The sequence below is a fragment of the Hoplias malabaricus genome, chromosome 12 (genome assembly GCF_029633855.1).
Source record: "Hoplias malabaricus isolate fHopMal1 chromosome 12, fHopMal1.hap1, whole genome shotgun sequence".
Lineage (NCBI taxonomy): Eukaryota > Metazoa > Chordata > Actinopteri > Characiformes > Erythrinidae > Hoplias > Hoplias malabaricus.
The window spans coordinates 24,628,255-25,766,772 of NC_089811.1; the positions used below are offsets into that span (position 1 = coordinate 24,628,255).

At 38.7% G+C, this 1,138,518-nt stretch overlaps 14 protein-coding genes and 1 long non-coding RNA gene across 36 annotated transcripts; 8 read left to right on the forward strand and 7 right to left on the reverse strand.

Annotated features, from left to right (window-relative positions):
* Positions 1-663: 663 nt before the first annotated feature.
* On the forward strand, positions 664-34,441 carry pikfyve (phosphoinositide kinase, FYVE finger containing). 11 transcript variants are annotated; one of them, XM_066686278.1, is made up of 43 exons: positions 664-806; positions 3,164-3,354; positions 4,049-4,087; positions 4,310-4,471; positions 7,033-7,142; positions 8,200-8,371; positions 10,485-10,692; positions 11,057-11,083; positions 11,279-11,368; positions 11,468-11,603; positions 13,344-13,501; positions 14,717-14,828; positions 14,931-15,078; positions 18,036-18,254; positions 18,708-18,770; positions 19,123-19,252; positions 20,746-20,926; positions 21,051-21,125; positions 21,204-21,311; positions 21,890-22,030; positions 22,577-22,703; positions 22,877-24,090; positions 24,787-24,890; positions 25,019-25,090; positions 25,178-25,349; positions 26,085-26,263; positions 27,006-27,119; positions 27,211-27,319; positions 27,454-27,608; positions 28,247-28,355; positions 28,476-28,536; positions 28,616-28,762; positions 29,717-29,837; positions 29,930-30,025; positions 30,108-30,191; positions 30,298-30,392; positions 30,498-30,557; positions 30,972-31,148; positions 31,335-31,438; positions 32,058-32,186; positions 32,670-32,931; positions 34,056-34,130; positions 34,267-34,441. In XM_066686278.1, the coding sequence occupies exons 2-43, from the start codon at positions 3,174-3,176 to the stop codon at positions 34,380-34,382; spliced, it is 6,342 nt and encodes a 2,113-aa protein (XP_066542375.1). In that variant the 5' UTR covers positions 664-806; positions 3,164-3,173; the 3' UTR covers positions 34,383-34,441. The 11 variants fall into 11 exon arrangements, with proteins under 11 accessions (XP_066542375.1, XP_066542374.1, XP_066542377.1 ...); XM_066686277.1 differs by having other exon boundaries at positions 664-801; XM_066686280.1 differs by having other exon boundaries at positions 664-801; positions 28,247-28,343.
* A 1,063-nt stretch (positions 34,442-35,504) lies between these two features.
* Positions 35,505-73,919, reverse strand: ankrd44 (ankyrin repeat domain 44). 2 transcript variants are annotated; one of them, XM_066686313.1, is made up of 28 exons: positions 73,532-73,919; positions 64,209-64,292; positions 63,292-63,370; positions 63,053-63,123; positions 60,575-60,775; positions 58,642-58,729; positions 57,071-57,213; positions 55,711-55,923; positions 55,372-55,450; positions 54,918-55,032; positions 54,664-54,746; positions 53,198-53,261; positions 51,936-52,004; positions 51,037-51,177; positions 49,218-49,283; positions 47,679-47,790; positions 46,578-46,649; positions 45,373-45,574; positions 45,172-45,259; positions 44,684-44,801; positions 43,882-44,101; positions 41,938-42,025; positions 41,756-41,839; positions 40,791-40,936; positions 40,608-40,690; positions 40,416-40,498; positions 40,000-40,091; positions 35,505-39,372 (listed from the first exon to the last, which is right to left on the reverse strand). In XM_066686313.1, exons 1-28 carry the CDS (start codon positions 73,556-73,558, stop codon positions 39,341-39,343), a joined length of 2,943 nt encoding a protein of 980 aa, XP_066542410.1. In that variant the 5' UTR covers positions 73,559-73,919; the 3' UTR covers positions 35,505-39,340. The 2 variants fall into 2 exon arrangements, with proteins under 2 accessions (XP_066542410.1, XP_066542409.1); XM_066686312.1 differs by having other exon boundaries at positions 35,505-39,469.
* A 6,826-nt stretch (positions 73,920-80,745) lies between these two features.
* Positions 80,746-94,110, reverse strand: sf3b1 (splicing factor 3b, subunit 1). 6 transcript variants are annotated; one of them, XM_066686035.1, is made up of 25 exons: positions 93,984-94,110; positions 91,382-91,554; positions 91,132-91,233; positions 90,922-91,036; positions 88,614-88,693; positions 88,224-88,409; positions 87,043-87,295; positions 86,491-86,703; positions 86,281-86,402; positions 85,995-86,192; positions 85,570-85,671; positions 85,291-85,470; positions 85,104-85,190; positions 84,732-85,002; positions 84,421-84,566; positions 84,134-84,280; positions 83,763-83,888; positions 83,439-83,660; positions 83,173-83,355; positions 82,962-83,073; positions 82,745-82,865; positions 82,501-82,632; positions 82,107-82,379; positions 81,476-81,692; positions 80,746-81,346 (listed from the first exon to the last, which is right to left on the reverse strand). In XM_066686035.1, the coding sequence occupies exons 1-25, from the start codon at positions 94,009-94,011 to the stop codon at positions 81,188-81,190; spliced, it is 3,948 nt and encodes a 1,315-aa protein (XP_066542132.1). In that variant the 5' UTR covers positions 94,012-94,110; the 3' UTR covers positions 80,746-81,187. The 6 variants fall into 6 exon arrangements, 5 of the variants coding, with proteins under 5 accessions (XP_066542132.1, XP_066542133.1, XP_066542136.1 ...); XM_066686036.1 differs by lacking the exons at positions 90,922-91,036; positions 91,132-91,233; positions 91,382-91,554; positions 93,984-94,110 and adding an exon at positions 89,016-90,819; XM_066686039.1 differs by lacking the exons at positions 80,746-81,346; positions 81,476-81,692; positions 82,107-82,379; ... (14 more) ...; positions 86,491-86,703; positions 87,043-87,295 and adding exons at positions 89,016-89,070; positions 89,620-89,677 and having other exon boundaries at positions 88,270-88,409.
* Positions 94,111-95,832: 1,722 nt separating this feature from the next.
* coq10b (coenzyme Q10B) lies at positions 95,833-104,237 on the forward strand. Its single transcript, XM_066686720.1, has 5 exons — positions 95,833-95,981; positions 99,697-99,849; positions 100,643-100,835; positions 101,005-101,106; positions 102,623-104,237. Exons 1-5 carry the CDS (start codon positions 95,881-95,883, stop codon positions 102,788-102,790), a joined length of 717 nt encoding a protein of 238 aa, XP_066542817.1. The 5' UTR covers positions 95,833-95,880; the 3' UTR covers positions 102,791-104,237.
* A 988-nt stretch (positions 104,238-105,225) lies between these two features.
* On the reverse strand, positions 105,226-113,415 carry hspd1 (heat shock 60 protein 1). The gene is made up of 11 exons (XM_066685886.1): positions 113,129-113,415; positions 110,604-110,779; positions 109,934-110,269; positions 109,752-109,847; positions 109,573-109,666; positions 109,316-109,484; positions 108,982-109,081; positions 108,617-108,862; positions 107,689-107,863; positions 106,696-106,874; positions 105,226-106,390 (listed from the first exon to the last, which is right to left on the reverse strand). The coding sequence occupies exons 2-11, from the start codon at positions 110,775-110,777 to the stop codon at positions 106,232-106,234; spliced, it is 1,728 nt and encodes a 575-aa protein (XP_066541983.1). The 5' UTR covers positions 110,778-110,779; positions 113,129-113,415; the 3' UTR covers positions 105,226-106,231.
* hspe1 (heat shock 10 protein 1) lies at positions 111,584-117,013 on the forward strand. Of its 3 annotated transcripts, none has more exons than XM_066685891.1 (5): positions 111,584-111,648; positions 114,256-114,308; positions 116,235-116,396; positions 116,568-116,657; positions 116,798-117,013. In XM_066685891.1, the coding sequence occupies exons 2-5, from the start codon at positions 114,306-114,308 to the stop codon at positions 116,846-116,848; spliced, it is 306 nt and encodes a 101-aa protein (XP_066541988.1). In that variant the 5' UTR covers positions 111,584-111,648; positions 114,256-114,305; the 3' UTR covers positions 116,849-117,013. The 3 variants fall into 3 exon arrangements, with proteins under 3 accessions (XP_066541988.1, XP_066541986.1, XP_066541985.1); XM_066685889.1 differs by lacking the exon at positions 111,584-111,648 and adding an exon at positions 112,908-112,926; XM_066685888.1 differs by lacking the exon at positions 111,584-111,648 and having other exon boundaries at positions 113,915-114,308.
* Positions 117,014-118,272: 1,259 nt separating this feature from the next.
* mob4 (MOB family member 4, phocein) lies at positions 118,273-125,544 on the forward strand. The gene is made up of 8 exons (XM_066685887.1): positions 118,273-118,376; positions 120,368-120,430; positions 120,554-120,654; positions 120,825-120,867; positions 121,027-121,113; positions 122,187-122,266; positions 122,859-122,970; positions 124,210-125,544. The coding sequence occupies exons 1-8, from the start codon at positions 118,308-118,310 to the stop codon at positions 124,351-124,353; spliced, it is 699 nt and encodes a 232-aa protein (XP_066541984.1). The 5' UTR covers positions 118,273-118,307; the 3' UTR covers positions 124,354-125,544.
* Positions 125,545-125,642: 98 nt separating this feature from the next.
* rftn2 (raftlin family member 2) lies at positions 125,643-145,432 on the reverse strand. Its single transcript, XM_066686711.1, has 9 exons — positions 144,980-145,432; positions 136,287-136,467; positions 134,348-134,456; positions 133,220-133,394; positions 129,472-129,690; positions 128,425-128,531; positions 127,890-127,993; positions 127,710-127,788; positions 125,643-127,402 (listed from the first exon to the last, which is right to left on the reverse strand). Exons 1-9 carry the CDS (start codon positions 145,116-145,118, stop codon positions 127,211-127,213), a joined length of 1,305 nt encoding a protein of 434 aa, XP_066542808.1. The 5' UTR covers positions 145,119-145,432; the 3' UTR covers positions 125,643-127,210.
* Positions 145,433-272,801: 127,369 nt separating this feature from the next.
* lrp1bb (low density lipoprotein receptor-related protein 1Bb) lies at positions 272,802-744,013 on the forward strand. Its single transcript, XM_066685917.1, has 93 exons — positions 272,802-272,994; positions 273,256-273,522; positions 400,998-401,120; positions 436,144-436,281; positions 462,702-462,821; positions 466,065-466,193; positions 471,955-472,212; positions 477,586-477,748; positions 488,004-488,226; positions 498,929-499,115; positions 500,923-501,066; positions 504,473-504,709; positions 505,945-506,125; positions 516,023-516,242; positions 518,574-518,763; positions 523,779-523,901; positions 528,705-528,836; positions 529,948-530,073; positions 534,823-534,939; positions 542,020-542,100; positions 545,773-545,943; positions 551,141-551,320; positions 554,466-554,666; positions 565,564-565,809; positions 567,757-567,954; positions 569,429-569,633; positions 572,328-572,492; positions 573,686-573,930; positions 579,981-580,112; positions 581,694-581,921; positions 582,509-582,683; positions 583,806-583,900; positions 584,374-584,523; positions 604,075-604,215; positions 605,539-605,664; positions 607,785-607,916; positions 613,226-613,360; positions 614,957-615,086; positions 617,524-617,650; positions 617,840-617,991; positions 618,339-618,463; positions 619,241-619,612; positions 624,424-624,613; positions 628,694-628,898; positions 637,171-637,363; positions 639,830-639,955; positions 641,945-642,073; positions 642,292-642,411; positions 642,790-642,903; positions 644,088-644,237; positions 646,314-646,436; positions 651,309-651,428; positions 653,018-653,146; positions 656,240-656,362; positions 657,544-657,684; positions 658,041-658,228; positions 662,137-662,320; positions 663,573-663,658; positions 667,639-667,761; positions 675,516-675,697; positions 675,778-675,977; positions 676,387-676,575; positions 676,659-676,807; positions 678,042-678,135; positions 678,738-678,854; positions 680,580-680,699; positions 683,814-683,933; positions 693,069-693,185; positions 695,480-695,586; positions 701,146-701,278; positions 702,981-703,087; positions 703,523-703,655; positions 704,642-704,764; positions 707,284-707,406; positions 709,273-709,413; positions 709,746-709,880; positions 712,271-712,390; positions 714,395-714,636; positions 715,816-716,039; positions 717,555-717,661; positions 719,750-719,866; positions 720,387-720,560; positions 725,000-725,125; positions 725,641-725,805; positions 728,912-729,073; positions 729,853-730,027; positions 731,408-731,512; positions 736,962-737,075; positions 739,427-739,503; positions 740,814-740,904; positions 741,435-741,585; positions 742,927-743,001; positions 743,678-744,013. Exons 1-93 carry the CDS (start codon positions 272,802-272,804, stop codon positions 743,816-743,818), a joined length of 14,283 nt encoding a protein of 4,760 aa, XP_066542014.1. The 3' UTR covers positions 743,819-744,013.
* A 101,828-nt stretch (positions 744,014-845,841) lies between these two features.
* On the reverse strand, positions 845,842-852,365 carry LOC136663954 (sterile alpha motif domain-containing protein 3-like). Of its 3 annotated transcripts, none has more exons than XM_066640929.1 (6): positions 852,195-852,365; positions 850,041-850,117; positions 847,454-848,437; positions 847,056-847,208; positions 846,858-846,950; positions 845,842-846,447 (listed from the first exon to the last, which is right to left on the reverse strand). In XM_066640929.1, the coding sequence occupies exons 2-6, from the start codon at positions 850,071-850,073 to the stop codon at positions 846,130-846,132; spliced, it is 1,581 nt and encodes a 526-aa protein (XP_066497026.1). In that variant the 5' UTR covers positions 850,074-850,117; positions 852,195-852,365; the 3' UTR covers positions 845,842-846,129. The 3 variants fall into 3 exon arrangements, with proteins under 3 accessions (XP_066497026.1, XP_066497024.1, XP_066497025.1); XM_066640927.1 differs by having other exon boundaries at positions 848,660-850,117; XM_066640928.1 differs by lacking the exon at positions 852,195-852,365 and adding an exon at positions 848,660-848,828 and having other exon boundaries at positions 850,041-850,095.
* A 56,040-nt stretch (positions 852,366-908,405) lies between these two features.
* On the reverse strand, positions 908,406-926,816 carry ralba (v-ral simian leukemia viral oncogene homolog Ba (ras related)). The gene is made up of 5 exons (XM_066686482.1): positions 926,679-926,816; positions 910,839-911,005; positions 910,186-910,394; positions 909,885-910,062; positions 908,406-909,784 (listed from the first exon to the last, which is right to left on the reverse strand). Exons 2-5 carry the CDS (start codon positions 910,950-910,952, stop codon positions 909,662-909,664), a joined length of 624 nt encoding a protein of 207 aa, XP_066542579.1. The 5' UTR covers positions 910,953-911,005; positions 926,679-926,816; the 3' UTR covers positions 908,406-909,661.
* Positions 926,817-930,038: 3,222 nt separating this feature from the next.
* Positions 930,039-949,061, forward strand: klhdc3l (kelch domain containing 3-like). Of its 2 annotated transcripts, none has more exons than XM_066686719.1 (8): positions 930,039-930,135; positions 939,359-939,553; positions 939,673-939,755; positions 940,313-940,391; positions 940,551-940,597; positions 940,731-940,851; positions 943,835-944,015; positions 947,632-949,061. In XM_066686719.1, the coding sequence occupies exons 2-8, from the start codon at positions 939,388-939,390 to the stop codon at positions 948,227-948,229; spliced, it is 1,275 nt and encodes a 424-aa protein (XP_066542816.1). In that variant the 5' UTR covers positions 930,039-930,135; positions 939,359-939,387; the 3' UTR covers positions 948,230-949,061. The 2 variants fall into 2 exon arrangements, with proteins under 2 accessions (XP_066542816.1, XP_066542815.1); XM_066686718.1 differs by having other exon boundaries at positions 930,044-930,135; positions 939,356-939,553.
* Positions 949,062-952,041: 2,980 nt separating this feature from the next.
* inhbb (inhibin subunit beta B) lies at positions 952,042-961,379 on the forward strand. The gene is made up of 2 exons (XM_066685919.1): positions 952,042-952,420; positions 959,067-961,379. Exons 1-2 carry the CDS (start codon positions 952,042-952,044, stop codon positions 959,849-959,851), a joined length of 1,164 nt encoding a protein of 387 aa, XP_066542016.1. The 3' UTR covers positions 959,852-961,379.
* Positions 961,380-1,043,683: 82,304 nt separating this feature from the next.
* gli2a (GLI family zinc finger 2a) lies at positions 1,043,684-1,121,305 on the forward strand. Its single transcript, XM_066641131.1, has 14 exons — positions 1,043,684-1,043,944; positions 1,056,383-1,056,516; positions 1,084,557-1,084,659; positions 1,092,734-1,092,936; positions 1,096,923-1,097,114; positions 1,105,320-1,105,521; positions 1,106,598-1,106,793; positions 1,107,820-1,107,930; positions 1,109,804-1,109,932; positions 1,112,337-1,112,486; positions 1,113,786-1,113,950; positions 1,114,496-1,114,777; positions 1,116,303-1,116,639; positions 1,117,985-1,121,305. Exons 2-14 carry the CDS (start codon positions 1,056,402-1,056,404, stop codon positions 1,120,153-1,120,155), a joined length of 4,356 nt encoding a protein of 1,451 aa, XP_066497228.1. The 5' UTR covers positions 1,043,684-1,043,944; positions 1,056,383-1,056,401; the 3' UTR covers positions 1,120,156-1,121,305.
* On the reverse strand, positions 1,085,220-1,088,671 carry LOC136664087 (uncharacterized). Its single transcript, XR_010795072.1, has 3 exons — positions 1,088,413-1,088,671; positions 1,087,885-1,088,059; positions 1,085,220-1,085,462 (listed from the first exon to the last, which is right to left on the reverse strand). It is a non-coding gene; the product is annotated as an uncharacterized lncRNA (long non-coding RNA).
* Positions 1,121,306-1,138,518: the final 17,213 nt, after the last annotated feature.

Genomic DNA, 1,138,518 nt, shown 5'->3' on the forward strand with positions numbered 1-1,138,518 from the left:
CATCCGGGATACAAAGTATAAGCAATCGCTCAATGAAGACGCAATATAACAGACTATTGATATACTGAAGATGAAGAAATTTTACTCTGGAACATTATTAATGCAGTATCCATATTTTGTGACATTGTGCCATGATTGGGCATCACTTACTAAACACTTAACAAATGTTCAGGATATGAACTATGTCTTAAAGATGCCTCTAAAAATGAATTGATTCATCAAGTCATTATTATTTTTTTTTTTTTTTTTTTTTTGAGAAGAAATGACATGCACAATACAAGCAGTTGACTGCATTGGCTGAGTATTTCTGCTTAAATCATGTTTCAAAGACAGTCTCAGACAAGTTGCTTCAAATAACCATTGTTTCTTACATCATAAACCTAACCAATCCTGTCACTGTGTGGGACATGGCTTTAAAGCTGAAGTGGAGGAGTGAGTTGAATGAGTGGAGGAATATTCATGGGCACTGAATGAGGGCTAAGATGCAATGTCACATCTAAACCACTTTTACATCTCAACTGCAAACTATGCAGAGAAATTTGAAAAAGGGTGGAGTTCCCCTTTAAGGGCGGCATCGGCACATGCTTTGATGAGTAATGCCTGGTCTCGTGATAAAAACAATAATCGAGGGCTCTGGGCTCCGCTGCTCGGGTCTGCTCTGGTTTGAGAAGGTTTTTCCAGGCTAGCGGCTACAAACATGATCATGTGAAATAGATTAAACCTTCTCAACGTGCGGAATAAGGACATGACATGCCCTCACTATTATAACACAGTAATGCTGTGAAAGGCACCACCGCGCAGGTAAGGTATGTGTGTGTTTCTGTGAGAACAGTGTTTGTGTTTCAGTCTAGTTTGAGTTTCTGAAGCTCCTCAGCTGGAGGAATCACTTTCTTATTCAACAGCTTCTTGGTCCAATAATCCGCTCCACCTTAAATGATGCAGCAGGGACCAAACACTTGCTATTAGCGATTTAAAGGGGATAAAATAGCGTTGTACTTGTTTTAATACACGATCGTCGCTTTTTATTTTACACGCGGCATGCGAAATAATTTTTAAGGAGCGGCTTCTCATTGGAATTTCCGTTCCACCTTAAAGGATGCGGTAATATCAGTACAGTACACTGACAGCACTGGCGCCAGAATGGACCCGCTGCACCATTTAAGGTGGAATGGGAATTCAAATGGGAAGCTCAAATTCAGCTTGGTATTATGTATTATCACGAAAGCTTGTGCTGAATTCCCAAACGAAACCTTCTCTGTTTGATATGCTTTCAGAAGAAGGCTCGCAGCCGCTTGGTTTGTTTTTAAGGTACTGGTATATTAGTGTAAATAAGTAGCATACATAACTTATGTGGTTTTACATACCTAAGCTAACGTTGTCCATGCCTGATTCTCTAGGCATTAACTGATATTAGCTCTTTCACAACACCGTTAGATGAATAAAAAGTAGGTAATTGATTTTAAGCAATGGGCAGTAAATCAATGATAATAAAGTCGTTATGATGCCAATAAGCTCTTTTGGTGTTTGGGCCTTTATCACATGACGTTCAGTGGCGTGTTCTCCCGGCTGCGCTAACGTTATTGGACTTTCTCCTGACTCTCATATGCATATATTCAGTGTGATTCCGGGGCTCAGATATTAATGTTAACAGTAGCAACCCAATATTTACATAATATCAATATGACTTGTTCACTGAGACTGGATTCAGTGACGTTTACAAAGCGGTAAGACGAACTTAGTTCGTGGCTTCATGCTTCCTTAAGTGTAACTTCTAACTGCAGATTGTACAGTTTTTTTTAACGTACCGCCAGCGTTTGTGTAAATTAAATGTGACAGAATAGCCTCTATTATTTTAGATTCTTCGTTTAATTGTGTCCGTATTAACTAAACTGATTTTGGGGATACATGTGTTGCTAAGTATCCACATACAGTAATCTTTAAACATTATGATTTATGGGTGTTAGAAATTCTTAATGCAGTAATGTTACTTCGATGTCAATAATCTGACTGTAAAGTGTTTAATTCAGCTTTAATTCATACATTTTAATGTATAATTTACAGCCTTAATTTTTGATAAATATCAATTAATATTTTGATTTATTAACAGTGGCCCAGCTTCTTAAATCATTTAAGTGTTCAAGTAGTTACTGGAGAGAGAGAGTGTTCAATGTGATGCTGGCTCTGCTATCATCATCATATGAGCTAAGTTATTTTCAGGAAAACCCTCAAAGGCTAGTAAAGTATAGTTCAGTCTCTGTGACCGGTGTTATGACTGAAACTACTGCTTTGACTGTGAAATAAATAGGGGTGAAAATGAACAGTGAAAGCTGAAGTAAATGTTTGTTTATCACCATGATACCAGGAAGTGCAGACTAAGCCACTGTTCCTTATTTGCGGACATGAGGTGGTTCGAGGCCATGTGTTTCATATGAGCTGGAGGAACGACAGACAACAAATGTGTTCTACCCTAAAACACAAACTTCAAACTTTGTTTACATGCTGAGGATGGTTCATAGCTTGGTCACATGTCACTTGGATTCGTATACTTTTTTTTGTGCACTGTATGTACAGTGTACAGCTGCACATGAGCTTTAGCTAACAATACCCAATGACAATCTATGAGGTTTCTGAAGTGGTTAAGTACTCTCCAGTATTTCTGACAAAATTCGGAGTGGATATTCTTATTTAGAATGAATAATTCAAAAATGGTACTTTCCTAAAAGTTTTTCCTAATGTTCTTGTTGCTGAGTGCAATCAAATCATTACCAAAAATAAAATAAAATAAATAAATCCAAAATCTTCTTTAAAGTCTAATCAGAACAGTAATTGCTGGTATTGCAACAAGAGGGGACAAACTACACACTCATACCTATTAGTTTAATTATAGTGGTTCTCCAAACCTACATGTAGTGTATGTATCGTTGGAGTGGACTGTCATTGAAAATTATAAATGCAGTGAACTAAACTTACTAGTGTAAGTTTGCATTATCAGTCACATTTGACCATCTGTACATTACAGAAATTTCAGGTATGCTCCAGACCCTCTGTGACCCTGATCAAAATTAAGCAGTTACAGAAGATGAATAAATGAATGAATGCGGACAGGACAGAAAGAAAAAATGATAATAATCAATGTTCTTCTTTGCTTATGTGTATCTCACAGGGGCAGTGACATGGCGGCTGATGACAAATCAACCTCCTCCTCGTCCACGATGGACTGGAGCTCTGAGCCGCTGCTGTCCCCTCCCAGTCCCTCTCATCTGACTCACTTCAAGCCCCTCACACCTGATCAAGAGGAACCTCCTTTACGCTCTGCCTACAGCTCCTTAGTCAGCCTCTTTCGATTCAGCAAAGGTGACTGAGAATTATTCCATGATTAACCAGAAACCTTGCCCATGCTGATAACCTTTTTTTGACTGGAGAGTTTTAAATATTAACTCAGGCTCTTTCAGTGGTCAGTGATCAGATATAAGAACATAGAGTTTGATTTCGTTTTGGGGATTTTGGTTGCTTTCGTACATGTAGAGGATATCCAAGATTGGGACTTGCATAATAACAGGGTATTAATTGGAACACAGCCAGGAGCCTTGTGAAGTCATGTGATATTATTTGAAGGAGTGCCAATAACAGAGAGACTTCCCTGTGTGCACTGTCATGTGGTCACACATTCGCCCTTGTATTGTCAGTTTCTTCCCCTTTAGAGAATCATAGAGTTTAGATGCAGAATTGCGAAAGGGCCTCAGTATTCACATTAATGATGATAAATGTGTAATTCTTGGAAATTTCTCTGTAAAGGAAAACTTAGTTAAGGTGATCTCATGAACTGGTTCTAATATTTAACCAATATGCTTCACTGGAAGTATAGATTTGTTTCCTTTAAGAATCTGTTTCAGTGTCATATAAAACCACACCAAACCTTGTTAAAGTTTTAAAAAGAATGGTTTTGATATATATATATTTAAAAAAAAAAGGAAAATCAAAATATTAAACCAAATATACATGTAATTGTCTAATGACATTTCTTATTTGTGCCTTTTATTCTTTTTAGAAAAGTCAGGTACAAACATTGCACCAGCAAAAAAGCTTGGTAAGTCTGGCCGTTGTTACACAAAAACACAAGTAAATCAAAGAATCAAGAATCTAGAAATCACAATCATAGGTTAAAAAAAAAAAAAACAATTTAGACAATGACAGCAGTGGAGACACTGCAATTCCACTAAAGCAGCTAAAGCATCCCAGCATTACTGATCTATAGTCGTGGCTTGGTCTGAGGTTCTGTTTTGTTGCTTTTCTGTTGGTTTGTGCAAAGACCCAGAAGGGCGGCCTTCCTCCGCTGCTGAAAAAACAGAATCTGCTGCTGCATCACCGCAAGTGGAGCGACGGAACTGGTCCAGCGCCAGTCTCACTGTTCATGTCTCTGCAACACACAGGAAACATTCTGACCTGGTCAGACGAACATCTACTGCTTCAGGTACCACTGATCATAAAAGTGATGGCTTAATTATGTAGTGAGTTTCTGTTTTCCTGATTTGAACAATTCTTGATTTATTGGAGATCAATATATTATTCACTGAAACATATGGACATGTAAATGCTACTGTTGGTCGTATAATGGTAACATAGGAGATGATAATAACTTATAACTATTTGTTATTTTTAACTTGCACAAACACTGACAGATATACAGAATAATCAATAGTGCTGGTGTTTCTGTTCTTTTAACACTGTCACATATCTGGGGAGTATGGTTTGATGCTCCACCCAGGCCAGTGCACAGTAAAACCAATTCAAGAACACTACTTATTTTTGTATAAGTGTGCAGGAGTGGCTTTAGACAAAGTGTAGGAGGGTCTTCTAAAAATGTTTACCATATCTGTTTAATACAAGGTTAATAATTAGGTTGTATACACCTTAAACGTCATTAATAATCACTTGTAACACAAATATAAAAGAAACTGTGACCTTTTTTTCTCTAATAGTGAAAGTATCAGAACAGAAAATGCTGAGGTAAAGATTAAGCCAATATGAATTTAGTCATTGCATATGTTAAGGTGCATCACATTATCATCAGGCTTAATGTCAACTTGGAGAAGACAGGTAGAAGTAAGATAAGTATCCGGAGATCTGAGGTTTAACAGTGTAGATGGATGTGGGTTCACAATTTTGCAAACAGCAGGTCACTGTTGCAACTTGTGTGTTATAAATGATTATTATTGATAGTGAATGTACAACATAAATAATAACATTAAAGTTGTAAACAATTTATAAACCTTTATAATTGCTGTCTTATTCTAAAGTGGTATCAATGTATTGTTGTGTTATCTACAGTAAAGAGGCACTATATTTGCACATGCCCTGGTACATTATATTATTTTCATGCTATCACCACAGTCATGCCATATACCTTCTTAATTTATTGTTTTAACTCTAAGAGCCCTATTGCTCTGCGTGGTGTTGTGTACAGGAATCCCCCTCTTTGCTCCAGGTGACCTCTCTTCGAGGAGTTTGGTGTGTTCTCCCCGTGTCCAAATGGGTTTTCTCCCACGGTCCAAAAACACACGTTGGTAGGTGGATTGGCAACTCAAAAGTGTCCATAGGTGTAAATGTGTGAGTGTGTGTCGCCCTGTGAAGGACTAGCACCCCCTCCAGAGTGTTTTCCTTGTACCCAGTGATTTTGGGTAGGCTCCGGACACACTGCAATCCTAAACTGGATAAGCCTTACAGACAATGAATGAATGAATATTACCCTCACCATTAAATGTTCTAAGACCAGTTCTATATAATATGTTATTTAATAGTAATGAATTTTTACAGTTATTTTAAATAATTTTTTTATGCCAAAGTAACCCAAAAAGGTCTGATATTTCAGAGTAGACTGGTTTCCTCTCCTCATGTGTATTTTCGCTGTGTTAAAACCAAAACATTATCTATGGAAATGACCTCCATTTGGCCTCTAGCTACAGTTAGCAGAATAGCAAAGGTAAGGATTCCTCTGTGATTAGCGTAATTCTAAACCTCTTCGGTCTCTGGCATTGTGTAATCTGCCTCCCTGCCGGCTGGACCCTGGCTCTGTCTGTCTTATCTGAGAAAGTAAAGCAAGCTGTGTTACCAGTCGTCTACTAGACATCAGTAGATGTTCAGTCATTTGGAGAAAGCTGAGGCAGATGACTTCAGAAGACTACAGCCATGGAGAGCTACCTGGACTTATGGACAACAAAGATTAGCAGGGGTGAGAGGAATTTGAAGGCTGGGTTTCCCAAAAGCATCTCAGAACCAAGAAGATTCTTAAATGGTAGAGTGAAAATCACACTGAACATTCTCTCTCCCTGTTGATATGATCTTAACATTGAGATGTTTTTGGGAAACTGGGCCTTGAGCAGTAAAGCCCATTTAGGTGTTTTTGTTTCTTTTTATTTATGCTAAAGTACTGGAGGTTCTGTCGTGCTAGAGTGTGTTATTAATGGAAAAGCTTTGCATGTAATATAAAGCTTTGTTCATGTTCTTTTTTCACAGTGGAATGGGAAGGTGAGGTCCTCTTTTTATAAGCGTGACGTGTTTGTGTACTGAAGCTCTGAAATTATTTCATGCTTGATTGAAACCAGTGTGTGTTCTTTAATACTTTTTTTTGAGATGGTGTGAGTGTGTTTGCAGTTGATACTCAACATTCAGTTTCTGTAACTGCCTGAAAATATTCATGAACATTTAACCATCGTATGCTGAAAATGAGATGTGCATCAGCTTCAGTATAACAGCACATACTTTTTTTTTTTTTTATAATGAAAATAAGCTCATGATCTCACATTCTGCATTCATAGGCTTATGATTTTTTTATATATATATATATATATATATATATATATATATATATATATATATATATATATATAAACATAAGTCAGAGCACCATTTTTAATGCAGTTGAAATGTTTATTAAGGACAGAATTAGCATGAATGGTGTGTATATTATGAAGTGCATGTGTTAACCACATTTTATAAGCTTTTAACTCATATTTTTGGTGTGCTTGTTTCCAGAGGGACGGAGAAAGTCAGAAACTCCTCTCAGTAGCCATGATCCTCGGACAGCGGTCCAACTCCGTACTGCACTAAAAAGGCTGAAGGAGATCATGGAAGGAAAGAGCCAGGTATGGGTTTGTATAAAGTTTGTAAAGTCCACGTTTAAAGTTTGCAGTTAATCCTATAGAGGTTCTCTTTGAATTAAATTATTAGGTCCCCTTAATAACAACACTGCCTTTTTGTTAAGGGTACCAGTAGCAAACTGTTACAACAGTATAATAAATATACTTATTTATGGTTTAAATATTAAAACTCTTTCAGTCTGTAACAGCTTTAATTTACGTTCAGTGGGTTCACAAACTCATGGCTATATATCTGCTAGGTTTTGGCTGTTACCAAACTAATGTGATGGTGGTGGTAGTAGTATTTAAATTGGGTTTACAGTATTATCCCTGTCTGAAATGCAATGAGCATATGACTGGAATGTAATATTCTAAACATGGATCATTGATACATTTTATGTAGTCATGATTAATAAGACCTGTCAGGTTTGCAAAAAAAATGTTATATAAACTCGGTTGTAAAAGTATGAGTTATGTAAAGCTATCTGAGTGAAAAAGAATGGATATGTTCAGCACAAGTGGTGATTATGCATCAAACTGTTTGTAAATAATTGTGTTTAAAAATGTGATTTCAATTTGAGGCCATTTATTTGTAGTAGTAATAGTAAAAATAAATAATAGTAATATGAAATATTGTCTGTTATGCTGTTCAATTCTTGTTCTGAATGTCACAAAATTAATGGAATTCACTAGAGTAAATTCAATCATCTCACTTATTGTCTGTTATGAAGGACCAGAAGATAAAATCATTGATTTATGGATATTTGTGGTTGATGGGCTGTTCTCAGAACAGTAGTGATCGTCCAGCTGCAGTGATGTGTGTGATCCACGCTGTGAAAAATCATGCACACAAGCATTTATCTTGGAAACGATTGAAACTTCTTGTTCTTTGGTTTGACTGCATTGTGTAATTCCAGTAACCACTCTTATTTCTGCTATTTACACCAAGATTTCTGATTTCGTGTCCAGTGCATATCCAACATAAACATTATTTGTTAAACATTATAACGAATGTCTACCACAGTGTAGTAGTCCCTTCACTAAAGCACTGTTAATTCCACAGGACAGTGATCTGAAGCAGTACTGGATGCCAGACAGCCAATGTAAGGAGTGCTACGACTGCAATGAGAAGTTCACCACCTTCCGACGGCGCCACCACTGCCGCCTGTGTGGCCAGATTTTCTGCAGCCGCTGCTGCAACCAGGAGATACCCGGCAAATTCATGGGCTACACTGGTGAGTGTTGATATAGAAGGGGGCTTCATGGAGATTTGGCAGGTGTTTTTAAACAGCTCTTTGGTCCAAGGGCTACTGACATAGGGCAATCACAATAGGTTTTAATATCGTATCTAAAGGAATGGTTGAATGGATGTATGAGGCGTATGAGGACCTGCTTAAAACATAAGGGCACCTGCAGCATCGAATGTGTGTCTTGAGTTGTTTGAGAGTGCTTGTCTGGATAGAATAGTATTGCTGAAGCAATAATTTAAGTGGAAATGGAAACACATGACCATGAGGTAGTATGACTTTTGTAATCATTGTTGTACATCGGTGACATTGGTATAAGTTCTCTCATTCCAGGCGTTCAATCACTGAAGCTTTTCACTGACAACATTCTATTAAAATCTTTTAGTACTGAGCGGAATAGACAGGCCCCAAAAGTGTGGAATTCAAGCCAAAAACCTTTTATCCTGTTAGAGCCAATGAATAATATATAAAAGTAAAAATCAGGCTTTCAGCCTTTTTAAATATTGAAAGTTAAATATTGCAGTTTTAAAATGGGTACTTTTTCAATCCATGTTTAGATATTTTTATTAAATAAGTTTTAAATCCTGGTCTAAAGGTACATCGTTAAGTTCAGACTACAAACATAGCTCCATATTAGTATTTTAACAAATGCATGCAGTGTCTGGGGAAAACTGAGAAGCTGGGAATTAAACACTGTGACTCTAAAAACTTTGGATTTTTACCAATTGCATATTAAATCTAATAAAAATATTTACATCTGTATTAATTTGTATTGTATTAATGGAGACAGTGTATTCATAGATGTTTACATGAGCATTAAAATATTAAAACAAATTGCAGATGCTTTGCTGTGATTTTGCCAATATTTCACACCAAGAATACACATTATTTTATGCCAGAAGAAAAAAGGGCTAAAAACATTTTTCCGCTTCTGACAGAGTGTAGAAACACAAAAGCAGTGCTGAGGCCTAAGCATGTGACTAGATCAGGCAGCTGGGTTGTTGAATGAGGCAACTTTGTTACAGTGGGGAAAGATTTTACTGAAAACATAGTCTTAATGTTAGTGTTGATACATTATCAGCCAATTCTATTCAATTTTTTTTTCTGTTTTTGATTAAAACTTTGGCTGTTTCTCCCTTCTGCCTCCTGTAAATATGGTTAATTTGCAAAAATCTGAAGCAGAAATGAGCTATTAAAGCTACAATATCCAATTAACTCCAGTTAAGTACATTCAATATAAAGTATTACTCAAATATGGTAGGTGTCTGCGAGACAGTACTATAAAAGAATATAGTGATTAATATAGAAGTATAATACACCACTTTAGAACACTTTATACTTAATCACATTTATTTAGATCATTGCTTTTGCTTTATTTTGTCCAAATTTGACACTTTTTTTCCTCTTTTTAAAATAACTTACTTGGAGCTATCTAAATGTCTAAATGTTCATTTGTTGTATTCTTTAACATTTTTTTTTCTTCATTTGAACTACAGGAAATGAACATGAAATGTTAGGCAGAGGGTGAATGCAGTTTCCCCATTTTCATGACAAACATATAACAAAGTTTAGTGACACACTTTGTAATCATTGCACAAACCGTAATTAAATTTTGACCTCTGCGCCTAACCCATTTGTGACAGTGAAGACACACACACAGTATTAAATTTTTTATGTGAGATGACTACACTTTGTGCCTGTAAATATGTGTAGCTGCCAGGAAATAGTTATTAAGGAAGAGCAGGGAAATACTCCCAGAATACTGAGACAAAAATATGAAGTGGATAAAGGTGTCGAAAGTGTGAGTTTGTGTGTTATGCCATGTGGACTGGCATGCTGTCCAGGGTTTGTTCCTGCCATGGATTCAGCAAATCCTGGAAGGCACAGGAATGTGTGAATGAACGACTGAATAATTTTAAAAAATGTGCATAACTGAAAAAAAAATGTGTAAAATAATTTGTTTTTAAAATTTCATCAATTGTTTGCAGACCAGGAAATTACTTGTTTTGATGGTGATTTTACAGAATGTGCCACTTGGGGGCAATAAGATGCATGTCTTGAAACCATACGTCTCTCTCTCTCTCTCTCTCTATCGATCTAGGTGATTTGCGGGCATGTACCTACTGTCGAAAGATAGCTCTGAGTTATGCTCACTCGGCTGATTCAGGCAGCATTGGAGAGGACCTGACGGCTCTATCTGACTCACCCTGCTCTGTGTGTGTTCTGGAGCCCACCGAGCCACGCACACCTGTCGCAGGACGCAAGGCCAGCCGCAACATCTTCCTGGAAGAGGACCTTGCCTGGCAAAGGTCAGTGAAAGGGGAGAGGTGAAAATAGGAAAGAAATTGCTTTTTAAATTCATTGCTCGAGTCCAAGTCGGTTTACTTCAACTTGTGCCACTCTTCACCATTCCTTTTTTAATATTTCATCTCATTCTTCTTTTAAATCATCTGAAAAGCAGAATTGGTTTCTTGGACAGTTAAACCTGGCTCTGCTGACTCTTCAGGACACTGAAAGCTGTTCATGTTTTTTCTTTCTTGTGTCTGAAAGCAGTTGATGTTTTTTTGCAATGGCTGTTCCTCTGCTCTTATCCAGGCCATAATGCTTCTTTTGCTCTTGTTCTGCTGAGTCTTTTTTTCAAAGGCCTTTTTTCTCCTTTCTCTTCATGCATAGAAAAACTCCCATTGGGATGAGGAAGAAGTGAGTTTCTGGTGTTTTCATTTTGCACCTTCAATCAATGTCTCAAGGCTTCAGTTGCTCTAGATGTAGTGAATGTGAACTTTTGCATGATGTGCATGTAATTTACTAACAAAATCTGTCAGTGTGTCTAGGCAGTGGAAAGGGAAATCTTCATAACCTTGCTTATTTTTTCTTTTGTCTGTGCAATTGATGCAGTTTGATCCATCAGGAGTCTCAGAACAGTGGCCTCAGTTCCAGACTATCTGCTGTGCAGGAGGATTTGGGCAAATCGCCAGCAAGAAAGAGGTAGGACTGTTTATATTAAATGTATTTGTTATGTGAAATGTCTAGTCATTGTATGTCAACTTTTCAAATACGATTGTGTTCTTTGCGTTTTGACTCTAGGTCAGCCAGTGTGACCAATTTATCCCTGGATCGTTCAGGCTCCATGGTTCCTTCCTATGAGAGCTCTGTAAGCCCCCAGACTAGCAGAGTTGTGACTAAGTCTGACCACAGTGAAGAGGAACGCAAGATCCTTTTGGTACAGGTTCTTCCTTATTTGGTGTTGGGACCACAATACACTGTGAAACCCGTTTGCTGTTCTTGACAACTGCAAAACCTTTCAGGCTTTTCAAAAATGAATATCTTTCTAGATTATCCTGTGGTGTGGATCTTAATTACAGTGCAGTCAGTACATCTGCTTGTAAGGCTGAAAGATGATTATTGTTAATTTTGAAAGAATTCCATTTCCACATTGTTTGAGTTGCAGTATAGCCAGCATTATGGACAATTTTTCATTACATACACTCTTAGACCAACAGTCACTGTGGTGTGGAACCTTATGGTGCTTTTCTATTGCATGGTTGCATGGTACCTTGCTTTTGATTCCCTGCTCGCATGCAGTACAAGCAAGCAGAGTACAACCTAAACATAGAGCACTCGCCACAAAATGCAAACATCCAGCGCCACCTGTAAAATTTCCAAATTAAAGCAGCAATCACATTACTACAGGCTTAAAGGCAAACACACATCATGTTTTGACCAAAAAAACAAACAAACAAACATGAAAATGTTTTTAAATCTAACATGTAGCAGAATTATAAATGTGTTCAATAATAAAAGATCATAAATTTATAACATTTATTTTGCAAGTCTTATCAAAATGTTAGGTATTCACCACAATGTTAACATATACGTTTAATCCTAATCTTAATCCCTTTGATCTAGTCAAGAGCCACCTTAAATTTTTATTTAATATATATTTACAATATATACATTCAGTTGAATGTGGGAATACTGACAGTCTGATATGAAACTGTTGATTGTTAATGCTATCGGTGAAAAACCAGTAAAGGCTGGTTTTAATTTGTTTATAGAAAACAAAAACGTGCAGCAATCTGAGTATCATCTGCCACATACATACATATAAATTTAAGTCACATGTAACTGCATAAGCCTCAGAACCTTGGATCTCACCCTTAATCTGAAAGTAAGTGGTGATTTATTAAGAGTACATTTTGCTCTGTTGGGGTGTCTTAACTCTGTTCTACATTTTTTTTCATGTGGATTTACTTTTGTATAGCACAGCATTAAGTTTTTTGTAATAGTTAATACAGTGTTGTTTTAAATTCTGCAGTGCATACACTCAGAAAAGAGGCACCGGACAGGAACATTATTGTCACTAAAGGTACAAACAGTACAGATGTACCTTTTTAAAGGTAAAGCAATGGTTTTTGCTAGTCCAGTTGTGTTCCTTAAAAGTATGTTACATACTTATATCCTGAAGGGAAGGTTAATATTTTTAAGATTTAATTATGGAACTGTGTAAAATAAAATAACATAATTTGTCCTGGAATCCTGGAGATGAAATATTAAACCAACACAATTTTAAGTTCTACAATAATTAAAGAATATGGTACAGTTGTATACCCTAACTACAGGTACTTGAAGGTACCACCACTGTGACAGTTTTTCTGAAAGTGTAGGTGATCAGATGATATCATTGTGTTTTGTCATCTCACAAATTTCTGATGAATACTTGATGAAATCATGTCTGACTAATGTGGAAATGTCAGATTCAGGCTGCCCTGTCTCTAACGGTGTTACACTGAGGTTTTTTGAGGTTTTAATAGTGTTTTTTGTTCCTTTTTGACTAACTGAAATTTGTTCTTAGTAGGAACTTTGACCTGGCAGAATTTTCATTTCTGCTTTTCTCTTGCTTCTGCCCATCTGCTGAAAGAATTTAACAAATTTCTTGTTTATATTCCTTTTTTAAATATAGGATTCATCTCAGTTGAAAGACTTATGGAAGAAAATATGCCATAGCAATACTGGGATGGAGTTCCAGGACCACCGCTATTGGTTACGTACTTACCCCAATTGCATTGTGGGTAAAGAGCTAGTCAATTGGCTCTTGCGAAATGGCACCATCTCTACAAGGTATAGCTATAACTGAAATCATGTCAGCATCTCTGATTTTCACCTGCAGCAGACTCCCCAAACTTGATGTTGTGAAGCCGTTCTTGTTAAGCAAATATAGTGCCTAATATAAAGTGTTCAGACCTATGGATGTTTTCCCCTTTTATTGCTTTTTAGCAAATGCTCTTATCCTGAGTTGCTTACAGAAGTGGTTGGTTTGAGTTTGTTTTTCAAATAGTATTAATAGGTTAAAGTCCAAGATACCTTTGAAATCATAAACACACTAACAGTACTTGTATTCTCACTTAGAAACAACATAGAATAAGTGCAAATACAATGTGCTTCAACAAATACTTCGTGCAAACTTAAGTAGTTTAGAAAGAGATGTGTTGGCATTTGAAGACCATGAAAGGATTTCCTGTCCGGACAGCCAATGGGAGTATGTTCCACCACATGGGTAACAGGACAAAGAAGTCTTGACGCTTGTTTTCCATATGTCTTGAAAGATGGTGGGTCAAGTCAGGCTGTGCATTCCCAGTGTGAAACATGGTGGTGGCAGTGGAGGAAAATATGATTCTGTCTGCAAGAGAATTACTACTATTTTTTTTTAAAGATCTTCAAGCAAGATAACCCAAAGCATACATCTAAAGTAACACAGAAATACAACAAGTTGAATAAAACGAGCTGAATATTTTAAGTGGCCAGTTCAAAGCCCAGACGTAAATTCTGTTCACTCCCAGTCCCCATGCAACCTGGCAGACCTTCAGCAGTTTTGTGCCCAGATGTTTAAGTGTGATTTTTAGACCTGTCAGCACAGACTCAGTGATGTGATTGTGGTCAAAAGCGCATCTACTAAATGCTGACTTGAAGGTGTTGAATATATATGAATTCACTTTAATGTCAAAGTGAAAACAAATTAATGTCAATTAAATAAAAATACTGAATGTAAAATAAAGACTTTTTAAAATTCTCATAAAAAAGCCCAATTGTATTGACCACGTTTCCATTTATAAAAGCAATAAAAGGTGAAAATATCCAAGGGGTTAAATATTTTCTATAGGCACTGTACATATTAACAGCTAATAGAGCCGCCCCCAAGGGCACCACAGTGGCTAAACTACATATATTTTTATGTTAATGATCAGATGTTGTACAAGATGTGTATTGACCAAAAGCAGCAGGGCATCTTGCTCTTTGTATTTCTTTTTATTTCAGTTTTTTCCATATATCCTACAGGGCTCAGGCTATAGCTATTGGACAAGCTTTGGTTGATGGACGCTGGCTTGACTGTGTTACTCATCATGATCAGATTTTCCGTGATGAGTATGCTCTGTATCGACCCCTTCAGGTGAGTTTTGAGAAAAGGAAAATGTCTGGTTATTGTTTGAGTGTTTTATCAGTTTGTGGATGTTGTCATTGTCCTAGTTCACGCATTCTGTATTTACTGTAGAGCACAGAATTCTCAGAGACTCCATCTCCAGACAGTGACAGCGTGAACTCACTGGAGGGCCACTCTGAACCATCCTGGTTCAAAGACATCAAGTTTGATGATAGTGACACTGAGCAGCTTGCTGATGAGAATGAATACATAACTCCAAGTAAGAAACCATTTTGCATAGCTGTTGCATATACTTTTATAGACAAAAGAATTGGAACACCCCCAATCCTTGAATTCATGTGTTTCATTAGTCCCATTGCCACAGGTGTATGAAATTCAGTCTGCCTTTTTTGTGGGAAATTTTTGAGTTTTTCTAAAGAGCTCACTGAATTCAAGCACAATACTGTAATAGGATGCCACATTTGCAACATGTCAGTTTTGAAATTTTTTTCCATCCTAGATATTCCATAATCAGCTGTGCTGTTGCTATGGAAAGTGGATGTGTTTAGAAACCACAGCAACTCAGCCATGGAGTGGCAGACTATGTAATGTTACAGAGAGGTGCGCAGTGCAAATAAAATCCTGGAATTTACCCAGAGGAGGTGTATGTGTGAACTCAGACACCTGCAATATTTGTCCTGGACTTCGTTTTGACTCTTTCCCACTAGAATCCTAGTATACGCTCAGGGAAAGGTCTGAATGAGTGCAGGTGTGAATTGTGTAACGAATGTCACAGAGAATACCCTGCATGCGCTGCACAGACAAACCAATACCTAAAGAACGCAGAGCATTTCCCAAATTATGCATCAGACACAAAATCTGCAGTGTGCAATGTGTGAAAGGACCACTCAAGGACAGCTCCAGACCTAATACTCTGGAGTTTCTCAGGTGTTCTTATGTCAAAGGGCCTTTTACAGAAAGCCTTCCCAGAAGGGTGGAAGCTGTTATATCGGTAGGGGTTGTTAATTCCATGTCAATACCTGTGGATTTAGAATAGATATGTCAAAAAAGCTCCTATGTGTCCCAATACTTTTGTTCATACACTATCTTAGTATAGAGTCTATTCAGGAGCGTTTTTTTTTTTTTATTATTATTATTATTTTTTTAAACAGGTTCATAGAAAGGTACTATTTAAAGTCGAGCTGTTCCTATAGCCTGTAGTGGAAGTATTATGCACACGTTGCGGTGGCATTTGCACTACATAGCGGAGTCAATGATCATTATTATTTTATTAATAATTAATTATTTAATTCATTTTGCTAAAATCCATGTTTGGGAGCCATTAACTAATATGTAGTGTCTTTACCTGTCATAATTTTAGCTTAGACAAGTAGGTCATCTTCACATATTATACAGCAGGATTAGATAGAATGAACTGTTATTAATGAATTATGCTCATTGATCCGCCGTGGGTTCTTGACTCTGAAATGGAATCTGAACTAGAAGTTATAATTCCATACAAGAAAGGTGCACACACAAACAAATAACCAAGGATTGGTTTTATCACACAACTGGTTTATTAATAATAATATCAAATAATGAATATTGATTAGACATTCATATAATAAAATGGATTACAGCGATATATGAGGGAACAGGGAGATTAATATATGAGGGAATTTCTCTATGATAATTATTGTCCTAAGTTCTAAGAAAGGCTATAGTTTATCCCAGCAAACTTTCAGTACCAACCCATGAGCCATGAGAGATATGAGACCATGTGACCTTACGTATCCGGAGATCGACAGGGAGCAAGCCGCTGATGGTGCCTTCCGGCACGACTTCCTGGAGAATTGCAGACGCGGGCCTTGTAGGTTGCAACCACGGGCGTTCATTTTCTCCCGAGGCTTTCAGACGCAGCCGTCGGAGCTGGTGGTGTTCTGAAGGTCTCTGTGGGGATTCTTCGTCGTCGCTGATCTGCTGCCTTGTGAGAGAGAGACACATCCATGCAGGTCTCTCCTGGGCAGGTTTCCGCATCTCAGAAGACCATTCTGAGGGTACGTGCAGCAGTCCTCTTCATGGCGTTGTCGTCGTTTGGAGGGTCAGAGGTCTAAGTTTTCCTTCATGCTCTGGGTGTGGCGTTGAAATTTTGCGACGTTTAAACTATAGCTTTTCTTAATCTGTAGTTTCTATCTGGACCACGCTTTAAAGGTCCAAGACTGTTTAAGAAAGCCATGAGTCTGACGCCTGCAGAGTCATTTCCAAAACTCTGGTCATTTTACTCTTTTAGCCTTGAAAAAGCTAAAAGAGACAATGCCCCAAGTGTCTGGAGCCTTGAAGTGAAGAGTTGAACATCGGAGAAAAAGGGGCAGAAGCCCAAACAGCTTGAAAAGCTCAAAAGCTGGAAAAAGCTTGTGTCATTTGGCGCCACAGGTTTTTAACCAGAGTTTAGAAAACCCGCCCTGAATACCTGATTCGTCCTCAATGAGGGAGAATTCGAGCTTTTCTTGCTCCTGATTGGCTGTTTCCTGTACCTTGGGAGTGGCATCACATAGAATTTATGACTCTTGACAAGACAAAGACTTGACCATCCCTGAGTGAATACTTTGCAATATAAAAGATTATGTGTTAACACCAAGTAATATCATTAAGAAAAAGACAACCATGTTCTATATAATTATTAACCAACTAAACACATAGTATGTGACTACCTTGGTTCTACATAAATTCATATAAACAAAAATGACTTTAAACACATGTAAATTAATTCCACCTATTTTGAGTGTCAAAACGGGATTAATTTCAAACAGTTGCGCCCATATTCAACTTGTTTCCATGTAAGAACTTTGGGATGTTTGAGTCTTTTTAGACTTAACAGTCTTTAAAGGTGTAAGGGGGCCTTGTGAGTTTCAATCAAGATTGAGTCTCTGTGTCTCTCTGCATTCTTTTCTTGACCCTGGGGGTCCTTAAGTCATAAAAAGGGTCTTTGGAGGGGGTTTTACGGGCCTGCTCTGGAGGTTTATCTCACCTTACGATCTTGGTTAGAGATGTCTCTGAAACGAGCTAAAGTTTGGGTATATCCAATCACATCTTCAGAAAGTCACAATTTCTTATTAGAAATTAATACACATTCATCATATCCACTACAAGCCGTATGGACAAAAAGCTAACAACATTATTATTCTATTTCCCTGTCCTGTCCTTCTCCCCACTGTTTCCCCATTCTCTGTTTTTCAGATTCAGCCAGCCCCAGTAAAAGAACATCAGTCAGCAGTTTCCAGTCTGCTGTGGACAGTGACTCTGCTGCTTCCATTAACCTGAACGTGGAGCAAGACAACGTCAACTTCCACATCAAGAAGCAGGCCAAGTACCCTCACGTGCCTCCACCACCTGCTGAACAGAAAAGTATGGAACACCCTGACCCATTTACCCCCGACCCAGACATCCAGGCACCAAGTGAGGAGAGGCTGAGAGTCCTGGTGGCCCTCTGTGTTTGCCTCCTACTGCTTCAAAAGCAGAGCTAACTCACTCTCCTGTTTTTGCCTGCATTATGATTCACCTCATGTTCGTCTGAAATATAAAAGAAAAAAAATTCCCAACATCCTCCTGTGTCTTGCACAACTACAGATGCATGACACTCCCCTCTAATAATCTAATTTTAAGACTAATATGAAGTTTTAGTGTATATCACAGTCAAGAAGCATGACTCGCACTAAGTTCCTGTCCTGAAATAAGCAAGACTGACTCGCTGTTCCTCAAAACAAATTAAAAAACAAGACTAATTCTGTCTGGCATGGTTTTGGCTGAGTTATGGCAACACTAATTATTGGTTTAGTTTAACTGGCATGTTTTGATTGTCTTGTGACCAGCTTTTATAAATGTCTCTCCTCCTCTTTCACTGTCTTGTAGCTGAGATCTTAGTCACAGAAGATGGAGGTCAGAATATATCCATCAGTGATGCCTTTATTAAAGGTAGGTTTTCATTACAATTGTTGTCATTTAGCTTCTAGGTCTTCCTTTGCCTGGACTTGAGTTTATTTCCTAACAATGCCACAGCCAGCACTATCCGAGAGAGTACAGTCAAAAAAAGGTTGGCTTAATTCTTTCTCACCACTGAGTCAGAGTGATATTATCCAATTGTAGGCGTCTAGAAGGTCATATGGTCAGATTTGGACACTCTTCGTTGTGAATTCAGTGTGAATAACAGTTCCAGGGAATGCAAAGATGCTTTCTTCGTGAATTTAGATGATGTACTTTGTTTAAAAAATCTTAACTACAAACATTATTGTACTAAACTGCTCAGCTGAACACTTTGTTTCGGCAGAATCTCTGTTCAATCGGCGTGTAGAGGAGAAGGCTAAAGAGATGCTCTTTACACCTCTGGGCTGGCACCACAGCTCCTTGGATCTACTGAGAGAGGAGAATGGGGAGAAAAAAGCTATGGAGAGACTTCTGTGAGTTTTTGGGATTCTACATTAACCAAGCAGTACTGAAAGAGCTAATAGCTTAATACTTTGCTTTCTTGATATGAAAACGTCATCCTTTTTGTATCTAAATGAGAATGAAATGGAATAGTCTGGCAAAAGTTTACACAGTTTTAAAAAGACTTGCTTTTTTTTTTTGCTACCTTTAGCACTGGAGCTACAAGGTTATAGAGCAAGCAAAGATGTTCATACCACAGTGACTGGCATAGAGTTGCTAAAGTGGTTTCTGACACAGTATGATTTACTTTTATCCATAAAAGAAATATTTTATGGTGCTTGGCTGGATATTTTGAATATTCTGTTGTCATGTTGAAATTTCACCTTGTTATCTCTGTTTTAGAAGACATAAAACATATTTAATCAAAATGGGCTCAAAAAGAGTTTGAGCTTGTTTTAAAAAAAATAAAAAAAATTTTCCTTCCCACAAATGTACTTACATTGGCAGTGTGTTTGTGCAACTATATACAGAATAAAATCCAAATGAATTGGAATGTGGAAATATGAAAAAAAAATACAATAATAATATTAATAATAATTTAGATTCACAAATGTGTACAAATATTTTGAATATACAGAGACTTTTAAATGTTTAGAAAAGATGAGCATTTGTAAATGAAATTTTGTGAATGTGTGAATCAGTGCTGCTCAAATGACGTAAGTCTTAAGTGATTTCTGACTAAATAACATAATGACTGCTTAAATGACTTAATGTGATTATAAAAGCACATGAAAATTCTAAACTTGCTGTCTGATTGGACCACTTAAAACTTACCTATTGGTTTATCAATTTGCTGGCAAAACGGTCAAAAATCTGCTTTTGCAGAAAGAGGTTCACACATACAGAAGTGGAGATATACATGCAGATTTTTACTGTTGCTTTCAAAATCTCCCCCAGTCACACTTGGACCCTTAGAATTTTCCTGTGACTTTATGCTCTGGCACAAATGTATTCATTTGGGAATTTGGATTTTATATGTATGTACTTGCTCCAACACACCTACAAATTTCAGTACATTTGTGAATATTGTTTTACATGCTCAAATCTTTTTGACCTTATTTTGCGTCCATAGACCTGTTTCGTGTTGTGCAGCCGGTGTCAAATGAAACATTGTATAATTGATGACTAAAAATTCTTCAGATATTTTTGAGCATTAGTATTCAAGTACTCATTCTGAAATTCCAGTAAGTACTCTAAGCCTGTAAAATGCTGCTGGTGCCATTAGTAAAAGTAAAAATGAAAAGAAACAGTCTAAAAATGAATAAAATATGTATGTCATACTTTCATTACGCCTTAGCTCCCTTACACTTGTAGCGTTGGTGCCATGCTAAGAATCTAAGATTTTATTTTTTTCTCAATATTCCATTTTTCTTCAATTTAATTGTACTTAAATGTTGAGTTACGGCCATTTAGGCTGTTTTGAAAAGTACTGAAGTTTATTTTGAGTTTTTGCATTATTCGTCAGATCTGCCAACCACAGTCATATGATGGCTCTGCTGCAGCAGCTGCTCTACAGCGAGTCTCTCTCTCTTTCTTGGCGGGACATCATTGTGCCTGTGGTGCGGCAGGTGGTGCAGACAGTGCGGCCAGATGTTCGCAGCTGCGATGACGACATGGACATCCGTCAGCTTGTCCACATCAAGAAGGTGTGTCCACCACAGATTTCTATTCTCAGTGTTTATTCTCTGAGGATCGATGTGAAAAGAGATGATGTTGAATCTTCCCTGGGCTTGACCACCTCATGACCCAGCTGAATTATTCATTTTGTAGATACCAGGAGGAAAGAAGTTTGACTCTGTCGTGGTCAACGGCTTTGTTTGCACTAAGAACATTGCTCACAAAAAGGTGTGGTTTTTTTTTTTAGTACTTTTAAAATATCATTTAAGTAATCACTGAACTAATTCCCTGACCTCTTTATTACAGATGAACTCCTATATTAAGAACCCCAAGATCCTTCTGCTCAAGTGTTCCATTGAGTATCTATACAGAGAAGAGACCAAATTTACTTGCATTGATCCTATTGTGCTGCAGGTACCTTAATGTCTGAAGTGAAACTAAACTTTAAAATATTTTATTTTCTCTGTGTTCTTTTGAATTCTGTATTTTTGACCAGTAATGTAAACATATATTTATTATATTATTATTATTTTATTTATTTTGTAAAATCTTACTAGTAATTAGGCTGCACACAGTGTATTAACATTTGAGACTTTGATTCATTACTCATAGTGCTATTTGATTCTGGAGTAGAGTAAGTTCGCAACCACAGTAGTACTGGAACACACAACTCAGCAAGCTTTCAGCGTTGAGTGTTTGGAGCCTACCCAGAACCACTGAACGCAATGTAGGGACACACCCTGGACAGGGCACCAGGCCATAAGAGGGCATCAAACTCACGCAATCACTCAGTCACTCACACATTCACATTTTACAGATGCTTTTGAATAGACAATTTACCTACCAATGTGCCGGAAACCACTCTGTTTTGTTAAATAATCTCAAATAGACTTGGTCATGTGGTTTCACATCTTATATAATTTACAGATTCCCATATGTCCTCATTTGTTTATACCTGTGAATTGGTTAGCAAATATGTGTAATCGTTTTAGGAGCGAGAGTTCCTGAAGAACTATGTGCAGAGGATAGCTGACGTAAGACCAAACCTGGTGCTGGTTGAGAAGACTGTGTCCCGCATTGCTCAGGAAATGCTACTGGAGCATGGTATCACACTGGTCATCAATGTCAAACCGGTTGGTGCACTTACTCTAACCGTGACCCATAGACTCACTGAAATTACATTGTGTATGTGCAGTATGCTTTCGAATAGTACATTCCAATAGTCAAGCCTATGCGTATGGTCAGAAAACAGAAAATCGCAAGGAAATAACAACAAGAAAATGCTCAGTCTGTTTGCTGTTGTCAACAAGCCCATTTCTAGCTGCTATCAGAACCACATTCTAAGGTCATTTTCCACATAGCACAAAAGAGATTCTACAGTATGTGTTACTGTTGCATGAATATGGGAAAGAAAGAGGGTTTTACTTTGAGAGTGAGTCGTCTTTTCCTCAAAGTCCTATTAGGCTATTGTTTTTAATTTATTGGGCTATATATAGACTAAAATGATTTTATTGATTATAATGTACAATAATTAAATAAATCAAAATCACCTGCCAAATTTAACTGCTTCTAATAATTGCTAATGTTTTCAAATATACATACATACTCTGGTGAGCATTGATCTCGTCTTCATAATTTTATTTATTAATATTTTTATCATTTATTTAATGTCTTTGCAGCAAGTGCTAGATCGAGTAAGTCGAATGACTCAGGGTGATTTAGTCATGTCTATGGACCAACTTTTGACCAAACCACGTTTGGGTACCTGCCACAAGTTCTACATTCACTCCTTCCAGCTACCTAACAGTGAGTGAATATTTTGATTATTCACTGGTGTCCAAAGTTTGCTCCTTTAACTTTGCCCTATAACTATGGAAATGAATGTGCCTGACAAGTAATGGATGTAGTTTACTGACATATGTTTGGTAGGTATATCTAATATTACAATATAACATTTTATCTTACCTCTTTTCTGTCAGATGAGTTTAAGACCCTGATGTTTTTTGAGGGCTGCCCTCCTCAGCTGGGCTGCACCATTAAGCTCCGTGGTGCCTCTGAATACGAGCTTGCTCGAGTGAAGGAGATCATTACAATGATGGTGTGTGTAGCTTACCACTCACAACTGGAAATCTCCTTTCTTATGGATGAGTTTGCCATGCCTCCAAGTCTTTCTAAGAGCTCCTCATTCCCCTGCCTGCTGGAAAACTCTGCTGCAGAAGAAGAGAAGGATGCTGAGAGAGCGAGCCAGGGGAGTGGTACAGGAGCAGGGGAGTGCCATGTTGAGCTCCCTTCTGAAGGGGACTTTGAACCTGGACTCCAGGAAGTCATAAAGGGCCACAGTAGGCAGGCTTCTATCTCTGAATCCTCACTGAAAGATGGAGAAAGCCCTAAAGTGATTAGAAATGACTCTGCTGTATCTCCGCTTGGAGGTGGGGCTGAGGATTTAAAGACTTCTACACCAGTGTCCTGCCTAGTCAGTCACTTGCCACCTGTGTCCCCTCCTTACCTCATTTCTGACGCAGAGGATATCGGGGAAGAGAAGATGAGAGAAGGAGGTGAAAATGAAGAAGAGGGTACCATCATGCACAGAGGGAGCACTTCTTCGGAAACATCACTTCCTCCAGCACGACTCTTTAGGGATCCATTGCAGGATGATACTGGCCTCTTTGTGGCTGAGCAAGTGACCTCAGCAGATGATCGCCTCAAGTCCATATCGGCCAGCTTCAAGCAGGAGCTGAAGGACATCATCCTGTGCATCTCGCCTTTCATCACTTTCCGTGAGCCCTTTCTGTTGACTCCAGCTGGACTTCGCTGCCCCAGTCGCGATTACTTCCCAGAGCAAGTCTACCTGTCTCCACTCCTCAACAAGGACTTCAAGGAGCTTGATGGACGCCGCAAGAAGCTCCTGCTGAAGGAATCTGGCCCATCACTTGTGTCTCTGAGCAATGGGCTCCTTCAGCGTCCTGTCCAAGTGCTTCCTTCTCATCAACTCATCACAGCTCGCATTGTGGAGCAGCTCGGCAGCAGTAATGACCTGGCCAGTTTGCTGGCAGACTACCGAGCCCAGGGAGGACGTATCCAGCAGCGGGACCTGGACCCCTTCTTCAATTGCCCAATGATAAAAGCTCCAGTGAAGACAGATAGTGAAGAGGAGAAGGGGTCAGCACAGAATGAAATAGCTTGGGCTGCCAAGGTGAATAATTCCCATTTGACAACTTTTAAAACTAAATCAGCTTTAACTTTTATGTTTTGTTTGAATATGAAATGCATGTAATGATCTACTGGAAATGGACTTGTTGCCTTAAACTTGCTAAAATGTTCATTTCTACTTTTGTATATTAATTACAAACTTAAAATGTGTCTTTTATAAGGGGAAAGAATATTATTTCCATTAAAATGAGTTATGAAAAGTCAAGTTCTTTTCTAAATTTGTAGCTACAACCTGTACATAATAGTTTTTAAGGGTTCTGTGAAAAAATGCTTACATATAGAGCAGTGAACACTTAAAGAAATCCATATATTACATCCATACGTGTTATAGGATTCTAAAATAGGTAATAATTAGTCTGAGTTTTTGCTGCTCATATTCAGGATTCCTGTAATTACACTTAACGTGTAATGTATTACATGTATATATATATTTTTTTTCAGGTTTTATATTTTAATACTTTTTAACCCAATTTTTGCTAAACAAATTATGCAGAATGACATAGAATAAAGCCTGTTTATTTTAACAAAAGAAATTATAAATCATGTTCTATATGCAAATAATCTGTTTATAAATGAGACCACAAGCCTAGGAGAAATCACATAAAATGTCTATAGCATTAGCACTAAATGTCTTTATAAAGAATTTCTACTGTGTTCCATATTTGTTTTTTCTCTGAAGCAGCTGGACTGTCTGAATCCAGTTAATCATCAGCGACTCTGTGTGCTGTTCAGCAGCTCCTCTACACAGTCTCATAATGCTCCAAACCACTGTGTCAGTCCTTGGTAAACACAACTTTCTCTCTGTGGTACATACAAAACAGAAAAAAATGTTGGGTTTTTTTTTTTTTTGTTTTTTTTTTGTAATTTTAATTTTAAAGAAACATCTGAATGTTTCTGTCGTTTCCATTTAGGATTGTGACAATGGAATTTTATGGGAAGAATGACCTGACCCTTGGCATATTCCTGGAAAGATACTGTTTCAGGTAAAATATGGTTCTTACCATTTTCTCATCATTTTGTGTTTATGGGATACTTAATGGTATAACTTCAACTTCTGATTTTTGATGCAGGCCCTCTTACCAGTGTCCCAGCGTGTACTGTGAGACTCCTATGGTCCACCATATCAGGCGTTTTGTTCATGGAAATGGTTGTGTGCAGATTGTTCTGAAAGAGCTTGATTCCCCTGTGCCTGGATACCAACACACCATCCTCAATTACTCCTGGTGCCGCATCTGCAAACAGGTAAAGAGGTTACAAGAGAGGCAGACAAGTCCCATACTCTAAATTTTCTTTAAAAGAATGATTGGCCAAAAATAACCTTGGTTGATTTTGTGCTGGTTTGGTCTGGAGCAATGGTGCCAATATTCACTGTGTTACTGAATTCTGAATTTTATACAGGTCAAATTTAGAGTTGAAAGTAATACAGAATTGTGAAGATCATCATGTCTCTGTCTTTAGCCTTATCACTCTACTGTAAAACTAAATAAGCAAGACTATGACATGATTCATGCCAACATCTAAAGAAAGTTGGAAAAGGCTACACTTTTAAAAAATTTTTAACCACTCCTTAAACATTCTTTTATATTCAGTTAATTAATGGAACTACTTACTTTAGATGTAGATACTGATCTTACAATTCGTTTGTAGTAGGAGTCACACACAAATCATCATGCATTTATCTCAAACTAAAGCAGTTTGTAAGCTGATTTCAAACAGGCTTATGCTTTCCTGTTCTCTAAACAAATTCTGACTTGTTAAAGCATGCTTTCAATGTCAATACTGTTTTTAGTTACTCTACATATGCTGTTCATTTTTATTTTTTAAGAATTAAGCGCAAAGGATTGAATTTTGCTAAATTATTTTTTTTATTTATTTATTTTTTTTTTATTATTTTTTTTATTTTTTACAAATATTGTGTCCTGTACATCACAGCCAGACTCATAGAGATCACACTGAGTTATCTGTCTCTCATTGCAGGTGACGCCAGTGGTTCCCTTGTCCAATGACTCATGGTCTATGTCTTTCGCTAAATATCTGGAGCTGCGTTTCTATGGCCACCAGTATACTCGCCGTGCCAACGCTGAGCCCTGTGGTCACTCCATCCACAAAGATTACCACCAGTACTTCTCCTACAACCAGATGGTGGCCTCTTTTAGGTGATCTTCTGTTCATGTTGTTAATACAGCTGCAGCTCATATACGATTGTAAATAAGCAGTTCACGGTTGTTAATTTTAAGAGTTCATCATTGACTTTAATGCAGAGCTTCTTAAACAAATTCCCCGTGGTTTGACAAAAATATACTATTTTCTTTATTGCATTCCACCTTGTAGCCAGGTTATTAAGTGTGTTTTGAATTCAGAAAATAATGAGAGAGAAAGATTCTAGTTTTGCCCATCGTCTCAGTCGTGCTTAACAGCTCCTTTTTTGCAATATTCTTGCATTATGGCTCTTAATGTAAACTTTTGTAATAAACATGTCTATATTTTATATATATATATATATATATAAAAGCCAGTTTTTATCACTTTACAACACTTTAATTCTTCCAATATAATTAGTTAATTCTATGACTGCTTTAATTGTGCATGCAAAGCTTTTTTAAAACTAATGTCAGTGCCAAGTTTTGACTAGAAGGTTAAAATGCCCACAGAATTGGGCTGTGAAGCAGTATCAATCCCCATGTTTTACCTTCAAGATGAGTTGGCATAAACTTTTGTGATCAGAAAGTAACCATACAACATCATTACCTGACTAATGTCCTCATGGGCAGAGGCCAACGAATCCTCTGAACAGACTCTCTGTTAAAACACCTAATTTGATTGAAGTTGGATAAGCGGTGTTTATAAACTTTTGGCCATAAGTGTATACCCCAAATCAATTTCTCTTCTTATCTACAGCTATATACCAGTGAGACTTTTTGAGATCTGCCTGCCACCCCCTAAAATCTTCATCAGAAACCAAGGCCCCTGTAAGACAAGTCTCCAGCAGGACCTCAAAGATTTCTCTCTGAAGTAAGGCTTTTTATATGATTGCCACAAGCTCTTCCCATTTTTATTTTTTTTTTTATGGTTTAAATTAATAGCTTGGATCCTATTCGTTTAGGGTGACTCAGGTGTACACAGCAATAGACGACCGTCTCACTTCCCTGAAAACTGACACCTTCAGCAAAACTCGTGAGGAGAAAATGGAAGACCTGTTTGCACAGAAGGATGTAAGTTTGCAGCAGTGTTCCATTACTTGCTCAGTGTGCAGGTTTGTTTACAATGTGGTTTAAAGTGGTAGTTGGCAAAGTTAATTTCTAAATCATTACACACGTTACGTTAAATATCCTTTGTGTTTGGTCAGATGGAGGAGGTAGAGTTGCGCAGCTGGATAGAAAAGCTGCAGGGCCGTCTGCAGTCGACTGGAGTGGATACTCCTCAGCAGCTGCAGGCTCTTCTGGAGTCGGTCGTGATAAAGAAGCAGAGTCTTTGTGAGACTCTACAGTCCTGGAACAGCAAGTAAGCACTTATTCAACACTTCAGAATGATGATTGTGTGTTCGGTACTGTACATCTGTGTGAGTATTTAAAAGAAATTAGCCCAGCTGTAATGTGGTTTGTGTATCCGAAAAATTAAAAAATAGGTAAAAATGCAAAAAACAAAAATACAGCAAAAATAATTTTTGTATAAAAGATAATTGATGTATTTTAGCTAGTTAAATAAGCACAGGTTTTACCATATGAGGGTTTTTTCCCCTTTTTGGTTAAATTTGAAAGAAGCAGGGTTGCAGTATTATAAAAACAGTGAAATAGAATTTAAAACATCAAATAAAAATGGATTTTGCATTTCATTAGTATATATGAATGAACATATCACACACAGATCAACAAAAAGAACCAGCTTCTTGAAGAGGTTTATGAAAATTTAAGGGTCTCCAATACAAAATGAACATTTATACTGATATACACCTGATCACTATATGAGATCATTCATTTACATCCCCAAATTGCACTATTTGCATTGTGAAATATATGATGTATTAATGTTTTTTTTTTTAAGCAATGAATCAACATGGAACATCCACTGTCAACTAATTTTTGAAGCCAGAGAAAAGGTTATGTGTAAATGGTAAATGATAAACTGTGTGTGTGTATCAGATTACAAGATCTTTTCCAGCTGGAGAAAGGCAGGAAGCGTTTGTCTGTACCAGCCAGCCCTGGCAGACACAGGCAGACCATTAATGATGACAGCAAGGTTAGCAGCTCAGTAAGTCACAGACATATATATGCTTACTCATTACAGCGTAGCCCTTGTGTGAATCACAAACTGTATAAAGGAATTATGGCTTTTCGAAAAGATTTGCAAAGGTTTTGTTCTTTTTTGTAGACGAGTGTTCTAGAGTCCTCCCCTCGGAATCCCTCCCCTGTTGTACAGAACGGTGAGAAAGGTGAGTTGATTTGGTCTATAATGCACCTTGCGGGTCGTATTGTTGGTTTAAACACCTGACTGACTGCTGTAATGCGCAGTTCCAGAGGATCGGCACCTCAATCCAATGCCTTCAGGCTCTGGATCATCATCTTTACTGCAGCTTCCATCACCAGCAGATCAGGGCTCAGAGCTGCTCACATCAGGACCTTCCTTTCTTGAACAAGACTCAGTCAGCATCCCTGAAGGTAAGTGCTCACAAACATGTATACAAAAGGTTTGATTTGTGTAGTTTTGTATTAATTTTAATTATTTTTCTTGCTGAAAATATTTTCTTTCAGTCAGATTGTTTAGAAACATTTTGTTGTGTCCATAAATAATTAAAACACAAGTATATTGAATATACATCTATACAATGTTGCTAATATGATGGTAGTGCTCTATAGCTTCATAGGTGTTGAGTAATTAGATATGGAACATATGGTACATATCTGCTGAGGCCGATACGCCAATACACACATTTATTAAATACAGGAAGATTAGATACCCCAGATAAGCATTATAGACAAGTGCAAAGCATTATGGAAATTAATACAATTAAAGTAAAATAAACTGTATGCAAGCAATACAATGAAAATTGTCTCCTGAGAAAACGAGTCACGTTTAATTATTTAGCTTATCTTTACATCGATTGGTCACAGCTTTAAACTCGCTTTGATGTTGTTATAAATGAAATAATTTAAAAGTACATTTTTGTTTAAAATAAATAAATAAAATAAAAATAATAATAGTATTAAATAAATGAATGTTAACTTAAAGCAAAGGATTAGCCACAAATAAATACCAGTGGACTTTTAGCAGTGTAACTTTTCAACAATAGTCTAATACAGAGATCAGAGATCTTCAGCACTGGCTTTGTGCTTCTCCACATTGTCACAGTTCAAAGGGTGTCATCTGATCTTTATCCGATATAAACTAAATGTGTCAAAAATTTTCGGTTTGAAATTTCAGCAAAATCTATGCCTCAGCTCAAAGCATATAATCTTCAAAAAATGTATCTGGCAATTTTGATATCACTGTGAATCACTAGCTAAAAGTGAAATTTTAATTTAATCCTGTCAGATTACTTTGTTTAAACATGTCTTAAATCATACATATTCAGTGTACGGACTGGTCATTAACCGACTCTTTGTCTCTGACAGACGTGTTTGATGGACACTTACTGGGCTCCAATGACAGTCAAGTGAAGGAAAAAACCACAATGAAAACCATTCTGGCCAACTTGTTACCAGGAAACAGTTATAACCCCATTCCTCTCCCTTTGTACGTATCACATGGCTTTTCTGTTAAATATAACAGGCATACATCCAAGACTATTACTGTGAAAAATCTCTTGATCCTCCGTTTTGTGTTAGTGAGCCTGACAAGCATTACCTGATGTACGAACATGAGCGTGTTCCCATCGCAGTGTGTGAGAAGGAGCCCAGCTCCATCATTGCCTTCGCTCTCAGGTACACTGCCTTCAGTCCACACTGTGTGACGTGTTGACATCTTTCTTGAAACACTGTTTGAATAGTTTCTCTTGCTTTCTAGTTGTAAAGAATATAAAAATGCCCTTGAAGAGCTTTCGAAGGCCTCGCTAAAAGTTTCTGCAGAGGATGCGTCACAGACTAACAGGTCTGAACATGAGTCTGTAAATTTTTATTTTTTGATTTAGATTTTTGCTCCCTGATTTGTAACACTATGGCTGACTCTTCACTGGATTATATTCCTCTGTGTGTAGTTCTGGAGAGAACAGAGTGAAGAATAGTCCAGCCAGGGCCAATGAGGGCAGTACTTCACAACCAGGTCGCAACAGTGTGGACTCTGATCCTCTCAGTGAGTCACTCACACCCTCAATCCCTCAATCTCACAGTCACATACACGCACACACACAGACACACTCACCTGTTCATTCATATATCTCTCCTCTTCCTCCTTCAGAGGAGCCTGAGGGTGCAGACAAACAGAAGAAGCAGACTGGGAACCCACACATTGAACTGCGTGAGTGTTATTCATTTATAAATAGTTCAGCCAGAAATCTTTTTGTGAATGTTAAAACTTCTACTTGACTGTGTAAAAATGATGCCACTTTAAGTTTCTAATCAGTTATCTAAAAATGTATAGCTTGTGATTTGGCCCTAGTTAATGTGAGGGTTAGTCAGACGTTTGCTACTGAACATGATTATATTATATAAATATTATGATTTAATTTGTGTTCATTTTTAAATCTAAGCAGTATGATTTTTTTTTAAATCATGACTTCATCTCATGATTATGGGTTCAGTATTGGTTTTTGGTCTTTAAACACTTTTTGTTCTTATTTTGACACCATTTCTGGGTCTACTAATAGTGATCTATAACTGATGTGACCCAGTAAGAATTGCTGAATCCATGTGTGATCTTTTTTCAATGCAGAGTTCTCAGACGCCAGCGCTAAATTCTACTGCCGCATCTACTATGCAGAGGAGTTCCATAAGATGCGAGAGGAGGTGATGGAGAGCACAGAGGATGATTTTATTCGCTCTCTATCTCATTGCGTCAACTGGCAGGCACGAGGTGGCAAATCAGGAGCGGTCTTCTATGCCACAGAAGGTGAACCCTGGAAGGGCAGAACTCAGCATAAAGAATGCCCCACAGAATCATAATCTTTTAAATGATATTTATATGCTTCCTTTATAAAAGCATGTATTTAAACGTTGTAGTACTACCACATTTTGCGTTTATTTTTGCACATAGTAGGTTTGCTGTATGATTTATAGCGGTGAACCTTCTCCTCAGATGACCGGTTTATACTGAAGCAGATGCCAAGGCTGGAGGTGCAGTCTTTCCTGGACTTTGCCCCTAACTATTTTACTTACATCACGGGTGCAGTTCAGCAGAAGGTACTGATTTATAGCGTATTGCTTATATTCAACTTGTATACCAATTCTAATATTCATGGTGGTGTAAACCAGACAAAGATTGGGTTGGTTTTTTTCAAATATTTCTAACTGTAGCATAACTATGGCCAGAGGTTTGTGGATACCTGCTCATCATCAACTAAACGCAGGATTTTTTTTTGGATTACGTTCAGCCATAAGAATATTAGTGAAGTCAGGTGCCAGTGTTTAGTTCTGGATCACACCAGCCGCTACACCTCATCCCAAAGGTTCTCTGGATGGACACCACCCAGTACAAGACAAGTCAAATTTTATTTATATAACACCTTTTACAACCTAATGGTGTCTCAAAGCAGCTTTACAGAAAAATAAAAAAACTCATAACTCCAGGTGAGCATGCCAAAGGCGAGACTGGAAAACAAAAGCTCCCTCAAACTGAAGGAAGAAACTTTGGAAGGGACCAAGACTCACATGGGACCCATACACCTCTGGTCAAACAAATCATAAACAATAGAGTTTGCTGTTGCATTTATCAGCATGTAGTATGTATCTGGTACAACTGTGCTTCTGTGAGGAAATGGTATTTATTTGTTCATTGTCCATTTCCTCAACTTCTCCACAGAGACCTACAGCGCTGGCTAAGATCTTGGGAGTCTACCGCATTGGCTACAAGAACTCTCAGAACAACACAGAGAAGAAGCTTGACCTCTTAGTCATGGAAAATCTCTTCTATGGACGCAAGATGGCGCAGGTGTGTGAGTCTGTTGTTGGGTCTCCATGCATGACTAAGTTAAACTTTTTTTTTTTTTTTTTTTCAGCAGAATTGATAGTTCTGATTGTAAACACTGTAGCGATGGTTAGTTGTCTGTTCATGTGAGGGTAAACAAGTCATGTAGAGCTCTAGTGTGATTAGGGACCTTCTGATAGTTTTAATATGACTCCAAATTATCACAACTGTTCTAGTGTGTGATGGTCAGAGACAGGCCTGAACAAGAACTAGGACAATCAATAATGTCTTTAGCCACATACACATATATACATCATAAAAGATAGACAAATAAAATATTTTATAATGTTTAGTTTTTATAAACCCCTATGGAACTCGATATTAAGGTACTCTCTCCAATTTCGTGTCAGTCTGTAGTAAAAAAAAAATTTCCCGAAGCGCTCGTTGTAAAGTAGAAGGTGTATCTCCATTTATCTTGGTGGCTCGTGTTCTACTGTGGTTCTGCAGGTTTTTGACCTGAAGGGTTCTCTGAGGAACAGGAACGTAAAGACAGATCAGGGTAAGGAGAGCTGTGAGGTGGTGCTGCTGGATGAGAATCTGCTGAAGTTGGTGCATGATAATCCACTCTATATCCGCTCTCACTGCAAAGCAATCCTCCGTGCCGCAATCCTCAGCGACGCCTACTTCCTCTCCAGCCACCTCATCATCGACTATTCACTGTTGGTGGGCCGCGATGACGCCACTGACCAGCTGGTGGTGGGCATTATTGGTAAGCACTCAGAGCACATAGACGTGATCATATTATCTTTTGGTATATCAGATTTGAGCAGGACAGATTGTGCACAGCGGAATTGGACTTAAAACACTAAATTGACTCAGTTTGATCAGGTTAATTTAAGATTCCGTGGACTTTGGTGGACTCAAGCCTGCAAAGACACTGTGATAATTAGTGATGTGATGTCCCGACGATCCAATCTCAGAGATCAGTATCGGAGCCAATCACAGCCTTTTTCTTTTCTTTTATACTAACCAGTATTTGCATTATAAGGACTAGCACCCCCTCCAGGGCGTGTTCCCACCTTGCACCCATTAATTCCATGTAGGCTCAGAACTGGATAAGTGGTTACAGACAATGAATGAATGTGTATCTCCTTTATTGATCCCCAACCTAAGCCTGATACTCTGTTTCTGTAGGAAAATATCACCTGGTTTTTCAACAGTGCCAGGAGGCTCACATAGCCCCTGCCCGCTTTTCCCTTCTCGCTCTGAGTGTGTTTGTGTATTAGTTTGTATCATTGTTTCAAATTAAAAGCCCTTTGTAGAATTTTCTTCATGACATTTCATAAAATTCTGTAATGGCTGTACTGTGTATTACATCAGCGGTCACACAGGTGTTTAAAAAGGGAGGGTGAATTTGTGACGGAACGTAACTAAAATGTTTATGGTCTGGAAATATATTAAGTTGGAGAACAAATCCAGTCCAACAGCCACATGTAATCTAGAGTGCTGTACCAACTGAAATTTATACAAGCTATTTGCAGGGAGTTTTTTTCCTTAATGCACTGCAGAGATATTCAGTTGTGTAGTCAAGTGTATACACTGGATTGATTTTAATAACTGAAGTGTATGTGTACTTGCAGTGCACTGTGCTGAAGTAATATCTAGTATTGGATCGGTACTCAGTATAATCAGGATAATAAATGTGGCTACGGAACCCAATGTGACTGCAGTCTGATCACACATTGTATGATCACTTGTAACTTGCAGTGTGAACACACACACATTTGATTTATAAACAAATCAGATTTGACCTGCAGTCTAAACAAAGTTTTAATAAGGCTGAGATTTACACTGGAAAGTTTTGCAAACATTTACCCCTTTTTGTATTTCTAGATTACATTCGGACATTCACATGGGATAAAAAGCTGGAGATGGTAGTCAAGTCCACAGGAATACTAGGAGGGCAAGGTACGTTTTGACTGTTCTTCAAGAATGTTGATGATGTGTTCAAGACGTTGGATGAGGTGTTCTCAAACTTCTGATCGCATGGTGTATTTGCCTCTTACTTCAGGCGTTGCAGTGATCATGTATTTACTCTCTGCAGGTAAAATGCCAACTGTAGTGTCTCCAGAACTGTACAGAGCTCGCTTCTGTGAGGCTATGGACAAGTATTTTCTCATGGTCCCAGATCACTGGACAGGACTTGGGGCCAACTGCTAAGGACAAGCTGCTGCTGCTGACCACAATGACCACAGAACCCTGTTAAAGACCTGCCCTGCTTTGTTGACAAGAAGCAGCAGCACATTGGTTGTATTCAGGGCTTCAGAAAAGCCAGTAAAGGACAGAATATCAGTGTACACTCCATAGTTCACAGTAGCGAGGTTTTAATCCATATGCACACTTACACACAGCAGGTGACAACCCTCTACCTTGCTGTGCACAACTCAATTTACTTGAAGTGCCAAGAGAAAAGGTCACTAGGGTTTTTAGAAAGGACCCTTAAGGATTATCGCACTGACACCGATTAACTTGCTAGATCCCTGTAATGGTGTTTACTTATTTATATATTAATAATCGGCGCTATGTACGATGTAAAAGTTTTTTCAGAAATGTACAGAGATTATGTAATTAAAGATTATTAATGCTGCTTTGTCTGTTTTCTACATTGTGATTTATTTTTACTTACCTGCACAGTAACGCTGGCCACTTAAAGCTTTTGCTTTAATAACAATTTGACAATTTGATAACAATTAACGATGTGAATAACAATTTACCAACAGTTGACTGCACTTGTTTATACGCCATAATTTCTTTCAATCATTATCTGTAGCCCTTATCCAGTTTAGGGTCGTTGTGACTCTGGAGCCTACCTGGAATCATTGGGCACAAGGCAGGAACACATCCTGCAGGGGGCGCCTGTCCTTCACAGGGTGATATACATACACACTCACACCTACGGACACTTATGAGTCACCAATCCACCTACCAAAGTGTGTTTTTGGACTGTGGGAGGTAACCTGAGCACCTGGAGGAAACCCACGCGGACACAGGGAGAACACACCAAACTCCTCAGTCAGTCACCCGGAGCGGGACTTGAACCTACAACCTTCAGGTCCTTGGAGCCGTGTGTCTGCGCCACACATTACAATAGAGTAATTTATTATGATAATTAAGAAAAAAATCCCTATCTCCCACCCATGTATACCCTATACCCTATAATACTTTAACATTACTCTTTGAAAATTTGTCATATTTTGTTGAGTGTTTTAGGTTATGATACCAGAATAAAGCAAAGGACACAATATTTTGTTAAAACATTTTATATTATAATTATTCAATCCATATAAAAGAACATTTAGCTGACAATCAGCCTTCAGCATTTCATACTGCATGAGGAATGTGTGGCACATTTAAGATTGTCACCAGTGGCAAAGCTTATTGATTTGTTTCTGGTATAATACTGACAGCTTTCACTTCTCGAGTCTCCAATAATTCTCAAATTCAAATATATAAACAACAACCATTATTCTCTTGAATAATATTTGTGTGCAAGTTCTTTGTACTGATGTCAAATTCTCATGAACCAGGATTTAACATTTGCAGATGTATTGCACACACACAAATGCCTACACATCTCCACACAGTGAAAACACTGGAGTACAGTAAACTGACAAACTACCACCCAACAGGCTTTAAAAAAACCTCTTTTCACATTTCATTATATTCCACACAGTCTTGCCATCCTTTACAAATGCTAAAAATAAGCTAATGTTTGAAAAAACAGAACAAGGCACTGGACAAGCTTGAGAGATTGGCACGTTAAAAACAGGACAATGATGACCGGGAAATTGAGTACATTTTGGTTCTTTTTGATCGTCCAGTCTTAATTCTGACAGCTCATTTATTGAAGGCCACACATTCAGTACCATCTACTTGAGTTAATCTCTGTCTCTTTTTCCTATATGAATCAATGTGAATAATTTAAAGAGGGAGTATGACCACAGCTGGACATTCCTGCTGTTCGTCTTGGTCACTGAATAAGCCATTAGTTCTCAATCCCAGTTTTTGGGGAGCGGGAGTGCTTCCTGAAGAACTGGATTTGAGAAAAACCGCAGTAAGTTTAAAGTACACAATGCAATCAATGAAGAGAAAATAGTCTTCTGTCAAGGACAGTTAGAAAAAGAGGGGGTCATTCAAGGTCATTCAACTCCTAACCCACCCCGCTCTACTACATATAAGTGCAGACAAAATGTAGTACCGCTGTGTGCTAAATATTAACATTGGTATATTTCAGGTGTAAGTGCATCTCAGCTCAGCTGACGTTGCTCTGTTGAATTATTTAATACTGTTTAAAAATAACTCAAAAGAGTGACAAATTCCTACTAAGGGTGGACATCTCAAGGCACCATATCATTTGGTTCAATTTCAAATCAGGGTGCCAAGGTATGAGGATAAATCAATTTCTTATGCATCTTGATGCTAAGTATCTTGTGGAAGTGATTAATTCACACTCGCTCACTCATATTTAACTAAATGCTCCAAATGGGTGCTGCTCTGTCGTTTGCATCAAGCCCTTTGGGGCCCACAGAATAATCTCCTAACTTTCTACTTGGTCTATGTTACTAAAATGACGGAGCTGCAAGAGGGCACAAACTGGAGCCCATATGGGTAGGTAAGATGGGTATCCCCAACTTTTGTACGGATGCCCTACAGGGACAGTAAAGTGACCAGGATGGGCCAATACAGGCAGTCCACCAAATAAGCAAACTCTATCTAAGCTAAGACAACCCGTTTTGGATTCATGTGGGTCCCATATAGTTAGTTTCTGGACTTCCTGCATTTATCGAATAAAGGCAGACCACCTCTGTCTCACTTATAGCCCATGTACCACCTGAACCAGAGCCCATGCCCATCTTTAGTCTAGCCAAAGCATTCTCAACCCATGTGGGCAGGCTGGGAAGAAGTTTGTAAAGCTGTCAGTTCTGGACTGAGAAAACTCCACTGACCAAAATATCCAACCAACAGTGTCCTGTTGGCAGTGTCCTGTGTCCATTGATGGACTAGACAATGGCCAACATAAACTGTGAGCTACTCTCTCTGACTTTATATCTACAAGGATGGACCAATGAGGTCGGTGTACCTAACAGAGTGGTTAGTGAGTGGACTACACTCTGACCTTAAAGATTAAAGATACTCTTTAATTGAACTGTTAATGTGGACCCACATATTCCCCTCACACTTCTAAAACATTCTCCAATGTGTGTAAACACTCATCAATAAAAGTTAATAAAAAGAGTGCACTGCAATAACAGCCTGTACTTCTCTGGAAACTTTTTTTTTCTTCTGGATATTGTTGCATTTATTTGCAACTGTTAGAATTTTAATGAGTTCAGGATCCTATTGTTGAATGATAATCATTCCAAAGGTACTGGATGGTGCTGCATCACTTCACAGAACACAGTTCCACTGCTCTACAGCACCGGCTGCACTTTAATAAGAATGTTGATCAATTAGGTGTCCATAAACCTTTGGACATACAGTGCAGAATTTTTGCATTGGTTTTGCATCACATTTCAATGGACTTTGAATGTGCTTGAACCAAGTAACCATGTATATTTTTTGCAGACACATACTTTAGGAATATATAGCTATATAACTATAGCCTGACTGTGAGTAAAATTTATTTTCCCTGTATAGCTCTGGTCAAATAATATTTTCTGTCCCTGATCGGAGCTTATAGCAATGTACAGAAGTGAGGGTTTGTGAGGCATCTGTTGTTTTAGTAACAAGCAAGACCTGACATTGTGCTTTTATGGAGATTGTGCTTACAAACAGTCCACAGGCTAAGACACTGGAACCCATAATATATACAGTGTACCCTAAGTGTGGTTACGCTGAGTCAATATTTGGCAACTTCTCCTGTCAAACAGAACTTTAAAAAACATTATCTACACCACTCATGATTCAGGTTAAGTAAAACAAGTATAAAATGGCTTTAGAAAAGTCTGTGTGTGGCACAGAGAGAATGTACCGAGTTTCTGGTTAAGGCTGATTTATGCTTTTCACACCAATGAGCTTTGCTGAAAGGCCAACGCTTTCTCTTCAAGTTCCATGGCTTTTCCATGATCTGTGTGGCAGTGAATTCAAGGTTGCAGGGGGCTCTGTTCAGTAAGAGCTGCTACAGTTTGTTAAATATGGCAAAAGAAGAATCTTTTCTACATCCTTTGGGACATTATATGGTATTAACACTGCATTCCATGGTACTCCGAAGTACCACTGTGCCCACATAATGTGTAGCCACAATCTTTATAATGCATTGCCAATGATTTTTAAATTATTTTCTCTTATAATCTAAATCACAAACAAATATTATTTGTAGCAATAGTTTTGTAAGGAAATTTGCTGCCAAGTCATTGTATCATTATTTTTAACATTTGTAAATTTAGGAAATAACCACTTTTTCACCATGACTTTCAAATTATTTGCAAATAATAATTATTAAATGCCTAGTCACAAAGAAACACTAGGTCATTTTTTTATTATTTTTTTTGTTAATTTTTTGCACCTGGTGCTCCCCTAGAATACTTCATTTTTACAGCATTTTACTGTAATCAATGGGGAAGTGCAGGTTGGGGTTAGTTTCTTACCTTCCCTCAAACGTTACATAGTACTGAGTGCTAAACAAGAAGAGAATGCTCCATTCTACTTGTTACATGTCTGTGGAGCATCAAAATGATTCTGAAGCTGTAATTTAAGGTAAGAATATTACATAGTGCTCCTTTAAGTCTTCTAACTGGCAATTCTGATTTAAGAGATTGTTCATTTGCATACTTCTGAATGTTCAGGGTACAATGGAATGCAACATAATGCCACCAACTGGACACGAGTCAGCCACATCACCCCAGTATGGCAAAAAATATGCTCATGTGGCTGCAAGAAGCATAAACAAGTCTTTGTGTAATAATCTCTTAAACATCTCCTCTGTACATGGAAAACGACGAGTTTGTACAGATTCTGTGAGGTCCACTAGGCTAAGTGCTTTGAGAACTTGTAGAGGAAGGACTCCAAGCAAGGCAGAGGTCAAAAGGTCTCTGAGTCCGAGTCGTTTTCTGTGGTGGTGCCCTCGCTAGAAGGGCCCCGTGGCCCCTGAGGGCCTTTGGTTTGATGGGGCAGGGACCTCAGCAGAGCCCCTGGGGAGGGCGCTCCAGAGCTGCAAGGGGAGCACAAAGGCATCATGGTAGCCAGAATGAGAGCCAGGCAGTCTGCCACTTCTCTGCTAGGAGCGCAAGCCAGAGCAGGGGTGAAACCTGGGGCGAGAGATAGGCAGAGACAGGCAAGAAGAAGGAGAGAGAGAGAGAGAGAGAGAGAGAGAGAGAGAGAGAGAGAGAGAGAGAGAGAGAGAGAGCAAGAGATAGATAGATAGATAGAGAGAGAGAGACAAAGAGACAGAGGGCCATGGGACAAAAGACGGCGGTGGGGAGATGGGTGAATGGGTGGGAGAGAGCAGGCATCACATTATTACACAGCCAGCAAGACAGGGTCAAGCACAAACGGCGACACATACAGTCATGTGCAGAAGTATGAACTCCACAGGTCAAATTAGGTTGACAGATGAAAATCAACAGATGTTTGACTTAATCAGGAGTACCCAAACTTTTTTCATATGACTGTATACACAAAAGCTTTGCAAAACTGCAAAAAAAAGGGGGGGAGGCAGAAAGCTCCACTAAAAAAGAGAAAACATTTTTAGGAAGATAAAAGCTGCAGAAACCACATCCTATGGTTTAAATGTGTATGGAGAGGCAGGCCGCATGCAGCTACGGCACTTGACACACACCGTTCTCGTCCATAACCTGCACACTGGCCCCGCGAGACAACAACTCCTGCACCGTCTGCTTCAGACCACTGCGTGCAGCCAGGTGGAGTGCACTGAAACACACAGAACAATAACACACATGATTGGGCATATATAAATTCTTATGCCATGACTAGCCTTTGCATTTCAAGCTGGTAACAATGTAGATGGTATTTTTCTTTCTTGGAAAAGCGAACAAGACAACAAATAATTTCCATATACAATCACATAAAACCATAGTACACATTTCCCCTGAAGCCAACTGCAAATCTGGACATTAATGATAAAGCTTCTACTGTGAATAAAACAGCTATAGACTTCTGTTCCAGCTTCATCATAATGAGTGTATATTTACAAATATATTTTGTTTTTTAAAGTGCTGTGTTAAACACACTTACGTCTGGAGCGCAGCGTTTGTGACATTGACAAGTGTGGCATCAGGAAGTTTTCCCAATATAAACAGAGCACAGTCTTCTTTCCCCTGAAAAAAAGCAAATATAAGACAAGGAGTGAGACCTCAAACTTATAAGAGCACTGGATATTTAGTTAAACCTTTAATTTACAAATGGTCCCCTCTGCTGGAAACTCACATTACTGCAAGCAAGGTGTAGTGCAGTGTTGCCTTTGTGGTCTGTTAAACTTAGATCTGCACTGGCACTGGTGAGAAGAGCTTCTGTTCAAAATATCACAATACGTCAAACATGTTATCTGACAGGTGCTATTAAAATCAGTTGAGGAATGAAAATGGAATGGAAAGAGAACCTGCATCATACCTACAACTCCCACTGCACCTCTCTCTGCTGCCATCATGAGCGCACTGCGCCCTGATTGGTCTACAGCATCCACAGGTGCCTCATGGGCCAGGAGCAGCTGTACACAATCCACATTTCCAGAAAATGCAGCTGCATGAAGAGGCGTCCTGAAATATATTAGTTTAACATAATATTAAAAGGAACGTAAATGATTCTGGGGAACAGTTCTTACAATTCCACCCCATTGGTTTTCATTCAGCAGCGCTGTGTCTTTTAAGATGAAACTGGACTTAAGTGTGACTTGGCAGTAAAGTTTTCATTCACTGTTTGAATTACCACAGAAACTCATTGATAACTCACGCTGTTTAACTTTGTAACACTTTCGGTGTGTATTTACTTTCATGCAGTTCTCCTGAATTTGTCAGGAGAGTGAGTCCGTTCCACCTTAAGTAATCATATAAAAATGTAACAGCAAAAATATGTCAATATTACCCACCTATGGAGCAGAACTAGAACAACATCATCAACACTTTTCAAGCTTTTCAATGGTCAGAGGTCTCTCTAGAATCCAAACACCTTCAGGTGCCATTTCTCCACCATGTCTGAGTCAGCGACACTCAGAGAAAAAGCCTGAGCCATTTCAGGCTGAGACTCTTCATTTTTTCCACATTTACCGAGCTAGGGCTATGTACAAACACCAGAGCCAAACTAACCTGAGAGTTGGCAAATGGTGAGGAAGTCTCAGAAAATTCTCAGAATTTTATAAAAAGTGTTTATTTAATTAAAATCACCAACATCACATTTAATTGAGTTTTAATGGAAAAAAGTTATGGGATTGTTTTCAGATTTTGGACCACAGTGTCAAACCAGATAAAAAGCTTGAGAATCAGCGCTTGAGATTTAAGGGGTTAAAAGACTGACAGTTCTAAGCTTAGCAACAAATGTAGCCAGATATTTAAGCCAAATTATCTTTTCCACACACGCACCTGTCCTTGGAGTCCTTGCAGTTCACTATCTCTGAGCCCAAGGCTTCCAGCAGAAGAGTGGCACAGGACTCGTTATCAGTCACTCTAGAAAATAGCAGAAATATAACAGTTAAAAAAATTAAATCACTGAACGCACAGGAGGAGGAAGAAAACAGATAAAAACAGAAGCACTAAAGACTTACACAGCACAGTGCAGCGGGGTGAAGGCATTTCCATCAAAACATCGACAGCCTTTCTGCTCCAGTAGCACCTCCACACAGCCGTCATGACCTACAACACAGGCACAGACACATACTTAAGATTAATCTGGATGAACACAAGTACAAGAAGTTGTTGTTGATATTGCGTTTTTATATGGGGTCTAGAAATATAGCCAGTGTCCAAATATACTTTCACTTCATACAGAACTAGTGAATGAACTGAGACTGAGAGGCTTCACAGACAGGTGCCTCCATTTCAAACTTCTCCCTCTAAGACTCATGAGCCAGTATGATCAGAAACATATAAATGTAACCCTGTGATTACTGTAATTGTTAGAATGTTCATTTTTGGCCATTTTTTAAAATCAGAAGCAAGTAGCCTAAATACACCACGAGGGACAGAAATTTCTAATAATTTCATTGACAGGACTAATGGAACAAAATATCAACCAAAGGATCGTCTGAACTACAAAATCCAGCTAATTATTTTAATGTAAACTTTGAGCCATTACAACATATCCCCAGATAACAGACACATTTGAGACAAATCTGTCTCACTTTTGGGACTCATGGCTCAGTCCCGGCACTGGCAGGTGTTGTGTCAAACAGACATAGGCTAAATGTCATGACGAGGGTTTGACTGGGTAAGGGCATATATGGTATGGTCCAGACATGGGCCAAATATCGAGTGGGCCTAGATTTGCTCCACAAATACACCTGACATCTGGAGTTATAAGTTGGACCTGTGGCAGAGTTAAAGCAGCCAGCTCACCCTGAGTCAACAGCATTTTTTAAGGCCAAATGTGGGCCATAAAAGAACTGCAGATGTGCCACATCAGGGACATACACTTTTAAAAAGTTTCACTTAATATCTAATAATAACAACTGTTCAAAAATATCTGTCTGTGTCTGTGTTTATTGTTCTTAAATAACAATGTTTTAGAAGTAGTGCTGTCAACTCTTTACTCTTTAACACATGATTTATATGGAAATTTTAACTTGTTAATTCTTTTAAGACAAATTAAATATTTTACCAAATTTGGTCACAACTGCATCCCATAATTAATTCGTTTTAGAGTTTAATGATGTATTAGCGTCTGTTAAAGTCAGGTGGTAGATTACATTATTTTTATGCTGAAATATGGATTAAATCTCCAATGTTTTCTCTCTTTCTTGCTCGCTCTCTTGCTCTCTCTCTTGCTCTCTATCTCTCTCGCACAACAGCTGCTGTGAGAAATCTACACATTTCTCACTTATAAAATTCATGGAGCTGGAATATTGAGGTGTTTTATTGTCTGAGCTGTGAGTGTGCTGTCATTTTCTCGTGTCTGAGCTTTGTTGTGTTTGATTTTAAGTCTCTTCCGGAAACTTTTACTCAACAAATTGATAGGTTCTAAATGAAACATCATAAAAACTTTGTAATATTATAAAAAAGTAAAAAAAATGATTCCCTCTAACCATTTTGTTGTGCCCATCATTCTACAAATATATTTCTTTTATCTGCCTACCAAGGATCAAGATCAATACCAGGGTCGTGGTGGGTCCGGAGCCTTCCCAGAATCAGTGGGTGCAAGGGGGAACACACCCTGGAGGGGCACCAATCCTTCACAGGGTGACACACACATACACACACACACACATTCACACCTAGGGACACTTTTGAGTCACCAATTCACCCACCAACGTATGTTTTTGGACTGTGGGAGGAAACCCGAGCACCCGGAGGAAACCCAAACGGACATGGGGAGAACAGGTCCCGGGAGCTTTGTGACCGCGACACTACATTCTGCGCCTCCCTGCCTACATTTTTTAATGGATTTACACCACTAAACATTTACCCCCTATTTGTCATGGAATGCAAATTTATTTAGTTGTTCATTTAATAACAAACTAAGGGGGCAGGAAGGAGCTGATGAATAAACTGACCGTTGTAGCAGGCCCAGTGCAGGGGTGTGTATCCCTGGTGATCTCGTAGTGGGGGAAAGGGTGGCTCAGCACAGGCAATGCTCAGCAATTCACTAAGCCAGGATGCGTGGCCCCTAGCTGCAGCCAAGTGCAGAGCAGTGCGGCCCCTAGAGTCTCCCAACAGCACAGAGGCCTCCTGCTCCAGCAAACACTGTACACACTCCTCCTGGCCACATAACAACTGAGAGAGAAAAAAATATATAGAATGGAAAGAAGGAGTGAGAGATGGAGGAGAAAGAATAGAAATTAAAGAGTGAAAATTAGGGAAGGGTAGAGACAGAAGGAATAAAAATAAAAAATGAGGCAAAGAAGGCAAACAATAAGTTTAGGCTGTGTACAAAAGAGAAATGTTTCTTTAAAGACAATTCAAACTTGTGTGGCTATATGAGAGAGAGAGAGAAAGAGAGAGAGAGAGAGAGAGAGTAGAACATAAAGACAATTATCTAACACCTTAACTGAATCACCATAAACCAGCCTGATAACAGTATGAAAATAGAATAGTTGCAAATATTCTTTGCCAGCACAAGATATATCCTCAAATAGACTGTAAAGAACCTGTGTGTGTGTGTGTGTGTGCGTGTGTATTTGAAAGAGAGAAAGAGAGCCCCAGACAGCAGAGACATTTGAGACAACTGAGTCAATGCCATCATTCCTGGCCAAATGTGGGCCATAGGAGAACCCACATTTGAGCCACAAATTCTTTGCTATCTGGGTGATGGTCACAAAATAAAGTCTGTTCTAATTTTACTCTCATTATACTCACCCCTAAATGAAGTGCGGTCAGTCCCTGATGGTCAGCTGCGTCGACATTGGCCTCTCGCTCCAACAGCAGAGACACAGCATCTACATGACCCCCGACCACTGCCAGCATCAGAGGGGTCCTCACAAAAAAAAAAAAAAAAAAAATTAATCACAATCTCAAATTATACTGTGAACCAGGCAAGTAAGTCAATAAATAGACAAACAAATAAACAATAATTTTCAAAATCATTTTTGCAGTCGCTGAAATATACCAATGACAATTGCATGCATCTGGCATAAGAGATGGTTTGGTTGATTAAGGGCTGTTTTCCCAGGTTAAGCCCAGTCCTGGACTACACAGCATTTAAAACTGTGAAAAATGTGTAGGACTAAACATAAATCCTGTCAGAAAAAAATGTTTTAAATTTATATGTATGTGATTTTAAAGGTTTATTTAGTCATTAAATGCAAAAACTATAGTAAACTACAATTTAAAATGAGGTCACTCACTGTCCCTGAGAATCAGCTGTGTCCACCAGGTCTGTACTGTCAGAGTCTTCCAGCAAGAGGCGCACACATGACGTGTGACCATTCATCACTGTGAGGTACACAGAGATTCATTTACTAATGACCATTGCTTTTATATGCAGAGCACCTTACTTGCTGTACATTTGTTATCTTTCCCACATCAGACACACGGCACTGTGTTACCTGCAAGGTGTATCGGTGTGCGCCCACGGGTGGTGTCTCTGGTGCGTGGTGATGCTCCATGGTTCAGAAGTGTCAGGGCACAATCTGTGTGGCCCCTGAGGGCAGCCAGAGCCAGAGCAGTGCGGCCCACCTCATCCCCTTGATCCACCTCACAATGACCCTGCAATAATACCTCCAGAGCCTGTGCATGGCCATGATATGCCTGCAAAACACACACACACACACACACACACACGCACCACAAACTCAAACACTAAGAAAATTACAAATTTGCAATGCTTCCTTAGGTCCCCTGTAGAAAACTTTTTGATAAATCACCATGATATTGTCTTAGCTACTATAGATAAACAATACATTTCAAATTTAAACATACCATGACGATATGACACGCTATAAATATTATGATTAAAAAATGGCTTCTGGCTGAATGTGCTGAAAATATAAACCCAGACCTGGGTGTATGAATAATTTTACAGCATTTTTGTTCTAATTCATAATTCAAACATTCTCCCAGTCTTTCGTTTTTTTTGTTTTGTTTTGTTTTTTTGGTAACTGTTGCATTGTATTAAAAAGATAATTGTCATTTTATTTTAAAAATTTATTATTAATATTCAATATTTATGATCTTTAACTAGTCAAAACCAAAACTCACATGTACTTTAGGATACAATATTATCCCTAAGAAAATAAACAAATTGATGCACATTTAACTATTTCATTTTTATGTTTTTTTTTTTTTTGTTTAATAAAATGAAAAATGTCATTTTTAAAAATACAGTTGCCATAAATTTACAACAAAGTTTGAATTTGGAATTTGTATTCCCAATTACAACTTTACTGTACACATAAAAGGTTTTAAAAGGTCCTAATATATTTAATCATTCAAATTATTTTTTTTTTTCGCGATAAAAGTTTTCTTGTGAGAGCAGCCATTAGTGTGTCCCATATTTTAAATAAATAGATATGTTGCACAATGACCACGAGGGAGATCAGGTGTTCAGTCCAGCAGAGGGCAAGCACTTGTCCTTCTAATGCAATGTTCCACTAATCTCTTTTAAGCCATTATATTCCCACCAATTTCATTTTTTGAGTTTGTGTATGCCACTTTAAATAGCAATTTTAACATTTAAGTCCAATTGACAGTGGTTACAAATATTAACACTATTCTTTAAAATGAATGTGTAATGTATGAGTAATTGACTCACAGCAAGATGCAGGGGGCTCCTTGTGCTTGAACTATCCATCTCATCCTGAGGGTTCCCTTCTCTTTCCAAGAGCTTAATAAACAAATAAATTATCTCTCAGTGAATCAATTTCCATGCAGAATAACTCCTCAATTTCCACGGCAGAATAACCGTGGTTTAAAAAGACAACAGGAAATTAGATTATGTAAAACAAGACTACTTATTTTAGAACTTGCCAGCAGATGAAGCACTTTCACAAAATATGACAACAGATGTCAATTACATATAGTGATATATAGTGAAATACTGCTGCACAAGCACTAAAATTACAGCCAGTATTATGCCAACCATGCAAATGTCCAGGCATTTGTACAAATTGTTTATATTTGGCACCCATCATGGGCACAGATCTTCAATGGGGCACACACAGCTTGTATAATCATTAAAAAAAAACACTGGCCAAAAAGATTAGACTGAAGCAGCTTTGAAAACCATGCCCAGTGCCAAGAGGCTAAAAGGGTAAAAAACACCAGCAATGGGCTGGAAATTAGTTGAACTGTGCTCTTGAGAGTGACTTGGGTGGGCTTCATTCAGTACCTTCAGCTTGAGTTATTATCCAGAGCTAACCATCTAAATTAAGTACCTGACCTCATAATGTAAAGCATTCCCAAAACTAACACTCTTGCTGAGTAGGTTTTTAAACATTATTGTACATATAGTGGGCGGCACGGTGGCGCAGCAGGTAGTGTCGCAGTCACACAGCTCCAGGGGCCTGGAGGTTGTGGGTTCGATTCCAGCTCCGGGTGACTGTCTGTGAGGAGTTGGTGTGTTCTCCCCGTGTCCGCGTGGGTTTCCTCCGGGTGCTCCGGTTTCCTCCCACAGTCCAAAAACACACGTTGCAGGTGGATTGGTGACTCGAAAGTGTCCGTAGGTGTGAGTGAATGTGTGTGTGTCTGTGTTGCCCTGTGAAGGACTGGCGTCCCCTCCAGGGTGTATTCCCGCCTTGCGCCCGATGATTCCAGGTGGGCTCTGGACCCCCGTGACCCTAAAATTGGATAAGCGGTTACAGATAATGGATGGATGGATGTACATATAGTGTATTCATTTGTATGTGTGCCCCACCAGTTCTAGGCAGTGTCTGTGTCCATAGGCAGCAGCGTAGTGAACAGCATTGTAGCCCTGCTTGTCCTTCAGTGAAGCAGTGGCTCCACTCTTCAGTAGGAACTCAAGGCACCTAAACACACACACAGACACACACCCATACACACAGAGATACAACACAGGAGGTCAGAGTGTGAGTAAATTAAGTATGGACACAGAACAAAGACATCAGGGGCTGACGTGAGAGGAGTGAAGACAGCAAAATGAAACTATGCAAACAGTAGTAACTGACAGTCCCCAAGGCTCACTTTTTATTCAAATAAAGCCCTTAAATAGATAAAGTGAGATGATGAGTGACATGCTCATTTGTGTGCACATGAGAGAGAATACAATGTGGCAGATGCCCTTGCATGCGCTTATAGACAAACTCTCATTCTCTCTCTCTCTCTCTCTCTCTCTCTCTCTCTCTCTCTCTCACACACACACACACACACACAAATATGTACAATGCGGTGTAGAAGTCAGAGACCATTAATCATTTTCTCAATTTTCTGTTAAAATGCCCCTAAAATACAAGTATTAAAATTTCAATAAGATATTTCTGCAATGTTTTTTTAATATATGGCAATTTGCATAAGGAAGAGAAAGTTAAAAGATAGATGAGTTGAAAAATTATTTAAAAATATAAGTGGAAAAATGGTCTAAAAGACATAGAGAATATGGGACTCCTAAAGATTATATAACACCTGGCAGAGCATTTCAGCTTTCCCCATTAATAAACAGTATTAAACCCTTTTGAGAGAATTAAGCTCTGCTTTTGCTATACATTGGAAAAAATCCATAGGAGGGTAAACATGTATCTACATAACATGTAGATTATACTGAAAGAATCATAGCTATCAAAAAGCAGTTACTGAGAAAATGTAGACAAAAAAAAAAAAAAAATCACAAAAGTGTTCTCATAATGATGGACTGACTCTCCTAGTGTCCAGACCTTACAAAATATCTGTGAATTATTTGAAAAGAGAATTACAAAATTACAAAGCTAAATTCTGTATCTGAACTGAATTTCATGGAACTGTGGAAAAATATCCCTTAAATGTTTTAGGGTTATATTTAGGGTTTTCACATTATATGGTAATGTACCTAATAAAATGGCAAGTGGATATATGAAAGTTATGAAGAAATTTTTAATCGTTACATCATAAACCAAAAGAAATAGTTCCACTCTTTCCATTTTAAAATGAAACAACCTTTTTGTAAAAAACAAATGTGCCATTTAAAATTCAAGGTAACATTTTAGCTTAGTCCCAGTTTTCCTACAAATGTCACAACATTATGTCTCAAAATGTAAACATAGGTGCACACACTCATACCTATAGGCAAATTTGTATACAGAACACACACACACACACACACAGTCCAAAAGGAAAACTCTGCAGCAACATAAGAGCAAAAAGCACATACAGCCTCCCAAACAAAGTTAAAAAACAGTGTCATCAGTTAAAAGAACAAAAAGCAGAGCAACCCGAAGGCGCTCATCCAGCTCAGAGCACTTACAGAGCGGCCTCCTTCTCTTTCTCTGCTTGTACTCCAGGACTCTCTGGCTCCAGGGCTACACGTCGCCTTCACGCACGCACACACACACACACACACACAGAGAGAGAGAGAGAGAGAGAGAGAGAGAGAGAGAGAGAGAGAGAGAGAGAGAGAGAGAGAGAGAGAGAGAGAGAGAGAGAGAGAGAGAGTCTATAACTTAAAACAAATAACACAAAATAAAATGAAGCCATTTTATTACATTTTTAATTTGCTTAGTATAAAACATGGGGGTGGGGGGGGTAATTTACTTTCTGAAACATGTCCATTATACAAGTGTACTTGCACAAGTGTCTGTTAGCTGGCCAGTAGTGCTTTTAAACAGCATAGAATCTGTGTTATTCTGCTTATTTTACAACTTTTCTCTGCCTCCAGCACCAGTCACTGAACAGGTTTTTATCATCAATCCATGTCAGTGTGCACTGTTTGACTTTGTGCTCACAGGATCATGCAGCCAGAGAGTCTCAAAAACATAAACATAACATATGCTGATTTTGCTAATAATAAGCCGCACTGTGATGTTATTAATCAAAATAGACAACCAGTTATTTGATTAAACTATTTCTATTTCAATATTTTATAGAAGGAGTAATGATCCCTACAGTACTGGAGAGACCAGTGAAGAGTTTAGTTACATGGTATAGTGCAGCGCTAAACTGAGCAAGTGGTGGGACTAAAAGCAGCACTGGCATAGGCTGTTAATAGCATTAATAGATCAATGAAAGGGAAGTTTGACAGATTGACAGGGAAGTTGAAATTGCTGTGTCTGCAGTTTGGCTTACTGCCTCACATTAGGTGGCCATTGACCGTTTCAAACACAGAATTAGAGAGGATGGAAAGGGTTATGAACAAGGCTATAAGGAAGTGGCTAGGGGAGCCGAAGTGTTTAAATAGCATGGCATGGTATGGTAGAGGGGTACTGGAGTTACCACTAGCAAGTTTAGTTGAGGAATTTAAATGTGCAAAGGTGAGTTGGGAGATGATTTTGTCAGGATCGAAGGATGCAGTGGTAAAGGCAGTAGCTTCAGTCACAAAATCAGGAAGGAAGTGGAAACTGAAAGTGGCCGTGCAGGTAGCCAGGAGCTACCACCAAGGAGACCAGTGTGGATTTATGGTTGCTGATGGTAAAGGGTAAGGTAGGGCTGTAATTCTTGCCTTTGAAGGGGGTGGGTCTGAGATGCCAGACATCACTGTTGAGCCTTCTTGTGGCAATATGTGAAACTCTAATGGATTGGTATAAGATATTTTACATCTTATCCTATGTATGATTAACATATTATAGTAATTTATGATCATTTTTAAACTGTAAAAAAATTTGGTCTTCAGAATTGTTCGCACAGAGTGTAACAGTATTTCATCAAATGCTACATTTGTTTTGAGCTGGCATATCCTGGGGTGGTAAGGCCCAGAGTGATATATTTTTATGGGGCCCAAAATATTTAGCAGCACCCCTGGGACAAAGAAAATAATATAACAGTGCAAAATGTGCAAAATAAGGGTGTAAGATAGAGATCAAATAAAAAACTGATCTAATGGGGCTTTTAAAAAATAAACATTAATATAATAATAGGCATTTTTTAAAGATTTTAAAAATAAACAAAGTAAATATATATGCAGAGGCAATGCATTACTGCACTGGTTCATAGTAAGGATGCACAACCTCTGCCTAGAGAAAATTAAAATTGATACTCTGCAATCCTCCAAATGCAGGCAGCCTTGTTTATCATATATCAGACTGTATAATAACAAGAAGAAGAATCATCTGAGAAAATGACAACTGTACCTCCTCTCCAAGTCTGAGGCAGCGGCATAATGCAGAGCAGAACGCCCCCACTGATCTGTGGCATTAATGCAAGTACCACAGGACACCAGAGTCTCCAGGCACTGAAAATGACGACTGGCAGCTGCGTAGTGGAGAGGAGTCCTATGATCATGCACAGGCGCACACACGCACACACACAAACACAGAGTAAATAGATAATATAAAACAAAAGGTGAGACACATGAAATTGGGAGAGAGTACAGTTTTGGGAAATTCCTTTTTGATTTCATGAAGGAAACTGCACCAACTTACATATTCACACCCACATACCCCCGCACACACAGAGCATACACACAGCATACACAGAGCATACACACAGCATACACAGAGCATACACACAGAAAGGATGACAGAAATGGCACACACTGCTGGAGCACTAACTCTACTCTCCAACAGGTATAACTCTAATCTTCAACCAGACATAACAAAGAAATCCAGGCCTCACATCCTTAACACACATTCAGTAAAGCTGACCTGAGACTATTTTTAACATTACAATGTTGTTCAAAATTGTATTTTTCACAGGTATAATATAAACCATTATTTGATGTATAAGCCTTATACGCATAAGGTTGTATTTTCCCATATACAATGTTGGGAAGTGGTAAGTTACCACTCTTCCATATAACCTCCCATATAATTAATGTTTATAGGAATCATCTGGTAATACAAATGTAGTAAACATAGTGTTTTGCTGATTTTACTGAAAATGTAATACAGGTATTATAAAAATTGATTTAAATATTTTTCTTGGGCTTCCTGGTTAAATCACCTGTCATTTGACAAGGTGTGTCCAAACTAGTATCAGTACAGTAGTACAGACAGTATACACACATCCATATGACATTTTAAGATCTTACCTCCCATGCTTGTCTGTGCGATTGTGGTCAGATCCATTGCTGAGGAGCAGCTTCACGCATTCCACATTGCTGACCAAGACAACAACAAAACTCACATCAGAAGAAGATTAAAGCACAGGCACTCACACAGACTCAAATATATATTATGATAATATTTAATATTTTTAATTATAATAATTTAATATTAAGAGTGGAAATCTAGCACTGTGAAAAATGTTTCTAAAACTAATATGCAGAATGCCTCTTATTTACAATAAATACTAATTTTGAGAGTGTATTATTTATATATTTTTAACTCCGTCTATTCATTCATTATCTGTAACCGCTTATCCAGTTCAGGGTCGCGGTGGGTCCAGAGCCTACCTGGAATCATTGGGCGCAAGGCGGGAATACACCCTGGAGGGGGCGCCAGTCCTTCACAGGGCAACACAGACACACATTCACTCACACCTACGGACACTTTTGAGTCGCCAATCCACCTGCAACGTGTGTTTTTGGACTGTGGGAAGAAACCGGAGCACCCAGAGGAAACTCACGCGGACACGGGGAGAACACACCAACTCCTCACAGACAGTCACCCGGAGTGGGAATTTAACCCACAACCTCCAGGTCCCTGGAGCTGTGTGACTGCGACACTACCTGCTGCGCCACCGTGCCTTCTATCTATATCTATAATAATTTGATTGAATTTAGTTACACTTAATAATTACAGTAAATGTTAATCAGAATTGAAGAAAAAAAAATATGATGATATATATATAACTTTTTCCAAATCTCTCCTCGTGGCAATCCATATTATTTGAGGTTGTCTTCGAATACCTAGTTTTACCTGTTAAATAATGATTTTAAATAATGTGTCCTGCTGATATAACTAATTCATGCAATCAAGGAGAATTAATCACACTCACACCTACTACTTTATAGAAACAAATATCATTTATTTATATTATTTGTTTTATATTATTACTTTTTTTTATTTACTGTGATTATATATAACTTTATACAAGCACCACACTTACTGAGAAGGCATTAGTTTAAATATATATAATTATCTTAGGTGCCTAAGACTTCTGCACAGTACTGTATATATATATGTATATAATATTATTTTAAATAAAGAAAGAAAGATAACCTGAATTGCAACAAACTAAGTTAAATTTTTCTGTTTTTACAGCATGTCCTACGGTCAGATATTCAGATGAGGCAGAATGCCAGTGCTACTCTGTGTCAGCAGAGAAAGAGCCTGACCCAGACACACTCACCCTCCAGCAGCAGCTGCATGCAGACAGGTCCGGCCCACACTGTCCGGGGTGTCAATCTGGAAGCCTGCACACATGACCCAATCGTTACTCAGCACACATATCATACTATAACTCCAGCCTTAGTGAGGATGGAGGGATGAAGAGGAAGGGCATGGAAGAAAAGAAAGCCCCAAGAGAAATAGAGAGCAATACCAGCAGACAAAGGGGAAAAAAATAAACGCAGTGATATACACAGAACCAGTGCAAGGAAGACTTAAACTGATAGTTTGGTGAACAATCAAATGAACACAACTTTCCCATTATATGTGTAGTGTCCAAAATTTCTGTCTGGAGTTTTGAGCCTATGAGAACGTAAGATGCACAAATTTGCATCAAGACAAATATACGGCTACATCATCAAACCATGTCACATTGTTCATTTGCTTATGTGGTCTCTGATAATGTACAAAACGTAGAATATATGAAGCATTAGTGGTTAATTTCACAACAGACCTACATCAACATGAGGATTTTTCATTGACCTCAACAAGTAGTTTAATGGACAAGTAATAAAATGTGACAGAGACAGCTGCACAAACAACTAAGGGAATGTTGTTTTCAGCAGTCCTCAGCAAACTCAAAAAGATCCATTTCTACGATTTAAAGACCTACTCCAGAAGATCCTCAAAAGCTCTCTTAAGGGTGTTGAACTATAAACCGTGAATCAAGCTTATAAAACTGCTCAAACTTGGGCAACAGAACAGCACCCGCACACAGCTATAATGTGAGAGGAAAATCGCATGCTGTGACTACTGAACATAAGGCTTCCAGAAAGCATCAGCCATCATGTGGAAGACCAAAACTGTGCAGTTTGAAGATAATGGGGAGCATAGGCCGGCAGGGGCCTCATGGCAAACCTCAGCAGGGGAGCAGAGATGAGTGAAGTTTTAGCTATGGCAATTTACAGTTTGAAGTGTGCTGGATGATTAAAAAAAATGTTTGAAAAAAGGAGGAATGTGAGTTTAGCTCATTAAACTTAGCTATAACAAACTTAAAGTAAATGTCTATGATTGTAAGGAACTGCTGCTTTCAGTGTTTTTTATGTTAATAATATCAGCAACTTTTAAGGTGGAACAGTATGTTGGAGGGCAAAAAGGCCCTTGTTTGTACATGGCAGATATATTTCTCATTACCCCAGAAACATTTATAATCAAGATGTTTAGATTTGTACTTTTGTTGTTTAGATGTTTAGATTTGTACTCTTTTGTAGTACTTTTGGTCTGTCTCCTGCATTTGATGATAATTTTACTAATCCAAAACTGCAAAAATCAGTAAATTTTACTCATCTATGGAGCAGGAATAAAGCATTATCCTTATCTCAGTTCATGATTTTAAACATTTTAAACATTACAATTTAAACATTAAAGAAATTACTTTTTTGGGTAATAATTATTATCAAAAAAATAATTGAAAAAATGAAGGGTTACCTGAAGAAAGAAGTTTCCGGCAGCAGTCTGCATGAGCATACAGAGCAGCCAGGTGCAGTGGAAACATCCCATGAACTCCTCTCCTAGAAAGAGAGAGAGAGAGAGAGAGAGAGAGAGAGAGAGAGAGAGAGAGAGAGAGAGAGAGAGAGAGAGAGAGAGAGAGAGAGAGAGAAAGAGAGTTGAGCCTCAGAATGAATGTGCATCATTAATAATCCTCCAAACTTTTAAAAGTTTACATAAACACACGAACAAACCTGGTGCAGTCGGCTCCGCTGGTGATCAAGGTGTTGATGAGGAGCTCATGGCCATAGCGAGCGGCAATGTGTAAAGGAGTGTTTCCATCCTTGTCCACACAATCTATCTCTGCACCTATCATTACAAGCACACAACTTTAAACGAGCCTATACAATTGTTTCTGTTTATATTAGTACCAGTTATAATTCTTCAAGCAACAAGAATGTTTCAAAACTTCCAAATAATGGACAAATAGCCTATATCAGATTATGCCTAAACAATTAATAATCATAAAATATTATAGTATGAAACTAGATAATTTTCAAAGACTTCATCCAAATATTAAAACAACACTGCTGCAAAAATGTGTATTTGTCAAGCTTACTTATTATTTACAGTAAGAAAGTGTATTATCATAATCATCATTCTGAAAAGCTTGTTTTAAATAACTGGCAGCTATCCAAAAGCTCTCACCATTTTGAATGAGGGTCTGGGAGCGGGTGAAGCGTCCATGCACTGCCGTCATGTGAAGTGGACTCTTCCCGTCTCGGCTCTGTGAGACAAAATGTATTGCCATTAAGTAGTGACAGCAAAATTATACATCCTCTGCATTCCCCTACATTTGTAAATTGTGTTTAAAGCCTGTTACTTGATATACACTGATCATACATAACATTATGACCACCTCCTTAGTTATGTACTTTTTTTATTTATTTTGAGAATCCTACTTTTATATATATGGATATTATTCAGTAGAATGCTCTGAAAAAAAAAAACAGATGTGAGACAGCACTAGGCCTTTATAGAGCTCACCTGCACATTAACATCTGCACTGTTGTTGACCAGAAACTCCAAGCAGAGTGCTCCATGCGTGGACGCAGCCGCAAAGTGCAGAGGGGTAAAACCTTTGTTATTGGGCTGGCTCACATTGGCTCCGTAGTCAATCAGCTCACTTACCACAGCGTCCTGACCGATAAAACAGGCAATGTGAAGTGCAGTGTTTCCAAATGCATTAGCCTCATCAATCTGTGGGATACAGAGAAAAGTACCAATAAATATAATACTTACAGACTTTGTGGTCAGATGTTAATTGAGCAAGGTAACAACATTAATATATTTTTTCTATTACAGTACTACTTCTGGGAATATTTTTCCAGTCTATCATTAAGTCAATGGATAAGAGTCTTGAGAGAACACTGCACACTGTAGGCCATAAATAACACACACCTTAGCTATATTTTCAGAACATGAATATGTATATTTTTGTCTACAAAGGTCACAAGGTTTGGGCTAAACATCAGCAGCAATATTTTAATATTACTGTGGCTTTTTCCCGTTATAAATGCTCAAAAATTCACAAATTGTATAATTGTTTCTCACATTCCCTGCATGGTTTACATGACGGGATCTTCACCATAAATGCTGTGTGCTTAAGTGCATGTGCACAACAAATTAATTAAAGCTTCAATATCTAAACAATGTTGTCAAACATGACTGTAAGTTAACTAAGACAAATTATCCAAATTATATGAATATTGTCCCCTCCTCATTTGTGTCACTTGTTGCAGGCTCCGGCTTATAACACTTGTGATGTGTCTGATGACTTGGAAAGTCCCTAAAACAAGTACAGTCTTTGGTCTGTCTTCATTTAATTTCAAGACTGGAACTCACTGCTAAAGCTATTAAGATTAGATAAATTTATCCCCAGGTCAGCCTTTAAAAATTCTCTAGCAAACATTTTAAAGGATAAACAAAAATGCTGTGAGACTAATGTACTATTATTAGTACATAATATTATTCTCAATACCGTTGTTGTCTTTGTGTTTTGTTTTTGTATTTGTTCTTTGTCTTATCACTTTCATAACATTTTGCTTTTCTCATGTTTTTGTGTATTTTCAAGAGCTTTGCCTTTGCCGGGCTGCTCTGAAGATAAAAAGCTGTCCTAAATGACATGCCTGGTTAAAATAATAATAATAATAATAATAATAATCAATAAATATTTGGCTGATTTCTTACTTTTGGCCTGTAACATGGGATTATCTGGGTTTCAGTGTGAAAATACAGTTCAAAATGAACATATGCACTGGTAGGGAGAGCTGTAGACAATAAGAACAAGAAATGCGACAGGGTGTATGGGTAAACATGTACATAAATATGTACATCCATATAATACCTCCACAGACAGGTTGAGCAGGTGTTTGACTACACTGATCTGTCCATTGGCAGCAGCAGCGTGAAGAGGTGTGTATCCTCGCTTGTCTTTACAGCTGACCTCTGCCCCCTGTTCAACCAACAGGCAAACCACCTCTAAGTGACCTGCAGGACACAGAGCAGAGCAAAACTCTAACATTTAAGTCTTCCAAATAGAGCTGTGTTCCATATAAACACACAGAACCATCACTCAATTAGGAACCTCTACCTTGTATGCACACTCATTGTCCATTTTATCAGCTCCACTGGCTTTACAGAAGCTGGCCTGACTGGTTCTCTGGTTTCTTATCCCCATTTCACCCAGCTTTTCAATGGTCAGGACCCCTGCAGCACCTCCACAGAGCAGGTGGATTTGGGTTGTTAACCATTCTCAGCTCAGCAGTGACACTGACGTGATGGTGGTGTGGTAGTGTGTGTTGTGTTGGTATGAGTGGACCAGACACAGCAGTGCTACATGAGCTTTTAAACCCCTCTGTTTCACTGTTGGATTAAGAATAGACCACCAACCAAACAATTCAGCTAACAGTGCCCTGTGTCCACTGATGAAGGACTAGAGGATGATCAACGCAAACTGTACAGCAACAGATGATCTATTGTCTCTAACTTTACCTCTATAACAGAGTGGAGAGGGAGTTGATACAGTTTAGAAAAACTCAAGCAACACTGCTGTGTCTGATCCATTTGTACCAGCAGTGACTTAAATCTGATTTTTTTTAGCCTTAACATGACTCAGATTTGATCTTTTCAGTGTGAAGATGTCAAATTCAATTTTGTCAAATCAGATAGAGTCACGTTTTGTGATCCTAGATCGAATATGCTTCCAATTCATAGGCAGAGATATGAATGTGAACCATCAGATTGGATTTCAAGCATCTTTTTGCCTGTATACATGTGCATAATGTTGTCGCCTCAGCCAACACAAGCAATGCAGCAAAACAACGATGGAGTGTCTGGAGCTGCATCCTAAATAGCACCATACACCCTACATAGTGAACATTGCAGATTATAACTACAATAAGTACACCCCAGGCAGGGCACTAGTTCCAGTGTAAAGTCCATAGATGTAAAGTCTATAGGGTAATATAAATGTTTTTATAGTTTAACCTGCAAAGCAGTATGTAAGTGCAGAAACCGTTATTATATAATTTACACTGCGCACTACATAGTGCTGATGGAGACATTTGGGATTCGTCTGATCTCTTCCCTAGCACCAGAGCTCATGGCATGTCTGTTTATCCAGTTTTAATCCAACGTACCAGTGTGTGCATGCTTACATTTTTGAATGTGAACAGGCAAGACAAATCAATCTGATTTGCGCAAAAAAAATCTAAATTGATGGAACAAGGCCTGTAATGTGAATGCAGCCAAAGGTCAGCTCATGATTTTGAAGTTGCAGTTAATAAGAAACGTTAAGAGACAAATAGATTTTTGTTAAAACGTATTCGTTTGACTTGACAACTTTGACTAGAACTTGACTATAGACTAATAGTTTCAAGTCCAAGAGTATGAGTGATTCAAGTTTGTCCAGCTCACCCATGTATGCAGCCCAGTGAAGAGCACGGCCATCCTTCTTATCAAAGGCATTGATGTTAGCACCTTTAGCCAGAAGTAGGCTGACCATCTACACAACAGAAAGACAGAAAGACAATGAGGGATGAAGATGAAGCATAGCAATAGAATGTTCTGATCAGGAGGAGGAGTGACTCTGTCAGTCACAGTGGGTAACAGGTTGTGAGTCAGTCATGTGTCAGTTTGTGTGTGTGTGTATGTGTGTGTCTTACTTTATATAACATCACTTTAAATACCACTTAAACAGGATGACAGCTCCACCAAAATCAATGGCTAAAGATGGATTAGGAATTGGGCATGAAAGTGTGTCTGTGGGTGGGTACTGTGGGCACATTTCAAGTGTGTTTTCATGTGAGGCAATATGAATGTTTCAGCCCACGGGTTTGTGTTAATGTAGCACTTCATATGGCCTAAGGGCGACAGTCAGCCCAAACTCTTCTGCCTCTCTCAGTAGATTAAGATTAAAAGGCAGTTGCAATGATGTTTATAACTAATGTTTCATTGGATTCAAGAGAGCACATTCCTTAAATTGACGCCAGTTTGTTCCTATGTTCCAAACGTTTGCATATTGATAAGAATGGTGAACATTACATAAACATGTAATATTACTGAACACCAGGATAACATTAATTAAAGACGAAAGAAAAATTCAAGGGCATAAGATCAGCCTTAAATCAAAGTAACAGCTTATTATTATTATTATTATTATTATTATTATTATATTATTTCCCTGCTTTCCTCTAATCTTATAAGCAAGACATCTGCATATTGTTAAGAGTTTTGTGCATTTTCCCCTTAACAAAGCCAAGAAGTGCCTTCTTTGAGGAAAATAGACATGTTTACACCAGGTTTTATCTGTCAGGGGGAACAAATTTGGTTAATCGAGCTAAATGCAAGCACCTGCCTTTTCTTCATGGTGCAAATATTTAGCCCTTTTGGAAAAGGGTGTATTGAGGTTATTCAAAAGTATCATTTAAAACATAAACAACAGGTCATTTTCTTTTCTGTGCAAATTTCTATTTCTTTCTTTTTGCTTTTATTGTTTGTAAAAACCATTAGTCCATATGGGTCAAACAAATATACACAGATCAAGCATAACATTATGACTAACTCCTTGTTTCTACACTCAGTGTCCATTCTTTCAGCTCTGCTGTTCACAGGAGCACAGTTCTACAATTACAGACTGGAGTCCATCTGTTGCATACTTTGTTAGCCCCCTTTCACCCAGTTCTTCAATGGTCAGGACCCCTAGAGGACCACCACAGAGCAGGTAAGATTTGGGTGAATAAAGATTCTCAGCCAACTGTGTCCTGTGTCCACTGATGAAGACTAGGGGATGACCAACACAATCTGTGCAGCAACAGATGAGCTACTGTCTCTGACTTTACATGTACAAGGTGGACCAATGAGATAGGTGTCTAACAGAGAGGACATTGTGTGGACACAGTGTTTAAAAACTTGAACAGCACTACTGTGTCTTATACACTCATAATAGAGCAACACATTAACTGGGCAAAAAACATATGTAGAGCAACAAGTAATTGTAGATCTATAAAGTGCTCCTGTATGGTCAGTGGAGCTGAGAGAACAGACAGTGAGCGTGGAAACAAGGAGGTGGTTATAATGTTATGGTTGATCAGTGTAAATGCTCATAAGTAGTAATTTTCCATGTCATTGAGATAACCACATTCTGTCTGTAGGAAGTTATTTAGATTCATGTTAATGTGTGACTGCACATTTCTATTGCCTGTTTGCTACTTAAAGACTGCAGCTCTTGTGCCCAAGGAAGGAAATTCGTGACATAAACCATCTCTTGACTAATTGAATCCTTATGGGCTAAAGGAAAAACTAAACATTTAAATACAAGATGTCAGAGGGTGTAGGCAGGTCTCTGCACCTCTGTGTGTCCGTTCAGTGCCGCATGGTGCAGGGCAGTTCGTCCCCCGCGGTCAGAGACATTAACACTGCTAAGGAGTGGGATGATAACCTCAGCACAGCGGAGGGCCTTGTTAGCGGCAGCCACGTGTAATGGTGTCTGCCAGTTCTTATCCCGAGCGTTCACGTCGGCTGAGTGACGGATCAGCACACGCACTGCCTCCTGCATCAAGAAGCAAGATGAAAAGTAAAGAGAGAAGCAGTCACACAAAATGCAAAGCAAAAATACATGACACATTAAATGAGAATCCTCTGTATGGAGCCCACAACTTATCCAATCAGGATGTGGCATACTTACAACAAAATGGAAAAAAGAGGTTATGTTTGGAAATACAGCTGAATGTCAGCATCAAACGAAGAAAAGGTATGATCAAGAAAAAAATCACACCTACATGCAGGTCTAAATGAAGTGCATGCATAGCATGCAAAAACATTTTTGTCCTCATGCGTTATTAAACCAATGACCAATCTATCACTTAGTTACTTCACTTTGTGACTGAAAGAATTTTGCATAGCCTTTGTAACACATGCCAAGAAAGTCTGTCACTCCTGTATATAAACCTTGTATAGCTGTAACGGTAACTTTAAGAGGAACTAAGGAAAAATTATAACTTAACTAACTTAAATCTGGAATGGAGGATTTGTCTTTAAAAAAACACTTTTACAGCAGCCTCCATAATTATTGGCATCCCTGGTGTTAGTACTTTGTACAACCTCCTTTTGCCAACAAGACAGCACTTAATCATCTCCTATAACTCTTCACAAGATGGGAGAATACAGAAAGAGTGATCTTTGACCATTCCTCTTTGCACAACCTCTCTAAGTCGTCCAGAGTCCTGGGTCTTCTCCTATGCACTCTCCTGTTAAGCTCATCCCACAGGTTTTCTATTGGGTTGAGGTCTGGGGACTGAGATGGCCATGAGAGGAGCTTGATTTTGTGCTTTGTGAACCATTTTTGAGTAGATTTGGCCACATGTTTAGGGTCATTATCTTGCTGAAGGACCCAGTGACGACCCATCTTCAGCTTTCGGGCAGAGGCCACCAGATTCTGATTCAAAATGTCCTGATATTTAAAAGAGTTCATGATCCCATGTGTCCTTACAAGATTCCCGTGTCCTATGGAGGAGAAACAGGCCCACAGCATCACCGATCCTCCCCCATATTGAACAGTGGGCATAAGGTGTTCTTCTGCGGACTCATCCTTGGTGTTACATCAGACCCACTTAGAGTTGCCAAAAAGCTCTATCTTGGTCTCATCTGACCAAAGCACACGGTCCCAGTAATAAACCTCAGTACCGCTGGCAAACCTCACCCATTTACACTTATAAGTATAACTCAGAAAAAGCTTTCTCTGTGCATGCCCCCAAACAGCTTGTTGGCATGTAGATAGCGCCTGATGGTTGTTTGGGAGAACTCGTAACCCCAAGATGCTACCATTTGATTAAATTCTCTTACAGTCAGCTTTGGGGAACTTTTTACTTCTCTTACCATCCTTCTCACTGTGCGTGGTGAAAGATACACTTGTGTCCTCTTCCAGGCTTGTCACTGTTCCAGATGTTTTGAATATTTTGATGACTGCACTGACTGTAGATAAGGGCATTGCAGGTGAGAGGCTATTTTCCTGATTTATGAAGGTCGATATACATCTGCCTTACTTGAATAGTGCGTAAGAGAAATAGGCCTCTGTGTAACGCCATATTTATAACCCAGGGAAACAGGAAGTGATGAATTACTAATTAAAGGTTCCTATATACTTTGATCCACTTTGTACACTACAGTAGAAATGACATAAATTGTTCAAATACATTTATTTCCAAGAAATAGTTAAGGCCAATAATTGTGGAACTTTTGGTAATTTTATGGGAAATGATTATTTCTTAGTCAGGATATTTTCTTTATTTTTTTTTTCACTTGAGTTGAAGGTTGCTTTTTTCTACATTTTTTCAGAGTGAGGTTATGCTTCTGCAATAAAAAAAGAATCTATTTTAAGGCTTTTAACACATTTTAACTAGGGCTGTTTTCAACTGTGTATATTTTTTCTAGAAAAGAAACAAATGCATTATTGTACGTTGCTTTTAAGGAGAATTTTCTAAAACAGGAACTAGTGGAATGTTCACACTAATATTCTTATTCTGTCATGTGTGTTTTGTTTTGTATTTTCCTGTGTGCTGTTGTTGTCTGTGTTGATCTTGCAGTGGAGCACAGTGAGTCAAACTCTGCTATCAGTGCCATCTTGTTATAGTTCCTGTTGTCCCAGTTTCAAACTCTCATTTCCAGTGCAGTTTCACTTAGCTAGCAAGATAAGTCCTGATCTCAGCTGCATTCTGTTGCACTTTAGAAAGTCTCTGGAGACTTAGCTTCTTGACACCTGTCGCCCAACATGACTCTCTAAACTTCTGTAAACATATTTGTTGTATGTGTGTACTGCACTTCAGCCCACCTCACTCCTGGATGCCACAGCTCTGTGAAGAGGGGTGAGCCACATGTTGTCTTTGGCATTCACCCGAGCCCCTGAGGGAGAGAGGTGCATTTCATAACGTGAAAAAAAGGGGAAGCTTAACTAGATTTTATCAGCATAATGCAGCAGATAGAAAACTACTGATTTTCATGATAAGATTGAGAACATTATAAAATTTTAAGAAAGATAAACAGAGTTCATTGAAATATAATTGACTGTACCAGAGAGGATGAGGAGCTCTGTGATCTCAGCATCACCAAGAAAAGCTGCAGCATGGAGAGGTGTCCGCTTCTCGGCATCCTGAGAGGGAGAACAGAAAGAAAAGGTTTAGGTTAGGCATGAAAGAAAGAAAGAAAGAAAGAAAGTATCAGAGACAAAAATAGACAGAAAAAGAGGCTAACATAGAGTGAGCGAGCAAGTGAGAGAGAGAGAGAGAGAATGAATGAGTGAGACAGAGAGAGTCAGAAGGATCCAGACATAGAAAATGAGAGAAGATTTGGTAACCAAATACCGCGGCAGTGGATATCAGAGTGTACAATCTTTACTGCGTGTGTGAATCAGCTGTTCAATCTATCTCAGTCACACTGTCATCCTTAACTGTGCTCTGTGTTTGCTGTCTCACTGCTGTGTGGTTGTCATGCCATCCTGAACCCACTCTGTACTAAAAGGCCCAAAGCCTGGCCTCTCGGTTCGAATGCCACCGCTGATCACTCAGGAGGGTACGAATGAGGCCGCTAGCTTTGGGCTGCAGTGTGTTCATTGACAGAGGCAGTAATGCTGTGTGTCAGAGACAGCAGCAAAGTGTCAACGTGTTCATTGTGAAGGCCTGTTTACATCCGGAAATCATCAGGCCACAGATGTGCATATCTAGGCCTCCTGAGCAAAGCAGAGCAGGACAATGTGATCATTCAAACTGCTGGAATGGATGGAGGCCGCCTCCAGAAGTGCAGACTAAATATTTCAGGAGAAGAGAATAGTCAAGAAAACAACTTTGGGTCCTGTCTCCTCTGCCCTCGGGTAAATACATTTGTGTTTTTTCACCCATTGTCTACACTCTTCCTAAAACACGTCTGCTGTGTGCAGCTGAGACAAAGAAGCTGAATGTGGGTAGGGGAGGCTGCAGGGAAGAGTCACATACCAGTGCATTGATGTCTTCTGATTTGAAGATGAGCATGCGTATCTCCTCAGGGTCTCCATTGAAAATGGCCTGAACAAGAGGCGGCTGTGAAGAAGCAAAGAGCATGTAAGGAAGGAATTGAGGACACTTGGACAACTGAGTAAAAGGGTTTAGTTAAAAAACTACAACAACATCAAAAATATTGTTGAATATTTTCATGATGGACCAACATAAATGTTCTAAAATAACTTCCATTGAAAGTTAAGAAGGTTTTTTCCTTCTCCTATAAATTTACTATTCTGGGAGATCAGCTTCTCCTTTAACATCGTCGGCTAAAATATGTCTGGTTTCTGTCACATGCGTCAATAATATGTTAGAATAAAAGTTCCCTTATAAAGGCTTACAAATGTTAAAATTTTAAATGTTTAAATGTAAAAATCTGTTAATTACATGGTTATTAATAATGCTGTAAACACGTTAAAATTTTATTATTAATAATCTGATCATTAATTTATCATTTATCATTAATAATCTGTTAGAACACATTGATAGAAAGGGCCTAATAGTGCCAAATAGTAAACACACACTCATCTTCACTGGTAAACCTCAGATCCTACGGGGCACTGATCTTACTTCGACTTCTCAACAGTCAACACATATTTGCTAATAGGTTTAACAATTTAACAACCAAATGCAATCAATTAACCACCAATAGAGCACCTTTTTAGACATTAATGATAATGTGGTATACACCTTAACATATGAAATGACTAAATGCAGAATCTTAGCTTATTCTTTACCTGACATTTTCGACGAGTTATTTGACAGTTACGGTACTGCTGCCATTTTAATGCTGTTACATGTTAGTATTTTAGGTGTTACAAATTATTTTAAATGGATATTAATGTATGTTAACAACATAATTAATAACTGTTCATAAACCCTTAAATATATTAAACAGTTTATAAAACTTAATAAGGTTACTCGTATTTTAAAGTGGTTCCCTTACTACTTTAGATTTACATTGGATCTGTGAGGGTACTATACCAGTGTATCAATTTGCATTGTGTAAACACTTTGTCTGAATTAGCCCAGTTGCCTCACACTGCATCAAGTAATTCTATCTCAGCAAATCATATTGTCCATCCGTATGCTGCTTTTCAGTATTTATCTTAAGTGGCAAATATATAGTCATTTATTAAGAATATTCAGACTTTGAAATGCATATACTTTTAAACAGGTATACAGGCAAATAGGCATACAGTAGGTCCACAAGATCACAACAATATTTAGGCTGTGTTTGATGTAATGAATAAAATGTTTTTTTTTTTCATGAGAAATTTAACATTTTTATTATTTTATTTTAAGATTTGATTCAGCAATTTCAGAAAATTTAAGAAAGCAGCAGGTGGAGTGACAGGTTGTAGAGCATTACCAGGTCATTCCTCATAAGTCATATTATATATTGGGGAAATATGAGTACCCCCTATAATTTCTGAAGTTTGCTATACTTCCTTTACTGTATCAACATAAAAGCTACCCAAGTGTAAATATTATAAGGAGGCAGACATTAATTTCATCATGTATTTTTCATGTATAATCATTGGTCAGATTTAATTCATTCATTCTTTCTCTTCCTGGTCAGGAAGCAAACAGAACCTGGAACCATTGAGTGTAAGACAGGAACACACCCTGGAATGAGCAGGGCATTACACACTCACTCAGTCACTCACACACTTTTACTATGGGAGTAAACCAGTACACCTCCAGGAATTCTACAGTGACCCAAAGTGAGGATCCAGAAACTCATGTCACTTTTATTTTTGTCCTATTCAATATATACATATATATATATATATATATATATATAAAATATACTAAAAGTACAAGTCACCATTTTCATTGCTGACATAAAGAGCAGTTTTCTATCTTTCAGATCAAGCAAAACACACCACTATGTGGGTGATAATCATCAGTCTGAGAAGCAGCATCTCCTTAAAGTAGCGCACAGTATCACGAGAAAGGACGTCTCTGTGTGTGTGTGCCAAAACTGAGATGAATGTAACAAGGAAGGGTAGTCGCAACTGCATGCCCATATCTGTAACTACATTTAGCACATTTAAGCTACAAAAGTAAATCCAGACTTAGCTTCTCCAAAATACTACAGATAAAAACAAGACCAGACGCTCAGGCTATTCTAATCCAACTGCTTTGCCTGATAGTAATATAAATTTGAAAACTAATTTCTGATATCATTTAAATATTATTATTAGATGATATTTTATTTTCAAAATAATAATAATGAAAGAAAAACACGTTTTTTGATATAGTTGTTCACACTTCATTGTGAAATCATTGTGTCCACCAACTGTATAATGGAACACCTTTTCCCTCATCATTCAGCATAATAAAACAGTGCAGTTAACATCATCCTCCATGTTCAGCCATGCTGTAGTGATGTCAGCAGTTTGAAAACCTGTCCATATTTTGTAAATAGACTTAGATAGTGTCCTGTAACTGGCAATGACTAAATAAAATGTATTAATATCACTTTATTGGTGGAACACTACCTATGAAGCAAAAGATCAGCAACTTTACAAATCTCTGAACTGAAGAATAAAAGCTAAACCAGCAATGTAGGTGTGTCTAAGAGTGAACAGCAAATGAACATTTAAAATGCAAATAATTGTTCAGAATTTGGTGTATGCTCCAAATTAATCTAATGCCAAAGTTGCTACTTTGTCAACTGCAACACCGAATGTTCTAGTGGCTGAATGAAGTGCAGTGAAAGAAGAATCAACACCTTATCATGTTAAAAGAGAATGTGTCTCCAAACTTTTGGTCATCAGTGTACCACAGGTGTCTTCAAATCCAGACCTTTGATCCAGGTTCCAGGACGGGATTTTAAAATGCCTGGCTGGTATGCCACTATAGCTTCAAATGCAAATGGACTGTCCGGCCATTTTAAAGTCCCGGTCTCGAACCTGTGTCCAAGGTCCGGATCTGAAGTCCTCTGTCTTCTCATACCAATGCTGCTGCAATATTAAGAATGATTCACTACCTAAATGAGAGTAAGAGTCCTGATAAACTCTGTAAAGTATGGCTAACAATTAATTCAGAGGAGCTAATGGACTTTCTATCAATGGAGAACTACAAAGTACACCACATGGACTTGATAAAATAAAGTACATAAAACACATGATCACAGAGCACACAGTGCACTGGGAAAAGGGGTAGAGTTCAATCCACCAAAAGAATGATGGTCCGAGTCATAGATCAGTTGAGATAAAACCTGCCGGCATCTTCACTTCCTGTGAATCCTCTGCTCTGCTGCCACCCCCCAAGACCACACTTCCTGTTGCTTTCTTTCGCCTTCTCAGAAAAGCCTGAGAGGAAGCTCAGAAAGCATTTTCAGTTCCGCTGCAGGAGAGCACACTTAATGTTGGGCGAACTCATAAAATGTAATAAAATACTATACAATGATATGCATATAATTTAAATACCTATATTTAAATGTAAATTATACCAAGACAGCATATCAAATGTTCAGTCTGAGAATTGCTGTTGTTATTTTTGTCCATTGTGAATTTGAATAAAATTTCTCAAGCTTTTATCATCTAAACAATAAGACAAGGCATTGAGTTCCTCTGATATCTGGTTCCTATCACCATTACTGAGAACAGACATTATTTAAACCTTCTCTCTGTTTCACAAATCCACCCCCTTCCCTCTTCATCTTTTTCATTCACATGCAGAGGTACGTTAAGTGGAAGCATTCATAAGATATACACATGTTGAGATTTATCTGTTTTGCTTTCAGGTGCAGAGTTATCTTTTCAAACCTTCTCAGTGACATGTATTTCAGAGAAAATATTAGCCATATTTGGCCAATAAAATTGATGTGGCATAGAGCTTTATAAAGTACAAATACAACTGAACAACAGTAAATTCATGCAAGGCTACACGTGTTACAGGCTACACATGTGAATGTGTATATATTTATACATTCATAAGCATTTTAAATAATACTAGTTTCATATGCTCAGTTGCATGAGTGAGTTTTGCTCACAAGGACAAAACTTCTCGTTTGTGTGCAATTAATGGAAGCATGCGTGTTGCTTTGTGCTTTGTGGTTGGTCACACCACTGATGATTTCAAGTTTTTCATGATATTTTAGACAAAAATGGTCTATTTTTTGGAAAATTCAACATCGTCATATGACCTTAAGTGTTTATGATGAAAAAATGTTTCAATGCAGTTCTTTTACACTTTTTTTGAGCAGTTACTTCTGGGTTTTCCTTGGTGTTCTTACATATAGTTCAGTCATTACTTTACTCAAGTAACAATATTTTGTACAAAGAATTGACTTATGGCTGCTGAACTTACTTCACGTAATAACACTTAAAAAGTGTTTACATTTTCATGCATAATACCTTTTCTAATGTATAATGTACTCTCAAACCAAAACTCTGTTGTAAATGTCAGTGCAGATAGGTGGATTTCCAAACAGCATGTAAGCAGACCACATTCATCAGAATTTAAGACATAGTCCTCCTCTACACCTCAGAGAGCACACACACACACACACACAATCACACATTTAGTGCATGAGATCACTTCCGCTCTTTTCTCCTCTGTCTCCTGAACAAGATGTAGGTTGACTTATTCATTCAAGCATACTCCAGCAAATGGCTGACCTGTCCTGACTTAAGGTTTTAAAATATCAAAACAGACAAACCTCAATACACTTGTATGCCCTGCAGTTACAGAGCATTATCAGGGCATGACATTTGAAGTGCATTGTGTAGTGCACAGAAGCTAAGAAGTAAACCTTTTAGGTCAGTACAAGATTATTTGAATATTACAAGGTCATCTGAGACATTTTCTTAACTGTTAATAATGCAATCTCTTTGAAGTTTTTTTTTTTTACAATAAATAATGTAGCTGTCTAGTAATTAGAAAAACTGATGGTGCTTTTCCAGTGAATGATACCTACTCTACTTGTTTCTACTGTGGTTTTGCAAATTTAATAAATGCTCATCCCTGAGTAGGGACTAAATGATAAGGTATAAACCTTGCAGAGCACTGACTGGCCAGAGAAACTTGCCAATCACAATGAAATGCAGACATCCAGCACAAACTAGCTATTTGTCCCAGCTACAGTAGGGTTCAAACGCTCCTTGGATTGATAGCAGACAAATGACTCCATCAAAAGCTTGACGGTACAACAAGGAATGGAAAAACTGCACTGATCTGTCTGAACTGAAGCTGTGTTCAGTCCCAAAAAACAAAATAATACATGAATACATGACAAGTAAACAAATCTTAACATTAGTGCTGCCACTGTTATGGTTTCTGAATCCTGTGATTGACAGCGTTTTGCAATATCACTGGCTAAATCCTCCGGGTGCTACGGTTTCTTCCCACAGTCCAAAAACACACGTTGCAGGTGGATTGGTGACTCGAAAGTGTCCGTAGGTGTGAGTGTGTGAGTGAATGTCTGTGTGTCTGTGTTGCCCTGTGAAGGACTGGCGCCCCCTCCAGGGTGTTTTCCCGCCTTGCGCCCGATGATTCCAGGTAGGCTCTGGACCCCCCGCGACCCTAAATTGGATAAGCGGTTACAGATAATGGATGGATGATCAAACAATCAGTAATAAGAACTTACAGATCTAAAGTTGTGCTGAATGAGCTAACACACATACCTGAAAAATCTCACAACTATCCATAAAACAAGCCTTGTGCCTCTTTTAGACTAATAATGCCAGTACTACACCAGCATGCTGATACATTTACAGGCTTTCAAAAGGGCTAATAAACAACTTTAGTCAGAAAGTCTGTAAAATATGTCATTTGACCTTGGGACATTCAAAATTCTATATAAAATTGTATAATTTCAATAATCATAAGAACATTTTAAAAATATCACTTGAAACCAAGCGGATAATTAAAAATGTTCAGCAAAGAATCTACATCTGTAAAGATTCAACTGCTTTTTGCTAACAGACTGCCACAGAAACACACACCAAGTTTAACACATTCATTCACAATAGGGGTAAATACTAGAAGTGAACAGCTGCCTGAGCTGAAGCATGACAGCTCTGCAGTGGGCGAAGTGCTGAGAGTATGTGTGCACGTGTGTGTGTGTGAGAGGGAGAGATTGTGGCGGGACAGAACTGCAGGCCAATGGGAACAGAAACAGACTGGACACAGACCATCACAAATGAGGACATTCCCCAAGCTCCCAGCTCTTCTCCCAGGCAAAGCCCACAGCTCCAAACACTGAGACCTTTGTTGACATACGCTACACCCCACCTCCCTCCTCCATCCTCCTCAAGGGCCAATGAGTGTGCTGAAAGCTTTCGCATTACTAAATGGGTGTGTGTGTGTGGTGGGGAGGGGGGTCCTCTGCTTTTGACAACTCCAGCACAGACCTTTCCTCCAATAGAACTTGATTCCAAAGACTGAATTAAGTCAGCGCTGCTGGAGACAGAAAGCACAGCAATGAGAAGCTGCTGAATTGTCTATAAATTAACCTGACTTGGAACTGTGTCTGAAGATCATTGGTTTGATACAGAATGAGCAGCAGAGTAAGGTCTAGTGTAATGTGTTCTGTGATTTACTGTCTAGTGTGTGGCAAACATTAAATAAGATGCAGGAGGGATAGACCTAGATCTATTTTTTTCCTTTTCAGTACTGTGACTGAGAGCTGCATGAAAATGTGAGTGCATGATGCATTTTGATGGACTGTTGCTCTGTCCAGGGTGTGCTCCTGTCTTGCACCAACTAATTTGATCATTTGATCATCTGATCAAGCAACATTGATCATATATGGTACCATTATTAATCTTGCAACCTGTCAAAAAAACTAATAAAGAAAAATAAAACTCTCTATAAAACTACAAAGGCCAGCACTTACAGATTAAATAAAAGGGCCAAAAAAAAAAAAACAGGAAGGAGATGCATCACCAAGAATACACTCAACTGACTAAACCCTTCTGTGCAGACACATAACAAAAGCTCAAGCTCTCTCTCTCTCTCTCTCTTTTTTTTACATTAATATGAATTATTTTGAAATATGAATATATATATATATATATATGTTTTACATTTGAACAGCAGCAATTGTTAATCTAATAGCTTTATCTTAATATCATCACCTTGACACTGTACTAATAATAATATTCATTCATTCATTCATTCATTTTGTGTAATGGCTTCATCCTTCTCAGGGTTAGGGTCACTTTACCAGCTTAGTGCAGCCACAAAATCTGAGTTCTAGATGCTTTACAGGTAGACCATTCATGCTAAGCTTATTTGGTAGTAGTGAAAACCCTTATGTAAAAGATCTGCCTCTTAGGAGTTAAAGAAGCAGTCTTTGGACCAACCGAAACAATGTTTAACTCTTGTTACTAACACAGCATCAGAGCTGAATATCTCAATAGTAAGTTAAAAGGTTGTAGACATGCCTTATTATACTTGACGCCAGCTTCTTTATAGTGAATTCACTGTGGATTGATATGAACAGCTTGGGTAATCTCTACAGGTAAACATGAAACAAAATTGATGCGCAAAGTGCTGGCTAGAAAGGCATAAAGCTCCTCTCTGCATTTCATTGCGGAGCAGTGGGATTACATTTCCTGGAGTAATAGAGCTCCATCTGATACATTTCAGATAAGTTTGAGTGGCTTTTGTGATCCAGAGCTAACCATCCATCACCAGTACCTCTTCTCACTAATGTCTTAGGGGTTGAATGCAATCAGCTAATCACAAATTAACCTCCTATATCTAGTATAAAGCCTTTCAAGAAGAGTACAAGCATAAACTGCCACAAACAATAACAAATTCTCTATGGATAAACTTGATTTCAGAAGAATTTTTGGATGAGCTGATGGCAATGAACTGTATTAGCATTGTGGCTAATAAAATACCAATCACGGGTTAAGTGTTGAAGCAGCAACTGTGAATACACTGGTCAATTTCAGGTCCAAATATAATGTAACAATGAGAGCACATTACACATGTCTATAGAGTGAAGAGCCCCAGGCCTTTATAAATCATGCCCCAATTAGCAGGGTGATGTTTAAGGCTGCCTACACAGCATGTGTGCTGCCATTCACCACTGACTTTAGAACTGCCTTTAAATGTTCAGTTTTTAAAATTTGTTCAAAGGATTTTGGTGTTTTTTACAACATGCTTTACTTCCTGGAGCTTTCATGGGGAAAAGAATGAAGAATGTGAGAGCAAAATTGTATGGGCTTAGTGCAGAAGCTCCAGGGCATATGTTTTACATGAAAATACAATAGTGAGCAAGAGGGCTATTTTACAGCACAAACCACTACCCTGAAATGTTTTGTTCTAACCTTTACCTGCACTTTCCTCATGTGGTTACTGAGAAAGAAAATAATAGCAAAAACCTATACATGGAAACTTCACTGAAGCCTACAAAAAACCCGCACACATTAACAGTCATTAACAAAGAGCACTTTAATAGTTTGTTCTTGACATTACTTAACACGGGGGCTTGTGCAGCATCACAGCACACTATGACTAGTCCACACAAGAACAGAGGGAAGCTGAATAAGGAACAGATGCACATGCTAAAAATAACGTGACTCTATTAGACTTAACACCAAAGCATCTACAATTTGAAAAATGTAGCAGCAGTACTTGGATAGGAAGATCAACAACTCATTCAGGTAAGCTGCGATCTCAAAGCCGTTGAATATTGTGGACAACCTAATTCAAAAATGTTCACTGATTTAAAATGAAAAAGTTGCAAAACATGTGCTCAAAAACAGAAGTGACTATATTTACATATGCATGGCCAGCCATTTGCAGGTTAGCTCTGCCAATTCACACTGAAGTTATAAGGTGTGTTTCCGCCTGGATAGGTTGTGTTTTTCCCCATTTCATCCAACAACCCAGGGCCACCAGTCTGACAACTGCCCATTTTAACATTCCAGTGTTAAAGGCACCGTAACACACCAAGCCTGATCAATTATAAGCGAGAGATATCTTACAGGGAGATTGGAAAATGGCTAAAAAGAGGTCTAGACTGTTTTGGGTGTATAAACCCGCACAAGTGTCAAAAGTGGAGTTCAGGTGGAACATCAAAAAGAGGAAGAAAGAAAGGAACAAAGAATGAAAGAAAGAAATCCCATGCATTATTTCAGTGAAGTAAGAAAATGGGAAATGTCAGAAGTACAGGCTGTTGAGAATGGCGGAACGACTGGCGTGTCATTTCCTATTTTGCAACATGCAAATCATCCCTGCACCTCTTCATTTAGTCCCATTAACAGCTTAATAAAGTGCTCATAAATGTGTAATTGCGGAATGTGACCGACCTGATCGACGAGTTTCAGAACAGCCATGTCGCTGGGTCACCTGGAACTGCACATCCGAGCCCTGGAGAAGGAGGCTGGGGATTTAAAAATGAAGAAGAACAGGCAAAACAAAGAGAAAAGTGAGCTCTCTGCTGTAGCCTTGAGCTCGGAGTAGCACTGAGACTGTGTGCTCAAAGAGATGCGGCTACTCTGATCGCTGGGCTGCGCTCCGCTCCGGGGCTCGGGTCTAGCCGAGGGCCATAGCCGGCTGAGGAACGCTATCTCCGGCCACAGAAAGCAAAGCGCGCCGCCACGGGGGCGGAGGACTGGAGGCGAGGGCTCCGCAACTCTATCCGCATTTAAAGCCGCAGTGGTGAGACTTCGGTCCGTTCTTCGGGTGTGTTTAGCTCAACGCGCGCGCGCGCACACACACACACACACACACACACACACACATATACACACACTTTCCCGCTGCCTCTGTATGTGTTCAGATGTTCAGATGCTCTCAGAAAACAGGAAGTCCTCAGAATCTGAGCCCTCCCCACTGCGTACACACACACACACACACACACACACACACACACACACACATAGTGGGGGTTGCCTCACTGAGGCCCTCGCATGTTTAAAGAGCCCATATCCCACATTTTTTGTGCTCTGTTTCCCCCAGGGCCCATTTACGACGTCTTTGTACTCGTCCTGAACAAAGAACAGCCCTTACTAGTTTTTTTTAACTTCCAAACGTTGCCTGAGGTTTTCTTTTTTAAAACTATAGCCACCTTTCATTTACGTTTATTATATTTCAATTGTCTCTGTACTGATTGGCTGATTCATAGACCTCTGAAGTTGCATCATGCCCATATTAGGAGTCTAAGTACTAATTGGGAGTCTAAGCAAATTTCACTATGAGGAAAATGAATGGGATTTTTTTTTTTTGCAAAAATGTTTCTTTTCCTCTGACTGAATATCTAACAAGCAATTAATCAAATGTTATTTATATTGTGTTTCCAAAAATAAAAGTCATCACAAAGCAGCTTTCCAGAGATTTGTGCCCAAACCCCCTATGAGCATGCCAAAGGTGGCAATGGCAAGAAAAAACCCCTTCAGTGAACGAGGAAGAAATCTTGAGGACAACCAAGACTCATAAACAGGAACTCATCCTTCTCTGGTTAACATTGGAGATAACAGCAGGATTTTTAGAAATGCTGAAAAATATGAACATGAAAAGTATGAGCATGTATAGCACTCAATACTTAGTTGGGGCTCCTTTTGCCTGAATTACTGCAGCAATGCGGCATGGCATGGAGTTGATCAGTCTGTGGCACTGCTCAGGAGTTATGAGAGCCCAGGTTGCTCTGATAGTGGCCTTCAGCTCTTCTGCATTGTCGGGTTTGGTATATTGCATCTTCCTCTTCACAATACCCCATAGATTTTCTATGGGGTGAAGGTCAGGTGAGTTTGCTGGCCAATTAAGAACAGGGATACCATGGTCCTTAAACCAGGTACTGGTAGCTTTAACACTGTGTGCAGGTGCCAAGTCCTGTTGGAAAATTAAATCTGTATCTCCATAAAGTTGTTCAGTAGCAGGAAGCATGAAGTGCTCTAAAACTTCGTGGTAGATGGCTGCGTTGACCTTCCAGACTCTGGGACATTGATTTCCAAAGGAAATGCAAAATTTACTTTCATCAGAGAAAATAACTTTGGACCACTGAGCAACAGTCCAGTCTTTTTTGTCTTTAGCCCAGGTGAGATGCTTCTGACACTGTCTCTTGTTCAAGAGTGGCTTGACACAAGGAATGCGACAGCTGAAACTCATGTCTTGCATACATCTGTCCGTGGTGGTTCTTGAAGCACTGACTCCAGCTGCAGTCCAGTCCCCACATTTTTGAATGGGTTTTGTTTCACAATCCTCTCCAGGGTGCGATTATCGTTTGTACACTTTTTTCTACATTTTCTATCGTTTCCTTCCCTGAAGTGCTGAAACATTGGGAACTACAGATCTGCTTTCACAGCTAACTGCTTTTTCGAACTGATGTTAGCACAGTTTCCTGGAGAGACTAAATTTCATTCTCCATCAACATATCACAGATTATTTTTTTGAATTAAAGTAATTATTTATACATAAAACCACATTAGATAATTTAATATAGGTTAACAATATCATTAATTATTAAAGTGTAAGATAAATGAGTCCTTATATGACATTTTGACGTAACATATGATAACGTAATGACACCAGTAAGATTCTTTCACTTAAGATCTTATTGTAATTAATTAACCATTTAAAATAGTTATTTTAAACTGGTAATTCATTCATTCATTTTCTGTAACCGCTTATCCACAGTTCAGGGTCATGGTGGGTCCAGAATCTACCCGGAATCACTGGGCGCAAAGAAGGAACACACACTGGAGGGGGCGCCAGTCCATCACAGTTATATTTAAAACTTTTATTAAAGTGGGTACCCAACCCACATGGCCTTTCTGGGAGAAGATATAGTTAGTTTCGGAACGGAGAATGTCATTTCAAGACAAAAATGGAGAAAAAACATGAATAAAATGCCAGTTACAATCTTTGATTAAACAAATTAATCTCTATTGACGGACCTGACACTGACAATATGTGAATGAATGGTAACTCTCAAAGGTAAGTCTCACGGACCATAAGGAAGAAGTGATAGTGGAATATTTAAAATTTCTCTTGAAAATAGGCCTATAAGTGTGTACAACCATAAAGTAAACACTGCTTCTGACTGTTGACTGTCCGCATGGTTGAAGATTATTAGCCTCTGACAATTCTGGAAATAAAGTTGCTTCCTTTCAAAAGAACATTCATTAGCTTTAGGCTTCTGTCCAGCAGATCAATTCGGAAATATTTTGTTAAAAAAAAGAGGAAATGCAAAGACATAGCCAAAAGGTTTAAATTCTTTGAAGGCAACAGGGTAGTCTACTACTACTTCTTTTTTTTTTCTTTTTTTTTTGGAGCAGTGTTTGTATGTTTGTAAAGCCAACTGTCAGGAATTAAACTAAATCTCTTCCTCTTTCCCCTGGAAAATAGTCTGAGTCAGGTCACTGTATATTTAAGAAGTCCTGTTTAAAACTTACTAAATATATACTGTTAACGCTTAATATAAAAAAATATTTTATTATTATTATTTTATTTTATATAAATGAACATTTTATTTAAAATTATTTGTGGTACTAAAATTACAGACACGAATCCATCTGTTGCTCTGCATACGTTGTAAGCCATATTTCACCTTGTCCTTCAGTGGTCAGGACAACAACAAAGTATGATGTGCTGGTGATGTGTTAATGTGTGTTGCGCTGGTAAGAGTAGATGAGACACAACAGTCCTGGAGCTTTAAGAAAAGTCCTGTAAGTCCTCATTACTGTGTCCCTGCTGAGCATAGTCTGAGAATAGTGCACCAGCCAAAAATATCCAGACAACAGCATCCAGCGTCCATTTCTCAAACAATACCTGCTCTGAGTTTATCCTTGTGAGTTATTGCCACTGAAGAACTGTTATAGCTGTTTTATAGCTGTTATATAAAATGTTATAACTTAAAATTTTCTGTTTCTATATTAAATCATATATATATATATATATATACATATATACACACACACACACTGTTCACAGTTTACTACTATATTATTGCCACAAGCTGTATGACAAAGCTTTATAAGAAAGTTTTATAAGAAGGCTAAAAGTTTTATTTTACACTGTAAGGTTTTTGTTTCTGAACACATTTACATGTAACCCTCACTTTAGGTTTAAACATTAATGAAAGAATTAACCAAATGATTTATTCATCCTCAGCCACCATAACCACCATGACCCAGAGTCACAATAAACAAACTGCTATGTTTGTGATTTAGATGACATCATCTGTTAGTGAGACTGTTTTCTTTAGAGGCACATGAGAAAGTTCTGACCAGCAGGTCATGAGGAATTGCTGGGGTGGATGGCTATATGAACAAAAGTAATGGGAGAGTCCCATTGCCTCAGGTGAATAAAATCAAGCACTTACCAATGCAGTCAGCATTGGTACATTTGGAAGGAATTGCTCATTCTAGAGCTCACTAAATTCCAGCATGGTACTTTAAAAGTATTTCACCATTTCTTCTCTCCTAGATAGGCCATGATCAAATATGAGTCTGATTATTGAAAAGTGGAAGCATTGAGGAAACACAGCAACTCGGCTACAAAGAGAGAGTCACTAAATTCTAAGACAAAGTGCAGAAAAGCCACCAATGCCTTTCTGACTGAATAACTGCTGAGTTTCAGCACGGAATTTAATGACATGGATTTCCATGACTGAACAACAAGCCTTACATCACCAAGAACAATGTCAAATGCACTACTAGAGACTGGCAAAGTGAAAATGTGTTCCATGGAGTGACAAATCACACTTTTCTCTCTGGAAGATCAATGAGTATTTTATCTGCCTGTCTGCATTGTGCTGTTTTGAATGTTTTGGACAATTGTTTACTTCCAACAGTTTGGGGAAGTTCCTTTTTTTGTTCCAGCATGACTGTACCCCAGTGCACAAAGCAAAGTCCATAAAGATATGGCTGGATAAGTTCCGTGTAGAAGAACTTGACTGGCCAACACAAAGACCTAATCTACCCCATCAAACTCATTTGGGATGAACTAGAGTGGAGATTGTGAGTGAGTGTACCAATGTAAAGATGTAAAAATCCCCCAGGTGAGCAAGCCAAGGGCGACAGTGGCACGGAAAAACACTAAAATCTTATAGAAAGCCTCCCCAGAAGCGAAGAAGCTGTTACAGGTGCAACCAACAAGGAGGACCAACTCCTTGTTAATGCTTATAGATTGTGAATGTCATAAAAGCTCTTATAGTTGTAAAGTGTAGGTGTCCCAATTCATCCAATTCCACAGCTCTAGCGATTAGTTTTATATTTCCTGCCCAGACTTGGAGATTAAACAAAATTGCTAGCACGAATATCCCAAGGATTGATCAACAGCTTAGAGTTTGGTATTTCTTCGAAGTAAGATATTCAGTTACAGCTGCTATTCAATGGGTGATAATTTAGCAGTAATTTTAGGTGCTCTTCCTCATGTTGGGTGCTGGAAATGACTCTTTATCATTAGCAGTAACAACTCTTTGGAGGTTTTTAATATGATATCCCAAGGCTTGATTAACAGCTTAGAGGGTAATATTCCTTAGAAGTAAAATGTTATTCAATTAAGGCTGCTATACTTTAGGTGAAAGTGATAGCATTTAGTGCTCTTCCTCACAAAGTGTGCTGGAAATTAATTAACTGTCAGCCAGTCATTGTTTGTAACTGTTAACCATATTCAGGGTCGTGGTGGGTCCGGAGCCTACCCGGAATCATTGAGCCTTGCAAGGCAGGAATACACCCTAGGGGGGCAGGTGTCCTTTTCAGGGCAACACACACCCACACCTATAGACACTTTTGTATAGCTAATCCAGATACAAACGTGTTTTTGCAGTGGGAGGAAACCTGGTATACTTTCAGAAGGAGGCATCCAGTGAGCATCCTTGAGATCCCTGATACACCACCATGAACAATCCCATGACCCTGGAACTGTTTGAGCACCACCATTGTAAACTTTAATTCTTATAAAAGTTACATATACAGCTCATACAAATTATAAAATATCCCAATAATTTTTAATTTCATTCCAAAATCTCAGAGAATAAATGGAAAATTACCAGCACAATTATGTTTTTTTTCAATGCTTGATGTAAGGCTCAAGCAGCTGCAGTGGCATGAAAATTTCATCATGAGGTTAGCCTAAGTCTTTTCCTAAACCAAATTACATTTTCACATTAAATAGATGCATGTAGGAAACTGATAACGGCTTCACTGAATACAGGGCATCATCCAAAACTCTCCCTCAGCAGCTCAAAGCATGGTGGAGGCATTCAGCTTTTATGTGGTAGTTTTTCTGTTTAGCAGGCATATTTACTGCCATGGTTTTATATTTTTCCACCATGAAATTCACAGACAAGCAGTCTCAGTCTAAACTGGCTCAGGCTTTCTACCTCTCTCTCAGCCAGTGCAAAGAAAAGGCATCCAGAGGCTTTTGGGTTGTAGAATCACCTCTAAAAACTGAAATGTTGAAAATCGACAAGGACGTTGTTCTATTCCTGCTCCATCGATGGGCAAATACATGTGCTGCTATTGTTACATTACTTAAAGGCTATGTCTAGGATTGTGGTGAACTGCAGTTCTCTCAAGGGTTGTTTATATGAAGAACACATCTTTTACGGTGGAACATAGGTTTGAGGAGAATGAGCGAATTTTATGATTTTCAAGCCCTAATTTTCTTTTACTTATTTAACCCCCCGCCAAGAGCTTATACTTCGGTCTTCAGCAACTATTCAGGTCAAAATTCCATACGTGTTTGTGGGTGCAAAGCATATGATGTGGCCCAATCTCTGCAGCGGCACATCCACGGCAAAACCAACATGAGTGCAGTGTTTCCCCTCCTCATGTCTCACTCCTGGGCACCTCGCACTTGGGAGTAAATAGGCTCACAACAGGTGCTGCTCGCTCTGAACAGGGCTGTTTAGATGGGTTAGGGCTAAAAAAAGCATGCAGTTCGATCCAATCTAGCAAATTACTAAACTTTTCTTTGCGTCCCAATCAGGAGTACTTTGCTATTAAAAAACATTTAAAAAAGGTCCCACTGCTGCGTGTAAGAGCATTTTCTCAAATGCCAAATCAGTTAAGAAGATTGTAATCTTGGGAGCATTTCCCCGTTGGTTTGTTTACACAGAGAAATCCAATTGCACAAAAAAGAAAAAAAAAAAAAAAAAAAAAAATTGGTCCTGTGTTCTGGACTAGTGCGTTCCGGATCCATTACCCCAATTAGTGACTAAACTTTAAACAGGTCTGTTTACCTGCATACTTGATAGTTAACTTCACCAGAAACAACCCACTCCAGAGTTTGTTTGGGACATCCTCTCAAGGGTCTCGGTGTGATTGTTTTGGTCCTCTTCCGAGTGCGATTACTTTTTTCACACCTGCCCAAGTGAACCACACCAAGGGTGAAAACGAACCAGAGATTGATTTAACCAGACTAAAGTGCAGGTCTGAAAACACCCTAATAAACCATCAATCGGTGCCATTTAGTGGAGGTCTGCTCTAATACAGTGGTGCAGGCAGAGAACCCGGTAGCAACAAAATCAATTAAAAACCTGATATTCATGCAAGCAGTATTCATTTCTCGAAATGACTTTAAATACACAAATGTTTATTTCAGCCAAAGTAAGCAACATCCAAATAAAACAGACCAGTGACCGATGATCAAAGAATCAGTGGACAGATCAGCACGGAAATCACAACTACATATGTCCAGACTTTCCTGCTAAGGACTTAAACATTTCTAAACAAATCTGCCACTACGCTTTGCTTCCATTGGGTATGCACTTTAAAAAACAAAAAAAAACAAACAAAAAGGAATTATATCCAAGTACTTACAAGGTGTCAAGTTTGGTTGTTTTTTTCTACTTTCAGTTTTTTTGTTAAAAATTATTCTGACCTCAGCCAGCATGGTAAATATGACTGCAAACAAACAGCTCTTAAAATCAATTTGACCAATGTCCTACAAACCAATGGAAACTGAGACACAAAAGGTACAGGTAAAGAGAGTGCACATGAAAAGATGTGTATATGTATTTACACAAAGTACTCCAGCTCATAGCGGACAAAGGGGTTCTTTTCATCATTGAAGACGAGAGGATAATGTGCAATCAATGCATCCTGGGAGCCAATGTAGATGGAATTATAAATCTTCCAGTACACATCACGTACTTTACGTGCAGGATGGAACAAACCCTGAAAAAGAGCAAATAAAAAAATACATTATATATATAAATCTTTAAAATATCACTAGATGTTTAAATTGTAAATTCAAATAAAGATCCAGCAAATTCTATTCTCTCCTCTCACTTTAAGATTGCTCACCTGTAAGCAATACTGCAGCATGCGGCATGGTCCAATAGCTACTCGAAGACCCTCAAGGGCTCCCATTACAGCCTGAATAACATGTGGTGATGTCTCAAAAACATTAGGCCAAACGTAGTTGAGTAAGTGGTTAAGGGAGTCTTCACAGCCGAATCCATACACACCCAGAGACATGTGTTGCACTACAGCGCTGGCCGTCTGCCTGTGCACAAGGTCTCTAAAGGAAGACATGGCAAAAAACAAAGTTGAGTACAATAAGAAATCTATAAACTTTAGTACTGTAACTGTTAGCATAGGTGCCCAGATTCAGTAATTTACACTGCTTTTACAGGACAGTTTTACATTTTTTTTCTCCCCACATTCAAAAGGTACCCGACTGAACACTGCTGTTATTTGTGTAAAACTAAAGGTAAAAAAGGACTGACTATAATCTTTTCTTCACTCTGCTCTGCACACAAATATTACGATTTTAGGCAACATTGGAAAATACAAAACCTTCACAGCAGTGAACTTTCCTTACGTAGAGATTTATTTTAGAAAATTGAGTGTTAATATTAAGCAAATAACAATTAATGTCCTTCAAATATACAAGAACCCTGAGGCATCAAAGTCAAAACTGTACAACCCTCACCTGTCCATTAAAGCATCCTCCAATAATGGTGTGACCGCATAGATGTAGTCCTTTCCCATTTCACCAATATATTCAAATAAAAAGGAGAGGGATTTAAGAACACCATTTTGAACGTTGAGCTCGGGCACACGGTATTCATTCATCAGTGCTGGGAGTACAGTGAATGGTGAACATGTCTCTGCTACAATGGCGATGGCTACTGTTGTACACACACGGTTCTGACGCTCTTGTACTTTTAAGTTGTTGAGTAAAGTGGCAAGCACATCATGAGGCCTGGTGGGGGAGGAGAAAAAAAACAATTTAAAGAAAAAATGTTTGCATCAATACTCAATTTTTAAAATATAAATAAACAGTATAAAATGAAGTTGTTCTTGTAAAATAAATTTGTACTTACCCAATAGCTTTAGCAATATAGCCGAAAGTGTTGACGGTGGCTCGCCGAATCGCCTTCTTATGAGCTTTTAGTAACTCGAGCAGCTCAAAACAAATTCTCATCCACTCCCTAGCAGACACATATTCTGCACCCCTATAAAAACAAATTAGAATATCATTAATTAAAATTATAAAAAAAAAAAAAAAAAAAAAAAAAAGTTACTGCAAGGCACTGAGCCAGTACTCCTATGTCCTTCAAAACTGACCTGTCAGCAATTCTGCCCACAAGATCAATACAATTCTCCTGCACCTTCTCATGTCTGTTCTTCAGAATTGGAGTCAATCGAGGAAGCAAATCTTTAATTGGTGGAGTCATTTTGTGCATACCTATTAAAAAGAAAAATAAATAATTATAATGTCACCAAATTAAATTAATGTCAAGACATGCATTGCTTGACAAGTCAATGGACAATTTCTACATACCAATCACATTGACAATAGCTTTAAGGGCCCCAAGAATGCTTCCAAGTACTTCAGGGTATTCTTCTCCCAAATACTCATACAGTACTACACCCAAATGACCCATCAGCTTTTCCTGTTAACAACATCAAAAAAAAGCATGAATATACAAAATGGGTCACAGTCTTAACATTTTTGGGAACAAAAACATTAGATGCAACTATTCCTCCCTTACCTCTTGACAAGTCTTCATGACTACAGCTGTGCGGGAGATGAGATCAGCAGCCTGCTGCCGCACTTTGGCGGATTTATTATTCAGACGCCAAAGAACGGTACCACAGATCTGAGGCAGGTAAGGCTTAACGCGTTTGCCCAGAGCATTCACCACTGTGCCGAAACCATTCAGCATGACAGAGTCCTGGTAAAGGAGAGCAACATCACGTCAACAAGGGAGCAGATATTACCAAAACGCACAACATTCTGAAAACTCTAATAACCCACCTCAGTTGTCTGTTCCTGGAATGCATACAAGATGCCATCAATAAGCTGCTCCTCCAGTTTGTGGTCAATGTCAGCTGCACCCAGGTTACCCATGATCTTCTCAATTGTCTCCATGACCATTTTTCTGTACTGCTCAGCTTCATCCTTCAAGTCATCTACTATGCGGGAAATGATTTCTGCAGCTCCAACTTTGTTGGCGAGTTCTACTGTAGTGTCTACCAACTAGTTAAGTGAACAAACAAATGTGAGTGAGAATGAAAATCTGAAAATATGCTGTTGCAACAAAAGATATACAAATTCACATAACAACAAGAGTCAGTGTACCTGTCTGTAGTTGCGCCTGTCTAAGGCCATACGGTGCTGCCAGAAGTGCTTAAAGAATGGAGGAAGGATCTCAGTTTTGATGTAGTTGGCCTCCACACCATCTGTGCCACAGCACTGCTTCACAACCTGAACGAGAAAAAAAAAAAAGATATGACCTTCATAATATACTACATTGAAAGCACAGGGAAACGTAAGATACAGCTTTCAAGACCCATTATCACAAAGACCCATTTTCCAAATATAAAAAGAAACTAATCTGATCCCGATAATCAATTATCTTGATTACCTGAATCTGACACCCTGCAAGAAAGTACATTCCTTACAACTGTGTTGATATGCAGCACTTAACAGTATGTTCACTCCTATATTACCTTTAGCACAATCTTCTTCATTTCCTCATCAGGAGACTGGAACTCCCTGATAAGGATAAGCATCACTTCTCTTGTGTAGTAGTTGGCATACTCAGCATCCATGAGTGGAATCAAGTATCCAATGGCTTTTAAGAAGGCAGCCAGACCCTAAAGACAGAACAGGGATGTTATTATAAATAGCATTTATGTACTTTAATAAACAAATAAATAAATGTAAATAAATAACCTGTAAATCCATATAATAAAATGCCAATTCCCACCACAGAAAAATAAAACTTTAGATTCACCTTGCCCCTGTGCTGTCGGATACCCTTCCAAAGAGGCTTCAGCACAGAATCAAAGGATTCAATACCATAAGGTGTGGCAGCCTCAGCAAGAGCAGCAATAGCCAAAGCACTGATAGTTCGCACCTTCTGCTGTTCATCCACAAGACCTGTGAGTAGACAAACAGGCATTAATATACTGGCAAACACCATAGCCGACCACAAAAACTAAAGGCAAAAAAAAGATCACATTCTGTTGAACCCATGGGTCATAACCAAAAAGCAGTGTTCCACAATTCTTTATAGTTTCAGATTAACAGATATATCATACTAACCATGTTCAATAATCTCCACCAAGCTACGGAGATGGGGCAGGATGGCACAGCCCATGAGAATAGCAATCTGCTGTACAATCTTAATGCCTGTGTGTCGAGCCTGCCAAGACTTTTTGCTTTTGCACACAGCCTTGAGGAAAGGCAGGAGTGACGGAATGCCCAAGGCAGATGCAACAACAGCAAAGGCACGAGCTGTTGTGTTTCTCACATACTCGTCCATGTTGTCAATATCAGGTCTCATCGTGGAGATCATAGTGGCCAGACCAGCAGCCTAAAATCAAATAAGAATTTAATTAGTATTTAGCGGTGGAAAAAAAAAGGAAAGTAAGTCATAACATGCACCACAATACGCAAGACTAGGTTGCATTTCACCTTTGCCAAGTTGGAGATGATCTCTCTGCCTTCCACTCTAGCATAGTAATCTTCGTCAATCAGCAAGGGCTCAATCACAACAAGGATCTGCAATAACAAGTACAGTTTAGCCAGGTCTGATTTTATTTAACACTTGCATTGTGTGTTGTGTATAAACTGTGTGCAATCAAAATTTGTCAATAATCACCTTGTGGACGTAAGGACGAACCAAGTCATCCAGTTTGTATAGGATGCGGTCAATAACTTTCACCAACAGATGTCGCTCTTGGTCTTCTAGTGTAGGAGACATAAGCAGGGGCAGGATTTGATTGAAAAGCGGTCCAGCACCAAACTCCCTGGCTTTGTCTGTGATTTGCCTGAGGGCAGCCTAAGAGGACAGAAGTGATAGTTAGTGGTGTTTATGACCCTAAAAATAAGTAAATAAAAGTAAATTGTCAAAGAAATAAAATTAAAACATAGCTCATACCTTCCTCATAGGAGGGGTGCCATTTTTAATCTTCAGAAGCAGCTTCATGATTTTACGCTCCTTTTGCTCTTCTGGGCTCAGAGTAGATTCATCCACCTCCACCTTAAGTAAAAATATTTTTATATTATTACTTGCCAATTTGAAATTACAACCAATTACAAACAGCTTATTTTTAACCACTGCTTAAAGTCTAGACAGTGGTTTGCCCATTTAGACAAACAACCACTGCTGTATCACTGGCCTATACTTATAACCTCAAGTATCTATCTATCTATCTATATATATATAAAATAATTAGCCACAAAAGGGCAATTCTGTGATGCACCAACAATAAAAAAAAATAACTAAATAATTTTAAATAACAAAATACAGCCCCCATTGGGAAATCCTAAAGGGAAACTAACCGAAATCCAAGAAGCACTCACCAAAAGTTTGTCAAAGTACTGAATGTCATCTGGTTTGAGGAATGGCAAGTTGCCAGATGGTTGATCGTTCATCTGTTTCATGGATCTGTCCTCTGTCTGCATGTGGAAGCCAGTCATGCCACCAATTGGAGTTGGTGTGGCAGTTAACTTGCGAGCAGGGGTGCGGATAGGTACATAGCCTGCTGGTGGGGGCAACACCTGGTGGAAAAAAAAATTAAAACATTTAATTTAACAGCTGTTCAACACTGACAATGCAAGAATACGTTTTGCACTTTTTTTTTTAAACCTTGTAGCCTTCAGGGAACATGGCATCAAGCTCCTCATCAGTCAGTGGACGGTTCCTTTCATCGATTTCCCTCTCCCAACGCCATGCCTGAAGTTGCTCTGGGGTCATACTCATCAGATGACCTGAAAAAAGTAAATAAAATGTATGACTAACTGCACATTGTGTGCACACAAAGAAATCCACAAAATCATAAAGGTTTTGTGCCAGTACCTGGAGTTGGGGTGGCCATATTCATAGCAGGTGTGCCAATAGGGGTCTTTCCAGGAGTGAGCAGAGGAGTAGAGGAACCCATCTGACTGGCGGGAGTCTCATCCCACCGAGACTTTCTTTTGCTTGCTCCAGGGGTTGGTGTCTCACCCACAGACTCATCTCCTCTGTCTGTGCGAGGGGTTTCAGCCCAGCCACTGCCATGACCCGGTGTCTCTAAATATGGAGAGAAGCATATACAGGTTTACAAACATCTGGATGGTTTTAAAATGACCAGTTATCTCTATACTGCTATAGAACCATGCCGGTTGTGACTATCATCTATTGAGATCATTTTGATCATGCAGCCATTAATACCTCTGACATAAAATAATTTCTTTAGGTAAAGTGCAACAGTTTTATTGCAACACAAACCACTATATTTGATTTTGCCCAAACCACAAGACTGGCCAATATAACCTAGCTGGTGTTTTTCAGGTCCCAGTTTAAAAAGCTTTTGTGCCACTTCATACAGGTAAAGCAAAAGTGCAAAGTAAAGAGAAGTAAAGCACTGACCTCTCTCTGTCTTTGGTGTCTCATCCCAGCGATTCTTGCGCACACTGGAAGTGGCCCCACCATGGCCGGGTGTGGCATGTCCAGGGGTGTCCCCTCGGCCAGGCGTGGCCGCTCCAGCAGGTGTATGACTGGGAGTTGGGTCCCACATGCGGGTGCTTGGTGTGGCTCCAGGTGTCTCACTCCCTTTAGGGCGACCAGGTGTCTCGTCCCACCGACTGTTGGAAGGTGTGTGCCCAGGCGTGTGCCCTGGTGTCTAAAATAAAAAAAATATATTAAAGTATATGTAGTCTCAAGAAAAATTAGGATATCGGTCATGATTTTAACAAAAAGAGCTGGATTGGGTATCTGATAAACAGGCTGATCCATAAGACTGATATTTTGAATTGCACCAAAAGTCTTTGTCTGAGGTCAGTGCTGGATCAGAGCACACTGGCGTCTGTCTGTTGACTGCTGCTTCTGCCTATGTCTCACACGGGTTTTGTTCGTTGTTGTATTGGCTGGCTGTCTGTGTGGGGACCTGTGTGGACTAGTTTCTTTGTTGGTGGCCAGGGACTAGCCGGTCACTATCTCTGATGCTAACGGCTGGCTTGCTGACCAAAGGAGTTCAAGTCCATCACTACTCTTTTGCAACGTCCTGCCCGTTTCTCTCGGTTGGGACTGTAGATTGGAGAAACCTGCTGTCAATGTCTGCGGTTCATGTTCTGCTCTCAATGTTGTTGGCTGTGGCTGATGTTAACTATGGGAGTTTGTCACGTTTTGCTGTTGTTTGGCTGTGGAATGGTTTTCTGCTGCTGCTCCTGGTGACAGTCAATTTTGGAACGCATTTAAACCCTGTGGCTTGGTGCTGCACAGTGGACGATAATATTATTTATTGTTTGCATGTGTACAATGCTTGATTACTGATTGTATTTGACCAATGTCTTTGATAATTCTCAGGTTCAGTTGCTAGATTTTATTTTAGATTTCTGTTTACACAAACTCTTTAAAAATTAAACTGATTATTGTTTTGTGTGTTTGACAAAGAGAAGCAACTTATTTCCATTTTTGGCTGATACGTTATATTTATTTTTGATGTTTGTAATACCAAAGCACGTCAAACCAAAAACAACTGATAAAAATGGAGAACGGCTGTATTTGACAACTTTGCCAGCATAATCCATATTTCTAAAAGGTAAACTTACCTCAGCAGATGCATCTGCTTGATCCCAGCTGGAAACCTTCTTTGGTGTAGAACTTGGAGTTTGATCAGCGGTTTGGTCCCAACGACGCTTGCGTTTAGTGGCAGCAGCTTGAGACGCAGCAGAGCCATTAACTGCTTTCAGATCCCCTGATTTTGCCTTTTCTGCCATCTGCAGCCTGATTTCTCTCTTTATAAAAGAAAAAAAAAAAAACACACAAAAAAAAGTTTCAGAGAACATCAAACAAATGGGAATACATCTCAAAAACTGAAATTCTTAATCTCTGCATCAAGTCTTATTTTATAATACTATGGTAAACAAATATTCAAGTAGACAAGTAAAACCAAAACTTTGACTAATAACTGCTGTACTATGTAAGCAAAGATTACATACCTCTTCTTTGCCAAGTTGCTGCTCCTTCATCACGTCCATGTATGTCCTAACCTGCATCTTGGGATCTGGTGTTTTGCCCCCTGTGCGAAAGAGCACCAACAAAATGCATGGCGGTTAGCAAGGCAAGAGCTGCAACCAGCAAAGTCACTCACAGCAAACACTACATTCAACTGGCCCTCATTCTACTCCAACAGATCTTTTCCTTAACAGAAAGCTTTAACTTAAATTTTCCTCTCATATAAAAAGGCTGCATCACAAAACAACCTAACACTAGACACTCCTAACATTTATAGATTAAGAACAGGCAGGTACATAGAGGTTTCTGATTCTTTTAACAGATAAGGAGAGGATATAGCCATCATTTGTTGCAGGGTCCTGGGCTGTGCTCTCCAGAATACGTACACTTTCAGTGCCAAGGGTCCTTCTGCAGTCAGACTTCAACCGGCAGAAAAGAAGCCTAGAAAATTTCTCTTTACCATTAGTAACACTTTGGAAAAGGGTTTGAACTCACACACAACAGCATACCACCTGTGATGCTCAATACACTCAAAATTCCTCAAATGTATTCAAACCTTATATAGAACTAACGATGTACTCTGGATTACAGAATAATATTAATGATGTGAAATACTATACTGGTGTGTCGCAGACAAAGACGTTGTGACACTGTACCCTTGTGGTAAATAATAATAACTAATATAGTACATGATGAAGCACTTCGGTGCTTTTTTTAAACAAGGGAAATTTAAATAGTTGGAATTTTTTTTTAAAAGAAAAACAAAAACATTATACCAACCAAAAAATAAGAATTAACTGAGTAAATTAATAAAAAAAAATGGAAAAAAAAAAAAATAAATGATTGGGGAGGAATGAAGCTGAGACGAAATTTGTATGGCTATATTAGAATTCAGGGTACAAATGTTTCTTAGATCATGGTGTCCCCCTCCCCCCACAAAAATATTCCTAAATCTGATAAACTCGCTTCTCTTTGTTCACCATAACCTACACAGGATGAGGTGCTGCACCCTTAAGAGAGTGCAGACAGGACTGGCATAGCAGTACTGCTGTAGGAGAGAAATTAAGGACAGTTAGTATGGGCCCGTGGAATCTTTGTACACAGATTCTTTAAAATATATCTCTATTTTAAGATAAAATAGAAATATATTTACACAACACTTATATAGAGGATGTCCCGTTTTGGGACTAACTACATGCAATCTTATTCGGATTATAAGTATTGAACTGGATCCTTAAATAATTCTGTGAGATGCAGATTTGAAAAGAATGAATTTTTGCCTTTAGCAAATGCAGGTAGCCAATTAACCTCAATTATTATACGATATATATATTTAAATCAGGCTTTATACGCTTAACGTATATGATCAGATAATGTTGCCAAATGCCTTAAATGCAATATAAATTGTAATCAAAAGCAAGACACCTCATCCATCAATACTGTGGAATATCAAAATTCATATTAACCTACAGATAGATGATGTGTGTGACGTCAGCTGTGCTATTATAATGAGCTGAAATACAGTTTGGGAAATAGCCACATGATGACTGGATGTGCACTTTATTAACCCATTGTAGCACTGATCCAGTCCAATAAAATGGCAAAAAAATAAAAATTTGCTCAAATCTAGCAACTGAATCATAAAAAGGAGCCAATATTCAATATTACTGCCTCTTTGAATTGATTCCCAAAAATGAGCTGGAGCACATCGGAAGGCTGTCTCAAGCACAGCATTCAAGTTAGTGAGCAAAATCTGCAACTATGTTCTACATGATGCACATCTAATTGAGCTATGAATCCTTCTACACAATTTGATTTAACCAATAGCTTTCTGTAATAAAACTTACTTTAAATGATTGAATTCCAAATAAGAGTCTGTCTGGCTTTTTGTTGTGTTCTACCAAAAACAGTTCAGAATTCACATCTGATCCATTAACCCTCAAAACACTAACACACACCTACCTGCAGCCCATGTCTTGTTGTATATAGAAATTTTGTATTAACACCACCCAACTAATAGTTTCCATAAACAGGCAGCATCTCTTATCTAGCAGGTTTTTTTTCCCTTGAACAAATTAGGCATGTAGTTACTGTTTGTAACCTTTACACAACTGTTTAAATAAGAAAAACAGATACTAAGGAACATCCAAGTCTGGGGAGCAAGCTGTTGGGCAGTGTTTGAAGGGTTAACCACAAAAACTTGATTTTAATCAGAATAATAAACAGACACTTTATACTGATCAGAATGGTCAAGGATGGGACTATGAAGCAAAACAACTGTGTGACATTTACCATCTGCAAAAGGGTCATGACGCTCAGGGGAGATGATCATCTTTTGCCTGCGTTTCTTGTACTCATCTTCACGGTCTGAAATCTTCTGTGGTCTGTGCTCAGCAAACGGATCGTACTACAAGGGAAAAAAGGCATACGTTAACGTTAACTGTATTTTTGTTAGAGTAGCTCTTTTTTTTAACATTCTGGGAATATAATGTGCTAATTTACCTGCTCATCTGATTGAGGAATGGCATTAAGAATTGCCACTGGAGCATGGTACCCTGGTTTTTTCTGTCCAAGCAAACTTGTTGAAGAGTCATCTTCATCATCCTAAAAACAGAAAGAGAGGGACTGGTTAAGCCTTAGTGTTTTACCATTAAAGATAACATAAAACTTAGGAGGTATAAAAATAACTTTTGTGCCACTATAATCGGTGTGGAATTAAATCAATTGGACTATCAATCATAAAATAACATACATCCTCCTGCTCATTGGCAGCAATTGAGGTGACATATCCAGCGAAACGACTATCGCTGCCTCCATAAATTTCCTGGTCATAGTATCCAGTGGAATCAAGCCCAACACCCTGGTCTCCCTCCTCCTGCAGGGAAGCCTTCATCCCCTGGATCTGGCGGATCTGGGCCTCGATGTCTGAAAATTTAAAAGAAAACATATGAGCAATTAAAAAAGGAGCCCACTCAGATTTTAAAATCAATTGAAGTTATGCAGGATATATTGTTAAAATCTTTGCGAAACCTGTCATCACCAGTGAAAAATTATAACATTGATCTTATTTGCAGATTAACACCATGACATTGAACATCGATCTCACTGTTAAGCCCACACACATGAAATACACCCAGTTACCTAGTTTCCATCACTAATAATTCCTAACAAATAAAAATAAATAAATAAATAAATAAAAATAGATAAATTATTAAAACAGCAAAAACCATTCATTCATTCTGTCTGTAACCCCTTATCCAGTTCAGGGTCAAGGAGGGTCTGGAGCTGAGGGCACAAGGCAGGAACTCACCCTTGGAGGGTGGGGGTCAAGACACATTAATTCACACCTATGGACACTGGACATGGACTCTCACCTATAAACAAACGCTGGTCGCCAAAACACCTACCAATATGTGTTTCTGGACTGTGGAAGAAACCAGAGCACCAGGAGGAAACCCAAGAGGACACAGGGAAAACGCACAAAACTCAGAGAGCAACCTGGAGTGGGACTCAAACCCACAACCTCCAGGTCCCTGAAGCTGTGACAGCAGCACAACCTGCTGTGCCACCATGCCGACCACAGAAAATACCAGCTACCAGAAAAATCAACACATTAATACTATCGTTTTAACCCTGTTTAAAAAAAAAAAAAAAACACCTCCAGTATATATTCATTTCACCCAATACAATATAATTCCGACTGATATGAACAAAAAAGCCACAAAAATAAAACTGCCAAAAACTAAGAACAACATGACATCACCATCAAACAAAAACCTATTTGCTTTGTCTATATTAGTATTTTTTAAACTAAATTTAAAATGCAATGCAGTGAACTGATGCCAGCATCCTGTAATTACTGTCAGTGACAGACTGTAAATAATACATACTGAAATATTAACAACACGTATGAAGATCATAGTTATTGAAACATTTTATGTTGTGATGTATATAGATATGGAATTATTATCCAGCCCTGGTTTATTACATGAATAAAGATTCATGGATGAATAATGCAGGCAGGAAACAACTTAATTGATCATTTTCACCTTATTTTTGGAGCACTGCATTTTCATTGTTGAACTGTGCAGCCAAGGTCTCCTATGTCACAAACCTAAGAAACCATGACCATCAAATTTGGGTCAGGGCTTTTGGGCTGCAGGTGTGTTTGGAGGTGGGGACTAATTGAATTTTCATAAACGTGTGTATCCAATTAAGGCAAAAGTTACAGAGTTTAAGAATCAGAGTCTCATTCATTCATTTTCTGTAACTGCTCTGTCCTGTTCAGGGCTGCAGTGGGTCCACGTCGTACATAAAATTATTGGCTGCAAGGCAGACAAACTTATAGACACAGACTGAATAGCTAATCATCCTTCCAACATTTGTTTTTGGATTCTGGGCCATAACCCACCCAAGCCCTCAGAGTACAAAGGTGGGGCTCGAGCCCTCAACCCAGGAACCTGGAGCTGGTTTGAGGGACAGTACCTGTTGAGTACCTCTTAGTAGATAATACTGCTGGAATTAACTTGTAAATAAGTGCTCATCAAAAGTAGTTTTGTAGTTATGTAGGCTTTAATTCGATTGTATGGTGTGCAGTATACACTGTGCTAGTTAAAAAACAATTGAGTGTGACTTATCGAATCAGGTTGTATTTATATACTTTATCAAATTCAGAACACCCTTAAATGTTTCCGTATCTAATTTTCTACCTAGTTGCTAGTTTAATATTGCTACCACTGGAATTAAACTGGAACAAAGCCACAGCATTAGGGAAACAGTTGTGTAACACAGGGACATGCTGTGCTTGTTTTGTTCGCATATACTAAGCTGCCTGCCAGGATGTGAATTATGTGGCAGACTAACGTCTACTGTACGTGCAGCGCACAAACAACTCAGCTCAGATGACTGTTCCTGTGTTTACCTGGGAGCATGTTTTGGTCTCGAGGCATTTCTTTGCTCCGTTAACATGTTCTATTGTCGCCATTTTGAGATTCGGCCTCATACAACACTAATAGGCCGCGGACTACACTGAACACGGTGAGGTTTGTGAACACAAAAAACTTCACATTTTAATCAATAATCCTCTTTATTCATTAGAAATAACTGCTGCACTGTGAAATTTTACGCGGGCGAATAATATACCGCCGGAATCGTCTTTGTGCGCAGTTGGTTTAATAAAGCGCTGCGGCGCCATGTTCTCGTCCCCGCGCTTCGTCCTCTCCCCACCACCATAGAGACGAGTTACTGCAGTAACTTCACACTCACTTACCAAATCCCTCTAGCATATTGAAAAGAACACCTATATACACTACACAATAAACTCTACGGCATGTGTTTTCAATAAAAACACTCACCTTCGTGTGTTGTGGCGATCTTCGCCATTTTTGCGTTTGAGTGTACACTCCCCTCAGGCCTCTGCTAAAGTGTGGTTCAGGAAGGAGACGGCTCTTTGATTCAGATCTTTGCGTCGGTTCCTTGAGGTTAAACTGACACATCTCGCTCTTGGATTAACCCCATATTTGTAATCTCAGTCCATTAAATCAAAATGACATTTAAATAGTTATTTCCAAGAAAAACAAATCCCTATATATAGTAGGTGTAACTCTACACATTTACATTCATTTAATACAATCAATGTGTCCTGCCTCATCCACAGAACTGGTTTCTTAGATTCATTATGTAAGAAACCTTGACTGGAACAATGCAGTTTCAAAGCAGAATGCTCGGCAGTTGAATGCTTATCTCGCCCACAATATTTTATCATAAAAAAACACCAAATTGACATTTTCACGAGGTAAACTATAACAGTTTCAGTGGAACGCAGATAAAAATATTTTATTTTATTTAGGACATTTCAGGTCAAGTTCTCATTGTCCCAGTTTTGTATTCATCTGTTTTGTTTCTGCTATTTTCATGTGCACCAATTTTTCTGATTTTGGTTTTCGACTAAAGATTTAACTGAGAAAAAAAGAAAAATCAAAATATGAAAAGAATACGACTTTCGTTTATTTAAACCTACTAAAGAACTATAGGAGCCCAAAGACTCGGTTCATCTTTGTGAACGGAGCTGACTCGCTAAGGGGGGGGGGGGGGGGGGGGTGTCAAGCTCACCTTCTGCGCATGCGCAGTAGACAGAACGTTTAAAACGAATATATACAGTAAATGTCACAATTTAAGGAACAATATGTGAATATAATTACATTTTTAATTTTGAACAGAGTGTAGACTTAGGATTGACAGATTACTAAGACTACTGTTCATATATTTCTATTTAATAAATGATCACAGCACTGCTGTTATAGCTGAAGATGTAGAGATTTTAACACCTGTAGAATTCAGTCACTGCAGCTGTTTGATGTGAAATGGCCTCTGTACTTAACTGCTATGTATTGTGTCTATATATATATATATATATATATATATATATATATATATATATATATATATATATATATATATATATTCTATAGATATAGAACCTATAGATAGGTTTATATATATATATATATATATAAACAAACAAAACTTTTGATAAAACAGAATCATAGTAGCTTTGAAGCAATAAACTCTTCATACATCATGTATGACCACCTATGAGAATTTGAATGTCGGTTACACTGTATATTTAAAAAAGAAAAAATGGTGGAAGTCTGTTTTAAAAGTCTTATATCATTGACGGGGATAGTGCATGCCAGAAATGATGGAAGATATTCTGGAACTGATTTCGTTGAGTAGAGTGATTATGCGTTTCTTTCCTGCAGTCACTGCGTTAGTTAATCTGCAGAAGGGCAGGAGTGCTGTAAAATAACGTCGTATTTATTAGCAGAACGGTGGGAGAAGGACTTCAGAAGGTATGTGACTGTAATGCGTTTTCATTTCGAGTTCTCCTTTTGTGCTTTTTTATACATTTTCACTTTATTATCTTTAATGTTACAAGAGCTTTTACATTGTGTCCTGTACAAATTTAGCCGTAACCTTTTCTAGTTATGCCCCGTGGACTCGCCCACCCTCCGCAACTCAATCCCGCATCCCGTGACATAGATGCGCGCGCAGTCACCCCGATCTGTAAACCGAACACGTCACACAGGCAAGGTGACTGACAGGCAGCTCGACCAATCCGTGGCGAGCTCTATGGCGCTGCTGTCCAATGGTTTTCTCAGAACGGAGGGGCGCACACTAATAGGGCGGGGTTTATGCGTGGTGAGTAACGATAGTTGATCGAGAGGAAGGTGAAACGGAGCCGAAGTGAAGATGGCGAGAGGGTCTCGCTGTCTGCGGAGAGCGGTGGCGGAATGTATTAAACACTTACCGTCCAGCACAGCTCGGGAAGCACCGGGGCGGAGCGGAGTGAGGTAAAATAAAGCTCGCTGTCCCTAAACTAGCCTTTCTGCTCTTCTCAGTTAGATAACAAGCTCAGCAGCCCTGAGGGTGGGTAAGATTAGCTTAGCGGAGGTGATATACTGTACGGTTTACGAAGGAAGCTTGTCATCTAATGTTAACGGAGTGACACCTCCGAATTGCTTCTGCGATTCATAAACGGACGCACGAGATAAACACAGTTACAATTGTAAAACACGCTTTCGAGCCAAACTTTAACCCCGGTCACTTGCCTCGGTGCCGATGCAGACGCTGTAGGTGCTAACAGTGGCTAAGTGGTAACGTTAACCGCGAGCAGCTGTTCTTTACGGTAGACCGGTAACGATATGTGTTACGTAACGGGTCACAATGTCCAGAGATACCATCGACGTCCGAGGTGAACTGAGCCCACTTCTGGGGATTTAGCGCTATCACTACATTTCTTAGTGCCCTGGAAATAAAGCAATGCTGTGAAACTGTTTATGTCCTTCGTCTATTCTGTGCAAACATCTGGGTTTAAACAACCCAACTGTAGTCATAAAGGGCCAGCTTGATGTTTTTTCCGTCTTTATTTCTATATCCCTACTTTTGCTTCTTATTCTCTTCAGCTTAGTATCAGGACTGGACGATTAGTGAAAAATGTCTAATTTCTCTTTGTGACCAATACTGCCATTAATTTCTATATAGTGAATTTTAGCCCTTTTTTAAATACTAAAAACAGCTAGAAGATCCATCTTTAATTTTGAACACTGAATGTAAGTCATTCAGCCCTGGTTGTTGTCATGTACACAACCGTGTTTAGTTGCCTCTGGTTATTCTCATTCTGCATTAGTGTCCCCATTTCATATTTTAAACCACTGTTCATGATGTTGTAATAGAAAAAGAACACAGCTCTTGCAATTTTACAATTGCACCCTTTCAAATTGATATCTTGATATAAAATCATTAAATCTTTCGCCCCACACCTCACCCCCCAGAATTTATTCTGGTTTATGCATTAACATTATCCATTTCCCCAGCTGATATCTTTCTCACTTTTATAAGACGGCTCTTTACCCACGGTTTGATGTTTGCACTATTTTTGTGCTCATTAACTGCACCGTTTAAAGCTCCCAGTGAAACTAAGACGTGACGTCATACACCGGCTCTGACGTCAGCTCCAGTGATACCCGAGCGGTGTGTCTGTGTTTGAGGTCGCTAGCCCTTCCTCACCCAGCTGCAGGACACAGTGTACCCATGGAAAACTATGGCTGGCAGTGTGCCTTAAACGGTGCACCGGGCATCTGGCCAAAAGCCGTACACTACAGCCTCGGGCAGATATTCCTCCGTCACACTTGGCTTTCGGTGTCACCCCCTCCTTTCCATGTTTATGTAATGTTACAGTGGATGTCACAAGGTTTTACACTTGATTAAATTTTCACTTTCACAAAATCAGAATGGCAGAAATAAGCAAGACCTTCAGTTGTTTTTAACCCTTGTACTAGAGAGACATTTTTTGAGACACATTCTCTGCGTCATCATGTTTTTGGATATAGATTGCATCAGATATACTTGCACGTTATCTGCTGGTGTTATAAATCTTGCAGATGTTTAAATGGCAAAAACATATAGAACATAAGACTCATGGTACTTGTATATATTACTTCTACACATCTATGAATCATCTGACTTATTCTGTTGTCCCATTTGCACAGAAAATGTCACACACTTAGCTTTTAACTGAGTCTGAGCAAATGTTTCATTTTAATCATTGATTAGTTTTATGTACCGTATATAACTTTCTCATACTTTGCATGAAGGAAGATTAGTTTTTAGCATCTATTCTTTCTAGTAGCTTATTCCAGTTTAATCGTTGCTATTTTTATTGGTCTTTTCTAATTAGTTTTTATGTTTGAACTATGTAGCTTAGGTCTTTAACCTAAATCTTTGCTTACTTTTCAAAAGGTTATACAGACTCTATGAAGCATCAGTCCTGGCACTTATCAGAAATGAGTTGCTCAGCTCCCTGTGATAGAGCTGTATTTTTAATTTTTTTCTACATTTGAAACTGTCCATACTGCACATTAAATGGCCTGAATCATTTTTTTTCTAGTTTGTGTAATATTGCTCCATGATACTCCTAAAACAATGCAACTGTGTAAGTCTTAAATTCCCTGTTCTGCAATGGAAATAAATAAGATTAGTTTTTGATTTAATTTTTGTCTGTAAACAAATCACCCCAAAAATGTCATAATAATGATATTAAGCATGAATTTGTGTTAATGTGCCATTTGAACTGGCACTAGACCCTTCGTTGCTTGTCCTGTCAGCCCCACTTCCTGTCTGTGAAAAGCCCTGTACCATAATCTCTTCACTGTCCTCCATCAAAGCCTATATGTACACCTTTCTCTTTTCTCTGCACTTTTATTCTGCTTCTCAATCCTGTTAATGTTTTTACACTTATTTTTCCCCCTCCCATCTGTTTTGGGGCTCCAAGTATAGCGCTGCATTCTCCCCTAAAGAGTTTGGTGGGGTTAAGGGTCAGAGCTCTTTGCAGGCCACTCAGTTTAGCAAGCCACTTCTTTGGATTAGCACCTGGTTTGTCACGATGGAGCAGGAAAAAGCCTCATAATCATAATTCTCAATGCTAGTTTGTAGCCCATGTGGTTCCCCTTACATTGACCAAATACAGATTTGTTTGTCAGACTGCCAAGTGGTAAACCATGAGTGTGAGAGAACTTTTCCACAAAAATATCACCCATGCTATTCATTAAAAAAAAAGTTATATGATAATATTGATCGATGTATCATCTAAGGGGAAACATATTGAGAACACCACATTGAGACTTCTTGTGCATGACAACAAACCTACTGCTGTAAATGATTCGTAGTGTAAAATAATTTAATAAAATATATTAAAATGACAGATTCGATTCATGATTTGGTCTCAGTAAATAATGATTGTTAATGATTGATTGTTGTATTTGAGAACAAGTTGCGTATAGCTGCATTCTATTTACAGTGATTGCACTTACGCAACGTTATACCTTAAGGGAGCATGTCAGCTGACAGATAAAGGAGTGTTTTCTGGCCTTTGTCTCCACTGAAAGTGTATGTCTTGATTGCCAATAGGTAAACATAGCCGTTTATGATTAGATAAGTTTTACTTTCCCCTGTAAGCATTATATAATGCTTATAAAGGACATACTGAAACCACATAAGGAATAGGCCTGTATATGGCTCAGAATTGTAAGTCACAATATGTAAAATGTTTGTTAATTTGTTACTGACTGCTCAGAACTGATTTATGGAATGGAAAGTCGGTGTTTGGTGTACACAAACATAAAGACTGCTGAAGCTCAACAGCTTAGAAGGCATGTACATGATAACTGATGTTTTGGCAAGCTTTATAAAAAACATGAGGCTCTCCGTGTTTAAAATCACTCTGAAATCAAAACTAACCTTTTTAAAAAACTTATTTTAATTTGGAAATCATTAAGTATATTAAGTAAAAATATTCCAGATGTGTTTTTGCATAATATTCAATCAAGCTATAATGTTTTTTTTTATATAAATCTTTCTAGTTTTTTGTAATGTCTCAGACATCTTCCGTAATACTGTGCTTCACACAAGAAAGGGCAAGGAGGGTAACAAGTTGTGGTTTGCAGATTATGACAGCAGTGATATGCAATCGTTGGTTTACTGATCAGTCTTTCTTCTCATTGTACACAGATACTTGTCATCATGTGGGATTCTGATGACCCGCGTGCCACCTCTCCTGAGGACTGTGTCTGGTCGCGCCACAGTCGCTCCAGTCCGAAGCTTCTTCAACCTCTCTGATTCGTTCAATAAGAGGAAAGAATATTCAGAGAGGCGCATCATTGGGTAAGATGCAAGCCATGAGAAATTTCTAAATTTATTCTCATCTATAATTAGGTTATGCCCTTGTGTTCCAACATAAACCTTGCTGGAAATATTGCAGTAACCCTGCCAAGTTTAGAGGTTATCTTAGTTTAACCAAGCTCGTTCACATAAAGCTCAAAGCAAAAACCCGCTGAATTTAATGTTTTATATTTAGATTACTCCTTTAAGTGACACAGTACAAATTCCTTTGCTATAGGTTATATACAAACAGTTTAAAACTTGGATTATTCCTCTGAAACTATTTTACCATTCTGTATAATGCTTGAGGAAACCACATTAAATTAGCATTTTTAAGCAGGCTTTTTGGCACAGGTTAAATATGTTTGCCTTCACTAAACTGACCTTGAAATGCACTTAATGTTGAAAACTTAATACTGCAATGTAGTTTTATATGCATAATTAGTATTATGAAGAAACAATGCTGAAGTCTTGTACCAGGTTCTGTGTATGTCCGTTTTTGTTAAGAGACTTGGGGTTCCCCATACGAAAATATCTGACCTAGTTCATATGAGACATGAGTAAATGAAAAACTGTTGGCAGAGTTTGTCAGACATTTATGTCACATCTTCAAAGCCTTGGAGAATCTGAGGTAAGGGTTTATGCCCTGAAACTCAAGGCCCTATGCTCCATTTTTTCATTGTTTGTGCCATGACATGCCAGCTCTGACATTTTCACATTGTTTCCGTTTTGAGTTATGTCCTTCTGCCTGTAGATGACCATCACTCATGTTGTGCTCTCTCTTGTCTCTCTCTAGATATTCCATGCAAGAGATGTATGAAGTAGTGGCCAGGGTAGAGGATTATCTTCAATTTGTGCCCTGGTGCAAACGCTCAGATGTGGTCTTCCGGCGTTCTGGCTTCTGTAAGGCCAAATTAACAGTGGGCTTTCCTCCAGTGGTGGAAAATTACACTTCCCTTGTTACGACAGTGCGTCCTCATTTAGTCAAGGTGAGGCCTCTAACAAGCATGCATCACTTTTGACTTTAGACTATTGACACAATAACTTCATGAAACAGGTACCATACCGGTCATGTTTGAAGCTTAAAACTTTGAAAATTCTTTAATTGTAAACTTTTTTTAAACTTTGAAAAGCTTAAAAAATGATTTTGTTTTGAAGGCCTCATGCTCTGATGGTAAACTCTTTAATCACCTGGAAACAGTATGGCGTTTCAGTCCCGGCCTTCCTGGCTACCCTCGCACATGCACCCTGGACTTTGCTGTAAGTAAACAGACTTTTAAGTGTAGAGTCGTTTGTAAAATGACTTCACAACTGGCACTATTTGGGTGTTTTTCAACAGGTTTGTTGAAAAACATCAAGGATAATATGTGCATTTAGTCTGATGATTGCATATAGCCACATTAACATATTAGGCACTATTTGAAAAATATGGCTTAAATAATATAGGATATTGCTGATGTCTGCATTTCCCTGGGTTATATACATACACTATGTGGACAAATGAATTGAGACCTATGTATTACACCTACTAGTGCTTTAAGTTGGTCCTCTAGGCATAGCCATAACAGCTTACTCTATACTGGGAGGCCTTTCTAAAATATGTCTGTGGGGAATTTTTGCACATGCCACCAGGGGAGTATTTGTGAGGTCAGGCTAGGGTTGAGGGCAGAGCTCTTGTGTCAGCCAGTCAAGTTCTTCCACACCAAACTCATCTAAATATGCTGTTAAGGACCTTGCTTTGTGCACAGGGGCATCGTCGTGCTGGAACAGAAATGGACTTCCCTAAATTATTATCACAAAATTAGAAGCAAACAAGTGTCCAAAATGTCTTGGTCTAGGCCAACGCTTGACAAACTAGCCTAACCCATAGCATTGTCCTCCACCATTTGATACTATACTGGTAATGTTCTTCTGGCATTTGCCAAACCCAGATTAATGCTGTAAGGCTTGCAGGCAGCTGATTGGCCATGGAAATGCATGTCATGTAGCTCCCACTGCAGTTTTTGTGCCTAATGGTAAGGTGAGAGGAGGTTTAAATCTCTGCATTTATTTACTCAGCAGACTTTTATGCAAAGTGCGCCTCAGAATTCTGTGCCCTCACTCATGTATTTTATGTAGACTCATTCTTAATGGCTGAGTTGCTGTGGTCTGTAAGTGCTTCCATATTAAAGAATTTCCACTCAGAGTTAGTTGTAATTGTCTAGGAGGGAAGACATTTCATGAAGTGATTTGTTACAACAGTAACATTCTATTATAGGACCACACTAGAATTCAGTGAGTTCTTCACAAAGACCCATTCATTCACAATTGTTGGTAAAGACTGCATGACTAGGTACTTAATTTTATACACCTGTAGGAATAGAATTAAACACCTGAATTCAATGATTAAGACGTGTGTCCCAAAACCTCTGTCCACATAGAGTAATTTTTGATGTTAGAAATATATTGGCATTATGGAGAAATGTAATATTTACCAACAGAATAACTGAATGAAATGTAAACAGTGTTCAAAGATGAGCAGTAATATAAAACATTCTGCATTTATTAAGTAAAATCTGTCATTTTCTTTCGTCAAGATTACGCTTTTGACTAACACGTGCTTTAAAGGAGTCTGCTGATAGTCTGCCAAAATGAATGCAGTATAATTTATTTATGTAGCCTATGTGTTAAAATGTTATTTTTACAGGTTAAATCCATTGATGTGTATTCCTTATCCCCAGCAAAACACTGCATACTTCTTTTGCTAACCATGTTTCTTCTCCTTTTTTTCGGATAGATTTCCTTTGAATTTCGCTCCCTCCTGCATTCACAGTTGGCCACAGTGTTCTTCGATGAAGTGGTCAAGCAGATGGTGACTGCGTTTGAAAGAAGGGCCTGCACACTTTACGGCCCTGAGACGCAGATACCACGTGAGCTGATGTTCCATGAAGTCCACCACACGTAGCCCTTCTCTGAGATCGAGGGGGCCAGCAGGGCGAGAGGGGGTTCTGGGGATATGGGAAAGGGGGTTCCTTTGCAAGGGAGGGTTTGAGCTTTGTAGAGACAATTTCATGTGCCTCAGTAACTACAGTGCCTGGTCCAAACAAAACATTTGATTTTATGTATCTTTATCATAACTTCTTTGTGGCTGGATCTAATATTTGGGCTTTACAGCATCTGCTGAGCCCTGCCAATCTGCCTCACTCATTTTGTGGGTAACATACTGTGTACGACGTACACTTGAGCCATACTGTTATTAATGGCAGCTGGCGCAGAGGAGATGGTGCATGGTTTGTTGAAGGCTCAGCAAAAAGAAATTGGTTTTCATGAATGGTGCAAAGGACAGGGATGAAGCCTGTTATTTGGGACAAGTTTATTACGACTTAAATAGACAAAGGTATTCAGGAGAGGCTAAATTGAATTTTGAATCATCAGGGACATTTTTATTAAAAACAAAAGCAGAACTGAACTGGATGGTCCAGTAAGGGTAGGATATGTAACACCACCTGTATTTTCTGAACAGCTTAAAATGTTCAGTGAGGTTTAGGTTTTTTTTTTTTTTTACGAAGAGACAAGGAGACTTGTTTGGAGTGCACAGTACAGAGTGGGCACTGTGTATTTGTGTTGCCTAATGTTCCAAACAAGTGCACATGTAAAATCAAGACTGTCTAAAGGATAAAAGACTGACTAGAGGAAATCTTTAGGTCTTCCATACCAGCATCACAAGGGCTTTCCATCACACAAGTGCTATGACTGTATGAACAGAATGAACACTTGCACAGCAATAACTTCCACTTGTGCACAGTGACAACATGGCTGTGGAGGCTGAAGGAAAGCATTTTAAGTTGGCACATTTAGATTTGCTAAAAGTGCTTTTATCGCTGCCTTTTTATGGGTGGGAGCACAATTTGTAACATCTTATGGTGTGTCTCAATAAGTGTCCAAATCAAAGGACTATTGTTTATTGTAAGAGTGCAATATATTTGTAAAGGCTGATTTTAAACACATAGTTCAATGCAAATTACGATATCCACTGCTTCTAAAAGGGCCCAAACTCAGGGGTCTGATGGGGAAATAAACTTCCTTTTAGGACTCCCCTGAAATTGCTGTAGTAGTGAGGTATCTATCGCAATAGACCTTAAAGATTCCATTTTAACACCCCATGCCCTTACTGCGTTTTTACTTAGCAAGTTACATATTTATCAGTATCTTAAAATATGTATGCATTGACGTCCTGTATTTATTTTGGTTCTGGGAAAACCACATGTACATAACTGATGTAAGACCACAAACTAGCGTACAGTGTACAATATACCTTTCCTTTTTTTTTTTTTTTCTTTTATCTTGAGGGGAGTGTTTTAGTATTATTTTGGGGTTTTAATGAGTTTGTTGTGGTGAGTATGTATCCTGCCTGCATGGTTTATAAACTATTTTTATATTTAAAAATCAACCTGTCTGCTGTGGTGTCTGTGTCTTTGTTCAACACCTAGTTCAAACTATTTTCACATTCAAAATAGATGGATCACATGAGTGATGTTAGCTCATGCAGTACATGCAGTAACAGCTGCTGCATGAAATACAACCTCATTTAACGACCTCACAGAACGGCTTAACACTCAAAGGAATATTAAAGATACTATAGTTCCCAGCTCTACCACTCAGTGTGTTTTAGTACATTATTGTATTCTGCAGCATCATTGGCGAGGCAGGAGTTTGGATTTTGTATGTTTTGTTTTCATACACAATAAAACCATAAGGAAACACCCCTCCAATAAAAAAAAAAAAATACTGGTATATCACTAATACAGACTCCAGTAAATACAGATTTGCATGTGGCAGATGTTTCTCTTAACCCACAAATTCTCACTTTATAACAGTTCGGCTGGGTCTTTGGAGAGATTCCTCTGCCCCCTGACACACCTGAGGCAACTAATGAGCTAATTAACATCCTCTTCCAAGCTTAAAATGTGATGGCGTGAGGAGAAAGCTACAACATGCAGGACAGTGGGTGACCAGGACCAGAATTGAGGACCGCTCCCTTCAACTTGTGATACTAATATAAGCATTGAGTAAAGGTGTTTAAAACCTCTGGCTACATTTTTCCTTTTACCTTAAGCTTATTGATGACAAATCAAAGTTATTTTCTCATCTTGCTACTGTGGTGTTAGGGAAAAGATTTAATGACAAATAGTGTGTTTTTCCATACAAAGATGTCTTTTTAGTCGTTTTAAAAGGCAGAAATTCTGCTGTAATTCAAGTTGGGGAAGTGATATTTAAAGTGTCATCTTGACACAGTCAAAATTTGCATACTCTAATGAAAAATCAAATGCTAAGCTGAGTTTAACAACCAAGCGTTCCTGCACCAAATATGAAATTCTTCAGGGTCACTATCGCCTTACAGAGTATTCAACTTTATTTTTAAAGACATGCCTAATGTACAAAATGTGTATCAATATTCCACAATTGTATCTACTTTAAGCAAGAATTGTTAATATTTGTTGAACAGCTTTTTCATTAGATTTTGGACTATTTCACTATGACAGTGGCAAGCTCAGTTTCGCATCTTGGAAATAATTCTACCCCCTCCTCACCCAACAGACTGTTCTGACAAACTCAGGTTTGGAATGAAAACATTCCTAATCCTCCCATCCCCAAAGGCAAGTGACTAGAAACATACAGAAATGCAGAAGCTTCTAGGTGAGTTTTTCTCAACAAAATGAGTTTACATTCATGAGTTCTAGACATTAATGTGTTAGCTGGCCTTGATTCCGTTTAACTTGTTTTCAGTATTCACATGTACAACAGAAACAAACCCAAGATGGATTATTCTTCAGTGAGATGCTTTAATTGCCTCAACTGAGGATTGAGCATTTCTCCAGGTGGAGGCCTAGACAATACAAGAGTACAAAAAAAAAAAAAAACAGAATGGACATAAAGGAATTTGCTGACAGCTACCTCAAAAGTTCCTCAACTCTGTTTCTCCTTTTAGAGGCAGACTCGAACCCTACTGTGTTGCTTCTGAAGCTCACAAACGGCAACAAGAAGTCCAGCCTTAACAAGACTCATTCAGTGCGTGAACATGGCAGATTAAAGAAGATTTCACTGCTTCAAGTGTATTCAAATTTCCATTAAGTAAACATGGGCAGATCAGAACAGCGTGGGCCTGGTCAGTTTATGCTCATCTTCAGAGTAACAGGGGTCAGGTCTTCAGTCCCAAGTGGAGAGGCATGATCATAAATGGTTTTAATTCTAGGTCATATGACAGGGGTCTTCCATTACTTGGCTGCATATCACACTCAGGGGCAGTCAGTCAGCAGGTCAGGAGACGGCTAGGGAAGGGGCCAATCATGTCCCCTGCCCTCAGCATCTTGCCTTAAAGTCTATAGAGCATTTCTGGTAGTGGAGTTTAGAATCCCATACCACCCATGCCTCCTCCCATGCCTCCCATCCCTCCCATTCCACCCGGCATTTCCTTTTCCTCCTTCGGCAACTCTGTGACTACAGCCTCAGCAGTGGACAGCAGTGATGCAACACCAGCGGCGTCCAGTAGTGCAGTCCTCACCACCTGCAGAGGGAGCCAGAGACATTTAACACATCAACTTATCAGATTTCTTAAATTTGATACTGAAGCTAAAAGTTCCACAATTGCTTATGCTGTAAAGTAAATATGCCCTGCGGTGTGAACAAGTCCTTACACTCTGGGGCTAACCAACATTCCTCCTGAAAAGATCCAGTCATTTTCTCTAACATGCTGTAGGTAATCAATAGGATAGACGGGGGTAGAATAGCTGAGCAGATTAAGATTTACACTAAACTCTACAGGAGGATAGATGTCTTTATAGAAAGCTTATTCTGAAAGCCATGACATACCTTAGTAGGATCAATGATGCCCCTCTCCACCATGTTAACGTATTCATCATTAAGGGCATCGTAGCCAACCTCTGCGTCACCCTGCAGGATCTTCTCCACTACCAGAGAGCCCTCCACTCCTGCGTTCTTAGCGATGGTCATGGCAGGAATGCGCAGGGCTCTGCGGATGATGTCAATACCTGAAATACCATATTAGTACATTATTACTCAGCAATAGTAAAAAGTGTTATAATTACCAAGTGGTTCTAAAGTTACTTAATTTGTAAAGATATCAGGGTTGATTGGCTAGAACTACAGGTAGTCATGCGTTGTACTGGTCCCTCAGGCTACAAAGCCAATGAGTATTGTGGAGCCATGTGTGGGCAGAATGTTTGAAAATACATGTTTATCATATACACTGACCAGCCATAACATTAATGACCATCTCCTTGTTACAACATTCGGTGTCCATTCTCTCAGCTATAGTGACCTTACAGGAGTACTTTTTAAAAAAAAAAAAAAAAAAAAAAAAAAAGATGGTAGTCCACCAGTGGCTCTGCATATTTGGTTTGCCCCATTTCATCCTGTTCTTCAATGGTTAGTGCATCATTTGGGTGGTGGATTACTCTCCAAGGTGACACTGGCAGTATTGTTGTGCTGGTAAGAGTGGATCAGACACAGCAGTGCTCCAGGAGATTTTTAAAATCGCTCAGTTGCACTTCTAGAATGAAGATGATCCACCAACCAAAAGCATCCTGAGTTATAAAGTGGCCCTGTGTGGTCAATGGAACTGAGAGAATGGACAGAGTGCACAAATGAGGTGGTCATAAGGTTATGATTGATCAGTATACGTTGTATATAAAATTCACAAACTCGTTTGTGTATCAAACAACAAATTGCTAGTGTCAAAACTGACAGTTCCTTCAGTTATTAAGAATTAAAGAAAATTATGAGACATTCATTATTGGCCCAAGGCTGTCAATATATTTAAATGAAATATGCCCCAGTTCTTACCAATTTTCTGGTCAGCGTTGGCAGGTTTGATGGTGTCCAAGACAGGGATACAACGTAGAAGAGCACAGCCTCCTCCAAGGACAATGCCCTCTTCTACAGCAGCCCGGGTGGCATTCAGCGCATCTGTCACACGGTCCTTCTTCTCATTCACCTCCACATCACTTGTGCCACCAACCTAAACCAAAACAGATAAGCCATCAATGCTTTTGAAACAGAGCTATGGAAGTGACATAATACTCAAGCCTTGATTCAGATTCATTTATTTAATTCCGTTCCCATTATTTACACTTGTCCCCCTTGTTTGCTTCTGCCTATTAATGTGTGCAAGGCTTTAGTGTATCATTTACTTTACATTTTCCACTGTATGCATGTTCGTCTATGGGCATTAGTATAGCTGTCAAGCAAATGAACATCAATCCAAGCTTTCCTGATCACCCACAGTCCACTGCCACCCTATGATGTTTCACACTAATCAATTAGAAATATAATTTGCATAGAAATTGAGGGTCATGTGTTGCAATGTCTAGAGTAAAGTGCCATTTAACTTTGAATTAAATTACAATTTAAAAAGTGTTTGTAAGCTTCTGAAGCCTTGAATAATTCCAACTTTGTTGTTCACAATTTGATGACATGGGGCAACTGTGGCTTAAAGCTTAGCAAAGTGGACCAGACACAGAAAGGACCGCTAGTTCCACCCACCCAAAGAGCAGGAAAACAGTGTAGGGGATTGCAGGAACAGCACTCCCTTCTCCCTCAAAGTTTACAGCTGAGGTTACATTAAGCATGGCAGCAAAACCTCAACAGCTCCCCTGCTGCTGGGATGGCTGCCTTCTACTTAGTGTGCGCCAATTGCCTTTAGTGATCTTGTGTGTTCATGTGCGTATTACCATTGTTTTAAATATTTATATCACAAGCCTCAAATTCTTACCTTCAACACAGCCACACCATCAGAGAGTTTGGCCAGGCGCTCATTGAGCTTCTCCTTCTCATAGTCACTGGTGGTGTTCTCAAGCTGCTCAGCAATCTCTGCCACACGCTTCTCAATGGCAGCGGAGTCACCCTTGCCCTTCAGGATCATAGTGTCATCCTTGGTCACCACCACTTCACCAACCCGGCCAAAGTCATGTGCCTGGATGTCCTCGACAGCAAGGCCCGTAGCTTCATCTCCAAACACCTAAATACACAGAATTAGGAAAAAGTTTATAGTAAAGCATAAAAATCCTGTAAAAAATTGACAGACAACTATTTGCAGTTTAAGCAGCATTAGAGAACTCAATTTTAAGTAATACATACAACGCCTCCTGTGGCAATCGCCATATCGTGAAGCTGGTTTTTTCTGTTGTCTCCAAAGCCAGGGGCCTTCACGGCAACAACCTGCAGCCCAACCTTCAACCTGCAGAAGTTAAATACAAGTTCTAGCACTAACCTTTCACTCACACCCACGAGCAATAATTATCTTTGCACACACCTCCTCTACTTAACATCACACTTTTAAAAACAGGTGTAGGAATAGCAGGGAAGTGTGTGGCAATTACAACAAAACTAAAATTAGCAAAATTATAGCAAGTGAACATTCTATCTTTAAGCATTTTGTGAAAAGTATGGGGTAAAACAATTTTCAGATAACCTGTTAAGGACTAGAGTACTGAGAGCCTCTCCATCCACATCCTCCGCCACAATGACCAAAGGCTTACGGTGCTGGTTGGCAAGCTCCAGGGCTGGCACAATGCTCTGGACGCTGGATATCTTCTTCTCACTCAGAAGCAGATAGGCATCCTGGAACTCACACTTCTGACCTATAGAACGATTAAAGTTTATGTAGAATTAAGATTATTAAAATAAATGTAGAAATGTACATTAATTGATCACGCAAAAAATACTAACCTTTGGCTGTGTTGATGAAGTAGGGAGAGATGTATCCACGGTCGAACTTCAAGCCTTCAATAATTTCCAGCTCGTCATGCAGCGTTTTACCATCCTGCATGATGCATACTAAGTCAAAACCAGCAAGATAATATCATGCAAGAAATACAGATGTTTTACACACTAAGCAAAAAACACACCTTGACAGTGATAACTCCCTTACGTCCTACTTTCTTCATGGCATCTGAGATGATTTTTCCCACCTCTGTGTCACCATTGGCCGAAATAGTAGCTACCTATTTCAATTGATCAAATGGCACAGATGTTAAAGACAAATAACTACAGGATTAACTCCCTTCCATTAAGAACATTATCCTTATACCTGGGCAATCTCCTCAGGTGTAGTGACTGGCTTGGACAGCCTCTTAAGTTCATTGATGACCGTTTCTACCGCAAGCATCACTCCACGGCGGATCTCCACAGGGTTGGCACCTTTGCTGATTGTGTCAAAGCCCTCCTTGGCGATGGCACGTGCCAACACAGTAGCAGTGGTGGTGCCATCTCCAGCCTCCTCGTTGGTGTTGTTGGCCACATCCTGCACCAGCTTGGCCCCTATGTTCTTATACTTGTCCTTCAGGTCAATACTTTTGGCAACTGTGACACCGTCTTTGGTGACCTTGGGGCTGCCCCAGGTCTGCTCAATGATGACTGTACGACCCTGAAACGGGAGAGGCAGAAGTGTCAGAAAAGACAAAAAAATTTTTTTATAATAATAAAAACATAATTGTTTCCCACAGACTGGAAATAAACTTGGTATGAGCAAGCTTACTGATATCTAAATGCATCTCTAAGTCCATTGATTCATTTGATATTCAAACAAGGATTAAATTATATTCTTTAGTGGGTAGGGAACACCACATACTGCTGGCTGGCTGGCTGTTGATATACTGAGTATAACTAGAGTGTGGGAAATAATGAAACCAGGAAAATTGCACTTTGTGGTTGACCGCTGCCCTAAAGATAAAACCAGTTTTCTTGGTCAACGAACTAACCTTTGGTCCCATGGTAACAGCAACTGCATCTGCCAGCAGGTCCACTCCCTGGAGCATGAGGGCCCGGGCGTCTGCTCCAAATTTAACATCTTTAGCATAGGAACGTGTGAGGTGTGGGGCCAGTGCCCTGCACACAGGCCTCATTTGTCTCATCACACTGGGCAAGCGAAGCATCTCTGAAAAAAATGTTCATATTTTTAGTATTTTAAATAAAGGTAAGTAGTTTCATTGGGCAGCACATTGTCAAAACCCATGTTAACTGCATCACTGCTGAACTCACATAAGGGCCACAAATGGAGGCAATTAACTAGTGCCCCTACTGGTCCTTAAACTAACTGCATTCACTTAAAACTATGCTGGTCACTAAGCAAAAGCTAGAATGCACTGAGATATCAAATTTTCAAACATATATGTACTAGCATAGGCAAACACTTAAAAATATATATATATAATAATCATTATTGTGTATGTGCATCAGTCCACAGGTCCAAACAAGTCAATCCCTATTAAAAGCCTTTCTACTCTAGGAGAATTATCATATTTAACAATCTCATTCATTCATTTAAAATCATTGTGATACAATGCAACAGTCATTAAAAGGCAACAGGTTACAGGCTAAATGTCTCAGATGCAAAAAGGAATGAGTTTCAACAACAATAGTATCTGTTTAGTTTTCTTAACATCATGGATAACTCAACTCTGGATTTATTTAAAACTACAGCATATTAGAATAATTTAAGATTTAGTTTTCTAATATAATAATATGATTTATTATTATAAGCTTTGATTGAATTTCTACAATTAATCTTGTTGTTTTCACATGTATTTAGCTTTCTTAAACCTACAAATTAGTTAATTCATATAAAATTGGTTCATTTCTAGGCATTACAGGATGCCACTGATCCAGGTGTGTGTGCACACCTCCCACAATAAAAGGTGTATTGTTTTATATTAGAAGACTCATGCTGTACAATATAAGCAGTCAACATCATTAAACAGCTCAACATTTCCACTTTGAATCTACTGTGTACCAAAGACTTGCAAGGTGGGACTTTTGAGGCACACACTAACGGCACAGAAATAAGTAGATATAAGGACTATTTACATATTCATAGATCAGCACATACTGAATGAAGTAGAAGGTATACGCTTAGAATTAATTCTAAAACCACTTTATGGGAGTGGTTTTCCTTGGCAGTAACTTCTAAATATGTCATTTTGATGAACAAAGATATATTTAGAGGGTTAATTGGTGACCAAATGTGGATATTAAATAGAAAAAAAATTTAAACAGTTATATATCTGTGCAAAGACAATAAGAACATGCTTCACATTTTAAATGAGTTAGCTTTTAAAGACTACAATATAATTAAGTGAGAACTTAGTGATGCTTCTTAATGCTACAAGACATATAATCCGATTTAATTCCTTAAAACAAGTTAATTAAATGGCAGGTTTAACGCTTCACATAGCTCGTTAATGTCAGATTCAATCTGCTTTAGCAGTCATTAGTATTCACTTTTGATTACAGTGAAGCAGCTTTTTTTTTTAAGTCATCATTTCAGACGTCTGTATTGTTCTAAGACACACAGAAATCTAATCATTATTGATTTAGTACCTAATTTAAGATCCATGCTGTTTGGTTAATCTCAGATCTTTGGCCTTTGTTAAAACTACAGCCCCCCGTCGCCTATGAAGCACGTGGGTTCTGGAGGGTCACGCGTCACAAGGTCAAACTCTCGAGCGTCCTCATGGCAACGACACTGGTCGAGAACGCGCTCAAACACACCTTAAAAAGACCACCTTCGGAAATACAGCACTGAGCCGCTACGTTTAAAAACAGAATGCATTAAAATCCTCTGCGCTATTCCACACTTACTCTGAAACGGCTGGACCGGTTAAAGGCTGCTTATGCTCAGGGAGAATTCTCTAGAAACAAGCTGCTAATGTTATATGAATGCTATCCATAACATTAAACTAACGTTAAATAAAAAAGGAACACGCTGCAGTTTTTAAGGAGGAATGGAGACATGTTCTATGTTAAGCGACTAAATGTCATTCAGCAACTAGTGATGCAACGTTAGGAAACCGTACAAGAGACAGGTCATTTCTGTTAGTCAACATAAACCGTAAATGAGACACTGTGCTCTGCAAATTACTGTTTAACTGGCGTTACTTTGTTTCGTGTAAAAATGACCTTGTATCTGGAAAAGATGCTAACGTTAGTAAAGCAAGAGCAGGTTCTTAATTGACGTTAGATTTAATTCACAATATGGACAGTGACCGCTCACCTGTGCACAGCGCAATAAAGACTCTGAAATGTGTAGGTATTATTTATCAAGTTTACACACAAATAAATAAGTAAGAATAGAAATATTAAAATATAGTTCAACTTATCCGCTAACGTTGTCACTACATCAGCAGAAGCGCATGGGTTTAATCTGAAAATTATTAAGAATGTGTGTAGTTCAGCTATGTGTTAAAAAGAAAAAAACAGATTTATTAATGGAAATGTGTGAACTTACTGAGAGTGAGCTCTGGGCGCTGCTCTGAGGAAAGGAGAATGTGCTGGAAAAGCGGCTCTGCTAAAGCGTGACTTACAGCTCAACTAAACCCTCCGCAGGACACACGTGTGGGGTTCTTCATCCGGGTAACACAACGGCCCGCCCCTCACCCTGAGCCAGAGATCATTTCTGTTTATTAAACCGATCTCCTTTGCAATTTACCTAACAAACCTCCCTGATGGATTTATTATACGACCGAATATATTATACAAGGCAAAATACACAAGATAGTGTTTCACAACGCAAGGTATTATTGGAAAACAATCGTTATGCTCGCTCCGGGGCGTCGACTTCCAGAAGTTTCTCAGACGCTATTGTAGAAAAAACACGAGGTCATCGGTCGGTGTTGTGAAATTACGATTCTGTTCGATTCCATAAATTTTTGAATTGACTCTGAATCGGTTCTAAGTTTTGAAGCAGATACTTAAGAGTCAATTCCACATGAAAACCTCTCTATTCCAAACACCAGTGTATGTGTGAAAGAGAAGTGGCAACGCATTAGAGTACAATATTAATTTGATATTATAACTGATAGTATGAATAATAAAGGCACTTGATACATTAGCTTGTCTTGTCAGTTGTACTTCAAATCAAGTCGAATCTCAATTCTTAAACACCTGCAATCACAGAATCGATTCCTTTGGGGATCGACTCCCAGCCTGGCACAAATAGTGCTTTTGAAGTTCATGTTCAACTGTTTTGCTCAATGTGCTAATTTCGTATTATACAACGTGTGTTTACTGTTAATTTGGTTTATTGGGAAATGGCCCTAGTTCCAGTCGCTGTTTTTTGAGGGCTAATGTCAAATGATTTAGTGTTCTCTATGTAGTGCCCTATGTCGATAAAGAAATGTCAGTTTCTACAACAGTTATTTTGTGAGATATTTCAGAGAAAGCCATTTGTAGTTTATCCAACGTCCTCTCTAAATTACAGTTCACCATTTCGGTATATGTGCATAATTTCGTGTCCATCGAAGTGCACTATGTAGGGTGTACGGAGCAATTTAAAACCGAACCCAAACCAGGGTGATTCACGCATGCGCGTTTTACTTCTAGATTTTTCTTCACGTGTTTCTTCTTTCTATTCAGCGTGGGCCGCTTCGTTTCACCGACACAGCTCCCAAACCACAGCTACAGATATGGTAAGAACACTGAGATTATAATTTAACATTAATTAAAGACATGTACCTTATATTTAATGAGCGCAACATTAAGACTGAAGGAGAAGGACACTTGTTCCGGACCAAATCAGCTAACAGCGCTGATATGTACCACACAAGGTCACGATTAGAGCTGAAAGTTAATGCTGTAACGCCGGGGCTGACTGAAGCATGAGGACCCTTGTCTTTTATGTTTAGTTTTATGTAACTGGTCACTTACAGTGTTACTAATATAGTTACAGTAAGATTGTGGTAAGCTAATTTAGACGTAGCTACAGCAATAATAATAATAATAATAAATAAAAAGAAAAATTGGCATTATAGAGCACAATTTACAGTTGATAGTGTATTTCGCATCATTTCAGTGCAGCTGAGATTGTTAGTTATCTGTCTCTGGACGCTGTGGTGGCCAGTCTTCGCCTTCTGCAGCTTCTTTAATGTCATTCTGTCTCTCAAACTAACGTTACAAGTTCAAGAACTCTGACACTGCTCGTGTCTTCATGCTAAATACTACCTGCTAGAATAGACGTCCAAGGGAACCTCTCAGATTAATCAGATAACTGAAGCCCAAAGTCAAATGTGTCCGGTAGGTAAAAATACTGACGGACATTAGTGTTGGACAGTGCGCAACCTTGTGTTTAAATGATCTAGATAACAGAAAAATCATAAAATTGTGATATAATTTTTAGGAGTTTAGTTAAGTAATCAAATAATGACTTCAGCATTGCATCATATTCCTAATAGAAGTCCATTTACTTTATTATTTAGTAAGATGAAGGGAGAATTCGGAGAAGGGAGTCTTTAGAGATTGAACCCTGGTCATTTTGAATGGAAGAGGCTTGAGTGTTTGTGGGAGGCCGTTTAACATCAGTGGTCATTTGAATCAAATATAGTGTGAGTGTTTTACCCAATCTTTACGTAATGTGACTTGTGAATAACCTTCAGTTTACATTTATAGCTTTTAAATGATACCATAATAGTTTATCATATGTACCTAATGTGGCAGTTTCTCATGCCCAGACAGCATTTAAGCCTAAACTAAAAGTAGATTTCAGTTATGATTCAACATTGATACTGTAGTATAGGTTAAAACAAGTATTAATCCACATTAGAATATTTAAAATATGTTTTATGCCTCTACTGAAAGTTGTATGAAGTTGAAGATGTTGTTTCCATACTCATCTCATGTAACTTCTTCTATTATATTATTTTGTTTGATTGTACTTTAGCAGCCATTTTGTTCCAGAATTTTCATAAGAATTCATGTGTAGGTCAGACTTAAGGTCTTATCTTTGTGTCAGTGTCCTTTGTCCTTCATGAAATGGTAAACATTTACAGAACCTCAAATCTCTCCCTCCTCCTTTCATTCTTCAGTTTAGAGATCAGTGTCCTCCATCTACTATAGACCTCCCTCCCCCATATGACCTTCACTCAAGGACAGGGAAAATATCTGCTAACAGACATGCACCTGATGTTACAAAATCTGTCTGTAGCCCCTTGAGTTTGATTTCTCTGGCACTTTCCTGAAAGTCTGCCTCAGTTAATGTTGGTAGTAGGGGTGTTTCCTGCTCTGGGAGAAATTAAGACAAATGTTTCTTTCAAGCTGGGGCATTTAATCTTATTACAAAGAGGGTGCCTGTATTTAAGAGTAGTTCCACAGCTTATTTCGCAGGAAATCTTCTTAGACATGGTTTAATGCTTAAGTACAAATCCTAGCCATGTGTTAATTTTTTCATTCTGTACTAATGGGCAGCTACAAATATGTTAAGGAAATCTTAATGAACTGCTTAGTCTTCATATTGCTCTCAAGATTGCCTAGAGATGCTAAAATGAAGTTCAGCATTGCTTCATACCATCACACAGCACATTTTCTCAGCTTTGTATCTATTATATTTGCCCCGTCTGTAGGCCAAGGCTTTCCAGAAATTCCTCCCAATGTTTGACCGCGTGTTGGTGGAGCGGTTTGCAGCAGAGACTGTGACGAAAGGAGGAATCATGCTACCAGAAAAGTCACAAGGCAAAGTGCTTCAAGCCACAGTGGTGGCAGTAGGACCAGGGGCCCTCAGCAAGGTGAATAATGTCCCATTAAATTTCTATTCTATTTCTTAGTGGCTGGTGTAGTGTTGTAGGTAGCACTGCTGTATCGCACTTTGCCCAAGAACTAGGATTCAATTCCCTGCTTTGTTAAATGCCCCATGCCATTAATATAAATGTAAATAAACTTATTTTCTTCTATTTCAGAATGGAGACGTAACTCCTGTCAGTGTTAAAGTTGGTGAGAAGGTTCTACTACCAGAATATGGAGGCACTAAAGTCATTCTTGAAGATAAGGTACATGTCGCTTGGAATAACTGTTCCTTTCACATCTAAAAATGAGATTTTCACCATATACGTCTAGATAGATGGCATTAGAAAAATACATGACATTTATGAAGCATATTCTAATTTTTTTTTATCATTTTTACCCCTAGGACTATTTCCTGTTCCGGGATTCAGATATTCTAGGAAAGTATGTGGACTAATGTGTGTTAGTGCTTGTTGTGTAACCAGCCTTGTCATCCTAGAAGACTGGAGAAAATGGTTGTTCCACATTTATTTGTTTTTTCTACATCATTCATCTGTACATAATTATGATAATGTTTTGTTACATTAATAAAGTGAACTTGAGGGGCTTTCATGTGCTGTTTGATTTTGTAAATGTCATTTTATTGTTGTTTATTGTTATTTATTTTTATTTGTTAGGGTGTCTGTCTCTTGTCTCAAGCAGATTAACCGTATTTTCTTCTAAAGTCAGTAGCATTCTTTTAGCAGTCATTTAAAGCCCCTAAGTCAGAGGGCCCAAAATTTCCACTGAAAATGAGCGTTTGTTCTGAAATTTACATCAAGTACAATCAACTTTTTTCATATTAAAATATTTATGGATGATCTAAGGAATAGGAGCACCTACCTTGTTTCTACACTCATTGCCTTTTTTGTCAGCATCACTGACTGAATAGGAGCACTTTAGTTCTACAATTACAGAGTGTAGTCCATCAGTTACTCTGCATACTTTATCTTCATTTGGCCTTGCTTTTCCATGGCAAGACCCACTCCAGATCACCACAGGGCATGTATGATTTGGGTGGTAGCTCATTCTTAGTGGTGCCTTGACACTGATGAGGTGGTGATGTGTTGGCGTGTGTTGTGCTTGTATGAGTGAATCGGACACAGCTGTGCTGCTTTAGTTATAAACCTGTCACCACTGGGTTGAGAATAGTCCACCTACCAAAAATATCCAGCCAACAGTGTCCTGTGTCCAGTGTTGAAGGACTAGAGGACGGAAAACAAATTGCAGCAACCGATGACCTGCTGTCTCAAACTTTATCCTATGGACAAATCTATGGACCAATTGGACTAAGTGTCTAACAGAGTGGACACTTAAATAATGTTAAGCAGCACCTCTGATCCACTGGTACCAGCACAACACTAACCCCCCCCCCCACACACACACACACTACCACATCAATGTCACTGCAGTGCTGAGAATGATCCACCACCCAAATCATATCATTTTTTTAAGTTTTTTAATTATATATTTTAAGAATAATGCCATATTTGAACATTCATACACTCACGAACTACTACACCACAAGGTAATTTGCAGCAGGTGCTGTATGTCCTTGTTGTAGTGAGAGTTGCATGAAAAATGTAATATGTGAAGTTTGTCAACAGTAACCCTCTAGAACAAAATATGTTCTACCGTTCCTCTTTTCTGAACCCATTGTTTTAAAATAGAAATACGTGCTTTTTTTAGTTTCACAGAAACCCTTTCAAACTGTTTGGGCTAAAGGCTTGGCGGGTACTCGTATATTGGATTGCTGGGGTCTTTTTTCTTTTTAAAACCGTCTTCCTTATGAATATTCATGAACCTGTTTGAACTGAGTAAGAAATGGCCGCTAGAGGCGCTCTCTCCCTTCGCTCTTCGTAATAGTGTTAGAGTCTATGGTCGAGATGGTGATGGCGGAGAGCACCACCGTAGTGAGGAGAAACAGAGCAGGAACCAGGGCCAAGGTACAATAAAACACATGCAATACAACCCAGCACTTATGAAATAACTCCATTAATATAGTTAGTGTCCGTCTGACTTATCCACAGGCGACTTCTTATAGTCTGAAAAATCACTAAGGCGATTTAACCGGGCAAAATGTCTGCTGTTTTATGGCTCTAGAGCAGCTCTTGACAGTTTAGAATACACAACATACACAGGCTGTATGATAAAGACTATAACGAGACTCACTCTGTTCAGTAGCGGTTCATTTTAAATATGTACCAAGTAGTGATCCTGAAAGTATCGGTATCGAGGTTAGACATTTGTTTTTGTGCCGAGCAGGACACGTGAAGGACACTTATGTAAAGGGGGATTCTACCGATTTTTCAAAATTTCTGCATAAAGTATTTAATAAGTAAAGTAAGTCACTCCGACTGTTTTGAATTTTAAATGGTTCACTGTAGAGAAAGACGTTTTTGTTTAAGTTAATTATATACCGTTCTGATGGTAACCCGACGTCGCAACGTGTGTCTAGATATACACCGATCAACCATAACATTATGACCACCTTGTGTCTACATTCACTGTCCATTTCCTGTGTTCCACCGACCATACAGGAGTACATTGTAGTTTATATCTACAGACTATAGTCCATTTGTTTCTCTTTATACTATTTCCCTGCTTTCAACCAGTTCTTCAATGGTCAGGACCCCACCAGGACAATCTCAGAGCAACTATGTTAGGGTGGTGGATCTTTCTCAGCGCTGCAGTGACCCTGACATGGTGGTGTGTTTAGTGCTTCTGGAGTTTTTACTGTCCACTCTGTTAGACACACCTAACGCATTGGTCCACCTTGTAGATGTCAGAAGTCAGAAATAGTAGCTCATCGGTGTCCACACCGTTTTGTGTTGGTGGTCTCTAGTTCTTCATCAGTGGATACAGGATGATTTTGGCTGGATAATTTTGGTTGGTGGACTATTCTCAGTCTCGCAGTCACACTGAGGGTTTTAAGAATATTAAAACCAATTACAATTAACAGTCTCTACACCTAACTTTCAAGCCCTCCGTGAGCCGGATTACATTTTGTAACAACGAGTTTTAGAAATTGTGCAGGAGCAGGCTCCCCAGAATATTGCTGTGAGGATTTGATTACATGTGCTGACGTTGTATGATTAGTTTGTAGCAGAAAAGCCAGTCCAACCAATGTCAGATGTTTTGGATATTGCTTTATCACCCCAGGGGACACAGTTCCAACCCTCCGATCAACACTGCTACTCCACATCCCAGTGCTGGGGAGTTTTAGCACAGTTTTAGCTCAGCAATTTTGGACGCATACTGTCTTGACCATTTTACTTTTTTACACGGCTACAAGCATGATTGGTCTAAGCAGCCTCTGACTTATGTGAAGTGGCATTGTGAAAGCAGGGACAGAGATTAATTGTGCCAGGCACTGAGCCTCTATGACCAAGACTGGGACTTCTGCTTTAGCCCATACTTGGTTTTTAGCACGGTGACTTAGTTTTTAGTTTTATTTTTAGTCCCACTGCAAAGTATATTAAATTACTATGAGCCGTATCTTAATGTGGGAGCATGGTGGTGCAACAGATAATGTCTCTGCCACACAGCTCTAGGGACCTGGGTTTGTGGGTTCAATCCCTGCCTTGGGTCACTGTCTCTGAGAAGTTTGGTGTGTTCTCCCTATCTGTGTGAATCTTCTCATGGTGCACTAGATTTCTTCAATAAACACAAACAAAAATTAGTCCCCAGGTGTGATACTCTGTCCAGGTTGTGTTCCTGCTAGTGATTCTGGAAAGGGTCCAGGCTCATCTCTACCCTCAACAACATGAAGCAGTCACATATAATGAATTCATACCTGGATGTTATTTTTTTTCTACATATTGTTCTTTCAGTTCAAGGCATAGTTGATGATGGTAGTAGGAAAAGACCTAGTGTCTTTATAAATACATTATTATTTAAAATCCCAAGCTTAAGAAGACTTCTCCCTTTTTGACAGGACTTCTACAACTGGCCTGAGGAGTCTTTCGAGGAGATGGACAGCACACTGGCTGTGCAACAGGTAGGAGTAAGGCTGAATTCTTCTCTCATTTGTTTTTTAAAAGAATGAAAGATGAATACTGTTGTTCAGAAATGTGAGGATACATTCCACTGAAAATGAGCATGTTTGTTCTGATCTTCTCAGTACATCCAGCAAAACATCCGCTCGGACTGCTCCAATATAGACAAGATTATGGAGCCTCCAGAGGGACAGGATGAGGGAGTGTGGAAGTACGAGCATCTCAGGTAACATTCACTTGGCTGTTAAAGCTCATTAGTGAACAGACAAACCCTGAAATTGACCGTTCTTGTTCTGTTGGTTAATGAGATGCTGCATGTGCAGAAAGACTATCAATGTGTACTTTACATTTTATAGATTCAGTACATTTTTCAGCTCTGTCTTATTGTTTTCGCAGGCAGTTTTGTTTGGAGCTCAATGGCTTGGCTGTTAAACTTCAGGTATTTTCTATTTTGTGTCTGTCCAATTGATTCTTAAACCTTTAATGAATCTTGTGACACCCCCCTGTACACACTTAAAATCATGCTTGAGTTATAAGCTTTTTTTCCTTTCTGAAACTTTCGCTGTTAATTGTTTATTCATGCCATTTTTGCTTGTAGAGCGAGTGCCACCCAGACACGTGTACACAGATGACTGCCACCGAGCAGTGGATATTCCTCTGTGCTGCTCATAAGACTCCTAAAGAGGTGAGTGGAAATAACACTTCTCCCCTTCTCATTTACAGACCAGTCTGCTTCAAACAGTAAGAAACATAACACTGAGGCTAAGCCTGTGGAAATTTGAAGGTATGGTCAGTCATTATTGCCACCACAATGTAGTAAACAATACATATATAAATGTGTTCTTGGGTATTTTTACAATGCCTCTATGAAGCGCAACACATCAATCAATCAGTCAATAAATCAATAAATAAATAGTAGCACCCAGAAGGAAGTGGCAGAGTTCAATTATTTTTGGAAGGAAAATAAAAGTTACCAGGAAAAATAAATGGTTTAAACCGAGACTGATAGGGGCAATTTTTTTTATTGAGTTACACATAGAAACGTAATGTCTCTAAGTATGACATCAGGCCGCCAAACATCTTGGCACGGAGTTGTAGATGTTCCTAATGGTGTCCTGCGATAATCCATCCCATGCCTATAATTAAGACCAAAGGTGATCTGGCATAGTATGAAGTTGCAACCCACACAGTGACACCAGGCCTACTGGACGTGCGATGCATGAAAACACTGTGCCTCTACATAGGGAGTCGTCGATCGTAACTGAAGATGAGTCGCTGCCATTTTGAGTGACACCATGACAGTCTGGAACAACACCATTGCAGTCTTTGGCGATGTTCATGTGGTGTTAAGGGCAGCTGTCGTAACAGCCTGTGTGCATGTAGTCCTGAGTTGTGCAGCCGTCTGCCAATGGTTTTGGCATTAACAGAATGATTCATAGAGTGTATCACTGTTCACTGAACGTTAGACAGTCTTTCACTTTTCCTTGTGCTGCTTTCTATGCACTGCCGGCAGCCCTGCTTTGTCTGATCAACTCGTATCAGTGAAAAACACACTAACACACCACCACATCAGTGTCACAGCAGCGCTGATAATGATCCACCAGCCAGATCATGCCAACTCTGTGGTGGTCCTGATCATTGAAGAGCAAAGCAATTGAATTGCAAAGCAACAGATGGACATATAAAAAAAATATATATATATATATATATATATATATATTTAAAATTTTATCTTTTTTTCCTCTGCTGTCCACTCAGTGTCCTGCCATTGACTACACAAGGCACACCTTGGATGGAGCTGCATGTCTTTTGAACAGCAATAAATATTTTCCTAGTCGGTAAGTCTTTCCACACACTGGTTATTAAACCTCACTTGGTCCCAATCATGAGAGATTATTAGGCTAAGAATTTCATTTAAAGAGCACATGTTCATTAATTTATTCATTCATTCATTATCTGTAAGCGCTTATCCAGTTCAGGGTCACAGTGGGTCCAGAGCCTACCTGGAATCATTGTGCGCAAGGTGGGAACACACCCTGGAGGGGGCGCCAGTCCTTCACAGGGCAACACTTTTGAGTCACCAATCCACCTACCAATGTGTGTTTTTGGACTGTGGGAGGAAACCGGAGCACCCGGAGGAAACCCACGCGGATACGGGGAGAACACACCACACTCCTCACAGACAGTCACACGGAGCGGGGCTCGAACCCACATCCTCCAGGTCCCTGGAGCTGTGTGACTGCGACACTACCTGCTGCACCACTGTCCCGCCCAGAGCACATGTTTATTAACTTAAATTCTGGTTTATATTATGCAAAATTAGTATTAGTATTTCACAGACTATTAAAGAACAAGTGCTTTAATTGATGATCCACTCGTTAATACTGATGGGCATTCTCATGGTACATCGCATCTTGTGTCTCTCTACAGGGTCAGCATTAAGGAGTCCTCCGTGGCGAAGCTGGGCTCTGTATGCCGTCGCATCTACAGGATTTTCTCCCATGCCTATTTTCACCATCGCCAGATATTTGACTTGTATGAGGTACATTTTTCACGTTCATTATTTAATCCTGACAGTTATTTAAGCTGCAATTCATGAGTTTATATCACAATATGTATATATTTTTCAAATACATGTACCTGACAATATATGTAACCAAAGATCTAACTTAAGACTGGGTACTAAAGTCTAACTTTAGACTGGGTTTTTTATTTTAGAGTAAGATTTGTTTTCCCGCTTAATTTGGACTCAATCATATATCAAAACTCAATGAAGCAAGATTTCGGTGCATATCACACTTTGCCTGATGATTAACTAACTGTCTAGTAACATATGTTAGTTAATCATCAGTAAAATTTCGTCACTGTGATAGGTTTTTTTAATAGTTAACATTGAACTGTCTGTAGATGGTGGAATATCTACAGTACTTTTCCCTATGGCACCGTTTCATTATGTTCAAATGGCATTCTCTAGAGCAGCCAGAAGGTGGCAGCCTGAGACAATATTTAAAAAAGCCTCTGGTCTCTTAAAGGGGCCATATTATATTCTAGTTTCCACAGATTAACACGGTTCCCTTGGGTCTTAAATAAAGGTCTTTCTAAAGTTTTTCTAAAACAGCAACATTTATACCCTCTCTAAACAGCCCTGTTCAGAGCAGTCGGTTTCAGCACCCGTTCCTTTAAGAATGAGCCACTACTCAGTTTAGTGTAAGAGCCCTGAATTTTAGCCATTTTTGTTTGGTTCTCTTCTCTGTGCTTGTTTCTCTGTATTTTAGAATTAGAATCACTTTATAGGCCATGCATTTAACCCAATCCATACATTTACACACACACTAGGGGGCAGTGAGCATATATGCTGTGAGGGTTGCTGTGGGAGCTGTTGGGGGTTAAGTGCCCTGCCCAAGTGCACTTCAGTCACGACCTGCAAGCTCTGGGCATCAAACCGGCAACCTTCCGGTTACAAGCCCAGTTCCCTAACCACCAGGTGTTTTGTTTTTTGCCCCTTTTGACCTTATTTTTGTGCTGTGATTGGACAGACTCAGAAAAGCAGGTGGGATGACTCAAGTCTCTGCGCTCTATGTAAAATGCAGCACAAAATCTGAACAGCTTGTTTTATCCCATGTTTTCCCCCTAACAGTGATTGGGTTGTTTCACAGTGTTTGAATTGGTTGGAGCACCACAGACTTGAATGTGCTACTTCAAAAATGAAAAATGTATTGTTCTACAATTTGCAACAGAACTTGATCTTATTTTTATTTTTTTTGATGTGAATCGCCTACAGAATGAGACCTTCTTGTGTCACCGCTTCACACAGTTCGTGATAAAGTACAACTTGATGTCTAAAGACAACCTGATCGTTCCCATTCTGGAGGAGGAGGAGGAAGAGGAGGGACAGATTTCCTCCACTGGAAAGACTGAAGCCTAAACTCCAGCAATGTTCAGAGTTCAGCACAAGACCAATCAGCTGGAATTCAAAAGCATACATTTTACATATGAAGCATTATCTTGCTCTTTGCAACTGCCCAAAGCTAAAGCACCTTTGTACATACCTACTGTTGTGCTCCAACATGTAACCAATCATGCTAGACTTTAAAGTGTTAGGCTCGTTTCTTTTTTCCTCCTTCATAAATGTTCTTTAAATTAAATTTAAATTTATATACAGTTCTGTGCAAAGGTTTGACACTAGAGATTGAGATTTAAAAAGCTGTTTATCTGAGCAGTGTTTGTTTGCTAAAAACAAACAACAAAAAACGCCCAACATTAGAATAAAACCCAATAGCATTATTCCAGTAAGTGTGATATTGTGTGTGTGAATTTGTTGGTGTAACTTTTTCCAAATCTCTCCTCGTGGCAGTCTAATAATAATTACCGTTTAATAACTAATGATTTTAAATAATGTGTGCAATCAAGGAGAATCTGAACAAAAATTTTTTTTCAAACTCACATCTACTATTGGGGCGGCACGGTGGCACAGCAGGTAGTGTCGCAGTCACACAGCTCCAGGGGCCTGGAGGTTGTGGGTTCGATTCCCGCTCCAGGTGACTGTCTGTGAGGAGTTGGTGTGTTCTCCCCGTGTCCACGTGGGTTTCCTCCCACAGTCCAAAAACACACGTTGGTAGGTGGATTAGTGACTCAAAAGTGTCCGTAGGTGTGAGTGTGTGAGTGAATGTGTGTGTCTGTGTTGCCCTGTGAAGGACTGGTGCCCCCTCCAGGGTGTATTCCTGCCTTGCGCTCAATGATTCCAGGCAGGCTCTGGTCCCATCACGACCCTGAACTGGATAAGCGGTTACAGATAATGAATGAATGAATGAACGAACATCTACTACTTTATAGAAAAAAAATCTTATTTGTTTTATATTATTTTTTATTAACTGTGATTATATATAACTTTATAAAAGCACCACACTTACTGAGAAGGCATTAGTTTAAATATATACAATTATCTTGGGTGTCTAAGACTTCTGCACAGTACTGTAAATATTCACCCCTTCCTTCTTTGTTGTTTGGTTAATACTTGGGTGGAGGTCTTGTACAACCCACTGTATTTATTTATTTTTTAAATGGACTAAAGTTTGAAAGTATTTTTATTATGGTTGATGTTAATAAAAAAATCATAAAACCCAGAACTGACTCTGATCTCCACTCTGTTCTAGCAGATACATTCATCAATTAGGTTTCATTTTTCAAAAGAAGACAGTACAAGGATGCAGAGAGGATAGTATACCTGATTTAATAAAGGTATTAACCAACAGTACCAACAGTAAATGGTACATCTTGATGTTCCTTAAATACTGCAGCTGGTAGGTAACACTGGCTTAATAAAACACCAAAAAGACCTCAATACTCTATGGCTGATCAATTACATACAGCAGCATACGATCTACAGCCTACCGTGCTTGCTGTTCGCATTTAGAGCATATATATATTTTAAAAATTGTCAGTAGAAAAATCTGGCAAGTGTTCAAAAAGTACAAGGATCATGTTTAAAAATTCTGAAAATATTTTAACTAGAGATGCATGATTTTAAATTGGGATCATATCAGTACTGTTAAATAAATGTAAAAGTGTTTTGTCATGCAGCAGATGTAAGATTTGACCAATATTTCCATCGATTCACTTTTGTACTCTAGAAGAGCACAGTTTAAATGACACTGGATTACTGTAATTCAGTCTCAGTTTGTACCTTTTACAAAGGTTTACATATCAGTGTCTACATCTTTTACATAACTCTACATCTTTTGGTTGATACATTTTTCCTTTCAAAATTCCCTCATTTACTTTTAACATTCAGTATGACCACTGGAAAAATTGCTCTCGATGTTTTCAAAATAAATCTGATATTTGGTCAAGTCAAATCTGAGGTTCATTATGAGGCTTAATATCACAGTAAAGTAGTGGAGAACACTGTGAGTACAAAGTTATTACTCCACTAAAACACTGTGTCTCAGTTAGTGAATGTAGATTCACTGTGTGCATTACATTCCCTTTTAGAAATATGACCAAAACGCTGTACAGCCAAATAATTCCAATGGCATTCCACGGGGGATTAATGAAGACGATTCTGGCACCACTTGAGCTGAATACTCCAACAAACAGCCTGCCATTGTCCCAATTGTTTGCTCTCTACCCAAAGAGCTGGCAAACTGAGGCTTACATCCATGTGTGTAAAAAATTTACAGTCAAAAATCCCCCAAAAGCCTGGCTTCAGAAAGCCTTGTTTTTCCTAAAAGCTCTGGTTTTCCAAAGAGGATGGAGCATTCCTACTGTTTTGACTGCAGAAGCATGGGTGTCCTCAGTACTGAGAGAAGCATGTCAGAAAAATACACACCACATAAATGTTTACATCCTGCAGGAGCTGTAGAGTCTGTGCCAGTGGCTAATCTCCGGTGTAAAACTGGTTCTGAGTGACGTTAGTTGGTGGGGGGTGACACTAAAAAAACAAAAAGAGGTTTAACAGTGTGTAGGAACTGGACTGTGAAGATGTGAACTGGAAAACTTGATAATGCTCCGTGTTGGTGCATATGCCTTAGTAAATATTAAGGTGGAGGTGGTTTTAATAGTGGAGTTTGTGTAACAAATGTTCAGGAAAAGGTATAAAAAATTAATTTAAATTCACTCCCAAAAGGATGTCATGGCTTAATAGAAAAAAAAAATTAAAAGTGCTAAAAAATTTGCCTATTATAGGGGTGCAAAATCCATTTCCAAATGACAAACAAAGCTTGATCCCTGCTGAAGCAGATTTGACTCGACATGGGCGAGACAGTTCGCAGATATCTGGCTGGTCACATGCATGTGACCTCAGCTGCCCCCTCATCCTGCTCGAAACCCCCCTCCTCCAGATGGGAAAGGGCACTGGGATAACCCCCTCCAAACACAGGGAAACCGCCAATACCCCCAGAGCATGGGGACAGCTCCTCTACGTGAGCAACTCCCACTCCTCGATTCATAGAATGATCTCTCCGCACAGAGCCCACCTGGGTGTGTGAGAGAGAAAATCTAGATTTAACTGTAAATGTACAGACAGACATTCAGAAACAGACAAAAGTTAGAGAATTTAGAAATAGATATTTAAAAAATGTAAAAGGTGTGATAAGGAAACTTTAGATTAAGCAGTGTTTCTACACATCCTGAAAAACGTGAAAACTTGGAGTTATTTGGAAAATAACTGCAATAGCTAAAAAATGCTGGAAATATTACTGAAGTCCTAAAAATGCAACAACAAAAGTGTTTTTAAAACATAGTCAATAATTTGTCCCATTTAATTACAGATCCCCAGCCTACCTCACTGTTCTGTCGCAGTGTCTGAGATTTAACAGGCCTTTGCAGGAACACCACTTGTTTAGTGGCTAGGTTTCCCTCACTGTTTTAAAAAAAAAAAAAAAAAAAAAAAAAAAACCCCAGTCAGTGACACTGTAGAAACATATCACAAAAGTGTCAGAGGGGTTTGTGTCTGTGTCTTACCTGTCGTGACGAATGATGGGTGTGGGCAGCACACAGGTCAGTAACCAGCCAAACTCAGCCAGTGTGTGAAGGAGTGGTCCGTAATCCGTCTTTACATCAGAGTCCTGAAACACAGCAGCAGCATAAACGGTACACTTTAAGAAAATGTCATTTCACAAGCATTTTAATATAAGCTGAACTATTTGGATGGAAATGTTCAAATCATTAAAGGTGCACCCTTCAATCTGACTTATAATGCTGGGTATGCACTTAATATGCTGATATTGTTGTGAACAAAGTTAATTAAACAATATTACATTAGAGTTGTAGGGTTATATTTATATGTAACAGCACTGGTGTTTATAAAAAATTTTTTGTATCACACTAAAGGGCACATTTAAGACAGAATTGATCTTTAAAAAATAATCAATTTATTAAAAGTTGGGCTTTGTGTTGAATGAATAACGCAAATGGTTTTGTATAACACAAGTATGTCATACTAACCAGTAAAGCATTAGAGAAGTATGAAGAAGAGTGCATTATTGTTTTTGCTCACCTCAATAACTGTCCACTGCTCCACTACAATGGTGTCATTGGCCGGAGGCGCAGAGCTCTTCTCCTCATACACAAACAGACCTTCTAAAGATCGGGGCCCGGCATCACCTGTCAACCACAAAGAGCAGATCCTCATTTACTTCATTTCATACTTTGAATACATACACTGCGTTCCTCGCTGACAGTAGGAATTTATACAGCGATCTGTGTTGGACTTCCACTTGGCAGACTTTATGTCAACATATTCCTAACACAAAATGTGCACTATTTACTTTATGTGTTATATTAATAAGTAGTATGTTATAAATAATATAAATATACAAATAATTAACATTTGGAGTTATAACCTGTGCGAATAGTGTTATCTGCCAAGCCACACACATTCACTGGGTCTCATTTCATCAGCATTGGAAATGTGTCAGTGACCTACTAAAGATGACACTGAACTACTTAGAGGGGGGAAGGAAGGAGAGGGAAAAAAAAAAATCAGTGCTCACGGATTAGTACCGAGCACAGAGAGAGCGAGAGAGAGAGAGAGAGAGAGATATTTAGGAGGGACAGAGAAAGAGAGCTTTGCATTTGCTCTTTCATGTTCTACATTCTCAGGCCCCAGATGTCTACGCATGCACGCGCACACAGATTTAGCTGCTATTAGTCTGGTGTGAAAGAGGAAGTGAGGTCGTGAGGTTTAGACATGAGTCCTAAATATAGCTCTAGTGGGAGAGGAGAGGCTAGATAGGGAAAAAACCAGAAACAAAATACTGCGGGTGGAGACAATTAATTTGACATAAAAAGGCTAAAAATAAAGTCTGATTTTTCTTCTACAAACAAACAGAGACTTGGTCTACACAGAGCATATAATGAAGAACAGAGAAGCTCTTTAAATTAGTTGGACCATAAATTATGTGCAATGTCCTTTAAACTATTTCTCTCCCTTAGAGGTCAACAGAGAGGGTTTGTGGCTCTTCCTTTCGAGTCATTCCCATTCCCTGCATTTTGGCACTTTTTTGGGGTCAAAGTGCAATTGCCCTTTAAGTTATACACTAACCTTTGGGCGTGTCCCAGTATACAAACGAATCGACTAATGACCAGCCCTTGCGATAGTATGCAGCAGTCAGCTCCAGCCAATCAGCCTCCAGACTGCTAACAACTTGACCCTTCCTGGCCACACGCATAGACAGCGCCCCTTGGTGGTAGCAGCAGGCCAGAGTGTCCAGCGGCACACAGCCAGGAGCCCATGAGTGGAACAGCACCAGCAGGCTCTGATCTGGACACATATGAAAACAGCACAATAAATTTCTGGCCTCTTAAAAATTTGATTCATTTTTGACAGTTAAATAGGATAGATAGATGGATAGATACAGCAACACTATGTATCAAGAAAAATACACTGGATGTGTGTCTCAGCCCAGCGTGCTAGGGCTGTCTCTTTCTGCTCACAGCAGTAAAACAGCATTTTCTGAGGTTTTAAGACAATGGACTACCTCCAATATTGGAAAGGCATGAACCGAGGTGAGGATATTGCTGTATTCTTGCTCCATAGGTGGGTAATATTGACCTATTTTTGCTGTAGAGGGAGCAGATTCTAAATTAAAGACAGCACTAACTGAATGCAAACAAAGTACATAAAGTGTTACATATCTCGAGTTACATTCATTCATTCATTCATTATCTGTAAGCGCTTATCCAGTTCAGGGTCGCGGTGGGTCCAGAGCCTACCTGGAATCATTGGGCGCAAGGCGGGAATACACCCTGGAGGGGGCGCCAGTCCTTCACAGGGCAACTCGAGTTACAAATTAGTTTCTTTGGTGATTCAAATTTTATTATTAAAACTTACAGACAAGATAAACAGTTAAGTTATACAAGTTACATGACTAAAAACACAGCAAATTCTTTACTAAAAAACCTTGTATGGTTAAAAAAAATAAAAACCCACACAAATAAAATAAATAAATAATAAAAAAAGGCTAGACCACTGAAAAACATTTCAACCATTTTGAGGAAATAATTTGTCATCGCCTTCTTTCAAAGCAAATGGGATTTTTCAATATGAAAACCATTTTTCATTCATTCACTTTAAATATACTCTTGCTGAGTGCCCATGCCTGTGAACATCGCATTCTAAAGTCCACACATGCAACAGAACAATCAAGAAAGTCTTCATAAGAAAATAATTTTTAAATATTAAACATAACCAACATATCAACCGTCAGATTCCCACTTTGAATGTTGTGGAGAATGAGATTGTCCTACAAGACCAATCCATTAAACTTTCCAGAATATATGCAGGTGAATAGACTGCAAGTCAAACATGTCTCTCTTTCTGTATCACAGCCAAGAAGAAGCTTATTTTATCATTGATTATTTGCTGAATGATATCTGGAAAGAACATACCATATAATTTGCGATGCATGTGCTACGTAGATTTATTTATTCCCTAAAATATTATACACAGGAAATACACCAAAAAGGAGCACTAACATTAGCAGATGTGCTATACAAAAGAGGTTGTATTGTGAAAATCAACAAAACACCCACAGCCTCAGGCTGAAATTAATGGTCTGTGTAAATCCAGTAAAGAGTGTCATGTATGAGAGAGAGGAGCCCTGAGGCTGAACTGGGTTCAAACATGAGAAGGTTACAGTGAACTGAAGTGACACGCCAGGAAGGGGTCAACAGAATGAGTTCATCAAGGGTGAGGGGACGAAACACAAGGACCAGGATGAAAATCACAAGAAATTTTAATTTTCATAAAACTTTACTTGCCACTTTGCAGGTTTGAAATATGAATTGTTTAATAATGTGTACTGCAATATCTGCAATAGTTATTACTGCCTCACAATCAATGATGTTTAATTATGCACATTAGTAGCATGCACATTGTTGCTTCTTTAGCTTTAAGTGCCATAGATTTTTGTCAGTGCATCAGACACACATAAGAGAAAAGATAAAAATCACAAAAATTTGTTTGTAAAATAAACTAGAAATATAGTCCACTTGAAATTTTAACAAAAGTCCCTCACTTTTTTTGACAGGACCTTATATAGTCTACAAATCTGTTTTATCCAGTGTTGCATATTGAATGTCTATAGTGATTTGTTAGAAGTATTAAACAGGTGTCTTAAGATACTTGTTGAAAGTGTCTTTACATGCACTACATGGACCTATTTATTGAGACCTAGAGGAACATTTATGACACACGTTCAGACGATACACAAAATCCAGAGTATATTATGAGAGAAATGTACAAACAAATACATTACAGCATACAGTACATAGAAGGTGATGCATATGTCATGGAGACGATTTCTAACTGAACTGTAAGATTAGCTGCTATTGAGACAATATGAGAACTGCCTTCTCCAGACACCCTTTAGCTCAAAAGTGTAGAAATACAACTTGTTTTAGCAGATTGGTTAAACTCAGCATAAAGATGTTGGTTTTGTTTTATTGTCCTGGGGAGTAATGGTGCAACAACATTCAGCAGAGAAATGCCTTGTTAATGCTATGGCCGTGTATTTAAGGCAACGTTAGGTTTTAAGTTCATCCCCAGTAGATACTCACAGTACCCACAGAACTGAGCAAAAATAAAATACTCATTGATTGTGTTGTGTCATTTTAAGGGGGAACGAATGAATTAAAAAAATTCAGCCCCATGAGGCTATGAGAATGAGTATTTACACAGTTCTACTGGTACTGTGCGCTGATGGTAGAATTAAAAAACATCTACAAAGAAACACAACAAAATTCTAATAAGAAGCTTCTGAGAAGGAAGCTGCCTTCTGTCTCGTCCTGACCACAGGCGACAGCTGTTATGCTGTATTCCAATCAAATTCTTCACTGTTATCTCTCATAAACAACATCCTTCTGTACTTGATACATGCTCCTTGTGATTTATCAGTTGAAATGATTTTGAGCGACCATAACGCAAAGCACAGGCTTTAGAGAGTCTCAAAAAGATCCCATTGTATATGATCACTTCCGGCCCTATATCTGCAGTTCACGCAGTGTAGTGATGTCATCTGCAAACAACCTATAGAGTCTCTGCCCCTCTGCCCCCCGGCCCCACACTGAAGCTTCCCCTTTTCTGGGTAGGCTTTCTACAAGATTTTGAGGCATTTCTGTGATAATATTTGCCCATTCATCTATAAGAGCATTTGAGAGTTCAGATACTGATGGTGGACTAGGGGGCCTGGCTCAAAAAGTAAAAACATCTGTACTTGAGTATAATGTTCAGACTGCTCTAAACATATTTAAGGTGATAACTATCCATCCATCCATCTATTATCTGTAATAGTAGATTATCCAGTTCAGGGTCGCGGTGGGTCCAGAGCCTACCTGGAATCATTGGGCGCAAGGCAGGAATACACCCTGGAGGGGGTGCCAGTCCTTCACAGGGCAACACACACACTCACACATTCACTCACACCTATGGACACTTTTGAGTCGCCAATCCACCTACCCAGAGGAAACCCACGCGGACACGGGGAGAACAAACCAAACTCCTCACAGACAGTCTACCGGAGCGGGAATCGAACCCACAACCTCCAGGCCCACTTCTCTGCTGTGGCAAAAAATTTACATTTCTATTTCGGAATTTGTTTTCATTTTATAAGCTGACAAAACTACATTTTTATAAAAGAAAAAGCACATTTTGTACATATCACTGTGCCCAAAAATGCCTGTGCACACTGATGTTTAAAAATCTGAGTTAGAAACCCAATCTCACATCTAGGATTAAAGAAACAAATGAAGAATTAATTTCTGTATGTGTGTAGTGGTGATCAGAAAGAGACCTGGGGTGTATCCTCCGTCCTCCACCTCTCGTTCTCCAGGTGGGGTTTGTGGTGGAGAGCGACAGCCTCGTCTGGGACTTGCCATCCTACCATTACAGACTCCCCCTCCTCCACCAGTGGCCTGCTGAAGTACTGAACCCACAAACCGCACACCTCCTCGAGCACTGCTGTTCACCTATATGCACACACAAACACACTTTCAGCTTAAAAATCCTTAACAAAAACATACCTAAAAAAAATAAATAAATTCATTAATTCATTTTTTTGAAACCGCTTATCCAATTCAGGGTCGCGGTGGGGCCAGAGCCTACGTGGAACCACTGGGCGCAAGGCGGGAACACACCCCGGAGGGGTCGCCAGTCCCTCACAGGGTGAAACACGCTCACATATTCACACCTAAGGACACTTTTTTGAGTCACCAATCCACCTACCAACATGTGTTTTTGGATTGTGGGAGGAAACCGGAGCACACGGAGATGGCAAGAACACACCAAACTCCTCACAGACAGTCACCCGGAGTGGGACTTGTAGCCACAACCTCCAGGTCCCTTTAGCTTTGTGACTGCGGCACTACCTGTTGAGCCATGGTGCCGCCAAAATAAAAAAAATAATAAAATAATAATAAATAAATAAATAAATAAATACACACACACATTGACAATGTTGTGTTTGATATTAGCACTAGGTATGGTTTTAAGGTGTAGGCATTTCCCATTTTCCCCCACTCCTTATTAAATAGTAACCTAGCTTTAGCATATTCTGCTTCTAGTTGGTCATTAAAAAAAAAAAAATCATCTGAAATGGGAGGGGCTATGTCAAGAGGCTTTTAATTTTACTTGTTTATTTCTATTAAAAAAAACAGTGAAATTACATTTTCTATTTCTTCTAATTTTACGCAAGGTTGTGTTATTATGTTATTAATTTTGTGTATAGGTTTTATTACTCCAAAATTGTACAGCTGCGCTTTTAACATGGGAGCAATTGTTAAAGCTTATTAATACTCATTTGGTAAAGGCACACTGTAAATGAATGTAACAGACACTAATCTGCACACAAATCAAACCACACATGTATAGAATGTCCATGTACAGATAATGTACAGTGATTGTAATGTGAGTGGACACTAACCCGGTCTATGAGTGCTCTCACAGTGTCACTGGTCAGAGAATCTCCGGGTAGGGGCCACTCCTCCACCCTCAGCACTGGCACACTGTGGACCATGGCTACAGCATGCTTACTGAAACACACAAAAATAAAATTCATGAGCATCTGGAATCCCAGTTTTGCAAGGGGGTACTTCTAGTTACCATAAGATACTGACATCCCATGATTTAAATTAATTAAATTAGTGACTTTTTCCATATCAACAGACACCTCTGACATGAGAAAAAGGATGGTATTAAGCTTTTATGCTTGTCTGTATTTCAGGTCATTTAAAATCTTTGTTAATGAAATTATCATAATGGTCATGCTCTAGTTTTAAGAAGTTGAAAGAAATCACAAGATCAGCATTAATCTGTGAGAGGCCCGGTTCATTTAAAACACTGAAATCTGTAAAATATTTGGCCGTGATTAACTGATTTATGAACTGTTTCTGTGAATAAAGCTCCAAGTGCCTGCATGACACTTCCAAGTCTTTTCTACATACAGGATGACGGCACAAAAACAAGACACCCAAGACATAGTCTGTGGGTTCATACATGTTTTTGTTTTTAAATTATGCAACAATATCTGTTACGTCATAATTTGTCAGCCAGTTGCCCTTTTTAGGCACTGTTCCTCTTTATCTGATTGGCTCCTGCTGTGTTGTCAGGGATAACTCTTGTCCCTGTTATCTGAGTCTCCATGTCTACAGTCTTACACTTTTGCTTGTCACTGACCTCCTCCATGTCTGTCTGACTTCCTAGTAAGCGCCTGTTTAAATATGCAAACCATCTTATTAATAATTTAATATTTACTTTGGTGTAGGCAGACTGGGACCACCCTCACTATTCTGCCCTGGATACAGGACCAGCGTGGGACTGGGTACTGCCAAGTAGCTCATGATATCAGGAAGAAAATCAAGCATCATGACACATACATACACTGAATGTCTGATAATGGTAGGTATTCTAGTAAATTAAAATTTTAAATCTATAAATCTATATATCTCTTTCAGCATTGGTACCTGACATTACCAATGTTCTGATAGCTGAAGGTAAAGTTTCATTACCATTGTTCTTATACCTAGTAAACAGCCTAGATTTTGTAAATGCGGTTGTTGCAGCAAAGAGATTTAAACTCTCTATTAATATTCTTAATATCAGAAGAATATTTTATAAGCAGGTATCCGGTAATTTCTGGCTAAATTGTGCATTATAAGTGACAATTAAGATTGATCAATGGCTAAATCAAATGAACAAATAGATATACTGATGCAAAACAACAAAAGCAAGCTTCCCAAACAAATAAATTAGTCACCTTGACTATTTAAAGAGGTAGTAATTCAGGATCCGGCAGATGGCATTGTACAAGAATGATTGGGCTATAAATGCCTGCAGGTGTGCAACGGGATTCATAAATTGAGAAAAGAGTGGTATATTTCAGGGAATGTGTGCAGTTCGAAGTGTGGAAAATGGGTGACCAAGCAGATGTTAATAATTGGCCAAAAGGAGTGAGTGCATTTGGGGCATGCCAAATGTCACAGTTTGAAGGAAGCAGCTAAATTTGAAGGTGTATAGTCATATGGGTTGTACAGCAGTGTCAAGAATCCCAGTCTACAGGAAATTCAGAATGTCAGAATTGTAGCTAAAATACGTAGCTGACTGTGGTTGAACACTGATGTCACCTACATCAAGAAACTTGTCCAGTCCATGCCACATTAAATCATGGTTGTTATTCACATTTGTAGTGGTATTACACATTATTAGGCATGATCCAGTCTTGTGACTCATTTTTGTCTGGTGCACTTAAAGTTGCAGTTATTTATATATTTATAGGATCACCTCTGTTTTTTTTTTCAGATTGTGGAATAATTGATTGATGGTGGAGTCTATGGAGTTGGGATGTTTGTGTGTGTAAGGGTTACCTTGGTCGTGGCCTAGTCAGGATGGCGCGGTACAGCAGGCTGCAGGGCAGTGAGCGTGTGCGACCCACAGAAAGGATGATTGGATGTAGGGCAGCCATCACATAGCCCTGAGTGTAGTAGGGCTGCAACGCCAGAGGCAGCTCACATAGAGAAGACAGGTACTGCACTGTTGGCCGACTGCCTGAGGAAAACATTGAAGACAGGAGAGAAAGATGGAAGCATGTGAATATAACAGCCAACAGACTCCTAAATACTTTTGCTACTTTTGAGCAATTGGTGTAGGTTAGTTGTCTCAGTCGTGGAGCGCCCCTTGCCTTGTCTTGCTCTAGCACACCCACTTCAACTCAGGAAACTGGAGCACATGGGAGCAGGATAATTACCAAATTTTGTAGAATCATAACTGAGAAGCATATACTGAGATGGTCCAGTGTGTACATTACACTCACATGCACATATATACAAGACAAGTTATCCGGCACATGAGTATTTTTAATGGAAGCATGTCTGATGTTTGAGTGAAATATGGTTAGTGTGGAAGTGTTAAACCATCCTATGGCTTCTGAAAAACAGGTCTGGAATATCTGACTAGTAGCCTCATAAATGTATTACACTTAAGATGGATGAATGAGCCCATTCAGCTATGTTCATCAGAAAGTCTTTGCTTGCTAAACTTAGCCTTTGGTGGTTGCACCTTTTTCTACCCTATCATGATACCCTCAAACACAACACAGCATTACTTATGTAATATAAAACATTTTTTTTTTACATATTTTAGGTTTGTCCAAAATTTAGTTTAAACATTTTGTTTATATTTAGAAAAGACAAGTAAGGTGAGCAAAGCATAATTTATTTGCCCATCAAATGGAAGTTCATGAGAATTCAAAGAAAAAATAAAATCTTGAAAAGCAATTCCAACATTTCTACATATAATTTCCACTGAGATTTGTATAATTCCACTGGACTTGAGAAGTTAAAAAATATGGGGGAAATAAAGAAAACAAAACAAACAAACAAAAAAAAAAAAAAAAAAAAAAAAAAAAAAAAAAGAGGTGACTGACTTGTTACCGTGCCGACCACATTGAAAGGGTTTGCTGAAGTGTTGTAGTGTTGCTTTCAAAGGTGTCTTTATGGTCCCGTCTAATCTCTATGGCAGAGGATTCCCCCCTCACTTACCCTCACCGCTCCTTCACATACACTGCCCCAAAACACACTTCCTGCATCCACAAAGAGCTGCTGTTCACTGAGAACACTCACACACACACACACACACACACACACACAGGCACATTCCACAACATTCACAACACAAACATACCAACACAAACATCCAGTTTTTCATTTTTTCACACAGAGACATGCTAGACACACCCACGTACACACACACACACACACACCATTTGAAGTAAAAATAACCAGTTTGTAGAATATGGCATCTCTCTTTTAAATTTCCTCTTTTCTGACACTGTGCAGATGGTAAACAGCTTGGTGCAAGACCTCTTTTTCATGTGATTCAATACACTTGGCAACTGTGAAACACAAACAATTTTGGCACAGAGAGACTTTCACTTTGAGAAGAGGGATGAACAATGGTTTTGCCCAAAGAGCATTTTGTGTCTCTCTCTGGCATTCACTAAGCCACAAAGTATGATACCACACCAACCTTTTAGAAATACACACGTTTATTCCCCCATTCCACACACACACCCTCCCTAAATCACTCAACACTTACACTGAGGCTTCTGTTCTGAGAGAGAGAGAGAGAGAGAGAGAGAGAAAGAAAAAGAAACAGTGAGTAAAGACTAAGACAGCAAGACAGATGTTTAGAGAAAAGGGTGATTTGAGATAAAAGAGCAAGTGAGGACAGGAGTCAGAGTACAAAGAAGGGTGAACTAAAAGGAAGGTCTGAGGGGCTACAGTGAAGGCAGAAAAGAAAGAAAAAGGAGAGAAAGTGGTGGAAGAGTAGGAAGAACTTAGGGTGGTTTTAATGACCCAGAAAGGGTTGGGGGAGAAAAAGAGCACATAAAAGAAGCACTCTGAAGGGTGAGAAAGGGAAATAATATGGGAATGATGATGCAGAAGCTGGAGCACATTGTAAAAAATAAACAAATATGTGAAAATCCTCCTCTTTGAATTCCATAAGCAGCTAAATATCAGCCCAATATTAATTACTGCTGGAACAATTCACAGTTGAAACGACTCACTTATGTCAAACTCCCTGCAGACCTGCACTTTACTGTATAAAAATGATTAGATTTGCTGTATCAAGACACATTACCTATTTTAAGACCAGGGATTTGGGTCCTGCTTACTACCTTAAAGATGAAGCCTTGACTTTTCATCAGATGGTGGATTCATCAATATGGGAAATACCTATTGGAAACCTCTAATTCTTCTTGTAGATTCTGCCGACCTCAATTCCATAATGTTTCTAAAATGTAAAAAGAGGGACTACTTTTACATGTATTAGTATCATTGAAAATCACAATAACACATAATAATCCTGTGCATAATCACAATATACAGTGCACAAATACAGGAAAATCAATGAAAAGCAAATCATTTGGCACAATATCCCAATATTGCCTAAACATCATTAAATTTCGTGTTTAAATATCTACCTAAACAACTACAGATAAGATTCGGATGTCATTGTTCAGCTCTGTGCAGAGCAAAGGCCAAAATTAGAACCCCAGTACTCATGCTAATGTTAGTGCTACCGGTAATTTATTGCTGCCAGGCAACAAAAATATTGTTCAGAATACAAAAAAGTTCCTTTTCTGAAATTGAAGTGTGCTAAATGTAAAACTAAAAACAGGTTGCCATAGTGTGCTAATCACTTAAACTGTATTTAAGAGAAAAATATACATATGTAACATTTCCAATGTTCCAAAACTCAGAAAATGTATTCAGGGCTTCAGAGAAAAACTGTGCAGGCAAACAGTGCAACAATGTTAATTTTTCTCAATGTAATATCTATGCAATAGGAAAGGCCATAAGCCAATATTGACTCGTTGTTATCTTCAGGCCCTCAGATGTCACTGTATTAAAAACAGACATGTTTCTGTAGTGAAAATCACTGCATGGGCTTAGAAACATTTCCCAAAAACACGGCATGTGAACAGTTCGTCGCTGTATTCACAAATAACAGTTAAAACTATAGTTACAAAAGAAACTACATAAAATGACCCAGAAATGCAGCCACCTTCTCTGGATCTGAGATCTGTTAAGATGGAATGAGGCGAAGTTGAAACTTGTTCTGAGGTCTGACAAATCAAAATTTGACATTTTTTTCTCTAAACCAAGGTTGATGTGTCCTCCAGGCTAAAGAGGAAAGGGACCATCCAGCTTGTTACTAACGCACAAATCAATAGCCAGCATGATGGTGTAGGCTGCATGTGGCATGGGTGACTTGCACATCTGTAAAGGCACCATTAATATTGAATGATATATACAGGTTTAGGCAAAATGCTGCCATCCACTCTTTTTAGGGAAGTCCTTGCTTGTTGTCTTTTTGTTGTGTTCAATAAAATATTGGGATTAAATTAGAGATGCATGAATACTGATACTGGTATCAGGTATTTGCCCGATACCGTGTTCATTTATTCGTAATCGCAAATGAGGCTCCGATACCAGCATCCAATACCTTGTGCCTAGTGCACAATGCTGCGCTAATGAGTAGAGAACTCAAAATGTCTGTGATCTGGAATTATATCAGTCAGTGATGGCAACCCAAGCAAAGCGAACTGCAGGGATAACCCAAGAGCAGTGAGTAAACCACACTGTTTTGAGCGTCCTGGAACAACATGGATTTTATTTTTTTTCCACTCAAAGGATATTTTCCCATTTACGACAGCACTGTTTGTTGCCTGATGTGATTTTTCCTCAAACTAAATTATTATCTCCGCTTTCAAATTTAGAATTTTTTCCAACGCCATAGATCAGGCTGCTGCTCTTAAATAAGCATTGTCTATAAACAAATAATCCCAAGTGCAGAACTTCCCAGCCAGTATATATAGATTGTACTTTGATCCCAGAGGGAAATTCAAATTATTGGTGGTGTAATGTGGGCTCTTACAGAAATACTGCAACATCTTACAGACATGCAGCAAACAGAGACCTCTCTGGTGACATATCAAAGAGAAAATTTAATTCTGAAAGACTACAAATACTTTCAGGTCGATACATGGCACAAATGTTCTGAAGCTTTTATCTCCCCCCACCCCCCACTTCCCTGCCTAGTTCCTCCTTCAACCAAGAAAAAAAAAAAAGACTGACTTATGTTACTGTTAAATCACTAGTCATAGCCACAAACTCAGATGTATTTATTAGCTTATTAGCTAGCAACCCATCTTATTGAGGTCTGCCAACAACAGCATGAAAATACACTCTTAAAAATTATGGTTCTACAAGGGTTCTTCATTGAAAGGAATGGTCCTAATAGAACCATATTCACTTATGCAAGAGCCCTTTGCATGTTTAAATGGTTCCTTGCATCATGAAGGGGTTCGTCCAACTGATGGAGAATGTGATATATGCACAATCTCCAGCAATCTGAAGATCCCCTTCACTATGCAAAGAACCCTTTAATCATGCAAAAGGTTCTTCAAATGTTCAGGGTTTTATACAGAACCACTTTTTCTTTACTAAAGAACCTCTGAATTTGTTTCTCTCCCAACACTACAAAAACAACCACACTACAATCTCAATTAATCCACCAGGCCCTGCATTTGAGATTAACAAAGAGAGAGATTACAGCAGATTGGGAGACAGTGGACTGCTAGCCTCGGCCATGTGCTCTGAGTAGATTTCTAGCCAGACCAACCAGGTGGGGGGCACAGTCACAACAACAGTCCTGACGCAGCACGTGGCAGTGAAAATGATTTATTCCAAACGTCTAAGAAATTATCACAAAAGGAGAAGAACAAACACAGAGACATCATCTCATTTATCAACTTGTGGTCAATGTATCAGTTTTTTCGTCTTCACAAATATATTTTGGACATCATGCTGACAGTAAACAGGTCCAGAATACGAGTCTATATTTTAATTCCTTGGGTGGCACCCTGGCACAACAGGTAGTGTCAGTCACACAGTTCCTGAGATCTAGAGTTGTGTGTTCTCCCTGGAAGCTTTTCCACCAAAAGGAACTCTGGTTCATAAATCAGTTCCTTTCCTGATTCTTGGAACCTTTGTGCTCTCCTGCGACCCAGCCAGCATTTCTACAAGTTCAGATGGGAACCGTCACTCTATTCCATCGTCACTGTGGCTGAATTCAGCTCCAGCACCAGAGGTAAATGGACCAAGTCATGACAGGGTCATTGTTTATTTTTTTTATTTCTACAGTGGGTTCAGATCAGAATGAGATATAGGAACCATCCTGAGCAACTAAAAAACAGAAAAGCCCAATTTTTTTTTTTTTAATATAGCTACACTTTGTACTACAGAACGGGAAAATAATTAACCAAGACTATCATGTTTCACCTCTTCTTCCCACCACCACCCCCGCCTACCACAGAGTAAAAGCACTCAGCAGTACGGAAGGAAAAGGCATTATGATTTCCGATACACACTGACTTAAACTGAAGTCCATTCTCTATTGTTAGCTTGAGCACTACGAGCTTCATCCTCTCATTTGTTCGGAAGGACTGGATAACAATCCGTTATTTATCAGCTGTTGCTCTCAGAGCAACCATCCTGAAGGACAGAGTTACTCTGCCACAGATCTTAGTTTATTTCTAGCCTCAAACATACAGTACCTTTAGACTCACGCAACATGAGGTTTGCATTAATCCTCATTTCTGCAGCTGTTCAGGGAAAACAGATCCAAGGTGGATGATTAAGGCCAATCGGTTTTAATCTGTATGTTGGCTCTACAACACAGTAACATCTGGCATTTGAAAAAGAGAGAGAGAGAGAGAGATTGATTCAGATGACACCACTCAAAATGCCAGACTCTGAGGTCTAATACCTGAGTTCTATTAGATTTCAGCTTCCTCTCAGACTTCATAGATGCAAATTAAGGTCACTGAGTAAAGGCCTTGGTAAAAGACTGCACTGCAAAGGTATAGTTCACCACAGGTTCAGATTGGGAAGAAAATAATTTTAGATAGAGCAAAGCAAGTTTTAACTTGCATGGGCACCATATGATTTACAGCCATGTGCTAAAAACACCTCAAGAGACAAACCCCAAATATGTGGTCATAGTAAAGCAATTATTACCTTGGAAAATTATATTAAAATACCACTGAGTGTATACACAAACATTAATTTGGGGTTAAACTACTTCTTAAAAGTATTAAATTGGAAATCATACTTGTCTGCTAGCAGAATCAGTCCTCTCTTTTCAGTATCAGCCACAGGAGATAAAATAACACACCAGACTCTGCCTGACTCTAAAAGAATATTTTATATTCATCTCAACAGAAGTCATGTGAAGCATTGATGGTTTGACTTTTATACTTCTCCAATTCTCAAGCTGTTTCCACAGCCTTGCTAATCCTGTCATGCCTTGACCTAAGCCTGTAATGGTCTTTAATAGCCCCTGACAGCCTTTCGGTCTGATAATACCAGTCAAGTGACACCATTTTAGAGATCAGACCAACCAAAGGCCACCCTGAAAAATCCTTCAAATTGCAGGCAACACCTAACTGATGATGATGTTTGGAACTTGAATGAATACATGTTGATCAAACTGCAGATCTAGGATCTTGGTCAGCCGTCAAAATCACAAAGATACCTTTAGGTATTCCAAGCTGAGATAGCTCTCAAAATAATTCAAAAATCCAATAATCTGTGCTGGAGACAACAGCTACAGACATATATAAAAACTTATATTTTAGAAATATTAATCTACATAGATCTTGAATGCGTATTACTAGATATCTTGAATTAGCATATTTACTAGTAAGAATTTCATTATGTATGTGGGCTTTACCATATACCCGGGATTTTTAGTAGTTAGAATTACAGTGTAGAGATCTGCAACTGCAATGTTTACTAGTTAAAAAAAGAGTAACTGTAGTTAAAGGAGTTAACTGGTGTTATTACTAGTATAAATGTAATGACAGAGTGAAATTCCATGTAAATCAAAGGTAACTTCACGCTTAAAAATGATGGTTCTTTAAGGATTCTTCAATAAATAAAATGATGCTATATAGAACCCTGAACACATGAAGAACCTTTTGTATGATTAAAGGGTTCTTTACATCATGAACAGGTTCTTTAGACTGATGGACAATGTGCTATAGATGGATTCTATAAAGCACCTTTGAGAGAAGGGTTCTCTATGGCACCAAAAATGTGCTTCTGTTGTAACAAATCTTGACACTGTAACATTAGATTTTTGTGATTTTATAATTGATGTGATTTTAGGCAAAATCAGCTTGCTATATACAACTCTAGCACAACTCTAATGATTTTATTCTTGTGCTGGGAATTTGTTTGCTACAGTGAAATCACCTGAAAAGTTGTTTGGTGTAAGACCAGCAAAAGAACAACAAAGAACTTCCACACACATCCACCCATTAGCCTGCTCACCCGGACCAGTCACAAAGATAAGGTGTGTTTCAGCCCAGACTGAATGAGGCATGGTCTAGGGTAGCCAATCAGAACAGAGCTCATTTAAGTATACCTTAAAGGCACAATAACAAAAACAACCACATGGATAAGGTTGTTGGAGGTCAGAATATTGTCCTGAACAAATAAAGAAGGTCTGTATTTGGTGTCTGGTGATGTGTACCAAAGCCTGAACACATGGCTGCTGGCTTGTTAGCACACACAGCCTAAGTAAACACAAACCTTTGATCATTTAAAACTGTAATTCAACCAGAAATATTAGATTCAGCTTTCTGATATGTATGTGTGGTCTTTTGAATGCAAATACTAAACCAGTTAACATTTTCCACACAGTCTCATGCAGACATGAGTAAGAGGGGAGAGCGCCTGTGACCTATTTCAGCAGCTGATGAAGTGGGACAAAAACAAACAGTGAATCCATCAAGTCCAAGCATATCAAATTCATCAAATCCTACTACATCAGCTTCAACCACATCAAACTCTGAATATCCAACCCCATCAAACCAAGTACCCAAATCAATCAAATGAAACCCCATCATATCCAAACCCATTAAGTCCAACCCCATCAAAAGCAACTCCAACCCCAACAAATTCATCAAATCCAACTCCGTCCGCCCTAAACCTCATCCATCAACTCAGAGACAGATGCCTGTGACATGCCGGTACATTCATTTGAAAACAACTTTAAAAATAATTTTACATCTGTTTAGGCCATTTCAGTCCATATTTTGATTGTAAATTTCTAAAAAAAAATATATTCCTAAACAAATCTGAAGGCAGTTTCTTATAGGAATTTTCTGAAAGAAGGAAACATTTGCAGACCACAATAGTTATATATATATATATATATTTCATATTTAATATTCTATCTCACCTTAAGCGCAACCAGAGCATTATTTAAGGTGTAATGTCACTTTCAAAAATAATAGGAAGTTTTTTCACAATAAATGAACTGCATAAACACCCTAAGGAAACCAGACGTTTAAACCATAAATTTTAAACCAATTAAACAGTATCCTAGTCACAGCTGGACCTGGGGATAATTTAACGTCATTGCTTAAAGCTACATTTAATTTAAAAAATATTTATATAAGAAACAGACTGAGGTTTTCAAGTACCTTCGAGGCTGAAGTCGAGCAGCACGTACTCGTAAACGGTGTCGGTTTTGGTCTCGACCTGCGGTCTCCGAAGTGTGGAGTAGATTTTCCCCGGGCTGCTGTCCTCGGGGTCCTCCAGCTTCCGCAGCCCGCAGCCCATCGCTCCGAGATCGATGGAAGAAGCTCCGAGAGCGGCGAGAGGGGGTTAAACAGCCCGCTGCTGCATCCTCCAGCGGGCAATCCGTGTAAACACCACCGAGGAGCAAAGACAAAACTGTGGAAAGTTTACAAACTCCAGACACAGTAAAAATTCCTCAGTTATGTCCTCCGAGACTCATTGAAGGACACTACGAAAAACACAACGCCTGAAACTGGGCAACAGTTGTTCATTCCCTTGTCTTTTAACATCCATCGGCTGAAACCAACAGCAATGGCAGCTTTAAAAACAAGAAAGAAAACTGAGCTAACCTTGAGAAGGAGGAGGGGGATGAGGGAGAAATGAATGAGTGGAGCGGGCGGAGCCAAAACCACAAACCCCACCTTTTTTAATTATGCTCATCAGGGCTCAGTTTAGTCTGCGTTCATATACTGTCCAATACTACGGTTTTCTGTGATTTTATTTGAATGTGAGGAAATAGTCTGAATTTTACCACATGTGTGTTTGAGTGAATTCATATACAGCACCTTTAATATTGTAATTATTTTACAATCTGAGTTAACATTACATGCAGTTTTTAAAATTATTAATACCGATCCCAACCCCGATAATGCACATGTATAGATTTCAGAACAGTTGTGATATTTTGAAATCCTATTCAATATTCATTCATTCATTCATATATTCATTATAAAAAACAAATACAAAAAACATATTAATAGTTTATGTTGACAGGCAGTCACCCGGAGTGGGACTTGAACCCACAACCTCTGAGGACCTGACTGAGACACTACCTGCAACATCAGTAACAGCATTCTTTAATTCTATTGAAAATATGAACTTAACTGGCGGCACGGTGGCGCAGCCTGGAGGTTGTGGGTTCAATTCCCGCTCTGGGTGACCGTCTATGTGGAGTTTGGTGTGTTGTCTGTGTGGGGGTGCTCCGGTTTCCTCCCACAGTCCAAAAACACATGTTGGTAGGTGGATTGGTGACTCAAAAAAGTGAGTGTGTGTGTTGCCCTGTGAAGGACTGGATAAGCAGTTACAGATGATGGTTGGATCTCCTTGACTAGCTGTGCTGATTAGAGCTACCCCCTGTTGCACATATAGCATTAATAATTTGGTAAAATTAGAAGACTCATATTTTGTTCAGTGGCAACAGTTTGAATATCCTAGACAATTGCTCTTTGGAGGTTTATAAATCTCAGGATATATCAATAGGCAACACAGCACAGAGCAAATTTCTTAGAGGAAAGCATTTATTCTCCAGGCTTTCTCAACTTACATCTTGCATGTATAAATCTGGTGAGAAATTGTATGGTGGGACATCACTTCTATCAGCATGTGCAATGGTCACCATATACCAATAGCTGACAGAGATACTCAATAGAGAACACTGATCATGCTGCACTTACATATCATCCAATGTTCCATATGTGAGCTCAGAATCGGCTAATGTTTTAATCCTGCATACTGGGAATTGTCTAGGCATACTGGGAATGTCTAGGAATAGGAAATAATGCAGGGAATTGGGGCACAGCCTATGAACTCAGTCCATACTGACATTTGACATTGGCTCAGATTACTGTGGTGTTGACTTTACCTCCCAAACAGAAGCAGAGAGGTTTTCCAGATGGCTTCATCTTGATCACAAAACATTTATTTCTGTTCAGCTATATGAGAGATATATTATTATTTTTTGTTTTTGTTTTTGGCCAAAGGTTTGGTACTCCAAAGTGTTATGTAACAAGACTGACTTTTGTGGTTTCAACATCATTTTATTTATTACAGGATAGCATTCAAAAAGAGAAAGAAAAATATATATATGCTTCTGTTCCTGTGCTGATAGATGCAGGATTTACTTAAAAAGTTCCACTCCAGTTCTAAAACTCAGTCCTTTTCTTTTTGATGCTATTTGTGTCCTTTATTGAAGTTGGTTTATTTGACAATGCAATGTATTCTAGTAAGTGATTCCAGCTACTTTAAGATGCACCAATTGCTAATGTACACAGTTTGGACATTCATTCATTATCTGTAACCGCTTATCCAGTTCAGGGCGCGAGGCAGGAATACACCCTGGAGGGGGCGCCAGTCCTTCACAGGGCAACACACACACACTTGAGTCGCCGATCCACCTACCAACGTGTGTTTTTGGCATGTGGGAGGAAACCAGAGCACCCGGAGGAAACCCACACGGACACGGGGAGAACACACCAACTCCTCACAGACAGTCACCCAGAGCGGGAATCGAACCCACAACCTCCAGGCCCCTGGAGCTGTGTGACTGCGGCTGTGTGACTGCGACACTACCTGCTGCGCCACCGTGCCACCCACAATTTGAACAATATAATTAAAAACAATTGTCAATCCGATCCACCACCACAAGCACACCATTGTTTTTCTTGTGAAATTCCCTATAAGTTTGATGTGTCACATGACCCTCTTCCCATTGAAAAAACAAAAGCTGGATCCAAAATGGCTGACTTCAAAATGGCCACCATGGTCACCACCCATTTTCAACATTTCCCCCCCTCCCATATAGTAATGTGCCACAAACAAGAAGTTAATGTCACCAACCATTCTTATTTTATTAAGGTGTGTCTATATAAATGGCCCACCCGGCAGAACAAACATAAGTCATGGAGATTAAATTGGGTGTATGAAATCAACACTATTAAAATAGAATAAGGTATTATATATGTATCACCACAGTGACAGTTTTTCTGACAGTGTTTCATTGTTCTCACAGTTCTAGTTTTAAAACATTTCCTGAAGTGTAGATGCAGTTGTTACATACATTACTCATGATGGGTATTTGGTTTTAGACCAGTGGATGGCCATTTAAAACTTGAGATATTATATCACCCAAATAAAAATACATGGAAATATTTAGACTATTCTATTTCTTGTGTTATAATTAGTGCAGAGCTGACTGGCAGATGTCTGTATTTAAAGAGTTTCAGTAGCTCTTGGGACCAGATTGGTGTCTGAGTTGAGTTTCTAAGAATCAGTTGCCAATGCTGATAGATGGTCCAGCTCCTGTTTTTCTCTTTTCTCTCCCAGTCTCAAACACATAGCAGCTGACACTCTGTCTCACTCCCATTATGCATATGTCCCATTTATAAGGGCACAGCAGAATATAAATGTGTAAAAATTGTCCAAATGTAGGCATTCTGAGCATTTCTACTATTTTAATTGTGCAAAAAGTTTGACAAGACAAAATATTTCTTTATATTTATGACTCAAAACCACATGGACGGGAAATACAGATGAAAGTGGTCCAAACATCTGCTTACACTGAGTGTTTTTCTAAATCTGTTTTGTAGCTGGAAACTTTTATGGGTTGTTTTTAGTGTATAGCACCAACAAACTGAACATGAGCCTTTCCTTACATTTTATAAGATACAAGTTTAAGATCTTCATTTACTCAAATCCTGAAGTACAAAACCACTAATCCTGCCATGACTGGAGTTTTTATTTAGCATCTGTAATAATGTCATGAGCCAGTGAAACATCAGACAGTTGTTTATTTTGTATCTTGTTTATATTAAGCTGCCGCATGTGGGTTTGGGATCTTGTGAGAGTTGACATTGGGTTTTGTGGGTGTTGGTGGGTTGTACAAGTTATAAGGCTGCACTGGGAGGCCATTTCAGGTCTCAAGCCAACATCTGGGACTTGTCTGTGAATGTTATAAGTAGCACATGAGTAATGGCCCCATCCCCCTCTCTTTGGCGCAGAAAGAATGAATGGGTACCAACGAAATAAATCATAGGTCAGGGCCCAGACTTTTACATATAAATGCCAGCAGTCTCTGACATTCTGGCAGCCAATTTCTGATATTTTAATATGTACAAGATTGTCAGTGTCAAGAAGAAGTTAAAGAACAGCAGGGTGGGTTTATGTAAGGTATTTCATACGCACAAAGGTGGGTTTAAAACTAGTTTAGACTTAAAGACAATGAGACGATTCAGGAGAACTACTGTTTAAACAGGAAAGCAAACTTCCACTACTATTTGTGTTCATTCAGAAGCTCTGCAACTTTTAAGTTGGAACGGCAACAGCAAAAATAAATCAGGTGTTATCCACTTATAGAGTAGTAAAAGAGCAGTATCCTCATCTCCGTTCATGCCTTTCAACTTTCAGAGGTCTCTTGGATATACAAACACACATTCAGATGCAGTTTCTTAGCCATGCCTGAGTGAGCAAAGAAAGGAGACAATGCCAGAGCCAGTTCAGATGGAGAGCCCAGGAGCCTTTGGACCTCTTCAAAACACCACATGGTAATTTAGCATGTTACTGTTGTGAATTTGATTAAATAAATGTGACCACTGCCGTAACTTGGAGATGTTACATGTGGCTAGTTCTGCATTTTGTGGTTATTGACAGGTCTCTCTGGCAAACCAGTCTCTGCAAAGTTTACACATCACATTTATTACTTGCTCTGTTAGCTTTGTACCAGGTGTGAGCAGGGACTAAAAATCATACCCAGTTCCAGGGACCAGGTTCCAGATTTAGCTAGTGCAAAACCAAAAGAGGTCAGCCTAGTCACACAGGCTTAGTTTGTTACCCGTTTACCAAGCCAAGGATGCTTACAAACACTGGATTTTTTTTGCACACAGAAAGAGAGGAGACGTAGCAAATCGTTAGGAAACATTATCAGAATTTTAAAAATATATATATATTAGATTAGAATTGGGTACAACATCTTTAAATTAGTGAAACAAATATACAGCAATGCTCCCGAGAAACCCTTCTGCCGTTTTTATATTTTACAGGGATGCTTTACATTTCAATAGTTTTCCATTGAAATCGACTGTTGTTACAGCATTGAAACTTGGGCTATATGAGGTTTTAACACAAACAAACCTTACAGGAGGAAAGGAAGGAAAGAGGCCTCAGTGTACAGGGAAGGATAGAAAAGGAGGAAAGTTAGGAGACAAAGTCCCACCAAGCAGACAGCTGCAAACAATGCCCATCTGCAGGCTGCAGCATGGCATAGGGGGGAAAAAGTGTGAAAGCCTGTAACTGTCCACCATGGAAATTTACAGGTTGTTGTTGTTGTTGTTGTTGTTGTTGTTCTATGCCATGTTGGATCCAGCAGGTGGACACTGTTTACAGCTGTCTGCTTGTTAAGATTTATAATAATATGATACATGATATTTATATATCACTTTTCAAGAACTCAAAGAAGGTTACAATAATTCATATATAGAAACATTGATAAACATACCAAACAGAGCAAATACAGTGTACAATACAGCACAGAACGAGCATGAACAGATTTTAAAGTATATTATAAAACAGGAGAGAAAATATATTTCTGAGGTGTAACTTTGTCTCCTAACTTTCCTCCTATTCTCTCCTTCACTTTATACTCAGGTCTCATTCAGCATTCTGACCCATATGTGCATTAAACACCGATCAACCATAACATTATGACCATTGCCTTGTTTCTACACTCACTGGAGCAATTTGTATTTCTCTAATTACAGACTGGAGTCCATCTGTTGCTCTGTATACATTGTTTGCTCCCTTTACCCTTCAATAATCTGGCTCCCCACACAGCAGATATGAACTGGGATGTGGATCAAACACAGAGATGCAGGGAAAAAATTCAGCAAAGAGCATTATGTGTCCACTGATGAAGGACTAGAGGACAACCAACACAAACTATGCAGTGAGCTGTTGTCTCTGACTTCACATCGACAAGCTGGTCCAATGAGGTATGTGTGTCTAATAAAGTGGAAAGTGAGTGGACATTGTTTAAAAACTCCAGCCACACTGCTGTGTCTGATCCACTCATACCAACACAACACACATTAACACACATTAACACACCACCACCACGTCAGTATCGCTGCACTGAATGAGCCACCTCCCAAATCATACCTGTCCTCTGGTGGTTCTGTGAGAAAATAAAGTTTATAGAGCAACAAATGTACTATAGACTGCAATTATAGAATTACAAAGTGTTCCTGTGGTAAGTGGAGCTGAGAGGATGGACAATGAGTGTACACACCTCTCATAATTATGAATTCAGCTACTATAAAATATGTCCACTGCTGAAACACATGTTCAGTTGATATTATGTCTTATATCAACACTTTAGGAACTGATGGAATTAAATTAGTCACTCTGGAGCAGACGTAAACATGAACATAAATTCACAATGCCCTGCTGTGTGGGGCTGTACAGCAATGGAACTACATTTCCTGGAGTGAGTTTGCATGTTATTTGTGGTCCAGAACTAAGTATCTGATCTCACTAATGCTCTTGTGGCCAAATGCACTCACAGCAGTGATCCAATATATATTGTAAACTGTAGGGTAGAAGGGTAGATGTTGCAACTGCAGAAAAGAGAGGGAAATCTCTCTATCAATAAATTTAATTTCTGAAGAAATTTTAGATAAGTATACAGCCTATTTTGCTTGACTTCACCTACCTAAGTGTAAAGATTGTTTTAGAGATGGCAGCCTGCTGCACACACTTCAAATATAACTGAGCCGATAAGGATGTTGTTTTCAGTTTGGGCCAAATTCATCCTTCCAAAACATCTTTGTGTTAAATTTCCTGCTGTTGTTTTGTGCGTGTGGTAGCACTGCTCAACCTACAACAGAATGGAAAATCCAAAGTTAGTGTTACAGATTGGAGCCAGTAAATATTTTTTGTCAAAGAAATCTGATAAACACTTGTTTTTACTCACTCCATTGAACTCTTATTATAAAACGTCTTATGCCACACAGAAATGAGGCCTGCAGCATTCATTCACTATATGTCGAAAATAAGCGTAGACATATGTTTTAAACTGGACATAGATTGTGGGGAAGCAATCTCTCATTCTAAGGTTGAACTGTATGTTTGAAGAAAAAAAGGACTTGTTTGTAAGTGGCTGAAAATTAAGTTGTCTGTAAGTTTTATTTTTTGTTTGAATTACCACAGAAACCCATTTGTAACTTGAGTTGTTTACTTTTGTAGCACCTTCCATAATGCAGTTTATCATCTCCCAAATTTGGAGACATTTCCACTTTAAGTAATCTGAAACAGCAAAATAAGTCAGTATTACCCAGCAATGGAGCAGGAATAGGGCTCAAGATGACTTTTCTCTGCCATGAGCAGAGATTTTACTGGAGAGCAGCAAACAGTGAGGAAAGATTCTCAGAATTGTATAAAAAGTGGTTTTGATTAAAATCATGGATGTCACCTTTAATTAGCAATTTCTGTTGTCCATTGTTAATCCCCCACTTATTTGAAGTGTATATTATATTATTACTGATGTAGGGGCTAAGATTTGACCAGTTTGTAAAATTCTTATGGGAAAAACATGGCTTATAATATTGGGACGCTGAAGCACAATCTAAGGTTCCCTTTCTCAGTAGCTGGAGGAGTATGCACTGAATGATCACTTGATTAAGAACACCTACCTTGTATCTACACTCACTGTGCATTTTATCAGATCCACTGACCATACAGGAGTACTTTGTATTTCTACACTTGTAGTTTATCTGTTTCTCCGCATACTGTCTTACCCCCATATTTCACCCTGCCCTTCAATGGTCAGGACCCCCACAGGACCAGTACAGAGCAGGTATGATGTGACACTGACATGGTGGTGGCAGTGTGTTATTGTGTGTTGTGCTGGTAAGAGTGGATCAGACACAGTGGTGTTTTTAAAGCCCTGTATACCAGTGTCAGGACAACCAACAAAAATTAAGCAGCAACAGATGAGCTACTATCGCTGACTTTACATCTACAATGTGGACCACGAGATAGGTGTCTAATAATATGTACAGTGAGTGGACAGTATTTAAAAGCTCCAGAAGCACTGTTGTTTCTGATCCACTTATTGTACCAACAGAACCCTAACCAAAGCACCATAATCATAGTCATGGTCACTGAACTTAACTTGCTGAATTTAATCACATCCTCACAGAAATATTCCAGTATATAATACAAATGCTTCCTAAAATAATAAAATCTATGAATGCCGCAAAGGAGAGGTCTTGTGATGCGCTTGATTCAGAAAAAAAACACTGATTGAGCGGATGTCTGCAAACAATTGGCCATTTTGTTCAGACTGCAACGCCATGTTTGTTATGAATCTGCCATTTTTGTGTAAAGCTGGTGTTTAAAATTAACCATCCCGAAGAAAAACCTTGTCTGCGCTACCAACAGGAAACCACTGTCATTCTGGAGCCGCACCCAGAGGGCACTGCGAAGGAAAGCCATGCCCTTTTTAAACCAGTAGTTTGGGTTCAAGTCATTATGTAGCACAGTAATCATTCAGCAGCAGAAAAGACCTCGGCAAGTCAAATGGAGAGATCACAATTGGAATTTCAATTGTTGTTTAAAAAAAACCTTGTGACGTCCACTTTTATTGCTATTCTCGCATTAGAATTCTGCTACTGATATAAATCAGGTCAGAACTCTCATAATTCTACCAAGGATTAGCTCCATGGAGTCATGCTGTTTGACTAATACAGAGAATAATCCTCTCAAGCATTCTATACGAACTAGGATTCTGAGAAACAACAGCCAATCGGCTTTTGTAATTGTAGAGAAACAGCCCCATCTTGTGGCTGTTTTAAGACAACAGCCGTAGTGTGATCTAAACCTGACGATTCTCTATTTGGCTGGATCAGTTACTTTAGTGTTATCTAAGGGCAGTACAGGTTAGAACTAGTGAAGTAGATCTCCAGCAGGAGGGTTATTGACCACTGATCTAGAAAGTGAACCAGAAACATCAAAGCTTGAAAAACCATAAAACTACAGAGGTTCTTTCACTCCAGTCAAAAGGGTCACAGTCAGAGCTGATTCAATTAACAGAATCTATAGAAAAAAAGATACTCCACAATTTAGCATTATTAACGCCCTAGAGCAGCGTTTCTAAACACTTTTTCCTGATCATGACACCCATTAAAAATATGAAAAATCTGAATTCACCCCAATCTAAATATATTTAAACGTATGACAGCTAAAAACATATACAAACAAACGTGCAGGCAGTTACAGCCATAATTTATTTTAAATATTCTTCCTCGAAAACAGCCACAACAGCAGATGAAATAGATTTTTTTATGGAATAATTTGCTTGGGAATCAAATGCATTTTTTTGGGGCTGCATTCACTGTGTCCACTCACAAAGCAACCCTACTGTCCCTCTCTGCCTATAGTGCACAAAAGACTCAGATGGAAAATACTGTCTAAATACTATTTTTTTTCTTCTATGAAACTCTGACTTTTCAAACTGTTCTTTCTTTAAATATTCTGACTAAAAGTGACCTTCACTGTTGTAAATAAAAAACAATCAAATGTGCTTATGGTCCAATGTGTTTATGAAGCCCTGATGTCTGTAAATTATTTAAAAAACAAACTGTCTCAGTCTGGCATGCTAGGATTTTTCTGTATCTGTATCTGTGGTAAAAGGCCAGTGCAGTGAATCTGCTGTTGCCTTGGAAAAGTTAAGCATCCTCATAATTTATTAGTATACAGTGAGTGGCCATGTTCAAATTACATGTTTGTCTGGCACTTGGTAATGATGAAACAGATTTACAATAGCCAGAATGTATATATTCATACAGTGAATAGTAAGGGCATGGAAATATACAAAACTGTGTTCACTCTAGAAAATGTGAAATTATATTGATGTAATAACAAATCATTTATACCATCCGAAAACATTCGCAAACAACTGTATCAGCTGATATTATTTACTACTTTCAAATAATAAACATGTCCACAATTTTAATCCTGTACACTTTTTGAAATAAAATTCTGAGAATATTTACTCGCTATTTGCTAGCTATCTTGTTTGTTGGTGCCCTGGAAAAAGGTCTGGTGTTTACTGAGCCCAGGCTCAGTAAATGGGAAACAAAGAAAGTATCTCAGTCTGAACTGGCTCAGGCATTCTCTCACCACATTGCTATCTCAGCTATGGCCAAGAAATGGCATATGGAGTCATTTGGACCGTTAAGAGACCTCCTAATGTTGAAAAGCATGCTTCGAAGGTCGGTAACATTGACTTATTTTTGCTGCTACAGATGCATTACATAACTGTAAGTGCTACAAAACAACAGCTTGAATTACAAATTGATTTCTGTGGTAATACTAACAATGAATAAAAAGTTTGACAAGTTAAGTTTCAACCATGAACAAGTTAAATTTGGCTTCTTACTCAAAGATATAGTTCCAACTTAAAAGATGCAGAATTTCTGAATAAAATCTAATGGAAGGAGGAGTCTGTTTTGTTGTAGGAACCGCAATTCTCCTGTTCTCCATTTTCTACGTTGCTTTTTAAATGTGTTTGTTTTTTAAAAAGTGTATTTTACTGACTGATATGACTCATTAGTCAGTATAACATAAGATGATTGGTTATCAAACAGTGACTTGATTGTATTTTGTACAAACAAATGTAAAACTTAAATACACATATTTCCCACATTGTTACATCAAATTTCATTTTAACTGCAATTTTTTATTTTTGATCACTTAATATTTTCAACAGTCTCATTTCCATAAACAAGTTGAAATGTGGCTTTCTTTGTTCACAGCATGTTTCCACCCATCTGAGATTAGAGTAGTGTCCCAAAGAACCTGGAAAGGTGTCTTGTGGCTCTTTTCCACTGCATGGAACCTACACCACTCTACATGACTCGGCACGGCTCTTTTGCTTTTCCAAGCTCTTAAGCTTTCAGTCCCAGCTAGCTCGGGGTTCCAACCGTGCAGAGTAGGTACTAAATGGTGACATGTAAACCCTGCAGAGTGCTGATTGGCCAAAGCCCTGTCAATCACCAGGAAATGCAGAGCTCATTCAAGTCCAGGAAAAACTCGCCACTTGTAAAATCTCTAAAATTACAGCAGCTTTCACATTCATTTTTATTGGACTCACAATGTTAACTCATAATTTTACCTTGAGGTGTTTTGAAGAGGCTTATATGCTTCTTGGGCCGATGGCTGACAAAAAAGCAGAACGTGCAACAAGTAAAACTGATCTTTGAGAACTGTTTAGTCCAAAAACTAAAACAATACACAAATACACAATAAGTAACTTTACCGTCACTGTAGTGGTTTTCAAAGCCAGCAAGCCCTGTTAGTCACTGCCTCCATTTCGCGGGGGAGCCCTGCCAGTGGAAAAGTTTTAAGTGAGTTTTAAGTGAGCCGAGCTGTGTCGAGTCATGTAGAGCCAGACCCATGTGGTGGAAAAGCGACATTAATCTCTCTCTCCTATACTCTGCCAAAGTGTGGTGCCAGAGGTGGGTTAAATGTTAAAGTGATGTACTGCTTGTCTATCTGTTCCTTGAGAGATGTTTCCAGTGCTTTAAAAGCCTCTTGAAGCTCCTTCTCTCCAGAACGGAAGTTGGTACCCCTGTCGCACAATATCTCATAAGGTTTCCCTCCATGTGTGATGAAGCTTAGGTGTGCCAGGAGGAATGAATCTTTGTCCTTAATGGGTAGTTGGTCTAGATGAATGCACTTGGTTGTGATACATTTAAACACAATGCCCAATCTTTCTCCTGTCACCGTCCTATCTTGACTATATATGGTAAAAAGCAGTCCACACCAATAGACCAAAAGCGGGGTTTGTTGAGTCTAAGTTATGCAACTGGAAGTTCGGCCATTTTAGGGATCACTGTTTTACTCCACCATTTGCGATGCTTCATGTAATGCCATTGGTTATTCCTGATAGCTTGGAGGCCCCTGAGGATCAAATAAATCTTTCAGATCTCTGTGAAGACGCTCTCAGGGCCTGTGTGCAGTAAGCACTCATTATATTCTTGCCAGCAGCTGAGTGATTGGTGAAGAGTGTCCTCAGATGGTTCATCGGCCTTGCAGAGATGACCTCCAATGCAAATAAGGCCCAGAGTGTAGTCATACTCTGGTGAGAGAGAGCTGAGGTGACTGGTAGGCTGAAAGGTATAAGAATGCCATAGGGCATTGATTTCCTGAGGGAAACTCTCAGTCTGTGCTTGCCTGAAGAAGGCTACCTTCACATCTAGACAATTTCAGGCAGACATAGGGAGTGCTGCCTTCTCATGGAGGGACAATTGAGTAGCCTGCAGTAGATCAGACCAGGTGTTATATTGGTTTGGGTCATGACAGAGTGTTAGCAACAGTAAGAAGGCAGTGGAATGTAGACATCCTGAGCTGCTGCAGAGTAAGCCAACCAGTGCCCTACCAGCAGCCCTACCATGTGAAGACCTGTTCTACACAAAGGACAGCAAAAAAAGAAGCCCTAAGCCCAAAACTTAAAGCTCCTTGGAAAGGCCCTATGCTCCTCACTAAGTGCCTGGGACCCGTGCTCTATCAAGTCAGAGATAAAAAAGCACACAAAAAAAAACTCCACCATGATCAACTGCAGCCGTATACCTTTGATGTGGTCCCAGGATGGATTAAAAAAAACTTTGATATGTGCTGAAAAAAGAGATGTGATGTGAGTGCCGAACACCAAGAGGACCCGCTGAAGTCACTTGGACCAGTGACCCAGGTCTCCAGCTCCACGTTCTCCTATCATGAGTCCCGTGAAAACGATGAAATGGGCCCACTGCCTAAAAAGACTCTTAACTGGACCATAAAACTCAATGTCAGATGGCCCAACCTGAACCCCAGATACTGTCAAGCACTATGCCATACTCCAAAGAGAATGCCGTGACCAAATAGGTGACAGCATTTATAGGACGTACTGATGCAATATAAGGATTGGGCAATATTATGATTATACAGGGGGGTTGGGTAGGGTTATGGGTTGTTTGCAATTTATTGGACTATGGAGAGAGAGAGAGAGAGAGAGAGAGAGAGAGAGAGAGAGAGAGAGAGAGAGAGAGAGAGAGAGAGAGAGAAAGAGAGAGAGAGAGAGAGAGAGAGAGAGAGAGAGAGAGAGACTCTGTGGTGACAGAATAAAAGTGCCAAAGCATATGTGAAAATGTTGTCTTTTATTGGTTACAGTGTACTAAACTATGAGATGTGGCACCCGATTTTTTAGTCCTTTTATGGGTGTTTCTGAAAGTATTTTTCCTTGTTTTTATTTTAAAACCCTTTTTAAACAACAACAAAAATCCTCTACAATGCTGTTTTTAAATATCTGTCTTTGAGGGAAGTAATGCTTCTATGTGGACCGGCTAAAAGGTTGTTTTGGCTTTAAGTCAAATTGCCAGTTTATTGTAACTGTGTCTCAGTACAGTTTGAGTACTTCTGATTGCTCTACATGCATCTAACAGGCTGTGTTCAGGTTCAAATTCCCCACTTAGTGCATGTTGTGGATAATGGCACCTGCTGATATTTGAATATTGCGTCCAAGCTGTAATTTTGAGTCAGCACTACTACATTGCCTTTGCCTGCCCTCTTCTCTGAGCTTCTGCAATACTACACACACACTCAGGTTAACTTATGTTGCTCACTTAGTGGTACCTAAGCCCAGACTGACATCAGTGGGAGGCGGATTATTTAACCCTGTGATCACTAGACTTTGTAATACCATCCCTTAGCACCTCTAACTGTTCAATCTCTCACTTTAAGATTCCTTTTAAGATGTACTTTATTTATTTTTGAGACCTCTCCTTCTCCACCCCTCATCCCTTCAAATTATTTAGTTAAAAACACCTTGAGTTATTATTATTATTTTTATTAAAAGGTTATGTTACCCCTTAAGAGGAAGACTTTATTGCATTAACTGAAGCTGCATAAGCTGGTAATTGCTGAGTGGGAAATGAATGGTGATGCCACAAAACAGGAAGAAAATTAGAACGGGTACCAGTATGGTGGTGAAACAAATGGATGTGAAACAACTGCTGATGCTCCAGAACGGGTGGGGAAAAAAATAAAATAAAAAAAATTTGAATAAGCTTGGAGCTGAAAAAATGCGGGATATGAAAATAGATTAATTTTCATTTTACACCCATTTTGGTACACCAGCATTTTGGACCCCTTTTTGTTTTCCACATGTTTTGGGGCATCAACAGGAACACACCACTGTTTTAATTTCCCATCGGTTTTAGTACCCCACTCGTTTTGATGGCCACCTATACTCCAGCCCTATTTGGACTCCACTGATTTCAGTACTGAAGGGCACGGTGGCGCAACAGGTAGTGTCACTGTCACACAACTCCAAGGTTCTGGGGTTAGTGGGTTCAAGCCCTGCTCTGGGTGACTGTCTGTGAGAAGCCTGGGGTGTTCTCTGCATTGGTTTCCTCTGGGTGCACCAGTTTCTTCCCATGGTCCAAAAACACATGTTAGTAGGTTGATTGGCTACTTAAAAGTGTCCATAGGCATGAGTCAATGTGTGAGTGTGTGGTGACCTGCAAAGAACAGGCACACCCTCCAGGGTGTGTTCCTGCCTTGCGCGCAGGGATTTGGGTACACTCCAGACCCACCATGACCCTGAGCTGGATAAAGGGTTACAGACAATGAATGAATTACAATACACCACTTCTTTTAGTATTCCTCAGCTTTTTCACACCAGTTTTCATTTCCCAGGCATAAAATCACCACACATTTTTTGGTTCCACCTGCTTGTTTCCATTTCTTTTGGTAACCCAGCTGTTAACTGACAGCCATTTTGGTTCTCCGCTTGTTTCAGTACACCACCTATTTTGGGACATCCCCCTACTCACCTTATATCAATTTCAAGGTTGTTTCTACAGACATTGTGGCTATGTTTTCAGATGTGGAGAGCAAAGAGGAAGAGGCTAAAGAAACAGCCACCTTTAGATGGCTGAAAAGAGGTGGAGCCCCAAATTGGGTTGGGCTATGAGAATGGGTGAGAAAGTGAATGGGTGATGTCCTGAAACGGAAGAGGTACCAAAATGTTTAATTCCAACACTTCTGAGAGTAGATTTGGGCAAAAATGTTAAACAATCATTTTAAATATTTAGCTTTCAAACATCTGTTTGTCAACACATGTTTTTGGTACATGTGTTTGGAAACATCAACCATTGCCATTTTACACCCACCAATTTTTGGTATTCATTCTTGTTTCCCACCCATTTTCTTACTCAGACTTCTCAGGGCTAACAATGTACAAATGATTATGTTCAGCTGAGTGTAATTCTGCACACAGAGTAAAAGAATACCAAAAAATATTTAAATAATGAAAATCAATTTGGGGCGGCACGGTGGCGCAGCAGGTAGTGTCGCAGTCACACAGCTCCAGGGGCCTGGAGGTTGTGGGTTTGATTCCCGCTCCGGGTGACTGTCTGTGAGGAGTTGGTGTGTTCTCCCCGTGTCCGCGTGGGTTTCCTCCGGGTGCTCCTGTTTCCTCCCACAGTCCAAAAACACACGTTGCAGGTGGATTGGCGACTCGAAAGTGTCCGTAGGTGTGAGTGAATGTGTGTGTGTCTGTGTTGCCCTGTGAAGGACTGGCGTCCCCTCCAGGGTGTATTCCTGCCCGATGATTCCAGGTAGGCTCTGGACCCCCCGCAACCCTAAATTGGATAAGCGGTTACAGATAATGGATGGATGGATGGAAAATCAATTTGGGCTCCATTTGTATTTGTTTCCCAGATGTTTTTGGGGCATTGACAGTTTTCATTTATCACATTTGGTACACATTTTGGTAGCCATTTTCATTTCCCACCTGTTTTGGAGCCTATTTTTTTCCCACATATTTTAGGGAATCATTTAACACCCATTATGGCACTCAGCTTTGTTTACCACCTGATTGCATACTTGTTCTGTAGTTATTTCCCACCCATTTTGGTACTTTGTCAATTCTGGGACATCCCTCTGCTTTCATTTCCAATTTTTTTTGGGACACGCCACAGTTTTAATGCCCATTTTTGGACTCTACTTGTTTTTGTATCCCACCCATTTTGGGGCATCAACAGTTGTCATTTTACACCCACTCATATTAAATAACAAAAAAAATTGTAATTGGGACTTTGAAAATCTGTTTTGCTACACCTAATATCAACTTCAAGGTTTCTACAGACATAGTGGCTATGTTTCCAGAAGAACGAACCGCCACCTTTAGATGAGTGTAGCCTTAACAGGGTGGAGCCTCAAAACGGGTAGAGCCTTAAAATGAGTAGAGTCCTAAAACGGGTGGAGATATAAAACAGTCGAGTCTGAAATCGGGTGGTGCCTTAAAACGGGTAGCGTCCTAATATGGGTGGAGCCTAAAACGGGTGGAGCCTAAAAATGGATGGAGCATTACATTGGGTGGAGCCTCAAAACGAGTGGAGCCTCAAAATGGTTGGAGCCTCAAAACGGGCGGAGCCTTAAAATGGGTGAAGCCTCAAAATAGGTGGCTCCTCAAAATGGGTGGATCCAAGTAGAGCCCATAAATGGGTGGAGCCTTAAAATGGGTGGCTCCTTAAAATGGGTTGATCCTCAAAACGGGTTGCTCCTCAAAACAGGTGGAGCCCATTTATCGGTAGTGCCTCAAAATGGGTGGGTAAGAAAAAGGAAAAAGTATGGTGTGATGTTCTGAAATGAAACGAGTACCAAAATGTCTAATTCCACACACACTTCTGAAAGAGATTTTGGGCAAAAATGTTAAACAATTATTTTAAATGTATTTAGTTTTCAGACATTTGTTTGTCAACACACATTTTTGGTACGTGTCTTTGGACATCAACAATTGTTGTTTGACACCGATTTTGGTACACCACCAATTTTTGGAATCCATTTTTGTTTCCAACACATTTTCTAATTGAAATTTATCAAAGTTTACAATGTACAAATTATTATGTTTCATTCATATTTCATTATCTCATTATCTGTAACCGCTTATCCAGTTCAGGGTCGCGGTGAGTCCAGAGCCTACCTGGAATCATTGGGCGCAAGGCAGGAATACACCCTGGAGGGGACGCCAGTCCTTCACAGGGCAACACAAACACACACACACACACACACACACACACACACACATTCAGTCACACACTTACACCTACGGACACTTTTGAGTCTTTGTGAGAGAAGTCTTAGTAAAAGAATACCGAAAAAAAAAATTTGATGAATGAAAATCCACCTATTTTCGTATGCCACCATCTACTGGTCTCCACCTGTATTTGTTTCCCAGATGTTTTGTGGCATCAACAGTTTTCGTTTATCACACATTTAGGTACACCATCATTTTGGTACCAATATTCATTTCCCACCTGTTTTGGGACACCATTTCTCATATTTAATCAGGAATCAACCCCTTGTCTGCTGTGTGCCTAAGGAGCACATGGCTCTGTTTTGTTTTGTTCCAGTATGCTCCCTTGTCTCCGCCTTAGCCCAACCCTGTCATTAGTGTTCCCACCTGTTTCTCCTTTGTTGCCCTGCACTCTTGTTATGTTTCCCAGGTGTTCCTAGTCTGTGCTTTTGTATTTATACCCCCTGTATGTTTGTGCCTTCCGGTTCATGGCTGCTTCCTGTTTGTTTGTGTCTTGTTTCTGTTCAGTTGATTTCTAGTTTGTGTTTTTATCCTTCCTGCTCATGTTTGGTTTTTCACTGTTTGTTAAGTTTGTTTTTGTAAATAAACATTCCTTACATATACGTCTGCCTCCTTGTCCTTCCAGCAGCCATGACACCTGTGTGGTCTTTCACTTAACCCATGTTCACTGCATGAGGAGCACATCAGGAAGTGACATGTTTGAGCACAGGTTTCCCTAATGAAAACAGTGGAATCACTAAGTCCAGTTTATGTATACTGTCAGTGTTCTAAACACTGCCTTCTTAGTCACTAAGGAGACTAAGGAGACAAAATAAGCAGCAAGGCTAGGGTGACCAGACGTCCTCTTTTACCCAGACATGTCCTCTTTTTTAGACTTTGGTTTTCTTGAGTGAGAAGGGGGAGTGGTGAAGTAGCCTAAAATCTTCGGATTGGACGGTCTGAGCTACCGTTATTAGTCGGTAACCTTCTCTGTGAACATTTAATTGGTCAGTCTGCGCGTCAGTAGCCCTTGTTTACGTCATGCAAAGTTCATGTACCCACCCTCATCTCGAGCAGCTATGCCGAAACCTAAATGTAAGTTCTTGGATGAATTAAAAAAAAGAAATTCCCATGTTTTCCCATGTGTAGCAAATAAAGGTGTAAAGGACCTAAAAGCACATAGGTTCAGCTAAGCATACAATGGCAGCAAAGGGGCGAGAGCTCATTCTGGATTTTCAGAATGAAACTTTCATGTGGGAATTTAATTGCCATATTTGATCTAAAGATTTATATATATTTAGACTGAACATACTGTACAAAATTACAGTATATTTACGTATTTCACATGTAGGCCTTGTTTGTTTGACATGGTACAGATTGCATATGAATGATCACAAGATGAAGCAAAAAAAGCAGGGCTCTCAACATTCATCAATGATTCATTTCCTCTGGGCTAATAGACAGAGGCAGGGGGACTGAACCATGCAGAGCACATGGAGTAAAACACAAGCACCATGAACTCTGACAAAAATAATCTGACACATCTCATTGCTTCTGTGTGCAGAGAAATCATATTTAGAGGGAGTGCCACTGCCTGTGGCTGCCTATCACCTATTTCTATTCTTCAGAAGTTTATTTACGATCTCAAAGCTTTTTCCACTTACAGCATTTTAGGACAACAGTGATGCTGCTGGTGCTATTATCTTCAGGACTGCACTTGCCTTGTGGCCAGAGTCCTATTCAAACAGGGTTGGCTCATCGCTCACAGAGACACCTACACTCCACACAGGGTAAGCAATCAATACCGAAATGTATGAGAATAGATGGAGCACTACCCGTGGCATGAAACAGTATGAATAAATGGTCATTTACACTTTGATTTTAGTGTCATTTACACATTTGCACAGTAATGGTATACTAATATAATAGTAAAGTCTTAATAAGAAAGCATAAAGGAAAAACATGGAAGTTAATATTCTGGAGAGCTGGTTCATCCTATTAATGAAGGGAAAACACTGTATTTGTTCATATCTCTCTGTGATAAAAGACAGCGGAGGAGGACAAAGCTTTTTTAGCACCAGGCCTCTTTTCATTGCATGAAACCTATTTCTGTGGCATGAATTAATGATCAGGGCATGGACCCAGAGGTGTCTGATATCCAAGAGACAGCTACAGGACATCAAACATTGATCATTTGAATAGAGCTCATAGCTCAAGAGTTTCACAAAGTACCCATAGACCATTTGATACCGTCATTTTAAAAAACACCTTCCATTCAATTATCTTATGTCACTTACATTGTGCCTTGTGTTCAATGGGCTATACATATTTGTTACATTCTAAAGACCTATTTTTAAGCTCTAGATGTGCATTTAAAAATTGAACAACTGTCTGCTGCTTAGGGCTTGAAATTACCTGTAATCATATATTGAATGATGTAATAACTGTATAATGTGACATGGCCCATTTGAATCATGAATGGCTGAATAGACTCAATACAGCTTTGATTTCTTTCTAAGAGCTAGTTCTATAGACCCAAATTAAGCAAAAACCTAGTCTATAGAATGTGTGATGCTTGTATCCCATTGTTAATTTTAGGTAGATGTTTTCTCATATAAGATATCCTTTTACTGCTGTAACTGATTTGAATCTTAATGTCAACTTAATGTCAGTTTATGTCAACTGCTGTGAATATCTGATTGTATTTAACCCTGACAACCAGTACAGCTAATAACAATCTGTTAAAGATAAACTGCCTATTCCAAACTCCAATCCATCTCATCCTAGAACTTTGCTAGTCCAGTGAATATGATTTTTTAAAAACTACTCTGCATCCCAGAGCTTCAGCTTTATACTTCTTTTGGATATCAGTTTGGAAGCATTGGGTATGGTGCTTTCGGAGTTTTGTGGCTGCTCCTGAAAATCCCATTCTATTTTTGTGGTCTTTCAATGCACATTTTAACATCTGTGAAAGCAATTAGCGTCAAAGTAGCTAAATCCACTAATTAAAAATCTAAAAAAAAAAACATCTTTTGAGCATGAATTCACCCCCCCCCCCTCACCTGCTCTTTTAGTTATTCATAAGCATTTTCTTTGTGGGGTATTGAAGGTATCTAACTGCTATGACAGCTAATCATTTCCCTAGCAGAACAACATGGCAGTATGATAGGTAACAGTCTGTCATTGTAATGGTCGATAAGTTAATTGGGTACACTCTATTAGTCCTGCAGGTTTCATGGCTTGACAGGTGCGCTTGCCTATCTTGTTTACATGAAGCCTTGTAGTGGACAGAATGATCAACGTATAGTTGATGCCTTATATTTACATGGTCCACTGCATCACTGACATGATTATCAAGCCTGGCTAATGAATTGAAAATGACAGAAGCATGTTTAAAATCAACACGGCTGCTGCTAATTGCTTAGTGACTTTAATTAAACTAAAGGCACTTTAAATGACAAATCCTGCTGGCTTTACAGGCTTGTTCTCACAGTGGTGGGGGTCTGTGTTTTGCTCATGCAAGCATTTCCTTATGGCAAGAATGTTTAAATGGGCACAGCATGATTACAAAAGGATCAATGGCAGTCAGAAGCACCGGCATCTGCTCCTGAGGCAATATTGCTGTGTTAGCGTTCTGTCTACCAGCACCTTCTTTGTAAGACTTGTAAAAATACTCAAAACGTGCAGTGGGATTTTCCTTATTGGTGGAAAACAAATATAACATTCAAACTTTGTCTGAAACTCTTAAAAGTTGGACTGATGCATAAATCAGAGGTTCCATATTGCATATTGTCACTGTCCAAAGAAACATGCACCAATAGACCAATAGAAATGCTCAAATTACCCAGGAAGAAATCATTTTACATTGGCTTCCACTGAAATTTAAGTTCTTTCCTTCTCCTGTGAAGTTACTATTTTGGAAATAAATGTTATTCTTTGGATAGTTAGCTCTTTCAGAAATGGTAGATTTACATGAACAAGACAAAAGCTGATATGCAGCCAGCTGCAATATATATTATAAAGACATTGAAGAGGAAATATATTTCCAGAGATAAAAGTACAGTTGAAAATGCCAAAAATGCTTTTTAACGAGTGAAAATCACCTCCTTGTGGCTAACTACTTAAAAGAGAAGTCATACTTTGCCATAGTATATTTCATGACGGCAACTGAATTGACATGCACTGTTTTACCTTGTGGTAAACTGGCTAAGACCAATCCTGAAATACAAGGGCATCTTCATTCATTGGTCAAAGGAGTGCAGCTCAAAGAGCTTCAGAGTGCTTTAAAGCTTTCTGACTTTGAGTTATACTTCTGTTTAGTACTTGTTTTTGCCCACACTTCTTGAGGCTGGGAGTTCATGGAAAAACAGAACTGCATTCAGAGTCTGGTTGAATAGTCAATGACTTTAAGGACAAATCAGACTTGTTACACTTTTTGGCCACCTGGTGGCAGTCAGTGTTTTACAACAGAGTGCCAGTGGTGAGAATTGCTTTTTTCCCTGGAGAGGGCTGAGCACCTACGTAACAGTCAGGAAGTTTGTCCATTGCCAAAACTGGTGTGAAGTGGTTTTGTATTAATTTCCTTGGAAGTGTTGTACTGAATGAATGGTTAACACTTTTTTCACATTATTGGAACAGCAGTTATATGCACTGAGAGGTGAGCATTTGAAAATGAGTAAATAATGAAACCGTACATGGAATACATGTTGGAATTGGACAACTTAATAATTAGCATGTTTTTCATAGTCTAGACTGAATGTATTCTGGGGCAAAATCATTTTTCATAGAAGGATCTTGTGTCCTTTGAAGAACAGAGGACCCTTTTATTTGTTGAGTATTCAGCTCCATATGGAACATCCTGTGGATGTGAGCTTTTCTTTTATTTGGATGAATCTTCAGGGTTTTGTGAGTGCACATTGTGCTGATGGAAAAAAAAGAGCGATGACAGTATGTTCAGTGGCATTTACATTTTTCACCCAGTCAGTATCTTCCCACGCAAAATGTGTTGAATTACTGACCATCTTGGAACATGTGGGCTTCAAGATGATTTTAATTGTGGCCTGTCAAGTTCGGCACTTCAAAAAAAAAAAAAAAACTCCCTGTAGCTGTGCAAAGTCTTCAGAAAAAGAAAGGATGTAGAAGCCTTGATGACACAAGACAGAAAATGAAGTCTGCCACTGCTTTGCTCCCTCACATTGTCAGTCATTGCAGGGTACTTGGGGAAGGTATAAATTATTCATGTGACTGGGGTATCTTTACACATATTGTAGGGACAAATGGAGTGATAAAAAATGGCCTTAAGCTCAGAAGAAACCCTCTGTGTGTGTGGCGAACGGCCCCGTGTTCTGAGCAGCAGTCCATCATGCCTGACAGACAGCCAGCGTTATTGATTCCGCAGGAAGTGCTCGGCAGGGAATCTGAGGCTGCCATGGAGGTGATCGAAAAGACTCCTGTTGCTCCACACCTACATTCAGTGCCATGCTTCACTTATTGCCAAAGTCGGATATGCTGGAGGTAAGCAGCAAACCCCAGTAAGTAGCTCAACTTACCATTAACAACTAAATAAAACTCTAAATGAGATTTGCCCATGACTGAAAACTGGGTGCTGTGAATTGCAATACTTATATCAATATGTGTGTATGTTTGGTTTGTTTATAGCCTCGATTGTTTACTATCAAGAATTTTTTCCCTTCTTATGGAAATTAAACACATTTAACCAAGTGATCAGTGGATGGCACTATGACTCTAAGATTTCCTCCTGACATTCCAACCTCATTTACATCCTCTTTACATTCATATTTTAAGAGTTAAGTGCACTGCTTGGTCTCATGGGTCTTTTAAAGCTTGATCCCCTCTCTTAATGCCAGGTGTTTAATCACTGTGTCCTGATTATGGTCTTAATGGTGTCAATTAATCCCACTGAACTGGGCAACACCCCCAGAAGTTCATCTGGAGCTTCAGAACTGGCAAGCCAGGAACACACCCTGGATGGGGTGCCAGTCCTTCGCAGGGCAACACACACTCACACATTCACTCACACATATGGACACTTCTGAGTCGCCAGTCCACCTACCAATGTGCATTTTTAGGCCATGGGAGGAAACCAGAGCACCCGGAGGAAACCCACATGGACACGGGGAGAACACACCAAACTACCCTCGGACCCGGAGCAGGACTTACCTCCTTCTCTTTTTGGAAGGCCCTGCCTCCGCTTTCCCTGCCTGTGCCATGACACCCCTTCACTAAAAACTGGTAGGCTGACTGACAGATTCTTTGCAGATGCCAACCAGAACGCTCCCTGTTTTGCATGCACTTCATGAATATGCACAGGAGGGGAGCACATTACCACAAGGTATGCTACCACAGCAACTACGGCCTTTCTCTCACTCTTCCTCTCTTTCCTACATGCAATTGGGAAAAAAGTCTGTCGCCGGCATGCAAGTTTGTCTTCTAGATTTTGGGAGACTTTTTCTGACTTGCGGGCATCAGGGAGCCATTATGTATATCATATAATATGAGAGAGAATGCCGGAAATTACAGGAGACTTGGAATATCTGCTGAAACTGTGATTAGTAATGGGCTTCTAGAAATGGTCTCAAATTATTTACTAAAACATTCTGGTGTACAGTTTTGAGTGAAATTATGTCCTGACCAATATGAGACCATATTAAGTGCCATTAAGGCCATCCAAAAAATCAGATAGTGACTTCTATGTATCTGCAGGTCCAAGCTAAATATAGGGTGTTGAATTAATGTCTGTAATTACCTGCTTTGATTCCAATATTGTAAGCACATACACAAGCAAGCTTATTTTACAATTTTTATAGTTTGGGCTATCTCAAACTCTTAGTTTTGTAAAAATGAGAAGAACCAATGTATTTTGTAGTTGCCTGTTCTTATTAAAGTTAAACTCAAGGAAGGCGTAATCCCCTCCCTAAGGAATGCCTATACCAGTGAAGCCATTAAAACAAAGAATGAGGTTATCGGACTAGTGTGATGGCAAAAAAGAAACTTGAAGCTGATAACAAGCTGTTTGATATGACTGAAGTGGCAGAGGTGGACGTCCCTGGGGGATGGTTTCTCTGGCAGAAGGACAGAAGGTTTTACTGCCTCCTGATTGGCAAACTAAGCCTTTTGACGGCCTACCTTCATGTCTGTGTAAACAGAAAGAGAAAGTAAGGATTAAGACTGGCTTAAGCTGAGCCACAATGCTCAAACAACAAGGTTAAATGAGGTTTTAGTTTGGTGGCTAGATTTGTATTGTACAACACCCGTATAAAATACAGGTATCTGAATGTTCTTGCCAATTTACATGACAAGAACAGTCTGGATCCTCCACATGAAATTTTAAACTTTAAGGGTTGGTTTCCCAGACATGGTTTAAGCCTAGTCTTAAACTAAGACCTCCTTTCAATGGAAAATGACCATTAAAAATTCTGTGCAGTTCAGGACTAGGCTAAATAGCCTTTCTGGGAAACCACCCCTAAGTTTCTTTATTCATTTGTATAAAAAAAAAGATTTGTATGAAAATGCAGATGACTGTGAAGTTATGTGCAATGATGGTAAATGTTCTATGGTAATTTACACAACAAGAAATAATTCTGTTTTTATTATAATAATAATGCTGTGAGATCTGCTAGAGCTCACCTGGGCGGCAGGTGGCTAGTGTTTGGGTTGACAGCGCATTACTACACTACCCTCCCAACTGCAAGTGGCTATTATAGCTGACCACCAAGGCTAGGCACAGTTCATCTTGAACAAGGCTGTTGTAATAGGTTGTTTCAGTCACATGGTTCTCACAACGTGTGAAATCCAGATGGAGGACTCTAAGAGAAAAATAGATTGGAGGAGACTATGCATGGACCGAGTACAATGTTAATTTAGACATTAAAATAGATATTATGAGAGACCTATACAAATAAATACACCACAACATATAGAGTGATGCTTATGTTATGGAGCCTATTTATAACTCAAATGCAAGATTAGCTGCTATGAAGGCAGTAAAATTGCCTACTTCTCCAGACAGCCTTTAACTCAAGGACACTAATGAAAGCACACATTGAGTATAGAGACGTACAACTTGTTTTTAGCAGACTGGTCGACCTCATTATCAAGGTGCTCCACGATGACTGTTGCATAGGTTTCTTATGTCCTGTGGATTAACGGAGCAACAAAAACATTCAGCGCCAGGACGCCTCAATGTTATGGCTGTTTCTTTAAGGTAACTTTAGGGTTTAAGTTTATTACCAATGGACACTCACAGCACCAACAGGACTGAGCAAAATAAATACTTGCTCCTCATCTGCACCATCAACATAGCTTTCCATTCCACATTAAATGGTACAGCAGACGTGGTGCTGATCATAGAGTTTAAAAATATCTACAAAGAAACACAGTTAAAATCAAACAGGTAGCTGCCGTCATGCAGTCTCATCCTAAAAACATGCAGTGACACTTAAGCTGCATTCCAATCAAATTCTTCACTTTCCTCCCTCATGAACAACATTCTGTATCTGATGCATGCTCCTTGTGATTTATCAGATGAAGTGATTTTGAGCGACCATAAACAACGCAAAACACAGGCTGTATTTGAGTGACTCATAGTCTATCTGCAGTTCATGCAGTGACGTGGCGTCATCTGCATAAAACCTATCCCATATTTGCTTAAAGGCAGTTGGTCCATACTTAGCCAAGCAAACTAAGCATATAATTTTATTTCCAAAATTTAATCATATGCGTTTATATGCAGTATGCAAACAGTTGCCTGTTATTTCTCTGTTGAAGCCTCTCTTTTTAAATAAAAATAAACCAGATCCATACAACACTACACCAGTGGTTTGCAATCCTGTTCCAATGGGCCAGTGCCCCACACATTTTAGAGATTCCTCTGCTTCCAACACACCTGATACAACCGCTGAGCTAATTAACAAGCCCTTCCACAGTTGAAGTGGGTGTGATTGGGTAAGGAGAAAACTACAACATTCAAGGCAGAGACCCATCAGGACCAGGATTGAAACCCACTTCACTACTCTATGTTGCTGTCAAAATAGGTCACCACCCAAATATTATCTGCACAGTTCTGGCCCCCTGCTAGGCTCCGTCCTCTGATGGATGGGTTAAATCAGCAGATAAATTGTGCAGCAGCAGATGGGCCACAGTCAATACCAACAAAGTGCACTTACCTTTCTTTAAGCTGTCTACTCAGTGTACAAAAGTATTGATTGATTTTAATTGATAATTTTTAATGCCAAAGATATACTATATCCTTTTTTTGGGCATCAGCAAGTTTTTTCAGATCACATTTGCCTCAGTCCCTTGCAGCTGTCTTTCTTACACAATAGCACTTTTGCTCCATTTACTCAAAGGACATCATTTGTTCTGTACAATCTAACAACTGAATGTACTCTTCTTCCCTGTTTTATAATTATTGTGTTTGTGAAGCACACTACAGCTATGGAGACAGTTCAGAGAAAAACACAAGACAGTTTGAATCCACATTTATTTGAGGGTCCAGAATGAACTGTAGATTTATGGTTATATCTTATTCTACAGTAATAATGCTTCCTCACTGGATTTCATGATGTGTGGTAATACCCTTCCCATCTATCTTTCACATCCATGAATAATCAGCTCTTTCTCCTTTATACCAGTACGGATGACATGCCAAGCACATCCATCCATCCTTTCTTTCACATTCTTTTCCTTGAATGCCCCATAATCAAAGCCATCTAAATGGAAATGTCTGGGTTTTTTTCCTTCCTCCCTCTCCCCACTCCCCTCCTTCCAGAAGCCAGGGTCATAAGGGTCTTAAACATGTAAAGGAGAATTGTGGTGGGTGGGTGGAGTGTAAAACTTGTTCAACTACTTTTATGGGATATTTGGTGATAAACCTTTTGTCACATTACATATTTATTTTTATTGCAATTAGATCCTTGTATATCAAGCCACCAAACTACAAAATATGTAACCATTGCTTTACCACGTTCAGAACTTTCAGGTCTACATCAGTCTGCCATAACAATTAAAACCACCATGTTTCTATACTCAATGTTTGTTTTATCAGCTGTACTTAACACATATATAAATCCTATGGACTATATATGGACTACAGTCTGTGATTGGAAAACTACAAAGTGGAGCTCAATAAATCAAACAGAGTCTATAGATGACAGTGGGAGAGCCAGAAAGAGACCTTCTGGTTGGCCTTTGAAAAAGTGTATGGGCACAATTTTTTTTCTAGAATAATAAACAAATGCAAACCTTAGAGGTGCGGAGGAATTGATTTCAGCACTGGTTTTGGTTTGGGCCTCTAAAACACAGAATATGGGCCACTAAAAACAGAATAAAATGTGTCCCATATTGTTTCAAAACAAAAGCTTTTAGACGGGTTGGCAACCCTAATCACATCCCCTCATGCTGCTGCTCTGAAGCAAACTCGCAGGAAAGGAGAGTGTGTCTGGATGTTTACTTGAACATGGGGAATAAGCTTTATCTGACTGGGTGGAGCTTGGTCCAGTTTGAGTTGGCTCAGCCCCACCCTTGGCTACACCCCTGATAGACGATCACTTTAATATTTTTTCAGATGCTTGCCTAACATCTACAGACTGTTGTGTTAGAATACAGATAATGAGGTCATGTTTTGGAAAAAAAAAGAAACATGTACACTGCACTCCAGCTGCCCTCTATGGAACTGGGTCTGTGACTACATGCATGATGTTTGATGTATGTATTGTATGTATGTTTTGTATACTGTGTGTATGGCTGACAGGATCTGATTATAGTTATCAATATTACTCTATAAAAGCAGTGAGAATGGAAGTAAACAGTCATTATATGGTTTAGTTCTCTTCAAATAGGGTCTAGGACTCTAATATTTCAGACATAAGACAAGAAACATATAGAAATGGTAGCAATGGAAAAATCACAAGATATTAAAGAACAATCTATTCTTGCATTCTTGCAATGGATGGAATTTTTTGGTTTTTATCAGTTTAACTTTGCACACAAGGACAAGTAGATGCCTGCAATGTGTTGCTTAATGCAGTCCTTTTGTTATTTGCCAGGGATGTGATGTGTCTCAGGGTGTTGTTTCCTTATGTGTTTCTATGTCATTTTCGCAATGCGATGGACTGGTGCCCCATCTAGTGTTTATTTCCACCTTGCACCCAGTGATTCCAGGTAGGCTCCAGGACCCACTGTGACACTGAACTGGATAAGTGGTTACAGACTATGAATAAATGAATGTCTATGTCATACATGTAAGGAGTTCATTTTGTGCTGTGACATGAAGTTGTGGCCTGATTAATAATGGAAGCCATTGTAATCAGTGTGATTGACCACACCTGAGAACTGACTCCATGTAATGTTTGGGTACTTGTATTATTAAAATAGTTTATGTATAGCTTGGAAGTTGGGATTTAAATTATTAAATTATCAAGGCCAGACCTACCTAATAGAGATCCTCTGTCACAAGCCTCTCAAACAGAAAACAACAAACTGAAATTAATTTCACAAGAAATTTTACCAAACTATTTCCACTAAATGTGCAAAACATTTTCTCGGCCTGGCAAAATTTGTGCTGTACTTGTAGGTATTGAACTTGTGATTAAATCAGCCTAAGCACAGAGCACTCTCAGCAGTGTAAAAACAGTCCTCTAACAAGATGAAAGGCTATCGAACATTTAAAAAATTCAAGGTTTTCCATTTCAACCCTTGCAATGTAGAAACCTGCATTTGTTGGTTAAAACCCACATTAAGCCTGAAAAGACATTGTTTGAGGCAATCTGTTTAAAATAAAGCAGTCACAAAAGCATTATTTCTGTTTATTAGGCTGTATTTTTCAGTTTAAACAGTTTTTCATCATGAGCAAAAGTTTATCTCCATTGCTAAGATTGGACAAGCAGTTGGACTGCTCCCCAAATGTGGAAGTGGCTGATAAGTGCAATGTAATAAGTACAGATAACTTGCAACTCATAAACATAACTTGCTGTGCAATAACCCTACAAATAACAGATAAAAGCTAACCTAGCATGTGTGTCTTTCTTCTTGTGGATAATCACTGTCCAAATGTTTGCAGCCCTTGCTTGTGGGAAGCAAAAGTTATGGTAAGTGAAATATTGTGGTAGTTGTAGCAGCCATGTTGCTGCAAGGGGGAATGGAATGGCTGAGAAACAGATAACAAATGGATTGTGCTTAAATAGGTATATTAAACCCAATGCTTTGAGGATTGTTATGTTGCCAATAATACAGTGATAACCCAAAGATCTGTACTGTGCAGCCATATGCTCAATATGTTCTAGCTACTTTTTAAGGGTAAGGCTTGTGATAGCATCTTTAGAGTTCAGTTAATAAATCTGTTTCTGTTGCCTTTGGATAAATGTGAACAGCCAAATGAAGCACACTATAGATCTACCCATTTTTCTCTGTTCCTTTAAAAAATTTAAGATTCTGCAAGACCATTTTTCTAAGGCCTGGTGGTAGTATACTAGCTGCTGTTGCAGTTTAAATCTGGTCTTATAAGTATGTACCCATATTCCATCAAATTAAGCAGGACATAGGTTTTATAAACAGTAGGGTCTCATACCTCAGGCATACGTTATTTAGCAGAGTAAACAGTCTTTCATTGGAAATAGCACTGTTTTTTTGTTGATTATCCATTCTGTGGTATATCTACCCTATTTATTATGCATTAGTTTGTCAGGCAGGGTGAATATGAGCTCATAGTCAGTCAAGGCTAATGACCTTTGAATCAGGGCAAGTAGATATTTTACAATTGATTTATTTTGAGAGATATTTGAAACTAGAGTAGCACAAAATATTTGCAAAGATATTTTAGCCCCTATCTTTCCAGTCACTGACTGTTTTGAAGATTACCTCAGACCTGAGGATTTTGTAGGCTTACTGGCACTGGCTCAATCACTGTGTGAACTGCTGAAAATAAAACTGTGGAACAGTTGTGAAAAAGAATTAAGAATATGTAAGCAAATTAACAAATTAAAATCCATCCATCCATCCATCATCTGTAACCGCTTATCCAATTCAGGGTCGCGGTGGGTCCAGAGACTACCTGGAATCATTGGGCGCAAGGCGGGAATACACCCTGGAGGGGGCGCCAGTACAAATTAAAATATATATATAAAAAATAAGATGATGAACCTATACAAAAAAAAAAAAGATCACTATCATTATGTGGAAATATCTGGATTTTCTTTTCTCTGTATTATGTAAACAAGATAAAGTATGGTATGGAAATCTAGGTTAGGGAACAAGGGTAGGGAAAATAAGCCTACCCTTTTGGTTGGTCGTTTCACTTATTCTTATTAATTTATGTGTATATACTTTATGAAACTGAAATAAACCAAAATCAAACTAATAACGATGCCATCCAAGAGACTTTTGAGTGATCACTGGTGTGATTTTTTGGATATTTTAAAAATGTAAATGGTTATTTCCTCTCTTGCCACTTATTTAAGGATATGGTTGCCTCCAATCTATTTAAAATATTATTTAGGAATCAAAAGTGGCTCTTCTATAGCATTTCAATAAAGAATCAATTTCTGATTTTCAGAGACCTTGATTTAATCTAGGAAAACAGTAAGATGGACTTTCATTCATCTTCCATGACTGCTTCATCCTGTTCAGGGTGGCGTAAGGTCCGGAGCAAACCCTGAATCACCGGTCACAAAGCAGGAGCACACCCTGGACAGGGTGCCACTCCATCATAAGAAACATTTAAACCAATTAAAATATTCAAAATCAGCATATGTTTTTGAATGCACAAAAGATACTGGAGCATCCACTGAAACTGTGGGAAAACACTACCTGTAAAATATGTTTTGTAACAAGTAGATTAAAAATCATTCAAACAGGAGAGTAAATTGTTTCCTGGTGTAAGACATTTTAACTTAAGTTGTAGTAATTGAACCTGGGGTTGGGGGTGGGGGCTAGTTCTTTAGGAGCAGTTAGCTCGCTGACACAGCAGAGTGACAATGTCTTTCACAGTAGACACAGGAATTTGCTTCAGTTCATTGATTTTTCGAAACGTCTCCTTAGTGTGCCATGAGTGAGAAATGACGGAAGCTGGTTCAGTGCCCAAGAGTTTGGAATACCTGAGTGAATGTTTCTGTAAGTGCACAGTAGTGTGAAATGTGTAGGCAGTGATGTTGCAGTAATGGAGAGTATGATGGTGAGCAGCAAAGAATAATATTTTTCCACTGCTATCTGGAATCTAAACTTTGACATGTATCCAGCTGCTTGGTGCAAAATGGAAAATGACACTGACAGCATTTCCAGAATACTAAGATGCACTCATACTAAGAAGTACTCAAAAATGCAATCATTCATTTATGTATAGTGCATTTGCTTTTTTCCCCACTGGCATGAAATCTGTTATACAGAATACTCACCTTTCCTATACTTATCAGAAAGTGTTTAACATGTCAGAAGATGTGATGAGGTAGTAGATCTAAGTATCCTGAGGCACCAATTTACTATACCTAATTATTCAACTGGCTGTACGTGTTACTAACTTGAAGAAGAAAAGTAGTAGTTTTGCTAAATCTTCAGGGGACAATATATTCAATATACTATTTATTAAGTTGTGGCTATAGTATTCATATGATGAACTTTTGTCTTATCCATCATACTTATTCATTTTGTGTTCTGAATCTGTTTCCTCCTGTTCAGGACTGTGGTGGATACTCACTGGTCATTTTAAATTTTAAACTTGATACCCAAAATTGTTATAAGTATACAATTTATTAAACTATTTTACATAAGAATTTTTTAATATTCTCATTCCACTAGCATGGATGCTAATTAACCACGATTTAATTATGTGCCAGTAATTGTTAGTTGTGTATTGTACACTCCATTATTTTACTTATTTTTTAATTACTCACATCTTTTCATTTAACCCCTTTCTTGCCTACACCCACATACACACATACAGAGTGCACACATACTGTGTTTCAAGGGACATTACATTGGCTAGACTTCTAATGACATACTAACCCTAAAAATCTTAACACATCCTCACCTTAAATTAGATTATTTATGTCATGGGGAATGGGTGCATGATTGTAGTTCCCCATAAGGACAACAAATCCCCACAACAAATGTGTAAACTGATTTTAGTCCCCACAATATGATGAATACATATACTGCTGGTGGTAGTAAGCAAAAGCATATGCAGAGCACTGGGCAGCCATCCCTGCATCCGGGAAGCAGTCAAGGGTAAGGTGCCTTGCTCAAGGGCAGATTCAGCCAAGGGTGCTGAGGGAGGAGACAGCTCTGTTCCTTCACTCCCCCCGCTTACAGCCTCTTGTGGGGATCAAACCAGTGACCTTCGTCACTAGTATATAACATCTTATTTTGCTTGACGGTAAAGGATTCCTCAGTGGCTTAAAGCTTTTAATGTACTTTGTACTTTACATCCATTCCTTCTCAAATCCTATGAACAAAGCTTAAGTTCATTCATTCATTCATTCATTCATTCATTCATTCATTGTGTGTAATCACTTATCCAGTTCAGGGTCATGGTGGGTTAGGAGCACTGGGCACAACGCAGAAAAACATTCTGGAGGGGCACCAGTCCTTCACAGGGTGACACACACTCACACCTATGGACACTTTTTGAATCACCAATCCACTTACCAACCTGTGTTTTTGGAATGTGTGAAGAAACCGGAGCACCCAGAGGAAACCCATGCAAACACAGGGAGAATACCCCAAACTCCTCACAGACAATCACCCGGAGCAGGACTTGAACCCACAATGTTCAGGTCCCTGGAGGTGTGTGACAGTGACACTCACTGCCACCTTGCCGCCCAAAGCTTAAGGTATTGCAACTAATTAATTTGGTATTTAAATTTCTTAAACTTCAACCCCTGCCTCATTTGACTGTGAGGAGATGGTGTGTTTTTTCAATGTCTAAGTGGGTTTGCTCTAGGTGTCAGCATTCCAAAAACCTGTTAGGTGGATTGGCTTTTTTATTTTTAATCCATGGTTGTGAATGTGTAGTTTCTGGTTCAGGGTGTATCTCTCCAATTATTTCCCCCTGTGATTCTGTGTAAATTCTGGACTCATCGTGCCTCAAAACAGGATACAGTGTTCGAATGAATGCATAAATGTATTTCTCAAAAACAATGAACAATGTTTTCTGTGCCACAAAGAAATTTTACAAGATTATATGAATATGGCCTTCAAGACTGGAGGCACTCATAAAGTTCTGTTTGTCTTAATGGTGTATGAATATGCAATATATGCATTTTTCACTTTCTTTATTCATGTATCATTTTACTAAAATGTAAACAAACATTGAGTTCATATGACCTAATTAAGAATTAAGGCTTTGTTCCCCAATGGGCACTCCAGTGAGAACTGTTCAGTTTGAGAATTTTTTGGCATCAACATTTGCAGATGGTTCTACAGGCAACACAAGAGTGTATGCAGATTATTCAGTATTTGCAGATTGCCATGGTTCTATTTATTCTTGTGCTTCTTTGTAGTTTGGAAGGCATATGGTATATAGGCATATATATTTCATTCATTCATTCATTATCTGTAACCGCTTATCCAGTTCAGGGTCGCGGTGGGTCCAGAGCCTACCTGGAATCATTGAGCGCAAGGTGGGAATACACCCTGGAGGGGGCGCCAGTCCTTCACAGGGCAACACCAACACACACACGCATACACTCACACACTCACACCTACGGACACTTTTGAGTCACCAATCCACCTACCAACGTGTGTTTATGGACTGTGGGAGGAAACTGGAGCACCCGGAGGAAACACACGCGGACACGGGGAGAACACACCAACTCCTCACAGACAGTCATCCGGAGCGGGAATCAAACCCACAACCTCCAGATCCCTGGAGCTGTGTGAATGCGGGATATATATTTCTTTCTTTCTTAATAAATAATAAATTAACCAGTGACACTGCAGATGTGAATTTTGTAATATTTTTAACAAAATAATTGTATATATGGTGCATTAACACAAACTCATTTATGACCAAAAATGTGTCTGATACGTGTTATGGGGTGCTTAATGTATGTCTGATAAAAAAATTAAAATGAGCAAACATTTACTGACACCTGCTAGCAGAGAAGAGAATTAGAGTTTGAAATGCAGAAGAAATCTCCAATTTCACACACAGACAGGTGAAATAGATTTAAACTAGTCTTTATTTGAATGATTTCAAGAATTTAGAATTTAGAATTCAGAAGAATTTATCCTAAGGATACCTTAGGTAACTGAGAATTCTGGGAAATGTGATGAAAATAGGTTCTTTTTAAACTTGATCTCGTGCAGAGTTTATTTTCATTTATTTGTGTTGCTGCACTCAACGACTGCAAACGGTTTGCTTCAGCATTTTTGTCCATATCTTCCATATCTGGACTTGTAGAGATAACCTTGAAATGGGCATCAGCCCATGGGGTTGACTGCACTGTGTGTGCATATGTAGAGGGTTAGAAAATTGCCTCCATCTACAGCTTAATCTAACACAGACAATCCCCCTCATCACACTTTTTTAATTTTAATCATCAGAACCATTCTAAAAGCTTTTCAAGACATTCTTTTGTTAGTTGCCATCCCAGTTAGTTGCATGGAGAACACACTAAATTTAGACTCTGAACATGCGCAGTTTAGAAATAAACTCGCGCTGTCTTCGACTAAGCTTTTCACGGCTAGTTTCACAGGTAGTTACAAATGCTTCTTAAATGCTTTAGTTTACATAAGCATTGGTAAAAATGGCCACAAAAGCATTTTGTGAAGTCTTTGTGTTATTTAGTTGTGTTAAAAACGTTTAGTTTTGCCTGTAATCCAATGTTTGATTCTGGGGTGACTAGCTACCAGCTACGGCTACCATCTTATTCAGCTTAACGAGATAGAGCCTGAACTCATGCTTCTAATCATAGTTCTAGATGTTTCCTTTGTGTGAAATAGCGCAGCTGTAAATATTAAAGCTGCAGGGTCATGCCTTGTTAAAAAGTAGGGTTGGTTCAGTTATAAAACTACAATGAGAGCTAGTGACATTTTTAATGCTGTTCTATCATTTTCTATGGGCTTGTAGACACCATTTTGTAAGTGCTATGTTCGAGTGAATTGAGAATATTAACACCAATGCATTTTGTCCCTTTATTAAAGTTAAATGTTGTTTTTGATTAGTAGAAGCCTTATCAGTACAGTTTATGGAGTTTATGTACACTACAGTGGGGATTGCTCTAAGACTGCAAGGGAAGCTCAGCTTCCCCTAAAATGTAAAAAAATAAGTGATCAAATATATACTGTTGTGTGTACATGTCATTGAATAAATATGCACTACAACGCACTCAACTTTTGTTCAGAATCGTCTTCTTATCACTGGTAAAGACATGGCTTTCCTCTCAATCATTCACGCAGTTTCACAGTGCTTTAAACAGTGTGGACGCGGTTCAATAGCCAAGCAGCGAAGTGCAACGAAACGAGACGAGTCATTGGATAAATGTTGGGCTTTGTCCCACCCATCGGACGCTCAGCGTCTCTGGTGGTATATGGGGGCTGGCCTCGGCTGGCTGCATGATGATTGGATGATCTGTCTGAGGCTGAATCCCTTTTTGATTGACAGTGAAATGAGCGAATCAGCGATCCTTTGGTGTAGAGCCCATGGGAGCATTACATTTTCTTTCTGTTTCTGTCACAGGCAGGCACACTTCACATGGGCCAAGTCCGTTTAAGCAGGTAGAATTTACATATGAATAAACCGACACATTTTCTAATGTAGGCCGAAATTGAGCTTCCCCTCCTTGAAAGACCAGCATCCACCACTGGTACACTACAATGCTCTTTTCTGTAAAGTTTGGCAGCCTTAAGCTACATTGCCTGTCTTGGAAATGTGTGTTATTTACGATGTTGGTGTAAATGTAAAAAAACAACAAAGCAAAAAGACAAAACCTAAATAATAATTATTAAAGTGATGAAAATGTAAAGTTCAGAAATAAACTTGTGTTGTCTTCGACTCAGCTTTTCACTGCTGTCGTGTTTCTTCACTGATTCACAGATCCATAGACTCTACGCTTGGTCTGTGTATCCCTTGCTGCTGGCCCAGCCAACCCTAGACCTGGTTCTTTTTGAGTCCCAACAACCTGGTGCTGACTTTAGCTACAATCAGAAGCTTGTTCAAGGCACATTCCTACACACACTCTACCCGGGTCTCAATGAGAAAAGTAGCCACGATAGATGTGATCTCAAATCTTACCTAACAGACTTACAGGTTAGTGATGACTGCCTTTTAGAACAGATCACTAAGTCCACTAGTGAGGAGACAGATAGGATAAAACGCCTTGGAGCAGTTGCCAGAGCCCGACCTGTGACTGTAAATACAGCTCAGCACACCAGTAGTGTTCAAGTTCAAGAAGTTTATTGTCATTTCAGCAGTATACAGTGTTTACAGTACACAGTGAAATGAAATAGCATTCCTCCAGGACCAAGGTGCTACATAAAACAATACACAACATTAAAATGCATCTAGGGCAAAGCTAGTGCAAACATAAAACAGTGCACACACATTAAAGTGCAAAAGACATAAAACAATACACAACATTAAAGTGCAACTAGTGCAAAGGTAGTGTAAACATAAAACAGTGCACACACATTAAAGTGCAAAAGACATAAAACAATACACAACATTAAAGTGCATCTAGTGCAAAGCTAGTGCAAACATAAAACAGTGCATACACATTAAAGTGCAAAACACATGGATAAGAAATACAAAACAATATCCATACAATACAGTACAATGCAATACAAGACAATACAAATCCATAAGGGGGGGGGGGGGGGGGCTGAGGGAGAGAGACACTGCAATTCAAAGTGTATTTGTGCTGTAAACGTTAACTGGATGTAACCATGATATAAACAAGATATGTGTAAACAGTACACTCATTTTCAGTATATCATTTTCAGTCCAACAAACCAGTGTTTTGTGAAGGTGTGTGTGTGTGTGTGTGCGTGTGCTTCTTCAGTCCAGTCTCAGTCTCTAGATGTTCCGGAGTCTGAGGTTGTCGGGAGGTTGTCGTGCACAATCAATAGGGTCCCAACTCAAATGCTGCTTGATTCAGGGGCTCAGGTGACCATAGTGGGGAGGGAATGGGTAGAAAAAATGTTGCCCAAACTCCAGATATTGTCTCTTAACACTCTTTTGACTGATCACCCCCTTGAAGTATCCGCTGCTAATGGGACCGGAGTTACCTTTGAGGGTTGGGCAGAAGTTGATCTTCAAGTACATAGTAGGATTCAGGGACATGTAGCTATTCGAGTACCAATACTAATTGGTCAGAGTTCTGTTAACTGTGCTCTTTTAGGTAGTAATGTCATCGCAGAGATTATCAATGAAAACAAGGAAGAACAGAGTGCAGTTAATATTACCGCCTTACTTAAGGAAGCACTGGGTGTCAGTGGGAGAACAGCGGAGTCTCTGTTCTTCAGATGCAAGTACCTGAAGAAACATTCCAGTCATTTAGTGTGAGAGTTGGAAAACAGGGTGTAATAGTACCTGCTGGCCAAATTTATGAAGTCAAGTGCAGGGTCACAACAAAGCCAGAAAGTGGAACAATGCTCTTCCAACCTAGTCCTGAGTGTTCCTATCCTGAGGGGTTAGAGCCATTTTCCACACTAGAAGATGTCCCCGGTGGTCTCTCTAAACCTGCAAAAATTCCCCTTCAGAACTCAACTATACATGACATTTATCTATCACGGAGGACTGTACTGAGCACCCTCGAAGATGTTATAGCAGTACAGCCAATACAGCATTCCTGTGGGGTGCCAGAGACTTTGCACCTTCCCACTGCTCAAATGTGCACAGCACAGCTTAAACAAAGTGAAGAGTATAGTCCAAGCCCTGAAAGAAATGAACACTCTTTCAAGGCAACAACTCAAGACAAGTGGCATCCCCCGTTGATTTGTCACATCTTAGTGAGGATGAGCAACAGGTAGTCAGAGAAATGCTATACAGTGAGCCAGATGTATTTGCTAAAGATGAAGCTGACATTGGCTGTATACCAAGCTTACAACTAAAAATAAATCTGCGAGATGAAACTCCTGTGCAGAATTGTTACAATTCAATACCCCAGCCTCTGTACAAATAAGTAAAAGAGTATGTAAGTAATTTACTTGACCACGGTTGGATAAGAAAGTCCACTTCGCCATACTCGTCCCCTGTGGTTTGCGTCCGGAAAAAGCACAAGAGCTTGCGTCCCTGTGTAGATTTCCGCAAGTTAAATTGCAAAAAGATTCCCGACCGCCACCCACTTCCACGTATCCAAGATTTGCTGGATAATCTTGGTGGCTATTCCTGATTCTCCATACTTGATCAGGGCAGCACTTACCACCAGGGTTTTGTGGATGAGACCTCCAGACATCTAACTGCTTTCAGTACCCCCTGGTCCCTTTATGAGTGGATTCGGCTTCCATTTGGTCTCATGACCGCCCCTGCAGCATTTCAAAGGTATATGGAGGGCATCCTTGATGGTCTAAGAGATGAATGCTGCTCTCCATACCTAGATGACCTTCTTTGCTTTTCCAAGATGTTCCATGACCATGTCAGGGACCTCAGGTGAGTACTCTGCCATCTAAGGGAGCATGGAGTTAAGTTGAGTCCGAAAAAATGTGAGCTAACAGGTGAGGTACATAGGGAGGTTAGTGTCAGGCCAAGGCATTCAGATAGACCCTAAGGACCTGGAAGCAGGTCTTCAGTTAAAAGAGAGAGAGCCAAAGATGGTAGGAGAGGTCAGAACTCTATTAGGCTTTATGGGTTACTATAGGTCCTTTAAACAAGACTTTTTCAGAATTGCACGCTCCCTTTTCAGGCTCCTGGAGGGTACCAGTGAGGATAGCCAAAACAAGGCCAGCAGCAAAACCAAAAAAAAGACGCACCACTCAGGGTCAGCTGTCCTCCAAGACACCCGTGTAGTGGACACGGGAGCACAGTACCATCCTATCTAACCTGGTGGACGTGTTAACCCACCCGCCCATCCTAGCATATCCGAACTTTGAACTACCATTCGTGTTACGCACAGATGCTTCCAGTGAAGGGTTGGGGGCTGTGCTTTACCAGCAGCAGGGCGGAAGACTCAGAGTTATAGCCTTCGGCTCAAGGACACTCTCACCTGCCGAACGAAACTACCATCTCCACCCTGGCAAGCTTGAGTTTCTTGCATTGAAGTGGGCAATCTGTGATAAATTTCAGGATTATCTGTATTATGTGCCTATTTTCACAGTATATACTGATAATAACCCCCTTACATATGTTTTAAGCACAGACCGGCTGAGTGCAGTGGGACATAGATGGGTAGAAGAGTTAGCTGACTTCCACTTTACATTTAAGTATCGGCCAGGTAAAGTGTTCCCCTCATCACCCCAGAGGATATCAGCTGCTCAGGAGGAGGATATCTCAATCTGTGAAGTAATGAGATTAAAGAAAGAATGCTGGAATCCCAAAGACAAGAGACAGCTGGGACAAGGAACACGGCGACTGGTGCATGAATGGAATAGACTGAAAATTGACAAAGGAATTCTATACAGCCAGATGGGAACACATAAACAGCTGGTACTCCCATGTAAACTTAAGCCACTGGTACTTAAGCAGCTCCACGATGACAGGGCATGTGGGGGCTGATAAGGTCATCCATTTAGCCAGGGAAAGGTTTTATTGGCCTTTCATGCAAAAGGAAATCGAGGACTATGTTATCCGACAGTGCTCATGTATCAAGCAGAAGTGGCCTAACGTTCCAGACAAAGCACCAATGGGGTCCATAACATCCACTTTCCCTTTTGAGCTTGTGTCTGTTGATTATCTTCACCTCGAACCAAGTAAAGGTGGCTATGAGTATATCTTTTTTTATATGACCACTTTACAAGTTTTGCCCAGGCGTATCCAACTAAGAACAAATCGGGAAAAACAGCAGCCGAGAAGATCTGCTCTGACTTTATTCCTCGCTTCGGGTACCCTGAGAAGTTACATCATGATCAGGGGCGGGAGTTTGAGAACAGCCTCTTTCAGCGACTTGAGCAGTTTGCAGTAGTTTCCCATTCTCGCACCACCTGCTATCATCCACAGGGTAATCCGGTGGAAAGATTAAATAGGACACTTCTTCAGATGCTTCGCACTCTGCAGGAAGAGAAAAAGACAGAGTGGAAAGACCACTTGCCACTTGCATATAACTGTACGAGGCATGAAGCGACAGGCTATTTACCGTTCTTTCTCCTTTATGGAAGAGCTCCACGCCTGCCTATTGATTTACTGTTCGACCTCAAATCGGAAGGAGACTCAAACCAAGCAAGAATATGCAGAGAAGTGGGCTTCTCGAATGCAGGAGGCATATAAGATTGCCTCAAGTAACAAAACAGGTAAAAAACACTATGACCGAGGTGTTAAGGGCATCATTCTTCAGCCAGGGGATAGTGTATTTGTCCGCAACTTGTCTGAGAGAGGTGGCCCAGGCAAGCTTCGTCCATAATGGGAGAACAAAGGGAGTTGCATGGAGAACACTAAATTTAGACTTTGAGCATGTGCAGTTCAGAAATAAACTCGCGCTGTCTTCGACTAAGCTTTTCACTGCTGTCGTGTTTCTTCACTGATTCACAGGTAGTTACAAATGCTTCTTAAATGCTTTAGTTTAAATAAGCATTGGTAAAAATGGCCACAAAAGCATTTTGTGAAGTCTTTGTGGTATTTAGTTGTGTTAAAAACGTTTAGTTTTGCCTGTAATCCAATGTTTGATTCTGGGGTGACTAGCTACCAGCTATGGCTGTCATCTTATTCAGTTTAACGAGATAGAGCCTGAACTCATGCTTCTAATCATAGTTCTAGATGTTTCCTTTGTGTGAAATAGCGCAGCTGTAAATATTAAAGCTCCAGGGTCATGCCTTGTAAAAAGTAGGGTTGGTTCAGTTATAAAACTACAATGAGAGCTAGTGACATTTTTTAATGCTGTTCTCTCATTTTCTATGGGCTTGTAGACACCATTTTGTGAGCGTTCTAAGTGCTATGTTCGAGTGAATTGAGAATATTAACACCAATGCATTTTGTCCCTTTATTAAATTTAAATATTGCTGTTTTTGATTAGTAGAAGCCTTATCAGTACAGTTTATGGAGTTTATGTACACTATAATGCTCTTTTCTGTAAAGTCTTGGAAATGTGTTTCATTTACGATGTTGGTGTAAAAAAACAACAAAGCAAAAAGACAAAACCTAAATCAATTATTAAAGTGATGAAAATGTAAAGTTCAGAAATAAAACTCGCGTTGTCTTCGACTAAGCTTTTCACTGCTGTCGTGTTTCTTCACTGATTCAGTTTCACAAATCCATAGACTCTACGGATACAGAGTGCTGCTTGGTATGTGTATCCCTTGCTGCTGGCCCAGCCAACCCTAGACCTGGCGCCGGCAACACATACTGCCTCTGCGTAACACATAATGCTCACAGATGATCATAATTCCATTCTAATATTCTATATACTGCATATAAAATATGCAGCTTGAAAAATAAGCCAATGGTGTATTCAACAATCAACTACCACTTCTGATGAGTGCTGATGTGTAAAACAGACATTGCAGTGGCTGATTCTAGCCCAGTGCTAGTTAGCTGCACAATGCTTTATTATAAAATCTCACATATGCTCTAATAAGAAATCAGCCACAGTACTCATTGTGACCAGTTTAATGTATCTGTCACTTAACACTCCACACTTCAATTAACACTTCAAACTGGGTAATGCTTGACTTATGACTCCAATTAGTTAATTGATTAATCCTTTTACACACTGTTGTTCAACCTTTTACTGAAAGCTTTGTTATATGGGATTAAAGGCTGGCTGCATAGTACATACCAAGAGAAAAAAAAAACCTTAAATGATACACAAACACAATGCTTGTTCTGTTTCCCAAATTCCATTTTGATTAAAAGAAAGGCTTATAATAAATGTTGCTAATGAACAACATCTAAATTTGTCTTGCATTCATGACGACCATTCTTAAGCTTGTAATACGTCTATTTGTTGTGATATCTAAATTTTACTGGAGTGATAGCTTTATTGCAAAAAGGCACATTTTTTTATTCTTTTCTGGAAATGCAGTGCCTACTTAGCCCAAATTATGGTCCCTTTTTAGTGGCATGTTTATATCAAATGGCTCCGAGAGCAACAAGTGAATGTTTGAATGTAAACCCTTTAAAGTGGAACTTGGGCATGGGCACCATTTTAAGGCTCAGAAAGTCTTCACAATTTAAGGTTGGTTGTGGGAACCACTTATAATTACAGTACCATTTAAGATGGAACAGGGTGCGGTTCTGTGAAATCAGAGTTTGTTTAGAAATAGAACAAGATCCACCTGCTCAGCAGGTCTCGCTCTGTTTGTTGCTCTCCGATGCCCATAAGGGAGTGATAACTGCACTAACAGATCGTATCTGGGTTTGTCTTAATTGAATCAAAGCTGACAATTCTGAACACACTGTAAATTACTTGAGTTTACAAGAGTGCCAGTGTCAATTAGCCTATTTTTAGCTTACTGTCCACTAAGTCTTCAGAAGCTCTGTCATTGCACCAAATTAACCCTGATGCAAAACAAATGCATGTAACATACTGCACTGGCACGTCTGCATCTGTGAGACTGTTGCTAACTTTGATGTGGTAATTTAGTTTTACAAACTATGGTAGTCAACCAGGTATTAATGATTAATTACATTTTAAATAATAATACTTTACGTCAGGCATGTTACAGTGAAAACCAGCAACTGTCCATTTTACTGCATAGGTTTGTGAGCTACAATCTTACAATCAAATGTAAGAAAATTTGCCTCAAGCTGTCTGGCTGTAATATCAGCTAGAAATCAGGAGTTGGGAAGGTTGTTCATTCCTCTGCCTTCTTTTCACTCAACACAATGTTGTTCAGAGTGGTCAGGCAACTGCAATTGAATTGATTTATTTTTTTTTTGTATCCTCCCAGCTTTGTGTGATGAGACCTACTAAGTAAAAATGATTAGAAGATAAAATACTTGCTTAGCTGGGTTCTAACACGACTGCTATTTTCATGCCCTGGCCCTGTCTTGTCTGTTGTTTCCACCATGTGCTCATATAGCACATGGCTCTTTGTTGTTGTTGTCTCAGGTGTCCTTGTGTGTATTTAAGTTCCTTTGTCTCACTTCCTGTTGTCGGACATTCCACTGTTGTTATGCTCACAAGTTGTTTTGTCTCTGCTGTTCCTCGCTACACTTTCACTGGTCTGTTTCTCTCATCTGTTCCTCATTTTCATCCCTTTCAAGTCAGTTTGTGTCTCTCGTCTGTTTTCCCTTCAAGCTGGTACCTCTCTCATCTGTTTCCCTTTCTGTGCTCTGTTTGCCCTGTTTAGCTCTCTAGTCTGTCTGAACCGTTTGCCCTGTTCTCTCTGTCTGTTTAGCTCCCTCTGTCTAGGTTTCTGTTTGGTTTTATCTGTCCTATTCTCTCTGTCTAGGACTTTCTTTATTCCAAGTCTGTCTAACTGTTCTGTTACCTTTTGTTTCAGTAAAAGTATACTGTGTTTTAGTAAGTATCCGCCTCCGTCAGTCCGCCCCGCAATCCTTACAGAATGTCCGACCAAACCAAGGACGCAGCTAACACAGCCATGTCGCTGGAGAAAGAACTTAGGCTGGCAGAACAGTTACTGATTGTTACTGTTGGTGATCAACCTGCAGTTTTACAATCATTCATGGGAGTACCCATAACATTTGAGGCTGCTCTGAACTCAAGTACTGAAAGAAAAAGCCCTAAAACGTAATGTTGAGACATTCTGTGAACATCTGAGAGCAAGATCCTCCCAGGCTGCTCCAGGGGAACCAGAACCCCAGCCTGCTCCCGAGGATGTCTGTGCAGGACCCCCTGCTCCCAGGACTATCCCCTGGGGGGGGGGGGGGGGGGCTCTTAGCCTCAAACCTCAGGACAAGGCCGCTCCTTTTCCTGTTAAGGCAGCTCCTGTTCCTGTGGAAGTGGTGAACCCATTGTTTTTGTCCCTCTGACTGTCCCTGTCTTAGTCCCTGTCTCTGTCTATGTTCCTGTACCTTTGTCTGCTTTTGTCTCAGTCCCGGTCCCTGTCACCATCTTTGTGTCAGTCCCTGTCACCATCTTTGTGTCAGTCCCTGTCACCATCTTTGTGTCAGTCCCTGTGAATGTTCTGATCCCTGTTCCCTTTCATTATCCAGTCACCTTTTCTGTCCCCTGTCTTGTCTCAAGTTTTGTGTTCTGTTGCTCCCCTTTACTAGTCTTTTGTTTTCTCCTCCATCCAGTCTCCTGTTTCCGGTCCTGTCGTGTCTCCAGCTCCATTTCCTGTCTGTTCCTGTCTTGTCCTGAGTCCTGTTGGTCTAGTCCCTGGCCCTGTCTTGTCTGTTGTTTCCACCATGTACTCACAAAGCACATGGCTCTTTGTTGTTGGTGTCTCCACTTTAGTTCCTTCTCCTCGTCAGTGTTATTTGTAATCCTGCCCCCTCGTTATCAGTCTCAGGTTCCCTTGTCTCACTTCCTGTTGTCGGACATTCTACTGTTGTTGTTATACTCAGAAGTTATTTTGTCTCTGCTGTTCCTCGCTACACTTTCACTGGTCTCGTCTGTTCCTCATTCTCATCTCAGTTTGTCTCTTTCGTCTGTTTTCCCTTCAAGCTGGTACATCTCTCGTCTGTTTCCCTTTCTGTGCTCTGTTTGCCCTGTTTAGCTCTCTAGTCTGTCTGTACTGTTTGCCCTGTTTAGCTCTCTCTGACTGTTTAGGTTTCTCTGTTTTGTTCCCTGTCCTATTCTGTCTGTCTAGGTCTTTCTTTATTCTAAGTCTCTATCTGTTTTGTACCTTTTGTTTCAATAAATGTATACTGTCTTTTAGCAAGTGCGTCTGCTTCCATCAGTCCGCCCCGCGATCCTTACAGCTATATATATTGCTTTGGTAACTTGACAGGGTTTGGGGCAAAGGCATTGATTTTAGAATAAAACGTGCATGGGGCTAGGCTAATGTCCATGTGATGTCACTTTTACCTTGGTTACCAACAATTTCTTGCGCAAATTTCTGTATCTCTGAATTGTCCACCTAATATTGCTTTAATGATTAGGGAATTTATTTTTTTTTTATATTTTTGAAGAACTAATACATAGAATTCTGTTTGTATCTGTATTTTCAATGTATTCAGGATGGACAATGTTCTTTGGGGTGCAAAAATCCAAGGTCACTGACTTGGAGGAGAGTCTTTCTCTATAGTGCACTCTCTTGTACCTCATTGCCATTTTCATTTGGACTCCCTCAGAACTCCATTCTCCTTCGTCCATTCCTATAAAGCTTGAGGATAAACCTCTTGAACTGACTTAGTCCACCACAGCTAAACTGATAAAAGCCTGAAAAAGGGGGTTGATTGTTTGGTCCCAAAGATAAAGTTTGACCGTCACTAATTTTAATAGGGTTAATATTTCATTATTGTAGTGATTGCTAATGGAGATTTTTTTGTTTTGTATCCATTTTCCTAATTCAAAATGTAACTCAAATGGCTAAACGATGCATGTCTATCATGTTATTTTTGTCTAGAGTATCAATAATAGCACTCACTGACAAACTGCCCTGACCCCAAACCAAATGAACAAAATCTGCCTATTTCAAAACTGGAGCTCAGACGCAGTAGTTTGGCATGCAAGGAAAAGAGGGTAAAAAAATAATAATAATTTGAGAATGAGAGCTTGGGAATGATATTATGATCTGTGGGAATGCAATTCCTCTTTTTGCTTGAGGTTCATATTTGCCCTCACTAGTGGGATATTTACATTTTCAAATATTAAAAATTGCAGGTTTATATTTTTAGGGTTTGTTACACTTGAAGTTTTTCATTGATGTGGTGCCATAGATCTGACGTATGCACTTTCAAAACAGAGTTTTTGTTAGAGCAAAATGGTCTGGTAGCCATCTCCAGTCCTTTGCAATATAACAGACACTTCAGTGCAGAAATCCTCAATTTGAACAAACATTTGTGATAAACTGTACGTGTGTGCGCACTTTAGCAAGAGAGCATGATAAAAAAAAATAAAGAAAGCACAAGCTCACTGTTTTAACTCATATCCAGTGGAGGAAAATTATTGTTACTAATGTGTTTGACTCAAAGCAGAATTATTTTCCACAATTGCACGTTATATCTTTGATTCATTTTTTTTATTCTTGTCAATACTTAATTATGAAAGAGCTCTACACTTGATTCACCTTTTTGTATTTATAAGCTGAATTTCTGGGGTTTATATGATTTTTTTTTTAAACAAAAATGCATATAAGCTTTGATGTTAATGAAGATAACATTGAGCAAATAAGAAAATCAGACTCTTTGTTTCTTAAAGGTGCTTTGCAGGGCAATTAAAATATAGGGAGTCTTGAAGCTTATACTTTTTTACTAACATATTGTAAAAATAAGTGAGCAAAATAAATAGAAGCTCCTTTTTGTAGACTATATTAATGTCATGTAAAATATGAACATGTGAATATGAAATGATAGACAACCTTAAATGTTAACAAATGAGCAATGTTCCCCACTCCAGCAATGTTGCTTTTATAGAAATCTCTCTCTCTCTCTCATGCAATCTCTCTCTCTCATGCAATTTGTAATCAGGACTACACAGTTCACCCCAGGATCACAACTGCCAATCTCAATTATGCACTGCTTGATTGAAATGAATATTTAAGTGGCTGAATATAAATGAACAAAAGGCCACTTCACTTTCCGTCTGCAGGACGTAGCACCTCTTGCCTGAGACATTCCCATTTAGAAATCAGTCTTTTTGCAATGTTTTGGCTTTATTTAATAGCAGAATTATGAGCGTAATATACTCATAACTCTCCCAGAGTAAATGAGGATTTGTGAAACATCTGTTAGATGATTTATAACAATGAACATTTCATGGGTAGAGAAGCTCTGAAGAATTTTTTTAATAATCTTGGCAAGCAGACTATGATCTTGTCAAGAGTGCATGCCCATACTGATGTAATTGATTCTGTGAAATAAAATTACACTTTACTGTGAAGTGCAACAAGCTGATACTTTTAGTCTTTGTGCAATTTTCCCCTCTAAATCTTTGCTATTTCTTAGCAAATCTATGCTGCATATATCACCCTTGTTGATTCACTGAAACACTCACTGGCTGATTCATGGACTGATTCAGTGATTCACTAAGTGATAAACCTGTTTAAAGATTGATTCACACAGATTACACACTGCTTCACTAATTAATTCACTGACTGACAGTCTGAATTTGACTGTTTATATAAACTGGACCCAGTCATCCCATTATTTTCAATGAGGGCAGGTGAGGTAAATTGTGTCATGTCCTGAACCGCTTCTTGTGCAGTGATTATCAGCAAAGTGAGAGAACAAACAGGCGCCCATATTCATACAACTGTACCACTCAAAGAAATGGCACAAAACAATTTTTTAACAGACATAGTGCGAAGAATCTGCTCTCTTTTCCAAAATGGAGACATTTTTGTTTGTATTCAGCATAGACTATAGTTAGTGATAATGTAACAAGCTGTGCTCAGTTTGTCATTATGTATCATGCCTCATCAGCTCACTTCTGGTTTGGATGGCAAAATCTGACGTATTCACACACTGAATCGCAGAATCCCTAAGTGATTGGTTGATTCACTAAGTGTTTCACTTACTGATACACTGATTCACTAATTGATTCACTTGGAATCACTTACTGACTGCTTTATTAAATGACTGAAGTGCACTAAGTGATTGCACCGACTGACTCATATTCAAAGTGATTCTATTCATGACTAGTTCAGAGTGTTTCGCCAACTGATTCACTCACTCACTGACTAAGTTTACACACTTAGCAAGCACTTGGGATACCATAGCAACTGCCAAGCAACAGCTTACTGACACCACTATAACCAACTAGCAACCACTTAACTCATTGTCAACCACTGGCAATACAATAGCAAACCATAGCCATCCCATGGGATACCATATCAAAAGCCTAGTAACACTTATCAACACCTTAGCAACCTCTTGGAATACCATGGCAACTGCCTAGCAACTAAAAATTAATTTGAGCCTGATCCTGCCAGAACAAAACACCAAACCTATCATATTTGGATTGCATGCACTTTGGAAACCTGTTCATTTTCAAAACTACAGTGGCTGGTCATCCCATTTCCCAAATGCTTACAGAATGTTGTTAAAAGAAGAGGTTATTTAGCATGGTGGTAAACATGGCCCTGTCCATGGGTGGTTCATTCATTGGGATGATGGGGCAACGCACCATTAAAAGGAAGGAATATTTCTCTCATTCTACCACAGTATTAACCAGCACTCTGTATGAACCAAGCTCTACTGGAGTGTTTGTCCCACCTCTCACATTACATTCAGTGCTAGGCTTTGTTCCATACAGTCCTGCTTCTATTTGGGTGATTTCATGATGGACTATGACTGAATAATTCAGCAATTGATTCACTTGTTGATTCACTCACTGACTGATTCACGCCCTTACTGGCATAATGAGTGATTGACTCACTCACTGACTACACTTAGCAAGTTAGTGAAATTACTTCATTCTGAATGCCCTGCAGCATCATCACGTAAAGGATGGTGCATCGTATGGTAATCTTTGGCTGTGTATCAAATGGCTCCATGTATACCTTTTAGTGAGCAAAATGATGCCACACTATAAAGCACAATACTAAATAGGGAGTAGGGAGCCATTTCGGTCACTGACTTTTACTGCAATTTTAGCACTTTTGCAACCATCTGGGATACCATAGCATTGCTTCACAACCGTATAAGAAACAGCTTAGCAACTGCCTTTGTAAAAACTTTTTTTTTACATCCTGCTATTCACATTTTTGAGATAAAAATATCTGATAATATTGTAAGATGTAATTATTTTCTTCAGATTGCTTAAGAACAGAGGCGATTGCTCTAAGACTGCAAGGGAAGCTCAGCTTCCCCTAAAATGTCAAAAAATAAGTGATCAAATATATACTGTTGTGTGTACATGTCATTGAATAAATATGCACTACAATGCGCTCAACTTTTGTTCAGAATCAGCTTCTTATCACTGGTAAAGACGCGGCTTTCCTCTCAATCATTCCCGCAACTTCACAGTGACTTAAACAGTGTGGACTGAGCGTCCACAGAGTTCAATAGCGAAGCAGCGAAACGAGACAAGTCATTGGATAAATGCTGGGCTTTGTCCTGCCCATCGGACGCTCAGCGTCTCTGGGGGTCTATGGGGCAGTGGGCTGGCCTCGGCTGGCCCGGACGCTCAGCTTGTGCATGATGATTGGATGATTTTTCTGAGGCTGAATCCCATTTTGATTGACAGCGAAGTGAGCGAATCAGTGATCCTTTGGTGTAAAGATCAGTGGCATCACAGGCGGACACACTTCACATGGGCCAAGGCCGTTTAAGCAGCGTAGCTCTGCTGGCCATTGAGAGGACACTAGTCAAGTCCCTGGAAAAGACGCCTTGTTGGTACGGCAGGGTCACAGATCATTTTCTTAAAAATAAACCGACACATTTTATGATGTAGGCCGAAATTGAGCTTCCCCTCCTTGAAAGACCAGTATCCACCACTGCTTAAGAAGTAGAGTAATGTTGGCTGTTACAGGAACTACACAGCAAATTCACCTGTGTTAAATCAACACTATTAGTGTTAAATTAACACTGAGAGAGTTGACAAGTTTATGTTTTTACACTAATGGTTTTGATTTAACACTGGTGAATTTGCTGTGTATGTGTTTTCTTTTATTAACTATTTGAGATTGAGAAAATAAAACTGAGGGCAGCATGGAGGCTCAGCGGGTAGTGTTGCTGACACACAGCTCCAGGGACCTGGAGGTTGTGGGTTCAGGTCCCACTCTGGGTGACTGTCTGTGAGGAGTTTGGTGTGTTCATCTTGGTCTGCATGGGGGTTTCCTCTGGGTGCTCTGGTTTCCTTCCACGGTCCAAAACACACGTGGGTAGATGGATTGGTGATTCAAAAGTGTGCATAGGTGTGAGTATGTGAGTGAATGTGTCAGTGTGTGTCACTCTGTGAAGGACTGGCAGTGATAAACTGCTCACAACTCTCTTCTAAGGTCCCTTTAAATGGAAAGTTTTTACTTCCTGTGGTTTGGAATCTCATGTAAGGTGGCAAAGTACACTACATAGTCCTTCATAAAAAACTAAGGGGTGACAGAAATGCAGTTTTTCTGACTGACTCATTCACTGAGTCGTTGACATATTAATTGACCATGAGCCAGTGAATCATAAAGTGAATCCCTAAGTATTTCACTGACTCCCTAAGTGATTCATTGACTGATTTACTGACTGACTCCCTACTGAGTCATTTTGTGATTCATAGACTCATTCCCTATGTGATATCCTGTTTCAATAATTGATTTGATTGATTTCAAGTGAATCACTGACTAATTAATTACAGATTCCCTGAGTGATCTATTGATGCACTCATTGACTGATCCGATTGAACCATTGACTGATTCACTAAATCATTCACTCATTGACTGATTCACTGACTGACTCATTGCACTTGTCAAATTATTAACATTGTATGTACCATTAATAGTACTACTGTGTACTGACTTGCCATTTGGCCAGTAAAACATTTGAAAATTATGTACCTACATCTTTCTTGTAGGTTTTTATATTCAACTGCTTCTTTAAGGAACTGTGTCAAGTATCAAATATAATTTGCTGACAAGAATAATGACTGTAGTTTGACAAACCCTGGAGAGTGGCTCTCTTTAAAAGTTGCATGCTTTTGAGGTATGAGATATATATTTGACGTCTCAGTACATTTCTGATTTAACAGTGTTCAAATCAAAAGTGTTCAACGGTATATTGAAAAGTATTGCTACTGAATGATCACCATGGTTTCTGCTTAAATCATCCTCAAAGATCTCCTTATTCCCACCCTGGTCTTGGGAAAATTCATCAATATTCCCTTTAGAAGTTTATTACTCATCCAGAGAGCACAGAGGAAGTGAGGGGTTTTGCTTGTGAGATGCTTAATGCGCATTAAGAGATTAACAGAACAGAGCAGAGAATTTGTGTGGAAAAAGCCCTTTGCAGCGCATTGATTATACAGTGGAATTAAGTTGGATTTCAGAGCAGGATTTAGGTCCATATCCTTCACCATTACAGACACACCCTCAGTCCCCTGGGATTTCATCTGCCATTTACATTTGGGGGAGTTAACAAAAGCGTTTTGTGGGGTTGATGTATTGTAACTCTGGATTCACACAATGAATATTTTAGCCTGTGAGATTGCAGTATGATTCAGGAAACCAGGATTTCTCTCTGTGCCATAAGTTTTGCTTCTTGTAAACTGAGTTAAATGGTGCTGCACTGAATAACAAATGCACGAATGAGGGATGAAGCCTCCTGAATTTACAGAGTGCTCTTCTCTGCTGTGGAATGTCATCAGCCTTTATCTGTACCAAAATAAATGTCAGGATTTTGCTCTGTTGTCCTTTGCTAATTAATAGTGCTATTTGTGCTGGTAGTTATGTCCGTAATTAAATGCAAATCTCACAATTTGCAACTGTCTAGTGAGATGTCAATCCAAATCAAACTAATTTATTGCTGCCCAGAGAATCTGAATACCCCAGAGTGCTGCCCATTGCAGATGGTCTAAGAAAGGATTGCTTTTTGTGTCATAAGTGTGCCAAAGTTGGATATCCCTTTCTTTGAAAAGTGCATCTAGTGATTTACATAGAAACCATATGCAAAGTATTATAGTCACAGAAATTTGGGTAAAATTTTCTAGAGTTTTTAAACCCCTCAGTGTCACTGCTGGACTGAGAATAGTCCACTGCCAAAAAACACCCAGCCACTGATGAAGGATTATTGGATGACCAACACAAAGTGTGTAGCGCCAGATGTAGTATTGTCTCTGACTTTACCTCTTCAAGGTAGACCAACAAGGTAGGAGTATCAGATAGAGTGGACAGTGAGTGGACACAATGTTTAAAAACACTGTGCACCATGCTGTGTTTGATTCAGTTACTAGTGTACTAGTGTAACACACACAGTACATGTACTTCTGTTACCTTTTTGTTTAGGTATCTGTACTTACTGTCACTTAATATGTTGTAAATTTCAAAAGAAAAATTGGTCATTTTTACTTTCTACATTTTCCAAACAGGCCCTTTATTTTAGTTCATATTTAAAAATATTTATAAGATATATATTTATTTATATATCTTTTAATCAGACAGTTTTATTCTTGTACCTAATGAAGCGCATATCAGAATCTTATTGGATATGAAACTGAGGAGGTGTGGGAGCAGTATGAACAGAACCTAGCAGTGAGGTCACGGGGAAGGAATAGAGAAAAATAGATACAACACGGACACTGTGATGTTATTGCTATGATGTTACCAGCTCAGCTGCATCATGCTGTTGACGGTTGATAAGGATCTTTTTGTGGTGTAAGCGTTAAGACAACGTCTACGATTGTGGGGAAACACTGTTCTCTCGTTTGTTTAAGTACAGAAGCTCTCCCACTTTCATAATGGATCAGTATGTTTGGGGTGGCAAATGGTGGCTGAATTTCAACTTGTCTGTAAATTTTTATCAATTGTTTGAATTATCACAGAAACTCATTTGTTACTTGAGTTGTTTAGATTTTCATGCAGTTAGTGCTCTCCTGAATTTAGAGCCAGTTCCAGCTACAGCAAAAAGAGAGAGGGAAAGGACTGTGACACTTTTTAAAAAACATTTATAGAGACTAGAGCTTCGTAAACACATTAGAATGGTTTTAAGCATGCAAACAGACTGGAGAGCAGCAAATGGTAAGGAAACATCAGAATTTTATAATTAAAATGGTGCCTTTAATATCTTAATTGTATGTCAGATATCACAGCCTCTTGCTCCTCCTATTTCAATTCTGAAATCATATTCACAAAACCTGTAGAAACAGCTATGAAACAAATATCATGTTTAGCAAAGTTTCAGGCTCATGGTCTTACTGCCAAAAAAGCAAAAAAGTTAATAAACTCATTAGCAATAATTAAATTGAAGAATTTTGTAATGCTACTGCAGTAAAAACATATGAACAGACATTTCTGTACACAATCGATTATTTGTGAAGCCACTTTTTTAAATAGATCAAAAATAGCATTAAAATCACACATAGACCAACAGGAGAAAAACTGTCCAAATCCATATTCTTTCTGTAAAACACTATTCATACTCGAGTATTTAAATAAAGTTTAGGTTAAAGCATTTTTACAAGTTGATGTTTTGGGCAACAGCAGAAATGGCTGAGTAACATAATTTGACTATATTAGCAGGCATTGAAGGTTCAGGGTGTGTACACAATATTTCTCCAATTTATACCACAAAAAACCTATAGGAATCTGCAACTGAATATGTTACAGTTTTTATTTTATTTATTTATTTATTTATTTTTCTGTGAACAAACAGAACAACAGCATCAAGCCAGAGGTTAATCTTTGCAATGCATCTGACAAAACCTTATTTAAAGATTCTTTTTACATGACTGGGTCAATCAATACATCTTGGTGACTGAGGTGTCTTTAATGTCATTCAAACTAGTAGGAGCTAATAGCTATGTGTGTATGGGTGTGCAAGGTCCTGTTTAAAAACTGAATACATTTTATTTTTAGAGAACTCCTTTTGATTTTTTACTTTAAGTAATATTAGGATCATGTTCTTTTTTACTTGAGTAAAAAACATACTTCAGCTTTGACTAGATTAGTGCTTAATTAAGGGACTCGAGTACTTATGCCACCTCCACCACCATGTCATTGTCACTACAGAGCTGAGAATAATTAACCACCCAAACCATACCTGCTGTTTCATGTTCAAAAGTTTCATGTTCAGATGCTTCCTCATCCAGTAATTCTTATGAAACCAGAATAGTGGTATTTCTTCAGATAACTACCACTACTCTTGGAACATTTTTGTGAGGATTGGATTGCCACATGGACATCACTGCGATCGTGTACTAATGCTGGATAATTATTAATCCTGTATCACAAGTACTACTCCAGCTCTACTCATTTAAAGGTGCATTTAGACAACAGTTAACAGTCTGTTGCTGGGTAGGTTTTTTTTTAACCTTTCTTGCCAACTCTTGGCATGTGTGGCTACTCCAGAGAGTTGTATTTCAGTGGCGGATGCTGGTCTTTCAAGGAGGGGAAGCTCAATTTCGGCCTACATCATAAAATGTGTCGGTTTATTTATACGTAAATTCTACCCTCCGTTCCTTTTCAAGAAAATGATCTTTGACCCTGTCGTACCAACAAGGCGTCTTTTCCAGGGACTTGACTAGTGTCCTCTCAATGGCCAGCAGAGCTATGTTGCTTAAATGGCCTTGGCCCATGTGAAGTGTGAACCTAGTTTTGGCGCTAGTCGTTTTTAACAAAGAAAATGCCGCTAAGGGGATTAAGAATGTCTCCGGTTCAACTCAGAACAGAATGAAATGTAATGCTCGCACGAATCTTTACACCAAAGGATCGCTGATTCGCTCATTTCGCTGTCAATCACAAAGGGATTCAGCCTCAGACAGATCATCCAATCATCATGCAGAAGCTGAGCGTCCAGGCCAGCCGGGGCCAGCCCACTGCCCCATAGACCCCCAGAGACGCTGAGCGTCCGATGGGCGGGACAAAGCCCAGCATTTATCCAATGACTCGTCTCGTTTCGCTGCACTTCGCTATTAAACTCTGTGGACACTCAGCGTCCAGACTGTTTAAAGCACTGTGCAGTTGCGGGAGTGATTGAGAGGAACGCCGCGTCTTTACCAGTGATAAGAAGCTGATTCTGAACAAAAGTTGAGCGTGTTGTAGTGAATTTTTATTCAATGACATGTACACACAACAGCATATATTTGATCACTTATTTTTTGACATTTTAGGGGAAGCTGAGCTTCCCTTGCAGTCTTAAAGCAATCGCCTCTGAGTGGCAGGGCTTTTCTGTGGAGATTATACAAGCTGTGTGCATAATTATGCACCTGTTTCAGCAATGGGTGCTCCTTAAATAAGCAGAAATGCCCTAATTCGATAGAGAGTCTGAATGAATATTGTATGCAGTACTGTCCTCACATTGATAGTTGTGTTTTTCCAAGATTTGAAGCAAAAGTAAAACTTTTATCCTGTTTCTCAGAGATGAAATTTGAAGTGTTGACTGTTAAGTCTCTCTTTCCCTTCACTTTATACAACTCTAGTTGCAGAAAAGTTGGGATGTTGTGCAACAAGTAAATAAAAACAGAACACAATGATGAGCAGTTGAAATGGACTGGTGCCCCATCCAGTGTGTGTTCCTACCGTGTGCCCAGTGATTCCAGGTAGGGTCTGGACCCACCGTGTCCTGGAATTGAAAAGTGGTTACAGAAAATGAATGAATGAATGAATGAATGATGTGCAAATCATTTAAACAATATATTTTATTGAACATTTTACAAAGACAATTTCCAAATGTTGATATATATATAAGTGGTGATTGCTCTAAGACTGCAAGGGAAGCTCAGCTTCCCCTAAAATGTAAAAAAATAAGTGATCAAATATATACTGTTGTGTGTACATGTCATTGAATAAATATACACTACAACACGCTCAACTTTTGTTCAGAATCTGCTTCTTATCACTGGTAAAAACGCGGCTTTCCTCTCAATCATTCTCACAGTGATTTAAACAGTGAGAACGCTGAGTGTCCACAGAGTTCAATAGCGAAGCAGCGAAGTGCAGCGAAACAAGATGAGTCATTGGATAAATGCTGGGCTTTGTCCCACCCATCGGACGCTCAGCGTCTCTGGGGGTCTATGGGGCAATGGGCTGGCCTCGGCCGGCCCGGACGCTCAGCTTGTGCATGATGATTAGATGATCTGTCTGAGGCTGAATCCCTTTTTGATGGACAGCGAAATGAATGAATCAGTGATCCTTTGGTGTAAAGATCCGTGGGAGCACAGGCGGACACACTTCACATGGGCCAAGGCCGTTTAAGCAGCCTAGCTCTGCTGGCCATTGAGAGGACACTAGTCAAGTCCGTGGAAAAGACGCCTTGTTGGTACGACAGGGTCACAGGTCATTTTCTTGAAAAGTAACAGAGGGTAGAATTTATGTATATTATTTATGATGTAGGCCGAAATTGAGCTTCCCCTCCTTGAAAGACCAGCATCCGCCACTGATATATATATATATATATATATATATATATGTTTTGAAAAAATATATATTCACAAGTTGGAACAGTGTAGCAACTGGTGAAATTGTTTTACAATTTCCTGTGCCAAACACAGCCCCAGAAACACACAAACAGCGTGTGCTCCTGTCTTATATCAGCCACAGTTTACACTGAAGGATCTATTGTTCTTTAGTTCCAGCTGGGAACAAATGTTTCTCGTGCTGAACAGAATTTTGCTGGTGCTGAACGGTTCCAAATTTTGTTCACAAACTGGAATGTGAAATATGGCTGAACTAACAACAGACATCCTTGATGGTATGAGGGGGCATTAGTGCACATGTCATGGGTGACTTGCTAATCTACGAAGGCACTGTTCATGATAAATGATATTTACAGGATTTGGAGAATCATGCTCCTGTATATGCTGATTAGCTGAAATCCTGTAACAAGCAAGAATGGGACAAAATTTCACTTTCAAAACTACAGCAACTGCTATCCTGAGTTTCCAAATGTTTACAGAGTGTTATAATAAGATGACAACTTTTTGGGAACGTGTTGAGGACATCAAATTCAGAGTGTGAAAAAAGTTTTTGAAAACCATCTGTTTTTTTTTTACTTGTATACTGTCACCAGAGTTTGTAAGTACATTAAACCAGTTTCCAGGGTGCAAACAGATTGGACAGCTATCAAATAATTTCTGAATTGTATCAAAAGTTTTTTTTTATTACAATCATGAACAACGCCTTTAATAAATGATCTGTATTTTTCATTGATTCATTGTATGTAACCACTTTTCCAGTTCAGGGTTGCGGTGAGTCCGGAGTCTATCTAGAATCACTGGGTGGAAGGTAGGAACAAGGTGCCAGTCCATCACAGGGCAAAACACACTCATGCATACACTCACACCTATGGACATATCTGAGTAGCGAATCCACCTACCAGTGTGTGTTTTGGGACAGTGGGAGTTTATGGCCTGCAAAATTCTATATATATTGAACAAGTAATGCATGAATAAATGAAACAGTGTAGTTTGTAAATTACTTGTAAACATTTTTAGTCCTATTTTTACATTAGATTAGATATTTTAACATTAGATAGTCCAGATTTTAGATTTCGGGCAGCAAAATATTTTATAAATTTTGACCAAGTCATTTATAAATCACTTAAAAAAGAACTGTAGTCTGTAAATTACTTATAGATATTTTTATTTAACTACTAACTATAATATATATATATATATATATATATATATATATATATATATATATATATATATATAAAATAACTATTTAATTTAACTCACTGCACACATATTTATACTTTCCTCATTGTCATGCAAAGTAATTTTTTACAAACTGGATTCCAAAAAAGTTGGGACACTAAACAAATTGTGAATAAAAACTGAATGCAATGATGTGGAGGTACCAACATCTAATATTTTATTCAGAATAGAACGCAAATCACAGATCAAAAGTTTAAACTGAGAGAATGTATCATTTTAAGGGAAAAATATGTTTCAAAATTTCATGGCGTCACCAAATCCCAAAAAAGTTTGGACAAGGCCATTTTTTACCACTGTATGGCATCCCCCCTTCTTCTTACAACACTCAACAGACGTCTGAGGACAGAGGAGACCAGTTTCTCAAGTTTAGAAATAGGAATGCTCTCTCATTCATGTCTAATACAGGCCTCTAACTGTTCAATCATCTTGGGCCTTGTCGCACCTTCCTCTTTATGATGCGCCAAATGTTCTCTATAGGTGAAAGATCTGGACTGCAGGCTGGCCATTTCAGTACCCGGATCCTTCTCCTACGTAGCCATGATGTTGTGATTGCTGCAGAATGTGGTCTAACATTATCTTGTTGAAAAATGCAGGGTCTTCCCTGAAAGAGATGACGTCTAGAAGGGAGCATATGTTGTTCTATAACCTGAATATAATTCTCTGCATTAATGGTGCCTTTCCAGACATGCAAGCTGCCCATGCCACAAGCACCCATGCAACCCCATACCATCAGTGATGCAGACTTCTGAACGGAGCATTGATAACAACTTGGGTTATCCTTGTCCTCTCTGGTCCGGATGACATGGCGTCCCAGTGTTCCATAAAGAACTTCAAATCGTGACTCATCTGACCACAGAACAGTCTTCCATTTTGCCACACTTGTGGAGCTTGCTTAGAAATGGCTTCCTAATTGCACTGTAGAGTTTCAGCTGGCAACGGCGGATGGCACGGTGGATTGTGTTCACTGAATGCTTTCTGGAAGTATTCCTGAGCCCATTCTGTTATTTCCTTGACAGTGGCATTCCTGTTTGAGGTGCAGTGACGTTTAAGGGCCCGGAGATCACGAGCATCCAGTAGAGTTTTACGGCCTTGACCCTTACGCACAGCAATTGGTCCAGATTCTCTGAATCTTTTGATGATGTTATGCACGGTTGATGATGATAACCTAGAAGTCTTTGCTATTTTATGCTGGGTAACACCATTCTGGTATTGCTGCACTATCTTTCTGTGCAACAATTGGTGATCCTCTGAGACACTGACACTCTGAGAAGCTCTTTTTATACCCAATCATGTTGTCAATTGACCTAATTAGTGTTTATTGGTCTTCCAGCTGTTCGTTATTTGCTCAATTTCCTTTTTCCAGCCACTTATTGCTACTTGTCCCAACTTTTTTGGGATTTGTTGACACTGAAATTTTGAATCAACATATTTTTCCTTTCAAATGTTACATTTACTCAGATTAAACTATTGATCTGTCATCTATGTTCTATTATGAATAAAATATAGACATCTGCCATCTCCACATCATTGCATTCACAATTTGTTTAGTGTCCCAACTTTTTTGGAATCCGGTTTGTATAAATTCTTCAAAACTACAAAATAATGAGCATTTGGAGTGGCAGTTAAGTAAATGAAGGGTGGTCTCTGACATTTGCACAGTGAAGTATAATGTGCATTTAGTATAGTGAAGTATATATAGAAGTATAGTGTGTATTTATTTGTGTCTTCTTCTGCCTCTGTCAGTCTCTTCTCCCTGAATGAGCACAGTGATTATGCAGAGCTGAGTGAGTGAGTTGTTTCCTCATCTTTGAGTGTTCCATGCTCTTTTAGCTGAAGGTCATGGTTATAGAGGCAATCAGGGAGCTGACACATTGTTTTCATAGGTGAGTGCACTCTCAATGAGCACTGTAATGTGTGTTTGGACTGATCCAGCCATAAGCCTGATGGAGCAGAGCTGTTTCACACGCACCATTCTAATACAACAATGTTCAACTAGTTCTCTCAACTTTCTAGATTTCAGAAATTGAGCTTGTCTTGGCAAGTGAGATACTTGGGCACTCCTGGTTGTATTACAGATTTTGTTGATTTTTCTACTGAATGAAGACATATAGAGGTATTCTTGCTACCTCTGTTTGTCTCCTATTAACTTCAATCTACAGTCCACTGTGACAGTCAGGGAATGTCAGGGAAAATACATACCCTTATTTATTTAAAAAATATATAAATGTCTGTACTTTGCACACTTTTACACTAGTGATGCAAGATGAAATTGGAATTATATTAGTATTATGGTCTGATTTTATATATATATATATATATATATATATATATATATATATATATCACAAATTCAAATTCCTCACTCCTGTCACATCTCACAATCCTTCAAGCCTTTTGCTTTTTTTTTTTTTACTTTTTATTTATTTCATATCCATTTAAAAAATGATTTATTTTACATATTTTTATGTTAGACTTTCTTGAAATATCTGTATTTTTTACTATGTGAGTTGCTTTCCCGGCAGAATAATCTGCTTTTTTGTTTGGTGTCTTCGAATAAAATAAGGCACTCCAGTAAGTATAGCTCAGAGAAATGTATTGTTAACTGTGGCTATATCTACCTTATTCTGTTCTAGTCCCATTATTCATTTATGAGGTTAATGCATTATTAGAGGGATAAATGTTTATCAGCTGTACCCAAAGTAAGGCCTGTTCCATCATCCATCAGCATAATTAATACTTATGTAGGTTCATAGAACATTTGTTACATAGCACCCCCCACCACCACACCTCTGGCAATGATGAGCTGGTTATTGGGACATAAATGAGAAATGTACATGGTAATTGAACACTGGGGATTTTGCTGTGTATAGTTAGTAGAATGACAGTTCTACTGCATGCTATTTATTCTTTTCCCCCTGGAAGTCCAGTAGTGCTGCCTTTTTGTGTTCCTTTGTTTTCTTTTCTTTGACATTTTAATAATGTTTTGTTTTAATCTTATACAAGCTAACATCAAACCACTCTAACATGTACAATAATTGGTAGTTATGGCCTGATTGGAATACAGCTAATAGCGTAGACCATGCTATTAAAGCTATTACTTTTACAATTACAATTACAACCCAAGTTTTCCACTGTTGACAACCAGGTCAAAACTGTGAATCAAGAGCTTATGGTAAACATATAGATCACATTTATCACAAATTATCCAGAATGTATTGTCCAAAGGTTAGGTTAGATGAATTGGCTACTTATTCTTCTGTAATAGTGTTTTTTATATGTGGTTGTGTTTTACAGAAAATGTGGAGGGCAGGACTAATTAATACCGAAATGAAAAAAGAAGCACAAAGTTTTGTTCATACACCAGCATCAGTGTTTTTCTTGTTCATTTAATTTAAAAATAAATACTAGATGATATACCACCAAAGAACCAAAAAAAGACCAAGAACATTTTGTTGATTTTAAGAATTACAATTACTTATTTTTTCAGTGTAACTGTAAGATATTATATGTGTGTAAATGTTGCTGAGGCTGAACGTGTGAACTAACCAATACTGAGCCGAGCCTCTGGCTAGTGCGCATGGTGCTGCGCCAAACAAAGCCCCAAAAACACACAAACGGAGTATGTTCCTGTCTTATATCAGCCACAGTTCACGCTGAAGGATCTACTGTTCTTTAGTTCCAGCTGGGAACAAATTTTTCTGGTTTTGCGGCAGAAACATGCTGAACGGTTCCAAATATTTTTTGGTATGTGAAATATGGCTGAACTAACAACAGATATCCTTGATAGTATGAGGGGGCATTAGCACACATTGCTAATCTGTGAAGGCACTGTTCATGATGAATGATATTTACAGGATTTGGAGAATCATGCTCCTGTATATGCTGATTAGCTGAAATCCTGTAACAAGCAAGAATGGGACAACATTTCGCCTTCAAAACTACAGCAACTGCTATCCTGAGTTTCCAAATGTTTACAGAGTATTATAATAAGATGACAACTTTTGGGAACGTGTTGAGGACATCAAATTCAAAGTGTGAAAATAGTTTTCAAAAACCATCTGCTGTGAGTTGATGTGTGTGTGAATCAATATCTGTAGGTGTGTATGCCAAGATATGGACTGGCATTCAATCCTAGTTCCAGTCTGTATTACCCCTAGTGCCTGATGCAGTCCTCCAAGTGGTCAATCTTTTCCTGGTATCTCCATTTTTTTCTTTTTTTAGTTAACCCGTTTGATCAGAGCAGCTGTCCTTCACATAGGTTAAATTTCAAGATGAAAGAAAAAAAAAGCAAAAAACATTTTCTTTTTGACTTCCATTGGAATTTAGGAAGGTTTTTTTCCCATTTCCCTGTACTACTATACCAGTACTACTGTACTACTAGTTACTATATTTGAGATACAGATTTATTTATTTAAAATGGCAAACAAATTCTGGAAATTCAGTGTGACTTGATCCCTTGGTGCCCCTGGGCTTTAGAATTATTGTGCTCTGTCCCCACAAAATCTATATAAAACTCTCTCTAACACCCACCATTGATCATAATATCTAACTCTATTTGGTTGGGATTAAATTTACATGTGAACCTGAATTTCATGTTTTACAGGTGCTATGCCGGTCGAATCACTGGCTGTATTTCATTAGATTCTAGTAGGTTTAGGCCATCCAGATACACATGATACACATTACCACATGTATTTTGATATTCACACTTCTCCCAGGTGCTGTATGGGGTCAAGAATGCATGCACCGTCAACAATTCGGGTCACCACTTAAAATTTATTGTGGTTTATGTGTGTGTGTGTGTGTGTGTTAATAGTTGGGGTGGGGGGAGGGGGGGTTCTATTCTAACAGGGACTGAGAAAACACAGCAGATAACACAGCATGAACATAAAATGCTCTGAGGCAACATGAAGCATATTGGGTACCCTTTGAACCACTGTTGTTCAGTGTTGTAGTTTTGGCCAAGAGTTTGTGTGTATAGTCCAAAAATTCTAAAGTAGACAATTTTCAAATTCTTGACTCCTTAAATTTTGCATTCAAGTCTACAAAACTGCATTTATTTACTTATTTATTATAGAGTCATTACTGATTCTATATGAATGGCCTTTTTTTTTTTGCTTTACTTTTAATATAAGCTCTGTTTCACATTACATTGCAGTGAACCACAATGATAAATGGTGTCAACATGATAAATCTTACTGTAAGGGTGAGGAATGTTGTAAGATCCAGTCTCATTTACTGGATATATAATTATAGCCTTCTGCTATGGAAAAAACATGCCCCAACATAATTAAAAATGGTATCACACTGTGGGCTAATTAATGAGTCTTCTCATGAAAAGTCCACATTGGCAGTCTGTGCTGGTTATTATTGTGACAATTAATTCAGTGTTGTGTGACTGAAAAGCACTATTTGAAGATAAGAGCTTTTTCTCATTGGGTCCCAATGTCACCTTCACTGAAGCTCAATCACAGCAGATTGGAGTTTCAGTCGAATGGTAGTGAAGTGTTTTTAGTTTGTTTACTTGCTTTTGTTGTTGTGCTTGCAAACAATGTACAATGATCAACCAAAACATTAAAAAGGCACATTATATGTTCTTCATTCCCTTCCCTTTTTGATAGCTCAATTTACCATTCTTGTGCACTCTACTCTCACAAAACGTATTTCTGATGCTTTGAATACTTTATTAGACCTCTTTCAGCCACCTGTGCTTCAATGGTTAGGATCACTACAGGGTAAGCATTATCTTGGTGATTGATCTCAGCACTGCTATGTCAGTAACATGGCGGTGTATTACTTTGTGTTTACACAGACACAGCAGTGCTGCTGGAGTTTAGAACCCCTCCATGATACTACTAATCCCAACACACATAAATATCCAGCCTTATATGGACAGCATGTTGGTCGTGTAGTAAACAAAGGACTAGAGGACGACCAAATGGTGTAGCAACAGATAAGCTAGGGTCTCTCACTTTACAAGGTGGAACGGGGAGGTAGGTGTGTCTAATAGTGTGGACAGTAAGTGTTTAAAAACTACAGCAGTGACATGCTTACACGGTCAAGTGCAAATTAATACAGCACCCACACATTAGTGTCAATGCAGCACTGAGAATGATACACCAAATAAATAAAACCTGCTCTGTGATGGTCACGTGGGGGTTCCTGACCATTGAAGAGGATGAAAAGGGAGTGGTTCAAGACCAATATTGGTTTCCTAACCTATGCTGATAATAGTTGAAAAAAGCATAATACTTTGAAAATGTGTGAATAGGAATAAAGGCCTTGGTGGGATGTATATGTTCTGTTGGGGGTGGGGGTAAATGGCAGAAGCTAATGTAATTGCAAAAAGGTTGGTTGTAGTACTGGATTGTAAACTGCATCTATTGAATATCTTTGTTCCCATATGGCAACTAAATGACTCACACAAACTGACCTCCTACAAAGACTTTCTATAACTTGAAAGGCCCCCACTCTTTAGTATTTTTAGTCTGTGAGTCATGTACTACTACCAGAATTTGGTAACACAATTACAGCCTGCTAATTACTGGGTAAGTACAGAGTATGTACCTGTTAAGTAAGCTGTAAGATAAAATAAGTACTGAGTATTAAAAGGGTATGAGACTAGAAATAAGTGCAACATTTTTCATTTACATTTTACAATTAAGAAAGTAGAGCAGAAGAGGAACATCCATTTCATCATCAGTCAGCTATGTACATATAATGTATTAATACATACAGGCAAAACAGTATAAAATACCTCTGAAGTATGAGAGGATGATTATTGTGGCAAATCACATGTTCTGAACCTAACGGGTACATAGCACCATGAAACTCTGCTTAGTGCCTGTAATAAAAGTACCCAACCATGTCCTTCTCTGTAGGTGCACTGTAAATAGTTTTAAAGGATCTATAATTACATTCAGAACTACAGTCAATTCAAAATAGAATCTGCCTTCCTTATTTATAAAAAAATTACAGTAAAAGTCAGTTGCATAAACTGTCATACATTTAATTCAATTTTGTAATCTATAATTATGCTGAGAAGTACAAATGGATTCAGAACATTGTGTCTTATTTGTAAAGTATTTGTAAGATACCAAGTATTAACCACATATTTCTAGTATCATACCCTTTACTTACTTAGTACTTACATTTTCTTTCACCTTACTTAATAGGTACTTACTCTGTACACCTGGCGTGCCTCATTTTAAAATGTTTGTAGGATACCAGTAATAAGCACATATTTCTAGTGTCATACCCTTTACTTACTCAGTACTTATTTTATGGCTTACGTAACAGGTACTTACTCTGTATTACAAGGTACTTACTTACAACTGCATATCTCGGCTGGCCAGAGACCTGCAAGTGGGCGGGACATACAGGCGGGACAGCAGCATGTTTAAGGGGCATACACAGGAAGTGGGCAGATACTGGCAAGTGGGAGGTTAGGGTTAGGGATAGGTTTAGGGTTAGGATGTCCCTCCCACTTGGAGCTGTACCTCCCACTTGAAGGTGCCTCCGGCTTGCAGAGATGCCCTTCTCTTGGGCTGCATCTGAAATGGCATACTCCCATACTAATCAAATCAAATTTATTTGTATAGCGCTTTTTACAACTGATGTTGTTACAAAGCAGCTTCACAGAATACTCCCATACTAGTTAGTATGCGACATGATGTAGTATGTCCAAATACCTAGAATATATCAGGTAGTGTGCGAAAGGTCCCGGATGTCGTACTCAGTCGGGAGAGACCATTAGGTTTTCCCTGACCTGGTGGGAATATTCATTCATTCATTATCTGTAACCGATTGAGCCTACCCGGAATCATTGAGCACAAGGCAAGAATACACCCTGGAGGGGGGCGCCAGTCCTTCACAGGGCAACAAAGACACACACGCATTCACTCACACCTACGGACACATTTGAGTTGCCAATCCACCTACCAGCGTGTGTTTTTAGACCTTGGGAGAAAACTGGAGCACTGGGAGGAAACCCATGCGGACATGGGGAGAACACACCACACTCCTCACAGACAGTCACCCAGAGCCGGACTCGAACCCACAACCTCCAGCTCCCCGGAGCTGTGTGATTGGGACACTACCTGCTGCACCACTGTGCTGCTCTCTGGTGGGAATATTTTGTTATTGTTAGAAAATTTGGAATGAACAAAATGTCCATAATCTGTCTCTTAAATTGAAGCTTAGCTCAGACATCTAGTCTCCTCATTCATGGTGAAGGAAAAAAAAAATAAACTCAGCAGGATCACATGACACATTCAGACACACCTAATTGGGTGGCCACCAGGGCTTCCCTGACCTGGTGGAAATAATTTGTTATTATTGAAAAATTGAAGGTCTTCATGGATGTGACACATTCAATTTCTGGAGTATGGAATGTTGTTGGGCACAAAACATGTTTACACACGCACGTTAACACGTAATTAAAATTTTGCGCGTTAACAAGTAAAATCTAGTCATGATAACATGACCAAAAATTACATGTTTAAATGCTTCTTAGGGTTTTTACTAATGGAAGGCCTCAAATCTGGGCATACTTACATATTCACAATAGGACTTACATCACACATTATAGGTGACAATGAAACATAAATGCTCTGTGAACATAGCCCCTACATTTCATCTTAATTTTTGATAACATAGTGAGCTAAGCGCTGACCTATGGGTGTGTTGAGCCCTATGTGAGCAGTGTGAAGACAGCAACACTAGCTAGCTGATCCCCATGGCAACAGGAAGTTTATTTTTCACAATAAAAGACTCTGGTGTTTAATACCTAAAATACCTTAAACATGCATATAATTATATAACTTTATTAAATCTTCTAAAATTTTTCATAATTTTATATCAAACAAGCATCACTATTCTCTTACACTAGGTGTCACAAACTAAGGTGTAATTCATTCAAATAAATTATGTACATTCTTTTAATGGCATACTGCTAAACAATACAGTGTCAATACAAACCCAGTGAAATGAACTTCTTCTTTCTGAAAACATGTAGAATGTGCACGAATATACATTAATTTTCTCATGTTTTATTTATTTATGTATATCTACTTTATATATATAATTTCTTTTTTTTTTTAATGTGAGAGGTAAAATCTCCTTGATATATGTGAGTTATGCTTTATGTAATATTTATACAAAATCTCCCAAAAGACATTGTTCAGAACATTAAACACTGGATTTTTTCTATTATTTGGTAAGGTAAAACTTTATGTTTTTTCAGCAATAATATCTTAGCGTGTTAACATGAAATTATATGCTACATGTTAACATGGAAAATCCAACACGTTTTGAGCCCATCTGCGTTCCATACTTGAGAGGAGAGGTGCGCTTCAGGCTACACCTTGGGTCCGCATTGACGCGTTGCCTATGGCATAGGTTTGACGCAGAAGCATAAATTGGGCTTAAAGTATAGCCTCCACAAATTAGGTGAGTTATCACAAAGCCACGCCAATCAGACAATTAAAATATTTTATTTTTATTATTTAAATTTATATTTAAAAAAATTAATAAATGTATCATTCTGATGATTGTATTTACTTTGTATTTGTATAATAGTCTTTTATTTTTATTTTGATGACTATACTTGCATGCATTTATCATCAGCTAGAGGGGTACAAAGGGCATTAGGCTTTGAAACCATGTTTTCTGCGGTGATGGAGCTCAATCTAAAATGTTTGAAATTTTTTTGGGGGGGTTTGTAAATTCAGTCATCCAATACCAATATCTGATATCCTATTAATACTCTTAATTTCATAAGTTGAGCTAATGATTCCCAACTGGTCAGATTCCCAACTGTCCTACTGTGGGAAATGAGTGACAGGATTATGATGAGTTATAAGTAATATTTACAAGGCTGTTTAAACTGCAGTATTTATTCTGCATTATGCTCATTTGTACCATTCTTCGATAATCCTCAAGTAACTTTAGTAACAGTTGGAGAGTTTAAGCCAAGCATTTCAAAAATAAGGATGTTTACTTGGAAGTAACATTCTTTTAGAAAACATTTGAATGGTCTAGAACTTTGCTTTTATCCCATCAACCTCTTTGTGTGTTTATATGCTAGAATACGTATCATGAATTGAAATAAGCAGAGTCCTGACTGAGCAGTTCTGCAAAGACAGTCTACAGGGTAAAAAACTCAGAAACACAGGGTTCTTGCATCATAAACCTAAGGAACCAGTTTTGTCAACTTGCAGGGCCGGGCTTTTGAGCTTCATGCGAGCGGTGCAGGATAAGTGGTGGTAGAGGTGGGGATTCATTTCATATTCATAGATCTGCATGCACTGAATGAAGGTGTGGAGTTTCATCTAAGCCACTTTTAAAGCATTAAGATTTTTTTCTTGAAAATAAATTCAAAATATGTTTAGGGGTTTAACTGATGACCAGAGGGAGGATTTAAGTCACCCAAAATATATAATCTTTTTCAAACATTAATGCCCTGGACGTTTAAATATGTTGATCCTGAACTGAAGTGCTGTACTAGAAGAAAAACATAAATGTGCAAGGTAGGGAGTCCTTTAGAGCCAAGTTCTTAGCATCCTTTTATTACTATGCAAAGCTTTAATACAGCCCTGGGCCCATGTACTGAAAATTCCTACCTTTTGTCCTAACTTAAAATGTGACAAGGTCAAGATAAAACATTGGTTGCAGTTTTGTGTATTACAGAGCAAACCTTAATTTATGAAACACCTCATTATACCTCTATTTTACTAAATTCTTCTCAAGTTAGAAAATGTAAATAGCTAACAATGACAATGTATGCTTTTTACCAAGGAACCCACAATACGAAAACATAAATTTATTCATTAATGTCTAATTTATTAAATATAATTTATTAAATAATTTATTATTAATTTATTCAGTCTCTAATCTCTTATTAAGTTCAGGGTCCCAGTGGGTCTGGAGCCTTCTTGGAATCACCATGCGCAAGTAGACCTGTCACAACAATTGCATTATTGAAATATAATATATCAATATTTCCTCAGTCATTTTTGCTGACCTTAATATGGCCCATTGTGTTTACTGGTGTGTATGTTTACATAAGAATGAACGTCACCAATATTTTAACCTCCTGCTCTGTTCTGTTCTCTAGTTGTCTCTATTTTGGGGCTGATAATGTTGATTTGTTTGAAAACTGTGATTTATTGTATTTGTTTAGGATATTTAACCATATTTTTATATTTTCCATCTGCAATTTCTTGCTTTTTGCTAAAAAGTCATTGATCTTTAAAGGACAGTTATTGCATAATTAATATTATATTATCATCATATAAGTGGCATATAATGACATTATCATTTAACGTAACAATTTCTGGGAAAATATATAAACCACATTAAAACAAAGTCCATTAAAACTGGAGCACCCGGAGGAAACCCACGCAAACACGGGGAGAACAAACCAAATTCCTCATCAACTTTTTCAACCCTAACCCTATCCTTACTAACTTTCCTTCAGCACAGATTTATTTCCTATCTGAATTGCTTAAAGGTGCAAACCCACATAACATGAAAACTGAGGAGGCAGCCCCTGGTTCTCAATGACAATTTACCTCATAAAAAGTTTCCAGGTGGAAATTTAGACAAAACTAATGCTATATTTTAATTTTAATCAATTAACAATGTCATTTTGCCAGCTCCTATTTTTTAACCAGATTTTGGGATTCATTCTCTCTCTCACACACACACACATATAATGAACTAAATTATATACAGAGTGTTTGGAGGGTCTAGGATATTTATTGTGTTGATTTTGTAAAGTAAAAGAAATTAAAGTATAAGAAATAGTAAGTAAAGTATAAGTTTAATAAGTATTTAAACTGCTATTTTTATACCCAGGATTTTGCAATGATTATTCACCCATCATTACTCACCTTCAGTTCCACCAAATTAGCTTTTAGCTGAACTTTTCCTATCACAAGGAGGTCTTTTTTAAAAATATGATTAAATATCATTCATTCATTCATTCATTATCTATAACTGCTTATCCAGTTCAGGGTCGCGGTGGGTCCAGAGCCTACCTGGAATCATTGGGCGCAAGGCGGGAATACACCCTGGAGGGGGCGCCAGTCCTTCACAGGGCAACACAGACACACATTCACTCACACACTTACGGACACTTTTAAGTCACCAATCCACCTACCAACGTATGTTTTTGGACTGTGTGAGGAAACCGGAGCACCCGGAGGAAACCCACGCGGACACGGGGAGAACACACCAAACTCCTCACAGACAGTCACCCGGAGCGGAAATCAAACCCACAACCTCCAGGCCCCTGGAGCTGTGTGACTGCGACACTACCTGCTGCGCCACCGTGCCGCCCTTAAATGTCATTATTTCAGTAAAATATTTTACACTGCTGGTCAGAATTCCCTACAAATAATCACTTACTCATTTTAGCTGAATGGCAAATGTTAAGAATGTTGTACAGAGGGATTTATCTTAATATTAGGACCACATTTAAGAGATGAAAACCAAGGCTGGGATGCTTCTCAAAAACTCATCTGAAGTTGAGATAAAATAAGAAACATAGGGACTATACTGTTAAAGATATTGAAGTCTAATTTACTCACTCATATTTAGCAGGTTGATGATCCTTCACAATGAAGTGCTGTTACTACTAAATAATTACTTAATTAATAGCTTTTGATGCTGTAGAAGAGGTGTTTCATGTCAGTGACACTGTTCTTGTTGAAAGGAATTATTTAAAAATAATTGCTTAATATATTTATTGTTTGGGTTTTATTTCTAAATGTAATAATGCAACATTTACAAGCTGAGAGCTTTTTGTTGTTTTGTTTTTTCATGTTTTTTGTATCCTCTTCACCAGGACACTTTTTTATAAAGACATTTTCATTCTTTCTCTGATTTTGATTTATGAATGTGAGACAGCTTTAAATGTCACATTGTCCATGAAGAGCTGACATCGAATAATTGTGCTGTAGACGAGTGCCACATGTAAACAATGGGCTTCAACAGCACATTATTTAGCAAGATAAATGGGCTGATCTTACAATAACTAAAAAGTAACAGATATAAAATGAAAAATAAGATATATGGAAAAATAAGCTCAAAGATTTAAGCTTATCTATCTACTGTGCTTCATGAAAGCTTATAAAGTAGACTTATGATGACTTTGGAGGTAAGTGGTGATTACAGGTATGAATTCTCATAATAAAGTGTGCAGAAAAATAAAACAGATATGCTCCTCCTCTGAGAATGTAGAGATAATACACAGTTCCTCAGGCACTGGACATTTTCCTGTCTGTGCTCTTGTAATACTTTAAGAGTGAAAAGGAACAAAGGGAGCTTCAGCTCCTAGGATAGCTTGCACAGTATGTGTGTGTGTCAGAAAGAAAATGCTCTCTGAGTGATGGTGTGTGTCTCAGGGAGCTGGAGTGAGGGTGAGTAATCGATTCTCGGCCAACTTGCTGGGTGCACTAATAAGGCACACTGGATTTCCCCTGATGCTGAGGAGCTCCACTTGTGTCTTTGCCAGTCATCTCAGCCTGATGTTTAGCTACATGAGAGACTCCAGACTGAATAAAGACATCTTAGGGACTCATTATGGTCTCTGTTTGTAGCAGTAAGAACTCTACAAATTTGAGATCCTGCTAGGCTGTCTGACTGTCATTGTGTTAAAAAAATGTCTACCCTCCATTTGCAAATGTGTCATTTAGATAATTGTGCAATTACCCTCAAGACTTTTCATAATGTCTTTAGCTTAAATTTTGAATTACTGGAACAACTGTTTTTAGCAAAACCCTTTTAATACTTTTGCATATTTTATACATTTACATTTTTGTAGTATTTTGTATAAGAAGTTAGAGAGTGGGGATAATGTGTACTGTGATCTCTTAGGATAACATTCAAGTTAAATTCTGGGTAACAGGCTGGATTACAATGTTGCTGCTGGGACGTAATCTTAAAAGAGGAACTCTTTTACCCACCATATTCATTCAGGTGGTGTGTGAGGGAGGTTAACAAAAATGGTGGACACATAATCATTAGCTACATGACACCAGTCAGTTTTTTTTTTTTTTTTTTTAAATGGCAGTTTTGAACATGAACATGAATCAAGGATGCTGTGTTAATTTCCATCTGCAAAATGTACTTTCCATTACTTTTTATGGTATTTGAATGGTGGTAATACAATTAAACTTTTAAATACTTTCCTTCTCCAACTGGAGATTTTTGTTTATAATCAGCATTAAATATTTTCGTGCTGGCTGAGATCATGTACAAGAATTAGCACATCCAGCGCTGATTTAGTTCTGCTGTCAAGTGTTCTGCTGATCTTAAGTGTAGACTATAAGTCATTCATTCACACACATTTATTGTCTGTAACCGCTTATCCAATTCAGGGTTGCGGTGGGTTCGGAGCCTACCCAGAATCACTGGGCGCAAGGCAGAGACACACCCTGGAAGTGGCGTCAGTCCTTCACAGGGTGACATACACTTACACATTCACTCACAACCTAGAGACACTTTTCAGTTGCCAATACACCTATCAACATGTGCTTTTGACCCGTGGGAGAAAACCCATGCAGGCACGGGGAGAACACACCAAAATCCTCACAGACAGTCACCCGGAGTGGGACTCGAACCACCAACCCCAGATCCCTGGAGCTGTATGACAGCGAGATGAGCTGCTGTCTCTTACTATATATCTACAATATGGACCAACAAGGTAGGTGTGTCTAACAGAGTGGACAGTGAGTGGACACAGAGTTTGAAAACTTTAGCAGCTCCGCTGTCTCTTGGTCCTGAATGTAGAAGAACAGGGTGAAAGATAAATGTGAATTTATTTAATTTAGTTATACTGACTGAGTGAACTGAGTTTTTTTCATTTTTTTGTTTCTCTGCATGGGGGGGGGGGCGTGTCTGTGTTGAAAAATGGAGTACCAAACTTTGAAGCAGAAAAGTGAAAAGTGAACACATGCTGATGATTTACACTATCCAGCACACAGTTATACACGTTGGAACTCACACAAATACAATTTATTAAATTACATTTTTACAGAGAAGGTTATCGACCAATAACGGTAGCTCTACAGTCAGACCGTCCAATCAGAAGATTTTAGGCTACTTCACCATGCCCCCTTCTCACTCAAGCGAACCAATCGGAGTAGGGGAGGGCGGGACTAGTTTGTGAACGAAACGTTTTCCGAAGTTCTCTGTAAGCTCTAGAAAAACAAAATTCCGGACGCTTGTGAAATTCCGCCCGGACATTTTTTAAGTCTAAAAAAGAGGACATGTCCAGGTAAAAGAGGACGCCTGGTCGCCCTATTTTCAGTCAACTTTAGATAATAAAGCAGTTAAACGGGGGGTGTATGTAAACCGCTGCACCATTTAAGGTGAAACGAAGCTGGAGAATAAAAAAGCTAAGTTGGCTTCTTCTTCACTTTTTCCATCTTAAAATAGTAGTTGTTGTGTTGGTTCATCTACTTGTGTTTGTGTTTCTGTTGGTGGAGTTAAATTCAAGTGCTAAAACACGTTTCCTTATCGTCAGTCAGTCCACCTTAAAATCTCCTATTGAGCTTCTGTTTACTTGTGATGCATCCGATATCCTCTCTCCTGATTGGCTGGACGCAGTCTGGCGTTGGCAGTTATTTGAGAGCTTCTGAACACAACGCAAGTCCTCATGCACTGCACGCACAATTTAATTGAAAAGGATTCGTCGTGGCAAAGTAAGGGCAGTTCAACTTTGATGAGTAAAACACATATATTTGTCATTGGCTACTGGCCCCATCTAAGAAGTGTGTAATGGTAATTTGAAGTAATTCACTGGTTTGCGTAGAAACAACAACTTGTGATTTTAAGTAATGTGAACTTAGAGTAACTCCAGTTCACTTCATTCACTTAACATAGTTAACCACATATAACTTCTTACTAGTGAGTTGTTTGTACTCAGTTCAGGGTGTTGTTTTAACTCAAATGATTGAGTTATTAAACTTAATTGGTCTAAGGCAATTGGTTTCCTCAAGCCACCTGAGTTCACTTAACTCAGCCAGAGTAGACCAGGGCCTTAATGGCCATAGTGGGTGAAATCAAAATGAAAATGAATATAAGGCAGACTTCCAATAAATCTGAAAGCCTGTTTCTATTGTTCCAGTTCCTCCTCCTTGTCATGGGGAATTGATGGAGTGCCATGCGGTCTAAAAATGGGGAAGTACTGCAGATAAGAGAATAATGCCGTGCCAGTGAAGTGAGGAGGGTTTGCTCTCTAGGGAATGCATCTAGACAGACTCCAACTCAGCAGAGGAAAAAACAGCTTGGTCTTCACCCACTGAATTAAATTCAAGCTCCTCAGGGACACTGGTTCATGTGTGGTGGGGATATTCTATTAAATTCTGTTTTTGAGCTTTGTGGGGGGAAAAAATGGCACAGTTTACATTTTCCCTTCATATTTCAGCCAGACTTGAACTTGCCACTGTTATAAGAATGTGTTGTCCATTCCTTAAAGCTGTCAGACTACAAACAAGGCTTCATGACATGCAGCAAGCCTGATTTCTTTTCTCCCCTCTCTGAAATGCAAATGCACTTAGCCCTGTTGTACAATACCTGCCGTTTCCTAACCCAGCAGGACACAATGAATTCAGAGAATGTGCTGCTTCTAATTAGTATGGCCTCATTTGCATTGAAGTAGGAAGTAAACCCTATTCTTAGGTGCTGTGAGTAGGTAAGCAGCATCATGACAATACAGGTTGCATTTCTGCAATTTACAATTTGCCCTTAATTGGATGAAAACAAGAAAAAAGACAATTAACAAGAAAAGTAGGTTGAAATCCATTTTTGCACTCAATGGGTTGCTGGCAGAGGCTTAATAAGTGGCGCAGAGGTTGCAGCGTGGGCTTGGCCCCCTGAGGTACACCTGTGTATCTCATGCCTGCAGCATACAGGTGGCACAGGCAAACAGGGAATATTTCCAAATTATGGAGTGATGTGGAGAGGCAGGCAGGGCCAGTGGAACACCCAGCTTGTCTCATTATGCCCCCCAAATCCTTCATTAGAAATGGCTGGTCTCACAGAAAGAGACCCAGCGAGAGACCAAATGCATCTCAGCTTTCTTTCATTGCATGCCAAAGCCATGAGGGCCGCATAAACCTAGCCTGTTGGTAATGAGGTGCTGATAGAGGGGGCTGACCAAATAGTGGAGTGATTGCCGTGACAGTTGGGCTAATGCGATGGATGAGACCTCAGGACGACTGCCAGGAGCTCTGACAAACATGGTGCAGAATTCTGATTGAAGACAAATGCTTCGGATTATCTGTCTCTCTCCCTCTCTCAAGTCCTGTCTTACTTGTCATAACTGTCTTCCTGTCTCTCTTCATTCACTCTTGCCTCTTGGAGGCAACACTTCCTTGGCTGACAGTGCCATTTTTAGGCAAGACTTTAAAAAATGAATGTGGGAATCCAGATCAAGAAGGATAACATTTATGAAATAATAATACCTCATATTAAGCACTGTTAACCTTTTGAACTAGATTGAGTGTTAAATGGTTGCTGATATTCAGTGCAAGATAGTCATTCTTGTAGTTATTTGCAAAGTACTCTGGTCCAATTGCATGCATTTAATTTTCCAGGTGGTCACATATACCATCCATAGAGACCTCCCATACATTAGGTGGGGAATAAAATGTCTGTTGGTAAGACATATTCAGGGGGAAATAAGATTTAATATGATAGTTTTAACTAAATATGACATGTGTACCACAAATTGCTTGAATAAATATTTAAACCTTCAATTACAATATAATAATAATAATAATAATAATAATAATACATTTTATTTTTGGCGCCTTTCAAGACTCTCAAGGTCACCGTACATAATAAAAACAAAGCAAAACAATAGGTATATAAACAAAGCTAGTTAGCTAAACTGGCTAATTAAAGAGATACATAAAATCAAAAATCAAAGGACTAGGCTAAAGACTGTATGCTGTCCTGAACAGGTGGGTCTTGAGGCGTGATTTAAAAATGTCCAGGCAGTCAATATTACGACAACAGAACGGGTTCTTTAATTTAAGGAGAAAATGGAAAATGTTCATATGACTATAACCAGCATCACCAATTTGCAGACCTTGGTCCAGACCTAGACTGAGAAAGTATTCTGGATACTCTGATCAATTTGTAATTGGGTTCCCACAATTGGGCCATATGGCAGCACACGCAGAGGAGAATGTGCAGCACATGTATGTGCAAATAGTGATGCAGGACTGTGATGAGGTCAGTGAATTGGACCCATCACCAAGACTGGAATATACATTAAGGAATGTATATTAGTATCATTGCTTACCTTGTTTCAGTTCCGGTCCTAGGGGAATGGCAGCGAATTTCCTGTCTCTCTTTGTGCTAGCCGAAGGGCCCACGGTGAGGTATAGAGAGGGGTGGGGCTAAGTTCCTAAAAGGAGGGGGATTTGGCTGCAGTAGCCAGGTAAAGGTAGAGGGAACTGCAGTATGGACAAACTTTGTCTGTTTAGTTCCAACGTGCTCTTTTTATTTTCTTTTCATTTATTTTTCTTTTCTTTTCATTTCTCTTCGGGTACCTCTCTTGTTGTGCCATCATCACGTGTGCTTCGTTTAAATAAAGTCTCACGGAAAGAGTTATTTTGAGTCCTGCCTACTCCTTGCTGAGTGAACCCACATTTCCTCATCCGTACCCTCCACACTACAATTTTAACATCCATCCCACAAATGGTGGCAGTGGAAGCAGTCTAGGAGTGCTGAACTTCACAAGTGGTAGAAACGCAAGCGGACGCAGCCTTGATCACCATTGACTTGTGATAGAGTGGCAACAGTGGAGGCCGTCGACAGTAGCGCCTACCAATTTCAGCAAGACAGACTCAGCAACAGTAAGGATGGCTCCCAAAAAAGCTCACACAACCTCAAGTGCACAACAGAGAGATTCACCAGATGAAGAATATAACACGCAGAGCCGGCCAGAAGTAGAAGCATCAAGCAGCTCTACCGGAGAAATAGAGCAGGTCAGTGGTTTGCTCCGGAGCTTCATTAGAGAGCAGCGAGAGAAAGATGAACTCCTACGAAAAGAAGCAGTTAAACAAGAGCAAAGGTGGCGCGCTATGCAGCACCAGTTTAACCTGCTACAAGGGGAAGTTCTGAGGACGCACCAGGAAGAGTTCCGTAAGAGTGATGAAGGAGACGAAGCGGGTACAGCTCCACAGCCCCAGATCCTGCGACGCTCCCAAACGGCGTTAGTAGCGCAAGAGTCTTACACGGAATGGCAACAACAACACCAGCAGGGCATGAATTCTATCTGGCCGACACCGAGAATGCCCATGCTTAAAGAAACAGATGACGTTGAACATTACCTGACCATGTTCGAAAGGATGGCGCAAGCAGCCAGATGGCCCGTGGAAAATTGGGCTTTACACCTTGTTCCACTCCTTGATGGTAAGGCTAGGGCAGCTTATGTGGCTATGGATGGAGAAGACATCGGCGACTACGGTAAAGTTAAAGACGCGATCCTTAAAAAGTATGAAATCAACAAAGAAACTTATAGACAACGCTTCAGAGACACCACAGTTCTTGAAGATGAGACACCGAAAGAGCTCTACACCAGGTTGAAATCACTATATGAGAAATGGATGACACCACGGGAAAAGACGAAAGAAGAAATAGGAGACACCATCATATTAGAACAGTACCTGAGCATGGTAAAACCTGAACTGAGAACTTGGATCATCGAACGCGGGCCGGTAACAGCTAAGCAAGCAGTGGAATTAGCTGAAGCATTCACCGCCGCACGGCGAGCAGATGCAGAGTTCAGGATTGGCGCCAGCGGCTTCAACAAAACAAGCCAACAGCGGGAGCTCGGTAAGTCTTTGGATGGATTATGCAGTGGTCTGAAGCCGCAATTTAATAAACAAGCCGCACAGGGGCGCTGGCGTAACACTAATTGGAGAGTAGGAAAGGAACAAAGTAATAATAAAAGTCGCTCAGAGAACACATGGAAATGTTTTAATTGTAATCAAACTGGCCATAAAATAAACGCATGCCCAAAATTGCAAAATAGTGCTAGTCAACTGTGTTACATACCAAAGAAGGAGAGAAGCTTCGAACCAGTTGATAATACTAATGATAATCAGATTACAGTTAAAATAGGTACTAAAACGGTTAAAGCTCTCATTGACACAGGAGCCAGTCAAACCCTAGTTTCAGAAAAATTTGTGTTAAAGTCTCAGGTAAAGCATGAGTCAAAACTTAGGGTTAAATGCATACATGGTGAAGAGCAAGTCTACCCTACAGCTGAGGTTAACATTGAAATAAATGGACAGGGGTTCTTATTAAATGTTGGCATACTGCAGAAAACACCTTATGCGGTTATACTAGGTAGAGACGTGCCTATACTTATTGATTTATTAGCTGCAAAACTGAAAAAAGCGGAGGTAATGGTAGCTACTAGATCTCAAAATAAGCAAAAAGAAATAGATGAGCGAAAGGCTTTGCTTGAAACATTACCTTATGGCAACGAGGGAAAGGACAGGAAACCACGCAGAATAAAACGGCAAGAGAAAGTTAAAGGTACTGCCTTAACAGAACAAGTGAAAATCCCTGAAGACAATACTGAGCTAATACCGGGTAACATAACTGAGTTGCAAGCACAGGATGACTCTCTTAAACCCCTGTTTTTAAAGAGTAGTAAAGAGAGCATTGTAAACGGCAGAGAGAACCAGTTCATTATAAAAGATAACATTTTATACAGGACCAAAAACAATATCAATCAGTTAGTGCTACCAACTAACTTAAGGCAAGAAGTACTTAAATTAGCACATTCAGAGCCTTGGGCAGGACACCTGGGTCAGGCTAAGACACTGAGCAGGATAGCTGGCAGGTTTTACTGGCCTAGATTATATCTTGATGTAGTCGAATATTGCAGAACGTGTCCTGAATGTCAATTAACATCTCCTCAGAAAAACTCGGACAAAGTCCCTATGATAAATATGCCTATTGTTGATGTACCATTTTCACGGATTGCCATGGATGTGGTAGGGCCCTTACCAAGAAGTCGAGTAGGCAATCGCTACATCCTGGTAATTTGTGATTATGCAACACGGTATCCAGAGGCTTTTGCACTCCGCAAGGTTAAAACACGTCAAGTGGTTAATGCACTAATCCAACTAATCTCAAGAGTAGGGATACCGAAAGAAGTTTTGACAGACCAGGGAACAAATTTTACATCAAAACAACTAGGGCAGGTCTTTTCTTTGCTGGGTATAAGAGGTATAAAGACCACTCCATACCATCCTCAGACTGACGGGTTAGTTGAACGCTTCAATAAGACATTGAAGAGTATGCTCAGAAAGTTTGTCTCGGAGACTGGTTCTGATTGGGACACATGGCTGCCATACTTACTCTTTGCCTATAGAGAAGTACCTCAAGCATCTACAGGCTTTTCCCCATTTCAGCTCCTGTATGGCAGGGAAGTGAGAGGCCCACTTGACGTCATGCGAGAAGCCTGGGAAGGGGGACAACAAGATCAAAAAATGAATGTACTGTCACATGTGCTCAAAATGAGAGACAAAATGTCCAGGTTGACAGAGTTGGTCAGAGACAACATGGAAAGAGCCCAATCACGCCAAAAAGAGTGGTACGACAAGGTGGCGAAGAACAGAACACTGACACCGGGAGAGAAAGCACTGGTTCTTTTGCCCACATCGGACACTGGGCTGCTGGCAAAATGGCATGGGCCATATGAGGTGATTAGGCAGATCAACAAAACCTCATACGAGTTGTCGCTACCTGACAGGAAGAAGCAGCAACAAGTCTTTCACATCAATATGCTGCGACGATGGAAAGAGCCAAAAGCAAACACCACAGAACAACTCTGGGTATGTGCAGTCGGAGAAGAGGAGGAGTGCACGGAGCAATATTTCCCGGGTACAAGTGGAGCTAGTACGCCGCTCAATTTGTCACACCTCAGTACAAAGCAGCAAAAAGAACTGAGGAAAGTCATCCCACCAAAACTCTTCAGTGAGGAGCCAGGCAAAACGAGTATTATCCAGCATGACATCCGTCTCCTGAAATCGGATCCAATCAGGCAGACGAACTGTAGAGTACCTGCACGCTTGATTCCAGACCTGAAGGAAGAGGTGAGGATGATGTTGAAACTGGGGGTCATAGAACCTTCTACAAGTGAGTGGTGTAGCCCTGTGGTGCTTGTACCCAAGAAAGATGGAGGGTTACGCTTTTGCATAGACTTCTCCAAATTGAATTCTGTCTCTGCGTTTGACCCCTACCCCATGCCAAGAGCGGATGAGCTGATTGAGAGGCTGGGTAAGGCTCGGTATTTGACAACCTGGGACTTATGCAAAGGTTACTGGCAAGTACCACTGAGTCCATCAGCCAGGGAGCTGACAGCGTTCCGTGTACCCTCTGGGCTATATCATTTCACCACAATGCCCTTTGGATTACATGGTGCGGCCGCCAGTTTCCAGAGACTTATGGACCAGGTGTTGAAAGGGACCGATGGATTTGCAGCCGCCTACATCGATGACGTGGTTGTATATAGCACCAGCTGGGAAGAACATTTACATCACGTCCAGACAGTGTTGCAAAAGATTGCTGCTGCAGGATTAACGGCCAACCCAAACAAGTGCTATCTAGCCAGGGATTCGGTCTCATACCTGGGTTATATCCTGGGTGGAGGGATGATTCGCCCGCAGGTTGATAAGGTGGAAGCGGTCAGAAGAACTCCGGCACCTACAACGAAAAGAAGGGTGAGATCGTTCTTGGGACTAGTGGGATGGTACAGGCGTTTTATACCTGATTTTTCAGCCAGAGCGGCAGTGTTGACTGATCTTATAAAGAAAGATAAGCCTCAGAAAGTCAAGTGGACGGAACAGTGTGACAAAGCATTTAATGACCTGAAGCAGTGTTTGTGCTCAGAACCAGTGTTGAGCAGCCCAGACTTCGAGAGGCCATTCGTTGTTCAAACAGATGCATCGGGATGTGGTCTGGGAGCGGTGCTGCTGCAAGGCGAGGAAGAGGGCCGCAAACCAATTCTCTATATCAGTAGGAAATTGTTTCCAAGAGAGTTGAACTACTCTACGGTGGAAAAAGAGGCTCTAGCAGTGAAGTGGGCATTGGACTCATTGAAGTACTATCTGTTAGGTGCTAACTTCATACTTGAGACGGACCATAGGGCGTTACAGTGGATGTACAGGATGAAAGACAGTAACGCGAGGATTACGAGATGGTATTTGTCACTTCAGCCTTTTAAATTTCAGGTGCGGTACCGGAAAGGTGCTCAGAACATTACAGCTGACTTCCTTTCACGTCACTCTGAGGAGTGACTAGTGTAAGGGGGGGGGTGTGTGATGAGGTCAGTGAATTGGACCCATCACCAAGACTGGAATATACATTAAGGAATGTATATTAGTATCATTGCTTACCTTGTTTCAGTTCCGGTCCTAGGGGAATGGCAGCGAATTTCCTGTCTCTCTTTGTGCTAGCCGAAGGGCCCACGGTGAGGTATAGAGAGGGGGAGGGAAGAGCTGGATTCAGGAACCTGTGCAAGGGAAAAAGCAAATGAGTAAAACTATTAAAACTATGTACATAGATAAACACTTACCAGTGAAGCTGGAATGAGATGTGCGGGGGATATCTGTTGATGGTCGTATTGAAGGGAATTAATATCTTCCTGGGAGCAACCTTCTTACCCCTTTGCTAGAGTTGGGTTAGTCCAATTAAGAGAGGGGTGGGGCTAAGTTCCTAAAAGGAGGGGGATTTGGCTGCAGTAGCCAGGTAAAGGTAGAGGGAACTGCAGTATGGACAAACTTTGTCTGTTTAGTTCCAACGTGCTCTTTTTATTTTCTTTTCATTTATTTTTCTTTTCTTTTCATTTCTCTTCGGGTACCTCTCTTGTTGTGCCATCATCACGTGTGCTTCGTTTAAATAAAGTCTCACGGAAAGAGTTATTTTGAGTCCTGCCTACTCCTTGCTGAGTGAACCCACATTTCCTCATCCGTACCCTCCACACTACAATTTTAACATCCATCCCACAAGGACCAATTATTAAACTGTTTTTTTTTGCTCTTCTTTAATGTATAGTTAATTTATTTTTCTGAACTCCTTAACTAAGAAATTTATTTAGACAAGTCTTTATTCAAATTTGCAGTTTTCCCCAGTAATCATACTGGTTAAATAATATAGATGCTGGTAAAATATTTTAGTTGCAGGTTGAAGATTTAGGTTACTTTTAACACTAATTGCAAGCAGCAGAATGTAAAAAGAATGTATAAAAGTGAAATGTACAGAGGCATTTTTTAATTAATTCGTTTTTTTATGTTTTAAATGTTTTTAAATGTCTTGCTATAAGCATAAATAAAATGTGATGATACCATGTATGCAATGTAGCACATTAGTTAATGAATTATATTCAGTCATATGTTTTTTTCAAGCAGACTTTTGCTACTTTCCTCTGGGGAATTTTGGAAACAGATTACTTTGTGTAATGTAAGCATAGATATGGTTCATGACTTTTGTTTAGTGACACACAACTCTGGAGTCAGTAAACTGAATCACTAGTCTATTTGACCCCAACTCCCTGATACATCAGATTCAAAGACTCATCACTTTCATTTGGGAGACAAGCGCTAAATGAAAATAAACACTTTATAACAAGTAAAATCTTAGCTTTACTTTGAGGATATAAAACTGGAAGAAGTATCAGTATAAAGATCACTCATACTATATACAATTTTTATCTGTTGTCACTGAAAAGACCTTTATCTTGTGTTGCCTCTTTTAAACTTTTAAACCAAACCCGCTTCAAACCTGTATTTTCAACAAGTAGAAATTCAGACTCTATACTTTTTTTTTCTGTGAACATTACTTATCATGGCCATTTTAGTGTCTCACATTGGTTTTTGGATTTAATAACAGCTGCTTGTTTGAAAGTTGAAAGCTTGTTTGAAAGTTTGCTGCTCATGAAGATGAGTTGATATACAAAGTATAAATAATCCAAAGATAGTGTCGACTGGGGAAAATGCCCCTCTTGCCCACCACTTTTAAAATGAATAGATGGGTCATTTAATGTTCAGTTTTCCAGCCAGTTTTAAATATTCTGAAAATGTGGCATTAATGTAAAGCATTATATTACTGTGCAGTGCCCAGTGTTTGGGGAGAAAGTATTGTTTTGAAATAAATAAAATTTTGCTCTGTGGTTTTCATCTATCACAAGGTCAGCACAGAGTTCCTACAGAAGGCAGCAGCTGAGATCAGCATGGGCTCACAGCTGATAAGGGAATCTCTGTCCATGGTGCTGAAGATCCCTGTGGCAGCCAGTTCTTCAGATTGATTCTGCAGTGCTCCACAGGTACAGAGTCACAGTGTGGGACTCATTAACTGATAGCAGCAAAGATGGAAATATCAGGGGGGAAAAGTGAATCAGAAGCTGTGCTCTGATGGGAGACTGTCACACAGTGGTGGGTTAGGTGTAAGCAGGATTTTGGCAGTCACAAGAATAAGTTCAAAGGGTATTTTTTTGCATTCATGACAGATATGTACAAACAATATCCAAAAGTTTGCAGATACTACTCATTCAGCTTTCCAGCATTTCATCTGGAATTACAGGTATAAGATACTTTTAATTGTGCCAATAAAAATGTCTATGCCTCTAGAAAATTTTGAAATATTTTATTGTGAGGCTTTGATGCACGCAACCCAAAGAATCAGTGTTATAAATATTAACAATTGATTTTGGATTATTACATTTGTATATACTAGATTCTCTGAAGTTTTTAAGTTCTCGTTTACACCTCTCTCTAGCTGACACTTGGAATTGGACAAGATGACCGTGTGTATATCTGTTAGGGAATCCTATTGTGTCAGTCATATATGCAGTTCGCCACATACATGCATTTTGTTTACACACACTGAGACTGAGACAGTGGAAGTAACCCTGAAAATGCTAGGTAGATTTTTTGGTGGCTTTGCTGTGGACACAGAAGCCAGACCCATGAAAGAACTGCAGATTTCAAAGCCTCTTGGGCTTGTCAGATGCCTTAAATCAGTGTTGAGATGCTGGCATGATGTGTCTGGGAAAACCAATGTCTAAGACGTTCACAATATTGTGGTCTGGGAGTCCTGTCAGACAGTTGAGGAGGCTGCACAAAATTCTAAAATTCTAAAAGAAAATCTGGACAACTCTTTTTTAGCCATTTCATGAGAGGATGGGAGGGCACTGCTTGTGTGACATTACCGGATCATGCTGGTCTGGAGGAAGTGTTTTTTATTTCCAAGGGTGGCAAAATAGAGGTAATAGAGCTTCCCTTTGGAGGGAAAAGGATTGCATTGGTCCTTCAGATGCCTTTAGGAGCTTGGCAAAGGTCCTGTCCAAAGCTTGGGAACTGATAGTTTGAAGTGTAGGCACTCATAGAAGTAGCAGGATTAGTGAAATGCATCCAAATGGAGACATGGGATGAGAAGTCACCATCTGAGGAGATTATTTTGAAGTCTGTAATGAAGTAGGACAGGTGGGTTACTTGATGATGCAATTCCTCCAGTGTGAGGATTCTGAGACATTTCTTCATGCAGGAAACTGAAGCATGAGATTTATAGGGTGTGAAATATGTAGGAAGAGGTGCTTCAGGTGTGGTCCTTCAGCCAAAATGTCTACATAGTTGGACCTTTATGGTATAAACAGGCAATAGATTTTAAATGAATAGGTTCAATTTTCCAGTAAATAGCAATGTTTATCAATGCTTTTTTCCCAATCTCTGATGAGTTCATTTTCAGTTACTATTTTATCCTGATCTAGGTCATGGTGAATCTGGAGTTTAACCTGAATCATGGAATGCACAGCCAGATAAAATCAGGACATCTGCCCATTGCAGGGCATCACACACTCACTCAGTCACTCACACACTCACACCTTTGGACAGTTTCACATATCCGGTCCATTTGTTTTTGGACTATGGAAGGAAACCCACACAGACACAGGCAGAACACACCAAAGTCCTCACAGATGCTTTAGCTGTGTGATAGCAATACTGCTTGTAGCATCATCATGCCACCCTTTTTCAGGCAGTGTAATGTACTTTGAACCTTTTTTCCTCTATGTTACATTTTGTAGTTCTAAGCATAAGATTATCTTTGATAATGATCAATATCTAATGGCCGACATAACACTCTTCCACTTTTTCAAAGCTACTTAACACACATAATTGATCATTCAGTGCACCAACGAGAGCTCACTAGGTTCTGGGCTATGCCACATAAATATGCAAGCACTAGATGGGTTGTTATAGTGACAGAGTAGAGGGAAGATATTCCAGTAGTGTTCCTGGGGATTCCTGACCTAAATGGCTTATAGCGCCACTGGTATTTGATCATGAGTCCCAGGGAACCTATGTAATGCTCAGACATACAACTCAGAAGCCCCTAGCTGCAGTAGATTCATCAATTTGTTAAGGGAATGTTACAACAAAGAATGTCAGTTTGCTACTATCAGACAATTCTTATGTCTCTGAACTTGAAGTGTGAGTCAGTCATAAAATCAAACCTCTGTGAGGGAACTGCTCAAGTGTTGCTATTTGATTAAATAGAAAAAAATAATTACAGTCCTCTTGTAATGGGCAATTAAATTGATTGAGCCAGTAGTGCTTTAAATATAAAATAATCAAGGCCCAATTTTCAAAGAACAACTGACAAAACAGCCATTTTCCAGAAAGTGTGGGAGGGGAAATGGCTAGGGAAGAGTGGCAGGTTTTATTATTATTTTATTTTTCTTAAGTACAGTACAACTTAAACATTTGTTCTTATTTTGACCTTCCTTTTGAAAAGGTTTCAGGAAGTACTTAGTCAGACACATCTACACTGATAAACAATCCCACTCTATTGTGTGGAGGCTGATATTGTGAAATAAAATAAATATTTTAATTAACCCCATCTATTGGAAAGCAGTTACAACACTGTCAATGGACGAGAGGAGTGCTAGGTAATTGACTGTTTTTCTCAAGTCATTTAGGACAGTTTGTACTAAGGTGAGTGAACATGTCACGTTTTAACATGGAACTTATGACATGGAACCAACTTTTTATTTCTCAAATATATGAGAGATGGAGAGACAGAGAAAGACTTTTTTTTTTTACCTTGGGAGATGCATTTAATTGGAAATTCGGCAAGGCACCAGGTGGCACAATGAGGCTAAAATAATGTTTGCAAGTTCAGATCATGATCTTTGTCCATCTTTAGAGCATTATTTAGAATTTTGAGGACATGATGTGCATGGATCCAACTTGCATAACTATTTTTCATATTAGATAATCATTCCATTATCATCTTGGGTCCATTCAAGATCATTCTCTTGGAATATTTGATCATCATCTTAGATCCATTATGGATATCTTTCTTGGAATTTTTGACCTTTATATAAGGAAATTTTGGTATCTAGATAATTCAGAGATTAATGCAACAGAATTGGTCATAAGCATAGCAAATATGGAATCCAGATATGAGTACTGGAAATAGTAATAACAGTAGTTAAATCCAGATAAAATTGAAACTAGGTGAAATACATTGGATAGCATTTTTTGGAACTGGGATAATACTTAAGTGGAGATTATATCTGACAGAAAACAAAAGAATTGGAATTCCAGATGATAACACTGAGACAATAATATTCCAAACTTCTGACTTTGTATAGAATAATTTTTTTTTTTAATATAAGATAGTGTGATTTTCAATGTTGTTTGCTTTGGATTGGACTGGCAGAAAAGGTTATTTAGATTTACCCGAGGAATCTTCACCATGAAAGTTAAGTATATAAAATTTGTATATGCGGTACTGTTTACATTAACTTGGTGGGAGTGAAATTGGTTTAATTTTAATTTCAAAATAAAAATTAAATTGTAAAATATAACTTATTAACTAAATACTGATGCTACATATTTGCTTTTTAAAAATGAAATGACAATACAAAGTTAAGATTTCTGGATGTGGACATATAGTGTGGCAATTACAATTTAGATGAATGGAAAGAGGCGGCACGGTGGTGCAGCAAGTAGTGTCGCAGTCACACAGCTCCAGGGACCTGGAGGTTGTGGGTTCGATTCCCGCTCCGAGTGCCTGTCTGTGAGGAGTTGGTGTGTTCTCCCCGTGTCTGCGTGGGTTTCCTCCCACAGTCCAAAAACACACGTGGATTGGCGACTCAAAAGTGTCCTTGTGTGTGTTGTCCTGTGAAGGACTGGCGCCCCCTCCAGGGTGTATTCCCGCCTTACACCCAATGATGATGAATTATTGGAAAGACATTTTGTATTTGTTGGTCCTTTTCTATCTGCCATAAGGTTTACCTCTCTTGATCAAGGCAACAAGTGAAAGCAAAACACAAGTGTTTTATCCCAGATGCTGGTCTAAATTTGTAACATATAAAATAAGGCCTTGAAGAAGAGAAATCAGGCATTTGCTTCAACAGTAACTCTGTTTATATTCCAGTAATTTGTTTGCAATAAAATATTGACGTTTGTGCATGAATTATAAATACTCAGGAAAGCCTAACTGCTTGGTTTGTGGAAATATGCAATTTGAAAATCTTGGCAAGCATAAATTTTATACATTCAGACCTCTCTGTTTCACCAAATGACTTTAAAAATATGCATATCAGACACAAAAATATCATACACAGACAAATGTGCAGATGTATACGCACTCTGACTAATAATGTTTTTGAGGTTTTCCTATATTGCAACCCAAATAACAATGTTGGAGTCTTAAGCAAGAAACTGGATAACAATATTGAATTAGATGTTTTCACTAATGTAATTTGAATAACATGATTAGAATTAGTGCTGTAAATATATAGATATTTTTCCTTACTGCACTAAAAAAGCAGAGTGGTATGGGAATGTGGTGGAAGTAAATGCAGAGATGTTCTATTAATTGTCAATACAAGTATACAAACAAATTATAGACACAATGGAAATCTTAAATAAAACAAACAAAGGGTAACTAAGGACAGGTCATTATGAGGAAGACAGCAAAACTAGAAATAGGCTGAAAAAGAACAAGAGACTAATCAAAAACTCAAAAAGAAGATAACCAAACACTAAAGCATTGGATTTATAAATACCACAATACAAGACACACCTGCACGGAAGCCCTGAAGGACACGATGACATTAAAAATTAAACATATGTTCCTGAGACTCAGTGTATTTTCTGCCTGTTATAAACACCAACAATTGTTTAAAAATATTTTTAGCATCACTTGTACAATTTTAACCATCAAAAACATAACATCATTTTTTCGTCTTATCTCAATATATTTTTTTTCGACATGTGATGTGCACGATGTGTAACAAAAATTTAAGATTTCAATGGCTGACAGTTAATGTGATATGCCAGTTACCCCTTGGGTCTTTGAAACAAGAGAAAAACTTTTCTGGGAAGCTAGGTGCTAAAAATTAGCATGCTGTACCAGCTTTGACCACGTGGAGCAGTCTAACTCAATAGACTGCCACTACAGTTTGGCCATCATACAGCCACAGGAGAGACTAACTGCTCAGCTGTTTTTAATTATAAATATGTAAATTACAGTTAATACGTCCATGTGACAAATGTAATGAGGGCAGATTGATCATGTGACAAGTACAGGATTATCACATGATCACATGACAAACAGGACCCAAAAGTAAATACAGAACATAATCCTCAAATGAAACAATTATTGTGACATATAACCATCCTGTAATTGCACTTTGGTACATAATTGCATAGGAACGGTTTCATTTTATTTAAAAGAGTAAGATCTACATTATTACTATGTAACATTTATGTAGTTACATGGTCCCACACTGTAGATGAACAAGAGTTAGCATAATTTAAGGGACTTTTCACTTATTTAAATGCAGCAATTAGTTACACAAATGTTATTGTAAATCTTGGAACCACTCTTTAATTGCACAGTAATTGCATCATTACATAGGAAATGTCCACTCATGTTAAAGTGTCTTATTTGCATAATTACTGTGCAATATTTTTGTGAATCTGATAACACCTACATATGCACAAGAGTTCTGGTATGTGTACTTCAAGTCTGAGTAGTTTGATTTTAAATTTTAAATGGGAGCAGTGGGGTGCAGCAGAGAAAATTAAGTCTTTTTTCTTAACCTTATGGAAGGCACAACACATAAGTCATTTATTCATTGAACACATAAAAAATCAAAGATATATTTGCGCAAATTATCAAACAAATAAATACATGAACATCACCAATGGAAAGATAGTCATTAACATTTGCATAATTTAGATCTAAAAAACAGACTATAACAATACATTTTCAATCTTATATTTGTCTGCTGAATTTTGCACTAAAGAAAAGTGAAATCTTTCTGACACCAACCAATCAATTGCTCCAAGCAAGACAAATGAGGGAATATGTAACTTTAAGTCCTGAGGAGTATGAAATTATTTAGGAATAATGATTTCACACATGAAAGTCCAAACCAAGGTTTGCATATTGTTATTGTGTACATTTAATCCTGAAAGTTGTGGTTTCATGCTGCAATTTAGAGAACAGATTAGATATTCCTATGTCCTGCCCTCATCATATGCATGGATTTTTATCTCCCCATAATTGATTGGTTTGTAGAGGGGTGTGCACCTAAATGAACAGATTTATTTCTACAATTTAGTATTTACTGCTATTAATTATAAATGGATCAAATCAAACCTGTATTTTTATTTATTTATGTTTACTACAGTAACACATGGCATAAAAACCAAGATGATGTGAGACTGAAAACAGGTGTTATGTTAATGTCCCTGGTTTGTACAACAGTGAAAACAAGCAGATCCACAAAAAAATATTTTACATCAAATGATGGTCGCTGTTCACTGATGACACTCAGTTGTCACTCTGTGAATGCAATGAATACATTTCACATCCACCTTCTGTCATTCATACTGCCTCAACATCCTGTAATTGGTCAGAAAATCTGAAACATCTGAAAAGGTGTTTTTGCATTGCACATGAACCAATCTTTTTTTAATTTAATCTGGACCAAGATCAATGATTTTGGTTGTACCAAATTTCACTTTTAATACATACTATTTTGGTTTGGACCAAACTGTAAAGTCTGAAGGTCTAGACTGTAAAGTCTAGAACAAACAAGTTATGTGAGAAAAATCTTAAAGTTTGGGATGAAGAACTACACTAAGATTCTTAACCTTTGACATCATGTATTCTGACAGTGTGAAACCATGTTTTAGTAAGCTGTCACAGGGGTGAGTGATGCAGAGTTTAATTCGTCTCAGGCACTTATGTGAGAAAGAGCTATCTCCTGCTACTGGATATTATACATCCTACTAATGCTACCCAAAGGCAATAGATATAGTGAGAAGAATACTGGCCCTAATATTGATCCTTGAGGTACTCCATGCCTGATAACGAATATATAATTTCCAGCATGGAAATATTCTATGACAAAAAACAGGACTAAATCCATGTTCCACAACTTCAGATTAATCAAGTGCTAAAGTTTCATGTTATTCTAATCCCTTTCTTTGACTTATTATTGGTAAATGTATTGTATATTTTGAATGCTTTTGGTACTTGCTGTTCCAGTAGGCTGGTGCCTCAGTTGATCAGCTTTTTTCCATCAACAAATGTGTCACAGTTAATATACAGCTACAGTGGCCGTCTGAGGTAGACAGTGATTATAGGGGTGCCTTGGAAACAAGAGCTAAGACCCAGATATTTATTGCTTTACAGAAACTCAGACCACAACAGACATTATTAAAATTGGTTTCTGAATGTGAAACAGAGAAGGAAGTTCAGTAGGAGGTCACTGAAGAAACATTAGTGGTGTCAGATGATGGTGCTCAGCACGAGGACACTGATGATGCTCTGCAGGAGGCCACTAAAGAACCATCAGTGAAACATGTGCCATAAAAACGGGCAACACAAACTCTGGCTGAAGAAAATTCTCCAGTAAATACAGATGATGAGGAAAGTTAACCTGTAGTGAGACCAGCTTCCCCATCACCAGTTCAGCCTGCTCCCATTTCCAGTAGCAAGTCTGACAGTTCAACCAATAAACTTGACGCATTTCACTGCAAAGCTTAAAATATATATGTAATGAATCAGCTTCATGAGGAAGCCCCTATTCATTCATCTCCAGACTTGGCAGCCTGAGAATATATAAGAAACCCTTATATATAATTTCATTTGACTAAATATGACAGGAAGAGGGAAATTAATATGTATAATTAAAGTTGGGCCTAAAGCTTACCTCAACCTGATACTTATATGATCCCATGCCCTTTTTAAATAAATAATATCCCAAAACCAAAGATTGATTCACTTATTATATGAACGTCAACCTTGTGTTCTCTTGAGTCCAGAATCCGGATTCCAGTATTTAGATCCATTAAAACTAATTTAATCAGGGTTCCGGTAATTAGAAACAAGTATCAATTTTTTAAATGATCACAACATTGAATCCAACTAGTATTGGACTGACAATAAATGTCAAATGTTATCCAGCTAATAATACCTATCTAAAAATGTTGTTATTGGGATGGGGGTAGCATTCGTATCTGGATATCAATAGTTGATTAGGGTTTCCAATGTTGTAATTCAAAGCTAGCTTCTATTAGAAATGTATGGTGATCCGAGGGGAGCTTGCCAGTCTCTTGTTTAAAACACCATTGAACATGGCAAACCAGTGGGGAGTGGGTGAAAGCAGTGAATACATTTCACATCCACCTCTTTCATTTATACTGCCTCAGAGCTGTGTGTGTGTGTATGGGGTGTGTGTGTGTGCTGTACTGGTTCTGTATTTTTTTTTAAACAATGTATAAGTTACTTTACAGGACGTTTGGGTGAGTGTGTCCACACACAGCCTTTTGGGGCATGGATAATTAACTGTGGAGATGAGACCACAGTTATTAGGAATAATGAAGTATTCTGTATTTATTTTTGTAAGCAACCCCAGAAGGTTTCAAACCAGGAATTGGTCAAGCAAGTATGAACAGAAAAAAGGCACAAAAGCAAACAAAGTAAAACAGGAAGTGCATATTCAAACAAAAGAGCATATGCTTACAACACAATTAAGGAGGGGAAATTTCCCAACCCATAAACACCTCCAGATTAGGTGTTTTTCTCAATAGAGAAAAACTGACCTTTAATTCTATACCAGTCACCCCTCTCCAAAAGTGTGATGTCAAGTGTTGTTAGCTACTATATTAAGTACAGAACTCTGCAAGGGAACATAGTTTCCCAGACTCCTCTTGGTTAATTAGGCCTGACTAAGTTACTATCACTACTACTACTGGCTCTAGTTTCTCCTAGAGTGCAGGCTATACCCCCTGCTGACTGCTGATATATTCAATGGCTATAGCAGACAATGTAATTTACACTAGTGTTCGACACTGTTTATTACTCATAGTCATATGAACACTTTGGCTCGGCATTATTATTTATAATCGTGCACTGCCGAGCAGAGGCTGACGACAGAGGAAAGCATTGGTTTGTTTCTGTGCAAATGTATGTTATGATTGAGTCAGAGGTGGTGATTTTCTTGACTAATGGAATGTAAAATGCTTCACTACAAAGTGTTTATTTTGCTTCAACTGACTAAAAAAATGTTTACTTTGCCTCTGGTGACTAATGTTCCCTTCCCAATAGTAAGTCCTTGCTTATAATTTATCAGTTAATCAGGGTGTGCGAGATGTTGAATTTCCTGGGGCCTTTATAGAGGATTAAGGATTACCTATGCCAAGCATAAACAACAGTGTAATTCAATATTCAATGCATTTAAATCAAGTCTTTCAATTCTGGACAGGATATTCACAACACGTCCGGGATTTACTTACCGTGCTTTCTGATGGCGTATTTTTCATAAATAATTTCATTTCTTAAATAGCGGCAGTGAAGGTGCTGTGGCTCAAGCCTTGCCCAATGATGAAGAATATGATCTTGCCCCCAGTGTCTCTCACAATAGGCATGTGGAAAGGGGAATTTAATTAGAGGAGCTTAATGCCTCCTTTTATTAGGCCTGGAGGCTATCTGCCTCTGCATATTCATGATGCTGCTCTCCACTCTTGTGAGGACTTAAAAGAACGCCAGGCTGTGGCACTGCAAGCATGGCCTTATTCAGTGAGTCCACAAAGAGCTTCGCGAAGGAAGCACTGATCAGAGCTGACAGCAAGGAAAGTAAACGATAAACAGAAATAGGGTAGCTAGACCTTACTGAAGCCTAGCTTCAAAATGCATTTGTTGGTGGCATTCCCAAGGTTAATAAAGCAACAGAGGGGAAGTCAACAGAGAGGAAGGCATGACACAAGCCAGCTGACATTTGGTGATGTTTGGGAAATGTCTTAAATCTTCTTTTATTCCCCATCCCTCTCTGAAAAAGGTAAGAGACCACTAACTGGCAAGTAAAGTAAACAATCAACAAGAGGGTATCACTGAGATATAACATGAAGATTCCTACTTTAAAGTTCACACTTCCTCCAAAGATTGATATTCACCCAGTTAAAACACTACAGGCCACTAAGACAAAAGAAATCAGACCTGGTCCTTTATCAACAATGTTTCTCATGATCAGATTCCTTTTATAATTAGAGACTTAGTGAACAGCTGAGATGGACTAGCATCCTGATCAATGTGTGTCCCCAGCTTATGCTCAGTGATTACGTGTAAGCTTAGGATCCAGCGTGACCTTGATTAGGATGAAGTGGTTATAGAAGTTGACGAATGCTGTTTGTGAACACCTCATTCATTACTAATTCTGACATCAGATGGTAAACTGGTATAAACTTAATCAGCAGACAAAAATACGGCCTGAAGTTTTTCTATAAATATAGGTTAGGAAAATTCGCCAAGGACATGTTTGTGTTGTGTTTTGCAACGCAGTGAATAGTACAATGCTGTGTCAGAGACATTGGTGTTATCCACTATATTCTATCAATGACTTTTTCTACTCAGCTTCTTTCTCCTACTGCACTATATTAAATCGAGGCCAATATTTCATGGATTTTCTAGGCATATAAACATATCAATTATAAAAAGACGCTTGTTGGTAAAATACCATTAATTTATTTATCACAAGTGAAGGGATCTGCTACCAAGAGCATCTCAGCCAGATTAAAATAAACAGACAAATGCTACTAATCTGTTTCACCTCACCTAATGTTACAAGCCTAGTCAAATCATATTTCACTTTATGTCTTTTAGTGGGAAATTGGGAGATTTATGAATGATTTCTTAGTTTTTGCCAAAAATGATTCATGTATTAAAATTATGTATTTTCTTAAAGGTGACCTTCACAATTGTAATCAAAAAACACATTTTATAAATTTCAAAACAATTTGCTAGCTCTACCATCTGTTTGTGTTTTGAAACTTGGTCTAATGTGTTTATAAAGCCCCTGTGTCAGTAAATTTCTAGATAAACAAAGTGTCTCTGTCTGGTATGCTAGGCTTTCTCTCTGCTCATGGCAGAGGAACAATGACTAAACCTTTAAACATTAAAAGGAGATGAGCTTCTGAATGCAAACAAACCAGAGAGAATATTGTCTCCCCACAATCATGGCTGTCTCTTTTAAATGTATACAAGCAAAGTGTAAATTAAATGCTTGCATGATGTTTTAATTTCCTATGCTTCCTATGTGGCATATTTTATTTTATTTTCCTCCCAGTGCTACAGGTTTTTGTCAGTGTCAAGCCATAATAAATTAATGTTTCATTTTTAAATTAAATTCCATGAACACATAACTGATTTAGTTTAATTTTGAATAACTGTAACTGTAAGGTGTTGTAACTATATATATATATATATATATATATATTTATTACAGTAGACTTCCATAAGAAGAGTTTTGGAAATGGCGACTAAATAAAATATCCATCCATTCATTATCTGTAACCGCTTATCCAATTCAGGGTCGCGGTGGGTCCAGAGCCTACCTGGAATCATTGGGCGCAAGGCGGGAATACACCCTTGAGGGGACGCCAGTCCTTCACAGGGCAACACACACACATTCACTCACACACTCACACCTACGGTCACTTTTGAGTCGCCAATCACCCTACTAACGTGTGTTTTTGGACTGTTGGAGGAAACCGGAGCACCCGAAGGAAACCCACGGGGAGAACACACCAACTCCTCACAGACAGTAACCTGGAGCAGGAATTGAACCCACAACCTCCAGGTCCCTGGAGCTGTGTGACTGCGACACTACCTGCTGCTAAATAAAATATGTATAATCTGATGTTTTTTGAAGACATACATGTTTTTTTCATATATTTTGCTGGGATATGAATGATTATTTTATCAATCTATAACCAGCTCCCAGACAATGTCAGTCTCTAGTCCTTTTTTGACATTTGAACAGTTCTGAGATAAAATGCACTGAAGGTCAGAAACTCAAAGTCAGTGATCACATATTTTTCTTTTGGAAATCCAGTAGTAATCAGTATTAATTGTGTCAATGATGTGTGCCAGAACTGGAAAGCTTAATTTAGCTACTGTCCTGTTCAATCTTTTGAAGAAATTAAGATGTAATTTTGACCATGATGAGCTGACAGTGTATTCAAATGTCATCGTGCTGTAATAACTTTATCCAGACAAGATGATCCTATTAACATAATTGAAAAATATAGCAGTCTGAGGGGATACCAGAGGGGGACGTCAGGTAGGCGACAGGTAGACACTCCACTAATGGATTCTAATAACTTTGTTAGATTCATTTATAATCAGAAGAGATCTACTCCAAGACGAGTGAGGGTTACAAGATTTCATCAGCTCTGACTATGATAGTCTGTGTAAGGGCAATTAATTATAAAATTTATGCTTTCAAGGTAGACTGAGTCACAAGAGTTCATAGAAGTGCTTCATTTGCTTCTGACATTCCATGGCTCAAGACCGACCCTGCATTTCCACATTTACATTTGAAGCAAGCCGTCAAACCATTATGTTCCTTGAGGACAGAAATTTCAGCCAGCCACCTTTCAAGGTCTCATTAGTTACTGTGGCAAAACATGCAGGAGCTGGTATGCTGGCACTGTTTGTCTGTGTGCATGGAATTAAATGTAAAATTGAGCACAAACCTTTGAAAACTTTTAAAAAGTGTTCTATTACTCCGCAGAACACTGTTTGGTGCTTGGCATTGGGCTAGGTGCCATACTTATGCACAGCTTTACTGTAGCATTGCTGTCTCTGTAATGGATGCACCTTAAAGAAGTCAAAATCACTCATTATGAAAAAATGTCTACACAATTTTTAACATGGTAGAAATGTAACATTAGCTTAGCTTTTGCCCCATACGTGTGTGCTGCCTTGTAATCCTTTAATGCCCAAACAGCCGGGCTGTTGAACAGCCCCCCAGGGACAAACAAAATGGATTCAGTTCAATTCAGAAATCTTCTTCAGTATTCATCCCATTATTCTAATCTGTACATATTATTTGGCCACAGCAGGCATTTAAACCACTCTCTATATAAACTAAATAATCCTACATCCTCCCACTGAATTGTTCATATGCATAGCCTTTAGATACATTCTTTCTCAGTTATAAAAACACTTACACATCTTTAGGGCATCACTGAGTAATCAGGGTTCATGGAAAGGGGAAGCTTGTCTAATAAAAAGCCCACTCACTTTATGCTTCAGCTATAATTGTAAATGGCTACAGTGCCAAAGCTTTTCTGTACTCTAATAGGGTAGGACAGAGCATCTTTTTGAAGGTGCTCATCTATGTCCATCTTTTAAACTCTGCTCACTTTGCAAAATGTGCTTTCAAGATGACACTTAGTAGTGAATTCCACTACACAAGAAATTGTTGAATGATATAGGACATTCAGAAGCAGCTGCATATGAGCGTTTCATGTTCTGGAATGATGTATATAGCTGCAACTGAAAACATTGATTTTGTTTTTGTGATTTAAAACAAATCATTAGTATCTGACTTCAGTATTGCTTTTTTAACATCTTAATGCCATCAACATTCTCGCAAAAATGCTTCACTATCTAATGCAAAGCCTTCTAGAACTAGAAGAAGCTGCTACTGAAGGTTAGGTAGGGGGGCAGCTCTCCGTGTATTTTTTAATGTATCTTTTGAATATAGATTACTAATTCCATTAACATTTTAACGTTTGATTATTCCTAAATATGTCTACAGCAAAAATACAGTTGTAGTTACGTGTCATTTCAACCTGGAAAATGTCATAGCCTTTATTTGTCATGTAGGTGTCACACTGCATTCTTAAAGAGTACATTCACCTTTGATCTGTGCTTGTCTGTGTCCTTTCTGTGTTTTGACAAATGTACTGTTAGGGCATGGATAGTTTCTTGTGGTGAGGGGCGCTGCCAGTGACAAATCTAGGGAAGGAGAGGATATCAATACTAATGCCGTGGGGTCGTTGACAATTGTAAGTGCAAATCTAGTTTATTCTCACTATTTGGTCATCAACTGGAGTGTGGCTACAGATGTCATCTCCATGGCATTTCATTGAACACTGAAACACCCTACATTTTTTATTGAGGAGAAAAAAAACACATCATCTGAGCATGTGTGGAGCTCATATATTAAAATGCATGATTTATTTCCACTTTAAAGGTGCAGTATTACAAAGGAAACACAATATTTAATGTTCAGCTCATCAAGATCTACTCTGTAGAATGTGGAAATTGAAAAAAATAAAATGTTTTAATTATTATTTTATATTTAAAAATTATATTTATTATTAAATACAGTCGTCTGTTTAATGTGTATATTCACGGGAATTCAAAAAATGCTCATTGTCTTGTAACATAAAACTTGTAACCATTCCATTAATACCTGCCGTAACCAGTTGTTTCAGTTACATTAAAGCTGACACACATAAAAGTTAATCTAAATGTTATGCAGGCATACCACCTTTCTATATATTTTGAACCTCGTATTAATCCCTTCCTTTTGGCTATTCCCATTTTTATTTTAGTGGTAACTAATTTAAATGAGTGTTGCAAAGAGTTTTGCCTGTGATCCAGACATGTTCCATGTGGGATTTGCCAAAATGTAACTTTCTTCTCCTCAGATCAACATCTCATCAAATAACTGGTATCGTTCCTCGTACATTTCAAAAGTGGGAAGCACTCAATAGGTTAAATTCAGCAAACAAACAGCAATGTGCAGAAGTATGTTGTAATGTGTACTTATTTACACATAAGACTGTCCCAACAGTTAAAATATACAGGTATATATGTGCTAGATGGTACTTTTTAACCAGAATTGGAGACTGAAATGGTTTAGAAGTGAATTTAAGTTGGCAGGTTCATTCATAAAAATTTATTTGATTATAAGTTGTATATTGCAGAAGGGATTAGGCTGAAGAAATGCTAGAATGTTCCTGTAACTAAAATATTATGAAAACCTTCAGCTAACGACTGCCCTATGGTCAAACCCAGGCAACATGAAAGAGGCCAAGAGATGTAAACAGACACACATACAGGTACAGAGAGAGAAAAGAGAGAGCGAGGGTGCTGGTGAAGATTGTCAGATTGAGCTATGGAGGCTATTCACTGCAGAAGAGCCCTGATGGAACAAGATTGCACATAATGACGTCTCTTCATCTGAATCCTACAGTCAGTGTGGTAGCAAGGCTGAGACTTTACAGAGAAGGCACAGCATACTGCAACGTGTCAAGAGTTTTCCACTGTTACACACGAGAACGCGGACCCCTATTACAGCCCCACAGCCAGACATTATGGACAGATCTCCTGCTCCCAGAGGAGGTCATTATACCAGGACTCAGCTGGACCTTTGGAGGAAGTCCACTGAGGAGAGACAGACAGAGAAGCCAGGAGAGGCACAGAACTGGCAGGGGAATAATACAGAAATGACAGAATGGCAGAGATAGATTGGGGAAGAAGCAAAAATAGGGGAAAAAAGAAGGGAAAAAACCCAGAGACTTTCCACGTCAGCAAGTCAGTTCTCTGTATCAATATTTGCAGTATCATCCAGAAGTTTGACTTCCTCTCTATGCTAAAAGTGCGAAAAACAGTTTCGTGCAAGAGCCTAGGACAGACATTGTAGTTACTGCACCCTCTCTCTATTGTTTATCATTGTTTATCTTTTGAGGCAGACGAAAGATTGTGTCTCCATGTGTCTCCTTCAACTCCGCTCCAAAAATGACTGGAAGCACAAGACAGCATTCAGCTCTGTACTTTCAAAGCATTAGGAAAATTGCCTGCTGAAATGAAGGATGCTCCTGTCAGGCAAATAAATAAATAAAAGAGGAAATAAAATAAACAATAAATAAAAACCTGGAAAACAAATGGCAACAGCACAACAATATTCTGCCTTCAGGTACTGATCTGTCATCTAGCTATACATTTCAACAGATTTTTGTTGTGTGTAAAAAAGCATGTTCAAAAACTCTTCCATTGCTAAGAATGGTGTCCAAACCAAAATGTAACTGACCAAATGAATGAGCATGATAGACACCCCACTTATAAAATTCACCTACTCTGAGAATTAGAACCCCTCCTACCAACAGGCCTCATGGTTTTTCTGGCATATGCCACTGTAAACACTGTAAATAATTGCTCTCCTTTTTCTGTAAATTAGAAAAAAATGTATCAAAACAATAGATTTTTCAAGGTTCTATCTATTTTATTTTATGTTTCTTTAAAACTGTTGAGCAAAATAATTGTATGCCTATAAAAGTAAAAAGTTTAAACTATAAATTCATATTATTTACATTAATGCCAAATATGCAGTATATATCAATTCATTCTACATCATTTCATTTATATACTGGGGGGGTCCAATCTCCGCTTAGTGGATTGTTTACATAACAAGTAAGCTTAAATGATAATAACTTTCCAGTAACGTAACCATCCATCTGGTCACATCTACAGTCTGAGAACAGGGATCAGAGAAATAATTTAGCAGAGATTAAAATTAGCACAGTGTACTGTTAACCTCAGCTAGTTTTAATTAATTTGCATATGAAGCTATGAAATGAATTATGGCACCGTCCAACTGACAGCATTTTATAAGTCATGAAGCAGGATGGCTCCTTCTAGTGCAGTGTCAGCACATGAGGACAAACTGAATTAAATAATGAAAAAAACTGCAAAACTGTGCCAAACAGCACAAAAAGTGTGGTTCTGGGTCCAGTTCTTGGCTAATTTACAAAAGCTCTTATTGTGTTTAACATGGAAGATTGCAAAGGGTAATCAAGGACCAGGATTGAGGACCACAAAGTATTGCTGTCAGTAACTCTGAGTCTTCTGATTCTAGCTTCACCAGTGATATGCTACAGAGATGATGTGGGCTTTACTTGGGGGGTGAAAAAAAATTGTCTAAAACAACACGATATAGATCCTGACACAGGCCTGTTCTACTCTGACAAGCTTGTAAGGAGCAGATTAGATCATCTTGGACAGGTTTTGATAACCTGTCAAGCCACTCATGGGGCCTTGGAGAATGTACCTGCTTTGAAAAGCTTTGAGCAGGCCTGGTGTCTGGGTGAAGCCATACTGCAAGGGGAGGTAAAAATAACCATTTGAACGGTGTTACTTTGGTGTCTGATAACGGTGACGTAACTCGGGTTTAAGGCCATTTTCCTGAGTTCATATTCAGGTGAAATTGAGTATTGGGAGAAGGGGATTAATGTGCTCAAGACTTACACTGCATCCATAAAAAGTAGAAGCAGAAGAATCTCCATAATTCTAATGCCCAGTCATTTGCTCTGTGAAGGTTATTGGTCATTTAGAGCATAAACCTTTCTAAAGAACAGAGCGAGGTGGATGTAACCAGCAGGCAAGGAATGGGAAGGCTAAAAATGGATCAGTGGTTGGGATGTGCCCTATAAAGATACCCTTCCTTCAACTTTTCAAAGGCAGTTCTCCTGAGGTGCGGGACTTAGTGAGCCTTTTCCTGTGGATCTGATAGTGGAGGGTGTCTAGGAAATACGCCTTCAGAACCTCTCTAAAGTATCTGATAGAAGTAATCTACTCCTCCCCATGGGTTTCCAGCAGTAAATGACAGTGGCATAACATCTGAAGCAAGCTGATTTCTGATGCTCTTTTGCTTTTTTTTCTTCAATGTCTACCCAAGATGTCTAGCTGTAATGAACTGTGTATTAGCACATTTAAAACACTGAGGGATAAATGCTTATCTAGGGCAAAATCATACATCCCTGAACAACCTTCTAATTTTAATCACTTTAGAAAACCTATTTGAACTATAAGGTTTTTGGAAACATGATTTCAGTCCTACATGCTGTAGTAAGGGGTTATGTATTTACTTGAATGACTGGGTGCGTACCTGGATGCTCTAGCCTCATCTAGGTGGATAATACACATTGATGGTGGTTGAGGCAACTCCCTAATGCTCCAAAGAAAGGTAGTAGGTCTGACCTTGCTGCCCATTACTACTTGGGGAAAAAAACAAACAAACAAAAAAAAACAGTAAGTATATAAATGTTTGTGGAGAGCTGCTTCTCCAACTTTTTCTTCAGTTGGATGAAATGAATGATACTAACAAGGAGTTTGTCCCACTTTCCCTGCTTTAGCAGTCTCTTTAGGTTATTTCAGAACATTTTACACTTGAGAACATTTCTGTGAATATCTGATTCTGCCACAAGAACATTAGTGAGGTCAGGTACTGATGCTGGATGATTAGTTGCACTGGACACACTCTGGAACAGCCACACATGAGATTAGGGTCACCATGAAGAATATGTTGTGTAGATGGGTATTAAGCTGTACAAGATAGGGCTATGTAGCAGTGAAACCTCTTATGTTTGGAAGTACACAGTTTCTTCCAGTTCCAGTGCATTGAGCTGGAGTGCTGTTTGTACTCCAGAGCTAATCATGCAACATCAGCACCTAACCTCTGTGTGTTGATAGACTGAAAGGTAGTGCATTCTGAAACTTTTGTGAACTATGTGAATTTCTTTTAATTATGTTTTCTCCAAGGTTTGAGCCCTTTACAGAACAATTGTAAATGGTCAGTGAGAATACCAGCAATGGGAAGAAGGGAAATAAGAAGTGTTGTATGGTATGTGAAGAGAATATTTTTGTTCTGACCTGCCTTAATAGAGTTCACTATGAATTGCTTTACAAACACACACTGCCACATACCTAGGAGTCATGTCCTTCAGAATGCAAGCTCAGAAAAATAGTTTGTTGCCGTGCTATTGTTGGGAGGGTAATTGTGTGTGGAGTCTGGGACCTGTTAACACTGTGATGAATGTGCCGATCCGCCTTTATTGTGCCGACCTCGGATGTGTAGACTGACCCACTTTACACGCGTGAAGGTGAAAAAAGATAGTGGAAAGGCCAAAGAGTGAGGAACAGTAAGAGAAAGAAACACGTCACATGAACCTTTTGGGTCACAGTAAGCCCATTTAATCACTGTACTTTCTGATAATTAGCTGGATAATTGGATAATTAGTATGCATGCCACAGTCACTTTCACCCCCTGCTTTCCAGGTTTAGAAGTCACACCAACTCAGTTGTTTAGTTCTAAGGTTGCTTTGTCTGATTATATAGAGGCCTCATTGTTAGCCTCACACATTTGTACTTTTAAACTTTTAAAATAGGGTTATCTAGAGTTCAACAAATTTCCCTTCAGTTTTTCAAACTGTTTTCTAGAAACAACAAAAATGAGTTTGTCTATGTACATTTGTTTCAGAATGACTAAAAAAAAGAGAAAAAAGAAGCCTGAACCCATACTTAAGTAATATTATTTTTACTTTGGTGAAATAATCAGTGCAGTACGGTAGCGCAACGGTAGTGTCGCAGCTCCTTGGGTTGTGGGGTGAAACCTCTGCCTTGGGAAACTTGCTCTGAGAAGAATTTGGTGTGTTCTTCCTGTGTCTGTGAAAGTTCACAAAAAACATCAAAAAAACAGTTAGGAGGTGGTTTAGCTATTCAAGGGTGTCAGTAGATATTAGTATATAATGCCCTGTGATGGACTGGCAACATCCAGAGTGAGTCTAATTTGTGCTTGATGATTCTGAGTAGACCCACTCTGATCTTGCAGACAGTTAACAAAAGATACCAGCAAAAAACAAATTCAGACAACAACAAATGCAGTTAAACCTCAAATTTTAAGGTCTGATTCACTCTGTTTGACTTGGTAAAAGTGCTCTTTTGGAGCCACTGTGCGGCACGGTGGCGCAGCAGGTAGTGTCGCAGTCGCACAGCTCCAGGGACCTGGAGGTTGTGGGTTCGATTCCCGCTCCGGGTGACTGTCTGTGAGGAGTTGGTGTGTTCTCCCCGTGTCTGCGTGAGTTTCCTCCGGGTGCTCCGGTTTCCTCCCACAGTCCAAAAACACACGTTGCAGGTGGATTGGCGACTCGAAAGTGTCCGTAGGTGTGAGTGAATGTGTGTCTGTGTTGCCCTGTGAAGGACTGGCGTCCCCTCCAGGATGTATTCCCGCCTTGCGCCTGATGATTCCAGGTAGGCTTTCGACCCCCCTAAACTGAAGGCCTATCAATTTACAAGTGTTACGTTTTGGTGCATAGCTAATCATGCAAGAACGGTTATAGCCAGTACCTAACTCCTCTATTGGATCAGACCTAGCAAAGCAGTACTTGGTCACTGCTTCACATAGAATTGTAAAATGTTGTGCTGGGTTAAATTTAGGGTTAAATCAGTATATTTTGTTAAATGAGCCTACTCTGCTGAATGAAGGTATTTAGGTGAGTTCATTTAACCCTTGCATGTGCCCTCATACACTTCTATTGTTCATTCTATCATTCATTTTCTGTAATTACTTTATTCTTTTCAGGGTCATGGTATGTCTAGATCCTACCTGGAATCACTGGGTGTGAAGCAGGAACACACCCTGGACAGGGTGCTATTGTGTTATTTACAATAATTTTTTTCAAATTAACCATAGCATTAAAATTGTTCTTACTGTCCTAAAATGAGAATTTTGAAATGAACAATGCAGAAGCAGTATGTCCAGCACTGATAAAAACTGTATTGAATTTAATTTTACTGGCTATTGCATCATCTGGTGGGAACATTAGTCACTGTACGCTGAAGGGAACAGAATCCAAACTTTCTTATTCTTGACCTCAAAATCGTTCAGTGTTGATTTAGGGTGATGATAAGGACTTTTTTCACTAAAAACTTATTGTGCTAAAGTATTATTGTGAAGTGCTCCTCTACCTTATAAATGTCCTTTGATTAGTTTTATGCTCTGGTGTTTTTAGGAAACTCATTTTCTGTCAGTTAAGTGTTTTGGAAGCTTTCACACTAAGATTATAGCTCTGGTCTTCCATCTGGTATTTTTAGTTGTTGCAAATATGATATGTTTCATTTCATGAAGCAATATAAGTTTTCACATTTCTCACAGTTTTAGTATAAACTTTATATCCTCCTGACAGATTCTTTTATATGCAGGCATGGTGATTAATCCAAGGCTCTTTCCTTTCAGCTTACTGAGACTGGAAAGCAGATTAGTTGCAGTGGGAAGTTGTAATATATGATTGAAAATTTCCCTGTTGACTTAACTGGAGGTTATAGAACAGAAGTTACTTTATAACATATGTGATATTTACAGTATAGTAAAGTAAATAAAAAGTCATCAACAGATAACACATTTACAATGAACACATTTTGCAGCTACTGTATTGTAATGAGCCATTCTGATTTGATTTGCTTGTCTAAGAATAAACAAATGACTTCATATTTAGAGAGTACATGATGGCCTCTTGAACAATGGCATATGGCAAATGATTAAACAAATTGTTTTCCTACCCTTGCACCTTTAAATCATTTAACTAGCTATTTAGCTGCAATTAATATGAATTGGCAAGTGTTGACCAATAACTCATCTCAGTAATTATCCTTGAGATGAAACTGGTTGTACTCCTCAGTGATGTGTTTAATACAGCACAGTGGTATTGACCACGGCATTAGACAAACAAGTTGTACCTATATATTTGAGGCAATCACTGATATCTGTTTGAATGAAAATAGCTTATTTATTTCATGCTTGCTGCTGTATAGCTTCTACTTCAACTATTAGAATCAGCCCAGATAATTAAAGCCTCTGGTCATATGCAACATTTTGGCCAAATAACATGTTTAATTACACGCATGCTTTTACAATTTTTTTTACATAGATTAAAAATACTATCTATTCTCTGAATTTAACATAATGTAAAACAACAACAACATTAAAACAACAAAGCATTAAATGCAGCCTGTGGAAAATATATAATATTGTTTTATTTTCTAATGTGAAATATGAAAGTTTGCATTACAAATGAGAAGAAAAAATGAGAACAGGCATGTTTACATTCTTTGCAAATGCCTAGCATTTGTAATCAAGGGCTAGAGTTGCAGAGAAGCTTAGGGGAAAAAGTAATTCTTAACTTATTTTCTCTTGTAAAGAAATTAAAGGGGCAAATTGAATCTCAACACATTTCCTGAATGGTCTAACTAATTCTGAAAGTTCATTTAGATCACTGCATCCTTTAGATTTATTCCCCTGGCAGCTGAGCTCAGCTGATCTATTTTAACACTCTATGCATTTATATTAAGATGTACAAGAAAAGCTTCTGAAAAATATATGATACAGTCTTTAAAGCTTAGATGACAAATTGAAGGATTCACCAGAGGTGCTTCTTATTCCATAGAGGAACACCCTTCCCAGAAAACGCATGTTTTAAAAGATTTTCTTTTATATTATAAAAAAAAAAATAAATAAAATAAAAACATGACTGTGTGTTGCTCCAGTTTATTTCCCCTAACAGTGTGTTGGTTCCTGCTTCATCATCCTCTGTGTTAAACTAAACTGTCACTGGGGTGGTATCATCCTGAAGGGTTTGTCTTCACTACTTTTAGTCAGGAACTATAGAAACATATTTCAGTGGAATTATATTTTTATGTGGGAGGCACGGTGGCACAGCAGGTAGTGCCGCAGTCTTACAGCGCCAAGGACCTGGAGGTTGTGGGTTTGAGTCCCACTCTGGGTGACTGTCTGTGAGGGGTTTGTTGTGTTCTCCCCGTGTCCGCGTGGGTTTCCACCGGGTGCTCTGGTTTCCTCCCACGTCCAAAAACACATGTTTGTAGGTGGATTGGTGACTCAAAAAAAGTGTCCGTAGGTGTGTGTGAATGTGTGTGTCTCTGTGTTGTCCTGTGAAGTAACCCTCCAGGGTGTGTTATTTATTTGCACTCAATTAACTGGAACAATCAACTTGATTTTGGGTAGGCTCGGGACCCACTACAACCCTGAACTGGAAAAGTGGTTACAGATAATGAGTTAATGAATATATTTTTTATGTCAAATTGACTCTGTATACTCTACCAGTCTGTCAGTCTCTCTATTTTTCTGGAAATGTGAAATTTGGCACATTTTAAAGTGAAGTCCCACAACTTGAACAGTGATATATAAACCCCATTTCCAGAAATATTGCAATTTATATATATATATATATATATATATATATATATATATATATATATATGCAGGGTGGGGCATTTATATGGATACATCTTAATAAAATGGGAATGGTTGGTGATATTTAACTTCCTGTGAGTGGCATATTAGTATATGGGAGGAGGAAAACTTTTCAAGATGGCTAGTGACCATGGCGGGCCATTTTGAAGTCGGCCATTTTGGATCCAACTTTTTTTTTTTTCACTGGGAAGAGGGTCATGTGACACATCAAACTTATTGGGAATTTCACTGGTCAAATCAATGGTGTGCTTGGCTTTAATGTAACTTCCGAATTTGAAGCCTGCATTACTCTCCCATAACTAGTAACGGGCAAGGTTACCACTGTGTTACATGCATTTTTTGTTTATTTAGACTTTTTTATCATTTGACAACTGAGGAAACAAATCATTGCAGTTTTCCACATGGAAATTTTGCCAAATCTTGCTTGATACAAGACTTCAGCTAATAAGTAGCCTCTCATCACCATGGTGTAATTTTCCTCTTCATGAGGTGCCATAGTAGACAGATCTGTGCTGCAGGAAGACACACACAAACACACACACACCGTGTCTACAAAGTCACACTGCTGTAGCACATGCAGAATGAGACCTGGCATTTCCCTAAGACGTCTCATGGGAAAAACCATGTCACATTGATGACTACACGTTTCTGTCTATGTGTAAATGCTCTCTTTTATTCTTTGATACAGTCTTTCTCTGACTAACAGTCCCTGAACTGTAGAATAGGCCCTCTTCTCCATCCCTGAATTCAGCAACAGCAGCCCACATGATGAGCCCTTGACACTCATGAATGTGCCCCTACACATTCCACCAACACCATCATCACGTTTGTGAATGACATATGTGTGGACTTCTCAGGAGGAGACAAGACATCTTGATCCATTATATATCATTGGGGACTGTGCAGGAAGGGCCTCTAGTTTCAGGTTCCTAGGTAACCACATTGCTGATGATCTTTCCTTTCCTTTCCTGCCACCACAACGGTAGTGAAGAAGGCACAGTGGTGACTTCTTCTTATGGAGCCTCAAAATAAACAGCCTGTATAAGCTGCTGGTGTCCTGCTATTTCTGCTCCATCAAGAGTGTGCTGATGTATTGTATCTCTGTGTGGTACACAGGTGCTCTGCAGTGGACAGGGAAGACCTTGAGAGGGTCATTAATACTCTACCGAAGATCATTGTATTTTCACTGGTCTCTTTGGGCTTCAGTAGGGTAGCCAAGATACTGAACATCTCAGCCCACCTGGGATATCACCTGTTTGACCTTCTGCCCTCTGCTAGACATTTCAGACTCATCATATCATGGATATAATCCAGAATCCAGAATAGCTTTTATGAGAAGAACTGAACTCAGTCAGTGACATTGAGGTTTTGGGGTCTGACCTATAATGTATGTTGTAATATATATATATATATATATATATATATATATATATATATCAGTGGCGGATGCTGGTCTTTCAAGGAGGGGAAGCTCAATTTCAGCCTACATCATGAAATGTGTCGGTTTATTTATACGTAAATTCTACCCTCCGTTCCTTTTCAAGGAAATGATCTGTGATCCTGTCGTACCAACAAGGCGTCTTTTCCAGGGACTTGACTAGTGTCCTCTCAATGGCCAGCAGAGCTAGGCTGCTTAAACGGCCTTGGCCCATGTGAAGTGTGTCCGCCTGTGAGTGCTTTGTGACGGTGGAGGGGCTCAGCAGCACTCGCTAGAAACTGCGATAGAAGTCAGAAAGAGTGATAGAAGTCAGTCTCCAAACACAAGCAGCTACAAAAAAACCCACCAGAAATAGAAGCTTGATTTGTCACTAGTCGTTTTTAACAAAGAAAATGCCGCTAAAAGGATTAAGAAAATCTGGTTCAACTCAGAACACAATGAAAATGTAATGCTCGCACGGATCTTTACACCAAAGGATCGCTGATTCGCTCATTTCGCTGTCAATCAAAAAGGGATTCAGCCTCAGACAGATCATCCAATCATCATGCAGAAGCTGAGCGTCCAGGCCAGCCGGGGCCAGCCCACTGCCCCATAGACCCCCAGAGACGCTGAGCGTCCGTTGGGTGGGACAAAGCCCAGCATTTATACAATGGCTCGTCTCGTTCTGCTTCACTTCGCTATTGAACTCTGTGGACGCTCAGCGTCCGCACTGTTTAAATCACTGTGAATCTGCGCGAATGATTGAGAGGAAAGCCGCGTCTTTACCAGTGATAAGAAGCTGATTCTGAACAAAAGTTAATCGCATTGTAGTGCATATTTATTCAATGACTTGTACACACAACAGTTTATATTTGATCAGTTATTTTTTGACATATTAGGGGAAGCTGAGCTTCCCTTGCAGTCTTAGAGCAATTGCCACTGATATATATATATAAAATTAAGATTATAATAATAAATTCACATGTGATTTGTTGATTCACTGTTAGCTATTCACTGATTCACTGTTCAAGTTAAAATGTAAAGTGCAATAAGTTAAATAAATATATGTTATATATATATATATATATATATATATATATATATATATATATATATATATACCATAGTGATACATTTTTTGTTTGTTTATCAACCTTCCGCAAGGAAAAATAGTTCCATTCCGTCACACATTCCTTTTTGATCTTTACAATGAATTCTTGATCTTTAGTGGGAGGATTTTTTTTAATTCTCCGGCGAGCCGGTCCGTATTTACACCAGATCTACTGGGAAACAAGGCTGCATTATTCAAAGCTGCTCTGTATAAATCAGGGCAGAGACCGAGATAAACGCATCAAGTCAATAAAATGTCATGGTCTAGCCATTGTTTACAGTGGATTCAGATTGTAGTGATATCTGTCATGCTTTAAACGATGCAAAGTTCTCTCTATTTAGGTTAAAAATTAGTATTTTGGAGTATCGCTCCAGAGTTGTGCTGCTGAGCTGGTGAACAAGAGCAGCGGACAAAAAAAATGTGCCTCACCTCCAGTTAAACACAATCACCAGATAGGCATGTTTACTGCCCCCCCCCCCCATTTTCTTTTTCTTTACAAATCAGAAAGCAGATAAATCACACAATGGTCAATACCCTGGAAATCACACAAAACATGGACTTTACAGCTTGAATCCAGAATTGTTTGCTTTTCTTGTTCTGCATCTCACCACTTGGATCAAGGTTAAGGTGAAACTGAATTATCTTATATGGCAGGAATAGTGTAAAATATTTCCATAAAATTCATGGAGTAAAAAAAAACAACAAATTTAAAAATAACAAGCAAGTATTTTAAAGAATGTGTCCTTGTTATTTTAAATGGTCAACCTTGTACAGTGTGCAGTACACTGCCTACTTCCCACTCACTTTTCAAGCAACTGCAGAGTATCTTCATAGTCTGAAGCAGATGTAACCTTGAATACATACTCATACTATTTGCCTCAATGAAAAACACGACACAATCCTTTGTTAGCCAGCAAACGACTTGCAGACTCATTCAGGTGAGTACATACTACATGAGTAACCAGACTGCCTTCAAATATTGGACTCTACTCCATTTACTTAAATTATATTTTGAAGTTCAGTACAGTCTCAGTTTTAAGGCTTACTTTTTTAAACTAAAATGCCAACTTGCTATCATTGGTTGTTTGTCCTTGTACAACCTTAGGCGTCAAATTTCATTAAGGATAGATAAGAACCTATAATGGAAAAAAATGTACAATAATTGCAATAATTCTAGGAAGCAAAATGGATTTAACTTAATGAGATTCTCCATCTTGTGCTCCCTTGTGCCCTCTCTCTCTCTCTCTTTCTCTCTCTCTCTCTCTCTTCGCACAAACACAATTTTTTTGTTTAAAAGCAAAATGCCAAGACTGTTATCTCTCTCCAAATAGAGCAAGCACAATGTGTTAATTGTTTATTAGGTTAGAATGCCTGATGAGTAGTGGATCTGATATGTGGCTTTATAGTGTGAGGCACAACATGACCTAAAATAGCAAGAAAAGTTATGTTATATACTCAGTCCTGTAGATTTTATTTTTTAATTATGCTTGCTAAAGTTGTTGCATTCTAGCAACATGGTGGCCCAGTCACACTTCTAAGATCCAGGGGTTGTGGGTGTGAGCCCCACCTTGGGTGAGTGTGTTCTCCTTGTGTCTGTGTGAGTTTCCACTAGGTGCTCTGGTTTGGACATCCCACGGTCCAAAAACACACATTGGTTACTCATAAGTTAGAGTGAATGTGTGATTGCTGTACCCGTTTAGAAGAAGCTGTTTTGATCGCTCTGGTTTTCCTGTTACTTGTTTCTACTGTTATTTCTGTACTTATTTCTGTTTTTATAACCTACTAACCATCCATAGATCTATCTTATAGATTGTCTCTGCAGGGATATTTATTACAGAGGCACTAAAACTGCCACCGGACCCTGGAGAACCGTTTTTGGTGTAAGTTCAACTAAAAGCGTTAAGTACCTGTAATTCCATGGCTACTACTGGCTGTTTTGCCTGCTCAGAGTGTGGCATGTTTAGTTTAATCCCCTTTTCCACCTCATGCGACAATGACAGTGGTTGTGTTTGTGCTAAGTGTCAGCTAGTTAGCTCTCTGGTGGATAAAGTGGATCAGCTAGAAGTGCGCATCCGGAGCTTATTATTATCAAGGGATAAACAGTGTGATTCAGTGCTAGCAACTCCGGGTGCCTTAGGGAGAGTTAGCACCCCCTCGACTCCGGCGTTAGAGCCCTCACAGCGGGGTGAATGGGTGATGTCTCGGCGACATAGCCGGAAAGCTAAGGCTGATGCTAACGCTGAGGCCAAAGCTAGCCCACCGGGACACCACGCTCCTCCGATTTGCGTGTCAAACAGGTTTGCTCTATTGTTCGACACATGAAATTAGCTACTCCTTTAGGGGTGCCGGCAGTAACAGTTAGCTGTTTATCGGGAGCCAGAGCGCCGGATATTAGTGGCAACCTTAGACTGTTAGCTAATAGGAGATATTCGAGGATAGTCATTCATGTAGGGGCCAATGATATTCGTCTGCGGCAGTCTGAGGTAACTAAGGGTAATATTACAGAGTAATATTACAGAGATTAAACTGGCCCAGACGATGTCCGATGCCGTAATCTGCTCTGGTCCCATACCAATGTGGCGTGGCGCTGAAGTCTACAGCAGATTTTCTGTGTTAAACTGCTGGATGTCCAAGTGGTGTTCTGAAAATCAAGTGGGCTTTATAGACAATTGGTTACGTTTCGAGGGCAAGCCTGGCCTTATAGGTAGGGATGGTATCCACCCCACACGGGAGGGTGCTGCCTTACTGTCTTGCAGCATAGCACATAGGCTTTTAGTTAGTCAGCAGAGTAGTGTAGACTGCTGCTGACAATCCAGAGCGGCTAAACCGACCGTCTGCGAACTGCCTTGAGGCATCACCTAGGTTCAACTGTATTGAGACTGTGTCTTTCCCCCGAACTAAATGTAAAAGTAGAAAAACAAAATCAGCCTGTTTCAGCAACCTAATCAATATTAAATCATACACATATGATAGCGGCAACACCTCAGAACTACAATTTGGGTTACTCAACATAAGATCACTAAACTCAAAAGCAGTCATCGTAAATGATATCATAAGTGATCATAAATTCAACATTTTCTGTCTCACGGAAACGTGGGTTAGACCAAATGAATATTCAGCACTAAATGAAGCCACCCCCCTAGGATTTAATTATGTACATAGCCCAAGATTATCAGGCAAAGGAGGTGGAGTATGTGTAATTTACCAAAATACCCTAGAAATTAGTCTTAAACAATGTGACACCTTCACTTCTTTTGAGGTTCTCTCCACCATTATTACAAATCCGGTCACAAAACAGGACGCATTTTTATTATGCAACATTTACATACCACCAGGGCATTACTTCAGCGATTTTGCTTTTTGAATTATATCATAAAGTTATAATTGCAGGAGATTTCAATATCCATTTTGAGAAGGAATGTGACCCACTAAAAAAGGCATTTACCTCAATCTTAGACTCTTAGCAATCTCCGACCATTACCTAATTTCATATGAGCTACGTCTTAGCCATAATATATGTAAGACCCCTCGCTATTCTACAAAGCGTATAATAAAACCATCTACCGCCCTACAATTTATAGAAAACCTCCCAGAAATATCAACACCAGTTCCCACTCCATCAGACTTAATGGACCTAGATGTACTAACTGACTACTTAGAAAATACCTGTCGATCTACTTTAGAAAAGGTAGCACCACTTAAACATAAAAGTATAAGACAGAAAAAGCTTGCACCATGGTATAATGATAAAATCCTTACTTTAAAACAAACATCACAGAAACTAGAGCGGAAATGGCGATCAACCAACCTGGAAGTGTTCCATTCTGCCTGGAAGGACAGCCTTATAGAATATAGAAATGCCCTCACCAAAGCTCGCTCAGCATATCTGGCCTCGCTGATCTCCAATAATAAAAATAATCCGAGAGCACTGTTTAGTGTGTTTTCCAGAACTACAAAAAATCAAGCAGGTTCCGAACAACTAATTCCAGCAACTCTCACCAGTAAAGATTTTATGTACTTTTTTAATAATAAAATTGAGAATATTAGACAACAAACTCAAGCCACAGGATTAAATCCGACCTGGCTGCCACCCGATGTGAATGATATAAAACATAATGTAATTGTAAAAGAAAGACTTGATACCTTTTACCCACTTCCACAGTTAGAACTAGAGAAGATTATCAACTCCGCAAACTGTACAACTTACACATTTGATGCAATTCCCACAAAATTGCTCAAAGAAGTACTACCAGCTATTATCAATCCTCTTTTAACTATAGTAAACTCATCCCTTAGCCTGGGCCATGTACCCAAAGCTTTTAAACTAGCAGTTATTAAACCTATGATCAAGAAACCAAATCTTGATGCTAGTACACTCTCTAATTACAGGCCTATTTCAAATCGCCATTGCCATTTCTGTCCAAGATCTTAGAAAAAGCCGTGGCCCAACAACTTAGTTCATATCTACATAAGAATCATATATATGAAAAATTCCAATCTGGATTCAGGCCACATTATAGTACAGAGACAGTTCTAGTCAAGATAACAAATGATCTTCTTCTTGCCTCTGATCAAGGCCACGTATCCCTGTTGGTGCTTCTTGACCTCAGCGCAGCCTTCAATACAATAGACCACAATATTCTCCTAGAAAGGTTAGAAAACATGGTTGGAAATACAGGGACAGCCCTATTATGGTTCAAATCTTATTTAAGGGAACGTTATCAATTCGTAAAAGTAAACAATCTAAATTCAAATTATTCTAAAGTAAGATTTGGAATTCCACAAGGCTCTATTTTAGGACCATTATTATTTACATTATACATGTTACCGCTAGGTACAGTTATAAGAAACCATGACATTAACTTTCACTGTTACGCAGATGACACGCAATTGTATATTTCAGCCAAGCCCGATGACAAACACAGATTAAAGAAAATAGAGGACTGTGTAAAAGACGTGAAAGGCTGGATGTTGCGTAACTTCCTCCTCCTAAACAGCAACAAAACAGAGGTCCTGCTTTTGGGTCCAAAGGTGGCAAGAAATAAATCATCAGATTTAATTTTAAATCTCGCTGACTTTCCAGTTAAACCTGGTTCAGCAGCAAAAAATCTTGGTGTCATAATTGACCCGGATTTATCATTTGATCAACACATAGGCAGTATCACTAGGACAGCTTTTTTATATCTTCGCAATATTGCTAAGATTAGAAATGCCTTATTCCTGCAGGATGCAGAAACATTAGTACATGCCTTTATTACTTCAAGGCTTGACTACTGTAACGCACTACTGTCAGGATGCACCAGTGTCAGGGTGGTGTGATGAGTAGATTCAGGGAGGCGGACACACTCGCTACAACACGGAATTTTAATAAAGAAATAACAAAACAAACGAACTAGACGAGAAACACGAAATAACATTAACGAGCAGGAAACAGGGCAAGCTAGAGATCACACATTACAAAACACAAACGAGAAACACTACGAAGAAACGTGAGCGTGAAACAAACACAATGAAACCATGAAACAAACAAAGAGATGAACAAACTCAAAATGACCGATACCAGGAAGTGAGGGAAGAGGGCTTAAATACATGAACTAACTAGACACACCTGACACAGATAACGAGGACAATTACAGAGAGGCGGAACAAGAGGTGGAGCGAGTGAACATAAACAAAGCCATGTGAGGAGAAGGAAAACAACTAACAGAGCACATGGAAGAGGAAAACAAAGCAGAAAGTGTCAAGGTGTGACAGACGCCCCCCCCAAGACGCGCAACTCCCGGAGCGCGAAAAACGAGACTCTCCAGGAGCTGGCGCAGGAGGGGGCCAGAAGAACAAGACAAACTAGAAAAGACTCAGAATGGAAAAGGGAACAAGGAACTAGACTTTAAACGGACATCGGACAGAAGTAGAAAGAGGAGATGGGACTCGTGATAATACAGGGAACTGGACATGAGGCAAGGGAACAGGGACCATTACATTAATAGGAACTGAGACAAACATGGTGACAGGGACCGGAATTGAAAGAAAGGCAGACAAAGGCACAGGGACAAGGACAGAGACAGGAACCAGAACAGGGACAGAGACAGGGACAAAAACAACTGGGTGGTACCCAGGACTGGCATGTGTCTGTGGGACTGTCCAAGGTGCCAGCCTGGGTACAGTTCTGGGGATTGGCCTCGAAGTCCTTGGGGCCGGAGCCACAGTCACAGGCTTAGAAACGGCCGGAGCCACAGTCACAGGCTTAGAAACGGCCGGAGCCACAGTCACTGGCTTAGAAACGGCCGGAGCCACAGTCACTGGCTTAGAAACGGCCGGAGCCACACTCACTGGCTTAGAAACGGCCGGAGCCACAGTCACTGGCTTAGAAACGGCCGGGGCCACAGTCTCATGGGCAAAAACGGCCTTAGCCAAAGTCACTGGAGTAGAAACGGCCGATGCCACAGTCTCAGGGGTAGAAACGGCCGTGGCCACAGTCTCAGGGGCAGAAACGGCCGTAGCCACAGTCTCGGAGATAGGAGCAGCTGAGGGAGCCGTACTCACGGAGACTGGAGACCCTGCGACGACGTCCACGGAGACAGGGGAACCTGCAGTGACGTCCAAGGAGGCAGACGGAACTGCGACGACGTCATCCACGGAGGCAGACGGAACTGCGACGACGTCATCCACGGAGGCAGACGGAACTGCGACGACGTCATCCACGGAGGCAGACGGAACTGCGACGACGTCATCCACGGAGACTGGAGAACGTGCGACGACGTCCACGAAGGCAGAGGAATCTGCGCCGTCGTCCACGGAAACAGAAGAGGCGGGCGTCGCTCCTTCAAAGACAGGAGAAGCGGACGCCGCCTTCAAGGAGAGCTCCAGGCGTGCCATGAGGCCTGTAAGCTTCTCCTGGAGGTCAGGAGTGAGCGCAGAGCGGTGTTTAGGAACTGGGGTCCTAGCGACGACGTCCACGGAGGCAGAAGAATCTGCGACGTCGTCCATGGAGACAGACGCGGCCGGAGGCCCCGCGCTGAGGAAGACAGGCGCGGCCGTAGGCACCGCGCTCAGGGAGACAGACGCGGCCGTAGACGTTGCGCTCATGGAGACAGGTGCGGCCGGAGGTGCCGCGGGCACGAAGACAGGTGCGGCCGGAGGTGCCGCGGGCATGAAGAGAGGCGCTACCTTGGTGCAGCTCTTACAGGAACCGGAGCGGCCGTAGATGCCGCTTTTACGGAAGCAGGAATTGACACGCCCAGCGATGCAGGTGCTCGTGCTGCTCGCCGAGCACGCGTCTTGGATTTAACGGGTTTGGGCGCACTGTCGAGGGACTTTAAACTTAGGTCCTCTGGAGATGCGCCCCTGTTAGCCTCATTTCCCATGTCCTGTGATCTGAGGCTAACAGCCCTTGTATATAACGCCCCCCCAAAAATCTCCCCGGACCTGAGGGGGTAATTCTCTGGAGCTGGGCTTTCAGCCTGTTTTCTCCTCCGGCTCCGTCGATTCCCGCTGGAGGAATCACTCGATTCATGAATCGAGTCTTCTGTTCGGGGGAAATGAACCGCACCGGAGATGAGCTGCAGCCGTTGACTCCACTCTGAAGCCGCTCTCAACGCCTCCTCCACGGGATCTTTATGGAACGGAGTCCGGCGAATTACACCTCTCCTAAAGGGGTAGTCCGTGCTAGCTGTGTCCATTTTTGGATCGGTCATTCTGTCAGGGTGGTGTGATGAGTAGATTCAGGGAGGCGGACACACTCGCTACAACATGGAATTTTAATAAAGAAATAACAAAACAAACGAACTAGACGAGAAACACGAAATAACATTAACGAGCAGGAAACAGGGCAAGCTAGAGATCACACATTACAAAACACAAACGAGAAACACTACGAAGAAACGTGAGCATGAAACAAACACAATGAAACCATGAAACAAACAAAGAGATGAACAAACTCAAAATGACCGATACCAGGAAGTGAGGGAAGAGGGCTTGAATACATGAACTAACTAGACACACCTGACACAGATAACGAGGACAATTACAGAGAGGCGGAACAAGAGGTGGAGCGAGTGAACATAAACAAAGCCATGTGAGGAGAAGGAAAACAACTAACAGAGCACATGGAAGAGGAAAACAAAGCAGAAAGTGTCAAGGTGTGACAACCAGCAGCAACTTAAGAAAACTTTTTTAGTTCAAAATGCTGAAGCCAGGGTCCTCACTAAAACTAGAAAATTTGAACATATCAGCCCAGTTCTATCATCACTTCATTGGCTGCCTGTTAAATTCCGCATCGACTACAAAATTCAGTTATTAACATATAAAGCTCGACATGGGCTTGCTCCTGAATACCTTCAAGATACAATTTCCTATCACGAGCCTCCACGTTTACTCAGATCACAGAATACTGGATTTTTAATTGTTCCCAGAATTCAGGAGGCCTCAGCTGGGGGAAGAGCCTTTTCTTATAAAGCCCCCAAACTCTGGAATGATCTTCCAGAAAATGTTTGGGATTCAGACACAGTCGCAGTCTTCAAATCTAGGCTAAAAACTCATTTGTTTAGTTTATCTTTTGGTAGTTAATGCTCCCTCATAGATAAAGGCGGCAGATCCGGGGGGTCCATGGACACGGAATTATAGTAAAGTGAGACGCTGATGCTGTTGTCCCGCCGCTTCTCACGATCACTCAGGTTTGTTGACGGTGGAGCGGAGGGATGCCAGTGTTTCAGGATGCTCCCGTGTCTGTGTGTCCTTCTGGTTCTCTCCTTTTAGTTAAAGCTGTCATAGTCAGGTATGCTGGAGTCATTAGCCACACTAATGGTGCTTTACAAACACCAAACAGTTCAATATTAATTCCATCCCTTTACATTTTTCCGAGTAAATGACTGCCCACCTGTCCGTCTGGACACTGATGGATGACTGTCGAGATCCTCCTCCACGCTTCAGACCAGCTGCCCACGCTCCAGCAACCACCAAGTGCCTCGAAGCTGCCCCTACACTGAAGTTCTCACGGACTACTAACTATTATTACCAGTAGATTGACCAGAGGAGGATAGGTCACCCCTTGTGAGCCTTGGTTCCTCCCAAGCTTTCTTCCTCAGCTGAGGGAGTTTTTCCTTGCCACTGTCGCCCCTGGCTTGTTCACTTGAGGGTTTTTACATTTTTTTACATTTCATGTCAAATCTTTGTCTTACTGGAATTCTGTGAAGCTGCTTTGTGACAACATCAGTTGTGAAAAGCGCTATACAAATAAATTTGATTTGATTTGATTTGAGTGTGTGTCGCCCTGGTGGACTGGTGCCCCATCCAGGGTGTGTTCCTGCATTGCACCTAGTGATTCCGGGTAGGCTTCAGACCCACCACAACCCTGAACTAGATGAGCAGTTACAGACAATAAATAAGTGAATGGATGAATGGATTTGTTAGATTCTATGTAGATTTGATATGACATCCTCAGTTGTTTTATTAGACAGTAGATTCCGCATGTCCCCAGGAGATTCTTGAGGTACTCTTAGTTCTCACTGGTTTCTGTGTTGCGCTCAACAGGTTTGTGCTTTGTAAATTTAGTAGGTGTTCAGAAGTATAATATTTGTACTTAGTAGGTTGGATAGATATTCTGTAGGGTTATGGGGTGTGCTATGTGCTTGTTTGGTAATGTGAACAGGTTTGTTGAGAGTTCAGTATGTTTCCTAGGTGGTCAGTTGGTCTGTTAGATAATTTGTACCTTGGTGTTCAGTAGGTTAATGTGCTTAAGAGTTACCGTAGGTGCAATAGACTTGTTTGTTGTTCAGTAGGTTGATATTTACAGTTTGTTTGATTTTCTGTAGATTTGTTATATTTTCACTTGTTCTTGCATGCTCAGTAGGTGTATTGGCATACAAAAAATGTATATCTTGTACTTAGGAGTTTGGATATGTATTCCTTTTGGTGGGGAGTGAAGTTACAACACTGTCTCCTCCCTCAACATTCATAACTGAGGTGTGTTTGAACAAGGCACCTAACACCCAGCTGCTCTGTGCGTGTTAAGGTGGCTGCCCATGACTCTGGATGAGTGTGTTTCTGCCCACTACTACAGATCTGTTAAATGCAGAGGCACAAAACAAACAAATAACAAACAAACAAACAAACCCAAACACCTTATTTTTCATCCATCTGGGAGCTATCAGTAGCCATGCTTACCAAATGCTCTGAGATGCTCTTCATCTCTCTCAGTTTTAAAATGCATTGTTTTACTTCCAGAGTCAGACATGTTGTATGTTCTGTAACGGTTTACCACTTTTCTGGTTTTCAGCTCCATTTTTAGTTTTGTTAGTTTGTCTGCTGTTTGACTTGTTTCTTTCTTTCTGTTTATAATAAACTACAATTACAATTGTATCTGATCTTCTTGCTTGGTTTAATATGTCAGTAAATTTATATTCTTAGTAGGTTCAGTAGGTGCTCAGTAGTTTTGTTATGCATTTGGAGGTTTCTCAGTAGGATTGTCCGGTAGTTAGTTTGTCACTCGTTTGCTAGGTGCCTTGTGTGCATTTATCACTCAATCTTTTATGTGCTCAGTAGGCTTACTATGTATTTAGTAGGGTTGTGCTCAGTGGTAGATTCTGTATGATGAATAGGCTGAAGATTTACTTGCTTACTGGCTTTGCTTGCATTGACAACCAGCTGTGTCATGAATATGTCGTGCCTATGCGCTGCGTTACACATGCTTCCACCAGAGGGCAGAGTGGAGAACCCTAACCATGAAAACATTCCAGATAGGCCTAATGTAAATATGGCATCACATGAGGAGATTAGCAGTTGGATAATTCTATGATCTTGGAAAGAAAAGTGACAATAACTCCTCCTTCATAGATTTTTATGTGAGGCTGCTACGTCAAAGATGTTGTGACAATGGCATTGCCATTGTCTGCAATTTTGATGCTGCTGCGTGCTTGCACTTCCTTTACTCTTTTTGTGTGCAGTGCACTTAGGGTAAATTTTTGAGAATGCGCACAATGTACCAAATGAATCCAGGATGCTCAAGGCCACCTTCATGTGATACAAATATAATAGTTATATTATATTATATATGTTATAACAGTATAACAATTTAACAGCTAGTATATCTCTAGATGTAGGATAGCAAACACCTTTGGTCCTAATCTGTGTCATTTCTGACACTTAGGGCTAAGTTATGGCAATGGAAAATGTTGTGTGGGCCAAAAGGGGCCAACTGTCTTGAGCTGGGGTTGACTTGGGTTATGACGTGTTGTGTGGGCCAGAAATCAATTTGGCCCAGATTTGTTTAACAACACACCTGACATCTGGCCTGCATAATGTGGACTTGTGGTTGAGTTCAGGCAACCAGACTCATCCTGCATCAGTGCTGCCATTCAAGGCCAAATATGGACTGTAGGAGAACTTGTGCCATATTTGGGCCAAATTTCCAAGCTAACTATTCATTGCTATCTAGGATTTTACCCTGTATTGTCACACATGACCTTATTTTGTATATAATGAATTCTTTCTTAAGACATGGTTATTGATGAGATCATTTCCAGAAAGTGATTTAAAAATGCCAATGCCAAACATTAACATAAAGCTCATATTAGAAACACAAACACACAGTAATGTCCCTAGACACATATTTGATTTGCTTGTGCGTAGGCTGGGGCAGTGTCCAGTGTTGGATGAAGTGGGAGGAAGTGTCATGGTAGTCTGGCACATATGAAAGGAGACATATGAATTTCTGCCATGCCTGTCAAGCCATGTCGCCTACAAAGTCAATTACACCCACTAACTTAAGTGACATTTTGATGATCAAGTGTAGCTTCATGTTCAACTTGTAGTGTAGTAGGTTGTTTTGTAGCTTTGCTAAATGTAGACCAGTGTCTCAAGTGACCAAGTGTTGCTCTTGTGTCCATGGATGTTCATGCAATCCTGCCAAGCGCTGTCTTATATCAGTTTTAATAAATATGACTTTTACAATGCTTGCCAATCATGGCAGGCCTTTTTGACATACCTCGTAATTCAGAGCCTGTCCGCCAATGATAAATATGTGCCGTGCAATAAACACAAAGATCTATTTGTCGGAGCAAGGACCAGGAAGACACATGCTGTGATGTTAAATGTAAAAATAGCATGGCTCCGGTGCCTTACTGACTCCAATCAATATTTCATTTGTCCACATCAAACAGCTTTCACATCTGAAAGCATGCACATATTTTTTCTTTTTTTTTTTTTTTTGGAATATGATTTGTTTTCCCCCACGTTGTTATAGTCCTGGTGCATGTGCTGTGTGATTATGCAGAGTGTGGAGCGAGGATGATAACTCACTAACTCCCCTGATCTCCTGTTGGCTTGTTGCCTTTGCTGAGCTCTCACTGATAATGGCCTTCCCCTATTTTAAACAAACCATGGGGGATGCATCTATTTTACATTAAGCCATTTCACTTTGGAGGAACGTCCCCAGACTGTGAGTAACATAACATTTTCAGAAACAGTCCTGATGGGAAACAGAATTAAACATACAAAAAGAGGCCTGGATGTGGAAGGGCTCGGTGGGTTCATGTGATGGCTGAGGAGTCAAATTTATCAAAAAAGGGGTCAGTTCTTCAGTATAGACACTTCAGTATGTATGAACCAAAAATGTAATTTAAGTACAAGTTATACATATTTCAGGTCATATTTCTGGAGAGAATAGATACCACACTTGCATAAGTAAGGGGAAGGAAGAAAAAAAAACAGTTTTGAAAAATTTGAGAAAATACAGAGAAGACACGCATTTTTTTGCTGTTAAGTGTTTTTTTTCCCCTAACTTTCCCTAATGATACATAATAATAATAATAATAATAACAATAATAATAATTCTTATTTATAAGCCATTTAAATTGAATTTAAATGAATGAAGGTGGAATTCAGAGTGCTATATGTACAGCTTAGAATAACAGTTCAGCTGGCTGAAAAACTGGGCTCTCATTTATCCTCTTCTCATCTGTTCCTCTCCTTCTCCATGACCGATATTCAAAGACAAATAGCACCCTCCTTATTGTGGATTTTAGGGGCCAAAACTGTCTCTGTTTCATTTCAGGCTCCAGTGGATATGAAACAATGGCTGAGCACTTCCACATATCTCCTGGCTGCTTCTTCTTCTTTTTTTTTTTGTCTTTGGAAACCTTTCGCAGAGACATTTACAGTACGAGGAGCCTTTTGAAATCCTCTCAGTGTAAGAAACAATTATGTAGGAGAAGGCTGGGATGCTTTGCAATGAGAGATGTTGTTAATTACATTGGAGAGTTCAGGGAAGGTTACTGGATTTCTCATTTCTGCTGCTTCTTTATAGCCTTATTAATTATGAAAGGATGCACAGGTGGTTCGTCAGGGAGTTTAACTTGTTTTTCTGATATAAAACCCACTCTCAAATCTCTCCCTCTTGTGTTCTCTCTCTCACACAGTAGGGTGCACGGTTAACAAGGGAAAGCCAATTATTTCTTAAGTAGTATCGTGACAAACATGGTCATCATTAAATCGTAAGTAGACGCACTTACTGTTGCGTTTAGTTTATGTGTTCAAAATGATTCTGTTTACTGACCTTTAAAATCAGCAGTATCCTTCATACACAGCTTGGTGTGCATGAAGACATCAAGGCTTTAACAGCGAGCAAATTCCACAGATAAATAAACCCAGGATGGTGAAGTACAGCAGGCCGCTTTTTTGTCATTTGTTAGAGGCGGGTAGCTGGAAAAGCATCAGTAAGATGATATGTCTCTGGAGAAAAAGTCGCCTGGGGAAAGATGGGGCTCTTAATCATCAGGGACCCAGTTCTGTGGCGTTTCTCTCATTGCTGCCACACACTTCAGCGTCACGCCACTGAATAGAAGACCATTTGCATACTTGCAAATCCTTTAAAAAAGAAAATAAATAAATAAACTCACTTCACTATTTCTTTTTAAATGGGCCGAAAGCATCCCAAAACCTGAAGGAGTATTTACCGTGTTCTAATCTTCAGAATATTTGTTCGCTGATGCGTTTTTCTCCCTTTCTAGTTTCAGAATGTTCTCTTTTTCAGTCATTGGCTTTATGTGTGGAATAGCAATAGCTTTTTCTTCTGCATGGCTGATTGCAATCTTTTGTAATTGGGTGGTAGGGATGATTCACTTTATATAGCTGGCCTTAGCACTCTTGTACTTATTGCAGACTATGTTGGCTTTACACATGGAACCTATGAAAAGTTACTCATCACAAGGAACATTTTCCAGCTTTGCAGCTACAAAGTGCTTTATTTGAGTCAAATGGATAATTAAAGGGCCGAATGCTCAGTTCGGCGTTAAGAAATGCAGCGTCCTTGAGCAAATGCAGCTCCTGTATTACAAAATGGCCCATGGAAGGCCTAGGTAAAGACAACACTGCTTTTATGCTTTATCTGTGAACGCTGTGTACATTTTTCTGACAGCTGTTTCACAGCCTCACACTCTTGAGTGAAAATAATGGACATCCATTTGGACACACTTTATTTTTAAGCCTACGTTCTAAAGCCTTCTTGAGCTATTAAGCCATGTTCTGGATGGCAAATGTGACTTATTGTGCATGACCCACTTGCATAATTAAGGATTTGAATCCAACTATAACACTGGGTTCAAGAACATCTTTTCAGGGCAATGAATGTCAGGAACAATATACCTAGGGTCTTAAAGGAGGTGTTTACCATGTTCAATTTGAACAAAGGTTCTTAAGGGCTTTTAGAGCTTTGCTCAGCTGAGGAACTGTAGGGTAAATCATTTGTAAAACATCAACCAGAAGGACAGGACCACACGGCCACAATCATGGGATATAAAAACCATGACATGTTTCTAGCAAAGAGAGGAGGGAGAGGAAAGATCTGATCAGTCAGTACAAGCAAAAGACCTGTAAAAGGCAAGTAATGACCAGAAACACTTTATTAATATAATAAAAGTACAATTTACTCAATTTTGTTTGTCCACAAAAATAAGGAAAAGTTTAAATGAACATTGGAAAATTCATTCAGCACATAGTGAAATAATGTAAACAAAGCCTTCTTACAGACTCCAGAATTCCATTTACTGTATTACTGCTGCTATTTCCGTTGGGATAATTTCCAACCATTTACACCGATCAGCCATAATATTAAAACAACAAAAAAGAAAACTAGGCTTGCCAGACCGCCATTAGCCATATAGCCATTGTCCCAGAGGTCTTTCTGGCATTTAAAAAAAAACAGGAAAGCCCAAAATACATACCCGTGTCATTGGAAGGTCTGGAGAAGCTTTGATGCTTCATATCAATGTCTTTGTTTACATGTTTTTTATTATGTGATTGTGTTGTACAGAAAATATGGAGGACAGGACTAATACATGCAGAAATGAAAAAAGGAGCACAAAGATTTATTCATAAAATATACCGGCATCAGTGTTTTACTTGTTCATTTTATTTAAAAATAAATACTAGATGATCTACCACCAAAGAACAAAGAAGAACTAAATCATTTTGTAAATTTGTTGATTTTAAGAATTACAATTACTTATTTATTCAGTGTGTTTTAAGGTGTTTTATAAACACACTAACGCCATGAAATGTCTCCCCACCACTTTCCTTTTCAGAAAAAAAACACATGAAATAAAATGAATTCAGCAGTCCTCCTCTCTCTGTGAGATGTAATACATGTGTAAATGTTGTCGTGTTCCAAGTCGTCCTGCTGAGCTTGTGAACAGCAGACAAACACAGAGCCAAACGCAGCCCCAGAATCACACACAAATGGAGCATGTTCCTGTTTTATTTCCTATTATTTATTTATATTTGTAAATGACCCTGTCCAGCTCCACTGGGCCATAATGCTGTATTTCATACTCTGAGCTCTTTTTTGAGTTACGAAGCCACGGTTCATGCTGAAGAACCTACTCTACTTTGGTTTCAGCTAGGTATTTTTATGTCGGTGGAAATGCGCCAAACTTTTTCAAATTTAGTTTATAAATTGGAACAGTTTCATTTCCTCATTGGTGGAAAAGTGCTATGTGAAATATGGCTGAACTAACAACAGTTGGTGTAGCGTTCTTACTCGCACATGCTTGTTTCAACATAAGGAGTCAGTCAGTCAATCAGTCAATAGGTAAAAATGTCTCTTCCAGGCCGGCCCGCTAGGTGGTCTGACATTTATCAATTTTTTTTATACCCTCATTGTCCATTTTATCAGCTACACTGACCATTAACATAGAATCTACATTTACAGATCGTAGCCCATCTGTTGCTCTGTGTTGTTGGTTAGCCCCACGTTCCAATCTAAGGAGCATTTGAATCTTTTCAAAACACCATGGCATAATTTAACGAGCTGCCATTGTGAGTTGTGAGTAAAAACATATAAGTGTGATTTAGCTCATCATCCAATATCAGTACATGACCTCATTAATGCTGTCATGGCTGAATATAATCAGATCCTTGCAGTAGAATTCAAAGATCTACTGCAAAGTTTTTCCAATACTATGGATTTCAAGAAACAGTGATAGAATGTGTGAAATAGTTTAACTGTGTAAATGCTGCAATACAGAATTAAGCCCAGTTAAATTAATTCTGCTCCTATGCATTGCACATATATACATCATCATTTTTTCACTCTTTAATAAGCATGCTTCCATGGGACTCATAGAGTCATTAAAAATAATTTGACAAAAAGTGATTAATATGCTACTAGCATCCAAACCTTTTACAAAAATAAATGTCTGCTTAATTAGTCATATGCAAGTTATATGAACAATATTTTTTTTTATAACCTTGCTAAATTTTCCGTTTATTTTCTTGATATTATCGACAACAAAATACATTAGTTAGATCATTGTAATGAAATACAAAATTCCTTATTTGAGTGAAATATGTTTATTATGTTGTGATAATAAAAAAATAAAAATAAAATTACCTTAGTAAACCAAATAGAAAAACTTGTTATAATAATATTAAACCAGTGGCAATAAATATGCAAATGTGTAGTCTTCCTGGCTTTTGTTCATATGAAAATCTATGATGATATTAGTTGCAGATGACATTGTAGTGTATTCTCTGTTGTGAGAGAATACTCACTAAACAAGTTGCTATATTTACCATTTAAAGAGAATGGAGGTCCTTGTGGATAATTTTGTATCATGTAGCGCAAAGGGAGTGCAGCTATATATGCAAAGGAAATGTGTAGACATCATCATTCTTTCTTTGTAGTTGTGGGAAAATGCGGAGGCACAGGGATGATGCTAGGAGTTGCTGTTGGGTATGGAACCAGGGGAGTGTAGAAGAGCTATGATAGATCAGGATTGCTTGTTTGCCAGAGAAAAAAATGAGAAAAAAAAACTGAAAAGAAACTGTTCAGGTGCCTAGTGGTGAAGCATTTTTCAGACAGAAGTTTTTGGAACAGGTGGTGTCTCAGGTGGGAGTGTTTGGCAGAAACCAAAATATCACTTGATTTTCTTCTATGTCCTGTTCAACAAAATACCCTTTGTAGAAGTGAGCTGTCATTGCTGCTGTTTTAAAGGCAAAGAGTTGCGTGATACCACACAGTAAGGTGTGCCATGTTTTGCATACATTGTCAAGGTCTGTGGTTTAGCTCGTAAAGACTGTATTACATATATACATGAAGTTTTTGTTGTCGTTTTTTTTTTTTTTTTTCCTCTGAAAGGCATTTGAAAAGTCCAGCCGTAGGTGTACAGTACAAAAGGGGAGAAGGATCCATCTGCTGGGCATTTGGCTCTGCTTTTTCTTGTGCAGGCTGATGGGTATGCACCCAGCTGTGCTGTTTTGTATTCGTGAGGTAATTGTACATTCATTTGCAAGTTAAATGCTCTAAACTTTTTCACAGTGGCTTCTTGGATAATGAAGTTTAACCTAAAACTTGGTCTGCAAGTGACATTCTGCCATATGCTTCTGCACCAGCAGCACTTGTATGGGTTATTTCTACAAAAGATGCAAACTTTGGGAAATCTTTTTCACTGGTAAACAACCCATCATTTGTTGGAGTAGCCTTGAAATACTTAGCCTGCAAGCCCAAAACTCAAAATGTGACCAGTCACAATATTAAATATAAAATGTATATTTGCAGCAGAGGTGATTGCTCTAAGCTTGCAAGGGAAGCTCAGTTTACCCTAAAATGTCAAAAAATAAGTGACCAAATATATACTGTTGTGTGTACATGTCATTGAATAAAATTGCACTACAACGCGCTCAATGTTTGTTCAGATTCAGCTTCTTATCACTGGTAAAGACACAGCTTTCCTCTCAATCATTCCCTTCACGGTGCTTTAAACAGCTCAGCGTCCACAGAGTTCAATAGCGAAGCAGCAAAGTGCAGCGAAACGAGACGAGTCATTGGATAAATGCTGGGCTTTGTCCCGCCCATCGGACGCTCAGCGTCTCTGGGGGTCTATGGGGCAGTGGGCTGGCCTCGGCTGGCCTGGACGCTCAGCTTCTGCATGATGATTGGATGATCTGTCTGAGGCTGAATCCCTTTTTGATTGACAGCGAAATGAGCGAATCAGCGATCCTTTGGTGTAGAGATGCGTGGGAGCATTACATTTTCATTCTGTTCTGAGTTGAACCTGAGACTTTCCGAAACCTCTTAGCGGCATTTTCTTTGTTAAAAATGACTAGCGACAAATCAAGCTTCTATTTCTGGTGGGGTTTTTTGTAGCTGCTTGTATTTGGAGACTGACTTCTATCACTCTTTCTGACTTCTATCACAGATTCTGTCCAGCGGGTGCTGCTGAGCCCCTCCACCGTCACAAAGCACTAACAGGCGGACACACTTCACATGGGCCAAGGCCGTTAGCTCTGCTGGCCATTGAGAGGACACTAGTCAAGTCCCTGGAAAAGACGCCTTGTTGGTACGACAGGGTCACAGATCATTTTCTTGAAAAGGAACGGAGGGTAGAATTTACGTATTAATAAACCGACACATTTTATGATGTAGGCCGAAATTGAGCTTCCCCTCCTTGAAAGACCAGCATCCGCCACTGATTTGGAGATCTGTAATGTCATTGGCTGGCCCCCATACAAAGTCGTTGTGAAATACTTGCTTCTGCAGTCAACACACATTGTATGCTGATTTATATAGATTTAAACATGTCTGTTAAAGTCCTGCCTTCTTGCCACTACCATTGGTTTATATGGACATGCACCATATAATCCATCCATCCATCCATTATCCGCCACTTGTCCGGGTCACGGGGGAAGCAGTTGGAACAAAGAAACCTAGAGAGCAAAGAGACCTCCCTCTCCCCAGCCACCGCCTCCAGCTCCTCCGGTGGTATATCGAGGCGTTCCCAGGCCAGTCGAGACATGTAGTCTCTCCAGCGTATTCTTAGTCTGTGGGGCCTCCTCCCTGTTGGACATGCCTGGAACACCTCATCAGGAAGGCGTCCAGGCCTCCTGGACCAGATGCCCGAACCACCTCAACTGGCTCCTCTCGACGTGGAGGAGCAGCAGCTCCACTCCGAGTCTCTCACGGATGCTCCTTACCCTGTCTCTAAGGGAGAGTCCAGACACCCTGCGGAGAAAACTCAGTTCAGCCGCTTGTACCCGCGATCTCGTTCTTTCAGTCACTATCCAAAGCTCGTGACCATATTTGAGGGTTGGGACGTAGATTAAATGGTAAATCGAGAGTTTTTCTTTTCTGCTCAGCTCTCTCTTCACCACAACGGACCGGTACAGAGCCCGCATTACTGCTGAGGCTGCACCGATCCGCCTGTCAATCTCCCGCTCCATCTTTCCCCCACTTGTGAACAAGACCCCGAGGTATTTAAATTTCTCCACTTGAGGCAGGATCTCACTTCCAACCTGGAGAGAGCACTCCACCCTTTTCCGACTGAGTACCATGGACTCGGACTTGGAGGTACTGATCCTCATCCCTACCGCTTCACACTTGGCTGCAAACTGGTCCAGCAAGAGGTCCTGGCTCGCGGAGGCCAACAAGACCACATCATCCGCGAAAAGCAGACATGGAATCCTGAGACCACCAAACCGGACACCTTCCGTCACTTGGCTACGGTCCTGTGTTCTACGACCGGGGCGGAATCCGCATTGTTCCTCTTGGATACGAGGTTCAACTATCAGTTGGACTATCTTCTCCAGTACCCCCGCATAGACCTTACCGGGGAGGGTGAGGAGTGTGATCCCCCTATAGTTGGAACACACCCTCCGATCCCCCTTTTTAAAAAGGGGAACCACCACCCCACTCTGCCAGTCCAGAGGCACTGCCCCCGATGTCCATGCGATGTTCCAAAAGCCAGTTAGGCGTCTAAGACTAATGCACAGTACTGTATGTCCACTCTAGTTATCTCCCATTATGACCTGTGTTAAAGGTAATGGTATCATGATAGCATTTTACACTGCTTAAGTTGAAGGCCATGTCGAATCCATGTGACTAGTTTCCGGAAGGAAAGCACTACAAATATTGGAGGTCCTGGATATTCTTCCAGAAGGATCCTGCTCAAATTAAGCACTGCCATTATATTATTCACCATAATCTGCCCTGATATTACCACCTATATACATATATACTAAATATTGTTCCTCACATGACTTATTATGGAGATGGCATGATTATTTCAATGGAATGACGTCTACTTCTACTTTTAAACAATATGATACAAAATATGATGTACATATAAATGTAATTTTGGAGATATGAGGCTTATAATGAAAATGTGTTGTCTGTGTCTACATCCATAAGAAGTATAGTGTGTGTGTAGGTGGATTTTTAGACAACATTTATCCACTGAAACACTGAGCTCATGGGTGTGATCTTTCACATTCAGGACAATTCGTTATGTGCAATTATCCTGTGCAGGAGAGGGTAACCTTGTGCTGCTATGGTTAGAGCCAGCTGAAGGGTGGAAACAACATGACACACTTGTACCTTTCTCCATCAGTCAAAGAGGCAAATGTAAGAGTTGGCACACTTTGACCACAAAGTGTCAACCTCAATAAACGTTCCTGCTCCCATTTCTGTGCAAAATAAACAACAGCCTTCCATTAAAGGATGGCCAGAGCATGGAGAACTGGGCCAGAACATGGGAGGTTAGGACTGAGGGCTGAAGAAGACTAACCTGGCACATTTGGGATAGCACGGAAACTCATCAAAAAGCATTAACCTTTCTCATATAAGGACCACTGCAAATACCAAAGAAGTCTGCAATCAATTTTTTGAGCTCTATTGATTTAGTCCTTTGAATTCTGCTGGCATGCTTACTTGATTTTGTATGTGTGTGTGTGTGTGTGTGTGTGTGTGTGTGTGTACGGTTTCTCAACCCTGTCCTTCACCTAGCCCATATATTCCCCTCCATTGTAGCTACACATTCAGTTTGATGGTATTAACTCTGACAGATGTTCAGTTCCCACTATTTGCTCCTGGGGCTAAATAACATTATCATGTTTTGTGTGGCAGGAAACGACTGGTGAGAAATGACGAAAGATTTTGTGTATAGTTTAGAGATCAAGGAGGAAGGCCTTATGCTGTGCCTCACAGCTGTTGTGTATAACATGTAAATATTTACTAATGAACATACCAATAGAATTAGTCCAGAATTAATTTAATTAACATGCATTAAATATTAGGATCACTATTCCCTTTTGCCGTAAAGATACAATATTGAAAAAGTGAAAAGAAGATTTTGTCCAGACAGTAATGGTTTTTGTCATTTTCCAACCTCTGTCTAGATCTTTAGTCTATGTTTCTAGCCAAGGTTTGCATGATGTTTCTAAGTTTGGTAACTTCTGGGTTTACCGCTAATTAGAAATTGATTGGAGCTGGAAAACATGCTGCTTTCACAATTAATAACCCAGTTGCATTTTAAATCAAATCAATACACCTCAGGACAGCTGAATGTTATCACCCCAGGGCATGGCTGTGAGTAAGCTGCAGAAATGATGCTCAGAATTTCTCATTCTCCAAAAAATAAACAGGCCAGGTTGCATCACCGCAGCTCCTGGTAGCATCATGTCAGTTTTGTCGACTTGTTGAACCATTTACTGAGATCAGGAAGAAAGCTTTCATAGGAATGAAGGTAAACAAATGATTGTAACTGACACTAAGGGCTTCCCAAAAACTCCAAACTGGAAATGATTCATCATTGCTGAGGAATGAATACTTTATTCATACCAGAGTGCATTAGCCAGACAGTGATATTAAATCCTGCAGGTCACTATCACTAAGTATAAAAATGCAGCATTAAACAGTGATCCATGGGACTCCCAAATAACTCAAAGTGCTGGCACTGTAAACATGAGTTCAGTCCTGGGACATCCATGAAAATGTAATTGGCCTCACTTTTTCAGGATAGATGAGATGGCCCCTTAGCCCCTTGAGTCAGCATGATGCCTGCTCTGTTCAATAGCGTTAGAGCTGTGTGGTAAGTGTTCTCCTCCAAGTGTGTTGAGCAGTTATGGTTTGCTTCCAAGTATGCTGAAATGCCCAGTAATATGTTAGCAGCAGTTTGCAAAGAACTATAGAGGAAATGTGTACTAGCAATTACTTTTCAGTACTAGGTTTGTCTTACATAGCCTCAGCTTTTACAACTTTCTGACTTTTTTCTACTGCAACTGTCAGGTATTCTTTAGTTTTGTAAACAAACAACACCAGTATGGACTTGTTTCTTAGTCATGTTGTTGTTAAAATACAGCACTCTAGCATATTTCTAAAAATAAACATTACTGCAAACTCCATTTCTGGATAAGTGAGGACATGTTGTAAAATATTTGTAAAAATAAAACCAATAATCTATTTGCATGTCAACATGTATTTCCAAAAATTTCATTGAAAAATTTGATTGCACTTTGTAAATATGATTACATGTATAATTTAATGCTTGCATCACATTCCAAAAATGTTTGTATGGGGCAAAATAAGAGGAAAAGTATATAGAAAATAAATGCCACTGTTTTTGAAGCATTAAACTAGATGCAGGTAAATATAAAAGGAGAACTGTCAAATAATTCAAACTTTTTTCAATGCACTATTGCAAAGAATATGGGATCTACTGAAAACTGAAGAAATTCTATTCTATGTACTGTAAGGCTGAACAACAATGCTGACTGTGACCTTTGAGCCCTCAGATGGCAATGCAAAAGAGATTCCTATGCAACAATGATAAATACAGCCAAATGGGCTTAGAAAATTTGTCATTTAAAATAGTCTCTAACTGCATCTCTATTAAACAAGGAGAATGCCATACATTAGTTCTTTGTGGAACTGCTAAGGAGTTCTCTGGACCCAAACTCACCTAAGATGGGCCAAAATACTATAATAATGTCAGAGGAATATTTCAGTTTGTTTTTTATGAAAAATTAATATCATTATGTCATGATGACAAACGTGACCATCCAGAGATTTTAGCGATAGTTTGCAAAAGACTTTTCAGCGATAGGACAAAATTGCAAAAGACAAAATTATCATGGTATGGGGAGATGCATGGTGCCTTGCGTATGTGAGACTTTTCCATTGGTGTGAAAGCAAATTCTTTGGTTTCTGATATGCTGCTGGCAAGATGTGTTTTCCTTGGATGTTCATGGTTATTTCAGCAAGACAATGCCTCATTCTGTATGTGCTACAACAACATGGCTTTGTACACAGAACGTGTGTGTGTTCGTGTGACCTGCCTGCAGTCCAGATCTGTCTCCCACTGAGCATCATATATAGGAGAATCAGGCAAAGGCTACAATAGACTCTCCAGCAGCTGAACTCTTGAATCAAGTCAGAATGGGCAAAAATTCCACTTGCAAATCTTTTACAATTAGTATTATACATTCCCAAATGAATAAACAATGTTACAAGGAACGGTGATGTAACACAGTGGTAAACATGTCTCAGTCCTTAACTTTTGCAGTATGTTATCAAAGTGGGTATCAAAATGAATGTGTTTATATTTTCAAAATGCAGTCAAGTTATTTGATGAAAACATTGCAAATCATTTTGTTGTGCTCTTGTCAGTTAAATAAAGCTCCAAGAGAATAAACAAACCATTTATTTTTTGGCATTTTACAGAATGACCCAACTTTTCAGGAAGTGTGGATTGTATATTTATTTGCCATCGAATACATCCTTTAAATCTGCAGTAGGTAATTTGGTAATCCAGCATGTATTTAACACACAATATCTCACAACCCCACTTCCAAACCACTCCCACAAACATATGAATGCATATTCCCTCACTATAGCTAGAGCATTCCATGATAAAAGCATTTGTAGAGAAAACAACACATTGTTTCCTATTTCTCTTTTTTTTCTTTTTTTAGCAGGGCACCTTTTTTCTACAATTTTTGTGCAACTGGCTAGGGTTCAGCCATGTATAGCTGTGTGTAGTGCTTTGCATGTGATATGTGCATGTGGGCAGGTCATGGGGCAATTATGTAGACAGGCAGGTAGGCCATTCAGGCATTTTGTTTTGGTCTAAGTGAAATGATTGAAAGAATATATTTACAGTCGTGTGGCTGCCACCAAAAATTTAATTTTTTTTTCTCTTATCAGAGTTTCAGATATATCGACTGCTAATAGACTGGAATCAGTGGACAGAAAGCAGGAACACACCCTGGATGGGGCATCAGATCATCAGTGTTTTGAGCTGTAGAATTAATGTTTGCTTCCAAGTATGTTAAGTTTGTCCAGTAATGGGTTAACAGCTTTTTAAAAACAAACAGGAGCACTTCAATTGTCGCAGAGGATGCTTGTACTTTTTAAAATTTGGTATGCTTTAGGACTGGCCCCGAATATTTGGCTATTCGTTCAGTTTATAATTTTGATGTTTGGATATTCAGTTTTTTGATAAATGTGACTATCAATAAAGGCAATCCTCCATTCCACACGTATTCAACCTTGTCAACATAAATGTTTTGAACAAAGCCTAAAATAGCCTAACACGCTACAGCATACTTACAACGAAGCATGGCAGAGCTACAGTCCATTTTGTCAGCTTTACACCACAAATTAGAACACCTCTACAAAGCTCTGGTTTATTTGTGTACACTCGGTGCCCTTAGTGGCACTGTGTATGCATGAGTTAGTGAATGACTTAGCATTGATTTTAAAACGAGCACTGAGCACTGATTTTCTGAACAAAAGACTGGCCCCAAGTATTCAGGTATTCAGATATTTGTTCATTGGGTAGCCATTTGGTTTCTAATTGAGATTCAGATATTCAGTTTTTTTGGATAAATCTATTGATAAAGGCAACACTCCAATCATTCCCCATATTCAGGCTCTCCAGCAGTAAAAACAGTGCTCTCCCCACTCCGCCCATATTCAAGCTCATCAACATAAGTCTTTGTGCAATTGAAGCTTAAGTCATATAATAGAGCCTAACATGCTAAAACAAAACACTGCGGAGTGAGGCAACAACACAGTTTGTTTTATCAGCACTGTGCCTGAAATTTAGCACATCACCTCAAACTGGTTAAATTGTATATACTCTGTTCCCTTAGTTAGCAAGCTAGTTAGCAGGTTAGCGAGAAAATGTAGCAAGTGAAGCTGGAGAGATTTTGTTAATGGCAACAATATACATCAACCCACTCCCTGAATATTCGAATATCCAGTTTTGTGCTGTAATGCAAAGGTCTTCCTGAGAGCAACACTTCTTTTCAGGCCTTGCTTAGTGGTCTTCTCCCAGTGGGAGAAAGGACAAAAAATGCACAAAATAATCCTTATGAACATTTAAGTCTGAACATGTCCCCTGACATGATCAGGTGGCCAAGGCTATAATGTTATTAGTCACATTTTGCAATGTTTCCCCAGCTCTTTGTGTAAGTCTATTATTGCGTATCTAATGACATGCAAAACATTTGCTGAACTATTCATTTTTCACTTGATAAATAAAATGGCTGTTTTGAGTGTAAATTAAATAAGTGATGGGTGGCATCTGACTTCTGCACAGTACTGTACATGTCATTTTAATAAATTGTTTTAACCACAGCCTGCATGACCTTTAGTTGCCAGACTGCAATTTGGATGTAATTCTTTCACCCCCATGTTTGAGTTTTTTGTTACCAGGCACATTTCATTCCACTTTATTCCAGAGTAAATTTAAACTGGATTGCAACAGCACTATGAAGTTGTGATGCCTGGTGTGGAAAAACAACGATTTCTTGATTAGTATCTCATCCTCATTCCTGCTCTGAAGCTTTGTGGTCTTACTCTCAAGCTAGCAAAGGCCATCTCCAAAGAGTGGTATTCAGCAACAGCAAACATAATCATTCTGAGCTTTGCAAATAGAATGGTGTTGAATGTGCATTCCCTGTCAGCCATTATTGACCTACTCTGCAGTAAAAGAAAGGCTGGGACAAAATGGCTGTCTAATCTCAATGTGCCTGAAACATATGAAAAGACATTATTTGTCAAAGGAAATGCAGGGTTTGGTCAAATGTCAACTTACAAAATGGCCTTTGACAGGAACAGGCCATTAAAATTCTTGTGAAGCCTGGGGGGTTTAGTTTTAGTTTGGTCACATGACTCACTGCTGCCTCATAATACTGGAATAGTCCCCAAAATCCATTTCACCCCCTACTGCAGAAGAGCCCTGTGCATGACTGTAGTTCAGTTAATGTGTGTTTATGCATGTGGCAGTGAATGAGGGAGAGTGAGAAAGCTGGCCCTTTGCCACAGCGACTGAAAAGAATCACTATAGAAGAGGCCTGTCCGTCTGAGAAAAGTCTCTGTGTCAGAGTGAGGAAAAACACCAAGAACATGATTGAGCTCTGAATGGGGAACATCAGAGCAGAAAGAAAGCCACATTTCAGATTCTCCATCACAAAGGCAGAACATGAGGCCTTTTTAACGCTGTACTGATGCTGTGCTGTGGCTTGGATATTAGCATAGGTCTGAAGTGATTTCAGCTTTGACCCAGTGGGAGTATTCACTTGGCTGGATAGTGAATCAGAGATGGGTGAAGAAAGGGAAGGACTATAGGGCTGGAGCCTAGCATAGTGTGATTTCCCTGCTCAAACACATTTACTAAATATAGCAATAACTTGATGAGTTGAACCAGGTGTGTTGGAGCAGGGAACTTGCCAACTGAGCAGGACTCATGATGACCTGTTATATATCACATGTTCCCAGCCTTGGTCCTGGAGCACTCAATTCCCTGCACATTTTACAACCACTTCAACTCAATAAGCGCTTGTTATGGAGTCAGTTAGTTTGATCAGGTGTGTTGGCTCAGGGATATGTGCAGGACAAGGACTGCTCTGGGACCAGAATGGGGAACTGCTGGTGTACATGATATGCAGCCATCCACTTCATTACATGCACTTGGGGCTAGAACTAGAGCCTAGCATGCTTTGTCATGTTATTAAGTATTTTAGAATATAGCAGATAATCCCTCAGACAAGGGTTTTGTTTTTGTTCATAAACCTTGCCACCTTTAACCTCATCAAACAAAGCAAAAAAATGTCTGTGATTTTGTTTCAGTTCAGCAAAGACGAAAGAGCAGAAAACTTCTTAAGCTTTCAAGCATAGAAAAGAAGCCAACCTGTGATAAGCTATCTAGATAGCTGGCAAATTTAGTTTTAAGCTTGTTCTCCTCAGAGATTACTCATTTCTGTTATTTTTGTAATCCATTCTCTCCAACAAAAATTCCACATAAAAGATTCAAACATGTTTAATACAGTGGTATTTATGGCAATGATAAGATGTTTCTGTTTTTCAGTTGTCAATCAATTAAGTGTCAATTAAACTTATGTGTATTATTTTGAATTAAATATTCAGCCAAATATATATATAGATGAAAAAATAAATCACCCATATCTAACTTGCATATTTTGATTAGTTCTGCCCTTTAGTCTCAGAATTAAAATGATTAACCAATATTGAATAACTTTCCATGGGTATGTTTTTATTTCATTTGCTTGAGAATGATTCAGTGTTGTTTCTTTTGATAGACTTTTTATACATTTGACTCCTTATTTGGGCGGCATGGTGAGTCAGCAGCTGGAGGTTGTGGGCTCAAGTCCTGCTTCTGGAGTTTGGTGTGTTCTCCCCGTGTCCGTGTGGGTTTCCTCTGGGTGCTCCGGTTTCCTCCCACAGTCCAAAACACACATTGGTAGGTGGATTGGTGACTCAAAAGTGTCCATAGGTGTGAATGTGTGTCATTTACATTTACATTTATGCATTTGGCAGACACTTTTATCCAAAGTGACTTACAAAAGAGGATCTAACATTCAAACTACAGCACAAATTATACAAAATAACTTACATTAAGTGCAATATGCCAGGAAGTAATAAGTGCATTAAAGAAAGACTTTCAGTACAAAAGATACTCTTGGAAGAGCTGGGTTTTCAATGATTTCTTGAATGCAGAGAGGGTTTCTGTTGCTCTGATAGTTGCTCTCAAAAATCAGTCACTTTGGAAGCTCGTTCCACCAGCGTGGTACCAGAGATGAGAATAGACTGACCTGTACGGGGGGTTGTCCTTGTTAGTTGGTGCTCCTTTGAGGAATGGAGAGGGCGGGCACTAACATATGGTTTTAAGAGTTTATTGAGGTAGATGGGAGCAGAACCAGTGAATACTCTGAAGGCCATCATTAGTGATTTAAATTTGATGCGAGCAGCTAAGGGTAGCCAATGCAGCTCAACTAATAGGGGCGTGACATGTGCTCTTTTTGGTTGGTTGAAAACCACGCGTGCTGCAGCATTCTGGATCATCTGTAGCGGTCTCACAGCACAGGTGTCACCCTGTGAAGGACTGGCGCCTCCTCCAGGGAGTGTTCCTGCCTGCGACCCACTGCGACCCTGAACTGGAAAAATGGTTACAGATAATGAATGAATGACTCCTTATTTCCACTTTTAACTTTTAAAAAATGTTGACTCTGTTTTTGTTGATTCATTATTATAATTTCTTTATATATCCATATATTACTCTTTGTAGCATGGTTAATCTTAATATCTAGAGTAAACTTACTGCTTCAGAGTGGAATGTACTTCTGGGCACACCGCAGTCTCTGTGGTTCTTAATTTCAATCAGTGGTGGACAGAGGCTCATTAATTGGCAGGTATCTAACAGGAGCTGTGTCCAGTGACCCTGCATCAAGGTTCAGCTCTTTTCTCTATCTTTTTTTAAATTTTTTATTTGCTTTTGAATGCCCTGGCTCCTCCCCCAGGGATGATGGCCAGGTTGGTGATTGCACTCTGGAAACCTGTCTGAGCTTCTGGCCAAAGCGCTCATCCATGACCAATCGATGGGAAGGGGCACAGGGAGGATGATGCAGTATGTGTGTGTGTGAGAGAGAGAGAGCGTGTGCATAAGTGCAGATCAGAGAAGACCTCCAGGTTCATTTCTGATTCAGTTCATCCTCTCAGGCTCCCCAGGCTGTTGTGCTTCTCCACTAGGTCTCTCCTCTGCCTTTATTACTGTGCAGAAGGAAGAGCACCACTGTCATGGGCAGAGCGATTGGGCATCATTACTGCTGCTGCTGCTGCTGTGTGTGTGTATGTGTGTGTGTGTGTGCATGGACAGCCTGCTCTGACATGACTTGAGAGCTCTACTACAGACAGCATATTGAAGATCCAGTCATAGAGCCCCAGTAAGGAGAACGCTGATTAGTCCAGAGCTCATGGGTATATTGGCATGCCCACTTTCATTATTTCTCAGCACAGTGGTTCTACACAGGAAAACCATATAGTTTCATTTTATTTTTGCACTTATTCTCTGTGCCATTGGATCTCAGACAAAATGATCTCATGACTGTGCCATTTTCATCACTATTTCCACTTTAAGATGATAGTTCCTGATATGGAGACACACTCTGAGGGGTTTCCGACAGCAGTGTGACATATTGTACGTCATATAAGAATTGAATGATATATGAGGCTTTTATTTTTACACTATATGTAAATCTGAACCCGAAAGCATTTTTCTTCCTTAATGTGACACAAAATGGGTTGCGCTACATTTACATGTGTGGGCTCGCTGCTTTGTGCTTTAGTGGTAAAAAAGTGGAAAAATCAACATGGAATTGAATTTTGAGGCATATATGTCTTGTGGCATAGCCTACTCACAATTAAAATATCTAGAAGTAGTTGTGGTTGTCCTCAATGAGGGTGAAATGCAACTTTTGGATTCATAAAGTATAGTTCAATGTAGTGTTGGGTGATATGACTGCCAGTCAATTTCACAATTTCATTTTTTTGCTTTCATAGTTCACTGTCAAGGCTTCTACAGTAAATATGCTTATGTCTTTATCCCGGCATGTTTTTCCTAATGCTTTTGATTGTGTTTTAATCCTCTATTGTCCTCTATTTAGCTTCCGTGTGATGGATTGGATGGGGCAGAACCACTAGACTACATGTGTGGGACTATGTTTTTAAGGGGAAAGTACACAAACAGTGGGGGATATACAGTATTAACTGACTTAACAAATAAGTATTAATTGAATGAAAAGGAAAATTGCTATAATCAGTATAGACAAAATTTCATTATTTATAAGTTCTGAATGTCAATTGTTAATGTTAATAATTATACAAAGCATGAATTTACAACACCAATAGGACATATTGGATTTAAATTGATTATAAATACAAATATATGACTGGTAACAAACCTGAAGATTCTTGCCCCCTCCGGTGTCCCTGGAGTGGTGTGACCTGCTGCGCCACCATGCCATACAACAAACCTGAAGATTGGTTAGTGTAAAATTTCCCTCTATTCAATAATTCAAAAATCAATCAAATGCCTGATTTAACCCACCATTTTATTGGTTGGTTTAGCTGTAGTGTTAGTGTAGAGAAATGGTGAAACTAATTTGGACCCCCAGCCTATGTTACTCATCCCAGGTCTAAAGAAATACACTGCTCAAATGTTATCGAGTTTAGCTGAACTCTGCTGTCTACTGTTGCATTTGATTGGTTGAAGTGATACTGGACTTATATCTGCCAGATGCATGGCAGTTGGCAAGAAGCAGGCTCGAAAGTCAGTTCAAAATTCCCTGAAATCCTTTTGGCTGCATTCCATTGCACTGGATCTAAATATCTAAATATGACTTTTGACAACTGTATTCAGTAGAGCTGTTGCCAGAGTGACAACTGAATACTCAATTTGAATATGCAAATTACCCTGGCTTCATGCGTACCACAGCTAGTAAAAGCTGAGAAGCAATTCTACCATTTTAAGACTTGCTAAGGGATAGCACCATGTTCTACATAAGACAATTTTGCAGTTACATTGAGTTTAACATGGCCAGAATGCACATATGCTTGTTTTCACAGCAGCTCATGCTAAAGCTGCTAAACAGGTACAAGGTAGATTTCTCAATACGGCAAGAATAGCATTTTCTGTTTTCCAGTTGTGGACTGTCATATGAAACATATATCAAAATCAGCAAATGATTCTTAACAATGTAATCTTGCAAGCTACTGAAGCACAGAATTCTACAATAAAAGAATCCATTGACTCTTGAGTGGTGCCGCTACTGATGCACTGAGCCCATCATCAGGAAAGTGCGAGTTCGATCCTCAGTTATGTAAATGCAATCTGTAGCTCTGAGTCCAAGTGAGCACAATTATTTATTGTTCTCCAAGAGTGTTGAGCTGTCCAATGAAGATGTGTTAGTGGCAATTCAAAAAGAGGAATTTTAGAGGACGCATGAGCTAGGATTCATGCTCCTATCTATGGAGCATTATATGACTGGGGATAACCTAAATAGTGAGTTGAACTGGCAACAAGTAAAAATCAAACATGCTATCCACATCAAATTTCTATTCCCTCCACCATTTGATTTTATTTCATGCACACCCGAAAATAGTATATAACCATGTCTTTATTTAGAAACTGCGAGAACAAAGAATGGGTAATGTATTCAAAAATGATCAGAAATCAGTAGAATTTTGCACAGAACTATTGTCCAAAATTGTTGCTTATGGTGTTCAGTTACATACTGATGTTAAATTTTTTACTCATCTTACCTGTTATATATATATATATATATACTGAGCACACAAATGGATTTCAGGTTCCACTTTTGAAAATATATGATACAAAGTGTTCTTTGAGTGATGACATAGGAGAACCACTCTTAGTTCCATAATGAACTTTGTTTGTTTAAGAGATGAGTGAATTTAAAGGTTTAAAAGCTAATCTTAAGAATTTTCCTCATTTAAACATATTAGCAAACATGGTTCTTTTGGAACCAGTGGCTCTTCTATGGCAGCACTCAAATAACCTCAGATTCTGTTGCATACATATGAAGCTGTGTAAATAGCATTTTAAACAATATTATATCGTATAGCACATCTTATTGAGTCACTCTAGGTAGGCAATGATTATATCAGTTTTTACCTTCTCCTAATATTGACCAGTGATGAGGTTTAACAATATAATTGTTACACCTACATGCAAGATATAAAAAAAGGCTAATAAGCAAGGATATTTGTCAAATAGCGTGCTAGCTAGTATGCTATTTGACAAATATTCATTCTCTTCTTACACATAAACTTAAACCAATATAAAATGTGATGCTGCCAAATGCTGCATATATTTCTGCTTGCTAGGATTTGAGATGCAGTACACTTGAAAACGGTTTTAATGACAGTTTTATCTGTTGACATATATTAATGACAAATCTGTTTGTATTAAGATATGATTAAATTTAAATGGAAAATGAAAACATATATTATGAAAAGGAAAATTTCAGTTATTTGTAAGACAAGTTGTACATAAAAAAATTTATATCACTTATATGAAGATAATAGTTATAGTTATTTAATGAGCACTACAATAAGGGCCCTGCAAGCTCAGGTGGGAAGTTATATTTTAGATTGCTGTTGAACAAAACCCTACTGCTTTTGACCTTTTGAAGCCTGGGTTTAAATTTAGGGTTAAGTTTGATTTTTGGCAGTGGGCACACATCACAAATACATCCACGAAAGGCAAACAAAATGTCATACAAATTTTGAGAATACATTTTACTTAAATATCTTTTCAAAGTCATCCAGAGACCTGGCTGCATATTTGGCCTCCTGCAATTTAACTCCACCCACTCATGTGATATAAGGAGTGTTTCAGCTTGAACTGCTTTTTTGAGAGGTATAACCTACCTCTCAACACACCAGTACTATCCACTGTGGGTGGTAATGCTTTTATGACCTATTCCTGGTACACACATGACACTGTGGATCGAGGAATGTAAATGCCCACACAGCTTCAGAAATGAAATGTACTCATCCGCCTGGTTCCCACTATCATGTCTCCCTTCAAATGCATAGAATTCTTGTTGCATTGCCATGAGAATGACCAGTGTTCCCCTCACTCACAAGATAACACTTAACCATGTAATACATTTACATAATGCAGTAATGATTTTTGGCATTGAAGTATATAAGCATTTATGCATGCCCCATTTCCAGACCAGAATTCAATGATGTGCAAATCACTTAAATCTTATATTTAAAAGAAAACTGCACAAAGAATACATTTCAAATATTGAAATTCTTCAAGCCTTCAGGTGGCACTGTATTAAAAACAGACAAGGTTTAATAGTGGAAATCACTACAATATAGGCTCAGAAACACTTTGGAAGGTCATTGTCTGTGAATGCAGTGGCAAAGAAGAAACCATGTATAAACAGCATCCAGAGATTATTTTTGGGAATCATGGGTGCTGCATCTTCTATGCTAAAGAGGAGAGGGACCACCCAGCTTGTTATAAGCACACAGTTCAAAAGCCAACATCTTTGAGGGTGTGAGCTGTATTAGTGCACATGACTCACACATCTCTGAAGGCACTGTTAATGCTGGAAGATATATACAGGTTTTGGGATAATATGCTACCATCCAGGCCTTGTAGATTTCAAAGGCCATGAATGCCTTACACATTTTTTGTGCTTTGTAAAATAAAAAAAAATTAAAACCCAAAACACTATTTCAGAGACCCTTAGCTGTTGAGCAGCTGATCCTGCTGGTTTCCTCATTTCCCAAACCCTTAGAGTGTGATTAAAAGTGGAGGAGATGTAGCACAGTGCTAAGTATTCACCTGTCCCAACCTTTTTGGAATGTGTTGCTAGAATAAAATTTCATAAAATTATTTGCAACAATTGAAATGTTATCTTTGTACTGTTTCTAATCAAATGTAGGGTTTTAATAATTTCCATATAAAATTAATTGCATATACACAAATATATACAACCAAAGATAAGCCTTACTATTATGACCACTTCCTTGTTTCTACACTCACTCTCCAGTCCATCTCTCTCCTGTTCTACTGTTCTACAGTTACAGACAGTAGTATACCCATTGCACTGCATACACTGTTTGCTACCTTTTGTGGCAGTCCCACAGGACCACCACAGAGCAGGTTTGGGTGGTGGATCATTCTCAGTGACACTGATGTGGTGGTAGTGTGTTAGTGTGTATTGTTTTGGTATAAGTGGATGAGACACAGCAGTTCTCCTGGAGGTATTAAACCAATAAGTGTCACTGTTGGACTGAGAATAGTCCACAATCAAAGAATGTCCAGCCAACAGCGTTCTGTGTCCAATGATGAACACATACGATGACCAACACAAACTGTGCAGCAACAGATGAGCTGTCACATACTTCACATCTACAAGATGGATCATCAAGGTAGATGTGTCTAACAGAGTGGACAATGAATGGACACAGTATCTAAAAATGTTAGAAGCACTGCTATGTCTGATCCACTTGCACAACACACACTAACACACCACCACCACCATGTCAGTGTCACTGCAGCACTGAGAATGATCCACGACTCAAATCATACCTGCTCTGTGGTGGCCCCTTCATGACCAGTGAAGAACGGTGAAAATGGGCAAACAGTGTGTGCAGAGCAACAAATGAAATATAGCCAGTAATTGTACAATACTGAAGTGCTGCTGTATGGTATCTACACACGTACCCTCTTCATTGCTTAGCACTGAGGTACTCTACATTCATTTGGGCTAAGACTCCATTGGAAGTCAGCAGACAGATCTGGGCTGATGAACATTACAAAAGCACAATCTTCTGTGCTGGACAGTTCAGTGAGAAATGTCTTAATATATATGAATGCAGTTGATCACTTTTATTTAAGGTCAGACCAATCCAAATTTTAAAAATATATTTGTCTTTTTATCGTCTCATGGTCTATTTGGTAACTTGTTGGTGGAGAACCTGCATAATACATTTGGAGAACTTCAATTTATCAAGATTCATTGGTCTCTCTAGATGGCAGTATTAAGTCAAACATTTTTCTGTGCACTTCTGTGCATTCTACACCTCACTGCAGAGAGAGAGAGAGAGAGAGAGAGAGAGAGAGTGAGTATGTGAAACACATTAATTCTGCACACTGACTGTCAGAATTTTTTGATGTCACGGCATGCGCTCTGCTGGCTGGGGGAATGTTGTCATTTACTCCGTATAGAAACGGAGAGATTGTCACATCTTGTTATGGCAGAAATACACGCAGGTAGTTAAGATTGAATGGCTCTGTGCATGTGTCTGGAAGATCTTGAGTTTCATGTTAATCTGCAATCCCCTGGATGTCAATATTTACCGAGCAATAATGAGGCAACTGTGACAAAATGATAAGCATGTGGCTACTGAATCACACCATAAGTACGTTTTGCTTTGGTGTTTTGCGGTCACCCGTGAAATTGTGAAATAGCCAACTTCGACGGCTCCTGGGAAAGTGGAGCTGCAGTGTCATAGTTTAATTTATCACCGGTCTGACAGTGAATCTGAACTATTAAATCACTTTGATGGTGCTTAATCCCTACTGCACATGTGTGCGCAGAGGTTCTGTGGACAGCAAGGTACAGTGACACTGGGCTAGTTGATCCCAAAGGTGCTACACTTATGGGGCATATGGTGTAAAAGTGCAATTATTTTTTTTTCTTCAACATGACTGGAGTGATTCATCTAACAAATAGCTGTCATCCGAGAGCTTGATTAAGGGTCTCTCTCAGACACTAGAATGCATCATTTGCTCTGGACTACTTAGGGAGAGGGCTGGAACATAATACTGCACAAGAAAGAAACCTCAGCAAAGAATTCTCTTCTCTGCCTATCTGTTTCTGAGCTAAGAACATAACTCTGCCAATTCTGTGTTCTCTAATAGCAAAAGCATTAACTGAATGTCATGCAAATTACATGCATAGCAATTCTATTCTAATCAATAATTAAATTTCAGTATATAAACGGTCTATAAAAATAATTGTTGCAAAATCTTGACTGCTGATTGGCTGTTAAATTTGCATTCTGAACTCAGATTATTAATGTGACTGTTTGCTGACGTCTATAGATTAGTTCTGGTCAGTAAATCCCCTCGTTTTCAACATTTCAGTATTTAAGCCATATCTACTTTCAGTGTGTGGTTTGTTTCAGTCTGTGATACTGTTTAAATAAATGTATCCTTCAGGAACTTGTTACAAAACCTAGCCCTGCATTTCAATTCTGGTTTTAACTTGCCCTCGCCCACTTTGCTTCGCAGCTTGCCCTCAGGGGAGTCACTGACACCATCTTTAGGGCCGTTCCATTTCAGTATGAACTCAAGTGAAGTGTGTTAAATGAGCCCTTGGAGGGATGAGGGAACGAGTCAACACTGACGTCCACTTCAGGAGTAGATCTTGCCCAGAATACATTGCGGTGTGATGTTATTTCCATAGCAATAATTGTTGGAACATTGTTGTAAGCAGAAACAAAAAAAATCTTCACAATGCTTATAATGTCAAAAATATAGTAAAACATAATTAAAATGTTTTACTATGGTTAGGTTATAAATGTTAATAAAAGAAAGATCATGTTTCACTCTTGTGATTACTCTATGAAATCTTGTGATCACCTATCCGTCAGTATGACAGTGTAAACAGTCTGTATGTATTTGCAAATGTAACGTGCAAATGAACAAAAAATTGATTCAGTGGGATGCATGTTTGTGTTTGTTGCTGAGGGTGAATGTGTTCTGATTGAAAAGCCTGTGAGAAGGGACCATATATATAGGACCAAACATGACCAGAGATTATTAGGATGTTAAACCCTTCCTAGCACATTAACACTATTAATATGTTAATGACATGTTTATGTGTTGCATTGATACATCAGGATACACTTTCTGACGTTTTCACGTCGACTGGGCTTCCATAAAGGAACGTATGTAGCTGTGCCTAATAAACTGGCAATGCACCCAAACACACACTACATATTCTACTTACTTTTTAGTCAAATTCTTCTCACAGTGGTGGCTAGAGCAGGGGAAGAGCACAGACTAATAAAAGGAATATGATTATGGGTGGACTCTGTATGCAGAGCAGAGGTCAAGGCTGCAGCCGCAGCGATAACAACCTATCCTAATGCATTACCAACACTCAGCTTTTCAGCCCGTTACATAACAAGCTGAAAACACAGGTAAAATAGGTAGATATAACTCAGCTCTGTAGGAGAATATGCCATTCTCTGCCTCATAGTGTCCAAGGCTGTTGGTTTTGTTACTGTACATTTTCAGGACAAAAATATCTTTGTATGAGAAAGAGAGAACAATTGTAATCTGCAATATCAGGACTAGCAAAATGACCATGAGCAAGGATGGCCTCTTCGCTTACAAATAGGCCTGGGACAAAATATTTATTAGGTGATAAATTGTATCCCTTTCTTTTGTAATACATTATTAATATGCTCTTTCCAAATATCAATAATGTAATTACAAGGTTTTGGTACCCTGCAAGCTTGCTTCTACCTGTACCCCATCTCCACCCTTTCTCTTGCATTCTTCTATTGGGGTTGGCTTTACACCCATTCTTAAGCCGGCCCTGAACTGCTGCCCAAAATTTATCGTAAATATATAGTTCACCTCCTCAATTCAGCGTTTATGGGCACTAGCAAATTGTAACATGCAAGTGATCTAAATAAACTCCCCCTTCAGTTTGATTTACCAAAGTCCCTACATCTGGATTCAATATTGTAGTGATAATTTCACTAATAGGGTACAACTGCAGTGAAGAAAAGAAACTCAGACAGGTACCATCCTCCATCAAGTGGAAGTCTGGGCCCATTTCAGCTTTTACAACAATGAAATGAAATGAACAAACAAAATAAACACAAGATTGTGAATTGCTGTGTCTTGTTAAAATGTAATACCTAGGTAACCCAACAAAAATGCATAACCACCACAGTTTTTGACTATATTACACATGTATGTTAGAGATAAGCTGTGTGTTTTGTTGTATATTTCTTAATACTGAAAACCAGTATAAGAAATATATTGGAATATTGCCTATTTTATCTTCTTTGGTTGCACAGTGATCCTAAGCACCATAGACGATAATTTTGCAATATTTTGATTATCGAGATTGCAAAGATTATACATGGTCCTAACGCTACAGTGCAAAGCATCATGAGATTTCGGAAATCATGAGTAATCTTGATGCATAAAGGCCAAAGCCAAAAAGCACAGCTGAATACCCATGACCTTCAAACCCTCACACGGCATGGCATTAAAAACCAGTCTTCTCCTGTGATGAATATCCCTATAAGGGCATGGGAATACTTTTGTCTGCATTCACAAATTGCATGTTAGGATTGTTCTGTGCACAGCATAAGCTGAATATCAGTGAAGTACAGAAACGCCACTGTCTTCACAGCTCCAGCTCGTCTGAAATGTACTGATGCACTGTGAAAGCATATGCTGCTGAAGACTTCTTTAACAAAATGGCTTAGGATTTCAGTCATCCCATATGTAAGACAAAACAAGAAAGATCTCTCCTTAATATCACTGTTTTTTTCTAGACAATAAAGACGAAATACTACAGCTGACGTCTCCTACTGCTCTGATATTTCTCAAGAGCCCTAGAATCTCAGTTGTATCATTTTTTTTAGAGTTTATAGAGTTCTCAGGAAAGTCTCGCACTGTGTTCACACTGTAAAAAAATCAAACTTCAAATTTAGTTGAGTTGGGAATAGAACTCAATTGTGTGATAGTTCATCTAACTCGAAATGTATTGTTCTGATCAACCTGTAAAGCAATGAATATGTAAGGGAAATTGCCGTGGTATTGTTATATTAGCTAACTCTGCCACCTCGACGGTAGCCATTGAAAGTTGTATTATGAGTCGTTTGTTTCATTTAATCAAATGTCCAACGTACCAGACTCAAACAGGCAGTGTAACAAGCCTGAGCGCTTTCCTTAAGTTCTATTTTGTTAGGTTGGCATCTTGTTGGCTGGCTTGTTTTCCATTCCACCTTAAATACCGGAATAGGTAGCGATAACTTTATATTGAGCCTCCTCAGTGTTTGCTGAGATGTTTAAGGTAGAACGGAAAATTCAGGAAGCTGACTACAACAACGCCCCTTTAGTCTGATATCATTTATATGAAGGCAGCATGATGTTATTACGAGATTAAGCCGTAAATGATACAAAAATATCCGTATTGTCTGAATCGGTTCAACAGATTTTCCCATTACTTTTCCACATTAGGCTTAAATACTTTTCAGACCTACTATTTGTTTTTTGTTTTGCTTTTGAGAAGTTCGTAGGTGTCTAACAGCACTAGCACTATACATTTTTCCATGCTAGGTAGGTTAACTGGGCAGGATATCTAAGATTAGCTTACACACCAGCCTAGATTTCACTCTAACTAAAATTTCTAGTGTGAACACAAATACAACTGTCTTCTTGATGTTTCTTTCTATTTGTACTTGAAGTCGGGTTGAGTAGTGACTTTAAAGTAGCACGAAAACACGATACAGTGATGTTTGAGCAACATCTGTTTCTCAAAACATTTACCTAATTGTAAAATGTTAATGCAAGAACGATTTTTTAAAAACTGAAGTAAACTGCTGAGTCATCAAGAAAACAGTTGTCTGTTCTTTTGTTTATGGTGAACAAAAATATATAAATCATTATGGCATTTGTATTTGGTGGAGGAAAAACTATGTAAAACAGGACATTGAAAGTTAGAAATGGCTAAATATATTAATAAAATCCAACTGTTGTAAGGTCACCTAAATTTATGCTGTTACTTGTTGGTACTTTTTTCAAAAGTAATTAATCAATTAACGAATTTCATAACAGTTTCCTAAATTGACTAAATCTCTAAAATCCTTTCAAACAGGACTTTTAGAAAATGCAAAAAAAGGGATACATTAGATGAAGTGCAAAATCTGCTCTTTCACAAGCCAAGACCCAGATGTTCGGTTGAAGCACCACAGAGTACGCCACGGATTCCATGGTACACGCTGGCCCTGTTTTCACTCCAATTCTGTGTGTTCCTTTAAAACAGCTGGTTCCCTGAGATGTCATCTTTCAAAATGTCATAGCAAAGTATCTACATGTCACCAAAGTTCTACCTTCAAATGTGAGCTTTGTGATTACTAAGATGTTTGCGATATAACGCTGCAGGGCTGAGTGATGATTCCTTGGAAGAAGAGAGAAAGGCAGCAAGGGCTGAGATGGATAAAAAGGGTCCAAACATGAGTTTTTTGATTGTCAGCATGAAGCGAACCTTTTCTTTACAGTGGAAGGAGGTTGTTGAGCAGGAACCTCTGGTTGGTCTGGTTCGAGAACGATGGCCTGTTCTTGGAGAGTGTTTGCTGTACTTGTGACTCTCCAGCTCTGGCCCGTTTCAGCATATTTTTCTTTTTATAGTTTTTGTAGGATTGTTTCACACTGCAAAACCTAGTGTGAACCAGTCTAGTTTACTTAAAAAATAGTTTACAAAAATAAACTTAACTTTTTTCCACAGAAAGACTGCTGCACTTAAAGATCTTAAACGCTGTTTGCATGCACACCTTGAAGACCTGCTTGGTAAATATTAAAATGTAATTTTATGCAAGGTGCTATTTGAGATTCTCTGTACAGCTAGGTTTTGGAATTCTGTGTTAAGTTGAACTAAAAAGCAATTTAGCTGCATCACGACTTTTAGACCTATATCACCATAGTCCATTATAAAACAAGTTGAGCAAATGTGATATTTGATATGAAGCATTACCTGCTTGTGTTTAATGCAGTCGAAACGACATGGAACAGGCTTTTATCATTTTGTGTCAATTTGTATCACACACATTGATAGGTTTAGTCTCTTGTCCATGGTTTCCTGATTTTTTTGAAACCCCACCCCTCCTCCCTTGTTCAATAGACGACAGATGCTGAAGAGAAGAAGTATACAAAGGATGTAAAGTTGGCAAACTTGACTGTCCTAGATAATCATGGAGGGGCTCCGTGTTCTTCCCCAGATGCGATTGACTTCTCTGTTGTGCTTGAGTAAAGTGTTATCGTAGAAGGCATCAGTGACCTGCCAAGTGCATTTCTTCTCCTTGTTGGACTGTAATTGATATTTTATTAATAAAATATGAAAATTGTGTAAATTTCAACTTTAAATGTGCTGTGAGTGTTCAAAACATGATTGTCCTTGTCATGATGTACTTGAATTCTAAATTGGTTTGAGTTTTTTAAACCTGCATTTGTAAGTCATGTCAACTTAAATAGACAAGTATTGAAGATGCAAACTATTAATTGATGCAATCTATTTAAATTTGTTTTGTGCACTTGAGAAATAAAAAGTTTGAGTTTACAAAACTTGCATTTATAAGATACGTAAGCTTAAATTAGCAAGTTCTCTAATTTGCTTTTTTTTTGAGTTAATGAAAATTTTGCATAAAGTTCTGCTTACTCAAAACGTTAAGTGCAGAATGTTGACTTAAATTTTTTTTGTTGAGGCCACCTCATTTTTTTTTACAGTGCAGATTTGCTGAGATAATAACACTCATGCTTTCTCCAGCTAAATATGGAAATTAAATCGTTATCATCTAATACTAAGAGTATTCTCTCTCTTGGTGCTGTAAATAACTATTTTTATATTTATAAATTAAAATTAAAACTATTATTGGTTTTTGTAACATCATTTCCAGAAAAGGAAAACTGCTGTAAAACAACACTCTAAAAAATGTAATACCATTATTGAAATTCAGAGGTGTCTGGGTAAAGCAAAACTGGACACCCCTGTAGAATTTGCTTGATCTTTGAGACCTCAGATAACATTGCAAGGGAAATTCATGCTATGCCTAGAACATATGCTAGTAGTGCTCTGGATTACTTCAGAAACCCATTGTCAATCTTCTGCCACTGCATATTGTCAGTGCAAAGTGTTACGTCCACATATGTCATCATTTTTTACAGCATGAATGACTTGCATATGCATGAAAGTATCATTCATGTAGAGTCATACATTTGGATTGGAGTGAGACATGCTGCCATTAAGTGAAAATCCAAGGTAATTTCAGCATGGAAATGCCAGGCTTCACTCTGCATGTGCTACAGTAGCATGACTTTGTAGACTTGGTGTGTGTGTGCTTGATTGGCCTGTCTGCAGTCCAGACCTGTCTCCTGTGGCATAGCATAAAGAGAAGCATCAAGCAACAGAGACCACAGACTGTCGAGTAGGTGGACTATTGTATTAAGTAAGAATGGCAAAATTTCCATTAGCAGAACATTCCCCAAATGATTAAAAACTTTAAGTTAAAAGAAAGCTGACATAATACAGTGGTAAATATGCCCCAACGTTTTTGTTCTGAGTGTGTTGCAGGCATCAACATTTAAATTAACTTATATTAACAGAATACCATCAAGTTGGAAACAGTGAAGTCACTGGAAATATTTGCTTTATACTTTTTCGATTAAATAAATGTGCAAGGTATTTACACAAGATTTTCTTGGCTTTTTTTTTTTTTTATTATTGTTGCAAGAGGGCCAGAAGTAGTTTATCACTCTATCTGAAATAATTTCTCCTGAAGAGTTTTGGGAGAACCTTTTAGGTCTGCTGAGACAACAATGACATTAAATTTTCCTCTGAGTTTTTGTACAGTTTCAGTTTTCACAATTCATAGTGGATTAATTTGTCACTACTCAGTTTTATTAGTCTTCCTCAGCCTTTCACATACTGTCCCTACAGGTTTGGATTTGTGGTTTGTAATACATATCACACATATGCTTGGTCTTGCATTGAAGCATTGTACTAAAACAAAGAGTGTATGTTTGTGTATCAGAATGCAGTCAGAGGGAGAGAGAGGTTGGAATAAAGCTGGGTGTGATGTCAATGGGGCAGCCAGGTGTCATGTTCACACATGTGCCAGTGGGCTTGTGAAAGTGCAGCAGGGCCCAAGGGTTCAGTCTGAGCATCACTGCTATTGACAGGGGCAAAGCCCTGCACTACAACGCTAGAATAATTATTAGCACAAGGGCTTTGCATTTGTGTGTGCGCTATTCTCTTTGTGTAGCCCTCCTGCTAATTAAGGCTAAAGGTGCGACGATGGCCTCGGAAAGACAGTGAGGAGCTGATCCATATCCTTGGCTGACAGCATATTTATACATGCTGAGTCTTTCCTGACATGATAATTCTCCACTAACCTGTCGCTGATGCCAAGCTAAGTGAGCTGCTTTGGCTGGTGGAGAAAGCACCATAGTTTTTATGAAAGTGTTTATGAAAATGTCCCTGATTTCCATTTAGCTGCGTAAATATAAGTGATATATCACTTGTGTGGCAGTGAGCCGTGCAATTAGGCCATTTAGTTTCTATTAGAAGTTTTGTGTCAAAGGCACTGGCAGACCACGCTAACCTACATAACAAGGTTTGTCTTGTGGAAATGTAATTACTCTTTGAACGATAGCAAGTCTTTTTGTGATTTTCTTTCCTCCACTGGAGTGGTAACAATGCCCATGTTCAGCAAGTAAAACTGCTCAGCTTTTTAATTGCTGACCTTTCAAGAAAAAGGCCAGTCACTTCTAGAGGAACTACAGTGCTGGACTTTATTAGTGCTTTATTAGGATGGAAACCGCAGAACAAAAACAAAGCATATCTCAGTGCTCCCTGAATACAAAAATAAGCCTACGGTTGTTGACTGGAGACCTTGGGAATGTGTTCCTTTTTCTGACAACGCTTCGGAGTTGCAATTTACAGCTGAGACCATTCAAAGACAGCTTAAATAATTGATTGAAGGCATAGATGGTAATAATAATACTAAATGGGATGTTCTCTCCCATTCTAACTGTGCCAGAGTAATGCCAGAACCTACAAAATGGTAACAAAGGCAGAACCAGACAGAAGGACGTTAACAGTGAAAGGAAACATGTTTTACAAAGCGTGAGCTCAGCTTCCAGCTTTGAGTTGGAGTAGTACAAAGAATGGTTGGTAGTTTGAGCCTGGAATCCTATGAAGCATCTGTGCTTTGGAGAGGGATAGCGCTGCACAGACGCATGTGCCTTCCCTGAAGCGAGCCGTGGGCTGTCCACTGTGTGGGCAGTCTTCAGTAGACCTCGTGCTTTGAGTACTGAAAACATGGACTTCAACGTGTGCGTATGTGTGTGTCTTTTTCAACTGGCGGCTCTGTGGAGTCCCTGACCAGTGGCGATAAGGTACAGAGAGCTATTAAATGCAGCTTTATAGGGCTGGTGCATACTTCACTCTCCGTATGCTGGGTTTCACATGTAATAAAACATTGCTTGTCGCTCTAGGTTCACATGATTTTAAATCAACAAAGCAAATTTTTGTGTGCTATTTATTTATTCAGTATTTTGAAACCAAGTATATAACCAATATGCGCAGGACACAGAGAGCTGTAGTGAACCCCCTGAGGGTGCAGTGCTAGTAAAACTCTGATTAGCCCCTAACGCTCGCTGGGAATCGGGAGTGAGCCGAGCTCTACAGCTGGTTTGAGGTTCTCAGAGACTCTGACGGCTGCGTTCTCATTGAGGGGGAAGGATAAAAAAGTCCCTGTCTTGCTTTTTGCTTTGCAACCAGCCAATTGAGTGTGGCAGAGCATATTAGAAGAAAGAGAAGCCTTTCTGAACGAGTTCTCTTTAGGATGTGTAACAGTTTGAAAAGATGCTGTGACAGGCTTCTTGCATTTCAGCAGGAGGAGAATACCTTTGTCTTCTCAGACGTAAAGTACAATTGTACTACAGATTAGGAGTAGGTTATATAGACATTTTTAATTGTGTTAAATTAAGTCACAGTGTGCTTCTCTTAGAGTATTCTGGATACCTTCAGTACCTAAATAACAATAGCTGAATGGATAAAACAGAGGGAGTTTAATTAAGTCTAATAGTGCAGTGCTATGGGCGGCACGGTGGCGCAGCAGGTAGTGTCGCAGTCACACAGCTCCAGGGGCCTGGAGGTTGTGGGTTCGATTCCTGCTCCGGGTGACTGTCTGTGAGGAGTTGGTGTGTTCTCCCCGTGTCCGCGTGGGTTTCCTCCGAGTGCTCCGGTTTCCTCCCACAGTCCAAAAACACACGTTGCAGGTGGATTGGCGACTCGAAAGTGTCCGTGAATGTGTGTGTGTGTCTGTGTTGCCCTGTGAAGGACTGGCGTCCCCTCCAGGGTGTATTCCCGCCTTGCGCCCGATGATTCCAGGTAGGCTCTGGACCCCCCGCGACCCTAAAATTGGATAAGCGGTTACAGATAATGGATGGATGGAGTGCAGTGCTATGTAATATACTACATAAATATACTTTGTATTCATATTTCTGAATTAATTTTAGTGTGGCACTATTGGATTTATTGGAAAACAAAATAGTTGGATAAATATTTCATGCATATTGACATGATGTTGGTATTTTCCTATTTGCACAACCTGTTCTGGGTCAGGGGTCATCCAGATCCTATCATCGGCACAAAGCAGGAACACACCCTGGACAAGGGTGGTAGTCCATCACACACTAAAGAAATTGTATTGTTGAAGGAAACCGATGCTCCAAAAGGACATCCACACATTTTAACAAACCCCCTGAGTCAGGAATTGAACACACAACCCCAGGAACCTGGATCTATGTGGTTGTGACCCTACTGTTACCACTGTTAGTAATCGGCTACTAATATTACACATACACAATACATCCAAGAGGTTGTAGTCACCATAGGGATTTCAGCTACTTTATGGTGCCTCCCTTGTAGACACATCCATTCAGTTGTGCCCACACTGCTTGTGTAATTCTCGCAGAAAAGCATGGAATGGACAAGGATGCTCTGGAGCAGTTGCACATGAGCTTAAAGGCATCATGCTTGAAGCCAAAAGTGGGGTTGTATTCTCTGAAGTGATGGCTCTCCATCCTTAACCATTGGGGTGGTTTGGAATGAATTTTGTGCTACAGAACTAAGAACTAAGAGGAACAACAAGAATGACAAAGATTTGCAACAAAATATACTGACCAACATTATAACTTCTAGAACCACACCTTTAGCAAATCTATCCTCAGCCTCCTGAGACAAGAGCCAAGCAGAGAGCACCATATCAGCATTCAGACATGCTGTAAATGAAAAATGTCTTTTCATTGCTTTGTTAAAACGACTAGGGGCATTGACACAGAGATGAAGATCATGACTGACCTCAGCAGAGCCACTGATCCAGTGCTGAGCTTTACTGGAGGTCAGCTTTCTAGAAAGGTCTGTGATGATGAGTGGTGTGACAGTGAAAGTCCTTTGGGCTGAACGAGAGACCTGCAGTGCTGATACAGTATGCTCGAGTTCTTTTAAATATTTAATCCAGCCAACCCCCGGGGAGGGTTTATCCACAGATTGACCACTTTGCCTCAGAGGATAACTTGATATCTCATACCAAATGTGTGTCGCTGATGCACATTCTACATGGCTACTTCTCATTCCTTATTTATGATAAAGAGATTTATGGTTTAGTCCCTTGAATGTTTGTGTGCAATTTTTCAGCCAGACTTGAGCGGTTAAAGCTTTGCCAGGACATTGTGTGGTTTATGGAAAAGTGTCGATCCACTTAATGGACACTCATTTCATTTAGTGCTTTGCTGGCCATTTAGCAATTATCATTGCTGTCTATTGTGGTTGAAAACTCTAATTAAAGCCACAGTAGGTTGTTGTTGTGTTTAGGTACAGTCAGTAATGACAGAGAAAGCACTTGTCTTCAGTTTATTGATTAATGCCAGCAGTTATTAATACTGTGTCCTTCTATTTCTTAAGTACCCTTTTTTAGCTGAAGTATTTATAGTTCAGTTTTAAAGGCACCATGGATGAGTGAAGTGAAAATAACCCAGGAATATAAAAAAGGGCAACAATCAATCGCAGCATATCACTCAGTCCTTCACTCACTGATATACAGGTTTTTTGAATGATGAGAGGAAACAGTACCATGTGGAGGAAAGCCATGAGAAGGTGACAAATGCCTCAGAGACAGTGACTGGAGGCGAGTATATTTACCAGGACCCTGAGACCCTGGAGCTCGATGGTAGTGAGAGTACCTGTTGCACCACTGTTCCATCCTTAAATAAATAAGCTTTAAACCCTACAGATTGGTTCCCTGATTTTCAGACCCATATTCCATGTTATTGGATATGTTCCTTTAGAAATTACTCTTATTTGTGAGGGCATGTTCCTTTTGGTGTCTCTGAATTGTTAGTTCGCTGCTCAAAATTCCATTGCCATTTTACCATCCACTACCTGTCTTTTATTTAAGACTGACGTCTGCTGTCTTTATTCCTCAGGCAGGCTGAAGCAGTGAACGTGTGGGTTACGTATTCAAAGTCAAGCCTCGCTCACTACTGCGGCGTTGTCGCCTTGTTTTCACCCGTTTTCAGACAGAGGCAGCTGTCCTGTGCTACGATTGGGCCGCTACGTGCTTACTGATTGGTTAATTGGAGGAGCGGCGCACTCTGTTGCTTGTTAGTTTCAACTATTAGCCAATAGTGGCGCAGGAGGGCGGGGCTAGTCAGATAACGGGTGTTGAAAGAAAACAACGCTATATCGACCGCAGTCTCTTCGCTCGTCCTCTCTCTCTCTCTCTCTCTCTCTCTCTCTCTCTCTCTCTCTCTCTCTCTCTGTGTTCTAGTATCTCTCTGTCATACACCTCTCTCACTCACTCCACACACTGTCTGTCTCTCACTTCTGGTGTAGTCTATGCTCTCTCATTCATCTTTGCTTGAACCTCTCTCTCTCTCTCTCTCTCTCTCTCTCTCTCTCTCGTGTACCCCCCCGCACTCTCTCACACACATGCACAGCCTCTCAGAATACTCTCTCTCTGATAGGCTTCTCTCTCTCTCTCTCTCTCTCTCTCTCTGCTGGTGTGTCTGGATGCGCGCAGTGGAGAAGGGTTTGGTCTCGCGCTGCTCATCTCTCTCTGTGTGTCCGCTCGTCGCTCGTCCGCTCGTGTGTCCGCTCGGTGCTGAGCCGGACTCGAGTCTCGCGCGTGCAGGCAGCAGCTCCCTCGCGCAGCCATGAACGAACTGATGCTGCTCGCTGTGCTCGTGCTGGGATTGGGGGATGTATTCTCGCGCGCTGAACGACTAAGAAGCGCCGCCGCACAGAGAGGTAAGACCGCGGGGCGCGCGTTCAGTGACCGGTGTGTGTGTGTGTGTGTTTGTGTGTGCGGCGGAGGGCATCGCACTTACTGTAACTTATTGCGACGTTTTCTGCCGCCGTAACGGCATCAGGGTCGGCCAGCAGGACCGTGCTGCGGGAACGGTTCACGGTAGATGTTCGTCTCACTGCGAGGGACAGTGTGTCCCGCTGCTTCCACGGACTTTCTCAAACTAGCCTGAGGATTTGCAGTTCGGCACATAGCTTGTCTGGTTTCCCTAATGAGCCTCCCCACTGTTTCTCTGCTACATTTCTGTTTAAGTATGTGTTATTTTAATCCAACTCTCAAGCCCTTCCTCTGACTTTCTTAGTGTTAAGATTTTTAGTCTAGTTTGTTTCCCCTTATTCTCACAGATGTCATGGGGTTTATTCAACTCTCTTAAATGTGCTTAATTCTAAACCATTACTCCAGTGCTGAAGCTGTCTTTCTCAGTGTAGCCTTAGTTTGGATTTCACTGCATATCTCGTTGGGTTCTGGTAATAAAGCCTCCCAGATGAGGTTTTTACACGAAAGCAGTGAATATGGAGTGAAGGCCGGCTTGGATGTCTGAGCTCAGATGACAGCAGGTAGGCTCTGAGGCTCTGAGCCTCTGTCAGACTTGCTTTAAAGAGTGTGTGGATCACCAGGCTACATGTGTTTTGATTTAATGAGAGGAATGAATCCCACCTTCATGAAGCTCCTGAGGTTTAGGTTTTCACGGCTGGATGTCGTGAAGAAAATGATCAAGCTTGATCTTAAAGTTTGCAAAGTACCACTACGAGAAACCCGACATTACTTTTATTTGATCAGTCCACTCCCTAGGCTTTGGAGATTTGAACTGAATATGAATGATGAAGTTATACATTCTATTAAATCTAACCCCAACACTAAATTTATTCCAAATATTTCCTAAATGATTAAATGGATGAATATAATAAATAAAACCAATGCGTAGTTAGATGTGTAATACACTATTCTAGAGAAACACATCCAGTATTGTTCACAGCTGTGGTGATTGGAACCAGACCTCAAGACCACCTAAACGCTCCCGTGCAGAAAGTTATTACATGAAGTGTTTATGAATTACATTTGGAGATGCCAGTGTTGAGACATTCATGTGCAATTGCTTTTGGCCTAAAGCACATGTATTTTATATTCACATAGAACAGAGTAAATGTAAGAGCATAATACATAGCCGTACAGTCTCATGATTTACTCTGTATTAAATCGTAATACATAATAATAATATTAATAATACATGTTATGTTATGATTGACTACTATTATGCAATTATGAACACTGCATGCAAAAGAAAAAAGTGTATTGTAGACAGTGACCCTTGTTTTTATCACCACCCCTGTAAAGAAAATCTGACATTTGGATCAGTGCCTCTAACATGCATCTTTTCAACCCCCGCTGTTGACTTTGTTTACTTCCCAGTGACTGAAATATGTATTCATTCTGAAATATTAAAACAGTTCCCCTTTAACTTAACAAGTCAAAATCTAGACCGAATACTAAAGCTGTTGATGATCAACTGGTTTTCACAAACAGTTCACAGTTTGAGCATCTGCGGATATGTCTGTAAGGGACTATCAGCAGAAAGTGTAAATCAATACATCTCATTCTTATAATGCTCAGTGCATGGAAGCAGGTTAAATAAAGAAGCTAGTTTCCCATTGTTCCTCAGATTTCATTAATTGTCATAGGCTTATTACCTCAATTAGTGGAGGGTAATCCTGTATTTAGCCCCCAGGAGCCATTTAAGACCTCCAAGCTTGGCCACATTAATGTTATGGAGCAGTTTTATTCGAGCCGTTACTGACCATTAACAAAATGAAGTTTAAACATTATGTAAAGCAAGTGTTGCATCAAACTCTAAGACCCATTATAAACGTATAAGCAGCAGATCACTGCACAGCTGAAGTGGGATTTGGGAGATTGTTTTTTTTTTTTTTTTGCACCTGGGCTTTTTGCATAGATCCTGCTACTATTATACTGTCATGATAAATCATTAAGATGAAAAAAGGGGAGAAAAAGGCTGAACTAAGTGCTAATGCCCAGTACCCCACCTGAATCTTTTTTATTGCTTAATCAGCACATATTCAGAAGAAAAATGTGCCATTTTCAAAAGCTGCATATTCATGAATGCCTGAAAATGTCAGAAAGCTCTCTTCAGGGATTAAATGAATGGTCTGCTTGCGAGACTGTTCTCTCCCACTCAATTCACAGGCTACATACATCTCCACAGTCCTTTGGAAAGCTCCCAATTATCAGGAGGCTCCCCACTTTTGTCTGCATTTTCATAAGCGTTATGAAGGCATCACGTGGTCGCGGCAGCAGTCAATATCATCCGCATTTGTGTCTTGGGGGTTATTTAAGGTGTTAGGATTGGGCAGAGAGCACTTTCTCCATTTAGTGCTTTTGTAATCAGTGTTTGCCATCTAGCTCAGTGTATCACAGCCAGCTGTTTACCACCACTGTGATGTGTGATGGAAAGACATTATGAGAGCTGAGGTAGCACAAACTATAGCTTTATTTTATCAAAGTGCAGTTTATCACAATGTCACATAAGATATCTATCAGCTTCTATCTGAAGGTTGCTGGAAACCTGCTCTGTGGGAAGAAAGGAAAAAGTGTATGTAGTGCTGGCCAGGAAAAGGGGTAAGCACAATCATTTCGCAATGAAATCAGGGAGATGGCCCCCAGAGCCTAATTAAATGAGATTATATTGAAGCACGCTGTGCTAGCTTATTGTCCAACTGTGAGTTGTACCTGGCATTGGAGCCAAGTCAATAACAGCATAGCCCACCAGTCAAATGTGTAAATGATCCCAGTCGTGAAGAGGGGACAATGATAAGAGAGGTTACATATTCTTTAGTCTTCTGAATACATATTGACATTTCTCATAGGGATCTTTAAAAGATCCAAGTATTCACTTGGAAGAGTTTTTATCAGGAGTGGCAGAAAAACTGTACCTGTTCATTAGTGCGACTGGTTTATAATTAAAGTTTTCGTCTATACCCATGAATTATAGACACTTCTCAGAGCTCGTGCATTTTTTTGCTGGAGCATGACTGCACCACAAATCTGAGGAAATGCCTCTTTAGATTTTAGATGTGGATGGAGGCTTGTTGCAATCATGAAATATTAGCTGATTAATTGACAAATAAATCCTTGTAATTGATGATTTTATTGCCCATTTATGTTCACTGCATGCAACAGTTAAACCACAGGCAGAAAGTTGGCAAATTACATAGATAAATCATCTTCTAGCGGTGGATAAACACGCTAAACATGGTTTTTATTTTCACTTTACCACGTACAATAACTTTTTTTTAGCATTTATCCCATCTGTGGCAATGAACACACACACACACACACACACACACACACACACACACACACACATAAACACACACACACACACAAACACAGCAAAGCTCGCAACCATCCCCAATGGAACAGTTAGGGGTTTAGTTCCTTTTGAAGGGCATTTCAACAATGGATGTTGAGGGACATGAAAGCACTGTTTGTTCACTTCTCTTGCCCCCAATTTTCTGCCAGTCGTGGAGACCAAGCCAGCAACATTCCAGGCCCCAAGCACCCTCATTTACTCATTAGGCCATGGCTGACCCCTGTGCTCAAGCTAAAGAAACAAACATTGCTCACTGCTGGCTTCTAGTGAAGACATCAAGACAGAAGTTACATTCGTCTCCATGGCATGTCTTAATGAACACAATTTTAACTTATTTATATTCTGATTATTATATCATTATATGATTATATTATTATATGATTATTATATTATTATATTATATATATTATTATATCTGATTCAAGGTAGGGTCTGGACCTACAGTACCAGTCAAATGTTTGGACATGCCCACTCTGGGAGAGATTCCTTTTTCACCTTTTTCAGATTCAAGGTAGAGTATGAATGTACAGTACCTGTCAAAGGTTTTGACATCTCATTCAATGTTTTTTCTTTGTTTTTTTATTTTTTTATTATTTTTATCATTGTAAATGAATATGGAAGACATTTAAACTATGAAGGAACACATAGAATTATGCAGTAACCAAAAAGTGTTAAACAAACCACCATATTTTTAAAACTTTAGATTCTTCAAAGTACCCCCTTTTTGCTTTGATGATAGCTTTACACAGTGTTGGCGTTCTCTCAGTCAGCTTCATGAAGTCGTCCCCTGGAATGGTTTTCAGTAAATGACTATGGTCTCGTCAAGAGTTCATTTGTAGAACTGCTCGCCTTCTTAATGTGTTTGTGCACTATTGCACCAATGACTAATGAGGTAAGGTGTCCAAACCTTTGACTGTTACTGTACCTATACTATAATTCTATAGTAGTAACTGCTATAGGCTTACTTGTCTGGAGAATAACAGTAGAGAATCTACTTTAAATACCTGCAATATGCATTACACTTGGAAGCTTGTAAGAGAAATCTTTGAGTTTAACTTGACCATGATATCACACAGGTTAGTATGTAACAAAATCAAGAAATCAAGTCCCCACTATCTCCTTCCCAGTGAGAATGTTGTAGTCACAGACCTCAGAATCCCTGTAGAGGACATGTTGCTGGAGGGCATGCCCTCTTCTGGAAATGGAACACTTAAGACTTCCAGAAGGCCTCCCCAGGTAAAGACATCTGGAAATACAGTTAGCAAGTCCTCATAGAAATGAGCAAAAATCAGTGCGCTTGTATAACATTTGCTGAGAGTGGAAAACTGACCGACTCCTTCGGTTCTCCTTTTATTTTCATAGCTGCTTTGCATCAACATCTGAAACACCATGCTGCTAGAAGTGCTGGCTTTTTATACCTGTCATATGGAAGTCATTCACCCAGTGTTTCGAAGCAGCCCTCAATATATATGCCTCACTTTCAGGTGTTTCAGACCTGCCAAGCCAGTAGTTGACCTAATGGTCTGAGTCAGCCTCTCACATTTAGAAAAGAAAATGGCTAAGTGAATGAGCTGATGGTCTTTATCTGTGTCTGTTAAAATTATAACATAAGGTTCTGATCAAAATGACTAGAGCTGGTTTCATCATAAAAGCTAGTGTTGGTGTAGCAACAAGCGAAATGGAGATGGAGACTGACATATGACATATTTTAGATGAACAATAACAACAAAAAAATTGTAACAAATGTCTTTTGGCTTTAGAAGGCAGTAATGAGTTATGTTTGTTTATGTGAGCTTGAGCTATGTATCAGTTGAGATGTAATAACATCTAGAAAGCAGGAGTTGCTTCAGTGTTTGCTTACGTTGAATGTATCATTCAAATGTTATTTATAGATATGTATGCAGCAGTTAATAAGTTCATGATTGTGACAGGCCTATTCCTATATATTTCATGGGGCAGTGTAGGAGCTACTGTGTGTAAGAGATGCTGCAAGTTTGCTGCAAGTGATTTTGAATGATGCCATAGTGGAGTGTTTGGGTTCTTCTAAGAACAGCACTATTGCCTCAGGAAGCGATTCATCTAACACCTCTGTGGCAGTCTTCATTGTTTTTGTTGGTGTTCTATTGCACGCCTCATTTGATCCAATTGAAGTTCAGTTTGAGCTGGCTGCAGATCCGGCCGAGTCATTAAGGGCTCTGACCTTTAATGGATGGACAGATTGGGACTGGAGTTTTGCAGCTGTTCTTTGCCAAGTCCACTGAGTCTGAGGGACTCAAGAATCGGAGTATAGCAGAACATCAGTATTCTATGGTGACCTGCAGGACCCATCCTCTGTGTGACCTAATTGGGGTTTGGGTTGGGGGGTGGGGTGGGCAGTAGTTTTATTGTGTACCACAGGGTTTTTCGTCGTGCCTTAGCAATCGCAAGCAGGCGAGGAAATCAATGTGGTGACATTTGGTCAAATGCCTCCAATGCTTACCTTGCCCACACGACAATGGTCAATACTGAAGCAAAGACATTTGAATGCATTTTTCAAAATGAGATTGTGTGCCCTGATAGGATGTTATCACCCAAACTTGTATGAAAACCTATTAATTGGATTTGGATGACTTTGCACAGTTTGCATACACTGTGATTTCATCAGCTAGGAGGCTTGGCATGCAGCATAGAGGCCTGATATTGGAAAGTGACCCTGATGAATTAGTCTTGGGCGAGGGGGAGGAGACCTGTGCTGGGCTAGACAATCTGTTTTGCTTCTTCACTCATGGATGAATAATTCAAAAGCTTTGGTTTTAAGACTGATTTGTCTGGAAATGTTTCAACATTAAATAATGATAGTGTTATTAAGACATTTATGGATGCTTTAAGTGTTTTTGTACTGTGAGGATACACATTTATCTGTTTTGGGAACTGTGGGAGAGCAAGGGTTTTCTCTTGATGTTATTGCTCCAGAGCAAGAGGAATTCTTTTATCGATGGCCAGTAATTTGCTCTACTTTACAATAAGATAAGCTGTTAATCAAATTTGCTCATGAATTCATTAAAGTGCTTAAGCGTACCTACTGGAGCCAAGAGATGTACTTATTTATTTATTTTGTTAGAATGAAATGCAACTGAAAGAGAGAAAGAGAAGCTAAGAATGAATTACACTACATGACGCAATTGATCATATCACGAATTTGGCACTATTACATCAATACCTAGCATCTTCACATGTTTTATTTTCATTTTTTGTCTGATTTTACCATTTCAATAAGCCAGCTGCCCTGTACTTTGTGCATGTATAGTGGCTCATGATGAATGGACCAATAAAAATGGGCCTAAATTAATTGGAAAATTACATTTCGATTAAAGTTCTTTAGTTTCCTTCTGCTGAAAGTTTCTCATTTTGGAGATGAGGTTTTGTTTCAGACTCCAACAATATATTACAAGTTATGTTTTTGGATATGAGGTTTTGTTTCAGAGAAAATATTACAAAATTATGTAATAAACAGAAATAGTAAACAAATTGCAGTTATGACACAATTTGAAGGTTAATCTTAAAACGTACGGTAAAGTGTGTCCAAGAGTTTGACAGCTTGGCATGTCGTGGGTGCTCACTAGGTGTAGCAGCATGACTTAGTTTTGCCATCATAGACCATTTGTGTGTGTGTGTGTGTGTGTGTGTGTTTGTGTGTGTGACTATGTTGAACATTCACTTGCATCATTTGCTCATCTTCTCTGTTCTATTGACTATCTGTCACTGAAAGCATTGCATGAGAATGAATTCCATTATATTTGCAGTGAAAGCTCTGGGTTTCCCAATATCACTGAATTCTAAAGATTAATGAGCTACTTAGGACAGAGGTGCAAAAGTGTTACTTTTTTCCAAAAGCCATTGTAATTGCTGAATTTATGAGTGAGTTTAAAGTTTCAATGTGATATTAGAGATAGATTACTCTTATCATGGTAAACTATGTGGTGAATTACAGCAACAACATATAAGAGCAGAAGTGACATGTTAACTCAACATTAATTTGAGCCCTGGGCCTGCATCAGAGACAAGGTAGTCATAGTGTGGTATTATGGCCATGAGTGACAAGTGCAGTGTGCTTTTGGCATCTACTCAGTCACAAAGCCTCATTTTGGAGGCTGAAGAAACTGAAAACCTATGGCATTATTTTAGTGTCAAAAGTCAAAAACATGTTTTAAAATGTGGGAGCACTGTTCATGGAGCACACGGGATTTTGTTTCTCTCATGTAAAATAAATTTGGATAATATTAAAAATCAAATTCAAAACAAATCAGAGTGAGCACATTTATTTTGAACAATCATTTTTCTCCATGAATTGTGCCCTCACATTTAATAAGTAAAATGATGCCATAAAACTCTTAAATCCAGAGGAGCAGAGACAACATGAGAGACAAGTATATAAAAAATCACATAAAATTACTCTGAGTGTATTAATTGCAATGATTAATTTTAATGAAATGTACACTATAAAATATAACAATGGTAATATATTGAAATATAAAGTTGGGTTTTTGCTGCTAGTGTCCCATGCAGTATTTGGCGCATATATATATATATATATATATATATATATATATATATATATATATATATATATATACTGTATATTTTGAAGTCTTTGCAAGTCTTTGCAAGATTTTTTTTGTGAGCTATATTGACAAAGGAATTTTGCTTCCAAATTTCATCATGATACTCCCAGGAATTGCATGGATTTATTAAACATCTTCAGCTGCACACTTGAACTAACATAATGAAGTATTGCTTAGCCAACCCTGTTATTGTAAGATGCCTATTACTACAATATTTTTAAGGAGAGCTTTGTGAAAGGTTAATCACATTCTGTATATACAAAATATCACATTATGATATTATTGTTGGGCTTTATTGTAGTATTACTGTATTTCTTTCTGAGCAAATAAAAATTATATTAAGTTTTTATATATTCTTGAGTTTCTGAAACCTTTGCTGAGCACTGTATGTTGTAGAAAATATGTTTTAGGACGGCTGTTGAGTTTATAATTGTGTGGACAATAGTATGGCGACATTATCATGACAAACAAGTAGCTCAGAGCAGAGTTACGTAGCACTTCATCATTCATGACCAGGTCAGCTTGCTAAAGAGTAGCCTAGATAACAAACAGTGCCCACTGTCTACAATTTCAAGGAGATATGCCCTTCCCACTTCTGGTTTTGTTTCCTATACATTTTGCATCATGTTAATTTTTCTGACAGTTGTTTTGCACCATCACTGCTGCCCTTGAGGCACCTGAGAACACAAAGGTTTCATACTAACCACTGTCGCATATGAAAAGGTAGGTGTCCCCTATGCCCCTTTGCTGCAGTAACAGCTTTTGCTCATTTGGCACACTGACCAAGGTGAATCCATGCATTGGCTTCAATGATTCCAAGTAGGATCCAGTCTCACTGCAACACTGATCATGAAGTGATTGTAGAAGATGAATGAATGAATGAATGAATAAAGAAGGCTGAATGAACTGAGCACGGAGATGGGGAGATCAGACAAATTAGAATACACGTTCACCCAGCAGCCTTGTAGACTTCTATAAACAGGATATAGACTTCAGCAAACATTGTAATTTTTTTTCAAGACTTTTTCATTGCTTTTTCACTGTGTTTAACACTGAGTACCACTGATATATTTCATAAGATGTTTTCTAGTTTTGACAAAATACCACTGTAATATTGACACATTGGTCTGGTTGCTATTGATCTGATAATTTCTTTTAAAATCTGCTAAGCATTAAATGAGTTATATTTAATTGTGGATTCACTGGTAAGCATCTAAATGTAGCCTGTCATATTCTGGGTTTTCAGTAATACTCCACCATAGAAATACATCTATCAAAATGGCATCACAGTGTAAATGAGCTATTTCAAACAAGATTTGTCTGAATATTGTATAAAAATCATCTTTTTATTTCCTATTTATACCACTAACTTATTGTCTTAGCCCCATAATGCCTTAAAACGGGGAGTGTGAAGGCTAGCACATGCTTCCTATGAAATGGTGGGGGAGGCGTTGTTCTGTGATTTTATTTCTGTCTGAATTGACAATATCTGTTTTTTTTTCCCAGATACTCTCTGAATTACCTACTGTTTTTCATTGCACCACACAGTCGTCTGATAAATGTAATCCTGCCTCACTTTACGTTGGATCAAATATTTAGCCTCTGAGCATGTGTTTCCATAGCTACACCTAGAAAATATTTTCAGAGCAAAACAATATGAAAATGGAAGAGTTACAGAACCAGTTACGTGGTGTAGGTCTGGACTTAACCTGAGAGGGCATTATGAGAAGAAAGAAAAAAGTCTAATAAAATCACAGAGAAAAGGGAGATTACATAATATAATGCCATTACATATAATGGCAGCTGCAGATATATAGTGCTCATGTGACAATGCAATATAATTTGTGAACCAAAAACTATTTTTTTATTGTCGTCCGAATGCAAGAGTTTTATCATGGAGTAGTTACATAATTATGTAATTTTTTTCTTACATACACCCTCCTAAAAAATGTACAAAAACTAATAAAGTCCTAAAATAATGCTAGTTACAGCTAGTATATGTTTCTTAATAAAGCCAGTGTTCATTATTGTAATCAAAAACACTTTTTATGAAATTCAGAATATATTTCCTCACCCTCTTCTAGCTCTCCATTCTGAGTGCTGGAAACTGGTATAATATTTTTTATGAAGCCTCAGTGTCTGTAAATGAGTAAAAAAAATACCTGTCTATTGTTGGCAGAAATAGTATCTGGAGAATTTTAGACAATTAATAGACCTCCAAATGCTGCAAAGCATGAACCAAGATGAGGATATTTCTCTATTCCTGCACTGTAGGTGTGTAATTGACTTGTTTTTGCTGTTTCAAATCACTGAAGGTGTAACTGTCTCCAAATTCGGGAGACAGCTAACTGCATTACCAAAATTGACACAAACCTAAACAACTCGAGTTACAAATTAGTTTCTGTGGTAATTCAAACAGTTAAAACCCTTAAAATCAACTGACCTTCTGAACATAAACAAACCAGAGGGAACTGCATTTCCCCACAACCGGAGACCCATTTAATGACTATTTGTGACAATGCCTATCAATTAAGGCCTATTACTCTCTTAGGTATTGTAAATGTATGTACCCTTATTTTAAAGTCTGATTTAAGGAGAGGGAAATTGTTGAGGCAAACCAGGGTTTGTTAGGTTTTGATATTTTCTAAATATGTGATGTTATCAGATAATATTTAAGTTAGCATTAATAAAGTTAATCTTTCCATAGTTCCTGAGTACTGTGAAAATAGTGTCTCTCCAACCTGACATTTCCATTACACTTTTTCTTTTTTAAAGACTATTGCTATTGCTAGGTATTAGTTCTTCTACACTTACACCAAAAAGCAACATTATTGCTAACAATACTGAGACAATAATGAGATTTTCAGAATGGAAACTCACTTTATAATTAGCTTTTTGTGTTTAAATTGCTCTTTCAATACAATCTGCAGCATCCAGCAAATGAAATACGCTGAAGTTAACTGTCAGGTCTTGGACACTATGTGTGAAAGGCACCAAAATAGAATGAAACAATCCATGACAGCAGGGAGAATGCTGTTTTATGCAATAGAATATTCTCATGCATATAATGCTTGTTGGCTGTCAATATAGCAAAAATAAACATCATTATTTATGGTTGCACTGATACTTCTTTATACCGATACAGAGTACCAGTTCCTTGTTGTGGTTAAGTTGCCTAATTCCTGATATCTTTTCCATCACAATTTTTATTTTGGTTAAAGTGATGTCCTGTTCCTCAAATAAAACATGCTAGGCTTTAATGAATGGCAATGACCGGTTGGATAACAGAATTTATGAATGATGTCAAAGTTGCACTCTTTGGCCTTGTTTTTCTATGAATGCTTAATTAAATGTGATGTATTGAAATCTTTGATGGTCATGTCTGCCTTCAAACCAGTGGCCTAATAGATTTTGAGGTGAGCATTTTACTACTGTTTGTCTCAAGCGTGAAAAAATCCCACCCAACCAACATGGTGTTAATTTCAGTCTTCAGTCTCTTTAAACTAGAAAACATGCACGGATAAGTCTGTAGTGTATCTCTGTTGCCAGTATTGGTTGTATTTAATTGACATTATCAGTGCAATAATATATTGTTGCTGTTCAATTAAAGATTTATCTCTATTTTTGTGGATTTTTAGTTTACTACATCACGTAAACAAAGCAGACACTGTGAAAACAGGCAAAAATACTCAGAAGACTCTTCACTTGACTTTGTGCTCACAGGTATGAGGCTTTATTCTCTAAATATGTATGATTTGAACTGTTCACTGGATAAACCATTTGCTGTGGTGTGCTGAATCACGAGTGCCTGTTAGCTGGCCAGCTATGCTTCTAAACAGTGTAAAACCTTATTTCGCTTATTTTTGAACTTTTCTGTTCCTCAAGCACCAGTCGCTGACATTTGCTCCCTCAGAAATGGGTTTAAGTTGTCAACACATGTCATCGTGCACAGTCGGGCTGCACTAAACTGAACTGCACAGCACAAAAAACCCTTCAATATTGTGCTCACAGATTTGAGGCTCACATAACCTGACAGTACATTTGTTTATTTGTTTACATTTTTTAAACTAGCATACACTATGTACTAATGGAGAGCCACTACTCAGACATCACAAGATCAATTCTACAAGAGGGTGGATAAACCTGAGTCTCATCATGAACTTGAACCTGTGCCATCAACATTAGGTGGTACATCTTGCTCCATCTCCTGTGGCAGATGAACCGTGCACCATCTCCCACTATCCCCTCCTCCTCCTCCTGTCAGTAATTCATTTCACCTCGCCACTCAAAGCAAATTCATTGTTTAGTGCTATATGCCCTAAGTTAACTTCAATGCTGGGTGCCGGGCTCTATTTGTTTGACTTGCAAACAAAATGAGCTTGTGAACAAAGTCTAGGAATGTAGAGGTATCATTGGTATGTAGAGGTCTAACTCTATGTCTCTATGTCTAGTCTTTGTCTTTAATGCATTTTCTTTCTGTTTCATTAGATTTGTTTCACAAACAAATGGTATTCCACCTCTGTTCGGCTTAGAAGTTGGTTTGATCTTTTGTAATCCCAAATCCCAATCCCACATTCTGTGATGCTGAGGTCATGTTGGTCCAAGTTTAGTCATAGAGCAAATGGCCTACATTTTGGTTCATTTTTTGGGGAAAAAAATAGGACTCATATTTAACAGGAAGGAATCCATAACCACTGAATGTGCCAGTTTTGTTGAATTTGGGGTTTTCACAATTTGTATAATTGTATAGATGACAGTAAATCAGTAACTAACTGGCAGACAGCTCATGCAGACTTGTGGCTAGTGCATATGACAGAACATGCATAGTGTGAGAGCTTAGCCTGTAGTGAGCTTAGCCGTGGAGAGAGGCTGTGTTTCCTGCTCAGCTCTTCACGGCGCCTGCTGCTGTGGCACTGAAGCGGTGCCGCGGAGCCAGATTAAAGGGGAACTGTCCCAGCTGCCACCTGGCATACAGCGAGGGCTGAGGGCCTGATGCTGGAATGTTCTAGGAAACCCACACAGCAGAGTAATTCATCCTCACATAAGGCCTGGGGCGTTAAAAGCGCCTCACTCTCTTTATTTATTTATTTATTTACTTATTTTTAGGGCTACCTTTTGGTAGAATGAATTAGCGAATGCTATTAATTATGGCTTTCAGTATGCAATTCCATACATCCACATTCAATCTTTATTATTTTTTTTTTATTAGATATACTGACTGATTTACATGCAATTCACATTCCTTTGCTCTCTGGAGACCATCACTAACACACAGACTCGCTCTGCAGGGAGCTGTGGGGAGTGTGGAGGGTGTATATACTGGATCTCAGGTTCTGGGCAGAAAGCCGAACTATTGTCTTAGCACTGATCTTTTTAGATACAGTCACATTGCTGTAAAATATCCAGCTTTTCTGTAGGGATGGGCAATATGGCCAAAAATATCATATCACAATACATTATTAACCATACACAATCTGCATAATGCATTTATTATTATATTTTGATTTATGAACAAAATGCACATTTTAAAAGCTGCCATCAAAGCCTGAGTATAACTTTATTCGCCATTATGAATGACTTTTTGAATGTGTGATGTCCTGTGATGGAATGGTGCCTAGGGTGTGTTCTGGACTTCATCCAATTCCAGATATGCCCTGGACACACCATAACCATGATCAGGATGAAGTATTAACAGAAGGTGAATGAAAGAAAATACCATTATACACATTTATTTAAATGTTTATTTATAATGTGTATAATATATTTGTGTGTTTAAAAGTGTGTAAAATATGTTTGTGTTTTACAGTTCTTATTCTTATATTCTTCCTGATTAGCAATTAGTGACATTCATTCATTCATTCTCTGTAACCACTTATCCAGTTCAGGGTTGCGCTGGGTGCGGAGCCTATCCAGAATCACTGGGCGCAATGCGGCAACAAACCCTGGAGGGGGCACCAGTCCTTCACAAGGCAATAATTAGTGACAGCATAATTCAAAATTTTAATTCATCCACTGATAATCATATTTCGTTCTTCCACAATACGCATTCCACTGCACTGAAAAAACAAAATATTTTGTACCACAATCAAAGCCCATTATGCCAATGATATCCATGTTGCTCTGTCATATGTAAAATATCATCATATATACCTCTGTAACTTCAGATAGGAGGCTCATAGCTCAGTTCAGCTTCAGTGAAGTTAATGTGAAAATATGCTGAATCCCTTCATTTCCAGACAGAATGTACTCCTTCAAATCCATGGCCATTTTATCACTGGGTGGAAATGAAACCTATCTAAGTTTTCCTGTATTATAAGAGGCTGAGCCTGCTTTATAGAATCCTAATATATGTTCTGGAAAGTCTCTGGACAAGATGGTGTTCTCTAGATTGAAAACGCAAGACATTAGATTTTACAGGATTGTAGCCTTGAAATAAAAACACAGTGATTTGTGTTTTCCTGTGTTTTGTTTTGAAATAAGGATTACACCTAGTTCTTCAATGAATAACAATATTATTGCTTCTGTAGAGTACATTGTACATTTTGAGATATAAAAATTCTGTCCCGCTCCTTCCCTCAAAACTATGTAATATATTTAATAAAATACATGCTGGTGGGACTTCTGTGTAATACCAAATTACACATCTACAGTTGTGGGGAAATGCTGTTCTCTGGTATGTTTACATTCGGAAACATTTAAGGATGAATGGTAAATTTGAAGGAACAAAAACTTAGTTTTATTAGCCTGAAGTTGAACATGTCTGTACGTTTTTATTTGCTGTTTAAATTACCACAGAAAATCATTTGTAACTGGAGTTGTTTTGTTTTGCAACACTTCTGGTTTTTCTTTACTTTCAAGCAATTTTTGCTCTCCCAAATCCTGAAATTAGAGTGAATTTCACCTTAAGTTATTTGAAAAAGCAAAATTAAAGAAATATTACTCACCTTTGGAGTGGGAATAGACCAATATCCTCATCTCAGTTCAGGCTTTTTAATGTTTTTCTATTTGTTGTCCAGATGCTGTTTCTCTGCTGTGAGCACAGAGAAACAGAGAGAGAAATCCTAGAATGCTGGACCAAGACAGTTAACACAGGGGCTTCATGAACACATCAGACCAGTTTCAAGCACACAAACACACTGGAGAGCAGCAAATGGCAAATAGACATCAACAGAATGGTTGTAAAGCACTGTATGAAAAATGTTTTTTGATTAAAATCATGAACACCAACTGTAATGAGCGATAGTAACATACAAGGTTAGTCCATTTCATTTATTTCCCTTTCATATCACCTTCACTGACTATATAGGCTGATTTTGTAGGTCTGCAATTATAGTCTATCTGGTGCTCTGCATAATTTATTGCCTTCTTTTATCCAGTTCTTCTGGACAACCACAGAGTATATTTTGGGTGGTGGGTCATTTTAGGCACTGATGTGACACTGATGGTGTTGGTGGTGCGTGTTAGTGTGTATTGCACTGGTGTGAGTAGGTCAGACAAAGCAGTGATTCAGTCTTAGAAATTGCTTGGATCTTTTGCTTTTCATGATCCAGTTCCCAATCCCAAACATATTCAGTAATGTGGTGCTTCCCTCTTCGGTCAGTTTTTTCTTCTCTAGTAACATCTACTTGACAGCTACACGTTATTTTAGACTAAAATGATCGTGCTGTAATCTCACAGTGGATGAAAGGCCGAAAGCACCTACATATGTTCTATATCATATCTGAAGCAATGAAATAAACAAAAGGGTGGCCTCCAATATTTGCACTGTAGTGTATGTAGAACAGGGCATGTGTCATTGAGAAATATTTGTACATTCACATGGTTGTGGAGTTGCCATGGGTAAAATAACGACTGTTTTTCCTGAAGGATACATGAAGAAGCCGTTTGTTTTTGTCTCAGGAGTGCCTTATATTTCCAAACATTAATGTGTCTTCTTCTGTATAAGCAGCTGCTCCAGACATTGCTAATATTACTTATCTATCCTGTCTGGCTGAAGATCGATATGTCATTATTACATTATTACTTTCAATGTTTATGACCGCGTTTCTTTCTTTTTCCCAGTCCTTTTCATCTAAATAAGTTACCTGTACCGATCTGTCACACTCGAGCTCTCTTTGTCTCTGACTCTTTTGTTCTAATTACAGATATTCTTGCTTGTTTTTGTTTCTGCCGTCTCCTTCCTGGAGAAGTGCATTCACCCTCTCTGCCTCTCTGCCTCGCCTCAGTGCTCTGTAAAAGGAACGGAGATAAAGCACTCAGCCGCCCAAACACTGCCTGTCACGGGCTTTCACTGCTCCCTGCAAGATAAAGAACGCTCATCGCAAAAGCTGTTCAATACTTCCAGAAAGCAACATATTAAAAGCATCATATCTCTGCACTCCCAGCAGCCACGCTACACTGGCTAGATATACTGCCTTTTGTTTGAGATGGGTGTGGCTGGTTTCAAATATGCCATCGCTCTTTCTCCCTGTACTTCAGACGTGCTCAGAGGATAGGAAAATGCGACCTTGATTTTGACTTCATACTTGTAAAAGATAGAAAACAACATTAAGAGGCTGGAGTGGATCTCTTGGGGCTTTTATGGACCTGTAAAAATGCCTGATTTGAATTCAGGTTAGTCTCACTGGGCCCGACACATCTAGGGACAAGTGGATAGTGGTGAAATCTGTGGCTAAAAGGATACATCCCAGCTGTATCACCCACTCTCAAATGCCTTTAGTCAGTGCATATACAAAGTACATCCACATTCTTAGGCAGTTGTCGAGGGGCTGACTTTCATGACATTGATGAACTTACAAAAGACTTGTTACCTGTTTGACAACGGCATGATTTGAACACTTCTGTGCCAGAAGGTCCTGTACCCTTGTTGAATGCTTAGGTCTGGATCATAAAAGCCACTTCAACTCATCCCAAAGGTGGATAGATAAAGCTTCATCATGCCAAGGGATACAGCTCTTATGTTCCACAGCTAAGCGTTGAGGGCCTTAAGCCCCTCTAGATGATGATTTGCATTGAGAATATTGACCTTATGCTCATTTGTAGCTATTCCCGAGCATCCCTTTTCATTTGATGCGTTTCTATGACGATTACACAAGCTACATTCATGCAGTTAAACATGCTGTTTATAAGTAGTCTGTACAAACTTTTGAACTTATATGTCTAATATTTGGATTAGCACAGCAGGGTAATATGAGCAGGCTGCCCTATATAGCAATATCCCTGGCAAACTCTAGGTTACCCTGAAAGTAGATGAGATGAAGAAAACAGGATTCCCTGGTGAAAAAATAAATGTATATGTTTATATGAAAGGTCTGATATGCTCAGATGGAACCCATATTGGCATCTGATTTCATTGACTAGGCCTGTTGGTTCTAGTATTTTTGCCCTGAAGTCGTCCTATTTACAGATAATAAGTAAATGCTGTGCTCCCTGCAAATAGAGGGACGGTCAGATCCCAGAGGCTAGGTGCTGGAAAGGTTAATACATCTAACACTTTGTTTCACACCGAGTTTGCCTCTGTGCGAATGCGGCCTTTCTTCATTTAGCTCCTTTAGTCCACAGGGACAGTTGTTGTTTTCCATTCCTGCCTGTCATTTGTTATTCTTCTTTTTCCTTAAAGGCAATTAATTTCTTTGAAGCCAAGGAATCAAAGACTTCTGGCACAAAAAGCGAGTAGGATTGAAGGCAACTAGTTGAGGAAAAACATGCTAAAGGAGAAACAAATACAGACAGGCTGTGATTGCACCTTTTGTGCTAGGGTGTTGTGTGTAAGTGTGTTTCTCATGCAGCCAGCATAACCAGCATCTCTCCAGCAGGGGATTAACTATTATCAAGTGAAGGTAACTAATCTATTCCATAGCTCGAAGCTGACTGCTGAGTTGATTAGTAATTACAGTCTATTGTTGGAGGCAACAGATTGCTGGAGAAATAAAGTCTGATGCATCCACTGGTGTCCCGTGGCTTGGAAAATTCAGCTTGTAATGCCACTTGGAATTCAGAATGGTAATTGACTGTAATGGAGTAATTTCAGATGTTTTAAATTCAAGTTTGGTTTGATTATGTTCTGTCAGTCAAGATGTGTTTTTTTTTTTTATTTTAATAATTTTTTGTGGGTAAGGAATTCAATAGGCTCTTCATGGAAGTGGGTTTCAGCATGGAAAGTCTTCTGCTTAGGTTTCTGACTGTGCTGCTTTACTGATAGCAAGACTTCGTATTCCAAACATCTGTCAGACTACTGTAATGAGTGCCAGCTGTGACAAAGGATAAGCGCCAGGACATTAAAGCTCATATTAATGCATTTATTTCATCCAGATCTGTGTGAAGCCCCCAACATTTGCTATTCTTAGAGAAGAGAGGAAGTGCACTGCAGAGCCCAGAGACTGGACAGGGATGAGGAGGTACTGAAGTCATGGACTCAGTGCAGTATTTGATTGCTCAGCTTTCATGCTGACTTGTCTGACACAGGATATAGAGGAGGTCACACTTTGACTTTTTGACACTGCGTGATCAGATTTCAAGACTAGAACCAGTTCTCTCTCTCTCTCTCTCTCTCTCTCTCTCTTTTTTTTAACATATTATCATCTCTACATTTAAAGGCAAAGAACATAAAAGGCTCAGTGAAGGGCTGTTTATGGTGGGTACTATTCTTCATGAACTTATTTTTTTTTTTTGCTAAAGCTTTGAACTTTCACACTTCCAGTTGATTCTTTTAGAAAGGGAAGCATGAATGGGATGAGAGATGATACTGATGGAAAACTTCTTATCAGATAAGAGGAAACTACATGACAGAAAGATCATAAAGCTTGTTCAAAGTGTGGTTCACTGAAATCTTGAGATAAAACCTCTAAAATATTTCTATCACTGTTGATGCCATCACCATCTGTGGCCAAGGGTCCAAGTGAGTCTTCCTGCCCCCTGTCAATCAGCAAAATGCTAGCAAATGTAGTGTCTGTTAGCTCACAGCAGAACTGGACAGTTAGGTTTCTCCTCCAAGTGTATTGAGCTGTCCAGTGACACTATGTTTAAGACACTTTGATAAGGTCCACTTTTCAGCTTTTGCCCTCTCAACTTGGTAGTATTATGTGAAGAGGAAAGGAAGAATCAGAAAAAAGCTGGATCAAGGCCATGTTTAGGTTTCCGTGGTGTCTGTTACTGCCCCACACTCTTTAGTTTGTTTCTCAGTGTTGGAAGTTTCTCTCTCCCCAGGACACAGCATGCTCCAGCTGTGAATATCTTTCAGCTGTAGAGGTTTTGAAGTGAGGTCAAGCAGGTCAAGTGTGACGGTTGCTTTCCTGCATTGGGCCGTGACCCAGTCCTCTGCTTTGCTTCCACTCAAGGACAGCATCAGTGTGCTGTTCAGCTTTACTGTTAGATATTACTATGTCCTTAAGAAGTGCCATTGTACTGCCATGAATATCACTGATGTTTAATGGTCCTGGAGTCAGACCGTGCATTTCAAGTGTGACCCTTCCATTCTCACATTTGTCCAGGTCAGTTTTGTTCAGGCGTAACTGTAAGTTAATATTCCAGAGGTGTCTGGTCAGAGATGAGATATTTTTATGCAGTTTTAGGACAGATTTTTACATAACTAAAGTCTGGTCATTAGGTTTAACATCAGCTTACCCAGATGTATTCTTACTTCCAGTCCTCTGAAAGGCACAAGTTGAGCTTAATTTAAGTCCACTATCTAGTGGGATATATACCTTAAGAGCTAAGCTGTAGCTTTTGCCTTTTATAGCTTCAGTTTTGTGTATATTTTCTCTGTCCTCTGAGGGAGATGATTGTCCATTTCTCAGAAACACTGAGATTAAGGCTATGTCAGGTTGGTGTTAGCTTCCAGTTCCACGTGTGCAGAGTGTGGTGTTGTCATTCTGGTTTTCCTCATACTCAGAATCTCTGCTTCGGCAAGGTGACCATGGACTAGGATGTCTTCTTTTGTTTTCTCCTTTCTGGTTTGAATCTGTGGGTCCATGTTTAGTTTTCTGGGACTTTGTTCCATTGCCTTGTCTTTATAATGCTTTTTGTTAATTCAAAAATTGTCAATTTATACATGTGGACACTTGGTTCTATCAGCAGGGGACAAGAACAGCACACCTTTAGAGAGGCCTAAACCAGGAAGTCCAACTCCCAGAATGGGGTTATTGTATAAACTTCATAATCTTCAGCAGGAGAGATGGCTAGTTATACATTGGAGACACTCAGAAAATGTTGCACAAAAGAGAACAGAGCAGAAAACAAGAAAATAGAACAGAATGGAAATCCAGAGAAAAGTGAAAAGAAAAAAAAAATGACAAAAAAAGTGTCAGCTGAAGAAATACTGCATTATTTTGGTTCTCTTTCCATTTAAAAAATCTTTTTTTTTTGAGTACGCCATTCATTGTATACTTTGTTTGTTGTTTCCTCCCTTTTTCCCATCACAAGCATCATAGAAAAGTCTTCTAATACCCACCAGCATGTGGCGTAGAGAAGTGCTCATGTCCTTAGTGGCTGAGGTTGTCAGTTCAAACCCCAACACAACAAAGCGCTCACACTCTCTTGAACTCTCTTTATGTTTGTTTGCCCTCTTTCAGCACAGTTTCTCATACTCTTAATATTTTACACTGTATGTGAAACCTCAAAGCGGGCCCCACACCCTGCAGTTTCGCTCTCCCACATAACAGCCCTTTGCCATTTGCACTTTAACCTTTGTTAGCTTAGCGTTCACAGACACATTAGATATTGACTGAAATGGTGTAAACACATGTCACATACAGAAAAAATAAACAGAATTGACTGGGCATCTATTGACAGATCTTGATGAATATTTGGTGGCAATATTTAGGATCATAGTCATACTCAATAAACCCAACCATAGTGAGTGTAGTGAGTATGTATAAAATTCAAGAACAATATTCTACAGTTGATTTACTGAAATCCAAACAGTAAAAAAGCCAACACTCAAAAAAAAAGTAAACAGTAAAACAGGTGGATCTTACCATATTCAAATGTCTGTCTTTTATTTTTTTTTATATGTAGTGTGTCCCACTTTGCTGTAGTAACAGCTTATACATTTCTGGGAAGGCTTTCAACTGGATATTGCCTACTGCCACCAGCCTGTCAGTGAGGTCAAATTATGTATTGGATAGTGCTCCTTCAGACTGCAGTTTCACTGCTTCAGAGCCCAGTGGCTGGGAGTTTTATTCCCCTCTGCTGCTTAGCACTGGTCATGGTTCATGTACAGCTGCTTCAGAACATCCCATTCTGTTAGCACTGCTGTTTTTTTAGTGCCAAGAGTGCTGACACAGGCACTGTTCAACTGTACATACAATGAAATAGATGAATTATTTTATTAGAAGAGATTTCTTTCTTAATAATGTATAGACTACTTGGCACGAGAGTACAACTTGTTTATCGCAGGAACAATAAAATAGATTCCATCTGACATTTTCACTGTTGATTATCTTCTGCTTTTTGTAAACATGCCTGCACCTCATTGTCAGATTATTTAATCTTGATGTTTTTGGTTGTTTGCCAATTTTTTCCTTTATTTGTGGTTGTTGGCTGAAATGTCTATACATCTGTGGCAATAAATGCATGCAACCACTCCAAAATTCTCAAATAAGACTGATTATACATTTCAGGATTGACTGGTCATTATTGACCGCGTAATTAACTCCGGCACAGAGAACCAATAATGGCTCTGTGAAGAGTTATACATCAAATAATTGAACAGGTCCAGTCCAGTGAGAAATGAACAGTGGTGCTGTGAACACTACACATGTCTTGTTGTAATGAGCACCACATGAGTGGTGTAACGACACTGACGGTGTTAAATCTTTTAATGATGGAAGAGGTGTTAGGTGCTAAATGCTTCATATAGTGCACATTTAAGAGAAAATTTGTATGGACCTTCTGCATATACAGCAAACACTGACAAATTGCTAAAGTGGTAAACACAGTGCTGATGTGTTGGGGAGTGATCTGAGTTTCAGTATAATGCAGTGGTGTGGCAATGTATGTCCCAGAGTAAAAGAGACTAAGTTCTAAGTTTGTATAGCTGTGAAGATTTGGAAGCTAAAAAGGAGAGTGATCAATGTTTCAAGAATAACACATGTTCACTTATATTCAATCTGAAACTGAGAACATACTTACTGTCAGGATTTATACTACCACCCACTCACACACAATCCCTCTATCTATCTACACACACATACGTACACACATGCATACACACCCTCTCTCTCTCTCTCTCTCTCTCTCTCTCTCTCTCTCTCTCTCTCTCACACACACACACACACACACACACACACACACACACACACACACACACACAGAAGAGTAACTTCTCCGCGGTTTCAGGGGCTATTACATAAACCTCTTTTCATTTTGTGGAGACATACCCTAGTCTTAACCACAAGTAATGCTAACCTAACCACGGCCTGTGTCCTTACACTTACCCTAAGCCTAAACTTACCCTAAATAAAAAAAAATAAACATCTTCATCTTAATATTATTACGCTTCTGTAATCAGAAGTAGAGGTGTAATCAGATTTATGTCCCAGCAGTGTGATTATATACAGCATTTCTTGACAAACACACACACACACACACACACACACACACACACACTTGTAATTTCCTGTATATATAGAAAAGTACATCTCTCTCTCTCTCTCTCTCTCTCTCTCTCTCTCTCTCTCTTTAACTTACATACTTGTCTCTTGCTCATACATAAATATGTGGTGTGTGAGTTTCTGAGGCAATAATTCCAGAAAATGCATAGAAAGCAATGGTGTAAGACTCCCCTGGTGCCTCATTTTCAAAATCAGATTAATCCCATGTGGCCGGTGACTATATCTGGCATGATAAGAAAAGCTTCATTTTTATTCATATGCTTAACTATATATATATATATAACCTTTCATTTTTGTGCCCATGCAAGCTCAGAGAATATGTTAACAAAGAGGAAATTGTAGTCCTACATACAGACACCAATTATTTTAACCTCTGAATGTGTGGAGTAATGTTTTTTGTTTAATATATTAACATTAGCTTAGATTTACTGGTTTGCTTCTGCAAATTCTGACCATTTTTCATGTGTTTCACAATGTAAAATGTGTCTATTTTCTGCAGTGCAAATGTGTACATCCGATTTTTTTTCACTACAATTAAATTGTTTTATTTGAATCATATTTGACCCTGAAATACAGGATGTTTTTGTTATTTTCAGTAATTCAAAAATAATATTTTCAACCTTTCTCATGCTTTTTTAGAGCAGAACATCTCCAAGCATGTTTCAAGTTCCCTTGTAGAATACACAGCCAGGCAATTTGTTTTCCTTCATTTACTGTTGAAGATCTGTATGCCTGTCCTTTCTACCATGTGCCAAGAAAACAGCACAAACATCAATCATTCTTTTCTGGAAAAACCAACAGGTCATTAAACAGATAATGGAAAGAAATGATTAGAATGTTGGATCAATAACACATATTAAATGCTTTGCATTCAGCCAATCAGGAGAAAGCAAACCGTACCTAGTCTGGTCCTGGTTTGTGCACAGCAGATAGCTTAGTTGGTTTCCCTTACAAAAGAAGAACACCAAACCATGAGCTGAGCTATGCAGTGCTGTGAGAAGAAGAGTAGAGAATCACTGAGAAATAGGAAAGTGGACATGTGTCATTGCCTAGAGCTATGGATGGTTCATAGGGATGAGTTACAAAATGCATTTAAGGAGTAAAAACTTGCTGCCATCAAAAATGTATCATGTTCACATGGAATTACCTTTACCACCACTAATAATTTCAGGATTCATTGTGATCAAAACAAAGCAAAGTAGCAGTGCCTTCCAAAGCTTATATTGAAAAAAAACCCAGCAAATTTTGATTTTCTTTAGTAAACTTACTTCATATTGTCCAATTAAAAACACTATATCCATTTTTATTGATTTTTATTTTACTACATCATGAACACAGACGTTGTCGTTCACCCATAAAATGGACCAATAGAAATGCTCAAAAATTACTTGGAATAAAATCATATTACAATGACTTCCGTTTAAAATTAAGAAGGTATTTTCCCACTCTTGTAAAGATACTATTTTGGGAGTATTTAATTGGACAGCAACAGTGTCTTAAAATGGTTGCAATAACTTACAGAGAGAGTTTTCTGGTTTAAACCCTAGGAATCCATTTCAGATTAATCTTGAAGCTGGGGGGAACCTTTTAAAAACTACTGATGTGGTGGATATTTTTCCTGTTTTTTTTTTTTCACTTACTGGTGATGGCAGAAGGAAACAGGCGTATAACTAATGCTGTTAGGTTGCTTGGATACCAAATGTCTTATTGACATTGTGTAACTGTAGTAAATATCTTAAGATCATTATTATAATCATTATAATATTGTAGAGTGTGTATATTACTCAAGGGACATACATGACTCATGAGGAGGACAGTAAGCTAAAAGTGAAGTTAGACAATTTAAATAATAATAAAAAAATATTACTCACTTTTTGTAACAACACAGGAGCCTGGCTGTATTAGTCTATGTGTATTATTTTACAGATTAGTGCATAGGCTGGCAGGCAAGATAGAATGACTAGAATGCCACCAAAGGGATTCCTGATACTATCATTTTATAATGTGTGCTGAGTATTGTACTAAGAGACCTGAAGGACAAAAAAATGAAACAGCTATAAAATTCAGAATTGTGTCGGATACCTAATGCTGCGGTAATGAATACTGCATAACACAACATATTCACATAGCCTATTCAACTCTAAGACTGTGCTAAAAATGTTCTTTTGTTTGGCATGAAATACTGTAACTATGAACTATAGACCAAGACATATAGAGCTCCAGAGGGACAGACATTAGAGCCTTCACAAAGCATACAAATATCACCAAATGTCTCATCAACTTTAATCTGTGTTATCCAGCCAGAGTGTTTATCTAAAAAGTATGTCTCTAACTACTCTTAGCAGAATGAAAACTCTCTCATCAGTGCAGCCTCTAAGGCATGAGCATGTGAGGTCGGGGAGGCGTGATACTATAGCACAAGCAAGCCCCCTGTGTAGTGCAGAAATTCAGGAAAAGACAGGGTTTTTTTATTTAAAACTGTTGGAAATGTGCACCTTTTGAACTCATTGTGTTCTCTTTTGACTGATAAAGACTTGGATGCGGGCATAAGGCAGTGATATTTGATGCCCTTTAGGAGCCATTCGCTTTTAAACACTATTCACTTTTATTCTTTTTGATGAAGGCCAAAATCTAGCAGCAGTAGGTTACTGTGTGGAGGAGATACTCTCAAACCTTTCCAGTGGGATACATGAAGATTTCCTGGGGCCAGGCTATGCAAGCACAGTTATATTCAGCCTTAAAGTCTGCCTTGACATTCAGTAGGGTATTTGTTGGCTTTTGTAGCTACATATCTGATTGGTCAGTTATTTGTCTGTGTAATAGGCTGTGGGATATACACTCTATGTTAAAACTTATCCAGAGACACATTATTATGAGAGAATACGGCTACTTTAAGATGCACCCATTGCTGATGCAGGTGTTCAGTTGAGCACACAGTTTGTAATCTCCGTAGAAAAGCAGAAAGCCAATTGAACAGGATACCAGGCCTAGTGCTAAGTGCTGACTAGAGATGCACACAGCCCCCTGTATTGGGTTGTGGATCAGTGGAACTGTGTAATTTAAAGTGGTGAAGCACCACTGAATATGTTTTGGAGTAGCTGCCCACAAGTATAGGCCCACCATGCTTAATTTCAAGTAAGTTGCTAGAAGGGTATAATGTCTCTCAGCAATGAGCTGTAAGGCAGTGAAAAGATATAGCGCCATTAAATACCGCTTGAATGAGTTGGAGTTGAGTTTGTGGTCTAGAATTAATCAGCCAAAATCTGTACCTGACCTTACTAATGTTCTTGTGGCTGAGATCCATCAAAACCTCATAGCCATATTCTCCTGTCTACTGTAAAGTCTCGCCAGAGGAGTAGAGTCTATTGCTGCGTCAAATCAGTGATATATAATCTGTTAATACTCTTGATTATGTAAAAAATGAAGAAAAAATCATACATGACTTTTCATTAATAGTATCTCATTGAATCCAGTAACATAACTGAGCTCTGAAGTATGCATTACATCCTTGGGTTTTAGTCACATGATTTTTTGCAGTGGCCACCATTTTGGGAACTGAGTGTCTGGTTTATAACACATGATGACAGAATCTATGAGATTTATTATACATAGATCATACAAACTTCTTCTTGACTGAAATTGTGAGATGTCTAGTGATATTTCAGCAAAACCGGTGACGTAAAAAAATTTTCTGGATGTATTATTCCTGGTTTTATCATCTGTGAAGTTTTCTATTTAGGGAGTATGGCACTATTTAGGGCACAGCATGAGCCTCTAGTGAAAGACACAATTAGTTGGAATGGTGCTGTTCACAAATGTGATTTGAATAAATGACTTATATTGTTTTAATTGTAGTATTTATATGAGTTGTGTGTTTATGAGTAATGAGTAAGTCACATACACAGAGCCACAAGGAAAACATTTACTCATGTTGGAGTCAGAAAATGTGCTTGTTTGTTTGTTTGTTGTCTTTAACTGTTTACTTACCCAGTTCAGGGTCCCACCTGGAATTACTGGGTGCAAGGCAGGAATACACCCTGGACAGGAATACCCTGGTATTAGTCCATCACAGGGCATAACACCCTTACACATTTATGCACACATTCACACAAATGTACACAATTGAACAGATAATCATACGGAACCTATGGCTCATTATAAAGGTTTAAATAAAAACACATTGTATATCATTTATATCATTACATATACCAATGTAAAAACTGTGACCTACACCATATTTTCATGTTAACACATTAACATTAAGCCATCGGTGCCAGATTTAAAATATACACATCGGATACACACAACAAAATTATTTTTTCTGCATATTACCTGTTGCAAAGCAGTAAATCCAATTAAACAGGACTAATTCTGCTGAAACTGCAATGAGAAATGCAGATATTTTGCTTTTAAATATGGCATTGATAGGTACACGTTTTTTAAAGGAAATGTTAAAAAGTATTATGCGCTGATAATTCTGCCATGCTGACCACTCATATCTGGTGTTATGAAAGTTTTGTATTTCTGTGATTTCAGTCCTGCTCTAAAGTGTAAATGCTGTTGGTTATGCTGAGCTTTTTCCTCTTAGTTTCAGATGCAGACTCTAGACTCTTCTCTGAAGGGGTTCTTGTTTTCACATGGTTCCTTTGTGGCTAATTCAAGCCATATGGATGTGCTCGTTTTGCAAAATAGAGAATTCCATTTGCACCTAGAGACAAAAATATTTTCAGCCTAGGAAGTACTGCTTCCCATGGCAAGATATTATTTGTATATGTTGAAGATGAGCCTGTTCTCCTGTTGTTGAAGAGAAATATATGGGGGAAAATAATATTTTTAATAAGGATACATTTGTAAAGAAATGCTAGACCAAACTAACGCCCCAAAAGCTGCTTCCCTTTGAACTGTCTTTGCGTTATTTGGTGAGACAGTCTGAATCATTTTCTGTCCTTCCCCAGTGGGATACCTTAAAGAGTTCTTGTCACAATAGCTTGTCTCCGGGTGCCAAAATTTGACTGAATTATTTAGCACATCCTGTCTGTCTGGTCCATTATTTCTGATAGAGAGACTGATGCATAGATATGGACTGACAGCATGCCTGTAATCAAAATGGCTTTTGTGTGATTTGACGCCTTTCTGCTCCCAGATACGGCAGGCAGAAGGTGCCCGGGGGGACCCTTTGCAGATAGCACTTCAAAACATTAATTTTCAGATCTACTGGCCTCCAGCATTGTTTCCCAGAGGAGCTCCGGCGCTTCATTATAAAAAAAAAAAAAAAAAGGCCCTCACACTTCATCCTCCACACTCCTTTGACCTAATGACTTTCCTGAAAATTCCGAGAGGGATTATAAAGCCCCTCCTCATTTCTTCTTCTTTTTCTCCAAGTACTTGTGCTGCCTCTTTGGAACATTACTCATTGATTATACCTCTCTACTGGCATCGAGGCCATTTTGCATTGTGGCTGTGGGGCATTGTAAAGAACAAGTAATCTTCTTGTAAAATTGTTGGAGTGGATGGAGTTTTGAGAGTTCTGGCCTTGCAGCTTTCTCAGAATAAGATGTGCATTTACAAGGCTAAACCACAGCGTGAACCTTTAGAGTGAAGAGGTGAGATTTCTCTCTGAATTGGATTTTTTTTTCTTTTTTGCTGTTGTTTTTAATTTTATCTCTCTGAAAGGTTAAGCTTCAATCCTTTTTTCAGTATACAATACACAGTAGGAAAAGACATTCCGTCTCTCTTTTGTACTAACCCATTGTACATTTATACAAGTATAACATTTTAATGATTTCTCCCTTATGATTTTTACTTAATTTACATATTTATTAATCATATTATTTTAAGATCTTAAAGGAAATAGCATAAGATACAGACAACCTGAAGAAGCATAAAACATGTTTTACATGAACATAGCATGTATTTATTTCATTTTTTAATCAAATGACGTTGATAATTGGGACTGATGGCCCTGTTGAATCTGAACATAGCTCAGATAGAACCTTTCCCTAAATGTAGGAATAAACTGTCATAAAAAGCAATAAAATATGCTGCCATTAAAAAGAAACTGTGGATTGACATAATCAGAATGGGAAGTGTTAAATGGAGCAAACTTGGAACAGTTGCAACTCTTCCCAGAAAATGGCCTGCCCTGCAGTGTTTCTCCAAGATCACAGTGACGACTCACCCAAGAAGCCACAAAAGAACCCTGACAAACATCTAAAGGACTTCAGGCCTTAGATATAGTTTATTTGGTGTACGATGCCCTGTGCCTGCATGTTTATTTGCTCTACAGAAATACATTTTAAATTCCACAGTAATGCTAATACAGATGGATCTATTCCTAATAAATATTAATGCAATGCAGAAGACACTATGGTGCTACAGGTAGTGTCACTGACACACAACTCAAGAGTTTTGCGAACCTGTATTTAATCCTTGCCTTGTGTTAATGTCAGTGTGAGGGGTTTAGTGTGTTCTCCCTGTGTCTGCATGGGTTTCTGCCTGGTGCTCCTGTTCCTCCCACAGTCCAATATCACATGCTGGTAGGTGGATTGGTTGTGTGAAATTGTCCACAGGTATGAGTGTGAGTGAATGTCAGAGTATGTAATGCCTTGTGGTGCACTGCTGCCCTGTCCAAGGTTTTACATCCAGTGATTCCAGGTAGACCCCGAACACAGCATGACTCTGGTCAAGATGTTGCAGAAGAAGACAGAATGAATGAATGTAAGTTCAGGTAATGAGATTGTATTCCAAGCCATTTTAGACTGTTTTTATTGGTCCATTCATCATGCAGTTTAGAGTCAATGCAAAGGGCAGCTGGTGCTATCAAATTATGTACAAAATTACAAAACAAAAATAGAAACAAACTTGTATTCTGGCAGCAACAGTGTCGCAAATGAACACGCAATGTTTTGAGAAAGCTCAGCGTTGACTAATCTATCATACACAGTAGATCTTATTTGATAGCATGGTATAAATTAGCATTATTTGACTCATTTATCAAAGTGGATAGCACATTGTGTTACTATTTGTTCCAGTCTTGTTGAGTATGAATGCCAGCACAGGGTGTCATTAATAAAGCCCTGTCATATTGTTGCTGGAAATGATTTGCAATAGCTCGAGAGAGAGAGAGTGCATGAGGGACAGAGAGGGAGAGATGGATGGAGCTAAAAAAGGGACATAGATGCACAGAGAAGGAGGAAAAGAAATGTGGGGAGTGGGACAGGTCGAAAGAGAGAGAAACACAGATAGAAAGATGGAGAGGAACTAATTTGATTGTTTTAGACACTGAGGGCAATGAAGGGATAATTGAAATCCGGAGAAAAATATGAGCGTGTTACATCTTGCTGTATACATTCACTTCATGGTTCAGTGGATATGTTCACATCACTAATACCTTTGCTTAGCCATGCATGCTAAGTTGCTAGCAAGTTCGAAAGTGTGCTTAATGTACAGGTGAGAGATTCAAGCTGAAATGAGATGCTTCTAAAGCTCATTAAGTGAATATGTGAGAGCAGGATTACATCTACTGGCTTCTGAAACAGTCACACCTCAGAAAGAGTTGACAGTGTTGCACTGGAGCCATACCTGTGGCACTTTAATTTTGTCATTAGTGCTGCACTGGAAAATGTATAGATCCTACGGCAGTTGCTAGCTCATCTTGCACCAGCTATCATTGCCTCTGGAGCACTGAGAAGTGTGACATTACCAGACACGTGTTTAACTGTTGCATGTGGTTGTTCTAACCCTATCTGACTTTGCTCCACAGAGCACATCCACCACTCCGGTTTTAACAGCAAACCTCAGGCAGTAAACAAGTCAACAAATTGCCCTTCTCCACTAGAGGCCTGCTGTTTTAGGGCCAGTGTTTTTCACTGATGTGTATCAGGCGGTCATTAGTGTGGCAGGGTGCAGTGTAGGCTAGGGATAAGAGAATATATACCGTACACAGTAGCATCTTTGAGCTTCCTTCATCATCACTGGCATTTTGACAAGATGTAATTAAAGCAGCAGAGCACACATGGCAGTGCACTATGGATCATTTTTTTAAACCATGTTCGGTGGCTAAATGGATTTTGTTTAGTTAGCAGTTGCCAGTGAAGGTTAGGGCTGCAATTAGTAAATATTTTCATTTTTGACCACATCATCGAATTGATTCATTCGGATTTAGGAACTGCTCTACAAGTGGGTTCTGTGTAGTGCTTCATATACAGGGTATTCAGTAAGAAAAAAAAAACAGAAACTAATGTGTGCGTACCGTAGCAAAACAGCTTGAGACTGAAAATGTTCAGAATGTTTTTCACAGGAAACTAAAGCGAGAAAGAAGGATTTATAGAGCTTAATGTGTGTAAGAGGAGGACGTTTGGGTGTTATACCAAACTTATATCATAAGCATTATTTCCATATTAAAGGCATGATTTTTGAGAAAAACACAGTGTTGTTCTCCTTAGTATTAATTTAATACAAAATATTAATCGCTATTTTTTGATTGCAGGTTTTAATTTAAAGGTATCTGCATTTTCTAATTACTTCTATTGTATTTGAATTGTATTGTTTATATTTCAATCCAGTTATCATCCAGGATGATGTATTCCAAATTGCTAAACTTGTCAGTGTCAGTGTATGATTTTATATCAACACTGAATGTGCAAAGGTTTATAGGGAATTCAACCTATTGTAGACACAGACATATAAATGTGCATACAGCTAATGTGAAGAGCATTGACTCCTTAAAAGCACACAGGGATCAAAATATATACATATATTCATAAATCCTATGAGAACACACTGTTTTACAGCTGTCTAAAGTCCACATAAGTAAAAACTATGCAAATAAAAATGCCTCATGATATGCAGAGAAAAGAACATGTACTCTGACAGCCTTGGACAGGTACTGCGGGGGATGCTGCATGTTCAGACTTTTCCAGGAAGTTATCTGAGTGATTTTCATATAGAAAAAAACAGTAAAGAGCACGTAGAACACATAAAACGAAGGCGCTGGGCAGAATGTGGAGGTTAGGAGAGGAGATTGAATCCATTCATTGCTTTTTCTATAGCAAGGGAGGCTTTAGCGCGAGTAATCCACACCTGACCATCAGCATCCAAAGGAAAGCAATTTGCAATAATAGGATGTATATGATGACATTAAATTCACCTGCCAATCACAGCCCTCCAGCACCTTTAATTAAAAGACGAAGCCGATGTATAATAAGAAGGCGCCTTTTGGGAGATGCAGTGGCTCCCATTTCATTTTACAAACCGTTTTATTTTTAGGCGAGCCTTCACCCGTCATCTCTTTTTGCTACCTGATCACAGACAGTGATCATTTCTTCCAGTGAGAAAATTGAATTTTCACCTTTTCATATTAGTCTGGCTTTATCTCGAATGATTACAATGAGAGAAGGCTTCTTTATGCACCACTCCGGATTAATTTGAGCTGCTGGCGTTCTGTGGCGCGCATAACTTTCATGATCCTTTGCGGTGGTTCCCTAATTGAAATTTCTTCCCCCTTCTGATCTACTGATTTGTTCCGTTTGTATCAAATTGTACAAAAAAAATTTCTCAGTGGTGAAGAGCTGAACTTTAAATCAAATTTTAATTTATACGCTCGACAGGCTCATATATGCCATACACAGACCCTCAACGGGATTATTATGAGGCCCTTCACAAAATGCTGTGGACTTTGTTGCAGTGCTTTAGTCCAGGTTTGTTTTTGTGCTAATGCACAGCGGCAAGGCACATAAGAGCTGTCATAAAACTGAAGGTCAGCAGTAGGCTGCCAGAGCCCAGTCGTAAGTGCTGTGCAATGACCATGGCATGGACTCAGTATAAACCATAGTTTATTGTCATGTAAATGGAGTCATCAATGACACAATGGCCTATATATTACAAACAGGCAAATATAATGGATGCACACCAGATTTATTGTCTGCAATGTTGCTTGCTATCAAAAAAGAATCATATTCCAAATAGTCGGGTCTCTCCATCACACAGTGATACTTGGCTGGATGTGTGAACACTAACACACGTTCCTCTGAAGCCAGTCAGTGCTTCTTTATGTGTTCTTGCTCATACAGCATCACTGGAGCTCAGTATGTTTACAGCACAATCTTATCTTCTGCTACGTCAGTTAACAGATGATTGCACTGGCTAGTATCATGCTTATATATGGAGGAGAAAGTGGGCGACCTACCCACATAGAGAGGGCCAGGCCAATTCTGCTTTTTCGCATTTTCAGACTCTTGAGAGAGTCTGGTGCCTTTCAACACTTAACGTGACCAAGAACTGTCTGCTAATGCAGGATAAAAATGTAACTAACATGCAAAGGGACCAATCACAGGTCTGCTATTTAGGCTTGACATGTAGAAGGTAGCAATGTCATGTCAGACCAGTACCAGCCAGCACAAGATGATACATGGAAGTGCATATACACAGACTTACAGAAAGCCAATCATAACACAACTGGCAGAATGGCCAGTGTTAGAGCTAGAGCAAATGGGACAGACAGACTAGAGAGCTAAACAGACTAACACTGGACAGAGCTAAACAGTCTTAAACAGAGAGAGCTAAACAGAGAACAACCCTAAACGGGGATCAGCAGAGACAGACAGACTTGAAACCAACATGACAATGGAAAGGAGAAACGATGACAAAGGAAATGAGAAGAGAGCAAACAGAAGCGAGGGACATATGAGACAAACAGACTAGGGAGCGAAACAACAACGGAAACCTGCGGAGACAGACAGACTAAACTGAGTAACATGACATAGGAAACGAATGACCAACAAAAGGAACTAAGACAAGGGAACTAAAATACATTACATAGACAAGAGACACCTGAGACAGATAACGAGTTGGAGGGATTACAAACGACACTGACGAGGAGGAGGAACAAAGGCGGAACTTGGGCGGAGACATGGACAATAACAATCAGAGCAGTGTGCTAAGTGAGCACATGGCGGGGAAAACAGACACGACAGGACGAGGGCGCAACAACTTAACAAAAATAAAATGTTAAATTATGCAACAACATTGTGGTATTTGTTATAATTTGATTGTCACTAATCTGCAAATTTCACAAGAAATGGACCAATAGCTGATTGAATCTGGAGTAAAAATAATATGATTCTGATCTCTAATCGCTAATATTTCATAAAATCAGAAATGAATTATTAGAAATAAAGATCATGGGCGGCACGGTAGTGTCACTGTCACACAGCTCCAGGGACCTGGGGGTTGTGGGTTCAAGTCCCACTCTGGGTGACTGTCTGTGTGGAGTTTGGTGTGTTCTCCCCGTGTCCACAAGGGTTTCCTCCGGGGAAAAAAAAGGTCCAAAAACACATGTTGGCAGGTGGATTGGTGACTCAAAAGCATCTGTAGGTGTGTGTTTGAGTGAGTGTTTCACACTTTGAAGGACTGGCGCCCCCTCCAGGGTGTGTTCCTGCCTTGCGCTCAGTGATTCCGGGTAGGCTCCGGACCCCCCATGACCCTGAACTGGATAAGCAGTTTCAGATAATGAATGAATAAATTAATTATAGTCTATATTTGTTATTACACATTATCTATCATTGTTTTATATTTTTTATGTATTGATTGATTTATTTGTGTATGTTTTTTTTTCTCACTTATCAGTACACAAAAGTCACTTGAAACCCGGCTGTCACTGTTAGTGATTGGAATGACAGCCATTTCCTACTTTGCTGGTTGCCGCTTGAATCACTTCATGTCTCCTGTCAGCGATGGTTAAAGCCACTGGTTCCTCTGGTTTAGGGGGTTAAATTGAGTGGAACAGCTGGAGCCTGGCTGTAACTATAGGGTAAAAATATTTTAGAGGAAGGGAAGTCTTAGAAGGTCTGTGGCATATTTCAATCAGAAAGGAGAAGTGTCTCTGTGTGTGTGATTGTGTATGTGTGATAATGCATATGTTTCACAGGGTGTGGGGTGAGGGGATGTGTCCTGCTGTGAAAAGAACCGTTAGTTCTGCACAATATGACCGAAAGCGATAAAACAAACAAACAAACAAGAAACAGAACACAACAACAATGTGCACCATTTACCACCTCCACTCTTCAACTTCAGACAGTATTTATTTTGGTGCACTTTCCATTATGTTTATTTGGATGCAGGTTGTGTCATTTGGTGTTGCTGATGTTATTATGTATGCTGCCAGTGCTTCAATATGTCACTGAAGGAAATGATGAGACTGGCAATCATATTTCCATCCCCAGAGGTTCCGTTTTCCGCTTAACCTGTTTTTTTCTCAGACCTTAGACTCCTACTTTTCCATTAGCTGTTTATATTCCTCCTGCTCTTTTCGACTGGAGCCCACCTGTTGGGGGGGAGAAGCTGGTGGAGGTAATGTGTCATGTCTCAAGGTACACAAAGCTCTCCAATGAAATTACACATGGCTTTGACTTTAAAGACTCCTTCACGAGTCCCAGACCAGAACAGTCGTCGCCTGCAGGCAACTCTGAGAGCAGACACATAAAACCCAAGTCTGCATATTTCCAGGGAGGTGCTTTGTGCCCCCGTGTCTCTGCTTCAGAAACTCAACTCCTAGGGAACTTTTCACTTGTGAAATGGTGATATTTTCATGCTCATATATGAGTGGCCCTCAGTGGAGGTTACCTTGTCCTGAAAAGGGCTGGATTTTTCTGACATTACGTATCTTGAGGTTACCTAAAGTCTTCATACTATGTGTGTGTGTGTGTGTGTGTATAGATATGTATGCTGCCCACATATATACACAGACACAAAGATAAAAGCACAGTATGCAAACACTGTTTCTACATAAACCATTTTTTTTTACTTTTCTTTTCGTTAATGAGGATTTAGTGCAACATCAGTGACATAATTCAAAGACAAAAAAATAAATGTAAGAAAAATCTAGGCTGATGGCTCTTGAAATTAAATAACATGTGGATAAAATAATTTCAGCTATGTCAAATAAAATAAATATGGAATTAGTGTATGACATTATATCCCTGAACCTGTTTAGTTCATGTGAAGAATATGTGTGTTATTCTTCTCTCTGTGTCCTTAACCATTTAAAGCACTAAAAAATGCTTGGTCTCCTCAGCAAGTATGGAAGACTAATTTGACTAATTAAAAAAAAGAAGAAAAACAAACAAACAAACAAAAACATTCTCTTATCAAATTGGGCCTTTTCCGGTGTTATGATGTTCTCCGATTTGAACACCAGTATCTAAAATCTGTGGGAGTTTGAAAAATGAGATGGAAGCCAATATTTCTTCTTTTTATAAAATGTATAAAATGATGCCAATATGCTAGCAGGCAGCATCACGGTTTCAAATAATTAGTGGGAAGCTACAAAGCTTTGTGTTAAGAATAATGAAGAAACAATGCACAGAGCTGTAGATCATTATAATATGACTGTGAAAGCATTATAACATCATGAATGAAACTAAATAAAAATACATATTCTGAATAAAATGGAATGAGAAAATTGAACTACAAATTAAGTTTTACTGAGGGCAATCTCTCTCACACACACACACACACACACACAGCGGGCAAATAGACTACCAGCTGGAGGTCAGTTGGGGGTTAGGTGCCTTGCTCAAGGGCACATCAGCCATGCATGCTGAGGGAGAGAACAGGCACTGTTCCCCACCCTCAACTTTCCTCCTGATCCAGGAGATCAATCAGATGACCCCGAGCCAAGCCCATTTCTCTCACTATTAGGCCTTCATTTATTTAATGAGACACATAACAATTTGTTATATTTACTAGTTTATAGTATTTCATTCTCCATTTTAAATTTGTACATACACAAATGACAAGAAATGGTAACAGCCTGTCTATTCTGAGCATGAATAAACATTGTAGGTGTTTGTTCATATATGACACCTACATCAGACATTCTTGACATGAACCTGCTGTAACATCTGGATCATTCCAACAATGTCAGGTGTCATGAAAGTCTCTTTTAAATGACGTGTGGCCTTCTGAAGAAACACCTTCAGAAAAATGTTACCAAATTATAGAAAAGATGTCATAAACTTTTAGATGGCAGTGGATTTCCCCCAAAGCATATGAAGCCACTCCGTGCTTCTGAGCTGCACTCCACAGAGCATTGTTGTGCACCTCAAGAGCCTGATTCTACCATACGATCACACACATGGCCAGTTGGCTGCTAAGCCATGTAGCAACTGGAGATCGAGGATGAGGAACAGTCTTTTCATCTCAGTATGAAGCAGCAAGTTGCATTCTCAGGAAACCACAGCCAAAGTGGCACATGGCGGAACAGGGAGTAAAACTGAATGCCACAAGCTCTCCTCTGTTTTACTTTAAAGGGCTCATACCATGTGCAGTCTAATGGGGAACATTTGAAGTAAATTTACAGCCTGTAACTAAACAGCTCCAAACTCTGCTCAGACACATCTGAGGAAACGTTTTTTTTTTATTTTTTTTTTTTTTATTTTTTTTTTTATAACATTATCATTCCTTCCTTATTGACGAAAAGACAACAGATTGTCTCCCATTCTGTCACTCTCAGTGATTTTCTCTCAAGTCAGATCCTGGCATGAGGACGTGTTTTTCAGGGGGCTGGCCATGGACGTGATCCGGGTTGGCTGTGGAAGGCTCTCTGTGATGGGATTTTCTGATAATCTGGTAATGTAGTCCAAACTTCTATAATGAAAGAACTATGCTGGGCTCAACAATACATGCCAATAACCTCTATCATGCCAATTCACAAACTGGGAAAACTGGATGTTTACATTCAAACTGTGCCAACTTCCTGCTTACAGCTTGTGCAGCTGCTCTCAGCATTGCTGTGTACATAGTCAAAAGTGAGTACATTGAATATTCTGAGGGAAAGCTATGGTCATGGGTCTGTTCTGTCAACATCTATTTTATCCATGTTTTGCAGGTCATGAGGTCAAGTAGGAATTTCACTTCTCCTCGGCCTCTTGTGAATTATTAGCCAGCAAATTACACATCTCGCCACCCTTCACACTTCTGGACCATCAGAGCTGAAATCTACCACATGAGACCATGCTAGCTGATGGAGGCAAAGCTGTTTTAATCTAAAAGTGGTCATGACCCAAGCATGGGCATATTTATTGTATTTATACCAATGCTTTCAGCTGATTAGAAAAAAAAACATTTGTTTTGCAGCAATGCACAAATAAACTATGCCCAAACTGCTCCTGCGTTTCCTTCTGAAATTAAGGGTCAGTTTGCAGTGCTAGAGGCTTTATACAACAGGAGCTATGGCTGAAAAAAATCCATCCATTTTATGTAAATATTTGAAAAAGCTTGGTTTTTCAGGTTGCAAGAACTTTATTTGGGGAAATTCATCCCAATAAGACAGAGCTCTACGGGTTTATGCCACATATACCATACACTACTGTGCAAAATCCTAGGTATCTAAATCATTTTAAATGATAATAATCTTATATTTTCAATTGGCATGGTACTTGTATATATTATATTACACATTATATTTATAAGTTTTTACCAAGACATATTAGATGTTTTCTAGATGGCTTTGATTGTATGGATTTTCTTTAAATCAATAACTTGATTTAAACTTACTAACTGGTAAAACTAGGTTTTGGATGATAATCTCAAATAATATTGGACTGCCATGAGGAGAGCTTTGGAAATGTTTAAACCACATTCACACACAGAAGTGTGTATTAGGAAATACACTTTTACTGCTCAGATAAATTGCTTTTTAAATATGAAAACCTTGTTGAAAATATTGATCAATATCAAAATATTGATTAGTCCTTTTTTCTGAAAGTTTACAAAGGAATTTTAAAGGGCACTTAACATCATATTTCTAAACGAAATGTACTGTAAATGTGATAAATATAAAATCTTAATAATTCTAATGAAAATTGATTTAGATCTGACTTTGGAATAATTGCATTTGTGCAATGTTAAGCTCCATATAAACAGGATGAGTTTTATTGTTGTTTTCAGAGAAATATAATCTGACTCGCCTGTTGTGTTAGGCATATCTCTGTACAGATACACAGGCCATTGTGGTAGCCGGGAGAGCCATTTTAAAGGTGGTGTGAGGATGGAAATTCAATTTAACTTTTGTGCTGAGCATCATATTAAATATCTATACACATTAAGCTGCAGCTTTGCATGAGAGCAGAGGTGATTTTTAAGGCTATTTATTTATTTGTGAGGCCTGAATTGCAGTGTAAGCAGGATGTGGTGCGTGGATCATCAGTCAGACCCTGCTAACTCTGGAACCGTGGGAATCAGCAGCCTCTGGGAGACTTGACGTAAATCTACGCCCTCTCTGCCGCTCATTCTTAACACAACAGCACAAACCTAACTACCTCCAGTCATTCATCACAAACCATCCATGTGGTAAGAGACACATTTGGGAAGTGATTTATCTGTACCTTGTGTGTGGGTGTTGGAGTATGGGCTACTTTTAGCACTCGCTCTTTATCATTATATATGGACGTGTGGAGCAAAATGAGGCCTGTTGTCTGCAGATATTTAGACACGTCAGGTAAATTTTGCATTATATTCACACAGACCCAAGAATCTTTGAGGAAGCTATGTGTAAGTTCTCGGTTACTAGTTATGTGTTTGATTCCCCACTCAGACAGGAACAGCACTGCTCTATAGTTACCTCCTGACATCTAAAATGGCAGCGATGCGTCCGTTTTTATGAAGAGCCCGTTTCTATTTCTGACGCTTTGTCACAGCAAAATGAATGCAGCCATGTTGCACAACCATTTTATGTGAAGTCTCAGGCTGTTTTCTGACTGGTTAGTTGTTAATTTATGTTCTGCCTTAACATATAGACTTGACAGCTATAGTGTGTCTATACTGTTACGTGTCAAGACGCTCTGCTGTGTTGCTCACTTGCCTTGCCTGCATTTATGACACAGTGTGTGACTCCATTATGCCATCATAATTCAACTGCTGTTTGGATTTGAGAACTGAATGCATTGCACATTACCAATAAAAACTTTCCTCAGTGTTAAAGGAACACTGCGTAAGATTTGTGTTTTTTTTTTTTTTGTTTTTTTTTTGTTTTTTTGCAGGGGCTCCCCCTAATGTAATTTGTTTTTAGAGCACTTTACAGAAATCAGAAATCAATGGAGCGGGGGAAGGAGGGGAAGTGGTTTTCTACCCTCCTCTGAAAGCTACATAGTGCAGTTTCTGCTGTGCTGAGCCCAGTGTAGCAATGACAAAGGCTCTAATCTCCCTGTTATAGATCGGTGGATCATCACAATGATTTTGAAGCTGTAATTTTAAGGTAAAAATATAACATAGCTGTCAGAATTCAGCACAATATTCCTATTCAAGACCTCACAATGAGATTTGTGAGCCAGCATGGTAGTAAACATGTGCTATGCTTGTATGAAGAATTTGAAGTGTGGAACTATTCATCAGAATGTTGAAGCGCCATCCATTACATGTGGAATGAGTTGGAGTGGTGTTTGTGATCCAGAAATGAACATCCAACATGACCTCGGTATGGCTCTTGTGAATGAATGCAATCACATCTTCCCAACAGTGTTTCTACAGCTAGTGGAACACCTTCCCAGAAAACAAAAGGCTGCAACTTCAGCAAAGTGGGACAAACTATCAGATAATATCCTGAATAAACCTCTGAATAAACTTTTATGTGGTGAACTTTTGGACACAGATTATACATCCAACAAAGAGTCAAAAGCCAAATATGTATGGTCAGCCTAAACGTAATGTACCCTAAAATGGCAAAGCCACATAAAACGGTATGTGAAGGATGTATACGCAAGCAGGCCTCGAAGGTCTTTCCCTGTCTTCATAAATGAAAGATCAGTGTAGTGAGTCTAATGGCATATTGCTCCTTGATGGGACCACTAACCTCCTTAATGAGGTTCATGAGCTATGCTCTAGATGCAGGTCACACCTCTGCTCAAGGTAACATATTGTCCCCCTCAAGCCATGCTTGAGAGCCATTCTTTGGGACCCGGGACACAATGACTGAAAAGCAGGGGCTGATATGCCATCCCATCTATTTTGCACACTTTGCCTTTTCTCCTTTGTTTTGGGGACACATTGACTTGCACATGTGGTGCAATTTCAGAGAAACCTATGAGTGAATGGTCTCCCATTATCTTTAATGTTCCATAAAAAAGCCTCCTGTCTCCTCTCACCTCCCTGTGTGCCGGCTGGCTGCTGTTGAGAATGGGCAGCGCTGGTCAGATTGCAGAATGCCCCGTTGTTGTCCTACTCTCTCAGCCAGGTTCCTCAGTGCATGACCTTATTCCCTGTGACATTTTCCACCATTAATCTCTGGACGTGGGGTGATGGAGTGCCTTTCCGAGTCTCCCTGTAGTGGGGGTACGCCTCTTTGTGTGTAGCGAAAGGGCCACTTACCCTAGTTGCGAGGGACTTGCCCCAGCCAAGAGGTGGCGGTAATTTAATCGCCTCTACCTGTAGGACTGCTGTGTGGCGGTTTCAGTTTTTCTCAAGGATGCATGGCGAATCAAGCACATCATGAAGGGCCACGTTTTATTCAAATGAACTATGGCCGAATATGACATTACTCCACAAAGAGCTCAGCAGCAACATGGAAATTTCTCCCACTGCATCAGAGGCTGTACATCACTGAATTGTAATTCAACAGCATTTGGGCATTCACACAGACGCACACACATGCACACTTCCTAATCTATGTATCCAAGCATTGGCTGGCTAAATGAAAGCCCATTTGGAGCCCGGTGGACCTGAGCTAGTGATGGTGGGGCATGGTAAACAAGATTATTGCTTGTTTGTCTGTGTAGTGTTTTGAGAGCAAGCTGTTGCCTCAGTGGGCTTCTAAAACCAAGCTAGTGGATATTACAGGAAGGGCCCAGTCCTCCTATCAAACCCACCATATCATAGCCTGTAATAACACTTTATGGATCTGTTGATTGACAGACCAAGACAATCTTCACAGACGTAGCTTCTTATAACTGTGAGGCCAAGTTGAATTAATGTGCTTCCTGGATGCGACGTGCATTATGACCTTAGGCCAGCCTCAGCTCGTCTGTTTGGGTTCTTGGCGACGTATATTCTCCTGATGAATAGTGAAATCAATGTGGCTAGAGGAATGCAGTTAGTCCCAATGTCAGAGATGTGCCTTTGCTTGGAACATTTATTTTTGTAGCGGCAGCTGTTGCCGAAGTCCTCTAAAGCACACTTTGGTACTTGCTTTGGCATCCTCGATAAAATTATCTAGATGAAAGAGCTCCATTTGTCTCTGTGCACACAGCACGGCTGGCAGGCTTCAGGAGAAAAACCTGAGACATGTCACATCACCACACATCATTTAGGATTAATGCTTTAAATTGGGAGTTGATTAGGACCCTAAAATATAATTTCTACTGCAAAGGTCCTAATAAGCTCTTTCATGGAGATTTCACAGAAGTGACTTATACTGTAACACTGTCTTTCATCTGTGACTGTGGCCAAATACACTGGATAAACACTGTGAGAGTGGCTGTATATCAGTTAGACAGTGCAATTCCTGGCATGTCTCTCTGCCAGCACCATTTTGCTAATGTTTATGATCAGTACTTCATAATTCAGAGCGAGACTTTCCTTTTTTTCATTTCATAGGGCTGGCACTGCTTCAAGAAATTGATTTACTTTTTTTCCTTGTTGTCCCAGAGCGAGATTATGAGACACAGTGGTGTTGCTTTTGGACAAGGCTTTGCGGTCGCTGAAGAAAAGCTATTAATATTCATCTTGTCTAAATGATCATGATTCTCAGTGATTGTCTTTTGTTGGGCAACAGCCCAACAATGTCGTTGTGCTTATGTTGATAGTACATCATTAAAGGCGCGGTAGGCAGTTTTATGTCATTTTTCTAAGTAGTACAAATAAACTACAAATATGAAGAATGTGATTTAAGGACATGTTTTTTAGCAATGGCTTCTGCAGACGTTCACTCTGAAACTGAGAAACTCTGTTTATAAAGCTGGACAGGAATGGTGGTTCTTGTGGTTCCCATGCTTGGCTGGTGGAGGTCACAATGATTAATGCACAAAATGCTTCTGAGATTTGGGGTGTGTGACTACTATTGTCTAGGTAGGTGAACTACGGTAACATAGGCAGGCACTGTGGTGAAGTTGCCTAGTGTGCAATTGTTAAGATGTAAAAGGGTAATTCATGATGGTTTATGTAAAAATTAACTATAAACATAAATGTAAGAAGTGTTCCTTTTGGTGGTGGGAACCAGAGGTCCTCTGCTTAATGCCTCTTAAGTAGCATTTTTATCTTAAAAGTACTCTGTGTATTTTTAAACTATAGTTAGACATGTAATAGAGAGAACAGAGTCTCTGTCAGTGCTACTCTTGTCTCAGCACTGCAGAAGTTGGGCTATGTAACATTTGGAAGAGTGTAGGAAACCACCCCCACTCCCTCCCCTACCCCTTGATTTCAAGACAATGCTGTAAAAGTGAATTACACATTCCACTATAGGGGGAGCCCAGGAAATCATACCTAAAGTTCTAATTCATGACTTATAATGAATTATGATTACAGCCTTATTCCTAAAATATTACAAATGTTGTGCAACAATATTTTGGCATCAAAACATTTCTATTTTTTAAATATATTTATGGTGACGAGGTGCAGGAATTTAGTTCTAAGGCAACATAAAAACATCACCTAACATTTAAAAATTGTATTTATCTATTATTATTATTAATTATTAATAATAATTATTATTATTATTATCATTATAGATTTAAAACCACCTTTAAGTTCACTCCTCAGTTTCAAATGTAGCACATAGAATGTCTGGATTGTGTAGTGTATACAATGCCTGACTCCTACCAACACAGTAAATCCCACTCTGCCGTAATTTCATGTTCGTTGAGTCTGAACACTTTTGTTTACATTTCAGTGACAGAATGATGCTCAAATATAGGAAGGAAAACATGACAAAATATTAATATAAGTGGGATCCCCTTTCACCTCATTGGAAATGTAAATCCAAGTCAAGAGACTGTAACCACCAAGCCTTTTGTACCCTAGAGGCGTATTCAGTAGAGGCCCAGAATGAGCTCTGCAGTGACCCTCATCATTCGAGTGGCTATATTGACAGGCAGGAGGCAGGTCAGAAAGCAAAGCTGCAGTATTACTCCCTCAGCTCTTCAATTTCTCATCTCGGCCTTTGAAATGATACTGTGGCACCCATGAGCCAAAGGCTGAATTAATAATGAAGAGTCAAGAGACACCCAATGTCCAATTCAAGCCAGATATCACCTTGGAGTGACTTTGCTCAGGTATTGAATCCCGATGGGCCGGGGATATTTACAGCAAGATTTCTTCCCTTAACCCTGCAAAAATGGATATGATTTTCTCCTCCGCTGTTCACCCTAGTGACCGGATTTCAAGGCTTCACGTCGTTGTCACACGACATAAGCTGGGGAATGCTGAGAGTGTGGTGTGATTTTTCAGGGTAATTAAACCCGTGTCTGCCCACAGAGTCATTCCCATCTCTGCTCTAAAGCGCTGTTTTAAATGAAACTCTCTCTCTGGCTTGTTGTTTTTTCAGTGCTGCCGTGCTTATGCTTTCTGTCAGACTGCCGCAATCTGCGCCAAGATCAGCTCCAATTTTACTGGGCCGCCATCAGCAAGCAAGATTGTTCTGCGCCGCTTTTGCCTTTGTGCAAACTAATAAATTATGCATTGGCCAAACAGTATTTAGAGCCGTTGATCAATACGTGCTGCTGTTTTCATGTAGGAAATTTCCAAAGAGGTGCCTCGTCATTCTGTCAAACATCATTAGCCCAGCATAAAGAAGGATGGATTGTGACTTTGAGAGAAAAGCAAAAGTAAGGTCCTGACAAATAGATGTACATTTACTTTGCATTGCTTTTCTCCCCTCTTCAATTGCTTTGCTCAGGTCCACATGACAGGAAATCCAAAGCAATTCCATTTGCTTTTTCATTTATTATGCATAGTCTGAGTATTTAGGTTTCTTAAGTGATGGCTTCTTAAAAGGTATTTTTGTAAGTTTCACAAAGGAAAAAAAACACAAACATAGGAAGCTATCTTGAACCTAAAGTAAGCAGTGTTTTTGCTTCAAATATTTTCAGTTCTAACAGACTTTAAAACTCAAATGGTTTGAATTTCTATAATGAAGATACCATGAAGGGCTGTGTGCACAGCACAAGTATGGCATACTCTCATTGGTGGGGTTGTAAAGTTAGGTGTTGTGCTTACTATTGGAGTAGCTATGTGCTTGTTTAAGGAGGGCTTTGAACTGCTCTTGGTTGTGGAATGAGTGACTTGACCACTTAAGCGCTGTACACAGCTCCTTAACTACTTGCCTTTAAATTATATTATTCTCCAAGTATTGTATAAAATGGGTGAAGTTGAATGTTTACAACATACCATGATGGCAGTCATAAAAAACCTGAATCACCATAAGAAGATTTATCATTTATTTCCAGTTTCTTTTTTTGTAGGCCCAGATAATGTGGGGGTGGGATATTCAGGGGACACTGGCTGTTTTTCTAAAAATCTGGATGTGGTTGTAGCAGTAATGTATGCTATTGTTAATACTTTTTGCAGTTCTGAAACAATGCATTTGTAAAAATGTATTTTAAGGCATAAATATATGATATGTGGGTGGCACGGTGGCACAGCAGGTAGTGTCGCAGTCACACAACTCCAGGGACCTGGAGGTTGTAGGTTCAAGTCCTGCTCCGGGTGACTGTCTGAGTTGGACTGTCTGAGTGAGGAGTTGGTGTGTTCTCCCAGTGTCGGCGTGGGTTTCCTCCGGGTGCTCCAGTTTCCTCCCACGGTCCAAAAACACATGTTGGTAGGTGGATTGGTGAATCAAAAGTGTACGTAGGTGTGAGTGTGTGAGTAAGTGTGGGTGTGTGTGTGTGTTGCTCTGTGTTGGACTGACACCCCCTTGAGCGTGTATTCCTGCCTTGTGCTCAGTGATTCTGGACAAACCATGATCCTGAACTGGACAAGCATACAGATCGGCTTAGGCTTTGGAACGCAGCTAGTGAAAACTGTGAGAAGAAGAGAAAACAAAAAAGAAAAGAAATGCAGAAACAAAACTAGTCAATAGGGAGAAAAGGAACAACAATCATGACACTTGCAACGCATTCCAATTTCTACATTTGTTTACGCTTACAAAACATTTAAGATGTTCAGTGAAAACATTGCTGGTGTATCACAATTTTTATTGCATTTACAAAATGTTCCAACATTTTTAGAAACGGGATTATTATGTTTGTACATGTCCGCATAATATATTTTATGGGTTTTGTAATGATGCCAAGGTGCTCTCAAGGTCCAGCTAAGTCCAGTGCAGCTGATGAAAACTAAAGAGTAAAGGAGGAATTAAATGCCACATGAAGGCAACCCACTGATTCCGAACTGTGTCCATCCTAGTACACGGTCCATTCACTTCATTAGAGTTCTGACTTGAAGTTTTTTCTCTCACTTCTTTGACCTTTTCTGGCCATATCTACAAATGAAGATGACAAGTGACTTGGTGAAGAGAGACAGTGTTATTTGTCAGTGTTCCCTCTGGTTGGAGCACCCCTGGCAGATACTGTCTCATTAATGTAATATTTGATCATGTGCTTCTGTATGTAACATGACAGAAATGTGAATTTTTTTCTTCTTTTTCATGTTCTCAAGAGGTGTTCTCATTAAAAGTGACCAACTCCAAAGTTCAGCGCTTTTGCTGAGATAGTGATGAATCTTTGTACAGCCATTCCCCCCCGAGTGTCTCCCCCAACCCTTTGCCAGTTCAAACACAGTCTTCGTACTTTCAGCAGAAGACCATGGGCAGAGCTCTTAACGACCATTACTTGTCCTCGGTGGCAGAGTGGGAGGAAGTTTGTGCGGGAAGGTCAAGGGGAGCAAATGGTCAGCAGGTCAGTTCAATTACACAGCATGTGATTGTGTCTGCTCTCTGAGAGAAAGAGGGAGGTAAGAAAGAAGTCTTCATGGCAACTCCCACATCATTCTATTCCCCTCCAACACTCCGCCACATTGGCATGACCTCTCAGTGCTGGGTGGCAGCTCAAAACAAACAGAAGCAGTGCTATGAATGAGAATCCCAGAGAGGACAAAGGCCAGAGTTCTGATGTTGTAACAGGGGCACCATGGGGCTGATATTAATAAGAAGAGTGTATGAAGCAGATTAGCTTGTGTCAAAATGTCAGACAATAAGCAAGGGTCTGAAGTGAAAGTAAAAGAGATGTTTACAAAGGTAGTTGGGATTGGTGTTCAATTTGGTTATAGCCCTCAGACATGCAGTATTTGCCCAGGCTTATCTTGCAGCCGTAAACATATTTACTTCCCACTACGAATTGTCTGGGTGTCTACTGTCCGTAGTTCTGAATCTCATTCTGTGTGGTCGTAATGAAGAGCTTGCTAGGTCCATTAGAGAATAAAGAACCTTTATAGGGGAGGGAAAATGAAAGTGTAATATGTGCATAAGTGTAGTGAGTCTGTTTTTGTGGAAGAGCTTTCAGTAGTGGATTATATATCTGATGGCAAAAAGTACATTCATTCTGACCATATTTGTTATTTGGATACCCTTATTCTACCCTCATAAAGCTTTAATAAATTGTTTAAAATAAATGATTATTTCTTACTGGTTATTTCTTACTGATTATTTTCCACTGATTACTGATTATTTCTTACTTATTAATCAGGTTGGATTGAAAGGTGACATTTTTGCCAAATAGTGAACCCACATAGATCTATTCTGTTAATATTCAGATCTTGCTGGATACCGTCAGTCAACATCAATACTGTCAACCTCATCAAATATTTCTTAAAAAGCTTATTTGACACTTTTACTATTGCAAAAACAGGTTATTGTTGCCTTTTTATCTATGCATAATAAATGAATATTAATTTTCATATTTCATAATGTCCTAATTAATTACCATTAATAAACAGATTTTAAATGATTAGTCTTATTCTAAAATTCAACAGATGTTTGAGTACCCATGAGAAAAGGTCTGCATATATTTGTGTAAACATGAGTGGATATAATTAGCCTTTTTTGACTGATATTATGGCGTAATGATTAATGAAAACATGCTAATCTGGTATATTGGTGGGAAATTAATTTGTAGCTTGAACAAAGCTACCAGCGCTAACACAACAGCTGACAAGTGCAGTGGTAGATTATCATAGGTGCATTGCAATTGCACTCCTAACAATAATTTTAAGTTAGAGTGTGTAGTATGTGGTTTGGTTAAAAATGTAAATGTGTACTCATATATCCACAATGCATACATACAACTGGTAGGTTTTATTATATGGTGTAAATGCACACTATTATCCCATAATGCAATGCAAAAAGCACAGGGAGGATTTATGCACTTCATAAAAAATATCAAGAAATAGCAAAGAGTTGCTGTTTCCCTGGATTGATTTGGAGAGATGCCAGCTGGGTAAGAAAATTTAGAGAGAAAAACCTGGTTTATATGTGGTGTGAAACACAACAGCAACCACAAAAGCATTTGTTGGTGTTTTGCCTTTTAGTTTTGGATTAAACCAAACTGAATGAAATGTGTGTTGGTGATGGTGGCTTGCAATGATATATGTTAGCATAGCAACATGCTCACATTGCTTACTGATGGTATGACACAGAGTAGTACATTAATATTTTGTGCACACTAACCCGACAAACCCCATACTATTAAAATCAGTATACAATATACAGTATTGTATGTATTGTATGCCAGTATACACAATAATACCTTACGGCAATAGTTTGTAGTTAAAAAATGGAATGCACCTAATGATGCATTTCCTTCTACACAGTGAAGTAATTTACTAATGAAAATACCAAATAATCTTTTCATTGTTTTTCACTTTCTTTTTAAAAAGACTCTGCTTTCTCAAAGGACTCATTCTTGTGGTAATTTTATGTTCCACCTTAAACGGTGTAGCAGCAGTTTAGTTTTGGCACCAGCTCCCTCATTTAAGGAGAAATGTATTATTGTAATTACTATGTAAGTAGAAACCTCAGCCTTGTGTCTTTTTAACAACTTTTTGCTGAACTCTGGTCAGATTGTAATGAAGGTTTTTAGCAGCAGCCTGATGTCGTCTAGTCTCAGTAATTTCCCCAACCTTGGCATGCTATCATTTACTCCCAGTAATAAACGCAATTGAAAACTAGCTGGCTTGCTGTCTGGAGCAGTAGGAAACCTATTTGGACGGCACCTGAAGTTAAAACTGATAGTCACCGCCACTTGAGTCTTCACGTTCTTTCAGCGTGGTATAATGGGAAGCTTGGGTTCGTTAACTTGCAAATCAGATGTTGCACCATGTTAGTGGGAATCAAATGAGTAATTATGGAGACGACTCTGGGTATTGCTGTAGCTGAAAAAGGTGATATATTTGACCTTTTATTGGTGATTCTCTCCATTAGAGCTAGGTGCTTTGTCCTCATTTTACAAGCCTACAAACTGCACTACACCAAAGGTATAACTGCAATTGTGATTTGGCAAGAAAAGTCTGCTACAGACAGAAAGGGAACTGGATTTCACCTGGCCTTTATTGTGCATAGAGTGTAGAAATAAGGTCATGGCAAATACATATTTTTGCGCCATGTATGTCATACAGTAAAGCTGCCTGTAAAATTCTCTGGCACAGAGAGACACATCCTGTTTTTCTTAGCACATGTTACCTCAGTAGTCCTGAGAGCCCTGTGGAGAAGCAGGAAGGTGTGGTAGAGGGAGGGATGCTGTTGATTGTCTTCAGAGATAGGTGGAATAAGGCGTGTAGCAGTGAGGCAGAGAGGTGGACGCGAAGCCCTGTCTGATTGAGAGTGCCGTCCGTCCGTGATGACTTATCAACATTGGACACTGGAGCCCAGTGACCACACAGTGGAATGGGTTTTGTCCCCAGAGGGCTGGTCCTGGGGACAAGCTGAATTTCAAGCACTTGGTTTACTATTCAGCTCCCTAATCTTGGCTGAGGAGGAGTGAGAAAGGGGCGTACGAGTCACTGAGAGTGATGAGGAAGAGTCGATGCCTCCTCCTCGCCTCAGATTGGATTTGGAGTGCCTTTTGGACTGATGAAACAATTGGCTTAAACTCAGAGCCTTGTTTCAGTGTTAAATACTAATGAATGCTCACTGAGCACATTACCATTATCAGTCAGATATAAATCAGTCCAACAAGCTGGTAAACTGGTTCACTCAGTAACGGATAGACTGACATTCTACTGCTCTTAGGGCAAAACCAGCAGAAGATTCTGTGACTGATGCTGATACAGATTGCAGAGGTCTTTAAATGGTCATTTTCCAAGTGATTGCCATTTAATTTATCCAAAATTAATTACATTTAATGTAGTGACAAAGGTTTTGCAGTGGTTTGTCATTGGGAAGGGCTATGTCACAGATGTTCAAACTTAATAATTATGGTATTCAAGCGTTCTTTAATAAAGAAAAGGATTCTATATACAACCCTGAACAACTGAAGCACATTTTAAATAATTAAAGTGTTCTTTGCGTCATGAAGGGGTTCTTCAGATTGGTAAAAAATGTCCTAGAAATGATTCTGTATAGTACCTTTCAGAAAAGGGTTCAATATGGCACCAAAAACAATTCTTCTGTTGTAACAGGTTTGAAATCACAACAATAGAGGAACTATTTTTGATGCCAGTTAAAAACCTTTGTTAACCTCTCAAGATGCGTCAAGAACCGTTTAGCACTTGTAGAACCATCATTTTTATGTGTATAGGCAAAAGCAATGTTTGGGGCACTGTGAAAACATGCTTTAATCATCATTCCAGAGCAGCACAAACAAATATGGCATTAACATGGCAAAGAACACACACACACTAGTGACTAGGGTCAGTGAACATACAAACAATCAAAGCATACACTCTCAGGGAGCAGTTGGGGGTTAGGTGCCTTTCTCAAGGGCACTTCAGCAGTGGCAGTAAACACACACACTTGTTATTAGGGGCAGTGAACAACCACACACACACACACACACACACACACACACACACACACACACACACACATACCCAAATAAACCCTGAGTGGCGGGCAGACACCTCAATGACCAGAGAGCAGTTGGGGATTAGGTGTATTGTTTAAAGGCAACACATCTGTGGGTGTTGTGGAAGGGGAACTCACTTTTCCTTTAATCTCTCCACCCCACTATTACTTGCCGGTCCTGGTGATGTAACCATGGAAATTTAGTTTTTAAACTTGCTTCTCAAGTCTTCTCAAAAGGTCATGGCCACCCCATGTGTAGTAAGACTGGTTACCAAACTTTAGACTGATGTATATCAGCTACTGATCCTACTGCTGCACTTCAGAAAGTGATTAAAATTGCGGAGAGATCTGTTGATAGACCTCACGCTGCAGGACCTCGAAGCTGGCTGATGTTATAACCAAACTAATGCACCAATTAAGCCCAGTAGTATATTCTGCTTATACCCTTCAGTGTAATTCTCTTATTTTTAATCTGTGAAGAAGAGGGGAATGTGGATATTCTTCTATATGTTGGCTCCTGTCTTGTGTGTCCTCTGGCCAAATAAAGAGCTGAGCCCCGTGCCAGTCAGTCATTACACACAGGCAATTATGGTGTCATTCCTCTGTGCTTGGCATACTTTTAGCACTATCTTTTAATTGAAGTAACAGGGAGTCGTTCCATAAAGAATGAGCAGGACACGTGTTCCACCTGCCGTTAGCATGCTGAGAATAGAAACAGAATGGGAGAAAATCTCTCTGTGTTCGGTAATGTAATTTCACCTAGGGCCACGTTTTTAATAGTCAGGGACAGGTTCTCCCATTGAGGTTTCGTTCATTTGAGAAGGCAGATACTGCCTTTGTGCTGCCCCAGCACCCTTGGGATGTGAAGGATTTTGCCACATACCGTTTTTAATTGTGTGAAATTTAATAGACTTGATCCTCAGATTTTCTGCCAGGTTTTTTTATTTACATATTTACATCAGCTCCCTCTCCAGCAAATTATATATATGTGTGCGTCTGTGAATGACGCATTTTCGTATTTTAAAAAAATTAAACTGGTGTGATCTAATGTTATTGGCATTACTTGGCACAGGACATGAAGGGTTTCAAGAAAGCGAGAGCTTACTGTCCATAGCTAGCTACAAATCATATTCAATTTGATTCCATTTCTAAATTACCTGCTAAATTATGCATCACATTTTAATTGACTGAGCTCACAGTGGAGGGTGGGTTGCTGCAGCGAATGTGTGATGTGCAAGACGAAGCTGGAGGGAAGCTTGCGGCTCTCACCCTTCATAGGTCAGACCTCCCACCAGCAGGGGCCTCCAGTCAGGATAAAGCACCCCACTTTTCAAATTTCTGTTCTAAAAAATTATGGCCATTTTACCAAGACACTGCAAAAGGATCATATTCAGCTGTGATTAGTATGTAAGGCATGCTTTTCCTTTAAGTCTCTGGCAATGCTTGTTTTGTGCTGTAGCGCAGATCATGGGAGCATTCTATTTTTGTATATAATGGTTGCCCATTATAATATCAGGTGAATGTATCATGTTATGTAGTGCACAGAGTAGCAGAATCAGATTGTTTTGGGCCAGTACCATATTTTGAAACTTGCTCATGATTGGTACCATTAGGTCCTGGTTGTCCATTGCTTACATTCAGAAGTACTTTCAAAGCCACTCCCCAAAACCCATGAACATATACTTGCTGAATTCAGCTAGAGAACTGCAAGAGAAAGAACACTTGAGAAGAAGTGTTATTTTCTTTCTATCTATCTTTCTTTTTTCTTTTTTCTTTTTTTCAGGTTCTGGGAGTAACTTTCTCTGACATTCTTGTACTGCTAGCTATAAACAAAATGTGTAAAGCACGTTTATTAATTGATATAGGGAATATAAAGAGTATTAAAAAAAACTAGTGTAAATGAATTACCTTCTCCAGCGGTAATATTCACTTTCCCACAAAATGTGGAAGCTTCATTTTTTGATTTAAGAGTGTTTCCATCAAATGTTTTCATCAGCTGACCAATCACAAAAGAACACAACAATGTACACACAAGGTGTAAATATGTATAAGTCAAAACAATATATTTATAGTTAATATAAGAGTTATTACTCTTATTTATGAAATTTATGTTCACTATTATTTCTTTTAGCTCACAGTATTCAAAAACATTAAATTAACTATTGCATCTGTTTGTGTGTACCTTAAGGCTTTGTGTAGCTGCTCATACTAGACTAAGTCAGTCCCCCTAATTATTCACATATCTGTAACGCAAAAACATGTCTGTATGTCTTTAAGCACTAAGCCATTTTTTCAGTTTTCATTCTGTTTTATTTTGCTTGCAAAACAATTATTCACACATTATTTAGGAGTTCTTTTATATATGTATATATGTGTGTGTGTGTTTATATATACAGTACTGTGCAAAAGTTTTAGGCACCAGAGATTATGAGATTTAAAAAGCTATCTGTGCAGTAAGTGTTTATTTGCTTAAAACAAACAAACAAAAATAACGCCCAACATTAGAATAAAACCAAATAACATTACTCCAGTAAGTGTGATATTCTTTGTGTGAATGTGTTGCTTTAACTTCCAAATCTCTCCTTGTGGCAGTCCATATTATTTGAGCTTATCATCCAATACCTAGTTTTACCTTTTAATAAATAATGATCAATATGTGCTGTTGATTTAACAAATTCAAGCAATCAAGGAGAATCTGAACAAAACATTCTTCAAACTCACTCACACCTACTACTTCATAGAAATGTTTTTTCTTATATTTCTTATTTGTTTTATATTATTATTTTTTTGTATTTACTGTGATTATATATACTTTTATACAAGCACCACACTTACTGAGAAGGCATTCGTTTAAATATATATAATTATACTAGGTGCTTAAGACTAATGAATATATATATAGTGATATATTCTTGACTTGTGTGAGCATCACAAATCTGTCTCAGTGTATGACATCCATCCATTATCTGTAACCGCTTATCCAATTTAGGGTCGCGGGGGGTCCAGAGCCTACCTGGAATCACTGGGCGCAAGGCGGGAATACACCCTGGAGGGGACGCCAGTCCTTCACAGGGCAACACACACACACACACATTCACTCACACCTACGGACACTTTCGAGTCGACAATCCACCTGCAACGTGTGTTTTTGGACTGTGGGAGGAAACCGGAGCACCCGGAGGAAACCCACGCTGACACGGGGAGAACACACCAACTCCTCACAGACAGTCACCCGGAGCGGGAATCGAACCCACAACCTCCAGGCCCCTGGAGCTGTGTGACTGCGACACTACCTGCTGCGCCACCGTGCCGCCCTCAGTGTATGACAGCAATACTAAAATATCAAGCATTACCCATGGTGCCTGCCCTGTCTGGATAAGGAATGTCTGATAAGTAGGGGCTGATATGACGACAAGATTATAATGTGGAGTCTTACCCAGGTTTCTACACATCTGGAAATGTATAGACTCATTTCTAGTCATAGGACATATCTGGCAAAAAAGGAAATTAATCAAATGTCATGGAGATTGATATTCGTAGTATGAGCAGACCTGGAAAAGGGTAAAGTTAAGCCAATGAGATTTCACATGTTAGCACAGCTTTAATTACTTCTTTAAAAAAAGAGAACCCTCAGGGGTTATTTAATAGAAGCAGTGACTCTATTTGGAATTACGAGTCCCATATAGAACTATTTTCATTGTGGTATGGTTGTTTAGATTCATGGAGAAATTATTGTTTATGTTTCTAAATAGCGTATTTTTTTTTAAATGGTTCTATTCGGCACCAAACAGGTTCTTCTATTGTTACAGTGTCAAGCTTGTTACAAAACCAGAACCCTTTTTTGGTGCTATACAGATCTAGTCTCAAAAAAAAAAGGTGCAATATGGAATAAGTATCACATTCACCATCAATCAGGAGGATTTCACTATATTAATGGTTCTATAGAGAATCATTGTTCTATATAAAATCATGGGCACAATGAATTATGAATGGAATGAAATAAAGTACTATGTGTATTGTTACACATGTACTGCTTGTAATATTCAGTATATAACTGGATGGATCTCAAAATACTTGTGCTATTTATTGTATGGGATGGTAAAAAGACACTTGATATCATAAAATATAACTTTATGATGTCTCTACCATTCTTATATAAGGCATCATTACTTTTCTTAGATTTGAGCCAGCATTTAGACAAAGGAACCGAACGAAGGTGCTGGAACATGAAGGCATGAGTCATTCATTATTCCCAGCATACAGCGTGAAAGTCAGTCTGCCATCAACCCGAGCTCCATAATGAGCAGGTCTTAATATATCCAATGAAATGTTCTTTTAGATGTAGTCTGTCTTAAATGCATGGAGTTTCAGGTTGGGGTAGACTTTCTGCACACGTTTCTGCAGTATAGATAAAAGCATCCTCTAGTGTCTAAACTGCCTCGACCTTCACCTGTCTCTCCTTGTTCCATCAAACCAGGGGCAGCCTCTCTTGTCACTGGTCCCTATTGACCCTCTCTGTGGGTGAAAGACATGGTTATAAAGTCCTACTGCTATAAGCATCTGTAGGCTGCCTATACTGTAAAAATCTCTTTCTATAGGCTCTGGGCAGCTCTTCTCAGCTTGTGCCGAGTGCTTTGCTAAACTGCATTGTATAACCATCATCTGTATGAAAATGTGCCACTTTCGAATTCACCATTAGCCTTTTTAACTACTCCAGGCTCCAGTTGAAGTGCAGGCCACTGACCTGTGAAAAAGAAGTTTCCATTTTAAAAAATTTTAGCTGCTATGGCATCTTTTCAGCCCAGCGCTAATGTAGATTTTGTTGCACAAACCTGTTCAAAGCCTCTATTTTGACATTAGTGTACACCTTAATGAGCCCTGTTCTCTTAGATGACATTACTCGATGTCTTGGAAGTCTACCTGGATTTGTCTGGGCAAACTTGACAGTAGGGACCTAAAATGGGTTACAAAATGCTTGCTGCAACATGCTGTGGAAACCTGTAAAGCTCCTTCAGACACTCACCAAAGAATTACACTTAAAGGGAATTTATTTTTGACTCCAAAAAGTCTTCATTTGTAAACATGCAAAAAGTTGTTTTCCCAGTGGCTGATGTGAAATGTTCCACTCTAGAAAGACATACAAAGTCATGATTGTTCAGTGGTCCTGACAGAAACCAGATGTCGGAATAGTTTAATGCCTCTTTTCTTTAGAAGCTACTTCAGTAAAGGTCATTACACAAAATGCTGTTAATGTTGATTGATATATGAGAATATTTTACATTTGTTTATATGTGTTATATGGTAAAATAGTTCCTCATGGGAGACAATTTCATTGTCACAAAAATGTAAATATTAAAATCTTTTCTTGTTCGTGCTGTTCATAGCTCTGTAGTAGTATGGCTCTGTTTACAAGCTTTGGATCAAGTGATACAGTGAGCTGTTCTGATTATGTCAAGTGCTGACTTTTTAGAATTGTCCCGCCTCCTCGTCTGTATCCATATCATCACAGATCTGGACCCGTGTTCAGAGAGTAAATATGAGGTTAAACAGAGCAAAACAAACACAACAAGCTCAGAGAAATAAGACTACTGGTTAAATACAATGAAAAGTAGAGCAGAGAAGACAGAGAACATAGCTAAAATGGCTAAAAAAAAAAGAATTTCATCACTCCTGGTCCCTTGCTCTATGAACTAAGCTGTGGCTCAAATAAAGAAGGATCAGATGCTGAAGCCAATCATTCTGAACAGGGTTGTTTAGACAAGGGGGTTTGGGATAGCTGTGGTGTTTGATCAAAGCATGTCACGGATGTTTATATAAGAACCCAGAGAACTGTGTTAATTGTAGAAAAGGGGAAGAATTTGTCCTCTTTAAGAACATGAGTTCTCTAAAGGGAGAGCACTACAAATATCACATACTGCACTTCTCCCCCCTATGTAGTTACAAGAAATTCAAGAGTCTACCAGAAAAGGCCCCAGGTGAAAACCACACGCTTCATGCCTGCCTTCTTTTAAGACTCCCTCTGACCTTGAGTCCCAGCCTGAAACCTCTTTAAAAGTCAGCACATGGCCTGGCCTCCACACCAGGCCAGAACTGTAAACATGCCCGAAGAGGAGGTGCCAGGGAACTGCTGTGGTAGCCAACCCACCTGGCCCTGCTGCCAGCCCATCTCAGTCTCTCTCTCTGGCGAGGCTCGACGAGCTGCCATCTGACAAGCCTGGCACTGGCCCCCAGCCCTTTCATAACTAGTCAAACCCTCTACAGCCCAGCCCTGCCACCACAGCACTGTCCCTGCAGTGGACAGCCATCTGGGCCCTGCATTCCTGTCTCCAGAGACAAACATCAATTTGACTGTGTCTCTCAGCTCAGGCATTCTGCTCACTGCCCACCTTTCAACTGGCAGGTGATAATGAGAGCCATCCATCTAGCAAAGTTCAATCAGTAGCTGCCAATGCCAGATACTGTAATGTACTACCTCTGAAATCAAGCCACATCAGGTGGGTGGCACCTTATAGCTTAAAGCTGAGTGTTTTTTCCCCATGAAACCATTGTATTGAATGTAAATTGTATTTTTTTTCTTACAACATGGCTTCCATAGAGAAAAATTTAGTAAGTGAAATCACATCAGTGGCTTGAAGTTGATATGGATTTGAAGTCATAACGCATTCCTACTGCACAATGAAGGTTTTCTGGGTGATTCATGGCATCAGTAAATTAGGTAGGGTGGCGAAACTTGTGAATTGTACATTTTTATTTTGCCCCGCCCACTGAAGAACAGTGATGTAATCTAAAGTCATACTTATTTCTGAGGCAGGAAAAAGTCACTACACTTCAGAAACAACAGGGAAGCTGGATTATTTCTCTTTTAAATGAGGTATAATATATCTCAATTAATATAATAAGGCATTAACTAACACAGTAACACAATTCCACGTTAATAGCTCTGAATTAGCATGCTAATTTGTAAAGACGTTGGCAAACAAAGGGCTGCAAATCATTGAAATAACTGTGAAACCCATTACACCACTTGTCTAGTTCCCAGTCATCACAACTTAGCAATGTCAACAGAATTCTGTCTGACTCTTGTCAGTAGGTGGCAGCATAATATGATACTGACTTTTCAGAACATCAACCACCATTTTGTTTCACTGATATTTAACCATTTGTCGAGCCAGCAGCTGTCCTTCATGTTATGTGAAATTCTCAAGATGAATGGAACGGAAATGTTCCAAAATTACTTGGAATTACATTTTTTACATTGTGTAGATTTTCCATTTTCTAACAAAATGCAAATAAATAAATAAAGTAAAAATAAAATAAATATTCATTCATTCATTCATTTTCTGTAACCCTTATCCAGTTCAGGGTTGCGGTGGGTCCAGAGCCTACCTAGAATCACTGGGCGCAAGGCAGGAATACACCCTGGAGGGGGCGCCAGTCATTCTAAATATGATATATATATTAACACAAGGTATTACATGTTGTATGGTCAAATTAATTTCATGTGTTAAGGTTCATCTATTCCTGTATTTAAGGACCCCCCCCCCCATGCTGCCCAACTTTTTCTGATTTGGGATTGTATTTGTCGTGTGTGAACTGTGTCTGCAATGAATGAATTATTGTAGCAGCATAAATCATTCACCCTAAAGTGTTACAAAGGTCTGCATAATCGGCAAACATCTGGACTTTTAATACACCCGATTGTCAACTTGTACATCTGAAGAGCATTGAGGTCTAATCAGGCACTGTGACGTTGCTAACTGATCATTTTTTCCTCATTTTTATATGTTTATAATGAGTTTGTGCTTGTCTTAGATTTTCTACTGAAGTCTATAAGGGTGTTGTTCATAATTGTGAGGGATCAGATGCTATGTTCTGAGACTCTAATAGGAGTGCTTGAACCTGAGTAGCCTGACCCTGTGACACTGGCCATCTGGAAGCTGATTCATCGTCTCTCTTGATGTTGAACTTTTTGTTTGATACACTTTGCAGTTCTTATGGTTCTTATTTTTCTATTTTGTATACTAAGGATAAGCTAGAAAGAGTTTGTCCCAGGGCTAGTCAGGGTAAGCTGACGTTATGAGCGCTTGGCCTTTATGCATTAATAATTATATTTGCTTCAATGCTGTGAAGAGGCATGTTATAATTTGTATCAATTAATGGCAGCACAAATAATTCCCAGGTAACCTATACAATCTATGTCAGGCAGGCAATTGATTACTTTATTGACTCAGTTAATCTATACTTTTCATGATATATGTTGGAGATGTGATGTTTTTTCACAGACTTGTTCTTTAAATGTTCTTATTCTGAAAAGAAAACAGTTGATGTGAATAATGGCCTACTTTGGGTCACACTCTCTAAGAAAACCCAGATGCTTTTGATATAAATGCTAACTAGTTTGATACAGATATCAGGACCTCGTGCTAATCAGCTATGCATAATTCATAATGGCCATGCACACAGAGGGAATGATGGTTATTTAAAAATCTTTATTGAGAAACAATTGGTTGACTTGATCTAAATGATGAAGCCCATTTAATAGCCTGATGTGAAGTCTGAAAAAAGAAACTGCATTAAGAATTAATGGTTAATTACATCGAAAGTCACTCACAGAGTTCTCTCAACACTCCCAATATCATTGTTAGTCTGGAGGGGTGGATAAGATAAGGCAGCAATAAGCTGCCGAGCGGAATTTTATCTGCTGAGCTGAAAATATACCTTAGTGCACAGCTGCTGCATATGAATTACAGATGAAAGTCTTATATTCGATAGACATAGTGTCTGTACTAACGCTACCTTGAACCTAGCATTTCCTTTGCTTTGATCAGTTTTGACATGTGTGAACATTCCACCTGTTCTTGATTGTGGCCCAAACAACAGAACCATCAGTTACTCAGCTGCAGTACTATCAGGGGACTTGTTTTGCTTATACGTGAACTCTGGTTCAGCTGCTGGAGGAAATACATTTTAAAGGGAGGGGCAGTCTGCTCTGACTACAACAATTCTGACTGTCAGGATACTACAGCAATACAAATCACTGTCAAAAAAACAAGAATGTATATCCATTTTTGTCAGTTTTTAGTTGAATTCATCCTTTGAAAAAAAGCTGCTTTTGTTCACAATTTATGGACAATTATAATGTATGGACAATAGAAGTGCTCCAAAAGTCTTTGTAATAATGTTGTTTTAATTTGGATTCCAAAAATAAAGTTGGAAAAGGTTTTTTTTTACCCTACATAAGTTTATATTTTGGAGAGTTGAGATTTTTATTTCTTTGTGCCGCCTCAGTATACAGGGATGTTCTTCAGTTAGTTGTCATATTGATATCTCATGCTTTAAGAATGAGTTTTAAAACTCAAAAACTATAATAAAATAATATAATCCATAATAAAAATATCATTAATAGTATTTATAATTTTATATATATACCTGGAGGTTGTGGGTTCGATTCCCGCTCCGGGTGACTGTCTGTGAGTTAGTGTGTTCTCCCCGTGTCCGTGTGGGTTTCCTCTGGGTGCTCCGGTTTCCTCCCACAGTCCAAAAACACACATTGGTAGGTGGATTGGCGACTCAAAAGTGTCCGTAGGGGGGTGGGTGTGTGTGTGTGTGGGTGTGTGTCTGTCTGTCTTGTCTGTCTGTGTTGCCCTGAGAAGGACTGGCGCCCTCTCCAGGGTGTATTCCTGCCTTGCGCCCAATGATTCCAAGTGGGCTCTGGACCCACTGCGACCCAGTTATATATATATATATATATATATATATATATATATATATATATATATATACACAACTGATGCCTATAACTTAACAAACCATTGTTTTCAAATATTTGTCAATGAGAACATCAGGAGCCTGTTCCACAAAGCAAGATACCTCAGTTAGCGAGACATCTCAAGCTGTGATTGGAAGATTGTCTGGTAGGAATGTCCCAGCTCTTTACTTATTGGACATGTTTGACTTGAGGTTTAAGTGGTCTGGACCACTGTGAAATCCTGCTTTGTGTTTTATCTCCTGTTAATTACAATGAAATTTACTCAGCAAATAAACCTGGTTAGTTTAAGTGTGTCAAAACATGTCATTTAAGAAGTATTCCTTATTTTGCATACGGCTTTATCTCAGTCCTGTTGCACTGCATTCCCAAAGAGTTTACATTAGATAATAGGTGTTGTTGTGGTTGCTGTTGTTGTTTAGCTGTGTCTTATTTCCCACAGAGAATACCGGAGGTACATATTGTGCCTTGGAAGCCTTTAGGAAGTATTTGTTGCAGGAATATGTGAGTAATGACTCTTGGTGGAGCTGTTACTGCTGCTGTCATTCCATAGACATAAAACTCTGATGGTGCCGTTGATCACAGATGTCTGTACTCCTTGTTCCCCTGGACTGTGCAAATGTTTTATGATGCTGACTGTATTTTAAAGTGTCTATAGAGAGCGGCTTTCAATTATCGGAGAGTCAGATTACAAGGGCATTAACTGGTGCACATCCAAGGGAGCCATTTGTACCCAGTAGGAAGTGGAGGAAGCTGATCTTAAAACCGTTGGCTGGCGATTGCACTGCCTCCGAGAGCTGATATCAGATGAAGCTTAGGTTTAGGTGTCTATGCTCTGTGATGCTGGCGCCAAAGCAAGCCTGTATCCAGAGGCCTTCATTTAGAATGTCAGGAAGCATAGACTATATGTGGGTGATTGTAATAGGAGAGATAATATTGCTATCGGAGTGCTTGTAAGTACATGAACAGTTTATTATTATGGGATATGAGATTTGTCAAAGCTAAATAGCTGAGGTTGCTGTACCTTATGTTACACAGGATGAAGTTTTTATCTGTGCAACCACAGCGTTAATGGCACTGCACCATTTGTATCTGCCATACATCATGTGCATAGTGTACATTTAAAAAATATGATACAAGCCTCAATTCTAAATAAATATAGCAAAAAATATTTCTAAAAAAAGCCCCACAATATTACATATTTTAACTTGTGACTTTCTCTTTCTGATACTCACTGGGCTATATCACATTTTCTTGGACCACTTGTGAAGTTATGATGATAATTGATCTAGTTTTCAAAGCAGAATTTATTTGCCATTCTTGTGTTATTCAAGTTAATAAAACCAAATAGGGTCATCACTGTCGGTTATTTTTCTTTTCACGTTATAAAATATAATGCACACATTTTCTGTGGGAGACAGATACAATACAATACAAGACACATGCTTATTATGCAGCTGAATGCAGAATGTATCTTGGCACAGTCATGAAGGAGAAAGCAGAAAAGTCGCTGAAAATGATGTTGTCTGGAAGGCAGCTTTGGCTACTCCACATTGTCTTTATGCATCTTCAGTGTTGTCCAAATTCACCCTGAGTCATGGGCATCGGTCATAACAGGCTCTGTAAACTCTGGCTTTTTAAATTTGTTCTTAACTTAATGCTGGTAACAATATGAATTATCCTGTTCTTGGAACAGGTTGGAATTTGAGTATCCATTGTTTCCATAAATAGAAAGTTTGACTCACCAGACCACAATACACATCTAAACAGTGCATCAGTCATCAGTCAGATTAGCTTATGCCCAGAGCAGTCAGTGGCATTCCTGGATGTTGTTGATATGGATTCCGCTCTGCATAGTGTAGACCATGTCACATATCTGGTGCAGTAAATACATGAAAACATATATCTGCCTGTTGAGGAGCATTATTCTCAATCTGTTAGAATATGTTCATGTTGTATATACCTGTTGATGATGATGCTAATATATAACTTAGCCTCCTAATAAACTCCTTTTGTACTCAACCTTGACCTCCCTCATCATCTGATTAAAGAGCATTAAAGATATTTTTCAGGTAATTTTCTAATAATAATTTAAAAATACTCCATTTGATAAGTTAAATAAATGTGTTTTCTGTTTTTGTTTAAATACCTTTCAACGTGTATTTTTAAATCATTGCTGTTGTCATTTATTTATTTTTTTAAATCGAGATCTGTATGAGGAGTTTGCTGTGTTCTCCGTGGGCCGCATGGGTTTCCTCCAGGTGCTCCAATTTCCTCCCACGGGTTCGTAGGTGGTATGGCGACTCAGAAGAGTCCATATGTGAGCGTGTGTGTGTTGCCCTGTGAAGGACTGGTGTCCCCTCCAGGGTGGATTCCTGACTTATGCCTAGTGATTCCGGGTAGGCTCCGGACCCATCGTGACCCTGAACTGGAAAAGAAGTTAAAGAGAATGAATGAATGAATGAATGAATGAATGAATGAATGAGATCTTTATGCCACTGTTGTTTGTTCTTGCTCTATTTATATTTACTAAACCATAGACATCATACACTTTGTTAAACAACGTAACACAAAATGCATCCTAATTGAGTAGAAAACCAGGCTGTTCATGGTTCTTGGTCTCTGGTATTAGAAAATTTAATGTAGGCAGCAGCCGTCATTAGTTTAGAGATTTGTGTGTTCATTATAGTGAGTTTGGTTTGGAATATAATGTGGGTCTCAGTGCAGTATAGAGTTTTAATGCTGCTATTGGCCCCAGCAGGAGTAGGCACTGAACTGAAACCAAACGCTGCAGTGCAGAATAAGAGGAGAGGGTAGATTTTATGCTTGTAATTAACAAGAGTCTTGGACACACCTCGCTGACTTGCTCTCTTCCCCAGTTGTATCTGACCTTTTCTTACTGAGCAATCAATGCACCACCCAATAAGATAACTATTGTGTATGTATATATATATAAAACTAGGTAAGTGTGTGTTACTTTCCAATTCAGCACATCTCCAGGCCAATTCCACAGTCATCACACCTGTCAAAACTTGTGACTCACCTCAGTTTTAATACCCCGCTTGCCACAGCCATGAGTTTGGGAGCTGTGTGTGGACGAAGACTGTGTGAATAATAAGCAGGGCTGAAGCTCGGGGGTAGGCCTGGGACTGTGTGGTGCAGATAGGAGAAGACACACTGTTTTTTTCCGCTCCTCTGTGTCTCCACGTGGGACTGAGTCCCGTCTCCAGCTCAGCTTTGGCATTTTCTTTATTGACTGCTGAAGGATTCCGGCGTGCGGCTGCAGGGACTGGCCAGTCGGGATCTGCATGATTCAGCAGCGATAAGGTAGATGGAAGGGACAGGGGATTAATGCGCAAAAGGGGTCACAGGGGCAAAAGTGGGCAGCAGAAAAGCTCCGCTTGAATTTACACACAGTGTCGCTGAAATGTGTCTAGCCTGGCCTGTACGAAAGTGTTATTTTATATTTTGAGGAGCTAAACTCTGACACTCAGCATTATGGGAGCAATTAAAACTGGATAATTCAGTTGTTCAGGCATATGCAAAGTCACTGGTTTTATTGTGATGTGAAATGCTTCACGGTAGAAATGCATACACTCTGAGTACAGTGGTGTTGGTACTTGGTAAATTTTTAAGATATTTAGTTCCTGTCAGCTGCATTGGTGTGAACAGTTCTCACATATTACATGAATCTGAAAGCCTTTCAAGTCTGTCCATTTAAATTTTTTCCATTCCAATAATTAGTTATTGCATTTCTAACCTCTTGTTTTCCATTGCTCAATTACACAGTGCTACCAAGTTGGGAAGGTGAAGGCTAACAAATGCTTCCTCTGAGAAACGTGAAGCCAATCGCTGGTTACAAGCACTCATCATATGGTGTAATTGTGTAGCTACATTTTTGGAGGAGAATAATACCTCCACATTTTTAGCTGAGAAACACCTATATAGCCTTGTATAAGAGAGAGCAAGGCTAATTAGGCTACCTTGGATTCCCAGCCTCTAATGACCAGTGTGACCGAACAGGTGATCATGAAAGGCCAACACTCACATATTCCCAACAATTTAGAGGAATTCACTTATAGTTAGCATATTTCTCTTTTTCATTATGTTTTATAGGGACATATTAAACATTCCACAATTTAATACTTCCTTAATTAAACATCTGTGAAATTCTTTCATCAAAATATCACAAGGCTCAAAAAATGTATAGCTCTCCTTCTCAGGCCTGTTCAGAAGAACCTATTTAGACACCTTTTCCTTTAAATGAGTATGAGCCACACACAGCTCACTTCAACATAAGCACACAACAGTGAGATGTGAGGAGCAGAAGCTCTGTTTTTTAGCAATTTGCACATGGTCTAAGCTCATTTTAGCCATGCATAATCAAGACATTTAATTATCTGTGCTTGTGGTGTTTGACGCTTAGCATTGAACAGGGTGGGCCACTTATATGGATACACCTTAATAAATGGGAATGGTTGGTGATATTAACTTCCTGTTTGTGGCACATTAGTATATGGGAGGGAGGAAACCTTTCAAGATGAGTGGTGACCATGGTGACCATTTTGAAGTCGGCCATTTTGGATCCAACTTTTGTTCTTTCAATGGGAAGAGGGTCATGTGACACATCAAACTTATTGGGAATTTCACAAGAAAAACTATTTTTTTGTTTTTAATGTAACTTTATTCTTTCAGGAGTTATTTACACATTTCTGACCACTTATAAAATGTGTTCAAAGTGCTGCCCATTGTGTTGGATTGTCAATGCAACCCTCTTCTCCCGCTCTTAAGATAAAAGTCTACCCCAAAGATAAAGGTCTAAGAGGGTCAGATCAGGAGACCTTGGGGGGCCATTCAACTGGCCAATCCACTTTTCAGGAAACTGTTCATAATGCTTGGACCTGATACCCATGTGGTGGTGCACCATCTTGCTGAAAAAACTCAGGGAACGTGCCAGCTTCAGTGCATAAAGAGTGAAACAAATCATCTTGCAGCAATTTCACATATCCAGTGGCCTTGAGGTTTCCACTGATGAAGAATGGCCCCATTATCTTTGTACCCCATATACCACACCATACCATCAAGATGTGCAGCACCTGAAACTACGGATACTGGAAGCCTATGCCAGCAGAATAAGAATAAGGTTACGTTAAAACCAAGCACACCATTGTTTTTCTTGTGAAATTCACAATAAGTTTGATGTGTCACATGACCCTCTTCCCATTGAAAAAACAAAACTTGGATCCAAAATGGCTGACTTCAAAATGGCCACCATGGTCACCACCCATCTTGAAAAGTTTCCCCCCTCCCATATACTAATGTGCCACAAACAGGAAGTTAATATCACCAACCATTCCCATTTTATTAAGGTGTACATGTATAAATGGCCCACCCGGTATAAAGTAAGTCATTAAAACACTGGATTTTGTTGTCAATACTTTTTTTGAATCTGAACCTTAAATATGTACAGAGTCTATATTTAATATGGATAGATTAGATTAGGCAATTGTCTCTTTCTTCTTCTAGTTTTAGGACCCTGAGCAGATTCAGGTCAGTTGTAGGGTCCACAGAAACATGTTAGCTGTAAATTAAATCGGTCTGTGATTGAGGGCAGATCTACGCTGTTGCATTAAGGGCATATGTCAGAGTAGGAGTTAAATTAATGAGTCATAGACTTCATTTGCGTTGCAATGCAACAACATATGAGGTTATGGTAGATGGCATTTTCATAAATATGTGACAGAACAGTAAGGATTTTTTTCATAAAACAAACATGGACATGGTGACATATTTACCATTTGCATTCCCCTGCTTTTGTCACCATCGTATGAAGTGGAGCCTCCAGTGGTTAATTACGCCAGCTTCTCACACTGTGCAAACACTGTCTTTGTCTTCACACACTAATAAATCCTTGCTCTTAGATCACTTCAATAGGATTGATGATACAGAACCATGTTTGACAGTCTATTTACCATGGAGAAGCATGTTCAGAGCAGCTTATTATCAATGTAAATATTTTTACTGAGGTAGAAGATAACAAAAAAAAATCTTTGTGTGTGTTGCTTCCTTTTGAGGGCAAAGGAGCATTTTTAATTGCTTTGACTTTGAATGAGACGCAGTGTTAAAGTTGCTGTGTGTGTGTGTGTGTGTGTGTGTGCGTGTGTGCATGCAGTGAAGTGAAGGATCAGAAATCACTTTATATGCAAATACACCATTAAGGCCTTGCACTATGTTATCTCTCGGCCTGATAATACCTAACTTAAAACTTAGGCCCAGTTGCTGGATGGCTTCACCGAGCTTTTACTTTGTTGACAGCTCAGGTAATTGCAAGGTGTAATGCACCAAGTTAAACAGACAATTTCAAAGCCTAGGGAGTTTTTCATCATCTGTAACCATGGCCTCCCTGTCCAGGACCAGTTATCACCAAACCGCTCTCACAATCATTTAGCTGCACTCTGCAAAAACCAATGCAATGATATCCCTCTTGTTCGCAGTAATGGAGGATGCAGAGAAAGCCAGGCTTGTGAAACAGAGAGCTGCCAGACGGGAGTTTCATTTGTCCAGATGGAGGGAGCGAGAGGCGGGCCTAGCAGATGGTGGATTTAAGTGACGGGGAACGGATGGGTCAGCATTTTAATACCGAGGGTGAAGGAGACAAACTCCTCAAGTTCCTTCAGCTGAGCGGAAACTTGGCCATCTTCGGATGAGTGGCACATTGTTTGTTTTTTATAATTACAGGTGGACTGAAGGAGGAGAGCCTTTCACTGAGCTACATGTTGCTAGGATATAAAAAGCAGCCCTGTGAAATGGGCCGTGCTGGATATTTCAGGTCATGCTCTCTATTGAGTGGACCATGACAACCATGGGTGCTATTTCCTTGCACTTCCATTTGTTGAAAGCTTTTATAAGAAAATGTTTTCATGAAACTGTCTTCTAGTGTTGTAGTTGGTGGTGCCCAATGATACTGACTCTTAATTGTTGCCATTTAGCTTGAGACCATTACTAAAAGAGACCATTGCTCAAAAATAGAATAAATAAATCACAAGTGCTTTCTGGAATTGTATACAATACTGTGTAGAAAACAGTCCAGTGGAAACAGGCTCCAATATTTTAGACATCCCGTTTATTTATAAAGCAAGAAATGAAACAGGACCCTGTGTCATGGCCCTAAGGTCATGACAGCCAATGACATTGAGCATGGGGTTAATAAGAGAGTCTATTACAGCAAAGGAAATTGACTGCCCATTAATACACTTTGTTTTAAAGATAAATCAGTGTTGAAACATAAAACTAGTTACGTTTTAAATTGTTAACATTGCCAAATTTACGTTTGCATATGTTTATCAAAGGATTCTAATTTGAACAGAATAATTGATTATACCCGTTTATATATGCCCATTTGGACCTGTAGGACATGCTAAGGTGACTGAGGAAGCTGTTTAACTTTAACAATGAATAATAATAAAATTAGTATCTTGAATTAAAGACAAGTCCAGTGAAAATAAAGTTTGTACCATAACATGCTTGTATATTGTGTGTATACTTGAAAATGTGTCACGAATGAAATAAGCAGTCAGTGCTGTGGCTGAGCATTTCTGCTTGAAAACAGCAGCATTCCGTAGACCCAAAGGACAGATTTAGACAGCCAGGGCTTCTTACATCATAAACCAAATGATCCATTTTGATCAGCTGGGTGGAGCTTTCAGTCTGCAGGTGAGCAATAGGGGGATGTGTAAAGACAGGATGTAATGGAGATCACTTCTCATAACTATTGTTATAAGTTGAAGAATCCCATTTTATTCCAGACCTTTGATCAGTAATGTATTCTTGCCCAATGATGAATTTAATGTGGTATTTTTATATCTGTTGCATTCTTTAGGGACACATTTGGAAAATGAATGTATTATTAATGGCTCATCCAAATGGATGAAACATATTGATGAATGGACTGCAATTTAAATATGTGCCCTTCCATCACTGAACTCAGTAATTAGTTGCCGAGATGAAGTATGAGGGAGATGCATGGAGTATGAAGTATAAATGAACACCAGTACAAATTCCCAAAGAGAGTAAAGTGACCAGTCCGATGCATCGTGAGGAGAAAGTCAGAGATTAATTCCCAAATATTCCTGGGAAATGGCCCTAGAAGTTTGGGAAATGGACTGACTGATTTGGCTCTCGTTGCTGGGTAGAGAGAAAGAGCAACGAGGGTTGACAAGTGCCCCACTGACAAATGTCTACATCTGAGAGGGATTTATTATAATATTCAAGATGAAAGGTTCCACTCTACATTAGCTGCCTCCCACTCTGCCTGCCACCCGTCCATAAAAGGATTTACTTTATTTTTTCCACACATGGAGCTGATGAAGCACATCCCTCACATTCACCTGGGACTCTAAACTGATAATAAAGTAAAATAAAATAACACACACACACACATAAAATGAAAAAAAATGCATGTCTATATGTCACAGCAAAGAATTTGAGCGCACCAACAGTTGTCAAGGTCTCAAGCTTTTCAATGAGTGTTTATAATGAAGATCTGGGAATTGCTGAGGTATTCACCACATTTCAGTTATGTACAGGTGAAAGAGTATTTAAATATCAGCCAAGCGACGTACGCTCTCAATACCTGATGAAATACTGGAAAGAGAGGAGAGAGTGAAGATATTCACATGATGGTAGTTTTGTGCCATTTGAAAATTATAAGAAAATAGTCTCTTAAAAATGTACTGAGAAAATACCTTTATTTTCTAATTAATTTTATAGTTTCTATACAGAGATATAACATTTCCATAGGCATTAAAAATATTTTCTAAACTGTGTTAAATAGTGATAAAATATTAATTATTCATATGCAATGTATAAATTATATTTGGTGTTATGGTAAGTATACCCTGTAACTGTTAAAATAGATCCAATGTCCTTTATTTTAATATAAAGAGTAACATAATTAACAGATGAGTTGCATTGCTTTGTCATAATAAAACATACCAGGCTTGATTAAAAACCACGTGGAATATTATCTGTCGTAATGGAAACAAAACAAGAACTCCACCTCTTTTGTGTCATGAGGGAAGGCTGTATGCATGTGCATATAAACTCTATTAAATATAAATATATAAGAAAATAGCTTACAAATCCTTGGTGAACCAAAGCAGAAACTCAAGACTCCAAGCGATTTAAGGACAGTAAGAGTAAACAGACAGAGAACAAGGACAAACAAAGGAGTACTTATAATGGGACACAATGGGAAACACCTGACTAATTAAGGTGGGGCAAGAATAGAGTAAAGAAAAAAGAATTACACAAGGAATAAAGCACTTAGGGAGAAAATCACAATGAATGGGCGTCTTATGAATACACATTTTATTCAGCACTAACACATGGTTTGTGAAGTCTCTATGTACGAAGCTTTCATAGACTGACACTGAAAAAATAGCATGAAGAACTGAAAAGTGTCCGGTGTGGAAATTGCTTGTTTACTGGCAACATGGTAGAAATGCTTTTGACCTCTGGGCACTCAAAGTGAAACTTCAGAGTTGATAAAGGTGATGGGTAATACACTGATGTGATTGTTAGACAAGATGAGAATTTATTGTTGCTGCCAGGATCTTTTCTGCTGTTAAAGAGACCTCTGCAGTTAAACTTTATTACTGCTTTCAATTAAATGATGGCTAAGAGCAGTACAGGGTCCTCACACAAATGAGGAGTGACTCAGTGTTTGCCAGCAGTTGTGGACTGAGACAAGAAACAGATTTTCTCAAGGCACTGAACACTTACACAGTGTAACTGTAATAAATTACACAGCGTTTGTGGTATTGTGAAGTAGACATTCCAGCAATCAAGTAATACTGATTGTTTCTCTTGTTTTATATATATTCTTTTCCTGGTACATTTTTAAACATCATGCTTCTTGGATTTAAAAACATAAAATCAAATAAACATTTAAATGGGTTTACAGAGGAATAGTGCAACCATTATTTAATGATCTTGTATCCCTTTTTTGGCTCTTGTAATATTGTAGGCCATTGTGAAGCCAGTCAGTTCAATGAGTTGAATTTTTCTTTTTTATAAATGGACAGACACTGTATCTTGCTGTTAGTCATACAATGCTTTCAGGCCAGTGGGAAAAGCTGACAATCATCTGTTTTCTTCTGTTATTCCACCCTTTTTCAGAGATGGTTCTCAAGGTGAATTTATTCATATTTGACTACATTTCCAGGCTTAATACAATGTGTACGAAATATAATTACCCCTAATCTTAACTCTAGTCCTAACTCTAACTCTACAATGTTCAGAATCATCAGGATTTTCTTTCCTTGGGTGTAACATTCTCCCACAGTGATTGTGTATTACTTTATTTGCTCTATAACAGAGCTTGTTCTGAAACAGGGCCACCAGAGGATTGAAGTTTGATTAGTTAGCGTATAATAACTATGAATTGTAATGAACTATAATGTACAATGGTGATGAATATCTGATGTGTTCTTGTTTGTGGTATATCTACTCATTTTTGAAGATCTTGTTGTAATCATTGTCGTGATTAATCATGATTATGTTTATTATGTAATTTTTTAATCAGAAAATGACTTTTGGAATAGAAATTCTTTAACAAATTTGCCACATGTTATTTTTAACCAAAACAACCCCAAACTGCCTATTGTTCCTAACTACACACTGAAAGAGCCTTCTGCCACTCAAATCAGAAAGTGCATCCAAAAATGATTGGAGGTTTTTTGCATCTTTTATACAGAGCTGAGTACAGTAACATGCAGAAACTTAATTACATATCATCATCATCATCATCTGTAACCGCTTATCCAATTCAGGGTCGCGGTGGGTCCAGAGCCTACCTGGAATCATTGGGCGCAAGGCGGGAATACACCCTGGAGGGGGCGCCAGTCCTTCACAGGGCAACACAGACACACACACATTCACTCACACACTCACACCTACGGACACTTTTTTTTGAGCCGCCAATCCACCCACAAACGTGTGTTTTTGGACTGTGGGAGGAAACCGGAGCACCCGGAGGAAACCCACACAGACACGGGGAGAACACACCAACTCCTCACAGACAGTCACCTGGAGCGGGAATCGAACCCACAACCTCCAGACACTACCTGCTGTGCCACCGTGCTGCCCTTTAATGCATATTTATTTTATCAAGGCCAGCATGTGTCACCATTCCTAGTATCTGATTTAATTGTACTAAAGGGAAAACAACACCAAATGCTCAAAGTAAAGCAAGACATTAAATTTGTATTGTTCAAGTTTGGTAATAAAAAGCTTTATATGGCACATCAGCTATGAGCTTGTCATACATATGCATTTATTCATTTACTGAATTTGCAGTACTGAAGCCATGTCTGTTATGAAGCATTTGACCATATCTTATAAACAAGCTTATTAAGATAATTAATGGATGCTGAACCATAATTATCTTTGTTAAGCCTGTTCCTAATGGTGTATATAAATAGTACTCTGTGCAGGGACGCAAAAATACATGCATACATATGTCAACCATGTGAGGCTATCTGACTGCTACTAAAAACAAACTCCATTTAGCTTCGATTGTTAAGCTTGGCAACGGGTCCAGTTTTGATAACATTTTAAATAACATGACAAGAAAGTGATGCTGTTTGATGACGAGTTGTAGACCTCTTTAAGCAGAGGCTATGCTGACAATATCAGGCTCTGTGTGTGTTATCTACAAACAATACCTCTTGTTTTCAGAAGTATTTATAGCGTGCTGTCACACCGGTGAGAAAAACGAAACCCTCTTCATGTAATCTATGAGCCAATTATCAAGTTGTATGAGATATCAGGCAGGAGCTGAATGTTTCGTGTCCACAGTGATAATGTAATTTCTGACATGCTTGATTGGGTCATCAGCAGCTTCCTGCATGGCTTTCTGCTCACGGTTAATGACTCATTCTTTAGATTCCTTCCTATACAGAGTCCACAGCAAACACATCGCATGAAGGAGCCCCTCCACACTCCATAAAATGCCCATTGTGATTTGGGCTTGTTTGCTGCTTGCATGTAATTAGCTGAGGCCATGAAGGGCACAGGCAGGCGGAGAGACATCACTTGATTACATCCATTAATCATGTTTCGGTGAACGGACAGGAGGAGGAGGATTTGGGAGCTGAAATGGACTGTGTCATTTTTTTCTAATGCTCCATTTCAAGTTGATCTTCAACCCCCCACTAACCAGATCCATTGCTTATGTGTCACAGAGCCGTCCTGATGAGTCATATCCATTTCAAGGAGCCCCTCTTTACTCAAGGAACAGCATGGAACTCACCAGAGACTGTTCTGAAGAGTATTTACTGATTAAAAGCAGCAAACAATGCTAAAAGTGATTTTCCCCCCTTTAATTGTTGTTATTATATCTGAATTGGAAGGGTCATGAGATTCGTTCATTTGTTTTCTGTAACTGCATCATCCTGATTAGAGTCACAAGTGGGCAGGAACACACTCTGGACACCCACATTCACAAACTCAATCCTGTGTACTGTTACACACACTCACCCAGTCATTCACACACTTCTGTGGGAAACTTCACACACACAGTTGTGGACAATATTCACACTCTCAACCAGTCACACACACACCTGTGGACAGTTTCACACAGCCCAACCACCTACTAACAGACAGAGAACACACCTAACTCCTCACAGACACTGACCAAAGGCCAGGATTGACCCCAGGACCTTCGGGATTTTGGAGCTGTGTGGCAGTGACGCTACGAGATTGAGTCTTCTCAAGCAGAAGGCCGTGTTTAAAACTGGTTTAGCACAGAATGTAGACTTTACATTCCCTTGCATTTCTCAAGATGTCAGTATGACTGTATGGCTATTCCATCATGCTGAGGAAAATCACTGGAGAAAATCATTGATTGCACCTTTAAAGTGAACGCGTGCAAGATGTAGTTTAAAGTCAGGGTATACAAAATATTAATTACCTCAGCCGTGTTGAAAATAGCTCAGACCCTCATTTCTCAAGTCTTCCCTGGGAGAATGCCTAAGGCCATATGTTGCTCAAGGGAAGTTTGTACTTTAAGGAATTTAAGACTTGCACTTTCTCTTGTTTTCCCCCTTCAGATGCATGTAAATTGTATGCAAGGTTCAGCAAAATGCTTAGCACTGGTTTTCATTAATCCAGGATCTGTGCTAAGGCCAGTGGCCCCTCAGCCCACCCATTGCGACTCTCATGCAAGTTAAAACTTGATCAAGGACACCATTACAGGCTTTAATACATGGATAGCTATACTATGGGCTTATGAGCATCCAAGCGTTCTTAAAGGGGATATATTATACCCTTTTTCCATAAGTTTGCGCACTTCCCTTGGGTCTTAATGAGACATCTGTGAAATGCTTTTGTCAAAATACCAGAAGAATCCAACACCACAGCACTGTCAACTCTGTCCCTGCCTAAACAGCTCTATTCAGAATGGAAGGTTTCAGCACCTGTTCCTTTAAATGCGAATGAGCCACAGCTCATTTCAGTGTAAGGGCCCAGGAGTGTGGAGAGTTGAGCAGGAGATCTGGTTTATAGCTATTTTTGATTATTTGTGCTATTTTTAAACTCTCTATATTCTCTATATTTCATCAGTACTTTTTATTTGCACACTCACTATGTTTGATTTGCTGGAAAGACACAGAAGAGAAACAAGAGGGTGAGACAAGTCGACGTCTAAGGTGTCAGCAGTCTACGTAAGACACAGCACACAATCAGAACTTGTTGCATTATTCCAAACTTTTCCAATCACAAAAAGAAAAGAAAAAAAAATACTGACTGAGTTGTTTTATTTCATGGGTTGGAATGCATCCCAGAGCTCCATAATATGTCCCCTTTAAAAGAAAGACACTAATAGGAGGTTTGCCCCTTTTTCTGAATGGACAGCCTGTGAATAGAATAGAATAGAATAGCTTTATTGTCGCTGAACAATGTTCAAGAAAAGTGTTAAAACAGTGAAATGCAGTTTTTGCATCCTCTGTCAGGCAGCAGTTAAAAGACAAAATCAGTACATGTAAACAACAAAGCGATCATTCAGAAATATATTAACACTAAAAAATATGTACTAATAAATATGTACAGGCGTGACTATTATTTAAAGAGCTGTGTAGTTGGGGGGTGGGTCTTTGATTGTCCGTTAGGATGGGGGATTGTTCATTGTTTTAATTGGGGGGAGGTTGATGTCTTTCACAACTTGAGAAAAGAAGTTTCAGCCTGTTTGTCTTTACTTTAAATTGTCTGAATCTCTTTTTAGAGGGCAGGGGCAAACAGAGTGTGTCCAGGGTGAGTAGTGTCCATTGAAATGCAGATAGCCTTTTTCTGGAGTCGGCTGTTGTAAATGTCAGAGATGTGTACTCCAAGGATCTTAAAGTTCTCCACTCTCTCTCAACCTCCACTCCATTGATGAGGAGGGCAGTGGTCTTGGTGTGAGTGGATCTTCTGAAATCCACGACCAGCTCCTTGGTTTTATTAGGGTTATTGCAGTCTGTGTTCTCAAAGCAGTTCTGTAGGGCTGAAGTGGATTCTTCAGTCCATACTCTGACTGTCTTTCTAGCTGGTTTTTGTCTACAGATGAGTGGTTTATATGCTGGCGTTACAGACAGGGACTGGTGATAAGAGAGACCCAGATGTGGTAAGGGTTTGGCTGTGTAAGCATGAGGAATGTTGCCGTAGACCTGATCTAAAATGTTCCTCTTTCTTGTGGGAAAGTTTACATATTTGTGGAATTTAGGCAGGACCGACTTCAAGAATGCTCTTCTGGAATGACTTGTACATTGAAACACTGCTGATAGGATAGACATTAGTGAGGTCATGTTGTAATGTCACAAACACCACTCCAGCTAATCCCAAAGGAGTGTGCCAACATCATTCCAGAGAATGCGGTTCCACTGCTCCAGAGTCTCGTGCTGGGAGATTTATACACCTCTAGACCACAACTGATGTTAAACATTGTGAACGTAGGCACATAAGAGGCAATAATGATAATACCTTTGTGACTGTTTGAGTTGGCACACTCAGAGTTGTTGGTTTGAAAGCCAGCCTGCCCTGTCAATTAGTGAAATGCAGCCTTAGAAACACCACTGACCAAATATCTGGGTGGCGGGCCACCTTCAGTATTGCAGTAATACTGATATAATCATATGTTATCTAATTAGTAATCATATATTAGTGTGTGTTATGTGGAAGTGTAGTGGAAAACTGGGCCCAAACTAATATACATATACTGCAGGTGGCAAAACAAGTTCAAGTAAATTACATTCAGTCATGTTCTCATATTTGTACAGTCATTTCTGTCCTCAATTGGCTCTGAGTCCCAGTTTAGTCCAACGCTAGCCATAATGTGTTCCTGGAAACTCAAACCAAAACATTTTATATTTATCTTACTGTCAATTTATGTGACATTTCATATTCAGGTGAAAAGTAATTTTTGTAACGGAACATTTACTTTAAACTTGTGAGGACCTGACTTTCAGAAGCCAGTATAACCCATTCCTTATAAAATACAATATAAATGACTTCTGACGGTGCCTTGTGGTTATCGCCACCAGGAAACAAATTGCATAAGGGGGACATATTGGGGTGGGGTGGGGGGTTGGATGTTACACAAAAAACAAAACAAAACAACAAAACAACTGGGATAAAATGGGTTCTGACTTTGTACTGCATCTAAGTAGCAGGCATTGGGTCCTTATCTGAGCAGTCCCACCTCCTTATCTGAGTATCTCCAATCACAGCATTGGACCCACATGTAAGAGCACAAAAATGAAGTTAATTGAAGAATTACCAATACAAGTTCAAAGAAGAAAGAGTATATTACACGTTGTTTATACAGAGTAAGAAAGGGTTGTGTTATTTAATGCTTGGTATTTTGACCACAACATGTCACAGACATTTCATTAAAACCCCAGGACACTGTGTTAACTTGTGGGAGAAGGGTTCAAATATGTCCCCTTTTAAACCCTGTATGTTTTGAAACCGGGCCTCCAAGAATCAGACCTGTTTGAAGCCAGGTCAACACTTTGAACTCTTTGTCATGTTCCTCAAACCATTCCTGAACAATGTTTGCAGCCTGGCAGGGTGCAATACCCTTATGAAAGGGGCCCCATTATAGTGCATCTGTGTCAGGAAGGGGATCACTTGGTCTGCAACTATGTTAAGGTAGGTGGTTCATGTCAAAGTAACATCCAGATGAATGCCAGAGCACAAGATTTCGCGGCAGAACATTGTCTACAGCTTCACACTGCCTCCGCTGGTTTGCCTTCTTTCAACAGAACATCCTGGTGCCTCCATTTAGTTGGGTTTCCTGGATCAAATTTAATTTAATATGTTCACATTTTATCTTTAGTAAAGTCATTGAAAATAATTTGGGAGACAACTTCTCTCAAGTTTAGTCTTAGAGGTTGGTTGCACCTTCTGCTTCCTTTTGCTCAACCTGATGTGCACATATAATCACCAATAAGTCCCAGAGCTGACTTAAATCCCAGGTTTTATCTCTTGCTGTTGGAATGTTTAATAGCAGTCTGGAGGTAGTGGGGGTGATGATGCAACTTGGTGGACATATGTGCATTGTTTTACAGAAAAGGGTCCAGCATTAGTGAAGTAGCTTCCATTTATCACTTGAAATAGCAGAATATTGAAGCAGAGAATTATGAAATAATGTGGGGCTGGAACTTAGAAGTTGTCCTCAGTAAGTGTCTGGATAGTGTGATATATTTGAGAATTAATCCTCTACACTCTGTCAAAGGAAGAAATTTGGTGAAAGGTGCTTTGCATATTAAGGTCACCTTGATTAAACAGTGAAAAGTGTGTTTTTCCCTTCTCTCTTTTTCTACAAGGAATGCAGACTCAGTGACTCAAAGTGCCCTTAGGGCTAATAAGTCCGGCACCAGTTGGGCATGCATTAATGATGGTACAGTAGCTTGCTAATGACTGCACCTTAATGATGGTACCTATTTCTACAAGCTTTCTACAGACATTTAACTGACCATTGCATATCAGAGTCATTGTAAGGTGATCTATGTCACAGTGGTTTTAATTGCTGAACTGGTCTTATCGACAGAGGTATTACTTTATTACCGAGTGATATGGGGACGGCTATAGTTCATGGTGTGTGTGTGAGTGTGTGTGTGAGTGTGTGTGTGTGTGTGTTTGTGTGTGTGTGTGTGTGTGTGTGTGTGTGTGTGTGTGTGTGTGAGAAGCCTAGAGCAGGACTGAGATTATTAATTGGGAGCATCAGTAATGGCAGGCTGTGTTCTTCTTTGCCCTGAAGAGCACATTCATCATATGAGGTCAGTGCAGTCAGGCAAAGGGAAAATGGGACAGCTTTGGTCACTAGGAGCCCAGTCTAGCTCCATTGTAAATCTCCCCCAACTTCACCATGCTGACAAAGTGCCATAACAGCCACCATGCTTGCAGTGGGTTTACCAAGCCATGTCTTGCCCATGGTGGTGTGTGTGCGTATGTGTGTGTGTGTTAGAGCGAGGTGATAAATATAACCTGGTCACCTGAAGTCGAAACTTGACACTGTGCTTTGCCGTACTGCCTAAGATAAGTCGAGTCTGCTTTGACATGGAATAAAAGAGCTTAAGGAAAGCATGTGCACGATTAAATCAGAAGGCTGTCCAAACAAGATGAAAAATGCCCATCCCTGTGATTATGACCTGGACAGAGCAATGAAATTCTCAGGAGATTCACCACAAGAACATGTTTGACGTCAAGCTGCATTGCGTAGGGAAGATCGATGCCTGCTCTTGTGATTTGGCATAACCTTTTCTCTCTTTATTTCTTTCTTATTAGTATCGAAAGTAGAGTTGGACAATATGATGTCAGCCTTGTGACTGCCTTTGCCTATTCTATGTTTACCAGATGGATATTTAATCTGAAAATAATAAACAGAAGAGCCATACAGCACTGCCTTTATGTCAGCTCCAAAGAATACAAATGGGTGCCAATTAGGTTTATAATGTCTACCCCAATTAGAATGAAATATCTGGAGTTGTTTTATAGCAGACAAATGTGTCAGGAAACTTGCCTGTGCTCCCATCTATTGTTATCTACTATGCTGTCTATTCCTTATATTTGTAATAACATGCTCACATCACAAGAAACTCAACTGTCCACATAAAATATGCCCTAAGGCTGCAACACTATTTACAATATACAATAAAAAAATCACTGTAAATTGTAAGAGGTGTCAGCCTTTAACCATTATTTTACAGTGCACCTACTGCCATTTGTTTTAAATGTTTTACTGTATATTTAATTACAGAATATAATATTAGAAAAACAGATATTTATGGTAATTTTACAGTAAATGCCAGCAAGTTTCTGGCATTTAAATGTGGCTCTACTGTAATTTAACAGAATATTAATGCATATAGTTTTACAGTATGATAGTAGTATAACTATTTTTTAACAACAATTTACAGTTCATCATGTTACATTTATTTACAAATGTCATCATCAGAAGGACAGTAATTTAGCTTTGCTGCAGCAGTTTGAATTAATGACTTTATTGAACTCATGAGCATAAAATGCTCAATAAATGTATTTTACTGTTGTAAATTCACAGTAAATTTGCAGCAATTTGTTAGTGTAGTCTCATTTGCAGTCCTGTATAAAAGGTAAAGCCCACCCTTTAATATATTCTTTAAAAAATAAAAAATAAATAAATAAATTACACAGGCCATTATGACTAAATATTATATCATGTTCAATAATTTGTGTGAGGATAATTTTGCTTTATTACAGCTTCTAAGAGTGTTGAGAAATAAAATGACATCAGTAGTGGAGTCAGGGCCTATACCAGTTTAAGCTTCTCTAAAAATATTCCAAAAAATCCTTGTGTATCCCAAAAACATGTTGTTCCATTTGAATACAGAGCCATATCTCATTCAGTCAGCTCTTAAAGACTTGTGGAAGATTTCAGTGTCAGCAGAAAAATGTCTGAGCAAACACAATACACGATGTCAGAACATTCAAAAAATTGCTGAATTATATAAAAGGGAATTTTTAAAAAATAATTATATAAACCAGTTAAAATGGTGGCATGTACATAAGGGTCAATCAGAATATGTAACAAATATCCTTCAGGCACACAATCCCTATGACTCTGTGGGGCAGTCAAACTGTACCTTTAACTGAATTTAGTTTTAGATTAACACTATTGATGAGCTGGTATCTGGAATAATATTTAGAATAATTATTGAATCTTACCATATATTAAGGCAATGTGAAGGCTGAATTGAAAAATACACATTTAAAAACATGCACAATTATAACCAATAAAGAGAGATTTGTTGCAGTAACACAGCTTATGTAATGATCATGTGTAACTTCAGTTATTACTTGTGTAATTATATCATGTAACTACATGTGTAAAGATAAATTTTGTAGAGGAAAGAGAAAACTTCTGTTGCAGTACTTTTAATTTACCAGATGGTAAGAAACCAGAATATGACACAAGCAGGCAATTACATGTAATTAGGTATATCCAAGTACTTACTCCATCCATCCATCCATTATCTGTAACCGCTTATCCAATTTAGGGTCGCGGGGGGTCCAGAGCCTACCTGGAATCATTGGGCGCAAGGCGGGAATACACCCTGGAGGGGGCGCCAATCCTTCACAGGGCAACACAGACACACACACATTCACACCTACGGACACTTTCGAGTCGCCAATCCACCTGCAACGTGTGTTTTTGGACTGTGGGAGGAAACCGGAGCACCCGGAGGAAACCCACGCGGACACGGGGAGAACACACCAACTCCTCACAGACAGTCACCCGGAGCGGGAATCGAACCCACAACCTCCAGGTCCCTGGAGCTGTGTGACTGCGACACTACCTGCTGCGCCACCGTGCCGCCCCAAGTACTTACTCATGTCTAATAAATAAATATGCAGTAGTTTAAGGGTGTTGCTGTACCCTCACTTTACCAGAGGTTTTGAAGCCAGAATACACACAAGCAGGTGATTACAGTTAACGGATATAGATGGGATCGTCTGTACAGATGCAGCATAAGTACCCTCATAATGTAATTAAATTACACACCTTCTGTTACTTTCAATAAAGGATTCTTGGAAGAACAGCAGTTTATGGGAAATGTAATTACCTTCACTCTATTACATGTGTAGCTGCAGAATAATAAATATATCAATTGCAATTACAACTATCAAGATACATTTGATTTCTAATAAACACATGTAATTACATAACTTTAAGAAAATCACTGTATTTATGTATTATGTACTACTTTAATCCAACAGTGAATGAATCGCAAGTATTTACTTCATTGTTGTAACACTGTAATTAGATAGACTTAATATACTGTGAGACCAAGAAGATGTCAACAGTCCAGATTGCCATATATTAGTGCATATGTCATCAGAAGTATCAGTTTCAGACATTTTAGATCCTTATGAGCGAAATATTTTCAAGGAAGCTGAGGTGTGTTTGGGTACACTCTTATATATTATGGTTCTACAAGGGTTCATTATTAAAAGGAATTGTTCTAGATCCATGAGCAGTTAAAGAGCCAATTGAATGATTCAAGTGTGCTTTATATCATGAAGGGGTTATTCAGATTGATGGAGAATGTGCTATAGATAGTTCTATAAAGCACCCTTTTGAAAATACTTCTTTATGGCACCAAAAATGGTTCTTATGTTGTTAAAATGTCATGCTTGTTACAATGGAAGAACTGCCTTTTCTAAAAGGTGCTATATAGGACCATCTATATCACATTCTCCTTCAATTCCAAGAACCCCTTCATGTTGCAAAGAATCCTTTAATCATGCAAAATGTTTTTCAACTGTTCAGGTTCTAACCATTTTTTAAACTAACGGACTTTGTAGAACCATACTTTTTTAAGTTGTGGTAGTGTTTTTCTTGACTCTGAAAGCTAAATAACTTTTTAATTAATGGCTGTTTAAAGTGGAAAGGTTTCTGAATCTATTGCAAACATATCAGAAACATTCAGACATCACCCAGCCCTAACTGAAGGTATACTCTTAAAAATAAAGGTGCTACAAAGGGTTATTTGAGCAATGCCATAGATCCATGTTTGTTTAGGAGATGTGTGAGAGTGAAGAACCTTGTAAAGATTTAAAAATCCATTACTTGGTCTTAAGGTTTACCCATTTCAAAGTATTAGCAAAAGTGGTGTTTCTATGGCATGGCTAAAAGACATTTTTTGCAGCACCTTTATTTTTAAGAGTGTAGGTGCTTGTTTTCAGGATATTAATTTTGGAACCCAGCTTCTTTCGCCCAACCACATATGAATGAGCTCATGTGTTTAGTCTTGTGGTAGCACACCTGTTTCCTGGGCAGACTGGAGCAGAGCCCTCCTGCACTAAGCTGTTTTCTTGGAATAAGAAAATAATGCGGTTGCACAGAAACTCAGATTTCTGTTGGTGTTTCCGAAGCTGTTTTTAACATGTTGCCTCATACTGTTGTTTCAGCTTTTTCACATCCACATACTCTTTTATATTCAAGTCTTACTCACAATGCAGATTTTATTCATCCCTGTTTGAAAGGGATCCATTTTCATGTGTAATGCTGTAGAGCATCTTTCAGCTGTTCACCTTCCTTTGCACTGTTAGCATTCTGTTTGCCTTCAGTGTAAATCTGTGAGGAGTTCCAAAGAGCATGGCCTGTTTACGAGAGTTTCAAACCCTTCTTAAGCCAGCATCAAACAATCTTAAGCTCTCAGTAGGTCGCTGAACAATGCATGAAGGAGGGGGATCCTTGTGTGATGAAGGTCGCATGCACAAGCCTAATCCTGAGGTGAGATGATCCGCTCATCAGGAGTCTATATTAGGCCTTGTTGACTGCTGCTAATTAGTCTGATGCTCTTGTTCAAGGTCATTATGCCACAGTGCTGGCTGTCTAGCTTTGTTGTTGGCTGTTTTTTCCTCCTCTCATTGCGACACATGCTATTAATCTCCTTGATGTGATTTGCTCTGACATGAAATTTCCCACCATAGAAAGCAGTAATAAATGGAAAAGAAAGCCAGGGAGAGGTAGCCAGAAAAAAAAAAATGTAGCATGAGCTACTGTCACAGCGCTCAGTTAGGGTATAAAAAGAGCACTGCTCTTGTTCCCTGGAACACATTTCTCAAGACACCATTTTAGCTGCTGCTCTGACTTTTGTGACATTACTTTGCAGTCGGCAAGGCCGCTGAATTGCAGAGCTTTTTCAAAGTGCAGCAGCCCCCACTCACCCCCCCCCCGCCCCCAACTCCCACCCGCCCCCCAACTCCCCCCCACCCCCCCAAAAACACACACACACACACACACACACACACACACACGCACAAACACACACACACACACACGCACAAACACACACACACACTCACATCCACTCACACCAGTTCCTGTAGATCCTCAAATTGAAGCTCCATTGAAATTCTGTGGCAGCCACTCACAAACCGGAAGGTGAGGGGGGTATTATTCCCTCCTTTACCTGTCAGGAAAGTGAGAATGAAAGCTCGCTGAGCCTTTTAGCCAGGATACGAACAGCACTGTTTGTTTTTTAGAGGAGCTAAATGGCTGTGTCCCCGACTCTTTCTTGGACAGCTCATCAGAAAAGTTTGAAAAGGAGCGGGGAGGTAAAAGGTGGTTGAAGTTTTCAGCTTAAATGCATGTACTTGCCACCTGGGGTTGCTAACAAGAGCTTAGCTCAGTGGAGAACAGAATACAGCAAGAACTACTCAAAATATTTAATCTGGAAGCAAATTCTGAGTTATAAAGACAGACTTTATAAACAGGTGAATGTGTTTTTATGTATATTTTAGACTCAAGTTTGACAGATTGCTTAAAGGGCACATATTGCTAATTAGGCTATATTCATATTTCCATGTTTGGTTTTGACAAACTGTTTTGTGCTCATTCCCACTCACATGCTAATATCAACCCTCCTGCAAGGACATTTTAGATTTACAAGTTGGTTTCTGCAATGTTTCCCACTAGCCACACTGCACCTAACTGTAACTCATATATAGAGACACGTCAGGGCACCATTTTTGGACAGCAGCAATATCAGTGCTATATGTTTCTTCTGGCTGCAACAATCACAATGGACAAAGTGAACTGATATTTCAACACAGAACACATAAATAAATAATTGCTACCAGAGAAACTGAGCATTGTTCTCGTAGCTAGCGCTGAAGATGGGCTGTATTTAATACTCCTTTTAAATGTGAAGTGTGCCAAAGTGGATGTCATTGGTGTTAATGTTAAGGTTTGCATAATAAAACTGAACTATTAACAAGCATATTATTATACCCTAATAAATTAAAAATATTGTTAGTAAACAAGCTTAGAATGGTAGTAGAAAATAATTTATCATGACTGTACATGTAATTACATGTTTATTGACCAAGAGTTAAATGCTAAATCATTCCTATCTGTCAATGTTTTTGTTGCAATCATAATTCATGTCTAAATCATGCATAATGTAAGAACATGAAGATGGTTATTTGAATTCAAAATAAAAAAAGGGGGGAAACTATGCTAGTAATATAATGGTCACAATTCAGTGCACATTGCCCATGCAATCATACATGTTACATGCTATGACTATTAAATCTTTTTAGTCATAAACATATGGTCACTACTCCAACAGTGATCAGTTATCAATATGTTTGTAGGTGTGGCCATGTTTCCAAATGTTGATGACAACTGTATTAATACCTTGTAGCTTTAAGAAATTGTGCTTCAGAGAGTGGGCCTCCCAAATGGGGACAGATATGTTATAAATATACAAAAATGTGTCTCCAATTTTGTGGATTTTTGGTCTACTACATCTATTGAATAGTGTTAAAATTTCATGATGTATCGAGCAATAGAAATGCTCCAAAATAACTTGAAATAAAAGCTTGTTACACTGACTTCCATTGAGAGTTAAGGTATTTTCCTCTCTTGTAAAGTTACTATTTAGAGAGATATATTTAACTAGATCAATATGGAGAAGATGCTCTTTTTGTTAATAAATAAATTCTCTTGTTCGTCTACACACACACACACACACACACACACGTTGCTTTACTCAAAAAAAAACATGAAGATTTTTATTTTCTCTGAATGCTAGTGTTCTCCCTGTGTCTGTGTGGCTTTCATGTGTTGCTTAGACAGGTTGTGTTGAATTGCCCACATGGGAGAGTGTCTGGGTTAGAGTGTAATGCCTTGTGATGGACTGGCACCCTGTTCGAGGTGTGCTTCAGCTTTGCACACAGTGTTTGGTGGAGGATATGGACCCACCGTGACCCTAATCAATGAATAAAGTGGTTACTCAAAATGCAGGTATGTTTGTATGTATGTCTGTGTGTATATATATATATATATATGTGTATGTATGTATGTATGTTTCTGCTTCACATGATAGGTTGTATATGGGCAAAGTCTGGGCACAAGAATCTTACAAAATTAGCCTTGCTTTGCCTTGTCTTGTTTTCTTTTCCAGCTTTAATCTGTAGAATAGTAAAACAGCATGCCCTGGTTTCAGCTCACAAAAAGGCAAAGTATTCAAAGCTATAGCTGTCTCAAACAGGGCTTAGAATGGCATTCATTCGAATCTATCAGAGATTTCTGGTTTAAGGCACATTGTTACTCAGTCAATTTCTCTGTGGGGAAGCAATCAAGACAAGCACAATGTTTCTGTAAAAAATTCCTCAGATAGCACAGAGGACCTTGAAAAAGTGCAGTGACTGCTCAGTGCTTCTATTGTGAATAGAGCAAGTCTAATAAAGCAGTTCATAAAAGCCACAATCAGGGAATTTTAGAATGGCAAAATGGCAGTTTTACCCTCTTGATAGTCACAGATGTATCTCTGTACATTAGCTTTTGATATCAACATATTAAACCACAATTAAAATCTATAAATAGATTATTTATTTCATGGGTGTCTTATGACACTAGGTATAGGCAGTATGATGTGGGCTATGGTTCTTGTAATAAAGGTGCTACAAAAAGTTCTTTGAGCACAGAAGAACCACTTTTGTTTCCTTAAAGAACCATATTTCTAATACATTTAAATGGGTTACAAACATTAAGATCGAGTGATGGATTTTTAAACCTTTAAAAGGTTCTTCACATTCACACCCATCTTTAACAAACAAGGTTCTTTATGGAACCAAAAGTGGGTTTTCTCTGGCATCACTCAAATAACCCTATAGTTATCCTTGGGTATCTAGAAAGGCACTATATAAGTGTAACAGTATAAACAAAACAACATATTGCTAATGTTGTCAATATTCAGGGAACACAAATCACCCTGCAGGCTTCAGTAAAAAGGGGTCAACTAGAGCCTCTTAAGTGCAATAGCTGTTTTGTCAGGAAATGGTTTAAATATTGACAATGTGATTGGCATTATTTACTGTGCAGCTTGGAATCATTTCCATGAAATAGCCTCTTACTTTAATATCATGATGTGTCCCTGATAGTGTGTATCCACAAGTATTTGTATGTGGTCTACCAAAGCTGGAAATAAATAGTATTCAATTTGTTGTTGACCGAAACATATTTTAAAATACATATCTATATATTTGTGCCAGGATATGTCTATCAGGATGGCCACTAATTTCACTGGTGTCAAATAATTTGTAGGAATAATGTTATGTATGCAGACACCTCTTACATTATTTTACACTGTAAACATTGTGTACAACTGTGCACATACAGCTTGTACAATCTCCTTAGAAAACAATGGGACACTCTGGAGTAGCAGCATATGTCAAGATATGCAATGCTAAGTGCCAGCTAGAGGAGTGTTGGATTGGGTTGATTAATGGAGCCATGTTTTTGGTGGAATACCAGTGGAATTAAATGGAATGGCTTCTGAGCTACCACCAACACAACATACACAACACACCACCATCATGAGTGTCACTGTAGCACTGGCAATGGCAGACCACCCAAATAATACCTGCCTAGTTTTGGTCCTGTGGGGCTTCTGAGTTTTGAAGATGAGTGTGTAATGGGTCTAACAATTTATGCAGAGCATCAGATGGACTCTGTATTTGTAAAGCTAAAAGTGTTGAAAGGAGTTGAGAGGTTGAACAATGAATGTGATAACAAGGAGGTAGTATTAATTTTATGGCTGATTCATGTATACAGCACGCAATATTTCAGAAGACAGACTTTTGTAATACGTATGTCTGGGAAAATCATCTTAGAATGGTATTACGTTACATCTTTGTTGTAATCATGTGACATTATGTCAATTGTCACCTATTATTTATATAGTGGTGTTTTAGAAATCTCTCACAATGGAATGTGCAGGGTAATAATATTAGAGTAACTAGCATCTTCTGTGTGTAGTCTGCATCTGTCCATGTTGTCATCAGTGAATAAAAAGAATGTTCTTATTTATTCACTATTACAATGTCTCAACCAAGCTAGGGCACTAATGTAAGCTAATGGTGTTATTATGTTGTAGTTACCAATGAGTTATATATAAAAAGTGCATAAGTAGCTGTATGGGGGTCCAGCAGAGACATAAGTGGGCCTAAATATCTACGGACACGGGTTCTGTTGTGCTGCATGAACAGTATCAAAAGATAAAAAAGAAACATATTTCATATAGCAGTCTTTTTCAGCCTCATAACAGGAATTTAAAAGGTGTTTCTGTTGTATATTCACAGTGAACAGGATGTTTAACTTAGAAAGTTTGGACTGGGTTGAATGAGTTTTATTTTAAATTGAACTTAGGAAGGAATGTGTTGAAATGAGAAACACTGCAGTGGTAAATGTGTGTGGAATGAAAAGGCCAAGTGTAAGCCTACTATTGACAATAGTGGAAAAGGACATATTTCCTCACTTGTGCACTGCTTTGTCCAGGCGTCTTAGGGTTTCCCAGGGGATTTCAAAACCTCTTCTCTGGCCTTTAATGAGTACACCATCACTGTACTGCCCAGGCTGTCACTGTTCTGTGCACAGTTGGAATACAAATGCATTTAAAGGCACATGGTGGTGGGCTTTGAGGTCCAGAGCGAACATGACCATGCATCTGTAAATTTCAGCATCAGTCGTGTATTAATGCAGCATTAATATTAATGTTCAGAAAATATAATTTGCATCATCTTTTGTGTGACCTTTCGATCTGCTCCCCAGCGCTTTCCAGGGTTTAGTGTATTTATATTACCTGATTTACGTTAGGAACCTTGGCTGAGTCAAAGGGTTGATTGAGGACATGAGAGTTCACATTCCATGAACCATGTCTTGTACAACATTATAAAAACATAGAGTTATGAGCATGCCAAGTTCTCTCTTCAGTATTTGTCCTAACTTCTTGATATTGCATAGTCTGTTTTACCACATATGGCAGACTAGGGTTCCATTTCCAGTTTGGGCAGGAATGTTTTGATATACTGAGTGTTCTTGGGCAAGTATCCTAATGCTGAATTTTGCTAATTCTATTAATTAATTAATTAATTAATAACTTTTCTGTAATTGCTTATCCAGTTCAGGGTCACGGTGGGTTCGGAGTCTACCCGGAATCACTTGGCGCAAGGCAGGATACACCCTGGAGCGACACTCACAAACACACACACACACACACTCAAACCTATGGACACTTTTGAATCCACATACCAACATGTGTTTTTGGATCATGGGAGGAAATTGGACTAAACCCATACCCATAGGAACACGGGGAGAACACACCAAACTCCTCACAGACAGTCATCCAGAGCGGGATTTGAACCCACAACCTCCAGCTTCCCTGGAGCTGTCTGACTACGACACTACCTGCTGCGCCACCGTACTGCCCATGCTAATTCTAATTTATTTAAAATTTTAAGTTTCTCTGGATGGGAACATTTGCCAAATGCCAACATGGATGTAAATTTGTTGAGATTAATGAACCTTAACAGCATGATCTAGAACCTATTTCTAATTTCTGAACCAATATTAAAGTCATGTTCCATAAAAAAGAAAACAGAAACCAAACATAAACAATACCAACCTTAGTTTGCACACTATTTTCTTATTGGCGTCTACATCTGCTTTAAAGTTAGGGGCCATCTCGGAATTGACATGAAACTTAACTAGTCTATAAACAGAGCTCCCACATACAGAAGGCAAGTAACAGATTGAAAAATATTCCATGGCTCCAGATGCAGTCTATCCTTTATGTTTGGGGTCAGAATTTGAATCATTTTTGTTTCACTGTGAGGGCTGCATTGTGACACTACAATGTCACTCCCACACAGCTTTGGTGTCTCAGGGTCCTGGGCTTGATCCCCACCTCAGGTCATTCTTTCTATGTGTTTGTGCGAATTAATTCTGTGCCCATTTCCTCCCACAGTCCAAAAATACATGTTGTTATTTTGATTGGTTGTGCAAATTTGTCCACGTGTCATAATGCGTCCTAAAACACATCAACCATCCACTGCTGTCTTATTTGAGATCTGTGTGTGATTAAGGACTATTGAGACTGGCATTCATCCATTTTCTTTTGACTGGCATTCATCCGTTTTCACTTTCTTAAAACTGAAGCTCCTCCCCTTCTGCAGATAATGTTAGCATTAATTAGTCAGACAAGTGGAACAGAAATCACCAATGGGATTGAAGCTGCAACAGATGGTAGTAAAAAGCATGAAATTTCTGCATACACCTTCTTTTGATTACTTCAGCTTTAATCAATAACATAGTGAGCTCATTAGCCGCTGGTTCTTTTTAATAAAACTGACCTCAGTTTATTTAAAAAAGAAATATAAGTGAAAACTGCTACAAATGGTGCTAATGCTACACATTGTGACACAGATTCTGGATTCAAACCTTACATTGGGTCACTGTCTGTGAGGAGTTTGGGTTTTTTTTCTCTGTGTCTCCATGGGTTTCCTCCTGATCCTCTTGTTTATCTTCCATAGTCCAAAATTATATGTTGATCATTGGATTAGCTTTGACTGGTTTAGTGTGTTATACCCTCAGATGATCTGGTGCCATGTCCACGCGTGCACCCAAGAATTCTCACCAGGATGAAAGAGTAAAACAGTTAAAGAAGGTGAATGTAAAATCCTTCTGCGTTGACTTTTAGACTAATTACAGTTATATTACTTACACCCCAAACAATGACTATATTATTCTCACAAAACCTAAACTGGTTTAAGGCCTTTATGACTTGCATATTATATACTTTTATGATCTCTTGAGTTCTGTCTCTTTGTGGCTCTACGATCTGCCTCTTAGCAATAAAATTGTGACAACACTTACTTATGCAATTAGGGCTTCTTGCTTGTCTATGCATGTGTTTGTTATTTTTTTTTATTTTTTATTATTTTTTCTCGCATTTCAGCAATAATGGTGCAGCAGCATCCTTGATGTCATATATCTTAATGAAGGCACAGTGCTGCTGACAGCTATGTTAATTAGCTGTGAAAAAAGGTTAGATGCAGTGTTATGTGAAGCAATTCACTGAGATGTGCCACAATTAGACATTGTTCTTGGTAATTACTCATTCTCGATTTCACTACATTTTTCTTCATTTTTTTTATATATATATAGCATGAGGTCAGTTTTGTGCAGTAATTAGCCCAGTGTTCCACAAGCAGGAGATGCTTCATATGACTTTAGTTAGAGGCCACTCAGTAGTGGAGGAATCAAATATCCTGAGAAATTTGAGTTTGCATCAATTTCATCTTAACCTGAGGCAAGTGCTGATGGATCATTTGAAATCTGAAGGTGTCTGTTTGTGTGTGTGCGAAAGTCAAGGATCGATGCAGAGTCCTGACTCTAAGTGTGTATGAAATCATTTTAGACAGAGCTGCTGCTGCTAGAAAGAGTCTCTGACCCTTCACCCGTCCATGCTCCCTGCCTGAACACTCTCCACATTTCACGCTCATGCATGCAGCTACCTTATCTTAATTAGGTCCCTCATATCAGTGTGTTTCCTCTCGCTGCCACTGAAACAAGCTTAATGGCTCCCCGGAGCTCTGCTGATGGTCCAGGCCATGATCAAACATAGAGGAGACTTTATTTTTTCCTTTGGGGGAAGTGGCCACTCATAGAGGTTCATACTTCAGCAACTATTTTGCTCTTTAGGAAAATGATGAAACATGAAAAGTATTATATTTTATTTTTCTGTGTAATAGAATTTGTAATAGTAATTGTGTGTTAGACCTATGCTTTTCAAAACTCTGGGAGGGGGAAAAAAACATTTTTACTTGGAAGGTGATAATTTATCACTCTCATCTGAAATTCTCTTTCCACAGATATTTTTGTCTGGGCTGAGTTTGGGCTGTAGGGTGGAGGACTAAATTCTTAAAATGACAGTTACACATAGCACGATACTCAAATTGTGTCAACATCCTTGTGTTAAGGTTTAGGTTTTGTCGAGATTGCATCAATACTAATAATCAAAATGAGCTGATATTTTCTTTATAAATCCTCATAAAATGTCCCAGTATTAGAATATTACATCCATACTGAGAACATACCAAACACCCTTCACATTTGTCATGCATTTTTGATTGTGTTATCATCCTTAGGCAAGACCTATTTTATAAAATGTACATATCATTAGAATTAATTGGCATACTTTTATAACAAAGTACCTTTTTAATAGGAACTTAGTGCAGTCTTCAGTTACAAATTATAATCCTTTTGTTGCTCTGCACACATTGTCAGCCCGCTTTCACATCTTGAGTGTTCTTTAATGGTCAGTACTCTCTCAGGACCCCCACAGAGCAGGTATGATTTGGGTGGTGGCACTGATCTGGTGGTGGTGTGTTGGTGTGTATTGCACTGGTATAATTGGATCAGGCACAGCAGGGCTGTTAGAATTGTAATAGCTCACAGTGTCACTACTCAACTGAGAATAGTCCACCAACGAAAAATATCCAGCCAGCTTTGTCCTGAGTCCACCGATGAAGGACTAGAAGACGACCAACACAAACTCTGCAACAACAGAGTGGACCAAGGTGGACCAATGAGGTAGGTGTGTGTAACCAAGTGGAGAGTGAGTGAACTCCAGGAGGACTGCTGTGTCTGACCCACTTGTACCAGCGCAATACAAACTGACACATCACCATTTGTCTATTTGGCCGATAGACATATAAAATAAATTTACTCAGTTTAAACCCCAAAAAAACCTTACACTTTCATATACTGTATGTTTGAAATGTCTACTGAAATTGCAGCACTGGTTTTCAACAATGGCTTTCTTCTAGACAGTCTAAGAGCTAGTTTTAAATTTTGTTCTGTGTTACAATAGCAGATATGACTAATAGATAAAAGCATTTACTGAATTAGTTGTGCTTCATCCTTTCTTTATTCATGTGATTTATTAGGCTTTGAAACAGGGCTGATGGACATAGCTAATGGAACTAAATGAGCACCTAGAACCCTGCTATATACATTATGCTGTTTTTGCCAGATGGCTAGTGGTATATAGGGGTCCTTGTAACCGCAAGGCTAACATTGATTTCTCTTACAAACTCTCATCATTTCACTGTTGACATTAAAGGCAGACACGAGAACACAGTATTCATCTCTCTTTGCCCACTTGTGTTGTGTAGTGCCACATTTAATTTAAACCACAAGTCTTCAAACTGTCAGTTTTTTGGCTTTGTCAGATAAGATGACTGACCCTTATTGAAATGGGGGCATTACACCCGAGTCCATGATACTGCAGTTAATGAAGACTTATTTCAAACAGAATTATGTATTTTATGTGGTTCTCTCACCTTCACAATTACCTTCAGGTTTTTGCCTGGCTGCAGGGCAAAATGAGAGCCTTCCTTACCCTGTTCTTTTTTTCCCCTTAAAGCTTTTTGATAGTGCTCTAAAAATGCCTTTTTTTTTTAAACTAAAGTACTAATGGAAGCCAAGCAGATTTGCTTCAGGCTCAGACAAGAAGCATGTCTTCTCTTTGGCCTTGTTTAATGATTCTTTAGTTTTGTTCATCATTTCCTTATCTTTACTGAGCTTATAGACCTGCGGCAATAACTGTACTGAACCATGCTTGTTGAGTGAAAGAATAGCGTTTTACCATCTCATCATTTATGAGCCAGTTACTACAGGTGATGTGTAATTTTGATTTTTACCCCCTTTATTCCATTCCATACTCAGAATCTATGCAAAAAGAGACATTCAGGTAGTTATGCTAATTTTTAGTGTGGAAACGCTGGCAGTCTTTAAGGCCCCAGCAGCCCCCTGGGCTTATGTAAATGTTGTAAAGTGACTTATCCATCCGGGGATAGGAATCCAAATGATGACATAAATATGGAAAGATGCAAATAGGTGCAGTGTTCTATCTCAACAGGAGGTTAGCTCATTGGCAGGTGGTATTTTGGCTCATGATGCATTTTGCTGCAGAAATGTAAACCTTCCAAACTTTTAAGCATGCACATTGAAGTGGTGAATGAAGCAAATCAGTTCTAGTAATGTTCCTGAATCCTCTGTGAGAATGTACTTGCTTCTGGCTGTATATAACAGTTCTACAGTCCAGTTTGCCACCCACATACAAGGCTGAAATGATAAAAATTGATGTCCAGATATTCAGCTACTTCATTGTTCACTCATTCTTAATAATGGCATTCAAGTGACCTAGGCCTCGAATTTCTTTACTTTGTCCTTGGTTCCTGACAGTTAGGTTGGTGTACAGTGCTATATAAATATATTGCATGCAAATATATTTATATGTATGCATTCACACAGATGCCATTTTTACATTGCATTATTAAGGTATACTAAAGATCCTATGCATAAATGAGCGAATTTTATTGCTAGGGTGAGCTTCTTTTTTTTAAAAGCAGAAGAGAGTGGAGCGACACAGGCATCTATCATGGTTAGGGTGTTGTGGCTATGAGGCTTCAAATAGGCCTAAGTTGTAGGATTTTGGTTGTGTGTGTGTGTGTGTGTGTGTGTGTGTGTGTGTGTGTGTGTGAGCAAAGGTGGGAGATAAATATCATAAATCATTCCATTTTATTAATGAATATTAATACCAAATCATAATTTTCCAAAAATGACAATGCCATTAATATCATATATTGCTAAATTATCTCATGTAATTTTAATAATACATCAATAAAAATAAAGTCAGGTATACTTGAATTGATATTGTTTTATTTATCATTGTGTTTAGGAATTTTCAGGCTATAGTTAATGGGTTGTTTTGGGAAAACATTTGACCAGTGGTTAATGTGTATGCAGGCACATGTAGACCAATAATGGCAGGAGACAGGACTTAATCAGATGTGTTTAAAGCCGTGTAAATCCATACATAAAACGAGCGTTGAATGTAGAAACAATCTCTGATGTGAAATCAATGCAAAATCCTGGACATTTTAGACAATTTACAAATCCCGACTGGACACGTTTTTCAAATCCCAGAAAGAAGATGTCTAGGGAAAAGAGGACGCATGATCACCCTAATTATTGTTAGCTTGAAAGCACAACCACCACTGTTACCTTTAGCCTTATTTTAATGTGTATTGCACTGGTACCAGTGGATCAGACACAGCAGTGATGCTGGAGTTATTACAAAGTGAAACTATATGGTAAATGGAGCTGATAAAATGAACAGAAAATGTAGAAACAAGGGAATCATTTAAGTGTTCTGACTGAATTATATATGGTATGCTTTTTCCATGTATTTCTAAATTTCCTATATGCCTCACATATATGAATACTTTCAGGTGGCCTGAACTGGGAGATTTATACACATAGTAACAGTAACTTCTGGAAGTGGGATTTTAATGTCCATTCACAGTAAATAATCAAAATGAGGAAGCAATGCATACTTTTACACTCATATATTACCATGCCTGCATGAACAGATTTAATAAGTTGGTGCATTAATACAAAATGAAGTCAATGTGTGCAGTCATGTGTGTATGCATCCTGACTATTTTCCACTGTCAATTAATATGGTTCAAACAATCAGATTTTAAAAGTTAACTGTCCTTTATATAACGCAGCTTTCCACTGGCTAGGAGTTAATTTGTAGACGTTTTTAATTAGAAGTGTGCAGATGTGAGTCCTCATCCTCTGGCTTGCTATCCCTGCATATTTCTGTATCAGAAATCTCATATTGAAATATGTGCTGTGATTAAACATACAGACAGTTAGATTAGACCTTGTCTGGCATGGAATAAAATCATGAAAGGCAGAGTAGCTTTGAGGACCCTAGATTTAAAATCAGCACAATGAATAATTCATTGTTTACAAGGTAGATTATGCCAAGGAGTAGGAGGCTATTCTAGCAATGACTGTTAAAAATCTGCCCGTGTTCCGTTTGATAATTTGTGGACATGCCCCTGCTGTTGTTTAGAAAATAAAAATGACCTCCCTGGAAACTGAAGGTCAGGTGATGCCTAATGAAGGCCCTGTTTTCGTTCCCCATTGATGTCTCTCCCGGCGCCGCTAGAATGAAGGCAGTCCGGCTCGAAGTTGCCATGGTAAAGGTCTTTTGGCACAGGACGCGTTTCCTGGATGGGGTGCTGTGTGGAATTTGTAAATGTGTGGCACCTTCAAGCATCATTATCCACTCCACCCCCTCACCCTCACACTCCTCCACCACCCACCAGCCCATCCTTCACATGGTAGAGCTAAGTGCTGCCAATACACACTGCATTCTAAATTCCTTCTTTTTCTTTTGTTTTTGGGAGAGAATTCTGAAGGAGATGAATGGGCCTGAATGAGTAGTACAGTTTTAATGCTGACATTCAGTGGTGTTATATGGGCTGAGGCTTGGAGGCAAGTGACATTACAAGGGCATTTTATGTATTAGATGTCAGGTAGCGTTAATAATAATAATCTCCTTTTTCTGATCAACACTGACAATCAAAATACCATTTACCATTTTGTGTGTCAAGGCGGGACTTATGTTCACCTACCATTTCAGCTTCTGTTGATGGGGCACTGAAGTTAATGTTGAGGTAAAGCTCAAAACAAACATACACTAGATGGGCTGGCTCTTGACAGCAGACCCGTTTTAACACTCAAGCCTGACAGCAGATGCCGGCCTGATGGCTGACGGCTTTCTCCAAACTGCCTGAACCCTGGAAGCTTCTCCGTGAGCCTATTTACATTCTCTGTTAACAGTCTAAGGATATCGCGTACGAGTTGATGAAATGCCACTGAGTGCATGCACCATATGGGCTAAAGTTTTTATTTATGCAGTCGGAGCACAGTTTGTATACTTCGACAAAGACATCAATGGCCATCTATGCTAAGTGAATGCGATGCAAGCATCTTCTAGGTCTCAGGATGTAGCTCTCAACGGTGCCGGTTCTCCACCCTCTGTTGCCACGGTTTTAATTGGCTGTAATGATTGCCATGGCACAGCAAGCCACCTTGAGTAGGGGACATAGACAGAATCAGGAGGGGGGGCTGTCTTTTTCCATCGCTGCCGAGATCAGAAATGGCGCACACACACTGTTGCTCATTGTCAAGGTAAGAGAAGGATCCGGGGAGCGTTGACTGACAAGGAACAGTTGGAGGGATAATGAGACTCAAGACAGAGGCAGGCTTAGGAAGAAGGCTTAACAGCTGTTGAGCTTGCAGTTGGAGCTTTAAATTAGTTGCGCAGCTGCTAAGTGATTTGTTTTTTTTTTGTTTTTTTTTTGGGAAGTGGGTTTTGTGGCACACCTATGATTCAGCATCATTAATGGAGCCCACTCTCACAGATATCGGCTTATACATGGTTTCATCCTCCCTGTTTGTGCCTGCATCCCTTATCCTGCCGCAGATCCTACCTGAAGATGACGCGCGCCACTTTTTTTTCCACCCATAATGAATATGGGTACGCCGCTGTTATGCCACTGTGGTTTGCAATGTAAAATTGAGTTAACTCCTTGGTGAATGGGCCTAGCAGGAGGCGGCTGCTCCTTGTGACAGATTCACCAGAGGAAAAATTGGCAGACACTTTGTTCTTCCTTTTCCTGTGGAAGAGCAGTCGTCTGAGCATCCACCTGGAGTTTTGAAAGCCGTCTCTCCTGTCCGCTGTCTCCCAGTGACAGTTTTACGCATTGAAAGCTGGCGACATTACAAAGGCTGGGAGACTTTAATGAGCCAATGTGCTCTGCCCGCCGAGGCAGTCTTGTGTCAGGAATGAAGCTCATAATAGCACGCCGGTCCAGGCTCGGCTGAACATTTCCTACTGTTATGGTAATGGGCTTACTTTTGCCTCACTAAAGACTCGTGCCATTTTGCTGTGCTGTTATTTTTATCTCCCTTCCCTCACGTTTGTTTGAAATTATCTTCAAATGACCGAAACGTTTAGTGGTGCATTGTATCGCTTGCTTCTTTTCTTATGCAAATGCTGTGTTTGCCTTTGGAAAAAAAAAAGATAGAAAAGAGAAGAAAAAACAAGTGACGCTACAGTCCATTCTCCGGATGCAGGCCCTTTTTCTGGTGCATTTTATTCCCCAGTCTGTTTTATTTTAAATGGTCACGGTGCAAAGTCTATAGGGGAAACCATGCAGAGAGTGCTGTGGGAGCATCAAACACTCGAGTCAAGAAGCAAAGCCCTCTGGATGTGAGAGGCAGGTTGAAGTAGCATCAGGGGTCAGCCTGATAATTCAAATTGGCCCCTTCTCTTTTAAAGCACCTCAACATGAAAGAAGGAGCACATCAGTGGATGGCTACTGCTCCAGGGTCCAGAGGTTGTCCCCTTCATGACTTCGACCAGCAGCAAAAGGAACGGCCCTGGAGCCAACGGCGGAAGACTGTTTCAAATGGTAATCAATTCAGCTGCAAAGGTAGCAATACCTCCAGGGTAGATTCAGTAAGCCAGACACGTTACATCCACTTCAGAGACCCACTTGTCTGTATCAGCCAAACTCTAACTGTCTTCGCTGTTTCTGAATTCAAAAATGCTCTATTCAGAGAGCGGAGGCTGGCGGTAATTTCAGGATTTGCCTTCTTAGCCAGTCTGGGAACATTTTGCTAAGTGAGAGAAGCTGTTTGTCAATACGGAGAAAGTCAGCTTACCAAATTGTTTCAATGATTGCGGATCAGATAATGTAAACATTCTTCTTTATGGCCACCGTTGCGTTCAAATTGACATTAGGATTCATTCCGAGTAGGAGCTGTTGTTCTTTAGGATACGGGAAGAGAGACAGGAGGCCAGCCATCATCATATTCTCTGTAATTGCTTTTTGACTGATGTGAAACTGCTATTGAATTGAATCAACACTGATTACCAGCTGAGTTTCAGGGGCGGTCCTGACTCCACAGAAAAGGAATCAATTGTGGAACATCCCATCCCTTGAACAATTTGCTAGATCTGTTCTCTCTCACAGAACTAATCTCGGCTGCTGAGGAGATGAATGCCCACAAGACTCTACACGTTATGAAGTATGCTAGAAAGTATTTGCTAGGCTTTCCAGATGATATCATTTAAACTTGGTGAAAATATTTTATTTGCTGAATAAATGAAGTTGTTTTTCTCATGCATTTTCATGCCCTTCTTGTTTGTAAAACAATATTTACCAGAAAAGGGGGAAAAAAACACTAGCAATCAGATACCGTGGAGGATGTTGTTATTTTTCTCTTATGCAAATGTTTGCATCCCCTGTGAAGGACTGGCGCCCCCTCCAGTGCGTGTTCCTGCCTTGTGACCTGTGATTCCGGGTAGGCTCCGGACCCACCGGTTATGATGAATGAATGAAATGTTTGCATCTGTTTTCCTAATACAGAAAAAGTAATCAGTTTAAGCCCGACATATAAAAGTTAATGCCCTTTCTTATTTTTTTTCTTCAAAGTTGGACATATTCTATACCTTTTCCACATGTTAACACAGTTCTGGATCCTTGGGGCACACTTCTTCACTCATTCACTCTCTGTTGTGCCATTTTATATGCCCACAATGGGCAATATAATGTCATCTTTGTTGCCTTTTTTAAGACATGGAAGTGTTGCCTCTATAAACCGTTCTTTTCATGCTAGAGACTTTGAAGCAGGACAGTAAACAGCATGAAAGCCCAGTGTGTAGAAAACAGATGAAGCTGTTTGACCTTTTCAAGGCTGTCTCTTGATTGTGAATTTGCCGTGGGGCACTGAAGGGGAATGCAGTAGCGCTTAGAATTATCACCAACAATCCAGTTACAATCAACCTGGCTCTTACTTCCACCACAAATCAAGTGTGTGTGTTTTGTGTGTGTGCATGTGTGTGTGTGTGTGTGTATGAGAGAGAGAGAGTGTGTGTTTTCTGGCTGTACTTTCTATGACATACCCCATGCAAAGCCCAGCATGCCCCATAACCCTCAAGTTCTTTCATTCTTAAAGCAGAGCAGCATCTCGAGGTGGGAGGATGGCCATTGAAGTATGAGAGTTAGAATGTAAGCTGTTATAAAAAAGCACGCTGTGGTGACCCTAGGGGATACTAGAAGACCTCTTTTGTGTGGAAACAGACTGGAAGTCAAATCTTGTAGTGAAATATAAGGCGCTATCCTTAGTGATCCCTGAATGGCTCTGACAGCTGCTGGCAAACGGCATGTCAACAGGCTGTCAGATACTGGCTTTTGAAGAATGGGCAGGCAATGCCTTCACAGTTAGAGAGTGTTACCAGACTGTTGTAAAATTGAACACAGTGATTTTGGAGAGATGTTGGGGGGGATAACCCTTCAAACTAACCTTACATTTGATGAAAAAAAAACATAATACATGTTGGCCTTTCGTGGCACTGTTTCTGTACACTAATAAGATGGCAAGGCTCCTGCTGACAAGCTTTTTAAATTTCATTTTTATACCATGCGTTGATTCTAATATATTCATTTTTGCATGTATGTAACCATGTAACAGCATATTAATGAGCATGTTAATAATATAGTTATTACATTCATTTCTGCAACTGTGCAAGCCTTGTACCATGTAACCATACAATCATAAATTATTATCATTTTTCATCCATTCCGTCTCATAGACCACCCCTCTCTTTCCATTTTGCATCCTCATTAGAGCCGGTTCTGTGTGATGTTGGAGAGTTTCTGTGTGACGACCGTCTGACCTGTGTTGCTGAGAACTGGCTCTGTGATGGAGAGCCCGACTGTCCAGATGGCTCTGATGAAACCCTCAAAAGATGTAAGTAACTCATCCACCATTAAACATTTCCATACCACGACAAACAGCACAGTCATTAAGTAATAACAAGTAACATCTTGTACAGTCAGCTAGTATTGTTCTGCATTTATCAGGGCAGGAACTGTTGGTATTCTGTGCCCTCGTGATAAAATGAAGATGACAGGATGCTGCTGAACATTTTAATTAGATGGGAGCCTTCTTATTGTAACTTTAAAGCATATTCATGAAAAGATTGATCAGTGTGTGCTCTACGGCTATACCCAATTACCTGATGTTGGTGTTGGACTTCTCCGCAAGCGTTAATTTATTCCATATTCCTGGCGCAGTGGGCCAACTCTTCCCTCCGCAGGTATTCCATTATCATTTAGATTAATCATGCAGGCTCCATTTTATTTACAATGCCTTTGAATGAAAGCCATGCATATTTATCATGGGAATTTTGAGTAGCTCATTATCATGGATTATGTATTGATAGGAAATGGAATTAAACCGGCCATTCCCAGCAAATTATGCAATGAGATTTAATTTCCTCTTGTACGTACGGTAACTCCCATAGGCAGAGTGTTAAAACAGCATGATTGACAAGGGTAAGGATGTGATTAACAATAGTAATGCTAGTTCCATAATGTTATAAGGTGATAATATTTGCTTGCTATATGGCATATATGACTTACTATGTATGCTGTAGTTTTATTTAATGAATTAAGTAGATAGTTTGATAATATATGAGCATGTTACAATATCATCCTACATAATTTAACTAAACTTTACTTAACCTCAGTCAGAATGGCCCTACTTTTAATAAAGATTTGTTCTCCAAGGGTTCTATATGGAAGCATGAATGCTAAATAAACTTAATATAGAGAACCATACAACAAATTCTCCATTAATCTGAGAAACCCTTTCACCATGCAAAGAAACAATCTTGTATAAAATATATTTATTTATTCATTTATTTTTAATTATGATTTTTTAATTATTTAACTGTTCATATTTCCACTTACTTTTTAGAGCAATGCTAGCCAATGAAGGTGTTTGTTAGCTAGGTAAACAAAGCTGTGCCATTTCATTGTGTTATTCGAAGCAAGTGCCGTAACTTAAACAATGCGGGTGGGTTGGTGAATAAGTCCTACTTTCATTTCAAATTATTTATCCATCAGTATGTCTTCATCCCTTTCTATAGAGGTTTCTAGAGTGTGTGCAATCATGAAAGAATTGTTTATAACTTCTGATTATGCAGTGCTTCATTTATCCTGGCTTATTTAAGACATCTATATGTGGTCACTGAAAGCAAACCACTCACAGGCATGTTCTTATACATTTATCAGTGAAAGTTTCTCTATTCCATTACAGTGAGTTTTCTTATGTCTTAATGCTCTTAGTTTCAGAACTAGAAGCAAGCAGTATGTTTTGTTGGTTTTCTTGGCTCTTATTCCTCTGTGTTTATGGTTGAATATTGTATTTTATATGAATGTGAGGAGGAAGGTATAATTGAACAAAATTGCTTTGGAGTTCATGATTCTTTTTTTACTCTGAGCATATGTTAATTATTAAACATTATATGTTTCATAGCAACCATTTTGTTCATGTAATATGAACAAAATATTCATACTAAAGGAAAAACATCCAGAGAGCCAGCTTTTAGGGCACATCTGTTTTTAGTTCAGTGTTTATATTTCACGCTTCACGAATACTTTTGTGATTCTATTGTTTCTACCTTGTAAGTTTAATCTTTTTTCCTCAGTGGGCAAAATTCTTTTTATAGGTCTCTTTCTCTTACTTTTCAAGAAATGTGAACATAGACTTTTTCTTTCTGACATTTCTGCATAAGCTTTTTTTTTTTTTTTTTTTTTTTAACTGTTGTAGTAAGAGTGTTAGTATCAAATCCACAGGCCACTGGCCACATTGACTGTAACAACAAGGTTTTACAATGTTTAAAGGCTGGATTGTACATGTCCCAGAAGTACACTGATCAGCTATTCCATCAGCATATACGTGCACTTTGCAGTTTTACAATTACAGACTTTATTTATCTGTTGCTCTGTGTGCTTAATTTGCCCATTTTCACCCTGCTCATCAATGGTCAAGACTAGAGCAGTTATTATTTGGGTGGTGGTTTATTCTCAGGGCTACAGTGACACTGAAATGTTGGTAGTGTGTATTGTGCTGGTAAGTGTGGATCAGACACAAGCAGTGCTGCTTGTTTTTTTAAAAAGTTTGCCCTCAGATATACCTACATATACTGTTGGTCCACCAATGAACAAAGGGTGAAAGGAGGCTAACAATGTATGCAAAGTTACAGACAAACAACAATAATTTTAGAACTACAAAGTACACATTTATGGAAAGTGAAGTTGTGTCATTCATTAATTAGGAATAACATTTACAAATTAAACTAAAAGAGCAGTCCCGAAACTGATTACAGTACACTGTGTGTACTTTGTACAATATATGGTAATGGGATATGGGATATGGTTTTTAATATAATGCTTTATAGATTGTCTGCTTCCAACATTTAGCATTATTTAGTATCCCTAGGTGATGCATGGTTTATTACTGTTTGTTAGTCTGTGTTTTAGTGTTTTTTATGGTTTGTATAGACCTCAAAAATGGAATTACTGAATAATGGATCTATTAATCCATTTTAATTTTAGTATAGTAGCCCATTAATTTATCAGCATTCTAAACTAAACCTCAAAAGCTTGTCAGTTTAAAAAAATTGTGATCAGAATTGTTCTGAAACCAGAGTAAAAATGTGTTTATCTGACGTTAATTAATTTAGCCTGTCAGCTAATTACATTAAGGCTCCTTTGGACTGAGAATTGATAACTGATTACTTTAGATTTTTTGGAACATGATAGAAGATGATAGACTGGATAAAATATTGTTGGCAACATTATCCTCCCAGCTAAACCTGGCATCTCTGAACATACCACACTCTAAACCTGAATAAATTAAGGCAATCATTTGCCATAAATTTTTTAAGTTCATAAACTCAAATGTCAGAAGTATGCATACAGATTTCATTTAAGGGTCTATAACATCATTTAATGCTTAGTACAACAAAAAAATATATGCATTTCTACTACTCAGTACTATTAAGTACCATTAACTAATCTAACCATAAATTCATTCATTGTCTGTAGGTGTCACCAAGGTGCCAGTCCATCACAGGGCACCATACACTCACACCTATGGACACTCTTACATGGCCAGGCCCCACCTACCAACATGTGTTTTTGCACTGTGGGGGAACACACCAAGCTCCTTAGTGTTCCTTAGAACCCACAATCCCAGGGAGTAATGTAATAAGGATTCTACCTGTTGCACCACCACCCCTCGCACTGAAATAAACATATGAACCTGTCCAAATTCACTAAAAGCAGTGAACCCCAGACCACCCGCCATCTTGACTGAAAATTGCTGCACTGGTCCTAGGTCTGGGACTTCAGACATCATGCTGCATAAACATATAACATTTAAGTTCATTTAAATCAGTCATATACAGCTATTACTATATTACTATGAGATATAAACTCAAAAAGAAGAAATATTTGAAAAAAATGTAATTGTTAAATTGGGTGCAACTTCAGTATATTTTAAATTAGAATCACACAGTTCAGTTGATTACTTTAAACAAGGGTTTAGGGGTTACAGTGTATAGCAATGTTGGAGCTGAGGTCTTATGTTCAGTGATTGTCTCTCAGTGTCAAATTCTTAGAATCTTATCAGACACTTCTCAGATTAGTTTACAAGCTTGAATATGCACTAGCTTTAACTCTGTAACCAATGTGAACATTAAAGTAAATGTATTTCATTAAAATTAAATTCAGTTAAAATTCATGTACAGTAATAATTTTGGAATCATTCTTTCATTGTGGAACTAAAATAATGGAAATACACAGAGCTATTATTTTAGAGATCTCTTATATTTCATAAATTCACTTACTTTAATACGACCCCTCTGTGTTACTGCCTATAAAATCTAAAGGACCAAGGGTTTACTGAAGCCTGTCACATAAATAAACACAAGAAAATAACTTCAGCAACTTCAGAGACCTCAGGTCACGTTCTTCCATTTCAAGAGTTTTGGGTGGTTAACTTTACTGACAAAAAAAAAAAAAAAAAAAAAGAGAAAAGAAAAAAAAAGATTCTACCTTATCTCACTGGCCTAAAACCTGTGGCCAGTCAGAACTCTTTCAATTGCCTCCTACAACCAAAACATTTTCCCCCCTTTGCCATGCCAGGTGGCTGTCCTGTTTTTAAGAGAGTGAGAGTATGTTACATTGTAACCTATGGAACCTCCATACAAAAACATTTACCAATGAAAGGGATTCTTTGGAGTACCTGCACATTTGATCACTTTGCCGAAGCATTGGCTAGAAGGGATAAAAGCCCTCAAAATGGGACTGTGAACCTGTAGAACCACTGCTCTGTAGTGATAAAGGCGTTTGTGATCAGAACATACCTGTGAGAACAATACCTGACCTCACTAATGTTCTTGTGCCTGAATGCCATCAAATCTATCCTGAGATGTTCTAACATCTTGTGTACATCCTTTCCAGAAGAAATGAAAACTGTAACTGCAGCGAATACACTTAAGTTTAGAAGAAATGATAGAAGAGAAATGAGCTGCCTCCTTTTATTTTCTTATTTGCGTTCACTCCAGCGCTGCTGTATCCAAGATGTACCATCGTAGAGAAATGTAATCACCTTATCCAGGCCTCAGGGGGGCAGGGCTGCTGAGTGTTTTCACTGCCATCTGGCCAGAGGGGACCTGGCTTAGCCTCACGTCCAGCAACCCCTCAGAGAACTGACAGACTGCTGGGGTCACCAGGGGAGCTGAAAACAGCCTGCTCTCCTGCTATGAGCAGAAAAAAAATGAAAGCGCGTGATGATAGGCCTGAAAGACTCCCAATAGACTGCACAACACTCGACGATAAGCTATGAACTCAGGGGCACACGTTACAGCTAATTTTTGGGCCAAGATTGTGGAGTGTTTAACTGCGTGTTTACCTCAGAACACTGACATGACGTGTTGATTACAGTGAGATTACAGGGCGACAGTCTTACTAAGCTTACTTTGTTTACTTCTCCCATGCATAATATATAACTCACTAGAGTTATAGGTACTGATTTATTTCAAGTGGTAATATACTTCAGTATGAAAGTGCAATAAATATCATGCCATATTTCCTCAAGGCACCAGAGCAGTATGGGATGCTTATGTGGCATTTGTTTTCTGACTGCTATGACGTCCTACATTTCAATTCAAATTTGACTACCTTCTCAGGATTGGTTATTGGTTGTTTATACGTGAGACAGAGGCACTGTGGCGATGGTATTATTACCTCTGATGTCAGCCTTTTAAGCCACATTGGAGAGGGCTGGAATTTATGTGCATTCTGCCCACTGGCCACTCTCATATTAAAATAAATAGATAGTAAATGTTTCCATTTCCTGGGAGAATCAGCACCTGCAGGGAAGAGGTTTGCGAGGTAATGTAGCATAGCATCTTGTTATTGAGCTGAAGGACAGCCATTTTGCATTGTGCAGTGTTTACCTCTGACGCTAACAGCCAGAATGCAGCAAAAGCAAAATGTCTAGGAGACAGTCTCTTCAAAGACTTGGTTTACGAGCTCTTCCTTTAGTGTGCAGATTAATGGCTTACATTTGAGTTCTAAGACTCATTAGAGTGCGTGTATTTGGGTCAAGGAGGTTATCAGAGCTTGGGGTACTTCAGTAATAAATGCACAGGTGGGAAAAAGGCTGGTATTGTATATGCAGTTCCTTGAGAGACAGAATGTTGTGCTTAGGAGCCCATCATCAGCTTTAGCAAGTGAAGTGCTTCAGAAGCTTTAAGAGGTTTATGCTTTCAGTACTATGCAAAAGTCAGAGACCACTCTACGTTCATTTCATTTCTAGTTATATGATGTTAGATGATATGTTGTATATGAGTTAGATGATATGTTTTTCAGTGCCAGGAATAAAAAGGAGAGAGCAGTAGAAAATGCATAACACAGAAGCCTTAACAACATAGAATGTCAACATTTTCATCATTTAGTGTCTCTTCCCGTCACTACAGCTTCTTTTCAGACATGTTTTCAGATTTTTCAAAGAAACCTAGAGGGATTTTTTCTATACCTCAAGAGTTCAGTCTTACGTGTTGGTTGTATTCAAAGTAATCTCTTTCAAGACTGAGTACATCAAAGGTGGTCTTTTGTATTTTGCTCAGTAGAGTATGTGAAATATATTTGGCAAATGTGGATGGAGCAAATTTGTAGCAGGATATGTCATTGTACAAGAATTTCATTATATATTAGAAATATGTCTGTGTGTGTTTGGTTTTTTCGTTTATTGATATCACATCTCTTTTCCTGTTTTTTTTCTCATGTTTTTTTGCATTTTGCATTTTGTGTTTTGCCAGGTTTGGGTTGCTTTCTGCTTTTTGGTTTTGATATCTGCCTGTTTTCTGGTATTTCACGTTGGATTTTTCCTGGTTTAGTAAAGCCTGTTTTGCAAACTATTCTTAATTAACGGAATTTTAAAAACTATGACCGATTATTTCATTCTCATTGGGCAAAATGATTAGATGGCTTAACACTGCTGCAGCACTGCTAAACAAAGAAGGATGGAGGGAAAGGGCTTCCAAAAACAGAGGCTGCATGAAGTGGGCAAACCAGAGTGAACTTCAGTAAGTCTGTGGGGTGATTTCTTACATCTGAATAAGACAAAAGGTTGATGGATTTTGTTTGAAGGCGATTGATTTATATCAAGTTGTGGCGTGTTTTAAACGGCCGTTTCTACAAAATCACCTATTCCAGCTTTAATAAGAGGAATATTCCACTGTTGCTCAAATGCCATTTACCACAAAAGAAATTGGTCCAAACTATGATCTAGAGTGACCTCCCTTTTAAAGAACATCCTACAGACATGACCAAAATATCTTACACGCTAGTTATAATTAGACTTTTTCATTTCCAGTGGCTAGACACTTTAATAGAAGTGGGCTCAGCATTAATGAGATCCTTGCGATGGAAGAAGGAAAAAAGGAGCTTGTCTGCACCCTCAGAACTTCAGAAACTGTTTGGAAGGAATACTCTCCTTTTTGACATCTTGAAATTTCAGCATCGGCAGCTCAGCTTCCTAGAGCTTCAGTAGCACTCTGCTGACACCACTTAAGAAGGACCTTGGTCTGAAAACTTGTTTTGTGTACATTATCAGAATAAAGCATACTGTAGATGTACATTATTACTACTAAAAGTACAGACAGCAAAAAGTCACCTTTAAAAGATACACTAGTGCTTTTGACTCTCTTTTGCAGAGATTAATATTTGTAACTTTATAGATTCGAACAGTTTTAACAGAAAAAAAAATCCTGAAATGTAGACACCATTGCATTTATCTAGGGTAGCAATGTGGACAGGTTTTTAACTTCTGTAATTTCCATAGAAAAGCATGGAATAAAATGGGACACATGTTTCCCTTTGCCTTTGACCTTTTTATAGAGACTTCTTGAGATGTTCTAAATCTTTTGATGATATTACACACTGTAGAATGTGAAATAGTTAAACTCCTTACAGCCACCTGCACATTCTGCTGCTTGGCAAAGTGGCAAGCCTCGACCCATCCTCACTCATAAGGGTCTAGGTCTTACTTACAAGTATCATTTGTATTTAAATATGGTTATATCACCTGTTTAAGATGCTTTTGGAGCAATTCACATTTCTGGATGGTACGTTTTCATATCACCAGAGTGGTACCCTTGAGGGCAGGTCTTTTGTATTTTCATCTAATAAAAAATAATAGTACCATCCTCCATTGCGCATGCAGATTTTATTCCTGTATTAGTATGGAGCTCAGGATTAAAAACAAGGGTTAAACATCTAAATTATATTGAGGGGACAATTTATAATTTGTGAAGATTTCTCTTGTTTCATTGTTTATTGTTTATTGTTTGTTTCTTTTCCAGCCTATCAGCATATCAAATGAACAGCACTGTTGTTTAAAATACAGGTTCTGCCTGTAACCGCTTATCCAGTTCAGGGTCACGATGGGTCCAGAGCCTACTCAAAATCACTGGATGCAGTGAATCCACCAACTAACGTGTATTTGGACCGTGGGAGGAAACGGGAGCACCCGAAGGAAACCCATGCAGAAAACACCCCAACACTCCTCACAGACAGTCACCTGGTGCAGGAATCAAACCTTCAGGTTCCTGAAGCTGTGTGCCTACGACACTACTTGCTGCACCACCTTGCCGCATATATATAGCTTCAGCTTGTAGAGGTCATTCTTTTACCCAGATGAAACAGAATAAACAGCTGCATGAGCGCCATTCACTTGGATGCAATTTCTGGACATTTTAATAAATGGTGCTATGGCTAACGTGCTCAGGATATAATACTTGGAGACCAGTAGAGGGCGTTTCTCAGTATATATTTCTGACCTCCAACTATTATCACTGTTGCATTTCTGAGGGGGTATTAACACTGTTTGTAAAGCTCTGCCTTAGTAAACAAAACTGTATGCGTACACTACCTTTTTCTGACATTGTCTTGTGTGTAAGCAGCACCTCTTGAAATTTCCTGAATATCTAGTGGTGGAATTCAGCATCTCTGCTGGTCTGTTAACTTCATCATCCAGTGGGTTTCAGAGCTGTAAGCATGGAGCTTTGGAGATGATCCTTTTAATTTAGCGGAAGCAGGAATGCTGCCTGAGAGCGCTGGGCTTATTCGCTTCCTCAGGCTGGTGCCATCTGCTTTGGTGCCACAAATAAATAAGCAGACCAAACAAAGGAAAGCCTGGCTCTTCTGTTGGTGGAGTGTGTGGAGACTGGTGCTTCTAAAAATTCAGAAGCAGGAGCTGGGCATCTCTAGTCCCAGATTTATTTTTTGACAGATTGTTTTTGTTTCCCCCCCTCGCTCTTTTTTCTTTCCCTGCTACAGCGGCTGCTGACAGCTACCCGCTCAAGTTTTGTGATTATTCTTTGTGCCTGTTTCCTTCTTCTCAGTAACGGCATCTAGTTTTTTTCCACATTCTTTCAGACCCATAGTGATGTTGTCATAGTTGACAGAGGCTCAAAAACAAGATTGGAGCATATAGTCTTTAGACTTTCCTCTTTCTTCTCCTAGTGGTATGTTTTATACAAAAATACACAAAGCTTACATTATCAAAAAAAAGGGTTATTTGTGAGTAAAGGTATATTGCATTCTTTTCTCCAGAAGGAGGGGTGAATATTTGTAATATTTCATTATAGAACTGTGCAAAATATAATAACATCATATCATTCCTGGAGATGAAACAGGGTGAATTAAATCAACACAAATTTTTAAATCTACAATTATATTAGAATAAGGTACAATTAAGTTCCCTAAAGGTGGTGCAGCAGGTAGTGTCGTAGTCACACAGCTCCAGGGACCTGGAGGTTGTGGGTTTGAGTCATGGTGACCCTCTGTGAGGTGTTTGGTGTGTTCTCCCCGGGTCTGCATGGGTTTCCTTCCTGTGCTCCGGTTTCCTCCCATGGTCCAAAAAACACACTTTGTTAGGTGGATTAGCGAATCAAAAGTATCCGTAGGTGTGAGTGTGTGTGCCCTGTGCCCCTCACCCTGTGAAGGACTGGTGCCCCCTCCAGGGTGAGCTCTTGACTTGGGGTCAAATGACTGCTGGTCCAATCCCCTCAAGTGGCAGGAAGACTGTAGGTGGTAGAGGGGAGAGAGGTGGTGGGGGTGAATTAACATGGCTTTCTCCTTCCTCATCTTCCATGGCTGATGTGTCCATGAGGAAGGCACCTTACCCTCAACTGCTCCTTAGGCTCTGAGGTGGTTGCCCACTGTTCTGGTTGTGGGTGTGTGTATGAGTTCACTGCCCTGAGTAGTTTGTGTGTGTGTGTGTGTGTGTGTGTGTGTGTGTGTGTGTGTGTGTGTGTGTGTGTGCACAGATCGCAGATGAGTTAAATATGGAGACACAGTTTCATGTCCACATTAATGTTCATACAAAAAATGTAGTGGCCTAAAAAGCTAACGCTGGAGAGAGAGAGAGAGAGAGAGAGAGAGAGAGAGAGAGAGAGAGAGAGAGAGAGAGAGAGAGAGAGAAAGAAAGAAAGAAAGAAAGAAAGAAAGAAAGAAAGAAAAGGAGTTGTGCCCCATATTCCCTATTTTGACAGATACACACTCTTGTTCCCCCATAGCACTCTCTCTCTCTCTCTCTCTCTCTCTCTCTGTTTTGTTAGGGACAAAATCAGCAGCTTGTCACTTGAAGCCCTCTGAAAAGAGCATATTTTGAGAGTTGACAGCTTTCCTGTCATTGTACTATTGGATGACATCAAACTACTAAAGCCTGCATTAGCCCCCTGCTGTTCCGGCACAGCCATAAGTGTTGATACACTGTGTGCTTTGAGGCAGGAGAGCAAACATGGCACTGACTTTGGGGGAGATGGAGCTCTACTCTGCAGCACAGTGGCTTAGAGATTTCACCCTGAGATGCACCTTGTGCAGAATTGACACAGTGTGTGGTTTAAGCTCATAAACAACACCATGCCTCTTCCAACCCTTATTTTGAAATGCTGGTCATTTTTTTTCACAGCTTCTACTCTTCTGGGATCAGATGTTGAAATTTTGCTGTGTGGATTTGATGGTACATTGTCACAAGACCATCAGTGAGGGCAGGTACCGATGACTGATGATTAGTTCTAGATCTCAAACATAGCTCCAATTTATAACAGAGGTATTATTAAATGGAAATATATTATTCCACTCTTTATATACCCCTCTGGCCCACGCGTAGCATTGAGCATGGTGATTTTAAAGTTGCATTCCATTTCAATTCTTGCTTTTCCATTGAGAATGTGCAGTGGTCAAAGATTGTAGTATAACAAGTGGTAGCCCACAATGGGCTTCCTTCATCAAGTTTTCTCTCTCTATCTGTGGTTTTTAATTAATTTGTCAGTTCAGTACATAACGATTTTGCGAGTTATGTACACTTCCCTTTCGCACTTCACTTGGAATTACCATTAGCTGCATACTTTCATTATCTTAATGGACCTCTGTCTGCACAGATTTAGCAGTTCATTAATTCTTTGGCCATTTTATGACTCAGTAAACAGTATTCAGACCCTAAACAATGATAAGTAACAAATTCTACATTACAGCGACATGTTTTGGAGGTAATCCTTTACATATTTAAAGCAGTCGTTAAATTTACTGTGGCTCATTAGCATTCAGAATAGATGCTGTGTTTATTGTGAAATGGAATTCATTGTAAAATTGTTTCACTCAAACTTTTTCTCTTTGGTACTTTATGATTAGACGCTTTGGTATGCGCTGAAAACAAGGCAAACTTTGACTTTGTGTTTTTTAGATTGGAACTGATGAAAAAAACGTTGCTTGTGTTCATGTTCTATTGAGCTTTGTTCTAATCAAAACATGTATTTGTTTAGAATGAAACAAGTTAAACTGCCTCTTACCCCATGAAGTTTATATGTGAGTGGAGTATTTAAGTACACTCATGAAGTGTATGCTGTGGTAAAAACAATCAGCACACTTTATTTCATTTTCACAATCCTTGCTTGGTAATTTTCCATTCAATTTCACTCAGTTCTGTTATTGTTCATTCTTTTGATGTCTGTTTTATGCCATTTAACGACCCCTTTGCAATCGCACATAAAAGCATGTCCAGAGTTGTGATTGGCGCTACTCAAATGAGGGAGGCAATAAATACTAATAACACCCCTGCTTAAATCAGAATGGAAGTCAAATCAGAAAATCAGAGCAGCTCATTTTACCACGTTTTGAGACTTGGGCAGCCCACAAAACATGCATTGGTTTGTCTTATTTCCCAGTCTGTGAGTGTATAAGAACAAACGTGTAAACAAAAGTGTAATATACATGCATAATAATGAGAATATTATTATATTAGTATACTGTAAGGATACTAAACTACTAAATATAAAAACATATTTCATCCTTTATTATATGTTGCTTTTCCTTCATCATGCTTTTATTTTTTTTTCAGAGCCTTTCTTTCAGGTTCTCTGCTGTTCATAGTCTCAGTTAATTCCAAACACGTTCAATTATTATGTAAATCTTTTGTCCATAATGACATTGACAGCGCCACCTCCTTTCAGACCCATAGTGTTGAGTTGTCTTCTCTCACAGAAACATTTGTGGAATTTCTTCAGATCTGAGGCCAAAATAAATCTAGATTTTATCCTGTCTTTTGAAGATGAAAGTCTGATGGTGATGGTTTGATGATGTACCACATCCTGCACACCGTGGCCTCAGCTCGACTTTGTACATATCGGTCTAAAAGACCATTCCCAGGATTTGTATTCTAAGCTCCGAAATGTCAGCACAAGTGGATGAGAGCTTGCATACTAATCATAAAATGTCTACAAATAACTTAGAATAATAATACAGAAATGTTCTGGATATCTGGGGTGCTCTTTCTCATTGAATATGTTCTCACTAGGAGTTTAATTTTCTGTTAATTTTAACATTTCAAAATATCTTCAAAAAGACAAATTCACTTATTTTTAATAACCATTTAGACTGGAAACTGAATAAAAGCATAGAGTCAGTTCCTGAACAAATTTCCATCTATTTCCAATGTATATATTTGTACATCATTTCAGCATAGAGCTGTCAGTGTTCAAATTTCATGAAGAATAGACCCACAGAAATGCACAAAAATGGCTTCTTGTATCCTAAACTAGAATGAAAGGTTAGATTAGACTAGATAAGATTTATGCCTTCTATTATAAAAATTCTTGTTTTGTTTTGGACCATGATGATTTTAGATTAGAAACCAAACAAGCCTGTTATTACTTCTGATTATTATTATTAACTTTTGTTTAAATATTCACATTGTTTAGACAACAGAATTTCTTTACTCTATAATGGACATTCTCACATTGTTTTATTCAAATTCACTTTCTACTTTTTAATATTAGGTTATTATTACATTTCCCTCAGGGTGAGGTAAAAACCTCTGGAAGCATAAAAAACTCATGATGATAATTTAAAAAACATGCTAAAAAATATTATGTAAACATGAGCCAACTTCACCAGAAGGAAGAAAGTGCTTACAGGGTATGTGCTAAATGATTGCAACACATATCTATGCACTTATCTCCTTCTTATTGTGGGGTAGGAGGTGCCCTCTTGTAGATTTATTGAGTTGGCCATGCGCCAAGCATTACTCTGCACTCAACAGTACATTTATTCCTAAAGCAATGGACTGACAGACTTGAAAACAATGCAGTTTGCGAGTAATTGTTTGCCGAAAAAGTTGGGGTTTTGGCACACACCTTTCCACTCCAAAGAATCCAGGATTTATGCATTATTTATGAGAATGGCATTAATGCAAACATGCCCTCCTTGGAATGGAGCCCTTACAGAATATCTACATAATAGCAGAACATTTGGAAATATAGGAATTCTAGGTGCTTTGCCATGGGCCTGAGCATAAGCCCATGGGAATGCATCAGGGCCGGTGTGAGTGACTGGAGCAGTGTGTTTAAAAATGCATGCATCTGTGAAGGTGCTGATTCCCCTGCAGGGGCTCTGCCGTGATGTATGGACACTTTATTGAGCAGTGAGTAGTTTCCAATGTGATGTATTGAGATTCGGTGCTTTGGAAGGCGCACCCAGTTGGAGGAAGTGATGGCTCCATTTCACCGGACGTTGATTACATTACTCTCTGATGATGAATGGCTTTAATTAAATTCTGTCTATGATTTACGAAGAATATATGGTCAATGCAAGCTGAAGAACAATAGGCCCTGTGCGTGTTGTTGTGGGTGAGTGGGCTACCCCTTCACACTGGCGCTCAGGCAAAGAGGCTGATGGTTTGTATTTACACAAATATAGCCAATGATTCTATTCAGTGCTGTTGTTAGTCTCGTGTTGCAGGCCCTCTTGTGGCCATTCTGCCAACAGAATGGAGATTGATGTTTATTTTAACTAATGTTTTAAGAAAAAAAAACCCTCAATGACTCAGATTGATGAGAAAAATTTTGGCTCACCATCTGTAAAATGTTACTCTATGTTGAGCTGCTAGTGAGCAATGAGTCTTCATAGAAGGAATGCATGTATATATGCAACTATAAAAGCAAGTCTAGCTCATGACAGTTGGTCCACATCTGGCCCATACAACACATTCCTGTGCCATAACTAAGCCGTAAATGCCAAAAAGTGAGACATTGGTCCAAATTTGTTAGCTAACTTAAATGAATTGGGTCATTGAGTAGTTCTTCTCCAAGTGTGTTAAGCTGCCCAGTGATGGTGCATTAGTGGCAGTTAAACAAAAATGCATGTCGGCGTGTGCTATGTGCACAATGTAGTAGAGTTGTGTGATGAGGGAGACCTGGGGACCTGGTAAGAAATAATTTAGGAGAAAATTATCTGGAAATGTAATTTTTGATGTTTTATGTTTTTTTAACTGAGCATTGTTTTGGTCATACACCTTCGCAGTTGAAGAAATTGCACCAGGCTGAGTCTGACTAAAAATGGAACTAAAATTACATCTGTGCTAATGCCTCAGTCCCATAACTGTGGTTACTGTGGAAGTTGGTTAGGGCCTAATTAAAACACCATCAGTATTCATTGGCCTTATTTAGGCTATCATTCCTTTAAATCAGCTTTGTCTCCATCACGCATTAGTGTCTGTCCAGAAGAGGCATCCTCATTAGAGTTTGTCTGAGCAGTGTGGAGATAAAGAGAGAAATGTGTGAGCGTGCGACTACATGGAGCTAAGTGGAAGAGATGATGGATGTGGACAGTGTGGCCTGCAGCTAATCTCTCTGACATTTGAAGATGAACCCACATGGACATCAGTATGAATGCCACTGCTTTTCAGAGCAAGCCTGCTGCCACCAGACAGAACACAAACAGACAAGTCCTGTCCCCATGCAAATGGCAAATAGAGACTTTATATAGAAATGAATGATTGTAGGCTGAAGTGTGATTTGATTTTTTCTAGTTCTTTTTTTTTTCATTTTGCCTTCAAGGTTAGTGAGCAAAACTATTGTCAATACACCTAGGCAGATTGCTGTAATACTGCCAGGAGCTAAAGTATGAACATACATGGGGAAAAAGGGAAATTGAAGTGACATATGCATGAAATGCTGCTAGGTATAACAGCAGGGAGACTCCACTAGCAGAAACAGTTTAATAAACAGAGCTGTATTTAATTTGAATAACAGAAATGCAATAGAGCATCAGCGCAAAGTGTAAGCAGATTAAACAATATCCTTCATTGCACATGAGCTTCTTTAATGCCACCGAAGTTCTTCAAACAAGGGCACGGCATCACTGATGTGAAGCCCTATTCCTACATGCAAAGCTATGAGTGCTTATTGTGCCCCCTTGTGGAGGATTTTCAACCTGCTTAACATGACTGAGTGAGTTACAACCAGTATCATCAGCTATTTTTGATCTATTATTTGTGGTATTAGTTCCCAGTGGTTCCGGGTAGGCTGTGGACCCACCACGACCCTCAACTGGATAAGTGGTTAATGACAATGAATAAATGAATGAATGAATTAAATGTTAAATCTTGAAACCTTGAAATCTATCAAGAGATGGCAGGAAATTTCCCTTCTCATGTATTCGGCCCCTTCATTTCAAGAGTCTTTATTTTGCTTGAATGTCGCTGCTCACCCCCCTAAAAAAACACACATACAATTCTTTTACTGAATTTTTTACATTTTTAAAAAATTTTATCCATCAGCTAATTTTAGGAGATCTAGTATCTGAATGGAAAGTATCTGTGGCATATACATGCCCCTTACATTACAACAGCAGTCAGGTTTAGTTCATCGAAACTCCCAAATGATTGATTCAATTATTTTTCTTGAGTTCATTATTTCACGTACTTCCCGGCATAGACCTGATTTAAGCGATAATCATAATTAACATAGAGGCTAAGATTTCAGCCAGAAGGCTTTCATTGCACATTAAATAGATGGATTAGCCAGTCCCCACTGGTTTCTGCTCATTCACATTGAGAAGAGAGGGTAAATATCACCATGGCTTTTAATTAAAAGTAATATGTAGAGAACAGGAAGGAGATGGCAGATTCATGACATTGCAGCCATTGTTTTAAGTTTATGAAAAGGACAAAACATCCTTGGATTTCTGAGGATGGTCTCCTTTGTGTGGTGCAGAGCTCATCTGTATGCGTATTGTTCATGGCAAAACATTTGATTTCCTGAGACCCATGTTTGAAAGGCTTGGTTTCTCACTGCGTCTAATTGTGCCACATATTTGCATTTGTTTCTGAAGGCCATATTACAATAAGTGCATGACAACTGGCATCTCAAGCAGGAGTCCTTCCCCTAAAACACATCTAAGAGATAATGTGCTCATTTAGTCTTTTTTGGAAAACAGCTAACTAGATCTGAAATTTGGGGTTTACGGATAACGCAATTGTTGTGACCCCATGCTGGCTTTGCACTCCCCAAGTGCTTTAATGGTGGAGGAAATGAAAGCTGCCTTTTTAGCTTATCAGTTGTAACACTGTTGCTTGAACTCACAGCCTGGGACTGAGCTAACTTTGCTTTCGTATCTATAATTAGAATTTGATAAACTGTTGCAGTAAATCGGCACTGATTGTGGAATAATGGGAATGTATATTTCTCTTGTCTGGACATATATTTGAGCCTGATGCAATCAAAGCTCATGAATTGTAACAGGTGAGGGCAGTTTTGTTAGCTTTTACCCAAATGATAAGAAAAGCTGCTATCTTCTATTATATTAAACATTTGCATTAGGGTCTGTCAAATCCCTAAGTGTTTGCAGAAGTCTGTTGCTTTAAACAAGAATGAGCCACAGCTCAGTTTAAGATAAGTGATCAGGAGTGAGGGGCAAAATCTCTGGATTTACTTCTTTTTTTTTAACTTGTTTTACTTTATTCACTGTTCTTATTTTAACTCAGATATCTTATTTATCTGTATTTGTTGTGTCTGTTTTACACAGCTTTAAAAAATAATAATCTAGAAGTCGTACCCGTAATAATTCAAGTCGTATGCATAAGTCTTTATAATTGTATATTTTTGAAGTCATACTCGAATAAAACACACACAAAATATACTTTTGTGTACAAATGAAATATTTATGTACAAAAGTATATGGGTATTCACACATTTATTTTTGACAGTAATCTTACTCCATATCCGTCTGGTTGAGGAAGAGTAGCAGTGCGTCTGTCTCTGTCAAATTAATAACCAGACTTAGAAGTCTAACCTCAAATATACGAAACTATACAGATTGAATTTAAAATATTTCACAGCCCTAGTCTGCAGCGGAATCAGGAAGTTTCTGCTGGATTTTAAGGTCACTTTAAGACATGTTTGATATTGATTGCCCACTCCTATTTGTCTCTGATTGTGAAGCTGAATTCAGCGGCTTATTTGTCGAATGTTTGTTCAGAATGTCCAGTTTCACATTAAATGTTGCACAATTGCTTCTCTATATAAGATGGCCTCCTAAAACTTCGGCAGGTGTGTTCACCTATTGGGCATGTTTGTGGATTTACGGCTACAATTGTGTGTAGATTGGGTGAAATACGGAAGGAAAATCCCCAAATCCAAAAAAGTCTGCGAGAAGAAACGAACAAAATACAGGGAAACAGGCACGTGACTTTACCGACAAATGCAGATTCAGCACTTTATAAATAAACAGTAAATTTGACATTACGATTTTACAAAAATAAACAATTAATTTTTAAACAATGTATTCATTATCACTTAAAAATATGCTATATCTATGAAACCCAAAAACATGTATTCATAAAATGAACTTCAGTGCTACTAATTTCACACGGTGGGATACAGACTGGGATAGCTATATTTATTTGTGAACAGTGAAACATATTTGTGATTTGCTTCTATGGTTAATATGATTACACATTTTTCAAGTATTTTAAGAATAATCTCTCTCCATATTTCAAAAGTAAGTCAGACTTATTTACTCAGAACTTTCCCATATGTGAATACTACTGGATACTATTAATAATACTTGTACATAGTATGGGCAGAAAAGGACTTAATATATTTTGCATGCAAATCAGGCAATCTATAATTAAACTTTCTCATGTTGAGGAAACAGATGATATTCTAATATTTGGTTATTATCTGTTTATTTCAAAGAAGGAAGCACAGAATAAATGAAGCCATCTAAAACTATCGCTTTGCACCTCTCCACTGTCAGGTCTCTGGCAGGACTTAAATATTGTAGAGTGCTACTATGGTTCATAGAAAGCAATGCTGAAAATGGCCAACAAAGTACCAGCTCAGTATACATTGCTCTCTACTTGGATAAAATTAATGGAATATATTTATATACTTTTATTGAAATTACTGTATTTGCTTTGAACTCTACATATATTGATTGAAATGTATAAGGTAGATATCATCTAAAGTAGTAATATTTGCTGTGGTTAAATCAGCTGTATAGCAATTGTTTGTTTAAATCCTTACCTCTGAAGTCCTAGTCACATGTCATTTCCTATATTTTGCTGCTCTATTACTATGATCCTGAGTCACATCATTGTCTCTGGTAGCCTTAAATGTGCATGCATGTGTGTGGGTGCAATTTGTGTGTGTTCATGTATGTATTTATTTCATGCCAGAGGCTGTCTTAATTGGTACTTCATAATAATTTTGGTATGAATGGGTGGGGCTAGTATGGATTGTGATGAATATTTAAATAAAAGTGTACAAAATTTCTTAGGGACATCACAAGAATAGGGTGACATGGTGGTGCAACAGGTAGTGTTGCCGTCACACAGCTCCAGAGTCCAGGGATTGTGGGTTCAAGCCCTGCTCCAGGTGACTGTCTTTTTGCCTTATGGCCAGTGATTCTGGGTAGGCTCCAGACCCACCACAAGACTGAACTGGATAAGTGGTTATAAACAATAAATGAATGAATCACAGAATTTATGAATACGGAATTGACTGTTTTGCATTGAATAAAAATACATGGAAGAATGAATGATCTGTGTTTGGAAAGTTTAACCATTTTTAAACAGTGCGTCAAACTGTTTTATATAAGGAAAGTGAGGAACTCTGGTTTTACTAATACATTTTAACATTGAATTGTCTTCAAACACTTTCTGGAAAAAAGTCGCTGAATGCTATAGGAGAACCACTTTTGCTCTGCTGAAGAACTTTTTAGTGAACGGCTCTTTAAAGAACCATATACGGGAGTGTGAAGAAGCTTTTAAAAGAGTTTTCTATGTAGTCAGTTCAAGAAAATTTTGGGAGTGTTTTATTGGTAAGAGTTGAATAAGAAACTGTTGAATTAAAAACACATAGAAGAACAACTTTAAAATGGACAGCTTTTGACATTTGGCTCCGTCATTTGTAAAGGTATTTGTAAACAGGCTGCAGCCCTGGCATTTTTTACTTATGAATATTTTGTTTTGTTTTGTCTGGTGTATGGAACCCGAAGTCAACTTTTCAAACGAACAGCATTTTTGGGTGTTGCATATCAAGATATTCTTACAAGAACAGAGATTATATAAAACCTGCCTTATTTCCTCTTTAGGCTTAAAGATTAAATGAGCCTATTTTGGTCCAAATATATAGTATTCTCTTTATTACTTGCTATCTCATCATTCAAACCCAGAGAACTTTAATTGGTAACAGAGATAAACCTAAATCAGGTAAACTGATGCTAAATGTCAAAACATTTTAATCTTTTAGTTGAAAGAAATTATGATATTTTCTTATATTTGTTTTGTATTGAAGTTGGTTGAGTCTTGTTGACTCAGAATAGATTTCAGTAAGAAATAGTGTTTTAAGAGACCTTTTCACAATAGGGCTTATTTTAGTTGTACAGCATTATATGAAACTGGCATTTCACTTACTCACTCAAACACTCACTCGCTTAGTGGCACTCAGTCATGTTTAACCATACTGTGGTTATGTCCAGAAATTTGAAAAGTTACTGCTTTCTTTCTATCAGTCTTCCCCCTCTCATCTGAGACCCAGAAATACCTTTTGTGACACCAGGTGTCCAAATACTGGAGGAGATGAGAGATGCTGCTTCCAGTGAATTATACATCAGTGTTCACTATGCAGGAAAACTTTTACAGATTTCAAAGTCACGTCATTGTGTACACACCCAGAGAATGTCAATGAGGAGGATTTCAACAAAGCTTTAAATTCTGTTTTGTATGTTTTCCTATAGGCTCATTAGAGTACAGTGAAACCTTGACTTACAAGTGAATCAACTCACAAATTTTCCAAGATACAACCTGTGGCTCTGTGGAAAGTTTTATTCCACTACTAGGTAGCCCAGTGATCATTCAGTTCACTTGGTTATCTTGCCGTGTAAGCATCTCAGTGGTATTGCTGTTTTTTTTTTTTTTTTTTTTTTTTTTTTTTTTGTAGCATTAAGTGTGTAGCGTGTAAGTTAAGTTAATCGATAGACCATGAAATGAAAAACTCCGGCAATCTCTTCCACATCTGCCAGCTTCTTCATCTGATCTTCAAGGTAAATACACTTAATAGAACTAGTTTATTTCTTTACATTCTCTTTTATTATGGTTTATTTTTATATATTATTTGTTATTTATAAAGCACATTTTTCTTATTTAAAAACATGTAACAAAATAATTGGTGTGGTATTTGGAACAAATTAATAGCACTTCAATTCATTTTAATGGGGAAATTTTATTTGATATATGAGCAAATTGAGTTATGAGCTCGGTCACAGAAATAATTTAACTTGTTAAGTTAAGGTATTACTGTATTTTAGAGTGAACCCTAACCATGCATTCACACTAGAAGGCGACAAAGCGACAAGCGTCCAGTCATTTCCTTAGGAAGAACGCGTCAGCGGCCTCAACACACCCACAAGAGACAAACTTGGAGCTACGTAAGCGACTTGATGCCTGCTAATGTGCACATAGAGTTAGTGGCCTAGGAGTACAAGCTTTGACCTTATAATCTGAGGATCACTTGTTCAACCCTGGTGATGCCACAGTCATTCAATGCTGGGAGTAGTAAGAGCGCACTATTGGCTTCGCTCTCTGGGTCTCATGACATACTTCCAGCCAACATGGGCATATGTCAGAAACACTCCTACATTCTGGGCTGTCTGGTGACATTTTATTATCTGTCATGTGTTTCAGTGTTTGTGGCATTGTGCATGATGGGAGGTTCAACAGATAGCTAACAGAGTGGAACTGGCAATGAATAATCTATGTAACTGGACTAATGTGAGTAAGCTGGCTATGTTTAGTATAGTAGGTCTTATAGAAGGTCTTTGATTACAGGCGAGCATAGTGATAGGCTTGGGTATGATAGAGTAGCAGGACAGGAACAGTAATAAACGTTTCTGGAATCAGTCTGTGTCCTTGTTCCTTTTCTCGAATTATGGAGTTCTCCGTGTCGGATGATGTTACAGCATGGGTTGTATCATGCCTGGTGATTTGGTGCGAGGCAGTGATAAATGATTTCCTATCATCCTTCAACTGCGCAGGCACCATCTGTGTTATTGTGCTTGGTGCATCTCGGGCTGCTGAATATTCATCTCTCCCCTCATCTGATTAGATTAGTCCTCAATCAGTTTGTGAGTGGAAATGATTCTGTAATCGACAATGCAGTTTTATTAGGATAATCACAGTTTGTTGCAGATCCTCACTCCCCTGTGTTAACCGTGTGGCATGCTCTAGATGCAGGAGCTTATTGCATTGTTGTGGTGCTGTATTTATTCACAAATAATGGGGAATTGCCGCATGAATGCACAATTAGGGAGATATTTGCCAGTATATACAGTTTATAATTGAAAATTAGGAAGGCTATTAATCAACATTTTGGACCCTGAAATCTCGCAGATGCTTTGTTTAATTTGCCATACGCTCCTCTGTTGTCGGCCGATAAGACTGTGATTTGGAACATATAACATTCTAATAGAAATGACCGGAACAGTATCTTCTGTATCTAATGTGGATTAGCCTGTCATGATGTTTGTGCTTGATATGGTCTGTTTGGGGTTAAGGACCCTCAATTTGGACTTTCTTAAACATCAGTGATTCAATGCAGTGAATTTCTTCAGTAAATTCTTCAGAAATCCAGAGCTCAGTATAAGCACAAAAAAGCTGAAATTTTAACTTGTAAAATAAGTTTACAGAAATTCTTAAAGAACAATATGTGACAATGTGTACAACTGAGATGGGTCATACCAAATTGAATTTAGCTTTATTCAGACCTGCCATTCAACTTCAAAAGGTGTAGAAGTTATATTCATTCATTCATTATCTGTAATCGCTTATCCAGTTCGGGGTCACAACATGGGTGGAAACCCACACAGACACAGGGAGAACACACCAAACTCCTCACAGTCACCCGGAGTAGGACTCAAACAAACAATCTCCAGGTCGCTGAGCTGTGTGACTGTGACACTACCTGCTGCGCCACCGTAACACGGTGGATCCACTTAGGATGCCTAGATTGGCCTGGAATGCATGAAGGTGGTGTGCGGGTTGGGGGAGGGGTTGAGGGTGAGCTGTATAAGGGCAGTACCAAGGCAAAGCAGCGGGAACAGGGCATCTCAATATATGGGAGTGAAACAGGTAGAAGAAAAACTGAGTTTGGGGGGAAAAAAGGGATTAGTAGGATCATGGCAAAAGTCACTCTGTGGGAAAACTGTGACCAGGTTAGAGGCCCCAGCAACATACAGGCAACAGATTTGAGAGAGAAGAGAGAATGTATTCTGGTGTATGGTTACCATCAAACTAGATGTAACAGATTATGGTTGTAGGAAAAAATGCTATAATGAAGATAGTAAAAGATGGGGTTGATACAAGACAGTGGTGATATGTATAATCATCAATAACACCAATAGAGAAATAGTTGCCTGAAAGAGGATAATTAACAAAAATAAAGAAATAAATGAAAACCATGCCTCAAAAGGTGGGTTTTCAGTCTCAATTTAAAGACTGAGGGTGTTTCTGAGCTCCAGTGAGTAACAGGAAGTGTATTCCATCCATCCATCCATCCATTATCTGTAACCGCTTATCCAATTTAGGGTCGCGGGGGGTCCAGAGCCTACCTGGAATCATCGGGCACAAGGCGGGAATACACCCTGGGGGGGACGCCAGTCCTTCACAGGGCAACACAGACACACACACATTCACTCACACACTCACACCTACGGACACTTTCGAGTCGCCAATCCACCTGCAACATGTGTTTTTGGACTGTGGGAGGAAACCGGAGCACCCGGAGGAAACCCACGCGGACACGGGGAGAACACACCAACTCCTCACAGACAGTCACCCAGAGCTGGATTCGAACCCACAACCTCCAGGCCCCTGGAACTGTGTGACTGCGACACTACCTGCTGCGCCACCGTGCCGCCAAGTGTATTCCAGAAAAAGTGTATTTTTTTTCTCCCCTAATGAGGAACTGAGAGTAGACGGGCAGCCTGTGAGTAAAGAGTACATGAAAGGTGATAAGGTATGAGAGGTTCTGTGAGACACTGCAGGGCCTAACCAGTAAGACATTTAAACATAAAGAGGATTATTTAAGGTTATGGGTCCATGTGGAATTTAACAGCCTCCTGTGTCAGTATCAGAAAACAAAGTTTTATTGCTCTGGGGAGCACCCTAGCTGCTGCATTCTGAACCATTTGAAGCTTATTTTTTTTATAATTGTAATATTTCATAATATTGTGTCATCCAGATTTTAATGTTTATTATTTTATTATTTTAATTTATTCTGACAGTTTGTTTTTGGCTGTTATATTAAGTTGGGCATTGTCCGTGTAGCAGTAAAATTGAATGCCATGCTTAAGAATTACTATAAGCATATACCCATAAAGAGAGTGAATAGAAGACCCAGCTCTGACCCTTGTGGAGCAACATATTAGACTAAAGTATAATGGGAGTATTTATTATTTAGATAAACACCCTGAGGCAAAAATACTTTAATTCCTATTAGATTTTCCAGCATGTCAAGTAGTATCGCATGGTATGGTATCAAAACTCTAAGATCTATTTGACTGGTGGACTGTCCTCCAATTGGTTTAAAACCTCCAACAGCACCGCTGTGTTTAATTCACTCATACCAGAAGAACACACACTAACACACCACCACATCGTTGTTACTGCTGTGCTGCCACCCAAATCATTTGAAGAACAGTTGTAAATGGTCAACATCAAGTGTGCAGAGCAACAGACAGACAACTGTCTGTAATCATAGAACTACAAAGAGCTCCTGTCTGGTCAGTGGAGCTGAGAGAATGGACAGAGTTTGTAAAGACAAGGAAGTGGTCATAATGTTATGGCTGATTTGTGTATATGTATCTGATGGGAAAGAGTGTGAGGGGTAAAGGGCCCATTTTTTTATATTATCCTGGTAGTAGGTGAGAGGAAGTATGCAAATCAGACAACAGGATAAGGGCGACTAGCTTGGTTTGACGACTGTCTTAATTGTAGCGTCATTTCATCTCATGAAGCATAAAACAAGTGCGTAGAACAATTCAGGATCCACTTAGGACGCCTAGCTTGGCCTGGAATCAGAGCTTTGATGTAAGCGCAGACACTGGAGATTTGTAAGAGGCTCTGTCACGTGGGCCATAAATCTCATGCTAAGTGGCTGTGTTGCCGTTATGGTAATTGATACGGGTGTAGTTAAGGTGCAATGTGACACATTCGCAGCATGCAGAATGGAAGCGGATGTTTCGCTTAGACATGTTTTATGTGCTCCTGTGCTCAGCCGACGAGGGTCACCTATGTGCCTCATGAATCTTTAAACAGCTGCCGGGTGCAGCAGTGTCAATGAAAGGATCGCTGAAGCTGTGGATCTCTCTCTAGCTCTTTTTCTTCTTTCCCGCTTTCCTTTTTTTCTCTACTTCTCTTTATCTTTCCTTCTCTCTGTCTCTCTCTTTATCTTGCTTACTCGTTCAATCTTCTTCTTTGCATTTTTTTCCCTTTTCACCCAGCATTACCCCTCTCTCTGTCCCCTTTCTTCATATTCCCCTTTTGCCCCATCTACTTTTTACTCCCCCTTTCCTCTTGCTCTGCCTTTTCCCTTCTCACTTTTTGTTTATTCTTGCATCCATTTTTTTAATTCTCTCTCTCTCTCTGCTCTTTATCTTGCTTACTCTTTCTTCTCTTCTCAATTCAAGTTCAAGTTCAATTCAGCTTGGCTTTATTGGCATGACTGTTTTAGTAACAATGTTGCCAAAGCACAGAAACATTAAACTAAACATATATTTGTTATATACATACATATATTTTGGAAAACAATTAAATAATTGGGTAATTAATTAATTAAGCAATTCAAATGAAATAAATACATATAAAATGAATGGATAATAACTAACAACAATACTAATAAAATCAGACAACCAATTAGAGAAAAAAATGTAGTTATCAAAAACTGTTATTCGCTCTTAATTCCTTTCACCCCCTCTCACTCTCTGATTCTGTTACCCCTTTTCTTCTACTCCATCTACATTTTTCCTCTCTCCCTCTCTCAAACTCTCTCTCTCTCTCTCTCACACACACACACACACACACACACACACACACACACACACACACACACACACACGACTCCTTCTGTACCTTGGATTTTTCTCTCTTTCTAGCTTTGCAGTATTATAATTAGCATCTGTTGGTTTAGAAAAGCAATCCATTGAGGGTTGTCGAAGTTAACACATCTATTCAGATTCTACTTCAGCGGTGCTGATTTCTCTGTCTCTCTTTGTGAGAAGGTTTTGATTAAATCTCTACAACTGCCCAGTATTGTGAACTACTACTGGGTGCAAATCACGGCCATAAATCACAGTGGTGATTTGTGCATTTCTTTGTTTTTCATTTGTTTGGATATTGAGGTTTTATTTTTCTTAATCCTTTGTTTATCCAGGAAAGCCCTGTTGAGATTAAAGTCTTTCTGCTAGGGAGCATTAACATAAACATTCTTAACATGAAAAAATGAGATCTGAATTATTATTATCAGTTTATTATTTAAATAAACATTTAAATGCAGAACTGTTCCATGCCTTGGATTAAAATTTTGTCCCTGTTTAGTCAGGAGGGCTAATCATGTACTAGAAAGTAAATTTTAAGAACTCCTATTCCACACACCATAACTTTAAATCAGTTCTGTGTGGCAAACAGTTTGGGCTAATCCAACTTTTCTTCTGAAAAATTTTCTAAACTCTTTGCAACAGCCTGTGCGTTTATTGAAATATAAAGGTTTATTTAAATATGAGGTTGGAACATTACTGTGAGGATTTGTTTCCATTAGCAAGGTCAGGTACTGATGTTGGATAATTCGAGCTGGATCAGAAATAAATATCCCTCTACAAAGGTATTTGATGGAGTCACTAGGGTCTTCATACCCCTGCCACCAATGGATGGCATTGTATGTGTAAAATAGAAAGAGAGTATATATATATATATATATAGTATAGTATAGTATAGTATAGTAGACTGTATATATGACCAGGGTCTATGATAAACCCCTGAGGAACACCCTGCAAAGTTTCCTGTAGGAATACAAGGCAAATGTACTGTATTCTGGTCTACTAATGGGATAATTTTCAAACTACTGGTCAGGCAGAGGTTCTGAATATATATCTTGTCATCTATTCAACTAACCTGAATGGTTAACATTGTAAAAATCTTCCCACAAGTCAATAAGTACAGCAGCACAGCACGGTCTTTCCACTGAGAGCTTCCATTATACTATTAAGATCAGTGTGGCTGCAGTTAAACTGCTTTATCCCGAGAGGAAACTCGATTGAAAAGGAGTATGAAATTGTTTCCATGAAGTCTCTGCACTGTATTGTGAGTTAAACAAATTCAACCACTTTCAGTCAAATTCAGTCACTTTAACACAAACCCTGTTTGTATGCTGTGCTGCATATTGAAATATCTTTTAATTACAATCTGTGCATCTTTTGGCAGCTGAGGTTAAATAAGAAATGCAGTATTTTTTGATACTTATGAATATGTATGAGGTTCGTTTTTAAGAAAGAAGCAGTTTGACCTCCTAGGACTAGGACATGATTCAGAGGTTTTTTTTTGTAGTCTTATTCAATATGAGTAAATAAAGATAAAGTAGGAGAAATTTACACAGATAAAACAACAGATCCCTCACAGATGAAGCAAATAACGCTGATTATCTTGTGACAGTGGCACATGAAGGTTTGAGATGTATTCAAAAATAAGGGGACAGTTGGTTCTTGTATTCAGCGTGTTGAACGTAGGAGTTTTGGGCAGACGAAAGGCCTGAACAACTTTGACAAAGGCCAAACTTTTATGGCCAGAAAATTTGGCCCCAAAAGGCAAGGCGTGTGGGTTCTCCTGGTCAGCAGCCATGAGTAAACTACTGACAATAGTTTCAGATGGAGTAAACTAACAGCAGGGTGCTGGGTGCCATAAAGGCCATCTGAGCCAACAGAAGGTGTACTCTGTGGCATAAAGTGGCTACTGAGAGCTCAGAAACCCTTGTCCACTGTCTAAATCGTCAACAATGGAGTCAGAATCTGACCTTGGGGCAATAGAAGAACATTTCCTGGTCTGGTCAGTCTTATTCTGTGAAAGTCTGGTTATATGCATTGTTTATTGGACAAATGATGGCACCAGTTGATGCTGTGGGAAGAGGCGAGCTAAAGTGCTTTATGCAATGTTCTCCTGAAAAAAAAGAGAGAGAAAAGGGAAACCTGGGTATTCATGTGGATGTGAGATGGTGCTGCTGCTATAGAAGATTACGCAGGTGGTAATAAAGTTTTTTGATATTCAGAGTCAAACTGCAGTGTATTATCAGTGTTTACTGGTAAAATACTAGGTATTCCTAGTTGGCTTTCTAGTTGGCTACATTGGCAACTTGTTGCTAGTAGTAAAGCTATGGTCCAAAGTCAAGGTCATTTATTGTTGATAAAGGCTAGTACTTCACGGAGTGTAATTTATTTGGTGTTGTTGAATGTTAAATGTAGCAATAAATGGATTCAATTATAATAGACTGTAAATAATCCACTCCAGGTTGGTAACGACTGCATCACACCAACTTATCATGGATTACTTTAATATCCTGAAGTGGGTTACTGTCCTTAATCCTACTTAATTCAAGCTAGGCATGGATTAAGCCTTCACCATTGGAAACCACTGGATAAAAAATCATCAGAAACGATATTAAGTGTAGGTTTTGTTCTATTTTTACTCTGAGAAACTTCCTTTAAATGTTTTTTTTTTTTTGCATTTTGTCTTATGACATGCTTTGCATAGAGCACAGCATCAAGCAGTGAAATAGGCAAGATCATGCAAGTTTGGACAGTGCATTGAGTGCAGCCTCTGAAATGTGTTGCTTACCCTAAGGTTTGCACATAGCCTCTTGCAAGATCAAGTTCAAGTATGTGACTATTTTGAGCTGCACTAAAACCTAGCCTAATGCACAAGCTGTATTTTCACCTTGAGTAGGACACAGCTGTGAAGATGGAGCTCATACTTCAATAACTGCTGAACATAAAACGCTTGAACCGCTCAATTATGTCATTGTAAAAGTGATAAAGGGTTGTGGTTAATATTGATTTTTCTAAATTAAAACAAATGGCGCAATTTAGAATTTTATCGTTTTCAAAATGGTGGAATGTCTATGTATAGGACATGTGCCAAGAGTCTGACGAGCAGGAGGATTATGACAAGATCCATAGTGCTTTGTTTTTTATGTTTATAATGTTAGAACATTATGAGCACCTGGTAAGAAATCAGAGTTGTCAAAGAAGTGATGGTCCCCAAGAATCAATAGGACTCTTAAAGCCTCTGCGAACCCATTTTGAAAATGATTATTATTATTTTTTTGTATAATTCTATACTTTTTCTATACTTGTATATCTATGTTCAACAAAGTTTAAATTAAAAAAACACAGCAGAAACAGGATAAATCTCTCCTCAAATTATGAAAAAAAAATCTAAATTTCAAAATGGATTCCCAAGGGCTTTAAGTGACTATATACGTGTTTATTATCATTTTTAAAGATTTGTAATATGCTACAGTAGAGTGATATACAAACTGTAGGACTATTTTACACCCATTTGTAACAGGTCTGAATACAAACGTTACAGAAATCGTGAAGTGCAAAAAAAAAAAAAAAAATATATATATATATATATATATATATATATATATATATATATATATATATATATATAATGAATATAATGTTCATTCTAGCATTAATAATTTCTATTCATAGATTTACAGTGTATGTGTTATTTTTCCTCTCATACAATGGGCAAATATGATTTGTGATGTTCACTGGTTTTTATTTACCTGTTTAGCAGGTAGCCTTTGTATGTGAATGGTGCAATAGGAGTGCTGCCCAAGGACTTGTGTTAGCATAAACGTGTTGTTCCTAACTGGAGGGGTGAATTCAATCACTGTCTGTTGTGGGTAAAATAATGACTAATTCATGCTGAGAGCAATGTCTATTAAATAATACAACATTGTTACAATGACCTCCTAAGTCAGGGATTCTCCAATATGAATCTTAGACCTCCACTGACCAAATTTCACAGAGCTGACGGCCCATGGAGGTCAAATGAGTGAGACAGTTGAACACACATCTTCAGGCTATTCATCTTTAAACAAGCAGTTTTCATTTTTTTTCAGTACAGAGCAATTTTGAAGATGTCATTTTAGTTTTTGGAAGTGACATTAGCCAACGTTTGATTTGCTAAGCAGCTTTTTGAAGAATACAGGAGGACAAACTAAGAACCATTTGAGTGCTGTCAGTGTTGTTTAGAAGGATTTAGACAGACTGTCCTCTCTCTAAGGTTTTGATGTGGGTATGCAATTAAACACATTCAGTAGAGTTCAGCTATTGGGGACCACTGTCCTAAGTATTGCAAATCTTCATCCATCCCCAGTATTTGAATAATAGAGATTTGTTGCATATAAGACCATACTTATTGCTTTTCTACTTTCACAGTATTTTGTTCTTCCTTCAACATTGTTTCTGTGAAAGAATCCCCATTTAGTCTAAGTGCTTAATTTTGCAGTGTGATTATCCCATCCTAAATGTAAATGCAAACAAAAAACAATCCTCTTGTCCAGAGAATGATTATGGATTAAAAGTGTTAAAAGCCCTTTCGGAGACAAAGCTTGCCAACAGCGAAGTCACATTAGTTATTCTGCAGTACACAAAGCACTGGCTGCCATGCAAAATGAAGATGTATAAGGATGAGAAAGAGGATAGACACCTCAGTAAATGAGAAACCCATTTCCATCACTCCTCAAAAAACAATAATGGAGGAGGAAATAAGTAATGCTGATGTTGGGGTTGTATCCTTATGCTGAAATCCTAAAGTGACATATAGCCCATCTTTCAAGATCAATTTATAATAATGACTGCATTGCAGATAGTACGAATGCATGCGTGTAATGCAGTTTATGAATCTCTTTGGAAGCTAACTGCTGAAATATGTATGGCTATAAGAGCATGGAGTGTATGTGTTTGGAAATGTCTTCAGTTGAGTCTTGGAATTTTAGCTGATGATTAATTGCCATATGCATAATATAATTATGTTTTGGTATATTTTTTAAACAACCATGTCCAAACTGGTGGGTTAGCTGTCCTGCATCTCAGAGACAGTTTGGGCTCAAATAAACAAACATTACTCACCACTGACTTCTGATAGGGTTATAGCACCAGTGCTTTTGGAAGATATGTTGATGAATGTATTGCCCGCTTTATATTATTTATACTAATCTGCCTCAACCCAGTGAATGACTAAAAAATAAATAAATAAAATAGAAAAAAACAGTTTATATTCTGGTTATTGTAAAATAGTGTAATATAGCATAAAATACTGCTTAGCAACTATTTAAACTTCCTGAAATACATCCACATAAATATATAAAACACTGATGGAATCTTACTTTACTTTATTATTATTATTTTATTTTTTTCATATTTGGAGAAGTCATTTATTATTTTGGACAGTTTTAATAAACAAACTTATTTCATAGCCCAAAACATGCTGATTGTAGTGAGAAGATCCAAAATTGCTCTAGAAGTTCTTTACTACTTAAGTAGGTCTTTGAAGTGTTACCTTTCTTCTGCTACAGTGATTTTACCTCTGTAGCTGTGATTATTACACTGCACACATTTTTAACAGATTTTCAAAGGACTGGGTATTTCATACTTCCTAAGTGATTTCTGATTTTCTCTCTTTATTTTTTGAGACAAAAAAATGCATTATACACTAAATGACTTGGGATCTCATACTAAACAGATCTAAACAGATTGAAAGTTGCCGCTATACTGGAGGGAACACAATAAACTCACACAAATTCAAACTTCTTCCCCTACACACAGATAAAAAGAAAAGTAAAGTCATATTAGCTGACATTAGTTTTCAACTGGTTTAGTGTGTTTCCACTGGTCTAGAGAAAGACTGGTGAAACACATTTAAATGTGTTGTGAGCATTTTAGTGAGTTTGTGTTTGTTTTTGGAATTTGTTTTACAGACAATGAAGTGTGTGTCTGCCATGTAATGTCAAGGTTTCCCGCAGAAAATCAGTTAGTCAAGGTGGTACCTTTGTTTACAGGGTGGGGTTAAAGTGCAATAATGTTGGATCATATTGTAATGAATATGTTGACAACTATGTTTACAATAACATTAAAAATTAAAAATGAATTATCCTTTGTTATTGTATGTGCTGTTTATATTTATATTGGTATTCTGGGCCTTGTGCCTGTTTTTGGATGCTTTGATGAACTTATATGATGGGTTGAGTGTAGAGTCGACTCATTGAGTGAATCGGTTCATGAGTTGAGTGCAAATTAAAATCAATGATTCAAAACGTTGTTTACAAGCTTGGGCTGCACATGCTCTGACCTCATGTATACACAGCCGTGGTGAAACTCAGAGACGACACACAGAGGAATAATGCATTAAAGTCTTGATAAGAAACTAAACGAATTGCACAAAGAGGGGGTTGGACGAGGTTGTCAAAGCCCTAACTGTAAAGCAATGCGGGAAACCCTGAATGTTATGTAAAAATCTACAAAACACAAATTTTATTTGGACAATTTTAACTTATTTGCTGTGTTTTCAAGCTCTCTGTTTTCAGTAGATGTTGGGATAATCTGTTCAAAAATGAGTAGCTTTACTACAAATGGGAGCTCTCTAGATATTTATAATGTGTTTAAGTAATAATTAGTTAGAATCTGTATTTATTTTGTAAACACTATGAGAACTCTCTGGAACTGTTTTGCCAAACCAATCGAAATCTGTTATCCACAGGAAGAGGAATAATAGAAACAGAGCTGGAAGTTTTTTTTTATTATTATTTCCAATATTTTGGAGCTTACATTTAGGCTGGTGGTTAGTAACAAGTAATTGTTGGTATTGGGTAGGGTTATGGATAGGCAGATTTTTCACATTTATTTGTGTCAGGATTGAGGGGCGGATTGAGGGAAGAACAGGAGAACCAATATAACAGGGGGGTGCCCAGGACTGGCTAATGTCTGTGGGGCGGTCTGAGGAACCAGCCTGGGCACAGTTCTGGGGATCGGCCCTGAAGTCCTTCGGGCCGACCTACGGACATGGACAGGAGAGGCCGTAGCCACAGTCACGGGGACAGGAGAGGCCGTAGCCACAGTCACGGGGACAGGAGAGGCCGGTGCCGCCATAGTCACGGGGACAGGAGAGGCCGGTGCCGCCATAGTCACGGGGACAGGAGAGGCCGGTGCCGCCATAGTCACGGGGACAGGAGAGGCCGGTGCCGCCATAGTCACGGGGACAGGAGAGGCCGGTGCCGCCATAGTCACGGGGACAGGAGAGGCCGGTGCCGCCATAGTCACGGGGACAGGAGAGGCCGGTGCCGCCATAGTCACGGGGACAGGAGAGGCCGGTGCCGCCATAGTCACGGGGACAGGAGAGGCCGGTGCCGCCATAGTCACGGGGACAGGAGAGGCCGGTGCCGCCATAGTCACGGGGACAGGAGAGGCCGGTGCCGCCATAGTCACGGGGACAGGAGCGGCCGGTGCCGCCATAGTCACGGGGACAGGAGCGGCGGGTGCCGCCATAGTCACGGGGACAGGAGCGGCGGGTGCCGCCATAGTCACGGGGACAGGAGCGGCCGGTGCCGCCATAGTCACGGGGACAGGAGCGGCGGGTGCCGCCATCACCGAGACAGGAGCGGCGGGTGCCGCCATCACCGAGACAGGAGCGGCGGGTGCCGCCATCACCGAGACAGGAGCGGCGGGTGCCGCCATCACCGAGACAGGAGCATGTGCGACGACGTCCACGGAGGCAGAGGAATCTGCGCCGTCGTCCACGGAGACTGGAGAACGTGCGACGACGTCCACGGAGGCAGAGGAATCTGCGCCGTCGTCCACGGAGACTGGGGAACGTGCGACGATGTCCACGGAGGCAGAGGAATCTGCGCCGTCGTCCACGGAGACTGGAGAACGTGCGACGACGTCCACGGAGGCAGAGGAATCTGCGCCGTCGTCCACGGAGACAGGAGAGGCACGCTCTCGAGGACAGGGGTGGCTGGAGGCGCCGTGTTAATGAAGACAGGCGCGGCCGTTGGAGCCGCTTTTACAAGGACAGGAGTTCGTGCTGCTCGCCGGGCTCGCGCTGGAGCTGTAAAGGGTTTAGGGGGTTTCACAGGCGCACCCATTAGATCCCCTCGAGGTGCGCCCCTGTTAGCCTCAGACCTCAGAGCTACGGAGGTGAGGCTAACAGCCCCTACCCTTAACGCCCCCCCAAAAATTTCCCCGGAACTGAGGGGGTAATCCACCAGCGAGGGGGGGACTCCAGCACGCTTTTTCCGCCGACTCTTACGACTCGCGCTGGCGTAATCACTCGATTCACGAGCTGCCTCCTCCTGTAGGCGTTGATTAACGCTGGCGTGTATCTGCCAGAGCCGGCTACTCCACATCGCAGCCCTGTCGAACATATTTTCTGTGCTAGCTGCGTCCTGGTGGTTGGTCATTCTGTCAGGATTGAGGGAAGCGGACGCACTCGCTAAAGCACAGTATATTTAATATAAACAAAACAACGATACTTAAACATAATGAAAACAAACAGGGAGCCAAACAGGTTAAACGGGACACGAGGAGCAAATCAGGGCAAAACGGGACAGACAGACTAAAGAACGAGACGACAGGAAATGAAACGACAACGTGGGAACTTACAGAGACAGACTGGATACCACGACTGACATGACAAAGAATGAGAGAACAAGAGAACACGACAGACTTGACATGATACAAGGAATAATAGAACAATGACCAACAAACAGGAAGTGTAGGAAGGGGACTTAAATACAAGACACTGACGAGACGCACCTGAGACAGATAACAAGAAGGACGGGTTAACAGATGACAGATGAGGAGGCGGGACAAAGGCGGAGACTAGAACATAAACAAAACAGAGCCATGTGCAAATAAAGCACATGGCGGGGACAACAGACTGACAGGACGAAGGCGTGACAATTTGGAACCAGAAGTTTACATTTACATCCAAAATGAGTGAACTATATTTGGTAGACATTGTACGAATTCACACTATATTTTGTACACATTATGTGAATCTTGTTCACTTTGAGATCAGGGTGGTTTTGACACATATACACCACAAGATTAAAAAGAAACATATCTGACATGTTCTGACTCGTTTAATCCTTGATGGGAAAGTGAAACATCTTTTCATTTCATATGGTACAAGATTTTCTCCTTGAGTGTTGACTTAGACTAAACCAAAATCTGCATTCATGGCCCACTAGCTTGGACAGAGACAAACTCAGGATCAGGCCTAAAAATCAAATTGTGTAACTCCAAATTAACAAATAATACTTAAATATGGATTTAATTTTCTTGACCCACCTCTGAATATAAGATGCTAATAGCTGCGAACAGGAATTGTTAAAAATATCATCTATCAATAATATAACAGCGTAGCTGTTTGGTTGATTGTGACAGATCCGGATGTAATTTGGCGTTTACTAAATCAAACCATTTTTTGTTCTTTTAAACCTCTTCTTTAGGTGTTTCTGAGGTCATAGTCAGATGTCCCCTGAATCACATACAATGCACTGGAACAAGAAAGTGCATTCACTTCAACAAGCTCTGTAACGGAGCCAAGGACTGTGAGGATGGCTTTGATGAAGGAGTTCACTGTAGGGGTAAGACACTGACTCTTCACTTTCACATTACATATGCTCGGTCTTGTCATTGTGTCCTGTTCATATGGAAAAGCAGTTTTTTTTGTGTGTGTGTGTGTGTGATGGGAGGGCTCATATTATACTGATTTGTTTAAATCCAACAAAAACAATTATTAGAAACAAAATAAATAGTGACTGGATAATATGGATTATAATGCAGAACTGAGACAAGATAGTTGAGATAGTAGAGACAAGTGACACTGCAGCCCCTGGTGCTGACTCTGCTCTGCTCAGAGAAATGCACTTTTTTTTGCCAGACAGCAGCCAATTTAGTTTATATACAGTAAGTTTATTTATTAATTTGCATTTATTTATTTTATTGCATGCTGATTTCTGGGGGGTGGCACGGTGGCGCAGCAGGTAGTGTCGCAGTCACACAGCTCCAGGGACCTGAAGGTTGTGGGTTCGATTCCTGCTCCGGGTGACTGTCTGTGAGGAGTTGGTGTGTTCTCCCCATGTCCGCGTGGGTTTCCTCCGGGTGCTCCGGTTTCCTCCCACGGTCCAAAAACACACGTTGGTAGGTGGATTGGTGACTCCAAAGTGTCCGTAGGTGTGTGTGTGTGTGTGTGTGTTGCCCTGTGAAGGACTGGCGCCCCCTCCAGGGTGTATTCCCCACCTTGCGCCCAATTATTCCAGGTAGGCTCTGGACCCACCGCGACCCTGAATTGGATAAGCGGTTACAGATAATGAATGAATGAATGATTTCTGAGTTGTGGATATTTAGTGCTAGAATCTGTTTATTTATTGCTATTTTTAAAAGAGTGAAATTTCACACATTCATTTTTTTTTTTTTGTTATAAAAAAGTGCTGCTGTTGTTGCTTTGTTGCTAATCAAGGGTGCATTTCACAGGGTTCCTATGTAACAAACTCACACTTAAAAATCAAGCTGCCCAGTTGGGTTCTTAGCATGATTCCATAGAAAAACTAATTTGTCTTAAACACCTTTCTGTTGATGGTGTGTTAGGGACCTTTTTGTACATGAGATGTGTGAGTGTGAAGAACCTGTTTAAAATTTAAAGATCCGCCACATAATATGAATAATGTGGCAAAGACATTTTACAATATTTATAAGATTTTTTTAAGCCTTTAAAAAGGTTCTGCACTTCTTCAGACACAATTCTTTAAAGAAGCAAAAGTTATTCCTCTGTGGCTTTGCTCTGAGAACACTTTGTGGCATTTTTTCCCCCACAAACAACAAGGATGACTATGAGGCTATACTTTGAAAATAAATTCATAACTTATACATTAACAATTACACAAAAAAACAATCTCCACCAAAGAGCACACATCCTTACTCTGTTGGAAAATATTTTTTTTCTCTTTCTCAACAAGATCTTGAAAAATTATTACATTTACTACTATGAGAGTGGTTTATCACGATGAAAGGCAGACATCCCGCACAATCTAGGTCTTCCTAAAATCTTGAAGCTACAGTAGTGATCATGTTGTTTATTTTATCCGAATCACAATAACAGCTTGTAAAATTGTGCCATGGTCCTTTGAAGAGGTACAAACACTCATAGGGTTGGTGGCTGAAGAAAGCCTCCAGCTAGAAGCGGTCAGTGCCACAGTTAACAAAAACAACGCGGATCTGTTTGAACTGGTACTATGGAACTATGTTCAGTCCCAAAAACAAAAACAAAATGATGGAATAACAGCGCATAATATCAACGACCGTGGACCAAAATGCGAGTTGAGCCGAGTAGATTAGGTGCCATACAGTGGAAAATGGCCATAAGTGAGCTCCTGCCCTAAGGGGAACGGTAGTTCTCATTGTATACCTGACAAATATACATCCAATATGTATGAATTCACCTGCTCTCCCTAAATAAAAGAGATACAAGGAGATGGCAGTGCCTTCAGATTTTATTCACATCGAAACTGGGATATTCTGCCAATGGCCTGTGAATGGCCAAGGTCACAGGATGAAAAGCGCAGCAGGTCAAGAGCAGCAGGTGTGATGTTGGACACAGTCTACTGTTGTTTACAATCATTTAAGCCACAAAAACATACAGGTGGAGCCACCTGGCCTCTGTGGTCAGACAATGGTGACTCAGCAGGCTTGGCTGGGTGGATGGCTGTTAGCTGTGGCTGCTGATCTCAAGCTAGCCAGTGTTGTGACCTTTGGTGAACTGGAGGAGTTAGAGATGGGTGGTATCCACATTTTTCATACCATCATACTGTCTCAAAATAATATCGCGGTACACGGGATTACCGTGGGGAGGAGCTGCTCTGTCAGGCTGCACTGAGCCTTATACCCGTGAGCACAAAGTCAAGTGAGTTTAGCTAAACACAGCCCGACAGTGCACACTGACACACGCGTTAAGGATAAAAACCTGTTTGAGAGAGTAAATTTCAGCAGTTGGTGCTGAAGGGACAGAAAAGTTAAAAAAATAAGTGAAATAAGACAATACTGTTTAAACAGTGGCGCTAACAGGCTAACAGTGCAGCAGATTTTTCAGCTAACTAAGGCTCAAAACATACATATTTAGAGGATACAGCCATAAACCTGTGAGCACAAAGTCGAGTGAAGGATTTTCTGAGAATTTTGTCAGTTTACAGCCTCCTTCCTCTTTCTGTTTAACACAAACTCACCTCTAAACTCACAATACTGTGGTGTACGGTATTATAATTATACCGCCCAAACCTAGGAGGAATGTGGTGTCCACTTGGGTCTGACCATGAGCTGCCGATCTTGCCCTTTGATCTAATGCCTTCCTGGAAAGTAGCCAGTGACTCATATGAGGCCAAGGATTACTAGGTCAGTAATGATTTAGTAGTTGATGTTGTCGTGTCGTTTTATTGGGAGATCAACAAATTGGTTCAAATCGTTGTCAGATGCCACTGTTGCTTTTCTTAAACCAGCTTAATTTATGTTGAATCCTGAATGCGCTTTCTGACTGGGTAGAGTTTGGATTATTGTAGCTTGCATTCACTGCTCGTTTAGCCTCTGTTGGTCGGACAGAAAATCACATTAAAATTCACCTGAATTGTGCAATATGTTTTTCCAGACTTCCATCTTATGTCTTCTCAGCCCAACACCCGTCTAAGGTCTCTTCTTAAGGAAGATCTCAACTTCAAATAACTTTTACTACAGCAAAACACCAATACACCTCTGCATGGATGCAGGAATTGATCCATTGCAGCAGAGAGTGAGAGAAGGAGAGTGAAGGATAAAGTTAGGGCTTGTCAGGATGGGGAATGATGTGAGTGGTGTTTAAAAGCTGCAGTGATATATCACACAAACTTATCCTAGGGTGTTAAGAAACATTAAGCAACATTACGCTCATTGTTCTCCGTCTCCATTTGTTTGTTTTTAGATACAGCTAATTAAGTAACAACAGCCAAGGGCCATAAATCCTCACACTGCTCGTTTCTACTGCTGACTGTCGCTCGCTGCAGTCTTACCTTGAACAGCCCTGTTCACAAACCACAGCTCTGAAAGCTCAGGACTGGAATGTTAATGAAACTGGATGTATTTCAGACATTTTGGGTCATTGAGATTGGCTCATACATCATGACATTTTGACCCAGTATAAACTGCAGCTGGCACTTTCAGATTAGTTCACAACATGAGGATAAAAAACTGGAGATACAAGCTTTTGCTCTAATAGTCACTGAGCAAATTATGTGTAACTGCTGCAAGTATAATATTCAACCTATTCATAATTCATATCCATTATCACTTCTTAATTTTTATGCTTTTTTAAACAGCACTGTCTAACTTGACTAATACATTTCAGCCACTTTTGTGTCAAAACAAGGGAGTGCAGGGTCTAAAGAGTCCTAACGTATTAAAAGCCATTATTTCTGAGGGCTAATTTCAAAAGAAAAATAATGTATCTGCATAAAAGTAACTTTATAGGAGAAGGAAAAAAAACATTGCTCAAAGTAATTTTGGAGCATTTCTCTTGGTCCATTCATCATGAAATTCTTACACAATGTAAAGGACAGCTGCTGAGTTCACATGATTCAGTAAACAAATCATTTCAAAAAAGAAGATGCATGTTATTTTTTCATTTTAAACAGAGGGTTTGTTTTGTTTAAAATCGTTAAGACTGGATGAAGCAAGGTGAAGTACATTTCTCAGCCTAAACCTCATTATAATAAAGCTCCAGTTAAACAGACAAGCAACTCTTGTTGTAGTGTGTTGGTTGTTATAAATGTACAGATTGCCCACACATTTAATACTGTTATTACAATGTTATGAGTCTTATTATTATGACTTCTGCTTACCAGGTAATGTTTATATTTTTGATTTTTCGATTTGTTTGCTTTTGTTTCTGAGCCCTGTTTTCGAACTCACCTGCTTTCCAAACATGTCTTGTGTGAGCTGTCAGAAGCAGCTGTCTCACACTTCAGCTCTGAGCAGGCTGGAAAGCCGCCGCCTTTCATTCCGTGTTGTGCTGCGTCTTGCGGGGGGAAATGAAATCATAGGTTATTATGCTGCACTTTAAAGATATTGGAAATGTTCTTGCAGTGAAGGTAGGTACCGTGTGTGTGTGTGTGTGTGTGTGTGTGTGTGTGTGTGTGTGTGTGTGTGTGTGGGCTTGCTAGTGGCTAATGTTTGGTTCGGTGACGTAAGCGTTGGGGTGGACTTAATGAAGCGTGATAATTGAATCAGTAACTCGGGGCCACTTTGCAGTTCAGACAGGGACATACAGCATGTGTTACTCACCACACACTGGAAAAAAACACACACACACAAACACAAACCTTTGAAATAATACACATTCTGGGAGATGGAAGGAATCGGGGTCGCTGCAGAGAAGTCGGAGCGTAGCAGCTGGGTCTTTGTTGTAACTTTTCAGAGCACCTCTTGTAATGAATATACATAATGAATCCCGAGAGAACGCTCCACAAAACTGCGCCCATATGGAAGACAGGGAAAGTAGTCTGTTTCACCTTCATCAAACTTCAGCGCACTATTTTAATCATGGGTCCTCTGGAGGAGAGCAGAAGGTTTTTGTAAAGAAGAATGATCAACTTTTCCCCCACTGTGCCAGCTGGCTCTCTTACAGTGTGAGACATCTCCTTGACCACTGGTGCTGGACAGGAGGAGAGGACAGTAGTGGAAAAAGACTCAGCGTAGAAAAGCTCAGTTGAGATTAAACTGAGCACAGTGAGTGTGCTTCAGAAAGTGCAGCTCATCACTATCCTGAAAGCCATTTAGAGCAAGTTATTTGACACTTTAGACCTATGGGTGTGCCTTTGACAGAGCTGAAGCCAATGGAGCCCCATTATGACCACAGCCCTACCTCAGTGCACTAGGCACTAGGTGCACAGCTAGTAATGAGACTTTTGCAAGCCCCTTCTGTCCAGTCAATTGGCGGCTCGGGCGTTTGTAAGAAATAAAACTTACTGCAATAACATTACTAGTAACTCCTTGTTTCTATACTCACTGTCCACCACAGAACCATCACAGAGGAGGTACTATTTGAGTAGTAGAGATTTCCTCAGTCCTTCTGTGACCCTGAGGGATTTAAATAGCTCTAGCCACACTGCTGTGTCTGATCCACTCATGTTAGCCCGACACACACTAACGCCCCACCACTGCATCAGTGTCACTGCAGCACAGATTTTGAATCACAGTCCAAATAATACCTGCTCTGTGGGGGTCTTGAACATTATAGCACAGGGTGAAAGATGGCTAACACAATCTGTAGAGCAACAGATGGACCACAGTCTGTAAGCGTAAAACTACAAATACAACTATGATCATGGGAGATGTGGGAATGAACAGTGAGTGGATGGGGTGTGGGGGTGGGGTGGTAGTAATGTTATGGCTGATTGGTGTCTTTTCTGTAAATGGTTTCAAAACTCACAAAACACACTGAAAGAAAATAATACTTATTTGTGTGGCTCACAGAGCCCTTTAAAACAAAGAGTGTTCTGACTGACTGGTGAGTTTACTGTTTAGTCATATCTTGTGAGATCCTTCAAAAATAATGAGTTGTTTCGTGCGAGATGAGTGACAGATACAATAAGCATTCAGTGGTGTCGAGTGAGAACAGTAAATAGCTGCCTTCACCTGATTATACATTTCATTGTTCAGACACAACACCTAAGGTTGTCTGTAATGAATCTTTATGCATAAAGCATGCGCTCAGACTAATTAATGTTCTGCAGGTAATTATTATTAAAAAGTTTTGGGAAAGAATGCAGACATAATTTGTTGCCTGTACACTTGGGTTCTTTTGCTACTTCTAAATTAACAGAAATAAATACAGATTTTGAATATCTGTTAGCTGATAAAATAACAGCCCACTTTTAATTTACTTTAACTTTTCATCTATTTATCACTGTATTACTATATCATTATAACATTGTGAAAGAATATCATTCAGAATTAAGTTAATTCGATATTTCTGTTGCCCTCCCTGGATAAGACAAAGAATTATATAATGAATTAAGGCATTAAACATATGCAACAATAATGAGAGCATACCTGGCGTAATATATAAAGTAAATATTTGAACTATTAACTAGCATTTGCAACTTGAAATATAGATAGAATATGACTTCATATCAATATTATCTGTCAGTTACATAAATGACAATAAATCACAGAGAGATTAATAATAGGTTAAGACTGTCCTGTTTTTAGTAGCTGCTATGTTTTTGGGGGTGGGGTTGTGGAGTTGTCTTTCTTCCACAGTTTAGTTTTGGTTGAAGGGTGGTGATTTGTTTAACACTGACTCCTTCATCTACAGTTATTCCCACTTTGGACAGAGCAAGATGAAAGAAGAAAGGTGTACAACCAAAAACACACAAACAATTAGGCAAACAAAGCTGACAAGGGCTAGGCTGAGAGGCAGTAATGTGAGAACAGAACTGGGTTAAAAACACTAAATACAAGGAAATTCACTTAATATACACTGGAAAATCACAAGAGCAATATTAAGCAAAGAAAGGAGTTCAGGTTTAAATGGCTAGAGAGACAGGGTTGCATGATTAAAACTCGAGTGATGCAGATCAGTGAACTTGACTGGGATTGGCTGTAGAGAGACACCCTCAGGAGAATGCTGGGAAATGTAGTCATGAAACTGCCTGACACCTGGCAGGACAGGGAAGCTCCTGTTTGGTTTATTTATGCTTTATTTACTATCATTGTCAAAAAAACATTTCTAATGTGTATTTTCTAATAAACATAATTGTAATATTATTTTGTCAACTGCATCTGGACATTTGTCTGAGCTTTTATTTTTGAGCTAGTTAGGCATGGTCATGATGTAACATTGCTGCATAACTGCCAGATTGGTCATAGGTTCTGTTAGTTAACTTTTGATGTTTTTGATTACTTTGAGCTCTGTCATGGCTGCACTGAATAACATTTAAGCACACAACAGAGAATGGTTAGTCAAGTTGTTATTCCATAGTTTGGGTTATGAAAGTTTTAATTCCACTGCATACTTGATGTTGCCAGTAGCACAATGTTTACACACACACGCACACACGCGCACACACGCGCACACACACACGCACACACACACACACACACACACACACACACACACACACACACACCCATACACACACACACACACACACACACACACAGACACAAACACACACATACACACACACACACACACACACACACACACACACACACATAGTAGGCATTTCTGGGTGGTTTATCATTTTACTTTTGAGTCCCACAGTCTTGAGGTAATGGAAAAGGCAGGAAAGTGCTGTTATTATATGAGCCTATTGAGGAAGATATTATACTTACCAAGATTCTTTCTTCCTGACAGCTGAAAATTTTTGGGGAGTAAACACAATTTGTATTGGAAATCGGATTCCTGATAGCTGCTGGAAATCGCCTCATCAGAGCAGCTTGACCCTTATATATATATATATATATATATATATATATATAGTCCAGCAATTCTGAACTGAAATGGATCTCTGCTGCTCTTATTATGTGGCTGGGTGTCCCATTAGGAGGGGGGCAGAACCCTCCCAGCAAACAATTTACTCACATTCAGCTGGATGTAACCTTGATTTCCTGCACATTGCACTGACTGCACCCTTAAAAGTGGGTTACGCCCTGGTCTTTGAGGAGCTGAAAAAATTTAACCACAAAGAAGTCAACCCAAAACTCTGAGGGTTCACGTTCCAGCCTAGTCCTGGACTACAAAGTATTGTAAGATATGATTTTCACTAATGCTTAACTATCTTTATTAGCTTTTCTTTGTATATATTCATTCCTCTGCTCAAGCTAAATTAGACTACTGCCATCATGCCACCATGCTGTAGTTAGATTAGGCCCAGGTTAGAAATTCCGGGTCTAAAAGAGGTTTCTGATGGAGACTTCACTCAGTCAGTTGGAGTCATTCAGAAATTTGCTAAGCAAATTAAATGAGGTCAGAACCAGAGGAAATATTCCAAAACCCAAAAACCAGTACAAAGAGACAAACAAGTCCAAAAGACATAAACGAGCATAAGGCAAAAAGTAACGAAAAAAAGAAAAAAGAAACAAGTTTCTAAGAATTGCAGAAATAGCTCACACTATATTCTGCAACTATGTAGACAAAACTCGAGAGACTAAAGGAACACTGTAATATTTTTATTACATTAAAATTACAGCTTCAAAGTCATTGTGATGCTTCACTGACCTATAATAGGGAGAATAGAGCCTCTGTCATTTCTACTCCCTACCAATTGCACTAGGGGGTGTCACAGGGGCTGAAAAAGAAACAAATCTTACCTAGTGTTCCTAAATGCGTAAAAACATGTTCTGGTGCAGAGAACACACTAAAGGACAAATTATGCTTTTGCTTTTTGACTCAATGCAGAGCCGATGTCGTTGCCTGCACAAGTGTCTTATGCCATTGTGAAAGTTAATACTTGTGCGTTGGTGTCTGCGATGCTCTGCAATTACACCGTCAAACCACTAGGGCTGAATTTCCTACATCATCTTCAGCCCTATGTAGTACACGATGTAGTGGTGTTAATTTTATGAATCTTTTAAGTGCATGATTTAGAGAATGTACTGTAGAGGAGTTAACATTTCTAGACTTCTTGACTTCAGCAACTTGAACATTGTTTGTCCGTTGTGTTCTGTGTAGACGCAATGAGTTACATTTCCAGAAATTTGGTCATCAGACCACACAGCCAATGGCATAGGTTCAACACAGAAGCATAAATTGTGTTTAATACTCAGGAGACAGCGACCTCTGTTGGTTTGGAGGGGCAGCAGCTTGGGTGTATGTAATATTTGATATAACATCATTCATTGTATTTAATCTTTGGTCATTTCTGCTGTGTTCAGTGTCAGACTAATTAATGACATTCTATTAAAAGACTGGGGAACCAAAAGTGACACTAGAGTCTTTTCACCTACATTGTGTTAAGCATGAATCTTGTTTCAAAAATAATAAAAGACATTAAAAACATTAGAGCTATAATACCTCATGGCACTTTTAATTTCGATACTTAACTACTTTCGAAGGTAAATACTTCTGTACTTTTACTCAAGTGGAGATCTACAATGAGGACGTCTGCTTTTACTGGAGTAATATTTTACCTTGAATATCTGTACTTTTAATCAAGTACATGGTTTGTGTACTTTGTCCACCACTGACAATTACATACTGTAGTAAAAATGTAACATTGTCCTTGCATGGTCAGACCCAGAATAGAGCAGTATTATATACCCATTATTCTCAGAGCTGCAGTGACTTTGAAGTGGTGGTGATGTGTTAGTGCGTGCTACACTGGTATAGTAAAAATGCTCTGTCCACTCGCTGACCACTCTATTAGACATACTTTTAATTTATTTAATACCTTTGGTCCACCGTGTAAATGTAAAGTCAGAGACAGTAGCTCATCTGTTGTACCACAGATTGTTTTGGTCTTCTGCTAGTCCTCTAGGCTGGATATGGTTTGCTGGACTATTCTCAGTCCAGCAGGGACATTGAGGGGTTTAACCTTCCTCTTGTGTTGGGGTCTTGAGCTTCAGGTAGGAGCTTCTATCTTTGCATGTTTCACAAAACAAGGAAAGACAGACATGTCCAGACATGTAAGGCCAAGTCAGTTTAGAGTTTGTGTTTTGTTGAGTATAAATCTCCAGTTCACTGTATGCAACAAGGAAAAATTCTTTAATGGATAAGGAAGCCTAACAAGGTAAACAAGAGGCAAGAAACAAATTGGTTGATAATTAATTTTTTTTAGGGTATCTTATAGCTGATTTAAGACACCCATTAACATAAGAGGTAGTAACAGAAAGCAAACACAGGAGGAAGATTAAAATCTCCAGCAGCACTGCTGTGTCTGATCCACTCATTCTAGCACAACACACACTAACACATCTACCACAACCTCTGTAAATGTATAAATATAAATGTAAAATAAGCATGTGCATGAAATGAATGAACCTGAGTTACATACATTATTAAACATTAAAAAATATTTAGTTCATCATCCACCAGCATCCATATTGAAAGTATTATTTGTAACATTCTAAAACATTCATGAGTCTGTCTTTGTTCCATGTATGTCTAGAAGCCAATAAACAAGTACATTATCTTGAATAAACTTGTTATAAGTCTGGTACACATTTTCATAGTGATATAAATTGCCCGTTATACTTATTTATTCATGTTTATTTGGTGGTGGGGTGTGTAGGTGGGTGCTGTTATTAATAGATAATGCTGCCCTTGCAAAGTAATGAAAAACAATGTTGCACATGTTCTTTCCCTCCCTCTCACAGCCTCTCAACAGCATTCAATTATCTCACTTGATTAACTTTTCATTACTGCCAATTCAAACAAACAAACAGTACCCTCCAGGGCCAGGGCAACTGTGAGAAGAATGGTCTCTGGTCCAACGATGAATATCTGTGAATATGGCACAAGTCATTTCCTGCTCTCTTTTCCGTTTCCAAGAAAGAAAAAAAATTATAGGACTCCAACACATTGCTATATTTATTAAATTCCTAACCATGTAATGGAATAGAGCGCTGGGGTAGAATGCAGTTTAGAACTCCTGTCACTTTCTGTTGCTTGTTTACCTACGACTTTCTTTCATTCCTCTGTGTGTTATTCAACACCTTATTTTGTCTGGGTTTATATCTGCCGTTGTGCAGTTAGGAAATAGAAGTGATCGCTGGACACGGCTCATACCTTCTCAGTACAAATAGTGTACAATCATGTGCCTCATTTACAGGTGAGGCACATGATTTTCCACAACTTGACACAATCCTCTGGGGATTCGAGACGTGATTTGATCAATGTAACACAAGCACCGCAGAACCATTGTTCGCTATCTAAACAGCCATGTTTATAATGACTTGTTGTAGCGCATTGTTCCTTTAAATGAGAATGAACCACTTTTTTACTCCAGCAAGAGTGCACCACAGTGAGAAGTGATGGAGCAGAAGCTCTCATTCTGCTTCACATTTTTGGGTGCATCCACATGACCACACTGAAAATAGAGGCTTCAAAAAACATCCACCTTAGAAGGCATTTGTGAAAATGTTGTTTTTTGTGTAGACAGGGCCTGTGTTGAGCTGTTAGTGAGCAACAAGGGTGAGAACACCCTTACTGTGGAAACATTTGTATCTCTCCATTTCCATATGCATTCTTGAAAGCTTTAATTTTGCACAGATAATGTCCAAACCAGGTCAGAGATTACATTTTGTAGCTGCTGTGAAAAGGAGTTAGTGCTACATTATATAGCGTTGCAGAGGAAAACTTTAGATTGCGTGGGGAATCCAGACAATGAGACACAGAATCAAAGTCTTTGAAATCTTTGAATGCTTTGCTTTTCTTTGAGCTACAAAATTTCTTTCTGTCTTCTCTGTTCTTTTCTGTTTCTGTGTCTATGGTGGTAAAGTTATCTTTTTTTATTATTATTATTCCCATGCTTCATTTCCAGGACTAGCAGTGAGGCAGTCTTTCACAAATTGAAAGCAGAACATACAAAATAGCTTAATTTTTACAAGCAGTCCCCATCTCACCTGTTCCAAACCTACACATTTATTTAACACAGAAGTGCAATCAGTTTAAATTGCATCTTTGACTCTGGTGATTAGTGAGGCTTCTGTAGAAAGTCATATTGATAAACCTTGTTTGTATGTGTCTTTGTGGATAAAAAAAGTAGTGCAATTCTGTGAAATCATATATATTTTTTTCTTTTCCTTTCTTTTCCTTTTTTCCAAAAACACTGTTTATTAAAAGCATGGAAGAATGATGCAACTGAGATTCAGACACTGTCAGATTTTAATTGAATCTCCAAAGTGCAGAAGTGACTTTTAGCATATTTAATCCAGAAGTAGATGGCAAGCTGAGAAGAACTTTGACAGTTTGAAATGTGATCACTCCATCTTTATCCATGGAGAAAAGGGGTTTGGTACCCAGGCCCTGGAATCTGGGAAGTGACAAGTCAGTAAATCAATATTTGATGTCTTCCTCTGTTTATACAGTAGCGCCTGAATCAGTCAGATCTTTACTTCTTTCTGTGATGCCTGGAAACAATCTGGCAACATCTGATCTTGTTATTGGGATTTTTTTTTTTTTTCTTCAGCAAGAGGAATTGATTAAAAAGTTAATTGAGGTTTGAGCAATTTGCACAGTTGCTATTGTCAGGAAAATATCGATAGAGTGACATCACGGTCATAGGCCTCATCTGCAGGCTTAGTTTGTTTTGAAGAAGACAGCTAACGTCTAGATCAACCTTTCTGGTCTTTGTCTGTTAACAGATGAATTAAGCTCCTGTACGATCTTGGGCTTATTATTCCGTTTCAGCATCAGCTTCTAGAGGCTTTACAAGGAGTGTAAAAATCAATGACGAATTATGGGTCTTATTTATGTTTTGGTTATCTGAGTACAGTGAGGAAATGACTAGGTCCATATTTAGCTCTTTATCAACCTGCCCTATTTTTAAGGCATCTTTGATTCAACGTTTCATTTATTTATTTATCTCCACTTAGTCATAAACAGTTTTAGAGAGACAGGAAAAAATAAAGCTGTATTCTTGTTTTTTTTTTCTTGTGAAAGATTAAAAAATATGTCCAAATGATGAAACTTGATGGTGCTTAAAGGAATCTATGGGTGTCACTGAAAAACCAAAAGGAAATTTGTAATAAAGGCCAAGTTTGGGTACATAATGTTCTGAAAATATTAATTGTTCTGATTAATGTGTTTTTCTACTTAGTGTGTTATTCTTCTTTATTTATTTTCTCTTCATGATGATGCATGATTTGTTTGGTGGCATTTAATAATTGGCTAATGAGTATAATGGTATGGGAATATAATGGTAATGAATTTTGAATTTACCCATAAATAAAATTCTAGTTTCTTACACTCTTAAAAATAAAGGTGCTAAAAAGGTTCTTTGACCAATGCCATAGAAGAACCACTTTTGTTTCCATAAAAAAACATTTTTGCTAATAGTTTAAATTGGTAAAAAACCTTAAGACTTTTAAACGTTCTTCAGGCATGCATTTCTTAAACCAAAATTGTTCTTTATGGAACCAATATGGTCCTTCAATGGCATCATTCAAAGAATATTTGGTAGCACCTTTATTTTAAAGAGTGTAGTTACTTAAAAATATTCAGTACATACAGTTTAATCTATGTATGTGATACAGAGAAAATTATCCCCAAATCACTGCAGAAATGATATGCTATAAATGTAACATATTAATTTTACTGAGTCACATTATCTACAGTGAAACCACACAATGTTAGAGCTGTAAAACACATTTCTTTCATCTTGATATATTACTGTGTCTCACATCAGGTAACATCATCAACTCTTCAGAATAATGAGGGTAATGCTATAATGTGTAGCTGGTGTATAGTGTAAAACTGCTGTCTTCTGTGCAGAAGATGGAGTCAGAATTTTGTGAGAGTCAGTGATAAGTAAGAGCTGATTTTAAAGCTTTGATACCCTGCTGGAGTAAAGCAGAGGTCATTAAGAACTGATGACTAGGTTTTATTCGCTGTTCAGGTAATGAACAGATCAATTAGTAAATGGTAACTGACAATTTAAATACATTTATATCTTAAACTTCATAAAATACAACTTATAGCAAGTTTTAAGAATTATTAAAAAAATATTATACAGTTATTAGCCTTGATTTTTCCCCACAGTATGGTTTATCCATGTTGTACAAAATAAACTGTATACATGCAAAATGTCTACAATGTGTGTGTGTGTGTGTGTGTGTGTGTGTGTGTATGTGTGTGTGCACGTGTTTGTATTTCTATAAAATCCGTTGATGCTATTGTTGCGACATTTGAATGAATTCTACTCCAGTTACAGGACACAGTAATTTTCAGCACTGTAGTCACATGATAAGAAACATTGTATTTTCCATCACAGCAAGAAAGAAGTACAACTTGATCTGCATGTGAAATATAAGTTGTAGTGTTCATTTATTTTCTCTGGATGGTGCATGGGGCTTGGAAAAAAAAATCATATTGTGTTCTTTTCCTGTCAAAACAAGTAGAATGGCAATGTTTTGAGAGTGAGACATCTGAGGAGAAGGATGGTATAAAAGAGGGAATTTCAGACTCTGCACCAGTCGGTTGAGGCCTATGTGTACTGGGCTCCTCTGCTGAAATCTCCAAGTGGTCTCATTATAAAAGTTAGGGAGTATTTATTTATTTTATTTTATTTTTTTACATAAAATCTCATACTCTCTTTTGTACCCAATAACAGTGCTCTTCACATTTGAGCCTCGCCTTGTGAACTGTCCAGAGAGATCTAGCTGCAAGCCCTACGAATAAAATCGGCTGCTAATTTGGGGGCAGATCCATGGCATGGTTACTAAACATGCCTCCATCTTGGGATGGCTGCATTGTGCACTCAGGTCAGCATCTTAATTTGGTCCCACATTAATTAGAGGGCTGCGGGATGGAGAGAAGAGGCCCAGTGAAGGCCAGCCTTGGAGACACAAAGGCCATAGAGGTCCCCAGAGCTTGTAATTAGCCCATATGGAGAGGTGGAAATTTGGGCTGCCCCTCTCTCTTCTCTCATGATCAAGCACCAGTTTGGTGTGGGTGGAGGAGCAGCACTACTACCAGTGTCGTGGCCAGACCATCTGTGTGGCCTCCTTTTTGCAGCCTTGGAGTTGTGCCATCACTGTTTATTCTGGCCCATACAATGGGTAGAGGAATCTAGCAGGACTGTAATCAACGTATTTGGAGGAAGGTAGTAAAATGATTATGGCTGTTTATGAGATATGGAGTGGTCAAATCGCTCATACGTTTTGTGAAGTGCTCTAATTTTGAAATCTGCTTATGGTCTTCAATGAATGTGTTTGGGGAAGTAGAGGGTAAATAAATACAGCTCATTTAGAAAAGGCTGGACATAGGCTATGAGCTACTCAAAGGCCCCTGGGGTTAATCATGTAAATTTAATGTCATTTCCTGATCAAGCTGCACTTTAGCTTGCTCTGTGATTTTGTTGGCATTAATGGTTTAATGGTTTGGATAATGGTTTGGACAACATTGGATATGTGTTGCAGCATCACATAGACTGGAGACTGCTCAGAAAAAGCATTTGGGATGCTTAAATTCAGGCTGACAGTTTGAAGTTTACTATACATACTATTTTTTGTATTTATGTTTGGTAAGAATTGTCTATATTTTTGTATAACTATGACATAAATGTAGAGAAAGAGAATCCAATTAAACAAATGAGTCAAAAATCTAACACTTGATCATTTATTTATAGAGGAAATATATCCAATATCATGTATCTGTGAGTGGAAAAAATATGTCAACCCATGGTTTCAGTATCTGGTATGACCCTCTTGTGCAGCAATAACCGCAACTGAACCTTTTGATGAACTGTTCAATAGTTCTGCACATCTGCTTGGTGGAATGTTTCACTGTTAAAAATAAAACAACTTCAACTCTAATATTGGTGAATTTCTTCCCATGAACTGCTTTCTTTAGGTTCTTGTCGTACCACAATACACTCTTTCCCTAGAATTTCAGTTTCTGTTTTCTGCTAAAATATTTAAATATAAAATATTTTCTTATAGAATTTCCTAATATAAATTAGGATCCGTTACTCAATCAGTGATCAAGGACCAACAAAACTATGGTACTACCACCACCATGTTACAAAAATAGAACAAGATCATTATTCTGGGTTACTCTGTGACCCTACTAACTGGCCTCTTTGAGTGATCTTTGTGAGTAGAACAGGCTTGGGGAGGGATAAGAATCTCCTCCATTTCCAAACTTCATAGCATCCCAAGCAATTTAGAGACAGTTATCTTAGACATTTTTTTAAACTTTAAAACCCTAATGGAAGTGTTTGAACTCAAAAACAGAAGATTACCTTTCTGAAAGTACTGAAGTACTGATGTGATTAAGTAAGAAACATTTAGCTGAGATGGAAAACATAAGATTATCATCAGTTTAAATTGCAAGAACATGAAATATTGGTGAGGTTATAAATTTAACATAATGCAGCTCTATAGTACAGCTCAGGGACAGTGAACATTGCTGGAAATCACTGACTGCTGCTAGTGGCAGTTGATGCAGGGTGTCTGCAATAGTGTGTAGAGTTTTGTGTTTAATGAGGGTACCGGACATCACTAAATGCCCTTGTTTACAAACACTTTTCTGGGATTTTTGACACTGTATGTCATGTGGTGTGTGGTAACATTAGTCCCTGTTTCAGCTGCCTGTTAGCCATGCCACAAATTCAGTGAGCTCTCTCTTGTCCTGCTGCTGTTTTTTGCTGATTTTATGAATTTTACTAGACCTGTTGGCCCAATAACCACCTGTAGTGGGTCTACCAACAGAATAAAGAATTTGTGTGGTAGCATTTTTCTCTCTTACAAGACATATACTTTATTTTCAGTCTCATTATCAGTGTAGCTGTACAAGGCTGAACGAGTTGGTGTGTGCTATTTCAGTTTAATACTGACAGCACTTTTCTTTTTCATTAATAAACCCAAAGGGTCAACACCTTCAATTAATGAACTATATACAGTGCCTTGTGGAATTATTCAGCCCCCTTGAACTTTTCAACCTTTTGCCACATTTCAGGCCTCAAACATAAAGATCTAAAATTAAAATTTTTTGTGAAGAATCAACAACAAGTGGGATCCAGGGTTCTGTATTTGTGTAGTTTCAAATACTATAATATTGAACAATATTGAATAGAGTATTAATCAGCACTATTAATACATCATAAGGGCTACTTATCAACCTCTAGTCATATATGTATAAAATCTGCTTTACCACCTTCAACCTTCTAAGGAACTGTTGTTGAGGGTTTCTTCATCTTCCAGTATTGAACTTGTAGTCTTTAAAGGGGACATAAAAGTTAACACTATTTCCCCAGGGTCTCACTGAAATGTCAGTGACAGGCTTTGGTCAAAATACCACAAGTGTCAAGCACCACTGCACCATTCTCCCCTGTCTAAACAGCCCTGTTTCAAATGGCTTGTTTCACTCCCTGTTCCTTTATAGCATAAGGAGCTCTCTTCACTAGTTTAATCAGTTTGTGGGTTTGTGTGCACACGTGCCCTGAAAACATGAATCTTCATATTGTGTCCCCTTTTAACCTATTGACTGCAGGTCTTTGAAAGGTCATGCGTGTGGTTAGAGGGAGCTGGTAGTAACACTAGTAGAGTATGGATATACATGGTTTCTGATTGAGTGACTTAGATGTGCTTGGTTTTTAAAAGATTTCAGTATCCAGTGCGCACACCACTTTTACATGGTCTCTCAAAAGTCCAATTGTAAAGGCAGGGATTTTAAATAGATAATGTATTATTTATGTTATTTGACACCTAAAGGCACATGTTATAAAAAAAAAGCCTTGTTAATAAAGGACTCATGACCTGCTACCCAAAAACAGATATAATATAGTAAGCAATAAAATGTACTTTTTTGATCATTTATTTGGTCATTTTGATGAATTCCTTCAGAGATTTGCTTAGGTGAGCTCAGAGTTGTAAGAAAAATATAAAAGTACACTGTTAGAAAAATTGTCACCATCAAGGGTACATATTCGTACCTTTAATTAGGGAACATTATTGTACCTTGTTTTATTATATTTTTAAATTTTAAAATTTTGTTGATTTCATACATCCCATTTCATCTTTAGGACTTATATTCTCTTGTTTTACACAGTTCTCCAATGAAGGATTACAAATATTCACCTCTCCTTCTGGAGAAGAGAACTTAATGTACCTTTAGGGAACACAACTGGACTCTGAAGCCGATGTTGTAGCTTTAAAGGTACATTCACACAGTTTGTACCTTTAATGACCAATAATGTACCTCTACTGTACTTTTTTTTTCTGAGAGTGTATGGTTAAAATAGTTATGAAAATATATGGACATAGTAAGTTTAGTGTGTTCCACAGTTGTGTCTAAATCCAAAGTGGCCTTAACAAGCTATTTCCATGTCGTATGCCAGTGTTTAGTTCTTCCTCAGTGAGTTCAGGACTATAACAGAAGCAAAATGTACATCATGTACATACCGTTTGTCAGGCGACTCACTGCAGTGTATGTATAATTGCTGTGATATTTTCACATTTTCCAGACTTACTGTGTAAAGAATGTAATTTCCATTGGCGTCTGTGTAGTATTTCTGTCACTGTGTGCCACACTATTGTTGGCAGTTGGTAAACACAGGAAATGAGGTATTGAATCTGGTAAACACTTTTCAAGCAGCAAAAAAGAAGAAAAAAACCCTGTAAAGAAAGGGAACATGCAGAGTAGGCTGTGTAGGGCAGAATAATTTAGTAGAAAACATTCACATGGGGTTTTATTCTAGTCAGCAGTCTTCTTCTTGATGAAGAACTAGTCCTACCCTGTACACAAAGGTATCACATCATGCTCTAGAACCACTTTCAGTTCTAGTTTTTAGTGGGCTGAGCTAGTGCCAAGCACAAGGAGCCACCCTCAGAAGCTTATTACAAACACAGCATATCTGTGATGAACAGCCATTTCGGGTTTATTGCACTTTTTGTACTTTTTGTGTATTCTGAACTAAACAGAATGTTTGCAGAAGAGCAGAATATTGCATCTGCTTGCTGTTGGTGTGCTCTGGGAGTTCTGAATGTAGATATATGGGAATAGGTTTGTATTGTTGGTAATTTGGCCAGGTGTTTTTGTTTCTCTCTCTTTCCTAGATCCCTATCTATAAACCTCTAAATCTGTAGATCTCCTGAGGACATTGAACCCTATAGTCCTCTGCTCTTAATGATCTGTGCTTAACCTCAGCAGAGAATCAAAGCATAGTAATCCGTTCTTAATGGTTTGCCCTTTACCTAAACAGGAATTCAAACCATAGTCATGATTTCTTCAGTCGTATGCTGAAGTTATGTATGACGTGGCTGACGTTATATGTCTTGGGGGGAGCATGTGCTAGCCTTTACTCCCCTTGCTTGGTTGCATTGTGTTTCCGGGGCTGAACTTGCTGTTTAGTGGAATTGGCAATGACTAATGGGGAGAAAACTGGCTAAAAAACAACAAAACACTGGCTGAAACCTCTGCCTGCTAAGGACCCATTTTCAGACTGTAGATGGTTTTTGGTGAGGCCAGTAATGTTAGTGGCTGGAAGCCCACAATGCTCTAGCTCTACTACAGTAATTCATCCGTAACAGTGGATAAATCCCAAGTACTTACACAGTTGTTACATAAGTTATCTTTATGTATGCCATTATAACTGTATAGACACTTAATATTAAGCTAGACATTTTATATTATGTAATCCTATAGTGCATAGTAAATATTGTTACTTTCAGAGATGCCGTTTCCTTCTATTACACCATTTCACATCAGTACACTCTGAATGACCCTCTTTACATCTCAGATGTTGAATAAAAAGCGATTTATGTAAAAAAAAAAAAAAAAAAAAAAAAGTTTTAATATCATTGAAGATAGTGGGTCGTGGTTATGAAATATGCAGACATTGCTTTCATAAACGTTCACATTATCGAAGGCTTTAGCAGCTTTGCTTTCAGAGTGCCTTCTTAAATTGAAATGTTCCATTATCTTTGTTTGAAAGCTTTGACTTACTGTCTCAGATGGTGTGGCAAAACATCCCCCATACAGAGCCCCTGGAGAAGACAGAAGAGTCCACTAATACAAAATGCTACAAAATTATATTAGTGTATTACTCCTCTTTTTCCTTCTCAAGCGTTCTTTAATTAAGATAAATGGTGAGAGCTCTTCTGTGTATTATACTCCCACAAGTCGTTGTTACTACTGTTCTGTTTTTGCTTTTCTTTGGTGTGGATGTGTGTTTTTTTCTGTGCTATACCACATGTCCAAACTTTACAAGGTAAACCTTAAAATCAGTCAGTTACACTCTATTAAGTTGCACCTGATATACACACAGCTATTCAGATGTGGACATGGATAGGCATGAAATGCTCAGGAGCATGGGCTGTGGAAAATAAACTGTACCTTTGTGATGAATGTCATTAAGGTTCTCAAGGCAGAATGCCATTGAATCCTCACAGAAATGCTTTAAAATCTAGTGTAAAGCTGTCTCAAAGAGTAGTCACTTACTAATATGTTAGTCTGTTAAACTAATATAATAATGTCCTTCAAATTATATGAACTGTAAGCCAACAGTGTTAGCAATGTATTGTGCTTGTAAGCTATCAGTGAAGTAGCTTGTGCCAAAAAAAAATGTGGTGTGCATGTTTACTGGAATGGCTGTGTGTCTGGTCAGAAGAGCGGCGGCTTGTTGTTTGGTAGTAGATATGAGGATTAGTCCTAAATATCTGTCTCCTGGCATTGTGTGTGCTCTGTCTGTATGGAGCCGGCTGCGTTCCAATTAGAAAACATGAATGTGGTGCTCTGACATCTTAGCAGACAGAGATAGCAGGATCAGAGGAAACTCTGCAGCATTTCTTCAATCCTAGCAAAGGGCAGACTGCTTTTATATTGACATTGCACATTTCTTTTGGTGCTTATTATGAAGAAGAGCATTATTCAAGTGTGGCCCAGCATGGCTGACAAAGAGAGCACCACTGGCCTAACTCTCTCTGGGTGGGAAGGATGACTCCCCCTGACCATCACTCAACAAAAATTCTCAAAATTTGGCAAAATAATTGGGCAGTTAGTGTTCTCCTCTGAAAGTGTTGAGCTGTGCATTGGTGGCAGTGGCTGGCTTTAAATGTATCAGGAGCTGTAGGTGCTGGCCTTCACTGTACCAGCTTGGCTAATGGTTTTTGTAGCTGCATTTTTCTGCAGAAAAGAGGGTAGACACTCCTTATTGAGGAGTATACCTATCCCTATGGGCGCTATTCACTTTTTCCATGCTCTCACACCTTGCACCTCAAAATACCAATACTGTACATGGTACTATGCTGTGTTGAGCCTCATATCTGTCAGCACAATGTCGAGTAAAGGGATTCTGTTTGTGGTAAAAACTACGACTGGCAGAGAAGCAAAAAAGTTTGATAATTAAGCAAACGGTAGCTGGCCAACTATGCCTGGATAAGTCATATAACAGGCCCACAGCACACACCGTGTTCCAGTGAACTGAGGCTCAAATCACACACGTTTATAAGATAGTCGATTGAAGTGTCTTTGGAGTGTTTTGTCTGTTTTTAGCTTACTTGCTCTCACTTTTAAGCAGAACCAGCCACTACATTTACAACTGTGAGTTTCAGAGTGTGACATCACCAGTTGGTGAGCTCCCAAGGCACTGTGACTCTCTTAAATGCATGTGAATTACCTCATTTTGTCTTGTGCAGAACAGAAATATGGCACACCAGACATGTTGTCATTTCGAAATACCATTCACATTATTAAATATGGTGGTATAAGTTACTTCAATTACAAACCCTAATTTATTCCCTACATTTCACCGGAAATATTCAGCAAGCAAGCGCCTACAAATGTTTGGCCACTGTTGTATTCTGGCTCCAGATAACAGGTGAGTTAGCCAGCCTGCTAATTCCTATGTTAGCCCTTGACTTTCCACAGCTGCACATAAGTAACCCCTCTGCTCCCAGCAACACCTGTTATCTGCAATTTTTTTTAATATTATTATTTTTTGCTATTGCTCAGCTGTTTTCATGAATGCATAATTATCTTGCATCGTTATGCACACTTTTGTCTTTTTACTGTTTATGTTTAGTATGTCGGCTTGGAGTTTGGCTGCAACTTGAAGATTCTTGCCAGGGTGGGGAAATGCAGCAAACTCCAGTCTGATGTATGGAAGGAGATGGTGTTATTCACTACCTTATTCATCCACTCAATGCAGACCCTGTACCAGTGATTAATGTGGAACTTTTCTGACAGTTTTGCTTTTCCACAGATGTTAAAATAGAGCAATTAGTTTTGAAAAGTCTCACCTCTAATATATCTTAGTTAATCCTTCATTCTCTTTAGAGGCCACTTTAGTGCACTTAGGGAGCTGTGCACAAAATGCACACTGAATGCATTCTGAGCTCCGCCGATTAGAGTTGGCGCCTCCTACACTGATAGCAGACTCCTTTGCTGCCGAAAAGGGCTTGTGATTGCATCAGATTTTAACAGCCTTGTCTTTAAGTTGCTCTTCATGTCACAACACCAGTATTATTTGTTGACATATACAAGCTGGGTCTACTTGCCAGAAACACTGAACCATCATTGTATCATCTTTCTCAAGCCAGTGTTTTTATTCAAGCCTTATACTTTTTCTATGCAAATGATTTATTCTCTTTTCTCTTTCATGATCTGTGCATGAAAATTGTGTCTCTGTTTACTGATATACAAGCCTGTATATATTCCATTTATATCCTCTGTGATTGTGTGTCAGGACGCAGGATACCAAACCACACTTTCTTCTCCTCTTCAGAAGACACATAACAAAATGTCTTGTTTGCAAGAGACATTGCTATCATTACCACTTATGAGCAATTGAGACAGAAAAATGCTTTAGAGTATCTGTGATTTTTCTTCCTTTATTTTTCCAATTTTTTTTTCTTCTTTTGCTGTCACTGAGGAACGCTGCTACTTCTGTCTCACTGCAAGTGCTCTGAAGGTTTTGTGGAACACAAAGGAGATGTGTTCAAAGCTTTGGAGAAGAGCAGTCCATATTTTTGTGGGTGAAAAGCATTAGAGCCTGAGTTGCCAGCATATTTCACAGTGGCTGAAATATGCATTTTATAAATGTGCCTCAATGCTATGATCTCAGTGATTGCTCAGCAGTGGAAATGAATTGTGATGAATGTGTAAAGCCCTCAGTCATGGCCACACATTCTTTTTTGCCCTTAGCTTCTTTATAGCACTCAAAAAATCAAAAGGCAAAAAGCAAAAAAAAAAAAAATGGCACTCACTTATAGAGGTGCATTAGTGTTACTGCTTATGCAAAAGCACATGTATATCAAATTCACTTTTTACTTGTGTTTACATCCATGTATCTTGGAAATCAATGAATACATCAGCAGTAATTACGCCATAGATACAAGAAGTTATACATGTGTAAACACTATGGCAGCATGGCAATGTGGTAACAATAGCAATAACTTCTATTGTTTAATGTGCCTTGTTTAACTTTATCTGCGAAGTTTCTTTTGTACGTGTTTTTTTGTTCTCCGCAAGCCCTTTTTTTATTTTAAGCAAATAAATGCCAGGCCCCTCGTTCTCTGTTTAATTGAAACTGGTAACATTTAGTCTTTGTTATAATTTGTTAATGTACATCTGTACATTTGAACCCACACCCACAATAACACAGTGATTAACAATAGCTGCTGTTTTGGGCTGAGCAACAGCTTTTGTCAAGACCTGCCACAAATTTTCCTGAATGCAAACCAGTGGTTTTTCAAAGATGTGTTGATGTGTCCTTTGTTGGTAGCAGTGCGTGGAAATAATTGTAGGTTGCTACATTCCTATTCCACAGAGACCATAGCACAGAAGTGACAGCTGCCACATGACGAAGGAAAAAAGAATCAGTGACCTGAAAGTGCCTTTTTAAAGTAGGAAATTACTGTTTGTTGAATAAAATATACTGAACATAAATTGGATAAAATGTGCAATGCTTTAAATCAATATGTAACTTGTAATCTTCACATCACGCTCCACACAAAAGCACAACTCCAACCAATAATGTGAGTCATTTCTGATTTTCAGAAAATATTTTCAAGTTTGATTTCTGTAAAGCGAAATCCACTGTATTATTTGAGACTGAGATATTTGTATAAAATGCAGTTTTGAGTCCAGTTTAGATTGAAAAGGATGGTAGAAATAGACTTAAAATAGACTGTGGTTAGCGGCAATAATCTGCAAAATAACAGCCTGATATTTCATTTCTTTCCGAATGGATATAAAGTATAAGCAACTCATCATCAGTGTCATCAGAAATTCTGAATAACCAGTGGTGGGATTCTCACAGGAAAAGATTCCTGCTCAGGTCTCAATGGATACGGATACAAGTATAGAGTCACATCTTGTTCAGGGACCTCTTAGTCTCGCTGGTAGCAGAATGATCTTGAACATCAGTGTGTTTAGGTTTTGAATCTCCAACACCAGTGCTTTTCTTATTAGACTTAAATGGTGCAGCAGTTACATTTGAGACTGTGGTATCATTCATATTTTCCTGCTCACACACAAATAGCATTAAACTGAAATGAAAGGGGTGAATTACTGGTGTTTATGATTATAACAAACACATTGAGGCAGACAATTGATTATTTGGAAAAGAATCAAAAGATGCTGAGAACCATGAGTCCAGACTACAACTTTAATGTTTTTGCGATTACTTGAAAATTTAAAAGCAAAGAATAATAAAAAATAACCAGCTCCTTAGACAGTTTGGCAAAAGAAATTGAGAAAACAGAAATATTTTACTATTTTGTGCAATTTTCTTGTTTTTGTGGCAACACATTTTTCAGGAACAGGTCACCATATAGAGACTTAAATCCCCATTTTTTAATCCGGAGTGGTACCACAGAGATATTGTAAAGTAGACGCCATTTCGGGCTCCTGCAAGGCCCCAGTAACTGAGTTGTTACAGTGTGGCGTATTGGACAGAAGATGGTCTGTTTGTGTGGGGGGCTCTTTTCCGTGGCCTGTGGGTTGTATACTTTAATTGGATAAGGTATGTGTGCAGTGGGTTTTTAAACAGAAACTAGTGTAATGACAGCTCGCGTTGATTCTGATACTAGAGGTTTATTGCAGTCTGTGAGAAAAGGTATGCTTTTGAAAGTTTTTAGAGAGTTGAGAGGCAATTTAAGAGCGTGGTGCTCTGTTTCTCTTCTCTCAGAGTTTTTTTTCTTTTTTTTTTTTTCAAATGAACAGTTACAAGTGTTCTTGTAATTTCATTGCCTTGTTTCTGTCTGAAGCACCTCTCTGATTCTGCTGCATGCAGCTCTATTGATCCCCGCCTCTGGCTCAGGACTGTCAGCGCACACACACACACACACACACACACACACACATCGCAGCGCTGACGGCTGAGGAAGCAGCAGAGAGCGAGAGAGAAATCAAAAAGCAATTTACATCTCCCTTTCTCTCTCTGTCTCTCTTTCTTCCTTTATTTCATTCTGATGTTCTTTCTCTCATTCTGTCATTTTTTCGTTTCTGTCACTCTGTCTCTTATTTTCTTTCTTTCACTCTCACTCCATTTTCACCACTCTCTCTGGTTTGTCTCTGTCTACAGCCAACTTTTTTCTTCTTTTTTTCACCCTATGTCCTCTCTCTCTCTATCTCTCTCTCTCTCTGTTTCTCTCTCCCTCTCCCATTGAGTTAAATTTAATTTAATGCAAATAAGCTCATTAATATGAACAATTTTAAAATATTGCCAAGGCATTTTGACAGAGAGTACACACAAAGTGTATATGATATTGACATCACATTGTTACTGTAATCATGTGAGTATATATTTAAATATTTACAAAATTCAAATTGAGTACATACATACATACATTTATTTATACACAACATTACACATCACTCTGTACATCTGATCTTGCTCACCCCTCTGTCCCTCAGACTGTATCTGCCCATCACAGCAGTATTTCATCCCTTTTTCTGTTTCTGAGAAATTGATCTATTTCTCATCTCAGTTCAATTCAAATACCTCTTTTTTATGAAGTGTAATGAGCTCATGTATAAACACACACACACACACACACACACACACACACACACACACACCACACAGTATAATAACATATATGAACTATAACTTTGATATCTGTCTGGTTTGCGCAGGAGGATTGAAAATGTTCTGTGTCTGTTCAAACCTGCAGTGACTGTATAGTCCTTTTGCTGTAACACCTTTCTTTCTATTTCTAACCTATGAGTAACTAAGTCTTTAAGTTTTGTGTTTCTTTGGGATGTTTTACTGTATTTTAATGAGATAATCTGTTAGTGTGCTTTATGTAGACAAATCTAATCACCTAATTAATCTAATCTAATCTAATCATCTTTCTCTCTCTCTTTCTGCAGAACTCCTGTCTGCGTGTCATGAGCTACACTGTCGTTACGGTTGCATTATGACCAGGAATGGCACCTTCTGCTTCTGTGCAGATGGCTTTGAGGTTGGCGAGGATGGGCGCAGCTGCAGAGGTACGCATCCTCAGGGCCGGTCATATTCAACCTTCACCGCTGGTCATTTTCTGCGGTGAAAGATGGGCTAAAGGAGAGGGAACAAGGGCTATCTGTCTCCAGGGTGTTCTTTCACTCTCTCTGTCTGCCTTTATTTGACACATGGCATTGACTTCTCAAAGGATGAGCCCTTTGTTTTGGGGGTGGGGGGTGGTGCCTACTTGGGTCTAAATGATGTCTCCTGAGTACAGCTGAGATGTTTTGGTTCATATGTTGCTGATACAAAAACTTCTTTTCTAATGCACTGCAGTTAAAATAAAGAAGCTCAAAGTGCTCTTTGGAGAAATGCCATGGAAGGACTGGGTTCCCTAAAGAGCCTTTAAATAGATGGGTATTTAAAGTAATGCTCATTGTTATTCAGCCTGATCTTTATCCACCACATTTGTAGCATGTAATTATTACACTTAGAGGACTTAAAACACATTTAAAACTCATTGACTTCCTAAAATAGAAGCCGGTGGGTAGTGTGTTTGGAGACATAGGGTTTTCTGCTCTTTAATGAGAGGAAAACACCTAAATGTTGGTCTGGGGTAAGTCACTATACACTACAGATGCAGCAGATGAACATCAGATGAACAGATGAAATGTTGGAGTTTTACTTTAAAGTGGATATATTATGAAAAACACACATTTTCAGTACTTGAAGACATGAGAACAGAGGAAAAAGAGTGATGCATGAGCAAAGAATTAAGAATTAATTTGCTGAGAAGCAAACACATGGGTGGCACGGTGGTGTAGTGTCACAGTCACACAGCTCCAGGGACCTGGAGGTTGTGGGTTCGATTCTCGCTCCGGGTGACTGTCTGTGAGGAGTTGGTGTGTTCTCCCCATGTCCGTGTGGGTTTCCTCCGGGTGCTCCAGTTTCCTCCCACAGTCCAAAAACACACGTTGGTGGGTGGATTGGTGACTCAAAAGTGTCCGTAGGTGTGAGTGAATGTGTGTGTGTTGCCCTGTGAAGGACTGGCGCCCCCTCCAGGGTGTATTCTCGCCTTGCGCCCAATGATTCCAGGTAGGCTCTGGACCCACCGCGACCCTGAACTGGATAAGCGGTTACAGATAATAAATGAATGAATGAGAAGTGAACACGAGAGTAGAGAAGTAAGCAAACCATGCAAAAACATTCAAATCCAAGCAGAAGAAAGAAAGAGAACTGAGCAAAAATGGTAAAAAGGAAAGTTTCTGCTTGCTCACTTCTCGCTGCTTCACGATCAGGGATGGGGTGAGCAGCAGCTCATTATCATTTAAAGAAACTGGATGGATGTCTTGAACAGGGATGTTCAGAGAGGGGGAGAATTGTACCAAAAGCAAAAAGCTTTGGCCAAAGCATCTTACAGATGTTTAATCAACACCCAAGGAAACTGATATGTTTTTTTACAAAGGGGTATACTTTTTCACAATTTAAATACTACTCCTTTATCTACATTCTAAAATCACCAGCATACTTTTGAGCAGTTTGTTAGTGCTTTGGTAAGGCAGTGATCATTTCTAAAATGATGGACAGCATATTTCTACACAATGTTGTCAACAGGTTCATTCAAAGTAGCTTCTGAAATCGAAAATATTAACAGGTAGTTTATCTTAATTTTTTTTTATATTAACAGCTGCCACTCCTTTGGGAGGACTTTAGGTGATTTTTACATTGCCGTGGTCTTGATTGCATTAAGCCATTAGAGCTTTAATCAGGTCAGTGATTAGTGGTAGATGAGTTGGGTTAGTTGATTCAACACAAACTCCATTCCAGTTCCCCCCCCATGATCCAGTCATGGAGCTCATTCATTCCAGTAAACACAGCTACTTTGCTTCATAGCCCAGTGCTGGGGGCTTTCAAACTCATTTAGTCGATGCTTGGCATTGGGCCTGGAGACCTTAGTCTCATACACAGCAGTTCCAGAACATCACATTTTTTGGCAGTGTTTTTCTATGGAGATTGACAAGGCTCAGCTGAACACCTGTGTCAGTGATGGGTGTGCCCTAAGGACCTGAATTCACTAAATAGATGGGGTTTCTATACAATCTTAGACATATGTACTTTATGTGGGATAGCCTTCAGAGATGATGATTTCTTTAGACACTCAGTTTTTTTAATCAATCATTTTCAATTCAGTACATTACTCTAGAATGAATAAAACCACTCTTAACTAGTTTATTCTGTAGAAATAGGATGGAAGGGAATCTTCAGCGGCATCGCTCCAAAGAGCCCTTTTAACATCCATTTTTACACTACAGTGCTAAATCTGCAGTTGATAAATGTGATTATATATTGGATAAAACTTTACTCTAGATCTTAAATTATATGGCTACATTAAGTCATGAAAAAAAACTTAACCCTTTAAACACAGACATATTAATACAAATGCAAATGTTTAATATAACAAATGCAAATCATATTTCTTAAAATTGTTCATTAGATAATAACGCTATGATAACATAATTAATTAATTCATTAATTTTTTTCTTTTTTAAAAATTGGTTGAATAAAAAAGTGTCTATATTCCATTCCAATTTGCCTATGGTAAGAAGGTCACAACCACATCTGCAAAAATATTAGTCCGTTTCAGACCAACTTTAACAACAATGGATTAGAAATTAAATTGGATAATATGTACTTTCTGAATTTATCAGAATTGATGACATAGCTATTGGCTTTCAGTCCAGTTATAATCAGAAATAAAATATTTTACTGAGCGGAATGCACTACTTTCATAAAATGAAACTAAAATGAATGTATAAATTTGTTGCACATAACACCTGCATTATTAAATTTAATACTGACATTTTCAACTTAAATGAGATTAGCTTAAAATGCAGATTTATGTTCATGGTCATGTAAAGGATATGTAAATGTCTTGCAGCCTTATGAATGTGATCTACAGTAAAATATGTACAGCACATTCTGACTGACAGTGCCAGCAGTTTCTCAGGGACAGATATTGTCTTTAGAGTTGAACACCGGGTCCCTATACTCTGCTTTTCAAGCCTTGGAAATCAGTGGAGAGTAATCAGCGAATTCATACTTGTAGATTATCCAGTGCTCGCCTCTAAACTGACAAAACACTGGAGACTGGAGCAAGGCAGGACAGGTCCAGTGATGTGAGACGGCACTTACAAAGAGTCACAGCAAGGCCACATTAAGCAGGTTTTATGTATCTGGGTCATGTTTGAGCACACCTAATTTGTCATCAGAGACTCTTCCTCTGTGTGCAGATCATGATGAATGCGCGGCGTATGGGATATGCAGTCAGACCTGCATGAACACCTATGGCTCATACCGGTGCGGCTGCGCAGACGGATACAGCCTGCAGTCCAACAGACATTCCTGCACAGCCCAACAGGGTAAGTTTGATGAATTAAAGATTGGAGAACTGTGCTTTTCAACTGTATATACACACTTCTGTTTCTTCTTTTATGTATTTGCAGCGTGCACAAACAAAGCAGTGTCACCCTCCGTTTCAGAGTTTGTGAAGTACAATAAAAATACACAGGCATGTGTGTTGGCTGGAATAGACACAGGAAGGATTACAGTACTGATGTAACTTTACTGTAACCTAGTCGAATAGCAGTGAATTGGTTCCATTTTTCCTTGAAGGAATGACGTAGAATCGGTAGACGGTTGTTCTTTAATGTATTTACACAATATGCTACATTTTCCTTCAGTGAAAATTCCTCTGCACTTTCCTACCTTCTCCTAAGCAGTGCTTGAATAAACAAAAACTCTTTATAGAATCCTACTGAGTCAGAATAAACAAATGGATGAATATAAGGAGAGTGACATTAAATCAGTCCAGAGACGTGTGCTTCTTTCTTTCTGTCCTGCCAATGTGAAAAGAAAACTCAATGCTCTAGGTCTGAAAGGATGCATAGCTTTCAAAAGTTCCAGCTTTTTCAGTTATTGGAAAAGAGGAAATAGACATAAAAAGAAGACAGTTCCCACTAGAGATGAGATATTTAAGACATGGAGCAAGGGTTGAGAGAGTAATAGATTACACAGAAGCTTCTGGTGTTATCAGAACAAAGCTTTGGCCTTGCCTGACCATTCTAAAGTCCAGACCCACACATCATTGAATGTAGAATACTAGTTGGGATTGCTTTAATATTTAGATACACAAAATACAACAGGCTACTTCAAACCTGTTTCCAGAAAAGTTGTAAAATCCAGTTTAAGAAAGAATCTGTGATTTGGTAAATTACTGGATCTTTATTTAACTGACAAATGTACAAAGAAAAGATTTCTATTGTTTTCACTATCCAACCTGACAGTATTTTGGGGAAGAAAAATATGTTTAAAATATGATGCTTGCAACATTCTCCAAAAAAGTTGGGACAGAGATGCGTTTACCACTGTGTTTCATCACCTTTCCTTTTAATTACATTTTGTAATCATTTGGGGACAGAGGATACAAACTCTCACAATCTTACCAGTGGAATCTTAGCCTGTTCGTACTTTTTACAAGACTTCAGCTACTCAACAGTGCATGGTCACTATTGTCTGATTCTTCACTGCATAACGTAGGAGACAGTGACTACAAGCAGGGACTCTAGTCAAACACACACACACACACACACACACCCACACACCATTTTTCTTTGAAACCACACTGTTGTAGCACATGCTGAATGGAGCCTGCTATGGTCCTGCTGAAATAACCATGGACTTTCCCAGTAAAGGGGTCACCTTGATGGCAGCATATGTCCACATCTTTGGCACGTCCATTAATATACAGTCACCCAATCTCAATTCATGAAAGATGTTTTGTTTTTCACCGTTCACTTATAGGGATGGATGTTCCTGTTTGTCATTGGCACAGGGATCACAATGTCTGTTGTGCCCCTATAAAAGCAGAAACGTGGACTTACATTGTCACTGTCCAGAACACAAAAGTGTTTTAGGCATCAAATTCAACATTTGTTCATATTTACAAATTACCTCTGTGAAATGATTTTAAATTGCCTCTCTGTGCCTTTGTCAGTTAAATAAATCTTCGAGAGAATGAACAAATCACAGATTCTTGTTTTTGTAACATTTCAAATAAAATCCCAAGTTTTTCAGAAAAGGATTTGTTAGACTGAACTGTAGAAAATTATCCCTGTGGGATATTTCTCTTTAAAAACAGTAAGCAATTCTCCTGGAAAAGAAAAATGGAAGCTATAATAAAGACAAAGTGAACACATTTAACACTGAAAATTTTAAAATGATATTTAGTTGTTGAGGCTCCTGTGTAATTATCTGTTAATTATGTACTTTTGCATTTTATGTAAAATTGTTCTTCTCACAAAAAAGCACTTCAATAAACAAAAATCCTCCCTGGAAACTACTGCACCAAGATCAACAAGCCCAAGTAAATAACATATGCTGCAAAAACACAAGAGTTACATTTGAAAGCCGACGTATGCATTATTCTAGGGGCTGGTGCCAAAGCCGCGGCACGGAGTTATCCAGCATTCTTGTCGGTAAATGTTTTCTCATTGCATTTAGTGAGAACGCCTTGAGTTATGGTACGGTCTGAGCCACAGAACTGGCATCAGTTTGTTGCTCTGTCGAGAGACAGATAATGGAGCCCCTGGCTGGAGATAAGCCAGACATGGGGGATTAAGTGCAGAGTGATTTTTATGAAGAGGAGAGCCTGAAGGACAGCTATTCTCTATCTCTATCAAAAACCCTCCCAATGATTACATGCCTAATGGCACCTGCCCGGGAGAGACGCCTCCTCACGAGTCAGGAATCCAATCAAGTTTATCATTAAATCAGCTGCTTTTGTAAATGGCGGGGTGGGGGTGGGCTTTTCACAGAGGAGCTAATTGGAGATGGACTGGTGAGCGAGTTTAGCTAATATCTGCTGGTAGTTTTTAATCAGGAGACCTAAAGCTGTCGGGGCAGTGATGGATTGTTGGGCTCTGACCACTTGTTTGCTCAGCTGAATGAACTAGAGTGGTCTGTTTTTGTCGCTCTCCCGCTAACGTTATTAGTGCAAGGCTTTCGTAAAGGTTAGCGAGAGTAAGTTAATTACTGTGATTATGGAGCTGCCTCATGCCATTTCCAGACTTTCCATGCATTTTTCAACATCTCCACAAAAAGAGAAAAAGATTTTACTTACTCCTTGTTTTCCGGCGCAGACATCAGGTGCAGTCTTTTTTCTTTTTAAAAAAAAAATTATTTATATATTTCCTTTACTGATGTAAATATCCGCCTCAGAATAAATAAATAATTCCACGCACAACACAAATCATGAATAATAAGTCACAATATGTGCTGCTCATGAAACAACTACAATTCCACAGCGCTTGTGTTGCAAGAAAGAGTTTGTGACCTAAAAAAAGAAAAAGAAAAAAAAAGATGAAGTGCCCTTGTATATTTATTGGTCCAGTGCATTGGAACCAGTTTGCACATGTGCGGGGAAATTGAATGGGGGATTAAGGCACAGTACACTCGCTCAATGGGAAATAGCTGCAAGGCACAGCACACCTTGCTGGTAGACGTAGCATCGGAGGCCCGCTTTTAATCAATGTGACTGTTTTCCTAGGAGGAATAAACTGAATATCATTACCCATAAACTTAACTGAACTCACCGCTCACCCGCATTAATATTCATTTAGCAGAAAGAGGTTGTAGCGCCAGGATAACTATGGGGTTTCCATTAGTTATAAAAGCTCATGCATATAAATTTTCAGTGCAACCCCACTCCCTGGCCATCAGATGGAGACTGGCAGAGTATGAAAAACCCATTAAGCTAGTGAATGTTTAATAAGGCTTTTTTTTAAGATCTCGTCATGAAAATAATAAAACAAGAAAGGAAAATTTCAGTATGTCACAAAATATATCAGACTCTGGTTATTCTTGCAGGGGACAGACACCAGGCCAAAGTTTGTAGAACACCCTTTATGATTAGTGAATGTGGCTATTTTATGATGCACCGCATTGCTTGTAAAACCACAGAAAGGCCTGAAATGAAATGAAATTAAGAAGGATATTCTGGCCAAGTGTCTTCTTGATGTGTGTAACGCTCCTGAGCTCTAGGTCTTTGATGGGGCTCCATCCAGTACCATCTGAATGAGTTGTAATGTTGTTTGTGATTCATACCTACATCAAGTGTCTAAAGTCATTTATTCTCATGGTTGAATGGCATCAAATCTACACATTCTAAAGCCTTCCTAAAAGATTAAAGTCTTCTACTACAGCAAAAGGTGGGGGTGGGGCACTACCTTTTGCTACTCAGACTATATATTGTAGGTAAGTTAATGGATCCTTGCCATGTTTCACCTCTGATCTTTATTTCATGACGAACACTGCAGTGCCCTTTACAGCAGCCATGTTCTTACAAGAGAAGCAGGAAAATGATAGACGTCTTCTTTTCTATAAGGACCGAGGCAAGGCTCTTGTTAGTCAAGCATTCCTTTAGATACAGCATTCTCTCTTTTGTTTGGCACGCAGCCATCTTAATGAGTGTCTGGGTGGAAATGTTGAGGCAGCCACTTAGAGTGTTCCAGCGAAAAGAGGGGGAAAAAAATCTCCATGTTATCTCCGAGAGTAATTGCCAGCCTCGGCTACGTGATGTTGAGGGATGACATTCAGTCTACATTCTGAAACTGGACACGTTGATTTATAACATTTATCAGAGTAGTGACCCAGAGTTGAACTTTTGCTGCTGATTAATTATGGTTTCTGTTGAACTTTGAGCAAAAATATACACCATATGTCGAGACGTACACTATGTTTTCTTTCTTTAGAGGCAGCTTTGGCGATGCGTGTTTTAGCTTGTCTCAGATACACAGCCCTGTCAGACAACAAAGAAAATTACATTTCAGAAGTCATCGAAGGAGAGTTTTATGCGGAAAATATGTTTTGTAGAATAAATACACATAAAATACATATACAGTGTAGCTGATGATTTCGTGCATGAGAGTTTTCTAAACCTCTCATCAAGAAATCCCAGTACTGTTGTCATCATCATTAAAGCTGTTTTTTATATATTACTAATAATAAACATACAGGCCCTGATTCATCAAAACTGTGTATGGCTAACTCGATCATATAATGATATACATCATTTTCCTAGGTGTATCTCTGTGATCAAACCGATATCTGGTACAAGAGCAAAAAAAATATCTCCAGGACTTATATTTTGTTCTTTTGTTTTACAAAGTTTTATAATCTTAAAACTATAATATATAATACTAAAAATATCAACTTTTCATCTGGAGAAGAGAATGTAATGTACCTTTAAGGAACACAACTGGTCTTTAAAACCACTATTGTACCTTTAAAAGGTACATTTATACTGTTTGTACCTTTTAGTGAACAATAATGTACCTCCACTGTACCTTTTGTTCTGAGAGTGTACACCAAAATAAATGCTCTACCTACTTCATATTGTGTGTAATGGTACATTAGATCCTGCTTTAATAGAAACAGACGATTCTGGAGAACTACTGTTCTCACAGAATACCCCCCCCCCCTTCCCCCTTCTGCTTTTTGTATTCATTCTGAAGCTATGTATCTTTTAAGATGGCATGTTATATTTGAGTAAACCTGACTGGAGTGTGTATGTTGTTGAAGTTTAAATTGTCTGTAAGTTTTTATTCATTGTCTGAATTACCACAGAATCTTGTTTGTATCTTGAGCTTTGTAGTGTTCTGTCTGTGTTTACTTTCATGCTGTTAGTACTCTCTTTGTTATGGAGTCAATTCCTCCTTAAGTAATATAACTGAAACAGCAAACATAAGTCAATAATACCCACCTATGGAGCAGGAATAGAGAGAGGAACTTCCCAAACCCTTTCAATGGTTAGGTGGCCCTTCTTGGGTCCTGTTTTAGGGTTTCTGCCACTGTGTTCTAAAATCCTGGCGCAGAATTTTACAAAAGCTGGAAACTATGGGAAATTTTCAACAGTGATTTTTTTTTTACATTTAGTAGTTAACTAAGCAATTAGCTTTGGCAAGTGAAGACAGGCTGATTACCAGTGAAACATAGTTCCTTTTCTCTGCTGTGACTCTGCAACTCAACCCTGAAATTTCTGCGCATACAGAATATTTCACATGCCTGGAAAATTTCTGACTTCATGCTGACTCGTAACCGTTTCTCCCCTTCCTTTTGTTTCAGAGCCTGGTGAGAGCCCTGCTGCTCTGCTGATTGGAGGCTTGAGTAATATTGTAATCACAGCTCTGAATGGATCCAGCGTACAGACCCTGAAGCTCCTGGACACCAATGGGACGCATGCCTTGGACGTCTACCACAATGAAGATTCAGCATGCTGGGTCACATCCTCCGAGTCCACTGGACAACTCTGGTGCGCCAAGATGAAGAAACCAAGCGGCTTTTCTAAAGAACGGGAAATAAAGACAGTGCAGAATCTTCACAGTAAGTTATCAGATGTGCTTGTGTCAACTAATACTAAAGAAAGTCTTACAGAAGTTTGGGCAATACTCTGAACTGGACATGGTATTGCCCCAGGTGAATTAATTAGACATTATCTCCATAGAATACACTGCAAGCAGAGTGGAGTGGTTCAAAGGTCACCATGTCCAGTGCCAAGTGTGGGCTATAGGGCTCTAACAGTGGGTTGTGGGGCAGTATATCTGCATTCTCTAGAATAATACAAAACTAATAATCCAGCATCAGTACACTGTAATTATTATGCATGTATTGTGCATGTGTGTGTGTGGGGGATGGTGTTTGGTACATATAATGCAAGTGAATAGGTTTTCTATAAATAATTCAGTAATCACTGTGCATATTATGTAGTTAAAAACATTAAAACCACCTGTAAAAGTTAAATAAATTTTACCTAATTATTTTCTGGTGGCACCGGCAGTGGGAGGAACTGTGGAACTCACAGGGGGAGCTCCCAGCATGCTCTGCGGCTACACTGTCGGTTAATTTGTGGTTGTTTTGGGGTTATTTAAGGGATATGTGTGTGTGTGTTTGTGTGTGTGTGTGTGTGTGTGTGTGTGTTTGTGTGTGTGTGTTTGTATATGTGTTTGCTGTGCGGCAGTTTCTGCTGGTGGAGCATTAGTTTGGGCTGGAGAACAAGAGTCGTTGCCAGTTTCGTCATACACCAATTCTACACATTATTTATTTATTTTTTTGGTCAGTGTACCTCATTAATTCTCTTGTGGCTGAATGCAATAGGATTCTCACAAAAAATGTGCCAGCATCTAGCATCTAATATAAAGCCTTCCCAGAAGAGCAAGGCTGTTACTACAGCAAAGAGGTGAAGGAATACAAAGCAGAAACACTGGATGAGCTTTGAAACTTTTGGACACGTAGTGTATATTTTCATGGTCCATTTTCTGGACAGCAATATGATATGATGAAGCACTCACATTTCTATGATTGAACATTACCATTTATATGGCATTCCATTCCACTCAGGTGATATACAGCTTCAAAAGTAACCATGGCTACACTGACCTGATTAGAGTCAATGAATTTAAACGCATTCACTTATTCAGTATTCAACTTCAAACCTACTGTATCATTGGGTGCAATTTTACTTCTCTAGGCCCTACATTGATGGTATATAATCATACATACAGATGCCTATGGGTCATGGTATTGTTCAGAGCAAGTCTTTTGATGCACAGTACAATGTCAGCTCTTGTACATGTGCACACATTTCTTTATTCACATAACAATGTGATAGTGTTCTTTTGCTTTACATATAGGACATAAGACTGAGGAAAACGTATATTCATAAAATGAAGCATAGCCACTTTGATGTGTATGGTCTTTATATGGTAGAGAAAAGTAAAAAAAAAAAAAAAAAAAAAAAAGTTGTGAGCACATGTTGCATTGGTACGATGTCTGTTAGAGAAACTTATCTCATTGATCCACCTTGAAGATGTAAAATCAGAGGCAGTAGCTCATCTGTTGCTGCCCAGTTTGTGTTGGTTGTCTTCTAGTCTATTGTGTTTTTGTGGGGGTCCGGACCATTGAAGAACAGGATGAAAGGGGACTAAGAAAGTATGCAGAACAAAAGATGGACTATACTTTGTAATTGTAGAACTACTGTATGGTAAGTGGAGCTGATTAAATAAACATTTATTGTACAAACACCTGACTTAGTTACCACCGAGCCCCCAAGTTATATAATGGAAACTACATTCTTAGAAAATTAGTCACTGTGGGGGTACCTTTTACCCTCATTGTGGTGGTCCACTCAATTACCTACTAATTGTAGATTTGGATGTTGAATTTGTACACTACATATTAAATTTTCCATCTGTTCAAGAGAATTCTGAATACATTTAGGGAACACAGCGGGTTCTCAGGGCTGTTGCAATAACCGCAATAGGATAATATCATGCTATCGACCAGCAAGCCGCAAAGAACTGCAAGCAACCATCACAACCACAATGTGTACATGTCCCTGGTCATTCTTGTTATACACTTTAGGGCATGTGTAATAAATTTTAAATAAATTTATTTCATTTTTGGCATCTGAACTACTGCTGCTGAATGGCTGAGTGTCAGTCTTCGTTTTATAAAAATGGACACAATGGCAGTAAACCTAGCCTCAAAACCAAATGCAACTTCACCATTTTGGGAGCATTTTGGCTTTCAACCAAATGAAAAGGCAGAACCACACAATTTAGACAAGGCAATATGCAAAATCTGCGCCAGAAAAGTCACTTAGAAAAGGGGAAAGATACAGATATTCACCTCTCCTTCTGAAGGAGCGAATGTAATGTACCTTTAAGGAACACAACTGGACTTTAAAACCACAGTTGTATCTTTAAATGGTACCTTTAGTGAACAGTAATATATCTGTGCTGTATCATTTTTCTGAAAGTGTTTGTGATCACTTTTGTAGCTCCAGATGTTCCATCAGATCTCCATATAATCTGTACAAGCATTAAATATTTGTTAATGAGCAGCAGGACATGAGCAGAGGTCATCATGTCCACCATTATGTATATATTAGGGGTAAAAAGCCCCTCAGGATTTAAGCTGGGAAGCAGTAGGACTACTTTCTCTGAAGTGATAGAGCAGCATTTGATACCATTGGGGCAATATAGAAAAGTATTTGTGACTCAGAGGTAATAATTTAACATCAATACCTGAACTCACTTATGCTACTGTGGCTGATCATTTCATCAACCAAATGCAATCAGATACTCAAAGAAATGTTTTAACATCTACTTTAAAACCTTCCCAGAAGACTAGAGAATATTACAGCAGCAAAGAGTGACACTCTGTCTGTCTATACCCTTCATTTCTGAACACTGGACAAGCAGGGATTTACAAAATGTTGATCGTAAAAGACTAAAACTGACCAAAAGATGACACACAAATTAATCATATAAATATTGCACTACAACTAACATTTAATATGCTCTCAGATTTAGAAATAATCACGGCCATTATGGATAAGCAACCTGTTACTTGATTGTCTTATTGGTAAGGACTATATCACGCCATTCTGACATTCTGACCACGTTAACCCACTCTTCCACTAACTTTGTGTTCATGTTCCAGCAGAACACAACACTGACATTCCCACCATCCAGGATGACAGCTGTAGGGTATCTGTGTATGGCTGCTTCAGTAGACACGATGGAGCACTGAGGCAGTGTGACTGAGCAGCAAAATCACTAAACCCTCAATTCTCAATTTGGAACAGCAGGTGCAATGCTGAAATAGTTGCAAACAAACCCAGTTCATGGAAGACTGGGCTAGAATGGACTGGATCTCAAGAGACTGGTGTAATCCTTACCTGACAGAACAGACACAGCTATAAAAGCATGGGTCACATAACCAAGTGTTAGAGAAGAGAATATTACATGCTATATATATGTATGATTTAATAAAAAAGTCATTCTCTGATGTATGTAAAGACTTATGTACTTTTTAAAACACTTATGTCTTGGCTCCAGGCTGAGAACTTGTTTATAACACTGTGCTATTTAGAGGATGCTTGATATTTATGTTCAAACCTAGGGATTTAAGACACATTGTGTTGGCAGTTACTGCAGTTAAAATGAATATATTAACCATTTGAATATATTTGAATTACGGACAAAATTTATTTTTGATTATATGAAATATTATGAAGTATTAACTAAGTATGACTAGGAACAGTTATACCGGGCTTTATATTGTGTCATGTATGCCATATAAATGGCCGTCTGCCTCATGAAGGACTCACTTTTGGAAGGACTCACCCAGCACATACACTTTTGACCCGCTCCCCTCAGGCAGGAGGTTGCCAAACATTAAGTGTAATACCACCAGAATAAGAAACAGCTTCATTCCATAAGCTGTAAGACCCTTAAACTCTTAAACAACTATCAGTGACATGTCACTTTCGTTGACACACAACACTTTATCCGCGATTGCTCACTTTGTCCATGTTGTTGCTATCCATACCCCTATACACCTTACTTACAACCATGATCTGTGTTGTTGCTACTTTTTAATCTTATTTATTGTTTTTGTTTATTGCATTTTTGCCAGACCACCTACCGACTGACTGACTCTTAATGCATGAGTAGGAACTGTTAGTTCAGCAGTATTTCACAGAGAAAACTTAAGGTGGTGCTACTACGCTGTCTGTTGGCAATTCAACCATATTTCACATTCCAGTTCATGAACTAAATTTTGAATCTTTTGACGTGTATCCACTGACATAAACTGGTTCACAAACCAGAAAAATTTGTTCCAAAAAACTAGGTTCTTCAGCAGGAACCGTGGCTGAATCATAGAAACTAAGACAGGAACACGCTCTGTTTGTGTGTGTTTCTGGGGATGTGTTTGGCATGACACCAAGCGTGTTGGCCAGAGCCTCAGCTTGGTGTTGGTTAGTTCAGAAGCTCAGCAGGACAGCTTGGAACTCTGCAATATTTACACATGTAATATGTCGCACAGAGAGAGGAGAGCTTCTGAATTTGTCTTATTTCATGCGAGTTTGTGTGTATTTGCCTGAAACATTATAAAGGGAAATGGTGGGGAGACATTTTGTGGCATTAATGTGTTTATAAATCTCCATATAGCTGCACACAGCCACCTTAAACGTCATGTACTTTAACCAGTTACGTTGAATAAATAACTAATTGTAATCTTTAAAATCAACAAAATGTTCTTGGTCTTTTTTTCTTTGGTGGTAGATCATCTAGTTTTTATTTTAAAACAAAATAAACAAGAAAAGCACTGATTTATGAACAGAACTTTGTGCTCCTTTTTTCATTTCTTCACTTATTAGTCCTGCCCTCCATATTTTCTGTACAATACAATCACATAATAAAAAACACTTGTAAACAAAGACATTGATATGAAGCCACAAAGCTTCTCCAGACATTCAAACAACAAGTATGTATTTTGGGCTTTCCTTTTTTTGAAATGCCAGAAAATTTTTTCTGTTCTAAATTTTTTACATAATATATTGTAATTTATATAGTGTTACTTTGGGGGAAACTGGGGCCTTGGGTACTCAATATTGTTCCACCTCATGTGCCACATTTGTTGTGAACGACAATAAAGTCTCCTTAAATTTAACACCAAATACTTGCACCAGTAAAACATTATGCCTTCAGCATACATAGGAAATTATACCAGGGTATCTGTGACTTCATTTCCAGTTGACAGCCCTGTATTTGGATTTTCATGCATTGATGTTATTGCTTAAATCTTAATTTCTTAATTCTATGTTTTCCCCCCTTCACTATTAGAAAACTTTGATGTTGTCAGCAGCAGACAGAATGCATTCATTAAAAGTCTTTGTCTTCATTACAGATGTTGAACAAATGGCGATTGACTGGCTCACAGGAAACTTCTACTTTGTGGACAGAGTGAGCGGCAGGATATTCGTTTGCAGCAGGAGTGGAGAGACTTGCGTCACCATAATAGATCTGGACTTGTCCAATCCCAAAGGAATAGCTGTGGATCCTCTGATGGGGTGAGTGAAATATTCAGGAGTGGTGTGGAATGCAGCAAAGCAGAAGCGTTCTGAGCTGAGAGAATTAATTCTAATTAACTGTCTAGAAGTTTAAACTAGGGCCTTGGTTCTGCGTCTTTAAACATTGCTACAAATGTGCCTTCAATCCTGCAATCCCGGCACTAAATATTTGCTCTTCTACGTGAACAGCAGCAGCAGCAGCACCTGAGAGAACTGAAATTAGTATTCCGTGATTTAACCCACATCCCACAGTTCTGACACGGCCCAGCGGAACTCTATTTTCTGGGAATTTTTTTTTTTTTTGATGTTGTTGTTGTTTTTGTTCTGATGGCAGAAACTGCTTTCCCAAATTCACAGAGCCATGGAATCTTCCCTGTTGAGTAGTAATTGTGGAAATGTTTGGAAAGAAGTGAGCGAAAGGACACAATGGCTCCTCGGAGAGGAGGAAGGCGGCGTGATTATTCCACTTATCAGCAGCTAAAAGGGGGCTCGGTGGTAATATTCCCAGTGAGCTGAAACTAGAAGCTTGACACAGTGTGGGTACCATTATATTCATGAGAGCACAAGGACAGACAGAGCACAGAGACTCAGTGCAGGTTTTTAATGAGGCTCCCCAAAGTAAAACCCAATCTTAGAGCCAGCGTTTAAGACTATGGTGAAGACCAGAGAGAGAGAGAGAGAGAGAGAGAGAGAGAGAGAGAGAGAGAGAGAGAGAGAGAGAGAGGCCACCAAATGATAGAACTCCAGCCTTGGTGTGATTGCAGGTCCTGCTTGCTCTTGCCTTATTGTTGTTGCTTGTTCCTTGAAAATAATATTAAATTAAAGAGCAAAAGTTGTGCTCTTGGCATCCAAGCACCTTCTTTACCAGTGGCCTTCAGTGCAATTTAAAATCAGGAGAACTTTTCAAGAGATGCTTTAATGGAGAATAAAAAGTGTCTCTGCTTTTTAAAGGATTACAACAGCTATAAATATGCAACACTGAATACCCATTACTACATTGTTCTGAAGGCCACGGGTTGTTTTCTTTGTGCAATTTGGTAGTCTCCTACCAATACTTCTGTTTTAATGCACCAAGGTGGGCACTAGCAGAGGTGTTCCAGCTTAACTGACCTCCTGAGCTTATAAAGCAAAAGCAGGAAATGCTCTTCTGCTCTTACATGTTTGGAGAACACACCGACCATCTCAGAGGATGGAGCATTGATGGAGGAACCGCAGTTCTATATTACGAGCCGCACATCAGCAATAACTCCCTTAGCCCAGAAGCGCATACAGTAAGTGGCCAATTACAAAAGAAAGAAGATTCTAGAGCCACACTTCAGTAAAGATGAAGACTAATTATTTTATTCCATGTGTGGTGTTTAACATGCGCTGTTAAAACTTTGTTTTCTCAGGGTTATGTTTTACAACCCACCATTCTATGCCCATGTTATGTGGAGGTTGTTGAAATTTCCTTCACATTCACACACCTTATTTAAACATGATTCTTTAAATAAGCATTTCTGAGGTAGTCTTAATAGTAGTGTTGTCACTAATGTCACCATGACGATCAGTTAATTTTGTTGGAGTGGACAACTTTAATAATTACTGAGTGTATTTATGCATAATTTGCTAAAAGACTAATCCCAGTATATGTACAATGTGTTGGAACTAGAGCTGTCCTTTGGGGATAGGGTTTACACATGCCCTCCACTCTGAACCATAATTTTAATCCTAACTGGAAGTCTAAGTGCCTAAGAAACTGCAGGATTTTTTTCTGTATAAAATTCACCCACAACAGTTTACAGCACTGTCTCTGTAATTCATTTATAACAGAGAATTGGCTTGGCTTTAGCCAAACGGCTAGTGGATGGGAGCTCCCTTAGTGATCATAAAATACAGTCATACTGAATCAAAAACTATATATCTGGAATGTTAATTTCAGTATTATTAATACTACTTCTTTGTGGAGAACCTGTCCCACTGGGAAGAAAGCGATTAGGGTCAGGGATATAGATATGACTTCAAACGGTGGGTTCATACAAAGCTCCATTGATGCAAGAAACACCATTGCTTAATGAATCCAGGTGCAGAAGCTGTACATTAGCTCCCACAAAGAGTGCAGTTGAGGTTAAGAGTCAAGGAGAAATAGTTCATTGCTAAATACAGCAATTAGCCTTTTCTTGTCAGGCATTTATAAATAAGCTGTCTATTAAGAGTGTGTGCTGTCATTTACATGATGTTAATTTTAAATCCAGCACCTATCATGAATAGAGCATCCTCATCTTTGGCAGGCTTTGATTGGCTAGGTCTTATGCTGTGTAGAATATAAGAGAAGGGGCATCATGTCCAATGCTGCGTGTTCGTAAAGGAGCTGCACTTTTGTGTGTTGCTAAGAAACTTAAAAACAAATAAATACATAAAAACCAATAAATGAGCTATAGATATGCTAACTGAAGCTGCTGTCTGCGGTTACATGCACGTTTATAACTCGCAAAGTAGATATTAACTGTGAGTAGTAGGCTTATACCACAATCCCCTCCTTTAGACCACTTTCCTGCCTTTTATTTACGTACACATGCAGAGCAGGGTTAGATAAAAGTTCCGCTAGCCTTCTATTCAGCACGCAGAGCTAAGTAGCTCCACTTTCAGTTTGTGACGAATGTGAAAATACAGGAAAATGATGAATCCTGTTTTTCTGCACTAAGGTACAAAAAGAGGATTCATTTTCAGAAATGTTGAAGTGTCCTTTTTAAAGGTTAGTAATTCCCCTTCTTCTGCACTCCTGCTTTGTAAATGCAGGCTCTGGTCGGTCGGTACTTACTCTTTCAGCACTCTTATCATGAATAGAGAGAAAATCCTGTTCTGTGGAGTTTTTTTTTTTTTTTTTTTGCTTACCCTGTTATACCTCTATCGAACAAGCACACAGGCAGTCCTCCTCTATTCACTGGGGATTAACCCCTTTTTGTGTCTTTTTAATGCATTTGGTAATGAGCATAATATTTTAGCAGCAGAAATGCTTACTTTATGACATGCTATTTATTAGGTCTAGTGGGTTTTATGGGAATGGTAATCCATGAGGATTTCCATTCATGATGACTCTCTCTCTCTCTCTCTCTCTCTCTCTCTCTCTCTCTCTCTCTCTCTCTCTCTCTCTGTCTCTCTCTCTCTCTCTCTCTCTTTCTCAGTGGTCTCCAGGCAGCTTGTTCTGTGAGCTCTATGTTAAAAGCAGGGAGCTCTGGGAGAAAAGCATTGCACTGGCCCAGTCTGCAGGTTCTCTATAGATGAAAGCAATGCAGATCTAGGTGCACATGGTCCATAGTGAAACTGCCTATCAGCCCCTCTCCTTACTCTGCTCTTCCTCTAATTGGCAAGATGTGAGGCACAGCTGCACGAGTGTTAGAGAGCCAGAGAGAGCAGAGAAGGTCTCCCAGCCTGGAGCAATGTGGCTTGGAAACAAAACAAATTGGTAGTATTTTGATGGAGCCTCAGCATGAGGTGCTGTTTATGGGATTTGAAAAAACCACTGGTTTGTTATTGTGCCTTTTATTTTTATTTTTTTTCTCCTATTTTTATTTTTCTACCATATTCAATGAGGAACTGTCTTCCAGCTGCTAGTAGGCTTTGATGGAATGTGTTGTCTTTCAATTGGAAATGAACATTGCAGTCAGGGAATAAGACTGGGGATAAACTTTGTTTAACCCCACTTCATAGTTCAGCTTAACTTTCCTTGAATCAGGATGGTGAGAGATTTGATTTGGTAAAAGCAGAGCGGCTGATCTTTAAACACAGGCGGTCTCTCTCCTCGCAGTTTGTTTGCTTATATTGGTGGAGGAATGACAGACATTTTCAGCTCATTTCTTTTCACATCAACACTGCTCCAAGTCCACAGAGGGAAATATCCCTCCGTCTACACCACATTTACCATGCTTCCCATTATAGTGACTCTCTAATGCCACAGGTTCCAAGGACACTGAACATGTCCATGGCTGCCTTCATTCAGTGATAAACCTGGCTTGAACTGTATAACGATGGCACAACAGGTAGTGTCACAGTCATATAACTTCAGGGTTCTGCGGTTTGGGGTTTAATACCTACTTCAGGTCATTGTCTGTGAGGAGTTTGATGAGTTCTACAAACACATTGGTAGGTGGATTGCCAATTCAGAAGTGTCTATAGCTGTGAATGCTGTGAGTGTGTTGCCCTGTGATGGACTGTAGCTTTCTAGGGTGTGTTCTTTGCGCCTAGTCATTCTGGGTAGGCTCTGGATACAAATGTTTGTGGCCATAGGTAATAAGAGCTGATGACTTGTGTTCAATTCCCTGCTTGGGTTCAGTACAGATCAATACGAACTGATGTCTTCACATCACATGTGTGTTTTACACAAATACCATGTAATTTCAGAAACTCTAGGGTAATTACCATAATTTTACACAGTTAGTTACCACGGCAAAGCACACTAAAGAGCTATTTAGTAACAACTAGGAAACTTGCATTTAATTTATGGCTAAATATAACTTATTTATCTTAGTATTACCATATTATTACATCTGTAAAGTGTGACCACTAATGAAAACCATATTCATCCTGCCATATTGGCACACACAGTAATTTTGTCCATTTCTTGCCTTTTGAAATAAAAAAAATAATAATAGCAAAAAAATAAATAAATAAATAAATAAATAATAAGTCTCAATGTTTGTCTTCCACCCATGAGAGATTTCTATAAAGAACATAAAAAATTACCATAACACAACTTGAGCTCTGGTGTAATACAGTTTCCCATGTTCCTGATTCTAATCTGTTCATATTTGAAGTTCAGTTATACATTCAGTAGTGAGCAAACAGCCACTGCTGTTATTTAATTATATTTTCAAGTATAAAACCATCCAGAGGTCTTCATGCAAGGTAGTTATAAATGCGTGGGTCTTGAGGAGGAAAAAGGTTGAGAACCTTTAATCTAGTCAATGCTCTAACATCCAGATTGCAATTAATAACACAAGAAAAAAAAAAGCTAACTACTGTAACACTAAGAAAACAGAATGAATGAGATGTGCTTGATTCACAACATTGATTCCAAGGTACCACTTCAAACCCTTTGACATCTCTTGACTCTAGGGCAGTGTTTTTAAAGGTGCACAACTGGCTGTGATAGTCTCTGGGCAGCTGTCTACAAACTCTTGGCCGTATAGTAAAAGTCAGCTGTCATGGACCATCATCTCAAAGTACAGTTTATTAATGTGGACTTTGTTTCCTGCGGTGTGATTAGATGGCACTGCGCCACATAAACATTAGTACAATCAGGTACTAGTTTTTGGAGTAAACAGCAGTTCAGACTTATCCAAAGGCTATTTTGTGACGCTCCATCACATTAGAGAACATAGTTCAATTGCTTCATAGCTTGTTGTTGCGATGCTTTGTACCAATCTAGCCCACTCCTGGCATTGAGCATGGTGACATTAGGCTCATGTGATTCTGCTGTGTTCTTGCCAACATTTAGTCCAAAATGTTTCATGGATGTCTCCAGATGTTCAGATGTTGTATAAAACCACATCTGCTCCCATAAGGTCCACACAGTCCCTTTCAGAATTCAAAATACACCACTGCCTGATGCTAGAGCTGTTTCGCTGTTATTCGTTTTTTCATTTGTTCCATAACAAAGGCCACGCTGATGTTTAAGTTCTATTCACAGAGCATTTTCCTTTTAGCATTTTCATGCAAATTGTCCAGTATCCACTTCTGTGGCCTTGCAGTCCACGTTTGAACACATCCTGATTCAGTCACGTAGGAGCTTGTGCTCAAGAATATGTAATTCAGAAATTATAATTCATGGCTCTTGCCTCATATGTAAAGTGGTAATGGTCATTTCGTGTCCTTGGATTATAAATACAGCTGATTAGAATGATTCATAGGCTTTCGGGTGGTTGTTAATGTCCGAGCAGATGTTGCGTGCTGCAGGTACGGTGGCGTCAGCAAATGAATCTCTGTGCTAGTTGCTGTGGGTTTAATGGAGCTGAAGATGGGAGCTCGCAAATATGGGTCCAGTTTAGAGACTAAATTAGGCATATTCAGATATGGCTGAATGTATTTCTGGATAAATCCCTGGGGTTTGGGCTTGACAGCACTCACCTGCACATTGCATCAGGGAAAAAAAGAGATATTGGACTATACCTTATCGCCTCTTCAAGCATGCTGTTTTTGACATTGATATGTTGCTTGAATCCTTAGGCACTGATTCAGCGGCACCTGCGATGTCTGAAATGTGGCATTTGTATTCCAGGTAGATATTACACCTGTTCAGAGAAAGAGAGAGAGAGAGAGAGAGAGAGAGAGAGAGCTGTGCTGGCTGACAGAGAAGATTTGTCAGCCTGGTCTTAACACCGATTCAAAAGCCACCGTATCTCTATCTCGGCTTGACGTCCATAGATTAAGTGCTCGCTGCTGCCTTGGTGTCTCCTGTCATCAGCCGAGCGCATGCAGTCTCCACCGCCAGGCCGTATCAGATGCTTTTTGTAATATTAAAGGAAGTAGTGTGTTTACATAAAGACTTTACTGTACTCATGGAATGCTTTTAGATAAATTGTTGCGCTCTCCTGACGCCAGCTTTAAGATTTGCTGCTTAGTAAACTAGCTCCTCAGCAACTTCTCTGGAGTCATATTCCCACTGTATTCAGATGCTCCCAGCTACGGGGTCTATGTTAAAATCACGAAACCATACTTTTCACTTGTGCTGTCTGCCAACATTGTTGGGTTACTGCTTCTAGAACAGAGCGGATTGAGATGTTTCCTGTCGCACTGTTAAATCAGATTTACTTTTCAGAGCTATGTCCATTCATTATAAATGTAAGCTCAAACTATGAAGGCCACAAGTTTCTTTAAGCATATCCCGATTTATGAGGCCTAGAAAAGGCTTTTTGTAAGTTTTGAACTACTGAGTTGGGTTTTCTGGCTGCTTTTGGAGCTGGATTACACGCTGATTACTCACTGCCACATCTCAGTTGTGCCATTGCTGTTAGATAGATAAGGTCCTTTGTTCTAAACAATGAACAACACTTTACTGGGCTTACAAGCATCTGTTTAAACAGTGATGCCTCAGTAAGACCTTGGTGGGTGGAATTAGCAATAGCTAAGAATTGAGGAAGAAATTTTCTTCTTTTTGAGGAGGATGGCCTCCAGATGAATTTGTTCATAAATTTCATAAAAGGCCATTACCAGGATTTGTACAATATGCATGGAATGTGGCTTGCCCTTTGTGGATGAACCGGTTACTTTGTGCCCCCCAAAAAAAAAAATCTGTGAAATGTGTAAACACATCCTATGTTACAAGGTCAGAAGCAGCAGGATTTTCTTTCCTCAGCAGAGGTAAAAAAAACCTTCACCCACACTGGCTTACAGCATTGTTTCTTTAATTCTGTACACTTGGGTTTTAAAGAATTTTGTGTAACATATAATTGCAATCCAAAATTCAAACATTCTTCTTCTCTTCTGATATTTTATGGTGACTGTTGTGTAGTTTTAAGAATGACCATTTTTATTTCAGAAAAAAATTAATATAATCGTAATAAATTAACCATTAATTTTCTACATTCACAATCGCTAACATCAAAGTCATCAGCATCTTTGAATAATATAAATCAAAACTCTATGTATTATTTTCAAAACAGAACCAATCAATGGACCTGCATTGTCGTGCTTTTCCCTTGATGGAACTCATAAAGAATGCAGTGACAAATAAATCTTTCTGGCTTATTTTTTCAAGCTACATTTTAGGTCACTTTGGACGAATTAAATGTCAGATGTCAATTTTAATAATAGTACAGAACAGTTACTATAAAATCACAAAATAGCAGAATTATATTTTAATTTTTAATTAAAATTATACTTTACACAACATATGCTATAAAATGTATTTGTAATACTAGGCCTGGACAATAATTCAATATCGGTATATATTGCAATATAAAATTTTCAATAACAGCAATATTATTTTTAAACACATTTATAATATTTCAATATCTGATGTTTTCTGATATCACTGACAGATGTTCATTATCAGGCGTTGCCGTGAGTTTAGTATTTTTTAAACTAAATAAAAAATGTATATTTACAAAGCCAAGAGGTTTATGTTTGACAGTGATGTCAAGTTTCTTTTGTTTTCTTGGTAGTTTTTCGGTGACTCTTATATTGTTCATATTGATATCAAATTTTTATTGTATTGACCAAAAATAAGAAATATATCTTGATATAAATTTTGACTGTATTATCCAACTTATATTGAGTACCTAACACATATATTTTGTGTATTACCAAAACAGCACCCCTAGTGGATACTTGCAATTGAACGTAAATTTTGTTTACTTTAATGGTTTATTTTATTTTTAATGTCCAGGTGAACAATTATAAAATACAACAAACACATATCCATAGTACGTATAGAGGAGCTAAATGGCGATGACTGTGGTTTATTTATATAGCAAGCTTCTGTGTTTTTGTGACCTTACTGTAGATATGGATGTGGTTAGAGCAGAGAGAAGCTCTGGGCATGTTGTGTTTACACAAAGGATCGGGCAACTATTGACTATTCTGGAGTTACCACGATAGCCTTGTACCTCCAGCACTAAACTAAAGAAGCCAAATTCACAGTGTTGTGAGGCATAGTACTGAGCGTCCGTTGAACTAATGCTTTAGATTACACACAGATACACTCTATTTCTAGGTTACCCTCCCGCTGTAGGCACTATTGATGATTTCTTCTCGTTTCTACACATTTAAGCAAGGTGTAAGGTGGTGAGATAAATAGTGGGAGGGTTGTAGGTGGAGAAGAACTAAGCTGCTGTCTTTCCTTTAATGTTCAGTCTGACCAAAGGTTAGCATTTGTACCATTTAATGAGCTTCATAAATGTAGTCCCCAAAGAGAAAAAGGCAATAACTCACATGCAAAAGCCAAAATGAAGCTGTGAAGGAGTCTGAGGATGAGGGAACTGTCAAAAGTAAAACAAGAAAAACAGGCCAGTGATAAAAGCTGTTGAACACTATGAAGCTTTTCATCTTTGTCATGTTCTGTGTTTATTTCCTGGGTGCAATTAAGCACTGTGAGAGTGTTGGGTTAGTCTGAACGGAGTCTTCCATTTAAACTGCTAATTAAATTTGCATTGACTGTCTCAGTCCCTTCTGGAGCGCTGCTGTAGCATTTGGTTTTCAGACTCATATTACTGCTTTATTGCCAGGGTTGAGGGGACCTGCATGGCGTGTTGAGTAGTTCTTTCATTTTAAAGACGAATTACACGTGGATCACTGCTGCGTTTAGATTGTGCCATTATTCTTGATACTAAGCCAATCTCGCTTTGATTAATTCCTTAAATGTGTTATTGATTTTGATAAATTAAATGTAAAATATATATGAAAAATAGCTTTCAAATAGACATAGTATGTGATTAATTTAATTAGAATGTAATTTGCTGAATACTACCCTGCAGATGTCAGAGTCGCAGATATTAATTGTTAGTCAAAACTCTTTTGCGCCAAAATTAAATAAATTAGTTTTACAGCATAAAAAATGCATATGTGTGACACACGGTTACAGAAGCGATAACAACTACATGTAACTTCACCGGTTTGGTAATGCTTTATGTTAAGGAACACAAATTACATGCTTATTTTCTTTGTTCAATAATGCATGAATTTGGTATTTATAAATGATTTATTCACTTTGCATTAAGCATTATTTACTGTGATATTTATTAGTAACTAACTGGGTGTCTGTTATCTGGAAATCACTAATAATTGCATGTTGATTTTCAGCGATGCACAATTAACATGTTAAGAACAGGTTATGCAAATCACTGAGCATGAATTATAATATATAAAGTTATGAATACCTAATTAGAAACTAAAAGAACTGAATAAGTATATAAAGGGTCAGTCTGGGTCTGTAATTCCGAATCTATTCATGATCATTTGGATGAAAAAAATCTCATAATGTCAGTGATGTCAGAATGTTGTCCAAACAGGATTTCAGTAACCTATAAGCATAGCCTAGATGCCCAGCTGCATGTGGATTAATGACAGTTCCATGTCATATAATGAAGAAAATATGTCTTTCAAATTTTTTTTTTGTATTCCTTAAAATAAAGTGTTAACACGTTTTTCAATATGTCGTGTCCACCTTTTACCTTCATCACTATTTATTATATCATTTGGCCTATAACGTGTATATGTGTCCAAACATCTGGGCTAGAAATTCAAAGGTTCAATTAATGTTTTGCTCATTTTGTTTCAGGATGCTCTTTTTTACTGACTATGGGAACGTAGCCAAACTGGAGCGCTGCAACATGGACGGCACAAACCGAACCCGGCTCGTGGATTATAAGATTGAACAGCCCACCACTGTGGCACTGGACCTAGTGAAGAAGCTGGTTTACTGGGCAGATGCATATCTGGATTACATTGAGGTAGTGGATTACAGCGGGAAGAACAGAAACACCATTGTCCAGGGGAGTCAAGTGAGTGCTTTATTAATTTGTTGGAGTAATATTTGTATGTTTGAAGCACATCATGGAACTGGCTTTTAACCCATGTGTTCACTCACTCAATCACTCACTCAGTCACATTTAACAAAATGTTTAGCACAACAAATCTCTCTGTTAATATGGTACTACTTTGTCAGAGTAGTTTTTTTTAATGGCTTGCACGTCACTCATCCACTTATTCATTCATTCATTCATACACTCAGTCGTTCATTAAGTCACTCATAACCATAAAAAACATCTTTTGTTTGAGTTTTGAATTTGACAATACCTTATAAAATTGGGTTTTACCCCGTTCACTCACTCACTCACTTGTTCGCTCATTCCCTTGCTCGCTCATTTACTCACACATTCACTCACTCCCTCACAAAATTCTTAGCACAACACATCTCTAACGTGTTATAGTGTTTATTTTCTGAGTGGGATATTTAGTAGCATATTTAAATCTTATAATGGCTTGTAAATCACTTACTCACTCATTGATTCACTCACTCACTCACTCGCAGGTAACAAAATGCATAACAGAACAAATATCTGATTTGAGATGCTACCAGTTTGTCTGAGTACATGTTAAGCTGTAAAACACTTTGTTCCATAACTCACTCACTCACTTATTCATTTATTCACTCACATATTCACTAACTCATGAATTCACTCCCTCACATTTAACAAACTACTCCAAAGGAAGGATTATTCAGTGGTTTGTGTCAGTAAAACTGTGTGCTTGTTTAATAATATGTGAGTGTTGTAAAACCCTATATAGCAGTGAATAGATCTCCACCTTAAAATATTTCTTTGGCTTTTTTGTATATTTGCGAAAGGTCACTGCGTTTATAGAAAATGGTGAATAGTGTCACCAGTCACTTGTTTTACAACTTCAGCCTGGTGGGAAATGGTGGAGATAATGTATGGATCTTCTTTAAGTGCTATACTAGAACAATGGGTGTGAAACTTCCACTCGATGTACCATAAAGCTGAAAGGAGTGGGACATCTCCTCACATTCACAGAATGAGCTGTGGATGCAGGTCAAAGCAGTCAGTAACAACATGTTTAAAGCTCAAATTATGTTCTTTTGTTCTCTCTGAATAATTAAGCGTAACGGTGGGTTGCAGCAGCAATGGATTAAGCTTAAGCTGGGATGAGACCAATGTTTCTATATTAGGATCAATATTATGAACTTCATTTAAATCTATTTAATCTACCGTTTCTAAATTAAATGTGATTCAATTTGCATGTATATAGGCAAAGATCATTACATTTTATATATACACAACATGATCACTGGATTAGGAATGCCTACCTTGTATCTACACTCATTGTCCACTTTGTAGACTGTAGTCCAGCTGTTTCTCTGCATACTTTCATATCCCCCAGTTCACTCTGAACTTTAATGGCCAGGACACCCAGAGGACCACCACAGCAGGAATGATTTGGCTCGTAGATCATTTGCAGTGGTACAGTGGCACTGAAGTGGTGGTGGTGGTGTGTTAACTTGTGCTGGATCAGACACAGCAGTGCTGCTGGAGTTTTTAAACACTGGTCCATTCACCCTCCACTCTGTTAGACACACCTGCCTTGTGTTTCCACTTTGTAGATGTAAAGTCAGAGATATTGCAAATCTGATTGTGGCATTCAATTTCGGAAACAAGTCTAGTCTTCTTTGATATGCTATACGACCACCTTTCCATTGGAAACTTGTGCCCTTGATCCAATATGGCAGCTTTCAGGATAGTGGCCATGTTCCAGATATAACCCTAACCCTAACCCTAAAATATAGGCCCCTATCACATATTACTACTTACTAGGGCAGGGGCCGGCAACCTTTACCACTCAAAGAGCCATTTGGAACCGTTTCACACAGTAAAGGAAACACTGGGAGCCACAAAATCCTTTTGAAATTTTAAATGAAATAACACTGCAAATAAGAGTTTTTTTTTTTTGGTCTTTGTGCTATGTGCTAAACAAACTGTACTGTGTTACATTTATGAAATCAATGAACGACTGCAGAAAAATGAAATAACATTTCTGCATGCAACAAAACATTTTTAACTCCGAAAAAAAGACGCTGGGTTGACGGCAATAATAAAATGTCTATTTCACTGAGCAATGAAAAATATGAATATATTTTTCAAGAAACCGCACACTGGCAGGTGTTGCACATTGAAAGTTGTGACATGTATTAAGTATTGCACATTGCACCAGTAAGAGCAGGGTGTGAAGGTTCAATTAGCAGAGGGTAAGAGCACAGTTTTGCTCAAAATATTGCAAAGCACACAACATTATGGGTGACATACCAGAGTTCAAAAGAGGACAAATTTTTGGTGCATGCCTTGTTGGCGCATCTGTGACCAAGACAGCAAGTCTTTGTGATGTATCAAGAGCCACGGTATCCAGGGTAATGTAAGCATACCACCAAGGAGGACGAAACACATCCAACAGGATTAACTGTGGACGCAAGAGGAAGCTGTCTGAAAGGGATGTTCGGGTGCTGACCCGGATTGTATCCAAAAAACATAAAACCACGGCTGCCCAAATCACGGCAGATTTAAATGTGCACCTCAACTCTCCTGTTTCCACCAGAACTGTTCGTCGGGAGCTCCACAGGTCAATATACACGGCTGGGCTGCTCGCCCATTCCAATGCCAAACGTTGGTTTCAATGGTGCTAGGAGCGCAACTCTTGAGCTGTGGACAATGTGAAACATGTATTGTTCTCTGATGAGTCCACCTTTACTGTTTTCCCCACATCTGGGAGAGTTATGGTGTGGAGAAGCCCCAAAGAAGCGTACCACCCAGACTGTTGCATGCCCAGAGTGAAGCATGGGGGTGGATCAGTGATGGTTTGGGCTGCAATATCATGGCATTCTCTTGGCCCAATACTTGTGCTAGATGGGCACATCACTGCCAAGGACTACCGAACCATGCTGGAGGACCATGTGCATCCAATGGTTCAAACACTGTATCCTGAAGACGGTGCCGTGTATCAGGACGACAATGCACTAATACACACAGTAAGACTGGTGAAAGATTTGTTTGATGAACATGAAAGTGACGTTGAACATCTCCCATGGCCTGCACAGTCAACAGATCTAGATCACCAGATCACTTTGGGGTGTTTTGGAGGAGCAAGTCAGGAAATGTTTTCCTCCACCAGCATCACGTAGTGACCTGGCCACTATCCTACAAGAAGAATGGCTTAAAATCCCTCTGACCACTGTGCAGGACTTGTATATGTCATTCCCAAGACGAGTTGACACTGTATTGGCTGCAAAAGGAGGCCCTACACCATACTAATAAATTATTGTGGTCTTAAACCAGGTGTTTCAGTTTCATTGTCCAACCCCTGTATATATATATATATATATATATATATATATATATATATATATATATATATATATATATATATATATATATATATATATATATATATATATATGAAAGTGTGATCATGTACAGTATGCAATGGAACTGATGTGAAAAAAGAGCTTTAAGCCATGATTCAAAGCTTTGAACGAGCAGTTCAGGGCCATACCCACTTTCACAAATGGTAGAGGGGGCAGGTGCAGCGTGGGGATGGATTTCAGAGTTAATGATGATTATGGCATTTATTCCCAGCAGCTACTGTATCTGTGTGGCTTCCTTTGAGTGCTGAATTCACAGACACATTCAATGATTAATTAGTTGAAATGAATACACAGACCAGAGACTAGATTGTGTGAAATGGATTCACCATTAGAATATTTTACCTGAAGTGCACTTATGAGGCCGATAATTAGGGATTATTATTATTCAAAAGACGACCTCGGCAGAGCAACCTGATGGGTCTCTCATTGTGCGAGAGGGGAGCAGGGCATGCACAGAGAGGCCTGGATCACTGTATGGGTGCAGGTGTGCTCAACTTAATGGTGGCCATAAATATAGGCTCCCGACATGCTTTGGAGGGCTCGCTAACACGTTCCGTTCCTGCAGCAAGTGAAGCCAGCATTCTGCTTCCTCCAGAGCTGCGGTTCCCCTGACGACCTCATTGTTCTCCAAAAGCATTCTCACTGCTTCATCGCCAACTCGCTTAAGCACCTTTCCACCTCCCTTTGTGATTCAGATTTTACTTTCCCATGCTAATTTGTTGTTTTCAATTATGGCAAACCCACATACTGACTTAATGAAACTAAGGGAGCAGGTTTAATCTTTATGGGCGGACATTATTATGCAAAGTTTTAAGAGTTTGACAGTATGCTGAAAGCCACTTGTGGACTGTTATGGCAGTAGGGGTCACAGAATCACATTAAAGTTCCAAATAGAAAGTTTCCTGGTTTAATATCTAATAGTTGTCTTTAACTGTGGATCTAGAGGAGTTAGACTCATCATCAGAGTTGGACAGTGGACTCAGTTTGAGAGACCATAAATGACCTTACTCTCTATGAGGGCATAATGTTGAAAGAAAGGTATAGTCCATATATACTTCCTAAGAACATTCTCCTCAAAACTGCCATGTGTTCTTTCTATTAAAAAACTCCCAGAGAGAGGAGACCTTCCTCCATTATTCAGCATTATGCTAGCTAACATAAGTTAACATAACATAATTTGGCAACTAGTGTTCCCATCCAATCATGCTGAGCTGGCTGTTGAGTTCCCCATGCCTTTGGAAAGGCATGTGCTATGTTTGTAGCATTTTGTGATTATGTGGAGTTGGTAATAGCTAAATATGGAATGAGTGATGGGTAGATGTTGGAGCAATCATTGACAAAGTGTGAGATTTATCATTGACAATGACATGTCCATCCACAGGAGTCTAAGAAAGCATAATTGATCACACTCTCTGTCTGGGTAGGTAAGGAGACCCTTTCTTCAACTCTTAGTGTGATTTAGCTGGAATAACAGAACTGGACATCCCCTGCAATGCGATGGGCTGTCCAGTGATGTGTTAGTTCACAGGTGGCAGTTAAAAAAGAAGCAGTGGTGTGATTCCTATGTTCTTGAGGAAGCAGGTGCTGGCTTTCATTCTCCAAGATTGGTAGCATTGTGTGATTGGGGGAGACATTGCAAGAAAAGGGAATATATATTTTTTTATTGGGGGGAAGGGGTTAAAAAGCAAAACAAACAACAAACCAAAAGAAAAAAATAAATAAACAATACACTAAAATAAAAAATACCCATCACAAGTGGTTTTGCCTCAGTCTGACCTCAACCTTTAAGGGAAAAAGAACAACACTCCCATGTGGGACTCATAGTTGAGTGCATGTGGCAATGTGCCTGGGTTGTGGTGTTTTGTCTCCTCTGGGTTCAGGTGAAGCCTGGTGTGTGTGTGTGTGGGCAGAGTTCACTTGTCCCTGTCTCTTCTCGTCAGAGAACGGTCACATGTAGAGATGTAGCGTGTGGGCACAGTCAGGCTGCAAAAGGACTGGATGTTTTCAGAGGAAAACACACACATGCACACAATACACAAACACTCTCCCTGACCCCTTTCGCTCTGTCTGTGTTCATATACATTCACTCGACCTGACAATCTGTGTCTCTTTTTGGGTACTAGCACAGATGAAAGTGCTAGTTTGACAAATACTCAAATGTACTGTACACATTTTTACCCTTTTCCAAGATGTCATCAACCAAGACATGTTTGATTTTTTAATGTTGCACTTTCAAAAATGGACAATAGCACAGAAATTAATTTAAGTAATTACATATTTAATTTTTTTATTATTATTTTTTTAATTCTCCCAATATGGTCTTTACTAATTCCACCTTTTACCTAGGACTCCCCCAAACTTTCACTGTATCTAAATTGGAACTGGGAAAGCTAGCATGAGCATGTGAAACCCGACACTGCTCTTTAATAACTGCTGTAGACACTGTATCGTTACACAGCTCAAGATGTTCAGAGAAGAACCCTACATGCCCAGTTCTGTTATGGTAGCTATCCGATGTCTGTGCTGGCCGCATGATGAGGAGAGGGAAGGCAGCCCAGCCCATGCAGAGAGTGTTTGGCTATGTTTGCTTTTAAATGGCACCACGGCATCACAGAGGCTCATTGTAATTATATTGACAACATATAATCTTTACTCGCCAAGCTGTTTATTAGTTTATATTATTGAAAAAATGACCCCTGGGGGAAAAATCTTGAATCTTGAATACAAAATTAGAACTTTGCTATTCAACCGATAGCAAATTTACTTTATACAATAAATCTTCAGAACTGTTTCTGACTACATTAGAGTTTTGCTTAAGAATCACATTGGAACCCTTAACTCAAATCCAGTCACACTGTAACCAGTCAGGTTTACATACGGCCTTAACATCCTGTCATCCTATCATTAACATCCAAGCTCAGTGATTAAATTATTGTTCAGTAAAGCCATAGCACTGTCATACTTTATAAATATGCATCTATACATTTTCAAATGTAACTTCTACAACCAGATATTGATTGCGTCTATTTTTCCCATGCCGTATTTAATATTTTAACTCAGGCTGGTGCGTTGCCAAAGCAGATTAGGCAGAGTCTAAGCAAGCTGTTCTTTATTCAATAGTTTATAAACCATTGTGCACTCATAATGCACAGCTTTCCAGGCTCTTAAATTACAGAGAAAGGAAAAGCATTAAGGTATGTACATGTTTTTAGCTGCAACAACTGAAAGAAACAAATGAAACAGTGACTATTTATTCATGTATTGGAACACGAATCCAAAGTCTCAAGAGATAATCACCACTTTGCTAGGGGTATTATGTGAACAGAATATGCTCAGTTGGCAGAGCATGATGCCAGGCAAATCTAAATCATCTGTGTTTGTCTGGACATCCAACAGTTAAAATTTATTTCTGAAGAAGGTTATGACCTTGATTAGCAAATCGGATTTGAGGCATTTCTGCAGTTTTAATTAAAAACTGTCAAAAATCCAAGCTTTATACATTCTCTGAGTCTTCAAACCTTGTGCTAACACTCAGACACTGCAGCCTCCTCTAACCAGCCGCCTATCTGAAATCGAAAGTAATCAATGCCCACAAGGCAAGAGACTATAAGAACATAGCCAAGAATTTTCAGCATTCAGTTTCTATGGAGCAGAATGTTACGAAACTGAAGTTCAGAGCAACTCTGGAGATCACCTCATATGTCTGCCAAGTATCTGCAGGAATGTTTTGCTGTGCTGCAGTGGTGGTGCACAGTTCCAGTGTGCAACACTGCTTGCCCAAACACAGTCTCCATGAAAGTATCCCAGGAAAGAAAGCTTGTATGCGACCTCATAACTTAACTTTTTTAATTATGCTTTGGAACATCTAGAAAAGCCATATGAGTTCACAGAGATCTCCTTGGCCATCATCAGAGCTATTCGGTGAAAAAATGGATTACATTTCGTGAAACAAATATCTTGCCATCTGTGAATCATGGGGATGGATTTATCATGCTTTGGTCTTGTGTTGCCACCAGTGACATTGGCAATATTGCAAGGGTGGAGGGAAGAATGGATTCCTTCAAATACCAACAAATCCTGCAAATGTCAAACCATGTGTTAAAAGGCTGCTGCTAACAAGAGGGTGGCTTTTCACAGGATAGTCATTCAAACGTACCTCAAAATCCAAATTTGGTGACCTGCAGTGACCTACTGGAGGGTTTAGAAGGTCTCTTTCTGTCCCCTGTCCTAAACATCATAGAACATTTGTGGTTAGACCTTAAGTAGTCTGTGTTTGCATGACGACCCTACAAAAATATCTGCAAATCACTCTACAAGATTTAAAGCTGTGACAAAATGTTTGCTTCCTGACATTCCTTCCAAAGTGTTTGCTCCATGTTACTGACTCTGTAACAAAACATGTCATTTTACCAAGGGGGCCCACATTTTTGCTTATGACTACAAACTAATCGGAGCCTGGAGAGAAAAATCAGCTTCACCTTGGCAGGATATGGGACCCAGTGTACAGATGTTTGTGCACAGCTGCTCATATAACATTTCTTTTGTAATCAGTTTTATTAATAGTATCAGCTTCTACTGTTCTGGGATTGCTTTGCACTACATGTTGGAGTATTTATATGGGGATTTAATTGTACAAACCGGATTCCAGAAAAGTTGGGACACTAAACAAATTGTGAATAAAAACTGAATGCAATGGTGTGGAGGTGCCAACATCTAATATTGTATTCAGACCAGAACACAAATCACAGATCAAAAGTTTAAACTGTGAGAGTGTATCATTTTAAGGGAAAAATATGTTGTTTCAAAATTTCATGGTGTCAACAAATCCCAAAAAATTTGGGACAAGGCCATTTTTTACCACTGTGTGGCATCCCCCCTTCTTCTTACAACACTCAACAGACGTCTGAGGACAGAGGAGACCAGTTTCTCAAGTTTAGAAATAGGAATGCTTTCCCATTCATGTCTAATACAGGCTCTAACTGTTCAATCGTCTTGGGCCTTCTTTGTTGCATCTTCCTCTTTATGATGCGCCAAATGTTCTCTATAGGTGAAAGATATGGACTGCAGGCTGGCCATTTCAGTACCCGGATCCTTCTCCTACGTAGCCATGATGTTGTGATTGCTGCAGAATGTGGTCTGGCATTATCTTGTTGAAAAATGCAGGGTCTTCCCTGAAAGAGATGACGTCTAGATGGGAGCATATGTTGTTCTAGAACCTGAACATTGTTCTCTGCATTAATGGTGCCTTTCCAGACATGCAAGCTGCCCATGCCACAAGCACTCATGCAACCCCATACCATCAGTGATGCAGGCTTCTGAACGGAGCGTTGATAACATCTTGGGTTATCCTTGTCATCTCTGGTCCGGATGACATGGCGTGCCAGTGTTCCATAAAGAACTTCAAATCGTGACTCATCTGACCACAGAACAGTCTTCCATTTTGCCACACTCCATTTTAAAAGACCCCTGGCCCAGTGCAAACATCTGAGCCTGTGGAGCTTGCTTAGAAATGGCTTCCTCTTTACACTGTAGAGTTTCAGCTGGCGACGGCGGATGGCACGCTGGATTGTGTTCACTGACAATGCTTTCTGGAAGTGTTCCTGAGCCCATTCTGTTATTTCCTTGACAGTGGCATTCCTGTTTGAGGTGCAGTGACGTTTAAGGGCCCGGAGATCACGAGCATCCAGTAGAGTTTTGCGGCCTTGACCCTTACGCACAGCAATTGTTCCAGATTCTCTGAATCTTTTGATGATGTTATGCATGGTTGATGATGATAACTTAAATGTCTTTGCTATTTTACGCTGGGTAACACCATTCTGGTATTGCTGCACTATCTTTCTGTGCAACAATGGTGGAATTGGTGATCCTCTTACCATCTTGGCTTCAGAGAGACACTGACACTCTGAGAAGCTCTTTTTATACCCAATCATGTTGTCAGTTGACCTAATTAGTGTTCCAATTTCCTTTTTCCTGCCACTTATTGCTACTTGTCCCAACTTTTTTGCTCAGATTAAACATTTGATCTGTCATCTATGTTCTATTACGAATAAAATATTGACATTTGCCATCTCCACATCATTGCATTCAGTTTTTATTCACAATTTGTTTAGTGTCCCAACTTTTTTGGAATCCGGTTTGTATTTAGGCACAATGGAGCAATGATCATGTACTAGGTCATGTACTAATGTTGGGTAATTAGTTCTTCAACTTAATTTGACTTATTCAATAGATACTGGATGCTTCTGGCACCAAACATATCTTTTCTTGTTTGATTTAAGAAGAAGAAGAAAAAAATAATGTGTGAATTGTATTTACAACAAACTGCAGATGGCAGCCTATGGATTAGAAAAGACTGTTCTTGGTGTCAGCAATAAACGAAGACACTTTTTTTACAAAAAAGAAAGGCAACATAAATTTACAATATTTTACTGACAAGTTATTGACCTTGAATTGTTCTTTGTTTCTAACACCTGAATTATTCAGGATACTGATTAATATGTTATCCTAATTCTTGATATACATTTATTAGTCTAAACGTCTGGTTGTCTTTGATTGAAACCCAGACACCGTTTCTCATCTTTCTAAGCCAATCCTCTGAAGGAAGCTGTCACACTCTGAAGTCTATTGTTCAGTTTTATTTTCAGCTGCCACTTTCCAAATAGTGATGAAAAAAGATCATAAAAACCTGCAGGTTTAATCGAGCCAGAAGTGGTGGTGTTCAGACGACTCTGCTGCAGTAGAGTGACTGTATTAAAAGATTGACTATTTTTAAGCTGACATCAGTCATACACACTACACTGTCTTCATAGGATATTTGTTTTGAGATCCTGCCTTTTGAGAACTGCACCTCTCAGCTATTGCGGTTATCTGAGCTTCTGTTCAGGAAGAATGTACATTTGAGATGATTTTTAAATCCAGAAAAGCACACCCCACACTGTTTTCACTGTGTAGAATATCTTAACTGTCAGACACAGATATCATTAAATAAATAAGCAGTGCCAATGTCGTAGACCACATATTCCTCTTTGAAATCCATAACCTGTGTCTCTGATCCAGCTCTAGATACAAGAAATACAGTTGCATTATTAACCATTGTGGTAGTGTTAGGGAAGAAATGCTAGTCTTAAAGGGCCCCCGACTGCTGTGAAGGCCCTGTGACATTTGTCAGCTGCAGGTTTTGGCTTTGCGAGTGAGCCTGCAGCTTTTTTACCTCAATAAGTAGATTCCTGTTTTTTTAATTAGCCCATGGTGGTGAATGTTCTTTGTTCTAGGTGGCCTACCTGCATGGATTAGCTGTCTTCGAGGACTACTTGTATGCGACTCGCTCAGAATCCCTGGGTGAAGCCGCGGTGGATGTTTTACGGATAAATCGGTTTAATGTCACAGACCCGGAGATGCTAACCAGCATGGGGAATTCCAGGGCAATACGTGTTTACCACAAACTCACTCAACCAAAAGGTAAAGTCTGCTGGATTGTTTTTGTTGTGAGTGAATGACTTTATTAACAATTCCTATGGGTCCTGTCTCTGTAAGGTTTGCAACATGCATTTATGAGATGTTCTATGACATACGTACTATATTACAAAGCGTGCAGGTTTCCTGTTAAGTTATGATGACTTACATAACACTTTATTAATGTATATGACTTCCAGTTTTGGATCCCAAAGTGTATCATATATATATGTTTATAATTTTTTTATTCATTTTATTTATATTTATTCATTCAGTCATTCACAATGTGTAACTGCTAATTCAGTTCAGGGTCATGGTGGGTCTGAGCCAACTCGCTGGGCAGAAGGCCGGTCTACACCCTGGAGGGGGCTCAAGTATTTACAGGGCGACACACACTCACATTCATTCACTCGCACCTATGGACACTTTAGAGTCGCCAATCAACCTACCAACATGTGTTTTTGGAGGAAACCAGAATATTGTATCTATAATATATATTGTAAATTATATATTATATAAATATATAAATTAATAGTTTTACCAAATTTGGCCACAACCTCTTCCCATAATTCACCCTTCTAACAGTAGTAGTCTAGTAGAGTATTAGCAGTTTTATCTAGTGATGTAAACACAGCCTCACTACTGCTGAGTTCAGAAGGTAGACTACTTATTTATTTATGCTGTAAAACATATTAATTATCACCTCTCTCTCGCTCTCCACCCACACACACACACACATCTCCTCTTTTGTTTCCTATGTTGTTTAATTACTCTGTTTGTGCCATGAACTGCTCTGTAGTGTTAATTTTATTCTGTGCCTGATGCTTAATCTCTCCCTGAAACTTTTACCGAGAAAATTAAGAGATTCTAACTCTGACATCATCAAAATTACATAAATATATTATAAAAAAACGTTTAAAAAGGCATGGTTTATTCATGGTCTCGAGTTTAATATGAATATTTCACTGCACATTTATCTCTCTCCCAAAGATACAAGGACGTACTAGCATTTTGATTTTATTGTTGTGATACTATTTTTTTTAAATCAATAGACATGACTAATAAATATAATTCCATCATGTTGATCTAACGTTGATTGGTTTATTTTACACTTAAATATGTATTTTTAAAAGCTTCAATCTTAAGGCGGAACAATACGATTAATTGTGATTATTTATTCATTGATTGTCTGTAACCGCTTATCCAATTCAGAGTTGCAGTGGGTCCGGAGCCTATCCTAAATCACTGGGCATAAGGAACACACCCTGGAGGGGTTGTCAGTCCTTCATAGGGCGATATACACTCACACACTCACACTTATGGACAATTTTGAGTCAACAATCCACCTACCAACAACAGCTTTTTTTTTTTTTTTTTTTTTTTTTTTTTTTTTTTTGACGGTGGGAGGAAACTGGAGTACCTGGAGGAAACTCATGCGGACATGGGGAGAACACACCAAACTCCTAACAAACAGTCACCTGGAGAGGTTCCTAAAACTGTGTGACTGCAACACTACCTGCTGAGGCACCGTGCTGCCCTGATCGTGCTGCCATTATCAAACGTTTTATTTTTTATGCTATTTTTGTTATCAATGACAGTTATCATTGAATTACAATTGAACATTACAAAAGTTATTTTTAAAAATTGTACACCTATTATATACAGACATATATGCACTAGCTATTGCACATCATGTGTATAACACCATCTGAACCTGTGAAAATCATGACCTTCATATTGATCCCTGTTTACCAGTGAGAATGTGTGTCTTGGCTGAGGAATGGTGTGTGTGATACGAATGTCCTCTTCCCAGTCAGGGGTCACGCATGTGAGGTTAACCCATACGGTAAAGCAGGAGGATGTGCCCACCTCTGTCTTCTCAGTGGGAGCTACAAATCCCGCACCTGCCGCTGCCGCACAGGATTCAGCCTGGGAAACGATGGACAGTCCTGCAAAAGTCAGTACACCTCTCAATATGCTGCCTCTACGCAGGAATGCACTGATATGGAAATTGGTGGTGAATGTTGATAGCTGATAAGTTTCATGTGTTTCGCTTTCCTTTGCCAGTACAGATACAGAGACGTGTGTAGAGCCAATCCTCTAGCATGTCTCCATACAACATGGAGACATTCAGTGTGGCCAAGCCGACATGAGGAGGTTTATTTTTTTTAGAGAGAGTGAAAGGTTTCATTCGTAAGTCTATCAACAAATATAAATTTGAAATTCATTAAATTAGGAAAGCAGTTTGAAGAGACCCTCTTGCCTGATAGTACTTCTGAACTTCTCTTTGTTTCAGTAACAGCCTGAACAGTTTGCCGAGTCTTTTCACCAGATGTTAGAACATTGTTGTGTGAATTTAACAGCATTTAGTCACATATCCCCAGTGAGGTCAGGTCCTGGTGTTAAAGAACAAGAACTAAATAGCCAGCTCTTCTCAGAGATATTGGATTTTTCTCCATCACTCCAGGGAACACTGCTCCGCAGCCAAATGCCCTTCCAACCCATGCTTGGCTTTGCGCATGGTTCATGTGTGGCTGCTCTAGAGTATCCAGTTAAATCAGCAATGCGTTTCTGAGGACAATAGACAAACTGTATCTGCACAATTGACCACCTGTGTCAGCAATCAGTGCTGCTTAATGTTTGGAACCACATCTGCCAGTTATAAATGTTTGTAGTATAACTAGACATCCCTACTCCTTTTCAACCTTTGTCATTTTAATGCATCCACAAACACAAAAATAGCTACCTTAGTTTAATTGTACTCTTTTTTATGTTGTTGTTATTGTTGCTGCTAAACATCTGAGGTGGCAGAGCCTTTTTAATATGCATATGAATGCTGTCTTAAATACGGAGCTGAGTTCATTTTAGACCTGACCAGATGAGCTGAGAATCATTTGCTGGAATGCAAATGAGGCCTGTGTATACTGTGTGCTTTTTTCCTCTCATCAGCATATCAAAGCTGCAAAATTGAGTCATGTAGGTTGCTACTTTCAGTTGGAGGATGAAGTGGCTGACTGCACAGGTAACATATCTCAGCTGACAGAGACAAAGACAGACACTTGAATACTGTCTCTGTTTTGGAATAATCCTGTGCTATAATGGGGTGTAAACAAATGCCCCAGTTTTACGATAAATTGCAAGACATTTTTACAGCAACTTGGATATCCATAACCAGTAATAAGATTATCATAATTATAGAGTAAATCAAAATGACAAAAATGTCAATGATGGCTAAAAACTAGGAGTACTATTTAAATTATTCAGCATTAACATAATAAGCAAGATTTCATATTAAGAAAACTTACATAATAGTTATGTTCTGTAATAATTGTCATTGTCGGCTCCAAATGGCTCCGGGGGGTGCATTGTTTGCAATGACAGGTTGTTCAATGTGTAAATTAAGAGCTAACCATGTAGACAATTGGAACATTGCACTGTACAAATTAAACAGGAAACTAGCTTTACTCTGTGATCTAACATTGAAGAGTTTTATTTCACTGGTCACCTCATGTGGAAGTACCATCAGTGAACACTAGAAATACAACATAAATATTTCTGTTTATCTACATGCTGTATAGTATTTGTACATATCTATATACACGAGTTCATTATAAAGGTCTTCTTTAATAAAGTTACATTGCCTTTGCCATGTTGAGGCAAGCCCCCCCCCCCGAACCCATAGAGAATGATCTGATGACTCTACAGCTTAAAAACAAACAAAAAAAAGCTAATTAGGATTTGTCATTATTGATCATGGGCACCTTCTTAAGTTGCAGAATGTACTTTCACTTTTTAGCACTGTTCTAAAATCAAGGGGAGCGTGGTTTCCTACCCTCTTCCAAAAGTTACATAGTGCAGTTTCTGCAGTGTTGAGCCCAGAGTAGCAATGACAGAGGCTCTATTCACATATTACTGATCAGTGAAGCCTCATAAAATTTTGAAGCCTTTTTAAGGTAAAAGTACAACATTGTGTTATTTTTAACGTGAAACTATGAGAGCAGTCTGAGGCAGGACTATACAGAACAAAACCTAATGCTGAGTGGACTGTGATACACAAAAAGGGACAAATCAGTGAATAAGTAGGTGTGTATACAGTAAAGAAGATTATTGTGTCTCTGATGGTGTTTATATTAGAGGTGATGTCAGTGAATCAGTAGGTTATTGGTGATGTGAGTGGAGCTATAATATATACAGTATTTATAGACTAAAGTAGATCAGTGTGTCCCTAAATCTGTATGTATGTATAAGACCTAGGATCATTGAATCAATAGGGTGTTGTGGATGTAGTTATAGCTACAGTATCTAGTGAAACTGAAGATGGGTCAATGTTGCTGGGGTGAAATGGGTCTCTGAAATGTTGCCTGACAGACGAGGGATACAACCGTTTTTAACTTGGCCCTGCGTCTCCAGCCCCTGGTGGTCAATTGACATTTTGTAGCTGACGGTGAAAATCTGGGCTCAATTAATAATGCCTTTCAGAGTGTGTGCGCATGACGCACCAGCAGTAATGAAGAAAGCGCTGCCTTCTGTGACGTGTTTGATTTATATTTATGTCCAGATGTTCACTCCACACCTGCCTCCCTCTCTTCCTGTGCCGCTCTAACGAGACGTGATGCTAAATGGCTGCCTGCCTTCCGCCAGCAGTCACCGTGTTGCGTTTGATATCTGGGTCTCAGAGCACTTAATTGTCTTCAAGGTAGCGTAGCTTCTGCTCCCAGAATGATGAATTGAAGGGATGCTTGTGTGGTCTCACCCTCACTGGCTGAGTCTCTATGGGAAAGGGAAGGCTGACAGTGAGGGAAAAGCCTCTCTACACCCCTGCTATTTCCACACACACACACCCACAAGCCTCCCAGACAACCCCCAGCCCCTCCTCTCCACAGCCTGCATTAAGGCCCACCATCATTCCCAGCAAAGTCCACCCTCTCTATATCTGTATTATTGTTAACAAGAGGCTAATTTATATTTCCATGTTGTGAACCCATTGATCAGTGTCACTTTTGCTGTGTCTCAGTGTTAATCTGACAACAGGGGATTTATTGTTTAAGCACACTCTCAATTAACAAAAATAACATTGCTGCAGACAAATGAACGGATCTGCGTGATCAAGACAAATCTTGCCCGAGGACGCTAAGTGCTCCTGATTGTTCCATTTATTTCTCCAATTTGGTGAGGCTGCCAAGCTTATTACCAGAGAGCTTCTTCTAAGCTCATTAACTTATGTATTCCGTATGTAAGAAGCATCAGAGGTCACCTTTTAAGTGTCCCTAGATGTTGCACACTTGGTCAGTCAGCCAAACACAGCAGTTTCAAAGCCAAATTTTCATCACCGATTGACCCATTTTTTGTTCTGAACATTGCAGAGCCCAAGAACGATCTCTTCCTCTTCTATGGAAAAGGCCGTCCTGGAGTTATTCGGGGTTTGGATATAAATGTGAAGTCCAGCAATGAGCACATGGTCCCGGTCGAGGACCTGGTGAACCCACGAGCTTTGGACTACCACGCTGAGACTGGATACATCTACTTTGCTGACACCACAAGCTTCCTGATTGGACGCCAGAAGACTGATGGAAGCAGTCGGGAGACGATTCTCAAAGATGGTGATTATAATGCTTTTGTTTGGAAACCACTGCATGTCTCAATGCGAGTATAGATTTCAGGGTATTTACTTTAAAAGATGGACACATTTTCCACATGTTTAAAATATTATTGCTGTCCAAACAAAACAAAAAAATTCTCAAAATAGCAACTTAACAGGAAAAGGAAAACCTCCTAAACTTCCAATGAATGTCATTGTTTTGGGGAAAAGTGTTGGGCATGGTCCCCATGTTGGTAGTGCTTTGAAGATTTAGCTGTGGAAAACATAGAGCATTAGACTGATCTGATATTTTAAAAAATCACAAAATCAGGTTTCATATGTTTTATCAACTATGGCCCTAAGGGGGCCGACATGGCTGCACACCACACACACACACACACACATTTATATTCAGTAAATCCTCATACAAACATATACACTAGCCTGCATGCTTTTATAAACACAGGGCCCAGCACACACTGAATTTGTTTTTCTGAAATGAATTCAAAGTCTACAATCAAAGCATAACCACTGAACAAAAACAAACCATACCACATTAACTGCTATGCACATGCCAATACAAACCTAGAAAATCTGAAAATCTAATATCTCCTTATTTCCGCACACAACCCCAGGACAGAGACCACTTTCACAAACTCCAAAACACATATCTTCATTTTACAGTTTACTGGGAGATATTATGGAAAAACAATTTCTCTGTTTATAAGTGAATATTAATTTGAGGGTCTGGAGCTCCTACCAAGCCCCACACTGTGGGGAAAAAAATCACCCCGTCAGTTTTTGTGCTCTTAACAAAGACACTGTTATAAATAGTAACACAAAAAGAAGTATAAACAAATAAGAGCACTGACTTAAAATGGACATAAGAATGGAGAAGAAAAAGAACAAAAATAAAATGATTAACTCTCAGTGATTTGAGCTGTGGCTCATTTTCCTTTAAAGGAACAGGTGCTGGAACCTGTCGTTCTGAACAGGGCTGTTTGTTATAGTGCTGTGTTGTTTGATCCTTTAGGTATTTTGACACAGCAGTTTTAAGACCCCAGAGAAAATGGTATAATATGTTCTGGTTTAATGGTATGGCTTGGAAAGTTCCCACTTGTGCTATATATAGCAAAAGCTTTAGTGAGGGGAACTGTAAATGTAATTAAACACATGTCAAGATGTATCTCTCTCTCTCTCTCTCTCTCTCTCTCTCTCTCGCTCCCTCGCTCTCTCTCTCTGTTATTTTTCTTGTAGATCTGGATAACGTGGAAGGTATTTCAGTGGACTGGATTGGAAATAACTTGTACTGGACAAATGATGGCTACAGGAAGACGATCAGTGTGGCCAGGCTGGAGAGGGCGGCAGACACGAGGAGGACTCTGTTAGAGGGAGATATGTCTCATCCCAGAGCCATAGTGGTGGATCCACTCAACAGGTGCAGTATCAGCAGTGAATAGGCCGTTTCAAGGTGAAGAGAAATGACCTTGCACAACATTCACAGACATCACTTCAGCTCTAGTGCCTGATGAAAGACTACATGCCTGCAGAAATGTGTCTTTATAGAAGCCCATGCTAGTGTTTCCTCATAGAAGAAAAATAAAGATTCTTTGTTCTATGTGGTTGCTAGTAAAATGCATTTTGTTCCAAGCTGAAAGATGGAGCTGAATGCTAAGGAGAGATGAGGAGACATAATGTGCAGCTTGGTCAGAATGGTCAGAAAAGTTAAACCTGAGCAGCGTTGTGTGATCTGAAGCCAGGCCAAACAATGTCCACTCCCTGCTCACCTGGCCACAAACCTTCGCTCTCATTACAGTGCAGTTCCAGACATTTGTTTGCCCTGTGTTTAGCCTTGAATGTGATGGAGAGGGTGAGAAGTGCAGAGCATTAGTTGTGTGTGGGTGTGTGTGTGTGTGTGTATGTATGAGCTCTTGTATGAATATCCTCTCTTAACAATAATGGGAATTTATTTTGCTGGTTACAGAGGTTAGGATTTGAGTTTGATTGAAGTAAGTGCTGGAGAATAAGACTGAGTAGTATAATTCTGATAGTAGTTATTACAGTATTTACTGTTGCATTGATGCTATCACAGAAATGTTGCACAGTGCCAATGAGCTTTTTAATAAATCCCAAAATACTCTGATGTTATTTAAACATCCGGAGCATCCCTTGAATGTAGGCCTATGTCTAGTGAGAGTTACACTGTACAATTGTACATTGCCCGCTTCTCTTGTTTCCATGCTCTATCCCAGTGTCTCCCAAAGTGTGTGCGTGTGTGTGTGTTTGGGAATTGGAGGGGGTGGGGGTTGTCAGTTTTGTCAGTTTGGTTTGTTCAAATAGAAGTTGCAGTTTTTTATTAATTAAATTAAATTAAATTAAAATGTTAAAATATATTCTAGTGAATGACAAAGATAGATGCAACACTGAATGAATTCTGCACATATGATATATATGTTCTCTGCGTTGTCCTCCAGTTATGATTAACATTTCAACTGCTGATTTTAGCAACAGTTAAAAAAAAAAAAAACAAGTTTGGCTGGCTCCACGTGTCGCAGTGGGGGCATGTGTTTCACCCTCCCAGACTGAATTTAGATGGGGGTTACTAAGGAAAATATTTTTTTGTTACTAGAAACGAATCCCTGTTCCTATTAGCTGTGTCATTGCAGCATATTATTTTCTCCAAAGTATGTGGCATTACAGGCTGCAGCCATGCCACAGAGATTAGTGTAATACCTCCATAAAGATCACATACACGTGTGTATGTTTGTGTCTGTGAAGCTGTGAGCTGACACGTTGCAGGCAGTAAAGGGGTTCGTTTGATGGCCTTGGGCCAATCTCATTATCACCTTCCCTGGGTGTGAGAGAAGCTGATGAATCCTGAAGAGCAGCTCCCAGTCAGAGCGGTAGACTTGTGGAGTTAGAAAATTCTCCCATCATTCACAGCACATCTGAAGTGGCATTCTTTCTGAAACACAGACATTGTGTGGTTCCTCCATAAGATTCACTTCCCTGTTGGATGCGCAGATCCAGTACTCCCAGCTATTTCAGAGCACTTTGATTGTAAAATTCTTAATTATTGTAAGATGATGATACAAGGAGGCTGGAGCTGTCTAATAGCTGCTCTCTCATTTAGAAGGCGACGGCATATACACTTGTCACTAAGTAAACCTCGCACTTAAGAATCGATTTACATTTCCTACTAAACCCGAGAGGTGTTGATTATGGAGTTATTCAGACAAGGAAGGCAACGGTGGAGTAGTTACATTATTTACAGACACAATGGGTTCATTAGCTCGGAGCCATAATTATGTTCATCGCTCAAACCCTGCGCTTATGCAATTTATGCAACTCCCTCTTGCATTTAATGAAACTAATGCTTCTTAAATGACAACATCAACAACATAATGAATAAATGGCATCGGATACGATAGGTAGAGAGCAGCCATCACTGTGTGATTAGCGGCAAAACAGACAGTGTTTGTAAAGCACTACTCAGACTGGGTTCATTCTATTAAACCAAACTCTGCGATGTCATTTGGGAAATGTTTTCTTTTACAGTCACTCAGTTTTTATATGAACTAACTGTAAGTATGTGGAAGATAATAATTTTGCATATGTTCTAAAACTGAAATATCAGTAATACTTTACTCCAAGTATTTGTTTATAAGGTAGAATGATATTTCTATAAACCTTTTATCAGACCTGACAAAATTCTAAAGAAAGGAGGATGACTTTAAGATGATTAGGACTGTTCAAAAGACCCCTAAGAAACATGTGTCATTTTCTGTTTTTATGCTGCATTGCATGTTTTAGACTTAATGCAATTCTTAAACAAAATGAATTCATTCAATAGTAATTTTAGACTACACTGTAAAAGATTTCATCAGCTTCAAGTAAAAAAAAAAACGTGAGTTCAAAAGCTGCCTTAAAGTTTTAAATTAAATCCAATTAGAATGACTATTTATTTTAATTTAAAGTCATTTGACTTTTTGCAAGTTTATTTGATTTAAATTGCTTCTTGTTTCAACTTAACTACATACATGAAAGGGCACATGACTCATTCCAACGTAGGTATTTAAGTTAAAAGAAGTATTGACATTACATTGTTAGACTTTATTATTGTGACTACCGGTGTCAAGAAGAACATCCAGTGTCATTTCCGTCTTTAATGCTCTCAGAAAATATGAACAAGTGGCAGGCAACATTTGGGCATGGCATGTAAAGAGACTCAGCCAGAACCTCATCAAAGCTAGAGTGTTTCACTTTGAGGGTGAGGGCTCTGACAAAACACAGTTCTTGCTGCAAAGAAAGACCTAATAGATCCAAACACCAATAAACGACCTAAAAGCATCATATATATTACTCCCACCCTCACAGCACACAGCAATGAAAATAAAACGTCAAAGCCAAAAAGCTCTTCCTGAGCATACCAAAGCTCCGCCCACAGTCATAACTCTGCTTAGTTTCAAGTTAATTTCACTCCTTCAACTTTCCTCTTCATTGGAGTAATTTAAAAACTTGAGTTGAAAGGTTGAAAACTCATAAAATCCAGTTGAAATCACAAAACTTGATTTGATAAGTTAAGGTAAGTGACGAAAATATGTTGTCATGACTTACTGCTTAACTAATTTTTTTACAGTGTAGGCTTTGGAGAATGCCTGGAAAAACAGCAAAACCAGGGCATTTACTGTCACCTAGTTTTAATGATAAAAGTAGGGTATGAACACACCTTTAGCTGTGAATAGAGGAATGTTTACGCTTCAGTAAAAGCTGTTGTGAAATGGAAATGAGATGAGGCTTTGTAAATAAACCTCTGTGGCCTACTCCAGATGTGTAGCATTGTTGGGTTTTGATTCCTAAATCAATAATGGCACACACTGTTTGTTCATGTTTTCATAACTCCATTTATGTCCTTGTTGAAACTAAAAGTGAAAGAAGTAGTGAGTAGTACTACGTGCTGTGGGCCCCTTTGTGCTCGCTAAGAACACTCCATACTCTCGCCTTCAATCTTTTTTTCTGGCCTGAGTCAGGTATGAATTAAAACAGGATAGTTTCATTATTTCAGGGCTGAATCTTATGATCCATATCTGGATAAACGATGTTTGCAGAGATTTTAGTGGACTTTGAATAATGTATCTGCCCAGGTCTAGTCAAAAACTCATTATGGATTTTTGCTGTCACAGCAAAAATACTTCTGAGAAGAATTTAAGACATTTGGCTAGTTTAACACACACAGCGAGGTCGACTGTGAATCCCTGCCATCTTTTATTATTGAAGAGGAATCTGCTAAGAGAAACCAGATGAACCACGCTGCATTTTAAAGGAACACAAACTTCTATTTCAACCTTAAACCTACAGCTTCACAGTCATTGAGATTGCTCCAATAGAGCCTCTGTCTTTGCTACTCCATACTCAGCACTGCAGAAACAGAACAAGTAGCCCCAGATCCACTTTTGCCGTGTCCTAAACTGTGTGCTACTCACTCTATAGTGCACTATTTTGAGGCACAAACATTTAGTAGTGGTGTCCAAAATCACAGTGCACAGGTTTCAATGAACACGTTATTTTAGCAGATAGCGGATACCCATAATACACTTCAGTAAAAACACAAGTGAAATACTGTCCCAAAACATTTACTACCCTCCTGAATTGAGTTCCCTATGATAGCACACTATATAGTGAGTGATGTAGGGAATGAGCCATTTTGAATACAGCTATTGTCTCAGATAAAAATGAAACAGTTATAGATAATGAATGAATGATTCTTACTGAGGTTTTACTGCTTTTTACTGGAATTTCTTTCTTGTAAAGAAACATAATGTTATAGTGAGATTTCCACCTTTTGGTGGATTTGATTCATACAGGACTATTACTAATGAAGGAGTTCTGGGTTTGAATTATAGAAAGGACTCTTGGAATTATAATGCAATAATTACATACTGGAATAATTACTGAGCAGACTACTGCCATCACATCTGTAATATTAAAACCATGCAATCTGTAGATATTTTCCCTGAAATAAATTTGCAGATCTTGTTGATAATCACTCAAATTATAGCACCTCCTCACGTAGAACTAATCCAGCTCAGAAAGATCTTAAGTCTGCTAAAGTAACATGTAAATGAAAAGCGCTGCTAATGTTTTTGGTTTTTTTTCCCTTTTCCTCCTGTCACTAGCACATGGCATGTTTTGGCAGGGATGAGTTGAGTTATGCGGAAACGATTAGAATCTTCTTTAAACGGGCGCTCTGTTGAGCTGCCAGCTCGGAGACCTTTATGAAGTCTTCACGTCAGTGGCGTCAAGCAGCTTGGTCTCTGGGTGAAAAGCAGCCGGCAGCAGCAGCAGAAGAACTGGCTGTTCTCTGAAAGCTGTGATGTGCCATGTTTTGACAGCCAGTAAAGAGAGCCTGGGCCTGACAAAGGTTGAGGTGGAAGGTGCTGCCTTGGAACAGACGTCTGTGTGTAAAGTTTGACCTATGGAGCTGGATGTTACTGATCAGAGAGCATGAACTTCAGCCCCAAACACTCAGAGACTTGACATTTGTCCACAGTAAATTGAGCCTTGAGGCCAAGCCACTGTGCCATAGCCGCTGTGTTTGATGCTCATTTAAAACAATTATTATATATTTTTAAAATCATTGTGCTGTTTAGCATGTTGTTTCCTGTTAAGTGTAGAATGCACAGATGGTTAGCGATTATTTGTTGTCAGCATGGGTCTGCATACAGAAGAGCTTGAACTATAAGAACATGTACTTTCCTCAGTTTCTCTTCATCATCATTTAGTTGATTGTTATTTAACATAAAAAGAAAAATCACAAAGATGATTTGCTTCAGTTTTTCAAAGAATTTTCTAGGACTGTTTCATCTCTACAGAAGTGTCTCATGCAACAACAGTCATTTTTCTCTTAATGGTTGTGACTGGTGTTAGTCTTTTGCACAGTAGCATTATACAGTAAATAAAAGATTAGCATGTAGGTTTCTCAGAGTTTAACGATGCAGGGGCAAACCCAATGGCATTTTTAACACATTGAAGTCCAATTACAAATTTAAGCCTTTAATATTGTGTAGTAGAAATCCAACCACAAGCTGTATTAAACTGTATGTTGGCTTATTTATAGTGATGGGTTTGGGGCCCTATCATTAAGAAGTGGCCATCTATCAGCTAAGCAGGTGGCATGGAGATCTCTATCTGCCCCAGTTGGATGGGGTTCCCCTGCCGAAATAACTCCCACCTGCCCCACCACCCCTCTATCTCTCCTCCTGCAATACATCTCTCTCTGCATTGCCAGTGCTAGCCTGCCTTAACATGATAAGGATTAACTCGACCAATGCAAACCTCCACAATGCCCCCTCCCCCTCGTTTTCTCTCTCTCTCTTTCTCTCTCTCTCTCTCTCTCTCTCTCTCTCTCTCTCTCTCTCTCTCTCTCTCTCTTTCCCTATCTCACTTTTTTCTCATTTTGACTTCATGCAGGTGCTATCTGATTTTTTTTCTGTTCTTTTTTGTTTCATGTTTATCTTTCCTTCACTGTCTTGCTCCAGCTCCTCACCTCAGCTCCTGAAGCGCACACTGAGAGCCTGAGCCGAGGAGAGAACACTCTCTCAGTAACAGTAGCAAATTAAGTTCTTTAGTTGTTGTTTTGAAACACAGAGCAGTGCTAAATGTTGGAAAACACATTGTATGGGACATGTAAAGTGCTGCGAAAAAGTAAGAGACTATTATTCTCTCATTTACTTTCCAGAGTGTAGAGCCATTAAGAAAACCGCTACAGCAAATTTACAAAAAAGTATTTAATAGAAAATCAGATAGAAATCTTAACCCACCGTTCACGTTTACTGCATTATTCCATTCTTTTCAAACATGTGTTTTCAGGTTTTCAAAGAAATCTGCAGGGATGTTCTTTTTCTGGTGTATGTACAGTTCAGCTGGAGGTTGAGGTTGAACTCAGGTGGCAGAACAAGATTCAAAAGTAAAAAGAAAAAAAAACAGAAGATAATTTTGGAAGCTTCTAGCGGTCATATGACACATCTCAAATTGTTTTAGGGCCTACTGTTAAAATATACATTTTCAGAACAAATTCACAAATTGTGATATTATGAGAATGAAATTGTAATATTTGGAGAATAAAGTCAGAAATTCCTGTATAAGAATAAAGCTGAAATATTGTAGGAATAAAGCTGAGTAAATTGGTATTATGAAAATAAAGCCATACCATAATTATTTTTCTTTATTATGTGGGTTTATTTTTTTTTTATTCTTGATTGTATATATAAAATAGTGGCCCTAAAAATGTTGCCAAAATGCACATTATGGGTAATATTTTGTACCTGATCTTTTTTAATGTTCTTTTCCAGCTTAAATGCCAGGTTGCACTTTAAATGCAGTGTCTAAATCTGCTTTTCTGATTGGTTACATCCTCTCATAGGAAACTATGATGTATTTAGTGGAATACATTCTGCAGCTAAACGCAGAGGTCTCCTTTTCTCAGAAACAGCCTCTTGGCATCTACACCTCCTTACTCAGCTGTGTTTCCACACTGGAAGAATGGTCAAAAACCTGTTTTTGTGGGGTTTTTTTTCCCCCAGGTCTAAACCCAGAGCATCGATTAGGTTTCTGCTTTATTTCTCATGAAGATGAAAGTTTAAGTTCTGTTTATCTGGTGGGGGCATTTTTGGTGTTCTTGTTTTCTCTGTGTCCTTTAGTCTTTTTTCCACTTGTTTTTCTCTGACATTTCTCTTCCTCCTCCCAGTGGATTATCTCACATCTAATCTCCTCAAAGTTTATTAACTTGTCCTTCAAAGCTGTTGTGAGTAAAAATCAAATAAATTTAAGTCTTTTACGGATAGTAGTGCCGCCAAATATCAAACAAATTCTTTGATCATTTGCCAAGATATTAAAAAAATATATTTTATGCATTTGCAGCATACTTATTTATCCAGCACATGCATGATAGATGCTGAATTATTTGTTATTGAGAAAAAATTATATCGCAAATACACTGCCTTAAATGAAAAATGTGTCTGTAGAGTTGTATATTTTTAGTTCAACGTGGTAAAAAAGAAAGCAGCATGTATTTTTTAGGAACATATTGTGATATATGTTACATGTCAAAATCATAATTCAGATCTACCATAAAAGACTCTAGGCAAGGTATTTGCGACCATTTAATATAATAACTTTCTGAGAAGAAGCTTTTAGTGAGATTAAACTCTTCAGATGTCTGTTTCCTTTCACCACCACTGTGTATTGGACTCGTGAGTTTCTCTAGAATGACACATTTCACATTAGGGCACCCTGAATGACCTTGTGTAAGTCTTAACCCTTTCATTGCCCAGAAATTATACAAAAGAGGAGAAATATCCGGAATATCCCCATAAATTGAGTAATAATGGTGTGAAACACTGCCTACAGTGGAATAATGACTGAATATATGATTAATAGCAGCAGTAATTGGTCACTCACTCTTTCCCATCTTTGAATGAACAACTAACATGTACATGAAGTTTTTGTTGTGATTAATGTCATCACCCTTATCTTTATTGTGGCAAATATATCACGCTAACATGAATAAATAATTATAATGTGGTCATTATTTTAGACTGAACTATGCAGGACTATGCTCTCTCTCTCTCTCTTGCCCCCCCCCCCCTCTCTCTCTCCCACTCTGCCCTGTATGTACTCAGAGCTCAGTGTTCTTGGTCTGGCTGCTGAAACTGTTGAATGTTCTATTCTTTTTTATGTAGTCCACATGTAGCAGCGCCTCCATCATTGATGAGGCAGGAAAAGCTTGCACCGGCCGCTTAGAGGCTACAAATCCCTTAAGCACACTTACTAAAGGAAGGATCATGTCCGAGCGTTGACCCAGTCACTTCTTAAATATCACGGGACCCTCACTGATGACATTTCACTTTTGCCAAGCATGCAGCATACTGAAAACGAGAAGCTGGGGGAGCAATGCTACAGAACATGTCCGTCTGTAATGATGGATTAGCTGTAAGTCAATGTTTGTATACTGCTTCTCTTTATGGTGCTGGAAAGTAGCAGTGGGCTCAGGTCTCAGTGACTAACCGCCTCTCCACACCCACCTGTCTGTGGCAAGGGCTGCTGCACTTTCTCAGCTGCTAGAGCTGTGCATTCACAAACCGGAGGAGGCATCTCTGCCTTTATCCATTTAATCTGTGCACCAGGGGTGTAAATATGCATCAGTGTGTAGATGGTGATTCAACCGGTTTACATTCAGGTTTCATTAGTTCTATAACTCGACTGTGCAGTTTTCACAAGATCCAAGCTTCACGCGTTGTATTATCAGGTGTACAGTAAAACAGCCAGTTATGCTCAATATTGACCTTCTGGTAGTGTTTTGCATATCAGTAAATTTGTAATAACAAGGTAATACAATGCTAAAAAGTTGTACTTATTCATTATTTAATTTCACTTTGCTATTATTCAGTGTTTGTGCTGTAGAAGCGGCACGGTGGTGCAGCAGGTAGTGTCGCAGTCACACGGCTCCAGGGACCTGCGTGTTGTGGGTTCAAGTCCCGCTCTGGGTGACTGTCTGTTAGGAGTTTGGTGTGTTCTCCTTGTGTCTGTGTGGGTTTCCTCCAGGTGCTCCGGTTTCCTCCACAGTCCAAAAAAAGACTCGTTGGTAGGTGGATTAGCGACTCAAAAGTGTGAGTGAATGTCGCCCTATGGCGCCCCTGACTGGCACCCCCTCCAGGGTGTGTTCCTGCCAGGGTGTGTTCCTGCCCACCGCGACCCTGAACTGGATAAGCGGTTACAGATGATGAATGGATGGATGAATGAATGAATGAATGAATGAATGAATGTACTGTAGAAATATGATTTGTTTCCATCACAATACCATGTTGTTACACACTTATTACTGAACTGTAATGTACAGCTGGAGTTCATTTACTGAATGTAATCTTGAAACACTCATGCAGTCTTTGGTTAAGAGTAGCAAGGGCTTTTGTGCAAATCTTCACAGAAAAGTGTCTGTTAATGTGCACATATTAGTATTGAGGTACTGAAAGGAATGTGTAGCACATTTATATCAATGTTCTGACACTTGATGAGCACTACTTATTTTGTTATTTGTTAACAGTCATCATAAATATCAACATTCTGGATTTTCCACCTTTATCCAAATGTGATCATGTATGAGATTGTATAATGCACTGAATCATAATTAATATTGTATTTTTTTAGGATACAGATTCCTTCTACTAAGTGTGTCTGTGCAATCTGTCAGTGATTAGGCTTTGTAACACTTTTACCGTGTCTTCGTAAGATGGAACGAAAAGACAAAGCACTGGTTAACGTATTGTATCTGTTTCAGCTGGATGTACTGGACTGACTGGGAGGAGGATGAGGTAAACGACAGCATTGGGAGGATTGAGAAAGCCTGGATGGACGGCTCTAATCGCAAGATATTTGTTACCTCTAACATGCTGTGGCCTAATGGACTGACCCTGGACCATGGAACCAGCACCATGTACTGGTGTGATGCTTACTATGACCACATCGAGAAAATCTACCTCAATGGCACTGGTAGAATGGTAGGTTTACTGATAAATTAGCCATGAGATCCATGATCTACATTAAAATAATGTAGTGGAATATCATTCTGACAATTGCTATATAATGTATCATTGCTTAGTGACCATCTCCAAGCAGTACTTTTTATAGATAAGGGTTCTTACCTAAGTTACTGAACTGGCTAGCACTCACTATACACTTATAATATCTTACAGTAAATGATGCATGTTCTTTGAAGTTTACTGGAAGACGTCAAAATTGACATGACCTTAACCTTTAACACTGTGCCAGTTAACTTCAATTTGTTCTGAAGTTGTTATTTATTTCTATGCAAAGTGTACCTTTCAGGTGAATGTATTTATAAGGATTTTTTTTTTTGGCTTACTGGCATACTTTTATTTATTTACATTTTTTTTGGCCTAGTCTACTAGGCATGGAGTAACATGAGTTATTACCTAAAATCAATTTGACATTCCTGCCTTAAAGAGTTTTCTAGATATGGATAAAGATGGTACTGGTGCCTCATTTATATAAATGTTTTGTGGACAAATCTGACCTTAATATTTATGGATTTCTTACATGTTAATTTGAAATCCAAATGTGGATATATATATATATATAAATCCCACAACCAGCAGCACTGGTGTCTGTAGCTTTACAGTGTTCAGTTCATGGACATGATATTTTTTTAAGTAATTTTTATGCAAATACTGAGAAGTAATGAGCTGGCTTGAATCTCAAAGGAAATAAAAGTATTGAAGTTACGTTCAGGTTTATTAGGAAGTTACAAGACCGTGATCAAAAGTATAGGGATCATCTTGAATTCTGAGCACAAACCAGACAAGGTAAACAGTGAGCCTAAAGCATAAATATAAAAGCTAATAAAAGTGTCAAAAACAGAATATTGCAGTATGTAGCTGAGGAGGCTTACGGTGTAAGGCTTGGTGCTTAGTGTTAATATGAATATTTTGTAATCGAGAGGAATATATAGTAATATAATCAAGGGCTAGGTTTAATCCATGACTAAAAAAACATCAAAAAAAAAAAAAAAACAGCAGTACCCTTTAACTTTCAACAATATTTTATTTTAACATTTTAAAATGCCCTAAAGTGAGAAGGACAATTTGGAGCAGTGTGACAGAGAAATCTAACTGAACAACATATCGCTTTGCCACATAAACTTTCACTCTAACTCAAACAGAGCTTGTTAAAATGTGAACAACAATGCTGATGAAGTGCATGTCTTTAAAATGATCTTTTTTGCAGACACAGACACACAAGTCCTGGAGAAAGAGAGAGCTTTGCCAGAGTGAAAGCAGATGCCTATGGCTTGGATGAGTGTGGTTATCTGACCATACAGATATCTAAATTGGCCATGTATAATTGATAGCATTGTGCTAATAGAACACTGAAATACACAAATACTGGGCTTTCAGGATTAGCATTATCACACTCATTCTTTCATGTATTCATTCATTCATTTTCTATAAAGGCTTTATCCTGGTCAAGGTCACAGTGGTTACACACATAATCACTGGGTGCAAGGCAGGAACATACTCTGGGCAGAATGTCAGTCCATCACTTAGCATACTTACCCATATACCCATACTTACCCATATACACACACACACCTATGGACACTTTTCACCTTTGCACAGCCAGTCCACTTACCAGCATGTGTTTCTGGACTGTGGAACAGCATTAATAGTGATAAAGGATATTTCTGGTATAAAAATATTATAAGACATTAAGTAATTTGTGTAATCTCTCAGGCAGCACATTTTAACTACTACTAGATAGGAAAGTGACAACAACAGTGGCTAATTAATGGCTGTGTTTTTGCATTCTAGGTCTTGTATTTTAAATACAGGTATGATTATAACACTTTATTAAGACAAATACTGGACTACCATTTTTTGTTATTCATTCAACCCTTTTATTATTTTTTTTTCTTAAAACTCCTTAAGTTTAAAATGATAAACTGTTTTGTTTTGTTCAGCCATGTATCTGTAGCTATATTTTTAGCTTATGACATAATATTCAGAAATAACATTAAAGCTATAGATGTGAGGAACTGTAGTGTGGGCCTGGATACAGATCCCTGGGGTTTAAAGGATTAAAGCTTGGTGTCTCATGATGTTTTTGTTGTGCTCTTCGTTGCAAAATAGCACTCACCTAGTAATAAGTGCTTGGCCTAAAAAGGAAAAGTAGTGTGGTTTAAAAAAAATCCCAAACCAAAACAAATCAAATTTGTTTATTTATTTCCTTCAGCGTCCTGATCCCCTCCCACAGCTGAGCCCACACTACACACCACTCCTGCTCTAACTCCTGCGCTGCTCTGTGTGACACAGGTGGTGTACAATGGCAAGGAGCTGAATCACCCTTTCGGAATTTCACACTACCGGAATTCCATCTTCTGGACGGAGTACATGAATGCCTCCATCTTCCAGCTGGACCTGGTCTCGGGTGAGGTCACTCTGCTAAGGAGCGAGAGACCGCCACTCTTCGGTCTCCGAGTGTTCGATGCACAGAGTCAGCAAGGTAAGCACTTTCTGAAAATCTGAGTTCAAAGCAGCTTAGGGATTTTCACGTTTATTACGGATGATGGGCAATGTAGGCCACACACCACCAAAGGGATATGTCTCCCAGCTTCTAGCATTACTCCAGAAAGAAAATTTGAAGTGATGGGCAGTGGGGAAAAAAAAAATATATATATATATATATACATGGACCAACAAAAATATTCCAAAATCACTTTGAATAAAATATTTTTGTTTGATTGCATTGAACATTTTGAAAGTTTTTTTCCCCTCTTCTGTAAAGTTACTATTTGGATATTGATATTGAAGTCATAACGCATTAAACATTCCACAACAGAAACTGAAGCTAATTTTACCTCTATTTCTCCGAAGTGACATATATATGTTGTTTTTCCATTGGTCAGAGCAGTACATCTTGTTTCAAATCCATGATCCATGACCATTTTCCACTGTACCATACTGGAGTACCCAAGGTGGATACAGTTACCCTTTCTGCTGGGGTCCCAGGTGTGCAGATTCAGACTGTGTCTCTGGTTAAACAAAATCATCACAGATTATTCACCTAAACACTATCACCCCTTTAAAAACCCACCTGCTATAATAAAGTTTTAACATTGCTGTTGAACTGTAAGACAAAAGCTTGAGTTGCTAACAGTAAAACTCAATTCAGATAGCTCTGTTTGTTTGGCTGCAGAGGTAGAAGCTGTTATCTATATGCAGTCAGAGGAGCAGACCCAGCCAGAACTGGAATCCGGTGTAAGAAATAAAAGCATCGTATAAGTAATTTATCAGTCTTTACTTCAACTGAGAACCCAGGGTCAGCCAAACTGTGTTGCGAAAAAATGCTGAGTAAAAGATAAATCAGAAATGGAAGCTCCTTCATTGCTGCTACTGTTTTGTGTTTACTGTTTACATTAGTGTAGTTTGGAGAAACACATGACCAAAAGCAGGCCTCCAGATACTTGGCCCACAGTTCCTCTTAAACAATGGGAAATGGATAAAGGTTCTAGAACAGAGTGTGGATAGTTGCATTAGGTGCAGCAGGTAGTGTCGCAGTCACACAGCTCCAGGGACCTGGAGGTTGTGGGTTCGATTCCCGCTACGGGTGACTGTCTGTGAGGAGTTGGTGTGTTCTTCCCGTGTCTGCGTGGGTTTCCTCTGGGTGCTCCGGTTTCCTCCCACAGTCCAAAAAAAACACATGTTGGTAGGTGGATTGGTGACTCCAAAGTGTGTGTGTGTGTTGCCCTGTGAAGGACTGGCGCCCCCTCCAGGGTGTATTCCCCGCCTTGTGCCCAATGATTCCAGGTAGGCTCTGGACCCACCGTGACCCTGAACTGGATAAGTGGCTACAGATAATGAATGAACAGAACCATTCTGTACTGCAATTCCCAATGGAAAAAGACAACTATTTCACAGTTTATACACAGATTACTTCTTAGTGTGTATTTGCTAAGTCCACCATACTGGATTAAAATCCAGAACAAATCATAATGTCTTCACTGTCCAAAGAAAAATGTGTATCTCCAAAATATTAATTTACAAGAGAAGGAAAAAAATACTTTTTAATGTACAATGGAAATCAATGTAAAAAGATTTTATTAGAAGTCATTTTGGGGCATTTCTATTGGTCCATTCAAGTGAAGACCAACTAGTTCCTCACAGACCTCTTCTTCTCTGGTAAATTTAGCTATGCATCAGAATGTGTGTTCTCTGGAGAGGACGTGCGCTTATTTCCATATAAAAAAGAACAACAAAGCATCTCGTTTGACCTACACGACTGTAGCTATGGCACCAGCCTCCGTTGTGTAACAGCTTGTGAGATATGGCAGGTGTTCCGTGGGGTGGGGGCGTCAGACACTAAACAGTGTTGTTACAACTATGTGGTGATTAGCAGAGCTGCAGGTAAAGGGCTGGAGGAGCATGTGAGGGAAGGTGTGGCCTCCAGCTCTGTTTTTGACTGCTCCACGCTACAGGATGATTACTGTCATCCGTTCTTATAAGTACCAGCCCCAGCTCACAGGAGGAGGGGCAGGGACACATCGGGGGGTCCTGCAAAAATCTGGAGCTCCGGGGAAGTAAAAGCCATGTTTCGTCCTTGCCAGCATTTCATAACTCTACCTGCAGGAGACGCCTTTGAAGTGAGCAGGTGATCCACACCCATGACAAAGGCCCACTTTCACTCTTTTTGGGCGTAAAAACGGCAGTGTAAGATAGTGGGCACCATCTGGAGAGCATGTTTTGTCAGCAGTGTGGTTTAAATATGGTAAGCCTCACTCTGCAAGCACACCACAAGTGATATTATCACTCAGCTTGGGCAGACTTCCCCTCGTTGCCGAAGGGTGTTTCCAGAGGAGTGGTGGGCAAACTGCATTTTTAAATGAACAGGTGCTAGTAAGAACCAACATGTATTCCATTCTCCATGTGATGATCAAAACAGCGAAACAGATGTTCTGTGGGATGTGATAACATCCCTTCTGATTGGGTATCAGCTCCCTGTGTCACTTCTCTTTTGCATAAAGTTGGTCAGAGCTGAGACTGACAGGGTGTAGCTCAGTTGTTTGCTTTGTGTCGCCCACATTGAATGTTTTTACTAAGGATTATGTATTCTTCTGTAGGAGTGCTTTTCTAACATTGCTGGGTCAGTACTCCTGACTTTCAGTTAAATTACAGTACAGTACTTTATGTCGCTCACTGCAGACTGGTATGTTGTGGGGCAAAGTTGCATATTTTAGTATGTGTGGTTTCCCAAGTTCCCCTCTGAGAATTTATGCTCTGTACCATTTATCTTGTATGTTGGATGTCAGAGCTGGGAATGACATTACACCCAAGCTAGTCTCGCATTGCCAGAATCTCTAGAGAGAGTCTGGTACATTTTGGCACTTAAGAACCACTTACTACAACAGAAAATAAACTTGACTGACACGCAAAAGGTCCAATCACAATTCTGCTATTTTGGCACGACGGGTGGAAGGATGCCAGAGGGGTAAGAAACGATACACAGAAGTGCATGTCCACAAAGCAGAATTCTGACAGTGAGACCAGCTTAAAGCACTGAATCTATCAGACTCTACTTGTGGATAGAGCATCTGTGGCTGAGACCATGTCCCAGTAAACAATATGACTAAGGTTTTCATTGTTAGCTTGTTCCTGGTTAGCATTGTTAGCAATACCAATTGATACCAGGGCCTTTTGTGATATTTTATGCATCCAAACACCATGGAAACACATCCACACAAAGCAGTTAAGCTACGTTAACACTACCAGGCTAAAGTGATGCAAATCAGACTTTTTTTTCTTTTTTGCTCCTTAACTTGACCTGGATCTGATCTTTTCAGGGCCGTGTGGACTGTCCAATATGCTTCGGTCCTATGTGGCTCTACATCGGATATTTATCCGGTTTGTGTGTATACAACATGAATGTACAATGTCAGGTCAAATTTCACACGGCAATTTTTTGCATGTATGTATGAGCTTATTGTTGTTGCCTCAGCCTGCAGAGACAGCATGGCAAAACAACAACGGAGGAGAGGCTCGAGCTGCATCCATAATAGCACCATACTTCTTAAAGTATATCTAAAAACTAAAGTAAATCTAAAACTACTACACCCAGACAGGGAAGATGTGAAGCTTATAGCCAATTACAAACGATTTTATATTTTGACCTACAACACTCTGCCTGAGTGCAGAGACCGTGATTTTACACTGTGCACTACATAGAGTTAATGGAGACATTTGGGATTGGGCCGAGGGTTTGGCGCAGCAGTAAAAGAGTCTTTACTCTCCTGCTTGTTCTTATTAGGTACCATCAACAAGCTGTCCTCCAGGGTTAAATTTCAATGCACACATGACCTGCTAATGCATCCGGTTTTCCAGATTAATACATTGATTTATCTCAAAAAAGGTGCATTTCACTTACATTCATGAATGTGAACACTAATAAACTGTATAACACTACTGCTTTAACACATTGTTTATGTGCGTGCAGCCATCTTGGATTCTGAACTGAAATTTCTGACCTGAAACTCTGACATTCCAGCATTCCATGTTCAAATGGAACGCATCATTAGACCATTACTGTGTGGTATTCCAAGTTGGAGATGATTTTCTCTCAAGTTCCATGTGCAGTAGAACTTGTTGTGTTGCTTCAGGCCAATTCCTCTCTCTGAGTGCTTGCAGTGAGGATGCACACTAAGGCTGAACTAGTTCAGATTGTGGGCTATAAAGGAGGAGAGAAAGAGAGTGTGGATAGAGAGTCTCTTATGATGTACTTACCACCAGAAGGAGCGTTTGCCTCCAGGGGAGGACTCCAGTTATGTCATATTATTTCAGACACAGATTCAACCAAAAAAAGAAAAAGCATTGGGCATTGAGGGAGGGAGGCTATGCTGCTCCCACCACACTACACAACCAGCAGGGTGAGGATTTTCTTTTCTTTTTAAGCCTCCCCTCCCCTCCGAGGTTCTTGTCACCTGAGAGATTAATTGTACCGGTTCTCTTTGAGGTCCGGCACGGACTGGTTCCCACCAAAAAAAAAAAAAATCAACAAAACCCGTTAGCCTTTATCTCATTGGTCCAGACACTACATTTGAACGTCTCCCAAAATGAAACCTCGCAGTAGTTCCCGTGCTCCAGCTTTAATAAGTGACAGTGTTTTTTCCACATAACACCAGCTCCCCGCCTCTCCACCTCCCCAATATATGTGTGCCATTGTCCACGAGACAAATTATTCCTCTCAAAACGTAGAAGTGTTAGATGGTGCTCTACAGTGATGTTCCTCATAATTCACTTGACGTGTGATTGTAAACGATGTGACATGTATCTCCGACGTCCCTCGAGAGCAGGGCCCCGGTGGTGCATGGTGAGGGAGGGAGAACTTTGTGCTCACAGAAGCCTCAAGGAGAAACACTGCTAGAAGCCAAACAGCAATAAATACACAAACAAGCGAGCAGATCATGTAGAGAGAGTGAAAAAGGAGATTGTGGAAATCAGTTGTTTGGACCTATATTTGTTCTTTAGGTGACAACGCCTGCAGGGTGAATTATGGAGGCTGTGGAACTCTCTGCTTGGCTGTCCCAGGAGGCCGAGTGTGTGCGTGTGCTGACAACCAGCACCTGGACAAAAACAATGTCACCTGCTCAGGTAGGCCACTTACCCCACTCTCACTGAGATATGCATTAGGACAGACACAGCACGTCTGTCTCACTTTGTTAATGATTGCTCTCGTCAATAATGTTCAGTTTCAAGTGTAATACCAGTTTGAAATGCAATGTAATGCAAGTTTGGTTCAGGGGCCACTGGGGCCGCTTGGGAATTTCTAGGCTTTATTCCTGACTTCAAGCTGTAAATGGATTCCACTATGACTTCTTGCGACCCACCCTGGGCGGATGTCTCTGTGGCTGATCTGGGATAAGTAGGTGAATGTTTCCAAGTTTGCACTTGGGAATTCCAGTTCTCCCACTGCAGGTTTTCCAGGTTATATGCCATATTTTTACAAGATCCAAATGGAATAGAACAGACCACGTTAAATCTTGAGAAATAATGGAGAACAGTAAGTAAAACACATACCAATACACACATTAATTACTTTATCCATGATAACAGCTCATAAATACTTAAAAATGGGTTTTAAGATGTTTTATTTATTTTAATTTTTTGACATTTAAAATTTGAAGTTTAAGTAATAATTAATATCATTGTGGAGGTTGGACCATCCGTGTAAAACCTGAAACTGCTGGTAGGTTTATGCAGGGCATTGTTCTGTCTACATCACACATCTTTACGTATTTGCGTCTCATTTACACACAGTCTCTGAAAGAGGTGCAGCGTTCCAATGACACAAATTTTAACTTGCTATTTTAACCATGGAGAAACCAGAACAGCCAGCTCATTCTTTACCTGCTCATTCACGCTTTATCAAACTGAAGACGCATGGAATATTACTGAAGAGTAATATTGCACCTGACACCTGATTGAGTGGGCCCTTTATATAGCTATTATATACTGGCTAACCACCTGTACGCGATAAATAATGTTTTCATGTTGTGAAAGATGTAACTGATTGATATTTTTTACCTCCTCATTATGAAAAAGAGCAGTTTGCGACCACACTAACAATTAAGCAACATTTGCTCACTGCTCTACTCTTGTCAACAATTGGAGCAGAGCCTAATAGGATGGTTTTAAATTACATAAATATTTTGACAGTGCTGCACATTCTCTTAGCTACAATGTTTTTGCTGATGATAGCAAACCGTCTAAAAGTCTAGTTTAACTGACCATCTATCTACTCTTAGAGCCAGTGTTTTCTTGTTTTGGTCTATGAACATGACTGTTTATTTTCATATTGCTGCCCTTTAGAGAAAGTGCTGAGACTCCATTTTTCCTGATTTTTCAGTTTTCTACATTTGTGGGACAGAATTGCCCTCTACACTGTGACCATATTAAACATAAAACAAAAACATAAAAAAAGGCTCAAAAATAAAGGAATACATAGTCGCATGGCACTTTAATTACATTCACCTGCTTCAAAGTTTACAATCCTTTTAAACTTTAGACAAACAGTTACTCTTTAGGATATACATGTTTCTTTATTGTAGACAATGAGAGTAGGTTTTGGACATAAATTCATTAATTAAAGATGATTCATTTTAATACTTGATGTAAAATAAATGTTTTCTCATCATTTGCTCTTCTCTACTCTGTTTGCTTGCTTGAAACAAGTCTAATATTTTTACAATGCCCCTAGTGTCTATTCCAATCTAAAAGATGAAGAACTTCTGAACATAAACAAATCAGAGAACAGTGTTTCCCACAGTAGTAGATGCCCCCTTCAAACTGACTTGTGTATGATAATTACACGCATACTCTGTGCACTACGCTTAGTTTAGAGAGACGTAGTCAGTGCAGTGCTATGGAGGTGAGGCAGTGGTCAGCCACTGATCTCTGGGTTGGAGTGGGAACATCATACACTGTTTTTCCGATGTCTGTTTTAGGGCCCTGTATATAATCCCTTACCTCCTCTGAAGCTATTTACAGACTGAGCGTCATCATATTCATCCCCTTTCAAATGGGACCACATCACAACTCACATTTTAAAAATAATCTTCCACAGGCTCTGTTCAATTATAAATCTCCCCAGAGAAATCTCTAAATCCCCAAATACCCCCCAAAATTTGGGACTGCCAATTTAAAAGATTATAAAAAAGAATCAGAGCACCTTCCACAGTTCAGGTGCATGAACAGTAAACGTATCTCCTTCACTTCAGTTTTGTCCTTGAAATGGCTGATGAATTAAATGCACATGTAGACTCTGTATTAGATGTGCTGTAACCAAAAATGAATTAGTGAATTATTGACTGAATATAGCTAAATATAAATGAGCAAATGTATTATCTATGCATTATCCATAATAGTCAGAGCTCACACATCTTTATACATTTTCACAGCCTCAGCAACCTAACTAACTCAGGGTTGTCAGACATGAATGTGTCCACAATATCCAGGAACCGCAGCTTCTGTTATTCTCAGGAGAAGTTTTTCAAAGACATCCACAGAGATACACTGTTGATACATTTTCTCACAACTCAAATTGTCAAGTAGTCAAGATGTTGGGGTCTGTACTCTAGGGTAAACATTGAATCATCAACTAATACCAGCAGAATCTCCATTTTATATGCAATGTTTCTTATTTTTGTCTAATTCCTTTCCTCAGTGTGAACTTTACATCCATTTGGACCCATAGTGATGAGGTGACTTGTCAGAGCGGAAACCCTTTAAGTGCTATGAATCTGAGGGGGACAGTTTTGATGGTCTGTTTGTAGAGTTGGTAGTAGTCCCCTGTCACGTCTTTATCCAAGTAAACTTTCTCACGTTGAATCTTCTCAGAAATATCTCTAAAAGCTGAAAAATGTATAACTTATACAAAGGCTTTTTTTTAAAATAATATATTAGTCTCTGATTATGTAGCGTGGGCAACATTTGCTACATGTTGCAATGGGGTCAAGCCATCTCAGTGAACCGCGTGCTTATGTACATCAGTAAAGTAAATTAACCTTCATCCAAGTCAAATACAAACATTGTGCCTATTTAAATAAATAAATACCAGCCACCACACGACATCAAGATCTGAGTTTCTCGAGTTAAGCGTTCTTCAACTTTTTACCCTCCTTATATTCAACTATAATTAATGATGGACCCGTGTCGATATATTTCCCACACACTTTAAGGTCATGAACTGGATCTGGGTCTTTTTGTGTTCAATATTCTTTTTCTCATGCTGTTGCCATGGTTGTGCTTTGTGATTTTTCACTTAGTGGCACACAGTTTTCTGGAGTCAACTCTGACTCTTGCCAGCACCACATTTAGAGAGTAAACATTAAAATGTTCTGAGCATCATTTAAATGTAGTGTGTCTTATTAAAATAGAATTAAAAATGTTAACATAGCACATACAATAATACTTCTAAAAAGTAGTTGGCATATGTGTTTCATTCTTCTAAAAAGTGGTTTATTATGCCTGCTTAAAAATGGTAGTATTCATAGTTTAAATATAGCATGCATATGAGAAATATTTAATGTAATAATTCATAATAAATTAACATTTGAACAAGTAATGTTATAAATATATTAAATAAATTAGAAATATGCATGCTTAAAAATTTAGTATGCATACTAAAAATACTGTGTATACTTGAAATATAGTATGAATACTTAAAATGTAGCATGCATACTTCACAGTAGTTGTTTTAGTTTTGCATAGTTTTGTTTTAGTTTTAGAAAAGAGGGCTTAGGACTGAAAGGGTGTTGGTTTGATTCCCACGACCAGCAGGAATATTGGGGCAGTGGGTGTGAAGGAACACCATAGTCCTCCACCCTCAATCCTGAAGCAAGGCATTAAACCCACAAATGTTCCCTGGGCACAGGGGATGGCTGTCTGCCATTCTGGGTGTGTGTTCACAACCCCTAGTTCACTAGTGTGTGAGTGTGAGTGTGAGTGTGTGTGTGTGTGTGTGTGTGTGTGTGTGCGTGTGTGTGCGTGTGTGTGCGTGTGTGTGTGTGTGTGTGTGTGTGTGTGTGTGTGTGTGTGTGTGTGTGCGGGAGACACATTTGGTTGTGCATTGTACAATGACAAATAATTACACATTTATTTATTTATTATTTATAAGACTTGAAAACTTAAAATGCATACTTTAAACTTAAAATGGAGTATGCATAGTTGAAAAAGTAGTGCTTACTTGAAAATGTAATATGCATACTTAAAATATATACAGCAGTATGTATACTTAAAAATAGTGTACATAATTAAATCTGTATAATTTAAAATGTAGTATGCAAGCTTAATATGTAGTAGGCATACTTTAACTGTAGTATGCACACTTATATGTTTAGTATGCATACTTAAAATTGTAGTATGTATACTTGTATTATTTTAAATATACATAAAATAGAAGTAATAATAATAATAATAATAATAATAATAATAATAATGATATAATAGTATTTTATTATAATTAATTTAGGATCAAATATAGAATAAATATAATTTATACACACACACACACTTTATAAACAGGCAGAATTTCTCTGATTGTGTTCTTCTGACGTGCTAGTCTGAAGCTAGTTGATTTGACGTTAAGGAAAGTTGAATAAAGCTGTGAGAGAAATAGTGCAGATTGAGTTCGGGCAGATTGTTGACTGTGAGCATTACACCGCCACTAGTCTCATGGAGATCACGCTGTGTAAAAAAAAACAGTCAACATTCAATTCAATCTGAAATTTTAGCCCCTTGCCGTCACAAATATATTAATGTTATTGTGAAAAATGTGCATGTGGGTGAATCATTCCTCTGAGTGAGGATAACTGTGCTGTGTTGTTTGTTTGTGAGTGATGTATCTTTTTCTTCCTCACTATTTACATATCTGTGTGTGTATGTGTGTGTGGTCAGGTGAGGAGGAGCGGCATCTCTGCGGGGCGGAGGAGTTTCAGTGCCGTAATCAGAGGTGTGTGAGGGTGGCCTGGATGTGCGACGGAGATGATGACTGTTTAGACGGCAGTGATGAGGAGCTCCTGGTCTGTGGTGCGTATCTGCTGTGGCGTCCGGTCTCCTGCTGAGTGTGTTCCACTGAGTGGTCAGACCCCTGCACAGCTGACATTTATCCACAGCACTTAGCAGCAGCATTCGCTTTAATGAATACAACGGAACTTACCATGTCACCAAACTTTCCCTGCACACCAGGGATAAAGAAGTGCGTGTTAGTGCTAGTCACAGCTTAATTAGGGGGAGAAAAAACAACAACAGACAGACTGACAGGCAGAATCACAAGTTTAGTGACTGTTTGGGACTCCAGGGCTGAGTAGTGTTTGCTTTTCATTGGTATTCAAGGAAAACAGGTCACACTTCAAAGGAATCCTGTGTTCTTAAACTTTTATAAATGCATCCATAAATCCTGTTATAAGCCTGCATAATTGCTCCTAAATAGTTATAATTGCATGCATATAAAACCTATTGTGAAGAAAGCCTTTAACATACACTTGTTTAATTGCCTTAAATTATTATAACCACATATTCAACAATATGTGATTAGTGGGCTCTATGTAGATTTCTGAGTCCCATGCAGACTTGAAAACCTGCTTGTTTATTCATTGTGAGATGTAAACACACAGACAATTTCAGGCACACACACACACACACACACACACACACACACACACACACATATGCACAAACACAGTGGAACAGGTATAAAAATTCACCCTTCTCCACCCAGCAGCCCATGAGCTGCTCATGAGTTGATGAGTTGATCGATAAGATGAGCACCGTGTTAAACTGTTGGGAGCTGACTCCATTTTTTTTTTCCATCACAAGGAATGCTATAACGTGATCTTCTGTCAGAATTATTAGAATTGCAAAATCAATTTTCTGCTCTGCTGGGATGTCCCGTAATCCGCCTGAAACTTTGCTGTTTGATCCAGCTTCCAGTCTTCCATTCCATGTATTATTATTACTCCTTGTCTACCGGGGATGTGTTTAGCATCCTGAGGTGCAGGATAAGTCTGATTTTATTATTAAGCAGAGCAAACACTTGTGGGAGAGCGGGGGGCACCTAAAGAAAACTTTCAAATCTCAGCTCTATGAGAATTGCAAATATCACTTCATTGAATCTTTTGCTTTGTGTTATTATCTGCAGCTAACCACAGCTGCCCCACGGACCAGTTTAAGTGTCTGAATAATCGCTGCATTCCCAAGCGCTGGCTCTGCGATGGAACTAACGACTGTGGAGACAACGAGGACGAGTCCAACAGAACCTGCTCAGGTGGGACACTTCGTTATAGACAGACAGCGTTCCTCTGCAGAGTCTACTTCAAAATATGGGACTTGTTCTTTAACTAGGCTAGTTTAGCAAGGGCAGTGGTACAATAACGGGAAAAGTTGGTCTAAATCTAGGAGAGAATATAGACGATAGGCTGGGGAAAATGACAATGGATGGTATGTGATTGTACAAGGAAAGTAAAAACAATATATGACTTTTAGCTCACGAAAGCATTTGTGGTAGCTAGCTTGATTCTGACTGAGCTATCAGTTGAAGTTCATATCTTAACCCCCTGAAGTCTGAGGCCTTTCAGCCACATCCGAGGTGATCTGACATGCCTTGATATTTGAACAAATTTCACCTACCTAAAAAGGTTTGTTCCCAAACTATGGTCTTCCCACTCATGATATACTGGGCCTCTCGGTGGTGTGGATATGGCTTTAAAATAATGTAGTATAATATGTAGTAATATAATGTAGTCATGCGGCCCCTGCGAGTATGAATATGCGATACCAGTGTGGAATGTTTGGACGTGGCAGCCAATGGGTTTTATGTTATTACACAAATATTGTTCTCAACTGTAAAAACTGTAACGTGCTTGGTCCTGTCCGGTATTCTGGTCTGTTTGGTTCCTTGTTGCTCCCGTTGTCATGTGATCGTTTCCCCTGTCATGTGATTATTCTTCCCTCGTGTTTCCAGTGTCTTGATTAGTTCCCAGGTGTGTCTTGTCTGTGGTGTATTTTTATAACCCGTGTCTGTGTTTCCTGTTTGTGGGTCATTGTCAGTCTTCAGTGGTTTGTTTCATGGTTGAGCTTTGTATTGCTGTCCCCAGGCTTCTCTCTGTTTGCTCTGCATGTCTCAGGTTTTATATTTAGCCTTTACTCTGTGTTTAGTTTCTTGGATCTGTGTTTAGTTACCGGTGTAGTGCTTAACCTCTGCTCTGTGTTTAGGTACTTGGATCTATGTTTTGTCATTGGTTTAATGTTTAGCCCTTGCTCGGTGTTTTCTTTCTTGGATCTGTGTTTAGTCACCGGTTTAGTGCTTAACCTTTGCTCTGTGTTTAGTTTCTTGGATCTGTTTTTAGTCACTGGTTTAGTGTTTAGCAATGTGTTATACTCTGTGTTTAGCTGCTTATGTTAGTGTTTAGCATCCTAGTCCTCTGTGTACCCACCTTGTCTTTTTGTATAGCTATGTTTCGGTTTCCATGTTGCTCTCTGTTCGTCCCCTCATTTCACTTTGTCAATAAATCTCCTGCATTTACCTCCTTCCCTACACCTTGTTACTGGTTCCTTGACTTCCCCAACACAGACTAGCTTAATTTAATTTTAAATTAAGTTTAGCAGAAACAGTACTTGGTTGTGGCAGATTATGCCACAGTCCAGCCCGTTAGCTTATATAATAAGGTTGTACCCAGATGTGAAACCTCATTATAAGAACAGGTCTAGCCCCAGGACATAATGCACTTCTCTTCAACATGCATATACTCTTGAGGGAGGAGCACACAAAACCTGAATGTTTTACACAGAAATGGGTAGAATGATCATGTATGTGGCTGTTTGTTTTAGCTCATTTGTCTGTGCAACTCACAGATTTCAGATAGTTTTGTATATTCCACCTTTTAAAATCAGGTGTAGATTTTAGATTTACATCTAAAAGAGCTGATATGAGGCCTGTTACCAGCAGATAGAGGTTGATTTGAAGCACTGTTCTCCAAGAAAATGTGAAATAGTATTCAGCACTAGACTGTCTAGAATAAGACTAGACAGGATGTACTGGTTGCTGTGATGCAGTCATAATGTTCTCATTCAGTCCCTGTCATTATTTCCAAAACACTAAATTCTGTAGAATTTGAAGTGAGAAAAACATTTATTATATAACACCTCTATCTCTGCTGTGTAAGTTTTGGTTTTGCTTTTGTGACGACTTCTGAGGACTTCAGATGACCTTGGCCTGTATGTATACGCAGCTAGAGGACAGGGCTTTGGAAAGGCCAGTTGCACTAGATGAAATGTTAAATTATAGGACATTCTGGACTTGTCCCACAATTAAATAAAAGCCCAGGTGTGGCCCTGACCTATTGTGTTTTTAATATTTTTGCCCATGAGTGTGTGTCAGAATCGCTTATTTCTGACCTCCTCTTTACATACTGGACTAACACCTGGATAGTTGCCAGTTCTAACACTCTTGAGCGATGTGAGAGCTGTAAGATCAATGGAAGGCTGGGACAGATGTGATAAATGCTCTCTTGTCAACACTCTGACATGCCTCCGATGGAGCTTTGGTTCTTAGTGTCAAAGCAGCAGGCCAGTCCATGGAGGCCCTTCCCATCAACCCATCACTTCACAACAGTGTCTGCTAATTGACTGCTAATGGAAATTTAATCCATTCCCACACTGCCGCTTCTCAGAGCGAGGTGGAAAAATGCTCACTGCTGGTGTAAAGACACATGTGAACTTGCTAGAGTTAACCCTTTAAAGCCTTGAACCTTTGAGCCTGTACTCATATAGCATCTCTGTTGAAATTTGATATTCTTGACGAACGGACCAATAGAAATGCTCCCAATCTATTTCATCAGGACCAAGTGAAATCTCAGAAGGCTTTATGTCCTTCCTCCTGTCAAATGATCTTTTTATTAACATAAGGTTCAGTCTTTTATGTTGCTGAAATGTGAGCTTGTTTAGCGTCCCGGAGTACATTCACTCTCTGGGTTTTTGGACTAGTTCTGTGAAGAAGGTGACAACAGAGCACCTGCTCTTCAGCCAATTTGTTTATTTCAAACCACAAATTGTGTAATTATCTCACACTTGATGTGTGCTTGACTTTTAAATGTTCTCCACACTTATTCTAACAAGTGTCCAGAGGTCTATTGTGGCACGTGTGGAACAATTCAGTAAACTGACCAGCCACCACTTCTTAAAATATATAAAGTTGCATAGATTTACTTCAACCTGCTGGATGAGTGACAGGCACTGAGTGGAATACTCTTCAATTTCCAAACAGCATTAAAAAAATCCATAAAACTATTTATGAGGGGGGTAAATAAATAGTTTCTGCACTGAGAATCTCCTATGAGATATTGTATGGAAAAATATTCTCTAAAGTGCATTATGCTTAAAAAAAAATATCAGTACACACATTTCTGGCAAATATCTACCTGGTACACTACACGGTAAAAAAAAATCACCTGCTTCAAATCAAAAAACGTAATTTGAAAAGCTGTTAAATCCAGTTTGAATGACTATTTATTTCAAGTCCATCCATTATCTGTAGCCGCTTATCCAATTCTAGGGCCTACCTGGAATCATTGGGCGCAAGGCGGGAATACACCCTGGAGGGGACGCCAGTCCTTCACAGGGCAACACAGACACATTCACTCACACCTACGGACACTTTCGAGTCGCCAATCCACCTGCAACGTGTGTTTTTTTTGGACTGTGGGAGGAAACCGGAGCACCCGGAGGAAACCCACGCGGACACGGAGAGAACACACCAACTCCTCACAGACAGTCACCCGGAGCGGGAATCGAACCCACAACCTCCAGGTCCCTGGAGCTGTGTGACTGCGACACTACCTGCTGCACCACCGTGCCGCCCTTATTTCAAGTCATGCCTTTAAATAAAATTTGGCTTTTAATACTTTTCTGCAAGTTGATTTGACTTTGTTTCAATGTAGCTGAAACAAACCTATGTTGAAAGTCATGCAGCTATTCCTTCCAATGTAGGTATTTAATTTATATAATATATATATATATATATATATATATATATATATATATATATATATATATATAGTATATATATATATAACATTTTCTTTTTTTTTTTTTTTTTTTTTTTTGTTTTAATTTAATTATTGTGACAATCTGTGTCAAAAAGATCTATTCAGCTCTGTAGCTGCCTTTTTAATGCTCTGTATTAAAATTCTCTGAAAAGACTATCAGAGAATAAGAAAAAGCAACAGACAGCATTTTAGTGTGTTGTGTAAAGAGACTCAGCCGTCTCTGTGTTTCACCCTAAGGGTGAGGCCTCGGACAAAACACAGTTCTCACTGCAAAGAAAGGCCTAATTGGCCCAAACACCAATAAACGACCTAAAAGCATCATATATATTACTCCCACTCTCACAGCACACAGCAATGAAAATAAATTTCCAGATAAAAACCAAAAAGAATGAACAAGGTGGGCCTGCAGTGCATGCTGGGAGCTCTTCCTAAGCGTACCAAAGCCCAATGTTTATTTTACTCCTTCAAATGATAATTTCCAGTTGAAATCACAAAACGTATTTTGATTGAGGTAAATGACAAAGATGTTGTCATGACTTATTGCTTAACCAATTGTTTAAAGTTTAACATTACCTCAATCAACCACCACACACCCCACCCCATAGTCCTTTGACTGTCCCCAAGACATGTTTTAATCGCTCTTTATTTGCTTGTTGGTGGCCTTTTTATACAACATTGAAACTGAGAAGGTTCTTAGTCTTGCTTGAGAAATAGTTGAATCGCTGTGTTTAGATTCAGATAAATGTGGGCCCATCTGAGCACAGTGTGACCTGGGCACTTTTTCTCATGAGCTGGGAATTGTAGCTAAAGTATTCCATCTTATGTAGTTGATTGATATAGCAAAAGTTCATAATTGATGCAGTTTAATGCAGAATGTGTCCTAAGAGTTAACATAATCAATAAGAACTGTCAATTCCTTGCTACATGACAAAACTCCTTTATTAAGTTCATTTCTTGTATTTGTTCCTTAGCCCAACAGTGCCAGTCTGGTCAGTTCTCTTGCGGGAATGGCCGGTGTATCCCTGTGGTCTGGCGCTGTGACCGTGATGATGACTGCGGTGACATGTCGGATGAGTCCACTTCCTGTGGTGAGTTTCTGTTCTTGTCTGCTGAGAAGGTGACTGTTGCTAGAGTTTGGCTCATGGCTATTTTATCAGACCGGGCTGATATAGCCTCAAACTCCATAGCTGCAGCCATCTCCTGGATTATCCTGCCGGCATAGAGCCACGTATCAGTATTCAGAACATGCTAAGCAAGCACATTCCCCCAGCCCCCCGGGCCTGTGCTTAAGGAAGCAGAAAGGAAATGGGGGAGCAGGGGGGGGGGTAAAAAAATATAAAAAATCTCACATACAGGGACTTTTAAGAGTGCGGTGGTAATACAAATCCATCACTGATTCTCAGATCTGAAGCTACCTCCACTACCTCCGCCGCAGCCCTGACCCTGAGACCCGGCCAGAGGAAATGACAAGGCACATTGGGTCTAAAGGAATACCACACAGAAAGGCTCTCTCTATGCACCCTCCAAAGGAGGTGACTCTTGAAAGCAGACATTATGAGCTGCAATGTAAATGAATTCTAAAAAGGCCTTCCCTCTGTTGTGGCCTGTCTTCAAAGCTGTTTCAAAAGCTCCAAACCGAAATATGAAAAATGGATTGTTCTATCTATTTTCAAGCGTCCACATCCTTGCTCTGCTTTTATCTCAGAACAAAATGGCACAGGAAAAAGCATGCGAGGCTACATTATTGCTGTGCAGTACTTGAGTTATTTATTTATATTGGTTATTGGAATTCCGAGCCTATGCCTCTTCGTAACCATACAGTAGAATGACAAATTGGGCCTCGTCTTTCCTGGTTCTCATGCACAAAGTGAGCACTGTTACCTTGGGAGCATAGAGAAATGGGGAGGGAGGAATTGGGAAGTGCGGAGTTATTAGGATCAGGACACACTTCATGACTCTCTTTGGTCCCGCTGGTATTACGGGTGTTTTTCTCAATCAGCTTCTTAGGAGTGGCTTCGCCACAATGCCTCAATGTCAGACTTTCTACACAGAGACCTTGAATTCATTTTCTCTCTCTGTGAATAATTTGCCTGCTCAGAGTGGGGAAGGAGCATATTTATTGACCGGGGGTTGTTCCTGCGGTGGCTCCGTCTGTGAAATGACTCACGGGGTAGTCACACGCGGGCTTATGAAACATCATCAAAAAGAGCCAGACACCTATCTCCTTTCCTCTCTCAGTGAGCGCTAATGTTTGAAGAACACACACGTCTTGGCACAACGTGTCGCTAGCCATGGAAACAGGATTATATGGTTATGCTTCCAAGGTATTTTAGCATCAGACGTGCCTCAGTGTTTCACGTCTGATTCTCAGCATAGCAGGGTAACCCCCACCAACACCAGCGTAGGGCTGACAGTAGATTCAGAGCATGCATTGGGGTGACATGCAAAATATCAAACAGAACATAATTCCGATCAGTGAGTTAATGATTGTTTATTATGATGTTTTAGCATCAGCATAATAATAAGAAGGCTAATAACATGTTTAGGTTTTTTTATTAGTATTTTTTTGTGTGTTTGTGATGTAGGCAATAATAACCATTGTTTCCTGACAATAATACTTGCTAAAATAGTAGTTAAACTGCAGAAATAGATACTTTTCGGCATAGACATTAAAGGCTGATGGAGTCATTTAATATTAAAGGACTAAATTTTATTCAATGTCTCTAATAACCATGTAATTACACATGAACAATTGGTAGTCACTGTTACAAGTGAAATACAGTGATACAGCTTGTATAATAACTATTGTAATTATGCAAGCATATACTGGTGCACTTTTCCACCTGTAACAGTGACTAGATCATCAGTAGTTACACTTTTGTTACATAGGTTGTTCGTGTGTAATTACATAGTCATTAGAGGCACAGTGTAAAGTGCAATCCATGCATCTTTATCTAATAACTGTCTAATGAATATGAACAGCCTATGTAACGAATATGTAACTACTGGAGACCGAGTCACTGTTAAAGATGCAGCACTGTATGTATTTGCATAATTATGAGTTCTTGCATTTTTCTTGTTTTTAGGTGTAGATGGTTTTTTTTTATCAAAACGCCAGCTTGCTGGATTGTGTATTCTACTTCAGGCTCGGTCCTGGATTTGCGTTTGATTGGTCGTCTCAGTGGTCAGAGATTAAATCCAGAATTGACTCTGGTGTGTTTTGAGACTCTTATTTTCATCTGTTCCGTTGCACCCTGTGAGGTAAACGTGCTTCCTTCTAAACCCCCTTACCAAATGTTACAAACTGCTCGGAGTGCAGTTGTCTCTGTTACCTCTGCTGTGTCTTAAGCTGCCTCAGTACACTCCCACGCAAACAGACCCTGTGTAAGCAGTAATTAGAGAGCACGCTTGGCTTCACTTAATCATAATCAAGCTGGGCTGAAAGGAGCATATTCCAGGGCATATTGCAGGCAGAGTGTTGTAGTGCTCGGCTGAAGCTCAGTTAGAGCCACTGCGGCACTGCAGCTCCAGCACCTGAAGCATTGTGGGGATTTGAGTTTGATGTTAATTCGTATGCTGTCAGAATTCTCCCGGCATTTTCTCTTATGCCATTCTTCTGGGATTCGACTTTTCTGATCCTTTCATTGCGCTGTTTTGAGACCAGCAAGATGTTGTGCAGAGACTCAGACACCCTGTTCCCTTTTGTTTTCCGTGATTTGTGGAACGTAGACAAAGTGCCACAAACAAATAGGAGCTCGGTCCCTCACACAGAGAGAAAACCCATCGGTTGAATATTCTGTTTGGAAATGTTTTCAGTTTTTTCTGTTGCCCGCAACGATGCTAAACACCATGCTTCAGCAGGAGGATAAAAACAGACAATTTTTCCCCCTTTCTTTACTTTCTATCCCCTCCTTTCTTAGGCTTGGGCTTCTAAAATAACATTATTTGCCAACACCAGGCCTATTATATTTTGCATATGAACTTATTTACTCTATATCTGCACAATGATCAATGGTTAGTTCTAAAATGTCTGTAATTACAGGTGTCGATTTCAATATTTATGCATCTCTTTACACATGAAAAGAGGTAATTACATAAGGAAAACAATGTCTCAAGACAAATTAAATCAATTAAAACTCGATATACCACCTTCTTGCCTGTTTTATTGTGTAACTACTAAGTTATTACAGACACCTCTCTAAAGGAGGACTGTTTATTGTTTATTCACTGGCAATGTTTGCTGTAGACACTCGCTAGTGATTGGATTCCTCTGTAAACGGCCTGCACCAGCTAGAATTATTACTCTTACAATCCCTGGTTGCTTTGTGATATTCTTTTTAGTTCAGACCTGTCATGAGAAGTGCAACTCTAAAAATGAAGCAATCACCAAAATCAAGGGACTGTAAAAAAATCAGTTTGAGAGCTACTATTAGCTGCTGTCTTCAGTCCTATCTTCCATTCTGACATGTGTTTGCAGCAGCATTTTTTTCATTTTCAATGTGTTGTCTAAACTGCAATCTAGCTGCCTATAGAAAATAACCTTTCTCTTATTCTCTCGAATTATTGACACCTCAAATGCAGCTCTTCACACTCACCTTGGCTCTTTATGATACTCTTCTTGCTTGATTGTCTTGTTATTCAGCCAGACCATAACAATGTGAGGCATAACAAGGTGGCATGCGTAATCTCCCCTCAGACAAGATAAACCTTGGGGGTCTGTGTCTAGTCAGTGGTTTCTCATTTCCTCGCTTTGTATATGTGCATGTGTTAACCCCAGCAGCTTCAGGTTTCATTCTCCATTGTGAGGCAGGCGTCAAACCCAGACATTTGCATAGTTGTCACACATAGCCTGAATGTGTGCACAAACATAGCCTGAATGTGTGCACAAACATAGCCTGAATGTGTGCACTAGAGGCAGCATCCAAACCAGAATGTATATAACTGAGCAGTGAATAAGGGGAACATGTACCGAATGAATGGAAGCAGGAGAACACTGGAAAAAAATAAAGAAAGGCAGTTATTTTCACTTTAACAGAGGCTCACCTGCAGCAGTATTACACTGTACCTTTTTGGACCACTGATCCTCAAACTGCTCTACTTTTTCACGCTTGTCTGGGTTGTTGAGGTTAAGTGTTGTCTGGGCCTGTGACAATGTTACCAGATATACATCTATCAGTGTTTACTTACAGCACATCTCCCAGTCCCACAAGGTGTTATTGTCAATGGTTATTTGTGAGGTGTTTTTAAGCAGCATTAGCATCGTAAAAAGGGAAAGAAACTGTGATTTGACTCAAAATACCTGAGGTTTTTTCTCTGTATGTCGCTGGCTGAGCCATGACTGAGAAATAACATTGAAAAGCATGAAAAGTTTTGAGGATGTTGCTCTATTCCTGCTCCGTAGGCATGCATATTGACTTAGTTTTGCTGTTTCAGATGTATTACTTTATTTAAGGTGGAAATGAGTCCGAAAGCTAACTTTCCATGAAAGTAAACAGACTGAAAATACTACAAACTAAAGCTCTAGTTACAAATGAGATTTTGTCATAATTGAAACATTGAATTTACAAAAAGTTACAAAACTTCAACCAGGAACAAGATACACTCGCCTTCTTACTCAAATATACCATTCCACCTTAAAAGAAACAGTGCCCTTGGTTTTCTGTGAGAACATAATGAATTCAAATTAAAAAAAACATAATAATTCAATTGGTTTCTCTTTAGTTTCTGTTCTTCTTGTGTCTGCATGGGGTTCCTCCGGGTGCTCCAGCTTCATCCCACAGTCCAAAAACTGGTTGTGTGGAATTTTCCACAGGTGTGTGTGTGTGTGTGTGTGTGTGTGTGTGTGTGTGTGTGATAATCCCTGTGATATACTGTCTCCCTGTCTAGTGTATGTTCCTGCCTTGCATCCTGATATTACAAGTAGGCTTCAGAACAACAACGCCCTTGATCAAGATGAAGCTGTCACAGAAGATAAATGAATGAATGAGTGATGTTTCCTCTTGTTTCTCAGTGCTGAAGTAATTAATCACGTGTCATTAATGACCATTCCGAATGGAATGGAAGGGTGGTCTCAGAGTTTTGCACAGAACTGAGCTATAATGAACAATAACTTAGGAAGTAATAAACATGGAAATTATATGTGATTAACGATGGACCATGTGGAATGAGCTGCCTCAGACAGCAGCAGGGATGACGGCCTCTCTGGAAATTCAGGCTGTTGTTTGATGAATTGGTGCTGTCACTTAAGCCTGATTATAGATTTCACATGTCAGCTTTTTTATTGAAAAATTCCGTTATTATGCAGAGGTACACATAACAGTGTAATTAGCACTGAGGAAATTGTCAGCAACAAACATTAGTCATAGTCCGGCACAAGTGCTAGATAATTATACAGTGTTAGCTAAGGCCGCTATCCTCTTGCTGTTTAGGTGAATCAAAACAAGGCCAAACAAATAGTGTCCCACTAAACCATATTCCTATTAAGTGATACAGGTATTAATGGAATAATAGCAGTAGATAAACAAGGTGTAAAACCAATTAGATCAGATTAGCGAAGTTGATTTCTGAACTTTTCCATGGTTTTTGGAAGACTGTAGAGACACCCAATGGGGAATAATGTCATGTTGACAGACAGAGCATTAAATGAGTGATTGGTTTAGAGTGTAGTCCTCTTTGGAAGCGACAGATACGCTCCGTGGTCATATTACAGAGATAAGGACGTGGATGTTGACTAATTACAGAAATGTTCATTATTGAAAGTGTCAGAACGCTGATATGTTTGGTTAAACGGCTCGCCGCAGAGTCCGAGGCACCCAGCAGAGAAGCATGTTTTGTTTGTGCTTCAGCTTGTGCACTCACATTAACAGCTTGTAGTTATGACAGCTTATTTGGGATTTGTTATCTTCATTATGAAATTTACGTCCATCTCTGATGTCCTCAATGCACTTGCCACCGCCTGGATTTCACATTAAACGCTGAATTGTTCCCTGTTTTCCAAGCAGATCTCTTTTTCCGTCTTTAATCTGTTACGTTCTCAACATGCAGTGCTGGGCAAAGGTCAGACAGTGTTTACTGGGTGGTCAGAATGGCCGATATTTGTTTCTCAGGAGATGTTTCTGAGGATATTAAATATCTGAACTGTTTCACAACCCCTGCTACACCATCACAACTGTAAACATTAGATAAATAATACTTTCTGACAGTATCAAGCTTCACTCCTGATTCAGTTGTCACAAAAATGTTCATTCTTCCACAGTGAGAAGACACCAGGCAATGCTATGGGGCTGAAAGGGTGTGGAGCTGTCGAGATGCTATTACTAAGACCAAGAAGGTTATACATAAATTAATAGTTACAGAGGATGGATATAAATGTTAATGATTAAAAAAATACAATTGTTATAACTGCAAATGAAATAAACAAATGCTGGACTATGACACTAGCTTCTTTATGTAAACCTACTACAATAACACGTACACCCAGTGGAGCTAAGAAAGAGAAGCAGGATCTTTATTTGTAGCTAAGGGCATCTGATTCTGACCACTCTGGAGCAGATTCTCAGTGATATCCCACACATGCTCCAATATTGCCTTCCAGCACCTTCTTATTGCCTGGGTCTCTTTTCCTGGGCTGCACTGAGCTCTGTTTTCCCAGTTGTTTGCAACTTATTTTTCATTAACCTCAGAGAGAAAATACCAATAATTCACTTTGACATTTTGCATGACCTTCAGGGTAGTGTGGCCTCCGCAATGCACAGAGCTTACTGTAAATCCCCCCCACCCCTCGGCAGGACTCGGCAGGTTGGTTTATTATTTGCTATGGAGTGGGCGAACGCCGAGGCAGAAGTCCACCACAGGAACCTCCATATTTGCAAAGACTGCTAGATCTACTGAGGACAAAGCAACCTCCGAATTGAATCTATTAGTGTGACACAACAATCTATGCCACAATGAACTGCTTTTGTAATATTTCAGAGGTAAATGCGAAATGAAAAATGGGCCTTCTGCTCAGGTGGATCAAAGAGACAGTGATATATTGGGTGGTGTCTTTGGAGTGCACAGTCCCCATGTGCACTCCCTCTCTGTGTTTCTGTATGTGTGTGTGTGTCTCACCGTGATTCTCTCTCTCTCTCTCTCTCTCTCTCTCTCTCTCTCTCTCTCTCTCTCTCCAGTCTTCCCCACCTGTGAGCCTCTCACTCAGTTCAGCTGTGCCAACGGACGCTGCATCAACATGAGGTGGCACTGTGATTCGGGTGAGTTTAAAAGCAGTGTGAACAATAGGGACTTACACAGTAACTGTGCAGGAGCCAAACATTCATGGTTGGAACAAAAGCTTGGTTTACAGATGATCGAATGTGAAAACACTTATTAGTTCCCCTCTGTGGTAATCATCAGATATCATAAATATTATCCCTATAATATCACCAGTGATGACTGGAGCTAAAGAAATGCTCTAGAATGATATTAACATGATATTTTTCATTTCTGCATGCTTTGTAACACCCTTTCTGACTGTTGTACCATGCTCAGGATGCAGACGAGACTCAAAAAAGCAGGTATGATTTGGGTGGTGGGTTGATCTCAGTCCTCTAGTGACAGTGATTAATGTGTGTTGTGCTTGTATGAGTGGATCAGACACAGCAGTGTTGCTGGAGTTTATAAACTATGTATCCATTCACTGTGCACTCTGTTAGAAACACCACATTGATCCAACTTGTAGATGTGAAGTCAGAGACATTAACTCATCTATTGCTGCACAGGTTGTGTTGGTCGTCCTCTAGTCCTTCATCAGTGGACACAGGATGATGCCCACAGGACGCTGTTGGCTGGATATTTTCGGTTGCTGTGACTCTGAGGGCTTTAAAAATTCCAGCACCTCTGCTGTGTCTGATCCACACATACCACCACACACATGAACACCACCACCGCCACCACGTCAGGGCCACTGCTCTGTGGTGGCCCTGTTGGGCTCCAGACCACTGAAGAAAAAGTAGGAAGGCTGCTAACAAAGTATGTATAACAACAGATGGACTGTGTTTCACATTGGGCATGGTGACCTTTGTTATGTGCAGTTGCTTCAAAGCACTTCACTGGATTTAAAGCTGTCTGTGCAGAGCTGGAATTCCACCAGTACGTCCACCTTAAAGTAGCTGACTTTACTGAATTGAAACCTATGTCTGTGATATATCTGCAAACTAATATTGTGCTTGTGCGATGATAATGAAGAATCAGTAATCAGTAGGACATAGATTATGACCTTTATCGTAAGTTTGTTGCTGCATGTTGGTGCATATTAGTCTACTCATGTAAGATTAGAGTGACCTTTCCTCACTGTTACTGTATTAGTCCATCTACCAATTGTGTTGTTAAGTATGTTGTACAGTCACTACACAACAAAGTTCAAATTTAATGTTAATCAATGAAACAGAATTTTTGTTCTTTGATATCCCCATCTACTATTTGCTGCCATATTAGTTGACTACATAACATCTTAGGCTTGTGCCTAGATTCTTATATTACATGCACAACCATGCAATGACCTGAGGTATACAATTTGGAACCTGACCATATTATTTAATTTATAATTTTTTTTTTGTTCCAATATGGAACAAATAATTCATAATAATTTATGAAATTACATAGTGATGAAGCATGATACACCAATCACCAATCCATCTGTAACATTTAGCAAACTTGCCAGATGCTCTCAAATCTAACAGGTAGTATACACACACACAAACAGGTGAAAACAGGTGGAAAATCAGATCTCCTGTGATGATGAATGGGAAGGTGGTTGGAGTGGGATATGATTATGACATCATGGAGACGTGTATTATGGGAAATGGAGTTCTGAGTATCTGAGAGATTCTGACAAAAACAAGCACCAAGCACCAATCAAGGTGAACATATTTTACTAAAACGAGCATACCCAGGGCTCATAAATGGCAAATGAATTGTGCCTTAATATCTGGCGACCCAATGTGAAAGCCAGGCTTAAAACTTAATTTCCCTAAACTTAACCTTACACTAAATGCAAGCAACAACCTAAATGTAAAGTCTGAAAGGTTAGGAAAATAGTGTTCTGTGCTTGTAACCTAAAAATGTCCTGCTTTTCTTCAGGTACATAACAAAGATTTTGACTACATTTAGTGAAATGGCGCCACTGATGGATGTGAGCTCACTTGGTGAACGTGCAGTAGCTGTGAATTATGATGAAGCAGAGTCAACTTAACATACAAATGACAACATTTTAGTACATAGGACTTTTAGTGAAATCTTTACACATGTTGCTATGTTGCCAAATTGTGTTGGTTATATTGTTTTGGTCTGAGCACTTTCGAAACAGCATGGGCGCCTAAGATTCATTGATGTGCTTGAGGAGTGAAGCCTGGCCTATCTGAGCCAATCCCCCAGAAGATTTACTGTAGCACAGATTGCTGAACACTTTCAGAACACTTATCTTTGTAGGAAACTTCAACCTACTTGGTGTTTGAAACACCCCCAAGGACCTATCGATCTAGAGATTTTGGGCATAAATATATTGACCATCACAGTTTGACCTCTTGTCCATTTCACCTGCTTCCAACATATCAACTTTAAGAACTGTCTGTTCATTTACTGTCTAATAGATCCCACTTCTTGGCCCATGCCAATGTAGAGAAATAATCACTGTTATTCATTTCAGCTTCCTGTGGCTTTAATCTTGTGGTTGATTTGTGCATATTTCCTTGTTGTTCCCTTATTAATCAGCTGCACTCTGAAGTGTTTAGAAGCACTTTAATGATAATTGCTATTCTTTGCAGCTCTTACTGCAAATAGGTTCAAGAGCTGAACAGCTCTTCAGTGTTTCCATCCATTACAAACTGTTGATGTTTATGTTTTTTCTTCCATAGCACTTTATCCATCAAACGATCATGTTTTAGAGGTTTGTGTGGATTGTCGTATATCCTGCGTTGACATTTTGGCTGTGTTTTAAATTTCTAGTTTACAGCCTGGTTCCCTGCTCATACATAAGCAGCTGCCTTGGTAGAGAGCATTTTAAGCAAAGTGAAATCTTATAAAAGAGTTTATTGAGTCACTCTAGATAGTGATTAAATCAGCCACTAGTCCCACCTCCTGCCAATACTGGTCAAGTAATGTTCAACAAGGGGATTGTTACAGCTAAGTGCAGGCTGACATTTTCACTAGATAGTTTGCTGAAAGATTAGCCTGAGCGCTTTGAGCTAGCTACCATGCAAATCTACAAATACCCTTCAAATACTGAGGCTGACAAAATGGCTGAGGCCAACATACATAAGCATAATTCAGATCCTGTGATGTTGCCAAATGGTGCCTCTAGGCAACACAACACACTCTTAACACGATGGTTCTTATCAGTCTGAAGAAGCATTTCACCATGCAGATGATTAAATACAGAACTCGAGGTTCTAAAGAAAATCATTGTCTTTGACCGAGAACACTTGAAGAGACATCTTTTTTTGAAGAGGGTATTGAGACCGTTATTGCTCAACACCCTGCTTTTGTTGAGCCCACACTGACAAACTTCAACCTATGTTGGCACGGCAACAAAAATTAGGTATAGAAAGTACTGTAATCCATTATCTATTTCACTCTCTTCCATAGTATCATATCATGTTTCAGCGTTTTGTTCATAGCTTTAAAAAGTACAGCAGGAAAAACATCGAGTGCTGAGTATTAGACCTTAAGGGCAACAACGTGTTTTCCTAGTTTGATGCAGCCTGCTACACTGTCTCAACACAAACAACTGGTCTCGTTTATGACCCCACACCCACTCTTGAGCGGAAGCTAGTACAAGGTCAGGGCGCAATAGAAGGCAATATCTCTCTGATGAGGGAGAGGCCCTCCAACACACAGCCCAGTGTTTTTTAATCCACCCTCTTTCCGCACGACCCTTGTGTGTGCAGATGATGACTGTGGGGATGGCAGCGACGAGGCTGGATGTGTCCATGCCTGCTCCAGTGGTCAGTTCCAGTGTTCCACGGGCCGGTGTATCCCTTATCATTGGGCTTGTGATGGGGACAACGACTGTGGAGACTTCAGTGATGAGAATGTGACATGCGCAGGTGCAGCTGCTGGTAAGCGACAGTTGCTGTGGCAACCTACAGCATGTGACTTAACTGTTGGTCATGTGGAAAAGAACAACAACAAAGTACTAAAAGAATTGTAACATCATAAAAATGTAATAGGGACAGACTTGAAATAGAAATGTAATATATTAGTAACAAATGTTATTACTCATTAAGAAATAATTTGTCTAATATTTAAAGAATGTAAATGTAACTGGCTTTTTACATCACTGAATAAAGTGAGATGGTGGTAGAATTGTGATTGAATGGTAAATTTTGGTGGACAAAGCACCTCTGATCTGAAGAATATGAATATGAAGTTGTACATCTACATCATTAGAGACTAGAATTAGAACCAAGCATGATGAGACCATATTTAGCTTTTATGCTGCCTAAAGCTGTGACCAGCTGCTAGAAGAAGACCTCTATGTTCTAAATTTGGTCATTAATAACTCTAAAGGCATTTGTCCTCAAATCCTGTGACAGTTAACCACTACAAGTGTAGAGGTTTTCATCTTGATTTTAATATTCATAATAAGAACAATTAAGATATAAATCTACGATGACTGAATTCTTAATGAGTGAAAACAATGCAGTGCTACATAGTATCTGGTCTATGGAACATTTCACTTCTGATTAATGTGCCTGATTAGCAACATAAAGAGTGGGAAGATAACGATAAGTCATCTCATAATTTGTTTGATGCAACAAGATGGCAACGAGGTTGTTAATGGCTATAGAGGAATGTTGCTACTTTCCTATTCAGTCAGTAGCTTGAAGCGAAACATACATCTGATCTCCTTGAAAAAGTTTAAACCTAGCAGGGCGTTTACATCACTGTGGACTGGTCAGCAAGGGTTGTCTAGAATTAGAACCCAGCATGCTGAGGCAGCATTTAACTTTCATGTTGCCCAAAGCCGGAACCTGCTGCCAGAAGATCTCCAGTGTCTCCTCAGTATTTAAGTCCAGACTAAAGCCTCATGTACTCCAAATAATATACTTTTTCCCCCTCTCTCTCTTTGCTTAAGGGAAATTATACAATTTTAATATATTGGACGCTTCACACCAAATCTAATACATGTTTCGGTTCTTTAACTCCCTGGTACCTCAAGAAAAAGATGAAAACCGAATGAAAAATGGATTCATCTATTAGAAACCATGATTAATGAATCATTTTCTTTTTAATTACAGCAAATAACAGGCACATGCACTGGATACAAAATTAGACAAAAACCCAGATATATTAAAAATATGTTAACCCTAAAACACCATATGTATCACATATTAAACACAGGTCCTGCCTGTTTCTATAAGAAGCCAAGAAACCTTCTGCGTATTTTCAAACCAGTATTTGGTTCTCCCTGCTAGACTATTATGGAAGACAAGCATTTCCATGCTTTTACCACTTTGTTACAAATTGGTTGCCAGGAACATGATGAGAAAAAAATAGATGTGGTTATAATAATTCATAATTTATTAGAATTTTTTAATAATTGATTTTTTTAAGAACCATAACATTTTAAGCAATTAAACAAATGACTGCATGATATGACTGTATTTAGTCTCTAAACACATATACCTATTGTATTAAATGTGATACACTCAGGAAGTAAATGATCCAACAATAAGAATTTAATGAAAGCATTTCCAGTAATGCATACTATTTTATTGTCATTAATTCATGTGCAAGGCTTTAAAGGGTCATTAAATGTTCAAGCTTTAAAAGCAGTTGCTGTAAACTAATGAATTTGCCACCATGATCCTCCATGTCATTCTCCTACCTGTGGAGCCTTGAGAGGAATGAGCTGGTCTGCAGTCTTGTGTTTGAACTGCCACCTTTACAATGGAGTTCTGATTGCTCTGCCTGATTGAGTCCAATGAAAATTGAGCAACAGAGCTCTAGAATTCTAGAAGAGAATATTAAGAGATGTTGACTTAGGGCCAAAATGGATCTCTGATCTTCAGAATCATGAATTAGAACCCTCCATGCTGGTGGAGTATTTAGTTCTTATGCTGCCCAAAGATGTGACAATAGGTTTGAATTCCAAGTTTAATGAATTTCCAACTTTGGGCATAAGGTGAAAGATGGCATTAATGTGCACATTTTTCAAGACATTTCTTCTTTCCCACGCATTCCGTGACACTCAAGCCCTTCCTCTCATGATTGTAGCATCCTTAATGAGAACAATTAGAACATGAAAGCATGGAAGCTGCTTTTTAAATGATTTATAGCAGAGCAGGGCTACGTAACAGAGGCTTAACTGGCCTATGGAACACTAACACTGCTGATTAGCAAATCAACATGGAGCGGGAAGATAACCATCAAGTCAGTTGCTCGTAATTGGCTCGGTGCAATGTCCCTAATTTGCTGAACATAAGTTTGAAAGTTTCTCGCCCTCTCCCTGGGCTCGACGGATCTGATTTTATCTGTGCACGCTGGAGAACGACCCAGCAGATTTGAATCTTTTAATCTGTTGTAATTACCTTTGAAAGCTGAGACGGGGCCCTGCAATGCTTTCAGCTCAGTAGCTTGTCACAGAAATAAGGAAGCCATTCATCAAAGCAACTCCTGGTGGAGAACTTCAGCCCCTGTGCTTGTCTCTGAGGGTCCGGCCAGGCTTAACGCCTCCCCTGTCAAGGCTGGGATTGGCTTGTAACCCTTGTTCTTCTCGTGTGAAGAGCAACAGACGATGCTGTAGAACCAGATCAAGCCTTAAGCAAATCCTTCCCTGACTATGTAGCTCTCTGTTTAACTTCTGTACCGGCTACGTATACCGAGACAGTCAACAATCCACCGTGTGCAAACTACCGTTTAGTAATGGGCCGGTTCAATGTGTAAATACGGCATGGGAAGATTTATTCAGCACCTGTGGATCACTCGTGTGGAATGTAAATTATTAATGGACAACGCACTGCATAAATCAGTTATCCTCAAATGACTCTGTAAGAAAAGTTGTTCTGCCCAAGCACTGTCCCTGTCCTTGGTGCTGAATTTTCTCTGCTCTGTTGCAGAGTGTCAACCCAAACAAGAGAGCCTGTGATAATAAGCTCACAAGGATTTATAAAAACAGCTTCCAATTAGCTGTTCTTGGAAAACCTTGGAGGTCATACAATGAATAACTAACAGAGACAAAATGAATCTGACAGGCACAATCAGTTATCAGTTGTTTATAAAACTCTCCATTGCTTAGAAACAAGATACACAACTTAAAAATATGTTAACACATCACCAAGAGATCACAGGTTGAAATGTAGGTAATGCTTCAGTCCTGAGACTGGAAATTTTAGAAATCGCAATTGGCCTCTGTTTCTGGGAGGGTAGAGTAAACCCCCCTCCCCCCATTGTTCTGTCTGCTGATATGGCAGATCTGGACAGTTTACAGTCTCATCCAGTGTGGTAAACTGATCAGAAGCATTGCATCAGCAGCAGTTAAAAGTAAAATAATAAATACAAAAATAAAAAATAGTGGGCTGGCTTCGTGTGTCTCAGAGGAAGCATGTGTTCACCTCCTGAGGCAGGTGGCACTGTGTGTGACTAATAGATGGAATCAGAGACAGCTAATAATTGGCATGAAAACATGCCCAAAAATGTGTTTTAACACATGAAAAAATGTGTTGACATTTACTCATTTTTCAGAAATTTTTGTTATGAGTCTTAGATCACAAAACCAATCCTTATCCCAAAGATAAAAACTCTCTAACTGACACTTGGCATTGAGCATGGTTACATTAAAATCATCAGCAGCTGCTCCAGATTATACAATCTCTTGCAATCACTTGCTTTTCTATGGAGATTTTACAAGCACAAATGAACTTCTGTGTCCACAGTGGGTGTGCCTAAAATTATCAGAGGTCATTCATTATAAATAGTGGCTACAAATATCTGGACGTGCACGTGCACTCAGATGCAGTGGATGCAATTTGCTGGAGGTTCAGGTTGTTCTTAGAACAGTAAAATATTAAATAAACATAACATTCATGACACTGTAACCTTTTCGTTCGATTTTAAAGAAGAACAGAACAGAAGAGTCCAATTAAAGCAGGTCTGGGAGACATTAGTTTAATGGAGCGGTGGGTCTCGGGGAACGAATGTTTAATAAAGGCGTGGTACTGAAAAGTGCTTGCTGAAGTTTCTTCTTTTTTTAACTTTTTCTGTCCACCTTAAGTGTTACATTATGTACCGTTTAAGGTGGAACCGACTGTTTGAATGAGAAACTGGTGAATAAAAAGCCTATTTCAGTCTTATGAAGTCACTTATTTATGATGGAACATTTAAGGCACAATGGAGTATTTCAAATAAGAAGCTAGAGATGTTTGGAGATGTTTGGAAAATTTGATAAGTGAAGCTACTTTTAAATCCCCCACTTTATTTACTGAATATTTCACAGGGGAATGTGTCTTTGTTTTGACTGTATTTTATCTCATCACTTCTGTGTTCTCAAACAGAGAGCTATATTTCCATTCTGTGTGACCTCAAGGTGAATTTGAGAAACTGACCATACCCAGGATTTATTCAGTTTGTAAAATGTTAAAATGACTATCTAGCTTGAAAAAAGCCCCCAAAGCCTACTCTTAACCATGACCCTAAACCTAACCCTAAACCATAACACTTAATCTGCCCTGAACCCTTACCCTACCACAACCCTAATTTTAGCCTAAGGCTAAATCAGCTCTAGCAGGTTATAGGCAGCAGGAGTTTCATTTGTTATTCTCCTGTGTATTGTTTTTGTTCTTCTGGTACATAAGTAATTGTAGATTTAGCAATGCTGCACCTTATGAACCAGGGTTTGGCTAGTGATCCTAAAATAACTACATTTGTCATTATAAAAATGTTTGGAATATCTGCAGGAATGGGCAGGGTTTGGATATAGAATGCAAGGAGGCATATGTGCACTGATACATATTCATAAATGGCGCATCCTCGTGAGTAATTGGGAATATTCATAGATCATCACATTCTTAATCAATGTAAAGGCTTAGGAATGTTCATGTGCCTTTTTTCCATGTTTCCTGGGAATGCAATGATGCATAAAGGGACAAAACATTTATTCAGCATCATTTACAGTTTACAATGAATGACTTTAAGTCGATTAATGTAAACTTTAATGCCATAGCTTGGTATGTTTGTAAAGTGTCATGGTGTTTATGATTCTAGGTGCCATTCAGCAGTAATGTCTCTGGGTGTTGTGTGTTATGTATCTGTCAGGTTTGCCCCCAGTAGAATGCAGCGGTGAGGAGTTCCACTGTCGAGCTGACGGCACTTGTATCCCGGAGCGCTGGCGCTGTGATGGGGACAAAGACTGTGAGGACGGCAGTGATGAAAGCAACTGTGAGGGCATCAAGAGAATGTGTGACCCCCAAGCAAAGTTCACCTGCAAGGACTCAGGTCAGTGAAGGTCTTGAACAATGCTGAAGAGCGACTGACCTTTCAGAAGTGCACTACTACTGAAGTCCCCTCCACACACATGATTAGTGCTGGCTCGGAGGCCAGCAGGAGGCTCATGGAAATGAGACAGCATTAGTAACACTGTTTGGTCATTTAGGGGTTTGAGTTGTCTTGTTTTTATTTGGAGTTATTCTGATGTCCTACACTCGAAAAATAAACAGGAGAAATGATTGCCAAACACTTTAGAGCTATTACATGGGAATAAGGGTTCTCTTTTATTAAATGCCTCAATGTACAGTTCTGTGCAGTGAGCATGTTTACTTGAAAAGGCCATATCATTAAAATGCCCCCTTTGTTTCTACAATCATTGTCCATTTAATCAGCTCCACTGATGTTACACTAGCACTTTTTAGTTCTACAATTACAGACTAGAGTAGAGCTCTGGAAATATATTTAATCTCACTCCCACCCCTTCGTACTAGAGTTGATCATGTACCTAACCTACAAAACTCATCAGTATTTGTACCACTCCTGCCTGCAGCATATTTCAGAATTTGTTTTTATTTATTTATTTTTTTCATCATCTTTCCAAATAATATGGTATAGTCTTTGAATACTCTCACGGATATTACACAGAGATATGAGCGTAACAGCATGGGCATGCACTAACACACAAACACACACACACACACTCACACACACATATGCACACACACGAGTGCAACTGACTGTCTATTTCTGCAGCAAAATTATGCAAAAGATGTGGTGTTCACGTGATTGGTCGCTTCAAAAATATATAGAATTAGTTTATTACTTTCTTACTAATTATTTAGCTATTTTCCCTAATGGTAATCATTGCATGATTGCTATCTTTCATTTTGACAGTTTTTTATTTATTTATTTTTAATTTGCAGTATTGTTTGTATTGATGTGTTAAATGTTTTGTGCTGGTACAAATGGATCAGAGACAGCAGTGCTGCTGGAGTTTTTAAACACATTTTCCACTCACTGTCCACTCTGTTAGACACAGCCTACCTCATTGGTCTACCTTAGATGTAAACTCACACATAGTAGCTCATCTGTTGCTGTACAGTTTGAGTTGGTCATCATTCAGTCCTTCATCAGTGGACACAGAGCACTGTCGCCTGGATATGTTTGGTTGGTAAACTATTCTCAGTTCAGTAGCAACAGTGACTGCTTTAAAAATTCTAGTAGCACTGCTGTGCCTATCCACTCATAGCAGCTCCACACAAAGCTCCCTAATCATACCTGTTCTGTGGTGGTCCTGTGAGGGTCCTGATCATTGAAGAACAAGGTGAAATTAGGATAAGGATGTATGCAGAGAAACAGGCAGACTACAGTCTCTCATTGTAGACATACAAAGTGCTCTTGTAAAATGGACAATGTGTGTAGATACAAGGAGGTAATTTTAATGTATTGTCTGATCTGTGTGTGTGTGTGTGTGTGTGTGTGTGTGTGTGTGTGTGTGTGTGCACATAGTATTTAGATGTGAACTTTGCCTAAATGTGGATGAGCGAGTGAATTACAAGCCAGTTCCATGAGGTGTTTCAGATCTGAAAACAGGAAATGTGTATGATGTTGTGTAATGTATAGTTATATGTTACCCTCTGGAACAAAATGGAATGCTAATTATCTTCAGATGAATACATCAACACTGCAATTCCTGCAACATAACTATAACAACATGTTTCTACTTTATGGAGCACCTTCCCTGCTGGGAATGACAATAGGACTTTTTAACAAGCCAAAAAAGAACAGCTCAAATCATATTGAAGGATAACTCTGATGTGCTTTTTTCAGGGAGTAACTCATTCTAACAGATCGAGTTTGCACGCAATCTTAGCTCAGCTATGTGCATCTGGTCTGTAAATCAGCTTTGTTGATTCTTTTGGTCAAACAGGACATAACAGAGTTCAAGAGAAGTTTTTGAAGAACACTTTTAGATGTTTTCTGTCTGTGTTAGTGGAGTGTTCTTTAAAGAACCCTTGTGTAAGTGGGGTGTTAGACTGTTTACTTTTAGAGTACAGCATTTCCACATGAAATAAAGTGTATGCAGTTGTATGAAAAATATTTTTAAAATATATTTTAAAAAAATTTACATTATTCTGCAAAATTCTGTTTGCATTATAATATAAGCACATTTTTATATTTTTTTTCTACAGAGGTTGGTGAATGTTTTAGTTTGTTTTCAAAGCTTAACATATTACAAATGAAGGAATGCAAAATTAAGAAGTTATAAAAGAAATAGGTGTGAAATGAAGAAGAAATAGGAATTGAAGAGGAAGAAATAATAGAACTTAAAAAGTTTAAACAGACAAAGAAATAAGAAAGACTAGTAGCTGAAAATCAAGAAGAAAAAGTTAAAGTAGAAGAGGAGATACTTCATTAATTCTCTTAGGGAAATGTGTTTCTGGATTTAACACATCCGTGGTAATAAACACGGATATTAATGAGCAATTTTAACACGCACACTAGGGTCAGTGAGAACACACACACCTGGAGCAGCCAGCCATATTACGTGAGGATCAGTTGGAGGCCAGATGCCTTTCTCTAAAACGTTTCATCTGTGGATGTTGAAGCATTGTTTCTTCACTCCCTGCTCACTTAATTTTCCTGGTGGTCCTGAGGATCTTCTAGTCACACTTGCTTTTAGGCCAAACCATGTGTACATATTTTCCCTTAGAACACAACCAAACGCCATTTGACTCAGGGTGTACACAACATACCCACGACACATGTAGCAAATTAATTTCTTAGAGCCTCATAGAAACCATATTATATGCATGATGTGATAGCTGATTAATGAATGTATGCATCTGTGCTGTACAGTAAATGTACCTGTAAGGTCTACTTACACACTGAACTAGAGCGGTGTGTGTCATCAAGGTCACGTTGTGAGACGTAGCTGCACTCATACGTACCGGCTGTTATTGCAGGTTATTTATTTCTGCATTCTCATTGCTCTGTTTGCCTGTCTTTCTGTGCATCTCCCATTCGTTCAGATGCTGCTGTTCTGCACAGTGTGTTATTTGTATAGGGAATATCAATATGCTTACCTGGAAATACCCAATTAGGTTTGACAGCTTGATTTATTCCTGGGTTTAACTGAGTGTTGCATCCCTAGGGAAGTGCATAAGTAAAAGCTGGGTTTGTGACGGTGACAATGACTGCGAGGATCGTTCAGACGAGGAGTGGTGCAACTCGTCAATGTGTAGCCCCCCAACGCACCCATGTGCCAACGACACCTCCATCTGCCTGCCCCCCCACAAGATCTGTGATGGGAGGAGAGACTGCGCCGACCAATCAGATGAGGGCCCGTTCTGTGGTGAGTTTGTTTTTTGCATCTATGAAGCTCGATGCTTTGTGGATGCTCAGGAAGGGGCCCAGGCTGCGGGCGCTTATGAAGAATAAATCAACAACATATGCCCATAAAGCCACCCTCTTGTCAAATAAACACGTCCAGGCACATGTGCACGCTAGACAAGGTCATTCTTCACCGCGCTCTCCACGGAAGAGGTTTATGTTTCCGGTGTCACTTTTGACTTTAGAGCCTTAGTGTCACAGATTTTATAGCTACACTCCCTAAGGAAATGAATGCACACACATTCAAGCAAACAAACAAAGAAACCAATGAATAGAAAGTCCAGAGAGAGCCATTAGTATATACTTTTCGTAAGATCACAACATATTTTGCTAGTGATCTTAAGATAACAAAAGTTGCTCACTTCAGATTATACTTCTTTATGTGCATGTATGTATGAAAAAAAATATAACTATAGCAAATGGCTTCTCTGGACTTCTTTTTAACAGGGGAAATACCACTCATATCACTGATGTGATGCCTGTAATGTAACTTTTTATGTCAATAATGGCAGTTTTTCATGCATGGCACTGTCTATAGTTGGCTATGTGTATTTTGGTCCCCACAAAATGTAGCCATTAACGTTGCAATACACCATCTCTAATGGTAACCACTGTCTTTGCAAACCACAGCAATCCAACCACAAAGCTTTTTTTATTTTCATCATGTATTCATGTGTTGTTTTTGTTTTTTGGGACTGAATACAGGTCCAGCATAAGTTCTGACAGATCAGTGTAGATTTTTCATTCCTTGTTGCACAGTTCAGTTCTCACTGGAGTCTTACTTCAGCCAACAGTACAAGCACGTTTGCCCCTCTTCAAAAGACCACAGTGTCATTTTACAAACTGCTGTTGTGTATCAGATAAAAACTAATTTACATGTATAACATTTAGCAGAAAACAGAGCGACTCATAAAAGTGCTTAGTGTTCAGACAGAATGTGTATTCTAGATAGTAAAAATAGGTTAGTGTCCCAGAGTGTCCCTAGTGTACTCTGAGTTCAGACACTTGTCAGAACAAGGGCCAGTGCTTATACCTAGAAAGAACAAAACATAGTAAGTTCAATACACAATACAATCTAGTCAGTGCTTAGACCTAGAAGGAAAAACTAGTCAGTGCTCATACCTAGAAAGAAATTAAGTGCAGTAACAGCAGTAAGTGCAAAAAACAGACTGTTATGGTGAGCACTTGGATTAGTGCTCACCTAAGTGTGTCACAAAGAGATGGGTCTTCAGTCTGCATTTGTAGACCACAAAACAGACTGCTGTTCGGACAGCCAGTGGAAGTTCTTTCCACCATCTGGGTACCAAGACTGAGAAGAGTCTTGATGCTAGTCCTCCGTGTGACTTTAGGGATGGCAGGTCAATTTGAGCTGTGTTTAAAGCTCAAAGGGCACAAGGTGCTGTCCGACTCTTGACCATTGCCATAAGGTAGGGAGGGGCTGGTTCTTGGCTTTGTAGGCAAGCATGAGAGTTTTAAACCTGATGTGGGCATGTTATGTGAGTGAACTTTGGAAAATTGAAGACAAGCCGTGCAGCTGCATTCTGGATCAGCTGGAGGGGCCCGATGGCCTCCAGCTAGGAGTGAGTTGCAGTAGTCAAGCCTTGAGATGACTAGAGACTGGACAAGCACCTGGGATGTGTCCTAAGGAAGAAAGGGTTGGATCCATTGGATGTTGAATCTGCATGACCGTGTCATGTTCACGATATGGGTTGCAAACAATAGATGGCCATCCAGAATCACACCAATGCTTCTTGAATCTCCAGATGGAACAATTGAGGAATTCTCAAATGAGATGGCAAGATCTTGGTGCTTGGTGGATGAAAAGCAGCTCAGGATTGAGCTCAGTCTTGCTAGTATTAAGCTTCAGGTGATGAGCTGTCAACCAAGAAATAATGTCAGTCAGACGTGACGAGATGCGACTGGAAACCTGAGTGTCAGATGGTGGGAAGGAAAGCATTATAGTTGAGTGTCATCAGCATAAAAGTGGTAAGAGAAACCACGAGAGGTAATTAGATCACCAAGAGAATGGGTATATGATGAAAAGAGAAGAGGACCCTGCACAGAGCATTGAGGGACACCAGTGGAGGGCCTGCATGGAGCAGAAGTAGATTCATTCCATGTTACCTGGTAAGAGTGATACTCCAAATAAAACTCAAACCATTTCCATACCGAACCAGTGATTACGAAGTTGTTTAGGACTGACAGGAGGATCTTGTGGTTGACAGTGTCAAAGGTAGCAGAAAGGTCCAGAAGAATCAGAACTGATGACCGTTTGGCTGATCTTGCTGCCTGGGGCAGCAACAAGGGCAGTTTTGGTTGAGTGTGCTGGTTTGAAGTCAGACTGGTTGGGGTCCTGGAGCTGATTCTGGGTAAGAAAGAGGGACAATTGATTATAGACTGCACGTTCAAGAATTTTAGAGAGGAAAGGAATGAGTTGCTGAAGTCTGAGTGGGCTTGAGTCCAGATTGGGCTTCTTCAGGATGGGAGCCACTCTGGCAGTCTGGAAAGCTGATAGAACTTGACCAGAAGAAAAGGAACTGTTTATGGTGAATGTGATAAATAGGCAGTAGTTCCACTGAGATTGACTGGAGCGGTGTTGATTTGACGGGTTCCAGTGGGAGGGTGGTTAGCTTGCTGGACTTGAGTAGCTGTAGGACATAGTCTGTGGAAAGGGAGGAAAAGCAGGTTAAAGGATTAAGGGTATGACAACTACTTGTGGAAGGAGGAGGTGGGGCAAAGGAAAAAGACTGGTGGATTTTATTAACCTTCTCCTCAAAGAAGGTGACAAAATCTTCTGGGGTGAGAAAAGAGGGTGATGGGGGAGCGGAGTGTGGGGGGGTGTTTAGGAGAGAGGAGAAAACTCTGAAGAGCTTGTGTGGATCAGATCCTGATGCTTCCAGTCTCCCTAGTCTCTATTGAAAGAAGACTTTGCAGAAGTAACTTCATTAGAGATTGTAGAAATGAAGATTCAATTCAAGCTAGGATTTCCTCCATTTTCTCTCTGCCTTACTTAGTTCTCTCTGGTTGCTGCGGAGAACATCTGTCAGCCAAGGGGCAGGTGGCAAGGATCTTGGAGGCCTGGAGGATAGAGGACATAAAAGGTTAATTGCAGATGAGAGTGAGGAAAGGAAAATATCTGTGGCTGTATCCAGGGAGAGAGAAGAGAAAGAGTCAGTGTGGGGAGGGTAGTCAAGATAGCTGAGAGAAGATGGAGTGGAGGTTACGTCGAGTGAAGGAGATGACAATGATATGCAGTTTAGTGGTTGAAGACACAGTAACAGCATAGTATGCAAAAGATGAAATGGAAAGATGAGGAAAAGAGAGTGAAGTGAAGGTCCACGTCCTGGTCACAAACAAACCTGTGCCACCCCCCCTGCCAGTTTGGCTCAGAGAGTGGGAGAAGTTAAAGTCAGAGGATAGGGCTGTTGGAGTAGTTGAGTTCTCAGGAGTGATCCAGGCCTCAGGAAGTGCAGCGAATGGTGCAATGCCAGGGCTGGGAAGTCCGCCTTTTGGACTGCTGATTGGCAGTTCCAGAGTCCACCTACCACCCTGGTCTGGGATTGAGCTGACCGTGGTGGATAGATAAGATTACTGGTGTTGTGCCTCCTGTGATGAAAATGGGCTCTTCTGACATTGAAAAGTGAGAGAAGAGGAACTGAGGAATGCATGTTGAAAGAACAATTGAATGGACTTAAGATTAAAAAGCAAGGATACTTATCTAAGGTAGGAGAGACCTGTCTTTGTGTAGGAGGTGAACATGGAGAGTCCACCTAGATACCTTTTAGGTGCATGCGCTATAGAGCACAGACAGGTAGATCTGTAACGGGCAGCACCTCACTATATCTATCAAGTGGCTAGATAGCCACCCCCAGCAATTCACAGTGAGCTAACCAAAAACCACTCCTGAAACTATTAATTACAGTTAACTCCAGGTGAGACAGGAAAAAAGTACAGCCTAGTAACTAACAAAGTCTAAGCAACAGAAACTAACTTACTAGCAGAAAGACAAATCCCAGTCAGAATCCACAAGCACACTCCACAAGAATCCACAAGGTACAAATGTGATCGATACCGTAGTGTGGAGATTTTTCAAACAGCTAGTTGGAAATCTGCATTTCATTGTGTAGCATAACAACTTTCTCTAGCAAGTCAGTGCTCTGCATGTTTTACACGTCAAGGTTTAGTCCCTACTGGACTCACTTGGAACTATTAGCGAGCTGGAACTAAAGAAGTACCTGGTTCCAGGTATCAGGTAACAAATTTGCCTAACAGAAAAGGGAAAAAAGTACGTACAAAGTCACTGGTGTAGTCCCTTCAAGGGGGCATCTTCTGCACCTTTAGGCAGGGCATAGAATCATATTGTGTTCAAGAAAATCCACATTTCTGCCAAGAAAATTCAGTTGCATCTGAAAAATGTGAAAGACCATATATAGTAACAGTTTAGTGCATGGTAGAATGTATACAATATTATGTAATCAATGTAGCTTAAATTGTATTATATTAACATGTATTTTGCTTTGTGTACATTTAGGATAAATGAAATAAGCCAATGAACTAAAATGAAACAAACTGTGTAATATTCTGGGAAAATGTAGTAAAGGACACATCATCATTATTAAGAACCTGACCTCACGTATGTTTACGTACTGGAAAATGTATATATTTATGTTGATAAGCTATTTTTCTTGTTAGAAAAACTTGGCAACTATTGTGGATTAGCCACAATAAAATTATTAGACCCACAGATTTACAGTCTTAGTCATCTAAATAAATTATGCAGCAATATGCAGGATAATGAAGGGCAGGCAGACAATATTTCAAATATATAAACAGAAGCAGTGTCATATATTGGAATCTTTTTCACTCCATTGCAGTTAAAAATGTACTCAGTTTCTCCTCATTTTAATTATTGCCAATTGCGGCAGTAGTCTCCCCAGCTCATAATACTTTCAAGCTGTAAGGGGTACCCTTGACACGTTCTTTTCCCCAAGACAAGTGAAGCCACTTATTTTCAAACTTCTGCTAACACAACGCCACTGTTCAGCTCAGCACTAGTAGGAGAACACTAACTGCCCAACTCTGATCTGTAATCATAACTGTGTTATATTACAACATCTGTCAGACATGGGAAGACACTCATGTTGCCTCACACTGAGTGATGAGGGGAAAAGGTAGAGCCATCCTAAAAAACCCATCCAGTGAGAGAGACTGGAGAGATGTGGAACTCCTGTGGAGCTCCTGGGCTCAGAAAGGATTGGTGGTGGGTCTGACCCTTGTGATTAAGAATTTTTATTTGTACTAGTTTACTGCTAGAATTGTAAGACTGAATTCACTGAAGCACTGGCCTTTTTGTCCTTTGTTCCCTGGAGAAAAGTTGCCCCCACATCCCAGCTATCAATTGTACAGTTCACATTGTGACCAGGGGTCCATCTCCTAGTAATAGCCAGCACTTAGACATTCACACCACTCAAGAGTTTCATGATATTTTTACAAAGAAATAAAAAAAAATAATGCTCTGCAGACCAAACTCTTTCCACTTTGTGTCTGTGTTAATGTGTTTGTCTTCAGGGGAAATTGCTTGTTTGTGTTAATTATGCTTTTATCAGGTGCTGCGGTCTTGTTTTGGCAGTTGTACTTAGAAACAATAAAAGCACAATGAATGTTTCCCCCTGCATCCTAAATGAGATGAACTGTGGTGTGAGAACCATAATTCACGCAGTATTGAGAGACTGGGCTAACATAACACTGCTAATGTCTGCAGTGTAGTAGTGTAGTAAGTACACAATAACTTATAACATTTTAGTATTTTATTCTTATTAAAACAAAATAAGAACAATATATTTTATATATTTTATATATATATATATATATATATATATATATATATATATATATATATACTTTAAAAATGTCATCTATCTATAGATCTACAGTGCTACAGTGCAGGGCTATATTGATATGTACTGGACCCTGTCAGTGTGTGCTCTGTTTACCTTCTCAGGGCTAAAAGCACTACTCTGTTTTTGTTACCACTTAATATCCCGAAGGGCTCTTTTCATTCCTGTTTTATACTGTATCCTTGATCTAGAGTGGTGTGATGATAAACAGGCATATTTTCTGTATGAGTCTTGTGATTGTGTGTGTGTGTGTGTGTGTGTGGGAAGGACGTAAAGTTGGCCTGAGTGAAATTGCAAATGATAATATGTTTGCTTCAGTAGACATCACTGGGAGAAAGGGTCTCAGGAGGATTGACCGTCTCCTAATCCTTTGGAGTCGGACAAGGCAAACATTTCAGTCACATTCTATAACATCGCTAGCCGAAGCCCAAGGGAGTCCAGCGGGGCCATTGCAGGAATAGGTGTATTATCAGCCTAGAAAGAATCCCAACATGGCACAGTTGCCTCGCTGCCAATTAGATGATACCGCTGTACCTTGAGGGGTCCGATTGACTTGGAGGAGCACAGCAAGCCTGTAACCTTTGGGAGGAGACTGTCCTGCACCTCAGAGGACTTCAGGGCCCCCTGTGGAGAAAATTAAATTCTTTCTTGTCTTTCATCTTAATCACTAGAAGCCAAGAGTCCTTGGAGCAATGTCATTTTCAGCTTTCCTTTCTTTCCTTTCTTTTTTTTTTCTTTCTTTTTCTGCGGATCAGGTGCCTCAATAAGAGAAAAAGGATTGTCCATTTGAGATGAGAGAGGGCAGCGGAGAGTATGAAAAAGTTTGTTTCTTATCATCCACCGAAGGAAGATGATGTACCTCAGACTCGTTTTTCATTTGCTCGGAAGCTTTAGAAGTAATAAAGACATCCTCCACTTTGACAGAGTTCATTTTGTTTGCTGTGCACTCTGCACCCAGTCTGCCTCTGTAATGTAATATCGCAGCTGCCTCGCCTCTCAAAGAGTGCGTGACCTTACATAATATTCTACTACCACACATGGCTAGCGATGCTGGTTATCTCATCACAATTAGACTACAGAGATTTGCATTTCTATTTTTTGAGAAGACCTTTTAGCTTTTGGTTGTATTTTACTGGCTAGTTACAGAGTTGACAGATTACATTGCACTTCAGCTTTTTAGCTTAGGAGCTAAAATCCTGGCCAGAGCAGCATATTATAAAGCCCCAGCCTGGATTTTGGAGTCCTCTGTTTTGAAATATGACAAAAAAATCAACTAATTTCTCACATGAATGCATTTCTTTTTCAACTAAAATAATATGGGACATATAATTAAACCAATTAGAGAAATATGGTCCAATTAATGTACAGTAAATTTTCCTGGCCAAGCTGCATTAATTGGTGTAGAAGAATGTAGTGGTGGAGTCATTTTGGTTCATTATCTACACCTATTTCATATCATGAAAAACTGCTACCCTTCAAATTAAGGCCTTATACATTTGGGTCATAAGCATATCACATTTCCAGACTCACTGGATATAATAACACCACACAAAATAGGACACCCACTCACAGCATTACAGTGAAATCTTATACTCTGTAGACCTGTGTGTAAGCACAGATGTTGCCATTCTTGCTTGTATTCTCCTCATTTTGTGGCCCAAGCCATACAATCGACTCATCAAAGTTTTAACTACTTCATTACACTGAACAAAGCCATTATAGTAAAGGCTACACTAATCAAATAAGAATCATCTACGTTTTAGTCAACACGTTTCATGTTAAAACACCCGCACATGGCAATCACGTAAATCCTAATAGTGGCACAACTGTCACAGCTTTGGTCCCATCCTCACAGCGTTGAGTTCTCTCCCTGATGATGAGTCTACCACAGCATAAATGGCCTCACTATCAGTCAGTGTGAAGTGGGGCTGGATGATATGTTCAAAATATATAACACAGTATATTTCTTAATTTCAGCCAATAAAATCTAAACCTGATATTGATATGAACAATATAAAACTCAGAACTAAACAGCAAAGAATGCCCACAACAGATACTGTACCTGAACACACTTAAGAAAAAAAAAAATTACCAAGTCTGTGAAAACTCCTATATAACGATACAACATTTTCAAAAATAAAATGGTACAGGTACAAATAAACCAGTATCCACTTTTATTTGTATTCAGCCTTCACATATGACATGAATCAAATAAACTTAATGTCAATATTAAAATTTTTCAACTAACCTTAAAATACAGCATAGGGTGATAACCTTGATGCAGAATACAGGAAAAAAGTGTGAGCACTGGCTGCATGCCTGTGATATACATCATCATGTAGTGATGTAATCTGTCGCTGTGTCTGAAACAGTTTTCACTATATAGTGCACTACTTTGGCTTCTCAGGTAGTATTATAAATCGTTCACTACACTCCTGAGGTCTTTATAATTGTACACTATATAGTGAATAATACAAGGAATATTGAATAGGGAGTCTTTTTGGACAGAGGGTGTGTCTACTCTTTCAGCACGACTTGAAAGCAATGAATTTCAGTGTGTTCACTACATATATTTGATATGTATTTATGTGTATATGTTGTACTTATATCTGCTGCAAAATTACCACCACTGCTTAGAATGTTATAAAATGTCAGACAAAAGGCTTTTAATTTGAAACTAAGCATACAGGAAGTAGAGACATGGCTGGCTGAGCCACATCAAACAGCACAGCAGAAACACTGCGCTCAAGGAACAGTTTTTCTCTCTCTGTCCTAACAGCAGTCATATGACACGACCGGCTCGCTGTGCTTAGTGTCAATCTCTCTCTGTTTCCTTCTCTCTTTTGATACTCGTATCTCTCTCTCAGTTCTCTCTCTCTCTCTCTCTCTCTCTCTCTCTCTCTCTCTCTCTCGATACACCTATCTCTCTCTCAGTTCTCTCTCTCTTTTGATACTCCTATCTCTCTCTCTCTCTCTCTCTCTCTCTCTCTCTCTCTCTCTCTCTCTCGATTCTCACAGCAGTCACATGCCATGACTGGCTTGTGGTGTTTCTAGATTATAAAATATAAGAAATACAGGAAATGTAAAAAAAAAAAAATTAACGTTTAATGGCACTGAAGCATTTTCTGTTGCAAAACACTTTGATATTGAATTACTGTCCAGCTCTACTGAGAAGCTAGCTGCACCTGAGTAGGCAAAGGTAAACGCTAGGAGGATACTTTATTATAATAAAATGGACATAGAGGAAACAAAGAAAGAATACTACAACTAGAAAACAAGTAATCAACAGACAGAAAAACTTAAGGACAAAACATTAGACATTGACCTGATCAGACCTACACAGAAACACCCAGAAAACTAATCACAGAAAGCTAAGGCTAAACCTAAACACAGAGCTAATGCTAAACCTAAACACATAGCTAATGCTAAACCTAAACACAGAGCTAATGCTAAACCTAAACACAGAGCTAATGCTAAATCTAAACACAGCGCTAATGCTAAACCTAAACACATAGCTAATGCTAAACCTAAACACATAGCTAATGCTAATCCTAAACAGAGAGCTAATTCTAAACCTAAACACAGAGATATTGCTATACATAAACACAGAGCTACTCAGAGATACTTAGACCTAGACCGAGATACTTAGAGACCTAGACACAAATATAAAGAAACACAGATACAAAAAAAAAAAAAAAAATACAGTGGGAATAGAGACATAGAGATACCAAGACACAGAGGGATACTTGGAATGCAAATGGTTGACAAACACTGAGACTCAAGACATGGCTTATTACATAAAGGACTCTACAAAACCCCTGGGAACAACAATCACAAGAGGAGACACTGATGAAAGGGTGGAGCTACAAACCAAGGAGGGGCTAAGGAGGAGACAAGCGAGGAGAACTAGAACAAAAACAAAAAGGTGCTTCTAAGCACATGTCAAACAAGGAAACAATGAGACACAGACAGATCAGGAAAACACTAGACAGGGCAATTCATGACACTAGCAGTGCTCCCCTATCTCAGTGGCTGTAGAAGAAAGAAACATCCATCCATTATCTGTAACCGCTTATCCAATTTAGGGTCGCAGGGGGTCCAGAGCCTACCTGGAATCATCGGGCGCAAGGCGGGAATACACCCTGGAGGGGACGCCAGTCCTTCACAGGGCAACACAGACACACACACATTCACTCACACACTCACACCTACGGACACTTTCGAGTCGCCAATCCACCTGCAACGTGTGTTTTTGGACTGTGGGAGGAAACCGGAGCACCCGGAGGAAACCCACGCGGACACGGGGAGAACACACCAACTCCTCACAGACAGTCACCCGGAGCTGGAATCGAACCCACAACCTCCAGGCCCCTGGAGCTGTGTGACTGCGACACTACCTGCTGCGCCATCGTGCCGCCCTAAGAAAGAAACAGTTGCTGTTAAATTGTAGAAATAAAGATTGCAAAATTTAAATCTTACAATTGGTGTAAAATTGTACAAAGTAATCGTACGTGCGTTATTGGGTTCCTAATGAACCAACAATTAACATGAAACCAAGAAGAGCCAACACTGAACATACTGAAATATGGGCTGAAATCTGTATGTGCTGCTGTACTTCATCGCGTGACATTACTGCATTCAAAATCCTACACCTTAATTCCAATGGAAATTTACCAAATATTATTGAGCACCACACATTCTGAGCTACTTTGGGTGACCCATGAACGTCCTTAACAAAATTTATGGACAAGCAGCTAGCTATAAACGACTCCTTGATTCTGCCCTTACTGTAAATTGGCCATGTTTTGAAAGTTAAAAAAAGGATAAAAGGCCTCAACTAAATCAAGCTTTTTCCGCAAGCTATCACAAAACCCATCGTAAATGTCTGTTATTGACTGCTTATTGCTTGTTTCAGAAGATATATGCTTCATTGTGGTTAATAAGCCGTTCTGTTTTTTACAGATAAGTGCCTGCAGGGTAATGGAGGCTGCAGTCATCAGTGTACAGTGGTCCCCAACCGGGGTGCAGTGTGCTCTTGTCCCGCGGGATTGAACCTGAGCTCCGACAATAAAACCTGTGAGGTGGTGGATTACTGCAGCAGACACCTCAAGTGCAGTCAGACCTGCGAGCAGTACAAAACCACGGTCAAGTGCTCCTGTTATCCCGGCTGGACATTGGGGCCGGACGGGGAGAACTGCCTCAACACAGGTAACTACACAACTGCAATCCTGTTTACACTAACAATTCTGATATTGAAATAACATGGACCTTTTTACGTTAACAACTTTAATGCATCCTGAAACTGCATGTTTTTACAGAGGCTATGTCTAAGGTGCCTTAAATGCTGTCTACAGAGGCAGTTTTCTGAGGGCAGATGTCTGTGTTGAATATTTGTATAAAAATAAGCTTAGTCTTTGTTCTGAGGTCTCCAAATGTGTAATTATTCTGGCTAGCAGATGTTAGTGAATTGGTTTGGTGGCAATTTTCTAATGTAATTTCTGTTTTTGAAGCATGCCTCAAACATGATTAGATTCCACGTAGCCAATTCCATGACAAAACATTGTCTTCTGAGACACCGACTCTTGAGACTGTGTGGGCAGAAAGGTCGCTATCTTCATTTTCAGACACAGCCATTGACATTCTTAGACTCTGACAGGCAGTGCTTGGGCAGGGCATTGAACCCTAGTCTGCTATGTTGCAGAACATTGTTACCCATTACACCATGGGTCACCAGTCTTATTCAAAAGGGCCGGTGTGGCTGCAGGTTTTCATTACAGTTAAGCAGGAGCACACCTGATTGTCCTTCTCTAAACAGTTATACAGGGTGTTATACAGGGTGTGCTCCTGTTTGGTTGGAATGAAAACCTGCAGTCCAAGAGCCATTTGTGGATACGATTGGTGACCCATGCACTACAATGAATTAGCTGCACTTTACATTCCCCTATTGATCTAAGGTTCAGAGGGTGAATGTATCATTGTACTGGAACTACAAACTAGATATTTGCCTGAACATGTCCAGTGGATCAATGACCCAGAAAGGTTTACATCACTATTTCTAACTAATGTAGAATGTTACGTTTCTTTTGGTATCTTAAACGTTATGCTTTGGGGGGTTACTGCTTTCCTATATTTTCAAAAGATCATTCATATAAGAAAGTATGGCCCCTGCATGTCATTGTGAAAAGAATAAATATGTAAAGAACCTCATGGAACTGTCTTGTTTCTCACTCACTCACTCACTCACTCAATCATGTTTAACAATGGGGTATTTGGTGCTTCACATTGATGACACTATGTGTTCCTACTCAAGTTTATTTTTCCAGAATTAATTATTTTTTCTGTTTTAGTGTTTGTCCACTACTGACTTTTCAGTTATAGGTGAAAAAAAACATTTATTCCTACTATTTCTTTTAAAAAAAATTATTCCCACTAAAATAATAGTTTGTGGAATAGGTGTATTTTGTATTTATGCAAGAATAAATCTAATGTAGCACCAATTTTGTCTTGGTAAAATTAGCAACTATTCTATTGTGTGTAGTGATTCTGGGGACAGCAGCACAAGAAATATATATATATATATATATATATATATATATATATATATATATATATATATTCCACTTTGTGTAAATTTACCAAAACAGCAGATTTTACCCGATAATCTCACTTGATATCAAGCTTGTTAATGAATTCTTAGCAGAGCTCCACACATGCCAGGCTTTATGTGGCGGATGCGTTCACAGTGCAAAGCAATAAAAGGAGCAATAATCCAATGACAGCAGGATACACAATCAGGAGACTCCCAGTGAGAAGCTAATGTCTTTACAGCAGCATGCCTGCCAAACGCTTTTAAATTGTTTCAGGGAATCAAATTTGGGTCATTAGTCTGAGGATGACAATGAGCATCAGTGTGATGTATACTGTGGGCTGAGGCCGCGAAGCATATGGAGCGCAGAGCTAGAGTCTATTTCTGAAGACTGCCGTATTTATTGCTCCCCTAGGATAGTGTGTAACATCTCTCTATTTGGGAAGAGTGCTCGAATGTGTAGGAGGAAGAGGGAAGCGCTGATTGCTCAGCTCATATCCAGTGACTGTCTAATTGTGCCATACAGGTGGATGCTTTAACAGTCTGCTTGTCTCTTCCTATTGTGTCAGATCCCTTTGAAGCCTTCATTATCTTTTCCATCCGCCATGAGATCAGACGAATAGACCTTCACAAGCGAGATTACAACCTGCTGGTCCCTGGGCTGAGGAACACAATTGCTCTGGACTTCCACTTTAACCTCAGCCTGCTCTACTGGACAGATGTAGTGGAGGACAAGATCTACAGGGGCAAGCTCTCAGACACTGGAGGTACACAATCAGACACTGATTAGTAATAAAACTGTTCTCTTAGGAGGACCAACATGGGAACTGAAGCATCAGCCCTTTTCATTATGTTCACCTTCTGAAATCAAGAGCTGGTTTTATTGTAATTATAGAAACACATGATTAATTGCATAGATAGATCTGTCATGATATTCTGTTTAACTGTAATTACTCAGTTACATTATTACATGGTTATTGCTTTCATACTTTACAGTTTAATGTAGTTACACAATCACAAAATATATGCAACAGTTACTAACATGCTCCGCTCTTTACATGTTTGTTAACATATAAACATATGATTGCATGATTATATAGTTGCCTGGATATGTTGTTTAAATACAAATAACCAGTCATATGTCTGTGATTTGAGATTAAAATTACATTACTAGGGGTATCAAATATATAAAAAACAATTAATAATAATAATAATAATAATAATAAAGCTTGATTAATCTCTTCACTTAAATCAGTAAATTGTGATGAATTAAAATTGAGTTGCTCTTATTGGCCATAAATTATAGTTTTTTTCTGTTTAAAGTTAGTACATTAAAATTAGCTTTAGCATTTTAGAGAATGTGTCCATAATGGAAATAATTTATTAGTTTATTATTATAAAGTTATTTTTTTGTCATTATAACACACTTAATTACTGATGAGCACAAGCTACAGATGTTTACTCTTACACACAGTTACACTACAAAGATATATAGAGAGATTTAGAGTTACTGTTTCTGTTCCTTTCTGCACAATTTTCTAAATTGTTATCACCATTGAATGTGGTGTTTTGTAAGGAATAAATGGAACACGAAGGTCAAAGCAAGGTCCTAGGATTGCCACTTCTGCTGTGGGAGTTTTATGTGACCTCTGATCTTGATTCTAGTCAGTCTGCCAGATATGAAATCTGATTTCCAGCCATTTTTATGACGTTTTCTTTTGGAGAAATGTCCAGAGGCCTGACAGAACAGAAATGGGACTGTCTTAAAAGCAAATCTCGGAATCTCAGGACCTTGGAAGGAGCTGATAAATGCTGCTAGTTCTCTGGGTGACCATTTAGCGCTGTCTGCTGCTGCTGCATTTATCAAACAGAGCTGTGGTGGCGTTCTCTGTGGCCTGCTTACTCTGTGTGCAGCCCCTCGCTATAGCTATTGCATCCCTTTTGTTAGAATTTCATAAAGCCCTCCACTGCCGAGGATAATTGCAAACAGCTGGATTATAGACAGCCTGGGAAAGCCTTTAATGTTCAATAGAAAACCCAGAGAAAGCTTCCTTTCCATCCAATGTCAGTGCATACTCCTCTAGAGCGTGCCATGTGTTTTTGTTTTTTTTCTGTCAGAAAATAGCATTTTGGAGCAAATGAGGGCACTAAAGCATGCATTTGGAGGGTATAATTAAATTTTTGGGATGAATTGGCCATTCGGCTTATTTGCCAGTGTCAGTGATATTGCTGTGTTTGCAGGTGTCACAGGGATTGAGGTGGTGGTCCAGCATGGCCTGGCTACTCCTGAGGGCCTGGCGGTGGATTGGATTGCTGGAAACCTGTATTGGATTGACAGTAACCTGGACCAGATTGAGGTGGCCAAGCTGAATGGAGAAATGAGGACCACCCTGATTGCTGGGGGGATGGAACACCCTCGTGCCCTGGCCTTGGACCCTGGTCAAGGGTAAGTATGGCTTTACAAAATGGTCTGAGACCCTTTCATTCCTCAGATAGATTATCAGGGATTGAGTTGTGGATAACACTTTACTGTAGGTGTTTCATTTGTATATTCATAATCATATTCAAATTCATAATGCAACTTCATAATCCTGCCATGTCAACAGACATAAGCCTATATACATCAACAGATGCTTATATCTTCAAGCCTCAGGTATGAGACTGTCTAGGGCAAAATATTTATGGCAAATGACAATGATGCTTGTTAATACAAGACTTTTTTTTTTTTGGTCATTAAAAGCTCATGTACACTCACTGTGGTGGAACATTTTGCTGTCACAATGAGGGATACCTCAATGGTTTATTTAAGCACATTTAGTTAGGGAACATAATTGTATCAAATTTATTTGAATTGTAGATGTTTATGTTGTATTGATTTTGTTTCATCATGCTTTTAATTTGTTTTCATAACAAGACTAATATGAAAATGTACAGATATTCAGATTAACATCTGGAAAAGTGAATGTAGTGTACCCTTTAAGGAACTCAGCTTGTTCTTAAGACCACAGTTATACGTTTGGGGGGACATTTACACTGTTTGTAACTTTGGTAAACAAAAATGTACCTGTATGTGCAATGTAGAACACCTACAGTAACGCGTTTCCCCAAAGAGGTAACTGCCGTCCAAACAGCAGAGTGGTTTGATTCTCGACCTTGTTGATCATAGTATTCTACCTCAGTCAGAGTCCTTGGGCTAGACTCCTAACACTGCATTCACTTATATCTTTAGCTTGATTACAACTAGTTGCTCTAGATAAGTGCATCAGCCCAATACCATAAATGTTAATGCACTGATAACAAATTAAGTGGTTAAAATACAAAGAACAATTTCTCAGTAACAAACAGAAGAAAACTTTTTCAGGTTTTGTTTATCAAACTGTGCTCTTCCTGGGACTGCTTTAATATGTAAGAAAGCACACTTCTGTGCAGTCTGAGCATAAATTCCTAATGACATATCAAAGAAAACATGTGGTGCTTTGCTGTGTTTATTTGTTGTATTCTTTTTTAAACTTTCTTGCTCTTCAACTTATATCTATTCTCTGCTCCTCTTGTGCTGCTCAGCCACCAACCCCCCCACACCCACCCCCCAATCTCTCAGGGCTCTGTTCAGGGAGGAGGAGGCCTCAAGTACGACAACACAAGCTCAAAATAGTCACAGGCTGATCCCAGCAGCATTTAGTGCTTAGAAAATGCTGTTTGGCATAGCAAACGAATACAGGGGGAAAAAATAGGGAGGGGGGCATGGAACAGTCTGGTGGCTTATGATGCCCATTTGAAGCAGTGGAAGCAATTTCTGCCAAGTGCCATGGGCAACACAGAGAGGACGAATGCAGTATCTCTGTTCGCAAGCTGCAGCTCGTTTTGGCACTCACACGGGCGACATACTGTAAACTAGCTTCGCCGGATGCTCAAGTGCTTCTTTGAAATCAAAACCTGAGATGAATTTTGCTGTCTAACACTGTGGCACTTGTACCAACCTGAAATGGGTTTTAAATGGTGAACACTGCTTAGAAAAGGCCCTTGAGCTGTAGCAAGGTTTCTACAAGTTGTCCTTTAAAGCTTTTAGATGGCCAGAGTGTACCAGTGCCAACATTTGCTCAGAAGTTATCGATTTGTGGCTATATATATATATTTGAATGAGTTCCACCGCTGATGATGGCCAGTACTGCTTACTGTAGTATCCGCGTTAAGTGATTATTATTGAATCTGCAGTGGCTAGTAAATTTAGCAGCAGATGGGTGAAAATGGAGGTGGAAGTTTGCTTGTTTATGTCAGAGAACAGGACATTACTCATGTAGTGCATTAGTAAAATGAGGCTGGTGCAAGTGCTTCCATCCACACGATGACATTTACCCTACAGAGCTACAGAGGGTGTTATTTGTAGTAGCGCATTAGCTCTGTGTGTCTGTCTTTATGACTCACTGTCACATTAACTCCAGCTGTGTATGTGTGGACATCTACCCCTTTCATACAGTATTATTTACACACATACTACATATTTAAAACACATTCTTCTGTGTTGTTCTACACATTTCAGTGCTGTGTGTTTTCATTTACTAAGTTTAACATATTGGACATAAATGAAAGATGCAAATTGTTGACAGGTCACTTTAAAAAGACAATCATTTCACCAAGGCCCTATTTTCTTCTTATTAATTATGTGTTGTGTAACAAAAACTGGGTCTTTTACACTGTTTTAACACTGTTCCTGTTCAAAGCTATCTGTGCAAAATCCAATATTTCTTTGAAAATCAAGGGCATTAATGGGATTAATGGGCTGCAGCAATAGCCTCTGCTTATCCTGGAAGGATTTATACTTGATGTTGGAACATTGCTGTTGGGATTTGTTTGCCTTCAGACACAAGAACAACAATTAGGTCAGGTATTGATGGTGAAAGATTAGTTATGGGTTACAAACAACACACCATCATCCCAAAGTGTTGGACAGTGTTCTGTATCTGCAGAGAGCATGACCCTAGAAAGCTTAGGGGCTTTGTGTCATTCTTGCCAGTTCTTGGTATTGAGCAGTCTTGTTTTTTAAACTTTTCTCTGAAGATTGTTAGCTTTGGATATCTCTGGACTATGTGTATATGCACAACAACAGTTCTAATTGCATTCTGTTTTGCTACATTTTATGTAGAATTCTTTTCTGGACTGATTGGGATGCCAGTTTTCCACGGATTGAGGCAGCATCGATGAGTGGAGGAGGGAGACATGTCGTGTTTAAGGACATGGAGATAGGAGCCTGGCCAAATGGACTCACACTCGACCATCTGGAGAGACGCATAATATGGACAGATGCTCGGTAGGCGAGGGATACATCATCACTGCCACATGAAAATAATTTTTTGTTGTGGTTTATTTTATTTATTTATCTAATTCATTATTTTTTTATATTATAAAAATACATATATATATATATATATATATATATATGGATAAGATATTAATCGCTATTGACCACTAGCTGGCTTTATTTGTGTGATGTATCATTCTGCTACATCTATGTTATTGCTGTTGTGCTATTGTGTATTTATTGATTTATTGTGTACTGTCTTGATACATGGGATCAGAAACAGCAGTGCTACTGGAATTTCTAAACACGTCCACACAGTTAATCATACTCTGTTCATAAATAGTCATGGGGCATATATGAATATGTACTTTTGATGGATGAAATTGATGAGAAATTCAGTGAGTTAAAAAAATTCTGCAGCACTGATGTGTCTGATCTACATCTTATCATACCAACACAACACAGAAGAACAGCTTGAAAAATAAGGCAGAAAGGGGCTATGTATGCAGAGCAACAGATGGACTACAGTCTGTAATTGTAGAAATACAAAGTGCACATGAAAAATCACTGGAGCTTGGTGATTTATACAGACTGATCAGCCAAGTTACCACTTTCCATTTGTTACATTTCCAGTAAAAATGCAAATGTAGTTCAAGTGCTTCATTTTAGCATTAGAGTGAAAAAACTAGAAAACATACATTTAACCAAATAGGATATATTTGGGCCATTTGGAAATAAAATAAATAAAAGTGGCCTCCGATGTTTGTACACCTGTTCTAGGGGGAAAAATCCAAAGAAAACTAAATTGAAACAATAAAAGCCCCCCAAAAGAACAAAAAGTATTCCATCAACTCGATGTGGAGGTCTCAAAGCGTCATCTAGATGATTTCCAATCTCACTCTTTTTCTCCCAATAGCGCTGTACAGAAAAATGAGTGTACAGCCCAACTTTCATCTGTCTTTCACTTGCAGTCACTTCCCAGACAGCTGTTGAAATGCGTGTAGTGAAAGTCCCTCTAGGCATCGGTCAACAGTATCACACCTTGTCAACAGTGACAGTACCAAACAGACGAGGTCAACACAGGACCTCACATTCGGTGGTTTGTTTGTGTGTGTGTGTGTGTGTGTGTGTGTGTGTGTGTGTGTGTGTGTGTGTGTCTGTGTGTGTGTCTGTGTGTTTGTCTGTGTGTCCATGTCCAACAGTTCGGATGCTATCTACTCAGCCCTGTATGATGGCTCAGGGGTCATTGAGATCCTGAGAGGCCACGAGTACCTCTCCCACCCCTTTGCTGTCTCTCTCTTCGGGGGAAGTGTGTACTGGACCGACTGGAGGACCAATACCCTGGCCAGGGCCAACAAATGGACAGGACGCAATGTGACAGTTATCCAGAAGACAAGTGCCCAGCCTTTTGGCCTGCAGATTTACCATCCAAGCAGGCAACCGCAGGGTGAGTCCAGAGATGAAAAAAAGTCAGGATGCCCTTTGTCAAATGTGTTTTTTTGTTGATTTATTTATTTATTTATTTTTTAAGTGACATTAAATACATGTCTACAGATTTAAAAAATCACTTCTGCACATTTAAATCACCTCACATCTGCTGATTTGAACATGTTTTATCTAAATTTTTTATGGCATAATAATAATAATAATAATAATAATAATAATAATAATAATAATAAAATCCCAGCTGTACCTTAAAATGTGTGACTGGTGCCTCCAAAATGCTTTACAATGATAGGAAGTTGATAAAAATTCATTGGATGTTTGTTATTTATGTTTTATGAAATATGGTTAAAAATTTACTGAATCTGTAGAGTCTGCTTTTCTGATTCCCTGTCACCATGAGATTCTACATGACTCCCTTGTGGAGTTTAGGTTATGAAAAGGAGTTGAGATACACAAGCTACACATCGTCTGCCTCTCTCTGTGTGTTATTGGTGGTTATGTGTCCATATGCAGTGGACCCTTATGGATAAAGGTTTGTTTTCACAAGAGATGGAAAGAGGTCCTATGTTGACTATTCAGATTTAGGGTCAGATTATCTCTTTTCACAGTGCTCAGGGTCAAATTGGGCCCCATTAAAGTGCGGTGAGACTGTTTTGAACATTGATGTAAAATAGAAGGCTAGATATTCTTCCTGAAAAAGTTGTTTTTCTTTGACAACTGAGAGTGAATATGATTGGTGGTACATGTGGGAAATACAAAAGAAAATGTGCAGAAAGAGCATTTAATTTACTGTCACCAAGGAAATCAACAGCAAAATATGCGGTTTGATCTGGGCCCAAACATTGCCTATGACTGTATTTCTATTCCATTTCCCTGCACTGGAAATGCTACAGTGGAGGGATGCAGTTTGCTGGTGTAGCTGTAATACAACACTGGACTAAAGGTGCAGCCGGAGCAGTCTGTTGTTGTTCTTTCTACAGATGTGAAACAGATGTGAGCAGGTTCTTACAAAGTCAGCCCTTTTCTGTTTTTGTATTCTACCAAAGTGTCAGGGAAAGAGCTTTCTGTCCCTGGTCCATGAGCTTATTCTGTCCAAAGCCCACCATGGCGCTGAGAGGGCTGAGGAAGCAGGAAAGGGAGAAGAAACCACAGCTGAGCTTCTCTCTGTAAAGTCCATGACAGGGAACCACGTTGTGCTGCAGGAGGAAATATCCTGATCCTGGTTGAGGTTTGACTGAGGGAGATACACAGTGAATGAGTCCAGGGCTTGCGCTATGGGGTGAGGATATTCATTTGGAGCTGATTTCCTGCTGCTCATTCATTTCTCCTGCCAATCACAGATAGGCTTCAATGGGGGTGGTTTGAATAATTGAAAAAAGTAGCCATGCAGAGAACAAGCCAGCCCTAATGCGTGCTCTGGATGTGTTCCCCCTACTCTTCCTAAATTAATTTTAATTGTGTCGTGGTACTGTGTCAAGCAGGTTTTTTTTTCTTTTTTTTTCCCCCTCATTCCTGTTCTTCCTAGACAGTAAGGACAGCCTCAATTTATCTCCACAATACACACCGTGCCCTCTGTGACTTCATCCACTCCAGAATAAAGCAGCATAATGAATATAGGGGGAAAAAACGCTAGCCGTAATGAGCTGTTACCTAAGCTTCACACACTGGGAAAATAGTTGGTAATTGGACAAAGTAGATAACTTCCTTCAACAATAAGCACACAAGCAAATAATTTCTCTTCGAAAATGCAACCCAGATTTTATTGCCTGTTAACGTACATTTGTGCTGTAGTGACCCACTAAAGAGGCCACATCCTACATGCATTTTCCACGTAATCCGCTCAGGATGTTTGGATTTCTATATCAACAACAGCCGTGACTCATTTTTACATGATTCATTTTTCAACCTTGTTATTCCTTATTTTTCAACAGACTGTTTTTCCAGGTTTCTGTCACTACAATGCTTTTAAAATTGATTAGTACTCCTCACTGTCCATCCATACTTCACATCTCCTACAAAGTAACTTTACTGGAGGAAGAAAAACTCTTACATTTTAATGGAAGACAATAATGTTATTACTAAGTTCTTTTGGGTATAGACATCCTGACATGGTAGGGCATCTGACTCCAGATCAGGAGGCTGCATCTTTAAACCACTTTGAGGTCATATGCAGGTGTCACTGCCGCAAAAAAAAAAAAAAAAAAAAAAACTCTGGAATCTCTGGGTCCTCATTTCCATCCTCACCTTGGGTCTTGGTGAGTTTGGTATGTTCTCCCTGTGTCTGTGGGCACTTGATAACGCCTGGAAGAACTTACAATTTCCACCCACAGCCTAAAAGCAAAATTATTTACAGTTTTGTGTATGTGTTTTGGTAGGCTCTGGGCCAACTGTTACACTGATTTGAATAAAGTGGTTATAGAAGATGTGTGAAAGTAGTTTTGGATCATTTCTATTTGATTGTTCATATAAGAAATAATAATAAAGACAGTGAGGGCTGGAGATGAGAGGTTTTGGCCTGGCAGTCACAATGTGTTCACATGAGCTTTCCTGTATTGTGCTTCAGCCAAAAACAACCTGGACCGAACCATGACTTACAACTTCAGTCAGAGTTGGAGGGGGCCAACGTGCTGTTGGCTGAAGTGCAGATAGTTCATCATGACCTCATAAAAATGCTAATACCCCAAACTAACTATTTAACAGTGTTAAGAGATTATATCATTAACACTTACATTTTAGATTTCTCTAAGACTATATACTATGTGAATAACCTCTGCTGTGATTGGCTCGGCTGCCTTCTGTCCATGTTGAAGCACTACTTTAAGCTGTAGTGTGAATGGATAGCATTAATGTGCTGAATTGATGAGGGGTTTGTAAATGTATGTAAATGCATTTCTTTATATGATGCCAACAAAAAAAGAAAAAGAAAAAAATATACATTTATGTTATGGACTGGAGAATGGATGTTTTATTTTGGAACATTCTTTGCACCAAACCTCTAAAGCCACAGTCCATTCATTTTCTTACTTATTTTCTAGCTATGATCTGTACGTCCTGTGATGAATGTCCTCTGAAATGGCACAGGGAGAATGATGCAGGCTTTTGTCTTTTGACAGAGGTGGACAGGACTAAATATGACTCGCGGATGTCAGGTCTGCCTCATCATCAGAGTTAACGATACGTTTGTGTCACCTTGATAAAGATACTGCCTTCTAGTTCATTCAGCCTCGAAAGCTCTATTAGGACTGGAGGAGTTTATTGGGGGATGGTTGTTATGGAACATTTTATACATCGTAGTCATAAAACCCATGCATCTGGACTGTGTTAAAAGTACTACAGAAACATTCAGAATCATGCTGCAGTGGCTCCTGGATGCAGCATCCGTGCTCTCCTACTTCGCAGCCAGCTATGTTACCATGCTGATGCCACGGTCAATCATTCTGTAACACAGCTCAGAGCAGGCAACAGTGAGGGATTTATGGAGCTTTTAATTGTTATTAAACTGCATTACTATCTTGAAGATTAACATACAATTTTACATACTAAAAAAATTGTAAACTGTGAGGAAATGTTTTTCAGCTTTTGAGGATGTGTAAATGTTCAATAGCATTCATTAGGACTGAGACATTCCAAAAGGGCTTGATTCCCTGTGATATAATACTTTACTTTCTCTGCACTGCCATCTTTGTAACAAAAGCAGAGATACAGCAACATCTACATCTGCTGTTGAGTGAATGTTTGTAGCTATTTTTAAAGTGTGCCAGGTGTCCAGCTTTCAGTAAAGGGAAAATGGAATGGCTCCATGAATGTTGTTCAGCTCAACTAATCTCATTTGCATCAATTTCGTCTGCCCAAAAATGGCAGGAAAACCTTGGCAGTTCCAAGAGGCTGGGTTCAGATCCTTTGCCACTGTATCAGCAATCGGGTGACTGTTTTACCCCGATAAGTGCCGACAAATTGTGCTGCGTTGCCGAAGAAGCCAATAAGTACGGCTAATCCAATCTTAAAGAGCCCTGCGGGAGAGGCTGGCTATCACCGCTGTCTAAAATCCCAGTGCTGGCCGCTAACCGGCCAGCGAAATTGTGTTTGTGTTGAGTCCTGCTGTGCTGGCAGGGGAGATGAAAACCTCTGGAGGGCAGTGGGGGCATGAGATGGGGGAATGCTCACTGGGCTAATGGGGCTAGACTGCAGGCATCAACAGGCAGCTTGTAAATACATTATGTGTGGTGTGAAAACTGGGGGCAGGGCTTAGGAACTCCAGCGTGGGGTTGAAGGAAGAGGTGGGGGGTGCCAATCCTTCATGATAGATGGAGCGTGTCCCACCTTCGCAATTGTTCAAAGCACTTACACCCTTGGTCAGAATCCCAATTGGAAAACAATTTGAAACTCCAGGTTCACCTGAGGCAAAGCCAGCACTGACACCCACTCCGTATATCTTACTTTTGCTGTTAACGAAGACCAGCTCCGTCTGTTAACATGTCATCAAATCATTAGCACATTCCTGCTAAGAATGTGGCAGTACATTCAAATACGGTCTCCTTATTCACCCAAGTTAAGTGCACTGCCTGAGCTCATCCAGGCTTTCTCCAACAGTGAGATTCCCCCAGAAGACCAAACGAATGCATAATTAATTCACTGGGTCGCGAGTCTCCGATTTAGTCACTCTGAATTATTTGTTATTCTCACTTATGGTAAATAATTGCAAAAATATGCTGGCTGCATGTATGAAAATAGATGAGCAATGGAAGGAAATAATGGGCCCATTTTCAAAGCCCCCATTGGAGTAATTATTTACATGATTCAAACAGTTTTGGAGTTAATTACAGCTTGTACTGGAGCTCCAGGTTCAAGGAAGGGTTAAGCTTCTGGGGCTGGGAGTTGTGCAGTTATTTAGGACGTGGAAATGTCACCATTCCCGGGCACTTTTGTTTTTCTTTTCCACAAAGCTATATATGTGATTCTTAGCTGTAAACACCGGGCCGTTCCTAAAATAAAAAAGCTTAAGAATCATATCACGTCAGAGCAAATCGGATTAGCGGGCCATTTCCAAAAGCATCGCAGCCAAGTCTTGAACTCTTCAAGCTCGGCTATGAAAAATAAGAGGCTTGTCTGACGAAGAGAAGAGTTCAGATGCATCCTGAAGGAGGGGTTGATTTTTTATTGTGGTGGATATTTCAGAATTGATGCTTTGTCTCGGGGTTGTTATTGCTCAGTTAGAAATGAAATAATATAAAAAATACACCCTTATTAAGATCGCGTTGTTCTAGCACGGCCTCCATTTCAACAGCTCCCTGGTGTTCTTGGAAAATAGTGCTGACAAAGAGAGCTTTGCTGTCAAAAGTGAAAAGAGGTAGCAAGCTAATTTACTATTCTCCAATGACCTCTTAGCCATTATCATATGATCTGCCTGGTCAGCAAGAGTCCCTGATGAAGTGGAGCAGAAACGGGCCGCTCCTCTCATGGAGCGCATGGAAAAACACATCTGCCAGCCGTGTTTGAGGAGGGCTAAAGTTCTTTTAAACTGCTGTGTCACTGCCCTGGAAGGTTAGGAGAATACAGAGGGGGGGTTCACAGGTATAAAGTGGGTGGGTGGCTTTGTGAAGAGCACAGTAAAAGAGTAAGCACTTCAGTGCAGCTGCGGCCTTTGAGGTTCTGGACGAGGTCCTTTTCTCGCAGCACTCTCGCCGTCAGAATTACAGCTTTTCTGTATTCCGCTTTATCACAATTTCTGATGCTGCTGCACTGGAATGCGAGCAGGTTTGTGGTTCTCACCTTGACACATTGCACTGTTTCATGAAGAAAACTAATGCCTTTCATTTTAACTGTAACTGCCTTAAAACCTGTTTGGATTGTCTGCTCGTGCCTGTGTGTGATGGTAAGCTTTGAGCACAATTTGTTCAATTGATGTCAGCAAAGGTTAGCTCAGATTCCTTTAAAGATGGCTGCATTCTTGAACCAGGAGCCATTAGACGTTGTATTGATTTCTTTCTCTCTTTCTCTTGATGGGTTTTCTTTGGACTGGTCTGAATGCATGTCACTGCTGGTTTTTTCCAGGCTCCAACCCGTGTGAGGAGAACGGTGGGAGAGGACCCTGCTCACATCTGTGTCTCATCGATTACAATCGCACCGCCACTTGTTCTTGTCCCCATCTTATGAAGCTCTCCCCAAGCAATCGCTCCTGTGTGGGTGAGTCAAGCCCCCTGTAGCCCACCACAGGGGGCTAGTGCAAACACTACATATCATAGAGTAGAACAAGTGGGAATGGGGTGGTTTAATCTCTGCTTGTTATTGTACAAATGATCAAAATGTTGTGGTCTGTATTTGTTGTACACTTGTGCTGAAACTGTTTAAAAGGCAGTAAAAATAACTGCAGTTATACCATGACAATTTCTGATCCCACAATCTGATGCAAGCAATGTATAGTAGATACTTCAGCACAAACTGACAATGGCCATCGTTATGTAGATCTAAAAAGCTCAAGAAACTGCACAGGGACTGAAAAGTGATGGTGCAGTGGATCTGTTATTCACATTCACATTCTGATTTAAAAACAAAAGAAAACGGCAAGGAAAAAGAAAACAGGACAATGCTCCATCTAAGGCTATGTTCCATGCAAGTAAAGTCAAGGTTGTTGTTTTTTTTTTTTTTGTTTTTTTTTTTGGTGCCATATTCCAAAATACTCTTAAAGTGAAAAAGCTCTGTATCATTTACAAATGTATAATTTCACTATTCTCTGAACTTGTGGATTAACCATGGTTATCCTGGCACTCACCTGTTTAAAACAGAGAGCAGTAACGCAGCCTTGTTTCTCATTAAAACTGCTGCAAACACGGAGCTGGTTCCCTGGAGAGCACAAAGGTTAAAAAAACAGAACCAGTTCAAGACTAGAATTTGGTCAAAATGCCTAGACGGAATGTGTGAAGGAATGGAACTAATTTACCTTTCAGAATGTTGAAAAAGCAAACAAATCTTTATTTCTGTATTTTAATATTAAAACCGGCATAATCAAACTGTGGTGTGATCGCAATATTACACTAAACAGTCTTGCTGTTCAGTACTCATGCTGGTCTGTGGCATCATGCCTATGACTGCAGCACACATTATAGCACTCCCTATTACTTCTCAATTATATCACATTGATCTAAATTTATTGTAATAGATTGGGAACATAATATTTCCAGTGACATGACTAAGAGCCATACTCTTGTCCAGACATATCTAAACCCACCTTAAAATAACAAGTTTCTGTTTCTTTAAGATGCATCTTTTGTGAATGCAGACATGCTGCTGGTATATTCTCCCTCTCAGTAAAGCCAGAAATTAAATGGGACCCTGTGGAGCAGTTGCACATGAGTCTATAAGGTCACCATACCCAGTGACAACCGTTGTTTAGAGGGATTTAAAGGATGTGTTTCTTTGTAGTGAAATCTGTGAACCAGAAATAATTATTCAGCATTAGTACCTGACCTCAGTAATCTCATGGAAAGCCTTCACAGAAGAGTAGAAGCTGGCACTGATCCAACATTAGGACAAACTACCTCTTAATGTTCTTTGTTTCAGACTAAATGTAGAATTAGCAGGGGTCCACCAATGTTTTGCCACAGTACAGACCGCAAATGTCACTACCTACGTAGTTTTCCACAATTGGTAACAGATATATTAATGCATGTTTAGGCTTGTAGCGGATTTACAGTGACTCTTTATGCCCTGGAATGATGAGCTCATGCACTGATGGATTGTAATGTTCTGCTGTTGTCTTCACCTCAGCGCTGAAGAGGTTTCTACTGTATGTGCGGAGGTCAGAGATACGAGGAGTGGACATTGATAATCCCTACTTGAACATTATGACAGCTCTGACTGTCCCAGACATTGATGACGTGACGGTGGTGGATTACGATGCTCTGGAGGAGAGGATTTACTGGGCGGATGTGAAGACCCAGACAATAAAGCGAGCCTTCATTAACGGAACGAGTCTGGAGACGGTTATTTCTGGAGGTACGTCAGTATTTTCTGTCTGGGGTGAGCCTGATGATAAGTCTAAAGAAATAATCACATAAAAACTGCCACTTTATTTATGAATCCTTAAGATGTTTTGTTGCCTATAGTTGGAAATACTGTCCGATTCCAGGCTTGGAGTTAGAAATATAGTCTTGGGAGTTTCATATTTTTTGTGACACCTGGTTTAATACTGGTTTTCAGTTACTGAAATATAAAAGATTTATTGTAGTAGAAATGGGAAAAATATTTTTTGAAAGACAGGCCTTATTTGATGGGGGATTTTGAGAGGTTTCGTCCGGCTTGTTGTTCTTCTTCATTAATCTAGAAGGACAAATCAACAGTGAAGACATCTCTTTCAGAAAACATTGCAGGGATGTTCCTTTTCCTCACATAAGACTCTTTTTTGCACTACATTCATTAGGAAACTATCAAGTTAATTGCTGGTATGTGCAGCACAGCAGGTGTAGAGATAAACACGTTCCCGCAAGGCCCATAAGGATCCCTCCTAGAAGCACTCAGCGTTCACTCACTGGCCTTGCACTAATGTTGATGACATTATTAAGTGCCGTCTCTGGCATTTGCAGATATTCAGAATTGCCGTGGTCTAGCGATAGACTGGCTCTCGAGGAATATGTACTGGCTCAGTTCCGAGAATGAAGAGACACAGATCAATGTTGCTCGACTAGATGGATCCCTTAAAACCTCTGTCATCCACGGGATTGATAAACCAAAGTGTCTGGCGGTACATCCAGCCAAAGGGTAAGTACTCCAAATTGCAGTTTGATTTTAAGATGTCCAGAAGAAATATACTATAATATGTAATGACCTTTGGGTTTTGTGCCCTTGTCTGACATGTCGAGGAATGTTTGCAAGAACTGCTAAGAATCCAGCAGGAATGTATTACTAACACAGAGGAGCTGTGGGGTTTTTACGCTTATTGAAACTGATAATTTTAGGCATCCACAATGGAGCTGTCCATAGGTCCACTATATCCAGAGGCTTTTCTTTAAGGAATAAAAGCCAAATAATCCTAACACAATCATGTCCAAACCCAATATCACTGAACATGAACAACCAGGTTTAACAACATTAACCCAAACCCATCATGTTCCCAAAAGTAAAGAGGATATATTATGATAAACTCACTATTTCAGTGCTTGTCCACATTCATTTGGTGACCTGGTGCTCCTAGAAACCAACAACCACCCAGGCAGGATCAAGCGATAAAATGCCTTTTGGTTTTTGCTCTGCTTTTTACATCAAGTGTGGTCACATTAGCATTATGCCATACCCTCGTCACCCCCTCTCCAATCACAGTACCATGTGATTTTATTCACGTGAATAAAAGTGGAGCCAAACTGTTTAACTCAGACATGACCAGTGCAGAGACATGAGAAAACCAAGGTAAATTATAGCAGAGAAATGAGAGAACTGTGCAAACCTGGTGAAAAGGAGTGAAGAAGGAAGACAACAGAGTTAAAATAGAGCTTCAGTCTTGCCTCTGGTTGCTTCAAACTGTGTGTCTCATTATCATTTAAAGGAACAGCGGCTGAAACCAGTCATTCTGAACAAGGCTGTTTAGACAGGGGCGAACGGTGCTGTGTTGTTTGATCCTTGGAGGATTTTGACCAAAGCTGGTCACAGAATATGTCTCATTTAATGCTCATTTAATGGCTAGTGAAAATAAACACAGTGACATGTGTCATTAAATCACAGACAACAAAGTTGATAGTAATATAATGCTTTCCTCATACTGAGCAATGCTGATGTAACATCTATTTAAAATCTGGAAATACTTTTAAAGCTCTGTAAATAATCCAGCTCAAGTTTTCATGGCTGTCTTCACTGTTTTCACACATTTCACATTTGGTATAATTACAGGAAGATATACTGGACTGATGGGAACACCATAAACGTCGCCAACATGGACGGCAGCAACAGGAAAGTTCTTCACCAGAATCAAAGAGAGCCAGTGGGTAAGTCGGACAGTCCATAATCCACCGCAATGGAGATAATATTTTATTACCTCTCTGCTGAACTAATGGCCGTGAACACAAACTATATACAATAGTAACTGCTAATAAATCTTTTAGAGGCCTGTCTAGCTGCACTTCCAGTTTCAGTATCCTTCAATTGTCACAGTCGATATTTACACCCTGTCAAACACTCCCCATGTCTGCTTCTAAAATAGTCTTTGATGGAGTCGCCTTGTGGACGTGTGATTTAGTGGATGATGCAGAGGTCCCCAGAATTTTAAGCTGCAGATGGTTGCTTCAAGTCAGGACCACACAAATACTCACACACACAAACTCAGACACACACACAGTATAATTTTGAGATTATATACTCTCCCTTTCATGCAACCCCTGCCAACATCGCTGCCCATGATGTTGGAAGCAGATATGAGGCCCTACAAGGTTTTACACTAAATCTTCTATTTCCTCTTCAGGTCTCTCCATAGACTTTCCTGCCAGCAAGCTCTACTGGATCAGCTCGGCTAATGGCACCATCAACAGGTGTAATCTCGATGGCAGCGGCTTTGAGGTGATCGAGACCATGAAGAAGGACTTAACCAAAGCCACTGCACTGGCTGTCATGGGTAAGCGTAGCAGCTTTTACCTCCACAACACTGAGTTTAGGGCTAAGGGTTGCACTTAACCCTGCAGTGTTAGATGATTTCAGCAGTTCAGTTCTTTAGCTTATTGTATGGGCAGTGTGCTGTTTTTCATGAGAGTGTGGTTACTCCTCTGTCCTTGCTTTGATGTCAGAAAAAAACAGCTACTCACTATGAGTTAGACGTTGCCTGGATAGTGTGTGCAAGGCTTTACATTAATTTGATTTGGTTTTGGTCAGTAGAGTGTAGTTCGAACATTTTTGATGCTGATAAGGTTGTCGGTAACTTGATATTGATTCAAAACAAGGCCAGTGGCTTCGCTGGGAGAATCTAGAGAAGTATTAAAAGTCGTATTAAGTTTGTGCTTGGAGCAGCTTATGAAGTCCTTCCAACTCCACAAAATCTTGGACAGTGGGTAGGTGAAGATAGATGGGGATAGATGTTAGGGGATTTGTAGCCAAGTCTGCCACACATTTGCAGGACGAGGTTATAATTACAGCCCTTATCTGACTAATGAACTAGCAACGGCATTAATGGGATTTAGCCAATCAGAAGTGTAGATTTTATAAATAGCTTGCCTATTGGTTCAGATGCCAAGTCAGTCTATATAACAGTGGTGATTGCTCTAAGACTTCAAGGGAAGCTCAGCTTCCCCTAAAATGTAAAAGAATAAGTGATCAAATATATACTATTGTGTGTACATGTCATTGAATAAATATGCACTACAACGCGCTCAATTTTTGTTCAGAATCAGCTTCTTATCACTGGTAAAGACGTGGCTTTCCTCTCAATCATTCTCACAGTGCTTTAAACAGCGTCCACAGAATTCAATAGTGAAGCAGCAAAGTGGATAAATGGTGGGCTTTGTTCCGCCCATTGGATGCTCAGCGTCTCTGGTGGTCTATGGGGCAGTTGGCTGGCCTCGGCTGGCCCGGACGCTCAGCTTCTGCATGATGATTGGATAATCTGTCTGAAGCTGAATCCCTTTTTGATTGACAGTGAAATGAGCGAATCAGCGATCCTTTGGTGTAAAGATCCGTGGGAGCACAGGTGGCTTAGTGGTTAGCACATTTGCCTCCCAGTGCTGGGATCTTGGGTTGAAGTCCCATCTGGGTGGAGTTTCCATGTTCTCCCCCTGTCTGTGTGGGCTTTCTCCGGGGGCTCCGGTTTCCTCCCACAGTCCAAAAATATGATGTGTATTTGAATGAATGTCTGTATGTGTGAGTGAATGTGTGTGAGCCCAGATATGGATTGGGGCTCTATCCTGGGTTAAACCCTAGTGCCCGATGCAGTCCTCCAGGTGGACGGTCGTTCCTGGTCGAGAGTACGCTGTGCGCGTTTGGCTGCCGCTTCTCACCAGTGTGTGTGTGTGTGTGGATTGAGTGTTCTGAGCAGTGTGGATTGTAAAGCGTCCTTGGGTGTCTAGAAAGGCGCTATATAAGTGTAAACATACATACATACATACATACACAGGCGGACACACTTCACATGGGCCAAGGCCGTTTAAGCAGCCTAGCTCTGCTGGCCATTGAGAGGACACTAGTCAAGTCCCTGGAAAAGACGCCTTGTTGGTACGACAGGGTCAAAGATCATTTTCTTAAAAAGGAACGGAGGGTAGAATTTATGTATAAATAGACAGACACATTTTATGATGTAGGCCGAAATTGAGCTTCCCCTCTTTGAAACACCAGCATCCGCCACTGCTATATATGTATATTGCAATTTTGCATTTGAATAACATGCTATTTTTATGCTATTTCTTAGCAGTGTTAAACTATTTATCATCCAGTACAGAAACCCTGCTTATAATGACTTAACCTATAATTATGGGCCTCTAAGTGACAAAACAGCTGAAGCATTGGCCCTATCATCAGGAGACCACACGTTTGATCTCTTGTTAGGTCTCAACCACCCGAGGCTGGAAATCAAACAAAATTGACACCACTCTCTGGGTGGGTAACATGACCCTCCATCACCCACCAAAGGCACTAGCAATGCCTTTGCATGATAGATAATATAACTGGGCTGATAGCATCCTCCTGCAAATAATGATGCTAGTAGCTGTTTGAAAAGAGTGGTGGTTGGCTTTGTGTTTCTTGGAGTGAGCATGTGCTAGACGTACCGAGAAATAGCCAGTAGGAATTGTTAAGAAAAAAAACCCCAGATTAAAAAAAAACTGTTTTCTAAGTATCTTCTTGTAGTTGAAGAGATCTTACCCATAAACCCAGCAATGCTGAAAGAGCTAATTAAGAAATAATGATGAATTCATTATCAGAGTGGACTGCTTGTTTTGTCTCATGCTATACGCTTCCTATTGGCCATGTCCTTACCTTACACTACATGATATTGATCCATGCACTTCTATTCATTTCACTGTTTATTGAGTAGTGTGGGTGATGTCTCTAGTCTGTGGTTAGCAGCTGTGAGAATCCATTGATTACACCACACTGGAATAGTCACCGTATATAGGAGAAGTCTTTCATTCAAGTAGCATATGAAAATTAAGTACTAGGTAATTTTATATTACAAAGTATTTAATGTTTTCTTTTTTTCTTAATGGTCTATCTGGGAAATGAAGAAGCTTTCACATTTATGATAAAAGAAACAATTTCCAAAAAAAAAAAACCTTTTACTGTTTTGGACATATACATTTTCCTTTTCATAGCAACAATGTATTATTTAAACATAGAGCAATAAGCAAGTATAGATTTTGATTTGCTTGTTTATTTAATAATATATTGTGCAATGACTACATAAATAGTTTGACTGAACTGCTGTAAAGCGAAACATACATTGTCCTATTCACTAGTGTACTACTTTATTGGTCTAGAATAATGTAGATGTCAGGATCTCGCGGACTGGCGGACACACTTGCTAAAACACAGTGATTTGTATTAAACAGAAGGTAACAGATAGACAAACTAGGACATCATGACAGGAACCTTAGATAAAGAAAGATCTAGACAGAGAGACATGGACAGAAAGAGAGAACTGGACAAACAGGGAACTGGACAGAGAGAGAGCTAAACAGACAGAGAGAGCTACAGAGGCTAAACTAGAACACAGAATTAAACAGAGTAATACAAATAGACAAACCAAACAATTCACAAAGCACATGGAAGAAACAGACAGACCAGGGATGTGAATCAAATCAAGAAACAGTCAAGACAGATAAGCAAAAGTGGAATGTCCAACATGAGGAAGAGGGACAAGGGAACTTAAATACACCACACAGACAAGGTGCACCTGAAACAGATAACGAGGGGGCAGGGTTACAAATGACACTGATAAGGAGGAGGAACAAAGGCGGGACTAGTATGTATGTATGTATGTATCTTTACACTTATATAGCGCCTTTCTAGACACCCAAGGACGCTTTACAATCCACACTGCTCAGAACGCTCAATCCACACACACACTGGTGAGAAGCGGCAGCCAAACGCGCACAGCGTACTCTCAACCAGGAACAACCGTCCACCTGGAGGACTGCATCGGGCACTAGGGTTTAACTCAGGATAGAGCGCCAATCCATATCTGGGCTCACACATACAGACATTCATTCACACACCAGGACAGTTATTAGAGAAGCCAATTCACCTACCCTCCAGGTTTTTGGACTGTGGGAGGAAACCGGAGCCCCCGGAGGAAACCCACGCAGACACGGGGAGAACATGGAAACTCCACCCAGATGGGACTTGAACCCAAGATCCCAGCGCTGGGAGGCGAACGTGCTAACCACCAAGCCACCGTGCCGACTAGGGCGGAGACATGGACAATAACAAACAGAGCCATGTGCTAAGAGAGCACATGGCGGGGAAAACAGACACGACAGGACAAGGGCGTGACAGTAGACCAGCTACTTTGTATCATATGCGATTATATGTCAAACATTAACTGCTTGATGTTGCCGCTAATACTGCAGAGTTCTGTTTTTATGCCTTGGAATGCCTCCTATCCTGTTAAAAATGCTATGTCCAGAGTAAGATGCTATGCAAAATTTAAGATTAAAAACAAAATGCAATGATGTGCAAGTCACTTAAACTTAATATTTTATGGAAAATAATTTTAGCATTTAATTTTTTATCATAATAATAATAAATATTATTATTATGCGGCACGGTGGCACTCCAGGTGATTGTCTGTGAGGAGTTGGTGTGTTCTCCCCGTGTCCACGTGGGTTTCCTCCGGGTGCTCCGGTTTCCTCCCACAGTCCAAAAACACATGTTGGTAGGTGGATTGGCAACTCAAAAGTGTCCGTAGGTGTGAGTGTGTGAGTGAATGTGTGTGTGTGTGTGTCTGTGTTGCCCTGTGAAGGACTGGCGCCCCCTCCAGGGTGTATTCCCGCCTTGAATACACAGGAGCGTGGTTACCTCTGTGCTATATTCTTGCATGTTGCATAAATAAATGTAGTATTAGGGCTGGGTGGTGTATTGCTAAATTAAAATATATCGGGATAGAACAGAGCCGGATATGGGGTGAGGCTATATCGTTTATATCGATATTTGAAGTTTTTTAATTGCTCTAAGTCTAAATCTTGTACAGAGCCATTCTGTTCTCTCACTATGAGTCTGCTCTGCTCAGCTTGTCTGCTTCGCTCTGCAAACAGCACCGCCCCCACTCCGCCACAGTGGAGGCCAGTAACACAGAGCGTGAAAAGGAGTTAGTCTATAGAAAGAAGAACAACGGGTCGGTTATATGGAAATGGTTTGGATTTGACCGGTCAGATGAGGAGCAGAAACAGACTATCCGCAGGAAAAGGAGGTTGTATCAAAATGCACTAGTACTACCAGCCTGTTTCACCACATAAAACAGAAGCACAAACTTCTGTACAAAGCTGAAGTGCTGCTGCTACTGTTCTGAAGCATTCAGCTCCCAGTACAGTTCCGCTAAACCAGTTCAGACAGCATTTCAAGCTTCGATAACTATTGCTGTGCTTACGACAAGAAAACTATGAAGTGGCGTGGTATTACTAAAGTGGTAGTTTACCACGTAGCAAAGGGTGTTCTTCCTGTCTCAACAGTAGAGCAAAAAGGCTCCAAAAGGCTGATTAAAACTCTTGACCCATGATACCAACTGCCTAGTCACAATTTATTTGCATGAGAAGCGCTGCCTAACATGTACATTTACACCCACCCTTTACAACCGGATCGCAAGAGTAAAACTTTTTGCCTTGACGACAGATGTATGGCCAAGTGTGACTATCTGCTTTAATGAAGACTGGGAGGTTAAAAGTGTGTGTCTGCAGATGACCTTTTTCCCATTGAGGGAAACATTGAGGAAAAAAATCAACTAATGAAAAGCTGAATTAAAACACTAGGTTTTTTTTTTTTTTAAGTAACTCTACATAACTCTACTCCTTAGTAACTAGACACATTGATAAAAGATATTGTTAAATAAGTGAAGATCTTGCATGTGTATTAACATAAGGCTGCTCCACCAGTCATTTTGTATTTTAACTTACACATATTTTAGCACTTTATGATCTCAGACTTGATTTGGAATGTAGTAGACATTGTAACTTGGAGCAAGCCCCCTCTGCTCAACCAAGACATCCCCAAGACATATGATGCTGAGTTGCGTGAGAGGAGCAAAGTCCATTACGAGAAACAAATGAGATTTAACTGTCCCCTATTTACATGCTCCGCTGGAAGCAACATAACTCATCAAATGGAAAAGTAATTTTCGGCCTCAAAGTAAAGCACAACATACACTTTCTTACATTAAAAACTGGGGGAGGCTGAATATGATTGATTTTTCTCCAGATGGAGCAGGATAATGAAGACTAGCTGTCTGGGTAGACATCCGAGTGATGCTGAGCATCTGCTTTTTAATCACACTGTTCACATTAGGATGGGTTTAAGACTCAAATTATGATTCTTTCCACAGCCCAGAAACATTAACTCAGGGGATTAGAGAGAGCTGTTGCAGAGGGAGAATATTCATGTTGGCAGTGATCAGAGGGGAAAAGAGTGTCAGCTCTTTCTTACATGGAAACTAATGAGTGTGGTAAAATACAGTGAGTGCTGTCATTGGGAGTTTCTACTTATTTTTTATGTTTATAGCTTAGCTTCCTGTTTGTGATTTTGAACAAATTCACTAGGGCATTCAGAAATACACCTGGACCATATTCAGCCCAACAAGTTTTCATTTGCAGTCCACTGGGTGCAGTTACTCTTTCCTTTTTTTAAAGTAAATAGCGATAACCATTCCATAAAGTATTAATTAGTGCACTCTCATGTCCCTAAACCTAATACATTCACACTGTGTACAGCTGTTAAAGCTTCTGTATTCATATTGTCTTTAACATTGGAGTTCATCAGTGAGCAAACAAGGTTTGTTAGAACCTGAGACAATGTTTTAAATATCCAGCAGTGTATTTTTTCTTCTTCTTACTCAAACTGTACATGGAAATCTGTGGAATCCTGCTCAGTTTTTCCAAGTACTCAAGTGATTACATAAGATGAATGAAGAATTATTTAAACTTTATCTGTTATTTTCTTCATACTTGAGCTTCAACATATATTATGCAAAGAAGAGTGCCTAAAATATCCTCTGAAGTTTAAAATGATTATTATTTTACAATTGCATTATATTTGGCATAATGTATGGTGTCATATATTACATTGTATATTGAATATTGCATATCCATGAACTGTACATTCCACTCTAATTCATGTTCCAAGCTCAAGATACTAGCCATTTCTCAATGGCTTCTCAAGTGTTCTTGTCTGTACTTGTGTTCTCGTGTTCTTGGGAAACGTCATCAGTCTCAGCCCAAGTAATGTTCCATTTAGAAATCCACAACTAGCCAAGTATGGTTCGTATACCTGGAAGTCTTCTTGCTCCGACCATAATATTGAGGATGCATTAGTATCTGACTTCTATAGACTTCGGAAAGATATCCCAGAATGCATTTCGCACCAACCTCAGCACTATTAATTTTTCATGCCACGGAGACCGTGACTAATCAAGTACACTAGCGTTCCAATTACATAACGACCACAGCATCCTTGGGAGTTTGTACCTGAGACTATAGACTATGTCAGAAACAAAACACTCACAGAATGGTAAACAGAGCCGTTTAACCCTGCCAGAACCAACTGAGTTGACTTGATGCTCTGTTCCACCTTAAATAGTTAATTTCATTGCATCACTGTTAAACAAGCCAAAAACATATTTGTTGAATTACCTTTTCTTGAATTTAGGATAGTACTTAAAAGAACAGGGTTGAGATGAGCTTTCAGCTGCTGATATTGTAGCCTTGATGAGAAGTATTTAACTTTCCAGTGTAAATGTATAAGAGTGAAGTTGATTTTTACATTTGCCTGATTCTTAATTGCATATTCACTACTAGTTTACATAGTGAAGCAGGTAAGTTCCACACACATCATATTTCGTAGTTCAGTAGAATAGATTGATTTGGAATTTGAATGCTAAAGGTGGGTCTACATTTAAATATCCATCAAATTAATATACAATGTTCTAATCCCACATTAAAAAGTGCTATATTTTAAGGCATGCTTTAGGGAAAATGTTGGAAAGCAAATGAAATATTCTAAATTGTTTGTGTATTAAACCAATTTTTATTCACTATCTCAGACCGACAAATCAGTAAGTCTAATAGGGATCTGTCAGATTAGCCTCATGGACACCGTGTGGAGATCGCTAATTAGGAAAACTCTAAAAGTAAATTCCTGAATGTTTATGCAGGTGTAGTGCTGCTATTTGAAGCGCAGTTTTTTTTTTATTTATTTATTTTTTTATTTTTTTTTTCCACAAAACCGGGGCTAGCTCATTGTAGAAATCCCAGACCACAGCTCTAAGTTATTATTAAAAGTGAAGCGGAATGGAGGCCAGCCGAAAGACTAATGGCACACTTTCAAAGAAGTAACAGGCTACAGCAAAACGGCAAAATGATGCTTTCACTCGGCACTATCCATCACAATTAGTATGTCTTTGTCACAGAGAGAAACTGCTTTCTGCTGCTTTTTCACAGGGCATCTGAGTTTTTTCTGAAGACACTTGCGTTTGCTATTTGTGTAGAGTCTCTCTGAAGTAGGAACTAATGGGACCGTCGAAAGGGTTTTATTTTCAGTTTGTTGTCAAATGTTATTATTATCATTTTTTTTTTATTTGTTTTTTTTTTTTTTTGCATTGTAACTGAGCACTCACCTGGTGCTTTTTTCAGCCTGAAATGAATATGGACAGTTATTACATTGTTAGTTCATGTATCTTGTTATTTTAAGCATGATTCATAGTATCTTGTTTAACAGTATAGTTGTCATTTTGTCAAGATGGAAATACCATCTTTCACTTCCCCTTCCCATCATTCTCAGCTTCACTGTATGGGGAATTTATTTGGCATTTCTTATACTTGGAGAATTTAAGGAGCACAATTCGCAGACATAGTTGTTGCATGGACAGCATGCAGAACTAGTATGATCTCCAAAGAAGAGCAAACACATGACCAGGACGTCACCAAACCTAATGGCCAATTCTGGCTAGAGAGGTATACAGCAACCCAGGGCTTGTGGATAAGTGGAACAGTGTTCTCTAAAAACATTACAGCATCAGTGTGTTCCTTTGAGTTGATCCAGAACTGCTTATGCATATACCATGGATTTGAGCATGAAAGGCCTCGCAGCCTATAGGAGATGCTATTACTGCTACCAAGTGGGAGAAAATATCTAATATCTAAATATGTTGGATAAGCAGGTATCCATAAACTTTTGGCCACATAGTATACAAACCGGATTCCAAGAAATTTGGGACACTAAACAAATTGTCAATAAAAACTGAATGCAATAATTCGGAGATTTTCAATATTTTATTCATAATAGAGCATAGATGACAGATCAAAAGTTTAATCTGAGTAAATGTAACATTTTAAAGGAAAAATATGTTGATTCAAAATTTCACAGTGTCAACAAATCCCAAAGAAGTTGGGACAAGTAGCAATAAGTGGCTGGAAAAGGAAATTGAGCATATAATGAACAGCTGGAAGAACAATTAACATTAATTAGGTCAATTGACAACATGATTGGGTATAAAAAGAGCTTCTCAGAGTGTCAGTGTCTCTCTGAAGCCAAGATGGTAAGAGGATCACCAATTCCACAATTGTTGTGCAGAAAGATAGTGCAGCAATACCAGAATGGTGTTACTCAGTGTAAAATAGCAAAGACTTTATCATCAATAGCAAAGAAGTTATCATCATCAACCGTGCATAACACCATCAAAAGATTCAGAGAATCTGGAACAATTGCTGTGCGTAAGGGTCAAGGCCCTAAAACTCTACTGGATGCTCGTGATCTCCGGGCCTTTAAACGTCACTGCACCTCAAACAGGAATGCCACTGTCAAGAAAATAACAGAATGGGCTCAGGAATACTTCCAGAAAGCATTGTCAGTGAGCACAATCCACCGTTGCCAGCTGAAACCCTACAGTGTAAAGAGGAAGCCATTTCTAAGCAAGCTCCACAAGCTCAGACGTTTGCACTGGGCCAGGGGTCTTTTAAAATGGAGTGTGGCAAAATGGAAGACTGTTCTGTGGTCAGATGAGTCACGATTTGAAGTTCTTTATGGAACACTGGCACGCCATGTCATCCGGACCAGAGATGACAAGGATAACCCAAGCTGTTATCAGCGCTCCGTTCAGAAGCCTGCATCACTGATGGTATGGGTGCTTGTGGCATGGGCAGCTTGCATGTCTGGAAAGGCACCATTAATGCAGAGAACTATGTTCAGGTTCTAGAACAACATATGCTCCCATCTAGACGTCATCTCTTTCAGGGAAGACCCTGCATTTTTCAACAAGATAATGCCAGACCACATTCTGCAGCAATCACAGCATCATGGCTACGTAGGAGAAGGATCCGGGTACTGAAATGGCCAGCCTGCAGTCCAGATCTTTCACCTGTAGAGAACATTTGGCGCATCATAAAGAGGAAGGTGCGACAAAGGCCCAAGATGATTGAACAGTTAGAGCCTGTATTAGACATGAATGGGAGAGCATTCCTATTTCTAAACTTGAGAAACTGGTCTCCTCTGTCCTCAGACGTCTGTTGAGTGTTGTAAGAAGAAGGGGGGATGCCACACAGTGGTAAAAAATGGCCTTGTCTTTTGGGATTTGTTGACGCCATGAAATTTTGAAACAACATATTTTTCCCTTAAAATGATACATTCTCTCAGTTTAAACTTTTGATCTGTGATTTGTGTTCTATTCTGAATAAACTTTTCCCAACTTTTTTGGAATCTGGTTTGTATATGATCAAACTATATGCTCAAGGAGCTTCTAAACCTTGACACCACATTTCACTTGGAAATATGTCACTGTATGAAGGGAAAATGTCTTTTTATTTTCCACTCCAAGCCAAGACATAAATTATATTAACAGCAGCGCAACCTATTAGAGAAACATGGCAAGTGGCTTTTCATGCTATGTTAATTGCATTTGCTGAAAGATATCAGCATTTTAGCAGGTTTTCTGCACTAATGCTCCTACTGGTTTGCATATGCAAGATTGGGGATTTGATGCAAGAGCATTTTGACAGATCTTAAGTATGCATGACTTCACTTTATCTGTTTTGCTTCAATTTCAGGGCTGCAGCCATTCCGTGCATAATTGCTACAGGTGCCAGTGACACTCCGAGAGCTGCTGTTTATTTTCACTCCTGTGCTCTTGAGTTCTACTCTCACCATGTCTCATTTGTAAATTGGTTAAAGTCAACCTGAAATCATAATTGAGCTGTTACATTTGTGATTACATATAAGGACATGAGGAGGAGGACACAGGTTTAAGGCTATGGACAGATAATCAATGTATGTCATGCTCATGCGCTCAAATCTCACTTGTTTAAGACCTAGGAATAAAGAGGAGCATAAAGAGAGCATCTATATGGAGTTGATTTGATATTTCTGAGGGAAAATTCAGCAGTAATCTATGTGTGCAGCCATGACTTAAGAGAGTTTAGAGAAGCAGGCTTGGGACCGGCAGGAAAACTGGGGCCAGAGGAAGGAAGGAACAGGGTGTTCTCCTCCCTCAGTATTCATGGCTGAAGTCCCCTTGAGCAAGGCATTCAACCTGCAACTTCTCCCCAAGCACTGTGGCTGATTGCCAAACACTCCAGGCATGTGTGTGTTTATTGCCCAGGTGTGTGAGGTTGTGTGTCTGTGTATGTAAAACTGACATTACAACTGATTTATATCCAGTCCTTTCCCACTTTAAATCATTGACCATACCACAGGGTGAACGGCAGTTTTCACATTGAAAGTTATGTGATCAAATCTGATTTGTATGGACAAACTGTAGTCACGTTTCAATACATAGGCCCACCGGTTGTCATAGTAACAATGCTGGTTTGGAAGTGAGTCTGATTTCATGTGTCGTATCCATTTAGACTGCAGAAATTGCCCTATTTTAACCAGATTTGACTGATATGTTTGTTTGAACAAGGACTAATTCCTGATTCCATCTGATTCCTGATTACATCAGTATGTACCAGTGAGAGGGATGAACAATACAGGGTGAGTCAAAAGTCACAGGACACTCGTTTATTTCAGAAATGAAAGGGAAAATGATTAACAGATTACTCCAGCATGTAATGGGGTATTTAAATTAGGCTATGTCCAGAACATATTGGACCAAGGGCAAGTTTTCCAATGGGAAGGTTTTCATGAAGCATTCAAAGTAGGTCAGAATGGATGCCGCAATCAGATTTGCAATTTCTGGTTCGTTCAGAAGAATTAAAAATTTTACTGTTAGTTACAGGCTTGTTACAGGCTCCACCAGACCCTAAATGCTTAGTGCTACCTGACAGTACTAGAGGAAACAGTGTTCCTATCCATTCTGAGTGAAGATGGCACTGAGCGTTTGGTCTTGTCGAGCCTGTAAATAACAACAAAAGTTTTGAAATGTTTGTGTTGATTACTTTTGAACCACATCAGATATGGCAAATCTGATTGCAGCAATCGAATTCTGAGACAAATCTAGTCTTCTCTGATATGCTGCATGACCCCGTTTCCATTGGAAAAACTTGTCCTTGATCCAAAATGTCGGCTTTCAAGATGTGTTGAATATAGCCTAAAAGATAGGCCCCCTCATCCATTACATGTTGGGGCTTTTCAGATTTGTCAGTTTCCCTTTTTTCTGAAATAAAAAGGGGCTCTGTGACCTTTGTCCCACCCTGTATTAAGCAATAATAACCTTTCTTCTCCACTCCCTTCCACCAGTGTAACTTATCACGAGTGAAGATGCTTATCTAGCTTTAGATGTTACTTAATGTCAGAGTTACAAGAACATCAAGGTTCCTGTGGTGTTTTAAGATCAGACCCTAGTTATGTTAGTATCATTCATTCATTAATTGTCTGTAACCACTTCAGCTTGCTCAAGGGTCACAGTGTGTCCAGTACCTACCCAGAATCACTAGGCACAAGGCAGGAACACACCCTGGAGGCCAGTGCATCACATGATAGCACACACACCAAGGAACATATGGACACTTTGGAATACCCAGTCCACCTACCACTGTGTGCTTTCAGATTGTGGGAGAAACCAGGAAGCCCAAACAAAGACACTTCACAGACAGTGACCCAAGGTTTGAGCCCAAGACCCCAAGACCCTGGAGCTGAGTGACAGTGACACTCCCTGCACCATGCCACTTATGCTTATATCAGAACAACCTGTTAGATACATGCAGCTTTCTACTCCATGCTAATTGCCCTGGCACAGAGACACCTGCATCTCCCATTTGTTTGGAGAAGCAAGGTGGGAGATTTTATGTGAGGGCATTTTGACAGCAGCAGGCACGGATTGTTCTCGTGTTTGTTTCCTCGTTTTCATTTGGAGCCATTCCATACGAAAATGACTACAGGTGCCAATGGCACCCATCACACAGTCACAACAGAAGCTACTCAGGATATTCCTTATATTTCGCTGGCTGTTTCTAGTGAGAGCACTCATGACAGATGGTCCTTGTTGAAAACTGAGGTGATTATTTGTTCACCACTAGGTCTTTGCCCAGCCCTTCGCTTCAATATATATATATATATATATATATATATATATATATATATATATATATATATATATATATATATATATATATATATATATATATATATATATATATATATATATATATATATATATATATTTCCAATTTTTACTTCTTATGTGCACTGTTTGCTTGCACTGTGTGTCCATGTGTCCCTAAGTAGGTATGCCTGTGGGTGGGAGGATGGTCATGCAGTCATGTGTGTGGGTGTTTGAGTGGGCAGAGTTTCTAGGAGTTTTTAAGTTTTTGCTCTTATTGCGTAGCAAAACTATCAAAAGCTCTTATCTGCTCTTTTTTTTCTGAGCAGTTGTACATTGCATGGCTTAAACCAGTGTATCTCAAAGTAGTGTGTGTGTATGAAACAATATTTCTGTGTATGCATGTGTGAGAGAAAGAAAAAGTGAGAAAGTTATGAGGTTTAACACATATTTCAGCACAAATAAAACGTAATCTACCTTCTGAACTCAACAGTAGTAGACAGACAGAGCACTACTCTAGAAGCCGAGATGTTTGTTGTTCTTGTGATGGGTGGTACTGTACCACCGGCCACCAGCAAGAGGACTGGTCGGCGCAGAGGAAGACATGGTGGATATGGGTCCTAAAACTCCAAATCCCAGAATTCTGGTTTATGATCAGTGCCAACAAGCCACAGCTGTGTACCACACTATAAAAACCCAGCCTGAAGCCTCATTCTTTGTCATACCTTTGTAGAGGGGTGACTGGTAAATGTGAGCATTCAGCTAAAACAAAGGAAAACAAAGAAGAAGAAAAATCAGAGAAAAAAAGAGAAAAACAAAAAAGGAAACAAAAACCTTGTAAAACAGAAATGAAAGGGAAGAGAGCTTTTTGATTTTGGGTGTTTTGAATTTGCCTTTTTTTATTCAGAAATCTGTCTTCAGTCTGTACACACCATGCGTGGTGTTTTCTTTGTTTTTTTTCCTGCATTTTTTCTTAGACCACTTTTGAGGTAATTTTTCTATCCATATCCTCACTCTTTCTGCTGAGTATAGGGTTGGGGGTTCAAATCCCATCTGGCACATACTTCACCACAGTTACATGAGCACAATTTGAGTCACTAAATACTGGTTCTGTTCCAATCAACTATTTAAAAAATAAGAAAACTATTTTAAAATATATAAAAAATCTCATTCTGCCCTGTGCTTGGATCCATCACCCACCCTACCCATAACAGTTCAGAATGTGAACAAAAAGGAGATATTGAGGACTGGTTTTCACAGAACTGCATTAAGCAGTGAGATCCCAGTTTCGTGAAAGGACTATTGTGTAAAAGAGGAAGCCAGCTTTTCGGTGATATGACTTGATGTGGTTCTGTTGATTGTAGGTGGAGCTAAGCTTTCATTAAGGTAAATAGCTTCTGAAAATACAACTAGATAAAAGCCTTCAAAATATGACAAATGAATACAAGTGGAATGAATCAATTTGTGGTATGTTTTGGGAATTTTTTTATGGTTAAAATTTAAGAGAAGAAATGTTCTGGATGCAGTTATTGGGCTTTTGATGAACCTGAAAAATTATTGCTATTGACAGAGAATGATAGGATTGTAGTAAATGAAGAGAAGGGTAAAGTGATTGGAAAAAAAACATTTACTGATGTAAAAGCAGATGAGGTTGAAGTGCAGGGAGAGAGGAATAGGAAGACAGCAGTGTCACAGCAGTAAGAACATCCACTGGAAATCTTTGCAAGTTCTAGTTCAGAGCAGTGGTTCTAAAAGTGGAGGGCACAGAGCTAGTTCCCAAATTTTCTCATTTACAGAAGAGGGCAGAGGATTTCTTAATAGCTGGAACGATGCACAGTTCTGTATGTGTGAAGTTTCAGCACTGTTAACTGTAGATATTCTCACAAACTGCACATATACTCTGTCTAAACAGTTCTAGTTACCCTTCATATTTTGCCAAGTACACACAGAAGTTCAACTGTACATTCACAGCTTGTATTATCTCCAAAGAAAAGCTCTTTGGAGCTCTCTGGATGCTTTGGACAAGCTGAACCAAAGCCTAAGGTCACCATGCTCAGTGTCAAGTGTTGAGTAAAGCTACTCGTCTGTGGGCTGTGGAGCAGTGAAACCATGTTTTTAATTCTCTGTTAATAGCCTTAAATTGAGAAGAAATACTGCATGAGCATGTGTCCAGAATCTCTCTGATTAATCTCGAGCTTAGTGATAATGGTGTTAACAAATTAAGTTCTGTTTCATCAACTTATTCTAAAAGGTTGCAAAGCTTGTGGTTTGATGACTGTGTGCTCTCACATTTTGTGTTCTGCCTTTTCATTCGCACATATATCTGGCCCTGAGAGCTGAATCACTGATGTTCTTTCAGTAAATGTTCAAGGCCAGTGTCACATCCACAGCTGCTATGTCTGCTGGTTTAAAGAGACAAGAAAACAGAAAGCTGTATGTGCCCAAACTTAGATTATCATATTTGTCTGTCAAATGCCCATGTTTGGATTGTTTTTTTTTCCCTTAGATACATATACATGAGGCATGTCTACCTGATGCATTAAATAATGCTGAGGTCTTGGCTATGGAGTGATCAGACTATTACAATGAGGACAGCAGCTATTTTTTAGTTTGCTTTGTATTATTTTTTTTATTTCTATGAAGCCCATAGTCTTTATAAATATGGTTATAACCTGAGTCTTTATAAATATGGTTATAACTCTTTGTAACTTTGTTATAATGCTTTGAAAGCATGTTTATAAGCTGCAATAATGCCTCATAAGACACTTATAATGATCTATAATGAAATATTTTTTAACTTCAAACTTTTTTTAAATCTTCAAAATCCCATTACTAAGTGTTTCAATTAAAGTGATTGATGGAAACTTATGAAAGCTTATTATGTCTTAGGTGCTTTATGATTATGCACAGGCCATTATCCATTTAAAAGGCATTATAATGAATAGTGAGACATGTATTACTCTGTTAATAAGTTACTACATAATTAATTATAACTGATTTTAAGAGCCTTATGAGGCATTATTGGAGTTTATAAGTATGCTTACAAAGCATTATTACCAAATTACAAAGAGTTATAATTGCAGTTCTAATGTTTATAAATATGGGCTTCATAGAAATTGTTACTATTTATTATCCCTATTGTTTGTATATTCTTTACATAGTAACAGTTTTTATTTGTAGCTACACATACTTTCAGCTACACAACTTAAAAAAAAATATTGCTACTGTTTTCCTGAAGGTAACAGTTTGACAGTTGGTGGTCTATCTTGGTGCATGGGTGTTTAGAGTCACAATTTGCTATATGTTTTAATACATTTTGAGCCCAAGTTTGAAAACACCTGTTTTTTTGAGCTATTGTCCTTTAAGTTTACGGCATGCAGGAATATTATTATATAATAATTGTTATGTTGGTTAGGTTACATTTAAAAATAACCCCCAGATCCTTGCATAACAACACAGAATAATTCCCACAGAAATTATACCACTGACTAATAAAGGAATGAACGATTGTCTTTGACTTTATGGTACTTTTTATAGATCATAAACTGTATGTAAAGACACATAGGCCTGTTTTGTTTGTAACACATAAGTGAAATGCATTCTGTTTGTGACTGAAACTAAAACTTTGCTACATCTGGCTCGCTGTATTTGCTGATGCTCCCACTGCCAGAGAAAACATGAGGAGTCATTTTAAATCCCCTGATGCTTGCATATAGCACACTGAGCCAGGGACTCATTGTGATGTATAATGTCGCTTTCTACCATATTGATCTCTCATTTGTTGGTTATCTGCTCAAAGTGGGGGAAAAAAAATTACGTCCATTAGAATTCTGTAGTTTAGGTTTACCTCATTCAAGGTTAATCAAAGCTATTGAACTTATAGGGAACAAACAGCTCCCTTCCTAGGCCTGTGATTTTTAGAGCCAGCATAATCGATTAGCAGTTTGGGACACTGCGTCAAGGGTCGTCCCGAGATGATGCCAGTTTAGATTGAACCAGATTGTGATCTGAGATCTTTGGCCTGTATCTTAGCCATCTCTGTCCCAATGAGGGCAACTTAATTGAAGGGATTTACCAAGGTTAACCATGGGTCTGTGTTATTGGTTCGTGCTCTAGAAACTGTTATCAGATTGTAGTCAGGAGCCATACAAATTTCCGCTGCCCAACTATCGGTCATGTGCAAAAGCAGTTGACAGACAGGTCCTATCATTGTGGAAGAATGCAGAGGGAATATGTACTCCCCAGGGGCCTCTACATAAAGCTAGGTCGATAAAAATGCAGGTTGTTTGATTCAGGATGAAGAAATCCTGTTCCAGTGACTGCCTCACATCAAAGTCACAGCCCCAATCAAGCCATGAAGAGGAAATCGAAGAGCATGATGATTGAAGAAATTAAAGTAATTTTACTGACATGAGGTCGGCCCGCGACCTCCTCCTGGCAGCTAAATAGGATTTGACCACGCTGCTAAGAGAGAGGCTCCTGCTCAGAGGCTGCGACCTGGAGCCCTCTCTTTGTCTGTAATCAGATCAACTGCCCAAAGTGGAAATTGTTCCTGATGAGCAACGCTCAGGCAATCATACACGCTCTTGACCGCGAATACCAACAAATTAACACCCACAGAGCTGCTGACCCATGAAGGCGCTTCAGCGGGTCACACATTTTGGAGGCAGCTTCTGCACTGGAATTTTGATTCTCTGCAGTTGATCCAGTAAGAAACCTGAGATGAGACTCCGATCACGAGATGAGAATATGTGTTCCAGGCTCCTCCCACACTTGTGTTGATTGGCTGTGCAAACATTGCACACTAGTGTGAGTGGGTGAGTTTCCCAGTCACTGGGTGCATATGTCAGTTTGATTGAAGTGATGCCCGTATGGGAGGTTTGCAACAGGAAGGGCATCCAATGCAAATCAAGGAAACATCCAGGGCCACATTCCATCACACACTCACACATTCACTCACACACTCACATATGAGCAGTTTTACACAGCCAATCCATCTACGAACTTTTGCTTTTGGATTTTGGGAGGATACTGGAGCACGTGGAGGAAAGCCACACTGACACAGGAGAAAACACACCAAACTCCTCAGAGACTGTGACCTGAGGTAGGAATCAAACCAACAACCCCAGGACCAAAGAGCTATGAGACAATGACACCTCAAGCAGTACCACTGTGTCACCCTTGAAAGAACTTGAATACTATTAATTGAACTGATAATTAAACAGTTTTAACTACAGGTAACATCTAGGTTTTAAAAATAATAATAAATAAATAAAATAATAATAATAATAAAAAAACCCTACTGCATTTCCTTGATGTTACAGTCTACAGTTATCATTGAATCACTGAAGCATGATCTTTATCCGATATCCGCTACATGCCCAAGCTTTTTGTATGAGTGCTTGTAGAAAATCTGATATTGTAACTGATATCCTCAGATTGCACCACGTTTTTATTAATTTGAAAATGAAGTCATTGATTAATAGCCACTGTGGCTGTGTCTGGATTACTCATGTATAATTACAGTAGCTTACTAGAAGTGCTACAATTATATAATATCCAATCATTCATTTGGTGAAATTGCCACTTTTCTACCGACATCCCTGTGTTTAAATAATTTCTCTTCTTTCTCTCCCTTTCTTTAATCTTTCTTCTTATTTCATCTCAGATCAAGGTCACCTCTTTCCTGGCTGTTATGAATGTGTATTGTATGGCCTCGATTCTCATGGCCGTGGTCTCCTGCTGTCTGGGGGGTGGGGACAGGCTGTCTCTCTGCAGCACAGAGGCATAGATCCAGGCTCAGAGCCAATAACAATCTCTGTGCTCCTTTTGTGGCTCTTCCCCAGTGGAAACAACACAAGGGCTGGCTATCTGCCGCAGTACTCCGAGATCTCTCTGGTTTTGTGAATGGGGAGAGAGAGCTCATCTCAAGCCAGGGCACATGGCCAGACCGCCTTAACATTCTGCCTCATTGACTCGTGAGGGGAAGGGAACATGCGTAACACTCAGCATCTATCTCTAGAATTTACTGCTGAGCTGAAGCACACCCACAGCTTCATTTAGACAGGCATATGTACAGTTTACATTTCCTACAGTTTACTGCTGACAGTCACACATGCTGGAGCTGTATAGAGGTGCCCTAACATTTCATCTTGGTGAGCCAAAATATAGTAATTGTGATGGGTTGTGTAAGAAACTGCTGCTATCCTAAATTGGCTGCCTGATAGCACATCTATGGGGTGTTCAGTGTTATTAATCAGGGGCTGATGTGTACTTTGGTTGTAGTGTTGTAGCAGTAAATCTGATATGTGTAGGACAGTCATTATTTAAATACTTTTACTATTACTACTGCTAATAATAATAATACTAATTATTATTATTATTATTATTATATAATATTTATTAATATATCTCTTTTGAAATCTGATAATCATATTTGAAATATGAAGAATTCTGGATATAAATATATAGGTACATAGTGAATGAATGTCCATTCTGTTTTGGCAGGTGGGAGACTATGGTGGGCTGATGATGACCTGGCTCAGTTGGGGACAGTTGCGAAACGAGACGGACGCAACTCCATGGTGCTGCGCAACAAGACCACCGGAGTGGTGCACATGAAGGTGTACGACAGAGACGGACAGAAAGGTGAAACACTGTGTTCAGTGTGATATCATAAATATAATATCTGTCAATCTTAAAAGTGATATGTCAAAATAAGTTTAAAAGAGTAACTCTTTTTAACCAACCAAACCTTATGGACACCTTGGCACGCACACGTGCAAATGTAAATGACTTGTGTTTGATTGGCTGCCCTGTTTGTTTTGTTTGTAAAAGGATTCCAAGTAAAAAACTAGATTTTATTTGTGGCAGTGTGCAGGGCTGAACTGAAAAGTGGATGTGCAAATGGTTTGAGAATTTCCACACAAACAGCAAATTTAAAATGGGCAGTTTTTGCAGTTTGCTCCTGTCTATGCAGTATATAGACTGTGAAAATTGTACAATATTTGCATTCTGTGAAGTGGAAAAATCTACACATCATTAGTAGAGTACAACTAACCAGTTTCACTATGGAACGTTCCATGTTAGCGCTCCAGCAGCTTTAAAAATTGGTATATAAGCCCAAGGAAGCCTTCTACACAGTCAGTCAGGAAGTTACATTAACTTTTATGGCTTTCTTTTTTTTGTCTTTTTTTTTTTTTTTGGTGGGTTGGTGAGATAGTTGGTTTGTTAGTTTAAACCAAAAAACTGGCGTCTTTTTTCGACTGCAAATGTCGAGTGTGACCGCACCGTAATGATTTGATGAAAAGGTGTGTGTGTGTGTGTATATATATATATATATATATATATATATATATATATAAACAAGTTTTTAATGAAAGTCTTATAAGGCTTAATGAAAGTCTTATAAGGCTTACATCTGTAGCCTCATGAAAAATGACAATGAAGTGTTACCTTATTCAATGTAATTAGTAGAAATGAATGGCTATGGAGTGGAATGGTTTACTCATGCATACATTACGATGAGTTATTTTCACATGTGGATACTACATTGAGTTTGATAACACGAATATCTCTGCAGTCTGTAAACACGCACTGCATACTGGAGATTTATTGAGGAATCACTTTTCCATTTTGTGAGTTATTAGGCAAATAATTTAGGGTGATGGTGGCTCCATTAGTGGCGTTGCGGCAGAGCCCACTAAACTGTCCACTCGAATAACAAATGACCATTAGGCGGTCATTTCCGATGTGAATGTATCCGGCCTCCAAACTTCTCAAGAGGCAATTAGATGTCCTGTTCATATTGGACCCTGTCTCATTACTGTCTGGTTTGTGAGCTATCCTTGGTGGATGCTTCCTACCTACATCCCTCCAGTTATTCAGGGGTTATTACAGAAGCTCAAGTGAGAGTTTGGAAACTTTTTGGTGAAGATTTTGCTCTTGTGGGTGTTGTGCTGTGTCTCTCAGGGAGGAATGCCTGCCAGTTAAACAATGGCGGCTGTTCTCAGCTCTGTCTGCCCACATCTGAGAACACTCGCAGCTGTGCCTGTACTGTCGGCTACAACCTGCGGACTGACCGCCTCTCCTGTGAAGGTAAGGATGTAAGCACTGCCCCACAACTATTGCTATACACTACTGTGCAAAAGTTAGTAAACCTCTGCTAAAATACCATGCGTCAGACTTTCTTGCCATTGCAAGGTTTTAAAATATATTTATGTGATACTATTTACAATATATATTGGCAATATGAAATATATGCACCCTCCTTTTAAATAACACTTACTTATCAGTACATTTATGAAATATTATGCCACACATTTAATGCATTTATTCATTTTCATATAGAACATAAATATATGATGGTACCATTTTATATGAAATGTGCATTACTTTTTGTAAATGTTTTCATATGGTATATAAAATGCCTTGCAATGTTAGGTGTATTTGCATGAATGACACTCTACAAAGCCAGAGTGTATGCTTTTGCAAGATGATTTCGACATGTTTTTTTAGCGTCTTTATCAATAGGTGCTATAATGATTTATGAAGCTTGACATTAAGGTGTTATTTCATAATGCATTTACCTGCACTTATGCCTGTTTAAAAGTCTAAAAGCTAGGCATTAAACACCATGTGGCTGCCTTTATAAACAGTAATATTAGACGATCCATATATGTTGATGTGTTTTGTTAATTTCCTTTGTGAATTATATAAACACATTCTATTGAGGGAACAAATGCATTTTAGTTCATAAATGATCTTGTTTGTGTTTATCATATTGAAGGTAATTAAGTAAAAACATTAAATATAAAGTCACAAATCTTATGAATTCCCAGATACTGTACTTTTTTCTCTTGTTGTGTTCTCTTGTCCAAACCTGTTTTTGTACTGGAGGACAAAGAAAGATTCAGCATTAAGAGAATAATTGTAGTACTTAACAAGCCCCAAGCACTGATCATGTCACTGGATAAAGTGTCAACAAAACGAAATATTTTTGAAAAACCTCTCTATTTGTACAGAGTTTCCCACTTGTCCACTAAGTACTCTTATGGTGAAGTAGGACCGAATAATTTTTCCTAAATAAAAAAGGTCTTATTTTGTGATGTTTTGGAGAGGAACCAAAAAAAAAAAAAAGCCCTTGATGTCTCTCCTGTACCTTTTGCTATATAAACTACTGTGACTAGTTTATTACAGATCTCAGTTCCAAAACTCACTTACTTATGTAAACTGGAAGCAGAAATGTCTGTTCATTCTAAAATGTTTTTTTGACATTGTGATTATATGTATGGGGGAAGACAACAAGACTTTTTTGTTGTTGTTGTTTTTCTCCTTCTATTATTCATAATATCGAAAGAGTATGTAATAGACAAGGCTGAACATCAAAATATATATGATCCTTAGTCAGCACTGCATTAAATACAGCACAACCTTGTGATTAATAAATTTAGTCATTAACAAATTTCCAGACTGGTCTGCCTCTAGTCCAGGCTTATGCCTCTTGATAATGTTTGGTGCATTTTAAAGCATGAAATATCACAACAAAGGGCTCATTCAGAGGCAGAGTTGAGGACTTGCTTAACTGAATCATGTCAAAAAAAAGTGTCACCTTCAAAACTAGATCAGTTGGTGCCTTCAGTCCCCAACAGATTATCAAGTGTTGTTAAAAGGAAAGCTGATGTAACATGGTGGTAAACATGCTCCTGCCCCAATATTTCTGGCAGTAAAGGATGTTGGATTTTGTTTAGCAGAGGTCAAACAAAATGAACCATTCACTGTGCTCAGTTTTTTAATACAATGTCAAATATTCTCCAAACTGTCTTGTAATTTTTTGGTATAAGTCCACTTGCTGCTGTACCTGTGACTGGATCACCACTAGCTAGATGTTATTTGGGCAGGGGACCACTCTCAGCACAGCAGTGACACTTATACTGTAGTGTCTTAGTTGTGTGTGTGTGTGTGTGTGTGTGTGTGTGTGTGTGTGTGTGTGTGTGTGTGTGTACACTAATACACAGCAATATTGCTAGAATTTTTATAGACCTTAATATCACTGCTAGGCTGACAATACTCTGCCAACCATAAAGATCCAGCTGAGAGTGGTCCTGTCGTTGAGGACTTGCCACTAATGAAGAGTAAGAGAAAGATGTCTTGAGTAAGAGTAAGAGAAAGACGAAAGTGTCTGTATAAAGTTGTTTTTTTTTCCTCTTCTTTGAAAGGCCTGAGCTCTTTTCTGATGTATTCAGTGCATGAGGGGGTGCGTGGGATCTCTCTGGACCCCACTGACCACACTGAGACCCTGATGCCCATCAGCGGCACCCTTTTTGCTGTGGGAGTAGACTTCCATGCAGGTAACATCCATCACTCTGTCCATGGTCTCTCTCTCTCTCTGTCTCTCTCTCTCTCTCTCTCTCTCTCTCTCTCTCTCTCTCTCTCTCTCTCTCTCTCTCTCTCTCTTGATTCATTAAGTGTCTGTCCTTTTATGAACAGTCTTCATGCATTTCAAATCAAAGATAAAGCATGTGCCGTTTTCTACATACGCCATTTCCTATTTTTTGCGTTGTTTACTGTTAGACATGTGATCTACTATTAACTGTACAGAATCTTACCTGATTAAAGGACACAGAACAAGCCGGTATATCACATTTTTGTGTAGTGATATGGGGTGGAGATGGGTTAAGTAAGTTTACGCTGGAGGCACCACAGATAAATGCTTCTTCGTATCACCTAAAACCAGCATCATAAGGGACACAAAGTAATATATTGGACAATCCATCAAACGGAAGCGAGGTACAGTAGGCAGGGCCGACGGCAGGCTGGGCTTTTTGTGGCTCCATGCATTATTCATGGCATGAATAGGCTGTTTCTGAAGTGAATTTGTCACTGCTCAGATGCAGGATGATTCACCCTGTTTATAGCAGAATTCAGTAGTGACAAGTGGCACGAAGAGTGAGTGCACGGGAAGCAGGCCTTGTGTGGTGCCACCAAATTATCATATTAAAAGCTCCTCGTATAAAACAGGCCTTGATTTCGATGAATGTATTCGCTCAACCCACACGCGTTTCCAACGTCAAGCTGTGTGCTGGGGGCCGACCGAGCCTTCATCTTTCTGTGAGAAAGCATGGAATATAGGAAACTGTGGACTTAATTCTGCCATTTTCAGAAACAAAAAAGGGAAACAACAGCAGACTCTTTGTGCATTATACTGGCACATAGAGTTGTGTAAAATTTCAGCCCCCCTGTTCAACAAATGCATTTGCTGATATTCTATGTAACAATAATTTAACACAGCATCAAAAATAAACTTAAAAATGCCAGTGCTAATTTCAGTGCAAAATTATATTAAACCATTATAAATATACATTTTTAATTTAATGCAAGTAAAGCAATGTAAGAGCAGTGGATGTAGTCAAATTGTGTAGGAAAATGAAAATCAAAAATGGCAATGCATGTTTTTCTTTGTAAAATAACAAAAATGCTCCAAAAATATGCACCAGAAAATTTGCTCATTGTAAATTATTTCTTCTTCTGTAAATATATATACTTTAGGATCCGAAGCCTACCTGGAGTCATTGAGTCATAGTTTTTCTCTCACAAAATAAACATATAAAACATATCCCTTGACCTGGGCACTTTTTAATGACTCTGACTGACTCTACCTGACTTGTTCATTGCTTGCTCTCAGCAGCAGCAAGATGCAAGCAAAGCAGGGTCAACCGCACTAAGAAACTAGTTTCCAGTTTTGAGAGGAAACCAGGGGGTTAGACCCAAAAAGTGCCGACCTCAGCTAACGGGGCAGAATGGACAGATGGTCTGAGGGTCTCTCTATACTTGTCCCCAATGCCCTCCTGCTCCTCGTCCACGCTGCTAGCAGAGTTGAGATCAGCTCAGGTGAGCAGGAGGCTGAGGCTGAGCCCGAGCCCAGCTCAGCTCCTGACAGCTGATTATATCCGCATACTGTTTGCATGTCATTATGAGGCGGCCTGTTGGAGCGTGAAACCGATGGAGGGATTCCAGCTGGCTGCTGTCTCATGCGAGAGATCTGTTCTCTGGCTACAAATTTTGCATTTACAGAAAGGTGCAAATAAATCTAACGCTTCCACACTGCAGGTTCTGTAGCTGTAGCTGTTTATAGGGCAAAAAAAGCCTAAGGTTTTGCTCCTGTCAAATTTGACATTCAGCCCCTGGTCAAAACTTTATAGTGCAGGAGATCTGCATTTGCATTTTTTCTTTTTTTTTTTTAATAATCACTTGTAATTGTAGGCTCTGGAATGTGTGATCAGCATTGCAGGGGGTTTAAATGTCATGTTGGGATTGCGGGTGATTAGATGAGGCTCCATTTATATTTCTTTTTCACGCCCATTTGTCCAGAGTGAAGCACAAATAAAGCATACATTGTTTCACAGTAAGATTAACATTAACATGTAACATGCATATGTATTCTCATAACTTACATTTTTTAATACTTCTGCAAATGTGAAAACAGAATTGGATACAGATGAGTTTAATGGGAACAATATACTTTCAACTCTTTGGACATGACTCCAGTATTTAAATTTACTTTCTCTGAATTTTGTCTGAGGCGGCACGGTGGCACAGCAGGTAGTGTCGCAGTCACACAGCTCCAGGGACCTGGAGGTTGTGGGTTCGATTCCTGCTCCAGGTGACTGTCTGTGAGGAGTTGGTGTGTTCTCCCAGTGTCTGCGTGGGTTTCCTCCGGGTGCTCCGGTTTCCTCCCACAGTCCAAAAGCACATGTTGGTAGGTGGATTGGTGACTCAAAAGTGTGAGTGAATGTGTGTGTGTCTGTGTTGCCCTGTGCCTCATGCCCAATGATTCCAGGTAGGCTCTGGACCCACCGCAACCCTGAACTGGATAAGCGGTTACAGTTAATGAATGAATGAATGAATGAATTTTGTCTGAAGTGTCTACCTAATAAAGTATCTGTATACTTACTGAAAGGATTTTTGTCCAAAATTGTATTTTCCAAAATTATGAAATTACAGCGTGCATGTAAGGTCACTCTGACACAATGGACATCAACCTGCAAGGCAAAACATGTGATAATAGGTGGCACGTGGTGGGGTAAGATGAGCCAGTGGCCAATTTGACACTGCCCCTGCCCCTTTTTTCCCTGTAACTTTTATTGTCATGTGAATAAACTTTGTGGAACCACTCTATATTTCTGGCAGAGTGGGAAAGCTAGAAGCACATGGCAGGTGTGATAAGGACTATTTTGCACAAAAATGTATGTGGTGTTGCCAATAGATATTGGCCTGTTTTTAAATAAAAAAATCATAATAAATAAATAAAAATTAAATTTTACATGATTTGCATCAGATACCCTGAGGCAACTTCAGCATAAGATGCCATATTTTTAGAATCCTTGATCATAAAGGCATTGCGGTAATTAATTTGATAAGAAAGTCCTGAAATTAAATTGAATATTTTAATTGTATTTCTGATCCATTTTCCATTATGTTGCGAATAAGAAAAGTTAAAAAAAAAAAACTAAATTAGTCTGACATCTGCAAAACACAGCAACACAGCAGTTATCACCAAACACCAACAGCAGTCAAATCAAAATGAGCTGCTGCTGAGGACTTAGGAGGTTATTTTATTTTACTCATGTATATTGCAAAGCCAAGTATACTGCTTGCTAAGATGGCTTGCCCCTCCTGAGAGTCCCAAATATCACCCATGACTGTAATAATATCCAGTGAACTGTCTGAACCACACTGTCATCTGGCCTAACAGAGCTAGTAGGTCTAAAATGTGTTTGGCTTTATCTCTCTGATGTTCTAGAGCAGTAGGCTGTTTTCCTGCATTTTTCCCCACATTGTAAAGTAGGACAAAAACATACAGGCTTCATGCAGGTTATTACTTTAATAACACTTTTTTACATTAAAGGAATACTATGTAAGAATTTGCTTTTGTCTCCTGAGTTCCCCCTACCTGCTGTTGAGTTTAATTTACATTTACACTACTGTTGTGAATGCTTACACACACATCTCTCTCTCTCTCTCTCTCTCTCTCTCTCTCTCTCTCTCTCAAACACACACACATATACACATACACGCACACACACCCCGAGGGATATTAATATCCGTCGCGCACAGTTCTCAGGGCTTCAGCTGATGTTGAGCCACTGGAATGTATGTACATTATAAAAACCCATATATCACTCATAATATACACTGGACCATATAATTACAGCCATTAAGTGTAACTTTGGTGGTACTCTAGCAATTACAACCACATAGAAACTGACACAAAAACTTATTATCAGAATGGATGTCCAATGCAAGTTCGTCTGCATACCACTGACCCTAATTCATCAGTAACTCTCAAAAACCTGATTATATCAGTGTTCTCAACAAAGCTGGGGTTTCACTGACATAAAGTGTAACTCTACTCATTTCTCAACATGAAAATGTGAACTAATCCAGCTAAAATTAGCAGCCGCAATACTTTTTGCTAACAAAACTTATCCCTAACTAACCCAGCAAGAAAATACCAATGCAAACTACTCATGTCCTGATGTCTGTTTTAGCTCACTCTACTTTGAAAATTCAGTCCAGGATTAACTGTTGTGTGGCCACAATCTATCTGACTCTCTCTTTATCCTCCTTGCTCTTGCTGTCATAATGTCCATTCCACAAGTACCAAGCTAGATTCTTGTCGCGATGAAAACACAGTGAGATTTGTGCTACAAAGCATTAACCTTTTCTCATGAGAGCTCTCCACCCTATGATTCAGATGTTGCTCAGTCCAGTAAACCAGCAGTGGACCCAACATAGCAGCCACAGAAGCTCTATTCTCTCTATTTCATCTCTGTGGCATAATCATTTAGATTTTGGCGCAACAGGTAGTGTCACAGTCACACAGCTCCAGGGACCTGGAGGTTGTGGGTTCAATTCCCACTCCGTGTGACTGTCTGTGAGGAGTTTAGTGTGTTCTCCCTTGTCCGTGTGGGTTTCTTCTGGGTCCTCTGGTTTCCTCCCACGGTCTAAAAACACACAATGGTAGGTGGATTGGTGACTCAAAAAGTGTCTATGGGTGTGAGTGAAAGTGTGTTGCCCTGAGAAGGACTGGCGCCCCCTTCAGGGTGTGTTCCTACCCAATGATTCCAGGTAGGCTCTGAATCCACTGCAATAAGCGGTTACAGACAATGAATGAATGTTTTTTTAAATCATCATAAAGTTAGTGTATGATCATATGACAAAAATATGTGTCTTTATTGGGTGTGATAAACATAAACTTTTTATAATTACCCTGAAGTTTTGAAGCAATATAAACATTCACATCTCAGAACACCATTTGATTATTTTTTTCTTTTTCTATGAACCAAATGAGAGGAGATCACAGTTTAGTCTGTGTTTAGTCCATTTACACCACTTCTGCTGTCTTACACTGTGTAGTTCTCACCATAAATTGGATGGCAGTGTTCACAACTCCAATAGAATTTTAATCAAACCAAACTCGCCAGGTGTGAACACACCCTCCATCAACACCAGTAACAGCAATACACAAAGCTCCTGCTTGGTCCAGGTATCATATACCTGCTACTACATGGAGTTGTAGCTCAGTATATGGAGCATGAAAAGCAGCACGCTTTCAGAGTTTTGTGTCTTGTTGTGAAATATGGCCTCCTGTCCGCAGGCAATGACACAGTCTACTGGACAGACATGGGCCTGAACCGCATCTCCAGAGCCAAGAGGGACCAGACCTGGAGAGAGCACATCATTACTACGGGCATCAGCAGGGTGGAGGGCATTGCAGTAGACTGGATCGCTGGTCAGAAATGTTTGATGTTATGCACAGTTCAGTGAAGAATACAGTATGAGTTATTATAGTGTCTAGCTCAATGATTACATCATCTCCTGAAAGAAATAATTTGAGCTGCTACCAGTTGTTTTGAGCAGACTGCTTTCCACACTTTCTAGTTTACACAAAGAAATGCTTTTCAAATTGACACATTTATTGAAAAACAAAGAGATCCAACTTTCTAACACCTGTAGAGGGTAGTAGTGAATACTGTTTGTCTGTTTGAACTTCTGCAGTGACAGTCATTAGCTGAGAGCTAGTACAGACAGCAAATATACACTGAACGGTCACTGGATTAGGAACTCCTACCTTGTATCCACACTTATTATCCATTTTATCAGCTCCTCTGAACATACAGGAGCACTTTGTAGTTCTACAATTGCAGACTGTAGTCCATCTGTTTCTCCTCATACTTTCTTGTTCTCAATTCATTCTACTCTTCAATGGTCAGGACCAGCAAGAATTGGTGTGTTGTGCATTGTGCTTGTATGAGTGGATCTGGTACAGCATTGCTGCAAGAGTTTTTAAACACTGGGTCCGCTCTGTTAGACACATCTCCCTTGTTGTGACAGTACCTCATCTATTTGCGTTGGTCACCCTCTAGTCCTTCATCAGTGGACACAGGAATTTTCTCATTCCAGCTTTAAAATCTCCAAGAGCACTGCTGTGTTTGATCCACTCATAGCAGCACAACACACACTAACACACCACCAACACATCAGTGTCACTGCAGCACAGAGGATGATCCACCAACCAAATCATACCTGCTCTGTGATGGTCCTGTGGGGTCCTCACAATTGAAGAGCAGGGTGAAATGGAAAGTAAGTAAGTGAAAGTATGCAGAGAAACACCTGGACTACGCTCTGTAATTGTAGACTTACAAAATCCTCCTGTATGGTTCATGGAGCTAATAAAATGGATTGTGATTGTAGATACAATGTGAGCGTTCCTAATCCAGTGATTGTTTAGTGTATAATCTGCCAATTTGGCATCTTTACACATTAACAGTCATATAAAATTAACAAAAGACAATAAACAATAAACAATAAACAATGTGAACTGAATTGAAGTTATGTTTGAAGCTTAAACCTCAGCTGAAATTTCATGGACACCCTGGTCAGAGCCAAGCATATGATGGTCTTATGTACTGTTAAGGCAGGTTCGTATTAGGAGGTGCATTAATTGATGTTATAACAAGTAAGTTGTAGGATTTTCCCTACTTTAAAATAACAAGTAGAGAAACCCAATGTTATTCCTTAAAAAGGTAAATAAATATTCATGGCCCTGTATAAAGCTGTATAGCTGCAATTATTATTACTATAAGTGATTCTAAATCTAAGTCTTCAATGTGTATATTTTGATTACTAAATAATGGAAGCCATTGAGAAAGTGATGTGTGGTAAAATGTTAATCCATACTGTAATACTTGTAATAGATTTTCATACAACCTTTGGTTACTTCAAGGACTTTCATTCAGAAAATTTATGCTCTATGACTATTGCTAACTAATGAGATATTTTCATTGTGGTTGTGCTGAGTGATATTCTGTCAATTTCTCCCACAAAGGTAATCTTTATTGGACAGACCATGGTCTCAATCTGATCGAAATCGCTCGTCTGAACGGCATGTACCGGTCAGTGGTAATCTCAGAGGGGCTGGACCAGCCAAGAGCCATCGCCGTGCATCCACAGAGAGGGTAAGGTCACTGTGGCAGAAGGTGCTGGAACCAAGATCACACATTGATTTTCTCAAAGGAATCATCATTACTGACCTAAAAGCACTGGACAGGTTGGCAGTGTTTGCCCTTTGAATATGTTTCTCCGCTGACAGATGTTTCCTGAAATTCGGCGCTCTGTTCCATGAGCTGAACCCACACTGAAATGAATAGTCTGTAAGACTTCTGGTGTGGTCAGAAACCATTTTGCAAATATGCATCACCAATGCAAGTGAAATAGAAGTGTGCTTGTTTGGTCTGCGATGGCTTCATGTTTCCTGTGCCTTCTGCTATTTTAAACAGGAGGAGACTGACCTCTGGTAATGGTGCTTCATAGCCATTATGGCATCGAGTTATCTAATCTGCCAGGTGTGCCTCCTGTTTCAGACCCACTTTGTGCCCTGGAGATCTAAATGAAGCTTGTTGTGCTTGTGTTAAGCAGTGCATAAAAGGAGTCAAACAGGGAGGTTGTGCTGTGCTGTGATGCTATGATTTCTCTGTTTTCCTTCAGTACCTCTGAAATTTTTTTCCCTCTCCATGACATGAAAAGGAGTGAGTTGTTTATACTCTGTGAAGTCACCCACAGAGAGAACCATTACAAAGGCATATCAAGGTTTTTCTTTTTTTTGCCTGTTAATAACACATGGCAGAAATAACTGTATTCTCAGTCTAGTCTACTCCAAGCACAACAGAGTCGGATATATTAAAATCTAGTCATGGCACAATGTGTATTTTTGAATTCCAACACCATTTAGACTGTGAGTATAGAGTATATTTAAACTGAGCTTGTTTTATAAGCTTTAAAATGAGCTCATTTGGGGGAAATGTAGTACAAAATTATAGGTTATAGGGAAATAACAGTAAAATTATAATGTAGCAATAATGTAATTGTGGTAATGTATTACATTATAAATTCTTGTGATTTGATTACTGACTGGATTTTGTCGAAAATGTGTACCTAACACATGATGAAACATAACAGGAAGCATAATGTACCTATATAAATATATGTCCTTGTCATATGTAATTTGGGTATGTACTATGCTATGTTCCACAGTTGACTGCACTGCTTTGATTGTGAATGGGAACTGCACACTATGAAGCTCAACAGTGTAAACTAAACAGTCGGCCAAAGCATCTAAATTTGCTAAAATAAAATAAATGGATGAAAATCCCCAACCTCTCACAGCTCCTGCCTCATCCAAACATGGATATATAGCGTTCGTTTAAAACCTATTATTTATTTTGGCAATGTTCTACATTTTCAAAAATAGCCGTCCTTAATTTTAATCAAGCATAACTTGCTATGCCCTATTCACAGAGGTAGTGGATAGTCTTATAAATGTTTATTGTTGGGTGGTACGGTGGCACAACAGGAAGTATAGCTGTCAATAGCACCAGTGTCCTGGGATTGGGGGACTGAGCACTGTCTAGGGTGACAATCTGTGAGGAGTTTGCTGTGTTCTCCCTGTGTCTGTGTGGGTTTACTCCGGGTGCTCCGGTTTTCTCTCTAAGTCCAAAATCACACATTAGTAAGTTGATTGGCAACACAAAAGTATCCATAGGTGTGAGTGTGTGAGCAAATGTGTGAGTGTGTGTTGCCCTGCAATGGACTGGTACAGCCTTGCTCTCAGTGATTCCAGGTAGTCTCCAGAACCCAGAACTGAATAAGCAGTTATACACAATGAATGAATGGGCGAATAAATAAATAAATGTTGTTCTTTTGAGTAACTACTTCCCTCAACATACATGTTGCAGTGTACTTTTGTGCTTGTCATTTGTATGGCAGGTAGGACATGTTTGGAAGGTTTAAAATATATCATAGAATAATAAAAGATAAAGTAATGATTAAGTCCCAGGGGGGGACCTTTGTTCCGTCTGCTTGCGCTACCACAGATTCAGCCCCCCAAACTCTCTCAAGAACTGTGAATCTTGAAACAAATAAAGAAACAGGTCATCCTTGCTTTTAAGCAAGAGTTCATCTCATACCCTGTGGATCCCAAACATGCGATCTCGAGAGATAACCATCAGCTCACCAGAGGTGGTATGTGAACCAGGTCTGGACTACTTCTCAGATCTGTGCTTTTCCAACTGAGCAAACCACCTCTGTTAGTTGCCAGATTGTCTTCCACAGGTTATGAAGTGCTCCCTCACTTAAGGGCAAGGCTGCCCTGTTACAGGTTGGAGATTCCCTCACCAGAGGTGTGCCTTTTGAGTTTCAGAGTTCTTCAGGGTATTCCTTTATTGCAATTTGGCTACTCTTTATATGTGGATTTTATTTTACATATATAATTAAATATTTTTTCAGTTCTTTATTTTCATTTGTATAATGCTGCAAACTTATACAAACAATGTGAAGTAAGCTCTGCCATAGGCTTAAAATAACCAGCGGCCAATTTTCTTGTCTCTCTCCTAACAGCTACTTATTCTGGACGGAGTGGGGGAAGAGCCCTTGCATTGGCCGAGCACGACTGGACGGTTCAGATCAGGTCACGCTTGTTAGTTCTGGTATCGCCTGGCCCAATGGGATCTCCATTGACTATGAGGTACTCTCCTCCCTCTCGCTCTTTTTCTCACTTGCTCATCCTCCCTGATCCCCTGGTCCTGATGCAGCCATATACACTACCTATAGCCTCAGTTTCGCTCCCCATCGCTCTTCTCCTCCTGCTGATAAAATGGACCTGCACGGGGAAGAAAAGAGACGCGCTGATGTGCATTTTCAAATTGCTTTCCAGGAAAATAGATTATACTGGTGCGACGCTCGCACCGACAAGATAGAGAGGATCAACCTTGAGACTGGGGAGAGCCGGGAGATTGTACTGTCAGCCGCCAACGTGGACCTGTTCTCCGTGGCTGTGTTCGGGGCTTACATCTACTGGTCTGACAGGTAATTTATTATTTTACTAAATGCTGTGCTTTCCAAAGTGGCCCACAAAGCCCCAGCTGCTCCAGTCTCTGAGGATTAACCCTTTCCACACAAGGGCACTACTAGACCTGGCATCAAGCATCCGTCGTTCCCCAGGAACATCCCCCCGGCACTGTGTAAATTGCATGTACTGTAACTAAGTGTCATCGTCAAGGTGAACGTGGCTTTGCTCGTGTGCTTGAAGCAGCTGGCTTGTGTATTCAAATGAGCTCCGCTGCTTTTAATTAGATAAGTGCCATCAATTACACTGATGCCAGCCTCCATTTTCTCTCTTTTCTCTTTTGCTTACCCGGCGCTGACTACGGCAGAGCTCATGCCAATGGCTCCATCCGCCGTGGGCTCAAAAGTGATGCGACTGAGGCCGTGACCCTGAGGAGTGGCCTGGGCGTCAACCTGAAGGACGTGAAAGTCTTTAATAGAGGCCGGGAGAAAGGTTGAGGTTTCAACTTAATGATCTTATTATTTTCTATCATAGCTGGCTCTTTGTATTTCTTTGGAGTCTTTTGATAAAGCCTTCCGATGTACATCCTTGCATACACTGTGTCCAAATGTGTATCGACTCAATCGTTTGCACGTTTTGTATTTGATTATATCCCATTGTTTCATAGAGTTTGAACACTCGACATCCCAATGCTTAGAGAGCCTTAAACTCTCTAGCCAACACTTGACACTGAACTTGGTGGCTCACGTGTGTCTGCTCCAGGGTGTCATTTTACAAATGAGATTTAAGAAGCATACAGATGCTGACCTTATTAGTCTTTTTAGCTCAACCGCAGAGTCAGGGGTGTTTCAGTCACCGTTCAAGTCTCAAGGGAGTTACAGTCTAGCAGTCAGTCAATCTGCTCCTGAAGTGTAGTCCGTTAGTCTGAGGTAGTCTAATTAGTTTTTGAACAAAAATGTTTTTGAAGAGTTATTTGAGGAACATCCAGTCTCTTGGCGATATCTTTAGCTTAGCAAGGATGTCATTCCACTAGCTCCCTTTCAGTTTCACCTCTCATTTCCAGACTTCTCTAGAGCAAAATCATTCTGATTAAACTGTGGTAGAGTTGTGTTGAGCTGATTGACACTTCAAAGAATTACGATCAATTTGAGTTGAGGTCAGAGGTTTAGACCTTTAGCTTTAAGCGATGCACTTTGTTTCTGTTTACTCATTAGCATACTGCCATCAGTCTTAGTAGACAATGTTAAAGTGTCTTATTATGTCCTCTAGGCACAAACCCATGTGCCAGGAGTAATGGTGGATGTCAGCAGCTCTGTTTTCACCTGGGCAGTGGAAGAAGGACTTGCTCGTGTGCTCATGGTTACCTGGCAGAGGATGGGTTTGCCTGCCAGAGATATGAGGGCTACTTACTGTACTCTGAGAGAACCATCCTGAAAAGCATCCACCTCTCGGATGAGAGTGACCTTAACTCTCCGCTGCAGCCTTTTGAGAACCCAGAATTCTTTAAGAATGTCATCGCACTCGCCTTCGACTACAGACAGCACACCTCGGAAAACAACCGAATATTTTTCAGTGACATTCACTATGGGAACATACAGATGATCAACGATGACTGGTCTGACCGGAAGATTATTGTTGACGGTAAGTAAAGGTTTTTTTTTTTATTTGGAGGGAGATCATTTTTAGCTTATACACTCATGAGGCCAAAGATGTGATGTAATCTGATACGTTTAAAATGTCATGCAATGTAATGAGAAGAATTAATGCTTGAAAACAACTTTAAAAATAAACTAACACAACAGAGGATTGTAACAACTGACCCAACACGGCCCTGTATCAGTCAGTCCACAGTTTGTTAGTAGTGAGCCTCTCAGTATATTTTAAATATTTACAAACTAATTAACATCATTCAAATACAACAAGGCATTTATTAACAATTTGTAAGACTAGCAGTATGATAATATAGTACCCTTATTTGTGTTCAGGGGTTCATTATGAAGCTAATGATTTCTGGAGCTGGCATTTGAAAATGTCTACTAATAAGATCACTTATCATAGAGGAGGAGCTGGGCTTGTAGGACAGACATGAATTCTTGTGTCCCTGGAGGACATTTGAAGACTGGTGGACAGTCTGCCCACACGGAGGCATTTGTTTTCCTGATGTGGAGTTGTCAATGCAGTGATCCGAATGTTGTTAAATGTTCTGCTGCTCCACCCATCTCAGGCTCTTAGCAACCATTTGCGAAAAGTCATTTGCTGGAAACCTTAAGTAGCGGGGCCAATGATGTATTGCCTGGTCCCACAGCATACTACACCCAGTAAGAGCGTTATAATGGCTGCCTCCATTTTTCTTCGCCTAAATGGTAGCAATTTAACTGTCAAAAATGATGTTTAAAACATTGAATCTTTCTCCTTGCACGCACTATTGATGGATTAAAATCGCTTGTCTCATTTCCACCCTCCCCAAAAAACTATAGGATAAATACAGAGGGAGGAGGGGTTGATACATTTTAAGATACTCACTGTCATGGTTATTGATTCCTCAATGTAATATAAACAGCCCCAGGAGGCCTTTTTGGGGGCGATCGATATCTGTATCTGATGGTGGCGCACAATGAATAGGTTCAGTGTCTAATGGCATTTTATTACCAATTATCGATCGAATCAGAGGTTTTTGGCATGCATTCTCATTTGCAAAACAATCATTTATCCAGTGCTGACCTGGACCAGGTGCTCCGTAACGCGCACTGCGTGAGCCCCACTTTTTCACATGGACGAAAAGGCTCTCATTAACCTTGAGCGCTTCGCACTGTTGCTCTCAGTTCCAGCAGCTGCACAGAAATAGGCTCGGCCTGATGATGTAGTACAGTTTCCAAGAGGTCTATCACCTTTATCCACACACCTGAAAACTCATTATTCTCTTCTTTCTTCAAAGCTTATAAGGCACATAACAACAACTTTTTAGCAGCCAATCACAGACACCTTTTTGCCTAATGATCCCTTACATCAAATGAAACTTGATGCTGATTTATGATTTGCTCCCAAATAATCAAAGCATACACTGTATCAAACTATATTTTCAACATTAATACATATTATTCTTTAAAAATCTCATACCTCATGCATTCACCTTTGCCACATGTGTACAAACTGATAGGCAAACTAATCAAATCAAACCCAAATTTATTTATATAGCACTTTTTTACAACTGACGTTGTCACAAAGCAACTTTACAGAATTAGTATCAGAACAGATCATTTGAATCTAAGCACAATGCGAGAAAGCTGAAGGCAACAGTAGCAAGGGAAAACTCCCTCGAGGCTGAAGAAAGAAACCTTGGGATGAACCAAGACTCACATGCTCCTCTGATCAAACTACTGATAGAAATTTAGAGTATCACCAGTTAAGTGTCAATATGCTACAGCGTAATAATATTGATAATAATAATAATAGTGACATCAATTTGGGGCCACAAACCTATAGAATAAATATCATCATGTGAACCTTAGGGCTTAGGTTAAATGATATTTAATCTTTTAAACTGCATTTTGATTAAATAATGATGCTAACATTGAGGTTTTGTTTTATGATTTGTTCTTCTTTTACTTGATTAAAGCTGCTTCGTAGATATTTTGTTCACTCATGCCGCAAAATGAACCCAGTTTTATTAACTGAGCTCTATTTATTATTCTGTTTTAAGACTCATGACACTCGCTAGATACTCAGTTCACCACTGTGAACTCTGTGCAACTGGCTGGCTTCCACTATATGTGTGAAGACAAATATATTGGGTTATTTTTGTGTACAAGGCAATTACCAGTCAGACTCTATCCTATTTATCTGTATCCTCATTAACAAACAGCCATTTAATGGTCTGCGTTCTAATGCTTATGGCCAATTTGTTGGCAAGAGTTTGGAAGGATAATAATACATGATAACACCTTATATTAGTATAATGTATATTGACAACCAGTAGCGCTTACAACAGCAGTAAACAGAACAAAGAACACAAAGTCAAACCTAAATACACTGCTAAAAGACCATACCTAGTAAAATGTTGTAATTTGTGCATTGAGAACTTTATTGCATTCTCACCAAGTGAGACCCCATCCACAGGTGGTGCTGATTCATTCCGTACGCCCCACCCACTAAAAAGCTATGAAAGAGATAGTTTGTCACTACATCATTACACAAACACAAAACACTGTTTTTCTAGCTTTCTGGATCTGCAGTTAAGTCTTCATGTTAAGAATTAGGGTTAGGTTTAGGTTTATAGTTAGGGTTACACACAATTTTAAGGCTGTTTTTCACTTGGAGTTGCCAGATATTTACTGTACATAATTTACAATTTCTGGGAATACACTTTGAGTAAAATATGTGTGTTTTCACCATAATACCAGGTTGGGATTGGGAGTACAGTAACATGCTTAATTCATATTATTTTCCATTACAATTATACATAGTTGTAACATTATTTCACCATGACTATTCAAACTCTTTCACAAGATTGGCCCTAGCTTGTTATTTGTAAAATAAGATTTTAAAAAAAGGGTTGGGAAACACAGGAAAATAAATTCCGACTCTTTGCATGTTTGAGGAGTGAAAGTTTGGCTGGAACTGCTAACACAGCCTTCAGATGTAACTGAGACACTGGTGTGATTCTAAAGCTGTTGTTGTGCTAGACTTCTTACATTCTCTTAGAAAAAATCATTTAACCAGTACCCGTGTGTCAGAGCAATCAAGAGCTTAATCAGTTGTTGAGTTACATTGTATATTTAGAATAGATTACTCTTTCCACTGGGTTTTAAAGAAGAGGTAAACAAACACATGCAAAACTGCAAATGGAAAGCCAAGATTAGTGACACCTGACAATTCAATGGCACATGAACATACATTCAACTGCTCATTACTCAGCTGCGAAGGCTGTAGGCCTTTTTTCTTGTTTTATTTCAAGTGTTTTGTTGTGAGCACCAACTAGCTGTGTGTGTTATCGCTGTGAGATGGAAGCACCTGCTAACAGCTCAGCCGTGTAGCTGTTGTTATGTAATTTAGCTTTGTAAGCCTTATTTTTATTTTTTTTTTTGGAGACCTATATTGTTCTTGAACTGAGTGGTTGTGCTGCTGTAATAGCAGCATCACTACTTGTTGAAATTAGCCGACGGAGAGCTACCTCGCTTTGATAATATCTCCACTCCTGAGATCCACACTCTTCTCTAGAGATGAAAGACAAACATGAGAGAGAGAGAGAGAGAGAGAGAGAGAGAGAGAGAGAGAGAGAGAGAGAGAGAGAGAGAGAATGAGAGTGAAGGAAGAAGAGAGAGGAGAGGGAATGAGGGAAGAAGAAGAGAGGGGTAAGTGGAAGGAAAAGGCAAGGGAACTACAGAATCAGAGGAATGGATTGAGAGAAGGGGTATTGAAGGGGTATTGGTATTGAAGGAGGAAGGAAAAAGACTGAGGGGACCAATAGATCCACAGAGAGAGACAGAATGAGAGGGATGGAGAAAAAGAGGGAAGAAAGGAGAGTAAAGGAAGGGGATGAGGGAAGAAAGAAGAGAGCTGTAGGTGGAGGGGAAATAGTGAGAGAGATAGAGAATGAGAGACATAGACTGAGAGAGAAACAGTTTGAGAAAGAGGGAGAAAGAGAAAGAGCTTGAGGGAAAGGAAAGCAAAGAGGCTGTCAGCGAGAGAAGCTAGAGACAAACAGGAGGAGAGTGGCAGCAGGATAGGACAGAGAGAGGGGGATGGTGAGAGAAAGAACCTCTCCCTGTCATTGGAAGAGGGCAAAGATGTTAATCATCCATATTTCCTTAATTTAGCCGCTGGATGAATTACTCCCCAGCCTCTCCAACTGTTTGAGACAGGCTGTTTTCAGGAAGAGATGATTTAGGGATTGACTTCTGTAGATACTTCTTAAAGTAGTCATTTATAAGCTTTTAAAGGGATAGTTCATGACTGGGAAATTAAGCCCCTCTGTGTGTCTTCAATTATGTGGGCACTGCAATGACACTAACATGTAGTGGTGTATTAACATGCTGCGCTGGTACGAGTGGATCAGACACAGCAGTGCGGCTGGAGTTTTAAACACAGTGTCCACTCACTGTCCACTCTGATAGACACACCTACCTTGTTGGTCCACCTTGTACATGTAAAGTCAGAGACAGTAGCTCATCTGTTGCTGCACAGTTTGTGTTGGTCATCCTCTAGTCCTTCATCAGTGGTCACTGCCCATGGGAAGCTGTTGGCTGGATATTTTTGGCTGGTGGACTATTCTCAGTCCAGCAGTGACACTGAGGTATTAATACAGTACTCCAGTAGCACTGCTATGTCTGATCCACACCTCTCAGACCACAGCACAACTCACAGCATAACACACCACCAGTTCACAACTGCAGTGATGAGTGTAGGTGTGAACAGCATTTCGGGCATCATTGATCTGTCCTCTCATTCTCTAGGTGTGGGCTCAGTGGAGGGTCTGGCTTACCACAAAGCCTGGGACACAGTGTATTGGACCAGCTCCACGACATCCAGCATCAGCCGACACACAGTGGACCAGAGCAGACATGGAGCCTTCAGCAGACAGCCGGTCATCACCATGTCTGAGGATGACCATCCACACGTCCTCGCATTGGACGAGTGTCAGAAGTCAGTCATGATTTTGTGCATAATGCTGTTTGTAAAAATGCTCTTGGTCAAATGGTATGATTTAATTAGTCAAAAAGTAAACATCTTCCGCACAATTTTAGTCATCAATGCACAGTTAATGTATATGTACTGATTAATGTATGTATATGTCCTGGGGATTATAACATGAATTTATAGCCTTTTTATTTTAAATGTATAGAATATATGATATATAACTTAAAAGCAGTAATATAAATAGCTTTTTAAATCTCATAATCTCTGGTGCCTAAAGCCTTTGCACAGTACTGTGTGTGTGTAAATTCCAGAGTGGTACTGTAGTAGGATTTCTTCATTGCAACAAGCAAGTTCATAAAATGTCTTAGATATTCAAAAGTTTTAGTGTTCAGGAACCACAGCAACTCAGTCAAAAAGTGGCAGACCATAGGAAATTACAAAGAGGCATCACTGGGGTTTGAAGTGCACTTTGTGTAAAAGAGTTCCAAACCTCCACTGGCTTTAACATCAGCACAAAAACTGCGTACTGGGAGCTTAATGGCATGAGTTTTCATGGCCATGCAGCTGCATGCCTTACATCACCAAGCACAGTGCCAAACATCGAATGATTTGGTGTAAAGCATGCTGCCATTGGACTCTGAAGCAATGGAAACCTGTCCTGTGGAGTGATGAATCACCCTTCTCTACCTGGAGTCTAATGGAATAGTCTGGGTTTGGAGAATGCCAGGAGAATGTTACCTGCCTTACTGCTTTGTGCTCACTGTAAAGTTTTCCCCATTATGGGGGTTTGCCTGTGTCCCCTCATTCTGGTGAAGGTAAAACTCAATGCTTCAGTATGCCAAGACATTCTCACAACTGTATGCTTCCAACTTTGTAGGAAAAGTTTGGGGAAGGCCCTTTTCTGTTTCAGGTTGATTATGCCCCAGTGCACAAAGCAAGGTCCATAAAGACATGGTTTGTTGTGGAAAATCTAAAACTAGTGTCTGACTTCACAAATGCTTATCTGGAAGAATAGGCAAATTATTCTCACAGCCACACTCTGTGACACAGACAAAATATTTTAGAAATCCTTCATAGAATAGTGGAAGCTGTTATAGCTGCAAAGCTCTTATTAATGTTTATGGATTTCGAATTGGATGTCATCAAATTTCCTATAAGTGTAATATTTAGGTGTCCCAGTACTTTTGTCCAAATAGTGTAAATATGCTTCATCCTCATCATGGTCACCTTGGGCACAAGGAATTAATTCATGAGGGCATCACATGGCCAATCCACCTACCAACATATGTTATTGGATTGTGGGAGTATCTTGGTGGGAAACCACACAGACACTGTGAAATGACAAAAAAAAAAAAATGTGTCACAGAGCGTGACCTGAGATAGAAACTGAATACTTAACCCTTTCCACTATAAATCTTTTTTTTTTTTTTATGATTTTGAAATTAACTTCTGCCCTGTACCTTGTGACATAATTTCATACCTAATGGATGTATAGTTGTATCATAAAATAACATAACAGTATGTCATTTTTAAAATAATTATTCAATTAATGACTCAAAAAAGGAATCTACTTCCATTGCTTGTGTTTGAGACCTTATTTGCGAATGTTTGCTCTTATGAGTGATTTTATTCAAGGGTTTAAAATTCTGATACTGCAGTAATCATTTTGACAATAGTATGCAGGGAGATCTCAGTCTACTTCAATCAAAGGAAAAGAAACTAAAGCTGAGCATGAAATATATAGAATAGGCTGTTAAAAGAAAAGTCCCTTATTAGACTGAGGCTACAAAAGATGACCTTTATGTTAAACCGATTGTTCTAACCCACACTCCTGAATGTTCCTGAGTGCTTCAGAGCAGGTCATAAGTGTCACACAGTCAAACAGCAGTCATATTATAGGATGTTATGTATATGAAGCATAAGCACAGACTGGGGAGTCATGCACTAAATAAATTAACCATTCATTGTCTGATCTGTGGGGAAGTTCCATCTATGGCGGTGAGCTTCATTACCTGGAGTATTTCACTTGTCACACACTAAGTGGATAGAAATCACATTATAAAAGAACCGCTTTTTCAGCTTTACTCTTCATCATAATAATGTAGCTTTCCCTACGTATGATGATGAAATAGGCAGCACTAGCTCTTTAACTGTGTAACAACCCAGGGTGGGTATGAGGACATAAAACAACAAAGGGAGAAAACAGATATAAAAAAATAGAGCAGAAATTACAGTCTGAAAATAGCCAGACACTGCACACCGCAACGTGTTGTTGATAAAAGCCCTTTTCTCAGGGTTTTACACTCTGTGTATCAGTGAGCTCCCACAGCAAACTCTTTAGATTTGTATTTAATTTAGTCAGACACAGAACAGGAATTTGACACAACACACATCTGAATTTTGAGAACCCTTCAAATTTTAATTTAATTTGATTTATCTGATTTAAAACAAAAAAAAAATAATAACAATAATAATAATATTCCCCTCAAAATTACCACAGATGGTAAGAGTGAAAAACATTAGATAAATATTCTGTTTTCATAGAGTTTCGTATACTTTACTGATACTACTACAAACATTGTTAGCACATCCTTTACTTAAGAGCATTTTGTGTTGCAACTAATCCTCTAAATATAAATGCAGCATCAGAACTCCTTTGCCATTTTCTTTACCGTATAAGAGGCATGTTTATTCCATATACTTCCTAGAGCACTAAGGGAATGTGTTTGAAAATTAACCTTTTATGATGGTATCCTTAGAATGTTATGAGCACCATTTAAGATTAAAAGAGTCTCAGCGATTTATTCAGTTGAAATATAAACTGCTACACAATTTAATGTGGAATGGAATGGCGAGTTTGGACCTAGAATGCTTTTCAGTCTTTGAAGGCTGAAAGTAGCTGGCAAACAGAGGTTATAATATGCTCTCCTTTTTCTTGCTTGAAAGACAAACACATTCCTCTCCTGGATGTGTCGTGTCAACTCCATGACCTTGAGTGAACAGGCAGCTAATGGAACTGCAAACATGTTGAATGTTTTATTTCAAATGCTTCCAGGAAATACATGATCTCTGTAATTTAATTTGAGTGTGAATGAACATGGTTATAGATGATTCTCTAAATGTAATCCATTATTTTCTCCAGGTTAACTGTATTCGAAATAATTTCTATTTACACTGTAATCAGAATATGGTTACTTTTTTTATATTCTAAATACGTAAAAGTGTTACATGTGTTCTGTTACTCCCCAACATTGTAAACAAGAGAGAAGGCAATGCTCACCATGCATCATGGGAACCATGGAAGCCTACTGCTGCTTCTTCCACTCTCCTTAATTCCAACAGACACACATAGCTCAGGGCATGTCGTTCAATATCTCTGGTCAGGAATGCAACAAAGATAATAAAAAACCCAGGCCTGTGTTATAATGTTCAGAAAGCAGAAGTGAATTAAAATTGATCTCATTTGTGCAATGAAACTAAAACATAGTCTGAGGAAGATTTACAGTTTAATTGCTTTCACCTTCTGGAATGAAGGGGTCACTGTATGGAGTTTCTATTATGGAGTGCAACATTTTCAGCGGAGAATCATATGTAAATATAAACCAGGCTAAGACTACAGCTGGTGCGCATTAGCAGTAGTGGAAAAGAGTGATACGGGTATTCCAAGGATGTGCTGACCCTGAGTTCACTGACTAAATTAAACTCTGAACCTCTGAGAGAATGTCCTCTGTTGGTAATTTGGCACATTTTCAGATGAACTGCAGACTGCTGTTAATTAGACTCTAACTTGAAATGATTAATTGGCTCACGGCTTCATGCGTCTTACTAATTTTCTATTAGTTTGTGGAAGTTGGACTTTCTTCAAATACTCATTTGGGAAGAAAAATGGCCATGAAAAATCCCTGTGTTCACAGTTCTGAGAGAATTCCTGAGAGATCTCCCCACGACATTGCATACGCTTTGTAACACTGCTGAGAACTAAGCCAACCGGGTCCTGATCATTGATTTTACATCTACAAAATCTATTAATGTACTTATTAGAGCTGATGTGGCTTTGATATTTTGTCTCTTTTCCAATTTTTTCAGCCTAATGTTCTGGACTAACTGGAACGAGCAGCGGCCGAGCATCATGCGTTCTACTCTGGCTGGGAACAATATCAAAGTCGTCATTAGCACAGATGTTTTCACTCCTAATGGACTCACTATTGACCACAAAGCCGAGAAGCTCTACTTCTCTGATGGGAGCCTGGGCAAAATCGAGCGGTGTGAATATGATGGCACCAACAGGCATGTGAGTACGAATTCTGTTCTGCTTTTTCATCCCAGAAAACATACATTGTATTATTCTGTAATTTAAATATATACATATGTATGTATGTATGTATATATATATATATATATATATATATATATATATATATATATATATATAATTATTATTATTTTGTTTATATTCAACAGGAATGCTTGATGTTTGTAAAAAAAAAACAGAGACTCTTGCTGATTCACCAATTCAGTGTGTAATATTTGGCAAAAGTTGACACTTCGTTAATGATTGAGTTCAGGTTGGAGTCATATATGCACATTGCCACTGGACTCTAAAGAAGGGGAAACATTCTCTGGAGTGATGAATCATTCTGCAATATCTGGCTGACTTCTGGGCTTATTTGGTGGATTAAAGGAGAACACTGCCTACTGAAAACACGCCTGTCTGTTGGAGGTGGGAAAAAGGTCTGAGGCAGTTTTCAGGGTGTTGGCTAGGAAGCTTAGTTCTGCATGAAGAGTACTGAAATGCTACATCCATTGAGCAAATTTTACACAATTCTACTTCATATCAGCGCATTTTACCCAGATTTAGATTGTGTTCTCCCCACTTTGCCAGTTTGTATCAAGTAAGAAAATTGGGATTAGTGCATCTTTAAAACATAAAATTATCCTGAAAGTATAATTTGTTTGCAGCTGGCTTTTAACTTCTAAGTGTTTTTAAATCATGTAGCACACATTGAAAATTAGTAACATTACATAGAAGCACAACTTGCCACTGATAAATTTGTTTGATCTTCAGTTAAATTACTGTAAATAAATTAAAAACTTATAAATAATACAGGGGCGGCACGGTGGCGCAGCAGGTAGTGTTGCAGTCACGCAGCTCCAGGGGCCTGGAGGTTGTGGGTTAGATTCCCGCTCCGGGTGACTGTCTGTGAGGAGTTGGTGTGTTTTCCCCGTGTCCGCATGGGTTTCCTCCGGGTGCTCCTCTTTCCTCCCACAGTCCAAAAACACACGTTGGTAGGTGGATTGGCGACTCAAAAGTGTCCATAGGTGTGAGTGAATGTGTGTGTGTCTGTGTCGGGTGTATTCCTGTCTTGCGCCCAATGATTCCAGGTAGGCTCTGGACACACCGCGACCCTGAACTGGATAAGCGGTTACAGATAATGAATGAATGAATAAATAATACAGACTAATTATCTGCTCTAGAAAATAGGAGTTTTTTTCCTAAATATATGGCTCTTCCAGCTGGGACTAGAAGAAATTAGAGTATACAGATGACTTCCCTCTTGCTTCATATTTGGGTTTGTGTTGAAGCCCAGCGATGTTAGAGGAGTTTGAGAATCAAGATGATAGTGTCGTAATGACCACACAAAGGACTGCACCTACTCATTAAAATTCAGTGATGCTCTGACCCATTGAATGTGCTCAAGATCAGTTTAATTGTAGCTAATTATCCCTTTTGGAAAAGAAAAAAACAAGGAATTTTGCAGTCGTAACAGCCGGAATAGGTGCTGGAAAAAGTCCTTCCGGCTCAGGCTGTGAAAAAGCCTGCAGGCTGTGGAGTAATCCCACCCCCCCACAGCGATTTTGCTGGGCTTCAGATTTCAATTTGTGCTTGGCATGACCTCTGTAAGTTGGGTCCTCAGCCCACCTCAATTAGTTGCACATGAGTTGGCCTGGCCGGGTCATAACACTCAAGTGTCTTACCCTTCAGCCCCCCACTTCCCACCAAAAGGCCCCCTTCCAAAGCCTGCAGCTGCTAATGAAGGCTTACTTTAAGACCCCTACAGAACCAACCTGTCAGCTAGCCAATTAAAATGAGAAAAATTAAGCAAAAATGATTGTCAACACAGCTGTGGGATACTGGCACTGCAGCTGGAATTGGCGTCCTGTTGTGAGTTGAGGGCATGGGCTGGTGACACTTAAGCATGAACCTTTAGGAGCAGTGAGCATGGCTAATCTTACACAGGCTGAGAGCTGCTCAAAACACTCAATGGTAGCTTATAGACTCAAAAAGCTTCTCCATTCAGTGCTGTGTTAATACCTGAATGGATGGCTTATACTGGGCTCAGGCAGCTTCTTCATTTGGTGTATGTAGGCCATAATACAGGAATGGAGAGATTATAGTGGGCTAAAACATAATGAATGGTTCAATAGAAATGCTTTAAAATATGCTTGAAATTAAATATTTTTACATTGACTTCAATTCAACATTAAGAAAGTTTTTTTCTCCTTCTCCTATAAAGTTATTATTTTGAGATATGTGTTTTTATTTGGACAGTGACAATATAAAAATACATTTGTGTAGAGAACTCAGACAGCTTTTTCATTAGGTGTGAACAGGCTTATAATACTTAAACGGATTGGTTATAGCAAACTAAATCAGTTTTCCTAATCGTTGCTTGTTCCCCAGTGACGCCACAATTACTTGTGGCTGGGATTCAAACAGAGGCCTAACAGCTCTCACTCTCTCTGAATGGGGAGGATGGCCTTCCAGTTAGTGTTCTCCTCCAAGCATGTTGAACTGAACTATGGTATATATTTTGGTTGAGGCTTCAATAGTGATCTCTTGTTTCATGTTAAACATGGAGCATGTGTTCATCCTTCAGTCTGCCAAGGTGTCAGCTCTTCATGATTGATGAAGCTAACATATGGAAATGGCAATGACAAAAATTGTGAGAAAATTATTTAAAGTTTGATCAATTTTTTACTTTTGTATTTATATTTTCTCAGCACAGATCATAAATAAACAAATGTTTGGGCATTTTACCTGATTAGTCTACATAGAAGAAATTTATAATGGAGTATGCAAGACATAATACAGCTATGGCTATTATTTTTGGAACGTATCATTTTTAATGGTGTGGTGTTGATATTTTATGATTAGGCTGCTACATTTATATTACAGTGACATCAGGCATAAACATGAATGGTCTCGTATATTGTGACATAAAATGACAAAAAATTATATAACAAAGTAAATGAAAATAAAGGTTATTATAACTATTAAGTAGTTATTCAGTATTTGAGTCTGTAACTAAATAAATAAATCTAATCTAATAAATAAAATAATAGCTTTGAGTATTGAATGTAAATAATTGCTAAAGATGTTACTTATAATTTGGTTTCAGATATCAGCTATGTGTTTGTCACTAGGTTAATGTTTAATAATTCAAACTGTAGCATTTATCATTTATGAATCATTTGTAAACAGGATTCAGGTTTCAGTTCTCAGCTCAGGAAGGAATATCATGCTTTATTGATGAATCACTGGGCAAGAATCCTACTGCTGCATCTGCCTACATCTGTATATGATTACGAATCTTTAAAATCTGCCTGAAATAAAAGCATCTGTTGAAAGCTACAAATGTAAATCTTACATATTTATGGCCCTCTGATTAAAATTTGAATTGTTAGACAAGTTTATAAATCAAATACCTTTTTATTTCCTAATTACACTTTAAATTAAAAAGGCCAGGGCCCTAGGGCAGAGGGGTGTGTTTTTGGAGAATATTAAACTGCATGTTGTTGTAATTTCACTTATATCCACAACAAGCAAAACAAACATGAAAAATACATAATGATATTTCTGATATGCTTGGCTTTGTGAAACTTTACACATTTACAAAAAAGGGTGTGTTCCTACCTTGTGTCTAGTGACTTCATGTAGGGTACAGACCCACCTCAACCCTGATCAGAATGAAGCAGTTACAGAACCAGTGGTTTTGGATGAAAAAAATATATTGTATATTATCTATACATTGCAACCTATAAATACCACTGACAGTAATAACAACATAAAGGAAAATTAGAATCAGGATATTTTTTCACAACTGACCATTTTATGTCCAGTGATTATACAATGTCTCAAAGAAATTACACAGCATACTGTAAAGTAAATAAAAAATGAATTATATCAATTGCAGAGGTACATTATTATCACCAAAGGTACAAACAGTGTAAATGTACTTTTAAAGGTTCAACAGTAGTTTAAAGTCCAGTTTGGTTCCCTAAATGTACATAATTTTCTCTTCTCCAGAAGGAGATGTGAATATTTAGAATGTTTCATTAAACTGTGTAAAAAAAAAAAAAAAAACATAAGTCCTGGAGAGGAAATTACTATTATAATAGAAAAATGTACAATTATGTTCCCTAATTAAAGGTACTGAAATGTACCCTTGAGGGTAACATCACAGTAGGAGCAAAAGGTACCACCACAGTGACCATTTTTCTGACAGTGTAAAACAAGACAAAAACATAATCTGATATTAGTCAAAGTGAAAACTTTAAACATGGGCTTTGTCTTCCCTGTAGAATCATAAGCAGGGTGTGAGCAAACCCACACGTCTGGGTATTGTAGTTAACGGAAGACTGTATTTGACGACTCGTGTATTACATAAACAGAGATAATTGGTGTTGGAGTAGAAAGCTTGCACCCCCCAAATTGAATTTCTAGCCAATATGCTCCATCAAAAACCATCTGGCACTCTCCCCATCTTCCCTCGTCTGATCGCCAGTTGTTGTTTGCTCAAGCTGGGCTCTCTTAATCAACACCTGTCCTATTAATCCCGCCATGGTGGCAGGGCTAATGTGATCACGGCTACAAGCCGTGTTCCTGTTAATGGCCGAGGCTGTGGAGCCGCGGGACATCCTCCTGCCCCCCGGCCCGGCAACTCCCACAAGGCAGTGCGTGATGCATATCTGTGTCCGTCGCCATGACACCCGCATTAACACTCGCAGGATCTGGGCTAAACTGGCTGCTGGGGGACTCTGTACAGTATGTGTCCTCTACCCACACATTAATTTTAGCCTCCTCAAACACACTTTCCACCAGCCTTCAGTGTGGCCTTTTTTACTGGAATGATCATATACAAGCCCTAGCTTATGGTGGTGTGTGTTTTATTTCATTATTCCTGCACAAGCAGCACATTTTTTTTTAAAATATGGTGCTCATTTCAAACTGATATAATATCACAGTTGGTTCAAACCTCTTAATTTCATTGGCTGAGGAGCATTCTGTGATTATTAATAAATATACCCAATTATTATGAGTATGAAGCTGAGAAGAACAACTTGTCCTACCAGCAAGCAATCAGCAAAAACAGAACTAAAACTCTCCTCCAGTGAAATCAATGAAGCTGTTTCCACTAGCTCCTATTGGCAGAGCACTGGGTTTGACACACACCCTGTTCTACATTAAATACTGCAGTTGTGACAAACACTTATTATAATGATCTGATTATGTTTTCTCACCATCTGCTAGCTCTTTGGACTGTTTGCATGCTCGAAACCTGCCTAATGTGTTTACAAAACCTCATGTTCAGAATTTAGGTTAAAAAAAACAAAGTGGCTCAATCCGGTATGCTAGGCTTTCTCTCTCTGCTCGTGGCAATGTAGGCATCTGGAGTTTTTTCGACAATGGAGAGAACTCCACATGTTGAATAGCATGAACTGAGATAACGAAGTTGCTCTATTCCTGCTGCGTAATACTGTCCTACTTATGTTGTTTCATATCAAGTGCTCTAAAACTAAATAACCAAAGTACAGTTCTCTTGCAAATCCAGCATGAAGTCATAATATTTCTGCTGGATATATATTTATATATTTACATGAATTCACATTAATTGTTATCGCAAATGCAGAAACATGCCGACATTTAATCTGGTTACAGTTATTTATTATAGTCATGTAATTCTGCCCATGCTGGGATTTAAACACTAGCATTAGTTTTAGTTATTACTCCAAAATAATAACTAAATAAACACATTATAACTATATAAGCATAATTTATAATGTTGGAAAATATTTATATTTTTAAATAAATTTTTATTTATAAATTTATTTTTTAAATAAATATTTATAAATAAATAAAATAAAATGGTAGACAATGAGACAAGTTATGAGTTCCAGGTTAAAAATAGTCAAGATTATATATATATATATATATATATATATATATATATATATATATATATATATATATATATATATGCAGGGTCTGAGATTTTATGTAATTTATTACAGTAAATTACTGTGTGATATCAGCAATTACTGTACATTACAATGTGAAATTTACCATTGTGCAAGATAAATTATGGAATGGAGTGGAGTATAGAAAAAAAGATTGTAGTTTATTATAGTACATTAGTTCTAGCCTCTTCAACCACACTTTCCACCAACCTATGGCTTTTTCTCTGCTGCTCTTTTAAACCAAATTGTAACCTATGCCCATGTGCTGTCATTTTTATCATTTTTTACACATGCAACTCAAAGTAGAGCCCATTTACGTGGCTAGCATTTAAAGTGAATACATTCCTAAAGAAGTTTCAAAGACCTAAAGTGCCAGGGTTTTATATAAGAAACTGGCACAAACATGCAGTTTATGTGACATACACCAGAAAAGAAATTCTAAATGTATCTCTCACATATATATGCATTTGAATATAGATTTAAATATATGATGTGTCTCATTTATTGGGAACCTTTCTTTAATAATGGCAGTAGACACAGCAGATACACTGGCCTTGTACATGTGCTGAAAGAATATTTACCTACAATATAGCGCTGTTTTAACATTCTCAGGGAAAGCTCTATTCCCTATTTTTAACCCTGTATTTCCAAAGCACACCACAGTTCATAGATTCATAGAGTCTGAGGCCAGACATGAGAACTCCTGAGGGGTGAAAAAGTTGAAAAATTTTGAAATCAATCTCCTGTAGGGGGGTCAGACAGCAACATCCCTAAGAGAGAACTGTAATGATTTTAGTTTGAAAATCTGTTACGTTCTGGTGTACTCTCAGACTACAGAGAAATAAATAATGGCTTTTTAATTCATTGAGTTCAGCAATTATGTAAATTTTGCTTATCATACCAAAGTCAAAAGGTTAATGTGTATTAAATTTGACAGACATCTGCTAAACATCTTCAATAAACAGAGGCCATATGCCCTGCGTTGTGTTCTATAAATATGCCTGTACAGACTTGATGGTGTGTGGTCCTTAGGCCCCTCTGATTGCTGTTTGCACTGCTATTTGCTTTTGGTTGCATAACTTTCATAACAATTTGAATTTCCATGGAAATCAACCTGTTCTGTAACAACTGGTAAGTCTTGGTTGCAGACACTGGTCATTTACAAATATTAACCTGTTTGACCAAACATTCAGTACTAGTTTTCCCACCCACCTCATTGCAACCTTCCTTTTTTTAACATTTAACACACTTCTGTTCCACAAAAACTAAGATTAATTTGTTCAGTGTCATTAAAGAGGACATATTCTACCACTTTTCCAAAAGCTAACATGGCTCTTACTCTCAGGAAAAAAGGTAGAGGTACAACAATGATCACTAAAGGTACAAACTGTGTAAATGGTACATCAGTGATTTTAAAGTCCAGTTTTGTTTCCTAATGGAACATTAAATTCTCTTCTCCAGAAGGAGAGGTGAATTTTCTGATTTCTATGCCCTTGAAATCAGAAGTGGAGTCAAATCGGCTCATCTCATTGTCTCCCATGTTTTAGGTTTTAAAAAGAAAAAAGAAGAGACAGGGTTATTTTACAGTTTATGTGCTGATAGAAGCTCCAGATCCACAAATTAATGTGCACAGATAAAATTTGATTTTATTCTTTCAGACCCTGATTCAAATTCAACGCAATCATTAGTAATAGCTCGCTTAACTATTGAGATTATTTGTGTGATATCTAACTTAATTAATTGTACAATGTGCATTGTAGCCACATTCCAGAGGAAAGAACTAAAGCATCTAGACCTGTTAAATTCCAAGTGTCATTCTTTCACTATTTATGTGCACAGTAAGAAATTTTTAAGTATTTTTTGCAGTGTAAATGTATTCCCATGATAGTATTAACATGACATATTTCTGTGGTAGGAAATTATTTGCAGTGTTACACAATGCTACCTAATTCTGATCAGCCTACAAATTGTAAATAGTTGAACTGTGGGTTGAGCAAGTAATAATATAATTGGGGGTAGGAGGGATACTTCCTCAGATTTCTCAGCTGGAAATAAACCCACCTTCAATTTTCCAAAATAAGCACTTCATATCTACCCAGTTAATGGGAATGACATTCTGTTCATACTGATTGTATTCATTTAAATATTGACTTACACTTAAATGTGATGTGTTGTCTAGATGGAGGTGTGGCATACATAGAGTATCTTTATCCTTAACTGATCTTTGATGATTAGGAGCAATGATATGAAAGGAGATTTTGCGCTGAGTTTTCTCACATAATTACATCTGTCCCTGATTATTAATTTTTTTTATGTACTTCCAGGTTATAGTGAGATCAGGTCCAGGGACATTTTTTGGTCTGGCCATTCATGGAAATTATGTGTTCTGGTCTGACTGGGCTCGGCGGGCTGTTCTCCGGGCAAACAAGTTCACTGGTGGAGACACCAAAGTACTGCGAGCTGATATCCCCCACCAGCCCATGGGCATTATCGCAGTGGCCAAGGACACCAATAACTGTGAGTATTCACCATACACATGAGTTGACCCCATTTGACCAAAAATTAAAGCTGAATTAAAGGTATATTATGTCAGTGACATTTTGGCAATTGGCTTTTGAACATAACGTATTTTGGCTCTGCAGGTTTATGCAACGTTCAGCTGCGTACTATCCACCACTGATAGCTCTGCAGATATGCTAGGAACAGTGGGAATGATAAATTAGCAAGCACTTATTTTGCCGGGGAAGAAAATTTAAGCGGGAAAATGTAATTAATAAAAAAGTATCCTTGAGTCGTGGAAAAAGGATGCCTCTGAACTGTCGCAAATGTGAAAAGTAGGACGTTGGGAAATGGGTTTAAGAGGCTCCCAGCGGCTCATGTTTGCGAGCCCGCTGTGAGGGACTTTCACTGTTCATTTATTTCATCATAGCAAATGATTGCAGCTGACTGCCATCCACCGTTCTTGCCCAGGGAAAAAGTAACATTCATCGATGCTGGGGAGTCTAGGCTCTTAATAGACAGGTTACTGACGTGTTGCTATTTTTAAAAAAGTGTGTGTTTGCCTTGATTTGAAGGACGGCATTTTTCCATCCTGAGAGTCCTCCCCATCCCAGACTTTTTTTTTCTTTAGGATGCACTGTAATAAGATGAGAGGCAGGCTGTGGTGTTAAATACTCATTTCCATAATCATGCAGTCATTGTGCAGTGAATTATTGATGCTGTAATCATAGGTGTGTGGGGGTTTCTTAGCCCACAGAGGTTCAGCTGCCATAAGTCCTTATGATGACAGCCCTCGTTATTCCTGCGAGAGAGCAATGAAACTGAAGCATGATTTTAGCAGAAAGACAGTGAAAGAGAGACTTTTAACGTTCCCCAGGTATTTTTCTTTTCAGTTATTTTAGTATTTCCGTGGACATAATGATATTCAGAGATCGAAGTGGGTTGAAATTATTTACATTACAAGAATACCACTTAGGGATTAAAACATTTACCGGTACATAGCAATGTATGTGAAAATCAGTAATATGTGCAATTTTTTTTTTTTTAGTTAATGTCAAGTTACTGGATTATTTTACCTTAGGCTTATAAAAGTTTATGATGTTAGTTGAGTGCATTAAAAATGTAGTCCCTGTTTTAGAATATAGAACAAATATTTTCATTTTACTGCCTAGCTAAACTTGCTTATTATTCTCATGGAGCTAAATAAAATGTTGCCTGTTATACATTCAATTCCCCAAATTCATGGTTCATATGTTCTGTTAAAAATGTAAGTTAGTAACCTAAATCAAGTTTTAAGTGAGTGTGTGTGTGTGTGTGTGTGTAAAATAATTTAAAATTCTTATCTAAATTTGTGATTGTTTAAAATATGTCTGAGGTTTTGCCATTTTTCTGTGATAAAAGCTTGTTTGGACTCTGCAGTGAAATTAATCCTAAATTTAGGAGATGTTTTATATGATGCTGTTTGTTTAAATTTTAAAATGACTTCAATTTAAAATGATTCTGTCTTTCAAAATGTACATTCCTTATTCCAGCCTTTCCCAACTATCTACTATCTAACTACTTTTCCCTTCTCTACTTAGTGTGTGAGGAAAACAAATGATGAAGGATTGAGATTTAAGTTGTGATCAAACTGTTTTTTTTTCCAGCAATCCATCTAGAGTTATGTTGTTGGCAGCATGTATAATTTAAGTGTTTTTGTTCTTTCAACTTCAGCAGAAATAGTCTGTAGTCCAACTGCACAAAAACAAAAAAATCTCATATATTATTTTGGGTGAAGGATACATCTATAAAACAAAATAAAAAAAATTCTGAAAAAAAAAAAAAAGAGTCCAAGAGATCACAGCCCTCTCTCTCCCCTCCCATCACTCCCCTCCTATTACTAGACAATGTGAGAAATGTTTGATAAGAACATAATTGTCAGTTATTGATCTCTTTTAAACTTTTCAGCTGTCCGGCTACACTGCTTTGCCATCACTTTGAAAATATGCAATGTCTGACTTCCATGTGTGTGTGCTAGCCTCCACAATTTCAGATGAACTTGAGCAAGTTGTTGGAATTGACCAAGAATAAAACCGAGGATTTTATGTATGCATTTTAAATTAATAAGGTATATTTCAAGCCCCTCTTCTCAAAAAATATTAGCAATGAAAAACCTGGTCATTTTCATTTCCTTTATTATATATTCCATTCAGTTTGTTTTTTTCTGCACTGAATTACATGTAATATAGCTTTATCTCGTATTTCAGCCTAGTATCTTGTGTCATTGGCTTCAAAATATCAGCAACATATTTAATGTAAAACTAATAATAATAATAAATAAATAAAAGTAACTGTAGTGGCCTCCAGCTCTAAAAGTGTCCCTGCTGGCAGCTGAGGTGGAGTTATCTTCATTGTGTTTTCAGTAGAAATGTCACAGTGTGAGTGTGAGCAGTACTGTGCTGATAGCTGATGCGACTGGTGTGTTTTTCTGCTTGTTTATCTCAGGCGAGTTGTCCCTTTGCCGGGTGCAGAACGGTGGATGTGGTGACCTGTGTCTCCTCAGTCCAGATGGCACAGTCAACTGCAGCTGCCGTGGAGAAAGGTTCCTGCTGGATGACAACAGATGTGTTTGTAAGTCTTCTCCTCTTCCTTGTCAGTCAGTGTAGATGTGTCTACTAACATTCTAGACATTTCAGTCTCTCCACCCACGTGTTGTTTCAGTGCATCTATGCACCCAGGCCTTAAGCATTTGTTTGAAGTTAAACTCCTCAGTAATTTGATATAGTTTTATTTCCTACAGAGGAAGTGTTGCATGTCAATGTGTGCCACTTATAGTAGCATCCACTATCACATTACACTGTTATTTCCCACTGAGGAGGAATTGCATTGTTTATGAGCCTGCTACCACAACATGAATATTTGATGAAACTTCAGTTGCTGTACCTAGCAGTACCTACAGTATATAATCAGTACTGGTATCTGGTATACCTGTATTTTTTTAAATTGAGGAAAACAAGCAAACGTTTTTACATGTGTGAGTGGATTCTGCTCAAAATACCATAAAAATAATTTATATATATATGTGTGTGCGTATATTACCAGTCAAACCTTTGGGCACATCTTATTAGTCATTGGTGGATTAGGGCTATTTACCGTATATAACTGTGTACCCTACTTCTGAACAACCCAAGTTATGGTCTCAAACACATAAAGAAGTCATGGAGTTCTGTAAATTAACTCTTGATGAGGCTACAGCTGTTCACTGAATACCATTCTAGGTGACGACCTCATGAAGCTGATTGAGGGAAGAGTGTGCAAAGCTGTCATCAAAGCAAAAGGTGTCTACTTTGAAGAATCTAAAATATTAAATATATTCTGGTTTGTTTAAAACGTTTTTGTTTACTACGTAATTCCATGTGTTCCTTCATAGTCTTAAAATCTTCCATATTTATTTACAATGTAGAAAATAATTAAAAACAAAGAAAAAACATTGAATGAGAAAATGCCCAAAATTTTGACTGGTACTGTACATTCACAATATGTGGAAAATGGCCCAGAATAAAGGAAATTCTCCTTGCGTGGGTGTGTAATATATAAAATACTTTATATAATCTCTGCTGTCTCTGCCTTTTTTGAATGTGGATCTGAATGTATTGAGTTGAAAAATGTTCAAATAGAGTCCAAATAGAGTTGAAAAGCCCATCAGCATTGACCAAAAGTCCCTCTCTGTTCGTTCTCTGCTTAAAAAAGCTGTATAGCAGTAACATAGACCTAGACAAAGAAGCACGCTAGTGTGCAGCTGTGGAAATGTTTTTGTGTGGTTAGAGACAAATACATTATTACATTAACAAATCATAATCTCTTTCCACTGACTATTATACTTCTTTAGTATTAAATGCCCTTTGTAGAACCTTTGTTTAAATATAATATCATACTCAGTGTTGTGCTATTACTGAATATCAACTATGCTCCATTGTTCTATTGCTACTGCTGATGTTTGCATACACCTGCCCATCCATCCTTGTCTTACTCAGCAGATACGGTTCGATTGTTTTCAAGAGAGTAAATTATTTAATAATATGTAGCTAAATATATGCTGTAATTTGCTTTAGCTGTTTGAGTTTAGTTTGTCTTGTTTTTTTTTTTCTAATTATGCAACCTTTGTCGCATTATAAACCTGGATGACATGGTTTTAGAGCAGGTAGTGTCGCTGTCACACAACTCCAGGGTCCTGTGGTTGTGGGTACAAACCCCAACTCGAGCCACTGTCTGTGTGAGGTGTGTTCTCCTTTTGCTTGCATGGGTTTTGTCCGGGTGTTCTGGTTTCTTCCCACAGTCTAAAAACACATGTTGGTAGGTGGACTGGCTATTGAAAAATGTCCATAGGTGTGAGTGCATGATGTCTTTTGAGGGACTGGCACCCAGTCTACATCATTCCATTGTTCCTTTTATGCTAGTTTATATCTTACTGAAACTGTCATACCATCTAATATTATGGAAAACATTGTGCTACTGAATATAGACATTATGGCCCTGCACTATTACTTCATCCAAGACTGAGTTGAAAGGAACATGAAAAAGAACGTTAAGTTGATAATGTTTTCTCCTCTGTTTCCATAGCTGAGAATTCCTCCTGCAGCGTGCACACTGAGTTTGAATGTGGAAATGGGGAGTGTATCGACTACCAACTGACCTGCGATGGGATCGCTCACTGCAAAGACAAGTCGGATGAGAAAATGCAATACTGTGGTAAATGAGGGATCTAGGCCCTTTGGCATTTATGTTTCTTCCATATTGTGAAGGGAGTTGTCCCCAGAGCACTGCCTTAATAAAATGAGCCTGAGATTTCAAAGGGAAGTAAATGAGCAAGAGCAAATAACGGCCGGTTTCTGAAGGCTGTGCTTCTTTCATGCTTGTGAAAAGAAAAAAAAAATAACTCCTCTGTCTACTGCTTATCATTTTGCTAGACAACAGGAGCTGCAGAAGAGGCTATAGACCTTGTTATAACCGGCGCTGTGTGGCCAATAATCGATTTTGTGATGGAATCGATGACTGCGGAGACAACTCGGACGAATCTTATTGTAACAGTGAGTATGCGGTTCACTGTGGCTGTCAGATCTGCTCACAAATTCATATTGATTCACTTATTATATTCATTCATCTTACGAAACCACTTATTTGTTCTGTAATTGAACTGAATATTGTATAAATTTTGCTTTTTTGTATTTATTTATCTCACTTTGAAGCCTGTTTATATTAGGCCTACAGAACAAGGCCTGCTCTAGTTTCTAAGGTGCCTATGAGCCTAATAGAAAAGAGCAGGTTGTCAGAAATGAATTTCTTTGCTTATCAAAGCAATAGCCACCACGAATCCTGCACTATAATCACAGGTCCTGGTGTATTAGTTCCCTCTCCCTCTGGAAATAATGCGCCCTCTCAGTGTAAATGAAGTATTTCTATTCCAGATGTCACATGTGCTGCCTCTGAGTCATCATGCCAAGATGGAACTTGCATACCAATATCCTCCTGGTGCAACCAGGTCATCGACTGTGCCGATGCCTCTGATGAAAAGAACTGCAGTAAGAAAAGACTGCTCACAGCTCTGCACACTTTTTCGCATAATTCCACATTTTTTATTGTTTGTATGTTTGTTCTGGGTTTTTTTCTTGTTTGTTTATTTGTTTGGTTTTTTCACTTAAAAAACAGTGTGCTGATCATTAATTCTGTTTTTTTTGTTAGTTTTTTATGTATGCCTAGAATAATTTTATCACATACATATTTATAAAATGTAGAACATGTGAATAAATCCAACTAGATTAGCATTCCACATTTTTAAATAATGGTTAAATCTAAACATCCAGGAACTATCTGCTGAATTGTGTTCATGGTCATATTTATACACTTTTATATCCATATTCCAGGCAGCCAGAGCACTTTACATTTTTAAGAATGCTAAGTAGTTGGACGTATTCTGATATTAACAGTTTGTTTTCTCTATTACCATTATTAGTGAGTCATAATTAAAGGAAATAACAAATAATTTACACCTTTTTTACTGTCCAAAGAAAAAACATGAATCTCCATCTCGGTAGATATTTAGTTTACCACATCATTTGAACACAACAGCTGTCCTTCACACTGTGTGACAATGGCAAGATGAATGGACCAATGGCTCCAAAACAAACTTGGAATATAATCTTTTAAAAAGAAATTCCCCCCCAGCTACCTACAGCAGTAGGTGAATGTAATAGCACACATCCTATACACTTACGTGTATAATAATGGAGTCCCTGACTGGCCAGAAATGGAACAGCTACGCTTATGTGACTGGGGTGGTGGTGTTATCCATTATGCTGCCTCTTTGAATTAGCTCAAATAAATGGAAATGCCCAACACTAGTAATGCCCTGGTATCTACAGTGCAATCCATTTGGATTAACTCAGAGATTGGGATTTTGCAGCACTAGTGAGTAAGCTTAAAACATGCGGCTTATTTGCTGATTGTCAGAAATAATTCTATTATCGGGCTGATATCACAAATGTTCCGTTTTTTTTGTTTTTTTTTTGTGGTTATTGATATCTTGTGCACCACTTATTATTACACACAAGACATTAATTATTTCTGCATAACAACACTGTTATTTAGGTCTAACAGCCACAAAATGAAACTGAATGCCATGTGTATCCAGAGGCTGCCAATGACCATGTTCTGCATTCAGGAGCTGTGTGTAAAAATGATTTACGTAATGGTTTGGTTGTCTTAGGTAACACAGATTGCTCAGAGTTTTACAGAATGGGAGTCGCAGAGAAGGGTTTCATCAGCTGCAACTCAACGTCTCTGTGTGTTCATCCGTCCTGGGTCTGCGATGGAGCCAATGACTGTGGGGATTATGCGGATGAGATGAACTGTCAGGGTAATTCTCTCCTCTCTGTGTTTTGCAGCTTGGGGAAGTCAAGTTCTATTAAAACCAAATTAATTTTGTCAAAACACTGTTTATGAAGAGTGTAATGAAGCAGAGACAAGCCCCTGTCTTTCTTGCCACGCTTCAGCAGTCGCCAAGGTGCTTAAAGGGGTGAATAATGTCTGGTAATTGTCAGCGCTCTCCGAAGGCAGGAGAATTTGAAGCGTTCTGATAGTCAGGCTTTTCTTGGAAAAGGACTCAGACACAGGTGGCTTGACAATGAGTTCAGCCAAGTTCACTGTTGTGTGTCAATGACTCTGTGAGGAACAAGTATCAGATGCTGTTGGGATACTGTTAAAAATAGAGCTCCCAACAAGGGATATTTGGAGTGGTGCATTAAAAGAATCACTAAAGAATAATATTTCTAAAAATATGCATTCAGTGGGAGATTTTTTAAAGGATCTGCATATAATGTTGGTTTAAGGGTTTTGGAAGTTTTCTGTAGCTGATCAGGTATCGCCCTACCTAGAACCATTGAGCAAATAGCAACAACACATGCAGTAAACAGTGTGCCAGTCCATTACAGGGCATCACACACAATCACAGAGACACTAACACACTCACATGAGTGTGCAGTTTTACACAGCGAATCTACCTACCATCATGTGATATTGGACTGTGTCAGGAATCTGGAAAATGTGGACGAGACCCACACAGACACTGAGAGAACACACCAACAGGATTGCACCCAGACTCCAGGACCCTGGAGCTGTGTGACAGCAAATTTGGCAACAGTGCAACCAGAACAACAAGTAAAATTATGGTTCTTCAAGAGTTCTTTACTAAAGGAAATGGTTCTTTATAGAACCAGGAGCACTCAAAGAGCACTGTGCCTGTTTAAATGTATAGATGTATATAGTTTTATATAGCACTAAAGGGTTCTATATGGCACCGAAAAGGGTTTGTCTGTTGTTACAATGTCAAGTTACTGTAGAAGAACACTTTTTGGTGCCATATAGAACCATTTTCTGAAAGGTGCTCTATAGAGCCATCTATATCACATTCACAAAGCAAAGAACCCTTTATTCATGCAAAATGTTCAGGGCTCAATGTAGATCCATTTTCTTTACTAAAGAACCCTTATAGAATCATCATTTTAAGTGTGTTGCAAAAAAACTAATGTTTTGTTAAGAATAAAATATAATTATGAGTTATAACAAGGCAAAATAAAAAATAACATGTAAAATGTCATGCCCTGTGATGGACTAAAGCCTGCCTTGTGCCCAAAGATTTCAGAACTCTGGACCCAGCATGACCCTGAGGATGAAGTGGTTACTTTATAAGATTAATAATGAATACTAAAAAATAATCCTTTAGTGACCTTTATAGAACAAAATAACTCTTTCTGCCACCTATATTATTAAGAGTGAGCTTTCTAATTTTTCAAATTTATTATTTTTTTTTGGGGGGGCGGGGAATTTGACCTTGTTCTCCTAAAAATGACAACAGTCTTTTTGGTATGTGTAAATGGTGACATTGTGCAGAGTCCTTTCTATTGTGGAAAAGTGTTTCAGTGCTTCAGTGAGAAGCTAAGTCTGCTTTCAAACATAGCTCAGGTAGCCATAATCCAGTCTGAACTGGTTTTAAAGCGTATGTGTGAAAAGGTAACATACCTTCTGTCCTTAAAATATGACAGTGGTTACATACTATGCATAAATCAGAGGACAAACAAAATATAGCATATTTATAACTGTTTTGTCTGCAAGATGTAACTAGTTTGACATAACAATGAAATCATGTTACTGACAGCCAAGCAAACAAGCATCTAAACAAGTCATTATTATGAGTGCAGCTTGTCTTTAATGCAGAGAGGAACAAAGTTGAGCTGCGTAGGTCCAGGCAGGATTGTTTAGTAGTACGCTTCCTGTTGGTTTTCATTTATTTGGCTGCAAATGGAAAACAGCTGGTGTATCATTAAGTTCCTGCAATGAGACATCTACCAAGGGAGAGATAATGACCAGAACAACCATTGAACAGATCTCCCACATGGCGACGTGAACTGTTTCACTGTGTATTTGGCTACTGCAGTGTCCCATGGGCACAGGTGTGAGGAGGGCCACTTTGCCTGCCCCAGTGGGAACTGCATCTCCAGCGTGTGGCTCTGTGATGGACAGAAGGACTGCGAAGATGGCGCGGATGAGTTCCAGTGTGGTAAGCATGGTGTCTTTAAACCTGCTATTATTTTGCTCCAATAAAATGCTCTCACTTTGAGTTCTCATATGGAGGAGGACAGATTGGGGACCAACTCTCCAGTCAGCTTTGATTCCAAATCCCAGCTCACTTGTTAAACTCATATCTAGAGTTAGCTGCTGTCTGAGGTTGTATATAAATGAGATATGTAACATCTACTGTACTGCTGCTCAAATGCTTGGAATCAACATTACAAATAAGAACAAAAACATTCTTTTTTCTATATCTACTTCCAGTTATTTTATTTTCAGAACCATCAGAAAACAAATATTTAACATAAATTACACAGAAACATGAACAAATTTGTATTCCTTTTCAGTGTTTAGTTTTTTTAGTTCATTTCAGTGGAGTTTAAGTACTGAAAAGCATTAAGAATTATGCACTTGAAGCTGGCAATTTTGGTGGTCTACAAGTGTTAAGTGTCCCATTATCTTCTTTAAACATCTGTTCTGGAATTTTCCCTAGATTTCTTTCCCTAGACTTTCCTCTTCCATTTGCAGCTGAGTTATCTTATATCTTAAATATATCCCCTACAAATATTAAATTTAAAAAAATGTAAACAGTTTTTATAGTTGTTTGGTCAAAAATGTAATAAATCAAGGATGCTCTGACACTCCTCAATGCTTTTTTATTTTTTACCCCAATATTCTTCTCAATCATTAGTCTTCTCAGTTCCACCCTGAATGTTAGTACTACCTGAGTGAAGTCTACCACATGCTTACTCCAAGATATTTGAAGCCAGCCACAGCCTTTTGAAAGGCCACTAAAGCACAGTCACTAGACAGCTCAACTGGCTTGGAGGAGAACACTGACTATACAGAACTGCCATGTCAGGCGCTAGAAGGCTGGCACATAACTTGTGATGGGAGAGGCCACCTTACATGTTCAGTAAGAGTGAGGCTTGGGTGGCTAAAACATCAGTTAAACGTGTGATCTCCCTAAACAGAGCCAACGCTGAGACCACTGAACATCTCAGGATCCCCAGATTTTGACCAATACTGTAGAACATACACTAAGCAATGATTCCAAACATTTGTATATATATATATATATATATATATATATATATTTACAAATTTACAAATGTTTATAAAACAAAGAGCTAAATGAGTAGAGCATTATTCTCTGCATAATGAACAGCCATCTAGACTAAGAAAACTAATACAGCACCATGTTTCATTCTTCATATACCTTTTATTATTATTCAGATGAAACACAATATTAAGTTCTAAGCAATCTTATTCTTGACCTGGATGTGTGTGCATTTATCCAGCTGCTGTGATAGAAAACACAGTACAAATTTAAAAACCTCCAATTTTAATGTATTCCAACTTTCTCAGTGTACTTGTACAGTTGTATGAGACAGTTTGATTGCCTCAGTCAAACATATGATATACCATTGTTTTACTCTCTCTCTCTTTTTTTATAAAAAGTAAAAATCACTACACATTCTCTACAAAATTATCTTATTTGCTGAAGTCAACCTAGTGGTAAAATAATAGTAATAAACATAAAAGGAATGTGGTAAATTTGAACTGTAATTTTCTCCCAATAAAAATATGTCAGTGTCCTGTTGAGAACATGTTGGCTTTTCAGTCAGAAGGCCAAGTTTGTGTGTACTTCTGTACTCCTGTTCCAGACACCCTAAGGCAGATTTTAATGAGTTCAATGCAACATCTTCGAAGCCATAACTGAAAGTTTTCTTCAGTCTTTGCTCCACTCTTGGGCAAATAACTTACAAACCGATTTCTTTTTTTTCTTTTTTTTGGTACTCCTGTCATGATCACCGTGCGCCTCCTCATGGATCGAGATGGTGGCTAATACAAGTGTAATAAGGTTAGATGGAGGAATTTAAGACGTATTGGTCAATAGCTCATTCAGGCTGTTTGCTGCTCCTAGGACAATCATCGATGACTGATGGAACAGAGCGCCTGGCCTAATTTGTGAATAGATTTTCTATGCCCTATATGCTGACACTTTTGCACACATCACAGTGACAAAGTAGGCAATTGCTTCAAGGCAATGTAGCATTGAGGATATAACAGGGCTCTTACATTTCTTAGAAATGTCCTTTTGTGTGTGTGTGTGTGTGTGTGTGTGTGTGTGTGTGTGTGTGTGTGTGTGTGTGTGTGCACGCATGTCCTAAAATCCTTTCTAGACCCCTCAGAGAAACAGAGGGAGAGGTTACTGTCTTAATCAGGGTGAGCTGTGGTGCAGAACCCGTGGTTAAGTGCTCTGCTCCAGGGCAGAACTGTGGCAGGCAGAATTAGAATTTTGACACCAGTAATCCCCTGATTGCCGGCTCACAGCAGGCGCACTCTGGAGCCAGTCTCAAACACACCACCACATCTCTGACCACCACCTTAACACCACTTCAGTACTCCTTACACTATATTCTCAAGATTATGATAGATAATATGAGAAGCGCTTTATAAATACCATATATAATTATTAGTATTATTAATATTTAAATTTACTTTAGAACTGTGCCTAAAGTCTCCTCGGGTTTAGTTAATTGCCAATGCCACCTACTCGCTAGGTGCCCACAAAATCACATAATGATCCTGAGCTGGGAGCATTAAATTCAGAGATTTCTCTGAATTTTATTTATTTGTTTTTTATTTTATTTTATTTTATTATTTTTTTATTTTTTTATTTATTTATTTATTTATTTATTTATTTATGAGGCTAACAAGGCATCAGCTCAATGTGCTTGAAGGAGAACACTAACAGCTGGCATGCCTCTTGTAGAGCATATCATGTATTTAAATTTTGCATTAATTATTTTTCAGAATAAATATTTGTTATAATTAAAAAATAAATCAGTCAGATGGTTTGTTGCCTTTCAGTAAACCAAATTATCTATGCTGCTTGTATATACAAGCACATTAGATTTCTATGTATGTCTTTAAATGGTGCATTGAACATGTAATTAATAGCAAAGCTGCAATCTGCTTAGAACCTACTTGATGTGCAAACAAATATGCACTGTTCTGCAAAATATTTTATACATTGTTTTGGATTTTGGAATTGATTATATAACATTTCCATTTGAAAACCTATCCCACCAGCTCTTGTGGATATAGACTGTGATATTAAAGCAGACAGTAGAGACATTGCTGGAGAAACTAGTTAGAATATTTAACCTTTATTAATACTAACAGATAGTGGACATCTGTTATCTATGGAGCAGGAATACAGCAATATCCTCATTTCAGTTCATGATTTTAAATGTTTGGAGGCAACTTAGTTGTCTATACTGCTTCTCCACCCTGAGCGGAGAGAGCAAGAGAGTGAGATAGAGAGAAAGCCTACCGTTCCAGACTGAGACCCTTGGTGCTTTTTTATTGCTCATTTACAGACACTGGGGCTTCATAAACCCCTAAGAATCTGTTTCCGGGACACAAACAGACCGGAGAGCAGCAAATAGTCTTATTTGGAGGATTATAAGAAGTTCCATGTATCAAGGTATTGAGAGACAGGGAGTAGAAGAAAGCCAGCATCAAAACAAAACAGTGGGAAGCTCTGCCTAAAATCTGTTCTGAGTGGGAGTTGGGCCCAACTCCAGAATGGCACAGATTTGAGAAACAGAAGAGGTTTTGAAAAATAAAAATATACCACGATACTGTGATTCATTAGAAAACACATCACATATGGAACAAAAATCCTTCAAACTTTAATAACTGAAATCACTTCAGTTCTCCTACTATACACATTTTAATACCATAGATGAATCCTGTATTCCGAGATCATATTTTGTCGCACTGCTACTAGAGTAGTCCTATTCTAAACTTCTGCAGCTTTGCACTCATGGCCCATTAACCTCAACTGAAGGTCTCTTGGGGGACGCAAAAAATGACTAATACCTCCATCTTCCAAATGACTGTCTGGTTTGACAGACAGTATTCTATTATAGTGAGGCAAAAAATTACACTGAGATCAACAGACCTGAGACTTTAAGCCACATTAATATCAGGGTTGATATCCTCATGACCCATGCGCTACAGGAAAGGTACTGTGTTCTCGCAGAGGCATAATAGTAGAAATTGGATAGGTAACTTTACAGTGGGGGAGAAGGAAAGAAAAGATGTGATCTTTGCTCGCTATCAGCACTTCAAAGGAAGATGGGAAATCTAAAGATTTGGTGCGAGTGCATCAGACAGTCGGAGAGAGGTGGTTGGGAATTTGAGACTGATCTCCCCTGCTGTGGCCCATAATTCCGTTCTTCATGCTGAGATCTTAGGAGGGGGGCTTCTCTGCCTCTATTGGCATATTTTGGGAGCTCAATTCGTGATGGAATGGGCTACGAAGGCACGCTTCCATGGAGGTTGTGTGAATGAATGCAATACCCGAACAAGTCTATATTCATCAGTCCTTTTGGGGCTTTAATGCTTTTCTGCATTGCTTTCCTCTCGCTTACAAAATGTTCAGATTAACTTGCACAGAGAGAATCTTTTAATCAGCCCACGCCGGCGTGTCTTCTGTCTGCTGGTGGTATCAGAATGGCGCTGACAATATGGGGCTACTCTGTATTCAGTATTAAGGCTTACATGCAGACAGTGTTTGTATGTTTTCATTATGAGCACAATTCATAATGTTAGGGACTTTGAAGAAAAACACTCTCAGAATGCCTTTGGAAGTACAATGCTTCCAAAGGCATTTGTGAATCCAAAAGCTTCCATGAAAAGACGAAAGTGAACTGAGCATGCACCATTGATAAACACAGCCTTGGGAAAGAAAGCCTCAGTAAAAGCACTGGGCAGGGTTAGCCACGTGTGTTATCTCTGCTAGAGGTATCATTACCCACCACTTCTGAACTTCTGTCTTTGATAGATTCCTCCTGTTTGTGGAACCAATTTGCCTGCTCCAAGAACAAGTGTATAGCAAAGCAATGGCTGTGTGATGGCGAGGACGACTGCGGAGACGGAGTAGACGAGAGCCAGGAGCTTTGTGGTGAGTATATATGATGCATCCCTACATCCAGATCAATGCTTTTAAAGCTCAGACACTTGAGAAATTTCAGTTCCATTAAAAGTCATGTCCATTTCCCCATCGTGATTAATATTAATGCATGAGGTAAAAACTTATCTTAATTGGAAATTGGAGTGTAATGAAATCACAGAGATGCCCCGTGGACATCTGGAGTAACTTGCTCTTCAAAAGCTTGAACTTCACAAGACAAGCTCTACCAACTGTAAAAAGTACCATAATATTCATATTACTGTATAATGTGAAAAAGCAAATACACATTATTTGGGTACAGTGTTTTGGTTTGGTCATTTTTGTTGCATTCCCCAGTGTTCCCAAACAGCCAGGGTTTCTTAGGTGATCATAAACATTAGGAAACTGTTGAGTTTTGAGCTGAAAGGTGAGCAGTGGAAGGATGAGTGAAGATGGAGGCGAAGTTATAGTGTGTGTGTGTGTGTGTGTGTGTGTGTGTGTATATACTAGTATTACACATATATTAACATACACACAGGTATGTTATATATTGACCACTTTTTAGACATTTAGTGTTTTCTTTTCTTGGAAATAATAATCTACATATCATCGCTGTCAAAAAAAAATAGATGAATAAGACATGTATCTTCAAAGAGTAACTTCATAATAATTGTAAAAATCCACAAAAATCAAGATATGTGCTTTTAGCAGAGATGACATTTTAGGGGTTTAAATGATGAGCAGATGGGAATTAAATTTGGAAAATTTTAATAGGGTTACTTTACAAGACAATCCACTTGCATAAAGAAGGGAAAAGTCAAAGGGTTATAAATAAAATTAATTTATTTTTTTTCCATCATATGCAGTCATATATTAAATCTGGTTAAATGCTGAAGAGAACTAATCATAGTACATCAAACAACCTAGTACACCACTGTTAAATCAACAGCAGTGTGAGTTTTCATCGTTAAAGGGGAAGGATTATATTAAGCTCTGTTCTTGTTTAGTATCTGAAAAAAGAAAATCCACAATTTCTCTGTGAGAAAACAGCTCAACGCTGTGGGTCTGAAAGAATGTGTGACTGAAAAATCCCTTAAAGAAAAAGTAAAAAAAAGATTAAATCAAAACAAGTATCTGCATTCTGAGCGATGCAATGGTCAGAGTTCAGACCTCAACCTCACTGAATGTGTTTGGATTACTCGGATCATAAGAAACAGAAAACGCAGCCTGCTTCTCTAAAATAACCTGTAGCACTGAAGCTTGGAGGAACATTCATGTGTATTTCTTTGAAGTCAGCTTTGTTCCTGACAGTGTAGTTAATAGAGTTAACTGACTGGAAACTACATAAAGAAGGGGTAGTCTTTGTACTTTGCACAGAACTGTATTTGTTCTGAGAATGAAAAAAAACAACAATACAACCGATAAAATAAATTTGAAAATAATATCCAGAGCATGTGTATAAATCTCAATGGATGAATTGCAGGCGTTAATACACCAGCCTAATCACTGCTTATATAAGCCTTTCTGGTGCATTAAAGTGGTATGAGCAGATGGTGATAGCTGTTAGTGTTGCATTACTAACAGCAGTGCTGTTTTCTCAGGCTCTGTGACCTGTGGCCCAGGGTTGTTCAGTTGCCCAGGCTCTTATGCCTGTGTGCCCAGGCGCTGGCTGTGTGACGGAGAGAGAGACTGTCCAGACGGCAGCGATGAACTGGCAGCTGCTGGATGTGGTAAAGACTCTCATTCATTCAGTGTCCACTGCATGTCAATGTGATGTTAATGGAACTCTCCTCCTGCGCCGTCTCCAAGGCTACCTTCACATTGCCAGCTTTACTGTCTATTCCCTTTCTTCCTTTATAGCTCACAGCTGTGTTTGTGTCACATCTCTGTCTTTAGAGGATACACACCTGTGCCTTGAAATGTCCTTCATGAGCACATCCTCATCAGTACTGTTATGATTCACATTCATCTGTAGAACAGATCATCAGCTCTCAGACGTTCATGAGTAAAACACTCTGATACTTTAATATATATATATATATATATATAGACAGAGAAATGGATAGGTGAATGGATGGATAGAGAGAAAGAGGGAAATGTATAAACAGGTGGTAAAGTGAGAGAGAGAGTGAGATGGATAGAGGAATCGATGAACAGAGAAAAAGAGAGAAATTGAGAAATAGGAGAATAACAAGAGACATAGGTTGGTGAATGATGTACAGAGAAAAATACAGGGAGAGGAAGAGAGAGACAAATGAATAGATAGAGAAATGGATAGGTAAATGGATTGTAGAGAGGGATAGATAGATGGCTGATTAGAGAGAGAGAAATGGGTAGATGAATGTATATATTTCATAGACAAAGATAGAGGTAAGGAGAGAAATGGATAGATAGACGGATAGTTGAATAGACAGAACAAGGTGACATTCAGTGGTTTCAGAGCAGCTCGTATCATTTCATGTTTTTCTTTGGCCCTTGTGCAAGCTGTGCATTCATAGTTAAATGCCAGTATTGAGAGACTCTTGCATTTACACAGCCATAGATGTAGTTTTCCAAAGAGGACCCCGGTCAGTGTCCTCAGTGCTTAACCCAAACATGCACCCTTCCACAGCTGTGACATCAGGTCTGGGTAAAATGAACACAAAGAAATCTAATTTGTGGTAGAGGTGAAAGAATCGGCTTTTAGGCCATAGCAGGAGGAAATGTTTATTCAGGTATGGAGGGAGTAAAAAGAATGAGCTGTAACAAATCTACCCTGAAATAGCACACTCTCAGTGAGTGATGTGATGTTGTTAACTGTCTGCTTCTTCTGAGGGTAGATAAGTGTTTGAACCATATTAGATATTCATTGATGTTTTTAAATAGCATATGACTTTGTAATTATTAAAGACAGAATAATGGAGCTAAATCATTGACAAAAGTTTTAATTATATTTGTTTGGATATTGTATTGCCTTCTCAGGAAAAGTAATCTTTCACAAAGAGATTGAATACAACACACTTCGCCGTGTCCCTTAGTGTCCAACACATTGGTTCTAGTTTAGATGAGCTCTGTTCACTGTTAGTCTTTTACTGGACGCTCAGACAGAAATGTGTTGAAAGAAAATGTGGAGGTGTTTGTGACACACACCTTTCACTTTCTGACTGAAACTCAGGTCCTCTGTTCGTAACCCACATCAACACTGATACAAATTACTGCCTTTCTGACAAGCTCACCACAGCTTTTCTCTTTAACTTTACACAAAAACAGGAAAGATCTTCAAACTATTAAAGCCACAACACCAGAGAGTGAGTGGTTTGATCAATATTTTAAAGAGATTGTGAATCTCCATTGCAAACAGCACTGTTTTTCAATCAGACCGTTATAGAAATTTAACATTTATACATAAACGCCCTGTTACTTTATCAAGTATATATTATCCTGCTTAATTAAATGTAAAGGTGCTTGCTTTTAATGACATGCCATCATTGAAATTTAATCTTTTTCAGCTCCTGCCTCTTTTTTAAAGGGATTCAGTGACATTCAGCAGTGTCTTTGGTTTTGTAGTTTGTTATGAACAGACAGGCTTTCCATGATCCTACACTGTCCTGAACAGCATGTTTATAAGTAAAACAGCTTTTCCCAGAACTTTAGCATGTTTTTAAAAAAGACACTGTACAGAATTACATTCATTTAGAGGAGTATACAGTAAGATCATGAATATATTTTATTTAAATGGTGGTATTTTTAACTAAACACAAATACCTTTATATAATTCCTTTATTCCTTCATTATCTGTAATCGCTTATCCAGTTTAGGTTTACAGTGGGTCCGGAACCTACTGGCAAACTATAATAATATGGTACAGGGCATAGCGAGGGACCTATCATTTATGTAGAAATACTTACATTTTTGTAAACGTCTGATTATAAAACAGTGCTGTGTGTGATGGAGGTCTAATCGCCTCATCTAAATTTAGTGAGACAAAACAAAAAACTCAAATATACATGGCTTTATAATTCAGAGATTTGCCCTGTTTTGCTGTAAAGTTAAACAGAGATGCTCTGAAGATAAATTGGCCAGAAGGCAGTTCAGTCAATTTTTGTCCAGCTAAACACCCCTATCCACCTTTCTGTGGAAGTTAACGTTTTTGAGAACGTTAACTGGGTCTATATTTTTTTTTTTATCTAAATTTTCTAATGTGAATTTTTCAAATCTATATATTATACCACATTAAAATTTCTAGTTTATCAAATGCCAAACAAAATTAATTAAAATATAAAACATTCAGAGAAATATAATTCAAATATTCAAAATTCAGATTCAAATACTTATGTCATTGATTTAGCTCCATATAGAATGTTGGATCTGTGTAAGTATTGGATGATTGTAAAGATTTCAATACGGATACCACAATGTGGTTAAAGAGTTATTCAAATAGGCCAGATGTATCTTATGTCTCATTTTGTTCTTCAGGATTTTTAGGGTGGTAGCCTTGGGCCAAAAGTTCATTTTCTTTGTTATTTTTGGTGAATTTTTGCATATAGGTTAAACATGAAGATAATTTCAGGACAAAGACATAGAGTGTTATTAAAATAAGCACTGTGCCCCTTTGCTAAATGTGAGTGAGTGGGTTCAATTAATTCCATCCCATTTTTGTTGTTCCAGAATCCCCTTCTGTTCTTTTAAAATAGAAATAAACTCGATCAGGTGTACATTGTGTAGTACAGACATGCTCTGCCCAGCTACAGATAATTGCACTTTTGCACAGCTTTGTGCTATAATTACAAAAGGTTAATAAAAAAGGGTGGTGGTTAATTTTAGTTTCTGGTTCCTACTCCCAGCGCCTAATAACACATGTGACGAGAATGCCTTCAGATGCCTTAACAAAGCCTGCATCCCCAAGCGCTTTGTGTGTGACCATGACAACGACTGTGGCGATGGATCAGATGAGTCAGTGGAATGTGGTGAGTCTTAAGTTTGGGGCTTTTGTTCTCTCTCTCTTTCTCTTTATTAGTTTGCTGTGGCAAACAATCTGTGTGCTTTTGTAAATGCCACTGTTTGCAGCTAGGTCTTTGCTTCTTTCAAAAATCGAAATTCAAGGTCATGACTGTGTGCTTACTTTATTTAAATGATGGGCAAAGATGATACAAGGCAAGTCTGGATTCTCTTTCAATTCAAGTTAAGTGCTAAACCTTTGACTGAAAAATAGTACATATGTAAATCAGTTAATTTCAGGCCTTGTGTGGGCTGTGGGCTTTTAGTTCTTGGCTGAGAGAACTTTAAAAATATAGTCCTGTCTAAATCCCGAAAGACCGGATATATTCTCTCTTAAGTGTTGAATGTCTGAGTTCTTTTTGACGAGAAAATTGAAGTTTGTACTATTGAATGTGAAAGAGTACTCCCACAGTGAGGGGTCATGGACGAGGCTGTTCCTCGACTGCTGAGCATGGCCATTACTAAACGCTGAGAATGCTGCTCTTTCAACAGCACTTACTGAAAAGATCAGAATAGTATTCAAATTCCCAGTCATCAGCAGGCCTTTCCTGTCTGTAACAACCAAGAGTGAATAATATTTATCATTTGGTTACCTTCGTCCAGACCAATGCTTTAAGTGATATTTAGTTGCATTTTAGTCCTGGTTCATTTAGCATCCTCACTGATGTACTGAACATTAAGCCAAAATAATTGTCAACAAAAGTCATATAGTTAAAAATGATAACTGATTGGTTACATTTTATGACACATGCTTAGTGAGTTACCAGTGGATGTTCTGGTAACTCAAAGTGTCATTGTTTAAACTGTTTGGTATTTTAGTAAAGTTAGTCATGAGAAACTATATGTTACTATCTAAAACAGTGCTGCTTTCTGTTGTTTTCTGAATGACTTCACAAGGTCCTGTGGTAATGGATACTCGAATCGTGATTTCAGTATTCAAGTACTGACACCTAAATGGTTAATCCATGCACATCGCTATCCCAAAATAATACAGAACAAATAAAGACCAACACAGACCAGAAAAACACATTACCTGTTTGTCTCACTTCAAATGCTATTTTACTCCAGGAATATCAGTGCATGCTCCATTTTTGAAAGCGAAATGAAAATGAAAGGTAGAATCAGGCAAGTGCTCATCTTTCTCATCCAGTTTACCGCTCATGTGGGTCGGATGAGTTCCGCTGCGCCGATGGTCGTTGTCTGCTCAGCGTCCAGTGGGAATGTGACGGTTATCCAGACTGCCCGGACCACTCAGATGAACTCCCCCGGAACCTCAAATGCCTGGCTGCAGGTAAAGGGTCTGCAGAGCACTGCTGAAAATGTGTTTGACTGATGGACACTAGACTTGCAGAAACATCTGAGGGAATACAAATGGCAGAGGGAACACTGTGTATAAAAGCAACGGGTATGAAGTGAATAAGGCTGACCTGAGGGATGGCATGTTTTGGCTGAGTGCACCTAGCATCTGTAAAAAGCCTTTGAGCCTGCTGGCACTAGCGAGAATGCTCAGAATAACATTTGGATTTTTTTTCTTCTGCCTTTATGGGAACTTAAAGCATCAAAGTAGTAAATATTATTCAGTTCTAAATTTATGGTTTGTCACAAAGCAATTGGTTTTTACAGGGGCTTGTTTTTTTCTGCTTCCAGAGAGCCTGTGCAATGGCTCCTTTTTCATGTGCACCAACGGCCGCTGTATATCTGAGACAAGCCTGTGTGACCAGAAAGATGATTGTGGAGACCGCTCAGATGAGAAAAACTGCAATGTAAATGAGTGCCTAAATCGGCGGGTCAGTGGCTGTACACAGGACTGCCAGGACTTACTCGTGGGATACAAGGTCAGTGAACACTTGTACACTTAAGGAAAAGGAACACATTTATTGATCCCCTTCGTGAAATTGCTTCTCTGTGTTTGACCCATACTTATTTTGTTGCTATGTTGTAATTGAAAAAAAAATAATATAATGTGACATATAAATTAATTAGTATGAATCAGAATTTGTATATAATTTTCACATTTACATTTAAAGCACTTGGCAGACATACTGTCCCAGAGTATGTATCTGTCATGTTACAGAAGTAGGCTGATGTAGATTCAGGAGTTATGCCCAATGGCTCTTATTGGTAAAGGTAGCATGGTTATCTTGTCCAAGCTAGACGCTAAGCCCCAGTGTGTAGTTTTCAGCAGGGAGAGATGTTAACCACTATCCAGTAGAAAACATTTAGCATTATTTTCCTGGGATGCATTTCCAAGAGAAACAAAACAACTTTCTATGCCTTAAAATCTTTGAAGCACTTCATACAAATGGCAAATATGAGAGCCTTTTACATTTCCATGCATATAAAGGTACTGACTTATTTAAAATATCAAACCAAATCTCAAATCCGTGTAAAATTAAATGGCCCACAGTTATGCTAATTAGTCTTTGCTATAGATAGACTAACACTACAGATATATGACATACCACTACAGGCATATGACATACCACCCTACCAATGGGCTGGGGGGAGGTAAATCAATTTCCTGTGTGTAGTTATAGGTGATTAGATGTATTTGTCTTATTTGCCAGCAAAGTTCACAACTGTAATCAAGAAGCACTTCATGAAATTCAAACGTTTCCTCACCATGTGTGTAATGTGTTTTAGAAGCCAGTGTCTGTAAATTAGTGAATAAACAAACTGTCTCAGTCCAGTATGCTAGACTTTCTCTCTCTTTGCTCATGGGAGAGAAAAGGCATCTGTTTTTTTTTGTTGTTTTTTTTAATGGACAACCGAGAGAACTCCACTAAAAAGCATGTTCTGAGATAAGGATGTTGTTCTATTCCTGCTCCATAGGTGGGTAATATTGACTTACTTTTCTATTTCGGATCATTCAATGTGGAAATTTGAGAGATAACTCCACTGCAAAATACTACAAAACTAAACAACTCAGTTTACAAATGAGTTTCTGTGGTAATTCAAACAGTGAGTAATAACTTACAGAAGTTAAACATTATGTCACATTCAAATATAAATGTTTTTGTTCTAAGACAAAATAAACTTGACCACAATGTATAATAATTTCTTCTAATAAATCAAGAATTTTATTATTTTAAATAATAATGTGATTACTTTAGGTAGATGTTTAGACTGTCAAATGTGCTGTAGGTATTAAGAAAAGGGCATTAAATATATGTAAAAGCATTATGACTTAGGATTATACAGGACACTAGCGACTGGGCTCCAACCTGCACCAGTATGAATGGGTTTAAGGGTAAAGGGATCATATATAATTTGGTGGGGAGGTTGCTACTCCGGGGGCAGTCCCAGGATTAAAACACAGAAATCTTAACTAGTGTTCTTTTAACCTGGTATAGTTCTTTGTTATAAAACTGATTTACCATCTATAAAATCACCCAATGGGCACTTTCTGCATTACCCATAATTCATAGCAAGACTATAAGACATGCTCAGTTGGGTTTGCAGGTCCTATAAACCAGCAGACAATAACCCATGCTACAGGCATAGACCCCGGGAAGCAGATGAAGGAGACAACAGAAATGTAACGTTAAAATATCAGTGAAACACTAAATGTTGAAAAGCATGATCTGAGATGAGGATATTGGTCTATTCCTACTCCATAGGTAGGTAATATTGACTTTCGTATCATCTAAAGTATGACCCAAAATGTTTCTCAACTCAGCAGATGGCTACCGAAAGTGCTAGAAAAATAAGTCCAAGTTGCAAATGGGTTTCTGTAGTAATTCAAACAGTGAATAAAAACTTACTGACAAGGTAAAGTTGCACCATGTGCAAACAACAGTCTGTTTTTTTCTCAAGCATACTGTTCCAGCATAAAATACTCTGAATTTTTGTTCTTGCTTTTGTGCTTATGCAGATCTCTGTCTTTCAATGAAAGCATATAAAAGACAGAGAAAAAGTATGAATGTGTTATGCTTCATTTACAACATTTATTTTAATCCTGAATGGATTTAAAATCTTCATACATTCAATTTCAGGTCCTGTAGTGGGATTTTTATTTAGTCCAAGACTAAACTCAATGCTACAGCCATCAATATAAGCCCAGGCCTGGCTGCCTAGTGGCATTAATACTAAGCGTGATTGCTCGGTCCTTGTGTTGTGATGGACAGTTTTGCTGAGTTTATGTAGGGAGAGGAGGCTGCCTGGATCCCACCCAAGCCACAGATGCCTCATCAAAGAGACCTATGACCAACAGAGCTGTCAGCAAAGGGGGGGCCAGCTATGGGTATAAGGCATGATCCTGTCCAATATCTGCTTTTCGGATCTGATATATAGTCCAATGGAACAGAATGCATTGTCCAGAGACCATGGCCATGCCAGAGGGCACATGGGTGAGGACCTTTATCTCCAAGCAGTGTGGTGTAAATTGAAGGATCTGCACAAGGCCCCTGAGGCCACAAGCTGAGCTCAGAAAAGCAGGGAACACAGAGATATTCCCTGACTGACTCAGCCGAAAGAAAGAAGTTAGACAGATTTTACAACTTTTCAAAATATGTTGGATAAATGAAAAGTTTTTTTTTCTTTCTTCATCCATTGAAATTGCCACCAAAAATCAGATTGACTCCTGAGAAATGATAGAAAATGTAATTTACGGTGAAATTTTCAAATTTTACAACAAGGACATCATTCTAGTAAAAAACTAGCATTCTTGGTGTGTGGCTTTATGCTTTCATTATGTGCAGAGATATTAAAATGTAAGTCTCGTGACCAGATTTGTCATTTTTATTTATTTTCTTGTAATTTTCCTCTAATATTCTTGTGGGTTTCTTTTTTGTAAGTGGATTTGCTCTGGCTTAGCTGGCTTCATGCCCTAATTTACTGGAGTTTATTATAGAGAACACACTGTTCAGCACTGTTAGTCTGTTTATTTATTAATTGATATTCTTTTTCTTTCTTTAAACTCTGGCACAATAGATTACTGCTATCTTGAAAAACTCCCAGCCCATGAGAATCCATTTATCCATCCATCCATTATCTGTAACCGCTTATCCAATTCAGGGTCGCGGGGGGTCCAGAGCCTACCTGGAATCATTGGGCGCAAGGCGGGAATACACCCTGGAGGGGACGCCAGTCCTTCACAGGGCAACATAGACACACACACATTCACTCACACACTCACACCTACGGACACTTTCGAGTCGCCAATCCACCTGCAACGTGTGTTTTTGGACTGTGGGAGGAAACCGGAGCACCCGGAGGAAACCCACGCGGACACGGGGAGAACACACCAACTCCTCACAGACAGTCACCCGGAGCGGGAATCGAACCCACAACCTCCAGGCTCCTGGAGCTGTGTGACTGCGACACTACCTGCTGCGCCACCGTGCCGCCATCCATTTATGCATTTATTTATTTATTTTTTTTTTGGTATTAAGTACATTTTATTTAGCTTTAATTTAATTATTTGGATTTTGCTTTAAATCTCTAAAACTAAGAATTCTGATTTCATCACATTGGTAGATTTTCTAAAGAATTGAATGTGATGAAGAATTGGATGCTTCTCCTTGCTGGCTGCTCACATCTGCTTTTTTCTATTCTAGACTAATTTAAATGCTTTCTAAAACAAGTAGCAGTTGGCAGGAGTGTTTGTAGGACATAGCTCACTCATAGCTCAGTGAAGTTAGACTAGTTTTGCCAATATGGTTTGATGATTTGTTACACTTCTACTTGCTCAAAGCCAAAAACATTTCAATTATCTTCCATTATTTTTCATCTCTTTGTCTAGTGTAAATGCTGGCCAGGCTTCCGGCTGAAGAACGATGGGAAAAGCTGTGTTGACATTGATGAATGCTCCTCCAGCCTCCCCTGCAGTCAAACCTGTATCAACACTTATGGCTCTTACAAGTGCTTATGTGTGGACGGTTATGAAGCCTCTAAACACAACCCCAATAGCTGCAGGTCTCTCTCAGGTAATCCTTTCTTCCATCCTGCAAAACATAACCCAGAGAGGGCTCTAATGGAACAGGCGACTTGTGTTCCAGGGTTAGTTCTAGCCATAGGCTTTAGGTTTTATTTGTAAAAGGAATGTCTCCGGCCTCGTGAAAATACTTCAAGAATGAAAAAGCCACACTGGATTATATGTTGGGATTTATCTTGGTGAGAAATGTTTCTTTTTTAGAGACCAGAGTTTGCATTGTAGAAATGTATTTGATAAGGCTGCGCTAGTCATGATTTTTTTATGACTGATTGCGATATCTTTACACCCATATATCTGATTTTCCTTAACTGAAGGTCATATTGTCTAGGCTAAATGAAGCTGGCAGTAAGACACATAGCACATAGATGGGTGTATGACAAGTTAACCTTTTCCTGAGTTATAAAGCCAATACAGAGGTGTATCATTATCATTTTGTTTTGCATTTTAATTCAAATTACTTGCTGATGCATTGACACACATCTGTGTGACATGTATAATGACTTTAGGATAAACCTATCCTGAGTCATGAAAGCCAATCGCAAATTTTTTTTAATATCCTGAATGAAGAGCACTGCTACAGTGAAAGTAAGAAGTAGTATGATTTTAGCACAATGAATATTGAATTAATATATTGCAACAGCATTCAAAACAGAGTCATGCCATTTCCTGGTTCACATTACTTTTACTTGGAAATTGCTACACACTTGATATATGAAAAGCACAAGCACATTTTTACAATTGTGCTTGAACACAAAGGACCTGAATTATGAGTTATTTTTGTGTTTCCAAATGTAAATGTAAAATTGTAATATCCCCGTAAAAGTGGTCATTTTTTGAGTGAAAATTTACTGGGGGTCTCCCAGATGCCCCTGAAATTTTATTGGTAATATCCTTTTTTTATTTTGAATAATTAAATGAAATGTTTAATTAAAATATATCAAGAAATCTGTCAGAGTAGCACAATGAATTTTTCATTATTGTGCTGTTGCATTTAACATCAATTTAGCATTAGAATTCAAAGAGCAAATACTTGTTTATAACTTAAAATTAAAATACAGATTGATGAAAATGCAGAGAATAAATTATATTACATGCTATTCATCATAATTGGCTGATTTTTATAATTTATCCAAAAAATAAATACATAAATAAATAAATCAAATGAGATCTGTTGTAAATACACTATATGATCTTTAGACAGATAAGAGCATGGGCACTGACTACTTTGTTATTTCTTTCTTCAGCTGAGGAACCTTTTCTCATCCTCGCTGATCATCATGAAATCAGAAAGCTGAGTGTCGATGGATCCAATTACACTTTGCTGAAGCAGGTGAGTTTTTTTTCCTTACCTTCATTTCCATCTACAATTCTTTTGTTGTGCTACTGCATTGACTTCTCCTGGTTCATCCGAAGTGATTGTAAAAACAAGCAACCAGGCTTAGTGTGTGCAGCAGAACGTGTTACTATAAATCCCGGGGTGATTCACAGAACGAGTTTCCAAATAGAAGAGCTAGCACAGTGAAAGCTTAATAGAGATCCAATTAAGAGCTGCAGTGACGTGGCAGCGATAACAACACACTGCCGGCTGCTGGTGCTCTCCCTTGAAAAGACTAATTGAAGACATTAAACAGTGCACTTCTTGGTGGAGCTTCACATTAAAGGTGAATTGAAAGCACATCGTGTTCATCACCTACCTGGAGAGCAGTAATACCTCCGTGGCTCGACTAATTTTTTCTCTTTTGAATCCCAGTTGAGTAGCTCACTTCTTTTCTGACGGTTACAAGTGCAAAAACGTAATCCATTTAAACTTGCCGCTTTAGGAACTGTGTCCAACAATACGACTCTCCTGGTACCTCATAATATAGTTTGGAGTCAGGGTTCCAGAGTGCACTAATGCAATAATTTATAATGCATCTTGATTTAGAATTTCACTTTGATTTTCACAAGTGTTTTTAGATTTCTTGAATTTGAATGTAGCATATACAAGGCCACATTTCACCCACTGTAGCAGCATCCAAAAGTTCAAAATGCACACCTCAATTTGCCATAGTCCACCACTTGGTATTTCTGTGTTTAATTCAACCTAGAACCAATCCACAAAAATCAAAGGTGAGTGACTTGAAAGCCATGCATAGAAATGCACTGCATGGAAAAATTGACTTTTACCTCCATGCTACAAACATATTCTACTGTACCGTGGCCTTTTACATAGGCCTACTAGCGTTTTTACCATCTGATAACTTTAAAATTGGTTTCTCAAAGTCAATATCTTAATAATATTTTGACATTTTAAATTATCGCCGTTAACATATTTCTCTTGTTTTTAACCATTCTTAGTATTGCAGATTTAGGCCTGACTGCTCACACTTTATCTTCCTATAACAGAGTCTAAGACTGTTGCTCTATCATTCAAATGCTGCATTAAATTACTCTTAAAGCAATACATCTTAAAGCATGACTCTTAAAGCTTCAGTCCTCTGATGAATAGTGGAGTGGGCAATGCTTGCAGGAGACCTTTTCATTAATCAATGGGCAGTAAACTAACAAAAGCAATAGCAAAGTGGAAACACCACACCTACTTGCCTTGCCATAAATTTCACCATCCGTCCCGATGTCTCCTCTCCAGCAGTAGTCCATTGTGAGCATTTTCTCATTTTTCAATTACTGCATCTCAGGCTGGTGTCATCAGAGGCAGATCCTAGAATTACCATCTAAATGATGATTCCTACAGAAATGTGAATTTGCCCAATTCTGCAATCTGCACTCATTGTATTATTCATTCCAGCTGAGCTACATGGCTGTGTCTACAGGGCTCTGGTTAAATTGCCCCCCTTTATCCAGTGGTCTCATCAGCAGTCAGACCCTTTAATCATTGTTTTGATTTAATGGAAGTACAATGACTGTCTATGAGTGGATCACTCAGCACCTGATCTAACTGACCTCATACCAGGCTATCATCAGTGATCAGTTATGATTATATTAATGTTAACCTTCATAGGTCTTATCAGTTTCAAATCAGTCCACTGGAAGACAAAAAATCTCTTGACTGGCCTAGTGGGTTGAAATTGTAATGTTTTAGTGACACTGAATTATTTTGTTTAAACACTATATGATTACAGTTGATGAGGAAGTGAGTCTCCGTATATTTCACAGTATGATCAGATTTAGCATACAATAGGTATTTTCATGTATAATGTCTTTAATAATCCTCAAAAATGCCTTGTTATTCACTAACATATGTACTCACTTTAAATAACTGAAATGCAAGGTACCTGTTTTTCATATACTGTCAATCAGACCTGCTTCAGGTGGGTTTAAACAGTCAGGCTGTTCAGATGGTGGAGCAGATTCCACTCAAAATGTCAATAAGACATGGATTTCACCCAGTCAGTTTGTTTCACCAGGAAGCACTTTTTTTCTGCCATGGACCATTGTGAATTGAGTTAAAACTATTTCAGCTTGAATGTAAGCCCTTAAAACTCCATAAACACTAGCCAAAGAATCAGCTCCTCCTCTGCTTGCAGCCGTTGTCACAGAAGGATTGTTTGAGGTTTCTACACTTTCAGCTGAACAAAGCCTTATACAGATAAATGTATGTTATACAAAGCCGCTGACCTGCAGAACCATAGACCTACATGAGGTAGCATGATAATGTGAAGGAATATATTTTGTTGCTTGGCAAAATGCCATCGCTAATCCAGGGACCGGATTCACAAAAGAGTCTTAAGAAAGAAATACTTGTTAAATGTGTTTTTTTTCTTAACTTAATGTACTCTTAAGATAAATGTTAAGATACTTATTCTTCAAATATCTTAAGAATGATCTTTTTTTTTCTTAAATATCATTTACAACATTTTTTAATGAAGCCTTTCATTCTACATTTCTGGTTACCATTGTTACCAGTATTGTGTTAAATATGTTCACCTGATAACAAAATGGATGAAAAGAAGTATAAAAAGTAAGAAAAATGGGAAAAAAAACACAGATTCAATATGTCAGTATTTTCCTTGTGTAGAAATTCAGTACTTTATGAGTAATCTCCACTGGACATTTTGTTAAGTTAAACATTATTGACATTAATTTATCTATTTAAATGAATCATTTTAGAAGCTTACCTGAACTCACACTTAACAACAAGACAAGTTTGAGGATATGAGAAGGTTAAGAATAGAGTTAAGAACATATATTTTTAAAGAATACTAATTACCTACAGAAGAAAAACAATGAATAGTGTCATAAGAAAAATCTTAAGAAAACAATTACTATTATTGTAAGACAGCATTTGAGAATATTTGAGAATGTTCTTTGCATTTATTTTTGTATGGGCGGAGCCTAATAAATGACTAAATAAGCAAAATAATTCTCTTGTAGGATTATTATTTTGCATTCTATTGTATTCTTTTGTAGGATTGTGGACAGGTATTATTTCTATTTTTTCTGCATGAGCTTATGTGCAAGTCTGTTTATGTTGTTTTGGCATTGATCGACAGTGCAGAATCTGTCAACGGAGATTTGTGTGTGCATCTAAAAAAAAATCAATTCTGTTTCCCACCTGTAGCTCTAAATTTCTTTGAGCCTGGAGTACTTTGAGCACTAAAATGCTCTTTCTCACTCTCAGTGTGTGCTCCATCAAACGTCTGGCTCCTGGTGGGTCATTGTGTGTGTCCCAGCAGACTGTTGTGGGCTGTGTGTGGGAGTATATAGGGGAGTGCCGATGATCTGATGAAGGTGTCTCGTCTGCTTTCACTTGTCATCAGTGCTGTCGCCTGATCTTAGCCCCTCATGCTGAGGTGAGTGGGGGCCTGTTAGCGAGCAGGGGGCTGACTGACAGTGAGCTGATGCCGATGTGACAGTAACGGATGTTCTTCAGGATCCCCACGGAAGGCTTTCGGGACCCTGCTCAGCACCAATTTCTCCTGTAGAGCCCACCTCAGGCAGCCACCCCCATTCTCCACAATCAATACAATGATTAGATATCAGAGGGAGTGTATACACACTGTGTTTCTCATCTACATTCCTGTCAGATGTGCGTCCGAGAAATTGAGAGAAAACTGCATCTGAAGTGGCTAATTAAGCCCTTCAGCTAATTGAGCAGCAGAACAAAGCTGGACGTCTTGCTCTTTTTTGCTCATCTGAAAATCTCCACCGTTTCATGTACTTCATCAAATGGCTAATGGGGTTTGTTGACTGGGGAGCACAACTCCCAAACATACAACTACTGGAAAATAAGACAACTCAGCTCGTCTTAGAGATATCTGCAGGTTTTTCATCTCATTAACTTCTAACATTCTTTTCTATCCATTTTCAAAGGGTCTCAACAACATCATCAGCTTAGACTTTGACTACAGGAAGGAGTTCATCTACTGGGTGGACTCCAGCAGGCCCAGTGGGCGGAGGATCAACCGGATTCGCTTAAATGGGAGTGATCTTAAGGTATGGCTTTCCTCTCTGACTTCTTTTCTCTTTTAAAGGTAAATCTTTGTGTCAAAGCTTGAAAAGCTAGATTTGCGACACTTTTTCTCACACTACCCACCTCAGAACTAAAAATACCAACTACCAAGGAATAAGTGCCAAATGATTATTCATTTTCATTTCAGCTGCACGTATCATCATGGGCAGGTTAGGTTGTCTGCTGTAGATATAGCATAATGCACAACACCACTACATTCTACAAAACAGATTATGGTTCAGTTCCCAGATCAGGCAGTGCTTGGGCAAGACACTTAACACTATATTGCCCTACATCTTTAACTTGATAAACAATTGCAAGTTTATCTGCATAAGAGCATTGGCCAGGTGCCATAATGTAATGTAAATGTAAATGCCTGTAAGTGCAAACAAAACACAAACAAATATGAAAATAATCATATTAACCAAACAAGCTAACTTTTCTCCATACTTCACAATTAAGAAATGGACATCAAACCTATACTCTGCTACCAATGATCTGTAAATATAAAGATCTTACATTAACAGGATACAAATATATAAAGAAATAAGATTAATGTTGGATGACGTTGGGATAATATTGAATTATTGTATTTCTGATAAGAGTAAGAGCTTTATTTGTCTTTGCGCATGCTATATTATGGAGTATTGCTATAATACCTGCTAATTCATTTAAATTATTTCCCATAAATTAAGTTCCATATCTGATTTTATAAGGTGTAGCTTTGATTTTGAATGCTGAGTGCAGAGTGCCAGACAGTTATTTAGTTCAGGCTGTTATCATGTACACATCATGTTTTAAGTACACAACTGTATTTAGTTGCCTCTGATTGGTCTAGATCTGTTATATAATTTAAATGTCCCAATCTAAATATTGTTATAGCATTGCTCTTAATAAAATAGGCTTAATAAAATAGGCTTTAATTAAAATTGCACTGATTGCAAATTGCAATTTTTATATAAAAAGATTTTTTTAAGTCTGCCACGCGGTATATTTAATTAGAGGAAAAACAATGCACTGACTTTAGGGAATGAGACTAGACATGCCTGATTTTCTGAACCATCACTTGTGACTTCAGGATATTAAAAAGGAAAAAAAAAAAAACACAAAACCAAGGTAGGAGATGTTTCTCTTCACTGCACCATCTCACACCTGAATAAATTTATTTGCATCACAGTGACTGCATTATATAGACATTACATTTTTTAAACATTCCCCTTTTAAGAATCATTTGGTCATACATCAGCATGCTGATTATTCCATGCTAATAAGGGTATTTTATTAATATTTTGAACTTTTTTTCCACCTGGATTTCCTTTTTTCTTTTTCTTAATTGTATAGTTGTATTCCACATCCTGGTGAAAAGTGACCCTGAATATTCTTTATGAAATGATAGTACTAAAGCTTATGAAGCTACATTAGCCTTCTGAATGCACATTAGCTCAACAATTGTTTTACGCGTGACTAAATTATTTGGTAATTAAGACCCATGAAAGAGCAAAATGAAGAACTGACCGCACTGTAATTTAAGATATAATGATTCAGTTCATAATGATGGGTGCTGAAACTTCTGGTTACATGAGAGAAATGAACAACACCCTTAATAATCTTTACTTTTAGATGTTGTCAGCAGTGTCCAGTGTATAGTTATTGTCTGTAAAACTGTTTAATGGTTATCAAACTCCCAGATTGCTACCTGTGTTGCAACTGTGTGGCAGTTAAAAGGCACATGGTTATTAAAATGGATGCTTTGCCGATCATAAGGGTCATATGGCAGGTTCTCACATGGAAGTGTGCAGTTCACCTGCTGAGCCACTCTTTCCTCCATCTCATTAGTCTTGAGTGCAGGGCCAAAAGCCTCATTTGGCTTCATTACACCCAGAGCTCCCCACCCCTCCCTGCGACTGATTTATCTCTCTCTCTCAGCATGGCATCTCAAATTCATTATAATTTTGGGGGGGAATGATTATCAGAACACTGAAAATGGGAATAATGCAAGCTGAGATAATGTGTTTAGTCTGAGAGTCTATTGCATCAGCATGCCAATGGAGAAGGCAGCGTTATCTCTGTATTAAACACCAGTCTCAGTCAGCAGGCTTTCTCATATGCTTGAAAGTCTATGATCCAAAGCTGCATTTCATTGTAACTAACGTGGCCAAATTGCACAGGAGCGAATGCATTAACACATAGTCATGAAGAATTACACTATGTACTTAGATATTTGTGGACAGTCCTTTAAATAATTTAATTCAGCTACTTATTTGTTCGCCAGTTCTGGACCCAGACAATCTGTCATGGTCTCACAGCTTGTATAATTTCTATTAAAAAGCATAAAATGAACCGGACATCATACCTAATGCCAAGCTTGGGCTAAAGGGGTTTAAAAACCCAAGCATTGAGCTTGTCCAGCAGTGAAACTGTGTTCTCTATAAAGATGAAACACCATTCATTAGAGTTTGTGATCCAAAACTAATCATAAATACCTGGCCTCAGTAATGTTCTCATGGCTGAATGCTATCAAAGCCTCACAAAAAAGTCCTAATGTCTTTTGTAAAGCTTTCCCAGGAAAAGGGGAAGGAAACAATCTATTAATACCTTTAATTTCAGAAAATGTAAGTACGCAGTCACACAATTGATTGTAAAGTCGATTACATTTATCAATCCAAGCATCTCGCGGACAATTTGTTCTGTGTATGATATGACTTAATGTATTACTTAACTTTCATGCTCAAAATGCACAGTTCAAACATGTCTAAACATTTGAAGAAACGTGAGAATTGTTAGGATTAGACGCAGCAGCTCTGAGAAATCACATGATTGACAGACAACAGCAGATTAAACTACACAAATAGTAGAAGTAGCCAATGATGAACAGAAAAAGAAAGATGACAACACTTCTGTCACTTTTCCACTGCACTGTATACTATGTCACTGTCACTATGGTGGTACTTTTTGCTGTTACTTTGGTGGTACCAACAAAGATATATATACAATACCTTTAATTAGGGAACATAATTGTACCTTATGCTATTATAATTCATTAATTCATTATCTGTAGCCGCTTATCCAATTCAGGGCCACGATGGGTCCAGAGCCTACCCGGAATCACTGAGCGCAAGGCAGGAACAAACCCTGGTGGGTGCGCCAGTCCTTCACAGGGCGTATTATAATTGTTTATATTAGAATTGTGTTAATTTCATACGCTCTAATTCATCTCCAGGAATTATTTTACATTATAATGAAATCTTGCAAATATTCACCTCTCCGTCTGGAGATAAGAATGCAATGTACCTTTAGGTAACAAAACTGGACTTTAAATTGTTGTACCTTTAAAGGTACGTTTACACAGTTTGTACGTTTACTGACCAATAACGTACCTCTACCATCCCCATTTTCTGAGAGTGTACCTACAAGGTTTGCATGTCACGTTTAGTCCATATTCTGCTTGCTTGGAACCATGAACAAGCAGGGGCTGTAAAAGAACCCAGTTCCAGGTTAATGATACCAGATTTGCCTGATGGAAAAAAAAAAAAAAAAAAAAAGCTGAGTGAAGTCGCGTAGGTACCATGCAGTGGAAAAGTAAGTAAGCAGTAAGTTAATCCCCTTGGGGATATTGAGACTCCAAGGTACACACAAACAAACATACAAACATTTGTGAACGTGTGTAACTTTTGTGCACACACACGAGAGGCAGTGTGCACTCACACAACAGCATGCCGTTGTGGACCTTACTTATTTTTTCTGTTGATCCAGTGGATGAAACAAGCCCTTTTCTCTATCCTACAAACCACTGCTGCCTCCTTAGACCAAGGCAGCATCATAGACACTTTTACTAATTTTGTCTTAAAGGGTCAAATAAGGAATTAAGGGAATAAGGGATGCTCACTATCCACAGAACCAGGTTTGAATTTCAGACTGCTTACTTTGTTTCTATAATTGCAAACCTGCCAATAATGTAAAGGATTTTCTTTCTGCAAAACAAGAACGTAAGCCCAGTTTTTCCAAATTATAATGACATTTTTTTATAAATGAGTTATTGAAGGAACTAATCAATTTTACTGAATTTTTCTGCTTGTTTGAGCAAGCTACAAGTGAGAAATAATTTATATCAACTCACGCCTTGCTTCTCTAGCATTACAGATCAAGGTATATACTTTTTACATTCAGACACTGAATAGCCCCACACATTAAAACACATTTTGTCTAGAGGGTTGAGGGCATGTCTAATTAGTGTACTTCAACTACTTGAAGGTGCACCCTTTGCTGACACAGGGGTTCAGATATGTATGCACAGCTTGTGTAATCTCCACTGAATCTCCATTGTGCCCACTGTGCCAATGTGGATGAGGAACGGCACACCCTCCATTACAATTGGGATGCATTGGAGTGGTTTTTATGTTTCAGAGCTCATCCATTGAGGATAAAGGCCATCAAATCCTCACAGCCTTGTTCATTTATAGTGTAAACCTTCCTAGAAAGGTAGATGTTACTATAGCAACAGGGGAAAAATGGGGATGAGTGTATGTATGATTTATTATTGTAATGTTTATCATCAGGTATAGTAATGTAACATTGTACAATGAGACTAGGCAATGTTTACTGCTGGTTTTAAAAGCCTCAGTGTGAAATATACACAGTGAAAATGTAGCTGTCAATCAAGAACAGCAACCCACATATACGCTGTCAGATGTAGGTTTGGAATTCATAGAGGTTAAAAAGCATCTTGGGTTCAAAAACACTGCTATGTTTGTTAATCTTCCAGCAATCGAGCAATGCAGCTAATCATCCTTACTTCAGACAGACAGTTTAAATGAACTGATAGGCTGTTTGACATTTAACTTGGTTTGAGCGGTATTAGAGGGGGTTGAATAATTCATTATTATAAGGATTGGCATTTATAACCCGGCAGAGATAGCGTTCATTCATGAGGACTGTGCACTATTGCTGAATATATTGGTCTGCAATGAGCTGCTCATTTTCTCCCCTTCATATCTATCACACAAAGCTCGAAGCTAGCATATGTATATATTTATAGATATCCCTTAGACAGCGGTCCCACACGATTACATGTTCTGCTTGGATCTTTGTAATCCTGTAATATAAAGATTCATTAACGTCTGTACAAGTCTTGCCTTTGTGCTCGGCCTCATGTAAAGTGCTCTGCCCCAGGGAACGCCTTTGGTGCGTTCTAATAAGGAAACCGCTATAGAATTGTCGTAATGAGGGCAAATGGTGTAAGGCTCAGCGTTTATCTTCGTTCATTACAAAACGTGCCAGCTGAAACACAATTAAAGTCTAATCTTCAGCAGGTCATTATAGATTCCAATTATTTATATACTATTTGTGGATTATTAAAAAAGGAATCAGCCATTTCCTCCAATGATCTTTCTTCACAGTATGAATCAGCCATTGTACTGACATTTAATATCAAGGATGCTGCCTTGTCAAGGGTTCACTTTATGGAGCATAAACTTTCCAATGGGCATCAATGGACCAGTGTTGTCTAAAGATGTTTGTGACTTAGCCTGACTTAAATAAGAAGATAAGATATCACTTTATTGATCCCGAAGGAAAATGTAGTGTCAAAGTACTGTACATAGTGCACAAGAGTTAAAAAATGGATTAGAAGAAGCCCAAACTTTTGACTGTTCATTCACAATATGTGGAAAATGGCCCAAAGCAAAGGAAACCCTCCCTGAGTGGGTGTGTCCAAACATTTGACTGGTACTGTATGTCCATTAAAAGACATTGCCATTGGTTCAATGTCCATATTGTTACTGTCCAAAGAAATACACACATCTCCATTTTTGTTGATTTTTTGTTTACTTGAACACATTATTTGAACACAGCAGCTGTCCTTCACATTGTGTGAAAATTTCATATCACCAATAATTACCAAAAGACATGCTCAAAAATAACTTGGAATAAATAATTTTTTCATAAACTTTCACTGAAAGTTAAACATTTTTCCTTCTCCTGTAAAATTGCTATTTTGGAGATACGTTATTTGTGGCTATGTATACGTAGAGGAATTCCACATTTAAATGTGTCTTGTATAGGACTGCGTAATTTGTTAGGTATGTCTAACATTTACTCTGGTCAAAGATTATATGTCTAATACTCAGGTTTATTTATTTATTTATTTATTTATTTATTTATTTATTTATTTATTTTCATAACATTTTTTTTTTTTATCTCTGTGTGGTTTACACACAGACCACAAAGCAATTTGATTCCTTATCTCATGCACATTGCACAAGATATATAAATAAATAAATGGTGGTAAATTGACTTGCTACACCTTTAATTGTCTGTTTGGGAATGTTATCACTTACATACAGACTCACCAAGGCCCAACATTTAAAAGCAGCTAATACTGTGAAGATGGGGTGTATTTGAGGAGGTTTCAGCTTTTCTCCATACTGATGTATTCAAATGTTGACATTTTAAATGAGTTAACCTTCATTTCCATGGAAGGCAGTGCTTCAAATCAATGCTAGATGAGATCACCAGAATACCACAGGCTTTTTCCTTTCCACTCAGAATATTAATGTCTTCTCTCAGCTCCTCTGCTCTGATTTCAGAGAGTATTCTAAAGCTGCGTCTCAGATGAAATTACTGCTAAAGGGACAGCTCTGTCAATTGGTGCAGCTATACATCAACCCCCTACCCCACCCCCACCTGTTAGACGATGATAGGGAAGACCTCAAAGCAAATCATGTGTCATTATGGCAGCTTGCATGTGTTGCGGTTTCAAGCTTTTGAAACGTAGCATGAAGAAGCCAATTTCCCTCGCCAACTGGCGTACTTGTTTAGCCCACTGAGAGCTTGTGATCTCTTAAAAAAGTGTAAAAATGCACAGACAGAGGAGAGATGGCTCATTTAAGCATCCGTTTGCTGTTTCCTGGTTTGACACTTTGTTCTATGCCCATCACATAGATTTTTTAACCTGTCTCTCCGCCAACTGGAGGCTGCTGATCTGCATTTCTCCTTAACCCTCATGAGCAGGTTGCTTCGGATTTGCATGTCATGTTGCATAGGACCAGTGTTCATATCATGTTGCGCAACCGATGCTGGCAGACTGACATGCGGATGTTTGTGGTGGGTCCTGATTGTGTCCAAATTTTGCAGACATTGAATCTTGCTACTATTAGTGTTAACATGATGTGGACGTTCATTTACATTCTATCACTATCCAATAAAACCATGTATCTCCAAAGTAGCAGCTTTATAGAAGAAGGAAAAACCTTCTTAACTTTCAACAAAAGACAATGTAAAAAGATTTTCTTCATATTTATATGTATTTATTTATTTAGCAGTTTCTGTTGGTCCATTCATCATCAATGTGAAAGACAGCTTTGTTTTTTGTATAATCTCTGTAGAAAAGAATGATATGGCCAAAGGAGCAGGTCACCATGCTCAATGATAAGTGTCAACTAAGGCCCCTCAAACTTTCAAGATGCTTTCTCTAGAGCACCTTTTTAATATATTTGGGGTGAGCTGTGGTGGAATTTATGATCCAAAAACAAAAGTACTTGACCTCACCATTACTAATGCAGCTTAAAGCAGTCAGATCATAACAGCAGTGATCCAGTATGTAGTTTGAGCCCTTTCCAAATAAGTAGATGTCACTACTGCAAAGTAACACACTAACTACTAACACTCTTAATTAGATACAGTTAAAATGAGCCGGTATCTGGGAACATCGATTCCACTATGTATATGTGTTTCCTGCTAGGTGGTCCACAGAACAGCTGTACCCAGCGCTCTGGCTGTCGACTGGATTGGGAAGAACTTGTACTGGTGCGATATCGAGAGAAAGACCTTGGAAGTGTCCAAATCCAATGGCCTGTATCCCACTGTCATATTGAGCTCTGGCCTCAAGAACCCTACCGATCTGGTTCTGGATGCCCAATTAGGGTATGGACCCAGTGTGATTCAAATGGATTTGAGGTGTAATCATATTGTATTCCAAGCTCACCTATTATGGCTATCCTCAGGTATGTGTTCTGGATCGACTGCTGTGAGCACCCTCACATTGGCCGTGTCGGAATGGATGGTCAAGGCCACATGGTGATTGTTGACAAAGAGATCTACAGCCCCTCTGCCCTCACTATTGACTATACCAACAAGAGGATCTACTGGGCAGATGACAGTCACATTCTTTTTGCGAACATGGATGGCTCTCAGAGGCACAAAGGTACAGAGATGTACATAATTTCTTACATTTCTTATTTACAACTTTTGGATATGTCTATAGAAGCTCAGCTGTTACTGTATACCCAAATAACAGATGTTCCAGATAGCTAGGACCTAGGAAATTAAACTGGAGTGTGGTAACATATGGTTTGACAGAGTGGTACAGATGTGAGGACAGCCTTTGGTGCTCAAAACATTCAGACTACATAAATTTACTGTTATAAAAAAACTTGTCAAGGGATTTTCTTCTGGTTAATTCAGGGTTTTTTGGTTATTGTAAAATGTTCACACACATTAGGGTAGATGGAAATTCTAAAAAAACTGAAGAACATGGAGAAGATGGATTGGTGGACTTACCTCTCAGCTCTCAGACTAAGTAACTTAACAGGCACTGTTATTTTCCTCCTCAGTGCCTCACGATCATATCCAGGGTGTGATGGGGTTGACCTTGTTTGAGGACTTCATCTATTGGACGGATGGCAAATCCAAGTCTCTGCGTCGCGCTCACAAAACCTCCGGTGCCCATGCTGTTGAGCTTCTCAATTCCTGGCAAGCCATTAAATCCATAACGGTTTATCACCCTTTACGCCAGCCTGAGGGTAAGGATTCCCTTTACAGAGGTTTACTGCCATGCTACACGTAAAAATCTGTCCTCTTCAAATCCGTTTCCTTCCTCCTCTAGTCCCTAAACACCAGTGTCAGGTGGCTAATGGGGGCTGCAGTCACCTGTGCCTTTTATCTCCTGGTGGAGGTCATAAGTGCGCCTGTCCCACCAACTTCTACCTGGCTGCAGACAATAAAACCTGCCTCTCCAACTGCACCTCCAGCCAGGTCAGCAACATCTTGCTGTTTCACTCTCTAATTTATTCAGTGCAACAGGGGGGTAACATATTCATAACCAACTTAAAAAAGGTATCTCTCTAAGCCTCAAATCCACCCCTCAAAAGTAATTTCTTTAACGTTGATGAGAACTATGACAGGATGGTTTGCACCTTTTTTTTCATCAAAGAAACAGAATAATGACTATCTCTTTTTTGAAAGATGAAAATCACAAGGAAATTAAAACAGGAAAAAAGTCTGTTTGCTGTTTTCAGCCAGGTAGAGTAGTGAAGAGCAACTGGCACGTGCAGATATCAACCTTTAGCCAATGATTAATTGAGTTGAAACTGGAGTCGACTCAGTTGAATTAAAAATTGAATGTTAAATAAATGCCAAATGTACTTGACAAAAAGGGTCTATACTCCTTTCATAATTGTGGATGTTAAAGCTTTTATATGTAACATAGGTTTTAAGCTATTGTTTGAAAATGTAGTAATGAATAATACCACAAAAATAATAATCCCTTTATAAATGAACAATAATTTAATTACTTAAATGAGACCTAATACATATTTTAGTCAAAATACTAAATCAAAATGCCAAAATTAAAACTGTGTCGAATACAATAATTCTACTAGGGTTTACATTAGGAATGAACTGAAACAGGAACACATATCAAACAGTAATAGTCCAAATGTTTTTAGACACCCCTTAAAGCTAGTGAATTCTTATACTTTAAGGTGCACCCATTATGGATACAGGCATCCAGCTGTGCACACACACACACACACACACACACACACTGTGTATATTCTCCATAGAATAGCATAGAAAGTCTAAGGTCAACATGCCCAATGTCAAGTATCAGCTAGCAGGGAACATGGGCCTCAGCATTAGGTTGTGAAACTGTGGAAGTCTCTTCAAGTAATGGAGCACCATCCATTATCTTTGGGACTAATTCAAGTGGTGTTTGATCCAGGACTAGTTATCCAATTACAATACCTGACTCACTTTTGGTCTTGTGGATAAATCCATCAAATTCTCACAGAGTATTCCTAGTATCTACTGAAAATGGGACAGAAAATCTAATAGAATTCTTTAGAGAGGTAAAATAAGATATATAAAAAATTCCAGAGGTAGAAACAAAATAAATCATAAATAGTGGGGTTAATATGCTGATGTTTTATTACTATTAATTTAGCATATATTTATACGGACCTTCCCTGTGTCTGTATTGGTGCTGCAGTTCCGCTGTGGCACAGACGAGTGTATCCCCTTCTGGTGGAAGTGCGACACGGTGGACGACTGCGGGGATGGTTCTGATGAGCCTGCAGACTGCCGTAAGTGTCTGGACACATGGAGTTAGTCAGCCAGGCCATATGGACCACACACATCATTAGCGCTAATTGTCAGTAATGGTTATTCTAGCCTCTGAACACTTTAGACCCCCTTTGGAGAGTACTGTTGCTCGACACTTTCTCTGTTGACTCAAATGAAAATTAAATGGTTGCCTGGTACGGTGTGGATTATTGCTGGTTCTAACCCAGTGCCTTGCAGCTCTGAGAGAGATGAGGAAATATGTTACAAGCTTTTGAATTTATTTTTCCTTCTAATTGACCTGATAGAAAAACTCAGTTTATGAAGGTATGCATGTCACATTCTTGGCATGCGGAAGAAACTGAAAATGACAGGCTGTCAGTTGCTCATGTTAATAAACGGAGACGACGCTGTTCTGAAAAGGGCAGGTAACATTAAAGCTTGGCAGGCTGCATTCAGAGGGATAATTGAACAGAGGCTGAATAATCCATTTCAGGTGACCTCACTCCATGGGCTTATAAACACACGTCCGTGCACAAATTGCTGGAACTGCCCGTCCACTGTTAAACTGGATTGTTTTAATTATTATTAATTTTAAGTTATATTATGATTTTTTTTTATGCAGCGGAATTCAAATGCCAGCCTGGGCGCTTTCAGTGCGGAACTGGCCTCTGTGCCCTCCCTCCCTTCATCTGTGACGGAGAGAATGACTGTGGGGACAACTCAGATGAGACCAACTGCGGTGAGCATTTACTAAACATGCATTTTGAATGCAATGTTCTGTTTACCCCAAAATAGTGTAAAAAGTTCTGTAAAACCCAAAATACATACCCTTGTCATTGGAAGGCCTGGTGAAGCTTTGGTGCTTCATATCAATCCCTTTGTTTATGTGTGGTTTTTATTATGTGATTGTGTTGTATAGAAAATATGGAGGGCAGGACTAATAAATGCAGAAATTAAAAAAGGAGCACAAAGTTTTGCTCATAGTACATAACACAGGCATCAGTGTTTTTCTTGTTCATTTTATTTAAAAATAAATACTTGATGATCTACCACCAAAGAACAAAGAAGAACAAGAACATTTTGTTGATTTTAAGAATTACAATTACATTTTTTCAATGTTACTGGTTAAAGGACATGAAGTTAAAGGACACTGCGTGCAGCTATATGTAGTTTTAGAAACACTTTTTTCCCCACCATTTCCCTTTTACAATATTTCAGGCAAATACACACATTCTTATAAAGTATAACAAATTCAGCATCCCTCCTCTCTTTCTGTGATATAATACGTGTGTAAATGTTGCAGAGTTCTGAGCCATCCTGCTGAGCTTGTGAAGTAACCAACACCGAACCCAGGCTCTGGCCAATGCGCATGGTGTAGTGGCAAACACAGCCCCAGAAACACATAAACGGAGCATGTTGCCTTATTTCCTTTTATTAAGCCATGGTTCCCTATAAAGAACATACTGTTCTTTGATTACAGCTGGGAATGTATTTTTCTGGTTCACGAACCAGTTTATCTTGGTGGAAACACACCGAACGCTTCCAAATTTAGTTCACGAACTGGAATGTGAAATATAGCTGGTGCCACCTTAATTTCTCTCTGTGAAATATAGCTGAACTAACAGTTCCTACTTGCGCATGCGTGTTTCGACATTAGGAATCAGTCAGTCAGTCAGTAAGAGAAAGTGCCACTTCTAGGCCAGCCCGGTAGGCAGTCCAGCAATAATAATAATGTTTGTTTTACTGTGCTTCCTCTACTGCAAATCATATAAAATATGCAGCCCAGACAAGCAATAATGTCTAAATGGAAAATTTTCATCAGTAGCCAGTCATCTTCAGTGCTGTTTTCTCTGAAACTTTCATAGCACATAATTCATTTCTCTCTCAAGCGATCGATAGCCACTTTTACGAGCCTCTGAAAAAATTTGAAAGCATCTTGATGTCTTGCAGCAGTAATCAAGATGAATTGTAAGCTGCAGATATTTGAAAAAAAAATGGATAAAGCAATTCTCCATGTCTGAAACAGGTGGTTCAAATGTGAAATGCAAATAACTGAAAACAGTTGTTTTTACATTTGTTTTGGCTCCAAGTAAATGAGAATTGTACAAAGAAATAAATTCTTGCAGCACATTCAGGAATGTGATAAAATGAACTGATGCATAGTGGAAACATGTACTGTGGTGTGAAAACATTGGGTTCTGTGGGCCAAATCCAGATTGTAACATGCATGTTATATATCACAATAATAATAAAATATTGTATTATTGCCCACCTCTACTGCACCTCAACTGGATACTGAGTTACGTATTTAACCTTTGAAGAAATCCTTTCAGATTTATATAATTGAATTCCTTTTTATAGTGGTCCTCTGACAGTGGGTGATGACACCCTGCAGCGAGAAAGCAGGTGCTGAAAGCTGATTCCTCAGCACTTCCTCTCAAATGCCACCTCTTTTTCTCCACAGATACATATATCTGTCTGCCGGGTCAGTTCAAGTGCACCAGGAAGCAGAAGTGCATCCCCATAAATCAGCGTTGCAATGGACAGGATGAGTGCGGTGATGGAGAGGATGAGACTGACTGTCGTAAGAAACACTGACCCATGTTTTAATTTTACTGTTTAACTGTTTAGAGGGGAAAATCACATTTTTCACATTTTATTCATCATTCATTCATTCATTATCTGTAACCGCTTATCCAGTTCAGGGTCACGGTGGGTTCAGAGCCTACCTGGAATCATTGGGCACAAGTTGGGAATACACCCTGGAGGGGGCGCCAGTCCTTCACAGGGCAACACAGACACACACACACATTCACTCACTCACACCTACGGACACTTTTGAGTCGCCAATCCACCTACCAACATGTGTTTTTGGACTGTGGGAGGAAACCCACGCAGACACGGGGAGAACACACCAACTCCTCACAGACAGTCACCCGGAGCAGGGCTCGAACTCACAACCTCCAGGCCCCTGGAGCTGTGTGACTGCGACACTACCTGCTGCGCTACCGTGCAGCCTTTTTCACATTTCAGACAAAATAAAATAATATAGAGTACCTTTGTTTGGCACCTCTAGTATTTTTTTAATATTTCCAGTTTAATATTCCTGTAATAATCTTTAAAATATAATTTAACATAAAACAAGAGAAAGACGCTACTTCCACAATGCTAAAATCCTACAAGATTTTCAATGTTCAGTGTATTCCTGCCTTGATTCAGTCTATGTCTTTCTTCTTGAATGCTGGATGTGGGAAAATCTGCTCTAGTTTTTGACAAATTTCATAAACCCCTGGAAGTCAACTGTTGAAGTAGATGCTTTGGCCTCCTAGAATGCCTTTTCTTGAATGAGAATGTCATTAACATCAGAACATTTCTTGGTAGCGGAGCATTTGTGTCAGCATCAGACAAGGAATTGAATATAGTCCAGTGGAAATAAAGGGGCAGGTTTATTCTAATTAGTTTTAATTATTGACTTGAGCAAGCGAGTTATAACATTGTTTTCTTATAAATCTCTCTATATAAGTTTTGAAAGGCTAAATGTGAGCTTCACATTTAAACATGAAAGCCGCAGTTTGTGTGCAGTTATGATAGCCTTCATAACTCAGGAACAGGTTCACTTGCAGGCATTAACACATATCAATACAATTAACAGGAATGAATCTGTCTAACCTTGAAACTATAACCCTACCTCATTCATCAAAGCATTTAATTACATTGGCATCATCTAACCATCAGTAATCTGTCCATCTCCAACAACACCAGGCAATCAATTTTAGGCTTGAAAGTAAGGAATGTATTGGAGCAATCGGCCATGTTTAATCTAACCATACAAGGACAGTGAAAATTTAACCCAAACTCACACTGTGTTCCTAGGCTTCAGAACTTGTAAGCAAGTAATGCCCTGCAATGGACTGATGTGTCCACTCCTGGGTATATTTTCCCTCGTGCAGGCACTGGACCCACACAGAAGTTAATTAATGAATGATTGAAAATTACCAACATTTTGTGAACTTAACCAATTCTCCTCTTAAATCTGGGATACTTTGCTGCAAAACAGCAATGAGTGTTCAGTTCTGGAAAGGTTTCCTACTATGCTTTATCATTTCAGTGCATTCAGCTCAAGACCATTAGTGAAGTCTGATAAGCTGTAAAAGGATTCGTTCCTGTACTTCTCTAACTCATCTCAAAGGTACTGGACGGTGCCTCAGCAATCCAGAGAACTGAGTTTCATCAGATTCAGCCCAAGGCTGGGGGCTTTATGCTCCTCTAGCCATTGGGCATGTTGACCTTAGGCTCCAGAGCACCCAATTTATAGAACAATTGAACATCTGTGTCCACAATGTGTACACAATAAAGTGACTGAATTCACAACTTACATGGAGTGTTTACAATCTTTTTGTAGTGAATTTACGTACCAGAGAGTCTTCATGAAGTAAAATGAAAAAATACGTCATATGTGACAGTCACTTGACCAAAGAAAGAGCTCATAAATGACACTAAATTAGAGCATGTACTTTGGGTTAAGCCTGCACTGTAATTGGTCTAATGCTCTTAAATTTAAGAGTGTTGTGGCAGAAGGAGACAGACCATCCCAAATTTGACTTTTCCCCTGGGAATATTAATGATCCAGACTGACAGATCTCAAAGTAGCTTTTATCCTGCTGAATAAGACTCAGCTGGGCGGGAACTCAGCAGCTAAGCCAAGCACTGATTAGGCATTCAGAAGCTCGAGTTGAGAGGAGACCAGAGGCCTTTCTTGCCAAAAGGTAGAATTGGATGTCACTGAACAATAAAGAGGCTGCTTGTTGGAAGGTGTATTTCATTCCTCAGCCAGACCTTTCACTCCCCAAAGAGTAGAAGCTCCGTGTCCCCCATTTCTCTTATGTTTCTGACATTTATGTGGGTTTATGTACCAAACATAGCCATAATTTGTTTTGGAATCACCATATTTCCACCTCAGTTTATGCCTTAGAATAGACAGTGTGATTTTAGTTATGCTTTGCACTATAGTTTATCAGTGCCTTTGAAAGAATACAGTTGAAACTGGTTGTTGTTGGAGCTTAATTTCTATATGTGCACGGTATGGACCAGAGTCCAAATTGTATGGGACATTTTAAGATGTAAACATATCTCAATTATCTTTACCTATATCCTGAGCATTCAATTGGTAATAGCATTGATGCAACATGAGATTTGTCCATTTTGACACACCAACTTTGTTGGTCCACTTGCATTGGTCATATTCTAGTCCTTCATCACCTCACAGGATGATGTTTTCTGAATATATTAGGGTGTTAGATCATTCTCAGTCCAGCAGTGACACTTAGGGCTTTAAAAACTTCAGCATCACTGCTGTGACTGATCCATTCATACCAGTGCAACACACATTAACACACCACCACCACCACCATGTCGCTGTCACTCCAGCACTAAAAAAATTATTAGGCACCCAAGGTCCTGACCATTGAAGGACATGGTGAAAGGGGGCATGTAAAGTATGCAGAGCAACAAATGGACTACAGTCTGTAATTGTAGAAATACGAATGCTGAGAGAAAGGAGAGACAAGGAGTTGGTCATATTATTATGGTAGATTGATGTATGTGTGTGTGTGTGTGCTGTATCTGAAAGATGTACCCTGCTACTTGTGTAAAATAAACGTGTGTGGTCTCTCCTGATGGTTTTGTTAACCCACTGCAGCTGAGAGCACATGTTCTCCGGAGCAGTTCCAGTGTAAGGCCACCATGCACTGCATCTCTAAGTTGTGGGTGTGTGACGAGGACCCGGACTGCGCGGACGGCTCCGACGAGGCGAACTGTGGTGAGTTATCCACTTTTATTATTCACCAGCCGCCAACTCCTCTGACCTGCCTGGACTGTGGGAGACTGTGATTGGGGCTAATGTGAATTCTGCATGCCTCCACAGTCTCCTCGCTTGCTGATGGACTGAGGCCAGCCTTAATCAAGAAGCACTCAGCTTTTATTAGCGCTGCCTTGTAACAATTCCCCGGGGCCTGTTTTGTTGCCTAAACGTCTGATTTAGTTTGACAGTATCACATCAGCCAGAGCCTCACATACTGCATATTCTTCCCTTTCTGCCATGTCCCAGCCTCTGGAAAGTGCTGATTCACTGATGACATGCTTTCTTGGACAATGTCGTTTTAGAAAGATTAGAGTGGTCAGACTAAATTGGCCCACACTGCTCCACTTACCCAACTAAAAGACCACTGCTGCCTTTGATAGTTTTCAAAGAAACAGAAAGTTTTGGACAATGTTTGTGCCATGTATATATGCTATATATGCTAAGTATATATATATATATATATATATATATATATATATATATATAAAGTAGTCAAATATTTACTTCCATATGAGGTGATCCATATATGGCCCTATTTTGCATAACCCTCCCTTCTTGAACTAAAGTATCATCGTTAATTCAGGATGCTAACAGTAAAAACTGGTACTGACTTTGTGTGGCTTTTGAATCTTGAGTCTGCTGTTATTATCTGTCACCATGGAAATCAAAGAGCTATCAATGCCACTAAAGCCGGCAGTCATCAGGCTGAAATGATGAAAACAGAATAAACAAACAGAGGCGAAGCCAGAGTGTGTCAAAATCAATGATTCTCTGCATCAGTGAAAAGTAAGATCACACAGAGCTAACTTGGCAATTGCAAACAGACCACACTGGATTGAACATTACTGAATCCCAAAGAAGAATTTCAGGCATTCTGAACAGATGAAGACCACTGTCCAGATCATAAAAAAAAGATCTGGCCAGAAAGGAACAGCTAATAACCAGCAAAATAGATTTATTGACTGTGTTTATTGATGAAGCAGCAGAAGAAACACAAAGAAGGGTGCTTCCAACAATTTTGACATCATAACAGTGGTCTTAGGTACACTATTAAAAAAAAAGAGACAATGTCCATTATTCTTTAACCTGGCCTAGTAAAGTCTAGACCACAGACTCATAGACATGGTAGAATTAGTGTATGTTTATTATTGCAGTTTTTTCATTTGTCCAGGTGAATAAAATGTTGTACAGCCTGGCCCCAAAATTAATTTTACTAATAGGTCATTTTCAAGATTCATATAACATGTAAGAAATATTTCCATATATATTTGATGCATATCTAGCATGAAAATCACCCTTAAACACATCTAACTCTAAGCTTAGCCCTAACTCTAAAGTCCAAAATGTCAGAGGAGAGCAAATATAACCTTCTCTCACAAGAGTTTTGAGTGGTCAACAGAGCTAAAGTAATCTTTTTTCCCCAAAATAATTTACAGCTCTCTTCTTTTCTTCTAGAGTAAATAGTTGTGTGAATTCACCAAACAGCACCATCAGTGGACAGGAGTTTGCATTTGTTGATCATAAAATAATAATTAATTATAACTTATACAATATACAATTGTCATGACTGAATTGAATCTGAATTGTACACTTTCAGAAAACAAGGCACAACAGAGGTACATTATTGGTCACTAAAGGTACAAACAGTGGTTTTACAGTCCAGTTCCCTAAAATACAATACATTCTTTTCTACAGAAGGAGAGGTGAATATTTGTAAGATTTAATTATAAAACTAAAAGAAAATGTGTAAGAAAAAATGTAAAATAAAAGAGAATATTATAAGTCCTAGAGATGAATTAGGGCATATGTAATCAACACAACTGACAGTATATAGTACTTACTTTCTCTGCATTTATAAGATGATATGATACACACAATAAATTCAAGAGATGGCACTTGTCAGGCACTTGTTTATGGCACTTGTAGGTTCACATTGTTCTGTGTGTTCATCAGTGGACATATAATGAAAAAGTTACTTTATGTAGTTCTTGTACTCATACATTTGGCTACCTATGAAAACACAAACTTTGGAACAATGAGGCACAGTCAGTTTTTGTGGTCTAGGGTTAATTTCTAATTCAGAAAACATAGGATAACATAGAACCTTCTGATTCAGCTCCACTTCCTACGTTAATTGTTTGCTTATTAGAAGCAAAAACAAGAGTGAGAAAGACCAGGCAGAACAGCAAATAATTAGAGCTTCCATTTGCCTCACTCCTTGTAGCTTCACACTTGTGTGCTAGCTGTGTATGGCTCATTCTCCTTTATAAGTATTAAGCGCTGAAACCAGTTGTAAACTGATCTGTTTAGACAGGGGGAAAAGGGTGCTGTAATATTTATGTGCTATTTTGACCAAAACGTGTCACACATATTTCATTAAAACCCCAGGGAACTGCATTAACTTGTGGGAAAGGGTATATTATGTCCCCTTCAAAACACTGTAGGCCAGAACCTTGTAATAGTGCATTAGTGTTTACTGTGATAAAGATCAGATCATAATGCACATGAAACTTGACATTATAAAGTCATAAGTGTTGTACTTAACAACTTGTAAATACATGTAAACGTCTTTTCGGTCTTCTGCCATGAATCATAAAGTACAAACTGGATTCCAAAAAAGTTGGGACACTAAAGAAACTGTGAATAAAAACTGAATGCAATGATGTGGAGGTGCCAACATCTAATATTATATTCAGAATAGAACACAAATCACAGATCAAAAGTCTGTGATTAAACTGAGAGAATGTATCATTTCAAGGGAAAAATATGTTGTTTCAAAATTTCATGGCATCAACAAATCCCCAAAAAGTTGGGACAAGGCCATTTTTTACCACTGTGTGGCATCCCCCCTTCTTCTTACAACACTCAACAGACGTCTGGGGACAGAGGAGACCAGTTTCTCAAGTTTAGAAATAGGAATGCTCTCCCATTCATGTCTAATACGGGCCTCTAACTGTTCAATCGTCTTGGGCCTTCTTTGTCGCACCTTTCTCTTTATGATGCACCAAATGTTCTCTATAGGTGAAAGATCTGGACTGCAGGCTGGCCATTTCAGTCCCCGGATCCTTCTCCTACGTAGCCATGATGTTGTGATTGCTGCAGAATGTGGTCTGGCATTATCTTGTTGAAAAATGCAGGGTCTTCCCTGAAAGAGATGACATCTACATGGGAGCATATGTTGTTCTAGAACCTGAACATAGTTCTCTGCATTAATGGTGCCTTTCCAGACATGCAAGCTGCCCATGCCACAAGCACTCATGCAACCCCATACAATCAGTGATGCAGGCTTCTGAGCGGAGCGTTGATAACAACTTGGGTTATCCTTGTCCTCTCTGGTCCAGATGACATGGCGTCCCAGTGTTCCATAAAGACATGGCATGGTGGATTGTGTTCACTGACAGTGCTTTCTGGAAGTATGCCTGAGCCCATTCTGTTATTTCCTTGACAGTGGCATTCCTGTTTGAGGTGCAGTGACGTTTAAGGGCCCGGAGATCACGAGCATCCAGTAGAGTTTTACGTCCTTGACCCTTACGCACAGCAATTGTTCCAGATTCTCTGAATCTTTTGATGATGTTATGCACGGTTGATGATGATAGCTTAAAAGTCTTTGCTATTTTACGCTGGGTAACACCATTCTGGTATTGCTGCACTATCTTTCTGCGCAACAATGGTGGAATTGGTGATCCTCTTACCATCTTGGCTTCAGAGAGACACTGACACTCTGAGAAGCTCTTTTTATACCCAATCATGTTGTCAATTGACTTAATTAGTGTTAATTGGTCTTCCAGCTGTTCGTTATATGCTCAATTTCCTTTTTCCAGCCACTTATTGCTACATGTCCCAACTTCTTTTGTTTGTTGACACTGTGAAATTTTGAATCAACATATTTTTCCTTTAAAATGTTACATTTACTCAGATTAAACTTTTGATCTGTCATCTATGTTCTATTATGAATAAAATATTGACATTTTCCATCTCCACATCATTGCATTCAGTTTTTATTCAAATTTTCAAAACTTTTTTGGAATCCGTTTTGTACGATGTTTGCCATGTTACACCTTAGAAATGCATTTATAAAGCATAGGGATACATATGAAATGTTTTATAGCAACATTTCAACTCTGTTACAATGCAGACTGCACTATACAGATGTGCAGAAAAAAAGAAAAGAGGGGGAATGTCAGTCAGTAATATAGCAACAGAAAGCAACAGGAAATTTAGAAGTATATGAATCGTCGTGATCTAAAGCCGTGCTAATCCTGAGGGCAGGTCAGGAATGTATGTTTTGATGTTTGTTCTTTTTTATCTTTCTGTATAAAAAAATGCCTGAAGTGCAGATGCTCCTTCAGCTGGCCAGTGTATGGATTGTCTGCTGTGCTCTGACAATTTCCCATCAGACTTTTTTAAAGATTTTCAGCTTTAAAGTGATGACATTGTTTGACTTTCTGGATTAAGATAAACCTGAGAGCAGCCACTTTCTGTAAAAAGAAAATGAAAGTTTATGCTTCCCTTTCTACTAAATATTGCTTTCATTGTTTTGCCTCATTGTCACTTTCCATGCATTGTGGGTAATCCTTCTGTTTCTCATTTGAGTTGATCCTCTTACTGGTTATCATTTAAAAAAAATAAAAATCACCTGCTTTAGTATTCGGTTGTTTTATTTGAATGCAGACCTGTTAATTACAGAGCTCTTTGTTAATTGAGAAAAACAGAATCAATAACTGCACCATTTTGGAAAAGAAAATCTTTTCACTGGTTTGATTAAGAAAATAGCTGTGATCTAGATGGCTGAGGCTATGAGTGTTATGAATTCATATTATTCCTGCATGCCTCAGAATGCATTTCCAGTCAGTGAGCGTTTGGCTGAGAGGGCAGTGAGCATACAGCCCTTAAACTGAGGCATAGCAGTGTCTCTTCGTCTCTCTGTTTTGCTCTATTGATTTCTCTGTCATTTAACACTTTATCTATGACAGCCTGTGTGTAATTGTAGATCTTTGTCTCAGTCGCTGCAGTTTTCAGGCTTTGTTTTCACAGTGGTATTACAGTACATCAGATATCAGTGAGATTAAGAAATATCGGGTAACACTATTTAGGGAATTTCATAACATGAAAAAGCATTGAATAATATGTAAGCCATACTCGAGCATTTATAACAAGCCTTTGCTATGAACTCTATGACATTGAATTGGCCTAAGGAGCTTAGATGAAGGAAGATAAGATAAGGAACTTAAAATGAAGATGCCTTCAGGTAAGAGCACCATACACCATTTCTTAGGAAGATTTTTTTTGATACCATAAAAAAAAAAAAAACAATGACCACCTTTTACAATATGATGTATAGCCCTTCATGCAGAAAATGTCACTACTTCTACCAGCACTGTAGTGACACTTCCAAGGGCTGTATTCTCACTGCTCTCTCAGCCAAACGCTCACTGACTGGGTATGCATTCTGACACGTACAGGAATAATGCATATTGATAACACTCATAGCCTCAGCCATGGAGATCAACGTGTTTTTTTTTAATCAAACCTGTGGAGAAAAGATTTTCTCTTCCAAAATTGTGCAGCTAGACTGTGTGTGTGTGTGTTGCCCTGTGAAGGACTGGTTACCCCTCCAGGGTGTATTCCTGCCTTGCGCCCAATGATTCCAGGTAGGCTCTGGACCCACCATGACCCTGAACTGGATAAGCGCTTACAGATAATGAATGAATGAATGAAAATTGTGTAGCTATTGATTCTGTTTTCTCAATCAACAGCAGGCAAAACACAGACCGTTATACTCACCTGAAAACAACAAAGAGCTCTGTAATGAACAAGTCTGCCTTCAAATAAACAACACTATGCTACAGTGGGGGATTTTTTTTAATAAAGTGACATAACTATTTATGTTGCACTGATACAAGTGGATTAGGCACCTCAGTGTCACTGCTGGAGTTTATAAACTCTTCAGTGTTAGAGCTATCCTGAGAATACATTGACCTGCGGGTAGTGACCAATGATGAAGGACTAGAGGATGTCCAACATAAACTGTGCAGCAGCAGATGATCTACCGTCTCTAACCTAAAATCTGCAAGGTAGAACAACAAATTAAGTGTGTCTAATAGAGTTGACAGTAAGTGGTTTAACACCTCCTTTAACAAATATGCAGAATAACAGATGTACAATGGACTAGTGGATTCTGTAGAACTATAGAGTGCACATATAGCCAGTGGAGCTGATAAAAGGCACAGTTTGTGTAAAAATGAGGCAATCAATGCTATTGCTAATTGGTGTATATGTACAGAAATCAACAAGTTAGCTGAAAGTATGGATTTCCCTGCCTCAAAAATATAATTAGAAGCTCTGTCTACCTGAATGCAAAAACACAAGAGTCTTCTAAATGTGCGTTAGTATCAACAGGAAGGAAGGACCGAACGAAAGCTTCCTGAAGAAGGACTTGAAGGAAATTGCTATTGTGTTGTTTAATATTGCTTTGATTAAGTCCATTTAAGGAGGCCTGTGGGGCTACAGCTATGAAAAACAGTTTGTTGTTCATGACTGCAGCCACACAGGTCTCCTTAAACGAAAATTAAGTGTTGTACTTTAACCCAAGTAGAAGTATGCAAATTAGTATATCCTGTTTTTAATTAGGCCTCTGCTTTAAGTTCTATTGCTTGGGAGAAATGTGCTATAACAGTGTTATAAATGGAATAAATGTATGTCCTCTTTTCCTGTGATGGACCTACACACTGTCCAATGATCCCAGGTAGGCTCAGGACCCATCACACAGTTACTGAAGATGGATGGATATATATATTATTTACCTCATAAAGCATCAGATGTCACCTTGTGATTACTGGCATAAATCATGATGTATTCTACTTTATGCTTATGCATGTGTTATGCAATCTTTAAGATGATTAATCCCTGTCAGTGTCTATCAGAACTGACTATAAATCCAGGTATCTTGACCAAAGGATTTTGGCGATCAGTGGATAAATCACAGCATTTACTTCGCTGAAGTTAATATGAGTCTAATGTGCGGGATTTATCTTTTCTTCTTAATGACATCTATTATAAACTGTGAAAGATGGTGGTTTTAATTAGGAGTCATTTTATTGTAACTCAGGGGGGAAAAAAACACTGCTTTTACTTCAATTAGATGGACCATTATTTTCTTAGCTGATGTCTTCTTTTGACAGCCTTTTAGAAGCTTCTTTTCACTCTGCCTGTATTTTCGTGATGTTGAAACCCATTAGGCTGCATTTAAATAGAGTTATCTGTCTAAGGGTTTTGGAGAAGATGCTCTCACTATATATTTTTTTTTCTCCCTAATGAGAGCTGCTGAGAGTTTGCATCTGTGGAAGAGAAGTAGATTCCTGTTTGCTACTGTTAGCTTTTAGCTTTTTTATAGCCACTAAAGTACCCAGGGCTGATCATATATATTTCTCTCAGTGTAGTATACATTGATCTCAACTGTATCATAAGTGTTTAAAGAAATTGAGAATAGGTGTAAAGGTGTGGTGCATATATGTGAGAGAAAAATGGGGGAAATTATGGGAATATTTTGTATGGATCTTGTATTAATAATCCATTCATAATTTATCCTTTAAGGCATTTAGCAGGCTCTTATCCAGATCACCTTACAATTTTCATGATGTTAAATATGTAGGCAACTGCAGTGTCCAAGAAGCAACAGTGTTACTAACACTACACTACACCAACCTACTACCTGATATTGTTACATTGCCTCTAATACATATTAGCATATTATGGGTATGAATCTCCTCATTTCATATCTGGTATGATATGATACACATGTTGATTTACAGTTTATTGTTGATTTATTATGATTTGATACAATTTAATCACTGAGTCATAAAGATTGAAATTTGGTTAGCATCAATAAGATTTAATTCACTGTCAGTAAATTTATTGTCAGCATGTACTGATGGTTCCCAATTTCAGTAAGAAACAATGACTTCAAAACACTTCACTGAATTTGTCTGAAAACAACATCAACTCTCTCTCCCCAAATCTAACCAAGTAAACACAAATTCAACTGCATAACACAGACTTTGCAGGCTCTCTCTTATTCTCTGAACCACAGCCTGAAGGAGCAGAGCTGTCATTTATTTCCACCAGCTTTTCCAGAAGTTCTGCTATTTCAGATTCTATTAGAGTTAGATTTACTGATCAACATGATCAGCCCCGAGGACACTGTGCTGAGCCCTGACCATGTCCCCTGCAGCGCCTTCTGAAACTCCACTAGTAGCTAGTACAGAGAAAAGATTACATAAATACTGTCTTCGTAAGTGTGGTGCTGCCTGTGTATATCATGGAACTGCTGCAGGTTTTTAATGTTTTTGCCAAGGTTTCCTGCTGAACTCTTGAATCTGAAGTATTTTCAAAGTTTATACAAAAGACTTAGTGGTGTATCCAAAGCAGTACCTCCACTTTCCTATGTGTTAGCAAAGAAAAAACAGGAGTGGAGTTTCTCCGTCTGCTAGTGAATTTACCATTGAGTGAATTGTTTTTTGATGGCCATTTTGTATTTGATTTGACAGAATCAGTTTTCATAAATCAATCTGGCATTTTCATATCTGAACCAATCTGAACTTCTATACATACCAGATTTAAAGAAAATTAAATTGCTTTTTTTCCCCAAAAGACCTGTTATTGTGCTACTTTGTTACGGTGTTGTACAGTGCTGTTTGTTAAGCATGTGCACGTAATTATAATTTCTGTGCCAGAAATACTAAGTTATTTCAATTTCAATATGAACACAGGATTCACAGGATGTAGAGAGATGTCTTTGTCAGTGTTTGCTGGAAAAAAGTGACAAAGTTTGTGATGGTAACTTGCAAGTGTTGAGGCTGCAGGGTGTGTGTGTGAGTGAGACGCAGTGGCACAAACTCAGGTATTTCATCTTGCACTGTATTAGCCTCTGGAGTGCAGGCATGTTTTGAACTCGATGTCAAACATGCAGTGGGACACCCCGGAGGAAAGTGATGATTACGTGTCGGAAAGTGCCGTGGTGGCAGCGCATTAATATTCATGCACTTTTTTGAAGCCATTTTCATCTGTGTGTTTGTTTCCGGCTGATGAAAAAAGATGAAAAGACCTGCGGACCTCATGAATTCCGCTGTGAGAACAACAACTGCATCCCGGATCACTGGAGGTGCGACAGCCAGAACGACTGTGGAGACAACTCGGACGAGGAGAACTGCAGTGAGTGTGCTCCCACTCTTTCCTTTTTCACGCTGCAGCTGTTAGGAGGCCTCTGTTTTGCTCTGTATTTAATCTGCTATGGAACGTTGCTGTTTAAAAGACACTTTTGAAGCTCGCTTGATTTCTCAGCCTCGCTTTCTGTTTGTTTATTTCAGCCCATTGTTAATCACTGCCAGCTTCTCCCGAATCAAAAGCAAACATTCCTTCAGAGTGCTCAGCTTCACGTCTCCTTTCACACACCTCCGTGCCCTTTGAGGACTTAAGAGTGTGTGCTGCATGGAAAGGAGATATTTTTCATGATGACACTTTGTGTGAATACAGTGATATATTATAACATGCAGCGAACATGTTGCATGTTGTGCATTAGGTTAAAATGCCTTAATGCATACACTAGTCACCATTAAACATATTTCTACACTCTTTGTTCATTTTATAAGCTTTACTTAATACACAGGAGCACTTTGTTGTTCTACAATAACACACTGTATCCATATGTTGCTCTGCATACTTTCATCCACGTTCTTCAATGCCCAAATACCCCCACAGAGCAGGCATGATTTGGATGGTAGATCATTCTCAGTACTGTGGCACTGATGTGGTGGTGCTATGTCAGTGTGTGTTACACTGGTACGAGCGGACCAGACACGGCAGTGCTGCTCAAGTTTTTAACCACTATGTCCACTCACTCTCCACTATATTATACACACCTACCTTGTTGGTCCACCTTGTAGATGTAAAGTCAGACAGTAGCTCAGTTGCTGCTGCCCAGTTGGTATTAGTCTGACATTGGTCTTTGGTAGTCCTTTGAGGTTCCTGTGTATTGAATAACAAGGTGAAGGGGAACAGCAAAATATGCAGAGGGACATATGGACTACAGTGTGTAAATATATAAAACAGATGAGTTTAGAAACAAGCTGGTAGTTTTAGTGTTTTGGTTGATTGGTGGTTTTAAAATGATAAATGTTCACTAACCCATAATGTGTAATCAACATGTGTCAGGATCGTGGAGGGCGGACTGACGGAGGTGGACGCACACGCTAAACACAGTGTACTGTATTAACGCGAACTATAACAAAACAGAGACAGACTGACTTGGGTAAAAACAAAATGATTAACAGATGAAACAGATAAGGAAACAAACCAAAACGAGGAATAACAGAAACAGACAGACTTGCTACAATGACGGTGGAAACGACATGAAACGAATCTAAGACAGACAGACTTGGAAACCATGAAACAACAATACAAATGACTGACAAACAGGAGTGACACAAGGGAACTTAAATACTAAACACAGACGAGACGCACCTGAGACAGATAACGAGGGGGAGGAAGAAAGGCGGGACATTGGCGGAGACATGGACAACAACACACAGAGCCATGTGCTCTCTCAGCGGGGAAAACAGACATGACAGGACGAGGGCGTGACAACATGGATTTTAAAGAAACACTAGGTAAGGTTTGGTATGCTTGCTCCTGCGCTCCTCTACATGTAATCAGGACACTGCACTGTCCTGAATTAAGGGTGAGGGATGAGGTGGTTTCAAACCCTTCCCCAACATTAAATAGTGCAGTTTCTGCAGTGCTGATACCTGGAGAAGCAACAACAGAGGTTATGTCCTTCTTATTAAAAGCCAGTGGAGCATCCCATTGATTTTGAAACTGTAATTAAATATATAAATACCTTGTGTTATTAATTCCCATTTATTAATATGTAAGCCCATGTTTAAAGTGTTGATTATTTGTCATATTCAGTGTTTTAACAGAAAGTGTTGTCCTCACTTGGAGGACAAAAAACGAATTGAATTCCAGCTCTGCATGTGTAGAATTTTTGTGTTTAGCTCTCATTGTGTTACCGCAGTCTTCCCTCTCACATTAGGGCAGCATCATCTACATTGTATACACTATTCCCCTGGATTGTAATATTCAATTAGCTGCCAAGACAAAAAAATTAAATGGGCTTTCATTGACACGTTGGCTAACTGGCGATATCTGCTACCACATGCTCAGTGTTTGGTAGAATTAGATGCTCAGTGTTCTCCTTGACACTTTTTAAAAGACTTCGTGGCTAATTAGCCTGCTATAGCTCCTCTCGGATGCCTGGGAAACTCATGAGAAAGTGGTAAACAGATGGTACAATGACACTTCATGTCCAAATGATGGCCACTCTCTAATTTACCCTCCCTCCCTGTGTCCTTTAGCAGAGCTCACTTCACAGTTCTGTGCCAGAACGTCTTCTCAGGCCTTTCCAGTGTTATCTCAGCTGTCTCACTGTGTCCTCTCATTTCCTCCAGAGCCGGTGACCTGTAATCATAAGGACTTTGCCTGCGCCAGTGGGGACTGCATCTCTGCACGCTTCCGCTGCGACGGCGACTACGACTGCGTGGATAATTCAGACGAGGTCAGTGCTCACTGGACATCACTCTTTCCAAGAGGTAGCAGTGGGAGGCCTTTCTTTCATAAGCAGCCCTCCTCCTCCAGTCTGGAAATATATTTCCTCAGCATGCGTTCCACACTGTTTAATCAGATCTTACTGATAGAGTAAAGGCGATTAACTTGAGGAGAAATAGGCACTTTTTTCCCCTCTGTGGAACTCATAGTCGTACTGGATGAGGAACGCAGTCAGAAATACTGGTCCAGACTGACCCAGCCCCACCATCACCACCCACGTTCCTAATGCTGGTGCCTGTTAAGTAAGTTATAGGATAGCAATAATCACAACAAAAACATCATTATAAAAAAGTCTGCATAAATACAGGCTTATGCATCATTTTTAATGCTGTGTAAGAGACTCCTGTGTAAAATGAAGGAAGATTTCTGTAGGAAGGAAAACAATACCCAGAGAAATGCAGGGCAGATGGATTGTGAGAAAGCCAAATGAATCCAATTAAGATTTCTGGAAGGATGTCTGAAAGTGAATAGTCTAGTTTGGACATATACATTGTCAGTTATACATTGTCCAAATATGTGGACACTCCTTTCAATTAGAGAATTCAGGTATATCACGCTCTATAACACTCACATTCTTCCAATAATCTGCATAGACCAGCATTAACCAATGGAATTGCTTTAGAGCAGCTGCACATGAGTCCTAGCTCATCATTCTCTTTGTAAAGTATTGTCTAGAAGAGCATAAAGCCCCCAGCACTAGGCTGTGGAGCAATGTAACTGCATTCTCTGGAATGACAGAGCTTCATCCAATATCTTGGTATGAGTTGGGTTAGGATTTGTGATCCAGAGCTCATCAGTCAGCATTAGTTCCTGACTTTGTATTTTCATACTCACAGCAATGTTCAGACAGCTAGTGTAAAGTTTTCCCAGAAGTGTAGAACCTGTATCTTTAAGGGGACGAATATCTTATTGATGTCCCTCGTTTCATAGGCAGGTGCCTAAAAGTTTTGGCCTTAGTGTATTGCAGGCTGTCATGGGAGGCAGCAACATGTCATTTATATTTCACTTGTCGCCCCAAGTGAGCTGTGGCGAAATGAGTGGTAACATGGCCAACATGAGTATTGATTTATCTGTGAAGCTTTCTTGCCTGAACTTTGCTCTAGGCCTGGCTGTTTTTAATGAGTGTATACCTGGAAATCAGAGATGCATCCCTTGCAGTTGAAGCACATCAAGATAGAAAGAGATGAAATGCACAAAGTGTAGGAAAAGCAACATCCTATGGCCAAGAGGCTTTGGATATGTCATGATCCAGCATTTCTTCGGAATTAGGGGTATTAATAGCTAGTGTGTCCATTTTTGATTGTACTTTTAGTTACTTCAGTGTGTCCCATTTTATTTCACTCATTGAACATCTGCGTCAACAATGGTAGCATATTAACATTACCGCTGAATGCATTACTTCAGTATGTATACTACTATATGATACTATAGTATACAACAGTATCAGTATCTACATAATAGTAGGCCCTTTCCCTTTTATGGTGGCATTTGTTGACCTCTGCTCTGATTGGCTGGTTTACATCAAGGCACCATGATGGCTCATACAGAATCAAAATCTAGATAGGAGAGTGTTTAACGCAAGTAAGATTTGCTGAATTCATGATATATTTCTGTTTATGTATCTGATTTCAATGTGCATTTTTAAACCAATCAGGAGGAGGGTCTGCATCACTTATTTTCTGCTTCTGCATATTTTACCACATACAACACACATTCCTGTTGCAGAATGAAAATCAGTTATCAAGACTTTAAGCATAGACTTGGTCAAATTAAACACAAGCCATTAATGGATTCCACCAAAAGATAGCATATTTAATAACAAATTTAATTTGGTGATGTATATATTTAAGTATTATAAATAACAAATATATTTCTTGCCATGAAATTCACAAATAATGTGCTTTAATCAGTACTCAGAATCCCATACAGCACAATGGGTGGAAATGATAGGTTTGGATATAAGATCAAAGCATGAGTCAAAACTATAATGGATCAGTTTAATATTTTGCAAGTGCCTTGTTATAGCACCTACCTTTGCTTAAGATGGAATTGCATTTGAAAGAGCATACAACTGTATTTTAAAAAATAGTTCAGTCGTAAAATTGTTTTCCATTCTATGGCATCTTTAAAGTGGCTGAGGTCACTTATAAGGGGTCTACAAATATTTGGAGACATAAACCACTCCCAAATGTATTTTCTAATACACAAAGTATAACGATATTCAGTTTTACCACATCAAAACTGGTGACATTGAATTTATAATACTGCACATTCTCTAATGCATTAAATCCAGTTAAAGATTACTTAAGCTCTTTTTTAAATTAAACATCCAGCTGAAGTGATGGCCCTTTATTCAGTACTTTCAGGATGAAAAAGAGAGATCTGTAATCCAGAAATACACATCCACCTGACCCGAATAACAATCCTGTGCCTGAATGCCATCATTTCCTTCCAGCAATGTTCCAGTACCTAGCTTAAAGTCATTTTAGAAGTGCAGAAGCGGTCACTGCAGCAATGTGGAACAAACATTGGATGAGCAGATATCCACAGTCTTTTGGCTATACTGTGTGTGTCCTGTCATGATCTGGAATCACCTGAGCAGTGTGAGGACAAGCCTGAACATAATATCTTCTGGGTGGTGATGATGGTGATAAAATACAGCTTAAATACAACCTAATAAATGTTTATCATTGGTGGCGGTGTTTCTTCACAGTGCAATTATATACTGCATGACACATAATAGACTTTGAATTACAAAGACAAGGAGGTTGCTTGGGGCATAAAAGAAATAAGCTTTTTTTTTTAATGAAGCTGAACATAAATGCATAAATTGATTCTGGCTGCCTGGTGACCAGAGCCTGATCTGATAGAAGCACGACCCAGGCTAATAACCACAGGCTAATTTTTTAAAGAGATTTGACAGGTCTGACATGCCATCTGCTGTGATTCCTTGTCACAGGAACCTGAATGTTATTTTAACTGGCTTCTAATCTCTGGAGAACAAGTACATCTAACCCTGCTGTTTGCTTAACAGATGCTCAGAACACTGAAAGTATAGATGAAGCCGTATGCACGCTGCAAGGCTTATTCCCTCCGGCCTGGTAACGGTTAGGATACCGTTCTTTGATTTTTCAGTGCTTTTGACACTGTACTCACACCGCCTCAGCTGCTGGACGAAGAAAAAAAGAAACAGATAAAAAAGAAAAACTGAAAGGAAAAGCAGCTCAGCACACCAATTATCAGCTGGCTGTTGGGCTTTGTAAGTGGCAGGCTTCAGTTTGTTGGGCTCCCTGGCGTGTGTGTTCGGCTCCCTCACTTCGTCTACACCCTCCACACTTCACATTTCAGCCGTAAAAGTGCCTCCTGTCTCCCGCACAACTCCACTCCTGACTCCAGTGGAATTGTTTACAAGCTGGCGTCAGACATGAGAGATTGTGGAAGATTTCAAGATGAGGAAAGAAGAGCGAGGAACTCAGTTCCTATTTACACTGAGAGTGGAGAGTCTGTGTAGGGCTACAAATACCTGTGGGGGCTTGTTGCCTGAGAGAAGTGAAAGAAAAGACAGTTGGGCAAAAGCAGAATACTGTCACAGGCTTCTTTTCAGACTGACTTAGATAGGCTCCTATTTTACATTCAGATACCCAGGTCTAGATTCAGGCCACTTTCAGATGCAGATTATGTCCCCAATTTATAGCAAACAGATTTCCTCTGTAGGGACTTTGGTCATTTCAGAGGAAACAGAAGGAAAGATCTTCTTGAATGGAAGTTACTACAGATAGGATTTTTTTTCCAAATGCCCTTGGAGCTTTTGTTTTTGTGAGGAGGAAAATACAGAAAAAAAGAATTAACTGCAAAAATGGAACCAATGTTTTATTGCAGCGTTATCCCAGTATGAATATGTAGCTAGTTGACAAAAAGAATTATCAAGTACCAGAATTTTAACAATCTACAAAATATAAATTACCCTGTATGCATGTACATGTCAATATCTGTCCCTACTTGGTGTGAAAAAGGCCTAAGCCCAACTATAAACCTAACCATAACCCTAACTCAAAGCCTAAATCTAATTCTGTCATCTTCAGAATGGTAAAACAGCAACACTTCATGCACAAAATCTTACAGAAAAATAACACCCACATACACAAACACTACAGATAAATATACGATTGAAAAGAGAACTGAAAAACTGCTTGATACCATTCACAGTACTTTGTGGAATATGTAGTTCATTCTAACACATTATTTGCACAATTTTGTAATTTTTTGTTCTTTTTCTTTGGCTCCCATTTCATCAGTTCAATCAGTCAGTGACTCAGTCAGTCAGTAAGTGAATCAGTGAAGCAATCAAAGTCAGTCAGTGAATCTTTGACTGAATCAGTCAGTTAGTGAATGAGTGAGTCAGTCAGTCGATCAGTAAGTGAACCCTTCAGTGAATTAGGGAATCTATCAGTGGATCAGTAAATAAGTAATTGAATCGGGGAAACAGCCAGTGAGTCAGTTGGCCAATTAGTGAATCAGTCAGTGGATAAAGTCATGTAACACCTGATGTTACTCATCTGATTGGTCTGGTTGAGTGCTCAAAACTGTTTATATAAGGATTGTTTAGAAAAGTCTATGGAGAAAATCAATTATTTTTACTTCTGGAACCAGAGATGCTGAAAACAGAGGCGGTCATTGTCCAACTATTTCTTAAATTTGTCTACAGGTATATAACAGACTTTGTGTGGTTTAAGTTGCTTAGTTGTTTTGGGCATCATTTAGAAACATTGAACATAAAATTTACAACATTTTCAACATTAAATTTACATTTACCACGACCAAAAACACCTCTAGTCAGGCAATTGCACGTTTCATAAAATTGCTTTCTTCCTCATTGGATTTGTATTGTCCTGAATTTTGTTGACAGTTGCACTAATCCAAATCCCCTAGAAAAGCATGATGAATAACCCACTCTTTCTGTGATTAGTTGCAGCATTAGTAAACTGGACTTTCAATTCTGACACATTTTGATTAGGTATTGTGTCCACACTGAGGCATATTCTCAGTTCACATCTGGCACTGAATGTGTACAAGTTTGTAATTCCCAGGGCCTTGTCTGGATTTTGCTGTGTCTGGGTTTTTATAATACAGCATACATGTATTTTGTGTTTTATGTATTTTATGTATTTTATGCTTTATGAATAGGATTTGCCGAGAAGGGATTACTCCAAGTTGATTGTTCATTCAGGACACTGAGGCGCACTGATGGAGGAGGTGCATCTCAGAGAACTGTGATATTGTTTTGGACACAAAAAAAAATGAAGGTCAATGAGGGTTAATTAACTTTGGTCCATAATGTCAGATGTCATTTGGTTCTGTTGTGAAATGCTTTTTGGCCATACCCTCTCGCCTCGCTCCAATGGAGCTGCTTGACGTGGCCCACAATCTTTTACAAGTGGACTTTGCCATCATTAATGTCTTATTGTGAAGCCGCTTTTAACACATCCCCCTGTGTGTTGTGCTTTTTCAGAAGGATTGCGAGGTCCGCTGTGCTGAGGATCAGTTCCAGTGCCATAACAACCTCTGCATATCCATCAAGTGGCTGTGTGATGGCCAGGAAGATTGTAAAACTGGAGAGGATGAAAGGAACTGCCTAGGAACAGGTACATTTCAACAGTCCTTAAGCACTCGTCTATGCTCTTCCGTACCTGACATACTCCAGCCTTCATCTTTTTCTGAGAATAGCTTCAGGGTCTAAATTGGACATTTGTTTTTGCTGGTTCTAAGTGTTTTGCTGCAGGTGGTGTATTCTTGTTTTCTTTTATGATCTAGATTTCACAGCACATTGCAAAAGTCAGAGGTCAATATTCATTTTTTATTTCTCATCTATGGGAACTAAACATATTTAACAGGATATTATCGCTTCCGTTCTTTCCTACAGCTTCTGTTCCAGACCTGTTTTCAGTTTTTTTAAAGAATGAATATTTTTCTAAACCTCCAAGTTTCTGTCTTAGAAGTTGGTTGCATTTTTTACTCACAGTCCAAGAAATCCCAAACACTCTCCCTTTTCTCACTAATGGCTTCTTGACAGCTACATATCTTAGTGTTGACCCATGGCGCTGAGCTGAAAGAAAGGTGGATGTTTTTTTTTTGTTTTTTTTTTTTTGTTTTTTTGTTAACTGAAGAAAGGGTGGAGCTTGATGCCCTTTCAAAGATGAAGGCTTTAAGTACTGTTTATCTAATGGTGACAGTTTTGGCAGTTCACCCAAAAATCTTACACTGTAGTTAGTCACATTTTCTCTGTATCTTTTAATCATTTTTCAACAGATTTTCCCCCATTTTCCTTTGAATTTCCTCTTTCTTTAGCAAGCAGATTTTTATAGTAATCATCTGCTGGAAAAGTACAGTTTAATGGCTTCTGATTAATGGCTGTTTTGACTGGATTGTCTCTGGTTCCTTCCTGTAGAATAAAAGTGTTCCGTTACTTTCAGGATTGGAGCAATTTTAAATATACTTTGATGACTTTCTTGCTTATAATGCCCTACTTTGGGTCCACTTTGTATTTTGTCTATATGTCTTTTGTAATTAAATAGCTGTATCTGGATTGCAAACATTTACATAAGCTGTAATATTGCAATCTCTCAGTAGCCATGTGTATTTCAGAAGAAACATTGTTTCATTTATTTTTAATGTGTAACTATACTGTTATTAGACACACTTAATTTAAAGTGGCCCCACTTTGTATTATGCATCTCTATTAACTAGAGATAACTACTTAAATCTATCACAAGTGTATCTTGATAGCTATTGACTAATGACATATTACTACACGAGTAAAACCTGAAGTGGATGCACATTCTTAAAAATAAAGGTGCTACAAATGTTTCTTTGAGTAATGCCATAGAAGAATCACTTTTGGTTTCATAATAAACCATTTTTGCTAATATGTTTAAATAGATAAAGATCCTTAAGAACAGGTGATGGATTTTTAAATCATTAAACATTCACACATCCCCTAAACAAACATGGTCCTTTATGAAACCAAAAGAGATTCTTCTATGGTGTCACTCAAGAACCCTGTAACCCTTATAATACCTTCATTTACTGCATAAGTATATGTACATAAGCTGTGGTAATGTATTAATCTTTAGCACAAACTGCATAATCAATAGTTACATTGTTATAATGTGTATTGTTAAAGTGGTGCTACAATTATTAGACACTCACTATAAAGTAGGCTATTAAAATACAACAATAAGGGACAGTGTCTGGCAGACTGCATTATCTTATGAGTTTAATCTGTTCTGTGGCCATCAAAGCCAATGTCCACTGTGTTTGTGTGTGCTCTTGTGGCTTGTTTTGCAGTGCTCCCCTCCTGTTCTATAAATGAGTATGTGTGTGCCAGTGGAGGCTGTGTGTCTGCTAGCCTGAGGTGTGATGGACATGACAATTGTCTGGACAGCTCTGATGAGGTATGTCCTCCCGCAAGGCCTTCACACAAAGCACGTGGAAGAAAACTGTGACTCACACAAAGCTGCACGTACAAAAACTACACCTGGCACAATGTTCTGATGTGGTAATTTGGACCCTTGCTTGGAGAGGAATTTGGCAGCTATAGACAATGTGCAGAATACAGTATTATTGCCAGATGGGGAGGAAATGTTTATTGACTAGAAATGAAGAGAAGAAAGCCCAAATAACATTATGTGCTTAAAATTTTTAAATCATTTAGATCCGATTACTATGTGCAGCTCTCTGTTTCCATGGAAACGCTGCTCTGTTTTCCCTGCCTTTCCAACAGTAAGGTGAACTCCACCCATGGAGAGAGAAAGTGTGTGTGTGTGTGTGTGCCTGTGATTGTGCATGTGTATGATTATCTGAGTCTGTCTTTTCTGGGCTCTTGCCAGATGGACTGTGTGAAAGAGTGCCGAGAGGATGAGTTCCTCTGCAGGAACCATGCCCACTGCATTCCAAAACGATGGCGCTGTGATGATGTGTTCGACTGCATGGACCACAGCGATGAGGAGAACTGTGACCATGGTATATTTATATGTAATACTTTTTTTTTTTTTTCATGCCTTTAATTTGTTAGGACACATTGTTTGAAAGTAACTTTATAACACCATTTGTAAACATTGAATAACATATTTATAAAGCAGTACTTGAGCATTTATAAGCAGCTTGTCATTGTTTCACAGTGCTTTATGAAAATACTATAGTCTACAGTGAAAAAAGACAAATGTACAAGTGTTTAGCCACTTGCTCATCCAGCATTTGTACTGATTCTTCTCTCCCGGGAAGACTCTAGACTAGATACTGGAACATTTGCTGTGTGGATTTGATGGCAGTCGGCAACATTAGTGAAGTCAGTTGGATGATTAGCTCCAGATAAAAAAAAAGTCATGGCTTTGAGCATGACTGTCGTAAGCACATTTTCAACTGCTCCAGAGGTTCACATTTCATTTCAGGTATATCTATAGAGATAGTAAATCTGCCTCCAAGAATTCAACTTAATGTTACCAAATGTACTACTTATAAGGAGGCCCATTGGGCTTTTGAATAAATAAGGTATACCACTGGTATTTGGTGTTCTTAAATTAGCCTCTGCCGCTTAACCTCAATTACCTGGGCCATTTCTTAGTGCTATGTCATTAAATTAAGTAGATTAATGGCATACACATTTCATGCTGAGTCTGCTTTTTAAATATATTATCAGTTGTTTGTGAAATTTTCTGAAATACTTATTTGGTAGCATTATAATAATTGAAACATTAAAATCTTTTTTTTTTTTTTTACTGTATGGAATAAACAATTCTGCATACGTTAATTTGTGGGTAGGTTTTTAAAAAGCTTTTTAAAAGGTAAAATAAAGAGGAACAAAAATACAGTTATTTTCACTCTATTTAGATTTCACAAAGAACCCCCCCTTAAAGTGGCCATTCACTTTGAAATGGTTTCTAATTTAATCAGATCATGTGTAAGCCTCTACTTAATGATAGAAAATGGGCAAATTATTGTGATTACAGGAGCTTTTTTCTGCCGTCCCGATGAGTTCATCTGCAACAATACATTGTGCAAACTGCACTCCTGGGTTTGTGATGGTGAGGATGACTGCGGAGATAATTCTGATGAAGATGCCGATATGTGTGGTAAGACTTGATCTTTTGAAATTGCAAAATCCATAATTACAGAATTCCTATTCAGTCATGTTTATATGAATGGGATACAATTTTATTGTCTTCCTCAGTGGCACAACACACACTTCGGAAATGTATTTGAAAGAGCGTCTCTTTTAGGTCTCTGTTTTCTGTTCATGTGTGAATTTATGGGATGTGTAGGGACACAGGGCTGCATATGTAATACATATAAGTTTCTTATGCTGGTCATGACATAAACCTACATAACCATTTGTAGAAGCTTACCCTTGAACTGTGAGGTCAAGTGGCATCCATTTTGTGCTGATGTGGGGCTGTGTCATATTTGTGGAGGTTATTACAGATGCCTTTAGTGTATATCATAGTAATATAATGCTGATATGGCATAGCATGAATTGGTAATAAGTATGTCTTTTTTATGTCACAAATGACTTAATCTGTGAAATCATTTCATCCCAAAAAGTGATATTAAAACCTACATTCCTTAACTTGGAACATTACAAGTTATGTTATACATTACATAACTTGAAAAAAAAACATGCTATTTGAACATAACATTGTACTTGTATTCGTGTACTGTGTATTCTATATTATCTATTAGCATTTGTAAATCTGTTTTCAGACTTATGCAGACCAGAAAATAACTGACTGGGTTGTTCATTAAAATTTTTCTCCCTTGAAACCTGGTTAATTAATAGAAAAGGACAGTTATTTACATTTGTATTTAAATGGCCCATTTCTGTAATTTGACAAGAATTTCCCATCATTAAATCCAAAGGGTCCTTTGGACAACTGCCATAGTACCCACTTCTGGATCTCTAAAGACCCTGTCAGTTGAATGATTATAGCTATGTTTTTAAGAACTGTCAACTGAAATGTTCTTCAGGGAACCAAAAGTGGTTCTTGTGTGAAGAGCAGAAGGATCCTCTGCTACATCTGTACTGAGTGCAGCTGAGTGCAGTAGAGTAAAATAGAGTGCTGTAAAAAGGATGCTCAGTGGCTGTGTCTGTGCATATTCAGAATGGAATAAACACTGCACTGAAATCTGCGAGACATCTGTTGCCTTAAAGTCAAGCTGAGATGAAAATGGACTTTTTTTGTCTTCTTGGTTCATGTCCTGGGTCAGGGGTAATCAATTAACATTCAGTATGGTCCAGTGGCAAAGATGCCCACCAATGGTCCAAACCAAAATTTGTGCTTCATTTCATAGCCACACTTTCAGAACACACACTGATTTCTGATTTAGAAGGAAGAATTAACTAAAATTTGCTCTCTCTAGTGAACTGGTCACACAGGGTACTCAGTGAGTTTGTTTGACACATTTGAGAGAAGTTATTACAGTATTACCAGGTTGAGCTGCGACTGTTGTCTGTTGCCAATACTGTTTGAAAAATGTAGGCTTCATGAAGGTTATTAGTTATTCTTATTAATTTATTACAAATTGTTTACAAACCCAGATAGGATCGGGTCCAGAACAGGATCTGCTGAAACCATAATGCCTATTGTAGTGTTGAGATATTTTCTTCCTGTGAAATGCCTTATGATATGTGAAGTAGGTAAATACTGCAGGTGTGAAGAATGTATATAACCCATAAAATGACTTTTATGATTTTTTTAAACACCCTATAGTCAACTTCCATTCTGATCTGCATTTTATGGTGACTTTAGACCAGAATTTCCCAGACCCTTTGACTAAATGACCCCAAGTGGACATTGCGAATACTCTACAACTCCAAACATTTTATCGTGTGTGCTTATATTAAGTGAATACTGGTCTTAAAATCCTTTTGCCTTAAGTATGCTGAGTAAAGTCAGTTCAAAGAAATGTTCAAGTGAAAAGAAAAAAAGAAGTTATCAAAATGAACTAAGTTATTATCTCGAATTTAGCCCCAGTTCACCCTGTTCTTTGATGGTCAGGATGGGGATGGTCAGGAGATAAAAATTAAAAAGTCCAGCAGCATTGCTGTGTCTGATCCACTCGTATCAGCACAACACACACTAACACACCAGCACCACATCAGTGTTGCTGCAACGCTGAGAATAATCCACCAACCAAATCATACCTCTCTCCTTTGAAGAACAGGGTGAAAAGATGTTAAACACCTATGCAGAGCAACTGACTGACTACAGTCTGTAATTGTAAAACAAGTATATGTTCTGTGGAGCTAATAAAATGGACAATGAGTGTAAAAAACAAGCTAATTTTAACGCTGTGGGTGACTGAAGTGTTTGTAAGGAAAGAGACATAATGAAGCTGAACTATTTCTATCACTCCATGGAGATATGAATTTTTGTACTGACAGCAGCAATTTGTTACTTCAGAGAAAATCCATTTTCTTTCTCCATCACCTTCCATCTTTTGTATCAAAGTACAACAACAGCAGTGAGATGCCATTAAGACCGGATGGGCAGAAGCTTTCTTTTCAGTCCATACATAAACAGAGTTAATTCCTGGACTAGTTCTTCACATGCTTGTCATAACAAGAGCCTCTATTGTCCCATTCTTCCTTCAGGGAAGCTTCCTTGTCCTCCTACAAGGCCATGGCGCTGCAGAAATGACAGAGTGTGTCTGCGGCTCGATCAAATCTGTAACAATGTGGACGACTGCGGAGACAACTCAGATGAAGAGGAATGCGGTGAGTTCTGAGTGGCAGCTATTGTCTGTATGGAGATGGGGCTGAATTTGACTTTGCCTCAGTGTGTGTTGCTGGTCCTTCAGCACAGCTGGTTGTTGTGTGCTCTTTATTTCTCTTTTTTAATAATGCTGTTTGCCTTTAAAATCCTGCCAGACGTTCTCATAGAGTTCCAGCGTTCTTGTGTCCTTTGGATTCAATCGAAAGCCCTTTCTCTCGCCTACATTGTAAATAACGAGTGTTCATAAGGCTTCAGAAATGCGTTCACATATGTAAGACATTACATGGTAGAGAATATCTTATAATGCCAGACATAGGCATGTTTAGTTGCTTTTAAGTCAGCATAATTGAATGCACTTTTTAATGCAATATTATATGACACTGTATAATCAGATTACATACCATGTTATAATATAGGGCCATAAAACAGTAAACAGTAACATAACTATGTTCTCACTAGTAAAAATTATATATTAAGTAGTAAAGATATTTTTACTAGTAAGAACTGAATTAGAAGGCTCTCTAATGTAATTAGCGACATCAAAAATTGCATTCTTATTAGTAAAAATGGTCTGCTGAAATGGTCAGAAAGTTCCTCCCCAGAAATCCTAAACTGAACTGACACTCTATCCATTATCTTTTACCCAGCACTCATCTCACATGGACACCACAAACCTTTTTCCGCCTAAAATAAATATACATAAGATGCAAATACATAATGAACCCTCCATGATAGAGAGCTCTAAAATGTAATTCTGACTAGTAAGAATCTACTGTAGATCTCTTAAACTATATTTTAGAGTTCCATAAAATAATTAGACATATCTGTAAACATATTATGACTAGTCAGAGCCATAAATGTTCATATCACAGTTGAAATTACTACTAGTTCTATTTAAAGGTTTACTAATAAGAATATAATTACAGATATATACCATTTCATTTTTACTAGTACAAATGATATTGCAGATATCTAGAATGTAATTCATACTAGTAAGAATTCTAGTTTTAGATATCAATAAATCTTACTATCTTACTAGTCAAAACTGAATTGTAGATATCTAAAATTATATTTTAGAGCTCTGAAACCTTACGTAACTCTAATGCATATTTTTACTAGTTCTAGCTCTTGAATTTGCACCTTCAGTTGTCAGAATTCAATTATAGATATGTGGACCAGTACTTTTTACTAGTAAGAATTGCATTGTAGATATCTGAAATTACATTGGTACTAATAAAAATATAATTGCAGATAACTCTAATTGGAGTTTTTACTAGTAGAAATGTAATTACGGATATGAGAGGGTGAAATTCAATGTAAGTCAATGGAAAATTATGACTAGTCAGAATTACATTAAAGATATGTCCTCCTGGCAGTTTGGCTAGTCAGAATTTTATTATGGATATGTAGGTCTGCATTCTTACTAGTAAAAATGTTGTAATTGATATCTGTAATTGGAGTTGTTACTGATAAAAACTAGATTAGAGAGATTTTGAATTAAGAGTTCTTACTAGTAAAAGTGGAGTTAGAACTTGCATTGCTGGCATCGTTTTAGGCTAAAATGGCCTGCCATGCATTAAAATGTTTTCATAAGAACACTGAACCCTGTTGTAGGGATTTATAATGTTTTCAGTGTTATCAGATATAAAGATGCACTGTGAAATATCAAATTATAACAACATACAATCTTGCATGTACACCCAAACCAGTGCATTTAATTTTTGGATTAATATTCTGATGTTCAGGTGCTGTAAATTGATTTTGCCATATTATATCTTTATCAATGCATTTCTAAAACATTTATTCACTGTTATAAACATAGGATACAAAAGAAGTGTTACTAAATTTCTGAATGTGACCCAAACCAGAAGCTGCGTCTGCAAGGCCAAAACCGTGTGGGAAGAGTGAGTTCACCTGTAGCAACCAGCACTGTGTACCTGCCCATCTGCAGTGTGACTTGTTTGACGATTGTGGAGACGGTGGATCAGATGAACATGACTGTAAGGCCTGTGAGTATCTCAGCATGCTCCTAGATGGCTTTCATTTGATTGGAGACTTCTCCAAAGCCCATCAGAGAAAATCAGCCTGCAGCACTCCTGCACACATGCTGTACACTATGTGAATATGACCAAGGTCAGTAATACAGGCTTTCATGAAGTGCATGAAGATTATTCATGCTTTAAATATCTTCAAGGCAGAATAAATATTTGATTTCCATTTATATTTGTTCTCTGTTGCCCACCCGCAAGCATTAAAAAATCCCCCAAAACTTCCATGCTGCTGAGGGATGGTGGGATGCATTTATAAAGTATGACATTTTCAGATCTGTCTTTCATTTCAGCTTCAAATGGAGACATATGTGGAAAGAGGATGAATCCATGTGGTGAAGATGCAGTGTGCAATCAGACAAATACCAATGTCATTTGTCACTGCAAACCTGGCTTTCAGAGGAATCTCAAGACTAAACAGTGTGAAGGTACAATGAAGTTCTTCCTGCTGATGTACTTCTGGATATAAATAGTGGATAAGACTTCACTGTAGGTCATTGTTCATAAGGCTAGATGACACCTACATAAGCCTTGCCTGACAGCTGACGAATTTACTCTAACCTCTACGGTATAAATTATGTCTGAAGCGTCAGCTGTCATAACACTTTGGGGAACAGAAAGACTGAAGCATCTTTTGACAACAACTTCTTGTTTTACTAAGTCTTTGGAGATGACTGTGTAGGTTTATATCAGTTAAAATGATAGGTTTTTGTAAGTATGATGTAAATTTATATCAACTACAGCATGCATTAAATTTGACTAAATCGCCTGTAAACATGAACTCAGCTTACATTATAAATTCAAGGGCCAGTTTTGAATCAAACAGCAGTGTCATTTATGCTTGTGAGATTTTTCCTGATTGTGATCTACCATTAAAAAAGTCACAATTATGGATATTAATTAAAAAAAACCTAACACACACACACACACACACACGTATATATAAACCTAATGCCAAGGAGAGTGGTGCTGGTGTGTTTCATCTGATACATGTAAAGTGATTATGACACCCTGCCACATAAAGCATCTTCTCAGTCAAATTTGTGAAAATAGACAGTTTTTAGAGTGAAGCCTGAATGGAGGCCTGAGTGTAGCTTCTATGGCCTGCTAATTCACGCCGATCTGTGAAAGGCTGAGAACAGACCACCCAAAAGTAACATGCCCAAAATGTTATCATAACATGCTCCCCTATAATATAATACATGACCCTAGAATATATTTTGTCAGTGCAAAATTGTGCAGAGACCATCAAATCATCATATCACATAAGCCTACTGTCAGTGGTATTGACAGTAAAGAAAAGCTTATGAAAAATTAAATGGTACTTTGTGACTTGACCATTATCCAAGGTCAGATTTAAAAGAACATATCCAGGGGAGTGAAATGTTAGGACACCTCAACTTCTCTGCCTCAGACTGTGTGGGTATTTCAGATGGCAAAATGATTGACAGTGATGTAGTCATCTCACTGTAAACAACCCCATGGCAGCAGGCTTCTTCTCTTTTCTGAGCTTTTTATTTTTGGGAAGAAATGTCTATCTGTGACAGATCGGACAGTGAAAGTACTGTTATATACTTTAACTCAGTGTGCTGAATTTAATATTTGGTAATCACGTATAATGTATACGAAATAGGAACTTTGGCATTTATCTTAAGATTATTTATATATTTTTAGTTTGGCATTGTATCTAGACAGCTATAAGTCTAGAAAACAAATAAATTTTCTTCCAAACTCTGCTTAGGAGCGCCTCCAAAATTGGTAACTATGTAATACGCATAGATGTGTTTTGGTAGTGCATTTTGTTGTCATGTTCATGAGAAAAAACATTTTAACATGGTTTATAAAACAGCAAGGTTACACAAAACCAAACACACACACACCTCGCATGACTTTGGAATCACAGAACTGAATCCAGTTGTCACGAAGTTAACATTTTCAGCCCTTGAACTATATAACCTGGGTACGTTTTCGACAAGCTGACCATCCTAGAAAATACAGTTTTGGCATAATATTTCATAAAAAAAATATGTATAATATAAGTGTATATAATATAATATAATATAAGTATAGTAAATATGTTGGATTTGCAGTGTAGAACTTGATGTGATGACAGAGTTTAAAGCCAACTTCCATTTAATCCAAAGATGTTTAGAGTGGTTGTTGTAGGGCATAACAATGCAGACTTCCCCTTTTACAGCAACGTGCAATTCCTGGTTTGTGGAGGACTATTTAACATTGCATTAGCCTCCATAAGTAACATGGAAAAGTTTATAAGTCACTGGAAATAAGAGTAATGCCAAAAACAGAATGGCTGAAGGCAAGGTCAGAAATTATTCACGTTTTGCTTGAACATTGTTGCCCTAAGATTCAGCTGCACAGTGTGTGTGTATAGCTGCTGTGATGGTTACTTGGCATTAAGTCTTGCCATTAAGTCGTATAACAATACCATCTTGACCTGCCTTACTCTACTATACACACAGCTGTGGAATCCATGCAGAAAACTGCTTGTATTGTGAATAATTAACTGTGGGACTGGATTGTGGTTTGACTTGTCAGTAACCTGCTTCACCTTCCTTATTTGAACTGAGGCTGAGAAGATTCACAGCATGTGTATTGCACTCAGTGAAATACATGATGACACTGACACTATGAACTGTGGGCCTTTAACTATGTATGCAGTGTTTTTTCCACATAATAAATGATAAAATTTGCTGTAGTGAGGTCAAAAGTCTAGATTTGAATAAGAAAGATGGACAGAAAGTGCAGGAAAGTAGCTCTCGACAATAAGGCTAATATCTGGCTTTTTTTTCTTTTTCAGAAATAAACGAGTGCCTATATTTTGGCACCTGTTCTCACTATTGCACAAATATTAAAGGATCATACAAATGTGCATGTGACAAAAATTACAAGGATGTCAATGGGAACTGTGTAGCTAAAGGTAAGGACCAATACCTTCTGTTGATCTTAATTTTAGCTTCTTCAATACATCGTCATAACCCTCATGTTTCACTGACCAAAGCAATTTCATCAGACACAAAGGATAATGTCACACGGAGAATCCTAGAATGCATTAGTTTAACACGGAGGCCCAAAGCATTACTGTTTGATAAGCTGCCAAGTATATACTCCTAAAAGGATAAGATCAGTATTTTTTAACCTAATCACTTTTTATCATATCTATAAAATGTGTTTTTTGTCCTCAACATTTATTTCAGAGACTGGGGCTGGATTAAGTAATTTACTATGGCAAGGTTACCTTGGCAGTATTCCTCATACAAACAGTCTGTGAATTCCCAAATACATTTTGAAAATGCAAAGCTTTAGTGCTGTGTCCTGATTCATACACAAGTAAAAGTACAGTGCCAAATGCAGCATGTATTGAGGCTGTATCACAGTATGTTTGCACTGTAAAACTTGTGTGTGTGTGTGTGTGTGTGTGTGTGTTTACAATTTGAAATATATTTACAATTCATTTACAATTGAAGACATTGTAGTATTCCTTTTAGCTGTTCATAAGGACCAAATGATATAGTTTTTTGGCCCTAAAAATATATATCTATCTATCCAGTTCTCAGATATTTAAAGAATGTTAGGGCATTTTCACACCTGTAGTTTGCTTGTTCTGTTACCAGATCAGTTAAGGAACTCGTATCTTGGAGCGTATTTCCCTTGGTTTGGTTTGTTTTCACACACTGAAAAATCCAAGCCCACCAAAACACGTCACCGCAAACCACGTAGGAATGTTCTCACCACTGCTTGGTCAGACCTGACTGAGGTGGGAGCAAGAACGTAAACACAGGAAGGTCTTGTGTTCTGGACTAGTACATTTCTGATCCATTACTCCGATTAGCGATTAAACTTTAACCACTTCTCTGTTCACCTGCATACTGTGTCCAATACGCAAAGCACACCCTGGCTACGTATGGCATTTAGCACAGACCTGCGGCGTACACATTTTGTTTGGTCGGATCACATTCTCACCAGAAAGGAATCACGACAGAGTTCTTTTGGGACCGGACTGAGACCACCTCCTCGCAAGGGTCTCGGTGCGGTTGCTTGGGCCGCTTCTGAGTGCAATTATTTCTTTCACAAAAGTGATCACACCAGGGGTGAAAACAAACCAGAGTTCAATTTTGGACTGACATGTGCAGGTGTGAAAACACCCATAGTCTAATATTAAACACTCCTTTAGTATATATGTGAGATGGTGAAACTTGACTAAATTGAATCAGCAAAATATACCACTTTATCCATTTCTGTCTTCTAATTAGGAAGAGCTGTGTATTTCACATTTTCTAGCAACTGATTAAATACCTTTGATCCAGAGTGTCTCTGTGATGCTAAAACTGTAAATCATATGGATAGTTGTCAAATGAAATGACACAGGGAAAACAGGGAAGCTTTGATATTTTGAAATTGAAATATTGGAGAATTTGGCATTATAGTTTCAATTTTACATTTTTTGGAACTTGATACTGTGCTAAACATTTGTACAAACCCAGTGCCTTCTAAAACAGGTTATGATAGGAAATGGCTATCAAAAATAATGAGTATGCCCATTAAGGATTTTAATTGTACTGTATTTTGTTGATTCTAAATTAAACCCCAGTAGTCCCATTAGTTCCACACTGCATCATTAAGCCTTGTCATTGTGCATTTCCAGCCTCAAAACCATTACATTTATATATTGCTCATGCTTTTTCAATATAAATAGTAATTAGATGATATATTGAACGTTGGATTTTTTAAAGTACTGATAATTTAATAATTGCTTTGTTATAACTTCAATAGCATATAGTCTGTTGTTTAGATTGTTCTTTTTGCATTTCTGTCTCAGAATAATTGATCATGTGCTTCTGTAATTGTCAAACTGTTGTCTTAAACCCTAAATGGAATTTAGCCACCTCTCATTTTTTTTGCATATTAATAACTCAACGGGCAGGACCAGAAGATCGAGTGCTCTACATAGCTAATGACACTGAAATCCGAAGTTTTGTGTATCCATTTAACCAGAGCCATGGACACAAAGTGCTCGCTCGCATCGAGGAAAATGCCCGCATCATTGGGATGGATGCTCTATTGCACCAACAAAAGTTTATCTGGGCTACCCAGTTTAATCCGGGTGGACTTTTTTACAAAGAAATCCTAGACAGGAGTCAAACTAAAACAAATGTTGGAATCATAGTAAGTATCACCAACTGTGGGAAGCATGTCATCATGTCTCTTCAGGGAAATTCTGTTTTTAAAAAATGTTTGAAGAAAAAAAATTATGTATATATATATATATATATATATATATATATATATATATACTGGAGATGATGTACTGTAGCATTGTTTCTATATGCTGTTATGTGTTTGTGTTTCTATAACATTAACACATGCATAGATATAAGATATACACATGCACTACTTGTCCAAGTGTGTCTAAATAGCCTCTATTAGCCTTGATGCAGGAATGTGTTACTTCTGCCATTTTGTTTCCTCTTTTTTATAAATTAAAAAGATATTCTATTTGAAATGTAGAGAATTTGAAGATAAATAGCAGATTTTCTCCAGTCTTCATTACAAATTACAACTTTGAAAAGAATAAGACACACATCAGTTATGTTGTATTCCAATGAATGTGATAAATGTTTACCATTTCATACTAGGCTGGGAATGGGCCTACGCATTTACTTGCATACATGCAAATTCACAAATTTGTATAATCTCTAAAAGATAAAGGACAATTCATGCATAGCTTTGTATAATCTACACAAATATAAACAAAAATGGGACAGTCTAAAGCAACCATACCTGAACCTGAATTCACCATGGCCTATGCCAAGCATCTGCTAGTAGGGTATAAAATTTCAAGACTCTGAAACAGTGAAACGCTCTTCAAAACCTTCAGGATGAAACTGTGATACGTTGGTACCTGGCCTCACTAATGTGCTTGGGGCTGAACACACTCAAATCATTTTGGTATGTTTCAAAACCAAGTGTTTGCCTGCCAAAAATAATAGTGCGCAAAGGGGTCAAACTCTTAGGTACCTGCTCGGGAGAAGAAGTATTGGATGAACAATTGTTTAGAAACTTTTGGACATAAAGTGTGTGTACAAACAGAAGCTTTACACTTGCTTCATGTGTACTACAGTAAATGTGTCTGTGCTGAAGTGTATACAGCATCATAAGCAATTAAATCCAATTGTTTTCTTTTGCAAATGGGTAAGATGTTGTTTTTAAATTATCTACTTTATTCAATTATGTCTTGAGTTAAAAAAAAAATAATAATAAAACCTACCTAAATTAATTATCTAATTTTTTATAAAGACGTGAGCAGCAGATGAAGGTTCTTCATTATCTTACTGCCTTTTGCAGTGTCCAGATTTCCGCAGGCCTAGAGATGTGGCGGCTGATTGGGTCACTGGAAATATCTACTGGACAGACCACTCTAGAATGCACTGGTTTAGCTATTACACAGCCCACTGGACCAAGCTGAGATACTCTATAAATGTGGGCCAGCTCAAGGGACCCAACTGCACTCGTCTGATAACGGACATTGCAGGAGAGCCATATGCAATTGCCATCAATCCAGTTAAAGGGTGAGCTTTTTTGGCATTTCTTCTTAAAGGGGCTGTCCAGCCTAGGATTAAATCATTTTATTTGCCATGTTATGCAGGATTCTGTTGGGTCTCATTGTATCCCTTTGCCTCACTGGTCAGAATTTACAGTTTCATTTACAAGTTACATTTTCAGCTGTCAGTGTTTATTCATTACAATAACTAGGATGCACTTCTCAGATATTACATACTACATATACATGTTAATATATACATATAATTTTCAAAATTTCTCAATTAAATATCTGCATACATTCTTCTGCTTTAGCCAGTTAGCAGGGAAATAATAACCAGTGCCAATATTCTGCTTCAAAGCAGTTGTAGTTCTTAAACACAATATTTAAATGTAATTTAGAATATTAGTAAAGGTAATGTATGTATATAATAATGCAATAGAAGTAACATAAATAAAGCAGTGCTTAAATATCTTGGTTTGGTTGCAGTGCTTCATTTCACTTTAATAATACTTAATAATGAATTGATGGATTTGTAAGGCATTTTAAGGCATACATATTTCCTTTCAATGAATGGCTTAAGCCTGTGTCGTTAGGTAGTTATAATTGCATGTTAAGAGCTTTAAAAGCACAAGCACAATGTTACATATGAACATTGTAAACACTAACATACGTTCTGGTCTACACTGTCCTTATGAATATATTATAATGTGTTATGTAACATGATTAAATTCATAGTCTTGTAATGCATGTGAATAAAGAACAATTTAACTAAATAAAGGACAGTTATACCAGCTTATGCCAGGTATTGTAAGATATAATTTATGCCATATAATATATTAAAAATATACACCATCATGACCACCATCTTGTTTCTACACTCATGGTCCATTCTCTCAGACCACAGGAGCACGTCTTAGTTCTGCAGTTACAGACTGTAGTCCATCTGTTTCCCTGTATACATTGTTTGCCCTATTTCACTCTGTCCTTCAATGGTCAGGACCCCCACAGGGCAGGTATGATTTGGGTGGTGGATCATTCTCAGTGCTGCAGTGACACTGACATTGTGCTGGTATGAGTGGATCAAACACAACAGTGCTCCTGGAGTGTCACTGTGGGACTGAGAATAGTCTACCAACTAAAAATATCCAGCCAACAGCATCCTGTGTCCAACGCTGGAGGAATAGAGCACGGCAGATGAGCTACTGTCTCTGACTTTATATATGCAAGGTGGACCAACTCGTGGACAGTGTTCAAATACTCTTGCAGCCCTGCTGTGTCTGATCCACTTGTACTAGCAGAACACACACTAACACATCACCACCACATCAGTGTCACTGCAGCACTGAGAATGATCCATCACTCAAATCCTGACCATTGAATAACAGGGTGAAAGGGGGAAATAGCATTCAAATAGCATTCAAAAAAAAAGCAGTCATTTGTAGTTATGAATAAAATTGGGCTATACATTACTGTTGTTGTAGATACAGTTATCAGATAATACCATGATATGACAAGAATACCCACTCTGCATCTTTTCCAGGATGATGTACTGGTCAGTTATTGGAGACCACTCCCACATCGAGGAGTCAGCGATGGATGGCTCCATGCGTAGAGTGCTGTTGTATAAGAAGCTCAGGAGACCCACAGGTAGCGTTCTTTTCTCTCTAACATATTAAAAATGCACGCTATGCCTCTGTCTCCCACTGATTTGACTTCAGCCTTGAATATATAAAGGGACTAAAAATGGAAATTGCTTGGAATATGAATAAATCAAGGATAAGGAATGGGGCTGCCTTTAGAGCTCAGAGAGGCTTCGGTTCTTCTGGCCATGATGTTATTAAGAATTACTAGAAATTCAGTCACAGATTTGCTTTTCAGATGCATTATTTTCATGAAGGAAATATGATATCAGACCTGTCTCATTGTAACACATTGCATTAAGGTAGTCAGTTAACTACGTGATATAAAAAAAATAACTCATTAGGCTTGCCATCAGGATTTTACATTATTTCACTCCACCCTTTTCAGATTTCAAGTCAAAACCACCATTAAGTATTCATCATAACTCATACAAGAAGGGGATTTTCATTCATTCATTATCTGTAAGCGCTTATCCAATTCAGGGTTGGGGTGGGTCCAGAACCTACCTGGAATCATTGGGCGCAAGGCGGGAATACACCCTGGAGGGGGCCCCAGTCAGAAGGGGATTTGTTTTATAATAAATAGCATATCCATACATTACTTTTATTACTCTTTATACTTTTCATGGATATTTTTTTCAAAACTGTGAAGTTCAGTTTTAGAAGGCGGTTGTATGTACCATTTCCTACAATTCAGATTATCATAAACATATTCAGTGATATTGAGGCATATTTTACACACAGTAGCTGCTTAGACTGACAGATAAATTAATGAAAGTTGGTCTCTGAATTTTGCCCAGGACTACATGTGTATACAATGAAAACATATCTGTTTTTTACATAACATTAAAAGCCTGGACACTTGTTAGCTGTCATGTTAAAATTATTTTATAATGTCTTGTGGTGTAGAAACCTATAGCCTTGGTGTTAACATGAAAATGGAGCAGATGAATATTCATTTTCCACTGAGCTTCAGTCACCCCAAAATAGATCCCCCCCCATTACGTGTTTTCTCACTGTGTCTTTCCTCTGTGTGGTACCTACATAATTCGTGTTGGGTTCAGCAGAGAGGGTCAAGGTTAAGTTCAGAACGCACATGCTTTTTTATCCTACTTTTGCTGAAATCTTTACTTGGCTCCTCTCCCCTCATCTGAAAGCAGAACAAGAATCTTTCAGTGGGAAAGGGAAACTCAGGACAGGATGAGCCTGTAGGTAAAGCTGGTGGCATGTCCTTCGGGAGATAATAAGCTATCTTACACTGACTTTGACCTCCTTTAGCATGAGGACCCCTGTACTGCCTTGAATACCACCTTAAGAATCCATCATCACAGGAAAAGTAAGCCTGAACAGTCTCTAGTGTTTAATCAAGTGCAGAAACATTACAAGCCAAGTGCAGGCTCAGAGGAAAAGTTACAGCAAGTCTTTATTCAGTGCTGAGCTGTAGTGGAATAATGGAGGTGGACCTACCTCTTTTGTATGTGGTAGGACAGAGGGACCTACATGGACAGCAATTGTAGGATATTGCATTACCTGAATTTATTAATTAATTTCCTTCCTTCAGACTCAGTTCCATTGCTGTTAGTTTTTTTTTTTTTCATTACATATTCAAGCAGTTCATATTTTCACTAACTTTTCCATTCAAATGGTCTTAAGGATCAAGGTATGTCCCAAGTTTGTGGATAACTTGGTTTCCACAGCTAAAAGGTGCCAATACAGTTTGTATGATCTCGATGCCAAATGGAATTGCATGCTCTGGAGCAGCTGCACATGAGCTCACAGTCACTACATCTAATGCCAGGCATGGTCTTTGGAACAGTGGAGCTGTGATTAAGTGTTGGAGCGGTGTTTATGATTCAGAACTAATCATCTAATATCCTAACTCACATATTCTATTGTGGCGAATGCAATCAAATCAAAAATATGCCAATATTTAGTGTTACCTTTCCCAAGCAGACCATATTTGCCATTTTTGGGCAAACCATTTTCACTCAAAGATTTTTAATCCACTTGACTCCACAATTTGAATGGAGATATTTCTATTGATTTGTGTTGCATTCTTAAGGAAAATAAATCTGTCCCTATTATCCATTCACAGGCTTGGCAATCGATTACTTCAACCAGCGTTTATATTGGGCAGATGCAGAGCTCTCGCTCATAGGGAGCATACGATTCGATGGGTCAGACCCACTGGTCGCTATCAGCAGCAAACAGGGTAAGATAAACACACAAATCAAGTCAGGTGCTCCATCCCCACATTCAATCAGACAGATTATTACCTGCAGTGGACACTGACGAGCTGTGGAGCTGCACAAAGCTCACTTTACATACGCTAGGCCAGTTTCACAGCCTGATTAAGCCTAAGCATGGATTAAAATGAATTTGCAGTGGTGGTTCACCATTGACTGCTGTTTTGCCCATGTTTAATACAATCTGTCTGGGAAAGAAAAAATAAAAACATGCCCTGAAATGTGTAGAAAACCTTGACAGATTGCAGAGATGAGCATTTACTCTTTACAGCATAGTGGGTAATGCTGCAGCCTTCTCTGTATTTGGTTACCTGCTTGGGTTTGCACACCATGCTGAAGTAGCAGGAGTCCTTGGGCAAGATGCCTTATATTGTATTAACCTACGTTTAAACATGATTAGAACTGTAGGTAACTTTGGATATAATTGCCTGAGAAATGTCATAGATGTGAATGCAAATGTTTTCCTCCTTGTAAATCTCAATACAGGAATATCACAGCCGTACAGGATAGACATTTTTGAGGACATGATTTATGGAACAGGTCTGAAACATGAGGTCTTCAGGATACATAAATATGGCAGAATCCCTGCTGAGTTTCTGGATCTGGGCATAGAAAAAGCTACAAATCTCATGATCTCCCATCGCTTCAAGCAGCAAGAAGGTAAGGGAATATGGGATGGTGGATTTCATTCATTGATTGTCTGTAACCGCTTATCCAGTTCAGGGTTGTGATGGGACCGGAGCCTACCTGGAATCACTAGGCGCAGGACAGGAACACACCCTGGAGGGGGCGCCAGTCCTTCACAGGGCGACACACTCACACATTCACTCACACACTCACACTTATGAACATTTTTGAGTCGCCAATCCACCTACCAATGTGTGTTTTTTTGACTGTCGTCGATTGTATCTGTTTGTTGAATTCCTAAAAAAAGGGAACTGCTCTCCAAAGAGCCTGAAAGTAATTTGAACCATGTTTCAATTCACACATAAGAGATGTTGAGAAGTCCAAAACATAAACCGTACATAGTTATCAGCTGAACCTTGGCTGCTTATGCTATAGTGCTTTGTAGAATGATCAGCATTACACCAGTATTTATTTATTTACTGCAAGAGCTGGGATCTCCTTTCATATTCTCTGTACAAGTCTTGTTCATGGCTCTCATTAGTTTGAGGGAAAAAAGGGTACTTTTTTATGCCAAGCACCTCATGGAAATGGCTTGTAACTCACTCACCCTTGTATACAATCTCTAACGTCCTTACTCAAGCTTATTTCTCAGCAAGCATCTCATTCATGTTTAGTAATAGCACCAACTAGTTGAGTACTCTTCAGTGCTTCACTTCAAAGAAACGTCTGTGGCCTTGTTGGAATGCATTCTTACAGTAAACCTAACATCTGCATTACTTACTGATGTAGCCACTGCCAATTTATGATTCAGCACTCAAAGTACATATCCTTTTTAATGTCAGTACGTGGTGCACATCAGACCAGTTCTGGCCATAAACATCAAAATTATTCTATTCCTGATTGTATTTGTAATCGTGTATTGGCACTGTAGAAAACCTGGGAAACTTATTCTAAAGTGGTTAGAGACACTACGCCTGCAGCATATTGCATTACATATCCTGCTGGATTTAATAAATAGAGCAGTTCAGGGAAGCTGATTTTGTGTTGATTTCACTGTGCCTTTTTTTTTTTAAAAAAAAGCATGCATTTGGACTGAGGTACCAAAAAAAAGCCTTGTCTCAAGGTAAATTTTTGTATATTTTAGTAATAGACAATAAGCAGCATAAACAAAATAACATAAATGTACAAATAATGATTTGCCCTTATACAATGTGTATAAAATGTAGTTCACCCTTCATGGACATATACATATAAATTTCTAATGTCTACCCAACATGAAGCCCTTAAACCTAACCATAACAATTAACACTAAATCTAGCTCAGGATTTTCTCCTGTGTAACATTCTAACACACAGTTTATAGCACTCTTCTTTTATAGTCATGCATCAGTCACACAACAACGTTTGTTGTGTGTGTGTGTGTGTGTGTGTGTGTGTGCTAACTAAGGCTTTTTTAGACATGACTTTCTTCAATAACAGCAGGTGAAGCAGTGGGGAGATGGAGACCCAAACCTCCAACATTAGCTGCAAGAATATTGAACTTATTAATATTATTGAAAGTCTAAGGAGAAATTAGCTTAGGGACACATTTTATGCTAAGTATATATATACATTGTAAGCATCTTAAATGACATAAACAACAGTGGCTAAATCTGTGTCTTCACTGTGTCTTTACTTGCTGTAGTTCTGTCTTTGTAAATATCTGAAATCGAGTTTGTATCTCCAGCTTTAAGGATAACGCTACAGATCTCCATCACAATTATTGGATTCCTGCAAAGAAAAAAACTGCTTTGTGTTTGAAGCACATTTCAGATTCCACAGCTCTGTTGCTCTCTGCTGGTGATGCAGTTGCCTGGAAATGAAGGCCAACCAGAACCCAGACAATGCTTTGCCCTCCACTCTGCTACTTTTTCTGAGCTTGATCAGAAATGCAGTCCATGGACAAGGACCTGCTTTCTGTTTGTTCTCTGGCTTGTGTTAATGGTCCCAGAGCCTCCCACAGATGTGTGCTGGTCAGGGTGTTGCAGCGAGGGGCAGCTGTGCCCATCCCCACTGACTCATTAAAAGCCCAAGCGCTCGTCTGAGGGTGGAACTTGCTCTGCAAGCAAAAGCTAGGAGGCTGAAGTTTGATGTCTTCAGCAAAACATTGGACGGCGCTCTTTTGGCTTTCTCGGCTCTTTTAGAAGTTCCTTTGATTCTGATGTTCTGTGGAAACTCTGACCAACCTTCAGCCCACTGCATGGTCTCCACTGGGTCTCTCATCTCTGAGATGTCTCTGAGTAATTCAAAAGCGGTGTGTTTGAGATCAGCGTTGGAGTGGGCTCATGGCATAGCTGCTGGATTGCTTTAACATATTTGTGTTTAGCTGCAGGATTGATTTGTTTTTAGCCATTAAAATAGCACACAGAGTGGACGAAGGCTAAGCTGGACCTTTCGTGGTTCAACAAATACACTGTATCTTAAAGGAGAGGTTAGATTTTTTTCATAATACGACCCTCTGAATTAAAAAAAAAAAGAAGTCTGTAATTAATCTAACTTGTAATATTATACTTCAGTGAAGCACAGAAATAAATGTTTAGAGATGAAAAGGAAAAAGAACTTTATATGTCTATATATTTTTATTATATGTGTATAATATATTATGTATTTTTATTTTTATTATTTTTTTATTTATTTATTTATTTATTTTTTGTGCATGCATGAGGACCACCATGAACAGCAGATCACAAAACATTTTGCATTTGTTGCAAAACATGCAAATACCAATGCAAAACACTTCTGTGTTAATTAGTGTAGGCCTCTAAATCAGATCCACATAGCATACACTCTTAAAAATTATGGTTCTACAACGATTCTTTATTAAAAAAATGGTTCTATATAGAGCCCTGAACATTTGAAGAACCATTTGCATGATTAAAGTGTTCTTTGCACAGTGTATGGTTTCTTCAGATTAATGGAGAATGTGCTATGCATAGTTCTATATAACACCTTTTAGAGAAGGTTCTTCATATGTTCAGGGTTCTATACAGAACAATTCCCTTTAATATAGAACCCTTGTAGAACCATCATTTTAAGAGTGTGTGGTAAACGAGTGGAGCGGCATTTTCACTTTGATTTCTGTCATTTGCGTTCAGAGATACGTATAAACAGCAGGTTTAATGGGGCAGGATAATTGGTTTCTGAGCTTGCATAAGCCACACCCAGACCCTTCCTACCACCAGCAGTCCGGGAAACAAGCTGTGGTCTATGCATCGGTCAATGCTTGTACAAAGGTTATAAACTCCTGGTATATATCTTTATAGCTCTACTCTGCCAACTTCCAGGTTAAAAATAGATGTGTCGATATTCAGCGACAAGATATATCATGATAGTGATATATCACACACAATAGTGTTATTATTACAGTCATAGGACTTGTAGTTTCATGAGAATATCCCTCAAGTGCCCATAAGCTGTCACATTGCAATCTAGTGCTTCTTTTATTTTATTATTATTGATCGCAACACCTTCACAGCTGACGTTGAAGGTTGCAGCGCTGTCTCCTTTCATACTCAGACCATCAGGTCTACTAGCCAGTCCAGGAAACATAAAATAATAATAAACCAAGACCTGTCTATTAAAAGCTTCCAAAGACAGGAATTCCCAAAATACCAACACTTTAAAGCTAATAATTATACACATGTATTATTTAAACAAATTTTTTGATAGTATAATAATTAAAGCAATATTGTAATCAAAATAAAAGCTTTTGCACTTATCATATGGATGCATCACTACAACAATCTACCTCCAAAATGGTTGCTTTTTTTAGTGAATATAATTCTTTCTTCATTTCTCATTTCTGTCTCACGTTGTGAGCATCGTGGTGGGTCCAGAGCCTAACAGAATCATTGACACAAAGCCAGAACACACCTTGGTCAGGGCACCAGTCCAATACAGGGGCAATAATGTAATGGACATTAATGTAAACATTTTATTTTCTGTTCCATTTGTCCTTTCACCTTGACATTTATATTCAATTTAAAGTGTAGCTGGAGTTAAGATTTAAGAAACAACAAAAAAGTACATCCAAAATTTTGGGCTGAAAACTGTATTACATGTAAATGTTTATGGAACATCGCCTAATGAATATTTTTTAAAAATTACATTTAGTCTTTACTTATTGTGTAAGCTATTCCTGCTTGAGTACATTTACTTTATTTTCCACATACCTCTATGCTTTCCCTCAGATGATCAGTCCAATTATATCTCAAGTATCTAACACAAATTTTATACTGCACTATTATCTTCCATGAATATGTGAGGCATGTGTCCTGAAGTTTTTTTCTGCCACAGTGTGAAAATTCTCATATGCACATAGATTTTCTGGAGCTCATTTTCCTTCATGACTATTGTGGGAGTTGTCTGCAGGTTTTACAGGTTCACCTTGGTGCTGGGAACAATCATTATACCATTTTTTGTCTGTTTTATCAGTAGCCAACCCGTGTCTGAAGATAACCTGTGACTTTATGTGCCTGCTGAATCCAACTGGAGCCAGCTGCACGTGTCCCGAAGGGAAGACCCTGGTTAATGGCTCCTGTATTGATCCCAGCGTATCAGGTCAGCCATTTAACTTCAGGGGAAAAGATGGGCCACTTCATGAGTGAATATTTAGAGTGGGCTGTAATTCTGGACTTGTCATTATGTGAGCTCAGCTGAAAAGTCACTAGGGGCCCGTTGGTGTCTGTCTCTTTGGATGGGTCTTCACCATTCAGGCTTGTGCTAGCCTTCACACATCCAATTGTAGAGACCTAACCAAAGAGTAGAGTTGGCAGTACATATATTGGGAAGAAACTTTGGTAAAGTAATTTAAAAAAAAAAAGGCACTAAGACATGTCCTTGCCTTCAGTGGCCTTGATCTGACCACTGAACTTCAGAGAGCTTGTTTTAAAATGCAGTGTCCAACTTAGCTTTTACATTTAAGCAGCCGGGCTTTACCTCAGATAGCCGAAGGAGGATAATGTGCCATTTCTTGTCCCTGAAAAACCCCAGTACGTCCTCGTAAAGGACAGGGAGCAGCTAGGTGTGGAAGCTTGGTGCTGTGCTTGAGTGGGTTTTGCTGTGTTGTGTTGAAGGTGACCTGTGCCGACCTGCTTGTGAGAATGGAGGGCGCTGTGTGGCCAATGAGAAAGGTGACTGGCGCTGTTATTGCTGGCCCGATTTCTCTGGAGAGCGCTGTGAAGTCAACCACTGCACAGACTTCTGCTTAAACGGAGGCACGTGTACAGGGTCACCACTAGGTAAGCAAAACTCCAGCCACTTTGTTGCCTTATTAGTATTGTGTTTTGCCTTCATTCAAAAGAACATCTGTTTTAGTCTCTGTTCAGAACTCAGTTTCAAGCACTAAAATATATGATATTTTGACAAGAAGGAATCTGTAATATGGGGAATATATTTAATAAAATATGTAATGAACATATCAAATATTGAAAGATTAAAATAATAAGGAATTCCCCAAAGCTGGAGGATAGTGGGAGCCTAGAATAGCATGGGATTTTAATCACTAGATCAAGGGTACTATTGGAAATATGCCCTACCTCTTTGGTGCAAAATATGCCTGTTGGAATATTGCTATGAGGATCTGATTGCCTTCAACTACACACCAACTAAAAAAAAAAAATAATAATTAAAAAGAAAAAATAGGCAACTAGGGCTGTGCCATATTGTATCAATTGCAATAATATCATCATTTTAATCATTTTAATTTTAAAATTATTTAAAAAAGTCAATATCATGATATTGTAATTGTCTAACTTATTTACCTAACAATGTTATGCAATTAGCCATGATATGGCATACATTCTTTACATTAGTTGTTTAGGTACAGTGAAGTACGGTGGAAAGTGTCTCTGAATGATTGAAATTACATTTGTAATCAAACAAACTTTTTTAATAAATTAAACCATTTAATACTTTTAATATATATTACATATATTTATTATAATTAGTATTAATATTTTTTTTAGCAATAGTGTGTTCTTAAAATGCATAAAAGTATTTTTCATTGCTTCGTCATATCGCCAAGTATATTGTTATTGTGAAAATACCCTATACTGTCGTGATACTATTTTAGGGCCATATCGCCCACCCCTATAATTAACGCTTGTTACATAGCGATATTCATGTGTTTCAAGAGTTTCCTACTCTTCAGCATTGCTTTTCTATGTAGATTGGGTAAACTATGTACACAACAGGTGAACCTTAATTAAGCTGAACTCTGTGATTATAATGGAAGTCTAAAAACATTAAGACTTACGCTGTGACTTACTTTCTGTAAACTTTTCTTCAATGGAAACTCCTGATGAAAGGATGATGTTCAGTGAAGAGTGAACTGTGTTTGACTGACAGATCTGATTTGTCTTTACATGCTAGATTAACATCCAGAGTTAAGACACTCAGATTTTTGCTTGAATAATCCGTCCGAACAATACCCGGCCTATTTTATGTTCCTGTAAATGAGTTTTAATGTTTCATTAAGTGCAATAAGAACAGCAGATGTCTGAACAGTTCCTGCAGTGTCAGCCTCTTTCAAGGTTTTGATTCAGGGAATGGTGCTGACTCAGATTTTTATCCTTTGACAGTAAAAGCTTTCATACTATCATAGACTTTAACAGCTTGTGGCAAGTTTTCCAAAGGAATGGAGTGTGAGTTATTAGTTTAGTTTTCCTGTACTATTTTTTATGTAGTTACACATTTACATAGTATTGACAGATATATTGCACAGGCTTCCATTCCTTATATAATATATGAAAGCAGGTTCAGGTCTGTACTTCAGACATGGTTTGTTGCTGTGAGAGATTCTTACTGTTTCAGAACAACAGTAACTTTCCGTTTAATTCATACAGTAAAAACATATCTTGTTAGGAACACAACTGCGGTGCTGATGGAAAGTTTCAGCAGGCTAAGAATGGAAAATACAGCACATCAAATTACCATGCTTTTATTACTGCTGGTGATAACAGAGACTTATCAGAGTTCGTTTTGTTTTCAAGTCAGCAGTAGCCTATTTCAAAAATACAATTTCTTGAGAGTGCTTCATAAAGAGTTTTAATTTGGAGTGAGAATGCCTTTGTCCTACCTCTAGAAACAATATTGCTAATGACAAAATCAGCCAAGTGTTTGTGTCTACGTCTGAATTAAAATTAGTCAAGTGTCATTTCATATCTGCAATCAGTCACATGCTGCGTGAAGCACACAGGAAAGCAATTATCTGTACATCTTTCTGAGACTGATATTAAATATATTTTGTGATTTACTTGTGTAATAGCTTACTGCTTGATGAGTTTTAATATTAAAAGGCTGATGTATATTTGAATTAACTATGCAAGTGCAAAATTGGCTGTAGGAGGATGAATATTCAGTAAGAAGTAGAGCTGAAATGGCAATCGCTTCAGTTCCGTTCATCAATACATTTTAAATGTGCCTGAAGGGAAATGCATTCAATGATTTGGTATCAGAAATATGACATTGACTGTTCTAAGTTTCTGTATTCATTGGAAGGGTGGTTTCTACAAAGATATATTTTTGGATTTTAATGACAGAATTTCTTTAACCACAATGGAATAGATTGACAGATGTAATCTGAGAGTGTATATTTTCTACTAAGGGTTTAATACCAAATTATTAAGCAATACATTTATTATTGCATTATAAATAACACAATCCAGCCTTTTGCTGAAAAAAAAAAGATATTTGAATAGATTAGTCCATGGACTGATAAAAGGTGACTATGTTAATGCAGATTTGTGACAGTTTCATCAGCAAACCTTTTCAGTTACTGTTCTTACTGTGAATGTGTTTTGCTCTCTAGCTGTACAGGGGAACATCACACTCCTGGCATTTCTCAAGTGCATCCACCTTTATCATCTCTGCCTTCTAATACCATATATATAGGTTTTTAGCATCCATATAGAAGGAAATTAATTTGGAACATGGTATGTCAGAAGGTTTGAAGTCTTTCTGAAGCTGTACTGTTAACCCACTGTAACTCAAACAGTCGGTCACATATTGTGTATGTTTTCTGATTGGACATCATTGAAAGAAAGAAAAAACAGGTGCCATTTTGTTGGGAAGATCTGCTTCTCTGTTTAAAGGTGGTATTTGAAATGTTTCCACTTCTCAAATGATAAAAAAATTATTTCAAGTTATTCAAGTTTAAACACGCGTCCAAAATGCGTTACTAGGTAGAGACACATCCTTATATTTGAAGAGAATGGCACTAAAGCAAACTCAAGTTCACACATTAAGATTCCATATTCTTGGGCATGACCCAGAGGTGACGTTTCTATCTTAAGTAAAGATCCTATGCTCTTACTGGGAAATAATGAGTCTCTTTTCCTGCCCTAGGGAAAGCCACGTGTCGCTGTGCAGTGGGGTTCACTGGCCCTAACTGTGAGCGGCGGGTGTGTGATAATTACTGCCAGAATGGAGGGACATGTGATGTCAGCCAGGGGAACCAGCCAGTGTGCCGTTGCCTAGCAGAGTACACTGGTGACCGCTGCCTCCACCGTGAGTATGCTAGAGTGACCACTTTCAGCTCTACTTATTTCCAAAGCTATTTCTGTTCTCAGCAAAAGTCACTACAGATCATTTTATACTGTTGTGTTCTTTCTATAATGGACCAATTATACACTGCATTATTTCTGACAACTCTCAGCACAGTGAGGAAATGCCCATCACACATTTTAACATCCAGGTGTAGATGATTTACATGAAGAGGGAAAAAGAAGGACAAGTGAATGATTATTCTTAAGACGGCTTTGTTGGGTATTTATTATTTCCATGTAATATTCAAGACCTCTCCCTTTTTATATATTTTAAAATCACATGTATTTTTCCTTCCATTGCACTGACAAACAGCAGCATTATAGACAACAAGAGAAAAAAAGGACTATTTGAAGAGAACAGACAATTTCCAGCACCTAAAGTGTTTGAGTGTTTGAACAGTGTGTGCCCAGAGAGGCTTCTAAATGCCACAGAGACAACCTTGAGGTGCTCCTGAGCCGAGAAGAAATAATTCTTCTATTATATAGTTTTTTTGTTGTTGCAGTTTGTAAAAAAAAGAATTACATTATTTTATCTGGCTACTATTCATGTATTTTCACTGCTGTGCCCCCAAGAGGGTGATACTTTCTTCATCTCTGTACTTGATGTTTGACGTGGATGATTAAGTCTCATTAAAGCTTTGCAATATTCCAGTCAGATCAGCAGATGATAAAGACGGAATTGTCCTCTGAATTTGAATCAGCCATTCTGAAACCATGTCTCTGTGGTTTTCCCTATAACAGATATATGTCACCATTACTGTGTAAACTCCAAGGCCTGCACTCTCTCCAGCTCTGGCCATGTGGAGTGTGTGTGCCCAGCTCGATATGAAGGGATCAAATGTGATGCTGATAAGTGCCTTCGGTGCCATGGAGCTCCGTGTATTATTGATGGAGAGACGGGAGATGTGGCCTGCAAGTACGTTCCATAAAGATAACTGTTTCCTTTCTCCTTTTTCAAAAGCTCTAAATTAGGCCCTCAGTTTAAGCAGGGTTTGTGTTGTACTGCATTATGAGATCAAACATGCAATTCATTTAGAATATCTTACCGATAACAAATCTCCTGGACACCAAAAAAGACCCGGCCTTAACGTCCAATCCCAGTGACATTTGAATGATCATGCACCAGATTTAAAATACTGTGTCAGAGAGCATAATTCAGTTCTTTAATGTCTAGTCAAAATGGCCATTACAAAGTGGTGATTAAAAGTGTTAACCCTTGTGTGTAAGGAAACTGAGTTGCAATTAAAAGAAAACACTACGATTGGAGTCACAACATGTAAACCGTGCACAATCTGGTAAACCACCTAAATATTAACCATTATATAAACATGTCATCCATGAGAGACTATTTCCATGCATTCTTTCACTGTGAGAATAAAACTCAGTGATGTGGGTCTGAAAGGACATGTAGCTGTCAAGAGTCCAGACCAGAATTAATTATCTTAATTATATCACTTTGTTGAGAACTTGGCCCCCACTCAGCTAAAATAAACTGGTCAATATACTATACATTCACCACATATGTACAGGAAAATCAGGTCAAATCATCCTATTTTCCAATATTTTCATTAACTGTATTACAAAATAAAATTAAATCAAATACCAAGTGGCCCATGGCAATAAGAGCTTCTCCTCTTTTCTGCACAAATGAACTGAGCACATGCTCCTGCTCTGCTTACTCTTCTCATCCTGGGTGCATATACAACCTAAACTCCATGCTGTTAAATTTTTCACATTAATTTTGACTATTTATTGTTTTTAAAAAGAAAATAAAACAGAACTAATATTGATTAAAATAAGAACATGTAAGAGTACTGAAATAAAACATTGAGTGATTTTAAGTATTTAGTTTTAATCTGTACTCCTCTGCTATTTGCTCCAGAGTTTAACATCTCAGACTTAGATCATGAAAAGCATAAAATATAACAAAATTCTAAAGATTTGTAACTGAAATGTAACCAAATTTAAAGACTGAACTAGGCCTGGACAATACTTCAATATCTTTATTATATATTATTATAATTATTATTATAATATTCTTTAAAAATATAAAATGTTTCAATAGCATGAAAGCCAGTGTCCTGAAAAAATATAAATAAATAAAGTGTAATAAAGGCAAAGTGTGGACACCATAGCTATATTTTCTTCATGGCCATAACTTCATGGCCATTTTAGCTGGAAATGAAATAAATGAAGGCTGTTGTCTGAATACGGTGCTGTATTAGATTTGAATCGAGTGTTGAACACACTTGCACTCAATATTATATTTAATTAAATCTCCCCATCTGTCTTGCAGCTGTACTAGTGGCAGAATAGCCTCCAGCTGCCAGCTGTGTGATGGCTACTGCTACAACGGAGGCACCTGTCACCTGGACCCTGATACCAGCCTGCCCTTCTGCCAGTGAGTAATGACTAAATCACCTTCTTTTGTCTCAGTCCAAATCTCTGCAATTATACACACACAGAGCCAGATGCCTCAGACAGCCTCAGTGTTTATCTGTGGAACATTGCAGAGACACCAGAAAACACACTGATGCATTTCTCATCGGTGGGAAGCAAAGCGGCTCAGCAAGGGGCAGTATTCTGGCACCCGGTTTAAGAGCTTTTACGTTACAGCTATTTCTGTATCTGAAATGCCTGCAGTCTTAGGTTTGCATGTACACACATGGCCAGGGTGTTAAGGCTTTGTGTTTCAGGTACAAAGACATGTCTTATTCATGAAACCAGCATGTGAACATAAAGTGCATGTCATGGGAGGATGTTTGGTTACATATTCTGTGATTACTTGTATCTCTCATATGTCCAAAAGTCTGTAGAAACTTGCTGATTTAACTATTTATCGTCACCTCCTCCAGTTAATAATTCCCTACTTACATGCTATTGTAAAGCAATTGACTGTATGTTTTTATACTAACATTTTATTCTTATACTTACAGTGTGTTGTTAAATTTTGCTTCAAATTATGAGAATATGTTCATAAAAATAACTATTCAAGAACGCCCTATGAACTTTACAGAACTGAAATGACAAAAACAAATGCATTACTTTAAATTCAACAACATTAAAAAAAAAACTGCACAAATTAATCAAAAGACAATGTAATCTACATGTTTTAATGCTTTAGAAATAATAGAAAAGTGAGAATGAATTATATGTGTGTTTCTCTGGATTGAAGCTGAAGTAGTGTTGTAGGTGGATCTATCTATAATATGATGAGTGGGTCTTTGGTCATTTATAAATACAGCTACAGGACTGAATTGGGTCTCAGTCTCTGATAGAAGTCACATTTACATGAATTACATTGTAATTTTAATATTCTAGAATAAAAGTAAATTAATAAAATGCCATAGAGTTAAAAAATAGTGTATTTACAGTTCTTCACCTTTTTTTGAGCTAGCTGTAAGTCATTAAGTTGGTTAGTACCTCACTAAATTTCTAGTGGCTTAATGCCATCAAATTCACACAGCACTTTCCCATTATTTAGTCTAAAGCTATCCCTGAAGAGCAGAGAATATTACTGCAGCAAAGAAGGAACACAATTCATGCTGATATGCTTGATTTCCTGATTGTTGTATGTACTGGTGTCTACTACAAACTTGATTTATGTATAAAATATTAAATATTTAATTCAATCTTTAAAAAATTCTTGTATTTGGGATGCAAATGATCAGTGTTTAATATTAGCCTTTAATTATGTTGAAAAAAGATTCAAGTCAATGTCATAATTCATAAAATTAATAGTAAATATTATGCCTGTCAACTTTTGGACATATGGTGTATGTATGAAGATCCGCAGAGATATGTTTAGCATGTGGATCCTTCTTTTATCTCTGCAGTTTTAAATGTCATAGAGTGTAGAAATTTTTTGACATAGGTCATTTGCACATAGAGTCATCTTTTATTAACTGACCCATCATACACTAGGTCATGTTTTGAATTATGTGCAGTTGGCTTTCTTGTCCACCACATCAGGTAATGTGAGTGAGCAGTTGGTGACCAAGAATGTGACAGCAGACAAGCGAAAGAAAGTGTCCTTGCTAAGCTTGTGGTTAACAAGAATTAAATTACAGTCAGTTGTATTGAGGCGCCAAGTTGAAGCAGGGTGTTTATATTCATGCTGAGGAGTCTTGTCATTTGTACCAAATAGTCTTTGTAGTTTAAATGACGTTTGTGGTGGCGCCTGACACAATTGAGAAGATAAAATCAATTTCTATGCAAATGATCTCATCTGCTTTTCTGTGAGGTTAAAGCATCCTGATAATGTGCTTTATTCACTGGCTCCCAGGCCCAGAAAATGTATGCATTGATTTATCTTCCTGTGTGGAGAAGCCATAATGGTTGACCTTAAATGCAGCTGATAGAAATTAATTTCCAATCTTTATCAAAAAGACATTTCTACAACTGTGAACATCTCCTCATCCAAAGCAAACTATTGTTATTATCACAGACATTCAGACAGAGAGTAAATGAAGAACAGCTCAAAATCTGGAGCCTTTCTTTCATTTGAACTTAAAAAAAAACAAGTATGATTCCATGAGCGGGTGCCATTCACATTTATAAATATCTGTGTATAATCAGAGAGATCCTCACAAGTTTATCTGCTGCACTTAGAAAACCTTGTTGTTGAGTCACAGCCCACTATAACTTAACTTAATCTAAGTTTATGGACATTTATTATTATTATTATTATTATTATTATTATTATTATTATTGTCATTATTTGCTATAAATTATGATTTGCATTACACAGTGTAAAACATAGCATTTTAGGGCTCAACCACTATAACTTTCACTTTCACATATGAACTCTGGAGAAACTGTAGAGAAACTCAGGATTATCAGGTCCAAAGATGTCCCAGAGTAGTCCTTTCACACATGTTGCACACACTGGAGATTTACTGTATCAGATGCATGCTCGCAGTGTGATTTAATCCAATGCCTATGCAGCATGTGCAGGAGAAACTCTGGAACATTAGCGTCTCTGTTCGTACGTTTGCTCACTCAGCGTTCACCCGGAGTCTTTAATGGAGGCTAGAGGGTTATAGTCCTGGACAAATGTGTTTGCATTTACACATACAGCCCCTTCGGGTAAACTCCAGAACATTTCTGCGTTACCGTGTTTGTGTGAAAGCGGCTTATGAAAACATCTGTAAAATTTATCAGTCCCTTAAAGCCATTGTTGGCAAATAATCTTTGGCCTCTTTTCCACTGCAGAGCCAAGGCCATGGTTCCCAGGGCCATGGTGGACAGCTCCACTCTAGTGTAGACTGATTAATGTGTGTCAACTGATTTGACATCAACAGTCAATAATAACTGTAACCATTATTTCTACAATGGAAATAATTCTTAATATTTATATTTAATAAATATGCAAGCATATTTTTTACCATGGAAGTATTCCTTAATATTTATTAATATTAAACATTTTGCAACAATAATGTTGTCAGTGGGTTTTATCTGGCAGCACAAATGGGACATCAATTTTGAAATAATTACCTAATACATACATCATTAAAACATCCTACCCAAACATTTGTTAGGCCCTCGGGTTTGTTATCTGTGCTGAGAAATCCAAGCTGAGCTCAAATTATTAGCGTTCTGGGCTGAACCGTGTTTGTTTTGCATTGCTGGTTTAAATTGTTTGGCCCTACAGAGGACCAGAGGTCTTTGTAGAGAAAGAGATAATATTCCTGAGAGCAGATCTCTGACTAGATTAAATGTATGCTTTCTTAGATTCAGAGATAAAAATTCCTAAATAAATGAATTAATTATTAAGAGTTATAAAAAGCTAAATGGCACCTCAATCATGGAATCAGTCAAAGTCTGAATCCGCTTCATGCACCTGCTTCTGCTTCTTTCATTTTTTTCATTATATAGAAAAATGACTTTTGTGCATTTATGTTGAGGAGGTACACTGTAATACTACACTCTATCTTTAAAAACAAGGGTTTTAAGAATTTCTCTTCTGAAAAACTTTACATGTTATAACATTTCATTGAGGATTTGATGTCATTCAGCCATGAATCAATAGTGAGGTCAGATACTGCTGTAGGGTGATTAGAATTGGATCACAAATACCCCAACATATTATCCCAAAGTAAAGTTAAATAATGCTCCATCAACAAGGTTACCAATACTGTAGGGCCTTTTACCCCTCTGGTTGATGCTTGAAATTAGGCATAATGACTCTAAGCTCATATGCAGCTGCTTGAAAAAGTTCTACTTTTACAGTTGTGTTTCTGTGGATTTAAGACAAGCTGTTCAAACATTAAAGGGGACATATTCTACTTTTTTTTTCCAAAAGTTAAAACAGTTTCCTTTGGTCTTTATGAATTGTCTGTGACATATATTAAGCAAAATTCAAAGCTCAAATAACACAGCAATTTTTCCCCATCTAAACAGCCCAGTTCAGAATAGCCGGTTTTAGCACCTGTTCCTTTAAATGTGCATGAGCTACAGCGTACTTCAGCACAAGAGCCCAGGAGTGAGGAGAAAGGAGAAGAAACACTGGATTTTATCCATTTTTATGTTCTCTTTCTTTTTCATTCTCTTATTTGCCATAGTTAATCAGCACTCCTATTTCTCTGTGCATGTTGTGTTTGTTTTGCTCTATTTAACCTCATCCTTATGCTCTCATATAAACACTGATCCTGTGATGTGATTGGAAATACACACAGATCAGGAGGTGAGAAAATTGTAATATCTCTGCACAGTATGTATGATGCAGCACAAAATCAGAACCACTTGTTTGCTCATGTGTTGCCTTATTTAGGCAGAACCAAAAATGAAAGGAAAAACAAGACCAGACTGGGATGATTTATTCCACAGTTTATGAGCTGGTAGGAGCTAGGGTTCATGTTGTAATGCACTGAAATTAGTTTTTCATAATATGTCCCCTTTAATAAATGGCTTTTACTGCAGTGGTTGCAAGTTAAAGAAGTAGAATTCACTAATTTTAAGGCATATGAATACCTTGTTTTCATAAACTTATTTAATTTGACTCTCTTTTAGGGATGCACCGAAATGAACATTTTCTAAATGGAACAAAACGAAATATTTAACTGAAGATTGGACACTGAACATAGCTTTTCAGTGTTTCGTTTATTTTCCCCTTTTTCACCACTGCATAAATTAAATAGACAAACTATATTTTATCTTTGTTTTTAAAGAAAAAAATTACTAAATTGCTATTTAAAAATATTTATTGAACACTGAACATTTTTACAACACAGCACACCCCAACAAAGCACAAAATGACATAAAATGAATAAAAGCTAGGAAACTTCAGCATGTTCTGGTATGATTTGCTGACTAAAAATAACGAGTTAAAGTGGGTATTACCCTGGAGCAGTTGCAACTAGCCCTGAAGCTAAGAAGCAAAGTTCCACTCTGGTTCACTTCTACGGCCAGGAACTAGAAAAAGGTATCATGGTCATTAAAAATGTCATCATTCAATATAAATTATTCAACTGACATTTGTTTTCTTTTTCTTGTTGTTTTTTTTTTTTTTTTTTGTGGGGTGGGGGGTGGCAATTTTGGTTCCAGAATTTTCGGTGCATCCCTACTCTCTTTGTGATAAAATTAGTCTTTTGCTCTTGACTGCTGGGGTGTAATTAAGTTTCTGCTGTATGTCAGGTCTTTACCTCATTCGGTAGCTTTGAAGCACTGTTTGAGCCATGTGATATAACTGACCCTTTCCCCAAGTTTGATATCAAGCGGACAACATCCGATTGTACCCCGGAGTGAAGACTGTACTTAATATTCACACCTTGCCTAATGAGGACAGTGTGTTGTGCCGGCTGACTCGCACCTTTCTTATTTTTCCCTCACCCCACTGCCATTTCTTGCAGCTGCACAGCTGGGTTCAAGAACCAACGCTGTGATGAACTGGCCAACCCCTGTGATTACTACTGTCAGAATGAAGGGATATGCACAATAACCTCCCTTAACAAACCCCGCTGCAAGTAGGTCCCACATATGTACCTTTTCCACCAAAGACCACTCTTCTCCATCGCCAGGCACAGTCTAACAGACCTCCGAATCCCACCCTCTGTGCACAGAGCAGTCACTCTCTCTCTGACCACTGCCCATTCTCATACCATGCTGGACTTCATATACTCTGCTTGTAGTCTCTGCCTTTATGAGAATTTCACAGTTTGTTTAAACGATGCCATATAATGCCACTACTGCATTTATAGCCACAAAATGTAAGCTATTACTCCATGTTTCTACCTGCATATGCATGTTAATTTCATATTGTAACATTGTGTATAATTTATGGTTTACAGTAGGCTTAAGACTGGTTGAAACAACACAGTGTAGCTTATGTACAATGGGATGGGCAATATGATGATACAGCAATCTTATCACAATACACTGAATATTTGCAATATTTTATTTTATTATTATTTATTTACAGGGTTTCCCGCAGAAAATCCGTTAGTCAAGGTGGTACTGGGGCTGGGGGATTCACTCGTTCTTGTTTGTGACCGGGGGATGGTTGACAACAGGGCAACAACCTTGTACCCACCCCCACACGCACCCTCTTTGGGAATCAAAGCTCAAGAAACAAACCGAGTCATCGTTCAGTGTTTTGAAAATCAACTGATATTTTGTGAATTATGTGCTCTGTGTGGTGTTTGGATGCTTTGAGGCACTTACACGATGGGTTGAGTGTAGACTCATTGAGTGGATCAGTTCATGAATCAATTGCAAATTCAAATCAATGATTCAAAACATTGTTTACAAGCATGGGCAGCACATGTTGACCTTGTGTACAAACAACAGCGGGGAACTCAGAGACGACACACAGCTTGCCTTAAACACTGTATTATGCTTCAAAACTCGTGTTTGTGATTAAAAACTGAGAAATACCACATTAAACGAGTCAAAGAATGTACTCTGGAACTTTGAAGGATCTCTTATTATGGAGTGTTTTCTACAATGGCTTGATTAATCACAGATCACTCGAAATAGCAGAAAGACACATTGGAAGCCTTGATAAGAAACTGAACGAGTTGCATGAAACGAATGGAGAGGGTGGGCGAGGGCATGGATGACATAGTCAAGGCGGCCTCCCTTCGTTGTCAAGTTGGCCGCCCTAACTGTAAAGCACTGCGGGAAACCCTGATTTAAAAGCTATGTATATAGGCACATATTTATGAAGCAGTATTCGAATATGCATAGTTTGTACCAGTAATGCAAGATGTGTGCTGTATAGTAGATGTCAATGAACTGACACACAAGAGGCCTTAAACTAAAGTGATATTTTTTAGATGTGAAGCTCCTCGCCATTTTAATCATTCACTCACTCACCATCTTTCAGATACTAACTCATTCACACATATCCAGACACATACACACTCACTCATATCCTCACACATGATACTCACTCATTCACATATTCACTTACATAGTCTCTCTCAGGCAGATACTCATTCTTTCAGATAATCACTCATTTACATACTCATAAACACACACATACTCCTTATGATGCTCACTTATTTCCATATTCACTTATATGATCATAATCTCATAAGCTCACTCAGTCATTCATCCATGCTCGCCTATTCACTCAATCAGACACTCACTCACTCTTACATACTTACTCACTTGTAGGACTTGCACCATAAAGCGCACTGTTTATCATATACTATGTCACAATTAGGGACTGCTCCCCAAAGGGATGCTATTGTGTTTCATATCAATCACACTTTTACCTTTTTTCTACTTACATATTACACTACAGAAATCAAGAGTATCAGGCATTGTGCTTATGCTCCATTTACTTTTTCTTTTTTGTTATTTAAGCAAGTCATTTTGTTTGTTCATAGAATGAGTTATGAATGAAAAAATATATACATATTTTATTTTTATGGCTTTTTATGTTGATATGGTGCCACTTCATAAAACCTCTTATTTCATCTTGAGATTATTGCATTTGTGCATGATGATATGTCCCTATGTAGACAGCCTTCATGTAAAATGAGTGTGTTTAGATTTCTCTTCTTTAAAGGTAAGCACATCCTCAGATGTACGAAGTTCAGTCATCACTCATCTGGTTACTCACTTGCATACCACCCATCTGACGTTATTTGTCATTTCGGACGAGGTTTCTCATCTTTTTTCTGTCTGTTACACTGCTCAGCCTGATATTACAGAGCTGATTTATTCTACATGGTGTGGATGTCTATCTTTGCTTGTGTAAACTGTCTCTGGGCTGGACTGTGTTTGCTATAATTCAGCATGTGCCAGCCAGAGAGATTAGAATTCATAACCACTGTCTGATGGCCCCTGTGTGGATGTTTTTAATCAGGTGCTCGGCCAATTGGTCAGGGACGCAGTGTGAAAGGCCCGCCCCCAAGAGCAGCCGCTCAGACAACACAGCTGGAGGTGAGCTAAGGGGTCTGCAGCCTACATTCATTACACCACACAAACACACACACACACCACTCTGATTAAAATATACACTCCTCATACACTCTCAGTCAAGCACATAGCTAAGGCATCTGAGCATGAACAAAGACGATTTATGATTAAATAAGATCTTAATTCTTGTGGTTCTCAGAGATGCTCATAGCACTAACTCCTTTACCACTTTTGCATACAACAAACATATTCATAACTGCAGTATGGGCTGGTGTGTGTTTTGGCACCTCTGGTCAAATGATGCATAAAGAATACTCTTATTCACATTGTCATTGCATTTTTGAATATATATTATTGGGAGAGGGGCATATAACATGGCTTGTGGGCAGAATGTATAATAGATTGTATGTTTTGTTTGTTTGTGTTTTTGTTTTACTTTTTCCTTTCTCCAGTTAACGAGAATAAAGGCAAAACTAAACCAATTCCTATTTATTTATTTATTTACCTCTGCCTGTTTATGCACTTACAGTAAATGTGATGCCTGCATCATGTTCCAAAATACAAGGAAAAATAAAGTAGTATGTAGGACCTATTAAGCTTTACCACACACTTACCTGATTAACACCTATAACTCAGAACACTGTAAAAGGGATGAGTGTCTGTTCCGTAAATATAACAAACGCATTTGATACTGAGAAGTAATATTGACTTCTGCTGATTTTACATCAGAACTGATCGTTTACATCTTGAATCAATAAAAAAAAAACAAGAGAGGCTGCTGTTGATTCTACTGTAAAGTCACCTTTTCATCATTTTGTCTCAGCAGTGACATTATTGAATTTTGGGAGTAGGACCACGCCCAAACTCCTCCTCTCAGCCCTATATATATACCCCACAAATTCACATCATTTCCGTGTCTGACAAACTTGCTTCATTTAGTTTCATTAGACGGATCTTGACTTGACTGCTGCACTTCGTCAGCTCGCTCCTCCGTGCTGGGTCATTCCTGCTGATCCCTATATTCAGAACTGTGTTCGGCCATTATCAAACCCACCGAGCCTCCTGTTTTAAAACTTGCTCCCACCTCCACCCCGTCTCCACCCTTTTCTAATATTCATTTATCCAACGGGGTGTCTGGCTTCATACGCATTCATAAGCCGCCCTGAACTCCTCCCCAAATACTTCTGAGTTCACCCCCCCGTTTCAGCCTCTACGGGCGTGGTCCGTACTAGCAAATAATACTTTGTAACGCAATTTACGATCGTTATGATTTGACATGCAACTTCTTGTAACGGGGATTTATTCTGTTGTTTTTTTATTCTTCCTCATCACAGGGAGCATAGCCATCATTGTGCCACTGGTCCTGCTGATTATTTTGATAACAACCGTGGTGGTAGGAGTCTTTATCTGCAGAAGACGACAGAGGTAATGCAGTGTGTGTGAGATGCTGCACAGTGGAGCCTGTATGGGTTGAAATCATAATCACAGCACATCAAACTTTGTTCTATTAAAATGCTCCATAAAATGTTGTTGGAATATAATGATGATTGTATGATCTCAAAATTTAATCATAAATTGATAGGTATAAATGCTCACGCTTCTAAACTCTGAGGAGTACAGCCTACAGAATATGGAATTGTATCAATTATCCAAATAATGTTGAACTGCTGTAACACAGGCTATAGTTTTATGTAAAAGTGCTTGAGATAAACACATTTTTTATGTAATTATAGTATGGAGAAGTTAACCCGGTGCTTCTGAACATCCTTAAACACTGTTATTGAAAATTGCTTTTGAAGATGATTGTGTGGGTGGCTGGGCCCTGGTGTCAGTGTGGTTTGAGTGAAACACAGGAATGTGTGAAAGCATACAGTACAATATATTTTCCAGGAGACATTATAAAAACCTTATTCTCTTTGATACAACTTGAAAATTACATTTCTTTTTTGTCTTAGGGGCAAGCGAGTACAACGGCAACCCATGACAAATGGAGGAATCAATGTGGAGATAGGAAATCCTTCTTACAACATGTACGAGGTGGACCATGACAACCATGCAGATGCTGGAAGCCTCCTGAAACCGAATTTTACACTGGATCCTCATAAGGTTTGTGTGTGAAGTGATTACAGCTATATTCATGGATTTTTCATCTTTTTCATTCAAGAGGACACGTGAAAAGCAGCATGATCTCTGTGAATTCATACCTCTCTGGCTAATAGGCCAACCCTAGGATTCATACAATGTGTAGGAAATATAGTTCATGGAGGACAATAGAATTTCCAACACCAGCTTACATCGCTGTCTCTGTAATTCTTCAGCGCCAGCAGGGGATGTTAGCTCAATTAGTGATTGTAATATAAAACCCTTTTTTAAGAAGCATATTTATTTCAAACAGCTCCTAGTGAATAAATTAAAATTTGCTTCAAAGTTTTAAGGAGGAACGTAATGTTAATGTTGGTGGTAGAATGTTATTGAGCATGATTTAAGATACGAAGTATCTCAAAATATTATTCTCGATTTAAGGTGTGGCAGGAAAAAAAAAATTAATATAATTATAGAGCCATTAGTGAAAAAACACCTTTTTACATTCACGCATGTGATTACAAGAGAATAAACAGTTAGCCTATTTGCTTACTTTTCAGTTTTCACTCCTGCCAGTGTGGTTCCCAATCTCCCAATGCTGATCACGTCCTCTGGTTTTAAGGGTCGTTGGGGAGTGAAATCAGGATGGGAACATGACATTGGGGACCACACTATGGCTCTGTCACTGCACAGTTTCCCCTGACACAAAACAAACCAAACCTTCATGCTGTGGGAGAATGTTCCTAACTTTGGTTGATGATGTAACTTATGTGAGGTTTTAAACTGTTAAAATTAACGTACAGTTTCACTAACCATGGGGAATCTTTACCATGGTTTACTGTGAAACCAGTAACGGTTTCATGTCTAACTAGATCCCACTTTGTTTGCAGGCTAGCTAAACATACCCTTGATGACACGTATATCAGTATTTAATAACATTTAAAAAGCTGTTTCAAGGTGTTCATTCCAAAATACATTAAACACTACTTTCATTTGACATGTGGTACTGGAATAAACTTATTATAGAAATTCAAGGATGACTTCATATATGTTCTTCAGTGCTTATACATTTATTATAAAATCCTTATGTGAGGAGCCTTCAAATTATCTATTTTCCTTGAATGTTTTGTGATGTGGAAACTTCACAATAACTTTACAATTACTGCTGATATTGCAATAACACACTTGCTCGCCCTAATTCTCTTACTTTCCGTAGGTATCTGCTTGTACTCTTTTAGTTCATCATTTAATCTTAATTATTTTCCATCTGATAAAAACTTGTACATGCTGCATGTAAGTAAATGTTCCCACTCTCGATGTAGGCATGTTTGCACAGTTTTAAAAAGCAGAGTGTGTTTGTTACAGGGGTGGTGTGTAAAATCCAGTGACCCTCGAACTCTGAATATACACCCTGTCCCTAAAGAAGTTATACCTGGACAGGTGAAGACCTCTGTCTTTGTGTTGCATGTCTGAAATGGGTTCTGTGGTCATCAGTGTTTGTGAATGCATGTTACATGTGCTTGCATGATTTTCCATACTTCTTCACCTTTAAATAATAAGTGTAATGAAAGCTGGGATTCTTATCATTCACTGTGTGTAAATAGGTAACAAGTTAAGCACTGATTGTTGAAACAAATCCTTTTTAATTTTGGCATTATTAAGTTAGTTTTATTTTTTAAGCCAGAACTCTGTTGGAAATAGACTAATATGGAATTTATATAAAATGAGACTGAACACATTCTATTAGATCCAGGTCTGTAAGAGCCTGTAAGTATACCTTTACAGTGATTTCTTTATTTTTCTAAATCTTTGTGTTCACTTCTTCCTGGAAAACTCTTTTTCTACATGCACAATGATTGTATTGCATGCGAAATTACCATATTTTTGTGCAATATGAGGAATGCAAAAAATGTAGAGATTTTTAAACTGCATTAATATGTTTGAATTTCAGTCTTTATGTACTGTGGTGAGTTCAATGGCGAATTCTTAAGACAGTAAAATAGTACATTCTGATTAATGTAGACTGTGTTTTCTCATAATCCAATTATTGTGTACATGTCATTATACTCATTCATTCAGGATTCAACTCAGTGCTTCTCACCATCTCTCTATGCAGCCTATGAACTACTCCAACCCAATGTATGCCAAGATATACATTGATGGTCAGAACTGTCGGAAGCCCGTCATCAGCATTGATGAGAGGAGAGAGCTACTCCCAAAGAAACTCGAGGGGACGATCCGAGAAACCGCCGCATAGCCTGACTTTACACTTTCTACTCTTTTTTTACATCAGTGTACAAAATGTATAAAACACATGGAGAAAAAGAATTTTCTATTTCCTATCAGGTTCTGCTAACTCAAATAGGGTTTGCTTCTATGTTTGACATCAGCGTTACCTCTCCATGTCTGTGCGATAATCTTTGGACTCCATAATTGTCCTATGTTTTTTTCCTTTCAGTATTTGTATTTTTTTTTTTTTGCATTCAGGAAATGCTTTCATATATATATATATATATATATATATATATATGCATATATAAAGCTGCTGGTTTTGCTAATTACTAAGTCATAAGACAATGACAGTAGCAAAAGTGATATTTTTCCTTTTCAAATGCTTTATAGTTTTGGCACAGCAACAATGTGGCACAAATTGTTTGTTTTTGTCAAGCCATTTAGTTTGTATCTCAATTTTCCTTTCAGTGTTCAGCTCATTTCCTGAATTAAATGATGATTTTTGGTTTGGGTTGTTGTATGTAGGTGGAGGATTTTTTTTTTACTTTTCCATTTGTTAGATGTTATTTTGTTGTGTTTTCTTGTCTCTGCAGAGGGCTACTTATATCCATCTCTTCTTGTCCTCAGTTTCAATATCATGCGCTTATAATAACAAACTGCCCAGCCATAAAAGTCACTTATCATTTGAGTGTTTTGCTTTCTGTCGATGAATATAATGCTGCAGATAAGAAATACAGTCTGTCCATCCCGTGCAACCATACGACATGTGGGAGGAACCCAATATATAATGGACAGTTTTGTGAGAACACATCCTTACTGGTCTTCAACGGTGATCTTTTTACAAGCTGATCTCAGCCTCATTGGTAACAAACTTGCAAATCCATCTAGTGAACCTTATAATACACCAGAAGTTGTATCTGCTACTTGAAGGACACTTTCAGTAATTCATCTTGTAATGAAGTCCTGATAATCAAAAAGCAAACTAAAACTGACTCTAAACTAATGTTCAACAACAGTGACAGTGGAAGTACACTACCGATGGCTGAAATATGGACTAAGGTAGTGGGGTTTAATCTAACTTTACTGGAGTGTGGAGAGTTTAGAGTATTATGAAGAAAATCTTTTTGTCTGTTACTTTAAGAGAGGGACATTAATAAGATACAGTACAAAAGATTTTATAATTTTGTATTTGATTTATATGTTGTTCGGCTGCTCGTATTTTGGAGAAAAATGTATTAAATGTAAGTACTTTTTATATAAAAAATGAATCAATATAAAATAAAGGCATTTTATTTCCATTTCAATTTCTTGCTGTGATTTGTGTTTGATTAAAGGAATCTGTTTTTAACCTATATTCACTCTACAGGCCAATGTTTTTGGAACCTCTGCTCATAGGTTAGGAACTGTTAGTTTTTCTCCATTTGCAGCAGGTGCTCCCCTGAGTTACTGAGTGGCAAGTGTTAGCCCCTGAGTAAATCTGATGTTCGTTTTTGGCCCTAATTACATTACTGTGACTCAGTAAGGTTTAGACTCTGGTTGCATTTCTTACTCAAAGCTTATTCTACTCTTTTTATTTTCAGTTATTTCATCAAACCAGCATAATCAGTGTAATTTTGGTTTCACTGCTTACAGTTATTTAAAATACATACTTAGTACTTTGTTATCTAGTATTGTAGAACCCAACAATCATTTTGGTCCCTTGTACATGTAGTTACTTAATGGTAGTTTTCAAAAGTGAATTTATATGCACAATTCATGGATTCCATTTGTCCACACAAACTCTAGTCCATCTATTGCTCTTTATTCCTTGCATCTTTTCACACTGTTCTGCAATAGTCAAATCCTCCAGCACAGAACCACCACAGCTCAGGTATGATTTGGATGGTGAAACTTTCTCATTGATTCATAGTAATTGTGAATGCTGCAAAAATTTTCTCGCATTAAATAAAATTCACTCTTAGCTTGTTGGTCTCTGTCTCTCATGCACATGCACACAGACTCTTCTGTTGTGGAAACAAAATAATCAGTAGATCAAAACGATGTAGATTAGTGTCGTTTGTCGCTGCAGTCTATTGTGCCTGTCTCTCAGAGCAGAACTTCAACAGGCTGTAGATACAGTCAAGATTTATTAACAAAACAAGCACATCAAGCTAGATACAGAGCTCAGAAGCACCCCTTTTCTCAGTGAGTGTAGACAATCCGCTGACCTAAGAAGACAACACAGATGAAAGGGGTCAAAAAAGGTGAATGTCTGGAACAAAGATACAGCAATTCTTTGATATGCTGCCCACCCCTCCAGGAACTGTTCCTGAGGCAGTAGAAAAAAAAAACCTGCAGACACTCCTGGGGAATCCTTTATGACTAGAAGTTTTTATTTTTTTTTAACTTTTAACATTTGGACGTCTTCAACCAGCACCCAGGAGCTAGTCTCCACCTCCTGTGATGAGGCTCTGAAGGTCATTCCATCTTCTACAAGGGTCCTGAGCACTGGTGATGCAGCAGTGATAAGGGGGTCAGAAGTTGTATGGTCAATAGTTCTTTGGCATGCGATGAAGGATAAAATTCTCAGGAAAAAAAAAGAGAAACTGGTGAAGTGGAAACTGCATTTCCAGCTCTTCAAATTTAAAATATCAAGAATATTAATAAGTTTGACCCTTTATTAAATGGTATAGGTATGTTGTAATAGATAAACTGCTGAACTACAAGCACGTTGGCGAGGTCAGGTTCTAATGGTGGATGAATAGATTAATAACTATTGAAGCTAATTTTGAAGATACTGAGCTTCAACACAGAAGACACATTCATTGCTCCACACTATCCGTTGCCACCCTATTCAACACTTGGCATTGGGCATGGTGATCCAGGCCTTCTGAGCTTCCCATTGTACTGGCAATGATGTGTGTGCTCAGTTGAACCCCTGTGAATGCATCGGGTGCACTATACAGCAGAGCTACTCAAGCTGGAGGGCATGAAGGAATTGCAGGAGGTAGTACAGGTGAGATATGGGACCGCAAAAAAAAAAACAACAAAAAAAATGTTGTTTTGTTTGTATGGATAATAATCTGTTTCTGATATACACATACAGTATACATGTATGTATACATTCATTCATTCATTCATTATCTGTAACCTCTAATCCAGTTCAGGGTCATGGTGGGTCTGAAGCCTACCCGGAATCATTGGCCCCAAGGCAGGAATACACCCTGGAAGAGGCACCAGTCCTTCTCAGCGTGACACATTCACTCACACCTGTGGACAATCTGAGTAACAAATCCACCTACCAAAGTGTGTTTTTGGACCATGGGAGGAAACCGGAGAACCCAGAGGAAACCCATACAGACATACAGAGAAAACAACAAACTCCTCAGAGTAACCCAGAGCAGGACTTGAACCCACAACCTTCAGGTCCCTGGAGCTGTGTTACTGTGAAACTACCTGCCTTCATGCTGTCTTATATGTATACATACACATATACACACATATATTCTCATTTCACCCTGTTCTTTAATGGTCAGGACCTGGTGTTGAAATGGGGATAAGAAATTAATTTTCAGCCATATTCACTATTGTCCATTGTGGTTTTCATTATATTTAATCAGACTTCTTATTTATTCACAACTGATGCATGTGTGTGTCTTGCTCCATTTAACCTTGTTACGCTCAGAAATGCAGGTATAATGCTGTAACAGAGAGAATCAGAAAACAAGGCCGGACAATTTTAAAGCCCCTGCCCTCTTCAAATCACACAGTACAAAATCAGAATTACTTTTTTTTTTGTTTTTTGGTAACTTGCAAAAAAGACAACTAGTGGTGGTGTTTCATAGTGTGTGGGTTCGTAGGCTCAAGATCCCAATACAGTAATCACTCGCTACTTTGCTGTTCATCTTTCGCGGATTCGCTACTTCGTGGGTTTTTTCAAGGGGGCTTATGGCCGCTATATCGCAGATATTGAGGGGAAATCTAGGAAACCGTGAAAGATGAATAGCCAAAAGTATTTTTTTTATTATTTACATGTATTAGACTAGGTCTGTAGGTGACAAAATATATCATTTACAAGTATTTCTTACGTACAGTACATGTATTGTTCATGTCCACATCCGAGTGAAAATTACTTACGCTAAATCACAGCTTAGGAATTACTCTATTGAAGAAACTGGTAGGATATCACATGTAGTTCCAGCTGAAAAACATAGAATGACTGTTTAATGGAAAGGATGTGTTGTTAACAGTAACAGGGAGGGTTTTAAAAGTCTAAATACTCATTAAATACATAAAAAATATCTTTCCTCTACTTCGCGGAAATTACTTTTTCGTGGGTGGTCTTGCTTCTGCCCTGAATTAAATTTTTTATTTTATAATTTTTCCTTCAAAACTGAACTGTTTTGCCATACTAAAATTTTAATGGAAATATGCAATAGAAAATTTGCATATTAAAGAGCAATCTAAGATATTTACTGTACTGTGATCATACATTAAGGAAACCTAATGTTGCCTAAGTTGAGGAACTGGTATCCCTGATAGCAGTGCTTGATCCTTTAAGTTTGTTCCTGGAGATTTTCTCTTGAAAATCAACCTAATATGTAATGTATATAAAAATAAATAAATAAATAAATAAATAAATAAATAAATAAATAAAAAAAAACTTTGGCACACAGTTTTGTGTGGGAAAAGAGGTACAGTTGTGAAAGCATATTGAAGAAGCAACACCCCTGCAAGCTGTTCAGTCACAGCATTCTGGCTTTTCTATTTTGGTTTCTGTGGAAACAGCAGGGGAAATGGGCCTGGGGTTGATGTATGTGTGGTGGTCAGCTGCTGAGAGATTTCACTGACAGGAGTGAGTTGAAGAGAGAGTTTATTGCTGTTTGGAAGGTTGTTGCTGTTGAGGCCATTGTTTTTGCGATGAGATGGTTAGATGATGCTATCACAAGCTGTCAGAAAGAAGGGACAGTACTATTACATTTTTTTTCACCCAAGGAACAAACACTGCAAATCCACCTTAAAGGTGTGAAAATAAATTTTATAGTAGTTAAACATGTACGTCCCCTGGAGATTACGTTTGTTTGTTATATTATAAAATGTTGTCTAATGTATAATTCAGCTCCAATCTGAAAATATGAAAATTTGAAAAAAAGGAACAGGTCTGTAATGCATTCACTCACTCACACATTTAACTAAATCCTCCACAAGGGGTGTTATTCAGTGGTTTGCATTAATCTTAATGTTTTGTTGTTTTTCTTCAATACGAAAAAATATTGTTCAAGTTCATTTCATGTTGGAAGATTGTTAGCACTAAAAACCTTTATGTTTCAAACAATTTTTACATCAACTAATTAATTCATTTAATCATTCATTCATAGTCTGTAACCCAAGTTTGGGTCATGGAGGGTCTACAGCCTACCAGGAATCGCTGTGCACAAGGCAGAAACACTTGAAGTGTGACACACACTAACAAATTCACATCAACTAATTGCCCCGAGGATTTTTCATTTATGTATTTATTTATTTTAATTTTACCATTCTTCCATACTGACTGTCTGTGAGGAGTTGGTGTGTTCTCCCCGTGTCCGCATGGGTTTCCTCTGGGTGCTCCGGTTTCCTCCCACAGTCCAAAAACACACGTTGGTAGGTGGATTGGCGACTCAAAAGTGTCCGTAGGTGTGAGTGTGTGAGTGAATGTGTGTGTGTGTGTGTGTTGCCCTGTGGACTGGCGCCCCCTCCAGGGTGTATTCCCGCCTTGCGCACAATGATTCCAGGTAGGCTCTGGACCCACCGCGACCCTGAATTGGATAAGCAGTTACAGATAATGAATGAATGAATACTTCCATACTACCATACTTTAAACTGTGAGCTCAGTAAGATATTATGATCATAGATATACATCCATGGCAAATAAACATCTGAGTAACATGAAAGGAATCTTTGTGGTTTAACAATGTCTTTTTCTAAATAGTCTTCATAAACTGAAACAACTCGAATAAATTACTTTAACCCTCACAGCTTTTGAGATTCTACATTTTTTTAAATGGTCTTGGGTGCTAACAATTTTTTTTTTTTAGGAGAGCAGAGGAATATGTGTATTGACTAAATGTGGTGAAAATAAGAACAGAGAACAAAGAACCAAGCAAAAATTACTAAAAATCAGCATTTCTGCTCTTCACTCCTGGGCTCTCACCCTAAACTAAACTCTCATATAAAAATTTTCATTTAAAAGAACAGGTTTTGAGACCAGTCATTCTGTTTAGACTGGGAGAATGGAGCTATGTCTGATCCTTGTGGTATTTTCACAAAGTCACATCATAGATGTTGCATTAAGACAAAGGCAACTGTGTTAACTTGTGGCAAAGTGGTAAAATAGGTCCCTATTAAAAATTACTTTTGAAAAATCTACTATATTAAATCTCCCTCATCATGAAAAGTATCAGTTAGGAAATGCAACAGTGAAAATATAGCAATGTGAAAGATAGTTTATAAGATTTATTTTCTTTTATGAAATATGTTTCTATGAATAAATAAAATCCCTGTGTTTTTTTAACATTTATTTATTTTTAATAGTTGCCTCATTTGCACTGATTAGTGAAATTAGAGACAGAACATAATTGTTGGTGTTTTTGGGCAGGATTGTGGTTTTGTGGTTAAGACATTAAGTCCTCATTTGAGTTGACATTATCTGGGTAAAATCCTTGCATGGGTGACTCTAATCCTGTTAATGAGTTAACAAAGCCAATTCTCAGTAAGGCACGATTCCATACTCACAGCAAAGCTCCATGATTTTCAATTTCCCATGGGGGGTAGTTCAGGGGGAAAAAAGTGAGATGATTTTTCAGTTTCATAAAGGGTGTTGAATGCAGTTGTCTTAAATGAAGCCATGTTGCAAGAGTGATAGTGTGGGATCAGACTGTGTGAACTTCAGCTTAGAACAGCCAGTGTGTCAAGCTTCAGCGAATAATGTGGTGCAGCAGGGACCTGGAGGTTGTGGGTTCGATGCTCCAGGTGACTGTCTGTGAGGAGTTTGGTGTGTTCTCCCTGTATATGTGTGGGTTTCCATCAGGTGCTCTGTTTTCCTCTCACAGTCCAAAAACACATTTTGGTAGGTGGAATGGTGACTCAAATGTGTCTGTAGGTCACATGTGAGTGTGTGTCGCCATATGAAGGACTGGCGCCCCCTCCAGGGTGAATTCTTGCCTTGGACCCAGTGATTTCGGGTAGGCTCTGGACTCACTACGACCCTGAACTAGAAAGGCTGTTACAGATAATGAATGAACGGATACTGTTCATGTTATGAGTCTTCTTACATGCATTATTACCACAACTAATAACATATTAATATATATTTCCGTTTAGCACTACGTAGCAATGTGTAATAATGTGTATATGAAATAGAAAAGGAGCTTAATACAAAATGAATCAACCATTCACAGTGTGTAATTTGAGCTTTAATGGGTGCATAATAAACAGATGGGCTTTTTGAGATGTACACTTAAAGTGAAGTATAATTTGAATGTACAGACTCATTAAAAATCTACAGAAATAACTGAACTAGAAATAAACTTTGATAAAATAAAATTTTAGTCTCTTTTTTAATATTGAACACATTTTCAGTTATTTAAAAGATGCTGTTTTCACTGGAATGTGTGTGTTTTTACTTGATAGCCAGTAAAACCTTTTTCAATGGCCAGTAGGTAGATGTTCTGTCAGAGCATCTGTCTACATTTTTGTAATCTACATATTATGGGCATAGTTTTCATTATCATATATTACCTCATGATTTTAATGTTTGGCAATATCAACTGCACCAAGCATCCATGGCTTTGTTCAAGATAATTGCAATCTAACACACCAGTAACTCCCCAAATTGAAAATCCGTCTTCTCACTATCCTTTGAAAATCCCCTCATATAACTGTGAATGTGCTGAAAAAGAAATATGATGGCAATTTACTTTGGCTGCTCTTTTTTTAATGATAAAAGCTCAGTAATGATGACATCAAAAGAAGTCTGTCATTGGATTATTAATGGAGTTGGCAGATTTTATTCATGCTATGAAATTCAGAAATTCAAAAGTTCATTATGACAATCAATTTTGTGTGTGTGTGTGTGTGTGTGTGTGTGTGTGAGAGAGAGTGAGAATGAGAGAGAGAGAGTCTAAAAGTCAGTCTATGGAGAGCAGTGTCCTGCACTCAGAGATTAATGTATTTCATTTAGTTTTTCTGTATGATATTCTGCGGAGGCCATTATTTGCGGTTACCTTTAAAAACCTGAAATACATTTTATTTGAAAGAGGGTGTGAAAGGAAAAGCTTATAAAAAGGTCAACTGAAATATTTTAGATAATATATTCAAATATGTAAATTTAATGTAAGTGTTAATTGTCTATTAAACTTTTGCAATAATAGATGTTTGGCAGAGCGATGGGTTTAGATCATTTGTGTGCAAAGCTTGAAATGAAAACTGGAAATGCCATTCAAGACTCAATGATCACACTGGGCGAGCTCTGAGATGATAGTTTGACCTAGTGTTCAGAAAAAAATGCTGATCAAAAAATAAACAATTCCATTGTAGCTATTGGTATCCATTACATTTGCTAACTAGCAAGTTCTTTATTTAAGAAGAAACAAGATTTTGTTTGTCCCTTAGCTGCTTCCAAACTCTACTCTATGTAGCAGTGTTTTTTTTACACAGAAAAGGCTACCATTTTCATTCATACTCACTCTCACTATACTCACTATACATTTATGCTTTTTTTTTCTTTTTCTTTTTTTTTTTTTTTTGTTTTGCAGAAAATTCAAACAGTCCACATAAAAAATAAACCTGGCTTCTTATATGAGTGTTCTGTTTCACCTTAAAAACAGACAAAGTTATGTTCAATTCAAGATTGAATGGTAAAATAGACTTTTTTTTAATCTAGATAACTACTTGCACGTAATGCCTTCTCTGGCTTGTGTATGTGCTTAATGAACACAATCCACGTGACCAATAATGTGTGAGGAAGACAGAGGAGAGGTAAAACTTGAGAGTTTTAGTACAAACCATTGAGGCAGAATGTATCCAGTTTGCAAATAAAGTCACTGCAAAAGGCTTACATCATACTCTGAGTATTTCAATTTAAATCTGCTGTTGAATTTTAATGTGACATTTCACCCCACAGTGTGAACACACCAAACTCTTCACAGACACCGAGCCAAGGTAAGAATCAAACCCAGGACTCAGAGACCCTTGAGCAGTGCTGTGCTTCCCTGACCCTGAACTATCCAAAAGATTTGGATATAATCTGATAGATGAATATTAGGAGAGGGGACTTTATGCATTTTAAATTATTAGATGAGCTCTATTCTCAAAACTAATGAATATTTCTCAGTGCTGTCAGAAATATCACCTCTGACATTCACTAACCAGTACCTGCCTTCAAAATTACATCTTTGACTTGTGGGTGGTAGACACAAACCGAATTATCACTACATTCCCCCCTTACTACTTTTGACTTACAACATGCAAGTTTATATTATTAATACTCCCTTGGAATGTCCCAGAAAGCTTCATACCTGCAGTGCTCCCCATTAAAATGTGCTGGAGACACGATCAGATTTTCTTCTGACACTTCTCCCACATTCTCAGATATTGGTCTTTTTGAGTGTGTGCATGCCTCTAGAGCCAGAAAAAGCCAATAAAAGACAACAGATGTACTGTACTCACATAGAGTGTGACTCTTCTGAGCCTGGCACACAGGCCAGGTGTACTGTAAGCTTGTAAAAGGATGGATATAATTACATTTCAAATGAGCTTGGAGGCTTCTCCTTCCTTTCAAGCCTCGACAAATGATTTATTTGGGTAGCAGTAACCTCAGAGAAGAAATAGGGTAAAATTGGATTTTCCTTCCCATTTTATATCCTCCCTGGAGTCGACAGTGATTAGGTCCCTGTTTGGGCTCTCATTTCCCCCTGGGCTCAGTGTATTTGAAAAGGTTTTGTATTGGGATCAGAGCTGGGTTCACAGACCTGCTGTATCTGAGTAGCTGTGGATGATAAGTCTGTCGCCACTTTCCCACAATGCAAGATTGCTTTAAGAAATCATGATGGAGGCGTCTGATTACGTTTCCCACAAGGCCCAGATGCTCTTTTTAAGACTTTGTGTCAAGGACAGCAGAAGGGAACAGGCATGATTCAAAAGCTCTGCAACACAGGAGCAATTTTGGTTTGCAACATTTTGAATTTCATTCCAAGTCCATCACCATACTGTGCATTTGCTGGTAACAAGAGGAAGCTGGAAATGAATAATGAAAGTGTAACATGGAGAATTAAGGACCTGGAGGGGGATGTGGCAAACAAGTGCAACCTAAAATGTAAAATTGCACTTGAAAATAATAAAGTTATATTCTGAAACTAAAGCCAAGTAACACATACCCTGGAGGGGACCTCCCTAGTGACATGAAAGGTACCATGTAATTTAGTTTTTTCTGAGAGTGTAGAAGAACCTAAGTCAGTAAGATGCTTTAAATACTGTATATTGAAATATTGAAAATGTGTAAAAAAAATCATATCCTTGAAACATTTTATATTGCAATATATATTTTTAATTATTGTCCTGCAGTTTTGAATCGTAATGTATTATGTAGAATAATATGTTATTAACCCATGTGTGGTGTTTGTGTTACTCATCCCATGGTCACAGTTTGGGATCCATATTACTGGGGTTTGAAAACGTTACAGAAAAAAAGTCGTTATAGAGGAAGAGAAATGGTTATAGAGAATACATCATAATGTTACAGATATGAAAGAAGCATTGCCCAAATTTCAGCCTTTGCAAAATCTTTTCAAATTATGCGAAACTTTGAGAGAAAAAAAATTCAAACCAAACATTTCTCAATGCAAGATTTCAAATAATTTGTCTCTCTTATAATATGCTCTACATAATATTGTAAAATGATTTGGGAAATCTGGAAAAATACCATTCCGTGTATGATAAGACTTCACACATGTTGAGCATTTGTTAAACAGTGTTAAAAGAAATAGTGATGTAACACAATGGTAAACATGCCTCTGTCACAATATTTTTCTGCAGTTGTCGACTTAAGAAGTTACATATTACAATCGCGCCATTTTACATGGCCTACCATTTGTAGCAGAGTTGCTGTCATTCCCAATCGCTTCCACTTTGTTATATTACCACTGACAGTTGACTGTGGGATATTTAATAGCGAGAAAACTTCCTGACTGGACTTGTAGCACAGGTGGCATTCTATCATGATACCACACTGGAGTTCACTGAGCTCCTGAGAGCAACTCATTCTTTTAGCAATGTTTGTAGAAGCAGTTTGCATGCCTGGGTGCTTGGTTTTATACACCTGTGGTCATGGAAGTGATTAGAACACTTCAATTGTGTGACTTGGAGAGGTGAATGACTACGTTTGGCAATATAGTGTGGGTTTGTGTGTGTGTGTGTGTGTGTGTGTGTGTGTGTGTGTGTGTGAGAGAGAGAGAGAGAGAGAGAGAGAGAGAGAGAGAGAGAGAGAGAGAGGTGTGAGACTTGATAAATATAAATTATACACAGCAAATGGTAGGGGGGAGCCCAGGAGACAAAAAAGTCCATTCTTACATAGTATTCCTTTAAGGAACCCTGTTAGAAGAACAGGAGATCCTTAATGTTATTAAAAATGATCCTCATGCTCTGGTAAAACAAAATAATGGAAGCTGAAACCAAAAAAAAGCTTTTAACTCATTTTAACAGCATCTAAGCAAGGATTGCTCCACCTGCTTTGCTTATTAAAGACATCGCACTGGCAGTATGATATTTGTAGAAGTGCTGTGCTGGTGAGAAAATTTGCGTATTTGACTCAGATGAAATTACTAAGCAGATTTCTAAAATGCAGTCTCTTTTCAGTCCTATAAATGTTTAAATTCCTTTGTTTAACAGAGCTTTGCCTTTGGCACATTGTACATAACAGAGCGCAAAACCAATTAACATTATTACAGCACTTTAAAAGTGTCAGTTTTACTTTAACTCAATACAATAATATGCTTACATTTAGAGAGCTAAAGTGTTAGTTCTAAAAAGATAATGATCTGATCCATTTCAGAAAATAACTAACGAAACATGTACTTGTTTATTGATCTGCCAATGAAACATTAACTAAACTTCTACAGAGCAAAAATAGATGTATTTAGAATATTTGTGAAATTATAACTGATACTACACCAAGGCACTCATGGTCAAAGTACCAGAAGGACAAAAAGAGAAAAAGAAAAAAAAACCTTGCATTCCGAATAGGGCTACTTAGACATGAAGGTTATGGTTCTTTTTTTCCCCTTTAAATTAGCTACAGCTCAGTTCAGTGCAAGACACCAGGAATGAGAAATTAGAAGAATCTCTGGTCGTTATCCATTTTTGCTCAGTTCTCTTCCTTCTGCATTCTGCATTTTAACTTTCATCATATTTAAGTATTCTTCCTTCTCTATGTCAGTTGTCTGTTTTCTGTTTTGATCTATTTAACATGATATTTGCACTCTCACATAAACATGGGTCTAAAGCATTTTTTAAAGAGTAGAATTGCACTGCTCTCACACAACATATAGGAAGGGTAGAAAAATCAGTACAGTTCAATTTATCCCATGTTTTCAAGCATAGGTAGCCTATACATAACTGGGCTATCGTTTTTTTCACATTTTCTGGATTGGAGACACTCCAGATACACAAATGTTTTCTTTTTTTCCACAATATGTCCCTTTAAAACATGTTACTTTTAAAGAATGTAAACATATGATTAATACAATAGTATTACTATAAATAACATTCAACCTGACATTAATAAGTATGAAACAGCAACAGTAGGTCTTGCATTTAGCACCTCTTTGAACTGGCTTGTAAATCACTCAACTGATTTACTTGCTTTTAGGAACTCCTCCACATATGAATGCTATTGAATGTTTTACATAAAAACTCGATATATACCAACAAATAAACAAATCAGTTGTTCCAATGCCAGTTCTTCCAATTCCAGCCCACTTGGCTGATCCTGCAAAGGGTCGCTACAACGGATGACTCGCCAACTAGGCCACTGATCCACACAGCATCCCTGGCACAAATTTTATACCAGATGCCCTTCTTGATGCAACCCTCCCATTTCACCAAGGCTTAGAACTTGCACCAGGAGCATACAAGCACAACCCCAGTGACTGAGTAGCAGATGCAATGAGAGCACACAGAACTCCACAAAGCGACCACAGGCAAAGCCCAAACTTGGTCCCCCCATGGTACTAGAGCTGTGCAGGAGTAACACCACTTTTCATACCCTTGTGCTGCCTGAAGTATGCTTACTATACTAATCTAGCTTTGAGGAACCAAAAAATCTAAATGAAAATCCACTCAAGTTTGTACCAGGAAATTCACAACCTTTCTCCAAAATACTGAGTGAGAGAACATCATGCTGTAAAATAATGAAGAAGGATATTCTCAAGGAAGGTATAGGCTTTTGTGCTATAACCAACTCGGCTCATTAAAATACAGGAGTGTCTGAATATTTGATATGGCTGAGATAAAAGAGCTACAGCTAATTCCTGCAGCAGTGTGAAATTCCAGCAGGATTACCTTTTCCTATACAGAAGCATATCTGTATTTAAATGAACTCAGTTCCAAAAATTCTGTTTTTTGAACTCAAAAATTGGTCTCAAACTGTGTTTTAGATTGAGGGTCAGTGCAGAAGTAGATGATTTACTGTACATAGTGAGAAATCAGATGATGGTTTGAGTAGAGAACCTTAGATTTTCACAGAAGTGTTAGGGATAGGCTCTGTTTCTCACTTTGATTTAGAGAATGTTGCATCAAGGATTAATGATGTATGATCAGGAACAACCAAGGAAGAGATTACAGATCCCACAAACAGATATGCATTCATTTTCACAGTTATGGTACGTTTGGGATGGATGGATGGACTGAAAAATATACAAACCTAGGAATAAGAACCATAGCTTTCTTTTACAGTCCAATTTTACAGTGTGATTTTAAATAAAATAAATATTTATCTTTTATATACCTCATTTATATTAAACATCCCATCATAATTAATGTAGTCTCTTAGAACTAATCGTCAGTTTGTCCAAAATAAATTTAAACTGACATCTCTTACTTGAGGGACAATAAAAGGAAGCTATCTATTTTAGCCATTAGTTTCAAAGTTCATTACCAACAAATACAGTAAATATAAGCACATAAAAGGCAATGTCAGGGTTTAACAGGCTAAAAAAATCATGGACACTGGTGAGCACTGGTAGCTTCATCAAAAGGAAATCCAGCACTTCATTACATTCTTTATTGCATGACCTTTTAATGAGCAGTGGTTAAATATTAATGGAAAACAATCAAAAATTGTTAGTGAGATTGACTGGTTGTGTAATGTGTTAATCCTATTGTGAGTTAGCGTTTACAGAGTTAATGATACGATCAGGCATTTCAAACAGAAGACTGTTTTAAGTATCCCTTCCCATCATCGCACAGTGTTCACTCTGCTCTGAATGCAGGTGGATGTGTGACAGGTTGAAGGGAGTCTTGGCCTTTCTCTCACTGCAGGCAATAGGATAAAACAGCAGGGAGGATGATGGGCCAAGGCACAGTCCAACGTCTACACTCTGATCAGCTACACTTCAAAGACTCAAACACCAATGCCTGCTGATGTCATTTTCACATTATAGGACCAGCTCTTAATCCCCCTAGCTTTTCTGTCAAGTGTTCAAAGGTGAAAAAGCAATGCCCAGCATTCAATCATAGCTGGAAATCTCTGGTGTTTGTTCAAGTATCCATTCAATCACCCATTATACAATGCTGTAAAAAAGTCAGGGACCTTTCTTTTTTAAATGTCTAGTCATTAAGTTTTCCCACCATTAAAGTTCTTTTTTTTTCCCTTTATTATTATTATTATTATTATTATTAATATTATTTATTTATTTATTTATTTTTTACATAATCCATGGAACCATCCATCCTTCTATTGATCAATCGGTCCAGGTCCATTTTTCTCAGCATTTGCCTTTATTAGAACTTCTGTTTATTGTTCAAGACTTTTATATTTTATGAAACCTGCATATAAACACCTACAAAGTTCAGTCTTCAAGGATGTTAGGGTCTGCACCCTGAATTGGCCAGACTATTGATGTGACAACACTAGCAGCTTCTTTGTTTTTAATTACATCTTGATCTTCTCAGCAATGAGTTTTGGGGTCATTATCTTGCTGTCGAATAAATTTCTTCCCAGTCAGACATTTTCCAGTGGGTAGTACAGGATATATTGACATGTATATGTACTTCAACATCCATGCCACGTTTAACTGATTACTCAGTACTTCAGTGGCCTACATCTTGCCTATTTTATTTCCAAAGATCATTTTTGAGAAGAATCAATCCATAAAACATTACCCTGTGTCAGATATCCAGTATCTGTGTTCAAGTGCAAATATCATTCTTCCCTGTCATTTCCTTTTCTCAGTAACAGTTTCTTGACAGTTTCACATTCTTTCAGATTCAAAACAGTGAGCTGTCTTCTCACAGAGGAAGGATGGACAGAATATTTGTGGATTTTTTCAGATATGAAGGAAGAGTTAAACTGGATTTTCTCCAATAAAATAAAAGTAATGTTAATCTAAAAGTGTGGTTCTAAAAGTTAATCTAAAAGTCTTTTCTGCCTAACATTTATTGCATGGTTATTAGGAGGAAATATATATATATATATTTTGGAAACTATATAGGCATTATATTGCCATATCAACCCTGTCCTCCACCAGCTTCACTGGCTCCCTGTAACCGAACGCATCAAATACAAAATCCTGCTGTTGACATTTAAGACCTTGCTCCCTCCTATCTGTCCTCACTTCTACACACATATACCCCAATACGTAAACTCAGATCCGCTGATTCCAATCTTCTGACAATCCCTAGACACAGGCTTCCCTCAATGGGGTGCAGGTCTTTCAGTGCTGCTGCCCCCACACTAAGGAACTCCGTACCCTCCTCCATCCGCTCTTCCTCCTCTATTACCATCTTCAAAACTCAGCTCAAATCAAATATCTTTTCATACCTTGGGTATGTGAAAGGCGCTATATATGTGTAACTTATAATTTGTGTAACGTATTATTATTATTATGTAATGAGGATCTGAGAAAATGGACAATAAATATAGGAAATGATCATTTTAATGTTATATATACATACACCATTTCTAAATTTGTTTTATAATCTTGAATGTGATTTTGATACATATAGCTTTTTCACAAAATTCACCACATGAATTTGATTTCACTGTGTGAAACATGATGTAACACAGTCAAACTTGTTGCCAGGCATCTTTAAGAATGTGGCTTGAGCTTCAAGATCAAATTGAATCTGACAGACCAAATGAAACTTTCAAACCCAAGAAGCACATTTCAAATCATTCATTTTGGCACTCTTTCAAATGGTCTCCAGATGCCATCAGTTAATTAAAAATTAACCTTAGCTGATTTATATCCACCCCTGAGCAGAGGGCTTGCACAGATTTCCATTAACTCTACCGCAAGTATCTTTGTAATCATATTTCCGAAGAGATTGCAGTTGTAGTTCAGTAATCTGTAGCAATTTATGTTGCTTTTTTTGTTTTGCATTGAGCATTAGCAGCTGTAAAGTAACAGTGTTTATTACTAATGGAAATGCCAATGAGAAGCCAGGGACTGGATTTTTTCTTTCAGCCTATGGATTTTAGAGACCCCTCAGAGGTGTGCAGCCCTTACACCTGCCTAGACTTGGCTCAGAGATGTTTAGCTGTGGTTGAGAAGACCATTTTTCACATGCCTAACTACCCCAGTTCAGTCCTACACCAGACAGACCATTTCCTCATGCAGCTGCTATTGCCACTGCTAGTGAAATATGTGAAAGGTGAATATATACTGCATCTGTTTTTATGTGCTTTCTGATTAAAGAGTCAATGCCTTCAGGTAAATTAGAAATAATAGCTATTATATATATATATATCACATTTAAAATGTCTCTATTTCTAGATATTCCACCTTTAGAGTAAGCACACATAACCTCGTTGAGTGGCATAATGGAATAGCTCCTTTATCAATCATTCTTTTTCACTGCCATTTTTATTAATGAAAGCATATGGTGTAATCTTTTTATAGTAACACCTGAATGAGCTCTTGGGTATTTTATTGACCTCAGTTCAGATATTGCACTACTCAGAGCAGCAAAAATGAAGGTGTATATACCTTTGAGCACTTTGTAAGGTGGAACATTACCACCGTATTTTTGAATCTCACACTATAATTGAATATTAAGCTTGATGCAAACATATGGCATTGCCAAATCTACTTTTCCTGTTAGGATAAAAGATGCTGTTGTACGCTCTCATGCATTCAGTGGAACATAATAATAGGTGTCTGACCTATCATTAATCTTAGTGAATAACTGAACACTTTATATGTGACGGTGTCACTGATTAGCACACTCATCTGTCTTTTCCCTGTCAGTGGCTCAGTCTCCTGCTGATTTTGACAGATCTTCCTCTCTCCAGCTGGTCCAGAGGGGCTGAGACGGCAGTAGGACTATCCCAGTATGAGGTCCAGATGGAGAAGGAGGAAGCTGACACTCATCACTGTTCTAAAATCCAGGGCCAAAACACTCTAATATCGCACTGTGCTAAAAAAGGACTCTGGCACAATATTTGAAGGGTTGGTGATAGTCATTGCTCAATGGTAGTCCACACAGTGGGATATTGTACAGATACTATACTGTATACAGAATTACAGTGCATAGTATGAAATAGTGCACTACTTATCTTGCATTTTGTATATGAATATAAATTAATATATTATTTACATATAAAGGTACCTTTAAAGGTACAACAGTGTTTTAAAGTCCAGTTGTACATTACGTTGTCTTCTCCAGAAAAAGAAGGGAATGTGGGTAATCTTTCATAGAACTGTGTAAAATAAAAGAACAAAAAGAAAAGTCCTGAAGATGATATTGGGTGTATGAAATCAACACAGTATTAAAATACACTTCTTATACAATAAGGTACAATTATGTTTCTTAAATAAAGTTACTGAATACATCCCCTTGAGGGTACTACAACAGAAAACAAGTCTGTTGGCGTAGCAAAACTTTTAGCTTGTTTTTCTAATTCAGTTTGTACACTGGGAACCTCCAAAAGATACATATTTTGAGCGCACTCCATAATCTCCATTTTTTTGTATACATGAATATATAAATAACTAGGGGTGGGTTTAAAAGAACAAAAAATAGCTGTCTGGTTCAAATCCATCTTCATTTGAATTATCTGAAATCGATTCATATAAACTTGAAATCAATCTTCAAAATGAGTCTATTCCCTCATGTATGCGTAAATCTTAAACGCCCTTTAATCTCACATAACCCAAAAAGTTTTTTTTTTTTTTTTTTTTTTAGCGCAACGAGAGCTGGCTTTCACATGAGTTAAGCATGGCTGGAGCTCAAGTGAAGGTGCCCCAGAACCTGAAATTGTAGCGGACAGTTTTCTGAAATTCTTTTTCTATGTCCAAACAAAACCTGTTACTGTAATAACCCTCAGTGAATCAATGTTGAATCAAAAATCAGATTGGACTGGGACATGGTGAATCTGAATAGAATTGATATGAGAAATCAGTGGTGATTCGTTCATTCATTCATTATCTTTAAGCGCATATCCAGTTCTAGGTCGCGGTGGGTCTAGAGCCCACCTGGAACCTTTGGACACAAGGCAGGAACACACCCTGGAGGGGAAGCCAGTCATTCACAGGGCAACACACACGCTCACACATTCACTCACACACTGGAGCTACCAGGTCCCTGGAACTCTGCCTATAATTATCCACATCTAGTGAATGCTGTGAATTAAAAACTATTTGTAAAATTGAGTATAATTCCTGAGATTGCCCTTGACATAAAAACTAAAGTTGAAGTTGAATCAGATTATCCCATGTATCCCCATGTATTTCTGCCTTAGGACAGTAAAACAGTTTCCAGGTACGCAAATATACGAGTACAAGCAGTGAAAAATTTTTCACAATATACCTCCTTTGATATTAAATATTTTGTATAGACACACTCCTATGTGTTTGGATTTAAGATCAATTTTTGTGATTTTTATACTAAATAAAATGCGGATGGGGAAGATTTTCATGAAGTTGTGCACTTACATCTCTTCATTTATTAATTAACAGCTCTCACCGTTTGACAAATCCAATGTACTGTCAGGACACAGAGAGATTTGCAGTAATCAAGCTTTGAATTTGACAACTAAGGAAAGATCATGAAAGGAAGGTAGATTCAAAGGGATCCTGCTGGTTCCTGGGTGCAAGCTGAGCCTGAGTGAGTGATTTGAGCTCGCATCAGCAGAGATCTGGGAGCACTGAGGGGAAATGCTAACCGTGTAGAACAGAGGCTTTCCCTGCTCAGCTGACTCCACTCATCCTTGTCAAGGTGAAATGGCTTGTGTTTGTATGCGAGGCAGGGAAAAAGTCTAAGGAAAGAACAGCGAAAGCCTGGAGGTGTCTCCAGCTCCGTTCTCCCGCCATCGCGAGACAGTGTGCAGCGTCAAGCTAATGGCACAGCAACACAGACTTAGAGAAGAGCAATTTGCCCCCATTTAAATGATCAAAAGAAGAAGTGGTGGAGAGAACACTGAGGAGGGAAAAGGAAACTGCACCTGCTGACATTCTCTGTACACCAGGGCCTTCACGGTTTAATTTGGCATATGTCAGAGTCTCAGGGATAAGGTGTGAGTTAAGAAACACAGTGACTTTATCGTCAAACATTTCATACAGGCTCTTCCAGATCTAAGTTCTGGCACATTGTAAGGCTTAGTACATGTCACAGTAAATAATGCCATCTGAGATTATTTAGCGCTGAGTGTTTCATACATTTTGCATCAACAAGCCTCAGGGCACTTGTCAAATGAACCTCTTATTGATCTTTTGATATCACATAGCTTCTCTTCTTATTGTAACTGAATGATGGAAAACGAATCAAATGTCTGGCTAGAAAATGTATTCAACTTTTTTGCAAGTCCCACATATAGGGGTGCGTATGTCCACAAGATCCCTTTCCATATTTTCTGTGCCAATTTGTGTGTGTTATCATTTTTTGCTTCATTCCAGTGTCTCAGTAGATTTGTGGCACAGCAGGTAGTGTCACATTCACACAGCTCCAGGGACCTGGAGGTTGTGTGTTCAAGTCCTGTTCTGGGTGACTGTCTTTGGTGTATTCTCCCCATGTCCACGAGGGTTTTCTCCAGGTGCACTGGTCCAAAAACACATGTTGACAGGTGTATTGGTGACTCAAAAGTGTCTGTAGGTGTGAGTGAATGTGTGTCACCCTGTGAAGGACTGGTGCCCCCTCCATGGTGTGTTCCTGCCTTGTGCCCAGTGATTAAAGGGAAGCCCAGACCTACCGCGACCCTGAACTTGACAAGCGGTTACAAGGCAAGGCAAGGCAAGGCATGAATGAATGAATGAATGGTACAGCTGACTAGTCCTCAGTAAACTTACAACTATATCTACATCACACACACACACACACACACACACACACACAGACCGTTCAATCATAGCATTACGACCTCCTCTTAATTTCCACAATCACAGTCCACTTTCTCAGCTCCACTGTCCACAAGAGCACTTTGAAGGACAGGGCAGTAGAAGCTTAACAATTTATGCAGAGCAATAGATTACACACTAATTGTAGAACTACAATAATCAGGACCCCTACAAGACCACCACAGAGCAGATATGATTTGGGTGATGGATCATTCTTAGTGCTGCAATGACAGTGATGTGGTGATGATGTGTTAACGTGTTGCACTTATTTGAGTTAGGTAGATGTGTCTAAGCATGGACAATGAGTAGAAAGATAAAATTCAAGCAGTCTGATACACTTGTACCAGCACAACACACACTAACACACCAGCACCAGTTACTGCTGTTACTGTAGCGCTGAGAATGATCCACCACCCAAATCATACCTGCCCTGTGGGGGTCCTGACCATTGAAGAACATGGGAAAGAGGATGGACTACAGTCTGTAATTGTAGTACTACAAAGTCCTCCTGTATGGTCATTGGAGCTGAAAGAATGGACAGTGCGTGTAGCAACAAGGAGGTGGTCATAATGTTCTCGTTGGTCGGTGTGTGTTTGTGTGTGTATGTATGACACTAAATTATTATAGTCCTACACGGAACAAGTTCTAAAACATTCTCTGCCAGTCCATTAGAGTTTAACATAGGGCCCAGCCCACTTTTCCTACCTACAGCCACAACATTTCTGTTTAAATCCTACACCTACACCCTAAGGTTGCTGTGGCCGTTTATAACCGATCAACAATCAACTACATCTAGCAACATTTAAATAAAATAACAACCTACACCTGCCCATCACAAGAGTACCCAAACCTCCCACTGCATTAATAGCACTTCACAGGGGTCATGAAGTAGGCACTTCCCCTCGTCGGTATTTCACTGAATTAAGCCCACAACCTCTGGAAAGGCTCAACTGTGAAGTCTGGCGTCCCAGACCCACACCCCACCAAGCCAGCTAAATGCACACTGGCCTCCCTGGTGACTGAAGCTGTACTTAGCCACACTGGCACTGTTAGTGTCCATGTAATCCTTATGTGCTACATCACCATAACGAACACTAGCTTACATATATGTACCAAAATATCAGGCATTTATTTCAAAATATAAATGCGTAAATGGCGGTATATCAGATTTCTGTACAGACACTGACTGTTAAAACCTAACATTTCTTTTTGAGTCATTTGCATTCACATGTGAACAGGGCCAAGGAGCATTTGAGCTCTTCAGGGGCAGCGCTATGTTTATTCACAGCTTGTGTGTATCAGGTCCACACGCAGTTAGCAGATCTTTTCCAGCTGACAGACTGCAGCTGCAGGGGCTGTTTCTTCTTCACACTCCACTGACCTGCCTCATAACAGCATGCAAATAATATGCTTGTGTAATTCCAGTCAGCAGTTCATGTCATTTGTCTCTTCACCTGTTCCAAATAATGCACAGAGCTCCGGACAGAAAACTAAGAGTGTTACTGAGAACATCTGTGAATGATTGTAGCTTTCTGCCATTTTGCAAAAATATTTGAATTGTTTGTCAATGATTCCCAAAACCGCACACTTGTTTTGACTGGTGCTGTGTAAACATATTCTTCTGCCTTCTTTCCCCAAGAAGGCAAAAAGCTACCTAAGCATAATCATTTTCAAAACCTTTTTTGGCCATGAGAGGGAACCAGTACGAAACAAGTGTGTTAGCTTTGAATTAAAAGACAAAAATATTCAGTGGCATTCAAATATGAAAAATAATATTACATAAACATTCAAAATTGAGGTGCCATTTAAGTGTGGCTAACTCAGCAAAACTTCATATTATTATAACTATATTTTTGGTCATTTTTACAACCTGCTTTTAAATATTTATACATTTTTTTAAAATGCTCATGTTGGGAGAATTTTCTGATATACTTATGTTAGCCTATCCTATCGTACCTACTGTTTTATTTAGGCACCTGTACCTATAAAAATACACTATGGTCCCACATTTCCACAAGGTAGCATAACTCAACAGAACACCGGGGTATAGTGTGACTCTTTGTTGTAATTTGTAGTCTTTTTATTATCCCTGCTTAACTTGCTAGCGAACCATTTCATTCAATATACAGAACAGCACAGCTGTAGTAAATGAAATGTGATAACTGACACAGCAACAATTTTTCGTGACCGACTTGCACAGTCTTGGAGATTGACATGTCGATTGCGATTGACTGGTTGGTGATCACTAGTCTAGAGCCTTCCTGACTACCTGAAGTCAATGGGCACACGGCAGGAAAACATTCGTGACATGGCACAAGTCAATCAAAGGGCATCACACACTCACACCTATTGGCACTTTTGCCAAGTCAATTCACCTACCAGCATGTCGTTGGACTGTGGAAGGAAACCAGGACACCCAAAGGAAATCCACACAGACAGAAAAAACACACTCTGACAGTCAGTCTCCCAAGGCAGGGATTGAAGCCAGTGTCACAGAACCCTTGAGGTATATCACAGTGAAACTACCTGCAGTGCCACCAATATGTTAACCATATTAAAAAAAATGTTTACTGACATTTGAATTAAATTGTAACGGTTATGTAGTGCACCATGCACTTAGATGTACATTCCTACACATTTTTAAATGTAGAATGATTGAGAAATAATTAGCACTACAAGCTAACTCTATTACTTTTTTTCTACTTTTTGCAGAAAAAACACAATAGCATCCCTCTGCGGTGCAGTGTCTAAAGTTGGGTACGTGAGAAATAAATGCCCTTGTAGTTCAATTCCTAACCAAGTGAGTAAGTAGCCAGTAACATTCTTCCCTAAGGTCATCTCCACAACACAGACTTCATAAGTGATCTGTGATCATTCAAGTATGGACAGTAAAATAATGTATTACTTCTAGCACTCATTATTGGATTTGCTTACCCAAGATACACTCTATAAATTTTACTAAACTTAAGATCATTAGCAGTGTAAATGTGATAATATATCAGCTGTTAATTTCTCTTTTTGCTGTTGTTTTGTTTCATTAAAAAAATGCAGTGTCTCACTGCACTTGCGTTACTGTATTCTTTTGTCATGTAAATTTAAGGATTGTAATCCGCTTTGGTGCAATGTTTCTCAATCCAAGTCCTGGTGGGTCTCTTGCCTCCATAATTTGGAGATTCAACCAATGACACTGCACTAGTGTGAATGTGTCTCAGCCACTGGGGGTGCATATGTCTGTGTGCTTATAGTGCCTGATCCAAGCCTGCATGAACAGTTAGGTTGTGTCTGGAAGGGTATGCAGCATAAAACCTGTGCAAAATCAAATATGCAGATAGTAATGATCATATCTCCTGTAACTAACCCAGTCAAGAGGAGCTAAAAATATGCAATGCTATTTGACCATTTTCAAAATAACACTCCAAGCCCTTATTAATTGTTTGGGAGTGTGATATAAAACATTCAAAACACACAAGCGCTTTTGACTTCTGGGTTTCCCCTACCTCTTGCTGAGTGTAATTCATTTTTACAGTACTGTTGTGAAAACAAGTACCTCTCACACACTTCCATCCATCCATCTCTCTCTCTCACATATTTACATCTGTCATGACCGGCTCTCGGGGCTTCTAGTGATAAACACACTCACACACTCCCTCAATGTTAAGTTTTGATAATGTGTGTAATCAAATAACTTTTGTGGTGCTCTAGTCATTTTATCCATACAGCTCTTATTAAGAATTGATATTCAATGCTAAAAAGTAAGCAAATCCAACTAAAGATAGCAGGCATTACCACTGGTCTTTGTTCATCAGTAACTCTCAAAGACCTGATTATAACACTGTTGTCAGCAAACTGGGGTTCCACTGAGGAACTGAGGTTCTACTACACTATAGTGCAACTACATCAAAAAACTTATTACCAGAATCGATGTTTAACAATAAAATATTTCACTCATCAGGCTAAAGTTACGAGCCGCAAACCGCTCAGTAAGGCTCAAAAACCTGATTTTAACACTTTGCTCAGCTTCTCTAACATAGCAACACATCAAAAAAATGCAAGAAAGTTTTTACTTACTGCTCCAACAAAACAGTGCCTAAGTGAGTCCACTTTTACGTGTTGAATTCACTATCTCTATGCTACGCAGTTCTCGCGTTTTCCACCCTGTGACTCTGAAGTTTCATAGCCAAGTTTTTAGGGAGGCAGCCTGGCAGAATAGTAATAAAAGCATTATTCTCCCTATCACAGGTCAGAGGAACATTAAAATAATTTTGAAGTTGTATGTTAAAGGTAAAAATACTACAGTGATCCTTTAATAGTAAACAGCATCAGTAAATTAATCAAAATTGAGAATAAAGTAAAAAAGGACAACAATATAAAAAATTCACAAATCCAATATAGTTATATATAATTTACAGCAAAATTATTTATTTTGATAACAATTGAGTGTATTTATAAGGTTTCAAAAACTTTTTCATTAGGCATTATATGGCATACATAATACCGCTTAATATTTACCATGAACCTGTATAATTTAGCAGTTGTAATTACATGCCTAACACTTCATATAATTCATATGAAGCAAAAATACACAACATCATAAAATTAGGTTCATTATGTTTTGTTCGTATGTTATGTATTATAAACCTGTTCATTAGAACAGGTCTAGTGTGTTAAGATGTATATTGTTTATATACAAATATTCACACAATGATATACTATTTATATAAATTATTTATTGAATATGAATAGCCATACAAGTATATGCTAAGAATTATATTGTAATATAACTATTTATTATATATATAACACTATATAATATATATTTCTAAAGTCCTTTGAACACAGGAGTCACAAGAAATGTTTTAGCTTAAGAAAGCCAAAAATAGAAATCTTGACTTTCTAATCACTATGATGCAAAGAAGGGTTATTTTACTAAATATGAAATCATACACTATCAAAACCCAAACACTCTGAAAATCAGGCCTGATAAAGAGGCATATTCAGAGGAGCACTTTAGTTCATCAGGCCTTTTGTGGAGAAGACCATAATCAGGAATAATTATAATTTACTGTTTAAAATTCAACCACCCCAAAAATTGAAAAACTGCAGTAAAACATGAGAAGAGCTTCCGCTACACCAGGTTTGCTTCTTTTTTTAATCTGAATGTATGTTTTGTATAACTATATTAATTAACTTTAAGACTAAATTATTCAAAATCAGGTTCCAAACAGAGTCACAGTGCTTATAATATTTTAAAGGTTTGCATAAACTTGTAACTAATTATAAACTTGACATAAACTCAGGGGAGCCGCCAGGTTGTGAAAGCTAGGACGATTCAAAGGGCCTGGCACTGACAGGCAGCCCTTTGAGGGCTATGAATATTATTTTAATAGTATTGCCTTGTGTGGGCTTTTGAAATAAAAAAATGTAATCTGTTAAAATAAGCAAATTAACCATGGTTGTAATTAGGGATGGGTGGTATCCACATTTTTTCATATTGTCTCAAAATATCATGGTATACGGTGTTATCGTGGGGAGGGAGTGCTCTTTCAGGCTGCGTTAAGCCTTATATCTATGAACACAAAGTTGAGAGAATTTAGTTAAACACAGCACGACAGTCCACACCGACCTGTGTTGACGAATAAAACCATTTCTGAGAGAGCAAATTTCAGAAACTTGTGCTGAAGAAACAGAAGCAATGTGTTTACTGTTAAGAAACAAAGCTGCTGCTAAAAGATGCTGGTGCTAATAACTGGTTGGATAACTAATGAGGTGTTGTTAACATACACAGATTCAGGAATAGGACCCCTGCCCTCAACCCAAATTCCAGTTGAAGGAGGTGGTGAGCAATACAATCCATGAATAAAAGCTTTATAAAAGGTTAAAAAAAAGTTTTCATTTATACAATGAGCAGCTACCAATCTACTTAGCAAATTAAGGTTTTGGTGATAACAGACAACTTAACAGACAAGACTGTTACCTTAAAATGAAAAATCCTTGGTCACTTACACAACGTTTTAAGAACTTTTTTCCTTCAATGGGCAACTATTGTTAGACTACTTAGTAGTTAATTTAATCCTAATGTTCATGTGTTGAGTGAACTTGCATGCATCACTGTGTTAGTATGGATTTATAACAGACTAGTATGCACATTATGGATACTTCAGAGCCAGCGCCCTCTTCAGGCCATGATGCAGCAGCCAGAGAGGAGACCAGAGAAGAAACCAGAGGTGTTCAAATACAGGAAGGGGACAGAGCGAGTACTAACAGCAACACAGATGATGATGAGGAAGAAGCAGCGAAGTGGAAGGAACACAGAGAGGCTGAGTTAAGGGACTTTCCAGAGACTGAGCAGCATGCAGAACCAGAAGACCTGCTGATCCAGAGTTGTGGCCAGCAAAATTAAATGACAGGGCAACTCTTGTCAGAAAATTAGCTATTACAGAAGAACAACAAATGCCCAAAGATTCAGAGGGAAAGCTATTTCTAGATTACCTAAAATACACAAAGGCAGCAATGGCAGAGAATAATTTAAAAAGAGATTCGTCAATTTACAGTGAGAGTGCAAATGCACTCTTCTGCATTCCTTGCATTCTGTATTTGTATGGCTTTTAAAAACCTTCTCAAAGTGCTCTGAGTTGTGACCATGGGTACAAGATGAGTGATGTCAAGTGGCGCCACATGTGTGATAAATTTACAAACTGTGAAAACAACAGGGCACACAGGGACTGTTATTGAAATGGGAAAATCCTGCAGTGCTGTTATGGCTGCAAAAGGGATTGACCACCATCTGCAAAGACAGCTGCAGTCTAAAACAGAAAGAAACAGAGTCTTGGAAAGACTTATTGATGTTACACCACACTTGTCATTAAGAAATTTAACTTTCAGAGGTAAAACCAAAAAGTAATGTCCACAGTGTGTCCCACTATGACACACTTTTGAAAGACAACTTAGTGTTACAACCCCAGGTTATAATGTTTGTCAGTTCTGCTATATATCTGTGTTTTATTTTTCGTGTTAATCTGCTCCAGGTGAAGTGTGTCTTGTGTTGATTTGTTCCAGGTGTGGCCTGTCTGTCTTTCTGTGCTAATCTGTTCCAGGTGTTGCCTATCAACCTATGACTGATTTGGTACCACCCCTACGGCTCTTGACTGGCTGTCTCTGGTTTCTGTACTGCCCTCTCATTCCTGATTGGCTGCCCTAGATTCTAATGTTAAATCTCACTGGGGTACACGCTACAGGATCAAGCGATGAAGTGTCAACAATTTTTGGGTTTCATCAGTTGTCTTTGCAAGTGCCTGTCCAGAGCGATAGGCCATATACAAAGAATGTACTGGTTGCTCTCTCCACACTGTCTGACACTTGCAGTGCTGTTAAACCAGAAGCAAAACTCTTACCTAGTGTCATTGAGGCCCTTAGTTCCATACTCAGCACATGCAGTCTTTCAAATGACTCTAGAGCTGAAGCTATTGATCTGAGGAAGTACTTTGTTATTTGATGCCGTTGTACTTCTTACCATTTGGTTGAGAATATTGCAGTGTATTTAATTGCAGGAATGTGATACTCAAGAGAGGGAAAATTTATCTTGATGTGGAGGCCCCCAATGTAAATGTACTCAAAGATGAGATGCAGGCTCTTAGAAATTAATGGGATTCCCTCCTCTCTGAGGCAACATTGATTGCTAATGAAATGGGGGTTCTATGATGAGACCCCAGAAGAAACAGTTCAGGGAGACATTTATTCAAAATTTATTTTAGCTTGTTATAGTGCAAAACTCTTGAAAGCCTTGGTGCTTGCCAAAAATAAACTGGACAACACTGGAGAATCCCCAAGGGCAAAATGTTGGTCTTTAATTCACATGATGATTTTTCATTTTTAAACAAAGATGGACTACAATAACTGGAGGCAGATGATGGTACAGTAAATCAGAAGACAAAAAACAGTAATTAAAATAAATGGTCTTATCTTCACATAATATATTTATTTATGGTGGCCCGGAGTGTCAAATTACAATAACAATAGTATTTCCAGTGTGAGCACCCTAAAAACCTACATACATGATATTTCCTTTATTATTTCTTCCTGACTGTGATCTCACTTCTCTTAAGTTAAACAATATCTTCCCAGGGATGTTTCTAGACCAGGGGTTTCTACAATTTTGGACATGCACACCCTTCAATCTACTTTTTGCCTGCTTCCCACCCTCCCACCCCAGCATAGTGTATTTTCCATCAATTGGTCTTTCTATACACATTTTAGAATGGCCTGTTATTGTGGCCAGCCTAAGGCACACCTGTGCAATAATCATGCTGTCTAATCAGCATTTTTATATGCCACACCTGTTAGGTGGATGGATTATACCGGCAAAGGAGAAGTGCTCTAAACAGATTTAGACAAATTTGTGAATAATATTTGAGAGAAAAAGGCCTTTTGTATACATAGAAAAAGTCTTAGATCGTTGAGGTCAGCTCATGAAAAATGGGAGCAAAAATAAAAGTGTTGTGTTTATATTTTTGTTCAGTATATTTTATTTAAAAGTAAAATACTATAGACCATTTTTTTGTTTTGTTTTCTATCTCTACATTAAATGTCATTATTTTTAACTTTTCTTCCTTGTTTACACAATAAAATAAACTTCTAAAAACCCAGATGAATCCAGTCTGAGGGTATCAGGTCACTGTGACTACTGTCACCCATTACTACCCAAAGCAAACCCATTCGCAAACCTTATGTGGAACCGTTCGGCATGTTTCCACTGACATAAATTGGTTCCCAAAACAGAAGCGCTGGATCAGCGTGAAACATGACTGTCTGTGGACATGTCAAGCTAGTGAATCTCCAGAAAGAGCACAGAGCCTCAAACAAAGAGTTATCTTGCAGTGGAGCTGTATGCAGGTGTGTTCAGAGAGACATGAGGTGCGTTGTCTACTCTGCTGTCCACAAGCTCAGCATTGCCTTACTCCAAAGTACTCAAACCTCAGAAATCACAATGCTCTCTGATATGAATTATATATCATTGTGAACCCACTGTAATCAGAACACTACAAAGTCAATCATTAGCTATGATTATTTATCATTCTCCACTGAAGCCATTGTCTTAAAAGTTTGTCCAAATGCATGCAGAAGCTGCTATAGGCCAGAGTCTAGTGAGTGAAAAATTAATTGTTAAGGACCACCAGGACAGGGACATAGCATCATTTATTTGTTAGATGTTTGAAGTTTAAAACCAGGTTAAAAAGTCCTGTCCTAAACTACATGCTGTACTGGGACACACAGAATTTAGAGGAGCCCTGCTATACCCCTCTGCTTACCAATCAGTTGCAGAGGCACAAATGTGCCTCCTCCAAAAGGCCTCTTAAACCCTAAAGAGTTTGAATGTACCCCAGTAAATTAGGACCAGTCTTGCCCCTGTATCTTACACAAAGCATTAATCAAGGATCTGCATAATACCATGTTAGCACTTCTGCAGATATAATGAATTAAAACACTGATAAAGCAGTTATATTTTTCAGTCTGAAGAACTAACTGTCTTTGTTTTTGTTTCTGTATCTCCTTGGGAATGGTTTGAAGTTCAGGGCCTCTACAAATACCAGCCATGTAGGAGCTGATATATATGCATGGCTGAGTGTACAGTTTGAAATGCAGGCAGAAGACCCAGTCATTATCTCCCGAGGCAATCAAACACACTCTTATCTCCTACTTTTTGAGGACAGTTATCTCTTGCTCTCTTATCAGCACTGAGGGTCCATTTTGAGGACGTTTCTCAGTGGTCTTTAGGGAACATTTCAGTACATAATCACAAAAAGTACCCTGACAATCTTGTGTCCTCAGGCTGTTTTGTTTGTTTGTGGCTCTACAGACAGAAACTTGTTGATGGTAAATATCCTATAAAAGGACACGGACCCAATAAAAGATATCTAGCAAAATGTAGAGGCACTTATACAATTGCAGACAGTGAAAATGCACCATTAGGAAAAGAGTTGCGAAAAGAGATGCTAATGAAAGGCATATATCAGGTAGAAAAAACACCAAAGTACAAGAATGTTTATAGCATCTCTATGTCCATCTCTTAAACCTCCACTACAATTCTCACTCCACTCAAGTGGAAGCTGGAAGGGGCCCAGAGGACACTCATTATGTAAACCTATGCTCTTTCTCCTACGGCACTGAAGATAGATTTTTACACAAGTAAATATATAAGAAAAAATTCTGGTTAAATCTGGGCTTCTGGGATTTCAATGGCTCTTCTGAAATGTCGATTCAAATTATTAGCATATTCTCCAGACAGAACTATGAATAAACTAAGGTCAGAGGAAGTAAAAAGCTAGCAAACTATTCTGTAAATCCAGATACATTAGTTGATAGCTTTTAAAGAGTTTGAAACAATTTAATTGCATCAGTTCCTTTTATACACATAAACCTAAAAGACACAATTTAAATGCTTTTTACCGCTCTTGCCAAGGCTGGGATTTCAGCATGGTGACCTTAGCCTCATTAGCAGCTGCAAGAGTGTCTTGTTTCATTTCAAATTTCTCTATGACAATTAAACCAATTGTGTGTACATTCAATGTCTGTGTCTACACTAGATTCACCTTAAATTAGTCTTTACTAAATGTTAAGAAAATACAACATACTCCCCTTCAATACACCAAAACAACAATCTGAACACTGACTACTCAGCAGAGAAGCTCTTGTTTAACACGTATTGTGGATTCCCATACAGCAGTGTCCACTAATGAGTCAGACTGAACTGAAATCTAGCGGTAATGTGTGCAAAAGCAAATGAAATGCACACCTCATCTTTCAGGCCAGACATGAGTAGTCTCTCCAGAAGCTCTTAAGTAGCACAGAAGCTGCAGTGGAACAGTGTTAGGGTGAAATATTCTTGTCCAGATCAATACACATATCCATTGAACTGAATCCGCAAATCAATAACACTGTCTTTAGAGTGAATTAAAGTAATTAGATTGAGGAATTAGTGCATCAGCGCAAACCGCTGTGTCTTCCCTGCACAATAGGGGCACAAGACACTTTCTTCTGGAACACAAATTACACTTTAAACAAAAAGCCAAATAAAGTGTTTTCTTTCTTTCCTGCTGTGTTGTTCAGTTTGAAATATGGTGGTTTGATGCTCTAAGAGAAGATTTACAAAGCTAATCTTCTTTTAGAAGAGGTATGCGTAAGGCAACAGTCTTATGAACTTCTGAAAATCATTGATTGTATGCATTATTTGAAAGATGAAGGAAGCAAATTATTCCATGATGTACAAAAGGCTTGAAAGAAAACAAAGCTGTATTATTAGAGATGATAACCATGTCCTGGAGGTATGATATGCTAGTGAAACTCCATTTCCAAGGCATTACATACATTTCATGTTACACTATTTACAGACATAGTACAGTCCATTTTATTGATTTTCCATTTATATAGATATCCACAAAATTCACAAACAATAAAAGTGATTGTTTTATGGATTTTAGCAATCATTTTCTGCACATTTTCAAAAAAAATAAGCAACAGAATATGATATATCTACAAGGTCAAAAAACTTAAGCAACATTTTATAGGTTGTGGATAAAGAGAGCACAGACTAGTTGGGAAAATACACTGAAAATGTGAAAGGCTGAGGTGCATTTTAGGTTCATGGAGGACAAGGCCATGAGGTGTTACTGTGGTTGTTGGTGATGTATCATATAAAGCTAGCATTAACAGTGAGTGTGGGGCTTGGTACAACTGATTTACCAGGGAGGTCATTGTGGATTTACATTTAAAAATATTGTAGGGCTGTAAAGCTAGCTTTAAGGGGGGTGGGTCTGGAACAGCAGACGTCACACTTTCCGGAGGTGTCGTGGGCTTAATTCAATGAAATATTGACAAAAGGAGGTGTATTCAATACACAAATATGATAATGCAGTGAATGTTAAAAACTAGCTGTAAATGTATAGCAATAATTAAGAATTTGTTTTTAAAAAGACTTCTATGTTTATACAAAATTTGAATGAAAACAAAATGATCTTTGGAAATATTACAAGATATCAGCATGAACATTGAAATTCTATCTCCCAAAAGATACTTAAATTGTTGTATATAACAGTGAATACAGACAAATTGTACAAATATATTAAGCAGTTTAATTGAAGATTTAAATAGAAAAAAAGATTAAACATTTATAACATAGAAATCAGTATTTTCAGAAATATTAAAACATCACTGAACCAGCATTCCAAAAAATATATGCATTCACTGGGCATTAATGGTCTTAAGTAGTTTAGGTCTGGCTGCTTACTTTATTAATGATGCTCTCTGTTCTTTCATCATATATATATATATATATATATATATATATATATATATATATATATATATATATATATATACACACACACACACACACACACACACACACACACCTCAATAAATTATAATAGCGAAAAGTCATTCAGTTCAAAAGTGAAACTCATAGATGTATTACAGAGTGATCTATTTTAAGCTTTTTTCTTTTAATGTTGATGAGTATTGCTTACAGCTAATGAAAACACAAAAGCAATTATCTCAGAAAAATGTTATATTACATGGAGGCGATCAGCCTGTTGCACTGAGGTGTTATGGAAGCCCAGCCTTCCTCTTAATTCTTGTCTCTCATCTACCTCTTAACAGTTTACTTTAGGCACGTTTACTAGCTAATCAATCACAGTGATACTGTGGTTATCTAACAATGTATTGGTACTTTTGACCAAGTACCAGGTCCTACTGAAATCTGCATCTCCATAAAGTTTGTCAGCAGAGGGTAGCATGAAGTGTTCTAAAATTTCCTGGTAGACAGCTGTGCTGACTTTGGACTTAGTATAACATAGTGGACCAACACCAGCAGATGACATGGCTCCACCAAACATCACTGATTGTGGGAACTTCACACTAGACTCAAGCAGCTTAGATTGAGTGTGCCTCTCCACTTTTCCCCCAGACTTGATGGGATCTTGATTTCCAAATGAAATGCAAAATTTACTTTCATCTGAAAACAAGACTTTGGACACTGAGCAACAGTCCAATCATTTTTCTCTTTGGCTCAGGTAAGACACTTCTGGCCTTGTCTCTGGGTCATAAGTGGCTTGACACAAGAAATGCGACAGCTGTAGCCCATGTCCTGGATAGGTCTGTGTGTTGTGGCGCTTCAAGAACCACCACGCACATACGTATGCCAGACCCAAAAATGCAGAAGAGCTAAAGGCCACTATCAGAGCAACCTAGGCTCTCATAACACCTGAGCAGTGCCGCAGACAACATTGCTGCAGGCAAAAGGAGGTCCTACTAACTATTGAGTTCTGTACATGCTCATACTTTTCATGTTCATACTTTTCAGTTGGCCAGCATTTCTAAAAATCCTTTTTTGTATTGGTCTCAAGAAATATTCTAATTTTCTGAGATACTAAATCTGGGGTTTTCATTAGTTGTCAGTTATAATCATCCAATTAAAAGAAATAAACACTTGAAATATATCACTCTGTGTGTAATGAATGAGTATAATATACAAGTTTCACTTTTTGAATGGAATTACTGAAATAAATCAACTTTATCATGATACCCTAATCTTATCACCAGCACACACACATGCACATATGCACGGTGTCGCAGCAGGTAGTGTCGCAGTCACACTGCTCCAGGGACCTGGAAATTGTGGGTTCGTTTCCCACTCCGGGTGACTGTCTGTGAGGAGTGTGCTGTGTTCTCCCTGTGTCTGCATGGGTTTCCTCCGGGTGCTCAGATTTCCTCCCACAGTCCATAAACACACGTTGGTAGGTGGGTTGGTGACTCAAAAGTGTGCGTAGGTGTGAGTGTGTGTGTTGCCCTGTGAAGGACTGGCGCCCCCTCTGGGGTGTATTCATGCCTTGCGCTCAATGATTCCAGGTAGGCTCTGGACCCACCGCGACCCTGTACTGGATAAGCGGTTACAGATAATGAATGAATGAATATATATATATATATGTATATATATATATATATATATATATATATATATATATATATATATAATATCACCTTAGTAAATCAAAAAGTATTAAAACATCAGGCATGTTAAGAAAAATGTGATACATTTAATGAAATTATAAAATATCTTATTTTTCTATAAGCCACATGACAAATGACTCCATATGGATTTCTGCATGAATCTGGCCTCATTTCAAAATCATGTAAACATGATTAAATATTAAAAGTAACTGTCCCAGAAGATCAGTGACAGCAAATCACTGCCTTATCCTTCAAAGTGTTCACAGCCTGAAAGTTATTTGCTTTGAAATGACATTCCACATGGAAAGCCGATTCAGATGTTTACAGGTGGCCAATTGATGTATTCTTCAGTGTCACGGCTGGTAATATTAGCCTTTTTGTATTTTTTTCCCCACCAACACAACTCACAGCTGGGAACCGATATGATTCTTGACTGATGCACTCTTAATTCATTTGCTAAGAACATTACTGAAATTACTCAAATGACTTGCATTTCTATAAACCAAGAGAATGTCATTTACTGCTGGATTTTAACAACGAAATCATCCATAACATTATGACCACCACCTTGTTTCTACTCTCGCTGTCCATTCTCTGAACTTCACTGTCCACAGGAGAACTTTGTAGTTCTACAACTACAGACTGGAGTCCATCTGTTGCTCTATATACAATGTTTGCCCCCTTTCATTGTTTGTCAGTGGTCACAGAGGAACACTACAGAGCAGGTACGAGATGAGTGTTAGATCATTCTCAGCACTGTAGAGACACTGATGTGGTGGTGTTACTAGGTGTTGTGTTGGGACAAGTGGATCAGACACAGCTGGGCTGCTGAAGATTTTAAACCCTCAGTATCACTGCTGGACTGAGAATAGTCCACCAACCAAAAATATCCAGCCAACAGCATCCTGTGTCCACTGATTAAGAACTAGAGGATGACAAACAAAAACTGTACACCAACAGATCATCGACTGCAACATCTTTACATCTACAAGGTGGTCCAATGAGGTACCAAATGTACAAACAAACAAGCCTCATATGCCTGGTGCATTAATTGCTTTGTTTATTAACAATATGCTTACATGCTTATATTTATACAAAAATCAATTAGGCTAAACCTCGAGATCTGATTGGTCCAGCTAAACCTTTCCTATTGGCCCATCAATTGGCCGTCAAAACAGGGTCTTTAATACGCAACTGCAAAAAGAAATTCGCACACGCAGCAGAGAAGGCGAATGTGTGGATTTTTTCCACTTCATTCAAAAAATCCCACTGTAACATTTGGAACTTTAAAAAGGTTTGCTCTTCCACATTTTAAGCCGTTTGAGAAGGTACTGATTCACACATTCACAACACTTGATTTACAAATGCAAATCTTTTTTTCAAATTTGTGAAATTATTATTATTGTTTTTTTAAATCTGTGTATTCCAATACATTTGTGGATTTTAGTTTTACGTGTATGTAGTTGCTCAAACGCAGTTAAAAGTCTGTTACATTTGTGAGTATAGTTTTACAAACTCAAAATCTTTTTGTTCCTTTTTTGACTCCATAATCATACACCAATCGAACGGGCACACTCTCAGGATCACGAGGATATACGCTAAAATTTAGGACTAAGGAATTAAAGCCAAAAGAATAAGATATTCCATAACTTCAGGTTTCTTCCTCACCAATGACAAAACCGTTGCTTCTTGAAGCCTGAAGAGCCCAAAAGCGGCTCACACACAAAGTTAGCATAGCATCGCTTACTCTAGACTGTCCAATTCAAAACGAGACTAAGTTTGAGGCTCTCTGTCAAACCACTCGTGAGTAATCCTTATGTTTGTGTCAAGAGTACTGGCCGAAAAAATAGTACACATTTTCAAAAAATAATTAAAACTTGATCCCCGTGGACCCATGTCACACCTACTGTAGCTTAGGTGCTCAGCTTTCCAACAACATGCCAATCAAGTCTGTAGAACAATCAGTGGCAGAGTTATAGCGATGCACACCCAAGGAGGAGGGACAAACATGCAGCAGAGGCTTAATGGCCACTTGGTGAGGGACAGGAGACTAGTTTCTCATAAAAAGTCAAGAAAAACACTAAGATGTTCACAATGAGTCTAGATAAGATATATACCCTGTATTTTTGCAGTAAAAGTAATCATTTTCCTTATGGAGAGCTTGGGGTCTAAAGAGACACTTGGAGAGGCCATCTGTCCACTGTCTGCTCCAGCTTGAATAACTTCAAATCAGTAGGAGGTATCAACTCCAAATTTTACCTGATGAAAGTAGACCCCTGGAGAAGTTTAATTTAAGTTTAATGAAGTTTAAAAAGAAAATCGTAATGTGACTCATGAACTCTTCAGTTCAAGCTCAGTCAACAGTGGTGTCCTGACATGAATGTTCTGTAAAATGTTAATTTTTCTTTTGTGCTTGTCCCAACTTTTTTGTGAGTGATGCAGACTTCAGTCAAAATTCATATAAATACAATCAAGTTGTTGAGAAAATACAAGGATAATCCCATCTGTTTGATGAAAGTGGAAATGAAGTATGCCATATATGATCCAAAAGATTACATGGGGCATATGCTGCTTATTAAATATTAATAATAAACAAATAAATCCCCTTTTGCATGTTGCTTTAATTCTTTGGCACATCCAATCAATGCAATGTTTTTCTGCAGCAGTGGCATAGAAGTGTCACTTTAAATTGAAGGTTATACAAGAGGTACAATTCACCTTAGAGAAGTTTATAATAGAGTAATTTCTTACAATTTCCTGTTACAATTATATAATAAACCCACCTGCTGTGTGAAGACCCCATTTGAATCTCTAAGCATACCAGCAGGGTTTCTTCCATTCATGCACACCTGCACACACAGGAAATCAAATAATATACTAAATCATCATGAATAGTAGAGGCAATCAGTGTTAAAATTGATTGTAGTCATTTTCAGGAGCTCCACTTTGTCTGTTGTAAATATGTAACAATAATGCAACTGCTGGTGAAGTTTTTTGTAGTAGTATATTTATGTAAGTACCTATGTGGATCAACAGTGTACTCATGTAGTTACACATATGCATCTGTACATGTGTCGTTTGTTTTTCATATCTAATTACACAGGATAGAGTGAGGGCAAATGCATTGATTTTAACTTTTACCTGAATGTAAATCTGAGGGGTCATCACATAAGAAGTTCTACAGTAAAGTATGACAGTAAAAACATTAGTAATTATATTGTATTTACATAACTGATTGAAAATGTGAATCATCCTTCAGGTCCCACTGTTCACAAAATTGACACAACAGTTCTGAACTTCTTGGAATGTCCTTGCCTTGACACCTATTAGTGTTGTGTTCACAGAAACACCCCTTGTGTTGGACACCTGCAGCATTATTACTATTGACAGGCTGCAGTGTCAGATGGCCACAGTGATAGCTCACTCTCACAATCAATCCAAGCCTATTCTGGCAAAAAGATGTGGAAAGTTCTGCACAGACTCAGAGGTCAATGTGTTCTTAATGGCCATGGCTACAAAGGCTTTATTAAAAGTACAGTGGCATGCAAATAATGAGGTCTGACATTTCAATTTAAAGTCTGCCGTAATCTTTGGGCTCCTGGCCGTTCAATGGCACATTCACGCCGACATTAACTACTCTGTCTATAAAGATTGTCCAAGTACTGTAAGGTCACCAAAATAATAGAAAAGTTCCAATTGCATAAGTGGGTTCCCTTCAAGTCTTTGTCTTTCATGAACATTGTCAAACAAGTCCACCACTCTGTTGTCCTTTTCTGTGGTGCTTACAAATGAAGCAAACTTCAAAAGAGCAGCTGCATGAAAGAACATCTGATTTATTGTGAACTCATTACACTGACAAGTAGGAAGGTAAGCTGTGAGATATTCATGGGCCAACAATGTATTATAATTATGAAAGGTTTGAGAACACAACAGTTCAAAAGCATCAGGCTTAATACTTGAAATATTCATTGTAATGAAAAAAGCAAAAGTGTGAAAAGCATTCAAGCCACAGCTGTTTACACTCATTCTATTTTCTGCTCTATGACCATTCAGAGTTTGACCACCACTGATTGAAAAAAAAAACCCATGAAAATGGTTCTGATGAAACAAATTTCCATAAACATAGGTATTGAAGCTCTAATCTGACACAAGAGAAGATTCAGTCCCCACTGATGCCATCCACAGTCATGTGTAACCTAGAGTCAGAGAGATCAGAATTGGGATAATATGATGTCCTTCAATCTCTCCTGTCACTCAGTGTGATGCTAGACAACTTAGCCATAACTTTTTAGTTCACAGAATTGGGCATTAAGATCTCCAAAATTTGAAACACATGTGAAAATAGAGCTAAAGACTCAACTAAAGATCCAACTAGTTATCTCCAGGAATCACTTCCCTTGCTGCAATTGAGTGTCTAGTAGAGATCAAAGATCATAAGAAGCAAGAGCAGTAAAGGTTTGGAAGCTCCAGTGAATTAATGGAGATAGATGCACACTGTTACTGTTTGATAAGATTTTGGTTTATAACAGTAATAGAGACTGCTGTGCAGAATATGTAATAGATTAAATTGAAAAAGAAATGTAAAAATCAAGAATGTTACCAGCCTGATAAAGCATGCCATTTTCTATGATAAGTTAATTCATTTGAAAACCTGATTGGATACAGGGTCTTTTCACTTCTGACTGACTTGGGGCAAATCTATTTCCAAAAGGTTCGGGTACAGGTCCATTAAAGTAATGCTGAGTTCAAACATATTTGCTTGTTTTATTACTTATCTACATCAAAATATGATCACATTTTCAAATATGTTAATTTTAACATATATTCCCAATGATATACATGTGGAGTAATGCAGCACAGAAGAAACTAAATATTATTCATGCACTTGCAACAAACTTGGCCTTATATTAATGAGAACTCAGTTTGTATTTGTATCTGAAAAAAGGTCCTGTACAGATGTTTGTTCACTCAAAGGACACAGTAAAACATATCTTCAAATGGCTCTTAGAACTGAATACAATAAAATATTACATCTAATGCAAATAACATTACTGATAAACAGAAAAACAACATGAAAGTTCTATAGAATCAGGATGAATGAAACAAATACATCTTATGCACAGTAACACAAATAAGAAATACTTTATTTGTACCTTGGCAGTTAGATAACGTTAAGAGAAGAATACAATAATTAGTATAACAGAAGTATTTACAGTAAAATTAGCAATAAAATATATGAGGTGAAATATACAGGGCGTCCCAAAAAGTAAGGAGAAAGAAAAGAAACACCCATATAAAAATGGTGATCCAATTTCAGACACAAGATGTAAGGGAAAGTGTTTAGGTCATGGTCCCCACTTGCCCCTCAGCTAGTTTCTAAAATTGGATCACCATAATTTATATCAGTGTTTCCTTTCTATTCTGTCTCATTTTTGGGATGCTGGTTATAAGCTGAAAGGTATATCAGTAAAAATGTTTAGGCTTGAAGTCCATACGGGCTAAACGGCACAGATGACGAACAGAGCTATGAAAACATGACAAGTTATGACTCCTGAGCTCCTGCATCTTGACTGACTATGACTTACATCACAGTCTTAAGCTTAGAGAGAGAGACAGCCAAGTTGGGTGCATAGGCATTGACATGTTACACAAACCGTTGAAAGATAAGGTATAAAACATTGTCCACAAAATATTTATTTCATTGTCAAAATGAAGAAAGCATATCTTTTGCACTACTTTCAGAATTACATCATATATTGTAGGAGTGATATACATAGCAATAAGTGAAAACCAATTCAGCCCAGAAAGATGGAGCTCCTCAGTTCACTTATGTACAGCAGCTGGAGCTAAGAAAACTCAGCAAAGCCTCAGTCTCCAACATGTCCCAAGCACTGCCTGAGCCAATGAGATAAAGACCTAAGTATTTCAAAGAACCAATCACTAACACTCAGGAGAGAGATCCAATTAATCTCTTTATGTTGAGATGAGCTTCAGCAGAAAGCTTTGCTAACTCTTCACATATTGAGAAGCTGGCTGTAAATATTGCTTTTTCTGCTAATGTAGGAACTTTCTTATTATTTCTTGTCTTGCACATAAGAAACACGACACCCCACCGAAGTGCTTCTCAACAAACAGCAATTGTACAGAAACACTACTGAATTCTCTAGTCACAAGTTATAACAGCATGTCAACATCTATTTTCTTATTTTTCCTTGTTCAATGCTTGGAAGGCAGAATAAAATTCTAAATAGTATGCCTATGCTGTCCAGTAGGAACTATGGAACGTCCCCAGACAGCGATTAAGCCTAGTACTGGACTGCACAGCATTTTGAATTGTGAGTTTTTGATTGAAAGCATGATATAGTCCAGGGTTAGGCTTAATCCTGTGTGGAAAACCACTTCAAGGACTATGATTAAACCATACGTTAAAAAAAATGTGGTCAGAACTAGGAAAAACAAATTTATGAAAATGCTCAATTTGTGCTTCTGCGTCAAACCCACACCGAATGCTATGCTTAAAAAAACCCTATGCGATAACATATGGCTTAGCCTGATGAACACATCTCCAGAAATGTAGCTATGCATCGCGTCCACTCAGACCGCAATGACTGATTTGTCAGTAGTCAGACGGAAATTGTTTGAACAAGTTGAATGGACAAGTTGAACGGAAGAACTACAGAAACATTAACTACTCTCCTCCACACACTGCAGACAGCAGCTAATTCATAACAAGAGATTTCCTCAGACATGGTGTGAACATCAGGGATGAATAAGTAGCGCTGGGCAGTATGACCAGAATTCTAGATCACGGTATTTCTCAATATTATATCAGTTTCACAGCATTGGCCTTTTTTTCCCCCATGCATGACGTGTTAACCGCATTGATTGCGAAAAGAATTTCTGCAATAGAGTGGTTAAGAGTACCCTACTCCACTGTCATGATAACTGTACATTGTACAAAATAAAATTCCACATTAATATAACATGCGATACAGGTTTGCAAGACCCCAGAGTCATAATCAGTTTTAAGAGGTTGGCACTAAACTAGTGAAGGATTGAAATAACATGACAATTGCAGTGAAAATGTAGAACCTTTTACCTATTTTTAACACCTTCTAGAATTCAAAACTATAGGATAATTTTCACAACTTATGTAAACTACCTACACTCTGTTAATGTTATCAATCTCTCACCATTCACACAATTCTTTTTTTTAGGAAACTTTATCTTACATACAACATAATTAACCAAATAGTAGGTATTTAGATGTAAAGTAGCTAGGGCTGCTTGTCAATGGCTGTATTGCACTGAAGAATTCCCAAAAATCTAAATTAAATAACAATATTTAAACAAATAATTAACAATAATTGATAAAACGCAACATTGTACGACTCCTAGCAATAATATAATAGTTTAGCTCGACAGCATCTGCAGTAAGTGGTTGTTTGGTCCACGTCCGATCTTTTAAACCCGAAGAACAACAGACAAGGCTCCTTTTTTCAGCAAAAGTTCTTCAGGGTCGTCATCTTCTACTTCAACGTCTGGTTCAGAACTTCGCCTGTCCATTTTCATCTCCACTCCACTAATACCTGTGCTCCGTTCCTTGCGTGTTTAGCGGCGCAGCAATGAAAAACATCCCGTGATGTTTACCACCGTTTACCGCCGCATTGCGTTCTGGACAGGCTTAGGCTTTTAAACCGGTGTGGCAGTGTTTGGTGCGAACTAATAATAAGGTTCAACAAAGGAAAAATACCAACGTCTCAAGGAAAAGAAAAACAGCGAGAAGCGGGACCACGTGGGAAAAACGTGCCGGCTTTGTATTTGTTACTTTCCAGGCACTTCATGTAAACAATGCACAGAAACTGCGTCCTAACGGGAGCAAATGACAGCAATCATCTGCTCCAGCTCTATTCATTTATGCAGATTAAGACATTTTAAGCAGAGCTGGGGAGCAGACCTTGCAAGAAACTAGCCCCTTTCCTCACCATGCACCTCTACCATCTACAAACACTTCATGAGTCAGATCTAGTACTAGTTATTTTTGTAAAAAACAAGAACTATGTAAGAGTAAGCATTGTAACATGGCAAATCAATAACGGCACAATTACAGGCCTAGTGCAAATTTCCAGATGGAAGACACCATCTTTGGAAAACGATTTAACGCCCACCTAAAATCAGTCCTTCTGGCATATTATTGCTCTCTGTCATCAACAGCTGCCCTGATAATATCTAAAGTGAGTGCTACACTGGCCTGAAAAAATCCACCTCTAAAATCACTATGTAGAGTCCCTTTGCTGTTCTGCTCTGGGAGTGAGATTGGAAAGACTCAAATCAGAGTGAAAAGCAAAGCCTTTGGGGCTGGAGTCTGGGGAGAAAAAAAAGGGACAGAGGAAAAAAAGCATCTATTTTGATCAAAGTTCCAAACACGGATTCTGTATGCACATTTTTGACAGATCGTAAAATCGTAAGTGGTTTTCTGAAATATTCATATATTGCTCCTGGCCACATGCGGAGCTCTAAATAAAAAGGAAATATAAATGCTACATGACAAAAATATAAAATATCCCACTATTTCATGTGTTACATTTGCATTTACAAGACTTCATCCTAGACATAAGCAGATGCACTGGGGTACCTTTAAATCCATATTTCAAACGGAGCAGAAGCAGCGACAAATGGTTTGAAATCATATTCCTGGTTGTTCAACCCAGATATATATGTCGGAGATTAAGTGTATTTTAAAGAGTCGGTTAGCAAGTCTTGTTGCTTCACCCAAGCCCTGTGTAAACACTTCTCTCACCACAGACCAGACACATCTCCCCACCAAATGAGCTGTGCCGAGATAGTGAGAACGATGGAAGAAATAAGCCTGGCGTATTTGAGTCGGACTATCCTCATGACCACTGAATAATTCAGCCCACGTCGTGACACATTTTCCCCTCCACTGTGTACGCTGGAAGAGATCTGAACTAAAGGCTATGGAGAACTAACATAACACAGCGTTTTATCATGTGTACAGAATCATAAAGTGCTTGCAGAGTGAGAGAAACACAGAGCGAGAGTGAAAGAATCAAAAGAGGCTGTGGTGTTTGTTTTATCAACACTGCCGAGGAGATAAATGATAAGAGATTTCATCCAGCCACACACAGAACATGGGACTAAATTGCTTGCCTTTGAGTAGAAATTTGTACACAGAAGCACTGGCTTGCCTTTGTGTGTTGGGGAGGCAGTGGGGAGGCCAAGGGATTTCTGACTCAATAAGAACAGTGGCCTTTTAGATGGGCTCTAAATGTTTGATACGCCTCTGTGCCAAACTTTTGTTAAACTGCCCCTTTAGAAAAGGTACGGTTTATTTTCTTCTGTAAGTTTATATGGCTTTCAAAAGTTTTTTTTTTTCTGTAACAATTTCTTTTGCATCATACAATATTGGAAAAAACCATGTTAGGATTTGATAGCATTCAGCACATTAATGAGGTTTGGGAAGATTTTAGATTACCTCCCTCTACAAATGCACTGGATGGCTGTTTAACTTGCTAGAGAACACCAGTATAGGAGGGCTGAAATGTGCAGACATACTTCTGGCTTCACACAGGAGCATCCAGTGTGCATTTGACAGGTTTGAAACTAAGCATGGAAATGCCAGCATGTAAATTAGCACATCAAAGTTTAAATGCCTGGTCACCTCATAGGTACTCTCCTCCCAGATAATGGGTGACAATCTACCCCAGGTAAAGGATTTTACATATTTGGGTGCCTTGAGGTGTGATTGGAAAGGGATCCTGAGCTCAAGTATAGTTTAGATGTGGTGGCTTCATTACTGCTGCTACCTGTATGGTCAAAGTTAAACCATTGCTCTTTCACAGCTGAGGTGGTTTGGGAACCTGATAAGGATGCTCTTTGGTTATTTCCTGCTAAGAGTAAAACTGACAGTGTAATGTATAACTAAATAGTTGAACATGATAATTGTGAATTAGAAGAAAACATCTGCCTCCTAAAATTACATTTATGGTTAAAGGGGAAAAAAACCTGTAAATACAAGAAAAACACGGGATTGCTTGTTTTAGCCTTTTGCTAACATAGGTAGGTGTTTCAGTGACATGATGAACACTTCTGTGTAAATAGGTTCATTATGGCACACTGTTTAGCTGTTATGGTCCGGTGTTCTTAATCACTGTGTGATTGTTCAAGTATTAAATATAAATACTTTGTTTCCTCAAGACCACGACCCTGAAATGGAGAAGCGGAGAAGAAAATGATGATGATGTTTCCTCAAGCTGGCAACCTGGCTGAGCTTTGTCTGGGAAGGTGGGGGCAGACAGCTCTCTTCACTGTTTTGAATCTGTATCATAGTTCCCATTTTAAACAGTTGCAATCAGTATTAAACATGGTTCCTGTAGTGATGGTAAACAGATAAACCAGCTATATTTTTTTGCAAAATATAAAAGACTTTTTATATTCATTATAATCAGTAAAAAAAATGTAAAGAAATGTGTTCTCTCTAGATTGTGTATACTTACTCTTATTATACAGACATATGCAAAATATAGTGTATGGTGGCTTTAAATGCAAATGTTCTTTGATCACATAGGTTTATGTCCATACTGCTGTATGTAAGCCTCCTAACCCCGACCCTGACCTCATTATTTCATACTTAATTTTGAGTTGAGCACCTGGAAGGTTAACACATAATTAAACATTGGAGTTTCATTTTTATTTCCCCCTGTCCCTGGGTGGTTTTAAATATGAACATGTCATGGTTCACCATGAATATAATTTAAGCCCTTTCTTCAGATTCAATGTTTACTTTTGGCAAGCGACATCAAGAAATGAGAAAATTCAAGCACTGAAAACAATGCTGATTGGCTTATTGTTTATACAGGGTGGATGCCAGAAAGTTTGCAAGGACATAAGTGAAATATATCCAGTGGCACTCAGAGCCAGGCAAATCCGTGGATGATCCATTACTTGAAACCAAAGCCACATAAATTAATCTGCAACCACAGCAGTGGCAGTTGGGGGGAGATGGAATCCAGCAGGGCTTCTGGGGTGGGCTCTAATTCTCTCCCTGAGGCGTGGCTCCACCTCTCCTATAGTCTCCCTGGAGCAGAGGGGGTGGAAGGGTGACATCTCCACACTCTGCCAGCCCTCTGCTCAGGAGATTCAGCTGCTGTGGGTAATGCCACACTCGCCACACTTCAATTTATCATTCTCTGAGGGGGAGCCTGGCCTCTTCAGCAGCTCCTTATGGGGTATCCAATCACTGTAAACTCAATGCCATAAAACCGCCCGCAGTGCCACTGCTACAGTTCCATCAAGTGACCCTTGATTGGAGACAGCGAGAAACAAGTGCACTACCAGAATCCAAATGTGAAGCCTTTGTTGATTGCTCTGTGTCTTACACAGAATAACTGACTGAGAAAAAGGTCATTATTGAGAGCTAATTAGTTTTCTATGAGCAAAGAAATTTCCTAAGACCATTAAATCTCTCCCACATACAAAGCAGTGTGACTCAGAGACAGCAAAGCACAACCTGACAAAGGGCACAAATGTGTAACAGATTGCTGTGTAGTTAAACACATTCATGCTTTTTGCTCACTTTCTGGAATTACCATAGCAAAATTATTTGTCATTTTTTGTAGTTTGTGACATTAGCAGGTTAATATTCTTCAGCTGTACCTTATTTTGGCAGTTGTTGAAAGGCTTATATGAAAAAGTTTTGCAGTCGAAATAAACCCATAGGTTTGTTTACAATCTCTTTGGAGACTAAACTCACCAGACTTTCAGCTGTGTCCACACCACTTACATAAATACGCATGAAATTAAACGGGATGCACTGGAGCTCCTACACAAGCCCAAAGACATCATGGACAATGGCAAAAGTGGACAAATTTTCTATTTACAAAATATAGGAATCATATATATAAGCAAAATTACTATTACTACTCTATCAATCAATCACAATGCTTTACTGTTGGGAAATTATGGAGAATTCAAATTAAAAGTGGACTGTAAATAATTTTGTAAATTTTGTGAATTGTAAATTATCTGTGACATTTATTACTTTGACAACAGCACAGCATCTTATTTTATGTTCAGCTTCATGAGTGCTTTTTTTTTTCCAAAATAAACATTTCAGCGTTGATGCTTGCAACATTTGAGAAAAGTTAAAACAAAGTGGGGCGGCACGGTGGCGCAGCAGGTAGTGTCGCAGTCACACAGCTCCAGGGGCCCGGAGGTTGTGGGTTTGATTCCCGCTCCGGGTGACTGTCTGTGAGTTGGTGTGTTCTCCCTGTGTCCGCGTGGGTTTCCTCCAGGTGCTCCACGGTCCAAAAAACACATGTTGGATTGGCGACTCAAAAAAAATGTGTGTGTGTGTGTGTCTGTGTTGCCCTGTGAAGGACTGGCGCCCCCTCCAGGGTGTATTCCCACCTTGCGCCCAATGATTTCAGGTAGGCTCTGGACCCACCACGACCCTGAATTGGATAAGTGGTTACAGATGATGAATAAAACAAAGTGTTTATTACTTTATAATTCTGTCATTCTTTTTCTCAACAGATGTTTAGGGAATAAGGGCAAGTGGTGAAGTGTTTCAGGTGTAATTTTGTTCCATTCTTCCTTCAAATAAATCTTAAGGCATGAAATAGTATGGGATTTGCATTTTGAAACAAATTCTCTATTGGGAATCTTGTGTGGATTATAGGGAGATCTTAAAGCACCTGCAATGCCTTCTCCCTCAGCCACATCTGTATAATGCATACAGAATGAGGTTTTGCATTGTTTTGTTTCAATATACATGAATATTATCTTGAAGGAAATCTATTTTTAGCAGTAAATGGTACGTTATCTTTGACATCTCATATTATGACAGACCCTGGCTTTTTGGATTTGTTGCGGGTTCACAGTTAACAAGACTGTACGATGTTTACTGTAAGTGTGTGTGCATGAATGAAAAATACAAATTAAATAAGCTATAGTCTACTGCGTTTGGAGGATATATTTCTTCTGCACATTCCTTTACCATAATAACATGCATATGCTGTACGTGCCTGATGGTGTGCAGAATGATTAGGTGTAATGAGCTCATGTCAGAACTTGAGAGCAAAAACACTGTTCCCGTCTCATTGCCATTTGTGGGCTTTTTTTGTGCAAAGTATATTTTTTCCCCCTCACAAAAACTCAATACGCTTTGCTCAGCATGGTATTTTTGTTTTTCCTCGCACTAATTGGTTCTCTCACCCACTTGGGTAGCGTGGTGGATAGCACATTCACCTCCCAGCACTGGGATCTTGGGTTCAAGTCCCAGCTGGGTGGAGTTTCTATGTCCTCTCTGTGTCTGCGTGGGTGGCCTCTGGTTTCCTCCCACTGTGCATTGACGTTAGGTGAATTGCCAAACACTAAAAACTGTCCTGGTGTGTGTAAATAATGTGGATGTGAATGAATGTCTGTAGGTGTGTGTGCCCAGAAATAGATTGGCACTCTATTCTAGGTGAACCCCCTAGTGTCAAATGCAGTCCTCCATGTGGACAGTCGTTCCTGATTGACAGTGTGATGTGCATGTTTGTCTGCCACTTTCTTTGTGAGTGTGAATGATGAATGGAAAGGCATTCTGTGCAGTGTTGATTGTAAAACCATCTTTGGGTATCTAGAAATGTGCTATATATGGGTAGATATATAAAAAAATTAATACATAAAAATTATTTTGAATTAGTGCCACGGATGCTTCTCTTGGAAACAAGCATTGCAACTCCAGCTTGCCTGCTGTTGTAAGACTTTTAATTAGTTCAAATAGTCCAATATATTTTCTGCTCAGAACTGTGTATTAACATTTTATTGGGGGGTGTCCACTGCCCCTAATCACCAGTGAGAGTGTGTGTATGTTCCCTGCCATGGATTGGTTACAGGTCAAATTTCGCTGAACATTTGTACAATGATCATAAAGCATGCAACTTATTACTTATCATTTATTATTCATGTATGCTTCAAATACATTTGCATATATTGGTAGATAAACATTGGGATTCAAAAAGCTTAGAATTTCATGAATTAACTTAACCTACTAACCATAGCACTTAGTCTAACCTCAGGGTCACAATTTGCACCTTTGGCTGAACTGCTTCTTTCATTCACAGTTGGTTCCGACATACTTAGCAAGAGTATAAACGTTGCAGGTTGTGATCTGCTCACTCTGTCTCAATATGAAGAACAGGCATAACTATATGAGGGTTCAGGGGATGAACAGAGCAAAAGGAGTCAACATGTAAGTGGCCAATATAATTTGCAGAAAACATAAATAGAAAACACAAATCCTGGTAAGTTTTGAAACAAGGCATTGGGAAACAAGTGCTTCATTTAACTACTGTTGTTAATGGCTCTACATTCCGGTTCTGCTAAATAATGCAAATGCTGACCATTAGTCATTGAAAGAATTGGTTATTGCATCAGCTTTTTAATCACATCAGCCCATAATGTCCATATGGCAGCAATTCCTAGAACAGACCAAAGACTAAAGCTAGAAAAGAGGAGTCTAAATTTACTGGAGCGGCAAAAACCTGAGCAGCCAATAAACACTGCATCTCATACTGTGCTGTCACAAATCGGCCCAATTTCTTTTGTTTTCACAGGCTATTGCTCCAGGCTGACAGACCTCCTCTCTGCCTCTTTCTCTATCATATACACACCTACAAACACACATACACACAAGCATACACTCTGCAGCAGCAACAGTGTCTCACCAATTAGAAGAAGAGGAGCAAAGTACTCCAGGCTGATAACCAATCTAGCTAACAGCATTTACGTTCACTCTTACTGCCCGTTACACTCCGATTTTTCCGTGCAGACGTGCTGTAATAAACATTTGACAAGCTCTTTGTAGTAATCATTTGGCCCTGGTTGTGCGTCTGCTCTTGATGAAGAAATAATTCCACTTTATTATTTTTCCTATAATGTCCAAGCAATGCAAACATTACTTTTATCAAACATTTACTGCTTCATGCTAACATTACAATTCACTGTGGTGTGCTGATTAACTCGAATGCCTCACCGATAGCTGCCTCACTTGCTTTTAGCACAGGAACTAAACTGCTTGATACATCCTGAGACATTAATGGGAAATAGGTCAATCCATCATATATCCATAAATTTGCTTTCTAAGCCTCCTACACAGCCTTTAGACTGGAGGGTGTGTCTGAGACACACTGCAGTGTAACTTCCATCTCCCGGGGCTTAAAATAAACCTGCCCTTCAACTACACACATGTCTAAATTACATTACAGCATGTTACAATCATTGTGATCTTGCCATATCAAATTCACACCACTATAATGCTTCCATTGATAAGACTTTACAATAATGGTACATGTAATAACATTAATTAATGCATTATTTCATGAGTAAGTAATCATTAATTCCTGCAGGTAATACATCATGAGTTGTCATGAATATGCATGAAGCATGTCTTAGGCATGCCTTAATGCAGGAGCAATGTATTAATTAATGTGGTAATTGAGGTACAAACATCATGTTAAATGAGTTACTGTATGATTGTTCATACAGGTCTAAATGCTAGTTATCAGATAAATGGTGGTAAATACTGACTGGCGAGCCAACACCAAATAGAACGAGACTGTTAAGCAATACAAAATCATTATGTCTTCATGTGCTCATGATATATGTGGCCCTCAAAGTACATACATACATACATTTTCTTTTCCGCTTCTCCATTTCAGGGTCGCGGTGGCCCTCAAAGTAATGTGGTGAAATTCTCATGGTATAGTATGTCTTCAAGGTAAGCTTGTGAGATGGTTGCATGCGGACAAACCTACCTTAAGTTTCCTTCCTGTTGGTTGACTTGTTCCAGTGTTTCATCCACAGCCAAGAATTTGCAGGGATGATAAAATGATTTGCAGGTGTTCCTGAGGCTGTCCATCAGGGGTTTTGGCTGAAAAAGTTGATCATGCTGGCCTGTGCCTTTTTTCTGTTAATATGGACACCTTCTTCATGACCACTAAGATGAAAACTCCAGAACATTGTTGAAGCATTGAAACAAGGGGAGCGGGGTCTAGGTCATTTTCAGTCTTCCAGGAAACATAGCTGGTTGTATAGATAGGGGCACTATAGCATGTGTTGTTGGTGGCTGGGAGGAGGTTCCTTCTGAATGAGTGGAGGGGCCTCTTTGCCGGTAGGGCTGGTGGTGGCCATGAGGGAGGCATTTCTCCTGACTGAGGTACGGTAACATTTAAGAGAAAAAAGTGGCAGCTGGACACAGTAAAGTTCTGTCACATCGTCAAGGAGGTGGTACATGGGTTGCTGCTGGCTGTGGGGAAGTTGCTTGTGCCCAGGGGAAACCTTTGGCTGGCCAGGTCTTTGTGTGTGACGGAGGCACTTAACCTGAGGCTGACTGTGTTGTAACAGGAGGAGGATGAGATTGTGACTGCTGAAGTGATGCTGACTGGTGTAGACATGCAGCATGAGGTTCACTGGTCCCTGAGAGCTGTGAATTCTCTCTGTAAAACAAATAAAAATGCAGGTACTACTAAGTCAATTGAAAAGAAGTTCTCACTCCCTTACTCCTACACCTGAAAGACGGGGTGGGGACACATTCCGTCTTTCTCACTCACAAATCGTTGAACACAGATTTCCAGTAATTTTACATTCAGTATAAAGTCACATATGCAGACAACTAAATAAATAATGTCCTAAGAAAGATAATGTAGCACAGGACAATATGACGAAAACATTACCTACTATTTTCAAGGGAAGCTTACTTATAAACAAGTATATAATTTGTACACAGTAAACATTATTTAGGTAGAGACAATGACATTTATACTGTGAAGTGAACATAGACTATGAACTTTCATGTGTGAAACAAACATTACTAAGGGATAGCAATAAACTTTTACAACGTGTAGTAAACATTACTATGGGTTAGACCATGACCTTTTACAACGTTAAGTAAAAGTAACTAAGGGTTAAATGATATACTTTTGCCGAGTGTAGTAAACATTATTAACGGCCAGAATTTTGTCAAACTTCATGTATATTGTATCACATGTTAATTACAAGCATTGTGCACATAAGCAGCATTCAGCCACACATTTCAGTCCGCCGTTACTGAGATATTAGAATTATTTTTGTAAAATACACTTAGTTACCCATCTTCAAACGGATGCATTTTGTTTTCTTATTCCTCGTCGTCATTTGACTCAAATCCCTCCGGCTCCGTTCTCCTCGTCGCTGTTTTCCAAAAGCACCACACCAACTATAAACACTTTCAAGTATTTCTCCGACGTCGACTGAATAAAACAGGGAGGATAACTGACTGGATGGGTACGGCCTTAGTGACTTCTTGTGTGTCCATTGGTCAGTTTCAAACAAAAACATTGACGAACGGACAAAAACACCAATTACAGAAGAGACTCAGAAGACGAACAAGCGAATCCACCAGTTAGACAACGGCGAGAGGCAGAGAAGGCGTATCTCAACCTTATTCACAAGCTCGTGAGCCCGCGCGTTCATATCGCATGCATCTCGCGATATCACAGAAATCCCAAGAGATTTGGATAAGCTTAATTCATCTTGTTTCATTTGAGTTTATTTATTTACGTTTGATTAACTATTAGCAAAATTATGTCCATTTAACACAAATATAATAAGTTCATTTTACAAATGTATTAAATCAATTATATGAACTTAATTTATTTTCTTAAAACAAATGCCAATTCTTTATTTTTTGAGTGTAACTATTGATTTTCTGTGACATTAGACACTCCCGTGACATTTTCTCCAAGGAAATGACATGGCACATTATGACAATTCTTTTTGTGGCTCTTTATCTTTTTTTGTTGTGACAGGTTGAGAGGTGTTCGTTGACCCTTAAGATTAGATTTATTAGTTTAGATTTTTTTTTCTATATATTGTTGTTTGATTTGGTGTTGTATGGTGTAATCGTTAAATGTCTGTTTTAAATGTTGAAATGTTTTAGGCTGCTGTCTTCGCCAGGCTTCCCTTGAAAATGAGATCACTGTGTCCGACCTGGTTAAATAAAGGCTAAATAAAATCCATCCATCCATTATCTGTAACCGCTTATCCAATTTAGGGTCGCGGGTGGTCCAGAGCCTACCTGGAATCATCGGGCGCAAGGCGGGAATACACCCTTGAGGGGACGCCAGTCCTTCACAGGGCAACACAGACACACACACACATTCACTCACACCTACAGACACTTTCGAGTCGCCAATCCACCTGCAACGTGTGTTTTTGGACTGTAGGAGGAAACCGGAGCACTCGGAGGAAACCCACGCGGACACGGGGAGAACACACCAACTCCTCACAGACAGTCACCCGGAGCGGGAATCGAACCCACAACCTCCAGGCCCCTGGAGCTGTGTGACTAAATAAAATAATAATAAAAAAAATAAAGTTTCATTTTACTCTTTATTTAAATGAGGACCTATTAAATGTTATAAAGAATAAATGGAACTTTATTAAGTGCCTGTGTAAACATACATAAATGTGTCATGTTGTGATGTTACACTATGATGTTAGTGTAGGCGGCACGGTGGCGCAGCAGGTAGTGTCGCAGTCACACAGCTCCAGGGGCCTGGAGGTTGTGGGTTTGATTCCCGCTCCGGGTGACTGTCTGTGAGGAGTTCTCCGTGGGTTTCCTCCGGGTGCTCCGGTTTCCTACCACAGTCCAAAAACACACGTTGGTAGGTGAATTGGCGAATCAAAAGTATCCGTAGGTGTGAATGTGTGTCTGTGTTGCCCTGTGAAGGACTGGCGCCCCCTCCAGGGTGTATTCCCGCCTTGCGCACAATGATTCCAGTTAGGATCTGGACCCACCGCGACCCTGAATTGGATAAGCGGTTACAGATAATGAATGAATGAATGTAGTGTACCTATAAGAGCTGCGTCCAGAAGGAATGACATCAGCGGAGTAGGAACTGAGAAAAGCCAGGCGTGGGATTTTGGGGCGTGAGTAAAGGGCGGAGCATAAGTCAATCATTTTTGACTGCAGCCAATTACACAAGAGAGTCTTGATGTCACTTTTTATTAAGCTAATCACCAGCCAGAGTTAGCTGTCCATCATTTTTTAATGCAGCGAATAGCGTTCACGTCCTCTCCTACAGGGTTTTGTTTTGCAGCGGCAAGAATATGGCGAACACTAAATTGAAACGCTGGGGAATTTAAAGCTTTGTTTTAGGTATAACTTAAACCAGATTTAAATGTTTAGACAGATAATCTGCTAGAACAGCAGTAGCTTATATTTAGCAAGTGTTGGGTCAGTACCACTAGGTACTGCTAGGAAGCGAGGTTTGCTTAGAGAATTTAGTGCTCATCGTTTCTTAAAAACTAATATATGTTTCACATAATATATCTTAATTTTGTATGATAGACCATTACTCTTGGTTAGTCAGAGGTGGAGAAAATTTCCAGGTTAAACCAATCGATTTTATTGTATAGTTTTTCAGTAAACAGCATTCAAACTCCCCACCATGGTAAGTAGTCCATACAACCAACAGATATCAGTTCAGTGTTTGCCTTACTATGTACCTATAAAATATGAAGTGATCTTGCAACTGTGGGTCAATCAGTTGAGAAAAACAAAACAAAAACAACAAAAAAAAGGATCATTTGATTACAGCATGGTAGTGTGGTATTAAAGGGACAGTACATGAACACACTGGGGACATAATAGAATAATTTAAAAAACAAACAAAGAAAAAAAAGCTGTTAAAAATGATATAATTGATATAGACAAGATTATGTCAATTAGAAGTTCTGAATTTTGATTAATTTTCGATTAATTGCCCAGCCCTAGTGTAAACTAACGCTAAGGTCATGAACTTTATCTTTAGTGGAAGAAAAGCTTTTGGTCATTTTAAAGCATTCATATATATTTGATTTAAATCACTATTATGCATATACATTATTACTGATGATTTAGTCCACTGTAAGAAATTAACATATGCACAAGGTAAGAGTAAATTAGGTTTATTTAATATATTTTAGTGTGAATTCCCATTTTAAAAATTCATTCATTCAAACACCTAATACACATAATAAATGTAACAAATGTAACCAAATGGAACAATGTGTCTCTTGTTCAATTAATCTTCTACATGCACATCCTGGATGGGTTAAATGAAGAAAATGAATAATGATTTAACAACATGGTACTTCATGACTGATCAATCCTTGTCATAAACGAGTTAATAGTTTTATAGTCCCTGTTGCACATATTTCCTAGTTACATTGCATTTGGTTGTGCTTTGTTATAATTTGGAAGTTTTAATATATACATAAGTGGGCTGGGAGCATACAGTTTGCATTACTGGCAGCACTCAACCCCCTCCATGCAGCATTACTAAAAAATAAGGTCATGGAGTAGTCACAATCAGGAGAAAAGGCCTTTTCATTGGTGTGTGAGAACACTAATTTATATGTTCACTTATGTATCAAAGGACTTCAGACCATAGGCACAATTAGACTAGGACTTTGCCATGTGTTTACAAGGTATGCAAAACAGCCTGTATGAGGATGACAAAATCATCAAATTAGGCTGACTGTAACAGTTAACTAACCTCAAACCACACAGACTGTTCTGCGCTTTAAGATACATAACTTGATGAATAGCATCATAGACCAGGCTGTCCCCATCAAGGCATGGAGTTAATTGGAGGGTTCTGCTCTTTATGCAGCAGAGCCAAGATGAGATTCAGGTCATGATTTAGTGTAGTCAGTGGCCTGTGGTCTGCATGGGCGACTTCTGAGGCCAAATGGACTGTTATATTTCAGGTGAGCCATGATTTATACTACTCTCTGCTGGAGTTTAACTCAGGGGGCTACATACTAAAGCCAGCAATAAATCACTATGTCTCTTCAGGAAAAAAGAAAAAACCTTTTGTTTTTCTGTGTTCTTGACTCTCAACCTTAATTTATGATATGTGTTCTAAACTATTTGGTTTAAGTTTTGCTTTGGAAAAACTCTTTTCTTCTAGGGAAATCTGCAATGAACTATGATTCTCCTAAAAAAAATTGCCAGGCTTTACATTTATATAATCATGTTAACTGTAATTGCATGAGTTATATCATTAGTTGGTTTAAACTATGAAATATTGGCTTTGCTTAAAACTTCCAAAAACTCTTTACCAGAACCCTGTGAAACATGTAATAAACATCACCGCAAATGTAATTTGCTAGTTTGACGTATTTTGATATAAAAAAAAACCCCATTCATAAAGTGCTGTACATAGATTGGAACATTGTGGAATCACCTTAACCACCACCAATGTGCCTTCTAATTTAGTCACCATTGACTGAATTCAGGATCCCAAAACCTTAGATTGGGTGTCATTGTAATGCGACAGGTTGACTGTTCAACTTATTATATGAACATATTAATGAACTGTTATGACATCTTCCATGAAATGTTCATGACTAGGCTATTTAAATATTATGTAGAAGGGTCTAAGTAAAATGACTTGTTTAGGTATAAGTACAAAGGGGGTCAGGTGGTTCTGGTCCAGGAGCACCCCCCCACAACTCCCCGGTGTTATTTACGTATGTGTTTTTCACTTCTTTATCCGCTGCAACCTATAACTGTTAGTTTAATAAATGAAGGTGAGCACAGGGCTGAGATAAGCTTATGGGTAATGATACTCTGAATTCCTTGTGGGATGTGAGTCATACTGATTAAAAGCAACCACAATTTCTTTTTATTTTTTCCTTCCTTTAGGAAGTTCATATGGGACATAATCTAGTTTTAAATTTAGATCTTGACCTCTTTCTTTCTAGCATTACCTTTGACAGCTCAATTGAATTTAAATGTGATAATTGTTTGGAAATTTTAATAATTTTAAATTAAACTTATGGCAGTGGCTGTGCCCTAATCAAGAGTGAATTTAATGAGCATTTAAAGGCAAATAAATATATTAACATCGCTGTACTTAAAAATAAATAAATAAATAAATAAAAACTCTGAAGCTAATGGTTTTTATTCAAGAGTATGTTCTCTATTCACTGCAGTAACATCTTAGTCTGAGATATTTGGGAGCGTTGCTGGGAGGATTTGATTGCATTCAGCTACAAAACCAGGGTTTCTGATACTGGATGACCTGGATCAAAGACTCCAGCTAATTAAATAGGTACTGGATACTATTTTATTACTTTAGAGAATACAGCTGAGACAGCTGAGTATTAAACTGTTCTAGCTGGGATTGATGACATTAAGCTCGTATGCTACTGCTCTAATATGTCATTCTATTTGCAGTGCTATTAGATGGTAAGAGATTATATAATCTGGACTTGTATAGCTGAACCACGTGCATGTGTGTGAGGAAAGGAACACATTTTACAATTTTCCTTGCACATATCCTTAAATGTTCATATTTAGGCTTGTGTCCAAAATGTTCTTAACACACAGGAAAAATACATTCAATCAGTGCCTAAGAATAATACAGCAGGCCTAGTGCATTAGTGGCCATAGCGTAAAAGCAGTATGTACATGATATATGGTACATACACGAATCTTTATCACCTGCACTATGGAAAGCGGTAGAAGACAAAGAGTCCTGTAAATGTCACAAAGATATCCCTGCTGAATGGTGAACATGATCATCCCATTAGGGACACATTTAATTGTGTAATTGCAGACCACCAAATTAGCTTCCAAGGGGAAGTAAATCCGTTGGGAAAGGCAGACACAGTCATTATGGGCCTCCTCCTCCTCCTCTGTAAGAACTGTTACGGCTCCTCCGATTTAACGATAGCCCTGATGGGATTTCTCACTGGTGCAGGGATGCTTTTTCAAGTAGTGCCATTAGGTGTGCAATCATTTCAGTCTGTCTTTGCAGGGCTCTGATAAGGCAAAGGACATGCATTCAGCAGCAGGTCGATCCCCAAACCTCTGGCACGCTGATAATGGCTTTTCTTTAATCTGCTCTTGTAGCTCATGTCACGGTGTGTACAGAATGGCATAATTAGCAGTAAATACATTTTTCCGCAACTGTGTTTAATGAACATGCTGTATTCATAATATTTTACAAACACATTTATTTGGTTTTATATGGCACATAATATATTATAATACCTGGCATAAGCTTATTAACAACAAAACAGTTACATGCATACATTCAAGCTCTAGATATAAAGATTCTGGTCTACAGTGTTCCTATTAACACACACTGCATCGTGGAACCTGACTGGAGACTGTGGAGAGTCTGTACAGTCTCCCAATCTAAATGCTTGTGCTGCTTCTGCTATTTGCCGAATGCAGAGAGCATTCATCTTGTGATCCACTAAGCGAAAGGCGGAGCAATTTATTACAAATTAAGGTTGCTCAAACATGACCCAAATACATAAAATCCACTTAATGCAGCCTCACAGTGCTGCTTGAGGAACATTATGTCAACACTGTAAAACAGCTCATTATCATGGCATTTGGACAGAACGGACCACATTTGGTCGGCATGTGCTTTCTTGCAGAATTATGCCAAAAAACTTCCAAGACACTTTAGGGAATAAAATAGGAAGCACACAGTAGTGCCACAATTTCTAAGCATGCATAGCACAAAACAAAGAAGGAAAAAGTAATCAAAACATTTGGAATAAATATATTTCATAATTAAGCTGACTGACCGCAGGCATTTATTTAGCAATGTCAGCCTGGGGTGAAATCAAATAGAAGCTGAGTGGAATCTGTTATAAGAACCTTTCCTAGCAAGATAACATGATGGACAGGAGCACTCAAATGTCATGCCCAAATCCGTGACCATCTTTCGTATTTTGGGTCATGCCTGCTGGAATATGGTTTGTTGCTTAACCTCAAATCTCTGGCAAGGTTAAGATACATACCTCATTTTTAAGTGTGCTCTTTCCAGAGTAAAAGTCTGTGTGTTATATTAAGATTTGGGGAATCTGGAACTATATGTTATTCTTGCCATGATGAATTATAAAGTATATTTTAAAATCATAGCTGTCTATTACATAACAGCTGCATACTTCTATTAAGGTTTTAATCAACCATAACGAGCCTGTAAACAATGTTATAATAAGTGTACATGCCACATACCAACAGATAACATATAACCAAATATCCCATTATGGCACTGCTTTGTTATTAATTATCTTATTTATTACTTCAACTTTTACACTTGTATTTTTCTTTAAATTGCCTTTATTTGTTATTTTGCAGGAGCCTAATTAAGGAATAAAAATACATGTCCTTGCTTACATGTATTATTATTATTATTTATTTATTTATTTATTTTGTGGCAGGTTTGATGTCGCACCATTTTGACGACTTGTATAACGTATCTACATAATTATGCATTGTTTAGATTTTTATATTCCTCCTGTTCCATTTTATAATTAGTTTCTTCAAAATGTGAGCAGTGAAGCATTGGATCAAATAGAAGACCCTGTAGATTTCAGAGCAAGAAATAAGAGTACAACACCTGGCGCTGTAAACAAGGCAGTCAAATGAGAGCCAGCAGTAGAGTTTTTCTCCTCCTAAGTAAAAGGTAGTTAAAATAGAGTAGGCTAATTGGCTGTTGTCAATTTCATTGCAGCAATGCTTCTTAATTCCTAGCTGGTCCACCTCTAACCTAATTCCACCTAAAATGGATTTCAAAAATTCTTTCCAATAAAGAAAAAAAAAATCTGAAATGAAATACTGTCAATAGACTGTAAAGTTTTGTAAGGTTACATGTTTGTCACACTGCCCATCTTCAGTATGAATTGTACTCTATTCTGCTCATGTGTTTGGCAGGTGCCACCAGGGCCCTGAGAGCATGCAATCCCATTATCAGAGAACATCAGCACCTGATTATTCTGAATCCCTTTTGGATTAGCACCTCTGTAGGGTCACCTGTGATCTCACTCATTACACATCCCTTCCACCCCCTTGAAGCTCCCACTGTTATACTGATGACATGTAAGTCTCTTTAATTCACACTGGGAGGCAAGACCTGGTACGCAATCTCTCTTTCCATCTCTCTCTCTCACGTTCATACCGGACACTGTTCAGACACATACTCTCAATAAGCAATAGTCAGTGTGTACTTTACATGTCTGAAGGATGCAAAGAAAGCAATCAATTACTCATCAATCAGAATCAGCAAGAATATTTTTCCTGCTCAGTTACCAATATACAACTTAATGTAAGAAATGCCATAGAAGAACCACATTTGGTTCCATAAAGAACCAAAATGTTTAAATGTGTAAAAAAAAACTTAAGACAGAGTGAAGGATTTTTAAAACTTTAAAAAGGTTCTTCATACATGCATTTCTTAATCAAAAATGGTTCTTTGTGGCATCACTCAAAGTGTGTGTCAGACTTGCTGAATCAAAATTGGCTAATGCTTTTGATTTTTTAGCATTGTCCGTGTTTATTTCAGACACTTTATCTGAAATAACTCACTGTATTTTACAATACTCCATAACAGTGCATTGCAAAATGAACAGGACAAAAAATGTGATGGCAGAAGTATTTGGAAATCGTCCAGTTCCAGGGTTTTGTGCTCTATAAATGACTGTCTTGAGTGAGAATAAATATCTGCTGGAAGCCGTCTCCCTCCCCCCAAGAGTGACTCCCACCAAGTTCTGTGGTTTCTGCTGTTCACAGCACGACGTTTAATTAAGTTTGAGGTTGAGTACATCAAGCCTTGGCAAATGGTATTCAAATGGCACTTCCTTCATTCATCTTGGTTATAGGGCCTAATTCATACCGCCACTTCAGTCAGAGCACCAAATTTTTCTCTGCTATTAAAGGGCAAATAGAGAGAGACTCCTCTGGGGTGAATTTGAAGGCAGACACACTTTATCATAGTGAAGTTTAAGGCAAGTTGAGCTGCTATTCTTATAATCATATTCAATTCCATGTAAGAAATCAGGTCAGACACTTTTGAAAAACATTCAAGCATCCATTGGGGAACATATTAAAATAATGAACAAAACTTCAGTTTTAACTTGTGATTATACATATTAGGTAATGTGTTACCAGCCAAAACATACCTTGAAAACCCTATTTCCTACTATATTTGTATTTGTGGAATGTAGTGTGATTTGGGCACACGCACACACAATATATATATATATATATATATATATATATATATATATATATATATATATATATATATATATATATATATATATATGTATGTATGTATGCAGGTAATATATTCCAAATATTTTCAAAAGGGACCAACAAAATCACAGAGAAAATATTGAATTCTTTTTTTTTAATATATAAGTAGAGGGATTGGCTGGGATGCTGCAGTTCTTCATCGTTAAATATTTCTGGCTGAGTTTCATCATAACCCAAACTTGACAGCTATTTCAAAAAGACTGTGACAAGATATTATACTGTATGCCTGGTGAAGGGAAAAAAATCAAAGTGCTACCGCTAAAATGCCAAGCCAACCTCAGAAAGTGATTCCTTTTGTAATTAATGAAGTCGAACCTAAGCAGCTGGTTCAAATTCAGGCCCAATAAAGTGAACTCAACTCTACCAGGTGATGCAGGGATATGAAACACATCAAAAAAGATGAAGAGGCTTGGAGGAGCTTTGAAGCAGCGCATCAAGAGGAACAATCCTGCTAAATGAGGGAAAGATTGGCTAGAGCTCTGGTTAGTCTCATCTGCCCCTCTCTTTTTTTCCTTTACTGTGCCAGACAGATTGTTCTTAGAACCCTGCAGAGTCGCTCCTTTGAAAATACTCGCTGGCTTCCCTCAGCAACTTCAAGATGGTAGGATGAACATCTGTTGGGCTCAGGATACAACAGCAACACAGTCTTAAAATGCAGCCTTGGCCCAGTTGAGTGATAACCACTGACGTAAAGGCCTACCCCCAGTGGATGGAGGGTCCGAAACACAAGTCTTATCAATGAGAAACCCAAAGGTACATCCAGCCTCTTTGTAATAAGAGACAGATACCATGCTGTGGTGCTTGCATTATCATAGCATGGAGGAGGGCATTTCATTCTTAAGTGTTTATTATGTTCTTGCATCACAACACCCTGTGTAGAACTCATTCTTGCACAGCATGTGGCTATCCTTGTTTACACTGTTATGTGAACATGTGAAAGCCTTCACATCTGGCAAGCCCTGGGAAACAGCACAGCATACAGTCTGCAGGGTCCTTTGATTAAATAAATAAGAAACTAACAAAAAAAAAAAACTTTGCAACTCATACACTCAATAACTATGTGTACCAACATACAATACTCAGAGAAAGCTTATAAATTAAGGCATAATACTGGCGACATTTAGCATAGCAGAGTCTTTATTTGCCTTTTAATAGCACAAAAAATACATGAAGTTCTAGGATAGAATCTGCTAAGGCTTTTATTGGAACAAAATTATAGGATGACTTTGATTACACGATCATAGTTTAGCCAGACTTCTACTGACCTATTCATGTACTTGTAAACATAGTCATTGTGTTCTTACCAATACTGACACAAAGAATAAGGAGGGCTGAGAACCTGATCATTGGAGTAGGTGAGAGGCCTGATCTAGCCTACTCTCCACTGTCATGTCCCTGTGTGTCTGATCCTTCCCACTCACAGAGCAAAACCGAAGAGACCACAATTGGGCACAAAAACCATGCTGTGATGTGGAAAATTGTCCCATTATTTCATCATCAAGGGAGAATCGAGGTATGTATAAGCCTGGAAAATAGATGCCAAGTCAGGGAAGCCTCTTTCGCTTGTGCCAGCAGCAAATATCATCCAAGGGCAGATATTTCATTTGAAGGATGATTTTTATTTTATTTATTTATTTATTTATTGACACCAGCCTACTACTGTTTTTCTGCAGAATATTTACATATCAGAAGTTAAAATTTGTTCCTGGTAGACAATATTCATTGCGTTATTAATGGTTCAGTTTCTAATGATGATTTCTTGGGCTCCTGGTCATTGATGGTTGCAGCATAACTGTCCTCTCTCTGAGTGAGTAAGATGACTCTCCCACACTCATTACTCAACAAAGCTAGCCAAAGTTTGTGTGTGTGTTAAATCAATAGAAGTGGGTAGTTAGAGTGGGTACTTCTCTTGTAAGCACTGAGTTGTCCAGTGGCAAAGTGTTTGTTTGAACATAAAAGGTGTCTGTCTCAAAGGGAGCACCTTGTAGCATTTTCCTCCCTGCTTTGTAGCATTGTGTGATTGGGTGAAACCTAGCTAGTGGGTGGATATAGGGAATGATATAAAGAATAAATCAGAAATCCTTATGGATGTTCTGTTAAATAGTTCACTTTAAAGAATATTAAGTATTATAAAAAGTTTTGGTGTGAATCAATTGTAGCTTTAGAATTTGCCTTGGATGAATCTATCTTGCATGGAAGTACAGCAAGGTCATAGGGCATCTAATTTTAATTAAGGCAATCAAAGGGTCACTCAGTTTACATGCTCTAGGCCTCCTTAGTGCAACATCCTTAGAGGGCTGCAATGATACAGACTCAGCAGTGGTCTTCTAAGCAAAATTCCTTGAAATACAGAAGAGAACCAGTCAGAACAGATGGATTTGTTTATAGCTGGACTACCAACAATGTGGAAAGCAATACACTCAGATGAGAGTAAGAATTTTCATTAAGAATTTTTGTGCAGCACTGAACTGCACTGAACCACTGTAGATAAGCAAATTAGCTAAATAAATCAATAAAATAATACAACAGCGCATAATAAATGCACCTCTTGCATTGTCTGCAGGATGGGCTCCACTTAAAATACAGGTTGTGCTGTAGGTCTGCATGCAATTGATGTCCCCAAAAAGGTGGATAAGGAGTACTGCAGGGCTTATGACATAATTCGGGACTGGGATTTAGCAGGAATGTGACTGGACTGCAAATATATTGTGGGTAAATCCTGAATATCTCGAAACATGAAGCCTTCAAACCTTTAATTTTACATTGAACACCACTAAACTAACACAGGGATCTTCAAATTTAAAAGGGCAGTGCAATTATTCTAAGTAGAAACATTGAAACAAGGACAAATGGATTTATTCTTATTTCACTAGTGGTTGTAATTTTATGAACTGCCATTTGTACCAATCCTCTTTCTGCAAATATTACTGGGTTTAATGGCGATTAAAGCTGTTGAGTCCAACCAACAAGTCAAAGTCCTAACCTATTACCATTTCTATTAAATGTGTTGATTCAAATTGTATTAAATAGGAAATTAGAGCTAGGTGGAGTAATTTTGAATGCATTTTTAGTTCAGACTCTTTCAGAAACTTTATTGGTTTCTCAGTTTTTTGTGCCCATTTTCTTTCTAAGAATTTTAAATCAGGGGCGGCATGGTGGCACAGGTAGTGTCGCAGTCACACAGCTCCAGGGACCTGGAGGTTGTGGGTTCGATTCCCGCTCCGGGTGACTGTCTGTGAGGAGTTGGTGTGTTCTCCCCGAGTCCGTGTGGGTTTCCTCTGGGTGCTCCGGTTTCCTCCCACAGTCCAAAAACACACGTTGGTAGGTGGATTGGAGACTCAAAAGTGACCATGAGTGTGTGTGTTGCCCTGTGAAGGCAATGGCGCAACCTCCAGGGGTATTCTCGCCTTGCGCACAATGATTCCAGGTAGGCTCTGGACCCACTGTGACCCTGAATTGGATAAGCGGTTACAGATAATGGACGGATGGATGGAATTTTAAAATCACAACATACTGAAACATTTTGGAAACTTCCTTTATAAAATGTGCACAAGGTCATTGGGCAAACCTTTTCTTTACACAGACATCCAAACAAAAAGCAATATTTAAAAATCTCCAAACAAAAACAAGTGCACCAGGTACCAATATTCCTCCACAGCTTATCACTTTGCATGTATTTATCTTATTTAAATAAGAGACTGGCATATAACACCAATAGTGGCCTTGTAAATTGATCCAGTTAAGTTGGAAATAAATGTTTGAATAGGAAAATTAGGAATAAAAAATAAACACCTCTACTAAAATGACTTTTTGCGGAAAATCAATAAGACAATATCAGTGTTGTCTAGTGACAGAAAGGCTGAGAACCAGTGTTTGAGCTTTGTGACTGACTCATTCCTGTTTTCCCTCACCGTCTCCTCCCTCTGTGTTTCTCTCAATCCAAAGAAGAACAAGTCACACCTCCAATCAAGTTACCTTCAAGCAGTGGACAAGTGTAAATGACACTGGTTATTGCAGGTCACACTGAAGAACAGCCAATTCTGGTGACTGTTATTCCATTACTCATTATCTGGGTCCTGTTGTTCTAACAATACAAATGATACAACCTACAAATTGAGGTTTGATCAGTCACAACACAGTATAACTGCAGTCACTTTGGGCATAAATTATTGCTTTACCATAAAACAGAATAAGTGTGAAAATATTTATGTAAATAAGCACAGAGTAATTACTTACCTCAAAAGTAATTCTAAGCAGAAGTAAAATTTATAAAAAAAAAAAAATCAGAACTGAGTAAATGTAGTTTTTATGTACCTTGGCATACGTGCATGCACACTGATACACAAGTGTTTGAAGAAGCTATCCATTAGCTGTCATATTTGTTTTCAAATATAAAGATCTTAAAATCCATTAAAACGTATATATTCTAAATTTAAGACTTTCTGCTTACTAATATTGGAAAAAATAATGCTGTCCTACACCCAGTGAATTTCATTATCTACCTTCAGCCAGGTTTCAGTCCAGGCAGTAAAAGACAACCAAATTCACAGCATTCCAGCCAGCTTTCAGACAGCTTTGGCCTGGTTCTAATGACAATAAAGATGTTCATAAATCGCCAGGCCGATTGCAGACTGACTGAAACCTGGCCAGGGGATACAAGCCATAATTTTCTGTGGGCTGAGGAGGGACAGAAAGTAGAGTGTGAAAGTTTAATCAGTGTAATCAAGTAGACCATTTGCCCTTGACAACTTTGTCTTGAAACAGATTGCAGAACAATATTGGGACAATACTATTAACAAATCCTATACCTGTGCTTGGTAGGGACTGGGTTTAAATTTAGAGCAAAGTGGAGATGCTAGGTTCTGTCAGATGCTCATCTCAGTGAGACAGACAAGATGACCTTCACTGACATATTGGTGGTGCATCTTTCAGTGATGCCATGTCTGTCAAACTGTTTTCTTTCCGAAGATTCTGACAGCCCAGCTTTTAAAGCAGTGAGCCATGTAGTACAGAGTTGTCTATACAAGTGGAAATAATCAAATGGCATTAAAGAAAAAGTTGCATTTTTGTACTACTTACCTAATCCTCCTAATGGTCTAGAATCAGTTCCATAGAATCAGGTCCCAGAATAATGGTTCCCTGATGTCAATGACATGCTTTGGTCCAAATGTCACTAGGAAAGGACAGCACTGTATAAACAGCCCTGTTCAGAAGGACAAGTCTCAGGGCCTGTTTCTTTTAGTGAGAATGAGCCACAGCTCTGTTCAGCGCTTACAGTCCATGAGGAACAAAGAGAAGCAGCTCAGGGTTTTAGGCATTTTTGCTTATTCCGCTTTTTCTTTTTTTCTATTCTCATATTTGACATGTTTAATGAGTACTCATTTCTCTGTACATTGTACTTGTTTTGCTCACATAAATCTATTTTCTTATCTGCTCTACTGAAAGATATTTTATCTTGTATTTTCTTATTTAGGCACATCACAAAAATGGACTGGGTCATTTTATTTCACAGATTTTGGGTAGGAAGGAGATCCAGATCCCAAACAATATTACTTTTTTAATTTGTTCCCTTTAATAGACTAATAAGTTTTATTATGAAAAGTGAGAACACTCTAATGTTCATTTAAAATCATTTCTGTTTAATTCACCCAAAATATGTTTCATTTAATGATGCCACTACAAAACTATGTCTAAAGTTTAGTATTAGACTGGGTAGTCTTGGCGAAATTAAACATGAAAAAAACCCTCTGAACCAAAGTATATGCTGCCAATATTCATCAGGCTCCATTTCATGTTCATTTGGAAACCTTGCTTTTGCAGTTTGTACTAATTTGTTATGAAGGTATTCTCCCCCTTGTGTTCACCATCTGTTGAGATTAGATAAAATACTATTTTGAATAAAATGGAATACAATCATTCTTAATATTGAATAGTGCCTTTCTCAATGTTGTTGTATACTGTAAATGACCACAGTATTGTAAATATCTTATATAAACTCTTGATGAAGTATGATTGCTGTTTTGAGGTATAAGAAGCATAGATTAAATATAGTTTCTGGTTTTGTTCCAACCCGTGCAACATTTAAGCTGTGTGACATTTGTAAATTTTTATATTTTGCTTTGGTTTGATTTTAAGGCCCATTACAGAAGGTGTGGCCAAATAACAATAAACTGTTATGTTAGTAACTGTCAAATTAAAACCATCAGTTCTCAATTTATCTCACTTTATCAGTTAATCAGTTCTGTTTCAAACTCTCATGGCCAAAAAAATTTCTATTAAATCAAGACCATGAATAATTAAATTAATGTAAATAAAAAAAAACGTGAAGATACAGGACGGCTGGCAATAATGTGTACAATTAAAAAGTTGACAATTACAAATAAACATATGTTGAATTCAGTAAGAATTTTCACAAACAAGATTTCATGAATCCTGGCCAGCAGTGCCCAGTTAAACAAAAAACAAAAACATCTTCGTTAAGTGGGATGCATAATTCTTATATTCAGGACAAGTGTGTGAAACTATAATGGCATAAGCAAAGGAGATTTCTGAGGACTGCACAATTAGAGTTGTTGCTCATCAGGCAGGAAAATGTCTTAAAACCATCTCTAAACAGTTTGGACTATGTCAATCCATATTCAGACAGACACTGTACAAATGTAGGAAATTCAAGAGTGTTCCCCACTCTTGGTGATCAGTAGTATATATCCTACACCTTCTGTCAAACACATCTGTGAATAATTTATGACCCCTGTGATTTATGACACCTGATTTCTGAGCCTAGGTGACAGGTCTACAGCATGTGAAAATCAGGCTCTTTTTAGAGATTCTAGAGTTACACCAACTGTTAGTTTTAGCGCTAGTATAACCAATTTTGTTTTTGCACCAAGGAAGAAATGGCATGGCAAAGCATTTGGTAGCAGTCCTGGTGAGTACTTTAGGGATGTTAAAATGAATCTCTTTGATTTTCTGGCTTATGATGTTTGTGAGGTGGTCAAAAGTGTATCACTGCTTTCCAGCGATATCTGTTAAAAGAAACACAAGTCAACATTGAAAGCACACAACCAACATATAAGCCATCATGTTTGAGGATTTTCTTCCAGCAGACCATCCTGACACTATAAGCCTATGTGGTATGGAATTTATTGAGTGTCAGACATTGACTATATGCTGATTGGCACGAGTTGCAGATTTGTAAACTACAGCTATGGTGAATCTGCTGTGGCCGACGCAGTATCAGACAACAGTTTGCAGGACCAATATGGTGCAGATCTTGGAAGGGAATGTGTCTTGGTTGTGAAGTGGATCAGCCTAGTCAACTTAGACATTTGTGCCTGTTTGAGCCTGATATATTCTTTTTTGGAAAATGCTATAAAAATATAACAAGGACATTGTTTATGCCCGCCTTAAACACTCCTTAAACACTGTTTTGGAATACAACTGCCCCTTCTAAAAATTCAAGAATGTGCTGAAACAGTTGTCTGTGAATTACAATGTGAGCAATATATTTTGGAAAAGCTGCAGGTACTAAGAGAAAGCCTGGTTGATCAAACATTCGAACAGTTTGTCACAGACTACTTGGGAAGGTGGTTGCCAAGACTTGCAGCACTGTTTAAGTGACAATGGGGATACTTTGGGACACCAGGGCCTGTCAGAGTGTGTGTTGAAACACCATATGGACAACGAAATTACACGTTTGTTGTATTAGTGTAGTGATGATAGTGTGGATGATTTTACACTCTTCAATAGCATGCAAGGTGTTGATGTTAAACGTTTACAAAATTTCAAGAATCAAATGAATATTGTCAAATCAACATCCCATGATTGGTGTCATTTGACATAGTTATGTATAGATTCTAACTAATTAACCCATGTGACTATTAGTAAATTACTGTCTCTCATGCCTAAGAGTGATAATACAGTAAAAATCAGCTGTGTGCTTTGCCCATGTACATATATAATAGACATTGGTGTGGTAAAACTTTCAACAAACTGATTGATGCTTGTAAAGTGACTGAAACACTTGTTGAATATCTAGTTGAGCAAAATGTAGGTGTGTGTGAAATTTTTAGATTTCATCGATGCATTGTGATTTATGAATAAAACAGTCAAGCAAAAAAAATCGGGGGTCATTATTTTCAACAATGTCATCTATCACATGGACAATCCAGAAAGCTTCTGCAACTATGTTTTTGGACTGATGAAACCAAAATGGATCTTTTTTTATATATAAATGAGGACATTACGCTTGGAGAAAGAAAATATTAAAACTTCACTCCATTTCTGAAACATGGTGGTGGTAGTATCATGGTTTGGGCCTGTTTTGCTGTATCTGGACCTGGACAGCTTGCCATCATTGATGGAACAATGAATTTCTGAAATACACCAGCAAATTCTAAAGTAAAGTGTAAGGACATATGTCCATGAGATGAACATGGGTCATTCAGCAAGACAATGGGCCTCATTCATAAAACGTTTGCAAAAAGCATGAGTAAACTGCATGTAATGGACATTTCCAAAAACTTAATGGCAGATTCATGAATACCAAATATCCGCAAATTGGGAGGACTTGCACATTTCTTTGCAATATGTTCCATTACCATAATCCCCGCCCATGAATTTCAAATGACTGCAATATAAGGAAAGGCTTGGACTGAGGAGCCGTAGCAAAAAGCCTTAAATATATACACACAAAAGCAGAAGAATACAAATAGTTTGAGCGAAAATCTATTTTTTTTTACTTTCAAATCTGTACTTTTTAGTTTCGTTCTAGATATATTTTTGCTCACTTATGGGAAAGTATAGCGAGGCATTAGACAGATTATGTTGATGGATTAAGCAGTTTTATTTGCGGTTATCATTATGCTAAATAAAGGGTGCTGTTAATTTCATAAATCCATACAATCAAGAAAATCTGGAAACAACTTCTTTCTTCACAGACATTCACAAAACATTTTTTAGAAAAGAATATCCTATTTTATATTTAGGATTTTATATAATTTTATACAAACACCACTCTTAAATAGAAGATACATTATTTTAAAGGTCTCAGACATTTGCATACTACTACACATTCGTTTAAGTCTGTCCTGCACAATTATGCTAAAGGTGGGGGAAGCTGCATGGAAGCTAGGCATTTTATTCTTGACACAAGCCCTTTCTATGAGTTTTGGCCCATTTGACTCTCTCTGTGGTCATAGAGGGATAAATGCCTGTGGATTTGTTCCTGATTTGCAAGAGGTCCTTTAAATGTGCTTTTTTTTATGAAGCATGTTAAAAAAAACTTCGGACGAACATGACCACGTGCAGAGTAAACACACAAGACTCAAATATTGATTGTATCCTTTTGACGCCAGTTACAGTGCGTCAAGTATAACCTAGCTTAGAATCCTTGGGTTGATGTTTGGATAATTGAGGGCTTAAATTAATGTTTTAAACATTCCAGTGTCCAAGGAGCCAAACAGGGACAGCTCCTGCACAGGTTTTGGAACAGTATGGGGTTCTAAAATGTTGTAATGTTGGATCTTGATAGTGATCTGACCAAAGAGACATCACTCAGCTAATAAACCATAAATTTGTATAATCTCCAAAGATGTTAAAGGTCTCTGTGCAGAGCTGTTGGTTAAATCCAGCAGCAGCACATCAGCCAATTACACAGATTACAGACTTTTATATCCATATTAACAGGCTGCTTTGTGAAATTTCATTTGATTATTAATTTATTTATTTTTTATTTATTCAATTTGTGCATTTTAATTATTTTTATTAATTTTTATTTAAAGTTCAGTGAGGTTAGATGATACTTTCAGTGTCTTTCAGACATTACGCACGTTTTCTGCACATTTTCTGGAGCAGGTGTATATTTCATACGTACCTACAAACATTTTGATGAATCCAGTTATTTATGAAAAAAGTGATTTAAAACAATTTATACACAAATTCATTCTGCTTACATTTCATGAATGAGGCCCAATGTCCGTAAGCACACAAGTCATACTAAGGAATGGTTCAAGAAGAAAAAGTTAATGTTAAGAATGGCCAAGTTAAAATCCTGTTGGATGGAAATGTTGTAGAAACACGTGAAGCAAGCAAAAATGGGAGGACCAACTTAAATGAAGTTGTTCTGTACAGAATGAAGTCCTTCCTTTGCCATTGTGCAGGACTGCATATTCTGGAAAGGTTATGTTGCAGTTATTGCTGCACTAGGGGTCAAAACCAGCTGCTGAAAGTAAATGTTCACATACATATACCACTCACAGGTGTTATATTGGATCTGACAAATTTTAATTATCTTTTTTTTTTTTTTCATTTGTTTGATTTGACTCTCATCTACTTTCAGGATCAGAGTGAAAATCTGATGAAATTATAGGTCATATTTATGCAGAAATATGGAAGTTCACAAGTTTTCAAGTATCACTATATGTCATCCAATGCAGTTAATAAGGGCTTATTTGCACTGCATGCAACTACAGTGGAACCACTCCTATACTAACGAACTTTCCAAGATACGAACCGGGCATTTGAATATTTTTTGCCTCCACCAACGAACCACGACTCTAGAAACGAACCCTAGAAACAAGCCGGTGGCTGGAAATGGCCACTGACCCCAATAGGCAAGTCTCCCAGCACGCCCAGACTTGAGTGAGCTTTTAAGACCAGCAAATAGCTTTAGCAATTTAGTATTAGTGTAAATAGCAGACATAGAAATTTGTGCTAAGTTAAGCCGTATCTATGCTTCATCTCCCCACATTCACCCGCCTACTCTCCGTTATTCCACCCATCCCCCACCTTCCGTCATACAGCCAGTGCCTCTGTTATTCCTCCAGCTAGTTGTCATGTCTTCGAGGTCGTGATATGTAACCACTTAAAACCTTTTTATTTATTTTTTATTACTGTTACCACTGTATTATTTTTTTTTTTAGTAATGTAAATGTTTTTTTTTTTTTTTTACTAATTTGAGAGTTTTGTAAACATATATCGGTGCAAAAAGGGTGACTTTCGGGGTGGGCTGGAATGCATTAATTGCTTTTCCATTATTTTAAATGGGGAAAATTGACTCGAGAAACGAACTTTTCCACTTACAAACCGGGTCACGGAACGGATCAAGTTTGTAGGTAGAGGTTCCACTGTATATGGCTGTGCCAGCAATTGGTGTGCCATAAAGTAGTTTAATGCTCTGATTAGAAGAAATGTTTGGAAACTTTCAATATATGTGCTATAAAATATGACATTAAAAACACTTGATTAATCCCAAATTAAACTGCATGTGGGAAATAAAGTACAATTATATAGAAAATGAAAAATAAATTCCTATAAAAAGTTAACAAGATAAGAAAAAAACAGAGGTGGACAGTAACAAATTACTTGCGTTACTGCAATTGAGTTTGCATTTAAAATCACATCCATTACTAAGTAAAAATGTAAATAAAAAATGCAAGAAAAAAAATTGTGCAGTGGAAACTACAAGAGTGAAGGATAGGCTGGAGAGAAATCTACCACTAAAATCACAAGAAATATTGGGTTGGACAAGTTACCAGTGCAGACCCCGCTGAAAGCAAAACCTCATTGAATTCTGAGCTGCTCTGGAAAGAAATGAATCCCTGGCCATATTTCAGGGACCATTTTGGCTTCAAGTGCAAGAAAGGTGAAAATCTTTATAATGCAGTGAAAGCTATCTGCACCAATTGAGAATTAACAGCTTATAAAAACCCAACATCAAACCTGCGCATGTAGATCATGTACAGATATATTAAATTATAGCTGTAGTTGGTATTATTGAACTGTAGGCCTTTGTGTTACAACTTTTATTTATCTCCCATACTTTTGTATTCTGAACTATTTTGCACATCTGTATTTGAGCTCTGCATTTAAAAGCACCTGGCAGCTATGACAACTTCATTTCCCACAAGGGATCCATATATATATATATATCCCTTGTGTGTATATATATATATCAGTAAAATTATATATATGCATCTCAATAAATTAAAATATCACCAAAAATGTTAATTTATTTCAGCAATTCAACTCAAAAAGAGAAACTCATTATATAGATTCATTAAAAACTCAGTGATGTATCTCAAACAATTATTTATTTTAATGTTGGTGATTATAGCTTACAGCTAATGAAAACTCAAAAGTCATTATCTCAGAAAATTAGAGAAATCTACACAAAACACCTGCAATGGTTTCCTAAGCCCATAAAATTGTCACTTAGTCTGGTTCAGTAGGCTACACAGGTAGACTGCTGACTTAACAGATGTCCTGAAAGCAGTCATTGACACCCTCCTGATGTTTCCTATGAAAAGTTAACAAGATAAGAAAAAAACAGAGCTGGACAGTAACAAATTACTTGCCAAAAGTGTCAAAAAAAGGCCATTAAAATTTTTTGGGGAGCTTCACAAGAAGAGAATTGCTGCTGGAGTCACTGCTTCAAGAGCCACAACACACAGATGTATCCAGGTCATGGGCTACAACTGTCGCATTTATTGTGTCAAGCCACTTATGACCCAGAGACAATGCCAGAAGTGTCTTACCTGTGCCAAAGAGAAAAAGGACTGGACTGTTGCTTAGTGTCCATAGTCTTGTTTTTTGATTAAAGTAAATGTTACATTTCATTTGGAAATCAAGGTCTGGAGGAAGAGTGGAGAGGTGCACTCAATCCAAGCTGCTTGAGTCTAGTGTGAAGTTTCCACAATCAGTCATGTTTGGGGAGCCATGTCATCTGCTGGTGTTGGTCTACTGTGTTTTCTGAGGTCCAAAGTCAGCGCAGCCATTTAACAGGAAATTTTAGACTACTTCATGCTTCCCTCAACTCACAAGCTTTATGAAGATGCAGATTTCATTTTCCAGCAAGATGAAATTTAAGAGATAGCTGTTAGAAAATGTCTTTTTTTATTAACTTCCTGTTTCTGGCACATTACTATATGGGAGGGGGAAACTTTTCAAGATGGGTGGTGACCATGGTGGCCATTTTAAAGTTGGACATTTTGGATCCAACTTTTGTTTTTTCAGTTGGAAGAGACACATCAAACTTTTTGGGAATTTCACAAGAAAAACAATGTTGTGCTTGGTTTTAACATAACTTTATTCTTTCATGAGTTATTTACAAGTTTCTGACCACTTATAAAATGTGTTCAAAGTGCTGCCCATTGTGTTGGATTGTCAATGCAACCCTCTTCTCCCTCTGACACCCATAATGTGGTGGTGCATCATCTTGCTGGAAAACTCAGGGAACATGCCAGCTTCAGTGCATAAAGAGGAAAACGCATCATCATGTAGCAATTTCGCATATCCAGTGATCTTGAGGTTTCCATTGATGAAGAATGGCCCCACTACCTTTGTACCCCATATACCACACCATACAATCAAGATGTGCCACAAACAGGAAGTTAATATCACCAACCATTCCCATTTTATTAAGGTGTATCCATATAAATGGCCCACCCTGTACCTTAGGAATGTTGAGTTTATCCTTTACATACTCAATACTACCTTAATCTTTTCTGTTTATCGTTTATCTTTTCTATGTATATGTGACTGACAACAGTTGCTGAGAAATATTTAATCCACTAAAATATGCATCATTTCATGAGACACCGCTGGGCTGTAACAGAACAGGAGTTCTCAATTTTTCATAAAGCACCAGTTGATGTTTTTGGTGCCAAGGCTGAGCTCAGGCAGCAGATAAACTGCTCAAATTAGATTTGCTTTTTCTGTTTCATTGTCTATGCATTTTTGTGTATTTTAGATAAACAAGCTTTCACATATGAATAGTTCAGATTATAATAAATCTTGAGCATTATCTGACATTGCTCTGTCTATCCAAAGGGCACTTGAAATTACCTTGCGTATATACAAAACCATAGCATTGTTGACTGAGCCGATTATGAGCAGATATTTTCAGTGAACATTTTTCCTCTTCACATTTAAAAAAATATTCGAAGTGAAGACTATATGCTCTCTCATTGTGGAATTTCTTATGAAGTGTTGGTCGTTGCCAAGGGATTCTGCTCTCTCTCTGTGAGCTTGCGGTCAGATCAGACAAATGTGCTCATTGAAGTCATTAGGTCAGAGACAAAAATGTCCCTAATCTTGCCAGCAGTGGTGAAAAAATCTGAACTTCTCAGAGACATCTGCTTTATTCCCTATAGCAAGTAGATTTATAAATTATACAATTCTGCTGAAAGACTAGGTGAATTTGGTAGCCATAATCTGTGCTGTGCGCTTTTACTTTATTTTAAATATTAAAATATTACAAACTTTAAAAGAAATTTAATTAAATAAATATATTTTCTTTAAAAACCTAAAGATTTTATGTAGCCAAGCTGTTTGTACACTATATAGTTAGTGAATTCAGCTGTTTTATGATACACCCACTCTAGAAAAATATGTTCCATTGTTCAGTTACACCTTGTATAATTCATAGGAAAACATAAAATGAAATGGGTTGTTTAAAACTGCTGGAGATGAGCTTAAGTGTCACTCATTGTCATGGGTTGGCTAAACTAATATAAAGCCCCCGAGTATGGGCCTGCTTTTTTTTGTTAATGGAGCAACTGTAACATTCAGTACCTTTTAACAGAATTAAAGTGGTGTTTGAGATACATAACTGATCTATAATCAGTCCTTAAATTAATTAATGCCATTAAATCCTAAAAAAAAAATTTGTCTGCCATAGTTAAAGGAACCTTAAAAAAGATTGTACATCTATAACAAAAACGTAAAGCTGTTTAAGAGCACATATTCACTTTAATCTGTTATTTCAGTGTTGAGCCTTAGATTCCTTGAATCCATCCATTAATAAGCTTTATAAAAAAAAAAAGAAATTGTAAAATGCACATTTTTACATTTCTGACTGAAAGCTTGGATTGACAACGCCTTGAATGGAAATGTAATGTGTTACTCAGCATCTTCTCAATGTGTGCCAGTGATTAATTGCATATATCAGGATTATGTCAAAGTTAAGTGCTGCATGAATATTTAAGACACCACTGTCTAATTATATTTGATTACTGTAATTAAGGAGTTCGGGACAAAAGGTCGTGCAGTAAGTCCTTTTCCTAAATGCTAGCTGTCAGTTTGGCAGTAAAGATATCAAAAAGTCTTTCTCTTTGCCCTTCATCATGCATATTGATTTTAAAATGTGGTAAATTGTGCAGGAAAGCACACCATACAGTTTTTTAAGCAGGAAGCAAGCAGTTGAAGGAAACACTCATTACTGAATATTGATTGAGACATCAACTGCAGTCCCCTGAAGTTTTTGGTTCACTCCAGCTGCTGTCTTAGTTAATCAAGTGTATCATCATTTGGATCATGGAAAATCAGAAAGGCTAATATAAAATAATTTTGCCCTGCTGCACTGTTCTTGATTGGTCTTAGAGCAGTGCAAACTCAAAGCTTGCATTATTCCCGTAGAAAAGTATAACAAAGAATAATCTGGAACAGCTAGAAATGAGCTTAAGGTCACCAGAGTCAATTCTAACTATTTGAAAGGATCAAGTACCATCTACTAAACTTTTCATGGCCATTTTTTCAGGCATGAGAAAAACAGTCATGAGAAAAAACATCTTGAACAGTCCTTTTGGCCCACAGCAATAAAAATAATTCTCATACGGCAAAATCTATGCTGTTTTGTTCCTGTAATCTTGCTGGTCTGGAATAAATGGATATGTGAAGCAAGTGATCTAAAGGTGTGGCCCTGGCATCACAATGTATACTTGTTTACCTTCTTTTCCTCAATTTCCAACTAAAACCACAAGAACAAAAAAAAAAAAAAAACGGCCAATAATCTTTAGACCAGGCAAGTGACAAACATTAATTGTGATATGGCACACATGAGAAATACAAACAAACTGATAAGATCCTGAAAGACAGCCAATGTAAGTTATACAAATGAAATGAAATTATGAATAAAATAATGTTAGGCAAATAAAGCAGGACTGTTTTTAAAATGCTTTAATATTACAGCCCTAAATTAACATTTGTAGATGGAATTTTTAACAAGTGATTTAAACATCTAATATAAAGCTTAGGGCAGCACGGTGTTGCAGCAGGTAGTGTCACAGTCACACAGCTCCAGGGACCTGGAGGTTGTGGGTTCGAGTCCTGCTCCAGGTGACTGTCTGTGAGGAGTTTGGTGTGTTCTCCCTGTGTCCGCGTGGGTTTCCCTCGTGTGTTTCAGTTTCTTCCAAACGGTCCAAAAACACACGTTGGTAGGTGGATTGGCGACTCAAAAGTGTACGCAGGTGTGAGTGAATGTGTGTGTTGCCCTGTGAAGGACTAGCGCCCCCTCCAGGGTGTATTCCGGCCTTGCGCCCAATGATTCCAGGTAGGCTCTGGACCCACCGTGACCCTGAACTGGATAAACGATTACAGATAATGAATGAATGAATATAAAGCTTACCAGAAGAGTAAGAGCTGTTGCTACAACAAGTTTGGACACACTCCTTTTAGACAGATGTAATGCTAGATAAAGTGGTGTTCAAATGTTAATTGTACTGTCAATGCTTACTCCAAAAGTATGTTTAGTACAACAGCAATTCTCATTCACTGCTACAGAGGAACATCACCGATCAGCTTCATTATCCTGATGTCTTTGCATGAATTTCTCACTGAAATCAACACGGAATTCCCCAGAAAGTGAAAATGAAAAACAAATCAAAACACTAACCTAATTAGCTTGCCCAGTCTCTAAGAATAAACATCTGTCAGAACAAATCCCTGAAAGTTGTATGGCAGTTTATATTTATAATAAAACATTGCAAACTGCTGCTCATTTTGCATTAAAACTGCAAGAGAAATGTATTTCAATGGCAATAGAAAAGCTCTCTGATATTTATTTATTTATTTTTATTTATTATTAAACCTGAACGTAACAAAAAAATGTTGAAGATATTTTAGTAAGACAACAATAACATGTACGTTTAACAGAAAAATAAGTAATTAAACAGTGAAAAAAATTATAACGTAGTGATTTACTACATTCAAAGTCATAAAATAACACTTTAAATTCTATACAATCTATTTAGTTAAAGACAGTAGCATCAAAAAGATTCTTTTCAGCTAATACCTATTACAGAGAAGTGGGAAAAAATGAGCATGTTATCTGGAATTGCTGAATTTTTTTTCAAATTTCAGAGCCATATGATTTGAAATTGATACATGCAATGAATGACTATTTAAATTGGGGGCACATTAAGGATGGGCGGTATCCACATTTCATGTATTTCATACCCTCTCAAAATATTATCGCGAAATATAGTATAACCATGGGGTGGGGGTGCTCTGTCAGGCTGCGCTGAGCCTTATATCTATGGGCACAAAGTTCAGTGAATTTAGCTAAACACTGCCCGACACAGCGACACACATGTTAACGATAGAGCAAATTTCAGCAACTCGTGAAATAAGACTCGCCACTAAACTTACAACTCAAGTGGGCTACTAGGCTTGTGATATTCTCCACCCATTTTCAGACCATAACATCTGTGTTCCCACAGCGCCCCCTCATTAATGCACTTAATCTCTTAAATGCACATGAACATTTTAGCTGACATTTAAAGACACAGAACAGAAATTTGACATACCACACAAATGTCAGAAATACCGCCCTAATTTTGAGATACCGTCCATCGTATTATCTTCATACTGCCCAGCCATAGTGCACATAAAACACTGAATTCTTTAATCATAAAGAATGTCTATGTATGAGGGTAAACTCATTCTGATACAGATTATTGTCATGTAATTATAAAAAAACATCTAGTATAAATCTACAATGCAATCTACAATCTTGCCAAATGCATACGTTTGAATAGTTTAAGCTGAGGACCAATGTAAATTTAGTAGCACAAGTAAACTTAGTGAGTCCTCATACATGAGGAGAAAGAGAAAGGGGCTGCAGAAGTGAAATTCAGGCCTCAACAGAATCGGCTGTTCAGTTGAGGAGATTAACTGATTATGAGCGTGTCTTGGCTGTCTTTCTGTAGGCAAGTAGTTTCCTTAAAGTGACAATTGATGTATTGAACTGACTTCTTGGCTGATCAATAAACTCTCAAGCTCCCTGTGTTAGCTGCTTTATTCCAAAAGCAGAGCCGAGGGAGAGAGCAGGCAGGCAGATAATAGTCCGTAGCCAACAGTTTCATGCCCATCAATACTTTAGTTACCAGTAAAACTAGGAATTAAATAGTTTTATCATATCCTCCACCTCCTCCACACCCCATTCAAAATTCACTTGAATCGACAGAACATATTTCCAAAAATGAAATATTGCTGGATCAGAAGGACATTGGAGTTGTATTACGTAAGAGCTTCTGAGCTATAAAATAAATGTTACCATGATAGACGCGGGGCGGCACGGTGGTGCAGCAGGTAGTGTCGCAGTCACACAGCTCCAGGAACCTGGAGGTTGTGGGTTCGATTCCCGCTCCGGGTGACTGTCTGTGAGGAGTTGGTGTGTTCTCCCCGTGTCCGCGTGGGTTTCCTCCGGGTGCTCCGGTTTCCTCCCACAGTCCAAAAACACATGCAGGTGGATTGGCGACTCGAAAGTGTCCGTGTGTGTGAATGAATATGTGTGTGTCTGTGTTGCCCTGTGAAGGACTGGCGTCCCCTCCAGGGTGTATTCCCGCCTTGCGCCCGATGATTCCAGGTAGGCTCTGGACCCCCCGTGACCCTAAATTGGATAAGCGGTTACAGATAATGGATGGATGGATGATAGACGCACAGAGTAAATCAATAAAACCCAGAGGTCAGAAGGGTCTCATAAATAATCCTGCCTTGTGGGCTAGTTGAATATAAAGCAAGGACTACAGTCCACATGACTTGGCACTGGTCCTGTCCATCAAGAGCCCTATAAACTACATCCCTGGTAACATTTTAGAGATTATTCAGTGACATGGGTAGGGTCACTCTTGTAAATGTCCATCATTTTCTATTATGAGCAACACGGTGAATCAATTGCACTCCAGTGCTACCATGTTGCCAATTTCACAGATAGTGATTTTACAGTGGTCGCAAATTGTACGCGTCCAAACTCACTTGAGTGTAAAGTGGAATGTAATGAAGACCATGACTTGTGATGTCTTTATTAATTCTTTTCCCCAAGTTTGTTGAAGGTAAGGAGCATATTTTCCAGTTCAAAGCCAAGTGTGTAACAGCTGAAAACCACATCAAGCCTCAAAGGGACAAACCTTGAATTAACATCTACCCTGCAACTAATGGACTAAAAATGTATCCATGCTACTATGAAATAAACAATAGACCAAGAACTAAATAAATAAAACTTGCCAAATAAAATTAATTGGCAAATATATTAGTACTTTGCAGAAAAGTAAGTAAATAGTAAGTATTTTTGCAGAATAGTTTTTGCATATTTTCTATTTATGTAGCCAACATTTTGAGGACAGCCCATAAGTTGAATAATTAGGCACACCCAGTGCGAAATCAGATGTTCAATTATGCAAAATAATCTTGTATAGAATGCACTGAAAAGCATGAAATGAAAAGGGACACTATGGATCAGCAGCACATGAGCTTTATGTTGCATTCCATTTATTTCATGTGAGATGCAGGAGCTGGGAATGACCCAGATCTGACCGCATTCCAGGTACCATTCAGGAAACCACATGTCCTAGGTTTTCATTGCTAGCTTGTTTCAAGATATCACTGTTAGCAATACAGTTGATAGTTGATAACACATTATGCAATATTTTATGCATCCAGGCATCATGGAAATGAGTTTAACTGCTGTATGGTGAAGCTGTCCCAAGTTCCCAAGTAGTAAATCCAACTTTATGAAATTTCCTTCAAATGGAACACAGAACAAATTCAGCAGATTATGTGCCAGGCAAAACATCTGTAGAGACCTAAAGCATTGCAACTGGGTTCTCTGGAGCCATATTACTTGGGGTGACATAGTGGCATGTGTGCTCCAGAATCATCAGGCTTCACTAATAGTTCTGTAGCAAAATGTCATCATGTCTTCACAGAACTTCTCCAAAAGAGAGTCTAAAATCTTCCTGGAACAATGAAAGCTTTGACTTCAGAAGAAATGCTGGAGAAAGAGTCTACCTATGCATTTTTGACTAACTGGAAATCTGAAAAGCCCCCTTATTATACACACTGGATAAAAGATACTCTTCACTTTAAGTTGGAAAATATTTGATAATCATCAAGTGGTTCATCTACTAAATTTACATCTACAACTAAGAGAAACATCAAGTTGTTAATTATCCTTCCCCATAATGTTTCACTGTCATGGGAATATGTGCCATTTATTTAATAAAATGATGGATATAGATGTGTTATAAAATCCATTAAACAATAGGAAAAAGGAAAGTCTACATAACTTTTTCCAAGTATTTTAATTTTAAAAAAATATCTGCAGTTTGCTTAAATTATTGCCACTGCTATAAGACTCTGATAAGATCTAGCACAGATGTTTACGGTCTTTTTGTAGTGTTAGTACACTGAACCACCGTTTTTCCTAACACAGCCCCCAACCTCTTTGAGTTCAATTACATTGATGTGCAGATAAAATAAGAGAGATGAAAAGTGCAATCAAGCATTTAGCTTAATGGAAGAAGCGCTTCTTTTTCAGTGGTTTTGCCACAACTAAAGCATCTGGGTAGATCCTTGGTGAGCTCTGGGGAAACCGACACTAATAGATGGGGCTAAACAAGCTATACATCTGAGAGTAGTAATAGGTATACAATGGCCATACTGAACAACAGTTACCTTAATAAAAACTGTGTAGTGTGGAAGTGTGGCATGTGCAAAAATGCACATCAATTTTTACTGTCATGGAATGGCTTAACTCAGGATGTTGAAACATTTCTGTAAGGATTTTATTGGAATCAACCACAAGAGCTTTATTGAGGTCAGGTACTGACTTGGAATATACTCTCAGCCCAAAAGAATCGTTTTTACACTACTGATAATGCAGTTCCAAAACTCTGCTATTCCAGTGGTTCTAAAGTGGGCGGGTGGATGTAGCAAGTCAAATGAATGCATGTTTGAGCACTGCTATGTTTGTGTGTGAGAGTAAGAGTGGGCTCAAACACATCTACAATGTGGGGAACTGCAGAAAATGTTTGGGGTGCTTGTAGGCTTTAGATGATTGTTAAATGATTAATCAAATCAAATCAAATTTATTTATATAGTGCTTTTCACAACTGATGTTGTCACAAAGCAGCTTCACAGAATTCCAGTAAGACAAAGAGATTATATGCTAATGTTTTAAAACCAGAAAAAAATTTCAGTTTTCAGAAGGGAATACTTTTTTAAAAACAAGTAAATAAATCCAGCGAACATCCCAATTTTTACTTATGTCCATGTTTTGTTTTTATAAACCAGAAAGCATATCAAGCATGATATAAGCAGCCAATGCTACAAATGCAATTCTTTTTTGAAACTGCAGTATTCCAGTATTCCAGTGGCAGATGGGAGTGTGAAGACAGAGGCAGGGACAGTTTGCATGCTCCATGATCTGTGCTTACTAAATGTAGACAAAAGTACAGCATTTCATTCAAGTTTTTTTTTTTTTTTGCGCAGAAATTGGTTTTTAGGGGTTTAATCAATGACCAGAGGGGGGTTTTAACAAGGTCAGTAGACATGTTTAGATAGATGCATAAGTCTCAGCAACAATGCTTACTATCATAAAAGCACTGCTGCAACTCTCTGGCCTGTACCATAAACTATTTTGTTAACTGGAGTGAAAAAATACCCCAGTAGGATTTGGCATGAAAGAAACGTCCTAATTAACACTGCTGAACTTTAATTTTCTGCTTTGTCTCAGGGTTGTTAACAACTCCATTATTTCAGTGTGCATTTTTCATGAAAACTGCAGTACGAAAAAAATCAAGCACACAGTAAATGCATATTGCAGTCACATCAAGGAAAATGTGGCTCCATTACTGCACTTGCACTCTACATTTGTAAGATTAGATGTATTGTAATAGTGCCCATGAGTAGCAGTTAACTCTTTGCTTCCCAGCTGTGTTCTATGAAGTCTTACTGAATTGCAATTTGTATACTGTACTGAGTAGGGAATGAAACTTTTCTGGTTTGTTGCACAAAAGACTTGGCCGGAGAACAATACTGGGGGGAAAGAGATTGTGTTAAGCCCTGCAGCCAACTGTACTGCATTAGAGAGAATCCTTCAGACCAGCAGCAGGATATGCTTTCAGGCATTTTTCCATGTGCTAATGTTAACTCCTTGTTTGGTTTTAGAAATGCAAAAGCCATTTATGTTATGCAATGAAATGAATTAGAATTAGGAGCAGCAGCACATTAATTAGGAGCAGCAGCACATGAATTTAAGCACTGGCTAAAGAATTATAAACCCCTATGAGTACGCTTTGGAAGAGTGGAACTGTGTTCCCTAAAAGTGATGTATAATAGTCTATTACATTCAGGGTGAATTGAAGTGGCATTTGTACCTGAGCTCACTAATACTCATGGCTGAATGCCTTTAGATTGTAACAGCATTGTTCCAAAGTGTAGGTTATGTCTTCCCAAAGGAAGAGCAGCAAACAAGATACATTGAAGAACTGTCACAGTGGTAGTACGCTAAAGTGTACATATTCGGTACCTTTAGTTAGGGAACAAAACTAACACCTTATTCTATTACTTTTATATTGTTTTTCATTTAGGCTTTTATATTATACATCACTTACGTTCTCTTCTCCAAAAAGAGGGGAATATTTATAAGAACTCTTTAGAGAACTTTATACTTTATACGATATAAAGTGGTATACAACCACTATACCACTTTACAACCACTACAGTATCTTTTAAAGATACATTTACAACTGTTTGTATCTTTAGGAACTAGTGATCAACCAATATATCCGCCCGGCCGATTAATCGGGCCAATTTTTGGCATTTTTTATATAATCTGCATCTGCATGGCGATATATTAGCGCAAGAGGCCGATATTTACACAATGCACACAGGCAATGCTCTGGGCAGCTCCATCATTCTGGCTGTTAGAGTGCCCCTTGCATCCATTTTGTCATCTTACAGGCAGATGTCATTGAGCACAAGTAAAGCAGTACAAGCCTCCAACCTGTAGCTGCATGCCATCTCATCAGAGAAAATGGTACAAATTATTTTCTCTTCTTCAGCTCTCACTATTTGTTACTGGCTGCTCTTTGTAACATACACTCAAAAATCTGCATCATAAACCACTGAGTTGATAGTTGTAACTTAGAAACCCAGCGTTATTTAGCCTCCTATTTCACTCATTGGTCGGCAGCGCCTATAAAAAAAAAATCACTCATTGTTATATCCGTCAGTATATCTCAAGTACTAAAGGTCCAAAGTCGACAGTTAATGTAACAAATTAAAGCTTAAAGTCACTGATTTTCATTGATTTAATCATATTATATATAATCCCACTCGATAAATAAGTATTTTTGCTGTTATTTGAAATTGTTATGAAAAAAATATTTGTGACAGTACAGATTTTCAGATCTTTCACGGCGCCATATTTGAGTAATGTGTATATATCATACACCAATCAAACGGGCAGACTCTCAGGATCACGAGGATATACACTAAAATGTAGGACTAAGGAATTAAAGCCGAAAGAATAAGATATTCCAAACTTCAGGTTTCTTCCTCATCAATGACAAAACCACTGCTTTTCGAAGGCTGAAGAGCCCACAAGCGGCTCACACAAAGTAGGCATCGCTTACCTTAGAGAGTCCCCTTCAAAACGAGACTGAATTTGAGTTTCTCCATCAAACCGTTTGTGAGTAATCCTCAGTGTCAAGAGTACTGTCTGAAAACAAAAAAAAAAAACCCGAAAAAATAGTACACACTTTCAAAAAAATAATTAAAATATGATCCTCGTGGAGCTACGCCATGTCAGACCTACTCAGGCTCTCAGCTTTCCAACGATATGTGAATCAGGTCTGTAGACCAATCAGCAGTAGAGTTATGGCGATGCGCACCCAAGGATGAGGGATAAACACGAAGCAGAGTGCATAGGTTTTCAGCGCCTAACAGACCCAGACACAGCAAGAGAGACTCAAATGGTTCTATTTGGCAGCCACAAGCTCCACAAAAATAATCAAGTCAATAAACATGTTCTGAAAGCTTAGATGTCTTTTACAAGTTACATTTCCCCCACTGAGGACATTTAAATGTAGCTGGAGTGTGGGGGAGGTTGCCTTACTCTACAGCCAATCAGAGTGCAGCTCTCGCCTTTTAACACATCAGTCATTTAAAGGGACACTGTACTCGGTGAGAAACAGGTGTAAACAGAAATAAAATCAGTACATCAGAATCACAACACAACACCATAACGAAGGGTTTTTACTGTTTGGTGAGGGGTAAATGGTTACTTGGTGAGGGACAGGAGACAAGTTTCTCATAGAAAGTAAAGAAAAACACTAAGATGAAAGAGACACTTGGAGAGGCCATCTGTCCACTGTCTGCTCCAGCTTGAATAACTTCAAATCAGTATGAGGTATCAACTCAAGTAAAAAAGTAGACCCCTGGAGACACAATTTTAAAAAGAAAAAAGTAATGGGACTCATGAACTCTTCAGTTTATAGTCACTAACTTTTTGTTTTCAAAACTAAGACAAGCGCCTACATTTTTTTTGTAGTTTTCATAAGCTTTTGACCACTTCATATATATTTCAGGACCTCTAAATGTTTTCTTTTACAAATTTGAAGGGTTTTCTGTAAAAAAATAAATCATGATAATGCCTCTAGTTTATTCACTGCCTGAGGAATGGGAATATCGGCTTTACATATCGGCCATTGACCACTACTGTTGTCTAAAATCGGCATTTGGCGGCACGGTGGCTTAGTGGTTAGCACGTTCGCCTCTCAGCACTGCGAGGTTGGGTTCAAGTCCCATCTGGGTGGAGTTTCCATGTTCTCCCTGGGTCTGTGTGGGTTTCCTCCGGGGTCTCCAGTTTCCTCCCACAGTCCAAAAACATGGAGGTTAGGTGAATTGGTTTCTCTAATAACTGTCCTGGTGTATGAGTGTGTATGTGAATGAATGTCTGTTTGTGTGAGTCAATATGTGGGTACCCAGATATGGATTGGTACTCTGTCCTGGGTTAATTCCTAGTGCCCTAGTGCAGTCCTCCAGGTGGACGGTTGTTCCTGGTAGAGAGTACGCTGTGCGCGTTTGGCTGCTGCTTCTCGCCAGTGTGTGTGTGGATTGAGCGTTCTGAGCAGTGTGGATTGTAAAGCGTCCTTGGGTGTCTAGAAAGGCGCTATGTAAGTGTAAAGATAGATAGATAGGCATCGGCATCAGCTATCAAAAAACCCATATTGGTCGATCAATGTAAGCCATAATCATCAACTTTAAAATGTATGTATAAATGTTTGTAATCAATGTATGACTTTCACTTTTTGAAATGATAATAACAATAACAATAACCATGACCCTGAAATGGACAAGCAGAAAAGAAGATAATAATAATGAAAAGTTCAAATTATATGGCGCTCTTCCCAGACCCAATGATGCTTAACCTGAGGATTAAGTTACTGGGAGTAAAATGTGGAAAAAAATGAATGTTTTTAGCAGTGATTTGAAAGAAATATAAAATTGAACAGTTGTGAAGAAGAGGAGGAAGAGAGTTCCAAATTTTAGGGGCAGCAGCACTGAAAGATCTGCCACCCAAAGTAGAATGTTTAGTTGAGGAGACAGTAAGAAGACCAGAGTAGAAGAATTGAATAACTGAAATAAATAACTTTTTGATGATATTCTAATTTAGTGAGATGCACCTGTATGTGCTATGTTTTGAGTCTCGATTGAGGTCATGGCCAAAAAGCAAAGAGTGCTGGCTAATCCTGTTGGTCCTCAATTACAAGTCATGACATCTATGGGCTGGAGAAGGTGACAGAACCTGAAACAGGCTATTGGCAAAACACACAGTAAAAAAACAAACAAATCTGTTTGGCAGATATGGCAAGTGTTTCAAAGCTGCCGTGGTCTTGAATACAAATGGCAGACCCTCTGAACACTTTAGTATTAAGTATATTTTGAAGTCAGTTTGGATCATTGTTTTCACAAGTATAAACTCAAGGCAAAAGCAGAGACTGTAGATTTTTTTTTTAAACATTTTTCATTTACTAATAATAAGAGCAATAAGTCACTTTACAATCAAAAACCAGTAAATAATATATCTATGGACTGTCTGTGAGGAGTTGGTGTGTTCTCCCCGTGTCCGCGTGTGTTTCCTCTGGGTGCTCTGGTTTCCTCCCACGGTCTAAAAAAACACACGTTGGTAGGTGGATTGGTGACTCATAAGTGTATGTAGGTGTGAGTGTGTGAGTGAATGTGTGTGTGTGTGTGTGTGTGCACTGTGAAGGACTAGCGCCCCCTCCAGGGTGTATTCCCGCCTTGCGCCCAATGATTCCAGGTAGGCTCTGGACCCACCACGACCCTGAACCTTACCGATAATGAATGAATGAATGAATATATCTATGGAATCAGTCAGTTTTGATATTTTTATAAAGAGTAATTCACATAAGAATCAGACTGCTTTGTATTTCCAGAATTTACCAGTTAAATCCCACATGATGTAGCTCGTGAAGAATATTGGTTCTACACTTGGGCAAAATGAGAAGTATTTAGTGTAGAAATGGTAGAATGTTGCTAAAAATGTATACTCTTGTGTGTGTGGTAGTGTTTTTTTGGTTCATATTTGAAGAGTCATGTTACCAATTTAGCATATGCAAAAGATTTTGCACTGAGTGATTTCTGGATATATAAATATATGTAAAGTGTCCAGAGAACAGGTAGACAATCAGTTTCACTGAATCTCAGACAGTAATAGGGATGCTGTTTGAAATGAACAAGTATTTCAATAACAGATTCAAAGGATCATTAGAATTCTGGTGAGAGATGAAGAAAGTGATTCATCCCACAAATCGATGTCAGCTGGGACCCTGGCAAACAATTATGCAGAACCCCAGGAAGCTTCATAAGCCAGACCACTTGCTGAGGCTGCTGACATAACATTGTCATTCCCAAGTCAATGATGACTGTCACGTATTGTTCTGCCTCCCATGTGTAGCATGCTCAGAACATGCTGACAATTACAAAGGTGTACACATCACAGATAATTAACAGCTTTAATGTAGGTGAAATGGCTGGTTAGATCTGATTTTATTATGCAGTTATTGAGGCAAGTTTAAAGTGGAGTTGTCAGGGGCAGTATGTGCTAAAATATTATTTATCAAATGTGTGAGACATCTCACATTTTTTGATTTCCCAAAGCATTTATCTTTCCTCTAAATGATTGCATTGCCACACATTGCAGTCTTCAAGCTTCATCTCACAAGGCTAAACTTTTTTTACTATATTACTGCAGCCCATAAAAAATGTTTGGGCTGAATATCAATGGTATGAATTTTTAATGTTCACATTCCAACAGATTATGATGCTGAAGCTCAAAATACGATGTTATGGAACACATCTTTTGCCTGAATAATAATGAGCCTGTCATTAGCCCATGGATGCAACTTGCATTAGAATGTTTTTGAAATCCAGTTATGTACTGGTACATTATAATAATTTACAAATTTTTGTTCTGTGTCTTTATAAGTCGGCTAAATGTTCATGTGCATTTAAAAGAGCCACAGGGAGGGAGGGTGGGAGCTCAATAACTGCTGATGTCACAGTCTGAAAACGGGTGGGGGAAAAAACACAAGCCCAGTCTCCCACCACAGTGTGAGTTTAGTGCTGGGTTTGGGTTAATAAAGAAAGAGAAAGAAAGCTGTAAACAGACAAAATTCTCAGAAAATTCTTCACTCGACTTGTATGGCACTATCCTCAAAATATGTGTTTTGTGCTGAAAAATCTGCTGCGGTGTTAGCCTGTTAGCTCCAGCTGTGTTTTATTTCACTTATTTTTCTAACTTTTCTGTTCCTTCAGCACCAGTTGTTGAAATGTACTCTCCCTCAAATTGGTTTTAGCTAAATTTACTCAACTTTGTGCTCACAGATATAAGCCGAACAGAGCACCTCCTCCCCACAGTGATACCATATACCGCGATATTTTGAGACAGTATGAAGGTATGAAAAATGTGGATCCCATCGCTAGACTCAGATGGAAAAACAAGTCCGGACATCAGCCACGTCTGCATTGAATTTAAAACGACACATTGAACTGAAACATCAAAGCAGGCTTGTGGAATACATGGTAATTATTGAAGTCACAGTAATGGAAGTAGAGATTGTTACATTCATTATAATAAACCTATGTTGTGGTATTGAACTGCTGAATAAGTTAATGTTGTCTAAATAAAATGTTATACAGTATACATACTCATTGTCAGCATACTGTGATACATTTAAATTTTAAAACATTTTCTCAGTCTCAACATTGATATACACCATTGTTAGTGAGCGTGGTATATGATTATATATTTATTTTGTTAGTATCAATGATTTTGGTTGGTGATGGATGGCCTGTTTTTCAGGGGTTGGGGGGGGGGGCGGTGAACGTGAACTTGTTCATTTTTGGAATTATGAACTTAGTTAATTTTTTTTAATTTTAAACTAGTTCATTGCCAAATGTGAACTGGCACAACACTGATCAGTTTACAGCAATTTCATATAAAACATTAAAAATGTTCACAAAAAAAAAAAAAAAGATTAATCATAAATATTAGGACTAATTTCAAATTTAATTTAAAGTATCATAGCCTGTCAATAACAAGTTAGTCCCAGAAACCGAGTGCTAGTTTATATCCAGTTGTGTATAAATTGTTTTAGTAATGATTATCATTTTGTAATATATACTGAGAACAAATATTTTAGTGCTGAGGCTTGAAAAGTGGTAGATTCTTCACAGGTCCAATCTCTTCTTATTGACCATGCTGACCCAACATTATCCAGTGGCTGCTAAGTTCCTCTGACTGGCCATAAAGGACCTGAGGACAGCAATAAGTCATTAATCAGGTCTTCTGAATTCTGTTAGACCAGACTGAGTCTACATCATTCATCAGAGTTGATTATGCCATAATTTGAAGGAAATGAGTTGTTTGAGGAGATTCAGAGCTATGGGCCGTTTGAGATGTGCATTTATGCATAAACCCAGCCTCTATCACACACACATTTTTATCCTCTGTGTGTGTGTGAGAGAGAGAGAGAGAGAGAGAGAGAGCGAGAGAGCGAGCATGTGCCTTGCAATCAGGCTTCCTCAGACTCTCAAATACACACACACACACACACAAACACAATAACAAAATTGATTCTCTGAGGTTACTGAAGTTGTCATAGCAACCATGTCTTTTTGTACTGTTTCAGTGACAGACAAACTTGTATTCATCTCAGCAACATATGGAAAAAGCACTGCTTTTTCTTCAGAAATAAATAAATAGATAAAATAGTCTTAGATAAGACTATTAGATAAAACAAGCCTAGTTTTGCCGGACCGCCATTAGCCATATAGCCATTGTCACAGAAGTGTTTCTGGCATTTAAAAAAACAGAAAATATGGAGTGCAGGACTAATAAATACAGAAGTGAAAAAAGGAGCACAACATTTTGTTTATAAAATATAACATTGGCATCAGTGTTTTTCTTGTTCATTTTATTTAAATACATACAAGATGATATACCACCAAAGAACAAAGAAGAGCAAGAACATTTTGTTGATTTCAAGAATTAAAATTACTCATTTATTTGATGTAACAGGTTAGAGTAAATCACGTGATGTCCTGCTGAGCTTGTGAACAGTAGAGAAACACACCTAACCAAAGCAGAGCTGCAGCCCTGGCCAGCACACATTGTGTCATGCCAAACAGCCCCAGAAACACACATATACGGGGATTGTTCCTGTCTTATTTGCTATTATTCAGCCACAGTTTTTGCAGAAAAACATACTCTTTTTTGGTTCCAGCCGGAAACAAATTTTTCAGGGTCGTGAACCAATTTATGTCAGTCTAAACGCTCTTAACGGTTCCTAATTTAGTTAACGAACTGGAACCGTTCCGGTTCCACATTGGTTGAAAAGTGCTAGGTGAAACAAGGCTGAACTAACAACAGACGGTGTAGAAGCACCACCTTAAGTCCTGTCTGAACTAACAGCTTCTACTTGCGCATATGCGTTTCAACATTAGGAGTCAGTCAGTAAGTGAAAATGCCTCTTCTACACTGGCCCAGCAAAAGTGAAGCATTCTAATTAAGGTTGCCTATCCAGACCATGGGAAAATGTATTTTAAAAACAACCACACAATATTCTGCTAGACATTTATATTTCTTATATGCCACATACCCTGAATGTCATTAATTTATTGAAGTGAAAGATGTGTACTGTTTGTATTGACAGCCAACATTCCATATGAGAGAGAGAGAGAATGTATGAAATGTATACAGTGGAACCTCTACCTACAAACTTGATCTGTTCCGTGGCCCGGTTCGTAAATGGAAAAGTTCGTTTCTCGAGTCAATTTTCCCCATTTCAAATAATGGAAAAGCAATTAATGCATTCCAGCAGTCACCCATTTGGCACTGATATGTGTTTACAAAACTCTCAAATTAGTAAAAAATAGATGTAGAATTACTAAAACTAAAAAAGAAATACAATGGAAACCGTAATAAAAAAAAAAAAAGTTTTAAGTGGTTACATATCGCAACCTTGAAGACGTGACAACTGGCTGGAGGAGTAACACAGGCACTGGCTGTATGACGGGAGGCGGGGGGTGGGTGGAATAACGAAGAATAGGTGGATGAATGTGGGGTGATGAAGTGTAGATACGGCTTAACTTAGCACGAATTTCGATGTCTGCTATTTACACTAATGCTAAAACTACAATTTGCTAATCTTAAAAGCTCACTCAAGTCTGGGCGCGCTGGGAGACTCACCTATTGGGGTCAGTGGTCATTTCCAGCCACCGGCTCGGCGGAGGCTCGGGTTCGTTTCTAGTCATGGTTCATTGGTGGAGGCAAAAAATATTCTAATGCCCGGTTCTTATCTTGGAAAGTCCGTTAGTACAGGCGTTCGTTAGTAGAGGTTCCACTGTATTTGGAAAATATGCAAACCTGACCATTTTTAATATCTTATGAAGTAAAATGTCAGGATATTTTTCACACATCAAACATGTCAGTGATTCATGAGTCATGAGTTTTGTCTGACATGTATTTTGCATGTGTGAAGATGTCAAACAAACAACCCTAGAAATGGACCACTTCCACCACCAAAAAATGCCGAACTGCATGAGAAAATAGGATGCATTTCTGTTGTGCTTTTGGCATTTCCATCTCTTTTTTTTCTTTCTTTAACAGAAATGGAGAAGCTGTTTCACAAGAAACACTTCACCAATTCAAGTGCAAGGCCAGCTTATTGGAGGCCTCTGTTTCTGTGTTTCATGTTTTTCAACATGTACAGAGAACCCTGGGTACCTGAAGGCTGGAAGGGATACACTGGTTTCGTCCTTGAAATCACTCTAAGCCTAGGCTGTATTTCTTGGCTGTATTTGAAGGATATTTCTGATTGGAACAGACTTATGACATAATCACTGTGAAATGCAGCTTACCTTGGCTGCAGCCTGGGCTCTGGGACATCAAGGGTGTGGAGGAAATAGAAGCCTGACTTTAGAACATGTTCACACTGCTTTTGAGAGAGGATCTGTATGTTATGATACATGCAGAATAAAATATAAAATTGTATATTATATGATAGAATATAAATATAATAAAGAAGCCAGTTTTTTAGAATTAGAATTATCATGCTATACAGGCTTTTTTTTTTTTTTTAAATTACTAATGCAAGTACAAATCATTCAGTTCCCTTAGGTACAAAAAACTTGTATAAAAACGTACTAATAAATGTTCTTACTTGTGATTGAAATATTAAGGTAGTATTTTATTACATAGCACAGTAAGACCTCTACATACCAAAGATTTCAATTTTGAGAACTTGTTCACAATTCCAGAAATATTAGCCAAGGTACCCAGCATTGCAGTTAACCTGCAGCATTGCATTGCACAGTACTAAACACTGGGATACCTTGAGAGGCAGGCTGAAATTTGTTACTGACTGGAGGAAGAGGGTTTACTGGGAGATGGTGGAGATGAATCATAAGCAACAGGGGATGGAGGGCAAGATGTAATACCTGATGTTGATGGCACAGGCTGAAGTTTGTGGAGAGACTCAGGTTTATCCTTTCTTTCTAAGAACCAATCTAGTGATGTCTGGGTAGTGTATTGCCTCATCTCGACCAAGATGGCGCAGCGCGCATGGCAGCCTGTTGCTGCAGCTCTGGCTCACATTTGAGCTTTTCTTTCAGAGACATTTGCGTCTTTGAAAGTTTGTATGTAGTTTACATAAATTACTAATTATATGCAAGTGTTAGTGGTGATGCAGTAATGCATCCGTGCCAAATGTCATGCAAAACATTAACACATTTGGTGTAAAACAAACTACGTTTGCAAATCTACTTGTCAACAGCAGAGATATTTCATTAATGTAGGAATCTGGAAATCATGTAATTGTGTTTTTAAATGCTCTGAATAATCTAGAAAAATCCATCACTGAACAGAAATCCAAACCACCCCAAATTTCCTTATTTATTTATTTATTTGAGGCAGATACATTTATCTGCATTTTTGTTGTATAACTGTTTAATTGATTTTCAGAATAATTAACAAAAGGCTTATGCTAGACAGCATTGTATTTGTGGACTTTAATGTGGCATTTCAGTAGCAGCATGACATCTTGGGCTGAGGCTGTTTAGAGACAGCACATCAAAAGCTTCCAGACTTAAATGCTGTTACTGAAGATGTATTGAATTTTCATACATGTGTCTGTCAGTTTTGATCTGTGAGACTGCACTAGAATCCTTAAAGTCGTTTTAACAAGTCAGCTCATAAGTGGTAATAACATTTGTCCCACAATTATCACTATAAATTTGGCTAATTTCCATTGTTTTTCTAATGATATATGTACTATGATAAATCTCAATGGATATATTTATAGCATTAATCCTTAACTCATATCAAATACATACCCCAGAGTTACTTGCATACTTTGTATTTATAAATATAACAATGACTTACAATTTTATGCAAGTTAATTACTTCATAAGACTTAAAAGCTTTACTGCCCAGCTAACTATATGATACTGAAAAGGGCTACCACATGTAATTCATGTTATAAAGAGAGCTAAAATATTTTTATTGAAATCGCTGATAGCAAACTTTGAACAGCGATTCCTAACATTAAAAAATGTAGTATAGTAAAATCTGCCTTGGTCTCAGCTCTGGAGAAAACATTCTTCAAGTTTCTAACTAGAAGAATGTAACTAGAAACAAGTTTCTAACTAAAGCATCTTGTTGACTTTAAATAAATAAATAAATAAATAAATAAATAAATAAAGGAAAGGTAGGGGTAAATTATTGGGTACTAAAGGTACAAACAATGTAAATGTACCTTTAAAAGGTACAACAGTGTTTAAAATCCAGTTATGTTCCCTGAAGGTACGTTACAAGAAGGAGAGGTGAATATTTTTAAGATTTCATTATAGAACAGTGTCAAATAAAAAAAACATAATATAATTCCTGGAGATGAAATTGAGTGTATGAAATAAACACAAATTTAAAATATACAATTATAAATACTACTGTATAAATACTTATGTTCCATAATTAAAAGTGTATATATATGTATCCTTGAGGATACCACCACAATGACAAATTTTCTGACAGTTTACTGACAGAAAGTCCAGGATGAAACCGTGTGGACGCACCATATTCCATCATACAATTAAAAAAATAAAGGAACTGAATAAATAAATTAATGCAATTTTTAAAGATATAAAAAAACTATTTTAAATATATATATATATATATATATATATATATATATATATATATATATATATTGAGACCATAACGCTTTCTGCAACATTTTGACCTCTTTCTCCAAAGTGTATCTCATAGAAGAACACAGAGCAGGTCCACTCTGCTGTGTGTTTGTGGAACTTGTAAATCCATCCATCTATTGTACAGCCCATAGATATTTGCATATTACAAGAACACCAAGCAAAATGAAGGGTTTACAATGGTAATGCTTACATACAACATTTATGGAATAATTGGGATTATTGGGATTTTTAAATTAAAAATATTTGCTGCCTGCAACACATTCCAAAATAAATGGGACAGAATACCGCCCTATGCAAAACTTTAGACATTTTACATAGTCAGTAATAAGTAACACTCATTAGAGAATATCTATACACCCTTTAGAATATTTCCCAAACATCTTTGCAAGATGTGTCTATTATTAACATATTCTTGGGTCAGCTTGCAAGCACACTTTAAGGTATAACCAGACATTTTCCAAGATGTTTCAGTCAGGGGACTGAGAGCCATTCCAAAAGCTTCAGTTTGTGTCTCTTATGGTGGATATTTGAGGTCAATCATAATCCTGCTGTAAAAGCCATCCTCATTTCAGCTGCAGCCTTTTGCTGACATTTGCTTCCAGGATTTGTTGGCATATAGTGGAATCTATTCTTCCCTCTACCTGTGCAATATTGCCAGTGCCACTGGTGGCAACAAAACCCAAAAGCATGATAAATGCCACCATGTTTCACGCTTGGCAAAATTGTCTTTTCTTGAAATGCTGTTTTGTTCTCTCTCCAAAACATTCCTTTGCAAATTGAGCAGAAAGACCTCAATTTTATTTTTCGTTAACTCACAGAACCTCTTTCTAAATCTTAGTTTTTGGACAGTTATGAGACAAGGTCCAATTCTATGATATCTATGAAGATTAGACTTGTGCAAGCAAAGCTGCACACGGGAATGGTGCACCACAAATCAGCTAAACGTCCCTGCATGTTTATAGTGTTTATTTTCCTTCTTAATAGGGATTAATCTTACCAGTAGAACTGTAGTAAACTAATAATTACCAGAGTTTACTGGTTTTACTGGTTTAGCTCCCATTAGAACAGACCATTTTAGTTTTGTTTGTTTGTTTTTAATAACTCATATTTCTAATGCGCTAAACCTTAAGGAAAACGTCCATAGCCTTACCTGCTGTAAACCAACAGTAAAAATAACCCCAGGTTATATTAATCCTATGCAAACTATATTTTACAATATATACTAATAGAAAAGGAGTTGTTTTGGGAGATTTCTCAAGCACAGAGGAGACATTTAGAGATTTAATACTTTGTTCAAGTACACGGCTATCCTCAGGTGTTGGAAGACTAACCACACATCCACAATGCAACCTAAAATATTACTTACAGGAGTAAAACTTCTGGCATTTATAAGGAAATTGTGTACAACAACAGCCTACATACATGGGAAAGTCATGTATCCTCATTATCTTACTGCCAATAAACAGTTTGTATATATTTATATAGTTACAGTGTGAATTACTACAAATAGGTGATGTTTCTTCCCAAAATCTTATTATGAAATACTAGATAAGATTGGTCAGTGCTAGATTTTATGTTGGCAGCTGTTCTCAGAACAATAGTGATAGTCCAAAAACCCTAGTACCCCTACAATGTATAATCCATACTGTGAAGAGCATGCACACAAACATTCCACTATCATGTCTTTGTCACTGTAGTACTGAAAATGTTGAGACTGTGTGAATTGAGTAGCAACTCCCATCTCTGTTATTTACAACAAGATTTATCCCGTGCAAATCCATCATAAACATTACTGACACCCTGTGGTAAAATTAAATTACCCCAGCTCCCAATGTAAACCTCATCCCATTTGAAGAGCATTTTACTCAGGCCCAGGAGCAGGGGTAATATAGGTGACAGACAGTTACCTGGGGCATCATTTAATAGGGTCCACGTGGTCATTGATTTGCACTGAATGTAAATTAGTATGAATCTTCTTATTGGATTTGTAGGTTGGTTGTCACTCTTCATACAACCAATCAATTTCATTAATTTGAAGGTGGTCTCTTGTAGAACAGCATACTGCCTTCTCCACTCCAACTGATGTGCAGAACATTGTAATGTTATGATGGTGCCTACAGCACATGAATATTAATGAAGAGCTGCAAGACAATCATTTGATCTCAATATGGGTATGTTAATGCACTCCTCTTATTTTTGCCCAATGAGCCTTATTCATGAAACCTTTTTAAAAACACGAGCAAAATGTACGCAATTTATAAGTAAAATCACCCTTCCCGAAAACTTTCCCAGATTCATGAACACTGGATTAAAAAGCAGTTTTATTAGAATGTGTGTATGTTAGTGAATAAACAAATTTTGGGAGAAAAGACAATGTTGCATATTGGGAGAGCGCTGTTAAGACCATGACTTGTTTGAGACAGGGCTGTCCATGATTTAGTGCTGCAGCCAATGGAGTCACAGTCCCGCCTACAGGGTTTTTTGTTGATTTTGTGGTGATGCTGAGAGAAACAGGACAGTGCGTAAAATAAATAAATAATTTTAGCACCATGCCTCAAAGAGACTACATTTAATTGTTTCCTCAAGACATCTGTGATGGCAATAATACTGACTGACTTTTAGAATCAAAATAATTCTTTATAAATAAAAATCACACTAGCTAAGATTAAAAATAATATTAAATTACGTATATGAACTGTTTGTGAAAACACCATTTGTTTTCTTCGTTATAAAAAAAAAAAAATTAAACAGCAGATGGATGTGAGTTTACTTGAAATGTGCACTGTGTAACAGTACTATTTAGGGAAATCTATCAGATTGTATCAAACTATCAAATTGGGAGACACTCAATATTTAAAGGCTTGTATCTCTTAAACATACAGTTTGATAAATAAGGTTAGATAAGGCAGCATGTTCTTTTTGTTGTTAAATATAAACAATAATACTTTAACATTATATTTTGTTATGGTTTTCATAATATTGTATCATATATCGCCATTTATTAGGCATACTGGGATATGAGTTTTTTGGTCATATCACCCAGCCCTATACTGAAGTGCATTCAAATCTGCAACTTTTATTTTCATTTATTGTATATTTGTTGCTCCCTTTTGGGAACATAGTGAGGCATTAGACTTGCCGTCAAAAGGCTGAATTACACAGTACTGTAAAAAATATTTCAGCACATGAGAAAATGCAATTAAAGAAGCTAATTATCTGAGCAATAAAAGTATTTGTTTGAAAAAGTCTTAATATTAAAATAAAAACAATTAATGTAAGTAATGGGATTCTGTGTGTGAATGTGTTGTTTACCCCTTTCCATATCTCTCCTCATGGTAGTCCAGTATTATTTGAGGTTATTATTTAATCCCCAGTTTAATAAATATTTCATTATGTTAAATCAAGAGTGCTGTTTTCCAGGAGAACATCTGGAAACAAACTTTGTATTTCATGCACACTCACAACACAGGTGGGTGATTCTGCGTAAAAGATAAATGTTTATTTTTGACACCTGCTCTGAATTCTGGGCATTTGACTACCTCCATAGTCTCTCAGAGAGAAAAATGCTTGTAGATATGTACCTGCTTTGCATTAGCTCGTTAAAGTGTTAAATTGTTATTGATTTATTTTATTTATTCATTAAGTGCATACATTTGAATTTCATTTTAATGAAAGTTCACAAATCTCTAATGATTGTGTCTTTTGAACATTAAGCAAACTGTTTTTCAGGAGCACGTGTGAATTTAGTTTATAGTTACAAACATTTATATTTTAGTTTTATGTTTATGGAAAATGTGTTTTAAGTATGATGTTTTAAGCTGCATTTTCATGTGCATGTTCAATTATGGCTGTTTTGCCAAGTGAGAGAGACATTCTGTGTTTCAGCTTCTTGTGTCTAGGTCAATGTCATCAGCGATCACTCAAAATGAGAATAGCGCTCATCATGCTGAAATGCTTTCTACTCTTTTCTCAAGTGAAGGCAGTCCATCTCTGTCCATTATAATGCATCATCTTCATGAAATTTGCCTGATAATCTAACCCACTCAAGAAACATGTTCAAACTAAACCAAATTTTGTCCCCTTGGTCTGACCAAACAATGTGTGAGAAATCACCTTTCCCGATTCTGATTCACTGAACTGTCTCATCTCAGCAATGGACTTAGTCTCCCAGAATCATTTAAGATATCATATCCAATTAGGACCCTTTCCAGATCACACAAGTACTTACTTGCCTGACTCATTTTGATACTTCACCAATTAGTATTAACACCCAGGCTTTAGAAAGCTTCTTTGCTGACGGTAGTGGGTTTTCCATCTAAAGAGTTTTTGCAAATTATGAAAAAGCATTAAAAAAAAAAAAAAACAATGGAAAAAATTTGAAAAAACACCCAAATATTTCAAAAAGTTTTATGCTCAGGCAAGGTGAAAAAGTTAGTATAATGCTAAAGCGCAAAATGATGATCGAAATTTATTTTTCAAATAAACGACATCGTTTCAGCTGGTTTACACATATTGTGCATGTGGCACACCACACATCTATGACCACAGGATTTTAATAAACTCCTCCTGACTCATCTCTCCGCTCCGCACTTTACCCCTGTGTTTTCACACCACCACCCAAGCTTCTTATTTTAGTGCATATGTGGAATATTGTAGACAGTACTGCACAAAAGTCAGACCACACAGCATTTTACTATCCTCTCAAAACTTAACAAACAAGCTCTACATCACAGAAACCACACAGACGCCTCCAAATAAATATTAGATAAAGCATTTTGATATAAAGTGTGTTTTTTGATATAAATGACTCACTCAGATCTCTCCATCACTGTTGTTTTGATTGTCCCTGGTCATGGAGGGCCAACATCATCTGAAGTTTGTTTACAAAAGTGCAGTGGATGGAAACATGACTCATTTAGCTTACTGTCTGCCGATATTTCTTTATTGCGCAAAATATTTTTGGATGTTTTGGATGGAAACCCACCTAATGATGAATATAAAGCATTCCCTTACCAGTTTGTATTTTCCTGTGCATGAGTTCTCACATGTACTTTGGATTCTCCCTCTCTGGATTTGTCTGTCTAGTCATGTATGGCCTGACTTTTTGTATGCCCTTGTGTTGTGGTTGCTATGATGTCTCTTGCCTTGACCTTTGTCTGTTTAACTCTTATTTTCCCTGCTCCCCTAGTTAACAGACAGGTTTGTTTTATTTATTAATTATGTGCTTTCACATTTATGGCTTTTGCAGATGCTCAATAGAAGGCAACTTACAATTTGAATCTGTTACAGAAGTAGGCTAATGCAAGTCTTTTTTTATTTTTATAAATGTATCAGTGAAAAATATAGGACACTCATTTTCCACTATGAAGTGATTTATTTCAACGCAGGCAACTGCCTGCATACACAAACACAAGGACATGCAGGACTCTTGATCTGCCGTGAAGTCATCTGGGTGAAATATAAACATGTACTTGTGAGGCTGCAAAGGCAGTGAGCTAAAACAAACCCTCCATTCCACACACACAAGAATATTAATTGCTCATCCACTGAGTACCAAATGCCTCAAGTTTGCCTGAGGTAAAAAGAAAAAAAAAAAAATAAATAAAAATAACACTTTCAATTTAGAATCTTGGTTTAAATTTTTCAAATAAAATATTACATAAAAATACAGTTGTTCAAGCTAAATATTTATACATTTAAACAGTGATGAATGGTGCATATATCACACAAACTTCACATCATCATCATCATCATCCTTGTTCATTTCCGCTATTAGTTGCTCTGCTCCTTTACTTTATAATACGTGGGTGCCCCCTATAGGCCTGTGACAAAGGCAATGTGGATTGCTGGAAAAGAACAGAGCTGACCACAGGAAATAAAAAAATCGCATTGTAGGATAAACTACAGAGATAAAAAGGAGAAGAGATGGAAAGACAAAAAGACAAGGAGACTTCAGCAGTGGACAACAATATATATATATTGTAGCTGCTAAATATAAATGTAAATTTTTCATAATGAATAAACCAATAGCAAGTGTGCAAAATGAATTTGACTTGAAATTTAAGTTAACAATTGTGTCCTATGAACTTCTATGAGTTTGCTTTACTGGACACATGACAGCAAGAATATGCTAACTGTCATCACACTTCCATTTATTTTTTGCAGTTTATTTCTTCTCCATGCAAACCCTACATCGTTCCCTCACCCATATGGTCTCCAGACACTCAGGCTGGTTACAAATAATCTACTGCCAAGAAATTTAACATAAAGTAGCTGCTGGTGACAGAGTCACAAAGACATTTGCAAGACTGTCTCCCAAAACCTAAGATGCATCTCCATTGGAATGCTCTGTGCAAATTGTCCCTCCCACACAAGCAGCGTCTGTTTGTAAAGTGGCAGTAAACCTTATTTGAAATCATAATTACACATGTGAGCCATGTATGGCTATCTCCTTACACTGTAAACCCGAATTAGTTGAGTTTACTAGAAAATTGCGTGGAAACTCGTTGCCTTAAATTAATTAAGTTTTTACACAAGGTGAAACTAAAAAAGTTAAGTTGTATTAACTTAACATTTTAATTTGATGAAGCACATGAACAAAGTTTACATTAGTAGCATTTACTTGAAATATTTAGTTTACATAAATATTGTCTTCATTTTATGTTGTATAAAGTAATTATTTTTAAGTTTAACCTACAAAAAAGTATTAATTATTTCTACTTAAAATTATTAGTTTATATAATTGTTTTGTTGTAATTTAAAGACTTATTTAATAGAGATATCATGAATTACACATTGGTTATCAAAACTAAAAAAAGGAAGAAATTAAACGATACATTTCAATATTGTATTTTAATGTAAAAACCCTTCGAAGTAACATTTCAAAAGTTTTACTGCAGAAATAACAAACAAGTCAACCAAATGACAAGTCAAAAACAGACATTTAAACTGCTTTCTTGACAAGTCTAACTTTGAGAATGAATATTTTCAAAAAATTCTGCTGTATGCTTGTAAAACATTGGACACAAATGTTTTAAAACTTGATACATGCATTTAAAATTTCAAATTGACTGATGAACTCCATGTTATTATCTGAACACAACTGAGCACTGTCATGCGGATACACTTCTAAATCTACAAAAATGGTTCTTCACGAATTCTTTAGGAAATGGTTCTATATAGAAGTATTCTACCATTTATATAGAGTGATGAAATTATTTTTCAGCATGATGGCATATGTGCTGTAGATATATAAACATTTATAGCGCTCTATAGCACTAAAGATGGTTCTGGTATTGTTATAATAACAGCTTATAATAAAGACCTTATATATATATATATATATATATAATATAAAAAAATATTATAGAACCATTTTCTTTCAAGAACCCTTGAAAAATCTGTAGAATACAATGGCTAGACAGCCATTTTTTATGAAATATTTTGTGACATAATTCAAAATAAGCCATATGTATTGTAAATATAAAACAAGGAAAATTTTGGAATGGCTACTTATAGTCAAATAGAAGACAATAATATGATGAATACACACATTTTTTTGGGTAGGGCAAAAAATTTTTTTTTAAAATAAAATAAATAAATAAATAAAAAGAGGGGACATGCTTTCTCTGTAAAATAAACCGCATTTCTCAGGGTTTGTAATCTAGGTTTCCACAAACAAGCAAATTTTTGGAAGGGCTACTGGGGTCTATGTATTCATCATATGGTGTATTATATGGTTAAATTAACAGCATTTCTTCAGAGTGTAAGCTGGTTTTTCAGTGTTTGTAATCGGGCTTTCAGTTCACTGTGACCCAATGTTAGAAAAACCTGTTGAATGAAGTGAAATGTGTTCTTCATAGACTTGGGATAGTTGAGATGAAGTGCGTAAGTAAGTCCAAAAAGAATGCACACAGCTTTAGGGAGATCCTGGATGTTGTCCATAACAACTTCTCCTTCAATGACGATCTTCAGTGAGGCTGGACTGAGATGGAGGGAAGATGAGAGCACAGCACCTTCTTGTTCAACAAGCAGGATCCCAATGTCAAGTTGATGGAATGATTCGTCAGAGTCATCCTAAAAGCATAAGAGCAAAATAATTAATTAACTATCATATGTTAAGCAAAAAGTCTACTCTCAGGAGAGTCAGATACATGAGGGAAATGGACATTACTGCCGGAGTACATTACACAAGCAGATTACACATAAGTGGTCAGAAAAAAGTGTTTCAATGAAGTAAAAGTGTCTGTTTTTAATGGTTTGAGCTCACAAAAGAACACTTATCCAACCTCAGTGTAATTGGATGCTGGAAGATCGGGAGACTTGAAACCTTGCAAAATCCTACATAAACTAACTGGATGGACAGATTGAAATTACATCTTATTCTTTGATTATATTAAACTATGCTTTCAGTTTTTATCAAACAAAAATAATGGTGAATATTCAAAATTATGCCTTTATGGTCCTTTTTAATAGAGGTTACTTACAAAGCATGCTTTATAGAAGTCTGTGGGGTGGTCACCAAGGATAATAGGAAGCCCTCTAAGCACCAGAGTCCGAATATCAGTTGGCTCTTTAGTCTTTTGGAGAGAAAAATGACAATGACAAGAATTTAACTGTCTATAAGAAAGCTGAATCAATCAAGCATGATTTTGATTGTATAAGTATAATGGATATGGAACAACCTTGGTCTGTTGTGATAGGTGCGTCAACAGCTGCCCGATGTTCCCTCTCTTAGATTGAAATATCTCAATAAGACGAAGACTGTGCCGATCAATGCTTTCGTAGAAGTCCTGCTTAAGGTTCCTGCCTACAATCCTATTGAACTCCATGTATACCTGAAAAATAGAGAAAACAATTATACTTTTCAAGTCTAAACAATACTGAGGCTAGTGGTACCAATGTCTTGTTCCATTCAAAACCAACTACACCTGTTCACCATAAAGACTCACATTGTCCTTGAATTATAAATGAGCAAAACAATAATTGAAGATGACAAAGGTGTATCCAGAGGCATCATAATTATCATCAAATTATAACAGAAAGATAGACTAAAACATTGGCATATCCCTCTTGAACATACCTGATCTTCTGTGAAGAGAGCGGGCCAACGTTCCACCATCTTGCTTATGGCGGGTTTGGATTCAACAACCTCTTTCCTCCTCAATGCAAATGTCACATCCATCTTCTGTTTTACAAGTGGTCCATCTGGTGTTCTCTTTTGAATTTCATCAACTAAGTATTTGCGGGCACCCTCGAGGACTGACTGATCAAGCCCCTCTGGAAAGTTAGGCAAGTAGTTGAGCTCACCTTTCTTGGCCTTCTTGATATTTTTGTTAGCTGGTTCTCCTTCTGCTGAATGCAATCCCCGTTTACCTGCATTTACTGTAACGTCAAGGCATCCTGATCTTCTACGCTTTGTTCTGTAATTAGCCATTTTATATTTCAGACTGTTTTTCCAACCACTACAGCGACTTGACGAGCCTCGTTCTTGGAGACAGGGGTGCTTGCTTATTAGTGCTGCTGCGACACTTTCAAATTGAGCATTATTTGGGTATGCTGTGTGACTATACATGCTCTCTGCCAGTCTTTCCAGAATCTCATGCTTTAGCTCTTTTGATACTTTTAAGTGTGTTCCATCCCTAATGTATATTAGACTTGCCTGCCTAAGTCTATACTCTACATCAACAGAAAATGTTGGGATTTCAAAAACTTCTGGCCAAGGTGTCTGTCGCTCAAGAGGTGAGAGTGAGAGGACCTCTGTATCTGCTGGACTGTGTGTGTCACTCAAGATTTCATCAGACGTTGAGACAGGTACCAGTTCAAGTACAGGGATGACTTTGATTGTTGGTTTTTCAGGAAGATCTCCAATATCTGTCAGATTGCATAGCTCGTAATTAAATTCAGGATCCTTGTACTGAAGGCTGTAGTTGTAATTAAGTCCAAGTGATTCTTTCAGTGTACATATCAAATCCTCCACTGTAGCAGGCCTCGCACTGAGGGTGACCTTTCTTATATCTGCCTCTGTGAGAATGACCCTCAAGGTCATCTTCTGGTGTGCTGTCATCTTGGAAATAAAAGCAATAATCATCAATTAGCTTTTTAGAAATATGGGTAATATTTTAACTTAGGTTCCTGTTCATAAGGCTACATGTTACCTACATAAGCTTGTCATCACAATTGACATAATCCTACATAAGGTCTATTGTAATGAAAATGTATATACATTTATGTAGGGGTTATACACAGATTAATCATAACATAATGACCACCAAGTTTCTACACTCACAGTCTTTTTTCTTAGCTCCACTGTTGATTCCATCACTGGATAGGGTATCACCAGGCTTCTAACAGGATTAACAAGTTGGTTGCTTAATTGATGAAAGCTGCTAAATGTGACCATTAAACCTATTTATAAAATCCTGTGTTGCTTGGATTGCAGCAATCAATCTTGTGACCTTTTAACACAGAATGTAACGTCTGAGTGTCACTATTAAATTGTCTCCAAATCTGTATGCTGGAAGAGGGAAAACATCATTCAACTCTTTCAATTGTACTACACACAGGGAGGGGTTAATGCCTTCACAGAGTTCAAAAGATCTGAGATGCTCATGGTACCATACAGTCATCACCTTGCAGACAAACAGGACCTCTGTGTTAATAGCCACAATCTGTTTGATTTGCTTAAAATTTGGAAGTCCAGAGCATGAACCAACAGAGAGAATCATGCCTGGGCAATATTTTATTCCATCTACAGAGACAGATGATGCGACAAAGACTGCTGTATGTTGAGGCACTCTCTGGCAGAATATTTGTTGGACATTCTCAGGGTAAGACGTGATCAATGCTGTAGTAACCTTGTTCATTTCAACTGAGGGTTTGAAAAATGAACTTGCGTCTAAATGGTAAGCCATCATTTTCTGATGCTTTACAGCTAGTGTATGAGCTACATTTCTAAAGTTGCAAGCATTACGAATTACTTGTTTGAAAAATTTATGCTTTCCCTCGAAGCGCATTGTCCAGACATCTGAAAGTGGACCAAATGCCTTAATCATCTCAGGATAATGCTCAATGAAATGGTGTTTTGGACGTAATTTGAAATCAGGAAACGTACTTTGCAACAATTGTCTATGTTCTGATATTTTGCAATCAAGAAAATTTATGGACTCTTTAGTGTGTCTTGTTGCCACAGCCAACTCAACTATGTCTTTCAGGAGCAACAAAATATCCCATGCATTGTCTCCTTCAGGTACTTTATGGCCAATGAGAAGTGGCAGCAATCTAATTAGAGCCCAGTTCTCATGGCCATTTCCACCTATTGTTCCTTTGGTAGAAAAGCCTTGAGCAATAGTTTGAGGCTGGTCAGTTCTGTCATTAAACTCATATGGAAACGTTTTGATAGCATGGTTTAGGGCCTCTAAAGTGAAATATTTTTTGGAAATCATGTCTGATAGGCAGAGTGATAACTCAACAGGAACAATACCTTCAAAAAGGTCATGCAGTATATCAGGGGGGTAACCATGAACAACATGAAAGTGCTGCAGACTGTCGGTCAATACACAGCCTCCTTTCACACCATACTCTTTAGACATAATAGGATCCTGCCGTACCTCCTGCACATGCCGGTTGTGAGTGTCTTTAATTCGGGGTTCAAAGACGCCTGAACATACCTCCTTGTCTTGAATCTTGCTCCTTGTTGCCATGCAGAACCTGCAGAACCTGTCCACTGCAAAGCTCTCGAAAAATCCTGCAAGTGAATGAGCAGCCAAGTTATCAGCAGCCACATATAACACTGTGCCTTTGATAGATGCTCCTAACTTCTCAACATATAGACCATGTTGCTCCAAATAGACTAGATCTTGAATGAGAGGATGGAAAATTTTAGCATAGCCATGCTCTTTTACATCAGATGCTTTACATAAAAGAGCAAGCTGAATCGAGTGGAGTGTGGACCTATATTTTGATGGCACATTTGCTATCACCCAATACACTGCACTCATTTTGTGTTTCTTTTTTGATGTTCCTAAAGGGTTGGACACTTCAAAGTCATCTGTGTAAAGTCCAATAGAGATTTTGAACTCCTCCCCTTTAAGGAGGGAATTTTCTTTACAGTATGAACCATCTCTATATGTATTGTACTCATGCGGCACATGGTTTTGTACTGGAAGAGCTTTGTCCAAAATGTCTGCCCTGTTTAACATGCTCTGTAGCATTGCATTTAGAGGAACGTATACAGCTGTACATTTTTTTCCTCTATCTATAACATACTCCACCGGTGTAACCACTGTAAAATTTCTGCTCACATATGCTGCTCTCCTTTTAATAGTTGATAAAGAGCCATCCTTGCCACAAAATCTTGTTATGACATTGTTCTCCGAGACAACTCGAACTAACTGTCTTAGAGTTGAATCATCTACACTTGTGTGATGTTTCAGAATGTCCTTGACTGAATTATGCAGCAATGGCTGGGAGAGTTCACATATCTGTAAAAGCTGTTGTACGATTTCTTGTACAGACCTTTCTGGAATATGAAGGATCGTTTGCATCTTTAAAAAAAGAGCTGCTAGGTTGTGCTCCAGCTGTTTCTTTAGATCATGAGGCTCTTCACTGCTGGAATCCTCACTGTCCACTAAATCAGGGGTGTCATTTGAAACCATATGTTCATCTTGGGCTGTTTCCTTAGTTAAATTAGCAATGACTATTTCCGGTTTGAACATCCTCCAGTTGTCTGTTCTGTGCTCTTTACTTATATGTGCATTAAATGTGGAGTACACAGTAGTATTAAAGTTACATCCTTTATATGGACATGGGACTTTGTGATTAACTTTTAAATGTGTGCTGCGCAAGTGACTGAAAAAATCTGCTTCTGTGCAGGGTGAAGAAAAATCACATAACTGACAGTGAGCTACTTGAGCTGTTTCACACAGTTGTGCATCCGGTCCTTTCTTGTGAATTTTAGACAAGTGGACCTTAAGTGCATTGATGGAATTAAATGTACACAAACATTCTTGGTGTAAGCAAGGAAAAGGCACAGTTCTACTGTAGGCCCCATGTTTTAATCTATAATGCTTTAAAAGGTAACCCCTTTTCTCACATATAAATTCACAATACTTACACTTCCACTGCATCTTCAAATGAACCTCAAAAACAGAATGAGAACACTTAAACAATTACAATTATACTAAACCCATTGCATAAAATTAACCAAACTCCGCTAATGATTACAACTGTAAAGATAAAAGCATTAAAGTTATAATGCGGCCGGCCAAAACATGAGGCTCAGCGGCTCCGAAACACGAGGCTCGGGCGGGAACGCGGCGCGTCGCGTCAGCCCCGAGACACGGCCAAGAGCGGCGGTGGGGGCTTTCGCGATAAAATGCGGGGATAAATTTCTCTTACCGTGACAGCACAATTAATGACTGTCTAATTAAGCATACATTTGAAAAGAAAATCGCGAATTTACTGATTTAATTAAACATATCACTCGTGTGTAAACTCAATCCCAATTTTTAATCAGAACGGTAGGCATTAGCCAGCACATGCAGACACATATGCTAAAATTTTGAGCCGAAAAAAACAACCTTTGTATATTAGCTAACTAACGTTATACCTAGTTAATGCGTAAAAATAAAGTAAAATGAATGCTAGCTAGATTATTGCTAAATTGTTAACCGAGAGAACACAAACAAAACAGGATCTTAACCTTAGCTTGTTGAAACAAAGCTAGCTATCGCTAGATAACTTCAAATCTTAGCTAACTTGTTGTGACTTCTTGTGGTCTTAGGGGCAATGAATTTTATCAGACAATATATTTGCATACAAACCTTTTCAATTGAAGTAATGTTGCTTTCACAAGCCCACAGCTTTCAGTCACAGCAATGAGCAGCTCTTTTTAAAGAAAAGACAGTAACGGCTCTTCACAGAACTTTCTGTTGCCTGGAGAAAAAAAAAATGGAACAAGCCCCGCCCCTTGCTCACAAAACTTAACATACTAAGTAATCTCTACTTATCTTGATCATTGCACTGCATTATTTCAACTAAATAATTCAAACAACTAATTTGATTTAGTAATGGCAAATGTTTTGAGCAAAACTTGAAATAATAATTAAAGACTACTCAAAAAGTTAATTTAAACCAAATTTGGGTTTACAGTGTAGCTGCTTTCACCAACCCACATTAACATTTAATGAAGTATAAATTTGGTTACCAAGAGAATACCAACTTCTCCCTCGAGGCCTCGTGGGTGGCCAAGTCGCATTGTTGCAATTTCCACACTGTATTTAAAGTAAAACCCAGCTTAGATTCTGCATGATATAATGTATAATCCATATTATGTTAAAATATATGGTATAATATACCTTCTGTTACCTATGATACTGCCTTTGAAGACTGGGGGAAGGGGAGAAGAGGAAAAAAACTGACATTTTTGCTCATAACTCTAAAACTAAAGTTTAAAAGGCCTGCAATTACAAGTGGAGTTCCTCTTCATTGGCTTTGTGAAATTAACAAGAAAACCAATACTGGGTTAGAAAAATTTCCACCAACATTAGGCGAAGAATTAAAACTGCACACAGTTGGATTGCAGGAATTTGTCATAAAGTGTCCTATTTCACAACAAATGATTCCCCATTTCTGTGGATTTGCAACTATGCAAATTCTCTATTTGGTGGTGTGGTGCTCAAATGTGTAGCAGAAGAGAGGAAAGATGCCACAGAACTGGGTCCCTGATGATTAAGAGCCCCATATTTCCCCAGGCGACTTGCTCTCCAGAGACATATCATCTTACTGATGCTTTTCCAGCTACCCGCCTCTAACAAATGACAACAGAGTGACCCGCCGTACTTTACAGTGCCACATTTATTTGTCTCAGAGATGAGGTTGCGACTAAAACTTTGACATCTTCAATATAAGCGTGACAATGACACTGCCATAGAATGATAATCATAAAATGAATGGTCAAGTTTGTTTTTGTCCCTTATGTTTGACTTATGCTTGGTTTAAGGTGTGGGGTAGCCTCCATGTCTTGGACATGATCCTCTCCATAAGAATCTTGATTACTGACAAAACCTTACATAGTGAATTTACTGTGCAATCAGACGGGTAAAGTGGATTTATTATTTATAATTAAGCACTGAATTTGTTCCAAAAAGATCTGCAGGTATATGTTTTTATAACTCAAACGACCTGAAGTATACTTTCTCATGATCCAAGCAAATCGAGCAAATTTATTAATGTGGAAATCTGGCCTTTGGTGTGTTGAGAACACCAGGACATTTGCAAGGTTATTTTTTTTCTTTCTGTTTCTTGGCAGGTCTCACATACTCATTTATTTGATCTGCAGTAATTCACGAGTACATACCATGCTATAAACACATAGGTGTAGTATGGAAAAAGATAGTATGACTCGAAGAAAGGAGAGAACATGGATTGTAGAGGGTTTCTGCTTCAAGCAAGATATCCAAAACCCCTTTCGAACAGAGGTAGAACATTCAGAAATTTTTTGGAATGCAAAAAGGTGGAAAGTGGAGAAAAAAATGTATATTAAAAAAGTTTGGACATGATCAGAAGTACTACAGGTTGATGATTTGGACAGGGCATAGTGAACTAGAGCTTACGTAGGCTCTATTGCATCCCATGCTTTTCTGGTTTGGCTGCCTTCACTTATCACTGTTGAGTGTCCTGTAGTCTCTGTGGCTGTGCTTTTGTTTGTCTTTTTTGTCGCCCTCTGTACTCTATTGTAAATCAACCTTGGGTACTAGAAAGGAACTATAATAATAATAATAATAATGACAACTACAACAATCACCTTATTTAATGCCCGAGTGTATGATTTATTAAGCTAAGCGGCTGTGGGGAAGGACATAACTCATATTTTTCACCTCTTTGTGATTGAAAGGAAGAGGCTGCTTCCACACATACCCACATAGTCCCTGCTCCTGAAAATGGAAATTGAATAGCAAAGGATGGCTTATGCTGTATGTACATACATATACAGAATGGGTTTTTTTAATCTGCTGCTCAGTGAAGGCAACTTTTTATATCCATATCACTGTAAAAACAAACAAAAAAACAAAACCAAACCAAAAAACGAAAAAGATTCATTGCCCTGACTTCACATCAGATTCAATCTCCCACCACACAATTTAAAATTAAATTTCACTGTTTCTGTGGAATTGCAGCTCTCACCTAAGATTCACTAAGACTGTCACTTTAAAGATACTACGTAAGAGGGTTAAGGGGCATCATTTGGAAGTTTATATATATGTGTATGTGTGTGTGTGTGTGTGTGTAAAAAAGTTCCATTAAAACTATTAAAGTGAAACATTATCTGTAATAGAATATTATAATCAAAATAATTTCATTTACATTTATTTCACCTGATCTAGTCTAGTTTTAATTAGCTGTGGCTCATGTTTCTCATCATAGAAAATCTAGTGTGGATCTTATAATGAATCATCTACTGAAGACTTGTCCCACGCCACCACCATCAGCACCACCATCCACCCCCTCCCATGTGCTTTGTGACTAAATCAATGCTGTGCGTTTGCTGTTTTTTCCTCACATGCTCCTCTTAACTCGCAGGCTTGACATTGCATTTGCATGTAGGTCATTCTATAAGGAGCTGAGGGAATCCTCTTGGGGGGCTATGAGAAACAATTATTTAGTAAATCTACTCTTTCTCCTTCAGGAAAGAAAGGTATTAATTACCTCAGTGAGTTCAAAGTGCTGGTAGCTCACACCTCCTCAAATGTGCTTTAGCAAATTAATTACCAGGCAACACGAAAGATTCATCAGGTACACTTGATTTGGTTTAACATTTAAGACAGCCAAGGAAAGGGTCTGCAATTTCTTCCTCTACAAATGTACTTGAAGCTAATTACATTACTTTCAAAACTATGAATTTAACATGGATCAAGTGCAGCCACTCAGAACTACCGCCTAGAAAAATATACTAAAAATAAAAAGTAGTCAATTAAATCATTCAGTAATGTTTTAAAGCTAAATATTATATTAAAAAAAAACCCAAACACTAAAAAGTATATATAATTGTTCAAATTAATGCTTAACGCAAACAGAAACTTGTTAAAGAATTTGTAACCATTTTATCGACCTATGTAAACACTTTATATTAGTGTGAAAAACAAAATTATGTTAATCACCATGGCATTCTGTGATTAATCATGATTAAATCACAAGTTAAAATGGTAGAATTGCTTTGTTGTTTTGGAAGTGAGATGAAACAAATGTATGTTGTATACATGACAAACTGGTTAGAGTAAAGTGTTCTTTTTTTTACTTTATTATTAGACTTCAGTGGGTTTTTTTCTACAGGGTGGGCCATTTATATGGATACACCTTCATAAAATGGGAATGGTTGGTGATATTAACTTCCTCTTTGTGGCACATTAGTATATGGGAGGGGGGAAACTTTTCAAGATGGGTGGTGACCATGGTGGCCATTTTGATGTCGGCCATTTTGGATCCAACTTTTGTTTTATCAATGGGAAGAGGGTCATGTGACACATCAGACTTATTGGGAATTTCACAAGAAAACCAATGGTGTGCTTGGTTTTAACGTAACTTTATTTTTTTACACATTTCTCTTTGTTTACAGCCATTGGCATGTCGCAGATGTAACCGGATGATTGCAGCAGATTTCAATGCAAGACACCCTACGAGACCACCCATCTCCCATGCTACAGTTAGCAAACTTCTTGCCAAGTTTCGTGAAACTAGTTCAGTGTTGGATTTGCCAAAATGTGGACGCATGAAAACTGTCACTAATGAAGAATGGAGAGTGGCATCAGTCGAACATCCCTTCGGCAGATATTAACTCCTCACAAATGGCACCCTTACAAACTCCAGCTACTGCAGCATCTCAACGAGGATGACCCAGATTGGCGCACTGAATTTGCAAAATGGGCAAAACAAAAATTGGAACAGGACCCTCAGTTTACACACAAGATTTTGTTCAGTGATGAGGCAAACTTTTATGTAAATGCTGATGTGTTTCCCTCTTTATGCACTGAAGCTGGCATGTTCCATGAGTTCCATGAGCAAGATGGTGCACCACCACATTATAGGTGTCAGGTCGGAGCATTCCTAGATGAACAGTTTCTTGGAAAGTGGATTGGTCATCGTGGGCCAGTTCAATGGCCCCCAAGGTCTCCTGATCTGACCCCCTTAGACTTTTATCTTTGGGGTCATCTGAAGGCAATTGTCTATGCCGTGAAGATACGAGATGTGCAGCACCTGAAACTACGGATACTGGAAGCCTGTGCTTGCATTTCTCCTGCGGTGTTGCTATCAGTGTGTGAAGAGTGGGAGAAGAGGGTTGCATTGAAAATCCAACACAATGGGCAGCACTTTGAACACATTTTATAAGTGGTCAGAAACTTGTAAATAACTCATGAAAGAATAAAGTTACGTTAAAACACAAGCACACCATTGTTTTTCTTGTAAAGTTCCCAATAAGTTTGATGTGTCACATGACCCTCTTCCCACTGAAAAAACTAAAGTTGGATCCAAAATGGCCACCATGGTCACCACCCATCTTGAAAACTTTTCCCCCTCCCATATAGTAATGTGCCACAAACAGGAAGTTAATATCACCAACCATTCCCATTTTATTATGGTGTATCCATATAAATGGCCCACCCTGTATTAAATCAGAACATCTTAATTCTGAGTAAAGGTTTCAGGAGGAGAGCCTAAATTCTCACAGAAGCTGTTTATGCCTGTGTAGGAGAGAGGGGGACCCTCTCATCCCCTTCCAACCCACCCCTTTTCTAATCAGCTCAGAGATTACCTATAAAATAAATAACTTTCTGCCCAATTGTTACTTTGACAGAAAAAATAAATGCCTTTCCACCACAATATAAATCTGAACCTGTAGGCATCTTCCAATAACAGTTTATTGCACCAAATATTAAAATCAATGTTAAAATCCATAGAGATCCTCAATAATCCCTAATCTTTTATTTCATATATTTTCCATAGTGCTAAACTGAAAAGGGGCATGGGGCAGCCCACTGAAAAGGGGCATGGGGCAGCTCCAGGACCTTATTTGTGCAGAGTGATGTAGCATTTTGGTGTGACAACACTGAATTAGTGTTCAATCAATGCCTCATTTTCTGTGATGGACTGTCTGTGGAACAGTACTTTCACAGTTGAACTGAGAAAATGAAGGGAGATTAAAAAGTGATTTCCAGGCTGTCCTTAAAAAGGTCTTTCAGAAAAGAAAAAAAGCAATAAAAATAAATAAATAAAAAAGCACACTAAAGCACATGCAAGATAAGGCAACATGTGTGGTATTTACAGATTACTGCTGAATTACAAAAATACAGGCATATTAACAGCTACAACAAAAGCATTCCTAACACAGTATCAGTATTTTCAAGTTAATGCAGATATTAACCTTTGTAAAGGTCCTGTGTAAAACTGGGTGGCCACAATTATTCCTGCTAAAATAATAAAGGGGGGGGGGGGGGGGTCTGAACAGCAGCAAAGCAGAAAATATCCATGTATGTTGTCTCATCCTCATTCCATTAACATATCCAAAAATGTAAAAATGTCATAATTATGTTTTAACGGATTTGCTGCCATTGTTTTACTGTTATGTCCTATGTTTTATATGTAGACTCTTTGGCTCATTTAGGAAAACTATATATTTCTTTCACACTAAAGGCTGATTTATGCTTCTGCATTGACCCGACGCAGAGCCTATGGAAGAGCAATGCCATTGTAAGCATTAATATTCCTTTGTATTCATTTATATATTTTAGAGGGGTGCTGAGGCTTTTTAGGTCTGGTTGAAACTAATATTTGCTCTGTTCACTTGGTCACTTCATAGCCATGGGATACTATGTTTGCACCAGTTATTGTGTGGACCTGACTGGTCAGTGGCAGCAAACTGAAATATGACTCAATAGAGGGCATGATCTCAGGCCGAAACACTAATAGATGTTTGTTCTCGAATGGGCACATCATAAAGAATATACTAGCTTCAGCACTGCTCTCACATACACCAGGTCTTCAGCCTGTTCCCTTAATGTCTGATGACACACCCAGTACATTTAAATGATTAAGTAAATATAGTATGAAATGCTCCTTTAAAGCTTCTGTGTCTGATGCTTAACCTCCCCCCGAGGCTCTAATCAGCAAATTAAGAGATTCTAATTCAATAATCATAAAGCTTCGACTGGACGATATGGTCAAAATATCACACATTTATTCATAACTGTGGTTGGTAAAATACAATTCCAGTATTGATATGAACAATAAAAAAGACAAAAAACTGCTAAGAAAAAAAAACTTGGTTATGTCATTAATATTTATTTTACTAATAAAAGCTAAATTTAAAAGTGACTGAAAACATTGCCCTGTAACATACATAACATGTAAATATTGTATATTGACATAGTGAACATGTATGTAGTATAATGTTGTTGAATATTTTGCTATTTAATATGAATGGTCTTTAAAAAAAAGTTACGTTTCCACTAGACTTTTTTTCATGCATATAACAACTCATTTATCTTCCTTCCACTAACGCAAGTACTAACATTTTAACCTAATTTGTGTCGACAAAAAATCGACAGACAACTATATGAATACAATTCCATTCCGTTCATACATTGTCTTAAATTATTAATGGCTTCAGTCTTAAGGGACAACAAGATTAATTATGATTAATCACAACAAATGGATTCATTTGTTCATTTTTTTAATTGATCAACAGCACCAGTAATGCCTTTAGATTGGCAATGAATTTTAGAAACAAAACTTGGCGGCCTCCAATTCTATTCAAAACTGAATGTCAAAGAATGTTTCACTAAATCTTTATTTTAAATCTAAAAAACTAAATTTTATATTGCTTAGTTATTACAATATGTGCCTTTCCAGATACACAAGGATTGCATTCCATTCAATCAACAAAAACTGGGAAGTTGGAACTGAGAAGCAGCAGCCAAATGTGTACAGCATACTCTCAACCAGGAACAACTGTCCACCAGGAAGACTGCATAGGACACCAATTGGTTCACCTAGAATAAAATGCCAATCCATATCTGGGCATGCACACCTACAGACACTTATTCTCACACACTCATTTACACACAAGGAAAGGTATTAAAAAAAATAATAATAATAATGCTAAGAAAAAAAAGGAGCCAAATAACCTAACCTCAATTTTTCTGTAGTGAGAGAAACCCTGGAGGAAGAAACCCACACAGGTATGGGGAGAACATATAAATTCCACCAAGCTGGGACTTGGTGACCCATGACCCCTGCATTGAGGCAAACATGCTATTATTTCAAACATGCAGAATATTTCAGCTATTTTTCTTTTATATAATAATATACTCATAAAAAATATATATATATATATATATATATATATATAATGTAAGAATACTGTTTGTAATGTACAGAATGTGCAGTTCACGATAATGTAATTTTCCCCCACATTCCTTTTACTCCACAGACAAGTGCAGTCAATCTCCGCTCTAAGCGCTCTGCCACTTCCATTAGCCTATACTGTCAAGGTCAACAGCCAAAGTCACCTCCACTTATCCCCATGTGACACCTTAACTTTCCATTATGTGCTGCAGGCCTCGACCTATGTGCCAGCCATTTGTCACATTCAACAAATAGCCTACAATTATTTTAATTCTGTTGAGGCACCATGCATCACCGGTCAGCTGCAGCCATCAATGAAACTTTTGGATGAGGTGTCCAGAAGTGCTGTCAGGCTGTGATCTGAAATTACTGCCTTTATTCCCAGAATAGTTTTCTCACTCAGAAATGAAAGGAACATTTCCAAGTGTGTTCCTGTACTGAACAATGCATTTCTGACTAAGCTGGTCTGGATCACCCCTTTGAGTTAAATGAGACAAGAATATGGTCACAACTTGCATTAGATACTTCTCAAATATCTGACAAATTTAAACAGCATGATGTTTTTAACTGATGCAAGATCATCAAAATCCATGATGAGTTAGCAGAACCTAACATTACCATTGCTGTGGTTTTCAAAGCCCATGGTTCCCGTCAGAGACAGGGTTTTGAGACATAACCAGCTATAAGCCAAGGAAGAGTGTGTAAACCCATGTGGAGTCGGGTCAAGCTGACCTGATACCATGCAGTGGAAATTTGCTTGATGTTATCTAAAGAATACCAAATTTCTGGTACTGTGAATTTGAGAAAAGTATAAAAAAAACAGTTTGACTTTGGACTTGAGGGGAACTGTCACAGCAGATATGTTAAAAACAAAAATCGGGAAAAAGAATGATCCTGTAATATATTTACTGTACTAAGTGAGATTTATTTACATACTTAATTTTTCCCTTCATTGTAACCAATTTTCAAGTTCAGGGTCTCGGTGGGTCTGAAGCCTACCCAGAATCACACCCTGGAGGGGGTGCCAGACCTTTACAGGGAAATACCGTATTTTCCGCACTATAAGGCGCACCTAAAAAACTCAAATTATCTCAAAAGCCGACAGTGCGCCTTATAATCCGGTGCGCCTTATATATGGACCAATATTGAGCCACAACAGGTCTCGCAACTACGGTAAGCAGCCGCCTACTTCATTTTCTTCCGCGCGCGGTGCATGCTGGATATATACCGGTATATATATTTCATTTCCATTTGTTTATGTAAAGACCCCAAAATGGCTCCTATTAAGAGACACGCATATGACGCAGAGTTTAAACTCAAGGCGATCAGTCACGCAGAAGAACACGGGAATAGAGCAGCAGCAAGAGAATTTAACATTAACGAATCACTAACGAACGGGATTCGTGGATGAGGAATAACTTAGTAAAGTGAGCTTTACGTGTTTATTTTGTGTGTTGTGTGATTTTAACGTTTGAGCAACGTTGAGTTATTGATATATTGTTATCGCTTTGCACTATTTCGAGTGTTACTATATTGTGATTATTATTATTATTGAATCGAGGAGAAGTTCCCCCCCCACACACTATGTGGGGTATATTAACATTGCACTACATGTTTTACCTTAAACTACGCTGGGTTGTAATCTATTAATAAAGTTGAACTAACCTATCTGACTGTTTTGTTGACATTCCCTTTAGCGCAGCTCCATCTAATTGATGCATAACGTAACCCCCAGCCTCTACTGTAGCGTCTATTGTATGCGCCTTATAATCCGGTGCGCCTTATATATGGACAAAGTTTTAAAATAGGTCATTCAATGAAGGTGCGCCTTATAATCCGGTGCGCCTTATAGTGCGGAAAATACGGTACACTCACACCTAGGGGCACATTGGAGTAGGCTAAACCACATACCAACATATGTTTTTGGACCATGGGAAATTGGAGCACCCGGAGGAAACCCAGAAAAACACCAAACAGTCACCCAGATCGGAGCTCAAATCCATGACAACATGTCTCTGGACCTGTGTCACAGCAACGCTACCTGCTTCTTGACCTGAGAGAAAAAAAAAAAGTATTCGAAAGCTGAAGGCAGCATAGAGCTCAGCAAATCTTCAAAATGGACAACAAATTGCATCTCCTGAACAGGTAACAACAGGTCATTTCTGTGACACTTTAAAATTGCAGATGAATAGGTATGGATAAAAGGTGTAAACTCCATGGTCTGCGCATTCAAAAATTTAGAAATAAGTGGTGTTTCACAAACTATCTATCCCCAGCCTCTCATAGTCAACTACATGAGACGAAATGGTAAATTCAAGTAAGAAGCTGACAATGGCAATATTAGAGTTATAAACTGACCCATTTAAATGTTGACATAAACATTTAAATATGAAAATTGTAAATGCAATATACAATGGTAAATGTGGGAAAAACAGGCATAACTTGTTCATGCGTTGCCTTTTGTTAGCTAGATATTTTTGTGAAATATACCTTTCTTCAATATGTAAGTTCCTCTCTGTAACTCTCTTGTAGATAAGTTACCTCTTTTTATTTAATCTAAAGTCTTTAATAGAAACATAGTATTTCATATGAAATTTTTCAAAGCTGGAAAATAAAGAAATGTACTAGAAATGCATACATGATGACTTACTTGATAAGTCATCTGAACCAGGAATAGTGGACTCCCAACCCGTAACAAGTTCATGCACAAACTCCAGCAACTTATAACATGGGATGAAATGTATGGAAGCAGTTTGAATTGCATCATATGAAGTGCATAAAATATATCTACACCAGGAGGCCAGCGTGTGCATCAACACATTGTTATTCAAATGTCCTTGTAAGATCAAGCACCTAGGGCCCATGAGTCTGAGATGCTGGAGACATCAAAGTCCAGATGAAAGGCTAGCTAATTCTTTATCATCCTGTAGCAACAAGGGAGAGACAGGTGTGCTCAGTGCTCCACTATCAGGCGGGTGATTATCTCTGGAAGGCACCGCTGTCACAGGCTCCTCAGACAAGCTGGCAGATTATGTGGAGATGCAATTAAAACCTCCACAGAGTGCAGCACACTGATAGGACTCGGCAGTTATCTTCAGACACATTTGTTGCCTCACTGCGAGCTGGCTTCGCACCTGGAGTCATTCTGTCAGACTTCTAATAAGATCCAGTCTTATTTCTACCTGCTTTATTCCTAATGGTGTGAATTTGATTGGGAATGAAACCACATATGTAAAACATAGGAATTAAAGTTGAAACCTATGTTGGCCAAAGTCTCAAAAACACACAAGCAAAACAAAAGACGCATTCAGATAGAATCCAACAACATAAGGAACCCCCCCCCCCCCAAAAAAAAAACAACAATTAAGGAAGACATTAAAATCAGAAGAGAAAAAAAAAACATTATATAATCCTATAATCCTATGAAGCTTCTGGCTCCATTGGTGGGTAATATCGACCAGACTTTGCACATTTAGTTTGGAAATGACCCTAAATTTGGGAGGTTGCTAATTGCATGAAAGAAAACAGACTGAAATTAAATGAATTTTAAATTTGAATTTAAATTTGAAATTTTATGAATTAAAAAAGTGCAACAAAAGGAAATACATAAAAAGAGTAAAGTAAAACAATTCAAACAATGATACAATAAAATAAAGTGCTGTTAGAGAATAAAAATGGCAGAGCAATTTAAAGTAAATAGTAAGTCTGCTCAAACAGGAATGTTTTAAATCTTGATTTAAAAGTGTCTAAAGTCTGAGCTCTTCTAATGTGCTATAAATCTACACAACATGTTAAATACGTGTTTCTGTTGTAATTCAATCATTGAAAACTTACAGCCAAGGTCAATTTCAGCCATGTACAAATGGTTGTTTTTCAAATCAAACATACTATTCCACCTTAAAAATGCACAGCTTCTGAACGTTAACAAACCAGAACTGCCTTTCCCCCACAATCGTAGACGGTGCATGTTTGTTTGTTTCCTTGTTTTGTTTTTTTTTCCCACTTTTTGAAAATTTAGATTTGCAGTAGTATAATCTCTCAGCTGGTCTTTACTTTATGGCAATACAAAGGCACTTTGCATGGAGTTAAAATTCGTAGTCAATGTGAGTGTCAGACACTAATGTCCCCAGATCTGAAGGCAGCAGTCCTGCCCTGTCAGAGTCCATAATTGGCTTGCTCTGAAGCAAACCGCTGCGACCCATAAGGTATGATAACCCTTAGATTCTCCATCACTCTATTATTAATAAAATGTCTCTCAGAGAAGCAGACTTGCAGCACACCGTTTGCACTTACCTTTGAGAGTAATATTGAAACTTCCATTCATTCACATTCTACACAAGTGCCTTCCCTTAATGAAAACCCTTACAATGGCTAGAAATTCAAAACTATTCATAGAGCTATAGTGGCCATTTGAAATTACAATACTTAAATACACTACAACACAGAAAATATTCATTTATAATGTAATAATGGATTGGTGGGTGGTACAGCAGGGCACATGGATGATATACATAATGCATGTCATTGGCAATAGTTCCTTTTTTTTAATGAATTCTAATAGTTTTTTAAATGAATATTAATGAATGAACAAAGCTTCAAATAAATCCCAAATGAGTGTGGAAGCAAAAGAATTTGGGAACCAAATCCCAATTGAGTAGAGCACGAAACTAGCCATATATGTAGCTAAAAATATCTTTTAAAATATTTATTTGAAAACATGGACTTTTATTAATAGTATTTTTACCATTTATACTAACGTAGAACTGGAACCATTACCTGACAGGTCATGATAGGAAACTTTTATAAATTGTTAAAAATTACTTTCATATTCATACTTACATAATTTCATATAAAGATAATTTCATATATATCATGAAATATGACTTTAAGTCCCAAAATTGTCCAACAGAATATGTTCTACATCTCTTTTCCTAAAGGCGTAAGTTATTTGGCTAAACTGAGAAACGTTTTGTTCTGAAGTCAGAATTTAAAGTCAAAATTACGTTCTCGATTTTGTAAATTGACTGAGCAACTGCACACAAGCCCAAGATAAAGTGCTTTGTCTATAATTATGTAAACACACATGCACTGGACTGTGGAGCACAAAAAAAAGTGTTTCAGGAGGGATGAATCATGTGTTGACCAAGAGAATACTGTCTACTTGAATAAAATGTACCAACAGTAAAGTTAACTGAAAAAGGGAAAAGGGTCAAGGGCACAACAGCTTTAAAGAAGTCAGATCATAAAGCTCCTGTGTACAGAACATATGGTATTGTGACCTTTGACTCATGCACAGCCTGTAACATCCCATTTCATTTCAATCACTGTAGACACTATGCTGTTCATACAAATAACACTGATCAGCCTTACTAAAATTACCCCATTATTGGTTCATTGCCAAATCTATCATCTACACATGCCATATAGTGCACTTAGTTCTTAAATGCTCTGTATATGGTGTTAGCGCCCTTTCATTATGTTCTTCAAAACAGTCAAGACGTTCACAGGACCACCACAGAGCAGGTATGATTTACTTGGTAATGTGTTAGGGTGTGCTGTGCTGTTAACTATGAATGGAAAGTACAACGTCAGGGAGGCAGCAGCTCATATTACTTCACAGTTTGTGTTGGTCCTCCTTTATTACTTCATCATTGGTCCCTGGATACTAACCTCAGCATATATTTGAAGGATGATTTGTTGCTTCACTATCCTCAGTATAGCTGAATTAGATTAAATTATATTTAATTAATTATTATGATTGATCTATAGGATCTTTTCATGGATTTACAGTTGACTTTCAATGAGCAAAATTCCACACAAAACACAAGTTTTTGCAAATTATTAAAATGCGGATGAAAAAATCTGTATGGAAAACAACCAAAATTAAAAACACACCTAAATATCGTAAAAAGAATTGTATGCTCGGACATGGTGGAAAAGTGCGACCACGGGCTTTTAATGCACTCCTCCCAACATTGTTTCCTTTTCTCCTATTTCTGAATTTTACCACAGTTTTCATAACAGAACCCAAGCTTCTTATTTTAGTGCATGTGTGAAGTAGACACAAAATGATATAAACAACCCACTCATGGGGTCCAATGTAATCTGAAGTTTATTCACAAATTTTTTTCTGTCTATATACCTTTATTACGCAAAACATATACAAACATTTTGGATGGAAACCCACCTATAGTCTAGTAATACAAAAATTTTTACTTATATGGATAAACAAATATTCATAGCACAAAATATTTAAAAGCTTCAAAGCCTGGGCTATAGCACATAATTATTAATAATAGATCATATAAATCCACAATCACTGATTGTGGAAACTTCACAATAGACCTGAAGCAGATAGGATTATGTTTGCCTCTCCACTCTTCCTCCAGACTCTATTTTCAAATAAAATGCAAAATTTACTTTCATCTGACAACAAGACATTGGACCACTGAGCAACAGTCCAGTCCTTTTTCTCCTTGGCCCAGGTAAGGCGCTTCTGGCGTTGTCTCTGGTTCATGAGTAGCTTGACACAGGAAATGCGACAGTTGTAGCTAGGGTTTCAAAGGGGAGGAAAATTTCCGATAAATCTCCAGTAAATTACCGGTTACTTTCCATGGGAACTTTAGAAATATTCCAAAATGTAAACTTTCCATGGACATTTTGGGAACATATGGGAATTAGAAGGATTTTTATTTTTTGTCAACAGCAGACATGAGGGCATAATACATACAATAACTATGACAGAAGAATGTGGCATTCTTCTGTTAAATAAAATGACAGTGGAAAAACACTAAAGCTTATGTCTTTAAAATGTTAAATAATTAATAAGTATTAATTCTTGGTTACAGAAACATGTTGAAGCAAAAACATATATACTCGCCAGTGTGTGTGTGAATTGAGCGTTCTGAGCAGTGTAGATTGTAAAGCGTCCTTGGGTGTCTAGAAAGGCGCTATATAAGTGTAACGATAATAATAATAATAATAATAATAATAATAATATATATGTGGTTAGCCTATGCTAGTCTTGCTAAGCTAACTTCTTGCTAGCCTGCTAGCCTTGGTAAATTAGTCTCTTAAATGAAATTGCTCATTGAATTTTTCTGATTTAGCAGACAGCAAGCAAACGTGAGATAACACCTTGATTTAATAATTGCTTAAATGTTTCAATGCCATTGCTGTCAATAAAAATATGAACCTCATCAATACGTGCTGGTCATAAAATTAGAATATCATGAAAAAGTGTATTTATTTCAGTAATTCAACAGTAATACAACAAAAGTTGTATATTATACTCATTCATTACACACAGACTGATATATTTATTCATTCATTATCTGTAACCGCTTACCCAGTTCAGGGTCGCGGTGGGTCCAGAGCCTACCTGGAATCATTGGGCATAAGGTGGGAATACACCCTGGAGGGAGAGCCAGTCCTTCACAGGGCAACACAGACACACACACACACACATTGACTCTCACCTACGGACACTTTTGAGTTGCCAGTCCACCTACCAACGTGTGTTTTTGGACTGTGGGAGAAAACCGGAGCACCTGGAGGAATCCCACACAGACACGGGGAGAACACACCAAACTCCTCACAGTCACGCAGGTCGGGAATCGCACCCACAACCTCCAGGCCCCTGGAGCTGTGTGACTGTGACAATACCTGCTGCGCCACCATGCCGCCCGACTGATATATTTAATGTGTTTATTTCTTTTAATTTGATGATTATAACTGACAACTAATTAAAACCCCAAATTCAGTATTTCAGAAAATTAGATTTTAAATTTTTTTTTTTTTTTTTTCAGAACAAATTAGAATATTGTGAAATGGTTCAATATTGAAGACACCTGGTGCCAAACTCCAATCAGCTAATTAACTCAAAACACCTGGAAAGGCCTTTAAATGGTCTCTCAGTGTAGTTTTGTAGGCTACACAATCATGGGGAAGATTGCTGATTTGACAGTTGTCCAAAAGATGACCATTGACACCTTTACACAAGCAGGGCAAGACACAAAAGGTCATTGCTAAAGAGGCTGGCTGTTCACAGAGCTCTAATGTCTAAGAGCTCTATTAATGTCTAAGCACATTAATAGAGAGGAGAAGGGAAAGAAAAGATGTGGTAGAAAAAAGTGTACAAATAATAGGGATAACCACACCCTGGAGAGGATTGTGAAACAAAACCCATTCAAAAATGTGGGGGAGATTCACAAAGACTGGACTGAAGTCAGTGCTTCAAGAACCACCACGGACAGACGTATGCAAGACATGGGTTTCAGCTGTCGCATTCCTTGTGTCAAGCCACTCTTGAACAAGAGACAGTGTCAGACGAGTCTCACCTGGGCTAAAGACAAAAAGGACTGGACTGTTGCTCAGTGGTCCAAAGTTATGTTCTCTGAGGAAAGTCAATTTTGCATTTCCTTTGGAAATCAAGGTCCCAGAGTCTGGAGGAAGAGAGGAGAGGCACAGAATCCATGTTGCTTGAGGTCCAGTGTAAAGTTTCCACAGTCGGTGATGGTTTTGGGTGCCATGTCATCTGCTGGTGTTGGTCCACTGTGTTTTCTGAGGTCCAAGGTCAACACAGCCATCTACCAGGAAGATTTAGAGCACTTCATGCTTCCTGCTGCTGACCATCTTTTATGGAGATGCAGATTTCATTTTCCAACAGGACTTGGATTGAGTATGGGCTGTACATGCTCATACTTTTCATGTTCATACTTTTCAATTGGCCAGCATTTCTAAAAATCCTTTTTTTGTATTGGTCGTAAGTAATAATCTAATTTTCTGAAACACTGAATTTGGAGTTTTCATTAGTTGTCAGCTATAATCATCCAATTAAAAGAAACAAACACTTGAAATATATCAGTCTATGTGTAATGAACGAGTATAATATACAAGTTTCACTTTTTGAACGGCACCTATACTTCACTTTAGGTAGTTATTTGGTCCAAATGTTTGCTTTCAGCTGTGATGAGTGTCAGGTTTCTAGAAATATGGACATATCCTGTACATAAACAGTGCAACAGTGAAATGAACAGTGCAGGGGGTGTGGTCTCAGTAGCCCTTCAGTGTGTAATGTGCCATGTGCCTGGGATTGAAAAGCAACATCTAATTTTTTTAGCCAAGCTTCATTATACTTTTTTACCCACTATATGTATGTTTTTCACATTTAGTTTAGAATATTCCCATTAATTCCTGTTAATTCCCATAATTACCCATTTGTAATGGTAAATTTTCCAACTTTGAAATTTTGTAACCCTTTAACCCTAGTAGCCCATGTCCTGGATATGTCTGTGTGTGGTGGCTTGGAGTTCATCATAAAATGCCTCATGATCATAAACATGCCTTGCATCCATCAACACTTGCCCAGTTTCTGCTGGGCAAAGGCAAATGTGGCTGAGATATGTTTCTGCATGTCTTCTATATATTTATTGGTGATATATGCCACCGTGTTGCTAGCTTTACCTGGCTGATACAAGAGGTGTAGAAGCAAAGTCATCTACCTCACCGGCATCGACGTGAAAGTTGAGATCCCAGTGGCTTCATGTGGTGTCACACATACATGGCCATCATGACCAAGGGTAACTTAATATATCCCAGTCCCATTGATTCACTGCTACATTAGGCACAACACCTCTTTATAAAGGACCATTTGCTTAATATTTTTAATTCAGTTTCACTGAGTGTTAAACCTAAGATTATTTGAACAGTAGGAATCATCTTATAAATTATGCAAACTACATCTAGTGTTTCATGTCCACTTTAAAATGACAATGATACTGTTTATCCCAATTATTTTTGGGACTATATCATATAAAAATAAATATATTAATTAATTAATAGATAAAGCTACAAAAAACAACAACAACAACAATAATAATGGCCTACCTGTAGCTTTTAAATAAATAAATAAATAAATAAATAAATAAATAAATAAATAAATCAGGGTACACAGTCTTCATTATCAAATGCCTCACAGCACACAGATCCCACAACTTACTTTTTTTCCTGATATATTTAACATCTAGTTAGATATATAATTCATGCAGCAATCTCTCCAGGAAATGTAGCATCATGTTAATTTTTTTTGACCACTGCCTGTCTTTATTGTACTGAGTTCCTGCTTTGACTCTGCAATACTAGGAACCTTCCCCATACAGCATGTCCAACTCAGCTCAGTATAATGACCTCCACTGGGACTTGAGGATCTGTTTAAAATGTTTGGCTGTTCACTGTAACAGGGATATGCCATTCCAAGTATAATATTAACAAATCTGGCACACTGCAGTGCATTTTCCATCCCACCCTAAAATCTACCAGTAACTCACTCAGCTAAAGCGACACCATCAATGCAATGCTACCACATGATAGAGATATGACATTTGTCTTTTACAGCACATAAAAGAATTCAGAAAGTTACTCTATTCTATAGATTTATAATAAGTAACCATGAATATAAACACAATTTTATGCTCATAGGTAAATGGAGTGTGTACCTCTAGAGATGTTACAAACTTTTCTGGGAATGAATGGGTCTCTTCATAAAGACCAAGCTGAAAGAATTTGCACATATATCCTTTGTAAAATATATTCTGACATATTAAAGTGTTCGTAGTCTCAATATGTACCTAAGTAGATATAAAATTTACACCTGCTCTTGAAAACGCAGTGTGCATAATGTCCAAAAAAACATTTAAAACATTGATTGACATGGCTGCACTTTCATTAAAAGAAAAATAAAATTAAAATGTAAAAAGGAACAAACAAAATTTAACCGCCGCGTTTCTACGGATAGCGGAGAAATGTAACCAAGAGCCGCGGCTCTGACCAACAAGCATGGCACCGCACCTAACTGCACCAGAATCACATAAAAATGGCCGCGTTCCTGTTTTTGTCCTATTATTTATTTATATAAAACATTGTAAATGACCCCATCAAGCTCCACTGGGCGATAATACTGTATTTGAAGCTCTGAGCTTTTGGTTACATTTCTCCACTGTTCACAAGGTCAGCAGGACGCCTCTGAATTCGGCCACAGCGTCCCCCGCTCATGACGTATTCCTGGTTCCCCTCTAAACCTGTAGAATGTGCGGTTCACTGGAAAGAACCAAGGTTCCAAGAATCAGGAACAGAACCGGTTCAAGAACAGGAGTTCATTTGGTGGAAACGCGCTATGGTTGACAGCAATAAATCAGTGTTCTGATTGGTTAAACAAACCTTGCGATGTGATTAGTCCAGATAAAGCTTTCCTATTGGTCCATCAATTGGCCGTCAAAACAGGGTCTTAAATCCGCAACTGCAACAAGATTCGCACATGCAGCAGAGAAGATGAATGTGTGAATTTTTTCCACCTCATTCAAAAATTCCCACTGTCATATTTGGAAACTTAAAAAGGTTTGCTCTTGCACATTTTAAGGCATTTGAGAAGGTACTGATTCACACATTCACGACATTTGATTTACAAATGCAAATTTAATTTCATATTTGTGAATTTAAATTATTATTCCAATACATTTGTGGATTTTAGTTTTACGTGTATGTAGTTGCTCAAACGCAGTTACAAAGTCCGTTACATTTGTGAGTATTGTTTTACAAACTCAATCTTTTTCGCCTTTTTTTGACTCAATAATATGGTGATCATTTGAAATGCATGCGCTGGTATGCCAATTGTAAAGAAACATACAAACCACTGTTACCCAACCTAAACATCCTACTAATAAAACTGTTGTTTATTTTCATGAGTCTGGCAGTTTTTGGGAAGGTTCATTTTACTCAGATTACCAGAGTTTGCTCGTTTTTTTGACCTTTTGCAGTATTCGACCAAAGCATGTCACAGACATTTTACCAAGACCCCAGAAGGGGGCGGGATATGAAAGGGGTTTAATAAGACCAATTTACACAAGTTTGGAAGCTGCACAAAATCCCATTTCTTTCTATGATTCTTTGTGGAAAATGTGCACAGGTGAACATATGTTTGCAGTGGGTGGATATTAATTTAGCTCTATTTACTACTATTCATTAGTAGTAAATGCTGTCCACAAACCTTTGGATGTAATTGACATAATCCTATTCTATAACCACGATACAGTAATCAACTATAACATTATGACCTCCTTATGTCTACACTATATATAGATATATCATTACATACTTTTATATTTTGAATTTTTAAATTCTCTTAACATTTGTTTTATAGATACTTCACAACTAGGGACTCTTTCCACATGCCTTCGACTGTTTCCAGGTTGTGGATGTAGGTGTCTATGGAAGGACAAGTGTTGGTGGAACATTAGCCAACTCTGTTTTTGGTCAGGTCCTCAGATGGCTCTTCCTCTTGCAGAAGATATTACTTTCAGGAGCAGCATATTTGGGGCCACAACCATATGTGTTTGTGGCAGATTAAGCTTTTCCTCCTCATACCACCTTACACATCTGCAGGTTCTACATTTCATTATAGTATGATGTAATTTTAATAAACCCCCTGCGATCCATGGCCTAATATGCACGTTTCATCCTTGTTTGACACAACACCCAAAATGTATTGCCCAATATAATTAAAGAATATTTACACAGGCAAAACGCCACAGAATTAAATTACAACATGAATTTTTGCTGTTTTTTTTTTCACAATGTCAAAGTTTACAAAATGCATATATGTCACACTCTGGCCCTGTCTTGTGCTTTCCTCCTGTCTAGGTCTCCCTTGTTTCCTTGTTTGTTATTGTTTTGTTCCTGTCATCTCCCTTGTCTCTGCCTTAGCCCTGCCCTGTCATTAGTGTTCCCACCTATGTCTCCTTTGTAATCCTGCCCCCTCCTTATCAGTCTCAGGTGTCCTTGTGTGTATTTAAGTTCCCTTGTTTCAGTGTCTGTTGGTGGACGTTACCTTTTTATGTCTCGGTCCCTCTGTCCACGTATCCCTGTCTCGGTCTCTGTCTACATATCACTGTCTCTGTCTCTCTGTCTACGTATCCCTGTCTCGGTCTCTCTGTCTACGTATCCCTGTCTCGGTCTCTCTGTCTACGTATCCCTGTCTCGGTCTCTCTGTCTACGTATCCCTGTCTCGGTCTCTCTGTCTACGTATCCCTGTCTCGGTCTCTCTGTCTACGTATCCCTGTCTCGGTCTCTCTGTCTACGTATCCCTGTCTCGGTCTCTCTGTCTACGCATCCCTGTCTAGGTCTCTCTGTCTACGCATCCCTGTCTCGGTCTCTCTGTCTACGCATCCCTGTCTCGGTCTCTCTGTCTACGTATCCCTGTCTCGGTCTCTCTGTCTACGTATGCCTGTCTAGGTCTCTCTGTCTACGTATGCCTGTCTCAGTATCCCTGTCTCGGTCTCTTTGTCTACGCATCCCTGTCTAGGTCTCTCTGTCTCAGTATCCCAGTTTCGGTCTCTCTGTCTAAGTATCCTTGTCTCTGTATCCCTGCCTCGGTCTCTCTGTATCAATATCCCTGTCTAGGTCTCTATTATTAACAAAACTCTTTCTCAAACAACATCTGGTGCATCCTGAGCTTGGCCTTTTCAGGGTCTGTAACAAACTCAAGAGAAATAACTTATCTTCATAGGGTGATGTTTATGTGTTTGCCCTGCAGTGACTGCGGTCTCTACTGCTTAAATCAGCCTTTTCTCAAAAGTGCTCAACTGGGATCCAACGGACCTTCTCTTTCCTAGCTCCACTCTCTGTGGTTCTAGCTGCTCATCCTCTTCTGCTGTCTCTGCTGCACTGCCTGAAGCAACCACATTCTCTCTTTCCACCTCAAACTGCTGTTCACAGTCCTCCAACTGACTGAATGAACACAGACATGTTGCTAGTTGTTGGCCTGCTCTTCATAAACGGATTTAAGAATGACATTATCTGGGAGCATCGCCATGGTTTTTGGACAGTACCCCCCAGACCCTCTTTGCTCTCTCTCTCTCTCTCTGTTCCTCTCGCCTGTACTGGTCTCTGAGGTTATTATTAGTGTTGTAGCTGGAGGGTTTAGTGGGATTTGGTTAACAAGTTAATGTGTTATTTTGGGACGTGTTCCTGGGTATGTACCATGGTAAAAACCTAAAATGTCAAGAAATGTAATGTACTTTCTCTACAAGCTGAGGGCGGTATCTGCTTGTTAACTGTGATGCCACACGTGACGTTTTTCCATTTCTGGGTCCAGTTGCACAATCGGTCCTGTGTCCAATTTGTTTACTGTTTGAATAAAGCTTCCTCAATCAATTAGGGAAACTGAGATCAGGAGTTCAGAAAAGGGAATAAACTAAACATAAAAGGAAACAAACGTGTCTTTGGCAATACTTTTTGCTCATTCTGATCTGCGTGAGGGTGGCACGGTGGTGCAGCAGGTAGTGTTGCAGTCACACAGCTCCAGGGACCTGGAGGTTGTGGGTTCGATTCCCGCTCCAGGTGACTGTCTGTGAGGAGTTTGGTGTTCTCGCCGTGTCCGCGTGGGTTTCCTCCGGGTGCTCCGGTTTCCTCCCACAGTCCAAAAACACACATTGGTAGGTGGATTGGCGACTCAAAAGTGTGTGTCTGTGTTGCCCTATGAAGGACTGGTGCCCCCTCCAGGGTGTATTACTTGCGCCCAATGATTCCAAGTAGGCTCTGGACCCACCGCAACCCTGAATTGGATAAGCGATTACAGATAATGAATGAATGAGCTGCCGTGCGGAACGACTGTGCTGCTCCGTCTCTAGCGCAAACGTGCCGCATCGAAGGAGCTGTGTCTCACACTCACGGTTAGTCCCAATGTTCTAACGAGTTGTGCTACCGGCCATTCTATAAAGTAGCTAAGGTTTGTACAGAAGTCGCTGGTGCTAGTTGAGTTTTTTGTTTTTAAAATAACTCGTTAAAAGGTCTGAAAAGTCACTAAAATTAGAGGCAAAATCATTAAGAGAGGGAGAGGAGGCAAAGCGCTGAAGGTGTACACTGCCCCCCCTGTGGCATTTGTTGGAAATGCCACTCTTATCATTTTATTATTAAAGTACCGGTACTCATTATATGGGGTATTGTACCATTGTAAAATATACAGGAGAGGCACAGAGTCCACGTTGCTTGAGGTCCAGTGTAAAGTTTCCACAGTCAGTTATGGTTTGGGGTGCCATGTCATCTGCTGGTGTTGTTCCACTGTGTTTTCTGAGGTCCAAAGTCAAAGCAGCCATCTACAAGGACCTTTTAGAGCACTTCATGCTTCCTGCTACTGACCAGCTTTATGGAGATACAGATTTAATTTTCCAACAGGACTTGGCACCTGCACACAGTGCCAAAGCTACCGGTACGTGGTTGAAGGACCATGGTCTCCCTGTTCTTAATTGGCCAGCAAACTCACCTGATCTTAACCCCATAGAAAATCTATAGGGTATTGTGAAGAAGAAGATGAAATACACCAGACCCAACAATGCAGAAGAGCTGAAGGCCACTATCAAAGCAACCTGGGCTCTCATAACACCTGAGCAGTGCCAGAGTGATTGACTACATGCCACGCCGCATTGCTGCAGTAATTCAGGCAAAAGGAGCCCCAACAAAGTATTGAGTGCTGTACATGTTCATACTTTTCATGTTCATAGTTTTCAGTTGGCCAGCATTTCTAAAAATCCCATTTTTTGTATTGATCTTAAGTAATATACTAATTTTCTGAGATACTGAATTTGGGGTTTTCATTAGTTGTCAGTTATAATCATCAAATTAAAAGAAACAAACACTTGAAATATATAAGTCTGTGTGTAATGAATGAGTATAATATAAAAGTTTCAATTTTTGAATAGAATTACTGAAATAAATAAACTTATTCATGATTTTCAAATTTTTCATGATTTTTCTCATTTTTGACCAGCAGCTGTATATAAAATAGTGCTGTCAAGGCTAATGTGTTCATAGTTAACACGGATTAATCTTAAGGCAAGATGATATTTGAATTCAGAAATCATCAAAACTACACAGATTATAATAAAGAAAAAAGATTCCTCTCTCCAGTTTGTCATGTATACTACACTAACTTGAGGGTGCCTACCACCGCTGTGTTAAAAATAATAATAATGATAATAAAAACATAAATACATAAAAAAAAGTTCTAGAGGAATCACTGATATACACATGCATACACACACAGAGGGAAACTGAATTATTCAATAACGTTATATTCAATCTAATCTGGTGACCTACTCACCAGAGAAACTCACAATATCAGCTACTTTCTTCCATGCATCATTTTTCTTCAATCTGTCCCTGTATATGTTCAAAGATGCATTATAACAGGAAAAAAAGAAACAGCCAGTGGTGGGCCTTCAAGGCCAGCAAAGCCTTCTCTGTTGGCCTAAACACAAGTCGTATTTATTATTATTATGAATTCTTAATAGTAATAATAATAATACATTTTTTTCATGAAAAGTTATTTAAAAAAAATCAGTCATCTACGTCTGGAAGCACGGCTTCCAATAGTGTATGTTGTTTGTTAGAGCTTTTATCCAATCATGTTTCTGCCATCATGAGTTGCCAGGGTCAGCGAAATCTGCCTTGGGCCTTCAGAATCAACAGTGCAGGTGTGAGTAATGCAGCATTTGAGTAATGCAACGCAGATTGCACTGGTTCTGCATTATGTGACGGACACAGGTGTCAAGGAGCGTTGGGTAAGATTTGAAGATGTAACTAGTGGCAGGCGAGCCGATGATATTGCTGCTCTTATTTTCCGTTTCTTGGAGGACCTTGATTGCATGGATAAAGTAGTGGCACAGTGTTTTGATGGCGCATCGCTGATGTCATCAGGATTAAACGGGGTGCAAGTTAAAGTTAAGGAGAAGGCACCTATGGCATTATTCATACATTGCTATGCACATCGACTGAATTTAGTACTGACTCAAGGGGCCTTAAAGCTTAAAGAGTGCTCATGTCAATGGCCTGGCTGCATCTTTCTCTAGATCCTCTTGGAGCACGCAACTACTGGACAGTATTTGCCAGTGGCGTCTTCCTTGTGTGGCACCAAGGCGGTGGCAAAATGCATTGAGATTGGTCAGTACAGTGTCTGAGAAGAGAGATGCTCTAAAGGAGCGGTTTCACAACATACTGGAACATCATGAGGAATATGATGAGGAGTCTGTACATGATGCTGATGGATTTAATGCACACCTGGATGGTTTAGAATTTTCTTTTCTACTTCAAACATTTAATGGGATATTTGAGTATTCAGATGTGCTTTTTGGAATATTTCAGAACAAAACTTTGGCTGTGCAATTATGTCTGGCAAGGGTGAAGGAATTTTGTGACACCACTGAGCGAAAGAGCGGCCGATTTAATCAGATCTACAAGGCCACTACATGCATCTCAAACGTTCAGTGCGCATGGAGACATCCAGGAGACCTACATACATACTACCAAAAACGCTAATGTAATGTTCTGGACAACAGTCTTTGCCAGATACAGAACAGATTTCAAGACCATGAAAAATTCTCTCCCTCCTCGACCAAAAATACAGGAAAAATATCCCGCACACAGCCTTCTCCAGCTTAAAGCCGAGTCACTATTGGACACTATTTGATCTGTCCCAGCTAAAAACAGCTGACTGTAATGTATACCATGAATGATTTTGAAGGAAAATGTCCTGCTGATCTTCTTTATTGGCATGTTTGGCAGTGACTATCCCTGTGTCCACTGCTTCTGTCGAGCAGACATTCTCAGCTCTTAAGAGAATTAAAACTTATGCCAGAAATATGACTGGAGAGACTCTGCTTTCAGCATTAGCTGCCATGGTGATCGAAAAGGGCCTATTGTTGGGACTGAAACACACAGATTACATTTATGACAGAGTGATCGAACTGTTCTTGAGGAAAGAAAGGAGGATGGATTTTGCGTTCAAATAATCATTACTTTAGGTGAGTGCAATGCATTTTATTAGGTTGATATGGATGCTTTTGCTAGAGATAATGTATTTTCTTGCTATGTGCTCCATTCTGTGATGCCACGCTTCCTTTTCTTCATTTCTGTGTATTGTTGATGGTTTCTATAGCTGTGGCATCATAATGATGTTAATAAGAACTGAGTTAATTCAGGGAGGATACACTAAAGGCCTAGCTGCAAAATGCAAAATGACAATTATTGAGGATTTTCATTAATTAAAAAATATTTACACAAAAATGTCAGTTCTGATTTCATTTTCATCCACTGTTTATGTTTTCTTTGAATACATTTTTTTTATATTGATAAAATAGCTATGTTTCTTGAAAGCAACAACATGCAACAGTAGACTGAGGATTCCATGTTTTCATGCTTCCTATAGTAATAGGCCACACACATGGCAAGAAATAATTGTCAGTATATGCCTTCTTTTTGATGTTAAATAACTAAATTTATGTTATTTTTTCAGTTTGTACTCATCTGTGCATAGGCTAAGACCCCCTATTATCATTATTTTTTTACATTACTATTATAATTGTTCATTGTGCTCCATGAAAGGTAACAAAATGTGTGCAAATATTTTTCAAGTCGAACTGGCCTCAAAGGATCCTTTTCATTTCAATTGTGAGTGCAGTGCATGATGGGTTGGCTTGTGTTCAGGAGCTCTCCAAAGAATTCCACCGCCGGACTTCATCCAGCCAATCAGGAGAGAGCATATCGGATGCGCCAAACGTAAACAGAAGATTTTAATCTCAACAGGAGATTTTAATGTGGACAGAGTGACGATAAGAAAACATGTTGTAGCACTTGAAACACAAGTAGATGAAACAACGTAACAACTACAGTTTTTAAGATGGAAAGAGAGAATAAGAAGCCAACTTAGATTTTAATTCTCCAGCTTCCAGCTTCGTTTCACCTTATATGGGGCAGCAATTTACATCCAGACTTCTGTAACAGCTTTATTATTTAAAGTGGAAAAAAATGTAAAATATATAGCAGTAATGTCAGATATATTGCTAGTGGGTTCCCAATTCGAATATACAGTATTTGTGTCAGATATACTGCACGCTCATGCTTGCTTAGGGTGGATCACATGTTAGTTTATATTCTTTCTTAACTCACAGACACGCACGCAAACACACACGCGGATATGCTTACTTAACGTGGCTCACACATGTGCGAGTGTATATACACTTGTATATACTTGACTATTACCATTATTGCATGTTGTTGCGCCAAAGTAAAATACTTAAATACTTAAAACCCCTATTATCATTATTTTCTTTACATTACTATTATAATTGTTCATTGTGCTCTATGGAAAGTAACAAAATGTGTGCAAATATTTTTGCTCCATTATTTCATATATAAGATTTAATATAAGATTTTCTGATTTACCAGATAACAAGCAACTGAGATTATACCTTTATTTAATAGTTGCTTAAAAGTTTCAATGCTATTACTGTCAATAAAAATATGAACCTTGTCAAAATGTACATGATTTTAGGTAGTCCTTGGGTCCAAATGTGTGCTTACAGTAGGTGAGTTTCAGCTTTCCAGAATTCATCTGGACATATGCTGTACATTTGTTGGAGGAAAGAACAGTGGTCTCAATAGCCCTTCAGTGTGTAACGTGCCTGAGATTGAGGAGCAGCCTTGCTCTTTAACTGTTTTGGCATCCTATCTAATTACTTTAGCCAAGATTATGCTTCAATAATTTTTTTTACCAACAATATTCAAGTTTCTCACCTTTAGCTTTGATTGCTATCTTATTCCCATTAATTCCCATAATTACACATTACTTACCCAACTTTGAAAATTCTGGAATTTTGCAACCTTACTCAAGAGTATGAAAACCACACACAGGTATGAACTGAGTGGCAGGCATTTCTCAGCACTGAAGTGACAATTGGTTAATAATTCCAGAAGCATTGCTGTGTCTGATCCACACAAACCGGCACAAGACAGTTAAAACACCAATACCTAAGTGTCAGCACTGAGAATAATAATAATAAACCAGCCAAACAAAAACTGCTCTGTGTTGGCCTTATGGATGCCCTGACTATTGAAAAACAGTGTTAAGAAGGCATAAAGATGCAACAGATGGACTACACTAACTGTAGAACTGCCAAGCACTTCTCTATGGTCACTGGAGCTGAGAGAATGAACAGTGAGTATAAAAAGAGAGGTGGTCATTATGTTATGGCTGAAAAGTATATACTGTACTCCATGTCAATTAATTTTGTATCCTTTGTAGAAGAGGGTGTGGGAGTAGCTCTCAGAGTCTTGTGATAAATTATTTATTGTAAGCACTAATGACTAATATTTAACTGGCACAGCTGGTCTTCATACATGTCCCCCTTGATTGAAGACAAATCAAACAGCCAATCATCCCAGTCTCAAGGCTCTATTTTTCACTGTTTTAATCATTCTCAAATAAAAGCTCATCTGCCAGGCATAATCACTTGTTTTAAGAGTTATTTTCAGCAGTGTGTCAATTATGTTTTAATTATGAGATCACTGAGTTAGACTCCCATTTCGGTATACACTAAGAACCCTTAATTACAGTTGCAGAGCTACAGTTCATTACTCTATTTAAGAGAGACTAGTTTGTAGAAAGAATTAACACTATACGTCTGTAGTTCATTGTGTGTCTTTTATTTGGTGTTGAGATTTAAGCTTGACCCACTGTAAGCCATGGACACAATTAGCAGTTCCTCTAAACAGTGTTTCCTCTAAACTCATTCATTTATTGTCTTTAAACGCTTATCCAGTTCAGGGTTGCGGTGGGTCTGGAACCAACCCAGATGCAAAGTGCCAGTCTGTCGCAGGGCAATACACACTCACACTCACTTTTGAGTAGCCAGTCCACATACCAACGTGGTTTTGGTCCGTGTGAATGAACCGGAGCACCTGGAGGAAACACAACAACTCCTCACAGTCACCCTGGAGCTGTGTAGCAGTGACACTACATGTTGCACCACTGTGCCACCCGTTTCGATCAAGTTGTTCTGTGAAAGCATTGAAAATCTTTTCTTTGTTATTTATTTAGTTAAATAAGTGTTCATGAGAGTTTGACAATTTAATTTTACACAAAAATTCCAAATTTGTAAAAAAAAGTAAAAGTCCTTGTCTCCACAATAGTGGCAATAGTTATAAAAAAAACAATTTAGCAGAATTAGTATATCGGTCCAAAATTGGAATTTTAGCCTATATTACAACTGATAACTTGGCGCTTTTGTGCCTGTGAATATACACTGACGTCTGTAAATACACAACTGTGTCTGCCGTGTGGATGTTTTTTTTTTCACAGTTTCTGAGATTAAATTTCTCAGAGGCTCAGTAAATATCAGCAATGCTCAATACACACGCACGTAGCAGTGTAAACACACAGAGCAGGTTAAACGACAGAAAGAAACTCTCAACCACCACAGTGCAGGAGCCCTTCGTATATAAAAACATCTATCTATTACATGAAAATAGAGTCAGTAAGAGTCTGGATTTATTACTGAAATACAATGATAAACGATTAAAAACACTTTTTACCGCTCTCTCCCTTGCTCTCCAAAACAAACCCAGTGCTGCACTAATTAGCACCCCTCTAGAAACCGTTCATGCAGAAAAAGCAGTAAATATTTGATTAAAACGAACAAAAATTAAAATAAAATTTAAAAACATAAACACATGATTAAAATAATTTGTTTAATCTATTGTGGATTTGCTTTTTGCTTTTGCTTCAAAGAGATAAAATTATCGGTATATTAATATCGGTATCTGCTACTCCAAGGTGCTAATTATTCGTTATCGTATCGTACCAGAAAAATTCGGAGCATAATAAAAGCTTTCTGACCGTTTACAGATGAATAGAAATAATTGAGTAAATAGAAGCCATTAATTCCACATACATCCCTGGTACAGTGCACTGTAATTTTCACTTTCTTTAACCCTCTATTGCATAGCGTTGCTTCAGGCTAACATAATAATTTCCCCCCAGTATCACAATCGCAAAAAAAAAAACACCAGTAAAAAATGCCCATTTTAAAAAGGAGGCAAAGGAAGCCAACAGATTGTTTATATTTGATCACATGACTTTTCCCACCTTGTTCCTGACTCTTTGCCTCAACCGTGCTCACATGTGTAAAATGCACATTTTCAATTTACCATTATTCCATGTTGTTGCGCCAAAATACTTAAATCATCCCCTATTATCAAAATTTCTTTTTATATTACTATTATAATTGTTCATTGTGCTCTATGGAAGGTAACAAAATGTGTGCAAATATTTTTTTACTGCAATATTTCATATATCATGCAGATAGAGTGTTAATACTTGTTTAATCCAAAAACAAAGAGAATCTTTTCTATTGGTACAGAGATTAAAGCCAAGGCATGTGTGAATGGAAGAAACCTTTCAAGAACTATTGATTCAGTAGAATTAAATCTCTTTAAAAAAAAAGGCCCATTCTCTTTTCAAAACTCCAGCAATGCATGCAGCATGCAAGTAGTCAAATACTGTATCATCTGAGTATCCCATATAACATCACTTTTGAGTTAAAGGGACAACGGAGAGTTGTCCTCTTGCTGCCTCGGCTCCATTAAGATGCTCACAGAGAACTGTTATGAAGTTTAGGCTGCATACAACCATGTGAGTATTAGTGAGTTTTTTAGTTTTTAGTTTAGTTTTTAGTTTAGTAGGATGATATGTTCTAAATAATAGAAGCTGTTTAGGACCAAGCTGGGGAGATTATACCCCACTAGCCAAATATACCCCACTAGTCAAAAATGAGTATGGAGACCTTAGATATGTGTAACTGTTCCAGTGTGTCCCATTTTTGTCAGATTACACAAGATGCATGCAATTGAATTGTGTCATTAATAGCTCTCACTTTCAATGGCTGAACCATCTCAAGTTTGAGATCTGCATTCATACTAGCATTGTGTGGTATAACAGTAATAACATATACCACAGTATTTAAAAATGTGGACGTATATAAAATCTTTTATGATGTGTGTCCAAGTACAAGGCCAAACTTGGTTTGCAGGCAGCCACTAACACGCAAGCCCAGCAGCCCACCGCAGTTTAGAGTTTAGTGCTGAGTTTGGGTTAAGGGAGACAGGAAGTTGAAAATGGACAAAAGGCACTTCAAATGACTATTACAGGTAGGAGTGTGCGATATGTATGATATCAGGCCATGAAGGATAAGAACTTGTCCATGATACACCATCAAAGGAAGATAGATGTGATAATGCACATTCAGTCCGATTGAGTTCTTATAAGTTGTTTACATAGTGTGTATATATTACACACCAGTCGAATGGGCAGACTCTCGGGACACTGATAATGTAAGTCAGTACATTATCAGCTACTAGTACGACTACTGAATTAAAACCATTAAAACCAGGAAAAAATAACAAAACAAAAACCCACACCCCCAAATGTGGCACAAAAGCGATTCACACACAACACAAAGCATACCAGTGCTTACATAGGTTGTCCGCTTTAAAACAGGACCAAATGAGTCTTTCCATCAATCCACTTGTTAGTAATCCTCATGTTTGTGCAAAGAGTACATAAAAGGGAATAAAAAAAAAAGAAAAAGTTAAAAATAAAGTAAAACATTTTTTTCATTCATTGTCTAAAACTGCTTATCCAGTTCAGGGTCACTGTGGGTCCGGAGCCTACCTGAAATCACTCTGTACAAGGCAAGAACATACCCTAGAAGGGCTGCCAGTCTTTTGCAGGGTGACACACACTCACACCTATGGATATTTGAGTAGTCAATCCACCTACCCACATGTGTTTCTGGACTGTGGGAGGAAACCGGAGTATCTGGAGGAAACCCACGCAACACGGGAACGCACCAAACTCCTCACAGACCTGGAGAGGGACTTGAACCCACAACCTCCAGGTCTCTAGAGCTATGTGATTGCGACACTACCTGCTGCCCCTAAAGTAAAACAAATTAAATAATTTTTTAATTAAGTTCCCCGTGGATCTCCACAATGGCCATGTAGCTTGGGCTCTCAGCTTAAACAACATGTCAATCAAGTCTGTAGACCAAATCGGGGTGATGCCCAAACAAGCAGGCGAGAAAGACAGACGCACACTGTGAGAGACGACAGTTAGGCAGTTTTATATGGCAACATTAATCAAAATAAACAACAATCAAAACAAATACGTTTTCAAAGCCTAGATCCCTTTCACTATCTGCCTTTCCCTACTGAGATGAAGGAATGAGGGATCCTCACTTTACATCTAATCGGGGAAAGCTCCCTCCTTCCAACATCTGGCCTTAAAGGGGAAGAGTACTGAGTTAGAAACAGGACTAACTATCAGAATATATCTATGTAAGTCTGAACTTTTTTCCTGTTTAGTGAGGGTAAAAAGCCATTTGGTGAGGTGCATGAGATTATTCTAGGAAGGTAAAAGGTAAAATATTGGCATTAAGCTTAGATAATACTATTTTTTTTCTGCAGTAAAATTAATCATTGGAGAGGTTAGGGTCTTCGAAGATACCAAATAATTTTTTGAAAAGGGCCTAAAATGCTTTATTGCTTTAATCTTTTTTTGACCACTGAAGATTTATTTCAGTATCTTTAAAGTTTCTTAAGGCTTTTCAGTAATATCATAAATATTCACCGCCTCAAGATATGGGTATGTAATTTCAGGTGGAAAATGGAAAAAAATACCTGGAGGGTTAAGAGTTTAAAAACCAGCATGAAAAAGAATCATGATAAAATGGAGACCATGGTTTTTTTGGGGGGGGGGAGGAGATAATGTATTTTTGCCATATTTCTAACTTTTCTGTTCTTCCAGCACAAGTAGGCAAAAAAAAATCTGATTTTTATTGTCAACACGTGTCAGGGTGCACTGGGGGGCTATGCTGAGCTGAACTAAACTGCGTCAAAAACCCTTTACTCAACCCACACTTACAGATGTGGCTCACGCACCTGACAGTCTCCCGCTACCCCCTGCCCCAAGTAATACAGAATACAATATTTAGAAGGTATGACTATGAAAAACTTGGATACAACACATCTCTGAATAACACACTCATTCCATCTAAGCCACAAAAAAATATTCCACAAAAAGTCCTTCAAAAGGAGCATTTTAAACAGTTTACAGTCAACTATAAGTGTTTTTTGTGCACCTACATTCTTGACACACTCCTTCTATGAATCCATTATTGCTGAGAAAAGAAAGTAAAATTAAAGTTTTAAAATATAAAATTAATTCAGATTATCTTGCAAAGCTTTGAAACTGAGCTTAGAAAAGAGTGCTTTGTTCTTCATCTTTGGTTGGCCTCTACAGTCTGAAGCACCAGGGAGAAAAGAAAGCTGAATCCTTGAGTTTTTTGAGAGTACTTTTCTATGATGGATAGAGCGAGCTGAGTGAAATGATTTTGGTCCGTGGAAGAGAGGCAGGTTGGGCAGAAGGTCAACCATCGATTCTCAGCCATCTGCACAGAGGCACTAATAAGGAGCATAGCATTTTCCCTTGTGTTCACACTTTTCCTCATTCTTCAGCATTATTATTCACCTGCAAGATGAATAAACTAATCTCTGTCACAAGAGTGATTGTCTAATTCTGTAAAGGTAACCACCTATTTGGTGAATTAAACAACCAACAAACATAAATATGCCATAACTTCTGCAATGTCAATATTACCATATTTATTCTTGATTCTGCTAAATTCCACAAATAAATTGTATTCATTTGACATTTTTTCTCTGTATAGGAGGTGCTGCATAGTGCTCAATGATTTTCAAAGTCTGTCTGTGAGGAGTTGGTGTGTTCTCCCCGTGTCCGTGTGGGTTTCCTCCGGGTGCTCCGGTTTCCTCCCACAGTCCAAAAACACACGTTGCAGGTGGATTGGCGACTCGAAAGTATCCGTAGGTATGAGTGTGTGAGTGAATGTGTCTGTGTTGCCCTGTGAAGGACTGGCGTCCCCTCCAGGGTGTATTCCCGCCTTGCGCCCGATGATTCCAGGTAGGCTCTGGACCCCCCGCAACCCTAAATTGGATAAGCGGTTACAGATAATGGATGGATGGATGGATGGATTTTCAAAGTTGGAATATATATGTACACTGGGGGGGATTACACGAACACCATCTGAACTCATTAAAAATCTCATCTCTTTAAAATAGACTAATTGAATTCAGAACTCTGGGATGAGCATTTGTCAACAAATATTTGATTTAGATGTGTCAGACTTGTATGTTCACACTGCTCTGAAAACATCAGAAGGGTGTAATTTCTACATAATGTGTGTGCTTCTGTTGTATCCCTATGTAAGTCTTAAGGAGTTGGCAAAGAATACCTATTGCTCAAGGGAACTATAATGCTTTACATTTGACAGTCATCAGCACGTAATGCCAAACAGTGAATGAATGTTTATGGTCTTGATAGGTTTCCCTGAGGCCAAAACACAATGATGAATTCTTTCCACTGAACTGATGACAAACAAAGCTCTTTAAAAGGTTCCCATTTTCTTCCTGTCAGTAAGAATTGATGCCTGCCTATGCAGTATACAAATTGTACATCAAAGAATAAAACTGTATACCTTACATCAAGGGCAAAGTCTTTCTGGACAGACTTTTGGATAGTCTGATGTTAGGTTCAGTTGTATCAAACATGTTCTCAATGTCCATTACATCTAGTAAAATGCTGTTTTTAAACATTAAACTCATTTATCCATTTGCATAATGTAAAAATGGGTGAACATTCAAAAGACTAGGATCATTTCTTCATTTGCTCTGGCACATTACTGAGATCCTAATGTTTGCTTAAACTAACCATAATATTGATTACTGAAGGTTGGTAATTCCCAGAAGCTAACTCTCGAGTCTCTTTCCCCTAATGGATATAAAATGTATTTGGCAAACCATTCCAAATTTGAATAAGCCTTGAGTGCTACAGGTATCTTGATAAAATTTTATTTGTACTAGAATACATTTAGATATAATGGGCAATTTGAGATTTACAGATTGTGTTCCACAAGTGAATAAGCCTGTGCCTCATCTACAAGAAATTCTGCAGTCTTATATGTTCATCAAAATAGACAAAATGCATGTATTCAATGGTGATGTCCTAATCAAGGTTTATTGCTCCGATCTGAGTCTTTTAATATTGACTATATGCTGACAGAAGCCCGATCAAATTCTTGAATTTTCCTAGATAACAGTTGCACTGTGCACACTTCAAGTACATCATAAAAATAAGTCTGGTGTATCTGCTTGATGAATATCTCTGTAGTATATTTACTAACTGAAGTACTTACTGACTTACTAACTGAAGATCCTAAGTATAAGCCTGGTGAGGAGATGCAACAAAAGAGAACGAAGAGCAAGAAAAAAGAGAAAGTAAAACAGTTTGCAACATGAGGACCATGCCTGATATAAGCAGGGCAAGTAAGGACTTGAGCAGAAGTTCTGGCTGGCTACTGCAAGTGAAGACTGAAGCTTGAGCCTTATTACCAGGCAAAGTCATTGGTGGAAGAGGAGGAGTAGGGGTGGTGGTGGTGTGCAAATTTTGTCACAAGGTGAGTTGTTTTATAGGGTGCGTAATGGTGAAGAGGAGGAGCCTGGGCATGGTACTTCTCCCAAATTTCATACCTCCATTTTGCAAAGTGAGGACCACTCCTGATGTAAGCAGGCAAGGAAGGGGAACTCAGAAGGACTTGGGCTGGAGTCTGGGCAGCTTCTGCTAGTGAAGATTGAAACTGGATCCCAAAAGCTCCAGTTCAAAGAGATTTCTCATGTGCTAGTCTGAGATTGTTGGTTTGGGAACGGCTGTGATATGCCTGAGAGGACAAGCGGCCGAGGAGTTGAATGGTGTGATCTGGTAGTCCCTGAAGGACTGTTGAAACTGCACAGATTATGAATGAATGGCCGGAGATAGTCACTTCTGAGGAAGAGTGTGACAGAGATAAGTATGGAACCAGTGTCATGATACAGACCCAGATTCTGTGATGAAGTGTGGGTCTGTTGGTTGAGCATTCTGGGAATTCCTAAGATTGATGTAAATTATGTGGTGTTCATAGGGACTGAGTGGAGAATTTAAAGATATAGATGGGTTGTTTTGCTGAGTTGATTGGTTTGATGATAAAGATTGGTGTATTGGAATCAAGAATGGTGAGGTCTGACATGAGGTGGTAACTAAATTAACTGGATTAGATTTAATGGGTTGTGAATTCTGAAATTCTTAGAAAGCCAAAAGGTGGCTAGGAGAAAAATCGCTTCAAGTGTAGAGGCAATAGTAGGTGAGTAGCATCCCGAGCGGAGTGTGTTCAGGCAGCATAATAATAAAATGTCTGAAGTGATTGGTGATCTCTGAGACGGAAGAGGGGCTTCAGCCTTTTGGATTCCTTTGAAGAGAAGGGTAATCTGAGAGTGATAGGAGGAAAAATGAGGTGTACCAGTTATGAGTATAGTTAAGACATCTATTGCAGCTAAATATACTCTTAAGGTGGAGGAACTGATGGCATGTTATGTATTGGCTGATGTAAGGATTACAGTGGTTATGGAGAGGTTGTTTAAAGGAAAGGCAATGTTGTGCAAGGTAGAGCTTCGATCCTGACCAGTAGGTGGAGTGTGTTTGCTGAGAGATGGCTGAAAATAGTTTCCTGGGCTTGAGATATCAATTGTTGAAGTTGGGGGTTAGGCAGTGTATGGTTTATAAAAAAATGGTTATACTGGCATGGTTTGATGGTCTGCTTGAGGGGCTAAGGTTCTGAATTTCCGTAATTGAAAATGAGAACGTGAATCAGGAATTGTATTTGAGTGGCCTGGAATATGGACTGCTTTGAGAATAAGGCTGGGCAGTATGCACAAAAAAATCATATCTTTATCAATTTTAGCTGAATGACGATATATGATACGATAAATGTTGTGAAAAAAAAAAATATTTTATGAACATTTTATAAACAGAACAGTTATAACAGTTTTATCTCAACCTCATCTCTCAATATTCAAATGACAACCAAATGTACATGTATTTTAAAGGTTTTCATTGGATTTTAACCATAATTGTACATTGAAAAAAAATCAGTTGTAAAGCAAAGCTAAACAAGATGTCAGAAAAAAAAATTATTTATCCAAATAAAGACTGAAGTACATGACAAATCACTTTATTAACTTACAAATGATTTATTAACTTTATGTTATTAACTTGCATTCTCATCTCCCAAACTTCAATAAAGCAGATAGTCATGCTCAAATATGGCTCACACATGCGACTTGATCATATATCGGTCATCAAGGCAAAAGGTTTTACTCTTGCAAGCCGATTGGAAAGGGTCGGTCTGACTTAAATGTACATGTTAGGCAGCACTTCTCGTGCAAATAAATTGTGACTGGGCAATTGGTATCGTGGGTCAAGAGTTTTAATAAGCCTTTTGGAGCCCTTTTGCTCTACTGTTGAGACGGGGAGCATAGTAAGCAAACGTAGTAAGGCGGTAATTACTACCGCTTTAGAAATACCACGCCATTTTGTACTTTTCTTTTCGTAAGGCACAGCATTAGTTAATGAAGCTTGAAATGCTGTCTGAACTGGTTTAGGGGAATTGTACTTCGTACAGAAGTTTTTGCTGCTGTTTTAAGTGGTGAAATAGGCTGGGAGTATCCCCGCATTTTGATACTACCTCTTTCGTCATTCACTGCACATAGTCCATTTCTGCTCCATATCTGACTTATCAGATCCGAACCATTTCCATATAACCGAACCGCTGTTCTTCTTTCTATAGACTAACTCCTTTTCACACTCTGTGTTACTCACCTCCACTGTGTGTGTGTGAGAGAAAGAGAATGCAGGTGGGGGCGGGGTTGGGAGCAGAGCGAAGCAGACAAGCTGAGCAGAGACCAGAAAGGCTCTGTAAAAGATTTAGATTTTAAAAACTTCAAATATTGATATATAAACGATATAGCCTAACTCCATATCCCGCTCTGTTCTATCTCAATATATTTTAATATATTGATATATTACCCAGTCCTATGTGAGAATGATCTGGTGGAGCATGGAGTGCCAGGTGAAGCAACGAATAAAAGGCATGAATAATAAAAATGTAGAACGACCTTTGTTGATTATATGAACAGTAGCCAAATTGTCAGAATTAACTTGAATCACATTTCTTGTCCACTCGTGACCCCCAGTGATTGCTGCAATGTCGGGGTAAAGTTCCCAAGGAGCAGAAGAGTCTGTGGTCTTGGCAACAAAGCTGACAAATTGCACAGGCCAGGGAGAAGTAACCACCAAAGCCAAGGGAAGGAGTGGTATCTGTAAAAAGCTGGACACATAGTGGGTTGGAAATAGCATTGCTGTAAAAGAGAGAAATGATGTTCCATTGGTGAAGATGGTTGAGCCACAACTTAGGCTCTGAAAGGCAAGAGTCATCTAAGGTCACAGAATGGTGCAGTGAGTGGACTGAGGAGAAAAGATGAAGGAAATGAGAGATAAAAGAGCAACCCTAGGGGATAAATCTAATGGCATTATTGTGTTGGCCCAAAAGTGAGGGGAGTTGTTGTTTTGAACAGATGGGAAAATTGATCAAACAGAGAGAGCGTGGGTGATATGGTTCAGTTTTCATCCTGGGGAAGGGAAGCTTGGTAGGAGACAGAGTCTAAAGTGATACCAAGGAACTCCAGAAAGGTTGACAGGACCATTGTTTTTTATTTTCCCCCTTATTGGAGAGAGGAATCCCAAGGTGGCGAAAGGTGTTGGATAAGGCAAGTTGGAGGCCACAAGTTGGAGGTGAAGGGGGATCAATGACAAGAAAATCATCAAGACGTCAAAGTAGTATTTTTGGTTCCAGCAGACCTTGAAAAGTTGCCAGGAATCCAGGTGGAGAAGCAGAACCATTATCGGCCTTAGTCAGCCAGGCACTACGAATGGCGAGCTAGAATAAGGTGATGGCATGATGCACCATTGCCTAGCAGAGTGAGAATTCAGAACTAGGAATGAGGCTGTTTATGGAAGGTTCGGAAGAGCCACGAGGAGCAGAAAGGTCAATGACGATCCACTTCTTGCCTGAATATTTGCGGGTAGAGACGTTGATGGTGTTGATCCTGTACAAGGAGAAGAAAGGAGAAAAGAAAAGGCCAATCATGGAATTGTTGGAAACCTCTTTAACCAGAAGGGAAGAAACTATGTCAGGTTTAGACAATGAAGAGAAGGTTGCAACAGGTGAAGGAGGAAGTTGGCAGAGTTACGAGGCCAGGAGAAAAAACTAAAATGAGACCGTCCAGAAGGCAACAGTTGAAGGAATCCGCATTCCCAGCTAGTTTAGCACCCAGAGCAGGCACATTAACTACAGTAGAGAGAAACTGAGGTAGTCAGCTACTGCCAAATTTAAGGAGCTGCTGGGGGCTGGAGAAGCAGGCAAGTGCACAGTAAGAAGCAGTTTGGAGGAAGAAGCAAAATACCTGGTGGAATTTAAGTTATTGCAGACCATCCAATAAATGCAAAGGCCAACCACGGCTGTCCCGAGCATTGGTGGAAAATAGGCGAAGAGCAGCCGGGATGTACAGGTAGAGTGAGAGGCCGGAATGAAGAGGAGTGAGGGTCAATGAGTGAGCCGGAAGACACAGAATGGGAAGGGCAGCCGCAATCTTCACATGAGAGTGCAGTGCAACATGCAAAGACCCGACAGTAGAGTTCCAGATCCAAGGCAAATCAGTAGGTGGGAGGGTTACATTGTTGGAGCTGCACAGGGGCCAGAGCAGAGAAAAGATAGTCATAAAACCTAGTTCCACAGAAGTGAACAGCCACATCCAAGATGATGGCTATGGCGTCAAAATAGGTTCTAAAGTTCTGAGAACCAAAAACAGAATGCATAACCAATGAATTACATTTTGTAATTGAGAAAACGCTCATTAATATTGAAAGTTATAAAAAAAGGTTTGTAATGAGAATTTTTCTGTATATAATTGTCTAATTTGAGTTTTATATTCTTGAAGAATCCATTTTTATTTCATTCCACCTTTTCTTACTTGCGCTTCTCTCAGTCTCGCTTTCACCTCCAGAAGTTTCTCGCTATTTTGACACCATAGATGTCCAGGTAATCATCCAATCATTCAGTGGAGAGGGTGGACTGGGTATCAGTACAACCAGTCCGGGTGGACCCGGAGGTATGGCAGAAGAAGGACCTGGAAAAGAGATAGAGGGAAGATGCAGCAAGGGGCTACAATGCCTAGACGGATCCCAGTGGGCTGTGCAACACCAGAGTGTCCAGGAGGCGTGACATCATCAGGTTGTGCGATCGGGTCTATGGGGCACACGTTGTTTACCTCCAAAGGAGGCCAGATACAAGGAAAAAAGCTCTGCCTTGAAGGCCATGCAATCGAAGGGAACACTGTGTTCTCTCAAAACCTTTTGGAGTCTAGCAGCAGTTGAGTTTGTGATGTGAGGAGAGTGAGATTTGGAGGAAGAACCATGAGGAGGTTCAGGAGGCAGAGAATAGGTAGACGTAGTGTCGAGCAATCGAGAAGAACACCTAGGGCAGAGAGACCAGCATGTGAAGATCAGCAGGAGCACTGAGAACCAGAGTGAGGATCCTGATGAGACAGTACTAGCAGGAGTAAGTGTCCGAAGAGGTGATGCTGAGATCCATGGCAGAAGGGAGAGAGGAAACGTAGCTGGACAAGAAACAGCTTCGTCAGTGCAAATTTCGTCACAAGATGGTGAAGGTAGAGCCGATACTGAATCTCAAACATCTTCCTTTACACCATATATTACACAATGTAATGGTGTAGAAGAATTAATTTTATAATTCATTAAAGTGCAGTATTTAGGGAGTTGGTCATTGCTTGGGATACAGCATAGATTACATGAAGTGCCAATAAAGAAACAAATACAAAGCCAGTATGTTTTTCCCACGTGGTCCCACTTCACTTTTAGTTATTCTGGCTGTTAAAGCGCTCCTTGCGTCCATTTTGCCATCTTACAGGCAGACATCATTGGGCACAAGAACAAGCCTCCTACTTGTAGCTGCATGCCGTCTCATCAGAGAAAACGGTATGAATAATTTTCTCTCCTTCAGCTCTCACTGTTTGATACTGGCTGCCCTTTGTAACATACACTCGATTATCTGCTGTGAATAGTTGTAACCTAGAAACCCTTATTTGGAGGCATTATTTAGCCTCTTTTTTCGCTCATTGGTCATTGGCGCCGCCGCCAATTAAAAAACAAAATAAAATAAAAAAAAATAAATCATTCATTGTCATGTCCGTCAGTATTTCTCAAGTACTACAGGTCCAAAGTCGAGAGTTAATGTACCAAATTAAAGCTTAAAGTCGCTGATTTTCATTTATTTAACCATTTTATATATAATCCCACTGATAAATGAGTATTTTTGCTATGATATTGGAAATTATTATGAAAAACAATTTTCACGGCGCCATATTTGAGTCATTGTGTACATATCATACACCAATCGAATGGGCAGACTCTCAGGATCATGAGGATATACGCTAAAATGTAGGACTAATGTAGAACTGTAGTAAGCAGCGCTTACCTTAGATTTAGTCTCGTTTTGAAGGGGACTATCTGAGTCTCTCCGTCAAACCATTTGTGAGTAATCCTCATGTTTGTGTCAAGAGTACTGGCTGAAAAAATAGTACACATTTTCAAAAAATAATTAAAATATGATCCCCATGGACCCATGTCACACCTACTGCCGCATAGCTTAGGCTCTCAACTTTCCAACGACATGTCAGTCAAGTCTGTAGAGTTATTGTGATGCACACCCAAGGAGGAGGGATAAACACGCAGCAGAGCGCATATGTTTTCAGCGCCTAACAGACCTAGACACCACGCGAGAGAGACTCAAACGGTTCTATTTGGCAGCCACAAGCTCCACAAACAATAATCAAGTCAATAAACATGTTTCAAAGCTTAGATGTCTTTTACTAGTTACATTTCCCCCACTTAGGACATTTAAATGCAACAGGGGTGTGGGGGAGGGTGTCTTTCTCTACAGCCAATCAGAGTGCAGCTCTCGCCTTTTAACATATCAGACATTTATAGGAACACTGTACTGAGAAACAAGAGGTGAGAAACAAGTGTAAACTCCAGAAATAAACTCAGTATAATAGAATAAAACACACTACACCTAAGGGTTTTTACTGTTTGGTGAGGGTAAATGGCCACTTGGTGAGTATGAAGTATCAACTCCAAATTTTACCTGATGAAAGTAGACCCCTGGAGACACAATTTAAAAAAGAAAAACTACTATCACTAACATTTTTTTTTTCAAAAATAAGACTAGCACCTACATTTTTTTTGTGTGGTTTTCATAAGCTTTTGAGCACTTCATATATATTTCAGGACCTCTAAATGGATCCTTTTACAAATTTGTAGGGTTTTCTGTAAAAATAAATCATGAAAATGCCTCTAGTTTATTCACTGTGTGAGGAATGGGAATATCGGCTTTACATATGGGCCATCGGCCACTACTGCTGTCTAAAAATCGTAATCGGCAATCAAAAAACCCATATCGGTCGATCACTACTCCATTCCATCTAAAATAAACTGCTATGCAAATCAAAAGATAGCATTATGGTTTATAAACAAAACTCATTTAAAACAATATTATTTTCCACTTATCTTTTTAAAACGCACAAGTAACTGGACACTGTGTCACAAAATCATTTACCTTTCCTAGTGAAACATTGGGGTTATTTGTCAGCTTGAAACATCCTTTTCATTTTAAATAGGCAAATATTTCAAAAACAACTCATAAAAATACTAATAATATAAAAATAATACATACACACACACACAGGGGTTGGACAATGAAATTGAAACATGTCATTTTTGTGTGGGAGGTTTCATGGCTAAATCGGACCAGCCTGGTGGCCAATCTTCATTAATTGCACATTGTACCAGTAAGAGCAGAGTGTGAAGGTTCAATTAGCAGAGGGTAAGAGCACAGTTTTGCTCAAAATATTGCAATGCACACAACATTATGGGTGACATACCAGAGTTCAAAAGAGGACAAATTGTTGGTGCACGTCTTGCTGGCGCATCTGTGACCAAGACAGCAAGTCTTTGTGATGCATCAAGAGCCAGGGTATCCAGGGTAATGTCAGCATACGCCCAAGAAAGACAAAACACATCCAACAGGATTAACTGTGGACGCAAGAGGAAGCTGTCTGAAAGGGATGTTCGGGTGCTGACCCGGATTGTATCCAAAAAACATAAAACCACGGCTGCCCAAATCACGGCAGAATTAAATGTAAACCTCAACTCTCCTGTTTCCACCAGAACTGTCCGTCGGGAGCTCCACAGGTCAATATACACGGCCGGGCTGCTATAGCCAAACCTATGGTCACTCATGCCAATGCCAAACGTTGGTTTCAATGGTGCAAGGAGCGCAAATCTTGGGCTGTGGACAATGTGAAACATGTATTGTTCTCTGATGAGTCCACCTTTACTGTTTTCCTCACATCCGGGAGAGTTACGGTGTGGAGAAGCCCCAAAGAAGCGTACCACCCAGACTGTTGCATGCCCAGAGTGAAGCATGGGGGTGGATCAGTGATGGTTTGGGCTGTCATATCATGGCATTCCCTTGGCCCAGTACTTGTGCTAGATGTCCACTGCTAAGGTTAACGAACCATTCTGGAGGATCATGTGCATCCAAAGGTTCAAACACTGTATCCTGAAGGCGGTGCCATGTATCAGGATGACAACGCACCAATACACACAGCAAGACTGGTGAAAGACTGGTTTGATGAACATGAAAGTGACGTTGAACATCTCCCATCTAAATATTATTGAGCCACTTTGGGGTGTTTTGGAGGAGCGAGTCAGGAAACGTTTTCCTCCACCAGCATCACATAGTCCCTTAAAATCCCTCTGACCACTGTGCAGGATGTGTATATGTCATTCCCAAGACAAAATGATGCTGTATTGGCAGTAAAACGAGTCCCTACACCATACTAATAAATTATTGTGGTCTAATACCAGGTGTTTCAGTTTCATTGTCCAACCCTTGTATGTGTGTGTATAATAATATATATATATATATTATTACTCTTGTTAAACTCTCTCTGGTCAAGAAAATTTTTAGAAGAGCACTGAATTTTTAATCACTGTAATGTGATTGGACAGAGGGCAGGATCTCAGGCCAAATCTTAAGACATCCACTTGAGAAAGGGCCCTTCTCAGAGAGAATATACTGGTTTTAGCAGTGCCCTTGGGGATGAATGATGACGCACCCTGGATATTTATGACTGAGTACAGTAAATATATTGCTCTTTTCATAGATATAGACCTAATTGATAATTAATATCTGTTAGGAAAATGAATTTTTTTAAGATGAATATCATTTGAAAATATATGCTTTATTTCATGTACATTATATAATATTAAATAAAAGATTTTATTGTACCATGGCACCAACTAAAATTATGCTAATATAACAAGAGCACAGAGAAACTAGGAAAGCCTAGTTTGGCAGGACCGCCATTAGCCGTATAGCCTTTGTAACAGAGGTGTTTCTGGCATTTCAAAAACAGCAAAGCCCAAAATATATACCCTTGTCAATGGAAGGTCTGGAGATGCTTTGGCCTCCTGTTTTCCTTTTTCCCTGGCTAAACAGCCATGGGACGGCCTGGTACTTGGAATTACGTTCGGCTGCTGTCGCTCCTGCAAACCGCTTTGACTATTCTACGCTCTGCTGTCTCTCTATCGGTGTTCTGTTCTCCTGCTTCTCCTTCCACTGCAACCGGCCTCCTGAGTGACCCCCCGCATCTGCCTCAGATGCTGGCGCAAGGTTTTGAGCCTCCTCTTACCTTCATCTCTGGCTACGCTGCTATGGGACTGCCTCATGTTTGTGGAACGCAAATCTACCCCTCCCTTGTTCCTCCTCTCTACGCATCATCCCACCCCCTCCATTTTTCTTCCTCTACATCCCTCTCTACGCATCATCCCACCCCTCCAGTTATGCCTTGCCTATCTTATAATTTCAGCCCTCATGTACTCAGGTACTACCATGGACCTTCGTCCCATTCTCTCCTCATAGCAGCCACGTTGCTCTCGGCTTCTAACTTTCCAGCTTGTGCCACCAAGGGGCTTCATCTTTCATCTCTCTGCTAGAGACAGCACCTCACCTGCCTCTTATGGTACTGATCGCACTGATTCTTCCAGCTGGTGTGGGCCTTCAACCTGACCTCTCATCTTCGCAACCACGCTGCTCCAAGCCTAAGTTCCTGTTTATGCTCTCTCCTCAGGCGTTGCCTTGGACCAGCCCCCCTTCCCAGCACTCAGGCACTTGACACCACCTCAAATTCAATTTGCCCTCTCACATGCAGCCACGTTTCTCTGAGCTTCTAACTTTCCAGCTCATGCCACCGAGGACCTTCATCCTTCATCTCTCTACTAGCGACTGCACCTTACCCTGCCTCTTATGGTATTGTTCGCACTGATTCCTCCAGCTGCTGTGGGCCTTCAACCTGACCTCTCATCTTCGCAACCCTGCTGCTCCTAGCCCCTAAGTTCTAGCTTATGCTCTCTCCTCAGTTGTTGCCTTGGACCAGCACTCAGGCACTTGATGCCACCTCAAATTCAGTTCACCCTCTCACATGCTGCCTCTTCCCTGGCACCTGCTTTTCACAATCTAGGCATCTCTGCTATCCTTGAGTCAACTTTCTACCTTGCCACCTTCCTTGAGCTCCTCAGCACCTTTTGGATTTTGCTCCTGTGTGACAAACTGCTTTCTCTCTATCTCACCGGCACATAATATGCAAGTCAAAATAGTGTGTAGGCTTTTGTTTTAACTAATTAGTTTAACCTACATGAAATCCCTTTCTGGTCATCAATTAAACCCATATAATGCCATCTCTGTTCATAACAGTTAGAGATTAGAGAGAGAGATAGGTGCATACATACATGCATACAACTTTGCGCTCAATGAATCCAGGTAGGCTCTGGACCCACCGCGACCCTGAACTGGATAAGCGGTTACAGATAATGAATGAATGAATGAATGAATGAATGAACTACCCACTAGTGTGAGTGTGGTGCCCTGTTCAGGATGAGATCCTGAATTGTGTCCAGTTGTTCTTGACTGATAGCATGATCAGGATGAAGGGGTTAGAAGAACTGAATGAATGAATAAATTAATGAACAGGGTGAACTCACTTTTGTTACATGATCTGTCTTGGCTGATTTACTGCAATATTTCTTGATTAAATGGCTTGGATTTTATTGCGTTGGTCAACAGTAGTACTATATATGCGCCATAGAATTACCGATGTGTGCATACACCAGCTTTTCAGAGCTCTAGTCTTTCATGAGCTGGGCCATTGCCTGAGAACTGTGGCTAAACTGCTTTTGTTAAAATTGATTTTTTTCCACAAAACATATTATTCCCACTGGAAGCGAGAGAAGGCTTAAATTTATTGAACTGGAATTGGGTTAATGTATGTTGATTAGGCCTGCACTATTGAAGTGTCATGTGATAAATCTGCAGTGTACTATGGGACCATGTATCTTTGAATAGTTTGCTATTGCAGGGGCATTTGAAGGACGCTTACTGCATTTGACTAAATTTATTTCTAGAACTTTTTAACTCTTTGATGAAGCACAATAAATAGGAGTGCTGAAAAATAGGCAGTCATCTTTTCCTTGTGGTCAGAGGAAGTGATAATAGAAAATCCCCACATATATTTGTTGGTGAATGGTCTTATTTTATTTTGATTGGACTTCAAATGTTTAGGCCTAAGATTAATAATAGGGATAGGTTTAGGTTTAGGAGAGTCAGGTTAAAATTTGTGTTTTGGGTAAAGTTAAGAGGAAATTTAGAGAAAACAGAGGTTTTGGAGAAGATTGATGTCTGTTTTAGACAAAGGTAATGTTTTCACAGTGGTAGTGTCTAAACTAATTGAATGCTTCTTCATAATGAATTAATTCAGTTATAAATTTTAGTTTATATAAGTGCCCCCCCCCCACTGTGAGCACAAATGTTCATATTCATCTTCATAGCTTGTAAAATCTACATAGGAATTATTCAATAAAATTTCTAGAAATTTCTAGAACTTTTGTAGAATATTTGCACATAAAGTTAAGATCGCTATACTTAATTGCGAGTGTCAGCTAGAGCAATATAAATGCCTCCAGCACAGGAACTATATTCACTGGAGGGATGAAGTTGTATTTAAATACATCCCTAAGATACTGTTCACATGAAACCCTCAGTAATGCTGAATACAGTCAAATTTTATTGAAAACCTTCTGGATTTATTTATTTTAGCTTGCCACCAATCAAATTCAATAGAACTAGACAGACTAACAGGAAGTTAGAGAATACCTTAAACTCAACCCTAGACTATTTAGCAGCTCTAAAGTGTAAAATGTTTAGACCAAAAAAGCTCTGTTTTTGTCTACATAAAACTTACATCTATACAAAATTTAAACCTGGATTCAATGCATATCATAGAACAGAGATAGCACTTGTTGAAATACCAAATGATCTATTTCTTGTTTGTGATCAAGACTGTGTCTTTGCTTGTTCTACTTGACATAAGTGCAGCTTTTGATATCATACACCACAATATCCCCATGGAAATAATAGAAAGCATGTGTGGAATCACAGGAGCAGCTCTAACCTGGTTCAAACCTTATCCAGCTGAACATTACCTAGTAGAGCAGGGGATATCAGTGTTTCAGGGTGCCCTCCTGGTTATTTCCTTTTAGTTTGGCTGTTGTACTTGGATCTGCTGGAGTTGCTTGCCACACTCACAAAATACTCATATACTCTATAACCCATGAATACAAACTGAACTAACAGCACCTCTCTACTCGCTTTGTGTTAATGACTGCCCTTTTATTTTCAAGAAATTTAAGGTGGCAAGTTTCTCTATAATGAGCCATTTTACATGAACTACTCTGAATGACTTCCATTGATGGCAGAGCTATGCTGAAATTTAGAAAAATAAAATGGTAGATTTACCCTTTAGGGCCAGGTCAATGGTTAGGTACATTTCAGGTAAATTTTTTAATTATTTAGTTGAGTTATGGTTACTTCAAAAAACTACACTGATGAAAGATACGGCTATGCCACAGCAATACTAAGTTGGTGAACATAAACTCATTCATCTACAATAAACACTTCATCCTGATCAAGGTGGATCTAGAGTGTGTCTGCAATCATTGTACACTGCAGGAACACAACTTGGACTGGCACCTGTCTATGGGCATCAAACACATTCACTCACATTCAGTCACTCTCACATATGGACAAATTCACACAGCCAGTCCACCTAGTGACACATATTTTTGGATTGTGTGTGTTTGGGACCGGAGCACCGGAAGAATTCCCTGCAAGGGAGAACACAACAAATTCCTCACAGACAATTACCTGAAGTGAGGGTTGAACCCCAAGGCCTTGGAGCTGTATGAAAGCAACACTAGCTTTTGCACTAAGAACTAATTTCTGAAACTAATGATGTTAATGGCGAGTTTTTATTTCCTCTTTGCTGTACTGACTGCCTCTACTCTGCTAGAAATAATTTATTCTAGATCTAGAATTTCTGTAAAGACTTGATGGCATAAAGGTGCTGATATTGGATGACTAGTTCTGGATTTGAAAGCCACTCCAACTTACCCCAAAGGCATTTGATGAATCTCCATCAATCCAGAGAATGTAAATTTGGCACCAGTGCAATGTGGTCTGGGCTGGCACTAAAGTAAAAAAGTTCTGCGTGAAACCTTTATTGCAGATTCATATAGAAGATCTCAATATCAAATCAAATCAAATCAAATTTATTTATATAGCGCTTTTCACAACTGATGTTGTCACAAAGCAGCTTCACAGAATTCCAGTAAGACAAGATTTGACATGAAATGTAAAGACAAATGTAAAACCCTCAAGTGAGCAAGCCAGGGGCGACAGTGGCAAGGAAAAACTCCCCCAGCTGAGGAAGAAACCTTGGGAGGAACCAAGGCTCACAAGGGGTGACCCATCCTCCTCTGGTCAATCTACTGGTGATGATAGTTAGTAGTCCATGAGAACTTCAGTGTAGGGACAGCTTCAAGGCACTTGGTGGTTGCTGGAGCGTGGGCAGCTGGTCTGAAGCGTGGAGGAGGATCTCGACAGTCATCCATCAGTGTCCAGACAGACAGGTGGGCAGTCGTTTACTCGGAAAGATGTAAAGGGATGGAATTAGTTTTGAACTGTTTTGTGTTTGTAAAGTAGAAAATATGAAAATTTCCAGAGTGTGGCTAATGACTCCGGCAGATCTGACTATGACAGCATTAACTAAAAGGAGAGAACCAGGAGGACACACAGACACGGGAGCATCCTGAAACACTGGCATCCCTCCGCTCCACCGTCAACAAACCTGAGTGATCGCGAGAAGCGGCGGGACGACAGCACCAGCGTCTCAGTTTACTATAATTCCCTGTGTCCATGGACCCCCCGGATCTGCCGCCTTTATCTATGGGGGAGCATTAGCTACCAAATGATAAACTAAACAAATGAGTTTTTAGCCTACATTTGAAGATTGTGACTGTGTCTGAGTCCCGAACATTTTCTGGAAGATCATTCCAGAGTTGGGGGGCTTTATAAGAAAAGGCTCTTCCCCCAGCTGAGGCCTTCTGAATTCTGGGAACATTTAAAAATCCAGTATTCTGTGATCTGAGTGAACGTGGAGGCTCATAATAGGAAATTGTATCTTGAAGATATTCAGGAGCAAGCCCATGTAGAGCTTTATATGTTAATAACAAAATTTTGTAGTCAATGCGGAATTTAACAGGCAGCCAATGAAGTGATGATAAAACTGGGCTGATATGTTCAAATTTTCTAGTTTTAGTGAGGACCCTAGCTGCAGCATTTTGAACTAGTTGAAGTTTTCTTAAATTGCTGCTGGTGCATCCTGACAGTAGTGCGTTACAGTAGTCAAGCCTTGAAGTAATAAAGGCATGTACTAATGTTTCTGCGTCCTGGAGGGATAAGGCATTTCTAATCTTAGCAATATTGCGAAGATGTAAAAAAGCTGTCCTAGTGATACTACCTATGTGTTGATCAAATGATAAATCCGGGTCAATTATGACACCAAGATTTTTTGCTGCTGAACCAGGTTTAACTGGAAAGTCAGCGAGATTTAAAATTAAGTCTGATAATTTATTTCTTGTCACTTTTGGACCCAAAAGCAGGACCTCTGTTTTGTTGCTGTTTAGAAGGAGGAAGTTACGCAACATCCAGCCTTTCACGTCTTTTACACAGTCCTCTATTTTCTTTAATCTGTGTTTGTCATCGGGCTTGGCTGAAATATACAATTGTGTGTCGTCTGCGTAACAGTGAAAGTTAATGTCATGGTTTCTTATAACTGTGCCTAGCGGTAACATGTATAATGTAAATAATAATGGTCCTAAAATAGAGCCTTGTGGAATTCCAAATCTTACTTTAGAATAATTTGAATTTAGATTGTTTACTTTTACGAATTGATAACGTTCCGTTAAGTAAGATTTGAACCATAATAGGGCTGTCCCTGTGATTCCAACCATGTTTTCTAACCTTTCTATGAGAATATTGTGGTCTATTGTATCGAAGGCTGCGCTTAGGTCAAGAAGCACCAACAGGGATACGTGGCCTTGATCAGAGGCAAGAAGAAGATCATTTGTTATCTTGACTAGAGCTGTCTCTGTACTATGATGTTGCCTGAATCCAGATTGGAAATTTTCATATATATGATTCTTATGTAGATATGAACTAAGTTGTTGGGCCACAGCTTTTTCTAAGATCTTAGACAGAAATGGCAAATTAGAAATAGGCCTGTAATTAGACAGTGTACTAGCATCAAGATTTGGTTTCTTGATCATAGGTTTAATAACTGCTAGTTTCAAAGCTTTGGGTACATGGCCCAGACTAAGCGATGAGTTTACTATAGTTAAAAGAGGATCAATAATAGCTGGTAGTACTTCTTTGAGCAACTTTGTGGGAATTGCGTCAAGTGTGCAAGTTGTACAGTTTGCGGAGGTGATAATCTTCTCTAGTTCTAATTGTGGGAGTGGGTAAAAGGTTTCAAGTCTTTCTTTTACAGTTATATTATGTTTTATTTCATTCACATCAGGTGGCAGCCAGGATGGATTTGATCCTGTGGCTAGAGTTTGTTGTCTAATATTCTCAATTTTATTATTAAAAAAGTCCATAAAATCTTTACTGGTGAGAGTTGCTGGAATTAGTTGTTCAGAACCTGCTTGATTTTTTGTAATTCTAGAAAACACACTAAACAGTGCTCTCGGATTATTTTTATTATGGGAGATCAGCGAGGCCAGATATGCTGAGCGAGCTTTAGTGAGGGCATTTCTATACTCTATAAGGCTGTCCTTCCAGGCAGAATGGAACACTTCAAGCTTGGTTGATCGCCATTTCCGCTCTAGTTTTCGTAATGTTTGTTTTAAGGTACGGGTCTTATCGTTATACCATGGTGCGAGCTTTTTCTGTCTTATACTTTTATGTTTAAGTGGTGCTACCTTTTCTAAAGTAGATCGACAGGTATTTTCTAGGTAATCAGCTAGTACATCTAGGTCTATTGGGTCAGAAATCAATTCATAAGAAGATGTTAACATACAGTTTATTAAAATAACTGACTATTAAAAGTGTTTTAAGGGAAGAATATGCTTTTAAACAACATTTTATCTGTTTGCCTGTATGTGATTGTATGCTGTTTGCGTGACAAATCTTCAGTGTGTATGTTTCCATTTCATCTCATTAAAAAAAGAACATGAAATCTATGCCTCGTTACACTGCTAACATTAGAAGGCTTAAATAAATTCTTAAATATTATGCTATAAGTGCAAACGTTTTATTCACTTTTTTGTGGCAGTAAAACCATAAGCTTTGGTACCTCCGATACCTTTTTCAGGCTTGTATCTACAGGTGTATTGGCTATGACTCCAGAGGTGGAGGATGAGGACGAAGAAGCTGAAGCAATAGGCCAGAGACCAAAACAAAAAATAAATAAATAAATAAATAAATAAATAAATAAATAAAAGACATCCTTGCAGTAGGTCGAGATCCAAAACACCCTCTTTTCGTGGCGTTTCGAATAATTGTTCTTTTTATAAGCTGGAATCCCTACATTCTTGGAATCAAACACGTGAAGGCTAGTTTAAATCGATTATGTTCCAATCTGTAGGAAATATACATCAGATTCCCTTTCAATGGAGATTTGTATCAGTATTCCTCCTATTTCTGGCCACTGCCGTATAGTGTGCAATTCCGCTCTCTCTCTTCGCCAATCGCATTGGATAAACCAATAAAACATAAGATCAAGCCTTAGTAGGGCATTTAAACATCAGTCTTGCAAGAAATCACATATCTAAACAATATTTAAGTGTCTCTAACAGTGTTGTAATTCTTTGTGTGCAAAACTGCATGTGGAACACAACACACTTCCATTTCGCGACAGATATTTCCCTCAGTCTAAAAGTTAGCTTACCGGTTAGCTTCCTTTTCTCTGAGGGGAAAATTTACCGCCATTGTAGTCCTGACGTGTAGAGTACGGATACCAACACAGGACAAACGTATTCTCATTGAAAACCTTTCAAAACCACTGAATGTGGTAGCAACTGTCTCATTTGACTGTCACAAGCAGGGGAGGTGACCAAGGTTAGGGGGCACCAATAATCTTAGCAGTATTGGCACCTACTTAAACAAAAGCGTTTTTATCTAAAAACATTTTCTTTCAAAGTCAAGCAAGTCTTGGACATTGATCTACACACATTTGACTCCTGAAAAATGTTGATTTGAGTGAGTAAAGTACTTCTATTTATTTACAGTTAGCTAAGATTTCCAATATTGTAATTAAAGTGGCCAGAATTTGGGGTAATTACGCTAATTCAGTTTACTGCCAGCATGTATCGCGAATGTTTGCTCATCCTAATCTTTCAATTAATCAGACGTTATTGTTAATATTAAGCACTGACCTCAACCCACATCGAAACTGCAGAACTTATATTGCTGACAAATGGTGGTGAACCCTAGGGTGACCAGACGTCCTCTTTTCGCCGGACATGTCCTCTTTTCGGGACCTAAAAAATGCGTCCGCCCGGGATTTTACCGCCCACAGTCTTCCCCCGTCCCAATTCTTACAACAAGCCCTAATCCCTTTCTTGAAGTGTGCACTTCGATGACATGATGACGTTGTTTTTGGTGAGCAAAAGGGGCGCGCCGGGATCAAGTGTTCAAGGGGTCGGAGCTCAGAGCAGGATTGGGACACACTTCGCCGCGCATAAGTTCTTGTACTTGCATCACTTTTAAATTGTTAAGGTAATTTAACAGAGTCTCTTCTTCGTATTTGGAAGCGTTTCTGTGTCACACAAGCCTTTAACTTTCTGCTCTATATTTTACAAAACTGAAAGTCGTCACTTCTGTCCCTGTAACGACACAAATACACGGACACACCTGACCGTTACTGACGTTCTGACGAGTTAATCAAGTTACAGCTGCGCAGTTTCCTGTTTAACATTAACTTTAGAAGAAAACAGGCCAACTCATTGAAGCCGGAACAGGGGACTGAAATATAGCTATCACATACAACACGCTTTATCAGCCAGACCTTATAAAATATGAAATATAAGTATTTTTACATAAATGTTTGGATCATTGGGATGCTCGGATCATTTAGATATCAGGTCTATATTAATTCTGGTTGATAAAACGTGGTGCTTGCTTTTAGTATCGTTTAAAAACAGTTAAAAAGTAAACTCGTCAGTTCCTGTCATGATCATGAGTTTTCTGGTGTAAACAAGTCGCTTTAATACAATGCCTCAGTTTTGAAGTTTGGTGTGAACAGAACTGACCAGAACAGAACAAAAATGACAAAAATATTATTTTATTATTTTTGCTTATGGACAAATGTTGAATGGAAAGGAATCTGTCTAAAAAGGCATTTGTTAACGAGTATTTGTTTATGTATTACATTTCAGCAGCATAGTTGCATGGTTATGAATGCATCTGTGCTGCCAACCTGTCCCTGTGTGTCTTCTTTTTTGAAAACTTAAATATGGTGACACTAGTGAACCCATATGCAGCTGCTCCAGAGATTCCCAGTCCGTTAGCTCTCATTAACACTATTATATCAATAATAGAAGACGTGAATAAAAACTGTTAGAACATATTGTATTTACTGGCTGGTCCATGTTTCATATTAGTGCTTTCCTGCCTACACTAGCTGCACACTTAAAGCTCTAGCCTTCTGATCCTTTCAAAGATACCTGGCTTTGTCTCTTCATTTTTTTCTTCCTTCAGAAGGAGAGTGCTGAAGAGCAGCAATGTTAGAGCTGGAGTGATTTGCTATCAGTGCCCTTTTCATCAGGACTATCACAGCTCATTTTGCTCCTCCGAAATTACCCATGCAGAGGACTAATGCATATATTTACATCACTATGGCACCAGGCCCTGAGGAGGCCATGAGCTCTAATAAACGGAACCTCATTAGTCTCAAGGGCTTTTCGTCCCTTTTGTTGGTGGGTGAGATGGCGAGCAAACAAAAGGCTTCGTCGGAGTGAAAGGTCATTCTGTCAAGCCAAGAAATAAGCAGAATGGCAGCATCTCAACCCTTCTCCACAAGGCTGTGCCGGCTTGATGCAGCGGGATAATCTACTGAAGCCCATGTGCTTAAGCCTGACAGTCATGGCACTAGCACTGACAGTGGCACTCTGCATCCAGACAGTTCAGTCTGTGGTCAGTCTATCTCAGCTGAAGTTGCTTTTTCCCCCAAGAGTTAAATTGAGCCATGTTCTGGAGACGAAGTCCCAGTGCAGTGTAGCCTAAAGCTAGCCTTAATCCATGTCTGGGAAAACCCGCTACCCACGAAAGTACCTGTGCATTAGGGCTGATGCAATAGGAAAGGAAATATATTCAAATGTCTGGTATTTTTAAGGACTTGTCAAATGTGCAAACGTTAAGGAGAAAACAACACCAGCACAGTGCAGGAAGTGTTTCGGTCCATTACTCTCTCTGTCTGAAATATTGAAGGTCTATGACAGAACCCAATCTCTGTCTGCACTCCAGGTAACCTCATGGTTTCCACAAATACTGATTATGAACACGTCTAGTCACATTATTTAATTGGAAAATGTTTGTGCACACTAGTGAAGCATTATAATACCCATAAAGAGGTTTTTGCTAGTGCTTCTCTGAAATACCCAGTGTGTGGATTATGATGCACATCCCATCTCCCCTGGAGTGGTATTGGGAGTATGCACATAACCATTCATGGCGAAGTGAAGAAATTTTATTTGTGGCTCTGGAGCACCAAACTATTTCTCATTCAAAATCCAAACTCAGTGCGCGTGAATGACATGACTGCCACCCAGCGGTCACTGTTGACCAATGCAGGGTTTTGTTTTCTTCATGAGTTATCACTGGTTCAGAGTTAAAAGCCACAACAGACAATATCACAGATCTTGTCAGATCCCTTTTTATGTCCTTTACATTTCAACTCTGTCACTTGTAGGGAATCACAGATATAACAGATGCGATGGGAGAACGCTGTGGGGACTGACACAGGGATTTGTACGCCTTTGGTAAATGGCTCTCCATAATGCATTCTCAGTCTCAGCCTGTAGTTGATAGATAAAGCTTTTACCAGAAGACCAGTAGAAAACGTGCTAAGTACAGTTCATGAGAAAATAAACAGAGATTGGATTTTAAAATCCGACCATAATATACCATCATCAGAGGGATGGATTTGATTAAAAGCATTATCTATACATGAGAAGCTTGTTTTCCAATTAAGGGTTTAAATAAGATAGTATATTATTATAGTATTTAATAAGACATTAATACTAGTACTTATTGAACATAAGTAAAGGCTAAGAAATGTAATATTGCACATAATGTTTTGTAATTTAATTGAATGGGTGGAAGAACATTTACTTACAGTAATTCAGGTTTTCGTGTGTAACTAGATATAAAAGATAAAAAAAAAACATTATATGTTCCAGCTGATAAAATACACAATGTTAAACTTAACTTATATGTTTGTTCATTCATTTATTCATTCATGTTCTATAACCATTTCATTTTGTTCAGGGTCATGGTGGGTCCAGAGGCTACACTGCTTCACTGGGCACAAGGCAGGAACACACTCTGGACAGGGTGCCCTGTGATGGACTGTGTGTACCTGCCTTGTGCCCAGTGAACCATTGATGGTAGTGTCACTCATACACTCACACTTATGGACACATTTGCATGGCCAATCCACCTACCAGCTGGCGTTTTTGGACTGTGGGAGGAACATGCAGAGGAAACAAACAACTCCTCACAGACTTTCACACACATGCATGGTATGCACACCCTTAACTTTACACAAACTTTATCCTTTCACATATTAACTCCGGAGAATCTCTAGAGAGAATCTGGAGTATCGGGTCCCAGATGTGCTTGTGCAGGAGAAACTCCAGGGCATACTTTACCTAGAGGTTCTACTAGGGGTTATCGGGGTAAAGTCAGAGTAAAATCTGGGATGAATGTTACTGGTGTTTGCGTTCATGCACGGTTCCACGGATATGAAACAGTTTAGTGAAAGAGTGAGCTAAGATGGCATCAATAAAAGTAGGCTTATGAAAACCTCAACTGGTAGGATTAATGGCAGCATGCTTAACTATGTCTTGAACAATCTAGGCCAACATGTATTGCCTGGAGAACTAATGCTTACCTTGTTGTAGAGACCCCTGGACAAATACCCAATTCATTTTTGACCAATTCTTACTAGTAATCGTGCCACATAGAGTCCTCAGGTGAGAGATCATATCCGACAAAATATATGACAAAAGAAACGTTTTTATTTGGCAACATACTTTGAAGTCTGTTTATCAGGCAAAGGAAAACAATCAATAAAAATTGCAGAGTAGTTCTGAAAGGCAAGGTATAAGGTATAAAACAATAGTAGCAGGGCCTATGTCTAAATCTTGTACTGGGTCTGTGGGTCTGAAATCATCACTGTGATCATTTAATATTCAGGCAGAGCAGTCATTTCTTTATTTTAATATGATACTATGTTGGCACGTGTAGTTCATGGCACATTTCTCTCACTGTGTGATGCCAGATATTCAAAATAATGTCTACAAAAATATTTCAATACAACAGAGGCATCAAGGCAGTCATTTCAGAGCAGTGTTTGAACATAATGAGCCACTATGTTCTCTGAATTGTTTCATTCAACCACTAGGGGGCAGTGTATTTCCCGCTATGCCATGGCAATGGTTTAACATGTTTCAAAATGAACGAATGTTTGTAATCAATTTCAGTTCAATTAAAAACAAAACACCATTCATTTCTACAAATCCCTTTCACTAAGCAAATCAATGTTATCGATGATAACAGCACTTCACTGACGAGTATCTACTTCCACAAAATGTTGGAAGCAGTTAACAAAGAGGAAGCACTTCAATTTTCTAAATTGAAATCAGGCCTTTGACTTGCAGCACCTCAGCAGAAGTGTTTTTTTCTAGTTCTCTGGTATTATTGCTGACTCTACATAATCTACTTCCACTTCATAACTTAGGGATGTTTCAGTGTAAACATCTGAGAAGTGTAAAAGCTGTATGGATTTTCTTTAATCTTAAAAGATGATGAATTGTTCAAGTGTTAAAGATTTCTCATGAATAAACGAAAGCAAGTCATTAATTCAAAACCATAGCAAAAAAAAAAAAAGTTGCAATATCCTATCGAGCGAAATCTAGACCACACTGTGAAATAAAAATAAATTACAAAGTAAGAAAGTGAAAATAAACATTAGTGTTGGGTGCAGGTTGGTCACCTTGGTGTTATCAAGTCTTAAAGTGCTACAGTCTGTGATTGAGTAGCCACGGCGTGGTCAACAACCTTTAAAAAAATTGTTTTTAAAAATCTGGTGGTTGGCATGGGGAATTGCATGAAAGGCATTGGCTGTGATTTCCTGCCAGCACAGTATAAAAACCCTACTAGTTATAGTTTGATTTAAATAAAGAAAAGGCTCTTAATATTGAAGTAGATGTGGATCTGGAGTGGGGGAAAAGTCCATGTGCCATTCAAAGTAAACAGCACCGTTCCTTGAAGCTTTTCTTGTTCTTCTTGTTCTTTCCTTTTCCATTTTTGTCCTTGTTTTCAGACATCTTTTTGGCTCTCACTTCCCTCATGAGGTCAAAAAATACCTTTGGAGGAAGGGTGTATTATTATTAGATTCTTTAGATTAGCTTAGACACACAATGCTGAGTCTAGAAAATGTAGCAACACAAACATTCAGCAACATACCTTATCTACGTTGGCACGTGTCTTGGCTGAAGTTTCTACATATTGTACCCCCCACTCCTCTGCTTTTCCTCTGGCATCATCCACTGACACTTGCCTACGATCTTCCAGATCAGATTTATTTCCCACCAACAGTAGAGGAATCTTATCCTCCTCTGCTTTAACTCGCAGTATCTGCTCTCTGTACATAGACACAAAAAAAAACTCCCCAGAGCGTGCAAGATAACCAACAGCATCTAATCACACACTGTGAATAAACAACCTCTCATATGATGAGTGTGTGCTGTTGTGATGTTGTACAGACCTGAACTCCACTGTGGCTGTGAAAGACTCTTGCTCAGTGATGGAGAACACAAGCAGAAAGCCCTCTCCACTGCGGAAGTAATTGTCTCGGATGGCTGCGTAGTCTTCCTGCCCGGCTGTGTCCAAAATATCGATCTGCACCTCTTCGCCATCCAGCACAACCTTCTTTCTGTAACTGTCTGCTTTTGTAGGCTCATAGTCTTCGACAAACTGCACAACAAAGAACAAATTCACAGTTATGGGAGCAGAAAGGATTATTAAAGGATATGAACAAGGTTGGAACATTTTTACAGAAGAATTATTTTATAATTTCCTCAAATAACTGCTAGAAAATTAATGGTGCACTTTGCAGACAATTACAGGAATGTTTAAAGTGTGGTCTCTAAGTTTTGCCAAACACTCAATGGTACTGTTTCAAAATAAGATTACATTTGTCAATATTAACCAGTAGGAATTTTATATACAATAATAACTTAGAGTTTTGTTTTTTTCCATCACTCTATGCAACATTTGATTCACACTCAGTAATTGAAACTTGAGAAGCTGCACAGAACTAAAGCCGAAAGACTATTTCTGCCACCACATTGGTATTTTATATAATAGAAACACAGATCATTTTAAAGTATTCAGGGTTAGCAAAACCCCACTGCTCACCTCGTCATACATGAACTGAAGGGTGAGGGCAGACTTGCCTACACCACCACTGCCCACCATGATGACCTTGTGCAGGGCCAAGGAGCTCTGGTTCTTGCCCTTGTTGGCTGCCATGTTCAAACACCTCTCTCAGCTTCTCCACACAAATCTCACACGAGCTGCTCCACCTGCAGAGACCACAACACTTAAGTTAGTGGACAGTATGAATCTATAGGTGAAGAATTTATCAGAAGTCTTATGTTTAGTGATTCTCAACAAAAAACAAAACAATTTGTTGTGTGCTGCTGTTACAGATCTTATATTATTATTATGTATAAATATTGATAACCACTTGAAAACATTTTATATTCCATGTTAATATTCATGTCAAATATTGTTTTATATTTTAATAATAAACTGGCATTGATAGAGCACTGGCATCACTTCAGTAAATGTCAGAAGACCATTAGAGTGTGCTTTGGTCCTCAGCCCAGTGGCTGAAAAGAATGTCATAGTGTATTGATGATGACCACAGTTAAAAACTGATGCAGATTAATGTTAACAGACTCTACTCAGTAGCAGTGAGGTTCTGCACAAATACTCTGCTATATTACTATTCTGTGTGTGTCCACTGTATTAATATTTTGACATATTAACAACTAAATGTAACAAAATAACCTATAAAATTATAGCCTGAATGAACTATATGCTTTAACTTTTATGACTAGTGATGTCAATATAGAAATTCAACCCACATTCATTTAGCTTCCAGTGTTCCTTTAGCTTTCCTGAGTGTTTATTTACATTACATTTATGAAGTTACTGTACAACTAAAATGTTTCTGCTACAAACCCAATTTCCCTAGTGACTATAAGCTCTGATTACATTTTCAAAGAATTGAGTTACACATTCCTCTTTTTACACTCTATATACAACCCAGCACTGAGAGTCTGACTCACAGCTGAATTCTGTACTAGAGCTATCACCTCTCATTTGGCCTCTCCCATTACAGTCCAAGACAAAGTGGGTGGGGAGAATAAAAAAAGGGAACTTCTGAATGTCATGTACAAAATACAATACCGCAATCACATGGTGTTTCTACATTGCAATGCTTTGCAATACATTAAAACATTTTGGTGAATTTGATGTTAAGATTATAATGGGCTTGTATGGCAAATTTATTTACAAGGGTAGGATCATGTGCATATCATGTGTTTGAGGAGTCATCTGAAATATATGATATTTGTTAAGTATCCATGAGCACAAAGTATATGTATTTTTTTTCACGCAAACCAATAGAAGTTTTTTACAAACATTGCCAGATATTCAGTTTCTTGCATCATATTCCAACTTAAAAATTCTTTCATTAATTCATTATCTGTAACCACTTAGCCAGTTCAGGGCCGCAGAGGGTCAGGGAATACACCCAGTCCATCACAGGCAACACACAGTTACACATTCAGTCAGTCTCTGTCTCTCTCTCTATGATCCACTTACCAATGTGAGATATTGGATTGTGGGAGGAAAATGGAGCACTTCAAGAAAACCCATGTGGACACAGAGAGAACACACCCAACTTCTAACAGACGGTCACACAGACCGAATCACTTTTTCGAATATAAATTACTTTTACTTTTTTATAACTTATTTACATTTATGCATTTGGCAGATGCTTTTATCCAAAGCGACTTACAAAAGAGGATCTAACATTCAAACTACAGCACAAATTATACAAAATACCTTACATTAAGTGCAATATGCCAGGAAGTAATAAGTGCATTAAAGAAAGACATTCAGTGCAAAAGATACTCTCGGAAAAGCTGGGTTTTCAATGATTTCTTGAATGCAGAGAGGGTTTCTGTTGCTCTGATAGTGCTTGGAAGCTCGTTCCACCAGCGTGGTACCAGAGATGAGAATAGCCTCGACTGACCTGTACGGGGGGTTGGCCTTGTTAGTTGGCGCTCCTTTGAGGAATGGAGAGGGCGGGCACTAACATATGGTTTTAAGAGTTTATTGAGGTAGATGGGAGCAGAACCAGTGAATACTCTGAAGGCCATCATTAGTGATTTAAATTTGATGCGAGCAGCTAAGGGTAGCCAATGCAGCTCAACTAATAGGGGCGTGACATGTGCTCTTTTTGGTTGGTTGAAGACCAGGCGTGCTGCCGCATTCTGGATCATCTGTAGCGGTCTCACAGCACAGGCCGGAAGACCTGTCAGGAGGGCGTTGCAATAGTCTAGATGGAAGATTACTAACGTCTGAACGAGGAGCTGTGTTGTATGTTGAGGTAGGTATGGCCTAATTTTATGAAGATTAACACTACAGCTCAGTAATTTTTCAGTTGAAAAACACTTACTCACTTCTTTTCTTTTTCTACATGCGCAGGGTTGTAAACAGAAGCAGAAAGAAAGAAAAGCTTTTGCCGACACAGGACACTCATTATTTAGTTCATTCATTTTCCATAAGCACTTCATTCTGTCAAGTGTTCGGAGCTTTCCCAGAATCTTCAGATGCTGAACCAATCCATCACAGGAAATGACACTATTTTGTGTGGTTTGGTTTCATATAAACTATTAAATATTATAAAAAGTATCCGAATAAAATAAATATAATCTAATAATAAAAAAAAAAAAAAAACTGCTGCAATAATTTGGAATATTTATGTGCTGTGGGAATTTTATGGACTATTCTCTAAGCAATAATAAAAGTGCACATCCTGCATTTAGAAAGAAATCTAATTACTGAGAGACTTGCTTTTCTTATTTTCCTGTTACTAAAGAGCTTGTGGACCTGTTAAGAAATCAGATTTTCTGAAGTTATCTAATAACTAGTTTGTAAACACACTCACATTCGGTAGAAGGCTCATTCGTGTGTTCTCTGACGGCAAAACCATATCGTTAAGCCTAATTAAAAGAACATTGGGTGAAGGAAGATGGAAGAGTGGTTTCAAGGTTGTGAGGTTCCAGGGACAGATTCACACTGCTGCAAATTGCCCAGGAAGAGAGAGCACATGACCCAATGCTTCCAGCTATTGTTCTTGATAATCCTATAAAGAAGAGCCTGGTGAGGAAGCAGCAACATGAGACATGCAGGAAGACTGCAACAGAATTTGCTGCCTATGGCATTTCTTGTTCAGCTTGCACCCAGACATATATACACCCACACCTGTACACTGTGGCCCACAATAAAGGACCATCCTAAATAGAAATGTGCATAATATTTTTTTCAGTTACATAGATATCATGTTGCCATTGTGATATACCAATAAATAAAAAATGCACTGGTCAACCAGTAGTGTGGAGGGAAGGATGCTGACCTTCAATAAACTTCACTAAATCAACACCTGAAGTACAGTTGCACCCTTATGTTAGTATAACCTGCTGCAAACGTGATGCATAGACAGACACCAGCTTCTGGCCTGGAAACATAGGAATTTTAGCCCATTCCTCATAGACAATGGTCTCCAGTTCATTAATATTAATACAGATTTCAGATTAGGCCATGGTGACACCTATCCCATCATTTTCCATGACTTCTTCTGGAACCACGTCTTGGTGGATCTGCAATACGTTTGGGAACATTGTCCTTTTGGAGGCCCAATGTTGCCAAAGATTCAGCTTCATCACAGAAGGCACAATGTTTTTTAGGATTTCTTTATACTTTATTGAATTAACCTTGGCCTCCAAACGCAGCAGGTTTCCAGTGCTGGAGGAAGCAAGCAGCCCCAGAGCATCACTGAGCCACCACCATACTTCACCGTAGGCAGGGTGTTCTTTTTAGTATTTGCTTCATTTTTCCTCCTCCAGACATACTACTAATCCATAGGTCCAAAGTTCCAATTCATATTCATTGCTCTAAAGAACAGAATCTCATACCTTCTGTGGCTGATGTATATTGTTTTGAGCATATTAGAGCTGATTTTCTTGTGCTTTTGGGTAAGTGGAGGTGTACGTTTTGGAGCGTGTGCATAGAGTGCATTAGTGTTTAGAATTATTCAAGTGTTTTTGACCACCAGCCTTCTCAGGAATCTGGTGGCAGCCACCTTTTTCTGCCACATCCAGGCAGTGTAGCCAGTGTTCTTTTAATCATGAACTTGCAAATTATGCTTCTAACTCTATCTCTAGGCATATGTTTGTATGCTTTTCATAGTTTTGGCAAGGCAATGATCTCTTATCTTTGGACAACTCTCTTGATTTTTGCTATATTTCTAACACTTAAACAAGTTTCACAATCAAAAAATTCTTAGCCAGTTTAGGTATTTGATATATTTTATTTCAAACACACCTGCCACAACTAAAAATGCCTTTGATTCATTGCATCAGGTGTGCTTGAGACACTGGATTTGTAAATGGGTGCTCTCATGAGGGATACAACTCTTATGATAATAAACCCAATTCGCATTATTTTAATAGTTAAGTCTCGCAAGACTGATGCAATTTTGTAAAAAAACTTGCACAACTGGGAAAATCTTAGACACGTACAGCTGCTCCAGAGCAGTTTACCACCTTTATTACATATAAATAAACCCACACCCACACAGAGCTAATATTAAGGACTGGAAATCCCTAATAAGCCATCAGGTAGAAACAGAAGGCCACAACTGAATGAACAATGGCCATTTACTCTTTAATGGCCTGGCAAGTGCACAAAATAGGACATGACTTGTGCGCCGCCTCTGTCGGTGAAGACCCTGGTGAGGGGTAAACGGAGGGCAGTGGGCTGAATTTACGGCAGGCGTGACCTACATATGGTTCTTCATCTGCCTCCCCTACGGCTACAGGCTGCTGAAATATAAATGCTGCTCCCCGCCCTGAGCTACAGGAATTCATTAAGATTCCCAGAGTGCTGGAGGCTGTGCAGCATGCAACCCATGATCTTTCTTTATCTCTTTCATTCTCTCTCTCTCTCACATACATACATATGTGTATGAAGGGGCCAATGAGATGCTGTGCTTCAGTGACAGCAAGCACTCATCATCACAGCCGTCCCTGAACTGTGTAACAGTAAAACTGTGTTCTCTGATGTGATATAGTCTGGATTTTGTGACCCAAAACTTATCGTCCAACATCGGTGCCCGACCTGCTGCTGCTGGGGAGAAGGGGCTAAAACTGGCAGCATCTGCAACAATATCTATAATTATTGTCCTCCTATCACAAGATTATTCAAATGGGGCCAAATTGTGCCATGCAAAACTTCAATTGGCGTGTGTCCACAATCCGCTAGAGCCTAGTTTGGGTGCAGGACCCATATAAATATAAAATACACAGGAAAAAACATGATGAATATCAACACACCATGATTGAAGCTCTCCAGGTTTTTATGGCTACAGGTCTGCAGTGTTTTGACAGATGAGGTCTTCATCAGGTAAAAATATGATTAAGGACAGTATAGCCTAAAACATTGCAAAGGTCAAAAATAAGGGGAGGTTCAACATGTGCAGAAATTAATTTTTATTTGGAATATCAAAATGATTACAAATAAGCATATCAAATCGAAATAACAAAAATGTGTAGATCATTTTTATTACATTCATGAATCTGTCAAATAAAATGCTGATGTTAACAAGTGTAGCTGCTTTAGTTTATCTGTCCTAGTGCCGCCAAAAATACTTTATTATAAATATTCATATAGTTTTTTAAAGTTTTATTTGGCAATTTGAATGCTTACATGTTTGTAGATACATAATTTATAATCAGTGAGTTCAGCTAGGTAAGATGCCTCCATTGTGGACACAGCTTATATAATCTCCACAAAGAAGCATGAAATGAAATTAGTGGCTCTGGATCAGCTGCACATGAGCCTAAAGTCATCCTGCTCAACCAGCATCGACTAGATCGGTACAAAACCACTTTGTGCTGTGGACCAGTGGAAATGTGCTTCCTGAAGCGAAATGTATTTTTGGTATGAGTAAGAACCAGCATCACAAATGTTCTAAAGTTGCTCCCATCAACAACTTTCTACCTTTTTCAGATGAATTTTCAGTGTTGCACTGTAAATTTATTTGCAGGTCTAATCAGAGGAAAAATGTATTTTACATTTTAACTGGCTGTTAACAGAACAGGGTACTGCCATTGGTAATTTGAAAAATTATGACACATTGACCACATGGAAAGACCAATTAAATTCTTGCTGTGGGCCACAATTGGCCAGACACTTAAACAGGCCTGTATTAAGTGTAGAGTAAACTTGAGTAACAAAGCACTGCATTTCCTGATATTTTCATTTTAAATAAGGGCCATTGTTTAACCTTCCTTTTGCTATATTGAGCATGTACTTGAATGAACAGCAAAGCTGACCGTATTGACCTTAGCACCTCTCCTCTAGAGTTTAGAGATAACACAGACACTAGGAACAATCACATTGCACGTCAGGAGCTTCGATAACTGGACAAAAGAAAAAGCAGACAGCAGATCTCTTGACTGTGACTTTCAAGCCAGACCCATGATCAATCAACATAAACAAAGCTTTCTATAACACTATTCAAAACTCATATCAAAGAAAAGATTTTGAAAATCTGATTTTTAATACTTGGGAAGAAGAGTCTGGAACACTGCACTACTTCCATACAGTTATTTAAAAACGAAGCACAACTAAAGAAATCAAGACTACAACACAAGTAATTAGGCTCCACTGAAATTTCTGGCTAAAAAACAATCACAAACATTTCTTCGTTGTCTAAAACCTCCAAAGTTTCTGGCCTTGAGCAGAGAGAGAAGGCCTAGGGACAGGGACACTGTTTTTTACCCATTTACACACACTGGGGATTTGTAAACACATTAGACTGGTTTCAAGCACGCAAACAAACTGGAGTGCTAGTAAATTATAATTTTTAATTTAATCATGAACATGGCCTTTAAATGAGCAATCTACTCAGTCATAAAATGTCCAGGGTGTGTGAGAGCACATTAAGCAAAAAAGCTAAGGTGAAGTACTGGTGAAAACACAATAGTTTTCCCATAAGCATGAAGTCAACAAGCGCAGCGAGATCATTTTAGGTCAGGTAAAATCTAACAAGCCTCAGTGTCCATCTAAATATCTCCATTGACCAGACGCAGAGGAAATGAGAGGAGGCAGCTTAAAAGTGGCAATACTGGCTAATTTTCTCCTGAACAGGCAAGCATTTAACTTAGAAAAGATTTATAGAAGTGCATAGCATAACTGCCGATTTAAGGTGGAAAGGAGTGTTTAAGAAAGACGTTGGCGAATAATAATTAAACTCCTAAACTGACCAATTTAAGGTGGAATTTGAATATGAAAATTGTGAATTAGAAGCAAACATCTGCCTCCTAAAATGACATTTATGATTGAAGGGAAAATTTAATAGTACCAGCCTTGTTCAGTTTATCTCAAACTGGCAACCTGGTCAAGCTCTGCATCTGGGAAGGAGCGGGAGGAGGCAGACAGATCTCTCCACTTTTAATCTGTATTGTAGTTCCCATTTTAAACACCCGGTGTGAGTGAGTATTACAGATTGTTCCTTTAATATTTTCCCTGGACAAGTCGGTATAGATGAAACAGCTGGGGAATCAAAAGGGAAATTAATGGCCATTTGGAAACCATTGTGTACGCCAAGTTTCATGACAAGGTAAAACTGCCACGAACTTCTACATTACAGATATGACACACCATTTAAAAATACATCTTATTCAATATGCAGCTAAATATCAGAAGCCGAAAAATTCCATCCTAGTACATTTGTGCCATAAATAAGTGTTTTTTTTTTGTTTTGTTTTGTTTTTTATACACAATAGGCACAAGACGTGGAGTATAAGACATTGCTTTAATTAAACAAATAGATAAAACATGATTTCATTGGGAACACTGCTGCTGAGGTAATGAATTTTCTGAGCACATATTTACAATCTAATTTAATTTAATACAGTACATTTATTGTCAGCTCGGGATAAATAAGTCAAATCTGTCAAAGTTGTCAACTCCAACAACTGCTAATATTACATCAGATTATTTAAACATAGTTCTCTGAGGCTCCAGATCATGGTAAACATGCGCTGACCTGCCAAGAAGGCAATCTGGTTTGGGAAAGTGAAGAGCAGCAAAAATAAGGAAGTACTGTATAGTTAGCCTGCCAGACACAGTTTTTTTTTTAAAACACGCAAATTAGAAGGCTGAAAATTGGCTCATCTCCAAGTTTGGGGACTAATCAGATCATAGATAAGTTATCCCATTAATAAGATCAATGTGAATTTTACAATTTTTCAATTTTAGAATATTACAGTGATGTACTTGACTGAGAAGAGTGGAGATGAGGTGAATGTTATACAATAAAAGGCAGTCTGTGATCATCTGAGGATCAATCTGGGGATTCCACAAAATGTTTTTTATACCAATACAATAACCCAGGACATTAAAATATATTGAACAGGGAACAGGTGCCGTCCCATGCCTAAAGCACGCTGAGCATTTTCCACTGTGGCAATGCGTCTGACAGAAAATCTCCTGCTGTGTACTGCATATGTGAAAGCACTATTCTGGGTCTGTTCTGATATTGTGGAGTTTATCTGGAATTTCTCCACAGTTCACGTGTGAAAGGGGCTTAAAACTAGTACTAGCACTCTGCCAAGTATAGTTTAGAAACAAAACATTTTTGGACCAAATTTACAACAAACAATCCTCCAATGTTCCTTTAATTTGTCCGATAACGAGTCAATCAATCACACAACAATTGTGTTGAAAGATATGTTAGACTGACACATCCAACAGAGTAAAAATGAGTGCCTAAATTACATAGTGAAGTTTTTCGCAGTGCTGAGCCCAGAGTAGAAAGGACAGACAGAAAATCTGTTCTCACTATTACAGGTCAAGGAAACATCCCAATGTTTCTGAAGCTGCAATTTTAAAGTAAAAATATTTTGTAGTGTTCCATTAAGATCTGATTTCAAATTGGTCAGTCATCGTAAAAAACAATCAGCAATCAATATCATATCTCACAAACACTGGCCACAAAAAACATATATATATTATAAATGTATATAAGCTTTAACACAGTGAGGAGGAAAACCTGAGGAAACCAGATGATTTGCTCCTCATTCAGCTGGCTTGTGTGGAACTTCCTGACCAGATTGATGGGAAAACCAAGAGCAGGACTGGGCCAAGGCCCACCAACATCAACATCCTCTCCCCAGTTCTCATAATGGGGCTAAATTTCCTTTGACTGAAGTCACATCCCCTGGGGTTAGCAGAGAAAAAAGTGGGGAATTGCACAATCTAGTCATCTTCAGCTCTTTGTTTCTCCTTTACAGCTATCACTAAGATCAATATGAAGGGCAGATTAATTACTTGTGGATGACCACGTTCCAACCAGCAACTACTGACCATTTCAGCTGACATGCTGTGGTCAAATAGTGGTGGAAATATCTGTCAGGCCAGAAAGCAAACAGGTCACCATCATCCTGTTTTCCATAGCATGCCCAATCCCTGGTTTAGGAAAGAAACCTAAATATTACTCTAATTCATACATTAACTATGGATAAAACAGTGTCTTCAGTCTGTGCAGGAACAAATAGCAGCTCTGTTCTTTCAGGTGAAGGCTCTTGCAGTGACAATCTTTGCTGAATACTAACCACCTCGGGGAAGACACAGAGCCCTCATTGAAAGATTTAAAGCAGCACAGCACTGAATTAGAATCCTATGGCCTTCTTTTACACAAACTATTCAACAGAAGAGAAAGTGTTTCACACATTGTGTAAGCATATTTGCCACAGAGCCTTAAACTCCATCTAAATTCTGGTCTTCTCCATACAGCATAGTGAGATCAAGCAACTGCAAATCTGGGTTCTGACAATTATAATAAAATGAAATACCTACTCTGTCAGAAAGTATACATCCATCTGAATTCAATTCAACATCTAGTTGGAACATTCTCTTGGAAGAGAAACATACATATCTCCTCAGAACACCAGAACGAAATAAGCTTTGGTAGACTGTTAAAATATGCAGAATAAGCCATCTTACACAATCCTGAAGTGCAAATCTATATAGAAAACATGGACAGACTGCAGATTATGCAACATCTTACTCATACCAGTGGGACAGATACTTTTCACTGGGTAAAAGCCAGTTGTTGTAAACGTAGAATCATTCTGAATTCTTCAGACCAAAATTACATTTCTTCAGAGACTTGCATCCCCATCTAATTATGAGTTAAAAGTATTTGGAAGAGTTACATTAATAAATTAATGTTGGTTATGTAAGAAATACATACATATGACTGTAGGCATGTAGCTTAGTGTAAAAATATAAATATCAGTACACATGGAGGAAAATCTGGTATGTTATTCAAATATAGTGGAGAGAACACAGTGAATTTCTTTAATGAGCTACTCCAGGAAAATGGTACAATGCTGGATGCTAATTATGTCTTTGTAAAATAACAAAACATTTAATTAACTGACAGAATCATTCACATTTAGCACGCTGAAGATGATCCACAAGGGGCCACTATCATTACTTTTACAATCACAGGACTGCTTGGACCCTTGTTTATGCGAGTAGATGAGGTTAAACCATGTAAACCAGACAAAACAAGCACAGAGAAACATGAAATCGTAGCAACAAAGTCAAAAATGAACAGAGAAAACACTTCCCTTCGCTCCCTTGCACTTGTGTTTGGGTGTACAGTGATACATTTAAAGAAATCGGGTGCTCAAAGTGGTCTTTTTTCATGTCCAAAACCTTTAATTACAAAGCCAAGGAACCATCTTAACTTATATAGGGGGAACTTAGGGGATGTCCCATTAAATAAACTTCAGGTATTTATCATATCAATCACACCCAATTTTTTTGCTGGTTAAATGCAAACATAACCCAGTGCATATAGCTCCCTGTGAAAGTAAAGAATGAGAAATCAGCAGGTGCCATAAGAGGCTATGAATGGAAACACTGTCCACTTTACCTCAGAATATTCAAACCGCACTGTTCATTAAGCAGAACACCTCTCGAATTAATCGCCATACCTTTAATCACAGTCAACAGCACAAATAATTCATTACACTCTCACAGATGCACTATATAAAGATAGTAAAGCAGAACAATTTGCATCGACTTATCATTACTTTAATTTTTTTTAAAAATTTTGAAACTCCCGGTACTTTTAATGAATCAGCTATGCAAATTTCTCCAGTACTCAAATGTGATATTTTGACCTCTGAAGAGAGGATTTGCATGTTAGGACATGTAACACTACAACACCTCCCCAACAAGGAGAGGAAGTATGTGATAACTGAAGTGAGGCTGGTCATACTGGACCAAAGAGAGTAGTGGCAGCCCTCTTACCATTTTCTACTTCCCTGTCTGTCAGCAGACCATAAAGCCACAACTCATCTAACCTAAACCAGACCTATCTGGAAGAGCTCCTTAAGTGACGTTTGCTTAAATATATTTATTCCTTTAGAGACTACACAGACCCTCAAACTTCACTAGCCAACATACAGTATACACCACTGAAAGATTAAGTGCCATTTACGGTTGGCAAGAAAAGTGGGTATTATGGCAAAAATACATCATCAAAATAGTTTTGACATTTTTACAACACTTAATATAGTGGGGTAAGAAAGTCTGGAGATGCAAAGCACAATATCTGAAAAGTTTATATGACTTTCAGAATTTTAGTATTTGATATGTCCTGTTTTTGCTTTAGTAATAGATAGCGTGTACTTGACATGCACAAGTTTGTGCAAAAGCCTCTGATCAATCTAACAAATGCCCCTGAAAGTTGACTGGTCAGTGGTGTCAATGGAAGGGATAAGACTAAAAATATCCAACAAATATTTACCAAGGCCTTAATGAAGATGTTCTTTATTTTCAACAAAATACTTTTTTCAAAAATTTAGAGGATGTTTCCTCACCGTTTGCTAGTTCTACATTCTGTTTGTACATTGCAAAAAAGGTCCAGTACTCGAAATAACTAATTTAGAACTCTGAATGTTGAAAAGCGTGAAGAGAGATGAGGATGCTGGGAAACATTGACTTATTTTTGCTGTTATAAATTACTTGGAATTGACTTGGAATTGAGCGCCACTTTGGAGTGAATCAATAGAGAAAGAAAATGCATCAGATCAAGACATTGTTTCTTTAGCCATTTATTGACACCGGGGCTTTGTAAAAACTTTAGACGAGTTTCAAGCACACAAACAGACCTGAGAGCTAGCAAATTGTGAGGAAATATCTTCAGATATTTTATTAAAATGGTGAACATCTCCTATATACCTAGATAGAAAAATTGTGAAATTCTGAATATCTGTTATTCGTTTTACCTTGTAATAGCTTTTCTTTGCTTTAAATTATCAAAAATTCTGAAACTTCTATCATTTATTTCCAAGTAAGATGACAAAAGCCTTGATTTTCAAACGTGTTCTAAAACTCATGGACTTCTCCTGTTTCATCTCAAATTTTTTTTTCCTGAAAAGTGATGGAAGTAATACAAATAGTGTGAACCTATTAAAACAGCACAATGTTTTTTAAAAGATACATGACACATACTCTGAGTACTGACAACTACATGATCCTTAGAAAAGTACAGTGATCCAATTTACATTGATATCGATTATACTTGCTTTTCCCAAACTAGAGTCACTTATCTGAGCTAAGAGCATCATTAACTAATGTGTAGCAAGCAACAGTGTCCATTTCAATGATGAAAAAAGGAATGGCCCAATAAGGAACATCATTCCAGTGCTTCTAACTGATTGAACAATAGCTAAGATCTTATCCTATGCAAAAACAATATACTAGGTTTTTACAACTACACAGAAGCAGTCACATTATGAGTTTTTCTTGTGGATAACAATCATAATATTTACATTCTTAAAATAAAAGAACTGTAAGAGACTTTAAAATGTTTAGGAATATGCATCAGTTTTTTTCTTTTGAAATCAAATCAAGGGTATTAATGGGGAGTTTGCCCTGTTTTGGATGCAATAACATGTTCTTACCCTTCTGGGAAGTCTTTGCATAGATTTTGGAAAATTGTTGATTTAAAAATGACTTAACTGCATTCAACCACAAGAGCATTAGAGATGTCCTGTATTACACCATTCTATATTTTCAGCATTAGCTTAGGAATCTTTTGTAATCTATGAACGTATCATGTAATGTCAATTCCTGACCTTACTGATGCTCATGTACTCTAACAAATCCTCACAGAAATATTAAGTCTAGTATGAGCTTTTCAGAAACACAGAATTTTTACTGTAACAAAAGAGGCTTAAACTGTTGATTAGCTAATACAATATCAGAAGAAACATTGGAAGGGCATGTGTCCAAAGACTTCTAGAGTGTATATGGCTGCACTGGAAAGCCAATTTCAACAGGTCTGCTTGTTTTCAGGTTAAACACCTACTAAAAGGCCACCTAGAATGTAAATAAAAGACAGGCCACGCTAAACTAACAAGCCATTGTCTGCATGAGGTAAGAAAAGTTATTACAGCACCTCAATGTAAAACATATTTACAGCTTTCAAGGTGATAGAGTACTAGGACTAAAAAAAACAATCAGAGAAACCTATGAACAGTATGGTTTAGGGCAGATAAATAGCAGAAACATGCCATGTACAACAAACACACATTTTTGTCATATCAAGTGATAGGTAAATCTTGAAAGAAACCATTTGATCCATGATCCAGCCTATAATTGATCATCTGATGTACAAATGTTGCAGGTCACATCACTTCCCAGCTGTCTCTTGAGCATTCATTCACCTTTCCATTACTTTCTCAGTTACGGCAAGTTTCTGTTGGTCTGCTTTAGTGAAGGACCCTGTCTCACTTCCATACAGTAGTGTTGGCGGTATTGAAAAGTGGGCTTGAAGTGTTAAACTTTTTCCATGTAACATCATAACTTTTCCATGTTGCTCTTCATTGACGAGCTCATGGCTGTTGGTATGCTCCATGATGAAACGTTTGATATGGTATTCATAATAATAATAATTTACATCAGACTACCTGAAATGACCTTTTATAACTTGATATTTTGTTTGTGAAAAAAAATTAATGACATTCAACTCTAGGGGCATTTGTATGATGTCAGTCAATACAGAATGCACACTGAACCAACACAGACATTTGGTTCTGCTTATCTATGTAAGAAAACCTATTTAAGCAGCATATGCAGTAGATGTCACAGAGCTATATCTCAGGAGATATGATCCAATTAACAACGGCCTCTCCCTGAGGCACAGGAATGCTCATTTCTAATATACCATTTGTCACTTTAGGCAGTTCTAGTACATAGCTTTAAAAGAAGTAGTAGAAGAAAATTAATTTACTGCTACTCCCACTCCCATTGCTGATAAGCAGATATATGAAATGCACTAACGAATTTTATATGGGCAATGCTAATGGAAAAAATGTTAGGTCTACGACAAAAACAGAGCCAGACTATAATCAATTTTAAGAGACAGTGCAGTCTGCTATATGTTACTAAAGAAGAAAAGGCGAGGAAAATGTAAGATAAGATCTGATAAGAATGAGATCTGTTCACACAAGTGAACATGTACATTCTGTGAAAATTGTATAAGAAATTGTGGTGACAAACAATATAGCTATAGGAGTATACAGGCCAATCTGTGTGTCTTAACACTGTGGGATAAATGGAAAAATTGACACTAAATAACCTGTCTCAAAAAAACCTAAAATGTTAATGTTCAACAGATTTCTGACATTTTATTATGAGGCCCACATTATATGGGTTTATTGTTGATTTACCATCATTTTCCAACCTCTTTGTTTATCCCATTAAATACAACTTAATGGGAAATACACATTTAAAGGTAAAACATAATACATTCTCTAATTGGCTGGTCTTTGTATTGTGCAATATTTAAAAAACCTGCTGCTTTTTTACACAGTGCCAATGGTGAATGGAGAAAAGCCATTCAAATGGACTGTCAGCAGAACTTATAAAATCTCTTGCACAAATTGTTAACTAGCCTACCAACTATGAAAACTGTGAGCCTTGAGAAAATGTTGCAGCTGGCCTTTTCCTGTGTCCAGAATTTACAATACAATTTCACATGTCGGGTTTACGTGACAGACTGTGCCAGAGTTTTCAGGTGGCAAAGTGGACACCGCACCCATACTTCACAACTAACAGGACAATTGCTGGAGTGGACCCATTCCTTATAACTTCGGCATGAACTGACGTGGGCTGGACAGCTGCAGGTAGAATTGGTGTATTTAAGTAAATAAGCTTTTTTGTGACATCACAAAAACAATGAATGCAAAATGGTCAGTTACCCTGTATGGACAGCATAACAATGAGCATAAAGCTTGAACCTCTTATTTCACGAAACGTGAAAAATGTTTGATTTTGGTCCTTTTAAACCAAACCAGCAGTCTGTTTGACAATTTCGAAACTGGAAAAGTACCTTTGTGCTACATTCAGCATGCTCCTTCACTTCGAGAACACGAAAGAAAGAAAAAAAATACAGGAAACGAGCTAAACTACCCTTCAATCAAACCGCTATCGGTTCTTTCAGGCGTTATCTCCTGGAAATGAAGGCGCTAAGGTTAACGAACGCCAAGCTCATAAACCCCAGGACACGCCGGGTTTACATTGTGACCGTCATCGCCTCAGCCGGCGGTCGGTGAACCCTTGAAGGCACAGCCCTTTCTCCTCACCATTCACAGCATTTACAGCTCCGACGAACCTGGTTCAGCTTACTAGCTACCACCTTACACACACCTTCTTTCGGAAAGGCAGTTTTGCCGTTTCTCATTCAGAAGGACAGACTTGTCAGCAGTTCTCTTTCTCAGTATGTTACAGTCGCTTCCTTTGGCAGCTGATACGGCCGAAATAAACAAGCACAGTCCGTGCTGAACAGACGTGTAGAGGTGAAATCCTTACCGCTCAGACTCTCTGTCCTCTCCGCTTTGTTGGTGTTATCTGTGTAAAGGCATTAATCGTGTGTTTGTTCTTCTGCTGAAGTAAAGGCTGCAGCTCAGTCTGACCCCACCCTCAGTCCAACACACGCACACACCAGGATGTGACGTCACCGGCCGACTCCATGGCTACATGTTTAAGCAGTTGTAGTTTCCAGCAAGACTTCTACACAGTCAAACTCCTTACAAAGTCTCTGACTCAGTCCACTCATTTTCAGGTTTTCCCCCAGAGTCATATCATCACCAAATTATAGTTTTTAATCAGCTGTAATGATGAAGTCTTTTAAAACCATTTAATTAGCTTTAAACACCCACATTGTTGTACCATGTAAACAGGTATACTTTAGTACCAGTAGACAATAACTGGTTGTGCGTTTATATTTTTTATAAGACATTCTTAATTAGAATGGCCCTTTTAATGGGAATTTTTAAAAAACTGATATTTGGAAATTCTTGCATTTAAAAATTTATACTCATGTCCTTGGGAAATCCCCTCTCTTATGGTGGTTTGGTTGGGCTTATGTGGGAAGTTTTGATACTACCAGGAAGTTGAAGCTGGCCCTTACAAAAAATCATCTTCTATTACCATGTTGTTTGATGGTATCTGATAGTATTATCATGGCACTTTCAAATTATACCATGTTACAATTACACATAAACCACATGTTTATGGGCTTTTTACACATTACTTACTGAATTGTACCATTTGTTTTCAGATGTGGATATTATGGTGTAGTGTTCCATATTACATTATGTTACTTCCTTTTTTAAGGGGGGCTGGGTGGGTGGAGGAGGTAAATAAAACTAATTATATATATATATATATATATTCATTCATTCATTCATTCACTTATCCAGTTCAGGGTCACAGTGGGTCTGGAGCCTACCTGGAATCACAAAAATAAATAAATAAATAAATAAATAAATAAAACCTTCACAAAAACAATATCATCGGGTGCCTGATATTAGTTCATGGCTTCATCCTCAAGCCCTGGCAGTTTCCAAAAACAACAGATCAGCCAGAATCTGCAACTCCCACCCCATGTCATAACTAAAATGGGAGGTGCCAATACCAGTCCTGCTAAAGGAAGCCAGTGACAATGACTAATAAGTAATAAGGGTTTGTTGAACCTGCACATTGCAGCACATGTTTTCATAGGCTATGTATCAACAACTGCCACACTGACAACTGACAACTGCAATACAACTTATTGTTTTCTGCCAGGCTGTTCCAGAAGGAGCAGTAGGCTTTACTTCATCAGTTCAACTCTGGCCTCTGCTCCTTCTAACACAGCATGAGGCCCAGCTTGCTGTCCTCTTCCAGGGCACAGCCAAGCTTATCTAGTGTAAAGGGTTGCAGGGCTTTGTGGTTCATGATAGCTGCTCTACTTGGTCGGGTCAGCTCCACTTTCTTGGAGCTCACAGTGGTGAGAGTCCTCTTCAGTGCACAGGAAGAGTGACAGCGTGTCAGAGAAGCTGTGCAGGCATCCCGCTCACTGCTGATTATTGTAATGTAATGTAATGGCTTTATAAACGTCTTGGGCCAGTGATGTATGGTCAGACAGCAGTGTGGATGGAGTTTCCTGCAACTAGTTTGTGGTCTACTTGAGGAAACACCATGGTTTTGGACAGCAGACAGAGCACTAGGAAAGTGTGGTCAATGTTTTGTGCCCACTGGAACGCTTCCCCGTTCTCAGAGAAATGGTATGACAATGGTAAATAAGCCTTATACAATGCATCAGTATCAGGTGATGTCCAGGAATCTTTGCAGCTGTGAAACATTCTGCTGCCTCAGCATATGCTACATGTCTTTAAACTCCTCAAGGTCAGTTGCCAAGGTGGAGCTGCATGACCATGTGGCCAAGACCTTGCACAGCTCACTAGCAAAGAACTAGTGCTTGAGCCAAGCCAAACTTAAGGAGGCAAGCAGGTGAATCACACAAAGGCAGCCATCTCTCCATTCCAGAGTACTTTTTTTAAAAAGTCTTTCCCTACTATAAAATGTGTGTGTGTGTGTGTGTGTGCTAATGACATTGTTAAATATATTTCAATCATGTTCTTCGTATATAAATTAATTTGCAAGGTTTAGAAAATGAAATGAAGTAACTTCCACACAATTCAATATTAGAATGGTGCAGCTAAAATGGACAAAGATGGCATTTAATGCAAATAGGAACACGTATGTTTTAGCGATTCAGGCGATAACCCCTGGCGGCTACACTGGTGAACAACAACAATGCAAAACGCTACACTGGTGAAAATGCAATGTCCAAGTTTATGCAGTGTAAACCTGGTGACTTGTGCTATGTGAAATATCTGTCTTAGTAGAAAAAAAAACTAAGGCTACCTTATCATTCACGTAAGTTTCCAAATTAACCGAGTTAACTATATAAGTTCCTTAGGTAAGCATTCACGTTTGTGCTTTGCCTGTGTAACCAAGTTTCTGATTTAGTCTACACCCACCAACGTTTTTCACAGTCTATCTTCCAGTGGAACTTCTTAGAAACTTTTGACTGTAGTATATCAAACCTGCAAATAAACGGAGGTTTGTTCTAAATACTAGTGATGTGTCGGTCGCGAACGAACCGGTTCAAAGAGCCGGCTCTTGTAAGTGAACGATGAGAGCCGGTTCCCAATCAGAGAACAACAAGCAAGCTCCAACCCTCCAACCCTCCGAGCTGAGACACTTGGAAACTTCTGCCTTCCAAAAAATAGTTGAAGAAGATGTTAAATCAGTTAAATGTTTGTTGACAGTTGTGGTTGTTTTAATCACTACCGCTGAATGCTGCTGTTTTGCTCTTTGCAGAGTATTTGTTTATTTCCCAGAAATGGATGATTATTTAATCTAATAAGCTATTTTGTAATACCTACCTTTTGGGTTCCATTGGCTGTATTTCAGAGTTTACAAGTGATTTTTCATTAAGGTGTTTAAATAAAAATATAAAGTTATTTATAATTTAAAGTTATTATTTAAAGTTATTTATTCAGTTGAATGTGTGAGTGCAATCAGTGACAGCCATAAAAACAATTGGCCATTGCAACACTATTTATTTTTAATACTGAACAATAATATTTTGTCCATATAGTCATGTAAAATGTAGGTAATATTGTTCTGTACCAGTGGAAATATGTGGTAAAACAAAGAGCCATTTAGGAGCCGAAAGAGCCGGCTCCCCAAAAAGAGCCGAAATTCCCATCACTACTAAATACTCAAAGTGCTGCTGTTAAATTCACAGATTCAGGAAAATTTGAATCGTTTCCAGAAGGTGGGTCGACAGAGCATAAGAGTACAACAACAGCGGGAGCGTAGCCCCTCCCACCCTGAGCTCCCCACAGTATGCAGAGGAAGAGTAGAGAGGATTTTACACGGCAGGAGACACCTCATAACAGAGTTGAGACGGCTAAACCAAGAGATATCTAATGTGAGTCTTTCACATTACACTTTGTTTAAGCTTTTTAAAAAAGGAGTTGAAAACGTTGCTTCTTTCCTGTCACATGATACTCCTCACATTGCTTTGGAGCGATAGTGTTGTGCAGAAGTAGCGGCGAAGATGGCGTTACTCCGAGGTGTTGCCAAACACCGACACTCCGGAGCACGTTCCTCTTAAATAACGGTATATTTTAATGAAGCGTGGGAGAACTTATTTTTTTACGTTTAGAACTCATGTTTAACTCATCTATCTAACATTGACGAGGCGGCTTCCTTTGCCTTTCTTGATGCGTAGGAACGTGTTTAAGCTATGTTCGAAATTAAAGACGTGAAATGTTTTTTTCAAGCGCTTACATTCAGTAATGTCGTATTACTGACCTGCATTGGTCCCAAAATGGCTCGTTTGGTCTTCCAGAGTGATAAAATAGGATTCTTCAAAAGTTCTTTAGTAAATAAATTGTAAATGTGTAATTATACGTGTTGTAAAATTAGAAAATCTCATACAACGCAATCTATAACTATTTTAAGAAACATTTACGTAAGTTTCTATGTAAAGCCTGGTTCTGAATAGAACCATTGAAGTAGTGTTTATTGGTTTGAAGCTGTTTAGTTAAACTACTAGATCGTTATTATATGTGCATTTATCTACTTGATTGCAATCTATTTTCTGTATTTTTTTTTGTAAACCTTTATTTACACTGTTCATAAATACCTCAAACTTTACCATCACTGAGCAGACTTTAAAGGCACAATATAGTTCAAAATTATTGAGATGCTTGACTGACCTGTAATAGAGAGAATAGTGCCTTAGTCGATACTACTCTGGACAGCTCTGCAGAAAATAAAACACAGAGGAAGTTACTAGTTTAATAGGTTACTGTTCTCTCGTCTATATACAGTATTGTTTCATAAGAGGAGCGAGAGACAGCGACAGATGACACCACACACCAAGCCTTCTGTAGCGAACTGTACCTTTTATTCCCCCCCCGTTAACTGAACAATGGTTCCTGCCTATGAAATTAACCTAATACTTTCTAAGATGAAAGTGTTCCATTCTTTTCTCTAAGATCACTCTACTAAACAGACTGTTCCACAACATGTAAAGACTCTTTTCTTTTTCTTACCCCATTAACATTTATTGATGCAATTGTGAACCAAATATTTATTCATTCATTCATTATCTGTAACCGCTTATCCAGTTCAGGGTCGCGGTGGGTCCAGAGCCTACCTGGAATCATTGGGCACAAGTCGGGAATACACCCTGGAGGGGGCGCCAGTCCTTCACAGGGCAACACAGACACACACACACACAGACAGACATTCACGAGTCGCCAATCCACCTACCAACGTGTGTTTTTTTTTTTTTGGACTGTGGGAGGAAACCGGAGCACCCAGAGGAAACCCACGCAAACACGGGGAGAACACACCAACTCCTCACAGACAGTCACCCAGAGTGGGAATCGAACCCACAACCTCCAGATCCCTGGAGCTGTGTGACTGCGACACTACCTGCTGCGCCACCGTGCCGCCCCACCAAACATTTAAACAAGAAAAAAAACAAGTTATTCGCCTTTTTTAAAAAAAAATTATTTTTATTATTATTATGTTTATGTGTTATGTCTGTATAATTTTCATAATTAATTTTCATTTTCATAATTTTTCAAGTCTACACACCTTGGCTTGAGTTGAGACGGGATGACAGGAACAGGTGTTCTTATCTTCCTTCCCATGAGAAGCTCAGTAGGACTGTACCCGTTGGCTGGTGGGGCAGCACGGTAGGCCATGGGAGAAAGATATGGATCTGCTGAGTTTTTCAGTAGATTTTTGATTGTTCTTACTGCTCTGTCTGCCTCCCCGTTGCTCTGTGGAAAGCAAGGACTAGATGTCACATAGGCAAAGTCCCAGTCCTTTGCGAAGTGTCGAAAGCACTCAGAAGAAAACTGTGGTCCATTGTCCGAGCGCACCACCTCTGGGATTCTGTGATGAGCGAAGATTGATTTGAAGTGCTGGATTGTTGTTTCTGAAGTTCTTGATGACATCTTTGCGACTTCAAAGAATCTGGAAAAATAGTCTACAACAATTAAATAGTGCTGGTTGTCATATTGGAACATGTCTGCTCCTACTGTGCACCACGGTCTCGTTGGAAACAATGTAGGCAGCATCGGTTCTTTTAAATTTGTTCTCTCACGTGCCCACGTGTCACAGTTCTCTATCAGCTGTTGCAATTCTTTACTAAGGCCAGGCCACTACACTGATTGTTTGGCTCTCTCTTTGCATTTTGTTAGGCCTAAATGCATGCTTGTTTAATATCTCCACCCGGAGTGATCCTGGAATGACTATTCTTTCTCCTATGAGCAGCACTCCTTTTTGCACCATGAATTCACCTGAGAAAGGCAAATAGGGTTGAATCTGTCAGGCCATCCCTCTGCACAGTATTTCATAAGCTGGCAAAGTGTAGGGTAACTGTCTTGGTGCGTTCTGATTTCCTGCAGCCTATGCTCTGTCACTGGAAGACTTGCCATGACCGTGTCAACATACAGGTCTATTTCTTCCTGCTGTAGCTCATCTTCAGTGTAGCTTACAGGGGCCCTAGAAAGCACATCTGCAGTTGCAATATTCTTGCCAGCCACATGTGATATTGTATATGAGAACCTCAGCAGTCTCATTCGGAGCCGTTGTATTCGTGGTGGTAGAGAATCCAGCATCTTTGAACCCAACAGTGGGACCAATGGTTTGTGGTCTGTCTCTATGTGGAAGTTCTGCAAACCTCTCACAGGCCCACGTGGATGTCAACGCCTCCTTCTCTATCTGGGCATACCTTTGCTCAGTGGTGGTGAGAGCCTGAGATGCATAAGCTACTGGTTTCCACGCAGTGTCTGGTTGTTTTTGGAGGAGAACAGCACCTAGCCCATATGATGACGCGTCTGCAGAGACTAGAGTTTCAGCACTGGTGTCATATAATGCCAGCCCAGGCGGCGTTGTTAGCTCGTCTTTGATACTATCAAAGGCCTCCTGCTGTTGAGACCCCCATATCCACATGTTTGACTTCTTCAACAGGTCTCTGAGTGGACGGATCTTTTCAGCCAGATGAGGTAGAAATTTTCCCAGATGATTTATCATCCCCAGCAGTCTTCTCACCTTACTGATGTTTTCAGGTTCTCTCATGGCTTTCACTGCCTTCACTTTTTCTGGGTGTGTACTCACCCATGATGCCTCAATAATTTGCCCCAGGATCTTGATTTGGCTTTTCAAGAACTCACATTTTTCACTGAGCGTGACCCCGGCCTCCTGAAGTCGGGACAGTGTTGCACGTAGCCTCTCATCATGCTGCTGTTGTGTGGCTCCCCAGATAAGCACGTCATCCATCTGACATAGAACACCCTCCAAACCTTCATGGAGTTGTGTCATATGCTTCTGAAAGTACTCAGGGGCAGAGGAAATTCTGAAACATAAGCGGTTAGAGCAATACCGTCCAAATGGGGTTATGAACGTGATAAGTAGGGAAGACTCTTTGGAAAATGGAATCTGCCAGAACCCTGAATTCGCGTCCAGCTTTGAAAACACTCTGGCTCCAGCCAGCTGTCCTAGTGTGTGTTCTACTGAGGGAAGTGGGTGTCTCTCCCTCAAGACAGATTTGTTCAATTCTGTGAGATCTGTGCAAATTCTCACCTTGCCTATTCGCTTAGGTACAACCACCATAGGTGCACACCATTCAGTTGGCTGTTCCACTTTAGAGATGACTCTTTGTTGCTCCATGCGATTTAGTTCTTCTTTAACTCTAGGCCTGAGAGGGAGTGAAATGCGTCTAGGGGTGTACAGAGAGAAGGGTCTAGCACCAGGCTTTAGTACGATTTTGTACTCTCCCTGCATCTTTCCTAGACCACTAAACAGCTTTTGGAATTCAGATTTTACTGCCTCCTCATTATCTAAATTGACTTCCTCCAACCTAGCAACTAACTGCAGTGCTGTGACCACTGGACAGCCTAATAATGGTGCAACCAGTTCCTTTACGACTTAGACATCCTGTTTTATGCTCTATTGTCCTTTCTGGAGAGTGACTGTGATTTTTCCCTTTATTGATAATGCTGTGCCTCCTGGACCCTTGAGGACTTTTGATGACTTTACCAGTCTCTTGAGCTGGTCAGGACAGCACAATCTCTCTGGTACTGCTGTTATGTCTGCACATGTGTCTATTTTGCACACAACATTGCAGTGATCCATTTTTATTTCTGTCATCCATGGACCTTCATCTGTATGAGCCATAAGAGAGCCAAGGAATGCAACCTCATTCTCTATCTCTTTAGTCAGTAAAGCAATATTCGCCCGACTGGACTTTCTGTCTCGACAAGCTCTGGCATAATGTCCCTTCTTTTTGTAATGATTACACACTGCTTCTTTAGCTAGACATTGCTGTGTCCTTTCATATCACCACATCTTTTACACTGTGAAGGTTTGGTATACTTTTTCTGTGCCACCCTCATTGTTGACTGGGATGACTGTGGCTTGACTGGTGTGTGTTTAATACCCCCTCGCTGCTTGAGGTGCATGCTATCGAGCTGCGTATTCAGTGTGTCACCTTTGAAAAATTTCTTAAGCATTTCTTGTTGCTTCTTCACTTGCTCGCCCTGTCGAGCTCTTGTAACGGCTTTAGCGAGTGTTAAATATGCATCCATTTGTAGTTGTTCTGACAGCTTTGTGTCTCTTAGCCCAACTAATAGCCTGTCTCTCACCATTTCGTCATGTAGCACTCCGTATCCACAATGCTCGGCCAGACAGTGCAATGCAGTAATAAAACAATCAACTGACTCACCCTGCTCCTGTTGCCTCTGGTTAAACTTGGCCCTTTCCAAAATAACATTTCTACATTTCTTATAAAGTGAGCATCCAAGCTGTTTTTGACCTCGTTGAAATCGCTCGCTTCAGTGGGACTCAAGTGCAGAGAAGTCAGAATATCCTCCACCACTTCTTCCATCACATAGATCAGTGCGTTCACCTGGTTTTCGTCCACTTGCGTTTCCAGACCTGACGCCATCCGAAACCTGTCGAAGCGTTTGATCCACTTTGGCCAGTCTTCCCCCTTGAACGTGAATTTATCTGGCAGTGGGACTTGGAACAGGCTCATACTGCTGCGCTATAACACTGAACCACTTGAATAAGTTTAAACGGGCAGGTATTGAGTGGCGGTTATGGTTTCCAAACACCAAACGTGCGGTAACCCTGTTTTTATCAGGGTTTTTTCCTTTCAGTGGGATTTAAACCCAAACCATTGGAGAACTTACTCCAATACCACTTCTGACACCATGTTCTGTCATCTATATACAGTATTGTTTCATAAGAGGAGCGAGAGACAGCGACAGATGACACCACACACCAAGCCTTCTCTAGCGAACTGTACCTTTTATTTCACGCCCCTCCCCTACAGGTCAACCGTTAACTGAACAATGGTTCCTTCCTATGCAATTAACCTAATACTACAGTTACCAATGGTCAGTATGTCTCTACTTAGTTTGCATGCAGATCTGTGGCAGATTTACACCAGCTGCCCATATTTACAGTGTCACAACTTGAAGTAATGAAGTAATGCTTTACATAGGTCATAATCAGCCTTTAGCACCTCCTGCAGTTTCAGGTTGCAGTATACCTTCTAATGACACTGGTCTGAGAGAAAACAACTTTTGACCAGATAAATATTAGTGAGGTTCCAGTTAGTTTGCAGTGAACTGTTATAATAGGATTTCCAGTTATCTTCAAAATGCTGACATTACAAAGGAACGCAAAAACATTCTTAACTTTTTAGTGGAGGCATTCACTTATACAATTTGGACAATTAAAGAACACTCTATAAACATTAAAATTTTTGTGTTAGTACTTACAGAAGGATTTTGTTAAGATATATCTAATGGTACTTTTCCACTGCATGGAACCTACACGGCATGGCTCTTTTGCTTTTCCAATGGCCAAATCTGGTACCTGGTCCTGTAGTTGGTACCTGGAGTTTTCGCAACTCACTCCATGTTCCAGCCTGCAGAACATGTACTAAATGGTGACGTGTAAACCCTGCAGAGCGCTGATTGGCCTTAGCCATAAAAATCACCACAAAATGCAGAGCTCATTCATATCCGCTTGTAAAATCTCTTTAAGTTACAGCAGCTTTCACATTTATTTATATCAGACTCACAACAACAGCTTGTAACTTTACCTCAAGGTGGTTTGAAGAAGTTTATACGCCCCTTGGGCCAAATGCCAGCTGAAAATTTCCAGTGAAAGCCGAACATGCAACAATAAAACCAATCTGTGAGAGTTGGGAGCGAGGAGCCGTGTTCAGTCCTAAAAACTAAAACAACACATGAATGCACAATGAATAAATAGCACCCAAGTTTACAGCCACTTTTGTTGAGAGTTTCAAAGCCAGCAATTCCTGTTAGAGACGGGGTTTTGCAATGTCGGCTCCATTTCTCTGGAGAGCCCAAACTTTAAGTGTGCCGAGAGAGGCAGTAATTACATGAAATGGCATCGGCATCTTATGTACGGGTGACAGTAGCATATGCCATTGACATAGGCATATTACGTACAGGTGAAAGTGGCATATTACATACAGGTGACAGTGGCATTACATATTTTTGTTTCTGTGATAGTGGAATTTGTCGATGTCATTGACATTTGTTATTGTGGCATTGGCATATATTCCATTGTGGAACATTTACAAGTAGCCTACGTTTAACAAGCACTTGGATATTTATATAGGCACCTAAAAGTTGGTGCCAAACATCCATCCATCCATCCATTATCTGTAACCACTTATCCAGTTCAGGATCACGGTGGGTCCAGAGCCTACCTGGAATCATTGGGTACAAGGCGGGAATACACCCTGGTGCCGCCCTTGGTGCCAAACATCCATATGCTAAATAAACATAGGTGCCTTTCTAGTAAACAGACCTTAAAGCCAAACAAGTGGCATGTTGCAAACATATAGCGTCCCATGTTAGCACATAGCCCAATGTCAAAGTGTTCACAGACCACTGAACTACAAGCTGTTCCCATGCTAATATCACGATAAATGTCTGTGTCAGCACAAAAAGCAGAGAACAAAAAGTCATTTGTAGGTGCCAGTATCTACTGGCATGGTAGGTGGTACATCGCATTGGCACAATTTACAACACTGCATGTCAGGTACTTGAAAGCTGACATTTCAAACAAGACATTATTACTTTATGAATTAGGCTAATAACATATCATCATACATAATCCAGATTTCCCCTAAATATTTTTTATTTGTCAATCTTATGCAAAGTTTGGACGCCCCTGAATTAGTTGTCTTATTGGTTGTGACAATAAATTAATAGCCTCTAGAGGGAACAAATGCCTGCTTATTTTAATTAATTTAACTTGCAGAAAAAACAGTGAAACTTGTCCTGGAAAAAATAAAGGTAAAAAATATAAAAAGCCTTAAAAAAATCTAAAAATCTAATCTAAACCTTGTGGTGTAGTTCTTTAAAATTGTCATTTTAATAATTAACTAGATTTGAAGTTAAAGTTACAGAAATGTGATAATGTAAATGTCTTTATTTTAAAATGACATAAAAGTATGCCTTGGTATTAAATGATTGACACATTCAGATGGTGTTAATTTGTACAGGAAATTGGTGAAGCATTCCTTTTTAATAAATTTAGTATAAAATCGATAGAAAGGTCATCATTTAAAAGCATTTATTTTGAAATGCCACAATGTCTTGATACCTTCATGACTTGTGGCTTTTCTTTTAAAATCAGTTCACCTACACGCTCTTACCCTAATGTTTAGGTATGTAAAATGTCGATGTCACTGTCGCTCAAGCATAAGATTCCAGTGCCATTGGCATGTACCAGCGTCACCCGAACGTAAGGCGCCGATACTTTTTCATGTTATTATTGCTACTGCGTGCCGCGCTGAGTCGTGTCAAGTCGTGTAGAACTGGACCCATGTGGTGAAAAATCACCATAAATGTACACTGTATCTCCAGTGTGCACTGGAGATAAAAATAAGAGAACAATTTATGAACACTTGAATTTTTTCATAAATAATGTAGTCTTCATTACTCAATATCTGAAGGACAGGATAATGCTGTGAATCTCAATGAGCAATTGATTCAACACTGCAGCTGGAATTGCTTGACAGTTCAGCACCTAACAGGATAAGAATCTATCTGAAATTCCACTCTGCAGTGACCAAATCCCTCATTAGCAGAAAGAATCAAAAGGCTACTAACATTTGCTGAGGACCATTTAGTGTGGACAGAGGAGAAGTTCACTTTAGTGAAAAAAAGTTTAATTAATTTGGGTCTGATGGGAAACATTATGTTTGTCCACAATCTGGGAAAATGGAACCCCAAATGTGTAAAAATGTCAGTGACAGTTGGAGGAGGATGTTTTGTGGTCTGTGGAATGTTTTCAGCAGAGGGAGTTGGGCCTCTTATACAGCTACATGGCAGAGTGATTGCAAATGTTTATCAGAACAATCTTTGGCAACATGATTTTTTCCCTGTGTTCATCATTGAATCAGCCAGCAATTTTTATGCAGGGCAATTTTCCCGGTCACAGAGCAAAACAGGTAAAGCAGTTCCTTGAAACTGAAAACACTGAAATAATGAAAGGGTCATGATCTAAATCCAATATAAATCCTCTGGAAAATCTTTTTCTGTAATTTTATATCTCATTTAAGCTTCTGAAACTGTAATTCAGAGCATGTGTAACTCATGAAATATGCTTAAAATGCTGATTTTTTACTCCTGTTTGGATAATTATAAATAGGACTGCACAGTGACCTTGACAGTTAGGAAATAGTTTGTTGTACTCTAATTTTGATATCCAGTGTATGCTATTCTGACAGGACTTTCCCTTTGGCTAAATTAGCTCCCTGCAGATTTCAGCACACCAAATATTTTTAAATCTGACAGAGTAAGCGGTTTCCCTGTTGGCTCCCTGTTCTTCGGCTCACTTGACAACTCTCTACATTTGGGTGATAAGAGTAAATTCCTATTGCTGTAACAGTTAAACAAAAACAAACAAATAATAATAAATAGTATTATTTATATACCTATTTCTGTTTATTTAAACATCAGGCATATCTCATAGCACTCCATAGTTGTGTACTTAGTATGTTGAATGGGAATCATGTTTGCATGTGGTCTGTTATACATTCTTTTTTGTCTATAAAAAATCCCTCTGATTTTCAGCAGTGCATTGATGAACCCCTTAGAGGCCTAGTATGAGCCAGAGGAGCAATCCTGGAGTCCTGTGGATCTCAGTGCCTCAGGACTCTCTGGCTCCCTGTGATCGCTATAAACATGCTTCTTGTGCCTACGGGACATGTGTCTATATGCTTGGAGGTAGAAAAGAGCACTCCTTAAGGGATTTCTGGAAATACAATGTGGGTAAGTCATCCCCCTTCCTTTGTGTTTGAAATATGTCCCATATAGACTGGCTTCTTGGAGTGGATAAGTGATATCTTATTTTCTTATTTATGATGATGGCATGTTGTTTCTCATTTTAGTATGTAACAAGTGGACTGAATTAGACAGTAGTAGTGATGAGGCACCTGAAGAATTGGAGGAACACATCATGGTGGCCCAGCAGGTGAAGTTATAGTTACTAACAAAGTAATTTATGTGTTAACATTCATTAATACTATGAAGGATTTGGTAAATTGCATGAAATTAAATTTGCATTATTAAATTAAATTGCACATTATATATATATATATATATATATATATATATATATATATATATATATATATATATATTGTTGTTATAATACTTTGGCTATAACAAGAGTGTCCAGGCTCACATCAAATGGCCAGGATGTATCAGAGATTCTCTAATAAAACTCTGTTATTCTCAGTGTTTTGTACTAAGTCTATGGAGCATATACTGGTACATGCAGGGCCCACAAAGCTAATTTAATATGATACACCACTGAAAAAATAAATTATATCTATTTTTGTATTTCCTTTTTGCCATATTCTGGTCCTATAAATGACATTTTGTAAAACAAAATAATAACTCACTATTTCTATGTATCTCAGAATGTAAGTATTTCTTTGAATTGTAGAACTTGATTCTTACAGAGAATTGGGTAGGTGGTTACTTTATACATTTCTAACATCAAATTATTACTGAATGCTTTCTCAGGGCATGCTGTATGTTTTTGGTGGCTTGAGAGATTCAGGATATTCAAACTCAAAAACACCTCTTTGGGTGTTTGACACAGGTAAGACAGGAGATTCACATTTTAATCATCTGAAACACAGAACAATATTTTGAATTAGCCTCTGTGTTAAAGTGAATATGGTAAAGCATTTTACAGGGCTGTATGTGCAGGGTGTCCTCATTTGTTCTCAGTGTTCTTCTGCCTTCCTGTTCTCTGCAGTTAAAGAACAGTGGCTGTACTTACAAGAGCAAAGTTCAACTTCTCAGGTAAAATACACTTGATCCAAAGCAAAATATGTCAACAGTTAAATCTTTTGAATAGGCTTTTGTGGGTTCAAAGGGTTTCATACTGACAAGGAAGCTTCATCTGTTGTAAATGTAATGTATTCTTATTTTCCAGCATGTGGTGCCATCCAATAGAAAAGGACACAGTGCTGTTGTGCTGGAATCTTCTATGTATATTTATGGGGGATATATTGACATACGAGGGACTTCACAGGAATTTTGGAAATTAGACTTAGGTGAGTAGGATATTTTCCTCTTAGTACAGAATATTAGAGAAACAATTCTCAGTATGACAGAGATGATTAATGCTTTCAGAAAAATGACAAGAATAATATTACTGTAGTCAAGAATAAAAAGATAGTACAGAATAATATTACTGTGGTCAAGAATAATAAAAAAAGTTATGTTTTTTTAATGTTTTAAAGGAATCACAAAGGGGTTTTGTGAAAAAACACATGCACAAACATAGTGATGTACATGCAATAATATAATGTTAACAAATGGAAACTGCAGTATCTTCATAACTTGTTTATTTCTTATGAAAATTCATACATACTTCATTGTCAACATGCAACTTTCAACAGGCATTATCACCACGAGGTCAGGTACTTAAGTATTAGCCATGGGTATAAAAAATAAATAAATAAAACACATACATTTGCCATTATTAATATCTGGGGTGTCTCAGTGGCCCAACAGATTCTGTTGATCCAGAATCTTGTGGCCCTGGGTTTGATCCTCGCTTCAGGACACTGTCTGTGAGGATTGTGATGTGTTCTCTCCTTGTCTGTATGGGATTCCTAAGTGCTTTGGTTTCCTACCACAATTCAAAAACACATGATTTTGTTGTTGTTGTGTGTAGGTTTGTGTGAGTGACTGTGTGTTGTATGTGTTGATCAGCAATGCAAAAGTGTCCACAGATGGAATTGTGTAAATTAATGGGTGAGTTGCTCATAAATCATTTAAAAATCACTTTTTTGTAAATATCAGGATTCATCAAAATGTTCGTATTGTGGTACGTAGGTACGAACAACATTTACACCTGCTCCTGAAAAGGCATAAAGTGTGTGTGATGTCAGAAAGATGCTGGAAGTATCATCTGACATGACTGAACACTAAATAACACTTTATGTAATATTAATTAATAAAAACACACAAACAAAATAATTAAATAATGTATACATTAATAATTAAATGAATTTTTACAAAACATCTCTTCCTATTACAGCCTGTTACTCAGAGCAACCTCCAATAGTCAAAAGAGAATTTTTTGCTAAAATAGTTTGTCACTTGCAGTTAGACAGTTACATCATTGCAATATAAAAGCGTTTAGTGTCTGTAGTCCCCATTGTGTAAATGGCTGATCTTGTGCTGTTGCTAGATTTAACAGATGGAACGATACAGGTTTATGGTTTATGAACAGAGTGAGGTCTCACGAGTTAGTTAACTATCAACATCCATTCTTTTGTATTTGGACAACATTTTCGAATCAGCTTTTAGAAAAGAGTCAAGCAGATCCCTTATTGTTCCCAGACCTGTGTAGGAACTGTCCTGCTTGGCTCTTTGGGCAGTGGAACATTTAAGACAGGAATGTTCCAGCCCTCAATCATCCACTCATCATCCCAGGAATTTTAAGCTATCTTACACTTAATACACTCTAACTGAGGGTGTCGTGAGGGTGTGCACGCCAAAATTATACAATCACAATGCTTGAGTCTTGTGCATTTACCCTGTGCCCTTTCATGCACCTTTGATGTTTTACAACTTGCTTCATGCAAAATAAATGCATTTAAAGGAGCTTTTCCACAGCAGTAACAAATCCACAGGCATTTATCCCTCTATTACAGGCTACAGAGACAAACAAATGGCTCAAAACTCATAGGAGAAGCTCATTTAAAGAATAAATGCCTTTTTCATACAAAGTGAATGTATGAAATCCCTTTAGCACTGTTGTGCAGGAAAAACCGCCTCAGTCAAAATGCAGTACTGTGCAAATATCTCAGGCACTTAAAATTATTATTATTTATTCATTATCTGTAACCACTTATCCAATTCAGGGTCGCGGTGGGTCCAGAGCCTACCTGGAATCATTGGGTGCAAGGCGGGGAATACACCCTGGAGGGGGCGCCAGTCCTTCACAGGGCAACACACACACACACACACATTCACTCACACACTCACACCTATCCACGTGTGTTTTTGGACTGTGGGAGGAAACCGGAGCACCCGGAGGAAACCCACGCGGACACGGGGAGAACACACCAACTCCTCACAGACAGTCACCCGGGGCGGGAATCGAACCCACAACCTCCAGGTCCCTGGAGCTGTGTGACTGCGACACTACCTGCTGCGCCACCGTGCCACCCCATTATTATTATTATTATTACAAATATTTATAAATATATAGAATAGCAATATACATAGTGTTAGATTTTTGAGTGAGTTTTTTTTCTGCACACTTGACTTAACATAATTAAATATTTATCAACCTGTATAACGTGGGATTGTATGATAACCTCAGATAATAATGGACTGCCACGAGGAAAGAGTAAAACCAACATTCACACACACAATACCAAACACTGTTGTTTAATTTTATTATATATTATATATTAATTTTTCTGGAGCAAATAAGCTTTTACTGCTCAGATCTCAGCTTCTTACATCTCATTTTCTCTGGTGCCTAAAATGTTTGTAGAATACTGTGCCTTTGGACGGCATTATATCTATTGCCTCATTAGTTCTGGTAAGTGAGCAACAAATATAAATAGAATAGAAATACTTATTTGAATGCAGTTCTATAAAATGTCGATTTCTGCTGAGAATCGTTTTCTTTTGCTTTTCTGTTGAGTTTTGTTGTGATCCCTCAGTCCATGAACCTCCTTATATGGTGGCTATTCAAAATTCAAGGGTGTGGATTATGGTAATGGTACATATTAATTGTAAAGGAATGTACATACCCTCCCAATTTGCGAACATTTATTGTTTACTTACATACTTTCTACAAATATATCTGGTGTTTAGACAGCGTTCATGAATCTGCATGAAAGTTTTTGGGAATATTCATTTACTCATAAATTATGTGCAGTTTGCTCATGTTTTTACAAAGGTTTCATGAATGATGCCCAATGAGAATGAATAATGACTGAACAAACAAATAAATTTACATGAATATGCCCTCATGACCTTTACAGATAAGTGACACTGAATATGTTTCAGATTCCAGGACATGGTCACTTTTAAGTAATGCATCTACCGGTCCTGGGCCGAGGTACAGTCATTCTGCCATGACCCACGGGAGCTGTATTTACCTGTATGGTGGGCTGCAAGGCTTGAAGGAGCAGAGAGACCTGTGGAGATGGAGCTTGAGTAACCAGACCTGGAGCTGCATCAGAGCTTCGTGAGTGAACCCTGTGATCAACACACTGGCACAAAAGATAAAGATCAGAGAAAAACTTCAGTCACACACACATACACACATATATACACACATATCCAAAAGTTCATATACACCCCTGAAAACACAAATCACAGATCAAAAGTTTAAACTGAGAGAATGTATCATTTTAAGGGAAAAATATGTTGTTTTAAAATTTCATGGTGTCAACACATCCCCAAAAAGGCAAGGCCATTTTTTACCACTGTGTGGCATCCCCCCTTCTTCTTACAACACTCAACAGACGTCTGGGGACAGAGGAGACCAGTTTCTCAAGTTTAGAAATAGGAATGTTCTCCCATTCATGTCTAATACAGGCCTCTAACTGTTCAATCGTCTTGGGCCTTCTTTGTCGCACCTTCCTCTTTATGATGCGCCAAATGTTCTCTATAGGTGAAAGATCTGGACTGCAGGCTGGCCATTTCAGTACTCGGATCCTTCTCCTACGTAGCCATGATGTTGTGATTGCTGCAGAATGTGGTCTGGCATTATCTTGTTGAAAAAATGCAGGGTCTTCCCTGAAAGAGATGACGTCTAGATGGGAGCATATGTTGTTCTAGAACCTGAACATAGTTCTCTGCATTAATGGTGCCTTTCCAGACATGCAAGCTGCCCATGCCACAAGCACTCATGCAACCCCATACCATCAGTGATGCAGGCTTCTGAACGGAGCGCTGATAACAGCTTGGGTTATCCTTGTCCTCTCTGGTCCGGATGACATGGCGTCCCAGTGTTCCATAAAGAACTTCAAATCGTGACTCATCTGATCACAGAACAGTCTTCCATTTTGCCACACTCCATTTTAAAAGACCCCTGGCCCAGTGCAAACGTCTGAGCTTGCTTAGAAATGGCTTCCTCTTTGCACTGTAGAGTTTCAGCTGGCGACGGCGGATTGTGTTCACTGACAATGCTTTCTGGAAGTATTCCTTCCTAAGTCCATTCTGTTATTTTCTTGACAGTGGCATTCCTGTTTGAGGTGCAGTGACGTTTAAGGGCCCGGAGATCACGAGCATCCAGTAGAGTTTTACGGCCTTGACCCTTACGCACAGCAATTGGTCCAGATTCTCTGAATCTTTTGATGATGTTATGCATGGTTGATGATGATAACTTAAAGGTCTTTGCTATTTTACTCTGGGTAACACCATTCTGGTATCGCTGCACTATCTTTCTGCGCAACAATGGTGGAATTGGTGATCCTCTTACCATCAGAGAGAGAGACACTGACATGTTGTCAATTGACCTAATTAGTGTTAATTGGTCTTCCAGCTGTTTGTTATATGCTCAATTTCCTTTTTCCAGCCACTTATTGCTACTTGTCCCAACTTTTTTGGGATTTGTTGACACTGTGAAATTTTGAATCAACATATTTTTCCTTTAAAATGTTACATTTACTCAGATTAAACTATTGATCTGTCGTCTATGTTCTATTACGTTGACATTTGCCATCTCCACATCATTGCATTCAGTTTTTATTCACAATTTGTTTAGTGTCCCAACTTTTTTGGAATCCGGTATGTAAGTGCATTCAGCTACTTTAGGCTATACCCCCTGTGCCCTCACAACAAGTAGGCGATAAATTCCACAGAAAAGCATGACATTAATTTGGACATTCTGGAATGGCTGGATATGAGAATAAGCTCACTACACCCTATGTTTAATGTCAGCTAGAGAATGCAAAGCCCTCATGCATTTTCTGAATTGATAATGCACCTTCAGGGTTCATTTAAGTGGCATCTGTCTGAATTGTGAATTGAGCCTGAACAATGTAACCAATTCAGAAAAACAAATACGCTCAAAGAAAAACATCATAGCACTAGAAGCTGGCATTCTTCTTACATTAATATGGCCATGGAATTAACCTGTCTATGACACCCATTTGATAAATGATTAATGATGATTTTTAAATTTCTATTAAAAAAATCAAGAAAATTGTCACAGCTTTTTTTTAACACTTTAAAGCCAAATGTATCAAATATGATACGTGATATTTGACAGGGTCTCTTTCATCATCTAATGAAGAGAAATACCGAAACAAACTTCCATCCTTTTGGGGCCAGTGTTCTGAGTTCTCTACTGAACTGTGAATGAAGTGGAAGCATTTCCATGCATTTACCAAACCATCACAATATTGTTGCTTTCATCATGGATGAAACAGGTGAAAATCTCAAGACTAATTTTTTGCCACACTGAAGCAATTCCAGGTATGATTTTAATGATGTTACTTGTAGTGAAACTAAGCATTTTTGTTCCATTTCATAGATGTAGTGTATTGTACCTGTCAAAACGCTCATTAATTATAATAAATATTCAGAAAATTCAATCTGTTCTTTACAGCAGCAAAACACGTTTATACAATTTTACAAAGTATTCTTATAAAACAATAATGTATTTGCAGTTTTCCAAAAGCCTTTGTGTGCAAAATTTGTTGGCTCAGTTGTCAACATAGATTTTGAGAGACAGATTTAGAGGAAGAAGATGATACAGATGAGCAAGGGAGGTCTGTTGAATGACCTCATACCTCAAGCCAAGGTTTGGACAGTAACAGAAACAACTGAGGTTCCTCTAAATATGGAAACACGGTTGTGCAGATCAACAAAATCACTCAAATTTATTTGTATAGCGCTTTTTACAACTGATGTTGTCACAAAGCAGCTCCACAGAATTCCGGTAAAGATAAAGTTTTGACATGAAATGAGTTTTGACAAAATAGAGCCTTTGTGGTTTTGGTGTTTTTATTACCACCAGTATATGAAATGAAGTAAAAAGGTCAGAATGAAGAACAGAGTACTCATAGGTCATGGACCTCTGAAACAGAGATAATAATTTGCTATGCATTGTTTAATCAAAATTAAGAAAAAATTGTAAGAAGTCTAAAGAACCGTTCAACTAATGCAGCGAACTAAATCAAAGACAAATTCTAGAAAAATATATTGATAAATGCCTAAATATGATGCATTTAAAACTTATCCATCCATCCATTATCTGTAACCGCTTATCCAATTTAGGGTCGCGGGGGGTCCAGAGCCTACCTGGAATCATCGGGCGCAAGGCGGGAATACACCCTGGTGGGGACGCCAGTCCTTCACAGGGCAACACAGACACACACACATTCACACCTACGGATACTTTCGAGTCGCCAATCCACCTGCAACGTGTTTTTTTTTGGACTGTGGGAGGAAACCGGAGCTGCCTGGAATATGATTTTGATTATTTGTCAAACAATGTAAAGGGGTTTGGGCTTTAAAGTGAAATGATTTCTCTGCGAGGTCTTTTATTGGAGTATCCAGAACCAGTTGTCCTACATCATCATGACCTCATCAATGCTCTAGCGATGAAATGCAATCACATCCTCATAACAATGTTTCCTCAACTATTGTAAAGACATTCCAAAAGAGTAGAGGCTATTACTGCAGCAAAGAGAAACAAAACTCTGTTAATTTCCTGGATTTTAGTAAAAGACATGGCTGATTTCAGACACAGGATCACATTTCAGATACTACTGAGGTCCTTCAACATGTGTAAATTCAATCATTTCTACAAATAATATTTGATTTGTTATTCTGTTTCCTTACTTTACTAGTTCAGGGCCTTCGAAGCTGATTGGCCATACAGCTGTGGTCTACAAAGACAGCATGCTAATCTTTGGAGGAGGAGAGACCCACACTGAGCCCAAGAACTGCTTGTGGAAGTTCAATCTGACCACATTCACTTGGGAGAAGCTACCTTCAATGGACAGGTCAATTGCTCCAGGCCGAACTCATCACTGCAGTGTGGGTCTTGGCCCTAATTTCCAGCCAGGACCAGCAAATAACATTATTGCTAAAGAAATACTCATTTCAAACAGCATCAACAGTAAATTCAGACCGTTCAAGAATAAGTGTTTCCCATCCAGTTCGACCACATGGGAGCCTAGTGAACATATTGAGCTGCAGGCTCTTCCCTCCGGAGAGAGAAATGGTCTAAAACACAATAGCCTGGCACTAGACATTACCAAGCCATGCCTAACCTTTGAGAACCAGAAAGCAATGAGAGAGACTCTGGACAGTAAGCATTCAGCAGAGGAGAAGGAGGACAAAACAGCCCACCCTATGCCCAACTTGCTGCTAATACTCGGGGGTAAACCTTTAAAAGAACAGGCTTCTATCTCAGTGTGGCAAATGACTATGGCAGACAGCTGAGGTGAGCCATGCTGTAGTTTAAATGCTACATTTTTCAACTGTGTGTGTGTGTGTGTATGTGTTTACACAAAATTAATACATATATCAAAGAGGGAGATTTGCACATTCCACTGGCAAAATTGTATTTTTTTCTGATATTTTGTATAAATTATTATTTTGCAATTAACTCAAAGCATATTACAAGTGATTAAAAACACTTTAATACCAAGTCTAATTCTATTTCACTCATTTTGTAACTGTGCAGCACAGTGGTGTTATAGGTAGCATTGCTGTCACAGTTCCAGGGTCCTGGGCTTCTTGGTTCGCTTCCTGCCTTGAGTCACTCTCTGTGTAGAAATCACACTTACACACACACTACTGAAAACTAGGAGGCAGTGGGCAGCCCTAGGAACGGTACCCAGGGAGCAGTTGGGAGCAGTTAGGAGCCTTGACCAAGGGCACTTTAGTCATGACCTGTCAGTTACAAGCCCAGTTCCCTAAGCACCAGGCCACAGCTGCCCCTGTTTGTACATGGATTGGCAGTTCCAAGGTATCCACAGAAACCAGTGTGTAAATGAATGTGTGATGTACTGGTCCCCTGTCAATTTTTGTTCTGCCTTTCACCCAGTGATTTCAGGTAGGCTCCGGATCCACTACGACCCTGATCAGGAGGAAGTGGTTACAAAATTTGAATAAACAAATGAACGAATGATTGGATGAATGAATGGCTAAAACTCACATGATTTCTGAAGAGTATCATGTCTAGATAAAAGATTTAGCATTTATCCTTAAAACTGTCAGTTAAACGTTTACATTTGTTTATCCTTTTTGTTTTAATTAGTATTGTAAATATGACAACTGTTCAAATATTTCTGATAAAAATAAATATTTTAAAATTAACCCTATACAGAGTGGTGTAACATTTTAACAAGTATTTCCTTTGTTCTTTAGTTTAAGATGATGAATCAAAGTTAGGTGCCCCATGTGCATGCTAAATGTGAAGAATATGATGAGGGAATAATAAACGCCTAAGCTATAGAAATGAGAAACCAAGACATAAACATTTTTTTTTATTACTACCAGTGTGAATTAACTCTGATTTCCTAAGCTCACAGACAGAATTTCACAGGAAAGCACTTTGAAGTACTTAATTTCAAGAATGCATTCATGCATAAATATCTAAATTATTTTGGATTTCTTTTTTAAATAACCTTAGTGCAGAGGTTTTTATTATTTATGTTGTTTTTTTAATTAATGCTCCAATGTCTTGGTGATTGCAGCTTCATATCTTTCTTTCATTAAGGTGCGATGTGAGTAATGAGAGCTAGTATTTGGATCTGCTTCAGAAGGACACAAGAGAGAACTTGTGTAGTCTAGGTTTTGTGCCAACTAGACAAAGGTGTCATACCCAGCAAGTCTCAGTGTTGTAAGCCACACATGACCATGCCTGACTTGGCCCACTGACCTACAAGAAGTTGGCTCACCATTGAGGAAGTGGTATTTTTAGAGGGCTTTCCCACAGGTGTCTGCTCACTCTCAGACTCCCTAGTTCGCTTTTGACCTCATTCTACTGTCCCACACGAGCTAGTGATGCACAAGCCCAAAGCTCTTAATCAGAAGACAGACAGAGGAAGGCATTCACAGGATGACCTGACCTGACCCATATTTTTGCCATGTATATGTCGCCGACAAACAGACAAACTCTTTGTTGTTCTACACCTATTAGTATTGTGTTATGACATGTTTCAATTCAACACCTTAAAAACTAAAACAAACAGAAACCCTCAATTTACTCAACTTTGTATAAATCTCACAAATTAATTTGAAAATCTATGAAACTATTTTAATTTATTACTTTTTCATGAAGACCCATTATTTTTTAGTTTTGTTAGGAACTCCGTTGTCAAGTGAAGTCAAGTCTCAGCCATAAACAGAGTTATAGATGCCACTATAGTATCACAAGTATATCTGGCTACATCACCTTCATTCAAATGGGATATAAAGAGGTGTCAGTTTTCCAAGGAGTGGGCTTATTTATTTGTTTAATTACCCGTTCACTGATGGTAGACTCTACCAATTAGAGAGCAGGAGTATGAAACAACAGCCAATCGTAATGCAGAAATGCGAATTGTCAACCAATCCCAGCGGTGGATTATGGACTGCTAGCAGGAGGCAGGGCTTATCCGGAACACGGGGGGTTGGTAACAGCGCGATTTGCGCCTCATTGCGCAGCGAGACCAACAGAGGGCGCCACAGCACTGAGGAAAAAAGTGGACAGACGTGACATTCACCACTGCTTCACTTCAGTTCACGGCCACACCGAAACCAACACAGCCAGCGCGGGGTGAAATATTACAACCCAGCACGTCGAGCTTTCAGAACAAGGGTCCTTTACTCGGGATTTCCTCCACCGTTACTGTTGTGGAGCCTGAGTGGCCTGTTTAACAGCATCGACCAGACTAAAGAATAATACCTGACACTGGGAGAGAGCCTAAACAATAGTGTCGTAAAGCGCTCTTATGTTACCTGAGGGTTTCTCGTTTGTTTTAGCGTCAACTATCGTACGTTTTATCAATTGGTAGCCATCTACGGTAGAAATGTAAACTTGTTTTAAGCTGATATATATATATATTGAAAAGCACATTTTAAATTCTCACGAATGATATGAATGCAGTTTACTTTGTAATATAAATAACAATATAATATAACACTGACGTTTCTCACACACAAGTCCAGCACCAAATATCGTGTAGCAAAGGAAATAAAACACAAAGGACATTTTGAACAAACCCTGATAGATGTGTCTGCTTGGCTTAACCCGTGTGTAAGACATGAGAGAGAGCTGTGGACATAACACTTCTGACCAGGTGACAGTCAGAAAGCGAGTGCTGAGGAAGGCTGTTGTGAGGTTTTAACTCTTGTGTGGGACATGTATACAGCTTGGCTGCCCCTACAAGCGGCTAATCGCGGTTTGGAGGGACTCCATGCGGGCTCCTTAAGCTCTTCTGCTTTCCAGTTGGAGGAGTGTCCCACGTGGTTTCAAGTATAAAAAAAACACTTTGGGCGAAGTGTCGTGATTGCGAGCGAGAAACTGAGTCTTGAAGGGCAGTAGTATCCTCTCCTGGAGAGAGAGAGAGAGAGAGAGAGAGAGAGAGAGAGAGAGCGCACCATCATTTGAATTTCGACCTGAAGCGAAGGAAGGTGTGCGTGAGGAGAAGAGAGTTGTTTTCCTGGAGCTCTTCTCAACTCCTGAAGGAACTATTCTCTGCGCTGAAACGCAACCAGGACCTGATCACTTTGTGACTCCTGTGCTCGAGCAACTGCTGTCTTTCATTTGCTTTGAGCTCTGGAGCATCAGGGGATGTCAGCCACGCTTCTTTTGCTCATGTGAGCTGATCAGGACTCTGCTTGGATGGTGGACCTCCCCAGAGCTGCTCCACCTGAACATTAAACCTGTGGACCCCTCTGTAAAGAAGGCAGGACTGATTTGTTTCTAACTGCTATTAAATGACATCCACCAAAACCCCGAAGTGGGAAGTGACAAGAAGTCCTATCGTGATTTCTGTGGCTCTTTAAAGCCCCCTAACCCCACACCTACTACTCGTTCCGCTCTAAAGCTTAGTACTCGGCAACTTCTTGAACTTCTTTTTAAGGTTCTGGGACTTTATACAGCTAAAGGTGTGGCGGGAAGGTCCTGGTCATTTAAGAACTTTTAAACGTCTCGCGCCCGAGAACATGAGGGATTTGTGAGCGCGAACACAATTGGTGACTTGTGCAAACCCTCCCAAAGCTGCAAAGACATTCAATATAGAAGTCATAAGAGGAGACAAAGCATGAGGCTAATCTCGAGCTTGAGTTTGCGCGTCCCCGCGGCGGTGCTGACTCTGTGCCTCGTGCTCTCCGGGCACCGGGCTCGCGCGCAGGACTCGTGCGCCTCGTGCGGGCTCGCGCGCCCAGAGGACTCGGACCGAGTGGACAGGGACTTCGTGGAGGCGGTCAAGAGGCACATTCTCAACCGCCTGCAGATGAGACAGAGGCCCAACATCACGCACCCCATCCCCAAAGCCGCCATGGTCACCGCGCTCAGGAAGCTGCACGCGGGAAAAGTGCGCGAGGACGGGCGCGTGGAGATCCCGCACCTGGACGGACAAGCCGCCTACGCCAACGAGGTGCTGGAGGAGACCTCCGAGATCATCAGCTTCGCCGAGTCAGGTGGGTACCACTTCTGTGGCGTCTTAGGCCAAAACACACACTACACGAATCAGTTCATTGTGGTTTAACAGTAAGTACATTTACCAAACGGTGGAGCATTCGAGCTGTGCGTGGTCCTGGACGCAGCGTTGGGCTCGGGGTGGATTCCGCACACGCTTCTTCCTGAGAGACATGAATGAGGTGATTTAGGGAGGCGTTCCGTTTCATGAATTCTACTGATTTATTCTACAGCTATGGACTACAGAAGGGTTATTTAGTAAACCTAATGATTAGAGCCATGTATTACACTGTTTTAGAATACAGTTCACACTTCCTTCTGTTGTCATTGTGTCCAACTATTTACACGAGAAGAACTTTTTTGTGCTAAACACAACTATTACATAATAATTGCTGTATAGACCCACATACACCAGATTGTCCATAACACCATGCAAATTATACATAGAATACAGAATCATCGCTTTAGTAAACGTTCTATATAGAAACATATACAATGAGTTCTGTGTAGTAAATAAAAAAGTAGGCCTCCATTAATTGAACATGAGCTGAAAAGTAGCCCCGTGTACGTAATGTAAACCTGAAGTGGGCGTACCCCAGCGTCTCAATCCCACGGCATTACTGAGACCGCCAAAACTATTAAAACTGTCAGTTAGCAACGAGTTTTCATTCCCTCCAATAACAAAACAACATCATTTAAAAGCTTTTTTACCACAATTTTGGAAAAATGGTACTGCACGTATTTGTTCATCAAGGCACAAACAATGCAAATGTACATCTGTGAGGGGCCTTAAGGTCCCAATATCTTAAAAATAAACTGTATGTTCTAGCTCAGGATAAAGGGGCCTACTTGTACTTTATATTTAAACTAATTATTTTACAACTGATTGCTTCACTGAAGCGTCACAGCCCACAGCACATGGAATCAACAGAACTGGGGCAGAAATGCAGTGTAACCTACTACAGGTTTTAAGTTCCCTTGCCTAAAGGTTTTAGTAAATCCATGAGAATGCTCAGTGATATCAAATTCATAGTGTTCTGAGTGTATTTAATTTAAAAGATGAGAACAATAATTCAGATTTGGACATTCGTTTAAATATATACGTATGTGACGAGTCTGGTATTGTACTCAGGGAAAAGCAGAACATTTGGACCATACTTGGTTAATGCACTAAAATATCTGAATTGTATAATATTATATTTATGATTTTATATTTTTATTAATTATAATAATAATTGTATCCCTATAGAACTAAATCATTACTCTCTAAGATTTTATTTTACATTGTTATCTATTGTTACATTTCTATTTGTCATTAAATGTGGACACTGTATACAGCAGCTAGCGTTTTAAATGATAACAAAACAATTATAAACACATTAGTAGAAATGTATATATATCTATATAAACAGCAATTTCATCACTGGCCCATGATTCCCATATCAGTGCATCTTAATTTTTACAATGTAGATTGTTTTTGTGTAGATTTATTGTAGATAATGTATTGAAATGTAGATTTATTTCAAGAATAGATGTTTGCCAACTTATAAAAGGAACACACATTTTCAGTTGCCCATTTCTCCAACTTACAAACAACAGAAAACATGTACATTTACATTGTTACACTGATAACATGATCAGTGTTTAAAAGTTACCACAAGTTTCTCACTCTCCTGAACAGTATGGTGAGGTAAAAATGATACAAGTGGGAGGTTAAGCGTAGCACTTTTCAAGTTGGCTCCCTTATCTCCCCGTCTCAAACACCACACAGCACAATTAGCTTGGACAGTTTCCGAACCCCTTTCTCCACCAAGAATGATCTGAACACAGTCATGACAAGGGAACAAAAGAGAGGCAATTATTGGTAGAGCACTGTGCGTTCTTGCTAAACCCAATATGTCAACATTGGGAATGAAAAAAGAAAAAGAAAACAAAAGAAATAACCCAGAATAATGCATGAGACATTTGAGTCGTAGTGGGTGATGGAAGCTGGGATGAGGAGGGGATGGGGGCGGGTGGAGGTGGGGGGTTTAATGATCCGCTCATATCGCAGTTCTGCAAAGAATGCTTTTAAAATATCAAAGCTTATCCAGGCCTTTTTGCATTTCCCCCATTATTCATGACACCTTTGAACCTTTGAGCAGCATTGTAACACAGAACTGGCTTTGGTCCCCCGCTCTCTGGACCCCTTCTGCCTCAGGGCCAGCTGGCGCTACCCCCCCAGAGCGGAGCTGCCAGCCAGGGCATGGCTTTAGCACAAACCCCCGAGGCATTCTGCTGCTGAGCTGCATTCTCCTCCACTGAGTCTTGAGATGCTCTCCAACAGTCGCATTTACAGTCCTGTGCAAAAGTTTGGACACCTCCAGGTTTTCTAAGTTCCAGTTGCCATTCATATTAGGTGTAACCTTCATGATGAATGGACCAACAGAAATAATCCTGAATCATTTAAATGAATCTTAACTGAAAGTTAAGAATGTTGTAAAGTTACCATTTTGGAAATGTGAGGAATTGTTCCAAAGAGGCAGTCTGCATGGCATTAACTGTGTGTTAAACATGCACGTCTTCTGAAGAGGATGTGCACTTGTCGTCACATAGAAAATGAACACGACCAGGGGTATATATGATACACAGGTGATAAGTCAACAAATCAGTGCTGTTCTAGGCCTAGCACTGTAAGCCATCTCTAGGGAGTGCTGGATACCTCTCTCTTTTTTACTTTGCTGGGTGCGGTGCTCTTATCAACCAGCAGCTTGGCTTGTACCTCACACCCTGCTATAGGAGAGCAGAGCGGAGAGGCCGCCAAGGTGCAGGTGAGGACAGCTGCCAGCTTCATGTCTCCGTTAACGCTGTCCTCCAGGCCGTTTCAGTAGGATTTGGTGTCCCGTAGGCACAGAAGCGAAGCGAGAGATGCGGGCTTCTCATTTGTCGGTAACCATTCGGACTCACTGAACTCTTCACGTCCAGCCCGACACGGGGGTATTAGGCTTTATTATTTGACATTATTCAGCGTGGCACAGCGTTCATAGGGTCAAAAGGGTTTGCAACAGGACTCTGCTCTTTCATCAAGACATGTCAATCATACCCTGTCGGCATTGATCCCTTCAGCAAATCTTTGTCTCTCTCTCTCTCTCTCTCTTTTCCTGACACTGGATCCAGTTGTGGAAATTAGAGTTTAGAGTTTACAGTCTTTGAATATTGGCAAAAGGTCAGAATTTAATCAGGCCGCAGGTCATATTCTTGGCCTTTGCTGTTGTCCCAGCCAAGCAATTCAGATGAAACATTTCAAGCATGAGAGCAATCTCCAATGAAGTGTTAGAATGAGCCAGCTGCTTATATGGTCAAAAATCGAGTTACTCATGCCCAGCATGACATTCCTCATAGGATTCTTGGGAGGGATAACCAGAATATTGTGGCTGCATTGGCAAACCACCCGTGGTTTGCTGCTATCTTTGAAGCGGTGTGGCAGCGTGTGGTCTGGAGGTGTCTGGTCTATTGAGTAATGAGTGTAGCGAATTATCAGCCATGTTGTTTTGTTGGCAACACAGGTAGGAACACGCTGAGGCAACTATAAGTGCAGTACATGCACTGGCCCACCCAGGCATCAGGTGAGCCCTACAAGCTAAGTCCAAGTGTCTCAAAGCCCCACTGGCACACTCATGTAAACACATCCAGCCAATTTAACATGAAGCATGACTGATGTCTTTCTTCTGACAAAGTGCTTCAGATGTGGGTAAGTTGTTAGATCTTCAGACAGGACTTGGTTGTTAACATATGCTCTCTGTGTCCTCAGTGTTGATTGTGAAGATGATTTTTTTTTTAATTCTTAAGTATTCAGTCAATACTTCTTTTGGTTTAGATTTACAGAGATGGTTATTGCACATTAAGGAACATTTCTGTAAAAGTGCCAGTTAAGCCAGTTTGGCTTGTTTTCTACTGTGGTTCTAGACAGATAGAAAGATAGAAAGATAAATTCACAGACCAAAACTCAGAAGACTCATTATATTAACATCTAACTGAAGCATTTGAAATTTGTTTGATGAGAAAGATTCTAGAGATATTTGCTGTACCATATTTGGTCACAGTGGTGGTGGTTTGAATCAGACATCTCCAATTGTCAAATTGTTACAAATATACATCCTAAAGCAGGAGACATTTATGCAATGTTTTGGCCTAAGACATGTTATTTAAAAACATTCACAGCAGATAGTTACATTCAGGTTGTCATGAGACAAAATAATTCCCATAGGAAATAATACCTTTACCTATATTACATATGAGAACACATATGCAAAAACAATTACAGCAAAAAAATTCTGATAGTTACTGTGTAGACATTAAAGTCCCTGATAAAGTTGTAAAGTTGGTACGTTTCTCATTTCACATGAGATTCCTCAAATGTTTGATTGAAATGCAATATCTTAAAGGAAGACTTCACCTTTACATTGTATTTAATTAAGAGTATACACCAGAATTTATCACTCACTTAATCCTTCAGTTTAAGGTGTTCCCTGGGGATAGACACTGAATTGCTAACTCTCTCATACGCCAATACCTTGGTTTGTATGGGATCTGTACTCCCCCACTTTAATATCATTAGAACACAGGAGTCATAAAGGGAAAGGTCTCACAGAATGAGTCATGTAAGAAAACAAAGTGTTAATGTGAGCCGATAACCAACCCATCTTTTGTTGGCCTCCCATGGAGTCAGAGAGACAGTGCCGAGAGCCCATCTGTGGTCCAGCTCAGCTGAGAGTGGGTGTGCCCAATCCAAGCGTTGGCAGTGAGTGGGTCATGTGGACACTTTCCAGGCTGCACCCCACCTCACTGTTTAGAGGGACTGTGTATAATACTAAACATTAATGCTAACGTACATCTTTCAGTCCATTGGAAGCATGTCTTTCACTTTGAGCAGAAATTACAGTGTACTGCAAATAGTTGTATTAACTTGTTTGGAGGTTATTGCCATATGAGCAAATAAATTTGCAATCCAGCATGTTTATAAGATAATATGTCTAATAATTGTAGGGGAATTGTTGATTACTTTTTTCCTTGGCTGCCTGACACCATGTCTTCAGGGTGTTATATTTTGGTACCTCCTGAGTTTTTACACATGCTGTTTTGGGATTGCTGAGAGGCCTGGTTTCCCTGCCAGAAATGGGAAAACGAGTCCGGACAAGGCTAAGCAACTGCTACATAGGGGAAGGCAGACTGTCAAGAGAAATGAGCCATCTTCAGAAAAAAGCTGTTGACACTGACCTCGCCTAATCAGTTAACAAACAAGATCATTTAACCATTTCAGCTTGTGCCAGCAGCAAGCAGATCCGCTATTTAAACCAAGAAAAAGATCACACAGAATATGGTTAATTACACCATTCATCGCTGGGGTAACATCAGTAATTATCTTCTGCCACAAAGGAGCAGTTAAAAAAAAGAAAAAGACAATAGCCCAAAGCACTGTAAAAGTGCGGCAGAGTATTCGAAATGCTGTTGTATTTAGAAAGTAGCCAGTGTCATGTAAATGGCTCTTATTTTTTCCTCATCATGCCTTTTATTTGAAGGCCACACGCTCAATACAAGGCCGTGCCACAGCTGTCTCCTAATACCTCACAGAGAGCATTGTGCTGTCAGTCTCTGAGGCTCCAGGAGCTCCAGGGTTTTCACTGCACTCACTGTGAACTCAATGAACCCCCCGGGACAGGCCTACGTCCACTGCTGCCCCCCTGCATCTGCAACCCACAGCACAAGGCCAAGTGGGCCGGGGCCCAGGACTGCGCCGTTGCAGCCACTACTCCATCTCTCTGGGTGGTACATAACCAAGAGAGACTGACTGATCATTTGAGGAATCTGGACCTGCCTGGGCTGTCATGTAATAAGCAAGAGCATTGTTAGACATGTAATTCCAAAATCCACCGCAGGCATAAATAAGCAGCTATGAATCTTCAGAACTCTTTGGCACATTGGCTCCAAGCTTTCAGCCGTGTTTCAATTTTATGTCTTATAAATTTATCACCCTATCTAGGCTTATTATTCATATATTAATATTAAACGTTATTGATGATGAAGAAGAAGAAAATGAAGAATAATTACCTTTATTAATCCCCTTAGGAAATTTTATTCTCTAAATTTAACACATCTGTGGTAGTGACAGAAACACACACGAGAGCAATTCTTTTAGCCGTACACACTAGAAGCAGCCAGTTGCCATACATCTTTGGTGCTTGGGGAGCAGTTTGGGGTTTAGGTGCCTTTCTCAAGGGCACTTAAAAAATAGATACATTTTTCCTGCCTGAGAATAGAAGTGGTGACCCTCTGGTCGTAATCTTGCTTCTCTAACCTTAAGGCCATGTTTGCCCTAAATATTGCCCAATAACTACTTTATTTTGTGTTAGGAACGATTAATACCAATTCAATGATACCAATACAGAAAGTTATTATTAACACACTCTCTATAGGGACTTACATATGGTGTTCATTCTGCACTGTTTACAACACAATTTCTAGGCATTAAAGTGTGTGTTTATGTAGAAGATGGGTTATTCTTTCACTTTTATAAAAAATGTAATATGAAGTCCCTAAACCTTTGCATATGGCAGTATGTAAAGTATTTTAAAAAGAGATTCAAAAAACCTCTTCCTTCTATTCCGACAGATGATTCAACTTCATCCAAGTCGACGCTCTACTTCCTGATCTCCAATGAGGGCAACCAGAACCTGTACGTGGAGCAGGCCAACCTGTGGCTGTATTTGAAGCTGTTGCCCAATGGTCAGGAGAAGGGTTTGAGGCGGAAGGTGACAGTGAAAGTGCACTACCAGGAACCATCTATTCAAGGTGGGGGCCGCTGGCCACTGGTGGAGAAGAGAGTGGAGTTGAAGCGAAGTGGATGGCATACCTTCCCACTGTCCGAGGCAGTGCGGGCAGTGCTGGGCAAGGGCGGACGACGGCAGGACCTTGACGTGCGCTGTGACAGCTGCGAAGCATCCGGTGTCATCCCCATTCTTGTGGAGCCCTCTGACCCGTCGCACCGGCCATTCCTGGTGGTCCGAGCCCGCCAAGCTGACGGGAAACATCGCATCCGCAAGCGTGGCCTGGAGTGTGATGGCAACAGTGGTGGCCTGTGCTGTAGACAGCAATTCTACATTGACTTCCGCGTCATCGGCTGGAACGACTGGATCATCGCACCGGCTGGCTACTTTGGGAACTACTGTGAGGGCAGCTGTCCTGCTTACATGGCTGGCGTCCCTGGCTCAGCCTCCTCCTTTCACACAGCCGTGGTCAACCAGTACCGTATGAGGGGCATGAGCCCTGGCTCGGTGAACTCCTGCTGCATTCCTACCAAACTCAGCACCATGTCCATGCTCTACTTTGACGATGAGTATAACATCGTCAAGCGGGACGTCCCAAACATGATTGTGGAGGAATGTGGGTGTGCCTGAGGGCATTTTGAATCAAGTCAAAGGAACGATTCAAAACAGACATGGTCCATGTGTACCACATGCATATAGATACGTGTTATTATATGTACACTCAGAACAAGTACAATCACGCACGAGCGTGTGTGTGCATGGAGCAGCCGTTCGTCAGATGACGTGATGGAGAAGTGACTTGTTCCCGTCTAATGTACACAAAGGCATTGGAACGAGAAGGGAAAAGTTATCACCAAAAGTCTTTTTTTTTTTCTTTTTTTTTTTTTAATTTCTAGTTTGCCATTTCTAGACATAAAAAAAATGGCATGGGCCCTCTCCTCTCAGTAAGGAAAGAGAGACTCGTATCTAACTTTATGGCTGGTTTTGCCTGTTGATGAGTACTTAGCAACCACCATTCCAAGATTGGTAAAAGCACTGATATATCAAATGTCCTACACACGTCAGATAACAACAGCACTTCAACATTTCAAAGACATTTCAAAATCAAACCATTGGAGTGGAGTCTTCAGGAACTATAGATGACATCACTCAGTTTGGTTCTCCAGGTGTTCTCAAAACTGTGGCTGAAACAATCTGTGGCATTGTTATATATCAATCGGGGTAGGCTAAATGCAAACTGAGAGCAGCCTTTAGGACACTGGCATCCAAAAAAACAAAACAAAAAAAAAACAGTTTCTCTTGCCCTGCAGACACATCACATGTCCATGTGACAGACCGCTGAACCAAGGGAGGGAAGTCTAACAGGTGAAGTACGATGTTCTAACACTCTGGCTGTGAACTTTGGTGGCTCATAAATGCCGTCAGCACCATGTGCTCTGTGGAGGCGTCATCTTACTGACCAGCTGGCAGCACAGCACTTGCAAAAAAACGCTCGAAATGCACAATTTAAAGCACTTGCGTATTGAAATGCCTTTAAAAGGGTTCTCACAAGGTGCACCTACCCATTCATAGTCCTAGTCAACATAAAGTGCCGCACTAGCTATGCAATATACAGAAAATGGAGATCCATGTCAAGACTGAGCTGTTTCCTTCTGCTAATCTTTAACTCTTATATCAATACTTGAAAGGTGATCCTTCGCTTTTTTTCCAAAGCGGACGATTGTTGAAATATTTGCACTGAAAAGTTGCGGAATTACTTAAAAGAGAACAATAGAAAAGACAAAAAAAATCTGCCACCGAGAGAAGTTATTTTTATAGTAGTAAGACTGAGTTTCATGAAAATGTGCATACCTTATGATGGAACCAAAGAGGCCAATATTCTAGCTATTATATTGTGGCAAGGCCATTAAATAATGTGTAAAACTTATTTGTTGTTTCTTTTCAAGAGGCCTAATCACTGTATCAGGGTACACCAACATGGATTTCATTTTAGCTCATGTTTTCTGTTTTGTTGTTTTGTTTTTACTTTGTACAGTAAAACTTATGGAACAGACATTTCATCTTTAATGCTCCCGTTTTCTATTTAATAAAACTTATTTCTAGCTGTTGTCATAAAGTCAGTTAGTTAAACATGTCAGCTCTGTACAGTTTATGTAAAAATGGAAAGTATGCTTTCTTAAATATTTTGTAACTTCATAATAAATTCTTATTCTGCATTGTAATGCTTTTTGGGGTGTGGTTAAGCTCATGTTGACTCATATGAGTATGTTGACATGTTTAAGTATGTCATTTCACTTATCTGTATTAGGAATCACTGCAATATGATAATATGGAGGAGCCACGTTTCCTTGTTTTTTCTCACAGAATGCGAGCAGATAAATAATAATCTTATCTCCAGTTAAACTGTCTGTGTTTCTGCGGAATGCACAGGACGGCAGATGTGACATACCAGTAAATGTTTGAACAAAACATACTCATAATATGTGTCATTTGCTCTGTCCTGTCAGCTGTGAGGCAAAAGGATTCCCACCCTTCAACATGTAGCCACATGGCCTGATTACATCAGAATGGGTTCCCTGAAAGCCCTATCTGTGCACCATGCCTTTTCTAGACCCTTGAGGCAGAGCTATGAAAACAAGTTGGTATGTTGGAATAACTTAATCCAAGAGAGCAGGCCTGCACACCTACCAGCAAGTGCAGTGTTTCTGCAGGATCCCAGTGCAACGCTGCAAAACAAAGCCAAGCCTTCCAAAATATGCCACCTAACCCAAGGACACAGGCAGTATAATTGCCTGAAATTTAGTCTTCCCACATCTGCCAAGTGCAGGAGATATGAGTGTTGTGTGAAATAACATGTTTGGGGTGGACGTCTCAATCAAGGGAGAGAAGGAATGGGATGAGTCAGCTCTGGTACTACTACTGGAGGGTGACAATTTTGTATGTATGTGTGTATGTGTGTGTGTTTCACTGTATAATTTGTTTTCTGAGAGAGAGAGAAATCATACAAGGCTGAGCTGTCTCATCATGCAGTGCAGTGTTAACGGTGCCGGCATGGCTGCTGGAATGTTAATGACACCGTAGTTCTCCCCCCTGGCTACCTTGTGAAGCCACACACGCACTCACTCACACATACACACACACCACTGATCATCATGTGCCAAAACACACACAGTACTGAATATGAAAGCTGAGTTAAGTCAACAAAGGTGAAAAAGATTGATGGTAACAAATCTCATCAAAGTTGCTTTGGCTACGATGTCAAAAACATATGGAATGTGCTTTACACTGCCTTAAAAAATGGCAACATTTCCATGACATTAACATAATATTGAGGAATCAGCCATGAAAGGAAGATAACCGATACACTGGAACTGTTTACCAAATATGTTTGGCATATAAAGTTCCAGCTGTGCTTTGAAATCCAGAATAGAAAATGAGGACATTGCTTCAACTTTCCTAAATACCCTCAGCACACCTTAAATAACATAACAACAGTGCGGCAAAACAACTTAGAGCCTTCAAAGGGTTGAGAGAAGGCCTAATTACTTCTTTGAAATGAAAATAATAACACATAATATTATGTCATTATTCAATATAATCACTTCCAAAACTCTGCAAGTATTGCCAAACAACCCTTGTTTTTTATTTCATTGTGAAACATGTTTAAACCTTAAAAATCCCAATGTAAAATTATCCAGTTAGCAGTTGTATTTCCTCTACAGTATATATCGATAATTCAAATGAGCTCTCCCAGAACATCAAGTGAGAGCAAGTGAGCTCTCTGCTTAGGACATCAGGTGCTGAATTAAAGGGCAAACATGTCAGATGAATTACCAACATAATTAGAAAGTGAAAACAAAATCAGTCTGACAGGGAGGGACCAATTCTATGGGGAAAAAGTAGAAGTCTAATATACGTCACTGCCTGTGAAAATGAGAGGTAGTCTAACCAGACTGTCAGTTGTTATAAATAGTAAACTGTGAGAACTGTATGCCAAGGTTCACTGTTAAATGCCAGAGTCCCTGTAAAACTGCTACAAACAAACATATATAAATATATAAATACATTTAAATTAGTATATAAACGTTTCATGGATGTGAACAAGTACATGTAAGTTTCCATTTTCTTAGCACTAATGCTGTCCTACAATCCCAAAGGGGTGCAGGCAGAAATTACCCTTATCAGAGAGGTTTTACCACAGAGTTTTGACATTTATGGCTCAAACTGAAGACCCTGCTCTGATAGTCATAGTTCCCTCCTGCACAGCAGCCACGTGTGGTGGTCATGGCCTTGGGGCCTGCACTTGGCAGGCATTGTTCATTGTGTGCACACAAAGCTATAGTATGAATGTATGTGTAAGCCCTGAACAGTATTTATAGGGGAGCTGGAGAAAATCAAAACAAGCCTAAAACAGAGGGATTATTCAGCCCCTGTTTACCTCACTTTCAAACCAGGGCTGACATTAGGACCCCAGGCTCCGTCCACACAGGACTGACTGGTGCACACTCACAAGGGGATTATGGGCTCCTGTGAAGGGCTTTAGAAGCTTGAAAGCATATTTGAGAGCCCTAATGAGCAGAAAATTCATTAATCCAATCATTCAAAGCTTTGCACCTTCTTTTCCACACACACACAAATAATACTGAAAATGCAAAATATTTCAATAAAGCTAACAGTCATTCTGCAGTGATATAGTTAATAGCTAGGTAGGCACATTATGTGTAATATATGTTTAACCCCTTATAAAGAACCATGGTTGTTGTTAATGTGGTTGGCTCCAGACTTACTTTCCTCATTCTCCAAACTCCAAACTCCAAAACTAATTGACACAAAATTTACATGCTTTGGAGGTTTAAAGGGGAAAGTGACAAGAAATGTCAGACTGTAGAGAAACTTGACAACTGAAGATTTTAATAAAAGTAATTCTGCTAGGAGTCATGATGTCTATAACACAAATATATCGGCATTAAACATATCATGGAAAATGAAAAGTGAACACCCATAGGTCTTCTGAGAACTTTATGTGTAATTTTTCATTTATTCATTCATTGTCTGTAACCACTTATCGAGTTCAGGGTTGTGGTGGGTCCGGAGCCTACCTGGAATCACTGGGCGCAAGGCGGGAATACACCCTGGAAGGGGCACCCATCCTTCACAGAGCGACACACATACGTTCACAGAAAGGGACACTTTTTTGCACCGTGAGAGGAAACCAAAACACCCGGTCCCTGAAGCTGTGTGATTGTGACACTACCTGCTGCACCACTGTGCTTCCCTAACTTACTATGTGTAATTTTGAAAATGCTAATGTAATGGAAAAATTTTAGCTTTGTACTGAATAAATCAGTCCACCATACAATTATTTATAGAATCATTTAGCTGAAATATTATCTCAAAAATATTGTAGACAATCAACAGTGTAAACAAGTATAAACATCTCAGGAAGTAACTTTCCATGAGGCAGCAGTTTTGTTACATTTAACACTGCAGACGTCTGGTTCCTGTTAACACTAATGGGAAGTTTCTGTAGAACTAAGGATTATCAGATCAGACTAGTCTGTAGGACATCTAATTATCCTAATCATATAAATATAATATACTGAAAATTCATCAAGCAATAAGCTTTAAAGTTAATAGATGTATCATTTGTCTGCAAGTTTAGGGTTAAAGCTCAAAGCATAGGCAGCATCTGCAGCATAGCAGTATATATATGTCATTTAAAACAGATCCATTGTGCAATATCTGAATCAAGATCAGTCACTGGATGAGCAAAAAAGCACACAGTAAACTCTTTGCAACACTGCTTCTGCTACAGAGCACCGTGAGAACCCTACAGAGCTCAAGCATCATGTCTGAACAACAAAGAAAAGAACTCATAAACAATTCAGAGAGAAGTTGGGAAATAAACTACTCAAATGTACAATAAATATCACTTTAATAATCACTTATTCACGCTGTAAAATCACGCTATGCTGTAAATACATTATGCTGTAAAAGCATTTGTTTAAAGATCACTATCACATATTTGTAGACATTAACATTTCCCAGCATAGTTACTGTTTCTAAAATGGCTGTTTGAAAGGTCACAGCCCAATAATGGTCACTAGTGTTTGGTAGCCGACCACTGAGGATGATCCATATTGCTCAGACAAGGACACACACACACACACACAAATGTAGCTTGTGTTATCTAATGAATCACATAAATGGACATGGCAGCAGCACAAGCATCTTTACACAGATGTGTTTGCTTAAGCCTAGCTAACTTTAGCATGTGTTATCCTTCAGGAAACCTTGTTCAAAGGTCAAAGGGATCCAAATCAGTGAGGTCAGATAAAAACGGCCCTGATGTTATGGAGCTCATCGCACATTATACAAACTCTACAGTGCTCTACATTGGCACGTCTAAAGAAATTCTCAAGGGGGATGGGAGTTTTCTTTGGCCGGTTGGAAAAACAATCCAAAGGTTTGTGGCTCTTTCCTTTGCTCCTGACGCCCTCTCTCCTTCTCTCCCCCTCCCGCCGTCGCTGACCTCCTGACTCCTGGAGTACTAGGGTATACTGAGGGCCACAAAGCCTTCGTTTGTGTCACTCCCTACCTAGCACATGCTTGGGCTCTGGGATCGACAGGGGCTAACTCCACAGGGAATCTGTGAAGGAGTCACTGCAATGAAAGAGCTGATAGTGCAGTGTGTGTCATGAAAAGGGGCAACTGATTTGCTGTGACTGAAAGTCCATAGTTAGCCCCAAACTCCAATCATTTACGTCAGCCTGCCATCCCTGACATACTTAACACATAAGCGTCAACCAATATGGTTAACTCATAAAATAGGTTCCCACATATTTGGAAGTCTGTGTTTATAGAAAAAATACTGGTAAAATATATGAATATATGAATAAATAGAATATGTTTAAAATGTACCACAATAAAAAAAAAAAAAAAAAGCCATAGAAATAAAATAACCCTCAAAAGTTAAAAACCCTACTTCATGTTGAATAACAAGAAATTTCAGGCAATTTGCATATGGATTTATTATTAATTAATATTATTTTACAAGTACAATCCTAAAAGTGGGAGGTGATGTGCTTTAAATAGTTAAGACACTCTTCAAGCCCCATTTTTAAATGAGCTATGTTTTCTGTGCAGGAGAGTCAGCCCATCACCAAATAGGCTCTCGCCGTCTCTTAAAGGAGAAGTGAGTGAGCCTTGCTCAGCTACAGCTGTACATGTTTAGCATAAGGCTAATAAATCCATCCATCCATCCATTATCTGTAACCGCTTATCCAATTTAGGGTTGCGGGGGGTCCAGAGCCTACCTGGAATCATTGGGCGCAAGGCGGGAATACACCCTGGAGGGGACGCCAGTCCTTCACAGGGCAGGCTAATAAATGTGATGTCTAATATTGCCGTTCCTCCTCTACCTCCCTGCATCACTGTGGCCACACTCAGTGCAAGGGTTTGCATACACTTTAATGAAACATAGCACAAAAAGTTAGGACATTTTTGTTTTTCTTTGTTGTAACAATGCATATTGGCATATTGGCAATAAACCATATATTGTTGGAAAGCCTGTTAATTTCCCTTTAAAATGGTGCCACATTTGTAAGGAACATGCATTTGTGGGATGAGCAGTAGAGCAGTAGTAGCCAACATTTATAATTGGGCAGAATTCTTTAATTCTATAAGCGTTGTCTAATTTGTAATTATAGAGTGTATGTACCATAAGAGGCAAGTAAAAACCAAGCAACGTTCAATGCAAGTGGAGGTCGTCAGCTCCAGATTCCCTGATTTGTGAATCAAGTGACACTATGTGGGGTCATGATCTCTAGTTTAGAAATCCCCTCTCTGGAGGTTGACACCTATGTCAATATCCTCTGTGTGGTGTAATAAAATGGAACATCTAATGGTGCTTGGCCTTGGCCTGGCAAATGGGCCAGTCAGAAACAAGGCCAGTTCATGTAAATACTACAAACGGTGAGATTACTTTAACCTTTAGACCAGAAACTCAGATGAGTAATGTTTGGTATTCTTGCCAGAGTTAAAAGTAGAAGAGGGTAAACAGCTGGCCTATTGTTCAAGCAGCCAGAGTTTCTGCTCATTCATGTGACGTGGTGCATGCAGAGGCTGAAACCGCTGACGGAGATGATGACAAAGACAGGGGGGTGAATGAAGCCGCTCTTCTGCTGTGGACTCAAGTTCAATTACAAAGCTCATTGGCTCTCTGATCTTCCAGCACTGGGCAAAACTGAATATAAGAGCTTATTTATTTACACGTGTTTGAGTGTGTGTGTGGGGGAATTCCATTCAGGGGGATTTCAGGTGTGGTTACAGATTCATCTCAGACCACTTTAAAGTGAACCATCAGCGTTCTTGTGCTGTGCATCAGGGCCAACGTCACTCCTCATTATTTTTCAGGTGCTTCATTGTTCTTATTGTTCCGTCTTTAAGGGGCTTTTTTGTTTTGGTTCTTTTTCAATGGCCAAATCAGAGATGCTGACTGGGGTGGAGGAGGAGGAGGGTGTCTCAAGATGCTGCAAACTCCATCATAAATGAGAAAAATAAGTTCTTTGTGCAGAGAAATTGATGTCAGGTAAGACATGTAAGAGAGAAGGGCAGTGGAAAGAGTAATGGGATGTCGCTTCGGGGTAACACGCCTCCTGATTAAAAGGAGCCCTGAGACAAAGACACAAAGAAAGAGGCAACCTGATCACATGGTTGTCAACTTCATTGACTTTGAGGGAGAAGCTTCCCGTGTATGTGAAGAAAAGGTTGACTGAGTAAAGGAGATCGAGAATGAGGTAGAATTTCTTTTCTTTTCTTGTTTTTTTTTTTTTTTTTTTTAATGATAGAGGCATGGTAGGAATGCACTGCCTAAATTATCAAAACGTGTCAGCCCTTAAAGTCAACATGTGACCAACCGTGGTGGTCATTCCATTGACTTCCTGAACTGAATGACCTCATGAGAGGGTTCCAGCCATTCTAATATCTCTCTCAGAGAAAGGCCAGAACTGTGAATAATAAATGGTGTGTTGACTGATTTGAACTGAATGAAAACCATGAATCGTCAAGGCACTAGCTTAACAGTGGACATGGTGAGGAGTATGTGTTGTACCAAGCATTACTTTAGTGTGTTTTATATTTATTTTTTATCATGTTATTCATAAATTATTCATAATCATTATCATAGGAAATCATACCCTTTTAAAAATAACAATGCAGAAAAGAATATAACTGGGAGTGACCGTTATGTGTGAATATTCACACACCAATCAATCAAGAAAAATAATAGCTGAAAACAAAGTATACTTTATTTGATTCAAATCTTGAAGTTTTGGGTCATTTCAGTTTACAGTTGTAGCCTACACCTGCCTGATCCCCAAAGTGATTTACAACTTGTTAAATCAGATATGATGTGCCTTTCTGAACACCAACCCTGCCCTGGAGGTTTACTTTCCTATCAGTCTAACATGTATTATTCATCTAGTCAGTTAATCCTGAAGGTGGTAAGTGGGATTGATTAGAGCTTCGACCACAGTCTGAAAAATGTCATATTATCTTTAAAATTGTGTTAGGTGTTTTATAAAATACCAACATTAAATTTACTACAAAGTTCAATTTACTCTAGGCCTGTTTTCATGTAGTCACCTCTGAGAATCTGTTATGATGAACCATGTTAAATTGTGGAAAATGTAAAAATTAAACAGATTTAAAAGTCTAGATATTAGTATCACTGTGACTGTGTCGTGCAAGGTTACCAGCAAAATGTGAAGATCGGCACGTACCAGCACACAATGCTGAAAGGACTGACTGGAAAAAAAAGAAGGATTCACGGTTTGGATTGGGAAAATGAACACTTTGCCTAGAGAACGTTTACTTTCTGGGCTTTATCTGATGTTGTACACAGAGATAGATGTCCACGCAGGGCGTATGCAGATGTTTACTGGGCAGCCCTTGTTTCAGTCTTAGTGAAAGATGCGGAATCAAAGAGTGGGGCTGGCTGCAGGGTGAGATGGCTGTCGGACTCCAGGCCTTCCCTGGGGGTCCACAACATGAGTCAAAGTCTGTGGTTATCACTTGATTCAAATGAATTTCACAGGGCCTTGAGTTGAGGAGGGGATGAGCGCCACACACAGTGTGTGATTCTCTGATGACTCTGATGATGAGGATGCCCAGAATGCGATAGGATCTTAAGTTTTTTCCACACTCAAAGGCAGGCTTCATAGAGCACTATGCAGCACTGGAATGGGGCCCACAATCTACCACCAGCACCGTGCACACAACAAAAGACTCTGTTATATTACGGAGCTTAGTGTGTGAGTGTGTGTGTGTGTGAGATTTATACTCCTATAAATACTTTGATTGTTGACATATTCAGGTGCATGCTGAACATTCTTGAGAGCTGTGCCAGGTACCGCAGCACAGGTAACAGTTTAAGTGGGGAAAATGGAGAATACCCTGAGGTCCAGAACTACAGCAAAGCTAAGGAAATAAGAAAGTTAATGTTACTGAAAATTATTGCATGTGTGATCAACGTTAGATGATGGGTTGGATAATTAGATTCTGTGCCCAATGTAGTCAGCCTCTTGCAACAGTTTCATGTGCAGTACATTGTGCCCACATGTTATGCCTATGGGTGCAAGGCAGGCACACCTGAACAATGTGCCAGTCCATCACAGTGCGCTGCACACTCACACAGTGACTCACACACAACTATGGGTTCTTTTGCATGGCTAATTTGTCTGCCAACATCTGTTGTTGGACTGGGAGGAAACCGGAGCACCCAGATGAAACCTGTGCAGACACAGGGAGAACACACCAAACTCCTCACAGTCAGTCACCTGAGGGTTTGAAACCACAACCCCAGGACCTTGGACCTGTGTGACCGCAACAACCAAATAACAGACTTATACCATTAAGATGGTTTAAGAACGACAGCTGGGTACATTAACCATTTTTAGCGCTAGCACTGATTTTTGAATGTAATGATATTGAGCAAACACACAAGAATGTAAAGGTGCATACTCAGAAAAAAGTCTAAATGTGGTGTAAATGTTCACATATACAATTAAAACCTAAGACTAATTTTCTTCTTTGATTGTACATTTAAATTGTTTTTAATCTTTGGTGAGCAAGAGTACCTGTGCAGTACCTGTTTTTTGTTATTTTTTCTGAAGTATAGGCTTTGAGGGAGGGCCATGCAAAATGTTTGGAATGAATAGAGATTTCAGTACAACATATTATTGTGTGTTCCGTTGAATATCTTAACCTAAACTTCTGTTGCTGTTTCTGTTTTGTGGCAGTTTTGTTGTTTAAACCCTCTACCTCATGAGCAGTTAGTGGAATAACTTGCATTATTAGTAAATAGGACATTAATTTTGGATACATAAACCACTTTTACTCATAAAATCTGGAGAATCTCTATAAATAGTCTAGTGTATCAGGTCTGGAAATGTCCCAGAGTGGTCCTTCCACACTTGCAATGCACAGCGGGAGGTCTACTACGTCAGATGTGCTCTCGAAGTGCAGGAAATATTCCTAAACATCAGTAGCTCCATTCACATATGTGCTGACTTTATTCATAGTCTTTACTAGGGAGCTAGTGGGATAAAGTCAGTGTAATGTCCAGGACAAATGTTGCCGGTGTTTGCGTTCACAACTTATCTGGGTTAGTGTACATGTGTGAAGAGGCTATGTTGTGTTCTTATTGCGGTCGCATGATGCATCTGACCCTACAAGTCCAAAAATGTGTAGACACATACCTATCCAATGTTTAGGAAGATGGTTAATATTGAATTTGTCCCCCTTTGCTACAGTGAAAGGCTCTTGACTGGGAAGGATTTACACTAGATGTTGGAAGATTGTTGTTTACATATACATTAATCCAGAAAATCAAAGCCATGGCTACGTTTAGGTTTAACTTTCTTTGTGTACTTTTCAAAACATTTTCAGTGTGTCCTGTGCGCTAGCACCTCCAGGGTGCCTGTGCAAACTTTGTGAACTACTGCACCAGAGAGAAAATCCCTCCGGCCGGCTTTATTCATTAATAAGGAGGTGGCACTCGTAATGGGCCCATGAACTGACTTGTTTACCTACCACTCTACTGTAACCAAAGCCCTAAAACCACTGCCAAGCCTCACTCCCACTTGGGATTTACAAACCGCATGTCAATGTTTAATGCCTCTTTTTCAATGCTGCAATGAAGACATGAGCCATTTGCCCAAAAAAGGTGCCTTTGGGGCATGCGTCGCTAAGTCAAGCATGACTGAGGTAATGGCCGTGGATTCCACTCGTCTTACCTAATGCCCCGCAGTGAGAAATAACGCCTAAGTTCTATCAGCTACTTCCTGATACTGACCACATGTGTATCAGTTGATGTAAGGGCAAGTGACCAGGCCAGGGCCAAGTACCAGGCCAGAAACTGAGATTAGATTGGGGAAAGGAGGGAAAGGCAGGAGAGATAGGTTACTCCTATATGGTCCACAGCAGGATTCAGGGCTCAGGAGCCAGCACTTGCTAAATAACCATCCATGAGTCATAGAGAGTGAGACTTCATACAACAGCAAGGCAGCTGTATAACATGTGAGCAAAACGTGATGTGGTATGTGAGGAAATGCTATGTTTAGGGTGGAGCTGGCCAGTGGGATGTGTGGATTAGAGGTAATCTTAAGAATGCCATAGGTATGTCTCATTCTAAATAAAGCAACTTTCTGTCTCGCACTGAAAATGCAATTGGCAATTACGCTGGTGAAGTGGTAAATTATCTGAGGCGTTTACCTTTTTAAGCTCTAAAGCATTTCTTTATTCTGTTCCTATGTTTCAGTTGTAACTGTAACTACTAAAGCCAATAACATGTGACCAATAGCAGTGCAGAAGAGCTGCTAAATTCATTACAGAAATTCAAACACATCATATCAATTCATGAACTGTATTAAAAATGGTTCATTAACTTTTTTTGTGTGTAATATTAGCAATCATATGATGCATCCTCTACTTGTATTCTTACACAAATATTAAAAACAAAGGAACAAACATTTCTATTTGAGCACATTTGATACAAATCAAAGTATGAACAGTTTCCATTACCACAACGTCCAGCAAAGACAGGGTTAAGTCTTACGGCTGGAGAGTTTAGTTTACATTCCACCTTGGAGTCATCTTCAAAATGTTAGAAGTCCACCCACGCAGATATATTTTTTTATGTGATTTTTTTATACAGTGCATGGGTGTCAAATTCAAAGTTTAAAAGGATGATACAGAATGGAATGTAAATTTGGATATATTTATTGGAAAATAATGATACTAGCTTTGAGGTTCTTTCTGCAGGGCCTATTAAGGCCTAAACCTGAAGAGATCCTCCAGCCAAGTCCCTGGCATGGACTATGGCAGTCGGTGATTGAGGAGGGTGGGGGACAAGCCTGCTGCAGATGTTCTGCTATAAATACAGTACAAACACACGCACATAGAAAGATTTTCAAAGAAACCAAGGGAGATAAGGGAAAGAACGGAGCATTTCACAAAGCCACATGAGTCACAAACACCGTTTACTCATCCTTGTTCCTCTGCCACAGACAGTGTCTAACAACAGATATGACCATGGCCAGAATGGAATGAATGACGGACCCCTTTAAAACTGAGAATACAGATAAAATGGTTTTGTTTTTTTTTATCTCAGCTATTGCACTGATTGAGGTTTTATGTTCTGTTCATGCTTCATAAATGAGCTACTGACCCAGAATAAACAAGGCTGAAAAGCCAAAATGTAGACATTTGCTCAATTCATTTACTTCCTGGAACAGCTGGCTAAGTGTAAGATAAGTCAAACATATGACCGTTGACATTTGAAGTGAAGAACCCTGGTGTACAAGTGAACAACAGCCTATTATGCTGAACAGGATCCCTCCCACACTCGTGTAAAAACATGAGCAAGCTGTAGTAAAAACAACACGAAATTGGATAGAGTCTCGTAAGCCAATTCATTTAGCAAAATCAACTGTGAATTGCCTGCAGTATGTTGCCATATTCTCACCACTAAAGGGTATTGTTTTTATCACATCAAATATTTCTGCCTTATCAGTTCACATTTGCAATTATAAGTGACCTGTATACTTTACACTGCAGTCAAAGTGAACCACATTGCACCTGTGCCTTGGTAATTGGCACATTACAATGTTGGGTCAGGTATCGTAGTGGTGAAAGTGCCTCGGTAACTTGCTAGTTTTAGTGCCAGAACTGCCTTGTTTGTGGGGCAAGGCATTTAATCCAGCACTGTCACAGATGCTGCTAATGATGTGGTGGTGCCTTTAGTCTAAGCATAGACAGGCAGAAAAATAACATACTTACAGCGACATTCATATAACAGATCAGAGGGGAGGTAGGGGAATATGGGTGGTATATATCAGCCTGGTATATTTTATTTTTTATTAAAACATTATATAAATATACATTTTCAAATCTGCATCTGCATAGCACTTCCAAAACTTCCTATTTTGAATTCAAGTGGGAGGGTAGAACACTACTCATTGTTTATATTGGGAGATTTATTTTCCCACAGTAGGAAAGGCTTTAGGTCTTAGAATATTTCATTGAATATTTATTGTGTTGCTGTGTTCTCTTCCAATGCCTTGTATTCTCTGTTTTTGAGTTCTCCCATAATGTGTTACTCTCTTATTGTGTGTGTGTGTGTGTGTGTACTTTGCTTGTGTGCCTTTGGTTTGTTTGCTAAATGCTGTTGTGTTTTTTGTTTTACATCCTGGGCCACCATAGATGTGAGTCATTTGAGTGCAAAAACATGAATGTGAACCATCAAGACTGGAAAACTGAATCTGATCATAAACAAACATTAAGTCACTGCAAGGTGAGCATAGCCAAAATACATGTCTCACTGTAGCTTTGTTAGCATGAGAGAACATACATCTCTTCCACAATACTCTAGGCTGTGTATGCTTTTGTGGAGAAGAGTGGAATTTTCTCCAGCACCTGAAGATTAGCCCTCACATTCCTGACGGGGTCTGATGGTGGTGGAGCACAAAAGGACTCTCCTGCCCAGATTGATGCTGAGTGTGGCCGGAACGCTGTACCTGCTGCCGCATGTTCACTGCTACAAAGTCCTGGGGTCAAGGCCTCGGTGCACTTCACTAATCTCCTGGTATGAGTGAGTGGAGCAGTCAAGAAGGCAGCTGCCCACCCGAGCACACAGCATACAGCACAGCACATCTCATTAAGGGGCTTACGCAAACTCGTGGTGGGAATGTGAAATACTTTCACCCGCTTATGCAGATTTGCTTACCGACTTTAAACGTATGTTTGCTTTATTTACCAGAGGTCACATTCAAAAGCTCAACTCTCCGCTGTAAGTACATTAAGTGCAGGCTGGATAGGAAGCAATCCAGTTAGAAAGCTGAAATATACAGATCTGGAAAAAGGGGCTGGACCAGTGAGTTTCTAGACGGGCAGTTTTAGTAAATAACCTGTAACAATAACTATATATATTTTTAATGCTTATTGCATATACTTTTAAAAAGGGGAAATCAAGCAGCAAAGTATGTCTATTCATCGTATCAAGACTTAAATTAATGCTAAATTCATACAGAATTGAGAAATGGTTAGAGTGGAGCATCAACACATGTGTTCTTCCAACAGTAAAAACACACTCAGTGCAAATATAAATAGTTTTGCATAGTACTGCCAGATCCCCACCACCTGAACTATGTAGAACTTAGTTACATTTTAAACGGTTAACCTGCGAGCCCCCAGCTTTAGAAGATCTTCATTGATAAAACTTTGCCTGTGTACTCTGTGTCCATGGGAACGGTTGCTGTTAGTGAAATGTAATGATTCAGGATTGATAAAATGACAGTTGCACTATAGAGTTCTCTCATATGTTCAAAGGAGAAGAAAAAAGGTTGCTTTGTATTCTTTATGTGAAGTCATGCAAAAAAAAAAAGAAAAACAAGGAAATAAACAGCAACAAAAAACCCACTGCCACAGAAATATTATTAGAGCCACTGAGGCAGGTATCTCCCCCTTTTCCATGCACTTTCACAACCTGGGAGACGCTTGAATCAACAGAAGCAGCAGCTTGTGTTGACACAAAGCAGGCCAGGGCTCAGACCTCAGATTGGGACAACAAACACTGCTCAGACCCTGCAGAGCTGATGGCAGAGAAGGCATTGCTTTTGTGCCTATGATGCTCTGCATGTGCTGCGCTCTGTTCTGCTGCCTCTCTGTGTCTGTATTCACTAAAAATAACTCCAATATTACATCTCAGGGGCAAAACCCTTTTGGAAAAGAAATAATGGACATTTTGGGTTATGCCCAGAGCCCTAACCAGTAAAAACGAGCTTGGCTGTATCACTCCCTGCTGAGTTTACAGCAAGGCTGATGATATTTATTTTAATTAAAGTTGAGTAATACTTAATAATGCATGATTTACAAATGTACCTCAGTAACAGTTAGTTCTGACTAGGCAGAGTGGTGCCTCTTTAGGAAGTGTTGCTGCAACACAGCTACAGGTCACAGCTACAGAGTTTTGAGTTTGACCCTTGACTCAGGTCACTCTCTGTGAAACAGTTTTTTTTTTCTCAGTTTCTGTGTGGGTTTCCTCCGTATTCTTTGATTTCCTCATGTTGGTAGAAGAATTGTCCACATGTATGTGATTGTGTGTAAGTGACTGGAGAAGTATGTGATGCCCTGTGATGAACTGGTGCCTTGCTCAGATTGTTTTCCTTCCTAGCATGCAGTGATTCAAGTAGACTCCAGACTCACTGGGACCCTGAACAGGATAAAGCGGCTACAGAAAATGAATGAATGAAAGTAGATTCTTCCAGATACTAACTTTATATTTATGAGAATTCTCACATGATTTGACTGAACAAGAGAAATTCCATGAGTACTGCTACAGAGAATAACAACACTGGGGCTTTTAACTCTGTGTGTATCATGGTGCTTTGCAGGAGTGTTCTTTGGGCTTTGGGCATGTACATTTTTTGCAGAAAAATATACATAATACAAAGTAGCTGGCCTGGACAAAGTAGCCATTTATTGGCAGGGAAAAGTTTGTCTTTCTTGGCAACAGTGAAGTTGCAGATATGTTTGTGTGGGTGAGCAAACTAAAGAATTTATCATACAAACCATTCACAATCGGCTGTCATCTATTACTGTATTATTAAATATTAATGGTATTTGTAGAATACTGAATATCACCAGGACAGTGATTATCTTTAGAACTCAGCGTGTGGCCTTATGCCTATGACCAAATCATATTCAATAAAACAGCACTTCTTGATTTGTAACCAGTGTAAAAAAATACATCCGCCTTAAAATATTTGCCTTAAAGCCCAAAGCAAATCAACAATTTTGGTGATATCTGGAGGTCATTCATTGTTTCAATTTCAGCTTCAGTTAGGTTTTATTTTATTTTTAACTTAAATATTGGCAGTGGTTCTGCTAATTAGATTAGTCCTCCAAAACATGAAATACTGTCAGTAAACTAGCTCCGTATATTGCTCCAGTAACAGAATCCTAATTAAGCACGTACCTCTCTTAACAACTATGTAAACCTGACAAGTCATGTCAACCACACATTACTATTTTGAGGGCTCTAGGTCCACTGGAACAAGAAAAAACAGACCATAAATCAATATGTATCACTATGTGACGCTGGAGGATTATCCTAATAAGCCTGCTATTATGAGGCCATTCTCTTGGTGCTCTTCAGTAGACTTAGACCTTGCCATGATTGACAGCTTTTGACTGTTTACCTCAAACAAAGCCAGGGCACTGTAGCCCACAGCGGGCCTCCAATTCAATCGGCCTTTCTTAAATGATGACACTTGACATGCACTGTGCTGTTCTGGGCTAATGAGAGAAAAAGGTATGTGCACGTTAGGGAAAAAAAAGAAGAGACAGTGCTGTTAGATGACAAAACATAGAAGGTACAGCTAAAAAAGCTTAGGGCTATTAAATAGAAAAGGCCCTTTTCTTTAAGAATTATTGCTCATGTTAAAGGGAAAGAGCTTCTAGGTTAGAACTGGGAGAACAGGGTGAAATGAAGTGAAGTGAGAGCAAGAGCAAGAGAGAGAGAAAGAGAGAGACAGACAGAGAGAGAGAGTGAGAGAGAGAGAGAGAGAGAGAGAGAGAGAGAGAGAGAGAGAGAGAGAGAGAGAGAGCGAGAGAGACGAGAGCTTAAATCGGACAGGCGGTGGGACGCAGTCCTGAAAGCCTATCCTTCAGTGGCTGGAGCATGCTGCGAGGGGAATACCAAGCTCTGCAAACAATGCCCAGGGGCCAGGGTCAGCTCGGCCAGCTTTCAGAGTGGCCCAGGCTGGAGGAGAAGAGTGGCGAGCCCGCCAAGGCCCAAGGCACTGAGGCAGCACTTGAACAGGACAGCCAGTGACTCGCAGTGTCATAAGTAATGTGCTGATGTGTTGGAACACATGGCCTGGAAGTCGTTGTGCTCACTGAAAAGCTTGTTATGAGGTGTGGTATCACACACGCACACCTGTCAATTCAGCCAACACCTTTCCATTTTTCTTGGCCAGAGAATATTTCTTGTGTAAACAGATATTTAATTATTGTGTTGTTAGTACATTGGCTTGCCAAAAAAAAGGCATCCAATTTGCCTTCAAAGCATTATGCTTGTTTATATTCATCACAGTAATCTATTTAATTTTAAAAACAAGACACATGGGTAATGAATCACCCATATTTTGGAGTAGTATTCTATTGGATTACCACCACCAGTGCTCCACTGTCCAATGCATATGCAGCCAACACTTAACCTTGGACATGGCTATATGCCGCAGCGCCAAAATGTACAATTTTAGTAACAATGCTTTCTATAATTATACAAGAGGTGTGTTCACTGCTGAACATCTGTTTCAGCAAAGGGTCTTAAATATTGCAAAGCTTGGATATTTAGTGTATTAGTGAGCACATTTTCTTGTATATTTACTATATTACAATTTGAAATGTCCAATTCTCTGCATGTTAGTCATGAAATAGTCAGCACATGATATAAAACTGTCCTGAGCTCATGATCATGTTGATTAATAACTGTGAAATCTGTACAGAACTGTGGGACTGGAAACTGGAATAATCAGCTCAAAGACTGCCTGAAAACTTTGCTAAACCATAGAGCTCTCTCTCTCTCTCTCTCTCTCTCTCTCTCTCTCCCTCTCTCTCTCTCTCTCTCTCTCTCTCTCTCTCGCTCAGTAAACATATGCTTCAGAAACCCTCCCTATAATTTGCTCAATCCCTCAGTCTTTGAAAAGATAAGACGACGCTGGACTCTGGCTTTCCATTTACCCATCATAAGAGGTTCATATTTTTATATGCAGACCTCTTTATCGTCAGCTCAGGGTTGGGGTTTTTTTGTGTTTGTGGTTAACTCATCAAAGACTCTGCAGAGATCTAAGGCTTGTAAGGCTTGTTCTTAATTACTGTAATTGCTTCGCAACATTAAAAGCGTATGGCCTCCTTAGCAATAAGAGAAAGCATGTATTCTAAAAGATACCTTTTGATCTTGACACTTTTAAAAACCAGAAGCCCTGTGATGCTGACAACGAAGAAAAATTAAAGTCTTTTGTGGGGCTGAAAAAAAAGAAAATGGAATGAACACTGAAGTCTCTGTGGCTTATTGGTGCGAGATTCTTTTCCTGTTTAGATGAGGTTTAGATGATAGATGCCACAGTTATCAGCCATTTGAACCACAAGCAGACACTACTTTGATCTTTGTTTAAACTCATTGTAGAAGGGCAAAATTGTACATCAGGCAGAAACCTTCACCCAACTAGTGTGAATGCCTCACCTAGGGCATGGTGTGACTATTATTCCTGGTATAATAAAAAGCTAAAAAAGCAGCATGCAGCTTCATCATTCCAACGGTTCATAAAGAAAACTTCCTCAGCACCAAACTAAAACGTCATTAAAGGTTGTAAGAAGATGTATTAATTTGTATTTAAAGCAGAGATTTATTTGATTCATTCACAAATCACACACAAAGCACATTTATGACAGAAAATGCAGATTAATCAGTGTTTTCTTATAAACTGATAAACCAATCATTTCATTTAATCCAAATGTATGAATATTTCTGCCAAATTTAGGTACAGGATTTTCTGTGTTTTCCATCTATATTTTGTGAGCATTAAAAACCTCCATAAAATAGGTGAATGGAAACCCCTCAGGTTCAAACAGAGATCCAAAATGAGCCATCACTAAATTAACTAAGGGGCTTAAACTGCTCACTGTTTTACATTGTTCTCTTGGAAATAAGTGAATTGGCAGAAGTGCCCTCCAGAGGCCATTTTACAGTGATTGACCCAGCTAAGCAGCTGTCATTAGCTCAAAAAAATGCATGCAGCATTTCACCATATTATGTGTTTTTTTTCCCCCGATGGGTAATTTTTCAACAATAAGCACTCCTGTGAATAACAGTGACTTCTTTGTAGAGTGGCCCCAGGGAGGCACTAATCTCTGCCAAGTCAAACAATGGCTCAACGCTCGAGCAGGGCTGTGCACTGCCAGTGATGTGGTGAAAGCCACACGGTGCAATGCAGCCACACTGGGCACAGCAAACACCTGTGCCCTCCCACCTGGATATTCATCAAAATATCAGTCAATACAGCCGCCAAAAAAAAAAAAAAAATTAGTCTCTGAAAATGTAGTGGTCAGGGTGGCACTTGCTGCCCCTAGAATCTGCATGGTCACTTAATGACCGATTAGAATACTCCCATCCACTCATCTTGGGAAACTTCTGAATTCTCAAGCGCAGATAAGCAAAGATAAGCAACAGCCATGGAAAGATTTTCCCATGTCACCATTTCCCCACCATCACCTTCTGGTGCAGAACTCATGGTCAACGGCAGCTGTTTTATGGCCATAGAAAATTCATCCTTCACATCCATGTCAGCAGCAAGGTATTCCTCAGGTTTGGTATGAGCTAAGCACTCCCTGACACAGCCTTGACCAGCCCTGACCATTCACAGGCTCCAGAGGTCAGAGCCCTGGACACGCTCACATCAGCACAGGTCAATGATAAACATGCAGCAGGTCACCAGGTTTGAGGCAGAGAAACACAGGCTGGTGGCTTTTATTAGTCTTAGCTCAGAGAGTTACTGACCTGCTCATTACCTGACATTTATGAAAGAGTGACAAGTGTTTATTTTGCTGGAGTTTTGAAAGAAGTGAAATCCCTGTAAACAAAAAAACAGGGCTTTGATTGTGCTATCCTGAGTGTCCTACCATGATAAGGTCACAGTCAGAAGGTTTGCTCTGAGCCAAAACAATGGAATCTCTTGATGCATACCACATCTGACAGCACAATGAAAGGCTTTCCAAGCATTTGCATATCCTTAAGCGCCAATATTTCAGAAGAGCACGTTCGTCTAGCCCCAGATGAACCCAAAATCAGACCTCCTTCCTTTTTCCTGACACTGCTCCAGAGAATGACTGTCATTTCTTATGGTCAGTGTATAGGCTCTGTAATATGACCAGCATGCAGAGGCAGTTATCAATGTGCATGCATGTGACCTGCTATGTTTCCTGGAAAATATACTTAGAGGAAATAATCTCCAGAAAATGCAAACTTGAATTTATTATGTAAAAATTGGGGTTGTACCACTAACACTCACATGTTCAAAGCGCACGCAAGGCTCTGACGAAATGAATTTCTTTGTGGATTTTGTTGATTCCCAAAACAAAGATTTATGTGCCTTTGTGCAAGGGTTTGGACTGTTGGTATTCACTTCCATGCCCTTTCAAACAGAGTCCTATTCACTTCAAACTCAGCCTTTTTCGCTTATGGATTTTATCAAAACAGATTGCTTAAAGGGAACTGCAAACTCACCACGATGAACTGCTTGGTTTCGAGGCCTTTTATTTCAACTTGGAAGGCCAAAAACATGTTAATGACAGGCTCAGATATGATGCCCTATTATTGGGCTATGACAATTGTCACAAATAGAGCTCCAACGGAAGCCACGGCATGCTCTATCTAAGATCTATTTCAGTAAACCACATATTATACAATGGCCAAACCACATGTAAGGAAACATGTCAATAAAAGAGTCATTAATCAAACGCTGCAGCTCTGTGTTGTGTTTGCTGAGGTTTTCTGAATCTAAATGAGAGATGAGGATATGAAAGGGAGGCTGACCTGAAAGAGCCTTGCCGGAAAGGCATCTACAACGAGCAATAGATCTTTCCTCTCTTTCATGGCAAGTCAATCAGAAAGCAATTTAATTTTGTTGTTGATGTTGTTTCTTTGTTGTTTTCAGTGTCCTCTGAATTATACAATGCTTGCTCACACCTAAGAAAGGTCTTTTGCTTTATTTCTTTGAGTCTGTAAAAGCATGAAATAAGAATCATTAATAAACTCTTAGTTTTTAAAAAATGCAAACAATGATTGTTTTATAGTTATGTCTTCACTGATGCTAAAGGAGGCTGTGCTGCTTGTGTTTAGAGTGAAAAATGCAAAGCAAATATAGAATTTGCTTTGAAAATAAACCAGAAAATTCAGCTGTAACTTTGCATGATGCATTTAAAGTTCAGTGCATGTGCAACCAAAACAAGGTAAAACAAGATGCACACAAACAACATCTACCCTGCGTGCCTGCTGTGTGTACGACCTACATTCTGTTCCGCACAATGACTATTTCCAGAGAAAAAGAAGAAAATAAGATGAACAACAACAAGAAGTAGGATCCTGACTAAAGCAATGACAAATTTAAAGGTGTTATTAAGTGTAATAAATGTAATATTTTAGACAACACTTAAATAATGTCTGTGATACTGGCATTTAGTCTTTAGACAATTAGAAGTTTTATTTATTTTATTTTATTTTTTGGATATTGCAGTTGCAATTTGTAATAAACCAGTTAGAATAGACCAATCAAAAACAACTAAACACACATGTGGTGCGACATGGCATGCACAGCAGGCCTGGACCTTAAATTTTAAATCACAAATGCAAAATTGGTCAAAGGAATCACTATTGGATATTTTCCACAAGCATTACTCATCTGTATTAACATTAATAATCTCCTAGTAACAGCATTTCACAGCTGTTTAAGGTTCAAGAGGTACAGAGCACCATGTCTCACTTTTACCCCCTTGCCAATGTCTGTGATCGTACAGCTGGACGTTGGAGTTGCTGAAAGGCTCAGGTGTGATCATGTGGGACTGACTGAGTGCATGCAGCAGGGCAAAAATCAGCCCACATGGCCCACATCTGACAGCAGCTTTGCTGTTAGGCAGGTGATTACCCTTCCCTTTGGTAGCACCCAGCAGCTCTTTCATCCCTCTTGTGTGGATGTTGATTTTCAACTCCAGCTTTGAACCTTGAAATCGGACCAGAGCCACCACTAATCTCCAGGCTGTTTACAAATGGTAGGTGCTCCCTTCATTGTTAGCCTGAAGGTACAACATGCTGACTTCAAATGGAGTTTATCTTGTGAGAAGAGCAGGTTTGGTCCCCTTTTCTTGCTCAGCCCCTATGAAGTGGTGTTACAAGTAATTCTTTGTATGTGGAGCAATACTAACATGTCATATTAATTAAGAAAGGCAGATTAATGTCTTGGCATCTGGCCCTTCTGCACTACCTCATTCTAGGATGCTGGAATGGTATAATGGAGTGTGAACAAAGAAGCTACACTGACCTCTGGCCCAGATGCAGTTGGAGTGTGGATAATTCGTGAAGTTAGAGTAGAAAACCCAGAGTGCTCATACACCTGCACAGTTCACATTCTCATGGCTATCAATGTTCTGTAAGGTCTGCAAAATCCCACGCTCTCCCAAAGTGACACATAATGAAAGATATGGGGGATATACAAGAGGTAGAAACTTACAGTTTAAATTTAATAGTTGAGGTTTGTGCTTTGCCACAATGCATAAACATGGTCAGGGCTTGCAACAGCATATAATGTACAAATTAAATTAGAAGTATGAACATATATATATATATATATGATGACTTTAGACTTTAAGGTGCACTCAGACACAGATGTTCAATTGTGCATTCACCGCTGCTAAAAATCTTCATACAAAACCATGGCATGTAATGGGAACTGTTGTACGTAAGCTTAAATTCACCATGCTCACTCCCCTGGATGCTTTAAAGCAGTATAAAGCCTCTCACCGCACACTGTAGTGCAATGGAATTGCATCCTCTGGAGTGATAGTGCATCATCCAATATCTTTTGGATGAGCTGAAGTGCCATTAGTGATCCCAAACCAGTATCATCGCTCCAGACATTTGTTGGGGCTAAATGCCATCTTATACGCACATCAGTGATACAACATTTAGTGTAACACCTCCCTAGCACCTGCCGGTATTCAGCACATTGTTTAACATGTTTGTAAGCTCTCTTACAAATAATATGTTAATTCCAAATAGGTGGCTATTAATCATAAATTAACCACATGCTATTAGTCGATAAATTTTTAAGAGGAAGAACTTAAATAACAATATAGTGTTACTACATTTTTACTGAGAATTTTACGACCTCAAGATAAGTTGTTACTGTTACTTCTGCAATGAAGGACAAACTTCCAATGAATGGCATTCAAAAAAACATTGAACAAACAAGAGTTTACAAATGTTTGTTCAGATAGTTTGTAACTGTGGGATTGTCAGCACATGTGGCTTTCTTTTCTGAACATTTTTAAATCAATATCATCATCAGAGCAGTAGGCTGTACAAAGAGTGGAAAAGAGGACTAAATAAATAAGGCAACAGTTGATATTTTATAGTATATATACACAAATAGATTCTTCTGGGCATCACTGTGGCGCTGAATGTCAGGTTGTTGTTCTTGTTTGCACCTAATGATACTTGGCAGGCTCCTGTCCCACAGCAACCCCAAACAGGTCTCTGACTTTTTCAGTTTAACTAACTATTCTTCTGCACCAAATAAGCAATAATTTTGTTAAACTCAGTTGCCACTTCTTCATATTTGCACAGACAGAGGTAAAAGAGATGAAACGACAAACACTATCTGTGTCCTCTGAGGCCTTAATCTCCTCAGGTAAACACACATTTTAGGACTTAGGGATTAGCCCTAAATTGATAGTCTGAACACTTGGACCTCTGTCATTAATACTTTTTGTATTTTGTTTATCTCTCTTTTTTGCATTTGTTCTCCTTATTAAGATCTACTGTAAGATCATAATCCTGTTTTAGGCTGCGTAAAGGGCACCATGCTCCTTTTGGCTATGTTTGTGATATCAGCATCAACAATTGTCTCATGGCAGAGAGGCAGTCCAAAATACTTATTCACAGAATGACAATCTAGGGATTTTTGTGTTCTAAATTGCATGCCGTGCTGAATGGTGTGTGGGCCTGAAGGCCCTGTGCCTGGTGGTCCAGCATTAGCCTCAACCAAGACAAAAAAAAAAGTGGGTTCTGAAATGAAAGCCCTGTCCTCTAATGAGACAAAGGCCAAGTCTGAGCAAAGAGAATATTTCACAGAGACTTTCTCTCCATAACAACTGCAGGAGGAATGTGACACTCTGAGTGTTTAATAAAGAAGAGGTGAGCAACAAAGATTGCACAAGAGGAGGATCTTTGAAACAGGATAAAACGAAAGAGAGAGAAACAGAGAGAAAGAGTGAGTGAGTGAGAGAGAGAGAGAGAGAGAGAGAGAGAGAGAGAGAGAGAAATCAGGTGTAGTGTTTTTCTTGGTTTCATTGACTGTGGATATAATGTGATAAAAAAAAATACCATGTCAACATGCAATTTACTGTAAATATACCCTGAAAGTGTCTACTCAAAATCTGTGCACATGTACTATGTCCAAATGTTTGTGTATTTAGTCAGTCAGCTAAATTAAGGTGCAGCCATTGTAGTCCAAGGCATTCAATTGTGCATACACAGCTTGTATAATCTCCACAGCAAACACCACCAATAGAATAGGATGCATCTATTAAGGGGGTTAAAAGCCCCACATGATTCAGGAGCAATGGAGGAGCATATTCCGAAATGATGAGCCTTCATCCAATGCCTTTAGCATGAGTAGTGTTTGTGATACAAAATTAATCATTACATTTTTATGTAGTTGAATACAATAAAATGATCACAGATATGTTTTAACATTGAGGCAAAAGCTTTTTCAGAATAATAGAAGCTGTTACAGCCACAAAGGGAGACAAATGACAAAGTAATACCCTTTTTTTGCAGGGGAAGTGTTGGATAAACAGTTGGCCCACCAACTTGTTGACATTTGAATTTAGTGTCTGCATTGCACTGCATTGTGCATCTAAGCAAAATGTGGCTTTTGGTGGAAGGGGAATTCCAACCAGTTTCATATTTTCAAAATGATTAAATGTTTAATATCATTCAATGTGGCTTGATGAAAGTTACAATGGTAATAATAAGAGCCAAGTGTCTAAAGCTATTAATACCTCTAAAAGCTATGTTGCACAGTACATTCAAAAAGCTTTACAAATACACTGACGGAGAAACAGGTTGGTGGTACATTTTGGCATATATTGTATTTACAAAATCTGTATGCAGTACATATTTGAAGCAACTAGTTATTGTTTGGATTTACTTCTGTTTTACCAAAGTCAGAATGTAAAAAGTCTTTGTCTGTGTCGCTAATGATGAAATAAATATTAAACATTGAATACACCTTTCAAGTCCAGATTATTCATTATAATGCTGCACTTTGATACATTACTTTATTAAAGACATTTAAACATTATTTAATTTCCACTGCAGTGTTACCAATCAACAAGAAAAAAAAACCCTAAAAAGTATATATATATATATATATATATATATATATTACTGTATAATTAAAGGACAGAATACCATCTCCTGAAAGTTGCAAAGGCTCTATACCAGCTCATGTTAATCAGAATCCCTGACTACTCACTGAAGCCATCAAATAAATGCAATCCCTAACCCAAACAGTGAGAAGTGGAAATTAAACAAATGTGACTTTGAGCAAACTGGGGCAAATGTGAGGGCTTCACACAAGCACTTGGTCATGGGAAAGAAGAGACATAATGTTAAATATTGTTAGACATAATATTGGCAACAACAGCTTGCCAGCTATCCAGCCATATCCTTAACACAGCCATTCTCTTTTTGACAGTTTTGTCATATAAACATAATTTAACACAAACAGAAAATGGCTATAAGGTAGGGTATGTAGACCACTACAACATACAAGAGTTCTGAAAAATAACATACTCAATAATACTGTTCATTATAGGCAATATTTCGAAATGCACATCCTATGTATCTGAGCAAAATCTGTTTAAATCATTGAGAAGAACTGAATTTCTGTCAACTGTTGTTCAGCATACACAATGCATCCATAGGTATGTGATAACATTTTAACCTTTCATTTAGTCTTAAATCAAAGGCATTAGTGGGAGTTTGCCATGCTTTGCATATATAAAAAAACCTCTATTTTCAGAAAGCTTTATACTTAATATAAGAAATTTGCTGTGAGGATCTGATTACATTAAAACACAGAAACAAACCTGAGGTCTGATACTAATATTGGATTGATTTGATTACACACTATGTATAGTGTATGTAGCCCGAGAGATCACAGATTTCCTGCTCAACAGCACAAATTGGGAAGATTTAAACCCCTCTAGCCAACACTCAATGCTATACTTTGGTCTAATGTGCAACTACTCCAGAGCATCACATTCTACTTTTCTATGGAGATTAAACAAGGTTTTTTTAAACCAAGATTTTTTCCGTGTTTGTGTGTGAGTGTGTGTGTCTGTAATTGAGCTCTTGTGTCAGCAATGGATATCTTAAAGCAGCAGTGTCCACAAACTTTGATATATAGTCTATAATAAAGGAACTTTTTATTTTCAGAATGTCTACACTCTTGCCTGCTGAAAAGCTTTAGTACAACAAAGAGACAAAAGACAGATGATATCACACACAATGGTATATGTCCCCATGTTTGGACTGGCAATTATAACCGTACATTTATAGTCAATATATATAAAGATACAGTGGGTCACTAAAAGTACAAACAGTGTAAATGTACCTTTAAAGGTAGAGCAATGGTTTTAAATTCCAGTTTTGTTCCCTAAAGGTAAATTACATTCTCTTCTCCAGAAGGAGAAGTGAATATTTGATCTGAATCTGCCAATATAGATCTGAACAAAATAAAAGAACATAATTAAAGTCACACACTCACACCCACACACACACACACACACACACACAAAGCAGCTGGCAGCCATCCGAGCACTCAGGGAGCAGTTGGGGGTTAGTCGTGTATACTGAGGGAGGAGACAGCACTGTTCCTTCATTCCCCCCACTGCCAAATATTTCCTGTCATTTAAGGGGATCAAATCAATGACACTACAGTCCCAAGCTTATTTCTCTTATCTTATGTTTTTAGTTAATTGGCACAGTGCTGTTACAATATTGGTACTAAAAACAGAACAAAAACAGATATTTTCAGGCTGATCCTCATTAATTTGTTACTTGTTCCAGAAAAAAATTGCCTGTTTAGAACCAGTCTTATACATGAGCATGTGCTTGGCATCCAACCCTAGCTCACATGTTCAAGGAAGTGACTCATATCCATTATGCTCTTCAACTCTGAAAGGAATGCTTTTTAAATCTCTATCCTTGCAAAACCTTACGTGGGTCTACACTCTGTGTAATTTAGTCTGTTGTTGTTTTTAACTGAACTGTTTGTTGTTAATTTAGTGAGCATTTAATTTAAGAGTTAAAACTACATGCACAATTCCATAGAAACTAAAGGTGGAAGCAGCCGTTTCTTAGAACGTGCCATACAATTCTGAGCACAGGTTAAACGCATGAAATTGTATACAGATTATTTCTTTACAAAACGTTTCGTGTTGCATGCCTGGTTATTTGATCTACATTCTTCTATGAGTGGCTCAAATAGCACAGCATATGCACATTAACTTAATCTCAATGGCCTGGCATTCAGTTCACATTGGAACTTGCGGAAATGGAGTGCTATGTCTTGCAGTGGCCTCACCTACCCCTTTTTTTGTATGTGTACTGTTGTGAGTAAAAAAAAATAATTATATATATTAAACAAGGTACTTTCACTTGAATGAAAAGGCAAACACATGGAATGCCTTGTTCACTTATGTTTAACCCCAGTGTTCTTCAACTGCAGAACACTACCCATAAAAAACCTCTGGTAACAATATTAGAACCTAATAATTCACTAAGAAATCAATGACTTGAGCATTCACAATGACTGGTATTATTCGTTTAGTGAGCTAACACAAGAGGACATTTGGAAGGAAGGAGGATGGAGTCCATTCTTGTACAAGACTGCTGCTCCCATGGCGATTGTCATAAGAGGAGCCAGAGAACACAAGCCCCTCTGAACAGGACAAAGGTCAGGACTCAAAGGACAAGCCATCAGCCCCTCACTCTATTCAAGACCCACTCGCTCCCTCTTTCTTCCTCTCTTTGGCGCATGGTGATCCCCAGGCCCTCCTCTTCTGAAGACCTTGTTTCTAGATTCATTTATTACATTCTCAAATCCCAGAGTCAACTGTGTCTTGGCCAGTGACATCATCTCTCATCTCTCATCCCACCACTGATGGAATGGCAAATGTTCTTGTCAATGATTAATTCACCAGGATACATGCAACTTCCAAGACACAGACACAAAATTCCATGAAAAGCATAAAGTCTCCATGTGCTTTCATACTCAATAGGGCTTGACCACAAGAAGTCGACCACAACCAGCTGTCAGAGCACATTGGACAGATCCTTGATCATTCCACTGTTCCAGCCCCAATAAACAACACAAGGTATACTGCAAATGTCAAGCTGATTAATATAGGCCATTTTGGAGATTATACTACCACTGATAGAAAAATCCCATATTCTTTTTATAAACAATTTTTAATGATCTGACCTCCCTTCTATTATTAATTTACCAGTGGTAATCAACATGTAACAATAAGTCTAACAGCAAAAATAAATAAATAATTAAATAAATAAATAAATAAATAAAGAAAGAAAGAAAGAAAGAAAGAAAGAAAGAAAGAAAGAAAGAAAGAAAGAAATGTTAACATTAAAAATAATAGTTAAAAAGATATTAAGAAATAATATTTGGGGACAAAACACTTTAGGAATTTATTTGTTAAAGGTTACCATTGGTAATTGTACTGCAATCAAATGTCATGGTAAAATATTAGAAAACTGAGAAGGTATTAATACCTCAAATAGCAATATTTAAAGGAATAGTTTTGCAAGACATTTCAAAAAGCACATTTCACATTATTCCATTTACCTCAGAACGAGTAATTTACATTTATGATATTAAAGACACAATCTTATACAATCTGTCTACTCTGAAAATTAATCCTGGCAAACATAAGTAATTTACAGTGGAAAATGTCCTTGAACTATGAAGCTGAGTGACACATGATTTAATACTGAAACTTAGAAAGAGAGAAATACAAAACTGCTAACAGCTATAGGTCCAGAAAATGTGCCTTGACCATGGCAAATTTGTCCAGGCAAATAAAATAAACTCAGAGCCTACCCAAGCAGAGTCTCAAAGAAGAAAATAAAGCACACACACAGTCAGCCAAAGCATGTTTGCTGTTCAAATTTGAGTCTTTAATTCAGTTGTGGAGCTACAAACCTTATGTTAATAAACAGCAGACATAGTCTTTAAAGAATCATGCAAATCTTTTTCATGAACTCACACCCTAAACTGCTTTCAAACTACTGTGATCTAGACAATGGAACAAAATTTCTCCATTTTCATTACTTGACTTACAATTGCTTGCACAAAAATGAAACATTAATTAATTCCATGGACAAGTTTCACTTTTGTTTGAGTTGAGTAACACCTACAGAAGCTCTTGTAGTCAAGTTTAGAAGTATAAAGACTGTCCACAAGACTTTCCACACAAGTCCACTGTTAGCTTTCAGATAGCATTTGAAACTTAAACACAGTCTTAACTGTGTCTTATTCAGAGTAAAGCATGCTGTATAGTAAACTACAACCTATGTCCTAAATTTTCTGAACATGAGTTGTAATTTAGTGTATTGTATGCTTTACTAAAAACAACAACCTGTGATTTGTTAATCCTTTTTACCTTTTATTTAAATAACAAAAGTAAGTTTTAACTGAACAATTTGATTGTATTTGCATACACAGTAAATTCACCAGTGTTAAATCAAAATTTTTAGTGTTAAACTAACACTGTTAGTCTAATAATTTAATACACTCAGTGTTAAGTTAACAATAATAGTGTTGATTTAAGACTGGAGAATTTGCTGTATATATATTTCCAATGTATTACACCGCTATTTCATTACAGGTTTAATTTGTGGGGAAATGATGACACTAAAAGTCTTTAACTGATCAACACAACACTGTCACCATTGTTCTTTTTCATGATGCTCCATATATTTTCATGAGGAGACAGGTGAGGCAGGCCAGTCAAAAACTGACACTCTGTCTATGAAACCATGCTGTTGAAAAATATGCAGAAATAGGTTTAGAATTATCTTTCCAAATGTCTCTCTCCAAAATCCCAGTATAACCCACTGTGTCAATGTCTTGTTCCCATACATACAGCAAGTAAACCATGCTGTGGGCAATTATTCACCCACATTTACAGATGTCTGCTTTTGCAACTTTTCCTGATGAAATTCTGGATGGTCACTTTCACTTTTGGCATGGAGAACGCAATGTCTGTTTTTCCTGAAAACAAGCTTAAACATGGTCTCATCTGACCACAGCACACAATTCTAATGTCTTTGGGACCCTCTGAGATGAGTTCAGGCCCAGAGAACTTGGCAGAGTTTCTCTGCAGAAATGATATATGGTTTTCTCCTAGAATAATACAGTTTCAGGTTGCATTTCTCGATGCAGTGTTGGACTGTGTTAAGTGACAACACTTTTCCAAAGTATTCCCTAAGCCATGTGACTATATTTATCACAGGAGATGTTTTTAGTGAATTGCACAAAATGTTCCAACATTCATTCACAAAGATTCATTATAAAAGCCTAGAATGGGAATTTAGCAGGTTGAGAGAAATGATGAGGATATATTTAAGATTTGTTAGTTATCTAACGTTTAAATTGGGTTGTTCCAGGTTCCGCAGGTTCCACCCATGTTCCAAAAGCACATGTTGGTAGGTGGATTGGCTACTCAAAAGTGTCTATAGGTGTGAGTGTGAGAATGAATGTTTGAGTGTGTAATGTTCTGTGGTGGAATGGTGTCCAGGGTGTGATTCTGGATAGGTATTATTATCTATCTAGCTGTCAAGTTTATTAATCATCGAGCAAACTCAGATCATGTCATTTTACTCCTTTCAAACATTTGGCCTACAACATGCTTGTGTTCCATAAAAGTTAATTAACTAGTAACTTCAGTGAGTCATTTAACCAAGGGTATTCGAACTTACGGATACAACTTTATATGCCATTGCCTGCTGAAAAAACATGCTGTTACATGTAGGTCTAATTTTGTACATTATGATGTGAACAAACTTAACATGAGTTTACTGTACTGAACATCAGAGACCAGAGCAAGGTATACAAACCAGATCAAGTATTTCAAAGAGTGAATAAAGATTTGTTTAATGTATCTAGAGTACCTTTATGTAATGCTATATGACAGGCCAAATGTTTTGAATGAACAAAGGAGCTAGTGTTCATTCTGGGGGTTCGTTGAAACCTGGGCTTTCATAAGGCAGTGTTCAGAGGTGAATTCACAAAAGAAAATGCAGGAAGATGAAGAACAAAACAGTTTTACTCTTGTACTACACTGTTCTATTGCAAAAGATAATTGGTGATATTTTTTTAATTTTTATTTTAAGGTTAATGACAATACATTTCATTCTGATATTGAGAAATTCAGAGAAAATACTTAAACACAAAATTAAGTATTAAAATCTAGGTTTAAAATATCATAAAAATATTTGTATGTACATATGTATGTCCATTTTTAATAAGAACAATTTTGCAGCAGTTTGCAAATTATAACAAAACAATTCTGCGTTTATTTCAAGTAAAAGCAGGAGAGAGGGCACATGATTGAGGCATTAGCTTGATTCCGACTGATGGAACTGGTTTTTATAAATGTTTAATACATAAAAGCACATACATTAGATTTATGTATATTTTTATGTGAATTGCTTTTGAAGCAATTTCTTTTAAGAAAGGCAGTATTCTTTATGTGCCCTACACCTCCGTTGGTGCATAGTGTTTATTTGTTGGCTCATGTTGAAAAGCACAAAACTATATATATATATATTCAGTGTAGGTTTTCACAACATTAGAAATATTGAAAAACAATGTAATTTGGCAAAACTTTTCAGAAAACATTACAGACTTATACATTTTCCATAGCTCACTTTGGAAAATTTTTCTCATTAAAATCTTTTCCTATGAACTGGATGGACATGCAGCTAGCAATTAGCATTTTACCGGAAGGCAGGAGGCTGTATTGCCTAATGTCACAGAGGTATCCTGACCTTATTTCAAAGTTTAATCCTGTGAGCTCACACTTTGCTCACTCGTGAGTTCTGCATGACTGCTGCTGCCCTAAGAGATGAAGGGAGGGAGCTGAGGCTCACACTGAGGCCCTGCCAGCTCCCTTGTCCACACTGACCTCGTTGTACAATTCATATTATCAGTGTGGTGCAAGTGAGGTGACCCCTGCAGGACTAATCCCTTGACCTTCAGTGCATTAAAATGACCGTTAGTGGAAATGCAAGGCCAGTCTGTCATCATACCATCCCCCAATAGAGCTGGGGGTTTGGTCGTGCGTGTAAGTCTGGAGGGGTCGGTCTTAGGGGATGACATAAGGCATAGCATGGCCGATGACCAACAGAGGAGCCTCACATCAAATTCTCACTGTAAATGTGTAATTCTCAAACTTCATTCTTAATTATACTTTCAAATGATGACACAACAGGTTTCCCATAATTTCGTTGAAGTTGTCTCACTTGTGTTTCTAAGATGTCAAAGTAAAAAAACCTCTTCAGGATTGCTGAAAAAAAGGTTTTTCTATCTTTTTTTCTATCAGAACATTCTATTATCGATTCATGAGCTGGGGGATGGACAGGCTTTTTTGATGTTTGGTGAAGTTCAATGACTTCTTTGGGCACATGGGCAGTGGTTTGTTGTTTCTGGGATTTACTCTCATCCTCTGAAGCTCATGGGACACTTTATGTGCTGGTAAATAGGGCCAATAAACCATTCCCCCTTCTTGTGAAGCTCCTTAAGCAGTGTTGTCATTGTGAAAAACGGTAAACAGTTGGAGGGCCTTTTCAAAGGGGATTATATCAGGTCAGGTGCATTTGGACCTTGATTACCCTTGACATATGTTTAACCATTCTGTTACTGCCATCAAGGCAACACTTATTAGGGGCCAGGAGCAGAGAGGTCATCAAGGTTAAGACCCCCAACATTCTGAGCACACAATCCACTGTTTTGGGCCAATGAGTATGGAGATGACCCCAGGGATCCTTATGGTTTAGATGGAGAAGCATTGGCTTCGTTTTTTATGACACGAGTCACAAAGATCCAGTGGATGCTCAAGTTCATTAGACGGACACCTTGTACCTGAGATGCCTGTCACAATTATTTTCAGATAGGACCAAACTTTCCTGCAAAAAACCTCGACAATCATATCAACCATAGCTGAGAAACTGTCAGTAGATTCATCAGTTAACAGATGTATCCGTGTTAAGTTCTCTTTCAATGTTCAAAGTTTCGATGTTATATATAATTTCATGTAGAATAATTACAGTTTTATATGTATGTATATGTATATATTTTATGTGTATATTATATGTTTTATATGTACTTATTCTGGAACAGCACATATCTTTAGCTTAAAATCTTATAGAACTGCTGGCAGGAATGAGCATTATAGCCGAGGTATTTTTTCTTCAGTGGCCTCACTCTAAACCACTCTTTTTTGGCATGTTTATTTCTAAGGGTAGACAATGAGAGAGTTAGCACTGTAGAAACACAAATCAAGCTGTTTTTCCAAAGCATTCACTGTGTAAACAGATTAATTTCAGTTATTTGACATCACACACATTCTACACCAGCTGGGCCAGGGGCCTTTTTATAAATGTTTTCAGATGCTAGCAGCTACAAGGTGTCTTTTATGGTACACAAGAACAACATGATACACATTTAAATCCTGTCATTTGTCTAAGGAACAAACAACACTTTATAGTTACTCTCTGTTTTAGGATATCTTGTCTCATTTGTTTTATATGACGTCTGAAATCCTTGGCACTGGGCCAGAATGGTGCTATCCCATGAAACAGCATCTACTTTGTATCCTCATTCAAGATAAGTTGGATTATTGGAAGAGTGTAAGTTACAATAAATATAATGTTTGTGTTTGTTGTAGAGTGCAGACACTGCACACTGTATCAGTTTGTTTTTATTATGTTAAAAGTCTCAGTATGCAAGACTAAACATTGCTCTCGCAGGTGGCAAGATTAAACTTTCCAAGGTTGTGTCAAAACAATTAGGTGAAAAATCTATTATTTACATTCCAATTCCAGTAGAATATTTTAATTCAATTTTTTGTTTTGTGCAGGAATTTTCTCTGTAGCAGCTGCAATTTAATCAGTAAGGGTAAACTAGTAAACTGACATAAAATATTTCAACAGGTGTCCACAAGTCAGAGTTAAGTCATAACTTAAGTCATTAAGTAATAAACTGTTTTTTTGTCTTTAGCTGATAATAAAAATACAATGTGATAACTCACAAATAAAGCAAACTAGCAGTAATAACAATTTTGTATGTATAGTATATATATTTCACTACGTTATGTATACAGCACTATGTCAAGACAGAGTAAGCTGAGGGGTAAGGAGATGGAAAATGACAGTGGGTGAACCTCAAACCTCATAAATGCTCAAAAAATAGCTATACCATTCATTTTAAACTTGATGGGCATAGGGCATAGTTGGGGAAGGTGGTGCTTAAGGTAGGCTTAAACATCCCAGAAAAATACAAGTATGTAGATGTTAATAGAATGTGAAAATGTTAAAAATAAATACCTACTCTTACAATGGGAAACAGTGCTGTTAAAAAAGATGTCACAGGGAAAGCGATTAAATTTGATCATAAATGCATCTGTATACTGCCTATGTGATTCGCATCTGTTACCTTACAGTAAATATGTTTTAGAAAAAAAATGTCTGGCACATTTAAGAAAAGACAAGTTATCAGATCTGTATTTGAGCCAAAGCATTGTACTCCAGGAGCATACCTGTGTTAACCATGGATTTCCCCAGTTGTCTTCAGATGTGTTTTTTAATATAAAGATCTGGCTTTGTCTGTCTATGATTTCCTAAGATGATAATTAACTTTTACAATGAGACTACACTCATTGTCCTACGCTAATAATGGCTGCATTGTGGTGCCATTTCATCATATAGTCATGTTCATATCTGTCCTAATAAAAATTATGAGAATGACTTCATAGTCCTAAATAAAGAAATCCTACAAACTTTAATTGTAGGAAAATAAAACTTTTAAGGGTCCCACCTTGTCTGGAAATTCTACAACATTAGTGTCATTGAGCACATTTTGTTCAAATTAAAGTGCCAAATATGTGCCTACTTTATGTTATTGGCTGCTTTATGGAGTAACACACTTTATTTCACTTCTGTTTATAACATGGAGCACAAGACCATGAAATGAAGTGAAATCACTTTGGGTTGTATTCATGGATAACTTTCTATCCACAACCGAACAGAGAACAGCTTTGACTCACCCTTGTAAATCTGCAGAATGTGTGTTTTAAAGTTGTTGAAACAAGACACGATGCTTTCTTCTTTCATTATATACTGTTATGGGACGTTGACAGTTGTTATGTGGGGGCAGTTTTTATGTTTTTAATGAATTCGGCCTCAGTAGAATTTATGACATTGGTGGAAAGTGCATGGAACCAAGCTGTCATGTTTCCTCCACCACAAGTTTAGAGTGGAGCAAATCATTCTACAAAGAATAATTGCATTGAAGCAGTCCCTTTAAGCATTTAGCAAAGGTGCCAACAAATCTGCCAGAAAGGCCATTTCAGTCCCCTGTTTTTTTTTTATGTGCCAAAACATATTAGTGATTGTTAGGTTGAATGGTTTTATTGCACCTATTACCAGAGGTTGGACAAGGGCACATTTGTTGCCAGATTTAATTGAGAAATGTTTTGTAGTAGCCTTACAGTATGACCTATTGTACACAACTTGACTGGAGGCACTCACTGTAGACCTCAATATATAAGTCACACTAATGTGGTGTAATTCTGATTAATTTGTGATTTTTCCCCCATTTAAATTGATGCAGCCAGTGCGGAGAGACTAACTGATCTTCTAAACTGGCTCTCTTTTTGTTTTGTAGTGCTTCTCATCACCACGTGGTGTAGCAACCAGAGTTACAAATGAATGACATTATTTTATACATGGTGGTAAAAGGAGCAAAAGGATTGGCTTGTGACTTCCTCAGAGGGAGAGTAATGTTCTTGGCCACTGGACATGAATGAGAGGACAGTGGATGCAGTGGGGCCTGTCGGACCAGCTCCGGTCACAAGCCCAGTCTGCTGAGCATGTGGTGGGTATGTAATTACTGCATGCCGTCAGTTCCCTCATTTAAAGAGTACAAAATCTTAGGTCATCTCAGGACGTCAGTGCAAACTGCAAAAAGGCTGCATGGACAAATCCAGTACTAAAACCATTACTGACGTTTAAAAATAGCGTAAGTTGTTCCATACCCCAAATTTCCCCGCAGTACATTCCTGGATGGCAGGGCAACTCAACGGCAGCATGGACATTCGACCCATTTCCCAAAAACAACATAAAAGATGATGCTAATTTTTGTTGACAGTGTTGACTTTTGTGAGCCTTCTAACACACAGCCCTGCCTAAAAGGTCACCTTACATGTGTGCCTTCAGTCATATCCAAAACGTTGCCTGAAGGACAGGAGTGTGTCATGACACATTGATGAGGGGAGCCTGACAGAGGAGCCACTATTCATCACCCCCCACTGAGACCCCAGCTGCACTTCCACCTCTCAGAGAGCTATGATTCATCTTCATCTTCTTTTTCTGCTTTCTCTGTCTCTATTAAATCCCTCAGCTTCATCTCATCATACATAGGTACCTCCTTTCAAATGTGCCAGTAGTATTTCCTTTCAAATGTGCCAGTAGATTTGTATCATTTATTTAATTATATATAATAACTGTTTTCTAAGATTTTATTTACATTACTGGAACATAGTTTATATGTTTTTAGAATAATTTAGTCAGACCATGACAGCCAGTCTTATTTGGAATAATCTCAGATAATGTGATGTAACCAAGCTGGTCTTGGTCCATATGTAAAGGCCACCTTTTATTCATATCAGTCCCACTCAAAGCAAAAAAAAGGAAAGTTATTATTCTTCATCAGGAAAATGAACAGACATACATAAAAAAAGCCTTGAAACAGGATTAACTGTGTCAGCCATTTGCCTTTATTCCAGCTTTTATTTCCTTCATAAGAATTGATTTACTCACTTTCTTAAATAAAGGGCGGCACGGTGGTGCAGCAGGTAGTGTCACACAGCTTCAGGGACCTGGAGGTTGTGGGTTCGATTCCCGCTCCAGGTGACTGTCTGTGAGGAGTTGCTGTGTTCTCCCTGTGTCCGCGTGGGTTTCCTCCGGTGCTCCGGTTTCCTCCCACAGTCCAAAAATACACGTTGCAGGTAGATTGGCGACTCAAAAGTGTCCATAGGTGTGAGTGAATGTGTGTGTGTGTGTCTGTGGTGCCCTGTGAAGGACTGGCGCCCCCTCTAGGGTGTGTTCCTGCCTTGCGCCCAATGATTCCAGGTAGGCTCTGGACCCACCGCGACCCTGAATTGGATAAGAGGTTACAGATAATGAATGAATAAATGAACTTTCTTAAATAAAGTTCCATTTTAGTTGATGGCTTTACTCTCTGCTTCTCACAATCCAAGTAACCCAAAACATATTCAGTTTAGGTATTCACTGGGCATTCATTGCACTGAAGGAAAAACTGCAGCATGTGTTTAATTTGAACATATTCTTTTTTTGTCAGTTTCATTTTTCAACTCTGAAAAGAACAATGGATCTCGATTTTCAAGACTTGAGTTTAATCCCTCAAATACTCTGAGAACTGTTTATCTGATGAAGAACATTGTGATGTTCTATCAGATCTTATAACGTTGTTAGGAGTTTCAGCAGAAGTGGAGCTTGAGATTCTTCTCTGTCAGAAAGATAGAAGCTCTACTGTTTATCAGAATTTTTTATCTGGACAGTTTTGAAGACAGTTTTGTTTTCTTGAAATATTCCCTGGAAAAAAGGAGCAGTAATGATCATTTAAATACAGATTAAAAAAATGAATGGTGGTGTTTGACTTTTATATGGTACTGGACAGGGAAGACTCTTTAAAACTCTGATTTACCATGATGCATTATGGTCCTTGTGAATATTTGGATTTTCAAAAAAAAGTTGTCATCAGAAGACTGAAAATTAGTGATAAGAAAACGCAAATTTGAGCAAGCAGACCAAGCTGGCCGTGGTCAATTTATTACATTATACATTTTCCAATTGTTGATGTTCTTGTTATTTCTTATGATAGCATATTTATTTTGGGTTAAAACGATGACAATATTATGCCTTAAAACCCCTTTCCATGGTTCTGATATACTCGCCTTTTGCTCTCAAAGAGCTAGGTTTTGAGCACAGATTTCCAAAAGACTTGCAGCGTCTTTTTTCCCTCTAGTTTAATAAAGGGGTTTTATGATAACTGCCATCAAAGTGACAGCAGCCTTTATGACTTAGTGGGTCCCGCCCAGGCTTGAATAGATAGACAGTGATAGTGATGCTCATTGTTAGCCTGTTGGTGTGGCAGTGGATCCTATAGAGAGGGCGGGGCCAGTGAGGCATGCTGGTGAATAGGCGTGTAGGGTGTCCATGCCCTTTGGTGCCCTTCCAGGTGTGGGAATTAAGGGGCAGAAAGCACCTGCAGGGCCTTCACACTAGATCTCATTATATTGCGTGCCACTGTTGTGGACGCCTTTGCAGGCAGGCATCGTGTGAGATTCAGAGGCTCTGAGAGTCTGGTTTCATTTCTCCACAATGTCCATGAATGCGCTCAGAGAGTATTCCTTCTGCATTTTCAAAGACTCACACAAACATACATCATTCATATACACACTCTGTACAGTATGGCATCAAGCAGGATATTTAGATTTGTGATGCATTAAACCAACAATTACTTAACTTATGCTACACTAGCAGAAGAAATAGGAATGTTCAAGTGCTTTTGTGATCACCAAAGGTACTGGCAGTGTAAGTGTGACCACTTAAAATATAATTGTAATTAAACACTGCATAATTACACTCTTTGGCCAATGTCTGTGGACATGTGCTGACCCAGAATCAATGCTGTGTAGTCTCCGTTTGCTGCATCACATTCTACTTTTCTGTGAAGCCTTTATAATATAGGCTCAATTATTTCTGCTAAATGTTCAGTGAGGACATGATTGGTTCAGTGAGGAATGATTAGTTCTGTATCACAAAATCCAATCTTACTCACCCTTAAGGTATTGGATGGAGTTCCACAGCCCAGCTGAGTGTATTCATGTTCAGCTGTTCAGCATATTATACAAAATTTGTATACACTACTAAAAGTATGTGAACATGGGAGTGTACTGTAGCTGAATATACTAATTACAAGGCATGTATCAGACATATTGGATATCGTCTGAAAAATATTGTATCTTCCAAAATAGCAACTTTACAGAAGAAGGAAAAAACCTTAAATGGAATGTCAATGGTTGTGGAGAAATTTAGTTCTACGTTCTGCATATTTTTAATGTGGAATGGTGTGTTAGATGAGAAAAAAAGTTGAACACGTACAGTTGTACGTGGATGAAGTTGAAACTCATTTTGTAATTGGAGTTGTTTAGTTTTGTAGCACTTTCAGTAATGCAGTTAGTTGTCTCCTGAGTTTGCAGACTTTTCCACCTTAAGTGATCCAAAACCGCAAAAATAGGACAATATTACCCACTTATAAAGCAGGAATAGACCATTTCAGTTCGTGTTCTTTCCATTGTATAAATATCTTCAGATTCCTCTGCCATGAGCAGTGAGAGAGAGAGCGAGAGAGAGAGAGAGAGAGAGAGAGAGAGAGAGAGAGACTAGCATTCCAGATGGGGCTTCGTAAACACATTAGACCGGTTTCCAGCAACCAAATAGTCCAGCGAGCTAGCAAATGGTGATGAAACATCTCCTGAATTTTATCAAATTTGATTACAATTGTATTCTATGTCTTTAACCTTCAATGGGAGTGAATATAAAGAGATTTTATTTCAAGTAATATTGGAACATTTATATTGGTCATCAACAATTTTCAGCTGCTGTGTACAAATGATGTAGTAAACTAAAAATCAACAAAAATGGACAGACGTGTTTTTAATTGGATAGCAACTATATAAAACTTACAAATAAATGATTAACTAACTAAATTTTAATTATTAAGGAACTAAAGAAGAGTACCAGCCCACTGACATGAGGGTTACCACTTCAGAGAGAGCAGTTTTATTTCTAAGAGTGTACTTAATCTAAAGTGTTAAAATAATAATAATAATAATGTATACAATAAACCTTCAGCACTTTTTAATATCAAGTTTGATGCATCAATCATTCTTGCCCTTATTGCACTGGGTCACATGATGTGTTTGGGTTGCAATGCCATTCCTTACATTCCATGAAGAACTACAAAGTGGGAGCCTGTCACAAACAGGATCAACACTGCAAAACATTGGAGCATTCCTTGGACAAGTTTTAACAAATGACACTTCTTTAGTTACATAAGCATCATTCTACAATGAGCACTCTGCTCAGAAGGGGCTGGCCACTAAAATGACCACCCGTAAAGGGAAGAGCCTGAAAAATTCAACGCATCTTTGAGGAAGACCATGTAATGAAGGTGGCCCGTTCACATGGCATATTACCAGAATTATTCAGCCCATGACAATGACTCAGAACCCTGCAGTTTTGTCCCTCTAATGTAGACACAATAGCAATTTTAGCAAGGGGGTTGCGGAATTCTATCTAGCATTACATTTGAGAATGGGTCAAGTGAGCCAAATCTGAACATGAGCTTTGGCTTCAAGAGCTATGCACCCATCACAATGCATTTGTTGTTCTAAGCCAGCCTCCATAGAGCCCCCTTTCTCCAAAACACCCTTGGCCAGACTTAACCTCAAAGCAACGGGAAAGTGTCCAGTGGGGGATGCCTTTCTGACTACAGCTAGGTCAGTAATTGGCTATGGAAGAATAACTCAAACCTCGCGCTTCCTTCTTTCAATATTTTAATAATCTTCCATTAAAATATTTGATAACCAATGAGTAATGTTATTATTACAACTGTTTTTTCATATTAGCAGGAAAAAAAGTTTTTTTTATAATCAATGTTATTTTCCAAGCTGAGATTGGCAAGTATTCTTTGTGTTTCAGGATGAAAGAATTTATATAGGAGGAATATGCTGTATGATAAAATAGGAATGTATAATTGTTTAGTCTACTGGAGAACTGTGCGATATTTAGAGACCACCTGTTGTATACTAACAGTGTCATAAAAGATGAAAATGCATATTAAACGGAAGATTACTCAAACTCATTTACTATATAAAGCATTTTTTCTGTTTGCTTTTATTTTAGCTTCTAAACTGTTCTTGCTTTCAGTGTTTTAGATCATTGCAGGGACAGGTTTCCTCACCTCTGAAGTTCAGTCTTAATTGGTTGCAGTTTTTGTTTCTTTGATTCAAATCCAAATCTGTGTTGTTGAGGTCTAGGCTCTGTGATGGACAGTTCATTATTTTGAGAATACCAAAAACTTCTTTGTTTGATTTTGGCCAACATCCTCTTATAGCAATAGCTCTGAGCTGTCTACCCAAAGTGTATTATTAGTAGATCTGATGGTGACATATTTAGTGATCTGTCAGGTCTCAAAGGTTGTTTAGAAGCCCATTTTCTCTGTCCTTTGATAATTTTGGGAATTCACTGTTTTTTTTTTCTCCACATTCTAAATCAAGCAGATCTTATGTCTCACCTAAAATGTTTGACCTGTACTTAATGAATAAAAAAATTAATTAATTGATTGATTAACTCAGGTTATTTAATATAAATGTTCCTGACATTTGTAATCACACTAAAGAATGGTTTCCAACAGGCTGTATAATTATGGTATTATAAGGATTACTCCATGCACACGTTGACTGGTCAGATGCCTATGTCTTCATCGCTCTTTTTTTTTTTACCTTCTACTTACCATTAGATTTCCTAAGCAATAAGTGATGAGTAGCTAAAACAATATTTTAACAGCTATCCCATCTCTGTAATCATGTAATGCATCCACTTTGAAAATTCATTTGGGGCCAGGTTCAACAGAGTGATGGATTTTAAATGCATCTTTGAAACATAATGGCAGGATATATGGAGCTTTTATAGGGAACAATCTTGCAAACACATGTCCACGCTCTGAGGCAAACAAGAAGGGATTTGAAAAACCATCTGTTGACCAAAGCCTCTAGAAAGAACACTAATATGGACTTAGGATATTATTTTCTCCACAGGTGGGAATGACAAAGTTTCTTCAGAAAGAGGCTGAAGAAGGCACAATGCAAGGAAGTAAACAAACATTTTGGGGAAATTATATGCCTGTAGCCTGTTATCCATTCCTAATTCTTAGGTGGATGGGAAATTGAACATGACACAGTTATACACAATCACAGTTAAGATCTTATTTAGTTGTATTCTAAAATGAATAGAGCAATTGGACCAGTCATATTACAAATTAGATATTAGAAAACTTTAGGTCAGCAGGCAAAAGATTAAAATATTTCATCATCTACAGTGCATAATGTAATAAATAAAACTCAAAGATTCTGGAGGAATTTAAGTGTCTTAAGGGCAAAGGCACAAGTTCAATTCCCTCAGATGACACTTTATCAAGAACTATTATTCATCTCTGTATAACCACACAGGCTTAGAATTAATTTGGCCACTTTTTCTCAAGCACTACAATTGATAGTTATACACACAAATGACAATTACCAGTTTACTTTGCTATGTTATTTTCCAGAAGTTTAGTTGTCTGTTCTGGGCTTGGAGGCATTTGGTAAGGACTTTTGCACTGAGGAAATATGTTGTTGTCAGAAGAATCAATATTTCACATCTTTTGGAAGAAACAAATGCTATGCCCCTCAAGATTGTTACTAGCAACATATCCAAAAGCCTAGGTCTGTCATGATATTTGGTTGTATGGTAACCTCAGTATGTATTTATGTAACAGTGGTATCTTTTATATGTGATGGGATGTTAAATTCTGTTCCCCATATGGAAAAAAAGAACAGTAAGGAAATATCACACACACACACACACACACACACACACACATTTAAAATTATGTAATGACAAATAAAACCAAACAGATAAAAATTAAAAAAAGACAGTGAGAAATTAAAAAGGTCTGCCCTCTTGTTGGACAGATGGGGTGCGGTTTCTCTCTTTGTAGAAAGTTACTGCAGTATAAGCAAAAAGTCAATAAGCAAATCCATAAAGCTATTATGCAAATATTCATTCATTCATTATCTGTAACCACTTATCCAGTTCAGGGTCGTGGTGGGTCCAGAGCCTACCTGGAATCATTGGGCGCAAGGCAGGAATACACACTGGAGGGGGCGCCAATCCTTCACAGGGCAACACACACACCTACCAACATGTGTTTTTGGACTGTGGGAGGAAACCAGGAGAACAGACCACACTCCTCACAGACAGTCACCCGGAGCGGGAATCAAACCCACAACCTCCAGGCCCCTGGAGCTGTGTGACTGCGACACTACCTGCTGCACCACCGTGCCACCCTATTATGAGTTTTACTTGTAAGGTAAATATAATTCTGGTTGGATAAGTTATTTCATAGAGATTTGCCAAAATGTAATTCTTAGATTGGTGACAAGGTTTTAACATGTAAATATACAAAATATATGCTTGTGTGCTGTTTAAAATTCTGACTGGTGAGTTAGTCAAAAATCTGGGAATGGTATTGCATTTAAACTGTTGCTTCTACATTAAATAATGCAGGAGTAAATGGCACTGCTGCAGCATTTAAATTAGTATTGAAAATAAGAAATTGGACATTAATCCTACTCCAGCCTGGTAAACTCAGCAGGTTGTGGTTGGGTTCGTGTTGGTTGTGCTGGGTTGCACTAGTAGCAAATATAACTACACTGTATAAGTTACAACATAGGTGATGTTAGGACTGAGAAAACCCTAAGTGTATGACTACAGAATGTTTCACATGGTGGCCATGTTTGTTGTGACTTTCTTAACCTTAATTCCCATAAAGTTTTGCATGCTAGTTACAGTTAGCTTGTTGTCTTTTTTGTTTGTACTGCAGGAAATTTCTGCAGAAAATGTTTTATTTTCTTGAAGAAACCACACCCCATCTATATAGCAACAGGGCAGCCTTTTTATTTCTCCCAGTTTTTTTATTTTTATTTTTTTGTGTTGTTAATTTGAGTTAAAATTGCTTTTTATGCTTTTTTTCTTGCTGTGCTTTTGTGTGTCCCATTTTGTCCCAATGATTTTATTCATTGTTCTTTTTTAATCTTGTGACATTTTAATTGACTCACTATTCTTTTCTTGTCTTTTTATTTCAGTTATATATATTATAGCTTGTCTAAACATTTTTTATACTTTTCAATCTGTCTGTTTGGAAAATTTGCAAAATTTGGATTTTCTATTTATTTTTTTGCTGTTCTTTTTTATGAGGCTTTGGCCTTTAAACAGCTGTTGAACTTACTGTTGAACAAGGACTTGTCTGCAAGAAGAATAGCACTGCTTTCAGTGTAATACAGGCCAAAGTAATATTTCATAATAAATGTAATGCATTGCTTTCTTTTTTTTATACAGTGTCCTTAGTGTCCCAAATTTTTATAATTCGGAGTTGTATTTGATTATTTGATGCTGCTGAAAGTCAGCTATTTTCTAACCTAAAGCAAGACCACTCCTCCAAAACACAAACACACACACACACACACACACACACACACACACACACACACACACACACACACATACACACATACATTACGTTGTTTATAAACTTGCACTATAATGTTAAGAATAGCAACCCAGGTGTGTAAATGCTGTAATTTCCATTCATTTTTCATGTGAAACCTGCCTTAAAAAAGCACGTGTTCTTTAGCAATAATATGCTTTGACTGAAATGGGGAAGATAAGGGCATAAAATGGGTGCTTTAGGAACTCTGGTGTTTTTCTGATTCCTGGTAAATTGTATTCCACCACTAATCCTAATTTGAAAACCCCTCCCCCTCTCCTTCCCCTTCCCCTTTGAGTCATGAGTGGATTTGTTCCAGGAAAACAAATCTTTAGGGCATAGATTGCTGCATGTTTGTTGGCCTGTCAGATTGTAGGGAAACATGCCGCTCTGAAGTGACGTGGGGGTATAGTGGGTCACATATGATGGACTGGACGAGTTGTGCTGTCCTGCTGTCAGGCCATAAGTCCTTAGTCAACCTTTTTCCACCACACTTGGAATTAGAGCAGAGCAGAGTACAGCACACATTCCATTCATGCTGTATTTCCATTCTCATTGTCATTCCACTGGGAAAGTGGCAGGGTAATACTATGTCTAATATGAAGTCCTTGGTATTTTTGATAAAACCTATACATTTATTACTTTTCTAAACATAAAAACCACAAAGCACAATTCATTTTCTAATTAGTGAGAGATTTCTAAGGAGATTAACTGTATAATCATACACTTGTAAAATAAGGAGAAGGTTAAAGTGAAAACACAGTTAAAAAAATATTAATTGATTTAGAGAAATGGGGCACAACCGTGTAAGGCCTTATGGACCACCAGCATTATCACCTTCAGATAAACAATACCAAAAGCTTTCACTTTTGAGATTAACTTCACTCTTGCTTCAGATAAAAATCCACAAGCATTTCTATCTACTATGGCTCTGTTAGGATGCACATCCATCAATAAACTAATTCTGAGAAAAAGAAATAGAATAAAAAGGAAACAGTGATGGCTGTAATTAGTGTCATAAGATATCATTAATTATTTTCATCATTTAATCATTTTGTGTTTTGCTTTTTCAACTGATGTTACAAAAATGTAATGATTATTTCTCTCTCCTAATTTTGCAATGGAAAAGAAGTACTGTACAACTTAAAAAAAAATCATGTATACAGAAGTACAGAAAAGAAAAAAAGGATCATTCGAAATTATACATTTAACATGAATATCATTATTAGACTAAATGTTGAATCAACAAAAAAAAAACACTTCTTGGCCGGCAGCAACAGATCTGAACATGTTAGAGCTTGAGGTAAATGTGATTTAATTCCTTTTAGTAATAGACATTTCAGTTCCATATGAATCCTGATTAGAATTAATTAAAAGGCCAGACTGTGAATCCTGCTCACACACGAGGCATACAAATGCTCAAGGGATTAATGTAGCGTGGGACGCCAGCAGTGCAGCCCACCATGCTTAGGAGGAAGGGAGGGGGAAAAAAGGAGATTAATTACCGCAACATTAAGCTATTAAAATCTTATCTCTGATAAATCATTGAAGGGAAGTCTTGGAATTTATTCATGCTCAATAGGGAGGTCTAAATCCCAATTAAGCAGTCTTTGCCTCCATCAGATAGCGATCAATCTGGTATGAAAGGGCAGTGTGCGCTGAACGGCCCACTTAAGGGGCCTGTGGTTTTCCTGATTAGCTGTGTCCTTCCTGATGCTGACGGATATCCTGCTGCCTTTCAGAAAACCAGAGCTCTCTCACTGACCAACAGAGACACAAACCAGTCTATCACCGCAACCCCGCTGCCCCCAACAACTGTCCTTCCCTTTTTTTTTTAACCATGTCTCCACATGAGAAAAGAGAACTAGTTACTGGCACTGTACTAGTTCACTCCAACAGGATGCAAATTTCTGTGTGTAATTACAGGCACAAAGGTTAATTCCAAGGGAGATAAACACATGTTCATCAGAACCACATGGAACACCTCAGCACTCATCAGCTTACTCTGGCTTCTTAACGGCAAAACGAGATGGTGAAACATGATCTTTCACTGTAATTCATAATAACAGGCTGGCTTCCTCTTTCAGATCTTCTCTGATTGTTTAATCATTTGCAGTCGCATCGGAATGAGTTTCATTCAGCTGTAATTTGCATGTGGTTGCAGAGCTCTGTCAAAGAGAATGCAGAGCTCAATGTATGTTCAGGAGCCTTATGAGACACAAATAGGATAATTCCAGTAAAAAGGTACATTACAGTTTGACTGACAGAAAAAGCCATGTTTACACTTGGCTTTGACATTCCAACTCCATGATCCAATCATGCTAATCAGATTATTCCTCAAAAGAGAAATTTGTTTACACTTTCCCTTTTCAACTGTAGCTATATTGTAATATTCTATATTCATTCCTCTTCGTCATGATCACGGTTGTGTGTGTCCAGAGCCTAGCCGAAATCAATGAGCAAACACACACTGGACAGCACAACAGTTCAGTCTATCACACCTGTGGATAGCTTCACACAGTCAAGCCACCTACAAACATGTGTTTTTGGACTGTGGGAAAAAACCCAAGCAACTGGAGGAAACCCACACATGAAGGGAACACACTAGTGATGGAATAAAACATCACTGCAATACACCAGTCACAGACAATGTACTGAGGCAGGGATTGGCCTCAGGAGCCCAGAACCCTGGAACTCTTCATATTGATTATTCATTATGGTATATTTAAATATTTCACTATATTCATAAACACTGTGACCCTGAACTGGATGACAGTTACAGATAATGAATGAATGACTATATTCATAAAGTAGAATTTACACATCAGATTATTGAATGGGTATAGGAGGGATGAAAAAGAACAGTTCCTATGTCCATGGTTTAACTAAACTGTATTCTGTGATTGGCCTGTGGTAAATTCAGGTACATTAGAATATGTGAAAGACCAATAGAATATACACATTAGTTTAAGCCACCAACAGATGTCTGTAAAGCACAGGCCATGCCTGTAACAGACAGTTATATAATACAATGTGCTCTGATGTAAAACATTTTGACCTCACTGTTGTTATTTTCATTTCTTTTTCAAGGCTTTTTAAAAGACTGCTCATTGCATTCATCATGGAGGATTCTAGTGAGCACATATGGAAAGGACAAGCCAATACATGTTAACTGGTTTTAACATCATTTTGGAAAGTGAAGCTGTTTTTGAAGGCAGATTATATTCATTTTTTGGGAAAGACAAAGAAAACAATGACTGTGACACTGACTGATTCACAGCCAAAATGATATAATTAAAACAAGATAGATGTTTATTCTTTATCAGGGGAATTTCAGAGCTATCAAACAAAACATATATCTGGTATGTTCCTCATAGTGTACAGTGTGTGCTGTTTAAGTGTGTGTTGATGCAGAGAGGATCTTCAGTGATGCAGCAAGTGAAAGACAATACTATAAATGCTTCATCAGTCTGTAATTAAGGTCAGAGGATTACTCATAGCAACATCATTTATCAGAAGATTTACTAAACCCATACATCATCAGAAAATTACAATATATTCATAGTTGTAAATGTGCATCCTTGTTGCTTGAAAGTTTCTATATTGAACCACATCACCTTTTAAAGAACCTTTATAAACATGGTTCTTTATCATTATTATTATTATTATTATTATTATTATTTACCCATGGATCTATGTAACTACATATACAAATCAGTGTTGCACAGATGTATAGAGTTCAGCTATCACTACATTGCCTTATTATTGTCTTCCAAGTGTATTATTATATATCTTCTCATACATCACATGAAAACTGAATACTTTGACACTCAACTATTTTGACTGGATTTAAATGAATAGTGATAAATGACTTAGATTAGTACTGTACTTTCTGGAATTTTGGAACAATTCCAAAGGCCGGTTATTTTGTGAAACTCACTAAAGGGTTGCTTAGTTTAAAATGGCCCTATGTACTAAAAAATAATTAACATATTATGAAGGCTTTAAGTATGAATGATCCCATTGGCACACAATTCTTTCAGGGATTAGTGACTCACATTACTAGCACAGAATGACAATTTTCTGTTTCAGTACATGCTGGTGCGTAAATACAAATTGCAACACACCCATAGCCACACAATTTCTGACATGCTCCAGATGTGTCAGCATCAAGTTACATCTCTAAGCTGTGGTGGGTGACCTTTCAAGAGACTTAACTGTTAGTCTAGTTGTGTTGGTTTCATAAAAGTTATATGAGCACAGGCATGAAACATGATATGGGCTAAAATGTGGGCACTGAACATTCCTGTCATCAGTTCATTCACCCAGCACTTCTTATGACAGGGTTTTTTTGTGTTTGTCAGTAACTATAACACAGTGTGCCACCCAAGAAGGTAACACACATGGTTAAGATGTTCAAGAATGTTCATCTGCAGATGGTCACAATGTTTTGGTGAAAGCTCCAATGGCTTAAATTGAGGTCATATTAAAGGGCCTATATCAAAGGAAATTAGACAGTGAATCCAGAGTAATGGATTAAGATGTGAACTCTGAAATTAAAAGTTCTACACACAAGAGACCAGAAGTTTTGTCACTGAGAAACCTGACTGCTACAAATGAAATTACTTATTTGCATTCCCTGTTGCCACTGTGACCTTGAAATTGAGTGAGAAAAAGATGATGATAATGATAATATGGAGCATCTGTTAAATGTATAATTAAACAATAATTCAATTAATTAAATAATTAAATTATAAACATGTGCATATGGTACACAGTCCATGTTCTTATACACTTAAAACTGAAGGCCAAAATTTAAACTGTGGCTACACTTTGAAAACATACAGTAAGCACTATATTAGTACAGGGAATCCAAACACAGATAATTACAATAGAAAAATTTGATACATTTAGCATAAACACAGCAAAGTAATGGTAAAAACGAACTGCTGATGCTACAGTATTTAGCTGAGCTTGTTTGAAAAGAGAATCCCAAATTATATGACTAATTTTGTGCTAGTAAATGCCACTACAATATTTGACATTTACTTAAAAGGGAGCTTCATCTCTCAGAAATAACCCTGTATACTTGAAGACAAGGGAGTGTCTCTGAGAAATCCAGTACATGTAAGATCCTCAATGTCCAAACCCCCAACCTATATCTCCTTTTTATGATGATTATTTTTCCAACCCCAGAGCCCAAGACCTCATCATCACTAAATGTAACCAAATAGTGTACTGCTAAAAAAAATTAATTCAGCAGATTTGCTTGAAAAATTAAAAGCAATACTGTAATGAAGGTAAAGACAAACAAGATAACAAGATATTAAGTTTTTCTGTTATTTCTGTGATGTAGGCTAGTGTTAAATTCCCAATCTGGATATGCACACCATGTATGTATGACTTTTCAAGTTTTTTTTTCTCTTTTCTTGATGCTGAAGAATGAGCTTGCATCTAAATGTGACATTCACACTTTTTTATCAAAAAACACTTTTTATAAACTTCTGTGGATATTTCCACACCTTAGCACAGACTAAAATTCTACAAAATTAAACAACTGAAGTTACAAATGGGTTTCTCTAGTAATTCATACAAATATAGTAATTCATATAAAAACTTACAGACGACTAAAACTTGAGCCATATATAAACATGCAGTTTATATACATACAGCGATTCCCCACAGTCGTAGACGTTGATTTTAATGGATGTAATTTTTATGTAACACGTTGTTCTGCCCTAGTCTTAAAGGGAACATCTACCATTGAGAGGAAACTTAAAATGGAACGGTATGTTTGAGGGACAATAATGACTGTTGTTTTTACATGGCTAAAGTTTAACTTGTCTGTAAGTTTTTATTCACTGTTTGAACTCATTTGTAACTAGAGATGTTTAGTTTTGTTGTAATTTCAGCAATGCAGTTAGTCGTCTCCTCAGTTTGGAAACATTTTCACTTTAAGTGAAACAGCAAAAATATATCAATATTACCCACCTAAGGAACAGGAATAGAGCAATATCAGTTTGTGCTTTTGAGAGAGAGAGAGAGAGAGAGAGAGAGAGAGAGAGAGAGAGAGAGAGAGAATAACATACCAGACCAAGACAAATTTTTACTCATTTACAACAGACACTGGGGTTTTGAAAACACATTAAACCGGTTTCGAGCACAAGAGTAGTGAGCTAACAAGTGGCAAGAAAAATTTTCTGAATTTTCTGAAAGTCTTAGTGGCTAAATAACCCTCGCTATGGAATTGTTTGCTTTAACAGGGTAGCATTTGGCTCACACAAGGATTTTTTTTTTTTGACATGGGAGAAGGGTGCTAGACATTAAATATTTAACAGCTCTTGGGCCATTTGTGCTTGGTGTGTGTGTGAGAGTGTGTGTTATGGGCGTGCTGCAGCAGCATGCTGTGTATTACTAGCTCTGTGATGAGCCTCCTCATACTCCTTGCTTCTGCCAGCATGACTCAATCCGCTCTCTGTGGTTCGCCACAGCCTCCACCACCATACACCACTCACACTCGCTGGCCCAAGAGCACAGAGTCACATCAGCGTCTCTTCTAATAAGGTCAGGTCACAGAGGTGATCACAATGACCCTGTGATTCCAAGAAAATTGAAGAACATTGGACAACAGAACATCAATGAATGTCCAAACTTTCAATATACAATGAAGAGGGTCTGTCAATGAACAGATGAACTTAGATTAATCAATGAAAAATCAATAGCTACTCCCAGATGCCTGTCAGTGTGATAACAAGAAGTCCACAAAACACAATGACTGTTATACGTATATCAAGATAATATTTTAGCAAGAGGTTAAGGAATCAGAATAGGGTGATGCAGGTGAACAATGTCTAAGGGGATCTAAACATTTCCTGTCCCATAACCTGTTAAAATCTTTGGAAATGTATTATTCTTATTTATTTTTTAAATTATTTTTTTTACTAAATCTAACATAATTTTATTACTAACTTTATTCCATACATAGCTGTTTAAGCAGTCTCGTTCTTTCATATTGTAACCCTAACCACCTCACCCTGGTTGGGGTCACTGTTAGTCCAGAGCCTACCCACAATCAAAGAGAACAAAGCAGGAAACACTCTGGACAGGGGGTCAGTTCATCACAGGGCATCATACAGTCACCCAATCACTCCCACCTGTGAAGTGTTTTGCACAGCCAATACATACCACCCTGTGTTTTTTGTTTTTTCAGAAGAATCTGGCACACCCAGAGAAAACCCATGCATGCACAGGGAGAACACACCAAACTCCTCACAAACAGTGGCCTAGGGCATTGTAAACAACATTAAAATAAATATATGGTGCTATAAAAGGTTTTTCGAGCGATGTCATAGAAGAAACACTGTTGGTCCCTTAAAAAAAAATGAGCTGATATATTTAAATAGATAAAGAACCTTAAGACAGAGTGATGGATTTTTAAACATTTAAAAGTTTCTTCACACATGCATTCTTAAGCAACAAATGGTTCTTTATGGATTAAAAATGGTTGTTCCATGGCATCACTCAAAGAACCTAGAGTTCCTAGTGCAGCAGTGACACTACTTGTTGCATCACCGTTGTGCCAGATCCCATTTAAAATGAACTTGCTCAAAGTTCAGTTTATATTAATTTAAATAAGCTAGTTAATGTTCATAGATCATTTTTTTTAACACATTAATACCCCGCCCCTCAAAAAACAAGCTGCTGTTCTTATTTTACAGAACCCCTTTCTACCCATCCATCACCAAACAAAATTAATGATACTAACAAAATAAATATATAATAATATACCACGCTCACTAACAATCAATGTTGAGTCTGAGAAAATGTTTTAAAATGTAAATGTATCACAGTACGCTGACAATGAGTATGTATACTGTATAACATTTTATTTAGACAACATTACCTTATTCAGTAGTTCAATACAACAACATAGGTTTATTATAATGAATGTAACAATCTCTACTTCCATTACTGTGACTTCAATATTTACCATGTATTCCACAAACTTGCTTCAGTTCAATGTGTCGTTTTAAATTCGATGCAGACGTGGCTGACGTCCGGACTTGTTTTTCTTATCTGAGTCAACACGTAAGTGCTCAAAGAAAGCATTCAAATACTCAAGAAAATGCCGCTAGCACTAGCCATGCTTGGCTGTGTTTTGATGATGTCATGCGGCATGCCGAAAACGTGAGCGGCGCTAGTTGCACGAAAGTGAACGATGCTTACATTCACGTTCATTGTTTGTAAACTGAGTCGCTCAGTTTAGCGTTCACAAAAAATATGAACGCGTTTATGCACAATACTGGCACCAACATGCTGTCCTGTTTGAGCACTTCTAAAAAGGCTGTAGCCTTTTCTGCACGTTCCTGTGTAAGTGATGAAATATGAGACCATTCCTTTTAGAAACATCTTTGTTGTTTCTTCAGTCCTGCCATAGTTCTCCTTGATGTACATATTTTTAGACATGAGATATTTCATTTAAGAGGAAATGCATTACTTGTTCTGAAACAAGAATCTTTCAGAATCCAAGCTAGGTTTTGGCAACATTTCGAGAACTAATAAAAATATGTCTGCTAGAGTTATATATAATTCTTAAAAAATTGCAGCCCATTGTCACAAATATTTTCAAAGCACTGAAATATTTTCCACAACTAACGGAATAGAATGTAGATTATTGAATAATTATTGCATTATCAACCTGACTAATGTTATGTGACATAGCAGTTGTGTCGCACAGTTGTTAGATTTCATTATCATTGACTTTCACACTGTTTGTGACAGGTCCAAAGTAACCATATCCAATGATGGGCATCAGCTAGAGAAGCATAAAGCCACTCCCTGAAACATGGGGAACTAACTCTCTAAAATTAGCACCTGCTCTCACACATGCAATTGTGGTTGCATACTATAACATCCTCACAACAATGTTCCAACATTTGGTGAAAAGCCTTCTCAGGTGAGCGGATGTTATCAGTTTGATGAGCTCCAATGCCATTTACAAAAGACATCTGCATGTTTATAGGACAGTATATGAATTTTCCACAAAGTAAAAAGTTTCTTCTAATAGCTCTCAAACTTATTAAACTGCCTTTAAACATCTATTTATATTTGAGAAAATGTATGAAAATTACAACATTTAAGGTGAGGCCAAATTTGTATCAAGAAGAAACCTCTCCAGAAGGATTTCACTGAACAGGAAAAGCAAACTCGCATTCCAACATAAAGACCAGGCGTCAGACAAAGAAACATCACAATTGCAGTGCAGTCTACAAATGGTTGAGAAATATCCAAGGCTTTGATGTTGTTTCCTGCTTTTAGGCAGTTCCCCTTCTTTTAAGGGCAATTTGGAAGACAGTTCAGCTGATCCCAGCTCTTTCTTCACCGCCCCCTTTCATTCTGCTCTTTACTTCAATTTACCCCAGCAGCTCTACCTTCCTTAAATTGCCAAAACCCTTGAGAAAAGACTCAGGTTGATCTGTAAGGAACCTGTTTGCTAAGTCATATTCAGGTTTCAAATGAGCAAAATTTTACCTATTCAATATCTGCCTTAATATGATTTTGGAGGCATTATCAGTTCAAATACAGACCTTAAGCAATTCACTGAGGGTACTCTGCCACATTGTACCCTATTCATTTCAATAAAAGTGATGCCATATCTGTTTAACTGCAGCACAGTTAAAACTACCACACCATACAGCAGTAATGTTTTTAATGTAAAAACTGTATTCAACTTGGTCAATCAGGCCAGGGAATAGCCTTTGTAACAAATGCCACACAGTAAACATTCTCTAAAGGTAAAGGAGACAAATAATACATATTCACATTGATTCATTTTCTGTAATACTTCATCCTGTTCATTGTTGCGGTGAGTCCAGAGTACATTCATTGGGCGCAAGGCTGCAAAACACCCTGTTCAGGTCACAAGTCCAAAACAGAAATAATGGCTATATATTAGTGCATTCATTCATTATCTGTAACTGTCTATTCAATTCAGGGTCACAGTGGGTCTAGAGCCTACCTGGAATTATTGGGCACAAGGTGGGAACACGGCTGTTGATGGTTTTGATTTGAAAGAACAGATTTGATTACATGAACATTTTAAGAGGTGCTGCAGAGGTGAAGGATCATGGATGCAGGACACACTCCTAAACATAACATAAACATTAATTGAAATTAATCTATGACCATAAACATAAACAAAAGAAGAGCTAAAAAAGCAGACAAGAGGTACGAAAGAGAACAAAGTATGACATCTTCTGAAATATGAATACATGAAGACTAGAGTGGTTTTTAATGTAAGAGGGAACACACGGATTATATATAATATGCATTGTACACAAGTAAAATACCAAGTAACATGAATCATTGCTGATTCATTGAGAATGCCATCAGGGAAGAGTAGCCTGGGAACAGTGGTTAGTGAGGAGTGTAAAGTAATAGAGAGAGGCAATAAGGGTAGGCAAGTGTAGGGTGCCGTTGAAGGGCTCCAGCTGCCTGGGTGTCAGGGTTAGTGGGACTTGGAAGCTGGGAGATAATCAGCTTTATTAGGCTTGCTAAAACCAATTTAGGAGCAGACTAAGGGGATCAGACGGGCCAGCTGTCCACAGCACCCCCGCCTACTTCTCATCGGTGCCCTATTTCATTTCATTCAGCATCACCACAGGAGCAACCTCCCCTAAGAACAGGTAACTTAATTGAATTAAAAATCATTTATAAACACCAGCATCCTTGCCACTTGGGAAAATACTTGCCATGCATAAGAATATCAGTACACCCTAAAAATGGTTCTTATAGGATAATTTATTAAAAAATATACACCAGTCATCCATAATATTACATCCACTGACATAAGACATGAATGACATTGATTATCTTATTACCTTTCAAGGGGTGGGACATATTATCAGGAAGTGAAGAGTGAGTTTTTGATGTTGATGTGTCAAAAGCAGGAAAGATAAGTGAGTGTAAGGATCTGACTGACTAATAAATATACACCTGACTAATGGTCCAAAGAAGGACAACCAGTGAACAGGTGGCAATGTAATGGATGCCCAAGGCACATTCGTTCACAAGGGGAAGAAAGACATACAATGAAAAACTGCTTAAAATGTTATGCTGGCTCTGATAGAAAAGGTGTCAGAACACACAAATCATCGCAGCTTGCTGCATATGGGGCTGCGTAGCAGCAGACCACTCAGAGGGCCCATGCTGATTTGTGTTAACTGCCAAAAGTGCCCACATTGGACACATAAGCATCAGAACTGGACAATGAAGCAGCAGAAGATGGTGGGCTGGTTGGATGAATCACCTTTTCTTTTACATTATGGCAGGCAACAGGATGCAGTATGGGAAAAACTCTAACAGGCAGAGGCAGTGATGCTCTGGGCAATTTCCTGCTGGGAAACCTTGGGTCTTGATGTTCTTGAGGATGTTACTTTGACTTGTACCACCTTCCCAAACATTGTGGCAGAGCAAGTAGGATCATTTATATTAAAAATATGTCCTAATGGTAGTAACACACAGGTTCTTTGCTCTCCTTAATGTTCTGTACTCTAGATTTGGAGTATTTGACTCCTAAAAGCAGACTGTTCTCCCTGTGAGTCTACTTTTCTTAAGGTGCAATCTGATGCATAGCACCTACATAATGCTATAAGCACACTTAAAAATACGTATCCTGATTCAAAAATAGTACCTAAATTTGAGCATCACCTTAAAAGTGCTTGTAGGTTAATAAATGCAATAGAAAAAGTGTATTACAACAATAAAATGGATACAAGACAGCCCCACTCTTACATGTAGGAGTATCAGACCACATAGCCATGCTCATAACTCTGAGTGAATCTCCTCTTAGCTGTAAGATTACTTTGAATTGATTAATCGGGATACTTTTGAATACCAATCCCTAGACGAGTACACATTAACCATACGCTGTTATGTTAGGAACTGTGTCAAAATTGTCGTGTCTGAAGGGCTTATCTGCATGCATCAAAACCAGAAGCAATGGATGACAAAGGAGGTCCAAATCCTTCTTAAGGACTGCAGCAGTGTCTTGAGATCTAAGGATGGAGCCCAGTACAAGTACTGCTTTAGTCAGCTTTCAAACAGAGACATCAGAGATGATAAATTAGCCTAATACAGGAGTGTAGACATTCATAACAACAATATATGCTGGGTCTTGTAATTATACACAGGACAATATGTAAATTATCTTATGCCAGTCTATTAGAGCTTCACATAGGGTCCAGCTCACTTTCTTCCTACCAACACATCTCATTTCTCACCTAACTTTAAACAATTAAATAGTATCCTACACATGAATATTGAGGTTGCTGTGGCTGTTTATGACCCTATCAGTAACCAGCTGCACCTAACAACTAAGGTTAGGCACTGGGCCCAGCCCATCAGTACCTAAACCATATATTGCACCTCCGCTCTTCATTTTTTGCAGAATTTAGCCCATGACACACCCAGAAGGCTCAACAGTAAAATCACAGTGGCATCCCAGACCCACACCTCTCCAAAATCATTTTACAACCTTATCATACTCTTTAACTGTAATTCCACACTGACCACCCTGATGTTCAAGGCTGTACTTAGCCCCACTGGCACCATTAATGCATGATAATTGCTACCAGTTCCATGTTAGATTTATGCGATACATTACCACATACCTAAAACACACCTCAGTTATTTGCTAAGAAAGGATGAATCCAGCAATCTCCCAACTGTTCTTGACACATCTCTGGACAAAGGAATTAATAGTTTCTTTGCTTGCTTTGACTTGAACTCAAACTGCAAAATTAACCCAAACGGTAAACAGATCTATAGAGGACACTAGCCGCTACACTGCACACTTCATTAAAGCAGGTTTAATGCTAGGGGAGTTATATGGGGCTGCTCTTTGAAGACTTCAGCCCTGCTTTTATCAGACTTAGGTCTTCCTGAACTTGTCTGTCATTGAATACAGACTTTCTGAATGACAACTCTTAGATAGTTAAAGTAGATCCTCACTTTTTCTCAACCCTCAGACTCAAACCCTATACAACCAAAAATGCACCCACCTCCTGTTGTAGAGGAAATCAGAATTATATCAATGGTTGCACATTCAACATTTATAAGCTCTTTGTTCTTATAATCGGTACTGAACACCAAAAGATGTCTCAAGGTTTAAATCATTGTGAAATGGTGTAATTTCACTGAGGAACTGAAAGGAATTCAACTGAATGATGCCAATTACCATAATGGTTATATAACAGCTGAATAGCAGCTATACTTTTTGGTAAATGGATTCACAAAAAGAAACAGATTTACTGACATATCCACAATAGCTTGGAATCATCAACAGCTGGAGCATGCTATAAGGCTTTATTCCCTTTGAGCTAGGTTAGGCAGATTTCTCTTCATATATATGAGTTTTTAAACATGTTCTAGAATGAAAAATCTAATCATAGCTGGTTCAAAGTGGTGAAATTCTGATTCAAATCACAATCTAGTACCAATTTTAAAGAATTAAAGGGTGAAAAGTTATATAAAAGCCATCATAAAGTGATTAGATAATTAGCACGCTAGACATCCTCAGCTGGCAGGGCTTCAGTAACTAATTTGTAGAAGTAGGTGACTGTATATTGTATTAAGCAAATCATGTGACAGCCTTGAACTGGTCCAACACTTCACGTGACTTGAATTAGCAGTTAGTGTCATCTTGGCGTAAATTTGCATGACCCGATGTAGTATCCTGACCCGTGACTGCCTAAGCTGTGTCTACCTGTACAGTGTGCCAGTCTGCATGTGAGTAAATGCACTCAGAAGGAAAACAGAGCTCACGTCTGCTGGGCCAAATCCAACTTAATCCACTGTTTAACGGTTGTTTAAACAACCCCTGCTAACGTTAAGTGGGTTGCCTGTGCAAGTCTGAATAGAAGGCTTTTACCTCATGCAAAAACAGGCACAGGGGGCCTTGGGGGTCATCCAGAGCACCATTTAATGTGCACAAGAAAGCAACCATTATCATTCTTGTACAATGGCACAATTCTCTAAGTCTGTTATTCGTTTTGCTTCACATCAACTGAAATGTGCTAGTGATGGCTAACTCTATCCCTCATATTGTTTCATTAAGAATTCCAGTGCAGCTGACAAACACCCATGCGCCGTCGTATGACATTCATCGTTGATCTAATATAAAATCCCAGTGTATTCATGAGAATAGGATTTGACCGTTTTAACGCTACAATAAAGAGCAATCCTTGATTTAAACATAGTTGTATCATTGCAAGTACAATTACTGTTTTCATTTGTCTGTAATTTTTTCCTACATTTGTGCATGCGTAGTCACAGTTACATACAGGCTGAATGTATCCCCTGTTTCTCTTTTCTTTATTATTACTTTCCGTGGTAATGTGGCAGCGGGGCTGAAAAGTGGAGAATTAGAGGCGTGGCACGTCAGTGCATGAAGGCAAACACGGCTGCTGGGCTGGGCTGCTAACAGGGCTTCAGGGGATAGAGTGATTTACAACTCCTCTCAGCTGCATTAGAAACAGCCCCATGGCTGTAATGAGCTTCTGACACTGAGCATGTTTGTACAGTGTTTTCTTTTATTTCAGGGGCATGACATGCTGATTGCAGAACATTAGGACTATATTCCCTCCCCTGCCTAAACACACCCTTACAGATCATTAATTTAAAAATAGGCAGTCAGTTAATCTGACGAATGCATCAAGGATTGCCAAATTCGAGATGCATCGATTGTGATTTTTATTACAATTTCACATAATTCAGATATAAATGTCAATTGTAACTTACCTGCTAGTCCTGTTCTTGATTCCCGGTGATGAGTCTTCCACAAATCTCTTTTTGTAAATCCGTAATGACTGTTCATTAAATCAACACCTTAATTTTATAGGAAGCAAACTGTACAGCCCATCTTGTAGTTCTCTTATTCCAGTGTCAACTGGGAATGGACCAATAGCAAAGGGCTCTGTTAGAAGAGAACAGGCCAGCTGCTGAGACAGACAGACACCATTTGGTTCACTACAGCTCCAGGTCTGTTACTCAGGTCCAATCCTACAGACTGTACTACAGTGACCTTACAGACCTGATACTGGCAGGCCAGGATATAAACTGGACATGGATTACTTCACTAATTTACTATAGTGGCTACAAATAACTTTGTAGGCTGTGCTTTCACATTCCTCTGTCTGTATGTATATATGGAATCACCTTTCTAAGTAGACATAACATTTTCACACATCTACAATCAAACACAGAACTTTCATTGATTTTTTAGACAATTAGTTATATATGTATGTATATATGTATGTGTATATATGTATATATATATATTGCAGAAGGTAGACATAAAGGTCATTACTAGCCGAGCAGAGTATGGAGTTCTGTGCCATCAAGTTAGCTATCATGGCAATAATAAGATATATTAGTTGAATTCCAAAAATCAGGATTTTTTTTTTTTTTTTGATTACTGAAAAGGAATAAATAAATTCCAATAGCAAGTGACATTTTAGGGCAAAGGCTTTGCATTTTATGAAATGTTGTGGCCAAGAACACCAGGCAAAAGACAATGTCAATTTCAGCTTTAAAAGCATGAAGCTACTGGATGAACACAGAGCAAATTATAAAGCTGAAGAAAGCCTCTCTTACACTGAGCATATATAATAATTAGGGCACTCCTGAATTGTCAGCACAAAGGGTTTGAGTGAGTTCAAACCGACACTTAACTTGATACATGGCCAGAGGTCACTTCAGACAGCCAGTGTCCTAATGACCAGTTCACACTTAATCCCACCTCTCTACTTAACATGGCAGAGTGTGTCATACAGGAGAAGCCCATGTAAGTGTGTCACCCATATGCTGAACCAAAACAAAGCGGAATGAAACTGAAGTAAGCAGTCATCCCTGAAAGCACTGTATTTATGAACAAGAAGAACCAACATGTTAACAGATCACTGATCACCAGAATGGTAAACATCAGCTGAAGAATTGATGGATGAGTAGGGCCAAGAAGAGCACACTATATATACAACAATGTGGCTTTTATTAAGCAGTTAAAGAAACAATCCTTGAAATGACATTCACCTTGCTGCAGGCACTCCCATGTCAAACTTACAGTATCACCGCACCTTTTCTAGTATCCTGTCCTTAGCTTAGTAAATGAACACCATATGGACACTCCAGAGAGACCTGTGGGAAACAGGAATAGTGAAAGAAGGAGGCATTAGATGACAGGTCCACTATTGTGGCCATCTGCAAAAAAGTGAGTTAATGTAACAGCTAAAAGAGAGGTAGCCAGGCCAGCATGAGCATATAGCAGAAAGATACTCTCACTTTAGTTGGTAAATGACCTTCAAAGTTTTACCTGTTAGTTTTATTTGGAAAAATCCTGTTTAGCCACTAAAGGGTCCACATACTACATTTTGCTTATACATTTATTCTTAATGCTCACTTTGACATTTATTTCATATACCTAAAAATTTCAGCAGTACATATTTCATAATCATTTTCCAAAGTCTTTTAATCTCTTAGACATTAAATAATTTGTTCTTGTTATTATACTTTCATATATGTAAATTGAATCTACTGGGATTGGTTGCCTTGCATTGTACATCTTTCAAGAAACAGTTCAGCTCAAACTTCAAGATCTGTAGGCAGACTAAAAGGTAGAGTAGATTAGGGTTGTGCGGCATAACGATAATACTTTATACCATAGTATTTAAAAATGTGGACGGTATCTCAAAATGAGGGTGGTATTTATGACATGTATGTGCTGTGTCAAATGTCTGTTGTGTGTCTTTAAGGACATGACCAAACATTTTTGTGCATTTATATGAGCTACAGGGAGAGGGTGCTGTGGGAGCTCACTGACAGGAGATGTGACAATATGAAAACTGATGAAGAAAAACAAGCCCAGTAGCTCACCGCAGTTGTGAGTTTAGTGCTGAGCTTGGGTTAAGAGAGGAAGAAGGATGAAAACAAACAAAATACTCAGAAGACCCTTCACATTGTGTTCATAGGTATGAGGTTTTATCCTCTAATTATGTGTGTTCTGAGCCTCAGTTGGAAAACTATGTGATGTGGTGTGCTAAACCAAGCTGGCCAGCTCTGCTTCTAAACAGTGTAGAATTGTCATAGCTCACTTATTTTCTAAATTTCTCTTCTTCCAAAACCAGTCGCTGAAATTTGCTCTCTACGAAACAGGTTTTTATATATAAATATATATATACATGGATTGGCATGTTACACATCATACATCAGATATACAGTATGTGCATTGGATTTCATGACATAAAAAAGTGAATACGAAGTAACAGTGTTTAAATCCAAACGAAAAAATAATTAAAAAAAAAGCTGTTGAGCTTCACTGTAGAAATCACACCAATTCCAAAATTTGCTTTCATCTTATGGTGTAATTTTTTTGACATCCTTGGAAAGAAGTATTACATTTCAGACATCAGACCAAACAATTTCAATTTCAGTTATCATGAAAAATGAATTATATGAACTTAACCGTTTTAAAAAAACGCAACTGAAAACAAATGTTGAAAATTGTGTGCTAATCTAATTAAACACATTTGGATGGAAATGTTTTTTGTTTTTTTTTCCAATACTTTTCTGTCTAGATCAACGTTTCTCAAAGTGTGGGGGACATAAATATTGCAGGTGCTCATTTTCTGAAGAAATGAGCATTTCTTTATTAATGCCTTTCTGTTTTGCCTATAAAGCTTACTCAGTTAAAAGCACCCACTCACAATGGATTCATTAATAGCCCTTAAACATAGTAAAAGAGCTTTAGATAGGACCCCAGAAAAGCGTAGATTGCCTGGAACCAAAATATTCTATTATTCGCAAACCTTTACTTTGAAAATGTAAACGTTAGTCTCTGGCTGTGTCCCAAACTGCACACTGTTGCACTGAATAGTTTGAAAAGAAAAAATGGAAATATGTCCCCCACCAATATCAAACTCACTCCTATGTCCTTGCACTTACTTTTGTTCATTTATGCACAGATTGAAAAGTGAGGAACTGAAGCACAGTTTAATTCGGCCAATGTTCTGTATTTTGAACATTGATATTAACGTTATATCTGGTGTTATAATGTTAAGCTACTGATTTAGAGGTAGAAATTGATATTAATAAAGTAAATTAAAAAATTGTAAACTTGCATATGTACTTTATTACCATTTTTTGGGGGCGATATGGAACAGGTGGGGAGTGGAAATTCCCCTTCGTCTGAGGTGGGGAATGATAGAGAAAGTTTGAGAACCACTGATCTAGATCAGCTACAGGATTGTGGCCAAAATAAAGCTGACCTACTAGAGCCACAACTTTTCCTAAACTGCACAATTATTAGGCATTTATCTTTGTTATCAGTACAAGCCAAGGTTTAAGTATTAATGGGTTTATAAATTATAAGTTATGTTCAGTATTTCTATGGGAAATGAATTATCACCCTCACTGTGCACTCCATGGCCTGAACTTTGCATACAACTATAGCTTCATGCTATTCTTTATAGAGTCATACAATGCCAGGGACAGTTTCTTTGGAAAGGACACAAGGTTGCTGTTTGTTCCTCAAATCTCATAAGGTACACTCGGTCTTATCCTCATGGGACAGCTAGAGGCATAAACAGATAGAAAGCAAAAGCAATGTAAACAAAGTAACAATAGACAGCTCCGGCCAGCGCAGTGTTATCCCTCTTGGGCAGTATGAAATCAATGGCTTCGGTAGGTGTTCATGTGTGAAAGTGATACTGTCCATCCTCAAGGGAGGTAATCAACACTAGCATGACATCTCTCTCCAGGGAAATCACAGTGCATTGAAATCTGAAAAATGTGGTCCGTCACAGCTCACATACAGAACAAAGCCTTTATAATGCCTCTGTTACTGATATGCTAGAGGGGGGTACAAAAGGGTTTTTGGGCATATACACTTTGTACTGGATATACATTCAACAGTGGTTTGTCATAGACTTTTTACCCTATCATACAAATGGGAATGGCAGGAGTATTGTTCTAATTTGAAATCACCTCTAGGGGTAAAGCACAGCTGATGGCAAAGGCTGTAACTTTGTGGAAAAATACCTTAGTCTTAACTCATTATCAACAACACAGATAATAGATAGCAGGTGAAGGATGAGACAGAACAATGTCAACACTCCAAATGAGACCAACGATTGGCAGTTCTCCAAAAAATGTTCTGCTTGACAAATGAAGTTGTCATGCTTACTTCAGTTCTCTGAAATGCAAGCGTAAAGAATAATGAAATTCACCCACCCTGACTGACTCCAACACAGCAATTAGATGAGCAGAACAATAGTGGGGACAGAAAATCACAGGCTATTAGAGAGTTGGAAACGTTTAGGTCATGTCTGATTTAAACCACAGGGAAGAGGATTTTATCCATGATTATGCCATCAAGGATGGTAAATAAAGGGAGATTAACAATACCAGTATAATCCTCTGAAAAAGGGGAAAAATCAATGGGGAATTATGGAAATGAGATGACTGGTGCTCTATTGCACCACATTTCTGGTGATTGCATCAAACACAAAGTGGTTATGACACTATGATAAGTCAACCGCAGTATTCATATTACTGTAACACAGATGATGTGGCCTGCCTGTCTAAAATAAAACATGTCTATTTGGCCTGTATTTCAAGTTTAATCTAGTTGACTGTCTGGAAAACTTCCTTCTCAACATGTCTTATTTAAAATAGTTTACAACATAAAAATCAAAAGCAAACAAACATGCAAGTTCATAAATCAGCTTTTCACCTGTTTACAGTGGCCACAGTCTGTTGTTTTTTTGGATTACAGGTCATTGTCTGGCTGATGTGGGGGTTTGCTTCCTACATTAATCTACTGTTTATGCGAGAGAGGTGGATTCAGTCACCCTCAGTGAAGGTTAGTTTGTGTCAGGATGGCAGTGCTCACATAGAACGTTTGGTCTAGACTCTGGTAGCATTTTAATGGGATTACACAGATTTGCTGTGATTAAACTAGTGGCCATAGTACACATGGTGCACTGCCTAGATTTGGCTGACAACACAACCTCTTTACATATCCTGAGCCTTGAGCTTTTGGCAAAGAAACATATACCCTGTTGTTGATAGTCTTACTTTCCCAACACCATGAAAAATATTTATATAGTCTACAAATAATTGCTCTAAAGTTACTGTACCTCTGACTCATTTTCATTATACTACCCATTTGAAAAGCACTGGTCCAAGATTATTTGAAGCTTCTGCAAGGCATGTCTAAAGGCCAAGCTAGACAAGTGATGTGTGAGAACTGTTAAGTGACTCACAGAAATTAGATGATTGGCTACAGCAAAAGGAAAGGAGAGGAGATACAAGACAGGCCCCAGGTAGTTCTCAGATGGACCATCCAGTTTACTGCCTCTTTTTATGACAGGTATCCTAAGAATTCCTAGAATTTCTAAGTCCTCCACCTTCAGATTCCTGGAAAGACTCCTGGACAAGAGTCTTATTGAAGGACAACCAAAATATGTTCTGTATCCATTAGATCCCTTTCATATGATATCTGCTAGCTTAAATAAAACATTATGCAATAAGGATTTTGGACACTTAGAATTTAGGCCTTGGTTTTGTCTAAAAGTCATTAGATATTTATCATGATATTTTGATGTAGATAAAAGATATTTCACCCCAAAGCTAGAGAAATCTCAGACTGCCACATGTGCACGTGTAATTCATTCTTAAGCCAAGTGCTTCACGTATTAGAAAAAAGGAGTGTACAATAGTTATAGCAAAGATCCCCTGAAAATTTCCTTTACAAGATGATTATGTATTACATCTTAATCATTTTACAATTAATCTGACACATTCTGGGAAACTTGTAGTAGAGACAATGGAAAATGTATTCTAACATGGCCTAGCATCTTATTAATGTCCTGTTTTAATCCACATTGTTTCACAGTCAAAGAGATCTGACCATTACTTGTACATATTACATGTATAATACACATTTAAATTAGTCCTTTCAAGTAGTTCTCCTCCCCAACTCAACATTTATCTCTCCCAAAGCATTGTCATCAGCTTACTTGTCAATTATCACTGATATCTGATTACATAATCCTATTGCCTAGGTCCACTGGGACTAAAACCAGATCAACAGAAATGTCAGAATCAAGGTGATCATCAGAGATCTGTGATCCTTTTCTCTAAAAACATAATAAAACCACACTTTGTAAACCACTTGAGGCTTGAGAAGGTTTATTCCCCTTTCTTTCAATCAAGCAAACTCTATGATACTCTTTCCAATTCAGTTACCCCAGGTGCACAATACACCTTTTGTAAGACTTATTGGTCAAATGCCCAAAACTCTGTGCATGCAGGTTAGTAACACGAGAAGACACCTGCTGACAAGGTAGTCATTAAAACATGCTGATTTGTTTAGAGCACCATAAAAATATCTGAAAACACTTGTAGTTAATCAACACGTTAAAATTTCAATGAGATATCGTCCCCAATCGGTTTCCAATAGATTTCACACAACTATCAGTGTTCTTTGAACATGATTTGAAGCACTTTGAAATTTCATCAGGCACACCTGACAAAGACAAAATTCTCCCCCATCCTCCAGCAGCACAGCATCAAAGCAGCCACAGAGTGTTGTGGCAAGTAGCAGAGGGTCAGCTCATTCTTTTAACCGTAGAGTCATGGATGATAACAAAGGTGAGAAGGGGGAACCAGCTGACCTTTGACCCTGTCTTTCTAAGGTGCTCCTGAGAGGAATCAGGTCTCCGTGCTGAAGTCTTCCTCAAGCCTTTGTGGTTTACACGGAATGCTAAAAAGCTTGTGGAGAGAGTGTTAGCAATCACAGCAAGATCAGATATTTGAGAATAGTAGAGGATGCCCTCTACTATTATCTAAAAAAAATATCTAATTTCATTTTCACGGGTTTCCACAAAGACATGAAGCCATCTAGCAATTTTTATCATCATCATCATCATTTTCTTCTTCTGCTTCTCCATTTCAGGGTCGCGGTGTAGCAATTTTTAGTTAAATTAATAATAATAATAATAATAATAATAATAATTATACATTTTATTTGTTGGCACATTTCATGACACTCATGGTCACCTTATATAAACAAAAAAAAAATCAATTCCTGTTCAGACAAACATGCTAAAGAAACAATATCTGAATAGGAAAATCACTGACCTTCAATTGTTGTGTTTGACTAAACTTCAGATTTGGTTGTGGAACCAAAAGATGTCTCAGACTTTATTCTAGAACACTCATTTTATTATTCTGCAACGGTGGTGGAATTTGTCAGAGGTAGAGAGTCGTCTATACTTTTGAAAGGAAGAGCCAAATACCAAAGGGCCTTGTCCTACTGACACTTGCATCATGGGGAGAGTTTCCTCTCTTAAATTCAGATTGTTGGTGCATATCTTAAGCCTAACTCACATCAAGATGAAACCCCGGGGTCCTTATGACTCTTCCTGGCGTTTGGGCCTGCTTGAAAAGGGGCAGATAGTATTCAAAGAGCCATGACAGAACAGTGACGCATGAAGCCACAGCTCTTTATCAAAGCATCTGCAGCTGAGAGCAAAGCTTATATTCATGGTAGTCTGCTTATATTTCCACACCCCTGCAGGGTGTAAGAAATGAGTGATGAACACTATAATAAATGCATTATCAATGAGGCATAATGAGACAATGAAATTGAATAATACAGAGTTCCTTTTGGTAAAAGATTCACAAGAATTTCAAAAACATTGTAATATTAATAACATCAAATACCTGATGTTAAGTACCTGATTTCATTAAATAGGTATTTCTTTTTTAGCAACATTTATACAACTTCCACAGAGGTGTTTCGGCAAAGGACATAAAATGCTCCAAACACATTTTAAAAATATACACTTAACTAAAACCCAAACCTCACCTTCCTGATACTCCAAAGGAATGTGCGGTAAATGTGAACAAGATTTTCGAGAAGTTTCTACCTTAAGGCATTTTATAAAGTAGGATGCAAATGACCAGATAAAGGCAGTAAATTCTAAACAGATTTCATTCAGAAAACAACAGGATATGTCCACCAAGAGAACCCCACCAAAGGGTATTTCTGTGGTATCTTTGAGGACATGCAGCTGGTCGAACCACCTGTTAACAACCACAACCATTGGAATGCCAATGAAAAAAAGCTTGTTTGTTCTCATTACATTTGGTAAATTTGTAAAGCTGCTGATCTTTTCCCAAAAGGCAACCAGGAAATAGAATTTTTAAAAAGAAGAAAAAAAACCCTTGGGAGTTTTCCAAACCAGAGGAGGGAGATAATGGAAGTAGTGAGTGTGAAAAAAAAAACAAAGGGTATAGCTGATAAATGTGATGAAATAAAAACATGAAGTTGATGTGAGTAAATTGATAGTCTGAGTAATATTATACTGTGATCAGGCCTGTATATGATTACCTGATGCATCCAGTTCCAAAGCTGCTTTGGGCATGTTTTCACACAAGAAGAACATCATGTTGATTTTCTACTTCTATAACAATTCTACAAAACAAGTTGTGTTCATTTTATCAATGTAACAAAACCTTGCATGGGCTCTGAGGTTTGATACAGTAGCAACATTACATATTCTTAACTATTTAAAATAAAACTATGTAATACATCACTTCTAAATGACACAAAATCCATTCATTCATTGCCTGTAACTGCTTATACAATTCAGTCACAGCAGGTACAGAGTCTACCTGAGTCGAATCACTGGGTGCGAGGTGGGAACACACTTGGGAGGTGGGGGCAGTCCTTCACAGGGCGCACACTTTCACTCACACGTCCACACCTATGAACACTTTTGAGTTGCCATGTTTGGAACATGGTAGGGAACTGGAGCACCCGGAATAAACCCACGCTGACACGGGGAGAACACACCAACTCCTCACAGTTGGGGCTCAAACCCACAGCTTCAGGTCCCTGAAGTTGTGTGACTGTGACACTACATGCTGTGTCACCATGCTGCCACACACAGAATACAAACCTGGTGAAATTTCTAATGAAAAGGAGGACACTTGTTACATCACCTTTCCTATTTTACACTTAATCGTTTAGGAACTGAGGAGGTATAATTTTTGCAAATTTGCGACATGCTGATAGTTTGCCCACTTCAGCTTGACACAACAGCTACTCAAAAATGCATGGTTGTTGTTGTCTGATTCTTCACTTCATCATGCATCACAGGTGACAGATCTGGACTGCAAACAAGTAAGTCAAGCACACAATCTGTGTCTACAATGCCATGCTGTTGTACCTCATGCAGAATATGTCCTGACATTGTCATGCTGAAATAACTATGGACTTCCCAGGAAATTATGTTGCCTTGTTGGCAGCATATGTCTCTCTAAAAGTACAATTTGTGATGTGCCTCCACATCAGTAGTACCTTCTCACACATACAAATCACCTACACCACATTCACAGTCCCTCCTAAAACCAAACAGTGTTTGCTTTTGCACTTTTCACTGACAAAATCTGGATGGTCCTTTTAATCCTTGGAACAAAGTCCCAGATATACGTTTTTCAGACCATTTGAGATGAGCTTGGGCCCAGAGAACTCAGCAGCTTTTTTACGTAGAAGTTATTAATGGGTTTCTCCTTGTATAAGTATATTCAGAGTTCAGTTTGAACTTCTTGATTTTATTTGTGTTTAGTGACAACATCTTTCTGTCAGGTGAGGTTTTGAAGCATGTGCTCTTTCAACAAACTTGTCTGGCATTGCCTTACACAGACTGAGATTTCGCCAGATTTTCTGAATATGTGTGTGTTATGTTTGATACATGGTGAAAGACCTACACTTATTTTTTTACAACCTGTGTAAAAACCGGTATATGAAATAAAAGTTGGACTGCGAAATAAATATTTAGAAACGTAAAATAAAATTAATGTAAAATAGTTAAACAAAAGTTAAATTGTTTTATTGCATTTTACACAGTGTCCAAATCTTCAGGAAAAGTACTTTTAATACCAGGCAGAAAGCCTATGGGAAGTAGCACTGCATGTGTACAGGCAGAAGACCAGAGAGCAATGAGGAAACAAGGGTCATAAATTAATTCTTTCTGGGTCAGAAAATTTCCCACAGATTGGGAAAAACAAGCAGCCATATAATCAGGAGCATAGCAAAAACTATACTTCAAGTTATGCACCTGACAGCACAGACAGTGGGAGGAGCAAGGGGGTCGTCATGCAATTTGTTTAGTCAGTTAACAGTTTCCAAAAATATAATGGTAAAATTCCTAGGGGCTTTTCTTGATGTTAGGTCTTTAACAAGGTCACACGCTATTACTGGGCCAACTGTGTGTGAATGTGTTTAACCACACAGGCGCTCATAAATAACTAGGAACTGGCGAGTGAACCTGGACGAAACTAGTCAGCTGGAAAACAAGTCAAGAATGCACAATGAGAGGTTCTTTTTTATATATAGTGTACAGGCAGGTACCTGTACTATGGGTCCATGCATGGCTGACAAGAGAAATGTATCAGTTTTGAACCTGAATACAATTTTGTTTTCAAACAACCAGCACCTGTTAACAACTCACTCCAGCAAGTTCATTTTGTGAAACAGCATGAATACAGGCATCATTATCCTTTATTCAAATTTAAAACAAAATTATAATATTTTGAAACAAGCACCAAGATCAGAATCCTTGTCATTTCACTATTAACTAATTATAAATATATATTTAAATACATATTAAGATTAAGGTGCACTTTGCCTGTAGTGCATGAAAACAATTAATTAACTGCTCCTCATTAAATGATAAATATATAATATGGAGTTTGTGAGGTCAATCTGCTATTTCCCATCAAAATAGATTACAACGTGTCATTCCCAAAAACAGTCCTCTAACAGTGCAAATCTTAGGATGATACAAAAAAAATGATATATTGTTACCTTATCATAAATAACTGTTAATAATTATATAATGCTTAAAAAATAGAAATTACACTCTCTGTACTTCACTCTCTGTATACACTATCTTCAGAAAACGAGTTAAAAAATGTAAAAGCAACTAGTTGCTACCATCTAGTGTCCAACATTTATACATGACGCTCAGAAAATTGCACTGAGCAAACTACATCTGTCACTTTAGAGCACATCATTCAGCCTCAAACAACTGCAATAAACCATCTCTATCATTACTCAGAAAATGAGCCAAAACCCCAGTCAAAGCGCAACCACATTTTACGGGAAAACCGGAGGCGTTTTTCCAGGTCACTGCTCCACTTCAGAGGCCGCTGGTCTTTTTCTCAGAGAGTGTAAGTTTGTCATTAGTGTGGAAGACTTTATGGTCTGATCCTGTGTTCTGGAATGGCCACTGTTAGCACGACATGTCAGGGAGAGGGAGTAAAGCAGTTTATGAGTCACAGATAAACATGGCCTTGCCGTTGTAACTTCTCTGATATAATCTAAGTTCAGCAGAGAGTTGGGGGTCACACGTTGGCACAGTCTACACAATCTCTCACTGCCTTACAGAATGGAGAGAAAACATAGGTAGTTATAAAGTGTGTCATGATTTAATTCCTCTACATTGTTAAAAAAGAAGTTGTGGTTTTTTAACAATCTTTTTGACTTTATATATAAAGACTACGTGTTTATATCCACAGAGACTTTGGCATCACAAGGATGCATATATCCTGTTCCTTAATTGTGGGACCTGAGTCAGAATACAAAATGTCGTCCCTTCATTACCCAACGTTTTGAAGTGGCGTTGTTGCTCAAAACAACATAAACTTTCCCATGACAAACCAACCACCTCCTGAATGACCAGCAACACTTCCAGTTGTTTCATGGAAAGTTTAGCATGACCAGTCAGGATTCTCTTTGTGATACAATCAACAGTAATGTAAAACGATGGGCTCGTTTAAGTTTCAGAGACGTCTAGACACAATGGGAGTCACCCAAAATAGTGCACCACCCTGTCTTAACCTCAACACACATTAAACACTAGATCCCATCAAAAAAGCAAGACAAGGAAAATGTGCTTTATCAGTTGCACAAAGAGTGCTGATACATATCCTGTCTTGCACCCAAAAATTCAGGGTAGGCTGTAGTCCCACTGTAACCCTGATCAGAATGATTAGTTATAGAAGATGAATGAATGATACTAATGTTTATCATATAGGCATCTCTACATTCTATCATCGTTGTTGTTGCCACCCAAATATTCCAAGTACCCACTCAGAGAACCCACTCCTGTTTGTGCTACCGATGTGCTTTTAAAGATGTTTGTGATCCAGAATTAATCACCTATCAGTACCTGACTTCATTAATGCTCATTTGGCTGATTGCTATCAGAAATCTTCCAACATTTATTGTAAAGCCTTACCAAAAATGTAGAGGTGGTTACAGCAGTGGACCAACATGTATTTCTGCCCTTCTTTTCATCTTTCAAAAATGTTGCCATGGCAGGAGAAAAAATTGATTGTATGGTGTATATTGTTAAGGCGACAGGCTTTGTGTTTCTATTGAAAGCAAGAAAACCACTGCAACAAATGAGTTAAGTCTCCTCCCCATGAAAATTACAGACCAATTTTTTTTTCACTCTGGTAAAGTTAGTCTTGTCCCCTTGCCATACATAATTAACTGAACATAACTGTAGCCTATCTCACTGACAAAAAAAAAAGCTTGCTTTTGTTCATAAGCTGCTTATGGCCATAACCAAAAATCTCCAAAGTTTTCATTCTAGCAGTGTTCTCTGACACAGCAGATATCCCCACTCCCCCAACACAGACCCTTTCTAGACCCTTTTTTACTTATGAGAAATGAAACAACGAAATACACAACCTGGAACTAATAGGCGCAAAAAATAAAAAAGTAATACAGCACAACATGCAGTAAAACAGTACCATATAATAAATATGGTATGGTATTATATTACCATATAATAATAATGTTGTGACGAGCAAATCAGACACAGCAAGGTGGTTATATTATAAAGCCCTCTGTGTCACTCAGAATAGTCCACAGACACTTGACAGTCAAATAAACTAGATAACTAAAGTGACATGACGCATGTATGACTATTATTTTTTGTGAGCCAGTCATCGCAGTCATCAGCTGAGATTAATGCACCTATCAGATTTTTGTGTATTTGCCTAGAAGTTTTATCAGATTTACCAACTGGAAACACAACGAGAAGTGAGAAGTGAGAGAAGACATTTCATCTGTCCTTGGTGCATTTTTTTTTTGCACTCTGTTCCCTTGAGGTGCAATTATTTTTAATCTTGGGAAAACACAATCTGTGTTTGGTTCATTTTGATGTCTTTGGTTTGTGTGTCATTCACACTTAAAACAACCCCAGCCAGCACAAATTATACCTCTGGCCTAGTCTTGCCCAGGCTTTGTTTTATATAATGTTAGTTTCCTTTCTAATTAATAAACTATACATTATTTTTAAAAATTTGACTTTTTAAATTTTTAAAATGATCATTTAGATACTACCATCATATTCATACAAATGAAAAAGTGATTTCATGGGAAGCTAATTTTTTATTTTAATAGAATTGACTTATAGGAAAAAAGCTGTTTCCACTGAAACTCTTTCAGAAGTTTAATACTTCTCAAAAGATATAACAGTGTTATTATAAATTTTTGGTTACGTTCAGCCACGTAAGGCAATTGTAAACAGACCAGTACAGCCTTCAAAACCATCAAATATCTTTAGCAAGCCTTGAGGACGACTGACAACCTCTAAATGCTGAGTTGAGATGAAGAGATACTTCTGTTTCCTTTTAACTCAAATGCGCACTGCTCCATGTGCTTTGCATTTTTGCTTTTCCATTAGCCAGATTTGGTACCTGGTAAATGAAAGCGAACCACGTAGGGAATTAACAGTGACGTGTATTAATCAGACAGAGTGCTGACTGGACAGATAGAATACACTCTACATGACAAAATGCAAACATCCAGCACAAACTGGCTGTTTTTAAATCTTCAACTCTTAATTTTAACTCCAAGCTTCAGTTGAGATCACTGTTGTTTTATCTGACTCACAGTGGCAACTTAATTACACCACAGTCTTTTGAAGAAGTTCAAATACTCCTTAGATCGGTGGCTAACAAATGAATCCAGCGAGAGCAAGAACGTAAAACTGATTTGTCTGAACTGGATCGCAGAAATGTGTTCAGTCCCAAACAAAAACATCAAAAACATGTGAATACATGATGGGCAAACAATGCTTAATGTTACTACCTCTGTTATTGTGAGAACACACACAAAATTAAAGTGTGTGCATGTGTGTTCACAGCCAGAGAGGAAATTTAGAGGACACATTTAATTGTATGTTGAACAGTGACAAATAAATGCATATTTCATGTTTACTTAATTATTTATATATACATTTCCAAAGTCCGCTGTTCATGTTAGAGACATTGTTTTAAAAAGTCATCAACTACCTTTTTGTGGGGGGTGTGGTAATTGAAAAAGAACCTGTTAGCAAAATGTGAGTAGAGTAAATGTAGAGTATAATTAATTCATATTTATTCATATTCAGCCATAACATTCCAGCTACTGCAGTGTTTCTACACTCCATCCTCTCACTGTATAGGCTGTGTTCACCTTGTAGGTCTACAGTTACCGAATGAAGTCCATCTGTTGCACCATCTCATGTTCTTCAATGGTCAGGACACCAAAAGTACGCCCATAGAACAGGGTGATTTTAGTTGGTGGTCTATTCTCATTCAGTGTCTCAGCACAGCAGCACGGTCTCTGATCCACTCACAGCAGTAAAACACACACTAACACACTACCACCACATCAGTGTTACGGAGAATGACACAAATCATCCCTCCTCTGTGGTGGTCATCACTGATGCTCGTGACTTTCTCCAGCAGACCTTCAGCTGCAACTCCGCCCTTCACTAGAGAACTCTGAATTAGCATGCTGTCCAGGTAATATTCCACATTTACATTAACAGTGACTCAAAAAGAGAAAAAAAAAGCTCTTAAAAATGAAACAACTACAACCAATGCCACAACTTGTGAGACAACATTTTCAAGCTGGAGGTTCATGGCAGAGGAGTGGGTGGAGATAGAGGTAAGTAGTTGCAATTTATAGATCTGTACATAATGAATGATAATCCAGTCTCACTTTTATTTGTGATACACTATATTGCCAAAATTATTCACTCACACATCTGAATCACTGAATTCAGGTGTTCCAATAACGTCCATGACCACAGGTGTATAAAACCAAGCACCTAGGCATGCAGACTGTTTCTACACACGTTTGTGAAGGAATGGTCACTCTCAGGAGTTCAGTGAATTCCAGCATGTTACTGTGATAGGATGTCACCTGTGCAACAAGTCCAGTCATGAAATGTACATGTTAATAAATATTCCAGAGGCAACTGTCAGTGGTGCCCTGTAAAGGACTGGCACCCCCTCCAGGGTGTATTCCCGCCTTGCGCCCAATGATTCCAGGTAGGCTCTGGACCCACCGCGACCCTGAACTGGATAAGCGGTTACAGATAATGAATGAATGAATGAATGGACTGTCAGTGGTATTATAACATAAAGTGGAAGCGATTGGGAACAACAGCAACTCAGCCACAAAGTGGAAGGCCACGTGAAATGGCAGAGCGGGCTTAACGGATTCTGAGGTGCATAGTGCATTTTTCTGCAAAATTAATTGCTAGAGAACTCCAAACTTCGTGTGGCTTTCAGATAGCTCAAGAACAATGCGTAGAGAGCTTCATGGAGTGGGTTTTCATGGCCAAGCGAATACTTTTGGAAGTATAGTGTATGTTCACATAAATGGTAGCGTGCATTTTGTGACATTGGAACTTATATTTTTCATTAGTCTCTCTTAACTTATATTTTTAGATTGTATGAGTTTTTTTATTTGTTATTTTTGTGTTCTGCTTGTGGGAAATTAATGTACAATTCCAGTGTTCCAGTCACTCATATAACAGAGGCATGACATATTGTTGCTTATCATTCCAGTGCAAAACAGATGTAGGCTAATTTGCTTACGTCTACTAAGCAATTTCCATTATATGTGTTCTACTTTAGCTACATAGATTTCCTGCCATTTACAAGCATTATGGCCTGTGTGGATCCTCACCATTAAGTACAGGGATATAATATGAAAGGGCATAATGCTTGCTTTAAGCAAAATTATCTTAATTTTCCAGAAAAAATTGTAAGCAGATAATAAAATGTAGTTTTTTACTGTCTCATAAAATCAGAAAATATTTTGTGTAATTGTGGCATACATTACTGGTACAAGGATTGTGGTGTTAATTTCTTATAAGTGATATTTGCTTTATTGTCACTTAATATTATAAGGTATATGGTTTTGTCACGAAAGTCACTCTTTAATTTTTGTTCACTGTAAAATTGTGAGACAGAGTAGTGCACTTTTCGGGGATTTTTCAGGGAAAAAAAGGAAACAGGTTCCTGCACACAAACAGGAGATAAAGAAATTCACGAAGAGCCACGTTTCCACACTCGACAAACAGCCCATTAGTGTAGAAACCAGTATTTGATCACTTTCTTGGAGCACTAGAGGGAGCCTGGAGACCAGTCTAAGTTTAAAGAAACAGAGGGTCACAGTATATCACTCAGTGAGAGGTTTACAGCTACTTTGAACGAGGCTCATCCAATGAGATAAAACAAATACTGGATTATTATACAGTCATTCATTAGTTTCACAATATTAACGTTTTTATATATTTAATGTTTCAGTACATTTGCAAACAGAAAAAGCCGATGTAATTCTGAATTGAGCCATTAGAGGTCACTAAATGAGCCAATATATAAGGCCTATTATTTACATCAGGAAAAATGACTCACTGGCTGCGTGTCGAACTGCGTTTTCACTTAATCACTAAATTGTCTAGATAAATAATAATAATAATAATGATTAAAAAAAGACGTTAAAATCCACCTGATGGAGCCACGCTGCTTCTGTCCAGTCAGATACCTCTTCAGTTTGCAAACTTCAGATAAGTGTATATTCATTCATTTATTATCTGTAAACGCTTATCTACTTCTACCTGGAATCACTGGGCACAAGGCAGGAACACACCCTGGAGGGGGCACTAGTCCTTCCCAGGGTGACACATAATCACACACTTTCACTCACACCAATGGACACTTTGAAGTCGCCAATCCACCTACCAACGAATGATTTTGGACCATGGGAGGAAACCGGAGCACCCAGAGGGAACCCATGCTGACACAGGGAGAGCACACCAAACTCCTCACAGACAGTCACCCGGAGCGGGACTTGAACCTACAACCTCCAGGTCCCTGGAGCTGTGGTGCCACCAGATAAGTGTGTAATAATAATCCTTAAAACGTACAAATTTATCAAGTTACTTAAATATATATTAAAAACTAATTTATTCAATACATTTTTTATTGCAATTGACAGAAGCTCTTATTTACAGTACAAATCAATGTACAGATTTGTCTCTGTAATCTGTGTTTGTGTCAGTCCCTGTTAATGTCTTGGTCCCTGTTCCCCTGCCCATTCCAGTTCGGTCTCCTGTCCTGTCTCAAGTCAAGTCCCTGTTTCAGTCCAGTGTCTTGTCCTCCATCTCATCACTTGTCTCTGCTCCTGTCCTGTGTCAAGTCCAGTCCCAGTACTTGTCTCCTGTCTTCATTCTTATCTTGTCCTCAGTCCAGCCTCTTGTCTCCATTCCTATCCTGTCCTCAGTCCAGTCTCCTCTCTCCGTTCCCATCTTGCCCTCAGTCCAGTCTCTGCTTGCCTCCTGTTTCCAGTCCTGTCATGTCCCCAGTCCAGTCTCCATTCCAGTCCGGTGTTCAGTCTCCTGTTTCTGCCCATGTCCTGTCCCAAGTCCAGTTTACTTTTCAGTCGTGTGTTTTGTCCCCTGTCTGAGCTTCTGTCCTATCATTTTTGTCTTGGTTTCAAGGCTCCTCTCCTTCATCAGCTCCGTCTGTGCGTGTCCATCTGCGTTTCTTAGTTTACCCATGTCCACCTCGGTTCATGGCTGTTATCTGTCTGTCCTTGTCTAGTCCTGTTAAGTGTAATGTAGTTTGTATTCTGTCCTAGGTTGCTTGTATTTGTTTTGTTTTGATCTTGTTAAATAAAGTGATTCCTTGCGTATACCCAGAAATGGGATATTAATAAATTGCCTGTAATTATAACGTTTATATTTTTTCATTTGTTATTGTTCTGTTAGATGAATAAAATGCAAATCATTATATTTCCTTTTAAAATATACTGAAAAATCTGTTTCTACACGAATAACGCACATTTTCCTCTTAAAACAAGACCTTTCAGCACTTCTGCATCTGAAGGTTTCTCTGCATTACAGATCCGGTTTCTGTGAGAGTATTTTTAAGTTACTCATCTGTATTTATTTTTATTATTTATATATCATTTGAACAAAGATGTGCTTTAATTTGTGTGAAACTGTCTTGAGTGACAGACAAATACCACTTGAGATTTCTACTTAGAATAAAGTATTTTTGCATTAACTCGCAGTAGAACTGAATAAGGCTTTGCTTTCTTTTTCTATCTGTATAAGTGCTTTTTTTGACAGAGACCATATGTTTTCTCATAATATTGACTTTGTTCTCATGAGAAATATTAAAACAATATTGCTTTTATGATGACATTGGAAGAGAAGTAGAGGTAATCCAATGTGCTATGTTCTCTGAGAAATGTAGACAATACAGCCAGTGTCTCAGAAATGTAATCAGACTCGAATGAGTAACATATAGAGGGAATAAGGAGCCCTTTCACAAGCTTAACCTGCCAAGGAGGCTGTGTGTGCACATTTGCACATGAAAATAATTAAATATTTTTTACAGTCATTGGCACATTTTGAGTGCCCTAGCTGGTTAAATGTACTTAGTAGACTTTCTAAATGAAATTAAGTACACATCCTTATATAGGGAACACATTCCTTTTGTTTTTAATGCACAGCTGCTGTTTATAAGATAAACACATGGGGCAAACATTAACATAATTGGCGAGGGGTGGGGGGGTGGGGGTTACTGTTATCCCAAGTTTGCTCTCTAGATAAGTTCTTAATATTTAAACACAAATTACTATTAAAATCTCAGCATTAGCTTAAGAATTACATTCATATATGATATGTTTAAAATAATATTTCTGCATAAACATTTAGTATAGGACCCTGTACCAGAAGCAAGTCTATGGAATCATTATAAACAGGTTTTTTTTCTGCAACTGGAATACAGTTTATTAACTGCTTGATAAATGTCTGCTTAATACAAAATGGTAGCTTTATAGTAAAAAGCCTTTTTTTTTTTTTTAATCGAAATCACTGGGTGCAAGGTAGGGACACACCCTGGACAGGGCATAAGGCAAACACACATTTATGAGCACTTCGAGTAGCCACTTCACCTACCAATGTGTGATTTTGGACTGTGGGAGGAAACCCATGCAGACATTAGGAGAACACACCAAACTCCTCACAGACAGTCACCCGGAGCGGGACTCCAACCTACAACCTCCAGGTCCCTGGAGCTGTGTGACAGCGACACTACCTGCTGCCCCACCGTGCTGCCGAAGAGCAATATAGTGTATAAATAAAAATATAATCCAAGAAAATGTATCTATCATTTTTACCTTTATTCTGCAAAGTGCAACTTACATAAGCTGAAGAATCAAACTGGTTTAGGCTCCATAGAGCAGGTCCCACTCGTGTAGGCTGCCATCTTTAGCTTTGAATTGGAATAAATGGACAAGTTTATTTTTTAAGCACTTTTTGAGAAAATTGTGTGTCACAAAATGTCAACAGAGACGTAAAGATATAAAGCATGAACAAATAGTGACACAATGCTATGTCAGGGTTGATATACAGTGTAAATAATATCCATCCTCACCTACACAATTCCTCTCCACAGTAAGAGTGATATATTTTCTCTCCTTTTCTTCTTTGCACGGAGGAGCCCAACATGCTCATTAACATTCCTGCCTCATGGCCTGCTGGCAAAGGAACAAGGCAAATGGCCTATGTGTAAAACCTTTCATTCACAGCACATTGCAGTGCTAAGGACACATGTGCTCGACTCAGTTTTTATCAAGATCACTCGAGCATGATGCTCCAGAATAGAAACAGGCTGTATTTCTTATTTTCACCAAAGGCTGACAAAGTAATACTTAGAAAGCTACAATAATAAAAAAAGTTGAGAGCACTGCTGACCAATACCACCTCGTGGTGAATGACATCATAGCGCTTTTGAGCTTAACCAAATGACGCAGGAATTGGGGAAGTTCGTGTTGCTGCTGCCTTGGCAACAGTGTGTGGATCGGTGGACTATGGTGTTATAAACAGGTACTCAGGCGGACATACACATAGCAACCAATCACAGCTTGATTGACTTTAAAAAGCACTTTTACAAAGAATGTTTTAGTGCAAAATGTCGCTTTTTCTGTTCGTTTCACTTTGTTTTAGATATACAATTTAGAGATTGTGTGCAAACTTCTACAATTTTAACAGGGAGCAAATATTCTCACAGCTATAGAATCGCATGTAAGAAATGATTTCATGGGGAAGTTTTTTATTTATCTGTTTTTCATACAAATCGAATGGTCATAGACCAGCCTTCATTTACTGCAGTCACAAAGTCCATTGAGTACAGGTATATGTTTCTCAGGAGAATTGTTTTTTATTTTTATTTTTTTAAATAAATCCACTCCTGCTTCAGATCTGATAAAATCTTAATTTTCCATTCTTTGACTCTGAGAACACAAGTCTGTATTGTGGACCTGAAGGGACATGTAGATGTCAGAAAGTCACTATTACACAAAAGTCAAACAATGAAAATTGAACAATGGCCTGGAGCCCAGATATCATTAAATGTTTTTTGTATTATTTAAATTGTGAGAAGTAGAAATTGCAGTCAGACTCCAAGACTTTGTAATGCACGCATATGTGATTGTTTGAAAATTTTAAACCAATATCTCCTGGAAAGAATGCAATCCTTAGTAAAGGCAAACAGGGGAACCTTTTTTTAACCGTGTTTAGTTGTTCTATTTTCTCTATACGTCTTTGAGATCAGCACGGTATTTTAGGTATATGGAATAATTCAGCAAAGGCACTAATGTATCTTGAAAGTATCTGCCTGTTTCTGGAAATATAAAATTTCCTAGTCCTTCACTTTACAAGCACACATGCATATCATTTTCCCTTCCCTCAGGCATTTATATTCTGCATGTGTGCAGACTTTCAGTTACTGGCTGTCTTAATTTAGGTATGCTGCTCACAGCATTTTCCATTTTCTGTAGAGAATCTGAAAATGTCCAATATAACATAGAGACTCCATTTCAAGAGAAGTTCTTAATGTATGTGTAATAGGTCTAATAGTTTACCTATCACAGATATGGGCTTACATGTTAATTTCATGATGCCATTAAGGGCTGTATTATGATAATTAATATAAATCTTTGACAATATCATAAATCTATCAGGTGGTGAAAATTCTTTTTAAAATATCAAGATTTGTATTTTTTGTGTGTTGTCATTTTTACTGTTCTCTGAAGATGTATGAATTAATTCTGTCCTCTAGATGTCATTGTAACTCATGGATTGCACAGAAAAGTGAGCTCTCGTTTCAAGAATCCATTTCCACCAGTGCTGTGTGTAGATGATTTGTTCTTCTATAAAATAAATAAGTGATTTTAGCAGAGTCATCATTACTGGGATTACCAGGATTATTAATCTGTGATTACCGAGCACCTGTTCTCTCCTGAAACAAAACATGCCTGTTAATGTGTGAATTTTAACTCATTAAAAATCACTTCAATTTTAATCATGATCTTTATTATCCATCTGCAATATCACAGCTTATAATCTGCTTTCCTAATGTATATCTTGCTCATATAACAGTCCTCCTCATTGTAGATATTCTCCAATTTGGTTTCAGTTATCAATCTACACTATATGTCCAAACATTTATGGACACCTCTTATAATTGGAGAATTGTCACTTTGGTTTTGTTCCACTGTGGAAACAGAGCTTGAATCATTTTCACAGAAAACAGTTAACAGAAACAGGACACAGGAGCTGCTGCAAATGAGCTTAAAGGTACCACGTTCAGTTCCAGACATTGGTTGCAGGTAAGGGGCGGGGGGTAGGGAGTGATGGAGCTCCTTATATTACCATTGTGAACTCATCAATGATTATGTGTATGGCCTCACTAATGTGTTTGTGGCTAAATGCCGTCAAATCATCACAGACCTGTTCTAACATACAATGTAAAAGGTTCCCAGAACTTCAGAGGCTATCGGTGCATCTATTACCTGCATGGCAATAAATTACAATTACTAATGTTCAGCTCAATACTAAAGAGGATTAGTTGAGCTTGATGATGTAGTATGCTACAAATGTATGATTAAAGTTTGCCAGTACATTACTACACTACATTAACAAAGTTACTGAAAAATAGCTGAAATACATTAACTGAAAAAAAATTGTTCCAAGTTCCACTTTTTGAAATTTAAAATTCATATCTCTGTTTTTGGGCTTTTCATCATTCTTTCATCAAAGGTGGACAGAGTAGGCTAGACCCATACTAACCTGCACCCCTAATGTGTAGATCTTAGTATCTACATTGAATGTGCATTTAAAAATACTTCATCAGTTCTGAGAAAGCTATACAGTACATGCTGAAAGATTTCTGTGATGATTTAATGGCAGAAAGATGCTGGCACTTTATAAACGTGCAGAAATCCAGACTATTGCACACAATGATTTGCTCACCTTGGTCAAAAGATATTTTGTTCATTTTTTTAACACCAATTCCTTTACAGAGTGCACACTTGGGCACAACCCGCTTGCAAAATTCCTCTATATTTGCTGAAGATAATAGGTATTGGGGGATATTAAATAAAACATATATTTACACCAATTAGTGAAACTTATTTCAAACAAAAATATATGGTACTGTTTGTTTTCAGTAGCTCTGACTCAGCAAATAAAAATCATGCCCTGGAATGTGCAGATTTAAATGCCTTGTCGCAGTTTGTTCCGTGGAGGGGGTCCTGTTCTGTCTTCTATCAACAAAAGCAAATATGACCAAATTTTTACACTGGAATGCATATCTGACCAACAACTCCAGTCCTGTACTTTTACATTAAAAATCCCTGTCTCCGGTAAACGTTGTCCTGAGTTTTGCGTAAAGCTGCCCCACGTGCTGAAGTGCTGTTTGAGGGGTAGTTAGAGGGGGTGGTGTGTGTGTGGGGAGGGGAGAACAGTGGGAGACCAAACTAAACCAAACCAAACTAACACACACACACACACATCTCCAGCTCATCTCACCGCCTCAGCCGCAGCCCGGGCCAATTTTACAGAGCTCTCGGTCAGGCAGGAGTGTGTGTGTGTGTGTGTGTGTGTGTGTGTGTGTTTAAGAGTTTCTGGATTGATGCAGACTGCTGCTCTATCGCTCCTCTCAGTGATGGGACTCTGAGAAACGACCCCCTAAAAAGCCGCTGTCGGCTTTACAAACTCCGTTGGAGGACATTCATGGATTTTCAGCGCGGACTGCGAGCGAAAACTCCTGCGGTTCGTCCCCGTTCAGAGTTCACTTCAGGGAAGAGGAAAGTTTGGAGGCGAGCTGAGTGAGTGAAAGAAAAGCAGAGGTAAGCGCAGCCTTCATTTTCTAGCGTTCAGTTTCAAACAACGTTTGTTTACATCAGACTTCCTCTGTTTACCTCAGAGCCAGGGAAACTCACCCTCAGGTAACTGTAGAAACGGTGATATTAAAATAATATTCGAGACTGGAGGAAAAAAATACTCCAGTAGAAGTAAATAACAGCTACAAATTGTTTATTGGTTCATTGTTGGAATAAAACATCGAAACTTAGAGGTGTGACCCCTGCAAAACTATTTAGAAGCTGAAATGTAATAAAGCACAGCAAAGAAGGTAAAGTAGCTGAAATGAAGTCGAGTAAGTGTACAGTCCTCCCAATATTCAGCATTAGTAGAGTAGGAAAATACACAACAAGTGGTAAAATGTTTCTTAAAGACAAATAACTGAGTTAATATAACATGTATGGCTCGTTACCATCTCTGCTTTTCATTAATAACCGTTAACTGAGTTGAGTCTGACAGGGAGACTGGCTGAAAGCTATATTTAGCATTGTACAGCAAAGTTTGGGAAGCACCAGAAGTTTAAGAACAACACTCAGTTTGGTTTTGAATTTTGAAAAGGGGAAATATTTGATTAAAAAAAAAAAAAAACAAGGGAGCATTGGTGGTGCAGCAATGTGTTTTATGTCAGAAATGTTTGCCACAATTATTTTTTCTCAAAACAAAATATTACTGCTACACTGCTGTCAGCTTCGTGTTTATGTTTTAAACACTGATTTACGTTTGGAAATATATTTAACTACAGAAAAGCCCAAATCTGAAACTTAAAAAGCCTATATGCCTAGATCACATCTGTAGTAATGCAAATCCTTATTTAACATGACTTTTCATCGTGGTTTTTAGCTCTGAATACATTTTGTAGTGTGTACATTAGTTAAACACTAGTCAAACTTTGCTGGTCCCATTTGACCTGCAGAATATCAAGGAGTAGTACATGTAGGCTACAACAAACAACTGTTTAATCTTTGCAGTTTAGTACAAGTGAATTACAGTTGACTACTGTTTAATTTGTACCAGTCCACAATCAAAGTACTTTTACTGCTTCCAAAGCTCTTAGATTTATTGATCAAATTTCTTACAGTTGTTATAAGAACGGTGAAATTGTAGTACAGTTGTACTCAGTAGAAGGGTCATAGACTTTTAATAACCTATTTTGTTTCCACGTTCAACAACATTAATACATTTAGGTTTCCTCAATACCCCACTGCTGGACACGAGATGGTCCAGAACACTACCACAAACCTGCTGTGGAAAAGTTTACTCATGTCTGCAGTTGATTGATAAAAGTGCTTAGTGAGTGATGTGATTTAATAGCATACATGGTTGGTGATATTTTGTATTGTATAATGTGCTCAGCATAAAGATAAAAGCTACACACAGCTTGCACGATATTGTGTGTGTGTGTGTGCGTCTGTGTGTTTTGTGAATGTGTTAAATTTAATGTGAAGCCCCAGTTGAGTCTATTAGCATAAGAAGAAAGGTCTTAGTGAGTTTGCCATTGTGTGAAATGAGGAGTTCCAACAGTCAGAGACAGAGCAAGTGAAAGGGTGTAAAGAAATGATCAGCTATTCAGATTATTCAGCCCTGCTTGGGCTCTGGTCATCAGCCTCCGTAACATGGGATGGTTGCATCACTTTCATCTTCTAGGCCTGCATTTCTGTGCATCACACCCCCTGCCCCCTCTTGCACTCTTTTTCTTTTTCTTTCTGCCTCTGTGCAAAATTTAATGAACAGAGGACCATAGAAAACAAAGCTGAATGTAATGCTGTATGTAGTGGTAGAAGATGTGTAGAAAACCCAGGTGACAGCTCAGTCCAAACTTTCAGTTAGGGCAGCTCATAAGTTTAGGCGGCATCAGTTGTTCTCCTGAATGTGGAACTGAACTTTTGTGCACACAGACAAGTCAAAGCAGTTTAACGTGATTACTCACTTCTCATGTGCCAAGAAAGAAAGTGTAAACAGTGAGTAGTTTATGATGTTTTATGTCACACTGATAATGTTCAATGGAGAAGGTTTATGCAACACAGGTTTCAATTCAATTCAATTCAATTCAATTCAATTCAATTTACAGTATTTTTAACCCTATAGAAATAAAATTATGTGTATTTTTCTGTATTGCTAAACTGAGTGGACTTAGGATAAAATTCTACGTATTAGAAATGGGTATTCACACTGGATTGGCACTGAACCAGATTTCTCATTTTGGTGCATTTTCATTTTCGGAGTCCATTTGTTCTTCAAAAGCTCTGACACAAACTAAAGAAACAAAGTAAATATTTTTAAACAGTGATTGAGAATCACGCTGCCATGATGACACACTGCAGGCTTTTATAGGAATTGTATCAGTCAGTACATTGAATATTATTGAAATATATTTTGTATGTTCAGCCTGTGGACTGTAGATGCTACTCTAGTAATATATAATTGGAAGATAACTTGGTAAGTGCAGTTAGTAAGCTCATCTCAAACTGAATGCATCTATGCTTCTTAGACTTCTTAGAAGTTTTCTGTCAGACAAGACCTTGAAGCTCTTTAGTCCAGATGGAGCAAAAAAAAAAAAAGGAGCTGAAGTACACTTGTCTCTACAAGTGAATTTATGGGACTCAAGTGATCTGAAAGACAGCAATGTTTCAAAAAATCTGCAGTGTTCCTAACATTGAGTTGAATCGGGAGATGAGGCCAGAGCGGCGAGGAGACAGAAGGATGTGAAGAGTGCTAACTGCTTACATTCATTTACCCTCTCAAAGGGTGCTTTTTTGAGTTTCTGCTCCTCAGCGCTGGCCTTTAGGGCTTAGGACAATCCCTGCATTTTAGTAACTGGTGTTGGAGACCTCTCCAGACATCTGCTTCATTCTCACATGAGTGTCTGGGGTTAATTAAGACCACATCACATCCGGTTTTCAAGTGTGCATAGGATCTTTCATGTTTTTTTCCCACTTATGTGCAGATAGCAGGGCATTGTTAAACACCGACATTGTTCACTCTGGAACTATCATCAAAGAAACCAATGAAACCACACACTCATCTGTGTAAGAAATGGCCTCAATAAGACTTTAATAAGTCTCTGAAATGTGCATGGCAGTAATCAGCACTGGGACCAAATGTCTGATTGATTGACCTCATTAGTCATACGGAAACTATGTCAGTCCTAAGAAAATATGTCTAGTTACAACCAGTCCATCACAGAAGGTGACAGAGGAATCGCCTTTATGCTGACTGATTTAGTAGCACTTTCACTGATCATGTTGTGGAAATATAAGAATGAAGACATGAATGTGTTATTCTGTGTGACTCTTAGATACTGGATTATGAGGCAAGGAAAATGTCTTTCCTGAATATTCATTACAAGGAATGCTGAACAGGCTGTAAAAATGAATTTTTCGTAGTTTGTATGTGATGAACGGGAATAAACATTTTTCAGACTTTAATAAATGATTAAAACAACAAAAGGGGCTTTCTCTTTTTGTGCCTTGTATTTACATTGACCTACATTTTTCCTGGTCTGTTTCTTTTGTTCTGGCCTCCCACACAAAACTGGAAAATGAAAAGGGGAAAAAAAATAGTGGATGAAATCTTAAGCAATGTTTATGCAAACTTAAATGTGATTTGTTTGAGCTGGGCAATGACTGCATCCACAGAGCTCTGTTAGCATTTCCCAAACCACACATCCACCTGTGATTCATCAAAGCCACCGGGCAGAGTGTGCGGAGGATGGGCTCAAATTTATATCATGGTTTGACCAAGAATAAACATTACACTTTACCAAAATTATACATCTTTTTGAGCAATGGAGCCAGTGTAGAGACAGCTGGTGATGATGCTATGTGTAGTTCAGAGGAGCATCTTTATACCATGAGAACAGTCATGCTAACAATTAATCACTTGTAGACCACCTTTAGGATGAGCTAATGCATGGCTCCTGCTGAACTTCTGACTCTTCAAGAAGAGTTATGATGAGATGACTGGAGGTTATAAACCCCTTAGTGTAACTGCTGGACTGAAAATGTTCAACAAACCAAAAAAAATATCCAGCCAAAAGTGTCCTGTGGGCAGCATCCTGTGACCAAGGTCTCTGACTTTTCATCTACAAGGTTGACCAACGAGGTAGATGTCTAACAGAGTGTACAGTGAGTGAACACAATCTTCAAATACTTCAGCAGCACAAATGTGTCTGATCCACTACTACCAGCACAGAACACACTAGAATGAGATCAGCACATCAATGTCACTCTAGCACAGAGAGAAATCTACCAGCCAGATGATACCTGTTCTGTGGAGGTCCTCTGGGTTTCCTGGACTGGAACTGAGTGAAAGGGGACCCAAATGTATGCAGAGCAACATATGAAATACAGTGTTCAAATACAGAATTACAGTGTTCCTGTATAGTCAGTGGAACTGTAATAACATACACACGTGTGTGTGTGTGTGTGTGTAGTAGGTAATATATTTTGAGAAATAAAATCCTTTTCCACCGAATCAAGATGCTGTAATGTATCATATGTTTGTGTCTTTGAGGTCTAGCTTTGATATACAAGTTAATTAATTCCTGAAGGGTTTAGTGTAACCGGATGATCTGCTGTTACATCAGTGGCAACCCCTTCACAACAGCCAGTAGTGAAAGTATCATCATAGTGGTCGTGGTATCATCTTGGCCTCCCTGCTGTTTATTCCCCTCACTGACACTGCTTCAAACAATGGTGCCCTGTTCCAAGTGTTTGTTGTTGGGGCTAATCTGATGCAGAAGCTGATTCTAAACCATAGGCGGCTCAGTGGATTCTGTATCAGGGGAGTATTCTGTTTGTGCTTCCAAGTCCGGATTATTGAAAGTGCAGAGGCCGACGTAAGTGAGTTGTGATTTATCGGGTGGCCTCCCATAGCTCCAGACAGGGCCTGCCAAGAATGGAGTGGGTGGACGGATCTCCCTGTTATGCTCCATAGGATGAGCAGGACCATTGGAGGTTAGCTGCTGAACCCCTGCCAGGCCACAGACTCCTCTCCAGCCGGGCTGGAAGACGAGCGGGACGTGTTAAGCAAGGGGAAACCATGTGGTAGTCTTTAGTAATCGGCCCGCCTCACTCCCTTACACACACACACACACACGTCCACTCCTGCTTGTTGGCCTCTTGCTGAACGCCACACTGGGCCCTAGCCAAGGTAGAGGCTGCTCACTGAGGAATTTGCTCATTATGCGCAGAGAGATTAGGATCATCTGTGTTCCTGTCATCATCGCCTAAGTCACGGTGTGGCTTAGATATATGGCACTCCACTGTGTAGGGTTCAGAACAGCACTTCTTAGAGGTCTATAAATTAGTGCCACTGGTTGAACACTGGCTTCAAACAGAAGGGAAGTTTTCTACTTCCATGATATGGAAGATAACATCTATGGGCTCATTGCTGTATATTGCTGGTGCTTTGGCAGAATTCCTAACATCCTGGGTTAGGGGGCACACTTGCAGTCCTTGTTTAGACATGCTCATAAGGAACGGAATGGAATTATGCATGTAATCCATACCAAGCTGCTGATGCATAAATTAGCTAATTCAAGAAAGTCAAATATATCAAATCAATAAAATATGATTCATATAATACTTAGTAGTCCCTAACCTACCACGTTCCAAACAGGAGTGTGTTAGTTTGCCTATATAAACTTTCCTTCTTGCTACATTTTGCTGACTTGGACAACATTGTTGGTTTGTAGGTGATCAGATCAGAGACCGTATAGGTGTTGGGGTGTTGAACAGCTGGTGTTGTTGCCCCCTGCCCCCCTGACACAGACACGCTCAGTATCAGACAAGACAGCATGGCCCCTCTTTTAGTTCCCTTAGCCAACACATTGCTGACTCACAGCTCAGACAACAAACTGGGACACAGATGAATGTATCACACTGAGTGGTAAAATATGCTCACCCACAGGGACAGTGCTGAGAAATGTTCAGAAAGGCACAGAAAGGTGTTTAACTCTTTAAACATGACTGATTGCTGAGATGCTGAGTGCTGTTTTTCTTAAGCCAATTGTTGATTAAAGATAGGAATAGAAAGTTTGGTAAACTATTTACATATGGGTTTTTTACTCATACACATGACCGCACAAGCTATTACTTCACCAGACATTTTCACTTGTGTACAACGTGTGGTAGTTGTTTTCCCCCACAATGACTTTGAAAGTCTAACAAATTTCCTGAAGCTCATAACTGTATTGTTGGGATCAGGGACAAAATGTCTTCAGTAATTTATGAGTCATGGTAAAAAAAAAGATGGGTGTGAGTACACTTCATTTAGCAATGAGGACAATTAATAAAATCACTTAAGTGTAAATAACGCAAGCCTTAACTTCTTTATTTCTTCATTTTTTTATGTACTGAAGTATTTACGTTGAGTTACTTTTAGTATATCCACAACCACATTTGAAGTATGTAATTCTGATTTGGCTTGGCTATATAATTGAAATAGAATGCATAGAATTAGTGCACATTATTTAAACATCTTATTGTTGTTTCAGATAAACCAGCATTAGCACATGACCTCACTATAGTTTGTGTATCTGAATGCAGTGTTCCAATACCTAGTATAAGCCTCCTTTGATCAGTAGAGGCTATTAGTGCAGTGAAGGGGGATAATTTCCCAGTGAGTACCTTTTGATTTCAGAAGAAACACTAGACAATTGTCTACATAATATTTAGCCATAGATTTTGTGTGTGACACAAATGTATTTTCATGTGATTCTCCTGTAACCTTGAGGTTTCTGAGCAAATCATGACTGAAGTGTAATGGCTTGCGCAGGGTGGTGCTTTGCTTTGGTTGGCTTTGAAACAGGAAAGCCACTTTAAATACACTTTATTTTTGGTATTCCACATTGTTGAAATTAAAAGGGCAAAGTAAAATGATTAGTGAATTTGAAAAAAGTGTAATGAACTCAAATACTACAATACTTTCCAAATCTGGTCAATAAAATAAATGGTATTTTGAAGACAACAATAAAGCTCATTAAGAAAGTAAAAAAAGATGAGAAGTAATATAAATTTTATTTGATATTCTTCCTCATATTGTCTATTCTTCTCCCTCCCCCAAACTATAATCTTGGATGCCTGTTGATTTACAGCTGGGATTCCTAATGTTAAATAAACTTTTAACTGCACAGGTCCCAGAGACATACTGTACTTACCATACACTACCACATGCTACCCATGGTGTTTGTTGCATAAATATCTTACACAATGTCTGTAATTGCCTTCTCCAGTGTGTAATTAACATTAATAGGGGAAGTATCGCTGTGCTGTTGGTCGAGAGTGAGTGGAGTGACAGCTGAGGCTGTGACAAGAGTGTGCTAACAACACCGCTCCGTTTTAGCAACCCCAGCAAATGGTGTTGAGAGGAACAAAATTCTTTCATGAGCTCTGTGTGATGTGAGAAGCAACAGCTGTGACCTTTGGACCTCTCATAGAGTTTTGATTAAGTAAGCCTTACCTTGTTGCTAAATCCTTTTGACTGTAAACACAGGCCCTGTAATGGTTTAATTAGCACCTCCAGTGTACACAACTGCATTTGTACTGGTACTGGCATTGCAAAATGATACAGTATGCAGATAAAACATTCTAATCTAATAAACATATCTTGTACTTCTCCTTATGAAGTTATGAATATGAATGCCATATTATTATTTAACTGATTTCTGACACTTATGTGTCACTTATGACACTTTTACTTGTTTTTAATGATTTTATCCAGAGAATGTGATCTCTAAATGAGAAATATTAAATTAGGGGTAGGTTGTGTAGTCAACATCTGTTTTACATTGAACATCGACAGAGAGATCAACCACAGGATATTGCCTTTACTGAAAGCTTGATAGGGGAAGGGCTGTCTCATCCTTTAGACTCTGGCTGTCTTTTTTGACATTTTTCTTGGAGGTCAGTGATGATACTGACACAAGGTGAGCACCAACTCATCAAAGTGTGCTTGTGTAGAAGACACTTGAACATGATCTGGTAGTCTTTAGCAACATCTGGTTTTGATAGCCATTCGTATCTACCTTATCCTTACTCTGTTTCATCCACTTCTGGAAGATTTTTGTCTGTTGTTTTGGAATCTCAGGTACACAAAAGTCACCTGCAGCATACACATTTTTGGACAGAACTCTACAGCTCTAAAGGAAGCTCCAGAAAACTACAAATGTAGAAGTAAAAAAAAAAAACCTACATGTATATTCCTGTTGTCCATGCAAACTGAATGGATGGAGGATGAAAGGCAAAACTAAATTGAAATCTTAAACTCCATTGGAAATGTAGTATCAGCTAAAAGCCATGAAATATAGTTCCTCTACATTATTATTTTGACATAGTGTTACGAGTGAGGTGGTTTTGTACTGCTGTACTCCCTCAAGGGAAAATGCTGGTCAGTATAAGTGAATTAAATTAAAGGTTTCCACAGCCTCTCAATGAAAAAAGGAAGACCACATCGGTGGACCAGCCACAGTGGTCAGGCCAGGCATAAAAAAAGCCTGAGTTAGTTTTCTTTATTTTGCAGAGGACGTACATAATTTGATAGTCTGTAGGCTGTAGGATTTGTCTCACTCAGAGCTGATTTTCATAAACTCGTCTTTCATTTTGAATTCATTTTTACAAAACAACTCCTCGATTGAATGTTTATTTTTCAAAGATTCTTTGAAGAAATATATAGGTTTTCAAATTGATTTGATCAATTTAAATTTTGTCACAGTTTGATTTGTCACAGTTCTGTTCACACTGCTAAGATAAAGATGCTAAAAATGCTTCTTTTGCACAATGCTCTAGAATTTTTTGAAGAAAATTTACCATTAAGTTGAGATTAAGGCTGAATCTCATTTTAAACCTCTCAAAATGTAAAGGTGTTGGACCCTTTACGTTACCCTTAAACGTTCATAATGTTTTAAGACTACTTGAACTTTTAAAATTCCCAGTTTTTTAAAATGATTTGCTTTAATGAAAGGATTTTTTTTTTTTTGCAATAATGACAGATTCTGCAAAATGAAGTCTAATGGATTGAAAATTCATTTTGAAACAATAAGAGAAGAGTGTGGAATTTGGATATCTGAGACTTAAAAACAATATGTCTTTCCTTGATCCTTGGGGCATTCCTTATGATTCAACTCTAACAAAGAATTGTCTTTGTGGGAGAATGACATAGAGACAGGAAACTTCACTTACTCTGACCGGCTTTTGGGGTCACTGACTTTGTGAGGGAAGGCTGTCAGACCTCTATTTCCATCACCCTTCTTTGCCAAAGATAGAGAGCTTAGACGTGTAAAGAAACTGAGCATTTCTAATTAAGTTTGCCTTGATGTGTGTTTGGATTCCAATGAGAACTGTAGAAGGAGAGGAGCTGCTGAAATGGAATGAGGCTCTAAGGGAAACATGTTTGTTAGGCCCATTGCTGAGAATGCTAGAGTTAATAGGGAATTTTTTAGGCTTGTGTTTTTGTCCGAACTGCTTTTACTGCAAGGTTGGTGAGGTTATACTTTGTATTTCTGGGTTCGGTCATTCTCACCCTGGACTGTAATTACCAGGCTACCCTGCACACCTGTTGCTTCCTTTCAGAGTGATTACTGTCACAGAAGGAAACAGTCAGAGCTGTCCTTCATGCATTATTTTCCCAAAATCTATCCCGTGATAACTTGTTTGTGGAGAAAACATAATACTTTACACTTTCTTTTTCAGTTATCACCCAGTTAGTTTCAAGACTGAGTTATTAAATGGGAAATTCCTTAAAACCAGCAATGAAACAAAGACGCAGGTTTTGGTTGATTCCATTATTATTTCTGGCTTTGTCAGTGCAGCAACACAAGGCATGAAATAATGAAATTATGTATCAGAGGGAAGTTTCAAATATTGTAGGTAAACATTCTGGACTAAGATTAAACATAGCTAGTCTGAAAGATAGTTTGATCTAACTGATGTGTTCAGTAGTAGAAGGGGAACGAGGGCAGGGGGTTCTAGGGAGGATTAGCCTTCAACCCTGCAGGGTTCCAAGGACCTGAGTCACGTGGGTGTAAGGTTCTGATCCTTTTCACACGCTGCACTTGTCAGAGCAGCCATCCAGAATGAAAGAGGCACTCTCTTGTCGTTCTTATGCCCTCGCCACCACCTGTCCACTTGGTTCCTGACACCTGTACTGCCCCATCAGAGCTCAGAAGCCCTGTCACAGGGTCAATCTCAGTCTGGTGCTTCAGATCATGATGGAGAAGGCAGTTCTTGGCAGCCTGAATTGAGTGGGAGAAGCACTAATTCCTAGTCTTGCTTGACATATCTGCACCATTTCTCTTCCAAAATAGGCCGTATTTCAATCTTTTCTACTTCTTTGTGCCAGTTTTGGCATGGTGGAATTTGGACACTATCTTCAAAGATTAATTTGTATCTTGCCTAATGATTTTGCTAATGACATGGAACAAAAACAACCTTGCTCTGCGAGGGTCCATGTTGCTTGGGGAGCAATTTTTCACAAGGGCGGTTTACAAATGTACAAAATGTTTTAACTGGCCAAGAGTCCTTTGGTGACAACAGAAAGATCAGAGATCACACACGACATTACATTATCAAGGGCTTTAAATGTCTTTTGAACTCAAAGTTGTTTAATAGCTTCTCCAAAGAAAAGTCTAAAATAGCCATCAGTGAGACAGGATGGCAAATGGACTGTCTTGGCTTACAAGAAGTGAAACAGATGCTGTCCAACCCCAACAGCCCACCTCTAATCGGCTTACCTTGGCAGTAAAACCTTCGACTGGCAGACCTGAGATGTGATGAATATGGAGTATGTTCGTCTTACAGGATGCTGACCATAAGAAAAATGATATTTGGATTTGGTATGTTTAAACTGCACAGCTTATGCAATGCAATATTAAGTCTTGCAGACCAATAACATACTGGTTTCAACATGAGTCCAAACCTCTTCAGATATATATATATCTGACCATCACTGACCATGATGTCTTAGTGAAGCAAAGCTGTATTTGTTGTTATCAAACTTTCAAATGTTTTTTATGACTTAAAAAAACAGAGATTAACTTTCAAGCTTAAACCCTGAACCCTAGTCAGCCCGTGTAAAGAAAACCATTTCCTTGGCTAACAACACTGACTCAGTTGGAAATTATTTTAGAGAACGTAAGTGTTAATTCCCCTTCGGTTGCCTTTGAGCATAAACACATTTAAACTGTAACCATCAAGTCCAACTATAAATGAGAGCAGCATTCTCATGTGCCATCCAATTTGGCCAGCTCTGCGCCCAAATTTGCCAACAGGTGTAACGTCTTTGCACTTTTATGTGTGATTTCATTATTGCCTCACTATACACAGTAAACCCAACTATGCTAGCTTGCACTCTGGTTACAGGCATCTGTCCAAGCCTTTGGGTTTGCTTATAACTTAATATTAGCTTTCCTCATGTTGTAATCTTGAAGATCAAAGCCGCATATTTGTGGCTGTATTTTATGCATCCAGTTCTCATAAAATATGTTTGAGAATATGATGTTATGGGTTTTATGTTATTCGTAATATACAAACTTATAAGCCCAGTAAAGGGCTACATCAGCTTATTAAACCATCAATAACATCTGTTCTTTAGCCACTCTCAATGATCTTGTTCATCAGCTAAAGAGCAAACATTGTGGATGGCCTCAATCAGTGGCTGAAATGCCTCAAATAGGGTCTTCTTTTCAGTCTCTGACCAGCACATGTTTGCACTGCACCAAGGATAATCTTGTAGGTTCCACGAAGTTAAACAAGCGGCACGCTGCCAAATCATCTGCTTTCTGGGCAGCATTGGAGAGCACTCAGATACCGGAGAGGAAGCTCTTTATATTCTGTCATACGTACTCATGCTATACAGCTTTAGGCCTATACCACCATTTATGCAAGATTTTTAAACACAGCAAACGCCAGTGTTAAATCAACACTATTGGTGTTAACACTGAGAGTGTTAGATTATTACACTAACAGTGTTAATTTAACACAAATTGTGTTGATTTAACACTGGTGAATTTGCTGTGAACCTTATAAACCAACAGACAGTATGAAAGGAAAAAGAATAAAAGGCTTTCATGGAATTGTTTTATATATGCAAGTATTTGGTACAGTTGAGGAACTTTTAAATCAGTAGATGGTAGATGCAGACTCATGGTGACAGACATTGCAAAATGGCTGCAACCATCCTACAGATTTCACTCTATTCCATAACCTCTTAAACATTCTAAACCAACTGAATGAGAGTTAATGACGTTTGGGCAGCCAGTGCATTGCTACCAGTTGTTCGGTCTGGTTTGTATTTTTTGTCAGATATATGGAAAATGAATGATAATAATGTCTATTGCTTTGTCTTGTAATACCTAATTATGTAAATATTGTAATATGCAGACAGTGGTTTGTCACTATATAATTTCCACATTTTCTTCTCATCCTCAGGCTCTGTACAAGTCTTGTCATGGAGACCACAACCCCAGCCGCCTCAGAGAAGAAGGAGTGCAAGGGCTCAGGCCTGGATGTTAGCAGCTTCTCCAACCTGCCCAAAAAGCCCTCACCCACCACATTGACACGAGGTGGGAAAACTTATTTCAGAAACCAAACGACTTTGCCAGAAACCTTTAACTAGTCTCTATCAATATTAAGTAAGAGACCGGTTCTAAATCAAATGCCGAGGACCATGTTCACCTTCAGATGCATGAGTCCCATGCATGAAATACTAAAGAGGAGATGATCAAATGCTTTAGAGGTGACCTCAAGGACAGTGATGAATTTTAATGAAACCAGCCCTGTGGAGCTTATATGTAAAACAGCCCATAAATCTCAAAAAAGGAGAGTTCTGTGGAACATTTTCATGGAATTTTTAACACATTATTATTGGTACAGTGGAGGAACCCCTTTTAATTTAGTAGTCAGAAGATGCAGACCCATGTTGACAGATGTTCCAAGAAGGTTCATTCATTTGGCACTTGTTGACTTGGTGGTGTGAGAGAATAAAGTGGGGAGAAAGGCAGCACATGTTTAAAAGATGTCTGTGAATGCATGATGAAAACCTACACTAACGAGGTTGAAAGACCTTGTTCTTACCTCCAGAGTATAAATGTTATAAATTACTTAATGCGGCTGGTAGAGCAGTGGTCTGTGCTGTCCGTCAGAGTACTCTGACAAACATGAGGCTGGTGAAAGACCTTTGAAATGCTAATGGCCTTTTGATATTGTGGCATTTTACTGTTTAATGAAGGGCTTGGTGGCCTGCCATGAGAAAGCAATGATCATTAATTGTTTAAAGAATCTACTGAAAATAGGGCAATGGTTTGCACACCCTTGAAAGTCAACAAAGACAAACATGAATGATTTTTTTGATGATTACTAGTGTAGATGAATTATTACATCTCAGTTTGGAATATCGGAAAACATTTTAATCATGACCTCATATTAATAAAACAGCTCATATAATGTTTTGAAAGATATAGTGGTCCTCAACTGTCCTGGAAGAGATGTTTTTTCATAGTTGAAGGATCTTGTTCTCATCTCTGGAGTGTAAACGTTATGCATTACTTATTATAACTGCTGAAGCTTGCGAACTTGCCCATCTCGCTCCACAGAGAGCGAACATAGATATGGTAATAGATTTTACCATCGTACCATATTACTGTTTAATGCAGATGCTTGATGACCAGCCAGAAGAGATCAATGGAATGAAAAAGCTTAGTTTTGATAGTTGTGTAAAGAACGTTTAAAGCAATAATTTGCATTGTTATTACTTGCAGAAACATATGGCACAATTGCATGTTTTCTTTTCTTATGTCAAAAACAACAACATTTATACTCCCAGAAATTCAAGTACCGATCTTCAAAATAGTTTCCACATGGATATAACAGATTTCTTTTCTTCAAAACAAAGATTTAAAACTGTTTTTGGAGTGTTATACTGCGAAATTATAAATTAATGTATAAATAGGGCTGGACAATAATTCAATATCATTATATTTCTCAATATAAAATGTTTCAATAACAATGATATGATTTTTTTTTTAAACATTTTCAATACTTTAGTATACATTATTCACAACATCTGTCACTGACTGGTGTTTATTACAGGGCATTGTCTTCACTTCAGCACACTCAATTTATAATTTAGTTTAAAAATAGTAATATTTACAAAGCCAATAGGTTTATCTTATACTGTGATGTCATGTTTCTTCTTTGTTCTTGAACGTTTTTCAGTGAAATTTGTACTGTTCATATAAATATCAGAATTGTATTGTATCAACCAAAATTAAGAAATATATTGTAATACCAATTTTGGCCATTTTGTCCAGCCCTATGTATAATAGAAGTTTTACGTATAGTTTAAAATGTAGAAACTAAGACAACTTATACTGGGGTTAGCATTACTAAAATCTAACATTTCTCTATATAGGGATATAAATGATCTGAAGTGAATAGGACAGAATGTGTTTATAGTATATAAAGTGCACTGTTTCAGCCTTCTGTGCTTCTTGGCTCTTCCTAAAATAATCTATGATGTGAAATATTTCCTGCTGCACAGTTTGAGTTAAATTTGGCTGAGAATGGAGCTATATTGATCAAATTTATTGGATGGAATGTTGGTCGGATGTTTCGGTGTTAGGCTACATGCCTTGTTAACAATTTTAAGTGTGCACCTATATTTCTTCAGACAATCCACAGCTGTCTAGCTTTGAACACACTTGCAGCAAGACAGCACTCCATCTTTAGGATTTATAAGGCTCTTTGAGCAGTTGTTCATGAAGCAACATGTGCTTGAAGCAGGTACAAGTACAAAGATACAAGGTTAGCAAATTGTGTTTCTTTCAGAGGAAGTCTATGGAGGATTCTTTCTGACCGCACCACATTCCAGGACACTAGCTCAAGCCGGATATCAGTGAGGAACCCTCAGTTTAATGTTTCTTCCTAGGCTTTTTTTTACATTTCGTCTGATGTAGAAAACAACTTTTAATAAAGAGCTGTGCATTGTAATATATGAAATAGGGCAGATGTTGATTTGAAAGGTTTTAGAAGTTTTATCAAACTAAAATTTGGCTTTGAATTAATTCATTCATAGAGTTTGTTAGACTTGAATAAACTCAATTAAAAAACTTGCTGACACAAAATAATATTTGTAGGTTGAACTATCAAGCTGTGTTTTTAAAGTCTGATGAAGATTGAATGATTTATAAAAATGATCATGTAGTTGGTAGACTAGGTGTGTTGGTCATTGGCTCGTTCTTTTCTAGCCCTTTGAGTTAGTAGTAAAGACTCTTAGTTTATCTCTCCTGGCTTGGTCTCTTTGGAGACGTTGGAAGTTGGAGAGAGAAGGCGGGGGGTGTGTTCTGTTCAGCCATGCAGCAGTAGGCCCTGGGGGACGGGTGGGGGGATGCGCTAGGGGTCAGGCCACTGGCAGAGAAAAATGTGGCTTAAAAAAGCTGCTCCGTCCATAGCCCACTCTAAAGGGACAGCCACTAATCTTCCTGAGAAAGGGATTTATGCTGTTTTTTTTCCCCTTCTTCCCTTTCTCTTACTCTAAATGAGGCCCTTCCGCCACTGTGGTTTCTTGGCCCCTATGAAAAGCACTAAGAGAAAAGGGATCTTTCACAGGTAAGCCTTAGCTGCCTAAACCCACATCAGCTCCTCCTTCTTGATTAAAACTATCTGTTTTGAGGCTTGCATTTGATTTTTAAAACCAATAAGAAATGACACTCCAAGTGCCTGGAAATCGAGTGGCCTCATTTTCAACCTTGCTGAAACTGTGCCTTGAGTTTCTGACAACAAAATGAGAAGAATCCTGCTGTCCTGCAATAGACAAAACAAATAACAGTTGTTTGGTCTGGATATTGGCTTGTAAGGGTCAGAAAAATAAACTATAAACAGTTGTATGTGTATTGACACTGTCTTTCCCAGTGCCTGATACCTGAGAGGACTTGCAGGCAGATTACAGGAAGGCCTATTGACTCAGTCCATTCTTCTCTTCCTGTTAGCTGTTCAGCTGCCCACTATCTGGAACTGACTGCTTTCCTTGACAAGACACTCATATACTTTCAAGAGTGGGAAATGTTCTTATTTAAGGTTGCTCGTCTCATAACTTCACATTTTTGTTAAAATATAAGATGACCCAAGCATATGTATAATTAATTACAGCATAGTTTTGAAAAAACTATGTCCAAGCTTGCAATAAAATCTTTGTTTTATCCATCAAACTAAATGCATGTGTTACATGTGTGTCAGCTGAAGAGTTGTAAAAGAGCCCAGAGTTTTGCTTATGCTCAGATCTTTCCATGCATTCTGACTTTGAATCAGTTATATCCATGTGGAAACTGCTTCTTTCACCAGCAGCGGCCCAGTGAATAACTGGGCTAAGGGGATTTGTGAAGAGATTAATTCATGTGGCTTTTATAAACAGTTAACGGTGATGGCTTTCCAAGACACACCCCCACCCCACCCCTCCATCTTAAATTTCACTTGGGGGCCTGGCCAGCCTTAAAGGGGATTTAAAGATTAGATATGGTAAGTGAAAGCAGGGGGATGTCTTGATTTTTGTCTTGATTTTTTTTTTTTTTTTTGTTTTGTTTTAACCATGTGTCTATAAAGTCATGATAGTTTGAGCAAGAAGCTAGACATGTTGAACAGATTTCTTTAGCAGTTTTAAAAAGTTAAAGTCAGAGAAGTCATGGCCTAGATACAGAATGAGGCTGGCTAGAAGGAGTCCAGCACATTTTAGCTTGAATTAAATCACATGGGTTTTAGTTTTTTCTTCAGCATTTTGAAGTTGGTACTTAAAAATGTCTGACATATTTCTAAGATTAAGATGAGTGCAAATAATGAATAATATATTTATACTGTTAACTTGTGAGTTCTGAAGAAAATTGTAGAGCTTTTAGAAATACTACTAAAAAGAAGTGTTTGAAAAAAAAGTTAATGATTACGGAATAGAAGAAAGCCCAATTTTGACACTATTTGAGCTACATTGTAATTTAATTCAGGCATTTGACATCGCACATTTGAGCACAGACAGAGATACTGTCCAACTCCCAAGAAGACACAATACATAAATTACTCTGAAATGAAAGTATATCTATGTGATATTCCTTTTAATGCCAGAAGGCTCTGCTCCTGCTTCAAAGCCTCTAGTTAAAAGTCAAAAAGAGGCAGCTTTAGGCAATGTCTGCACACATAAATCTCTCCATACTGAAGGAGTCCACACACATGGGGTCCAAAGACAACATGTTACATTCCAAGCCATTTACAAGCTGTGGGAGAGGAGTTGGGAGCAATATATGGATGCTTTAGGGGATTAGTCCGCTCCCCTGCTCATTCCCTCTTCATTTCTCCCTCTCTTTTTTCTTCCGCTTCTTTTTAAAAGCATGCCATCCCAGCATGCACGGTTTAATCCTGGCATGAAACTCAGAGATAGTTCCTTCCTGTTTTCGTTTTTTGATGTGTTCACTGGCCTCAAACATTCTCTTTCCAGGTGTTCTGGTGGGTCCCACTTTTTTCTTGTTCTGTCCAGTGTCGACAGTGAACATTTCTGGTCTAGTAGTGCGGTCCGCGTTGATATGCAAATGTTGGCATCCCTCGTCAAGTAACATTTCTGTTTTGTTCATTCAAACTAAGTGGGGAAAAACATTCTAACAAGGTACAAAAAATATTAGTTCACAGTTTCGGTTTATTGGCTGAGTTTAGCATATTGAAAATATGCACTTTAAACTATAACTATAAACTATAAATTGTTCCCTAAATTTTGGGCCACATTTTATGTCTTCTTCTATTCAGCATGTTAAAAACATCAAATAAAATATAACTGTGCATTAAAATTTCTTCTTTGGAAATGATTTGCTTTTTTTTTCATTTGGTAAATTAACCAAACATCATTTGAACATAAACTTTTGCACAAAACATACTTATTGTGGGAGTGGGAGCAATAAACAACTGAAGAGTCTAAAAGAGAAGCGCACATGAGAGCTGTAAACATAAACTTGTGTCAGCAAGCTTCTTCAGGGAAGGGAGAAGGCAAGACATGGTGAGATGTGACGTGTCCAGAGTTCAGACACATCTGTGCTCAAAGTAATGAAAACAGGGTGTCAACCACTACCCACATCTTAGCCCTGAGCCAGACCAGCAGACCAGTTAAGCGTGACAGGAAGAACATGTCTGAAGCCATCCAGGCATCCAGAGTGGGTAGAAAGTCACAATGTACAACAGAGGGCAATATATTAGCCATATAATTCAGAACACAAACAGAACTTAGGTTACACAGGTTTGCAGAGAACCTACAGCTCCTTAATGCCAGACTCCGTATCTGTAAATTAACTAAAGTTTATTTAGAAATATTTAGAAACACTTGTCATTTTGCACTCAGACTAACAATCATAGATGTCCTGTGTATTTAGTTTGTAGTCAGAAACATGCCCATATAGGGAAAATATATATAAGTCGTCTTTGTTTTGTTTTGTTTTTCTATGAGAAATATGATTGTTTTACCTCAGTTTTGTAACATTTAACTACAAAATGACACATGAACTCTTCCCAGGTGTTTATAAACAGTGTTAGCATAGGCTAAGCTATTACAAAATAATTTGTACCACAATGATTATTTAATGTTATTCAAGCATTATTAAATCAAGTAAATTCTATTTAGTTTGTTAGTTAGTTTAATTTTAGAAAAATTTCAAATTTTTTTATTTAAAAACACAATAATTCCTTTCAAATATAAAGGTGTAATTGCGATTGTTGATATGCTATATTATGGTTAACTAGTGATTAGCACACATATCAACCAGCTTAGACACAGACACACATTCCACAAAGTCAGCTGCCAGCACTTGCAAGTCAAATAGGACTTCAAAAACATTCAAGAATTTTAAAGATTTAGCCAGGGGATGTAGGTTTAGACACGCTCACTTCCTTGTTAAACTCTGGTGCCAACAGAATTAACTAAGAGAGCATCATATTGTACAGAAGCAGCCTAACACTTGCATGACATCACAACAACAACAACTAATTGGCAGTGTGAAACATCATGTAAAAGTTACAAACTTTAAGCCAGAAAAAGTGGATATTGTGGTTTTCTTGGATAAACGTCATCTCTGGATGTTAATATTTTAAGATATATCTTAGATAGTTCTAGAAAATATTTTTTAGATTTTAGCCCACATTGTGTAGTCCTTTTATATTCAATCCTTCATTTAATACTACTTTATTTCCAAAGTATGAAACATTCCTCTGTTGTAATAGGATTATTATTATTAATTAATTAATTAATTCATTCATTATCTGTAAGCGCTTATCCAATTCAGAGTCGCGGTGGGTCCAGAGCCTACCTGGAATCATTGGGCGCAAGGCAGGGATACACCCTGGAGGGGGCTATTATTATTAATGCCCAACAAAAATATAATAATAATAATAATAATAATAATAATAATAATAATAATAATAATAATAATATAATATATTGTAATAATAATATATTAATAATATTAATATGCCCAACAATTTTTTTTATATTTAAGTGTATGGTAATTTCAATACAATAAATGTGGTTTCCACTTTAAACGACTAATTAACTGTGCAGAAAAACAACTTCTGAGCTTCAAAAATATGTGACTTTTCAGGAACTTGTCCTTTTTTCCCATAGAATGGTTTTGATGGCTAGTGTGTTGAAGACTGTCAGAGGGAGGGCCGGACAGCAGCAGTCATTACTGGACATGCTCCAAGGACCTGGCCCAGACAGGCTATAGTAAACTGTGTGACCAGCAAAATAAGCAGCAGGGGTTGACTGTGTAAATGCAGCGAACCGAGTGATAACAAACAGAGGAATCCTCTGACCACGGGTGGACAGACAGTCACCCTGGAGCTTGAGGGGGATGTGCTCTTCTTAACCATTCAGCCAAATAACAAGTGCAAATGAAGAGTACTGTGATTGCACGAGATCAGACTTTCCCCTCATACGTGGTAAACTGATCTTACTGGACTGGTGTCTTGTGCTTTATAGAGGATTGTGGTAGTCATACAACAAGGCTTGCGTTTTCATGGAGATGAGGTCAAAGCCCAAGAGAAAATGAAATTTGTTTGTACAGAGGATAGCTGGTATAGTTTGGCACTGGGTCTGTTGTGAAGTATGGCTGGTTTTAGAACTCCTTCCCTGATACACCCTTTAATTTCAGGCCTAGTGGAAATGAGCAATATAGCTGCCATGGTCTATGGAAAGAAAAACAGGAATGTTTACTTTTGAATTGTTTCTGACCAAAATAAGTTTAATGTTTTGGGTGGTTTGCATTGAATTTACATTACTGTGGACGTCACAGTCTATTTTTAATGTGTTGGTGTTCATGCTTCTGTTAAAAACAATATAATAATATTAAGATTTCTATTTGTGAAAATGCCTATTTTTAGTAAGACATACCTAATATTATATCTGAAATGTATGATGCACTTCTTTCTGTGTGGCCTGTGGGCAGGATTGCGAGTCTGCCAGAGACCAACACTTTTGGAAATCAAAAAGTGTGTACTTTGGAAACGCAATGAAGTTTCCCTATTCATTTGTCTTTTTTCAAAGCCAGGTCACTATGCTGGCAAGTGCATCAAATCTCACTGTAATAATAATTATCTGTGTCTGGCTCACCAATAAGTTATGGCATTTTGTAGAAATGTAGAAACACGTTCACAGGTTTCAGCATCATTCTGTGGCTGGTGACAGCATCTACATTTTAATACCTTGAAAAGTGGCATTTTAGCCATTTTAGTGTGTTGGAGTCTAGGTTTAAGGGCACCGTGAATGACATTGTACAACTGAGTGTGAATCGAATGTCTCCGCATAAGTCTGTCAGCCTCGCTTTGTGGCTCAGGTAATTTCCCACAATGTAAACTATGCATTCTTGGCTTGGGCTTCAAAGTGTTAGCAGGGTCAGTGCAGCTCTCTAGCAGATACGGACTTGTTCCTCGCTCTCACACTGATCTGACTCCTCCTCCCTCCAGCAGCTAGCTGGTTAAGCAGAGATCCACGGGGTGGATCTTATCTTATCTGTGATTCAGAGGATGGCATGAAATCGACTGAATAAACAAGCCATGCTCGTGACATGCTTTGGCATGGAGCCACATATGCATCATTGCAAAGATGTGGGAGCAAACCCTGGACCCTTCATCAGTACTGGGCCTGAAGGCCAACACTGTATCATAATGACTTTATGATCATAATGACTGTATCATAGCCTTTCTGCTACTCATTCAGAGTTGAATGTGTTCTTGGTTGGTACATAGCACAGTGAATAACACTACTGCCTTCCACACAGAAGTTTAGAGTATGATACCAACGACACCCCATAGGCTAGACTCCTAATTCTCCATTCATAAAACATGTGAATACATACATGTATACTGAGTGCATGCTACACTTCTCATAAGTGTTGGCTTTGGCGCAGGCATGGGTCAAGTCTTTAGTGAGAAATCCCCTTCTAATCCTTCTTATTCAACCCAGTTGTGTTGTATGAAAGGATCATGCTTGCTCTGAAATTCCCACGATACACATAGGATACTTAAGAGGAGAAGGAAGGGGGAGACCTGTTTATATACAGAAGCACAAACACTCCGTTTAGCTCTGAAAGTTATTTAACCACTTAAGGTGGAGAGTTTAACAGTATGTGAGGAGTGTATAAATTTCCATCAGTAGTCTACCAGATTTTTCAGGTATCTTTTGATGACTTTAAACATTTTATAATGTATTTATTATTATTATTATTATTATTATTATTATTATTAACATTGTTTTATCTTGCTTTAATGTTGGCTTAACAAAATGATTAATAATGTTATCTATAAGGTAATAATTCTAAACTCTATATTGATGTCTAATGCTTCTGGTCTGTAATAATTTCAGCCCGGTGCTACTACCTTACTCTGTAATGATTGTGTAGTAAACTTGTGATCCAAACATTGAGCTTTAAAATGCTTTTCTGTAACATATTAAAAACTCTCCCTGGGTTTAAGATGTACTTACCTGTCACTATTACTCCAAACACAATTAGGACAAAAAAAGACAACTACAATATTTGCCAGTTTTCTACTGACAGTAGGGCTGAATAAAAGAAGGAGTGATGGAATGAATAATTGGTGTTCTATTGCTACAAATAATTAGCAAACTAGGTGGTTACTTTGTGCAGCTTCTTTAGTTGGCTTTATTGACAGCATTGATGCTGAAGGATGCATTGTAAATATCATTCATTTTTTTACGCTGATGCACAACACATTGTTAATTTGCCCCTTTTTTCTTATTTTGTTTATATAATTATATAATTATATATTATGTATAAATTTGGCTAAAAACAAAACAAATGTCTTAGAGTGTTTTTTAATGTTTGTTTAGCCCCTGATTTGAGGTGTAGGTCTTTAAAAAAGACTCATAATAAACAATATAAAGTAATAATTGTTGCATCCCAAAGAATGATACTTTCACTGATCCTGATTGCAGGGCAGCACAACAAAATGACAAACATCAAGCCCTCATTTGGCAGCCAGACTGAAGTTAGTCATAAACTTATTACGACGCTAATATTCAGCAGCTGAAGCAGCAGCTCTTTTCTTCTGCCACACCCATGGGTTAAAAGAGGTCAAATACATGTCAAATGCATGTCAATGCTGAAGTTTAAAAGACTTCAGGTCGATGATCAAGCTTGGAATAATGAATACAAAGCCAAAAGGTACAGAGAATCTCAAAGGCCAAATCTAGAATGTTTTTTTTTTGGTTTGTTTTTTTACTTTGAGGTAGGTAAGATGTTTGTTCACATTTACTAGACACTTGGAAAAAGACGAAAATATCCCACTTAACAGCTGGGAAGGCCAATTAGACTGATTTTACCCTTGACGTAACTAATTCTAAACAAAACTCGCAAATAAGCATCTTTCTCTCCTACATTTCCCCCCACTGTTCTTTTCTGTTTTCCTGCCATTCAGATTGTTACTGTGCATTCATTAGCTAGAGATGTCTGGGCAGCAGCCAATTAGCGTTCTGCTCCAGGTAACATTTTCTTCCGTCAGGCAGGCCTCACCCTGCTGCTAGAGACACAGAGGCGTCTGGGCCCAGAGGGAGCCATCTCAGGCCTGCCAAGATCAGGAGAAATAAGAAAAAAGAGCATAGTTTCTCCCACACAACCCACCATCTCACCACAAACACTCCTCACTAGCGGGTAGAGGGCAGGCCCTCCCTCTCCCACTACCACTCTCTCTCTCCCTTCCCCTCTGAGCTTCAGAGGTTACTGTGTCACTAACAGATCCGCACTCAGTCTCTCACTGTGTTTGCCCGGCAGCCAAATGGACAAACTGAAAAGGGGAAGGATGTTGACTGAGAAGTTGTCATTGATGAACTGGATTGTGAAGTTGGATCTGAGAGCAAATATGCTTTGCCTTATCTGATTTGCCAGCCCCGATGCTGCATACAGTTCCCTGTGGGTCTTTTGCCCTGCCGCCAGATACAGATCTCTTTCCAGTGTTATGATATTGTCATCCTTTATGTTGACAGATAGATTTCTGTGGGAGCTCCCATTGGTCTAAAATGGCACAGTGATATTCCCATGAAATTCAACTTTGCAACCCAAGGAAATTCTATCAGGTGCCCTCAGTCATTTTTCTTTTGTTAATTATCTGGAGATATTATATAAACTGCTTTTTATGATTGCTGTTATAGATTTGTGCATTCTGGCATATTTGTGCATTTCACCATACAAGTACATTATTGTCTTTAAAGTCAAGATGAAATGGGGCATATGAAATCAACACAGTATTAAAATCTTGAGTTATAATAGAATAAGTTTAAATTAGGTTCTCTGATTAGAAGTATTGAATATGTACCCTTGAAGATACCACAAAACACCCTTAAAAATAAAGTTTCTACAAATTGTTCTTAGAGATGCCATAGAAGAACCTCTTTTGGCTCCATAAAGGACCATTTATGCTAATATGTTTAAATGGGTAAAGGACCTTAAAAAAATCTTCACAAACACACATCCCTTAAACAAACATGGCTCTTTATAGAACAGAAAGTGGTTATTCTATGGCATTGTAGTGTGCAGTGACAGTTTTTCTGTCAGTTTATGAAACGTAAACTAATTTACTGAAGGTCTAAAAAGAAATTTGATTATTCAGAAGACAGAATAAATGTATAAAATAATAAATAATCACTTTTTAAAATATAAATTTTGTTTGCTGTTTTTGGTGATAAAAACAATTTATTGCTCTTTGAAAGTAAATTTCAAAAGTTGTTTTATTTGTACAGTCTTTCTATGCAGAGCAATAGATTTGATGTTTTCAAAGGTAGTCAAGGTCTATGGAAAATCTGTGTGTCAGAGCAGGACGTTGAAATGTTTTTCCAATGGGCACAAACTAGCTGTGGAAGCACAGCCCTACATTTGGCCCTAAATAGGCCTTGTGTTCTTCTGTGTTTTTGTAGCACAGTTTTGACACCTCAAGCGAACTCGACATGGCAGCTTGTCAAATGTGCCGAGACAGCGTAATTGCTGTGTAACTCCTAATGAAAATGTAGTCAAACAGAAGAAATAACATCACTCTGACACCTTCTCATGTTCAGTAGGCGCAACATGTAATAGATCCTGTGACGTTTATGATGGCACGTGCTAAAGGAAATGTTCTAAATATGAATTATTTCCCTGCTGTATTAAACAAATACTGTATGCATACAGGTACCACTGTCCATATGTGATAAAAATAGCAATATACATGACAAAGTCAGTCGCTGATATTTAAGAGCAGGTTTAAACTTGAACACGTTAATGAAAGCAGATCATTAGAGTATATTGCATACCATTTCACTACTTTGTTCTTTATAGTATTTATACAAATAATTTTAATTATATAAAAATTGCAGAATATTTTTTATTTTATTGTGTTTAAAAAAACAATAAAATAAAAAATACATTAAGCATTTGAACTGTGATATTTATGTATGTTTGAGAACATACTGAATCTCTTGAGTGACTCTTAGGTAACGTGGATGAAAGCATCTAATTAAAATCACTGCCTAGAGCTGCTACATAAGCTCTTTGAGTTGGTGGTGGCCCTCCGATCATGTTCATCTCTGTGCTTCAAATAGAATTTGGACATGACAGCATACACGATTCTGTAGACATTTTAGGATGTTTCAAAGCCACAGAGGAATCTTTGCTGTCCAAAGCTGAACTGTCAGATGACTCAGAGTTCACTGTCAGAGGGAATACTGCATCATTTCAAAGCATCAGATTGAGTTTATATTAGGATTTAGTCCCTGACAAAGCCTAGTGCTCAGAGAGGGTTCTCAGGCACGTATGTCTGGCGTTACACCACCAGGAATGTTGTTTATCACCGATAACCATTTGGCTGTGACTTTATTAAAGGCTATTGAGGCTAGAGAGCTTGTCACTGATTCATAAAAGCATTCCTTTATATTTAGAGTAATACTGGCCCAGAGAAAATTTTAATGCTCAAACATTGCTCATTCATGATTCAGAAGTCTTAATGGAGATTCTTCAGAAATTTCTTAAGGGAAAAAGGTGACTAAAAGGAGACTTACAATACTTCTATTCCAGAGAAAAAGAAGATAGTTATGCAGCTTAAAAACTGTTCTTAATGTAGGATGAGAAATTGTTGAGTTCAGAGTGTTGTTAAGTGTAAATCAGTAAATCTGAGCACAGTGTGAGACTGTACTCAGATCTTAACTAAACACTCCTTTGTCTTCCTATCTGATCTAGTTTTATAGAATTTGCAATTATTAAGACAATTCCTTTTTTGATTTTCATTTATATGATGGTAAAAGATGAGAAATATGAAGGTTGTGGAATGTGAAGACATGTAACTACAAAGGTCACTGGCTTTCTGTCATAACCGTTTGACTTATACATATCATATCAGATTTGTACAATGAGATAAAATAGGTCTTTATTGGTGTCATGTTTGCTGTTCTTGTTCATTGCTGAAACAAAAGAGTGAAAAAGCAGGGCTACATATGATACACATTAGCGTTGTGTAGAGTAAACTGAGGGTTTAGACACATCTGTGGCACATGTGTATCTTCATCAAGGCAACGGCAACTGCTAAACTTCAATGTGCTCAGAGATTACTTTGAGGGAAAAGAGAAATGCTTTTTAATCAGGTCTCTGCCAGGCTCTGCCCTGCTTGACTCCATGTCGTTCCTATCACAAAGGTGAAGAGGCCAGATGTTTGTTTAACTTCGCATGTGGCTTAACTGTAATTTTACATTAGAGGTCTGTCATTGTGTGCTATGTGTTCTCTTGATTATCCATATGTTACCACTTCACTACAGTGTTAGTGTTACTCTGCACTGCATTCATAACACATAACCCAAACTTAAAAAGCTAAAACATTTGATTCTTGGAATAAAATGTTTGTGGGAAAGTAACACAGCTTCTCCTCCAAAGCCTTTATAAGAAACATAAAAACTCTCCCTCTTTCATACCCTTCCAGACATCTCATAAGCAGTCTAGCTAGTGATTTACACACAGGCATAATGACAAACGTCTGATTTGAAGAGGAACTCCATCATTTTTGACAGCACCATCTCGTGGGCTGTGTGTTATGATATCACTGTGACTAAAAAAAAGTGGTGCCGGTCTTTTTCTCACTGGGAGGATTTCTCAGTGTTTTTTCCACATACATTTGGTATATAAAGGACAATACAGAAAATACAAGTATATATTTATTTTACAACCAGTGGCATATGCATAGAATCACCGAACTAAGACTAGCAACTTTTTTTTGTTCTTTGTAGTAAATAAATCAAAGATATGCCACAGTTGTTCAAAGCTGAATGCTCAGGCTTCATGAAACAACATAATATGAATTATTTGGATTTGTGGCATATTTTGGAGGAACAAATTATGGAATCACCATCATCAACAACAACATTACATACTTGTTAATAAATACACTGTATGGCTTAGGAGGAGCAGACATTCATTCATTCATTTTCTGTAACCACTTATTCAGTTCAGGGTCATGGTGGGTCCAGAACCTACTCGGAATCATTGAGCAAGGCAGTAACACACCCTGGAGGGGGCGCCAGTCCTTCACAGGGCAACATACACATGCAAATTCACTCACACCTACGGACACTTTTGAGTCGCCAATCCACCTACCAACGTGTGCTTTTGGACTGTGGGAGGAAACCGGAGCACCCGGAGGAAACCCACGTGGACACGGGGAGAACACACCAACTCCTCACAGACAGTCACCCGGAGCGGAAATCGAACCCACAACCTCTAGGTCCCTGGAGCTTTGTGACTGTGACACTACCTGCTGCACCACCGTGCCGCACAGGAAAAGACATCATTAATGAAAAACATTTTTCAACATTGAGCTGGTACCAAATTTCAAATAGCATTTGACATATCAGAGTTGTCATGGAACAATTTCTTTATTTCCAGATTCATTTTCAATTAGATTGAGATTCCGAATGATTGCTGCTTGTGTCACTGGGTTGATGTGCCTTTTTGTGGCAAGGTGCATTATGATCCTGAAATATGACTTTATCACCAAACCTATTTTCTCTCAGTGGAATGAGAAAAATGTCCAAAATTCACATGGACACTGATGGCAAAGATAATCATGGCCATCTCCTTTGGTCTATTATTGGACATGCTGAACAGGGTGCCAGTTCATCTCAGGGCATCGCATACTCACTTTTAAGTGAGTTTGTGACTTTGGACTGTGGATGGAAAACGGAGCACACAGACAGTCACCTGAGGCAGGGTTTAAACCCACAACCCCAATACCCAAAAGCTGTGAGAGAGTGACACTACATGTTTCCACTAGCTAGTAACTGTAGAATAATTCGATTTTTATTAGATTTTGCTGATCTTTGTTTTTAGAATTCAAACAATTCATATTCCTTTCTTTAAAATTAATTAAGTTAAATAATTAAATGTATTGCATGAGTCAGAGGAATGTTTCACCAAGCCAGATACTAAGCTGTTGAACAAAAAAAAATTGTTTCGTTTGTAATTTGCTATTTTGTTTACTATGAAGTGAATAGCTGAGTGAACAAATGTGGTGATTGCATGACTTTTTGGCAGGGGTAGTGTCTGTGTTGTATACTACTTTTCTAATGAAAAAAAAAACAAATCAAAGAAAATATCTATTTAAAACTATTGTGTCATCCCTGAGTAAATCAGTCTGAAATTTCTTCTAAATTTGAATGTCAGATAGGAATATATTACAATTTTACAATGTTTTTTTTTTTTTGATGATAGATGTTAGCATGATACAATGTTAGAAGACACTGTAGCAAACAGAATGCTCAGTAACACATTATATGTTAATTATGGTCACACATGTAGTAACTAAGACTGCAAATTTGAAGGGAGTTAAAGGGGACAAAGGGTCTCTGAACCATCCTTTGCAAGACATTAAAAAGTATATTTTCCACCATCAGACACATGAAATTGTACCAGCCTTCTTTTCCATTACTTACACTCTGAGGAAAATGACTAATTGTAAGAGCTCTGAAAACTGTCATGTTAATGTCTTGATGACTAACCTCCTTTTAGCTGTCAAAATGCACAGCCCACATAAGAGTGTCCAGCTGTCAGAAAGTTAGTTTTCATCATGTCCGGTCGATGCAATGACAATGAAACAAATTTAGGATTGAAAATTGTTAGCAATTATACGAGAGCAATGAGAATGAGACTAAGAAACGTAAAAAGCCACGCTCTGTGAACATGTGAAACAGGTGGAGACTAAGAGCCCCTCTGGCTGAATGGCTGCAGGCTGACAGTGAGGAAGAGCTCCACAATGAGCTCTGTCTCAGCTAGGAAAGGGTCATTAACACAAATAAAAGAGAGAAGCAGCAATTTAGACACCTCAATTTGGTAATTAGCCATTAATGACAGGAAAACGCACTCACTGGAGGAATGAACGTACGAGAGAAAGTAAACTTTGCAAAATTGTGCCCTTAGCTTTCAAAATGGGTGGTATGTCTCAGCCTGGCGACATCCACTGCAGCATTAGAATCATAGTCTTCTGGTCAGTGTCTTGAGCTCAGATTAAGCCTTGGACCCATCATTGAAAGGATTTTAGGATTAAGTTAAAGCCTTATACCAACCCCGTTATTTTCTTATTCACTGTAAATATATTGATAATGGCAGGAGGTAAATTATATACTAGCATAAACTGCACTTTACAGCAAAGTACAGCAGTTTCCCTTTTAACCTCCACTACTGCTCCTGCCTCAGTCATCAAACAATGGTGTGTTTGCTTGCTTTTGTCTGATCTCCAGTTAGTGCAATGTTGCTGAATCAGAGGTCAGTCACTGGCACTTTTCAGTAAAGTGTTGGAGGGTCGTCTCGGACCCCTCTGAAGTGTTTACCTAGCCCCCTTTTCCTTCTTTCCAGACTCCTCTGGCAGCCTGTGCTAAGATAAATATTACCCTATGCAGAGTGCACTCCGAGGGCCAGAGAGGAGCATGCTTCTGCTCGTCGGACAATATTTACAAGAGTACCAAGAGAGCTTAAACAAGTTTGTGAAGAAAAATCGCAGTGGACTTAGAATTAGTTTGAGTCTAAATAAAAGAAAGTACACAAGCATTGTAATTAGTAGCTTATTCAAGCACTGTAATTAGTTTATCATGTAAACATTTATCAGAATGTCTTAAACTGCTGTGGTTAAAAGTGACGCCAAATGCAAATCCTTCAGTCATCAGAGTATCTGGAAAAACTGGCAGTGTTGTGTAGGCTAAATTCCCACAAAACAGAAGTGTAGCATGTCTGAGCCTGAATACAGCTAATTCCCAGTCATTCAACTTGACAATGAATTAGTAAATATATGGTTGCATCAAAAATGTAAGTTATTATTTTCCCTGCTTGTTTTTGTCATTTAAAAATAGCAGCTGTCTATAACATGGTTTAAATTTTTCTTGATGAATTGATTAGTAGAAATGATCCAAAACTGTTTGAAGGTTAAGGACAATGTGTTTCTGCTTCTGGCTTTGTTTTCAGCAGCTATGATATGTTACTGTTGGTGCTCTGTTGAACATCACCCATAAAGATCTTAATGAAAAAGAACACATAGACCAACATCCATCCAGTTCCTGCTCTCTCCCCTGTGGAACCGGAGAAAGCTAAATGTGTTACTCATAGCTCACTGTTTATTTATTTTCATACTTGCATCACAGCCAAGTAAACAGTGAAGTTGTTATATGTCTGAAAGTCCCCAAACAGAGTGTGGTTTCAGGGGCACAGGGGGAGCAAAACTTTCTCCCCATGCTGCAAGCTCCCTCTACTACAGGCTTAGCTGAGTATCTCGTTACCTGGGTTCACCTCAGTAGCCATCATAAAAATTTTTGTTTACTTAGATACAGTGGAGTAAAGTTTCATTTTAGCCTTTTCCCATATTGTTATACTTTTTTGCCAGTTTGTTTCAAGTTTTGAGAAATGTGGTAACGATTGTTATTGAAGGTTCTCTGTACTTTAACAGGAGTAAATATTCAGTTCATGAGACTCCATAAGCCTTTTCTGAATACTGACATAAATATATAATGCATATTAACATATAGAGGCTTATTCCTACAAGCATGGGTTTTAATGAAATCTGCTGCGGTACATTTAATTTCACCTCTGTGTTATGACAACTGCAAAACTCATAAATGTGCATTGGTTTAGGTCACTAATCAGGAGAGTTTTATGTAAGTGTTGTGTAGTCTTATGAACAATGCCCATCTGTGAAGTGTCACCACAATATCCAACATCCTCGGCCAGCAACTGAGAGAAAATGGCTAGCAATTAAAGGACATTTTGGGCTTTGGAAAACAAATGGTCTCTGAATGCCAGGTCAGAGGTGAAGCCTAACTCAAAGGAACCTTAGCAGGATGCAGGCTTACACCAACACTCTGGGACTGACACAGTAGACAGGTGGGTTCCTGAAATAGGAACAGTGGCGGGAAAGGCATGACTTAGCAAGATAGTTTTCCCACAGAAGCAAAGGAACTGGGGAGGATACAAGTTCCATGATGATTTATTGCAAAGCACAGAGATCTGACAAGTGCTCCTCAAGGCTTGCTCAGTGCCTTAGAAACAATACAATGTCCTAAGATACTTGGTGACTTGTGCCATGAGAGATTTCTTATTTTAACCATGTAGGTTTTTCTTTTTCCAAGGCTTTGTCAGATGGCTTCCTTGACAAAAGCCTAAAAAGTAATTGTCCCTTTAGAATCTCAAGATCCCCAAGAGGGTGATGATCTGTCTCACGTTTTACTCATGAATCTTTAGCAGGTTGTTTGAATGACACATAGAAGAACACCATCTCTTGTTTTAGGACCCTCTGCTGAAGGACTGGCACTGTTGCAATCACACTCCACTCCAGAGAAGAAAAACACAGTCTCACTGCTTGTTTGCTTGCCAGGTCCTGGAGTTTGCAGTTTAATTCATGCCATTGTTGACTCTGCCCCATTCCCCTTCCCTCTTCAGCCCTTAGTTCTAACTGCCCCCTCTTCTCCATGCTGCTGACTGAGGCTGTTTATCTTTTTTTTCAATAGGGCCAACACTGTTGTGTGGGGACAGGATCCATTTGATGTAGTCATTACCTCTATGACCCCTTACTCATGGGTCATCCTGAGTTTGAGAGCAAGAGCCTGTTATAGGCCCTCCTCCAGTGTCCTGTGAATCGCTGTAAAGACGGAATGCACCCCTATTGTTGGAAAGAAAGGTCCTCTCAGCCTCCCATCCCCCTTTTCCGTCAGTAATAGGGGCCCCTATACCAGACTGTTGGACATTCTCCTGCTCCCTCCTCCCTTCACTCTGTTGCTATCCCGTAAATTGAGCCTTCTTTTTGGAAGCACTAATTAAGAGCCTAATCTTCCCTTCCTTTTGAAAAACAAGAGCTGAGGGGCAGCGTTTCCTTAAAGCACTTCATTATCTACATGTCCAGTGCTGCTGAGACTGGCAGCACCACCCAGGGTTGAAAATGCCTTAAAAATGAGAAACAGCAGTAAATCATTTTACTTTTTTGCAGCACACGAATGAGTCAGTAAGTCCAAGTCTAGATGCTGTTGCTAAAAGAAAAAAATGTCTGCTGTCAGGTTCTTTGAAATATGTAGGGTGCAAGCATTGGACCAATACCATGAGCCAAATGAATATAATAGTAAAAGGAAGTTGCATCCATGGGGAGTAATGCAGACACAATAGAAAAGCATTTTAATGAGGGGTCTTGTTGTCAGTGGCATTGAGACTTGGCCTTAGTGACCTGGAGCCACACATAATAGACGTCACACATATAGAGGACTTTGTCATTATTAGGTTCCTGGTCCCAGGAACCCAAGAAAGACTACAGCTGTGCATGGTAGAACAATAAAACGACATAAGGAGAGTAGGTAAGGAACGGTTTTATGAAGAGAACATATTCTCTCACAGCATGTGTCTGGAGGTATTTAAAGTAACAACATAAACACAAAATGGAGAGCCCCCTGTAGAGGACAAAGGATGGGTACCCTAACCATGCAGCCTGTCTGAATTCTTACCCCCAGGAATGGCACCCACAAGGCGAATTACTGTGTGCCTCCACAGCTGTTTTTAGTTTGTGCTTTTACAGCAAATTCTTCCCTCAAAACCCATTGAAGTTGGAGCCAGTGCTAGGATTAGGCTGGATGGTTAGGTGCTTGTTTTATGTAAATGGACCATTGACCTGAGCATATCTTATCACAGAACATAGCCCCTCACTATTGCACTCTTGCTTGCAGTATTTTTACTTCTTTAAAGACTGTGGACACACAGTGAGCTCCAGCTGGGATTCCTTCTGATGGACCAGCATGGCTCCTGAGCACATGCTTTGTCCGTCTTGGAAAGAACTTCCTCAGCCATTCTCTAAATGTAGCCATTTAGAGCTCCACTAGTGCTGAGGCAGCATTGACCAATTCAGAGGTGTAAGGATGTTTGGACATCCATTGTGTCAGTGGATGTCTTTTATGTGGATGCAATAACATAAAGACTGAGGAGTGGGAGAGAGTGCTAGAAAATTCAGAGTGCAATGTGACAGTGTACTTTGTATGTAATTCTGCAAAGTTATTGCAAGTTATTCTTTTTACTGGGTTTGCTGATTTCACTGAATAGTGGAAATGGTCAAAACCCAACCATTTACAAAGAACATCAGTTTGTTTCCATGGGGATAACACTTTGATATTCATCATTTTAATCTATATTCTGATTCATTTCATAAAACATGACTTTTAGTTATTTTATTCATTCAATCTGTTTTACAAATGTTTTTGTAGCACCTTTAACACACATTTATCACATTTAATAGCAGTTGAGTGCTGTAATCATAACTGATGATAATGAACTCATTTTTGCAAATGTAATTACTTATTATTAATCTTACAAGATTTTAGAAACAAGATTAAGAGAGCTCCTAAGCATTCCAGGGCTTTTAAACATTCCAGTGATAAATTAGGACACAGTCAGGTTTGTGATTAGCATTGTGTGTAATTAACCTTGGGGAAAAGTTCCTTATCATCTTGTTAGCACTACAAGTACACCGGTAGCATGCTAACCGCCCTAAAATATGCAATGGCGTCACTTCAAAGTCTCCAGTTACTAATACTTTTGTGGCCTTCTTGTTTGCAGTGATGCATTAGGCTTATTAGCATGTGACCCTGTGCCACAACTGATAGCTTACCATCACTGATAGCTTACGTTTCCTGGCCCAAGTTCTGCGGTAGAATTGGAGTTTACACAGGGCTAATAAATCTCAGCAAGATCTCCTCTACCTTATGAGGGCCAGAAGGTTGCTGGAAATGTTACAAGTGATTGGACTATTCGAGCCAGTCGTTTAACATTGCTTACGCATGCAAAAGAAAAGCATGCAGCTTTGTAAATATTAACAGGAAAGGCTTGTAGGGTCTGATGATGATCCTCCACATCTGTGGCTACTGTATTTAGGGCAACGTCCTAAATGTTTGGGGGATGCCAATGATGAGAGCTAAACTATTTTTACGTCTGGGTGAGTTTCCTCTGGGTACTCAGGTTTCCTTCCACAGTCCAGAAACAAATGCTGGTGGGTGGATTCGCTGTTTAAATGTGTCCATAGGTATGAGTGACTGGGTGAGAGTGTGATGGACTGGTGCCCTGTCCAGGGTGTATTCTTGCTTGCACCTAGTCATTCCAGGTGCCTCCGGACCCACTGTGACCCTGAACAGCATTAAGCTGTTACAGAAAATGAAGGAACAAATGATTAAGCCCTCCTGTGTCAGTTTATAAGTCACTTGAAAGTGCTTCATACTTTTAGCTATACTTTTCTGTGTTCTTGCTCCGATAGGGAAAATGAATTCCTTCTAGAGGAATAGATCACAGGAACAGTTGTTTTCTTGTTTTGAAATGTTTCATGAGACAGTACTAACATCAGAGCACAAGGGTAATGAGCAGTGGTCAGTCCTGGTTTAGACCTGAACTAGGGTTTAGGTTACACAATATTTTTGTGAATCAATGAATCAAAGATAGATTTCATTCATTACAGCAAATGCCAGTCAAGTCTGGTATTTTTAAGGTGGGCAAGAATAATATCATTTGTCTCATGTGGCCAATTTCTATGTCAGACTAAATATGTTGTTAAACATGTTTAAAAACATTCTACAGAAGCTCGAGCAGCTGTTACGCTTGTTAAATCGATAAACCCAATCTGCAGCTCTCCACTAACAGAATGCAGTCTGTGGCAAAATACAAACAAGGGATAGAATCATTTTTGCCTTTATGGTTACATCAAAGTTAATAAAAAACAAAAGACAAAGCTTTTATTGTTATTATTAGTCTAACAATAACATTGTGCTGCAATAGCAAAACAGGAAAGCCAAATTAACAGTGGCCTAAAGACAAAGCAATTTATAGCTTGTAAATGCATGACTTATTAAATCAAGCATAAACTACAAAACCAAACAAGAACAAACAAACAAGAAGCAAGAACCAACAGGAAGGTAGTTTTTACAGGTTTCTGAGTTAAAGCCCAGGCTTACACATTATATAAGTTAGGAGAAGCTCATCAGTATCTGCAGCTAAGGTGTAGAAAATGTAACGTAGCTTATACTCACTGTCCCAAAGGTCTTTACAGGAGAAGGCATAACGTTTCCTAAATTTTGACCAAATTGTTTTTCCAAATTAGTTAGAGCCATGTTAAAAGATTAATGTGTTCAAATGAAAACTAAAATTTGATAGGTAAAACAGGAGTAACATTTAGCATATTTAAATATCCATGTACTTAAAATGTTACATAAATGAGCTAAAAAAAAACAAGATTACTACGAAGTGGATCATTTTATGAAGCTCCAGGGGTGTTAAATGAAAAGTCATTCACTTAATGCTTCCTTTCATTCCTGGAAGCAGTTTTCGTGCACTGCCCTAAACCCTTAATCCTTCTGCCGCCACAACTAACGCCTTGGGGAAAAAAACATCAATGCAGGCTAAATAGAGATGTTCTATAGCGTGCATGTCTCCCAGGTGTGGGATCACTAGAAAAAACAAAACCCCTTTGGCCGTTTACAAATTGTAGTCTGCTGCAAGTGGATGTGTATAAGTTTGTGAAGAATAAAGCTTTATGATGTTGAACTGAAGGTAAACACATCACACTGTACTAGGAACAACTGAAGCTGTTGGGGGCTACCACTTGGCCTGTGGTTTCCCAGGGTTCCAGGAGGCTTGCCGACCTGGCGTGTAGCGGTTGGCATGGTGCTGTGCAGTTAGGCCCCTTGCCAATTTTTGCTGCTGGAATTTCCTGTCGGAGTCGACTCCCTCCTGCTCACTCCCTCCTTTTCCTGGAGCAAGACAGAAAAGCTTTTTTAATTACACTGCTGCGGCCTGGCCTCTCAGGATATTATTATTGTTCTTGAGTGCTTCCTCTGAGGATGAGCTCTTCTCACTACAAAGCCACTCTGCTCTCGGCTCCGTTTGGGCATGAAAAAGTGAATGTTTTCACTGTGCTTTAGGACCCAAAGTGTCCGTTGTTAATGTCTGCCACCTGCCATTGTCTTTAAAAGGAGACACAAAATGATTCCTGCTTTTAGAAAAAATGAGGTGGCTGGTTCTCATCAGACTCTGACAGGAGGTTTGGGAGATTAATGAAACAATAATATTTCTACATAACTTTAAAACAAAAACTTTACAAAAGAAACAGGAATTGAAGTATTCTTTGACATATGTCCTAGTGTAGATGAAATGAGATGAAGGACTGCTTTTTAAAGATTGTTTTTCTAATTATTTGCTTGGTATAGAACTTTTACAAGGTCAAACCTACATTTTTTTTTACAATTACACATCTGATTTTACAAAAATGGCTCTATAAAGAACCACGCATTAAAATGTTCTTCAGAAAAGTAAATTTGTGACATTGCTCCAAAGAACCCCTCTTTTGGTCCATCTATTTAAGAGTGCAGAGAACAGCTAATGCTAAAATGTCTGTCCAATAAGCAGAAGTTGTAAGGACATTGGAGTGAACACCATTGGGATTTGAACAGCATAAACCATGTCATCACACCTGTGAACTCCACAGGGCTTTGGCCTTTGGTTCTTCCTTTGGCCTGAGAACAATAGAGCTGTCTGAGTGATAGAGTAAAAGCATATTCAGCCAGTCCCTGTGCTGTAGCTTCTCCAGCAGACACATCCAAAAATGCCTTCTTCTCCCAGTGGGCTCTTGTGGGCGTTAGTGTGTATAACTGTCGAATCATGAAGTGGTGTTTGTTGTATTGTGTTGTGAGCTAAAAAATGGGTGTCACTGTCATTGTTGTGACTTTAGAGGATTTGTAGCTGTGATCCAAACCTTCACACACTCTATGAAAGTAACACGACTGAGTCTAAAGGGGGTCCCTTTAGCAGTTTACATAATTCATGTAAAATAACAGACATGAACTGATATGGGAATCATAGATATTGGGAGTAGAGCCACCTGGATTTTCATAAGGAAAGGTATGTATCACTGATTTGTCAGGGTTACAAATGCGGACATTTTTCATAAATGTCTGTAAAATGAAGACATCTGCCTGATACATTTCAAGTAAATACACTATAAAGCTGTATATAGTGTGTTTACACAAAAAGAAAATACACTATATACGCTAGGAAGCCACCGTCTCATTATATTTCTTCTGAAACCTAGGTCTTCCTTTACTGCAGTGTGGGCATTCAGTCTTATATGAAGGCTTGCCATTAGATGTTGAAACAGCACACATAAGGATTTGATTACATTTACTTTCAAGAGCATGAGTGAGATTAGATAATGATGTTGGATGATCCTTCCTGGATCATAAATACCCAGTGAAACACCAAAAGGTATCACTCCAAAGAAAGCTAGGGTTAGGGTTTTGCTGTTCTATAGCCCAGGACAGGCAGGTTCATACGCCACAGGCCAATGGTTGGCATTAAACTTGGTTATATTTGGTTTATGTGTTACACATTCTGCTGGTCAGTATTTTTCTATAAAGATTATATGACGGTGTATTCTCAGGTGTGTCAGCGATGGGTGCTCCTTAAAGTAGCAGAAATCACTCATCAGAAGGAGTGTCCACAAACTTTGGACATACAGTGCATATGAATAACGTTTTTCAGAGGAAAGGGTTGCAGTCTGGTACAGATATGATCCCTCACGCTCCCCTGTACCAGTTTCCATCATTCTTAATGACACAGACGTCCCAGAAGTCCACCTCCCCCGTGCTGCATATGTCTAGCTCACGCACTAACGTGCTGCACATGGACTTGGCTGGAGCCTGAATGAAGATGTTATGCATGCACATGTTTCCTCTCCCCAATGCTCACAGAGGGGTTCATTATTCTGGGCCCTACATCACGTATGAGCTACGTCTCTCTCCCAATTCACCAAGGACAGGGAGCCTAACTAAATGGTATTTTTAAAAAAATGCTCTGTGTATGTCTTCAATTTTTCCTGAAGGTCTACCTGGCTTTATGAGGGAGATTTCCGAATACAGTACCCTCATATATTCTACATATGCTCTGTAATAACCATTTGCCTGTCAGTTGTTTTTCCATTACTGCTGCAGAAAAACAGACACTGCACACTTCTCCAGGACAGATTTCAGAGAGGCTACAAATGCCTACATGCAGATCAGATAATTGCACTCATAACACATATGTTGACTGCCGTACTTAAAGGTTTTTTCTCCATAAATCTCTTGTAGTGAAAGCAGTCTAGACATATTACTTTTTAAACGTAATTACAAATTTATATAATATAGTTTAAGATGGCATGGTGGCGCTGCAGGTAGTGTCACTCTCACACAGCTCCAGGGATCTGGGGTTGCAGGTCTGAGTCCTGCTTTGGGAGACTGTCCGTGAGAAGTTTGGTGTGTTCTCCCCGTGTCCATGTGGGCTTCCTCCAGGTGCTTAGGTTTACTATCCAAAACTGTCCCAACTGTCCGAAAACACATACTGGTAGGTTGATTGGTGACACAAAAGTAGCCATAGATGTGATTGTGTGGGTGAATGTGTGAGTTTGTGTGTGTCGCCCTGTAAAGGACTGGCACCCCCTACAGGGTGTGTTCCCGCCTTTTGCCCAGTGATTTTGGGTAGGCTCCGGACCCACTGTGATCCTGAACTGGATAAGCGGTTACAGACAAAGAGTGAATGAATGAATGAATTAATAATATGGCTTGGAAAATATACATTAATATTTGCTTCCCATTTATTCTGATTAAAAAAAAAATTAAGGATACCAGTAGTGTTCTCTTCAACATACCTTGTACTACTTTTGTTCCCTATAGAACCATGTTTAACTTTAATGTGTGAGCATGCAGAACTTCTTTAAAGACAGAGTAATGGATTCTTTAGAATGGAATGACACCATAATTGAATTGTTCTAAGATGAGCCTAATGTATAAAGAACAAAGTTTCTGTAAATTTACACTCAGAATATCTCTCATCAAACATAGTTCTCAGAGGAACCAGGTGTGGTTTGTTCATAGAACACTTATTGCCACCATTTTGCATTTTTCATACATTGTTAGGTTTTTTAAAATTGAAATAATAAATTAAAGATTACTTGAGAAGGTCTACTACTTATGACAATAAATGTGGTATTGGTTAAAATATGCACTCTCAGCACAACTTCTTGGCCTGTTTTGAAAACAGCAACATATCCCATAACATATCATAACGGGTATCACTGTAACTTCTAGGGATTTTAGAAGTTTAGAAGTTACTGCCACAGCTGTAGTCAACCTGGCAACTAGTTATTACTGAGAGACAACACACACTTCCCCAGAGTTGTATGGGACTACTACACTATGAGGCCTGCATGCCTTTAAGAAATAGAATAGATCACACAAAGGGTTTTAAACCTTTTTTAAAGATGACCCCTTGGCTTTGAACCTAGCAGGAGTAGAGAAGTCATGCGTGCTATGGAGTTGTTCTCTTGAGTGGAGTGAGAGTGATGGGTTTGGAATGCTGACTCACATGGGCCTCCTCCCTGAGTGGCCCCCTGTTAGAGGCCTGCAGCAATCCTCTTGGCTCTACCCCAAGGTCCTCTCAGGTACAGATAATAATCACGGGCCTTTTTTTTTTTTTTTTTTTGCTCTGTGCTCCCAGGTCAGCTCTGACTCACGCACACACGTGACACCTTAAGAATTTTAATGTGAGCCAGGAGCAGGCCTGAGGAAACGGCCCCTCTCTAGCCATGGCACTGACAGACACCTTCGCATTAGGACACATAAGAGAGAATAAGCAATGGCTGTCATAGCCACGGAACTGGCCAGCAAACTAATTAAGTTCAAAATAGTCATAATATTCACCTGTATTCAAGGCTGAGGAGCCAGTGCCCTGAAGTATGTTCCAGTCATTATTGAACGCATGTTGCTTTTTAACAAGGCCTCTTTAATTCAGTGCACTTTTTATGGGCAGGAAGAGGATTGCTGGTTCTCTCTGACGAAGAAAAACTCATCATGAAAAGCTTTAATCCACTCTTCTGCAGATTTCCAAAGGTTAGTAAAGAGGTAGAGAGGGTGCCACGCTGTCTGTAAGGTTTCAATTATTTCTGAAAGCAGAAGCCCAGACACCATACACATTCCTGTCTGAAAGAGGGGGATATGTTCTTGGTGTATGTTTCAGAATGGCTTTACTCACTTCCCTTTGCTGAGAAAAAGAGTTGTCTGAGGTTTTAGCCACTATAACTTACTGCCTCAGTAACTGTGCAGTGGCACACATCCATGTGGCCTGGAAATCAGGAAAACAGAAGGTGTTCTCCTTACTGCTGTAAAGTTGGTTTGTGTTCGGGCAGCATGTTCTCCTTGATTTTCTGCTGTCCGCACTCCTTAGTTCAAAGAGGGTCTGAGTGCATGTCTTTGTCTGAAGTTCACTTTCTCTCTGTCTCATGTTGAAGATGTAGGATTTCTCAGAGTTACTTTGATTACTTATTTATCCCAATTCTCCTGTGTGATACTGCCAATATCTTGCACAAAACTGCTTTACCACCTCTGAAATTCATGTGAGCAGCATTGTAGGCCCTGTTTCCCCTTTGAAAATGTTTCATCTGAAAGCCTGACACTTATTTGAAGTCTCTCTCTCTCTCTCTCTCTCTCTCTCTCTCTCTCTCTCTCCCTCTCTCTCTCTCTCTCTCTCTGCAGCTCCTCCTCTATTCCCTACCTTCCACACACCGATACCGATCGACATGCGCCACCATGAGGGTAGATACCATTACGAGCCACACCCTCTTCATACCATGCATGGGTAAGTGTCTTAAATGTTCCTGTCTTTCATATCAAGGAAAGACAATTTCCCCTCATATTTTGCAATGGAATATTTTGATGTATAATGTAAAGTGACACTCATTCCCCAGTCTTTGCAGTCCCTGTACAGACAAATTTATATTTCACTGCTTTTGTGATGTCCCAAAATTCAGTGAAGTTTGACCATATACTTTCTTTCTCAGCCTACAACAATTTAGCCCCACCCTGTTTTGTTTTAGGTGTGTTTCAGCCTAGACTTGAATAAGTGATTTAAAATCTAGGTAATAAATGTGTGTAAAATATAATTCAAAATATAATATTTTGATACATAAAACCACATAATGTAATATGTGTGGTGTTATGTACAAAAAGAAAACTATAATCACAATTAGAAAAAAAAACAACAAAGAAATTTTTAAACACAAGACAAATGTAGGATGTCTCTTTAAGAAAAGACAGACTGTTTAATTTTGCCGTTGTTTACTGCCCAAAAAAAGCAGTGGCATTACTCAAAATATACTCATAAAATCATTTTGTAGTGGGATTTATCCCTGTAACAATAAATATTATCATGTTTCCCACCCTAAATCTAGGTAATCTTTATCTGCATACAACTGTTAAATATCACAAACACCATGAGAGAATAAAGCTGCCCAGTTAAGTTGAGCATCTAAGTTAATCCCCTAATACAGTCAGTACAGAATGAGCTGTGAGCAGATGGTGATCCAACCGAGCATTTCATCTCGAGCCTGGGAGATCTTTCAGCTTCCTCCAGAGCAGCACTGACACCTGAAGAGAAAGCTTCTACATGGAGAAGCCCAGCAGAAGCAGATTAAACACTAAAAGAAAACCAATGTAGAAAAGCCTGTTTAGTACAAAGCTGACAGAATGTTAACATTTCCACCCATCCACTATCTCTCCCCACTATAATTTTTCATTGTTCTGGAGAGCTGTGTGATCTTGGCCTTCATTGAATTAGGGAAACTCTGCCAATTGACATTCACTATCCATTTGTGCAGTTTTACGTGAGGGAGTGTTCTCTCTCTCTCTCTCTCTCTCTCTCTCTCTCTCTCTCTCTCTCTCACACACACACACACACACACTCACACACACACACACTCACACACACACACACATATTCTGCACCAAACTCCACTTGATACGATAAATACTCATGTGACTGACCCCTGCCAAAACAACTTTATAACTTAAAAGAGAACCTGGCGCTATGATGTACATGTGAATCGAGTAATATTAATGTATCAATGCTAATATTAACTATACTGTAGACCCCATTTTTAGTTCTGATACCTTGATGAGCATAATTATAATATTGGGCGTGTAATGCAGGACTTATAGGACACTGCTGTCCTACAGATGCAGACAGGACTGAAAGGACAATTGGTTTAAAGCATGCAGTTATGGCCTGATTTTTTTTATGACTGTACACAGTATATACAGCACGTAAGACACCTAAGTAAATTATTCCAAAACCAGACGTGGTTGCAGTACGTCAGATAAAGTACTTCAGGGAATTGATTTGAAGAGCAAAGGGTTGATTCCACACTTTACTTCATTGCCCCAAAAACAAAATTTTAATTTGTTCATATCCACTATCAGCACAGCTGACATCATTTCCAAAAAAAAAGGCTAATTAGTCAAATCCAGTATTGGATGATAATTACAAAAATACTGTGTTCCTTCAAGAACTGGTTTTAAATTAAGTGAACACAAAATATTCTGTGTAAGTGTTAGGTGTTGAGATATATATCTTTTAAATATCACTTTCTCAGATGCTACGCCGCTCTTTAAACAACTCTGTGGTGGAGATATGCGTAAAAAATATAATTTCATGTGTGCTTTAAGAGACAAAATTATATTTTCTTTTTGTTTTTTTTTCTACTTAGGTTGATGGAAACAAATTTATAATTACTGAAACCAGAAAATAAAACATTTAGTTGCATTCACCAATATATTCTTATATGTTTTTTCTTAAATTTGTTCTTGAGAATGGTCCTATTAAAAAGTCAACATGATCTGTTCTTCAACCCAGTATTGTTTGCTGTTTGAGAAATCTGCATGTTTGGGTATTTATTTCTTAAACTTTTCTTAAGAAATATTAGTGAAGGAGGCCCACATTTTCTGTTCTATTCCATTGCTTTTAGAAATGCAAAGAAGTATTTTTCTTTTTTCCATGTTATATATGTACAAGGCTGTGGCAAGTTATCCAGCTGCTTTCAATATTCAGTTGTTGTACTTCACCTAGTTTTACCCTACTTTATCTTTTTCCTTCACCAAGAATAGTGTAGCGGCAATCAATGGAATTGGGCAAACACATCCACAGATTTGATGGTGATATGTAATTTGCTCGTAGCTGCAGCAGAGCTATTCATCACCGAGCTTGGATGAGCGCAGAGAAGAGTCCTGCCCTGGCTGCCTTGATTAATGTGACTTGGTCTTGACAGTGGCCCCCAATATATCAAGAGCTTGATGTAGCTGTCTCTTTTTTCCTGCCTGTGCCAAATTCACCTAATTACGACGTATGGTGCGCTGCAAATTAAGTGCAGTGTCACTGGATAGCAGGCCCAGTGCTTTGTTATCCATTCAAACCACAAAGTCAGGGGTCTTGGTCTTGATTGCTGAACATGACTGCCAAGTATACCTCTTGTCCATCATTGTTTGCATGTAATGTAATGAGAGTCAGGTCATTTTGTCAAAACCGTCACCCAAAGAGCCCACAGGGGAATTGGGTCCTGTATGAGGAATGTGTCTTTAGTATTCTCACATTCTCTGACAGCCCGCCAGCATCTGTAGGACTCCTCATTAGAGATCCTGTAATGTAGTACCTCCCTATAATGTAATACTTCTTTTCACCACACTTCCATTCATCCTGATACTCTTGGACTTTTGGACTCCCATTTGCCCAAACTAAAATTGTAACTTTTGTAAAAGCATGCTCTAACATGTTTCAGTCTTTATGTCTTCCCCATCTGAAGCATAGGCAATTATTTTGACCTGACACCCTATGCTCTCAAAAGAACAGAAAACCCATTGACTGAGAAACTACATATTATAGATACAATTGAGCAGTAGCTGACTTGAATCAGTAAACTGAATAGATGGGCAATGTATGAGTAGTGAACATAGTGAAATGCAGTTACCAGTATTTAACTGAAATTATTACTGTACTGTGATTGTTTTATATTAAAAGTAAAAATGAACTCACATTGCTGTGTACTGCATAACCCCCTCTCTGGTGGGAATTGATGGGAAGGTACATCCAGCAGATCAAAATTAGGTTTAATCTGTAACTACTGTAAAGTTCATTTAAAACATTCTGAAGTATGAGACAGTCTTCTGAAGAGAAGCTGACAGACAGTTTTTGTTTACCACAACAGACTCTGCAAAGGAAGGAGTACCATGTTAGCGCAGGCCTAACAAATTGTGAGTTACGCATGCCAATATGTAAACGTAGCAATTAGTATCCAAAATGCAGCTTTCCGTTCCCAGAACCTCAACAACAACAGTGAATGAGAAAAACATATCCTTCTTCCCTCCCACTCAGTGATTGCCTTTTTTTGAGGAAGGGAAGCAATTCAACATTGTAGTATGGAGGACTGCCCAAGGTTTTTTGAGGTGGAAGTTACAGGCCACAGTATGAAGAGCCTCAACCTCACATACTGCACTATATATTGGGTAATGTTGTGTGAACCACTTATACGCTCCACTGTTATTATTGTGTTAATAGTCTTACCTAGATTTATTGATGCATCTTTTTTTTCTTTTTTTAATGGCGTAGCATAGGAAAATCATGGCCGATGATGTACATGGATAAAATAACCATCCATCATGTTTCCTTGTAAATAAACCACAGCCGAGAACATTATTTCTTCAGTGACCCTGGTCTGTGTCCACAGCCAACCACAGAAGTATAACTATATATTGCACTTACAGTCAAAAGAGTAACTAATGCTTTAACTCTGGCACTAATTCTGCTGGTTTCCAGGTCACCCCTGTTGTCAGTTTGGTTTGGCATGAAATAGAACTGCATATAGAGTAAAGGGAACAGGGGGCAGGAGTTGAAAGAAAGCGTCAACTGTGGTAGAGCATCTAGAAAGCTACTGTGGGAATTGACTGGCTCTAGAGTGATTTATCTAACTCAAAGCACCTGACCAAAGCCCTGACGAGGCTCTGTCAGAGTGTAATTCATCTCTTCAGCCAGTAGGGAAAATACCAGAGTGCAGTTCAACCATACAACATACCTGTACAGAACAAAGCTTCAGGGCAAGGATTTTTGAACCATTAGGAGATTTACTGGGCTGCCAGTCAGTAGAACAGGCCAGTCAAGCTGAATTCAAAAATATTTCTCAGTTCTAGTGAATGACTGTTTTCTAGTTTACAAAATATTTATTGTATAAGCTTTAACAGTTATGGTTTTGTTCATATAGATACACAAGAACGGGAAATTGCTAAGGTCTTAAGCCAGTAAATATAGTATATGTCTGCCAGAACAATTGCCTACCATAATTCAGTGATGCTCAAAGCGATGGTGTCAGTGCAGGAGAACTCTTCCCAAAGTACAGATTATGTGATTGTAAAACAAAACTGCCATTCAGCTGGGTAACATGGACAGGAACCACCCATGAAGTTATGATGAAAGCCTCTAGGATCTTTAAGCACCAGATCTCAGAATTCTCCATGGCACAGTCTGTCCCTGACTAAGGTCTCTTTTAAGCTGGTCAAGTAACGTCTTGTCAGAAAGAGGGTGGAGCAACATGATTTTAGTAATTTTGCCTGTCAGAAGGGCCTCCTATTCCTTGTCCCCAGTGGGGAAAGCTGTAAATTATAGCCTTTTATCCAGGACTTAAACAGGCACTTGGTAGTTTTCCTGATTTATTTGTGTGTTAACAGGTTATGGTGTCATTTTTGACTGTGTAGCAATGGGACCTGTCCCTAAACAGAGTTCACAAGTGCTGATGTCTCTGTTTTTGCATAAAAAAATGCAGACCATGTGATTTTTGTCACATTAAAAGCTGTTTGTCAGGATGCATGACAAAAAATAGGCCCTTAAAATAACAGGATTCTTCTGGGCTAACTATGTAATCTAAGTGTGGAATTTGTTGTTCAAGGATGTGAAAATTATTCACGGCACTGAACATTCCACCACTAATTATACTGGATTTTACATTTAGGGCTTTGAAAAAGAAAAAAAAATGATGGTTAGCTAGATAGGGGATACAGGTTACATATTACTTCTTAAATAGCACTAGTTGAGCACTTTTGAAAAGTTTGTGCCAGTTACCACTTTTCTGACATAAGCATATTTCTGAATTAAGGGATTATTTCACATATAAAACTGCAACTGCTATTCCCAAGTAATAGAACTGATGATGCAGACACCTAAGAAGACAATATAATTGTTTGTTCCATCTTTAACACTGTTTAAAAAAAACTTTTTAAGTGTTTAAGGAGTACCGGTCTAGTAAAGGGCACTGGCATATGTACTTCTTCTGAATGTATTATGAATTCAGCAGTAAAATAAAGTACTACAGTGCACATATTCCCATATTTTCTATTTGGCCTGTACATGCAAACTTCATCTGAAACTTTATGTGAGATCTCTTCTTAAAGCTATAAAAATTTAAGCAGGTTCAACAATAATCTCATCACCTGCACCACTGCAGTTTCTGCGGAGTGTTGGTCAGTCCGACTGTGGTTCAGTGATTACGACTGTGACCAAAAGGGGGCAAACACCCAACTCCTAGCAGTGTGTGCAGTAAGTGCCAGTTTGTAAAATTACAGTGTTATTGGAGCTGAACGTTAAAGTTGAGAACACGCCCTCCTCCTCCTCCCAGACGCTGAATGGAGGGGAGGGCTGGCTGTTTTGTGTATGGGGCGTCTGTTTTCTCTCAGCTCCCCCAGAACAGAGCCGTCTTTATGGCTATCCTTTCAAGAGGGCTGATGGCAGAAAGTTGGCTGTTGCACAAGCCTGGTAGTCTGCAGGCGTTTACTGGAAACTGAACTGGGCTCAGGCTGCGTGCAGGTTGGCCTCCAAACAGAGGACGAGGTATAACTGAGGGACTGAGATCAAGCCAGCTTGTGCCAAGCATAATGCATCTGAGACGCACCTTTCAGATAGTCAAGCTGTAGGCCTGGCTGGGGCCTCTGAAAGACCTGAGAAATGCTTAAGAAATCCAAGATTAACTCCAAAATCAACATAAACCCATATCAGAGGAGAATTATAGAGTGAAATGTTTGGATTGGTTGAAATAAACATGCCCAAATCTACTTGAACAGATGAAGATTTTTTAAGTAAAACTATAATCTTCTTTATTTTCGGGAGGCTCAGTTCAGAACTAGACTACAAAGCATTAAATCGCTGAAACAAAACCTCATCTCCAGATTGATGACTGTAAAGGGTAAGAAAAAGTGGTTAATTTTATCGAGTTTTGGACAATTTCTGTTGGTTCATTCCTAATGACCTCATGCCTATAACGTGAAGGGCATTATGTGAAAAAAAGAAAAAAACGATTAAAAAGTCTTTTTCTCACCATGAAAATAAAAGGCACAGTCATGGTCTTATTATCTTCATAACCCCAGCATCCACTGAACACACACTTACATAACTCAGTCTATGATTCATTAATGCTTTTATTTCCACTTGTTGTGGACAGGAAATACCGAGTGGCTAATTTTATATAAAGCTGCCCAATATCTCTACTCTGTTAAAGTACCAGTTAGCACCAGAAGAAACCTTGCCACTGTTATCCAGTGACTAGTGCTGAGTTTACTACGAGAGAAAGCAGTAAACACCTGCTTTATGTGATAGCTGCTGTTTTGCTTATTAAGAAACCTGCTATTTATGGTAATTGCTTACTTGTCCATAACTTTGTAGTTAACTTTGTTAAGCAATGTCAATAACCAGAAAAGCAAGTATATTTGAGTTTACATTATGACTCTCAATATTTTAAAGCATGTGTTAGAACTTACGTATCTAGTTCACTTGGTGCCTCTCAATAAAAGCTATAAATAGGCTAGAATATGGAGCAGCCATGTTTAAAATACAGGAGAAAAGTACCATACAGGATTGGCCATTTGATGTTAGTGTAATTGGTGGTTTCATGATGTGAGGAAGGATCATAATAGAAAATAGCTGATCCCTTAAAGCACCATCCATTGTAAAGTTCTTAAAGGAGCCAAAAGTGGTATTGTTTCAAAGAAGGCTTTTTGGCACCAGAGTGCAGATCCATACATGAATGTCTTCAAAAAGAGTTTTCAGGTGGAGATCAGACAGAGGCTGTGATCTGGCTTCAGGAGGTATTACACTTACAGTCTACATCCTGGCTGGGCTTCTATGGGTGGGCAGAGGGCCCAGTTACCTGCCAACTGAAGATGCATTTACATCCCCACCTCGACTTGTGGGCTATCTCTGAACTTTCATTCTGGCATGATGCTCTACAAGTTGCTTCAGTCAGAGGTGGATTGTGAGAAGGGTTGGACGTTATTAAATTGTCTGTTCTCACCTATAGATCCCACCCAGACACCATAGATTACACACTCGTGTATCACACACTTAGTCTCAACTTGCTCAAGGCCCAAGGCGTGGAAAAAAGGTAGCTGTGTTAGGGTATAATAGGAAGCGTGGGAGTAAAGGGGAAAAACATGACCAGTTTCACAGCTAGCTCTTATTCATCTCAGAAATGTGCTCAGATCTCATTGCATATGGACTTAGCTGATGAAAAGGCTTTTGTCATTGTACTTAAGAGATATTATTGCAGATGATTGGGAGAAAGCTAAAATGCCTAACTGTTGATTTGATATCAGTGCATGGATTTACTTAATATGGCAAAATTTAAGGACAGGTACAGTGGCTTTTTGTTAAGTTAATATGGCACTTATGTACTGACAATAACAGTTGTAGCCTATTGGGGTTCAATTCCCTGCTCAGAACAGAACACTCTGCTATAACAATAAGGGTGCTTGTTGCTAAAAGCCGTGTATGTAAATGATTTAGGCTGGGTATGCAACCTGAAATCAAGAAACTAATATGAATCCTCTCTTTTTTTTTTTTGTAGCCCTGCTGGACTAGCTGGAAGTCCAGTCATCTCAGACATCTCTCTGATCCGACTGTCCCCTCATGCTGCAGCCACGGGGGAATCTCCATTCACTGCACCGCACGCCTATGTGAATCCACACATGGAACACTACCTGCGCTCTGTCCACAGTAGCCCCACGCTGTCTGTCCTTTCAGCTGCACGAGGCCTCAGTCCAGCCGACGGTCAGTCTCCATAAACACCTGAATGCAGAGAGGCACACAATCAGTCATTTCATCAAGGTCCCTCATGGCACATGCACCTTGAAAGCCTCTTGATATAAGCTACATCTCTGACAGAAGTACACATGGCAAATAAACCAGGTTATTAACAGTGATCAGTAGGCAGCACTACCAGCCTGCAGTTATATCAGAAACTTGTGAACTTTAGGTAAATTTAGATATTATCACCCATTTGTAATGCTCCTTTGACAAGAAGCATTTTATTTGGCAGCTTTTTGTTTAAAATGTACAGTTCTACCTTAAATGTTGCAGTAGCCTAAGGCAATAAAATGTAATTATTTTACCATGGAACTGGAAATAAACTAGCTATTTAGAATTAGAAGACACAGCCATCTTGCTGGTCATTCACAAGGCATTTCTATTGAAGTGCTTATTGTTTGAAGGACTGTGTAGCCTATAACACTATACCTTACCCCTCTTCCCAACAAGAACTGAGACACTCTACCCCTTGGCAAAAAAGAGGGATTGGGCATTGCCGTTATGTGCACAAGTTTGGACACCACTGGACAACCAATATATTGTGTTAAATTTTCTAGGTGAAATATTTCAGCATCTACAAATAACTAATTTAGAAGTTAATATGACTATAAGTCGGTATACACAATAATAATATTTCTTCAAGTGTGAACAATAAAAGGTCCCCTCATCTGCTTGCAAACAATGTGAGATTTTACAATGTGTACTTTTGAGTAGTTCAGCAAACCATCCAGGCATATATGCCATATCTATGGTATATACAAATAATAACTATTCCAAAGAATGAAAGGTAATTGTGCATTACATTGTAGATAATTGACTTATTTGAATACATTCATTCATTCATTCATTATCTGTAACTGCTTATCCAATTCAGGGTCACGGTGGGTCCAGAGCCTACCTGGAATCATTGGGCGCAAGGCAGGAACACACCCTGGAGGGGGACCCAGTCCTTCACAGGGCTTATTTGAATATAATGTGGTCCTATTTTTACTTAAGTTTCTAGACCAGAGACCTCCAAACATTTGCCTATGACCGTAATAAATCAAATTGTGTAATTGCAAATAAATATTATGGTAATGCATTTTGAATGTACAGAAAACCAACAAAAATTACTCCAGGCACATCTTTCGGGATCTCATTATATTTCTTGCATAGAGCATCAACAACGTCCTACTACTGAAATGCAATGGTTTATATATAGTTTGCACTATAATTCATGTCACTTGGAGGTTATGAAGCATTGGCCCCGAAGCTGTAGTGTTAATGGTGTCTAAGTTTACACTACATGACTGTGCATTAAGAGGGTGAAATGAAAGCAGCAGGTTGTGGTTAAGAAGGAAGAAGAGCTAATGGTTCCACTTTTTCACAAACTCAAAGACACTACAAAGACTGTCGCAGCACTCTGCCGTCTGGTGGTTTACATAAGGGCTTATCTCTCCTGTTGTGGTCATTAATCCTATGTCAAATACGCTTTGTAACTTAAAACATTCTGGAGATCTACTCTTATATAGCATGTGGGAAAGAGGCGGAAACCATGGAAATGGGTAAAGAAAACAAAGCCAAATGAGAATTTCCCCAAATTTAACTCCCAAGCTGACAGCTCTGTTCTCACCAACTTTCTTAGAAAAACAGGTTGGGACGAGCAGGCCAAATCAAAGATAAATTATGTTTTTCTCTCTGTTGAAAACAATGGCTCTGAACATATACACTTAAACACACAATGCCGAAAGGTTTGCGAGGCTGATTGCAAAGTAAATGTAGGGAACTAAGCTTGAGTAATCATGAACAAGAAGCAGAGTCCCTCTCACATTCTCAGGCTCAGGGAGGGTTCCTTTAAATTTGATTAATTATGTGATGCATCAAAATTAAATGTTATCATGAGCTTAGTTCTTGTTCTTGTTAGATGTTTTTGTCAACACATTCTTTCAAACATGGCCATATAAGGTAAAGTTTATAACAGAATATAAGTCAGCTTTTTCACAGAGTATTATGTCAAAAATAAAGGTGCAGAATTGGTTTGTAGATTCAACTTTATTAGATTCAACTTTATTGTCATTGTGCAGAGTACAAGTACAGGGCCAATGAAATGTAGTTAGCCTCTAACCAGAAGTGCAATATATAACATTATGTACATAATTTACATAATTTACATGAAGTAATGCTATAGAAGAATTTGAGAACCTTTAGTTTTTTGCTTCATTCAATTACTATATTTGATTTATTCATTACTATATTTAGTAATAAAATGTGGGAGTCTGAAGAATCTTTAAAAAGTTTAAGGACCTTCAAGTAATAAAAAGGGTTCTGAGAGATGATCGTGATTTACTCAAGGAATCAGCTTGTGGGTGTAACAGCTTTTACAATGTGGGTCAGTCTGGGGGAAGTCCCCAGTGTCGTTGCCACTGGTCAGACTCCTGAGCTTCAGCAGACCAGTCTGGAGTGAATGCCTCGGCTCTAATACCAGACCCCTCTAGAGACAGAACTTCAAGATCTGGCAAGTGTTGAGATAATAAATGGCCTTGTCCTGCCATGAATCCAGTACAAACACGCATCTGTTATCTTTTTCCACGCCATGCTCTAATTGTCCCTGATAGATCAGATGTGGCATGAATGGTCCAGCAGGCAAATAGAAGAGGAACATGCCAGAGCTCCCACCTCCTGAATGGTCAGCATAGACACAAATGGCCTGCCTCCCCAGCAGGCTGGGCAAGGGAAAGGAAAGTGGAGGATCTCTTATGCAGATTGCCTCGACACACTATTAGACTGCAGTTTACTAGGTGCTTGTTTTAACACTTAATATCAAAACCTAATTACACAGGTGCTTTAAAGGGGTCCACTTATGTTTGTGTGTTGGGGGGGAGGGGGTGTTATTTTTATAAAGATTATTCTGTGATAGTTATTTTAAGAATAATTCACATTTCTTATATATTAATTTTATGTGAAAAAATGGCAACACAGTAATGAAAGGTGGCATTCAAATTCTCCAGTGTTAAATCAACACTGTTTGTGTTAGATTAACACTGTTAGTGTAAAAATGTAACACTCAGTTGATTTACACTACACACTGGTGAATTTACTGTGTAAGGCCACATGTTACACACACACGCACACACACACACACACACACACACATACACACAGTTTCAGTACTTTATTTGGATTTAGCATACAAAATAATTGATCATTTAATCTAAATTATGGTTCAGATTCATTACACCGTTCACACACACATGCTTTGGCTGTGTCCAAAATGACTCCCTATTTAGGTTCTAGGGCACTACTGAGCACATAGCCAAATTTTTTGGAGTCACTGAATCCTAGTGTGATTTTAAGGGATCTACAATCTCCCACAGTGTACTCATAATTTATAGTAAACATTGGCGCTCACTACAGGAGCTGAGTGTGGACCAGGATGCATTGTGAAGTTCTTTGTTACTAAGCAACGGACAGTGGAAGTGTCAGAATTCACTTGGGTTTCTTGGCACTACTTCTGAACTAAATATTGCCTCTCTATATAACACTAATGAGGGAGTAGGGAGTTATTTTGGTTAAAGCCATGGTGTCATGCGGCCTTAACGAATGATGTCACTTAGTAAGGTGTTCCTGATAATATTAATTTATTGATGGCTTTATTTTTTGGTTTAATCATTCATTTATTTATTCATTGTATGTAACCACTTCATTCTGTTCACAGGGGCTTGGAGCCTACCCAGAAAAAATGGGTGCAAAACAGGAACACACTAGACAGGGCGCCAGTAAATCACAGAGCATCACATACTCACACAGTCATTTACATTCTCAATTGGCTTACCTACAAGTGTGTTTTTGACACATTACAGAAACCCAATTTAAATGGCATTAGATTCATTTAAATTAATTAGCAACTGAATCTCTCGAGTCAGGAAAAGCAATAACAGGGTATTGTCTGCTGTTTATTTCTCTCTATACAGTGACTCATGAGCACCTAAAGGAACGGGGTCTTTTTGGCCTCCCACCTCCTCCACCTGGGACCAACCCAGCCGAATACTATCAGCTGATGGCCAGCCACCGCAGCCCGTATGGAGAACTGCTCATGCAGACTGGTGCAGCAGCCGCAGCTGCAGCGGCAGCACATCTCCCTGATTATATCAGTCCAGTGGACAGTGAGTAACTCTGTTCATGATAAATTCATTCAGCTTATCATGTTACATGTCAGTAGTAAACAAGTATCCGAACTGATCAGAATTGAACTGAACTGTTTCTATATTTCAGTGTAAATCCTAATTGAAGTCAGTCACAGGAACACCTTAAAGTCAGAAGACTCCCTCCTAAATAGATTGTAGTATGTGGGAGATTGCAAGATTGATCCCTGATGATGCCTGAGCCATCTGTGTGTGGGGGTCAAAGAGAACAAACTGGCTTAACTCTGTCTGTTTTAGGAGGAATTTTGCAGGGTACTACCCTACTACTAAAGAACATCTATGTCACGTGTGGTATTTCTGAGCTCAAGTTGAAATTAATGTAAAATATGGCCGAAGATATCAATGCCAGTGGGCATCTGGTTGCGAAGTGGTAATTAAACGAGCTCAGAATGGAGTGCTAATACCAAACCTGACTCACACCTCGAGCTGTGATGGAAACTTTATGCAAACAGAGCAGTCTAGTAATTTGAGTTATGGTCTGAGTTACAGGATGCACCACAAGGTTCCCACTTCAAATGAAGGAGGATGTTTTCTTACGTGTATATAAAACATGACTCATAGTGAAAACTGTCTGTAAACATGACCCTACTCAGCAATTTATGAGATGTTCCTTCTGGGGCCTCTAATTCAGCCTGTACAACAGGTGTGCTTTGTTATTATAAGTAACATCCTTACAACACATGCACCACAACCTAAAATGGAGTGCCTCAAAGAGGAGACGGATTTTTACAGAGGGGGTACTGCAGGCTATGGCAGAGCTTTTATCTCTGCTCTTTGTTTCTGAAGCAGTGTTATGGCAGGTATGTAGCACTCTCCTGGCGCTTTGTAATGTGATCCAATTAGTCATGTTCTGTAGCTGTGAGGGTGCCTGATCTTTTAAGATGCAGACTGCTACTTGGCACACAGCTAGATAACATTGCATTGTTAAGAAGATGCCCAGAGGCACTGAGCTCAGAACATTGTTGTGTTCCCTTATAATGGTATAATGCGTAGCAGCTGGCCAGGATGAAGACTTTGGGTGAGATTGAGTACTGGAATCCATCCAAACTAGAGTTTTACAATGTGGATATTTTGCTTCAGACTCAAATACAGTTTAAAAAATCTTGGTCAGAGTAAAATTTATTGGTCTAATCAAAACTAACTCAAACTGGCCTGTTGTCAACAAAAGGGTTTAATTCAAAGTTACAAGGTAGTACGTTTTTCAAACAAGTGATAGTAATAATCTTTCTTAGATCATGGACAGAAATAGAAAAATAATATGCAAAGAGTTAAGTAATGAGAAAACTCTAAAGCAAGGGAAATATTGAGGTAAAAATCCAAACTAAAAAAGTAGGAGGTGGACTACACCCAAATGAGCACTCTGGTCCTGTCAGGTTCGGACAAATATTTCAAGCTGTAATCTAGACCAGAGATTCTACCTGAAAGGTTCTAAAGAAATGTAGCCATATGAATGGCTAATAGGGTGCAGAGAGATGAACTATGGAGGGAAAAATCTGTGAAAGCTCAGCTTTATGGTGACTGCTCAGCAAATGTATTATTGTAAATAAGCAAGCACTTTTATTGGCACGGGCTCTTGCATATATGTCATGCTTTGATCCAGCACAGCCACCCACAGTAATCACTTTCCTCTATCAATTATGCCTCTGTGGTTCCGTGCCTGTCGTGCATGGATCCTCACGCACCTGTAGGAAAACGCGCACTCCAGCAATCTCATGTTGCATTTCGCAATTACTTCTTTGTTTGCTAATCAAACAGGAGATGGCATGTTATCCGCAGGCCATAATGAGATGGTCATAAGAGTGGCCGGCCTCTGCGACCACTAGCCGAGGCCTCCACTGAGCCGTAGTTTGTTGAGTGAAACCTGTTTGCTCAAACACCCACAAACACAGCACAGGGCTTTCTCCTGACCGGCTAGTGTTGCTGGCCTTCTCCACTACCCAGATTGATGTGGTCTTGCATTGGGCACTCGTGGGTCCAGGCCTCTCCGCTTCAGCCCACAGACACAGGGCTCTCATTGAGACAGTGTGCCAGTTAATGCCTCGGCGGCCGGGCCTCTACATAAAGGAGCCCCTTCAGCAGAGCGAGGGGCCGATAAATATGCATTGCACAGCCCAACGTTTGTCTTGGAATGGAGGGCTGATAAAATTCATATGCATATTTAAAAATCAATTTATGTACTAATAAATTCAGTGGACCCACCACAAGAGCAAGTCCTCAGTGAACTCAAAGTGCATGTCTTGTTTTCCCTGACGATTCCCATTTGACTATTAGCTGACAGGAGGACAGGATTTAGTCTGGGGCTTTCCTGTAAATGGTGATCGTTGTTGTAAAAATGAGAAATGTGCACATGGAAAATTCTGTGCACCATCATTAGGGCCAACACAGCACTGTAAATTTCTCAGACAGCCTGCCACTTCCAATGCAACGGTGGCTCACAAATTGACATTAACTGGCACACAGAGACAGTGACTTGATTACAAGTAGGATTCGGTGTAAACTAGGGAAAATGGCTCAGCATTTCTATTCTAAATAATATATATATTATTTTATATAATAGACACCAGATCAAATACATTTATTAAAACAGACTTTGAATCACCGAATTCAGCTTTAATAGCTTGCCCATACGTGGCCTGCATTGTCTACTGAGAAAAGCATTGGCAGAAAAATGGGACTCTCTGGAAAAGCTGAACATAACCCAATAACAAAATTTGGCTATTAAGCCCCCAACTTTGGATTTGGTGACTTGGAACTGTGTAGAATCCTCACAGCAATGTTCCAGCAACTAGTGTAAAGGTTCTCCAGGAGAGTAGAGACGGTTACTGCAGCATAGAGGAGGCAAACTTCTTATTAATAATAATGAGCAGATGTCTAAAATCTTTTTAACATGTATGTGTAATTAAGATAACATCTGTCAAGGACCACATGCCTTTTGACCTTATTCTACACCACAAAATATTTAGAACTGTCTTCAGGGTATGCAACATATATGTTATTTTCTTAAAATTAAGGCAAACTTGGTCTTGGACATAGTAATGTGTTTTCAAATGTGAGTTCATCATGTTTATTTTGAAAACAAAAGCTGAATATTCTTAGTAATATATATTTTTAATATTACAATTTAAAACAAGAAATGCAGAAAAAAAAATGCAGAATTGTGCTGCATTAATTGGCAAAATAAAAAAAACCACACTGTAAGACAGCAAACTGCAATTCCACATACATATATTATGTTATGCTACATTGAACATGGCCATGCATATGTTAAAGATGTAAATGCTGAACAGTAGATTATAAGAGCTACTGATTTAGGCAGATTCTTCCTTTGACTGTGCTAGGGGTATCTGCCCCAACAAGCCTTAAGGGGAAACAATGGAAGGAACTGGCGTCGGTGTGAATGTGTGCCTTTGCTTAAATGCTCTAGTGCAGTGCCAAGTGCATGTCTGTGCCAATGGTGTGTACTTAACATGTTAATTACGGCCCTGCATCTGACAGGACGACATGCAGTGTGAAAGCACAAGTACAGCTAAAAGCAACATTGCCCCCACCCCCCCAGACAGAGGGATTTCCATCCAAGAGCCACGTTCCTCAGGCCTTTTGTGTGTACCTACAGTGAATCTATTGCGCGTGCAATGTTACGAGTGGCCTCACTCAGTGCCTTTGAATGGCTAAGGCTAGAAATGCTGGCCTTAGTGCTTTGTGGATGGATTAATGCATAAATAAATAAAGTAGGCCCCAACGCTAACTGCAGGGCCACAGATCACAGCCAGACACTGACTGATACCGGAGAAACTGGGATAATACATTGACCAGATGCTTCAGCTTTTCCTAACTCTCTTGGCTTCACTCACCCTGCACTGGCTAAGCAAAAACAAGGCAGAGCTTGAACTGTGTCTTATATTGAGATGCTTTCAGAGAAACACTGTGAAGAGACAGAGATTGAAAGGAAAGAATCAGAGCTCATGGTGAACTAATTTGTGCAGTGGAGCCACCAGGGAACCCTTTCACGCTCCCATAACAATATGAGCTGCCAAAGCAAATGTCTGGTGTCCGGCTGCAAGTGTGAGCTTCGTGATGGAGGACAGGGTTTTTTATAGCATCAAAGAAGAAGACATGTAACCAATGTTGTACACTTACACAAACACATGTAAACTGAAGAAAGAAAACAGCTTTCAGTTCATAATTCAAACTTTGTCCTTGTATAAAATGTATTAAGTCAAAATAATCTATTTTGGACAAGTCAGATACCACATTTATTATTTTGACAAAATTACTATTAAGTTAAGTACATTTTTCAATGTCTGGGGTGAAAAAAACTAAAAACTTTAAACTATATTAAACACACTAAATTAAATAAACTAAAATAGAGTAACTGTCATGATGTAACATATTTTATTAATGTGCAGAGAAATTCAATACAAAGCAGCACACAATATTCCTTACATACAAAGACGTGTGCATGTATAGTCTGTGGTGTGACGCTGAGGCCCAGACGTGCAGTGGGTGTCTAATAAAATATGCAGTCATGGAATTAGTCAGATTTACCAGGAAAAATAAACCTTGCCCACTCCAGTAAGTGCTACGTTAGTATTCTCTGGGAAAAGCTCAGGCAGTGCAGTACTCAGATTTGTTCTCGTGCCAGCATTTCTCTTGTGTTTTCGGAAAAGTCTATTTCACCACAGTTCAGGGTCAAGTGCAGCAAGTTGTAGAGGCCAGTTTAGCTATAGTTGCCAGAGCTATAACTAAATGCATGTGGTAGTGTTAGTGCTAAACGCTACAACTTCAGGTCTTCCGTGTATCTAGCATAGCTTACAGCTATTTGCTAGACCTCAAAAGACCTGTTGTAATGGACAAATGATGCAGGGCTATGGATGCCTGGCCAGTGCCAGTGGCAGCTCAGCCCCAGGAGGCCATCAACACACAGAGTAGAAACGATCAGAGGATTAACACCCAACAATTACATTATTCGGAATCTGCACAAAAGGCATCCCAATTAAAGTGGTGCGGCAGATGCCTACAATAATTGCATCCTCTTTTGTAAACGTACCGAGAGTGCCTGTAATTTTAAAGCCATATATCAGGCCAGCTCCCCAATTAGAGCAGCCCCCTCCCCCCTCTCACCAAGGCCATGAGGCTCACTCAGCCTGCGCCAACCACCCAAAGCCACACGGCTCTGCACATCTGCTTTAGCACTCTCACAGGGACCTGCACACCCCTAAATTAGAGCCACGTCGCCTATAAAAACAGCCCATCCCAAAGTGTGCAGGCCCCCATGACCTCGGGCAGGCGGGACAGAGCTCTGCCCCCAGGGCAGGGCCCTCACACGGGAGGAGGCAAGCAGCTCACACTCCAAAACATATGAACTTGGCAGGAGGAAAGTTCACTGGGATGGATGAGCGTGAGCCTGAGGATGCCTTAATTTGGACCATATTAAGCTCTTCCTTCTGTTTGTTTGAAGACAAAGTTCTGCGTGTGTAAATTCTCTTTGGCTTGAATGCTCTCTTGTGGTTCGTAAAACAGATTTCAGGCCTCGCAAATCATTACCACTTTGTTCCACACAACACCAGCACTGTTACACAATGCTAATGATACGTGACACGTTTATTTATAAGGTTTGCAGAGGACCATTCCGGCCATTCGTTTATTGTCTTTGCCAAGCTTTTCATAAATACTGCTCAAAGTTCCCTACAGATTTTGGTACATCGCACCAAAGTGCAGAATTCATTAGGACTGCATGATTTCCACAAAAGCATGTTGTGTCCAATTACATAAAGCTACATAAACATTGATAAAGGCTTATTGCAACAAGTGTCGGTTTGCCCATTTAATGTAATTTTACTTTGACAAATGTGTTTAACTCATTACTGGTGAGATAAGACTTAAAAATGTGGAGAAAATTTGTGAGTTGTCATAAATGTAGAATTCATGTGGTCCTATGCTTCCATTCAATAAAGTGTTTGCTTTTTTAAACTTGGTCCCACATGCAAGTGTTACATGTAAACAGTATTTTTGAAAAGCAAGTAAAATACATTAAAGGGCTGAGTATCTAAATAGCAGCTGATTATTGGTAAGCAAGCAGTCAGAGGCAGGGGTCTTGAAAAGCCTCTGTTTGAAATGTCACTGCATGTTTTTTTGGGTGTGAGTGACATGTATGTGTTTGTGTAGAGTCATTATGAGCTTCCTGCAGGCAGCACCTTTGGTGATGCCCCCTGAAGGGCGTAATGGCCTCCTGCTCTGTGTCCACTCACTCCCTGGCTAATGCACAGCACCTGTTGAGCCCCAAAGCAGCTGGGCCAACACACACACACAAATCAGTGGCCTAATAAGCTAAAACTGCAGTTAGACACAATCAAACAGCACCATAAGCAAAATACAGAAAATTTGTCAACCTGGAATCATCTGTTATGCTTCTGTAAATGGCCTAATAACTGCAATGAGGAGCAGATGCAACTAATAATAGGTCCGTTTGTCTTTGCACACAGGTTTAAAGTGGAGGTCTGATGGAAAATCAAAGGAAACTATATAATATATAAAAACACATAAATAAATAACCCATATTTAAAACATATATTAACCTATTTTCTGTAGATTTATTTAGTAGTAATTTATAATACAGGGTTTTATTTGGCAGCATTAATGTCAATTTGATGTTTATATACTTCATGCTGATTTCTTGGTCATCTTAGTAAATCTAGAAAAATGATATGTGACATTTTGAACATGTGCACAAACGCCCTCTTGTGCAAGCTTACAATTTGCTGCAACCCAGACTGACAAATTAGCCCATCTGCTGCTGTTGTAACTTCATGGGTCAATCACATTTCTTATAATCGTACCCCTTGTTTTCAAGTGTCATTGTAACAGAGTTACATAGTGTAGTGGTTAAAACTTTCCCCTACGAAATAAGATAACCCTTAATCACAACACAAATTTAAAAAAGATTTAATTCCCAGGCTGTTATCCATGGCCATGCTCTGCAAGCAGTTCTGCACCAGTCTGCAGTGATGTCAGAGGGGTGCTGCTGGACTTCAGTTAAATTTATGGCATCATAGGCCTTCAGAAGAATTCCACAATCATATATTATCATCCACACCTCTTCTATGACACCGCAACCCTGAAATGCAAAAGCAGAAAAGATGATGATGATGATGATCTCTTCTATGAAGCCTCTTATTCTGCAGGTTTTTTCAGTTCTTCCTGTTCCACCTTAAATGTTGCAGTAGCCTCATGTGCTAGAATGTTGATTCAACATTTAAGGTAGAACTGGTAATTAACTACCTATTTAAAGAGACATGCAAACTACTGGTGATGTTTTATGCTTATAGAAGGATAGCTTTAAAAATAGTTTAAGAATCCTGTGTCTAAAATGTTGGATCCATTTATTTGACGGTATCTTAAATTTACAAATACGCTCAAGAGGAAAAATTACATGCATCTTCACAGCAAAGACAGGTCAAGTAAGTAGTGCTACTAAAAGTGGAAATGTCTGGTATATGGTTATGTCCAATCCATACATATGTCTTACTTATGTCTTATTTATGTCTTACTTATGTCTTACTATGCTTACTAGGTTATAGAACTTGCCATATCATTTCACCATCAATATGATCATGACAGTTATGTCAGTTTGACGCTCAAGTTGATTAAAGCAGCCTTTATAACAGCCTGCGTTCATGTTGAGTTTACGATTATTTTGAGCTTGTGTAGGCTATAAATAATACCACCACAAAGACCAGTGGAAAATTGGCTTTATGATCTGTTTTTTTTTTTTTTTTCTCTAGAACAAGCATGGCCTACCAAGAAGGGTGAACATGTGACCGTTCTCAGTGCCTTTACTCTTTAATTGTGTTCTGAAATTGAAGTTGTTAAATTGCCCCTATTTAGCATGCTGCAGTGCCACAGGCTTGGTGAGATTGGTATCAGTGTAATTACTGTAAATGATTGGACTGATTAATTATTCATTGTGGATTGTGAACGTGCAGCATTGTGGGAGAGATGGTAGAGATAAATGAGGTGAAACAAACCTTCTCCCCCCATCCTGTGCATAGCCCCATACTCAAAACACAGAGGGGAGGATAGGGAGTAGAGGAGTGCAGAAAAAGAAAGTAGTTTCAGCACAGTGCAGTCACTGAAAGTTCATGTGTGTGTTTTGTGCTTTTTTCCCAGTGTCTCGTTTCCCCAGCCCCAGACTGACGCCCAGGCTGAGCCGGAAACGTGCGCTCTCCATCTCACCCATGTCCGATGCCAGCATCGACCTACAGACCATGATCCGTACCTCTCCCAACTCTCTGGTGGCTTACATCAATAACTCGCGGTCCAGCTCCAATGCCAGCAGCTCTTACGGGCACCTCTCGGTTGGGGGCATCAGGTACAGGAAACCCCTATACCACGCTTAATAACATTGGCTGGTTAAGAAGAAAAGCTTAATATATTTTTATGCTTGTCATTTCTGGTACTTGTGTTGAATGTGTGTTCCTATACAATGTTTTTAAGACAATTCAAGGCAAGTTTATTTATAGAGCACCTTTCGGTTTAATTAATAGCAAGCATTAAAATCATAAAATTCCATTAAAATAGTGCAATAAAAGGAAATACATAATAAGACTAAAAGAAAACATGATGAAAATGATTTAAACAATTTAAAATGATACAATAAAAGAAAATAAATAAAGTGCCGTAACAGAACAACAAGTGCAGAGTATTTTAAACTGAGCTGTAGCTGCTCAAACAGGAATGTTTTAAGTCTTGATTTAAAAGTGTCTAAAGTCGGGGCTCTTCTAACATTCTCAGTCAGCTGGTTCCATTTAAGAGCAACATAGGAGCTAAACGCTGCCTCTCCATGTTTAGTTTTCAACTGAGGCAGGACTAACTGACTAGTTCCTAAAGATCTGAGAGCTCTGCTCGACTCATATCTCTGTAGCACATCTGATAAATACACTGGTCCTACACCATTACGACGTTTATAGACCAGTAATAACACCTTAAAGTCTATTCTTACTAAAGAATTATTTAATGAAGCACAGGTCTTGCAGGATGAATTTTAACTACTTCATCAGTTGACTTGCTTCAGCACTATTCTTCAGTTTCTAGTCTATCTTTCATTTGCAATAATCCAAAGTCAGTTTAGTTGAAAGTATATGAACATATTGATTATGATATGCTAGCCATTTGTAATTCCACAAGTTTCTTACAATATATATTAATCTGAGAAGCTGTAAAAGACAAATAAAAAAATAAAAGTATTATTCAGAATGATGAACTGAGCTGTAAATGAATAAATCACTGAGAACGCATATAATATATCTGTAGGAATAAAATTGTTAACACTTTTGAGATATAATGTTTAAATGTAATTTATAAATGTCTACATCGGGAGTGTGATGTAAATATATTTATGAAGCAGTATCCTACAGCCCCTTCTTCCAAACTCTTGTTTTCTATCAGTCCGTCCTTCACCTTCCCGCACCCCATCACGCCAGTGGCATATCAGCAGCTACTATCCCAGCAGAGAGGGCTGAGTGCATTCGGCCACACACCTCCTCTTCTACAACCTTCACCCCCCTTCAGCAGCCGCCAGCAGCCCCTAGGAGCAGCTGCAGCCCACAGTACCAGCAGCAACACCAACACAGAGCCCAGCCAGGTGAGCCAGTGTAGCTCAGAGAAGAGCACAACAAAATGTTGACTTATTTCCTTGGGATTTAACCATGTGATTGCTGTCATCAGAAAACTAAAAATCTGCATCTCATAGGAGAAAGTTGAATATTCTTGACATCTAGTAATGTTACATTTAAAGATGGTTTTTCCATGCATCCATTGCATCATTATAACCTCACTGTGAAGGCTGCAATGTTGTAATGTAATGTTTTGAGCATAAAGTAATGTTTTCTTTATGATATGCACAACAACGATATGTAGTGGACATGCACTAATTTTGGAATTGCTTATTCATACAAACTTTTTAAGGCCCATGCATCCACTTCCTCCTGCGATGTGTTCCGTTCATCGTCCAAGATTCTAAGTGTTGCTTCCACCTCCTCTATCACTCCCATGTAAACATTATGGCCGCCCAGAACGTAAACTTCCCCCAGCTCTCTGACCCACTCTCATCATCTCCAGACACCCACTAGATCCATTTTCATTCCATTTCTATTTCACAACCACAAAACACACACACTCACTTCAGCAGTGATGAGAAACACATTTCCTTCGCTTTTCAACAAAGCCATGTCAGAATTATTGAGTTATTGAAAACATTGCCCTGCGCTGTACTCTAGTGGTTGGGTGGGATTAGGAAGGTGCCCCCCCACCCCCCCACCCCCCCAAAAAAAAAATGCTTTCTTTTTCTTGTGTCTCCATGAAGGGACTTTTCTGTGCTCAGCAAGCCTCTGTGTGCTGAGTGTTAAGAATTCAACCAAGGATCAAAGTCTGCAGCCGCGCTCTGTGGGCAATAACTTTTCCCTTTTCATATTTCCATCTGACGGATGCAAATAGGGCAGTCTAAACTGTTTAGTCTCCATGGCGGGTCACTTTGTGAAAGATGGGATCTGGAGCATGGTGCCTCCACTGCTCTGAAATCCCAGCACTGCTGCCAGCAGCCGCGGTGCCTACGAGGATGACTCTCCATTTCACTCTGCGGTTCTCTCTCTCTCTCTCTCTCCTTTTTCAGAATGCCGGAGGTGACTCAGCTGTTAGCAGTACCGTCAATCCCATGATCACTAAGAGGTCAAAAGTAAAAACTGAAGTGGACGGGACACACTCTCTCTCCCCATGCACTCAGGTACTGAAGTCCACAAGTTTGTAGGTCCTCTAGTTCATTTAAAATATTAGTTTAATACATTTAGTTTTTCAACATAATCCTTATCTAAAGCATATGTAGAATATGGGCGGTTACCTTAACCAATCATTTTGATAATTTCCTGTACATGGTATAAGAAGAGAAAAGTCTTCTTTTTTTCTCTTTCCCCTTTCTTCAAAGTACAGGATTATTATAGTTATGTATTATGTATACTCTTCCTGACTTGTGGCCAATACTGCCTGGTAGGCTGTGGACCCACCGCGACCCTGAACTGGATAAAGCTGTTATAGAGAATGAATGAATGAATTATTAGATATACTTGATCTTCACATGACAAAGATGACATTGCTGCACTGGTAACAATAGTTAACAGCATGTTATGGCTTTGTCTTCAAATTCATCCAAAGTTTGCTGAATTTACTCCCCTGTTATTAGTAGTCTGCTATCAGTGAATCTCCCCAGTTGCACATCATGCCACAAGCATCAGGAGGGTGGAGCCTTAGGGACCCACAAGTTCTTTTCAGACAACAACTGAACGGCTTAAAATGCTGGAAAAGGAATGCAAATTGCTCAGATCTGTCACATCAGCTAACAGACAACCATGCTCGCGGGCACCATGGGCTGTGTTAAAGAGCCAATGGAACATCCTACAAAAAGTGTGCCCAATTGTGCTCTCTAGGACTCCTGGCCTCAGATGGCCAATGGTTATGACCTCTGTTATGAAGAACTTGGAATGCGTTTCAGAGAACGATGTCTTTGTTAGCAACTGCAATTCAGCATATAAATTTGAAACATGTTGCCCTTAGATATGCCTTCTTTTTTATAAGATCATGTCTAGTTTAATTATATGCCTTTACCTGATCCCATAGTAATCTAAGAGAGGAAAAACTTCCACCTGTGACAAGTCACAGGCCGTCTATTTCCGTTCCCAGGCCTGTGCTGTACACTATGCCAGGCAGCTTTGTCATAGTGACAAATCAGTTAAACATTACTGTGGTCGGAGGAGGCTTTTTCACTCTCTCTTCCCTTTCTACTCATAACTCTTAGCTCCACTTTCATCTCACCCCTGCTCCCATATCTTTCACTCCTTCTCTCACTTTTTGTGTTTGTCTTTTGATAAATTGGTGGCTCCTCTTGTGGGCAGTGACAGGATGGTGGTATGATGCATAGCGACAAGTGCTGAGTGTGATCACAAGGCCAGTGGGAATTGATGAGGATGTGTGTGTAGCAGGGCTGATTGAAACATGCTGAATCCAGAATAGAGGGAGAAATCACACAGTCAATCCAACTATTTGGGAGCATTTTGTTGCATCTTATTGTTGCACATGACCAGTGCATCCAACTTCTGCCACTAGCTGCTAAGCAAACCAATTCCTTTTTTGAATCGCTATCAAACAGAAAGAGTGTATGGAGGGGGAGGGAATATTGGATGTGGCCATAAAGCATTCCATTCGCTCACCACATTAGAGAACATTTGGGCCATTTAAGTTTAATGCAGGAATCATTAGAGTTCTAAAGCATCCTGAATGTTCCCAGACCCCAGCAAAAACGTGGGTTACCAAACAGTTCTCAAAACAGAGTGGAAATTCAAACAGAACTTAATGAACACCTGCAATAGTAAAACTGCAGTGTCTAAAAACTAATCTCTATGGCCTCTGCTCAAAACTAGGCTTTGAACAGCAAAATGTTTTAAAATAATTGATATCGTAATAAAGAATATAGTCATTATGTAGGTGCCTGTGCCTAATATTGTACATTGTCATTGTAGCATTGCTCTGTCAGTTATTTGTTTGGATCTAGTATAAAGACTGCACACTGTCCCAGAGATTAACAGTATATATTGCCCTTTCCATAGGATCACATAGAGCTGAGAGAGGAGGTGGATAAAGATGAGTGTAAACAGGAGCCGGAAGCGGTGTACGAGACCAACTGCCACTGGGAAGGCTGCTCTAAAGAGTACGACACACAGGAGCAGCTAGTGCATGTAAGTCACACTACAGTGCTCATGTGAAAGTGTACTACCTAAAATTAGTTCTTTTTTACTTTGGATATAGTATTTTATGTTATTTATATATAAAATGCCATTTCAGTGTTTCAGGGAGTTAAATAATTTTTACATTTGATTTACATTTGGGGGTACAGCAGGTAGTGTCGCAGTCACACAGCTCCAGGGACCTGGAGGTTGTGGGTTCTAGTCCCGCTCCAGGTGACTGTCTGTGAGGAGTTTGGTCTGTTCTCCCTGTGTCCATGTGGGTTTCCTCTGGGTGCTCCTGTTTCCTCCCAAGGTCCGAAAACACATGTTGGTAGGTGGATTGGACACTCAAAAGTGTCTATAGCTGTGAATGTGTGTGTTGCCCTGTGAAAGACTGGCACCCCCTCCAGGGTGTATTCCTGCCTTGCGCCCAAAAATTCCGGGTAGGCTCCGGACCTACTGTGAACCTGAACTGGATAAGCGGTTACAGACAATGAATTAATGAATTTACATTTGGTACAGGCTTCAGAGCTTTGGGACATGGATTTTTTTTTTTATTTACATATTTATTTTTATTTAAATATAGTTTTCAAAAGCTAGTAGACAGGAGCATAACAAAAAAACATGGCTTTGTACCTATAGGAGTAATCCATGTTGTTGCTACTTCGTATGTATAGTTCTTCAGCTGTGTTGTTGTTTTGTTTTACATTCCAGTGTTAAAAAGTGAAGTATTTCTTATTTTGGTTCTGATTCTTACATGACTCCAACATCAGCACTTTTAGAACAGTAATTAGGAACATAACACATTATAGATCTGAAGCTGGAAAGTAAGCTTGCCCTCATTAAGGCTGGTTTGTTAGAGACCGATTTGGGCAGTGCAGTAACTGATCGCTTCCTGTTGCTGACACGTGTGGGGTTAATGAGCACGTCCATTTCCACAAAGGTGCAACCAGTTGTGCTGGAGTCTTCTCATCTCACAGAGACATGCACACAAACTCTCACACATACTTTTTGGCCTCTGTCTCTGTGTGCCCCCTTGGCATTTGACCTTGCCTGAGGCCCAGCAGTAAATCCGTCGTCATACCAGCAGTTCTGGTGTGGCTCACCCCTGCTACACAACCTCAGACCAGCCCTCTTTGATTAACAGCTTACTCTCCACACCATGACACATACCCCAGACTCAGACAGACTCTCTGACCAAGCCTGAGTGCTCGTAGCCCTGCCTTCTTCTCTGAAAGTATTCTGGTAAGGCTTTAGGGGTCAAAGATAATTGGCCTTTAGTCCTGTTTCCGTTCCTGGCTGTCCAAACTGAAGAAGGCTCAACTGGTATAAATGTGTTTACTTCTCTAAAAAGAGCTTTATTCTATCAGGTAATGTGAGACTCTGGGTTTCTAAACAACTCATTTGGGCAAGTGTACTGCCAGGAGTACAAACATGTCGCATCTCAAGTGGTTGCAGATGAGTAGTTGTTCTGAATGACATGGGCTGTTATCCTGCAATAATAAGATTTCTGAGAAAGTAGACTGAATGGTTAAAGAAAGGGAGAGCACAAGGAAAGGGTATAATTACTGGCATAGGACAGTGGGGGTTAGAAGGACTTGTGGAAATATTATGTTTAAACACCAGAGCAACAAGGCCTACACCTCTTCTGTACTTGCCTTCTTCCAATCCTAAGGCTTCAATCTGTGCTTTTTCCATGCAAACTAAATTACACACCTTCAAAAAGCAAAATAATGGCATGGGTTTCAGTTTTATTTGTTCTAAGTGATCATTCCCCATAGCTCTAAATTATGGTTTGAGCCTGGAATGAGGAGCATAAGGCTGAAGTTGGAAGTGCATTCCTAGCCACACGCACGCTCTCCCCTTTAAAAAAGCACCAGACAGAGGAAAATCACCTCCTGGCTCTGGGAGAAAAAAATAGTATCAGTATTCTTTTGTCATCAACAAGTTAACTTTTATCAATAGAAATCATAAGAGAGGATCGGTGTAGTTCATTTGCTTTACTACAGGTCTTTAATTTTTTAGTTTAAAATAAAAAAAATATATCAAAGAAAACAGACTCCAGCTCCAGGTGAGGCGAACATTATTGTGTATTCGATCTGTTGAATCATGTCAGGTTTTGGTAATAGACACTGATATATTTTGTGATCAGAGAAGGGGGATTTCTGTGCCCTCAGGTATGTATTACACCATTCACAACCATGCCTGCAGTCAAAAGAGATTCCATCTCTCTAAAATATGTCTAAAAAATGCAGAATCTATGTGAGTTCATTGTTTGAGTGTGATGAATGGAAAGGCATGTCAAAAAAAAAAGCTGGATGTCCCTTTTACAGATGGGACTCCTTTTCATGTTCAAGTCATGTGATCATGAGTGTGTTAGACTGCTAACTTGACGAAGACCCTTCTCTTCTTACAGCACATCAATAATGACCACATCCATGGAGAGAAGAAGGAGTTTGTATGTCGCTGGGAGGAGTGCTCACGAGAGCAGAAGCCTTTTAAGGCTCAGTACATGTTGGTAGTGCATATGCGCCGTCACACTGGAGAGAAGCCTCACAAATGCACAGTAAGAACCAGAGTTGGGGTCGAAAGGTCCCTGTGTACACTCCCCCTAGATTCTATTTCTGCAAACTTAACCCTTTAGTACCAAAGTGCTTAAAGTGTTTGGTTAGGCAATATTTTTGACAGGTCCTTGACAATATGTGAGATTCTTATCAAGGGATCTAATGCAGTGATTAAGCACACATTGATAAATCATAAGCAACATTCAAAAAGCTTAAGATTAAAAACTAAAATAGTATCCAAATACTTTGTATCACTTTTTAACAAATTTTAACAAATAAAAAAATGCCATTCTGTAGAATAAATTGGAGATACAATGTTTTGTCCAGACAGCAACATAGAACTGAACATTTTAAAAGATTTTACTGGTTAATTTATACATTTCTCAACTAAATCTTTGAAAGCATCTACTGTAAATATGTAAAGCCATGTGACATTTTCCAGCAGTGTTAGTTTTTATTTCAAGCATTTTACTAACTAGCTGCATAGGGTCACATCACCCTCTTGACATTTCTCTTGAAATGTCATTGACCTCACAAACAATGCCTCCATAAAGCATTTGTACTATTTCTGCACATATCTTCAAGACAACCTTTTTCCCTGAATTAAGAAATCAAAAATATTCATCTAAATGATTATATGTCTGTTGAATATGATTCTGAAGGGTTCTTTCACTGATATAGAACCTTTAGGAAAGGTTTTCCTGCTTCTTTTTTTTAGAAAACTATTGCTTTTATTTTAAACAGGGCACATTTCTTTCACTCAAGACCTATGCAAAACTGCATGTCTTGAGTCATGACAGTTGGATTTGCATGAAAACCTGAGTTTAACACCTTGTGTTCTAAGCTTCAAAAGTGTTTTACAGATCCCATTAGAAATAGTGAACTTCACAGAGGAGTTATTGGTGCTGATTGACAAGACAGAGAGACAGACATAATTAAAGTCTGAAGAAAGGAAAAGGCCAAGGGCCCTTATTAAAACACTGTATCACAGTCCCATCTGAATTTCCTGCAGCCCTGAACAGGGTTCTTTGACATTTATAACCATTTTTAAGCTGGAATGGTTTGATTGTTGTACACCAATGGCTTATTACCAGGGAAAACAAGCTTTTACAGACTATTGTTAAAAATTTTACAAAAGAATTTCTAATAACAAACAGAGATCAGTCAAAGTAAACCATGATTATGTGCGTTGTACAAACTGTTGTAATGGAAGTTTTATATATATATATATATATATATATATATATATATATGCATGCACATTTCTGATTGCCAGTGCTCTATCCCCTCTCTCTGTCTAGTTTGAAGGATGCTCCAAGGCTTACTCTCGACTAGAGAACTTGAAAACTCACCTGAGGTCCCACACAGGAGAGAAGCCATATGTATGTGAGCATGAGGGCTGCAACAAAGCTTTCTCCAATGCCTCCGATCGAGCCAAGCACCAGAACCGAACACATTCCAATGAGGTACTGCTACATCTGCAGCATTCTGTTCTAGTAGAAGATGGAAAATGTTTGAAAAAAAAGATTAGTTAGACTCAGTGTCAATGATATGCAGCACCTCCATAACAAACCACTGGATTAAATGCTGAAGTTTCATGTTGTTCATCTTGGTAAACAGTTGCTCTCATATTGCAGTGCCGTTTATGAGAAGAGCATAATGTAGATTTAAATTTTTATTGTTTTTTTACTAACAATTTGAGACTGCAAACTGAATTCAAGACTTTCTGCTGATGTGGTTTGACACTAATTTCCCTTTCCTTGATGCACAGAAAATAACAACTTTTAGAAAAGCTGAGAAAGCTAGGGCTTCAGTGATGACAGGGGCGGGGACAATAAAAAATACATTAAAATTGACACTGGGAATGTCAATACCATAACTGCATATTTTCATATTTGTTAAAAAAAACATCTTATCACATCAGAATGTTCTGATTTGCTGCTGTGCTACACCACTTCTGGTGCAGAATTGTATATATCACAATATATTTTTTTATTTCTCCTTCCTGCAGAAACCCTATGTGTGCAAGATCCCAGGTTGCACAAAGCGCTACACAGACCCCAGCTCCCTCAGGAAGCATGTCAAAACAGTTCATGGACCAGAAGCCCATGTCACAAAGAAGCAACGTGGTGACGCTCCTACAAAATCTCAGCCTCCTAAAGGGAGTGGAGAGAATGAGTCCAGCACTAAGCATGCTGGGAGAGGGACAGAGGGGTTGGTGGAGGCCAACAGCACCAGCAGAGGAGCGGAAGACTGCCTGCAAGTCAAGTCAATCAAAACTGAGAATACAATGGTAAAAATAATTTGTTAAAAATTTAACATTTATTTCGAAGCTTGCTTTATTAACATATGTGGCACTGGTTTTACAAATGTGCAGTATATGCCAGCAGTTTGTAGACTGAACTCTCTAGTAAGTGATTGCTGCCGCTTTAGGCAGCACTTATAGCTGTCACAGACATTCAAATGTATAATCTGTTTAAAAACATTCATGCTCTGCACTTCACATCACTAGGCCTAATGCCAGCTATGAGCTAGAAGAGTGTAAATGGGATTTGTGTTCCAGAATTATCATACATACTCAGTATCGGACCTCACTGATGTTCCTGGATGCAACCAGAATCTCACAGCAATGGTCCATTATAAATTGTTAAGGCTTCCTAGAAGATTAGAGGTTGTTACCAGTCTGTATTCCTACCATATATTTCAGAAATAAATCTGTGTAAATGGATGCCTACAACCTTTTGGCCATATAGTGTGTTATGTTAGTGATACTAGTCTAATACACTAATATTATCTCATTTTCTAAGTACACTTTTGCTGTATTAACACTTACCTGGTTGACTCTTGAATGCCTCTCATGCTTTTAATCTAACGGACAGACACTGCTCAGGTGAGCACAATCCATATTTTGCATGCCAGTGCCATTTTCTTGCATGTCAGAATGTACCTCAAAAGCACAGTATGTTTTGTTGTGATTATAACATATATTTTAAATACAAGTCATTGTCTTTTTAATAATTTTTTAAAATTTATTTCTGTATTTCTTTTTTTTTTTTTATTAAGTGTTGTTCAGGTTCAGAAGTATGTTTTAAACTTTAAAATCATTTTTGCCTGTGTGCATGTAGTCCTTCTAATTTCACTAACTATTTCTGTCTTTAACCAACTTCGAGGCATCCATCTCAGCCCACCACACTCTGCTCTGTTCCTCTGCTGCAAAGGGATCTGCCAGTTTCCTCTGTAGTACAATGATAAAAGTCATTATCTGATTAATATTCAGAAGCTGGGATGGCTGTGTGTGGACTGAACAAAAAGCATCAGCAATCACACTGTGATCAAGAAGCACTTTTTTGTTCTGACTTGGTCAGAACTCATTTACATCTTTGAGGCTTTTTCAGCTGGGAAGCAATTCCGCTTGAGATGCAGTTACTCTCGGGTACTGTATTACTGTTCCCTTAGAGACCCATAATTCATTATTTTGTCTATGTTTTAAAAGGGATTTATTTTGTGTGGAACAGATATTAGAGTATTAAATTATTAGGGCATCTTCATGAAAAAGTCAACAATTACAGTCTCCACACAGGCTTTATTCTACAGCATGTTACTCTGGACCTTTGATCCAGGTTCTTGGCTAGAATGGTACAAGGGCATTAATGGTAAGGTCAGGTGCATTAGCAGTTGCAGCTGCAGTGTCATCAGCCGGCCATTTTAAAATTCCACACTGGAACCTGGATCTAAGATCCTGATTTGAAGACCTCTGCTCTAGACCAATGATTAAAATGACTGAAACAAAAATGAACAATAATCTGTTACCCTTTCAGATGTATCAGTCCAGCCCTGGTGGTCAGTCATCATGTAGCAGCGAGCCATCGCCACTTGGTAGCACCACCAACAATGACAGTGGAGTAGAGATGGCCATGCACAGTGGAGGCAGTTTGGGGGACCTGAGTGCTCTGGACGACCCTCCTGTGGTGGATTCCACTGGTTCTCCAGGGGGCTCGGCAGGAGTAGGTCTCCAGCTGCGTAAGAACAGGGGGGGTCTTCTACAGCTCGAGCATATCAAGAAGGAGAAGCTGAAGACTGTGAGAGACTCCTGTTCCTGGGCAAACACAGCACCTCAAATCCAAAACACCAAGCTGCCTCCCATACCAGCTGTTGGTGAGTTTGGCAGCAATGAATGTGTCTTCAGTGGCACACAAAAACTTTATATCTCCTCTTTTGTGTTTGTTCTTTTTTGATATAAATTGACAATAAATGTTCTACTTTATATTGTGTGAAAATGGAAATAAATGGAATAAATAAATAGAAACCTCATCACTTAAGCATCATTTGTTAATGTTAATGTTTATATGCATATGCTTTAACAAAGACCATCGTTAGATAATAATGGGATATATATATATATATAAAGATACATGTATTAAATGTGTTAAAAATGTATTTTAATTTTATCTTCATAACTCAAATAGCTAATAAAAATACAGCCTACATTTTACACATTTACTTTAATTAACAACAATTAAGCAAATCATGATTAAGCATTAGAAGATTATTATTATATTTTAAATTATTGATCCCCTTAGGGAAATTACTTCCCACCACATGGTAGTGAACACAAACACACACTAGTGAACAATTCTTCACACACACTAGGTGCAGTGAATACACACAACCGGAGCAGGGGGCTGCCAACCACTTCGGCGTCCAGGGAGCAGTTTGGGGGTTAGATGCCTTGCTCAAGGGCATTTCAGCTGTGAATTCATTTTTCCTAGCTGGTCCAGGGATTTGAACTGGTGACCCTCCGGCCTTAAGTTCACTTCTCTTTCTCAAGGCCACTGCTGCCCCTGTGGCCTTAATCCTCCGTCATTTATTAAGCGAAATGTTAATAATTTCATTAAGAAAATTCACTAATGCATGTGTATAAAAGAAATTAGAATAAAAAATAAATATAATATTATCTTAAATTATGTGGTAGCACGGTGGTGCAGCAGGTAGTGTCGCAGTCACACAGCTCCAGGGGCCTGGAGGTTGTGGGTTCGATTCCCGCTCCGAGTGACTGTCTGTGAGGAGTTGGTGTGTTCTCCCCGTGTCCGCGTGGGTTTCCTCCGGGTGCTCCGGTTTTCTCCCACAGTCCAAAAACACACATTGGTAGGTGGATTGGCGACTCAAAAGTGTGTCTGTGTTGCCCTGTGAAAGACTGGTGCCCCCTCCAGGGTGTATTCCCAATGATTCCAGGTAGGCTCTGGACCCACCGCGACCCTGAATTGGATAAACGGTTACAGATAATGAATGAATAAATGAATCTTAAACTATAAAAAAATTATTTAACTGCAATTAGGGCATGGTGTTACCAGATATTCCTTTTTAATTTTTTTTCAGTTTGTTATTTTCATTTTATTATCTATATTTTTCCTTACAAATCATAATCAAATTATTTCATTTACTGTACACCACAGACATTGTTCAGTAGCTCTTAACTTACACTGCTCTTTTGTCTCCTCAGGGTCTCTGCTGGAGAGTTCGAATATGGGTTCTCAGAGCGGTGGCCTGCCAGGACAGCGTTTTGGAGATTTGTGCGAGATGACATTACTGAATCAGCTGAACGAGCGCAGGGACAGTACGACAAGCACAATGAGCTCGGCCTACACGCTCAGCCGAAGATCCTCGGGTATCTCCCCCTGCTATTCCAGCCGCCGCTCCAGTGAGGCCTCACAGTTTGGGGGACGCAACAACAATGTTAGTTCAGCAGACTCCTACGATCCCATCTCCACTGACCTGTCCCGTCGATCCAGTGAGGCCAGTCAGTGTGGTGGAGGTGGTGGAGGGGCACTGCCCAGCTTGCTGAGCCTCACACCAGCCCAACATTATCGCCTAAAGGCTAAATATGCAGCAGCCACTGGGGGTGCCCCTCCAACTCCTTTGCCCAATATGGATCGCATGAGTCTTAGAACTAGAATGGCCTTGTACAATGACTCCCAGGAGGGCTCAGCTCATTTGTTCCAAGCCCGTCTTGCAGCCACCTCAAGGCGCTGCAGTGATACGAGTTATGGAGCACCAGGTGTGATGCCACATGAAGTCCCAAACAGTCTCCCAAGGAGAGCCAGTGACCCCGTCCGCTGCACAAATCTGGACCCCCTCTCCTTGCCTCGAGTTCAGCGGTACAACAGCATGAGCAGCATGAATGCTTCACGGCTGCCTCCTGGTGACTACCGTGGTGTTAACTTGCAGAATAACACCTGGTCTGATGGTAGCTTACATCGTCATCCCTTCAACCAGAGGCCGCCAAGCATCTCAGAGAATGTTGTCATGGAAAACATGGCCATCGACGGAGCTGAGCAGCCAGAAGAAGACTTGGTCCTTCCAGATGATGTGGTGCAGTACCTCAAGACCCAGCATGGTGACCCAACTCGTGGCCGAGGAATGACCTACAGTAGCAATCAGGCCCAGGAGTTCCAAAGCAGCATGACCTCCCAGCAGCAGCAGTTTTATGGGCAACGACGCATGGCCTTGGTTGATGCTAACATCAACCACACAGAGCAAGCGATGCCCTCCTGTCCTATGAGTCCAGGTTCTCAGCAGCCGTTCCAGTCAGCCAATAGCATGAAAAAGAATAGCATGCCTGTACAGTGGAATGAAGTCAGCTCAGGTACAGTAGACAATGCAGGAAGACTTCCAAAGCTGCAGCTACTTAGAGCCAACCTGGCAGTGGTCCAGCAAAAGCAGAATGCTGGCACTTACCAAAACGTGGGCTTAAATCAACAGATAGCACCAATGAGCCAGAACTTGGCTGCTATTCAGCAAGGTAACTCACAGAGGAACACTCAAAGAATGAACATCCAGCAGTATAGACAATCATATGTCAACTCATGTCAGAACCTCAGTGAGCAAGCCAATGCCCAGACTACATACAGACAGGAAATGAACCCTAATCCTTCATCAAGGAACACCAATCAGCACCCAGTATGTAACAGCACTCCTCTGCAACACCAGAATATGCAGAATTACAAGTCCAGCTTCACACACATGGATAATTTTAGCCAGCAGAATTATGCACCCCCAACCCAATCAGCCCTTCATAATGGTGGGCGAGTGGCATTCCAGCCCAAGCCTCCTTCTGCACCCAAACCTTCAAGCAGGCACCACTCAGGATCTAGTGTGCCACAGCAACCTGGTTATTCAGTGTCCAATATCACCTCTGACTTTAACACCTCAGAGGCTAGCCCTAAGAGACCCGTTGGCACTGACCATCTCACCAATGGAAATAACACCATGTGCTACTCTGGTGAGATTCATGTGGCAGATGGCAGCATAGAATATAACTCGCCAATGTCTCCCTGTGCCAATCAAGCTCCTTCTTCAACAGTGGCTACAATGGCATCCCCTGGGGTTAACCAGGTCACCAGCACCGTGGACACTTCTCAGACCATGGAGCACACTCAGATAGACTTTGATGCTATTTTGGATGATGGAGATCATTCCAGCTTAATGTCTGGCACACTGAGCCCGGGTCTTTTGCAGAGTCTTTCCCAGAATTCCTCCCGTCTCACCACTCCACGAAACTCTGTCACACTGGCCTCAGTACCAGCAGGCATCAGCAACATGGCCATCGGTGACATGAGCTCTATGCTAACTGCTCTTGCAGAGGAAAGCAAGTTTTTAAACATGATGGCTTAAGGATGAGTTAATTATGTACAAGATAAACTCTAGAAAAGACATTATGTATCCTGTGCTTGGTGAATTTTCTACATATTGTAAAGACTGTATGAATGATATAGATATCTGATACATCAGCCACTTATGTCCTCTGGGGAGCAAAACATGTACATACATATTTTTGGTTTCTTTTTTATGTTAAAAGCACTGATATACATGAACAGTGAGGTGTAAGAAATTCAAGGGGAGCATTACCAAAAGCCAGCATTACATTTCCTTACATTTTCAAAGAAAATTATATATTGTATGCAATCAAACTGAATCATAAAAGCATCAAGATGGCACAGAACCATGTCAGGAAGCCATATGTTTTGCTTGTAATGAATGATTTGAAAAAAAGATATGGGTAATGATCTCAGGCTGGCTTAGAATAAGTCTGTATTTCTCTTCCTCAGCAGTGCACTAAAAGTGGTTCACAAAGTGCCTTGCAGAAGATTACAGCTAGTATAATAATAAGTGATACATGCGTTAATAAAACATATGAGCATTTATGTTGTCAAACTGTATGGAATCTATAGTTACATTTCTAGATCTGTAGGTATTTGTGTTGTATTTTTATTTCAGATTAATTGGTTAATAGTCACTCTATGTCGTATGCATTAAATTATGTTTATAACTCATTAGCGGCACAACCTTCATTTGATTGTTGTACATAACGGTTTAGTGCCCTCTTGTTCATTCTGAGAAATTGAAAGAGCCTTTGTTGGGAAATAATGCTTATTATAGTCCAGGGTGAAGATGAATTTTGTCAGTACTCTCAGATATACTTCAAGTGCCCTCCAGGAACTGTAAATCTCTAGAGGAATCCCATCAGGTCGTAATATTGAAAAGGACAACAGTACATCTCTGAGTGAGGGTCCACGATGGGCTGTCAAACCTCGCCTCTCTCAGAGATGTCTTAAAAGGAATATGCAAGTGCTCTACATGCTCTCTGTGGAGATCTCACCCTATTGAACAGGTTCATCACCCCCATGAGCTTAAGATGAACCAGAACTGCTTACAAAGGGGAATGGTTTTGATCCTGTGGTGCTGGAGAACTAAAATCCCACAACAGAAAACTGTTTTTTGACTGTGTATTAAAGGGTTTTTTTGTATATCACTGTCGCATTTTACCAAGTCTGTATAGTTTTTATATATTTTAATACAGTATCTTCATATATTTGGACATTTCTTTTTTAAAACAGAGGATGTGTTGTCTTACACTTTTGAAATCATGTGTTCTGCCTCTAAGAGACCACATGAATGTGGGTGTCATTTTTAAGCTCACTAGCCTATTCTAAAAATCTTAGGAATGCAAAGAAAATCCTCAAGTCCAATAACAAGCATATCACTTTGATCTGAAGGATTTTTTTTAATTACAGCAGATTTTTGGACCTGTTAATATTTCTGCCCATTGCCTTTTTCATAAACAATATCAGTTAGTGATATTTAAGAAATCTCAGTGATCTTGCAACAGCACAAGCAGCATCTGATCCTGTAACTCCAACCAGATATTATAGCTAAAACTCTGTATATGAGAGAAAAGAGGAAAAGTTACCTTTCATTCGTTCCCTAGTGCTCCACATAACAGATGGTTTTAAAAAGAACAGCAAGGGAAAAGTTTTGTCTTTGTGTGTCCATAGCATTGGTGTCATAAACCTTCTGAAATCCCAGGGAATATTATTTCACTCCAACAGCACGTTTTGCTGAAGATTCATTTCATCCAGAGGTTGCTGATTGCTTCTGCCACTAAGATTCCATATTCTCTCAGAGACAAGATGGAGAGAAAAATAGCCCCAGGGTAAGAAATATAAGACGAACCAAGAACAAGGGCTTGCTGGAAAAAAGCAAAGGGAGTGTGATGATGATGAACTCTTACACAAATATTACAAGGCAGGGTGCGCAGAGTTGACTTGTGTCAGGAAGAAGTGCTGAAGAGTTCTTTCAAAAAATAAAAATGTGCAACAAAGGCTTCTATACTTAGATAAGGAAGTGACACCAGACAGGCCATATGCAGCTGTCCTCTCTCTGCAGGGCAGGCGACAGTTTGGACTGGTCAGCTGCCTGCCCATGGGGCCAGACACCCACAAACATGATGATCAAATTAAGTATCTGCAGAGGTCCAAGGAAAGAGTATGATTAATGTAATTAAATATGCAATGCAAATAAATAAAGACAGCGAAAAATAAGTCAAATCCAAACTTAGCAGAAAGGAATTCTTTGTTTAAAAAATGTAAATGATATACAGTATATGCCCAAAGGTTTGTAGACATCTCTTAAAATGTGTGAATTCATTTACAGTTATAAAATTCTAATATATAATGGCTAGAAAATGGTGACCCTTCAATTGGGGGGTCCTTACATTTTGAAACATTCACATGAATTTCATTGTGAAAACACACTATTATTATTTAGTTTTACAATTATGTCTGTTTTGTTTAAAAATTTATGAAAAATTTCTAGACATTTAATTACCATGGCCAAATGTCATACCACCAAATTATATGTTGGTAGTGACAATTTGCTAGCGCTGATCACCAGCTAGTAAAAGATGCACATTAAATACATGTGAACATTATTTATTTATTTGGTAAAATGCCACAGATGGCATACAGAGTAATGACACTAAATGAGCCTACTCTATGATCAGAAGTAATGAGAAATACATGATTCAATATCTCACATTTCTGAACATCAACATGTTACTTTTCTCTGAAGAGGGTATATAAGAGCTTTTCTCTTATAGCTGACACACGCTCCCCTGTCAGTCTTTGTTTCCGTGCTTATGGCATAGAACTGCAATTAATTCCCTAAAGTAATCATAGGCTGCTAGAGTAATTATGCTAATGTTGGTAATAATAATATATTATTTAAATTGCCACTTTAGAATAAGACTACACTTACAGAGGTTTATAAACAGTCTGTTTATGAATGGTTATTAAGTGGTAAACACATTTTAAAAATCATTAATAATCATAACACATTAATAGAAATTGCAACAGTGACCTGCTGTTTCCTAAATAGTGTACTTTCATCCATCTACACTGTTAAATCTCAGATCTCTGAATACTTAGCTTCCTTTCTCTTCTCCTTTAGTTGACATTGAGCCTATCAGCTTTGGCACATATTTGTCAATACGTTTAACTTTTCACCAAGTGGTGCACCTTAACATATGAAATTGCTACGTTCACATTCTTAAGTCTCAGCTTTTTCTTTCCTTCAAAAATTTTAGTAACTTCTCTGACACTAACTATTAGACAAAAAAGAGGCCACTGTTTCCCTTTTTATCTGTTACCAATTATTATTAATTACATTTAAGGTGTTTTCAGCCTAATTAATAACCATGTATTAAACAGATTTTTAAACCATTTATAATACCTTTATTAGTGTAGTCTTATATTAATTTGGCAATATATTTAAAAATATGAAAATTTGTTTAGATATGAACAAAAAATTTTAACAACAAAAAAAGTTGGCTCATTTCTTATTTAAAATTTTTGGTTCACCATATTATATCTGGCGGCACGGTGGCGCAGCAGGTAGTGTCGCAGTCACACAGCTCCAGGGGCCTGGAGGTTGTGGGTTCGTTTCCCGCTCCGGGTGACTGTCTGTGAGGAGTTGGTGTGTTCTCCCCGTGTCCGTGTGGGTTTCCTCCGGGTGCTCCGGTTTCCTCCCACAGTCCAAAAACACACGTTGCAGGTGGATTGGCGACTCGAAAGTGTCCATAGGTGTGCGTGAATGTGTGTGTGTCTGTGTTGCCCTGTGAAGGACTGGCGTCCCCTCCAGGGTGTATTCCCGCCTTGCGCCCAATGATTCCAGGTAGGCTCTGGACCCCCCGCGACCCTAAATTGGATAAGCGGTTACAGATAATGGATGGATGGATGGATATTATATCTGCTGCACAATGTAAGGGGGGAAGGAAAATTCAAACAAGAAGCTAAACAATTTTAGCCTCATTTCAGTTATTCTGTCACAGACCTGTTTGAAAAGCATTGTTTAAACAAGGCCCTACACTTTAAGCTCAACCGTCTCTTTCTAATCAAGACATGTTTAACACTTCACATAGGCTACCAAAAACCAAACCAAATGTTAAGCTCATAATCAACAACTGAATCAAAGCTAGAAATATGAATTGTTCCACCCCTACCCCAGGCTTGACCCCTGGAACAGAAGCCTGCAGCGCACAGCTCGAGCCAAACAATGGCTCGTTGTCTTTGAGGAAACCATCAGAACATCTCAAATGATCAATGAGTAGCTCCACAACCCCAAATTCAGTCCATTCAAAGAAAGCTTTGTGACTGCATACCACAAGAAAAAAGAAAAGAGAAGGGGAAACAGAAATGCGTACCCAATGGGCCAATAAACATGATGTGGAGTGACACTTTATAGACCGTTACTGTAGAGAAAATGACTGGGAAGAGAGAAGAAAAAAAGTTAAGTGACATTAGAGATGCTTCACCTCAAATATTGTCCAGCTGTATGACTCTCAGTGACACTGAGTGGCTGATGCCAGACTCTGTCAAACAGAATTGACTTAAAGCAATAGTTAAACTTTCATTTATGAACAGTTTTACTAGAAAATATTAAATGTAATACAGCTGGAGAGATTATCAGCGTTATGATTTATGGCAAAACTTTTACTGGTTAATTTATGTTATTTTTTAAATGCTGGATATTTCAGAAACACAGGACATTTCAGATATGAAATCTAAACACTATATATCAGGAAAAGTGTAACAACTTTTTTTTTTTTTTTTGGCAGAATTGAGAACAATAATCTTTCCTTCTTTTCACGGAGTTCAGCCTGTAGGGAATACTGAAAGATACGTCATCTACCTGGCACTTGTTACAAAAGTGATGCTAAAATATTTGTTGAAACAGAAAATTTTTCCTCAATTTACTCTTCCAGATTTGTAGCATTTGTAGCATTGCACAAATCATAGCTAGTTGTTTAACATTGTTGAGGAAAAATATGTGGGGGAAGAAATGCAAAAATAAATGTGTTTGTGATGTTAAGACTAACATTACTAATCACAGCATCACAAGATACATTAACATAGCTAATTTTAGGCATCTCAACATTTCATCTTAAATGAAGGTTATTAATAAGGAAATTGTCCCCCTTTTGTACTTACTGAAGTTGCATACAGATGCTGGATGAGTTGTTTTATATCATAAAATGCACTCATTCCAAAGAGCACTATGTTCTCCAGAGAATGCAGTTTCAGAGCAAAACAGCCTCAACCGGTGAGGCTTTGTTTCTCTCTAGCCCACACTAAGTGACTGAATTTATGTATTTATGAATTTGTAAATTTCTTTACAGAACAGTTCTGAGTGATGTGTTTTGCCTTGTATTTAATGACAACTAAAATATAATACACTATTTAGATAGTCACCACATCATGACATACAGAAATTTTCTTTTCCAAAATAAGGACCTTTTATAATGTAACAGCATGCTCTGTTTCACTGTGGCATATGAAAATCTGATTATTTCAAGTGCCATGCCATGGTTTTAAATAGTGTTTCTCATGCTGACCTATGACATCGCAGGGCAGGTCATCATAATAAACTGATTTGGATGATCAGGCTTTCCTCTGTCCTTTTCAAAGTTAAGAGTCTCCTTCAAAGGGGACTTACATAGAGTCCAGGGTTTTAGGATCAGAGGCATTTGACCTTGGTCAGGATCTTAGGCTCTTTCAGCAATGTTCTGAAGAAAGCATCATGTTTAAGTTCAAAAGACATTTCAGTTTGAAAGGTCACATTGTAATAGGGATGACACACCATGACTGGCAATGAACATTTTAAGGAGTGTATTGTAGTGTCAATGTCTCACCAAAGAATCCAAGAAATAAAGACAAAATATGGAAAACTTTGAAAAACTATAAATCAATAATAGGAATATGTTTTTGCTGATGACTCATATTTTTCTGCCCGGAAACAGTGTGGGTTGATGTCATGTGAGTCAAAACGAAACTGAAAGTAAACTTGTCCCTTTGCAGAATCCTCATTTATGATTAGAGTGTAATATGATTAGAATCCTTCATGATAAGAACATAACACATAGATTTTGAAGGAGCGCCAAAAAGGTGATTTTTCACACTGGATTACTCCCAGAGGCTTCACAGCACCGCGATGAGAGCGCATTCAGGCCTTCAAGAATTATAAAGCTAATTATATAAGTTGTGCCTTTTACCCTGCAAACTGCTGGTATGATAAGTTCAGTAAGATACTGTGGGCCTAAACCATTTAGAGATTTATAAGCTAAGAGGAGTATTTTATAGTCAATGCAAAATTTCATGGGTAGCCAGTGTAGGGACGAGACAACTGGCAATATTGTGTAAGTGGAAGAAGGCGGTTTTGACTGTATTGGATATATGGGTTTCAAATGTGAGAGTCGAATCAAAAGCTACCTCTAAGTTTTTAATGATGGCACTGTGTTTTACTGTTAAATTATCAAGATTAATAGCAGCATTTCTGAGTGAATGTATCTGAGTATCTGTACCTAGCAACAAGAATTCAGTTTTTATCAGAATTTAACATGAGGAAATTTTTCATCATCCAGTTTTTAATTTCAGTTAGACATTTTGTTATTTTATGAAGACAAGCAACATCAGGTTTGACTGATATATACAGTTGTGTGTCATCACCATAACAGCGGAATTGAATACCATGCTTACGGATTCGTCTACCCAGTGGCAGCATATAAAGTGTGAATAATAGAGGGCCAAGCACTGACCCTTGTGGAACATCGTTTTTAACTAAAGTATGATGTGAGGATTTATTATACAGATTTGTGTCACTCACTTGTGTTAACCAAGTGAGGGGCTTGGGCTTTTAAACCCACCTGAGCTGTGAAGCAATGGGACAGTTCTGTAGGTTTGGAGCAACATTCACTGACCAAGTAACATCCTTCTCAGATGGAATATTGGACGAGCAGGTGTCTAAAAACATTTGGGCATATACTGTATGTTCTTAAGAGATTTAATCTGACAGGTTTGTGTAACTCATATGAGTTACTTTCAAAACAAGCTGATAATCAATAACCTCTCCATTTCATAGCTCATGGTAATCATAGCTGTAGAATTATCCAGAGCTTGACACTGATATTATATATCTCTTTTATAATAGATTTGTCAAAAAAGTTTCACATGACTTTGTTTACCACATTAGCTCCTGCTCCATCACAACTTAAATCTTACCCAAGATCCAGAATATAGCCTCCCCATGGGACATTATCTCAGAGAGAGTATCCATGATATGTTTAAAAATTAACAACCCGCTGAGATCCAGTCTGCTTGTTTAAATGCAGTCATCTCCCTGAGGTTACATTCTAAAGGCATTTTTGATTCTAATAGCCTGAGGTGTCTTGAAGATGTTTCTACTGGTATTTGCGTCAAGGACTAAATGTGCCGGACATAGAAAAGCAACACAGAAAGCTAAAAGACTTTGGATGCAACCTGAGTCTCCATTTCTGTCATCAAGAATTTTTTTTTGTTATGTCAACATTAATATAGTGCACCAAGACATAAAATAAATGTAATTTACTTACAAAATAAAATTTAAATGTATCTCCAAAATCTATAACGTTACAACAGAAAATTGTACATTTTAATGAAAGTTATGGTAAAGTGATTAATTTAACTTTTCTGTTGATCCATGCAGCCGTCATAAAATACTGATACATTGTAAAAATCAGCTAATTTGCTCTGATATAAAAAAGGAAAACTAAGAAAGAGTGGATGCACATGGTTTTCTTCTATATTATACTGTATGTTATGTGGGCATGTAAGATATAAATCATGTAACTCAAACCATGCGATTACAGTAAGTGCATACACTGAGTAAACAAACTGTTCCTACACCCCCCACTCACACACACATGCCAAGGGTTACAGTTGGTCTGCTTTACCATACACAGGCAGGAACTTCATTTCAATTACCGCATGATCCTCAAAATCTAAAGGAGGGGCTCTTTATGGCAAAATGCACATTTTGTAATTAGGCAGGCTTTGTCCCCCTGAGTATGAAACTATCAGTATCACAGAATAATCAAACAGTAAATATTCATGATCTGATCCTATGCTAAGCAACATCTGCTTCCCCCATCTGCTTTAGAGACTTTATCCAATGCTTTATTTAACAATTCCATACAATGCTTTGCATTTACTTCTGTGCATATCTTTTTGCATACTGACAAACAGATGACAGGTTAAAAGTAAAAAAAAAAATTAAATTTTATATAGCTGTTTAGTTGCTGCAAATGTTGCAGTATATCACTAAGCAGGCCAACAAAGTGCCCCTACATAGTACAGCAAAGCCACAATTTCCCTCAATGAAGGATCAAACATTATATTTACTGGAATTCTTTGAAGCTGCTTTGTGGCAACATCAGTTGTACAAAGTGGCATACAAATACATTTGATTTGATGATTGGATTTGATGATCCAGCAGTAATTATTTTGATGTATGTAGTCCCCATTTTGCAGAGAATAATAATCTGACTATATTACTTTTCTTTCCCATATCATTTTATTCCACATTCCACATCCACATCATATCTCTAGAAACCACATTTACTGAAAATTGGGACAATTTGCTTTATTTAACTGACAAAGGAACAAATAAAAGATTTCTAATGTTTCCACTGAAAAACATGATTATGTTTTGTAAATATAACACATTGAGGATTTGACACCTGCAACACACGGCAAAAAGTTGGGATTGGGACATTTTTATCACTGTGTTACACTGTAAAAAATATCCGTAAAATTTACGGGGAAAAAACGGCAGCTGTGGTTGCCAAAATTTCACCATAAAATATACGGACAGTAATCCCTCACTACTTTGCGGTTCATCTTTCGTGGATTCGCTACTTCGCTGGTTTTTTCAAGGGGGCTTATGGCCGCTATATCGCGGATATTGAGGGAAGATCTAGGAAAAACGTAAGTATTTTTTACGTACAGTACATGTATTGTTCATGTCCACATCCGAGTGAAATTTACTGACGCTAAATCATAGCATAGGTACATCAGGAAACTGGTAGGATATCACATGTAGTTCCAGCTGAAAAACATTATAGAATGTTGTTTAATGCAAAGGGTGGGTTGTTAACAGTACAGGGAGGGTTTTAAATGTCCAAATACTCGTTAAATACATTAAAAAAATATCTTTCCTCTACTTCACGGAAATTCGTTTTTCGCGGGTGGTCTTGGAACGCATCCCCCGCGAAAAATGAGGGTACATCACTGTACATCAACCCTGTTTTATCATTTGGGAACTGGGGAAACCAATTGTTAAATTTTTGCACGTGGAATTTTTGTGCATTCATGCTTGATACAAGACTCATGCTGTTCAACTGTCTGTGGTTAGCATCAATGCTCTTTTGTCTACAAAGCCAGGTTGTTGTAGCATGGCAAAAAAAGGGCTGGTCTTGTCTTGTTGAAATAATTATCGACTTTCCAGAATAAGACTTTATCTTGACAGCAGATTATGTCTCTCTGAAAAACCCAATGTTTGCCTCCACATTTAAATGTATATGTATAAATGTTACCCATGCCAGGTCACTTATGCACCACATTATACTATGGTTTTGCACTTATTGCTGATAAAATATGGATGGTCCCTTTTGTCATTAGCATGGAAAAAAATGACTTCCCTTTTCTGTATGAAAACAAGCTGAAAGTGGACTACTCAGACCACCGAGCTTGGACCCAGAGAACTGATTAACATTTCCATATGGAACTGATGTGTGGCTTGATGTATGTGAAAGTTTCAGGTTGCATTTCTGAATGTAGGTATTGTTCAAGCTATGGGACAAATTTTTTTAAGTCCCAGCCCATTTAGCTACATTTATCACAGTAGCATGAAAGTTTCTCATGCCATGCTGTCTGAGGGCTCAAAGATCATGCACTTCAACAGTGTTGCCCTACAGACAAAGATTTCTCTGGATCACCTCAATCTTTTTCTAATTTTGTACAGTAGATTGTACTGAACAGTTCAAATGTTGAACTCTCACAAAGTCTCACAAAAACATTTTTATTGGGGAATGTTTTACGATTTAAATGTGTGTTGTGTACGTGTGTTGCATTCATCAAAAACATTTGTTCATTCATTATCTGAAACCGCTTATTCAATTCAGGACGGAATCACTGGGCGCAAGGCAGGAACACACCCTGGAGGTGTGTTAAGTCTGTCCTTCACAGGGCAACACACACTCCCACATTCAGACACTTTTTTGAGTCACCAATCCACCTACCAACATGTGTTTTTGGACTGTGGGAGGAAACTGGGGGAACCCGGAGGAAACACACCAAACTCTTCACTGACAGTCACCCAACTGAGCGGGACTCAAACCCACAACCTTAAGGTCCCTGTAGCTGTTTGACTGCAACACTACCTGCTGCGCCACCATGCTGCCTCATCAAAGACTAACACATCACAGATTCTGGTTTTTAATGCATTTTACAAAATGTCCCATTTTGTGAAAATGGTGATAGAAAAGTCAGATCTTACTCGAGTCACTGTGACTCCCTAAACACTAGCCACTTGTTTAAAAACTTTATTCTGGCCATCTATACCCCAGAATAAACTTTATTATTAAGTAAATTTTTGCCATGTATGAAAAAACACCTGCCCCTGAATAACTCTAATAAGGCTATATGTGTGTGATGCCGGAGTCTGGGAAATAGCAATTTTCACATGTGTAAATTGCTTCCAATAGGCTGACCAGGTGGTATTTATCACTAGTAGAGTTTATAAGATGTGAAATATACCTTTTATGTCTTCCCCTGGAGAAAATGGCAAACATGCATTTGAATAATCTCTAATCTAAAAATAAAAATCAAATATTAAAATCAGGTTTGTCACCTGAATGCAGCATCAGTATTCAAATTACTGGATTGCACTAAAATCAGACAACCGAGACATGATATGACTATCACTCATTCATCTCCTGTAACAGCTTCTTCCTGACCAGGGTCACAATGGATCCAAGGCAGGAACACACTCTGGAAATTCACATAGAGGTGCACAGTTTCTACAGCCAATCCACCAACATGTGCTTTTGGACAGTTGAAGTAAACTGGAGCACAAAGAGGAAACCCGTGCATATTTGGGAAGAGCACATAAAGTTCCTCAATTACAATTATCTGAGGTGAGTATTGAGCCTGAGGCTATAAGCAGTGCCACTACATGTCCAACCCATATTTAACTTTTAGCATCCAACTAAGTCTGATCACTTTATCTGAGATGATAAGTTTCTCTCATGCTGCCCTTCATAACATATTCTCGAGAAATCCTGGTCATGAAACAAGTGGTGTGAACAGTCTCATTTCCACTTATTTCACAGAATCCATTTGTCTGTGGGAAAATAGCTGCCAGCATGCAAAGTGGGAGGCAAGGATTAGACATGTAGTTTTGGGATTTAGACTCTGATCCCAGTGAGTTTACTTTGGCTATACACGTACAAATACAAGTAAAATGATTGATAGTGTTCAGTTTCTGGTGACGTTTGAAGAAATTCACCCAGGGAAGTTATGAATAGAATTCCCAGCATGGGCTACATACATTAAGTTCAACAGACCACCTCCATCTGAGAGAAAAGTCTTGAAGATACCATCTAAAACAGAATTGCTGCAATGAAAGATTTTCTCCCATTTTCTGACCATTACAGGTTTGTCCGTCCGATTCCCATTTTCTCAAAGCCAGCTTCTTCCTTCATATTCACAATAGGCTTAATCCATAAACTGATGGGGGAAATACATTCATTAGAAGGTTGAGATGTTGTAGTTTTCTAGTTGTCTTTATAAAACATTGTGTTTGAACAAAGTCTCAAGAGGGCTTAATATTCTCTTGAGTTAAGGCACGAAAGAGAGAAGAAAACTTTGAAAAAAGGGGGCTGCCTGTAATGAAAAACTCCCTTTAAATATGACCAAGGAGAGTGGCACAAGAATGTGAAGAATGCCTACATCTAAAGAAGAAAATGAAAATATTCCTCCAGCTTCTGGTGATGATGGTATCATGTTAATATGAAATGTGCAGTGTGTACATAAAACAAGATAAACTTAACAAATAAGAATTCAACTATTTATTTTAAAGTTAGCAGCTGTTTTCATGTCCAATGTCTAAAATGGAACAGAAATTATTCTGTTTGGCCTAACGTGTATACATTCATTTCTTTTCTTTTTTGATCTAACAAATTGTTTAAAATGCTTGCATTTTCCATTCATTAATTCCTTCATTCTTAATTTCTTCATTCATAATTGTAAAATAAAATTTCAAACATTAACCGTCTCTGTCATGGATGTTGTCAAAAAATGCCAAACTAATGCCCAAGAAATGGAACGACTAAAACAATGCACATTTCTCACATTTTCTTTTTCACTGCTTTTTGAGATATTTCTGTAAAACTGAATCCACCTCAGAATGGTCCATTTTTATCTCATAAAGAGATAAACTACAGCAGTATCTTACTGTGTGAAGAAAAAATTGCCAGAAAATAACATAATAGGAAATAGCAATTTCAAGCAGATGTGTATTGGACTTGGCTGGCTCCTGCTTGTGTTAAATATAGTAATTTCATCGAAAAACAAAGCAGCACTGGATAGGCTGCTGGCCAATCTGGCCATTTTGGGGTCTCTAATGACCCGAAAGGTCATGGTGGTAGGAAGTAAATGGAGATCAGAGGGATCATGGGGCCAGCGGGCAGGACAAGATCCATAAATCTACTTCACTCAGAGGAAACCATCTTTTATTTTCCCATTCCAATTAAAACACAATTACAATCTGCACATTGTGTGCCATCCCAAAGAAAAAGGTTAGAATTCATAAAAGACAGGAAGAGGAGGCTGTTCAACAGGGCACACTTTTTAGGTTTGTGGTCTTTAAGCCTAAATAATCCATCTTTCTTGTTCATTAATAAAGAAATTGCATGGTGGCAGTTATTCTGTTCTTATATTAATTGCCTGAAAGAATCTTTGTACACTGACAAAGCAGATCAAAATATATACTTTGGTATTTTAACACTCCGAAACAAAGAGATGGAGATAAATCTACAAAAAATATCAATCAAATGTAATGTATTTATTATTATTATTATTATTATTATAATATATATTTTTTAATGTAAATGAGGCCTCAGTATATGGCGAGTGTCTCAAACACAGACAGAGTCATTTATACTTGCACAAGTATTGTCAGAAAGATTTAAGGCTTCACATAAACAAAACTGAAAGCTTAAAGAACACACTATATTCACTGTGCAATATCCATTTGTGAGTGGTGATGATGATGTTTATTTTTTTTTTGTTTTTGTTTTTTTAAAGCCTTGATCACACCCTAGTGGCAGCATAGAGGAAAGTACACAGCTAGAGATTGTCTTGGATCCACTAAAACCAGCACACTTTGATTTGGATTGTTCATGGGGTCCAAGAATATGATTGAGGCCGTGATGTTAATTTATTCATTAATTAACCTCTTCTTCTAAGCTCTAGGCAATAGCAATTGAATTCAACACACACACACACACACACACACACACACACACATATATATATATATACTTGCAAGGTAACAATATCTCAAAAACTCCCTCCTTTATCTATTTAAGTGTTTACACAACTACATATCTTTAGAGGTCATCAAGCTGTGACAAACCTACCCTGGACTTTTTACTTCCAAAACAACTCACTCTGCATGATAGATTTTATACTGATTGTTGATTTTATGTAATTCACAATTGTTACCGTCATGTGTAACATTTTAGTGCTCAGTGCAAATTGAGGACAAACACTGGACACTAAATTGGCCATGATTAGCCAAGTTACAGGAAAGAGTACAATCTATCAGTATAGGGACACTTTACTCATGGACGACTATCAAACAGCCAGAAAGTTTGGTTTGATTTATATGTGTAAAACCACACGCTGGATGACATTTTGTGCTTTCATCACTTTTATATCCTCAAAATAAGGGTGAACATAGAGTTATGTACTTGATTTCTCTCATTATAAAGCACATAATTTACCATGTGCATTTAAATTGTTTCATCTCCCAGATGAAAGTGATGGTAGCTTAAAATTTTTAGAACCATATCAGGTGTTGACTGAACTTAGACGTTTGTGTTATGTGGTTAAATGATATGATACTAATTCCTCATTTGGATATATATTTGTGTTTTTATTCCTATTATTATTATTTTACTTTTGTACATTAATTCATTGTCTTTAACTGCTTGGCAGGAAGTCACACATTTTTTTCTGTCACACACATCCAAATAAGAATTTTAACAACATCTCATTAATTAATACATTTTGCAGAAAAATTATTAAAATGGAAAAGAGAACACAATAAGGTAGATCAACAATTACATTTATGAAAATAAAAACATATTAGACGTCATTTAAGTAAAAACGTTGTTATATATATATAATATAATATAACAGTAGGAAATTCATAGGAATATATGCAGGTGTTTTATTTAAAACAGGCTTTAAAAAACCTTAAATTTAATTAATCCCACACTCCTTCAGATGATTTGCATAATTCTTCAACCTGACTCCATCAATTCATGGACATATATGTTCTTTATTAATAGAAAATATAAAAAGTACTATTTTGTTTTTGCTAAAGTATACAGCAACATGGTTATATTTATATAAATGATTTATTTTTCACTCATACAGACATTTTCTAATATAGGTTTATCACGGGTGATGGTGGGTCCAGAGCCTACCAGGAAAACACCCTGGCAGAGGCAGCAGTCCAACACATTCACTCACATACACTCATATTTATGGAAACTTTAAAATAATCAATCCCCCTATAAACATGTGATTTTGGATTGTTTGAGCAAACTGAAACACCTACAGGAAACATACACAGACTTGGCGAGAACACATCAAACTCCTCAAAGTTTGCACATATAAACGGTATAAAATAAAAGGAGTGCAGTAGTGACAATATCTTAACACTTTTTTACAACAGTTTATAATTCCAATAGAATTATGAATTGATAGATTGTTATTGAAACAGTTACATTTTCAAATAAAAGCATTAACAACAAAGTACTTAAGATAAGTAAGCTAAGAAGTACAGAAAAAAAAAATAATTATATGATGCTGTGTGGCATGGTGGTGCAGCAGGGAGTGTCACTGGCACACAGCGCCAGGTTCCTGGGGTTATGGGTTTGAGCCCCACTCCGTGACGCTCTGTGAGGAGTTTGGTGTGTTCTCCCCGTGTCTGCATAGGTTCCTCCCATTGTCCAAAAACAAACATTGGCAGGTGGATTGGCGACTCAAAAAGTGTCCATAAGTGTGAATGTGTGAGTGTGTCTCGCCCTGTGAAGAATTAGCACCCCACAAAAGTGTATTCCTGCCTTGCGTCCAGTGATTCTGGGTTGGCTCCAAATTCACCATGACCCTGAACTGGATAAGCTATCATTCATTCATAAGTTAAACACAATGAATGAATAAAAGGACAATATGATGGTGAACATGGGGATTGCCAAAATTTCAGTCAAGCAACAAAATCCAATGCCATATACAAATAAATATTGCTGTTCAATATGATTTTTTTTCCCCATTTCAGTCCAAATATTTAGCCCCTTATACAAACACATCTAGAATGAACCTGAACCACAAATTTTATGATTCTAGCTGTATGTCAAGTGCAACTGGAACATTCATGGTGAAGCCAACAAAAAAATGACATCGTGGCACCCTGTTCTCCACAGAGCTGACTTTTGAACATTGGGAAAACGTCAACTTTCAAGTCTTCAATTGATGTGTCTGCCATAACAGCATTTTTCCAGTCACTCTTTGGAGGATATTTCTGACTCTTGCATTCTTCCATATATTCTCATTTTGCATCTGAGTTGTCATGCTCTGCTCTTTTTCCACACACGTGTCAATCATTTTTTGGGTGATCAATCGTCTGTAACATGAATTCTTCCCCAAGTAAAAATGAACAACTGCTTGTTAGCCATTGCATTCAGGCTTCATTTCATTGGAAAAGGAATTTCTCATCTGTGACACATAACTTCCCAACTTATAACGAAAATCCGCACCTGGCAAATCAGTGTTATCCTCTGGCCACAGCATTACAACTGAAATAAAATGCAATGTTTCACACACTGATAGCAACACTGCAGGAGAAATGCTAGCACAGCATTTACAAGTTTACTTGCTTTACAAGTTTCTGACCACTTATAAAATGTGTCCAAAGTGCTGCCCATTGTGTTGGATTGTCAATGCAACCCTCTTCTCCCACTCTTCACACACTGATAGCAACACCGCAGGAGAAATGCTAGCACAGGCTTCCAGTAGCCGTAGTTTCAGGTGCTGCACATATCTTGATGGTATGGTGTTGTGTATGGGGTACAAAGATAGTGGGGCCATTTTTCATCAATGGAAACCTCAAGGCCACTGGATATGCGAAATTGCTACATGATTATGTGTTTTCCTCTTTATGCACTGAAGCTGGCACGTTCCCTGAGTTTTTCCAACAAGATGGTGCATCACCACATTATGGGTGTCAGGTCCAAGCATTCCTAGATGAACAGTTTCCTGGAAAGATTGGTCATCATGGGCCAGTTGAATGGCCCCCAAGGTCTCCCGATCTGACCTCCTTAGACTTTTATCTTTGGGGTCATCTGAATTGTCTATGCTGTGAAGATATGAGATATGCAGCACCTGAAACTAGATACTGGAAGCCTGTGCTAGCATTTCTCCTGCAGTGTTGCTATCAGTGTGTGAAGAGTGGGAGAAGAGGGTTGCATTGACAATCCAACACAATGGGCAGCACTTTGGACACATTTTATAAGTGGTCAGAAACTTGTAAATAACTCATGAAAGAATAAAGTTACGTTAAAACCAAGCACATCATTGTTATTATTGTGAAATTCCCAATAGGTTTGATGTGTCACATGACCTTCTTCCCACAGAAAAAACTAAAGTGGGACCACCCATGTTGAAAAGTTTCCCCCCTCCCATATACTAATGTGCTACAAACTGGAAGTTAATTTCACCAACCATTCCCATTTTATTAAGGTGTATCCATATAAATGGCCCACCCTGTAGTTTGTGAGCAGAAGGGGGTCAAGATTGGGTTTTTTAATAATTGGTTTGATTACCGCTAGTTTCAGAGGTTTTGGTACATATCCAATGTTGAGGGATGAGTTTATTATTGTGAGCAATGGTCTAATGACTTTAGATAAGATTTGTTTAAATAATTGTGTTGGTATAGGATCCAGTAAGCATGAAGATGATTTAGAGGAGCTAATTAAACTAAGCAAGTCATTTTCAGATAGAATTGAAGTAGTCTATGTGCAACTCAGAGCTGGCGGGGGTTGTAGTATGTTGGTCAGATGGTCTCTGTAGACTACAACTGATTTTAGGCCCATATATCATACATCTCTCAGTAGCGATTTGTAACTTTAAAAATGTTCTAAAAACGCAGTGATGACATATTTTAAGAAACTAAAGGTTGTAGTATGTTGGCTAGACGTATCTCTGTAGACTGCAACTGATTTTAGATCCATATATCATAAGGTTACTTCACAGTAACAATTTGTAACTCTAAAAAATTCAAAATTTAACAAAGAAACATGTTTAAAAACTAAAGACTGTAGTATGTTGGTCAGATGTGTGTCTGTAGACTACAAGTGATTTTAGATCTGTATGCCATATGAATGTCTGAGACTACCAGTTAATTTTAGAAAGAAAAAATCTTTGAAATTGAACAGAGGCGCATTTTCTGAAATACAGTTTGTGGTATTTTGGTAAGGTACATCTCTGTGAACCACATTTTTATTATTTGTAAATAATATGGATGCTTCACAGTTACATTACTATTTTCAGTAAATGTACTCCGCGATATGAAAAGATGTGGTATTTTGGCAAAATATAATACCTGTAGTTTGTTCTCTGATCCTTACGATGGAGTTTTAGGGACACAGCGTTGAAAAAAAAAAAAAAAGATTGAGATTAAAGTCAGAATTCTGAAAAAAAAACTCAATAATTCTGAGAAAAAATCTCTGAATATTTCGCTGCGTATAATGGAGCAGACACACAGTGTAACTGTGGAATACAGTGTGTTGCTTAAGTCGTACTATGGTATAGATTTCAGGAATAAACACTCAGTTCTCTTCCACATCAGGACCACAGTGTGATTAGTGTTTAAACCCTGAATCGGTGCACGAACCCATGGCATGTAGTTTCAAATGATACAATTAATGATCACGAAAATGATGGATCTAGAGGCGAGTGGAACTCCGGCGCCCACGAGGCTCCATCGCATTACGGCTCGGACTCGTACAAAAAACTAAAGCCTTATGCATGAATTATT

Coding starts and splice junctions, on each gene's coding strand:
- pikfyve (XM_066686278.1), top strand. CDS start 3,174: ATGGCGGCTGATGACAAATCAACCTCCTCCTCGTCCACGATGGACTGG. Junction 25,350..26,084: donor GGTGCCGCATCTGCAAACAG/GTAAAGAGGTTA, acceptor CTCTCATTGCAG/GTGACGCCAGTGGTTCCCTT. Junction 27,320..27,453: donor ACCTGTTTGCACAGAAGGAT/GTAAGTTTGCAG, acceptor GTGTTTGGTCAG/ATGGAGGAGGTAGAGTTGCG.
- ankrd44 (XM_066686312.1), bottom strand. CDS start 73,558: ATGGCTGTTCTGAAACTCGTCGATCAG. Junction 58,730..60,574: donor CACTGAACGGACACACAGAG/GTGCAGAGACCT, acceptor TCTGTTGTGTAG/ATGGTCAGCCTACTTCTGGC. Junction 45,575..46,577: donor GGAGCCCCCTGCATCTTGCT/GTGAGTCAATTA, acceptor TGTGTTTTGCAG/GCATATCATGGCCATGCACA.
- sf3b1 (XM_066686035.1), bottom strand. CDS start 94,011: ATGGCGAAGATCGCCACAACACACGAAG. Junction 88,694..90,921: donor TCATGACCCTTTTGCAGATG/GTAAATGTCACA, acceptor TCTTTCGCACAG/GGGGCAAAACACCAGATCCC. Junction 88,410..88,613: donor AGCAACTTGGCAAAGAAGAG/GTATGTAATCTT, acceptor TCTTTTATAAAG/AGAGAAATCAGGCTGCAGAT.
- coq10b (XM_066686720.1), top strand. CDS start 95,881: ATGGCGAGAGGGTCTCGCTGTCTGCGGAGAGCGGTGGCGGAATGTATT. Junction 99,850..100,642: donor TCAGAGAGGCGCATCATTGG/GTAAGATGCAAG, acceptor GTCTCTCTCTAG/ATATTCCATGCAAGAGATGT. Junction 100,836..101,004: donor TGCGTCCTCATTTAGTCAAG/GTGAGGCCTCTA, acceptor TTTGTTTTGAAG/GCCTCATGCTCTGATGGTAA.
- hspd1 (XM_066685886.1), bottom strand. CDS start 110,777: ATGCTTCGCTTGCCCAGTGTGATGAGACAAATGAGGCCTGTGTGCAGG. Junction 109,082..109,315: donor AGTACTCTAGTCCTTAACAG/GTTATCTGAAAA, acceptor TAACTTCTGCAG/GTTGAAGGTTGGGCTGCAGG. Junction 106,391..106,695: donor GCATCATTGATCCTACTAAG/GTATGTCATGGC, acceptor CTCCCTCTGCAG/GTGGTGAGGACTGCACTACT.
- hspe1 (XM_066685888.1), top strand. CDS start 114,204: ATGCGCGTTTTACTTCTAGATTTTTCTTCACGTGTTTCTTCTTTCTAT. Junction 114,309..116,234: donor AAACCACAGCTACAGATATG/GTAAGAACACTG, acceptor CCCCGTCTGTAG/GCCAAGGCTTTCCAGAAATT. Junction 116,397..116,567: donor GACCAGGGGCCCTCAGCAAG/GTGAATAATGTC, acceptor CTTCTATTTCAG/AATGGAGACGTAACTCCTGT.
- mob4 (XM_066685887.1), top strand. CDS start 118,308: ATGGTCGAGATGGTGATGGCGGAGAGCACCACCGTAGTGAGGAGAAAC. Junction 120,655..120,824: donor TGGAAGTACGAGCATCTCAG/GTAACATTCACT, acceptor TTGTTTTCGCAG/GCAGTTTTGTTTGGAGCTCA. Junction 122,267..122,858: donor AATAAATATTTTCCTAGTCG/GTAAGTCTTTCC, acceptor GTCTCTCTACAG/GGTCAGCATTAAGGAGTCCT.
- rftn2 (XM_066686711.1), bottom strand. CDS start 145,118: ATGGGCTGCGGGCTGCGGAAGCTGGAGGACCCCGAGGACAGCAGCCCG. Junction 127,994..128,424: donor AGCAGTGGACAGTTATTGAG/GTGAGCAAAAAC, acceptor GCTGTGTTTCAG/GACTCTGATGTAAAGACGGA. Junction 127,403..127,709: donor CACTGCGACAGAACAGTGAG/GTAGGCTGGGGA, acceptor TCACACACCCAG/GTGGGCTCTGTGCGGAGAGA.
- lrp1bb (XM_066685917.1), top strand. CDS start 272,802: ATGCCCGAACCACCTCAACTGGCTCCTCTCGACGTGGAGGAGCAGCAG. Junction 436,282..462,701: donor TGAAGGAGTTCACTGTAGGG/GTAAGACACTGA, acceptor CTCTTTCTGCAG/AACTCCTGTCTGCGTGTCAT. Junction 551,321..554,465: donor GTTCACCTGCAAGGACTCAG/GTCAGTGAAGGT, acceptor TTGCATCCCTAG/GGAAGTGCATAAGTAAAAGC.
- LOC136663954 (XM_066640927.1), bottom strand. CDS start 848,773: ATGGTCACATTTAGCAGCTTTCATCAATTAAGCAACCAACTTGTTAAT. Junction 847,209..847,453: donor CTCTCTTCACAGAAGATCAG/GTATGTTCAAGA, acceptor TCTATTTTTCAG/GTATACATGGAGTTCAATAG. Junction 846,951..847,055: donor ACCTATCACAACAGACCAAG/GTTGTTCCATAT, acceptor TCTCTCCAAAAG/ACTAAAGAGCCAACTGATAT.
- ralba (XM_066686482.1), bottom strand. CDS start 910,952: ATGGCAGCCAACAAGGGCAAGAACCAGAGCTCCTTGGCCCTGCACAAG. Junction 910,395..910,838: donor TTCAGTTCATGTATGACGAG/GTGAGCAGTGGG, acceptor TTTGTTGTGCAG/TTTGTCGAAGACTATGAGCC. Junction 909,785..909,884: donor CACGTGCCAACGTAGATAAG/GTATGTTGCTGA, acceptor CTTCCTCCAAAG/GTATTTTTTGACCTCATGAG.
- klhdc3l (XM_066686719.1), top strand. CDS start 939,388: ATGAGCCAGAGGAGCAATCCTGGAGTCCTGTGGATCTCAGTGCCTCAG. Junction 940,598..940,730: donor AGCAAAGTTCAACTTCTCAG/GTAAAATACACT, acceptor CTTATTTTCCAG/CATGTGGTGCCATCCAATAG. Junction 944,016..947,631: donor TGGAGCTGCATCAGAGCTTC/GTGAGTGAACCC, acceptor TTACTTTACTAG/TTCAGGGCCTTCGAAGCTGA.
- inhbb (XM_066685919.1), top strand. CDS start 952,042: ATGAGGCTAATCTCGAGCTTGAGTTTGCGCGTCCCCGCGGCGGTGCTG. Junction 952,421..959,066: donor CATCAGCTTCGCCGAGTCAG/GTGGGTACCACT, acceptor CTATTCCGACAG/ATGATTCAACTTCATCCAAG.
- gli2a (XM_066641131.1), top strand. CDS start 1,056,402: ATGGAGACCACAACCCCAGCCGCCTCAGAGAAGAAGGAGTGCAAGGGC. Junction 1,084,660..1,092,733: donor CCTCTTCATACCATGCATGG/GTAAGTGTCTTA, acceptor TTTTTTTTGTAG/CCCTGCTGGACTAGCTGGAA. Junction 1,109,933..1,112,336: donor CACAGGAGCAGCTAGTGCAT/GTAAGTCACACT, acceptor CTCTTCTTACAG/CACATCAATAATGACCACAT.